Below are 1,153,433 nucleotides of genomic sequence, written 5' to 3'. Positions count from 1 at the left end.
TTTTCCACTTTCATACTCTGCAAAATTTTTCAAGAAATGTAAAGATAAGACATTGATAAATTAGGAATCTTTCGTTTCTATTACATTCAGGGCACCCTTAAAATCTCCTCAAACTATTATTTCCATAATATGTTATACAATCTGGGGCATACAAAAGCGTGGCTAGGAATTATGTGAATCTTGGCAACAGTGGACGGATATTCTCCTCTATCCCGATGTCGATGGTCTACACGTCAAAAAGTGTGTCTAGAAAAGCGTGGATAACTTCACATAAACATCTTTGACTGTAGTTCCTGCATCGTGCTAAGTGTCTTTTCTATAAAGTATTCTGTAAAAAAATACAGAATATTGAACAACTTTCTGCTAGTGTATTTGGGGAGTGCAAAGAATTGTTGTACCAGGCGTTATTTTAGTAATAAAATGTTACCCAATGACGTTAAAAATTACTAAGTTACGTTTTAACCCTTTTTGCGAAATCTTCAAATACAGTTCACGCACACAAACTTACGAATAAAGCATCAAAACTGACAAATGACGTATCATAACTGAAAGTTAACCTCTTTGTTATTCTGAGAAGTTAACATATCAAAACAGACGATTGGAGAACATTTTGACACGTCTCCTGTCAGTTTTGATACGTCAACTCATCGACATAACCTTAATTTATATTTTATAGGTTATGTCGGTGCGTCAGCTTTCATTCAAAGATAAATCAGCTAGTGTTGCCAATCACTAGGTTTGCGAGAGTTGTTTGCAATTATTCTCAAAAGTTACTTGTTTCAAGATATTTTAGCATCAAAGAGTACATTAGCATAGCAAAGAGGGGAGTGAGCAGTTAAGTTTACACTGGCAATCAGATTGTTAAATGGACTACTAAACTTATTCTATTAAGGAAACTGAAAAATGTCTGACAGAAGATTTTCAGGAGGATCCTCTTTAGATGATCCTCCCAACTCTAGATTATTCATAATTGGACCCAAAACATTGAATGAAGATGATTTCAGGAAGGCTTTTGATGATTTTGGAGATATTGAAGAAATAAGGGTTGTTAAAGATAGAAATACAGGGGAAAATAAGGGTAAAATAAGTGTTCGACTTCAAAAAGCCTATTTTTTTTCATTAATTACCTTTGTTACAGGAGTTTTCTATGTTAAATTTGCCAAAACTTCCCAAGCTGCTAAAGCATTAGAGGAAAAAAACGGTAAAATTATTGGTTCCGGGAGAGCCATCAAAATCATGGTAGCTTCTAGGTGAGTTAATTGAGAACCTATCATTTTCTTCAGAAGGCACACAGAAAACACAAACTGTACTTGAGAGTAATTGCTTTGGGAGAAACTGTTTTGGGTCTTGATTTAATGGTTTGCAAGGAACCTGTCTAAAATTTATATGTAGAATGAGAAGAGGATCTCAATTTAGAGTAACAAATATATACTTACTAGGGAAAATTTGTAATATCTTACAGACCACTTTTTTTAATGTTTTCTCCTCACTTCTGCTATTGTTCATTCAGTATTTGGGTTTAACAGCCCCTTCATAGAGGATTTTTCATGTGTGTTCCCTGGTATGTTTTCCAAGTACTCTCTATGTTACTTATACACCCACTTTCCAATCTGGTTCTGTACCAGTGACTTTTGTACCCCCATAAATAGAGTTGATGATCTGTAACTGGCACATTCATCAGCTCTACATCATTACCTGTGATGCCTAAGTGTCCGGGCACCCAATATATAGTCAATCTGTTGCATACACTTCAGCCTCATGTATATTGACCGAATGGGTAACTGAAATGAAGATTTCTCCCTACACAGTAAGTTCCAGCTCCTGTTCAATAATCGGTATTTGACCCGTCTGTGTACCAGGTATTTATGCCGAGTATGTTCTCAAGATGACTGTTCATTCTCCACTCTTCGCTGTTTAAGACCTCCACCACAAAGTTTGTGTTGTACATGTATTTTGGTGTCATGTGTCCCAAAAACTTTGATTTTTATTCCTCCACATATTTTGAAATTTTTGTTTCAACTGATCCCATGTAACTCGGTGAGTTTTCCAGTCTGAATTGGCCTACTCTTGCCACCCCAAATATCACTATATGTAAACGAGGAAGACTCAAGAGTGTTTCCAATGCAACTATAGGAGTGGTTTTCATTGCTCCCAAACATGCAAGTTGGATTTTTTGAACAAATTTTGTATATATATATATATATATATATATATATATATATATATATATATATATATATATATATATATATATATATATATATAGATATCATTTTGATTGATGCAACTAATTTTCCTTTATTTTGAGTGTTTCAATATTAAATTCTACAAAAAGGATTTGAAGCTTTATATCTTCTATTAATTATGTGCGAGCGCTTTCGACAGTTGGTAGTACTGTCATCATCTGGCACATCATCTGGAGTGCCAGATGATGACAGTACTACCAACATATATATATATATATATATATATATATATATATATATATATATATATATATATATATATATATATATATATATATATATATATATATATATATATATATATATATATATATATATATATATATATATATGTGCATCAGATTCTGGAACTCATATAAATTGTGATACTTTTCTCAAAACCTTTAATAGGAAATTAACGTAAACTTTTGATTCTATTTTCATATATATTGGAAATACATATCTATAGATAGCATTAATGTTCAATGGTCACCTACCATTGAAAACAAAGCGAGTTTTGTCAACTATTTGCGTTACTATTCCTAGTATCATAGATGCTCCTAAATATATTCCAAAGGAGTTCCTAAACAAACCATTATTCATGGGTACACTATCAATTTGATAATGAGATGATATGTTGAATTTCACTAGTTCGGACTTCCATTGTCTACTATATAAAATGATTTGAAATCCCTGAAACAACTAAAAAAGAAGAATTAAAATGAATAGCTAAAAATAACAATTATATTAGGCAAAATAAACCTGAAATTTATTAATAGTGAAATAAACTACAATCGTCTTCAGGTCATTACCAGAATCGTCTTTGGGTCATCACCCGAATCGTCTTCGGGTGATGACCATTAATACTCCATTTGTATTGTGCTATTGCAGTTTATAGATATCAATTTGTTTCTCTGATACAAACATAGTTTCATAGATTTTCATATAACAATGGTCCTAGAACCCCACAAAAGATTGACTGATATAGTAGTGTCTTTTGACTCCAAATGGTTTCGAAAACCATTTCCTTTTCTCAGGTTGTTTTCAGTTTTAAAAGCGCAGCTTTCTTTTGCTATATGTTTTTAATAATTATTTTCAGCCGTGAAAAGGGATCTAAGAGAGAAGAGAATGAAGAAGAAAGCCTTCAGAGATTATTTGTTGTTGTTCCCAAAAATATGACAGATGATGACCTGTATGATGCTTTCAAAGACTTTGGTGATATTGACTATGCTAATATTATACGTGACCGGGAAACTAGAGAAAGCAAAGGATTTGCATATGTTAAGTTTACTAAGTAAGTCATGTTAAATCTCTTAATTCAATAATGTTGGTATTATTTGAAGTTTAATGAAAATAGTTTCTGATAGATTTTTTTTCCTTATCAACGGCATCGGCTACTACGGCCATTAACCTCTTCATCTAGAAAAATTCTCTCGTGAATATATCTGGTCGTAGTTGGGTTTGAATTAATGATATTTGGATCATGAGTCTGGTGCACTACCAGTTGAGCCATTTTACCGTTTTCTTGTGGTTTATTACAATTAGGTCATATAATTTGTTTGTTTTGCAGATTTTCCGAAGCAGCAACTGCTTTTGAACAGTGTGACAGGAGGAAATTCAAACCGGTTTTTGCTGAACCAAGAAAATCACGTGACACAATGAGAACCTCTTTTGGCTCAGAATCAGGTTTCAGAAATAGTGGTCCTACTAGGGCTCCACTCATGAGCCCACCAAGAAGCAACATTCTTCCACCTCCTGATCGGTACTGTGATAATGGTTTCACAAGACTTACGGTAATTGCCAGTCCTGTGGTGAATCAGGATCAAATGTGGAAGTTGTTTGATATTGTTCCGTGTAAGTGTGTAATTGTCATCAAAAACTAATGATGTTGGTAGAAGAATGAATATGAATGAATAATTAAATCTATAATTGAGATCAGGTTGAGAAGTGCACAGAATGTGATATAGGATTATCAATCTTTAATTAATTTTTGGAAAATTCAGTGTTCATATGAAAGTAGCTGTTTCCTGTAATTCAATTTTCATGTGAAAGTAATTGTTTCCATAGGACTTTTTCCAGTTTATATCTGAAAGTAACTTCTGTCCTAAACATATTTGTAAATAGTATATTTTGAACTAATTGCTTTCTTCCTTCCTTCGGATATTTACCACTTTTTTATATAGAGATGGAGAAGTAGAAAGCCAAAATGCTTCTTTCCTAATTATCAATGTTATTTCGCAAGGAAAGCAGTGAAGCCAGTTATTTTGAATCATAATATGAAATAAATTTTAGTTTAAAGTATCAACTATCAAATCAGTTCATTCCATTCTGAAGCAAAATGAGTAGAACGGCCCACTTACCCCAATGAACCGGCCACTGACTGACCATTATCGATATTTTAAATCCGTTTTCCATTAAGCAGACAATATTCAGTGAAATGCAGATGATATGCAGTGAAAATTAAAAATCCCACAGTTGGTGTAGAACCAACCTTTGCATAACAGTTTGTTGAATAAGAGAAGTGAACCACTTATGCTAAACAACCAGCTACCGAAGAAACAAAAAATTATTATTTTGTCCAAAATTGATTTAAATAATCAAAAAATACTGTCATGTGCGAGATCAGTCAGAGTTTATCTAGACTTTCACAGATTGGAGATGCATTTGGCTCTCCATACGGCATTGTAAAAGGATTAATATTGTTCCTAAACTCACTTCTATAACTTTAATGAAATGGATAAAAACACTTTTGTCTAATTACCATTGGTAGATTTTATTTATCTGTTTGAAATCTGTTTTTCCATTAACCAGCTGTCGCATCCCTACGAAAGACAACCCTCAGAAGTCGAAGCTTGTGCGAGCTAAGAATTAACGAGGTCTTACCTTTTAACGTACGATTCCTAACACGGGTTAGACGATAGCAAGTGAAAATTGATCGTTTAGACTAGGGCTTGAACCACCGACCAAGACGGCAGTCAATTCGAGTGAGTGAACAAAGCACCCACGTCGAATTGCCTGGCTACCGACCGACCCATTATCAAGTATCAGTTTTATACTTGATAATGGGGTCAAACTCGAAACCGGTCGTTTAAATAAAATCTACTAATTGTAATTGGACAAAAGTGGTTTTTTTCATTTCATTAAAGTGATCATGAATTACCATAAAATAAACAAGTCATCATTCACATATATCACTTCTATGGCTCTTGTACTGAAATATTTTGAAATGAATAATTGACATTTACTTAGCCACTGAAAATGTATTTTTATTCGGATATGAATTGGGAATGAAAAACAGCGGTTTGCTGATTATTTAATCTACTTCAGCACTGGATCTAATCTGATAAGCTAGATTGTTCAAATAATGAATTGTCCGACCATTTAAAATAATTCAAATTCAAAAAAGAATCTCAGAGCAGAAAGTCTAAAGTATATCGAAGTATAAATATAAAATACAAGCATGTTTTAAATATATGTTTGTAAATGATTCATGAGTTTATCAACAAAGTATATTGAATCGAAATCGATCTTAATTTCATGATGAGTCACAGTTCTACCTGATCCTAAATCAGGAGCATACAATTCAATTTTTCTTCAGTACAAAGTGTCTTGGAAATGTTCAAATCTAAATGGTTCCAAGACTTGACACATATGTCAAACTTGAAAAAAATGTGGAAGTTTTCTCTTTTCTTTGTATTAAAATTATGTATGTATTTTTCATATATTTTTATATGTGACTGCTGCTTGAATGTACTGATGTTGATACATCATCCAACTTGTCTCAAATTTTAAGAAATTGTTGACGTTATGTTTGTACAGCTATGTGAACGGAATATAAAAAATTAATATTTCAAAATGTCATCCACTCGAGTTTTTACTCAAAGGTAGAAAGATTCGTTTTGAACAATAAAAACATCTGGTGCATGAAATGAAAGTTACCATAAACCCAGTATTTTATTTTGAAAACATCATAGCCCTACTTTAGACGATTTTTTTGTCATTTTTCAGCTTTAGATTACTGTCAGATAAAATATGAAGGAGATCGAATCAGACCAACTAGAGCCCTAGTGGAAGTAGTGTACACAGATCCTAAATGGGCAGCCTATGCCCAAGAAAAACTTCATGGCCTAGAGTACCCTCCAGGTTTTCGGTTGATTATCAAACCAGAGTATGAACATTCACGATCGGGTTATGGTAAGAGACCTTTAACATCACCATCATCAGGATCAACCTCTCTGTCGACTAATGCTCAACCTGATATCTTGAAAATCGCAGAAACTATTGCTCAAGCAACTTCCCTAATACAAGCAGCTGGCCTTTCACCAGGTAAGAAAAATTGGCGAGATATAATACAATTATTGTAGTGCAAAAAACTAATTATCTTCCTGAAAGATATCAATTAATGAATGTTATTAATTAATGTCAACAAGTACATTAGATAATTAGTTACTGTTCTGCTTCTGGTTATATAAATATAAATTATTTCGCCGATCACCTGGTTTTCATAAAGTTTTTTTTTTACAGATATATTACAACAGAAATTGGGTCTAATGACAGAAGCTAGGAAGAGTGAAGTATTCTGTAGTGTGAAATTGCCTGATGTAGAACCCATGGCTAACTTTGATTCTCAAACAGAAGCTAGGTAGTTGAAACTTTATTCAATTCTACTTTGTTTAATTCCTGTTAATATTTAGTTAATAATTTTTGGTGTCTTGAGAGGCAATATTCTATGGCAAATTCGAAAATTGTTGACAAATATTCCTATTACATAAGAAATTAACAAAAAGTCATAAAATATTCTACGAGTGCTTATGGATTTTTTTTCAATTTCAAATCAGTGTGCTGAACATTGAAACAAATTTTAAGCTTATATGAGAGTGTTGGAGGTTACTTAATATTAACAAAGCCTGGAAAATCTTTATTTTTTCATGCAATAATATTGTACATATCCTCGTTTAACAAAAAATATTCATTATTAAAAACAGAGATGCAACTAAAAATCAATAAACAGTAGGTCCAATCATGATTTTATATTAGTCTTGGTGAAAATATGCTGAGGGCTTTAACTTTATTTTTATTAATTATAATGGGATAATATCGTATTCAAAAAAACCTACTTTAATGTGAGATGTCATGTATCAACATGGCCGCCGGGCCAAGTTCGTGTTTAGATGCTCTCATTGAAAATAAAAATTTCCCTATCTGTAAACAGTGCAACAGAAATATAATCAAGGACAAAACACTCTGCTACAAGTGTAAGCATAATTTTCATCCGGGGTGCTGGAAGCAATCGCTCCAAACGAAAAATCCAGTGTGTCTGCATGAGGTTATGGAATCACCAAGTCTCGAATCGCTCCTTCACGGAAGGTATCTTTCCCCATGTCTTTGAAATAAGTAAAGTAGTGCCTATCTTTAAAAAAGGTGATCCCAATATACCAGACAACTATAGACCTATCTCGATTATACCCATTTTAGGAAAAATCCTAGAAATTGTAATTAAAGAGCGCCTCTCCAATTATTTAAACAAATACAATCTTCTTCATGACCATCAATTTGGCTTCATCAAGAATAGATCTACAATAGACGCAGTGGAAAAGGTAATACACAAAGTTATCGAACATGTGGAGAATGGTGAACTCACCTCGCTAACATTGTGGGATTTGAGTAAAGCCTTCGACTGTGTCAACCACAATATCCTTATCAGTAAACTTGAAATTTTTGGAATAAGAGGTACAGCCTTAAACTTATTTAATTCATACTTAACCAGAAGGAAACAAGCCGTCTGCACAAACGGGGAATTATCTGTAATGGAAGTAGTTTCCCATGGCATACCTCAGGGGTCAATCCTTGGACCTATACTTTTTGTAATATATGTGAATATTTTTCAAAGCCTACTTCCTAGCACAGTCATCTGTTTTGCAGATGATACAACTATGATTCACTCTAACTCCGACATGAGTAAACTACTCGGCAAGACCAATGAAATTGAAGAAAAGGCTGTAAACTGGTTTACTTCCAATAATTTGAAATTAAATAGGGGAAAAACTCAACAAATAGTTATATCTTCAAATAATAGGGTAACCGCACAGAAGCACGTAAAATTATTAGGTATAATCATTGATGACTCACTTAAATGGGAAAATCATATTGACTTTCTATGCAAAAAATTGTCAACTCAGCTCTACCTTCTTCGCCAGCTGAAAAGATTTATAAGTACCAATACATTACTAACTGTGTATTACTCACTATTTCACTCCCATTTGATGTATGGAACTCTCTTACATGCTCAAAAGATTTTTCGTATGCAAAAAAAAGCACTTAGAATAATAGCTGGAGCTTCATTCAACGAACCATGTCAACCTATCTTCATCTTTTACAAAATTCTGCCTTTGCCTTGTATATTTATTTTAAACACTTTATTAGAGATCCATAAAAAGAAAAGTATATTCTCCACCCAATCAGACTATCATAATTATCCCACTAGAAATGCAGATAACCTGAGACAACCGCTGAATAAACTAGAAATGTCTACACGAAATTCACTGGACCTCAAGTTGTACAGCCATTTACCAGTTGACCTCACTCAGTTCAGTACTCCATCATTCAAGAGGAGAGTTAAAACATTCCCTTTAAAAACTGTTTTTTCTCAACACAGGATTATATGAATAGTACTTACAGTTAAAGATTAACTCACTTAATATTACTTTTCTATATATATATATATATATATATATATATATATATATATATATATATATATATATATATTATGTGATGTTCTGTAGCACCAATATTTTATTCTACCTAGCAGTTAGGTTTTATTTCAAATGATCAATAATAATTGTATATTATCTTTTAATTTTGTACCCAGTACAGCGTGCATCTGCACTCTTTTTGACCTGTCATAAATGTATTTATTGTATGCATAACATGATTAAATAAATTCTGTCTGCATGTCTGTCCACTTGAAAGTTTACAAAATCGCGACACGTGCTTTGCTATACAATAGCATCTTCGGCACAAATATCTCACACCCATTTTTTGAAAGACGATAATAGAATTTATTATAAATGTTCAAGAACTTACCCCCCCCCCCCCGAAACAAGTTCCATAACGCATAATGACCACCCAAGCGATACATAATATAGGAGGCTCTCTTCCCTACAAGTGGCCGTCGATGGATATCTCTCGAATACTTTTTCCATCAAAGCTGGTGTTTCCCGGGGATCCATATCGTCTCCAACCTTCTTTTTATTGTATATCAACGACTTATTGGAAAAAACGAAGAATGTAATATATTGTTTTGCTGACGACAGCACACTTGTCTCGTCATTTCATTTGGATTCTAGGACATTGGCTGCGGATGCACGTCTTCACTGGCAACAGGAGATTACATATCTCAATGAGGATCTAGAAGTGATTTCGAATTGGGGTGAAAGTAACTAGGTTCAATTCAATGCTACAAAAACCCAGGCATCGGTTTTCTCCTAAAAGATAAATATCTCTGAACCAGCCAAGTTGTAGTATATAGTAAAGATTTTTGTCATGAAATAAATGCACTATTTTATTTTCTTACATTTCAGATGCTTCATTGTTTGCACCCCATCAGCACTACCTGGGACAGTATTGAAAGATGTTTTTTGTCGATTTGGAAATTTGATAGATGTCTACATGTTGAACAATCGGAACTGTGGATATGCAAGATATGCTGTAAAGCAGTCTGCAGAAGATGCAATCAAGGTATGACAGCTTCAAGAACAGGTGTATGAATATTGATTGTTGATTTTTTCAGACATTACATGGCTCAGAAGTTTTGGGTATTCGTTTGAAGGTGATTGAAGCTGAAGAGAGACCAGAGAAGAGAAGGAGAACGGGCGGAGATGATTGATTCCACTGGGTGAGTAAAAGCATGTTTTATCAGAGTATTTTGTAGCAAAAGGCATAATATGGACTCATTTAGTTGAAAATTATAGCATCAAATCAGAAATAAAATAATTCCCCACAATTCTCTTTATAGAATAGAAATTCACACCAGTAGATATATATTTATATACTTCAAGTTTATTTACTTCATGGATTATGCAAAGTTTTTTAAAATCGTCAAATCATCATCAACATAGAAATAATCAAAATTAGTTATAAAAGTAGACATTATTGTTACACACTTTTCCTTGCGTATTGCTGATGTGTTTGCTATTCGCTGTAACCCTTCACATTATTGAATATTCTTGGCTCCAGTCATCTGAAAGACTTTATCGAAAACACTAGATGCGCTCTCCCACTTAATCCTGAGCCTTCCAGATGTATTTCCAAAAATTCAGTGACCTCTGTGTGTGTCTACTCATTTCATTTCATTGGAAGATTTGCATTGATTCGGTACATTTCAACATCAAGAATCTGTTCAATACAAGCACTTTTCCAAATTGGGAGAAATGCAATAATCTTCTAGGTGCCCGTTCCACTAACCAAGTTTGTGTCTTCAGGTGAAGAACAGAACGATTTTGTTGCTTTATATTTTCAACTGAACGAGTATTAATCTGAAATAATACAATTTACTGACTGTTACATGTTTCATCCATAAAAAACCGTATCACTTATTAACCCAAGCTATGTTTAAAATTATTTTTATGAATTAGTGACACACAAATACAACTGATATGCACATCACTTACTGAAACACATATTTCGATACTTCTCTGTAATACTGTGAGACTTATTTTTTCACTTTCACTAATTGATTATTGAACTACTTGTACTATGTAATAAAACCAGATATTTAACTATTTACTATCGAGGTAAATGTAAAATTACCTCGACAACTTTCATGTGCTCGAAAAGAGGATTGAAACTACGCAAGGCATCCAGTTCTTAATGGATACATCCTGCTGACTACACCCAGGTGTATCCATGTATGGCATGAAAAAATTGACCTCAGTAAATATCTTGGTTTACAAATAATCAGCAAAACAAAAATATTTATATAGCTGTACCTGCACATGGGTTTTTCAATGCCATTTTTACAAATGACAACATTTTGTATATCCATTATCACCCAATTATTTTTAATTAATTGGTTCATTGAATGAATTATTTTGAGTAGAGAATCAGGAAATGTATGGAGTTTCATATGGCAATACCTTTCAAAACTCACTTTATACAGATTTCACAATAGTATTATTTTGGTACGTGTTAAGCAACTTTAATGAAAAAAATTCAAAGGATTTAGGTCTAGAGATCTCAGTGAATTGGGCCTAGATGTTTGTTGATCCATTTTTGTCATTAATTCCAGATTTGGTTTATAGTGATTGTTTCGAAGAACACACCTTCAGTAGTCTCTAAAGGAGATCTTCAAAGATGATTTCAATCCCCTGTAGAGCATATCAACCCTTTCCATTAGAAAATATAAAATTTGTTAATATTTAATCATTTAAAGTCCCCCCCTTCAGCAAACTAGTAGCAATTGTAGATGTTCTAGTAAAAATAATAGCATCAAGAATATGTATTAGCAAGTAAGCTTTTAAAGGTATTGGCATATGAACCTATATTTGAACCACATTTGTTTGAACTAATTTATTTTTCAGCTACTGATTCTGCTTGAATGTACGAGAACTATAACTTTTGTTCAATATGCCAACTAATCAAAAATAATTAGAAGAAAACGGATAATCCCAATGTGGATATTCATAAAAATGTCATGGAAAAAAACTATGAAGTAAAAACAGCTGTAGTAGTCACAGGCGTCCCGTAAATGTGCTTCTGTTGAGCTGTTATTGAAAGATGACAGAAATAGTTATACTTTTCAAGAAGATCAAAGCTGTTGACATTAATATGACAGTGAAAATTTATGAATCATCATAAAAGTTGCATTCTACCTATTTTGTACCTTTGGAACTATGGTTTACTGCGAACAAATTAATCTAAACAGACTGGTAATCGGAATAGGAATAAAGAATATCGCAATGCCAATTCAATTATCTATAATTTCAAATTAGAACCAAATTTATTATAATTTTGGGACATGAATTAATTGCCTACACAAGGGTAGCAGAAATGATCTTCCTTAGTGATTATCATTCTTCGACATAGAAAATATATTTCTTGTATTTTTTAGTAGACAATACAAGCGCTGGTACAATTTTTTAAAATAATTATTTAATCAAAGACGAATCTTAACTGAAAATGGTGTAATAAACATTTACAAAATAAAAAGGGGAGAATAATTTTCGTACACATCTTTGTGAGGACTTTATTTCGAAATTAATTGTTTTTTTTTTGTATAAATATGGAGAATTGGAGAGCTAAAATCTTTTTCTCCCAATAAGAAAATAATTAAAAGTTCTTAGAAAATCTAAATGAGATCAGAAAGAACAGACTATTCAGGCTACCTTTTACAGTTTCATTTAATAGAATTTTCAGCAATGAAAGAGTTCATGAATGAAAACAACTTATCTTCATACAAGAAGATGATATTTTCAGTAACCAAATCTGTTCCCTCTTTTCAAATTAAGTTAAAGGCTACTTAATAGTCATACTTTTTCACACAATGCTTTTTATTCATTTGTAAAAGGAAGTAGATGATGAGATAAACTGTCAAAAGTTCAAATCATATGTCCTGTCTTCTGATCTATTCTGCCATTATTTCATGATTTCCTAACAGCTAGCAGCTGTGTACAATCAATTACTAACGAATTTATTTGCTGAAACAGCAACCACATATTTATGTCAATTTCCACATCATATTGTGATCTCTTTGCAATGAAAGCATGTATTCCAATATTAATATGTCCATTTTTGATTATGCGATGTTATAATTTATGTTATGGTGACACGATTCACACGTGTCACCAATTTCACCAAAGTCGCTTGTGAGTGGAGAAGCATACGTCCTCTTTTATGTAAAGGATGGAACAAAATCGCGCCTTTAAGATAACCGAGGGAAAGTTTCTTTGTGCAATTATTATTTATTTTTTGTTAATTTCTTACATAGTAGAACTTAATATTGTGATTTTTTAATAAGTCAGTATAAGTCGAACAGTATATAGAACAGTTGCAATAAATATTTACTCGTTAAAAAAAAAAAAAAAAAAAAAATATGTAGAGCCAAAATACAATATTCAGCAAGGATTGACACTACACTGGAACAATAGTCAAACTGAGTTGTATGATACTTTTAAAAACAGGGAAGTTTTGGAAAAGAGGTATCTTTTTTTTCATGTTAATTAAATCAATTTGAAATCTAGAAACAAAGCTACTATATATTCATTATTATAGAAACAGTTAGATGTCAGATGGAATGCTGTTTCATAGGAATTGCTTTGATGTAAATCGAGACTGATTTCATTGAAATTTTTGTTTCAATATTTATACATGAACGCTTATAAAAAATTAAGCTTTAAAAATTGTAGAGCATACACAGATTTCTCCTCTTAGGAATATTAAGTTATAAAAAAAAACACACTTTTTATCTTGTACATCGAACATTCATAATAAATAATCAATGAAAATTTATCAAAATTATGGTCTTTCTCATTCATTTATTTTCTATGAATCTTATATATGTTCTAAAAGGTTACTTTAATAATAATAATACTAATAATCTTTATTTCAAAAATATGCTGACTATTACAGCTTGTACACAGACGACATAGAATGAAATAATGTCAAAAAAAAAGACTACATATACTCAAATATATACATTTCTATAATTCAGCTTGGTCTTTCTTAGATTTCTTTATGCTCCTCAAATCTTTGATTCGATTAGGCAATTTATTGTACAGCTTCATTGACATATAATGAGAAGTTTTTTCTGTTATGGTTAACCTATGAATAGGTTTTCTTCTTGTTCAATAGGAATGTTGATTAATATTGTTGAAGAACAGATGCCTATTTTTTAAAACAAACATTAAGCATTCATAAATATAAAGAGCATATATCGTCATTATCCCGTTATTCTTGAAGACATATCTATACGATTGATTATACTTAAAATTACTCATCATTCTGATTGCTCTTTTCTGAATTACAAATATTTTATTTATATCACTATTGCTTCCCCAAAATATGATTCCATATCTAGCTGCAGACTCAAAATTGGAAAAATATGATATTTTTACCCATTCTTTGTTGAGATATTTGTGAACCACCCTTAGTCCATACGAAATTTAGCTCAATTTGTTAGCTGTATAATCAATCTGTTTGTTCCATTTCAAGAATTCATCAATATGAAGTCCTAGAAATTTAGTGTCTTCTGAATATTTTATAGTAATGTTTTCAATATTCAAATTTTGAGGTCGTTCTATCTGTAATTGATTAGTTCTAAAAAGTATAAGATTAGTTTTAGATTCATTCAAAATTAACCATTCTTTTGTATCATTGAACATTTCCATACCTGATTTCACTACTTCAGGGTATGTTTCACAGCCTATTAATAAATTAGTGTCATCAGCGAAGACTGTAATTGAATTTGTGTGTTTGAATGATAACATAAATCGTTTATGTAGATAATAAATAACTAGGGACCAGCAATGCTTCCTTGGGGTATTCCTACTTTCACTGCCACATTCTCAGATTTTTATGTTCGACCATGTTTGTTAATAGTTACTATTTGTTGGTTATCTGTTAGGTAGGATTCAATCCATTTCAGTGAGTTTCCTCTTGAACCATATAGTTCTAGTTTTTTTATAAGTATCTCGTGATTCAAGCAGTCAAATGCCTTTGACAAATCTAAGAACATACCTAGTGCTAAATATTTTCTTTCCATTAAGTTTGTTATATTTTGAGTAAATTGAAATATCGTACTCTTTGTTGATCTCTCTCGTAAGTATCCGTGTTGGTTATTACTAATTATATAACATTTATATAGAAAATTTGTAATGTTACTACACATAGCTAGCTCAAATAATTTTGCAAAACTTGGTAGAATATTTATAGATCGATGGTTTTCCGTAAGTTCAGAATCCCCCTTTTTATAAATAGGTTTCACTAGGGATAGTTTCAGTCTTGAAGGGAACACGCTAAATTTCATGGAGTTATTTATGATATATGATGTAGTTTCACTTATGCTGAGTATACTTCTTTTCATCAAAGAAGTGGAAATTTCGTCGTACCCACTAGAGTGTTTATTTTTAACTTTGTGATAGTTCTATCACCTCTTGAGGAGATATTGACTTTGCTAACATTGACTCCAAATTATATTTTATTGAACATTCGAAAGGAATATTTGGGAGAGGATATTATATATTAGGGAGGATATTAATTCTGGAACAATTTTAATCAAGTATTTGTTATAGTCATTCACAATTTTTTCTGCATCCCCTTGTAGTTGACATTCGGATTTTTTTCTCTTCCTGTTAATTCCGAGCATATTGTCCACATACATTTATTTTTATTATCAGAAGTCTTTATTCTGTTCAAATATTCATCTTCTTTAAATTTTCTCAAGCGATTATCATATTCTTTTTTCACCTCATTATATTGGTGCCAACTTACTTTATTATTTACATATAAAATTAACATTGCATCTAAAGTGCGTTTCCATTCAACATTTTCATTATTGTTGAAATATTTAATATTCTTATTTCTAGTACTAACAGACCTAATCGGAAAGCTTTCATTAAATAATATGAAATTTTTCATAAAAGTACTATGTACTATGATGATTGTTTAAAAACATCAACTACAGATATTTTACTATCTAACTATATGAGAAAGTTAGGTTGTTTCAAAAGTTTTGTCCGTTTTTATGAGTCTTCTTTGAACTGTAATATCTCGGTGAATACTTATTCAATTTTATCGAAATAAGAGTCAGAGTCAGAAATGCTTTATTGTCATAAAAGTTTAGGTTTTGTTGACAAAGCAGACTTAAGAACTAAAACAATCTGAAACATTAACATAAAGGTCAAGAATTTAGAACAAGATTAATATGGCTCATGCACACTTCAAAAAGTTTATGGTAAAAGTCTGTGAGAAAATTTTTTTTAAGTTGGAATTATAAGTTGCGAAGTCATCCGAAAGAAATTCCTCAATAGTATAATAAGCTTTATCTAGCAGAAGTTTTTTACTCTTTTTCGAAACTGTTTGTAGCATGTTAACTTTCTGATTGAAAGGGGGAGATGATTGAAGTATTTTTTGCTATTATAAAGAATCGAATTTTCAATTTGTGCTGTTGACGGGATAGGGAGAGGAATATTGAATGTGAGACGAGTGGCATAATTCTGAGTTGAGTTCGAGATGTTATCTTTGTGCTTTTTGTGCATTAGGCAGACTGTTTCTAAAATAAAGAGGCAGTAGACTGTTAAGATGTGATGTGCTAAAAAAAAGAGGCTTACAGGAATCTTGCACTCTAGCTCCGGTAATGAATCTCACTGCTCTTTTTTGTATTGTGAAAACTTGACTCAATAAGTTTTGACAGCTGCTCCCCCAGAAACAAATTCCGTTCGCAAGTGGGACTCGAAAAGTGCAAAGTATGCTTTTCTAGCAGAGTGATAGTCCAAAGAGTTAGAGATGAACCTTATCGCATAACAACTTGAGGTAAATTTTTTGCATAGTATACTATGCGCTCCAAATTTTAATTTGTTGTCTGTGTTGAGGCCTAAAAATTTGTTCTCTAGTTTATGATCAATGATGTGTTCTTCAAGAATCATATGGTCCAGGTTACATTTAAAGAACATTATATTAGTCTTTGATATATTGAAAGATAATAAATTGGCATCACACCATTGTTCAACTTTGCCTATATACAGTGTGACCCATTTTTAATGGACACACCCCTAAAATTTGAAGTTGTAAATCGATTTTAATAATTTTTTTTTAATGTCAAGTACTAAAAGGTCTACCTTGGGACAAAATTTGAAATGTTTATTAAAGTTTCAGGGCATACTACGATATTTTTTCTTAGTCGAAAATCGAAATTTTTTATTAGCGTTTTTTTATTGAAAAAATCACCACACCACTAGATTCAGAGTGCCTCTAAATAGGTGTGACCAAAATTTTATGAAAAATATTCATTATTAACAAAGTTATGACAACTCAAAAATTCGAAAACTCGCACAGCTAACAGTCACAATATATAATTTTTTTTATAATTTCAAGATGAAAAAAAAAACAAATATCGTAAATATTTTTAATGAAAATAACGGAATTACATTCACACAATTCAACTAACAATGAAGCAAAAAAATTTAATAAACGTAACTAATAACTTATTGTTGAAATGTTTCAATTCAGTGCAATAATTAATTACAACTCATATTCTAGTAGCCTCTACTAATCCACCACGTATTTCGATACATGTGTCGTAGCGCTTACGAATGTTTCTGATTACGTTCGTTAGTTCTTGAGGGCTAATATCTGCACATACCTGTCGAATTCTTTCACAAAGTTCATTTCTATCTCTTGAGCGGTTTTTGTAAACCTTTTGTGTGAGAAGTCCCCAGAGAAAAAAGTCCAAAACTGTGAGGTCTGAATATCTGGGTGGTCACTCTATAAACGGACTACCACAGCCTATCCATCGATTTGGAAAATGTTCGTTAAGCCATTGCCTCTCAGCTCTGGCATAATGAACTGAACACCCATCTTACTGGACAATTAAATTTGATCGTTCATTAATTGGCAGCTCGTGAATAGAATCCCAAAAATCTGTGTTTAAAAATTTTAGAATCCTCTGCGCATTAATGTTTTCCTCAAACAAGAAATGACCAATAATTCGTTCATTCAATATCCCACACCAGACTTTGATTTTTTGGGAATACTGGCTTTTACAGTTTATTACCCAGTTAGGATTATCCACTGCCCAATAGCAACAACTCTGTGATGACACTACTCCATTTGTAGTGAAAGTGGCTTCTTCGGTATATAACATATTTTTTTGGTAAATTTCTATTGTTTAAATATTCCCCTTGGACCCATAAACAATATTACAGGCGTCTTGCTTCGTCGCCTTCTTGAAGTGTGTGTAAAAACTTTGACTTGAAAGGTTTAATATTCTTCGCCTTTAGACATCTCCGAATAGTTTCTCGTGGAATATTCAAATCTAAAGTGGCATTCCTTATACTGGCATTAGGATTATTTCCGAAATAATCTCTAAAATGATTTTTGATTATTCCTGTCATTTCTGTTTCGTCTCTGTACAGGATTACTTTTTAACATCATTTTTGATACTGCACCAGTTTCATTGAATATTTTATTTATTTTATTTACCGTACCGCAGCTAATACGAGGACGATCTGGATGTCTCTCATTAAATACTCTACAAACCTCTCTAGCACTTCTAACGTCATCTTTCGAAAGGCGTACAATTTCAATTTTCTCTCTTACGCTCAATCTTGCAGCCATTACACAGCCTTACAGTTCGAAGAACTGTAAGGTGAATATTGTTGACAATAGTACACTTAAATAATAATAATAATAATAATAATGAGTTTATTCACCATAATGATAACAACAAAAATATTATAAAATAGGGGTGAACAAACAAAGGCATCACAAAAGAAACATTTTCGAAAAAAATGTTTCTTGTGCGTGATATCGCCTAGTATAATATGAATAAATGAATGAATAAATATACAATACATAGATAAATACACGAGTATCGTAAAAACATGAATAAATACACAATACATGAATAAATACATAATACATAAATAAATACACAATACATAAATAAATCCACAATATTAAGATAGATAAACGAATAAAATGAATAAAATTTTATTCATTTTTGTACTCACATGGAACACTGTCACCGTCACTGGTATACAACGATGTTTCGCCTTAAGATACTTGCCCTAAGGCTCTTCAGTACCAAATTGGATAACATTATAGAAAATACACACACTTCATCCATGAATTAGGATTTTTTAATGTCATGGAATAAGCTTGATCTGCTTATGTCATCGATGACATCTTAATGACATTCATTCACCTATTTGATTTAATCCCAAGCAAGAGGAATCTTATTTGAATTGAAGGGGTTATATTTTTAGGAGTGATTAATTTTTGTACAATTTATTACCATTCATCCAAAGTAGAACTCATGTGAATGATATTTGATTCTTATTCCACAACGAATGTTTGAAATACAAACTGAGTAGAGAAAATTATCTTATGTATAATTCAGTGTTCATATAGAAGTATTTGTTTTGAAAGAATTTTTCTTTCGTGTAATTCAATGTTTATATGAAAGTAGCTGTTTCAGGAGGACTTTCTTTCAGTTTGTGTCTGAAAGTTACTTCTTTGCATGATCTACACATCCATGTATAAAGTTACTTATTTTCAAATTGATTACTTCCTTCCTTTTTTTGGAAGATTCTCTCATCCCTTTTTTTGTATCAGATGGAGTAGTAGAAAGCCAAAAACTTTCTTACACTTAAATCTTTCACAAGTGTCAAACTGTAATATCATTTCCATGGCAACTAAGATTTAAATTGAAATATTAGGTCTTAGTTTTAGTTAATTTGCGTGAAAACTTGAATGTAATTCCGTTATTTTCATTAAAAATATTTACGCTATTTGTTTTTTTTTCATCTGGCGGCACTTTATTGTTGAAATCATAAAAAAATATTCTCATGGCTATATCTGTTGATATAGGGTGTTTTTTGTGACTGTTAGCTGTGTGAGTTTTCGAATTTTCGAGTTGTCATAACTTTGTTAATAATGAATATTTTTTCATGAAATTTTGGTCACTCATGTTTAGAGGCACTCTGAATCCAGTGGCGTAGTGATTTTTTCAATAAAAAAATCGCTAATAAAAAATCCCGATTTTCGACTAGGATAAAATATCGTAGTAGGTATGCCCTAAAACTTCAATAAACATTTCAAATTTTATCCCAAGGTAGACCTTTTAGTACTTGACATTTCAAAAAAAAAAATTATTAAAATCGGTTCACAACTTCAAATTTCAGGGGGGTGTTTCTATTAAAAATGGGTCACACTGTAAAAGTGCCATTTGAATCAGTGCACATTTTCCAAAGTAACAAGTTGATTAATTCCGTCAGCATAAACATTGTGTGATCGGGATTCGATGAAGGCGACGAAGGCCGTTTTTGCCTGGCCCTAATGACGAAGTTTCTAGCGATGAGAAAGTTATCTAACTGCTTGAAAATATGGTAATCAGTTGGCGAGAGGTCTGGGGATTATGTTGGGTTAGGCAGAACTTCGACGCTTAATTCTTTAATTATCGGACGGTGATTTGTGAAACGTGCGGACGGGAGTTGTCGTAGAGCAGGATAAAACGTCTTCTGTTAACCAGTATCGGCTGCTGCTGACACAAATTTTTGGTACATTTCATCGATTTCCTCACAATACGACACTGACGTGATGGTTTGGCCTGGTTGCTGAAAGTTATAGTTAATCACACCAGCCGGTGACCACCATTTAGTAACCGTGATCCTCTTTTGGTGGGTCTCTCCCTTTGAGAAGTGTCTGGGTGGTTCATCGGTGTCCAACCACTGCCCTAATTGTCTTCTGTTGTCGAGTTAGAGGACCGTTTTTCATCACACGTGACGATATGATTAAAGAAAAGGGCTTTTTGGTTACCAAAGGCAAAGAGACCTCGAAACGTAACAATTTCTGTTGATCATTCAAATCGTGAGGCACCCACTTTTCGAGCTCACTGACGTTTCTATTCTCGTCCTGAAATACTGTAGGTGGACCTCTTCGGGGCTCGTCTTCGAGGCTAAAATCTGTGAAACGAAATTTCGTAAATCAACGTCGAACGGTGCGTTCATTAACACTATTATAGCCAAATGCCTGGTTGTTTGGGCAACGCTTTGATTCAATTTGAATTCATATAGTAATGAACTGAAAAGAGACAAAAAATATAAATTTGAAAAAATTAACACCATCAATGTAAATTACAAAATTCTCTATCGATCAGTATACTCCAGGACACAGTAGAATAAATATTTACCGAGATATGGATCTATAACAATACATGCATGACATTTAAACGAACGTTTTAAAACATCTGAAACAACTCAATATGGTAGAATGCATCAACTTTATGAACTGTTAATAACTGTATTAGAATTATTACTTTTAATTTGGTTAAAAATCTGGTTTGTCAGTTTCTACTTTCTTAATAATGATTTTCCTTTGTTTAGATTGGACTGAAATTTGACATAGAACTTAAGGACTTATAGACATAGGAGTATCATGTACCAAATTCTCAGTAGCCACAATAAATCCAAAGTACGACAAGTAAACATGTACATCAATTACAATTATTCACAAAACCACATAACGAACTACCTTACTCAATCTATACCACATTGAATGAGGACTCTGAGGTAACTCGAATTGACTTTTTAATGTTTTTTTAGAGATGTGTGATTTTCGTTTCTATCAAAAATATAATTTTCCAATTTCAAGTGACTAGCTTTGCAATCGAAACCTTATACATGATAGTTTTATAAATAAAGTTTATAAACATTTGCATTGTTTTTTTTTCACCTATTTTCTCAACGAGATCAAGGCAAGCTTGGTCCTTCATGCACGTGCACATGTTAGGAATCACACGTTAAAAGGTTAGACCTCGTTAATCCTTGGCTCGCCACAAGTTGCGACTTCTGAGGGTTGTCGTTCGTAGGGTTGTGACAGCTGGTTAACGGAAAAATAGATTTTAAACAGATAAAGCAATCAGCTCTTAGGCTAACATTTAGATAGGTAGCTGGTGCTTGATTGCTTTATCATTGATTGTGCTTGGGATCACATGTTGAGAGATCAAACCCTCACCTTCCCTTGTTTGCACAAGTGTTTTGAAGTCCTTCGATGGTTTGAAGTTATCATAAGGAAGTAGCTGGTTGGAAGTAAAAACGACTTTGAAATGGCTTTAACCGGATGAAAAAAAAAGCATTCAGATTGACTACACCTCAACTAGCAGTTAGTCAGTAGCCAGACTTCTTGATAAATGCAACATGTGTTATGCCATATTTCATGGTCCAACTATGTATTTAACGATTCTGCTGATCTAGAGTAAGTACATTATGTAGATCAAAAAACAAGCACTTTTCCCAATCACCAGAAATGCAATGCTCCCCGACGCGTATTTCACCAACTAAGTGGTAATCTCCTGAAGACGCCCACTTGGTTGGTGAAACGCGCGTCGAGAAGAGTATTGTATTTCTGGTGATTGTTCTTGTTTTTTTAGATTTATTTTACGCCAGAAGTTCCAGTTTCAACTTTTATTTTATTTTATGCATTATGTAGGATGAGTATATTTTAGTTTACACTGGATGCATCAATCAATGTATTCAGAAGGATTTGAAATCATATTGCTCAAAAACAGAAGAAATCTTCAAAGTGGGCTTTTTAGAAATTACACAAGCTCCTTCATTCTCGGTGAATGTAAGAGCGATCCTATAAAGGATCAGATTGTTGAATGAATCCTTTGGAGAAAAATTGTTTTTGTTTTGTAAGAGATCATTCAACTATCAAGCAATCACCAATGGGGGATGAGGGGTTTTTGCTTCGTTCATTTTTATGGCATGGCGGCCGGGTCAAGAGCAATATTTATTTATTTTTGATTTTTCGCTAGTAGGTTCTCTAAATACTACGAATGTATATATCAATATTTACTTAAATATCTACATTCGGTTTGTTAATGACTGAATGCTTGAGAGAATGCTCTGATTAAAATACGGTTTCTTGAACGGAAAATATAAATAGAAAGAAATTGAGAAATGTTACTGATTTGGCCAAGAGTAATTTACTTGAATAAAATCGAGGAAGGAATATAAAAATTGAACTGAAGAAGAAAATAGATTTTTCAAAAAAAATGAAAATCCAAAGAAAGCATCTTGAATAAAGAATCTGATACTTTTTGGAGTCAATAAACCACACAGAGATATAACTACCGATTTCATTTGTTCTGAAATTAGGGAGCTGGTAAGTGTTAACTCAAAGGAAAGACATATCGGATGTCTACCCATTGGGAAAAACGGACTTGGCTACTTTGAAAAAATAATTGATATCTCATATCAACAAAAATATATTCTTGTAGCATGAAAAAACTGAAAGGGACCCAAATTGCTATTTTTGAAGAAAATCCGCTGTAGCTTATGGAATACAAAACGTACACTTCCAAAGCTTTGGCAACCTTTCACTGATCTTGAATTTATCCTACGAGAAGAAATTTTATTTCACAAAACAACCCATCAGTCAAATCTAACAACTTGGGCCAAGCAACATAACGATGATTTCCATGACTGCCTGTCTGTAATCAAACTCGTATGACATTCTATATTAAATTTGATATTCCCAAAAGAGTGAGTTTCAAAAAGTTTGCAGCATGTGGGTGCAAACTTTTTGTCAAAATTCTAAATTTCCGAATGGTGTACAGGAAAGAACAAGAAATAGAAATTTTGATCAAGAGTAAACTACCCTTATTTTTGACATTATTGAAAAAGTTTTTCTAGAAAAGTTGTTTAAATTTGTAAACCATATTCAGATTTGAAATCACACCCACCTAAATAACAAAACGAAAAAAAAATCTAATTTTGTAGAGTACTAGTTAGTATCTCACATACACCTTAGACGCCTCCCTCATATTACTATAATAATATTTAAATGCAAAATTTTGTCCAATTTATTTTTCGAACTATTATATCGATGTTTGTTGAAAATGGTTTTTGCTAGTTTTTTGGTGCAAAATTGATATTTCACTCTGTATGTATGTTCATAATAACTATCAGTATGATATAATGACAAGATTACACAAATTAAATATTTCTGCTGTTTCTCTATTTGTTCTATTTTTTCCATGAATTAGAATCATTTCAATTTTGCCATTTGCACTCAGCATTGTGAAAAATGTATATGGACAAATCTCTAATTAGGTAATAAATTTAAAGATGCTCACTCACAATTAAGAAATGCAAAATTGTTTACTTCTTAAAATTTCAAAAAGTCAAAGGTAATGTGATTTTAGAAATTCATGAACAACAATTCATAGATGAATTTTCAATGTGAAATATGAAATTATTTCAAATTCGTATACGATAAACGTTAATATGTAGGTACTGAACTACACACTTACCACAGTTATGATTCCTCAGATTCATTCGTATCCCTATGTCAACAGAGAATTTTAAAAATAACTAATTTTGATAAAACAAATCGGCAGTAAATAACAACTTCAATTCAGACATGATTCACTACATCCTCAACAAAAACTATTCAAACAAGCCGTTAAACAAGTATACCCTCACATCAATGATAATACTAACACTTCAAAAACACTGATTTATACAGGAAAGGCATCAGAAAAAATAAATTCCAGAACAAGCACTTTTCCTGATCATCTGAACTAATACTCTTCTGGACGCGCGATTCATAAACTTGGTTGGTGAAATGGGCGTCGAGAAGAGTATTGCATTTTTGGTGATCGGGGAATGTGTTTGTTTGTTTGTATTTATTCTATGCTAGGTTCCAGTCCCAACTTTTATTGAATAGACTATTAACAGAACATCACCATAGCATACAGGACAGATAACACCTAAAGTAGACATATAAAAACAAGGACAACAAATCGGCTTTCTACAAGCTAAAATGTGGCTCGTGTCCAAAAGTTCATATTTTAATAATATCTAGAAATTCCTAAACCAGAATATGCAAACACAGAAATTTTGAATTAGAGAAAATCAATTCAACCAATGTATGCCATCTGTTGGAAAACAACCACAACTTCGACATAAACTATGATCATAGTATAAAGATTATACTATGCCGACATACTACATATAGAAAATAAAGAACAAAATGTAATCTCCTGGAAATTAATAAACATCAAATTTCCTATCAAATGAACAACACAAAAAGTAAGTCTCTCACCACTTTGAATTTACTAGAATTATTCGAATCATTAGTAACAACAATTTACCCACTTTGTACCTGTTGACTACATTTTTGGTAATATGGCATTACCTTCCAAACTAGTACATTCATATTTGATGCAGTATGGAGTCCCACAACAATTTCCCGGGTTGGTCTCAAGCCGTATACATTCGCAATACAAGCATCTACCATGTATTACAAAAGAGATCTTTCTCATATGTATTATTATCCATCTTTCCAATTTTTATTCTATTTATTGAATCAAATTTACAATATCTAACTTGACAACATTTTCTAGGAGTAGCTATTTTGAGGCTTGTAAAAGCTATGGGAACTTTCAATCAAATAGTGTTACACTTTTCACTGAACATAATGGAAATGAATCACTCATTTAAGTATAAACTTTTAATTTTCATATTAAATAATTCGATAGTAGAATACTTACTTAAATTATACAACATTCAAACGTCTGTACACGCTTATAAAACAATAAAATATACCTACATATTAGTACTAAATCAAGTCTGGAAAAATATCCAAATTTTTATTGTGAATAAAATGTTTAAATAAAATACAATCTTATCACATTCTCTCAAGACCTTTCTCTCGATTATTTTATGTACAATACAAATTAATGAAAACATTACTTGTTGAAAATTCATAAATCTACAAAAGAAAATGCATGGCTGCTAGTTTTGAATGGTTCAGTTTCTACTTGAATTCAGATTCATGGTACAGCAAGAGTTCGTTCCAAACTGAAGGCAAACATTTTCTATGAATTATCAAAAAAACCAAATTCCTAATGTGATCTTTGTGAGAATGAATAGTTTCGTTTTTTAATTCAAGAAGCTTTTAAGCTTGTCAAATCTAGGAAACGACTTCAAAGTCTTGGCTTAGGACCTCCCTAAGATGCACGTTTGTTAGGAGAATGACTGTGTGAGAGAGAGGAAGATATAATTCTCAAATCTCTTCCTGGTTTTGACAAGCTGTACATATATTTTGGAACTTTTTATATATTTAATTGAAAACACATTAGAATTGAATTCAGAAAAAACTGAATGCAGTAATAAAAATACAAGCAGACATTTGAAGAATTAACATACATTTATTTGCAAGTATGAGGTTTCATATCATTAAGAAGGAATTAATAATCTATTCCTGCTTGATAAAATAGTTCTCCATTTAAAGTTTAATCAGCTTTATGAGCTCATCATACGAATTTCTATTTTAACCTGTCAGTCATTACACATTTTCCTGGTAAGTAGTAATCTTTTTTTTATCATGAAGGCAATCAAGTTTTCTACTTCCATCAAAATCTAGTAGTTTGGAGTTTTTAACAAAAATATTAAATAGGTTATCCCATTTCAAAATATTTCTGCCTCCATTAAATTGTTCTAATCATATCCGAATCATATTTTAATGTTAATATGTTAGCACCATTTCAACATCAACAAAAGAAACCTATTCAAAATTGACATTAACATAAAATTAAAAGATTGAATTCCAACCACTTAATATATGTTTATATTCCTGTCATGAAAAATTTCAATTTTTTTATAAACGAGTTTAAAAACTTGAAAGCAAGTGCTATTGTATAATGTTCCTAGTACGCTTTGATCAAATTTGTGAAACATTCTCAACATCACTCTAGTTATAGTTACATAGTGTGTCATAGGATTGATTTTTCAAGAGAAGTGATGGATTAAAAATCTTTTAATTTTATTTTAAGATTGCGATATTGAGTTCTACTTGGTGAAAAATGAATTTTAAAAATATCGTCTACCTTGACAGTGAAGCAAAACTTTTTTTTTTAAGGTAATGTATGCTTTATGTTCATGATATATCAAAATATTACAATAAGAGTTGTTCAAGATGAGAAATAACAACAATAACAAAACAATAACATTATCTAAAAAAAATTTTTAGCTTCACTATTAGTTTTTCAGAAAACGAAAATAAGACAAAAATGTTCAGTCCAACACACCTCTTGTAACATCAATCCTTGGACACACTGTATATTTATCCAAGTACTCAAAATACAAAGCTACCCGTTTGTTGAAAATGAAATTAACCATTTTGGAGCAGGATAAATTTCTCATTGGAGAAGATTGTTCAGTGATTTCTATGTTTATTACCATGCAAGAGTTTATATTATGCGATCCAAATGGATAACTTTTGTTTTATCATTGTCAGACAAATTTTTGGAAAAGTATTTTTTGAATAATCCTTTAATTATCATTTGTATACAGTTGACCAAATATTAATATTTTTGTCCTCTAAAAAATTCTGAGGTACAACATGGCAAAGCATGATGTAATATATATTTTTCACCACATAGTCTTTAAAAATTGCAGTTGTAAGCCTCAAAGTAGGGTTTCGTCAACTTGAAAAAACTCAAATGAATACAATCTGTGCTCTTTTCAAAAATATTACATGTTGGAAACTCCTCGAACTAATTGCCACATTTAATTTGCTGACCGGTCATCTCTCATTTCAATTCAAAAAATTGTTTGGATTTTGGACACACAGAAAATAACTAAATTAAAAAAAATTTGAATTTCAAATGCAATAAACCAGGATTGAAAAAAAGTTATATATTAAAAAATCTGATGAATAACCTGGCTGGAGATAACATTTTTTTTCTCCTCTTCATGATTGTCTCTCCAATCAGAAATACTTTTGAACTTTTTCTAAGCGGAAAAATTGTCAGTTTACAGAATAATACACCTTTTACGTTTGACTGGTTCTGGAGGTTCCAAGGCTGCTAAGATGGCTTCATCAAAGACATTCTTCAAACCCTTTTGTGTGAGCGCCGAACATTCAACATATTTGACAGCTTTCAATTCTTTAGCTAATTTCTCACCTAAAATATAAATGAAATCATATAAAATATAGACCTCTTTGTATTATTCAAAATCTCAAAAACTAACGAATTTGTATGATAGAACTGACCGATACTTGATGAAAATAATAATCTAAAATCTGTTTTTCCGTTAACCAGCTGTCGCACCCCTACGAACGACAACCCTCAGAAGTCGAAACTTGTGCGAGCTAAGGATTAACGAGGTCTTACCTTTTAACGTGTGATTCCTAACACGTTAAAAGGTAACACATTATTATTCCATAATAATGATTTATTTTCCCAAGAAACATACAATGTTTATAGCAGAGGAAAAACACTAATTCAAAAACTAACTATAACATAACTAAGTACGAACAGATATAAAAAAGATAAATCAGAACTTAAACAATATGAATATACATACATATACACACATATATACACACATATATACATATATATATACATATATATATATATATATATATATATATATATATATATATATATATATATATATATATATATACTTGTGATGGCAATGTTTGGAACCTTTGGTGTAGTAATGAATGTTATTGGAGGTTTAATTCCAACACCAAACCCTTATTTTTAACATCTTGACATGTGTTTCAATTAAGTTTCATACAATATTGCCCTTATTTTTACTATAGATAACTCTGTTATGTACCTGCGTCTCAGTCTTAAATCAATTTTTGTTGCCTTAAATTAATTTTACAATGTTGCCTTATGTAACAGTTAGGTAAATGTGACAATAAAATATTATTTTAACAAGCTATATAGTACATATCTTTTTATAGAATGCCTTACCTTGTTCAATAGATATTGGTTTTTGCTTATTTTTAGCCAATTTTTCTATTGTAGCTCCATCATCTCGAAGGTCAACTTGTGTACCAACTAATAAAAATGGAGTTTTCTGACAGTGATGTGTGATTTCAGGAACCCACTACAATAGTTAAAAAAAATTAGAAAAATATTTTAAATACAATGCAAGTTTTCATTTAAAAAAAGGGCCTTACAGCTCAAACATGATATCAATCTCCAAAGTGCTTTTCTGAACCAAAGATGAGTTAAGACAAAAATCCTGTTAATTTAGGTAAATCATTTTTAACGGAACATGTATTTTCTGGAAATTAATTCAAATGGCTTCTTTTATACTTCGAATAATTCTGATCTAATTTTTTTTCTATCTTCTTCATCTGATTAAACTCAAAGTTTGATATTTTATTCAACTTTAAACCCAAAAACTTCAGAAAATATATCCATGCTCCCCAAAACATATAAATATTAGTATAGTTACCTTTTCTTTTACATTTTCAAATGAGGATGGACTAACAACAGAAAAACACACTAAAAAGACATCAGTTTGAGGGTAACTAAGCGGACGCAGACGATCGTAATCTTCTTGACCTGTAAAGGAATCTCCAATGAAATTTCTCAAAAAAACAATATGTAATCAACTTGTACTAATAACATATATCTGTTGGAAAGTTTTGAATAAAAAATTATAGATTCATCAGGAAAAACAAATTGAAGCAATAATGCAAACAAATCTTCAGCAAATATCATAATTAATATGTAATTAGGAAAAAATCCATTAAACAAAAAATGTGGGAAACTTCCAATGAAAGGAAGAAAAAAATAACTGCAATAAAAACTTCATAAAGATATGTAGTACAAGCACAGAAGCTTCTTTCAGATACAAATTAGAAAAAAAACACTTTAACGTATCTTCATAAAAAGTTTTCAATGTAGTTATTTTTTTTTCCATTCTTTGGAAATTTCCCACGTTCTCAAGTAAACTCTTTAGAATGGTTTAATAAAAGGAAACCAATCGTTAGAAATAAAAATCTTAGTAGAAATTAGACAAAAAGTTATTTTCTCTAGTCTATAATTACTGAACAAATATCAATTAAATGGTTTCTACATTTCAATATTCCCAAGACTTTCACTAGGGTGGTTGTGCTTAAACTAAGTTAGCAGAACCAGTGATTCAAAAAATTAATGGGCGACAACTATTTTTTATTCATAAACAATTGTCAAAAAGAAATACAACAAAAACGAAATAAATTATATGAATGTAGGATTGTATCACTAACCCCTAGTTTATAATAATGCAAGGTAAGGTAAGGAAATGCAGAGAGGTAAGGTAAGGTATCCATTTTTTGACGTTCACGAAAAAATAAAGTATGAAGAATTGCCATAGTGATTATAGGTTTTGGTAATTTTTGGGTTGGCAGGAATGCATAAACAAATATTGACATTACAATCCATTTCCATAACCTTGACAGCAGCAATCATTCATATGAAATAAATAATAACTTTCATTTGTATAATATTATGGAAGGCGCATATTTTATATCAATAATAGAACAATACCCAATAATTTATGATAAAAAAAAAATTAAAAGAAATTAATGAAGGAGAAGGCATGACAGGTGATTGCCAAAATAATAGGGCTACCAGAGGAGCAATGTCAAAGATATGTTGGGGCTAAAATTTTCCACAGAACACCGAAAATTTCCTTAATGATTTCATAGATTGTGGTCTTTCCCAAATGGTATGCCCACGCCTCCGACTGTTGCGAAGTTTCTTGCGATAAATAACTGAACAATTTTGTTAGATACATATTTACAATTCCAACAATTCACTTTACTGGAGTGTTATAGCCAATTTCTCTTCTGGAGATATCGATCCAAATATTTTTTTTAACAATGAAGGCGCTAACAATTTCACTAAATGTTCAAAACATATTTTGTTCATTCTTGTGTACATCTGAGTCTTTCTGCTTCTCAGAATGGGTCTAACATTAAACCTCCTTCTTTTTCGTTTCTTTCCCTTGAGTAAAAGATACACACTTACTATCGACACGATCACGGCAATTTTTGTATTTATATCCATCAAAATAAAAATCAAATTTCACAATGTGACGTTTAAGTTCATCTGGTGACATTACTTTTAAACCATTCGGATATATCCGTCAAAGTTCGTAGTATGGCGCTTTCTGATTGGTGGGAGGTAAGAACGCAATGCGGAAAGTTGAAAATAGCCGACTTGTTACCTTGCGTTACTTTGCCTTACCAACGTTACCTTACCTTACTTTTTATCTAGAACGCAAGTGTGTTTTCTCAATGCTTCAACTTTCTTACCTTACCTTACCTCGTTACCTTATAAACTAGGGGTAACTGGTATAATTCGAAGATACAATACAAATCAATTCTATCTTCTTCTGTTCTTGATATTTTCCAGAATTATTGGATTAGGGGGCGTCCATAAATTACGTGAGGTGTTTGAGGGGGGGAGGGGGTCGAGTCAAATCTCATCTAATCTTACGTTGGAGAGAGGGGGGTCCCGGCGAATATCACGCAATTTTTTTCTGATTGAAACAAAAAAAAATTATACTATTTTGGTCCATTTAATCCAGATTGTACATGCTTAAGATTTAATCTTAAGCGTAATCGTAATATGATTAAGATCATTCTCTAATTCATTCGAAAGAAAATAATTTCATTCATACTTCGACGTTATACATCTACTGACTGTCAAACCACCATATTTGTTTTATACCAAATAGCTCAATTTAATCTGAATTTACGGTACAGTGTAGCCCGTCCTTTGTTTTCGCGCCACTGTCAGTCGAATGCGCGACTCGATGAACGAGAGCGTACGAGCTCATATGGACAAATGGATTCCAACAGTCTCTCTTGAGACCGCGCAAGATTCTCCATGGACTGAATTAGAGTAGATATTCTTGTTTCAATCACAGTAGTTACGATTTAAGTATTCTTATGTTAAATTTTTATTACACTTATAATTAAACTCTCAGCAATATTGATTACTAGTCTTAACTAGTCGTAAATAAAAGCACGAAGCAATTTTTTTTTTAACAATAACCATCCAACGTGTTTACGTAAGAAACCCACATATAGAAAAATCTCACGTGATATTGGGGGAGGGGGTTGAGTAAAATCTCACGACATCTCACCAGGGGGGGAGGGAGGGACAGAAAATTAAAAAAAAAACACCTCACATAATTTATGGACGCCCCCTTATGCCAACTAGGAGATATCCATAATTCTTCTTTCCTCAATTCGATATCAAATCAGCCTATTTACGTTTCTAAAATTTGTTGTTATTGTGTGATGAATTTTTGAAAAATATTAATTTTTGCAACATTACAAATTTCTAGTGTGGTACACTTTTTTTAGTTCCTGAGTCCATGTTATAATTCTTATATATTTCAAAACAAAAAAGTTTGAGAAAATAGTTTGAAGTATGAAATCCTCAAGACTTACGATTAAATTTAAGTGAAACAAAACTGTGGAGTTATGATTTTGCTCATCTGTGATTGGCCTTGAAAATAGTGAGTTATGAATGTAATATATGGATGTATGAATGTTAAATGTCACATAAGTACTTTCAAAGATAAATAAAATACTTGTTCGCCCTGAAGTCAATTTGAATTGATTCAGTATATAGTCTCAATTGAAATCCCAAATACTGATAGTAATGAAAGCAATAAGGGATAAGATGTACTTTGTTCATAAGTTATATCAATAAAAGCTCTTAGTATATCATTAAATAAACATGCTTGTTAACATAATTCACAACTATGTATAAAATCTTCTGTTAAGTTTCTGTAAATCAAAAGAAGAGGACAACAAAACAAAAAAATGAAGAGTTCTTCTTTTTACTAATGATTACTTCTACTTGCCAATAAACAATCAGAATAGTCAATAAAATTTTTTGTGTGTTGGGAAAAAAGCATTTTGTCCTCTAGAATTGTCTTCATGAACTCTTTAACAAAAAATATACTTTTTTTTGTTTTAGAAAAAAATTATATTTTAATGAAAACAAAGAAGTTGATTCATTACGAATTAGTGCAATTATCACTGATGAATTTCAAATGGCGGATATAATGAATTTACACTTTTCCTCTATTGGTGAAAATATTTAAAATGATTCAAATAATTATTATAATAATATTTAAACATATTTATCCACTATTACTGGAGTTTTTTACTAACACAAAATCATATTTTCAACACCTCGACACATGTTTCGATCACCAATTGATAATCTTCAAGAGCAAGATCAGTTTGATCTTCCTCTTGAAGATGATCACTTGGTGATTGAAACACGTGTCGAGGTGTTAAAAATAACGATTTGGTGTTGGGAAAAAACTCCAGTGATAGTCATTACTACACCAAAGGTTCCAAACAGTGCATCGTGAATATTTATCCACCTTTTAATAATTCCACAAGTTTTAGACACTCTTAAAAAAAATCATGTCCTGACCCAGAAGGTTTTGTTAAAAAAGATATTTTGAAATTGAAAAATATATTGGTTAAATCATTGAATAAATTAATTAATGATTCATTTTCAAGAGGTACTTTTCCAGATGAATTGAAACATGCATCGGTAAGACCCATATTTGAAATGATGCTGAAGATCCAGAAAATTACAAGCCAATACCATTATTGGGTATTTTTGAAAAAAATGTGAAAAAAAATAGTTGATTCCATAAATGAAACTTATAAAAATTTGACCCAAATCAATTTTGCTTTCAAGAAAAAGTAGCACACAAATGGCAGTTATGGAAGTAGTTGATTTTATTTAGGATAATCTTGATAAAGGAAATTATGTAGTAGCTGTTTTTTTTTGGACATAGAAATGGCTTCGACTCTGTCAATCATGAAATTCTTTTGAAAATTTTAGAATCAATGGGAATTAGAGGCAGGGTAAATGATTTTTCAACTTCATATTTCACTAAAAAAACTATCTGCACTCAAATAAATGAAGTGACTTATGGCAGACATTTAATAAATAAAGGCGTTCCTCAAGGCTGTTTTGGGTCCAATTCTGTACCTATTATACATACAAAATATTTGCCAAATTAAATTAACATGAGAGTATACAATATATGCAGATGATACAGTACTTTTATTTGCAAATGAAAACTCAAAAACTTTAGAAAACACAATTAATGATGATCTGAAACTTTTTGAAAAATGGCTTTACTCAAATTTTCTTTCAGTTAACCCAAATAAAAAAATTAGTAAGATATCACATTAAATATTTCTATAAAGTAAACTATATTTTGTCTATGGTCATTATTGGCTCTACAAAAATAAAAAAAACAGAGAAACAAGAGCAAGCCCAGAGAGTGTGCCCCGACAGAAAAATATAAATATCTTGCCAGAGATCCGAAAAAAATGCTATAGTATAGGTATGACTTTGAATTTAGCTCTGATAATGAAAATAACTTCAAAATATCCATAGAGTAAACGGAATTCTGTTTGAAATCTGTTTTTTCTGTTAATCAGCTGTCACCCTCATACGAACGACCACTCTCAGAAGTTGAGAAACTTGTGCGAGCTAAGGACTATCGAGGTCTTACTTTTTAACGTGTGATTCCTAACACAGTTGCAGAATCAACCCAGCTTCAACCAGATAAATTATCTTGAGAAAAATATCTGGTCGAGGCGGGAATCGAACCCACGGTCTTCCGATCGTGAGTAGGGCGCACTACCACCGCGGCCAATTCTACAATTACTTACACAAAAAAAAATAACATTGACAGTATCAATTATTGAGATTCCATCGATAAAGATGAAAATATAAGTAGTTACTGGAAGAATCAGTGTATAAAAACAACAGAAATGGCTTTATCTATATCCGAATCACATCAAAAATTGCAGCAATAGTAATGAAACATGAATTTGATATCTGTCATCCTTGAATTTGCAATAAGACATTCAGGGAATACAGGGCAACTGTTGCACATCAGGTAGAGCTGAAGAAGGAAACGCATATCTATGTTCAAAACAGCTAAGAACTTTCAGCAATCTAATTTGTTCATTCTTTATAAAAACTGTTTTCCCCATTATTTTATTTTTACCTGCTGTATCAAATAAACCAAGAGTGTAGGGTTCTCCTCCTATCATAACAGTAACAGCATAGTTATCGAAAACTGTAGGTACATACTCAGAAGGAAACTTGTTTGTTGTATAGCTGAAAAAAAAACACATTGGTTGTCTAATTTTCCAAAAAGTTCATAGACTTACCTGATGAGTAGGCAAGTTTTACCAACTGCTCCATCTCCAACTACCACACACTTGATAGTCTGCATTCTGAAAAAGTAAAAAAAATATCAGAACAAGTGCCAGGGTTTGACAGTCTAGAAATATTCAGAGTTTAATAAAGCAAAACCTCGTTGAATGCCTCGTGTAACAATTAGGTACGTCACACTCTACATGAAATTACGGTAACAAGAAATTCCAACTGTTTGAGAAATGTGTAAGGTGTATGGTTAAATTATGCACAAATATTTTTTATCACTGCTGCCATTTTAATGCATTCCAAGCGTCATTTGATGTACACATTAGTTCCGGAAGTATTTTTTTACAATTTTCTTTAGTTTTCGAAAAATCGAACTCATATACAATTTTGTACATACCTTTTTTATAAAATAACTCTAAAATTAATTTTAAAATTGTATGAAAAGTATAATAAAACTACACTTTTTGGGTTGGGTTCACGTACGCGAATTCCTAGAAGTTTTACAATCCTACTGTAAGGACATCTACTCGTTAAAATGTGAACTACTACTGGTATGATCGCTTGTTACAAGGGATATTAAAAAATTACTCACTGGCGTCTACCTTTCACTAACATTCTAACATGACGTCATTGACATGTCGGTATCCAAATAGTCATTAGAATTAATGGCTAAATTGAATAAATATAAATTTATACATTCTCTCACAAGTTTTGACTTCGTTTCAGGTAATTTCTGTAAAAAAAAATTTGTTTAGAAGTGGTTATTTCAGGAACATATTTTAAGACAGATTTGATGTCCGCGTTACAATCATAAGATATGTTCCGAAAGTAACAAAAAATGTGGTTTGGTGATACTAAAATCGCCACCACTGTGATACTACTGAAAAACCAGTTAAATTGAAGATGCTTTCTTGAAAACTAGTGAATCACGTAAAATTAACTGATGATTTTGTTGTTAATTGTGACAATTGACAAACAATGGGTTTGAATTCGAGATTTTTGAATAAGTGATTGCTGAAAGAATTCCTCGGTCACGTTTAATAATAATAATAATAATAATATGCTTTATTATCATAAGACATAATCTTGTAGACAAAGCTTGTATAGTACATACTTAAAAAAATGCAATACATACCAACTGAAATTAAAATAAATATATAAGTAGTGCATGGGTACAAAATATGTTAAAATGGAGGATATAAAAGATATGTATATTATAAAAGAGTAAAAGTCAAGTTTCAAAAACAGTAGTCATAACAACTCAAGAGCTCCTTAATAAGTAAGGATAAAAAATATGCAGTTGAAAGCTATCGTTAAAATATTCATCCAAAGTATAATAGGGTCTATCAGATAGAAATTGTTCGACTAACTTCATGAATTGGAAGTCATTTATATTGGTAGATCTTATGTCCATAGGCAAATGATTGTACATTTTTCCAACGTTGTAAAATATGGAGTCTCTGGTAATGTTTTTTGTTGGCACAGTGAGTTTCAGAGTGTCTGCAGTTTCGTATGTTATAATGAGAAGAGGATGCAGCAAAATTTAATATATGCCTATTTATTAAACACACAGATTCCAGTATAAATAATGCAGTTACCGTCAGAATATTATGTTTTTTGAAGAAGGTTCTGCAGGAGTCTCTTGGTTTAAGGTTTCCTATATACCGTATTGCCCTTTTCTGTAAAATTAATAGACTTTTGAATACAGTTGGACTGCATGCTCACCAAAACGGTATTCCGTAGCGTAAATGAGAATCTATGAGTGCATAGTACGCCATCTTTGCAGTGCTGAACCCCAATTCTTTATAAATCACTCTAACCGCATAACAGCCAGAGGAGACTTTTATAGTGAGTTGTTTAACATGATCCACAAATTTTAAATTCTGATCAATGAAGACGCCTAGAAATTTAGTGTTATTTTTAGATTCCAGTGATCTGTCTTCAAAAAAAGTTCATCGATTGAGCATCTAAATGATAATAAATTTGTTTTAGTTGAGTTAAAAGATAAAATGTTTGAATCACACCAATCTTTAACTTTTTTCAAGTCGACAGATATTATTTTGTGCAACTCACAAGTGTTTTTATTGTTCTAAAGTATGGTAGTGTCATCTGCAAATAAGGTGAACTTCCCAGAAATATTGAGCTTGGTGAGATCATTTATATATAATATAAAAAGAATGGGACCTAACACAGAACCTTGTGGAACTCCAGAATTAATTTCCCTTTTTTTTTGAGAGTTGAGATGTTTTGACCATTTGCGTCCGTCCCATTAAGTAGGAATCGAACCATTTGTGAGTTACTCTTCTGCATCCATAACGTTGGAGCTTTCTCAGCAGTATTTTGTGATCAACGCAGTCGAATGCATTTGACAGGTCACAAAATACTGCGGCAGTCTTTTCACCGACATTTATCTCAGAATAAACTTTATTCAGAAATGAGAAAATAGCATCGTGCGTATTTTTATTATTCTGGAAGCCGAATTGATTTTCACTGATGATGTTATGCTTATTTATGAATCCAAGTAGTCGTTTTTTGACTAGTTTTTCAATAATTTTTGCGATGGTTGGTATGAGAGATATAGGGCGGAGATTAGAGGAATCATCAGAATCTCCACCCTTATGCAGAGGAATGACCACAGAGGTTTTAATTATTTTGATCGAAATGTTATCGTAGCCTGCAGTATTTTTGTTTTTAATATCCATCATGATTTCAATTAATTCATTAATGTTGGTGTCATACAGAGATAGGTTCTCATCCAGGTCAAAATTTTCTAAATGAATCATAAGGGCTAGTAATATTTTTACTCATATTTTCTGCAATAGAGCAGTACAAGTAATTTATAGTATCAGGACTTAGAGTAATGTTATATTTTCGTCTATTTGAGTTTCATTTATAATTGACCAGGACTCTTTCAATTTATTGTGAGACTCACTGAGTCTATTATTGTGAAATATTTCTTTTGCTCGCTTCATTGTCAATCTATAAATTCTACGGTAATTATTAAAGTAGTTTAAATAATAAAGATTGCTTGTGAATTTCCGAATATAATGCATCGACCGCATTTTAATAGAAGAAACTTTCAAACCTTTTGTCGACCATGATTTTTTTTGTTTTATTTTGATTTTTTGTATAGGGAATGATGCCTCAAATACATCCATTAAGATGTTGTGAAATAAAGGGAAAGGATCATTATGTGATAGAATAACTTCCCAGTCAGTCTGAGGACAATTCTGATAGAACCTATTGTAATTTGTCCTGCTAAATAGTCTTCCATATTTACATTTGTTTTGCTTATTTGACAACCAGAACGGCACTGAGCAGCAAACTGCCTCATGGTCAGATAAACCTGGAGAGCTGACTGAACATAATACTTTCTGCTCATCAAAGTTGCTACAAATATAGTCAATGAGAGTAGACGAAAATTGTGAGATACGGGTATTGGATTCAACATGCATAGTTAAGTTGAATGACAAAAGTAGGTTTTTCAGCGAATCGGTGGCTAGCGATTCAAGATCATTATAGTTAATATTGAAATCGCCGGCGACAATCAAAGAACAGTTAACAGATAATTGAGACAGTATTAATGAATCGAAGAGGTTTTGTATTAAAGTGTATAATATATTAAAATTCTTGCAAAGCGCTTTCGACTTTTGTCATCATCAGTGCTCACTTGTCAGGCAACAGGAAGTATCATGATAAGTGAATTGTACATTGTAATATTTAAATTATATAAAACAAAATAGGCTTATAGCCAAAAAATACATTTTTTGGATTCAGGCCATGTGGTTCAGTCAAAGTATTTTATAAAGACAGTAATAATTCTAAATTATTCAAAAATATATTAAAATCTGAGGAGGGAGAACGATATATATACAAAATATATAAATTATTTGCCTTACAGTGTCAGATAGAAAATTCAAAATTGTTATCTTCTAATAATCCATTAAATTTGTCAACATGAGTGAACATAAAGTCGATAACATCATTATTTTTCATTAGTATGGCAGTTCCACCATGATTTGAAGACTTTCTGGAATAAGTAGATACCACCGTGTAGCCCGGTATACCTATTTAATAGGTTCATTTTCATTGCACCAGTGTTCAGTCAGTAGGAGTAGACTTGGAAAATTTAGGCTATCCAAAAATATATATACTTCATCAATTTTATTTTTCTGCCTACATGAGCTATAGTTTAGCTTGTTTTGAGAGATACAAAAAAATCCTGAAACGAATAGTTCTTGTAATTGGATAGTGAAAAAGTATGTCCTATTTTATATACCTACACGAGTAGAATCTTATGATTTTCTCAGCATTTTATCATTTACATTTTCCGAAAAATTATGAAAAATCTAGTAATGAAAACAATTAACTCCATAAGTCAAAACAGATTTATTTTAGCAAATATCAAAAAATCATATGAAAAACCTAGTAAATCTATCGCAAAGCAAATGAAACTAACAATATAAGAAAATTATTTGTTTCTGTTCATCAAATTCATTTCTCGTAGGCCAATGGAATCTGGATTCTTTTTTCCACTCATAATTTGCCCTTACAGAACATAAAAATGAGCTCAACTCAGAATCTCAAAGAAAAAGACTGAGGTTCCTTTACACAATCACCCATTCCTTGTTTTATCGAATAGATGTAGATAATAACAGAAAAGAAAAGTAAAGATATTCATCATTGATTTGTGGAATTCTCCAATTTTAGGTAGGGGCCAATTGTAATTTTTGTTTTACTCCGAATCATCAGAGTTTGAAAATAATGCTTGAGAAGAAGTGGCCAACTTCAATATCCATTTTAATTACTGTGGATTGATCAATTGGAAAATTATTAGTTTCTACTTAGGAATTGTTTAACCACTGACTCTTCAGTGATACACTTGACAATTGACACAACCTTGTTGTTTCAGACTTAGGGCCGGTTTATCAATATGTAGTTAAATGCTCCTGTTAGCTACCTCGAAGCTAAGCTTAGCTGATAGACAATGTTGCAGTTACTACTCAAATCGTTTATCATACCCTGACTGATGCTAATGTTTAATAACTGTTAGTTAACTAAGGTTGGCATAAGTGACTATTTCAGGGGCTTGTTTTTATTGGAGGATTGATTTTCAAAAATGACAGCTGCTAACAAAAAGTTCATGAGTTATACATAATAACCTATATGAGTTGAGAGGGCATATGAAAAACGAAAATGAGCAATAAAAGAACATCCAATTTTACCGAAACAGACAGATCACTCCTAATAAAAATTGACAATTCATATAAATTTATCATTGAGTGCAAAAAAAAAAACTGATGCCTTCACATGGAAGAAGAGGCCTGGAAAAGAGTTGAATTTGATTTTAATTCCTCTACATCAGGACCTGTAAGTCTCTACCTCATCTAATTCTTTGAAAGCATCATTACGTTCATTAACAATGTAAGGTCTTCTTTGAACTCCAATATATCCTCATCTTCGTCATTCAACAAATGGAAAACTTCTTTAATCAAACAATTATAGTAATTAACCCTTTACTTGCAAAAAGTATTTCTCAAATTATCACAAAAAACATAAATAACCTAATTTCGCATGCGCGACCACATAACCACAGAATATCGGAACTGATATTCTGTGACATAACTGTCAGCTTAAATAAAAAAACTATCACTTTCTAGCGACTGTTACGGTCACCGAGACTTCAGCTACCAGTTGATGGTAACATGATAACGAAAAACAGTTTGACTAGGAGCTAAGACAAAACCATTAGTCTAATGAAGTTAGCTGGCGATTGATAAACCGCTAGAAGGTGGTTATATATTTTTAAAACATAGTACCTTAGACAAAAGAAGAGAGCTTAGTACAGATGTTTTCTTATCAAGATATTTCCAAAAATGACTAAAATCACTGCTATTGTGGTTCTACTGATAAACCAATTAGATATGGAACACGGCTTCCTGAAAACTGGTGAACCAAACTTTGGTTGTTTTAAAAGTTTTGTCTGTTTTGATGTCATATGTTTTTGTAGCTCTACATCTCATTAATATTTAATCTCCATTTCATGATATATACTGATTGACAGAGAAATTTGGTGTAATTGAACGAGTGACTGTCAAAAGGTACCTCGGTCACTTTAATGTTGATTTAAAAAAACCCTTTCTGAACATAGGAGTTTTTGTGATAGAAGAATAAAAAAATTAAGTAATGTTCAACATTCATAGATGTATGAAGTATGAAGTAAAGAAATAATATTGAGATATTTTTATTTATCAGTTCATGAAATTCTTCATTGTTGAGAGCCGTATGTGGGACCTCAACGATTCATCCAACGATTTATGAGAACTTAAGGGTAACTGTTGAAAAGAAACTGCCCACTTCAATATTCACTTTGTATACTACATATTAGATCAATGTATGGTCGCAGTGTATGTTTCCAGTTTTCACATCGAAAATAATTTAACAATCGTCTTATCAATGATACAATTGACACAAACATGTTTCAAAAGTAATAAACGATGATATATCATTCCGGTATCCGCTGTCAACTATTCTGGATGTTAGCGGTTATTTTTCAAATATATCTTTATTATTATATGTCAAATATCAGTGTCACCAATCATGAAACGCCTAAAACCTTGGTGAAACAGTTTTTTACATAATATGTTTAGTTGCAGTTCTGCAACTCTCATTCTATTCATTATCCAACGCCAAGTCGTTAACTAATAATAATTATAACGAGCCAGAAGAGAAGAATTTTATTGAATTTCTCTTGTGGGCATGAGTCAAAAAATCTAGGATGACAAATAATGATTAAAAATCATTCTGTCAGCCAAATAATATGATTCGAATTGATATAAAAAAAATGCTTAATCTGCTAAATATTCCCAGTATTTCTAGTAGGAAATAACTTCCTTCTTTCCATTTGATGATTTATTGAAATTGCAGAACAAATCATTTCAAAAAATTTAAATGTCTCTGACACTTTATTTGAGTTGCTAGCGAACATTTAGTAAATCATACAATAACAATAAATAACAAATGCCACATTTCGCTGTTGAAAGTTGAAAATTACTGCTTTTCGTCTTTTTCATGAACAGTAAAAATTCAGTTGCACTTGCAACAAAATCTCAATATAAGTATGCGCTTTTACGTTCAAGTGCAGGAGTAGTTAGTATTTTTTTGTGGTTGGACACAGAAATATTTCTGTGGTGGGACACAAAAGATCATGTTTTATGATGTATTTCAGGGTGTTGTCAATTGTCAATATGTCAATAATGTCAATGTAGGAGTTGTGTTATTTATAGTTGACAATTTGATACTCCGAATTTTTAGGTTATGGCTTATAGATTAAAGAGTAAGGAGAGGAATATTTGAAATCCGAATAGGAAGGAACTTTTTTTAAGTTTTACAAAGGTAAAGCAACAACTTCTCAGAAAACATGAAGAAGCACCCAGTAAGGAATGCCATAATTGATAAATTCCATAGAGGATTCGTATACACTTGCATCGGAGCTTCTATTTATGCATTTTCACAAATTGTATCCAGATTTTATCATTATTATACGGTAGTTAAACCACAATTGGCAAAGCAGCAACTCATGGAAAAAGAAGAATTACTAGCAGAAGGGTCTTCAGAAGATAAAGCTCCGATATTAAAACTGTAATTTTTATGTTAGTGTAATGTAGATGAGTTATTATATTTTTCAAATTTTATACATGGAGTATTATTGATACTTATAATTTACAAAACAACAATACAATGGTGCTACAATTGTTAGGTATAATTCTTCTGTTTCTTAATTTTTTTAAACCAGGCCGGGTTTTGATGGGATAATTGATGTATAAGGTTAAGTCAATAATGTTTTGCGAAACTAGCGTAACGTTGATAATATTCAATATGATCTAAATGAAGAAAATACATTAATTTATAATGTATTATGGAAAAGAATTTTTCATTGGGGCACAGTATTAAAGCACTACTACAACTAACATGAACTGTTAATAATTGCGTGCTCCTGGTACATTCAAGATGGCGCTCAGTAAGAAAGTACACTCTTTACAATAATTTATTTTCAATTTCCTTCATTTTTTTTTCATTTATATGTTGAATAATGAGTATCAGAAGGTAATTTGGTTTTTTATCAATTATCACTGTTGTTTCTTTCATTATTGACAAACCAAATGTGTCAATCAACCCTTCAGAATTAGATATTGTTCATTTTTGTTTTGTATTTATGAAATGGGTAAGTCCTATAGTTCACACTCAGCAAGGTGTTCCTGTTTTAAGGTGGTTTTGGCCCACAATAGATGGGATTGAGGCAGAAAAGTTATTAATGGAAAGAGGGGTGGATTGCAGTTTCTTGGCTCGACCTAGTACAGCAAATCCTAGCAATTTTACCTTGTCTGTCCGGTAAGTTGAAAAAGACCTCAAGAAAAGTGAACAAAACATTACTAAATTCAAACTTGATTGTTATACTAGTTTTTATATCACCCAATGCTGGTTTTTTTATTGTTTGCAAGTTTATTCCAAAAACATTTTTTAGTAGCTAAAACTAAATAAAATGTCTTGGAGCTCTGGATGATGATTTTATATTTGAGAAACTTTCTAAGAGAGAAAGAAAAAAAATAACAAATATCAATAAAACCAGCTATGATACCTATATGTGGAGATTTTTTCAGGTACGAGCGGAAAGAAAGAACTGTTCTTCAGCCATCGAACTACACAAAAGTTATTTTTACTTACTTCTGGTATAGTTTTTGCAAGACTAACAACTTTTTCAATATCTGTAATACTTGTATAAGTTGGAGAAGAAAATACATTAAAGTCCATAGAGAAGTAGTTACTTCAGATGGACTCTTCAGTTTTCATTCAAAAGATATAACTGTAGGTGATTAACATATTTGCCTAAATTATATTAAGGGAGAAGTAAAAACAAACCAAAAAACTAAAAGGATAATGGGCCTAAATATTTTTTATATATCTTAATGTTAATTTATTCTCCCATATACTATTAGTTATTGAAAATTTCAATATAAAATAAAAGTAATGATCAAATATTTATTTAGTTTGTAAATATTCAAGTGAAATTAGAGTTTTTGAATATGTACTTGTGAGTTGCACTGTACCAACTGTCTTGCATTTGTATTATATGCATTGGTATTACAAGCAAACTGTAAACACTCTGAAAGAATTTCAAGAGATCTATCTGATTTTGTTTTTTGCAGTGTTTAGATTTCTGATTAAAGTTATTTTCAAGTATTCAGTTTAAAACCCATTTGTTTTTCACTTCGATCCTAGATTTTTTGTGCCTTGTAATTTACAATCACATTTTCAGAAGGTAACTTTTGTTTTTGATAGCTCAATACTAAAATATATAGTACTTGTTATTCCTGGAGTACTACTGCTACATAATGGCGGTATAGAACACTTAACTGATGAATGTATGTAAATGAAAAATTTGTGATTGTTCTACACATTTTATTGAAGTTTTTAACTGAGGTAGGTTTGACATGTTAATTTTTATATCTCGAGTCATTTCAATTCTTGTTTTTTCAAAGTATCATCTTGAAAAGCGTACCAATTATTATTTTGTATATCTAAACAGTTCAATTTTTTCATTATGTTCATTTTTCTAACCACAAGACTGTAGCTTTTGTTTAATAAAATTGCTCACTCTTTGAAAACTCTCCAACAACAGTAAGGCTTGTATTTGTGTTTGCTGAAATTAGGAGTGTACTGTTAACTTATAGCTTATATCCGTAGTGACAATTGCTATTTTTCCTTCTGTTACAGTTGTATCCTTATACCATCTGCTATTGATAAAAATGGGGGGTGGTTCTAAGTGTGGAAGATTGTCAAAATAATAAAAAATTCATATTTTTAGACGAAATGGAGAAGTTACACACATCAAAATTCAAAATTCTGGAGATTTCTATGATTTATACGGAGGTGAAAAATTTGCCACACTGTCAGAGTTGGTACAGTATTACATGGAAAATCCAGGACAGTTGAAAGAGAAGAATGGGGAGATAATTGAACTGAAGTACCCCTTAAATTGTGCTGAACCCACAACAGAGCGGTAAGTTTCGTTTTCATTCAATATGTTTCTGATAATCCAGGATGATTATTGTCATCACAGTACACCCTGAAAGAAATCTATCAACTTTCAGTTATTGTTGAGTTGTTGAGACTGAGATTGCCATTTTTAATAAAAACTATAATGACAGATTAATGGATAGATTTACTACGAAAGTCGTTGTGATCAAACACTCTAGTAAGCGGAATAGTGCATATTCATTTTTCTGCAATCCAATAAAGTGAAGCTATTGTATATAGTACCTAGAATATATAGGATGATTCTTGACGAAGGTTAGTTGAATATATTTCAAATATATTTTCAATCTGAAAATGTTTGACAAGAGGTATTTGATATTCATTTATTCATTAAAATATTTTCAACACAATTTCACTTTTGGGTAAACCCGAAGTTGGCAACAACGTTTTTATTTCAAATAGAACACCCTGTATATTTGGGAATTTTTCAAGATTTCTGTTTCAATTCTGTTTCAAGTTCATCCTGGATGTTCTGTCTGCTACGTACTGTTTTTGGGTTATTAATATTTGTTACAATTTGGATGAGTTGAATATTTTCAATATATCGGTAGATCTGATGTGCAATGATGCGATTCCAAAGCAAGATCTTGGAATTTTCATACAAGGTGTTCAGTAACAGCTATTTGTTATAATTATTTGAAAACTTATTCTAAGGACATTTTGTAAATCATTTCCTATAGATTTCAGAGATATTTATTTAGAGAAATTTGAATATTACTGTACACTTATTTCGATCATCAAGGGATCATCTTTGAGACGAAGATTAAACTTTAATTCAATCTTCTTTCATCAATTGGTTGAAATTATGTTTGATAGAAGATTCAACTATCTGAAAATCAACCAGCAACTTTTTTTATAAGAACTTCTAATGAGAACTCACACCAGGAAACGTTAAAAAAGATGAATATTTAAAAATTCGATTATTTGAAATTAACATTAATATTCAAGGTATTATTGAAAATAAGACACCATCAGACGTGTCCATCAATTTCACCAATATTGAACTTGATTCAATAAATAAATGCACTGAGCAAACATTTGAAGCTTGCTTAACTAAAATTGATATTTCCAAAATTAAAAAGTTTATTTATATTTTATCAGTATATATAACACCGCATAGTAATTTCAATACTTATTTACATAATTTGGAGGTATTGATGCATGGAATTTATAAATGTGAAAACTTCTATGTATTATGTGGTGACGTGAATATTGATTTTTTGGAAAAAGTAACAAATAAAACACTTTTGCCTGATTTATTGAAAGAATATAACATAAACCATCAAATTACTAAGCCCTCCAGAATAACAAGTGGTTCTTATTGATAATATATTTTCAAATCTCACAGCCGCTGAAATAGACGTTCAAGTTGGTTTATACCTGATCATACTTATCAGTTGTGCTTTTTAGACAAAAAAAAAAGATTATTTTCATGGCATAATGATTATGCAAACGTTTCTGACGTTAATATCTCGCGAAAGTTGTTTTTTTTTAGACCTACAACTTTTGAAGAGAAATTTGAACAATTTTATAATACGTTCCCATATCATATAATATTGCTTTTCCAATAATTAAGGTTGCGAATAATATTAATGAAAAGAAATGGACAGTTGACAAGAAAATTAACGATACGAAATATACAGGGCATTATAGAGAATTCTGAAAAATATATCTTGGTAAAATAAAATTACTCAAGAAACAAAAAAATATATCGGAGAATATTAAATTGATAAAAGAGAGCTGGAAAGTTATAAACGAAGGGGAATGTGATAGTAATAAACATTTTCACGTGGATTCGCTCAATGAAAATGATCAGCTAACAACTAAAGCAACTGACAATAGCAACAAAAACAATCATTTCATAGAACTTTTTAAAATTGAAGTAAACTCTAACAACACCATATGAAACAATTGATATAATGAAAAACAATTTCTAAAATTGAGAATTTTAGATATGTATCAGTACAGAGTCAAATATCTGTTATTCGATGCATCTTATTCAGTATTTTTTTAAAGTGTGATAATTATGGAGAACATATTTTTTGAAGGAACACCCAGTTTTTTTAAAGTTATTATCTTGTTTAAACTGGAAGGAAGAAGGTAGATGCTTTAGTTGAAGTATATATTAAAAATCTGTGAAGTATATTTTTGTTGCAGTTGGGAATTCTTAAGTGATGATTTGTAGGACTTCTAGTTCTATAGTCATATGAAGGATGGCTTGATGTTGCTTGTATTTATAAGCATGTATACATAGGCTATGAAAATGTAGAGATCTTATGTCACCTAGATCTTCATTATGAAGATGCTCAGTATTTATATTCAATATTATTTGTTTACCCTGTGTTTTACCCTATATATAGTAATATTCAATTTGATGTTCAGTTGTTGTAACTAAACGTAAGAGAATAAAAAAAAACCTATTTGACTGACATTGAATTTCAATATTTCGTTCTTCGAGACCGGATTAAACCTAGATATTACAGGAAAAACATAACACTTGATTTCTTTCACATCTGTAATTTCCTCGTTGATGTTATTAATGTTTATACAACTGAAGGTTGGTCTATTAGCTTCTCTTGTAGAGAATGCAATGTAGTGTGGTTTCTTGACATTCAGGGTTAATTGGTACTTATCCAACCAGCTTTTGGTAATTTCCATATCTCTTTGTAGAAGATCTTTTGTTTCAGTTCAAGTATTGCCATTAAACAGCATGACTGTATCATCTGCATATAATATTACTTTTGCATTTGTTGATGAGGATAAGAATGCGTTAATGTATGTTAAAAAGAGAATAAGGCCAAGTATGGTGTCACGAGATACTCCTATTTTCATTGTTCTTGGATCACTCATGGTGTTATTCAGTTTAACTATTAGTGTTCTATCTGAGAGATAACTGAGAAAGACATTTAATACTGTTCCTTGTACTCCATAACATTCCAGTATATGGAGATTTTTGTGATTCACACTATTAAATGCTTTTGCCACATCAAGAAACAATACGATATATTTCTTATTAGCTTATAATTTTTCAGTTACTTCTGTTAGGACCGAGCACATTGCATCAGAAGTACATTAACCATTTCTAAATCAAAAACTATTGTTGGTGGATGATATTGTTTGAGTCTAGAAAGTGTATTAACCGATCTTTCAAATATTTCTGAAATATTTTCCAAAATATTGATAACACTAATGGGTCTGTAATTACATACATTAGTTTTATCCCCAGATTTGTATATGGCCGATACAACAGATGATTTAAATTGCAATGGCACAATGTTCGTTTGGAATATGAAATTGAATATATGTACTAGAGGTGTGAGAATATGTGGATGAGTTTTTTAGTTTTGATTCCATCAATGTCTGGTGAATTACTATTTTTTAAAGAGATATATTTCATTATTTCATTTTCCGTTACCGGAGTCAGAAACATGCTATTAGTATTATTCAAAATATTTTCAGTAATATAAGGAACAACTGACATATCAAGTCCAAGCATATCAGGATAAACTACTGAATCATTAGTTTCTTTTGTGATGCGTCTATAATTTTAGATGAAACTCAGGAGGAGTACACTCATTTTCACTTTGCGAATCCATAAAAAAAAGTTTGACGTTTAAGAACAATTTTCAAGTAGGTAAATTCTCGAAGTTTACTTTGCGAAAGAAACGGTCATATAATTGCTTTTTTTTCAATAGTTATAGAAAAAAGTTCTTACTCAATCACAGCCCTGAGTAATCATGAAAGAGAACATGAACAAATTTTTTATTGTGAACATATTTATCTAGTCTAAACTAGAAGGCCACAGACATCCTTTTTAGTGTTGACTATATAATAATAATAATAATGAAGGCTTTTTATTAATTTTCAGTTATATTCATACATGTGAACTAAAAAAAAGTAATTGGGCGAGATTCAGTAAGGCAGTCGGCACCAGAAGGTGCGGACCAAAACAGATTACCAAATGACAAATCAGAACAAACACAAAAAAACATTGTTTACTTTTAAATACCTATGTTACAAGGAATATAAACATTGCTATCACTAAATTAATAAATCTCAGTTCAATCTGAAGATAAATATTAGTCAAGGAAACAAATATTCTTTTTGGTTGATTCAACTAGTTTTCCTTCATTTTCAATGTTTTATTATTAATACTTGTTTAGAAAAAGGATTTGAAGCTTTTTATCTTCTTGTTTGTTCTTTTATATGGTTAGATCGTCTTAGTGACTTTGTTGATGCTTCATTAATTGGGGTTTTTTTATACATTGTAAATGCTAAATTTATAATCCTCAGATCGAACTAATTAATAATTCTGAGATTGAACTGGAGATGAAGAGTGGGAAAAATGAACAGAATTCAAAAAATAAAAATAGAACATACTATCTATCGAAAAATCTTATGCTAGACGTCCAGAAAGTCGATAACGAGAGTTCTTTCAACTTTGGTGGTATTTCATTCCTAGATTTGGTAATGTGAAAGGAAAATGAATGTCTGTAAAATTCTGTGTGCAAGCAAAAGCAAACTTTTGTACATCAGAGTGAAATATCATCTTATTGTACAAATAGCGGGGATTTTGGTATTTTGAAACTTTGTAAAAGAAGCAAGCAGAATGAAGGAACCTTCGATCACTCGTTTGATATCTACACTAGAAGGGAAATCGATGGCCTCAATACTGCAAATTTCGACTTATTCAGAAAAATACCCAAATAATTTCCTTTTTCTATTCCGATTCTTACAACAATTAAAGCAGGTACTACCTTATCAAAATTATAGATAAAGCCATTTGTTTGCTTCATGTCATTGTATTGTATAAATATTTGTTGGCCACAGTATTTTTTATTTCTCATATGTATCTAACACGTCTGATGATTTTCAAATTTGGTCAAAGTTTTAACATGAAAAAACTCCTTTTCGGTGAATAATTTTATTATAATTTCATTATTACTTCTCACAACATTGAAAAAACGACAACAGTTATGAAGTTTTGTGGAGGTATGTTTTATAAAATTCATTGTTACAGAGCCCTGAAGAATTTAATTAAATTCGAAAAGTTGATGAGAAAATAATTGTTTTTCTGAAATACTTTTGATCCTGCTACCCAACAAATCCCATACCAGCATTTCTTTATATATTGTATTTTTGCTTCATATATATTCTTGTTTAGTTTGTTGGTGAAAGGCATAAAAGTTAGAAGTGTTTTGCGTGTTTGGCGATTTTCTGCTGTCGAAAAAAAAAAGGATTATAGGATTTGCATCAAATTTTGTGTAAAATATGGAATCAAGTGCTAAAAAACCCTTTAAATGTTGTTGACAGTGGCATACGGTGATTGTACTCTGTGTCAAAAAAATGGTCATGTGTGATACAAGCTTTTCACAGAAGACCGAAAAGTTGTGAATGACGACTCTCGCCCTGGACGGCCCAGTACATCAACAATCGATGAAAATATTGATAAAGTGAAGAAAATTGTTATGAAGAACAGTCAAATCACTATTAAAGAAGTTCCTGAGAATATCACCATTTGGTTGGCTCATGCCATGCAATTTTTTCGTAAACTTTTGTCTCATATTTGCTGAATTTTGACCAAACAATTCGTCGCATGAACATCGCTCAGGAATGGGGAATGGCGAAAATCAAGTAGTCTTCATAAAAGAGCTCTAAAACAACGCATTTTAAACTTATCGTTTCAACCTTTTTCTTTAAAAAAATATTTAAATACTTAAAAAAGAGGAATGAAATAATGCATTCAACATTTAAAGGGATTCGTTTCTATTTCACCATTTGGCAACATCGGTTACCTGTATGAGACAAACAAAGATGACATATTTCAGAGGCGTGCTGTTCTGTTTACTTATGTTTCGAGTTCCGAGACAATCTGTGACATAGGCATTTTGTGCATCTAACCTATCTTCCTCTACATAAATAAATAACAAAACAACTGTTGTTTATGTGGCTTGTGGAGGTGGTATTGAACTATAATTTATATTTTGCCTCAATTGTTGATTTATAAAGATAATTTTCCTTATTTAAAGTAGAATATCTAGGTACGTATAAATTATTTCAACTTGATATAGGCGCTGTTGCCAATATGTGAATTAGAAACAAATGTCTTTAAAAATTAAAACCCAACATTTGAAACATCAATTTGAATACATTTCGAAGTGAATTTGAAAAACTCATTAATTAAACTCAACTTTATTTTGTTCAAACTTGCATTTGCTGTAATAACCCAAATTGAGGAACATTCCCCATTGTTGAATGACGTCAATGGCGATCCAGATTTGCTTAAAAGGGTTATAACTGGTGACGAATCATGGGTATGACGTTAAAACCAAAGTCCAGTCGTCCCAATGGAAGAGCCCATGAGAGCCAATAATAAAAAAAGCACACCAAGTTCGATTAAATGTAAGGTTTTGCTAACTTTTTCATGTTCCCATAATTGAAGAGACCCATAAAAGGACGACGTTTTGCGTCGATTGAGAAGATAAAAACCAAATCGCCGAGAGAGCTCAAAGACATAAAAAGTGCATATCAGAACTGCTTCAAGGATTGAAAAAAACACTGGCACAAGTGTATCTGAGAGGGACTACTTTGAAGTAGACAAAATAGAAATTGATGAATAAATATTTTGTAGGAAAAATGAAAATTCACCTTATTTTTTTAACAGACTTTGTAAAGACTCAATGCATAATCTAAATCGGAGGTTCTCAAACTTATTTTGTCTATTGCCCACTTCGAGAAATAATTATTTTCTAGCGCCCCCAAATTTTTTTACTTTACTTACATCTTGAGAATCACAATCGCAGTCTTTCTGATGAAGGTAATGTAAAACATCATTTTGTAATATTAGGAAAACTTTTATTCATATTATTAAAAAAAACATTTCAATTTGAATTTTATGATTTTTAATAAGTTTGTTAATATCATGCTCACTGCGTTCAGTAATCTGCAACCGATTTGTTTTTTTAGTTAGCAACGTTGCCACAGCACTAAATCCACGTTCACACAAATACGATGATGGGAATGCGATCAAAAATCGTTGAACGATGGTTCACAATCCAGGGTATAATTGCGGGATTGGCTTTTGTAGCCAAAATTCTTCGTATCCATTTTTTTAATTTTATTTTTATTTCTTCGTTCGTTATCAGTTCTATGAGTTCTTCCAGCTGGGGTGATCCTGCTGTGTTGACATTTGAAAAAGGACACCCAGTTCGGTATTTTCAATTTTAAAATGTCCTGGAATCGTTCTCCGAAATCACTGTGGAGGTTCTCCAAATTTTGGCAGTAAACAAGCAAGTCGTCGTTGTTGAAGGATACTGCTGACAAATTAGGGAAATTGCGAAACTCACGTCTGCCGATATTATTCTTGTATGAGAGCAATTTGGCTACAAAAGCAGCAATCATATTTTTTGTTTCAATAAAATTCAAGTCGTCACCTTCAAGTTGGAGATTGACATTAAATAATTTATACAGGTCTGTCAAGTACGCAATACCATTCTTTGAAGTGATGAGGTTGTCGTGCAATTCTTTGTCTTTGTATCACAGAGTCGAATAGATTGTAAAATCGAGTCAGAGAAAAACCTCTTGATAACCAACCTACTTCTGTGTTAAATAGCAATCGGTTGAAATCTTCATCATCAGCAACACAAAGCTGATCAAATAATATGTCATTTAAAGAGCTGATTCGTGATGATATATTGCAGTGATTTAGAGAGGCGCTCACTCAAATTGTTCGCAACCAAATGTTGCCTATGAATGACGCAATGTACATTGAGCACATCTGGAATTTTATTTTTTAAATACGCTATGAAGCCTTTCCCTGTCATAGCTGGAGCGCCATCCGTATCAGCTGATATAATATTCTTCAGTGGAATTTCCTTCTCATCACACAATTTTTCCAGTGTATTAGATATATGGTATCCGTCTCTAAATTTCTGGCAAATAGTAGTTCTTGATATATTTTCTCATTTTTAATAAACCTCACGTATGACAACAACAATGCTTCATTGGTTGGTAAACTGGGCTCATCTAACTGAATTGAGAATTTAGGAGTCTTCAGATGATTGCACAATGACTCTTCAATGTTTTTAGCCATCTCATTAATTCGTCTTTGCACGGAACTATTGCTCAAAGGAATTTTTCGGATAATATCTGCCGCTGGTTTATGGAGCACAGAAGTTATTACTTCTTTTATTGCCGGTAAAATCAAATCCTCTCCAATTTTTAAATATGGGATGGATATAATTTTATTATCAAATAAAGTCATACAGACGTATTTAAATTATATTTATTTGACAACTCTAATCAAAATCTTCTTACTAACAAACTTGATTCAACTAAAAATATTATCAGACATCACATAAACTAAATAGAAAATCTATATATAGAGGGAATGATAAAAACATACATTCTAAATCTAACATTCTCCCCCATTTTGAAATTAAAATAAAAAACTGAAGAAAAATTTCAAAATAATATTATAAATTTCACTCGAAACCATAACGATGCGGAGCTCTGACTTGTTGCCCCTTGTGACTATCTCTTCAGTTTTCTCTTTGATGTCTTGCTTTTCTGTTATGTAGTCCTCATCAGTTTTACCTTTGACTTCATTAATTTTATTTTCAATTTGAAGAAAATTCATACTGTCCTCTTCTGTCGTAACTTCTAAAGAATATAAACGCTGAAACGGTCGAATAAGTTTCCTATTGTTCACTTACATTTTCGCTACCCTGGGTTCATCATCTTTTCCAGGATAAATTTCCAATACTTTTCCCATAGGCCAGTTTATTCGCTTTACATTGTCGCTGCTGACAAGAACAACATCTTCAATTTTTAAACTACCTATTTTCCTTTGACCAGTATGTACGAGTTCCGCTAGATACTCCTTTCTGTATCTATGTCGTTTCATTAAATGATGTCTGTCTATGATATCGAAATCTGGAGTTTCACTGGTAGATATATCCGAAATAAACATAGAAGGGCTGAGAGGTTTTAAATTATCTTCGAAATATAAGTTAAAAGCCTTGCATTAATTATGGCTTCACAATCGCATAAAGTCGTCATCAATTCTTCATATGTTGAAGTTGCTTTCCCTAATTTTCTACGAAGTAATTTCTTAATTATTCTGACCATGCGTTCCCACCAACCGCTCCACCAAGCGGCTGTTGGAGGATTCTGATGCCATTCGATTTTTCTAACTGTAGAGTAGCCCATAACTTCATTCCAGTCTTCAAAATTGTCCCTTTCATTAGGATTAACATCAATTTGCAATAATGCTTTTTCTATATCAGATGTTACTCCTATTAGTCCTATTCTGTATTTTATGAACAATGAAGGAATCAATTCTAACAGATTGGGACCTTTTTCCAAACATGATTCAGTGAATTTCCGTTATTATCCTTGGTTGATGCGCCTAATTTTAGTAGTTATACTATTTTCTTCAATAATGGCACGATGAGGTATATAGTGACTTGGCCTATCAAGTTGAATCTTCCCTAACTTCTTCTATTACCTAATGATTTCCAATCTGCAAAACCTTTACTATAATCTTCAAATTTTCCTGAAGTAATAAACTTTTTTGTTGAAGACAATAATCTTGCTTCAGCTATTTCTTTGTTGTTAGAAAGTTTCGGATGACCTTCTTTCCAAGGAAGATTTACTTGGTATCTACCATCATCTGTCTGCAAAACCGTTACTTTAAAATACTTTTCCGTTTTAAAATAAATAATTTCTTTTGGTGTGGTATTTGCGGGCTCTTTTATACCCACAAATCAGCAATAGAAAAATCAGTAAAACCAGAAAAAATAAGATTGTCCCATTATAGTCCATCCGAAATGCGTTTTTATGGCAACAAGTCCATTATTCAAAGTTTCAATATGCCCTGTAATTAAATTTCCAAAAATATCTGCCCTTAGCAACACTTTCATTTCTTGCGGAGGATTATTTATACTAATATCACTTAAAATAATGTTTTTATTCTTCAAATAGTCTGTAACAGCTAAATCTCGCAATCTAGGTATGTAATTACATATCTTTTTCTGTTCCGATACTGATAATTTGCAAGAGACTTATTGCGATATCGTGTATATTGTGGAGATCAGGAGATGATTGAAAACCACCAAAAACACCTTGTATACTATTTTCCTTTCCTGATGGCTTAAAATCCAAATCTTTTGCACACTTCGATGAAATATATGATCTTTGAGAACCGGAATCCAGCAAAGCCCTGACAAGTTTATGTTTATAATTATTTGTCACTTTGACAATGACAGTTTGTAAGAGTGTCAGTTGAAAAATTACTTGTCGAAACATTTTCCATTTTTTTTTGGACTTTTCATCTGGTTGAACCTTTTTCGAATCTAAATCACAGCACATTATTGGAAAATGTTTCGGTGCGCACATTAAACATCTTACAAACGCTTTGCAGTTTTTGCTGATATGATTGGTTCTCAAACAAGAAAAGCAACCTTTCTTTTCCACAACTTTTGCTTTCCTCTCTTCCAAAGAAAGTTTTTGTGCAGCAAAACAATTTTGACTTGCATGGGTACTATTATTACAAAATATACAGTTTGGTTCATTACCTTTGGAGGAATCTTTTGTATTAACTGTATACATTGCAGCCGCAGAATAGAGTTCAGGCTCACCTTGCAGTAAACGTTTTCCCTTACTATTATGTTTCTGCTGCTCCTTTCTAATTCCAAAACTTGTTTTTGCCAAATTTATTCTTTCTTCTGATTCCACCTCGGTTCTCAAGAAATCTAACAACATTGTAAAATAGTTATTAGAAGCAAAAGTATCTTTTTCATTTTTACTATATATTTTCACCTTCGAACTACGATGTCTTTCCCAAACCTTGAGTAACTCACTCGGAAGTGCGGATTCGACCAATGGGAAAAGCATTGCAGCATACTTTTCAATTGTCACACCTAATGACTCTAAAGTTCGTAATTGAGTCTTTAATCTATGATGATAATGACATACCTGACTTATTTTTGTTCACCTGATGAAGAACTAGGTTTAACAACTCTCTCACATAAACCTCAATCAGGAATTCGTCTCTAGCGAACCGTACTTTCAACTGGTCAAGTGCTGTTTTGTAGTTTGCGCCGGATGGAGGAAAACTTTCCACAAGTTCCCGTGCTGGTGATCCTTGTTCCGTTGCCTGCACCAAATACTGAAACTTGTCTTCTAAATCGATGTCTTCATCCTGGTCTATCTTGATAAACTGTCCCCAGAACCCGATCCAGCTTTTCACATTTTCGCCGAATTTGGTCGGCTCTAACTTTGGCAATCAGAATTTTCGATTGATTTTTTCACCATAAGAAATCTGTGAACTGGTTCCACAATCTGCTCGCATTTGGTTATCTGCCAATCGGATTTCGCATTCAGATTTATATTTCATTACTTCAGCTCTATAAAACTCCATATCGTCGAACTCTTGTTGAACTTCGGCATCGTTGAACTTTCAGGAAAATAACTGCTCCTTTAAGTTCTCATCAATAGTGAATATTCGATCACTCTTGTCTTCCAATTGTCTCAAGAGTGATAGTATTTGTGCCTTACTCGTTTGCTTCGTACTCAAGGCTACATCCAGATCGCTGCTAGTATTGCGAAAATGTCTTCGTAGCTGCTCTCTTTCTTTCTGCATAATATCCATCGTCAATAACTTAGTCCTGTCACGGTCGCCACTATTTTAAATATGGGATGGATATAATTTTATTATCAAATAAAGTCTTACTGACGTATTTAAATTCTATTTATTTGACAACTCTAATCAAAATCTTCTTACTAACAAACTTGATTCAACTAAAAATATTATCAGACGTCACATAAACTAAATAGAAAATCTATATATAGAGGTTTACCTGTTTGAGCAATCAGCAAGAAGATATTGATGGAAGCTCGGAGTCCGTCGTCGTCTTGCTTAGAAGCCGCTGCATTCAGATTAAATAGACTTTTCTCTTTTTAATCTGAATGCATTTCATTCAAATGATCTTGTAGCCTTGAGGGTTTCATCGCTTCATTCGAAAATGTTTTTGACAAAGAAGGCACATAGGCGAAGATGGATTTGTGGGATTTTCAATATATCCATATTTTATACATTCTGCGCTATACTGCCGTTTCTTCTTTCTTTCTTCCGACATAATTTTGTCTTCAAGAATGCCGAAGTAAAGAATCGAGTATCAAAAATTTGCTAATGACACCACTCACAGTATTCACCACTGCACTTACAGCACTTTACCTAGCTAGTCGCTAACTAAATTCACTTGTTTTCGTAATATCCTAGATTGACATTACTGGTGGATGGCGCGCGCGCACGCTTTTATATGAGGCAGAGGGCGGATCTAGTACTTTCGGGAATGGAGACTAGAAACTTCTCGCTTCGCATTAAAGCTTACCGCCATCTATTGTACAGTTTGACAACTATCGGACAGGAAACAGTTACTGTCTAGTCCCCTAGATGGCGTTACATGAGGAAACGCGCGTTAAGCGTAAAGGAGCGGTACAGACCGTGTTAAAAGTAAAAAACATGTTTAAATTAGTCATCACCCCCTAAACCGCTTCAACGCCCTTCAATCTTCTCTGTGCCCTTTACTGCCCCCCTATAGGTCTCTAGCGTTATCGCCAACTTTGAGAAAGACTAATCTAAATGAAATGTAACAAGACTATTAGATGCTATCAACCACACCACACTTTTCAAAAAGTTTTAACCATATTTATACCGGTTTTAATTCTACTTCATATTATGCGTTATAAGTATTCCCAAGTATATGAGCTCAGTTTTGTCTGAATTTCTTGGTTGCCTCTGTTGTATTAAATAAATGTACAGGTCTACCCCATTTTAAACACATCACTTCACATTTTGCGGTTGATAGTTGAAAATTGTGTTCTTTCATCCATATTTTGTAAGGCACTGATTATTTGTTGAACATTATCTTGTATACTGCCACCTTTGCCGTGATACCACCAGATCTTCAGCAGTATTAGGCATTTCGACATTTATATTGATTAATAGGCGGTTCAACGTAGAACGTTGTGTTAGTCCCTTTGTCACAATCACTAGTTCATGTATATCTACTTGTAGACATTTGTACGACTCACTCCTGACGCTTGGGACAACTTACTCAATGACTGAGTATTTTCCTTAAAGGCAAGGCAAGGCCTAGAACTGCAACATTAATGCCTTCGTTATGGACTATTCTTGAAATGAAATGTCTATTAATAACGATACAGATTCCATGAATTTATGTAACAATTCCAATAAATATTTATCTTACATATCTTCCCGTACGATTCTGGTTGAAAACGGACAATTTATTTTCCATGTGAATTTTAGAATGTTCATGAAGTGTATAAACCATTTTTTATAAAACAATATATGTGAAAAAAATATTTTGTAGATTTGTTTGCCGTGAAAATTATTTTGTTTCAGTCTCATATCGCGTCATTTCTCCCGGAAGCGCCTTCACTTCTCAAGAAATGTCCCTGATATATCGCATGCATATTGCAGATTAATGTTACCAATGAATTCCTTCACCAGCATGAGTAAACTTTATTGTTCCGATGTGATTTTAATTGAAGAAGCCCGAGTATGAATCCGCTCCTTCTAATTATTCAGCGAACGTTGTTCGATAACTGATACGCATTTCAATTAGGCTTGAGACGATGTGTCCGTGGACACGTTCGCTTCTGCTGTATTTGGAGATCGAAGATCATGATCATATCCTGTTTTTTTTTGAAAAATATATTTCGATGATGGTAGCTTTTACACAGTGAATGTCTTTAGTAGGCGTATAGTGACCTGGCACTTATGGTGCACAACATATGCACAAATGCAAACAGTTCTTGGGGCGATTAAAGTCACTGTACACACATTCTTTTATCCACATAGACGACAAAAAAGGTGCTATTGAAGGGATCTATTAAATTTCACCACTTCATTGAAACATGTGCTGAGTACAACTCAAGTGACGTAGCTTGACGTCAAGTTGACACTTCAGTTCTCAATATTGTATACATTTGGAAAATAATTGATATTTGATGAAAGTTTTTCACATTAGATCCATAAATTGAAAATCTGAACAAAATACGTGCGACAGATTTCGATTCTGCCCCATCTATCAACATGTGTACAAAGTTGGGTCGATATTGTTACGTTTTTCCCGGTGGGTTGATCAATAATCGACAACACTGAATAATCAAACTCAACTTTATTTCATTTTAAATACAATAAACACTTCAACTACTATTTTAATGTCTATCGCCTTACTAGATCATTTCGCATACCGCACTGTAACTTCCCGTCGCTAGCGTTCAAATATCGTAATCGAACATCGTAGAAATTTCGCCGAAGTTCCGTCGAAATCGGAAGTATTATTCTTGCTGCTTCTCGAGTGGCGGGGAATCATCGTACATTCTCGCGCTCCTAGCTACGCCACGTTTGGTTTATGATTACCAGTGGCGGCCGGCGTTACTTTCTTTCGGGCATGATCTACAACAATAACATTTCTCGCGTCGAGAGATTGACAAAACAAAAACGAATAGTTGAAAACACCAGGGTTTGTATGCTTTATTTTAATAGATCGGTCGGTGGCCATGCGGTTCGACGCGGGTGCTTTGTTCACTCACTCGAATTGACTGCCGTGTTGGTCGGTGGTTCAAGCCCTAGTCTGAACGATCGATTTTCACTTGCTATCGTCCAACCCGTATTAGGAATCACACGTTAAAAGGTAAGACCTTGTTATTCCTTATTTCGCACAAGTTTCGACTTCTGAGGGTTGTCGTTCGTAAGGGTGTGACAGCTGGTTAACGGAAAAACATATTTTAAACATATTATTTACTTGAATACATACCTCTATATAAAACTCTTCGTCAGTGGTGGATGGGTCATTTTAGACGACTGAATATCTCAAATGAACAGAATTCCTTTCAACTAATCATAAGCCTGCCTGTAGTTGATTCGATAACCTGCGAGGAATCTTCCAAACCGATCATATTCGCTGCTGGCAGTCGTTCGAATCAGTCGATGGTCTTCCGATCCGTGAACATGCCACATATAATTGACCATGTGAAAAACATTGATTTTCCAGATTCAGACCACAAACTTTCAAGGATTGGCCTTATGATTTGTTAATGGTCATGGCGAATGCAAGACGAATTGGAAATTGAAGTCTTTTAAACTCAAACGGCATATCGGTTGGGATCATCGGGTTCCTCGGAATTAGAACCTCCTCACCTTCGAATTTTCCATTGAGTATCGTCGCGTAAATCAATTAATCAATTTACTTACCACCAAACGTGTACCGTTGCAAAGTTTTGATGGATTTATGTTTCGAAGCATGATTACTACGGAGCCAACCTTCAGGCGTAAATTGTGCGATGGTAAGCCAGGCACATCCAATGAGTTTAAAAATTCAATTGGATAGTTGGTGGCTTCATCTTCATTTGTTACACAGTCAATTGATTTGAATGGATGCATTGTTCCAATGATATCATTCTGAATTATGTAGTTTAGATCATCTACATCTTTATTCTTAGCCACCGAAATTGCTCGTTCACTCAACCATTCATTATTTTTGTAGTTAGTAATTATGTTTGGGAATATTTTGCTGATAAGTTCGTCTTTCGATGAGACAAAGTTACTGAAATTCTGAGGAAATCAAGTCAATCCGCTTGATTCGTCGACCGGTACTCGACCATTACCGATAGTCAGCAATTACTCAGAGAAATCTTCAGCAGATGTATCATTACGCAATGCAACTCTCATGTTTGTTGTCAGCTGAAGTTTCTTCATATAGCGCCATAGATTCGATGATTTGAGGCAAGCGTTTATTTCGTCGGCAGCCGTTGATCTTGGAAATACTGGCAGTGTTTGGCAGAAATCGCCAGACAGTAGAATCATTGCACCTCCAAAACATCTCGAGTCATTGCGTAGATCTCTCAATGTTCGATTAAGTACTTCTAATGCACGTTTGTACGCCATTGCGCATTCGTTCCTTATGATGATTTTTGATGCTGATAAAACTTTGGCCATTGCGGAGTTTTTTGAAATATTACATGTTGGTTCTTCAATAGTTTGACAATTTAACGGCAATTTTAATGCTGAATGAGCCGTACGGCATGCTTCTAACAATGTGACTGCTATTCCAGAAGAAGCAACTGCAAGCACAATGTTGGATCTCGCACGAACATTAGCTAAAACTAATGACATCAGGAATGTATTACCAGTTCCATCAGGGGCATCCAGGAAATATAAACCACCATTTCCATCATCAATTGCATTCATTACCCATTGACAAAATTACGTTCAGCTGTCATTTACCTCTTTTGTTATTCCATGTCAGATGCGTTTTTACTATACCACCTTTTATAGTGACTTCTTGGTGACTTCACGAAAACGTGGTCGAACGGTATAAAAGCTATCCTATGTCCCTCTCCTTGTTCTAAGCTACCTCTCCACCAATTTTCAGCCAACTCGGTTCATCCGTTCTTGAGTTATAAATTGTGTAACTAACACCACTTTCTTTTATATTTATAGATAACCTTCCACAATTTGAAAAATAAACAAAGCTGAATCAATAGAGAATCTGCTGAATTGCAATAAAGGCCAAACTGAAAAGTTCACCTCGAAAAGTTACTGCGTAATATAAACCACTGAAGAGTTCAGTTAGTAACTTCTCGTATTTATAAATTTTGCCTACAAATTGAAAAAAATTAATATTTATACTTAGCTTTCTTAAGTAGTCCACGTTTCTGACATCTGGACATTTCATTCTTTGTATGTCAAAAGAATTAGAGCTATCAGAATTTGAGGCGAAAACGGAAAAAGATTGTTTTCCGAAACGTCGACCACTAAAGAAAGCGATTTATAAATGTTTATTAATTTTAAATTTCAAGAACGAGGTTTTAACGATGAACGAGAACGAGAATGTTTCCTATTTATTCACCAAACTCAAACCATTTTCTGGAATCTCTGAAGAAAGCATTGCTATGAATACTCTTCGTGAGAAAAAAATAGCAGAATCAATACTCCTGGTCGCTCTGGATTGAATGATTCCGTACCCGGTCTTGTGTTAATAGATATTTTGCTGAAGATATCCTCACTTGTTTACTTTGTAGTAAATGTTCAAGAGGTAGCAAAACAAATGTGAATTTTTGGAACTTCAACTAACGTTTCCTAATATAACTGATAACCAGTCCGTGCAAAGCTTATTGTTGAATCATCTGAAAATGAAACTTTTAACGGGTGATGATCAACTGTACTGCCAAGCATGCGTCAAACTGATTGACTGTTATAAGAAAACAAGTATAGCTAAGGCACCAGTCAACCCAATAATAACACTGATGATCTTCAAACATGACTCAACCTCTGACGGAAGCACCAAACTCTTACGAAGGTTCGAAAGTAATTGTTCACTGTGGTTCTGGTGTTGAATCTGGCCATTATAACGCATTGGTCAAATACGAAACAGACTGGTTTAAGTTTGACGATAGTCGTGCCACTAAGTGTTCTGGCCATGTCTTGAATTTATTGGAGCCTTTGGAGATACCCTAAATTTTGTTTTACGAAAGAGAGGACACTGGCAAATCAAGATCTTCAGATGATGTGGTGCTGCAGGTTTTTCCGGGTTTTCCTACAGCGGAAAAAGCAAATGCGCCACTGGAATCAATGAAGTCGTCCCGTGTTGTTTCACAATTTCATTTCATTTATATAATTCATTATTTAATATAATTTATTGATGTTTTCAATTTGTAGGCAAAATTTATGAATATGACCACTCTTCAGTGGTTTACATTACGCAGTAATATTTTGTGGTGAACTTTTCAGTTTGCCTTCATTACATTTCAGCAGATTCTCTATTGATTCAGCTTTGTTTATTTTTCAGATTGTTTAAGGTTATATTCTCAAAGAAAACAGTAGGAAGTAAATATTTATTCACCTTTTGATTATACACTAATCAGATAATTTCGTAAATTGCCAACTTATGACTCGGGAATATGACATCCAGGCTTATCAAAATATAATATATCGGCAATTTGTCTTATTAATTACCACAAAAATAATGAACGTTTTTAAATATCTGGACCATCATCTATCTCCCTATTTTCCAATCTTGATGATCACGTTTTTTAAAATAAAAATCTGGATTTTTGATAATACTTCTTTTTTGAATCACACAAAAATTAAGGTATTTAAAAAGTTCTTTCTCGGAAACGTTTACTTTTGTCGTCAGTGCTGGTATACATTTTTGTATCCAACATATCCTACTGGAAAACACCACAAATCCAGAATATTATTGCTATGCTGAGGACACTTGTCTCTTCTTTCTCCTTTCAGATGACCAAAACTTGCTACAGAACAGTTACTCTTAATATATTTAAATGACTCATTATTGAAATTTTCACATAGTTAAGTACAAATTTCACAATATATATTATTGTTTTGAAACGTTATCATGGATTTTCATCAAGTTCTTTATTTTTGCTTCAAATTTTCTCAGTAATGAAAGTGTTTTCCTTTTTTCGTTCAACGGGACCTCTATGAATTTCTTTAAATCAAGTTAATTAGTATCAGTGTAAATGTAATCTAACCTTGCTACCCTTAATATAAATCACACTGTAGGTCATGCCAAGTTTGTCGTTTCTAAAATGAAGTAATTTTCAACATTATCAATCTTCAACACTGAAAATATTTATCTGAAATATCTAATGCAGGTTGTTGATTATAATTATAAATCATTATTATATGAAATCGACCGTTGCCATATTTGATATGGTTGTACTGAAAAAGGCGACAATAAACAATATAAATAATAAGTATGACGTAACTTTTATATTTTTCAGTCTTTCATACTCGTTACTTATATAGAGGGTATAAATCCATTATAATGAAGTTTTTCCTCTCCCCCCTAATCATTACGTGTTTGACAGCAGGTGGGTAATGGTGCATTTACACGTGTATTCTAAATTATTGGCAGCCACCTTTGCAAGAAATTTAAAAAAATTATGAGATATGTAACATTTACTCTAATAAATATGATCTCATGAATATCTGCAATTGTCCAAAAGCCAAAATCGGTGCATTTTTTCTCCAAATTATTTGTAAAATCCAAATTAAAATCATATTTTCATTAAATTTATTATTCAACAGTTCGTGGGTTGCTAATGAATCTAGTTATATCCGTGAATCAACAACCACTTGTTTTAATTATAAGTTGTCATTCAGTATCTCATAAAAATTCAAAATTAGTGATAACCATCAAGAAATTCGTGCTACTCCACCAGACATTACCGAGCAAGTAAATATTGCGATGAATAATTTGCTGCCAGGAAAGTAAAGAGAAAAATACGAATATAATTTCGAAAATATCATGAGTTGAAGTGAGAAGAAAATCATAAGTTCGTTTTCCGAATACGTCCTTCTCATTTATTTCCTAGATTTAACAAAAATGAACCCTAATGAAATAACTAATTTGTAGGAAATATTGTCACCAATTTTTAAATCATCCAATTGAGTTCTGACTGATTGCCATGAGTTTATTATCCAAAACCATGATCTCACACAAAGTTATTGTACCATTTCTTTCTACGTTCAGTCGTGGAAAAAGTATAGTGCGCACCTCGAGGATAAGGCCAATTACGTCCACTAGCAAATTATCGCACTCGGCTAACGCCTCGTTCGCTCGTGAGTAATTGGCTTCTTATCCTACTCCGTACGTAATATACTATTTATACACAGTATGTTGTAAAAATCACTTCGATCAGCGTATTGTATTTTTCAATATCGGAGCAACTATTTTTGATTTTTTATTTGAATTATGTGAAGATTCAAAATATATTATCCGAAGTGAGAGTAGTGAAACGAAAAATATTCAATGACAGTGCTCAGGCACTTTTCGAAGAACCTCCAATCATATAGTTTGATTCTTTTTTTTTTCAATGAAAGTGTTCAGACATTGCCTCATTTCATTTTCAAGGAACCTACAGTATATTAACTTGTTTTAAAAGTTTTGCCCATTTTAATGTCATGTGTTTTTGTAGCTCCATATCTCAATACATATTTAATCTACTTTTTTATTAGTCAGTGGGCTATGCTTGAAGACTGGCAGTCAACAAATCTGAAGTAATGAACTTCAAACGTTCAAGACAGTCTCGAATATACCTACACAGTAGGTTAAATGGACTGACGCCTATCAGAAAACAACTACTCCCCTGGCTTATACCACGAAGGGCGTTGGATAATATCCGACAGGCGTCAGTGCAGGAATCTTCACAGAAAATTTCCTGCATCTGCAATTGGCAATACAACTGAAAGAGTCGACCTTCAATTTTGGAATGGGCACACTTGATGAGTGGCTCATTAGCCACTCATCAGTGCAAGATAGTGACCATCATCGACCTAAAGTCAATGATATTCCATAATTGAAAATCGGAATTCTTTCAGAGTATTTCATTCCTCTTCCTAAGTTGGAGCGAAACAACAACGATGGACCAACTGAGCGGTTTTTGATGACTTGAAACGTATTGGATGCTTCAAACGTATTGATTGCTTCAAAAACACTTCACTAACTTTCTTCGAATGCTTCTGATAATTCCTCTTCCATATTCTCTGTTTCACTATCACTCCCCACTAAAATAGGGGAGAAGTCTCAGTATGATGTGTCCATACTTTTCAGCAATACTCTCAAGGGCATACACTGTTTCAAATGTTTTTGTCTGTAAAACTTCAAATAGTTGGTTTTTGGTATAGTAATCTTCAAAATACAAATTGTTCATCATTAAAAAAATTGTATTCCATCTTTCCTCGAATTTTTATTCGGTACTTTGATGAGCTGTCGTGAATAATAGGAAGCGTTGTCAAGAATTATTACGCTATTCGCATCCAAATTTGGGATCAATGTGTTTTCAAACCATTCCTCGAAAATATTAGCTTCCATGTTCATGTTCTTATGATAGTCAACATTGCAGTCCTCAAGTTTTTTTCCACATAATTTCAAAGAATTCGAAACCCATTTGTTACGCAATTCCACTATTCTTCTGCTTTCCATAACTGATTAACGTTTGTTTATTATTTTAAATCTAAATCCTAGTTTATTTATCCAATTCTGAAGAGTTTTGTCATATCAGCTCACGTTATGGCCGGAAGTATTCAATTTCTTCCTTATGATTTCAGTTGTAGGAATCTCATTGCTTTTGTAATAGTCGTATATTGTTTTTTTTTCAATGATTTTAGTAGATGAAAATCTAAAGATTTTGGTAATCCTGTATCACATCGCGTCTTGCGTTCATAAGGTTCAGTTTTGACTATTTTAAGTAACGTTTGAGAAAGGAATTTTGGTCAAATCTGATGTTGCTTGTAATAATTTGTTTCCCTCGAAACCAAACTTGAGATGTAGATTCTTATATACATTGAAACATACTCTCTGTGTTTCAATATTCAAATGCATCCGAATCTTATTCACTGGTATCTCTTTTTCGCATTGTTCACCAGCGCTATTGGAATCATTACACAGGAAAACGTCTGCGTTGCTATCACACTCGTTATTACTATTAGTACTTGTCCAAGGACGCCACATTTCAAACAGATAACGAAAATTTCAATTAATGCACCAATATCGAATTTCAACACTCAAATCGCGATAAGTTCCTGAATTGAACCCGACGGCAATAACCATCACCACATTCCCCGATTTCCATTCGTCACCGTAACACGACTTCAAATTCAATTTTATGATTCTTCAGCCAATCATACAATTCGGTTAGTAAAAATTATCCAATACGAACCGCCAAGTCCACAGTCCACCTGGACTAGTTCGCTGCCGATTAATTTCTATGTATTGGTTTTTTTGGCCTTTGTGAGTGCTGCCAACTTTCAGAGTGCACGATATCATTTACTTTGACTATACCAATGATGAGAATTGTTTTCGTGAATTACACAATTCCTACTGTGCAATTTGTTTCAAATATATTTGATAAATGTGTTTAGAATTGACTTATATCACAATGACAATATATCCGCAATAATACAAATGAATGTTATAGAAAATATCTACCACGACCTTCAAAACTCGTTCAGTTTCCGTAAGAAATTCAGTGTAACATTCGAAGACATCATACGTTATGCAATGCGCATTACAATTGTGATTTTTATTCCGATTCCAGGATATGTTGCTAGACCGAATTTGAAAAAAACGTGCAGTTGAATCGTTTAAAATTTTTCAGAATAATTCTAATGGTTATTACTACCAACCCTACTGAGTTAAATATCACCTTAGAAAGAACAAAGTATGTCGGTCGGTCTGTAACCTATGAGCAAATAAAAATTTAATTTGTTAGTAAAAATAAAGTTTTGTTATGTGAAAAAATGTCAGTCGGTAGCCAAGCGGTTCGGCGTGGGTGCTTTGTTCACTCACTCGAATTGACTGCCGTGTTGGTCGGTGGTTCAAGCCCTAGTCTGAACGATCGATCTTCACTTGCTATCGTCCAACCCGTGTTAGGAATCACACGTTAAAAGGTAAGACCTCGTTAATCCTTAGGTCGCACAAGTTTCGACTTCTGAGGGTTGTCGTTCGTAGGGGTGCGACAGCTGGTTACCGGAAAAACAGATTTTTTTTTAAACAGAAAACATAGAAGACAAATTAATAAGAATAACACAGAACATATATATGAATAATTTTAACGCAGTGATTAGCAACAACAAAAAATCAGAAACCTTTAACAACACATGAAGGATTAAGACAAGGTGGGGCACTGAGTCCAATACTTTTTATAATACTCGTGGACGAGATAATTAGGAAATGTAAAAACTAAATGTAGGATACAGAAAACTGCAAAAAGTAGAAATATCTGAAAGAGCATTTGCAGACGATATAGCAGATAGTGAAGAAAAATTACAAAATATTTGGATATATGGAATGAAGTATTGAAAGATTACGGAATGCCGATGAATAAAAACAAAACACAGGTAATGGCAATAGGCGAAAATAGAAAAGAGATGGGAATATAAATAGAAGCAACAAGAATAGAACAGATAACATCGTACAAATATCTTGGAGTTATATTAGATGAGAAGGGAACACATTATGCAGATATCAACAACAGGATCGAGATTACATTGAAACTTTGTAAACACATTAATAAAACATTTATTAACAGGAAAGAGATAACACGTAAAACTAAACTGAAAGTATATAAATCCATATACCGACCAGTGTTAACATACGGCTAGGAATCATGGATACTCACAGAACAGCAAAAGAGTAGAATCCAAGCTCTTAAAATGAAACTCCTCAGACCAGTGAAAGGAATTACGAAGATCGATAGAATAAGAAATGTGGACATGAGAAAATAACTCGAAGTACAGCCAATACTAGAATTTGCAGAAGAAAGACAACTTAACCGGGGGGACACTGTATCAAATGAAAGAAGAAGAATAAGAAAAAGTAGACCAAGGAGTAACATGGGTAGAAGCGAAGTATTTAGGTACTATCAGAAAAGAATGGAAATTATTTTGTGGAAATAGTTGTTAAGAAAAGTGTAATTTGTGTTTGATATAATTCGCCCTACACCATTGTATGGTAGAAGGGTACAGTAAATGAAAGAGTACTCTTTGAAGTTTGTCCAAGCTTTCGGAAATTTAATAAATTGTTTCCATCATCAGAGATGAACTTTGTTGAAGATGTGTTATACGATTGTTATGTAAAATATTGGGCACATAGTGTTGGATGAACATTGGTACAATAATTTTACACAGGACGTCTAAAATATATAAAATATTTGATAAAAAACGTTGCAGTTTGAAATTTTTAAAAAGAGGATAATGCCCACATGTGGAAATTTCACAAATCGTTTCTTTTTTTTTCCAATCATTTAGGATTGGTTTTTAATTTTAATTGAGAATTTTGAAGTTTAAGATTATTTAATTTGTTTAATTTTTATATCTGACTCTATGAAAAAGCTTGTAGGCACGAAGTTGTTTGCCTTGGAAATTATGAAAGGTTAATTCGTTCGTATACTTCGTATACTTCTAGCTGGTGACGTTAAAGAAGTTTGTAATTTAGTGATAAGTTTATGATTTGATGCTATCTCTATATTTATAAGTTTCACTCCTTACCTGTGGTTTTGTCGTTTGGCATTATTGTGTGATTCTTGTCGTAGGAGAAGGTTTTCTTCCATTGGTCTTGTAGTAGCTATTATGTGTGGGGAAAGGACATTATGTTTTCTGCATTGTAACAGGAAAATTCTTCTATTGATTTTCTTTGCAAATTTCATATTTGTCTTGGACCAACGCTTCAATTCCAAATGTAGTAGCGATGTTATATGTATGTTTTAGTTCGAAAATATTTATTTAGCGGATTAATTACATTTCTTTCGATGAAAACATGTTTGACATGTAAATTTGTAAACAAAAAATATTTTAACAGAAAAGTACTCTTTTGGTTTTTGAACGAATATAATTCCTCAATATATTAATTTTTTCTCATTTTTGAACTGACAACTTTGTCAGTTTCGTGCGTTCAACGGAGTTGAACAAAATCTGTATGAAAAACTATGTTACGGGTGGCGTTGTGACCCGTCGCTCCAAAAGTATTACAGATCTTTATACAACGACCTTTACTGTTTTGAATTTGGATAATAGGTTGTGAAGATATTGGTGTATCAATTTGAGACCAGAAAAAATCATAATTCGTAATTGAAACAGTTTTAAAGTTATTTATCACACAGTTTCTAGTGTGTAAGGATTAGAAATTGTTCTCGGAAAAAACGTATTTTAGAATTGTTACAACTGGAAGTGTAGCTATAGCTAGAGGAGCTGAAAGAAAATATATGTCGGACAAGAAAAAGATTGAAATCGCTGGGTTTGTAATGAATAACTCACTGCTGTCCACAACAACAGTACCTGCTGAGAATGATCTCTCAAAATATTGAGGAATCATATTGCTGATCCATATATCTAGATTAAGTTCTGACTGGTGATTTATGTTTGGAAATTCGTCAAAACCCAATACATCCAATGATTTAAGAAATTAGGGCCGACAATCAAAATGAGTTCGAAAAGCCAAGATGGTGCGCCCCCACATTTTCAAGCCTATGAGGATGTGGTTGGATCAGACATACCCAGGTATATGGATTGGTAGACGCGATCCATTGGAATGGTCTGCACATTCATCAGATTTGACTCCTCTCGAGTTTTGCTTTTGGGGCTATATCATATCGAAAATTTATGTCACAACCTGGGACAATACGATCTTAGAGACGGAATCAAATTTGTGCTAGCATTACCCTAGAAACATTCAGGAATGTTACAAATGAGTTCTAAAATAGACTGTTTCACTGTTAGGGGGTTCAAAGAGAAAATTTTGAATATCCGAATTATATTTCCATATATAAGAAGAAATGCTATCGTTTTATGCCATCGAAATTAACACGCAAAAGATGTTACTAATCCATATATCTTACAATGACTGTTTATTCAAAAAAAGTCTGACATAGGATGGAGTCACGAAATTCCCAGTCCCAAATTGAAATACCTTTCATACATGTCACAAGGACCCCGTCACAATATTGGATTTTTTATTGAAAAGTACTAGAAATGTTAAGAACGAAGGGACTATTTACGTCCGCACTGTATGTTAAAAATAAATATAAATTGAAAATATAGTCATATTCAGAATATCACCCGACATATTGGTTTATAATAGATTTTCTTTAAGGCTCTGAGAAGAACCCTGATTTCAAAGCTCAAGTCCTCAACACGTTAGCTTGATTTATACCGAATTGGAGTGCTTTTGCGCTCTCGTTGTATATGATATTTTCTCAAGAGCTTGTTTACACCGAAAACATATTGTTTTCGCGAATCCTCCGTATATTTCTCACAATTATATCTAACACAATTTACACCAAATCTCTGAGTGCTCGCTTTGAACCTTCAGGTTCAGGTGTTTGAGAAAAACAAATAAAAACTTAACTGGTGAACAACTTTTTTGTGAGATTTTCACCAAACATGTTTCTTCAGGTATAGCGAAACACGTACTGCGTTTCTGTAAAATTGTTTGGTGAAAATGCGAGAGTATTATTGCTCCGATGATTTTCAAATTATATTGTTCGACATAATCTGATTCAATCTGTTTTTTTCACTAAGTGTTCGTTTAAATACTTGCGCAGTTTTTTTTTCTCAGAGAAATGTTAATAAAGTTACCATCATCACCTGATGGAAACTTGACTTGGATATAAACGTTACTTATTCAAACGACACACTAACGGAATATAAGTGTTTGAGTCAGACAAGTTACCATATTGATTTACAAAGTATCGTACGATGACGTTCTCAATGCCTCTCATACGATATTTCTGATAGATAGTGACACTGAAAAGATTAATGTGATAATTTGCACTGTAATTTATCATCAGTCCATGCCATGGAGATCATTGTCAAATAAAAATGTGGGTTAGTTGAAGTGCAGTCTAGTATCAGAAAAACTCATTTCACTTCATTTTATACGATGTGGTTCAAGATGTCACAGATGCTATGAATAATAGTACTGAACTAGAACTACTTTCTCAGAAAATAAATATAGTATAAAAAACTAAAATACACGCTTTTGAAGAACATCGAACTAAAAAGTTAAAAATATGTTTCTTAAAATTCGCTTGAAAAAATAACGAACGAAAAATACTAGTATTATTGTGAAAAAAGCGTGGGCGCTTTGTGCCATATTTTTTGTATATCAAGCGCCCACGCTTTTTAAACAATAATACTAGTATTTTTCGTTCGTTATTGTTTTAAGCTTATTTTTGAAAGAAATATTTCAACATTTTAAAAACAAGCTTTAAAAGCGTGTTTTTTAGTTTTTTAAACTATATTTATTTTTCATTTTTTAGTTTCGTATGCTATAAAAGCGCGTTTTTTGGTCTTTTCTAACTATATTTATTTTATCTAAACTTTGGGATCAATCAGCCGTATATTGTTTAGAAAAATGACCATTGATATTTTCCGATTCCGGAGAGGGAGCCTGAAAATCAGCTACCAAGCCCAAGGCAGCAGGAGCGCAAAAAAGGGTTACATATAAGGCAGCAGGCGCGCGTATTAAAAAATACTTTCTTCAAATAAAGAAATACATCTAAAGTGGGTTCGAATTATATCAAGGAGGTTACGTAAAGCGCCATCTGCCCGCGGATAGATCAAGCAATAATGTTGATATATCAAGGAGATTGCGTACATCGCCATCTGCTCACGAATAGATCAATCAATAATGTCGATATGTCAAGGAGGTTACGTACAGCGCCATCTGGCCGCGAATAGATCAAGCAATAATGTCGATAATTCTGTCAAATACAGATCCCGAGCTTGAGAGTCACAAACAAACATACATACATACAGGTGAAGCTAATAAAAGCGTGTTAAAAACCATTATTTCTATATAGGAGAGTTTATTATCACTTTGCTCAGCATACAAAACAATATTGATCTTCAATCGCTTTTCTATTAATAAATGCGAAAGAAAGTGATTCTGGTGAGAAAATTGATTCAGCATTAGTAAATTATGCAAAAACTCACTTAACTAAATTTAAACATGTTTTTTTCTTCCACTATGACTGAAAAAGTTACTTCGAATTCAGGACTTTACTTTTACTTTACTTACAGGAGTTTACTTTTCAAGTTATATATTGGTAAATATAGACTTCAAAGCAATAAATAAATCAAGTGAACTCCCATTTCAAATTTTTAGTCAAAAGTAATATGTTTGATTTTGGTTGAGATCGTAATCAGGCAGTAGTATACTTGATGAAAATTCCATAACGTATTCAAGAAACATTTTATTGTGAAATTTCCATTACACAGTTTTACAAAAATGCAACACGTGTTGTTTCTTCAGGCCTGTCTATTTATACATCTGCAATACACTTTTTTAGCTTTCATATTTGGAAGCAATATTTGCTGGTTCTTAGAAAAAAAGCATCGCCACTACATAATGTACATTACTATATTCCACTATGAACAACTGCTCAAATTTGGTGAATACAATTTCATTTTACCAGAATCATATTATTAATTTTTCAAGGAAACGCCACCTACCATGTAGTTTGGTCATTATATTTTCGAGTAATTCATTATAAAAAATCGCCTTGATCATTCATATGCCATATTTTATTTTTTCGAGAATTACAAACATATTTTCACAGAAAAAACATCGTATTAATTATCTTGAGTGGGTATTATCTGTAAAACTTAATAATAGTCCAACAGTTTACCTATATCGGAAGAACTCTCACATTCTGACTTGGTCACTTACAATGTTTGTTGAATCGCACTCATTGGTTTTGAATCAATGTCCTTTTTATTACTACCACATTGTCTCATGTGTCATTTGTCGAATGAATCATTTGTTTCAAAAATAATCATTTTAGTGACACAATTGCATATATCACGTTATTACTACGAATAAGATACAGAAAATCTGAATTACATGTTGCTGTCTTCTACTCTCTAGCAGTTCAGTTATGCTTAACGTGACCATTTATTTTTTTGACAGAACTGGACCTCTGCGGAATTAGGTATATAATAAAAATAGTTTTTTTATTGTTTCACATTTTTTTTTATTATAGAAGATAGAATAAAACGATATATTAAAAGCACTAAACACAAAACAGTTAAGTAGGCACGACTAAGCCTCATTGGTGGCGTAACTTCCAAGGTATTTGTCGGCGGAATAAATTTGTTTCAAAATATCGGGTCTCGTTTTTAGATAAGTGTGGAAATAAGTACATGATTTATTTATTTTTTTAAACTGTAGAACTTCATTTGTGAAATTATAAAACAATAAAAATTAATTGGCGCTGCGGGGCGACTTCATTGATTCCAGTGGCGCATTTGCTTTTTCAGCTGCGGGAAAACCCGGAGAAACCTGCAACACCACATCATCTGAAGATCTTGACCTGCCAATGTCCTCTCGCTCATAAAACAAAATTTAGGGTGTCTCCAGAAGCTCCAAAAAAATCAAGACATCGCCAGAACACTTCGTGACACGACTATCGTCAAACTTAAATCCATCCGTTTCGTCTTTGACCAAGGCGTAATAATGACCAAATTCAACGCCAGAACCACAGTGAACAATGACTGCATGAATATTATAGTAGTGGTCTGCTAGATTGAAATGTTCATCTATTTCGAACCTTTCAAAAAGTTTCTTGCTTTCGTTAGAGGTTGAGTCTTGTTTGAAGATCATCAGTGTTATTATTAGATTGACTGGTGCCTCAGATATAATTGTTTTCTTATAACAGTCAGTTAGTTTGGCGCATGTTTGACAATACAGTCGATCATCACCTGCTAAAAATTCCATTTTCAGATGATTTAGCAATAAGCTTTGCACGGACTGGTTATTAGTCATATTAGGAAACGCTAGATGAAGTTCCAGAAATTCACGTTCGTTTTCGCTACCTCTTGAACATTTACTACAATGTAAACAAGTGAGGATTTTTCCAGCAGAAGATTTACGAACACTAGACGAGATAGACTGTATGGAATCATTCAATCCAGAGCGGTCAGGATTATTGATTCTGCTATTGTTTTGCCCACGAAGAGTATTCAACAAGAACCCCAAGAATTCAGAACAATCTTCTTTTTGCCCTAACGAGTATTTAGTGGACTTCAAAGACTCCAGGAAATCGATTGGAGGAAAAGATGATGCATTCTTACGAAACTGCAGCTGCATGAACAGGTGTTTGAGTTTGGTGAATAAGTAGGAAACATTCTCGTTCTCGTTCATCATTAAAACCTCGTTCTTGAAATTTTTCGTTATGAACAACACTTGTAAAATGCTATTCATGTAGCAAGTGTTTCCTAAATTATCTAATCCAGTTTTCTTCTCAAAATTTTCAGGACAAATCTCTACTGATTCGTAAGGAAGAACAGGTTTCACATAATCTGCATAAGAACCATTTCTCAAGCTGCGATCGATCCTTCCAAGTGAAGAAGGGTTGAGTAGAGGGATCGATTCGGCTTTTATTACTGCGACACTTAACTGTGTTTCATCAGATTTTTTCATCTATCGCAAAGTTGGAAATGGGTGAAAACGCGTCAAATATTTTTGTATCATGACTGCTGTTTCCTATCTTGACTGCTGTTGATGAACCCTTGCGTGATCAGTAAATCCAGCACTTTCTGTACCTCTTCTCATGCAGGCACTTTTGTTAACTTCACCCGTTCAAACCCTTCTAGTTCTATGTTGAATTAACACCACTACTCCAAGTATTCTTAACTTGTTTTATAAAACTCAGCCGTCACAGTTTTTACATTCTGCCGGTCAAAAGCATCTTCTCTTCCTTGTAATTTGACAAGCAGGTTACGGACGATGTGAGAAAATAAAATCGTAGTGCCAGTTATCTCGGAGGCGATTAATTTCCTTGGCAGACTCTAGCTGACATTTTTTCCCTTCGATTCTCAACACAGCTGCATGGAAGATCACTGCTTGTGCATGCAAAAAATAAAAACACAATTTTCAGCTGGGATTTTCAAAAAAAGTCTTTAAAATATCAGGGCATTTGTCGCTACTCAGAAATCAGTTTTTCAAAAGCTGAAACTCTCTCGAACTCGGATATTAACGAAAACCACCTTGTTTTACTGTAGCCCACCAGTTTGTGATACTCTTGTCTCAGTAGAATCACGAAACTCTTTCAAAGCCTCTACTCGAACGCTATAGATGTAGAAAGAACAATTAAAAAATTTTACTATGATGCTTTCGAAATCAACAGATGTGATTGCGTTGGGGACTCTCCATATCCAATTCCAACGAGCTGTCTGCCGAGAGATTCATTCAATTTTAATTGAACACTACCATCTACTACTTCCATTCCTATTCTTTCCCCCGATGTTGCAATTCGAGTCGTCTCCACAAAACGCCACAATTTTTTTTATTTAAGTTATTGAAAGATGCCTTCGTATGTTGGAAAATACTGAATCAATACTGGGAATAATTTGATCGAGCTATGGTTTGAAGCATCCGTTAATGATGTTATGCAATGGGCTTTGCGTAAATGCTCTTAAATCTTTGGCAAATGTAAAACAATAGCTTGCACATTGGAATTTTGCTCAAAAGAATCTTGAATCAAAGAAAAAGAATAGTAATTTGAGCGAAAACGGTGATAATGTTGCACGGTGTGAAACGCCCACGTAACCTCAGCTGCAGCTATATCCAAATCCTTAGAAGTCGGCAAATAGGTTTTCATTAAAAAACTAAGTATTGACGAACTTGAAGCAGCAGCTTGATCAGCAAATCTGTGTTTTTTAAAAATGTTTTTCTACATCACTAGCACCACCATGTCCAACACTTAAATGAGTACGACACTTTTCACACGTAACGTCTGCAATATCAATTTTTCTTAGTTCAATGAAATACATGGGTCACTTAAATGAAATGAAAAAAAAAAAACTCTTTTGTCTAAATACCACTGGAAAAGTGTTTTTATTCATTTCATTTAAGTGATCATGAATTACCATAAAGGAAACAGGTCATCAATTACACATATTAAATAAATGGATACTTTTGATGCCGATTATCATTATCCGAATTGTCTGAAGCATGGTGAGGTGGTACCCATCCATAAGACTGGGAAACCTAAATATCTTACAGATAGCTATCGGCCGATCTTGCTACTCAGTTTGGTGGCAAAGATCATCGATACAATTCTCTTGAGTAGATTTTTTCGTCTGGAAGATAAGATGAAGCTCACTCCCGATGAGCAATTCGCGTTCCGGCGTGGCCCGAATACGACTTCCCAACTGATCCGGGTTGTTCGCGGGGTGAAGGAATCCTTCAACCAGGGGATTAAGGATTAGAATTCTTGAATCCTACCTGAACTATCGAACTTTTCGCGTAAGTGTGGACCAAACTATATCTGTGAGTTATTCAATTGAAGCAGGTGTCTCCCAGGGATGCAGCTTTTCACCGCACCTCTACTCCTTGTATACGCACGACTTTCCTATGTTCTCGAGAACAATTTGGGTATATACGTAGATGACACTGCGATATACGCTCATTCGTTCTCGAGCGAGGTGGCGAAGCAACAGCTTCAGATCCGCCTCAACAGGTTGGGTCGTGCCGTATTTCGAGAAGAATGAAATTCTGATTAAACCAAGGAAGACAGAACTCGTTAATTTCACGAAGAAATTTACGATAGTGTAGATCTTCGAGTACACAAAAAATTCAAAATATACAAAAACCAAATCGACTATCTGGAATTCAAAAACCTGCGAGCGCGTTCTAAGGAACTCATTCGACGTGATTTTCTAGAGTATTCTAAAAATATGGAAGATGAAATCAATAGGAACTCGAAAATGTTTTGGAAATTCATAAAAAATTTGAGAAAAAATATAAATTGTATCCCAAGCTGGTTATATCTTGACAATGAAACTGCAGATACCGGAGACACAATGTTTTAACCTTTTCGCTAAAAATTTCAAAAACAATTTCATCCAACCTATTGATATATTTGATCCCACTGTTCTCATCTCCCCAGTCGAATCCGTCGAAATAAATGAATATATCTTACTCACAGTTATTAACGCATCGGTTGTTTGGAATCCTCAGTACCACACAAACATAGATTGTATTGAGAGAGTCCAAAATAAATTTCTTCGCTACATTAGTCACAAATGAAATTTTCCAATTACGAATAGCGATTACAGTCCCATTAAGCGCCAATACAATATTATGCCTATTTTGCCATTTTTCAGCAGGCAATATGCAAACCGAAATACTGAATAACAGTAACAGTACGCTATCAAGTATCGAAGTGCGCGATCCTGACAATTATTGCGTAAGGCTTGGCAGGAAGCAAGACGCCTTAGACGGAGGACGAAATGAGGCTTTGTTGGGCAGAGAGCCACCCGTCACGATCAGCGGGGGCGTCTCCCATACTCTATCGTAGGGCTATGTGGTGACGTTTTCCTATACCTATCCTATTCCACCCCTCTACTCACTCCCGTGAGTGTGAGAGATGTACAGCTGCCAGACTGAATCATGGCCGGTGAGAAGCCCCTCCCTCAAGATGTGCAGTAGATGTGTATCTACATGCTATTTATGCAATTTATTTTTAAAACTCCATGGGATATTGAATTAGTTGTAGGTAATGAAAATGGCCGAATTTAAAGGAACTATCCATTTCCCACCCTCAGGCTAGCTAATAAGTCTGATGTAGTTCTTCTTGACCCTAAGAGTTAGACGATATCCGCCGAGGAGTTTTCAACTCCCGGTGAGACGAATATCGTTCGGAAAGAGGAGGAAAAACGGTTTAAATATCGAGATTTTGTCTTCGAACTCCGCAGACTCTATCCCGACCACTCTGTTAAGATGGTTGTCCTGATTATTGGAGTCCTTGGTGGAATTATGCCCTCTCTACTTTCGAATCTCAAGATCATGCCGGCTTGCCGCACGATGGTAGAAATCGTGGCCAGACAAATGCAGATGGCTGTCATTATTGGCTCATTGCGCTTGCTTAGGGCACATGATTCTCAGACCAAATGGTCACCTACACTTCGGTGTAGGGAGTGGATATTGGTTGATAATGCTGGCGCGCCCTCCCAATTGTGTCGTAGCTTCGGAGACAGTGGCCAATCAGCTTACCCTTTGAGAATAATAATAAAAATAATAGTAATAAGACTTATACTGTGGTATGTATTAACGCCACTCCCAAGAGGTATGTATAGTAAAGGACTCTCTGCAGCAATCTTCAGCAGAATCTCCGACAGATCTGATCTGCTCATCGGAACTATAGGGAAAGAAAAAAGTTGCGACCACAAGCATGATGCCGTCTGATCATATTATACTCTTTTGGGGTAGTCATGCGTGAACTGTACTCGAGGTGAATTGAACAAACTCGACGTGCAGACTCGAAAAGTGATACACCTTCATAGAAATTTGCATCCTAAGTCGTCCGTTTCGTGGTTATTCATTTCCTGATAACTGGCAGGTCATGGGCCTTCGAGTTTGGAGTGTTTCGTTAAAGAAGGGTTTTGGCAAGAGCCTGCAAAGTTATCAGGATTTTGGATCCTCTTTCGGAGGAGACCATTTTATATCGGCTTAACCTTGTTTTCACAAGGATAAATCTAACCTTGTTTTCACAAGGATAAGCCGATTGGTGGGGTTTAGAGGTACCTGACACCAGGTGCAGGGCCTACCATGAAACATTTGATATCCTGTTCTTAAGATAATACCGGCTTACCTTAAAGAGGCAGAAATCTTAGCCGGACAAGTGTAGAAGGCTGTCATTGTTGGATGTCTACGTCTGCTCAGGATACATGAATCTCGGACCCAATGACCGCTTACTTGACGGTTGTGGGGAGTGACAGTCAATTTACGATGTGGCACGCACCCAAATAGATACAGGGTCTGACCAGCAATCGCTAAAATACCGGTAAATAAAGGTAATAATAATAAGATAGTGATAAATGGTATGAACTTTTAGATAATAGAAAGATATACAACTTTCATATGGACCATTTTTTCAAATAACCTTAAGTTTTCCAAGAAAATTTAGAAAAACTGTTGTTTTTAATTTGATTAGTTCAAAAAAATGTGAAATTTTGTAATTCTTTTCATCACCTAAACCTTTTACTTTCACCTTTTTTCGATGAAAACTCTAGTTTTATAGGAAATCACGAAAAACCATTTTCCATCAGCCTCAAAATTCACCCCATTTCATCTCTCGTAAATCAGATCGAACTCAATTTATTTTTTCCATTTTCAGTAAAATACGAAAAATTTGTTGATATTCTGAGTAACTTCACATTCACTAATGGAACATTTATTTCACAAGTTTCGACTATTGAGAGTTGTCGTTCGTAGGGGGGCGACAGCTGGTTAACGGAAAAACTTATTTTTTTTCAAACAGACAGATATGCTTGACTTAGCTAAATGCATTGTCGTTGTTATTTCTTATCAAACTTTCTTGCCAAGAAAATATCCAATTTTCGTCAGGACAATTATTTTATGGACGATGTCAAATTTCATTAAAACTCTTTTTTTTCAATAACACCATAACAATAATAATTCAACAGTAATAAGATCAAGAAAATAATAAATAACTCAAAACTTATCAAATAATCAACAGTTCTCCCCCGCTAGTAGAATCAACTCAGTCTTCTAGTTCCAATTTGCAGATCTTAGTTACTGGCCGTCGAAATTCTGAATACGCTGTCTTGACGTCTACCACCCTAACTCGTCCATCTGTACCTGGATGCACACCTATGACTTTTCCTAATTTCCATTTATATCATGGAGCTAGATCGTCGACCACAACTACTATATCACCCTCTGCGATGGGTTTGCTGTCGTTAGACCAGTTACTCCTTTTCGTAAAACGTGGAAGATATTCTTTTACCCATCTGTCCCAAAATGTGTTAACCAACATTCGAGATTTTTTCCATTCGCGCCTCAATCCATTAGCATCAGGGTTTATTGGAAGTAATGTAGGCACGTGGGTGGTGTTGGAATATCCCAATAAAAAGTGCATGGGAGTAAGAGCTTCTAAATCTGACGGATCGCAGGAAACTTTAGTCAGCGGCCTACAATTTACTATGGACTCCGCTTCCGAAAAAAGTGTTTGTAATGTTTCCTCTCTCAGTGGTTGACCATGAAGAATCTTTCCTATAACTCTTTCCACAGTTCCAATTAACCTTTCCCATACTCCTGCCATGTGTGGGGAAGCCGGTGGTAGGAATTTGAAGTCGATGCCTTTCGAAGACATTGAATTTTTTATTGAAGGCATGTCAATGTTTTGCATGGCTTCTTGTATTTCTCTGGATGCGCCTCTCAAATTAGTTCCATTGTCGCAATAGATTGTTCGAGGACATCCTCTTCTTGCCGACATTCTGATTACAGACATTATGGTGGAATCACTATTCAATGTATGTGCTACTTCCAGATAAATTGCCCTCACTGCTAGGCAGGTGAATATCACGCCCCAGCGTTTCTCCCGTCTTCTACCAATTTTGATGGAGAAGGGACCAAAATAATCCATGCCAACATTTTCAACTGCTCTGAGCCCTCGCGTCAGTCTTACTTCAGGAAGTTGACCCATTAATGGCGGTTGTGGTTTACTTTTATTTATTTTACATTTGAGACATCCTAAAATCGAATTCACTGCGGATCTTCCGTTAATAATCAAAAATTTCTGCCGGAGTTCATTCAGTACGGTTTCCACTCCAGTCTGATTGAACTTTTCATGAAAATGTTGAATCAGCAGGCTAGTGTACCGATGTTTAGGACTCAAGATCACTGGATGCCTCGTGGATTCTTGCATACAAGTTCCCAAATTAGTCCTTCCACCGAGAACTTAAAAACCATCTTTCATAGTAGGAAAGAGACCAACCAAATTACTTTGTTTATCGATGGGTTTTCCCAATTCCAAGTTTTGAATATCTCTGGGAAAACAAACTCTTTGAGAATTGTTTGCGCAAATTTTCTCTGCTTCTTCCAAATCGTTAGTTGTTAGTACTCCTGTTAGTACTGATATTCGAGTTTTCTTCAAGTTATTGATGAATCTTAAACACCAAGCTGTTGCTCGAATGAATCTGAGCCATTTCGAAAATCAATTTATGTCTGGAAGAATATTTTCGTACGTTTGTATGACTAAGCATCTATTTACAGATTTCATCTCTTTCATGAGATTTTCATCTTCATCTTTTATCACATATAATTGTTTCTTTGGATGATCTGGTAGCATAATCTGCTATATTTTGTCGGCTGGGTATCCATCGCCAATCTTCAATTCTGCTTCTCTTCTGAATTTCACCTAAATGTAGGAGTAGTTTTGTAAATAGAAAGACCAATTCCACATTTGCAAACCATCTTTTAGCAGAAGGACACGAGTTCAATCATGAGTACGAGGTGTTACATTTAGAAGAGAAGAGTTTGAAACTTAATCATCTAGAATGTTTAGAAATCAATAGATTCAGGAATTCGGGTAATTTACTGAATGATCAATTAGAACTCAATAACTCTCCGTTACTGAATATATTTTTTCAAATGTGAAAATGGAACATAAGTGCAGGTAATTTATTTCGTTAGAAACTCAGGTAAAATATCAGCTACTTAAAATTCAGGTACTTTGATTTCAGGTACTCCATAAACTATATATATATTTAGTATTGAATGTGTAGAATTAGTTGAAAGACACGCCAGATGAAGCCATTGTATGGCGAAACACGTGTTGCGTTTATCATGACATTTTTTGCCACAGTAGTTGCATTTCTTATTTTTCATTTCGGAAGTACTGAGAAGTCTTTCATGTTTTCTACCTTCATATGACCTTTGTTCAAATTTGGAATATTTACAAGGTGAACTAACATAACAAGCTGCATTAGAAATAGTTTCCAACCATGAAGAGAAATCTTCTAGAGTCACATCACCCTTTTTAGACGAAACAATTTCTCCCCAGCTCAATTTCAGTAATTCAGAAAGTTTGGTGAGTAGTTCTTTGATTAATTGAGGATGCTGCAGATGTCCCTTGGATTCTAAGGTTTTCATAATTGATATCATGTTATTTACTTCTGCTGAGAATAGTATTAACTTTTCCAAATTGTTATCCCTGATGGAAGGCATACATTTTATTTTCGTGATGATGGTTTCAATAATAAATTCTGGTCTGCCAAATCTTCTTTGTAGAGTATGGATTACTAAGTCTACATTATCAGCAGTCAGTAACATTCCAGCAACCAAGGACTTTGCTTCACCTTTGAGATGTCGCTGTAGTTTCAAAATGATGTCTTCGTTTGAATAACCGCAGTATTTTCGTAAATTAGTAAGTTGCTCATGAAATAGCGGCCATTCCTGGGGATTTCCGTCAAAATATGGAAACTGTCAACTGTCTCTTCTGGAACTTATCTGTTTCAACTGGATTACTTATACATGAAGTAGCTTGAGTAACATTTCTTAAAACATTAGTGATAGTTTCACAGAGTAATTGTATATCTTTGTTGTTATTGGAGTTATCAGTTTCCGGAACAATAAGAGTGTCTGTTTGACCTAATCCATCTGGAATGTCATTTATCCATTTTACTACTTCCTCGTGTTTTGATATTTCACTCAGGTTTGTTCGTGAATCTTCATGAAAGTTGGTTTCATCAATACTTTTTAACTCTGCATTTTGAAGGTCTTCTTGCATTTTTAGAAGCCGTAAATTGTTCTCTATATGCCGTTTTTTCTCTACTAGCTCATACTCGATTCGTCTGCTCTCTTGTAATTCTTGTCTTCGTTTTTCCATTTCAATTGCATTTCTCTTTCTCTCCAAACTTGCAATACCATGCTTGGATTTGTTTGTTGGTCTAGTCGTGGTAGAGGATCCACTTTTCACCATACGTGGCGATCCGATTAAAAAAAAAGGATCGTTTTGTTTGCGCAAAAGCAAAGGAGAACAGACCTCGAAACGTGACAGTATCTGTCGATCGTTCAATTCATGGGGCATCCACTTTACAAGCTTTTCAACCTTTCCAATATGTCATAAAGTATCAAAAACCGCATGATCCAGTTGTTTTGCCATTCCACGCACCGTTTGTGATTGGTCAGTTTCCACCAGGGTCATCAAATCTTCGACCTGGATTACTGTAGGTCGACTACTTTGGGGACATCTTCCAGGCTTAAATCTCCGGAACAAAATTTTGCAAACCAACGTCGAACAGTGCGTTCATTAACAGTATCATTGCCAAATATCTGGTTAATTTTTCAGGCTGTTTGGGCAGCGCTTTACTTCAATTTGAATTCGTAGACAAAAAATGACATCATACACTAATGAACTGAAGAGGCAAAAAACTAAAATTTGGGAAAAATGAAATGAAGATGGTGGCTCCAAAATGGCGAACGAAATTTGTAATTAAGATACGATTTAACCCGACACCGATAACGAATTCTTCAAAACACATGTGTTGTGAACATAATGCAAAAACAAGTCAATTTAAAATCCAAGGGGACAAATCCTATCGTTACCTCAACTGTCATACTTCTCTCCCCACCCCTTGGTCACTCATACAATTTGATTAGGAAAAGTACTAAGGGTGACACAGCATTGAAAAGGTAATTCCATAAGGAATTCAGACATGTGAGTGTTCGCTACTTAACTTTTTCATTTTGGCGCCCTATTGCAGGAAAAACGACGGTTTCGTTTTTCAATTTTATTTGAAAGTTAATCTGTTTCTTTTCCGGTGTCCCACCTTGTATAATAAAAGTGTAACTAATCGCTGTCTGTACATGGAAGATATTTGGAAAAGACAATCATTGGAGGTCTTTATTATTCCAATAGAATCCACAATACGTGCTTAGTGATGTCAATTTGAAAAATCTCGTCAAATATTTGTAATAAAAAATATATTGAAATATTGATGATTTGGCTGAAACTCTGGTCAAAGATATTTATAATTTGTGAAATGAATTTCTTGAAAATGAAACGTAGTCAAATAAATGATAACTTTTTGCTGTTAGTAAATCTGGGAACACCTAAAAACTGAAGGCAACGCAATAGACTAGTGTCGATAATGTTTTAAACAAAAAAAAATAGCAGTAGGATGACACCCATTAGAAAAGGAGGGGAATATGATAAAAATGAAAGGAAAAGTAAATTAAGGGCGATCTGAGTTCGGGAAGTGCGAGGGGGTGAGTTTTCAAGGGTAAAAAATGGTTTATCTCGATTTCCGGCAAAACTACAAGTCCTATGGAAAAAAGTTAAATGGCAAAGTTGTAGGTAATAAAGCTTTTGTACTTACAATTTTTTCACATAACCCCAAAATTTATCTTAACAATTCAAATAACCAAGTTTTTGGTTTTTCATTTTTATCTTTAAAAAAAAAACACTATAAAACTCGGAATACTATTTTTTTTAAAATCATTATGTACAATTTCACCAAAAAATGTTATTGCTGCAATTTTATTCAGTTAAAAAATTTATTTATTGAATTGTAATTACATTCATGTCATAGAAAATCTCATAAAATATAAATATACATGTGAATCGTACTATTGAACTTAGATAATCCATTCTGATTAAGTTATTAATTATAATATTTTTTTAAAACGGTAATCTTGTTATTTATAAATACCTTATCTTGAATTTTAATCACTTATCTATTAATTTTTGTCTTTTTGATGGCATTTCTTCATCGTAAGATTCAACAAACCTTTCCAATTCTAGTTGATTTTCGAAATCCTCAATACCATCATCTTCTTCGACTCCAATATTATTTCCAGTCTGCATTGGTTCTTCATCCACAATTTCATCTAAATCATCAACTTCCTCGTAGGTTTTTTCTTCCATATTGGAGCAATTTTCAGAACCATGACAATTCGAGTATAAATTTGTACATTTTAAACCATGTTTTCGACAGCCACATTTTGAACTGGTACATCCAGGCCCAATCTGTTGCTGTCAGTTCGTCACACAGGTATATAAATTATTTTAAAACAGCAATAAATTGGCATCTACAAATATTATTTAAAGAAGATTCTACAACATTCTTAAAATATTGTAGATGTCTTATTAACTTTATTAACTTATCTGTTTGTTAATTCGATTTGCAATTTTTTCCTTTATCAATGTAATATGGAATTTTACGTTTTTTGAGTAACTAAAGTGTAAATTTTGATAAATAGCTCAAAATTGTACATAATGAGAATTTTCGATTGAAAATTTGGGTGCTTTTTTGATATTAAGTCAAAAAACTTTGTTATTTGAATTTTTCACATAAATTTTGAGGTTATGTGAAAAAATTGTGAATACAAAAGTTGTAGATCTTTTTATTACCTACAACTTTGCCATTTAACTTTTTTCCACAACATTTGTAGTGTTGCCGGAAATCGAGATAAACCCTTTTTTACCCTTAAAAAGTCATCCCCTCCCACTTCCCGAAGATCGCCCGTAATTTATTTTTCCTTTCATTTTTATCATATTTCCCTCCTTTTCTAATGGGTTTCATCCCACTGTTATTTTTTTCCCTTTTTACCATTTCTGAAAGCTTCAGACCTGGCCTACATCGGAGTTACGAACAACAGCTAGTTATTAGATATACCTAAAAAATCTAGTATCAAACCGTTTTAGTCATAGGACTGTTGATCAATATAATAATGTTTTTGTTCATATTTTCATTATTTTCATTGACAAACTTTGCACGAGCTTACACCACACGTACGCTGTCCTCGGACACCGCGCACCTTGCCAGTAACATTGAAAAACTATGCTGTCTGAATAATCTTGTCGTTTGTGTTATTTATCTGTTGAATATAACATAAATACCAGGTAATTAATAGTTATTCTGATTGTCTAGCGATTGAATATGATTATATTATTATTTAATATTCGGCGAAGAAATAGTCTCCTAATTGTTTTTTCACGAATGTGTTTAAATTAGGCAAATCTATAACCAATTTTACTACTAATGATTTTGTTTTAGTCATCTCATTTGATACCAATTGGGAAACAAATTTCTTGAAAAAATTCTATATCTGGGAAAGAAACCCATATTCATATTCTCACCCTAAATTTCTTAAAGTCTACCTGGAGTTTGAAAGTTTACCTTGTAATTGACATTCATATCAATGGATGGATGTTTCCTTCCAGTTTGTTACTGCCCATGATCTACATATCTTTCTGAAGCGTTTTTCTTAATATATATTTTTTTCTTTTCTTTCCCACTCTTCATACATTGAATAAGAAGTAGAAAGTCCGAACCGGTTTTTTTCTAAAAAATTTAACTTTCCTAAAAATATTTCAATACATTCAAGATGTACTATATGAAAAATTTCCTGAAGTCTCATATTGATTTTCTCGCAAGTTCGATATCTATTACAAGTTTTTACAAAGTTAGAGAAACATTTCCACTGGATAATATTTATTGAACTGATAGTTCAAAACATTGTTGTAAAATTATATTATAGACATAATAAGTTACAGATTAACTTGGGTTTCTACTTCATTAAATGAAAAGTATAGATTTTTGGGAATATATTCTCTGATGCAGTGAGATACATACAGTGTGTAACAACGAAAACTTAACAGAGCCGTTTTTAAATTTAAAAAGTAAGATTTAAAAAAAAGCTCGAAAACGTCGATGTCTAATTAAAGGGGGACACCTTTCAGACTAATCAGATTTTTTGTAGTACGCACCCCATCGGAGGGGTGCGTCCGACGACCCTTATTTAGATAGGGAAAGTAGGTCAAGTGGTAGCTTGTTTTAAAGGTCTTTCGAATACCTTTACAACTCTGTTAAAAGAAAATTTTTGTAACGATTAGTTTTCGAGATAATTTGAAGATTTAAAGGTATTTTTATTGAGTTCAACTCTTTTTAAAATAAATCAAATTGTTTTTAAGGTACAATTTACGTTCGGAACTTTCAGAAAAAAAATAAATTTTTGCTTTTTATGACAACCTGCTAATACGTGTCCATTTGATTTCGTAATTTTTCGGGGGATGGGGTTGGTTACCACCCTTACATTTTAGGTTAATTGAGTGGCACCTCCTTATGAAGGTTGCCTTTTGACGTGGATATTTTATGCTTCTGATAAAAAAGTGAATCATACTAAAAACTTACCTACACAACGAATACAACCTGCTGATTTCCTTGACTACTAATGACTCGGAAAAGTTTAAAAAACTGTTTTAGGATTAATAAATCCCGATAATTGTTTTTAAAGCACACACAAAAAAAGTAACACCTAAGAAGGGTAACTCACATAGGAAATTTAGAGTAAATGTTCAAAATGTGCGCCATTTTGCTCCATGCAACAATAGAGATTTTGTTCGAATTTTGCTCTTACATTATTCAACATCTCAGGAGTTATAGCTTGGCATTCATCAATAATTCTACTACGTAATTCATCCAAATTGGCTAGCTCTGTAGCAAAAACTTTAGACTTTAAATATCCCCACAAAAAGTAGTCCAGGCCAGCACGATCTGGTGATTATGCTGGCCATTCAATTGGACCTCTTCTGCTAATCCATTGTCCTTCAAAATGATTATTCAAAAAATTTCGAACCTGCTGGGCATAATGGGGTGGTGCACCGTCTTGTTGAAAATGGATAAATTCATCTTGACATTTTGGATCCTGTTCAATTATTTCAACTATACGAGGTTGTATTGCCTCTTCAAGAAGTTGTAAATAAGAATCACCGGTTAAATTTCCATCAATGAAAAATGGACCTATAATATGATTGCCTAATATTCCGGCCCAGACATTCAACTTTTGGGGATGTTGGGTATGTATTTCTGCGTATTGTCTTGGGTTTTCATCCGACCAATAACGGCAATTGTGACGGTTCACGCAACCATTTAAATAAAATGAGCTTTCGTCCGAAAAACAGATGTTATAAAGCAGCTCGGGATTTTGCATTAATCTCTCACTCATGCCCTCATAAAACTCCCGTCTTCGGTCAAAATCATCCTCATTGAGTTCATGAACAAGTTTAATTTTGTAAGGATGGAATTTGTGGTTTTTAAGGATTCTCCATGCGCTCATATGGCTTATTCCGGCCATTGCTGATAAACCTCTGGTACTTCGGGATTGGCGATGACTTGACCAATCACTACAACCGCATTATCGTCATTCACTACCCTTCTCTGAACATTTCTACTCTTATTTAAAACCGAACCTGTCTCCCTGAATTTTGTGACCAAATCCAAAACGTGATTTCTGCTTGGGTGTTTACCAGGGTTTTGCTCGTTAAATGAAATTGATGTTCTATTAGCATTTTGGTCATTGCCAAATAATAAAGCAATAACTGAAACCCTTTCAGCAGTAGTTTGAGGCATTTTTAAATAAATAACAATACACGACCCGTTTAAACAAAACAATCGAACGAAGAACTAATGAAAACTGGAAGAAGAGGAGGGGGTATTGATTTCAAAAAAGAGATTTTATTCAACAAAAAACTGATAAGAAGAACTGCTCGATTTTTTTTTTAATTCAGGCATACAAGTTACCGAGTGGTCTGTCTAATGTATTAATAACATGGCAATTTTAACTTCAAATTATCTCGAAAACTAATAGTTACAAAAATTTTCTTTTAACAGAGTTGTAAAGATTTTCGAAAGACCTTTAAAACAAGGTGCCACTCGACCTACTTTCCCTATCTAAATAAGGGTCGTCGGACGCACCCCTCCGAGGGGGTGTGTACTAAAAACAATCTGATTAGTCTGAAAGGTGTCCCCCTTCAATTAGAAATCGACGTGTCCGAGCTTTTTTAAAAATCTTACTTTTTATATTCAAAAACGGCTCTGTTAAGTTTTCGTTGTTACACACTGTATATTTTGATGTTAAATGAAACTAACACAAAATGAAAATTCTATAATGCTAGATTCAATAAGTGAAATTGATTTAAGGAAATGCTCGATCGGGAAATACAATAGGTGTTTCACTCAGGTAATGTAAAATTTTACTTTTCCCTTAACATTTGCATCACCTGTGCTATTTTACGGGGTTTTTGGCCGTAGTCTGCAGGGTTTTTTGACGGACGTTTCGTCTACAACTGCGGCAGATATCGAAGGCGATAGGGTAACGGTGGAAATGCTCGAGTTCTCTTTGTTCTCAACGTAGAAACTACAATGGTTGAATTTGTCTTCGGTTTTATATTATCATTGGTTGACGTGGTTTGGTTTCTCTCAATTTGATTACCTGACCTTGTTTGCGTATAATTAAGGTAACCAGATTTCATAAATGTTCATTTTGAGTTTTATAAAGTTTTACTGTATCTTCTATTGAGATAATGTGGGTTCCTTCTTTGTTGAGTTTGTCGGTTTATCCGTGTCAACAATTTCTCTTGTGTTCCAAGAGACCTACACTTCTTTGCGTGGTTCTGATGTAGACCGACCCCCAGCTACAAGGAATCTGGTATACTCCGGATTTTTGGGGTCTTTGGCTAACCCTAGTTAGACTTTGTCTAGTAGTTTTTGTTGGCCTTACCCATTCCCTTTTAAGCATTTTCAGGAGATTGAGTTTCTCAGAAGACTCTCTGGGTACAGCGAAGGAGAATTCGAGCGAGCCATACGACCCAGGAAGAACGCCAAAGTAACACCAGCTAGGCTGGTCAAGGGAAAAGAATCCCTTTCCTATATTAAAAATGTTACAAACCGGATTGGAAGAATCTTAGAGAAACACGACGTGAAACCAATATTTATGCTATTTATTTAGCGTATGGCTTATTCACATCACAAAAGTTAACATAACAAACATAATTGTATAAAAGCATAATAAGATACAAAAAAGTTTACAGTGACGCCCGCTGTCCGGGCGTCACTGGGCAGTCTTCAACGATGTGGCTGATTGTTTGCATATCATCTCTACAGTCGCACCTGGGGGAAAGGTTTTTGCCCCATTCAAAAAGTGAGTCAGCGCATCTCCCACATTTGGTTCTAAATCTATTTAGGGTTGACCATGTTTTGCGGGGTAGGTCGAATCCATGTGGTTTGCTGGATATGCAAGGCATGTTGTGGTAAACTAGTGAAGCATTGACCTCCCATTCTTCTCGCCAGCGAGCAGTTATGTCAAAACCGACATTATGCAGATACTTCCCAGTTCTGAGAGGGGGATGCCTGGAGCGGAGTCGGTTTCTTTCGAGGGCGATAGTTTCGGAGTGGATCAATAGTTGAGGATTAATAATGATATTCTTGAATTCCCTGACAAGAGCGTTCTCTGTGTGGGGTGAGGAGGGGCTATGTGACTATGTGTAGGTGTTGGTTTGATCGTACCTGTAGTGAGCCACAATGTGTGGTTGAGCTAGACAGCGGGAGCGCTGTTAGGCTTCACCGGGGCGCAGTATTCAGCTGCTGAATATATTAAGCCCAGGGCTGGAGGATGTATATACATGTTTTGATCTTAGCTGCCGTTTTCGACAGATGTTCTTTAAAACTCAACGTTCTGTCTAGTGTTAACCCCTAGGTATTGAGGTTGTTGATTGTATTTAAGTAGCATGCCTTCAAAGTAGAATTGCAGTTCTCTATTGGCTAATTTGTTGTTCAAGTAGAAACTAGAGACCTCTGTTTTAGCAGCACTTGGTTTTAGTCTCTACTTGCGAAAGTATTGCCCGATAGCCAGCAGGTGTTTTGTAAGGATATCCTCGGTGACTTCAATATCTTTGTGTCTAGCAGCGAGTGTCCAGTCGTCAGCGTATCCGAACTTTCTCGAGCTCGTTTTAGGCAAATCAGCAATATATAAGCTGAACAGTAGCGGGGCAAGTACTGATCCCTGTGGTAAGCCGTTGTCAAGCTTCTTCTGAGCACTTTTGTTACTACCCAGGAGTACTTGGAAGTTTCTATTGGAGAGTATGGCATCTATCAGACTATCAGACAAAGTCTGAAGTCAGCTAAGTACCTCAGAGAACCTTCAGCAACACTCGGGGTATATCGTATTCCTAGTAGTTGCGGGTCAGTCTACATTGGAACAACGAAAATAAGTGTTGGTACCAATCTCTCTGAGCACAAGAGAAATTATCGATTCGGACATACCGACAAATCCGCTGTAGCCCAGCGTACTCTCAGCAAAGAAGGCACCCACATTATCCCATTCGAAGATACAGTAATACTCGATAAAACTCAAAATTACCATCCAAGAGTATATAGAGAGGTAATAGAAATCTATAAACAGGATAATTTCAATAGAAAACAAGAGGCAATGAACATCAATAAAGTCTGTCTACCATATCCTTGGAGGTACACAAACAAAGTCAGGCAATCCAATTAAGAGAAACCAAGTCACTCCCACCAATAATGATATAAAACCAGAGTCAAATACTAGCATGTTAGTAAATGCGTTCGGAACAACGGGAGTACTAACACCGGCACTGCGATCGCTACCACATCGCCTTTGATAACATATACCGCAGTAGCAGAAGAAATGTTAGACCTAAAAACCTGCAGACCACGGAAAAAAAACCTGGAAAATTAATTTCACACAGTTATCTCCGGCCGTGAAAGTTTACATTCTCTGATCATTTGATCTTCTCTAATTTTTTGAGATAACATTTTCAAAACTGTCGACTTCACAATGTATCCTCCTGCAGATTTTCCTTTTGGTTTTTGTTAGTCAGTGATTCTAATTTTTTCTTATATAAAAAAAATGTGGGTAATGTAATTCATTGAAACGTGTTTTAGGTAAATCTGAATAATTGTAAAACAATGGAATTTACAACTGAACTTAATTGCAAATTGCATAACGAGAAAAATGGGTTTGAAACAATTAGGGAAGCACAGAAAATAATCGCATATTATTGAAAGGTAATATTAGTTATTAAGTTAATTTGCGAAGGGTTTACCAATCGTTTATTTGTTTACTGAGATACATCATGCTTGGATGGAATTTTAGTTATTTCAAGGAATGAATTTGAATGGAAAGATGTGAGTTCGAATTCGCCTTCGACCAGATTCGTTTCTTTTGGGAATTTATCTAGTTGAAAGCCATTAATTACATGGCTGACGAGGCCGCGAATAGTCACGATACTCCATAGGTGGCTCGGGAAACTACCTAGAACAACAGACAAATGACCAATTAAAAAATAATTGAAAAAAGAAAGGAAAAATTGAATAAACATTTTTTTACTTTGGTATTAAATCTCCTATCGAAATCGAAAGTATTTATTTTCAATATGCTTTATAGACCAGGGCTGAAGCCTTCCAAAATAGTAAAAAGTGAAAAAAATAATAGTAGGATGAAACCCTTTAGAAAAGGAGGGGAATATGATAAAAATGAAAGGAAAAATAAATTACGGGCGATCTGAGTTCAGGAAGTGGAATAAAAAGATTTACAAGAAATTTGGTTTTTTTTTTATATTAATAAAAAAAGGTCTACTAAATTTTGTGAAAACTTACTTTTTTATGTCCCAAATACACTGTAAGTTATTTGATTTAAAGTATTAATGTTTTCACCTTATCTTGACTTAATAATCAGAATAGCACTTTAATTTTAAATCGAAAATTATCCCGTCAAAATATCGGATTTTTTCAAAGAGTCGGTGTACTTTTTGTTCGTTGAAATCTATACTTTCTGATTCGAATTCGAATTTTTTTTTCATTATGTTTGATTTTGAGCTATTTATTATAATTTACATTTTAATTACTCAAAAAACGTAAGATTTCATGTTACATTGATAAACGTAAAAATTGCAAATCGAAATATACTACTATAATCAACAAACAAATAAGTTAATAAAGTTGATATTTAATAAGACATCTACAATATTTTGAGAAGGTTGTAGAATCTTCTTTAAATAATATTTGTAGGTGCCTATTTATGGCTGTTTTGAAAATAATTTATATACCTGAGTGATCTGAGGAAAATTTTAGCCTGTTGAATGGTATTTCATAGAGAAGTGAGGAAGGAGCTAGGAGTCTGGGCCACGACGCGTATGAAGAAGGAAAAAAATCTTTGCAAGCTATTGTTGGAATGAATTTTGGTAGTGTACAATTTAAAAGGAAAAACAAAGTATTGGTTCTAAAAACGTTCAATCTTCCGTTAAAGTAAACGCAGATATTAGAACCATCGATTCATTATTGATATTTCAAAGGATATCGTTAAGGATCGACAGTAAAAAAGATATGGCAACTTATTTACAATACAAGCTTGCACCTTTTCCACCATCACTTTTTACAGAAAATGGCCTCAGGAAATATGTAAAATTTCAACTCTATGAATTAATTGTGAGTGTTAATAGACTAACGCATTCTACCGGCATAGTGCATGTCGTTGACGGTGGATTTTTACTACACAAAGTAATTTGGCAGAAAAATGAAACGATGAAAGAGATCAACATCTGCATTTGCCGGAAAAGGAAAGAAAAGTATTGTAAATTCATTATTAGACGCTGAAAATTTGTCAAATTTGGCCAATGTTTTTCATAAGAAAGATGCAAGTAAAGAAGATAATAAACATAATATAAAACATAATAAACAATTAATCAAAACTATTCATAAATGTAAAAATGAAACAATAACACTGAATCAATTAAGATTTCTAAAATATCAATTGGCAAAAATTAAATCATCTTTCATTTTGGCAAGCTTCCCACAGAAGGAGCAGGGTGGGTAACGAACGGACAGCAACAAGTTGGGGCTGGAAACAACATCAACGTGGCATTTTGCCCAAATTTACAGAAAAGGAATTAATTCCGGAAGTATTGATTAAAACCATTTGCTGCAACTGTGAAACTGGATGTAACAGTTCAAAATGTGGCTGTCGAAAACATGGTTTAAAATGCCCAAATGTATGCTCAAATTGTCATGGTTCTGAAAATTACTCCAATATGGAAGAAAAAACCTACGAGGAAGCTGATGATTCAGATGAAATTGTGGATGAAGAACCAATGCAGACTGGAAATAATATTGGAGACAAAGAAGGTGATGGTCTTGAAAATTTCGAAGATCAACTAGAATTGGACAGGTTTGTCTAACGATGAAGAAATGCCATCAAAGAGACAAAAACTAATGGATAAGTGATTAAAATTCAAGGTAAGGTATTTATAAATAACAAGATTAACGTTTTCAATTTTAATTAATAACGTAATCAGAATGAAGTATCTAAATTCAATAGTACGATTCACATGTATATTTATATTTTATGAGATTTTCTATGACATGAATGTAATTAGAATTTTTTTCGATTTTTTGCATTTTCTGAGAACATTCACTAAAATAATGTTTATTTTTTTACACCATCAGAAAGTAGAGATTTCAAATAACAAAAAGCACACCGACTTTTTGAAAAAAGCTGATATTTTGACGCGAGAATTTTTTATTGAAAATTATTTCATATCAAATAAATTGCAGTGTATTTGGGACATAAGAAGGTAAGTTTTTTTAAAGATAAAAATAAAAAACCAAAAACTTGGCTATTTGAATTTTTCACATAAATTTTGAGGTTATGTGAAAAATTTGTAAATACAAAAGTTGTAGACCTTTTTATTACCCACAACTTTGCCATTTAACTTTTTTCCATAGGATTTGTAGTTTTTGCGGAAATCGAGATAAACCATTTTTTACTCTTAAAAACTCATTCCCTCCCACTTTTCGAACTCAGATCGCCCGTAATTTATTTTTCCTTTCATTTTTATCATATTCTCCTCCTTTTCTAATGGGTTGTTATTGTTTTATAAACTATCTATTGCCCGCGACTTCATTTGTGTGCACTTCAATTCCCAGATTTTCTGACAGCAGAAATCATCATATATTTGCATATGTTTGATTCACAAGATAATCTTTTTACAATTACCAAACTATATAGTTTGTTTCAGTCCAATCAACAGATTGGACTGATACGTAACAAAAATTCTGAAAATCGTTGTTCAAATATACAGAGAGATACAGATGTACAGATATACAGATGTACAGAGAGCGATCAGTTATAATTTTATTTTACTTATTGATTTTTTCATTGTTCAAGTAGAAATTCAACAAATCTAACTAATATACAGAGAGATACAGATATACAGATGTACAGAGAGCGATCAGTTATAATTTTATTTTACTTATTGATTTTTTCATTGTTCAAGTAGAAATTGAACAAATCTAACTCTCAAAAGATACTAAATGTTATTAACTTCAAAATGTTTCTCTTCAGGATGCTAAAAAATGTATTTATACATTTTTCAGTTTTGTATTTCCATGTTTCCGTAGTTTCATTAGTAAGGTTATTTTCAAATGTTAAATCACTTTCCGTTAACCAGCTGTCGCACCCTTACGAACAACCTTCAGAAGTTGATACTTGTGCGAGGTAAGAACTAACGAGGTATCACCTTTTAACGTGTGATTCCTAACACGGGATCATATTTTTAAATAAATATGTAAAAAAAGGATTCCACCTTTCAGCTCGTACCATATTCTTTGGAGCCTTAGTATCCTGAGAAAGGTGATCATTGTTGAGAAGCCAACCAATTTAAGTGATTTTACAGAATTTTAATTAATTAACCTAATTTTGATGATAATGTTGATTGAGGCTGCGTACAGCAGACCTACGTGTATAATTTTAACTTTTCAATGTATATAGTGAAATACATGTGAAGTGAAGCATCCTAATTAATTATTTTTGTCGATTTCGTGACTTGCTCTGTTTCATATAGATACTCTTGTATATAGATACTCTTAACATTAAAACATATAGGCTTCGATTAAGCTTTATTATTTTAAATATTTTTAAATGGCATGTGACAAAAAGTTACACCTATTTTTCACATGCTTTGAATTCGACTCTTGCGTTCTCAATTTGGTATAACTGAGGCATTGCAATTGTCGTAAACAAACCATGACAATAGTCAGGTAATACGTATGTGCTATGAAGTTCAATTTGTGTTTTTGTTTTGATTCCGTTTTTATTGTGGTCAACGTGATGATTTCCGAGGTTGTCTTGCATTTGTCAGCGTGAATGTAAAGTGGGTAATTTGTGTAGTTTTTATCAGAATTGAAATTGCGCATAGGTATTTATTCTGAGAATGTTCAATAAGGTAAATGACCTCTTAAGGACTATCTCCTGAAATACCCTGAAAAATTAATTCAATCAAAAACTTCAAATTTTATACCTATTCAAAAGGCAATTGGACATTTCATTATCGGAAGTAATTAAGCTCAAGTTTTCACCAAGAGTCTTCCAAGGTATATTTTTCGAAGTATAATTCAATGTTTCTACGAGATTTGCCTTTTATATTTCGGGATTAGAGAACAAAAACAAATAATAAGCATCGAAATTAACTTTATTGTTTTTCAAAATATTCCCCATGAAGATCTATACACTTTTGTATGCGTTTGTACCAATTGTCGAAGCACTTTTGCCACTTTGATTAAGGTATCTCCAAAACATGCATTCTGAATGCAGCAACCGCTTCTTCAGGTGTCGAAAAACGTTGACCTCTCAGTTTGTTTTCTACATGCGGGAATAAAAAGAAGTCAATCGGTGCCGAGTCAGGACTATACGGCGGATGACTCATCATATCGATGTTTTGGGTGCTCAAAAATGCAGTTGTTTGAATCGATGTGTGAGAGCTCGCATTGTCGTGGTGAAGATTGATCCGTCTTCAGCTGTTGGTTTTCCTGATTTCTTGGAAGACAACTGGCAAACAAATGGTTGTGTACCACTCAGAATTGATTGTTCTGCGTTGTTCCAGTGGTACGGTTGCTGCATGTCCAGTTTTTCCGAAAAAACAGGCGACCATTTGCTTGGAAGTGCTTCGTGCGCGAACAACTTTGGTTGGATTTGGCTCCTCTTGAAACACCCATACAGTCGACTGTTTACTTTCGGGCTCATAGGCGTAAATCCACGATTCATCACCCGTCACGATGTCACGTCGACACGAGCCTTTTTTTGAGCGATTGACAAATTGTGTGGGATCCAACGCGAACAAATTTTTTTGACAGTCAAATGTTTATGCAATATTGAATGTATGCTAGTCCCACTAATGCCTAAAGTTGTTTCAATCTCACAAGTCACATGACGATCTTGCAATATCAGTTCGCAAACAGCATCAATGGTTTTCGGAACAACTGATTTTGGAAGACCTTCACGAAATTTGTCTTGGAGTGAACTACGACCACGATTGAATTTACAATACCACCGATAAACACTGGTCCTTGATGGAGCTTCATCGCCAAAAATTGAATTAAGATCATCCATGCACTGTTGCTGAGTTAATCCTCGTTGAAAGTTGTAAAAAATAATCGCACGAAAATGTTCACGATTCAATAAATAAAAGATGAATCTTTTAAGTTACTGTAAACAACACAAATAGCGCGCGTATATCAAAACGTTCTGAGTACCTATAAGCTGTCAGTTGCCAGATTGCAACACTAGGGTTGCCAAATCCCGAAACATAAAAGGCAACCCTCGTATTAATAACTACTGTTAGTATTATATTCGGTTTGATATCCTATATTAGCGACACACCCTGCCAAACATGACTGTGTAAAAGACGGGAATTACGTATTACTATTTAACCATTAAAGACACTGAAGGGTTCATATTTTACTGTTGCCGACAATTATAAAATTAGTTATATGAGTTTGGAGAAGAAATATTCATCATCACCAAGCAAGTGGTTGACATTAATATTTTTCAGACATGTACGTCATGTCAAATTGTACGTCATCTTAAATTGGACTAATTATGCTATAACAATAAACCAAACCCATCGAAAAATAATATGGAAATCGGCAGCTGTGGTAATAGGTTACGTTGAAGAAAGAAAGTATCAGCAATGAAAATAATGCTTAAACTTTATTGGGAGTGCCATTAATAGCAACTTCACAGGCATCCGAAAAAGTAAGCAGTTTTAATTTATACAGCATTTCTCTGATTTCAAGCAGTGACATATTAATATTATAAACATCCATTCAAAAAAATAAGATTGTTAAATGTTCAAATAAAGCTGTTTAAACATTTGTTAGTAATGTTTTAATTCATTTCAACAGCATAACATCATCAGATCATTATTGAAAAATTTGAAATTTAGACTTCATGTTATCTGTCTGTCTGTCAGTTAACCAGCTGTTGTGAGCTGAGGATCAACGAGGACCTATCATTTAATGTACGATTCATAGCACGATCGATTAAATTAGTAGAGTGAATCACTCACGCCATCCCAACCGGCTACCGTCCCACCATGTTTATTGGGTTATTGATGTTGCGATGGTAACTTTAAAACACGCGTGTTGTTGGAAGTTGAATGCAATGATGCCAAAGCGTACTTCTTATAAGCAAAATAGGGGAGCAATAAAAAAAATTATTGATCGGAGTTTGTTGTTAATCTGATGTATATTCAAAAGTCCAAACTATTCACATTTGGCAATACGCGGACGCCGTCGAATCTACAATCCTTCTGTCGTCAAACATATTTTCAATTCGTACATTTGTCAGGTTGAATTTCTATCTTTATGTCACTTTTCGAAATTATCGTATTCAGATAATATTTGGCATACGCGATAATCAAGTATTAAGGGTTTTGGCTCATAAAAATATCTACCTGTTTCTTCAATTAAGCTTACCTTTTGATCATTTTTTTGAAAACTGCATTCTGCGAATGCAGATAGATAGCACGCCAAACTGAAGGTTGAAAGTTAGTCCTATGAGCAGTAATGTAAATATTTTCAGTAGGGGTTTTCTGGTGAATTCTTCCAGGGTTGATACTTCATAATGCAATTCTCAATCCAACACACACTTCAATATACCAGAACTGCAATACTTTTCTTGACGTGCGTTTCACCAACTAAGATGAAATTAGTATTTGTATTGAATTCATCTCTGGAGTTAAGTAGATCAATGAGATGATAAAATTGCAAATTGTTGAAGAAATTTTTAGGTTCATTCGATCCCCTGACAGCTTCATCTTTTATTGGAAAGTTTATTTTTTATTCATCAAATTATTTTTGAACGATATTTTGAAATCTAGTTTTTTGAGGTTATAAGTAATTTCTGAAAGTTGTCAAGTGAATTGAAACATTTGTTTATTTTCATGGATTACCTCCAATATCGTACTTAACCAATAGTGTACCGGTATACAAAAGCGTAATATTTGGCAGCTGGGGAATGAATGTTGCTGAAAAAAGATATGTATATTATTTTAGTATTTTTTTAATTTAATGAGAATTAATGAGAATCTGCGAGTTAACTACAACCGACTAATTGAAACACTATTAATTATTATATCCATAGCATTAATTGAGACAAAAAGCAAACCCAACTAACGTGCCGAATCCAGATTAAAATGACTTGCATTATGTTATGAAGAACATTGAGTCACATCCAAAATATAGTTCTCCATAGAGCAAATCCTTGTAGATGCTTCTCTTTTATCCAACAGCAGGACCTTATTTAAATCAATTGAATGTTCATACAGTTCAGTTTCGAGGTACCTATTATTCCTTATCAGATCAGATCTAGCTAGGCTATTTTCGTTTGGTATTTGATTGATTTCATCGACCCTCATCGCTAATACGAAACCTTCATCTGAAAAGATCGATAAAGGGAAGTAATAGCTTCATCTCTTGAACAAAATATCAAACAGGTATGAAGTTACTTCTTTGCATGATCTACACATCCATGTATAGAGTTACTTATTTTCAAATTGAATAATCCTTCCTTTCTTTGGAAGATTCTCTCATCCATTTTTTTTTGTATCAGATGGAGTAGTAGAAAGCCAAAAACTTTCTTTCCCAAAAAATTAATCACTCCTAAAAATATAACCCTTTCAAATCAAAGGTATGAAGCATTATATGCACCAAAAGTATGACAGAAATTGAATCAGATCGATGACTTCGATGAAATGTTTCCGATGAAAATTCGAAATAGTACAATTTTCCAACGTTTTCATACAGAGGGATCTGATAAATTCCCACCGGAAAACCGTGACGAAAGTGTACTTTGGTTTCGTGTGGCCTATGAACATATTAAAGTTCATTCTAAAATGTAAATTTTGCTTGTTCTCTTATAGCTCGGTAAATTTTCCAGTCCAAATTGGCTCAATTTTGCATACCCCGTTACAACAAGTTGTGAAGCGGGTATATTCAAAAGTGTCTTCAATGCTGGTGTCGTTGTGGTTCTCATTACTTCCGTTATTTCCAAACAAGCAAGTCTTTGCACCTTGCTTAGTTGATAGTGGAAGCATGTTTCTTCTTTAGCCGTCAAAACAAAGAATCACTAGTTATCATAGGTTTAACCATTGAGTATAGCCAATACATTACGTCTGGTTTCAATCCCTATGTCTTAGGTACAAAAAGTTTACCTCGGTATCAGTATCAGTGATGCCTCTGCCTTTGTTTTCATTCCAAGTATTGCTTCCAAGCCAGTATGGAATCTAATGTCACTCCTAGATATTTAACTTCCTCCGATTGTTTCACCTCTTCACATTGAATGCCTTGGTGTATGGTACTATGGTATATTTGGATGAACGCATGTCAATCCCTCTTTACACAGACCATCTTGCTATAATATTCATGATCTGATACATGCTTCCCTTCACTATATTGTTATATTTTTCTTGGACTAGTCTAGTCGTCTGTATAACTCAGAATTTCATATCCATTATGGGTCTTCATGAGGTTTCATAACAGTGAGAACAAAACTCCTCTTGAGGATAGCCCCTTTCTAAACGTGTTACTACTATTTCTCCTGAATGATCATAGGTATATACCAGACTTCCTCTGACCAACCAGTCTATCCATCTGCAGCTTTTATTATCGATCCCTCTTCCCTTTGAAGCCTAAATGAATTATTCTAGGACATATGATGGAATGCACCATCAATATCCACAGCAGCTAAAAGTACTTCTTTGTCCTTGTACATATATTCTGTTTTTTCCGTGACCCGAAATGAAACCGTTTTCCTTGACATACCTGAAATATAGTTTATTGGTCTCTATGCACTGGTCTGTTAACCAGTTATGTCTGTCAAGTAGTCTTTTTGAGTTCAAACATTTTTATGAAGACTGGAGAAACTTCATGCATTTATCAGGCGACTCCAAGTGACAGCGACGCTTTCAGTCGGAGTAGCGCTATGTTTCTTACCCAACGTCAACGATCTAGTGCAACCAAAGGGGTCATAAGTGGCGAAAGCGAGCGAGATTATGAATCTCGCTCGCTCGATTATGGAGAACTAGGGCGATGAAGGTGTGTTCTATTTAGTGTTGAGACCTGTATACAGTGCCTTCATTTCAAAACTTCCCACCCCTAGTACTTCGTTCAGCAGGGAGAATTTGCCGTAGGCAAAAAACACGTCAATTTAGATATCTAGGGGGAAGTTTAAAACCAGTACCAGTGGTATTTTAGGTTTAACCCCCTTACCCCTTGCTACCCCCACTCAATAATTTTGAAAGGCACCCCCTATCTTGTAACACATAATTTTAAAGATCTTAAAAATCCTCACTCAACCCCTTTTTAGAAAACTGAAATTGGTTGATCCGTTCACGTAAAATAGAGCAAAAAGAAAATTAATTATAATAAAAAATAAAATAATAGTTATTGCAAATAAATGAATGTTCTTTACTTTTTCAGGTGTTCAAAATGTTCACCATTGGTAGCTATGAAAAGTACCATCTATTCTAGAATTCCTGTCGGATTTTTGTAAATGTTTCGTTATTAATTTGTCTGCATGTGTCAGTAATCCTGTGTCTCAGATCCTGAATGTCCTACGGGGGAGTTTTGTATTCCATTGTCTTCCAATAACCCCAGAGAAAGAAGTCCAATGGCGTTAAATCCGGAGATCTCGCCGGCCATTCCAGAGCGTCTCTTCTGCCAATCCATTTGTCAGGATACCGTTGATCGAGCTGTCGTACATACAATGCGTAGTGTGGCGGTACGCCGTCCTGTTGAAAATGTAAATTTTGTTCATTCAAGATCGGGTTGTCTTCTTCATCAACTTGGCGTTCTAAGGACTGCGTTATGAGTGGATCGATTACATTTTCCAATAAGTTTGAATACAATTGATCAGTTGAATTTTCTTCAATAAAAATAGGGCCAATTATTTCGTTTCCCAGAATTCCAGCCCAGACGTTTATTTTTTGTGGATATTGCGTATGATCCTCTCGAAAAAAGTGTGGATTTCCATTATCCCAGTATCTACAGTTATGCTTATTTACAAAGCCATTAAGAAAAAAAGTTGATTCATTACTGAAGCAAATATTTTTTATTAAATTCGGGTCATTTTTAATTCTCGCAGTCATTATTTCACAAAATTCTATTCTCCTATCATAGTCATCCTCACTGAGTTGCTGAAGAATACTCATTTTGCAAGGAAAGAACTTGTTTAGTTTTAAAACTTTGTGTATACAGGGTGTAACTTAATAAGTGTAAAATATTTAAGGAGGTGATTCCTCATCGAAAAAAAGATAGGATCTTTTATATAAAGAAATTTCATTGGAGCATCGCTTGTTAAGATACAGCCCCTTGAAGGGGGTACATATAATTTGTATAACAATTTTTTTCACAAGCACTAAAAAAGTTACAATATTGAAATCAACCTGACGTTTTGTACTAATAAAAAGACACTTAGCCAGAAATTTATTTGGTTTACCCCATGGTTGTGAGGGGTGGAAAACGCAACCCTTAAAATTTATTTCCTATGTAACTTTTTGTCTTATTATTTGTTTACCATTTGAAAATGTATTTCCGATAGCTTGTTTCATTCTAAACAAAAAATGTCTCTTGGGTTTTTTGCTCAAAATAAACCAGTTCGCAGCAAAAAATCATTTTACGAACAACTACAGAGATACATCGTCATAAATGCGAAAATACGAAACTAATCTATCTAGTAAGTCGCTATTAGCGATAGTGACAATTAAATTGGTGTAACGCTGTCAGTTTGTGAATTTTCGAAATTGAATTAATACTAATTGTGTGTTGTTGTTCTATTCTTAATTTGTTACTTTAATAATTCACTTGTTTTTTAAATGAGGAAATGGCTGATATGCATTACGTTTACGGTCTGTCGCAGGGGAATGGGTTAGAAGCTTTTAGAAGATATGCTGAAATGAATCCTCAACGGCAGCATCCATCACATAGAATATTTGCTCGACTCCATCAACGATTACGAGAATATGGTTCATTCGACAAAAGAACGCAGGATTGTGGTCGCAATCGAGAAGTACGAACACCACAGCTTGAGGAAGCAGTACTTAATTTGATTGAAAAACAACCTACTACCTGTACTAGAAAGATTGCTTTCCAGCTAAATGTTGATCATATGACGGTATTTCGAATTTCAAAGGAACAACTCTTATACCCTTACCATCTGCAACGAGTACAGGCACTGTTACCTCGAGACTTTCCGAACCGCCTTGAATTTTGTAATTGGATGCTGGAAGTGATTAGAAGAAATTGTGACTTTCTGAAGACGATATAATTCACAGACGAATGTAGTTTTTCTCGGGACAGGATTATTAATTTTCATAATTACCACATATGAGCTGATGAAAACCCTCACGCTACTGTCAAAACTAACCATCAAGAACAGTTTTCTCTTAACGTGTGGCTCGGAGTTATTGTGGATGATTTAATTGGGCCTCATTTTCTATCTCCTCGAATAAATGGTGAGGCATACGTTCAATTTTCAAGAGAAGTGCATCCAGTACTGCAGGAGGAAGTTCCTTTGGGCGTCAGAAGGGATATGTTTTTTATGCATGATGGGGCTCCCGCCCATTTTAGTCAAGTAGCACGTCAGCATTTAACTGAAACATGTGCAAATCAGTGTAACTTTTTCAGTGCTTGTGAAAAAAATTGTTATACAAATTTTATGTACAGGGGGTAAGACAAAAAGTTACATTGGAAATAAATTTTAGGGGTTTCCACCCCTCACAACCATGGGGTAAACCAAATAAATTTCTGGCTAAGTGTCTTTTTGGTAGTACAAAACGTCAGGTTAATTTCAATATTGTAACTGTTTTAGTGCTTGTGAAAAAAATTGTTATACAAATTATATGTACCCCCTTCAAGGGGTTGTATCTTAACAAGGGATGCTCCAATGAAGTTTTTTTATATGAAAGATCCTATCTTTTTTTTTATGAGGAATCACATCCTTAAATGTTTTACACTTATTCAATTACACCCTGTAGAACCAACTGAAATATTTACTAACTTAGCGACTTTCGAAATCGAAGTAGTAGGCTCAACGGCGAATTGGCCTAAAATGTCAATCTGTGCGGCTTCCGTAAGAACTCTCGACTGCTTTACTGCTTTGTTGCACACAAAACCAGTCTCTTAAAATTTTTGAACAAGGTCTAGAACATATCGGTAACTTCACATTTTGGCCTGCACGCCTTTCATTAAAAACCCGGGCTGTCCTACGAGCACACCTATCTTCAGCACCATAAATAAAAATAATTTCAGTTCTTTCTTGTGAAGTGTACACCATTACGATTTGTATTACTGTCAGTGCAACTGACACCACTTGACAAACAGTTCAAAATCAGGAATAACTAATTCTGATAAATGTTTTCACCATTTAATTGTAACTGACGCCAAGAAGTAACTGTGTGTCCTTATCTCACTTTCAGCTAAAGCAAAAAACTTGAGTCAGTAGTAGCAGTTCCATAAATTTTTGCATTTTGTTATAATTCATTTTTTTTTGCCCTACTTTACGAGAACCAATTTCAGTTTTCTAAATGGGGTTGAGTGAGGATTTTTAAGATCTTTAAAATGATGTGTTACAAGATAGGGGGTGCCATTTAAAATTATTAAGTGGGGGTAGCTAAGGGTAAGGGGGCTTAACCTAAAATACCACTGGCACTGGTTTTAAACTTCCCCCTTGATATCTAAATTGACGTGTTTTTTGCCTACGGCAAATTCTCCCTACTAAACGAAGTACCAGGGGTGGGAAGTTTTGAAATGAAGGCACTGTATATATAATAATTAATAAGTAATTCCGACGTTTTCAGTAACATTTTATGAATATCTGTATAGTGCTACTCCAATCAATTGAAAATATTTTTATTGGCATGAAAAATAGTTCCGAATTAACTACTTCTCACCGGAAGTCATGCGACTGATAGAAAACGTAAATAAATGTTCAATTTGTTGACGGCTCCATCTGAAAATTCTATTTAATAACCAATTATCAAGCGAAACTCGTCATTAAAGTAACTAGGATTTTTTTCCTACTGGTGACTAATTAGGGAAATCGACTTATTGTAATCAACACGAATTATTTTGTTTATTTTCAGTGCCGGTATATTTTGTGCGGTAGGAGCATGTTTTATTCATACATGATTTTGTCTCGCAAGTATATTCTTTATTTCAATGCGTAAGTACGGTTTTTTTGTCTAATTCTCCAGATTTTGGGATGAATATTGTACAATTTTACTTGGCATTCAAAAAATGTTAGGATTTGCTCTCATAAAAAAAATCATCGTGGGAAAACTAAAAACCGTGATATTAGAATGTTGCCCCTTTTACGTACGAATTCAAAGATTATAGTGATACATCAGTGAAGTTATTGCCGAACAGACACTTATACCGGGTAATTTTTTTTCCAGTGCATATAAATAATTTAAATTTCTGTTGTTTTGTCGGAGGCCAAATTTCAGACTGAAAATATGTAAAATTCATCTTACAGCTAGAAAGTTGTCACTAAGAACGATTTTAGGTTATTGATATCCTCTGAAATAACATCAGAAAAGAAAATTTCGAATTTCGTTTTTTTCGAATATATCTGGAATTAATTTCAATATTCTAAATTTCCGAACGTAATTTCCTAATGTAACCGATTTTTTCTACGGTGGCCCTCCTCATCTGGACCCAGAATATAATAAAGTGCACCTTGAAAAGTTGGTAGCATTGAAGGGCGCTTTTTATTGCTACTACGACTACAAACTAAAAGTAAAAGTGAAGAACTCTAAATAAAAAGTGTTTTTGTTTGAGTTCGAGGTCAACATATGACACATATTCTTTATCAACTAGTCTCATTTCTATAATTATTTTCAATCATCATTATATCGTCCTATAATATTTCTTCTATGGGTCAATTCTAGTCATAGTCAATTCAACGCAACTGACGAATCGAAGCCATAGGTATTCATGCTTTTCAACTCGAACCAGTCAGAACCATCCAACGCCAAATAATAATAATCGGGAATCGGAAACAAAGCCGTAGCCAGAAAATAATTTCGGGGGGGGGGGGGGGAGGTTGGTTTGGTGAAACAGTAGAAAAACCTGAAATATAAAAATAAACTGAAGAAAGAAAATGGTGGTACATGATCATAAATATTTATTAGAAAACCATTACAGAAATATTAACATCTTTTTACAAAATAAAATTTAGTTTTCAGCGAACAAATCCATTACCTCCTTGGTGTCGATGGTGTCTACGGTGGATTGACATTAACGCCAAACTATTTAGTCGTTCCTGGCTTGTGGACTTCTTAAATAAGTTTTGAGTCGTTTCAGGGAAGAGAAAGTCATCTCAGGGATACATGTGGAAATAGGCAGTGTCGCCAATATCTTTAAAAGTTTGTAAATGTTTGGAAATAAGGACTGGTCGCATTCTCCGAGAGCTTCTATAGCACATGTTGGTCGATATAGTTCAGAATCTTCCAGCCATTTTATCCGCCACATGTCTAATTCAGCATTCACAAAGTCCCCTTCTAAATATTTTTTATAGAACTCAAAGGAATATTCTTGATATTTATTATTGATTTGTTCTTTGCAACACACAGAAGGAATTAAAAAGTTGAGAGATGATAATGTGGCTTTATGATTTTGGAATATCGACTAAAGCTGATCAATGAAATCATCCAAAAGTGGAATCATTATAGTAATTCTAAAATAAGTTTCAGGATTTTTTGTGTTGTAGTTTGCCCTATGCTCTTGGCGTGACGTTATTCGCGGAATTTTAGTCTCTTCGTTTACAGTACAGAGCAAATTCTGTACATTCTGGAAAAGTTTAGAAAATTTTGAATCAATATTTTGGCGAATATATTCATGATTAAATCGACATGTTGTAAAGCTGCTGCCAAATCGCAAATGGGAGATTGAAGTATTTTGCATAGTGTCAGTATGTATGGGAACAACATTCCTAAGTAACATAAGCTTATAACAAAGTCACTTGAAATGACTGATCTCGGAAAAGAATTAGCCTTTGACGATGTTTCACAATACATGTCAGTACTTAAGTCGTCTAGTGTATCAACAATATCTTTATAGATTTTCTTGAATCTTAACAACCCACCATGATTTTCAATCTAACGGGTCTTGCACATTGCCGTAAGGTTTTTCCATTGTGTTTCGGGAAAGTTTTTTTCAATATTCTCTTTCAAACACTTGTTTCGTTTTACCGAGGACTTGATGAAATTTCCAACGGATTTTCTAATTCCAATAGTATTCCGAATAGGCTGAACTTGGCAAGAATGGGCCAGAGCTAAATTCAATGAATGTGAGCTGCAATGGACGTATAAGGCTTCTGGATGTGACTCACGATTTACTGCCTGCACACCTTTAAAACTTCCTTTCATCGAAGAAGCTCCGTCATATCCTTGTCCGATTAAGTATTCGCAATCTACTCCCAAAGATTTCAATTCAGATAAAATTGCATTAGCTAAATACTTTCCTTTTGTATTCTCAACTGTTACAAAAGTTAAAAGATCTTCACGCAAGATAAACACATTATCTTTTGGCTCGGCATATCTCACACAAATGGACATTTGTTCTTGTTGTGAAACATCAGTAGTTTCGTCAACAATGATTGAAAACAATTTCGCAGTATTCAATTATTGCACAATTTTTTTTGGACTATTTCACCACAAATTGCAATAAGTTCATTTTGTATGGTCGGGCTTAGGTAGGTATCGTTCAACGTCATATTTTCCATGTGCTTCATTAGATTTTTAGTCTCCACATCTGCTTCTCACCCGTACGATAGCACGAAAGTTTCCATCATTTGTTTCTGGGTCAGGATAATTGATTTTTATAGAACCTGAGTCGCACGTACGTCTTAAAGCCAATTCCTGACGTCCACATAATTTAGTTGTTTCAATAATCGGAATGAGCCGTTTCCGGTTTTCGGCTATTTGCGATATGTATCCACTATCAATCTGACTCATTATATTTGGTTGAGATTTATTATACACCTTCATAAAATTATCAGTCAATAATACAGAAGATTTGTGATACTGGCTTTCACTAAGATGCTTGAAATCATGTATAGCATCTTTCCATTTAGTGAGTGGCTTAGTAACTAAGGATTTCAATTGCTGATGAGAGCATTTTCCTGCGCAATCTCTGGCAAATAATACACAGTATTTGCATAAAGCATCTTGTTGCCCTGTACTCGTGTAAACCAACCACGAGAAGCGTTCAATCCATTGAATTTGAAATTTCAGCTTTCTTTTATCGGCACTTACTGGAAACTTGAATGTCTTTTCTGGCATTCAAGGATATTTCACAATCTATACTTCAAATCATCATCAATTATTATGTTTGATCCCATACCCAACCAGCAAAGTTGTTTTATAATTCCATGGTGTTGCAACAGTTTTATTTTATTATTATTTTATAATATGCTAATTGATTATATTAGATGATCGGTGAACACAATACAGTTGTAGGCAATAAAAGTGTTTTATAAATTTGTCATAGAAACGATTATGAAATAAAATTAAAAAACCATTATAAAATAGTCAGGAACTTATCACATATATATATATATATATATATATATATATATATATATATATATATATATATATATATATATATATATATATATATATATATTATGTGTGCATCGCTGAAATTATTAGTTAAATTTGTTGATCCAATCGCAAATAAATTAGTATCGTTAGATTTGTCAAAAAATCCTTTTTTCGGAAAGTGCTTGTCAAAAAATGGTCGCCATTTGAAAAATAATAGTTAGACACGAAAATGTTATTTTGTAAACTTGTCTCATTCATATGAAAAACACTAGTCACTAAAACTCCGCTATTGCAATTTTCTGATATCACCTGAGGTCCATAGATTAGTTTACGTCCGATCATGGCCACCTAGATGCAATTTTAAAAGTGACTCTGAAAAAATCAAGTAGGTTGAAAAACTTCCGTAAATGTCAGTTTCTGATCCAGAATTGTCTCAGAAATCCAAAAATGTTACAATATACAGGGTGTTCCATTTAAAAATTCAGAACCGGAGCCATTTCCGCTGAAACCGGAAGTGACCGGAAAGTGAAAAATATGTGAAAACTCTCCTATCCACATACCATTTATCTGTACCAAATCTCGTTTTGATACACCTAATAGTCTAGAAGTTATGATTTGTCTAATAGATTCGTTGACACCCGGTATAGTGACATTTACAGCTGAAAAGTGCATAAATATCCTAACATTATATTATTTAGAATAAAGTGAGTTGAATTTGCGACTAGAAAATCAATACGTCGACAGAGTGAATTTTTGTATAATTAATAATTTCACCGAAAACATTTATAAATGAGTGGCGCGCTTAAATTTTGCTAATAATAGGCTATATATTTGTCAATAAAATTTCATTTGCAGTAAAAATATCAATCTTCGAAACACAAACAATGTTTTCAACAGTTTTATGAGTGCAAAAGTGAAATTTTAAAATGGCTTCAACCTTTCTATTTGTTAGTTTTCAGTTGGTGTCATATCTATTATATTTTCCTAGTGTCCAATACAAAATTACTTCTTGCGTCTTCAAGAAAACATTTTTAACACTTTTTTATTTTATTGCTGTCGTTATCGGCTGTATTATATTTCATAACGCCTACTTGGAACTACTAAAAAACTCTTATAAAACTGTCTTCTGTCTTTACAAAACTACTTTTTAAGAGTGTTAGACAAATTTTATAGTAATTGCCAAAATGTTTATAAAACTGTTTTGTAGTGTTTGTAAAAGGCCTTAAAATATTAATAATAACTATAATGTTTTATAAAACGGTGCCAATTTCCTATTTATAGCAGTTTTATAAACATATTGAAAACATTTCTGGGAGAAATACAGTTTTATAATTTGTTTCTCCGAAACGTTTCCGCAACTATTATAAAATACGAAATTGCTAGTTGGGTATAGTATCCCACATCTAAAAAATGCCGAGAAACATTATCCACAGTCCCAGGAACGGCAACAGGAGTACTAGAACTACTTGTAGCAATATCGCTGTCGAAATCACTTGAACACTGATTTTCAGTAGAACCTTCACTGGCTTCACTATCAGCATCAAGTTTAGATTTTTTAAATAAATATTTGAATAATGTATTTTCTTGCGTCTTTTTGCCATTTCAATTGTTGATCGACTTGTAACAAATTAACAATTATCAAAAGGAGCCAAGTATTAATTCCATTTGTACAAAAATATTCACTTCAATAAAGATTTTAAAGAGAATGAATACCAGTGAGTAGTCTACTATTAGGCATCAAATCCTTTTAATTCAAATTAAAAAAATTACTCACTTTCACTTCACTAATTCGGAACACTATAATTCCACAGACTGCACTATTACTTCCCTTATATCTCCGTACTCGCATTGGATCACGTAAGACAGAACTGCGCCTGCGTGCTCGACAGGACTCTTATACAGGCTGATTCACGGTGGATGGCACATTAGACGTTTCTGGTGAACCAGAAAACGGATCACTTTGAAAATTTAATGGAGGGCATATTCGGACATTCTCTAGCCAACTAAAATATTTTCGACAATGCGGTGTTGCCGCTTCTATTAGAAAGCAGTAGCAACTTTGATTTTTCAAATGGAACACTCTGTATATAATATTATTTTTGGAATCTCCAACAATTGCCCGAAAACTTTTCTTGATATTTCGCTATACCTATCTGTTACCGTTTTCGAAATAAAAATTAATTTAAATTTTTTTCTTCGAAAATCATGACTTCTAAAAATGCCGATATCTTTTAGTTAAGAAGTACTATGATATCGAAATTTGGTTTGGAGGTAGGTGATACTTGGACACTTCCCACACGTCCGCCTAATCTCCGTTACTTCAATACAGGGTGGTAAAAAAATACAGTGTTTTCGTTTGCTTGAAAAAGTTGCTGAAATTTGATTATTTTAAATGGAACACCCTGTATATTATTGAAAATTCTGAAAGCTGCTGAAATTTGCTTTCTTTCTATGTATATCATACCTATACCTAACTAGTCAAGTTTCGGATTTATGAACATTTATTTGTGAAAATGTCCCTTCAGAATGGTATTTCCATTCGGTATTTGGTAAGCAGGCCATGATTACTATTTGACAGTAGCGTTGTGACATTCTCCTAATAATATCGACATTTTCGTCTCTTCAGAAGTTGCAAATACCTTCAAAACGATGGAACAAAACTATTCAAACGAAGTTCTTTTGAATTTGTTTATTATTTTTGGACAGTGTGACAAAATTATCAGCAGAACATGTAGAAAGTTCAATGAAATGTATCCGAATCTACCGCCAATGAACCTCAAGAAATTTATATGAATTCAGAACAATTTCAATGCATTTGGATCAACTTTAAAAGCACCAAGAAACTTGCCTCGACCCGTAACTTTCGAAGACAACCAGATTAATGTCTTAGCATATTTTCACGCATTTCCCGAGTCATCGATAAGAAGTGCTGAAGAAGATTTGGGTGTAAAATATTCATCGGTTCAAAGAATCTTGCGAAGACATAAAATGCATGATTATAAATTCACCAAAATTCAAGCAATGAAGCCTCAAGATCCTCAACAGAGAGTAGAATTTTGTGAAATGTTGTTGACACGCATTCAAGAAGATCCACTTTTTTTAAATAAAATTATTTGGACTGATGAATCGAAATTTTCGAGAGAAGGGATTTTCAATAGAAAAAATCGTCATTATTGGTCCAGTGAAAATCCTCACGTCACAAAAGAAGCCGGATTTCAAGAAAAATTTAGTTTTAATGTCTTCTGCATGTTGATGGACAACAAATTGAGGTACGTGATATACGAGGAGTCATTAACATCCAGAAGCTACCTGAATATTTTGGAGAATACTGTAGACAGTATTCACCCGATCTTAATCCATTAGATTTTTATTTGTGGGGAATGTTTAAAGAAAAAGTTTACAAAATACCCGTGCGTTCGAGAGATGAATTGTTAGAAAGGATTGCCCAAACATTTGAAGATTTGGATCCCAATGAAATCAGATCTGCCACCACGAAAGCAGTCAACACCCGCATTTTAAAGTGCTTGGAAGTGAACGGCCAGCGATTCGAACATATTTTGAAATATTCCACATGATTGTTTTACTTTTTTATAATTATTCATATCAATATTTCCAATTTCAAGTTTCTTGGTGTTTTTTTAAAGTTTATCCAAACATATTGAAATTGTTCTGAATTCGTATAAATTTTTTGAGGTTCATTGGCGGTAGATTCGGATACATTTCATTGAACTTTCTACATGTTCTGCTGATAATTTTGTCACACTGTCCAAAAATGATAAACAAATTCATAAGAACTTCGTTTGAATAGTTTTGTTCCATCGTTTTGAAGGTATTTGCAACTTCTGAAGTGACGAAAATGTCGATATTATTGGGAGAATGTCACAACGCTACTGTCAAATAGAAATCATGGCCTGCTTACCAAATACCGAATGGAAATACCATTCTGAAGGGACATTTTCACAAATAAATGTTCATAAGTCCGAAACTTACTAGTTAGGTATAGGTATGATATACATAGAAAGAAATCAAATTTCAGCAGCTTTCCGAATTTTCAATAATATACAGGGTGTTCCATTTAAAATAATCAAATTTCAGCAACTTTTTCAAGCAAACGAAAAAACTGTATTCTTTTACCAACCTGTATTGAAGTAACGGAGATTAGGCTGACGTGTGGGAAGTGTCCAAGTATCACCTAACTCCAAATCAAATTTCGATATCATAGTACTTCTTAACTAAAAGATATCGGCATTTTTAGAAGTCATGATTTTCGAAGAAAAAAATTGAAATAAATTTTTATTTCGAAAACGGTAACAGATAGGTATAGGGAAATATCAAGAAAAGTTGTCGGGCAATTGTTGGAGATTCCAAAAATAATATTATATACAGAGTGTTCCATTTGAAAAATCAAAGTTGCTACTGCTTTCTAATTTAGTTGGCTAGAGAATGTCCGAATATGCCCTCCATTAAATTTTCAAAGTGATCCGTTGTCTGGTTCACCAGAAACGTCTAATGTGCCATCCACCGTGAATCAGCCTGTATATTCCGCAGAAACGGCATAAGATAAGCAGTGTTGCTGATGTAGGAAGTCAAAATTACTTACTTTGAGCTGCCGTAATACTCACATTGTTCGGGGGGATCAGTCCCCTTTGATCCCCCCTGGCTACGGCCTTGATCGGAAAAAAATCCTTATCACAGTGATCATCGTCAATTTTGATATGTCTAGTATCTTTACTTAAGTACAATCATGTTTGGAGCATTCCAACTTCAAAATCAAAAACTTTTGGATTGCAGTCTTCCAGTGCACTACATTTTCTGCAATCATGTTAGTTGCTCGGGCTCAAACTAACAATCGAACGTCACCTCGATGTTCATTCCTGTACAGATCACTGTTTATACAGATTTGATTCAGTTCCAACCCATCAGCCAAATAAGCGGCCAAGAGGAATCAGCGGTTTATTTATTTTTTTCACCTACGAATCGTTATTTATTGCTGTGTGATGTACTGGTGATATTTGATTGTTTCATTATCATGATTGTCTGAAATGTAATTTCGATGATCTTCCAGTGCTACTATCGCTTCTTAAATTTCGTTGATAGCTGTCATGGCTGTCTTGGACAGAAATCAGTACTTATACTCGGGGTCTCACATTGTTGAAATAATGGTATTGTTTACTGTGGTGTACACTGAGAAACTTGTAGGTGATCCAAAAAAATTGCTCATTAGCGTTGTGCTGCTCACCGGGAGTAGCAGGATTATTTTCTAAAGTTCTCGTTGATTTGGAAGATGCGATATAGTAGTACCAATTGGTCTATCAAAAAACTCTACACTCTTTGAAAGTTTTCATTAATTTCCATATTGAATTTTCCTGTTAAAAGATTCACTTGAAATATTGACACTGTCATACGGTGATTGTACTGTGAGTCAAAAAACGGTTTAAAAGTGGTAAAAGCTTTTCACAGAAGGTCGAGAAGATGTGAATGACGACGCTCGCCAACCGTCAACAACCGATGAACATGTTGAGGAAAATTATTATGAAGAATCGTCGAATCACTATTAGAAAAGTTACTGAGGATGTCGGTATATCGGTTATCTAATGACATGCAATTTTTTCGGAAATTTTGGACATGAAGCGTGTGGCAGCAAAGTTCGTTCCAAATTTTGATGAATTTTCACCAAAAAAACCGTCGTATGAGCATCAGAAATTGTTGAATGACGACAACGGTGATCCAGATTTGCTTAAAAGGGACATAACTGGTGATGAAACGAAACCAGAGTCTAATCGTAACAATGGAAGAGTCCAGGAGAGCCAACAACAAAATAAGCACAAGTTTGATCAAATGTCAAGGTTTTACTTACTGTTTTCTTCGATGACCGTGGCTTACTGCTTCAGTAGTTCTTACCGTATGGACGTACGTTTAATAAGGAATAATATATTGAAGTTATGCGCCGCTTAAGACAAGCAATACGAAGAAAACGTCCGGTATTCTGGAAAAAAAATTAATGGCATTTGCATCACGATAATGCACCTGCTCACTCGTCATTGTTTGTTCGTTATTTTTCGGCTAAAAACAACATTGTAAATCTCAGCCACCGTAATGACCAGATTTTCCGCCTGTGACTTTTCCTGTTCCCAAGTTTGAAGAGGTAAAAACCGAATCACTGAGAGAGCTCCAGGATACACGAAAAAGGGCATACAGAACTGCTTCCAGGATTGGAAAAAACACTGGCACAAGTGTATTATATCTGAGGGGTACTCCTTTGAAGGGACACAATAGAAATGAAAATTCACCTATTTTTGAACGAACAGCGCAGCGTATTCAGAATACATTGAAACAAAAAGTATAGCGATTATGATGGCTATTTTGGCGAAACATTAAAAGTTTTGCATCTCTGACAGATAAATAGTACCTATATTCTGCAACTAGTGCGGAAAATAGAGTATTTCATACGAGTTTGGCAAGATTATGAACCAAGAGCCGTAGGCGGGTGGTTCATCATGACAAGCGAGAACGAAATATATCCAGTTTCCGCACGACTTGTACACTATACTTTTCCGGCGACCTACATAAAAAACATAGGTATGTCGGATTTTGATTTCGCATGACTGTATTATACCTACTTACAAATCATTTCTACAGGAAACCAATTCAATTACTTGAAGAAGCATATAAGAAAGATGTATCACACATAGAAAACAAATTTTTTTTAATATTTATGGGAAATATTAGAAAAATAATTATAGTGTCTATGTGGTTTACTGCGTAGGTAGGTACAGAATTTGGTACAATGTCATCCGACGATGAAATGGTATATTTCACTCCCCCGAAAGTATGCAATTTATCAAACGAAACAACGAAGAAATCGCTGCCAGAAAAATCAAAACAGAAGTAGTATTTGGTGTACGATAATTTTATGGTACGAGATATCTAATTTTGTGAACTAGTTTACAGTGCGAAATGATTTCAAATAGGTCGTCGGAAAATAATATTCCTAGCTTAATGAACAAAAGATACATGTCTTCGACAGAAGTAGTGATATTAAATAGCTCCATTTCACACTTGAATAACAAAAAAAAATATTACATTATCAAAGAACAATCGTAAGTCGTCATTTGTGTTAGATGATTGATTTTTTCTTCTTGTAATGAATACATTATAAATGGAATATTAACTGAGTAACCACAGTCATTGAGTTCTGAAATATTCTAATTAATTCAATTCCGACTTTTATGATAAAATCAAGGAGCCAATATATTTTCATCATTTAGTTTTTCAGGTACAGTCTATTAATAATTTTGTTATGTGCGATCTTGAAAACTGGTCGTGGTTAGTGGTATTTCTTCACACTTGATTTGTTCGTTTCATGGGCTTGGTAACATTTTTTAAGAATGATGACATTGTTTTTACATGGTTATTTGACTAACCTAGTAGTTGGTAGTAAAACCATTGATGAGAATGTTTGTCTTGGACGTATTTTTCATTTCATTTCTACATTGTTATTGTTCATTACATCTATTTTAAATGTGTTTCCGTTTATCTGTTGCCGCTGCCGGGGTATAAAATTGGTTATCTTGTTCAGAAATGAATAATTTCCTGTGATGTCCCAGACAATTCTAAATCGACACATCCGTTTAAAGAAAAGTATTCATTTTGACAAATACAATTTGAAATATAATAATGGCATCAATCAATTGTTCAATTTTTTGAATACGTGAAAATTTCGAATAATAATTAAATTCACTTCTACGAAAGCCTTTGAATATCTAATTATTCAACTTCAATAGGAAGTTCAATATGGTGAATTATGAATAGAACATCAACGAAAACTATATTACTATTAAATATGTAAAACATATTTTCATATATTCTAGAAGTCTAGACAGTCTAGACTCTAGACCTAGACAATTGAGGTAGTTTGTGCATACTTAGCGCCTCCGGTAAACTATATAACCTTACCGAAGTTGCTATACCATTTTCCGAATTCGCCAGTTCTCCTAGTAAGTCATTTCTTCTAGTTACCTCTAAAAATAACGATAAGTAGATATAATGTAATGTTCAGATCAACGATAGGTTAAAACTATTTTAATTTGACCTACTGGTTCGATTTTTTCTTAGAACACATTCATAAGCGCAGAAAAAGTCCATTTTATTCTGTTATTGGTCGTTTTGAAAACTTTTGTAAATTTGTCGTGTAAGTGTTTCGTGTTTCTTTGTTGTCTTATTGCTTCTTCTTCTCTTCACATCTCTCTAGAGAGAATCCTGAACCGAAGTAGAGAGGAACGGATCGTCGTGGAGAAAGAGCTGTCTTTTCACAGATAGATCAAAACCAACTTCAGGTTCTGGTGCAGGTGTATACAGTCGTAGGTAGATCCATAACCTCCCCAGGGACCTATACGGCCGTATTTTAAGTGGAAATCTACGCTTTTGATTCGTGTGCGAAGAAAACAACACTACAAATAAATGGATGAAATTATTATCGGACAGATGGGTGTTCTTGGCTCTCACCGAGTAAAGACTAAATTGGTAGTGAACTGACAAAAATGACTTCACAATAGAAGGCAACAAATTGTCTCTGGTCTGGATTTCTGGACATACAACCCTGGAAAGTAACGAAGCTGCTAACTTCCTTGCAAGATAGGTCACCGTAAGAGGTTCCAGCGAACGGGTTGTTATTGATATCGCTTCAGACTTTGCCAAACACTGAACACCTGTTCTGCAAGAAACTTTTCGGATTCCTACACCCTTTAAAGTATTTGAAAATATACAGAGAGTTGAATTGTCGGAATACAGCATGTGCCGTCTCAATTTGGAAAATGATGAAAATAAATAGATCGATAATACCTTATACAGGGTGTTTCATCTCAGACGAGCCACCCCGTATATTTCTTATCCCATAGTGAGTGGAAAAATTTCCCGAAACACGTCGAATTATTTTGTTTGGGGGACATCTTTTGACGTATATTTTAGGCTTGAACGAGCAACCCCCTAAAAGGTGGCTCTTCAACCCCTCAAACTTGAATAGGGGAGAGGAGTTGAGTGATACTTTATTTGAAAGGTCTTGGAAGCCTCTTGAAAAAATGGAATTGTTTTATCATCATGCTTACAATAAAAAAAATCAAATCTGCGTGTTTAAGTCAAATGTTCAAATTGTCCTCCATTGACTTCCATACAATAATACAATCTTGATTAAAAACCGTCTGTGACATGGTTCAGCATAATTGGAGTTATTTGACGACACTTATTCACAATTCTTCGGCGTAGTTCGTCCAAATTTTCAGGGTGAGTCACAAAAATCTAGGACTTGAGATGTTCTTCCAAGAAGACGTCCAGAGGGTTCAGGACAGGAGATCGGGCAGGTCACTCCATAGGACTTCTTCTTCCAATCCAACGACCGGGGTATTTCAAATTGAGGTATTGGCGAACTGGTGCGGCGTAGTGCGGAGGAGCTCCGTCTTGTTGGAAATACAATTGTTGTTCAAGTAGTAGAGGATTGTTTTCTAATTGTTCAGTTATTAACGGATCAATCGTATTATCCAGTATTTCAAGATAACGTTCGCCAGTTAAATTACCAGGAATAAACAGAGGTCCAGTTAGGTGGTCTCCCAAAATTCCTACCCAAACGTTTAGCTTTTCTGGATGTTGAGTGTGAGCTTCTCGAAATACATGAGGATTTGTATCGCTCTAAATTCTACAGTTATGCCGGTTAACCTCTCCATTAAGTAAAAAAGTGCATTCGTCAGAAAAGCAAACGTTGTACAAGAAATTTGGGTTATTGTTGATACGCTCGGTCATAATTTCGCAAAACTCTTGCCTTCGATTCCAATCATCATCATTTAATTCATGAATTAATTTAATTTTTTACGGATGGAACTTGTGTCTATGTAAAATTCACTATGTTAGATTGACTAATACCGGAAACTGCAGAAAGTTGTCGTACAAATTGCGTTTTTGGCATAAGTTGGACATGTCCCAAAACAGCCACAGCTGCTCCTTCAGCATTCACAATTCCAATGGGTGCCCTTCTTTTAGTTGTTACTGAAACCGTCTCCACAAATTTTGAAATCAATTCCAGTACGTACTTATGGCGAACGCTACGTTCAGGATGGTTTTGGTTAAATATGCTTGCAGCCGCTCGGGCACAATTTTTTTTTGGCAATAAAGGATAACCAGCTCAACACGTTCTTGCAATGTGTACACCATATTTTTTGAAGTTTTAAACAAATCAGCAAAGTAGTAACTCAACAGATTGATTTCAATTCTGAAATGATCGAAGAAACGTTACAACCAGATAATCACCTTCTAAGAACAAAAAAATTAGGGCAAGACAAGGAAATGTTTTGCTGTTTTTATATTTATCAGTTTGAGACAAAGTATTATTATATGGAAGTCAATGGAGGACAATTTGAACATTGAATTTAAACACGCGCAGATTTGATTTTTTTGATTGTAAGCATAATGATAACACAATTAAATTTTTCAAGAATGTAATTTTTTGACGAATGTTTGAGTTCGTGAAAAGAGCTTAATTAAAATGGGTTTGTACATTGTAAAAACAACCAAATTATTCAAGGTGGCTCATTCGAGCTGCAAAATAGATTTTTGGCGGAAATGGTCCATCAAATTTACGTTTTTCATACACCGTTGTGAAGAGGCTTCCAAGGCCTTTCAAATAAAGTATCACTCAGCCCCTCTCCCCTATTCAAGTTTGAGGGGTTGAAGAGCCCCCCTATTAGGGGGTTGCTCGTTCAAGCCTAAAATAAACGTCAAAAGATGTCCCCCAAACAAAATCATTCGACGTGTTTCGGGAAATTTTTCCACTCACTATGGGATACGAAATATACGGGGTGGTGGCTCGTCTGAGATGGAACACCCTGTATAGAAAACATTTGTAGCACGTCATAATACATGTACATACATAATGATAGGGTGAAATCACAATGTTAATAAACATGATGAAAAACTGTATTAATAGAAATGCTAATATTACAAACATGATAACAATAATACAAATATGGTAAATAGAAATTGCAAATAGATGTAACTAAAACATGAAGAGAAACCAGAAGTTCAAGCAGATACGATTAATTTACGTACATGATAACGCTTTGTTGTAGCAATACAGTTTAAAAAAAAACCTGTTTTTCCGTTAATCAGCTGTCGTCCCCATACGAACGACAACTCTCAAAAGTTGAGAAACTTGTGCGAGCTAAGGACTAACGAGGTCTTACCTTTTAACGTGTGATTCCTAACACGGTTGACAGAGTTCATTTTCGTCAAGAGTGTAGAAGGAGTCGCCAGGGAAAAACTTTTGATATTTTAGTTTTCTGTGACTCATATTTTGCATCTCATTTGGAAGTTCATTGAACAATTTCAAATCAAGTGCATTACTTAATGATGAAACAGCAGAGCAGCTTGCCCTGCTACGGACTGAAACATGTTTTCGGAGTTTGACAGAGTTTTACTCCCACCATTTGTCCTGAAAGAGCACTCAGAAAATGTGCTAATAACCAAACCAAAAATCTTTATTTCCTATTAGGATTACAAACCTAACGAAAATTCATTTACACTATGTACAATACAAAATCATTCTCCCACATGTGGGAGCCAGAGGGGAAAGGAAAAGGGAGAGGTGGGATTGCAATGTGATCAGTGTACTGTTGAGCCAGGAAGACAACAAATGAGCTATTGAAAACACTTTTCCAACACCAGAACAAAAATTACGGTCTCTCGACGTGCGTTTCGCTGATGAAGTTAGCGTCCTCAGGAAATCATTGTGACTAAATTTTACTACCATGTTACTATTTTTATTAGTGGCGTAACTCATACCTGTTAGTATCACTACATCGGGACATAGTACAACTACATCGGTTAGTATTATATAACTACTACCTGCTATTGATCCTATGCTAAACTACCTGGTTTGTAATACCTATCATTTGTTATGTATTTACTCTATGTTAGTGATCATCTCTAATATTTATTTTATTTATTTAGAAATATTACGCTATTCATAGAAGTTATTCCAAACCTTTCGATTTCCAAGCTTTCGAAGGCATCCAGAAACCTGTTGTCATGTACCGGTCTCAACAATTTTAAACATTTCTCACTTATGATATGGTCGTTCTCAATGACATATTGAGTAACACTAGATTTCTCCAGTTTATGAAACTGAACATGCGAAACATGTTCCATGTAGCGAGCTAATATAGTCCTTTTGGTTTGACCAACATATTTTCTTATCACAATCCTCGCAGCTTATTTTGTAAATCTCAGACCTTTTTTTTTCCAACGTCTTGTCTTTCAGACTGCCCAACACTTGTTGAAGTGTAGGCACGTGCAGTTTTGAAAGCCACTCTTATAATCAATTTTTTTAATGTTCTAACCAGTTCATTGGTGTATTTGGGTTCATATGGAAACACTATGAATTTTGAATTCATTACAAAGGCATTACAAAGATAGTTCTTGAATTTTTGTTTTCTAAATTATTTATCTACTATATTTGATAGATACCCGTTGCTTTCAGCCACCTCTCTAACAACGTTTTTCTCAATGTCATACCTTTCTTTGCTTAATGGAAATGTGAGCAGTCTATGGACAAAAAATTGCACGTATTGCACGTACATTTAAACAAGTGTACGTTGATAAACCTTGATCAGTACACCAAGTTTGAACTTTTTTCCCCAGGAGTTTCAGAGGAAAAAAAATAAGTCTAAATTATTTCGTACTTTTGCATTTTAGGACATACCTTAATAGACATTTTTCATTTCGAAATGAGGTGAGGAATCTGTAGTCTGTAGGAGTTTGTCAGTCTTATTGTGACTCGCCCTGTATACATCAAAATTGTATAATGGACATATAAATTGAAGGAAAGTTAAGTGTTTATTCAACTTTTTTTTTTGAAGAAATAAAAGTTAAAGAATCTGGACACTTCTCAACATTGAATTATCAAAAACACAAATAACGATTATCTCCTTAAAATAGTAGATCTTTTCAGGATACAAATCTATGATTTCTTGTTACTAAGGAGATTCAATTAACAAGTGTGATAATTTCTTGTCGCGTTATTGGTATATTGGTACTGTTTATTTTTTGCATGAATATACTGAGCACTAACGAAATAACCAAACATTTTCCCACATCTGACGAATTCAAATTCACTAACATCGAAATAGTTTTTCAGTCATCTCTTCTCATGTATAACTTCCACGTACAAAAACTGGATTTCAAAAATAATAATTATTCTCCATAGATACTTCAAAATTAGACAGGTAAATTATATAGAATGGAGTAACTCAAAAAGTTGACAATTTCCATGGATATGTAAACCCATCATGCACTACGGGATTAGAGGTGGACAACTAAATTTATTTAAGTCATACCTTGTAAATAGGAAAGCCAGAGTGCACTGGGAAAGTGGAATATCCGATTTTGTAGCCATGGAGCAAGGAGTACCACAAGGATCTGTACTAGGTCGCATTCTTTTTATTATTTATGTCAATGATATGATGTTCAATATACAGAGCCTAAGCACCTCTATTCACCCTTTTGGTTATGCTGACGATGTATCAATAATACATTGTGACACAAACAGTCGGTCATTAGGAGACCTTATGATAGATTCTGATGAACTCATCCGGATGTGGAATAAGAGTAACTACCTTTCCCTCAACTCTGACAAAACTCTGGAATCTCAACTTTACACTGGTTGAACAAAGAGGTGAAGATCCAGTAAGATTACTCGGTGTACACCTTGACAGCAGCTTGAATTTTTCATATCATATCAAGTATCTTTCAAAACGTCTCTCAACTGCCACATATATTATAAGACAGCTGGAAAGCAAACTAACGGAAGAATATTTGAGGATATCATATTTTTCATTATTCCATTCAACAATGACGTACGCTTTGATAGTATGGGGATCGTCGAGTCACTCAGCTAAAATATTTACCCTACAAAAAGTACTCAGGATAATGGCTAGGACAAGTTTCAATGAACATTGTAAACCAATATTTAGACAATTTGGAATTTTAACACTTCCTTCCTGTTTTATATATGAATGCTTAATCTTCATGAGGAAGGAAATCTCCAAAGGCAATATGATTAGAAATGAAGAAATACATAAATAAAGAGAATGGATTTTAGATTGCCTAAACCAAGAATAACCAAAACTAAGCACTCTTACAGATATCTGGCAATACAATTTTACAATGCTCTTCCCACTGATCTAAAAGACGTAGCCCTGAATATGAATCGATTCAAAATTAAAATCAAAAAAATTTTATTGCGGAAAGTTTTTACTCATTCGAAGAATACTTTGATATTCAAATAAATAAGTATGCACATCTTACGAAGTCTGATGGATGTAATGTTACTGTTACCCTAGGGTGTATCTAATAATTTAATAATTAATAGTGTAATTCTATTTACCTACATGTAAATGTGTATATACCTATATGAGTTATGTGTGTCTGGTGTACATGTATGTGTGTGTTCTTTTGAGTTTATCAAATTATTGATTTGACGTATGTAAAAACACTTTGTGTATGGCATGAATAAATATCTATCTATCTATCTATCTATGGTGCTTCTCAGTCATTTGCTAGAAAGGTGTAAAATAGGGGAAAGGTGTACGGGATGATTCACTTAAGGGAGAATGCTTCTAATTTAAATGATATTCGACTTATTGCAGATATAAATACATTTATCCTCTGCGGTAGGAGCAAGATGATCCCAGGATCATGTCACCCCCCTCAATTTGAGATTGTCATAGGTTATGGTAGAATTATCTAAATAAAGTCATAATCAGGGTTTACCATCTTGATCAAGTCAGTCGGTCCCCATTATAATTAAATAAGGAAATAATCATGACATTTATGAGATCTGTGGTTAAGTAAAAGTTCAACAAAATTATATAATCTTTTAAAATAGGTAAATAACTCATCTTCTAAAACAGATAATCTAGTAAAATAAATCTCACTACTCAAAATCAACATTAAGAAAATAAAAAAATAATTTTTAACAAATACAAATGAAACTCAAAAAAATATTTTATAGTGCTAAGCGCCTCTTTCCTGGCGTAATTTTACACCATTCACATGTGAATTCATCAGGATCATCGCTATCTATCCCTGCACAAGCTTCATGGCCCCATCTTTGGCATACACAACATTTTATCCATCCCTCGCCCCTATCATCTTTGGAAAATGTTTGCATACAGAAAAGACATTCTACGTCTTCTTCTTCAGATGAATGTGATACAATATTCTTCCTTTTATTTAACATTCCTTTGCCTACACTTCTCCCCTTTCTGTTTCTTTTTAGGATGTTTTTTCTTTACATTTTGTTGTGTTTTATTGGGTCTATTTTCTTTATCTGTCTTTTTATTTCTTTCTTCCTTTAAATCATTTTTTTTATGGCGTGCTAGTTAAGATTGACGTGACCATTCGTAAGATGGCTTCTTTTACCGACAATTTTGGGCAAAGGATGAATTTGAGCTGGTGCAACACTAAAAAATTCACATTGGCTATCTTCCAGAATGGATGGCGATACACTTGGGATGCGTGCATAGCTCATAGATGGCAATGGCGACAAATCTGCAGAGACGTGTGACGTGGAGGTTTCTGGTTCTGGTGAGGGATCCGTTGCTGGTAGTTGTATGTTTGAAACCGTTGTAGCCGTTTCTGTTACGCCAGAGGCTTCATTAAATTCCATTTCGGTTGTTGCTGCAGCGATCAAGTCAGCTTCGGTAAACAGATCCGGGTTGAAAGGGAATATCCCAGTTTTGACAAACCTATTGATGGCATTCAATGGAACCGCTGATTTTAAATAGGCGTCCCCAAAAATCTTTGCAATACAGTTGAAATTCAGTTACTGACCCGCCAAGATTGTTGTTCATCTATTTTTCGAGTAACTGATTGTGGTATATACTTAAGGTATACATCAAACTGACATCTAAAGGCTGCAGTTAATGGGTGCAGTGTGGAGGCAAGCAGACAATAGTGACGTGATTTTCTCGAACTATCAATATGAAAGCTCGAGGTGGCCATCTAAAATCAACAGAACTGGGTTATCTGCAGAAGGTTTCGTGTAGCTTATAAAATGGTCAAACTATTTGGTAAAAACTTTCAAATTCATGCATCCAGATGAATTGCATGCGCATGCGGAGCCTGGTGGTGCGCCATCTATCAGTTCCATCTTCATACGAACTCTTCGAAAGATAAACATAGGTAGTACAAAAGTTACAGAAGCAGACATACAAATTACAGCTGTTGTAGTCTCCCCTCTTTCAGCTGATGTAACTCGAGCTACCTGTTTACGTCCAGTTCTTCCAAACACCTTTGTATTTTTGGTAGGCACCGTAGAAATGCTAGTTTCGTCAACGTTATAGATACGGTGGCACGGTGGTTTATTGTCTCTTGAATACATTATAATGTGGAATAAAACTTATCTACCACTGGTTTATTAAAGGCCCGTGCTCGAGCAGTAGAAGTGGATTCAGATGCACGAAGGGCTATATCTAGATGCCGCTGACGGAATCCTCTCAGCCAATCATATCCTGCTTTTTCTCTTTTGAAAGGGCTGGTGATATTATTTTTACTGCAATTTGACACGCCAAAGATAAAACATCTTGTCGTGTTAATCCGTACATCCTCATCTCCATATCTTTAATATGCTTCACGAGCTCATTTTCCTGTTCTGCCGTAAAAACTGTTTTTTCCCACCTAAATATTTAATTCCACCGACAGCCACTTTATTTTTGCCTTTACAGCGACATAACAGGCACTCGGAATTGTTTACTTGCCATGCCATTAGAATACCTCAAACGAGACATTTTGTACACAAATAGAAAACTACGAAATACACGTCAATTATATCGCATCACATTTTGACATATTTGTTGTAACTTCATTTGTTTTCAAAGCTTTCTTGGTTTGGTATTGCTTCGAATGATTTACATTTTAAATATTTCGCAAAATCGGATATATCTTGCAAGGGTGTATTTTAGGTATAGGACATTCTTCATGAATTTGATATCTTTTGTTTCGTAGTATCCAAAAATAATAGAATAGTGTATGGTTTCCATTTGAAAAAATCGTGTTTCATCAGTTTTCTCGATGTTATGTTTTAGGTGGAAATTTCGACCACCCTGTAAATTATTTTCGAAAATTCGATAGACCTCTTCATGACTTGATGCTTAAGGTGTGATTCTGTGAAATTTCACATTTTCAACTGTTACTGTCTATGAGTTATGATTTTTTCAGAGTGGTGCTGTAACTGTCAAATTTTTCAGAAAAAATCTCGAAAACTAACAAATTTGGGTATAGGCATTGTTATACAAAGTGGGCCTAAAATTTGCTGAGAAATTCAAAAATGTAATAAAATACAGGGTGTTTCATTTGAAGTGAGGAAGTTGCTCTCAACTTCCGGTATATCGAAAAGAGACCGGAAGTTGAAAATATTTTAGTTGTATAACCCACTACCACAAAATTTTAAGTTTTTATTTTGAATCGTTCTCCATATATTCCTAACGAACGCTCGTTGTGAAAGACCCTGTATACTAATTACATTTGCAAAAAAATTGGCAACAAATATTAAAAAATAGTACTTCCTATATAAAATTTATAGTGAATCTACATTTGAGATTTTCGAAAAATATTTGCAGGTTTTTCTTAACTGCGCAACTTATGAAAATTGAAATAGAAAATAATTGAGGCACGTTGAAAGGCACGTTTAAATTTGTTCATTTTCTCACTTCAGTCTATAAAATTTGATACAAACTGAGAATATTCTTCACCTGTATAAGGCATATATGTCATCAATGAAAAATTAAATGGAATTTAAGTATGGCGCCTACATTAAAAAAGAAAACATTTATTGGATTGAACTTTTTTTGGTGGTCGTCATCAAGAATTGATGGCTTTATAGCATAAACCTCTGGACTATAAAGGCCAATGAAGAGTGTGAAAATCAACTACAATCGTTCGTCACTCATAACAATGGACAATAAACACTCCAAATAAAGACAATGATGCGGCTGAATTTAAATGAATTGGACAGGAAGGAAGGAAGTCGAGGAAATCTCAACACGTAATATTGTACGAATATTAATGTAATCACAATAAAAATGATTATCAAGACATTTCCAAGATTCACTGGTTTTAATTTGAAATGCCGTTTCGAAGTGAAAATAAATTCGTTCCTGAATAAACAAGGGAAGATTTAAATATTCACAGAAATTTTAAATTAGGAATTTTCCGAAGCGAATCTTTCCTATACGATAAGAGAAATAACAGTTTACGAGAAATAACGTATAATCAAAACAATCCAGTTTAATCTAGAATAAATGTTTTCGCGGTAGAGTTTCTGCTAAATGTACATTTTTGCGAACTTACTGGTCATGAATTAGCAGTTTTTCTGCCAATAGTGTGACTCGGTGTATGTCATTAGTCAATATCAATGAAAATGATTATCAATGTGTTTTAGAAAATAAGTTATAGAACTACTTACATTGTCCATTTAGACACCTTAAAAAATTGTACTTTATAAGCAAAATAAAGTTTAATTTGAGGCAATGCAACAAAGGGACAGAGAAAGCTCGGCATATTTTATGCGAATGTGAGTCAGTGGATCACAGAAGTAAAGTATTTTGTGGGCATCCCAACTTATGTTCAGAAGAATGTAAGAAAAATCCAATAAGGACCAGTATAAACTAGTACAAGAAAAAATATTGTTTATTAATGACTGAAATATTTAACAAGGAAATAAATAATTCATTTTTGAGAAGAAATATTGTATTTAGATGCCAAATCTACTTCTGAGAACAAAAGGAATACGGTTCTTATATAACGCATGGTGAAATTATTCGAAGTCGAAAGTGTCAATATAGACAATTCCTTTTGGGTTTTTTCAGTTATTGGGCAAAGGGTATGTCACATACGGAACAAAAAAGTCGTGCTTAGTCATAACAGTTGTTACTATAAATCTTTGTTATTAATATTCCAGTAGTAAAAAAAATATGTTTTTACGTTAATCAGCTGTCGCCCCCATACGAACGACAACTCTCAGAAGTTGACAAACTTGTGCGAGCTAAGGACTAACGAAGTCTTACCTTTTAACGTGTGATTCCTAACACGGTAGTAGTTCCAACAGATCTCTAGGTTGATCTTAAGGTGCGTATGCACCAAAAAAGCGAGCACGAGCGAGCATGAGTGAGCATTAGTGTATGTTTGCTCGTGTTCGCTCATGACTGCCCGGCATAAGGTGCGTATTCACTAAAAAAGCGAGCACGAGCGAACAAAAGTGAACGAGCATTCTGCATCAATAATTGTCTGGTGAGTACGGGCTAGTGAGCGAGCGAACGTATGCGTGTTCCCGTTCAGAAAAGATCGAGAAGAAGGCGGTACATCAAAAGGTGCTCGCACAAAGTAGATGGAACAAGTACGACTACGACCTTGAAGATATTCGCTCTGGTGTGGACGAGACATCAATATGTCGAGCAAACACGAGCCAACATGAGCGAACTCGAGCAAACATACACGAATGCTCGCTCATGCTCCCTCGTGCTCGATTTTTTGGTGAATACGCACCTATAGTTGCATGCAGCAAAGTGCGAGCAGTTTGCCAAACTAAACTAAACGACCGCGAACAAGTATTTTCTTTGATGTACCGCCTTCTTCTCGATATTTTCTGAACGCGAACAAGCATATGTTCGCTCGCTCGATAGCCCGTACTCACCAGACGATTTTTAATGCAGAATGCTCGTTCACTCTTGTTCGCTACTGCTCGCAACAGCGGTTTTGCTTGCATAAACAGACAAAGGCTTTGTGAATGAATCGAATAATTTTTTAAAGATGTGTATAATTGTAAAATCTTACTGCAAAGCGCTGGCAACTTGTGACTAAATTCAGTCACAAGTTGTCCTTCATACATCATATATTGACCTAGTAACATGGCCTAAATCTCCAACATGTATTTTGTTGGTTATTAGGCTAATTACTTTCATACAACTCAAATTTTACAAATGTACTATGTCTTCATTGTGGAACTGGCCGTGGTAGTAGTGTGCGCCCGACTCACGATCGGAAGGCCGTGGGTTCGATTCCCGCCTCGACCAGATATTTTTCTCAAGAGAATTTATCTGGTTGAAGCTAGGATGATCACACGTTAAAAGGTAAGTCCTTAGCTCGCATAAGTTTCTCAACTTATGAGAGTTGTCGTTCGTATGGGGGCGACAGCTGATTAACGGAAAAACAGATTTTAAAACAGATTTTTTCTCATACTTCGATATTTCATGTTGCCTGACGAGTGAGCACCGATGAAGCGCTTTGCAATACTATTTTACAGGTATACACTTCTATACGAAATTATTCGATTCATTCATTACAATAAGTGTATTCAGGTTGCCAAATAAATTCATTTAAAGGTTTTGTTTCCCTTCAGCTTTCATTACGCTTTCAGTGGCGTTAATTATGTCTGATCAGATAATATCACGATTACTTTCATTGCAATACTGGAGAAAAAAATGCGTTTCATTGAATTATATAGATAACTAGAATAGGTGCAGTTTTAGGTAAAGTAATTAATTCAAGTCGACATGAAATATCAGAATCAACCGATAATGCTTAATTGAAACTTTATCTAAAAAAATTATTGATTATGGCTTGATTATGTGGGATTGTATAACACCAATTAATGCCACAAAACATTCAAAGCAGATAAATTGAAATATATTCCGTCAAAAAGCGTTATTCGGGTCCTTATTATATAATTTGAACAAGTCAAATACAGATCATTGCGGTTTAAGTCCTGAGGGAATTTTGTTCAAGAATATTTTAATCATTTCTAATCAAACAACAAATCAAACCCGAACTGGTTGCAATAATGTTTCATTTTGGTGTGACAAAAGTGAAATATTTGCTGGGGTGTTGGTGTTCAGACAACTGATCATTTAGAGAGTTAAACAGGTCAGTATTGCCAGATTTTTTTCGAAGCGACTTGAGAGTACCTACCATTAATTATCCATTCAATTTTAGACTTCATGTGATTGATTTCAAAACAATCATCAATTAGTGATAGTTTGCGGCAATCTAGTCGAAAAAATGGTCCATCTAAGATTGAACTAAGTAAATCGAAGGGCTAATAAACTAGCATCATTATTCTTATATCCCGAATAACCAGAGTTTTTTTCTAACAAACCGAGAACTTGTGATGCACTGTTTGGAACCTTCGATGTAGTAATGAATATCATAGGAGTTTTATCCTAACACCAAACCGTTATTTACAATACCTCGACATGTATTTCGATCCCCAAGTGATCATCTTCAAGAAGAAGCTTAAACTGTTTAATTTGAGGAGCGTCAAAATGGAGTTAAGGAGAAGAACTTGCAAATCATATAAACAAATTATGACAGTTGAACGAGAGTTACGGAAGTGGTTCAGCAAAAGCTTGGGGAAAACTTCCGAAAAAAAACTCTCAAGGTCAATACGTACAGAATGGACCAAATTTGACATTTTTAAAGGGAAACTCCTGTTTTCAAACTGATAGATAAGAAAACTGATGGCCGTGTCTGATGGTCAACTTTTATGATAAAATCAATGGTGAAAACGGCATATCATCGTGTCTAAGTTACAGCATGTTGTTCGAAAATGTACATTAACTTTTTTCCTGTAAAAAAATTCCTCTTTTTATGAAAACCTTTTCAAAGTACTTGTTTACGTAAATTCAATGTTGTGAAAAACTATTTTTTTCAAAAGAGATATCAATAATTATTGATGGAAAACTATTTTTTAATGAGACATCCTGTATATTTCTGCATATTGCAATAAAACTTAAAATTAGCTTTCCAAAAATTTAGTACATTTAATTTACATTTGCGAGTCATCTTTGAAATACAGAGCTTTTAGGTTTATTCATGAAGATTTTGAAACGCACACTTTGATAAAGTAGGCTTTGGACGACGCGGCGATAAAACAATGCAAATCTTTACTGGTAACTGTCAAATTTTAATTTAAGAGGTAAAGACGCTTTTGTTCAATATTCAAACACATTCGCAATGAAGTATGAGTATTATGAAAAATGGGATATAATATGTGGATATGTTTTATACAAACCGGGGAAAATGCAGAAGCAGCATGCAATTTGTAACACGAGAGGTATCCAGAGAGAAGACAACCTTTAAGAGACATTTTCGCCACATTGCGACGCAACCTAATTGACGTTAACGCGAACATTGAAACTATCAACATGCCTACCAAGAACTAACGATGGGAGGACTTTGAAAAAACACAAATTCAAGCCATACAGGACCAGAAGAGTTCATCAACTCAGAGCAGGAGATTTTGACTTTCTGACAGTGGTTCCTGGAAAGTTGTAACCAATTGGTTAATTTTTCGTTAAACTGTATTTGAACAAACGAAGCTTATATGAGCAGTGCCGGCATTTTTAACCGCTAAAATTCTTATACTTGGACATAACAAAATCCTCATTCTATTGTGGAGCAGAGAAGTCAATTATCGGCCCGTTCATTTATAATGGCACTCTCACATCTCAGAGGTATTTAGAAATTTTAAGGCAAAATATTAAACCCCTTGTTGATGCATTGCCACTAATGAAGCCCAGTAAAATATATTTTCCATAACACGGGGCTTCGCCACACAACTCTGCAATTGGTACAAATTTTTTGGCTGCAAATTTTGGTAATAATTGGATAGCCAACCAAGGACCCAACCGTTGGCTGGCCAGGTCACCGGACTTAATGTCTATGGAATTTTACCTCTGGGGAAGGTTGAAAGATCTCATTTTTAAATCACTGACCAATTCTAGATACGAATTGGAAACGGCAGTGATGGAAAGTTTTGCTTCTCTCACTCCTATTGAACTAATTGATTCGGCAAAAATCATTCAGAAATGGTGTCGCCTGTGTGTAGGAGAAGCTGGTAGACATTTCAACACCTTCTCTGAAGAAATATATTTCATTGTTTGTTCTTCATTATTATTGTTGAAGTTTCATCTATAATTAGTAAATATAGTATAAATTTTTATCAATTTTATTGAAACTATGCGTGGAAAGCATTCTCAATATTTGATAGCTACTACTGAACAATTTCTCAAAGCTATGTATTTCAAAGATGACTCGCAAAACATCAAGTATGCTATATTTTCCATCAATAACTATTGAAACCACATTTGAATTCTACGTAAAAAAGTGCTTTGAAAATATTTTCATAGAAACAAGAAATTTTTGTCAGAAAAAAAGTTACAGAAACTTTTTGAAAATACACATTTTCGAAAAACATGCTGTAACTCAGAAACGATATACTGTTTTCACCATTGAGTTTGTCATAAAATTTGACCCTCAGACACAGCCATCAGTTTTCATCTAACTAGTTTGAAAACAGGAGATTCCCTTCAAAAGTGTCCAATTTAGCCCACTCTGTACATAGAGTATATTTTAACGGTATATGAAGAGTCGTGAAAACCACTCATTGCATACTTATTATTAATAAACATATTGAAAGTAAAGGTTTTGCTATCGCCCTAATTCAAGAAATAAATCGGGGCGAAGAATTAGGTTTTATCAAATATTTCCACAGATGGTACAATGTGCAATGAATGAGCACCATGGAGCTAGAGATACATTCGATACATGACAAGGGACTCCATATTTATGTCCTAAATATCGAATCTTTTTCTAAACGAAGGTATATTGGAACAGTTTGTAAATGTAAAGTCTTGAGAACGACTATTTTTTTAAAAATATCTCATACAATTATTCTCTCTGCATCAGATCACATGAAAATTAGTAAAAATTTTGGGTGTTCGAAGTAATGGTTTCAATTTTGAGTTGTGGAATTCAGTCAGGAATCATTTTGAATATGAAACAATTGCGAAATTGAAAGAGGTGTATTCGAAAACAAATCTTTAATTAATAACAATGTAAATAATATAACTTGATAAATCATTACTGCTTCGCTTCGAGAGGAGTTACACCTCCTCTCCTATATTATATATATATATATATATATATATATATATATATATATATATATATATATATATATATATATATATATATATATATATCAGCATAAATACATATCAATCAATAATTTAAAAATTAAGAAATCTCCGAGAATTCTAAAAAATAAGAAACAAGTGTAATGTCAGTTGAAGAATATAATATGATTACCTGAGATTAATGTTTGGGAAGCACTAAAACAAGAAAACATTAAAATTTTCATAGAATGTTATTTTACTTAAATTTCCTTCTGTATTTTGTTATAACTTCCTTTTTCTTTTTTTTTATATCTGAAGGAAGTTGTTGAATAATTTTGTACCATCTATCTGTATCTGTAAAGTAGGGAGGGTGAGTGTAGGCCCACAGCACATGTGACCCATTGTACATCCTCCCGAGGAGTTGTCCTCCTAGGTCATCGTACGTCCTGTCCTTTCCAGGAAGGTGGACAGGTCACTGGGAGACATATCCCTTATATCGCTAGGTGTAGGCCAAGACTCGCCGAACACACACTCTCTTATTGGCAATAACTTCGGACACTCGCATAGGACATGCCTGACAGTTTCATCGTCCTGTTCACACATCCTGCATAGAGGTGTGTCCACTAGCCCTATATTATGGAGGTGTTTCCTTAGTTGACAGTGGCCAGTCAGAAATCCTACTGTTAGGCGTAGATTTTTCCTAGTCATCAAGAGATATTTCTTCGGCGCCAGCTTCCCAGGGTCGCTCAGGGTGATCCTGACAAGATTGCATCCTTTGATTTCATCCCATCTCTTTAGAGATTGAGCATGGGTGTAACGTATGGCTAGTTCAGCAATTGTCGAAGTCCTAAAATATCTTCTTCTGGTTTTTCTAAACAATATTTTTAATGGAGTATCATGTATAATTCCCAGACTATGTATAGATGTTTTGAAAGTTCCACTCCGTATATTTTGCTTATCGAGAATATTTTTCAGCTGGTGAAATTTATATATTCATTCCACCGAATATGTTGATCAACCACTTCACGATAATTTATATGATTATTCGTTTTTTTATGGATGCACAGGTGCAACGGAGGTGCTTGATGCAATCAAGCTCTGAAAGAAAGGCGAGTATAGTTAATCACAGGTTGATCTCTTACTGTGTATGAAAAGACAATGAATTTATCTTCTTCAACATTCATATTGAGCAGACTTTCACGTAGCCAGTTGCATTTCATTCCATATTAAGCATTCAAGTTATCCCATTAAATACAACAACAGTATTATAAGCCTAAAATAACGTGTTTTCACAAAGAGTATCAAAAGTATCAAAACTGTTATTGGTCTATAATTGCCCCGATATTTTTCATTTTCTGATTTGAAAATGCGTTTTTGATGAAGTCTTTGAAAACCGAGATAACTATTCCTGTCGTAAAAATCAAATTCACCAACTAAATATTGATGTTGTTTAAGAAATCTGTTGTTATTTTTGAGACTCATGTTATTTTGATAGTTTTAAATTTTGTATTGAGAAAATTTTTCATCGAAGGAAAAATAAAATTTCGATTCAAAATTATGTTCGGATTTCGACAGAACAGAACTTAAAAAAAATATAAAATTGTCTGGGTATATACCAAACGGTTCAGAATTTCTGTCAAAAATATCCCCAAAAAACTTATTCATTCAACCATCCTCATTTTCAATGAAAACTCATTTGGAGAGCCGGTTTTGTTTAGGACATATTTTGAAAATATAGATTTTTTATGATCGAATAATAGTTTAGCCATAATCCAATTTCCAAATACTGGATGAATCATAACCGAAACAATTTTTTCTGTTTTTCTATGTTTAAGTAATCTAAAATACTACTATTAAAACTGTTTTAAAGGAAAACGCGTATCTGGAACAGTTTGTAGAAAGATTGATTAACGAAACTGGTAATAACGGTAACCCACTTATACAGATTGCACAATGATCACAAACTCAATAACTAACTTCATAACTTATGTGCCCGGTTTGTCTGAAATTTGAGACGCATCGGTTATTTGATGTTAAAATAATTTTTAAAACTACCATCATTGAGATCTGTTTTTACACGAACGAAACCTGAGAATATGAATTACAAGACCCCTAAATGTAAGAAAAAACGAACATCAGGGATACATAAATGGAATACAATTGAGAGGATCGGGGATAAGCGGAACATATTTTGAAAACCACTGCTGATCAATGAAATGGAATGAAACAAAAATAATCACCAAAGAACCTCACGGAAAATAGAGAATACTGAAAAAATCCGCTTTTACACTTTTGGCAGGTTTCAAGTGTATTTCAACTCATTCTGTGGAAATGGATCTAAAATGGTACTCATATTGCTAAGACAAGAGGTTGAGGTTCTGTGTGTGTTCTTGATAGTGTATTTATTTGGCAAATTTATTAGAGTTAAAATATATAAATACTTACTAACTACATCCTTCGACAAAAGTTTATTTTGCAGTAAATTGATGAACGTTTCAGTTTGTCCTCGAGCAGATTCTCTGTTGATATGATATGTATTTATTTATTTTTCAGATTGCGGAAAGTTATAAACCCAAAAACCATCAATAATTCAAAATATTCTTCTGAAATAGGTAACTTTGTCAATGAAATTGTGTTCGAAATAATTTATCGTAAAACTCATTTGAACCGCTAGGTATATATAATATAAGTTGTTATATTTAAAAAATTAATGAAAAAATTAGTTTTGATCCACCTATTATCAAACTGCTATTTGATAATAAAAAAATTGATTTTTGAAATATCTTCATAATAAAACAGATTTTTTTATGTTATTTCTGGCATAACTTTTGAACCATTCGGTATACAGTGTCATCCCCAAAGTATACACCATATGAAAAACTTATTTATTAAGGTTTTTTGACGTAATGTTATTCTTGATAAAAGTTTGTGCATCCTTTAAAACTAAACATGCACCAACAAAATACAGTAAAACACACGTAATATACGAGAAACCTTCAAATATTTGATTTTGAGACAGGAATAAAGTATTCTCATTTTGAAAAATCATGATAAATGTTATTTAAAAAAGTTGTTCAGCATTAAAACATACATCTATATTTTGTTAACAATCAATTACTCAGAATTATACAGTATTGTAACAAGAACTTAATATTTAATAATATCAAATCAAAACCAAAATAATTCCCTAAAATAATGTACAGAAAATCAATGAATTTGTTTCAAAATACCTATTTTATTTTGATGTTTTGTGTTTTTCGGTGTTAACAAAAAAAAATAACTTTGCACCAAAAACTGTGAAAATTATTTTACTATTCAAAAAAATTGACCGTGTAATTTGTAATATTGAAGGCTTTTAAAACAAACCGTCGTATACACTGGCAATTTTTTTCCTAGTCCCCATTTATAAAAATGGGTAAAAAAATAAAACTCCACTTAGATGGCCATGACTTCAAATCTAGATGTATTTCATAATACTGAACAACTTTTTTGAATAACATTTCCCGAGATTTTTCAAAATAAGAGTGCTTTACTCTTGTCTCAAAATCAAATATTTGAAGGCTTCTTGTATGTTACGTGTGTTTTACTGTATTTTGTTGGTGCATGTTTAGTTTTAGGGGATGCAAAAACTTTTATCAAGAATAACTTTTTGTCGAAAAACCCTTAATAAATAAGTTTCCCATATGGCGCATACTTTGGGGATGACATTGTATACTGATACAATCTTCAAATCCGAATATGGACTATCAAAATATCTCATTTCATTTAAAAAAAACACAATTTTTATGTGCCACGCTTTTACCGAATAACCGACACACTGTTATTGGAGAATATTCCAAAAAACCCAATGCCTATCCAACCCTTCTTTTCATCTTGAATTTCTATTGGTGAACTTGATGTGACACACGCTGTATTACTGAACTTGGCTTCTACCTGAAACTACCCTCCAAAGCAATTACAATTTCTATGGATTCGTCATTTCAATTCTGTTGATTGTCTGATAGCATTGATCTTATCTGGATTTTCCGGTGAAACATCTAAAAAATATACATTTATTTGCGATCGTGTTGCTCATCGACTATCGAATTCATGAATTCTTTTCTAAGACTCATTTAAATGCTGCTTCCATATAGCAGGAAAAGGCCAGGGCTCCTTCCGATGACTCAAAGGATTCACCCCTTCCCCCCTCTTACCTGCCGCGACTGAACACCTACGTATCTGCATCCACCTCCTTAATTATTATAAACAAATGAATCCCCGTGTCGTTGCGTAGCGAGCTAGTTATCATTGAACGCTCGTTGGTTTCATTTCGTTCTACGTTAAGTTCTACTATTTTGTTGTCGAGATTTTTGGATTTTTGTTTTTAGTCCGGTATAGAAATAGTAGTAGTAATTGTAGACGGCAAATAGATAAGAAGGAAATATGGACTCATATTGGTGATTTTTTCTATTTGCTTTTTGCCGAAGTGATCGATTCGCGAGTGATTAGAATGACGAGGACAATGCCGCAACACAGGGGCAATTCTTCAGTTTTAGCTGTTCCAGCAGCTTCGATTATCATTTCGACGGCTATCAATGAGTTTAGGAAAGCATTCGTTTACTTTAGCTACAAGTAAGTAAAAAAATCAATCGCGGTGTTGAAGTCAATCAAAAAATAAATCTTCACAAACGTGTTTTTTCTTTATCTAATCAGTTTGGCTGTATGAACAATTTTTTTTCTCGCTGAACTTGTAGTTTAGTAATAATGACGAAAGAGAATTATTATTTGTGTTATCTAACTATTCTTTTTAGTATATACCAGTCACTTTATTTAATAGAGACTTCCACCCTTCGCGCTTGGCAAATAATTCACGTATTTAAAGCAAATTTTTGATATATTGAGTTGAATTGTTGCAATTTTCATAGGGATCTTTTTTTTTTTTTCGAAAATGAAATATAGTCCATGCTACTTGCTGATAATGTAGCTTTCTAAAGATGAAATTGAAATCTGTTAAAAGGTTTTCTAGTTCATCTGTTAGAAAGGAGCAAACACTTTTTTTTTCTTTACGATGCTTTATAGTACTGAACACGCTTGAAAAACTATTGTATAGATAGTGAAACACGTGTTGCGGTTTTGTGAACTGTCAAATGAAGAGCTCACAGAAAAGGGTAATTTACATGCGCTCTGATGGATTATCATGAGGTATCTATCATCTATCACCACTTGTTTGGATTTAGGCAGGCCGCTCCTATATTGGGCCTGCATATGAAATTTCAAATCCAGCCTATTCATTCGTAGATAAAAGTCCTTACATGAGTTCAAGCAGTATTTATTTGAAAGCCGAAAACTGGACATAGTATGATGAACGGAAGAGTATAAAATTCCAATTATATGAATCACTTTCAATAGCAAACCGGATTGAAATTTTCGGGCGGATAGTTTCACATCTAAATCTAATCTTAACTGGTATTTTGAAGAAATACCAGTTAAGATTAGATTAGATTAGAAGAAGAAATAATTTCGAACCAAATTGTTTTTACACTATTTTCAAGATATTCGCTAAAGGTTCAAGTATTTAGTAATGATAATTATGCAATAAAAATTGAAAAAGTATTTAATGGATTGAATTAAAAATACAGGATTTTACTTTTATATTTTTTTATTATTCTTTTTAAAGGAATCTCCTTTAGGGAAGGAATTTCGCTCTGAAAATAACATTGCTGGCGTTTTATTAGTGAAATAGTCTCACAACAATTTTTCTGATGAAATTATGAATAGGAATGTTATATACATAGTTGGAATCATCTCAATTCATTTTGAGACTTTGTTTGTATAAAAATAACACTATTCCGTAATATCATTTAGTGTAAATTGAAAGCGTTATATTGTTAGGAGAAATTAACTTTTGGGAAAGGAAGGTTTTGGTTTTCCCCATCTCTATACAAAAAGTGTGGTTTCGACATTTTCTCATTTCTTTTAGTTTGGTTTATTAAAGATCTCTGAATAAATTTACCCCTGAGTGTCATGTAATTCCTTAAGATATTATTTTTGTGGTCCCAAAAGTTTTGAATTTCATTTGAGTTTTATTCTGGTCTAAATATTAGAATTCAAAATTCTCACCTTATCTACGGAGTATGAGAACCACAACCTTAACCGTGAATTGAAAAAATAATCCTTTTTTTCAATTTAACCGTGAAGTTTAGACTAGTTACCATACGTTCAACGGGCCCAATAGTAGAAATAACCTTGCTTGTCTTCAGGCAAAAAAGGACTGATCACTGAATACAATTTCAAATCAATTTCAATTCAAAATACAAATTTTTCAATCCAAAGAACTGATTTCTCTCTATTCCTCACAGACAATGGCTGCCACAGGATGTGAATATCATATGAAAGTAAACACCTAATAGAATAGGCTGAAACACAATAAATGTAAATATACAGAAATAAAAATTTTCTTCGTCGACCTGATGAAGAAAACTCAATTTAGTTTTGATTTACATTAAACTCGATATACTTATGTATCACTTGACTTTAATCTCTTGAGATCAAAGTGTATTTACTTCATTATCTCGTTCTCTATGTCATCGGAAAGTTGAACCGATCAAAAACAAATCACGAAACATTTGCATTAGCCTACTATAAATAACGACAGTAATTGGCAAAACCTTGATTATCCAATCAATTGCTCCAATATAGATACCATATGAAAAACCGGTTATTTATTTAATGCTGATCGTGAGGAAATGCGCCGTGCTCATGCACATTTCATTCTGAAAAAAATATTTTTTCATTTCATTCCCGTAATTTAAGTGTACGGTTCTGAGGTTTTCCGTATTTCCTATAAATTGCACAGTGTTTTATGGATACATTATCTTTTTGTTTAATGACATGTTTAATTATACATGTCATTAAACATACAGTAAGCAACTGAGGACACTTTTGTTACTTAAAACGTTTTGTCCATCTTTGGAGAAAAAAAATAAGTGAGAAATGTATTGATTCATAATGGTAGTAGAATTATTTTAGCGAAGTTATTGCTTTATTTTCATTCGTAGAGAAGTCTCAAACTCATAATAACATTGAAAAATTGAAAGGGTTATATTTTTAGGAGTGATTAATTTTTTTTTGAAAGAAAGTTTTTGGCTTTCTACTACTCCATCTTGGAAGATTCCCACATTTTTTTGTATTAAGAGGGAGTAGTAGAAAGCCAAAAACTTTCCCAAAAAAAAAACTTTCTACCCTTTATCCATATAGAAAAATGTTTGCTGCCATATGTGTGGCTACTGTCGAACTACAGAGTGAATGTTTTGTCTTTAATAAAAGTATTTCCAGAAGTTGGATTGTGGTGGGTTTTTTTCTTTATTATCAAGAAGAACTAGATCAAATCAAATCTGAATAACTGATTCAAATGTTCGTCCTGAAGGAGTTGTCGTCAATGTTCACTGTATTAAAAGCATTGGTCACACAATGAAAGGAGAGAGGATGCAAATCATTGTTATAGGATTATATGAAAAATTATTGCGGAAAGGAAAATAAAAGGAAGTAGGAAAAGCATTGCAAAAAATTGTTAAACAACAGATATTCAACAAAACACTGCTTCCATACTCTAGATCTACAACACTCTTTTCGGCGTCAACCAAGTTGGTGTCATCAGGAGGTTAACTATACAACTCTGCAGTTCACCCTAATCTGTCGTTCACTAATTAGTTCAATCATTGATGGCAAAATACGGCAAAAAATTTGGTCAAAGAGCACCGATTTGTACAAAAATTTTTGACATAGGTTCTACTTACTTGCTACGGTTAACTTCGTACCGGGGGTTGACTTTGTCCTATGAGTGGATGCCACCCCTTCTCGTCTTCTCGTGGGTGAAAAGTGGTAAGATCAAAATTAGTCCGGGAATGAATAGTCAATTCATTGCTACTTAATAACTAGTTGAATTGTTAGTTTTTCAACCAATAAACTGAAGATTTAAGACGGTTTTTCACAGATAACTCAAATATTAAGTATTTCATCGATAAAAATAATTTTTAGTAAAAATATAGCTTATAATGAAATGAAAAGAATAGTGGGTTATGGAGTATGTAGACTCAATACAAAGGGAGTAATTAGTTGTTGAAGGTTGGTACTTATTCGGCAAACACTAAGATTGAAAATTTCAACGTGTACCAACTTTTTCTGCTACAGAAAATGTAAAAATCACCCCCTAATCTTCACCCCAATTGAAAATAATTGTTAGCACCCTACAATTCACTTTATGTATTTACTATTTACTTGTAATATTATACTCTGAAAATTTGACCTGTTAAAATTGCATAGTGGTACCTAATGATTACTTTCATGTGACCTTGATGTCGCCGAAAAAAAAAATAGAGACCAAGATTATTTCTCTCATAACTGTCCTGGTTTTGATGCAAGGTTTTTTCAGCACTTTGAAAAAAGATTTATGATTTGCTTCAAAAAATGCATTATTGATAGGTTACTTCACAGTAAATCTTTCAATTTTGGTGTTTGAAGAATAATAATCAACGTCCAACAAGCTATTTATTAATTCATTTTGTACTGGGTCTAGAGATAGCAGAAACCCAATCGTTTTTTTTACTGAGGAAGTTTTTTTCGATAAAATAATTTTTGAGTTATTCGCAAAAAATCGTCTGTCTGAAAACGTGGTTTATCGGTTGAAAAATTGCCACTTTCACTCGCGAATCAAGTCACAGTGTTGAAGAATTTTTCATTTCCAATAATTTTATTATTCTTTTTAATAATGTTGATATTTTTTTTCACCTGAATTCAAAAAATCAAACGTTGTTTACAATTAACCAATTGTGATTTAAATTATATTGGAATAACATCCAGAACATCAAGCAGAATAACTACACGCAAAAAAAAGATTAAACAAACTCAACACTCTATTGAAACAAGACACAAAATTAAATTTGATCAAACAAAAGTTTTATATTCAAAAAAAGATATGTCCAATAGGCTTTTTCACGAAATGATCCTAATTAACAAGAATCCTAAAAATATGAACAAAAAAAAACTGACATTGAAAATCTGAGTATAATTTTCAACTATTTACTAGACATAGATAATTCTCGGTAATATTCTCAATTCAAAATACTCACACATTGTATAAATTTTCAATAAATGAGCATGCATGAAATAGAAATCTTTTCAATGATAATGTCAGGTATATCAGGTATCTAAAAATTATGACACTATTACATTAAATCATTTAATAATCAACTTTTAATTGTAAAACTCAGATTACTTGTAAGTATTACTGAAAGTCAGACACGCCAAGCTTTCGTCACATCCTGAAGTGTCATCCCGGTGTGCATCCGTTCGTCTTCGATATTATCACGACGTTTCGGTAAAATCCTACTTGTCATAATCATGCGCTTTGCTTTGTATCTGAATTTGAAAGTTCCAAGTTCAACTACACCCAGGATGATACTTCAGTGTATATATATATATATATATATATATATATATATATATATATATATATATATATATATATATGTATATATAATATAATATAATTTCCTCTTCAATGGATGTAGGAAATGGTTCGAAAAAATTATCATATGTTGGATTTATTTCTAGGTAGAAAAAAAAACTCACGAGGAGGCTTTCCAAAAATACCGGGTCACGTTATTCGTTTTAGGCTTCTCTGTGTGTACCGCACCTGAATTGTTTTCGTCCCAGTAACAACAATCGTTAAAAAGAATTCATTTTAAGTCTCCTTATCTTCCAGACGAGTGAATCGTTTCTCAAAATTGAAGTAGCAATGGATAGGAAATAAAGTCTTTTCTTGTTCGCATTAAAAAAATAAAGAACCAAATATCCGCTTGTTGAGAGTTTTGCAATATTATCTATGTAAAAACTAGTCTGTCTTTTAAACAAACTTAACCTATTTTTTAAGACCTTTCTGCCTTTCGGTATCTTTTCAATGGTATACACACAAGTTTCAGAAAAGTCAATAACTACCATCGTGTTTGTGCATTGATTAAAATGATCTATTTCAAAGCGAAGTTTTGAATGTTTACTTGGGGCATGTCTAAATGCATTCGAGGATATGGATCAAATGTAATTTTATGAATGTTTGGTTTAGGCCTATTGTAGTTAATGACGTTTACATATCCTTTCGGAGAATTTATATTTTGATTTTTGAATTTCCACCATTTACCCTTTCAATTAAGCATTTACTACTTCAACTAATTTCATTGTTATCCAAACATCGCAGTAAATAATGCTATAAAACTTAATTTAAATCGGAAAAGGTGTAGGATGTGTTGAGCTATTAAGAAATGTTATATCTACACCCATCTCTTTTTTATTATGTTAATGAATATTGACCAGACAGGCTCGTATACATCCACAACCACAACAATTCATCATTTTATTTTTTGAATCGATCGATCCCACTCATATTATTTATGCATCAATATAGTTCTCCTTAAAACGAACTTGGAACACCAGTGCTGCAAATTTGAGAGTAAATCTTTAAATTTCAGTAATTTATACATTGTTTGGTAGTTTCACGTTTTAAAAATAACATAAAAAGAGTACTCAGGCCTTTGAAAGAATGGTCATCGAAAACATCGAGTATTTTATCCGGTGCACCGAATGCAAATATATTCATGCATTCATTAAGTTTCATAGGAATACGAACTGGACGAACCCCAAGACAGTATTCACATATATATTGCAAATGCTATTCAAAGGAACGAAAATAAATATTGCAAGTAGTGGTAAAAATATAGCACAAATCACGCATTGGAACTGAGTAGGGAAAAAACATATTTCTTCAGATTGAACTTAAAGATGGCCAAGATATCAATGTCTATAATGTTTGAATTGAAGTTATAACTTTTTAGACAATGATGCACAGGAAAATTCATGATGCCATTTGTATTTGTTGGAGATAGATTAAACAATCGGTATTATCGGATATAATAATGACGGAACAGACAATTCCGCTTTCTGCTTCGATAAGTTTGTTGGGGGTTAAAATTGATACCAATATGTCTTGGCACAATCATGTCACTGGAATTGCAAAGGCTGCTTCTCAAAAGGTTGCAACACTGTTCCGAACCAGAAAACTGTACACACCTCAGCATCTGTTGATGCTTTATAAAGCTCAAATCAGACCTTCTTTGGAGTATTGTTCTCATGTATGGAGCTCCGCCTCTAAGCATACCCTGAAGCTGCTGGATTCTATCCAGAAAAGAGCCATCCGCCTGATTGGAGACGCGAACATCACTTGCAACATTGATAGTTTAGAACATCGAAGAAAGGTTGGAGATTTGTCTCTCTTCTATAGATACTTTCATGGGAAGTATTCAAGTGACTTTTGCATTTGATTCCACCAAGAGCGGTACATATCAGAAATACACAATGGACTTCAGCGATTCAAATTCAACTTGAATGGCTACTTTCACACCGGCATCGCTTTTAGAGCGCCTATATGATTTTTCTGTAGTGCTTGTGTTTTGTCCTTAAAACAGAAAAGTTGAAGTGGCATCGATCAAACCATTCAGAAAATTCCAGAGGCAGCGTCAAGAAAATGTAGCATTCATCTCTGGTATTTGTCTGGAGAACTTATTTCTTTATCACTTTTTGATGATAACGTAAACTCAGAAATTAAAAATGAAATTATCGATTCAATGAATCAAAAAGTTAACGAAACTACAAATTTAAAACGTATTTATATAAAAAAAATTGAGATTGCTTCCTTCATGACTAATATTTGTACGATTTCGCATCGAAAAATTCGATAGTTCTATTTGAGCTATTTCACTGAATTTCTAAATCCATGAAATTCTGATAAAGATTATAATAAATGCTTAACAATTTTTTTAAATGTTCGCTTCGTAAATGATGCTGATGAAGGAGGAGTTCAAGTGATGGAATCATATAATCAGAGTTTAACTTATGATGAGGAACAGAAACAATATTTATGTCAAATTGTAGCAGTGTATACAGGGTCTTTATTAAACATGCGGCAAAAATTCAAGGGACTATTCATTGGACTATTCTAAGGATATATTGTCCTTTGATAATTTTTGATAAGGCGATTTGTTTCGAAGATACGGAGCGAAAAAAAATTTCGACAATAACAATGTATTACCAAAAATTACATGTAATGTTTATTAATCTACAAAAACTGTTGAAAATGACTAACGCCCGCTCGGATGCCAGAATCCATCTTCTCTTCATCTTCTCCCGAACCCTTTCAAAAACACCAGGATCATTTCTGATGCGTTACACCCAGCAACTATCCGATTTCTCAAATCTTCCACTGTAATCGGAATGTTGTTGATGGGCACCAACGGAATTGTTAGATTTTTTATTACTTGGTAGGTCCAGTGTAGTACGCTATACTTTTATTTCGGCTACGTTAATAATTTTAAAATTACCAAAATTGTTATTGTCGAAATTCTTTTTTGTCCCATATCTTCGAAAGAAAGCGCCATATCAAAAATTATCAAAGGACAAAATATCCTTAGAATAGTGCAAGGAATAGTCCCTTGTTTGCCGCTTGTTTAATATTAATAAACACCCGGTAGAAAGCAATTTCCGAGTGTTAATAAGCTAACATTATCGTTACCAACTCAGTAATGAAAGATTTATACACGATTTATATAACGATTTATACATATTCATTCACTAAATAGAAATTATAGTCTATAAATAACAATTATATAATTTCACAGCGTCTATTGTAAATAATATTAATTGTAAGATTAAAAATTTTCAATTTCAATAAAATTTGGTTTCAATTATTATCAACATTCATCTTTCCACCTCTACAAGTCAAAAACTGTTGATTGGAGAGTGTTTGCTCGAAGGAACTTTTTTATAGCAAATTCAATTCCCTACAAAAGATGCATACTCATTTTTCCTATACAACTTTTTTTAATATCGAAAAATCGAGTTTAAACGAAAAAACACATTTTCAAGATTTTTGTATGTGAAATTGAATTTTCGAATGTGCGAAGCCTCTAAATGAATTTGAATTTTTTTCCAACGGAAATATTTTTTTTCTATAAATTATCAGATTTCCAGGTAAGGACCAAGAAAAAAATATGAGGATTCCAAATAGTTGAGGCAAAGCTCAGCGAGCTATTTAAGTATGTCATAAAGAGCGATCGTATTGTTTTATTACTGAAAGGATACTTATTTAATTTTTCAGTAGTATAAGATATGCGCTCATCGAAATTTAATTTAGATTCAAATATTATTATCGAATCCTTTACTTCATTACAAATTTGGAGACGATGGCTTACTAATTTATAGTCAAAATATAATGGAGTATTTCCAGAATGTAATATGATAGCATTTATGAAGGTTTAGATAAAACGCATCATCTTCACAGTATTCCATAAACCTGTCAGGGTTTTCTTGTATTTTCAGAACGTCAGCGTACATGAGAAATTTGGAAAACTTGAAACATTCTGAAATATCATTAATGTAAATGTAGTGGACCCAAATGCGATCCCTGGGGAATTCCTAATATTATGCGAATTGAGTTTTGAGATATAATTTCCAAAACAAACCGTCTGACGACGGTTATTCTCGTAAGACCAGAACCAATTCAGTAATACCGACTTCAGCAAGCTTGTGAACTAGTCATGAACAATTTTCTCAAATGCTTTACTGTAGTCCGTGTAAATAGCATTTACTTGAATTTTGCTGACAGGGATTTTAAAAATATATTCCGTATAATCAAATAAGTTTGCTTCGACAGATATTTTTTTAATGACTGCTTGTTGGCTTTCATTTGAAATATTGAATGCGTCGTAATAATAATCGTATGAAATTGATTCAATCAACTTGGGTATAATATATACAAATATGATATTTGCTGAAATCCCATTATAATGTATTCAAAAAAGCACACTCCAATGTGAGATTCCACTTGAAAGTTTAAAAACTGCGACACGTGTTTCGCTATACGGTAATATCCTTGGACGTCACAATACTGCCTCAGTATTGTATAGTTGGATATATTAACTGCAAAATTTGCCAGTCAAATACAATCGAATAATACTTTTTCAGGGTACCATTCTTTCTGTTGAACACTGTACAAAGTATTAAGATATTATTAACACTTGTCTAAAAATGAATCTGACTCGACTTATCCGCATCCTCTTCTCAATGATAGGAATTTTCAGAAGTTCAATCAGAGGATTTTGAAGAATATTTTCATGAATCCATCTTTTTTAAGATTGGCAGCACTGCAGAAGACAAACTTGGCATTCTCACATTCCGTGCAGATATTATCAGGTGCTTGCTCTCTTCTTGCCAAATCGGGTTCCCATACTTGTAATTCAAGATTTTAATTAATGGTTTGTGCAAATCATGTGAAATCGTCTGGTTCTCGAAGTTACTGTTTTCAATCTAGGTGAATCCGTCTACACAATAGGGCTGTTCTCCTTGCTTTCATTTTGTTTTTATTCATATGTTAATAACATCAATAGCTCAAAGTATTTCCTTTCATACTTCATAATCATTCCTGCATCATATCCTTGAGTGAGACACAGGATCATCTGCCTCCCCTTGATGAATCAAAAGTGTCAATTTAATATATTTTGACTATATGAATATTCATAATATGTTAACCATATCTTGAAACATTGTAGTATACCCTAAACTTCTAAACAATAGCGCGAAGAAATGCATAAGCATATTTCATAATGGGGAATGTTCCTCCTGACGAAAATCAAGTAGTTTTCATAAAAGAGCTATAAAACAACGCATTTTAAACTTATCACATCAACCTTTTTCTTTAAAAAATTACTTAAATACTTAAAAAAGAGGAATGCATTCAACATTTAAAGGGGGCCGTTTCTATTTCACCATTTGGCAACATCGGTTATAGCTAATAAAGGACAATGAATCTGTTACCTGTATGAGACAAACAAAGATGACATATTTCAGAGGCGTGCTGTTCTGTTTACTTATGTTCAGAGACATTCTGTGACATATGACATTTTGTGCACCTAACCTATCTTCCTCTATACAAATAAATTACAAAAAAACTGTTGTTTATGTGGCTTGTGGAGGTGGTATTGAACTATAATTTATATTTTGCCTTGATTGTTGATTTATAAAGATAATTTTCCTTTTTTAAAGGAGAATATCTAGGTATGCATAAATTATTTCAACTTGATATAGGGCGTTGTTGCCAATAGGTGAATTAGAAACAAATCCCTTTAAAAATTAAAAACCAACATTTGAAACATCAATTTGAATACTTTTCGAAGTGAATTTGAAAAACTCATGAATCAAACTCAACTTTATTCTGTTCAAACTTGCATTTGCTGTAATAACCCAAATTGAGAAACATTCCCCATTGAGTTAACCTCAATATTTCGTAGATTGTGAAAAGCTAGCTACAAAAAAAAATCATGAAAGATTGTTAAACGTTGCTTCCCAACTAACCATCCTTGGAAATCTTCTAGAAATTTGTGTGACGTATTCTATTAGGAAATTTCATGTAATTCATTTTTTTTTAAATTTTACTATCAATATCAATCAAAACTTATTTCAATAAGAAACAGAATAGAGAAATATACATATTTTAATCGGGGTTGTAACGGGCCCTCACCTCCGCCTTCGCAAGTGCGAAGGCGCAGGCTGGCCGCATGTTTCTTAACGGAGTTTTGTTTAGGAAGGAGCGTTCGATTGTAAATTAATCCTCGTTTTTAAATTATAATTAATATTCGAAATACATTTTTGGTGGAGGTGTCAATGTTTCTTAATGTTTTCTGAGTTCATAACCTTCCACAAAATACATAAATCTAAATAGATCACCAAAGAATCTGCTCAGGTGTAATAAAGGTCAGACTGAAAAAGTTATTACGAAATATTGGCCTTCGAGGAGTTCAATTAATTAATAAGTTGTATTCATGAATTTTGCTTATAAATAATTGGAAAAATGAAATTTTCATATATAGCTTTTTTAAAATGACATTGGTTTTGTAAACCTAAAAAATCATTGGTGAAAATCGCCTGGATTGGAAATGTCAGTCACGTCCTTGTTTTTCAATTTATTAAGCTCGGAGATATTAAATCTTCACTGTGGAGAACCTTTTCTTAGTAGTTTAGAGCGAGCTCTTGTCAGTTGTATGCTGTACTTTCTTCGAAAAGTGTAGTAATGAATATTATTGGAGTTTTTTCCAACAACAAACCGTTATTTCAACACCTCGACACGTGTTTCAATCACCAAGTGATCATCTTCAAGAGGAAGATTTAACTAAATATACGTACAATGTTATCCTTATTTATACCATAGATACCTCTTCAAGGGACCTGCGTCTTGAGTGTTTTGAATCATTTTAACAATTTTGCTTAATCTACTAGTGTTAAATTGATTTTACAATGTGTCCTAATGTATTAGACAGGTAAATCTAATAATTGAAATATTATTTCAACAACGTATATATTATACTATTAGGTATTGGTCCACTATCATTATTCATAATATTATTATGTTAACTTATGATTATTCTCGTAGGCATCTAGATGCCTGTTGTTGTTAACTTGTCTTAATGAACTAAAGTCTATGGAATGGTTTTTTTGCAAAATATGATAGGCGACTGCTGATTTTTCTGGTCTTCTGGCCATTATATTTTTCATCGCAATCCTTACATTTGACTTCGTAAATTCCAGACTTTTTCAAATTATCGATTTGGTCCTTTTCGTTTCCTAAAAGGCTCTGTAGTGTATGACTTCTTTTAAAAACCACCTTCATACCTAGTTCCTTAAAAATATTTCCAAAGTTCTTTGTGTATTGTTGGTATGGAACTGAGATATATTTATTTTGGTTTTCGTCGTTTCTAAAAGTCGAGATTTTGTTCATTCTTAACCTTGTAGATGATATTACAAGGAAGAAAAAGTTTAAGAATAAACAAAATCTCGACGAAAACCAAGATGAATATATATATCAGTTCCATACCACCAATACAAAAAGAATTTTGAAAAGATTTTCAAGGAACTATATATGAAGGTGGTTTTTAAAACAGGTTATACACTACAGAGCCTTTTAAAATATCCAAAGGACAAAGTCGAGACTATGGAAAAGTCTGGAATTTACGAAATTAAATGTGAGGACTGCAATGCAAAATATTATGGGCAGACATCTATTCAAATAAGATATAAGGAACACTTAGCACACCTAAAATATGGAAGACAAGAAAAATCAGACTTAGACTTTAGTCGTTCATTAAGATTGGTTAGACAAGTTAACAACAATATGCATGTAAATGCTTACGGGATTGTAGAAATGAGTAAACATAATAATATTATGAATAACAATGGTGGACCAATACCTGATTGTATACTATATAGCTTGTTGAAATAATATTTTGATTATCAGATTTAATTGACTATTACATAAGGACACATTGTCAAATCAATTTGAGAGTAGTAGATAAGGCACAACATTGTGAAATTAATTTAAAAAGGAATCAGGAGTTTCCACCACAAGGGGGAAAATAGGGATTCAAAGATTGTATTGAATTTCGTCAGTTTTGAAGTTGGAAATCTGAAGTTTTGGGTTAATAAAAAAACTTAATGTGACAAAGAAAATTCTACGCGGGCAAAGCCGCGGGCAACAACTAGTGATTTCATAAAAAGCATTATTTACCTAACTATAACCGTTCTCAAGTTATTGATCTTTTATGAAAATTGTAGGTACAATTGGAAACTAAATAACATCGAAGTGTATAGAAATCATTCATTCAAATTCTAACCAAGCATAAAAGAGGTTTTGGACTATTGATTTCGTGAAACCCGTTATACAAGATGATCAAAAATCGTTGTCGCAGTTTTTAAAGTTTCGGACAAAGATAACATTGTTATTTGAAATAGAACACCCTGTATTTTTTTGGTCTGAACAATATAAAATTGAATTATCTTTCATTTCTTTTTGGGTTTCCTATACGTAATCTAAATAGGTTTTCAGATATTGGCTTTTTCAAATAGTAGTTCCTATTTCAATGCATTCTTTGAATGCAGATAGTTTTGAAACTATGTGTCCCACGAAGCATTGAAAAATAAGTAAACCGCAGATGCGTGTTTCTAGCTCATTAGGTGTCATCAGTACGGTACAGCCCGAGGAGACCTGACCGAAACCGCAAAATGCGGCTGACTTATATACGTTTTACCTCTCCTGTGATGATAATTCTTTGATTTGTTGTCATTTTTTAATCGGTTTGTATTTCCTCGATGTTGATATAATGATTTTAGTTAACTGGTTCTGTGTTTATAACCATTTCCTAACAATTTGTCTTTACTTGGTACTAATATAGTATTATAATTTCACGATTTTCCGTGATTTGAATTTTCCTCCTTGATTATGTACTTGGCTTGTTGCTTAAATTAGTGTCATGTATATTTTTTCATTATTTATCACCCTTCAACATATAGTTTACAATATATTTTGTTGAATCATCCCGAATCTGAAATTAGCGATCAATTAAAAATGAAAAATAAAAAGAAAAGGGGGGGTGGAAAATGTTTCCTGGAAGTTCAGTTTTTTAATACTTCACCATAAGCTCTAAACTCTGACATACATCATCGATCGTATGATCACTAACGCTTCTTGACACAATTAGATAATTTAAAATTTTCTGTTTAGATCGAAAGTGCTAAAATTAAATCACCAATGCTAATTCGTTGTTTGTTCGGTTGAAGATAGTTTGAACCCAAGAGATGAAATCAGTATATTGCGTTGTAACTCTGCAACACCTGGCTGAGCGAATAGAACGACATTGGCTGATTTCTTTCAATTTGCTTGATAACTTGCAATCTGCAAATCAAGTTTTGATCAGTGAGTATTCCGCTTTTGTCGTAGTATTTGAAATCATTGTACTATTCCGAATATCCTGTGGCAGATATAAATAAGCTAGTTAATTTTATGAAGTAGTGAAATTGAATGAAAAGGGCATTATTTTTTCACCATTGATTTAATTTCCGAATCGATTGTGAAGGGTTACCAGTTTTCTGAAATTGAAATTAATTTTGTGACGAAATGACTTGAAAAATCACGTCGGAAGGAGTGTAGATTTGGTACATACTACATATCACATAATCTTGCAACTCTCTTGGTTATATTCATTCTTCGGTAAGTTAGTGAAGTCAAGTTGGATAAGTGTTTCGACACATTTCAGTTTAAAAATATAAATTTGAATATAACATTGAAATGAAGACCGACAAGTATTCAAGAAATGAATAACTAATTATTGCGATAATATATGCATGTTTAATGTTATATGATTATTTACAAATTATCGTATAGAATCAGAAAATTCCCCGGCATTTTAGTTACGGTTTTGCATGCTTTAGCTTCTATTTTATCAGGAAAAGCGCCATGAATAGCAGTACAATATGTGCACATTCGAATTGTTGTTTGAAAGAAAGGAATTTTTCCGATTTTGATATACGGGACTTCCCAACTGAAAAGTCCCTTTCAAAAAGTATATAGAAAATGACCTTTTGAATTCTATATTTGTATAAATAGTTAGTATAGGTCGACCATTTCAGCTTGGCGTCTGAGACATTTGTAACAACCATTCATACTGAATAACAGCCATTATAATAATAATGATAAATGAAATACAATTCGCTAATTTCAGTATGCCTCATTACATAAATACCATTTACAAATTAAAAGTAGATTTTATTATTCTCAACAATTGAGGTTGGAACTACATCATCATCATTTAATTTATGTATTTTTGACTAACTACTTCAATTTACTCTTACATTTGTTCATCAGTACACCAAGTTTGTGGATTTTCTTTTGAGAAGTTTCAGTATATCCTTGATAGCCAATATCTACTACATTTTCTTTTCATAAACTATTTTCAAAGTAGAAATTAACTTTTTTATGTATCGGTTGACAATCGTTCTTCGGAAAATTGCTAAATATCCGTCGTAAGAAGAGTATTAACTATCCTGTTTATTATTTTTTTTATATTGGAGATTGAATGGTTCATTGATACTGTTTTCATTTTCAATAATAATGATGATCTATTCCTCTTATTTCATACGTAGCAATTACTGAGGGATTTCTTTTTTAGCTATTTAACATATAATTGATCATAATTTTCAAAAAAATAAATATTCATAACTCTCTGGCTTACAGAGACAGGCTTGTCTGGCCATCAGTGGTGCCATCAGTACCACATCGTCAGCTGCCACATTTTTCTAGAGAGAGAGAGGCTAGATGGACTGCATATAGACTTGTGCACATTGCCAATTGCCCAAATAAATTTAATGTTTTGAAAATGATGAAACAGCAGAGCACATACTTTGTGCCTGCCCCGCTGGGAACCGAATCAGGTTTTTAGAGGTCAGCAGAGCCGTACTCTTATCATCTGACTTGAAAGACTCCCCCACCATACAAACTAATCGGCTTCGTTAAGAAGCTGGGTTCATTTGGTCGAGTGTGAATAGGTGTGCGTCACAATAAACCCTTGCGGGTTGCGGTGGAAGGTCGAATATACCCAATCACTTTGGACCTAACCTAACCTACAATTGATCATAATTTTCAAAAAAATTAATATTAGTCAACTATATTTTCAGTATGAAAATAGGCTGAATCTGTTTTATATCAACATAAATATGAATATATAAAATTATACTTCAAACAAATATACGAGAGGAGTATTAACTTCTTCAGCTACTGCTTTTGTTTCCATACAATTCCATATCGTAGTAAGTATCTCAAGACTTGCCCATTCAAGAGCATATTTTTGCTTTGGGTATAAACTGATTTTTCATTTTTCAAGGTTTTGTAAAAATCGCAAAGTACCACTTAAACTAAGCTTTCGGGTGTTGTACTACCACAGCACATCCAAACCTCAAACCAAGCTGAAATGATCGACCTGTATATTAGAAAACAGTTAGTTATTGGAATAACCTTGACAAAAATTTCTCAATGCTTTGACTGTCAGTGAAGTACTGCTGATAAAGCCTTGAAAACAGATGCTGTAAAAACCAATTGGAAAATATTTGAATAACATTATTTTTCATTGATATGGAGACCATCATATATTAACAAAAATTTATAAATCAATTTGTAATTTCAGGCATGTAGGAATCCTTTAAACGCTAACTGAAATGATCATACTACTAAAAATAAATAGGTATATATAATTTTTTTAAATGTATACTTTTTCTTCGGATATGTGAAGACTAAAAATCATCACCATAATTTCGTAATAAAAGTGAATGAATAACATCTTGAATGTTGAATAACAAATTTAAAATTAAAATGAACGTTTGCGAGCTTGGTGTAAATAAAGTGTTGTTTTTCAAACTACGCAATTACAAGTTGAAACATTTTCTATCAGTTACAGGTCAGTTCTGAAGCGAATCTCGTTTGAATTAATAATTTTTATTTGTTTTCGAGAAATTTACCTACGACTTGATTAGGAATTGTGTGTTTTGCGTAATTAATTTTCTCCTTACTGTCTTGCGACTTGACGAAATCCCATCATGGTTCAAAGTTGTTCTCTTTCAAGTCCCAAGGATTTATTGTTCATACCAGTTGTATGATCATACTACAGGTCTGTTGATAATTTTCGTAAGTACTATTTCTACTTCTTTCTCTGTGACTGTGTAAGTCTTCAGGGTTGAAATTTTTTTAGAATAGTTTTTTCGGTAGAAAGCCAAAACTTTTTTCGTAACTTGTCTCTCCTATTTTCCTTATTCATCTCCTTTCCTATATTTGTAATCTGTTGGCATACTTGTTTTTGCAGAAAATGGTCGTTTATTTCAGATGTGCGGGCTTGAGTTTTTTGTCGTTTCAATCATAGCTTGTCTCTGTCTTCCAAAAGGAAAACGTGGTTCTCATTTTTTTCTCAGGATTGTCAATGATCGAATAATTGAATCCTAACGTTGCATTCTTGATCCAGCTATGAGTTTTCCGTCGAATCCGTTACAGGTATTTTTTTAAAGGCATTTTTTAGTAGAGGACTCGATATTTTATACTGGTTTTTTGCGCTTATAACCGTCCATAATCTGAAAAAATGAAAGATGAATCAATAGAGAATCTGCTAAAGTGTGGTAAAGGGCAAACTGAAAAGTTCACCCCGAAAAATACCTGCGTAATATAAAGTCCGATTACCCAGTAACTTGTTTTTTGAAATTATTTCAGTCCCAAGCACTTCAAAATCCATAGATATCATTAATTTTTCGTTTTCTGACTTCAAAGCAGATACAATTTTTTTTATTTAACGTGATACACCCCTGATACCTTTGGATTTGTAAGTATATATGTCAAATCAAATATTCTCATGAACTGGGTATGATGGGTTGTTTTTTTAGGTTTCAGCCCGAGTTCTATATTTTTGATCCTCACAAGGATCATATTCACCACATTTCGGCAAAGTCTCATTTGCCATAAGCCACTTGCCACTAAATCCTCAGAAATGACTGACGTTTTTGACTTAATCTGTCTCTTGCAGTAGCGTACGGAAATTATACTAAAAAGATGAGGAAAAATGATGAAAAAATATATAGAATCACAACCTTGACAACAATGTACCTATTATTGTGGAATTATACTATAGTATTCTCAATTTCCCCACGTGACACTGTCAACATTTGACATATTTAAAAATTGTTGTGCTTCATATTTCTTCTCGTTTTGTTCCAAGTTTTCTATTATTCTCCCGTTAGTAAGTGTTCCATATTTATATCTTCATAAAAAAAGTATCTTGTAATCTATTTTAGTTGTCCTGACAAATGTAATAAATTTATCGAAAGCTGGACAGATAACAGTCTTCTTTGTAACAGCCCTACCAAACTGACTGCGACCCCAAAAAATACATCTAATATGATACTAAAATGATTTGAAATCTTAGAAAGAGCAATTAAAATGAATATCTAAAAATATCATATATATTATGCAATAAAACGTGAAATGAAATCACAATAAAATAAAAAAAGGCAAAAAATTAAAAAATGAACGAATTAAATTAAAGAAAAATATTTCAAACCAAGTTACTTAAGACGTTTAGATTGTTCGTCTTTGGGTGATAACTGGACTATTCCATATGTTGCATATTTTTACGCTAGCTTGGCTGAATGCGTCGTTGAACATTATATATGTAGCTTCTTTGAACTTCATCTTAAACCGGTGTTTCTTCCAAATTGATATATCTCAGGTTACATACACCTCCTGCAGTTCGGTTCAACGAGTATCAACCGAGCAGGTCGTTCAGTATATCATATACCTTGTCATGTAACTTGTATCTGCCTGACTGAGGTTCCTCTCTTGTTTTCCATTTTTTTTCTCATTCAAACTAATCTAAACTTATATTATAAAGAGAAAAGTTGCTAGTTATGTATTTATTACTTTACTAGCGACCGCCTGGTCATCACGTCATGTAATTGACTTTTACAGGTAAATTTTTGATACATTCTGTTGATTAGTGTTATTTTCGTAGCGATCTCTATTTCTCTGAGAATAAAACCGACCATGCTACTCTCTTTCTATAGGTGAAACATTTTTATAATCGATTATTTCATTCAAACACAATAAATAATGAAATGATTGAAGGCTAGGAAACGCTTCTTTCCGAAAGCGACAAAACTGACAAGCATGAAATTAACATCTAGTCATCATTATTCTTCAATCATACGTGACTCAATCACTGCTACTGTGCTAAGCGAATTGAACCAATGGAATCAAATATTCAAATATGACTATATATTGAAACTTTGTATTAATGCTTCTACAGAAATTCATAAGTATAATTTGATATTATAATTATGACAGTGACTAGACTCTAATTCTGCTGAGACAAATTTAATGAATATGTAAAACTCACCTATACAATGAACAGATACAAGAAAACGAATTGCCACACTCAATGATTCACATGCATAACCCTTACGAAAATAAGACAACATTCTTTCAGTTTAAACTACACCTTGAATATCAAAATTTATATAAATATGTTATCCCGAAATCTCTAAATTATAATTGAAACTATTTATATAATAAGTCATTTTTAATTCGAATGGAAACGTCATTTTGAATTTTAATGAAATAGAAAAGAATACGGGACTTACTGGTGATATATATAGCCGCGTCAAGTAGGTCGGCTGCCGCTACCGGATCAGCGGTCTCATTTCAAGTCACGATAGACTTTAACAATGAAATCCCATTGTTAAAAAATATGAGTTTAGTCAATGCAATACAAATAATGATAGTTTCAAAAAAACGTTCAACTGTTGGGTATTCATTTCATTGGCTCCCAAGGATTGTTCCTTTCCTACTTTATTTATTCATTAACATTCTCGTATCTTATAGGATTTTGGAGAATATGTTACTGAGCTCAAAAATAGAATCGCACGAAAATATGTTTGTTATTTTGTATAAAAGAGAAGTAATGACATGTTTCGTCCTTTTCCGCCCATTATTACAAGGTTAAATTCGAAGTTGTATCAAATTGATACTTCGAGTGTGGACACAGGTGTGAGGAAATAAAGATGTACCTACACAGAACATAACCATTATCCAAGTAGTTGAAAACGAATACCCTCTACAAATTATATTTGTATGAATGCTTCATCATAATTGACCATTACCGCAGTGAACACACTTGAGAGATTAATGTTCTGAATTTAATTTCAAGTATCAAGGATGTTTTATAATTTTTTGTTATACATTCCTAAAGTACAGTCTCCACATCATTACGACGCGAGTAAAAAGTATTGTCTGCAAATTCCATTCTTTATTTCATTGTATTGTATGAAGTCATTGAGATTTATCGAATTATTCATGAGGATGGTAAATACTGCTATGTTATAAATGAAAATCAATGTGATCCCTTACGTCTGTGAGAATGAAATCGGTAGGAAAAAGTAGATATCATTGATGTGACCGTGACTGCAGAGAACGACGCGACGTTGGTAAAGAGTTGCAAAAATTCAAAGTTAACTAATTAACATTTAAATTTCGACTAGGGCGACAACTGGTAAGTTGGACAAAATTACAAATATAATTATGATTATATTAGAGCGTTATCTTAAGAATATCGATGGTGATATTATTCACGACTTTTATTTAATAAATTGGCTTTTAAACTCATCAAGACAAAACATTTGTTCATTGTGTGGTATTTTACCTGATTCTGTTAACTAAATATTTGAAAAATGTTCTCACAGATTCATCCCGATAGTAGAATTTTCAATTACTCCAACTGAGTTTCCAAATATCAAGAGGTTGAGGCAGCCATTTCTTATTTTGAGTTACTCGGCTCAATAAATTCAAATTTTTCTCTTGGAGATTGAAACCTACTCAATGCATTCGGTTTCAAAGCAATCGATACATTTAGATAGTGGGGCTATTGAAAACACAAATCATAGAAAGCATAGGACACTCTCGTTAATTTGTAAGCCACCTAAGTTTAGCGCTCTTTGATTTCTCAATTTACAAGTGATTCTGTATGAAAACCTGGTCAGTAGACGTCGCCAGCATTCTTTGAAAAAGCAAATTATCCACACAAAGAACGTATATCAAAAACATCCACATGACAGTCCGCTTTTTTGAAGTCTAGACCACTGGCACTCATGATTATAAAGGGTAAATGGCAACAGTAAACTTTACCATGACATAAAATTCGTATTTGAAATATGTTTAAGAAAATACGAGTATAATATTTACCTTTTAGTTGAGCTAAATATTATGATGTTTATCACAACCGGCCGTGATTTGGTGAACGCGCTTTGTTATTTATCTCTACCTCGACCATTGAAATACTTTCTCAAACCCAAAGATCTTACGGACTTTCTTTGATGAGCATAGATTATATCTTTTGAATCATTATCCTACACTGCTACGTGTCCACCTGCACACATTCTTGGCGTGTGTTTGCTTTAATAGTAGACTAGTTAGTAAGTACACCATGGTTGTCCAATCTGAAATCTTCCATTTGCAGTAAACCGTCACGAAAGCAGAAACATCGAGCCCAGTATTCCTTAGCATCCAAACCAATCAGAGCTCTCTGTTATGATCGTCAAAGTGGGCAACTGTTTCTCATTGTTCGATTCTCTGACAACATCGTAGTATAACGCCCTAGGGACTTAGGAATGTCTTCAAATTCGAGAAAGTTCTTTCTAGAAATTATGAGCTGATTCATTGTATCTTCTATCATTTCTAATGATCAGATTTTTTCTGTTTTTGATCAAATAATCATTTAATCATAATACTGCGACAATTTGTTGAATAAACTAGGTGAATACGGAATATCATTCAACGAAATTTACTATTCTTTAATTTTTCTACTTCCAAATCATTAAGGATATATCGGTCGTAACGGTTCTGCAACATATCGCACCATTCCGACCTGAAGTAACCCACGACAAATATGGCGTTCTTTAATGGTTTATTTTATTGCATTTTGTTTCTATAGGGTATTTCATCAAGGGCTTCCATCTTCAAATTTAAATAAAACAAATTGTGTGTGAGATTTCATCGAAATTTTTTATTCGTTTGAAAAACCTATTGATGCCATTATGTGTCGAATACAACATGTCCGCCACGGCTTCTCTGGGTGGAGCGCATCCGAAACGTCCAATATTTCAAGACTCTGGCGCATAAATCAGGCTGAATTTGACCGATGGCATGAGTTATGTTGGCTTTGAGGATCGCTATGGTTTGTGGCTTATTCACATACACCTGTGACTTGAAAAAACCCCACAAAAAAGTCTAATGGGGCCAAATCGTTCGATCTCGGTGGCCAGTTTGTATCACCTCCACCTGAGATGACCATGTTTTCAAATCGCTCGTGCAGAATATTCAATGTGGATTGAGCTATATGGCACGTAGCGCCGTCCTGTTAAAACTACATTAGTGTCCAGATCATCTAATTCAGGTCAAAAGAAGTTGGTAATCATCGATCTAGAGTGCTCGCCGTTGACGGTGATAGCCTTGCCAACGTCATTCTGTGTTTATTATTAGCACGTGTTGTTGAATGCTATATCCGTCCATGGTGATTTGGCAAAATAGACTGAATAAATGACAACTAGTTTGACAAATGTAGGTTCAACAAGATGGCCGTTATCAATTGTCGAAGTTTGGAAGTCCCTGTTGGAAGCCTTATACAATTATAATAATATAACTTTATTTACAATAGTTAAATACAAATACAGATACAAGTAAGTTACAACATACAGTGAAAGAATAATGCGATTTTAGGATAAGTGCAAAGCACTTGTTTTCCATAAAAATTGACAAATATGTATAAATGGTATGATGTATAAAAAACATATGTATAAAACATTACAAAAATGACAAAATTAAAAATGTTATAAAAAAATTATAAAATGTAGACATTGTGACAATTTAAGAATGCGTATTTATATAAATGAAATCAGTCAAACATCATAAAGAATACATATAATTCAATTAATACAGGTATAATAATAATTAGAATAATGTTTGTTAATATATTGCGGACCTGGAGGTAATAAAATGAGACACAACACAGAATGGTACAAAAATTGGAAGTTAATGTATAATGAATATAACATAATTTCTATATATATATATATATATATATATATATATATATATATATATATATTGGATGATGCAACTAATTTTTCCTTTATTTTCGGTATTTTACTATTAATGTTAGTTACAAAAAAGGATTTGAAGCTCTATGAGTTCTATTTGATTATCTGCGAGCGCTTTCGACAGCTGGTGTGCTGTCATCTTCTAGGCACTCTTCTATCTGAACGTGTTATCCTGTTGTGTGTCTTTTTATACGGGTCCAAACGCCTGTATTGAGGCGTTATATATATATATATATATATATATATATATATATATATATATATATATATATATATATATATATATATATATATATATATACAGGGTCCTGCAACAGTGGCGCGGTGTTCCATATCTCTATATAGGAAGCAGATAGGAATCTAATTTTCTATAATATTACCTTATTGCTCGAGCTCGACAAAATAAAAATATTGGCGGTCACACAGGGTGTTCGATTTTTTCTGGGCGGATCCCAACTGTGTCTTTTTAAATGGCAACCTATATTTTTTATCGCTTTTTCGGTTTCTTCATAGAAAATAAAATAAACTTTATGTATATCTGCACTTCGAAAATATTGACGGTTTTCGAGATATCTAGCATGACAGGTTTTTTTTTCCAATATTCGTCACTCAGAATATTTGAAATTATAAAGTGGTGCCAAGTCCAGTTGAAATTTTTTTTTGGTCGAATATTCTACATTGGTAACTCTCTCAAACGATATATCTGAAATCGACCTGTGATATACAGGGTATGAAAAACCGCTTGCCAAATATTGTAAATGAAAATTTGCAAAATCTTCCTTATATTAAATGGAACACCCTGTATATTATTGATCCATAAGAAGCGCCAACGAAACCTCTACAAATTTCATTAAGTATTCCCTATGGCTAAGTTCAATAGTTTTTCTTAAAAGCGAAATCGATTTGACGACTGATAAAAATATACGAAAGATATCTTGTTTCAATTTTGTACATTAGAAGGTGTCCAAACAAATATTTTTTAACGAAATAAATGTATGTACCTATCACTTTTTGCTAAATGGAAAATTATTTTTTCATTGGATGCAGAATTTCACTCATAAATCGTGCAATATCAAACCAAACAAGTTAAAAGAAAGAAACATTATAAATAACTATTTTTTTTCATGTTATTATATTCATTCAGAGCTTGAGTTCTAGATATTCAAATTTGTCAACTGGCAAATTACAAAACTACAAAAGGGAGAGTTTAATTAAGGTTGATAATGAAACTTTTATAAAATATGTTCAACATGTCTTCCATTTTCTTGAATGCAGAGCTGAAGTCTATGTTTGAAAGACTGTTCTACCCTGCGCAAGACAGCTGGTGTAATGCTGCGAAAAGCATTCGTTATTCTAAGTCGCATATTTTCGGGAGAAGTTGGTGGCTCAACGTAAACCATATTTTTTATGTATCCCCATAAGAAAAAATCTAGTTTCGTCAAATCTGGTGATCTAGCGGGCCACCGTACAGGCCCATTCCGTCCTATCCATTTATTGGGAAATACTTCATTTAGATGATCTCTCACTTCTGCCGAATAGTGAGCAGGTGCACCATCATGTTGTAACCACATTCTATTGCGGAGGTCAAGAGGAATATCATCTAACAAACCTGGTAAATCATTTCGTAAGAAATTGAGATACATTGCACCATTCATATGTCCCTCAAAAAAGTATGGACCAATTACATATTCTCCAATGATGCCTTCCCAGACATTTATTGACCACCTATGTTGATAATCCACCTGTCTCAATAAGTGAGGATTTTCTGTCGCATAATAATGGTAATTATGTCGATTTACAAATCCATTTTTATGGAATGTCGATTCATCCGACCATAAAATATTATTGAAAAAATATTCGTTTCGACGAATTTTGTTCATGGCCCAATTGCAAAATCTCACTCTTTTCTCGAAATCAGCATACAGTAGTTCTTGATGTAACTGAACGTGGTATGGATGCAAGCGATGTTTCTTCAATACTCGTTGCACTGATCTCTCACTTATATCCACTATTTCCCCAATTTGTCGTTGACTCCTACTAGGATCTTCTTCAACAGCAAGAAGAACTTGCAATTCATTATCTTCATTAGTAGCTGGCTTGATGCGCTCATGTTTGGAATAATTAATAGATCCAGTTTCAACGAATCGTCCCAAGACCTTTCGGAAAGATCTTTCATCTGGATGCCTTCTATCTGGATACCGTTGAGAATAAATTCTACTTGCCAATAAACAATTCCTGTCTGATTCACCTAATATGAAAATCATATCAATCAAATCACTTTTTGATAACAACATTCTGATGAAATTATACCGACAGTTCAACTTCACGATTGACTAAAAATTTCAATATTCATTTGCAGCCAAATATTTTGTTCTGTCATTTGCCAGACTACTTGATTTCCAATAAATATTTCATTCGCTGAAAGGTTGTTTTAGACCGAAAGAATATGGCACAAATTCCGAGATTTTTGAAATTATTGTAACTATTCAAGAACGTCCATTTTGTGGTGTAATTCGCAACTTGTTTATCTAGCAACAGGTAATTTTAGGAATGGGCGATATTTTAAGGAAAGGGTATTTTTTGTATATTCTTATCAGTCGTCAAATGGATTTCGCTTTGAAAAAATGACCATTTTTCGAAAGAAATGCTCATTTAAGAAAAACTATTGAACTTAGCCATAGGGAATACTTGATGAAATTTGTAGAGGTTTCGTTGGCGCTTCTTATGGATCAATAATATACAGGGTGTTCCATTTAATATAAGGAAGATTTTGCAAATTTTCATTTACAATATTTGGCAAGCGGTTTTTCATACCCTGTATATCACAGGTCGATTTCAGATATATCGTTTGAGAGAGTTACCAATGTAGAATATTCGACCAAAAAAAAATTTCAACTGGACTTGGCACCACTTTATAATTTCAAATATTCTGAGTGACGAATATTGGAAAAAAAAACCTGTCATGCTAGATATCTCGAAAACCGTCAATATTTTCGAAGTGCAGATATACATAAAGTTTATTTTATTTTCTATGAAGAAACCGAAAAAGCGATAAAAAATATAGGTTGCCATTTAAAAAGACACAGTTGGGATCCGCCCAGAAAAAATCGAACACCCTGTGTGACCGCCAATATTTTTATTTTGTCGAGCTCGAGCAATAAGGTAATATTATAGAAAATTAGATTCCTATCTGCATTAGATTCCTATCTGCTTCCTATATAGAGATATGGAACACCGCGCCACTGTTGCAGGACCCTGTATATATATATATATATATATATATATATATATATATATATATATATATATATATATATATATATATACATATATATATATATATATATATATATATATATATATATATATATATATATATATATATATATATATATAAAATATGGGGAGCAAAGTTTTGGGATGATGTGGAAAGGAATATAATGTTTATTATTTGCTAGTAGTTATCCCATCAGATTTCTCACACATTGTCTTTCTGAAAAACGAATGGTTTAGTTTTTTTCTGAACAGTGTTTTTGATGTGTTTTATATTGGCGGTCTCTAGAGCTTGCTTTGTTACCACAGAATTGTCAAAGTCAAAATATGCTTTATTGTCTGAAGATTAACATCTTATTGACAAAGCTTGGTTAAATTAATTCGAGAAACAATTTCACACATAGTAGCTATCGCTACTTGTCAAGTTATAATTATTCGAGTAATGTTCTCGAAAACTATACAGTAATACACATTGGCAGGTAGTTGTTGAATAAAATTTCAGGTAGTTATTGAACATATGTACAAAAAAATAACAAAAACAATTAGTATTTACATAGCACAATACATCACTTGCACGAATATAGCCAATAATAGTTTATTTGGAAAAATTTCAATATTGATTACATAAAACGAGTTAGCCACAAGTCGAATCAAAAAGTATATCTTGATAGTACTCTGATAAACTGTAATAGGCTCTCACACAAAAAAAATCCTTCAAAACTTCCCTAAAGTTTACGTTATTGCATGCTAATTTCAGATTTGATGGTAGGTGATTGAACATTTTCAGCCCATTATAAATGAAAGAGTCTTTAATGTGGAAATATTTTGGAATGGGCAAATTAAAGTCGTGTTTTTGTCGAGTGGCTTTTGTGTTAATTGAAAATCGAATTGGTACTTCACTTTGGTACAGGAGAAGTAGAATTGTTCGAAAGAAAGTTTTGGGCGCTCTACTACTCCAATAAATGTGGGAATCTTTCAAAGAAAAGAAGGAAGCAATCAATTTTAAAGATTGTAGTAATTATGGCGTATCTTCAGTGGCTTTCAACAAGGGCAAAATACAGAAATTTCAGGTCTCTGTCTGATAAACATTTTGGAAAATCCTTGATATACTTTGAGAGCAGTACAATTGCGATAGTGGGGATTTGCGTTGTATTCAAATAGCTGTAGATTGTATTCGTACTCTGAAAGTACCTCTGACATATATCTATGTAAAATGAAATAGTCCCAATTATCCATCTACTTTCCAGTAGATGGATCTCTCTAGCAGATGGATCTAATCTAGCAGAGTCCTTTTCTGCAGAGTTCAGCATCCTCAAGGTATGTTGAATGGTGGAACTCAGTATGTGCTGAGTTGAGAGTATGTACAGAAGTTGCTGAGATACATACAACTTTCCACTTTGAAGTTATGTTCCATATTTCTATTATGTCTTTGATATCCTAGTAACGTCATTCGTTGATTGGTTTCAGAATTAATTGCCATTGAATTCTAGAAGCGGTCAAGTAACCACATCATTACAATTACAATCACAATTATTTCGAAAATTATCCTGCGATACCCTGATTTGATATGTGAACATATCACGGCCGGAGTCATGATTAGAGATAATCCGGGCTGGTAGGCCGGCACTACAGGAAAATCCTTAAGACGCTCTAACAGCGGCGCTCCTGCGAAAGTAGCGAATCGCTGGAGATAAAATTCATTTCGAAAAAAGTTCTCAGGAAGTTTATTCCACATAAACGCAGTTCTCCAAATGAATGGAATTGGTATTATCAAACGTTTCTTCTGCTACTGGCAGATTTCATCAGTAGTATGTGTATTGACTGTGAAAACGAAGCTTATATCTCGAAGTCAACGCACATACCACTGATGATGTCTGGCGTAGTAGCATACGAAACGTTTGATACATCTTCCATTCGACCACGGCCTATTACGACCTATATCGTGTTACTTCTTTTCGATATTAAGGAAACCATCGTAAATATGCACACCTATGTTTAATAAATGAAATTTTCAGATTTGATGAGTAGATCCAATGAGGTCTATAATTCCGAGTGCTAAGCAAATCTTTATGTGGCCTGACTTCAATTCAGCAACGATCTCAATTTCAGTTCTGAAGTACTTCCTAATAAACACATAGTTATTTTTATATCCAATAATGATAACAATCATTAAATTTATTATTATTAACTTCCTGTAACTACTGCAAAAACGTCGATGATATTACGCATGTAGTGGGTAGATGATTATGCTGCTGTAAATAAATACATAATTATGTTATAAATTGATGGTATGTAATCAAATTACTCGCAGAAATACATAACATCTGAAAAATATTATCTAGCCACCATTAACTGACAAATCAACTGTATTCGTTCAGGCTATTTATGGTACAAAGTGTTCTTATGACAAGTAAGCTCTTGGGAAAGAGTCAAAATTATACTGGTGGAAAATAAATTCTAGAAAGCGATAGGCTTTCAAAAAAAATATCGGATTAGAGGTGACATATAGCATATTACTTATTTTTAGAGATGAAGTTACTATGAAGGAATCTGATAAATCAAAGACTAAATATAATTTCAAATTTGTTATTTGAAAACATCCAAGCAATTTATTACAGAACTAATGTTTATTTCAAAATACTACAGTATTGTGATGCCCGAGGATGCTATCGCATCTCTTTAAAAAACTGAAAAACACGCTTTTGAAGAACATGGAACTAAAAAGTTGAAAATATTTTTTTAAATAAGCTTAAAACAATAACGAACGAAAAAAAATACTACTATTATTGTGAAAAAAGCGTGGGCGCTTTGTGCCATATTTTTTGTATATCAAGCACCCGTCGCTTTTTTCACGATGATACTAGTATTTTTTGTTCGTTATTGTTTTAAGCTTATTTAAAAAAAATATTTTTAACTTTTAAGTTCGATGGTTTTTAAAAGCGAGTTTTTTAGTTTTTAAACTATAGTTATTTGAATACAGTTATAAATACTTGTTTACAGTTTCATTGGGGTTACCACCAATTGAAGAACTACTAGAGTAAATTTTTGCAATCTGTATTTTAGTTTCTTCTCGTTAAGACGAATGTTCATTTATCCCGAAATGAAGAGAAACGGATTTTGTATTTGAATGCTCCGATATTTCTATTATATACATACTGTTTTTCAACATCATCTCCATGATTTGCTGATGGCAAGTGGAGAGTGGTTTGTAATTTTCACTTTGATATTTGAGCCATTTTTTGTGCCCTGACATACAGCGGAAAGTACGGTCGGAGGCGGGGTTATTTATCTAGATTTAATAAATTATAATTATTTAATTCCTGCTCAAATTTCAATAAAAATTAAATTGAAAATGGGTATTCAAAATGATTTCAAAAGAAACGCTGCAATTCATTTTTATTCGTTTTAGTTTTCAATTCTTTCTTACTCTGTGGTCATTTTTATTTTGTATCTTGATTATTATATTCGTTTTATTATATTTTCAATTCAAGTTTTATTGTATTTTCAATTCGTTCAAATGTTATTTATTCTTTCATAGTAGAATCATATTTGACAATGGAAGTTGGAACTAATAAAATTCAAAAGTAAGTAAGTTCATCTGTAGTTTTACAATTTTTTTTTGACAAAGCGGCAACAAGTAAAGAAATCATTTGATGCTTTTATCAGTACTATGGACTTTCTGCTATGTAACCAGGAAAATGCTGAAGAAAATCTCCACAATTATTATTTATGGAGGCAAAGAACGAACTAAAAAACTGGTTACAATGATATTCGAAAGCCTCGTACCGTCAGTTGGTAGACCTTTCACAATAATTATCAAGGGAATTACGGTGGACTGTTCTTCACTTCAAGAGAGCACAAACCTGAAAGACCGACTTTTACTACCTGGACTGAAAAGTCTCGAGCCTAACACATAGGTGGCGCTAATCTTATTGCATTCACTTTTTCAGTTAGTACTAACTTTCAAAAGAAAGCTGTTGAAATTTCATGATGTTCTACTCATAAGTTTGTGAGTTATTGTGCTAAGAGTGACACTTTATTTGTTATTTTCAAAACAATGGATTAAAAACAATAGATTTAAAAGTAGAAATGGGAGCTTAGAAAAATATTAACTCAAAAAAGTTTCTGTAGTACTATTTCTACAATTGAAATTTGCGGCGTCGATCTTTTCCTAAATATTATATATATCAAAGACAATATAAAGACCATTGTATTAGTGTTTTAAGATGTCTTTTAATTTCTCCTTTCAATTCATATTACTATATACTACTGAATTAATATTAATTACTTGTGATGCACTGTTCGGAACCTTTGGTGTAGTAATGAATATTACTGGAGTTGTATCTCAACACCAAACCGTTATTTCAACACCTCGACACGTGTTTCGATCACCAACTGATCATCTTCAAGAGGAAGATTAAACTTAAACCTATATTCCTTCTCACGCATCAGTATATCTCAGTTTTTCATGATCGTCTAAATAAATCTATAACTTTTTATTCCAAGTTACACAGTAGGTACCTATCCTCAGTAGTGTCCCTGCGACTAATTACAGGAACTGGCATCATTTTATTCCTTACTTGAGAACTTACCTATTGAAGTCCATCATAGATGTATAGATAAAAAATTCAAATTATGTCACAATTGATTTTTCTCAGATTTCTTATAAATTAAGCTGAATTATTAGAACTGGCCGATACTTGATGGAAATCCATATTAAAACTCATGTTCATATCAAAAAGATCAATATCAATTGATTCAAAAGATCCAATTAAATTTAATAATGAAAATATTAAATACTCTCCTAGTGCTAAATTTCTTGGTCTTATTCTAGATGAAAATGTATCATGGAGAGAACACATTGACACAATAAGAATAGAAATAGCTCCCATAATTGAAATTTTATTCAAAATAAGAAATGTTGTACCCCTAAAATACCTTAAATTGATTTATTTTTCATTAGTATATTCCAAAATTCAATATCTCATATCAGTATGGGGAATGAGAACGAATTCCTCATTGAAACCAATTAAAAAACTTCAGAACACAATTATAAGGTGTATTATATATATATATATATATATATATATATATATATATATATATATATATATATATATATATATATATATATATATATATATATATATATAAGTTGAACTACAAGGAGCTTATAGTCAACTTGTATAAACCAAAAAAACTATTAGATTTGTCATCATTACATAAATTAAAATTATGTACCTTCATTCATTTGGCCAAAAATAAGCTCAAACATTCAAATTTGACTTTCAAAATCAATGATGACCAACACAACCGTTTGACATGATATTCAGACAATCTGAAATATCAAATATCAAATTTTACAATGATCTACTGAATGCTTAAAAAAAAATTAATAAACAAAAATTCCGGATTAATTTGAAAAAAATATTAATTGTTTGTATAGATATATTATCTGATGAGTACATTTATGTTGTTGAACATCATATTCAAACATATATGTATGTATATATGTGTATATGTATGTATATTTATATTTTTTGATGTTTTAAGTCTGGTTCATCTTTTTTTGTGTGCTCTGTTTATAGTTATGTCATAATTAGTTTTTTTAATTTTTTTTCCTGCTATAAACATTGTATGTGTTTTAGGATAATAAATTATTATTATTATTGTTGATACAGTTTATTGTATGATTTTCATTATAAAGGGTTTTACAAAAACCGCGACACAATAACTTTCTCGAGCGTAAAATAATAAATTAATAATAAACTAGTTCGAAATGATACTCAATATTATCAATACTCTTCGATAATCTGTTTTCTGATTGAAAATTGCTTTTGAAAAGTAAAAAACTACGAAGGAATGCAATTTCAGTGTCCAAGTTATTAACAAAATTACTCTGTTTATCTGTTTAAAATCTGTTTTTCCGTTAATCAGCTGTCGCCCCAAATACGAACGACAACTCTCAGAAGTTGAGAAACTTGTGCGAGCTAAGGACTAACGAGGTCTTACCTTTTAACGTGCGATTCCTAACACGGTACTCAGTACCTTCAATTCTGACAATTTGTTATTTTCACTTTCAATCAAATTTCGATTTCAATTTCTGAAACGAATTGTCCAGTAGATTAGATGATTGATAAAGTTTATTATCTCTTAAACACTTTCTGCATACAGATTCATAAAAGAATCATGTGACGAGGCTATACAGAGATTATCAATAATTATTTTCTCTTTTGTTTCAGATGGTTTCATGGGCATTTGTCTGGCAAAGAAGCGGAAAAACTCATGTTAGACGGGGGTAAAAACGGCAGCTTTTTAGTTAGGGAAAGCCAAAGAAATCCTGGTGATTTCGTTTTGTCAGTTCGTACGGACGACAAAGTTACCCACGTTATGATCAGGTGTACTTCTGTAAGTAATATATATAGCATTCTGAATTTTTTCAATGATTTTGCCAAAATATCGAATTTCAGTTTTCTACACTTCCTTATTTTTTTTGTTGTATTCTACACCTGCCTAAAGGAGTCAATGTTTCTGTTTTTTTTTTTACGAAGAAGTTACCTTTTCAAATGCAGATAAGGAGTTGATGTTTTTGACAGTAAATGATTAGTTTGTTGTTTGAAGAAAAAGCCGACTGCCAGATGGCAGGCTGGATTTTAATTAACTGAGAATTCAAATATGGTATTAAACATTGAACAAATTCACGTGAAACATAAAGACTCAAGAAGTTGGGTCAAATGTTTCTATATGAGGATCAATATGAATTGCTCCTGGAAAATGCCCATTTTTCATATGTCGCTGTGCTAGAACAATACTAGGACAACTTGACAAACATAGTTATAATTCTAGCTGATATTTACATTTCTCAAACTCACAATGTCATTTTATGGAGTTTGGTGTCTAAGGTATATGGAAGCCTAATGTTAATATCGTTATTGCTATAAAGTGTCAATTTTGTTTTTTAACTTCTTTTTGTAAGATATCTTTGTATTACAGTGGGAAAAAAATTATATATATTTAGGTTTTTGGTCGAAGTTATTCCTACTTTTGTTGAAAAAGTCCTTGTATTGTTCTATATTTTTTTGAACATCAGTAAACTTGTCTTCATTTCTCATTTTTGACAACAATCTTGTATTGCATGAATTGTGGAGGAAAATTGGAGAATTTGTCTTTCACTTTCGTTGTTTCTAAAGTTGTCCTTCGAATGTCAAGTTAATAAAAACAGCAATAGGAAGAAAAAAACATTTATTTTTACAAGTAAAACGAATATAAACTCTTAACAATAAACAAAACTAACTATTAGGTACTATTCCATGGCATAAAAATAGGAACTTTGATGACGAAACGTATAAAGAAGGGTATTAATTATTTGAAGTTTACTCACTCTCTTCATGTTCTACCTTTTGCCCTTTTCTAAAGGCTTTCAAACTCTTGAAGAAATCATAATGTTCTACTGGGATATGTTTGATTAAGATCAAAAGATCTGTGTGTTTTTCAAACGATATTTTTGGCCAGTTAATATACGCTGCACTAGGTCTATTATTTCCTTCTTCATTTTTTTTGAGTGATCATTATTTTTCTGAAAGATTCTATATTGAAAGTGTCTTTATAATAAATTGAATTTGGACCCTCTTTGGTGACACGCAATTCTTTTATATTAGCCCAAAGTACTTTCTCACATTCAGTATTTTCTCAGCATTATTTTGTAACAGATTTCTTAAATTGACCATTTTTCAAGTTGTCCTAGTATTGTTCCAGCACAGCGATGTGTTCTTTCACTTCCATTGAAAGCCACCAAATATTTATTTTTTTATAAGTAGTATGAATCAATATGTTTACAATTATTCATTCAACAGGACAACAAATACGATGTAGGTGGTGGGGATCAATTCAGCAGTCTCGCAGATTTGATTGAACACTACAAAAGAAACCCGATGGTGGAAACATCAGGTACTGTAGTACATTTGAAACAACCTTTCAATGCTACTAAAATCAACGCTTCCGGAATACATTCGAGGGTAAAACAATTGCAGGTAAATATATAGCTTACTAAATCAAACATAAATTAATTGTTTCCAAAAATTTTGTTCTCAAAATTGCAGTTGGAAAATGAGCATATATAGTTTTTTTGATCAAAAAAATATTCTAATCAATAACAATTTTCCTGTAATGAATACAGTAAATTTTTTTTCAGAGCGAAAATGAGCCCAGTAGGTTTGGTAAAACAGGATTTTGGGACGAATTTGAGTCGTTACAGCAACAGGAATTCAAGAATTTATATCAAAGAAAGGAGGGTGTCAAACCTGAAAATAGAAATAAGAATAGATACAAAAATATACTACCTTGTAAGTTTCCCATTTTCAAGTATAACAAACAGTCTCCCATTTTTATTATTTTTTCTTCAGAGTTGAAAAATTTTTATTTATATTAAGGGTGATTTTGCATTATATTCCAATTTTTCAATTATATCAAACACCCAATATTTTCAGTCCCGGACTATATTTCTTTCAAATTATCCCTGGATTTTTGCAAATAAGTTCGTTTCGTAAGTGATTTTATCAAATTGAGGTTACCTACAAATTGTCATAGTTAGTCAAGTCAAAATATCAAGAGGTAAAAACATGAAACATCTTGAAGGTTTTATACCCACTGAAAATGAGAAATTCTTATCAGATATACAAAAAGTATAGAAAATTCAAAATATATTGAAATGTTATATACATACTTCATAATGAAGTGATACAGAAATGATACCAAAAAGTCAAATATTTCAGTTACTCAATGGATGGAATGGTATTTCCAATATGACATAACTTCTATTAGCAAATCTCCTGTATATTATTAATGACCTTGAACTAGTATTCCCGTATTTCATCAGTTCGGACTTCCATTGTCTAATATAATATAAATTGATTTGAAATTCCTGAAAAAAGATTAACCGAAAATAACAATTTCATTTTAAAAAAAAACTGAAATTACAAAGAAATAACATAAAACCAAACAACAATGAAAAAATAAAAATTGAAATATTAATGAAAGCTGAAAATTAAAAATTATTATTAAGAAAAAATGAAAAATAAAAATTGAAAGATTTCAAACCAAGTTATGTCACGACGTTTCGATTGTTAGTACCTATCCACAATCGTCTTCGGTTGATAACTGGACTTATTCCCCCATGCCCCCTCCCGGGTTGAGTGCCCTGAAGTAGGAGCTTCCCCCCCCATTTGTTAGCGAGGAGAACCAACTATCCCACTCCTTCCACCCCCCCTCTCCGAGCGGTCCTCAACTTACTGATGGGCAGTTCAGCAAGATTGACATCTATCCTCATTTTGGTAGAAAGTCAGCCTTTAGGTGCTTTTACCTTCTTATCGAATCATTATTTTATCTGACTATTCCTAACTGAATTTAAGCATGGGGGCCCCCAAAAACTAACCGGCGGCTATTATTTTTAATGTCGGGCGTTCCTTAATAAGAATACTAGAATCGCGGTCGAGTTGTTCTGCGGTGAACTTGCTGAAAGAAAATCTATTTAGTGTGCTTACCGAAGTCGCCTTACGGCGACTCGTGGGGGCGGTCTCTGATTCTGCTTCGTCGGCCTTGGATGTTTGTCCCTTTGAACTTATTCCTCCGGGATCCGACTATTTATAGGCCATTCGAGTGCTTTCACCTATCCTCTCTTCTCTCTCTCCACTTCATTGGTTTTTAGCGGGAGATGACCGTTTGGCGGGAGTTGGTCGTTTTTCGTTTGATCAGAGGTTTCCATTTGTTACGTATCTCTACGCTAGCTTGACTAAATGCGTTTTTGGACAAAATACACGCGGCTTCTTTGAATTTTCTCCAGTGTTCCTCTTTGTGGATGATTTCAGCTTGAGCCCACTTGATATTATGATATGATATCATGAGCCCAAACATGCTCTGCTATTCCGGATTTGCTGGTTTCTCCTCGCTGTGTGTGTTTCTTGTGCTCAGCAATGCGATTTTTCAATGGCCTCTTAGTTTCACCGATGTATGATTCTCCGCACTCGCAGGGTATCCGGTAAATGCAATTCTTGGAATCGCAGTCCGCGTTTGGTGGCCTAGTTTTCGTGAGGCTGCTACGGATAGTGTTGCCAGATCTGAAGCAGGTCCTGATGTAATACTTGGACCCAATCTTCGTATCCTTTCCGATAATCCACTGATGTAGGAAGTACAAGTACTGGTCGTGGAGGCTTCTCTTCCTTGTGGGGCTCTTGCTGTCTTCTAGCTAAAGCCTGTTCTACTATCACTCTGGTGTAACCATTCCGTTGAAGTTCGTTTTTGATGATGCCTAGTTCCCTTTCGAGACCTTCCTTGGTATTACAGAGCCCGAAGGCATGGTCTAGTAGAGTCTTGATGATTGATTCCTCTCTTAGTCGATTGATCCAACCACCATCAATCGACTTGATGATTCCTCTCTTAGTCGATTGATCCATCCATCCAACCACTATCAGTCGACTAAGAGATAAATCATCAAGACTCTACTAGACCGTGCCTTCGGGCCTTGTAATACAAAGGAAGGTCTCGAAAGGGAACTAGGCATCATCAAAAACGACCTTCAACGGAATGGTTACTCCAGAGTGATGGTAGAACAGGAATTTCAAATCAATTTATATTATATTAGACAATGGAAGTCTGAACTGATGAAATACACTACGAAACATTGTCAACCACCTTCAAACAAACGTAGTATTCCCATCCTGTACTCTCGTCCTATCCATCGATATGTTTTCAATATGAATTTTTCTTGGTTCGTTAATGAAATAGAGCAGTGTTTTATGGTGTTATTTTTGATAGAATCAAAATGTTGTGAAATCTGTACTTTCTGTACTGTATCGATATGATATTCAAATATTATGGCTTTTGACAATATGTGTGTTCCCCAAAAAGTGATTAGCGAAATTCTATTTGTGCCATTCATACGAATATCAAATGGGCTAATTTTTTTTTCTACTCCCTCCATTCTAAATTAATCATTACGTGTTTGACAGCAGATAGGTAATGGCTTATTTGGAATATTCTAAATTAATGGCTGCCACTTTCAAACGAAATTTTAAAAATTGATGAGATATGTAACATTTACTCTGATAAATAAACAAGATTTCATGAATACATTCAATTGTCCAAGAGGCAAAATCAGTGGATTTTCTCTCCAAATTCTTTGTTGTAAAATCAAAATAAAAATCATATCTTCAGTAAATTTACTGTTTAACAGTTTATGGGTTGGTAATATAAGTGAATCGACAACCACTTGTTTTAAATATATGCTATCATTCAGTATCTTGTAAAAAAGATTTAGAAAAAACTTTGGAAATTTACTTCGTGTTGAAATGTATCCTGAATATCAAGAGAAATGTAGATATCAGCAAAAATTCCAAATCACGTGTCTCTCCGAAAAGCAAATCTAATGGTTGTAAACCGAAGAAATCGTTGACGCTTACCACTGAACAAATATATCAATTTATTAAGAAAGCTCCAGATGGTAAATATTTGTTTTCAAAGGTAACACAACTCCGCTTTTTCCTTCTATTCATTTTTTATGAACTTTTTACGACAACATAGAGGTCAAAACTGAATTATTCAACCTCACCAGCAAACAGCCAATCATATTTCATTTGCCAGACCTCTCTAAAGCAAAGCTTACTTCCGTTAATTCTATGAACTATAACAGCCAAGCAAAACAATATGAGAATATTATACAGACCAAAAAATACCTGTTCGCACTTATATTTGACATTATTATATTATTTAAAACTCTTCAAATCCATTCTTTCACTCGGAAAGTGAATATCAATTATTTTCACTACTCATATCACAATCAGACATCACATCGGTAATCGCCAGAGTAGCTCAGTGGTAACACGTGTATATATAGCATATATTTTTCCTATAACCCGAGTTCAAATCCCACTGTTGGAAGTTCCTTTTTTATGTAAATGATATAAATATATTAGTATTATTTCTCGGAGGGTAGTGGTAATTTTTTTATTTGGATAATCCAGAAACATATACTGGACACTGCTTCAGAAGATCATCTGTAACCATTCTAGTTGATGGAGGGGGTGACTTAATGCCATTAAAGCGCTATAGTAGCTGGAAAAGTCGGTCCATGGCCGAAAGTTATGTAGATAATTCTATGGCATCCATATGGAACACACCAAATGTACTCATAAATAGTATTGAAAACATTTGTGTTCCCACTGTTTCAAATTCTCAACAGAACGGAATAAAACCGTCTTCCTCCCACATCGACGGCGGAATAACATCAAGTAATTATAATAATGTAACTATCAATGTACATAATTATAACAAAAATAAACCCTATAAAAATAATTTGTAGGAAATACTGTCATTATTTTTTTAAAGCATTCAATTGAGTTTTAACTGACTGACTGAATGAGTTCATTATCCAAAGCCATAGTCTCAAACAAATATATTGTATTATTCCTTTCTACGGTTAGTCGTAGAAGAAGTATAGTACGCACCTCGAAGTTAAGGCCAATTACATCCACTCGCGAATTAACGCACTCGGCTAACGCCTCATGCTTACAATTTTTCGCTCATTGGTAATGGGCTTCTTATCCTACTCGTTGCGTAATATACTATTAAATATATTGGAACGTTCAATCTAATGCAAGTCCCTATTTCAATTGAGATAGCAATTTAAAAAAAGTCTTCTACAATAAGTTCGTGTATTTTCTTCAGTTGATGACACTCGGGTTAAGTTAAAAGATGTCGACCCGAAAGTGCCAGGAGCGGATTATATCAATGCCAACTACATCCGATGGAAGGCTGACGAGACAATAGGAACTGAATTGGGCAGTGATCCAAGTGGCAAAGTGTACATTGCCACCCAGGGTTGCCTTCCGTCAACTATTCCAGATTTTTGGCAGATGGTGTGGCAGGAAAACTGCCGGGTGATTGTTATGACTACCAAAGAAACAGAACGAGGAAAAAATAAGTGTGCCAGGTAATTAACAGATGAGATTAATAGTGCATTCAAGTTATGACGAATTGTTTTTCACCATCTTATATATCTTAGTTCTTGAAATATTTGGTCATCAGAATCGCAGAACATGCGGCATCCTGATATTTGAATTCACTTTGAATAACATTAGTTAAAGTTGAGTGTAATTCGACTATTTACTAATTGTATTAGGTGATAACAACAATATTGATCTCCTAGAAAAGTAAATTGGAATAATTTCTTTCATCGTTAATTAGATCATTGAAGGTAGTAATAAATTTTTCGATGAAGCAAATCATCCATTGGGAAAACTCAAAACCGTAATTCTATAAATGCTTTTTTCCTCTTAGTAATCGCTTTATGGGGTTATGCTTTTGGAATATTTGATGTTGAAAATTTTTTTCAGGTACTGGCCAGACCTGAATTGTGTAAAGGAATATGGAAAAATAAAAGTAAAGAATGTGTCCGAATCTAGTCCTCCACACTATAAATTGAGTGAGTTTTTGGTTACAATGGAAGGAACTAATTGTGAAAGAAAGGTTTATCATTATCACTTTCAGGTAAGTAATTCAGAAGAGGTGTATATATAATGAAGTAATTTAATCACCAAGTAGAACTCCAATTTCACATATATAAACAATGTTATAGTAGAATTGTAGTTCATCCCTTAGATCTACAGAGGAACATTTGCTCAAAATATTAGGTTGTTTCAAAAGTTTTGTCCGTTTTTACGAGTACTTCAAACTATAATATGTTGCAATATAATTTCTCTTAGAGTGATTGTCTGTCTGGTTCACATATTCGATAAATTATATCAAGGTTATTGTTCTGCAAAGTTCGCAACTAAGTACGTTTCTCGATGTCTCATCAACTTTAAATATCGGTCCGCATCAAGCACCGACAATTAGCTGCCAAATTAGGTGTAATATTCTCATGAGTGTGACAAAGAAGTTCGACAATGATATCAATTATTTTGATTCGTGAACAGGAGCCTAGACCCTTTCCAACATTTTAAAATTCGAATCAGTAGTAAAAGATTTCAGGCAGGAGCACAGTGTGTTTATTTAGTGATTGTGAAAATACTAATTCTGGATTATTTTTCATTACTATTAGCCGTGATTGGGGATTGAATTGCCGTGTCCCATTTTTAACAACTAGTGTTGTGAGCTTAGTTGTTATTACCTCTTTTAAAGAAGATACAAAGCTGAAATCAGATTCTAAGGCCACCCTTCATCAAAGGCCTTTTTCGTTTTATGCCGTTGGATATCGTAATAAAGGAGTTTCTGAAATTTGAAAGCCTGACAGTTCCGCTACTTCCTGGAAGTTGGGAAAGTGCAGTTTCAACTTCCCAGGTTGCAGCCAAAAAGGGAGGAAAGCTGCGAATCGGATGAGTACTACCATTATTTCTTTGATTATTGCCTTTTTCTTCTGACACCCAATTTTGTCACCAGCTAAGTTGTTTGTTGTTATTTTTAAGTTAACTTGTTTAACAGAATAAATAAATTAGACATGTTTCAACCCCTAGTACGTACAGGGCTAGGTGTTAGTATATTAGAAAATGAGTTTGTAAATTCACGTAATATAGAAGTTCTCTCTGTCTCCAAAGAAAAAGGTTGCATTAATTGAACTACTTAGGAAGTACGTACCACCCCACTCCACTGAGCTAACCAGTGCTCTACCCTACCTCAAATACTGGCTTTCGGTAGAGCACGATACAATTTGATACAGTTTCACCCTTCAGAGTAACAACTAATTAAATTCTTATACATTATATAAAGACTCCTTCTAGGCCAGGAAAAAGCCCATAACACCCAACGTGAAGTTCGAAACCACTACCCTGGGATTAAGAGTCTCATGCTCTACCGACTGAGCTAACCAGTGCTCTACTGTACCTCAAATACTGGCTATCGGTAGAGCACTATACAATTTTGTTATGGTTTCCCCCTTCAGAGTAACAACTAATAAAACTCTTATACATTATACAATAAAGACTCCTTCTGAGTCAGGGAAAAGCCTGTAACAAATATCTCGGTGAATTCTTATCCAATTTAATCAAAATAACTGTTATTTGAATCAGAGCACTTTTGCATATGTAACACAAGTCAAATAATTCCGTGAGCATGAAAGTTGTGTGCTCGTGGCTAGATAAAGTTGACAAAGACCGTTTTTATCTGATCCTGATTGGCGAAGATTTTACCACTGGTAAATTTATTGAAGTGCTTGAAAGTAGTCAGTTGGCGAGATATCTGGGGAGAATGGTGGGATAGGCAGAACTTCGATGCTCAATTCGTTTAATTTTCGGACGGTGAATCACACTAGCCGCTGACCACCATACAGTAACCAAGGTCTTATTTTGGTGGGTTTTCGCCTTTGAGAAGTGCCTGGGTGACTCATCGGTGTCCAACGACTCTCGAAGTCGTAATGGATCACTTTTTGTCAAACGTGTCGATTCGATCCAATAAAGGATCGTCTTGGTTGCGCAAAAACAAAGAAGAACAGACCTCGAAACGTGATAATTTCTGTCGATAGTTCGAATCGTGGAGCACCCACTTTTCTAACTTTTTGACCTTTCCTTGTTCTAAACAACCATCAAAAAACGCATGGGAGCTGTCGCCATCTTCCGCCATCCCATGCACCGTTTTTGATGGGTCAGTCTCCAGTAGGGTTCTCAAAACCTCTTCCTGGATTACTGTAGGTCGATCACTTTGGGGCTCATCTTCGAGGCTGAACTCTCAGGAACGGAATTTCGCAAATCAACGTCGAGCAGTGCGTTCGTCAACACTATCATTGTCAAATGACAACGTTTATTTTTTCGGGCTGTTTCGGTAGCGATTTGGTTCAATTGGAGTCGTAAAGAAATATTGGCCATAAATCGCCTAACGATATCATATAGTAATAAGTTGAGGCAAAAAATTAACATTTGGAAAAAATGAAAAATGTATAGATAACAAAATTCTCTATCAATCAGTATATACCAGGAGATGTTTTTTTATTTTTTTGTAGCTCCATATGAGATATGGAGCTACAAAAAAATACGACATTGAATCGGACATAAATTTAGAAACAAGCTAATAAATCGAATATTCTCTAAAGTAATGTGAACTATTTTCATACAATATACTTGCTACAAACATATTTTGTGAACTGTGTAGTTTCACAATAAAATTATGTTTTGGTATTATCCTTGAAAAATAAATAATCTGAGAAAAACTTTTTGATTTCAATTTAATATCTTGCAAATGTGGAATTGGTCTTCACATTCATGAAACTACTCTTTTATTCTGTGTTAAAAAGTTCCTGTTTGACAATTATAAAGTTTTGAGCAAGAACCACAAGTCAACTTATATACTCCTCAAGTTTTATCTTTATTGTTTGTTATGAATTTGCTTAAACGAATGATGTCATCACATCACATCTTTTTTGAAAAAGAGAGACTTGTACGTGGCTTATGGAACAAATAATAATTTAAGCAAATTCAATGGAAACAAAAACAAAACTTCAGTATCGGACATATCAGGAGTATATAAGTTAACTTGTGGTTGTTGCTCAAAACTTCATATTGGGCGAAAGGGGAGAACTTTTTCCCAAAGAATAAATGCAAATAAAACTCTGAAATGGACAATATAAACATAAACTACATATGATAATTGACTCCAATGATAAATACTTGTGCTCCAAACAAAATCCTCATTCACATGAATGATGAAATAAATGCAATTAAAAATACTTTGAAACATCACATAAACTCAAAAATATACAATACCAACATTATCTTCCTATGATTGTGGTAGTCACTTGGTTATTTAAGACAAAAGAGAGTAGTAGTGATACTTTTTCAATAAAACACTGGGAATAAGCAGTTAATATTATTAATTGCTTGGGCACAGTTAGCAACCCCCATATCAAACCTTAATAGCCATGAAATACAAAAATTGGTACATGAGCTACATATGTCATATGTTAGCTACCAGGCTGAGTCATGGCCGGTGAGAAGCACTTCCCTCAAGATGTGCAGTAGATGTGTAGACATCTGTTATCAGTCTGTTAGATTATTCAAGCCGTAAACGTAAAATTGCAAATAAAAGTTTCTATTCCTTTTTTCCTTATACTTTGCCATTCATTAACCCAAACTTTTCGCAGATATGATTTCTCCCACCGCCCATGACTCAGTACGGTAGTTGTACATATTCTGAGTACTGCATTGTTCATCAAAGACCTAGTCTATTCACTCTTTCACTGGAGTTTGAATTTTGTCTCATTTGATCTATCATTCCTAAGTTCCTCATTTCACATGTACACCAATTCTTGGAATTGAAGAGAACAAAATCACGACTGGAAGGCTGTTGTCAAATGAAACCTGAAGTATCAGAACGGATTTTGTTCTCTTCAATTGTGGCATAGGCCGTAAAAGCCTATGTTCTTATAACTTTTTGGAAAGTAATATTTAATAACTTGGATAATAATATTCTCATAATTTCTTCTAGGCATGGCCAGATCATGGTGTTCCAGCTGACCCTGGCTGTGTCTTGAATTTCCTGCATGAAGTCAATAAAAGTCAAGAAGCCATTCAATTAGAATCACCTCATCAACCACCTGGTGCTATTTTAGTGCACTGTTCTGCGGGTATTGGCAGAACGGGAACTTTTATTGTAATAGACATGATTTTGGACCAACTGAAAAAACATGGTGAGTGAATGTTTACTTCATTTATAATATGGAGTAGACAATAAAGAGAATACATACTACTAGAAAGAGATGCAGAGATCCACCTATTGGCATTTACATAATGTTTTATACAATGTCATGTTTTATGTGTTGCATATTTGCATTGTGAACATGTCCACATGTAATTAGTAGGATTTATATTTCAAAAATTATACTAAAATTGATGAAAAATACAGTTCTGGTTTAATAGAAAATTGAACAGTGAAGTTCGAGGTGTACTGAGTTGAACCTCAAAATGAAGAGTAGCCACAGTCCGTCGCATATTTCTGATATGTACTGCTCTTGGGGAATCAAATGTGACAAGTTACTTGAACACTTCCAGTGAAAGTATCTATAGGAGAGAGACGAAACCCCAACCTTTTTTCGATGCTCCAGACTATCAAGGTTGCAAGTGATGTTCGTGTCTCCAGTCAGGCGGATGGATCTTTTCTGTGTGTGTTAAAATTATTTTCAACAATTCATCTCGGAAATAACAATGGCTCTATTAGTTGTCTGAATAATCTTGAATACTTGACTCAAAAATAACCAAATGGATAATTGATATTTCCAAACTGCTCTGCTGGGGCTTTTTATTGTTTCATAGAGATTCTTGGTTGAAACCTATTAATTATATATTATATGTGTGATTGATGATTAATATATAGGTACTGAAAAACAGTTTCATCATATTATAGCTCCTTCAAGTGTTTCTATTACAGTATTATACTAACTAAAAGAAGCCATCCGAGTTGTGAAACACATGTTGTGGCTTTGAAAACTTTTATTATCTCATAATAAAGTGCTTATCAATAAAGCTACCACAGATTTTCGTCAAATAATGGCTAAATCTTGAAAAAAATTCAGTTACACTGATCAAATTGTAGGGATATTGGCATTAAGTTTATTCAGAACTTTTTTTCTATTTAGACATATCACTTGACATTTGAAGTTAAATTTCCACCTTTTTCTGAAAATAGTATTTCATTTCGATTATAAAGAAACTAGTTATTCCCAGAATATACCTAATTTATATGTACTGTTTGCATATAAACTATCTTCAGCAAAATATTTCAAATAGATTTTTTTATTAGCAATCATACCCTTGTAATGTTTTATATATGATGATTACCATCATATATAGTTTAAAGTCGAAATTTCTCGTTGAAAGTCGTTAGCTCGAGTTTTAAAGCCATAATCTCCAAGAAACATAATAAAAATATGGGGCCTTTCTGCGCTTCTGTATAATTTGAATCTGTACCAAATTAAGTAGTAGTTTCTTGCTAATAGACAAACCATCGACCAACACATTCAGTTGTTCTTTTTGAACAAGTTGATCATTTATTTTAGAGATCGCGTGTATTTATGACAAACATAATAATGAATGAGGGGTATATTGATAATAAGAATTTCTGTGATGAATAATTTCCACTTTGACTTCAGCGAAACATCTTTGTTTCAGGTCTTGACTGTGAAATAAATATAAAACGTACAATACAAATGGTTAGGTCCCAACGTTCCGGAATGGTACAGACTGAAGCACAATACAAATTTGTTTATTTAGCAGTGCAACACCACATAGAAACAATCACTGAAAGAATGAAGGCTGAACAAGTAAGTTACAGTAAATATACTCGCATGTGTTTTTTCAACGATTTCATTCAATAACAATTCAATAACAACATTTGTTTTGTATTTTCACTCACGTTACTCACTTTTTTGTCAGCTTTATTCAAACAATAATTGTTCAAATAAAATAATGTTTCATATCTGCATATTATTTTCTTGAGATAAGCATTTTCATGTTTTCAATATACTCATTTTAACAAAATGTTCAAAAACCGGTTTCATTAGCCTTTCAATTTTATTTCTCGATATGACAAGTCTTCACTCAGATCTTATGTTCTTACAGAAATATATGCAATTAGGAAGAGAATACACAAACATCAAATATAGTAGTGAAATAGGAAACAGTTGTATGTCTCCAACAATGGCCTCAAGTTGTTTTGGTAGCACGACGTCTCTTAACAACAGATCGACCAATAACAGCATCATGCTGCCTGCTCCTCCAAACCAGTATTCTGTGATACTCAGACCAGAAGCAAAAAAACCGATGAGAGCCATGTCTGAAATCAATCCCCTGCCAAGGTGAGTGATATCATTAAATGTGTTGGTATGTATTTAAATTTTCAATATTGTGATTGTGTCAGGGTCAAAAGTTTTACTGTTGCTCTCCCTCCCTTGTTGATAAAAGTCATCTTGTAAGTTGTTTTGAAAATATTTGATGTCAGATGCTAAAGCTCATGAAAATGCCTGTAAATATTCAAAGGAACTGGGTATTTTGCAGGTTCAGAGTAGATGTAGAGTGTCTTGTTTAATACATAATGCTTGGTACCTGCCATAGACCGTATCTTGATGAACTGATGGTGTGAATGGCGAGCTGTCACATCTCATCGTAAGTGCATTTTTCTTAATACTTCTTTTTTGTAAGTTTTGATGATTTCTCTATTCTTATCTCTATTTCTAATTTTCTTTTACTCTTTTTCATCATAACAACTTTTTTATTCTCATTCAAACCAAAATAACTGTTAACCATTTTGAATGACCTTGAACGCCAAGCACTTACCTTGAAATGTGATAGTTTGTCCAGTAAATTTTCACCACTCATAGTTCTTCATTACAAAGTAATGTTTTTCCTCCATCAACAGTATTGGAATGAGTAAAGCTGAGTGTTAGTATTATTTTGATGAAATGAATTCTGAAAGGAAGGTTGTAGCACATGTGAAGGAAATGACCCTACATTTCGAACCACATCAACATCAGTCTTCATACGTATTTGAGTTAACAATTTTCAGTCAAATATTTTAATAATTTTTATCAAATATTAGAAATGCAAACTATGAAACAATGCATCAGTTTTCATTTGAATTGAAAAGGGAATATTTTTAGCAGATTTTTTTTGTAAAAAACGCTTTTTGGTTTTTTAATTCCCCATCGTAACCAAAAAAAAATGTAGTAAATTTCTGAAGGAATCAAGAAAGGAATAAATTTCAAAAAATTAACACTATACAAAGATGTGTAGATCATGCAAAGAAGTAATTTTCAGACACAAACTGGAAGAAAATACCCTTGAACAACTACTTTCACATAGATATTGAATTAAAAAAATTAAGAGTTCTTTTAAAACAATTACCTTCAACCTTCGGTTTGTACTACAAACATTCGATAGGAACTCTACACAATGCCAACATATGATGTATATTCATCAGTGGCCTGTTTTCTACTTTTTAATAAAGAAACCATTGTTTCAAATTCAAACTTTTGTCCTATAAACAGTATCAACAAGAAAATGCCTATAGCATATTTTCTAGAGATTATTTATTGAAGTGACCCTGAATAAAACAAGAAAAATCATTCACTATAAGAAGATGGTGATAATTATGAGTATATAATTGAAAGGACAAAGCAGGGCGATCAGATTTTGCCTCTCTGTTTCAGAATAGTCTACTTGTATATTTCAAATCTCGTTACTCTCTTTTCAACATTTTTTTTCATGTGAAAATTGTAGTTACGATTTCATCAGGCTGATATATACAGACCGTTTTCCAGCTGATCCCACTATAGCTATCTCGGAAATGGTAAGACTGACAAGGTTGGTTGAGTTGAACAAATGTCACTTAAAGAACAAATAGGACTGTTGAAAAAATCATTATCACGAAAAAAAGTTGGCGGCGTATCAGGACACATATATTTCTGGATATCACAATCTTTAAAACATCTAAATTTTTTTTTCAATGAGCTCCAGATTTTCTATTACTGTCATAGGAAGGCATGTTGTATTAAAGTAATAATGACATGAAATATTTTGCCAATATTAGCATAAAAAACAAATGATTGTGACCTGAAATATAAATGAATGAATAGAAAAACGATTTCAAACCAAGTAGAGTAGAGTTCGTTCATTCTCTTGTGTGAGAATTTAAAAATTTTATACAGCGTCAAAAATGAACTTTTGAGCAAAAATTTTGGTATATCTGCAGATACAAATTTTGATCTGTTTTAAAGAATAAATACTCTCAATAAGATATAATTTTGTGTTATTTCACAGACACCAAAGGCTGGTAAGTATAGCTTACCCTTTTGAGTATTCAGGACCATATTCAATAGACAAAAATCTGAAAAAGTTAAAATTCTTGCATGAAAGAAAGTACAGCACATTAACAGAATTATATCTTCACGAAGTTTCGATTTATTAGTATCCACTCAATAATCATTCGTGTGTTAAAAATTTATTTTCACTAGATAACGGTTATGATCACAAGACGATATTAATGATCGAAATGTCGGGAAGTAGCTTGGTCTGAAATCTTTTTTCTGTATTCTTGCTTGGCATTTTTCATTATTTCTATCTATTATTAGTTTTTCAACTTTTTTTTGTTTACATATTATAATTGAGTTTTAAATTTTTTACCGCCGCCACTAAAACGTATTAGAAGTTATACTAAACTAAGAACAGAATTAAAAAATTTATCAACCACAGCTATCGCATATTTGAAACAATACTAGATAGTTGAATATTTTACCATACTGAAATTATTCAATGCAATATCATAAACTGTTGTTTCTGTATTCAAATAGTTATGGCTTATATAATTGTTTTTTTTAATTTGTAACCTTTTTATCTGTTTAAAAAATCTGTTTGAAATCTGTCTATTTAAAGAGTGTTTTGCGTTAACCAGCTGTCGCACCCCTACGATCGACAACCCTCAGAAGTCGAAACTTGTGCGAGCTGAGCACTAACGAGGTCTTATCTTTTAACGTGTGATTCCTAACACGGGTTGGACGATGGCAAATGAAAATCGATCGTTCAGCGTGGGGCTTGAACCAGCGACCAACACGGCGGTCGATTTGAGTGAGTGAACAAAGCACCCATGTCGAAACGACCGGCTACCGACCGTCTAATTCCTAAAATTCCCGTTTTCAGAAAAAATATTGGGATGACCTAAAAAAGGAAATAATATCAGGTGTTTTATTATTTAAATCAACTCCATCATACAAAATATTTTTGCCTTTGTGTGGTTGTGAAAATGTATTTTGAATTTGCCGTGTATTATCATCATGGATTGAATTGATTTCGTTGTTGTGTGGTCTGCAATACTGTGAAGTACATATCACTGATCGCTCCAGTTAGTTTAGTGAACATCACGTAAATTACACATCGTAGTTATTTTCCAAAACAAGATACGAATGTAAGTATATCATGTTTACCTAATGAGATTCAATTCCGAGTTCCTAAACGATCTACAACATCATATTCCTGCATTTGATCGCATATAAACAGCAGTCAGAATATAAAAACCAATACAAACAATTATCTTATCAGCAACAAAATTCATTGAATTCAGAGCAGACCGTACACGTTGAATATGTCTGAAATCGAAATCACAAACAAATTTTCAAAGAATTGGTCAGATGCAAGAAAGATTTGAAAGCTACGATAGAGGCGATTGAAGTTAGGATCTCTCTTCAAGTAGAGGAAATTTAACATTAAGTCGAGAAGGTTGAGAGATTAAATCAAAAACTAAAAAGCAAAATAGAATACCTCGAAAGAGCAGGAAAGAAAAATAACATTGTGATTTTTGGCATAGAAAGGAGAGAAAACGAAATATTGACAGCAGAAGAAACCATTAACATCCTAAATAATCTTTTAGATATCAACCTAGATGAATCGGATCTGAACAACGTGTATTCCTTAGGTAAATCTGGAAAAAGTCCGCTAAAAATTGAATTCACCTCTTTCTCCAAGAAGTCTATAGTTTTGAAAAGTGCCAGTAAATTAAAAAGTACTCAAATTCACATTGTAAACGACTTAACAGTTGAACAAAAAGAAGAAGGAAAAATCCTCAGATGACATCTTTATCTTGTTAGACAAAACGAAGAGAAAAATTTTTTCATAAAAAACAACAAGTTGTTTGTTGACAACCAAATTTATACAGCTGCCGAACTAGAATCAACCCCTTTTATATTTGAAGGGACCAAAGTAAACAGTGACCCAGGTACACCATTGAATACACAAAAACAAACCCAGAAAGAAGAAAGTGAAGAAACACCCCTCAATATCCAAATCCCACGAAGAAAAACCTCTAAATATACGGAACTAACACACAACCCTCGAAATACCAGGAAAACAGATACAACAAAAAAACCAATTAAGGAAAACACCAACGAACGACCAAACACAAGACACAACTCAACATCGAAGTAATCACCGCCTTCTCACATTATTTATCTTTAGGTTTATAAGTCCAAATCAAACTACGTCTCTAGCTTCATGCATTCCTAGATTGGGTCAAATACTCTAATTATTTATCTGTTGATCATACTCTATATGAGTATGGATCCTTATATAAGGGACTTTGTTGTAACCAAACTAGACTCGTTCTCTTTAGAAACAGCTGAAGAAGTAAAGGAAGTTCTAGAAATCAACAGTCGATATGAAAATTTCAAAATTATACACAGCAACATTCATAGTATAGCAAATAATTTCGATGAATTTTCAATCCTCCTCAACTCGTTAAATAAGAAAGCTCCCGGGATTGATAATCTGAAAGCAGATACCCTAAAACTTGTCTCGAAATACATAGCACAATCACTTACCTTCATAGTCAATGAATCACTAGAATAGGGATATTTTCCTTTATCTTTCAAAATGGCTGTAGTCACACCTCAGCACAAAAATGGAAATAAGAGTGATGTTGCTAATTACAGGCCTATTTCATTAATAACTTGCCTAGCAAAAATTTTGGAAAAGGTTATTCAAAGAAGAATCAATAAGTTTCTAGAAAAACACCGTTAAATGTCAGATTCGCAGTATGGTTTCAGAAATAATATGTCTACACAAGATCCAATAAGAATATTAACACAAAAAATCTATCATTCCTCAGATGAATCGACACCATCAATTGGTGTCTTTATCGATCTGAGAAAAGCCTTCGACACTGTAGATCATAATATACTTCTGAAAACCCTTGAAGATATAGAAATAAGAGGTATACCATACGATCTTTTCGCAAGCTATCTAAAGAATAGAATTTGTTAAAAAAGGTGACAAAGTAATTGATGAAAAAACCGTATTGTGTGGCGTGCTTCAGGGAACAGTGTTAGGACCGATATTATTCAACATACACCTAAACAATCTTTTTCTCCTGAATACTTACTTCAAAATCATTAGCTATGCTGATGATACCGTCTTGATCTGTAAAGATGATGATTAGGAAATACACATTCCTATTGAAGATTAACACAAAGAATAGTACCTGATGCAGCACAAATACAGGCAAATTTACCTAAAGTACCTGAAATACCCGAGTTGAGACGTTCGGACCGTATAAAGTGGCAGACGACAGGATGACAAGTCTTAAATTTCAGATTGTTTTAGCCTGCTTTGTCAACAAAACCTAAACTTTTTTTATGAAAATAAAGCATTTCTGACCCTGAGTCGACTGATATGTAATATCAATGTTTATAAGAAAGTAGTTGTTTCGAGAGGGCTTTTTCGTTCAGTTGGTGTCTGAAAGTTATTTCTTTGCATGAACTACACATTTTTGTATAGAGTTCATTTTGAAATCAATTACTTTCTCCTTTTTTTGGAAGATTCTCACATTTTTTATATAAATATGGAGAAGTAGAAAGCCAAAATATTAATTTCCCCAAAAAAAATGTATTGAACATTTGAAGAAATTACCAAGTTATGTAAGAATGTATTTGAACTGTCATCACTTGTTTCATGATATATTTACATTTTCACCAACATAATTTCTGTCTAAAATCATATAAGCATGTCATATTTTTACAGACCACCAGAGGACTTGGTGAAGCCCATGTTGTATGAAAACATTCCAGGAAACCCATCTGGTTCAATATCGTTGCCTGCACCACCTCCACCACCCAGAAAAGCTTCGTGATAATTGAGAATATATTATTTCTATTCCAATTCTACTTTGTGTACCTTCTCAATGTGCTATAGTGAACTAAAATATAGTTACACGTGTTAATATTGTTACTCATAAAATAACTATTTGATAGCAGTGGTGCTCATTACATTTGACATATTCACATATTGAAATTATGTTTGTTCCACTAATATTTCATAGGAAGATGAGAACGATTCAGGAAGAAAGTATTCAAATAGGCTGTGCATAGAAAAAACGAATATGGGGGAAAAGACATTGAAAGCAAATGTTCACAAAGTTTAATGTAATTTAGTAATTTTATCTTCTTATTACATGACTTTTTTCAGTTTCATTCCAAAAAATCATTTTCAAGTTTATGCTATTTGGAAATCTAATATTGTCCTACTTGATAACAGAATTATATTGTTTTTCTATAAAATCTTTTTTATTTTTCATTTATTAAATGCTTATTGGCAAATTCTAAAACAAAATTTATATTAAGAATGAATATTGAAAGTAAATATGTAGTACATTTTTCAGTATTCAATGATATTCAAATCAGTGGACACAATATTAGATGAAATCCATATAAATAAAATGGTAAAATTAACAGAGCCGCTGGAGTAGGTTCTGTTGAGTTTAAAAAGTTTGTACTGAAAAATATAATGATGCATAACATTTCTTACTGTTTCAAGAAAACTACTATTAAACTTAATAACCTAGTTTTGTTTGGGTATCATAACTAATGATAGATGAAAGAAAGTTGAAGAAACTGAAGTAATACCGTACTTTTCGTAGTGAAGTTGAATTGCTTCTTTTCTTTCCAAATGAGAAGTGGAAAAGCTATTTACTTTGGGCATTTTCTCGTTACACATGTGAACAAATATTTGAATATGATATTTTTCATGATAAAAATAAATTCAATAACCTGGGAAGTTGATGTGAATTTTAAAAAAGTAAAAGATTTTTATCGGTATCAGAAGTGATCAGACTCCTCAATCTAAAAATCCTTCATATAGCAAATAGTAGAGAAATAGATTTTTAATCGGTCAGTTCACACCCTTACCAATAACCTTTGTTGCTGAAAAAATCAATAACAATTATTACCTTGCAAAGTAAATGTGCTTTAAATAAATTATGCTTTCATGAGTGTAATTGCTTTCTTCCTCAACAATTCTGTCAGATGAAGTATGTAAAAGATTTGACATTTAGGTGATTCTTATCAAAACTGTCCAGATTTAACGTTGGAGCATCCCTAGCTAACTAATCTAATGCAATTTGAGTAATTTTCCAAATTTCAAAATGTGATATTATTGCAAACAATTTTAGATATTCATTATAAATACGGCCTGAAAAGAACTATAAAAACAAATGAAGGTACAATTTGAGTTTCTCTTTAAAAATGTATTTTTTGAGGCACAATTTTTTACATATATTTTTTTATTTGTTTTATATATATGCTACACACTCCATAGGAGTTATTATTTTGGAAAAAAACCGACCATTAGCTTGGTGGATAGTGATCAGACGTGAACAATATGTAGAAATGGAGTTCCTAAGTTAACCATGATTGTCATCAAAAAAAAAGTCATGAATAAATTTCACAGTGAAACAAATTGTATCATCAGTTTTGTTTTATCAAAACTCATATATGGCTGTTATACAAATCAAGTCACGTTTTTAACATCCAATGTAGTTGATTTGAACTATTATTTGCATACAGTAATTACAGGCAGGCAGCTGCCATTTGTATAATATATTTCAAAAAATTCGCTCAAGCTACATACAACTTCTATCAATACGAATTTCTAGATTTATTCATTGAAAATATATTTGATAAAACAACGGATTTTGAAATATTTTGTTTCACATATTTTTTTCATGTTTGATGATATCTGGAATAGTTTTCGATTTCACGCCTGGTTTTTTTGTGGTCTGATAAAAGTTTTCCAAAGAATGAATGAATCCAGGCTTAGCTTTAGTTACATTCTTTTTTTTGTGATGCAGATTCGTGATTTTGATTAAGATTTGTAATGTATTTTTATATATTTTTGCAAAATTTTTGCCTCATACAGTAGGTTTGAAATCTAACTGAATGTTAGTTATATCACCTCATATGAGTTTATTGTGTGTTAATTGTAAAATAAATGTGAATTATTATCAAACTATTCCTGTACAATTAGTTCTCATTACACTAGCTATATATTTTGTTGCATATTATTTGTACTGTTTTAAAGAAATGGCGACCTATTGGCATAAAATATATTGGTGCTAATTTTTAAGCTTGTCAGCGTTGTTTATATATTCACTTGCATTTTTGAGATGTAAAGATTTTTGTCAATTTGTTATATATACATAATATAAATTATTACTAATGTACTTGTTTTATTTCATGAGACTGCTGAGTTTAAATTTTATATGGCAAGGGGTCCTACTTTTCAGCAAACAATACAGTTGCCTTTACTAGGCAACTGTATTGGCACGATTCAAGTTTTGATAAACAGTTGATCTTTTTTCATAGTTGCCACAGTTTATTGTTATATCATATATTTTAGAAAATATCTTTTTTGGTTTTGTTGCCATCAATATCCGAGTGTTTGGTCTTAATTTCACAGACTTGTTCATGAGGCTGTAAGGAATCAAAACTTGATACTATTGTTGTAAATCATGCCCTAAAGAAAATGATGCCGGCCGCCGCTGGTCGTCATAAATCAATTGTGACGTGATCCATTCAACCTGCGCTCGCGGACTTTCTAGACGTGGCGAGAATAACGCTACCGGCTTCAATGGAATTCCGGCGAATGTTCTGCCGTCTTCGATTGCCAAAAATAAACGCGTCCCACTCGCCTATCGAGATAGTTAAGTTCAAGTGACAGTGCGGTTCAGAGCGATCTAACAAGGCGATAGACATTTGAATACTAGTTGAAGTTTTAGTTGAAGTGTTTTGTTGTATTAACAGTGAAATGAAGTTGAGTTTGGTTATTTCACAGTGTAGTCAATTATTGGTAAACCCATGGGCAAAAGCATAACACTATTTTGCTCCCGAGTCATCGGTGAATCATCAACCATCATAAACCTCTGAAGAAGCCAGCCACTTGTGCTGGCGAGAAAGTTAGGCCGTCCAAAACTACGACGGCCTTCAAAACCCGAATGAAGATAGTAACACTGAAAATGATAAAGTTAACTTCCGGTTTTTCACAGTGTGCTATGGCTTGAGCTATGGCGTACAGTTAACCTGTGTAAAAGCTACAAATTGACGGCAGACGATAAGCATGTTCCATATCACTTATGGCGACGACGGCAGCTCCCACACAGAAGACTACGAGGCATCCTTGTATAGGTTGTATTCATTGTATTTGGAGATGAATTCGGAGAAGGCTTCCTGAATAAGAGTTCATGGCGTTTTGTTTTTCTTGTGAACTTAAGTTAGGTACTTGTGATGCACTGTTTGGAACGTTTGGTGTAGTAATGAATATTACTGGAGTTTTTTCCCAACACCAAACCATTATTTCAACACCTCGTCACGTGTTTCGATCACCAAGTGATCATCTTCAAGAGAAAGATTAAACAGTTTAATCTTCCTTGGTGCTCGAAACACGTGACGAGGTGTTAAAATAACGGTTTGATGGTGGGAAAAAACTCCCGTAATTTAGGTGTTACAGCATGGGATTTTTATTGTCCAAGGTGGAGTGTAGTAATTGAATGTCATGACGTTTCTAGGAACTACAGGGTTATTTCCTATTTCAGTCATTTTTACGTACAGAGGTTGGGCAATTTCATTATTTTGCTCAAAATAAGGAAATCTGTGATTGAAGGTATAATGATAAGCGGGGTTTTTTATATTAGCGGAAATTTCAGCAGCATGAGTAAAGAGTGTCGCGGAATTCCCCGCGGGGTTCCATTTTTGAGAAATCTTTTATGGAGTGTCTTGATATAAATAAAGAAGTTAATAATTGGACAGAGCACTCAAGAAATTGGCAAACCCTAGAGTGTTTCGTGCTTTTGGTCCATCGTCAGTATGGTTCAGCCAAGTGTAAGGGTGGGCAACACTTGGTTACTAAAACAAAGAAATACAAAGGCACGGAGCCATCAGCAGAAGCCAGTCGCATATTTGTGGTATGGTTGATAGATCTTGTGTTTACAAGAAAGTATCAAAATCACCGCGGAGGCAGTTATGGCTACCTGCGTGACATCCGGTCCAGGAAATCATATAAATATGAAGTTTATTGAGTATCTTGATATAAATAAAGAAGTTAATAATTGGACATAGCACTCAAGAAATTGGCAAACCACAGACACGTGTTTCGGGCTTTTGGCCCATTGTCAGTATGGTGCAGCCTTATGCTTGGCTGCACCAGACTATCCATTTTGAATGTTTGATTTTTTTATGTACGCACATATATATAAATGTATCTCTCTATCTATCAAAAACCAATCACTACTGTACAATACTTTTCATCCGAACCGAATGTTATCTTGTAACCTTGTTATATAAGCACCACCGGTGTTGGATCACGAATGCTGTTTTTTGGGGTGATGTGGTTTCATCTAGGTGTCTTGCAGTAAGAGCTGCAGTGAAAGATAAAGATGAATCTTGTTCGATGGTCGATATCGTAGCCTGGCTTTGCAAGGACATATCGTGACATTTATGGATTGAGTCTTCTGTCGATCCTATAGATAACGTCTTCGTAAGAAACATTGCCTTTACTTTCTCATGCTTGTCTTTCAAGTACAGTTGAGCCCAGTAATACAGTTGTAGCTCAGTTTAGTACCATCTGATCAGACTTTGACGGATAGAAACGGCTGTCTGAATTTAGTCGAACAGAAGTTTCTTCTTTGCCAGTAACGTAGGTATAATATATTATAAAATGAAAAATGAATAATCTCCACGTAGCCATATTTAATTAATCCATTGAGAAATCCATATAGGATATCGCTTTCGATTCTTTCAAAATATTTTGTAGAGGTATCATGGTTTTAACGAAACATGTCGTGGTTTTGTAAACCTTTATTATAAAAATCTCTCTCCAAGTGAATATTGATATGGATTTTCATCAAGTATCGGCTACTTCTATTTCAATTTCTGAAAGATTTGTAAATGTATCGACTAGTAGACAATAAATTCATGAATATTTTTCTACCAATATTTCTGAATGTCAACTAAATTATTTGATTTTCATATTTACAAATCAGACTCTTTCAACCCATTTTTTTATACAATGATGTTTTGTTTTTTCAACTAGAATAAAAATAAAAATCTTGTATAGTCTAAAAATCTTTATTAGATACCTATAATTTTATAACAATACTGGAATAGATTGAAAGCATTGAAAAATAGTTTTTTTTTAAATTCATTAACTAGTTTTTACATAGACAGAGACAAAAAATTAAACTGATCAAGAGTTTATTTACCGTGGTCATAAATCATTGGAGTGAGGCGCGATTCAGATTGACATGATTATTTCAGTTTTGAAAAATAAAAATTCTTTGAAATTATCTTCGTGATAGAATAATTCATTCCAATGAACGACTCCAAGGTGAATAAGCAGATTGGTAACTCAAATACTTGTAATAGTGATGTGAAAACGAACATTGATAAAGATTGATTCGTTTCCAAAAATATATATATATTTTTAATTATAAGGTTCAAAGTCAAACATTAAACATACATAAGAACATTTATATTTTTTGAAATTCTAAGAATGAATAATTATGTTTCGAAATTTATTCCAGATTTTAAGTGTTATACCTACCATAGTTCTGAACTCAGATGCTACCAATATTATTTGCTTATATATTCTAATAAGGAATTTTCTTAAATAACATAACTAACAGATAGATTGCTATGACTTAACATAGTCACTCTAATTATAGGAAACATATTGTTAAAAAGTTTGTGGTCCATATTTGAATATAAAAAAATTCAGTAGTTAAAGAGATTATTGAAGTTAATGAATCTCGTCCCTTTCCACTAATGCTTTAGTTGCCTCATCAATTTTTTCTTGTAGAATTTTCCTGATTTCTTCAATGGGCTTTAAAAGAATAATTGGGATGTGATCGTCTTTCCTCTGAAAACAATAATAATGGATTTAGACAAAGATGATACTCTCGTAATGTATTTATGACCAGTGAAATATGTTTTATATAATTTCTAATGGGAAATTCAATTTAAAATAATAAGGCAATACAAATACTTTCGATTAATATTTGTATAGGGAACATAATATTTCTTATTGTTTAAAATTTTGCTGAACAAAAATACCCTCAGAAGGTCATGTAACGTTGATGATCGAATTTTGATAACTGATAATTTCAAAGTACTGATGAATAAAATATTTATGTTGGTTGAATTTCAGCAAAATTTCAATAACGAATGAATCAAGTACCTAATATTCAAAGACACAAAAAAGACGTGTAGTTCAATCTGTCGCTTTTTTGAATTTCACTAAAAAATATATTTTGAATACTTTTCATTTGCTAACAAATCATCAAATATGTGTGATATTTTAACCTCAGTATGAGTGAATTAAGAAATAAATCTCGAGCACGTCTATAAGTAATTTGAGAATCAATCATAAAATTTTTCTTCTTTTCTTTTTATTTTCATGTTGTATCCATGTTTCCTTTTTGTATGTGGTAACGCTGTTACTATACTTCTAATTATATTGTATTTGCTATCCTTTAACAATTGCCTTGTAAATGGTTTATGTTTGGCAATGAATGCTATATTATTACTATTTGATGAATTCTAAAGGTCCATGACTCCACGGCGCTATTTTATTTATTTATTTTTTCTAAATAAGTTCTCTCAGAAAAATGTTATAAGATTGTATTTTAATGTTTGAAACCCAGGATACTATTTTTCATATTAATCATAACTACAAGTGTACTATACTCAGTTATTGTGCTGCTAAATGTAAATATGTTTTGGAGACTGACTGGTTCTAGAGTCAAAAAAATGACTTGTGTCGAAAAGCAAGTCAACTTGTATTTCATCAGTTCGAACTTCCATTGTCTAATATAATATAAATTGATTTGAAATCCCTGAAAAAAATTGAAAAAGATTAACCGAAAATAATAATTTCATTGAACAAAAAACTGTAATTACAAAGAAATAACATACAAGCCACCTACCAAAAAAATTAAAAAAATTAAATATTATTAAAAGCTGAAAATGAAAAAAATATTACTAACAAAAATGAAAAATGAAAATTAAAAGATTCCAAACCAAGTTATATCACGACGTTTCGTTTGTTAGTATCCACAATCGTCTTCGGGTGATAACTGGACTTATTCGAAATCCATCTTCAATTTAGGACTTATTCCTCCGAGATCTGACTATTTATAGGTCACTCGAGTGTTTTCACCTATCCCCTCTTCCCTCTCTCCACTTCATTGGTTTTAGCGGGAGCTGACCGTTTGGCGGGAGTTGGTCGTTTTTCTCTTGAATAGAGGTTTTCATTTCTAATCAAGAGTAAAACGACCAACTCCCGTTGTTGTCGTTCAAAACATTTTATTCCGTTTCTGAGCTATTTCTATGAGAACTTTCGTAGTCATTTTTGTCAATATTTAAAAAATAAGTTTGTAGACTGAATCTCCGAGTGTAAGCAAAACATTCTACAGGCAAATTTGATGCAGTAGCGCCCGCATTTTCCATTTGTGTTTGTGTATGCTTTCAAGTATTCATTGATTTTTTTTAATTATTCGTGAAAGACATAAAACTCATAATTTTTCTACTGTAACATATGTGATGCTTTTTACCACTAAGGAAAGAAAATACAAAATACATTAACAGGGATATGATGGAATTGGCCGATACTTACTCTAAAAATGAAAAACATAACATTATTGTATTTATTCTTCATTAGTAAAAAAATACTACTTATCAAATCGATTGAAACAAAAAATAATGGTAAATTATTCAAAATAAATACATTTGAATGTGGCTACTGACTATTGTCACGCCACTGTATCTTGGTCCTAGATAAAGAAGCACTGAATTTGAAAGAACCCAATATCTACGTCTCAAATTCTGATCTTACAATCAAAACAAAATTCATTAGTAAATCAGTAAGGCTTCTCTAAATATTTTATTGCTCTGTGGTTATTAATTGTCCGACCAAAACTGGTTTTTACGACCGAAACAGAAACAGAATTTAGGCAACGGTCTCAGTTTCGGCCAACCAACGTCTTGAGTTCAATCGGGATGGAGCCCAAGTTTCCGCCGAAACCGAAACTTTCTTACAAAAATTATGTTCTGAGGGAAAAATAAAGAAAACGTGATTATAATCAGTCAGTCTTCATTTGTTCTATTGTTAAATCACAACGTTATGCAGTCTTCGACATTTTTTCTTATTGATAATCAACATAACGACCCCTTATTTAAGAAAAAATACTAATTGCATCTTAAAAATACTTAAAATGGGTGAGTTGTTTATTTGAGTAGATGTAGATTATTTTTTTGAATATAATAATAATATCGTTCATTATGCATAAAAAATACATTTATACATAAAAGGAAAAGGGTTAGCCAAAGGCTATCTTCAACCCCTCCCAAAAATTATACAGTGAGTAAGAAATAATTCTAAAAATACTTATTTACTGATGGAGAAGAGAAAAATCACGACATGATTAGGTACGTGTACGCGGCAAAATGTCTTCGTCGCTTGTATGAAATTCAACGTGCCGAACATGACCGATCACAGCGCGAGAACTCTCGAATGCATTTTCGGTCGGAGTTTCGGCAGGTTTGCCGTCGAAACCGAAACCCGTTTTTATCCGAAACTCGACCGAAACTGAAAACGAACTTTCGGTCGGACACTAAACGAAAATGACAGCTGACAGCAGATAATCATTTACATAAAACGTTAGGTAGAAGTATGAACTTCCATCGCTCATTGTGAATGTTTCTCACTAGTTAATGTATATTCTGTATTCTGTCACATTCTGTGGTATTTATCAACAGAAAACTGTTTTTCAGTCTCAGTTTTCTCAACAGATGGACCTGTAAGAGATCACTAGCATAGATCACTAGATCACTATTTTTTATATTTCGCAATTTAAATTGATCGTAGTGATCTTTATTATTTCCCTAAAAATTGAACAAATAGTAAAGTGTACAAAGTGCGGAAATGCAAAAGTGAAAATATTTGAAATACATTTCCAGATGTAAACGAATAGGTAAGTCGATTTTAATTCTTCTGAATGATCTTACCTGAAATAAACACTCGCCCTCAAAATCTACCAAGTTATATTTTCGAGCTCTGAGGAGTAGTCCCACGACTTTGTCTGATATGGCTGTATAAATCTGAAAATTAAAATAACTATTTTTAATTTCTAACCTAGGTATATTGTAAGTAAACATACTTTGGAAGTGGCTATTATTTCGACACCGGCTCTGAATCTTTTTTTTGAGTTATAGACATTTTGACACCTATTTCTGACTTTGATGATTAGTTTAGGATGTTTTTAACCATTTTGTTGAATACACACTCTTCTTTTGAAAGCAGACAAAGTAATTTAAAATGACTGAATATAAATTTTACTACAGGACTGAAAATAATTAGCTGATCATGATTTTCTTGTTTCAACTTCTACGTTATCATTGAGTGTAAAAAAATAGCTTCAAACGTAGCCTGGAATAGGGTATTTTAGTCTCGGTATCTACTATTCCTTCCAATATGTAAATTTTATAAAGCTGTGGAAAAACTGGTACTTATATACAAAAAAAACAACAGAAACCTAACATAATAATACACTGGAAATTTGAAAGCAATATTTTGATTAAAAACTGTAGAATCGGAAAATAATATGGGAAATGAGCCGTTGGGTTCTCATTCTTGATTTTTTTTTTGTGAATGAAATTATTGGGATATTTTATCTAAACTGCCACAATCTGACAAATAGCAAGGATAATTTAGTAGAGATAAAAAATTAGAAGTTCATACTGACACACACATAACCTAATATGAAAAGGACTTGTTCATTACTTAGGTAATTCATGAAATTAAAAGGAAAAGAGAAGTAACAGTTTAAAAAACAACAAAAAATCGTGAAGAATATTGAAGAAAAAAATAAGTTTCGCAAAGTCAAACAGGTTCTGTTTCCGTAAACGTGAACCGCTTCAAGTTAAAATTCATTCAAATGTTATTTGGGGAGGTACATAAGTTATTCCTAACGTTTAACTCCACCGGAACAAAAAATGAATAAAATGAATCAAACGAGAAGGGAAAATTACACTGAATTTGTCCAGAACTGTTATTGTATGTAATTGTTTGTTTCTCCTGATGATACCAACTTAGTTGGGGAAATGAGCCTAGAGAAAATTGCCAAACTACATACTACATTATGTGAAACTGTGAGATTTGATACAAATACAGGTGGTGTATGACCAAAAACTGTGATAACGCCTGACCTAGAAGAAGCTACTCTTGATGTTATAGAAGGACATCCTTCAAATAGTATCAGGAATATTGCACTGCAGCTGAAAAACAAGTTAGAAAGTTCTAAAAAGAAACCTCCTGAACCCATATCATATACAGGGAGTCCAAGCTCTACTGCCTCGAGATTTTCTTCCAAGATTAATGTTTTGTAGGAGGTTGATTTATACGATGACACACATTAATCATTTTTTACCAAGTATTTTATTTACTGGCGAGGCAAATTTTTCGAAAGATGCTTTTATGAACTTTCGCAATAACCTGTTTTGGGCCGACAACAACTTTCACGTTATTAAAGGAAGTCATTTTCAGCAAAAATTTTCGTTTGGTGACTATTCAATTCGTCCTTTTTTACCAGATTGATAGGTGAATCCTACATAGACTTTTTGCGACATCATTTACCAATTTTTTTCGTAAGTGCCCGTACTTGGAAGAGCCAACATGTGGTTTATGAATTTTAGTGTTCTTACTCGTCAACATTTCGACATCACTGGATTGGACGAGCAGGACCTTAAAATTGTCCAGCTCGCAGTCCTGTTATGATTTCTATTTCTCTAGTTTTTTTATGGAGTCATCTAAAGGCTCTTGTTCATATACTCATGTATTAGATGAGAATGAATCGAGGAATCGAATGAGCGACAATTGCAATGGCATATTCTCCAGATGTTTTTGAACGTGTCAGATAATCAATGACAAATCGATTGCAGTCGTGTATTTAATCAGAAGGTAGACATTTTGTTCACTTTCTTTAAGTTTGAAAATACATTATATATTTCTGCTGTTCATTTTATGTTGTCCTTGGATATTTTTCAGAATGAGTTGAAGTGATTTTTCCTCGAGAAAGAAGGTAGATATGAAGAAAGTATAAGATACCTACCAATAAGTAGTAATTTTAATTGATCGATCTAAAAACTTCAAAAAAAACAAGACAATGGCGTATTTTTCTCCAATATTTTTGTCTGTCTTGCCCACTGAAACACCACTGGACCTAATAATTTCAATCGAGGTGAGGCTGAATGAGCTCCTTTTTACTTTAAGTACCTGTACCAAATTTCAACTAAATGGGTTCAAGTATAATTATGATAGTTAATAAATACCGTACTTTTTTTTAAATTTCAACGCCATGTATCTCAGAAACGAAGCAACTCCGTACATATGTTCATAAAAACTTTTTTTTCTCAAAACGACCTAATGTATTACCTGAAATTTCGTACCGTTTTAGTAAACTCTGTATATTGACGGAAGTACGTTAAAATATTCAAGTGACGTATTCATGAAACAATTTCAAGAAAAAAGTCTATATAAACTTGTGTTCGGAAATGCATTGTTTCGGAGATACAGGGTGTTGAAATTGACAGTAAACTTTTGGTACTTTTCATGAAAAAACCTAATTCCCACACCTTTTCCAAGTAAAAAATGCACACTTCCTCAACAACGCTGAAGGTGATCGTTTTCGAGATATTTACAATTTTGTATATCGATGCATATTACGCAGCTCCTAGGGCGTTAAGTGAAGGTATTGAGAACATTACAAAAACTAAATATGTGGTGGATCTCGTCAAAATAAACACCTTTTTCCTTTCCTTTAGTTCCGACTTCCATTGTCTAATATGATATAAATTGATTTGAATGAATCTGTAAAAAATTAAAAAAGATTAGCTGAAAAGTAACACTTATATCAAGCAAAAGAACTGAAAATACAATGGAATAATATACAAGCAACAACCAAAAAATAAAAAAAATTGTACTATTAACACGAGATGAAAATTAACAAATTATTAAACAAGACATGAAAATTAAAAATTAAGACTCCAAACCAAGTTACTTCACGACGTTTCGATCTTCAGGTGATAAATGGACTTATTCCTCCTAGGAGGAACACTGGTTTAGGAGAAAATTCAAATAAGCCGCATATATGTTGTCTAATAACACATTTAGCCAAGCTAGCGTAGAGATACGCAACATATGAAAACCTCTAATCAAGCGGAACACGACCAACTCCAGCCAAACGGTCAGCTTCCGCTAAAATCGATGAAGCGGTGAAGGGGAAGAGGTGATAGGTGAAAACACCTCGAATGAGGTCATTCGAGTGCTTTCACCTATAATTTCAGGATTGTTGCTTAATATAATTGTTGTTTTTCAGCTAGTCTTTTTTAATTTTTTCCCAAATTCTTTCAGGGATTTCAAATCAATTTATATCATATTAGACAATGGAAGTTCGAACTAATGAAATAATGCACCACGAAATCATTGTCAACCACCTTCAAACAAACTTTTTCCTATAAAATCGAAATATCATTCGGTTTTCGAGATACAAATAATTAAAATTGTAAAAAACTTTTGAAAAAAATCGACAATGTTTTGAAAAATTTCAACAATTTGTATCTCGAAAACGAATGATTTTTCGATAAACATTTTATAGGAAGAAGTTGTTTATTTTGACGAGATTCACCACATACTTAGTTTTTGTAATGTTCTCAACAACTTCACTTAGCACCCTAGGAGCTGCGTAATATGCATCGTTATAAAAAATTGTAAACATCTCGAAAACGATCACCTCCAGCGTTGTTGAGAAAGTGTACCTTTTTAACTTGGAAAAGGTGTGGGAATTAGGTTTTTTCATGAAATATACCAAAAGTTTACTGTCAAAAACGTTAGGGCAATTTCAAATAAATAATGACAGCGTACGCAGCGCCCTCTAGGTGTTACATGAAAATTAATACTAAATTATGATTTCCCACATCAAAGAAAACCCCGGGTACCAAATTTCGTGCAAATAACTGATTTTTTGCAAAAAGTTGTTTTTAAAAACGAACAATAAATTCAATTTCAACACCCTGTATTTCCGTAGCAAAGCATATCCGGACAGAAGTTCATATAGACTTTGTTTCTTAAAAATGTCGCAGGAATACGACACTTGAATATTTAAACATACTTATGTTACATTCTGTATACACCACACTTTTGAATTACTTCAGCTATAAATAATTTTTCAAATGAACAATTCAGTTGTCAACTATAAAACTTCTTATTCCTTGTTATAAATATTGGAATATTTCTATTTACTTACAGAAAAAAGTTCCCCAAAACTTATGACTATTCTAGGGTCGTCTGGTTTTTCTTCATGTGTAAATAGACGCTCTCCACACTGATTAATGACCTCGCAAAGTTCCAACATTTCCCTGCTGACGTGTATTGTTGCTTTAAATGCTCTTATTTCTGATAGAGATCCTTTTGGTGGTCTGCAAATAGAACGAACATTTTTTGCTTTCTCTTCTTCAGGCATGTGATAAAACAATAATTTGATGAGATTTTTTCAAAATAACTGGAAGTGAGTGTCCATAGGTATTTCATCTCTAATATAAAAAAATGAATTGGTGTTCGTTAGTCTCATTAAAACTCGAGAAACAGCTGAACCAATTTTTATGATTTTTGTCTTTTTGGATTTGTCTTCGGCGGGAATAGAATAATAAGCATTGAAAAATAATATTTTATCAATAAAAATAATAATAATAATAATAGTAATAACCTTGGCCTTTGGTGAGTTGCGTCACCACTTACCCGAGCAACTGGTGCAAAACCGGACCGGCAGCCCAGGCGCACCCGGGAAAGAGAACACTATTCTCCCTCCGGTGTCAGACGTGGGTCCACAGGGTCCACCCGGTAGACCCAAAACTTGGTTTCTAGTAATCAAGGAAGGGGCCCCCATAATCGACCAGCTCGGAGGGGTCAGAGGCATGGTGGTGGGGCCCATAACAATGATTTGCCTACCGATGACAACCCTGGCAATGATAAAGGACGCTTTGAGTGGACACATGAGCTAAGAGATAGCCTTATGCATTGCTATGAGAGTAGTGAGCCCGCGCGAAGAGGGTACATGGCGAGAATGCATGCTCTGTGTTGTGAAATACATCCGGAGCATGCCACCTTTTCCGACCAAAATCTTAGGGATTACGTATCCTATCTTCGGCGGCAGGGCTATTTAGCTCCTTCCCAGCCTGCTAGCGAAGTGGTAGAAGTGACAGTTCTACCACTCGTTGGAACGGCTGGAGAGGATGCGGAGGTTCATAGTGTTCTAACAGAAGAGGCTGACATTTGGCAAATCAGCACCGCCGTGTATAGCGTCGTCCACTCGCTTTTTCCGAATCGGAAGGACGAAATCCCGGCCCTGCGATTCGGAAGATTGGACGGCGTGTAAGATGGAGGCTAAGATTACGTCGGCGAGACAACAATGTGTGATGGATTATAGGATGACCAACAAGCCTTTCCTAGTGGCTGCTAAGAAGTCACTAGTGAGGCGAGCGAGAAGTATCGCGGAAAACCTTAAGTTCCGCTGACCCGCCAAAATTTGGATTTTCTTAATCTTTATTGTAGGGGCCCCTCTCCTGTCGAGACCTCGGAGAAGTAACCCCGCTTGCCCTTACTAAATCCGGTTCTGAAAAGACCTTTCAAATGAGGTGTCATTCGACTATTTTCATTTGAAATTTTTGACATGAGGGTTTTTGTGGGGAGGGTGTGGCTGGCAAGGGGTTGATATTCACGAAGAAATGTCCCCCCCTGAAAATCGAAGTCGTCGATTTCGACTCACGACTTTTTTACAATCTCAATATCAAATAACTTATTTAGTCTCGCTCGTTTCAACAGGGATTCTACTGTATAAGAATGCCATTCTCTAAGCTTAGAAACACATTGCGATTCTTTCAACTGCTCCTCCGTTTATTTATCTCCTCATTTAGCAGATTTCTCAACTTATTTTCTTTCACGTTACATTTTTTTCAAAGGGGACATAAAAAAATTACCAAAAATATTGTTATCTACCGTTTGAAAGCTTAAAAAGAATTTTTGCCCAGTATTCAATTGTTTTTGATCATTGCTTCTTATTTTCTCGTAAAATTTTAAATTTTTGTATATTCATGAGTGTGGACGACATCGCCCAATAATTAAAAAAAAATTAGTAATATTTTTGAGAGGGAATGCTTCTCCCAATAATTATTATCTTTCAATGTTTTTAGTAAAAGTTGAGTAATTAATATTATTCATCTCATATATTTTATTGTTGAATTAAGGCAGACGTTCAAAGTGTTGGAGATACAGGGAGGGGGGAGCTTTTTTCCGTTTGGAGTTTCATTGACGATATGGACACTATACCTGGTGAGCTGATATATTATGAGAAATTGTATAGCCATCAAAATTCAAAATATGTTTGAGGCGATTGTCTTTTGTATGATCTGCACTGTACGAATGGGGAAGCAGTACTCCGAAATCGGCTTGTAGATGCATAACCGTCTGCAAGGAGAAAGTACTTGTGAGAAAGTACTACCGTTGTTGATAGTAGTTTTTTGTAGTATAGTTGAGAGACCCTAATATCGAATTTTTCGAGATATCAGTGTCAATATATTTATATATATTTGATAAAAGAAAACAATGTGAGTTGAGGGTATATGAGAATATAAACATACTTTCCGTATTCTTCTTTTGAAATTGACGGCCTCGGCAAACTGCCGCATTGTTTTCCATTTGAGAATGGATTTACTGCCTGCTCCTGAACATGTTTATCTGCAACTTTGTTGAAGAGGGCTACCTTTGATTTGAGAGGGGAGTCCTGAAAAACAAAAGAATAATTTCAATACTATGTTTATAATCAATGGGTCGCGGTTTTTTAAACTGTTTTATTGCATATGAGGCACACTGGAACCGCTTGAGGCCTATAAGGCAGCGTAAAACAATATTGTTCAGTCCATTCTGCCAGAAACCTCCTATTTTCACTGTCCACGCTTTTCAGAATCCATATTAGCATAGGTACGAAAATATTATGAAAACGCGAAAAATCACAAAGCAAATGATGCATTTTTGGAACCTTTGGTGTAGTAATGAATATTACTGGAGTTTTTTCCCAACACCAAATCGTTATTTTTAACACCTCGACACGTGTTTCGATCACCAAGTGATCATCTTCAAAGAGGAAGATTAAAACTAGAAATTAATGCGAGCTAGCCCTATTTATGCTATATAGGTATCCCATACAGGTAAATCATCCAGGCGTACCACCCATACAGGTATACCAACCTAAATTAATTTTACAATTTTGCCTTATCTGCTATATAGTATGCTCTTTGGTATAGGTCCGTCATCGTTATTCATAATATTATTGTGTTTACTTATTTCTACACTCTCATAGGCATCTAGTTGCCTGTTGTTGTTAACTTGCCTAACTAATCTTAATTGTTGCAAAATATGATGGGCGACTGCTGATTTTTCAGGTCTTCTATATTTTAAGTGTGTTATGTGTTCCTTATATCTTACTTTAATAGATCTTTTTGAAAACTTTTAGAAAACTAACTGTGATTTCCGTTTTTGTTTTTTTATTTATTTTTTTTAATTTGTCGGAAATTAGTCTTACGAGCTATTGAAAAGTAAAAGCAAGAAGTTACGAGTAATTGAAACTTTTTTATTTTCTCCTAGCAACAATTTTAGAACAATAATATTTACAAGAACAAAATTAATTTTTTGATATTAATCATGTGGTAAGTGATCGTAAAAAAGCCAACAATCTTCAGGCATTACAGGTTTTAGTTGTTGAAGATCATCAAATTCACTTTTCGTAATCTTCAATCTTTCCTTAAAAAGTTTTGTAAAATTATTTTGGTCTGTCACTTCCATTTTTCTTCGTTGTGGCACCTCTTTGTACTCATCATCAAAATTAACTTTATACAACATTTTTCCATCTGTGTACTGAATTGATCGTAGATCCACTACTTGTGTGTCTCCTGGTTTCCTTCCGGGCCGGATCGTTTGATACACTATAAACTGGTTAAAATTAGTAAAAAAATCATGGGAAAGCATTTTGACCTCATATTTTTCTGGTAATGATCTGGCTTCTTCAGTAATGCGACAGTAATCACTTAATAAGAAAATTTTCTTGTTTCTTAATTTTTTCAATATTTGCATGAACACTGTCGCATTCCATTTGAGTATGGTAAGAAACTTTTGTTGGATGGAAATATACAGTTTTTTTGATAAATGTAGAAGAGCATTTGACATAATACTGTTACGGTTTTGGTAAGTGCAACCATCTGAATAGAGAATAACTGGTTTACCATCATTTAAATGTCTTCTTACATAATCTACTATCATAGATGCGAATGTTGAGGCTTGTAGATCTGCTTGTGTTTCGTCAAACCAGTAACATGTACAGTATCTCGTAGCCAGATTATAAACAGTAAAGTTATGGACTGCTAATTTTCGCTTATAGTACAGAGCACTCGCTACTATAGAAGGGCATATCTTTACCGCTTTTAGATCCATTATTAAAACGTGTTGGACACCTCTTAAAATTTCTTGCTTATCTTTAGCTTTTTCCTCCCTTGCTTTATCCTTTTTGTTTTGATGCCTTTGCCACTCTTCTTCAGATAAATTGTTTTCTTTGAATTGACAACAGATGTCACATTCATTTTTTTTTTGGTTTTTTTGGTTTGTATAGAGAGATGTTCATTTTTCTTAACATTTTAGTTAGAGAATTTTGGCTCATTACAGTTTCATTGCATTCTTTACATGCATCAATGTACACTTTATAAAGCTCAGTGGTAGTTGCAAAGGATTGCTCCAAATACAATTTGTTAGTCTCTTTCCGACAATAATGAGAAAGCAAGTGATCATCTTCAAAGAGGAAGATTAAAACTCTTCCTCTTTGAAGATGATCACTTGGTGATCGAAACACGTGTCGAGGTGTTGAAAATAACGATTTGGTGTTGGGAAAAAACTCCAGTAATATTGTTACTATATTGTTAATATTACTCCAGTAATATTGTTATTTTAGGTACCTATTACAGGTACCTGACCTTATCAGTGTATATTTAAGTACTTGTCTTGACTTGATCTGTTGTTACTTAAAAATGATCTAATAAACCGAAACCGGTCGTAACAAATAATAAACTTAGTAGAAGCTAGACAAAAGTTGTTTCCTTTATTTTATATGCAATGTATATAATTAATAAATTGTTTTTCAATAAATATTCCGACTCGAAGTTTTTTGTGTGAAAAGTTTCAATAAAAATCGAAGACAATGCCGATATGTCGATATCTGAATTTGCCTAGACGGAGATTTATCTGATTAGTTCTCAATGAAACTTTTTATAGCTTATCCCCTTTCTGCAATAACGAGCGAATCAAACTATTTTTATGCATTGAATGACTGTTCGGACACGAGATTTGATAATGACCTGTGTTGCAATATAACATTGAAGCTGGAAACATTTATAAATCTCACAGCGTTTTGCGATTTTGGCGGATGTCAAGATTGGAATGCGGCCAAGCAAATATTTATATATGGGAATCTGTAACGAGCGATTTTGCGTCAATTTCGAAAATGTATCACTTTTATTTGTATGCAAATACATATTTGGTTATGGTTATTTTAAAGTTAGCTCATTATCAATTAGAAGTTACATTGTAATCTACAATGTGTAGATGAAGAAATGTTTTTATACGACAAAACTATTATTGCTATTATAAACTATTATAATTAAATTTATTAAAAAATGGATTAAAAGAAATTCGTAGACATCACCTGTTAATAATCATTACCACTTCTCACTTCATTTTATTTATGTACTTGCATAATAAATATGCTCTAGATTTACAGTGCTTAGTTTTGAAAAAAAAATGAGCTTGAAGTGAAAAGATCATTTTTGAGATTTTGCCTTTTTTTTAAGATATTTAAAAAAGTATTAATGATACGGAAAATATACCTATATGTTTTCATTAATGCTGCAATATACCCACCATTATTTTCATTTTTCAAATGCTACGAAGCGAAGTACCATCTGAAAAAGTGGGTTTACTGAGATCCGAGAGGTTTTTCATAATCACTACCAGGAGGAGCGGATATTCTCAATTCTGTTTCATCCTCGTAACACAAGACACAATCACCACTATTAGGATCCGAATTATATAAGGCATTTTGCGTAAGATAATTTGGGCATTTATAACTAAGAAAACATGTTTACAATTCACGATAAGCTAATGATAGGTATAATACTTTTTGAGAAACCTCTTTGGAATACCGTGGCTATAAGACTATAATTACCGATAAATCTACTGACATCACCTGCATCTACAAATTACAATTTTCGTTAAGAAAAATTCACCCTTAACGTAAACACTTTCAAATGGTGAACAAATTGTGAACCGTAAACACCGTTAGCAACTGCTACATGCGGTAGGATCACCTGATACTCGTATATGCAACCAGAAATGCAAAAACATATGGTTAATAATACTTTTACAAACGTGCGTGCCAGGTCCTGGCAAATGTGCATCAATGGCTATGTCCACTCTTCAACAGCGGGTAAAGCTCCCTCATAGAAATTAAGTTCCAAATGTAGACACATTTATATTTGTCAAAGTCAAAAACTAATGAAGATGTTTTTCCAAAAACCAGCTGTCACGTCTCGTTTTATGGGTGCTTAATGGCAAAGCATGTTGAATTTTAATAGCTTTTTTCAACTAAAGATACAAATTATAACATGAAAATATTGTAAAGTATTATGAAATTGAGTAGTGCGTTGTCTCTACCGCTGTTAATAGTCTACTACCCCAGTCCCGAAGGTCGTGGTGCTAGGAACGTCCCTTTTTTCTCGACACTCACGATGCCTGACTAAGGATGGCGTGAACACCCCCCTACCAACACAATCCATCAGAACTCGAAATTTGTGCGAGCAGAGTTCTTAACTTTCAACGTGCAATGTCCAGCACGGGTTGGACGATAGGCAGTAAAAATCGATCGTCCGGCATTGCGGCTCGATCCACCGTTTCACCTGAGAGTTGATTAAATGAGTGGAACATATCACTCACGCCAACTCAACCGGCGTCGTCCGTCCCACTTGGTGGGACAGAATGTTTGGAATGGGATCTTTGTCGGTGTTCATATAGTTCTCATATCACACTTTGCTATTTCCGGACTTTCGAAAGCATCGAAAACATGAATTTCTCTGAATCAAGTGCCTGGGTGGCTCACTGGTTACCAACCACTCTTCTGAACGTCTCATGTCGTAGAGGATCCAGTTTTCATCATACGTGACGATCGGTGACTTCAATGTCCATAATATCGAACGGCTCAAATATTCAAATATCAACGACGAACAAGGTCGCGAAAGTGAGGGTTTTGCAATAAGCAGCGGACTTACTGGGAGTATAAATGAGCCAACAAGCATTCCTACCGTGATGGAGAATATGCTAGCCTTCTGGAGCTATACCTATGAAACAATCCAGAAATTTACACAGTCTCCAATGGAATCTTCTGACCACAAACTCATTTCAGTGTTGAGTGAATTACCGATAAATGTTGAGGAACAATCTAAGCCGCGCAAATTTGGCATTACACATCAGCTGAATGGGAGGATCTTCAAGACCATTTCCGAAATTTCCCCTGGCTAGATGTTTGTTTCAGCTCTGAAGATCCATCAAATTGTGCAATGATGAATTGATTCCTTTTAAATTGAAACGATCTTCTATCAAGCGCAACAGCTCTTGAAATTTCTAAGGCCTTTGACCGTGTATGGTATGAGGGTTTGCTGGCCAAACTTCGATGCTATGACTAGTCGAATCATTTTTGTGTATGGCTCTTCAGCTTCTTGAAAGAACGTTCCCTGCAAGTGGCTGTCGATTGATATCTCTCGAATACTTTCACCATCAACGCCAGTGTTCCCCAGGGATCCATATTGTCTCCAAACGTCTTTTCATTGTATATCAACGACTTATTGGAAAAAATTATTAATCCAATATATTGCTTTGCTGACGCCAGCACACTTGTCTTGTCATTCCATTTGGATTCCAGGATATCGGCTACGGAGGCATATCTTCACCGGCAGCAGGATATTGCGTATCTTAATGAGGTAACCAGGTTCAATTCAATGCCACAAAAACCCAGACATCGGATTTCTCCAAGAAGATAAATATTTCTGAATCGGATGTAATAATGTCAGGTCAGACAATTCCGCTTTCTGCTTCGATAAGTTTGATATATGATATTGTACTGCACATTTTAACAAGTAGGTATATTTGCTCGTGTTTCTTATTATCATTTCAATTGTCAGTTTATCATAGTTTACTACTAACAAAACAAACACCAAAAATGCCAGAATTATTGAATTAGCATATAAAGGGTGCTTCAGGAATGAGAAATCAAATTTTCGAGGTTTAATACAATGATAGAGATTTGAGAAAAAAAATGTCGGATGTATATTCGAAGGTCGTCTATTACTGGATCGGAATAATCCCTAACAAGTTGGTAGTTCTTAAACATTCTGTAGAAGATTTTATAAACTGAAACAGGTGAACTGGAAATGTAAACAAATCATTGGTATCATAAAATGACCTTTTACAATGGAGTTGAATTTGACACTGAAAATGCAGTGTTCTAAAAAGAGATTCAAACTATAAGTTTACTGGACCTTGAGATATAAATTGGGGCATCTATTTTGAGATGCTTTGCTTCTTGTCTCGGTATCAAGTAATGCTCATCGTTTGTTTGAAAGTGGCTGACGGTGAATCTTGGTGAATGTTACCAATTCGGACATCCATTAGGTATTGTCCAAAATTGTGTCGATATTTTCGAAATATATGAAAGAACAAATGAAATGAAATAAAAATTATTAAAATACTAAAAAATTAACATGGACGGAAATATTCGGTGAAATCCGTTAAAAACAAGAGTAATGCAAAAAAAAGAGCAAACACGAGTAGTAAAAATTGAAAGAACGCTAGTTTGTAAAGAAAACGAATGATTGTGACCTTAAATGAAAATGAAATACTCATACCTAATGTAAAAAATGAAATGTCAATTATATACAAACAATAAAAAAGTGAAAAAATACAGTAAAATAAAATAATTCAGATATGTGATGGAAAAGATACGAAAAAAATTTAAATAAGAAAGAAATTATGCCAACGACCTTCCGAATGTTAGTGTTCACAATTATCTTCGGGTGACAACATTTTAAATAATGGAAGTTTGAACTTGTAACATAATGCTCAATGTGTTCGTAGTATTTTACGGACTGTTTTTTGGTAAAATATGATTTTTTAATGGCTCTGGAGAAAACATAAAAATCACGAATTTTCTGAAGTTATACTGTAAATCCAAAATAATAGGCATTAGGTACATTCTCAGAAATGTATGTCTGTCTCTTGCAGTGGCGTATGGAAATTATACTAAACAGATGAGGAGAAATGATGATAAAATATATAGAACCACAACCTTGACAACAATTTTTAATGCAATAATATTTCTGAGAATTTAGTGCCTACTATTATGGAATTGACTATAAGAAAATTATATCAGATACACTTTAAGTACATTTTAATAAAAAACGGAAAGAATTATTGATTTGGTAAATAAATATCCTTTTGATTCCGTTCGAAATAAACGAGGAACTCACTTTCGTTTCTATTTTTACCTTCATTCAACTTGTTATTCCACACAGAGTGACAGATTGGTTGCGTAGAAGAGTGTGGAAACCGAATAAGAAAAAAAGATCTCTATGTAAAGTCAATGGTGTTGATGGAAAAAATGTGTATTGTGTAAAAAATATTTTTAATTATGGTAACAGTTGTTTTTGTATAATATTTATTCTTCACTCCTTCTGCGAAAAAACTTTTGTGCATCATCAACATACAACTGAGTTAAGAGTGTTTATCAATATTTAATTTTTTTATTAATTAGTAAGTTTTACACTAAATATTTTTGGAAATGTATAAAAGCAACAAGTTTTTTGTATCTTGGATCATTTCTTTATACTATTTCATTTATGTAACTTTGTATTCAGTTGTATCCTAGCCAGTAGATAGAAAATAAAATTGTTCCCAGCCGAAATTATGATATTAATCTAGAACTTGTGTTTGGCTCGGGCAAATACTGCGTATAATTAGAAAAATGTGTGTCTATTTGAGCCAACGAAACAGGAAACAAAATTGGTTGGAATGTCAGTTCTAAAAAAAAAGTAGTTGATTTTTTTTAATATGACCATTAAATATGATTTCATTATCAAATTTGAATGTGAATAAGGTTATGAACATTACAAGCTTACAGTAATTAATATAATGAAAATAATTTATGAATGCAAGTAAAAATCAAGACATACTATAAAACGAAGTGGCTTCTCGCTGTCTGTCCCTATGTATGCTTACATTTTTAAAACTACGCAACGAATTTTGATGCTGGTTTTATTCAATAGATAGAGTGATTCAAGATGAAGTTTTATAAGTATATAACATGCATAGTATAGTAGAGAAACTCTGATAATTTCAGAGTGTGATGTCGTAAATTAACACATTTTTTGAGCTTACATTGCAAACGCTGGCTGAACCGTACGAGATAGATGAAAAAATGTGCCACAGTATTGTACACCTTAAAAAGGTCTACAAAAAAGTCCAATGGTATATATCTATCTCTTAAGGATAACCTGCAATACCAATTTTTTATCCTCGACAAATGGCAACACAGCATTAATCCTTATCCAATTAGGTACTTCAAATACATTGTGCATTTAATATAGATCAACATGGCCCTTCAAAGCATGTATCTGTATCTGTAGAGTGGAGACGGTGATTGTAAGCCCACAGCACTTAGGCCACATGTGACCCATTGTACATCCTCCCAAGGAGTTGTCCTCCTAGGTCGTCGTCCATCCTGTCCTTTCCAGGAAGGTGGACAGGTCGCTGGGAGACATCTCCTTTATATCGGCAGGTGTAGGCCAAGACTTGCCGAACACAGACTCTCTTATTGACGATAACTCCGGGCACTCGCATAGGACATGCCTGACAGTCTCATCTTCCTGTTCACACATCCTGCATAGCAGCCTCCTGCCTCTCATATTATGGAGGTGTTTTCTTAGTTGACAGTGGCCAATCAGAAATCCTACTGTTAAGCGTAGATTTTTCCTGGTCATCGCCAGATATTTCTTAGGCGCCAGCTTCCCAGGGTTGACGTTGACAGTGGATTTTTAGGCAAAAATAAAAAAAATATCAGTAAATAACAAAATTAGTCCTGTTATCGATACACTTCTTGAGATATAGGTTTGTTTCAATCGGCATAAGCCCCATTCGAATCGATGCACTTTTGACAAGGTACAGCTTGTCAAATATAGGAAGAGGTTTCTGAATTCGGTTATGGTCCCGCCCACCTGATGTGCGTTCGTTAGAAGACTATGAGAGCGAGAGAGACAGAGAGGAAGATGGAGAATTTTCGAACCTCTTCTTATATTTGAATAAAAATTGTGTGCTCGGGACTCGATGAAGATGACGAAGGCCGTTTTTGCGTGGTTATTATTGGCGAAGGTTCTACCGGTGAAAAAGTTATAGAATTGCACCATACTCGCCATGCCTCGGGGGAGTATGGTGCAGTATGGGTAAGACAGAATTTCGAACGCTCAATTCGTTTAATTTTTGGATGGTGATTTGTTAAACGTACGGACGGACTGACTCTGTCGTGGAGCAGGATCGTGCCTTTTCTGTTGATTAGTGCCAGCTGCTGCCGACGCAATTTTCAGTACACTTCGTCTATTTTCCCACAATATGACTCTTGGTGCTGTGGTTTGGCCCGGTTGCAGAAAGTTATAGTGATTCACACCAGCTGCTAACCCATCACCATACAATAACCATGGTCTTTTTTTGGGGGGTTATCGCCCTTGGGCGCCTGAACGTCTCGTGTTGTCGTAGAGAATCTACTTTTCATCAGACATAAAGATCCGTTTTGATTACGCAGAGGCGGAAAAGAACATACCTCAGAACGTGACAATTTCTGTCGATCGCTCGAATTGTGGAGCACCTACTTTTCAAGATGTTGACCTTTCCAATACGGTTTAAACCATCAAAATCCGCATGGGAGCTGACGCCCAGTTCTTCTGCCATCCCACGCACCATTTGTGATGGGTCAGTCTCAACCAGGGTCGACAAGTTCTCGTCCTAGATTACAGGTTCGACCACGTTGGGGCTCGAGGCTAAAATCTTCTGAATGAAATTTCGCAAACCAACGTCGAACAGTGCGCTCTTCAACATGCCAAATGCCTGGTTAATTTTTCGTGGTGTTTTGGCAACGCTTTGGTTCAATTTGAATTCGTAGAGAAAAATAGGCCGAAAATCGCTTAACAACATAATAAAATAATAAGCTGAAAAGTGGCAATGAATATTTATTGAGATATGGAGCTACGAAAACACATGACATTAAAATGGTCAAAATTTTTAACAACCTACTACCTAGGAGAAAGTGACTAATTCGATGAAAAATGTATTTCAATAATATTGTTGTGATTCATGCCCCATAGGAAATAACGCCGGCCGCCACTGGTAATCATAAACCAGACGTGACGTAGCTGAGAGCGTGGGAAAAACCAATGTTACTTGCCGCTCGAGAAGCAGCAAGAAACATGCTACCGATGTCGATAGAACTTCGGCAAAAATTCTATGATGTTCCATTGCGATATTCAAACGCTGGCTGCAAGCGTATTCGGACAGTCAAGTACACAGTGAAGTGGACGTTACAGTGCGATACGTGAAGTGATCTAGTAAGTCGATAGACATTCAAATGATAGTTAAAGTTTTAGTTGAAGTGTTTTGTAGTATTTGAAGTGAAATAAAGTTAAGTTTGATTATTCAGTGTAGTCAATTATTGGTGAACCCACGGGTAAAAACGTAACAATAGTGATTTTATCATGTTAGTTTAGTTTCTCAAAATAGGAAGAGGAATCAGGTTTTTATTACAATCTTCCATTCTAAATTTTCAAATTTGAATAAATTTTTAATATTCCTAAGATAACAGTTGTTGCTACAGGTCCCTACCATAATAAGTGGTGTTTCTTGTTCTTATGACTTGCTCACTTTTCCTCTATCTTTTTTTTAAACCCATAAAATTTTCTTTTTTTTTTAATTAGTTTGTACAGATTCTTCATTGTGTTTTTGTCATCTTCTTCTGGATTTAGCTTTTTTGTCAATGAATTGCTCGGCTTATCATATTCAATGACATCGCGAGTTTTCTCTGTTCCTTTGGTACATTGTTTATAACTATACAACCCTATCGTTTTAATGTGTCCCATAAATCAAAACAAGATCTGCTTCCAAACACCAGAACTGAAACACTTTTCTCGATGTGAGTTTCACTAATCAATTTAGAATGTTCAGGAGATGAAATAGACTACTGCATCTACTGAAGACGCTAACATGCTTGGTAAAACGTCCGTTGAGTAATGTCACAGTAACGGCGTTTTGTACACAGGGACCATTTTGAATTCATTCTAAACTAGATTTTCCACTTTCCACAGTGAAATGTTCTTCAACCGGAAAATGTCTAATGAGTAACCCTGTGATTATTTTGCTACTCTGTCAAAGCAGTTTTTCGGCTCTTTTCCTTGATGGTCCCTTACCAATGATGTGTTATATGTAAATGAAGTTGATGATCCGTGTCAAGTACTCATTTTTCGGATTCCATGACTTGTGAGTTTCCAGCCACTGATGGTCCAACGAGTTCATTCAGTTCTTCAGGACATTCTCCGGCTCGCTCATTCAGTTGTGGCCTGAAACTAATGTTCCTTGCACATTGCAGAATTACATAGATTTGCATCGGATGCTGAATGGTAGCCTTCTATAATTCAGCTTCCATTTAACGTTCGATTTTTGACCTACCTGAATACAAAGTGTTTTTGCCAGATTGCCATCGGGGTGGCTATTCGTTATCCACTTTTCACGGTTTTTGACTTCATATCGAAAGTGTACTTCGGTGTCCTGTGATTTGCGAACATGTTTGAACATGTAAACTTCCGTTATATATAGAGGTGAATAACATTCATCGTATCTGTTATACCTAAGAACCTGTTATAACGCAGAATTTGGTGGAAATTTAGGTTATGTTGGTTTTTGGATAATTGCTGAAGCAGGTGTTTTCATTGATATTTTTGTCAACCAAAAACCGGTTGTTTCCCCAAATTTTGTTGAAATGGGTGTGACTTTTTATTGAGAACAATGCCTTAGGGCAAGGCTTATTTTTCTCACATCATTGCTAAGATCAATACCTCGTTTTTTTCTTTATTCTTACTGTTAGTAAGACATATATTGCTTTCTAGAAATGAACATATTCAACTCTCCAAAGATAACGTCCCTTTAGGGAGTCTAGGGAAACCTTTTATGATTTAAGAGAATTGTTGAAATGCGAACTTCTAGTTGACTTCCAATGGTTGACAAAATTTTAGGATTGATTTGTTATTTGATAGTATACTTGATAATTATGAGTAAATAACGTACTCATTTTTCATTGATTATTTTGTCAATTTTCAGTTATTTTTGAAAATAATAGAGTAACCTCAACACTATTTTTCAGAAATAGAATGTTGATTTTAATAAACTAACTGGTACAGACATTATAGTTTAGTTCACATGTACTTTTTTTTGTAACATTTTTCAGCCCTGTCCAAAAATTTCGACCAAGGTGTCATTCGATTCGTATTTTTGCCTAGAAAGTTTAAGGAAAGGTCCGAAAACGCGCCGATAAAAATTACAAAAGTTATAAACAATTAAGTGAAAAAAAAATGGGGCTTTAGTTTTTTTGTTAATATCTCGTAAAATTTTCGAAATTTTGGAAATTTGAAAAGATTTGAAAAGATTAATGAATTTGCGTAAAAAAAATCCTGACTCCCGAAACTGTATCTCGATTATTTATAATTTTTACAGAGCCCTGAAAATAGAGCCAAAAGCGGGCCAAAAATGGTTTCTTAAAAAAAATCCATTGTTGCTAAAAAATGCGTTTGTTGATTAACAATCGTTTTTTGCAACTAAATATTAAAATTAAGTAACCGTTTTTTTATCATAAATTCTATCGTTCTTTAAGGTTTTGAAAAAACTTTTTTTTATTCTTTTTTTAATTGTTTATAATTAACTTTAATTGTTATTAATTAACAAATTTATAATTAACGTTAAAATTGGGATAAAAATTTTTTGACTGCGGATTATTGTTTATTGATGTATCCCAACATTACATGAATTTTTTCATTCCTCAATATTTACATTCAATATGTTTAAATAATTTTTTTTGTTTTTATGTCAGAGCGACAAAAGGCGCGCGGAAGCCAGACTACCCGCTGTTGGCTCTATTTTCAGCGCTCTGTAAAAATTATAAATAATCGAGATACAGTTTCGGGAGTCGGGACTTCTTTTACGCAAATTCATTGATATTTTCAAATCTTTTTTCAAATTTCCAAAATTTTCAAAATATTCCAAGATATTGAAAAAAAATAAAGCCCCATTTTTTTCACTTAATTTTTTATAACTTTTGTAATTTTTATCGGTGCGTTTTCGGACCTTTCCTTAAACTTTCTAGGCAAAAATACGAATCGAATGACACCTTGGTCGTAATTTTTGGACAGGGCTGAAAAATGTCACCAAAAAGAGCTAAATCGAATACATGTGAATCAGACTATTAGAAGTAGGTATAATTAAGAAAACTGCCGTATGATATTGTTTATTTTCTAAGAATTGAAAATACTATGTTGTTCATTTCTTCTTGTGAAATATTATTACTTTTTAAGTTTGTAGTTTTTGATAGTTATAAATTATAGATATATTTTATGTTTACATTTTCTTGATTTCTAATGCAATGCCCAGCGTCTTGTAATACAATATTTAGAAATAATTCACTGAAAAATGAAAATATATGTCCCTCATCAATTTGGTTTACAAAATGAACATTCCATGTTAGGAAAAAGTATCTAGTATAAGAATTACACTCTTTTAAATTATAGTAGTATTTGCTTAATGGTTACAGAAATAGTGATATTACAAATTAATGTCCACATTGAAAAAATAAAAAAAAAAAAGAGGTATATTAGTGAACATCATCAACAGGAATAGGTCATCAGCATCAAAAGCAAAAGTTGATGTGTATGAGTATTGAAAAAATATACAATGTCGCTGTGGTGCCAGTGTTAAAATAAAAATCTGTTGACCCTTTTCAAATATGTCAATTAATACTTTTTGAATCCTTCAATATACTTTTTAAACCTATCAGTTGCCAAGTTTTTGAAAAAATATTAAAAACAGATATTTAAAAAGTTGCTACATACATCCAAAATTTTCAGCGGGATATTACTTATGACCATTTGGTAAGAGTATAAAATGGTTGGTGGAAGAAGGTCCTCCCTTATGGGTCCCATATGGGTTTTGAAACAGAAATATTCCAGTCTCTGTTTTTGTTCACTTTCTTCTACCTTTGAAATATTGAAGGAGGATCATTTTTGAATAAAGCCAGAGTAAATATAAAGAAATGTGAAAACTTTCAATGATAACAAATTAAGTTCAGTATGAATGCTCTTCTTCACTGAATTGAACAAAAACTTCACTCACTTGTGGTATACAATTTAGAGCCAAAACTGTGATTATTACTATAAATATTTTTATGTGGTATTCATTTCTAAATTCTGGATTAAATACGTTGATATTATTCTGTAATAAAAAATCAGGTACGATATTCAATTCATGTCATTGTCAATCGCATATGTTCAGAAAATTGTCATTGTTAAAATAAAGCCTGTTTGTAGATGTACTGTTTTCATATTATCTCTTGACAATTTTTTTTCATTGTTACTTTTGAGATGTCGCGTCGTACCTAAATCTGAATAGACGAGATAAATCAATTTTATTATATCATTATTTGCAGTAATAAGAACTCAGATTATGCAATTAAGCAAGCTCGACAATTTCGAAATAAGATCTTGCAATACCATTATTTAAACGTATGTAAATAATAATATTGAATTCGCTTCAAGTTGATCAATTTATAACTATTTGGCAGACTTTGTTTCGGTATTCAAACCCTTATTCTTACTGAATAGTGTTTTTCTTTATTCCTCTTCTATCCAAGAGACAACATGCGGGTATGAATGAAGCAATTCGTTATCTTATTAGAAAAAAAGGGGATACATAAGATTAAAAAGAAGACTTGAAATTTTATATCTTGTAAAAAAAATTTACTTTTTTAGCTTAGCTTCGTAATCTTGAAAACGTAAACCACTTGTGATGGCGATGGAATGCTGAGAAAAACCCATCGAAAATACAATATAATGGATCAGGTCTCAAAAATTTATAAAATATCTTTTCTTCTTTTGAAAAACTTACCACAAAAACTCTTTCATTGACACAAGCTGACATATTCAAAAAAGTGATATTTAAAAAATTAGCAACACTTCACAAAAACAGTTGGTTCCACTATCACAATTGACTAGAATTCAATGTAAAAAGTACCAAATATACAAAACTTCGATGTTTTGGTTGAGCCGGCGAAAATATGAATGTAATGAACGAATATCGAAACAACGTTTATATTCTGCCACCGTCGGAATGTGCAAAAATATAGATAATGTGAGTGAGCGACGCTGGACGTCCTGTGACGTCACGGGTCAGGCATATTTTCAAATTTTCACACGCACCAGAGAGTGTTTCTTATTCATACCGCCGGTATTCCTACTATTTTCGGCTGACCGGATGTATTATATGAGTGTTGGTGATTTGTTTATAGTTCGTGCTATTATTCGAATTTTCATTCATGGAAAGAATTATTTGTTATTAACTGGGAAAGAGCGCCAAGGAATTTCATTCACGAAAATTTTTTGGAAAACAATATACTGTTGCCAGTGGTAATCAAGGTCGATTGGAAAACAGAGGGGGGATATAGGCACCTCCCTTCACTGGCACACTCGAATTGCACTGTGATACAAACGCCAACGTTCTGGTAAATACGTGAGTATCACGAAAGATCTGGTGCTTCAGTTCTGAGGTGTTCCTCCAACCTCTTAAAATGTCCTCTTTGTAAAAGGAGATCCTCTTAATCGTATAGTAGAACTATATAGTCAAGATATATGAGTTGAATATTAAACTCAACTAATATTATTTTCAATTCGCTAGCTTTAAATGATAGTCGGTTGAAAAAAGATAAAGTTACCTATACCAATAACTCAGTGGTGACAGTGTCACCATTAAAGTGCGCACCATTTGGGAAACTTTTTTCCCGAAAAGTTTCAATGAAGTTTAACTTAGGCACTTGTTTGTGCTTTAAATTTAACTTAAAATGATGCGGCCAACTGCGACCCACTGACGTTCAGTGTTTGTCAAATTCTACTTTTTTTTTATTTGAAAAAGTGCATTTCTAGATCGAATTTAACAAAAAATTACTTGAAAAAGTTGTGTCTACCGCAATTTTATATCCATATGCCAAATTTTATGCAACTAGGATCAAGTTAACGTTTTGCTTATTTTTGACAGATATCCCCTTTATTTTAAAAAACAAGTTCGGTTAATTATCATCAATTCATGTATACATAACAAACTCATCATGGAGTTTAACTTTTCTGATACATTTTTACTCATACGGACATTTTTAAAGAGAAATTTAAAATGTGCTATAAAAATTTTAACGTGACTGCTGCAAAGTTTCAATCATGATGAGTTCAATTGTTTTCAAAAAAAAAGTTGAATTTGACAAACACTGAACGTCAGTGGGTCGCAGTTGGCCGCATCATTTTAGGTTAAATTTAAAGCACAAATAAGTGCCGAAGTTAGACTTCATTGAAACTTTTCGAAAAAAAAGTTTCCCATATGGTGCGCACTTTAATGGTGACACTGTATACTGTAATAATAATAATAATAAATAATAGTTTAAAGAAATAAAAAAAACACTAACAGCAACACAAACTGAAAAATAAAAATTATTTTGAAACTAATTTAAGATTATGTTCAACATCGATAATAAGTCCTATGGCTTGATGTAACTAATGACTTCCAATAAGTCTCAAATTAGAAGAAATCTATGTACAAAAAAACTAATTTTGTTGTAAAAAACCGTGGGATCTGTCAAACTATATTTTTATTATGATTCCAATCTGGCAAACAGCTTCTAACCAAGTGTTTATAACAATGGATATTTAGCACCCTAAGCTTTTTAGAACAAAATGATTTTTTTTGTAAATATATTATTTCTGAGTTCAGACTTATTAAAAGTAATTAGTTACATCAAGTCATAGGACTTATTATCGATGTTTAACACAATCTTAAATTATTTTCAAATTATTTTTTATTTTAATTTTTTAGTTTGTTTTGCTATTAAAGCGTGTTTTTTAATTTTTCACAACTATCATTAATTTTTCACTTTTTAGTTTGGCTTGATATTTCTATCTCATTTGTTTGAGTACATTTCTTTCATGTCCCCCCCCTTTTATTTTTTCAACGGGTCAACTCAAAAAATTGAAATTTGAGATAATGAAATTAATGTATGAATACTTTATTCTGAAGTGAAATTGACAGATGAAACTTTCAAGATGGCGACTGGGCGTCATCCGGGGAAAAAATTGAATGGAAAGGATGGTCTTGCCACACATCATTTTGAAGCTCCTGACGAATACTTCACAACCCTAGAATATGAAGTCAATGTCTTCACTTTCTATAAAATGGCGGAACATTTAATAATTTCCTGAAAACAAACACATTAATATCGATATTTCTAGAAATATTCTTTTTTATCTGCCATATGGTAATTCCAACAAGCCGATAAAGTTTGTTAAGTTATTTTTTGTATATAAAAACAACAAAAAAAGTCAGTACGACAATGAACATCATTGTTCAGTTAGAATATTCTCATTTAGTTTTCGGTTTCCCTGGTAGAAAGGTACCAAGTCAACAATCTCTAAAATGGTCAGTTCTCGTCCATTGGAAGAAAAAATTGAAGCGATTTTTATTTACGGTGCGATGCATGACTTTCACGAGACCGAAAGGATTTTCAATGAACGTTTTCCGAATCGTTCTATCTGTAGAAAATATTTGAGGAAACTTGGTATCACAACTACTGGTAGTGTACATAACAAAAAGCCCCCAGGTCATCCGTCCATTCCAGAAGAACAGCAAGTGCAAATAATTGGTGAGATGGTAGTAAATCCTGAACAGTCTACTTATTCCGTTGCGAATGTTTGTGAGGTGTCTCCTTCTACTGTGTGGAGACTTTTGAAGAGAAATAGGTATCATCCATACAAAATTAAAATGGTACACCAATTAACCCTGCCCCTGATCGAAGAACAGAATTCTGCGAAATCATGACGGAAACCATTGCAAGGCATCCTACTTATCTCACAATATTTATTTTAGTGACGAATGTTCGAATGTACTTTTTTTTAAACGGCAATGTTTACAGACACAATTGTCGTTATTGGAGTGACACCAACCCTAACGTTTTCCGGGAAACACATACCCAATATCAAAAAAAAAATAACATTTGGGCAGGAATATTGGGAACCCATATGGTAGGATATCTATTTATTGATCAAAATTCAACAGGGTAACTGTATTTGAATATGCTGGAAAGTACTGTTGACCCTCTCATCACTGAAATCGTCGAAGCGAATCCTAATGAATTCGATATGGATATTGTATACCAATAAGATAGATCACCATCACATTACTCCAGACAAGTGCGAAAATATTTGGATACTACTTTTCCCTGTCGTTGGTTTGGCCGTTGAGATCCTACAGAATGGCCAGCCCGCTCGTCAGATTTGACACCTTCGGACTTTTTTTTAATGTGAAGTAAAAGGTGTACGAAATTGAACCTGCTTCAATATTGTATATACCGCCGAGAATAATAAATATTTGTAGAGATATTGATGTTACTGTGTTCGAACATGTTCGGCGTGAAATATCGGATAGGCTGTTCATATGTCAAGAAGTTCAACGCAACCATTTCGAGCATCTTCTGAACTGACCTCAAGCTTATTACCTCATATTATGCAGTTGAATGTCAATGTATTCAGGCAATGAGGAAAAGTTCCGCCATTTTGTAGTGGTTGAAGTTATTGACATTATATTCTGGGGTTGTGAAGTATTCGTCAGGAGCTTCAAAATGATGTGTCACAAGACTCCCGTCTTCATTTATTTGGCGCCCAGTCGCCATCTTTAAAGTTTAATCTGTCAATTTCACTTCACATTAGTTTCATTATCACAAATTTCAATTTTTTGAGTTGACCCGTTCAAAAAATAAAAGGGGGGACATTGAAGAAAATCAGTGTATAGTCAAGTTATATGAGTTGAATATCAAAGTCAACAAATATTATTTTCAATTCGCTATCTTTAAATGATAGAGAGTCGGTTGGAAAAAGATCAAGTTACCTATACCATTAACCAACTATATATACTGTATACTAAATAATAGTTTGAGAAAATAAAAAACACGCTTCAATAGCAACACAAACTAAAAAATATAAAATATTTCGAAACTAATTTAAGATTGTGTTCAACATCAATAATAAGTCCTATGGTTTGATGTAACTAATGACTTCGAATAAATCTATTTACAAAAAAATAATTTTGTTGTAAAAACCCGTGGGATGCTTTAAATTATATTTTTATTATGGCTCCAATCTGGCAAACAGTTTTTAAGTGTTTATAACAATGGATATTTAGCACCCCCTCCTTTTTCATAACAATTTTTTTTTGTAAATAGATTTATTCTGAGTTCAGACTTATTAAAAGTCGTTAGTTACATTCAAGCCATAGGACTCATTATCGATGTTGAACACAATCTTGAATTATTTTTTATTTTTCAGTTTGTGTTGCTATTAAAGCCTGTTTTTCATTTTTTCTAACTATTATTTATTTTCCGCTTTTAAGTTTAGCTTGCTATTTCCATCTCATTTTTTTGTTTGGAAGTGGTTGACAATGTTTCGTGGTGCATTTTATTAGTTGGAACTTCCTTTGTCTAATATGATATAACTTGATTTGAAGTTCGTGAAAGGATCTGTAAAAAATTGAAAAGATTAGCTGAAAAATAAAAATTTTACTGAGGAAAAAACTGAAATCACAATGAAAAAAAAATACGAGCAACAACCAAAAACTATTAACACGAGCTGAAATAAAAAAAAATAACAAGAAATAAAAATTAAATATTGAAAGATTCCAAACCAAGTTACTTCACGACGTTTCGATTGTTAGTATCCACAATCGTCTTCGGGTGATAACTGGACTGATTCTCCGAGAGATTACTATTTATAGGTCATTCGAGTGCTTTCACCTATCCCCTCTTCCCTCTCACCGCTTCATTAGTTTTATCGGGAGCTGACCGTTTGGTGGGAGTTGGTCAAGTTCCGCTTGATTAGATGTTTCTATATATTACGTATCTCTACGCTAGCTTGGCTAAACGCGTTGTTTGACATATATGCAGCTTCTTTGAATTTTCTCCTAAGCCAGAGCCCACTTGATATTATGTTGATGACTCCAAAACCATCGCTGTGTGTGTTTCTTGTGCTCGGCACTTTCAATGACCTCTTAGTTTCACCGATGTATGATTTTTCGCACTCGCAGGTTATTTCATTGTAATATCAGTTTTTTCCTTAATGAAATTCTTATTTTTCAGCTAAACTTTTTAATTTTTTACATATTCTTTCACGGATTTCAAATCAATTTATATCATATTAGACAATGGAAGTCCGAACTAATGAAATCCATCTCATTTGTTTAAATATGAAATATATACGCAAGCGCAGACAGTGTGGTTGTCTCACTTGCTCTCACACAGAGACTATGTGAGGAAATCATTCAATCCTGGCGATCCTTATCAGGATAATGAGATAAAATTATGAAATTATTGTATGGTTACCGATTCTTGATGAGTGTACAAAGTTTAAAATACATCTGTCTGTTTAAAGTTAGTCAAAATCGAGTTCAGGGGAGTCGATTACAAGCAAACATACAAGTGAAGCTAATAAAAGCGTGTTTATAAAAAAAGCGAGTTTGCTTTAGACCACACGACTGAAGTTCAAAAGTTGAAACATATGCGAGTTAAGGACTAACGAGGTCTTACCTTTTAACGTATGATTGCTATATATATGTATATATATATATATATATAAACATTCGTTAATAATTTTTTTATTTTTATTATTTTCATTATCGGATACTTCAATAATTATTGGTTGATTGTAAGACCGACACAATAGGCTTATGGTATAAGAACTAAGATGCATATGTTTTCGAATGAAAATTAGAAAGATATTTAGAGAAAACTGCATCGAATGTTGTTTCATGTGTTGTGGTAGGATCATTTCTGTTATTATTCATTTGTAATTCTAATTTATTTTGTAGAAAGTTTACCAGGAGTTGTCCATTTTCTGACGCGAAATTAATATTGAAATATCGTTCTAAAATTAGTGGCAACGTATGATAGTTTCATTCAAATTTTTCAAAGCCTTGTTGACCGTAAATGTGTGCTCACACCTCTCTCTATCCCTCTCCTGTCCCTACTGTAATATAACAAAACTCTACCTCTTTCAATTTTCAATAACTCATCCTCCCTCCCAATTTCCGTTTGCCTCCCTCGATCACACTTTTCGTAATGTTCTCGTCGCGCATTCACCAGTTTACTCCCCAAGTCAAGCGCGCATAAGAAGTTTTACTTCAAAAAAAGAAATTATTTTTTAGCGTTCTGTTATCTTTAATAAAATATAAAACATCATTGCGTTACATTTTCGGTATGTCGTTTCTTGCCTCAAGAGTTCCCATCAAAGTTATTTTTCTTCCTGCTCCCGGCCGTTACCGCCGCAATCGCTATGTCCCTGCACTTCAAATCTGTAATATCTGTGAAATAAAGTGATGAACTTTATTTTTTATATTTTCAAGATGGAGACTGGGCGCCATGTGGAAAAAACAATAAATGGAAAGGGGGTTTTGTGACACATTTGAAGCTCCTGATAAATGCTTCACAACCCTAGAATGTAATGTCAACTACTACGAAATGGCGGAACTTTTAATAATTGCCTGAATACATTGACCTTTAACTACATACTATGAGGTAATAAGCTTGAGGTCGGTTCAGAAGATGCTCGAAATGGTTGCTTTGAACTTCTTGACATATGAACAGCCTATCCGATATTTCACGCCGAACATTTTCAAACACAGTAACGTCAATATCCCTACAAATATTTATTATTCTGTGCCGTATATCCAATATTGACGCAGGTTCAGTTTACTACACCTTTTGCTTCGAATATCCCCATAAGAAAGTCCATTGGTGTCGAATCTGGCGAGCGGGCTGGACACTCTGTAGAACATCGACGGCCAATCCCACGACCGGGAAAAGTAGTATCCAAATAGTTTCTTACTTGTCTGGAATAATGTGGTGGTGCTCCATCTCCATCTCCATGACAAGGTCAACAGTAGATTCCAGCATATTCAAATACACTTCCCCTGTTGAACTTTTGATCAATAAATAGAGGTCCTACAATATGGTTTCCCAATATTCCTGCCCAAACGTAAATTTTTTCTGGATATCGGGAATGTGTTTCCCGGAAAACTTGAATGTACATTCGTCACTAAAACAAATATTGTGGAGATAGGTAGGATGCCTTGCAATGGTTTTCGTCACGATTTCGCAGAATTCTGTTCTTCGATCAGGGTCATCTTCAGTTGATTGGTGTACCATTTTAATTTTGTATGGATGATCTTGCCCTCTTCAAAAGTTTCCACACAGAGAGGGAGACACCTCACAAATATTCGCGACGGAATAAGTAGACTGTTCAGGACGTACTACCATCTCACCAATTATTTGCACTTGCTGTTCTTCCGGAATGGACGGATGATCTGGCGGCTATTTGTTATGTACACACGTCCAGTGGACGAGAATTGACCATTTTAGAGATTATCGACGTGGTACCTTTCTACTAGTGAAACCGAAAACTAAATGAGAATTATTCTAACTGAACAATGATGTTCATTGTCGTACTGACATTTTTTGTCGTTTTTATGAACAAAAAATAACTCAACAAATCTTATCGGGTCGTTGGAATTGCCGTATGGCAGATAAAAAGGAATGTTTTTAGAAATATCGATATTAATGTGTTTGTCTTCAGGAAATTATTTAATGTTCCGCCATTTTGTAGTAGGTGAAGATATTGACTTCATATTCTAGGGTTGTGAAGTATTCGTCAGGAGATTCAAAATGATATGTCACAAGACCCCCCTTTCCATTTAATTTTTTTTCCAGATGGCGCCCAGGCGCCATCTCAAAAGTTTCTTTTGTCAATTTCCCTTCAAAATAAAGTATTCATGCATTAATTTCATTATCCCAAATTTCAATTTTTTGAGTTGACCCGTTCGAAAAATAAAAGGGGGGGGGGATTGAAGAAATGCACTGTATACATACCGCTTACAGTATTGAAATGAAACCAGGACTGGCATCCGAAGAATCTGCTGATAAAAAATGAAAAGGTTGAAACTAAATACATCCTGAATTGGACTCTTTCTTATTAATATCAAAAAGAGCTTTCCAGTGGAAAATTATATCTTGAATGAAATAGAATTACTCTTAAAAATATCAAGCAAAAATTGTTTACAAATTTTGATTCACCCACTATAAAAAAAAAAAGATTTTAATAAAATTATTTTCAATACATCTGCTTATTGTCGTTATTCATGACGTTACTTCGAACGGCTGCGTAAATGATCATACAATGTCGTATTTTTCAAAAGTACTTTTTCTTCGACAAAATATTGAAAGTTTTATACTTATTTATGAAAATTTTGATTTGCCACGCTTTTATTCGGTAACCTGTATACTGGAGAATATTTCATGAAAGCCTTTTATGCTTTTATATAAAACGTTTTTAAATAACTTCATTCCTTCATTACAAATTTCCAATGGCAGCTCGAAATGACACTATTTTTTTGATTTTTTGGTTTGATGTAACTTCTGAAGTTTTGCTCAGCATCAGCAGTAATAATAATTTGATAAAAGGAACTTCATCTTAGAATGCAGTATGCACGAATTTTTATCGATTGAGTTTCATGTACGAATATATATGTTGGGATTATTTCCGGAAAATCAAAATGATAATATTAACTAAAAAATCTGGTTTCAAAATCCAAATTTTAGAATTTATCGGCTAAGAAGTTTTATGGCTTTCAATCGCTGTAAAACTCTGTTAACGCTGCTTCAACTGTTTCATCGTGTTTATACTTTAAGGAAAATAATATCAATAATCTATAAATAACATTATTCCGCCTGCATTGACAGTGATGTCATGGAAAAGTGCAAGATAAAATTGTAAGCTCCTGAAATTCTATGTTTAAAATTTAAATTGAATTAGTATATTGTACAATGCGTGAGAAAAACGACATATTTCTCACGAGCGCAAATTAAGCACTGTACTTTTTCTACGGTTGCGTTGTTTTCAAGTATTGAAAACTAAAATACATATATAATAATACTTGTATGTCAACAAGTCATTTTTATATTTCACTTAAAATAGTAATTAACAGTTATATTTGAACAATTTTGTAAAGTAATTCCTGGTAGGTCGTTTTGTTTCAACATGCTTTCTGTAATTGAAGTATTAGCTGCGGTCGAAGTTGAAGTTGATGGGGAAACGTACTGAGCTTCCACAGCATTGTTGTGTTCAGGTTTTAATGGCGCTGAAGGCTGAATGGATTCTACTATACTTTTTGAAATTTTCATTTTGTTAGCTATGGAGTTGTTGATATAAGATTCAGCAACATTGCTGGATTTCCAACCCTCATGGTGTTTTAAAGTTAAAAGATCTGCCCCTGCATTAACAACATGGTTCGGCAATTGCAAAAATTTCGCTATTTCTTTCGCCATGGTGCCAAGTTTATTTATCCCCACAGGCTGTTTCGTACATTTACTATTTTTGTATTTTTTTTAAAAAAACGTGTTTAATTTGTGCATGTCGAAGCTTCACATATTTTTTTAAATTTGGTAGAATTCTCCTGTGACTGAAATTTCTAGGAACCTTGGTTTTAGTATTGGGTAATTTTATTAAAAGGGCCGAATTAAGATCTTCCATGTCATCAACTTTTAATTTTCGAAGTTCATCACAACGGCATGCCCCTGTAAGGCCAATAGCTAAAGCAGCCTGAAATCAAAACCAAACATTAATTTTTCGATAACAATTTAAAAAATTTCAATTCATACCTTTATCAGCAAATACTTTTCATCAGGTGCATCTTTTAAAAATTGTTGAATTTCTTCAGAAGTTAATGTTTTTGACTGTTTTGGAGCATATTTTTCAGATTTGCGTTTTAAAAATCTACGTAGTTTTACGTATTTTGATATATCAACACAGTTTTTAATAATTAAGGTACCCCTCAGCATCGAGTACTGAGACCATAATGTTGATGAATTCAATCTTCTTGACAACTCTTCAAAATAAACTAACAAGGTATTTTCGGGACAAGAATTTACCTTTATTTCATTTTCCAGTCCATAAAGTTTCTGTAAGCGATTTCATATTTTTCTCTTCATGTGCTTGGTAGCAAATTATTGCAAACATCTATATTGGTTTCTGAACAATTTCTGGAGGTATATTTTCCAACTCTAAATCTTCGTATTCCATTATATTCAATCTATATATATATAAAAGAAAGTGGTGTTAGTTACACTATTTATAACTCAAGAACGGATGAACCTATTTTGCTGAAAATTGGTGGAGTGGTAGCTTAGAACAAGGAGAGGGACATAGGATACTTTTTATCTCGTTCGACCGCGTTTCCGTGAAGTCACCAAGAAGTCACTATAAAACGTGGTATAGCAAAAACGCATCTGCCATAGAATAACAAAAATGGTAAATGACAGCTAAACGTAATATTGTCAATGGTTAATGAAGGCAATTGATGATGGAAATGGTGGTTTATATTTCCTGGATGCCCCTGATGGAACTGGTAATACATTCCTGATGTCATTAGTTTTAGCTACTGTTCGTGCGAGATCCAACATTGCGCTTGCAGTTGCTTCTTCTGGAATAGCAGTCACATTGTTAGAAGCATGCAGTACGGCTCATTCAGCATTAAAATTGCCGTTAAATTGTCAAACTATTGAAGAACCAACATGTAATATTTCAAAAAACTCCGCAATGGCCAAAGTTTTATTAGCATTGGAAATAATCATAAGGGACGAATGCACAATGGCGCACAAACGTGCATTGGAAGTACTTAACCGAACATTGAAAGATCTACGCAATGACTCGAGATGTTTTGGAGGTGCCATGATTTTACTGTCTGGCGATTTCTGTCAAACACTGCCAGTATTTCCAAGATCAACGGCTGCCGACGAAATAAACGCTTGCCTCAAATCATCGAATCTATGGCGCTATATGAAGAAACTTCAGTTGACAACATGAGTTGACAAACATGAGAGTTGCATACATCTGCTGAAGATTTCTCTGAGCAATTGCTGACTATCGGTAATGGTCGAGTACCGGTCGACGAATGGAGCGGATTGATTTCATTTCCTTAGAATGTCTGTAACTTTGTCTCATCGAAAGACGAACTTTCCAGCAAAGTATTCCCAAACATAATTATTAACTACAAAAATAATGAATGGTTGAGTGAGCGAGCAATTTTAGCAGCTAAGAATAAAGATGTAGATGACCTAAACTACATAATTCAGAATGATATCATACAATGCATTCATTCAAATCAATTGACTGTGTAACAAATGAAGATGAAGCCACTAACTATCCAATTGAATTTTTAAACTCCTTGGATGTGCCTGGCTTACCACCGCACAATTTACGCCTGAAAGTTGGCTCCGTAGTAATCATGCTTCGAAACATAAACTCACCAAAACTTTGCAAAGTTACACGTTTGGTGGTACGTAAATTGATGAACAATTTGATTTACGCGACGATACTCAAAGGAAAATTCGAAGGTGAGGGAGGAAGTTCTCATTTCGAGGATCCCGATAATCCCAACCGATATGCCGTTTGAGTTTCAAATACTTCAATTTCCAATTCGTCTTGCATTCGCCATGATCATTAACAAATCACAAAGCCAATCCTTGAAAGTTTGTGGTTTGAATCTGGAAAATCAATTTTTTTCACTTGGTCAATTATATTTGGCATGTTCACGGGTCGGAAGACCATCTGCTTTGTTTATACTTGCGCCTGATAATAAAACAAAAAATGTCGTGTATCACAAGGTGCTTAACTGAAGAGTGCAACCTAATAAAGGATAATTGAAATACTTGAATAATGAAAAAATTAAATTAACAAAATCAAAAATGTACTTTTTTATTGCCTCTAAGGCGGAACGAAGTTAGCAGGATCAGCTAGTATTTAATAAATCTGAACTGTTTATACTATAACACAACAACACACACACACACACAGCGATAATTATGCAGTGCTTCGGTTTTGTTGTTATGGAAACGCTGACAATGGGCTACTTGGATATTGCACGCGAATCGTTGGCGTAGCGTTGTCAACATGGAGAACGAGTCATATCAATCTGACATGTAACAATTCATGACTGACTTGGGTTATTGTGATAACAGTGAGAAATTATTTCTCACTGTAATGGCGGATATTTCTCACTGCGTGAGAAATCTTTCGTTTTGAACGACTGAGAGCGATGAGAGAAGTGTCACATTGTATAGCATCCGTAGAAAAAAATATTTTCTTATATTTTCCTTTGTAAGGTCATCTTGCACTTTACTGGCACTTTTCTTACACTTTATTATTTATTGATTTTTTTGAATCTCATTGATGTCCTGCCAAAAAATGTCTCTCACCTTTCACGTACCTTTTAAATGTTTTGAAAATTGCAGTATTTTTTACACAATTTGTCATGGAAAATTAAACCAAAAACGCTTGGTTTTCAAAGTTTACCTACGCACTTAAATACGTCGCAGTTTGTGATGAATCAAATTCGCCGAACAGCTGTTTTGAATCCAATTACGATTCCTGGCACCACCCTTCATCAAAATTCCTCATTTTGTTCGCTGAACCGTTTTCGCGCTCCATATAATGTGGCACTTGCTTAGTTTCTAGAAAATACCGAAATATTTCAAACAATGAAATTAAACAAATTTTGAATCACTTGGCATCGTCACAATCTGCAAATAGTCACCCAAATCATTGGTGAAAAATGAGGGACTAAAATAAAATTCTACTATTAGTCTGCTCACACTAAATTGTTACATTTTCATTTAACATTCTCGAAAAATTATTCATATTTACAAAACAAATATGTGCAGTGTGTTTCTAATATTGACACACATTTCAATGTTATCGGTTCGAACATCCATTGTCTGAAGAGTGCTAACATACTTGTGATGCACTGTTTGGAATCTTTGGCGTTTTATCCCAACACCAAACCGTTATTTTAACACCTAGACACGTGTTTCGATCACCAATTGATCATCTTCAAGAGAAAGATTAAATTGAAAATGATCACTTGGTGATCAAAACACGTGTCGAAGAAGAAGATTAAACTGAAGATGATCACTTGGTGATCGAAACACGTGTCGAGGGGTTGAAATAACGGTTTGGTGTTGGGATAAAACTCCAGTTATATTCAATGCTAACATAATTCGAATCTATAAATTTTAATAAATGAAAGAATAAAATTACTGGGATTGAAATATTCGGATGAGATGGTAAAAATGTGATGATAATATTGAAAATATGATCAGAAACAAACAATCAATATGTAAAGAAAAATTATTGTGACCTAAATCAATAATAGGAGTTGAGAAAATGCTATTTACATAGTCAATTATGAATGAGAAAATTAATAATGATAATGAAGAACAAAATTATTTCAAACTAAATTACTTCACGACATTTCTGATGTTAGTATTACCTAACAATCGTTCTTGAGTGATGACTGAGACTACGAATTGGATAGCATTTTTTTTGTACAGTTCACCGCAACCAGTTTCCCTGTCTTGATTGAAGACTTCTAAACTGGCGATATGGCCTAACTAAATACTTCGTTATTCACTGTGGATTTGGACTTCCTTTCAAATTAGGGTTTTCCCGTATAGATAATTCTAGTTGCGGGATCACGTTAGTGAGTCCAAATATGCTCCTGTAGATCCCCTTTGTACCTTTGGATACCAATTCTATATCGGCCAAACCAAGAAAAAACTGATCCAAAGGTACAATGAGCACAAATAGGCATACATAAATCCAACAGTATATAAATCAAATCTTGCAACACACGCCATACAAAATAAACATAATTTCCCCCATCAGAGGACATAAAACTAATAAAACAAATCAACAAGGGAAACCGCATGGACATTTGGGAAAACTTGAACATCCATAAATTCAACAGTCATAAATCACTTATCGAGTAATGAGTACAAATCAAAACACAACAAGATCTCACATTCAATATAGTAAACAAAACCATATACATTCCTAGAGAAGATCTAACACGAACAGGCAAATTTATCTAAAGTACCTGAAATACCTGAGTTAAGACGCTCTGACCGTATAAAGAGACAGACAACAGGATGACCAGTTCAGTTTGAGGAGTGCCAGAAGATGACAGTACTACCAACTGTCGAAAGCGCTCGCAGACAATTAATAGAAGATATAAACCTTCAAATCCTTTTTGTAGAATTTAATATTGAATCAAAATATAAATAGATAAGTACTATTTTGATCATTCCCATATTGGTTGTGGAATTAGCCGCGATGGTAGTGCGCCCGACTCACGATCGGAAGATCGTGGGTTCGATTTCCGCCTCGACCAGATATTTTTCTCGAAAGAATTTATCGAGTTGAAGCTGGGATGATTCTGCAACCGTGTTAGGAATCACGCGTTAAAAGGTAAGACCTCGTTAGTCCTTAGCTCGCACAAGTTTCTCAACTTCTGAGAGTTGTCGTTCGTATGGGGACGACAGCTGATTAACGGAAAAACAGATTTTAAACAGATTCAGATATTGATTTCAATTTAAGAGCCACCGGTAGACAGCTGTTCCAGCCTATTGGGCATCGTCACTACCGGGCAGGCGGTCCTCGATTGAAGACAATATGTGGAAAGTCATCTTCGTATCATTCGGAATTGGAGCCCAGCTCCCTTACCCTTTTAGCTGATTGTTGGTCTCGAGAAGGACCAATGGGTTCATGACTGATGGTATGGCGGCATGAAGTCCTCAGACATCAGTACCGCCCTTCACGGAATACCCCTACCTGGCTGGGGTGGGATGGATGAGAAAGCTATTCGTCCGTTAACGGGGTACATGAGGGCCTCATTCGACAGAGTGTCGGAGCCTTCTATATCGGGAGGGGTCGTCTACAGCATAATCAGTGGTTTCCCTAACTAACGGGTTTTTGTGAGTTTCCGTACCTTCAAAAACTCGCTGATTCCTCCACTGAATGGAGGCAGCTGCAAATCTCTGCTGATGGCTTCGTTCCGCACGAACCCAGGAGCATTCACAATCATCCTAATTAACTTATTTTGTAGTCTTTCCAAAATGGAAATGTTGGACGGAGCCGCTTGTTCCCAGACGCCTGAAGCATACATGATGACAGGCTTGCACATTGTAGATGGTAATATTGTTTTCGTGCTTAATTTAGATTTTCTGTTGACCAGAGGGTACAGACTGGTTATCCGACCCTCGATCTTTGACTTAATGCACATGATGTGCGGGTTCCAAGTGAGCCTACGGTCTATTAGAAGGCCGAGGTACTTTACCCGCGCTTGCCAGTCAATATCCCTTCCAGAGGTTCTCACTTTTCTGGCCGGAGAAGATAGTAATATTCCCATGGTTATCGCCTGAGTCTTGTCCGGGTTTACTCGGATCTTCCAATCAAGGTACCAGCGCTCGAGGTCGTCCAATGCACGTTGCATGTGTGACGCCGAGCTCTCGACCCATGGGGAGACAATATGTGAATAACCAACAAAAGTACTTAATAAAAATAACTGCGTAAACGCAAGCGAGACATAAGTGGAACTACCTATTGGTGTGACACTCAAGTCAACTTTCCAAGTTTTTATGTCAGTGTTGGTGGTTCTACCAATCAACCGACAACTGCGGTAGCAGAAATTTGGGAAGCTAAACTGAAATGCCATCGGAAAACGAATCCACATGTTTCTAGAAATGATATGACATTGAGAAAGGTTAATGCAGTCAAGCTGCTGGAAAATAATTCCATGAAAATCAAAATATAAATAGATAAGTACTATTTTGATCATTCCCATATTGATTTCAATTTAAGAGCCACCGGTAGACAGCTGTTTCAGCCTATTGGCATCGTCAGTACCGGGCAGGCGGTCCTCGAGCCTGCCCGGTCCTGAAAGAGCCATAATTCCTTATTCTGAACAACTTTTCTCAGTGATATTCTGATATATCATGAACAAAAAGAATGAATTACCTGAAAAAAACTGGTTTCGCTCCACCGTATAGGAGTGTAGGACAATTTGTGTTTCCAAAACTGAAAATATTTCAAGTTTTTACCAATTAAAGCTTAATCCCACAATCTTAAAAAATCAATTCAAAAATGTTCAACACAAGAGATGTGATATTGTAATATCAACCATGTGACACATTGTATATACGCAACCGTCCCGCTGCAAGATAATTTGATTTTCTTTGAATTAGATTTATGTAAAACGAAGAAAGCGACAGTAAATGCAAAAATTACAATGTGAGATTGTAATATTTTATTAACTTGTAATATAAATTGAAATAATCAATTATTCATTTATGTATTAAAGATGGACTTACAGATGGATAATTAGTTAAAATCGCAAGTTCGTAAAAGGAGATAAAAAATTGTCATGAATTTCAATTTAAAGAAGTGAAATATATGAGTGGGCCTATTCGACTCTCCACCACAACACGTAAGGGTTTATTATGGATCACACCTATTCAAACTCGACCAAATAAACCCAGCTTTTTGACGAATCCGATAAGTTTATATGGTGAGTGATCTTTCAGGTCAGATGGTAGAAGTGTGGTTCTATCAAACTCTGAAAACCTGATTCGGTCCGCAGCGTGGCAGGCACAAAGTATATGTTCTGCTGTTTCTTCGTTTTCCAAACAGAGGCGACACACACTTGTGTCGACACTCCGAGTCTTTGCAAATGATGATTCATACGACAGTGACCTGTAAGGAGGCCTGTTAGACATCGTAGTTGATCCCTACTGTAGTCCAATAACTGTTTGGTTTCAAGCTTCGAAGGGTGACTGAACGCCTTGGAGTGAGCCAATCTTGGAAGATTTTGGCAGAAGTCTCTGAATCTTCTTGCCATCCAGGTGCTCAATTATTGTTTGGCAAAACCTGAAGCAATGTCAGTGACAGGTTCTGATCCGATGAAGCCACTTGCAGCCCCCTTCTTTGCAAAGGAGCATTGCCTATGGTTTCCAGACCAGAGACAATTTGTTGAGTCTTTCTATTGAGGAAAGTCGATTTTGGCAATTTGTTACCAACTTAGACGTTGCTCGAGATTCCAACACCGCTTGACTGTCTGAGAAAATTTTTATTTACTTTACCTCACACAATTCAATAGCATAAATTTCCGCTTGAAATACAGTTGCATAGGTCCCTAGGCAGATTGATATCTCTGTCCTGGGTCTGCAACTGAAAACACCCGCACCAGAGCCCGAAGGTGTTTTTGATCCATCTGTGAACCAACAACTATCTGCTCTTAATATTTCCTTCTCCCGGAGGATCCAGTCCTCTCTACTCGGGAAAAGTACTTTATAGGGCAGTTCGTAGTTGACAGTTGGAGGCATAGTGTCAGAGGTCATTTCCAGAATGCTATGACTTCCAGTGTCAGCCAACAGTCTAGTGTACTCTGCATTAGATTGCTTTGTACAATTGGCGATGTGTACAAGTTTATATGTTGTCGATCCTGCCTCTGTCTTCAGAAAAATGTGGAGAGGAGGTGGTTCTAGAAGGATATCCATGGCCGCTGACGGTATGGTACTGACCACAGATAGCCAGACAAACCTGTCTCTGTAAGTCAAAGAGCTTCGCTCGAGCCGTTTTCTGTAAAGCATTCGGTCACCAGGCAATTGCCCCATAAGTGATCATTAGTCTGACAATAATCACATGTATCCAATGGATCTGTTTGGGACCTATACCCCAAGTTTTACTACGAATCCTTCAACATGTCTATAGGGACAGCCTGGATTTGTGTAAAACTTTTTCCAAATTAACGTTCCAGGTGAGTTTTTTATCAAGGACAATGCCAAGATATTTCACCTCCGTTCCAAATGGAATGACCTCACCATTGAGGCAAAGTGTCTCCTCTTGGTGAAGGGAATTATCACAGTTTTGCTGTGGTCTTCAGACATCAGCTACCTCTGGCACTAAACTGTGAACCACGTCCTTCGTGGTTTACAGTTGGTGCTAGGCATTCGGATAATGCCATGTGTCATGACATCTGTCATCATTCGAAGGCCGTTTCTTCAAATTAATTTAAATTTTACATCCCTTATCTCTCACTTGCTTTCTAATTGTTATCAATTTTTATTTGATTTATTTAAAATGCGAATGACTTGTCTCAAATTCGTACTTATACAATATTTTCGCAGTTTTTTCGTTTTTTTTTGTTTTATTATACTGAATGTCCCTAATTTGAAGCATGTTTGCTTCTTTGAATATGCAATTGCAGTCAACTTTGTATATTGAAATGAAATTTTTAGGAATATAAAGACATCGATTTTTGGCAAAGAAATACAATAAAAAGGTTCTTTTTCGGATTATCCGAAAGAGTATTTACATGACAAAAATAAAAAGGTTGTATGGAATTTGCCAGCATTTATGACATATTTTGTCAGAATTCCCAACATGTTTTAAGTAGGTAGCATTTTCTTCTTTCGGTTATTGTCATAGCAACAATTTGTATAATGTAATGAATTTCTCACCCTTACCCACACTTCAGTTTGTAGTAAGTTCCCAATTTAACTCCATACTAGGGATAGATGTTACCCTTATAATGTCCAGTAGTAGGTAATGGAGAAGTAGTACATCATTTTAGATTCTCATTCTCCTTTCAATAGTACCCTCAGATTTTCAAACTATTTTCCAACAAACCGCTTTTAAAAGTTATGATTTTCATTTTATTAAAAAATTGTATTTACTAAAACTGTATTAAATTGAATGAATTGTTTATTTATTCTCAGTGGAAATTGTTGATAATTTATCCAGTTATACATCGTATATATTATCACACGCAACAAGGAGGACGTCAGTTGTAGTATACATGCACAAACTTATAAATTTAAACATTTTGTCGGTAAAATACATTTTCAATCTGTTTCGTCACGAAGAATTCTAAGAATCGAAAAAAAAATGAGCAATTCGTATGCGCATTCTTTCGTCAAGTCAACTGTAAATATTAAGGTTTGGAAGGTTATATATTCATAATTATTTCTCTGTTTGTGCTTCATAAATTACTAAAATATATAAGATTTTCAATTTTTTTATATTGTTAAATTATCTGAATTAATATTCGGAAACATTATTATTAGTGTTATGATCCTGCTCACTGGTATGCTATGGCAAAGTTGCCAGCAACGTAGCCACTCAGTTCGTATCTATTTGAAATGTATGCTGGAGAAGTTACGTAAGAAAGAAAAAACCTGTTTTTCCGTTCTACTTCTCCAATAGTACCTAGAATAAAGAAAATAAATTCATTTTGTTTGGCCAACTACCAACATAAATATTGCTGAATATATACTTGAAGAAGTTCAAAAGTAATACTATTGTAGGTGATGCCATTAATATTAGAGTAGTGACGTCAGAAAAGATATCACAATCACAAGATAATTGCAAGATTCACATATTAACCAAGTATCATGTATTAAGTATATTAACAAAGTTATGTGTTAGTATGAACGAGATAATGAAGGAAGTAAAGAAAAATACAATATTACAGTAAATTTCATTAAGTACAGACATTTGGCACGAATATTTAGGCGAAGTTAATGATATATTTCAACTGATGAATAGTTTGGCAACCCTGTCAGAGACCCGACTTACCTCAAATAATTCTAGCTAGACTTTGCAGTATCAAACGATAACTATCATTTACTATTTGTTTCAGATTTGGTTCGAGAAGTAGAGAAGAAAAATTCATTCTGTTGAGTGCGACAAAACTTATATGATTCGTACCGAATGGGGCAGAATTTAGTTACCCCCTATTCTGATGGATTCAATTCAATTAATGAGAAGGTTGCCTTCTCACACTTCCTTATTTCTACCTCTTCTCTTTGCCAGTACCTGGTTAGGTATATCGTAGTCCTCTGAGGAAATAAGATCTGACAGAACTAATAAAACATTTCTGAATAGTATTCATTATAAACAATTTTTGATATTTTCATTAGTGATGGTATGGGAGCTTTTTTATCCTCGAAGTAATTTGGAGCAATCATGGAGTGTTCACATTCGACCTCTTCAAAAAGGTATGTACTTTAACACTACTCTTTTAATTTGATATAGACTAAATTATTGTGGATTCAAAGGTTAACTTTGCCGAAATGAATATTACTGGAGTTTTATCCCAACATCAAACCGTTATTTTAACACCTCGACACGTGTTTCGATCACCAAGTGATCATCTTCAAGAGAAAGATTAAACTGAAGATGATCACTTGGTGATTGAAACACGTGTCGAGATGTTAAAACAACAGTTTGATGTTGAAATGAAACTCCAGTAATATTCATTGCTCTTATTATTTGTAGCGATCAGATGATGAGGATTCTTTTGAAATATAGGTATTTAAGTTCTCTAAGTAACATAACTTTGTCCATTTCCATTATTTGTTGACAGAATTACTAGTGAACAGAAAACTACGTTAATCACTTTTTCTCTGTTTATTAATTACTGATCTTATTTGCCGAAATTTCTTCAGTACTATTATCATTTCTCATGTCGATCATTTACGTAATATTTTGGATATTCTGTTAGCTCATTCATTACTTTCAAAAAATATTTCATTGATTTCAACCCTTTCTGTGGTTGTGTGAACCATAGTTGACTAAAAACATATAAAGAAGAAAACATTTTTTACTTTGAACATAAAAAAAAACAGGCAGCTTGTGTACGTGACTTACTATAAAGTAATATCTGCGTAGTACATTTGTTGCTAATTATAAAAAAAAATACATTCTGATCTACAAAACCTAATGGTCATTCCGAATCCTGTGTTGTGTGTTTCGTTAAACTCAAATTCAAAATCTGCACCCCTCGTAACAAAACTCGACACGACAGAGCGATTTTCAAAATAGCTGATTGAGTGTCACGAATATAATTTTATATACAGTGCGGTCCATATGTGTGGAATAAATTCATTTTTAGCGTTATTATGTACTATGTGAAAAAAACCTGAAACAGGTCGCTTTTTATTCTGAAATTGACAATTTACAGTATGAAATTATTATCCCCCTCCAGCATCACTTCTGATTTATAAGTACCCTCTCGAAAATTTTAAATAGCAAAGGGGGTCGTGTGGCACCTTGTTGTAAAGGGATTTTAGTCCTCTGTTCAGTAATATAAAGTTTTTTACGTTTGGTGCAATCATAACTGAGAAAATTGATTTTTTGGATGTAAAATTTTAATTATGTCTCTAGGTAAAACAAAACTTTACGTAGAATGAAGATAATAATGCCACATAATATTTGGAATGTATTTTTCAATGTACTTTACAATTAAATTAAATATTCAAAATGACCACCATTAACCTCTTGACAATAACCAAGGCGATTTTGGAATTCTCGTATAACATTTTGTATGACTTCGGGGGTTATTTGGTTAATTTCGTCCGTTATCCTAACTTTTAAATCAGCAATATTGTTTGGCCTATCAAAATATACTTTAGATTTTATATAACCCAACTCCTCAAACTGAGTTTGAGGAGTGCCTAGAGGATGACAGTCCAACTGTCGAAAGCGCTGCAAATATATATATATATATATATATATATATATATATATTTGCAGTGGCGTACGGAAATTATACTAAACAGATGGGGAAAAGTTTTCGTTTCAATGCAATAATATTTATGATAATTTATTGCCTACTTTTATGGAATTGTACTATAGTTATAATTCAAAATCATATACAAATATGCAATATCATTGATTTAGAATATTTTTTTATTTCTCGAAACATCTCCACAACAATTTGACTCAAACTGTTGTAAATCTGATGGATACACTGACAAAAAATTTTCGGTAGTAAATGACAAAACGTGTTAGGAATTGTAATATACATAAAGATTAATTTATGAATTAGAAATATTGGAAAAATGACGAAATCTGAGTTTTTATTGAATATAATACCATTGAATCACAATCAACTTATATCAATAATGATTTTTGAGTTTTTAGAAAATAAAGGTACTTTATTTTGGGGAAAAAATACTTTTTTTACAAACTTCGTATACGACTGAAAGTATTTGATAACCTACAGTTGAATTTCAGGTGTCAGTCCTTGAAGATTTTTTTAAGAGACGGATAAATGTTTTCCTGAAATTTAATAGAAATATTTTCGAAATGGTTTCAACTTACTAAGACATACTGAATACGTTTTTACGTTTTCTAGAGTGCAAAAGTTATTTTTTTTTGTTTGTTACTATTTTTTTGGGTACTATATAACCTTCCACAATCTGAAAAATAAACGAAGCTAAATCAATGAACACCCAAAAAACAGTGACTCCCCGACAAAAAAATGTCTTTCAATTAATTATTGAACGACCAACAAGAGGTTAACCACTCACTATTGTTAATTAAACCTTTTTTCATAATGCCAATAATTTTATTCATATTTAAAATTTACCTATTGTCCAAGAACTGAGATTGTTATTGTTTCACAAATCCTCTCTGTTAACTCAAAATTTACCAATGCAATAATGCAATAAAGGCCAATAATTATATTCATATTCAAAATTTACCTACTGTCCAACAACTGAGATTGTAATTGTTTTGCAAATTCTACCTGTTTTATCAAAATTTACCTGCTGTCCAAGAAGTGAGATTTTAATTTGTTTTACAAATTCTACTACCAAAATCAAAAGTCTTTATTCACAACGTTACTGTTTACAATACATCCATATAACAACTGAAGACACTCCAAGGAAGTAAGACAGGGGAGGAAAACCCTGAACAAGACGCTCCCTCGGGACCCTGTCGCGAAGGGGAGAGGGGAGACAGTGTAGAGACTGTAGAGCAGGGGTTCCCAACCTTTTTGCACCTGCGTACCACTTGACTTTTTGAGAAATATTGGCGTACCACCAGACCTAAATATTATAATAAACGTATAATATTTACTCTTCTAAAAGTGTTCAAAGGCTTTTTTAATTAGTGCGAAACTTGTTGTTGTTTGCCTGTGATTGAAACATCATTTGGAGTAATGGAACTTATCTTCACTTTCAAGTTCTCTTCAACAATTATTCTGCTTCTATATTTATTATGTACAAGAGTTCAGAAAATCCACTCACACAAGTAACTCGTAACAAATGGCATCAAAAATAGCAGAGCTTGCCGGAAAAGCAAAGGGTACTCGGTTTTATATCCGATTCAGAAATTAGTTAAAGATTTCTCTTTAAAATAATTTTTCAGGAACTATCTTCTGTAAGGTCGATAAAACTTTCTTTTAGCTCCAATTCATTTGGTGAGGTTCCCGAAAAAGGATTTCTCATCCAGTCCAATTTTAAATAATCTTCAAAAAAATACTCTTTTTTGAGGGCCCTCCAAGCGAACAATGATATCTGCAAGCACATCTGGCATTGGAGATATTTTATTTTCTTCAAAAAATGATGATAGGAGTGGAAAATGCAGATAAATCATCCTCCTGTATTTGTGAACAAAACATAACCAACTTTCTCTTGAAGAAGTTTATTTTGTCACTGGCTGTGAAAGCTGTTATGTTTGGTCCCTGAAGTCCCAAGTTCAGTGTGTTTAGTTTGTCAAAAATGTCTGCTAGGTAAGCCAATCTTGACAACCATTCTTCATCAGCAAACACTTTTTTCATGTCATGATTTTTTTCACTTAAAAACATGAAAACTTCTGATCTCAGTTCAAAGAGACGTTTCAAAATTTTCCTGCGAGATAACCACCTCACTTCTGTATGCAGGAGTAAAGTTTTGAACTTGCCACCCTAGCCTTTATGGAGTTAATAACTTTCACAGCATTTGATAGAACGGAGTTAAGATTTTCCGGCATACCTTCAGCAGCTAATGCTTCTCGATGGATGACACAATGCGTACTTTTGCATTCAGGAGCAACTCACGTCATTTTTGCTGCTAGCCCTGTCAATTTTCCTGGCATAGCTTTTGCTCCATCTGTACACAAGCCAATACACTTGGACCAGGGAATGCCTACTTTGAGCACATATCCATCAATTACCTTAAAAATGAGTTCCGCTGTGGTATTTGATTCAAGTGGTTTGCAGAAAAAAACTCTTCTATCACCTCATTATAATCAAATCGAACGGGTTTGTAACATCAGTGCTTTTGTCAACTTGAAATGCATAATAAGGGCATTTTTGGAGTTTTAAAGTCAGTTGTTCTTCAATATTATTAGACATATCGTCAGTTCGTCTTTTTACTGTATTATTTGACAGTGGTATTTTTTAATTTCTTTGGCTGCCTTTTCTCCTAACACGGCTTGAACCATATCCACAGCGGCCGGCAGTAAAAGCGTCTCACCTATTGTGTGAGGCTTTCCATCTTTTACAATTCTTAAACTAGCAAGGTATGACGCCTTTATCAAGTTAGTATCAGTATTGACAAACTAAGTGAAACATTGGGTTTCTTTCTTTAAAAAATTAGATTTTCTTTCAAAATATTCAATGGGCTTACCAATCAAATCGGGGTGCTTAGTATTTTGGTGTTGCATTAGTAAAGAAGGCTTCATGGATTGGTTCGAAAGTGTTTCAAGACATACAACACATTGATGAATAGGAATGTCACTGGTTTCAGTCCCTGGCTCTACTATAATAATAATAATATAATAATAATAATATAAAAAATAATATGAAACCACTTTTATCGTATTTACGATTGGCCAGTAGTTTAGGGTTTTTAGCACAATCCTTTGAAGTAGAACATGTCAGAAATCGTTTCATAGTTCAGTTTTCTTATATAATTACAACACCCACAACGAACCTGTAATGCCAAGTGAAAGTAAAAGACAATCCTTTTAAAGACCCACAGGTAAAAAATGAAACATCATTTGTTTACCAATTGTACTATCTGGGGATTCCTAGGTAAAATTCTTGAAGTGTTTTTTTGTTTTATTACCTAGGAATTATACATTGCAATGTAATAGAAAAACAAAGATGTCAGGTCGTTCACTGGGTTATGGGTATTTCGTTTTTCTAGCGACCCGCGAGCTGAGTCATGTTTGCTATCAACAGCATGTTGCTCACATCATTCACGCGTACCACCTGAAACGTTCCCAGGTACCACTGGTGGTTCAAGTACCACCTACTGAGTGTCTCTCATGATGTTGGTGAGGTATTGCCAGTTGTTATATAGAGTTTCAGTCAGCTGTAGTTCTTCTGGCATTTCCTGCCTCAGCTTATGCGTCACTTATCTTGAGGTTATTATCAAGGTCCATCAAAAATAATACTCGCTGACTAACGGATTTGTGGCAGGGACTTCCGGAAAAAGCGCGAGCCAAAAAAACCAGGTTGGAACATATTCTACCTGTTAATATTGACCAATTAAGTGAGATAACTTACAGTATCTTACCGTTGCCAACATTATATATTTATCAGACGCTACTAGAAATCAGAAAAAATGCTCATTTGCTAGGGAAACAGTCTGACATACACCAACACTTCACGAGAAATGCGGACAAGGTAAGAAACATGCCGTTATCGTTTGACCAGATCAAAAATGAATTCTGTTGATTACAATCTTTTCAACTCTCTGCCAAATAACTTAGAGAGCTCAGTATCACCAAATTCAAAAGAGCCATCAAGGAAATGCTACTCAGCTTATGTTTTTACTCAGTCTCGGAATACTACGATTATTTTAGGACAGTTCACGTCAGCCATGTTTACTCGAGATGAAACATACTCACCGGTATCGATTGTAAATACCCCTATTATCATATGTGAATATTTATTTGGTTATATATGTACGTAGGTAACCTCTGTGTTGCTTAATATTTTTATATTTTTACAATTTACTTACTTGTTTCATATGTTTATTTAAGAAAGCCTATACACTTGACTTGCTACAAAGATGAAAATGTAACGTAGTTAATAAACTATTCTATCCTATTCTATTCTATTACCACCGATGAAGCTACGGTGTTAGCGAAACGCGTCTAGAATTATAAATGAAATGTTTTATTTTCATCAAGTAACAGGTCAGTCCATTCATACATTTGGATGGTTGATGAAGGATTCCGGCTTTTGCTTTTTGTATTGGTTGACCTACAGCCCTATATCTATCTGTATCTGTAGAGTAGGGAGGGTGAGTGTAAGCCCACGCACTTAGGCCACATGTGACCCATTGTACATCCTCCCGAGGAGTTGTCCTCCTAGGTCGTCGTCCATCCTGTCCTTTCCAGGAAGGTGGACAGGTCGCTGGGAGACATCTCCTTTATATCGGCAGGTGTAGGCCAAGACTCGCCGAACACACACTCTCTTATTGACGATAACTCCGGGCACTCGCACAGGACATGCCTTACAGTCTCATCTTCCTGTTCACACATCCTGCATAGAGGTGTGTCCACTAGCCCCATATTATGTAGGTGTTTCCTTAGCTGACAGTGGCCAGTCAGAAATCCTACTGTAAGGCGTAGATTTTTCCTGGTCATCGCCAAATATTTCTTCGGCGCCAGCTTCCCAGGGTCGCCCAAGGTGATCCTGGCAAGATTACATCCTTTGATTTCATCCCATCTCTTTAAAGATTGAGCATGGGTGTAATCTTTAAAGGGCTGTCAGCTCTATATTGTATTGTGAACATTGAAATCTCCCAACACCATGTGTGGATTCGGAAGTTGTTTCGTTATAGATTCCAAATCATGAAGATCCAGTTCGGTGACTGATGAAATGTAAATGTTACAAATCACAATTTCAAAGGAGTTCTGAGCAAGACTGCAGCGGCTTCTAGGTTCGTTGTTATTGGGACTTATTCTAATCTTTTTGTATATATTGTGACTCCACAACTGGCATTGGAGCGATTTGTTTTGATCTTGTGAAATAAGTTGCAGTTTTTCATTTCATATTCACGGTCTGATTTGAAGTTAGTTACCTGTTACTGAGGACTGTTGCTCACTTATCAACAATTGCATCATTCCATTCTAATATGAATTTTTAGAATTGTTGGGGTTATATTTTTAGGAGTGATTAGTTTTTAGGAAATAAAGTTTTTGGCTTTCTACTACTCCATCTTGATACAAAAAAATGTGGGAATCTTCCAAAGAAAGGAAGTAATCAATTTGAAAATAAGTAAATCTATACATGGATGTGTAGATCATGCAAAGAAGTAACTTTCAGACACAAACTGGAAGAAAGCCTTCCTGAAACAGCTACTTTCATATAAACATTGAATTAGTAGAACTCCTGTGAATGATATCCGATTTTATTCCATAACGAATGTTTGGAATACAAACTGAGTAGAGAAAAGTATCTTCTGTATAATTCAGTGTTCATATAAAAGTATTTGGTTCGAAAGAATTTTTTTTTGTGTGATAACGAGTGTTATCGAAGGGAATGACAATAGATTCGGAAAGGGAATTGTTTTCTGGATTATAAGTTGGAAATTAATTTCAAATACATTATGGGGAATCGTGGGACAAACATTTAGAAGAATCAATCGGATTGTGGGCGAAATTAGTCATCGTGCTTTCAGAATTTGATCATTCACTTCTATTTGTCCTCCTTGGTTAAGAAAACTATCCACTACTTCTAGAATAGAGAGATATATACATACTCTATTTTTCGAAATTCTCGATGAAATCAAATATGTTTTTTGGTTGAACTTTGCATCCAAGGGCTATATTACATACTCCTCTATCTTAACTCCTTCAATCGAGGTAAAAAGAACCGCATGTTCTCGGGATGGAAATTTGTAATTTTGGAGTACTGCAGAATACGATTGAACTGGGGTAATTGAATCGGCTTGATCATTAGGTTTGTTCTGGCTCTAACATCCGAAATTGTTTGGAAACTGCGCAAGATATGATGCGTACAAGCAAAGAATCTCAAACAGTCCGAAATAGTCTGGGACACCTGGTTGAACCAGAACGCATTTTGAGGAGACCACTGTGCCACCTATCGTATATATGAAGAGATGAAGACGGGAAGATACTGTTGATCATGTCCATTTTGTTATGTAGAGTATCCTTGTAGTCAATCATCAATTATTTAAATCAAATAAATAAAAAAACATCCTAGAAATGACCTGAACAAATTTCCACGGAAACAGTTCTCAACAGTTCAGCCAGTTTAGGATCATTTCGCAGTCGAAACCAGAACAGAGGATTCATCAGTAGGAAATTATCCCCAATAAACCAGAACGCTCTATATCAACTGCGCATGATCCTGACGTCCTAGAACCTGAATTTCGTAGAACCAGAACAAACCTATTATAATGAATACTTTGAGAACCCCGAAGTCGGAGTTACTCGCTTCACCCATGTCACACTTTTATGTAGGGTTTGTTAAGTTTATTAGCATTACTGTTTCCTAGGTACGGCATTAACTAATAATTATGCACTTATTGGAATGCAAGAGTCGTGCTGATAATGCGCAAATTTATGAAAGATAAGAAAGGCTTGCCTTACTCAAAAACACTTGGTTCACTTTTTGCCTCGACGTAGTATTTCTGTTCAACAAAAATGTTTCGTTAGGAATTTAATAATCGCACTTTATCAAGACCAACCTGTTTCTCAAACACAGTAAATCACGACTCTCTGTGCCTTTCTGATTTCTATTGATTGTTACCTCTATAATTTTTCAATGTCTCTATTATATGAGAATTATTAACTGTTGTAAGAGTCACCCATTTTACAAACAGATAAATAACGTCTTATTTGTTTCAAAGAAGATTTTTTAAAGATATTCTCATAAATCGGGAATTCGCTAAACTCACGAGTTGAATATTTTTAGTTCCAATGTCAGTGTCTGAAAAATAACGAATTTGACTGGCAGTTGTTTTTCTCCCGTTCAATAAACTTTTGTTTTAACTTGCGTTATCTATTTATAAAAGCCAATTGGCATTTTTCAATTATCGGTCAATAAAAATTTGGAATTCATCTGTGCATTTCCTTCGAAATATACACAGTATGGTCATTTAAGTGTGCAACATATGGGATTTTTTTTAATTATTTGCACAACCAATATATAAATATTACCAAAAGTTGGTGCATATTCGATAATTATATTAGGTACACTCAGAATGGTTGAAAGTCCAACAGTATACTGGGTGGGTCAAAAAATATAAAAATTGTACAGGAGTAAAATATTCTTATTTCAGGAAACTCAGCAAAACTTTATTGAGAAAATTTGTTTACAGTTAAAAGAATACCTCAATACCAAATCATGACCTCCCAAGTCATTTTTTTATTTTTTATTTTTAACATTAATGATTTTCCAATTTGTAATTTTTTTTTATAATCACCCTCAACACTTCCATAAAGTAATCACATTGAAGAATATTTGCGAAATTAACTTGAGATTTTAAATTTTTTAGGAAATTACAAACTTCATGTTTGTTACAACGATATCCAGCTCAACTTTAAAATTTCGGAAATCATATTGTTAACTAGGTAAAACATCATTGATGATAATTTGCATATTCAAACATATTCATTTAATGTGAACATTTTGTGTTTGAAATGTTAAAATCTGTTCAAAATATGTTTTTCCGTTAATCAGCTGTCGCCCCCATACGAACGACAACTCTCAGAAGTTGGGAAACTTGTGCGAGATAAGGACTAACGAGGTCTTACCTTTTAACGTGTGATTTCTAACACGGTTCAGAATCATTCCAGCTTCAACCAGATACATTCTCTCGAGAAAAATATCTGGTCCAGGCGGGAATCGAACCCACGGCCTTCCGAACGTGAGTCGGGCGCACTACCACCGGAGATAACTATAAACCAGTGCCTATAAGCCTATATTCATTTGAACGTTTTAAAAACGAGACTATGACTTACAGTATGACTTCTGCATGTGGATTGAAGGACAAATAGAAGATCAACATAATTTCCATTAACACATTTTTTTGGAGACGAATCCACGTTCCCAACAAATGGCATTGTCACTTCCCAAAATTGTAGTTGGTGATCGGACGAAAATTCAAATTTTGTCATTGACAGTAAAAACCAATATTATCAAAAAACAATTGTATGGTGCGGTATTGTTAACAACAAATTAATAGGGCCGTTTTTTTTTCGCCACAACCTATCTGGTGGTACCTATTTACAGTTTTTGGAAAATTAACTAAGGCATGAGCTTTCAAGAATGACATAAATTATGGTTTGTATATGATGGATGTCCTGCTCATTCTACTAGAGTTGTTTCAGAATGCTTAAATGGGAAAGGTGATAAATGGTTAGGACGAAATACTGATCTACGGTGGCTCTCCTCGTTCGCCAGATCTCACCTCATTGTATTTTTTATGAGGATATTTAAAGCAAAAGGTTCACAAGGATCGACCATTCAATAATGCTGAGGAGCTTGAAAATTCGATATGATTTCATTGCAGAAATATTCCAGCAAGTGTGTTGCGATCTTTTTTTCGCGAATTTTTTGATCGGACAATTAGATGCATTGAACGAGAATGAGGACACACATTTAATAATGGTTAAGTTATAATAAAAATAAACCGATAAAAATCGTCAAAACCATCGGCATCGCTTTCAAATACAATTGAAAACATTGTATTATTCCTATCTGATCATTTTGTTAATATCTATTTTTAATAATTTTTTTGGGTATCCACGATTATTTTGAAAGGGTTTCATGTTTGTCGATTAATTCGTATAGCTTTCCCATAAATATTTCAAATATAAAAATCTTCACTTCAAATGAGAGTTTTTGAAGTATACACATTACCATTACTAATGTTTTACTTTGTTAGAAGTATAGTTTGCAAAAGTTGTGTTAAATATCGTTGCAACAAACATGAAGTTTGTGATTCCCTAAAAAAAATTAAATTCCAAGTTAATTGGACAACTATGCATGCTCAACTGATTTTGTTATGATCAACTTGTGAAAGTGTTTAGGGCATAACTTTCAACTGCAAACATCTTTTCGCACATTTTGCTGAAGTTTCTAAAATAACCTCTAACCTCTATGCTGTTTGACTTGTAACCATTGTAAGTGTACCTGAAACGATTACCAAACATGCATCAACTTTCGGCACTATCTGTATTTTGTATTTGTATTATCTGTATGAATTATCTGCATCTGTAATAATTAAAAAATCCCATTTGTTGCACACTTTAATGACCATACTGTACATACAGTGTAAACAGTAAAGTTTGCTCATCATATGGTATTTATTCATTCAATAATTTTTTAAAAATATAGTGATTTGTATTCTCTGTCAATACGGCAGAATGACCTAAAATATCGGACCACACAGAGCCCAAATAAGCTGTCCACATGAGATGGTTCACAAATTATTAATGTGTATTGGACTTCTCAATTCTGAGGTGAATCGGTTTCAAAGATTTTAAATATTGGACCACGCATAACCAAAATTAGATGGCTACATGAGCCTGGGGTAAATGAGTCACAAATTTTTATAATATAGGGCAACATAGAACCCGGTGTCCTACTTTGGGTGGCTACAGAAATGTATTTTTCAATCGAGCAATCGGGGACAGATCTATTGGTCTATGTAACTCAATTCTGATTTACTATGATCTTAGGCGGGTACAATTCCGTAACACTTTGACAGATAATGTGAGTCAAGTGACTACTATTTTTGGTTGCTTTCCATATGATAGAAACAGAAATTGACGCCAAAGTCAAATTTCTAATAAAATCAATGAAAAAATACGCACTGCAATAGGAAAAGGGACATTGAAATACCCCTGCGGGGTATTGGTATGTGGTATCACCGGAAGAGATAGGGAGTCCTCTTGAATAATGCCTCATTGTAAGGTTTGTGTACATGCCGAAAGGATGTATGATTCTGAGTCCACTCACTATCACTGACGGAACCTTCGTGATACCCGCCGCCTTTTTATTATAGAAAGCACCGCCACGGTAATGCGAGGCTCTATCGTGGTGGACCTCCTTTCCTTAGCTCCTTGTGAGATCCTTCATCGACCATGAAGCAATCAGATTCTTAGTCTACGGTAGTAGAAGTGCGTCGACTAAACAACCTCAACCAGATCAAGAGTAACAGCTTCCCACTTCTCCAACTCTTGATCTTGTTAACAAACCTAGGAGACTAGTTGGGGCAGCCAGAAAGTGACTTATTGCTTCTTCAAGGGCAAAATATTTTGTGAAACTGACATCAGGAGAGCAGTCACCGCACTCTCACGCTCAAACTTTGATTCGCCCAAACTAGATATAAAAAAAGTTCTGCATAGCTAAATCTAATGTAACGTCAGGTCTATCTGACTTACATATGCCCTCATGCGGTTGAACATCCGACTTGGTCAATATTCAATATTGACTTAACTCGATTTTATTTATTATGCCATTATGGCTGTCCTATAGGGTATTCCAGAAGATAGTCCGCATGTGCGATTCCAGAGTTGTATATTCCGACCTGCATGGATTATTCTTCACAAGAACTGGATCAAGTTTTCAGGGTTTGGCAGATTCCTATACTGTTGTCAGCTGATCGAAAATCACACACATCAAATAAAGTAATCAACTTCGTTGAGAAGCAGGATTTTTTTGAATGATTTTAGTCTGAATAGGTTTCAGTCACAATCGTTGCAGTTTGCAGTGGAGGGTCAAATAGACTAACTCACGTTGGACCTACCTAATGAAAAAATCCTGCAAGTCACCCTGTATATATGATTTTTTTCAGTCGATAAAGATGTTTTGTTGGATTAGTGGCTGTTTATTGATTTAACGGGTTTCATTTCAAGATTGAAAATTTAAAAAAAAAATGGATAAAAGTGTTCAAATTTCGAACAATGGTATGAAATGAAAAACTGAGCAACTTTTTCCTTTGGTATTTTTCGAAAAAAACTGATTTTTTGAGGATTTTCGAAAAAAATGTCAAATTTGACTGGTTTAGAATAACACATAGCAAAAGGAAAGTGTGACACTGTACATACATTCAACGTGAACATAAACCTTCAATGGAAATTTTATTGGACCTATTATAATAATCAATACCTATAATAAGAGTGTAACTGATTAGTCATGAATAGAGTCGTATTTCGTGTAAATAACTCATTTGTAAATTGCAAAGCGCTTTCGGCTTTTACACCATCATCAGTGCGATACCTGCAAGTAAGTAATAGTCGTGAAATTTGTTTGAAGTTGAACTTTAAGTTCTTTTTTGAATTACTTACTCGTCAAGTATATCCAAGAAGATCCTCTGAGTAAACGTGAACATGAACGTTGCAATAAATACCCCTTTGCGTGCTCAATGATGAGTACGAGGAGGGAAAGGAAGTGAAAATTTGACATAGACAAAAGGTCATCATTAATTACAGAACATATTTAGTTTGACAAATGACATATGTAGTAATCAGAATACGTTGAAGTTCTCCAAGGTGAATTAGTTAACTTAGTCTTCTATTTAAAGGAATTTATGATCTATTCAATTGTACTTGTGTATTCAAACAATGGGGAATGTTATGTAATTCTTCGTCTTTTTGTAAATCTTCTAGAAAATTAAACCTATTGAAATTTTGAAATTTTTGAATTGACTTCTTTCAGAATGTGTGAATTACGATTGGGGCTGAAATTATGTTGATTAAAAATTATATGTTGACCAAAAGTTGATTTGTCTGGTTTATTCAAGTGTTCGTTTATTTGAACTTTCAAAGGTCTACAAGTCCTTCTAATGTATGAAAGCCTCACAATCAATGCAATTGAGTTCAAAATTCCACTTTTTGATAACTTATTGATTTTATCTTTAGAGTTGACTAAATGTTTACTTAAGTTATTCGAACTTTTGAAGGAAATTTTAGCATTTTTTATTTTATTGCTAATCAAACTGGAGACTTTCTGGGAAACATTTTCATTTAGAAAAGTAAACGATACATATTCATGCTATAACAATTTTCAATTGAAGGTGATTCATTAGTAACGTCGCACTTCAAGTGACGACAATGTACTTTTGGTGCTTGCACAATCCCAGTCACTTTTTTTTTCTCGTACAATGCGTTCAATTGTCGACACGGATATTTCCGTTAAAAATGAACACGTCTACAGCTTCCACTGTACGGAGTGTATTTTTTAAATTTTCGTACACTCTACAGACAATCTGTTTTTCTTCTAACGACATGAACTTCCGCTTTCTTTCTACATTACTTGGACCTGCTACGGCATCCATCTTAATACTATAAAAATAATAAAATTCAATGATATTATTCATCTATTTGTCAGTTGTTTACTTACCTCAAAAACTATTTTGAAGTGGATGTATTTTGAAAAACACTTTATTGTGAGATTTTCACTAGAACAGATTGACAAATCCGCAACACGTGTTTCGCTGCACAGTAGCTTTTTCAAGCGTGTTCACTAACAAACTGAATTCTACATATATTGTGATTTATATATACTTTTTGAAATATTACTATTCACCTAGAAAATAATATTCTGGTAACTAATTAATGACAGTTATACCTGAGTTTAACGAACATTTATACCTGAGTTCAATGACTAGGTCAACTAATTATCTCACAATAAACTGTGAATGTTATGAAAATTTATGATAATGTATTTTGAAAAACAAGTATCGGCCAACTCTAGCTTATATTTTAAATTTAATAAATATAATAGTCTATTTAATAAATATAATAAATTATATTTAATAAATACAAAACAAAGTCACTTTCACAAGAAACAGAACACACTACGCCTATGCAGTAAAGGACGCTTGATAATAAAGAAACCGAATGACTAGTTATGGCATTTTAAGGACGCAAATACCTGCGAAGTGTTGATCAGTTTACCGATGTTTCAAAGTATTTAACGAACTGGTTCACCTATTCGCCTGTACAATCTATCGATATGCAGAAGTTGTCTTGTAACGGGGGGCAAATTTTATGGAATCATCTTACTCTTCAATTATTCACAATGGCGATGCATAGACAATAAAAATGACCCCGGTAAGAATTTAGTTCTAACATTTAACATGGTTGCCATTAGCTCTCAGTTCAATTTGTATATGAGTTACCTTCAATTGAAAATTGTCAGACTATAGAAGGTTCTTTAATAATGGGATAAGTGAGATTTTGTTCTTTTTTGATCTTGACCTCACGAGTTAAATTTTTGATGATATTGGGGTTATAGCCATTGTTGTAAGCAATATGTTTGAGGATATTGGCTCAGTGTTGTAATTCATGTATGTAAGTGGAACATTGAGAAGTCTGTGAATGTAGCAATTAAAGGCTGCAATTTTATGTTGGTGAGGGTGATTAGAAGAATCAGTTATGACATGGTCAGTTTGTGTGGGTTTTCTGTAGATACTATATTCTAATTTATCTGATTTTATTACGGTCAAGTCTAAGAAATTTAATTTGTTATCTCATTTAAGCTCAAGCGTTAAAGTTATTTTGGTGTGAATTAAGGTTTTCAAACAAAATAAACAAAGTAAACATTTAGTCAACTCTAAAGATAAAATCAATAAGTTATCAAAAAGTGGAATTCACTAACTCAATTGCAATGATTGTGAAGCTTTCATTCATTAGAAGGACTTGTAGACCTTTGAAAATTCGAATAAATGAACACTTGAGTGAACAAGACAAATGAGCTTTCGGTCAACATATAATTTTCAGTCAACATAATTTCAGCCCCAATCGTAATTCACACATTCTAAAACAAGACAATTGAAAAAATTTTAATGGGTTGGATTTTCTAGAAGATTTACAAATAGACAAAGAATCACATAACGATCCCCTTTGTTTGAATACACAAGTACAATTGAATAGACCATATTTTTCTTTACATAGACCACTAAATTAACCAATTGAAAATCAACATTTCTCAAAACCCCAATCGAATAGTTGAAACTAAATATGTTCTATAATAATTAATGATGACCTTATGTCTATGTCAAATTTTCACTTTCTTTTCCTCCTCGTACTCGTCATTGAGCACGCTGGAAATACTTTTATAATCTTTAAACAAAATATGAATTTGTTGAACCCAAAGAAGTATTAATTGTAACGTTCATGTTCGCGTCTACTCAGAAGTTTTGTACTTTGATCTTATTGGATATACTTGACGAGTGAGTAATTCAAAAAAGAATTAAAAGTTCAACTTCAAACAAATTTTACGACTAATACTTACTTGCAGGTATCGTTTGTGTGGGCATACTCAAAAATGGTTTACTTAACCGATTTCGGTGCAATTTTCACTAATTCTAATCTTAATAGTTTCTGAAATGTTTTCTCGATCAAAGATATGCAAATACTTTTAGACAATATGGGAAAATCATGATGTACACGAGAATAAAAGCGCCCCCAACAGATAGCCAACAATATGATGATGTAATCATGCACTTCGGACCAGAACTTATAATATGACAACGATAAAAATAAAAACAACAATAGAAATTAATTGGCGCTCCTGGGCGACTTCATTGATTCCAGTGGCGCATTTGCTTTTTCAGCTGCAGGAAAACCCGGAAAAACCTGCAGCACCACATCATCTGAAGATCTTGATTTACCAATATCTTCTCTCTTATAAAACAAAATCTAGGGTGTCTCCAGAGGCTCTAATAGATTCAATGAATCGCCAGAACACTTCGTGACACGACTATCGTCAAACTTAAACCAGTCCGTTTCGTCTTTGACCAAGGTGAAATAATGATCAAATTCAATGCCAGAACCACAGTGAACAATGACTGCATGAATATTATAATAGTGCTCTGCTAGAGTGAAATGTTGATCTATTTCGAACCTTCCGTCAGAGGTTGGGTCTTGTTTGAAGATCATCAGTGTTATTATCAGATTGACTGGTGCCTCACATATACTTGTTTCCTTATAACAGTCAGTTAGTTTGCGCATGATGATATTACCTGAATTATTCATAACAATTTCCGAACCATATCGTTGCTTGTTTCTCATTAATTTATAATAATTTCCGTGGCCACCATAATTTTTATTTTTTGTAACTAGAAACGTAGTCGTGGAAACAGAAAAGTGTGTTTCTCAAAAATTATGTACTTTGTCTTTTCTCACATCACCCTTCTATTTTGTTTTTGTAGATTTTCACTTCTCAATAAAAGTTGAGAGTTGCAATACCAGTAATCATCGTCGAGCTAAAAATAAACGAACATGTCTGAAATTCGAAAAATTTTCTTCGAAGCAAGATAGTAGGTAATCCCTTGTCATTAGTTCCGTTTATTGTGCAACTGTGCTAAGAATAGAACCGGTCACGACGCCAATTCTTTTTGTTTTTTTAAATTTTTTGAAACGTGTATTCAAAGGCGACAATTCGGCTGGCGCCTATTGATTTATGTTATAATTTTGTTGAACGTGTGAAAAATTCAAATCTCCCGACCAGAGGCGAGTCAAATCTGATAACAGATTAAATAGTACGGGTACTTATCATCACCGAATCTTTTTTGCAAGAAACGTCCAGTGCCGTAGTACAAATAAAATGCCGTCAAATATAATTTGCGCATGTTGTAACGAATCTTGCAAATCGAACCTAATGGTGAAATGTTTAGTTTGCATGCGATTTTTCCGGCATGTATGTGTAAACCTCTCAGTAGAGGAAATTAAGATCCTGTGAGAACAGGATAAGGGTTATACATGGTCTTAATGATTTGAGTAGTCTTATATTATCATTACAAGAGGATATTAGAGCTCTAAAAGCTGAAAATGGTACTTTGAGAACCACTACTGAACCTTCGCCTATTATAGAATTTGAAGATATTATGGAGAAATTAAATGATCGTAACTCTCGAAAGATGAATTTAATAATATTTGGTTTACCAGAACAAAATCAATCAGATCAGCCTCAAACTTGTTTAGATAAAGATGTTTCCGATGTATGTGAAGTACTGAAGACAATTGATACAAACTTCCAACAACAAAATTTGAAACCAATTAGACTGTGTGGATTTCATGAGAAAAAAAAAACTTTCTATGAAAATAGTGCTGCAGAATGAATTACAGGTCCTTGATCTGATAAAAAAAGCAAAAAACCTGTAAAACAGTCCATATAAGGGAATATCTATTTCGTTTGACCGCACCCGTAGACAAAATGAACATTACAGGAAGCTGAAAGAGGAAATTAATGCAAAAAATGCAACAGAAGTATATAATCAAGAATGTTAATGGTAACCCCAGGATAGTTGAAGCTTTAAACTAAATGCGTCCAGCTGTTATGGTGAACCAAACCAACGCAGCATCTTATGTTATTATCAGATTGTGAGGGGTCTCAACAGTAAAATTTACTCATTCAAAGCAGCTGTCAGTGATTGTGAATTTGATTTGGTAGTATTAACTAAAATTTGGTTGCGTGAGGATGTTTCAAATTGTGAACTCTTTACAAGCTTTAATACATTTAATATACAGTTTCCTTTGATTGATATCTTAATAGTTAAATGTCATTTGAAGCATGAAACATTCTCCTTAATAGCTTTGTATATACCTGATACGATTGGATTAGTTGAATTTGAATGTTTTTTTCATGCCTTGGAACAGTTAGATTATCTATATGAGGGTAATTCAATTTTTTTGGCGATTTCAATGTTCCGAAGTTCATCGAAAGGGATGTTAATGATCCAAAAACGCGTATAACCCCCAACTACTTTGACATGCTTGAGTATAAACAATCAAACTGTATAACTAATTACCTGAACAGAATGTTAGATCTAGTTTTTTCACCTTTTGTACCTGAAGATAACCACCATCCTGCATTAAGTATCAAAATAGCTGATACTCATCAAAGAAAGGAAATTCAAGTCAAACCAATCAAACATCACATATGACTTTAGGAAAGCGAAGTTTCCATCTTTGTATAGAGATATAGAGGACACTGATTGGAGTAATTTAGGTACGTTCAAGGACGTTAATAAATTAGTCGATAACCAATATTCAATTTTATATGGCATTTATGACAATCATATATCCAAATTCAAAAATTTTAGTCATGTTTATCCTAAATGGTTCCATTCTGATATCATAAAGAACATTAAACAGAAGGTTAAATTCGGAAAAAAATTCAGGAAATTTAGACGTGATGAGGATATATTTGAATTCCAACGTTTGCGTGCTTTGATAAAAGCCAAATAAAAACCGCACTTGATAACTATCTTGCTAACATAAAAACAATGTTGTCTAGAGATCCTAGCAGATTCTGGTTATATGTTCACTCTAAGAATAACAGCACAAGAATACCAGGATCGGTAACCTACTTAGGAAACGAACTCGAGAATCGTCAAGATATTGTTGATGCCTTCAGTAATTTTTTCAGTGAGGTGTATTCAAAATCTGGCTCACTTCTGAACAAAGTTGGTACAGTGAATAATAATGTTCGCATTAATTTTTACCCCTTTCAAGAAAATGAGGTTATATTTGCAACTAAAAAACTGAAGGACAAACTGACATCAGGTCCAGATATGATCCCATCATTTTTGTTAAAGGATTGTGCAAGAGCATTAGAAAACCTTTAACGAGAATTTTTAATTCATGTCTGATATCTGGAACATTCCCAGATATTTGGAAATTAGCTAAAGTATGTCCTGTATACAAAAGTGGAGGAAAATCATATATAGAGAATTACAGACCCACATCTATTTTATGTATGTTTTCTAAAATTTTTGAGATTATTTTATATAATCGTATATATGCTTCTGTTCAACGACAACTATCTCAACATCAACATGGATTTGGTACTAAGCGTTCTACTGTTACAAATCTAGTCATTATTACTCAATTTATTTTCGAAGCATTACATAACAATGGCCAAGTTGATGTTATATACACGGATTTCTCTAAAGCATTCGATAAAATTGATCATGGTATCTTGCTCAATAAACTGAAGAGTTTCGGTTTTTCGAATACTGCTTGCCAGCTGATGTAATCCTATCTGACATGTAGAAAACAATTCGTGTCCTATAGTGGTTATAAATCTAGAACATATATAGCTTTTTCTGGTGTGCCTCAGGGCTCCAACCTAGGTCCTCTTTTGTTTTTATTGTTTATTAATGACTTATGTGAAAGTTTAGTTTGTGAGCGGTTATGCTTCGCGGATGACTTGAAATTATTTTATATAATTAAGGAAGTAGGTGATTGTGTAAATTTTCTATCTCAATTAGAATTTCTTGTTGCTTGGTGTAGCAATAATAAATTGAACTTCAATGTGGAGAAATGTAAAGTAGTGAGTTATAGTCGAAAAAAAGAAGTTTATACATTCCCGTATCTAATACAGGATTCAGATCTGCTGAGATGTAATGAGATCAAAGACCTAGGGGTAATATTCGATCATAAATTAACATTTGGTAGACATAATTCACAAAAAGTTTCAGAATCTCTCAGAGCTTATGTTTTCATTGTTAGAAATTGCAGAAACTTTCATAATATTAAAGCCATGAAGCTGTTGTAATTCACCTACGTACGTTCGGAGATGCAAGAATATGCAAGTATCGTCTGGAGTCCATTCTATGAGATTCATAACATAGCCATTGAAAGAGTTCAAAGAAAATTTTGTAAATTTCTAATTTTCAGAATAGATGGTTCTTACCCTGAGAGAGGTATCAGTAATGATGTCATATATGAACGTTTGTAACTTTTTAGTTTAGAGGATCGCAAAAAATGTGCGTCGCTCATATTTTTATTCAAGTTAGTGGATGAGAGAGTTGACTGTCCTAAAATTCTTGAACAAACTAACTTCAATGTACCACGGCCAGCTTCACGATCTCAAACCATTTTCAGACCTCTCAGAGCAAGAACTAGCATTATGCTCAAGTCCCCAAAGTATGTTATGTGCACAAATTTTAATAGCATTTTGCCCTTGGTGATTTATTCTTCAGTAACCTTCATAACATTATTAGAATTGCTAACGTGTACTTGAAGTAGGTAATTAGAATTAGTTTTTCTTTTTTGTTGATTTTATTTTTCGTTTATGGTTAAGTATTGTGAATAAAATTTCATATTGTCCTGTAAATGGGTAACTGTTGGACAATAAGGCTATCATTATTATTATTAATCTTTCAGAAAAGTCTTGATTTATTTTTGGCGTAAATAATAGCGCTGTTGTTCAACAAATACAAGAGAATCTATGAATGAATCAGTGAGGATTATGTGTGGGTGTGCACCTGCACTTGAACATATAAACATTTTGGAATGAAGTATGGTATTGTCTTTTAAAATATCTACTGTGAGATCTGAATCGGTCGTAAAAACCTAAATAATTTACAAAATTCCTTATCGATCAGTATATCTGTTTTTCCGTTAATCAGCTGTCGCCCCCATACGAACGACAACTCTCAGAAGTTGAGAAACTTGTGCGAGCTAAGGACTAACGAGGTCTTACCTTTTTACGTGTGATTCCTACCACGACACAGTAGAATACATATTAATTGAGATATGGAGCTACAAAAACACATGATATTAAAAACGGACAAAACTCTTGAGACAACATAATGCAAGGCATTTGATGAAATTTAAGGAAATCATCCATAAGTTTATCGCTGTTTTATATCATGATCAAAGTCGTTCAGTTTATGAATTTCTCTCCTCAGAGTTACCCCCCTAAATATTCACATATTATTTAGGAACATCCTGTATTGTGATAATAATGACACCAATAAAATTCACAACAATTTTCTGTTCAATTCACAAAGTTAGATTTTTGCGGTCATATTTTGAAACTGGTTGTAATTTCGGGTTTTAGACCATCATCTGATGCATTTTTTTCTCGAAGTGACTAGCTTCTTCAGAGGTATGTGTTGTCGATGTAAATTTCCAACCTTGGATGCGGTAATACAGGCATCTGAAGATGCTAGCCTCCCGTAGTATCGAAACGTCAGAGAGAAATTCCAGCAGACGACGGCATAAAATCCCGAAACCACAGTTTCCATTTTTTTTTCATACAATATAATTATGCTATTTCTGTGATATTGCCTACAAAATACTAAAAAATCAGGGTGAGGTAACAATACTCTCCAATGTTTTCAGGGCAAATGCTAGTATTTTGTGTTTGCAAAATTTTTTTCATAGAGTTTTTTGTCGCCATAAAACGAAACATTTTCCAGGCGAACCGAAGGTTGAAAAACTTGTTAGATGGATAAATTTGGATACACCTGTCACCACTACGCCATTGGACTTGGCAATTTTCACCTATTGGCTCGTTCATGACGCATGTGTTATAATAGCTCATTAAACTGTTCATGCATTTTTGCTGTAGTGAATAGAATGAATGAAATCTATTTTCTTTATTTTCGTGAACCATTCCACGTGCATGAAAATATTTGTATGGAATTGTTAGAGGAAATGAGTTTTCTTTTCGAGAAATTTGTGCTTCTGTATCTGAGAAAATGTTTTTCATTCAATGAAAATATTTTTGATAGATGATGATTTTTTACACCTTGTTACAGGGACCTATAAAAAAATTGATGATATCTAGTTGTTTAGAACTGATTTTTATGTAAATTTGGGTTGTTGAGTATAGATAAATATGAAATCAGTTTTGCTTTGTTCACAGGAATCAGCAGATGGTTTACAGGAATGTCAATTGTTATTGTATTATTGTATGAAATTTCGAGCTAATTCTATAACTATTCAAAAAAAATATTGTTTTCCCGTAAATCGTCTGCCGATGTTTTTATGATATGTACGTAATCCAATTTTTTGAAATTTCAATGACAGATTTATGTTAATATTATGTTACGACACTGTCACCAAAATCTTGCGTCAAATATACAGGATGTTTATTAAACATGCGGCAAAAATTTAAGGGACTATTCTAAGGATAGTTTGTCCTTTGATGATTTTTGATATGGCGCTTTATTTGGAAGATACGGAGCGAAAAAGAATTTCAACAATAACAAGTTATTACCAAAAATGACATGTAGTTTTTTAATCTACAAGAACTGTTGAACATGACTACCGCCCGCTTGGATGCAAGAATCAAATCTTCTCTTCTACTCCCGCACTCTTTCAAAAACACCAGGATCGTTTCTGATTGCGTTACACCCAGCATATATCAGATTTCTCAAATCTTCCACATTTTTCACTGGAGTAGTATAAACGAATGACTTGTTACATTTTTTATTACTTGGTAGGTCCAGTGTACTACGCTATACTTTCATTTCGGCTACGTTAATAATTTTGAAATTACTACAATAGTTATTGTCGAAATTATTTTTCGCCCCGTATCTTCGAAACAAAGCGCTCTATCGAAAAGGGCGAAATATCCATAGAATAATCCAAGAAATATTTTGCCGCATGTTTAATAAACACCCTGTATGATTGAAAACTTCCTAGCAGCTGGAATCGTCTGCCATTTTATTTCCACAGGGTTATTTTTGTTGAAACAACATACCAATGTACATGGAAGATGTATGCTCACAAAACAATGGAACCCACTTTGAACATTTACTTAATTGAAATTTTTGATAAATTTGTAGTTCAACAAAAACCTCATTAAATATTCCATTCCAGCCAAAGTTTCACAATTATTGCTTCCCCCTATACAATTATTATTTATACCATTGGATAGAATTTTTTATAGTCTTCTCAATGATGTATCACAAGTAGAGGTTTGCAATTTAAACTTTTTGTGTTTTGGTGGGTGGGGCCTAGGGGGTTGATGGAGGTGAGTTCTTTTTCATGTCACTTTAGTTCCCCTTACTATCTTAGAAAATGTTTTAAAATTTTTTCGATATCAGCTTTCGCTCGTGAGATATAGCCCATTGTAAGTTTTGAAATTGACACACTGTATAACGTAAATGTAGCAGTTTCAGTTTTCAACAGGCGGGAAACTGTACCATTTTATGAGTGCTCTTGAAAATGAGAAAGCTGCATCAACTACACCAACGTTTATCGAGCAATTATTTGAATAATAAAACAAGTGTTTGTTTTGATATGCGGTGGGTATGGAGACAAGAGCGATCTCAGAGGGCAACCAATACCTCAAATTGTTTCCTGCACAACAATGAAACCAAGCACCCTTGAAGAAACATATAGTTTAGGAGCTATAGACACATCTATGGTACATCTATAGATTCCGGCTGTTACTTCACATTTGCCAGAGAAAAAATTACTCGTTCAAATTTATTGATATTGCCTTCTCTAAAACAAAATGGTATCTATTGAAGCGCTTGAACTTTTCGCAAATGTCCTATATTCTCTTTTATAGTAGGAAGTATTCATTTCTGAAAAACGTACCTTTCGCTGAACCTACCTAACGATAGAGGATGATATCTATCAATGTATGTTTCCTATGTTAAATTACATTATATGTTTTCTGTCTGTTCGAAATCTGTTTTTCCGTCAACCAGCGGTCGCCCCCCTACGAACTACATCCCTCAAAATTTTAAACGTATTCGAGCTACGGATTAACGAGGTCCTACCTTTTAACGCGCGATGCCTAGCATTATATCCATTGAAAAAATAAATTTTCAACTGCCATGGAATATCATGGGAGGAATTAGAAAAATACTTATTTCCTTCATCTTTAGCAATTTTTAATGGGTCTTCCTTCGGCAGAGATATGTTAATATGTGAACTAACTATGTCGCTAGCGATCGGTCTATAAGTTCATATTTACTGAAAAACTTGCTTACCTATTCACTACATTCCAGAAGCGAAATACATGAATCCTAACTTGAGATTTATTTTCGTGACTCTTATTCATTTAACATTGAACGCTTATGTAATTGGCTACCTATCGAATTGAAATCACTACCACCACTCAGTTTCAAGAAGAACCCGGCTTTGTGCTTCGCAAACCCAATATGAAGAAGTTAATATTACTGAGTCAATAACTTAATACAACATTTATTAATTGTAAACTGGTACGAAGTGCGCCAGATCATCTTGTTCACTAAAATTATGTAGAACACTCCCTGTTATTCAAATTGTCTTCGAAATTCTTCAATAAATCATATATCAATATGACTTAGCTGCTGATGGTTGGATGGCTTGATTTATCATGTGCCAATGTTCAATTCTGCCATTTGTTGGGTTAGATTAGTATTTATTGTACTGTGCAACCTTTTTTTTTTTCAAAGAGTAAGCTGGTCGGGCTCTGTCCTCGAAGCTCCTACACAGTGAGGAGGGGGTACCACCATCATCAACCAACACCGTTGAGTAAGTGATAATTTGGTCCGAGATTCGTTCTTTTCTCATTGAGTCTGCTTGGGACCTGACTGCCTTCTACATTTGTCTGCCTTCGTACGGCAAACCGGCATGATCTCAAATTTCGAAATTAGAGAAGGCATCATTCCACCAAGGACTCCAATAATCAGATCAATCATCCCCTTTTGCTGTGGGTCGAATAGACCTTTTCATTTTGGTCCTAACCTAACCCCTTTTGCTGAACGGGTTTCAACTCGGTGACACAGTTGTAATCACCTCGTTAGTGTCGAAAACTAAACGGGGTGGATCAGCCGCTCTGGCAGCTGCCCTGAAGAGAAATGCTCCAGTTCCTGATTTCTCATTGTCGCGGATCATACAGAGAAGGGGATCCGAACTCGTAATGACCAGTACTATTCTGTCTTGTAGACACTACAATCTCAAAAGTCCACGGTCTCCCTGTTGTCGGGGGTAGTACAACCGTGGAACGGATGATTTGGGATGCAAACTCATATGGCTTCCGAGGTTATCGGGTTGCGCAGTTCATTGAGCGCAGGCAGTCGATGGTCTCTGCTGAAAGCTTCGAACCGCACTAGAGCTGGAGTGTCTGAGTTGAGTGGCTGCAGGTTCAAATGTCTCCGAACCGGATATAATGATGTCAGAACAGACAATTCCGCTTTCTGCTTCGATAAGTTTGTTGGGGGTTAAAATGGACACCAATATGTCTTGGAATTGTAAAGGTTGCTTCTCAAAAGCTTGGAACACTGTTCCGAACCAGAAAACGATACACACCCCAGCAACTTTTAATGCTTTATAAATCTCAGATCGGACCTTCATCGGAGTATTGTTCTTATGTATGGAGGTCGTCCTCCAAACATACCCTGAAGTTGCTGGATTCCATTCAGAAAAGAGCCATCCGCCTGATTGGAGACACGAGCATCACGTGCAACCTTGATAACCTGGAATATCGAAGAAAGGTTGGAGATTTGTCTCTCTTCTAGTGACCAAGTGACTTGGCACATTTGATTCCACCAAAAGAGGTACATATCAGGATTGTGGCTGCTCATCGTTTTGAGTTACAACTCACAACACCTCGAACTTCACTCTTTACGAACTATTTCATCTAGAGAACTGCGTTTATGTGGAATAAATATCAGAATCGTTTATCAAACAATACTTTGCCATTGCCAAATTCAGATTTTTCTACATATGTTTGCTCCTATATTCAGATTGTATTTATATGAGACACGTGGACTGTGTTATCAGTAACACATTTCCAATAAATAAAAAATCTAAACCATTATTCTTGATATTGAAATATTTTGGTTTTTAATGAGAAATCATTTTTTTAAAGTTTGAATATGGGGATATATTTTTTAGGTTTAATCAATCTCAATGAAACTCCATAAAAGTATCCTGAAATTTTACGAACAAAAGAAAAATCATACAAACATAAAAACCCACATTCTAGTATCTTTCATGAAATTCTATTACATTCGATGGAGTTGTAAAAGTAACTCAAAATATCGTTCACTTTATAAGAATTCCAATTTTGCTACCTCCACGTACCTATCTATCTATTAGTCATATAGTAAACCTGGTCGCCGAGAAATTATAGCATAACATTGCCAACGAATATTCAACCATGAGTCATTGTGTATTTTACAAAAGTTAAAAACCATTTGATTAATGAACGTTCTACCCACGAGTCAGAAGGTAAGCGTACACTTGCATCATTACTTGCATCATTAACTATTAAATTCACATTTGGCGAAAAAAATTATGTTTTTTGTCAGTTTTTATACAAATTTGAAATTATATTTACGAATTATAGCGCGAAGGCAAAAAAAATAAATAGATTTACACGTTTCTTCTCTTCAAAGACTCATATCCATTTGTAAGAAATGGATACCGTTAATACGTAACCGCGAACATCCTGCGAATAGTGGATATATAGTACTGTTGAATTTTTATTCGTACTACTTTGACACAAATAACCGTGCTGGCGGAGCCACCTTTGTCGGTGTTTGCTGTCGTGTCAAAGAACTGTAAGACGCGGCATCAAATTGAAATAACGAGTATGTATCGCGTATCTTCACCAGTTGCGTGAGTCGTTGTTTCGTACCTCGTTCGGTTCGAATGATGACACAACCAAAACTCATAATGCTTCAAAGTGAACCGTGACATCTTGCAACGAGCCAAAAATGTACGGTGTTATGTTGGCTGATATGAATATGCAACTAGAATCCGAACCACCATTGAATCCGGCGTTATTTAGAACTTCGTTCGGTTACGTTACGGCATGTTTGTTACAGCCAAAACTCAAAATGCTTCCGGAAACGAGCCGGTGTTAGGTTAGGTTAAGTCCAAAGTGAGTAGGTCTATTCGACTCTCCACCGCAACCCGCAAGGGTTTATTGTGGCTCACACATTCACACTCGATCAAATAAACCCAGCTTCTTAACGAAGCCGATTAGTTGGTATGGTGAGTGGTCTTCCACGTCAGATGGTAAGAGTAGGACTCTACCGAACTCTGAAAACCTGATTCTATTCCCAGCGAGGCAGGAACAAAGTATATGCTCTGCTGTTTCATCGTTAATGAGGTAGTTGGATAGTCAAGGTGCAAGATTCCCACCTTGATACCCACGACATCCTTTCCATATGATGGTTTTTGCACGTCAGCTACACCTGCGACGATGCCTTAGATTCAACCTTGCAGGGCTTTTTCGCCTCTGGTTTTGGGACAGATTCTGCGTACGCTGCTCAAGAGTTTGGTGCAAGGCGGTTTCATAAGGTATCCCGTTCTTGAGGAGACGACTCAGTCGTTTCCTGGCTGCACCATCAAAAATTTTTTTAGGTTCAGTTATTGGGTCAGAAGTTGGAGAGTTAAGAAGCTCTCGCTCCTGATCTAAATTTACAGTGAGGTCAGTTGGAGTCGTAAGCTCGACATCTATTTCCTCTGTAGACTCGCTCCTGATCTAAATTTACAGGGAGGTCAGTTGGAGTCGTAAGCTCCACATCCATCTCCTCTGTAGACTCAGCGTCAGAAAGAATTTTTAAGTTCACTCTGTCCATAAAAGTCCCAAAAGTCAATCACTGCAGAGCCCCGCATTACCGTGACAAGGCAATGCTACGACGAGAGGGCGCCCGGTATCTTGAAAGTTCTGTAGAGACAGCTGATAGGCTCAGTGTCATTCATCCTCTTGGCACGGATACACACACAGGAATAAGCCATTGTTGGGATGCCATTCAGTTAGGGAATAACAGAACCACAAGTGATCCTGTCATTCCCGTATCCTGCGGGGCTACGTAGAAGCAGCATCCGATGGCCGCTTTGCTCAACCCCCACATCCCAAGCCAATGCACTCGCCAAAAATATCATGCACAGTGGTTGAGACAGTGAAAGATGAACAAGGACAGCCAACCCGCCAAGCCGGTGTTACGGTACGAGTCATTCACGAGTCACATCTGATAAACTCCACCTTGTTTTGGATAGTGAACCAGGTAACTAGAAGTACCTTACAGACTCCAAATCCATTTATGTATGTCACGTAATGTTTAATCATCAAAACATCTTATCTGTGCCTGCCGCCATAGAGTAAATTGAACCACTAGTGATTTAGGAACACAGGCTTTCTCGGCCGGAGTCACAAGTCGAGAAAACAAAGACCTGTCTAATAGGCTGTAGTGAAATGAAACTTGTATCACCAAACGTTACGTCTGCTAGTCGTACTGCGACAGACATCGTCAGTGATGTGTGCGTTGACTGCGAGGACGAAGGTTACATCTGGAAGTACTTGTATTTGCAGTAGCGGACGGAAAATTCGGTACTACAAGTTCCATTCGACCACGGTCTACCAGCCCGGATTTTGTGTTTTTCTATTAGTTAATGATTTAGCAGTCAGTTTACTGTAGTACCCAATGAGGTAATAACATTTCCGGAACTTGAGTCAATTCAAAATATTCTAATTAGTCCAAGAATGTAAACTTCCAAGGCCGGAGATAACTGTGTGGAAGCTATTTTCCGGATTTTTCGACAGTGGTCTCCAGGTTTTTATGTCCGGCGTTTCTTTTACTACCGCGGTAACGGTCAAAGTGCCCGAGTTGTTGCTCGAGTTGTTTCCGTTCCGCACGCGGTAAATGCGCTGCTGGTATTTGACTCTAATTTTATATTATTATTAGTGTCCGTGACTTGGCTTTTCTTAATTGGATTACCTGACCTTGTTTGTGTACCTTCAAAGTCTGGTAGCCAGATTTTAATAATGCTCATTGCATTGCCCGAATAGAAAAGAAGAGGTGATGCCCATTATAATATCTGGCTACCTGTCCTTGAAAGTACACAAACATGGTCAGGTAATCCAATTAAGAGAAACCAAGTTACAGCCACTGATAATAGCATAAAATCAGAGTCAAATACCAGCAGCGCAGTTACCGGCGTGCGGATCGGAAACAACTCGAACAACAACTCGGGACTGTTACCACATCGCCTTTGATAATGTATACCGCAGTAGTAGAAGAAACGTCAGACATAAAAATCTTCAGACCACGGCCAAAAACAGGAGAAATGGCTTTCACACAGTATTCTAATTACACAACACAACAAAGTTTTTGTTTCGGGGTTGAAATTAGATGATTTTTATGTATTTCCACGTGTTAAAACCGAAAGTGACCATAAAAATTATATATTAGCTCTTGTTTTTAAGATATAGTATCATTATATTATATATATGTATACTGAGTTTTCAACAAATGAAATATTTCATCACCAACAGTTGGTACACATGTTTGTTTACATAACACCCCTCTCATCAGCTGTTCTTAAGTAGTAAACATAACCTATGTGAGTTTGTCAATTGTACGCACGTGGTTGCTATTGAAATTATCGTGTGAAGTTGATTTTTAAATTAATTTAAGTGCTGATCTGAAATGCCTCGAAAGTGTGTGAATTCTGTCGATAGCTTTTGCTATATATGTGGTGAAATAACATTTAAGGCTCAGAAACGTAAAATGACACCTATCGTTAAGACAGCCTATGAACATTATTTTGGTGTGAAAGTTGGGGACCAAGTTAAATCATGGGCTCCTCATATATGTTGTAATTCTTGTTCCGTCATATTGCGAGAGTGGCTGAAAAATAAAAACCGGGCAATGGCTTTTGCAGTACCTATGGTTTGGCGTGAGCCTACCAATCATACAGACGACTGTTATTTCTGCTTAACTCCTCCCATTAAGCAAGAAAAGAGGAACGGTTAAATACCCTAATCTCCCATCTGCTCTTCGGCCTGTACCACACTCAGACAATTTGCCAGTCCCTTCTCCACCCCAAAACTATGAAATTTTAGAGGAATGAAGACTGTTTAGAAGGAGCAACCCATCCTTCTACATCCTATGACCCTGATTTTGAGGTAAGCGCTAGGTCTAGTGATCCGCACAGAATTAGTCAAACAGAGTTGAGTGACCTTATAAGAGATCTTCGCTTGTCTAAGGAAAAGGCTGAGCTGTTAGGGTCAAGACTACAACAGTGGAATCTTCTAAAACATGATGTGAGAATATCTCAGTACAGACAGCGTCAAAAAGATTTGCTTCCTTTTTTTGAGAAAAAAGAAAACCTCGTAGTTTGTTCTGATGTTAATGGTTTGATGGACTGCTTGAATTTGGATCACACTCCATCTGAATGGAGACTGTTTATAGACTCTTCAAAACTAAGCTTAAAAGCTGTACTTCTGCATAATGGAAATCAGCTACCCTCTATTCCTATAGGTCATGCAGTTCACATGAAGGAAACGTATATAAATATGAAAACACTTCTCCAATCAATCAAATATGAACAACACAAGTGGCACATCTGTGGTGATCTGAAAGTCATTGCTATACTCCTAGGAATGCAATTAGGGTTCACCAAGTACTGTTGTTTTTTGTGTCTGTGGGACAGTCGGGATAGAAAATCTCACTATAAAAAAATGAACTGGCCTACACGAGACCTAAACCCTAATGAGAAAAATGTAGTTTACGAGCCTCTTGTAGATCCTAAGGATGTTCTCCTTCCCCCATTACATATTAAGTTGGGACTAATGAAAAACTTTGTGAAGGCCATGGACCAGGAAGGACAAGCTTTTTAAGTACTTGAGAGCAAAGTTTCCCAGGTTGAGTGATGCTAAAGTCAAGGAAGGCATCTTTATTGGGCCTCAAATCCGTGAAATCGTAAATGATTCTGCTTTTGACATGATTTTAACAGGAAATGAAAAAAGAGCCTGGGAAGCCTTTAAGGGGGTTGTACATGGGTTTTTAGGTAACAAAAGAGATGATAACTTCACAGCATTGGTTAAAGAGCTTCTTCAAGCTTACCACCAACTTGGATGCAACATGTCCTTAAAAATTCATTTTCTTCACTCTCATCTTAATTTCTTCCCACAAAACTGTGGAGCTGTGAGTGACGAACATGGAGAAAGATTCCATCAAGACATTGCCTTGATGGAACAGAGATATCAGAGCCGTTGGAATGAAGCAATGCTTGCAGACTACTGCTGGTCTGTGTGTAGGGATGCTCCAGAAGTGTTTTATAAAAGACAAGCTAAACGACAGCGATCTTACAATGAATCGGATGGACTTAATTGAAATTTGGTGGTACAAACTTCTTTTATTTGTCAAAACACTAAGAATAATGTTTTTTTTTTATTAATTTTGTACTTAAAATATTCTAAAAGAAACATAACAATATTATTTTATGTACTTTCACTTTTCACGTATAGTATAACTACTCTTTAAGATTAAGTACTGTGTATCTCAAAAACCAGAGCTAATAAAAATTTTTCATTGTTATTTTCGTTTTTATCACCCCAAAATTAGTAGAAATTGACTAATTCAGTATAGGAAACATTCAAAAAATATTTTTTTGTTGTGTTGTGTTATTAAATCTTGTAACTTTTTTATTTCTCAAATTACCTATCAGATTATAGGATGGAATTGGACGATACTTGATGAAAACCCACTGGACAGTTTACAAATCCGCAACATGCGTTCCACTATACAATAGCTTCCTCATCTGTCTTCATACTCCTGAGAAAAAACACGCCTGTGTTTCACTATAGTGAAACACAGGTCGCGGCATCATTTGTTTGTTCATAAAACCATGCAAACATTAATTAGATGAACAAGTCCCGATTCCATCGCCCCTTACGAAGACGCCATTCATGAGATCGACAGAGAACTCGACCCTCGAATAACAGAGATGAACAAGGCTTCCCAAGGTGGTTAGTTGTAAATCCAAACTTTGACATTGATCTCCGACAAGATTCGTCCTCTATCTTTCACTGCAGCTTCCACTGCTCCGAGCCCAAACACAACGGTGTAAGTATCATCAGTGGTGCTAGGTCGAACCACAAATGCATTGGTCGGTCGGTAGCTAGGCGGTTCGAAGTAGGTGCTTTATTCACTCACTCGAATTGACTGCCGTGTTGGTCGGTGGTTCAAGCCCCAGTCTGAACGATCGATTTTCACTTGCTGTCGTCCAACCCGTGTTACGAATCACACGTGTAAAGGCAAGACCTCGTTAATCCTTGGCTCTCACAAGTTTCGACTTCTGAGGGTTGTCGTTCGTAGGGGTGCAACAGCTGGTTAACGGAAAAACAGACAGACAAAACAGATACAGACTCAGCTGTCCTTAAAGAACAAGCCTGAGTTAACAAGGGCGAGGATATCTCCCCTTGTGATGATGTCATCTATGAGACGGACAGAGAACTCAATCCTCGAATATCAAAGATAAACAACGCTCACCAAGACGGTCAGTTGAAAAACCCAGCTTCGTACTCCACTGCAACTTTCACTACTAAGAGCCCAAACACATCGACTTGTGATCCAACACCTGACAGCGTTGTTTCGACCCGCCATAGATATCGTCAGTGGTGATAGGTTGAAACACGAATACATTGCTATACTCAACTATCCAGTAATGTATTTGACATGATATGACATGTCGAAGCTTGGCTAACCTCGTTGGATCACAAATGAGATATATTTATTTCTACAAATTTATTAGATTCTCTCTTAAAAGTATCATTCTCCCAAACTGTTGGGATGTATTTCCAGAAATATATCAGTTAGTAAAGACTCGAATTTATTATTATTTTGTCCATCAAGAGATAATATTCTGTAGAGAATTTTTGTGAATTTGATTTTCCAAAACCGTTTCTATTGGAACCTTTATTTTTAAATTTTAACGTGATGTTTTAAATTGGCATAGCTTTTTTTTTCATGAAGCACTTGAGATGAATCAAACGCCAAATTTCAAATGAAGTTTGCATTAATAAAATGAAGATTTCAATACTGAAAACCGCACTCGAATTAGTTGAGCCGTTATTGAGATTAGCACGCACAATTCATCGTGAAAATTGCATAATTAGTATCACGGATAGTGTTGATAATGTTCAAGTAACGGGTCAGAAAGTGTTAATTTCACGCTTGTTTTGAGTTCACCAGTTTTAAGAAATTCAAAACATACAACATGTCAAAAAATGTTATTTCCAGAATTGATTCGATGAACTCATAAAATAATAACAATTCAGAATTCAAGATTTCGTAATCAGAATTTATTTTCATGACGTTACTCTCCTCACTTCATGGATGAATGATGGTTATCCTGCTCAAATTGGATCATATCTCGACTACCAAATCATGTTTCTTCCAGAAGTTGAGCGGGGGAGAGTTTTTTTACAAGTGCGTCATTATGTTGTTTTCGAAACTGTATTATTTTAATACAAAGACTAAACACTCAAATACCAAATTGATAGAAGAATGCGGTATTTTGATGATATCAAATATTCCGCTTTTATATATTGCTATTCAGATATATCCAGATAGTTTGCTGCCAATATTTCGCATTTATGAACTTGGACTCATCCTAAATTCTGCTCGTACCAATGAATTATAAATAAATGTATTGCTCGAGAATCTAAATTATCCGTTCTGGATTCAAACTAAACATAATTGTTAAGTACATTTCATTATATAAATAAGGCTTTATGAGAATAATTTTAAAACTACATTCAGTGTGAAAGAAAATAATTTTCTGTTACTGGTTTAGGTTAAAAATAATAGTATATTTAGCCTAGTTCACAAATTGAAATTCGTGTTCAATAGACATACAGCTCTTAAAAATAGAGTGACGTGTAGAAAAATGTGTTTTAATTATTTTAGAGTATACACAAAATTGCAGTTGTTATTAATAAATTGAGATAGAAAAAGTATTCAGTTTATCGATCAATACTCAAAAAATAAAAACAAAAGATTCTGATAAAGGTATAAATTTACAATGAAGAAAGCGAGTGTTCTTTAGACCACACGACTGAAGTGTAGCTTCTTTAGCTCCATCTCTCCATCTATTTGTATGGTCTTAAATTGAAATCAGTATGGGACTGATCAGAATAGTACTTTATATATATTAACTAGTTGTTGCCCGCAGCTTCGTCCGCGTAGAATTTGGTAGTTGTTCCAATGTTTTGACAGAATCAGAATCAACGAACTTAGGCGTGCGCAGCGTTAGAGAACAGTGCTTTCAAAAAATTGTTCTGCAGCGTCATCTAGAGGCGAGTTACAGAAAAATTGATAGCCTAAAAACCTTCTCTACATGTGAATAACCAAGAAAAGTACTTGATACCCAAATCACCCTTGACACCCAAATCAACTTGCCAAATTTTTATGTCAGTGCTGGTGGTTTGACGAATCAAGCGACAACTGCGGTAGCAGAAATTTGGGAAACTATTCTAAATGACATCGGAAAATGAATACACATTTTTCTAGAAATGACATGAAATCGAGAAAGGGTAATGAAGTGCTATATATATATATATATATATATATATATATATATATATATATATATATATATATATATATATATATATAATGTATATATATATATTTTGATTGATGCAACTAATTTTCCATTATTTTGAGTATTTCAATATTAAATTCTACAAAAAGGATTTGAAGCTTTGTATCTTCTATTAATTATCTGCGAGCGCTTTCGACAGTTGGTAGTACTGTCATCATCTGGCACTTCTCAAACTGACTCAGTTTGAGGAGTGCCAGATATTGAAATATATATATATATATATATATATATATATATATATATATATATATATATATATATATATATATATATATATATATATATATATATATGTATTACTTTCAGATAAAATAAATACAACAATAAAAATTAATTGGCGCTCCGGGGCGACTTCATTGATTAATTGATGCAACAAATTTTTCTTTAATTTGAGTATTTCAATATTAAATTCTACAAAAAGGATTTGAAGCTTTATATCTTCTATTAATTATCTGCGAGCGCTTTCGACAGTTGGTAGTACTGTCATCTTCTAGGCACTCCTCAGGATTGAGAGTTTGAGGAGTGCCTAGAAGATGACAGTACTACCAACTATATATATATATATATATATATATATATATATATATATATATATATATATATATATATAATTACTATTCTGTCAAACTGTGTTTGACAACTTCCAAAATAAAGTCATAATTTTAATCAGTTCAAAATCAGAATGAAGCAATATTTCGAATATAGATGTTTTTAAAGTGTAGAAGAATATTTACAAGCAAGCGAGACATAAGTGGTTCCACTAGAAATAGTCTCCGTGGGAATAATATATTAAAGAAGAAAGTGGTAATACAAATCATGAAATGAAACAACAAGGGAAGATTTCCCAGCAAAAGAACTACAAACACAAGATGAGTTAGACTATACGGAATCATTCAATCCAGAGCGGTCAGGAGTATTGTTTCTGATATTTTCCTGCTCACGAAATTATTCAACAAGAACCCAAGAATTCGGAGCAATCCTCTTGTCCTAACGATTATCTAGTGGGCTTCAAAGACTCCAGGAAATCGGTTGGCGGAAAAGATGATACATTCTTACTAAACTGCAACTGAATGAACAATTGAGTTTGGTGAATAAGTAGGTTAAAACCTCGTTCTCGAAATTGTTCGTCATGAACAACACCTGTAAAATGCTATTCATATAGCAAGTGTTTCCTAAATTATCTAATCCAATTTTCTTCCCAAGATTTTCTTATATATACATATGAAATATATATGAAAGGCAAATATTTTTCATTTGTTAAAATGGAGTCGGATGAAAGTTGTTGGTAACAAACATGTAACTTTTTGAAAAATCAAGAGAGACAATTGTCTCCAACCGGACTTCATTTTTTAAAGTGTTCAAATAACAACTTATTCTATTCCGTTTAAATCTGTTTAAAATCTGTGTTTCCTTTAATCCGTGTTAGGAATCACACGTTAAAAGGTAAGACCTCGTTAGTCCTTATCTCGCACAAGTTTCTCAACTTCTGAGGATTGTCGTTCGTATGGGGGCGGCAGCTGATTAACGGAAAACAGATTTTTAAACAGATTCAATCAGCTGTTGCCCCCATACGAACGACAACTCTCAGAAGTTGAGAAACTTGTGCGAGCTGAGGACTAACGAGGTCTCACCTTTTAACGTGTGATTCCTAACACGAATGTTTGAATTGGTATTTAATATGATAAAAAAATATTTCATGTGGTATACTGTCTTCAGCGGCCGTTACGGACGCGCGACGTTCTATTTTTGTTAAATTAAGATCATAAATAACGGAGGCAAACTTCTGGGGGTTGTAACTTTTTTATTGTAAATGTTTCTCTTTCATATTCTTTCATTTCTTGAGTATAGATAGGTTTATTTTTAAAGGATATATCGAATCAGAGTATCACCATTAATTTCATAACAAGAAGCAATCTAAAATACGTAAATATTTCCAATTTTTGTTACTTCATTTAATTTGAAATATTTTGGATATCAAGCGTTTGAAAAATAAAAAACTGCTTTATATATGACTTGAATCCACGACTATTGGCAGTCAAGTCCAGTGTTCGACTGATTAAATGAGTGTTACATACCCAACAAAAAACGGTAACACAATTGACGTTTTTTTTGCGGGGAAATAATTGATGATTTATGAAATACCCTACTGAAACATCTCGATTTTTATTATTTTTCTGTTTAATTCATCGGTGTGTTATCGATTGAAAATTGAAACTAAAACACAGATTTTCATGAATCCGAAACTTTAATACGTAGATGCATGAAATTAAGAAATGAAGTTGTGAGAATAATTTTGTCGAGACACACGTGCACTCCTATGATCGCTGTGATCTGGACAATACGTTCGAATTTCACAATTTCATGATCATGATCATTTTCATGATCATAAATTTTATGAAAGATTAATGTATGAGTAATATTTTCCTTTTACCTGTAGTCAAATAAATGAATATTTTTAGAAAGGAGGAGGAGGTTTCTATTCAAAAATCCAACTTTCATCATTATATAACCAGAATTCGTTTTAAATTGGGTAGAGCAGACATTTAAAAACCTTCACAACCGTTAACTTTTCCGTTTACACACACCTTTACACCTGGGACTTCGATATTCAAACTAATAAAAATTAATTAGATGATGAATTCGGTATGTTTTAAATTTCTGTGTTATAGTTTAAAACAATTGTAATGAAATCAATAATGGTTTCAATTGTGAGAATTGATAAATAACATTAAATGATAATTTAGTTATCGTCTTTACTTACCGACATAAAATACAGCAAAATATACATCAAAATACAAAAATATAGCATCTTCGGGCATCCCAATACTGTTGGAACAAATTCTGTGTCGTACTTTTATAGTAATTTTGATCATTATGACTATTTCTACATGATAAATTCATTACCCAATCAATTTACTTTTCTAGGAACAACTCATAAAGCTGGTTGAGCTTTGAAACTTTCTCTTTCAAATGCTACTCCTATATGTCATGATCGTTATTGATATAAAATTTTGGACAAGAACCATAAGTCAACTTTTATTCTCACGATCTGTCTGACACTGGAGTTTTATCTTTATTGTTTTTAATGAATTTACTCAAATTATTATTTATTCTGTAGGCTAAGTTTTTTTATTAAAAAAAAAACGAGAGTGATATTATTATTAGGATCACCAAAGTGTCATTCTTTGAAACTGAATAGACCTGGTTCAGAACTTGTTTCTGATTTCACTATAAATGAACGTAACCTGAGAATGGTCCAGATATATTCTGAGATTTCTGTGGCTACCGGAATAGTTATATTCTCTAAAGCATGAATAAGTTCATTCAAATTCTGAAGGCATTGTTTGTTTTGTTTCGTAACAAATATTAATAAAAGCTAAAAAATAAAAATGATTATTAACAGAAATGAAAAAAATTAAAAGATTTCAAACCAAGTTATGTCACGATGTTTCGATTGTTAGTATCCACAATCGTCTTCGGGTGATAACTGGACTTATTCCTCCGAGATATGACTATGTATAGGCCATTCGAGTGCTTTCACCTATCCCCTCTTCTCTCTCTCTCCACTTCATTGGTTTTAGCGGGAGATGACCGTTTGGCGGGAGTTGGTCGTTTTTCGTTTGATTAGAGGTTTCCATGTGTTACGTATCTCTACGTTAGCTTGATTGAATGCGTTGTTGGACAACATATACGCGGCTTCTTTGAATTTTCTCCTAAATCAGTGTTCCTCTTTGCGGATGATTTCAGCTTGAGACCACCTGATATTATGTTGATGAGTCAAAACATGCTCTGCTATTCCGGATTTGCTGATTTCTCCTCGCTGTGTGTATTTCTTGTGCTCAGCAATGCGAACTTTCAATGGCCTCTCAGTTTCACCGATGTAAATGCAATTCTTGGAATCGCAGTCCGCGTTTGGTGGCCTGGTTTTCGTGAGGCTGCTGCGGATAGTGTTCCCAGATCTGAAGCAGGTCCTGACTTGGACCCAATCCTTCGTATCCTTTCCGATAATCATCTGATGTAGGGAAGTACAAGTACTGGTTGTGGAGGCTTCTCTTCCTTGTGGAGCTCTTGCTGTCTTCTAGCTAAAGCCTGTTTCACCATCACTCTGGAATAACCATTTCGTAAAAGGTCGTTTTTGATGATGCCTACTTCCCTTTCGAGACCTTCCTTTGTATTACAGAGCCCGAAGGCACGATCTAGTAGAGTCTTGATGATTCCTTTCTTAGTCGATTGATGGTGGTTGGATTTCTGGTTCAGATACTGTCCTGTGTGGGTGGGTTTTCGAAATACAGATGTTTACCATTTAGTGTCCGTCCTCTTCACCGATACATCTAAAAAAGGCAATTTCCATTGTGAAAGTGATGGAAGGACTTAAGTTGTTGATGTGCTTGGGTATTTCAGACAATATCTGCGGGCTATGGAAACACTATTTTTGTAATTTTGTTTTGTTATTTTTTGTTATATATAATAGAATAATTATATATAATTTGAGTATTCTCATTAGAAGAAGAATTATCTGTTTCGGAAATTTCATACCTAATACTACGTGAGGTTAGGGTAGATAAATTTGGATAACTTGAATTAAGATTGAATTTGGGTAAGTTGAATATAATATAATACAATTATTCTATAAGATATATTCCAAATTTAACTTTTAAATTACTTGATATATTTCATGACATAAAAAGTATTAGAATTTCTTCCAAGATTTATAAAACAATTTCAACCCTATATTCTAAAATCAAAACCCCTCTCAGCAACAAAGAAAAATATAATGTTATATATAGTATTCCATGTTCTTCTTGTAATTCAATTTACATTGGTGAGACCAATCGTAATCTATCTGGAAGAATCACTTCACATAAAAGTGACTGCAGACTAAACAAACGTTCCTGTGGACTAGCTGAACATGTTATCTCTTCAGATCATGTTATGGATTATCAAAATACTAAAATTTTAACAGTTGAAAATAATAAATTCAAAAGGCTTTTTCTGGAAATGGTTCACATAAGTAAACATAATAATAATTCGAAGAAAAAATCAGAAATACAAAATTTAAGTCAAATTTACAATTATATTTTAACTTTTGATAAATAAAATTGAACAAATAATTTCAATATCATATTACTAATAACACAACACAACAAAGTTTTTGTTTCGGGGTTGAAATTAGATGATTTTAATGTATTTCCACGTGTTAAAAACCGAAAGTGACCATAAAAATTATATATTAGCTCTTGTTTTCAAGATATAGTATCATTATATTATACATATATGTATATTGAGTTTTCAACAAATGAAATATTTCATCACCAACAGTTGGTACACATGTTCGTTTACATAACACCCCTCTCATCAGCTGTTCTTAAGTAGTAAACATAACCTATGTGAGTTTGTCAATTGTACGCACGTGGTTGCTATTGAAATTATCGTCTGAAGTTGATTTTTAAATTAATTCAAGTGCTGATCTGAAATGCCTCGAAAGTGTGTGAATTCTGTCGATAGCTTTTGCTATATATGTGGTGAAATAACATTTAAGGCTCAGAAACGTAAAATGACACCTATCGTTAAGACAGCCTATGAACATTATTTTGGTGTGAAAGTTGGGGACCAAGGTAAATCATGGGCTCCTCATATATGTTGTAATTCTTGTTCCGTCATATTGCGAGAGTGGTTGAAAAATAAAAACCGGGCAATGGCTTTTGCAGTACCTATGGATTGGCGTGAGCCTACCAATCATACAGATGACTGTTATTTCTGTCTTAATTTCTGTCACTCTTGTCTTAATTTCTTCCCACAAAACTGTGGAGCTGTGAGTGACGAACATGGAGAAAGAGTCCATCAAGACATTGCCTTAATGGAACAGAGATATCAGGGCCGTTGGAATGAAGCAATGCTTGCAGACTACTGCTGGTCTGTGTGTAGGGATGCTCCAGAAGTGTTTTATAAAAGACAAGCTAAACGACAGCGATCTTACAATGAATCGGATGGACTTAATTGAAATTTGGTGGTACAAACTTCTTTTATTTGTCAAAACACTAAGAATAATGTTTTTTTTTATTAATTTTGTACTTAAAATATTCTAAAAGAAACATAACAATATTGTTTTATGTACTTTCACTTTTCACGTATAGTATAACTACTCTTTAAGATTAAGTACTGTATATCTCAAAAACCAGAGCTAATAAAAATTTTTCATTGTTATTTTCGTTTTTATCACCCCAAAATTAGTAGAAATTGACTAATTTAGTGTAGGAAACATTCAAAAAATATTTTTTTGTTGTGTTGTGTAATTTTTCACTTACACTTACATATAAATCTCACTGTATGTGTAAATATTATAATAATCACATTTTCTCTGGTGCTTTAACAAAATTTTCAATGTCAAATTTTGCATTTGACTTTTCGTTTTTATGTTTGGATTTATATGCCTTTTTTATATTTTATACTAACTTTGGTGAGTTTTTGTAACATATCTATTACTGTATAATATTCACATGATCTTTATTTTGTGCAATTCTTGATAAGGGAAAAAATATAGTTCCGAAAGCTTGAATAACGAATTATTGTTGTCATTTTTTTATTTTCTATGAATCCTAAATCAAATTAATGTCACCTTATGATTATTGTGAATCTTCTTTGAACTCACCTAAAAGCCGATTTCATTATCGCCACCACATTCAGTAACCGTACATTTTCTTTCGGAAGGTTTTTCAATAGATCCATAATTTCGCCAAAGTATTTTCGATTCGTTGAAAATATCTATGATTAGGTTGTCGTCGTTCAGGATACAATTCCTGATACATTGCCAGAGATTTGGTAGCATTCGTCAAACATCTCGAATATACAAAAAGCATATCCACTTTTTCGTCATTGGAAAAATTCATGTTTCTCCTTTAAAATCGCTCGACGATTTGAATAACTTTTTTATCTGTGACAATTAACTTGACATTCATATTCATGTATTTCATGGCTTACTTCAAAGAAAGAAATTATCGCTTATCGTGTTTCTCGTGAAAATCATCTATGACTTTTTCAATACAGTATTTTTATTAGTTAATTCTTGTTGATATTCTCATTTTCTGAACAGAAATTTTTGGGTAGCTACAAATTTTCAAAAGACATTTGGAAATTATGAGTGGCTTGGTATTGATACAAAGATTATTGGTCTCCCTTTTTCAGGACGACCCTGACAGAAATTTAGTTGGATTTCAGTGAATACAAATATAATCTCAATGAACGACATTACAGAAGAACTCTGGATGTCAGTAACATTCGGAAATTCGAGCTCTTAATAAAAAATGATAGTGATGGTGTGGTTTCGGGAAGGAACGTCAGGAAATATAGATGTTGTGATATATCACCGAATTTGTAATTATAATTACTACGAAAATGTATAAAACAGTATACAGGTCCGTATTTAAAAATCATATATTAATGATGGAATTCAATAAACGAAACGTTGCATTGAAAAATGAGGACACCCAGATTATAAAGCACATAAAATAAAGCAAAAAGTTTCTTGTCATTTTTCGATATTATTGAAAATAAAATTCTGTCATTTTCAGTTTTTTCCAAATATCTCACAAACCGTTTATTATTTTATGGATCTGAAAATACCATTGTGTTGCATCCCTAAAAAAGTAACTTTTGCTCCATTTAACCGTCCTTGTACGACCTACCGTTTCCGAGATAGCAATAGTAGTACAAGCAAAAAAAAGGCCTGTATAATGCCTCGTGCCGTAACTGAGTTAAACATAAGACTCATTGCTAATGATTCAAATAATTTTACTCGTGGATACCAGGTGTCAATTTTAGCTTTAGACAAAATAGGGATTACAGAGCCAATAGCCTGTTTTCCCTTAATGCTAGCAACTGATGATATTTCCGGGAATAATCCTGACGAGGTGAAAGTTAATCCCAGATAAACATATTTTTTTGTTACCTCTAGTGGTTGTCCATTGAAATGAAAAGCAAAATTAGGTTTACGATATCCACCTCAAAAAAGATTGAGTCAATAATATCCATGCTGCTACTTAAGTAGCAGCATTCACAGACTTGAATATTCCACTTTAGATATCAATTTTCAAAGAGAACTGATTTTCATAAAACATTTTATTGTCAACAATGGTTACGAGGTGGTTCTTGTCCAAAATTTGATATCGGGCAAACCGGAAGAACTCCTTCCATAACAATAAAAAAGTATATTGAATTGAAAGACAAATTCAACATTTGCGAACCATCTTTTGATAGAGGGGCACGAGTTCAATCCCATTATGACGTTCAAAGCTCAATCTTTTGGAATGTTCAGAAATCAATAGATTTAAAAATTCGGGATTATTGCCTAACGATAAAATAGATTTGAGTTGTTCCACTTTATTGAATTCAGTTTTGCAGGGATGAAATTAGTGATTAGGATAGATCCTAAAAGTAGGTGAGATGGTGGTCCAGGTAAAAGTTTTCCAGTTTTATGAGTTGTTCCTTGATAGGTAAATAGTTCAGGTAATGAATGTATCATGTAGAAATTACTATAAAAGCACGACACAGAATTTGTATTAACATTAATTCTTATGTCAACCTTCCTAGTGAAAGGACGTCCCCAGAAGTAGATGCCCAGTGAGAATTTTAACACGTGTTTAGTGTACGGAAGTGCTGTGTTTGTCTTTTGAGATTTGGCAGGTGAGTGTTGCGATTTGTTCGTTAATATCGTTTGCGAACAGTAAAAAGGTTTGTTTCAATACCTTGTATGATAAAAGTCCAGCATAGAGGAGCTGGTTCGAAATATTTTGACCATCAAAAGTCCAATTCATGACCGCGATAACGCTCTTAATTAACTACAGCGTTAGACAAAGAACAGCCTCCTATCATAAAGCGAGCGAACGAGTGAAAACCCAAAAAAGAGTTAGACGAATAGACTCGGATATAGACAACGAATAATAATGTTTATTCAGTAAATATACATAAATTCTCAAATATGATAAAGGAGTAAATAAACAGCGGCATCACAAGAGGAGCATCGCCGAAGGGGTGTTCCTTCCATACCAGTAAATAATAAAAAATTAGTACACATGAGGTATGAGTAATATAAAATTGATGTTAGACATTATTAAAATAAGGTTGAATTATGAAGTAGTGCTTACAATCGGGCTAATATTCACAGTAGTTCAGCGACAATAGTTATTGACGGTTGTACTCAAAATACATTTTATATTATCTATGTGTCATGTGTGTTCAGCTAGGGTGATATGGATATATCCTTTTTGAATATTATTCAGAATACTAATACAGAATAATTGCCTCGTGTCGTATTATTTTTCAAATCCACTTTTGGATCGTATCAAGATTCTCCAAATGACAATCTTCAACTCCTCCCCATTCGATTATCCCCTATGACATCTTAGACTGAACCAGGACAAATGGCATGTTTTTCACCGGAGTTCTTGGTAAGCGACGAGGAGAATGTACCTCAGTATCATCAGCTACCTATAACAGAGGCTAATCCCTGTACCTCTCAGAAGTTCTGAAATTTCCAGGGAGATTACTAACAACAGTAAAGGCTCGGGGGTCCAATATCATACTTGTTGACGTATTGCGAAATATATTCATTCATTTATCAAAATATTTTAGTGGTACGAATAAAGTACCACCTTGTTCTCTTTACGAAACACCAATGGTTTTTTGTGGGGCTACAAATATTCTAAATCATTGAAGTTCTGGTACTAAGATGAGACTAAGTACCAGCGCCTTCGCCAGAGTAGCCAAAATGTAGGTTAAATGGTTAGAAAGTGATTAGATTTGACCAGGGGTGCATCACAACAGATAATAACCACAAATAGTTAAATATCAAGAGGCAACAATTGTTGAGTATTACTATCGATGACTGTCTCGAGTAGTAATTTTTGACGCATCATTTTAGTAAACTCGTGATGTGTTATTGGGATGAATTTTTTTTTGATAAATACTTATAGCAAAATGGGGATTCTGCGATTAGGGTCCGTATCTATTTTCATATTATTTTGCTAGCATTTTGAATATTGAGGTTTTGTTTGACATATATATGAACAAAATGCCTTCAGAAATCGTTTCAATTCAATTAATTGATGTTTCCATAGAATGTTGTCTAAAAGAGCTGTCCAGAAAGATATGTTGAAAACGCTTTGCAGAATTAAAAACTTTTGAGTTTAAAAACTCAATAGTGAAAGTTTTTGCTCTAAAAACTATGAAACAAGAAAATATTGTCATCTGACATTTAATTCATCGTTTAAGAAACAAATTGGTTGTCATTTTTTCGATTATTTTGCAAACTGTAATGTAGATCTATACCCGGCTCAAGAAAATATTACAAACCGGATAGACTGTTCTCGTTATCGAACTTTTTCAAGTTTTTAATCTTTTTTTTCTCACATGTTTCAGTTTGTGCACTAGGGGGGTTTCTCAAATGACTGATTCCATTGTTACCTATGTACAAACTATTCTATATTTATCACCTATTAGGTATGCAACTTGCACGTAAAATTTTCAAATATATTTACCTAATACATATTTACAGTTTTGAGGCAGGTATATGAATAGAATAAATTGAAAGATCAATAGACTAGGTTAATGTATAGATCAGGTTAGTTTTCAGTAATGAAATTTTCAAAATTTCGTAATCTAGATTAGGAACGCAAGAATCACATAATGGTCATCCTGAGGAATTTGGCTATGTTCTGCTAATCGAATTTATTTATTGTTGATTAGTTTGGTTACCCAATTCATATTACATCTAAATTCATATTGAATCTATTTCTTTATTATTGTCTTCGAGAAGTTTATCGATGTAACCATACAATGGTTATCATGATTACTTTGAAGACGATAATTTAACGGCTCCGATTCCCTACTCACGGTTTGAGTTGTTTCATAACTCAAGTGTCTCAAATACCACTGACTGGAATTTAAGAGTGTGAAGGGTGTATCCTTGAGACAGGAAACTAGTAGGTCAGTTTGGACTAAGACTAAAAATAAATCATTTTGGAACATCTAGTTTAGTGTTGTATATACTTATGTGAGAATATTGTCCATAAGTTTCAATATCCAAAATGAAACCAGCCTGATATACGTCAAAAGTGTCCATAAACCCAAAAAACACTCGTGCACTTCAAAATTGGGAGCACGATTCAGACATATATCATCCGTAACATTTATTTCTAGCAGTTCATAACCGTTTGAAAGGAATGTAAATAAAAATAAAGTTTCAAGTTCGCAACACCGAAAATAGAGCCTCAAGAATTTTAATTGATACAAAACGCATGTTCCGAGATTCTGTTTATCAAACCGTGTAATATATTTTTCCAAAAGTTCCATCAACAAAAAACAACCTCGCCAATATTTCTAGATGTCCTTCAAGGCTACTAGCAGAAATGTTCACAAGCTATTCATTAAACTTCTATAAATTCAAAATTAACGGCTATAAAAATGACTACAAATTTTAAGAAAATGAGAAACTGGAGCTTTGTTAAATATCATTTTTGATATGCCTCACAACCTGTGATTGTATGCCAAGTATTGTGAATTATTTTATTATAATTTTGATCAGTTACATAGAAGACTAATGGGCCAAATGAGAGTACAGGATAATCTACATTATAGTGCCTGAAGATCTTTTTTATGTTGTTTTTGAGTCTTGTTAACCTTACATGCCTCTAAATACAAGAGGAGTTTTTAATTGGTGTCACTCAGAATACTTCATGATACTTTTGAAGTTGAGAAAAACATCAGTTTTATGCGATTTTTCCCAAACTTTGAAGTTAAGTTGAAAAGAACCTTGCATAAAGGGTAACTGGTCATTACCTAGCAAAAACTTTTATTTTTTTGCCATCAGAATTTGCTATCTACACTAGTCTACTACCCCGAAAAACTGCTTTGATAAGGATTTTTATGAATTTTCAAACTAGAAATCATTAAATAACAAAAACAATTCGTCTTGATAAGAAACTTGACTTTTCTGGACCCAAATCCTGTTTCTTTTTTAAAGCGAACTGTTCAGGTAAATTTAAAATACAAGTTGCTGCCTAATTTAAACTAATAGTGAAAATTATGCATTTATTTATTTTTGCTAACCCCAGTAATTTTCTCTTTTTTCAGGAAATACTTCCATTAGAAAAATATTTTTACATTTCAAATGGTAGAAGGATTATCCAAAAAATTAATTTAATTTTTTTTTGAGTAAGTTCAATATTCTCTATTTTATGCGATGGAATTGACCGATACCTGATAAAAATCAGTAACGTATTCAAATAACACTTTGTTGTGAGATATTCACTAGTCATACAATATGAGTATAACGTGTTATTTGAATTTTCTATTTCATTCATACTTATGGACTCATCCTTCAGATATCTAAAATCCGCAGATATTAACCATTTTTTTTGCACTTCGAGCATATCCTCGTTTGTTTGAACCTATAAGTCTATGTAAAAAAACTCTGGGAACAACAAATTGACGCACACTTTGAAAAAAGCTTCCGTTTGATTTCCAATATTATTTCAAATCCTCAGCAAAAATATTTATCAGTGAGATCCTGTTTATGAAATCTAAATTTATAGACTTCGGAATCAACATATAATTATGGATTCCTATATTTAATCCAAAAATAACATATTAAATAACGTCACGTTTTTGAGATTTTCCATCGGAATTTCGTATTAACATACTGCTGAGTAGGACTTCACGAGGAATTGAGGAAAATATGGATATTTTCTTGTATTGTCTTCATTCCGTGAATAATCAAGCCAAAACAAAACGTTAATGGAAAAAAGCTTTTTATTGTTCACTCATCCATCACTATACGAGTACAAAAAATTGCGTAAACACTTCCAAAAGAAGGAAGAAATCAATTAGGGTCAAAATGAACTCTTTATGAAGATGTGTAGATCATGCATAGAAGTTACTTTCAGATATAAACTGGAAGAAAAATACTCTCAGAAACAACTACTTTCGTATAGATATTGAATTATACGAAAATCACTTATTCCTATTCAGTTTGTACTTCAAACATCCGTTATGAAATTGAATCGGATATAATATAGTATAATCCCTGATTCCTCTTAGATGCGCTATACAAAGAACCTACCTGCATATTTCAAGATTTTTAGGTTCCGTAGCTTTGGCTGTACGTTAATATAATAGCGGGCAACAGCTAGTAATTTATATTTTTATTTTAAAAATACAGTAACTAAAATATATGCCAATTGCACTAAATAGTGAATAGCTTTGAGAATTGAATTATGTTACATATACAGAAATTCGCAAAACTAACACAACCGTCAACGACGTCTGCCCTCACGCGTCTGCCCGCGTTCTCGGCGATGGCGCTTCATTGAGCGCCCCTCTACCCTCGCGCATCGTCCCCCGTCGTCTTACAGTGGACGCGACGCGTAATGACTTACAGCGTTGCGTCAAGTTAATCTTATCGTAATAAAGATTCGTCCGAATCACTTTGTTTGTTTCATGTCTTTTTGTGTTGGTGTTGTCTCGGAAGTTTGTTGCAATGTTTTTAATTTTTTCAATATGTTTCTAATATGTCTGATGGTTTTCAAAATAGTAATGTTATCAACACGAAGAAACTACTGTCCAAGCCCTGAAGAAGATTTTAATTGAATTCGAAACGTCGGCAAGTAAACAATTTTTTTTAATTGGTTCTGTTAACCAACCAACCTTTCTTCAGAAAAATTATTGGATCACTAAACTACTTGACTGTGATAAAGTTTATCTATCTATACTATATATGCGAAAGTCACTCATTTATCTCTGTTTAACCGTATTGGTAAGTCCTAGGAAGCTAAGAAAGAATTAATAAATATTCCAAGTGGGGTGCCCCCGTGGGGGTAAAAGGGGTGCGTTTACATATGAAAATTACCTTTTCATCACTGATTCTCCGCACTGCTATATTTTCGGAGGCTGAAATTTTGTATGTAGGTTCTTGTTATGTTGTATTTCATTTAGTACATGGGTAGTAGAACAGTTCATTAAAATGTTATATAATGATACACTCTTGACGACTGTTTTTTTGTTAGGCGATGGCATTTTAGTAATCGTAATCAGCTATTGCTCTGCATATTGGAATCTACATTAAACAGAATGGCAAACTCTATCCAAATTTCATGCTTATTCGGTTACATTATATGACTTGGACAATAAAAATACCATGCCAACAAGGTATTAGCCAACCCATCATTTCATTTTAAAATAAACGTATTTATTTATTTCTTACTGGTTTTTTTGGATACTTAATATAACCTTCCATAATCTGAAAAATTAACAAAGCTAAATTAATAGAGAATCTGCTGAAATGTAAAAAAGGGCATACTGAAAAGTTCACCACAAAAGGTTACTGCGTGATATAAACCACTGAAAAGTCCAATTATCCAGTAACTTGTCGTATTCATACATTTTGCCTACAAATCAATTGAAAGAAATGAAATCTTTATATTTAGCTTTTTTTAATATAGAAAACAATTTTTTTCCGTTCTCAAAACCTGAAATTAACTGTTGGATTCAAAATGTATGTTTTTATTATTCCCTCTGTATATAGATTTTTTATTTATTTTATGTGATGTCTGATAATATTTTTAGTTAAATCAAGTTTGTTAGTAGAAAGAAGATGTTGATGACAGTTGTCAACGTAAAACGATGTTTTCAATTTATCAGCAGTGTTTTTCAAATGAATTGGTGCCCTATCTAAATGATGACTGATAGTTGCACCTAACAAGAAAGGGCTAGGCCGCAAACCAAAAACCACTCGACAGTGCCTAAAGATTTTCTTTTCGGTTTTTGATTCATCTACCCACCAAAGAAACCTCAAATTGTCCCTTTCATTGGGATTAACACCAATTTGCAAAAATGCTTTTTCTATATCAGATGTAACTCCTATTAGTCCTATTCTGAATTTTATCAACAATGAAGGGATCAATTCTAACAGATTAGGACCTTTTTCTAAACACGTATTTAGTGAATTTCCGTTATTATCCTTTGTTGATGCGTCGAATACTGGCCTAATTTTAGTAGTAATACTATTTTCTTTAATAACGGCACGATGAGGTAAATAGTGACTTGGCATATTAATTGAATCTCCCCTAACTTCTTCTATAATACCTAATGATTCCCATTCTGCAAAAACCTTACTATAGTCTTCAAATTTTCCTAATCTGATTAACTTTTTTGTTGAAGACAATAATCTTGCTTCAGCTATTTCTTTATTGTTAGAAAGTTTTGGATGACCTTCTTTCCAAGGAAGATTTACTTGATATCTACCATCATCTGTCTGCAAAACCGTTTCTTTAAAATACTTTTCCGTTTTAAAATCAATAATTTCTTTTGGTGTGGTATTTGCGGGCTCTTTTATACCCAAAACATCTAATTCCCACAAGTCAGCAATAGAAAAATCAGTAAAACCGGAAAAAATAGGATTGTTACTTGTGTTATGGACTTGTTGTCCCATTATAGTCCATCCAAGATACGTTTCTATGGCAACAAGTCCATTATTCAAAGTTTCAATATGCCCTGTTATTAAATTTCCAAAAATATCTGCCCCTAGCAACAATTCAATTTCTTGTGGAGGATTATTTATACCAATATCACTTAAAATAATGTTTTTATTCTTCAAATAGCCTATAACAGCTAAATCTTGCAATCTAGGTATATAATTACATATCTTTTTCTGTTCCAATACTGATAATTTGCAAGAGAACTCATCTTTAATATTACTTATTGCGATATCGTATATATTATGGAGATTAGGAGATGACTGAAAACCACCAAAAACACCTTGTATAATATTTTCCTTTCCTGATGGCTTAAAATTCAAATCTTTTGCACATTTCGATGAAACATATGATCTTTGAGAACCGGAATCCAGCAAAGCCCTGACAAGTTTATGTTTATGATTATTTGTCACTTTGACAATGACAGTTTGTAAGAGTGTGTCAGTTGAAAAATTACTTGTCAAAACATTTTCCAATTTTCGTTCGGAATTTTCATCTGGTTGAACCTTCTTCGAATCTAAATCACAACACATTATTGGAAAATGTTTCCGTGCGCACATTAAACATCTTATAAACGCTTTGCAATTTTTGCTGATATGATTGGTTCTCAAACAAGAAAAGCAACCTTTCTTTTCCACAACTTTTGCTTTTCTCTCTTCCAAAGAAAGTTTTTGTGCAGCAAAACAATCTTGACTTGCATGGGTACTATTATTACAAAATATACAGTTAGGTTTCTTACCTTTGAAGGAATCTTTTGTATTAACTGTATACAATGCTGCAGCAGAATAGAGTTCAGGCTCACCTTGCAGTAAACGTTTTCCCTTACTATTATGTTTCGGCTGCTCCTTTTCAATTCCAAAACTTGTTTTTGCCAAATTTATTCTTTCTTCTGATTCCACCTCGGTTCTCAAGAAATCTAACAACATTGTGAGATAGTTATCAGAAGCAAAATTATCTTTTTCATTTTTAGTATGTATTTTCACCTTCGAACTACGATGTCTTTCCCAAATCTTGAGTAACTCACTCGGAAGTGCGGATTCAACCAATGGGAAAAGCATTGCAGCATACTTTTCAGTTGTCACACCTAATGACTCCAACGCTCGTAATTGAGTCTCCAATCTATCGTATAAAGATGATAATGACATACCTGACTTATTTTTGTTTACCTGGTGAAGAACTAGGTTCAGCAACTCTCTCACATAAACCTCAATCAGAAATTCGTCTCTAGCGAACCGTACTTTCAACTGGTCAAGTGCTTTTTTGTAGTTTGCGCCGGATGGAGGAAAACTTTCCACAAGTTCCCGTGCTGGTGATCCTTGTTCCATTGCCTGCACCAAATACTGAAACTTGTCTTCTAAATCGATGTCTTCATCCTGGTCTATCTTGATAAACTGTCCCCAGAACCCGATCCAGCTTTTCACATTTCCGTCGAATTTGATCAGTTCTAACTTTGGCAATCTGAATTTTCGATTGATTTTTTCACCGTAAGAAATTTGTGAACTGGTTCCACAATCTGCTCGCATTTGGTTATCTGCCAATCGGATTTCGCATTCAGATTTATATTTGATTACTTCAGCTCTATAAAACTCCATTTCGTCGAACTCTTGTTGAACTTCGGCATCGTTAAACTTTCCGGAAAATAACTGCTCCTTGAAGTTCTCATCAATAGTGAATATTCGATCACTCTTGTCTTCCAATTGTCTCAAGAGTGATAGTATTTGTGCCTTACTAGTTTGCTTCGTACTCAAGGCTACATCTAGGTCGCTGCTAGTAATCCGGCAGATATTGCATCACGAGGATGCACTGCGAATATACTGATTAAATTAAAGTGGTGGGAAGGTCCTCAGTGGTTAAAACAGAGTCCAGAAAATTGGCCCCATACAGAAATAATTTGTTCAACGGAGGATATAAATATTGAACAGAGAAAAACGACTTCTGTTAACTTCGCACAAAATGAAGATTTTTCCAGACATTTCGGATACTTCTCCAAATATACGAAAATTGTGAGAATGATGGGTTATATTTTGAGATTTTATAATAACTGTTCAAAGAAAAATCAAATAAGAACCGGTGAATTAACTTTCGATGAAAAGGAAATGGCAGAACTTCGTATTTTAAAACTTATACAGAGAGAAAGTTTTGGTTTGGATAAAAAGTCGATTGGAAATCTTCATTTGATGATAGACAAAAACAATATTATACGTGTACAAACTAAACTTATACTAGGTGATGATAGTAATGATTTCAAGTATCCTGTTGTTTTACCATATAAACATGATATTGTTAGAAAATTGATCGAGGAACAACATAAAATACATCTTCACGCAGGGACTCAAACACTTCTTGGAATACTTCGTGAAAGATTTTGGATACTGAAAGGAAGAAAATTTGTTAAAGAAGTGATAGAAAAATGTGTTCAGTGCAAACGATTCAGAAGTAAATGCATAAATACGCCTTTTGCTCCACTACCGAAAGATAGGATAAACAATGTGTCCGCTTTTGAGATAACGGGAGTAGATTTAGCTGGACCATTGTACTTGAAAGGGGGAGACAAGTCCTGGATCGTACTGTTTACCTGTGCAGTATATCGAGCAGTGCATCTGGAACTGGTGAAATCTCTATCAACAGACGCATTTTTATCATCACTGAGGCGATTTATAGCGAGAAGAGGAAGAGTTTCAGTTATATATTCTGACAACGGAACAAATTTTATTGGAGCAAAAAACTACTTGAAGAAGATAGACTGGAATGAAGTTATGGACTACTCTACAGTTAGAAAAATCAAATGGCATCAGAATCCTCCAACAGCCGCTTGGTGGGGCGGTTGGTGGGAACGCATGGTCAGAGTAATTAAGGAATTACTTCGTAGAAACTTAGGGAAAGCAACTTTAACTTATGAAGAATTGATGACGACTTTATGCGATTGTGAAGCCATAATTAATGCAAGGCCTTTAACTTATATTTCGGAAGAAGATAATTTAAAACCGCTCAGCCCTTCTATGTTTATTTCGGATATATCTACCAGTGAAACTCCAGATTTCGATATCATAGACAGACATCATTTAGTGAAACGACATAGATACCTGCAAAAGATAAGAGATGGACTCCGAAGCCGATTCAGAAAGGAATATCTAGCGGAACTCGTACATACTGGTAAAAGGAAAATAGGTAGTTTAAAAATTGGAGATGTTGTTCTTGTCAGCAGCGACAATGTAAAGCGAATAAACTGGCCTATAGGAAAAGTATTGGAAATTTATCCTGGAAAAGATGACGTACCCAGGGTAGCGAAAATAAAAGTGAACAGTGGGGAACTTATTCGACCGTTTCAGCGTTTACATCCTTTAGAAGTGACGACGGAAGAGGACAGTAACAATTTTCTTCAAATTGAAAAGAAAATGAATGCAGTCAAAGGTGAAACTGATGAGGACTACATAACAGAAGAGCAAGGCATCAAAAAGAAAACTAAAGAGATAGTCACAAGAAGGGGGCGAAAAGTCAGAGCTCCGCATCGTTATGGTTTCGAGTGAAATTTATAATGTAATTTTGAAATTTCTCTTTTGTTTTTTATTTCAATTTCAAAATGGGGGAGAATGTTGGATTCAAAATGTATGTTTTTATTATTCCCTCTGTATATAGATTTTTTATTTATTTTATGTGATGTCTGATAATATTTTTAGTTAAATCAAGTTTGTTAGTAGAAAGAAGATGTTGATGACAGTTGTCAAATAAATAGAATTTAAATACGTCAGTAAGACTTTATTTGATAATAAAATTATATCCATCCCATATTTAAAATTAACTTTGAAACTTTCGCCTCAAATTGTGAATAGCTCTAATTTTATTTCTCAGACTTGGAAGGTTATATACCCAAAAAAAATCAGTAAGAAGTATTGTATACTCCACAAAAAATATCTTTCAAAGAATAATGCACCACAATGTATACACATTTCTTGTGTGTATACGCTTTTTGGTGCACTATTCAATACTTTCTTATTATATCACCTGACGATGGATTGAAACGTGTGATTTTTCTATTTTTGTTCATTGAAAGTAGCATTTACTCCTAACCAAACTTTTGAGAAAATTATGATATTACGGTAACGTATCGTTACCAGTCCTAGACCAAACAATAGAGTCTAATAATTCTCCAATGAAAATACACGTATTTATTTGGTCGAATAAGTTTCTTTACAATATCTCTTCAAAATCATCACTCAATTTCCCGAATAAGCTATCTTCTTTCAACCTAGAAAATTCATTATTTGTCATGCACGAAACTATCAATCAAAATGACATTTTGTTTCTTGCGCCTGTTGTATATTGTGTAGCTTGGCAACAGTTTAATTGCTGAACTATAAAAATTACTATTTTATTTTGACATTTCGAAAATTGTATTATTTATATATTTCACATAATGTGAGTTTAACCGCTATAAACGAAATTTTTTACTTCTACAAAACTCCTTGATTATTACATTCAAGGAAGTACTACAATTATACTTTATAGCGGCAAAACGAACATTCCGAGAAATAGTTTATATTTTTGATCGCTCTAGCTTTGACTTATTTGTTACAGAGTTTCGGGTAGCATGGCTTTGGAAACCGATACTATTGCGAAGGAATGTTACGATTTTGTCTCCACTATAGAACATAGTAAACTGGTCATAGCGAATGAACCCTTAACGATATGTGGCTCCGATAGCTCTGAAGATGAGTGCACAATTGTCAGCGAGTCATGTTCAAAACCAGATCAACTCGTCCAAAATTTTGATATACCGGACATAGTATTCGATGGTAATAATTTTCAATTTAGTGGTAAACAAGGATCTTCCAATTCAAAGGCAAACTTGTCCCTTACTGACCATAATGTTAAAGATGGATTGGCTGTTCTAGAAATTTTATGTTCTCACAACGTCGTCGATTGTCCAGAGTTCGTTGACATTGCTAATGTGACAGGAGTTTTAGAAGCACAAAACTTGATTGAAGATACAGAAGTCCTGGAGCTGAGTGATGATGACGATGACGTTGTGTTTGTTAAAGAATATAAGGAAGTCAAGAAAGCGTCACCTGAAAGAATTGTTGATTATCCTGCTGATGATAATGAGCTTCTCAAGATCAGGAGAAATCCAGTCAGGAATGCGAGGAACAAATCTAGGGATCTGTCGAAGGACTTGCTGTACGAAGAAGATTTCGCTATTTTGGATGTAAGCGATAATGAATTGGAAAGAAAAGAAAATAAGGTATGTGAAATCCCATATTTTCCAAATCTTACCTTCGAAATAATGTAGTTATATGTTAGTTATATAACCATCCATATTTTTCAAACCTTTTAACTTGTCACTTGACAACTTAATTTGTATAACAAAATTATATGTTGGGGAGAAACCAAAAAAAGATAAAATAAGTCAGGTTGAAAATCATTCCATTCATTTTGAAACTATTTCGGTGACACCTAATATTTTAATACAGTGTGTTTCAAACTCATGAATGTGGTGAGTGGAACATCATATTCGATTTTGAAAAAATCGTGTCTGCCATTTTATTAGCAAGCATTCATGAAATTGGAATATGCTGTTGGTTTTTGTTTTGATTTCAATCAATGAGAAAATGCCCATCAGTAACTGTCATTCGTTACCTGTCAAAAATGACATTGACAGTAACATTTGAAAAAGTTTTTATTTTAACTTTTGTGATCTATCATATATCAAGGGTGAATGTAAATAGTCCCCTCCTCTTAACGTTGGAACGGAAACATTTACGTAGAAGGGTATCGTTGTCAGTATTTTTTGAAAGAGAATTATAGTGTTGCATCACTCTTCGTCGAGAGGGCGCTAATAACGTATTTTCAAATAGAAAGGAGGTATTGTGATAACTAGAGGAAACATATTTTTGAAAATGTTTTATAACCAGACGATTCAGTCATTATTAAATTATTTTCCTTCATACATGGTTTTCCTGAATAATGTATATCAAAGTTAGGTTTTTTTAAATGGAACACTTCTCATCCTTTTTTTTTTAATTCTACGATGATTTCTAAGATGCCTTTTGAGATATTGCAATTTTTCTGAAAAATCAGTATGTCTGAAAAACCCCATTTCATACGAGGTGTATCTGAAATATAAATTTTCTGGGATTTGGTTCAGTTTTTTCTCAATATATTCTTCCAGTCAGTTCGAACAATTTCTTCACAGAGTGTTCAAAATTAACGAGTTAATTCTGATAAAATCTTATTATCCTTAATTTTTCAAATGGAACACCCCATGTACTGTGACTCCAGTGCTCTTTCATATATTACCTTGTGTTTTGTTTTTGTGAATGATATCTTTTTCTATTCCAGAACAAACTGAATACGAAAAAGAACTTTTCGTGTGAATCAATGTTTTTTTTAAAATAGAATATCAGCACAACCTAACTCTTAGCGGCTGCTCTATTTGTCATTTGGGAAGGGCTCGTATTGCCACTTCATATTGATGCTAGCTCCTTATTCAAACTTTTTCTTATTTTTATTCTGACTTCGACAAAAGACATTCAAATATACTAAGCATTTCAAATAAATTGCATCCCTTCAATATTAGCGATTGCATGAATTGTCATTTAAATATTAATATAATTAGGAACTAGAATGTTTCTGTTAGTATCTTCTGTTCGAATTTCAATATTTGATACAAATAAGAAATAAAATTTTCTGAATTTTGTTCATCAAAGAAATATAATAAAGAATAATGTGTCTCATTGATTTGTTGCCGACAAAAAATGTTCGCAACACGTCCAAACACACTTCCAGGACTCGTCCTAGAATTGTGTTTGCTCGTCCAAAAAACAGTATTTTCCGGACTTGTTACGTAAATTACTATTTCAGGATTGAAGTGATTGTTAAAATATTCAACATTCAACTTCATGAATATATTACATATAACCTTTGGTGTAGTAATGAATATTACTGGAGTTTTTTCCCCAACACCAAATCGTTATTTTTAACACCTCGACACGTGTTTCGATCACCAAGTGATCATCTTTAAAGAGGAAGATTAAAACTAATGACTAATGCGAACTAATCCTATTTATGCTAAAAGGTAACTCATACAGGTAGACCATTCAGGCATACCAACCTAAATTAATTTTATAATTTTGCCTTATCTATTATTTTACAATATATGTTTATATAAAACAATTTTCAGCTATATAAAAATTAATTTTACAATATTGCCTATCCAAATTTATTTTTGCAACGTGTCCTTATGTAGTAATCAGTAAACCCAACAACATTATTTTATTTTATTTTAACAAGCTATATAGTATACTCTTTGGTATAGGTCCGTCATCGTTATTCATAATATTATTGTGTTTACCTATTTCTACACTCTCATAGGCATCTAGTTGCCTGTTGTTGTTAACTTGTCTAACTAATCTTAATGAACTGAAGTCTATGGAATGGTTTTGTTGCAAAATATGATGGGCGACTGCTGATTTTTCAGGTCTTCCATATTTTAAGTGTGCTATGGGTTCCTTATATCTTACTTTAATAGATCTTTTTGTCTGTCCATAATATTTTGCATCGCAGTCCTTACATACGCAGTCCTTCATTTTCCGTCTGGAATTGAAATTCCAGACGGAAAAGTCTGGAATTTCAATTCCAGACTTTATGCCAAAATCGTAATAATTATGGAACTCGACACACAATCATTAGACTTCACAATCACTACTTCGCAGTACAACTAGAATCCTTCTCCGACCGTATCGCTTCTATTACTCGACTCAACAGACTCACGTCGCGCCGACAATAAGGAAGGTTGAAGTCTAGACTCGAAGCATGTGGAAGATTTTGCTCTCAACAAAAATAATGGGGTATTTCCGCTTGTTGCTAAGAGATGGCGTTACTGTCTATGATTGAGTTTACTAGAAGTAAATAGGTACCTAACTATCACTCTCTCGGCTTGTCTAGGCTTCCCTTGAAATTCCTTATGAATGTAGTGTGCGCATTCTTAAACTTCCGTAGAGGAATCGAGTGAAGTCTGAAATCTCCAAAAACATGATTATTCTTACTGTGACACAACTGCTATAAACTGTATGTTTCATTTCTGTATTATTACTAACAGATAAGAAAATATTTAAAAAGTGAAAATTATTAATAATCCATAATTACGTTATTTTGAATGTTGATTATTATAATTTCTTATGAAACAGCTTATATATTACAAAATTATGACCCTCATCTGTAAGATGTTTATTCTGGATATGTGTAGTAATATATTTTGAAACATTCATATACTTACTTTTTATGATATCATGACGCTGTTCAACATACCCAAAACTTCCATCTCATCTTCTTCCTACTTTTCCAAAACGTAACTATATTTACATTTATACAACGCCAAAAATTGTGACTCACCAGACTTATTTTAAACGAATTGGTATTTCTATACCTCAAAACTTTGATTCATTTCAAGCACACATCTATTATACTCATATTTATGTTTTTCAGCCCCCAGAAAAAAAATCTACAGCTTCGTCGCAGTTGCCTAAGGAATGGCCCGTAAACGTCCACGAGCGCCCCGAGTATAATTCGGCAACAAATACTATAGAACCCCTAGATTACACAATAAGGGACATTCAGAGAAAAACAGCCGCCAAGAAGATCAAGATTGATGCATCCGTTGTTCAGAAGAAGGGAAAGAAAAAAGCCATCAAACGCCGAAGGAAACCCCGCGCTGTACCTGAAGTAGAAAAAGTGCCTTTAGAAACTTTGAAGCCCTTAGTTAATTCAACAACTGATATGCTGAAGGACTTTTTCATTAAAAGCAAACAGCATAAAGATCTCACTAATTTTACGTCTGATATTTGTACGTTTGAGAACAAGGTAGCAATTTTGAGAAATCAAGCTCTGTTATTTTCTGTCGTAAATAACTTAGACCAAAATGAGGTTGTAGAAAAATTTAAGCAATTAAATGTAGAGATTGAGGCCAAAGACTGAATATTGATAATATGTATGATAACCGAGAGAAATGTTTTTAAGTTCCTTCTATTTTTAGTTCGTTAATAGTAAGTTTTGTGATGTTTATATCGGCATTTTAAATAAAGATTTTTGTTTTAATTACAATTTGACTATATTTATTCAGTTGAGTATCCTTCAAATTTCTCAGCTGAAATAATATGAATATTTGTGAAATATATGCAACTTGTACATTGATGATTCATCAAATATAGTGTTTTGATAGGTAGAATTTGTCCTTTGACATATAATAAATCAAAAGAAAATACTTCCTAGTGTAAGTTTTCTTCACATTAAAATATAGTGTTCCAGTCGTAGCTGATCTTTATGAATCTGGAAAGAGATGATATTGTTATTTTTACCCGTAAGTACACAGTACAGTTAAACTCATCTTTATTCCACAATTACACTGACAATATAGGTAGGTCTAAAGTAAGTGGGTCTATTCGACCCTCCACCGCAACCCACAAGGGTTTGTTGTGGCTCACACCTATTCACACCCGGCCAAATAAACCCAGCTTCTTATCGAAGCCGATTAGTTTGTATGGTGAGTGATCTTTCAGTTCAGATGGTGAGAGTACGGATCTGCCGAACTCAAAGAACCTGATTCGGTCACCAGCGGGGCAAACACAAAGTATCTGTATCTGTAGAGTAGGGAGGGTGAGTATAAGCCCACGCACTTAGGCCACATGTGAGCCATTGTACATCCTCCCAAGGAGTTGTCCTCCTAGGTCGTCGTCCATCCTGTCCTTTCCAGGAAGGTGGACAGGTCGCTGGGAGACATCTCCTTTATATCGGCAAGTGTAGGCCAAGACTCGCCGAACACACACTCTCTTATTGACGATAACTCCGGGCACTCGCACAGGACATGCCTGACAGTCTCATCTTCCTGTTCACACAGCCTGCATAGAGGTGTGTCCACTAGCCCCATATTATGTAGGTGTTTTCTTAGCTGACAGTGGCCAGTTAGAAATCCTACTGTAAGGCGCAGATTTTTCCTGGTCATCGCCAGATATTTCTTCGGCGCCAGCTTCCCAGGGTCGCCCAAGGTGATCCTGGCAAGATTACATCCTTTGATTTCATCCCATCTCTTTAAAGATTGAGCATGGGTGTAACATTTGACTAGTTCCGCAATTGTCGAAGTCATCAGGCCGTGGGTGCCACTTGGTCCTAAAATTCTTAGTCCAGCCGCTTCCTTGGCTAAAGAGTCGCCAATGCGATTACCTTTACTCCTTTCGTGCCCTTTAATCCACCTCAGGATAATGTTATTATCTACCGAGGCTTTGGCTAAATCTTGGCACTCTAGTGCTAGCCCTGAAGTAACACGGTGTCTGTTCAAGGATAATAGTGCTTGACTGCTGTCAGTGCAGATTGTTATGTTTTTGCCCGAAATTCTTTTCTTGGTTATTTCTTTTGTGGCGATTGAGATACCAGCCAGTTCTGTTTGGACCACGCTGGTATTTCTTCCCATTTCCCATTTGATCCTTAGGCTTAGTGATCTGGAGTACACTCCACATCCTGAACCTTCTTTGGTTTTTGAGCCATCTGTATAAATCCGTATTGCATTTGTAGCATCTGACTCTGTGTTCTGCTTAATTTGTATTTTGTAGGGTTTATTAAACACAAACCTGGGTTCAATTGCATCACTTGTTGCCTGCAGCAGAGGTTGCGCAGTAAGCGCTTCCCGCCATAGGCCCAGCCTCAATCGACCCATTCCTACTTCTAGGTTTACACCAGCCGTGTGCAATCGTACCATGGCCATTAACGCAACCTCCTTAACGAAAAGATCCAGAGGGGTCAGACCCGTGATTACTTCCATTGCCGCGGTTGGTGTTGTTCTCATGGCTCCTGTGATGTTTGAACAAGCCAGTCGCTGTATTTGATATAATTTTCGGATGGCCGTTGCTTGTAGAATTTTCGGTCCCCATGCAATGGCTCCATACGTTAACATAGGTCTTATTATTGTAGTGTAGATCCAGGCGACTACACGGGTGAAAGACCCCATGCGCATCCCACTGTCCTCCGACATTGCTCATAAGCCACGTATGCTCTTTTTGCTCTACTCTGTAGATGAGAGTTCCATGTTAGCTTCTTGTCGAGGATAATACCAAGGTATTTCACCTCTTCAGAGAAGTTTAGTTGGCTTTTGAAGATTTCGGGAGGTTTTAAGCCCGTTAAACTTCTTTTCCTGGTGAAAAGGACCATCTCAGTCTTCTTGGGATTGATCGACAGTGAGTGTTCCTTACACCATGTTTCTATCAATTTGAGCCCATCCTGCGCTCTATCGCACAGTGTGTTTACAAATTTGCCGGTCTGCAAGATAACTATGTCATCTGCGTATGCAATTGTGTAGAATCCATTTTTGTTAAGGTGATTAATTAGGGTATCCAGAACTATGTTCCAGAGAAGGAGTGATAAGACCCCTACCTGTGGACATCCCCTCATGACCAGTCCTTTAACTGTGATGTCTTCTACATTAATACTTATTGCTCTGCTAGAGAGCATCTGGAGTATCCATTCTCCTACTACCAGGGGTACATTCCTGGAGTGTAGTTGCTGGGTAATTGTTGGAAAGGTTGTTTTATCAAACGCTCCCTCAATATCTATGAATATACCTAGGGTGGATTCTTTGTTGTCCAATGATCTCTCGATTCTGCCAACCACATGGTGAAGGGCCGAATCAGTAGACCTTCCCGGGGTATATGCATGCTGATTTGGATGAAGTGGGTTGTTAACAAGTACTTCATCTCTTATGTACCGCTCACATAGCCTCTCCATGGTTTTTAAGAAAAACGATGTGAGACTAATTGGTCGGAATTCTTTTGGTAGGGTGTAGTCCATCCTACCTGGTTTGGGTATAAATACTACTCTTACTTCTCTCCACTTACTGGGAATATACCTCAGAGCTAGAGAGGCTCTGAATATTCCAACCAGGTGTGGCATAAGAGTGTCCAGTCCCCACTGAAGTAGGGCTGGTCTTATATCGTCAGGCCCTGGTGACTTGAAGGGGGAAAAGCTCGATATAGCCCATCTTATTTTGTCCTCATCAATTACTGTACTAGCATATTGCCAGTCATATTGTGTGGGTGTTATTGGTACATCCGTCCAGTACGCCGTTCCAGGAAAGACAGAACCTGGGAAGTGAGTTTCCATAAGAATCTCAGCACTCTCCTGGAGGTTGGCGGCTTTGTCGCCATTTTCCCTCGTCAGGATGCCGATAGTCTTATGGTGGTCATTTGAGAGTGCCTTCTGTAGCCTAGAAGCTTGTGGAAAATCTTCGACTGCCTCACAATAGGCTCTCCAGGCTTCTCTTTGTTTTCGCCTGCAGACTTTTTTGAACTCTCTGAGGTTGGCTTGATATATAACCCAGTCCTCTTCGAGTCTTGTACGTTTTGCCTTGTTAAAGGTCGTTCTCGCTGTCCTCCTGAGGTGTTCCAATTCAGGGCACCACCATGTGTTGGTTGTGCCATGCGTTTGAACCATCCTCATTGGACAGGATTCCTTATAGGCAGTGTCTATTTTGTTGTGGATAGATACTGTGTACCTTTCCAGTTCTTCATTGTTGCCAGGAGTCAGGACCTCTGTTTCCCGCAGAGCTCCTCTTAAGAGTCGATTGTAGAGAGCTACATCCGTCCTCTTCGGGTCACGGGATTTTACAGTAGTCCTGAGATCCTGGCTTATCGTAAAGGTCAGCCAGCGGGGATCTGACATAGAGATATGGTCCGAGACTTGCCAGTCTTGGATTTTGTTTGATATTTCGGCTGTCGTGAGCGTGATATCTATTAACGTTTGGCTACGGGCATTAATAAATGTTGGCTCCGTGCCTCTGTTCAAGATTGTTAGATCTTTCTGTATTATATATTCGTATAGTGACTTACCTCGGGCGTTGATATCCTTGCTGCCCCAGCTCACGTGGTGAGAGTTTGAGTCGCAACCCAATATGAGCTCCACTCTCTGGTTGAGCAGTGGTCCACTAGTACTTTCATTTCTCTGGTCGGTGGTAGGGCGGCTGCATCTGATGCGAATATCAACGCCATATATTTGCCTTTCCCAACTGGACATTCAACTTTGACCGCAGTGAGATCTGAGGTGCTGAATTGTGCCATCGGAAACGCTCTGTATTTCCTAGGAACGTAGACAGCCGTCCTAGGTTGCTGGTTGCTTGGTAAGCTGAAAATTTGACCAGTTAAACTACTGAAACCAGTAATTTTGGTCTTTATTATCCAGGGCTCCTGGATCAAAGCTATTGCCTCCTCCAATACATCAAGGTGGCGGCATAGTGTTGCCGTTGCCGCCTTTTTGCGTTGGGGGTTGCATTGTATTATTTTTACTTTTTTTCCAACGTCCTTGCCCATGAGACAGTTGTTGGATACCAAGTTACCTTTAGAGGTCCATCTGCTCCCCTGCTGAGGGGGAGGTGGCCTCGCTGTTTTTGGGTGCCTCCTCCGTCAGGTCATCGAATGTCACCTGTTCAGATGCTTCGACTTCCTTTTCGGGACCCATGGTGGCCTTGAGGTCAATATCCACTTTAGGTGGTTCAACTCCCAAGGACCTAGGGTCTTCAGAGGTACCCTCTGTTTCTTTTACTGTTGCCCTAATAGTCAGTGAGGTAAACGCGTAGCTTAACCTCATCGACTTCTTCTTCAGGACAGCCATATCATCTTCTCCGATCCCGAAGACGAAGAGGTGTCCTTGTGGGTTCATCTTAACCTCATGATGGAAGGTGCACCATCTTGCTACCTTCAGGTCAGGATTCTGCGCCTTTAGCCGACCCAGCACCCTCTCCTTCGCACCGGATGTCGTCTTGTGGACGTCCTCCGGGATCCAGAGTGAGGCTTTGGTAAGCTTCGGGAGCTTATCCACACTGACGACCGCAAGTGATGCCTCCTCCCATGGCTTAATATTCATTGTGGCTTTCTTCAGCCACTCTAGCGTCACGTCGTCATCGCAGACCACTCTGTTGATTTCACCGGAGTATGTCCACGACTTGAACGTGGGCGGTTTGCTGTTGTTGCTGGAGGCGGAGAAGATGATCTTGTCCAGCTCCTCCAACAGTTGTTTTTTGATGAGACTCTCTCGTTCTGCGGTAACCTTACCGTACGGGTTAGTCTCATCTATGATGGCTACCTTGAGGTGTCTCAAGGCGGCCTCCACGAAGGTTTTGGAAGGTGCAGCGACATTTCTGTCGCTGCGCAGCTTCTTCAACCTTCTTGGGGTTCCCTCCGTGGAGGTACTCGCGTGAAGGCGCTTTCCTGCGGTGGCAGCCGGTTCCTTGCCTTTTTTCAAGGCGGAGCTATTGGCGCCCTCCGCAAGAGGTGCCCTTGTTGTTGAGGATGGAGTGGAGGAGGTGGAGGGTGCACTCATAGTTGCTGCCACTTCTGCCTCTTTCGCTCTCTTCCTCTTGGCCTCGGCGCCGCTGATACGCTTACGCCTTGGCCTTTGCATTGCATCGCGAGGTGGTCTGCTATGTCCAGCCTATTTCTGAGCGGTAGCTTGGGGTGAGCGTTTCTGTTCATCCCCAGCCCCCGCCCTAAATTGAGGTGAGCATTGCTGTCCAGCCTCGGGATTGATTGGTTTTTTCATACGTTTAGATTCCATGTATGTTCCCACGAGTAGCAAGGGAAGGGTTGGTCACCTCTAGCAGAGCCCCGCATTACCAGAGGAAGGCTAGTTTCAATGAGGTTTCGTCCGGTTCCTCAAGGGGATCGTTCGTAACCGCATATAACCCTGCGGCCATTCAGCTGTCGACACGATTCCTTACACAAAGTATATGCTCTGCTGTTTCATAATTTTCCAGACAGAGACGACACACACTGTCTTCCGACAGTCCAAATCTTTGCATATGATGATTCAAATGACAGTGTCCTCTAAGAAGGCCTGTTAGACATCGTAGTTCATCCCTACTGTAGTCCAACAACTGTTTGGAATCAAGCTTCGAAGAGTGAATAAACGCCTTGGAGTGAGCCAATCCTGGAAGAGTCTGTCAGAACTCCATAAATTTTCTTGGCATCCAGGTGTTCAGTGTTTGTTTGGCAAAGCCCAAAGCCATGCCAATAACAGGTTCTGATCCAATGAAGCCACTTGCAGCACCCTCCTTTGCAAGAGTCAGCAGCTCCATTGCCTTCCAGGCCAGTATGGCCAGGAATCCATACCAGAGACAATCTGTTGAGTATTCCTATCGAGGAGAGTCGTTTTGGCAGTTTGATACCAATTTAGACGTTGCTCGGTAGGAGCCAAGAGCTTCCAACGCCGCTAGAATATTTTTATTGACTTCTGAGTGAGGTTGGATTTATCCAATCTCTCCACACACAAATCAATGGCGTAAATTTCCGCTTGAAATACAGTCGCATAAGTTCCTAGGCAGGTAGATAACTCTGTCCTGGGTCTGCGACTGAAAACGACTGCACCAGAACCGGAAAGTGTTTTTGATCCATCTGTGAACCAACAACTATCTGCTTTTAATATTTCCTTCTCCTGGAGGATCCAGTCCTCTCACTCGGGAATAGTACTTTTTAAGGCAGTTCGTAGTTAACAGTTGGAGGCATAAAGTCAGAGGTCATTTCCAGAATGCTGTGAATTCCAATGTCAACCATCAGTCTGTTGCACTCTGCATTGAATTGATTTGTGCAATTAGCAATGTGCACAGGTCTGTATGCAGTCCATCTAGCCTATCTTTCCAGAAAAATGTGGAGAGGAGGTAGATCTAGAAGGATCTCCATGGCGTGCCATTAGTACCACGGTGTGGTACTAAAGGCACCACTGATAGCCAGACAAGCCTGCCTCTGTAAGCCAGAGAGCTTCGCTTGGGCTGTTTTCTGTAAAGCCTTCAGCCACCAAGCAATTGCACCATAAGTGATCATTGGCCTGACAATCATCACATAAATCCAATGGATTTGTTTGGGACCTAAACCTCAAGTTTTACCATAAATCTTTCGACATGTGTAACAATGTGTAACGACATGTGTAACAATATAATGCAAACACTGAAACTTCCGACTGATATTAAAATGTTTTCGTACCACACTTTCAAGCAGTAGTGTTTTTTATACATCGTAAGCAAATATCGTAAGCAACAATATTAAACACTATACCACAAACTTTACAATATTTTTTGAGAGCTCTCCGTTTGATGAGCAAATACCGCAAAAAATGGAAAAAATATATTTTCAAAGGTCACAACTCGAAAACTGTACGTTTTTGAGATTTGGCTGTGGACACTTTCAATCAGCACAGCAAGAACTACAACATATCAAAATTTTGTCAAAATTCACGGCAAGCCATTTCTCATAAAAAATGTGTGGGGTCCCTTATTAAAACATCGAGGAAACATTTTGCCAGCCGAAACAAAATTGATCTTCATATTCATTGCAACACCGAAACAATCGTTAATTAAAAAAAAATCGCACTCGGTAAACAGGTAGGATTTAGATTATTTTACCTACTTGCTGAATTGTTGTCTGAAATCATTTGAAGGGATTGAATCACATCAGTTTCTCTAAATAAAAATCATGTGCTCTGATAATCTGGGCTTTAAGTTTAGATTCGTGTTAAATGAACATACTTTTAGTAAAATTAAGTGGTTAGGTTCATTCGATCTGGAATATTGTCTAGATCATTGTGAAAAAAAAGTAAATTAGTTCATAAAAAATCTAAAAGTTATAAACAAAGACCCTAAAAAGCAAGGTTCGGTTTTGTTGTTTATAGTTCTTAACTATAAATATTTTTGAATTTTGAAAAAAAAGATCCTTGAAGAGGAGGAAATTTACTAAAAAAAAGTTCCGGCTTCCGAAACGGTATCTCCATTATTTATAATTTTAATTTAACACTGAAAATAGTCGTCCGCGCGCCGTTTTTAGGTTGCTCGCACGGCCTCTAAGCGAGTACGTAATTTGAAAATAATTATTTTTAAGGTACTTAAAGTAAATAGAAAAATTTCAATAAATTATGATATAATCTAAACACCATAGAGAACTGATTCCCGTTGGAATTTTTCATTAAAGTTAATTTTTCAATAATCTACAGAATTGTTAATTAACAAAATGAATATTAAATATTAATAAATAATTACCATAGAATTTTTCTGCTTCGTGAAGCCCTTCTTAGATACATACAAAAGAAGATTGCATGATGAAAGTTCTGAAAATTTTAATACTTTGTTTATAATGATTAGTAAACAAAAAAAGAAAACACACAACAATGTTGTAAAAAAAGTTTTTTCTTCATCATTATTTTATCGTTTTTATGTCAATAAAAGACATTTATAAACAAAAACAAATAATTTTTATCTCCATTTGTTTATAAAACATTTATGTAACATATGGATGTGTTTAAAGAGGCATAAAATGCGTGCGCTCAAACCTAAATTTCTACACACTTTGCACAAAGGAGATGAAATCCGTCGTATGAAGTATTGTTTATGGATGCAGGGAAATTATCTCGATGACAAGATAAAGTATATCTTATACAGTGATGACGCTACCTCTACCACAAATGGTGTAGTATCTTTCCAGAACATGAGATTTTGAGCTGAACAGAATCCAAATTGAGTGGTGAATTGTAGAGACCAAATATCTCATGAGCACCTCCACGGAGGGAAACCCAAGAAAGTTGAAGAAGCCGCGCAGCGACAGTAAAGTCGCTGCACCTTCCAAAGCCTTCGTGGAGGCCGCCTTGAGACACCTCAAGGTTACCATCATAGATGAGACTAACCCGTACAATAAGGTTGCTGCAGAACGAGAGAGTATCATCAAGAAACAACTGCTGGAGGAGCTGGACAAGATTATCTTCTCCGCCTCCAGCAGCACCAGCAAACCGCCCACGTTCAACTCGTGGACTCCGGTGAAATCATCACCATGCGGTGAAGATGAACCCACAACGACACCTCTTCTTCTTCGGGATCGGAGACGATGATATGGCTGTCCTAAAGAAGAAGTCGATGAGGATAAACTACGCCTACCTAAAGTGGATATTGACCCCAAGGCCACCATGGATCCCGAAAAGGAAGTCTGAGCAGATGACAGTCGATGACCTGATGGAGGAGGCACCCAAAAACAGCGAGGGCGCCTCCCCCCTAGCGGGGGAGCAGATGGACCTCTAAAAGTAAATTTAAATCCAACAACTGTCTCATGGGCAAAGTCGTTGGAAAAAAGATAAAAATAATACAATGCAACCCCCAACACAAAAAGGCGGCAACGGCAACACTGTGTCGCCATCTTGACGTATAGGGGGAGGCAATAGCTTTGATCGAGGAGCCCTGGATAATAAAGACCAAAGTTACTGGTTTCAGTAGCCTAACTGGTTAAATTTTCAGCTTACCAAGCAATCAGCAACCTAGGACGGCTGTTTACGTTCCTAGGAACGTAAACAGCCGATGGCAGGATTCAGCACCTCAGACCTCACTGCGGTTGAAGTCGAATGCCCAGATGGAAAAAGCAAATTTACGGCGTTGATACTCGCATCGTGTACCTCCCTTCAGATGCAGCTACCCTACCACCGACCAGAGAAATGGAGGTACTAGTGGATCACTGCCTCAACCAGAGAGTGGAGATTATATTGGGTTGCGACTTAAACTCTCACCACTTGAGCTGGGGCAGCAAGGATATCAACGTCCGAGGTTAGTCCCTATATGAATATATAATTATAACAATCTTGAACAGAGCCACGGAGCCGACATTTATTAACATCCGTAGCCAAACATTAATAGATATCACGATATCTGGCAAGTCTCGGATCATATTTCTATGTCAGACTACCGCTGGTTGACCTATACGATAAGCCAGGATCTCAGGATCATTGTAAAATCCCGTGACCTGAAGAGGACTATACTCTTAGAAGGAGGTCTGAGGGAAACAGAGGTCCTGACTCCTGGCGACAATGAAGAACTGGAAAGTTACATGGTATCTATCCGAAACAAAATAGACATTGCCTACTAGGAATCCTGTCCGATGAGGATGGTTCAAACAGATGGCACAACGAATACATGGTGGTGCCCTGAACTGGAACACCTCAGGAAAACAGCGAGTACTACCTTTAACAAGGCAAAACGTACAAGACTCGAAAAGGATTAGGGTATATATCAAGCCAACCTCAGAGAGTTCAAAAAAGTCTACAGACAAAAACAAAGAGAAGCCTGCAGAGCCTACTGTGAGGCAGTCGAAGACTGCCCACTAGCTTCTAGGCTACAGACCAAATGACCACCATAAGAGTATCGGCATCCTGCCGAGAGAAAATGGCGACAAAGCCGCCAACCTCCAAGAGAGTGCTGGGATTCTTATGGAAACTCACTTCCCAGGTTCTGTCTTTCCTGAAATGACAAGATGAGATGGGCCATATCGGGTTTTTCCCCTTCAAGTCAGCAGGACCTTACGGTATAAGACCAGCCCTACTTCAATGGGGACTGGATATTCTTATACCGCACCTGCTTGGAATATTCAGAGCCTCTCTAGCTCTGAAGTATATTCCCAGTAAGTGGAGAGAAGTACGAGTAGTATTTTTACCTAAACCAGGTAGGATGGACTACACCTTACCAAAAGCATTCCGACCAATTAGTCTTACATCCTTCTTCTTGAAACTATGGAGAAGCTATTAGAGCGGTACATAAGTAATGAAGTACTAGTTCACAACCCCCTTCATCCAAATCAGCATGCATATACTCCGGAAAAGTCTACTGATTCGGACCTTCACCATGTGGTTGGCAGAATCGAGAGATCATTGGACACAAAGAATTCACCCTGGATATATTCATAGATATCGAGGAAGCGTCTGATAAAACAACCTTTTCAACAATTACCCAGCAACTACACTCCAGGAATGTACCCCTGGTAGTAGGGGAATGGATACTCAAGATGCTTTCTAGTAGAGCAATAAGTATCAATGTAGAAGACATTACAGTGAGAGGACTGGTCATGAGGGTATGTCCACCCCTTCTTTGGAACATAGTTCTGGATACCCTGATCAATCACCTCAAAATAATGGATTCTAGACAATTGCATATGCAGATGACATAGTTATTTATCTTGCAGACCGGTAAATTTGTGAACACACTGTGTGACAGAGCGCAGGATGGGCTCAAATTAATAGAAACATGGTGTAAGGAACACTCACTGTCGATCAATCCCAAGAAGACTGAGATGGTCCTTTTCACCAGGAAAAGGGAAGTTTATCGAGCTTAGAACCTTCCGAAATCTTCGAAAGCAAACTAAACTTCTCTGAAGAGGTAAAATACCTTGGTACTTTTCTCGACAGAAAGCTAACATGGAACTCTCACCTACAGAGTAGAGCAAAAAAGAGCATATGTGGCTTATGAGCAATGTGGAAGGACAGTGGGACGCGCATGGGGTCTTTCACCCCGTGTGGTCATCTGGATCTACACTGCAAGAATAAGACCTATGTTAACGAACGTAGCCATTACATGGGGACCGAAAGTTCTACAAGCAACGGGCATCCAAAAAGTATATCAAATACAGCGACTGGCTTGTTTAAACATCACAGGAGCCATGAGAACAACACCAACCGCGGCAATGGAATTAATTAATGGTCTGACCCCTCTGGACCTGTACGTTAAGGAGGTTGCGTTAATGGCCATGGTACGATTGCGCACGACTGGTGTAAACCTCGAAGTAGGAATGGTTCAATTGAGGCAGGGCATATAGTGAGAAGCGCTTACTGCGCAACCTCTGCTGCAGGCAACCAGTGATGTAATTGAACCCAGGTTTCTGTTTAGTAAACCCTACAAAATACAAATAAAACAGAACACAGAGTCAGATGCTACAAATGCAACACGCATATATACAGACGGCTCAGAAACCAAAGAAGGCTTAGGATGTGGAATGTATCCCAGATTACTAAGCCTAAGGATTAAGTGGGGAATGGGAAAAAATACCAGCGTAGTCCAAACAGAACTGGATGGTATCTCAATCGTCACAAAAGAAATAACCAGGAAAGGACTTTCTGGCAAAAACATAACAATCTGCACTGACAGCAGACAAGCCCTATTAGCCTTGAACAGTCAACGTGTAATCTCGGGGCTAGTACTAGGTGTCATCAAGATTTAGCCAATGCTTCGGTTAAAAAAATATGTTTTTCCGTTAACCAGCTGCCGCACCCCTACGAACAACAACCCTCAGAAGTCGAAACTTGTGCGAGTTAAGAATTAACGAAGTCTTACCTTTTCAGTGTGATTCCTAACACGGAAGATAATAACATTATCCTGAGGTGAGTTAAAGGGCACGATAGGAGTAAAGGTAATCGCATTGCCGACTCTTTAGCCAAGGAAGCGGCTGAACTAAGAATTTAAGGATTCAGTGGCACCCATGCTCAATCCCTAAAGAGATGGGATGGAATCAAAGGATGCAATCTTGCCAGGATCACCTTGGGCGACCCTAGGAAGCTGGCGCTGAAGAAATATCTGGCGACGACCTAGAAAAGTCTACGCTTAACAGTAGGATTTCTGACTGCCCACTGTCAACTAAGGAACACCTCCATAATATGGGGCTAGTGCACACTCCTCTATGCAGGATGTCCTATGCGAGGGCCCGGAGTTATCGTCAATAAGAGAGTGTGTTTGGCGAGTCTTGGCCTACACCTGCCGATATAAAGGAGATGTCTCCCAGTGACCTGCCTACCTTCCTGGAAATGACAGGATGGACGATGACCTAGGAGGACAACTCCTCGGGAGGATGTACAATGGGTCACATGTGGCCTAAGTGCTGTGTGCTTACACTCACCCTCCCTACTCTACAGATACAGATCTCATAAAAGTATTTAGTGGTGTGGTATTCTGAACTGAAATATTATCGGGTCATTTTTATTCGATCAAGATCTATATGGACGACCAGTTCACAATAGTGGCATAACAAGGGTTTGGTTGAATAGGAACCTACCTATAAAAAGCATAGTACCCAATAGCCCTCTCATAGTATGGCCACCACCATCCACAGATCTAACTCCACTGGATTTTTATATATGGGGAACGTTGTAAAATAAAGTTTATAAGGGTTAATTTCATTAGTTCGGATTCCCATTGTCGAATATAATATACATTGATTTGAAATCCCTGAAATAATCTATAAAAATTGAAAAGATTAACAAATATAATAAGCAAAAAGTAAATGAAATAACAATGAAATAAAATACAAGCAACAATTGAAAATTGAACTATCAATAAGGAATGAAAATTAAAAATTATTAACAAGAAATGAAAATTAAATATTAAAAGATTCCAAGCCAAGTTACTTAACACTGTCAGGCCCTTGACGAACAGTTTCTGAGGGGTGGTTTCCTCCCTGAAGTAAAAGTGACGTATGGTACGTCATCATTGAAATAACTTATTGACATTGACAACTTAAACTACTTATATTCTATTATATAAGTATAAATTTTACCGTTCATTTATAGAACACCCAGTATTTTGCAAAATGATAGAAGTCAGTGGAAGGTAAAATATTTCCAAAAAGTAAATACCTATATTTAGAAAATGAGTCAGATCTCACTAGACCTACAGCAATACGATATGTCAATAATTTCGCAATCGCGATCTCGCAGTCTCGATAGCGCAGCGGTTTGATGCAAGGCAAGTGAATACGAGACTCTCAAACCCCTTGCACCTAGATTCTAAACGAAAAATTGAGTATATAGTTTAAAATGAAAAAGTCACAGAATAGCCTGGATCAAACAATAAATGGTTATTTTCCTGTTTTTTAGTGTATTTGTTTAAAAGCTTCTGTTTGAAAATGTTTTTTTATAATTTTTATTTTTAACTTTTTAGTTTTTTTGTTATTGACAACTACAAATAACATTTTGTTCCGTTTATTTCGCCTCCATCTTCATTTTTTTTAAATCATATGCGCCTACCTTGAAAACCCCCAGATTTCAATTTTAAATAAATCGGGCGATAATCACAAAACTCTTTCGCCATTCTGGAGCCACCACATTGAATTTCCCAATTTTGACATGAGAATCATAATCTCCAACCCCAAAAACCTCTACATACAAAATTTGATTCGAACCGGACTATAATCACAAAACTTGTGTTAGGATTCACACGTTAAAAGGTAAGACCTCGTTAGTCCTTAGCTCGCACAATTTTCTCAACTTCTGAGAGTTGTCTTTCGTATGGGGGCGACAGCTGATTAACGGAAAAACAGATTTTAAACAGATTTTTGTAACAGATATGAAGCCTCCATTTTGTTTTTTCTGTTACTGAGTCAAATTCAACTAGCAAGATTTTTTACATTGTTGGTTAGTTTGTTACCTGCAAGTGAACCTAATCTTACAAGAGTATAAATGAAAGCTTGTCTGAATATACGTTATGCGCTCTAACCCGTAATTATAATTTTGACCATCTCCTGTGAAATATCCAGTCCTAAATATTCATTCCCAATAATTTCCGAATATTCCATTTACATTTTATTGAAGAAATATTAAAATATGTATTCGCGCGCCGCTGTTCTATGGGCGTGGCTACTACCACAAACTTTCTCTGATTTTATTCTATCGCGCTTGAATTCAATCAATTAGTGATGATCTGATGTGAGTTATTTGCCTAACTACTGGCGTTTGTATAAATTTGATTTTGCAAAATATGATCTCATAATTAATTTTTTTGGAAAACTGACTGTCTTATTGCAAGCTACATAGGCATTGCAAGGTTCGGACGAAGACATATTTGAATTTTTAGTAAGCATTATGCTGTGTAGAAGTTCAATAAAACTCCTTCAAACAAGTCATTTCACACAATAATATTTGGAAAAGTATTTTATTTTCTCAAAAAATCTCTTTGTTCGAACCTTCCTTGTCCTTTTACGAATATAATGAAATGAGCAGAAATTCTTTAAACATATCTGTCATTACACATTTTGATAAAGTGTACGTGTCTGTAGGCATACCCGGCAAAACCGGGCCTCTTACTCTTAACGACGTTTCGAATGTTAGTATCCACTATCGTCTATAGGTGATGTCTGGACTTATTCCTGATCTGACTATTTATAGGTCATTCGAGTGCTTTCACCTATCCCCTCTTCCCCCTCTCCTGGGGAAGAGGGGATAGCTTTCTGGGGCTCGAGGAAAATTATGTCAAAACCAAAAAAAATCTTCTTCAATAGTTATAGAAGATACGGGGATGTTTCCATGACAAGTGAGACAAATCCAGATTTTGCATAACTAAACTTTTTTTCAGGGAAAAGTGTATTGTTGGCAGTCCTGACCACGAATCTGAAGGAATGTTGAGCCTATTTTACCCCCTAGTATGTTTTACCGTAAAAATGGGTTGTTTCATCACGAGTGGCGGGTAGTGTATATCACTTTGGCCAACCCCATTTAGGGGGTTGGCCAAGTTTAGTTACGAGGCCGCGAATATTAAAGATATTCACAACAGTAAGAACAGGTATGAAGGGTTATATTTCGTCCATATGAAACATCTTGCTATGTTGAATTATCTCGCTATTAACAGAATAAAAAATTTTGATTCTATTCACGTAAACAGCATGACTTCCATTAACCCAAACAAAAAAATATCTACCAGAAGACAAACTGTTCCCCTTGACCTATGATGAATGAAACAGAGTACACATCAAGAAGACTTTATTTTCAACAATATAGTATATGGGCTGAAATATTCATCATCTGTTACATTTGTTTCCCAGGAAACTGATGTATGAATCTTCCAATTATTATTAGCTATGTCAAGTTAAGACATGTGTTTCACTTTTCAGTTCTGTCTTCTGCCATCTCCATTCATGCAAGACAAAATACACATCAATGAAACAGAATACACATCGAAGTAACTTTATTTTCAACAATATAATCAACCGGCTGAAATCTTCATCGTTCGATATAGATTGAACTATTTTTCTCAGGAAACTGTTGTTTAGAAATGTTTCAATTATTATTACCTATGTCTAATTCAGGGCTATGCTTCACGCTTCAGTTCTTCTTTCTTGATTCATGCAAAACATTTAATTTAATGAATATCAAGAATTTCTATTTTGTTATGTTTTTCTTATTTAACTTGGCGATAATGAGACCTTCGGTATTGATCCCACAGTATATAAAAAACAAACAACAAATAAAAATAAATAAGTACAAACAAAATATAGCCATTATGGCTAGTTGATGACGTCAGTCGGTCGATTGATCACTTGCAGTCACCGTAGATCCTTTGTCATACCTCTTGCCTTTTTGCCTTTCTCTAAAACAAAAATTAAATGTAAGAAAGTAACATCAAATAGTTATTTTTACAAACATTTAATTTTTAAAATTATGTTCCACGTACTCCCTTAATATCTGAATATATATCAATTTTTCCAAAATCGAAAAATAGATTGTAGTATTTCAAGTTCTTTTTTGCATTGAACCTGGAAGCAGATATAATTTTTTTCCTGCTCTATTGTGTAATTGTCTCCAAATTTCTGCAATGAATTCTTTTTGGTTATGATGTTTTGTTATGAACGAAAAGCGGACTCTAACTCTATAATTGCTTAGATTATTCAATTTCATTCAGAATATAATAGTATTCATGGGGAAGAAAGTTTTTGGTAGTGTGACTTTATGTCACACAATAAATTTGATCTATTCATGTCATCAATGACATCGTAATGACATTCATTCGTTTATTCCATTAATTCCTAGCCAAAGGAATCTTGTTTAAATTGAAAAGGTTATCTTTTTAGGAATCATTATTTTTGGGAAAGGAAGTTTTTTTTCTGATTGATACGGCCGTTACTTGATGAAGATCCATAGTAATTTCAAAAACTGCACCTCACGATTTGATCTCCACAAACTTTATTCAAAAAAATATAATCACAACATGTTTCGCTAGCACAGTAGCTTTTTCAAGTGTTCGAATACTTTAAATTATTCTTACAATAATATATAAATTAAATTGTGGAACGTGTCCTAAGGTATATATTGGTCAAACGGGTAGAACATTTAGGAATCGAATCCAGAAACATCATACAAGCTATGTAAATAAAAAAACAAATTCAACATATTCAAATCATCTTCTAGAAGAAAATCATATCTTTAACGAAGAGTTCGAAATTTTGCACATAGAAAATAAAGGTTTGAAACTGAATCATTTGAAAGCAATGGAAATTAATAAACTTAAAAATTCAAACATTCTAATGAATGACCAACTGGATTTGAATAGATCGCTATTATTGAATTCTTTTTTTTTAATCTGAGAAAGAATTATTATTGATGTAGATGTGAGGTAATATGCTTTAGGTAATCATAATTCAACAGGTACCTTAGGTAGAGGTGCAGGTAATTTTTTGGAGGTAGTCTCAATTATGGTTACCTGTAGTATATAAATATTAATGTAAGAATAATTTGAAGTATTCATACACTTGAAAAAGCTACTGTGCTAGCGAAACATGTTGTGATTATATTTTTTCAAATAAAGTTTGTGGAGATCAAATCGTGAGGTGTAGTTTTTGAAAAAAGAAAGTTTTTGGCTTGGAATACAAACTGAGTAGAGAAAAGTGATTTTTGTATAATTCAGTGGTTATATAAAAGTACTTGTTCCGAAATAATGTTTCTTCCGTGTAATTCAATGTTTATATGAAAGTAGCTGTTTCACGAAGGCTTTTTCTTTCAGTTTGTGTCTGAAAGTTATTTCTTTGTATGATCTACACATCTATGTATAGAGTCACTACTTTTGAAATTGATTGCTTCCTTCCTTTCTTTTGTTGCCCATATTTTTTTTTTTGTAACAAGATGGAGTATTAGAAAGCCAAAAACTTTCTTTCCCAAAAATTATCCACTCCTACAGATAAAACCCTTTCAATTTAAATATTATTTCATTTATTGAGTTGATTCTTGGAGTTCCATGGCCGTAGAAGTGGACGGATGTGCTGATAACGTCCGCCCACAAAGAAGGTAAGTGGATGCCATGTTCTATCGTGGGACCCCGTTTTTGTGTAGTGCAAGTCCATTATGTTAATTAGGAAAATGTGTGAGTGTCATTAAAAAAAAGATCAATACAGGGTCCCTTTTATTCACGCCGGTATCCAGGCCGAAGTGGTTCGGATAACCACGTAAAGGGGGCTGTATATGTGAAAAAAAATCCAAAAGGTCTCCCAAAAAGGAGGTGACTCCATAAAAAATCAAATTGTTTTTGCTAATCAAGAATTGTTTTTATATTAAAAAAAAAGAAGTTGGCAGCATTGCTTCGTGCAAGACCGCTGCGCCCCCCGACGAAGCTCCTGTTAACCAACAGGAGGAGCATTGGTCAAATGCGCCTGACGATAGGAAGCGACAACCATCTAAAATAGAGAGAGAGAGAGAGAGTTGATTCTTAGATAAAGCAGATATTTTCTACAACCACACACGCTCCGTGTTCTGTGTTTTTGATCCTCACAAGGATTATTTCCACAATGGTTCGCCATCTTCTGGTGATGTCTGGAGTTGGAGTTTAGAACTGGACTGTTCCTTAATTCATAGGGGTGGTGGTACTATTTGCCTGGGTTGCTCTCACTGCCTGTGTTGGCTCGATTACCTGTGATGCCTGGCCTACTATTGTCATTATACCTGAATCACGGGCTAAGTTTTGCTTTTGGGGTTGTGCGGTCTGTTTGATTTTGTGGAGTGATGAGATGAATCTCCACGTTGCCGGTAATCTTTGCGCTCCGTCCATATTGTTCATACTATTAGGTCGTTTTTCAACTCTAAATCTGAACCAAAAGTATCGATAGAGCGAAATATAATTCGAAGTTTTGTAAACTTTGTGTAAATGATATAAGTTCATTCAATAGACGAATTCGAAATGTCTTTCAAATGGTCATGTTATTAATTATTGGGAGACGTACCTAGATTTTTCTCGTTCTCTGTCGCGTTCCCTTTTGGCTTTTTCCTTTCTTACATCTCGCTCGTCTTCATAAGTTCCGTCACTTTCTTCCGAAACTGTTTCTTCAATTTTCCTTCTCCCTCGCGTTTCTCTATCAGATCGTTTGAGTTTTTGTTTCATCATCCTTCTTGATTCGGGGTTCAAGATTTCAGTACTGTTCGATATACTAGATGCGTTAGATCTTCTCGACTGAGATTTCTGAATTCCATTTCTTGTGCTTACTTGAGAACTAGCAGTTGAGTAGCCAGTGTCCTTCCGAGAACTCAACGTTCTTCTGAAAAAAAAATACCAGTGTTGATACCGTGGTTTCTAATACAAGTGGAAAATATATAGCATAATCTCATTCATAATCATTCTCCCAATACCTTCAAAATAAACCTCGTTCAAAACTTTAGGTGACAACTATCACCATTAGTATACATTGGTATAATTTTTTGTTTGGAAAAAATTAGAAACCGAATACGATTTTAAGAAAGGGCCCACAATTAAAATTCCTTTTTACCGAAATGAGTCAACTGGCACCATTTTGTAAATAAATACAACTAGCTAATTGAACTTCTTGGAAAGTGCACTTTTTAGTTTGCACTTTCTTATTCAAGACACAATGGCTTCTTCAGAAGCAATATTATTCAAAGAATATTTTCCATATTGGTGTAACAACGGAAACAAAACTTAGTGCCCAAATGTACCAATGGCATTTGTTATGTTGGCTTTGAAAACCGCAGTGATTTGTGGCTTATTCGCATACACTTACGATCACAAGAAAAAGTCTAACATGGTCAAATCGCATGGCTCGGTGACCATTTCACATTTCGTCCACGTGAGATGACTATGCCCTCAAATTGCTCGTGTAGAATATCCAATGTGGCATGAACTGTGTGGCACGGAGCGTCGTCCTGTTGAAACCATATGTCGTTGGTTTGTAATCATTGACCTATAGTGCTCGCCGTTGACAGTGATGGCCTGGCCATTCTCAAAGAAATTTGGGCCGATAACGCCGCTAGCCCAAAATCCACACCAGTGATTTTTCGAGATGCATTGGACGCTTTCGGATCTCATGTGGATTAGTAACATTACAAATTCGACAATTTTGTTTGTTCACTTACTCATTCATCCAAAAATGGGCCTCATCGTTGAAGATGATTTTTCGATGAAAATTAGGGTCACGTGCCAACTGCTCCAGAGCCCATTCAGCGTCGTTTCCTACAGTCGTTTATCTTCAGTTCTTGGGTCAGTTGAATTTTGTACGGCTTCAGGACCAATTCAAGATGCAGAATTCGCCATGTTGGGGTCTGCGAAAGGCCGAGTTCTTGTGAACGACGCGAAATTGACTACCTCGGATACTCCTGTACATTCTCACAGACAGCGGCGATGTTTTTGGCAGATCTTGTGTTTTGTCAACGTACATGTGTTAGTCGATCTGAACAAGTGAACTCAAACTTATCAACCACATTGCGAATAGTCTTCTCGGTAGGACGATTATGGCGACCATAAAATGGGCGGAACAGAATCCCGGATTTCATAATAGAATTTTATTATTTGCACTTATTGTTAAATGCAATAATTGATCAAATCAAATCACAACTGAATACTCTTCTTCAATCACACTTTGTATTCATTGCGCTCATTTCACTATTTCATTGTTTTTTTTTCTCGCTTTCGAATTATTCACTTCGAATTGATCCGCAAATTAATTCAAACTGTTCCTCCAGTGACTCCATCATGGATTTCTTTCAGCACCTCCCGTCATCTGTTTCTGGATACCACTGTCTGGCACCTTACTTCCCCACCGTCTTTGATTAATTTTATTCCACCCGATGACTAAACCAAGATCTGGATCTTTCTCTTGGTCTTCCTTGATCTTATTGTCCTCCCAGTTGTTGTCTACAGCTGTAGTTCTACAAATAGCTGCTTCCTTTTCTTCTGCTCGTCGGCAATTTGAGCAGTCATCGGGACATGGTCTCGATGACTGCATCTGCGTTTTTTACTAGAACCTGCTAGATACGGGCCGACGATTGCCCCTTCTCATCGACCCCCTCTAGTTTTCCTGATTTGGTGTAGGTTCTTCGAAAGCAGGATATTTGCTACGCACATGTCCAATTTTCCCAAAGTTTCAGCTTCTTATTTGTTTACTCTCAGGCAACACTTCTTTCATTACTTTTCTGATGGTGGCCTCAATATCAGAAGGCACTTGTCCATCTTCCTCGATAGCTCGAACTTTGTTCTGGCTCTTGTTGGATTGTTTTGCAGCCTCAAAGTCCAGAGCGCTCGCCAGTGCACCCACAAGATGTTTGGGATGAGCTAGTGTCAAGGCCTGCCTTGTTTCTTGGTCGCAAAGTCCGTCCAAGAATGTCTGAACTGCTAACCGCTCCATTACTTTTTCCGGTGTAGCAGGATATGCCAGATGAACCAATCAAGCAATGTCGGCTTCTCCTGATTTCTGACAGCGGTTCTTCAGCAGTGAATGGTAAACGTGCTCTAGGTGGGCCTGCTCATACCGTAGCTCAAGATGCTTACTGATTTTGTCTGTCTCTTTCTCGATGGTTCCTACCCTTTCTTCCAGCAGACTTGTCACAAAACAAAGTGCTTTCTTTAGGTCTTCTGCATTTTCAAGAAGTTCTTCCTTCAAGTTATTCGAATTTTGTTCATTTCTCAGCGATTTGGTATTCTTATCCAGTTCGCCCATTATTGAACTCAAATCACCCCAGAAATATGTTTCGGGATCTTCTCCTGATTCAGTCAAGTTATTCCACAGTCTCTTCTGGAGTACTTATTTCTTTCCATAACAATCTAGCTCAATTTTCTCCAATTCTTGCTACAATTTGGAGATTTTCAAGTACGCTAGGCGCACTTTCCTCGAACACATTTTGTCTCTTATTGTCTATTTTCCACAAAACTGTATAATATGTCCACTTATTTTAATTGAGTCCTTAACACTTATTCACTTTCACAAGTCTATTTTTCGCGAGAAAGATCTATCAGTTTATATTTATGTAGTCCGATATTGTCCACCTCGCGAAACACAACGATTCACCAGTCTCTCTGCGCGAACAAATAAGTCTTATAATCAATTTCCCTGCAATACACAGATTATCCACCAAGTGCTTACAGATTTATTTTACAAATTCACTTCTGATCACAAATTTTAACAAATTAATAAATTAACTATCTTAAACAAATTTATTCCCAACAATATTTCAATAATCACAAACTAATTTATTTATTACAGTACTCAGCAAACTAACGCTCAATTTATTTCCACTATTTGAATGTCTTGTTTAGCCGCTCGATTCACTTTCTGAACTGCCCTCTTGGGTCGGGAAGATGGGCTTATATCGATAAAGGTCCTTTCGAGAATATTGTAGACGGTTCGGTACTCGACTACAGTTTTACCGGCGGTTGCATTTTTTCGCGGTGAGGTCATGTGTTTGTTCGATGAGTCGGCTGGAGTATCGGCCAGGGGCGGCTTCAGATTTGTTACACTATGATATAACTTTTTATGTAGATTTATTTTTAATCTCCCTCATATAAAGATGATCACTTGGTGATTGAAATACGAATCGAGGTGTTAAAAATAACGGTTTGGTGTTGGGATGAAACTCCAGTAATATTCATTACTACACCAAAGGTTCCAAACAGTGTATCGCAAGTACTTTTCATTGTTGGTTACCATGGACGTAAAAATTAAATGAACACAGTTATTAAGTGAAGTCGGCGTTAAAGATTATTCGGAAACATTCTAAGGTCATTCTGTTGAGCTGAGCGTTGTCATATCGAATCTATAATAATTTTTCAATATCCACCAACAGTGACCTATCGTTAACGATATCTATTTATTAACATAAAATTACGACCTTTATCATGAAATGATAATCGACATCAAACATTCCGGAATCTAAACTAGTGCACAGTGCAATGTGCTTTGAAATTCGTTTCAAATCAAATCATTCATTGCAACTCTACAGATGGCAACGCTGTTAAAGAAATGTCTATGTGACGGTTCTTTACTGTTTTCTTTAAGGACACAATACAAGAACTACAGGAACATCCTTAAGGCGCTCTAAGAGTGGTGCCTGTGCGAAAGTGGCGATTCACGTTGGATTTGAATCGCTGAAGATTGAATTTATTTGGAAAAACGTTCTCAGGAAGTTCATTCCACATAAACGCAGATTTCCAAATGAAAGAGTTGTTAAACATAAATATTTTACATATGTATGTATCATATATATTTTACGCTACACCTACCTATTCCTTCTGCCACCATTTCTACTTTCATCACTGTCGTTAGAGTCCTCTGTTTCTCCACTCCTCCTACTACTAGTACTTCTGAAAGTATCATTTCTAATCGGACCTGGTTGCCTTTGGTTGGAAGGTCTTCTTCTTCTTCTTCTTGGTTCGAAAGTGAGGTCACTTCTGGATAGAGATGAAATGATTGAAATGTTGGACATTTCTACATCATTGCCGGCTCCCTTTTCTTTGTTAGGTTCACTATACACTACATACAATCTGTAACATAACAATATTGTAAGTTTGTAAAGTAAAGTATTGTAAAAATCTGTCTAAAATCTGTTTTTTCCGTTTACCCCTACGAACGATAACCTTCAAAAGTCGAAACTTGTGCGAGCTAAGAATAACGAGGTCTTACCTTTTAACGTGTGATTATGTAAGTATTATATAAAGATAGCTTATAAATACAAGGGATTATTGTATGCCTGATTTTTTGACACGAACGATATGATTTATCATTATAAATGAGTTCCATAGCACTTTAATAGTACTTACTTATGGTATTTCAATAAATAATTTAGCCTAAAATTATTTCCATTTTGTTCAACTAAAAATATTTTGAAAGTTCGCCTTGAAATATGAAATGTGCTGTCTGTGGTTTTTTGTTTTTTTTATATGAACAACATCACAACATTTGTGAAGTGCATCCAGAGGATATGTTGAGCAAAACTAAATAAGTCCCTATACTTCCGAAAATACCGGAAAGAACAATGGATATGGGAAGGAAACAGATTTCAAAAGATTTGGAAATTGATAATCACAACACTCTTTTACTAATTGGCGGCGAAAAGAGGACTTTTTTTGAAATTTATATCGTACTGACTTTTGTATCATTTTGATATGCATCACTTATAATTCAAAACAATCAGGTCTCGAACTATTGAATTATCAAATGTGAAACTTTCGTTCTTTATGTTTGTGAGGTTCGGAGGTTTTCAACTTTTTGAGGTCAACGGGAACAGCTCAAGAACACATTCAATGCAAAGAGTTTCAATCTGCTCTCAAAAATAATAATAAATTGAAAGAAGTTACTAATTCTAAATGGTCTATTTTCGAATGAGTAAGGATGTTTCAAATTCGATCCTTTCTCGTTGAGAAAGTTCTGAAATTCCGAGTATATCCGGAGATATCCGGAAAAAAACAGAAATTTCCGAAAATTGTTTTTATTCATTTCTGGATTTATTTTTCGAAGGATTCGAAAATCAATTGCACTTCCATTGCTACATAATGGTGTTTTCACATTTGCTATCCGACGTTTCGTCTTCCGGCCATCATCATTAACTTTATTTTTTCTTAAGAGTGCTACAATGGATTATTTCTGTTTCGAATAGAACCAGATTTTACCTTTTCAATTATGTATCAATAGTTGGAGACTAATTGGAGATATTGAAAAACATTAATTCTCATCATAATTGGCTTTGACTTTGATGTTTCTAAATTTGACTTTCAATTTGTTACACTCAATGACATTTTGTTATTGTACAAGTCATTGAATTTTTGGCGAGAAATGACTTTCACGATTGAAGAAAAAAGAGATATGATACAAATTTATTACAAATACGATAGAAATAGTGTTAGGACATCGGAAATGTATTTAAACTTATATCCAGAAAGACGACAACCACATTGAACTATGTTTAAGTTTGTTTGAAAAGCCGAGAATGAAATACGGAGACAGGAAACTAGGGAAAATTTAATAAATGAGGTATGTATGAGGTAAGTTAGCCGTTGTGTCCTTTTCAATAAAAATTAATAATTTGCCGATAAACATGAACCCGGAGAAATCTACACGTCAAATTTCCTCCGAATTGAATATTTGTCATACAAGTGCTTGGAGACATCTTAAAAAAAGCGGTTTAAAATATTACAAAATACACATATCTCCCAAGACTATATAGAAAAGTTAGTGAACAACATGGTAGGCGTGGGAAGAGTTTGAAAAATGTTTCCCTAAGGATTTTATAGGAGGAATTTCGATGAAAGGTAATAGTTCCACCTAGAATTGCATTCCCGGCCAATATGTACTTAGTGAATAATATATACATAAATATATTTTGAAACAATATGCATAAGCAAAAATTTATCTTGAATCAAAATCTTTTGATATGTTTGCGACTAGCCAAATATACAGTATATCATTCATGATTCTTACAATTGTTTTTATTTTTGAATAAAAATAAATGGAATGGGCATTAGACTCTGATTCTTACCTATAGATCTGAAGCAAAATTACCAAAGTATTCTTGCAGGTGAAAAAAATATTCATATATGTGATTATTTGATAGTGGGTGATGAGAAGAAGTCTGAAGACAAGAAAGGGGGCATCCTGGAGAATGATATTCAATAAGATACTGCAGACATCTATACTACGGTTTTCTGATCTGAAAAAGAAAAGAAAAACTAAACGATATTTTATTAAACAGAATTAATATCGCAGGAAGTAACTTCGATTAAAATTAAACGAATGATTGATGATTGAAGAATGAGTTGTTTTTATGTGAAAATTGTTTTTTCTATAACTTTTCTGTGAAATGATCTGTTGAGCTTCAGAACCTTTTTTATATCCTACGTCTTTTCAAATGCATCACTGAAATCAAGAATAATTCTCCAGTCGTTACAAAGGGCAACTCTTCATGAAGATTATGTATTCATAGAACTGATTATGGAAGGTGAAAATACTCAAAGAAAGTCGGTAAAAACACTGTCTTTTCTTCACAAAAAATGACTTTCGTTATTGATTTCGGATCATTCATCATTGGGTTGGTTTTTCTCCACAAAAAATGACTTTCGTTATTGATTTCGGATCGTTTATCATTGGGTAGGTTCGCTAGTGTCTTCAAATTTACCTGATGACACCCTCGTATCATGAAAGCCATAATAAAACGAAGTTATATACAGAACAGGTGATTAAAAATGAATCGCTGAATTGGTTATCACTTGCTCCTAGCTTAGATCAAAGATACTTTTAACTTTCATGGCGAGAATGATCAAAAAAACAGGCCACCAAATTTCTGTTCTAACTTCAGTCGCGCAAATTATAAACCATTACTATCCGATAAGCACCCAGCAGCGGAAGGTGATAGAATATTCTTGCCGTGAGGTGTCATTCATGGAAGCAAGAATCGTTCCAAAGTACACACCATCCTAAGGTGTGTGTATACGTGTCGAAAGGAAATTTGAGTCTGAATCCAGTCGGTATCACTAACAGAACCTTCGAGATACCGGGCGCCTTGCCATTCCTTTCCCCCCTCTACCTATCCACTTTCCCTTCCTAACCCTACTCCCGTATGTGGGAGAATGTCTGTTTTTGTCCATATGTAAATAGATTTTTTGTTAGTGTTGTAACCAAATAAACAAATAAAGAATTTTGGATTCTGGGCGCTTTCTTTCTGTTCTGGTAATGCGGGGCACTGCCTGGGTGGGCCTTTTGTCTTATTAGCTTCTCGTGGGATACTTGAGATACCTGAGATCACAGAAGAGATGGACGTCGACCAAAGGATCCCAACTCTCAGTAAAACAGATCAAAAGAGTTTTTCACCTCTCAATCTAGCGATTTCATCAGCCTGGAAGCGGACTTATCGCCTCCTCAAGAGAAGGATGTCTCATGAAGCACAAACCGCATTTGGATAAAAAGCGAGCAAGCTGTCGCATCCAAAAATCTCGCCTAATGGCAGTGGCGCAAAAGTCCCAGTGCCGAAAACAGAACTGTTTGTTAATGCTCGCAACAGTTGCAAACTTAGGATCAATGAAAACAAAGAAATTCACAATCAGAGAATCAGGGATAAACTGCTTGCCAATCTGGTCGGTAGCTAAAGCTGTTAATCATAATTTTACAAAATCCACAATTCCATCACCAGGTTTTTTTTTTGTTGAAACATGGTTTTTGTTCAGCCTATTCTCGAAAAGGCAAAAAAATCTTTCAAATATGTTTGTCTGTTTCTATAGACCTGTCGCTTTGCTATCACTGATATCAAAAATCATGGAGAAAGCCGTTAACCTTCATATCCTTACATATTTGAAAGGCTTCAACATCTTAGGCGATCATCAATATGGCTTTCGGAAACAAATATCAACAGGCGATTTTCTATCGTATGACACCCACATTAACTTTGATTGCGTTATTCCACATTTGGAATATCGCAATCGAGAAACATGGAGAGTCAAGAGGTGTTGCGCTTGATATTTCTAGAACTTTAACCATGTGTGGCATGAGGGTTTGCTAGCCAAACTTAGATGCTATAGCTTGTCGGATCATTTTTGTGTGTGTGTTTCCAGCTTCCAGAAAGAACGTTTCCTGCAAGCGACTATCAATGGATATATCTCGAATACTCCTACCACAGAGGCTGGTGTTCCCCACAATCCATGTTGTCTCCAAACTTCTTTTTACTGTATATAAAGCATTGTTGGAAAGAAACTCCAATATAGTGCTTTGCTGACGACAACATACTTATCTCATCATTTCATTTGGATCTCAAGACATCACCGGCAGCAGATGGCTGCATATCCTGATGAGGATTTAGAGGTGATTTCGAACTCGGGTGGAAGTAACGAGGTTCAATTCAATGCCACGAAAACCCAGATGTCGGTTTTCTCCAATAAGATAAATGTCTCCGAAAGGGATATAATAATGTTAGGTCAGACAATTCCACTTTATACTTCGATAAGTTTGTTGGGGGTTGAAATGGACAACAATATGTCTTGGCACAATCATATCGCTGAATTCGCAAAGGCTGCTACTCAAAACGCTGAAATACTGTTCCGAACCAGAAAACTGTACACACCTCAGCAACTTTTTATGCTTTATAAAGCTCAGATCAAACTTTCTTTGGAGTATTGTTCTCATGTATGGAGCTCCGCCCCCAAACATATCCTGAAGATGCTGGATTCCATCCAGAAAAGAGCCGTCCATGTGATTGGAGACTCGAACATCACTTTCAATCTTTATAGTCTGGAAAAGAAAGAAAGGTTAGAGATTTGTCTCTCTTTTATAGATATTTTCACGGGAGGTGTTCAAATGAGTTGGCACATTTGATTCCACCAAGAGCATTACATATCAGAAATACCCAACGTACTGTGGCTGATCATCCTTTTGAGGTTCAACTTAGTACACCTCAAACTTCACTGTTTAGGAACTGTTTCATTTGGAGAACGACGTTTTTGTGGAATAAACTCCCAGAGAACGTTTTTCCAAATGGATTTAATCTCCAGCGATCCAAATCCAACGTGAATCGTTACTTTCGCACGGGCATCGCTCTAAGTGCGCCTTAAGAATTTTCCTGTAGTGCTTGTGTTTTGTCCTTGGATAAGGACGCAGTACACACAGTACATTTGGATAAGATTTCAATTTAGAGTTCCTGCGAGATTGTAATATCACCTGAAAAGTTTAGGATGAAAAAACACAAAAATGTATAGAGTTCGCATGCTAATATACTTGATAAAAAGCTTATTTCAATTATCTACATGTTTTTAATGGAACCACATAATTCTTCATCTTCATACTCTTTGTAAATTTGACTTTTGAATGTTCATGTTCCTGTTGATTCAATAGCGTTTTCTGTTAAAGAGATGGTGTCCCTGTTCATTTCTGATGATGGGACAATAAAAACACATATAATGCAGACTTCAGGAGTACCACTACGTACACTCACAAACAAATGACTTCATGAGAAGATGAACTTTTAATGAACATGCCAGTTCTCTTTTGAAATTATCAATACTCTAACTCTATTTGACGAACGAAAATTATAGAAACTTTAAAACGGTATTCATTTTGATTGTTGTATTTACAATACCTGTCTACAGTAGATGATGTTGTAGCAAGTCGAGATTTTCTTGATTTTGTAGCTGTTAAAACCACTGTAAACTGCATCAAACTCCATGACCTGCAAAAAAAGTTTTTGTTCAAAAATTCTAATGAAGGCAATCCGTAATTACCATATGCCCAACGTTAGAAAAACCAAAACTTGATGTGATGCAATTTTGTCATCTTTGAAAGAATCGAAAAATTCTATGATATCAGCAGCTGTGCCTGAGAAGAAGAAAATTTATCGGTTGATCATTATCGGAATTTAAATAATGGAATAGAAATTAAAATCAGGATGAAGATTTCACAAAGTTATTTGTTAATGGTTGTTATAGCTATAGTATTTCAACAGCAAGAACACTTTAAAAATCTACATTCCACTCTGTTTGTGTACTTATATCGACTATTGTAAAGTGCTTTCTGATAATCTCAGTATCTATTCAACCTTCAAGAAGAACAGGTGTACTTTTGTTACTTATTATCAGTGAAACAGTGGCATGCCATGTCGCTTAAAACAGAAAATACAATAATTGTCGCATTCAAAAATGTTAGTGAAATCACCCAACATACAGCGAAGGATCAAAAGTGAATTTTATTTTACGACTGATCAAGTTGCCTGTGAACAATTTGATTCGAGAGGGTAAAATCGAATTAAATTATCTAAAAGAACAATTCGTTCAGGCCAGTCTCAAATCACCTACATTTCAGGTAATGGACTGACACCTATCAGAAAAAACTACTCCTTGGCTAGTACCATGAAGGGCGTTGGATTATATCCGACAGGTGTCATTGCAGGATTCTTCACTGAAGTTATTCCTGCATATGCTGTTGGCATATTTATGCAGGAATAACGTTTATGTTTGCAAGATTAACTTCAGTGAAGAATCTTGTACTGACACCTGTCGGATATAATCCAACGTCCATCGTGGTATTTTTTAAGAACAAAACACAAGCACTACAGGAAAATCCCCAAGGCGCTCTCAGAGCGGTGCCTGTGCGAAAGTAGCGATTCACATTGGATTTGAATCGCTGGAGATTAAATCCATTCGAAAAATCGTTCTCACGAAGTTTATTCCGCATAAACGCAATTCTCCAGATGAAAGAGTTCTCAAGCAGTGAAGTTCGAGGTGTAATGCGTTGAACCTCGAAACGAAGCGATGAGCAGCCACAGTCCGTCGTAAATTTCTGATATGTACCGCTCTTGGTGGAATCAAATGTACCAAGTCACTTGAACATTTTCCGTGAAAGTATCTACAGACGGGAGACAAATCCCCAACCTTTCTCCGATGTTCCAGGCTATCAAGGTTGAACGTGATGTTCGTATCTCCAGTTAGGCGGATGGCTCTTTTCTGGATGGAATCCAGGTATGTTTGGGGGCAGATCTCCATACATGAGAATAATACTCCAAAGTAGGTCTGATCTTAGCTTTATAAAGCATCAAAAGTTGCTGAGGTGTGTATAGTTTGAAGCAGTGTTCCAAGCTTTCAAGAAGCAGCCTTTGCAATTCCAGCGACATGATTGTGCCAAGACATATTTGTGTCCATTTTAACCCCATTTTAACAAACTCATCAAAGCAGAAAGCGGAATTGTCTGACCTGACATTATTATTTCTGGTTCGGAGACAATATTCTTCTTGTAGAAAACCGATGCCTCGGTTTTTGTGGCATTGAATTGAACCTGGTTACTTTTTCACCAATTCGAAATCACTTCTAGATCCTCATTGAGATATGCAACCTCTTGCTGCCGGTGAAGGTGTGCCTCCGTAGCCGATGTCCTGGTGTGCTGTCGTCAGCAAAGCAATACATTGGATTCTTGGTTTTTTCCAATAAGTCCTTGATACACAATGAAAAGAGGATTGGAGACAATATGGATCCCTGGGGAACACCACCGTTGATGGTGGAAGTATTCGAGAGATATCCATCGACGGCCACTCGCAGGGAACGTTCTTTCAGGTCCGACAAGCCATATCATCAAAGTTTGGCCAGCAAACCCTCATACCACACACACAACATACCTCATATCAAAAGCCATATTAATGATCGCCTTCCAAATATTCGAGTTGTTTGTTTGTTTGTTTTCTGATAGTATTTCATTGAAAATAAATCCGGGAATAGTTAGACTGACTAATTTCTAGCAAAAAAATCATTGTTTGCATAATCATAAGCAAGTTTATACCTGAGGAAGCTATTGTATAGCGAAACACGTGTCGCGGTTTTTGTAAAACCCTTTTATAGTGAAAACCATACAATAAACTATTGATTAGTTTTTCAATATGGATTTTCATCAAGTATTGGCCAGTTCTATTCAATAATTTCTAGCAACTTTGGTTCTACTATAAAGTTATATTTCTTTTTGTTTCATTTCAATCAATAAACCCACGTTATCTCTCGGACTTTTGCAAGCAACTCAAAAAGTGAGTACTTTATCAATAACATAATTTGAAGTTAAAATTAAGCTTATAAAATAAGACGGTGTCGGTAGACCCCATATAAACCGAAGTGCTTTAAAAACATTCACTTTTATTTTTCATAAAAGTCTCTAGCATCAAAACGAAGCGTGTTATGACAAAAATAATGTTGGTCCTTTTTTATTCAGCGAAAAAATGTAAAAATCACTCTCTAATACCATCCCAATTGAAAATAATCGTTACCACTTTACGAAAGAACAGTGCTTAGTTTTGAAATAAATTGAGCCTGAAGTAAAACGAAAAATATCTATTTTTCAAAATAACTATTGATAAAACTATAGAGGCACATTGACGAAAGTACACATTATACCTATATTTTGCTCATCATCAATAGTTTTGGATTAAGATGGAACTTTTTGCAAAATCAACAAAATACTCTTTTTTTAAAACAAAGCACAGTAAACCAATCAAACTTCTAGAGCACATTAGAAGTAAATGAATAACGTGAATTGTGGAGTCATATCGATTGTTTTTAGTTAGAGTGATAATTGAGGTAGTGAAAACTATGACATTTCAAAAAGTTTTTCTAGAAAAATGCATTGTTTTTTGTTACTTCACTTTGAAACTTTCAATTTTGGCGTTTGACGAATAATAATCAACCTTCAACAAGCTATTACTCCATTTGAATTGGGTCTATTCACACCATAAACTCACCGGTTTTTTTGTTTATGAGCTACAGCTGCCGGACTGAGTCATGGCCGGTGGGAAGCCCCTCCCACAAGATGTGCAGTAGATGTGTAGAAATCTATTATCAGACTGTTAGATTATTTGAACTGTAAACAACCAAATTCAGGACCGTATTCAATAAGTGATAGAGTTTAATAGTAAATTGCATAAACACATGCAATTTAACGACACAAACTTTACGTAGATAATTTTTTTTACCGGCCATGACTCATTTTGGTAGCTGTACATTTACATTGGTGTAATAATTTTGTCCTATAAAATACTTTCTTTGACTTATTCCTGAAAAACCGCCTAAAAAGATGGGTTTATTAGTTGGAACATTAACACTTCCATTCGCAAATTTGTTGGAAAATATTGACTTCCAAAAAAACTATGAAATGAGAATTACTCAGAATTATTCAATATATCCATTTCCGGTCATTTTTCACCCCGAGAAGGGATGATATCCATTCTCAGTGTGAAAGCAACCCCCAGTACCGGGTCAACTTTGAAATAAAGGGTAAGTTAGACCTGAATCCAAATTGTCATGAACATTGGTGGTAAAAACGGTCTTGGACTGAGCAGCGTCTATATAAGGACGAAGTGATTTAACTAAATCACAGTGGAGAAAAACGCGAGAAGAAAACCAATAAAAAACCCAAGAAAAGAGCTAAAAGTAGTGGAAGTTTCGACGAAGAAGTTATTCCCAAATTATTCCTTCATATTTTTTATGGTTATTTCCAGCTGCCATCCATCATTGCCCGTCAGAAGGACAAATGGGTGGAACTAACTAATCTTATTGCGAAGGATAAAATAAAATTATCCGAATCAGTTAACCTGCATGACGGCATCATGTCGACTATCGTAGGTTGGCCAGGCCAAGCTCTTGGTGAAGAAGAAAATCCCTCACCATACATATTCAATACCGAAAGTCCGGCAAATCAGAGCCTACTTTCAGGGTATTCCAGAGCACTTGGATATCTCCGATGTTCGTGTAGAGCTCGAAAATAGGGGCTTTGACTCTATTTCTGTTATCAAATCACTGTCTCTGATCCTTGTACTAATCATGAAATACCAGAAGTACATCTATGAGGTCAAAGATCCACTGAATGTAAGAGTTCGGGTTGAACCACAACACCCTAAAACTTCGACGGGTCAGTACCATCGATGAACACGTTTCGGTCACTGCCAATGCAACTGCATGACAGTTCCAGGCTGCCATAAGAGCACTTGTAGGCATTTTTCCAACGCCTTCAAAAACTTGACTTATTCCCCGAAGTGCCACAATTGCAAGGAGTGATATACGGCAAACAATTACGACTGCCTGAATTACCCCAAAGTACAGAGGAAAGTCAAAGGGTCTCCGCCCCTACCCTACGCAGCGAGAAATATCCACATACGCCGACTCCTCCTCGACCCGAGCCCTCACCTCAGACATAGGGGATTTTGGACATCTGTTCCGCTCTGGATCAGATGGACAAACTGTTTGCTAGATTCCCCGTACTCAGTTAAATATTTACGGTGAATAGAAACGTGCTAACCGAAGCTGATTAATGGTTGGACAGCCTACATTGCCCCTTCTTTTGGAATGCCAATGAAATTTGTTCCAGAACTTTATTCTAGAACAACTTTTAAAATTTCTTGATTCACTTTAACATCGACGTGACCATGATTCAAGAGACCCATCTGCGCAACAAACCCTTTGTCATTCCAAATTACACAAACGGTGTGTGTGGGACGTGCTGGAAGAGTTGGGATTTTTGTCAAACGATTTTTCTGGAGTGTTCAATATGCCATTGATAATATCGAATCACACAGAACTGAGGCCGTGGGTGTCGAAATTCAGCTGAGAAGGGGTTGTCACAGACTAATCTTGGCAGAACCTCCGCAGAACCAGTTTCATCTTGAATCTCTGGATTAACTGCAGATGGGAACCGACATTCCCACAATTGCTGCTGACGACTTAAACGCCAAGCACTGACTATGGACAAGTTGTTGATGACTATGGACAGGTTGTTGAAGAGACTCACGAAAAACTGCGTCAACAAGTTCTTGAACATTATAAATAGCCCACTGGCCTTTAGGCATTTCCCCAGAATCACTCACAGAATCACCACCCGATCAGCATGTTCTCCTAAGTGGCTAAGCTGGCCGAAGGAGTCGTCCGGCAAAGGTTCGGCGAAGAAATCGAGGACCGAAATGTTCTGCCTAACGAGCAATTTGGTTTCCGAAGGAACCACTTCACCGAATTAAAAGTTCTGAGGCTGGTTGAAAATACCATCCACTAGCTTAACAATAACAAAAACGTCCATTTAGTCTTTTTAGACATTTCGAAGGCTTTCAACCGTGTCTGGTATGAAGGCCTTCTTCACTTGAGTCCGGCCTGCCCGGGGCTTTGTCCGGTGAATCTGGTCCTTTCTGAAGAGCAGAACCTTTCAGGTGACAGTAGACCTTCCTCCAGCGACCTTCCGAGGTCCGAGCGTGTTACCCTACACGCCGACGACAAGGCTCTTTTCGCCTCTTCCATGGGTCGTGAGCTCGAAGTCATCTACATGCAACATGCATTGGACGACCTTGAGCGCTGGTACTTCGATTGGAAGATTCCATGGGAAGTACGCTAAAAGGGTAGGGCAGCTAGGCTCTATCCTGAATTAAATCAAGATGTCAATCGGAATGGTGTGATGCACACTTGACTGGAGGCACAATGATTACTGCCCTGGGCGGTGTGTTTGATGTTGGAAGTGCACTGGCCTTGATGGTTTTGCATGCAGCTATGAGGTTGTGTGCGTCATCTCTTGTTTACTGCTGATCTAATCAGTTTCGATTGCCTCCCTTATCATTCTGGTTTTCTGGTGCTGTATACTAGCAATCTGTTTGCAGCTTTCGGGACGATGTTATGACCTGTATCAAGAAATGTTGGTATAGAACTCGGGTTATTTCTTTATTGTGAGGTGAGAGTGTGTGATCTTCCAATCTGACTGATATTCGCCTATTTGTTTGGCCGACGTATTGTCCGCTGCTATCTCCACATGTGATTTCATATATGCCTCAGTTTTCCAGGTTTGCTTTGTCTTTTGTGTTCAAAGAGTTCCTCATGATTTTCGATGGTTTATATGTTGTTTTTATGTTGGTTCGTTACAGATTTTTTTCTATTTTATCTGTAACTCATCTGATGTAGGGCGGGATTATTTTCCTCCAGCATATGGACACAGTCAAGTGAAAGTTACAGTGCGGTACGTTAAGCAATCTAGTAAGGAGATACACATTCGAGTAATAGTTGAAGTTTCAGTTGAAGTGTTTCTTGTATTCAAAGTGAAATAAAGTTTAGTTTGATAATAGTTCAGTGTAGTTAATTATTGGTAAACCCACGGAGGTAAAACGTAACAGTAGCTTTTTATACATGAAAGAATTTTTCAAATTGGTAAAGTAGTTTTTGTCCTATCTATTAAAAACAAATCTCTTCTCTTTATAATATGATAAAGTGTATGTTAATTGAGTAAATAGAATTTATCGTAATTGACCAATCCATGATATATCACATTAATTTCACTATAGATTTTATATTATATATATACCTATTATATATATATATATATATATATATATATATATATATATATATATATATATATTATTTTAGTCTGATATTTCAACTATTGTCTAGAGAAATATATTCATTTATTAACTCAATAAATATTGTTTCATTTCCCTGGCAGGATATCATAGTTGAATATTTTTAGATTACGTTGTCAGAACATTATCCACAATTATAACATAAATTCAACGAAAATATCAGGGAGCACATTTATCAAAATAATATCACATTACACTTATCAAAGCAACAACATTGGACTGATCTACGACAAAGTAAGTTCCTACGAAATTCAGTTTGAGTACATACCAATATAAACCAGTAATAACTGGCTAAGCTGATCTCTGGTGAGATCACCTTTTGGCAACATCCACCTTCCAATTATGAGAATCAACATTAAAAACTGCTCAATTAATGTTATCCAAGTCTCCGTACTCATCGATATTTCTGGCAATTGTATTTGAACCTGCAATTAAAATGATTAACACTATTTATTGCTGTCCAGTATGATATTTCACTCTACATATCATCTTTAACAATAGATATATTGAGCCCAACTCAATATATTGTATGATGCTAATTCGAAGTGATCTGAAATAGGCGGATAAGCGTTTTATTGTGTATTATTCGAATGAACAACCTCCCCTCCCTTCAAATGTAATTGAATTTTTTAAATTCTGGTGACTTTTCGACAGTATCATTCGTAAGACAGAAATAGGTATTACCGAAGGATTATTTCAAAATAAATTCACAGACATATTCGATATATTTCTAGTAAAATATAAAAACATAGATTTTCAGTAGCTTTATGATTCATTAAGTTGAATGCTTGTTCATGTAGATTTTACAACATATCACAATATATTTCACGATAACTTCTTAATAATTATGTATCAACACATAATATACTAGCAAACCGCCCCGGCTCCGCATTGATGCAATTCAGATACTAAATATAAATTCACTCACCGGGAATTTAAGAGCATGGAGAAACAGTGATGAAAATATATTTTGTTTTATGACACGCCTTTTTCTCCGCGACTAGCGCCCCAGTTGGAATATTTTAAAATCCTTTCTTATTGCACATCTACAATATAGAACAAATCTACACACAAAATTTCAGCCTCTGAAAATATACTGCTATGAAGAAACAGTGATTTCATGAACGCGCATTTCCCCGCGGCTGGCGCCCCAGTTGGACTATTCAAAAATCCTTACTTATTGCGCATCTAAGACCTGAGAAGCTCCTGTATACCAAATTATAGCTTCTTAGGACTTTCCAGTACGGAGAAACAAAGATGAATGAGTGAGTATTAAGTGAGTGACTTAAGCATTTATAATTATAGATAAAGACTGCATATATGCATATAATGCATACACACTCGTATACAGTGCGAACGTAAATATTCCCCCCTCCTTACTTTAGAACGGGGCAAGATATCAAATTTGGACAAAATGTTCATGAAAAGGGATAATTTTCAGTATATTTTAGTAATAGAAAGGAGGTGTGTTTGATTAAAATGTTCATGTATTTTTTGTAGTCTTTTTTTATAAAAGTTATTAATAGAATTAGTACTCTTACTGTATTTCTCACCCATATTCTTCCTACATTTGACGTATTCAGTCACAGGTAGGTGAATATATTCAACAGGTGAGTCTTGTGACCTTTCGCTCAAAATGTATTTCAATTCTCTATACATCAACCTATACTGGTTTGAATTTGGATACCGGTTGCGGAGTTAATGGTGTATTAATTAGAGACTAGAAAAATGATAATTGGTAACTTGCAACCAAAAAAGGACTGAAACAACTCCAAAGTTAGTTATCACAGGTTGTAATGTGTGAGAAGCAGAAATTGTTTACGGAAATGAATTGTATTTGGAATAAAATTGAACCAAAGTAATAGACCAAAATAGCGCATTTCTATTTTCAATCCGATTTAGGTTTTTTTTGTGATCGACTGTGTAGATAAGAATCTATATTGTATCCCTACTGATAAAGAGTGGGTATTCTGTTAGCTCAACAGCTGTTACTATTGGTATTCGTTTCATTTTTTTGGATTTTCAAAAATGGTTTGCATCTGATTTTCCCAGGAAAAAAAGAAGCAATCCCAATTTGTGTCGAGGCCGGAAATAATTTTCATGAGACAGAAAGGGCGTTCAATGCAAGATTCCCTAAGGATCCGATCTGCCGAGAATATCACAGGGAGTTTGTTAAACAATTTAAAATAACACGAAGTGTAGCTAGAGCTTGAAGAGCTGGAAAAACATTTATCTCGGACAATCCTTGAGTCTATGGTGAATAACTCCTGCAGTCCACGACAACAGTGAGAATGGTCTCAAGAACCACCGTCAAAAAATGCCCCGAAAAACATATGTTTCACTTGGATATTACATAAATAAAGTGAAGATGACTGACAGAAAAATGCAGTTTTGTGAGTTAATATCCGAACGTTCGATTGCAAATCGAAACCGCATAAAAATATCTGTTTCAGTGACGAATTCACATTTTTCTCGAAGGAAAATGTCAACCGCCAAAATGTGCGATATTTGTCAAGACATAAAGCCACATATTTTTCAGAAACATCACACTCAAACTTCTGAGAAAAAAAACGTCGGTGGGGTATCATATTGTTGGTTCCACATATTTAAGGAAAATCTGACTGGTGATTTAGATTCATAAATTCTTCAGAACATCATCCATACATATATTTAAGAAAATGTGGCCGGCAATCAAGATGAATTAAAATTTTCAGTTGTTTTCCAACAAGATGGTGAGCTCCCATATTTTAAAGTCTGTAAGGAATTGGTTGAATCAGACATAGACATGTATATTAGTGGGCGCGATCCGTTCCGTTGGAATGACCTGCTAGTTCACCGGATTTGACTCCTCCCGTCAATTTTTTGCCTTGGGACTATATTGAATCGTAAGTTTATGCCCTGGGACAATACAGGAACTTAGAGACAGAATTTCCGAAACTTGTGCTAGCATTACCCCGGAAACATTCCAACAGGTGGTCGAAAGAGAACATTTTAAATTTTCACAAATGATTTTTCATGTATAAGATGAATCATACCGAGGTTGAAATGTAATGATATCGTTTTATGCCCTTGAAATTAACACTCACCTATTGAAAAACTACTTTCCCCCTTTTCATTTGAAATAAAGAATATAGCACTCTCTCGGCAGCAAGTGATGTCACACTATTGGCTTCTTTATCAAAAAGTACTAAAAATAATCCCATTTCACAAATTTTTTTCCGGCCGTTATATATTGCCCCATTCGAAAGTTGAGGGTTGTGGCTTTTTTTCTATTATGTATTTCTACTTGCACACTTGACCTATGACCTATGATCTATATAAGCAGTGAAAATATGTTTGTAGTTTTATATCCTGTGTTATGTAATGTGCTTTGGACTCTGTTTTTTATTTATGAATACTAACTTATCAGTTAGGAACTTATTGATTGTCCCCAGAACTGTATTTAAGAAGGATATACGATTAACCGTTCTCACATGTCTTAAAATCTTAAGCATACATACCCCAGCGAAAAGAGTACTCAGTTCTTTGAGTTGGCTTCCCGTGGTAAGATTCATCGGTAGATCTCCCAACGCCTTCATTTTTCTATCAACTTTGTCAAGTTCCAGAAGCCATATTGCGGGAACTACACTGGCCAAGTACAGGAAAACCGAAGGACAAAACCTGAAAATATAAAAATCTTATATTAGGTAGGTACTTCATCATATGATTATTTGAGAAATATGATTTGCAAACACAGTCCTGTTCATCAGTGGACCATTAATTACAAAACTGTCTTGATTCGGATGTGCTGCAAGCACAGTATATAAATGACTTTGAAAACGTATTCAAAAAACACTTTATTGTGATTGTCACTAAACAATTTTACAAAAATGCAACACGTGTTTTGTTATAAAATATCTTTTTCACGGGTGTACAGACACGCCTCCCTTCCCTCCCCTTCCCCTCTTCTGTCCCTACCCGTCCCCTCCCCTCTATTTGAATTCTGAAGTATATCTCTATGAACGCGGAAATGTGTATTTAGAGAAGAAACAGACACCTCAGCCTATTACGCGTTACTTCCAATACAGTTAAAATCACATAATTGATATATTTATGAGTGAGCCAATGATAGATATTGGCAGCATAATTGATATATTCATGAGTGAGCCAATGATAGATATTGGCTCTTTAACATGAATGTTTGAAATTTTCCACAATCAAAATAGAGTTTGAGACATGAAAAAGAAAGGTTGCAATAAATACTAAAGTATATACACTTATACTATACTAGCGAAGCGCCCCGGCTCCACACGGGTGCAATGCTGATACTGTGGAAAAGTTTCGAAATTTTTAAAAATTGATAAAGGAGTGCCACAAGGGTCAGTATTGGGTCCCCTACTCTTTACTTGAAATTTTCCTAAGGCCTTCCTATCATGCACGCAGCACTATTATGCTGATGATACACAATTATATTTGCCATTCAAACCTGAAGAATACTCTCAGGCTATTAGTGCTTTGAATTTTGATCTATATAATCTCGAGCAATTTTCTAATAATCATTGCCTAGAACCGAATTCAAATAAAACTGTTGCAATCGTTTTTGGTAGAAAGAATGCAAGAAAAGAATTTACTGCAAACCACGTTGCTAGCATTCAGATTGGAGGGGGCCTTTAACACTTTCTAATAAAGTTAAGAATCTGAATTTGTGGATTGACGAAGATATGAGATTTTCTTATCATATCAGTACGAGTATACAAAAAGCATATTGTAGGTAATCTCAAACTGATTTATCAAAATAGACAGTTATTTAATGAATTAAAAGTTTACTATGTGACTCTTTAGTGTTATCCAGGTTAAATTACTGCGATGTTATTTACGCTCCTTGTATAAACTCCATTGATACCAAACGAATCCAAAAGCTCCAAGATAGTTGCTTGAGGTTAATCTATGGCATCAAAAAATACGATAGGATTTCACACACATTGAAAACAAACAAATGGCTTAACTAATCTTTACTTAGTAATACTTTACTTGACTAACCTTTATCTTCAATTTTAACTGTGATTTATTTATTAATTTAGCGATGGCAATGTTTATATTCCTTGTAACGTAGGTGCATTTGAAAGTAATCACTGTTTTTTTGTGTGTTTGTTCTGATATGCCATTTAGTAGTCTGTTTTGGGTTAGGTGGAAGAACAGATGTCAGTCTGTACCTTCCAGTGTCGATTGCCATACTGAATCTCGCCCATTTACTTTTTTTTAGTTCACTACAATAATGTACTACAATACTGTAGTACATTTTTTCAGTCAGCGTTTGCGATATAAGCGCGAAAAAAATTGTTTATTTACGACATCATATTAAAAACCTCTCTACTATAGTATGCATGTTATATACATGTAAATCTTTCTCTTGAATTTCTCTATCTGTTAAAAAAACCCCGCATCAAAATCCGTTGCGAATTTTTAAAGATCCAAGCATACATAGGGACAGACAGCGGGAAGCGCCTTTGTTTCATACCATGTATGATGATGCCCATTTGAGTTTGACTGGGCACACACGTTACGATTATCGACACAGTTTCTTATCTATCCAAAATTTCATACTGCTTCGTTCTACTGTACAGTTTTATAAAATCGGACAAACTGTACGGTTTTCCTCATACACACACGTACCGTCCAATCGTAACGATTTTTCGTCACGTGTGTAGCAGTCATTATAGCGTCCTCAATGGGTCAGTTCAGAATTATGTGTAATACAGTTATAACGCAATGAAAATATGAAATATCCATCTCATTTTTGTTTTTTATTTCACTGAATAAGTATATGTAACATAATCATACTATTGATATCCCAACTCTCTTCCTACCTCATATGTGGTACGTTAATGGTTTAGAGTCAAAATTTAGGATTGAAGAGGTGTTACCTTTTGACGTGAGATTCCTAGCACGGGTTGGACGATGAGCAGTAGGGTCGTAGGGCTTGAATCGCCATTCCACATAGCGGTCAATTGAATGAACATAGTCAACACTCCCGCCAACCCAACTGTCTACCATCTCACATATTCCAATTTGAATATCGTACTCTTCATTGAGCTCTAAAATCCTTTTGATTTCTGAAGATTCACATTTCATGGATATATATATATATATATATATATATATATATATATATATATATATATATATATATATATATATATATATATATATATATATATATATATATAAAAATAATTTGATTCAAATTAATTTCTAGAAAGAAACATTTTGGCTTTACACTTCTCCATCTTTATACAAAAAAGCGGAAATCTTCCTAGGGAACAAAGGAAGCAATCAATTTCAAAAATTAATTTTATACAAAGATGTGTAGATCATGCAAAAAAGTAACTTTCAGACACGCACTGAAAAAAAGCCCTCTCGAAACTACTTTCATATAAACGCCAACCCAACTGTCTACCATCTCACATATTCCAATTTGAATATCGTACTCTTCATTGAGCTCTAAAATCCTTTTTGATTTCTGAAGATTCACATTTCATGGATATATATATATATATATATATATATATATATATATATATATATATATATATATATATATATATATATATATATATATATATATATAAAAATAATTTGATTCAAATTAATTTCTAGAAAGAAACATTTTGGCTTTACACTTCTCCATCTTTATACAAAAAAGCGGAAATCTTCCTAGGGAACAAAGGAAGCAATCAATTTCAAAAATTAATTTTATACAAAGATGTGTAGATCATGCAAAAAAGTAACTTTCAGACACGCACTGAAAAAAAGCCCTCTCGAAACTACTTTCATATAAACGCCAACCCAACTGTCTACCATCTCACATATTCCAATTTGAATATCGTACTCTTCATTGAGCTCTAAAATCCTTTTTGATTTCTGAAGATTCACATTTCATGGATATATATATATATATATATATATATATATATATATATATATATATATATATATATATATATATATATATATATATATATATATATATATATAAAAATAATTTGATTCAAATTAATTTCTAGAAAGAAACATTTTGGCTTTACACTTCTCTATCTTTATACAAAAAAGCGGAAATCTTCCTAGGGAACAAAGGAAGCAATCAATTTCAAAAATTAATTTTATACAAAGATGTGTAGATCATGCAAAAAAGTAACTTTCAGACACGCACTGAAAAAAAGCCCTCTCGAAACTACTTTCATATAAACAATGAGTTATACGAAAAAAAATACTTTTGAAACAACTACTTTGAAATGAACATAGTTTTATACGAAAAACACTTTTTCCTATTCAGTTTCTCATGGAATTGATTCAGATATTCTTCACAGAGTTGCTACAGAATCTACTATATAAAAATGGATGTTGGTTGGTTGGTTGGTTGGTTGGTTGGTTCTTCATCGCTCAACCGATCGTGATGAAACTTGACATGTATAAATAATTTTTCATAGAGAAGGTTTTTAGGCCATCAATTTTTCTGTAACTCGGCAGTAGATAGCGCTGTAGAACAATTTTTTGAAAGCACTGTTTTATAACGCTGCGCACGCCTAAGTTCGTTGATTCTGATTCTGTCAAAATATTGGAACAGTAGAACAGCAGAACAGCAACATAGTACTAGTATCGTATATAAAAGAGGTAAAATTTCACTCACATAGAACACTGTCATCCTCAATGCTGAAGGAGCAATAATATAAATGTCTTATTCCGAAACATCGATGTCCACCATTTAGGTTGACAGTGTTCAGTGTAAGTGAAATTTTATCTATTTCATATAAGATATTGTGAAGCAATTCTTTCTCGGAAAAAACCGTATTTGTAATGTATTGTACGTGGGTGAAAATGAAGTATTCAACCCATTTTTTCTTTGATTTCTGATGCCACTGGAAAATGATAGGAACAATTAACAATCAATGTATTCACAAAATTATACATGGAAATATATTGAAATGTTTGATTATTGATATTGGTAGAAGGAATTAAAATGGTATTCTCAATTATGGTTAAGTTCAATTGAATGATGACTTTTCATCATGTAAATTGAACTTCGCCTTTGTCTTCATATAACAATCATTTGTACCATACCTGAATAATTTGCTCGAAAAATGTATTTGAAGATAATAAAGACGATATTATTATTATTACTATTATTATATATGATAACTATCAATTTGCTGGTTCTCAAACAAACAATTCCGAAAGTGATATCCTCTATTCGGTTGGTGTATGCATACATTTCAACATAATTCCCAATGAGCTGTAGATTCAGCGCATATGTATTATTTCAAATATCTGTCATCAGGAGATGACTGAAACTGTCATCCTCTGGCAATGCTGACTTGCGCGACGAGAGATGCGCGTCGAAAGATAGCATTTTTGTTATGGTGTCAGATATTTTGCTTCTAAAATAATCCTGCGGTAATTCTCACTTGTCTCATAACTCATGGAAATAGAATCGAACTCTTGCCCACAAAAAGCACTTTGGTCAAACGGGTGAGAACAAGGTTATTCCTCAAGGTCGAGAGCGCGTGTTGTGGTGGCAAAATGAAGAAGTTTGGGTAATTTCTATTCAGTGTATATTCCAAACATTCACTATGGAATTGAATCAGACATCATTTATCGGAACGCTACACAATACATTGGAAAAGTTACGACGTGAAATTTCACTCACATGGAACACTACCATCCTCAATGACGGACTGGAAGTTTCGGAATAAGACACTTGTCTCATTTTCTCGTCAGCATCTATCTGAATAATATTACAAAACGGAGCATGCATAAAATTACGACTTTATGTCACAGATAAGAAAAACTCTACCCATGTCACGATGACAGTATTCAAAGACATTTATACGCTTATTTGATTTAATGCCAGTCATAGGATTCTTGTTCAAATTGAAAGGGGTAAATTTTTAGGAAAGATCAGTTCTTGAGAAAAGGCTTTTTGGCTTCCACTTTTCCATCTTTATACAAAATCTGTGGAAAATTTTCCAAGAAAAGAAAAAAACAATCAAGTACAAAATAAACTTTTCACTTACTTTCACAAGCAAACTGATAGAAAAAACTGGAAGGAAAAATAACTGCGGACCGTCCGGCGGGTCTCCAGGTGGCGGATAGGGGAACGGCCAGGGAACTGAAGGCACTGTCCGGGAAGCCAATGTGGCCTTACGGACGAGGTCGCCGGACTCCTGACAAAAATAAGTAGGGTGAGGGGAACTAAAACTCCCCAAAAGCCTTTGCAAAACATGCCGCCGTGGACCAGCCTACCCAAGCTAAGGTGTAAGGAATCGTGGCGACAGCTGAAGGGCCGAAGGGTGATATGCGGTCACGAATGATCCCCTTGGAGAACTGGGCGAAACCTCATTGTAATCAGCCTACCTCTGGTAATGCGGAGCTCTGCCAGAGGCTACTCGTGAGAACACATGAATGAGTGAATGGAAACAACAAAAACCAATCCCGAGGCTGGACAGAAGTGCTTACCTCAATCTAAAGCGGTGGCTGGGGATGAACAGAAATGTCCACCCCAATCTACCGCTTGGAATGAGGCTGGACATAGCGGGCGCCAAGAGCTACGCCTTGAATAGAGGCAAGGAACCGGCTGCCCTTGCAGGAAACCTCCCTCACTTGTGCACCTCCACGGAGGGAACCCCAAGAAGGTTGAAGAAGCCGCGCAACGACAGTAATATCGCTGCACCTTCCAAAATCTTCGCGGAGGCCACAAAGAGAGTGTGTGTTCGGCGAGTCTTGGCCTACACCTACCAATATTAAAGATATGTCTCCTAGTGACCTATTTACCTTCCTGGAAAGGACAGGATGGACGATGACTTAGGAGGTCAACTCCTCGGGAGGATGTACAATGGGTCACATGTGGCTTAAGTGCTGTGAGTCTACACTCACCCTCCCTACTCTACAGATACCAGAACTACAAACCGTTTTCTTTCAGCTTATTTCTCAATTTAACTTCTTTGCATGAGCTACACATCTTTGTGACAAGTTTATTTGAAACTTTATAGCTTTCTTTGGAAATCTTTCTACAAACTTTGTTTAAAAATGGAGAAGTGAAACCTAAAAAACTGTTTCTCAAAAACTTGTCTCCCCTCAAAATATACCTCTTTCAAGTTAATCTTTTATTTTCAATTTCATATGTTTCCAGCTCCATAATTTCTTTTGAAAACTTTATGAAGCCTGTCGTAAAAGTAACTGTAATTTAGGTTACATCAATATTTTATTTCTAATACAGCAAATCCTAACACTCTAATAAATATAAATTCGTTCCAGATTCAGAAGAGAACCAATAAAAATCAGGTCGATTTGGTGGAAACCGTCACAATAATATTACAAATTGGGCGGAAATGAATGGAGTGCCACCAGTCAACAGCCGCTTAGCATTTCCCTTCGTCATAGCCTTCTTATTATTATCTTGCCAATACCGCATCCATGGTCGCAGTTTTACATATTTAGGGCATAAATTTGATGTTTTGTCTCACTGCATTTTACGTTATGAGGTGTATGAAAGAAAGGTTTACCTCCACTTTCGTAGTGAGTTAGTCACGTACAATTTCCTGTTTATTTTTGTCGTGTCATTTTCAAAGTAGATAGGTCCCTACTCATTATCATTGTTTTCCTCTACGACTTCAATAATAATAGTAACTTTCCATGGTGCAGTTTTCCAATATCTTTCAAAAAGTCAAAAACATCATTGGCCATAGGTTTTTTCTCTCATGGATTATAATGTATTCATTTATCATGAGACCATCCAATAGATGAGAATTTAATAACCATATGACACCAATTGAATATAACAATTGACAATCCATGATGTACAGTGGAAAAATCTTGTATCTCTAAAAGTATCTATACGAAATACCTTAATTGAATTAAATTTGGTCAAGCAGAGGAATAGTTTCATTTATATGTTTCTATGTTGGAATTCTTGTTTTTTACTACTAACCGACTTAGTGAGAGGTTTTAAGAGAATTAATGTCACTGGCAATGTCAATGTCAGAACCTTTGTGCGGACTCTTCAACTAGTCACATGAAGTAATAATTCTGATGATTACCTCAGATGTCACTAAAATGAGGCATCAGGAAAAAAAACAAGTTGAAAGTTAACATACTGCCCAAAAATTGCTTCTTACTGTAATTTAATAATTCAATAAATTGATGGATGTAGCCGTTGCTACGTGGTAGGAAATCATAATGAAAAGAGAAATGAAAATTTCTATGTTTTTCACCACTTTCATTTGTAACTAACGTTACTTATACAATATTGTATAAGTTATTGTATATTGTATTGTATGAGTTATTGTATACGTTTGAAAATGTCCGTATAGGACGAAACTGCAGTAACGTTAGTTACAAATAAAAGTGATAAAAACATAGAAATTTTCATTACTCTTTTCATTTAATAATTCAGATGAAAAATCAATACGTTTTTTAATATTGAAAATTAAAGAAATTGACGAAGCAAACAAGGTATTTGTCTCTGAAATCCAGACATAAGTCAATTTTTTGGAATTCGTCGTATAGCAAAACTAGTTAATACCTGAGACAACGGAATAGATGGTAGGTAAAGAGTCGACCTTTGTTTAATGTCCCCACTATGCCGGATAGTAAAAGACTCATTCGAAAGTCGATGTCATTGACAGTGCATGTATCTCTTGTCAGGGAGTTCGAAGGCAACAATTAACATCATTGAAAATTGTGAACTGAAAAGAGTAACCAAGTAGTGGCCAAAAAATTATAGATACAGAAAACAGTTGGAACTCCTCTAAATCAGATGTGGAATTATACCTTTGGTATCCATGAAATATTCCGCGGAACAACTGCTGTTAAACAAACTATCACCCCGGAAAATGCTGCTGAGGCTCGCAATAAATTTTAGCAGAGAGGTTAGTGATCGCGATGTCAAAAATATAGTATCCACTATCGAGATCTCATCTAGTTTTAACTGGAATGGGACCTATTTCACCGAAAAAAGATGATTTTTTTTTAAATACTCTCGAGATGCTTTTGCCCACAGTGAATTTATTTAAAGGGGATAAAGCTCGTCATCGGAAGGATAATAATATAATGTTTCTATAAAATAAAAATGAAAACAAGTGAGTTTTTTATATCTTTTACAACTAGCCTTATTAGCCTCAATAGAAATATTTACAGCATTAAAACTTGCTTCAGATCATAAAATAGTTTTGTCCGGATTTTAATGACAAATACCCCTATGTGCGAAGTTCGGTTTGTTAGGTTATGACAGTCGTCATGGTACGCGCAAAGATAATTAAAGTTATGACATTCGTGATTGTGCGCGCATGAATAATTGTTACGTCATAATACAACACAATGTTATTTACAATGTCGTGAGCGAGAAGATTGAGTCTTTCAAATCGAAACCGTGATGCAAATATACTGCACATGAGAAAGAAATCGCACGAGACAAGCGCCGTGTTCAGTGTTGCCCAGGCTACTGCTTTTGCAGTAGATTTCATACTTTAGCTCTCGAGCTATTGTTCAACTATTTGGAAGTTGAAATTTGCTGATACATAGTACATATATGTAAATAGTTCGACAAGTTCTGTATCAACCCAAAAAGTACTGAATAACATGCATATAATAGAAAAAATGAATTTGTAGTCTACCGTCAAAATATTCAATGTCTGGGCAATAAGATGGTTCACTTGGATGTGACAACAGAACCGGAATTACTTTGTTTATTGCTATTCTTTTCAAAACATTGGCAAAATAATGAACAACTGGTTGTAACGAAGCTGAAATATTTCAGTTTATGTACTAGTATCTGTAGAAGGATAACCAATAACGGCGGTGTAGCAATTTTTAAAAATTATGCAACTTGTTTGGAATTTGATGTCCTAAACCTGAAAAAAGTATGTTTCGAGGTTGTACTTGAATGCTGCGGCATCAGATCACAATAAAATAAAACTACCTTCATCTGTATGTATACACCACCAATGGGAGATTTCAAGCTGTTCTTAGACCTACTTGAAGGATTTTAATATCAATTTCCTGAAAGGTTGCTCAAATGAACCAGCTAGAGGATTTAATAGCCGCTTACAATATAATATGTACAATATTCAACGAAAGTCATTTTTTGTGGAGGAAAAAATCAGTTTTTATCGACCTTTTTTGGGTAATTACCTTCCACAATCTGAAAAAATAAAAAAATTATAATGGAGAACTTTATATAAGACGAATTGGAAATAGATTTGATGTTAGAACTACTTTCAGAACAAAAAATACACTGAGATCTATACTCACACATACAAAACCCAACAACACTGAAAACAAAAAATTGTATTTATAAAATACCTTGTTCTTGTGGTAAAAGTTACATTGGTGAAACCTCAAGACCATTGAAAGTGCGTGAGAATGGACATCGAGATTATATAAAAAATAGACAATTGACAGGATAAAAATTATCAGAACACATTTTAAAATCAGACGGTGAACATCGGGTGGAATGGAATAGGACAAGAAAGATTACCAATGAGCCTCATTCTAAGAGACGTAAGCTAAAAGAATCAGCGTATATTCTCATGTCTGGAGAGAATTGTATCTCGAATAGCTCCTTAGAAATAGACCGTACTTGGCTACCCATCTTGAAAAAAACTTTGGATAGTGGCGAAATGGCAACAAACTGATATCGGAGAGTACCTTGTATTACATCGAATATTTCAGTTGTCAATCAACAACATTGACATAATTTCATATTTCAAAACTTCTTTGACATCTGTCGAAGAAGTAAAGAAATAAGCTCTCAAAAAAAAGGAATAACTGCGTATATATTCGAATTTTTATCCATTTCTGAAGACGGAGGCAGATTTTGGCCTCCGAAACGTAAAAGATAAGTATAATTTCTTAATAATTTTTTTGATAGGCAAAATTGTGAAATACGACAAGTTACTGATAAATAGAAGATTTTTCTTTGTGAAAAATACTTTGATTTTTACGCAGTAACTTATCGGGGTAAACTAAAAAGTTTGCCCTTCTACACTTGTATAAAGTTCTCCATTATAATTTTTATATTTTTTCAGATTGTGGAAAGTAACAATTACCCAAAAAAAGGTCGACAAAAAATATGTACAACATATGAACCAACCCGAGTGAGAGCCTCCTCAAGCAAATGCATTGATAATTTTCTCGTAACTAAAATGGCAGATTACGAGGTAAAGATCAAGGATTTTCATTTATCTGATCACTATGGACAAATAATTGAATTCCCAACAAAAAAATACCACCAAAAACTCCAATATTCCAAGTTCTTACTATTTAAGTTTCTCAGAGAAAAATATCTCAGATTTTAAAATACTACTAGGAAACGAGAACTGCCAGAATGTGTATAAGAAAACATGTCCAAACGAAGCATATAATAGATTTCATGAAATCTCTCAATATTATATTGAGGTATCTTTTCCACTCAAACAGACAAAAAAACAAACAAAGTCAACTCAAACGCCCTTACCTCCGAACTCTATAACCTCATGGTTTGTCTATACTCAGAATGCGCGAGAGTGAACGAAAATTTCAAGGACATAATATGTCGACAAGTAACTATAACATACCTAAAGGGAGAAACTAAAGCAGAATAATCACAGATGCATTGAGCATAAGGTAAATAGTTCTCACAATAAATCAAAAACCATGTGGCAAACTATAAATAATATCCATAAAAAAACTATAAGCCAGAAGATATTTCCATCTTTAGTGGAGAACATAAGTTGTCATGTGTTGACATGGCTAACAATTTTAATGCACATTTCACGAAAGCGAAAGAACAAAGAGAATATGATCTAAATTTTATGTGAAATATAGTTGCACTTTGCCCAAACTCCATATTTTTCCATCGAATCAAGGAATATGAGGTTTTTGAATTAATAAATGAATTAAAAAATTCTATTGCTAACGGATATGATCAGGTCTCAAACAATCTTCTGAAAAAAGGCATGGAAGAAATAGTCTACCTCCAAACCAATCTGATAAATCTTTCCATAGAACGAGGAATGTTTCCTGAAAAATTAAAATTGGCTATCGTTACCCCAATCTTCAAAAAAGGTTTCATGCAAAATAAGAGCACAGAAACAGCTTTGTATGATTTCATAGAAAAGGTCTTGGATAACAAACTACAAATTTGTGGTTTGTTCATCGATTTTTCTAGGACATTTGAGTGTGTTGATCACTATGTACCTACTAATCCAGAAAATGCATCGCTATGGGGTTCGTGTAGTTGCCCAAGATTGGATGAGCACATTAGCACTTGCAGAAACAACAGAATCCATATATGAGAAAATAATGAAATGTGCTGATAAAAATCATTTAGCACTAAATATTATTATCAAAATAGTAAAATTCTCAATGCAGAACACCACCGAAACTCTCAAAATATATGAAGATAGCCAACTAGAGGTGACATCCAACCCAGAAACAAAAATGCTAGGTCTATCAAGATCATAAACTCAATTGGAGTCCTCATATAGATTCACTGTGTGATAAACTACGAAAGAACTGTTATGCACTGAGATTTATGTCGAATCATTGTGGAAGAGAGGTTCTCCCAAATCTGTATTATGCAACTATTGGCTATCACTTGCGCCATAGAAACTTGAATTGGGGTATGAGCTTCTCTGCTGAAAGAGTATTCATTTTACAAAAGCGCGCGGTAAGAATACTGGAAATACTCACAGTTGCTGGTCTGTATATATATATATATATATATATATATATATATATATATATAAATATATATATATATATATATATATATATATATATATATATATATATGTGTCTGTTTTTCCGTTAACCAGCTGTCGCACCCCTACGAACGACAACCCTCAGAAGTCGAAACTTGTGCGAGCTAAGGGTTAATGAGGTCTTACCTTTTAACGTGTGATTCCTAACACGGGTAGGACGATAGCAAGTGAAGATCGATCGTTCAGACTAGGGCTTGAACCACCGACCAACACGGCAGTCAATTCGAGTGAGTGAACAAAGCACCCACGCCGAACCGCTTGGCTACCGATATATATATATATATATATATATATATATATATATATATATATAAAATAAATAGATAAGTACTCTTTGATCATTCCCATATTGATTTCAATTTAAGAGCCACCGGTATACAGCTGTTTCAGCCTATTGGGCATCGTCAGTACCGGGCAGGCGGTCCTCGATTGAAGACAAAATGAGAAAAAACCAAGAAAGTACTTGATAAAAATAGCTGCGTAAACGCAAGCGAAACATAAGTGGAACCACCTATTGGTGTGACACCCAAGTCAACTTGCCAAGTTTTTAGTTAGCTTCCCAAATTTCTGCTACCGCAGTTGTCGGTTGATTGGTCAAAACACCAACACTGACATAAAAACTTGGCAAGTTGACTTGGGTGTCACACCAATAGGTGGTTCCACTTATGTTTCGCTTGCGTTTACGCAGCTATTTTTATCAAGTACTTTCTTGGTTTTTTCTCATTTTGTCTTCAATCGAGGACCGCCTGCCCGGTACTGACGATGCCCAATAGGCTGAAACAGCTGTATACCGGTGGCTCTTAAATTGAAATCAATATGGGAATGATCAAAGAGTACTTATCTATTTATTTTTTGATTTTCATGGAACTATTTTCCAGCAGCTTGACTGCATTAACCTTTCTAGATTTCATATATATATATATATATATATATATATATATATATATATATATATATATATATATATATATATATATATATATATATATATATAGATATGTATGTATATATATACATAAATGTATATATATATATATATATATATATATATATATATATATATATATGTATATGTATGTATATATATATATAAATGTATATATATATATATATATATATATATATATATATATATATATATATCTGTTTTTCCGTTAACCAGCTGTCGCACCCCTACGAACGACAACCCTCAGCATATTTTCACGTTTTCTATTTTTCACTGTTGCAAAACCTAATACCGTTGTTTCATCTGCATTCATCTTCAAACAATGTCTTCTAGATTAGTTGAAATACAAATTCAAAAAACATCGATAACAGTTTTATGTGCTTATCGTTAAAAATGACGGATAAGTGGGTCCAGCCACCTTTTTTCACTCCCTTAGCAGTACATTTTGTATGGCCTTAAAGACAGAGTCTTTTCCCGATAGATGAAAAGTATCAAAAATGTGTCCAATATTGAAATCAGGGGCTCCAAATAACATTCTGAACTATCGACCCATAACAATTATGTCCAACTTTGCTGATATCTTTGAAATGTGTCTGTATAACAACATTTTTTCTAATATGAGAAGTAGTATAATTCTATATCAACATGGTTTCATCAACAAACGTTCAACAATAACTAATCTCATGTGTTTTATACAAATCGTCAGTACTGCGTTGAATAAACAGCTACAGGTGAATACAATCTATTTAGACTTCTCAAACACCTTTGATAAATTGAACCATCAAATTTTAATGAATAAACTCTTTTCTGTTGGTCTCGACAGTCAACTGTTGAATTTACAGTCTTATCTTCAGAATCTCACGCTATTTGTGGGATACAACGTATTACTCTTTGCTGGCGACTTGTAGATTTTCAGACCCATTGAATCAACAGAGTACTGTTTTATTCTACAGAAGGAAAGCAATAGAGATCCACAAACACACGGAGAATTTCAACAGAAAAGAAGAAGCGGTGAACCTCAATCGAATATGGAACCCCATTTCAAGGAATTTGAGAATAACGAACAAAATTGTTAATGTTCCAGGTTCAAGTACAGGTACAACTGCAGGTACAAGTACAGGTACCAATACAACTGATTACCTGACAAGGCATAAATACGCTTTACGAAGTCTAAAAGTTAGTCATCGGACAGCAAGACATGATGGTTAAACCTCTGAAGAAGCTAGCCACTCACGCCAGCGAAACGTCAGGAAAAATTCCAAAAATCCACGGTTTTCAAACTTGAAAAACAGTGACACTGACAACAATATACAGTTTGACTATGCAATAAATGACGTCATATTAGAACAAAGCCCAGAAACTAAAGATCTGGGCATCGATAAGAAACTCATCTAAAAGAATACTTGGACTCATCTTCAGGACGTGTAGAGACTTTCAAAACCAAGAATGTTTTATAACACTTTTCAATGCATATGTCCGATTTCGTTTGGAATATGCTTCCCTAATAGGGTCACCTGTAAACAAAGTACATATACTACATCAACTCGAATCTTGTCTGATAATTTTTATGAAATACATGGCTTACAAACTGGATGGAGCTTACGCATCCCAAGGAATTGATAATAGTGTTGCTAAATATATTTGCCCTCTTATCCTTAGAAAACAGAAGAACATATTATGCTTGTATATTCATATATAAATTGATTCATAATCTGGTAGACTGCCCAGATTTGTTATCTCAAACTAGATTTTCACGTACCGGGATGAAGTAGTAGAAACGAAATTTTCTTCTATTTGCCTATACCAAGAATCAATGTGTTCATAACAGCTGTGAAATTTATAATAGTTTCTATTCAGAATGTGATATTTTTGTTGTTCCATTTGGACATTTCAAGTGTATAATTCGTAACAAGTTAATTTATATGCAAGTCTATTTACAATCTAATCACAACCCATGAAGGTGAAATACTGTGTTTCAACCATCTGCACACTGTTAATTTAATTAGGATTCTATAGTATATATATTTTTTATTATGTATATATATATATATATATATATATATATATATATAGTTTGGCATATGTGTATTGGTTATATTGTTTTCAAGTCAATTGAAGTGTCGAAAAGTTTGCAAATATCTAAATTTGAAAATGTTTCTATTCGAAGGAGGTTATGAGCAAAATAGAAAATTATTAAAAATGACAATAATGAATAGGAATCGTAATCCAATTGATGATATTAGTTTTTCACTGTGGTTGTTTCTAATCACGGCACATTTGAAAGTATCTAACAAAAAATATTTTCACTAATATTAGAAGAATATCTGTACGCATTGAATTAACCCATTTCAAAAATATTCCATTGAATAGTATCTACTTACCAATTCCATTCAAGCTTTTTTCGCAAAGTCAACGTCACCACAGTTTCCAAAATCATGAAAAATAATGGGGAACTCAAATACCAATACCACTTATCGCTTTTCATATACACCACTTGTCCAATGGCTATGAAGGAGTGTATTACGAAAATAACACGAATGAAAACTGCCCGAAAAACTCGATATTTACCCATCACTGCTTTTTGACATTTCACATGTATTCTTTAATTTATTTCGATTCGCACCATAATTACCGCATGATTTCAATGAGCACATCAGTACCTATCTTTAGACATACTGACATGGTATTTTACAATTATTTGAACAATATTACCTGCTTATCTTAACTGTGACTAATAGAAGATACTTGAATACATTTTATATTAGATAATTATAAAAATGTATGTTATCAAAGTCATTCAAATTTCCTTTTGCGAAACTTCCTAGGCAGATTTCATAAAAATACAAAAGGTGTAAATTAAAGTCTTGAAATTCTGTCTCCGATAATTTTTAAACTAATGGCGGAATGAATTTGAATGTACTGTCCTTGCTGATGTGACGAAGCTTTGAGCAATCCATCATTTATATCTATCAAATCTCTCACTTTTTTGGTCTTTAGATAAATGACTATTATCTGAATGCCTATACTTTTCTAGAAAAATTACTAGTTAAAACCTATGATTCGTTTAGAAATACTTTAACCATGAGGTGAAGATTACCAAATCAATTAAATATAAATCCTATATCAATAACATTATTTGCCATATGCTGATAAATATTGAACATGATTTGCCATAAGCAAGAATGGTTGAAAAACCACACAATGCAATGAGTATTATTCATTTAATATAATCAGGCTGCATTTGATTAGTCTATTCATGACTAATTCATAAATCTGATGGACTTGGCACATCAGGAAGGATAATCAACTGGTTTTACAACATACTGTCACATATCTGAAGGCTTAGTTGAAAGTTGCCTCTTAACTTTTGTTTTAAATTGAAGAGGAAATTACCAAAAACATGACTGTCAATCTCTTTGAAAAATGGTTTTCTTATATGCTAAATTTCATTCCAAAAGATTCTGTCATTATAACGGACCGTGCAGGCTACCATTCTCTGTTACAGTGAAACTGCCAACAAATGTTGCATTCAAAAAATGTGAATGTTCCCGATAACCCAGTGAAAAGAGAAGTATTTTCCAATACTCGTATAGCCAATATATACATGTGGCTCACACCTATTCACACTCGACCAAATAAACCCAGCTTCTCAACGAAGCCTATTCGTTTGTATGATGAGTTGTCTTTCAGGTCAGATGATAAGACTACGACTCTGCCGTACTCTAAAAACCTGAATCGGTCCCCAACGGGGCAGACCCACAGAGGCACCACACACTATATTCCTGACAGTACAAGTCTCTGCATATGATGATTCAAATGACAGTAACTTGTAAGCAGGCCTGTTAGACATCTTAGTTCATCCCTACTGTAGTCCAACAACTGTTTGGTATCAAGCTTCGAAGGGCGAAAAAACGCCTTGGAGTGAGCCAATCCTGGAAGATTTTACTAGAAGTTCATAAATCTTCTTGCCATCCAGGTGTTCAATCTTTGTTTGGCAAAGCCTAAAGCGATGCCAATGACAGGTTCTGGTCCGATGAAGCTGCTTGTAGCATCCTTCTTTGCAAGGGAGTCAGCAGCTTCATTGCCGTCCAGGCCAGTATGGCCAGGACGGCAGGACGGCAGACTAAAGACAATCCAACTGTGAACCAACAACTATTTGATCTTAATATTTCCTTCTCCCGAAGGATCCAGTCCTCCCTACTCGGGAACAACACTTTATAAGGCAGTTCGTAGTTGACAGTGGGGGGCATAGAGTCAGAGGTCATTTCCAGAATGCAGTGACTTCCAGTAACAACCAATAGTCTGTTGCACTCTGCATTAAATTTATTTGTGGAATTAGCAATGTGCACAAGTCTGTATGCAGTCCAACTAGCCTCTCTCTCCAGAAAAATGTGCAGTGGAGGTAGATCTAGATTCTAGAAGGATCTCCATGGCCGCTGACGGTGTGGTACTGATGGCACCACTGATGGCCAGACAAGTATGTCTCTGTAAGCCAGAGAGCTTCGCCTGATGGACCGTTTTCTGTAAAGCCTTCAGCCATCAGGCAATTGATCATTGGTCTGACAATCATCACATAAATCCAATAGATTGGTTGGGATCTAAACTCCAAGTTTTGAATATATACATGTACATATAAGTTTAAAAAATATGTAACCTATGACTTTGCAGTATGACTGTTTTCAACAATTCAGCGACTTCCTTCTTATTTGTTTGAAAGTGGTCGACAATGTTTCATAGTGAATTTTACTAGTTCGGACTTCCATTGTTTAATATGATTCTATCTGGAAGAACAAATAAGGTTTAAATGAATAGCCAAAAATATCAATTATATTAAGCAAATGAAATTACAAGAGATTTCAAATCAGGTAGACAATGGGAGTTCTAACTAGTAAAATTCCTTCTGATTATTATGAATTAAATCTGATAGTTCTAGAGTATGGGCATATATAAAGGGGGATAAGGTTCAAATCGAATGACGTTTAAAAACTATTTAAAATGAGTCCCTGATAAAGCTAATAAATATTAGCGAAAGCTCGGGCAGCTAAAAAGAGTATCATTTACTTTCTAAACAGACCGAATCCCCGAAAAATACTCTTCTATATATCTGTTTTCTGTTTAAAATCTTTTTTCCGTTAATCAGCTGCCGCCCTCATACGAACGACAACTCTCAGAAGTTGAGAAACTTGTGCGAGCTAAGGACTAATGAGGTCTTACCTTTCAACGTTTGATTCCTAACACGGAATATATAAATATATAAATAGGAAAGTTATTGAGTGTCTTGATATAGAATGAGAAGTTAATATCGGACATAGCCAAAAGCCCGAAACACGTGTCTATGGTTTATATATATATATATATATATATATATATATATATATATATATATATATATATATATATATATATATAAATGTATATATATATATATATATATATATATATATATCTGTTTTTCCGTTAACCAGCTGTCGCACCCCTACGAACGACAACCCTCAGAAGTCGAAACTTGTGCGAGCTAAGGGTTAATGAGGTCTTATATATATATTTATATATATATATATATATATATATATATATATATATATATATATATATATATTTGTATATATATATATATATATATATATATATATATATATATATATATAAATTCAATATTGCTAAATCATATTATATCATTAAACTAACCTTTCGTTAGAAGATTCTGTAATATTCCGAGGATCATCTTCTGCTTGTTTCATCAAATTCTTTATAATCATTTTCAAAAGCGATGATAGTTTTACGTTATATGCTCACTGTCAACAGTATATGTCGATCGCACACTGAATACTGAATCATGCGAAGAGAGGCAAGAGAACCGTTTGTCCGAAATATGGCTAGTGTTGTGTGTTAAGGTGAAAAGAAAGGAAAGCTAGACATACTGGCACCGTTATGCGTTACGTTACCAAGCGGTTTACCCTTCCATAAGAAGTTATCACTTTAAAAATCAAAACTTCAACTTATTTGAATTCAGCAAGAATATTCACATGTATGAATATTTTCCACTTCATTTTAATAGCTATGGCATTCAATTTCTTCTCCATGTTTGGAAAACACACTAAATGGAAAAAGTGTTTCTCATGTAATTCAGTATTCAAATGCTAGAAATTGAATTCAAAGAAACTTTTTCTTTCGTATAATTCAATGTTCATGTGAAAGTAGTTATTTCAAGAGGGTTTTTTGCCGGTTTGCATCTAAAAGAAAATTCTGTACATTAGGTACATACACATCTTTCTCAAGAGATTATTCAGAAAAAATTTATATTCACAATTCTTTCAATCAATCGCTTATTCTATGTGATTTTCGTCAGAAGTATATATTGATAAAGAAATCATTTTCAGTTCAATTAGTAGGTAAACCTGAGAATTCTACGATAGTACTAATAATGAGGTACTTGGAAATAGTAAGTAGGTATTATTTATCTCTCAATATTGGGCAATTATCGCCCAACCTAATTATAAAGTTTTTTCCTGAAGAAGATAATATAAAAATGAATATCAAAGTAACTAATTGGATATTCAAAAACACTCGATTCTATAACCTCATTTTGAAAAATCAGATGCAATAATTGTAATTTAATTCATATTATGACTCAAAACGACGGTACAGTTCATTGGAGCCGATATTTCCTAATAAAAAATTGAAAATCTATTTTGGTTAAACCCAAGTTGGGAATTTTAAAAAGAACCTCTCTACATTTTTTGACAAATTGATAGAATATAATATTCTCTCTAATAATATAAAACAAGTAACTATTTCCTTACGAAATAACAATTTTAGTGAGAGTAAAAAATTTTATTAACTGTACGTTCTATTATCTCATTTTTATATAGGTATATTTTTCATCTCTCAAAACATCTGTAACTTCCCAAACTGATTATGTAATGAAAATTTCACTGAAAATTACACATTATGTGGGCATTAAATATTGTAGTACCTATCATAACTAATGATAATAACTCATCATAATGTAATCATAACTATATGTCATTAACAAATATAATTTTAAAAGCTTCTATATCATTTCTTTCAATTTTTCACTGTCACAAGTAATTTTATTTAATGAAATAACTGCTTCGCCAAGTTCAACATGAAATGATAACAATAAAAGATTAGTTAAATTCAACTATAAGGACTCGTCAACGAAAATATAAAATTGAATAAATGAAACAATACTAGTATAAATAGGCAAGAAACGTTTTCAGTAATTAGCTACTCACCACTTCCATTCCTGATTCTGCTTTATAGTTAAAGTGAAAATTCCCTCAAAGAACAACAACAAAATCGGCGAACTCAAATACCAATAGAAAGGACTTTTTTTAAAAACAGTTACTTGCCAGATGCCAATGAAGCCGTGGGCCGCAAACACTAGACGCGTTATTATAGCTTTTATAGTGGCTAATATCTTTGCCATTTTTCATAGCTCTTCCTTCAGGAATAAATTCTGTTCCGTACATTCCACCTGTGAATTCTTGAAGTCTGTTGTCGATCCATCCGCGAAGAGGAAGGGAAAGGCTATTTGAATTTGCGCGCCGTATTTTCGTCTATGTGGGGGAAGATATAAAGTAACGTTATTATGAATTGCTAAGAAAAAGTTTGTTGTTTTCTAAAACTCACAATTATGGTATATTTCCATTAAATTATTTATTTTTATGGGCTCTTTATACTGCGAGAGAAATATAGAGAAATATACTACGATCTTCAAAGTAGACCTCAACTTTTTAGTTGACGAAATTGATACTCATGCTTGGGAAAAAATAATCAAAATATTTTTTTTGAAATTATGTTTTCTGTCTGCTTGTCTGTTCGTGTATCTATAGGCCGAAATAAGAGATATCGACATGAAATTTTCTACAAATTATAGGCTTTAGCATTCAAAATCCGTATGGAAATAAAAAATATGAATAGGATACTCACTTCCGGTGTTTTTTCGGAAAAAATTATGGTTTGTATTTCATATATGAAGGTTTAATTTATTTCTTCGATGTGCCGTTTTCAAAACAACTTTTAAAATGGGAAAAATCGTGGAAAATAGAAAAATTGAAGAAATTTTTAAAAATGTTCTCAAACAATTCTAAAATTTCAATTCTTTATATCTAGGAATATCAAATTTTGAATAACTTTTTCCGGTATATCATGATTATGGGAAACATTGCCATATGTCTAACACATATATTGATAACTCCGAAACACTTGTGAAAATCAAAACTATCAGAAGAGATGATTTATTGCAAATCACATCCTTCCAAAACTGCATGAAAGTAAGCTTCATACTATAAAGATATCTAGGATAACACGGTTAGTATTTATTTTATCTTTATTGTGTTTCGACGCCGTATGTAAACTAAAGCACAGTAAATAATGTGTGTTATAAATAAATTACCGATACATTAACAACTGCAAACTATCACAAATTTTTTATCCCACGTGGATCAGTAAGTAAAATAGTGTTTCGAAGCTCTACTGAAATTTTCAATCACAAAAAGGGGAAAGACCTTCTATTTTGATCCTCTTGGTACTTATTTTTAAGCTTTTCTTCTTTGGTTTATATACAGAGTCTACTGACCTGCACTAGGAATACTAAGTCGTCTACATAAACCAGTACTTTATGGTCCAGAAATTTCAGAAGATGTAGTAGCCCATTTTTTAATAAGTTCCTTTCGACCCATGACACTATTATTTCCCCATAATTCAATCAAAAACATCAATGGCAGGCTTTTGGATTTAGTGATATGTTCAACCGAATCTGCATGTGTCGTGCAACATAATGAAGATCCATTAGTACCGACCAATCCCCCATCATCCAGGACTTCTGGTAAAGTCTCGCATTCCGGGTCAAATGGCTTATAATTATCAAATATATGGAGCATTCGCAACACACTTCAGTGGTGTGTAAAGTCAAGATGACAATGACACCAACTATGATACGTATCTGCCAAGACAGATAAATCATCCGTACTGAAACTAATTTGTCTCTGATGAATTGATAATAAGCGTCAAGTTGACGTCATCTATACGGACTTCAGCAAGTCGTTTGATCGAGTGTCGCATCAACAGCTTTTAAAGAAACTGTAAAATTTTGGCATATCATCTAATATTCAGTTGCTCCGGAAATCATATTTATCCGACCTACGTAGTTATGTTGAATGTGATGGTATAAAATCCTCTTGCTTTGTAGCGAGTTCGGGTGTCCCACAAGGGTCTATTCTAGGACCTTTATTATTCACACTATTTATAAATGACATTGCCCATGATATCACTTCTCATAAATTGCTATTTGCAGATGACATGAAAATATATCGTGAAATCCAAGATGAAGCAGAATGTTTCACTTTGCAAGAAGACATAAATTTTTTGATTAATTGGTGTATTCGTAATGAATTGCACTTAAACATAAATAAATGAAAAATAATGACATTCACACTTAAAATATTACCGGTAACATTCAACTATATACTAGATGATGAAAGTTTAACGCGAATCACGGAATCAAAGGATCTGGGGGTTTTGTTTGATCAAAAACTCACGTTTTTCAATCATTTTCAGAATGAGAAATTAGGGTTTCTTGATACGCAAATTCAAGAAATTTAAGACCTTCCATTCTTTGATAACAGTTTACTTAACACTGATCAGAAGTAAATTAGAGTAATGCAGTGTCGTTTGGAATCCGTTCCACATGAAACGTATAACTAGTTTAGAAAATGTTCAAAAAAAATGTTTGAAATATGCATATTTCACAACATGGTGCTTATCCCGAGAGGGGTTATAGCTATGACTCATTGTTGAACGAGTTCCAAATGATATCTCTAAAAAAATTCAGGCAAAGCCGAGATATGTGTTTTGCACATAAAATAATTCATGGACAGATAGATTACTCGTCTTTATTGTCTCAAATGCTATTAAGTGTACTGCGTATTTCATTTAGATTCTGTAGCACATTTCATATTCCAGTTTCCAATACACTGCATCATTTTCATTCTCCCTAACTACTATATCTAGAAGTGTTAATAATGTTCCTAGTGTAGATATATTTTTTGTAACGTTCAAAATTCAAAAAAGAGATTCTTCGTTTCATTCAAAATTAATCTAACTATATGTATAATTGTCATATTTCTAATTGTATACACCTGTGAATGGGCTTACTGGCCTGCTGGATGTATTGAATAAATAAATAAATAAATAAATAATGGACGTGTATACCAGTCTTCCTCTGAGGTATACTTAGGTACAAATTACTCAGATTTAAATGTAATCAGTTAGTTTTGAAAATGGTTACTTATTTTCAAATTGATTACTTCCTTCCTTTCTTTGGAAGATTCCCTCATACTTTTTTTGTATCAAGATGGAGTAGTAGAAAGCCAAAAACTTTCTTTCCCAAAAACGTATAGATATTTTGAATTTGATATGTCAACGAAATTGATCCGTCCCTAGTAAATAATAATTATAAAAATCACTCAAACTTTCAATATCTGTTTTCGTATTCATACTACTCTTCGGGTTGTAGTTGATTTGGATCATTAACTTTCCCTTCGTCAAATTTAATTTCGGGTTCTGTTTCAACAGAATGTTGTGTCTGTGCAACACCAGCCCACCCGCGATCTGAACAAAACAATGGCGACGCAGGTACGTGAATCAAAGACAAAATCATGCTGAGAAATGATGTAAGTGCATGTAATATATACTGTATATACAGAGTGATCTCTGGAATCAATCACTGGATACCGTATAACTATTAATTACTGGGGTATCGTATAAAATGACTTCCACTGATGAATTAACATAATGAAAATCGGTAATAAGAAAATATTTAATAAACTTTTCAGGCTGGGGAACAAGGTGTGATAATGGAAAAAAACATGGTTTCTGAAATCAATTAGAGAAAAATAATAATATCTATACAATTTTTTTAGAAAAAGTAGCATTTTTTTGTGGAATAACAGCATACCATAAACATTTCATAAATTATTTTGTTTGTTGATATTTGAAATGAATAGATCCAAAACACAACGCATTTGGGATCCATTACCACACTGGTAAAAATTTTTCCACCGGTACCGGTGGCAATTTAATTACCGCCCATATTAGCGAGAAATTACTTTCGTGTGTGATCTCACATTCCATGCGGAATATTATTTTGTAATTCTACCCCGAAGACAAGTGTGGAATTTTTCAGTGTAATTTTTCATTTTGAGTGTACTTTTGTATTGAAATAAAACTTTATAGGGTAAATTTGCGATATAAATTTATATCGAGATATTACACTCTTGACAGAATTTTACAGTAGAATTTTACACTCTTATATAATTTCACAGTGGAATTCAATACTCTGATAAAATTTTACGGTGTAATTTTTCATTTACGGGTTATATTACCTTGGGATATTCCGTTGTAAGAAAGTCCGTATTCAAAGTAGTTTTGAAGACAATGATACCTCAATCGGATGTTGACTCTTGACTCTTAAGTGGCCATTTTTTCTCATGATTTAGATAATTGAATGCACAAGACATATTACACATTGATATATTGAAAAAATATATATATACAAAATAAGTTCATATACATTCTTGAAATGAAATTCTACAAAACATTTTTTTTCATTTTCAAAAAAGTCAAATAACAGTACAAAATAAAAAAAACATTCTTCAAACTAACACATTTTCTTTCTTGCTCATGGTGGTATTATTCGGAAAGAGAAATGAAAGTAATATTTCTTTTTCTTTTTTCCTCAATTGCTGTTATTATCCTAAAAGAGAAATGAAATATCATTAAATGAATAGGTTTAGAAATCTAAAAACACAGTAAGTTGACGAACACACATTCCTAGAGAGAAACTACTACTAGTTTGACTTCAGTATTAATATTTCTCAAAAATTTTTGATACATATTCAACCGTTTAAATAAAAAATTAGATTTTTCCAAATGTTTTCCAACATCTGAAATATAGCAAATATAGCTATAATGATATGGTATGAAGTGGTGACGAAGTGTTTTGTTCACCTCTTCAACAGAAACAAAAAGGTCCTAAAGTGTTTCTCGATTCCTTCAATTTTGAGTTCCAACTTGCCTCCCATCGCAAAAATGTTTTCAAGTTCAATAATAAGAATCACAAATCCTCAAATTTATCCAAAATTATGAGAGATACGAATAAAACGTTCAGATATTTTTTAGGTGAATGGAATTACGATTTAATATTGTCGATATTTGCAAGCACCAATACGAAACTTTATTCCTCATCGAAATTCATTTTTAAAATGGATCGTGCATACGGCGTCACTGATGAGTCACGCCACTGCTATCGAGTATATCTCTTTTTCTCAATAACATTCAGTAATTATCACAAACATTTTCAAATATATGTTCTGTAATTATTTGAAAATCAGTTAAAATAATATATGTTGTACTATTCCATATAGTATGAAATAATTCGCGATGTGAGGTTAGGATATACTTGTAATAAAAAAAACACTCTATAATGCATAACGAGAAAACTCAATGAATTCATCTGTTTATTGGACTAGTTATTGAAATTTTACAAGAAATGTACTCACCTTCTTTACTTATTATCACCAACAACAAAAATATTCTAATGCACACCTCAGACAAACCGATGCGCTTTTGTAGACAAGAATGAACAATACAATAATCACTCACAAATACAAGCGTAACTTTACATTCGATAAAGAGATGGCGAAAATTTACATTTCACTAAGAGGGAATACCCATCGTCCAGTTAGTAATTCTCACCACATGAAATAATACGTTATGATTTCACACATATATTAGATGAATATTTAATTCTCAATGAAAAGTACATTGCCTACTGAAATTACGCTCGGGGATGTGAATTATTCAATAGAGAGAGTATATTTTCAATAAAACTGAAGTAATTTTCTTCGTTCGAATTAAAAATTCCGAGGTAAATTTCAATTATTTTTCCCTGTGCAGGCAGCGGTGTTTCGACCCGCCATTTGAAGATTACCTAAATCTAGAGATTGATTTGAAATTTGCTACCTCAATTTATTTTTTTGATTTTGATTATATGTGGCTCACGAAGATCTCTATAATGGTATAAAGGAATGTATAACAATTCATTTTCGTCTCAGTATAAATATTGATATTCGACAGAATAAAAGATTGAGGATGATTGAACACTCTCATAAATGTATTGACAGCAGAATAACACCAACCAGGTTTCCAATATCGTAGGTTTTCTACGCTCTCCTCTTCGATATCACATTTGTATCTATGAAAGTGGTTCTGATTCAAAGCTCTAAAACAGACGTGAACGAGGAGGCCCCGAATAAATCCAATGGACGCTGGTGAAAAACACGATATTGTATACCTACTTGCAAAATCAATCATTTGAAATAAATCATTTCGTGTACGGAAATGTAGCTTGGAATAGAGTGATAGCTAAAGATGATAAGTTTGGTTAAGAAGGCTGCTACGACTTTAGTAGACACAGGAATGAAAACGAAAAAGAAACTCGAAATGAAATGTAGGCATAAATAGGTGGGAGGTGCAATATAATTATATATTATACAAGATTATATCAATCTGACAAACGAAAGGGGAATCATGAAAGGAGCATTGAATGTATTGAGAGCTGCAAAAATGATTATCAAGAAAATTGGGGAAAAACATCAAGTGAAGGCACCTAGAATATTACCTTCTGAAAGTTAATCTAGAGAAACTTCACTTCTCAAACCATTTTTAGCTGGTCTTAGTGACTTAGGTGCACTAAGTGAGAGTACAGCAGGAACTGCTTGTAGTTGGACAATGTCTTAAACATTCACATCTACTCTGAAAGGGAATAAGTGTGTTCTATCTACAGATTCCATTAAATCTCGAATGTGAGTACGGTTTGGCACTTATTGCATTATAATTCTATAAAAGTATTTCAAATATATCTGAAGTTCAAAATAAGTTTAATTACACCAAACTCACCTGTAGAGTGTCGAATGTATAAGCTGAAAACTATTTATAAAAAAGGGTTATTTCAAAAACTATCAAACTGAATCATTACAGTAGCTTCCTTTCCTAACTGAAACCCAAGAATAACACCCAATCAAATGAATCAGTCTGATTCACCTCTTAATATTGTCAAAATTTGTAAATGGGATTTCCATGAATTACCTAAGCGAACAACTGGATCAAACAAAAAAATTTGGACTGACCACTCCCTATGACCACATCCGGATGTGGTCATAGGGAGTGGTCCCAGAATGTCAACTGCGATTCTCTCGAAAGGGCTCCCACTGAAGTACTGCCTCTTTGCATTGTCTTCGGGCCCTTTCTCGAAAAGCTCAGGTCCCAGCGCTTACACCACTCTTCCACGTCTCGACGGCAATTGACCCAATAGTACCTCTCGTGCACTCTCTAGTTCTCTAGAGTTCTATTTACTCCGAAATGCCCTCCAGTGCGACCATCGTGGAGCTGTTCAAGGATACCCGGGATACATGTCTTAGGAAGGATCATCTGGATGGTTCTTCCATCTGGGCTTTCCCATTTCCGAGTGAGTAGGTCATCTCGAATGCTCATGGAGTCCCATTGGAGCCAGTAACCCTTTGGCTCCTTTGGCAATCCATTCTCGTACAGTTTTCAAGACGGGATCTGCGCTACGATGATGTCTTGCCTCGTCAGGAAGGTAGTATCACCCTCAGAGGCTGTTAACGACCGCACCACACCATGGTCAGGTAATTCCTCAAAAAATCGTAAGTTTACAACTTTTCGATCCACGTAGCTACGTATTTGTCCTTCTGGTGTTTTGAAGTTGAAGAGCCACCGAAGTGATGAGTGGTCTGACCTGATCAAAAATTTATGGCCATATAATGTAATATGTTGGATATATTATTTTTCGTTAAATATTGACTACCAAAACAGATGGGTCTTGAAAACAATTTTAGACTTTCTGATTGGTGGGAATTTTTATGAGATTATTTGAATTACATTCCCCAGCTGAGTTAAGGTTGAAAGTTTTCGGTAAAGAATTGAGTCAGTCGTGCGCGGACCCAGAGTCAGTCGGACCCAGGCCCCTTTGGGGAGGTTGTTGGGAAATCTATTGAAGGGACTGAGTTGCTAGGTGTTTTAAAACACCGTGTTAGGAATCACACGTTTAAAGGTAAGACCTCGTTAGTCCTTAGCTCGCACAAGTTTCTCAACTTCTGAGAGTTGTCGTTCATATGGGGGCGACAGCTGATTAACAGAAAAACAGAGTTTAAACAGATTTTTCAAACTGGGTCGCGAGGGGATTTCAGTGGTGATGAATATTCGCGGTTTATTTGAGTAGCTGACTTGAGGTACAAATTCAGGAGCGTGCGAAGTCAGAAATAGGCCAGTTGAATTTCCTGCAGAGTTTTAGGAAATACTCGAATAGAGTAAAATACGGTTTTGAGAAGTGATCTCGATATTTGGGAGTTATTAGCGGTTCATTTGGCTAGCTGACTTGAGGTAAAAAGTCGGGAGCGTACGAACTCAGAAGTAGGTCGGTTGGACTTCCTACGAAGTTCTGAGTGAATTCTGGAGGTAGTGAAATACGAGGTAGTTCAGGGCACCGTTTTGCGAGGTGTTTCGGGATTGATAAATAATCGCGGTGTAGTTGAATTGAGTTAAAGGGAGTCATGCGCGGAGAATTGTCTAGTTCAGTTGAATTTCCTACAAAGTTTGGAAGTTCTTGAGGAAGCTTTGAATGAGTTGAAATATTGAGATATTTCAAGTCACTGTTTCGAGAAGTGATATTGCTATTTGGGAGTTTGTCGCGTTTTAATTGGCTGGCTGACTTGAGGTAAAAAGTCAGGAGCGTACGAACTTAGAAGTAGGTCAGTTGAACTTCCTACAGAGTTTGTGAAATTATTGAGAGAATTCGCGAAGTAATTGGGTTTTGATAATTATTCGCGGTTTGATTCAATTAGTTGATTTAGAGATGATGATGGGACTTGGCATTGAGGTAGTGGTTAGTATGGGTAGGTTTTCGGTAGACAGTGTGTGAGAAGCAGTTGTTGGACTTTGTGATGAGAACGTCCAGGAAAGGGAGTGAGTTATTATTTTCCAAGTCCATTGTGAACTTCAGGTCGGGGTGTAAGGAGTTGATATGGTTCAGGAATGCATGAAGATCTTCGGAACCATGGGGCCATATGACAAAGACATCATCCACATATATATATATATATATATATATATATATATATATATATATATATATATATATATATATATATATATATATACCCCTAAATACACCCTAAATCGGTATGACCCATCAGCCTTGTATCCTTCCTGCTGAAAGGATTTGAGGGGATACTGGACGGACACATCAGAAGGGTGGCATTATATGCATCCCCCGGAATAACCACCAGTATGCGTATCAAACCGGCAAATCGACAGATTTAGCATTAAACAACCTTGAAGAGAAAATTTCCCAATCCCTTGGCAACAAGGAGATTGCGGTTGCTGTATTTCTCTATATAAAGAAGCATTTGACAATACACTACCTAAATCTATCTATAGGATTATCTCTGGCTAGGAAAGGTGTAGAATCGAACATAACTGGCTGGACCTGTGCCATGCTGGTAAACAGAACTACAACTACGACTCTGCAAGGCGAGGCCATTAGGTTGAAGATTACCAGAGGCTGCCCCAAGGTGGGGTACTATCTCCCCTTCTGTGGTGGCTCTTGATGGATAGTCTGCTTGATGCCCTCGACATGCTAATGTAGATGACCTTGTCATCTTGGCAAGGTCTACGTTGGGAAGGGTAGCTTGTAATATCCTTCCCAAAGCACGATGGACGTTGTTCACAGTTGGTGCCTGAGGGAGCAGTTGTCTGTCAACCCCAGCAAAACTGTGATACTCACCAGAAGGAGAAAATTGGCCACTTTCCCTCAATGGTGAGGTCATTGTATTTGGAACGGAGATGACATATCTATTGGCATTGTCCATGTTAAAAAACTCACCTGGAACGGTCACTTGGAAAAAGTTTTACACAAAGACAGACTGTCCCTTTGGACATGTCGAAGGATTTGTGGTGAAACTTGGGATTCAGGTTCCAAACAAATCCATTGGATTTATGTGATAATTGTCAGAACAATGATCACTTATGGTACAATTGCCTGGTGGCCGAAGGCTTTACAGAAAACGGCCCAAGCGAAGCTCTCTGGCTTACAGAGACAGGTTTGTCTGGCCATCAATGTTGCCAGTACCACACCGTCAGCGGCATGGAGATCCTTCTAGAGCTACCTCCTCTCCACACTTTTCTAGAGAGAGAGGCTAGATGGACTTCATATACAGGGTGTAACAAAATAAGTGTAAAACATTTAAGGAGGTGATTCTTCACCGAAAAAAAGATAGGATCTTTCATATAAAGAAATTACATTGGAGCATCCTTTGTCAAGATAGAGCCCCTTAAAAGGTGTACATAAAATTTGTATAACAATTTTTTTCACAATATTGGAATTAACCTGACGTTTGTATTACCAAAAAGACACTTAGCCAGAAATTTATTTGGTTTACCCCTTGGTTGTAAGGGGTGGAAAACGCAACCCCTAAAATTTATTTCCAATGTAACTTTTTGTCTTATTATTTGTTTACCATTTAAAAATTTATTTCCGATAGCCTGTTTCATTCTAAATAAAAAATGTCTCATGTGTTTTTTGCACAAAATAAACCTGTTCGCAGCAAAAAATTATTTTACGAACAACTACAGAGATACATCGTCATAAATGCGAGAATACGAAACTAATCTATTTAGTAGGTCGCTATTAGTGATAGTGACAATTAAATTGGTATGACGCTGTCAGTTTGTGAATTTTCGAAATTGAATTAATACTAATTGTGTGTTGTTGATCTGTTCTTAATTTGTTACTTTAATAATTTACTTGTTATTAAAATGGCATACACAAATGAGGAAATGGCTGATATGCATTACGTTTACGGTCTGTCGCAGGGGAATGGGTTAGAAGCTTCTAGAAGATATGCTGAAATGTATCCTCAACGGCAACATCCTTCAGATAAAATATTTGCTCGACTTCATCAATGATTACGAGAATATGGTTCATTCGACAAAAGAACGCAGGATTGTGGTCGCCATCGAGAAGTACGAACACCACAGCTTGAGGAAGCAGTACTTAATTTGATTGAAGAACAACCTACTACCAGTACTAGAAAGATTGTTTTCCAGCTGAATGTTGATCATATGACGGTATTTCGAATTTTAAAGGAACAACTCTTATGCCCTTACCATCTGCAACGAGATCAGACACTGTTACCGCGTGACTTTCCGAACCGTCTTGAATTTTACAATTGGATGCTGGAAATGATTAGAAGAAATTGTGACTTTCTGAAGACCATAGAATTCACAGACGAATGTAGTTTTTCTCGGGACAAGATTATTAATTTTCATAATTACCACATATGGGCTGATGAAAACTCTCACGCTATCGTCGAAACTAACCATCAAGAACAGTTTTCTCTTAACGTGTGGCTCGGAGTTATTGGGGATGATTTAATTGGGCCTCATTTTCTACCTCCTCGATTAAATGGTGAGGCATACGTTCAATTTTTAAGAGAAGTGCATCCAGTACTGCTGAAGGAAGTTCCTTTGGGCGTCAGAAGGGACGTATGGATGTATGGACGGGACGTAAGGGATGTATGGACTTCTGGCCGAATTTCCAGAATTGGCTTACTCCAAGGCGTTTATTCACCCTTCAAAGCTTGATACCTACTGTTGGACTACAGTAGGGATGAACTTCGATGTCTAACAGGCATGCCTACAGTTCACTGTCATTTGAATCATCATATGCAGAAACTCGGACTGTCGGAAGACAGTGAGTAGTTGTTTACAGCTGATTCTCGGCCTCCCCCCACCACTATGACGTATTAATTGCTTTTTTTTGGTTGTTGTTTAGTGAAGTCAAGGCGATGTGACCTTGAAGTGTCTGGTGTATGGATCGTTCAGAATTTTTTTTTTCGGTTCTGGGCCTCCCCCCACCACTATGACGTATTAATTGCTTTTTTGTTGTTTAGTAACATCAAGGCGATAGGACCTTGAAGTGTCTGGTGCAGGGATCGTTCAGAATTTTTTTTTCATATGAAATTTTGTGTGTGTATGTGTGTGTGACATAGTGACGTGATTACATTTGGTTGGTGTGTGGGAATGCACGGTACAGGGTTTACATTTTTCATTTATGTTCATGACCTTGAACATGGAATTCAACTTTGAGATAAGGAAACTAGATTGCATACATTGTAAAGTCAGGGTTTGATATTGTCCTTCATGTGTACTCTGTACCTGTTTGTACAGAATAAACATACGTCTGAATACCACGAAGATCCATCGACTGATGAGCGGTCCTTCTTCACCAGTTTGGACGGTATCCATCGTGACAGAGAGCGTACACGTCTGCACTCCGTAAAGTTTCAACGACCACTGTTTGCTTGTATCGCCTTCTGTCAACACATCGAGTTGGAATTGGTTGTGGTGGTGGTGGTGGGGAGGGGGGGGCAGCGCCTGTGTTCGACGCATCGAGTTGGCTTCGACCTTGATCTACGTCACACCCTTAACGTACGTCACAAGGTAATAAGGATAAGGCGACTTTGAGGTAGTGTTTTAGATTTGACTTTGAATGACTTTCATTCACACTTCATATTTTCACAGCTATTTCGAACAATGTTCAAAGTCGCATAACCTTGGGGTTGACCTTGAGATTTTAGTCTGTCTCGGATCACATTAACATTGAAATGACCTCTACATACGTCACATGATCATGTGCTTGTCTATGTACAAACATACGTCTGCATACTTCGAAGATCCTCCATGTAATGAATGTTCCATCGGCGTGAGCTCGCCAAGTTAGTAGTGGTGTGACGTCACAGCAGCAGCAACCGTTCAACGGTAAGAGAGCGAGATGTTCACTCCACGACGTGCGGCTGAGTAATGCGTATTCATCGGTGTGCCCTTACCTCTATCGATGCAGTAAAGACTGACGTAACGCATCGCTCTAGCCTCGCTATCGATGGTGACACGCAGACGGCCGAGGACTGTGCTAACGTCTGCCCTCTCCGAGAGCGCAACGATCACAGCCTGTTGGTATCGACATCCAGTTGGGAGGTGGGCTTGGCTGTGACGTCAGGCATCTCTAGTGGGTAGCGAAGTAGGGTGAACTGAAGAGAGTTAAATAACGTGCATTTGTATAGATAATATTGAAGAATCTCGTAAAGTATTAATCTGAAAATTATCAACTTGAGCTGTACCAAGGTATGGTTAGGTGTGATGTCAGGCATCTCTATTGGGTAGCGAAGTGAGGTGAACTGAAGAGAGTTAAATAACGTGCATTTTTATAGATAATATTGAAGAATCTCGTGAAGTATTAATCTGAAAATTATCAACTTGAGCTGTGCCAAGGTATGGTTAGGGCGAATTGGATAAATATAACAATTGACAGAAATTCTCCCTATTATAGCAAAATTTGATCTCACATTTTCGCTTTGAAACCTCATTGAACTATTGAGGCCCGCGTCGAACTGCAAAGTTAAAGGTTATAAAATAATTAGAGATAAGTAATGAGAAGAGTTCATTGCATGTATTCAAATGATTCAACATGAAACAAACCAATAAAGCACAAGTGATAAGAAATGAGAGTTCAGAGAGTGAATTCTTGTTGCTTGTAACTATCCAATGGAATTCAAGATCTGAATCTTGTGCAATGTTATATTCATGATGACGAATAAAAGAACGGTTATTATTTAGGTCTCTTTTATGTACGGAAAACACTGAAGAGAGTGAAATTGAATTACAGAATACATATTCGGAAAAGAAATAAATATAGTAGGATTTGGAAAAATCTTGAGGTTTGGTTAGAATTTAAAAATTGTCGAAAGAAACAACTGCTCTGATGAGCCGATTTTCTATAATTTGTGCCTGTATTTCTTGGTCCCGTATGACAAAAACTTGTCGATTTTGATATTGCACGTAGCTTTTGCATTCCGTTTCGACCTTCACAGCATATGACATCAGCGTAAATATAACTGTAAAGTAGGATGTGCCATCACTTTGATCGAAAATAAATTCATTCACCTGTCATTGCCAGATTTACCCGGCAAGTTTGGTTTGACTTTGAAATAAATGCAAGGTTATTATCTGCCCCAAAACAGATGCGTAGACTCAACACATAACATTTTACAGGAGAACAGACTGACATTTCTCACGCATATGCATGTCTAACATGAACTAGGTACTGCATACTTAATGATGATTCAAAATGCTACACTATATTTTTTCTTGAAATATGATTACATTACAATTTGAACCAAAATAGTGGATGATATTGACGTAACTTCAACTGAAACGTGGGTATCGCCTCACTTTGATCTCTTTTTTTCCACACATTGGCAAATCTGATGGTGAAGTTTGGTTTAACCTTGAAACTAAATACTAGGATTTTCTCGAGGGTCGAGTTTTCATGTATGCCGATGACACAACATTGTGACGTCCCCAGATCTGAATGAAATTGAAAATGAAACGAAACTAGTAATCAATGAATTCGAATGTTGGTGTAAAAACAATCATTTAATAAATAATGGAAATAAAACAACATTTATCCAGTTCTCAAGTGAGTATCAGCGCCCTTTCCAAATAAATCTAGGTTTCGAAACTGAATTGTCTTTCAATAATCACATCGAATACTTGTGCACTTCTCTGAAAAACGTATTTTGCCTTCCTAACAATGAAATTAAATTTTTTGAGACATAATCTCTTGGATATATACTATGGTCTAGTGTATTCTAAGCTTAATATAAATATTACCATTTGGGGACACTCATCAGAAATAAATAGAATCTTTATAAGGCAAAAACGCTTCATTAGACTAATTTTTGATCTCAAATACAGAGAATCTTGTAAGAAAACATTCCAAGACACAAATTTTTTCACATTACCATGCATTTATCTTTACAAAATATTAAGCTACGTTCATGTACATTCCCATTCGCTAACAAGAAATGAGGAAATTTACTGTCATTAAACGAGACGGAGAAACGATTTCCATCAGGAAAAAATGAACCATAATGACAGAAATTTTCTCATATTCAAGAAAAAAGTCAAAGACTTTTTTGTAACAAGTTGTTTTTACTTCCTGATAGAGAATGAAAATAATATTTTTGTGTAACATGTGCTGTTATTGATATAAGTGCTATAAGATAAAATATCTTTTGTAAAATGTGACGTGTCATATATACATTCATGTTTCAAAAATGATGACTAAAATTTGACATTGACTTCTCCGTCAATGTCATGCTAGACGGAGATTTGTAGACATGTAGTGTCAACACTTGACATTTTACAGGAGAACAGACTGATATTTCTCACACATATGCATGCCCTACATGAACTTCCGCACGCTTAAAAATGATGTAATAATTCAAAATGTCACACTACGTTTTTCTTTTCGAAACATTATTGATTACAAATCTGAAGCCATACAGTAGATGATTTTGATATGATTTCCACTGAAAAGCAGGTTTGTTCTCACTTTGGTCTGTTTCTCCCCCACCATGTCAAGATCTGACAGAGCAGTTTGGTTTGAGCTTGAAACTGAACGCCCAGGTTGTGCTAGACGGAGATTTGCGGAGTTTCCAAAAGAGATGCGTAGGGTCATGCCATTTTGCAGTAGAATAGATTGATATTTCTCACACATGCATTTGCTCGCCTAACAAGAACTTTCACGTATTGCAGTACAATCTAATCATTTGAAATTCAACACTATATTGCAGTGTCTGACGGTGGAGTGTGGTTTGACTGTGGAAATGAATACAAAGTTCATTCTTAGCGAAAACCATGCTAAACGGGGTTTGGAAGTTCTCCAAAACAATGTATACAGTCACAACACACCATTTTGCAGCGAAAAAGACATATTTTTCACACCTAAATATATTCTCGACATGAACTTTTACATGTCGCAATACACATGTTTCAATTTGAAATGTATCACTATCTTCTTCTTAAAACCCAATATTATCCAAGATTCAAGCCAATATACCATATGACGTAAGCGTGTATTCAACTGAAAAGGAGATATTTCCACACTTCAACCTGAAAACTGATTCCCCCTTCCACCATTTCATGATCTGACTTTGAAGTTGAGTTTGATCCTCAACTTGACTACGTGGTCATTTTCTGTCGATGTCCTGCTATACTGGTTTGTGAGTCCCCAAATATTACATAATGCACACATTTTTCGTACATACACACGCATGCTTCACACCATGCATGCTTATGTTTATGTTGTAGTATTTTTCTCGAGAGAATTTATATGGTTGAAGCTGCGATGATTCTGCAACCGTGTTAGGAATAACACGTTAAAAGGTAAGACCTCGTTAGTCCTTAGCTCGCAACATCTCAACTTCTGAGAGTTGTCGTTCGTAAGGGGGCGACAGCTGATTAACGGAAAAACAGATTTCAAACAGAAACAGAACATTTACTTGCTGCATGATAAAGATACAGTAATGCAACTTGTCGCTATCGAATTGGGTACTGTAATAGGGTGATCAACATTTTTGTCAACATTTTTAGTGTTGTTCCTGTGAATATAGTGTTTCAGACTAATATATCATCATAGAAATTCAGTTTTCTGATATACTATGATTCCATAAGACATGTGTCTCAATAGCAGATTTTATTCATATTCATATTTGGTCACATTATTTCTAACGCAAAGTTTTCCCCGCTAGGTAGTGCTGTTTCTAATTTACTGTTCGAGGAATATTTTTCTGGCTCTCCATTTCGGTCAGTCAGTTATTGTTGAACCTGCTTCTGCAATTTTGAAAAATGTTTGCTGATTTGATGAAATATATCGCATCTATCTTGAGCCTCATAATAGATGAATACAAGGAGAAAACAGTGGAGGATAGACTTGAACAGTGTTATAAAGCTTCTAAACGAATAAAAAAGATCTGAAAAATACTACTACTATGGGTGGAAAATAAAATCTACTAGCATTCTTAATCAGATGAAATTTGAGATGAGGAAAGGAGCAGGCCTGATTAGCCGGAAAGAGGCATCCTCTAATCGAGTACATTGGGATGATTCAGAATCGGCTTTTAATTCGCGTATCCGGACTGAAGTGATTACTAATCTCAAGCATAAGAACCTTACCCCATTTTTGATCGACTATAAGACCCTTTTTGTGATACTAATTCAAAATGCTTTGAAAAAAGATGCATTTTTAAAGGTTAATATGACATTCGGTGGAGAATTTGAGGTTGTCAAAGGCGATCGAATCTTCAACGAATATAAGTATTTCTCAATATCTAACGCATCCATCCATAGTAACACTGATATGAATATGTGGTTTGAGGATCATGTTATGGAGCCAATCATGATAAAGTTGGAAGAGTTTCAGGAACGTGACAGAGGTTAGACGTTGAAAGCAGTAGTGAATTTGGGGGTTACCGTAAACAAATTTGTGCCGCAGAGAGGTTCATCATACACTGAACTGCCTTCTCAAATCAAACGAAAAATCATGATAATGCCTGCTTCGCTTGTGCCATTGTTTCGGCGTTGTATCCTGTTCCCCACGGACAACATTCAGATCACATCCTATCTTATCCTGACTATTCAAAAGTTCTGAAGTTGTGAGGTATTCACTTTCCGATGGAAATTATTCAGATAAATAGTTTCGAAGAGCAGAATGATCTCTCAGTCGATGTTTAACGTTGAAACTTTTTAAATCCAAGTATACTGTAATACCGCTAAGATTAAGCATAGCAAAAAATAAAAGCAAACATCTGAATCTACTCATGATTCAAGACATGTATTACGATGAAAAATGTAAGGATTCAATAAATGTCTATGATGTTACGTCACCAACCAGAAAACACTTTGTTTGAATAAAAGAGCTATCTAGTTTGGTGAGTAATCAACTCGACAACCATAATAGAAAAAAATATTTTTGCCATAGGTGTTTTCACTGTTTTTCCACGCAAGCAATGTTAGATAAACACCTTGAAGACTGCTCGCAGACAAAGGAATGCCTACCAAAATTACCTATGGAGGGAAAATATATTTTTAGGTTCATAAATTTCAAGAATAAAATTACATCGCCTTTCGTCATATATGCCGAGTGTATTGGTATCTGCATAAGATGGCAATAAATATCAACGACACATTCCGGCATCTATTGGATATTATGTGAAACGCTCTTAAGATGATACACTACTATCATTTTATCGATCATTTCGTGATGAAAATTGTATGAAATGGTTTGCAGACGAGATAGGTCAGTTTGCTGAAGATGTTGCAACTGTGTTCCAGTGTCTATGTAAATATATCAGCCAGCCAGGAACCATTTTTTCAGGCAGCAACTCATTGTCATATATGTGACAAACCATTCAATATATCAGACAAAATAGTATGCGCCCATAATCGTCAAATACCTAAAAATAATTAATCGCCAACCATCACACACAATGAGTGCATTTAAAACTATCAAGATGATCCAACAATTCCCATCGTGTTTCATAACTTATCAGGATATGATGCACATTTTGTTATAGAAAATATTGCATTGGATCTCAATGGAAGTGTCGCCGTTAGGCCGATAACAAAGGAAAAGTATATCTCCTTCATTAAAAATATTTCTGGTAGCAAGATCCACTTCAGGTTTTTTAACTCATTCAGATTCATGAGTTTTTCGCTGGATACGTTAGTATCATATCTATCAGATTTTTCAAATCTCATATCACAGTTCTCCAACCGCTCGAATGATGAAGAGTAGATTTTGACAAAAAAGGGTGTAATGCCGTATGACTATATCGATTCTTTCAAAAGATTGTTTACCCCCTATCGAAACATTTTGCAACATATTGAAGGAAAAACCGTGTCCTAGGAGATCTTACTTACGTGCCAAGCTGATATGGGCTACTTTTAATATAAACACATCGGGAAAATATACGAATCTGTATTTGAAGACGGATGTTATGCTTCTGGCTATGTCTTCGAGCAGTTCCGCTCAAGTTGTCAAAAAACTTACGGTTTGGATCCTGCCCATTATATCACTCTGCCTGGCTATACATGGGATGCTATGTTATTCAAAACGAAACAGCAACTTGAACTTCTCACCGATGTAGATCAGTTGATGTTTTTCGAAAAGGGAACAAAAGGTGAACTGAGTCAAGTTTGATCCAAGCGAAGAGTCACAGCTAATAACAAATACATGGGTGATATCTTATGATAAAGCCAAAGCTGACTCATACCTAATGTATTTCGATGTTAATAATCAATATGGTTGGGCAATGTCTCAATATCTACCATACGGCTGGTTTGAGTAGATGGACACCAACATTGATATCACAACTGTGCCTCGGAAGGTTATATACTAGAAGTTGATATGGAGTATCCAAACAACCTTCACGATATGCATAAGGATTTACCGTTTTGCCCCGATCATGTGGATCCTAAGACAAAAAAAACTCGAACCGAAAGTACATCGGATGTGAAACAATTTAAATTGATGGCTACTCTACAGTCGAAGAAATAGTATGTGAATCATTATAGAAATCTCAAGCAGGCCTTAGAAAATGGTCTCATTTTGAACAAGATTCATCGTGTTCTGAAGTTCAAGCAGTCTACATGGTTGAAGCCCTACAAAGGCTTGAACACACGTTTGCGAACTGCTGCCTCGAATGATATTGAAAAGAACCTATTCAAACTAATGCCGTATTTGATATGTACTGCTATCTTCAAAACTCAATTTTTGTCCCATATATACAAATATTTATTTCAGGGAAAACTATGGAAAATCTGAGAAAGCACTCTGATGTTCGCCTTGTAACGAGTTGGGATGGGCGATATGGTGCCGAAGCCAGAATCTCCAATCCTCGGTTCAAGAGTTTGACTGTCTTCGATGAAAACTTGACTGCCATTGAATTGGGAAAATCCAAAATATTCTTCCACAAACCTATATATATGTTGGAATGGTAGTACTGGATTTGGCAAAGTTGACCACATATAATTTCCATTATGAATACATGGCTCCTAGGTATAGAGAAAATTTTTGCGCAGTTTATACTGACACGGACAGTTTGATTTATGGAATTATAAATTATGATCCATATGAGATGATAAAAAATGATTGTCATCAGTATTTCGATACTAGCGATTATCAATCAGATATCATTTACAATATTCCCCGAGCGAATGAGAAAGTGATTGGATTGATGAAGGATGAGAACAACAGAAAGCTTATGCTCGACTTTATTGGACTCAGATCTAAATTATACTCAACTAAAACTGCAACGTCAGAAGATCAAATCACTGATCTGAAAAAAAGATTGAAGCAGGAGAGTTATGAAAATGATGAAATCAAACAAATTGTGGCCAACTTTGGAGTATCCAAGAAAGCGAAGGGCGTTAAACATAATGTTGTCAAAACAAAAATCGCTTTCGAAGATTACGTGGCCTGTTTGGAAAATTATACCGAAAAAGCAATCACACAAAAAAATTAATAAATTCCTATAAGCATAGGGTGTATTCAACAGAACAAACGGAGATTGTTCTGAATCCTAACGATGATAAACGCTATCTAATTCCTGAAACCTACCATACTCTTCCATGGGAACATTACTCAATTCAAAATCTATGAATATCGATTAATAACAATATCAACTACAAATTATTATTCTCGTCTCACATGAACGGTTCTATGTACGAGTGAAAATCACATATCACATTGAAAGTTTTTGTTAATATATTATCTTGTTGCTGATATACAGGTGTATTTTTGTGAGTCAAATCAGAACTATTGGAAAAATGAACCCTACTGTCATTTATTTCGAATTGAACCACACACCTATTTTCTTTCGAGAGAGGTTTTATATAGGGCTATTGGCATAAAAATTCAGTTTTGACCAAATTGCAGTATATTTCATAGCAAAGCACTCCATTAATTATGAATCTCGATATTATAGAAAATGCCAAGTCGAACAAACATGTTATTATCAGCATATACCCTTTTCAATATTAGTCCTTATTGAGATTAAAATCTTCCATAATTACCAATCAACCACATCTATCCTTCCACTATTCTAGACAAATATCTTCAATTTCATCAAAAGTCAAATATGGAGCTACATAATCGAAAATTGGTATGACGGAGATTGCGATCATACTGTTGGAATGGAACAATCACATTACAATTGTAGCGAATCAATTGTTTTGCTATTCGTCTGTAGTTTTGATCTAAATACATAACATCGATATCTTTATGGCTATACATTGAAAACATTTTCTCAAATTTGTACCAATATATTTCAAATACGCACTTGGTGTTATGAGAGTTTACTTGATTTTGAGATTTACTGGTGTGTAATTTTTCTGCGTATCAGTAGAATGGCTTCAGTTTTATAGGGAGACTAGATCAAGTTTATTTTTTTTCGACCATTCTTAGCTGGAAATAAAGCCCAAACATAACACATTTATGATTCAATACCGGACAGCCCTGTTTCGACCCGCCTCAGCTCTCATCAGTGGTGTTACGCTGAACCACAAATTCATTGCTAGAATCAACTGTAATTGAAGAACAAGCTATAGTTAAGAAGCGGGTTTACATCTCTGCCCACGGCGGGGGTGGAATTTGCAGACCGGTTTCGGGCAGTTTGGCCACTCGACTTTACGTTCATTATAGACCCGAAACTATCTGTTGAGGAACCACCTCATATTCACCTGGTTTCTACTTATAATTATTATGTAAGAGAGTATACAATGGGCCGTAGTCGAGTGGCCAAACTGCCCGAAACCGGTCTGCAATGACAATCATTTTTTATCATCTCATATGGATCATAATTTATAATTCCATAAATCAAACTGTCCGTGTCAGTATAAACTGCGCAAAAATTTTCTCTATACCTAGGAGCCATGTATTCATAATGGAAATTATATGTGGTCAACTTTGCCAAATCCAGTACTACCATTCCAACATATATATAGGTTTGTGGAAGAATATTTTGGATTTTCCCAATTCAATGGCAGTCAAGTTTTCATCGAAGACAGTCAAACTCTTGAACCGAGGATTGGAGATTCTGGCTTCGGCACCATATCGCCCATCCCAACTCGTTACAAGGCGAACATCAGAGTGCTTTCTCAGATTTTCCATAGTTTTCCCTGAAATAAATATTTATATATATGGGACAAAAATTGAGTTTTGAAGATAGCAGTACATATCAAATACGGCATTAGTTTGAATAGGTTCTTTTCAATATCATTCGAGGCAGCAGTTCGCAAACGTGTGTTCAAGCCTTTGTAGGGCTTCAACCATGTAGACTGCTTGAACTTCAGAACACGATGAATCTTGTTCAAAATGAGACCATTTTCTAAGGCCTGCTTGAGATTTCTATAATGATTCACATACTATTTCTTCGACTGTAGAGTAGCCATCAATTTAAATTGTTTCACATCCGATGTACTTTCGGTTCGAGTTTTTTTTGTCTTAGGATCCACATGATCGGGGCAAAACGGTAAATCCTTATGCATATCGTGAAGGTTGTTTGGATACTCCATATCAACTTCTAGTATATAACCTTCCGAAGCACAGTTGTGATATCAATGTTGGTGTCCATCTACTCAAACCAGCCGTATGGTAGATATTGAGACATTGCCCAACCATATTGATTATTAACATCGAAATACATTAGGTATGAGTCAGCTTTGGCTTTATCATAAGATATCACCCATGTATTTGTTATTAGCTGTGACTCTTCGCTTGGATCAAACTTGACTCAGTTCACCTCTTGTTCCCTTTTCGAAAAACATCAACTGATCTACATCGGTGAGAAGTTCAAGTTGCTGTTTCGTTTTGAATAACATAGCATCCCATGTATAGCCAGGCAGAGTGATATAATGGGCAGGATCCAAACCGTAAGTTTTTTGACAACTTGAGCGGAACTGCTCGAAGACATAGCCAGAAGCATAACATCCGTCTTCAAATACAGATTCGTATATTTTCCCGATGTGTTTATATTAAAAGTAGCCCATATCAGCTTGACACGTAAGTAAGATCTCCTAGGACACGGTTTTTCCTTCAATATGTTGCAAAATGTTTCGATAGGGGGTAAACAATCTTTTGAAAGAATCGATATAGTCATACGGCATTACACCCTTTTTTGTCAAAATCTACTCTTCATCATTCGAGCGGTTGGAGAACTGTGATATGAGATTTGAAAAATCTGATAGATATGATACTAACGTATCCAGCGAAAAACTCATGAATCTGAATGAGTTAAAAAACCTGAAGTGGATCTTGCTACCAGAAATATTTTTAATGAAGGAGATATACTTTTCCTTTGTTATCGGCCTAACGGCGACACTTCCATTGAGATCCAATGCAATATTTTCTATAACAAAATGTGCATCATATCCTGATAAGTTATGAAACACGATGGGAATTGTTGGATCATCTTGATAGTTTTAAATGCACTCATTGTGTGTGATGGTTGGCGATTAATTATTTTCAGGTATTTGACGATTATGGGCGCATACTATTTTGTCTGATATATTGAATGGTTTGTCACATATATGACAATGAGTTGCTGCCTGAAAAAATGGTTCCCGGCTGGCTGATATATTTACATAGACACTGGAACACAGTTGCAACATCTTCAGCAAACTGACCTATCTCGTCTGCAAACCATTTCATACAATTTTCATCACGAAATGATCGATAAAATGATAGTAGTGTATCATCTTAAGAGCGTTTCACATAATATCCAATAGATGCCGGAATGTGTCGTTGATATTTATTGCCATCTTATGCAGATACCAATACACTCGGCATATATGACGAAAGGCGATGTAATTTTATTCTTGAAATTTTTGAACCTAAAAATATATTTTCCCTCCATAGGTAATTTTGGTAGGCATTCCTTTGTCTGCGAGCAGTCTTCAAGTTTGCTTTTATTTTTTGCTATGCTTAATCTTAGCGGTATTACAGTATACTTGGATTTAAAAAGTTTCAACGTTAAACATCGACTGAGAGATCATTCTGCTCTTCGAAACTATTTATCTGAATAATTTCCATCGGAAAGTGAATACCTCACAACTTCAGAACTTTTGAATAGTCAGGATAAGATAGGATGTGATCTGAATGTTGTCCGTGGGGAACAGGATACAACGCCGAAACAATGGCACAAGCGAAGCAGGCATTATCATGATTTTTCGTTTGATTTGAGAAGGCAGTTCAGTGTATGATGAACCTCTCTGCGGCACAAATTTGTTTACGGTAACCCCCAAATTCACTACTGCTTTCAACGTCTAACCTCTGTCACGTTCCTGAAACTCTTCCAACTTTATCATGATTGGCTCCATAACATGATCCTCAAACCACATATTCATATCAGTGTTACTATGGATGGATGCGTTAGATATTGAGAAATACTTATATTCGTTGAAGATTCGATCGCCTTTGACAACCTCAAATTCTCCACCGAATGTCATATTAACCTTTAAAAATGCATCTTTTTTCAAAGCATTTTGAATTAGTATCACAAAAAGGGTCTTATAGTCGATCAAAAATGGGGTAAGGTTCTTATGCTTGAGATTAGTAATCACTTCAGTCCGGATACGCGAATTAAAAGCCGATTCTGAATCATCCCAATGTACTCGATTAGAGGATGCCTCTTTCCGGCTAATCAGGCCTGCTCCTTTCCTCATCTCAAATTTCATCTGATTAAGAATGCTAGTAGATTTTATTTCCCACCCATAGTAGTAGTATTTTTCAGATCTTTTTTTATTCGTTTAGAAGCCTTATAACACTGTTCAAGTCTATCCTTCACTGTTTTCTCCTTGTATTCATCTATAATGAGGCTCAAGATAGATGCGATATATTTCATCAAATCAGCAAACATTTTTCAAAATTGCAGAAGCAGGTTCAACAATAACTGATTGACCGAAATGGAGAGCCAGAAAAATATTCCTCGAACAGTAAATTAGAAACAGCACTACCTAGCGGGGAAAACTTTGCGTTAGAAATAATGTGACCAAATATGAATATGAATAAAATCTGCTATTGAGACACATGTCTTATGGAATCATAGTATATCAGAAAACTGAATTTCTATGATGATATATTAGTCTGAAACACTATATTCACAGGAACAACACTAAAAATGTTGACAAAAATGTTGATCACCCTATTACAGTACCCAATTCGATAGCGACAAGTTGCATTACTGTATCTTTATCATGCAGCAAGTAAATGTTCTGTTTCTGTTTGAAATCTGTTTTTCCGTTAATCAGCTGTCGCCCCCTTACGAACGACAACTCTCAGAAGTTGAGATGTTGCGAGCTAAGGACTAACGAGGTCTTACCTTTTAACGTGTTATTCCTAACACGGTTGCAGAATCATCGCAGCTTCAACCATATAAATTCTCTCGAGAAAAATACTACAACATAAACATAAGCATGCATGGTGTGAAGCATGCGTGTGTATGTACGAAAAATGTGTGCATTATGTAATATTTGGGGACTCACAAACCAGTATAGCAGGACATCGACAGAAAATGACCACGTAGTCAAGTTGAGGATCAAACTCAACTTCAAAGTCAGATCATGAAATGGTGGAAGGGAGGAATCAGTTTTCAGGTTGAAGTGTGGAAATATCTCCTTTTCAGTTGAATACACGCTTACGTCATATGGTATATTGGCTTGAATCTTGGATAATATTGGGTTTTAAGAAGAAGATAGTGATACATTTCAAATTGAAACATGTGTATTGCGACATGTAAAAGTTCATGTCGAGAATATATTTAGGTGTGAAAAATATGTCTTTTTCGCTGCAAAATGGTGTGTTGTGACTGTATACATTGTTTTGGAGAACTTCCAAACCCCGTTTAGCATGGTTTTCGCTAAGAATGAACTTTGTATTCATTTTCACAGTCAAACCACACTCCACCGTCAGACACTGCAATATAGTGTTGAATTTCAAATGATTAGATTGTACTGCAATACGTGAAAGTTCTTGTTAGGCGAGCAAATGCATGTGTGAGAAATATCAATCTATTCTACTGCAAAATGGCATGACCCTACGCATCTCTTTTGGAAACTCCGCAAATCTCCGTCTAGCACAACCTGGGCGTTCAGTTTCAAGCTCAAACCAAACTGCTCTGTCAGATCTTGACATGGTGGGGGAGAAACAGACCAAAGTGAGAACAAACCTGCTTTTCAGTGGAAATCATATCAAAATCATCTACTGTATGGCTTCAGATTTGTAATCAATAATGTTTCGAAAAGAAAAACGTAGTGTGACATTTTGAATTATTACATCATTTTTAAGCGTGCGGAAGTTCATGTAGGGCATGCATATGTGTGAGAAATATCAGTCTGTTCTCCTGTAAAATGTCAAGTGTTGACACTACATGTCTACAAATCTCCGTCTAGCATGACATTGACGGAGAAGTCAATGTCAAATTTTAGTCATCATTTTTGAAACATGAATGTATATATGACACGTCACATTTTACAAAAGATATTTTATCTTATAGCACTTATATCAATAACAGCACATGTTACACAAAAATATTATTTTCATTCTCTATCAGGAAGTGAAAACAACTTGTTACAAAAAAGTCTTTGACTTTTTTCTTGAATATGAGAAAATTTCTTTCATTAGGGTTCATTTTTTCCTGATGGAAATCGTTTCTCCGTCTCGTTTAATGACAGTAAATTTCCTCATTTCTTGTTAGCGAATGGGAATGTACATGAACGTAGCTTAATATTTTGTAAAGATAAATGCATGGTAATGTGAAAAAATGTGTGTCTTGGAATGTTTTCTTACAAGATTCTCTGTATTTGAGATCAAAAATTAGTCTAATGAAGCGTTTTTGCCTTATAAAGATTCTATTTATTTCTGATGAGTGTCCCCAAATGGTAATATTTATATTAAGCTTAGAATACACTAGACCATAGTATATATCCAAGAGATTATGTCTCAAAAAATTTAATTTCATTGTTAGGAAGGCAAAATACGTTTTTCAGAGAAGTGCACAAGTATTCGATGTGATTATTGAAAGACAATTCAGTTTCGAAACCTAGATTTATTTGGAAAGGGCGCTGATACTCACTTGAGAACTGGATAAATGTTGTTTTATTTCCATTATTTATTAAATGATTGTTTTTACACCAACATTCGAATTCATTGATTACTAGTTTCGTTTCATTTTCAATTTCATTCAGATCTGGGGACGTCACAATGTTGTGTCATCGGCATACATGAAAACTCGACCCTCGAGAAAATCCTAGTATTTAGTTTCAAGGTTAAACCAAACTTCACCATCAGATTTGCCAATGTGTGGAAAAAAAGAGATCAAAGTGAGGCGATACCCACGTTTCAGTTGAAGTTACGTCAATATCATCCACTATTTTGGTTCAAATTGTAATGTAATCATATTTCAAGAAAAAATATAGTGTAGCATTTTGAATCATCATTAAGTATGCAGTACCTAGTTCATGTTAGACATGCATATGCGTGAGAAATGTCAGTCTGTTCTCCTGTAAAATGTTATGTGTTGAGTCTACGCATCTGTTTTGGGGCAGATAATAACCTTGCATTTATTTCAAAGTCAAACCAAACTTGCCGGGTAAATCTGGCAATGACAGGTGAATGAATTTATTTTCGATCAAAGTGATGGCACATCCTACTTTACAGTTATATTTACGCTGATGTCATATGCTGTGAAGGTCGAAACGGAATGCAAAAGCTACGTGCAATATCAAAATCGACAAGTTTTTGTCATACGGGACCAAGAAATACAGGCACAAATTATAGAAAATCGGCTCATCAGAGCAGTTGTTTCTTTCGACAATTTTTAAATTCTAACCAAACCTCAAGATTTTTCCAAATCCTACTATATTTATTTCTTTTCCGAATATGTATTCTGTAATTCAATTTCACTCTCTTCAGTGTTTTCCGTACATAAAAGAGACCTAAATAATAACCGTTCTTTTATTCGTCATCATGAATATAACATTGCACAAGATTCAGATCTTGAATTCCATTGGATAGTTACAAGCAACAAGAATTCACTCTCTGAACTCTCATTTCTTATCACTTGTGCTTTATTGGTTTGTTTCATGTTGAATCATTTGAATACATGCAATGAACTCTTCTCATTACTTATCTCTAATTATTTTATAACCTTTAACTTTGCAGTTCGACGCGGGCCTCAATAGTTCAATGAGGTTTCAAAGCGAAAATGTGAGATCAAATTTTGCTATAATAGGGAGAATTTCTGTCAATTGTTATATTTATCCAATTCGCCCTAACCATACCTTGGCACAGCTCAAGTTGATAATTTTCAGATTAATACTTCACGAGATTCTTCAATATTATCTATAAAAATGCACGTTATTTAACTCTCTTCAGTTCACCTTACTTCGCTACCCAATAGAGATGCCTGACATCACACCTAACCATACCTTGGTACAGCTCAAGTTGATAATTTTCAGATTAATACTTTACGAGATTCTTCAATATTATCTATACAAATGCACGTTATTTAACTCTCTTCAGTTCACCCTACTTCGCTACCCACTAGAGATGCCTGACGTCACAGCCAAGCCCACCTCCCAACTGGATGTCGATACCAACAGGCTGTGATCGTTGCGCTCTCGGAGAGGGCAGACGTTAGCACAGTCCTCGGCTGTCTGCGTGTCACCATCGATAGCGAGGCTAGAGCGATGCGTTACGTCAGTCTTTACTGCATCGATAGAGGTAAGGGCACACCGATGAATACGCATTACTCAGCCGCACGTCGTGGAGTGAACATCTCGCTCTCTTACCGTTGAACGGTTGCTGCTGCTGTGACGTCACACCACTACTAACTTGGCGAGCTCACGCCGATGGAACATTCATTACATGGAGGATCTTCGAAGTATGCAGACGTATGTTTGTACATAGACAAGCACATGATCATGTGACGTATGTAGAGGTCATTTCAATGTTAATGTGATCCGAGACAGACTAAAATCTCAAGGTCAACCCCAAGGTTATGCGACTTTGAACATTGTTCGAAATAGCTGTGAAAATATGAAGTGTGAATGAAAGTCATTCAAAGTCAAATCTAAAACACTACCTCAAAGTCGCCTTATCCTTATTACCTTGTGACGTACGTTAAGGGTGTGACGTAGATCAAGGTCGAAGCCAACTCGATGCGTCGAACACAGGCGCTGCCCCCCCCTCCCCACCACCACCACCACAACCAATTCCAACTCGATGTGTTGACAGAAGGCGATACAAGCAAACAGTGGTCGTTGAAACTTTACGGAGTGCAGACGTGTACGCTCTCTGTCACGATGGATACCGTCCAAACTGGTGAAGAAGGACCGCTCATCAGTCGATGGATCTTCGTGGTATTCAGACGTATGTTTATTCTGTACAAACAGGTACAGAGTACACATGAAGGACAATATCAAACCCTGACTTTACAATGTATGCAATCTAGTTTCCTTATCTCAAAGTTGAATTCCATGTTCAAGGTCATGAACATAAATGAAAAATGTAAACCCTGTACCGTGCATTCCCACACACCAACCAAATGTAATCACGTCACTATGTCACACACACATACACACACAAAATTTCATATGAAAAAAAAATTCTGAACGATCCCTGCACCAGACACTTCAAGGTCCTATCGCCTTGATGTTACTAAACAACAAAAAAGCAATTAATACGTCATAGTGGTGGGGGGAGGCCCAGAACCGAAAAAAAAAATTCTGAACGATCCATACACCAGACACTTCAAGGTCACATCGCCTTGACTTCACTAAACAACAACCAAAAAAAAGCAATTAATACGTCATAGTGGTGGGGGGAGGCCGAGAATCAGCTGTAAACAACTACTACAGTGTATGTCGCCTCTATTTGGAAAATGATGAAACATCAGAGCATATATTTTGTACCTGCCCCGCTGGGAACCGAATCAGGTTTCTAGAGGTCAGCAGAGCCGTACTCTTACCATCTGACTTGAAAGACCACTCACCATACAAACTAATCGGCTTCGTTAAGAAGCTGGGTTTATTTGGTTGAGTGTGAATAGGTGTGAGACACAATAAACCCTTACGGGTTGCGGTAGAGGGTCCAATAGTCCCACTCACTTTGGACCTAACCTAACCTACAATAACAATTTTTTTTTGAAATATAATTTCAATCTTAACCTCAAATTCTGCCATTGCTCATATTAGCATTATTAACGGTAACAATTAATTTTCATATTTTATTAAAATCAAAGTATTCATTGATCCAATTTTCAATTTATATAATAACCTGATATTAATAACCAGTTTACGTATTATGCTTTTTACTAACAACCACAGTGATATTTTTTAATTATTCACAATCATGTGCTTCTAGTGAACTATGAACGAGTACAGCACTATTAATAATTTGTTCGAATGATCGATTTGTTTGTGGAGATAATATTGCTTTCTCAGCCATTATTGCACAAAACATTACGAAACTTTTAAACTACCGCTCTTTCAACGTAGCTCTTGTCTAACAGAGACAGTTGGTTGTCTCTGTGTCTAATGATGAAAAGGCTTATTCGTGTTGAGTGCTGCAACCTATTGTCAAATTATTTAAATAATGCTAGTGATGATTGTTGTATCAGGGAACACATATATAGCTTTGTGTGTTGTATCTTTGCATAATAGACTCTATATACCTATTGACTTTATCACATTTTACGTAGTTGGCATTTTTGACATTGTTGACAAGACAAGATAACCATAACCTCGAATTCGTCAAATTTGGAAATGTAAATATGAAAATAAAATCTATTTTATTTATGAACATATTTCCTAACTAAAGGACTAGCGTTCGTTCACTGATTATAAACAGTTAAATAGGTGAGTTTCAGTTTTGGATAAATTGATGACACACTTTCCAAATGTATTCAAGGTATATTTATATATATTTTGTAGAACATGGAAAGTAACACAGCAGGATGGATTGGTTTGATAGTGGTTTTGTGCATAGCAAGTTTTGGTGTCTTTTGGCTAGTAATTATTGGATTGAGTTTATCAATATTTTCTGTGGGGTGAGTAGCAGGTTCAAATCTTATTTTTATATTTTCTCTAACAAAACATAAAATATTCAGGTGCAAATTAAGATTTTATGAGCTTAAAGAAAAACGAAGTCTGCTGCCTCCACAGGCTACCCAATAGGTGGGTTGATGCTCTTCTTGTATACAGCACAGCATGTTTGAATGACATAAACCCTGCTCAAATCTTCTAGCTAGGCCATGAAACCTGGTACATTTTGTCAGTACTAATCAGTGCAGCAAGATAGATTGAATTTTCCTATTATTGTTTAGTTCGACAAGTGTTTTTTAGGCAAAAACACTAGATTTGATGATACCATGGACGTTTTACTGAAGAAAATTTTCACAACTTATTTGTCACGAGACAACTGAAAAACTAGATACAAAATTAAGTAGCTTCACACTTCCACTAGCAGACCCTGCGCTACAATTATCAAGAAAATGAGTAATATTCTGGGAGATTTTATTCCACTTCTAGAGAACATAATGACTAGAAGACTGATTTTCTGAGAATACCATGTTCTTTTTGAGCTGGTTAATTTAATGCGTAAATATGAATGAATAGAAGAAGCGTTAAATATATCTTTCCTCCAATGCCAAAACTGTGAATGTGCAAATTTGTAGTTTTGAGAAAACACCAATTAAATGTTTAAATGAGCACTTGAAATACGCATTCTTTATAGAGTGTATATTTAGTATTTTTCACTGTACGAGTTGCAAATTGAATTTATATTGAATTCAATTTTCATCAAGCAATTTTATTTTTTGTTCGTTGTTTTGGTTTTGCAAAAAGGTAAAAATATGTTTTTTTTGTGTTTAAAAAAATTAATTTTGTCATCAACTGTTTTATTTGACAAAATTTTTGACTTTTACAAATTAAAAATTAACTTAAAAAGAACAATCTACTTCGATAAACTCTTCTGCATAGTCTGTTTTATAAAATACTTTCGACTGCTGTTTCTTGATGTAATGGAGACAGCAAACTCTTCTCCAGGGAATCTGGTTAAAATTAAATGAACTTTCTGAAAAGGTTTTGAAGTCAACAAAATCGTCGAATATCATGGTCCTTACGTTAAAAGGTTGAGGCGTTATTCGCAAATCCCTAATAACTTGTGCCCATCCCTCAGGCGTATAAACTGGTACGTGCTTCGATTTCTTTTCTATTTTGGAGTGTATAGAGTCGCACTACATTTTGGTATGCCCAGTCTCAAAGAACTGATGGTCGCCTGTATTTAAAGTTGGATGATTAAGGCAAAGTTGGAGACACATGCTTGCAAAAACAGAGTTTTTTTGCTGCCCACCGCATCCGTCGGACATCATGCGAACCTCACTGATTTCATTGTGAGACATGATAAAGTCATATATGCATGATGCAATCTCATTCGCACCCCTTTTACCTTGTGTCTCATTTCAAAGGTAACACCTTACACCCTGATTTCCCAAATTATATACTGTCAAATTATACACTGCTAGCTTTCTAAGATAAAAAATTTGCCCTGCAGACCCTTTTGGTGTAGTTAGCACTGCCTGCAGATCAAAGTTGAAAGCTAAAATGCTCCGATTTTTCTCTGCTGAAGATTTGTCATAGTCGCGAGCGTCTCTGGCGGCCTCCTTCCTTTCCAGATGTTTTTTGTATTCTAATTCATTTGCTATTTTCTCTTCCTCTGATAAATGTTGTGCAAAGCATCTTCTGCACTGGTCTTTTTTGGGTCTAAAAAAACCTAAGTTATATTCTTTAAATATTTGTCTATACTTCTCCATCGTAACTGGTCTTGAACTTTCTGAATTGCAAATATCTTTGTAGATTACATTTATGTTTTAGTTTTGCCACACATGGAGGTGCTAAAAGAGGTCGCGGAGGTTTTTGAATTCCACAATGCCCAGTATATGATTCTCCTCGAACCCTTTTAGCTTTTTAGATATTTTTTTCCATTTCGCCGGATTTTTTAACTTTCTTTTAGACATTTTCTTCTGCTTGATATCTTCAGTCATCTGAATGGAATGCTGTTATTTTTCTTCATCTGAATTTTCGTCCGAAGTAATACTGTCTGTTTCTGAACAGCTTGATTAGGGTTCATAGTTGTCAGATGATGAAGCAGAGAAATCTAAATCTTCCAACAGTTGACTTTCAGAAATAGTTGGGAGAATTTCAGGATGTAAATTTTTGGTTTCGTGTAGATCCAAATTATTAACAGCATTATTTTTACAAGATTCTTTTGGTAACTGTGTCAAATAGCTCGTAGCTGAAACCAATAAGAAATAAATTATAAGCAGTGAATTATTATAAGTAAGCCGAAGACAAAAAGCTCAAAATTTCAACACAAACCAGAGCAATCGAGAATTTACCTTCCATGACCATAAATTCAGGACCTGATTTATGATCAAATACTCTATTTGGAGTATTCATTGGAGGCTCAGACAAATGTTTAGAACGGGCTGGATCTTCTGGAATTTGATTTTCGTAAGAACGAGGAATAACTTCATGACGCCCTGATTGCACTAAAATCATTCGTTATTTGATTCTGCTGAAAATGAAGTACATTGTGTTTTAATGGATAAAATTATATAACAATATTTTCTTACCATTTAATTTCCTGCCAAGCTGCACTAATCTTTTTGTACGGGAACTACTACTCATTTTTTTTTCAAAAAAAAAAACAGTAAGGCACCAAACAACGAATAAGCGTAAACACTATTAACAACACTGCTAAAATCACGAATGTGGTACATTCGTGAACCTACTTGAAAATGCAGAAGAAGTTACAACGGCAAAACCAGCACTTCAGGCGTTGGAACCAAACTGAAGTTGACACTCTCGCGAAACAGCCAACAGTTGGTGGAGCGGGTGTAGGCTCACAGACGAATTCGTGCTTTTGGCATTGAAATCTTTGAAATTTATTATTATTGCCGGTGCACATAGGTGAAAAACCGAAAATTTGCACATTCGCGGTTTTGGCATTGGAGGGATGATATATAACCATATCTTGAGTGTCCTGCCTGAGTTATAAGCTCTGGAGTAACATTTTTTTTTTTTCAAATATCATATAACAAAAAACAGAATATAAAAATACATATTTATATGTCATAACACATCATTAATATGTAAAAATAGATTTACATAGATTTACAGAGAGTGTCTTTGTAAATCCTCAACTTTTCAGAAAAACGAAGACTCAAAATTTCTAGTTCTTCCATATGATCCAAATTTTCAAAAAATTCAACATGAAAATGTCTTTCTAAATTGCTCGTACACTTCAACAAGTGTTAGACAACTTGAAAGACAAGACAGTAAGAGGGAAAAAGTTTGAGAGTTACGATATAACATGTGAGGATTCAAAAAAAAATTGTGCTGGTCCTAAGCGGACTGTAATAACTTGTGCAAGGAACATGCTTCACATATTCAGTTTCATAAACTAGAAAATTATATTGTTGCTCAACGTTCTTTAGGGAACGACCGCAGAATAAGAGGAAATGCTTAAAATTGTTCAAACTAGTATGTGACAACAAGTTCTTAAATGTCTTTGAAAGTTTACAAATCAAAAAATGTGGAATCTATGAACAGCATCAAAGGTCCCATTCCAAACTCATTTATACATTGATTACAGGTAGAAACCGGGTAAATAATAGATATCACAGCAGGTAGCCATATATATATATATATATATATATATATATATATATATATATATATATATATATATATATATATATATATATATATATATATATATATATATAAATAGAAAGTAAAATACAATAACAAAATAATATAATAACTAATATTAAGAATTATTTAATGTCACACATCTGATTGCCTTTATTTGATGACCCTCATTATTGAAGATAATGGTTCGCCCATATGTATGTAATGTAGTTTTAGTCATCTGAGGATTGCTAACTTGGTTAGCGAAACACGCCTCGAGAGATTTTATTTTTGTTATGCCCAACAAATATTTGAAGCATTGATCAAATTTAGTTATTGCAATATAAAATAGAAACTCAAGTTTTGTTTACAATAAATTTAAGATTTTCAAGGGCAAATTTGATTTGAAACAGATTTCTTTTGCCTTTTTGGATTGCACTTCACAGTAGTTATTTGGTAATACCATGTTTATTGAATATTAATCATGACTAGTATTAAAATTATATTCTATATTGGTTTTTTCTAACTTTATATTCCTACTCCAACCATGGTAAGCAAAATATCAGCATGAAAATGTGTGTAACTCAAATTCAAAATAAATACCCATCATTCCTTATTTCAGGTTTATTTCTCTTCTGTACTTACAACAGGGTGACATAGAAAAATTTTACATAAAATGTGCGGGAAATCCACTAACTTCAAACATTCTCACCGAAGGAGGCCTGAAGCAGATCGTGCAACAATTGGAAAGTCCAAAGAAAGTACAAAAAACCGATAGTAGAGTAACTGGCAGCGAATTGATAGATAGTTCCTTACAAGAAATATTGGGTTACATTATCAGGGATTATGTTTCGTCTTGGTACAGTTTAGTGACACGAGATATTGAGTTTACAGACGTTACTGTGCGCCATAGTGCACAGACATTTGCTATTAATATATCTAACAGGTATTGTAATTATATTGATAGACTCGAGCTACTCTAGCTATTTGAATTTTAGAGTGAAAGAAGTGGATTGGATACCTTACCTTACTCAAAGATTAGTAGATGATGCAGCGTCTCATTTGAGATTATACAAACAAGCTAGGGCAAAAATGAAACTACAGGAAATTGCAAAACAACAAAGAAATTCCCCACAGAGGGATAAAACATCTCCCAAAAAAAGTATTCATAAGAGAAATAAAAGTGAAACTGATATTAGTTGGTATATCGGAAGATCAATTGAACTGAAGAGAGGTAGTGTTCAGGTTATTTACATATTTTGGTATATTCTGTGAATAATGAAAAAAAGTTAGTTAATAGTGTTCACCGTCATGTCTTTTGCCAAAGTTTATTTAAACAATTTTAATGTAACTCGTATGTTTACTTATTTTGAAGTATTATACGAAACTTTCAATTATACTGAAGCTTAATCTTATCTATTATTTTAGATTCAGAAAAAAATATAGGAAATTCCAAGTTTTATATTGGTGAAAACAAAAATGCATTACTTGAAGATCATTTTTTTGAGTTGGAAAGACAAATGGAGAATAATCTTATGTGTAGAGATCTTATATGTAGAAATTTGGAATCTGAGAAAGGTACGTAAATCTTAATGAAAAAATGAAAAATATATCAAAATAATACATATGTAATTTTGAGAATACCGAACAATGAAGTTCGAGTTTGACTTCTCAGTCATAATAACTTTCAATTTATTTGTGTGTGTTTTATATGTTAACAATTTTTGACCCTCTGCCTGGAATACTAGTAATACTAGTGACTAGTGAAGACGCATCTGGGGCCATCATTTAAGTGTGTCAATCTGGCATCTGTCAATGCATTGGCGACATCGTATTTACGCTTTTTGAAGCATTTTTCTAATAAATCATATTTCTTCTCAGATATATTAATGATAAATAATATGGAATATTTTGTGTATGTCATAATATTTATCAAATAATATTTGTGTATTATATTGATGTGATGGCTGGTAAATAACTTAACATTCAATTCAAAATTTTGTTTCAAGTATTAAAGGGTAACACATTTGTTTTCAATTAAACCTTTCTGTGTAATTGACGAAAACAAAAAGTGCCCACAATAAGTGAAAAAGTGTCTCAAAAATATGTTACTCTAGGTAAAGGGTTAAGAAAATTATATATGTGGACATTTTGAAAAGAGTTATATCCCTGATTTTCTATATCTTTATATGGTATAACAAATATTCAAACTTGTCAAAAGTATACTTAATGAAATAATTTAAGGTATAAAATACCATGTGATATCTCATTTTTCTTTACAGAGTTCCTCTGTGAGCTTGTAGAAATTCTTCTGTACATTCTTCTTCCCGATGAGGATTTTCAGTGTAAACCATTGCGTTATGTACTGCGAGAAATGTTTGTTAATTGTGTTATTTTACCTCTATTCAACTTGGTCTCTGACCCCGATTATATTAACCAGGCGATTATATGGCTGGTAAGTATTGTCCGAACTCATGAAAGAAAAATTTTTTATAATTTCTGTAAGGATCTAGTGCAACATGATAAGAAACTAATATGAAATTGACAGCACTTTTCAAACATGTTGATGTATTGTAGCATTTCATTTTTCCACTTTTCATTTTATACTGTTTGCCGATACAATCTGAACATGAAAAAACCCTTTTTGCCAATCTTAACTTGTAGATTGTAACATACCAATTATTTAAAATTTCTTTTCTCACAGATCTGGGATACTTCTGAGCACTCTACAGTAGTACTCCAAATAAATCATAAGCAGTATGCAGTCTATTTAAAGTACATATTGTTCATTTTCATTATTTTTTTTCATGTTATGGTTAGGTATACAAATAGATGTCAACTAATCTTCTTTTGTTCGGTCATAGAGTTATTTTCATAGTGATTAACGTAGAGGGAGAAGTGAGTATGGTCTATATGAAGTCAATCCGAACAGCTAAATAAAATACTATGTACATTACTCTTTACTAATGATGAATTAATCCGTGTAGGATTATGAAAAAAAAAATCATAAAAAGCATACAAGCACAAAATATAAAAGTGTAAGAACCGCTAATAATAATTTGAATTAATTGGACACAATGAAGAATTCGTCTTGGACATGTCTTGCTGTACTGCACTGTGAAACGTCTGAGATGTCTACTGCTGAAGACTGCCGCTATCCCGGATCTCGAGAATCAGAGGAGTCTATGTGGTGGAGCGTAACACAATAGCCTTGAGTTTTCTTGATGGTTTCTGGAAATAGTATTTTGATGAGAAGATGTAAGGTTTAGTACACTAAATCCTAGGGTAAGACCCTGTACTTTGTTGTACTTCCTATTGAAGCTATCACTGGAAAGAGTAGAAACAGAACCTTGACACTTTGATTTCTTTATCCAGTGACAATTTATCTTTAAGTATTTTAATTAATTCATTTCAAGGTTGGGAATGCAAACTCCCAGGTAAACTATATCTCCTATCCCAGTGTAACTTAGTTGGTCTACAGTGACAGGTGTTGAAAAGGGGTGCAGTATTTCTAGAAATGTCTGTAGAGGGTGTTCGAATAAGAGCTTTCAATTTGGTAACCCCGCACTTATCTTCTAATATACCTATAAAATTCACTTGTCACAGTGTTAGTTGCCATACTCCTCGAAAACTGCTCAACCGATTTTCATGAAATTTTATTATGTATATTCGGTAGGTCTGAGAATATTTTTCTTAATAATTACTTGATAACTTGTATTTCATATATATATATATATATATATGTGTGTGTATATGTGTGTATATATGTGCATATATGTGTTATATGTGTATGTATATATATATGTGTATGTTATTTTGTGTAATAGTATTGTTTTCATATGCTTTGTCAATAAGATTTTTTTCTTAAACAATAAAGTACAGTGATTGATTGATTGATAATTTTATTCTATTTTTTTCATACCCCTAAGTGATGAAGGTGTTCCACCCCAAAATTTTTTTTCATTCTTTGGACAAAATTTTTTGTTTTTAGTTTTTTATAATGTGGCATTAGAAAATACATATAACCCTCAATTCAATTCAATCAAATTCAATCATTTTTAACCCTGATCATAAATTAGTTATTCCCGCCAGGCGTCTACCGGTGTCACTTCCCACTCAGTAAACAGCACGGAGTAGGGATGAGAACGAAGCCGGTTCACAATAAGCCTTTTCTCACTCCCTACACAGTTTTCGGACACTCATTGTTAATCCATCGAGCGTAGATACAGTTTGCGATGCCCTCGAAGCTGTGAATTATCCAACAGAGTTTTTGAATACATTGGATTTGCCAGCCATGTCACCGTATAATTCACAACTGGGGTTTGGATCGCTCCGTAATTTGAATCCACCACGGCTGTGCAACGATACGCAATTAGTCATTAAGAAATTAATGAAAAACGTTGTCCGTGCCAGCATTTCAAATGGCAAGTACCAAGGTGAAAATATATTGATACCATGAATCCCTATTATACCTACAGATGTGCCAATTCATTTCAAACGTGTGTAATTTGCAATGACTATTGATAAGTACCAATGCTATGCAAAGTTCGTTTGTGGCTTGGATTTGAATACACCATGTTTTTCACACGGGCAATTATACGTGGCATGCTCTCGAGTGGGCAAACCATGAAGTTTATTTGTGTTAGCTAAACATTGACTAATGAAAAATATTGTACACACTATAGCATTATGGGATTAATATTATTGGTAAGTGTTATTGTTCTGATAGAAATAATTTATGCGGCAAAACAACTTTTGCCGGATCAGATATATATATATATATATATATATATATATATATATATATATATATATATATGAAATCATAAGGCCAGTGACTAATTGAAAAAGTCAGTTGTTAAAATTTCTCAATGGTGTAGCAATTTCTGTCAGTAAGATACGTTTTCAATCGTGATTCAAAAATTTAAATGTCAGGAGAACTTTTCACATTCATATCAAGCTTGTTGAAAAAATGTAGGTCCTGGATGAAGCCGATTAAGGTAACTCTTATGTTACCTTGATTCCTATCAAGCTTGTTGAAAAAATTTAGGTCCTAGATGAAACCGAAAGGTAACTCTTATGGTAATGTTATTTGGAGAGCAACATTGTTATTCCTACCATTTATGGATTTTCGCATCCACGGAATAAAAAATATTAATTAATAAAATAAGAAGGGAAAATTACTAAATTTGCCCGAAATTGTTACTGTGTTTCAATAAAAAATTGAGAAAAAGTTTTACAACTTGTCAATAACACTTCTTATTATAAAAATTTCGATTGATCTTGTATTTGAGATTTATACAATTGTGTACCATTTTGAGTATTTTCTGAAAGGATTCCACAAAGAGAAGAGTGTTGATTCCCAAAATGTCAGCCAAAGGAAGTATATTTTCATTTAAAATTAATGTTTTTTGGTTGGATAAGTTAGATAAATGCAGTCTGGATTTTGTATTCAAACACAGTAACATTTCTGGGAAAATTCACTAATTTCTTATTTTATAATTTTGTTTCATTCATGAAAATCCATAACTGCCAAGTGAAGCTTAATTAATTTTATTGATTCGAGCATTTATTCGTCTTCAGAAATATTTATGTTTTTTGTTTTCCATATTCCAGTGTTTACGTGAAAACCAGCTGCCAAGTGATATTTTTTTAACAACTCTAAGACTTACAGATAACTGTGATGAATTGAGAAGTACCAAAGATTTAGTAATGCAGGAAATACAATCTCTGGTAATATTGGTCCATCATATTTACATATTATTTGAGCATAAATTATTCGTTTTGTAGAGATCTAGGGATTCTGGAGGGGAGAGCGATTTATCAGTAAAGCAGCAGCTGAGTAGTTTATACTATGTACTGAAACTAATTGATAGCAAGTTATCAAAAATGGAAAATATGGACGCTTCAGGTAAAAAAACAATACTAGAGTAGATTGCCTTATTATGTTTCAGGAAAAACTTTTTTCAAATTTTTTGTTGTAAAAGTTTATACAACTTGTATTTCTACAATCAATGAAGCAAGTTTAAATAACAAAGCAGGCAATATTCACTTGAAAATGTTTTACTGAATCAGAAATCCAAGCAAAATAGAACATTCTTGAGCGTAAGGAAAATTAAATAATGAGATCAACATTATACTGGTTATTTTCCTATGAGCATTATCATTTTTGTTATCATGGATATCATTCAACTGTTCAAATGTTAAATGCTTAGTCATTTAATATAACAACTACTTTAGCAAATACAACTGAATAAAATGTTCATTGGTAATAAATATTTCAGGCTTTACTTTTCGTAAACTTAAAATATATCTAACGAAAATTCTTATTCCATACATAATAACTGTTACACTCAACGCATATTTCATCAATCAAATTGGCGTCATCATTAGTGTTTTTGTTAAATTGCAACACTATTTGTAAATATCATATTTTAAATTGATACTATATGTTACCAAGTAATATGCTTTCCAAAATTGTTCCATAATTAAAAATGTTCTTAGACTATTATCAGTGATATGAAACATTAGTTGACAGTAGTTAACTATTTATTTTGAAATATTTTCATTTTGTAGATGGGCAATCTTCTCTGGACTACATTCAAATGGAAAGTATTAAAAAAATTGACCTAAGCCTAGATCAAATTCTAAAAAACAATATAGCATTATCATATTTTATTGATTTTGTTTCTAGTCAAGAAAAGCAACTGGATCTATTTTTCTATTTAAATGTTGAAGGTATTTGAATCAGTCAGGATGAAGTCCTTCCATTTTAAATGGCATTTCATTCAACAGGTTGGAAAGTGTCAGTCGAACAACAACTATCAGACCTTCACCTGAACAAAATGTTAAAAGGTTCTAATGAAAGTAGTTCTCTTGTATATGAAAATATCCGTTCCACCGCTTATAGCATCTACGAACAGTACTTAGGCGAAAAGTGTGAACAAAAAGTACAAATAAAAGCAGCCCTAGTCCAAGGCTTGTATTTCAAAATAAGAAATTTGAACGAGACTCCATCAGAATTGTGGTTCGACGGTGTTCTTGAGGCGATGCATGAAAAAATGGAAAACACTTTCCTTCCAATATTCAAAAAGAGTAAAGCATATGTAAAATTGTTGCAGGATCTCGATTTACTTCAGCAAACTAATGTCGAAGATGACACAATCAGTATCAATAGTAATGATAGTTTAGAAAATAATGAAACTGCATTGCCTCCTTTGCAGACTCTGAAGAAGGGCGATTTTCTAACGGTAGAACACACTTCAAAGAATGTTAAACATGTCAGGTCATTCAGTGATGTGACGATGCTAATAGAAAAAAGTGATGCTAATGGAAAACTACGAATTTCAAGTCAGGATCCCAGAATAACGGACCAAGAAAATGAATTGATCTGTGAAAATGATAACAAAGAAAAAGAAGAAAATCTCAAAAGCGGGGATTTTACTTTGTCAGTTAATATTATAGAAACGGGTGAATATTTACAAGAGCTTGATTTTTTCCATTGAAGCTATTTACTTCGTTTCAGGAATTGTTTGTGAAAAAGGAAAAACATTTGGTATATATGCCATAAGGATAGGTAGACAGTATGAAACTGGTTACCAAGAAGAGTGGCATATTTATAGGCGGTATAGTGATTTTCACGATCTTCATACAAAGGTGAAAGAGAAGGTATTTATTCTCTCTTTGAATTAAATTTATTGAATGAATGAATAATTAGAATTGGCTTTTTAAATCATAATTCAGTTAATTTTTATTCAGCATCATTCAAGAAAAATATGTTATTTTCAAATGACTCTGGAAAAAGATTATCAATTCAAATATAAGTGGCATTCAAATATTATAGATCCAAACACTTTGCTGTTTGCTAATGAGAGGTAATACCTCAAAACCGGTCTATAGGTGATCTACTCGAATAATTTCAGAATGGTCCTGCTGCTGAATGAACGAGAAACATCTGTGAGACTAACCTCTGAGGTATCTTGCATAAATGTCTGTCGGATATACTTCAATATTCAGCGTGGTATTAGCCAGGAAGCAGTAATTTTCCGGCAGACATTTACTATAACCTACTGCGTAGGTAGTTGGGGGAGATGAATATTTGAAGATTTTATTTTGAAATATTTATTTTCTTATACGTATGTATCTCTCCTCGATACATTCTTCAAACGAATATACTCGTAGTTCTCTACCGAAGGAACTCAAAAGTATCGTAGCCTTCAAGAAGTTTTAAAAGTTGATTGTTTCTTATTTGAAACATAAACGCTGATATCCGTCCAACTTCTGCCTGAGTTGGAATTTGACAAGACAAAGAACTAGATCTAGTTTTGATTGTTATTGTGTCAATTTCACATTAGTGTATTTAGATTCAAAAGTTTAATCATTGCTAAAAAATATCAGTACCTACTGTTTCTTGGGGTAAATAAGAATGAGAATTGAACTTTTGAAAATTTGATGTTTTCTGTGTCCGTTAAAGATATCATTGCTTAAAATCCTATTTTATAAAAAAATAAATAAATAAAATTAATACATTCATTGCACCTTAGTAAAAAAATAAGAGGAATACTCATTGTCCTCAAATCATTGTAGTTTTGGAGATGATTAACTTTTGAATGCAGCATAATTTTGCATATTTTCATGAAAATGGACAGTAGTCTTGACTTAAACAATCGTTTATGTTATGATATATGTACTTCTAGAATTTATTAAAGGACTGCACATGTTTATAAATGATACAGTGCAGACGTACATAGTCTGCACTGTATATTAGTTCCGTCTGCAACAAAAGTTTGTGTGATTTTATACTTTCAATAATTTTAGAAACCTCTATTTCATTTGTCTGAAAGAAAGAAAACGAAACACTTAATACTTGTTTTTATATAAAAACACTTAATACTTGGTTTTATATACATTTATCAAGTCTTCATTTGAACATTTTTACGAGCAATTCTTAGAAAAAAAATTTATTTCCCCTGCATTTTTCTTTTCCGATTTCATCTTGTAATATTCATTTTTTAAGTTCTTGTCACTTCCTCCTTGTGTCGGAGTTTGATAGTTCAAAATTTAAATAGTTTTTTTTTGGCATGAATAGTTAGGTAAATTAGCGAGATTTCTTATCTTATAATTATACCAAGTGATGTGGAAGTTTTATATCTTTAAATTTGCACAATGCCTTCGTCAATTTCTGCTTAATTTGATTGTTATAAGTTATCCAGGGGGTGAATTTATACGTTTTTTGATAGTGTATTTTCGGAAGCTTTAATATTGATATAGCTTTCCACAATCATCAAAATAATGCAATATTCATAATGGAGCTTTTCTCCAACCAAATATAAAGCAGGAATTCGATATCCTCTTGTTTATAAAAAAAAATAATTTCGAGATGATGAAACTGTCAGGTCAATAATTTAAATGTATTCCTTCCCTGCTACCGACGCAAACTAAGATTAAACATATCAGAATTTATTCCGAATATATTGGGCTCACCTTCTATTATCGAGATATCTACTTTTTTTTTAGTTTCCAGATCTCGCTAAGTTGCCTTTTCCTGGTAAAAAAACGTTTCATAACATGGATCGATCTGTTCTGGAAAGGCGAATGAAAATGTTGGGATCTTATATGAATGAAATGTGTCAACCCTCTGTAATTTCAAACCATCCAGGTTTGGAAAGCTTACTTATGACTTTCCTCGAACAGGGGGAGTATGACAGAGCAAATGGAGGACCAATATCTAGTACAGTAAGTAGGACTTATTTACTTAGGTACGTTTATAATATAATTTAATTGTAACTTTTTACTTCTAGATTGACACTTTGGTGAATCCTTTGAAATCGGGCATGAAAACCATCAAAAATATGCCAGAACAATTGATAAACAGTGTTGATGAAGCACTAATTGGACTTTCAAAAGTTTTCCACCCCAAACCTGGACGATTTCCTGAAGCTAGTAAAGTCGGAGCTTCAATAGAAGAGGTGAGACGAACAATTAAAAAAGCTGAAGGCGGATTTTAAAGGCGTTTTCTGGTCAGTTTTTCGATTGACCAAGGCATCAAATTCAATAATTGTGTTAGATGATATTGAACTGGGGAATGTGGGTCGAAAAATAATAATAATAGTGATAAAACATTAAAACTTTGATAGTGACGTAGTCAGCGTGGGAGGTGGTGGCGTGTTAGAAAAGGTGTGAGGATTTGTGGAAATGAATGAGTTATTAGAAAAAAAATGGAGCAACTGTCAGAAGAGCACTAGTTGTATATTCGCTGATAATAATCGAATCTTCGCGTACAGCACGTCAAATGAAAGGATAAAAAATGCAGAATTCATTGACGATGGAATCGGCCGAAACTTGCTAAAAATCCATAACGTATTCAAAAAACACTTCATTGTGGCACTAAGACTGTTTTACAAAAAAGCAACTCGTGTTTCGCTATACAATGGCTTCTTAGGACGTGTCTTTACTGGTAAAGGCACGCCTGGAGAAGCCAATATTGTATGGCGGTACAAGTGTTGCATTTTTGTAAAATTATTCAGTGAAACTCTTAAAATAAAGTGTTTTTTTTTATATATCAAATTTAACATTTAATTTTGGAGTTTTTTCTGCAAGCCTAAAAACAAATTTGAGCATAAACTGAGAATTGCCTATATCATTTTCAATATCAGTTATGATGTTTCAAGTAATAAAAACTTTTGACTTCTCTGACCAACAAAGCTATCTACAGCAGAATATGCAGATTGCTATCCAGTATTGTTTGCCTGAAGTGAACGGTAAGAACCATATAATACTCCTTATAAATATAATATAATTCATATATAGTATAATAGAGAACATTCTAAAATCATTTTATTTTGAAAATTAATAGAAAAACATCTATCTAAAGAATTCGAAACTTCCTGAAAAATTTCCTACCAAAAATGAAGCATTTTTAGATAAATTGTCCTGAAATATGACTTTTTGATTGTGAACACGAGATAGCATAATCAGCCTGCAAAAAATGAAAATAATCAAGTGATATAGAATCTATGAAAATCAAGACATCATTGTAAATCAATTAACTTTCAGGTTATATTCAAGCTAATTCAACCTAAAAGTTATTGCCTTTGTTTGAAATTCAAATGTTATATGAACTATAATATTTTTTCAACTGAAAAATTACACTTGCTTTCAACTTATATGCTTCCGGTGTTTCAACCCCTAATCAAATCATCAATTACAGATATTAGTTCAAATACTCCACATGCCTAAATTATTTTCCGATTCTGAAACAAATGGCTAATAAACCCGATAACAATAAGTAATCTGTCAGACACAGTCCATCAGTGCCTACACATCATGAAAGGGTAACAAGTGCTAATGAGGGCATCAGGTTACTTAAAAAGGGAAATTGTGAAATCTCATTTGAAAGGCGTTTCAATCCTTCCAATCATTTATCGGTCGGTAGCCAGGCGGTTCGACGTGGGTGCTCTGTGGTGGTTCAAGCCCTAGTCTGAACGATCGATTTTCACTTGCTACCGTCCAACCCGTGTTAGAAATCACATGTTGAAAGGTAAGACCTCGTTAATCCTTAGCTCGCACAAGTTTCGACGTCTGAGGGTTGACGTTCGTAGGGGTGCGACAGCTGGTTAACGGAAAAACAGTTTTTAAACAGATTTTAATATGTGATCAAAGATTCTAAGATATAGGCATTTAAGACATGTTTGTTAATTTTCATTTCTTTTGACTAATTGAATAATCAAAATGGGTATTTGAAATGCTCTCCCTTTATAGTCATTGTGGTGACAGTAATAGATTATCGATTGTTTTCGGTAGACTGCATTTAGAGCATAATAATTTTGGTGTCCCAAATATTGGTGCTTCTTCTAGATTCTCGATGTAACCTCAAAAAACAGAACCAACTTATATACATATTGTAAATACGTTCACGTATTGAAATACTTTTTACAGTATCATATAGCAAAAATTATATAATGATCCATTATTGAAAGACGACTAAGGTTTTCAATTTTTTTTTCAGACAGACGATAACATTCCACTCAGAATTATGTTACTTTTAATGGATGAAGTATTTGATTTAAAATGTAGAAATCAATGGTTGAGGCGGAGAATTGTCACTCTGCTGAGACAAATTGTGCGGACCATGTTTGGTGATATTGTCAACCGTAGGATTTTAGAATATGTTTCACTATTAACAAGCCCTAAAAGAGTAGCCCACTACCTCTATATATTTAAGTAAGTAGTTGTGAAGTAAATATTATTTTTACTGTAAACACTTTCGAAAGTAAAGAAATATTTCATTAAGAACTATTCACTAAATGTTTGATTGATTGATTGATTTCAGATTGTATTGAGTTACTTTACGCGGTTTTGAAGATTTGAAATGATTGGATACAGATGGCCGATTCATTTTCCTGAATTTATTTTGAAGATTTTCGAAGATTTTATTTTACTTTTCTGAAACGTTATCAACTTATAACTTTCATTTGTTTCCATAATATTCAATACATTCAGTAGTATAATAATTTGTTGAAAATAAAGAACAAAGTTTTATTCCAATATTTTCCCTTTTTCATATTTTCACCAATAAATAAATACATCTGCTTTGCTTAGAATATATTAATTACCATTTAATAGTTTGTATAAAAATAAATGACCTTCCCTGTGTATGTCAAATGAAAGAAAAGTACTTTTCAGATATTTCATAAGAAGGAGCTTAGTTAGAACAAACAAATAAATTTAATGTAGTCAATAAATGTAATTTTAATTTTTCAGGCAATCTTTTTGGCCAAACGGCGTAAGAAATGAAAAGAAACCAGAAAGAGATGAAGACACCAAAAATCTAAGTAGAGTAGCAGCTAAGGTAGTGCTGCTGTCATGCTTGTCAGGTATTCTTTTGTTTATGTACTGTGTATTGGATTGAAAATCAGTAATAATATAATAGGTGTTATGTGATGGAATTGGTTGATTACTTGATGAAAATCCATAATGTATTCAAGCAACACTTCATTGAGAGATTTTCACTGGGCTGTTTACAAAGCCACAAACAAACGCTTTCACATTCGTTTTCGTACTCATGTATGAAAATGCTTGAGTAAGCTATTGTACAGCTAAACACCTTTATCTCTCTCTAATATTTGATAAAATAAGTCATGAATTGTTTTTGACTATACTGAAACTCTATAAGTTATTTCCCTTAATGAATGAAGATAATGAAATAGCTGAGCGTTAGGCTGCGTTTACATAGTTTTAAAGCAATTAGATGCAGTAGACTTATTTAACCGATTGAAACATAACATAAATTAGTGTTCCTATTTCACATACGTTCTGAAATTTGGATTCTGCAACTAAGTTTTTTGAATCTAAAGAAATGAACTTTAAACGTTCAAGCCAGTCTCGAATATACCTACACAGTAGGTGGAATGGACTGACGCCTATCAGAAAACAACTACTCCCCTGGCTAATACCACGAAGGGCGTTGGATTATATCCGGCAGGGGTCAGTGCAGGAATCTTCACAGAAAATTTCCTGCATATGCAATTGGCAATACAACTGAAAGAGTCGACCTTCAATTTTGGAACGGGCACACTTGCAGACCGGTTTCGGTCTCATTAGCATTAGCAAATGAGTCTTATGACCACAACTCCTTGATGACTTCTGCAAATGCTTTGATTAAAGCACCCTCCATACTAGTAATACTAGTATTAATATCTTTCATGAATTCATCCTTTTTCAAATATTCCAACAACCATCTCGTGTTTGATAAACATTGGATTACGCTGTTCATGAAACAGGTGTTACCAATATTTTTCGACCCATTTAAACAAAGGGTTTTGGCTGAAGAATTTCTCACTGAACAATTCGAAATATCTTTGAAACCCATTTCAGAATTTTGCTGAGAGAAAGTATTTTTTCCATTTGCTTTTGTTTTAATTCCATTAAGTGGTTTGTTATTACCTCTCTTTTCTTTATAAAATTGGACTTGTAAATTTCATCAAGTTTTTTGGAATCTGGAAGAGTAGCGAAAAACGAAGCCGCATTTCCTCTTTGGATGGCTATACTAATTTTTTGAATGAGAAAAGATGTGGCTCTTGATTCGTCTGTTACCTTTTTTCCAATTTCATTAATAAAAGATAAGGCTTCAGAGCCAAAAACACCAAAAGTTTCAACAGCTATTGGGCGAAAGATATAATTATTTCCCAAATTCTGATATTTCCGTAGTTTGGATCTTTCTCCTAAAGAGGCAGCAGCACCGGCTTTCGCAGAAGTAGCAGGAAGATAGCAAGTTGCTAATGTATCTACACAAGTAAAGTCCCAAACAACAGATTTACCATTTTTCCATGAAACAAGTGTCATACCATCCGGCCGTTTTCCGTCTTCTCGACTTGTGCCTATGGGTTTTAAAATCGCAGGAATATTTGCTGAAGTTAAAGCCCTTTTAATTAGATCATTAATTGCACAATGGCGAGATAAACGACCAGCGCTACCTGATTCATCCACAAATGCACATTTACAAAATTGTTGAACACACAGTGGTGTACCAAGTCGAAATCCGATGGCAAGTCTGAAAGAGTCGTCATCCAATAGAGTCCCAAGTGATGCTACAGGAACAGCACTTAACCAAGCACCAGATTCCTTCACAGTTACTGCGAGAAGATGAGCCTTATTTTTTAAAGTGTCAGAAGCTGTCTTCAGTAAAATACTAGCTTACTTGATCAAGTAACAGTTTATCCCATACCCTCTGGTTTTTCATGTCTTCATATATATATATATATATATATATATATATATATATATACAGTGTGACCCATTTAAAATGGAACCACCCCTGTAGAATGTGCATTTTTCAATCAATCTCAATTTTTTTTTATTGAAATAATAAGCATGAAAAACTGTATCTTGACACTAACTTTCACAATTTTAGTTTCATTTCCAAGGCACTCTATGGTTTTTTTTGTTTGTCAAAAACGGCAAAAGTTTATTAGGCAATTTTTGTTTTCAAATTTGACTACACCACTGGATTCGTAGTCGTTATAAATCAAAACTGTCAAATTTTCATTAAAAAATATTTGTTAACAACGAAGTTACAACAACTTCAATTTTGGAAACAAAGTATTTGTTTGTAATTTTTATTCAGATTATAGACATATTTGAGATCTGACAACACTGTCATCACCAAGTAGAACACCAGTGAATTTGTACAGTGAAAATCCGAAGTCAACAGCTCAATGCGTTCTACAGTTATAACTCCTGAAAATATGGTAATGTGAAAGATTTGTGGTGCAAGCGTTTTGTAATAAAAATCTGACTACGCCACTGGATTTGTGGATAATATTCCCTTAAAATTATTCATTTGAGTGTAGGTTACGAGAAGTGAAAATTAAAATAAAAATTGAATAATTGAATAACAGAAAATTAAAAGTTCATTTTCAAGTTACGCAGTAGTAGAACAAGTTCAGAATCTCATGTCATGGGATCTCCCAATTGCGCTTTTACCAAATCTTGATAGAATCTTGAAGTATTAATGGTCATACTTGTAAGCTTTTTGGAAGTTTCCCAATAATAAATAATAGTACTTTTGTAACAGCGCACCTGGAAAATCACATTTTATGAGATTCTGAACTTACTCTACCTTCTTCTATAGCTGATGAAAACAAAATGTATACAAACAAATTTCAAAGTATTTATTCAACAATTAATTGCCATTAAGAAAAAACTGATACTAAAATAAACATTGATTTAAAACTAAACATTCAAATTTTTGTGGCTTCTACCAAACCTCATTAAGTTCAATACATTTATCGTATCTCTTCCGAATATTGTTTACACTATTTCTTATTTGTTGAACTGTAATTTCGGCACAAGCTTGTCGTATCCTTTGCATGAGTTCAGCTCGATTCGTTGGTCTTGTTCTGTATACTTTTTGTGTCAGAATACCCCACAGAAAAAAGTCTAATATTGTTAGATCAGGCGATCTAGGTGGCCATTCAGTTAAGTCACTACCTCGTCCTATCCAATGATTTGGAAACTGGTTATTTAGCTACTCTTTAACAATCCTCGAATTGTGCACGGAACAGCCGTCGAGCTGAAAATATAAATTTACTTGTTCCGCAAGAGGCATTTCATCTATTTCGTCCGATAATTGGTTATTTAGAAATTCCAAAAAATTTTGCCCGTTTATGTTTCCATCAAAAAAATATGGACCTATTATTCTATTTTGTACTATACCACACCAAACGTTAACTTTTTCGGAATATTGACTTTTACAATTTATGATCCAGTGCAGATTTTCCGTAGCCCAATACCGAGCATTTTGCGATGAAACTACCCCATTGGTGCTGAAAGAAGCTTCATCACTAAACATTATGCAGTTTAAAAAATTTCTTGTATTCAGGTACTCGCCTTGTGCCCACAAACAAAATTCCATACGTTTCACTTCATCACCTGCCTTTAAAGAGTGAAGAAATTTAGGTTTAAATGCTCTCATTTTGTTTTGTTTAAGACATCGTCGAATAGTCTCTATCGGTAAGTTTAAATCCAAACTGGCGACTCGTAAACTTCTGTTTGGGTGGTTTCTAAAATAATCTAAAACAACACCTAATGTACTAAGTACTGCATAACTTGAAAATGAATTTTTAATTTTCTGTTATTCTAGAATACACTTCTCGTAACCTACACTCAAATGAATGATTTTAAGGGAATATTATCCACAAATCCATTGGCGTAGTCAGATTTTTATTACAAAACGCTTGCACCACAAATCTCTCACATTACCATATTTTCAGGAGTTATAACTGTAGAACGCATTGAGCTTTCGACTTCGGATTTTCACTGTACAAATTCACTGGTGTTCTACTTGGTGATGATAGTGTTGTCAGATCTCAAATATGTCTATAATCTGAATAAAAATTACAAACAAATACTTTGTTTCCAAAATTGAAGTTGTTGTAACTTCGTTGTTAACAAATATTTTTTAATGAAAATTTGACAGTTTTGATTTATAACGACTACGAATCCAGTGGTGTAGTCAAATTTGAAAACAAAAATTGCCTAATAAACTTTTGCCGTTTTTGACAAACAAAAAAAACCATAGAGTGCCTTGGAAATGAAACTGAAATTGTGAAAGTTAGTGTCAAGATACAGTTTTTCATGCTTAATATTTCAATAAAAAAAAATTGAGATTGATTGAAAAATGCACATTCTACAGGGGTGGTTCCATTTTAAATGGGTCACACTGTATATATATATATATATATATATATATATATATATATATATATATATATATATATATATATATATATATATATATATATATATATATGTATGTATGTATGTATGTATGTATGTATGTATGTGTATATGATAGTGTATCTACCCTTCATTTTCATAATACTTGAAAAAAAGCTTTACAATATGACAGGTTGATAAAAACCATATATTATATAAACTACTATAGTCCAATATTCTTCAGCAAAATTCCGAAATTCTATGAGATGTAGCCCTACTAAGAAATTCCTAAAAATAAAAAAGAACTGCTTGTTAAAAAAGCATGTTGAAGTATTAGAGAATTCTTGTTGGAATATGTAGTCTCTTCTATGCCAGTGTTGTAGTAATGGTTTTTTTGTAACTTTTTCTATATTCACTGCTAAGCTCTTTTCTGATATATCTTATATCTATTATATATCACTAATTCAATAAAGAAGAGTGAAATGGGAATGGCAGCAATATTCATACGCAGAAAAGGAACACCATGAACAAACTCACGTGTCATTTTAAAGGTGACTTATTCTGTTTGGGTTCTGGTTTGACCATTTTTGTTAGGCTAATCCTCCAGAGCGGAACCAGTTTTTTAAAGCAATTCATAATTTGGTTGGGTTCCGCAAGGTATCTGAGCAAATGCACGATTACTTCATGCGATGTAACAAATACTCAACATTATTTGTACCAACATACTTTATTGTAAATAACCTATTATCAGGAATGTCTCAGAATCAAACATGAGAAAGGTGTAGTGCAATGGTAAAATATTCTAGTTTTTTCCATGTCATATGTTTATAATGATGATACAATTATCTAAATTTACATCTTGGAAATATTGAACTATCAGTTTGAGAGATAATTGTTGTTTCTTTCTCTAAAACATTTATTATTTATATTAAATGATAATTTTTTGTTGAATTTATGGAAAGACTTGGTATGTCAACAATTTCATGCATTACAGATTCCATTTCTTCTTATGCTTTCAATTGAAAGAAGTTTTTGATGTAAATGACTTTTTCTTACAGATGAATTGAAACACATCATTGGTTCGGAAACCACAAGAAGAGGTGTTCTTACAATATTTGATCTTTTCCAAAGACCAATTTTAAACCGCAGACTATTATATGTGTTATTAGAAGGTGTATTATGTACTTTATTTCCAGATAAGGATATGACTAAGCTATTTATTAAATTATATTCCAATTCCAAAAAGAATGAACAGAAAAATACTCGTAAATCCAGGTGATAAATTAGTCATTTAATTTTGTAATGTAAATGTAGTCATAGAAATTAACTGATTCTTGGTTAAAAGGGTCCGACAAGATCATTTTAAATAATATTTGATAAGTTTTTGATGAAAGTTATAGAATTCTTCACTTTTAACAAAAATGAAAACTTCATTTCATAACAAGTTTTATAATTTAAGTATATATAAAATAATAAAAAAGAACGGCCTAACATTTCATTACAAAATACTGATTTGACTTACAATTGAGTTATTTTGTCTTTTTTTAATTGCCTATGGGACCAAAAAATTTTAGTTTTAAAATTAAATCGTCTGGTATAGATTACTCAATAATTAAATTAATATGTATTTTGAGTGCAGTCAAAAATGTGGGGTGTCAAACTTTTGATACATACCACTTGGCAAGATGATATCTTATGTTTTTCCCATGCTGTTAAATAACATTTCATCAGAATATCCAATATTATTTTTTGTTATCGAACAATTTTGTTACAATCCTCATCAATAAATCACATTTTTAATGAGAATGACTGAGAAATAAAATGAATGTCCTGTAGTTTGTAGTTAAGTATCAAGATTTTTAAATATACTACCATCAACAGATTGAAAATGTTTATTAGGCAGTTAATGAGTTTGAATATGGGAATTCACTTGAATATACCAAAATGTTCAAATACTCCAAGTGCAAACTTTCACGGCCGTAGATAAGTGAATCAATATTATTTTTCAAGTTTGTTGACAGTGGTCTGCAGGTTTTTATGTCTGATGTTTTGTCTACGACTGCGGTAGACATTACCAAAGGGCATGGAGGCGGAGGACAACCAGAGTACTTTGTGCCTCGTCCAAAGGTCAGGCCCGGCCCATAAGCTCAGAAAATAGCATGAACAATATTTGAAAACTTATTCAGATTAGTACTGTTTTTGAATAGCAAAATTTCAATATTCTAAGAAAAACGCTATTTGTATGTTTTAACAACATAAATTGCAAAATACGTTTCCATATGCTTTCTTGAGACACTCATTTCATAAAATATAATGGACATTTAAGACTGGCAAGTTTAAATTTAATTTCACCAAACACACTATGTAATTTCTTTGAATAAATGTACTTGCTATAATTTTTCATCCTATGTGTGGGAGAATTTAATGGAAAGAGGTTATGGAACTATTCTCGATTGCACCAAAAAATCAATGATGAGGAAATGTAATATTCTCAAATAAAAATGTCCTAACCTTCGAATCAGATTTTTCTGTGACTACACAATTCCATATGCCATCTGGCTCATCTCAAATTTTATTTTCTTTAATGATTTGTATTTATTTACATTTTGTACATTTTAGGTTATTGCTTATATTGTTGAAGTATTATTTATTCATGTTCCAATTTATTTATTTAATATATACATTTGAACTGATAGGTACATTATTTCTTTCTTCTATAAATGATTGGTAAACAGAATGGTATTACCAATGGAATCTTGGTCACATGGTTCCAGAAATCTTTGCCATTTTCTTTGTGGTCCAGATTGTGTAGTTCAAGATGTGAATTTTTTAATTTGGTCTCTGAAAACTTTTTAGAGTCTGTCATATTTGTAGTTGATCTTTAACGACGAATTAATCGGACAATCATTTTTGACAGGTTTTCAAATTGTTTTTCTATGTATAAACATAGAAACAAATTTTATCAATCTTCCATCCTTATAGTCCAGGGGCTAATAAAATTTCAAATTCTTACAGAAATGAATGATGTGTGTTCTTAAGTTGGAGCGAACAACAAAATGTCACTCCATCTAGTGGACATCTAGGAATCGGGCAAATTTCGGCATATCCGAAATTTGCCCGATTCCTCTGAATAAGGATGAAAAACTTTCTCATTAGTCAGTGGGCTACGCTTGAAGACTAGAAGGAAGAGAAATGAAATACTCTGAGAAAGAATTCCGATTTTCAATTATGGAATATCATTGACTTTAGGTCGATGATGGCCACTATTTTGAACTGACGGGTGGCTAATGAGCCCGAAACCGGTCTGCAAGTGTGCCAGTTCCAAAATTGAGGGTAGACTCTTTCAGTTGTATTGCCAATTGCATATGCAGGAAATTTTCTGTGAAGATTCCTGCACTGACGCCTGTTTTCTGATAGGCGTCAGTCCATCCAACCTACTGTGTAGGTATATCTGGGACTGGCTTGAACGTATTAAGTTCATTTCTTTAGATTTGCCATAAGTATGGTATAAAACTACATATTAGGTGAAGCTAACGGATTGGTGCAGAAATGTATGATATACGCCAGGGCAAATGATGAAACCTGTGGATCTGGCCATGCTGCTAAAATTGTGCTAAGTTAACAAAAGATAGACTGAATTTAAAACATTCACTGTATGAGAATAATTTTCACAATAGTACGAAATTAGCAGATATGCTTTTGGACAAAAATACCTATTGTACTTGCAAGTTAAACAAAAAATTCAAAACAAATCCAAAAGGCGTTACTAGTTTAAAATTGAAATGAGAGAATAAATCGTTTTTTTGTAATGATGGATTCGTGCGAAATGTATGATATACTATGCCGGGGCAAATGATGAAACCCGTGGATCTGGCCATGCTGCTAAAGTTAACAGAAGATAGACTGAATTTAGAACATTCATTGTATGAGGATAATTTTCACAATAGTACGAAATTAGCCGATATGCTATTGGAGGAAAATACCTATTGTACTGGCACGTTAAACAAAAAACGCAAAACAAATCTAAAAGGCGTTACTAGTTTAAAATTGAAATGAGAGAATAGCATAGAATAAAAAAAAAATTTGTCGAAGGTGGAAAATATTGTGGCCATTACAGGGTCTAGCCTGGAAAAAAAATTAGAAAAATAACAGAAGAAAAACATTCAGGTGTAGACAATGAACAAAAAAAAACTAAACGAGTGCTGCGGAAAGAGATAAAGTTTTGCAGAATAAAAAAAACTGCCGCGATATTTGTTATTCTTGTGAAGGGGCTCCCGGTTTTTGTGTAAAGTGTTTCTTCAAATACCATAGACAACTATAACACCTGTAAGTGTAATTGGCATCTTATTTGAAATTTGCATTAGAGTTGCCCACCACACCCATGGGTGTATTATTTTTTCAATTTAGTTATAAAACAAATTTCTTTATCAGTTAATATTGTTCAATAAAAATGTCTTAATAAAATTGGGTCCACTATACATTATATAAGTGGGTGGCACTGCTACAAAAAATTTGAATATAGGTAGGCATTGAACATGTTGAGTTTTAATAGAATAAATTATGAAAATCGTTTAGTTACTTATCCTTCCTAAAAGGACGTTCGGACGTGTCATGCCCACGAATATTTGATATGTCGAACGTAAGGTAAAAACAAAATACTTTCAAAATTATGCCCTTTTTATATTCGATATTTTTTTTTCTAATTCAATAATATATATAACTGACATTACTAGAAAAATGAAAATATCAATAAAATGATATCCATAATGAAGTATGATGTATGTAAAGTGACACACCACTTTTTGGATCCTTTATAATTGTGACATCATGAAAATAGAAGCTCTTATCTAAGCGAAAGCTCTGGAAATCTAAACCCAGCCCTGCCCCTACGTTACAGACCCAATAAAAAAAAGTGACCTCGATAACATTAAATTACATGACTAACTCGCCATATATCTAATGCTTTTGCATTCTTTTATCTTCCGTGTCCTATGTGTCTTTTCATCTGTATGTTAGACTGAGTATACAGTACTTTGGCTAAGACACAACCGTATATATTCATGATAAATACATTGATAATATGGATGAGATGTAACTTGAACTTAAAAATTGAAAGATTTATGAGGAATTCTTCCAGACATTTCCTAGCATGCATGGTTAGCATATCTGATGCTGAAAGTGGACTATCATCAGAGATAGAAACACCTCTGAAGAAGAAATTCCACAATACGACAGCCCTCAAACTCAACAACAAATACCGATAGACTATGACCGTGAAGGTTTGACTACTCCCAAAAAGCAATTAAAAGAATTATTTGGTAAAAATTAATCTTTTTATTAAAAAAACTATCCTAAACACATTCTGCAGACAACTGTTGAAAACGTATATACATATAACATAAATGACATCCATGTCCAAATAGATAATAACAATAACATTTTACTTATATAATACTTGAATAGACAAATCAAAATTCAATGTGGATGTTTATATAAACCATGAGAAGGATGCAACAGTGAAATATTAACTGATGATATAACAATGATTTTAATTTTCACAATCTTTTGGAAGCCAGATCTTCAAACTCTTGGTCAAACTATATGTAAACAATTTTTTCATTAATATGATATATACTTCTAAAACATTGCTCATAATGGCACGATAAGAAAATTAAAGAACTGTACAGAGCAGGCCTAAGTGGACACTTATTGAAGGAAAACTATTTTGTAATGAGACACTGTATATTCCTGCATATTTCAAGAGAGCTTAAAATTACATTTTTAAAAATGTAGCACACTTGATATTTTGCTAGAGTAATCTTTGAAATACAGAGCTTTTAGGATTTTTCATGGACTTTGAAAAGCACACTTTCATCAGGTAGGCTTTGGACGATGCGGCGATAAAACAGAATGCAAATCTATACCTGTGTTTCCTGGAAAGTTGTAACCAAGTGTACGATTTTTCGTTGAATTGTACTTGGACAGACGAAGCTTATACGAGCAATGCCGGCATTTTCAAGCGCTACAATTTTTATATTTGGGCACAACAAAATCCTCATTCTATTGTGGAGCATAGAAGTAAAAGAAGATTTGGAGGTTTTCACCATTAAGTGTCATAAAATTTGACCCTCAGTCACAGACAACAGTTTTCATCTATCTAGTTTGAAAACAGAAATTTCCCTTTAAAAGTGTCCAATGTGCCCCACTCTGTACAAGTAGGCTTTTCAACCGACTCTGATGACAAATTAGTACTTCAGATATAATTTTGGAAAGCCAAGGTAAATCACTGAACTTTTCTGAAATTACTTGTAATATAAAAATAATATTTATTCATCAAGAGCATATTCACGACATCAATGAAATAGCAAAGAGCTAGTAAGTAGATCCATTGTGAAATTCAATGCATGGAAAAATTCAAGACCCAGTTAATTATGATCACGAACAATTTTTGAATGTGGGTAGCTACAAATATTACCATTTGGTATTGGCCTCATGTTTTTTGTTGCAAAGTCGAGATTTAGATAACTATTATCCATTCGAACATAGTCAATACATATGAAAATGATTCAAATGAGGACCCCTCAGTCATATCTTCTTTACGACCAACACTTGAAAGAATTGAGCTTACGAAAATATCCTTAAAATTATTTTATTCCTAGTCAAATTTGATTGAATTAACAGACATGTCAATAGTTCCACCTCGATAGGACCCTCTTTTTTTCTTGGTTTTTTCATGCCTGAAAGATTTTCCTCGGGTGTGTTTCAGGTCCAAGTTAGCTCTCTCACCCCAAGATCCTCTAGCATTAAACTACAAAAAAATTATGTAAATTAGTTGAGCATAGTGGCCTTAATATAAGATGTATTTTTATTTTCCCAAAAAATGTAAATATTTATCAATCATATCTGCCATAAATATGACTTTTCCTGTACAACAATAAAAAATAAAAGTTTCGACAAAAAACACATATAGGATGACTCAAGAGGAACTCTGTTAGTAGTTATTGAAATACGATCATTATGCTATCCTATTCTCACATTGCTAGCTTTCTTCATTACTCTATCCTATAATCCAGAAGAAAATGAAAGTTTGCCATATAAAAAATTCGCAACATTAGGCATGTCGACATATCTAAAAAGTCACTCAAATATAAAGCAAGAAAAATATTTTAACTAAAACTATGCAGGTAAATGGAAGTTTTCATTATTTTTGATGTTCATCATAATAAAGAACAAAAAAGCCTCTTTAAAAAAATCACTAATGCCAGTTTCAACTATTACTAAATCAATGGATGTAGCCGTTACTACGTGGTAGGAGATCATGATGAAAAGTGAAACTTTGTTTTTTTTACCACTAGTATTTGAAACTAACATTACTGCAGTTTCGTCCTATAGTAACCTTTTCAAATGAATACAATAAACTTATTAATCATTTGAAAATACAGTTTCGTCCTATAAGAACATTTTCAAACGAATGATAGGTTTATTGTATTCTTTAAAAAATATTCTTAAAGGACGAAACTGCAGTAATAATAATAATAATATTTATTTTGAGTCGCTAAGAAAATTTACATTTTATGGACCAGTCAGTTAATAAAATACAAACTACACACAATAATACAAACTACAATTAAATATAACAATTTCAAGTTACAAGAAAATACGTTTATCAGTTGCTATTTTAGTAAAATCGTCAATACTATAAAGACAATGCTCAGTCAGTATGTTTTTCAATTTGTACTTAAATATTTTAAACGATAAGTTGCGAAAATGGATGGGTAGGGCATTGAAAAGGTAAGTGTCCACTTTTTGCGTCTTTTGCAACCTCAATTGTGGTTTTATCAGATTGTTCTTTGACCTGGTGTCATGGGCGTGAACATCAGAATGAGCTGAATACTCATTAATATGTTTCCTGACATATAGTAATTTTTCATATACAATGACGGCATATAAAGTCATGATCTTCAGAGCTGGGAATATTACTTTACAGCTCGAGTCCCAATTTGCTTTGACAATTTTTCGTACAGCAGATTTTTGTAAGATAAATACTCTCATTAAATGTGATTGAGCTGAGTTTCCCCAGGCTAATATACCATAGCGAAGAAGAGAATGAAACAGAGAAAAGTAGGTGGTAAGAGCAGCCTCTTGATTGACTACTTCTCGAATTTTTTTTATTGCAAATACACATTTAGCAAGTTTGTTACAGAGAGTACTTATGTGTTCAGACCAGTTTAAGTGACTATCGATTAGAATACCAAGAAATTTGGTGGAAGTATAATTACAGCTGTTGTTTAAGGCTCTCGAATCAAAATTAAGAGTTACAGTTTTTGTTTCATTCAGTAAGAGATCATTCGCCGAGAACCATGTTTTGGCTTGATTCATAATTGCCTCAAGGGCAATTTCGGGATCCTCCCGTCTATCAATACTAGCACTGATTGTAGTATCGTCAGCAAAGAGAACTGTTACTGTATTATGGTAGGTTACAGAAGACGTCATATCGTTGATATAAATTAGGAAGAGTAATGGTCCCAAAACTGATCCTTGAGGCACACCCCTCATTATTTCAAGGGGATTACTTCTTACATTATTACATTCAACAGTCTGAGTTCTGTTGCATAAGTAAGAGGAGAATAGGTCAAGCGTGTTTCCCCGAACACCATAATAATTGAGTTTACTCAATAAAGTTGAGTGATCAACACAATCAAATGCTGCTGATAAGTCAGTGAATAATCCTATACAATGTTGATTGTTTTCAAAGCAATTTTCAATAAATTTGGTTAAAGAAAGAATAGCATCAGAAGTTGAAACACCTTTTCTGAATCCAAACTGTTGAGGTATTATTGTATTAAACATATTAAGATAACTGTTTAAGTTACTATAGATTGCTATTTCAAAGATCTTTGAAAACGAAGGTAGTATTGATATTTGTCTGAAATTTATTGGTTGAGATGGATCTCCTTTCTTATAAATAGGGATGATTTTAGCTTTTTTTAGTTTAGTAGGAAAGTGACCTTGTGATATACAGGAGTTTATTATATCAGCCAGGGGATCAATAATCCATAATACACATTTTTTTATAATAAAAATATTTCGTTAGTATCGTTAGTTACAAATACAAGTGGTAAAAAAACAGAAATTTTATTTTCCATTTTTCAAGTATTACTTTTGCACCCTGTATGCAAGTCAACTTGACATTTTTTAAAAAGTGTCATAAAAGAACTATAAAAAAGTACTGACGAATATATTTGAAATGACATTTCAGATGTAATTTGTAATATTAAACATCATATGTTCTAAAAACACATTAATATAGGTAAAATAAAAGTTTTGTGAAACAGATAGAGAATTTGATGTAGAGTAGAAATCTGTAATGAAATATACAGTATTGCAATCAAAATAACAAAATTCAAACCTCTTTTCAGTATAACCAGCACTATTTTAGCTACAGTAGAACTCCCACTATCCGGATCGCCAATTAAACGGATCACTTCAAAGAACAATTTTTTTAGATTTAGTAATTATTTTTTGGGTGTTATCCTTTCAAAATTTGGTCAAATCCAATTTCCCAAATATTTGATCATCTAGACTAGAGTTACCTCCAACATCATTACCACTCTTCCAAATATTCAGAATTTCGCCATTTATATTTTGTGTAATATGAACGAACGAAATTCCCAAAGTCACCCTGTATTGGAAACCACTAAATTACACCAAACACAAGTTAGAATCAAATATTTTCCATAACAAATTTGTTTTAGATAATCACTGTCCCCTATTCAAAATAAATGAATTAAATTTTCTTTTGAAATGGTCCCTGTACAAATCTCCAAAGATAAACTAAGCAAAGTTGATTAAGTTTTGTATTAAAAATGTACCTATCCCTAGCTGAAATAAAAAAATAATTCATACTCACATAAAACACATCAACATCTAATCGTCAAAAGTAATTTTCTTATTTTCAGCTGGCTTAGATTCAAAACTGTTATTGAAACTCTTGTTGCCACCGAAACCTCCCCTGTTGCCACCAAAACCTCCTCTATTACCACCGAACCCTCCCCTATTACCACCGAACCCTCCTCTATTACCACCGAATCCTCCCCTATTGCCACCAAAACCGCCCCTATTGCCACCTCTACCTTCGCTATCGCCAAACGAATTTCTGAAACCTCCTCGACCACCCCCCCTATCATTGCCATCAAAGGATTTCCGGAAACCACCTCCTCGGCCACCTCTGTCACCCCCTCGACCACCCCTGTCTCCACCTCGACCACCTCTAAAACCTCCACGACCCCTACCACCGCCATCTCCAAAGGAATTTCTATCATTGAAACCTCCTCGGTTACCTCGGCCCCCTCGGAAATTACCCCCTCTTCCGCCACGACCAAATGAGTTTCTACGTTCCTCTCCTCCTTCCTCATTCTGGTTTTAGCATTTTATTTATAGCAAATTAACATCCATTGAAAGGGAACAGCAAAATATGGAAAGAAAGAAAAACAAGAGTTAGTACAACAGACTGGCGAACTATCTTTTAAAGGACAACGTGCAAAGCTCATCATTTCAGCAGCAAAATTTTTTCAACTTCAATTTGGTTCTAGATCTGGCATTGAGAAAAGGAAATGGCAAGGGCTCTACCAAAATAAAAATAATCTTTTAATTCATATACATTAAATTAATACCAAAATAAAATCATTTCAAATTCAAACTTTCAGTTGAGAACATGCTTCATTTTCACCAAGGAAATTGAATACATGAAAAAAAGTTTGGGAAAGATTGTATCATTAAAAAGTTAGTTTTTATTGAACAGACATTGCATTATAACAAGAAATCGACAAATTGAATAATTAGTTTTTTTTCTGTTAGGAATCACACGTTAAAAGGTAAGACCTCGTTAGTCCTTAACTCGCACAAGTTTCTCAACTTCTGAGAGTTGTCGTTCGTATGGGGGCGACAGCTGATTAACGAAAAAACAAATTTTACACAGATTAAACAGATTTTCTATATAAAAAACATTTATGCCAGTCATGAACCAGATGTACAAAAAAAATGAAAAAAATCCTTATTCAGAGAGATCGCCCCTTCCGTTGTACCCACTCATGAGATGTGCACGTTACCTTTGCATCAAATGAATTATCATATAAACGGGGGTCGATCTCCACTTCTTCATCTTTGACACGTCTAAAAGGTGTATTTTTGCGCTAAAATGATGAGAAAATTTTGTGAATAACATGTTATTGAATAAAAATTGTTACAAATGTATCAATAGAAAATTTTTTGTCTGATGTCATTTTTCAATAGATCCATTAAATAAACACTACAATATAGAAGAGTAAACATTACAATCTACAATGGTCACTTTTAATTTCAGAACATGAACAAATAAGACCAAATACTAACAAAAAATATTGAAATAAAAAGTGAATGAAAAGGGGTGAGTTTAGAACATCGAGATCAACATATTAAATTTAATTAAAATTACAATTAAATACTAACCTCTCCATTGAAACTGTCGTTTTGTCCGGATTTGACGAAATTATCATATTTTGGTTTTTTAACTTTCATTTCTTCTTCCTCCTCATCTTCAGGACTACTCTTTTTTCTCTTTTGTTTTTCTTTGGCAGGTTTACTTTGTTTTTCTTCTTCATCCTCCTCATCATCTGATGAATCTTCAGATGACTCTTTTTTTTCCTGAAATATACATTCAATGAAAAATACTACAAATTCAGAATTAAAATAATTTTTCAACCAAAATATCTGCATACAGCAGTAATGACTTGAGGACATCGATCATTGCGTTATAAATTCACTATAATTTTCTTAGGATGTTACTTATTGTAATTCAAAATTTGAATTAGAAAAAGGAAAAATGAGTGTGAATCAACGATCCACAGTTTGCTGATATGACAACATATGTTACACATTATTCTTCCTTTTGTCATAAATGGTACAATCTCAAAGTATTGTTTACATTCATTACTTATACCTCTTTATCTATGCAGAAAATGCTACCAATGAAATTTGTTAATAAAAAGCTTATTATTTTATGCTTTACAGTTTCATTTCAAAACTTCTTTGGTCAAACAGAATCTAATAAATGTAATTGTAATCAGTATCAATCTCATTGGTTAAATTTGCCAATTAAATCATGAATACAATAATTCTACTGGATTTCTATTCCAGCACAAAACATTTCAAGTAAATTTTTAATATACCTTTTTCGAAACAGCAGGCGTGGAAATGGCTACAGGTTTCTTTGGAGGCTCATCATCACTTTCTTCATCTGATGAACTTTCTTTCTTTGCAGGTTTTTTTGCGTTTGTTACTTTCTGTGCCTTAGGTGGAACTTTGGTTGCATTATCTTCATCGCTTGAATCTTCCTCGGAGCTGCTTTCTTTTTTGGCTGGTTTTTTCGTTACAACTTTTGCCTTGGAAGATGCCTTTTCTGTTTCTTCTTCGCTAGAGTCATCAGAACTTTCTTCCTTTGTTACAATTTTTTTTGGGACAGCACTTTTTGCTGTTGGTTTCTTTGCCGTTTCCTCCTCACTAGATTCGTCTGAACTTTCTTCCTTTGCTGTGGACTTTTTAGCAGGAGTAGAGCTTTTCACTGGTGGTTTCTTTGCTTTATCCTCCTCACTAGATTCATCAGAACTATCTTCTTTTGCAACTGGTTTTTTTACAAGAGCAACAGGTTTTGTCAATGGTTTCTTTACGGTCTCCTCTTCACTAGAGTCATCAGAGCTTTCTTCTTTTGCTACAGGTTTTTTTAAAACAGCGGCAGTTGCTAAAGGCTTTTTGCTAACAACAGCTGTTTTGCCATCTTCCTCATCCGAACTTTCCTCAGAACTGCTCTGTTCTTTCTTTGAACCAACTTTCTTTAGGGGAACACTTGTTTTTGCAACTGGTTTCTTAACTGCTGTCTTTTTGGTATCTTCCTCATCAGAGCTGTCTTCAGAACTGCTTTCTTTCTTTTTTGAAGGTGTTACTTTCTTTGGAGTTGCAACTACCACATTTTTTTTTGCAGGAGGTTTCTCATCTTCAGATGAATCATCTGAACTGCTCTGAGCCTTCCTTTTAACAGCTGGAATTGTTTTGGCTACAGGAGTCTTCGTGGGAGTTTTCTGTATTGGCTTCTTTGGTTTTTCCTCCTCGGAGGATGAATCACTGCTGTCCTGTTTCTTTGTAGGAATTTTGGGAGATTGGGTTTTGAGTGGTTGAGTTTTGCCAAGAGAAGTTTTTGGAGTTGGTTTTTTTTCATCTTCATCAGATTCCTGAAAATTCAATGACAGTTTATACATGTAGCAGTAAACAAATAAAAATATGAGTAACACCATTAAGATAAATTAAAAAGATAAAAACCTTCAATGAGTTTTTTTCTTTATGGTTGCTGATACATAATATTGATATTCTAAACAAGTTTATGCCATTTGTTGTGTCTAGATATTTGTACAAAAAATCATAATAATTAACCAGGTTATAATTTGAATGAACTTAATAAATCAAGAAAACAATTACCATGTTTCTAAAAGGGTCTACATTGTTTATTTTTCAGATCACTAGGTAAATGGCAACCACTATAAAGAAGTCTATTACCAGAGGTGTGTTTGGCTTCATGGGGTTAAGAATATGTGTACTTGCACAACAATAAGATTTGAAACAATTAAAAGTACTGACTTTTGGGTGCAGTCCTTTGTTAATATGAGTACTTGTAGGATCTTTAATAAGTTACAAAAAAGATGGTATCCAAATATAGACCCTGGGCACAACAAGTTGATGGAATTATTTAGTAGAGAAAGTTGTTGCTTTCAAAGTTTGGTAATTTTTATAAAATTAACACGAGTTAAATACTGCTAATGTTGATAATTATAGTTTTTTTCAACTTTTTATTCTGAAAGTGAAAATGCACCTTTTATAAGCACATTATCAATACTATAGCCAATATATTGCGCATCCTATATATTCGATAGTAGTTTTTCGAACTTCAACTTATAAGGCAAAAAATATTATATCCGACTTAATTGCAAGAACACTCTCTCTTCTGGTAATGTTGAGTGTTCATGAAACTCTTATTTCTAGCACTGAAATAAAAAAAAACTTAGTACCCTAAAGATTTAGTAAAACAAAACCCTTAAAATATTCATGTATAGAATATGAATTTCCCTTCTTTTGTATAATTGTCTGCAAGATATTCTTGGTGCACTATTGAATATTCTTTAGATTACATTTTTCTGGGCCCTGACTGCTTTATGAAGGTAAGGGGAGAAGCCCCCAAAAAATAAAGCTATATTGATATGGCGATTGAACCAATCCAGAGTACATTAATAAGCACGAGAAAGAAAAACAGTTTCTCTTATATTTGTAGAGTATAAAAAAATAGGTACCTTAATTCAGAAGAAACAAGAAAGCGGTAAAGAAAATCCAGCAAAAATAATAATAGATAGGTATAGTTTCTCAGATAGTGGAAAGATTGGAATACTCTCACATTTTTTTGCAAAAAGATGGAGAAGTAGATATACCATAGATATATTTTCTGAATTTCCTGAATTAGAGAATAAAATAATTCGTTAAGACACAACTGGCAGAAACAGAATAAAAATTTAAATCAAGAAACTATAAATCAGCATATCATCTGTCGGATAAAAATGTGAATATCATACAAAATATTTTGAAGTTATATATTCCAAGGTTCATAATTGTATATCAGGATTGTATTAGAGATATTGATTTTTAGAAAAATATAATAAATTCGTGATTGACACTGTCAGAAAAATGAATATAGAAAATTATGAGATGGTAAAACAAAAGCTTGGATAGTGAGTTTCAGATATCAGTCTCTTCCAAACTACATTACAATAAATTGGGTTTGAATTGAAATATAAACATATATCCACAGAGTTCATTTGTTTCAAATTAAGTTATGATTTTTTTAGGTTTTTATTACATATAAAAACCTAAAAAAATCAGTTCCTCAAAACATCATTTTTGTGAAAGTTATCAAAATGAGAACAAGTAGATGCATGTGTCTATACAATATAATTGTTCCAAAATTCAGATTTCTTAACATACACCCCTGTTTGAGTAGTGGGTAGGCATCAATTTTAGTATAATTTTGATGAATCAGACTGCCTCATAATTTTGAACACAATTTGTCCCTTTCGCAGATTTTCCATGTAATGTTAAAAAAAATCAGCGAGTTCTGCTTAACTACCTTTAACCAGAAACAAACCAAAACACTTCCCTTTTTTTAATTTTGAAGCTGCAATAAGTTTAGACTCTTTGATCAAGGTGTATAAGTTTCAGGGCTGTTTTGTCTGCAACGGCAGCAGATATTATCATAAGTGATGTAGCAATGATCTAAGTATTCTACCTTGCTTCAATGAGTAAACTGAAAGTGGTCTTGAGGTGGTCGCATTTATAATGGGATTGTAAGTCAGACAACTGCTTTTTTTTGCATCTATTCAATCTAACTCTCATTGAATTATTGAGAGAATGTGTTCTAATGTGCCGGTATGCATGTTAAAGTCACATTAATAATTAAGGATTTTCATGGAATACCTGTATAGCCACAGATAATACACTCTGGTTTCATTGGGAACTTACGTTCTATCAAAGGCAATTTCATCAATGCCTTCTGAAAGAGCATGCTGCTGATTTGTCCGTTTGGCTAAAGGGACACCTTTTTTTGTGCTCCATCAAGTGCACTTTACTGCCTTTTTTCTGTTTCCGATATAGAAAGAACCACAACTATAAGCTGCTTGGTATACTTCTGGGGTACTTAATGTATCTCTAGTATCTTTAGCTAACTTGATGACTATTATCCATTGTTAGTTTGAAAATGACTATCTCTATATTTTTCAAGGATCCTTTCAATACAATGCATTACATCGAAAAAAAAAAATTAATGTCTATTTAATAGAGCATTGCATAGGTACCTCAGAGTTTCAAAATAACATTTACGCAGTATTTCAATGATTGAAAAAATTACCCCTTTTAAGAATCTCAGATGACAGTTAATTATCCTGCTTCCTAATAGATTAAATAAATGGTATCAATTGCAAAATCTGAATTTTGAAAAAACAAGAGATAAATCTTACCTCTGAGCTAGACTCTGCAACAGATTTAGCAACAGGTTTAACGGGAGCTTTTACAACTGGTTTCTTTGCAGTAGATTCTTCATCAGATGAGTCATCTGAACTGCTGACTTGCTTTTTGGGAACAAGCTTTGATGCAGGCTTCTGTGCTTTAATAACAGGGGCCTTGGGAACCTCTTCGTCATCAGAATCGTCAGAACTGCTATCTTCCTTCTTCTGTGCAGGTTTAACGACAGCTTTAGGTAAGGATTTTACAACAGGTTTCTCAATTTCCTCTTCAGAACTCTCCTCACTGCTCGATTCACTTTTTTTCTTGGCAATTTTATTTTGCTTCACTACTCCATTAGTAATATTGCTCTTAGGAGATTCCTCTTCCTCGCTACTATCGTTTTCTGTGTTCAATTTCAATTTTTTCGATTTGGGACCAACTTTCAAATAATGATTCAATATTTCAATAAATGAAGGAGCTCCTTTGATCAGCGAAGGCTAAAATAGAAAAATACAAATAAGCAAAATAGCAGCGTGGTCCGGTCCCACGTGGTGGTAAGTCCAATATACGAGAACATACGCAAATGGACTGACGAGAAATAAAATCTGTACTTACTGCTTTCGTTTTTTTCTGAAATACGCTGGCGAAATTTTTATCCTTCTTAGATAAAAACTCAAAAACAAGGGCCAAAGCCACAAGATCAACGTTCTCCATAGCCATTTTTTACTAAAAGAACGGTCTCTCTCTCACACTCACAGTAGTCGCAGAACACAAAAATCGACGTATGATTTCACAGTTTCATAAACCTCAAAATATTCACAATACAGACAGGACAGTAAACTAATCTGATATTTATAGTATAGCATATTCAAAATTATATAAACTGGAGGGGAGTAAACAGGTATTTCCTCATCAGTGATATCAGACTGCCAACAATCTTCCAAATAATTTGCATTCGAATATAAAAATTTATGCCGTATTGCGCACGGATGAGTTTTCATCAATATTTGTCGAATTCAGGTATAGATTTGGGTGTATCAGACATTATATCTTGGCTTCATTTCAAGATGAAAACATAAAAATCATCGACGAAATGTTTTCACCGTTTGTTTGACGAAAAAAATGTTCCGCCCACGATTGTAAAAATATCCTTATATTCCAAACAACAATACCGTTCAACGTTAAAGCACTAAACTAAATCGAAATAGCTGCATGGAACATCCATGAGGATTGTGAATCAGAAACATATATTGTTCCCATGCAACAACACTTTTTTCGGCACTCTTTCCGCTGATGAGATCATCATCAGGAGATAACTAAAATTAGCATTTTTCATCCATAGTTTTCAACTTGATAATTTAAGATGTTTCCATTCATGACGCTGATAGTTGAACATAGTTCGACCAGGATAAACGAATATGCTGTATTTTAGGCTATTTCTTAGTCAGTGTATATAAAGTCGCACATGCTGTATATAAAGTCGCACATGGAATTAATTGGCATTCACGGCTAATATAGACTATCGGATGAGTGTTGTGCACTTGGCGCCACTATGAATGGAATGCCGAAGTGCGTTGGATATTTTTAATTTATGAAGAATCAAGAGTACCGAAGGTCAAGTGTTTTCGTTAATGACTAAAGCCGAAATTATATTATTGTGTCGTGGGGTGTCGTGACGCGTCACAAGTATATCGTATCCATACATTTAATATGTTTAGAATTACATTACTAAAGTGCAGTCTGTCGGGACGCGATCTGTCGTGACGGCAATCGGTCGATTCCCGATCGGTGTCAGAACGATGGTGGGGTTATGACTCGTCAGAACACTCCACACTAAATAGTATGTTTCTAATCTGACGCGTTAACTAGCTAGATAATAGTCGTTTGTATTTATTTGTGCACAAGATGGCGAACGAATTTATTGAATTGGTTAGAAAATACGAGTTTGCATTTTTTTAATATCATTTTCTAACATAGAATTGATTTTTTCACATCCTGAAATCTTTCTTCATCACTAGTAAATGATATTCGCATCGACTACCTCTCAGATCATTTACTGGATGAACCCAATATTTTCTCTTTTTTCTTTTTAAGTAAACTTTACATTAGCAGACGCCCAAGATTTTCTTCAATATCATTATCCGAATCGGAAGAAAACATTGTAGATGTTCGCAAGCGTTTACTCCAAAGGCCACCATTGTATTGACTCGAAATAACGTCAGAGCGCGCCCCGACACGACAGAATAGTTTGCACACTCGTCGTCACGTCAGAGAGCATCACAACACAACGATTATGGACATAATCGTTGATCATAACACACCACAACATAATAATGTAATTCCGGCTTAAAAAATAGATTAGTTTACTGATTAGAGGCTCATATCGCGGTCCACTCTGTATTCGATTTTCATGTAGGCACCGTCCAAAAGATTTATTTGGGATCTGTTTTTGCGGGTGCGCAAAAAAAGCTGAGTAACCCTCGCCTTTTTTCATGAGAATGAACACGAGTTAGTTATCGTTGGGTCTCAAAAGATAATTTAGAAAATATATTGGGTTCTTTTTCGGAGGTCAAAATACGTTTAGGCGGATTAACCCATTTTATTTTCCGGAAATTGCGACTTTTGTAATGGTGTATTAGACATGTTGCAATTCCGTATTCGAATCTGATAGTTGGATAACTGATTGATCTTGACCCTGAGAAAAATGACATCTCCGGGATGTTAGGTTAATCGGCATCGGGAGGTGAGCATTAATTTATTATTTCATAAGTTTCATTGTGGTGAATACGCTTATTAATTCTTAGCAAGGCGGTATTTCGATTCGAATGTAATTTCAGATGTTATGGATTTGCGAAATTTCGTACATTCGGGCAGTAGACAGTTTCAACTAACCATAAACGCTATATTGACCAGAGCACTTCATTGAAACCGTAAGAACTCAGGATTTCATTGTTTGGTAGACCTTGGGCCAAAATAACTTACAAGCTGTTGATTATTTCCGCCCTGGATGGCTACTGCTGTCGATCTTCGAGGAAACGAATGCTAAGTACCTCGCAGAAGATTTGAAGTTTCTTTATTTAGTGTTGTTGAAAACATTTATCGTTATCGTTTTTTTTGTTACAAAAGCAATGAGTCGTACTGTTGAGTTAGGTCAATTAAGAAATTGTTGGACGTACTTTCACATTGGATAAATGTCGTTCAGCGATTTCGGGATCCCTTTTTCCTTGATTATATAAGGAGTATACGTAACTTTCGGAAGTCTTTGTTAATTTGTCATTATAGTAATTAAAAGTTTCGTGAAATGAGTCTGTCGTTGTTTAGTGGTTTCTCTCTTCAGACATAGTCAGCCGGAGCAACGCAAAACTACTTGGCGCCCATGGGCCACGTTTATTGTGTATGCAATTTTTCATCGATCTGCACGACCCTGAAAGCACACTAATTGCCGTACTCAACCCCACAAAACTATTTAATTATTTTTTCTTGTAGATTAATAGACAAAACAGGAGGACGTAATAAATGAGCATTGCATTTTTGTAAGTTGGCTATTCTATGTTTATGTACTCGTATTTGTTGTTTATGTCAGTTATCGTTTTTCTCTCTCTAAGTTTCTGACTTTTGTTTCCATTCAGACGCATAAAGTCATTTGTCAGTTGTGTTATTCGTTTATAACCTCACCTCACTGAATATAAAGAGAAAAACGATTTACAAAAAGCAAATACAACTCAAAAACAAATGAAAAATAGATATTTTAAACATTTCCCAAATCTGACAACTGACAGTAATGGGATATTCACAGAGTCCCGAACTTAAAAAAAAACGTTTGCTTCAAATGAAAACCTTTATGCAATATAGGGTATATTGGTATCAGTGTGTACTCCGACAGGTAACAATGTTACCTATGTTGTGACACCGACAGGTTTGTTCTGGTTCTGCGAAATTCAGGTTCTAGGACGTCAGGATCATGCGCAGTTGATATAATGCGTTCTGGTTTATTGAGGATAATTTCGGACTAATGAATCCTCTGTTCTGGTTTTGACTGCGAAATGATCCTAAACTGTTTTGAACCGTCCCGAATCGTTCTTGCTCTCGAAGCTGAACTGTTGAGAACTGTTCCCGTTGCTCATGCGCATTCATGTGGAAATTTGTTTGGGCTATTTGCAAGGATGTTTTTTTATTTATTTGATTTGAATAATTGATGATTGAGGGTAGATAACATTTGAGCTGACTATTGGGATACGCTACATAACAAAATGGACATGATTAATAGTATTTTCTCGTCTTCATCTCTTCATATATACGATAGGTGGCACAGTGGTCTTCTCAAAAGCGTTTTGGTTTAAACAACTGTCCGAGACTATTTCGGACTGTTTGAGATTTTTTGTTTGTACGCACCATGTCTTGCGCAGTTTCCAAACGTTTTTGGGATGTTAGAACCAGAACAAACCTAATTATAGGTATTTAGATACGACGCATGTTGGAAATATCAAATATACGTCGAACGATAAAAAAATAAAGTCGCATCGGCTAATTTTACTCAAACTACAGCAAAACTCAAAATATCACATTCAGTTGTACCGATAAAGCGTTTATCATTTGATTTCATCATTTATGATGATTGGAATTTCCAAGTTAATTGTCAGAAAAACATTAAGCTAAGTTTAATGTCGAAAATATCAAGCTTTCTTAACACTTGTACCTAAAATAACTGCAAAAAATGTTTGAAACAGGAAATAAGTTTTAAATAGATTAATCTATAACAACGAATGCCTCACGTTATAATTTGGCTCCTGTGGTTTCGAAGGGGAAAAATCTCTGTTCACTTTCTAATTTGAAAATTTTGAATTATTCGTTGTTTTTACCAGAACAAATCATCGTCGAAAATACTGTATTGTGTTGTTTCCGTGCACAACCCATCCCAACTTCGATCTAGATAAAATAGGTTGGTTTTTTCCTCCTTCGTGGATTTCTCTAGCAATGATGAGATCAATGTTGTCCTGTCCGATAACAATTTGTGGTTTCACACAGTGCATAGATTCAATATCTACTTTTTGAAAATGATTCCATTTCTTAGTTAGACTTTTAGAGTTCATTGAATGTACAGGAAGAGATAAGTTATGGATAGTTCTAACATTATTTTAATCGTACTCAGTATCTTTCCTCTTATCTTCAAACTGATCTTCGAGTGGAGTTCTTCACAGGACATAGAATTTGTCCAAATGAGATTCTGGCGGAATGGTGGCAAACTTGCTCTTCGGAGTTCCCCAGTACTGTTTCAGGTTCTTTATGTAACAAAGGATGATGTTTGTAAAGGCAGGCCATTAACATCACATATTTTATTGCTTTTACAAAGTTTTGTGTGATGTGATGAGTATCATATATCAGAAAGTTGATCATTTCAAAAAGTTTTTCAGAATTAAAATCTCAAGTGTTCTAGAGAAATTCACATTCTGCTTTTTTCTCCCCTCCTTATTGTGTAATACTATTCAGTTGTTTTTACTGGTGGAAAAATTTCACATCCTAAATTTCTATTATTTATATTTGATAACCTATTTTAGCAATTGAACATGTTTTCTAATATATTTTCCTTCTTGATGCTTCTGAATAATAATATTGACAAAAATGGTGTATAAAGTCAAAAATCCAGTAACTATAAATATATATGTAATTAAATTAACAATAAATATTTTACAATTTAAATAAATATGAGCACATTAAATAGATTGTCCTTATAATAACTTTCACATGCAGTATTTTTATTGTATAGGCACATTATTAATTTTAAAAATTTCTTTTCAACATTCAAAACTTCCATATTCCATAGTCAGATATTTTTCTATATCCTCAAGTCAATCACGACACTATTCACTTCAGTTTAACTATGTCCCATAATCTCATTCTATTACATTTTCTACTTTGGGGATGCTATAAAAATTTAATTCATTCAAATAACAAGTCCAAATAAAATTCATAGAATTGTTTTAACAAAAACATTTCGAAATATTTAATTTTATTTCATCAGCACACATTGTGTGTGCTGATAAAAGGCCTTGCAAGTACATAAATATGTAAATTCATCTGCGAGATCGTTTTTCATATGGCAATGATCTATTTTTCATTATATGAAGTAAATACGTAGGTATTTGCCATATTTCACAACTGGGGTGGAAAATCTCTATAACCTGGGCAAAGACGGGATCGCGCTAGCTTCTTGGGTATTTTGGGACGCATATTTTGGCCTGCAGACACATCCGCTTTCAACCAAAACATAATCTTGCCCTGTAAGCGTCACCGGACCTAGAGGAATCACTAGGAATAAGTAAGGAACGTAGGTTTGAGTACATTCTCCTCTTACTACATCACATTCTGAACTCTCGCAGACCTAAAACAGAAAATACGAGGAATTAAAATTCCTTTGTACATTGTTTTTATTGTTTATTAATTCTTCTGTCAAATTTCAATCAAGTGTGGTAACTTCGATTCCAGAAAGTAAGGGGATCTTAATAATGAATAATCTGAATTATTGTCAAGATTAATTAGTATCTAAATATGTAACTTGAGAATTATATTCCACTAATCACGAATTTAAAATCAAATTTTTGTAGTGAAAACTACGTTCATAAATATGATTTGGTGTTCAAAACTATTTGTATGTCTGTGGGGCAATTCTGCAAAGAGTAAAAATGTATTCATCCAACAAAAAGCTATCCTACGATGTTTGTTCAACGTTCAACGACAGTATTCATGCAGGAACATTTTCGTTACACACGAAATTTTAACTCTGGTTGGATTATATATTTATGAGTTTATGAGTTGTCAGTTTATGTTTTCACTAACAGAAATGACTTCATTCTCAATAGCTAAGTATAAGATAACTCAAAGTGCACCAAAACGTATAGGACCCAGAATTTACAACTGTTTACCAAATAAATTGAAGTCAATATGCAGCTTTTATTGTTTAAAAAAAATTGAAATCATTTAAAAATAAAAATGTGATTTGCTACTCTATGTATTTTTCTTGTTCACTGTTGTTCACACATATATATATATATATATATATATATATATATATATATATATATATATATATATATATATATATATATATATATATATATATATATATATAATAGAATTTAATATTGTGTCACATTGAGATTCCATTACAAATTTGAGTTAAAAGAATGAGGCCATCAAAAAATGTTTCTTATAAAAGTTTTATAAATCGCTGCATTGGACTTTTTAATAAAGTGTTTATGTGTAATGTAGTGTTCTGTTTTTCGTATAGTATACCTCTGACAAAAAAATGTAGTGAAATGTTGAAACATTTCATACAAACGAAAAAATGCAGGATGTTCCATTTGAAAAAGTTGAATTATGTCTGTTTGAAAATGAATGAAACTTGACCGGTTTTACCGAACACCCTATATATTGTTTCCGAAAGTTGAGATTCCCGAAATCATCATAGTGATGTTGAGTAACTATTCCTAAAAAAAATCCACTTAATTGCTGTAGATATGCGGGTGGTGAATTGAAGAAATATTGTCTGCAAAATATGTTTTTCTGCAATAACTTGGCAATGCCGCAATGGAAATTCGAAAACAAAAATTCCTTAGAGAGCTAAAAAAATATGGAACCGAATGACGTATTCATATACTGGGTGTACAATTCAAAAAAATATAACTTTGTTTGGCCACGCTCGGTTGTATCACCCAGTATGCGAAAAAATAATTTTAAAAGATAGTATTTATCGATATGACTGCGAAAAAAAATTGAGCAATCCGAAAAATTGTTTTCCTTGGTAGCAATGAACCGAGGGAATCTTGTTGACTCACCCTGTGTATACACTACATATACAACAGTGATACTGAAGTAACTTGACTATCAACAACATCTACTGAACTTACTGTCAATGAAGTCAGGGAAAAAACTTGAAATCTAGTTACGAATAAGAGTGGATCTAAGAATTTATTGAGAGAATTCGCACTTGGGATACATTTTTCACTATACATGAATAAAAAGAGTTTAGGACTGGCCCAGGCCCCATTAATAAACATTTTCTGCATCCAAGGTGATGGGGGCGCCCCCTGGCTGGATCCGCCACTGGTTACAAGACAGCAATAAAATGCTGATATCACTTATGAGACAACATAGGTTTTCAACACTTTTGTATCCTCTAATATATATGGTACTCAGAAAAAGCGTGGGGTATCAATGAGGGATTTAAAAAATAAATTTAGATATATTGCTTTCCTTGTTTGTAGGTACATAGGTACATATATCTAATTGTTCAGAAACAAAAGCAATCCATAAATGTTTGGGTGCCGTAGTAACTGTTCAACATCAACTGCTTTCGAAATTTTTTTTATTATTTTTTGTGACGTTCGCAGTATATATTTCTGCAGATTTTTTTCGGACGAACATATATTACCTCAAAAACTACTTGCTGGAGTAGATCAGGAAATTTTTGCACGATTGTTACTGGTTGACCCGATGTTAATGAAACTCCGTACATTGGAGCTGTGGTGTTGTACCGGGTTTTGCATAATCTTGCCGGGGTTCCAGGACATAGTCCCGCTGGAGAAACATTCGCAGCTCGACCTGGAAGGAAAAAAATCGATATTTATCGAATGACGAAGGTGACAAATTCCCATTGTAAATTGAGACGAGAAATTCAATTCCGGTTAAAATAAAAATGAATAGTTGAAATTTTAGATATCAACATTTTTCTTTAATCCGCAGTATCCACCCAACATGTTGCATATCACCAACTTGAGAAAGATATAAAAACGCTTGTTCTTGTGATTAAAGTCTGATAAAGACTTACTAAGGAATCGTGAGACATATTGAGTAATTTATTAATATATGAGTACCTAGAGCAAAATCAATTTTTGGTGATATAATGTACCTATAGTTTATATAGTATTAGGTAGTGTAATAACCAGACTTTACAAAAGTAATAATTATTTAATATTTACATCGATAAATAATACTTACCTTTTCTGGTTAACGAAGGAGCTTCTCCAATATTCTGTTGGTGGGCTGCAAGTAAAGCATTTCTTGTAAGGAAAGGATCGATCGTCTTTTGAGATCTCCCACTTCTAAAATTTCCAGACCATGGATTAGATCCTCTGAACGATCTTTCTATGGCGGCACTGAAACAAAAATCAATACATATGTATATGTTGAAAAAAAATCTATTTTTCCGTTAATTAGCTCTCGCCCCCGTACGAACTACAACTCTCAGGAGTTGAGGAACTTGTGCGAGCTAAGGACTAACGTATAATGAAAGTAATATTCAACAAAATGACTCATTAATTGGTACACAAAGCAAAATAAAGGAGGACTACAACAGATGATATCGATGAATTTTACATTTATATAGAAACTATATAAAAATATTTGGTGGATTTGCCGATAATGGATGAAAATTCCTGGTGATGTCATTGAGTAGCAAGTTATTTGTGAGATTTTCACTAAACGGTTTACCAACCACAACACATATTTCACTATACAATAGCTTTTTCAGGTGTGTTTAATACTAACACCCCTAGTACTCACGTATATGTGAAATCATAAATCATGTATTATAAGCTTTTACTTGAGACAAAACAAAAAGAAATCAATATTCAACGACCATACCCCGGAAATTTTTTTGGGTGAGGTGGTAATGAACACGACATGTTCGAAAATTAGATGATAGATACAAAACTGCTGAGTATCAGGGACCGCTACAAAAATATTTTCTTCAGTTTGAGGAAAACTGAGTCTCATTCGTAAAAGTAATCTCTAATAAAAATGTTTCTGATTAATTAGACAATCAACAAAAAGAAAGTATATGAAAAATCAACTGAACAGTCAACATAAACATTTTCATAAGCCATACTCATAAAAATATATCAGATCAAAAAATTCAATTTTCTTGCTCTTTTGGCTGGTTAACAAATTCTTCCACGGGAACAGCAATGTTTATGAACACACATTGAAGCTAAACCGTTTAGTCTCTCTTCTCCAGTTGAATTGTTCAAATGAGTCTTTTAAGAGTTGAAAAAAACTCGGCTGTGCAGATAGTGACCGGCAGTTGACAAAAGTCCGCAAATTTTTCATTGAATTTCAAATGCATTTTTGATTGAGAAATGGAATTGCAACTGAAAGACGAAAATATCTCTCTGTATACTTTGAATTTACATTTATTCCATGTTGTCTGTTTAAAAATCTGCTTAAAATCTGTTTTTCCGTTAATCAGCTGTCGCCCCCATGTTGTTGTTTGAATAAATCCGTCGAATTGTAAAGTTCTCGTTTATTAATGAATTAAATGTTTGCTCACTTCCTCAGCAGTTGCTAGAACTAAATCCACATGGTCTAAAGCTGACGGAGGTTGCAGGTTTTTACATAAGTATATGGTGTGTGAAAATAAAACAGTCTAGCGAACGAAACTTTTCAACAATTTGAATGGAGGAAGGAGATCGACTTGAAAATTATTTTCCAGAAGTATCTAAGTTTGAATCATTACTCAATTGCTTCGATGTGTTCATGATTGAGGAAAACTTCGTTTATCTTTGATAGTCGTGGATTAAATATTCTCGATCCATTAGATGGCAGCTTCATGAGGAGAGAATTCACCGCACTTTCTTTCTAAGGCTTGTATTTGAGGAGAGTTGCGTCCAGTAATGCATTTGTAGAACAGGATAATACCACTGATGATAACTCTTGCGGATCGAAATAACGCTGCCTGGAATTGGATCATGAATGCTTTGTTTTAGGCTTTGGTTTAAACTAAATTCCATTATTACTTCATACTTACATCTCTTTCAATTTCAATAACCCATCACGATTGTCCATCCCTCCGTGCGAATCAAATTTTTGAATAGTTAATATGTTTTTCTTTAATTTTTTCGTCTAAGTTTCATAGAGGTTCTGACGCTTGTACCTGCCGTTTCGGCGTTATCAATATTCGTCTGTAATCGCCAAAAATTTCCAGAATGTATACCTCAAAGTCAATGTTCTAAAAGGGTTATTTGATGAGAGTTTCTTTTTTTAAACGGTTTTATTTAGCTTGCCCTGTTTGTTTGGGTCAAATTTAGTAATTGAAGTTTGACCCCTTCCTGTTGACAGATTGATCTGAAATTTAGTACACTCATTCAGTTTTGATGGCAATACAATTCAATAAATTATGTATCATTTTATATTCAAAATGGCCGCAGCTACAAAATGGCGGATTATATATTGTTTCATAACTACCTCAATATGGGTATCAAATTCAAGCTGGCCGTATCTACAAAATGGAGGATTACATATTTTTCCACAACTACCTCAATATAGATATCAAATGACAGGGCTTGACTAGTAGAATAGTAGTACACTTTGAAAAAGATGCAAATTCAAAATGGCCGCAGCTACAAAATGGCGGATTACATATTATCTTGTAATACTGAGGCACTAAATGAACTAAACAGAATGAGAAGAATTGAGAAACAAGATTAGTAACTTGAAAATTGAAAATAAAATAAGTAATTGAAAAAAATATGTTAAACGGTTTTATTGAAGAAAAAAATGATAATGTAGATAATGTAGGTAGTGAAAACTGATAATATTTCGGAAGTTCCTAGATAGCAGTTATCACACCACTCTACTCAGCAATCTACGGTATTGGTCATAAAAAAAATCGTTGGGCGTAGTACTTATTTACTCAGGTTACGCTACGTCCACCGATTTTATTTATTTTTTCTGATTTGCTGAGGAGAGTGGTGTGATGACTACTACCTAGGACCTTCCCCGAATTATTTTTTAGCTTTCAGTACATTATCTACATCATTATCAGTTTTTCAATAAAACCGTTCAACATTTTTGTTATTAATTGTATTTACTACTCGAAAACCGACTGACATGTCCATTACTTCATTCAAAAGTTTGTATCTTGATTCTGGTTCTATAGGTCGTCAGCTGAAACTCGATACTACCCGCTTCGGAATAAAGCAAGTACATATTGTATTGTGAAATTGAACTTTAGACTCTCAATTGGGTCTAAATATCATTCGGGTTTTCAAGAGGTGCTATGACCGACATTCGATATTGAAGAGCCAATTGAGGAAGAACCTAATTCAGTAGATTTTTTTCGACCACCGCAAAGAAGTGATCACAATAGGACAGCCAAATAATTGGTCATGCTATATTTTTAAAATGAGCCTGCGAGGAGTCAAAGACACTTTAGGATGATGCCACGCTATGGTTTTTTTCCCGAAAGCGATTTTCAGTTTGAAGATGGATTCCATGAGAGCTGTATGTGTTGTTGCTCTAATACTAAGAAGCAGAAAAAAAAAAACGTCATCAAAAATTTCGCAAATATTGGGTTCATCCACGGACTAGCCGAAGACTTAAGAAAGGTTTCTTTCATAAATAGTATCAAGATTTAAGAAAACACCCTGAGAAATCTTTCAACTACTATCGGACGTCTGTCATTATTCGGCACACTGTGTGCCGAATAATGACAAAACCGCCCGTCGTTGCCGCGTCAAATATGCGGTAGAATATAAGTTCTATGAACTACAAATTTTGGCGCGGTTTTTTCCCGCTAGCCAATCTGTAACAAGTCGCGGAAAAAAACCGTCAGTCCGGCCGCTTCCATTAGTTTTTTTTATTCACAAAATCAGGCGGTTAAAATCCGCGGCGGTTTAGTCGTAGTGCGGCCTAAGCCTTGAAAGTAATAAACAGAAGTTTCAAGAGCCAGCGATTCACGCGGTTCATAGGTTCGGATTAGTGTAAAGTTTTGCAAGACAATTTTCATTTTTGGTTTCAAAGTGTGAAAGGTTGATTGAGTTGATTTTTTGCCGTTAATTCACTTTCGAAGTTGAGTTTTTAGTTGGATATTATTTGGACATTGAGTCAAATTTTATTTTATTTTGTTTATTCAGAGGGCGTGATTTAATTATTCAATCAGGGTTTTCGTTTATTTTATTATTTGTGAAACGCTCTGAAAATAATTATGGTAACCGACATATTCTGCGTTATGTGAAAAATTCCTTATGCGAATCTTTGGTGCTTTCAGTTTTCAATTATGCGGATGTCCTTTATGGGTCATGTTTAACCAATCAATACAAAAATAGGATTCAAAAAGTTAAAAACTCGTGCCTAGGTTAATTTTTGGTTTTGGTCACAGAGGACATATGATCTCATATAAGCTTCAAGAAATTGGATGGCTGAACATGTAGAAAAGGAGGTTACTTCACGCTGTCTGTTTTTTCCATAAAATAATTGTAACAAAAAAACCTTCATATCTTTATAGGAAAGTCACATATCGTACGGACATCCATAATCTGAATACTCGATATAAAAATGTGATTGCATTGCCAAAATTCAAAACAGAAGTGTTCAGGCGGTCTTTCAGGTGCCAACTTTGTCGCAAGTATAATTCTGTCCCCAACCTACTCAAAAAATTAAATTTCACAAAGTTCAAAACTAAATATAAAGACTATCTGTTACACTGAAATTTAATCAAATTATTGATATCTTGTAACGAATAGGTGAAATAAACTCTTTATGTAAGGTGTTTATTCGTATTTACATTATAATATAATTATTTATAACAATCACAGTTTTATTTTTGTTTTTCTTTTCTTTTTCTTTGTTCCCTGTTCAGGGTTAAGTGGAAGAACATTTTCCGTGATGTATTTCATTACGGAAGATGAACTTCGCCCTTTATTTCAATTGTAAGTTGAATATATAAATTATGTTGTGTTTTTTGTTGTGGTTATTATTATTAATATTATTAAAAACACCCGGAGGAAGGAAAACAAGAAAAGAATTCTGAATTATTTACTGTAGGGGTGATTTTTTTTTTCAAATTGTATGTACTTATTCGCTTCGATTGGTATTTGGGTGTGTTGCATATTTGGTCATATTACTTTTTTGAGGGTATAGTAAACTCTCATCGTCGTTCGAGTATATTTAGTTTTAAAGAATTGAAATTTGTGGAAACTTCTTTTTTTTTAGAATCAGTAAGACAATTCAGTATGTAGTGTTTCTATAAACCAGAAATTAGATTTTTGTTTGTATGTTTCATTGTTATTACTAATAATTGTAATTACTTTAATAAATTTCATTTAACTCACATGCTTTTTCTCTTTAAGTGTTGGGCATGTCGTATAAATCGAAAGAGAGTAATGACAAGTTGCCATTTTCATGAAACCTTGCTTTTGCCAATTCCGAATTCGATTCGGGTCGAACATACTGGGTGTTTGAAACCAACATGCCAACGACTTAGGACTTTTTAAGAACTTTATAGAGCTTTTTTCAAAATTCAAGGTCCACGTTCGTATATAGAGTTTCATTTTCTTGTGACAATAGCCTAATAAATATCGATATTAAGTTTTCCCTCGTTTGAACATCTAACAATAGATAATCATTAAACAGAAAACCACCCCTGAGCCCATATGTTGATTTTTTTGAAGGATTTCCAATAATTTACTTGTTTCAGACCTTGGTCGGTTTTGTTCAATTACTTGTCAAATAAAATGATATATTTTTATAAACGTATAATAATATTTCCATTCTTTTATTATATTGTGCTGTTTTAAGCAAGTGTGATTGGTTGCAGTGATCGTAAAAAATATGCACAAGTTCTGTTGCAAAAACATGGATTATACCAAGTTCGAAATTTTTACCTCCAATCGTTCTTTTCTAACTAGATCAACATTTTGCTATATTTTACACAAAAAAAATAATTTCTCGCCGAACTCATTATCGATAGTTGGTAACCACTCTACACTATTTCTACTCTACATGAAGCTTTCTAGTTGAAAAAACATTTCTCATCAAAAACTAACCTCTCCTACAGAGTTGAAGAAGTCTGCAATGTGCTAATTTTACATAAATATTCAGTAATCTAGCATGATCAGGTAAAGAGATTAATTTCACTTGTGGGATGATCCTTAATAATCAGCAATCTATTGATATACGTGATTAGGAAGACACCAAAGTAAAAGGACTTATATTTACCTACGTTTTGTTCTGGGGTAGAAATATTGTTTTCTTAATATTCATTTTATGCCAATGGTTCCGATCCTACATATAAAATATACCTGTATGTAAAATTGGTAGGTATATTACTATTGAATTGCCAGGTATCTATATTAAAAGAAGAAAAGCCCTTGAAAATTTCTCAGAAAATTAGATCTAGTTACTTCTTACCTATTCTAGTCTCTTATATATTTTCATTCGGAATATTCGGATTATAACCCCAATGCTCTCAATATTTTGGATTTTCTCAGAAACTGTGATTTATAATAACATTCTTACTGAGAAATATGAACCAAATATCCGAACCATTCGATTTAGATTTGACATTTGAACTTTTTCAGAAAATTGGATTGCAAACCAACTTTCACCATAATTAATTCAGTCAATTGAAATTCATCCAATCACTATATAAACTTAATAGACTATTAATATGTGTGATTGATGACTTGTTCACTTTATGGTAATTCATGATCACTCAAATGAAATAAATAAAAAACACTTTTGTCTAAATACCACTGGTAGATTTCATTTGTAGTATAAATAAAATCTACAAGTGATATTTAGACAAAAGTGTTTTTTATTCATTTCATTTAAGACTATTGAGACTATTATTACATACTATATACTATTATATATACAAAGCTAGCTCAAGCTAGAAGCTATGAGAATTTATAGTTTTTCTAATTTAAAATCTTTAGTCTCAACCTCAACTTTGCCAAATATGAGTTGATTTCTCTGAAGTATCATCTGGAAAGGGACATACCAACCGAGTTTCTGAAACTTACACCCGATATCAGTGTCCAATCGTGTTGGTAAAAACAACTATTAAGTCAATAAAGTTTTATATAGACATAGACATACTTCAACTTGACTACGTTCATGTAAGCTTACATTTGTAGCAAGTCTTATTATAAACAGGTATTATATTTATATAATCAACACTTTGAAGATTTTGGTTTTCTCTAACAAGTCTTAAACAAATTGAAAAAAATTCCAGAATAGCAAATACTGAAAAACTGTTGAGATTCACACACAGTCCTGCAAGTAGGTGGAAGCAATGACTTTTATCCTTACGAATTATTCCAAATTCATCCATCAAAGACATAATTATATGCTTCAATATATTATAGAGGATGGTTTGAATGAAATTTACTAAAATTACCTGTAAGTACTGCTTCCGCTGAAAAAAGCTTTTCAAAATTAAAAACAATAACAAATTATTCAAGAAATACAATGGGTCACGAAAGACTTTCAGCTATGGCAGTTTTATCCAAGCAGATTATAGCATCAAAGCATTACCAATAATTAGGGAGTTTAGTAAAACCAAAAGAATATTTTTGTTTCTTCAATTATTTATTTTTTCTTCATTTTAAATCTCCGGTGTAAAAAAAGTGTGTTGAAAGTTTGAGTTGTGTATCTGTATATCTGTGCGTCTGTCTGTGGCACTGTAGCTCCTATAATAGTTGACCGATTTTGATGCGGTTTTTTATTTCATAGTTAATTTTGTCGGGGTGATTCTTAGATATGTTTCATGATAATCGGTCGAGCTGTTCAAATGTTACCAGTTCGTTTCTAAGAATATGAAGAGAAATTATGCATTCAATAGTGGTTAACAATACATCCATTTGACTAATCGAAATAAAAATTCGATATTTTTAAGAGTATGTACAATAACATTTCATTTTTGACTTGATGCTGCAACCAGAACAGTCTGCCAAGGATAAATTCCTTATTTCAAAGGTCTCAATGAGTATATAGCCGCAGTGTCAGTGACTATGACTGGAATTTTGATACGGCGACCTATACATGATGTTTTTTATTGCTTCAAAGTTGTTTTTTTTTTAAATTTTATTGTTTGATGTTCCAAAAAAGTACATTAGTAAAAATTTTGGTAAGTGTTTCTCAATGAATAAAAAACATCAAGTGTTTTTTTCATTTTATAAATCTTTCTTCTTGCACCATCAAAGGGCCTCGCAAAATATACCTTGCACACAATAAATTTAGAACTATTGCAAACGCAATAGTTCTAACCGCCTTTCTTTGAAGTTTGAAGACTTTTAGTGAATTGGTGGAATTGCCCAACAATATTGTATTGAAAGAGTGCCTAATAGGTATTCAACAAAACATCTGCATTCATCACTTTTCTCAGTTGTCATATAATGAAGATCACACTAGACAATTTGGAGCAAATTGATTCAATATGTTTCGACCAACTAGAATCCCACCCCATATTTTTTGTTGAAAAATTGTATAACTGATCCAAATTTTATGTAAATTTTACAGCTTGGCCTGTCTTGGAACTGTAATAGTTTGCTGAAAGAATTAGTAAAATGTGCCATATAATGGAATCCTGGCTTCAAGCTAGCTATTAATTTGAGTGGTTTGGGTATGCGCTCATCTTCGTCACTTAGCCAGTACCTACCTAATTCTTCTCTGAAAAGTGTTTTAACGTATTTTAAACACTATAGCCACACCAGAATAAAACAAAGGTATCAGCATAAGTAGGAGATAACTCATCTGCCCTTAAAAGAAAAGCCTAAGTAAGAAACGCCGCTTTACTTTTTATTGTTACAAATATTCATTTCCTAATTTATTCACTCAACAATTTATTTGTTTGAATTCAATTGATTCATGCATTTGTTGAACACAAACGATTGTTCATATAATTTGTTCTATTTTAGATGAAAGTTGATTTCAAAATGTTACATGAATGAAGTTGTAATTTGAACAAAAGAGAATAATGAAATTATTGATTCCAAAGAAAAAAATCGTTTCAGAGTATTGCAAAATGGAACCCCAATCTATACTTATAAATGGAAAAGTCACTTAAAACTCACTCATCCCAGTTTCTCCGTACTGGTAAGTCCTAGAAAGCTAACATTTGGTATACATGTGCTTCTTAGATCTTAGATGCGCACTAAAAAAAAATATTTTCAAATATTCCAACTGGAATGCTTCCACTGGGAGTAAAGGGGGAGCGTTTACATATGAAAATAACCTTTTCATCACTGTTTCTCCCTACCGCTATATTTTCGGAGGCTGAAACTTTGTATGTAGGTTCGTGTTGTAAATGTGCAATAGGAAAGGCTTTTTGAACATTTCAACTGGGGCGCCAGCCGCGGGGGAAAAGGCGCGTTCATAAAATAAAGATACCTTTTCATCACTATTTATCCGTACCGCTATATTTTCGGAGGCTGAAATTTTGTATGTAGGTTCGTTTTATGTTGTAGATATCGATCGGTCTGTAGCCGGGTGGTTCGACGTGGATACTTTGTTCACTCAATCAATCGGCCGATGTGTGAGTTGACGGTTCAAGCCCCAGACTGAACGCTCAATTTTCACTTGCTATCGTCCAATCCGTCTTAGGAATCACACGTCAAAAGGTAAGACCTCGTTAGTCCTTAGCTCGCACAAGTTTCGATTTCTGAGGGTTATCGTTCGTAGGGGTACGATAGCTGGTTAACAGAATATATTTCAATTAGGAATGATTTTTAAATATTCCAACTGGGACGCCAGCCATGGGGGAAAGAGCGCGTTCATGAAATGAAGTTTCCTATAGGTACATGCACTAAAATTATCGGTGGGTTATTTATATTTAGTATCAGAACTGAACCCATGCGGAGCCGGAGCGGTTCGTTATTTAACCACAGTAGAATAATACAACCAGTAGGTTCTCTCACCACTTGATCCGCCGGAGTTGCCGGGGACCTTCAACCGCTCTTAGGATAAGATTCTCATCCAACACGTTCAATATTGTAGTATCGAAGGATTCGACGGTATCACGGACATCGGATTAGTTATAATAAACGGTCGGAAATTGATATTGTGATTAGTTTATTCGCTGTTGTTATTATTGTTTTTAGTTTTTGTTGTTGGTTATGAGTAACTTACCACAAAATCTTCTATAATATCCTTAAATTTCGTTTTTATATGAGCGCACCCCTATGGTAAAAGAACGAAGTTGGCTCCGCACTTAGTTTTGAGGTCATCGAGAACTTTGTGAATTTATGAATGAAAGTAGAGGGAGTGGACTTACTGGTTAATTTTTACTATGATATAACTATATATGTATTTTGCTGAAAAATAATTCTCAGTAATGAACACACATTTTTATTCTTCAGTCAATGGAATATATTCTTCGAGATGATTCGTACGTGACTGTTGAATTATAATGAAACTTTCTTAATGTCAGTTTCGAAATAAAATTTCAATGAATATATTCAAATGACTGTCAAGTTTTCCCATGAAACATTCTTGGTAATAAATATAAACTTTCGTCTGTCTGAAAATATAGTACCTAAATGAACTTACAAAGCTAAATATTGCTCTATGAATTATTAAGATTGTTATATTTCCAACATTTACTCTTATGCATTTAATTAAAATTTGGTTACAACTTTTGTGCAAAACGTTATAGAAGTATCATTTTATTTCATCATCTAATTTCTGGGAAAGATTCAAATCGTTTGATGATTTATGAAGTTTGTTGTATTTGAAAGATACATACAAAACAATGGTTGATACTTTTAATTCAGCACTGGTATCGAACGGATTCATCAAGAACTCAAAAGTGTTGTATATAAGGCAACATGCTAGTTTAATTTTAGTACGACAAAACCCCGATCAACCATGGGGTCGAATTGAAATTATCAACAATCAATTTAATTCATGTATCACTGAAATTCAACAAACAAGTAACTGAACTCATTTCAAAGTAATATGAATGAAAGTAAAACAGCGTGCCACGCCGTTATACTTTCTATAAGTATTTCGTAAAAATAAATTGTTTTGACTGTTACGTTTAGGTGATACATGAATTAAATTGATTGTTGATAATTTTCATTCGGCGCTGCGGTCGAACGGATTATTACCGTACAATGAAACAGCGTTCCATACATCTCTCTTTACAAAGACGGTATCTATAGGATCGACTGACAAAACTTAATAAACGAGGCTGTCTTCAAAAGCAACATCAATTTCACAGTTGTTATAAAGTTTGGTTCACCATACTTGTTTTATTTTCACCATAAACCCCATAAACTTATTTCGAGAACACGAAGACAAATATGATTCATCAATAAACGAGGAATTTACAATTACACGCATTGTATCCAAACAACAAAGAATAATGTTTGTTTGAAGGTGGTTGAAAATGTTTCGTGGTGTATTTCATCAGTTCGGACTTCCATTGTCTAATATCTATAATATAAATTGATTTGAAATCCCTGAAAAAAGAAGCCGCGTATATGTTATCCAACCACGCATTTAGTCAAGCTAGCGTAGAGATATGTAACATATGAAAACCTCTAATCAAGCAAAAAACGACCAACTCCCGCCAAACGGTCATCTCCCGCTAAAACCAATGAAGCGGGAAGAGGGGCAAGGTGAAAGCACTCGAATGACCTATAAATAGTCAGATCTCTGAGGAATGAGTCCAGTCCGTCAAATCTTTCTTTCCATTCTGGAAAGACTGCAAAACAAACTTCTTATGGTGCTGGTGAATGCTCCATGGTTCGTGCGGAATGAAGCCATCCGCAGAGATTTGAAGCAGTCCATTCAGTCGAGGAATCAGAGAGTTTTCAAGTCAGTGGAAACTCATGATAACCCATTAGTTAGGAAAGCTGTAGATTATACTATAGACGACCCCTGCCAATACAGAAGGCCCCTTCGCTCGGTTGAGTGAAGGTCCCACGACGTTTGTTAAAATGAACAGTTTGTTCATCAAATACCCCAGTCAGGAAGGTGTACACAAGGCCAGGACGGCATATAGGTCATTGATCTTAAAAGACAGTTCACAGGGTAAGGGAAAAAAATTTCCAACCTAAAGAAAATGAAGATGACATATGCAATAAATCCAGTTATCACCCGAAGACGATTGTGGATACTAACAATCGAAACGTCGTGACGTAACTTGGTTTGGAATCTTTCAATTTTTATTTTTCATTTTTTGTTAATGATATTTTTTTATTTTCAGCTTTTATTAATATTTCTATTTTGTATTTTTTCTTGGTTGTTGGCTTGTATGTTATTTCTTTGTAATTTCAGTTTTTTTGTTTAATAAAATTGTTATTTTCGGTTAATCTTAATTTTTTTCAGGGATTTCAAATCAATTTATATTAGATTAGACAATGGAAGTCCAAACTGATGAAAAGCATAGAATACATGAGAATTCGAAGAATCCAGAGAAATATTTTCGTCTTGCAGTTGCAATTTCCTTTCTCGATGATTTTATCAATCGAATGCATTTGGGATTCAAAGATCATAGGTCAACTTTGCAAATATTTATCAGTTGGTTCCATCAGTGGATGGAACACATTCAAAAAACTAAACAGTTTTACAAAAACGCAACACGTATTTCGCCATACAATGATTTCTTCGGGCGTGTCTTTACTAACTGCATTCTACATATTCAATGCCGAATATACCTAATTTTACATTTTGAAGAACCTACATTTCAATTACCTGAGTCTTACCAGTTTCCACATTTGGAAAAATATTTAGTATCGGGGAGTTATTCAATTCTAATTGATTATTCATTAAATTACCCGAATTCTTGAATCTATTGATTTCTAAACATTCTAGAAGATTGAGTGTCAAACTTTTCTCTTCTTCTTCTCATGATTGAACTCATGTTTTTCTGCTAAACGTTGGTTTGCAAATGTAGAATTGGTCTTTCTATTCAGAAAACTACTTCAGTGCTCTTCAATTCTTTGGGAAAATGTTCTTCCTGTTTGGCCAATATAAAGTGTTGGGCAAGAGCCACAAGTCAGCTTATATACTCCTGATCTATCCAACATCGAAGTTTTGTCTTTATTATTTTCAATAATTTCACCTGTAGGTAATATTATTTGTTCTGTAGGCTACGTTCACACATTCTTTCTTAAAAAAACGAGCAATATAATTAGTGGGTTCACCCAAATATGTCCTATAACTGACGTTAGCACATCTTGAATTTGGGTAGACCTGATCCATGGCTACAAAAGCAAGGATTTAACTTTAACAAAATCATCTCGTTTTTTCAAATTGATGTTCAGTGTTGATTGGAATACTTTTGTAAAAATCTACAGGAGAACAACATTATTCGCAACTGTTTGCAAGCACTCCTACTCACCTTGGATATGGCATGTTATTAGGTCCTGTACATTCTGGACTGTCGGAAAGTGCATCTCCCCATAAGTATTTCAATCCGCCGCCCCCTTCGCACTGTGTACTTATTCTTGCTATCGCCGAATTGAATATCGAATATAATATCGTCGTGATCTGAAATAAAAGTAAACAAATTATAAAATACCTAAATAGAGAATACAGATGTATGATTTAGGTGCTGAGCCGTTTATGGAAGTTAAGCAATGAAGCAGGAATATATTACTCGTACATTCTATATGCCGTTTTATCTTCATTATCAATACAGACATTTTCATATACAGAAGTACTTTCAGTTCCATAATGCGTTGAAGGTTACACCCGGATGGAATTATTTCAATTATATATTCGAAAGACAAATTAGTAGCCTAATAAAATCCAACAACCAGATCTTCAGCAACAAAATATTGAACATAATCCAGTCATTTAAACTTAAATTAGGTAAGAATCTCGGAATTCGAGATACCCAGCTGTAAGTCTGTAAATATTTCTATATTGACACCCTAAAAGTTGTCTCAAAACCTACATATGGTAAGGTGTAAGCAACTATTAAATTTCAAGGTCAAAGGTCACGAAAATCGGTTTTTTGCGCTTTTTTTTGGAAATATCTCATTTTCTATGGGTTTTTTGCTATTTGTATTTATTATCAATATTGTAGAATACAAAATTCTCTACAAATTTTGTAAAAAAAAAATTTTATACGGTGAACCGTTTTCGAGATAGAGGGCGAAGAGCGCGCGGTCAGCATCACTTCAGGTCAACCGGTGCCTCCGGTCGAAAACGCGCCATATATAGTTGATGAACTATCGATAAATCAATGATTATAAATATTTGTCAATTTTTATTAACTATTATATTATATTTTATCATTTTCTTCATGCATTAAATCTATATCTATCTATATGGTTGTACCAGTTACTCAAGAAAAATTCTTATCAAATCGAAATAACAAAGATAAGTTCATTAATATGTTAATTGAAAAATTACAAGCTGCAAATATTACTACTAAACAAGCCAGAGATGATGCGGATGTTCTTATTGTTGAAACTGCAATTGAAGAATCAAAGTCTAAAAAAACTGCAGTTATAATAGGACAAGATATTGATTTACTTGTCATTTTAATTGGGCGTACACTGTCTTACGAACAAGAAATTTTCTTTAAAAAAGTTGGGAAAGGTAATGTAAAAACGGAGATATACTCGACTAAAAGTTTTGATAATTATCCTCATTCTAAAAAACATATTTTATTTCTGCACGCATTAAGTGGCTGTGACACAACTTCTGCGCTTTTTGAAAAGGAAAAAAAATCATTTTTAAAAGTTTTTGAGAAACTGACAAATTTGGATGAACTAGCTGCAGCATTTGAGGAAGAAAATTGTTCGGCCCAGAGATTATTAGAGAGTAGAACTCAAACCTTATTGGCAGTCTATAATGCTCCGAAATCTGTGAAAAGTCTCGATCATCTTCGTTATATGCATTACGTCAAGTCTACAAAACTTAATAAACCTGTGCAGCTTTCAAATATTCCACCAACAAGTGCAACTGCTCATCAACATTTCAACCGTGTATATTATCAAGTTCAAACTTGGTTAGGACATGATTTGGAACCCCAGGTATGGGGTTGGGCAATGCGAAACGATTTTCTGGAGCCTATCATGACAATTTTACCACCTGCTCCAGAAGATTTGCTAAATACAATTTTCTGCAACTGCAAGAGTGGTTGTGGTTCGCGATGCGGATGCAGGAAAGCGGGCTTGCAATGCTCTTTAGCTTGTGGCCAATGTAATGGGCAAGCTTGTCTCAATGCTCTACCATATCAGAGCGACATTAACGAAGATGGAACCTTTGACCCCGAAATCATGGAAGAACTTGAGACAAATGTCGTTGAAGACGATAATGAAGACCAGTTTGAAATTTACCAGCAGCCAGAAGACGACGATGAAGAGGAAGAAGATGATTAAAATTATAAATTGAAGTTTTTGTACCCTTTATTCCATTTCTTTACTTTCAATAAAAATAAATGTATTCAATGATATTTTTTAATAAAAAGATTAATTCATAATTTATTTGTTTTTTTTTCATCATGTAAGAAGTTATAAATATTGATTAGGTTAAAATTCAAATATAATTCCTATATTTTCATTAACAATTCTGCAATTACATGGGCAGGTAAGTGTTGTTAAATAAATTAATACTGAATAAAAAGTGGATAAGTTAGGAAAAAAATGATAAAATATAATATAATAGTTAATAAAAATTGACAAATATTTATAATCATTGATCAACTATACATTGCGCGTTTTCGACCGGAGGCACCGGTTGACCTGAAGTGATGCTGTGACCGCGTGCTCTCCGCCCTCTATCTCGAAAACGGTTCAGCGTATAAACATTTTTTTCAAACAAAATTTGTAGAGAATTTTGTATTCTACAATATTGATAATAAATACAAATAGCAAAAAACCCATAGGAAATGAGATATTTCCAAAAAAAAGCGCAAAAAACCGATTTTTGTGACCTTTGACCTTGAAATTAATAGTTGCTTACACCCTACCATATGTAGGTTTTGAGACAACTTTTAGGGTGTCAATATACAAGTATTTACAGACTTACAGCTGGGTATCTCGAATTCCGAGGTGAACTTACTATAATGACTGGACTAAACAGTCAACAATCCAAGAGCACCAAAACTCTACGCACAGAAAAAAAAACATAAGGAAAATAACCCTATGAGACCAGGTATCAATTTCACCAAAGCACCTTCATACAAAATTTCAAAAATCATAGTAGATGAAATAAAAAATAAAATCAACGGGAACAACAACCACAGCATCAATAATTCAATGGAACTCACAGACAAAATCTCAAAAGGCGAAGTTCAAGTTGTACTTGAGTTGTTCTTCCACTCAACCTCAAATCGCAAGCATAGTGGGAAATAATTTGCGACGAATCTTCCAAATCTCTCTGCGCTAGCAGAGAGTTGAAGTAAAACCACCTGCGCCACCTGCTTTCTTCTGAAAACACACTTGTCCCGTTATGTTTTTTAACGAGGCAACTCTTTAGCAATTGCCATTTTTATGTTAACTTGACTGTATAAAAAATATTCTATAAAATATAATTATTATTACCTTCTCTACTCACTACACGTCTTACAAGAACTAAAAATCAAGTCTCTGGGATGATGACTGTCGAATACTTGATGCTAGTCGCACTGTGCCACAATGCTCCGATGATTGTTGAACAGGTGGTCAGTTAGCTGATATAGAAAACTGCAACAGTTTGGTAATTTAGATTGAAGACACACTATTTCAACTCGATTGATAGATCAGAAAAATGTCTCGCTATCTTTCTTGACCTGGCCAAGGCGTTTGATACTATATCTCATGAAATTATTTTGGAGAAGCTTTACAATTATGGAATCAGAGGACCGGCATACGATATTCTACAGAATTATCTATATAAGAGATCCCAAAAAGTGAAATTAGGAGAATATCTTAGTAATCCTTTAGAAATGTCAATTGGGGTACCACAAGGAACTGTGCTAGGTCCAATATTGTTTCTTATTTATATAAATAGAATTGGATTTTTGAAAAGCTTTAAAGCTCATATTATCTCATATGCCGACGATACCACTTTGATTTTTTCTGCAAACACTTGGGATAAGGTTATTGATGATGCAAATAATGGATTAGAACAAGTTAAAAAATGGCTATACCAAAACCTACTTAGCTTGAATGTAAAAAAACTAAATACATTTCTTTTTCTCTGATTGCAGGTGATCAACCGGTAGTAAAGAATAGTATTCATGTACACGAGAATAATTACCAGAATCGTTTAACATGCAATTGTCCGAAAATTGAGAAATGTAATAGGTTCAGTATTTAGGTGTTATAATAGACCAAAACATAAGGTGGGAAAATCATGTTGTATCTTTGACTAACAGACTCGGACAGTTCACTAGATCTAACTAGATGTATCAATTGAGAGAATTTCTGAATGATAAAACACTAAGAGTAATTTACTATCCATTGGCTGAATCCATATTACGGTGTTGTATAAAAGCATGGGGAGGTTTATTTCGCAATAATTTGACAAAACTCCAATCAATGCAAAACAAAATCCTGAAAATAATATTCAAAAAACCAAAACTGCATTCAACTGCGTAACTATATGAGCAGTCGCAGATATTTTATAGTAGAAGCTTGTATGCCTACCAATGCTTAGAATGGATGTTTTATAACCTAAATCATTTCAATCGCCCCACGGAAGTTGTAAATATTACCAGATCACTGGATAATCTCACATTATATATGCCAATGTACAAAAAGAGCCACACAAAAAAACCATTTTCTCTTTTGGGCTGAAACTGTATAATCTTCTACCTCATGAACTTAAGATAATAACCAATTTCCATAAGTACAAACAAAACTTTTCATTTTGAAAAATCCAAAAGAAATTTATAAAATAATAAATTAGTTGATGTCTTCTCGGTATTCCATAATCCTACGTTCCTGAAACTATCTCATTATTCAATAAGGTCTAACTCTCCCTTCAATTGAATAATGTACTGAGTAGTTATACACTTTCATTATTCAATGATTTACTGTACAATTACAATGTTTCTGGAGGGTTGCAGACAAGCATGACTCAAGCATACAAAATGCTTACGTGCAGTCTCGTCATCCAACAGAAACTTTATAATAATCATCGATATGTTTCTTTATTTGTACACTTTAGTCTGAATAAATCTGAATCTGATTCCGGTAGATATCTTTTTCTTAAGGACAAAACACAAGCACTGAAAGAAAATCCTTAGGGCGCTCTCAGATCGGTGCCTGTGCGAAAGTAGCGATTCACATCGGATTTGAATCACTGGAGATTAAATCTATTTGGAAAAACGTTCTCAGGAAGTTCATTCCACATACACGCAGATCTCCAGATGGAAGAGTTCTTGAACAGCGAAGTTCGAGGTGTACCGAGTTGAACCTCGAAACGATGAGCAGCCACAGTCCGTCGCGAATTTCTGATATGTACCAATTTTGGTGGAATCAAATGTGACAAGTCACTTGAATACTTCCCGTGAAAGTATCTATAGAAAAGAGACAAATCTCCAACCTTTCTTCTATGTTCCAGGCTATCAAGGTTGCACGTGATGTTCGCGTCTTCAATCAGCCGGATGGCTCTTTTCTGGTTGGAATCCAGCAACTTCACGGTATGTTTGTGGGCAGAGCTCCATACATGAGAACAATACTCCAAAGTAGGTATGATCTGAGCTTCATGAAGCATCAAAAGTTGCTGAGGTGTGTACAGTTTTCTGGTTCAGAACAGTGTTCCAAGCTTTTGAGAAGCAGCCTTTGCAATTCACGTCTAACTCTAGAAAATAGTACGTCCTGTGACCCGTCTACACACTTACTCCACCTCACCTTATACAAAAAAGTTCAATATCATTCATAGATGCTGAAAGCTCTATACAGTCATTTTTGAAAATAAAAAAAGGTTCTTGCAGAATAAAAAAAATATTAAGTTTTATGTCTGTTGTGAAGTAGGTAACAGTTTCAGTGATTTCGATCTAATTTTATTTGAAATAACTGACTGGCAGATGTTGGCCATAATGAAGGCAAACCGGACGTTGTTGACAATAATAACGGGAATTTGATTAACGTGAGAGATCATTATTCACAACAGTAATAATTATACATAGGTACAATGAGAAGGAGGTTTTTAGTCTGCGAAATGAGTCGTACAAGTTAAACTACATTATTTTCAGTTGTTCATTGTTGAATTACCTCAATTGAGTTATCTAAATATTTTCGAAGTCACTTGGAAATTTCGATATATTTTGGACACGTTTTTTAATTGAGAGGAATGTTTAGTGTATGACTTTCTTCAATGAAAAAGTCTGTGTTATGATTTAACAATTGTTAACTTGTTGACTATGCAGATTTATTATGTATGATATATTTTCGTAAATCTACAAAAAAAATCACGCTTGCGAACTCAGACGGATGACACTCTATGTGGACCATTTATTTTTATTCACTTCCTTATCATTTTAGTATACATTTTCTCGTTTTGCCAATTATTCTTCAATGTTTATCTTTTCTTACCTCAACCAGTAGGTACATCTTCTTTGTAGTTTCACTAATATTAATATTTGAAGAAGAGTCATTGCTATTGTTAATCTAGATAATTTTCGTTGCCTGAAATCTAGCCTTCATATTTTCGAAATTCTGTCAAAGGTTATTTGCATTGAAAATACTATTGAAGTCAGTGGGGAATGGCAACCATCCAAAGTCTTCCATATAAAGTGATGAATCTCAGTTGTGGGTCCCTCATTTTTTATATCTATCGAATGATTTAGTTTAATTTATGAGCCGTCACTGTTTACTCTGCGACATTTGCAACATTGAGTTTCCACGTAGGTTTAGATAATGCTTTTTTCCAATATCAGATTAGTTATAAATCAATTCTCGTTACACGTACTTTATACCACACCAACTAGTAAATAAATAAATATAGTTTAAAAAACTAAAAAAACACGCTTTTAAAGAACATCTAACTCAAAAGTTGAAAATATTTTTTTCAAATAAGCTTAAAACAATAATGAACGAAAAATACTAGTATTATTGTGAAAAAAGCGACGGGCGCTTGATATACAAAAAACGGTTTTTCACAATAATACTAGTATTTTTCGTTCGTTATTGTTTTGAGCTTATTTAAAAAAATATTGTCAACTTTTTAGTTCGATGTTTTTTAAAAGCGTGTTTTTTAATTTTTTCAAACTATATTTATTTTTCATTTTTTAGTTTCGTATGCTATAAAAGCGTGTTTTTTAGTCTTTTCAAACAATATTTATTTTATCTAATTCCGATTCCGGAGAGGGAACTTGAAAATCGACTACCAAGCCCAAGGCAGCAGGCGCGCAAAGGAGGGTTACAAATAAGGCAGCAGGCGCGCGTGTTGATAAAAAAATACTTAAGAAATACATTTAAAGTAAGTTCGAATTATATCAAGGCGGTTACGTTTAGCGACATCTGCAGCGAATAGATCAAGCAATAATGTCGATAATTCTATCAAATACAGATCCCGACCTTGAGAGGTGAAGCTAATAAAAGCGTGTTAATAATAAAATGAATGAGGCTTTCGCGATCACGTTTTAAGGTAATTTTTGACGTCCAGGTTTGTTGAAAATCGTTCGTTTTGAGTACATGAGTACAGACTCTTGGCTTCTGAAGTTTCATTGGTGAATCGTTGTGAAACTTACTCAAAACGTCAATAATTCCGACTAACAACATATATTGCTGTTAGATGTCCTATTAATGACTGAATGAAACATTATATAAATATAAACAAAATATTGTTGCGCTTTCCATACTATTGACCTTATTTCATTGCACCAAAATCAGTAAGAGACGAATGCATACATTTCTTCAAATAATAACTTTCTAAGTGAAATTTCTTAATGGAAACTATGAATTGCAAATATTGGTATAGGCCGCATTCGCCAAATATACAAATTGCAGTCTCTAACGTTGAATAGTACAAAATACTGACAGTTTTCAACTAAAATTTGTGGATTTATTTCATTTTATTCAAAATAAAACTTTCTCTTGTTCAAAACTAGAAAACTAGGTACCGTCTGTTCCACAAACTCACTTTCATTTCATTATTAATTTACTGATGACAGTATTATCAAAAAAGTTTAATTATATGCGTTTTATTCATTAGAAAGCCTTCTGTGATTATATGCAAACCACACCGGGTGTTATTCATATGGAAACAGATAACCGGTTTACACGAATTCATATAGGAAATGACACTCTGACCGTGAAGAAGATTTACGCTGTCTATTCAAAAAATGAAGTGAATTTTAATTTTTCTTAAAAAATATCAATTAAATTATCAATTTCTATTTTGTTCCCATCAAAGTTGTCCCTGTCAGATATAATACACTCATGCCAGCGTTTTCTCCAATCCTTGAAGCAGTTCTGATATACACTTTTTACCTACTATGTCCTTGAGTTCTCTCAGCGATTCGGTTTTTATCTCCTGAATCGTCGCAAAATGCCGTCCTTTCATGGGTCTCTCCAATCTTGAAAACAGTAAAAAGTCGCAGGAAGGCAAATCTGGTGAATACTGTGGCTGAGGCATGATTATGGTGTTATTTTTGGCAAGAAATTACAACCAAGCAATGACGAGTGAGTAGGTGCATTATCGTGATGCAAAAGCCATGAATTGTTTGTCCACAATTTCGGACGTTTTCTTCGTATTGCTTCTCGCAAGCGGCGCATAACTTCAAGATAATTCTCCTAATTAACCGTACGACCATGTAGTAATAACTCCTGACGCAATACGACACGGTAATCGAAGAAAACAGTGAGAAAAACCATGACATTTAATCAAACTTGGCATCTTTTGGTCATAACCATATATAGTCTATCCATTCCCAATTGGAACGGCAATAAAAATAAGAGTACAGTCATAAACATTTCTTGTCTGTGGCCCCTAGTCGCCCAGATAGTTAGTAAACGTGCTATCAAATGTAGTTGAGGAATAAAGGCTCGGCTAGCTGGACTGGCTGAATACTAATTTTTTGTCCGTTTCACAATATTTCTCCATCAGTGCCGTGTGTTCGTGGGGTTAGGTGAGGTAGTGAGTGGTTTTGCAAACCGATTTTTGAAAACTTTTTCTAGAGATCAATTATCCTAAAACCAAACTGATATTTTTGCACTCGACGCGCGTTTCGCTAACAAGGTTAGCATCTTCAGGAGAAACAAATTGATACTGAATCTAAAGACAAGGGTTAGCTGTTTATATACCTAAAGTTTTTTGGTCCGATGTGGACTTTGTTTGTTAAATGATGATTATCCTAATTGATTTTTCGGTAATCACCCAAGTAATTTGTCAACAATAGATTGAAAAGCGGACAAATTAATTTGCAGGTAGTGGTTTCACTAGTTAATTACCGAAAAATCAATTAAGACAAATCATTATTCAACAGAGTCCACATCGGACCAAAAAACTTTAAAAATATAAACAGCTAACCCTTGTCTTTAGATTCAGTATCAATTTGCTTCTCCTGAAGATGCTAACCTTGTTAGCGAAACGCGCGTCGAGTGCAAAAATATCAGTTTGGTGTTTAGGGTAATTGATCTCTAGAAAAAGTTTTCAACTTTTACACCAAAAGTTCCAATCTCATCTTTTAAACCAATTTTTGTGAAAATCTTAATGTTTTTGGGTACTTTCATCAATATGGCTTTCTGGAGACCTTTTGAAACAAATGATAACATTACTTGTGAGGAATCTGTGTCAATCGACAGTGATCCGGAATTTGAAAATGAGGACTTACATGTTCAAGTTCAGCCAGTAATTTTAAATATTCATGAATGCTTGAAGAAGGAAAACTGTCACTTTTCACAGAATGCTATTGTGAATAGAATATGCGAGTTAACAAAACTATCTCGTTCGACAGTTCTTCGAGTCATTAAAATAGGGGATGTCATTGACCATGAAATGAAACGAAAACAAAGGAATAAAAATTCGCAAACGTTGATTGTGCTACAAAAGATGTGATTCGGCGAACAATTTATGGTATATACCAAAAAAATGAAGTACCAACCTTGGAAATGATTTAGTATAAATTACTCGACTATCACGATTACAATTACAAATCTTTAGAAACTCTACTAGGTGTCTTATTGTCTTGTGGTTTCAAATATAAAAAATTGAACAATCGGATGGTCATAATGGAATCGACACGCATTGTTCAACTCCGACAAGAATATTTGAGGCGAATGAAAAGCTACCAAGAATCCAGCAGACATATGATCTACCTCGACCAAACTTGGTTTGACACCCATGATGTTGTCAAATATGGCTGGGTAGACGAAACCAAGTATTGTGCTTTGAAAACACCTTCTTCAAAGGGAAAACGTGTTATAATTTTGCATGCCGGGAATGAAAGTGGTTTCGTACCTATATATAAAATATAAAAGATTTATCTGCTGATTACCAAGAAGATATGACTGCGGCTTTATTCGAAACCTGGTTCAGTGAACAGCTTCTCCCAAATATTCCTCCAAACTCTGTTATTGTTATGGATAACGCTTCGAATCATTCTCGGTTATTGACAATACCAAACAATAACCCAAAAAAGCAGATATTGTTGATTTCATGCGAAATCATGACATGGAAATGCCCGAAAAGATTCCAATGAAAAAGGTATTACTGGCGACCATAAAACAACGTAATTTCAAGAGTATATTATTGATTCGATGTGTGAAACACGTGGTCATATTCTCTTACGTTTGCCTCCATACTATTGTGTGTTCAATCCAAATGAAATGGTATGGGCCACAATGAAAGAAAGCTTGCGGAAATGTAATCAGTCACCGACTTTGAATACGGTAGTGCTTGACAATATAAGGCGAGTGGTGAATGAAGTAGGTAATAGTGATGTGTGGAAGAACTGTGTGGCCCACGTTATAAAAGAAGAGAACAAATATTATGTGCAAAGTTCCATAAATCCGATCGTTATTCAACCCGATGATGATTCCACCTCATCCGAATATAGCGAAGAAGAATTTTGATTTTTCTAGCAATTTTGTTGGCTTCTATTATTTTGTAAATATATGTTTGACGAGAATTCGGTGTGATTATTTGTGTTTTCATTGTATTTTAGAGTTTTCGACTCGGAAATCAACTACCTTAAATTTCGAAGTTTTTCATTATTACCCATGGTGGAAAAATTCAGTTGAGATAACTTTTTCATGGCGTGATCAATTGCTATGATTGTAAGAAAAAGTAACTGAAAAACTACAACTGAAAAATAATATGCCGACGCCTATGTCGAGGCGGGAATTCCTTCTCTGTGCTGTTCCAATTGGTATTGGAAATAGTATACCTACGATTCATCACCCTTTAAAGTAAATCTGGATCGCCGTTGATGTCATTCAACAATTCCTGAGCGATGCTCGTGCGATGTTTTTTTTATCAAAATTAAGCAATAATGGAACGAACTTCGTTGCCACATGCCCAGAATTTCGGAAAAATTGCATAACATGAGCCAACCGATATACCGACATCGTCAGCAACTTCTCTAATAGTGATTCGACGATTCTCCAAAACAAGAATTTTCTTCACTTTATCAACATTTTCATATGTTGTTGATGTGCTGGGACGTCGAGGGCGGGGGTCATCATCCACATTTCTTGAGCACTCAGTTCCATTTTTTACACAAAATTTGATGTAAATTCTTTGATCCATTTTTTGGATAGCAGAAAATCGCCGAACACTAAAAACACTTCCAACTTTTATACCTCTCACCAACAAACTAAACATGGCAAACAGCTGAACATATATGTTCGAGAAGAGTGTATCAACATAAAAAATAAAAAAACGCTTATCGAATGTGTGTAGCCCGCGAAATTTAAACATTCACCTTATTTTTTGAATAGTCACGTAGTAGAAGGAAAACTACACGATTTTTATAACTTTTCTATAATCTTTGACATTTCTCATCAGTACTTATCAGTATACAAATGAGCAACTCTCGTTTTATGACGTGACATTCGTTTTTTTTTTTTCGAAAAAATGTTAACGGTCACGTACCTACGGTTTTTATTGAAAACTTACTGATATTAACTTAGTGCATAAATACAACGAAAAGTAATATTTAATAACGTCACTACTTTCATTATTCACACCATTACAATTTATCAATTTCACTTTAGAAGTAAAACTATTTCCAATAGTTTTACCCACCAATTCCACTGGATTGATATTACAATTACATTACATCTAATTTCAATAGTTAATTCATTGAGCTGTACAGAGAGAAATGCAAAAAATTGCATATTTTCCGTTCTTATTCAATGAATTTATGACATATATAACTGCCGTTAACAATCTGGGTTAATAAGGTGCTAAAAATCGAATAAATACTCGACTAGAATAACACTTCTTGTCAGATACCGTTCGTAGCGTAACTTTCATCGATTTTATGTCAAAGGATAGAAACAATTGAATTTCTAGTTGCCCATTTTAGGTAAACGACCCATTTCTGTGAAAGAAATTGAAGACAGGTAAAACGTTTTTGTAGACATATAACGGAAGCTTGGGAAATAAGCGTTAATTATAAAGTGTTTACTGAATGTGATTAATACAACACAATCACAATACAAACAATCACATTTTGCCAATGTTAAAATGGTGAGCTTATAAAATAAAATATTTTTGATTTTCAGATAAAAAGATTACTAGTATATTTATTAATACAATCATCATATCTGCGATTTAATTTACAATCAACAATATTTGTTTAGGTACATTTCTTTTTCAAATGAGGTTCTATGTACCTATAGTCTATTTCAAAAGAGTGTAGAGTAATAAAATCTCATTAAGTATTCAAAAGCGCTACAGGGTGATCCGTCAATAAATTCTGTCACTTCCCTAGTCCGCATTGCAAAATTATGTCGTTTCATAAAGAGCAGGTAGGTATCACCCTGTTTTAAGGGATTTGTCCATTGTTATCGACGGATAAATACTGAGCCAGAGGCGCGCTAGTGGGATAATTGCCAAAAGAATATGCATTCATAAAAATTATATTAAAGGAAATAAAAATTTAATAAAGCAGAACAGTGTTATTAAAAAAATATAAAATGTAACAATAAAATATATACGAACCGAAATCGGGAAATACTCACAAACACACACGAACGAACTTTACGTATTGAAACACTTGTGGGGACTTCAAATCAATTTATTCACAAAAACGACAAGAACTTTACTGGATACGTTATTACAATTTGACACTTGAACAATACTAAAACTGTGAACTTCCCTTAACGTTTAACAACACTCTATTTATACCCTAATTGAATGTTCTAGAGATTACTAGGTACAATTTTCGAGAACCTTCCGAGAAAATAATTATTCAGACTACCCTTAATTCTAAACCCTAACCTAAGCAAAAGTGTCACTGTCACTGATACTGGTCTCTGTCCAGATTGCTTATCCCGCTACAGTATATTTACAATTCAATTAAATTATTCTACATCAGTATAGTCTTCATCCGAAGAACTGTCATCATCCCCTGGTGTTATAATTATAGGGTCAACCACCTGATCGACCAAGTTGTCCAGTTCCCACATTTTATCTTCCTCTTTTAAAACATGCTGGATTGCTTTTTGCCAGTTTTCTGATGTGATTTCCATAATGGCTTGATCAAACAATACCTTGACATCTTTCATTTTAAATGTGATATTGTGCCTTGCAACATATCCTTTAACTTGTGCCCATATAAGTTCTATAGGATTTAATTCGCAATGATATGGCGGTAGGCGCAGCACAGTTACTTTATACTTTTCTGCTACATCTTCTACGGCATATTTCATGAAGCGAGATTTATGTTGTTTTACTATGGCTAGTAGTTCCTTCTTTACTGAATTCGTCTCAAACTGAATACCTTTTTTTGACAGCCAGTTAATAATTTCTTGCTTTCTCCAAGCTGAAGTTGGTACCTTCTCTAAGCGCCTTGAATGGTAGCTTGCATTATCCATAACCACGACCGAATCAGCTGAAAGAAATTTTAACATTTCCCCGAAGTAGTCTTCGAAGACATCCGAATTCATGTCCTCATGATAATCTCCCGTCCGGCACGACTCAAAGCTTAACAAACCTTCTTTTAAAAATCCGTCTTCGCTTCCAATGTGAGCAATTATAAGCCTCTTCCCTTTTCCCGAAGGCACTTTAATACCCGTCGAAAGGCCTTCTATGAAAGCTTGGCGAGAACTTGTTATATTTTTATCTTGCCACATTTTTTTGACTATATAACCTTCGTTTATCCACGTCTCATCAAGATAAAAAATTTTCTTTTGCTCTCTGCGGTACTGCTTTATAGTTGTCAAATATTTTCGTCTCCAGCAAACAATTTCATCACTTTCCAGTAATAGTGCCTTTCGATTGTGCTTTTCCCAGGCAAAATTCATACTTTTTAAAGTTTTCCATAAAAGTTTTCTGGATATCAAAGGAATATCGTTATCTTGGCTTATCTCGATAAATATTTTTTCAAGAGTGGGTATTTCCTTTTTAAAATAAAACGAATGAACTTTTCTTCGAATGTCACATTTGGTGTCTTCATCTAAGATTTTTATTGGTCTTCCTGATTTTCTCTTGCATGGACTTACCTGGCCTGATATCTTTCTTTCTCGCAATAATTTAAAAATCGTGGACTGTCCAATTCCAGTCATTCGGGCACATCGCTCAACACTTTCTTGCACAGACAAACTAGGGTGATCGTGTTTTATGCAATCATATACATTTAAAATTATAACTTTTTCGCAAACAGATAGCGGAGAATTTTTTACACTTCTTTTCTTTGGAGTAAATGTCCCCATTTTATAACTTTTTCACTATTTCTATATCACAATATCACTGTACGTTTAATTGTGTAGTAACAATTACTATTATAACTCGAATGTTTAAGACACCATTACAATATATTTAAACCCTTTTTCTTAATTACCTGGGTTTAATAGGTATTGCATGATTGGTGGGCAGGGTCAAAAAGGGATTATTATAATGACATGGCACTTCGGAACTAAGTGTTAACCCTTTTTTGAGAAATCATGCTCAAGTATATGAACCCAAATTGCATATTAAATAAGTTTACAAGAACCACTAAAATTAATCTTAATCTTTTTTTAAGAAATTTTACTTACCTAAATACATGTAGGTACTTAGTTTTAGACCAAATTACTTCCCAAAAATGGCCTTTTATTATTATCTATGTCTGTAATTTTTAATTTACTTTAATTATTAAGTTTAATAATCCTAAGATTTGCCTACGCCCATGGACGACAACGAAATTCAGGCAAATTTTATGACACTTCATGATTTATTACTCTACACTCTTTTGAAATAGACTATAACTAAAACCGTTCTCGAGTTATTGATTTTTTCTGTTTATTTTTAAGGACAAAATACAAGCACTACAGGAAAAGGCTTGAAGCGCTCTGAGAGCAGTGCCTGTGCGAAAGTAGTGATTCACATTGGATTTGAAGCGCTGGAGATTGAATTCATTTGGAAAAACGTTCTCAGGAAGTTAATTCCACGTATACGAAGTTCTCCAAATGAAAGAGTTCTTGAACGGTAAAGTTCGAGGTGTACTAAATTGAACTTCAAAATGATGAGCAGCTAAAGTCCGTCGCGTATTTCTGATATGTACCGCTCTTGGTGGAATCAAATGTGCCAAGTCACTTGATGTTCGCATCTCCAATCAGGCGGATGGTTCTTTTCTGGATGGAATCCAATAGCTTTAGGGTGAGCTTAGGGGTGGGGCTCCATACATGAGAACAATACTCCAAAGAAGGTCTGATATGAGCTGAGGTGTGTATAGTTTTCTGGTTCGGAACAGTGTTCAAAGTTTTTGAGAAGCAGCCTTTGCAATTCCAGCGACATGAGGTTGCCAAGACATATTGGTGGCCATTTCAACCCCCAACAAACTTATCGAAACAGAAAGTGGAATTGTCTGACCAAATCGTTATTTTTAACACCTCAACAAGTGTTTCGATCACCAAGTGATCATCTTCAAAGAGGAAAATTAAAACACTCAGTTTTAATCAGATCTTATACAGATCCATTAACTTGACAAACTTCGAACATCAAAAACTTGATTTTTTTCAAATGAAACACCTAGTATGTTATATCACGATTTTTAGAACCATTTCATCCCTACAAAAATGTATAAGATAAAATGGTCTCTAAAACTGACACTTTTTGAGAAATTTACAATTTAATTTTCAATTTGCCAAAAATTGTCTTTCTATTTACGTTTAGGCCAGATGTGATTTTGACACTTATTTACTGTTACTGGAATTTAACATAATTGCAATGTCAAACTTAAAACTGTAAATCGGTTGGGAAAAGTATGGAAAATATGTTTTCGTAGAAGTATTTAGGACCAACTATCAGAGTCGTTAGAAGCATAGCTTTTCAACCATTCTATCTGCCGGGCGTGTGGGTTCAAAGCCTAGCCACTGCAGAATATTTTTTCTGAGAAAAAGTGCTAGGAATCGCACATTTAAACATAAGACCTCGTTAATCCTTGGCTTGCACAAATTCCGACTTCTGAGGGCTGCCTGTTCATAGGGAGACGACATCTGGTAAACGGAAAAAACTTTGTTTTATTTATCAGAGTAAATAATTGAAACGATAACAAAAAAAATATCAGAAATTTTGACAACTGCTCAAAGTGATCACTTCCGAACAATACTGTATTCGGTTTTTGAAATCTTCATTAACGCGCCTCAACATGCTGACTGGAATATTTTGGAGTACGTCCTTAATTCTATTTTTCATATTCTCCTTTGTAGATGGAGGTGTTCTATAAACTTGATCTTTAACGTAGCACCACATAAAAATTATCAATATTTGTTTATTATTTGTGAGCGAGATGGCCACTTGAAAGGACCTCCTCTACCGATCCGTTTTCTGGGAAATGCAGTGTCTGAATAATCATTAACAGGAAAAGTGTGATGAACAGTTTCTCCGTCGTGTGAATACAACATCCTTCGTTTGATTCGAATGGGCAAAAGATTACTTAATTGTGATACCTTGTTTTCAAAAAAACGAGGTTAATCAAGCCCTCGAAGAAATATGGCCCTACGATGAAATTTCCAATTATTCCGCCCCATACATTTAGGAACCACTTTGTCTAACTGGTGGTTCGAAAGAAATGGAGGTTATCTGTTGAATAATAATGGAAATTATGTGTATTTACAAAACCATTTTTAAGAAATTTTGCTTCATCGGAAAATAAAACATAATTAAAAAATTATCATCATTCAATAACTCTTGATGTAACTGAACACGGTATACGGATTAAACGTATTCTTTTTCAAAAGTCCTACTTAGGTCAATTTGAATATTTCTCTATGGGAGATATGAGGATCTTCTGTAACTTTTAAGAGAACAGTCATTTCAGTTTCTTCAGTTGATGCAGTTTTGGCTCTTTCTATTTTTTCATATGCGACATTTCCTGTTGTCTTTTCTGGGTTGTTGCCTGTCTGGATATCGTTCATTATAAATTCTGGTCGCTAGTAAACACTTCTTACCACTTTACCCCAGTACAAAAATCATATCGGGCAATTATTTGGTCAAGAAATTCATTTCGAATGTTATTATCTTCTTAAAAAGCGATAGATACAAAATTGTATGACAGTAATTTTGGTTTTATGCTAAAACCTATTGATCATTGAATGTCAAATTCATAGCACACTTTGATACTGAGATACGCATGACGCATTTATTTGCGCACCACGAACCATTTTATAAGCAACCGGTTTAGTATTATTTTAGTATACGGAGCATAACCTATGAAAAACTTAGATCTTGAATTTTCTAAATATTAAAGTGATAAAAACGCAGTTTTAGTCGAAAAATTAACAAATATTGTAGCAGTTCTTCAAAATGATAGAATAACATATAATGGGTGTTTCATTTGAAAATATCAAGTTTTTGATGTTTGAAGTTTGTACAGTTAATGTTTGAAGAATGTAATTTTCAGTCCATATCGACATTTCATCTCACTCTTGGTATTGCATGTCTCAAATATTTCTGTTTGAATTCTATTCACAAAGTTTTTTTGAGGGCATTTGCGGTGGTCTGTTTTTTCGAAGATTTTTTTCCTATCAGCAATAACCTGACAACGTCGCAAAATTTTCGAAAAAAAAATCACCTTCTTATGTAAAACATTTTGCTTAGTTCAACGGTGAAAAAATGTACAGAGGGGGGGCATTTAAAAAATGATGATTTGTATTGCCCCGCTTTAAAGGAACATTCTGTATATTCCAAAATATTTTTAAAATGAGCAACAAAGTAAACCATTTAACTTTTATCTAAAAAATTTTATCATACTCCTCATTTCCTCATTATAGGCGAGATACTGAACTTCCTCACGCTAATGGGCCACCCTATTTAATTTAGCCCAACTACTACTCGTATAGTAGTCACAAATGATCAGTTAGTTAAAGAGTTGTCAAAAAATAAAGAAATAAACTTCAATTGAACATAGGATGAAAAAAATAACTTTCGTCTAAGTTCTACTAAGATTTTTATTTGTTACGACTGGTTTCGGTTTATTAAACCACTCCCAAGTAAGCTGACACAGTTTTACGAAAAAATGCTTGAATGTACAATAATATAGTTAATTTCATTTGGGTAGGTTACATAAACATGTACCTGAAATAATAAAAATGTCACCTGAATCATAATTATTTTTTATAAATTTTTTGGTATTTTCACTCTCCACAATCTGAAAAATATGAAAATTATAATGGAGAACTGTATACAGGTGTAGAAAGCGCAAACTTTTTAGTTTATCTCAATAAGTTACTGCGTAAAATTAAAGTATTTTCACGAAGAAAAATGTTCTGTTTATCAGTATTTCGTCGTATTCCCAAAAAAGGGTCGATGAAAAATTGATTTTCCACCACAAAAAATGACTTTCGTTCAATAATTATTCAACTTCCCTAAGATATCAAACATATTAGGAATCACACATTAAAAGGTAAGACCCCGTTAATCCTTAGCTCGCACAAGTTTCGACTTCTGAAGGTTGTCGTTCGTAGGGGTGCGGCATTGGTTAACGGAAAAAGAGATTTTGAAACAGATTTTTTAAACAGATATCAAAGTGGATTGCTCCAAATACCAATGGATCCTAAACTAGTTGTCACAATTCACAAATTCGATCGAAAGGGGAGAAATGCATAGTTCTAGTTGGTCACTGAGGATTTTGAAACTGGGTGTGATCATATTCCAATCTAGATATGCATGATTTTTTCCACTTAACCCTTTTGGGTTTTGCGTTGAATAATGTTCTCTAATTTTTTCTTACTAGTTAATGGCGTTATATGTTGAATTTTGAAAAATAGGTTTTTATGTTGTTGGAGAGCTTTCCCGAATAGCTTATGGAAGCATATTTCTTCAACATAAGATACTGTGAAGAGGTGTTATTAGAAAATGACTCAGATATATATGGGCACCTACAAGAAACAAACCACACAATAAATGAAGAAAACATGAAAATTCTTTATAGATGCAGTGAAGGAAGGGAGAATAATTTTTAGAAGCATTGGAAATAAATAAATTGAAAAACATGAATATTACTGGAGTTTATTCCCAACACCAAGCCGTTATTTTAACACTTCGACACGTGTTTCGATCATCAAGTGATCATCTTCAAGAAGAAAATCAGTTTGATTTTTCTCTTGGTGATCGAAACACGTGTCAAAGTGTTAAAATAACGGTTTGGTGTTGGGAAGAAAATCCAGTAATATTCATTAGTACGCCAAAGGTTCCAAACAGTGCATCGTAAGTAAAAAAAAACATTTCAAAACCCTCAATCACCAACTAGAACTATGCAGCTCTCCCCTTTTGAATTTGTGACATCTAATTAATTTTGATATATGTTATGAAAGTTGAATAATTATTGTTTTGGTATCTCAGATAAGGTATTGATGATTCAGGTAACATTTTTGTTATTTTAGGCAAATGTTTAATTAACCTACCTAAATGACATTTGAGTAGGTACATTATTGTACATTCAAGCATTTTTTCATAAAACTGTGTCAGCTTACTCGAGAGTGGTTTAATAAACCGAAACCGGTCGTAACAAATAACAATCTTAGTAGAAATTAGAAGAAAGTTATTTTCTTTATCCTATATTTTATATGAATTTCCACAAAATGAATAGGTCATCAATCGAACAAGGTAAACGTCAATTACTAATTCAATTGTTTTACCTATTTTGACAAATTTCATAAGTTCTAGATGCAAAAATAACTTTTTTGAAAAAGAACGGTTCAATGAAAGATATCCCGACAGTAATTCAAGTCATAATTATGTCCTGGAATTAGTTGGTAAAGTAGTGAAACTAATTCCGGTGCTAATAAAAAAAGAAATAATCGCCGTGATCAGGATGAAGCAGCGCAAATAAAACTTTAAGGCACCTTCACTGCAGAACCCTCCACATCACTTCGCATTGTGGCTTCCCAAGTATAGGAACGTCTCACGAAACAGTAAGGAAAGTACTAAAGTTAAATAAATTTCACCCGTATAAAATGAAAATTCTTCAACAGCTTTATGACGACGATTTCGCGGGAACAATTAAATTTTGTTAAACAATATCGATTTTATAAATGAAAACCAATATTTGCTTCACTGACGAGTGTTGATTTTTTGTTAATATCATAGACAATATCCAGAGAAACTGAACTCTTGGGAATACCATTATTGGACTTTTAATCATTAAGAAAAACCTAACTGGTGAGCTCTACTAAAATTTGATAGAAGAAATAATAAACCCACTAATAACAACTAGTATGGAAAATTGAAATTATGCGGCTGGTAACATGAATTTGCAAGACGATCTTATTCACGTTCAATAAGATGGAGCTCCACCATATTACTTTCTGTCAACTAGACAGTGACTTAATAATAGATTTCCTAACAAATGGATTTGTCGTTCAAGTATAAACTACCTCAAATGAATCATCTCTTGGGATTTTGTTTTTCAGTATATTCCAAGTGTTTATAACGAATAAAAACCTGGCTGAACATTTTTAAGAATTTAAACGAAATTTTTGAATAAGTTTCTGATATAATCGCCAAATGTCAGATTTATATTAATCAATTTCTAAAAAAATCATAATATGCTATTTTCTATAAGGCAAACCAGCTAGCAGGTCAAAATTGTTAATTCACAAAATATTAGAGTCACACCACTCTTTCAGTTTGAGCTCTGGTTTCATTTAGGATGCACTTATGCAAAAAGATAGAAACAATTCTCAATTCAAAGGTTGACATTAAAGGTTGTCTTTGCAATAAGCTCCTAAATAGGACTTCGGTTTATTTTCAGTGATCGGGATTTGAGGTCAGTGTAATTTGTAGTAATTCTTAAAGTTGATGTTAAAACATTGATTCAGTTAAAAGGATTATTTTTGGGTAAGGTTGTTTTCTAATACTCCATCTTGATACAAAAAAAGTGGGAGTCTTCCAAAGAAAGGAAGGAAGCAATCACTTTCAAGAAAAGTAATTCTATACATAGATGTGTAGATCACGCAAAGAAGTAACTTTCAGACAAACTGGAAGAAAAACCTCTCCTGAAACAGCTTCTTTCATATAAACATTGAATTACACGAAAGAAAAATTCTTTCGAAACAAATACTTTTATATGAACACTGAATTATACAAAATCACTTTTCTACACCGGGAAAAATGATTGAAATTTACCTCGGAATTTTCATTTCGAACGAAGAAAATTACTTCAGTTTTATTGAAAATATACTTTCTCTATTGAATAATTCACATCCCCGAGCGTAATTTCAGTAGGCAATGTACTTTTCATTGAGAATTAAATATTCATCTAATATATGTGTGAAATCATAACGTATTATTTCATGTGAAGAGAAGAACTAACTGGACGATGGGTATTCCCCCTTAGTGAAATGTAAATTTTCGCCATCTCTTTATCGAATGTAAAATTACGCTTCTATTTGTGAGTGATTATTGTATTGTTCATTCTTGTCTACAGAAGCGCATCGGTTTGTCTGACGTGTGCATTAGAATATTTTTGTTGTTGGTGAAAATAAGTAAAGAAGGTGAGTACATTTCTTGTAAAATTTCAATAACTAGTCCAATAAACAGATGAATTCATTGAGTTTTCTCGTTATGCATTATAGAGTGTTTTTTATTACAAGTATATCCTAACCTCACATCGCGAATTATTTCATACTGTATGGAATAGTACAACATATTTTAACTGATTTTCAAATGATTACAGTACATATATTTGAAAATGTTTGTGATAATTACTGAATGGTATTGAGAAAAAGAGATATACTCGATAGCAGTGGCGTGAATTATCAGTGACGCCGTATGCACTATCCATTTTAAAAATGAATTTCGATGAGAAATAAAGTTTCGTATTGGTGGTTGCAAATATCGGACAATGTTAAATCGTAATTTCATTCACCTAAAAAATATGTGAACGTTTTATTCGCATCTCTCATAATTTTGGAAAAATTTGAGGATTTGTGATTCTTATTATTGAACTTGAAAACATTTTTGCGATGGAAGGCAAGTTGAAATTGAAGGAATCGAGAAACACTTTAGGACCTTTTTGTTTCTGTTGAAGAGGTGAACAAAACACTTCATCACCACTTCATACCATATCATTATAGCTATATTTGCTATATTTCAGAAAATGTTGGAAAACATTTGGAAAAATCAAATTTTTTATTTAAACGGTTGAATATGTATCAAAAATTTTTGAGAAATATTAATATTGAATTCAAACTAGTAGTAGTTTTTCTCTAGGAATGTGTGTTCGTCAACTTACTGTGTTTTTAGATTTCTAAACCTATTCATTTGATGATATTTTATTTCTCTTTTAGGATAATACCACCATGAGCAAGAAAGAAAATGTGTTAATTTGAAGAAGGGTTTTTTATTTTGTACTGTTATTTGACTTTTTTGAAAATGAAAAAAAATGTTTTGTAGAATTTCATTTCAAGAATGTATATGAACTTATTTTGTATACACATATTTTTTTTAATATATCAATGTGTAATATGTCTTGTGCATTCAATTATCTAAATTATGAGGAAAAATGGTCACTTAAGAGTCAAGAGTCAACATCCGATTGAGGTATATATAGGTATATATAGTGTATTCAAAACTACTCTGAATACGGACCTTCTTACAACGGAATATCCCAAGGTAATATAACCCGTAAATGAAAAATTACAATGTAAAATTTTATCAGACTATATAATTCCACTGTGAAATTATATAAAAGTGTAAAATTCTACTGTAAAATTCTGTGAAGAGTGTAATATCTCGATATAAATTTATATCGCAAATTTACCCTATAAAGTTTTATTTCAACACAAAAGTACACTCAAAATGAAAAATTACACTGAAAAATTCCACACTTTTCTTCGGGGTAGAATTACAAAATAATATTCCGCATGGAATGTGAGATCACACACGAAAGTAATTTCTCGCTAATATGGGCGGTAATTAAATTGCCACCGGTACCGGTGGAAAAATTTTTACCAGTGTATACTCAGTTTGTATTCCAAACATTCGTTATGGAAAGTTATGTAGTAGAAAACCAAAAACTTTCTTTCCCAAAAATTATTCACTCCTAACCCTTTCAGGGTTATTTGTGTTAGGTACTTGATGAATTTTTTGTAGCCTTTTTGTAGCATAAAGCCTTCTGCATACGCCCAAAACAGTTCTATAAGCATTTATTTCTCAAAAATTAGTATTTCAGTCAATCCAGAAACATTTGAAGTGTTGGATTGAATTTTCTGACTAATCACTATAAGATCAATGTTATCAATATCAAGGACGAGAGTCAAGAAAACCTACCTTGCACTTTTAGATAGAGAGACGAAATTCATCATGTTTAGACGTGATACCAAGATGACCCTTTTTCTTAATATTTCAATCTGGTAAGCGCCCCCACTCCCATAGGACTCGTTGACTATTTTAAAATTGATTTAAAGTTACTTTCACATATAGTCAGTGGGCATACTTGAAGACTGGCTATAAATCAAATTATCTAAGAACAATTCGTTCAGGCCAGTCTCTTCTCCCTACACAGTAGGTTAGGTTTACGAGTTGTTTTTAGATAATTTGATTTATAGCAAGTCTTCAAGTATGCCCACTGACTATATGTGAAAGTGCTCTTTCCTTATAAGAGGAATTGGGCAAATTTCAGATATGCAGTTGGTTACCTTGTTCACAGGCAGATGGGGCGACGACAAACCTGTTGTTTGTTGTATGCTTCAGCTTAGTTCGAGGAATGATACTCTGCGGAATTCGATTTTCAATTATCGGAAATCATCGACTTTATGTTGATGATATACACTACCTTGCACTGACGAGTGGCCAAACAGCCCGAAACCGGTCTGCAAGTGTGTTCCAATAATTGAAAATCTATTGCGGCAGTTGTATCGCCAACAGCATATGCAGGAATAACTTCTGTGAAGAATCCTGCACTGACACCTGTCGGATATAATCCAACGCACTTCGTGGTATTAGCCAGGGGAGTAGTTGTTTTCTGATAGGTGTCAGTCCATTAACCTACTGTGTAGGGAGATGAGACTGGCCTAAACGAATTGTTCTTTGATAATTTGGTTTAAAGTTACTTCCCACATGTAATTTGAAATTCTATTGAAAAAATGTTTGTAACTTTAGATGGATTTGCACCACCAAAACTGAAATGATTTAAAATGCGACAGATCTCGTATGAAGTAGGTATATAACTTCAAAACATCTATGAAAAATTGCTTCCAAAATATTTAATAGATACTGAATTCATCATCTTTCCGGACTTCCATTCTACCCTTTCCTTCTATGATTTTCTCTGAAAATGGCTTAATGATTGGAATATTGCTAAGACAATGCAACATCTTTCCATCATTAAATACACATTAAAAATTGATAGAGTATTATGAAAATTAGTATCAAATCAATTCCATACAGAAAATAACAGCTCTTCCGATAATTAATATTTGGAAAACGTTTGAGGAAGCTATTGTATAGGGAAACACGTGTTGCAGTTTTGTAAACTTTCCAGTGAAAATCTCATTTTCATCAATTACCTATCGGCCAATTCCATCATATAATTAATAGATATTCGATAATAATATGAAATGAAGATATGTATTATTTTAGCCTCAACTAGATCAAAAACAAAAATTCTGCTCATTCTTGTTTTATCCGAATCCTAGTATCTTTTCGTATACACAATTCTGAAGGGTTTATTCACAGTACCTGTGGTTTATCTGTGTTATTTGAATTCAGTATGTCACTCAGTAGAAATGTGTATACTGTTAAGTTTCAATGATAATGTATGTAAGGAATAACAGTATTTCCAAACAGGTAAACGAAATTTCTCGAATTTTTAGTTGGTTTTACTAAAAACTGTCGCAAAATCTGGTCATTATTGTATTCAGTCACCAAAATACCTTTGCTGTAGGCAGTAACCTCATTCCAAATGTATGACTAATAAAGTACCTACTTAAGAATAAATAACAAAAACAACGGAAATGGTTCCAAATCAGACGACACGTAGATTACATGAACCTGACCGTCCCTATCGTTGATGACCACCTGCCGAGTCAAATATAAAGAATACTATGATGTGATCATTGACCTCATCATAACTGTTATTCTACACTTCATGTGGGCTTAACATCTTCGCAAACGCATACAACTGGTTTTTGTGCTTAAGTCTTCCACTTCTCGATTCACGACTTTTGAAATTTTTTAAATTATTGTTCTAGTTTTTATTCACCTTTCATTATCAAAAAAAAAAGAAATTACTTACTGTGATGAGTCGAGTGTTTTTCCCAAACATTTTCAAGTATTTCTCAAACACTTATGTATTAGATTTTAGAGTTGGAATTTGCGGCCAAACTTAAAAAACGACACTTAAACTAATGTGATCCACATTTTTGACAATTTTATCACGATTTACCAATGTAATTCAGTGGTCTATTGGATTTGTGCTAGCAGATCACAGCCTGAATTCAAGAACAGTCCGACACTCTTGCTCTTGAACTTGCTGTCGTTCAACGGAAATTATTCGTAAATGTTGGCTAAGAGGGGAGTTGAAGAATCCTACAGCTATTCTTTCCGATGCTGGCGAGTTTGCACAAGTGGGGGAATAAATACGTACCTACTTGCCCGTGAGTAGGTACCATGACCATACCACAACCGTACCATGTATAATTTTAATCATCGATCGGTCATTGAGAATCGTGTGACCTAATTTTTGAGCTCTGAGTATCTGTTGGACTGTTTTTTCTGAGTTCGCAACACGACATAACCTATCTGCGTACTGGGTGATTACAACGAAACTTTCTGTTTGAAACTTCACTTAATCATATTAGGTACCGATATTATCAAGCCTGTTATACTTTTTTTTAATTTTCTCGTCAAAAGTAGCGGTTACCTAATGTTATGTTGATTGTTGAATAAATTAAGAAATATTCGTCAAAAAGTCATAGGGTCAGGGCCGTCGCCATGAGGGGGGATGGGGGGAACCTCCCCCCCTGCTTTTTCAACTTGGGAAAAAGTTGGGAAATTTTGGGCCGTGAAGGTGGAAAAATAATAGCAAAAAAATGAATGAAACTTAAAAAAATAAAAATGAGAGAAAGGAAAGGAAGAGGTAATAAGAAAAGGGAAAGAACCGGGAGAAGGTTGGGATTTCCCAACATGCATAACTTGGAGATCCCATTCTTTGAAATTCTGAGTTGTTTGAAAACTTCAAAAAAGTTTAATTTCTCCCAAGTGAGAGAACAGTCCTGAACAGTCCACAAATTTTGAAGTGACAATTTTATAAAATTTCCAATTTTTCGCTATTTTTTCGTCTTGGAAAAGTTGGGAAATTTCGGGCCGTGAAAATAGAAAAAATAATAGTAGAAAACAATAAGCACAATATTATTTAAGTGTTGTTTCCTTTCATTTGTATTGAATATTCATATACATGGTGGATATTATGGAAGGCCAAGGACCTTGGTCCAAAGTAAAATAATTCCCATTATTATTTCTATAATTACCAAAATTTATTTTTGTTTGTGCATACCCTAACGGGCATAAGCATTCAGTCAATCTTTGGATAGCTAAGTAAGAAAATTGATATATTATAGTAGTAACTAATCTCTCGGCTTTCATTTTTTCGAAAGTTGGGAAATTTTGCTGGTAGGGTTGGGAAAATTTGGATTCCCTCCCTCCCGTGGTATTTCTTTTCGCTACGACCCTGCATAGGGTCCTTCAAGCCGGATGGGAAGCAAGGTAATCGTGAAAAATATTTCTTAAATTTTACATATGGTTAGCCGCTTTTGGTCAGTTTTTTCACAATATTATTCTTACAGATATGACTATACCGGGTGACAATTAAGTCATTGTACACGGCGCCAAACACAAGTTTCTGGGGTGAGAAATTTGAAATTCGGAACGAACGTGTAGTTCATTGGTACCGATATTTAAAAAAAAAATATTCAAAACCTATATCAATTCAACCGAAAATGAGCTCAAGCCAAAAATTTCCCATTTATATTAATTCTATCGAATGAATATAATTATTTGTTTCAAGAAAGGATTATATGGGTAACAGGATCAATTTTTCTTACAAAAAACAATTTTTTTGCCAACGTTTCGAATGTAATTGAATTCTTCTTCAGGGCACTGAAACAAGGGATTTTCATAAACATACCTCCTACAAAACTTATAACTGTTATCATTTCAATTCAACGAGAAAGAATGAATTTTTAATTAAATTACTCATCGAAAAGGAGTTTCTTCGTGTTGTAAAATGTAACTATTTTAAAAACATCAGGCATAATGTTACCTAGTAAGGAACATATTAAAGTGACCTTCTCGAATGAAAATCAAGTTGGAAAGTTTTTTTTTTCAAAACAAAAAACTAAAACAAAGACATACACTCCAACATAATGAACAAGTTGAACTGTGAAAGCTGTCCCAAATGATATGTTGGTCAAACCGGACACTATCTTAAAATACGAGTTTCAGAACACATGACAGACTCTAAGAAACTGGATATCAAAAACCCAACTAACACCATTCGAAGAAATTATTAGATCACTAAACCAGTTGATTAATAATTATTATTTTAGCAATATATAACGAAACAAAAAGCGGCATTGGCTCAACATCAGTTTTATACAGACGCCATATCAAGTATTGGGCACCAATGATAACGAAGAAACTTCAATACCGGAGGCCACTATAATCAAATATTTGGGAGTAGTTCTAGATCGACATATGAAATAGGATCTACATATGTCACATTTAACCAGAAAATTACGCGGATTTCTATTAAGTTTCAAATTATTTAAAGAAATTTTCGAAATCCCCCAGTTAAAAACAATTTACTATGGATAGGTACAATCATAGCTTAATTATAGAATTATAGCATGGGGCGGTGTGAACGATAAACACTTAAACAGTCTGAGCGTAATGCAGGAACATATCTTGAAAATTATATATGGTAAGAAAGGGACTTATTCCAGTAGACATTTTTTCATGGAGATCGAGGTTTTTCATATCAAATACTTATTTTACTTGAAAATCACTTCCAAAATTCATGAGGGCAAAATATCACTGAACAAACTTTAACACCCATATAGTACCAGGAACAAAGAACATACCGCCTCTTGGTACCGAGATATAAAAAATTAGTCGGTCAAAGGCATTTGAAGCTACATGTTCGCGAAAATTTGGGATTCTGTACCAGATAAGATAAAAACCATAAGAAATAAAAATGAATTCAAAAAACAGATTGAAAACTGGTTGTGAAACTGTGAAATCATCAACTAGTAAAATTGAAACAACACTACACTTACCTGTTAATTTACCAATTATTTTCAAAATTGACAGCTTGAATTTTTTTTTGGTTCCTTGGGAGCTGTCTGACTTGTCCATTTAGTCCAAGTCTCCAGAAAACACTGCAGCCTCTTTCTCTTCGGCTTATTGCATTTATTCCCTTATCTTCTTATGACACCCATTCCATCAGTCTCGTTCCCTGTACTATTAGTTTGTACAGGTTCCGTGTTGGATGTTCGTCATATTCTTCTGGACGTAGTTTTGTACGTCCATATATTGCCTGTCTCTTGTGATTCAGTGCCTCACATTCGCAATATTATACTTTGTTTTATGTTTACATCACCAATTATTAAAATTTCAATAGGTTGGCTATACCACACACAAGAAACTCTTTTGAAGTTTTTTTCCGTGGTGGCTCGTTTATTTTATTTATTTTTTTCTTAATGATGTATTAGTAATATGTTACTTGAAATTGTATATTATGAATGAAATGAACTTTATTATTATTATTATCATAAAATATTCATAGGAATTATGGATATTTGTATGATAGTGATATAATGTGTAAATGAAACTGTTGTTTTTTTTATTTTGAAACTAAAGAATAAAATAATTATCATCAAAAGATAGGTAGGTACATATATACTTTCTGAAAGCAGAAGAACTGATTGAGGTCGTACAGAAAACTGACATTGGGAGAGTGCTATATATTGTAAAATCGGGATAAACTATAAAAGTTATAAAAGTCTAAACTGTCAGTTGAAGAAAATTTCGAATGTAAAAGTATTGAAGTTTTCTTTTCTGATAAAAAATGACTTTGTATCGTTATAGACCTTGTGAAGGTTCAATGAGTATAATTTTTGATAAATTTGAATATTAGTGGTCACAAGTGATGATGAATTAGTTTTTATAGCAGATGATTACAACATCAAAGTGAAAGAAAATAATAATGAAAAATCAAGACTATTAACTCTAGCTAGCTCCTTTGATATGTATAAAGTTGTTGATAAATATACACGCATAACAAAAAATTCCTAAAGTTGCATTGACAATATCTTTACAAAAGTACTTGAGACTCACGCTTCAGATCATACAGTCCAAATAATAACATGTAAACTCAATCTGCGAAACCCAATGAAAAGTACACACAAAACATGTTTCGCTGAGGAAGGCGTGAAAAATTTGTGGAAAAAATAAATTATGGGGAAGATCTATGAAATACAACAGGAACATGACCAATGGGTGATGTTTATCAAAATAACTATGAATATTTTCAACGAATGTTTTCTAATCAAATACATACATTTTCGTAAAAACATCTATAGGTATACCGCAAGGAAGTGTAGTAGGCCCACTGTTGTTCGTTATATTTATGAATGATTTATGCAAATCTAAATTAGCAGAGAATCAATTTATAACTATTTATTCTGATGATACAAGCCTTCTGGCAGGGGAAAACACATATCCGGAGATGATGGTAAACTGTTATAACATTTTTCAGAAAACAAAAAATTGGTTGAAGACAAATAAGTTAGTATTGAACGAGTCTAAAACTCAAGTGATGATATATGCAAACTATCTAACAGCAGAGAAAACACCAAATGCATTTACTAATATTTTCAGTTATCACATGACACCAAGTTCTTGGCTGTTCACATTGATGAATGGCTGAACTGGTCACAACATATAAAGGAAATCTCTTCGAAGCTTGGAAAAGTGTCCTATGGATTAAAAATAGACAGTAAACATGACTGTTTACGCTCTGTACATTTTTGAATGTTTGATGTATTTCTTTAAAAATAGAGAACACGAATATAATACTAGGAGGCACGACCTCATTTACCCATATCATACATTGAGACTCACTGGAAAATCTCAGTATTATATGGCAATGAAATGTTACAAGTTACCAGTACTTGTAAGACGTTCTACTAGTAGCAATTAATTCAAACAATATCAAAAATATACTTGTATTATGACGGCGTCACTGTTATAAAAAGTCCAATTACAATTATACATCAAAAGTAGTTAATTGGTTATTCAATTTCACTTTAGAAAAGCGCACTTAAAATTATAATTGTGCAATAATTTGTTGAAATAAATCTTCTTTACGCGAGTTTGACTTGGGGTGAATGAGTGATGAGGAGCTTTACAAAAAGTGTGATAGGGCGGGGCAGACGGAAGTTGAGAGGAGGTATAAGTGAATGCGTGATGAGAGCGTTACGAAAATTGTAATCGGGTGAGGCGAATGGATGTTGAGAGGGAGGTATACATTAGTGCAGATAAAAAGAGAGAGTTACGTTTCTGTAAGAGCAAAAGAGAGAGAGATGCGAGCACACATTTACGGTCGAGTAGGATATGAAGATTTAGGAGAAAACTATCACTAATTTTAGCAGAAGATTTTCATGTTGATTTCGCGTCCGCAGATGGACAACTTTTGGTAAACTTTCTACAAGATAAATCAGAACTACAAATGAATAATAACCGAAATGAGCTTACCACAAGACATTGGGCAACAATCGATACACTTTTCTCTAGATATCTTTCTAATTTTCTTTGGAAAACACTTGTATCTAATTTGTCATACCATAAGACTATTGTCTCGGTCTTACAATCAACCACATCAGTGATTACTGATGTATCCGATAATGAAAGTTATAAAAAAAAAACAAAAAATCTATTCAGAAATTTTAATTTATCAGTGAAAACCCATAATAAATTTAAAAATTTGTAGAAAATTAGAAAATTATTATATGTATATACATGTGTATATTGTACATATACTTATAAACATATAAAGATGGAGCTAAAAAAGTTTTACTCCAGTCGTGTGGTCTAAACTAAAGCATACTCGCTTTTTTGTAAACCTTGGTTTGAAATATTAAAGCTGGTTTGGTAAAGCCAGGGTCAAAAGTGAAACGGTGCAAACATCACTAAAGTTAGGAATTCACTGAAATTATTGCTATATTACCTACATTTTAGTACGAAAATAAAATATCGAGTGGCGACCCTGCACTCCCTGCAGTGTGTCGTCTGGCTTCAGCGCCTTCTGTCTTCTCTGTCTAAAGGCCAGGATGTTTATGGTTTATCTAGTGATGTCATAGTAGGACAGAGACAACCAACGAGACTGTTAAGTTAATAGGAAAAATGGTTCTGTTGTGAAGCGATCGCTTCAATCAGGTCAACTATTCATCGATCCTTTTCTGGCACGTTATCTCTTAAGGAGAGTAGCTCTCTTTAAATATATATTTCTTCTTTCTCTTGTTCATTAGATTTGTAATTAAACTATTTCCCTTCAATAATTAAAAGCCACAGGGTGATGGCGCTACTATCGCGACATGGAGTGTAGCAACGTTGACGAAGTTCACTATTTATCTCTACAAATGCCAATGCCATCATTCAACTGTGTAAAAAAATAAATATTTATAGTTATTGCGTAGAAAGTAAAAACTTAACTCGTAAACATAGTTGAAGTATAGCGCTTTGAATTATACGATATATAAAAATTTTGAAAATAAAGGAAATGAAAATAGGAAATTATTATTGTGAACACCTCCATAAAATTCGATATGAAAGACGGCAACAGTGTATGTTCGTGATTTTATTTACCTACCTAACCTGACCTAACCTATAGATCAAAAACGAAACGACCCTGTTTGCTGTGGTTTATTACATTTGCTGTGATATTGTTGTTGTCTTTTCAATCTGGTGTAAGTAGAGATATTTAAAAACAATGTATTGTTTAGTGTATGGTTGTGATGAAAATGAGGTGCCCAAGATGCATTGCTTTCCAAGGAATGCTGAGAAGTAAGTACATAAAATGTGTTTCATATGTTTGTGTCTGTTATGAAATATACTACATGTCCAGAGCATTGCAAAAAAAAACTAGTTGACGAAATGTATTTTCGCATTATTGTATCTTGTTTTGTCATACAACACTGCCTGATACGTTTTATAGCAGATATATTATAGTAGATAACATAGAAAAACTCCAATCAAAAGCAAACTGTCATAAGCCATATCAGTGTAAAATCTGATGTAATCTAACACTTTTGCAAGGTATATAGCTCAAAGATAATGAAAATATTGGTTTGACTCCATCTCAACAATGGGGGTTCTTGTAATCGTTTAATGCTTATTTAAAAGATTAAATTGTGTTCTGATAACTCATATGCCTAAACTGTAGTACATGAGGGTGGGATATTGAAAAAGTTGCCTTTACTTCTTCTGTTTGTAACTATAGTTCAAATTTTTTAGGTGTAAGTTATGGCAGGATAGTCTGGGAATTCAGTATCCAGGAAATATGAGACATTTGAGAATCTGTAGCACTCATTTCAACAAAGCTGACTATATAGAGAAGTCATGGAAGTTAAAATCCAATGCTCTTCCAATTAAATTTATGGGAGAAGAACAAAATGTCAAAATAAATGAGGAGAAAAGGATAAGTAAGTAGTATTAAATAGGCTGTATATTTTATTATATTTATAATTATAATCCTATATTTTAAATAACTTTCAAAGGTAAAAAAAATCTTATTTTTTATCAAGCTTATATGTAACACTATTAATATTTAATTCATTATCTCATCTTTAGTATTTTTGTGTTTTTTTATATCTCTTATATAAACTTATCTTTTTTGACATACTATCAATATAGTGAAGTATAATATGCAATACAGGAAAATGTAACAGTTGAAGATCAATCTTTTAATTCTCTCACTGTATATTTTGAATTTGTTTTTTTTTGTGGTATTGTAATTCATCTACTTTATAAATATGTTTGAAAAAATCTTTGTAAACTTACTTTTTTAACAAGTCAAATCATATACTATGTTGTTAATGACTGTGTAAAATTCACATTATTTTATTATTGTAACAGTTTTATTTTTTTTACAGATATTTTGGATAAAAAATTACAAAAGTTCGAGCACTCGTAAAACAATAAAATGAAAGAACATGTATTTACATTATTATATTAACATGAATTAATTTTTTGTAAATAAAATATTTTGTTGTCTTCTAATTTGTTGTCTTTTTTATATATTATTTATTATGTTTAACCAAAAAAGTATGTTTTATTCAAATAATAAACATTAATTATAGTCCTAAAAATCAAGATAAATATATCAAATAGCAGCAACATTTATACTCAATTTCTTAGTAACGGATATAATTCTACACATAACTAAAGATATTTCATTATAATGGGAAACATAAATCAGTAGCTTGTCTGCGAAACACAACAAATCTCAATTATCTGAAATTGAGTTGGGACTCTATTCTAATATTGCAAATAGAATAACATCGAATGGATATAAGTTAAAATACTTATATCCAATCAATGTTATTCTATTATTGATACTAGAACTGAGTTCTCACTCAATTCCTGTTAATTGTGGAATTGTTGAGTTTTGCTAACAAGTAACAACTAACTGAAGTTTAAACGGGGGTCTAGAATACCTGGCATAATATTTGAATTTTCCCGCCACACTTTCAACTTTCCGAAGAGGACACGAATAATGCCGAAGCTATGCAACTTGACTGCGTGTCATAGAACTAAAGTCTGGGGTTGTTAGTTCTATACTGCACGCCCTCTACAAATGGCTTTCTTTACAGTTCGCCAGTGCAGTTTTCACCGATCAAAATTTTATCATTAAGTTACTCGTCTCGTTGGTTGTCTCTGTAGTAGGATTATCTTTGTTTACTATTCCTATTATATATCCTATTATTGATCAGATCAAAACGAGATTATTGCTGTTCATCTGTTATTGGATTGGTGTCGAAACTATACCATAAGTGGTTATCTACACAAAAATAAATTTTGAAAATACATCTGCTTTGACCTAACAGTTCTCCAGGAAATGGCATCTTTTGAATGTGGAAGGCAAATTGAGGGGGAGGTCCAATCTGTTGGTGATGAATTTCCTTTTCTAAAACATGACGTGAAATCTGAACCGAGTGAAGCTGAAATGTTCAGTGAATGTGGAAGAAATTGCGATGCATCTGATATTAACATGCCTACCAACAATTTGGACAAAAAAGATGAATTACAAGTGAAAATGACTACAAATAAATTTGATCCAGAACAAATAAAAAATGAAGATAACTTTTTTATTCCTTACTTTGATATCAAATCTGAAAAGTGTGAGAATGCTATAATGAAAGCATGTGAAGGAGAATTATTTAGTCATGAAAATGGGCAAAACCATAATGAGTCTCGTGACATACTACTTGAAACTATGACTGAGGATTTGAAACCTTGTGTTGGTTTTATCACAGGTGAGTTACAAAATTGCTATTATTAAGAATAAAACTAATTTAGAGCCCAATGTACCTAGTGTTCTGTAAGATTCTTGCCATAAAAGCTTTACCAAACTTAACAACTTGAAAAAATAAAAGCTAAGTCAATAGAAAATATGCCGAAGTGTAGTAAAGGGCAAACTGAAAAATTCACCCCGAAAAGTTACTGTGTAATATAAATTACTGGAAAGTCCAATTACTCAGTAACTTAACGTATTTGCAAATTGAAAGAATTAAATATTGATACTTAGCTTTCTCATGTGGTTGTTGTTTCAGAAAATAATCCTTTTCCGTTTTCAAAACCTGTATTCACTATTAAAATTTTGCCTCAAACTGTGATAATTCTAATTTCTTTTGACACAAGTCAAAAGAATGGAATGTCGAGATGTGACATGCGACAGTCTACATGAACACACATACTGGATGTGTTTGAAAAGTGAAAAAATAAATATCACTCGAAAGACGTACTAGACAAGAAGGTACAGAATCACAAATTGTTCATCATTAAAACTATTACTGATCGAAAAGTAACTATAACTGTAATAAATGATATACTTATTAATGTACTTATCAATGTGAGTACTTATTAATGTGAGAATTGTATGAAATTGGTTCGCAAGCTAACAGAAAAATAATGTAATACAAGCCTGTCACTAATTTTGCACCAATATGCTTCTCAACGAAAACTGCCCCCCCCCTCTTTTAGGTCAGAAATGGATATGGGTAAGCCTCATATATGTTTTGTGATCTTCCTTGAATATGAATTTACACCATTTATATTTAATTTTTTCCAGATCTTGGAAACGTTGTTGTTGAAACAAAGGAAGAAACTATCTTTGAGAAGAAGGAAGATATTTTCAATGAAAATATTCCATTGGGTCCAAATGGAATGGAGTTTGCTGTTGAATTTGCCGTTGAAGATGATCATATTGTAAAACATGAAAAGGCACCAGCAACAGTTAATGAGCAATATAATTCTACAAACTGTTCTAATTTAAAAACTGGTGACAAAACTCGCAGTGTGGAAAAAACATTTCAGTGTAAAATATGCCTTAAATCATTCCCTAAACCAAGTGCTTTAAAATATCATGAAAAAATTCACACTGGAGAGAAAGCATTTCAGTGTAAAATATGCTCAAAGTCATTCATTCGAAATAATGAATTAACTAAACATGAAAGAACTCATTCTGGTGAAAAACCGTTTCAGTGTCAAATATGCTCAAAATCATTCAGTCGAAGTGATCATTTGAAATACCATGAAAAAATTCATACTGGGGAAAAATCCTTTCAGTGTAAAATATGCTCAAAGTCGTTTATTAGAAGTGATTATCTGCAGTACCATGAAAACACTCATACAGGGGAAAAACCATTTCAGTGCCAGATATGCTTGAAGTCATTTGTTGGAAGAAATCATTTGAAATCTCATGAAAAAATTCATACCGGCAAAAAATCATTTCAGTGTGAAATCTGCTATAAATCATTTTTTCAGAGTCGTGATTTGAAATGCCACGAGAAAATTCATACTGGCGAAAAATCTTTCGAGTGTAAGGTTTGCTCAAAATCATTCATTCAAGGCAGTTCTTTGAAATACCACGAAAAAATTCATACTGGAGAGAAACCATTTCAGTGTAAAACTTGCTCAAAATCATTCATTCAACAAAGTGCTTTGATATACCATGAAAAAATTCACACAGGCGAAAAACCATTTCAATGTGAAATGTGCTCAATGTCATTCATTCGAAATAGTGAATTAATTAAACATGAAAGAACTCATTCTGGGGAAAAGCCGTTTCAGTGTCAATTTTGCTCAAAATCATTCAGTCGAAGTGATCATTTGAGAGACCATGAAAAAATTCACACTGGGGAAAACCCTTTCAATGTGAAATATGCTCAAAGTCATTTATTCGAAGAACTCATTTAAGAACTCATGAAAAAGTTCATACTGTAGACAACAACATTTCAGTGTAAAATTTGCTTAAAATCGTTCAGTTGAAATTGCCATTTGAAGTCTAATGAAAAAATTCATATTAAGTGAAAGCCATTTCACTTTGAAATTTAGTCAAAAATAGCTATTTCATAGCCTTTTGGAACTAAGTTGTTAACATTGAAACTATAGTTGATACATTGAAAACTATTAACTGTTATAACATTTATTGTGACATTTGACTTGTTTTCAGTTTATAATTTATCAATCTTGACTACTATGATCAGAGTCATATGTATTTATACGTATTCCTCTCTTAACAAAATTACTTTAACAAATCAAATTATCCAGATACTAATTATCGAATTTTCACATGAATTTTATTTAAAATGTGTTCTATTACACGATAGCTTCTGCTACACGGTAGGTTACTGGTACATCAAACCATTTTACAATACCTTTTATATAACTTGATATATCTTATATAACTATATTTTCTATAACTATATTTCTTATATACAAGATATTGTAGAATAGTTTGATGTACTAGTAACTGATAAAGCTACCGTGTAGCCAAACGAGTTTTAAATAAAATTTATTGTAAAAATTACATAGTTATCATCATGGATAGTATTAATTTTCATCAAGTAATGAACCAGAGTATTCATAAATCAAATAAAGTTTAAAGACCGTATTGACATATTAACAAAATAAAATATTTCAAATTCATTTCAACACTTTCACCTCTCTCACCGTCCCTACATAGTAGATATGACAAATCCAATAAATATCATGTTGGCTATAAAAAATTTAAGAGTTGTTTCTGCCCAAAAGATGAGCTTTATAAAAAGTTATGATATTCTATCTGAAAATCAATCAGGTTTTAGAACTGGACATACTCGTGAAAAGTTGTTCAATTTTTTTTATTTAATTGGAAAATGTGGACAGATAAAAATATGAATGTAGGAGCAGCTTACCTGGATTTGAAACGAACTTTCAAGACAGTAGGCGGAGAAAGATTCCTCTGAGTGTGTGTGTGTGTGTGTGTGTGTAGGTTGCCTGAATACTTATGCAGTTTATTTGAAATAAGCGCCATTTGAATCAGTGCACTTTTGCCAACTCAACACAAGTCGATTAAATTCGTGAACATGAAAATTGAGTGCTCGGAATTCTAAGTTGACGAAGGCTGTTTTTACCTGGTCCTGATTGGCGAAGAATCTACCGGTGAGAAGGTTGTCAGAGTGCTTGAAAGGTTGGTAGTCGGTTGGCGAGAGGTCTGGGGAGTATGGTGGATGATGTAGAACTTCAATGTTCGATTCCTTTAATCAGATGGTGCATCAATGTATAAAGCACAAATTCTCTATCGTTCAGTATATACCATGACACACTAGAATAAATATTTATTAAAATATGGAGATACAAAAACAAAATATTGAAAGGGACAACACTTTTGAAACAATCAAAACAACCTAATTGAAGATAAGTGTGAAATTCAACTCTTTGCCGATGACACACTCATATATTACTGTGCACATGATGTGGAACATTTGATAGATATAATGAATAGTGAATTACAAAAAATGAGTCGGTGTAGTTATAACATTTTGAAACTGAAGGGTGAATCAAAATTCATGTTCTTCAGTAAATAACCGGATATCATGAACTTGAAAGCAGGTAGATGAGTATCTATATTAATAATTCAGAAATTGAAATCATTAGTGTGGTGAAATTTTCTTGGAGTTTTAATTGATCATGATTTAACATTCGAAGAACTGTCACTGTATATGATAAAACATATATCTTCCAGAGAGGTGCATATGATATGCTTGAGCACAGGAGAAAACACCTCATCCTTGTCTCTCATGTGAACCTACGATTTTATAGGTATGTGTGGATACTTGACGAAAAAACAACAACTAATCCAGCTAATGTCGCGTAGAAAGTAAACTGAAATTATCAGGCAACATCCTCCATTTGGGAGATTCATCGCAAGTAACTTTCTATATAAAAAAACAGAAATTGATTTCATTTGGTGGGGACAACCACCACTTTCGGAGTCAAAAGTCTACTAATTTTACAGAAAAGGGCAATAAGGTATATAGGAAACCTTAAACCAAGAGACTCCTGTAGAACCTTTTCAAAAAACATAATATTCTAACGGTAACTGCATTATTTATTCTGGAATCTGTCTGTTTAACTCCATATTCTACAACGGTGGAAAAATGTACAATTATTTGCCTATGGACATAAGATCTGCCAATATAAATGACTTTCAATTCAGGAAGTTAGTCAAACAATTTCTATCTGATAGACCCTATTATACTTTGGATGAATATTTTAACTATAGCTTTTAACTGACTTACGCATATTTTTTATCTTTACTTATTAAGGAGCTCTTAAGTTGTTATTTTTTATGTCTACTCTTTTATAAATTTGACTTACTCTTTTATATAGAAATATCTTTTATATCCTCCATTTTAACATAGTTTGTACCCATGCACCATTTATATTTTTATTTCAGTTGGTATGTATTGCATTTTTTTTAAGTATGTACTACCCAAGCTTTGTCTACAAAATTATGTCTTATGATAATAAAGCATTTTTTTTCACCGTAGTGTGCGCTGGTCGGGCCCTATCCCTCGAAGCCCCGATACATTCGAGAGGGCGCGCCAGCATTATCAACCAATGACCACTCCTCACACCGTGGGGTAAGTGATCATTGGGTCCGAGAATCATGTGCCCTGAGCAAGCGCAGTGAGCCAAGAATGACAGCCTTCTGCATCTGTGCGGCTAAGATTTCTACCTCAGTGCGGCAAGCCGGCATGATTTTAAGATTCTAGAGTAGAGAGGACATCATGCCACCAAGGTCTCCAATAATCAGAACAACCATCTTGACAGAGTGATCTGGATAGAGTCTGCGGAGTTCGAAGAGAAAGTCTCGATATTTTATCCGTTTTTCCTCTTCTTTTCTGACGATATTCGTCTCGCCAGGAGCTGAAAACTCTCCGACAAATATCGTTTTGCTCTTGTGGTCGAGAAAGACTACATCAGGGTTATTAGCTTGTATGAGCCTGGGGGTGGGGAAAAATGGTTCCAATGAATTCGGCACTTCTCGTTCCTCACAACGGATTCAATATCCCCCAGAGCGTAGGAGTGCCGTAAGAGTGCCGTAGATGGTAATATAGCACCCTTAGGGCCGCGTTATGTCGATGGATATAGGCCGAGACCGCATATGCTGGACATGCTGATGGCATGGCGCCTCGCTGCAGGCCCTGCACCTTGTGTCAGGAACCTCTATACCCATCACGCGACTGCGGTAGACTAAGGTGTTGAAGACACCACCCTGGCAAGCCATGATGAACCCCTCAGTTTCCGACTTCAGCCCACTCGACCTGAGAAAAGCAAATGTCAGGCGCTTTGATAAGCCAAGGTTTCTAATGTTATTGAAGAAAACCCCATGCATTGGTTTATCCTTGTGTTTCCGCAGAAGTAAGGTGATCTCTGCGGCTCTTGTCTGAGCGTTTTGCTGAAGTGGTTCCAACTCGGTGAAAGAGTTGTGGTCACCTCGTTCAGTGTCGAAAACTATACCGAGTTCATCAGCTGCTCGGGCAGCTGCCCTGCATGGACCATGCAGAGAAGGGGATTCGAACTCCTGACGACTTTATACAGGCTGTATCCAGTACCATTCTGTCATATAGACACTCAAAAGTCCACGGCCTCCCTGTTGTCGGGGGAAGTACAACTGTGGAACGGACGATTTGGGATGCAATCTCTTATATAGAGATCCATCATTTTTCGGGTCTTTACGTCGAGTTGATACAGCTCCTCCCGAGTCCACTTCACTACTCCAAACGAGTAGAATAAGATTGTAACGACAAGCATATTTGCTGCAGCGACTTTGTTTCCCCGACAGTTCCGATGACCAGATCTGTCGAAGTTTATGCTGATACTTGCCGCGGAGAGAGTTTTTCACTGCTGTTACCTCTTGTGAGTGGCGTTGTTCCACCCCGAGGTGCACGAGCTGCACATCCTCTCCGTAGTCACCGCATCGTCCTCTTTTGAGATGGACCATTGCACATTTGTCTATCCCGAATTTCATACCGATAGCATGCGTGTACTCTTCCACCACCCTCAAGCACTTATGGAGATCCTTCTCTCCAGAGGCATACAGTTTAAGATCATCTATATAAAACAAATGGGTGACCTTGTGCTTCCGGTTTCCGGGGGTGCGACAGTTATACCCTCGAGTATTTCTGAGCGCAACGGATAATGGCAATAGTGAGATGCAGAAAAGAAGGGGACTGAGGGAATCACCCTGAAATACACCTCTTCTGAGAGTGACCCAACCTGTTTGGAATATTGCTTGACCAGATATTATGGTGAAGCGAGTTCGCCAAAGTGGTATCAGTTGTTATTATTATCATTATTACTAGCTCCCGTTCGAATATCCCGAACCAAACAAAATTAATTATAACTAGTCATAAGCTCTATCTTCAGTTGATTCAGTGGAACATGATGACATTTCTAAAAGAGATTCATATATCTCGTTTAACAAACTTTCAGGCTGTTGCAAGTTGAGTAAAAAAGAATTATGAAACTATGAATTCAGTTAGTTTCATTTTTGTATTCTGTTCTTCTGGAAGGCAGTTATTTTGTTACAGGCCTAGAACACTGTGGTATGTTTTCCTTGCAATGATAAATTCAATTCGTTCAGTTTTTCAACAATATCCGCCATAGAAGACAGTCGGCACAACCAAGTTTTATTATAGTAACGGTCTTTCAAATTAGAAGTATCTGAAAAAAAAACATATCGAGTGGTCCAACGAAAAGTATGCACCTTGCTTTTCTCCGTTTTTTGTAACTTAACGCAAAAATGCTCGGACAGGTCAATTTTGCTTTTGAGGGGGACACATTTTAGATGTATTTTTCTACCTGTGCCTTCAACCCCTTAGCGAGGGTGAGTAACAACCCTAAAATTTTAAATGGAAAGTGGGGTCGAGTGATATATCATTTGAAAGGGCATAAAATTCTCTTTCCAATGATACCTAATGTGTTGTATTTACTTGAATAGTTATAAAAAAAACAAGAACATTTACTCGATATTTTGGTGTTAATGAAAATGCGGAAAAAACGGCATTTTTATCACCACTACATTCCTCAATTTCTCTCGTGCGTTTTTTGGTTCAAATAACAACAGCAGATAAGTGTACAAAAAGAATTTAGGCAAACGTTCATTGATTCAGTTCGGTTGCTTTTGAAATTATTTCAACTTTACTGTAAAAATGGTTTATTCCATTCCTGAACGAGTTGAAATTGTTAAACTTTATTATCAACATAATAGTTGTGCTAGACTTACTGCTCGCCTCTTTAATAACAGTCATCCCGGGAAAAATGTGAATGATTCGTACGTTGCCAAGTAAGTCCAAAAGTTTGTCGATATACCGGATCTGTCTGTAATGTGAAACACCAGCCACGAAAACCGATCAGAAATGAAGCAGTGGAAGTCGCTGTTTTGGGACATGTTGAATTGGATCATACTCAAAGTACCCGTCAGCTTGATGCAGCCTCAGGTGTCTCCCGTTCGTCCATAATACGGATATTAAAAGCCTATAAATTTCATCCGTATAAAATTAAATTAGTACAGGAACTCAATGAAGATGATCCTGATAGAAGGCTGCCATTTTGTGAACAACTGAGCCAGCACTAATTGATGATCCGCACCTATCATTCAACACGTGCTTTACCGATGAGAGTACTTTTTTTTGAATGGAGCTGTGAAAAGGCATAATTGCCGTTACTGGGATGACAGTAACCCACACTTATTCCGAGAGGTCCATACCCAGTACCCTCAAAAAATAAATGTCTGGTGTGGCATATTAGGTAGTCATATCGTAGGGCCACTTTTTATTCCTGGGAATTTAACTGGTGAGGTCTACCTGAACATGCTTGAAGATACAATTGATCCTCTCATAACAGAAATAATTGAAAATGACCAAAATCATAATGATGATCGGCTTCATTTCCAGCAAGATGGAGCACCTCCTCACTATGCTGCTCCGGTAAGAGAGTTTTTAGATGACCGGTTTCCTGGACGGTAGATTGGAAGGAGATGTCCCATCGAATGGCCTGCCAGGTCACCTGATTTATCGCCTTTAGACTTTTTCCTTTGGGGACACTTGAAAAATAAATGTTTTGCTACGCAGCCCGAGTCCATAGAAGGTCTTCGCCAACGAATTACAGCAGAGTGCAGAAGTATAACACCTGATATGCTACAGAATGTTAGGAATAGATTTGAACAAAATCTGTATTATTGTATGGAAGCAAATGGGTAACATTTTCAGCACTTGCTGAAGTAGGATTCTACTAAGTCAATTACACATTTCAAAGTACTGGGTTGTGGTTGTTTTTCTTCATAATACCTACATGTTTGAGTGAAATACAACAAATTAGGTATCATTGGAAAGATAATTTTGTGCCCTTTCAAATGATATATCAGTCGACCCCACTTTCCATTTAAAATTTTAGGGTTGTTACTCACCCTCGCTAGGGGGTTGAAGGCACAGGTAGAAAAATACATCTAAAATGTGTCCCCCTCAAAAGCAAAGTTGACCTGTCCGAGCATTTTTGCGTTAAGTTACAAAAAAGGAGAAAAGCAAGGTGCATACTTTTCGTTGGACCACTGTATGTGACTTGGCTCTAGTTCAAATAGCCTTGTTGCAGTTTTACCCCGAGACAGCCCTCACACTTCTGTTTGGAGCAACAGTATTTTATGTTTGCTGCCATAATCTTCACACAATAATGAGAACAATTGGGATTGTAGTGGTCGTGATTTGATAATAGTATATTATGCAACGATCATGTAATGATGGTTATTAAGACACGAGCATTAACCGGGATACGAAACGAGCCGAAGACGAGTTTTGTATGGTATATGCGAGTGTATTAATAACCATTACAAGAGAGTTGCATACGCTATTTTTTCTAAACCCGATAAATAATGAAAAACTATAAATATTATATTTGTATTGAACACATTTACAGTAATTAACTCATATTTAAAAAAAAAACACAAACTCAATGGTATTATCATGGATATATGAAAACTCTAAAGATTCTAATTATATTTATATTGAATATAACAACTGTAATTAATCTGATCTTTTAAAAATATTGGAGTCGATGGTATTCCTTCTATATCGCTGTTTTCAGACATTTTGATAATATAGGTAGGTAATATGAAAACTGATTTTGACAAATAAAGCAATTAGTTACTTAGGTTAGAATCTAGGACAAACAAAGGAACAGGATTCTTGATTGAAAAGTTATGGGTTTCTATTGGTTGATAATCTGTATCGTTATGAAAAATCTGTATCATAATGGATATCATTATGAAACGGATTATGGTCATATAAGTGTATTGTTAGAGTAAGGGTGTAGAAAAAATTAATTATTTTTACCGCTTCATCCATAACTAGTTTTTGATTTGACCGCATTTGTTTCACCGCAAGTTCTTGTCCAGGATACAATGGGTTGATTTATAATTAGGTACGCGTTTTATTTTTCATTCGTGACACTGCTCCTGCTGTTTTACCCGTCATCCCCTTGTGCAAATGTCAATGCAATCGTTCCAACTGGGATTATTTTCTTCAAAAAATATATATATTTTATTTAAAAAAAATCTCCGGTAGTGTTTATGGGCAGCGGTGAACACATAAGCATGTTTTCTTCAAAATAACTTTCATATGGGTATCTCATGATACCAGCCAGACCAGCAATATCAGTCGACTTATGCATTTGCAAGACGAAGTGTTTTTTGTAGACGTGCTACGATAGTTCTTGTTTGACATAGCTTACAGTTTACTACACAGCAGTGAGCCGTTGAAATCCGATACTGATATATGATTCATCATACTTCCTTTCTTTCGCCTTTGAAACCGTGGAACTTGGCGTAGTTGCATCATCGTCTGGATCGGTAATTGCTGTATACTATGCGTGAACTGCTTTTGAACATTCGGCTTCGTTAGACGATATTGTTACATTTTTTCTCGTGGGTTTACCAATAATCAACTACACTGTATAATAATCAAAGTTAACTTTACTTCACTCTCAATACAACGAAACACTTTAGCTTGAACGATTATTCAAATATCTATCGTCTAATTAGATCGCTCCGCGTACCGCACTGTCATTTCCACTTGACTGTCTCGATAGACGGGTTAGGTTAGCTCTAAAGTGAGTGGGTCTATTCGACCCTCCACCGCAACCTGCAAGGGTATATTGTGGCTCACACCTATCCACACTCGACCAAATAAATCCAGCTTCTTAGCGAAGCTGATTAGTTTGTATGGTGAGTGGTGTTTCAGGTCAGATGGTAGAGTACGGCTCTGCCGAACTCTATAAACCTAATTCGGTCCCCAGCGGGGCAGGCACAAAGTATATGCTCTGATGTTTCATCATTTTCCAAACAGAGGCGACACACACTGTCTTCCGACAGTCCGAGTCTCTGCATATGATGGATTCAAATGACAGTGACCTGTAAGAAGGCCTGTTAGACATCGCAGTTCATCCCTGTAGTCCAACAACTGTTTGTTATCAAGCTTCGAAGGGTTAATAAACGCTTTGGAGTGAGCCAATCCTGGAAGATTCTGCCAAAAGTCCATAAATCTTCTTGCCATCCAGGTATTCAATGTTTATTTGGCAAAGCCTAAAGCGATGCCAATGACAGGTTCTGGTCCGATAAAGATGCTTGCAGCACCCTACTTTGAAAGGGAGTCAGCAGCTTCATTGCCTTCCAGGCCAGGAATCCAGATCAGAAACAATCTATTAAGTCTTTCTATCGAGGAGAGTCGTTTTTGGCAATTTGCTACCAATTTAGACGTTGCTCGGTAAGAGCCAAGAACTTCCAACGCCGCTTGACTGTCCGAGAATATTTTTATTGACTTGTGTATGAGGTTGGATTTATCCAATCTCTCCGCACACAATTCAATAGCGTAAATTTCCGCTTGAAATACAGTCGCATAAATTCCTAGGCAGGTAGATATCTCTGTCTTGGGTCTGCGACTGAAAACACCAGAACCGGAAGGTGTTTTTGATCCACCTGTGAATCAACAACTATCTGCTCTTAATATTTCCTTCTTCCGGAGGATCCAGTCCTCTCTACTCGGGAGTAGTACTTTATAAGGCAGTTCGTAGTTGACAGTTGGCGGCATAAAGTCAGAGGTCATTTCCAGAATGCTGTGACTTCCAGTGTCAACCAACAGTCCGTTGCACTCTGCATTAAATTGATTTATGCAATTATTGGCAATGGGCACAATTCTGTATGTAGTCCATCTAGGCTCTCTCTCCAGAAGAATGTGGAGAGGAGGTAGATCTAGAAGGATCTCCATGGCTGCTGACGGTGTGGTACAGATGGCACCACTGATTGCCAGACAAGCCTGTAAGCCAGAGAGCTTCGCTTGGGCCGTTTTCTGTAAAGCCTTCGGCCACCGGGCAATTGCACCATAAGTGATCATTGGTCTGACAATCATCACATAAATCCAATGGATTTGTTTGGGACCTAAACCCCAAGTTTTACCACAAATCCTTCGACATGTCTATAGAGACAGTTTGGCTTTGTGTAAAACTTTTTCCAAGTGAGCGTTCCAGGTGAGTCTTTTATCAAGGACAATGCCAAGATATTTCACCTCCGTTCCAAATGGAATGACCTCACCATTGAGGGAAAGTGGCAACGTGCTTTGGAGGATATCACAAGACACCCTTCCTGACGTGGACCTTGCCAGGATGACAAGGTCATCTGCATAAGCTTGCAGATCAACTTTTCTTCTGTCGAGGGCATCAAGCAGACTATCCATCAAGAGCGACCACAGAACGGGAGATAGTACCCCACCTTGAGGGCAGCCCCTGGTGATCTTAAACTCGGTCGGACTGGGTGCGCTCTTAGCCACGTCACAGTTGGTTTATGGCCGGTGTTATTTTCTTTAGGGCATGATTTATAACACTACCCCTTTCCCTGAGATTGTTCGCCCCAAACAACATTCCAAGAGGGAACATCTCGACCCATGTACGGACTCAGTCTCTCTATGTTGCTTCTGTTGCTTTAGACTTGCATCTGGGTGACAATTGAGATTCTGTACACCATTGGTTGCCGAGTAAGGTCCTTGCCATGGTCCCCGCAACTCTGGACACAAACCTTTCCGACGTTGGGGTTGGTAGAGTCACACTGCGTCGCCCTCCTTGAAGCTCACCGGCAGCGACTTTTTGTCAAACGTATTTTCGTCCTTTCGTTGGAAAGTTGTAATTTGGATCTGGCAAATTTGTGTACAATTTCCAGTCTCTCCTTCGGGTCATTCACATACTCTGAATTAGGTACCTCTTGAGAATCTTCAAAAAAGGAGACTCAAATAGCTATGAGAACTATAGAGGAGTAAGTCTTCTCTCTAATATATCAAAGTTATACGTAATGAATATTAAAAATCAGTTACTATCATTTTTCCTCAAAAATGAACTACTTTCGACAAACCAGCATGGTTTTATGCAAAATAAAAGCACAGAAACAGCTTTGTATGATTTCATAGCACACGTAGTAACAGCCTTGGATAACAAATTACAAATTAGTGGTTTTTTCATCGATATTCCTAGAGCATTCGACTGTCTTGATCACAGATCAGATAATACAGAAAATGCATCGCTATGGGGTTAGTGGAGTTGCCCAAGATTGGATGAGGTCCTACCTAGAGAACAGGCCACAAACAGTGAGAATCCAAGATGTTAACAGTCAGTCCTTGGCCTACAAGCAAGGAGTTCCACAAGGGTCTATACTCGGACCACTGCTTTTTCTTATTTATGCGAACGACTTGCTGCAATACTCAAATAGTCTTTCGAAGGTACATATAGTTGCATAATAAGCAGATGATACAAAAGTTCTGATCACTGATCATAACACGTAAGCACTTGCAGATCATAAGCTCAATCGGAGTCCTCAGATAGATTCACCATGTGAAAGAACTGTTATGCACTGAGATTTATGTCAAATCATTGAGGAAGAAAGGTTCTCCTAAATCTGTATTATGCAACTATTAGCTGTCACTTGCGCTATTGAATCTTGAATTGGAGTATGAGCTCCTCTGCTGAGAGAGTATTCATTTTATTCATTTTACAAAAGCGCGGTCAGAATAATTGCTAATTTAGGATAGCGACACTCGTGCAGAAACTCATTCAAAAAGCTGGAAACACTCACAGTTGCTGGTCTGTACATATATGAGATGTCTCTCTACGTTTATAAAAATAGAGAAAAATTTAGCACAAACCAACAAGATCACCCATACACAATTAGAGCTATAGGGTTGCTGATAGCGACCTCACCTCACTTTACCAGTGTCAAAAATAAGCAAAACGTTAACTTTATCCTAGTTGCATAAAATTTAGCATATGGATATAAAATTGCCGTAGACACAACTTTTTCAAGTAACTTTTTGTTAAATTCGATCTAGATATGCACTTTTTCAATTTTTTTCAAAAAAAAAGTAGAATTTGACAAACACTGAACGTCAGTGGGTTGCAGTTGGCCGCATCATTTCAAGTTAAATTTAAAGCACAAATAAGTGCCGAAGTTAAACTTCATTGAAACTTTTCGAAAAAGTCGATAAAAATGAACATATTGAATTGGCTTAAATAGCCATCGGCTTGGTCAAAATGGAAAAATTCAAAATAGAAGAAATGTTGAAATTGGAAAAAGAAAAGTTATAAATAAGAAAGAAGAGAAATGAATTATTAGAAACAAGAAATAATTTGCTCAGACAAATGAACAAAAATAAGAATTCAGATGTTGATAAATATTCTGAATTCAATGTTAGTATGAGGGATTTAGTTTGATATCTTATGTCATACATAGGGTCTCTGTTATGTGATATTATATAGAAAGAAGTTATTAGTTTATGTGTTAGGACGAGTACTTTACGACCTGATTAACAGCCCGTTAAAATAATCAGTGCTAGGGCTGTGCAGTCTCTCTAGCAAATGACAGGATGTGGTGTCATTCTCAGCACCGATTACTTTAATTGACTCTTAATCCGGTCGTAAAGTACCCACCCTTGAGCAAATTATATTTTTATACTGTTTTAAAAATCATTCTTATTTTACCTGAATGGATGTTTATTTAACTTATGCCAAACAATGAAATGAACATCAACAAACAGAAATATTACAATTTTATTGCTATCTTAAAATTTGTCAAGCTACAAAATGTCTGTGGTCTGCAGCATCTCTATTGATGTGATTATCTTCATCCTCTTCCTCATGGTGATGAAACAGCATTTCGACAAGTTCCTTATCATTGGATGATTCAGAATTATTTCCCCAATTTGATTCAGAGCTTGATGACTCTGATGACATTTCGGCTAATCCTACCTGTAATAATGGAGTTGAATAGTTGATGCATAGTTGAAAATCATCAAATCGGTAAATTTTCGTTATGTGGACACCCGGCGATTTTGAAAAAATTTTTGACTGTACTTACGTATTTTGATGCGTTGATTACGAATCCGAAAGAAAAAAGCGGCGCTCTCCCTTATTTAAAAAGTTACGGCCCTCCAAAGTTCAGAAAAGGGCAACTTTTCAGCCTTTTTTTCACTAAATAAATATTTAAAAACACAAGCATTTATTCACTAGGTCACCTTTACACCTTATTCCTCCTTCTTTAACACTTTTCACTTCAATAATCAACATTTTTCTTATAAAAATGTTAAAAAATGTACGGAGCTGCTTTTTGGTTACATATCACTGTATTTTACGTTTTTAAGGTTGATGATATGGTTGGTACGACTGATGCAGTCCATATTCCTGAAGTAATTCAAATGTCTTTTACCTTCATTCTTTAGATCGTAAATTGGTTTTTGGTGGTGTATTACGAATTTGAAATAGTAGGCGACGGCAAATACCAACCGCTTTTTTCTGAAATGTCACTAGTAACTAACCTAAAAATAGAATAATGTCACCAGGAGAAGCATTCGTTTTTAAATTAAGTTTTTTATAAGAAAAATGTTGATTATTGAAGTGAAAAGTGTTAAAGAAGGAGGAATAAGGTGTAAAGGTGACCTAGTGAATAAATGCTTTTGTTTTTAAATAGTTTATTTAGTGAAAAAGAAGGCTGAAAAGTTGCCCTTTTCTGAACTTTGGAGGGCCGTAACTTTTAAAATAAGGGAGAGCGCCGCTTCTTTCTTTCGGATTCGTAATCAACGCATCAAAATACGTAAGTACAGTCAAAAATTTTTTCAAAATCGCCGGGTGTCCACATAACGAAAATTTACCAAAATTGACAGTTTTGAGGATTGCCGTTCTATAAAAAACAAGATTTTTAAACCAATTATCAGGCCACTAAATATTTTTATTTTGGTGTCTCATTTCTTTAGTACATAACATAACCAACAAATCCATATTCCAAAATCATAACAAACGTGATATCGGATCACTCGATCACTCCGAATATTTGCGCATGTCACAAACTGAAAATCCTTACGAATTCCTCTGGACTACTTCCACAGTTCTCATACGGTTTGCAAACTGGATTTCGTCTTCGCTAGAACATGCGACTTCGAATCCTGGATTTGCTTTGCTAGAACGCCTATATTCGTATGCGCATGCTTCGTACGATTCCGTATCGTTTGAAATCGCTGCTAGAACAAACCTATTGTTTAACGATGGCACATCTTAATAAAATTCAAATAAAACATAACACGTGTAAGTGTAGTGGATCACAGGACCAGTGGCACATCTTCTTCGCATTTCCTCATAACCAAGAAACAATTTTGACATTGCATCATAATTATTTTCAAACGATGAACACTCAATGTGGCCTGCTATATTACAGTCCGTCCTCTCCCTCTCCCACTTCAGGTTGTTTAAGTGTGTTTTTTACTATCAACATAGAGAGTGACGATAATTGGGCTAGTCCCACTAATAGTATATGTGCTCTACTAGTGAGATGCTTTTGTAGTGCAAGGAACGACATTTACGCCCTAATGATAAGAATGTGAATGATATCTGATATCAATTCCATAACGAATATTTCTGATACAAACTAAGTAGAGAAAATTGTTTTAAGTGTTTTCTGTATAATTCAGTGTTCATATAAGAGAATTTATTTCAAAATAATTTCTTTTCGTGTAACTCAATGTTTATATGAAAGTAGCTGTTTCAGGAAAGCTTTTTCTTCCAGTTTCTGTTTGAAAGTTACTTCTTTGCATGCTCTAGACATCTATGTATAAAGTTATTCATTTTGAAATTGATTACTTCCTTCCTTTCTTTGGAAGATTCCCACATTTTTCAGTATCAAGAAGGTGTAGTAGTAAGCCAAAAACTTTCTTTCCAAAAAATTAGTCACTCCCACTTCCAAAAAATATAACCCTCTCAAATTAAACAAGATTATGTAATTTTAGCGCTCTACATGTTTCAAGTGTGGATGGGTTTTTCTAAATATAACTTAAATGTGACAACCACACTTGGATTTACAAATAGCTGTCGTGACCAACTGGCCGGATAGCCATGGTTGCTTAGGCCAACGAATGGAAAAGAAGAAGAGGTAAAATAGTACTAAAATATTTTTCTTCCGGCAACACTGGACAACGCTAAAATTTCGATGACGCTTTCGTTTGTAACCATTCGCCATTTTGTACTCTGTTTTTGAATTACCTTCATCTTGCAAACTTTGTGCGTATGAATTTTTTTGAAATTGTGACTGCAAATAGAGTATTGCAACTCCATAAATAAATAATATATGTTTCATAATTTTTCTGGTGAAAATGAGTGGCAGTTAGGTTCAATGATTCCAAACTATTGATGAATTACCGGACGCAATTTTTCCACTAATTCCTGTTTAGACTGAGAAAGTTATTTGGATGATCATGTATACGGTAAGTGTTCAGCGGCAATAGTTTATAGTAATGACTGATCGTGATTGAAATGAAAAAGTAAAAATAGATTTTCAACATTTCCATAAGAGACGTCTTGAATTTTCAAATATCACACTTTATGCCTTAAATGAATGGATTTTTTCACGAAGGGAACCGATACTCATCAGGACAACAGATTCAGCGACAAGGAAAAGAAGCTTCTCAAGCAAATGAAGTTCAACCCTTGCCTGAGCACACGGGTGAGAAATTGAAAAGATATGTTAATAAATACATACATTCAACCAAAGTGTTTTGTAGGTTGACATGTCCAAAATCAAAATAGAGGTCATCAAACCCTGGATTCAGGACAAGCTCACCGAAATTCTCAAGATTGACGATGATGTAGTTGTCAATTTTGTTTATAACCAATTGGATGTAGAGGTTAGCATATTTCTTCAGTTAGAAACTTTTTTGTACAAATAAAATACAGTTTCCAGATCCGAAGAAGATGCAGATAAACCTGACCGGTTTCTTACAAAGTAAAAATGCAATGGAATTTATGGCTGAGCTTTGGGCACTTTTAATATCAGCCCAAGAAAGCCCAACAGGCATCCCAGAGTCACTTATGGATTTGAAGAGAGAAGAATTGGCTAAAAAGAAGGTAATAAATGTTAATTTATCAGGTGTCAGTAGTTTCCATTCAGTAACTAAAAAGTTGAATCTGTTTACTCTTCTTATCCATATATTTCAATCAAGACTCGTTTTCTAAAAGAATTATTAGTAAATTAATAATCAGGTTGAATTATTTAAATACCTCTTCATATGGTACATTGGATATGTTGGAAGTTTGCCCGTATGATAGTCAAGCTTTTGATTGAAAAAATTCGAATGCATGTTCTATGTCTTTTTATTTTTTTTCTGCTTTTAGAGAGACATATATTAGGTTTCTTGTATGACTGGTGTACCTTTCAAATTATTGCAATCATTGAGATGTTAAAGGACTATATGTGAATCTAGGAAATATTTGGAACAACATGTATCTCGTCATGTAACTGTCTGAACAATTTCAAATATTTCTCACTTATTCTATGGTCATTCTCTATGGCATGTTGAGCAACACTAAATTTCTCTGGTCTATGAAACCAAACATGTGAAAGAAATTCCTTGTACCGAGCTAATAGACTCCGTTTGGTTTGATCAACATATTTCTTATCACAATCCTTACAGCTTATTTTTTAAATATCAGACATATCTTTTTCCACAGTCTTGTCTTTCGGACTGCCCAACACTTGTTGAAGTGTACATGTAGTTTTGAAAGCCAAGAATAGATTCATTTTATGCCAGAGGTTCCAGTACGAACTATCAAGACATTGATGAAGTTTTCTCACATTATGGAATGTTTCTAAGGTAGTGTTACTTTAGCTCCCCTTGAACTAGTCTGTCATATTGAGGAGGTGCCCCATGCTCAAACAACACTGGTTGAAAATTCACGTGGTTTGCCTGTACCATCCTATTTATTCCCCAAATAAATGACCAGGCTTGAGTTGAATCACTCTTAGTTATTTCATGAATGAGCAGTCCAACAGTATGTTGAATCATTATCAGGAACTAGCCTATTTTGAATCAGAATATGCAGGAAGGGGAAATATTATTTTATGACCAATTCCATATTTTTGCAAAAATTAGGTAAGGTTCTTTCGAAAGAAGAAGTAACAAGTCATGATTTGCTATATAATATCCATGATAATAACTAAACAATTTTCATAAACCTGAAGAGTTTTTCAAAATCGTCACAAATTGTTTTCAATAATGAAGTCTCGAAGTAGACTCGAAAAACCTATCCCTTGGACTCTACAGAAATTTGAAGCAAAAAAAATTGAACAGATTCTTAAGGAAAGTAAAGAAAACAATATTAGGAATCCAATAAATCACTCTAGCAACAGTTTGGAAAATAGTTGATTGTGAAATTAGCAGAGATACATTTATTCAACTATTATTTCATTAATTATTCCTGCGATATAGTTAGTAAGATTGATTCTGGTTCATGTGCATCATTAGGAAATCACAGATATGCCAATTAAGGATCACATTCACTATTACTTCAGTCTGTGAATGAATATGAAACATACAATTACATTCAATATTGAATTTTAAAAAATTCTGGATGTTTATGAAATAAGTTTCTATCTGATCAAGTGTATCTCACATAATATTGTCGTTCCACTAACTGTGATAATAAATAGTAGCTTACTCAAGGGGACGTTTATTTGTTTTCAAAAATATTTGAGTCCTAGCACAACAAATAATCGATTGTAAAGAGAAATTTAATCTTTTTTCAATCTGTAATAAGGTGTCAGAAAAGGTCAATCCACTCCAGATGCAATTACACATGAAGTAATCTCTCAAAACACAGAATGAACCACTCTAGGAAAAAAATGTAATATATCCTTGCCACAAAATCAACAAAACTAAAATGATAGGAATCAGTTATTTCAATCAGCTACCAGACAATATACAAAACTAGTCATCGACTAAGTTCAGGATCGAACTGAAAGTAGCTTGGCTTGCATGAATCCACCTTAACTTACGAAAATTATAAAATACATTTTTTAACACACTTCATTATTGTCAGGAAGTCGATAGTGAACATTTCAACTATTTATTGAAATAAATTCTAGTGAGTATTGCATAAAATTTTTGTTGAAATGATCATATACAGTAGAATCCCACTAATACGGCACTATTAAAAATCATAGGGTGGAGGATTATTGGAATGTTCAGGTTACTGAATTATAGAGAAAAAATAATGAATGAATTAAACAATTTCATAAAGTTTACTTGACATATTCAACACACACTTCAAAACAACAGGTAAATGTACGTACGTGCACGTCATCATAAGATTTGAGGTTAAACTGCTAGACAACGACGCGGCGCATAGACTAATAGAGACTAAGCAGGCGCGGACGGAGGGTGCAGGATTATTGCACATATCAGTCTATGGAACTGCCAGATTAATGAGATTCTACTGTATATCATTCGTTTGCAGATTCCTAAAAATATACCAGTGGACCAGAATTGAAATACCATTCAAACGAGGTATTATAACACTACTCTTTCTATCTGAAAAAAATAATAGCATTTTCTCGTCGGCGAGTTATGTCACACTATTGGTTGTCTGATCAAAAAGTACTCAAAAGTATTATTTAAATTTCGTTAGTTGAGAAGAGAGGAACTTTTTACTTCTGTACTGAAATTGTGAAGGGATGGATAGTTTTGAAGGGCATGCCTTTCAAATTTTTTTATGTTCATATTAACAAGACTGACATTTGCTGATCCAATCAAGAGTATTAAAATGTCATGAGATTCAGATATGTACAAAAATTATGTTAATATATAGGTATTTTCGAAACTAAATTGTTGAATGCTTTAATGTAAAATATTGAAAACTTTGTAGTGTCCTTCTATTTTGCAAAGGTAAAGAATCGTGACCTCAATCAGAAATTCTAATTCAGTAAATGATGATGACTTTGAAAGGTTGAAGATTACGATATATTCATTTATATCGAGGGACAAGCCAATTTACAATTAGTTCCATAAATGTACAGATTTTACAGAATTGATAACTACATCATACATTTTAACAGATCGTTTGATAGATATCGAAGGTAAATCAAACAATTCCAATGAACTTGCTGACTTCATAATTCTACAAATTGTTTCATTTTGACCAAAATTGGTTCTACAATAAGGAATTTTGCAAATATCACTATTTCTGTTCCTTCTAGGCCTCACAGAAAGAGAACAAAGCTTGACTATTTCCAGACAATCAATATAGCCACTGTTCGTACTAGTCAGTCCCACTGTGATTTCGTCTGATTTAAAGTCAAATAAACCAGGAATCAAACTTTAACTATTTTTAATCTTCAATTTCAAAATTATATTAACAAGTCAATGTCATAACAAATTTTTCTTTTTTTTTTGTAAACAAAAACAAGTGATAAATACTGATTAACTCATTTACAATACATGGTGATTCTAACAGCAACATTCTCCCCCTCGTGATGAAATCACTACAGCATTGAATTCGTTCTTCAAACATTTGTATCGTTTTTTCCAATTAATTTGCATATTTTGGCAACAGGTCGTTTATAGATTCCTGTTTGGGTTTTCACTTCGACAACTCGAATTTTTCCATCCTTCCCTTCATAAACCTTCTGTATTTTTCCGATGGGCCACATATTTCTGAGAAGTGTGTCGTCCACAACAACTACAATGTCATCCAGGGAAATATTTTCTTTCTTAGAGTACCATTTCGTATTTTTGTTCAAGTTGACCAAATATTCTTTTTGCCATCGCCTCCAAAACATATCTGCTAGCGCTTGGGTGACTCTCCAATGTTTTCTGCAGTTTGCGTCGCTTATCTCAAATTCTTCTGTAGGTGGTGCAGATCCATCAGAACATTAAAGTAGGAAATGATTGGGGGTTAGGCTCTCAGGATCCAGGGCATCGTTCGAAACGTAAGTCAGTGGTCTGCTGTTCACCATGTTCTCAGCTTCAGCAATAAGTGTTTGAAGTACCTCTTCTTTGGGATGTCTCTTTTTTAATGTAACTTTCAGCACATTTTTAACCGATCTTACAAGTCTTTCCCAACTTCCGCCCATGTGAGGTGAAGATGGCGGTATAAATTTCCACGTTATAGATTTAAAGCATAAAAATTCCGAAATTTTTGTTGAGTCAAAGTTTTTTATTGCTTCTATCAATTCTCGATCTGCAGAACGTAGATTGGTGCCATTGTCGGAATGTATTTCTTTTGGATATCCCCGTCGACTAATGAATCTTTTGATGGCCAGGATGGCACTATCAGTATCGAGCGAATGTGCAATTTCCAAGTGGACTGCTCGAATACTCATGCAGGTGAAAAGCACGATATATCGTTTTTCAGTTCTCCTTCCAACAGTTACTACCATTGGACCAAAATAGTCCATGCCTGTAATAGTGAAGGGTCTTGTGAAACTTTGTAGTCTGCTTTCAGGTAACTGCCCCATTTCAGGTACTTGAGGTTGGACTCTCATTTTCCTGCAGAAGAAACATTCGGTTTTGCATTAGCGAACTGCACTTCTCATTTTCAAAATACAAAATTTCTGACGGAGTTCATTCATAATGAGTTCTTGTCCTTGGTGGTTAAAGTTAATATGATAGTGCTCAACTAGCAATTTCGTGAAACGATGTTTTTGATCAAGTATTGCTGGATGTTTCTGGAAATAGGTGAGATCTTTGGCTTGCTCAAGTCGTCCTCCTATCCTTAGTATTTTTTTATCATCAAGTAATGGCGTCAGGGTATATATACGGCTTGATTTACTGATAGTCCTTTTGTTTTGTAAATCTGCAATTTCTTGATGGAAACATTTGTTCTGTACATATTTTATATACATTTCTTCGGCTTTTTCCACTTCTTGAACACTCCAAATTTGTGCTTACTTTCCTTTTTCTGCAGTTGTTGATGAATCGAAGCATCCATGCAGTGGCTCTAATTAGTCGTCGGTATTTGGAAAATCTGTCTAGGCTGGGCAAATAACTGTGTGTAATTGTTGTTGTCAGTATAGTTTCTCTTTTCATTTCCAATTCCATTTCTTCTAGGGGTTCATCAGTTTCTTTCGGCCAATGATTCTTAGGAAATGTCAAAAATTTTTGTCCAATAAGCCTTCGACTTTCATTTGTATGGAAAAGTTCTCTTGTACTTTCATCTGCCACGTTATCTTCTCCAGAAACCCAGTGCCAGTTAGATACATCTGTTATCTTAGTTATTTCTCCGACCTTTACTGCTACGAAAGTTTTATATCTTTTTGTCTGAGATCGAATCCATTGTAGTACAATTCTGGAATCCGTCCATAAGTAAATTTTTGATATGTTGATTTTTAAACTTTTTTTCACAGAATTTATCAATCTACTTAACATTACAGCAGCCTGTAGCTCTAGTCTGGGTATTGTTATTTGTTTTATAGGTGCTACTCGAGTTTTTGCACTTACAAATGATGTATAGATTATATTTTCGTGAATAAATCGTAGATAAACGACAGTTAAAAATGCTTTCTCACTACTGTCACAAAAACCATGTAGTTCTACTTCATCACTGGCAAATAAATGACAACCATAACATCTGGGCACGCATGCTTCCTTGATGCTGTTGAGATTCTCCAATAACTGTATCCATTTGGTATTCATATTTTCAGATATCTCATCACCCCAACTGATTCCCTTTTTCCAGAGTTCTTGCAGAAAGATTTTGAATTTTACAACTAGTGGTGATAGGAAGCCTAGTGGATCAAAAACGGACATAACCAATTTTAGAACTTCGTTGGTACCTTGGTTTTTTCTAGAATTTTAGAATCTATATTTCCTTTATTCAGTGAAAATATAATACTGTCTGATTCAGGATTCCACCAAAGTCCTAGTACTCTTTCTGCAGGTTGTGGAAGAAATGAATTCAAATTTTTCTGAGTTCTGGATCTTAAATGTTCGGGAATTTTGTCAATAACATTTTGAGAATTGCTGATCCAGTTGCAAATGCTGAATCCTGCTTTTCCATGGATTTCTATTACATCCAAAATGAGTTTGACGGATTCTTCTTCACTATCTAATTAATCGTCAACATAATGTTTTTCAATGATTGCTTTAGCTGCCTTGGGAAGTATGTGATAATGTTCTTCAGCATTTTTATTCTTCACAAACTGAGCCATACAGGAAGAAGATGTCGCTCCGAATGTCATGGCCTTCATTTTGTAAACATCAGGATATTTTGATCGATCCATACCTCACCAGAAAAAGCGTTGAGCTGAGCAATCGTCATCTCGGATTCTTACTTGATGGAACATCTGCTTTATATCTGAACAAAAGGCAATCGACTTCTGACAGAATTTCCAAATAATTGCTGTTAAGTTTATTAACAAGTCTGGACCTTGAAGAAGATGATCATTGAGGCTAGTTCCACTCGACTTTGCTGCGGCATCAAATACCAATCTCAGCTTGCCTAGTTTGTTGGGGTTTACCACTCCAAAATGTGGTAAATACCAAGTTTTTTGGCCCTCTCTTTTAGCTTCAGTAACGCTCAGCTTTCGAATATAGCCTTTTTGAGTATATTCTTCAATTTTTCTACAGTAGTCAGCTGCAAATTCCTTATTTTTATCCATTTTCCTCTCCATACATTTGAGGCGATTCAGTGCTACAGGTTTACTGTCTGGTAATTTTGTTTTCTGAAATAACTGCAAGATGAAGAGCAGTACTAAATTACTGTCAATTTGACTTCAATATAATGTAATGTTATGTACTATTTTTTTTCAAACATTTCAAGAAGTAATGAAATAGAATATTGTAAGTTCATCACTCTACCAGTCAATAAAGGTCAAACTATAAATTTTTGTATATCTAAAATGTCCTATGTCTCACTTTGTGGTAGAAAATTCTGATGAATTTTTAATATTCATCAATAGACATTAATATACGGAATTAAAGATGTAAATTATTAATATAGGAAAAAGAAGACAAGGAAAGGGAGATTCGCGAGAAGGAACGAGAAAGAGAGAAATCTGAGAAGGAAAGAAAATATCGTGACAGGGATAGATCAAGATCTCGCCGTTCAAGATCCAGGTCAAGACCTCGCAAAAGTTCCAGAGATAGGTCTGGTAGAAACAAGGATAAGAAATCAAAAAGCAGGGATAGGAAGACATCAAGAAGCAGAGATGCCAAGTCTAGGAGCAGGGACAGGAAGTCAAGAAGCAGGAATCGGAAATCTAAAAGCAGGGATAGGAAGTCCAGAAGTAGAGACAGGAAATCAAGGAGCAGGGACAGGAAATCTAAGAGCCGTGACCATAAATCGAGGTCTAGGTCAAGGAGTGTCGAGCGAAAGTCTAGAAGTCGCGATAGGAAATCAAGGAGCCGGTCCAGAAATTCTAGAAGCAGGGATAGTCAGTCAAAGAGTAGAGACAGGAAGGTAGGTAGAGACAGGAAGTCGAGGAGCAGGGAGAGAACATCCAGGAGTAGAGAGAGGAAATCAAAGAGTAGAGATAGAAAATCAAGAAGTAGAGATGGAGTTTCTAGAAGTAGGTCAAGGTCGTTGGATAAAGATCCAGAAATAAGAAATAATGGTGAAGCCAGCCCAAGTGAAAGAACAAATGGTAGGGAAGATTCAATACCTGTTGAGGGACAGTCCAAACTTACAAAGTAAGTCTTATTTGAAATATTTTTATTTTTCACTTTTTGAATGAATCCTCATGATAAAAAATTATTTTCATAATTGTGAATTCATGGAAAGAGATTTCAGAGCAGGATTTGTTGTTGAAATGAAATATAAAATGCAAAATGCTTTTAACTAAATATTCTCAATTAATAGTGATGAATTGTACTCAATAATGTTGCCTTCAGCTCAATTGTCCTCTTACTGATAGTACTACTGAAAATATGTTTTCCTAGTTGTATGTTTGTTATTAAAGGAAAAAAGAAAAATTTTTATTTCCTATTTCATCATAAATTGTGAAAAATTTTAATTGATGTCTCACAAATATGGAATTTAGATAGTTTCTGAAAGCAAATCACATTTTTTTCCCTTCTATCACCAACCCCTATTTTTATAGCCATTTTAATAATTCAATCATCAATCATTTTTAACTTTATTAGTTAGTGGGCTATGCTTGAAGACTGGCAATAAACGAATCTAAAGCAAATGAACTTAAAACGTTCAAGCCAGTCTCGATATACCTACACAGTAAGTTTAATGGTACCGATGCCTATCAGAAAACAACTACTCCCCTGGCTAATACCACGAAGGGCGTTGGATCATCTTCATGAGGAAGATCATATGTGCCAATTAATTTTAAATGTGTGCAATTTCCAATTAGATTGGCATTCGCAATGACTATTAATAAGTCCTAAGGCCAAACAATGTCCGGTTGAAGCTTGGATTTGAGCACAACCTGTTTTTCACACGGATAATTTTACTCGGCATGCTCTAGAGTGGACAAACCATTCAGTTTGTTTGTGTTAGCTAAACGTGGACTAACGAAACATTGTACACACTATAGCAATGAGGGATTATTATTATTTGTAATTATTGTGTCAAAAAAACGTTTGCCAAGTCAGCTAGTATGTTTTGATTTTTATCACACAGCTTTCCCTGTAACTCATTATTTTCTGAAATCTTCATATATAGAAATATCTTTGCTTTTAAAAGTCGGGTCAAACAGAATCGCCTAACTTTACATTATTAATCAACTCCATAGTACTTCAGCCCCTACACTACCCGTCTCCAAGTTGCAAGCGAAGCTGATGTCCTTGGCAGAGAACAAGAAGCTTTCCCGATCGAGGTCTCAATCAAGAAGTCGGACTCGTTCGAAATCACGGAGCAAGTCAAGGTCCAAATCGAGATCATCCAGCAGATCATTCAAGGCTCGTCGATCCAGATCCACTTCCAAAGATGTCAAGGACAAGAGACGGTCTCGGTCGAGTTCAGGATCCAAGGAGAACTTTGAGATTAGGAAGAAAGAAGATAGCGTACAGAAGAAGAGACACTACAGATCCAATAAAGATAGTTCTGATAGCGAGCCTGAAGGAAAGAGAAAAAGATCACGATCCAAATCGCCCCGCAGGAAGGACAGTCCTAGGATAAAAAAACGCAGCCTGTCTAGGAGGAGATCACCTAGTAGGAAACGGAGTATTTCAAGAAGGTGGGATTTGTTTTTAGTCGTTCTTTGATATGCGGTGAGTTATTTTGCCCACGGTAAATCCTTAAAAATTGTGCTTGTTTCAAGTGCCATTTTATTAAGGTTCTTTACAGCATTTTTCAGTTTTCAGGTAATCAAAAAATTTTTTGCTTGAAGGTAATTTTTTTTTTCCATTTGAAGATAACTTTTCAATAAAGAAGTTGATACAGATGAATTAAAAACTTGAATTTTTTAATGTTTTTTTTGTGAAAAAACACTAAAATGTGAGTAAAAATTTCATTCTTTTCATTGGGACCACAAAACTATTTATATTAATAACTTTGAAATGAAGATTTTCAATAATTGTTTTCAATCTTTAAACAGTTTACTTCAAACTTGTTTGTGAGAAATCTTAATTGAGGGTGGTGGATGTATTTCAATGCCCCAAGGTAACAGCAAATGAAGCTTACCAGTTTCCTCCTCAATTTTTTCATCAGCATCAATTTGAAATAATTAGTTCATACACTAGTTTTCTTAATTGTTACACTAGTTTTCTTAATTGTTTAAAAAAAATACTATTTCATTTCAGAATTACTCCATATCCGAACATGAGTTTGTAAATTATTTCGTTATTAAATGTATTTTTTTTATAAAAAAAATTGAATTGGTAGAAATTGACAAATCGGGTAATTATCAAAATTGTCAATGTCAAAATCTATCCTCTCTTGGTTTGATTATCTGTTACATTACTTTTGATGGAAGCAAGTTATGTATTCATTAGAGTAGAATATGTATGGAAAATAGTTTTTTATGTTCTTCAATTGTGACCCAGTACCAGTCAACCTAATAGCTTTGACATTAATTTTGAATTCAAATTACAGATAGATTTTTACTTCCAGACGTAGCCCCTCGCGGGGAAGGAGAAGTCCTAGCCGTGAGAGAAGAAGAAGAAGTCTGTCCAGACGTCCTAGTCCAAGAAGAGGAGGTGCAGCAGCTACAAGAGGAAGCTATGGAAGAAGAAGTACTAGCCGAAGTAGAAGAAGGGGAAACAGCAGACCTAGAAGAAGTAGCCCTAGAAGAAGAACCAGGAGCCCAAGTAGAAATAGGTTAGTAATAATAAATCTGTATATGTTTGACATTTTGTTCATCATATTTGATTTGATTTTTACTTTTGAAGTGAAGTTATAATTCATTTATTTCATTATCATTAGATTCAGAAGAAGCAGAAGCCGAACCCGGAATGTGTATAGAAGAGCATCTTCGAATCCCAGAGACAGGGAAAGAAGAATTTCTAGAGAGCGAGATAGACGTTCTAGATCCAGAAGAAGATCCCGAGAGAGAGGTAGCATCAGAAGAAGATCGCCAGTACGAGAGAGGTCAAGACCCCCAAGAAGACCCAGTCCCAGTCCACAAAAACGTGCTGATGATAGGCGGGACCAGAGAGGTGATTCTAGGTTAATACGTCAAGGGTTTAGGAAAGAAGAACGTCATCCTGAACCACCACCAAGGAAGGTTGAAGAGGCTCGAAGGAGGATAGAAGAAGAACTCCACCGTCATGAGAAAAAGGAACGTGAAGAGATGGAGAAGAGGAAGAAAGCTGACCAAGCTGCTGCCAATGAAGCGAAGACCAGGGAAAGAGAGAAGGAAAAGAGAAAGTCCAGGAGCATCAGTCCTCGAGAGAACTACCCTATTCCTCCCCATGGTCCTCCCAGGTATTCCAGGAGTTTGTCAAGAACCCCTTCACCATTCATCAAGGCTGAAGAGTTTCCCCCTAAGCCTGCCAAAGCTACTAGCATCAAGGAAGAAAAGAAGAAGCCACATAAGGAGAAGCCAGAAGTGAAGTCAAAGAAAATTCAGAGAAAACCCCCGAAGAGTGAATCTGATTCGAACTCAAGTGACTCCGACAGTGAAGAGGAAAAGAAAGAGAAACGGAAAGTGAAAACGAAAAGGAAGCCTAGGAAACGGGATTCAAGTTCTAGTGACAGTGATGATGACCGATCTTCTAGAGAACTGGAGATGAAAAAGAAAAAGGAAAAGAAGAAACGTGACAGTAGTGAGGAGAAGGTTACAAAAAAAAGACATCAGAGCTCCGACTCTGAAGAAGAGAAGAGAGTTAAGAAGAAGCGCAGGTCAGTCAGTTCAGAAAAAGGAAAAAAGTCAAAGAAGGATTCTAGTGACAGTGACGTTCCCGCTAAGAAAAAGAAGAAACAAGATAGTTCAGACGAAACTGATAGAGAAAAATCAAAAAAACATAAGAAGGACAATAGCTCCTCGGATAGCGATGAAGATATTTCAAAAAAAAAGAGACACAAAAAAAAGGCAAAGTCGGGAAGCGATTCTGATGATGATGGGGATACTAAGAAAAGGAAAAAAGACAAGAAGCATAAGAAGAAGAAGAAACACTCGAAGAAACATAAAAAACACAAAAAACGAAAGCAGGATAGCGATGATTCAGACAATAGCGATGCTGAAGTTATTAACGAGGATGAGAAGAAACTGCGAGAGAAAGCTCTGAAATCTATGAAAAGGCAGAATTCTAGCGATAAATCGGAGTAAGCAAAATGGTTTTATTTTTGTTTCATGGACCTATGATATAAGAGTACTCCAAACAGAATGAATTATTATTTGTGGAGTTGATGAATTTGATGTTGACGAACGTCTGTATCTAATAAAAAAATATAAAATTGTATTTTTATTTATTTTACAGCTGTATTTTAAACTTTGACATTTTATAGTTTCTCATGAAGTACTTGATCTATGTTTTTCAGGTAAATTAAAATAACTGGTATCAGTTTCAGATCTATTAAGTGTTTGGGATGGTTGATTTATACTCAGATATATTAGACTAGAGTTCTAAAGGTTTCATTCATTTCTATAATGAGGCAGTCAATGAAAGTTTGGGATGTTAACATGCACAAATAGTCGTTGCAGAATTCTTATATTTCATGATTTAAATGAGTTTTGAAGTTATTGAAAAATGGCGATACATGACATGGATATTACGGGGTGGTAAAATCTAGGCATAGTTATTGAAATATAGACCATCGTCAGAATTGCATAAGAAAGTACTCTCCTCTGAGAGCAAGCACAGCAGTCATTTTTTCAAATCAAATATGATTACTGGTGTGATTCACTATAAGAATGCTTCACTATCTCTTTTGGCAGTATGAGCCGCTAGTCTATTCAAATGGACATCAGTATAGTTTACACGTTATTTAATACAGCTTCCAACATAATTTCATTTTATCCGGGACATTGAAAACAAAAAGTGACATTTTTCCCGTTTGTTTCACATCTCTTTAAGTGTTCACCTCCTTGACCACTACCAATTTTTTTATATCTGGTAACTGTAGAAACAATTTTCCACTTCTTTCTTTGGGTTTGTAGCTTTTTTGAGTGTTATTCAACTTTATTGGGATTCTATTTTCGGGATCTCGGCCGCCACTTGTTCTTCAATACTTGATTCTACCTGTAAGTTGAAAGAATTCACTCCTATGACTGCTCTGTTAAGGAGACACTCGAGATAGTTTTTGTAGTTCGTCTTATTTGCTTTTGGACTGTCTTACAGTTTTGGCTGTTGTATTGTTTAATTGGTTTGTCTGCTAGAAATTATTTTTCAACCAGTTTGGACTAGTAATTGTTTCATATTCACTAATAATGATACAAAATACTTTCTTACATAAAGGAAGGGCTTAGTACCAAATACCTATTCTTATATGAGAAAGAAAACATGAGAAATCGAAGTGTTTTTCACGAACCTAATACTGTCAAATAATGAAATTATATTTTCCATAGTACCATTCAGACATGAAAATTGAATCACTCCTTACACCAAAACTTAAAATGGATTTCGATGTAATGGGGATGATAAAAAGATGAAGTCTCAGAATGTTTAAATAAATTTTTCATTGATAGTATTGCAGATATATCAATCAGTCAATACTTTATTGGCATAAAAAACATGGAATTCTTTTGGACAAAGCACTCCTATAAACAAAACACTAAAAACTACAATTAGTCAGTCAACATATATGAAAGAAAACAAGTAAAACAAAGGGTTCTGGCACTTTTCTATAAAGGAGAATTGAGGTTAAAATCTTTAGCAATAAAAAATTATTTAATTTAAATGTATCTACATAAATTAATATGGACGACTACACAGCAAGAAGTAAACAGCCTTTTTAAAGTGTTAATTTCTCTCATCTTGCAACCATTATAAATAATATAGTCCTTCATTAAAGTAGAGATCGGTCTGGATAAGTTAATACTGTTTTGCTTACGGGTAGGATAGTAGTTAGCCGTATTGGATTTATTCAGATGTTTTTTAATTAGACAAACTGTGCTATGAATATGGCAACAACAGTATGTAGCTTATGCAAGACAAAAAGTCGGTTGCATGGCTCACGTGCCTTTGCTTTAGAAATGTATTTAATAATTGTTTTTTTTGTGTAATTAAGATGCTTTGCATGACATTGCATACTCCCCAAAATGGGGAGCCGTATAGATGATATTGGATTCGATTAATGCATCTTATACTATTTTTGCAGCAGAGGATCTCAGTGCCTGCCAAACTATTTTTACAGCAAAACAACCAGAGCCCAGTTTTTTATTTAAGTTCATTGCATGCTTTTCAAATTGTTATCAATGAACACCCCCTAGAAACCTTATTGTTGTTACGGCTCTCTCTATGTAACCCTTATCCAGTTCGATGTTACCAAGATCACATTTGAATAGAATAGAACCTTATTCGTCACTGAAGTTATTACAAAAAGGAGAACAGAATGTATAACTTATTGGACGCGTCACCAGTGGCGTAACTATACCGTTCGAGGCCCGTGGCAAATTTATCGGATGGGCCCCCTCCCCCAAATATAAAGAAGCTGAACCAACAATTATAATATTTTTTTATACTTATTTATACACTTTTACTTGTAATTATACAATAATAAATCACTATGACAAATAGGTACATATATACTTTATAATTATACTTAGGTACTTGATTTTCTAATAATTTACTTTAAATTAAAAGTACCTAATTTAAAGTACAGTCAGCATCTAATTGATATGGGCACATAGAGTAGTCAAAATTATTTGAAAAACAAAATAGCAATTTGATATAGGCAGTCTGAATCATCATATTGGTTGTAAGCACACAAGGTGTTCGAGATGTAAAATGTTAATTATTAAAATTCCTTCGGTTCAAATTTCGGGCTGTTGAATTTTTGATGGATAAAATAGTCAAGTTGCTCAACCTGTCTTGTCACATAGAATTTCTTAAATAAGTTTTAATCAATTTCAGTTTTGAAAATGATCGCTCAGCACTAGCCGTAGTCACAGGAATGGTGAGAAATAATAGAAATGAAGTGCACACTTCAGGAAAACTTGAAGATATGATAACCATTACATGAGAGTTGCATACGCTATTTTTTCTAAACCCGATAAATAATGAAAAACTATAAATATTATATTTGTATTGAACACATTTACAGTAATTAACTCATATTTAAAAAAAAACACAAACTTAATGGTATTATCATGGATATATGAAAACTATAAAGATTCTAATTATATTTATATTGAATATAACAAACTGTAATTAATCTGATCTTTTAAAAATATTGGAGTAGATGGTATTCCTTCTATATCGCTGTTTTCAGACATTTTGATAATATAGGTAGGTAATATGAAAACTGATTTTGACAAAGCAATTAGTTACTTAGGTTAGAATCTAGGACAAACAAAGGAACAGGATTCTTGATTGAAAAATTATGGGTTTTTATTGGTTGATAATCTGTGTCGTTATGAAAAATCTGTATCATAATGGATATCATTATGAAACGGATTATGGTCATATAAGTGTATTGTTAGAGTAGGGGTGTAGAAAAAATGCTTTTTTATTATCAATAAGTTAGCAAGTTTTCTTATAGAAGATGATGTTTCTATTCCGTGTCTAAAAAGCGAATCGAAAACTGAGAATTTCCTTGGAAAACGAGACGGATATATCTTCTTTATATAGAGGGACAAATGCTAAAGCCTTTTCCAATAAATCAGTAACGCTCAAATTTTCCAATGTGGCAGGTTGCAAGACACTGAAATTGAAAACAATTTAATTCATTTTAAGGAAATGCGATATCAGTTGATTAATGATTATGTCTAATACACAATAGAATACGTTCACTTTAAACAAGCTTCCAGGATCTTGGAGAAATTTAGGGTTTATAGACTATTTCACTGCAATACTATTTGCTTCCGTTTTTAAATCTTCAAATTCATGTCGATACTTTTCAAGTTGTTCTAGACAGACTTGCAGCATTTGAAAAATCGATGGCTTTAGACTGAAGTACTTTAGAAGCCGCATCTATAGTTTGTTAGACTTTGCAATGGAAAACCAACAACATAATAACATTGTAGTTTCCTATCTTCTTCAGCAAGATAGCTTCATTTCTCTCATCTGTTTTGGAATTTAATAAAATAGTTTTTGTAAGCGCTTTTTGAACATCAAAAAACCGAACTTTTGAAGCAAACATGGCATCCAAGCGTCCTGCCCATCTAGTTGGATTCATTGTTTTTATTGTTACTGAATTTGATGATACCCCGGTCTATCCTTTATTGTCAGATGTAAAACTAGATAATATATTCCATCGTTTAGTACTATGGCCAAAAAAATTATAAATTTGTTATACAGTTTCGAATAATGTTTGTATTTTTATGACCTCTTTTACTGCATCATTTACCACCAAATTTAAATTTTAAGTAGCACAATGGACATTAACCGCATTTGGCTCTATATCTTTTTTGAGTTTCTGAACTGTTAAGTGCCTTTCATGGTATTAGCTCCATCGTACCCTTGTCCACGGCACTCACAGCGGAAATTCCCCTAACATCCGCAGTAATACTCGTACCAACACGCGTGTCGAACATTTTATTATCTATCTGATACGTTTTGAAACTGGGTTACAACTTTTTTTTTAAATACTTTTAATTTTTAATATATTTTTTTACTTGTGTATGCAACTGAGTAGGTAACAAAAATAAATCAAAGACAAAACTCCTTTTACTAAACATGTATAATAAATGTTGGGAGTTGGGATTCTCCTCTGACCGGAGGCCCCTTTCGGCTGGGGACCCGTGGCATTTTGCCGACTTGCCACCCTGTAGTTACGCCACTGCTCGTCACAAAATATGATATAAATTTAGAATTTAGTTTACATATAAAAATCAGCACGTGAAGAAGTATAAAAAACAAAATACAGACATATATAAAATTATACCTAATTACAACATATTAGTTCATGTCTCCAGAAATTTCTCTAATGAGTAGAATGCCTTGGATTCTAAATACTTGTACAGGGAGTTTTTGAAAATTCTCAGATCAGCAAGATCAATTTTACTATTAAACAAATCTATAAATCTATTATAGCAGAGAATACCTTTATATATGTGCGAGTTTTGCCCAATGGTTAATCTTGAGTATGGTTGATGTAGGTTGAACCAATCCATAGTATGCCAATTTCAGAGTTTCAGTTGATACAGTATTTTTTAGTTGTCTTATTACAAAACAGATTTTAGTCAGCTTGGTGATTGTTTTGTTTATATGATTTTTCCATGTCATTTTATTATCCAATATAACTCCCAGAAAGCGAGCAACATCAATCTGCTCAATGCTACTATGATTTACTCTTATTGATAAATTAGAATTCCTATTCAGATTTTTCGTTAGAAACTGCATAAAGCATGTTTTTTCCATATTCACCACTAGACCATTGTAAGTACACCAGTTATAGAATTCATTCGCTACAGTATTGGCTTTAGCTCTAAGTACCATATCACATATTGATTTTTCTGATATAAGAAAATTGGTATCGTAGGCATACTTAATTATATTTTGCGCACTTGGACATGAGTTAATCATATCATTCATGAAAATGATGAAGAGTACTGGGGCCATTATAGAACCCTGTGGAACACTCATAATAATTGTTTTTTCTTTTGATTTATTATTATTCAATACTGCAATCTGTTTTCTATCTTTCAAATATGCTGTAATCCAGTCACTGGCAACTCCTCGAACTCCTATTCAATATAATTTTTCTATCAAAGTATCATGACTCACAGTATCAAATGCTCTGCTTAAGTCGAAGTATAGAGCTATTGTGTTTTGTTTGTTGTTTAAATAGTTATAGATGTAATCAAATCATCTAAAAGAACAATTCGTTCAGGCCAGCCTCAACACCCTACACAGTAGGTTAATGGACTGACACCTATCAGAAAACAACTACTCCCCTGGCTAATACCACGAAGGGCGTTGGATTATATCCGACAGGTGTCAGTGCAGGATTCTTCACTGAAGTTATTCCTGCATATGCTGTTGGCGATACAACTGCCGCAATAGATTTTCAATTATTGGAACACACTTGCAGACCGGTTTCGGGCTGTTTGGCCACTCGTCAGTGCAAGGTAGTGTATATCATCAACATAAAGTCGATGATTTCCGATAATTGAAAATCGAATTCCGTCAGAGTATCATTCCTCGAACTAAGCTGAAGACTACAACAAACAACAGGTTTGTCGTCGCTCCATCTGCCTGTGAACGAGGTAACCAACTGCATATCCAAATTTGCCCAATTCCTCGTAAAAGGAAAGAAATCTTTCACGTATAGTCAGTGGGCATACTTTTAGATGATTTGATTTATAGCCAGTCTTCAAGTATGCCCACTGACTATACGTGAAAGTTATAGATGTTTTCACAGAGTTGCTGTTGATGTTGATTTATTTTGCCTAAACCCGTGTTGATAGTTCAACACTAAATTATGATTTTTTATCGACCTTTTTTTGGGGTAATTGTTACCTTCCACAATCTGAAAAAATATAAAAATTATCTGCTTATCCAGATTCTTTCATAAATTCGACGATGAATTCAATAGAAAATAAAGAGTCAATTAAAAACCAAACGAACATACAAACAGCTTCACGAATTCAACAACATCCAACTCAACAATTACCGACTCAACATCCAACGACACCTTTTACAACTAACGTTATACCTTACATTCCAAAACTATCTGAAAAAATAACACGAATTGGAAATAGATATGATGTTAGAACTACTTTCAGAACAAAAAATACACTGAGATCTATACTCACACATACAAAACCCAACAACACTGAAGAAAAAACAAAAAATTGTATTTATAAAATACCTTGTTCTTGTGGTAAAAGTTACATTGGTGAAACCTCAAGACCATTGAAAGTGCGTGAGAATGAACATCGAGATTATATAAAAAATAATAATAAAAAAAAAATGATTTCACAATTTTAACTAATTTAAGCTACTTGCATATATTATTTGTCACTGTTCTTGCATCTTTTTATTATGTCTACTTAACTTCTAATAACATGTATATATACACTAACTATAGATAAGCACAATTGCTTTATGTTCGGTTCTGACTAGTCTGATAAAGTTTTATGCTGTATGTACCACATGTATAAAATCTTTTAATGATGAATAAATTTCTATTCTATTCTATTTCTATTCTATAGACAATTGACAGGATCAAAATTATCAGAACACATTTTAAAATCAGACGGTGAACATCGGGTGGAATGGAATAGGACAAGAAAGATTACCAATGAGCCTCATTCTAAGAGACGTAAGCTAAAAGAATCAGCGTATATTCTCATGTCTGGAGAGAATTGTATCTCGAATAGCTCCTTAGAAATAGACCGTACTTGGCTACCCATCTTGAAGAAAACTTTGGATAGTGGCGAAATGGCAACAAACTGATATCGGAGAGTACCTTGTATTACATCGAATATTTCAGTTGTCAATCAACAACATTGACATAATTTCATATTTCAAAACTTCTTTGACATCTGTCGAAGAAGTAAAGAAATAAGCTCTCAAAAAAAGGAATAACTGCGTATATATTCGAATTTTTATCTATTTCTGAAGACGGAGGCAGATTTTGGCCTCCGAAACGTAAAAGATAAGTATAATTTCTTAATAATTTTTTTGATAGGCAAAATTGTGAAATACGACAAGTTACTGATAAATAGCAGATTTTTCTTTGTGAAAAATACTTTGATTTTTACGCAGTAACTTATCGGGGTAAACTAAAAAGTTTGCCCTTCTACACTTGTATAAAGTTCTCAATTATAATTTTTATATTTTTTCAGATTGTGGAAGGTAACAATTACCCAAAAAAAGGTCGATAAAAAACTGATTTTTTCCTCCACAAAAAATGACTTTCGTTGAATAAATTATGATGTTCTGAAAATTTGTTGAGGCGGCAATTGAAAGCAAAGTCGAGAATTTTTGATAACTGACTTTGTAAGCAGATGTTTCTATAATTATTAACGTCATATTTGAATCCTTTATTTTTATATATAGGTACTGATTTGGAGGTTTTCAAATTTGTTGGCTATTGACCTGTAACGAACGTTTCATTGATTAAGTATGCTGGTGGCTCTTTTATATGTTCTCTGACATATCTCAACGGTTTTCCAGAAATGTCATCAATATCTTCAGCTGTTTTCTTGGTGGTTTTCATAATATAATCCTCAATTTCATATGCATTAGTAGGAGAGAGAAAGAATGTATGATGGAAATGAGATATTATTTTGACTTTATCATTATCAACTGAGGGACATTGCAAATCATTGAGGTGATTACTAAATATATTACAAATTTCCCTCAGATCTGTCACACATTCTCCATTATAATTGAGCTTTGATACTGATTGATTTTGACTATGATTTTTGGATTCGTTAATAATTTTCCAACTTTCTTTCATCCTGTTTGAGGCATTTTTTATTCTTTCATCATTGTAATTATACTTTTCTTGCTTTAGTTTTTCTTTATATAGTTTTTTCAGTGTATCAAATTTTTTTTTAATGGTCATATTTGATGAACTTTTAATAATGTTATTTGTCATATCACAGAGCATATTATGAAGTTCTTTCAGTTCTTTGGTATACCAGACTTTACAGCGTTTCTTTATTTGCGTTCTTTTAAATGGAAATGAGATATCGTAGTAGAATTTGAAAGTGTTGAAAAAGTTACTGAATTTATCATCCACTGTGGAAGAAGAATAAACATCTGCCCATTGTTCTTTTTCGATCAGATTTTTAAAGTTCATCATATTATTTTCAGAGTAATCCCGTTTATATTGTATTTCTATTCTTTCATTTTCTCCCACATCCAAACTAAATTGGCATATTTGGAATGTATGATCCGATATGTGATTATCTTTTACCAATTTTGTACACAATGAAATATTTGAAAACATAAGATCAATACAGGTAGAACTTTTGTCAGTGATTCGTGTGGCTTGTTCTATATGGTTTTCCATACCAAATTCATTGAACAGATTGGTCAATGAATTTGGCATGGCACTGATTTGAGCATGAGTATATATCACACATCAGGTCATACATTTTTTCAATAAAAATCCCACCGTCACTATAAACTGTGATGACATATAATTTGTTACTGCTGACCGGGAGATTTATAGAGATCACTGTAGCTTCAAAGTGTTTCTCAATATTGTGATTATGGGCTATTGATTTACAGTTTGGAACATATTTTGCTCTCACAAATATACAAACTCCACCATGTTGAAATTCTTCACGGCAGAAGCTACTTACCATAGAAAAATCATATAATTTGAATGACATCATCTCCTCCGATTTGAGCCAATGTTCTGAGATGCAGCAGATATCTACACTATATTATATTATAATATATTAGTTTTTGAAACGTTAAGGCAAGGAGGTTAGAGTCACAAGAACTTTAATTTTTTTCATATTGCAGTTTTTTATTTCCAGGTCAATTGTATGTCTGTCATGCCATAAAGTAGTGGTCATCTGCAAAAATTGTAAATTTACCCGAGATATCACAGTATGTACCCGTAAACCACGGTTACCCAGTGCTTTATCATAAACGGATGAAGTTTTAACCATTTGTGTGCCATTATTAGTCAGGTAGGATTCTATCCAATTGTTTATTACTCCTCTGAAACCGTAATGGTGTTAGTTAAGCCTATAGTATTTGATGATCAACACAGTCAAAAGCTTTGCTGAAGTCGCAGAACACGGCGGCTGCAGCCTCCCCGCAGTTGACATTTGTGTATATTTCTTGGAGAAATGAAAATATGTCATTACATGACTTTTTTTCTCTGGAATCCGTACAGCTTATGTTTTTTTAAAGAATTTTGTTATTCTAATTTTTTCAATTATTTTTGCAAGTGCGGGTATAAGAGAAATCGGCCGGAAATTTGCTGGCTCGTCAAAGGCATCACCTTTATGTACGGGAATTACAATGGCAGTTTTCAGGAAATCTGGGAATATACCTCTCTGAAATGAGTTATTTATTAGGGTGGCCAATGTATGAAGAACATCTTCTGGCAGGTTTTCAAGAACTCACAAACGTTGATGAAACTAGTGTAACAATTATCTATATCTTTGTCTATTGTCATAGAAAAACACTTTTTTACAGTTTCAGAAAATAGAATTTGCTAATTTCTTGAAGATTGTTAATGATTTGGAAAATAAATGTAGCGAAATTGTAATTACAAAATTCTTGAAACCTACATATGGGGTCATTGTCCATGTGCTGTTACATTTTATTGATATATCGGTGAAGTATGGAGTTTTTCCTGATCAACTAATAAATAGCACTATTGAGCCTAATACTGTTTCTAATACTGCGAAATCTTGGGAACATCGACCAAATATTAGAAATGGTAGTATTCAGCAGTAAATTGCAAAAATATGTTAGTATACAAGGTTTGACAAAACTCTTCATCTTCACATTTTCAAAACACAACTCAAAAAGTTAAACTACCTGATAAAACTACGAGTATACTCGAGAACAATGGTTGTACATATTCTATGTAAATGTTCTGAATATATTGTTACAAATCTCTTTACTGTCTTGCTTCATGATTTGATTGATACAATACTTTCAGAAGTTGGTGATCTAGATCAATTATTGCTGATACATTTAAAGCCAGCAATAATCGTTTTTTAGAGATCAAGAGTGGCGAAAGGGGGTCAGTGGATGAGGTGTGATATGGACACACCTCATCCTGAATATTGCTTGCCACATCTCTCCAGGCGCGCAATTATAATCTAGTATAGTACTGTATTAATTTTTGTATCGTTATTCAATATATAAAATCATGACATTATTTTTGTACTTATGTTCATTATTCTCAAAGCCATCACTAAACCCTTCGCAAGCCAAAACTCATTAAGCGAGTAAATTACTCAACGAGTCCGAGCGTGACATTTGGTGGAGGCGCTCGCGTGCGATCGCTGAAAATCATAAAGTGCTATAGGAGAAAGCGCCGGAATGTCATCGTTATTTCATCCAGGTTTGGAGACCAGCTCCCCTACCCTTTTGGCTGATTGTTGGTCTTGAGAGAGACTAATGGGTTCATGACTGATTGGTGACGGCATGAAGTCCTTAGACATCAGTGCCGCTCTACCTAGCTGGGATGGGATGGATGAAAAAGTTATTCATCCGTTAACGGGGGACATGAGGGCCTCATTCGACAGAGTGTCGGGGCCCTCTATATCGGGAGGGGTCGTCTACAGCATAATCTGTGGCTTCCCTAACTAACGGGTTTTCATGAGTTTCCGTTTTTTCGAAAACTCTCTCATTCCTCGACTGAATGGACTGCCGAATGGAAGGCAGCTGCAAATCTCTGCGGATGGCTTCATTCCGCACGAACCAAGGAGCATTCACAATCATCCTAATTATCTTATTTTGCAACCTTTCCAAAATGGAAATGTTGGACGGAGCCGCTTGTCCCCAGATACCTGAAGCGTACATAATGACAGGCTTGAACATCGTGTTATAGATCGTGATTTTGTTTTTCATACTCATCTTTGATTTTCTGTTGATCAGAGGGTAAAGACTGGCTATCCGACCCTCGATCTTAGATTTAACGTACATAATGTGCGGGTTCCAAGTGAGCCTACGGTCTATCAAAAGGCCGAGGTACTTTACCCGCGCTTGCCAGTCAATCTCCCTCCCAGAGATTCTCACTTTTCTGGCCGGAGAAGATAGTAATCTTCCCATGGTTATCGCCTGAGTCTTTTCCGGGTTTACTCGGATCTTCCAATCGAGGTACCAGCGCTCGAGGTCGTCCAATGCACGTTGCATGTAGACGACGACGAGCTCTCGACCCAAGGAAGATGAGCCATGTCATCGGCGTACAGGGATATCTTCACTCATTCGGACCTAGGCAGGTCGCTGGTATAGAGTGAATACAGCGTCGAGGAGGAAGCACGGATTTGACGCGCTATTTATAGGCACGCGCCACCGTTACCGCCGCAAAAGCAGCGTCCCTGCATTTTAAATCTAATATCATCGAAAATATTCATTTAAATTATATGCTATAAAAGGCCATATTGACCTGTATTGAATGCACAACGTTTTTAAGGTACTTAATTGGATAAGGATTAATGCTGTATTGTTAAAAATCGCTTCATAAAAAGTAAAGGATAAAAAGTGGTTATTGTGGGTTATCTCTAAGAGATAAGTAGATATAAAGCATCGCGGACTTTTTTGTGGGCCTTTTTAAGGTGTACAATACTGAATGTAGTACATCATTTTGATCTAGCTCGTAGCGTTTGCAATGTAATATTTGGTTATTGTTTGAAAAAAAATCCTTTTACAAATCATGAAACGGTTGCATTTGATATTTATTAAGAATAATGAGGTGATGACAGTGTTTATTTCAAAATTATTTTTTTAATGAACTGTGATAATTTCTGAATAGTCATGATGCGATTTAATTTTTTCGAACAATGTGCGTGGCCTCTTTTTGAAATCATTAGGAAAATGAACCATGTACTCCTATATTTATTTACTTATGTCTATTTACATTTCAATAAAAATATACCTGATGATGATTATAGTGATAACCAAATTTCAAATTTTACTTCAACCATTGTATTATCATACATCTTCAACACATTTTGTATGTGTAATGTAATTGAGCTTTTTTAAAAACAAACAAACTCTTCAGGGTTAGGTTACATTATCCTAATATGAAAATAAAGAAATATTGAAACAAAACTATCTAATAAAATTAGGTCTACATTCATTGGGAGATCAATAAGCATAATCAACTTCAGAACTGGTACTTGTTTTGTTATTTGTATGAGAATTAAGGTAACACTGCTCATTGAAAATAATCTTTAAAAGGTTGGGCTACGGCTAGAGATTCCTGAATAATTTGAACTCTTGCAAATGACAAGCTTTTTGATAAAGCCTTGCAATCCGAAGTAAATAGTGTATTATAATATGATGATTTAAATAGTGTATTTAATAGGGCATACATTTTCTTCATCACTGTGGGTACCCCCTTGGATTTGGCGCCTGGAGCGCCAGGAACGGTCCTGGTTTTCAGAGCATTTACTATAAGATATGTGCTTACATTCAAGGTTATTTTTTAATGGAGTTGAAAGAGTCCAAATAGTTGGATTTCAAATATTTGTTTTTATATTCATTTTTGAATGCATATTCAACAGATAATGACCTTTATTTTTCCGAATGTTACATTTTCTAAAAATCTGGAGTAAATGAAAGAGGTAGTAGTATCTAGCGTTGACGTTAAAAAATAGAGTACATGATAACCAGTTCTGAAGAAAAAAAATAGATGATTATTTCAAAATGGTTATTTTGAATTATATTGATATGGGGGTGAAATTAATTACTGATTGAGAATCCCATCAGTTGAGTTGATGACATGAAAGAACTTGGCATTATCTTTTGATCAAAAATTCACTTTTGTTTCGTATATAGACCAAGCTGTTTCATCCGCTAGTCGAATTTCGGGCCGTGTTAGGAATTACACGTCAAAAGGTGAGACCTCTTTAGTCCTTAGCTCGCACAAGTTTCGACTTTTGACAGTTGTCGTTCGTAGGGAAGCGACAGCTGCTTAACGGAAAAACAGATTTTAACAGATCAGATAATGAGGAACTCATTCATGAGAATTCAGATATATAAAAGTAATGATCACGCTATTCTATGCTTACGTGAGATCCAAACTTGAATATGGGGCGATGATCTGAAGCTGTCCAAAGTAAGTTCAATGTCCTTCTAGTACTCGGATGTTGTATGATCGACATTTATATTTGTAGTTTCAAATAATATAAAGTTTGAATGCAATTGAAACTAGTTATCTTTTGTTGCACCTATATTTAAGTTTCTTGCTAAATAGGTATATACTTATTCGTATTATATTTTACTTTGCATTTCTGCATATTAACCTTTTTTCTTTTTTTTTCTGTCAAATGAACAGTCAACAAAATCATCGTTTCTGAGAATTGGCTGGTGTTTTCTTATACACTTTTTACACTGGTGTTTAGATTCAGATCTTTGTTATTTTCGGGTTCGTCATTGAATCATTTTTTGAAATCATAAATTCATAACGACAATGCCTTCAAGCGATAAGACTGCTCGCAGATACGAGCATTGCGTTCTATTGCTATCAGTCATTTTGAATTAATTAAAGACTCTTCAGAAAATGTTGGTGAGGAGATACATAAGAATAAGTTAAAAGTGAGCTTTCGGAAGCCGAAAAAGGTAACAAAAGATTTTGAGAAACATCACAATATGCTTATTACGTTGATTGCCAATGAAGCGGATGAGTTAATTACGGAAAATAAAATATTTCACTAAATGTGATGAGGTGGAAACTATTTATTTTGATGAAATGAGAAATGGAAATTTCTATGTTTTTTACCACTTTTATTTGTAACTAACGTTACTGCAGTTTCGTCCTATATGGACATTTTCAAACTTAAACAATAAACTAAGAATACATTACATTCGCTAATATATACCATTCAGGTACTTGATTGAGTACCTGAATTTACAGTTCACAATGCGCATGTGCCAATTTAAAAACCGGAGAGTAAATTAAATCGATTTGGTCATTTAACAAGTTTCACCCGCAATATTTATGCTCGTGAATTTCCAAGGAATCTAAATAATTGAGTTTGCAACCCTTCCTTGCATAGTGCAGAATTTCCGTATCGTTTAGATTCGGAAACTTGTGGTTGCATGCCAAGGAATGGTTTGAAAACGTCGAATCATTTTTTCCCAGTCTGAAGCACCTTTCATGTTCAGCATTGTCCCACATAAACACTATTACACTCCGGATTTTTAAGCTTATAAACTCCAGATTTTTCCAACTTGTCGACTTTATCTGTGGCATTGAAAAGAAAATGAGATAACCTGGCATGTGGTCTGAATGCTACTTCCACATTGTTTTTTCTGAAGAAACCTGCGATAATTTCTGTTCTTTTTCCAAAATATGTTAGCGTTACCCATTTCTTGATTTCTGGTTGTTTGACCTGAGGATATATTAATCTGCAAGTGAATTTCCGGCTTTGTTTCCTGACTAACTTCTGGATAGTATCTGCGTTGAAACCGTTATTTTGACCTATCTGTGTAATTGTATCTATTTCCCTAGCTAGATTGTCTGCAGACAAAGGCAGTGAGAATGCTCTGTGCAGCATTGAATTGTAGGCTGCTAATTTATGACTGTCTGGATGGAAAGAATCGCTTGGGATGGTGATGTCTGTATAGCTAGGTTTTCTGAAAACATTGAACTCGAATCTATTCTGATTGTGTGTAATGGCCAGGTCTAAGAAATTTATTTGTTGCTCTATTTCTGTTTCGAGTGTGAACTGAATGTTGCTATTGAGATTGTTCATGAATGTCATAAATTGGTTCAGCTGTCGTGTAGTACCTCTGAAACAGGCAAGAATATCGTCTACATATCTGTACCAAAAATGAATATGTTTTTTACCCAGGTCGGAGTTTACTATCTTGGTCTTCAAGTTGTTCATAAATATGTCTGCTAAAAGTGGACTAAGGGGTGAGCCCATTGGTAAACCTGAATCCTGTTTATAGAATTTGTTGTTGAACTGTAGGTAACTCTGATTCAGGCACAAATCGAAAGCTGTTGAAACCTCAAAGGAAGTGATATGGTCTACTTTGGCTTGATCTAATATGTCTAAAATGAGGGGCTTACACTCGTTGTACGGTATGTTGGAGAACATATTCTTTACATTGAATGAAACTAAAATTGAATTATGTGGCGTGGTTTGGTTTCTTATGTTCTCTACTAAAGTCAGTGAATTTTTAATGCTGTGAGGTGGGACGAAATTGGTAATATTTTTGAACAACTTGTTAAGACGTATTCCTAGTTCTCTTGCCGGACTATTTATATACGAAACTACCGGTCTTATGGGGTTATCCTCTTTATGTGTTTTTATCAGGCCATACAGTTTAGGGCAAGAGGGGTTCATGTTGGTGATTCTCCGTTTCTCTGATTCCGTGAAAATGATTTTAGTATCTAAGAGGAAAGTTTTAAGTTCATTTTGACTATTTTTCGTCGGGTCTTTGTTGATGACAGTAAGGTTTTCATCTCGAATGACTGATTCAATTTTCTGAACATATGCTTCTCGTTCAAGGATAACTATGGCATTCGATTTATCAGATTTCGTGAAAACTAGATCATTATTTCTTATTTTTTGTTGTATAGTTTTTATTATGCCGGTTTCTCTACTGTTTGATAAAGAGAATGGATGGTTCTGAATAACTTCATTTATCTTGTATGCCCCTATATCTCTATTATCTGTCTGTTTCAGTGCAATAGCTGTATCTGTTATCAACGTATCCAAACTATTTTTATTAATTATTGCTGGTGTATATTTCGGCCCCTTGGACATTGTTGAAATTTCCTCTTTGTTAAATTCTACTTTGGTCAAGTTGATGATTCTTTCACTGAACTGGATATCTGGTTCGACTGATTCGCTGTGTATGATATGTTGTTGATTCTGTGTTAGTGCCCTAAGTTTCTTGAGTTGAGTTTGGTACTTCCGGTATATGAAATCACTAATTGTAGACCTAACTTAGTCATAAAAAATGTCAAATTCTATCTGGTGAAGTTTATAAGTAAGTTCCGAGTGTAATACCTTCAAATAATGTTGCAGGATATTCCTTTTTGAGAACAGTGTCCTGCACTCTTGTTTTAGCCAGATCACTCGTGCCTTCATTGTCGCCTTCTCCGCTGCTGGTGTTTTTGTCCTGGTTCTGATGTTAATGTACTTCGGGGTAATTTTTCTTCTCAGGCATTCTTGGTTGACCCATAAATTCTGCGATGCTTGATGGTACTTCATTTTTAGTTCAAAGTAGTATGTGGCTTGTCTAGCTGTATTTGCTTCTTTCAATAAATTGATGGATGTAGCCGTTACTATGTGGTAGGAGATCATGATGAAAAGAGAAATGAAAATTTCTATGTTTTTTACCACTTTTATTTGTAACTAACGTTACTGCAGTAACGGCATCCAGAGAGTCATAAATTAGCAGCCTACAATTCAATACTGCACAGAACATTCTCACTGCCTTTGTCTGCAGACAATCTATCTAGGGAAATAGATACAATTACACAGATAGGTCATAATAACGGTTTCAACGCAGATACTATCCAGAAGTTAGTCAGGAAACAAAGCCGGAAATTCACTTGCAGATTAATATATCCTCAGATCAAACAACCAGAAATCAAGAAATGGGTAACGCTAACATATTTTGGAAAAAGAACAGAAATTATCGCAGGTTTCTTCAGAAAAAACAATGTGGAAGTAGCATTCAGACCACATGCCAGGTTATCTCATTTTTTTTTCAATGCCAAAGATAAGGTCGACAAGTTGGAAAAATCTGGAGTTTATAAGTGTCCGGAGTGTAATAGTGTTTATGTGGGACAATGCGGACGAAATTTCCAAAAACGATATGCTGAACATGAAAGGTCCTTCAGACTGGGAAAAAATGATTCGACGTTTTCAAACCATTCCTTGGCATGCAACCACAAGTTTCCGAATCTAAACGATACGGAAATTCTGCACTATGCAAGGAAGGGTTGCAAACTCAATTATTTAGAATCCTTGGAAATTCACAAGCATAAATATTTCGGGTGCAACCTGTTAAATGACCAAATCGATTTAATTTACTCTCCGGTTTTTAAATTGGCACATGCGCATTGTGAACTGTAAATTCAGGTACTCAATCAAGTACCTGAATGGTATATATTAGCGAATGTAATGAATCATTCTTAGTTTATTGTTTAAGTTTGAAAATGTCCATATAGGACGAAACTGCAGTAACGTTAGTTACAAATAAAAGTGGTAAAAAACATAGAAATTTTAAATCAATACCCACTCTTCTTTTTCCAGTTTTCATTAGTAAATCGTTCGATTGTTTTGTTTAAACGGGTCGTGTATTGTTATTCGTTTAAAAATACCATACACTACTGCTAAAAGGGTTTCAGTTATTGCTTTTTTTTTTTGGCAACGACCAAAATGCTAATAGAACATCAATTTTATTTAACGAGCAAAACCCTGGTAAACACCTAAGCAGAAATCACGGTCTGGATTTGGTCACAAAATTCAGGGAGACAGGTTCGGTTTTAAATAAGAAAATAAATGTTCAGAGAAGGGTAGTGAATAACGATAATGCGATTGGAGTGATTGGTCAAGTCATCGCCAATCCCAGGTTAAGTACCAGAGGTTTATCAGCAATGGCCGGAATAAGCCATATGAGCGCATGGAGAATCCTTAAAAACCACAAATTCCATCCTTACAAAATTGAACTTGTTCATGAACTCAATGAGGATGATTTTGACCGAAGACAGGAGTTTTGTCAGGGCATGAGTGAGAGATTAATGCAAAATCCCGAGCTGCTTTATAACATCTGTTTTTCGGACGAAAGCTCATTTTATTCAAATGGTTGCGTGAACCATCATAATTGCCGTTATTGGTCGGATGAAAACCTAAGACAATACGCAGAAATACATACCCGACATTCCAAAAGTTGAATGTCTGGGCCGGAATATTAGGCAATCATATTATAGGTCCATTTTTCATTGATGGAAATTTAACCGGCGATTCTTATTTACAACTTCTTGAAGAGACAATACAACCTCGTATAGTTGAAATAATTGAACAGGATCCAAGATGTCAGGATAAATTTATCTATTTTCAACAAGACGGTGCACCACCCCATTATGCCCAGCAGGTTCGAAATTTTTTTAATAATCATTTAGAAGGACAATGGATTGGCAGAAGAGGTCTAATTGAATGGCCAGCACAATCACCAGATTTAACACCACTGGTTTACTTTTTGTGGGGATATTTGAAGTCTAAAGTTTATACTATACAGCCAGCCAATTTGGATGAATTACGTCGTAGAATTATTGATGAATGCCGAGCTATAACTTCTGAGATGTTGAATAATGTAAGAGCAAAATTCGAACAAAATCTTTATTGTTGCATGGAGCAAAATGGCGCACATTTTGAACATTTACTCTGAATTTCCTATGTGAGTTACCCTATTAGGTGTAACTTTTTTTGTGTGTGCTTTAAAAACAATTATTGGGATTTATTAACCCTAAAATAGTTTTTTAAACTTTTCTGTGTCATCAGCATTCAAGGAAATCAGCAGGTTGTATTCGTTGTGTAGGTAAGTTTTTAGTATGATTCACTTTTTTATCAGAAGCATAAAATATCCACGTCAAAAGGCAATCTTCATAAGGAGGTGACACTCAATTTACCTAAAATGTAAGGGTGGTAACCAACCCCATCCCCCGAAAAAGTCTCCTGGTAATAAACAAATAATTCTTACTTTTTTACGAAATCAAATGGACACGTATTAGCAGGTTGTCATAAAAAGCAAATTTTTTTTTTATGAAAGTTCTGGACGTAAATTGTACCTTAAAAACAATTTGATTTATTTTAAAAAGAGTTGAACTCAATAAAAATACTTTTAAATCTTCAAATTTTCTCGAAAACTAATCGTTACAAAAATTTTCTTTTAACAGAGATGTAAAGGTATTCGAAATACCATTAAAACAAGTACAAGTAGTACGCACCCCCTTCGAGGGGGTGCGTACTACAAAAAATCTGATTAGTCTGAAAGGTGTCCCCCTTCAATTAAAAATCGACGTGTCCGAGCTTTTTTTAAAAATCTTACTTTTCATATTCAAAAACGGCTCTGTTAAGTTTTCTTTGTTACACACCGTAGAGAAAATCTCTTCGAAGCTTGGAAAAGTGTCCTATGGACTGAGTATAATCACCAAACATCTAGAAAAGCAAGCAGCTTTATCTCTTTATTTTGCAAGTTTTGAATCTGTCATGAGATACCTAATAATTTTTTCGGGATCCAATGAGAATTCAAATAGAATATTTGTTATTTAAAGAATAGTAATGAGAATAATCAATTACAAACATTATCAGAACTAATAAATTGATGGATGTAGCCGTTACTACGTGGTAGGAAATCATAATGAAGAAAAGAGAATTGAAACTTTTTATATTTTTTACCACTCTTATTTGTAACTAACGTTACACATTAATGTATAAGGACATTAAGTTTGAAAATGTCCTTATAGGACGAAACTTCAGTAACGTTAGTTACAAATGAACTAATAAACATTAATGTATAAGTTTGAAAATGTCCTCATAGGACGAAACTGCAGTAACGTTAGTTAAAAATAAAAGTGGTAAAAACATAGAAAGTTTCAATTTTCTTTTCTTCATTATAAGAACTCTTGTCGAACAGTTTTCGAGAATAATAACATCATAACTGTTTATGATCTGTACATTTTTGAATGTTTGATGTATTTCTTTAAAAATAAAAGAACTTTTCAATCTAAATGCCACAGAACACGAATATAACACTAGGAGGCATGACCTCACTTATCCATAGCATAATACATTGAGACTTGCTGCAAAATCTCCCTATTATATGGCAATGAAATTTTACAACAAGTTAGCAGTAATTGTAAGACGTTTTTCTAGTAGCAATCAATTTAAAAAAATATTAAGAAGATTCTTGTAGATCTAGTACCATACTATGCTGAATATTTGTCAAAACATTAGTTTTGAAATCTAAAGCAAATGGAACTTCAAACGTTCAAGCCAGTCTCTACTTATATACCTACACAGTAGGCCTGGCTAATACCACGAAGTAGGGAAGTAGTTGTTTTCTGATAGGCGTCAGTCCATTAAACCTACTGTGTAGGTATATCGAGACTGGCTTGAACGTTTGAAGTTCCATTTGCTTTAGATTTGTTTACTGTCAGTCTTCAAGCATAGCCCACTGACTAATAAGAAAACATTAGTTTTGAAATATCATTGTGTATAACGTCATTTTATTACATGTTTTAATTGTTTTTTATACAAATCCTTGTAGTATTTTTAAAAGAAACATGATTTTCATTATTATTATTATACGCAGATGACACCGCGATATACGCGCATTGGTTAGTTCTCGAGCGAGGTGGCGAAGCCACAGCTGCTCGACGGGTTGGTCGTGCCGTATTTTGAGTGTTACCCGATCGAGGTCAATCCCAGTGAAACATAACTCTTCAATCTTGAAGAAATTTACTGACGATCTTTGGGAATTTGATTTGTTGAGGTTTACTGCATTGACGAGCAGAAGAGCGCGCGATATCTGGGTGTTATCCTAGATAGTCGCCCGAACTTTCAGGAAAATCTGAGCTTGGCGATCCAACGAGCGGGTGTGGCGGTAAAACGCACGTATTCGCTCATTGCACGGAACTTGAAGCTTAGTGTTGAAAACAAGTTGCTAATTTACAAGCAAGTGATTAGACCAGCTATGTTGTATGCTTGTTCCGCATTCTGCAGCCTCAAGAAGACTCCTTTGCGGAGACTCGAGACGATGTAGAATAAGGTTCTCCGTATTTACAGGAATAGTGACATATACATATCATCGTATGATCTGTTAGATCTGGCAGAAGTTGAGTCGGTCACTGATCATATCAGGAGATTGACCCAGAAATTCTTCAAGTTCTTTCTGCCGAAAAGATTGCTGACGAGGGACGTCCCGGCGCTTAGGAGTTATCATACAGTAAACAGGCTGATTCATGAGACGTTAGATAGATATCTTCCGTGAACGGTGCGAACGCGATCGCGTTTAGTTCATGGAAAAGCTGGCCAAGATAATTAATGTGTTTTCGTGATATCAGAATAACTCTCACCTGGTTTTTTCATGAACTTTTCGTAGGAGGCTAGTGATAAACCAAAACACTTATTAAGTATAGTAGCATCTGAGGTATCGTAATGCAACAACCTGATAAATCTTGCATAAGTCTCGACAAGACGCAGGAAGTCTTAGACTGAATGTTGGAATGAGGCTCTATTGGGCGGAGGGCTACCCGTTGATATCAGCGGGAGCGCCTCCCATTTTCCTATTTTGAGTCTATGAGGCGGACGTCTAGGACCCAATATTGATTTTCTTATTGATTCGGCCGTTACTTGATGAAGATCCATACTAATTTCATAAACTATAACTCACTCAGTATTCAAATCACTGATGAAGAAGCTAGTGTGTCGTGATATATTTTTCAAAAATAAAGTTTGTGGAGATCAAATCGTTAGTTGTAGTTTATGAAAAACCCAATATTGAAATCTTCTCCTGCCACCTTCCCCCTTCCTTTACCTACCCCTTTCCTGAACCCCACGCACTCCCGTATGTGGGAGAGATGTAAATATTGTATTTGTAAATAATCTAAATCCTTAGACTGTAAAAGAGAAACAGGCAATAAAAACATTTCGATTTGTAACTGAAATCTATAGGGTGGATGTTTAAATTGGTGATAATTCTTTAGAATTTTTACGGAAGGGAGAATATTACAGATTATATTTTTTGTTAAATTTTTAATATCTAATTGATGTTTGTCGTGTAATTTTCATTATATTTTTTGCTCCTATCAGCTGTGAATGAGCAATGTTGAAAAAGTCATTGATTGTCAGAAAAAGTCAATAGACGTCAAAATAGTAAAATTGTTTTTTTTTTTAAATAAGGTATAAAAGGAAATTACACACCTCTTATAAGAAAGGAACCACCAGATATAAATTCAGTTTCGAATTTTCAATCTATAAGGAGGATGTTGAAACTGGTGAAAATACTTGAGAATTTTAACGATAGGGAGAATATCACAAATAATATTTTTTGTTAAATTGTTGATTTTTGATTGATGTTTGTCATGCATCCTTCAGTATATTTTTGGTAAAATTTTTCTGTGATGTATATTTTCGCGATTTTTTCTGTGATGATACAACGTGATGGTAGGAATTCAGAACACTTTTTATTTTTTGTCGGACTCAATTAGTTTTCGAGATATAGCCTGTCAAAGTTTGTATGATGTCATATTTTACCTTTTTTTATTAGGCAATAAACGATTGCAATTCATATATTTTTAATTCAATACATTTTTTCCATATCATCGCACTTTTCATTTACTTGTTGCCAAGTTTCTTGAAATTATATTGAAATTCCATAATTTGCCACATGCTAACTCAACCTAACCTAACTCAGTGTAACCTTACTTTGAAATTAAAAAACTATGTATTCTCAGCATCTAACCTGACCTCCAAATTCAAAAAGGAACGTATTTTCGAATATTTACACTATATTTCCTCAACATCTAACCTGACCTCCGAATTCTAAAAGGAACGTAGGTATTTTCGAATAGTGAAACTTAATGAATTTATAAAAAGTGATTTGTGTGCACCCACCGACATAACATATAAGGTTATGTCGATGTGTGCACCTGACAATTTATGGAATTTTATTCTAATTTCAGGAAACTCGGCAATAAGTGATTGAAAAGGGATAGAAAAAGGTGCGATGATATGGAAAAAGTTGTGTTAAATAAAAAATATATGAATTGCAATCGTTTATTGCTTCAAAAAAAGGTAAAATATGACATCATACAAACTTTGACAGGCTATATCTTGAAAACTAATTGAGTCCGACAAAAAAATAAATAGTGTTCTGAATTCCTACCATCACGTAGTATCATCCCAGAAAAAATCGCGAAAATCCGGGAGTATTCCATAAAGTATAATTTAGCCATATTTTTTGTTCCTATCAGTTAGCTGTGAATGAGATAGGAAGAAAAATGTCGTTGATTGTCAAAAAAAGTCAATTTTCAATCTATAAGCGGAATCGTAATGTATTGTTGTAGTGAGTGTGATAGAAGTTTTACTCGTGGAGATAACTTACGTTATCAGGCACAGTCGTGTAGGCCCAAAAATGACATCGCCGAGCCTTCAACTAAAAAGCCCGAATTAGATCTTGTTCCTCCAGCTCCGAGTGAGCAGTTCTGTAGCTAGTGTAATGTAAATGATACCTGTGAATCTGATGAATTCTCACCTAAAGACGATGGAGCATATAACAAATGCATTAACTCATTCAAATACAGGATTACCAGTTATCCAGTTGTGAGTAAAAATCATAGTTAATATTTTTCAATGACCTGAAGCAGAAGATTGTTAATTTGATTGAGAGAATGGTACATATCCAAAAAGCTGTGAAAGTGAACATGGAAGGTTTTGCCAGATACGCCTTGCAAACAGAAATCATTTGATGTGGAAGGCTTCAACAGCCCCAATGAAATTGTTGACCTTCCTATATCACGGTCTAGAAGCGGTGTATGATGAGTTCTTTGATGTTTTATCTACAGGTGCTATGGATTTCCAAGAGCACGATTCAGGTATGTTATCCTTCGAAAAATATAAAAAGTCGCCATAAAAATTTTATAGGGTAGACTCTTAAAAATATCGTGTTCATTGGTGTTAACATCAACAAGTATAGCCCGCTACGTTGATAGTCATAGTCATATGAATCTTTCAAAATTCATTGAATTGAAGAGAGCTGTGGTGAATGTTAGGAACGAGAACTAGCATTGTTTCGCCTGGGCAGTGACGTCAGCATTATATCTCGCATATACTTTTTAACTGTTTTGGAACAGGTATAGACTTTCCATTGAAATAGCGATATATTCCAAATTTGAAGGGTTGAATGATTGCTTAGTGAGTGGATATGGGTTGGAATTACTTCAAAAATAATGAAGTAAAATATGAACTTGTTGATCCTTTACATTGAGCAATTATGCCAATATGTATCGAAATACATTCTGTCCAAGTTTAATCTTCCTCTTGAAGATGATCACTTGGTGATTGGAACACGTGTCGGGGTGTTGAAAATTACGGTTTGGTGTTGGGGTAAAACTCCAGTAATATTCATTACTGCACCAAAGGTTTCAAACATTACAAGTCGATAAAGTATATTGAATAACCTATATTTGCCACCATATCCTTGCCTCTCATGTGAACCTTTGCAGGTACGTGTGGCAGATACACGACGGAAAAAAAACAACTCACCTAGCTAATGCTGCAAAGAAAGCTGAAGTAAAACTATCAGGCATATGTAATGTGCAACGTCTTCCATTTGGAAGATTCGTCCAAAGTTAATTCCTATATATGAAAAGCAGAAGTTGATTTCATTCGGTCGGGACGATCACCGATACACCGGTTTCGGAGTACTAGCTCCACGTCAGTACTGGGAGGGTTATTTCAGATGGAGTGAATCGTCCGAGAATAATGAGAAGCAAGGTTACAGTGTTTTTACCCAAACTTGAGCATGTCATATGCACCTCTCCGGAACATATTCATTCATTATTCTGACCCCATCTCGGAGTATGTGTTTGTGGAGTTTTTTCTGGGCTTTGTTTGCAGATGGCGCAGGTGTACATCCTACTGAATCAACTGCAGATAAAGCTTATGCCTAGTTGGAATTCATTTTGTTTGTTCGGGAATAACCTCATTAGTCAAGGAAGCTATGGATTATACTGTAGACGACCCCTCCCGATACAGAAGTCCCCGACACTCTGTCGAATGAGGTCCCTATGTTCTCCGTTAAAAGATGAACAATTTCTTCATCCAACCCACCCCAGCCAGGTAGGGGTACACCGTGAAGGGCGGTACTGATGTCTGAGGACATTCATGCCGCCATACCATCAACACTCACCATCAGTTATGACCCGTTTGTCCTTCTGGCAAACATCAGTCCAAAGGGTAAGGGAGCCAGGCTTCAACCTGTCTGAAATCAAGACGACGTGCAGGTTTCTTCGGGATACTTAGAAGGTTCATTTCGTCTGAAATGACCCTTCCGGTTCTGACGAGGAGTTAGTAGGTACTCCGAAACCGGTCTATCGGTGGTCGTTCATATATAGAAAGTTACTTGCGACGAATCTTCCAAATGGAAGACGTTGCACGGGTACCTGATTGTTTTACTTCAGCATTCTGCGGGGCATTAGCTGGATGAGTTGTTGTTTTTTCCGTCGGGCATTTGCCACACGTACCTACAAAGTCGTAGGTTTACATGAGAGGCAAGGGTATGCTGTTTTCATTTGAACTTGAGCATGTCATATGCATCTCCCCAGAAGATGTACTTGCCTTGGTTTTGGAATGATTGTTTGATTGTGTTTGCTCGTAGTTACTTCAATTTCAGGCTATTTTCAAGAAGATGGATGTATAGACAGATATATCTGGACGCAATAATATCTAATATGTTACCTACCAAATCCAAGTTAATATATGAGAAAACATACAGGGCTATTCAAATTCGTTTCTGTACATGAGGATCTCGTAAACGATAAGAGATAGAGTGTCGGTTAAATTATGGAAAAGTTGAGTTTTTAGAGACGTATTCAATGATGTAAAGAGATCGAATGTAGCTCTTTTGGTTCTGGAGATATACAGAAAAAAACAAAAAATCCCAAATTATTTTTTGCCTATATCTTCTTTATTCGCAGACATATTGAAAACCTGTCCACATTTTGCTACTGGCACTTGATGTGGGCTCTCAAAATATATTCATGAATCTTTTATACAGGGTGTCATCTGACTTGGGCTACCCTCATCTTTGAATTTTTAAATACGGTCCTGTATATTTTGTTGTAGTTTTTGGATCGTAAACGTTCACTTCATACTGAGAAATTAAATTCAATTTTATATTTCGGGATTTTCGGGAATATTCGATTATAATTGTGTGAATTATTCCCTTTTAAATTACGGCCCTGGAAATTGGTTGACTGGGTTGAATAAAAACACAATAGCAACTTTCACGTCTCCCTATGTACCGTAGAGTTTTTCGAGAGTGTTTTTTCATTTTTAGGTACCTATTCATATTTTTTCCAATGCTCTGAGCGTTTTCAACGTTGTCGATTTCGAAACCTTTCACTGAAGTAATGTTCTAAAATGATAGAGGACAAAGATTAGTGATTGTCACATTCAATAATACATTTGGATCAATTTCTACTAACTAGTTTGGATATTATCTCATAGAAATATAAAAATATATTATTTTTTTTTGTACATATCCAGTTTAACAAACGAAGGTATCCTTATTTTTTGATAATAGGAAAAAACAATGAGGTACTTCATCACAGAAAAATTTGATTAGAAATATGACTGTGATGACAAAATTTATTCAACTCTCCAACCATAACTTTCAGGCCTTAAAATCTACTAAATTTAAAAATTTTAGCATTTAATTACTTAGGTACAGACCTGAATAATAATAAGCAGCTACAGCAAATCGTAAAAATATATAGTTATTTGAGAAAACTGAATATGTTTTCAATTGTAATGGTATACATATTTATTATAATAGTTATGAATGAAAGACATACCTCTGTTATATATGATTCTTGATTCATTCCATCAATTGCTTCCTTGATTGAATATTATCCTTTTGCCAATTGAGGGAATCATTTCTTTGATATCTTCATCACTGAGCCTTTTAGCTATGTCTAAGGTTACATCATTTTCTGTTTGAAAAGTATGTGTTTTAGGTATATTAGTGGGAGATAAATAATATATGTATTTTTTTATCTTTGAAAATGCCAATCAGGTCATTTAATACCAAGTTATTAAGAAATGCCTCCATGTCTAAAAATAAAAGAGATTAGTCATTTCGCCAGTTCGCGTCCATTTAGTGCAGTTGGCAAGTTTGAAAGAGAAGATAAAAATGTTCCAGCACTAGTTTCAATGAAAAAGTTATGTAATGTGTTCATTATATAGTCTACTATAGGGTTCGCTTTCAGTTTTGTTCGAAACTACTTGTGTTTTTTTTACAAATAGACAAACTTCAAAAATATGCGTTTTACGCACTTTGCGTCCAAAAAATCTAAATTGCGTCCACCCATAGACCATTTTGCGTCCACCAGCTAAGAAAAGGAATTTAGGAGTGATATTTTTAAGATAATGTAAAGAAAAATTGTATTTTAACAGATTCTTTATTCAATAATATTATTATTTGAAAATCAACATTATTATCATTAATAAATCACTATAAAGAAAATAAGAATACCTATTTATTCTTCTCAACATTGATAGAACTTAAAAACAAAACTACTTAAAAAAAAACGAAACATTATTCTGAAACAGGTACCTAATTAATAATTTTCAACCTTTTAATGGTTGCAGGTCAACAACAATCAGTTCTGTTAATCTTACCCAAAAATCACGATTTTACAATATCATGAAGATCAGCCTTGATTGATTGATAAGTTGTTGGCTATATTATAGCAACAAAACAACACAATAGTTTTATCTAATCCTACTACTAAAAGAAATGTTGAATCATAATATTATGATTATGAGACAATATATGATTACTATTGCCTTCGAATTTTAATTAATTACACAAGTCACATTCAAAAGAATTATCTTTGGCTTCTGAATAACTTAATCCTAGAAATTGCTTGCATTTCAGATGATACCATCTAATACACTTGTCACAGCCAATGTTTTTCTCATCGTTATCTTCTACATCAGAAATTAATACATCGTCACATTTAGCACATTTCATTAGCTCCACGGCTGGTACATTTTCTTTCTCAGATTCCTCATCTATCAACTCTATCGTTTCCTGTGTGGCTTTTATCTTCTTTTTTCGTTTCGGAGCAGTTTTTTTAACCTTTCGAGCTCTCTCCTGTTCTTTTTTCTCTATTCGTTCTAACTTTCTTTTTCGTATTGCTTCCTGTTTTTCGTTCTTGATCTGCTCTTTATCTTCGTAATACTTTCTACATGCAGCAGAAGATATGGCTGCTGGAGTCCTTCGATTATTAGATTTTCTTGCTTCTTTAGAAATTTCAGGCAGCATCAGGTGGTTTTTAAATGGATCACAGGTTTTTTTTTGGCTTGAATTGCCAACAGCTGCTGAAGATGGTTGTACTAGAGGAGAGTTTTCTGTAGGTAAAACCAAGGATGGCGGTACAATTGATACTGTATGAATCAAAGAGGTCAGAGGCGCTTCTGGCGTTTTTTCCTTAGTAGGAGTTTCTTTTTCAACATTTGACGTAGTGGGAGTGGGAGTTGATAATATAATATATTCTAATGGTAGAATTAGAACGTCGTCTAAGGACACGATAGAGTCAACATCAAGGCCAGAAAGGTGTAACGTCGAAAGAGACAAATCAGGGAACGAATTGTTTTTGTTGGTATCAAGAGTTTCAGAATTATCCGGATATAGTGTGATTTCATCATAGTCAATTTTAGAAGAAGCTATATTTCTATTGATGTGTTTGATGTGCAAGGCTCGGCATTGGTGAGTGGTTTTGGTGCAGAATGTATTTCGGCTGTTACTGTTTGAACCTGCACAGTCGAATCGGAGTTAGCTTCATCATTTATGTTTTTGTCTTCTACGTGTAATGAAGAGATGGTGATTTCTTTGGTTGCATCCAATTCTAAAGTAGTACTATTTTGTCCTATTGATAGTTCCATAAGAGACCTCTCAGATTCAGTTTCGATAGAAATCTCTGCAAAGCCAACTTCTGCAATGAGAGTATTTTTCAAACTATTGACTGCTCTCGTAATAGTTCGAATGTTAATATTTTTTTTTTAGTTTCGGTTTCAGGTGTTTCATTTTTTTTAAAAACTTTTAATGTCCGTGTGGGTAATATCTTGAGACTGTTGATCAACGGCCTGTACATTTTCGAAAGTATTTCTTACACATTTAGTGTAATCAGGACTATTTGCATCGAATGGATAAAGACCACATCGCTTAAACCCATTTTTGATGTTGTCGGCCATGTTAGGATGTTGTAATGCTTCATTTAATAATGTGCAAAAGTTTGTTTTGTAACGGCAGAATTCAAATTTTCTGGTTTTGATAGGAATGCGCGGACTGTAGATTTCCAATATGTTTTTACTGGTGCAAATACGCTGACGTCAGCTGGTTGTAAAATATGGGTGGTGTTGGGCGGCAGGGCCAAGTTATGCAAAGAATTTGCAATTCTTTGCATAACGTACTCAGCATTAATTACATATGCGATTTATGCCCATCTACCAGCAGAAGAATTGGTTTTATGATGTTATTTTTCACCACCCAGTTGTGAAACTCGTTGGTCACGTATTCAAAGAATACTTCTCCTCTCATCCAACCTGTCTCCGATCTGCCTAAGCACCATTTTTTGGGCATACTATTCACTACAGCCTTTGGTGGTCTAATGTATGGAAATACGACACAAGGTGGGCACATATCTCTATTCGCATTAAATGTCAATAATACTGTTATGTTTTCTTTTTCATTACTTGGCTTTATTTGATATAAGTTTTTGAAACCTCTTGGGCCTAAAACTTTTCCTGTCTTTGGACAAAGAGCAAATCCACTTTCGTCTCCATTAAAAATTCTTTTCGGATCATTCAAAATATCTTTTTGGTGTATACTGCCCAAATATTCCTCAAGTTCTCTAAACCACAATCTGATCGACTCTTCTGTGACTTGGGCTCTAGCTTTATTAATACCTTCCGCATTTTTAAGTGAGACATCTTTATTTCTGGCCAAGAATTTTTCAAACCACTTTTGACCTGGGCGATCATCTTTGAATTTATTTTTAAACCCCCCATCACGAATTATTTTCTGAACAGTATCCAACAATTCCTGTTTTTTCACTGGAAATCCACATTTGGAAATATTAAGAAGCCATTCAACTACCTTTTTTTCACCATCCACTCTTAGCGCTGGTTCTGGTCCCGTTTTTTTAACTCCATCTGGTCTGCGCCCACTGATTTTGTCCAATAATGTGGTCTTGGAAATAGCATATTCTTTGCATATTTGTCTTATCGATTTTTTGTTCTCACGAATGTCACTTAATGCTTTCTTTAAATCTTCTTCTGTGTATGTTTTCTTTTCTTTTTTCTTACTACCTTCCCAAGAACTCATCTTAAACAGGAAAAAATAAAAAATTAAGCATTTCACTGCATTTAGTTTGTAAAAAATTGAATGTTTAACTCTTAGTTTTAATAAAAAAATAATGCATATTAAATTATTTTTGCAAATAAGATAAAAAAATATATTTATGCTATTATTTGTATTTAATGAAAAAATGGACGCAATTTGGTACAATACTATTTCCCTGTAGGTATAGTTTGCGTCCACATGTGATGAACGATATTTGTATCTTTTTCTACAATCATAATAATGTGGACGCAAATTGCTCATTACGATTGCATGATTTTAGTACATAAATAAAAAATAAAAACAAATTCCCTTTCATAATTTAATCACATAAAAATAAACATTAACTAAATCATAAATAGACGAGTTCGCGGACATTGTGGTCGCAAAGTGCAAGTTTTATAAATTCGGTGTAGTAATTCGCGTCCACCTTATTTTAACTTTACTTTAAACAAAAACAAGCAAATACATAATTAATATTACTCCTTTTTTCATGATTTATGTCTAGAAACAGCTGTGTATTCTAAAATACGCATAAAACAATAAAATACTCACCGTTGAACGCGCCTCTGCACACTATTTTTTTTGCCGATATTCCGCGTGTCCGCGCTTCTTTGTTGAAGAACGGAGACTAATTATTTTTTCTACACATGATTGGTTGGGTACACAGAACTTTTGTTTATGTGTGTGTGCCTCTTATACGATGAGGTATTGGTAACGATTTTTCGGTGATTTAGTGTGTTGATATATGCCTATTATCGAGAATTTTTATAGGGACGTCCTAAAAATGGACGCGAATAGGGTGATGGACGCGAACTGGCGAAATGACCATGTTTTGAGTTCGTGCAGTTTTGTTGGATGTCATCATTTCTGTAAATATGTTACAAATAACTTTCCTTTTTTGGTCTTACTGATTTTAATGAAGTAATGCAAGAGAAAACTGTGATTATTTCACAATTTTCTTTAAAAGAAAAATCTTAAAGAGAGCTTCCTTCAAGGATTCAGTACCTATATACTATCATGATGAAAATGAAATCATTGTTTAGGCGCCATTCAATCATTTATGATGTAAGAAATTTACAATTCGAAATGAAGGTACAGTTTTTCGCTGACATTGTATACTATTTCTGTGGTTCTGTGGCAAACACCTCAATTGTATTTACTCTGAAAATGTCCAATTCCTCCGTATCCAAAGATCAACTATAGGTACCCAGTGTATGCATACCTACCTACCTCTCAATGATAATTATTTCACTCGACAACTTTTACTTTCTTAAAGACATAATTGAAAACATCAAATCTTTCCTTCAGTCATTACATTAAACAATAAGAACTTCAAGCCACTTTTATAGAGGATAGCTCTCGACAAAAATGTATGGGTACGTGCTTGAAAAAAACTATGTCCGTTTATCCAATACATATTCATAATTATTTCAAAATATGGAATGAAAGAAAGTAGATAAATTTTAACATACCTGTGAAAACACCGAAAAACTTCAATCCTCACATAATCAAAAAGAAACTGTAAACCTCTTCGTCATTTCCTTGCAAAACACCAAACACATTTTTAATTCTTATTCCATTCGTGACTAGTTTACGGTTCTTGCGCAAACGCAAATGGTGCCGGACCAGCACTCTATTCCTTAAGCCGCGTTTACACTGGAGTTAATAACACGAATTTTTAACAAAAAGTTATGAACTTAACTGAGTTGCCAAAAAATTTCTCTTAACAAAAGTTAATAACTCGTGTTGTTAACAGAAAATTCCTTGTTATTCACAAGATTTATGTTATCCATCAAGAGTCGGTAAAGATCAAAGGAAATGTGTCATGTTTTGAACAAATGTTAATAACAAAAGTTAATAGCCTCTGTTAGCGCGTTAACTTTTGTTAATAACAGGTTCCTCCCTTCCCCGCAACCCCTTCGCCCGGCATCCTGCTACACAGAGCGCGCCAGTCGCCCCTCAGTACCACCAACTACAGCAGCAGACGAAACACGTGGAGACAGAGTGAGGTTATAGTTTGTGTGTTTTGCTGCGATTTGGTATTTAGTTTATTGTTGACGTGAAGTGTTTTGTTTATTTCAATGATGGAAAGTGAAAGGAATCAGGAGCAAGTGATAAATTTGATAGATCTGTATCGCGAGCGCCCAGTGTTGTGGGACCCAACCAATGCTGATTTCAAAGACAGAAACTTAAAAAACTATGATTGGACAGAAATTGGCCAAGCTCTCAGCATGACGAAAGTTATAGGACAATTTCAACGAGAGAGCAAGAAACAAAAAAGTGGGTCTGGAACCAACGCAAAAGTAAAGTGGTTTGGTTACGAACATCTATTGTTTTTGAGGGACAAAACCGTGCCCAGATCAACGAGCGAGGTGGGCTTGGAGAGAAACGAGGTAAGTAAAATAACACAAATAATTATCTTGATATATATATATATATATATATATATATATATATATATATATATATATATATATATATATATATATATATATAACTCAATGCTACGTTTTATACAACAAGATACACTTTTCTACTTCTTTCTACTGCTTTTGCCAAACTGTTGCCAAGCTGTTAAGATACGTACAAAATTCATTCCTTACTAGTTTTGCGATGTCAGATGATTTTTTCGGTATTTTCTTTAATCTAAGTAGATTTTCTGATGGCAAACCAAGAATTCGCCACTGTCAAGGAATTAGTTGTCCTGTTGAAGGGTCCTCTTGATAAAACGTGCCTGAAGAGGTGTATGTTCCGATTGACGGCTTGCTTCGTCTCAGGAAGTTGTGTAATTGGATACAAGCCAACACAACCTTTTTTGCACGATCAGGTTGGAGCAACAAAGGTTTTCTTGGTACCCTGAACACGACTGATATAATTCCGAATGCATTTTCCATCACTCTTCTATACCGACAGTGTCGATAGTTAAACACCCGTTTTTCACTACCTTTCTCATGCAGCCCAGGATATGTTTCCATATTGGTTGATTTTAATCGAAATGCGTTATCCGCGACGATAACGTATGGGACGGGTAGGGTTCTTTCGGTAAAAGGGTGGCGTTAGGTAGATTGATTGTATTGCTTTCCAAGAACTCGTTCAACGCACTATCTGAGAATACCTAGCACTGTCTGCAAACACTCCACCGTCCGACAATCGTCCTTGACATCCAACAGACACGTAGGAGAAGCAATAATTAGCATCGACCAAAGCTAGCAGGACGATACTGAAGAATCCTTTGTAGTTAAAGTAATCACTACCTGTATGTATTGGAGCTTGGAGCATTACATGCTTGCCGTCCATGGCTCCAACACAGTGAGGAAAGTTCCAGAGTCGGATATATTCTTTTGCATGGTGTAGCCATTCCTCAGGCGTGGATGGTACCTGAAAAAGACATCTTGGATTATTTTAAATTATTTATTTAAATGGATTATTTTAAATGATTAGTTAAATTTTTAAATTATTTTGAGTTTTTCAGCATGCAGAGGAAGATGAGGACAATCGGGAAACAGAAGATGAGGGAACAGAAATCACCCCAGCCCAGCCTCCACAAGTCGGCGCCGCACAAGCCCTAGCAGCTAAGCATGCTATGGCACCACCCCAAGCTCCGAAAGCAATCCAACCAAAAAAACGGAAAACAAACCAAATGATGGCTGAGGAGGCATATGGCGTTATGAATCGGCTTGAGAAGAAGATCGGAGAAAGAGATCACTGTGAGGTAGGAATATTGACGTTATAGTTATAAAATCGTTTTACAGTCATAACACTGCGTTACACTTATCCTAAGAAGGATAAACACAATAATTCACAATAATTCCTTTTTCACAGGTATTCGGGAGAACGTAGCTTGCCAGCTTCGTCAAATAAAAGACCGTCGTTTGCAATTGGTTGCAAAACATCGAATCAATCAAGTTTTGTTTGAAATTGGTATGCCTGAGTTCCAACCGTCGGACGCAACTTCTAGCCCTGGAAGTTTGCTAGAAGCAACAAATAGTCTCACGCCAAGCATGTATTCATCCGTGAGCCCGCATGACGCGGACCCTGAAAGTACTCAGATCTATGCAACGAACATCCCCACTACAAGCGATTTCTGTCTGTAAATACTTGATTGTAACGTTTCTTTCTATTTAAATACATTGTTTACATGTACTTATGAATGTTGTACACTTGTTTTATGATAACATAAATATGAAAAAACAAGGATTTTGGGTTGCTTAATGCAATTAAGTAGTACCATGTAGCACTCATTATCAGCAAATTAGCAAGTTATTAGCAAGTGCGCAGTTGCGACACCTAAAGGTGAGTAGACTAACTAGGTCGATAAAAAAGTTATGAATAATGACGGTTTTGAAAGTTATGTTTTTTGCATGTTTCAAACTATTATGCAAAACGACAGTTTGATGCATTATGCAAAGTGACAGTACTTTCATTTTAATATTCTGGTATGTAATTCACTTACTTGTACATTTTCTTTGAAGCAATCAATCAAACCATCTAGTATTTGTGGAAACATCAATGAAAATGTTGATTTTGATATTTTAAATAAATATCCTAAACTTGCAAACGAGTCCCCTGTAGCTAAAAACCGCAACGTTACCGCAAGTCTTTCACTGGAATGGATTTTCTGTAGTTGGTGTCCTTTTTTCCCAATTCTGTGCCCTATTGTCCGGTCAACCACTCAACATCACAGCTGGTCATGCGGAGGAAATTCTTGATGCTTCCGTCGCACCGTAGCTCGCATGAAAGAGGGTTACGATCGTCTTCTTGCAGATCATTTAACACATCACTCCCACTGTACACAGTCCTTGCTTTGAGTGATGGTTTCACCTAGTATCTCCTACGTCTCCTTTGAGCAGCGGTAGCCAAAAGAACGCACGCAGCGGCAGCGAGCACCACGTCACGTCTCACTACAAATGCTGGCTGCGCATGAGCGTTGATTGAAGATGGCGGAGTGACTAACTTTTGTTGATACCACAACTGGCAGCCAAAAGAAAATGTTATTAACATCAGTTAATAACAAAAATGTTAAAAACTCGACCTCAGTTACTTTGGCAATAAAGTTCAGCAATATTTCGTATTTTCTATTCTCTTTCCCGAAACAGTGAAAAATGTATTTTGAAGGCATCATGAATATTTGAAATGACGGAAACTATAGAAAATAGTGAAAACTGAACGAAAAATCCGAGCAGGGGGCGGTATACTTCTGTCAACATTTTATTCAGACACCCTGCCACCTTCATATTTTGTTATAGTGTTAACAAAAGGAAACGAAGAAATATAGCAGTGACGAAATCAAAAAACCGGCCGTCGGAGGCGGTACAAATTTACCAATATTTTTAATAGAGTCTCTGCCACTTTCATATTTTGGTATAGTGCTAAGAAATGGAAATGAAGAAATATGTCAGGTGTAAAATCAAAAAACCGGCCGTCAGGGGCGGTACAGATCCAGCAATATTTTTATTAGAGACTCTGCCACTTTCATATTTTGGTATAGTGCTAAGAAATGGAAATGAAGAAATATGTCAGGTGTGAAATCAAAAAACCGGCCGTCGGGGGCGGTACAGGTCCAGCAATATTTTTATTAGAGACTCTGCCACCTTCATATTTTGGTATAGTGTTAAGAAATGGAAATGAAGAAATATGTCAGGTTTGAAATCAAAAAACCGGCCGTCGGGGGCGGTACAGATCCAGCAATATTTTTATTAGAGACTCTGCCACCTTCATATTTTGGTATAGTGCTAAAAAATAGAAATGAAGAAATATGTCAGATGTGAAATCAAAAAACCGGCCGGCCGGCCATTCATTGTTTATAATTTTGTATTTATTTTGCATGTGCCGGTTTTAATTTCCTATCTGCCATGTCTCTTTATACTTAATCAATAAACTACAACAAAATATGAAAGTGATTGGGGCTCTAACGAAAGTATTGCTGGATCTGTACCACCGCTGACGAACGGTTTTTTGATTTCACCTCGGCCATATTTCTTTATGTCCAGCTGTGACCACTATACCAAAATATGGAGGTGGCAGGGTCTCTAATGAAAATATTGCTGGATCTGTACCGCTCACGACGGCCGGTTTTTCGATTTCACCTCGGCCATATATCTTTATTTCCATTTCTTAACACCATACCAAAATATGAAGGTGGCAGGTTCTCTAATAAAAATATTTCTGGACCTGTACCGCCCCCGACGGCCGGTTTTTTGATTTCACCTCGGCCATATATCTTTATTTCCATTTCTTAACACCATTCCAAAATATGAAGGTGGCAGGCTCTCTAATGAAAATATTGCTGGATCTGTACCGCCCCCGATGGCCGGTTTTTTGATTTTACACCTGACATATTTCTTCATTTCCATTTCTTAACACCATTCCAAAATATGAAGGTGACAGGTTCTCTAATAAAAATATTGCTGGATCTGTACCGCCCCCGACGGCCGGTTTTTTGATTGCACACCTGACATATTTCTTCATTTCCATTTCTTAACACCATTCCAGAATATGAAGGTGGCAGGTTCTCTAATAAAAATATTGCTGGATCTGTACCGCCCCCGACGGCCGGTTTTTTGATTTCACACCTGACATATTTCTTCATTTCCATTTCTTAACTCTATCCCAAAATATGAAGGTGGCAGAGTCTCTAATAAAAATATTGCTGGGTCTGTACCGCCCCCGACGGCCGGTTTTTTTATTTCACCTCGGCCATATATCTTTATTTCCATTTCTCAACACCATTCCAAAATATGAAAGTGGAAGGCTCTCTAATAAAAATATTGCTGGATCTGTACCGCCCCAAACGGCCGGTTTTTTGATTTCACCTCGGCCATATATCTTTATTTCCATTTCTTAACACTATACCAAAATATGAAGATGGCAGAGTCTCTAATAAAAATATTACTGGATCTGTACCGCCCCCGACGGCCGGTTTTTTGATTTCACCTCTAACATAGATCTTCATTTCTATTTCTTAACACTATACCAAAATATGAAGGTGGCAGAGTCTCTAATAAAAATATTGCTGGATCTGTACCGCCCCCGACGGCCGGTTTTTTGATTGCACACCTGACATATTTCTTCATTTCCATTTCTTAACACCATTCAAGAATATGAAGGTGGCAGGTTCTCTAATAAAAATATTGCTGGATCTGTACCGCCCCCGACGGCCGGTTTTTTGATTTCACACCTGACATATTTCTTCATTTCCATTTCTTAACTCTATCCCAAAATATGAAGGTGGCAGAGTCTCTAATAAAAATATTGCTGGGTCTGTACCGCCCCCGACGGCCGGTTTTTTTATTTCACCTCGGCCATATATCTTTATTTCCATTTCTCAACACCATTCCAAAATATGAAAGTGGAAGGCTCTCTAATAAAAATATTGCTGGATCTGTACCGCCCCAGACGGCCGGTTTTTTGATTTCACCTCGGCCATATATCTTTATTTCCATTTCTTAACACTATACCAAAATATGAAGATGGCAGAGTCTCTAATAAAAATATTACTGGATCTGTACCGCCCCCGACGGCCGGTTTTTTGATTTCACCTCTAACATAGATCTTCATTTCTATTTCTTAACACTATACCAAAATATGAAGGTGGCAGAGTCTCTAATAAAAATATTGCTGGATCTGTACCGCCCCCGACGGCCGGTTTTTTTTATTTCATTTCTGACATATTTTTTTATTTCCAGTTGTCACCACTATAACAAAATATGAAGGTGGCAGATTGTCTGATTAAAATCAGACAGACAGACAAAATCCCTGCTCGGATTTTTCGTTTAGTTTTCACTATTTTCTATAGTTTCCGTCATTTCAAATATTCATGATGCCTTCAAAATACATTTTTCACTGTTTCGGGAAAGAGAATAGAAAATACGAAATATTGCTGAACTTTATTGCCAAAGTAACCGAGGTAAAAACTCGTGCTCTTAACTCCTGTGTAAACGCGGCTTTAGAAGTATTTCAACTCAGATAATCAAACTGTAAACCTTTTCGTCATTTCCTTGCAAAACACAAAACACATTTTTAATTCTTATTCCATTCGTGATTAATTTACGGTTCTTGCGCAAACGCAAATGGTGCCGACCAGCACTATTCCTTAGAAGTATTTCAACTATACCATTTCTTTCAAGGAAATAATTTAATTTTTCAAACCAACAAATAATAAAAATATTGAAATGAAATTATCCATAGGCTTGAAATTATTTCCAAAATTAGTTAAATGTAATGATATGTATTGTTGAAGTGAAAATAAATATTTAGCTGATTCAATTATATTAGTGTCATTAGTGTAATTAGTGTCAAAACAGCACCCCATACCTACTGCTAAACTGAATTTGAAAGTTTTCATTCGACAGACGTACTTTTGATTTGATGAAATTATATTGTTTGACTCAACCGAATTATTTTGAGAACTCAATAAATGTTATTCTTGAAATGATCCACAATTCATTTGACTAAGTAATTCAAATATTAGAGAAATTAAAATGAGAATTTCATTTTGTCTCCGCAAAATTATCATCTAATCGATACAATACACACATCGTTTCGAATGAATGATATTTAATCAAATTGATGAAATAAATTAGACTAAACGAATGTCTTTGAATATATATATATATATATATATATATATATATATATATATATATATATATATATATATATATATATATATACTTGACTATATGTGAAAATTGTTCATTTTTGTTTCTTAGGGACCGACAAACTATGCCGTCATTTTGATTTTTCCTTTTGAACCCTCATTATATCCAAATGAGGGTGCATAAAAACATAGTCTACCACGTTTGGGAGTCCGCCATATTGGATTAGGAGTGACGTCGTTTCATTAATCAGCAAACCTTATCATTTGATATCAGTGTTAGATGATTGCATGAAAACACTAATTCGCCATTTTGGGCACGGTTCGCCATATTGGATTTATGAAATAGGATATATTTTTGAGAGAGATCAGTTTTCGGAAAAACAATTTTTTGGCTTTGATACATATTACAAGCTTTGAAAATGCTCTCCATTTATTACGTTGTGTAGTTTTCATGTGAATGATATCTGTTTCAACGAATGTTTGGAGAAAAGACTGAAGTGTTTTTCGTGTAATTGAATGTTCATGTGAAGTAATTGTTTCAACAGATTTTTTTTCCAGTTTTTATCTGAAAGATATTTCTGTACGTCATCTACACATCTTTGTTGGAAGTTTATTTTGTACTTAATTGCTTTCTTCCACATTTTATTGTATAAATATGAAGGAGTAGAAAACCTAAAGCATTTTTCTAATAGATAAAAATTTTCAAATATAAATTGTTTCCAATCAGGAAAGCTACAAGATTTGATGTTCAGTCACACTCAGCTTCTAAATATTCGTCCGAATATATCGATGTACGTTACGCGTTTCCATTTAAAATCTCAATATTTGTATTTGAGTAATACCTATTGTTAATGATACTTATCTTTCTATCTTTTTTGGTGATATTTCGATCAAAGGGTATTTTATTTCGAATTTTTTAATTGATATTGATTTCATTTGCACTTTTGTCCCGTAAATTCGTTTTTGAGGTCAAAATTATCCATTTTTAATCTTGCTTAACTTACCTCTTTTCCGTTAGAATCTACATTCCATTTTGTAAAATGAATTGCATGAGAAATCTAAACTTATAGGCTCTAGTCAACGACACTTAGTACGGCCCTGAAAGTTGAACTCGTGAAACCCACAAACCTTGTGAAACCGCATGAATTCTTCATTTACTGTTACGTTTGCACGAATGGTTGTCTATCGCGTAGGCAGTCTTTACCAGGTATGATTTAACACTCGATATGGAAAAAGGACATATCGATCATCGCACACAGTGCATATGGTGAATGTTGTGTGGTAGGTCGCTTTTTGTTTAGTTATTCTAACCTATAAAACTTTTATTTTAAAATGTTGACTAAAAATTTTGTGTGTGTGTTGATTCCTTAGTTTGTGTCTATTTCTTGTGTTCCTCTTCTAGTTTACCACCACAACTTGATGTGTTTTGTGTTTATATTAGTTTATAAAAAGTTTTACAATTATGATCGTCACCAGAACTCCACAGGAATGTTTTTCTCCAGACGTAAGTACTCATATTTTTTATTTATTTTGAATAACAATGGTAATTGTAGAAATTGCGGAGATTGACACATGATAGAATGGAATGATACATTTTTTTTCTTTTTCCATAACCATCAGCAAACGTTAGTTGAGTAGATATGCTTCTCAACATCTGGTTTATAAATGAAGTTTTACTTTTTAACTTTTGGGTGAAGAAGTTCTTCTGATGCCTTCAGTAGATTTGCCTGTGGCTGATGGAACATAAAAACTCAATTGTATACACAGTATATATACATTAATTGAAAATCTATTTTTTCCCCAAAATCGTTGAAGACCTGGCCATGAACTAGTTAACGATCTGACAAAAAATTGATTCATGTATAGAGGAGTATTTTCTAATCGCGGTGCATAAATGTAAGGACGTGATCACGGGCTACTTTTATGAAAAACAGTTTTAATAATTGAAGGTCTGAAAATTCATTGTTTCCAAGGTACCTAGTACATGTAAAAAGTTTTCTAAAAGTTTTTCGTGTTGTATTCTAATTGCGAATATCTGTTGTCACAATAATAATTTTAACTTGACAAATGGCAAACACCACAAACAATTGCATAATTGCTCTATGTTCATATGAATATTTTTTCATAATATTTAGCCCATGAATAGGCGCTTACACTTTTCAACAGCATCTCAAACATTTTATTGCCACTTAGCGGCAACGAGTTTGTAATATGGACTGGAAAAAACTGTTACTAGATTCCACAGCTAATAGGTTTGCACAAAATACAGCAAGCAATATGTGGACCATACTTAGTACTTGCTTCAAAGTTAGATCCTTTTAACAGATATCAGGAAAACCATTCTTGACTCCTTGCACTTAGTGCCGCGTGCTCTTGCATTTTAACAATATATATGTTATCGGTTGTTATTATCGGTAGTCAGTACCGGGCAGTGAAAAACCAAGAAAAGTACTTAATAAAAAAAACTGCTTACACGCAAGCGAAACATAAGTGGAACCACCTAGAGAAAAAACATTACAAAAACATTAATATAGTCTAGCTACCCGCACTCAACAACACCAGATTCAGGGCAAACAGCACGACTAATATAAATGAAGACACGTGCATCGCCGAAAAAATTGAACATGCGAATCCCGAACAGTAGTTTGTGCTATGAGGATAATTTGAGCTCTGATAATAGTTGTAGACAAAGTTCCAGGTGTAAAACTCAGTGAATTCTCGATGTATGCTAGGTCTGCCAAACTACCGATTATGAAATATCTAATCGAAGTATTTTCGAACTGAATGTGTATAATTTCGAGGCTCACCGTCTTGCTTTTGGTTTTACTGTAACAAAATTTTATTGGCAGGTACATCAGAATCTTCTCCATTAGGAAAAATACTCCTTAAAGTAGAAAGAATTCATCACGATAAAATTCAGATACTGTTTACATCCAGCGTTTCCTCGAAGTATGACTCATTTATTTTGATACCCACTATATAAACTCACACACTAGGTTTTTGGGACCAGTGTGAAGGCAGCCATGGGTTTCAGCCACGAATTGGGGGAATTTACCATTAACGGAAAGGAGGGCGGCAAGCCACCATTGGTCGTTAACATTCATTGCTAGCCATGAAAAGTTGCCTTTTATAACAATTTCATGGCCAGTCATTTAAATTTTCACATGAGACGATAGTTTTTAACGTTTTCAATAATACCTTTACAGTCCTCGGTTCTGTCGCGGAAAAAAACACTCCCTGTAACTCCTTTCATCACAAATTTTTCAAGAGATATGATTTTGCAATCAAAATGATAAAGGAGTTACAGGGAATGTTTTTTTCCGCGAAAAAATCGAGGACTGTAATGGTATTATTGAAAACTATCGTTTCATTTGAAAATCTCCATGGCTGGCCATGAAATTATTGTTATAAAAGATAACTTTTCGTGGCTAGCAATGAATTTTAACGACCAATGGTGGCTTGGCGCACTCCTTCCCGTTAATGGTAAATTCCCCCAATTCGTGGCTGAAACCTATGGGCTGCCTTCACACTGTTGTTTTTGGGCACGTTGGGTATGCGCTTTTCATTATTGAATGCTGATTTTGGAAAGCTTCAGTATTTTTCAAACGAAATGTTACCTCATCAGAAAAGACAAGCAGGTGAACGACCAATCCTCGTTTTACCTCACATGTCCGATATCGCGTAAAATTTGATTCCAATACTTGTTATGAAGAACTGTTTGGGCGAGTTTTGTTAAACAAAATGCATACATCATTCAATAAAATTGTGTGTACATGAATCTTCCAAATCAATACTCAATTCCAGATACACCAACCTAAACCTTGAATTTTTCAACGAATTCCAGTAGAAATACAAACGAATTACATTATTTCAAAATTTGGTGTTCAATTTTCAAAATAAGACCTCTCTTGCCATTATTAAAATGATGATCCTGTCGGTTAGAGTAGTCTCATTTTTATTTTTTCTTGAAAAGTGAAAAATAATATGTCATAAGTAATAAACGAATTGCCTACACATCTTTGAACGTGAAGGGGTGCGGTATTGAAAATGAAACAAACAAATGCTAATTTGAAAATATCCATTACCTACTAGTTGTTGCCCGCGGCTTCGCCGCGTAGAATTTGGTTTGTCACATTAAGTTTCGTGACAGACCATTTCAAACAAATAGTTACAACATTTTTATATTAACCCAAAACTTCAGGTTTCCAACTTAAAAACTGACGAAATTCAATACAATCTTTAAACGCCTATTTTTCCTCTGAGGGTGGACATTTCTGACTCCTTCATGTTGCTTATTTACGCTGTAATCGCGTTCTCGGCGATGGCGCTTCATTGCTTAGACCGCCTCTCTACTCCCGCGCATCGTCTCCCATCGTCGTTTAGGCGTGAAAGAGCCACAAACATACATAAATACATACATTTATCCATCCTCACAAACTTTCACATTTATAATATTAGTATAGAAGAAGTATAGATGGATTCGCCCAGAACAAAAAGTTCAAAGGAACGGGTGATATGAATTGAACTTTTTCATATCCCTGTATACGAATGTAATCGTGCAAGCCAATTTGGGTATAACATGCAAACTGGCGTTCACGTTTGTGGAATATCGATTTTGTATTTTTGATACCATAACGATGATGAAATAACCTCGGAAGTGGTATTCAACCATCCGACGAGGAATATGAAATACTTATTTTTTTCATTGTTATATTAATGTAGGTAGTCGAGTTGAGTTTATTTATAGAGAGTTACTTCATTTAATTTAAATACCGACGCAATGAAAATGCCATAGTGTACAGGGCGATCGGGGTAATTTCAATATATTGTATGTGTATAGTATACAGGGTGACTGGTATATGGATTCATTCCTTCATGGACATGTGTTAGTGGAACTTTTTTACTGAAACTGTGTTTTAGGAAAATGTATCATCTTCTATCACTCATCCTCATTAATTTTTTTCGTTAGCAATTTTAACGCTCGAAATCATGTTAGATATCTAGTTTGTAACGGAACCTTGCCTCCGTCCGTGGGGGAAACCACTGGAAAAATGTTGTACACTAATTTCCCAGGTAATACCCTCTAATTCTCGAGTAATACGCGAGTAATACCTGTAATTCCTCAGTAATCCCCGACTAATACCTGTAACTCCCTGTAATTTCTTTAATTCCCAAGTAATAACTGACTAATTTCCTTGTAATTCCCTATACAATTCGTGAAGTCCCAAATTTTCTTTTTATTTTCTTTTTTATATTTTTTTGTAATGAAACGATGCTTATGAAATGAGACATTATCATAAGCATCATAGATATTAAGCGAGTCAAAAATATAATAAATGAAATAGTTTATTTGCTTCGTCATTCTCATTACTTACTTTTTCATTCAATATAAGTCTTCTTTTTGACTTTTTTAGCGATATTCTCACAGATTTGCCAATACCTATAGTGCTTTATACCCATAAAGTTGACATAATATTTATCAAATTTTTTTGCATTCCAAAAAATGTTATTTAAAAAAATACAAACCATCTTTGCAATTTCTTATTTTTTCATCAAAATTTCATGTATTGTACAGGCGATTTAACCAAAAGTAAAGTAATTTCCATTTTTTGTTAGACAATAATTTTAGTTGTTTAAAGGTGGTTGACAATGTTTCGTGGTGCATTTCATCAGTTCGGACATCCATTATCTAATATGATATAAATTGATTTGAAATCCTTGAAAAAATCTGTGAAAAAATTAAAAAGATTAACTGAAAAAACAATTTTATTAAGCAAAAAAAAACCTAAATTACAACTATCAATCAAAATTGAACTATCAACACGAACTGAAAAAATAAAAAAGTTATCAACAAAAAATGAAAATTAAAAATATAAAATTAAAAGATTCCAAACCAAGTTAATTCACGACGTTTCGATTGTTAGTATCCACAATCGTCTTCGGATGATAACTGGACTTATTTCTTCGAGATCTAACTATTTATAGGTCGCTCGACTGCTTTCACCGATCCCCTATCCCCGCTTCATTATTTTTTCGTGGCAGCTGACCGTTTGGCGGGATTTGGTCGTGTTCCGCTTGATTGGAGGTTTCCATATGTTACGTATCTCTACGCTACCTTGGCTAAATGCGTTGTTTGACAACATATATGCGGCTTCTTTGAATTTTCTCCTAAACGAGTATTCCTCCTTGTGGATGATTTCAGCATATTAGAAAGTGGAAGTCCGAACTGATGAAATAATTTCAGTTGTCATCATAAAAAAAAATTATTTGTTCATGTGGGCAACATACCTACTAGTTATATGCATGTCAATTCGTCGTAGCAAAAAACTTTCGGCTTTCAATTTAGAGGCTGAATGATTAATTTTCACTATGACAATAAGATACGAGTTATATACCGAGTTCTGCTAAAAATACCAAATCCTTGCTTCTGATGTGAGACCTACAATTTTGTATGTGGCAGACACATCTGGCCAAGCTATTGCCGCACCGAAAGCTAAAGTAAATCCACCAGGCTCCTGTGCAATGTCTTCCGTTTGGAAAATACGTCGCAAGTACATATGAAAAGCCGAAATCGATTTCATTTGGTCGGGATGACCATTGACAGACCGATTTCGGAGTATTAGCTCAAAGTTAGTGACTGCTCTGCCTGCAGTTGTGTATCTCTCCTCGGTAGAGTCGTCAGACTTATTTTGATATCCAATAATAATTGCTAAAATCATATGTATTTACCTTTTTATAACAAACCAAGATGCATACATTCATTCCAACAACTATATAGTAGAAAACAAAAATATTTTATAGGTTTGTACTGAATAACATTGACAATGACAATGTTCATGATGAGTAAATTTTCTAACATTGTGGTCGAAATATCCCGGGTCGAACCGGATTATCATAACTGGGGTCAAACCGTTGGATTATTCTTCAATAGTACTATAATAATGAACTTTCCCATCTTTTAAACAAGGTAGGGGAAACATATCCTCCATATCCTCAAATATTTGGAAGGCTTCAATATCTTGAGCGATCAATATGACTTTTGGAAACGAATATCAACAGGTGATCTTCTATCGTATGTCACCCATATTTGGAATAACGTAATCGAGAAACATGGAGAGCCAAGAGCTGTTGCGCTTGATATTTCCAAGGCCTTTGACCGTATGTGGCATGAGGGTTTGCTGGCCAAACTTGGATGCTACGGCTTGCTGGGTCATTTTTGTGTATGGCTTTCAGCTTCCTGAAATAACGTTCCCCGCAAGTGGCCGTCATTGGATATCTCTCGAATACTTTCACCATCAACGCTGGGATCCTTATTGTCTACAATCCTCTTTTTTATTGTATATCAACGACTTAATGGAAAAAACTAAGAATCTAATATATTGCTTCGCTGACGACAGCACACTTGTCTCGTCATTCCATTTGGATTCCGGGACATCGGCAGCGGATGCACATCTTCACCGGCAGTAGGAAGTTGAATATATTATTGAGGAGCTAGAAGTAATTTTGAATTGGGGTGAAAGTAACCAGGTTCAATTGAATGCCACAAAAACCCAGGCATCGATTTTCTCCAAAAAGGTATATTCGTTTTCGAACCGGAGATGATAATGTCAGGTCAGACAATTCCGCTTTCTATTTTAATAAGTTTATTGGGGGTTGAAATGGACACCAATATGTCTTGGCACAATCAAGTCGCTGGCATTGCAAAGGCTGCTTCTCAAAAGCTTGAAACATTGTTCCGAACCAGAAAACGGTACACACCTCAGCAACTTTTGATGCTTCATAAGGGTCAGATCAGACCGTCTCTGAAATATTATTCTCATGGATAGAGCTCCGCCCCCAAACGTACCCTGAAGCTGCTGGATTCCATCCAGGAGAGAGCCATCCGCCTGATTGGAGACGCGAACATTACGTGCAATCTTGATAGCCTGGAACATCGAAAAAGGGTTGGAGATTTGTCTCTCTTCTATAGCTAGTTTCACGAGAAATGTTCAAGTGACTTGGCACATTTGATTCCACCAAGAGCGGTACATATCAGAAATACGTGACGAACTGTGGCTGCTCATTGTTTTGAGGTTCAACTCAGCTCAAACTTCACTGTTTAAGAACTCTTTCATTTGGAGAACGGCGGTTATGTGGAATACATTTTCTGAAAACGCTTTTTTAAATGAATTTAATCTCCAGCAATTCAAATCGACTGTGAATCACCGCTCTAAGAGCGCCTTAAGGATTTTTCTGTAGTGCTTGTGTTTTGTCCGTAAAAAAATCTTCCTTTGGTCTCGAAAAACAAAACATTTTTAATCTTATTTTTTTAAACCATTGAATCTTTATTACTAATCTCAAAATCTTCAGTTTGAGTCATTCAATCATTAAATTTTTGAATTGAATTTTAAATCTTTGGTGTATTCAACGTTTCCTGAAGACGCCAACTTGGTTGGTGAAACGCGCGTTGAGAAAAGCATTGCAGTCCTGGTCATTGGGACAAGTACTCGTTTTGGATTTCTTTAAATTATATTCAATCTTCAAATCGTAGATTTGAATCTCTGAACCATCAAATTGAACATTTAACAATTATTGTGATCAAAAGACTGTCGTCCCCTATGGACGATAACTCTAAGAAGTCGAAACTTGTGGTAGTTAGAGACTAACGAGGTTTTACCTGTGTGACCTGTTTTATAACGTGTGATATGTGGAACGGGACACAAGGAATTCATGCCTAACGAAATATAAATCGAAAATTCATGGATAAAATATGTTCAGAAGGAACATTTTCAAGACGAAATTGCAGCAGTGAGAAGTTGTTGGAACAGATGCCAATTTTGCAAAAATAAAAGGGCAAAACCAGAACTACCAGAGATGGCACCGTTACCGAATTCTCGTCTAACCTCATTTGTTCGACCTTTCACCATAGTCGAAATGGACTATTTTGGGCCTATGAGTGTTTCTGTTCGCCGAAGACATGAAAAAAGATACGGAGTACTGTTTACATGCATGAACACCCGTGCAGTTCATCTTGAAATGGTATACTCTTTGAGTACAGATTCGGCAATAATGGCAATCATAAGACGAATTGGTCGTAGAGGGTGTCCCAAAAAGGTATTTTCCTATAATGGTACGAACCTAAGGGGAGCAGCAAATGAACTTAAGAGAGCCTAATAAGAATAAGTTAATTTCGAACTTAACCACTGACAACATCGAATTCAATTTCAATCCCCCTTCTGCTCCATATATGGGAGGGAGTTGGGAGAGACTCATTAGATCCATCAAAACTACTTTGAATGTTATTCTCAAAGAAAAATTTCCACGAGACGAAGTTCTGCAGACTTTATTAATAGAAGCCGAATCCATTGTCAACAGCCGTCCACTGGTTCACGTGTCACTCGACCACGCAGACAGTGAAGCCCTGACACCAAATCACTTTTTAATGGGAACATCAAGGTTTGTTTGAAGGTGGTTGACAATGTTACGTGGTGTATTTCATCATTTCGGACTTCCATTGTCTAATAAAATATAAATTGATTTGAAAACCCCGAAATTATTAATTTTATATTATTAATTGTTTAATTGTTTTTTCAGGGTTTTCAAATCAATTTATATTATATTAGACAATGGAAGTCCGAACTGATGAAATGGGAACATCAACTCAGACCCCAGGTGATTTCGAAGAAACTGATTTATTTACTAGAAAACAGTGGCGAATATCTCAACTTCTCTCGGATCATTTTTGGAGACGATGGATAAAGGAATAACTATCTGTTTGAACCAAGAGAACTAAGTGGTTTTCTTCGTCCCTAAGAAAAGTCAAGGTTGGTGATGTGGTTATCATAGTTGACAACCAGTTTTCGAGAAACATATGGCCAAAAGGTATCGTCACTGAGGTTCATCAAGGAAAAGATGGTCACATTCGAGTGGTAGATGTTAAAACGTCCATGGGCATGGGTGTTCTTATGAATTCTTATTATCAGTTGAAGAACAGGAGCTCTTCACCAAGAGGGAGTGTTCCTACAGATTATTTATCTGAAATGTTTGTTTTATTTATTTTGCTCATGTACTAATTATCAATTAGAGATTTTTTTGAATAGTTGGCAAAAATAAACAGAATTGATATACTTGTCAAACATAAAAACCACGTCTTGTCATTCAAAGTAGTTTCATTCAAAAAACTATTAAAACCAAAGGCAATTTCAAAACCAAAACTAACCGGAGTCAGAAACACCTTCAGTCTCAGTCTTGAACCTTTGATTCCTTTGAATATTTTAAATCTCGTACAGATTTTACATAGATATTTCTCCCTCGTAATAATGTATAAATAATAATTTTTTTGACGTTCGTTAACACAAAGCCTCCTCTGTAAATCAGTCTTATAAAAACCTTTATCGATCACGCCACTAGACACGGAAAACTGAGAATATCATTTAGTTATGGAAATTGTCTTTGCGGTTACCCATTCTAACACGGTCGACGAACATGGTATGATATCATCTTACTATTTTTGAACACAGTGAAACTGGATTGTTTATTACGTAAATAATAATCTTCTGTTGAAGAATGTATTTCATTGAATAAACACCCAAATGGTTTAAGAATCGAGTTCTGAAAAAAGTACAGACATTTTTCCACCGAACGTTTTCTATTGAAGGTATCTAATAAGTTTCGATTGAACTAAATTTAGAACATCGATAACAAAAAAAAAATTGAATACATTGCACAACATAATTGAACTTTTTTGTGTCATGAAAATTTTCATCTGTTGTTTACTATTTTAGTCTTGTTTATTCTATACCTACTCTCAGATTTTTTCTAGCAGCTCTAGTTTAGGAGATACAGGTACCCCCTTGAAATGTACTCTCTATTTGACTGTTGATATCGCTATTGGCAACGTCTTACTTGAATATTACTGCAGTTTTTTCCCAACACCAAACCGTTATTTTAACACCAAGTGTTTCGATCACGTGTTTCGATCACCAAGTGAACATCTTCAAGAGGAAGGTCAAACTGATCTTCACCAAAGGTTCCAAACAGTGCATCACAAACGTCTTATTTGTTTCTGTTTTTTTTGCAATGGCTTCGTCTAGAAGGACCTGTGTGAACAATCCAAATAGAAATCATTAATACAGTTCATTGTATGATTTTCAATATAAAGGGTTTTACAAAACACGCGACACGTATTTGGCTATACAAAAGCTTTCAAAGCATTAATATTAGCGTTGATTATTATTAACGCTTGAGAAAGCTATTGTATAGCGAAACACGTTTCGCGGTTTTTGTAAAACCCTTTATAGTGAAAATCATACAATAAACTGTATTAATGAGTACTTGTGATGCACTGTTTGGAACCTTCTGTGTAGTAATGAATATTACTGGAGTTTTTTCCCGACACCAAACCCAACACCTCAACACGTGTTTCGAGCACTAAGTGATCATCTTCAAGAGGAAGATCAAACTTAGAACTGACGTGCTATTCTATATTCAATCCAAATAGGTTCTGTCACATTTGTGGCAAATGTACATTCATAAATTCTATTCAAATGTGTCGGACTTCGTCAAAAATACCTACATGAAGTACTTTCAACGGCCATTGGAAACAAACAACAAGCCCTAGATACCGAAAATAGTGTGTAAAATGTGTGTAGAGTCTTTACAATTATGGAAAAACAACAAGACGGAGCCCTTGAACTTCATTACTCCTATGATTTGGCGTGAACCGTCAAACCACCACGATTGTTGTTTCTGCGTCGTAAACATAACAGAAATTAACCGCAAAAATCATTCTATGTGGGTTTATCCTACTGCGCCGTCAGTTACTAGACCTGTCCTGCGTTCAACTGATACATTAGAACCCCAACCAAGGACATATCAGGTACGTCCGCACGAAATTATTCAACGAATGGAGGAAAGTGACACAAGCGAAGATGGTGGTAGCGAATGCGAAGACGCTGAAAGACCAAGACCATTCAACCAAAATGATCTAAATGATTCAATAAGAGATCCCGGATTGCCTAAAGCTTCATCAGAACTTCTAGCTTCTAGATTGAAAGAGAGAAATTGGGTCACCAAAGAAGCGAATGTCTCATTTCACCGTACCAGGGAAAAGAAATTACTTCCTTTGTATTCTAAGGAGGACGGTTTTGTTTTTTGCAATAATATTCCTGGATTAGTGGCTGAAATGGGATTAAAAAGATACGACCCTAATAAAATTGGTGTTTGTTTGTAGACTCGTCAAAATGCAGACTTAAATGTTTACTTTTACATAATGGCAATAAACTTGACTCTTTGCCTATTGCTCATTCAACCAAAGCTGATGAAGAATATTCCACAATATCTCTGGTTTTAGACAAAATTAAATACACAGAACACAACTGGCTCAATCAATGTGAAAGCAGCCACGAGTTCTAGCCATGGATTTGTCGAAGCGTCGCGCGGGACCCCATAATCAGCGGCTCCCAAAATGGGTACCCATTTCGTGGCCAGCAATGACTTTACTCAATGATCGCAAAGAAAAATCCATAATTCGTTCACATCATACGTGAGTGGGGATTTTTTTCTTCGAAAATATTCATTGAAGCATACAGAACAAAACCCCTATGTTGAAATATAATATATATAATAATTTTTAAAGAAAAATCCATAATTTCTTCAAATATTTTATAGATGAGGATTCTTTTCTTGGAATGTATTTGATTTGGCATACAAAATGAGTCCCGTATGTTGAAATATTTTGTCGGGCAGAAACGCAACCCCCACACACACTTTCATTTTTTCAACGTTAAATTCAATAACTCCATGAAAATATTCGTGAATGAAGATTTTTTTTGCATAATTACATACTATGAGAGGTACTGAATGAGACCTATGTCTCAAAATATTTTGTCGGGCAGAAAAACTACCCCACACACCCTTTTATGTTTTCAAAATTAAATTCAATAACTTCATCAAAATATTCGTGGATGGGGATTTTTTTGCATAATTACATACTATGAGAGGTACTGAATGAGACCTATATCTCAAAATATTTTGCCGGGCAGAAAAACTACCCCCACAAACCCTTATATGTCTTCTATATTAAATTCAATAACTCCATCACAATATTCGTGGATGGGGATTTTTTTTGCATAACTACATACTATGAGAGGTGCTGAATGAGACCTATATCTCAAAATATTTTGCCGGGCAGAAAAACTACCCCCACACACCCTTTTATGTTTTCTAATTTAAATTCAATAACTCCATTGAAATATTCCTGGATGGGGATTTTTTTTCATAATTACATACTATGAGAGGTACTGAATGAGACCTATGTCTCAAAATATTTCGTCGGGCAGAAAAACTACCCCCACACACCCTTTTATGTTTTCTAAATTAAATTCAATAACTCCATTGAAATATTCGTGGATGGGGATTTTTTTGCATAATTACATACTATGAGAGGTACTGAATGAGACCTATATCTCAAAATATTTTGCCGGGCAGAAAAACTACCCCCACAAACCCTTATATGTCTTCTATATTAAATTCAATAACTCCATCACAATATTCGTGGATGGGGATTTTTTTTGCATAACTACATACTATGAGAGGTGCTGAATGAGACCTATATCTCAAAATATTTTGCCGGGCAGAAAAACTACCCCCACACACCCTTTTATGTTTTCTAAATTAAATTCAATAACTCCATTGAAATATTCGTGGATGGGGATTTTTTTGCATAATTACATACTATGAGAGGTACTGAATGAGACCTATGTCTCAAAATATTTTGTCGGGCAGAAAAACTACCCCCACACACCCTTTTATGTTTTCTAATTTAAATTCAATAACTCCATTGAAATATTCCTGGATGGGGATTTTTTTTCATAATTACATACTATGAGAGGTACTGAATGAGACCTATGTCTCAAAATATTTCGTCGGGCAGAAAAACTACCCCCACACACCCTTTTATGTTTTCTAAATTAAATTCAATAACTCCATTGAAATATTCGTGGATGGGGATTTTTTTGCATAATTACATACTATGAGAGGTACTGAATGAGACCTATATCTCAAAATATTTTGCCTGGCAGAAAAACTACCCCCACAAACCCTTATATGTCTTCTATATTAAATTCAATAACTCCATCACAATATTCGTGGATGGGGATTTTTTTTGCATAACTACATACTATGAGAGGTGCTGAATGAGACCTATGTCTCAAAATATTTCGTCGGGCAGAAAAAATACCCAAATAATTCACCCTTTTCCTCGTCACCTTGCGGTAGAGTGACAGACGCGTTTTTTTTTTTTTTTTTTTTTCCCAGTAGGCCTATTCCACAATAAAAATAACAAAGATAAAATATAAAAATAACGTAACTTCAGATAATAAATTAAATAAAACTCTTGAATATATAACTTAACATATAAATAATATTAGGTATATATTATAATATTTAACAAAAGTAACTTTAAGCTTTTTTGTTAAAATTTGTGGTTTTCCCAGTAGGCCTATTCCACAATAAATATAACAAAAATGAAATATAAAAATAACGTAACTTCAGATAATAAATTAAATTAAACTCTTATATATATAACTCAACGCATAAATAATATTATATATTATAATATTTAACAAAAATAACTGTTACCTTCTTCGTTAAAAGTATAGACTGTAATGTATGGTGAAATCATAAAGTAAAAATTAGAAATGACAAGATTTATATAATGACACCTTGTGTAAACAATAGAAAATAAAAAGCATCTCAGGATCAAAATAAATTCAAAGTGTGTATCGTTCTACGAGTATTATTGTTATAGATTTACTTGAAATTGATTAATTATGTGGCAGTAAGAAAAATATGGCACAGTAAACATTTATGGTTTTTAAAACTGACACAAGAGTTGTGAAAATATCTGTGACATATTTTGCAATTGGTGTTCAGAGTTTGTGCAATGGTAAATCCACATATTAGACAAAAATCTTTTTGATTCAAGTCTGCATTTTCTAAAACTATTCCCATCAGGTCATTCCTGAATAAATCCATATTGTTTGGCTTCATCAAAGAATCATTTTTCAATATTTGACTGAAAAAATACAATACATATACCCCGCAGTTATATCCATCTCTTTGTCTGATATGAGCTATACTTTCCGTTTTCAACGTACACATTTTAAGTGGTAAACATTTGTTCGTGATTTTTACATAATTTTGAATGAAAATTTGGAATTTTTCTCTATAAAGGTCGGCCTCATTCGAAATATTATTATATCTGGGATCAATATATATATAAACTGTTTAGTTTTCAAATCGGCTAAAGCTAAGACCCAATGGTCGCGATTTAGAAGAGTACCAATTATTATTGGAAGAATAATTTTTGAATTATGTTTTATTTCAGGTAGTTCTTCATAAAAAGTAGATTCTAATTCATTGCCGCAATGCATTATGGCGTAAGTTTCATTCGTTGTAAATAATAAAATGGATTCAAGAGGGTGTTGTTTATACAAAGCCGATAAGCAGTAATTCATTGCGAAATCTGTTAACCATTGCCTTCCATATAAAGTTTTGAAATCGTTAAACCGTAACTCTGCTGAAAAATTTTCCTTGTACTTAGCTACGACATAATTTCCGTATTCACCGCATTTATTATAATATTTTGAGTTTTTTACTAGCCCATTTTCAAAAAAGTCTAGAACAGAATTCACTTCCTGGTTATTTTCAATAATTTCATCCTCTCCAAAGTTTACATAATTTCTTCGCTCTATGTTATTATATTGGGGATCAACTATTTCTGGTAAAATATAGTATAAATAAAATTCACATAAAGGTTTGAGCATCCTTTCCTCCCAAAATTGATTTTCTCGTTGTATTCTTATTGAAAATACACCTGCCCAAGTCCAAATGAATAAATCACACCACTTTCTCTCTGTAATATTCAGAAGACCTTGTATCTGATAGAAATAATTGTGATTTCTTCGCAATTCTTGACGGTCATTAAAATATTTCAATTTATTGTTAGCAACTGATATCTGAGGATTTTCGAATTTAATACTATAGGGACATTTCACTTCAATGATTCCATCGTTTCCTACCAAACCATCAGGAGAACATGCTAAGTACGGAATTTTTTTATGAACAATTAAACCAACGTTTGTTACTTCTGTATTATTTAACTTCTCATAATCAGCAATTGCTTCCCGTTCGTATTTTTGCCCATGCAGTATTGCATCTGTTTGAGGATTTTTCTTATATAAAAGTGATTTTACTATGGATATTCTGGTTTTGTCCGAAGTAGATTTAATAATCGGTCCAAAATTAGATGAGGTTAGTCGGATTTTCCGTTGATGAAGCCATGATTTCGATTTTTGTTCTAAATTTTCTAACTGACATTTATCATGTTCACTGAGAGATTTTAAAAAATCTTTACATTTTTCCGAAATAGTAATTGTTTTAGGTCTTTTTGAAATGGATGATACAAAATCTCCGTCATCGGTTAATTCGTCATCAATATCCCTCAATTGCATAGGATTTCTCGAATTACTTTCAATATTTTTACGCTTCATTGTGTTCAATGTTCTTTTGAGATTTGCACCTAAAAAGTTTTTGTCTTTTTGGGCCCCATTCTTTTTCCACGTCTCAGTCTGGGAATATTCATCTTTTAAATTTTTTGGTACTGGCATACTGATTGAAGGCTTTTGAAGTTTACCTTTCGAAGTACAAGCTCCCCTAGGGATATCAAGCATAATTTCTTTATGGACCGAAATGATCTTTTTACGCAAAACTCTAATAGCCCTACTGCATTTTATATTGTAACAATTTCCATTAAATAAATGATTTTTAACCTGAGAAAACCAATTTTCCACATTCGCGTTACTGAATCTGCCCGGGTTTTTTTCTTTGTACAAAATTCCTGACCACAAAGGAACAAAAGGAAGATATTTTTTCAAAACAATATTTGCGAACTCAGTGTTATAATATTTATTATCTTCGCCTGATTCGAAATCAATCTGAGTGATAGTTGTCTCATATATACTTAAAAACATTTTATAAAACGGGCTACTGGAATATAAAAGTTCAGATTGTTTGCAAGTTTCTAAATCAGAAAATATCGATTCTAAATTGCCATTTTCTATTTTCGGTGAGGGTTCAGAACATAATTGTAATAAATTTAAAAGAGCGTCCTTCATAAACCTGTTCTGAGTTTTGGAACAAAGAATTTTAACCAAATTACTGAACCAAATAGTTACTTGTTCTAAATGACTGAATTTAATGCATGCTGCCATTATCTCTTTCAAATTTGATAGTACATCTTCATGGGTTCCAGTTTTTTTGATATCATTAATGATTATTTTAAAAAAGTGAGAACAACAAATATGTATGGGAATAGTATCGTACTCTGTTAATTGTCCCTCTTTACAAATTGAAAATGACCACTTTAGGTACATTTTCATATCCATATTATTGAAAAAATGAAGAGTGGCATTCATTAAGGGAAAACTGAAATCTGTAACAACCGCTGAAAATATTGGCCACCTTTTTGAATGTTGCAAACAAAATGATTTAAATTTTGCTAAAAACGCGCCGATAGACACCATGTCATGATTACAGTTTATCATTTCCAAAATAGGAATTATTCGGTTTTGTATATTAACTACACCGGCGTAATAAAAAACGCGTTTTTCAGCAGGTGTGGGCTTTCTGATTATACTACCGGTAGCATCTAAATGAAGGGTAGGTTTTGAACTGAATCTTTCTAATATTTGTAATTGTTTTAGGCTATATAAATAGACATGAAGTGGTTGTCCAACAATTTTGATATAGGCAGGATTATCTCTTTGCATTAAAATTAAATCTATTATATCATCTTTATGTCGATCGTTCCTTCCTAGTTTTTCAGATCGAATTTTCCTAAACACTGCATCTGATTTAATATTTTGAAGATTACCACTTTTACATATTGAGGGAATCGAATCACGGATCGTTAGGTCACGAATCAGGGATGGTTTAGTATTTTTCAACTTCTGCATGAATATTTTTCTCTGAACACCTTTTGCATATCTACTAAAATTATTCAAATGATTATATTCTCTGCTTGAACTGAAAACTTTGACCTTGTGAGTTTTACTCGAACTTACATAATGGATAAAAATCTTAAACTTTTTGCAGTTGTGGGCACAATATGCATATACTATAAATACATCGTTTCTGACATTATAACGATTTCCTTTGAAATTTATTACGCAAATATTATTAACGAACTGTGAAAATTTTTTTTCTACTAAATAGGTGTAACCTGTTGTCAATTTGTTTCCCTTAGATATTAATAATAGTTCGTGGTGGGTAATCGCAAAGCAACCCTCATAAAATTTACAGTCGCTATAGGTTGGTGTGGTCCAATTATTTGTTTTCAAATTTATTGAATTTGGAGGAAGTAAAGTTTCATTATTAGCTCTCGTCTCTTCAAGTTCTAGAAATGTTAATGGTATGTGTTCATTACTTGTTGAGATCTCAGATGATCGGTTTAGATTAGAGTTTATGATTGTAAAATTTTCATTTATGGAGTATACATTACCTAAGGGATCCGTATTATTAGTTAATTGATTGCTTATCTGAGGTGTAGATGATTTAATATTTTTATCAAAATTGTTAGAAGCGAAAACATCTGAGAATTCTGTCTCATTATACGATTCTTCACAGCTGTAATTTTTATCAGAAAGGTAATTGCTATGTTGCCCGAATTTATTATGGTTATAATTCACAACTTTAGGAGAAATATCTGAATAAATACAATCTGAAACTTCTGATGTGACTGTTTCAATTGTTTGATCAGATTTTGATTTATTTTGCAATAAGTTAATTTTTCCATAATTTGCATCACTTTCACGAATTATTACATTTTGAATTATATTTATTTTTGGTTTGAGGTACTCAATAATACCTCCTGAATTTCTTCTGATAGCTTTCACTATGTTATAACAAGTGTTATCATCATTTCGGTTGTAAAGATTCAAAGCTGCTTTTTTAATTACATCTGATCCCGCAGTTAGGTTTTTAATTTGATCATATATGTTACCCGAATAGTTGTTTTTGAAATATTCTGCCAAATGTTTTACTTTTATTTTGGAAGGTCTTCCACGTCGTTTCATAATGGTTTTATTTTCATTACATATCTCCATATCTGCACATATGATATCAAAAATTTTCTTGTTAATATTGAAGCTATGGAACAACAAACTGACTCACCTTTGTTGAAATTACCTAATTACCCAGCCACATACCAAATGATCTAGAAAGGATAACAAATTAGTATGTCTTGAAAATGCAGCACTTTTAAACAACCTACACTTTTCTTGTGTAAATAATCTTCGCGTAAATTTATTGAATTTGTTTAAGAAAACTATATAGGTGCAACCAATTCATTCGTAAGATTAATGTGACATATGTAATGAAATCATATTTTATGACAGAAAAATATCCTGTTGATCCTTATTGATACTCATTTCATATTATACAGTTTCTTATTTCTTTTTATATTTTCCGAATTTTCAAAAATTAAGAGGTTTGGAATCACAGAATCAACATTTTTTCCGAGTTTTTTCTATATGGTATTAAATTTGATTTTATTACTCTATATTCAATTTAGAATGGTCCTAGTCATTATTTTGTAAAATTATGTATTCAAAAAATTGAATGTATATTAATTTATCTACTGATCAAGATCCCTAAAATATTTTTTGCAAATAACATATATTTGTCCTTAATTCATGAATGAACATGAATAATAATGCACGTTGATAGACAAGACCTCGATATTCATTGGCTCGCGCAAGTTTAGAATTCTGAGAGTTATCGTTAGTAGCAGAGCCACGGCTACTTAGCGATAAAAAAGATTTCAACAAAATTTTTGACAGATAGTAGTGACTTTTATGACCACAAAATTATATTTGAAAAAGTACATGTGAAGTTAATTTTTTTAGTTCAATGTCATACATGTGAATCAATAATTTATTGAGTTTCACTAGTTCGGACTTCCATTGTCTACTATATAAAATGATTTGAAATCCCTGAAACAAGTAAAAGAGAATAATTAAAAAAAGAATAGTTGAAAATAACAATTATATTAAGCAACAATAAACCTGAAATGAAATGATAGTGAAATAACCTACAAGTAAAAATACAATAATTGAATAAATAAAAATTAAAGGAATGAAAAAAGAAAATAATAAAAATAAAAAAGTGTAGAGATTCCAAGTCACGTTAGTTCACGACGTTTCGATTGTTGGTATCTACAATCGTCTTCGGGTGATGATAGACTGACAGTCATGATGACAGTGATGATGACTGACAGTCATCACCCGAAGACGATTGTAGATACCAACAATCGAAACGTCGTGAACTAACGTGACTTGGAATCTCTACACTTTTTTATTTTTATTATTTTCTTTTTTCATTCTTTTAATTTTTATTTATTCAATTATTGTATTTTTACTTGTAGGTTATTTCACTATCATTTCATTTCAGGTTTATTGTTGCTTAATATAATTGTTATTTTCAACTATTCTTTTTTTAATTATTCTCTTTTACTTGTTTCAGGGATTTCAAATCATTTTATATAGTAGACAATGGAAGTCCGAACTAGTGAAACTCATCACGAAACATTGTCAATCACCTTCAAACAAACAATAATTTATTGTTTGAAGCATTTTGTTGCTCCTTTAGTCTGGTTCACATGTACTCCATTTAGCTCTTTTTGGTGACATTTTTCAGTCCTATCCAAAAATTACGACCAAGGTGTCATTCGATTCGTATTTTTGTCTAGAAAGTTCAAGGACAGGTCCGAAAACGTGTCAATAAAAATTACAAAAGTTATAAACAATTAAGTGAAAAAAAAATGGTGTTTTAGTTTTTTCTTATGCCTCGGAAAATTTTCAAAATTTTGGAAATTTGAAAGAAGATTTGAAAAGATCAATGAATTTGCGTAAAAAAAGTTTCGACTCTCGAAACTGTATCCCGATTATTTATAATTTTTACAGACCCCGGAAAATAGAGCCAAAAGCGGGTAGTCTGGCTTCCGCGCGCCTTTCGTCACTCTGACATAAAAAGAAAATTATTTGAACATATTAAATGTAAATATTTCAGGAATAAAAAGATTCATGTAACGTTGGGATACATCAATAAACAATAATCCGCAGTCAAAAAATGTTTATCCCAATTTTAACGTTAATTATAAATTTGTTAATTAATAAATTTTTCTGAATTGAAAGTTAATATAAAAATCCCTATAATTATTAAACAAAAACCCTTGCATTTTTTTCCTTTGGTGAAGTTATCCTTAATAGGCAAAAAATAGATTACCGTTGCCAAAATGAAAAAATTGTTATTTTATAATTTTTATTAACAATTCAAAATTATAATTTTATAAAAAATACATTACAAATCTTTTTTTTTCTAATTTTTCATAGTTTCAATGTATCATGGCTAAAAAATAATTAATAATATTATAATATAATATAATATTATAAATAAAATTTAATTTAGAAAACATAAAAGGGTGTGTGGGGGTAGTTTTTCTGCCCGGCAAAATATTTTGAGACATAGGTCTCATTCAGTACCTCTCATAGTATGTAATTATGCAAAAAAATCCCCATCCACGAATAATTCAATGGAGTTATTGAATTTAATTTAGAAAACATAAAAGGGTGTGTGGGGGTAGTTTTTCTGCCCGGCAAAATATTTTGAGATATAGGTCTCATTCAGCACCTCTCATAGTATGTAGTTATGCAAAAAAAATTCCCATCCACGAATATTGTGATGGAGTTATTGAATTTAGTTTTGAAAACAAATAAGGGTGCGTGAGGGTTGCGTTTCTGCCCGGCAAAATATTTTGAGATATAGGTCTCATTCAGTACCTCTCATAGTATGTAATTATGCAAAATAATCCCCATCCACGAATATTTTGATGGAGTTATTGAATGTAATTTAGAAAACATAAAAGGGTGTGTGGGGGTAGTTTTTCTGCCCGACAAAATATTTTGAGACATAGGTCTCATTCAGTACCTCTCATAGTATGTAATTATGCAAAAAAATCCCCATCCACGAATATTTTGATGGAGTTATTGAATTTAATATAGAAAACATATAAGGGTGTGTGGGGGTAGTTTTTCTGCCCGGCAAAATATTCTGAGATATAGGTCTCATTCAGCACCTCTCATAGTATGTAATTATGGAAAAAAATCCCCATCCACGAATATTGTGATGGAGTTATTGAATTTAGTTTTGAAAACAAATAAGGGTGCGTGGGGGTTGCGTTTCTGCCCGGCAAAATATTTTGAGATATAGGTCTCATTCAGTACCTCTCATAGTATGTAATTATGCAAAAAAATCCCTATCCACGAATATTTTGATGGAGTTATTGAATTTAATTTTGAAAACATGAAAGGGTGTGTAGGGGTAGTTTCTCTGTCCGGAAAAATATTCTGAGATATAGGTCTCATTCAGCACCTGTCATAGTGATGTAATCATGCCAAAAAATCCCCATCCACGAATATTGTGATGGAGTTATTGAATTTAGTTTTGAAAACAAATAAGGGTGCGTGGGGGTTGCGTTTCTGCCCGGCAAAATATTTTGAGATATAGGTCTTATCCAGTACCTCTCATAGTATGTAATTATGAAAAAAAATTCCCATCCACGAATATTTTGATGGAGTTATTGAATTTAATTTTGAAAACATAAAAGGGTGTGTAGGGGTAGTTTCTCTGCCCGGAAAAATATTCTGAGATATAGGTCTCATTCAGCACCTGTCATAGTGATGTAATCATGCCAAAAAATCCCCATCCACGAATATTTTGATGGAGTTATTGAATTTAATTTTGAAAACAAATAAGGGTGCGTGGGGGTTGCGTTTCTGCCCGGCAAAATATTTTGAGATATAGGTCTCATTCAGCACCTCTCATAGTATGTAGTTATGCAAAAAAATCCCCATCCACGAATATTTCAATGGAGTTATTGAATTCAATTTAGAAAACATAAAAGGGTGTGTGGGGGTAGTTTTTCTGCCCGACGAAATATTTTGAGACATAGGTCTCATTCAGTACCTCTCATAGTATGTAATTATGCAAAAAAATCCCCATCCACGAATATTTCAATGGAGTTATTGAATTTAATTTAGAAAACATAAAAGGGTGTGTGGGGGTAGTTTTTCTGCCTGGCAAAATATTTTGAGATATAGGTCTCATTCAGCACCTCTCATAGTATGTAGTTATGCAAAAAAATTCCCATCCACGAATATTGTGATGGAGTTATTGAATTTAGTTTTGAAAACAAATAAGGGTGCGTGGGGGTTGCGTTTCTGCCCGGCAAAATATTTTGAGATATAGGTCTCATTCAGTACCTCTCATAGTATGTAATTATGCAAAAAAATCCCCATCCACGAATATTTTGATGGAGTTATTGAATTTAATTTTGAAAACATAAAAGGGTGTGTGGGGGTAGTTTTTCTGCCCGTCAAAATATTTTGAGACATAGGTCTCATTCAGTACCTCTCATAGTATGTAATTATGCAAAAAAAATCCCCATCCACGAATATTGTGATGGAGTTATTGAATTTAATTTAGAAAACACAAAAGGGTGTGTGGGGGTAGTTTTTCTGCCCGACGAAATATTTTCAGACATAGGTCTCATTCAGTACCTCTCATAGTATGTAATTATGAAAAAAAATCCCCATCCAGGAATATTTCAATGGAGTTATTGAATTTAATTTAGAAAACATAAAAGGGTGTGTGGGGGTAGTTTTTCTGCCCGGCAAAATATTTTGAGACATAGGTCTCATTCAGTACCTCTCATAGTATGTAATTATGCAAAAAAATCCCCATCCACGAATAATTCAATGGAGTTATTGAATTTAATTTAGAAAACATAAAAGGGTGTGTGGGGGTAGTTTTTTCTGCCCGGCAAAATATTTTGAGATATAGGTCTCATTCAGCACCTCTCATAGTATGTAGTTATGCAAAAAAAATTCCCATCCACGAATATTGTGATGGAGTTATTGAATTTAGTTTTGAAAACAAATAAGGGTGCGTGAGGGTTGCGTTTCTGCCCGGCAAAATATTTTTAGATATAGGTCTCATTCAGTACCTCTCATAGTATGTAATTATGCAAAAAAATCCCCATTCACGAATATTTTGATGGAGTTATTGAATGTAATTTAGAAAACATAAAAGGGTGTGTGGGGGTAGTTTTTCTGCCCGACAAAATATTTTGAGACATAGGTCTCATTCAGTACCTCTCATAGTATGTAATTATGCAAAAAAATCCCCATCCACGAATATTTTGATGGAGTTATTGAATTTAATATAGAAAACATATAAGGGTGTGTGGGGGTAGTTTTTCTGCCCGTCAAAATATTCTGAGATATAGGTCTCATTCAGCACCTCTCATAGTATGTAATTATGGAAAAAAATCCCCATCCACGAATATTGTGATGGAGTTATTGAATTTAGTTTTGAAAACAAATAAGGGTGCGTGGGGGTTGCGTTTCTGCCCGGCAAAATATTTTGAGATATAGGTCTCATTCAGTACCTCTCATAGTATGTAATTATGCAAAAAAATCCCTATCCACGAATATTTTGATGGAGTTATTGAATTTAATTTTGAAAACATAAAAGGGTGTGTGGGGGTAGTTTTTCTGCCCGACAAAATATTTTGAGACATAGGTCTCATTCAGTACCTCTCATAGTATGTAATTATGCAAAAAAATCCCCATCCACGAATATTTTGATGGAGTTATTGAATTTAATATAGAAAACATATAAGGGTGTGTGGGGGTAGTTTTTCTGCCTGGCAAAATATTCTGAGATATAGGTCTCATTCAGCACCTCTCATAGTATGTAATTATGGAAAAAAATCCCCATCCACGAATATTTTAATGAAGTTATTGAATTTATTATAGAAAACATATAAGGGTTTGTGGGGGTAGTTTTTCTGCCCGGCAAAATATTTTGAGATATAGGTCTCATTCAGTACCTCTCATAGTATGTAATTATGCAAAAAAATCCCCATCCACGAATATTTTAATGGAGTTATTGAATTTAATATAGAAAACATATAAGGGTTTGTGGGGGTAGTTTTTCTGACCGGCAAAATATTTTGAGACATAGGTCTCATTCTGTACCTCTCATAGTATGTAATTATGCAAAAAAAAACCCATCCACGTATATTCTGATGGATTTATTGAAGTTTATTTTCAAAGCATGTACGGTTGTGTGAAGATAGGTTTTCTGCCTGGAAAAATATGAGATACAGGTCAGATCCTCTCATCAATATAATGAATCAATATTCATTTCTCGAAGAACATTCTGCAGTGAATTTTCATTAATTATTAGAAATAGTCGTAGCTGTTCTCCAATTTACAACACATTTTGGATGCCGCTGACGCCGTGTGCAGTAAGGCTCACGCTACAAACTCATGGCTGGAAATCCGTGGCTGCCTTCACACTCGTACTGGCTCATATGCGTGGATTTGAAGATGGATAATTTTCTTTTGGGTCAACAAAGCTAAAACTGAGAATTGGACTGAGAATTGGCCACTTAGACACGAATTAATACAAGGTAAGTTTAATGTAATAACCACCCTCCCTCTAATTTCTTGGAAACGTATGATATCACTATATTTACACATCAAACTAGGATTGCTGAAGCAGTACGTAAGGGCTCTAAACAAAGAGGGGGATGTTTTTATTTTCATGAGAAGTTATAAGGTTGAAGTTTCTGTTTTTTTTGCAATGGCTTCGTAAGGTAAGAACGTTGTAAATTTTACTGAAAGTATGACAACCGCTGAAAAAAAACCTGGAATGAGTTTGTTTGGCTCGTAACTTTTTGGGAAATGAATCCGTCGACTTTCCTGATCACATCAATAAGCAGTTACTATTATACTTTCAGCAATTTGGATGCAGCATGAGTATCGAGATGCATTTCCTTCATAGCCACCTTGATGAATTTCCTGAAAATCTTGGAGATGTAAGCGAGGAGCAGGGAAAACGCTTTCATCAAGATATTCGTACCACGAAGGAGCGCTACCAGGGATATTGGAGTGAAAGTATGATGGCTGACTACTGTTGGATCATCCAGAATAGTAGTAATACTCCAACTCATTTAAGAAAGTAACAAAAGAAAGTTTTGTTCTAATTAGATAGTTAAATAAATTGTTATATGACGGAAAACCATGCTTTTTTGATAAAAATAGCTACCCTTTATATCTCGAAAAGGAGAGCTGCTAGCAAAAATCTGAGTACAGATTTGGAATCAGGGTAGAAAATGCAGATCAATAAAAAACATTCCATGCAACAAAGATGCTGTTGTGCAACAGTTATCATAATTTGCTTTTTGACACTGCAGCACAAAAAGAATGACAAATTGTTTGCTGTATTGAATAAATATTTATTATCGGTGTTGATCTGCCAATATCTGATGAGCTGAATGATTAGGAGAGAGTTTAATATACGAGGGAGTAAACCGGATGACAACAAAATTTTTGTACAAGTCGCCATTCCGTTGTTTCTGAGGTAAGAAATTTGAAATTCTGAAAGAACGTATAGTTCCTTGAAGCCGATATTTTTAATGAAAAAACAAATAAAAACCTATTTCGGTTTAACAAGACAATTTGACAAAAAGAAAGGAACGAAAAAATAACTACATGATATAATGTGAAGTTCCCCTCATGTTTAGTTGAATGATGGAAAAGTAAAAAGACAAAAAGCCTTTTTCTTCTGAAAATATTCTACTATGCTGATATTATTATAAATAATGAGATTGTTCGCCTAGAGATTTTTTAAGTGATCCGGTTCTGTGTGATACCTTTCAAAACCATAAATATGTTAATGTGGGTATAACTACTCCATAAACTACGAATTGAATACGAAGATTTCGTCATTTCTCCAAATATATCTTGTCTTCCACACATCAATAATACCTATAGTTTAATATGAAGGTTTAACTCAGTCTTGAGAAGTTGAAACTATTTTCCCAAATATTGGCATTATGTACTGAAATTTATATTTTCAGTTGGTTACTTTAAAAAAATGCATACGATGAAATTGGTCGATACTTGAAAATAATCCGGGATAAATGTATTTTCAATACCACTTCTAGCGATTTTTTTTCACAGTAGTTCATAAAACTGCAACAAATAGCTCTGTAGGTCTGTATATCACGTATGAAGATATCATACATTGTGGAAACCTGTGATGGAATGAAAACCGTGTCTCCATAATAGAAATATAGTTTTAAAAATCTTTGGAGAGGTCAACTTAAATTTAAAAAAAATACATTTGTCCTACAGATCATCTACGGTCAACGGTTCGTTTTCATTTCTTCCGTTGACAAAGGCATTATTGAAGACAGAAAAAAATCTTACGACTCCTGCAAGGCAAACTGCACCGCATAACAATGTGAGGTATTAATTTTTGCGAGGAAATGGTGGAAAAGTTTGGCCAACATGAATTATTGTTACCCATGCATGGTTTTCTGATTAATCCACGGAAGACCCGAAGAAATTGATGTCTGGGCTAGCATTTTGGGAAATCGAATAATTCGATTAAAATTTCGCGAGGATAACCAGACCGCAGATATCTATTTACAATTTTAACAGATGAAGCTTATTTTTATACAAATTTATTATATAAATAGTTTGATGCTAAAAAGTATTAATTGAATACCTACTTTTTCCTTTCGGATTTTTTCATGGAGATTTTCTTGGTTTTTTGATTTTCGCAATATAAAGGAAAGAAGTTTACTCCATGAAGTTAATATTGCTCTTTTCCAGGAAACCAGTAGGTCAGTCACGAAAATCGAGCACAGCTGAATGTTTGGACTTCAATTGTTATATTATATACCAATTTATATTGTGAATTGAAATCAAGATTGAATTACAATATCTATAATATTTCTCGAGATATTTCAATTTTCATCTGTCATTTGAATCCTATGATAGACCCTCTTTGTAGAGAAGTTCATAAAGAAAAAAATATATAATATACAGCGTGACTCACGGTCGATGGTAGGATAGACGTTTCTGGAAAACGCAAAGCATGATTTTTCTGAAAATTTAACCTCTCACATTTCCTTACCTGTTCTATCGATCTAAAATATTTTCAGCATTGCGGCGTTGCCACTTCCATCAAAAAGTCCTAGCAACTTAACTTTTTAAAATGGAACACCCCGTATATTAATACATTTTTGTAATCGCTCTGGTATTTTAATACTTTTTTGTTAACGATTTAGGTGTAGGGACATGTATATCATCTTGAAGCATTTTTCACCATCTTTCAATTTATCGAGTAATATACAGTGGGTTTCATTTGAAAAAATGAACTTTCGACTACTTTTATGCACAATGGAAATAATAGTAATTTTAGCACGACCTGTAAGATATGGAGTCGATTTCTTGGTGTTATTTGAATATTTCGAGTTTGTCCAAACCATCATCAAAATATCAACTTTTCATGAATTGAGAGTACTGATGTACTTAATTTCAATTAAGGCTATGTTTTGGACCATATTTAGCACAATTTATTTTTTATTTCGAAATTAGACAGAGATAGGTATAGGACATTATTAATTCCAAAAATGTATTAATATACGGGGTGTTCCATTTAAAAAAATATAATTGCTAGGACTTTTTGATAGAAGTGGCAACGCCGCAATGCTGAAAATATTTTAGATCGATAGAACAGGTAAGGAAATGTGAGAGGTGAAATTTTCAGAAAAATTATGCTTTGCGTTTTCCAGAAACGTCTAACCTACCATCGACCGTGAGTCACCCTGTATAGTAGTTCCGGAAATACAATTTGATGAGGTGCAAAGTTTACAACCCAGAGTATAATAATAATAATAAATGAATTTATTGACAGCAGAACTCATTTTAGTTTTTTTTTTTTATAAATTCGTCAGAAGTATTCACATAGCACTTTTTGCTACCAAAATGGTAGAAAAATAGGACAAGAAACAAAAATACATTAATTTCCAAATGAAACTTTATTAAAGATATTAACATAATCTCCTATACATTTGAAGTGAAACAAGACTTGAGTGTGAAGTTACTGGCTACTCGGAATCATTTTCCTTATCTTCCCCACATTTGATGCTGTCATAAAATGGTAAGTGTATAAGTGGGACGTACTTTCTAACCAATTGCATGATGCTGTCATATTTATATTTTTTATTCTTCAGAGGTAACTTCTCATGATATGGTCAGGGTACTTTCTCTAAATCGGGAATAGTACGTTTACCTTTCAATAAAACATATGGCATCAGATATTCAGTGGAATGATTGCATTCAACAGATAGCTGTTGAGGATTTTTAGCATCGTACCCTGTATTTGGAAAGTGTAAATGGCGTCTTGTTAACAACTGCTGACTTCTTGATTAGATTTACAGTCTAATATCATACTTTGAGAAACTCTCTCGACAATAAAATGTTTACCGCAGTTCTCTACTAAATCATACCATTCTTCAGAAACATACAAGATATCTACGTTTTCTCTGTTCTATTTTACCGAAATCTCGGTAGCACATAAAGAAACTATGGCCGGGTTCTGGTAAGTGATGAATTATCTTGAGAAATCGACCGCTGTCAACTAAGGTCATCAAAAAATGCACCATAACAGCATTTTTATTTTGGCCAGCGCAGTTATTGGTGAAAATATATAAAGTGGTAACATTTTCATCAACATATTTCTCAATGAAATGTCTCAGTCTCAATGCAACCTTTTTTTGGCCACTGTTTCATCAAACATATAGTTGACAGACTCATTTCCAGAGCAGGAATGAAAGTACTGATTGAACACCCAAATTTGTCGAAATTAATAATAATAATAATAATAATAATATACTTTATTTCAAAAAATGCAGACTAATACAGCTGAAGCAGTAATGAAGACATAGAATGAAAAGGCGTCACAGTAAAAAACATTAAACATTCGTATATATAAAATCTAAAAAAAATTAAATAATAAAGTAGATATGAAATATGTTGCAAAAATATTCATAAACATATATTGAAGACATATAGAGTTGCCTATCAGGTGGGAAAATTACAATTAAAATATTCACCAGTATTATATGGTTCATTTTCTATAATAATTTTTTTAATTTATTTCTTGAATTTGCTGATGCCATTGATTGATTTTATTCGATCTGGCAGTTTATTGAAAAATTTTATACACATGTAGTGAGGACTACTTTCTGTTATAGAGAGTCTGTGTAATGGATACATGATATTTCTCGTTCTTGTTTCATGCCCGTGTGAAATATTATAGGTCAAAAAGGTATCTTTATTTTTGAAAAAATATATTAAGCATTCATATATATATGCCAAAAATTGTCATTATATTATTCTTCCGAAAACACCCTCTACATGATGCTATGTAGGCCATGTTTAACATAACCCGTAAGGTTCTTTTTGTCCAGTAGTCAGTACAGGATACGGTAAATTCTGCTCATAATGAAAGCAAATAACATCCACTGTTTCATCCGTCTTTGCTAACTCAGTTTTAGCTTTCAGGTCATCATAGAACGCTTGTGCTTTCCGTAAATTTAGTTCCTTATGTTGAATCGAGGACTGCTTCTCTTCTGGGTTGTATTTTAAAAGAGTCACATGTGGAACACGTATCACTACGTGAATATCCGAAAGAAATATTAAAGTTTTCTGTGAAATATTTATAGTAGAAGTCGTATGGCACTTTGTGTTTTATTTTCTGATTGTCTTTGAGGAGTCTGTAGCTTTCTGGTTCGTACTTCTGGAGGTAAAGTTCATGCATTTTTCTTACATTCAGTTCGACGGGAAGATGAGTTTTCTTCTTATTATCGCCTCTTGAATAATTTGAATCTCTTGTTGGGAAGCTTCCAATATGTTCCGCGACAGTTGCAATAGTTGCTTCTGATATTTTATTTGGTCGATTGTGGTGGGTGCCACGGCCGTCTTTTTTCAAAAAACACCCAGAAGCACAAACTTATGCTATTTCAACCACTTATTCATTCCATTTCATCCTTTGGCACTCTTAAGTATCAGGGGTTTTACTTGTTTAAAGGAGAAGAAAACAATTTTCGTACCCTGTGATGAAAATAATCAAGAACACGAAAAATCAGTGATGAAGGCAAAAATATTAGGTAAGTACGAGAATATGTTGTCAAGCCTACAGTTGGTTTCTTAAAAAAATGACTGTAGGCCTGCCAGCCTTTCATTTTCGCTATCGCGAACCACAAGATTCGACTAAAGACATTTTTACTTTTTTTACAATGAACAGAATGGTACAACTATGATGAAACACGTATTCAAGAAACACTTTATTGTAAGATTTTCACTAAACAATTTTACAAATGACTAGATGCCCCCTAGATCCGTCACTGGGTTGGGGTTATTAGGTCAACTTAATTAAGTGATGAAAATAATGTTATTAAAATTAATGGAATAACCTCTGATAGACACTACCCTAGCTACACCACCTATATTTCGTTGGTTGCGATAAAAATATGAACTGTGTACGTATAATTTCTGTCACGGTTCATCAAATATTTAGGTGAAACTAGGGTTCCAAAGGCATCAACAAATATTTTGCTATGAACAGGTTTTTCTCAAATTATATCTACTTTTTTTAAACTTTGTTGTTTTTTCTAGTCTTAGTATTATCCTCCTAAATATTGTGTAATAATATTGTATCGAAGGTTTAAATCTATAAATAAAGGGTATGTTGAAGTGAAGAAATTGTTTCCGTTCAATATATATTACAAACGTATGGAACAAATATTGTATTTCCGTTAAAATATACTCTTGCGTTTTTGTGCTCGAAGAAAGGAAAATTCAATCAGGTTATTCACACTTTTGCAATCTCATACATATTTCAAATTGACACGGTATATAAACAAGTATCGTAACGTTCGGCCCAGGTGATCAGGTGTCTGTCACTAAGTTGATTTCTTTCATTTTGTATTCAATAACCAGAACCTGCACTTAGCAGCCAGATCTGATTCAGACATATGGCTTGCGATGAATTACATTTAACAGTTAAAACTTAGTCGATGCCAGTTTTTTGTTCATGTACCTTTCTCATATACAATTATAGCAAATCACCTCCTATTTCATTTTCTAAAACCACTTGATATTTGTCCCGATACACAGCATGTTGATCATGTATATCTACTACCCTGAAAATTTTGGCCAATGTGAAGAGTCTAAAAATATGTTGAGTACACTTCATTTTGAAGAAGGCGTTTTGAATTTTGATTTTCAATTAATTTACATTCTTTCCTCCATCTGGGCCGGAAGCAATCAATAATATTTATTCTAAATAAGAAAACGTCCACCAATAATTCAATTATTTTTTCAGATATGACAGAAACTTAATCTTTTTCTGTAGTTTCGTGGAGAAAACAGATGATGTATATAGAGAAAATATAGAAATATAGAGAGCTAAATTATGGAACAAATTCATCAGTTTCTATTTTTGAGTGCCGATTTTCAAATGTATATTCTGGAGATATTGCGTGGCTTTGACATAGTGACGTGATTTTTTCAAAATTGAAATATAGGTCATATGATACTTCATCTGAAAGGTCTTCCAATATTGTTCTCAGCGATGATCATTGATTTGGTGCCTTTGTATTGAGTGACCAAAAATAGTAATTTTTTTTTCAGTAGGGTAATAACTCCATATCTAAGAAAATATAACAGTTGAGAAATTGAGAAACTGAGAAATTAAAGAACTGACCATGTCAAACATATTCTGAATGCTGGAAGTCATAAAATAGAAGATAACGTTATACTTGATGTTCCATTAAGTGTAGACGATAATCCTTAAAGTATTCACGAAAAATTGTATCAGACAATGGCATATCTTAACGTTGTGTATTACGTTTTCTAAATAGCATCCATACAAAGTACAACATGTATTTTGATGAGGCTACAAACTGCATATATTGGAGCACGTGATGCTCGTGCACGTGATGCTCGCGAATTTTCAACTAACTGTTTCCCTAGGAAGTGTATTGGTAATCGTGAAACGATATAGTGACCCCCAAGATCTCCAGATCTTACATCATTAGATTTTTCTTATGAGGTTGTTCGAAAAAAAATGTCTATGTATGAAGGCCGTAAAATTCAGAGGAGTTGAAAATTCTATTCAGGATCGAAATTAGCAGAATTACCCCAGAAGTCATCCGCAATGTGCAAGAGGAATGTATCCGTAAATTTGCTTATTGTCAAGAGACTGGTGGATAGCGGTTTGAACATTTCATTTAACTGTTTTATTTTATTGGATATAGTTATTCCCCCACTGAGAGACGGCTGAAAAACCAAAGAAGGCTCAAGGTGTGGAGTGTACTCCAGATCACTAAGCCTAAGGATTAAGTGGGGAATGGGAAAAATACCAGCGTGGTTCAACCAGAACTGGCTGGTATTTCAATCGCCACATAAGAAATAACCAGGAAAGGAATTTCTGGCAGAAACATAACAATCTGCACTGATAGCAGGCAAGCCCTATTAGCCTTGAACAGACAACGTATAACTTCAGGGCTAGTATTAGAGTGTCACCAAGATTTAGCCAAAGCCTCGGTAGATAATAACATTACCCTGAGGTGGGTTAAAGGGCACGACAGGAGTAAACGTAATCGCATTGCCGACTCTTTAGCCAAGGAAGCGGCTGGACTAAGAATTTTAGGACCCAGTGGCACCTACGGCCTGATAACTTCGACAATTGCGGAACAAGTCAAATGTTACGCCCATGCTCAATACTTAAAGAGATGGGATGGAATCAAAGGATTTAATCTTGCCAGGATCACCTTGGGTGACCCTAGGAAGCTGGCGCCGAAAAAATATCTGGCGATGACCAGGAAAAATCTACGCTTAACAGTAGGATTTCTGACTGGCCACTGTCAACTAAGGAAATACCTCCATAATATGGGGCTAGTGGACACACCTCTATGCAGGATGTGTGAACAGAAAGATGAGACTGTCAGACATGTCCTGTGCGAGTGCCCGGAGTTATCGTCAATAAGAGAGTGTGTGTTCGGCGAGTCTTGGCCTACACTTGCCGATATAAAGGAGATGTCTTCCAATGACCTGTCCACTTCCTGGAAAGGACTCGATGGACGATGACCTAGGAGGATAACTCCTCGGGAGGATGTTCAATGGGTCACATGTAGCCTAAGTGCTGTGGGCTTACATTCACCCTCCCTAGACTCTACAGATACAGATATTCCTCCACTGAAATAAAAAAGTTATAACCGGCAATTTAGATGCGGAAAATGGGCAACGTTATAAAGATGCAATTCAAAAAATATACGGTCGGAAAATATAAACAGAAAATGTTATTATATAAACGAATTTTCCTCACTACAAAAGCAACCGAGAAATTCAATTCCACAATAAACACACTAGTGAGGAATGAACTACCTATCCAACCAAAACTCAAACAACTAGAAGGTGCAATCAATAAATAGATGATATCGTATGCTGAAAAATATGAAGACTGAATATGAATGCACCGTTTACACAATAGTTCCCTCCAATACGATCCTGGTAAATCTGAATACTGCCACTCCCTTTGCCAAAATAGCAGTCTTACACCTATCCAATATAGAAGCAGATGATCTTCTCGAATAATTGCAAAATATCTCCCATCATTTGAATGAATATGTGCTACTGTTCATTCCAAACAGAGAAAACATAATTATTTATGAAAAAATAACAACTATCAAAGCGTACCAGAAAGAAACAAATCTAGTATTCATTTTAGAAGTTCCAGTCGCCGAACCGAATACCTACCAATGATCACCTCTATTCTCTTATCTTTGAAACCAAACCAAATATATACCAAATTATTGTCCCAGAAAACGAAGTCCTATCTTTTAATGAGCTCCACTATATCTTTTCTAATGAGGTATTTGCAGGTGAAGCTTTGTGTACCCTACCAGAGGCCAACCCAGCCGACGCACAATCTCCATGTGAAGTGCATCTCATCCGATTCACGCGAATATATAAAAATTGCCACCCAGAACCTATAAAACTACGTGACAAGAAAATTCATATGATAAATTCCAACCAGTGGATCGCATTATTTCCGAATGAAACACCTCGTGGGAGTATAACAACGAAGAAGTAACGTCATCTCTCAGAGGGACTGTTGCTTGTAAAGTAAAAGTAGACACCACCATTTTACAATCCCACAAAAATCCTAATATTGAAAAAGCGTTCCGAAAGTTCCTCATCTGGATATCAGAATCGACTAGAACCTATTGAAAAACATTGAAGAAACACATCCATTTCGACTCGAACCAATAAGCCATGATTTGAAAAGTACTCAAAACAAGTGGACCGCGTACGGGAGACACTTCAAGAAGAAAAACCCATCGTCAGGTATTATTTTGTGGAAAATATTTCTGTACATCGTTAAGGTTTGTCTGGCAACATACTTGATCTCAGTTCAACTAATAAAGAAACTTGGACTGCCCAAAAGAACCAGACAGCACCCCGATACAAAAAATCAGTGCATATCTATTGAAAATCTTAGGAATATAAATCAGGTTTGATAAATCAAACCTGAATTTTAAACAACGAGGGGATGTATTTTTTTACTACAGGAAAATCCTTAAGGCGCTCTCAGAGCGGTGCCTGTGCGAAAGTAGCAATTCACATTGGATTTGAATCGCTGCGCTGGAGATTAAATCCATTTGGAAAAACGTTCTCAGGAAGTTTATTCCTCATAAACGCAGTTCTCCAGATGAAAGAGTTCTTAAATAGTGAAGTTCGAGGTGTACTGAGGTGAACCTCAAAACGATGCAGCCACAGTCCGTCGCGTATTTCTGATATGTACCGCTCTTGGTGGAATCAAACTTGTTAAGTCTTCGATGTTCCAGGCTATCAAGGTTGCACGTGATGTTCTCGTCTCCAATCAGGTGGATGGTTCGTTTCTGGATGGAATCCAGCAACTTCAGGGTATGTTTGTGGGCAGAGATCCATACATGAGAACAATACTCCAAAGAAGGTCTGATCTGAGCTTTATAAATCATCAGAGTTGCTGAGGTGTATACGGACTACCCATGTTATACAGATAGCCATGGCCATTTCCCGGATTGCATTCATATCAAGTATCTGACGCTGGATACCGAGAATTCAATAGACTGCAATTCTACCTAAGCTTACCCGAGATTAAAAATATGTGTTTTTCTTAGTTATACTTCATTTATAATTGTACCTTTGGCTTTGACATTGCTATATAGTAAAATATAATTGTAACTCAACTTTGAGTTTCTCAGAAAAAGTTTTATTTTTTAAAAATCGATTTCGAAAGCTCCCAAGCTCAATTCTCGTATCTAATAAATGTGATATTTCATTTCTACTTGTATCTAGAATGAAATTTAATTTTTTTATTCTGTCAAACTACCCTTTGGTTTAGATTTTATTTTTTTTTCTGTTGTCATTCATTTTTTTATTTTATTTTTGTCAATAGCTATCCCCAAATAGTTTATTACAAAGTTATATGTGTTCACTTATTTTTTATATTTTTAGGCCACTTTGTTTCTTTTTTCGTGTCAGTAAATAATGTGATTTCATGTTGATTTTTGTATATTTGAATATGTTTCGTTTGAAAAAAAATAGTTAAATTTCATCATATTTTCATTTGAGATGAGATATCTGGAAGTGGTGAGTTATTGAGCCCATTTCACATAATACATTATTGAAAATGAAAAGAAAATGACACAACTCACTGAATCGATCTTTTGATAATGAAATTGCTTATAATCAATTACTTTATACTCACATAAGTATAAAGTAAACTTTCAATTTAATAAAATCCTTCATTATACAATTTATATGATATAAAATTTTCCACTCCATTTCCACCCCTGAGATCTGAAAAACTCTGACATTGTTGAATTGGTCATTAGGAATATCTCAATCTTGTAGGTGTACAAATTAAAGTTTTTGAATGATTCGATTGTATAAAAGTTTTCACAGAATTTCCAATCCCTCAGAAGACCTGGAAAACTCTGACGTGAAGTTTTTTGTTAATTTCATCATCAGGAAGATGATGAAATTTTGTAGGTATACACAGTCAATTTTTAATGTTACGATCATTTAAAAGTTTCCACCCAATTTCCACCACCTCAGACGACCTGAAAAACATGGAGTTTATTTTGTCGAAGCGATCATCAGGAATAACATATCTCAATATGTTTTTTAAGTTTTCATCCTATTACCACCCCCTCAGACGTGAAGTTTTTTTGTTTGATCGGTCACCAGGAATAACATTCCTCAGTTTGGTAGGTGTACAAAGTCGAATTTTCATGTTAAGAATTCTTTAAACATTTCCACTCTATTTTTATCCCTTCATACGGTTTAAAAAACTATGACGGTTTTTTACTGAGCCAGTCAATAAATACCAAAAGGCTGAAGAGAACTCAACAAATATAAAGCATTAAATTACAAAAGGGACAAACAATGTATGTTGACCCATGGAGCTGTGGTGTTTCCCAGAGATTTGGAAGACGGTATAGTCAGACGGTACCTACCCAAGAAGAATAAAATGACTGTTGCAATATGCATATATATATATTTATAATTCGGTAATTCCGATAATTCTCGTTCTTGAAATTGTAGAGTTCAAGCGCAGCATCCTCGAATTTTCTTCATATTTATCTCAATTTTCTTACAAGCAATTCAGATAAAACCATCGCGCTACGTCATCAACCAACCTTGCCGAAAACGTTATCCTTTAAACGGCCAAAGCGAAAGCGTGATCGACTGGACACTAGAAGTGTGTTTTATTTAACTCCTCTGGTTGCTATGATTCATATTTCAGATAAGCTGGCCCGGTTTATGACGCAACAGTTCAATAGATTGCCATTCGCGTTCGTATCAAAGGATTGATTGTCTTTGCTTATACAGGGTGTTTATTAAACATGCGACAAAAATTTAAGGGATTATTCCTTTGACTTTTCTAAAGATATTTTGTCCTTTGACGATTTTTGATACGAAGCGAAAAATAATTTAGACAATAACAATTTATTTGAAAAATTACATGTCATTTTTTAATTAACAGGAACTGTTGAAAATGGCTACCCTTTGCTCGAATACAAGATTTCAATCTTTTCCTCATCTAGGCTAGGTAATTTTAATATTACCAAAATTGTTATTGTCGAATTTTCGCCCCGTATCTTCGAAACAAAGATCCCTATCAAAAATCATCAAAGGACAAAATATCCATCAAATAACTCAAAGAATAGTCCCTTAAAATTTTGCCGCATGTTTAATAAACACCCTGTATAAGGTAGCAGTTAGAAATCTAATTCGGACTACATTATCTATGTACATTTCTATTTCACGTTTCAAGAAATTTTGTTTAGTGACGATTAAAAAATAGTGGAATAATTTTTATCCTGGGTACACTAAGTGGAATAACATTTCTGTGAAATATGTAAAAACTTACAATGAATTTTATTTTACATTGTTGAGCAAATTAATACACTGGTAGTTGAAAAAACAATACAAAGGAAGCTTCCATTGAAACTTATGTATTAATATCGATTTAATGAGTTTTCCTCTAGTAAAATTACACTGTACCTACCTGAATAAAATGAATATCCTCAACATTAAATATAATTTAATATTGTACTTTTGCAGTTTTACTAGAAGCTTGTCGTTTTTATGTTCATATAGTCAGGTAGTATTTATTTTGTTGGTGATTAGCGAGTCAATTTGCAAGGAAAAGCCAGTAAAATTACCACGGAAATCAGAATTTCTAACATTCATCAAGAAAAATTGTCACGATACTGTTTGATAAAATTATACAGTATATAGACGTATTCGACCTTCAATGATTAGACTTAACGTATCAGAATTAATTCATCTCAACCGGATAAGTTCTCGCGAAATTGATTTCTTTTAGTTTCAATTACTTTTCAAGTCTTCTTACCGCTAAAATTGTCGATGTGATGTGTGAAGTAGAATGAGACGTAGAATAATTCGATGCAGATGCTGTCTGTAACCGTTCACTAAATTACTTTATATGGGGATATTTAAATCACTGACAAACCGGTAACATTAAACCGCTGCCACTTGCCACCCCAGCTGCTGAAAAATTAGTCTGTGTCTATTTCGCGTCATTCGCGGTGGGCATAAGCCTGATATCAATCAAACAAGACCATTCAGTGAACCCAGGACTTACTTTTGTATTTTTATACCCCTAGAAAACACTAATATTGGGTAACGGTTTTCATTTAATTATCCTTCAGCATGTTTTACACTATTCTGAAACGAAAAAACGTCTTCGATTTCTGTATTTACCATTCACCCATCCTAACAAATAGTAAAATCTTTAAGAGGTTATAAAACTCATAGGTTCTAAGTCATACTACACTATCAGACTATCAACCACCATATGGCTGTTACTCTGATAGTGTATGGAATATGAAAACGATGAGAATAAAAAAAAACGTCTTTACAACCAGTTTCAGTCCTTTCTGATGATAAAAAACTGTCGAAGAGGTTAAGAAGACAATGCTGACGACTACAAAAATTTTGTTCATCGGATACCACATGAAAGCGGCAAGTCCTTTATCAGTGGAATCAGAAAGCCTTTGAAGGTCCGAATTTGCAGGTATAAAAACATCCATGGAAAGGACCACTGGTTAATGAGGAAATTCAAAGAAGCCACTCTTCAAATGCGAGTATATGCATGGGACCTCGTAATTGATAAGAGATAGAGAGTTGGTTAAAATGTGATATTTAGCGGTGAATTGGCGCAGTGGTAGTGCGCCCGACTCACGACTGGAAGGTTGTGAGTTCGATCCCAACCTCAACCAGATATTTTCCTCGAGATAATTTATCTTCGGATACCCATCATTTAATGATACAGAGAAATTGACTTTAGTCCTTTTGGTTTCGGGGATATACGGAAAAAATCGAAAATTTCGAAGTTCTGTTTTTTGCTATAACCTATTTATTTGTAGAGATATTGAAAATCTGTGGTGAAATTTCCAGGAACGTTCAATGTACTATTAAATCATGATCTTTTTTAATAATTAAATTATTGTTTTTTTATTACTGGACAGACAATTTTTCGAATGGAAGCAACTCTTGATCTTTATTTATCACAACTTAGTCTCAAAATTTTACCAAGCACAAATCTAATATTTTCAGTGATGTTTTCCCATGTTGTACAATTTTCAAAAACTTGAAATTTTATGCCCAGCACCCATTCTGGTTCTTGCGGTGTATAATTGGGTGCCAATAAGTATTAAAAACATGCGTGTTTGTTCTAAAAAAATAAGCTAGTATTGACCTCAAACTGTGATTGAATGTATCCCTCCCAATTCAAAATCCATACTTACAAAGTTCCTGAGAGAAATTAAATATTCCAGAAAGCAATAATGAATTCAGAAGGATTCGTAGTTTCGAAAATACTGGAGAAATAAACCTATGATTTGGCTTTTGTTGGTAGCTTTTATTCTGAGGAATGTTCCGGAAAACAAAAAAAAATTCAGGAAATTATATGAGCATCAAATTAGGAAATATCCAAATCTATTTGAAGAAAGAAATGCACAGCAGTTCATTTTTTCTTAAACAATGATCGTTTTCGTTGGTTTCCAGGTTTTGCCGTGGTTTTCTTTGATTACAGTCTCCAAACGTTTCAACTGCAACAGTCATCTTCAATGGCGTGGTTGAAGTACTCATTTGACGTATCAACTGATACCAATAACAGTACCAATGACGTATCAACAGACTCAGTTGATACGTCAAGAAGACTACTTTGACCACGCCACTGAAAATTACTACCGCAGTTCCAGTTGAAATGTTTGGAGATTGTAAGCAAAGAAGACCAGGCAAAACCGGGAAACCGACCAAAACATTGACGCCAGCCGTGAAAGCCTACATTCCTATAATGATCGTATTGTTTGCATATTTTTCAATGGGTGCAACCAGTACCCAAGAACCAAGTATTTATTTTTGGAAAACCACCAACAAATGTTTGTAGAGAAATCACCAAGTGCTAAATTACCTGTTACCGATCCTGGCAGAGACATTTGAAAAGATATCAACCTTTTCACATACACTTTGATATTATCATTCATTTTGAAAACAAAAAAACTTCAAACTTCAAATATTTGACGTTCTACGTCAGAATCAGAACTATCTGAGATGTCAAGTTCTAAATTCTTCAAACAACGGTATTACTCTCTCTAATCTTGAACTCAGTTGTGAATAGGTGTTTTCATTTAAAATATTCAAATCAGTTGAATCTAGAAATGAATGTACATGAATAAATTGCTCCTTTGTTGCATGACGTTCAATTCTCAAGTCACCTGCCATTGATTAAAATGTCAAGCTCCTGGAGAATTTTCTTTAAATTTCCAATTCGTGTTGGTTTGTTACAAAGGCCGAAAATTCATATCTAAAATTCTTTTTTTTTCTGCTTTTCTCCTTATTCACATTCACTCGTATGGACCATGTTTTTCGATGATTTATTGTAGAGTATATTACTTATTCAAGAAACACTTTATTGTAAGATTTTCATTAAACAGTTTTACAAAAACGCAACAAGTGTTTCTCTATATATCAAGTACCGGGTTTTATCTACCCAAATAATGTTAAAAATGTGTACAAACTCATTTAAATGAACATATAATGAATGAAATTACCTGTGCTTATGTAACAGTTAATTACCAGTTTCCGCATTCGAAAAAATATTCAGAACTGGGGAGTCATTTGATTCTATTTGGTCCATCAATAAATGACCAGAATTCTGAAATCTATTTACTCCTGAACATTCTAAAAGAGTGAGTTTCAAACTTTTCTCTTCTAAATGTAGGACGTCATAGTCGTGATTGAACCCATATCCGACATTAGGACATTAGGTACTGAATATTTTTTCAAATGTGGAAACTGGTAATCAACTGAAACATAAGATCAGGTAATTTTATTCATAACCTGTTTATTCAAATGAGTTTATACACTTTATCTTCTTTTCTTACGTTATTATTAATCGATTTATTCTCAAACTCATGTACACATTTTTAACAATAATTGGGTAGATGAAACTCAGGTACATAATATTCCGGTACTTCACATTATAAAATATATATTATAAACCATTGAATATGTAGATTTGAGTTAAAATAGACACGCCTGAAGAAGATATTGTCTAGCGAAACATGTGTTGCGTTTTCGTAAAACTGTTTAGTGAAAGTCTCACAATAAAGTTGAATTTTATTAAGTATCCGCCGATTTCATCACATATGTATATCACTTATTTGTTTTAATAATCGTTAAGAAAAGTCGGAAACATTTTCCCTTATGAAGACGCCACCTATGGGATAGACAGAGGACTCAATCCTCGAATATCAGTGACTAGTTGTTGCCTGCGTCTTCGCCTGCGTGGAATTATTTATTGACCCAAAACTTCAGGTTTCCAACTTCAAAACTGACGAAATTCAGTACAATCTTTGAATACCTATTTTTCCTCCTCGGGGGTGGAAATTCCTGATTTCCTATACAAAGAACCTACCTGCATATTTCAAGATTCTAGGTTCAGTAGCTTCGGCTGTACTTTCATATAGAAACGGACAACAGAAAACTAAGAAAATATGCCATCTGCACTAAGTAATGAATAGCTTCGAGAAACGAAATATGTTACCTATAAAGAAATTCGTAAAACTAACACAACTGTCAACGAAGTCTGCCCGCGTTCGGGTCGTGTTTTCCGCGATGGCGCTTCATTGCTTAGACCGCCCCTCTACCCAAGCACATCGTCTCCTGTCGTCTTACAGTAGACGCGACGCGTAATGGTTTACTGTGTTGCGTCAAGTTAATCTTATCGTGATAACTTTGAAACGATTCGTCCAAATAAATTATTTAGTGTAAGAGACAAAGTTTATCTATATTGAATACTTTATAAGAATTTGACAGACATTCTAAAATGTGCGTTGTAAAAAAAGTATCCAATTTAATTGTATTTATGGCTCAGTATATTGCATATAGTCTTACGGTAACAGTGCCTGTACTCGTTGCAGATGGTAAGGGTATAAGAGTTGTTCCTTTAAAATTCGAAATACCGTCATATGATCAACATTTAGCTGGAAAGCAATCTTTCTGGAAGTACTGCTTCCTCAAGTTGTGGTGTTCGTACTTCTCGATGGCGACCACAATGCTGCGTTCTTTTGTTGAATGAACCATATTCTCGTAATCGTTGATGAAGTCGAGCAAATATTCTATGTGAAGGATGCTGCCGTTGGGGATACATTTCAGCATATCTTCTAGAAGCTTCTAACTCATTCCCCTGCGACACAGATCGTAAACGTAATGCATATCAGCCATTTCCTCATTTGTGTATGCCATTTTAATAACAAGTGAATTATTAAAGTAACAAATCAAGAACAGAACAACAACACACAATTAGTATTAATTCAATTTCGAAAATTCACAAACTGACAGCGTCATACCAATTTAATTGTCACTGTCGCTAATAGCGACCTACTAGATAGATCAGTTTCGTATTTTCGCATTTATGACGATGTATCTCTGTAGTTGTAAAATATTTTTTTGTTGCGAACTGGTTTATTTTGGGAAAAAACCCAAGAGACATTTTTTGTTTAGAATGAAACATGCTATCGGAAATACATTTTCAAATGGTAAACAAATAATAAGACAAAAAGTTACATTGGAAATAAGTTTTAGGGGTTGCGTTTTCCACCCCTTACAACCATCGGGTAAACCAAATAAATTTCTGGCTAAGTGTCTTTTTGGTAGTACAAAACGTCAGGTTAATTTCAATATTGTAACTTTTTTAGTGCTTATGAAAAAAATTGTTATACAAATTTTATGTACCCCCTTTAAGGGGCTGTATCTTAACAAGGGATGCTCCAATGAAATTTCTTTATATGAAATATCCTATCTTTTTTTCGATGAGGAATCACCTCCTTAAATGTTTTACACTTAGTTAGTTACACCCTGTATTAGTATAGATATACGAGGATTCCCAAGGCGATCAGATGCCAAGCCAAGCTTTGACATCGATCGTGTGGTGTTAGGTTGAACCACTGCAAGACTCTAGTTTCCAACAAGTTGCCTTGCAGTGAACTCTGTAGTAAAAGACAGAGGACGAATCTCGTCGGCGGTCACTGTCGATGCTTGGCTCTGCAACTGATTGCATTGGGAAGCCTTGTTTATTGATTCCCCATTCGATCCCATAGATGGCGTCTTCGCAAGGGAAGATGTCGTCAGCCTAACTTTCTCAGGCTTGTCCTTTATGGACAGTTGAAACCATGGTGGGTCGAAACAGTGCTGTTTGGTGTTAAATCATGAATGCGTTGTATTTGGGTCCTAGTTTCCAACTTGATAACTTGATCGAAAGTTGACATGACCTTCAAAATTACTCGTCTAAATCTGAATCACTTAGCAGCCCTTCTCTTTTGTATTATGAGTTGCTAAGATCAGTGAAAAAAATAAAATATGATGAAAAGAGATCCGTTGTGCTCATCAATCAACTGCTATGTGGAACGGTGGTTCGAGCCCGACGACTTGACGATTGATTTTCACTGCATATCGTCCAACCTAGGACCTCGTTAATCCTTAGCTCATACAAGTTTCGACTTCTGGGGGTTGTCGTTCGTGAGGGAGCATTAGCTGGTTAACGAACGAGACATTCTTTAAAGAATTCATTATCAATTAATACATTCAATGAAAGTGTAACTGATGCATGTTTGTCTGTGCGTTTAGTGCACCTTAATCTCACAAACAGCTGAACCGATTAGTGTGCGGTATTCGTATGCTGTGGTAGTCTTCATTGACCGTTGCGGAAGAATTCAGAGTGATTTATAGAACGGAATACAATGGACTGTTTGGAATGGGACCTTTGTCACTGTTCATAGTTCTCATGCCACACTTTGATATTTCCAGACTTTCGAAAGCACCCAAAAATCTAGTGTCATGTTCGAATCTCAAAGATTTTATACAGTTTTTATTTTATTTCCAAGGTGTGCTGACCGACACTATTTTTTGCTGGTTATCGAAATTTGATATTTGCTGCGTGTTGTTTGAAACGAGTTTTAATGGCTCGCTTAGTCTGACCGATATATTTTTCGTCACAGTACTCACACCTTATTTCATGTTTTTCCGACTTTTCGTTTTCCAAAATCTTGTCTGTAGGGTTACCTAATTTTTTTGAAGTGAACAAATATTTTGAAGGCAATGCTCACGTTCAACTTTTTAAAGATACGTTCTAATCGTTTTTTTTTTGAAAAATCAAAGATTCACGAAGATTCTCCCTAACATCAGACTCACCTTACAGATAATTGTGTGATATCAAGAATTGATCAGATTGTATAGAGTGGGCCAAATTGAAAACGTTTGGGGGGAAAGTTCTGTTTTCAAACTGATGGATTTGTCTGAGGGTCAAATTTTATGTCTAACCTAATGATGAAAACCGCAAATCGATATCCATCATCGTTTCCGAGTTACAGCATGTTTTTCGAAAAGGTGCATTTTTAAAAAGTTGCTGGAAACTTTTTTCCTGTCAAAAATTTCTTGTTTCTATGAAAACATTTTCAAGCACTTTTTTACGTAGAACTCAATGGTATGAAAAACTTTTTTTTGTTGAGTCACCCTGTATATTCCTGCATATTTCAATATAGCTTGAAATTACCTTTGCAATATTTTGCTAGTCATCTTTGAATGACACAGCTTTTAGTGTTTTTTATGTAGACTTTCAAAGTCGTTTAAAAACCTAAAAGCTCTGAATTTCAAAGGTGAATTTAGTAAAACATGATGTGTGCTACATTTTTGGAAAGGTAATTTTACGCTCTATTGAAATATGCAGGAATATATCCATCAATAACTATTGATATCTCATTTGACACCATTGAATTCTAAGTAAAAAGTGTTCTGGACAAGAATTTTTTGACAGAAAAAAAGTTACAGCAATGAGATCTGAAGATATAAGGAAAAAAGTTTTTTTTGATTTTTTGGAAAAAACTCGCCGCTGGAATTCAATCGGACTTTTCGATTGAAAGTATTGTTAAAAAATCTCCAGGCAGTAAAATTGCATTACTAGCCCTTTCTAGCGCCTAACAATTCAATGCGATCAAATCTTGTATTCGTGTAATAATCATCACTACACCATTCTCTATCGATCTGTTGCTCAAACAAGTTAATAAAACTCAATGAATCTTCCGTGAAGTCTGATTCATCATCTTTAACCAGAAAAGAATAAAGAGCCCCGATGAAATGCTGACGTTGAAGGCTTTGATATCACGGCCCAAAAAAGTCGTGCCGGCTTTTAATAAAGTCTATTCCAAACAGCACAGCGTAGGCGTAAAAACTAGCCGGTGTATTTGTAAAGTCTCAGTAAAGAATCGAGACTCGCAAAAACTGTTGTGTTGTGGAGGAACTTAAATTATTCATCTCATTTTTTGATAAAAATAATATACGCAACATGACTTGAAAACAATGGAAAAGTTTTGTCTCCAGTGATAAACAGACAGACAGAACTTCATTTCTTAACCAAACAAAGTTTGTAGGGGTACAGTGGTAGAGTTATGAAAATATAAACTAACACAAAAGTTGACAATATGAACACAATATATTAAAATAACATATAGTGTGTTGTGGAGGAACTTGAATTATTCATCGTATTTTTGATAAAAGTAATATACGTAACATGACTTGAAAACAATGGAAATATTTTTTCTCCGGTGATAAACAGACAGACATGTTTCCTAACCAAACATAAAGTTTGTAGGGGTACAGTGGTAGAGTTATGAAAATATAAACTAACACAAAAGTTGACAATATGAACACATAACATATAGTGTGTTGTCGAGGAACTTGAATTATTCATCGTATTTTTTTATAAAAGTAATATACGTAACATGATTTGAAAACAATGGAAAGGTTTTTTCTCCAGTGATAAACAGACAGACAGACATACAGACAGAACTTCATTTCCTAACCAAACATAAAGTTTGTTGGGGTACATGAGTAATGCCGTCGCCCTCCGTTGTCCTGGCTCGAAAGCCTTTCAACTGGGCATCTTCCCTCTATCCAGCTCAACCACTGCCAGGGAAACCCTCTCTTCAAATTAACGGGGTAGAAGACCCAACTTTATTAAACCAAAAATATATTACATTTACATAACCTTGCATTACAATTACAATAAACTTAAATATGATCATTCTGATAATTGATATACATTTTATCATTAATACATGGATCTTTCCTCTTCATATCTACAATATTTACACCAGAAAGCAAACATTATAGGTCCTCAAGTCATGTCTTTATTGTATACCGATCAGCTCGGATTGGGAAGATCGTCGCCTCTCCGGTATGTCAATGAGCTAACAGTAACAGTGAGCTGACAGCCTGCTTTTCATCTGTTCATCTGTCTCGCACCACGCTCTCTGCCCATTCATTCGCGATGCGTATCCATTCACTATTACTTCCGTTTCTATCTCTAAGTTGCATTCTAATCCTTTCTAGTTTCAGTCTTTCTTTCCATTCTCTCCAACCAATCTTGTCTCCATGCATGCATCTCTCAAGCACTCAAGCACATGATCTGCCGTTTTGGGCTCTCCCCACCCACATGAGCAAAGCACCTCCGGTCCCATGTTGAATCTAGCCAGGTAACCCGAAAAATTGCCGTGCCCTGTGAACAGTTGAACAGCCTTTCTCGATAGATTCAGTGCTACATACCCGACTGCTCTACAAAATCTGTATAGCAGTCGCCCTGTCATTCCGTTATCCCATTCTTGCTGCCATTCTTCCTTGATTTACTCTTTCATCCTTTTTCTTTCTTCATTCTTATCACTCATTTTTCTTACCTCCCAAGTAATACGGTCCTTGGTGGCCTCTTCATGCGCCTTTTTGTTTCCGATGTTATCCCTTTGGTGTCCTTGGCGCCATACTATTTCAGTTCCTCTCTTCAATCATTCTCTGAAGCCTCGCTACTCTTTTCTTCCTTACTCCTACAGCTTTCATTCTTTCCACCGCTATGGCGGAATCACTGACAATTCTCACTTTTTCATTCGTACTCCATATGCTGACCACTCTCTCTATCGCGATCAATTCAGCTTCGTTCACACTGTTCTGATCCGGAATTCTGACCCCCACTTCTATATGAAGTGGGGCTGTACCTGAGATCACACTGAGCGCGGCCGTCGGCGCCGTTCTGTACTCCCCACATGAGGCAATCAGAATAGGCCTCTGCGTCGCGCTCAGTTGTCTTCTCACTCTACTGTCATGCATTCTACTCCCCCACACTTGCACTCCATACATAATTGCAGGCTTTGCTACTCTTTGAAATATGATTTTAACACATTCTCTCCTCAGACTAATATTCCGCCCGGTCCATCTCCTCATCTTTCTCGCTAGCGTACTCATCTTTTTTCTTACCTCCTGGTGGTGGTCTATGAATAGTAATCCAGAGTCCACCACAATTCCCAGGTATTTCACGTTCATTCTCACTTCGATACCTCTTTCGTTTATTCTTATGACCGGGGGTTTTTCATCCCTTCTGGTCTGTATGAACATGCATTCGGTTTTTCTTTCATTATATTCCAATCACATTTTCTCCTTCCATGCTTTGCATTCATTCCAGACCAGTTCCTATTTTTCCTCTATTCTGCCCACAGAGCTGCCCTCAATGATGACCAGCTGGTCATCCGCGTAGGCCTGCACTTGCACTCCGTACGTTCCTATGCCTTGTCTAACTTTCCTGTCTCTCATTCGTTCGATTCAGGCTTCCATTACAATCAACCATAGCGTCGGTTCCAGACTAGAACCTTGTGGACACCCTCTGTTCACTGTTTCAGAGACTGTCCTACAGGTAGCTCTTACTCCTATGAAGCTCATATACGTCTTTCCCACATTTTCCGGCATACCCATTCGTGTCATGCATTTCCCAATCACCGGTGCACACGCGGTATTAAAGGCGTTGGGCAGGTTTAACGCCACAACCAAGCTGTGCCTCCTTTCTTGCTCATTCTCTTTTATCGTTTTCACCATTTTTCCACGGTCATGATAGTATCCATTCCTTCTCTAAAACCGTATTGGTTTGGAGAGAATGTCAACTACTTTTCACACCAGACTTGTATCCTACCATTAAGAAGGGGTACAGTGGTAGAGTGATGAAAATATAAACTAACACAAAAGTTGACAATATGAACACAACACATTAGTGGTGTGAATTGTAATATAGTTGGTACATACGAGTACATAACTTAAATTATGAGTTTTGAGTTTTCAAAACCTATTTGTTCTACCAGAATTGATCATTTATCTAATTAAATTGTATTGTAATATAATAGGATAGCTTGATGTACCAGTCCAACTTATGAAGCTACCGTGTAGCAAAACGCAACTTCGGTCGGTCGGAGTGCTTTATTCACTCAGTCAATCGGCCAATGTGTGAGTCGATGGTTTAAGCCCCAGGTTGAACGCTCCATTTTCACTTGCTATCGTCCAACCCATGTTAGGAATAACACGTTGAAAGGTAAGACCTCGTTAGTCCTTAGCTCGCACTATTTTCGACTTCTGAGGGTTATCGTTCGTAGGGGTGCAATAGTTGGTTAACGAAAAAAACATATTTTCATATTTAAAAGAAAGTTTTTTTATACAATTTCGGTTTACTGTAATATGTGCTATTTTCAAGGAAATAAGTTGTGTGATGAGAAAGTATTATTTGGTTGCAGTATCGGGTGGATGATCAACTGAAATTCTAGATAAATCGATTTTTGTGAAGAAAGTGTAGAGAAACATACATTGTGAAATTCTTATGTAAATACTGTTATTGAAAAAATGTGAACTGAAAAAAAGACCAGCCGGATGCATGTTTTATATGTTTATAAAGAAATACTTCTCCATAAACTTAAATTCCAGTTTTTGGGGTTCGGGGTGGTCTACCTTGGCCACCATTATGAAAATAAGATTGTGATTATTTAATTGATTTCTTATTCAACTATAGTGCTTATGAAAATAAGGAGTTATTTTTTTGCTGGTATCTTTTTGGCAACACTGTTCTTGACAGATCACGCTTGAATCGTGTCTTGTGTCATTGTCAAACTTGTTCAGTTTGGTCTATAATTTAACAATGAATCGACTTGCAAATTATTGAATTTTATTATCAAAATTCATGCTTGATGAAGAAAGTGCATCGTGCACTTCTTCCAATTTATGAGCAGTTTCGTCGGCCTACTGAGAGAGCTATTCGGAAGCTTGTGACTAAATTTCGAACCCAGTTTACATTATTGGACTTCAAACCACCAGCACGCATAAGTAGAGTGAGGACAGAAGAAAATAATGCGGCTGTATCCGCCAGTGTTCGTGATGACCGTGAAATGTCGATTCGCCGCTGTTCACAGCAATTGGGCCTCTGTCACTCCACTACGTGAAAAATTTTGCGAAAGGATTTGGGTGTAAAAACTTATAAGATACAGCTGGTGCAAGAATTGAAGGCACACGACCTCCCACAACGTCTAGCATTTGGTGAATGGGCAAAGTTGGAGAAAGATCCACATTTTTATAGAAAAATTGTTTTCAGCGACGAGGCTCATTTCTGGTTGAATGGATACGTTAACAAGCAAAATTGCCGTATTTGGAGTGAAGACCAGCCACAAGCATTGCAAGAGCTACCGATGCATCCCGAAAAAGTCACTGTTTGGTGTGGATTATGGGTCGGTGGCATCATCGGGCCGTACTTCTTCAAAGATGACAATGGCCGGAACGTTACTGTGAATGGCGAGCGCTATCGTGTGATGATTGCCTAAAATGGAAGAATTGGACATGCCTGACATATGGTTTCAACAAGACGGTGCCACACGGCACGCGAAACAATGGCCCAATTGAGAGCTGCCTTCGGTGAACAGTTTATCTCACGTTTGGGGAAGCCAATATTGAAGCATTTATACGTGAAATACCGGTCGATATGTTAGAGAGAGAGAGTGTGCCAAAATTGCACCTTTCGCATGAGCAAAGCGGAGCCGCGGACAACATTTGCATGAAATCATCTTCAAACATTAAATTATATTGATCGTTCTATGGATTCCAATAAAGATTTCATAATTTTTTTCAAATTGTTTGTGTTGTTTTGAAAATCAAATCCTATACCTCTTAAAAAATCACCCGTTACAATAATATCAACTACAACTTTCTCCAATAACTTTTTATTTTAACATTCATGACAAAAAGATATAAACAAAATAAATTTGAGATTAAGAGATGTGTACTTTTAAAGTGTCATAAAGACTGTTTTTTGATTTAATCAAAATTAATGCATTAAGCAAAACTTTTGTACCTACTCGGTTTTTCACTTCAAGGTTCCAAAATATCTCAAGAAATAAAGAAACCTCTGAATATTAATAGCTCATACTGTTTGTTGAGAAAAGTTCTATGAAAATATTTGAACATTTTTATAAAAGCAATTAACACGCTTGAAAATACACATCTCCTAATTTAAAATCTATTTTTGTTCATTACTTTTTAATTATGAATAATATTATGTAAAATATATTTATAAAACTTTCATAGTCATTATCTGTTTAATCTGTTTAAAATCTGTTTTTCCGTTAATCAGCTATCGCACCCCTACAAATGACAACCCTCAGAAGTCGATAATTGTGCGAGCTAAGGATTAACGAGGTTTTACCTGTGTGATTCTTAACACGGTTTCTGAGATTATCTCAAAAAATTATTTTCAAGAGGGTTGCCGAGATACACCACTTCCGACCCTGAAAACTGGAATTTAAGTTTATGGTGACGTTTCTTAGTGAAACAATTTAAAAAAATGCAATCGATATGAAATTCTCGGTTTAAAACTATATTTACTGTGCTATATGTCTACTACAAGAGGACAAGTTTCTAAGAAATATTCATAGAATTTTCATTCTACATTCACAATTAAGCATAGAACGAAAGAGATTAGCATTTGAAAATGAGAAAAAGAAACAAGGATTAGAGAAGAAGATGGGCCAATTAGAACAGAAAGAATTAGTGAAAAGCATATGATATTGTTAGAGCTAGAGCGCCAATTGGGAGAAGCTGAAATTAATGCTCAATCGAAAATAAAAGAAACATTACGATTGAATAGATCAAATACTACTGATGATGCAGAAGAAACGAAATAAACAGTGTATCAATGAATAGAAAACTACCCAGAAGAATGCATGCATGGAGAAGCAAGAGGTATCGACGATAGAGAAGAAGCTGTCAGTGAAATTGAAATTTGTGAAACCATTTCGATTGCCATCAAGAGAGTTTCAAATTCTACTGCGAATAATCAAAACAAGATCTTAATTCGAAATTCTTTTGAAAAGGATTTTCCTTGCTATGATGGTAATCCACAAGAATGGCTTTTGTTTCATAAACACTTTCAAAAATATTTGTAGTCTATGTAATTTCAGTAACGGAAAAATTATGCTTAAAATTCAGAAATGTCTGAAAGGGGAAGTCCAATCCGTGGTAGCTGGGATGGTAGCAGATAATGTGAATTTGGTTATATAAATCCTTGAATTACGATTTGGGCGACCTGGATTTATTATCGATGGTCTAATATCCAAAGGACGAGTTTTTCATCATCTAAGAGATTCAAATTTTGAGGAACTTCTACAATTCTCCAGTGAAATAAACAATACGGTTGCAATCATGAAAGCTTTCAAATCCCCAGGACATCTTCAGAATCCACAGCTATTGAAAGACCTGATCAGAAAGATACCTGATCATTTGAAACTGAAATGGGGCGAGAAAATGATTGAAGGAAATGAAAAGTTAGATTTGGAAGATTTTGTCAAATAGGTAGGAGAAGTTGCAAGAGCTGCCTGCTATGTTTCTGAAAGATTCGACCAAAAATCTTTTCCGAAGAAGCCTGAAAAAGTATTTTTTCCAAAGAGTGCTTTCATGAGAAGAAATATTTTTATTGCAACGAAAAAGCTCACGTCCATGATATTTGTGTTGTCATGGCAAACGACGACGTCGATAAACGGTGAAAAATCGTTACGGAAAACAAGCTGTGCTTTTCGTGTTTCAATAAAAATCATCATAAGTTCAAATGTAGTACAAGGAAACCTTGTGAAGTCAATGACTGTAAACTATTCCCCCAACAACTACTACATAAAAATATTTCGCAAACGTTTCATTGCCTTAATGAACGAGACGAAGCAAATCCAGAAACAGTCTATACACTGAGATACTGCGGGAAAAAATACAGTTGAGAGTGCTCACTGTGTTTTTACATTGTAGAGAAGGATCTGTTCAAAATCTGTCTGTTTAAAATATGTTTTTCCGTTGAAAGCTGTCGCCCCCATACGAACGACAACTCTCAGAAGTTGAGAAACTTGTGCGAGCTAAGGATTAACGAGGTCTTACCTTTTAACGTGTAATTCCTATCGCGGTTGCAGAGTCATCCCAGCTTCAACCAGATAATTTCTCTCTCGAGAAAAATATCAGGTCGAGGCGGGAATCGAAACCACGGCCTTCGATCGTGAGTCTGGCGCTCTACCACCGCGGCCGATTCCACAAATCAATTCAGGTATTGTTCAAATTGTTATGTAAAACACTAATTATGTAGAATTTAGTCAGTATGAAGACGCCTGAGGAAGCTATTGTATACTGTTTTATACAGGGTGTTTATTAAACATGCGGCAAAAATTTAAGGGACTATTCCTTGTATATTTTGCCTTCTGATGATTTTTGATAGGGCGCATTGTTTCGAAGATACGGAGCGGAAAAGAATTTCCATATTAACAATTTATTACTGAAAAATATATGTAATGTTTCTTAATATACAAGAACTGTTGGAAATCACTACCCCCCGCTCGGATGCAAGAATCCAATCTTCTCCTAAGCGACTCCCGAACTATTTCAAAAACACCAGAATTGTTTCCGATTGCGTTACACCCAGCAAATTGAATGTCTGCAGCCGTTTCTAGTAATCGGAATGTTGTTGATAGGTACCAAGAGAATTGTTAGATTTTTTATTACTTGGTGGGTCCAGTGTAGTACGTTATACTTTTATTTCGACTATACGTTAATAATTTTACCACTTCTCGATACAAAAAATGTGCAAATCTTCTAAAGATGTATAACGATGGAGAAGTAGAAGGACAAAACCTTTGAAAAGAGAAATGAAAGTTTCTATGTTTTTACCACTTTTATTTGTAACTAACGTTACTGCAGAAAATTTCATTTTTATTTTCATCATGATTTCCTACTACGTAGTAACGGCTACATCCATCAATTTATTGCGAAAACCTTTCTTTCCCAAAAATTATTCACTCCGAAAAACCCCTTTTCAATTTATTCTTTTATAGTTTTTTATTTATTCTTTACATTATTAAGAAATTTAGATTATTACTTATTACGTTTTGAGTGAATTTAGCTAACAAAATAATTTTCTTCTTTTTGATGATGATTTTGCAATAAATCTGAAATTCTCTATTGTTTCCAAAACAGTTGGAGATAGGTAGGGATGATGTACAGACTGGGCCAAATTGGACACTTTTAAAGGAAAACTCCTGTTTTCAAACTACATAGATGAAAATTGATGGCTGTGTCTGAGGTCATAAGTATTTTATGGCAAACTTGATCTGGAAAACGGCATATCAATATCTATATTCGTTTCTGAGTTACAGCATGTTTTTCAAACATGTGCATTTTCGAAAAGTTGCTGTAACTTTTTTCCTGTCAAAAATTTTTTTTCTATGGAAGCTTTTCCGAAGCAATGGTGTAAAAACTTATTTTTCGAATGAAATATCATTAGTCATTGATGGAAAACTATTTTTTTAACGAGGCACCCTGTATATTCCTGCATATTTCAATAGAGCTTAAAATTGATTTTCCAAAAAAGTAGCACACTTGATGTTTTGCTAGAGTCATCTTTGAAACACAGAGCTTTTAGGTTTTTTTCATGTAGACTTTAAAACGCACACGTGATCAAGTAGGCTTTGGAGGATGCGGCGATAAAACAGAATGCAAATCTTCACTGGTAGCTGTCAAATTTTGATTTGAACAGTAAAGACGCTCTTCAATAAGTGTTTTTTTTCTTCAATTTTCAAACACATTCGCAATGAAGCATGAGAATTATGAGAAATAGGGTATGAGTCTATTTTCTACAAACCGGGGAAGATGCAGAAGCAGCAAGTAATTTGTATCACGAGAAGTATCCAGAGAGAAGACAACCTTTTAGAGACATTTTCGCAAGATTGCGACACAACTTAATTGATTGTGGTCATTTTGAAAAGAAAAGGCCAAAATTATATGAATCAAATAGGGATAAGGAGTTGGAAGCAATAGTCGTTTTAGGAGCTGTTGAAAATAATTCCATAACGTCAACGCGAAATCTGAAAATATCAACAGGCCTATCAAGAACTAACGTTAGGAGGATTTTGAAAAAACAAAATTTTAAGCCATACCGGACCAGAAGAGTTCATCAACTCAGACCAGGAGATTTTGAACGCCGCATGGCTTTTTGTTAGTGGTTCCTGGAAAATGTGTGATTCTTCGTTAGTTTTCATTTGGACAGACGGAGCTTATGTGATCAGTGCCGGCACGGCATTTTCAACCGCCACAAGTTTTATACTTGGGCACAATGAAATCCTCATTCTATTGTAGAGCCGAGAAAGAAAATCTGTTTTTCTATTAACCAGTTGTCGCCCACTTCAAACAACAACTCTCAAACGTCAAAACTTGTGCGAGCTAAGGACTAACGAGGTTTCACGTTTTAACGTGTGATTCCTAACACTGGTTGGACGGTAGGTGGTCGATTGACTGAGTGGAGCTGTCCACCCACGTCAATCAATAGGCTACCGTCCTATCGAGAAAGTCGAGGAATATTTGCATTCAGTGTGTGGGCAGGTGTTTTCAGGGGTAGAATTATTTAATTATTTAATTAAGTATGCCATTTATAATGGCACTCGCACACCTCAGAGGTATTTAGAAATTTTAAGGCAAAATAATGAAACACATGTTGATGAATTGCCACTAATGGAGCTCAGAAAAATATATTTTCAACAAAACGAGGCCAAGCCTCACAACATTGCAATTGTCACCTATTTTTCCGCTGCAAATTTTGGTAATAATTGGATAGCCAACCAAGGACCCAACCGTTGGCCGGCCGGGTCACCGAACCTGACGCCTATGGACTTTCATTCCTGGGGAAGGTTGAAAGTTGCCGACCAATTCTAGATATGAATTGGAAGCGGCAGTGATGCAAAGTTTTGTTTCTCTCACTCCTATTGAGTTAATTCATTCGACCAGAAACGTTCAGAAAAGGTGTCGCATGTGTGTGAGAGAACCTGGTGGACATTTCGAACACCTCTGAAAAAATTCATTTAATTGTATGTTCTTTATCATTATTATTATTGTTGAAGTTTCATTTATTAGTAGTTAAGTAGTAAATATAGTATACATTGTCATCAGTTTTATTGAAACTATGCGTTTTAATTACTCCTGTGAAAAGCTTTCTGAACATTTGATAGCTACTACTGAACAATTTCTTACTATTTTATGGCCTACTTTATCAAAGTTTCATAGTCTACATGAAAAAACTTAAAGCTCTGTATTTCAAAGATGACTAGCAAAATATCAATTGTGCTATATTTTTGGAAAGATAATTTTAAGTTCTATTGAAATACGTAGGAATATACAGGGTGTCTCATTAAAAATAGTTTTCTATCAGTTACTATTGATATCTCATTTGAAAAAATAAGTTTTTTACACCTTCTAATTCTACATTGAAAAGTGCTTTGGAAATGTGTTAATAGAAACAAGAAATTTTTGACAGAAAAAAATTACTGCAACTTTTCGAAAATGCACATTTTCGAAAAACGTGCTGTATCTCAGAAACGATGATTGATATCAATACAAAGTTTTTCATAAAATATGACCCTCAGACACAGCCATCAGTTTCATCTATCTAATTTGAAAACAGGAGTTTCCCTTTGAAAGTGTCCAATTTGCCCCACTCTGTACAATAAACATGCCTAAAGAATCCAAAAATTGAATACTATACAGAAAAATGAGAAAATTTTTGTTGAATAAAATGCTCAACGACGTGTTCCAGCGTTTTTTAAAAATGTTTTTGTCATCAAATTCATTCCTTTTGGCTGATACATACTGTATACATTAACATTGGAACAGATAGCTTCTTTACAATACTTCAGTAATAGTACGGCAGACGGTGCGGTCTATCGTTCACTAACCCAATCATGGAGTACAACTTAATGGGACCTTAAGAATATCATTCTTGAGTATTATCTACATATAAAATGAGGAATTACGACATCGCCCCATGGTCGAGAGATTTTTTACAGTAGAAATTATACAAAACTCGCATTTTTCGATATGTCCGCAAAAAAGCTGTGTAACAAGAAAACCATTACAGCTAGAAAGACAAATGAGAGTTCATTTTGTAGCCTGAAGTATTGCCGATCGAATATTATATAATCCATTTATATTTGATCAGGCGAACTTATAGAAATTTCACCATTTCGAAATACTATCTCGATCATTCAACCTTAGATGAATCTTCATCAATCAAAATCTCGATCATTTGCTAAGTTGACTGTATCATATTTTTATTCCAAAAACTGCGGAATTTCATAAGGAATATTTCATCTCGATTAATGGTACTGATATTCCCAACAGTTTTTCTTCTAGAACCGATTAACTAGAAGAGCGCACCACAGTCTACGCGTTGCGGCAGTGCACAAATATACCATTCTAAGCGTACCCGGTCAGTCAGACATCTAGTCCCCTTGCGCTTAGAACTTATTCATTAATCAAATGAGCTTATTATTTATTCACTGTTATATTTTTGCGAAAATCTAGATATGGTAGGCAATTTATATTTGTATATACTTATTTATATGTAGATATTTTCGAATAAATAGTTTATAGTCACCGATGCAAATTAGATTGTAATAAAAACTTATAATATACAAAACAGTAATAAGGTATTCTTTATTAATTATCTTCTTCGTCAGGTTTTTCAATATTGTTGCAACGTGCTTTGCATTTACAATCATCACAGCAAAACACACCCTCTGTTCTGCAAATGCATTTCTGTGTGGAACACGTTTTCTCTGTGCAGAACAGAGAAATGATTTTTCTAACGTTGTCTGGTACTGGGGCATATGTCATCATACAGGGTTCAATCAGAGTTTCCTTTCTTTGCCATCCATATTGAAGGGGGTCATGTTTTTCCATATGTCCAATATGACTATTGATCCAAATTCTGGTCTGATAAAAGGATCTGAAAATTAAAAATGAATGAAATACTGTACTTATTCTAAAAATACTCTTAATTATTGATCTTACCTCAGAACATGTTGCATAGTGTATTCATATACATAGGCTTCCTGTCAATGATGACAGACTGGTTTATCTCAGCATAAAAATTATTGAGTGCTTAATGTTCCTCAGTTTGTTGCTCTACATTTTTGGGTCTCGAGTATTCCACATTTTTTCGACCAATATAAGTCGAATAATACAATCGATGATATTTCGCATCATTAGCAAATAAATCAGTGAAATACTCTAAACGTCCTTGCATCTTCAAATCCTCTCTACATCTAGCAGCATTAAAAATTTTCGTCCTGGTGTTTTCACCCGTTCCCGTACTGATTTTTGTAAGACCCTGTTTTTTTTTTAGTACCGCCTTTCCCGCAGATCAAACAGTCGGTTTTTACATTGAACGAGTCATCATTCTGTCTTCTGGTAGATGGCTGATTAGATTCTTCATTTGAATTTATTCTGATATGAGCCATGTTTTGTTTGCTGCAAAACGTTTTTCTGCAATTATAATGATATCGAAATCGATCTGGGTGAGACAACAAAGAAGTTTCCAGCGCTATGATTTTTAGAGAATTTTCATCTTTCCGATTTTTTGCGCATCTTATAATTGTATCCATACCAGAACGTGTTGGCTTTTTCACAACAGCCTCCTCTTTTGACGACTCGAAGTCTGCCCCACATATGATGCAATAATCCATTTTTAGGTTATGCATATACATACAAACATATATCTATTATTGCTATGAACCTACTATACCGAAAAAATAACTATTAAACTAAATACTATAAATCTTCAGAATGATCTACTCACCAACCAGTAATTCAAAGAATGCCACAACACTTATTATGTTTATTGCATCTGACAGTAAAGACACCTCATACACGTAAACTTCTCAAATGTAATGACTGAAATACTTAATTGGTGGTATTTTCGCGCGGTATTATCGCGGAAGCTCGTCCCGAGAACCGGGCAGCGGGCGGTACAAGGGTGCAGTAAAACGTTTATATCGGGAGATCCGTTCAAAATAGATCTTCACATAATCGAGACGAAATGATCGTTATGAAATTCCGCAGTTTTTTATATAAAAAAATAATATCGATTATTGATCGAATAAGGAACTTATTGGGTGTTGAAGCGAATGGAAATGTGTTGAAAAAGCACAATCCTCCTACTATTTTGACTTTTTCTCTTATTCCGAAAGTAATAAAAACATATCTTTCTATACTGATAGGAAGCCAAATAATTTATCTAGATAATGAAAAAAACTTCATTTCCCTATCGTATATAATAGTCGAAATATATCAATTTTATTAGAGAAAACTGAAAATCTCAGTTTTTTCACATTAATATCAATATTTTTTCTCTCGACCAATGGAGAGTGTCGTAATTCTCCATTACACATGTAAAAATAATGGATTCAACATTATTTCAAGGTCTTATCAAGTTGTACTCTATGATTGGGTTACTCGATAAATAGAAGGCTTTTCGCAAGGAATCTGCTAAACTATAACCAGCTTTACACCGAATTTCTTCTCGCGAATACATTCGGCGTTGAGGTCGCTTTTTATTTGATTCAGTGAAGAAATAATGTCGGGCTACAGTAGTTCGTTTTCTCGTTTAAATCTCTCGTCGATGTATCGTGACGAACGGGCTCGTAATATCAAAAATGATACTTTTGGGAGTGATAATGATAGTGGCGTTGTGATGAGGGAGTGGAAGTTCGGTGGGGTGAGTGGAATGCTAATAATCATTTTTTAAATTTCATTTAAACTTTTGTCATTTTTCAAATCAGAATTGTTCTATGATACATTCATTCATGTATTTACGAGTATATATCTTTGAGAAATGGGATACGATTGATCTCCGTCATAATGATACAAGACATAAGTTTCTTAATGTTATGATTTCAAAATAGGTATTGTTCTTGCGGAACTTTAATGTAAAACGTTCGTTATTGTTATTCTTGTTCTTTTAATGTTATAGTATGTTTCTGTCAATTTTCCTGTTTAACCCTGTATAAAAGACAATTGAGAGGTAGATTTGTAAATAAAAAGTTGTTGTTGATGGTACGAAAAAATTATCTTCTCAGTTCTTCATATTAAACAAAACCAAAGTCTTGCCCAAGTCGAAAAGTGGTCCTTCGAGTTTTCAATAAAAACAACCCTGTGGAAGATGCCTGCTTCACGTTCAGTACCTTTAAGAAGAAGTGAAAGGATAAAGGCAAAAGTATTAGCAATTTTCGACAACAGCCATCAAATCCATGACATATCTAAAACCTTAAATTTGTAAAATATGGAAAAACTAGATATTAATCAAAGTTCTTGAAAGTACCAAAGTTTCAAGTAGTAAATCCATTCGACGCAGAAAGTTAGAAATTGAAAAACGTCTAATAGAAAAAGAAGCTATGTTCAAACAAGCTGAACTTGAAAGCCATGGTGTATCCATTTATTCAAAACAAGAAGAAGAAACGAAAACACAAACTAGTAAAGGGTCATTCATTAAAAATTGGGTGAAATCAACAAATGATAACATGGAGCAAATGCAACTCCAGAGTTTCTCCCACGAATATATGACGGTAGACCAGAAACTGAACAAATTCATGGCCAGACAGTCGTTCAGCAAGGAACTTCCAATATTTTCTGGACAAGCTGGAGAGTGGATCAATTTGGTTAACCAGTTCAAAGAAACAACAAAAATTTGTGGATTTTCCAATGCCAAAAATATTGTGGGACTTCAAAAATGTTTAAGAGGTAAAGCCAGAGAATCTGTTAACGCCTTGCTCAGTTTTACTCAAGAAGTCGGCAAAATTATCAATACACTGGAAAAACGATTCGGTAGACCCGATATAATTATACAAGACCAAATAGATTGTGTGAGGAGGATTCCCGACTTGAGAGAAGACAGATTAGACAATATTTTAGACTTTTCCAATAAAATTCAAACTCTGGTAGTTACTGTGCAAAGTTTAAAACGTGATGAATATTTGTTGAATCCAAATCATTTGAACGACGCAGTGATCAAATTGAACACAAATTTTAAAATAGAATGGGTAAAACAAATAGTGGAATTGAAACGTCTGAAAAAGTTTGTCACAATTGTAGAATTTTCTCTTTGGCTTGAAGAAATAAGTGAGGCCATAATGTTTTGTTGTTCCTGGATAAAAAGAAAAGATATGTCTGTACCACATCCATTCAATCAGATAAACCAACTTTCAGTTGTAAATTGTGCAAGAATGACGAACATAAAGTAGAAAAGTGCCACAACTTCAAAAAATTAGAAGTTGAGAAACGTTGGGACTGGGTGAAAGAAAATAAAGTATGTTTCAGTGGTTTAGGAAACTTGGTAAAAGCAAGAAAACATGTAATGTTAATGGCTGCCTTTACAAACATCATCCTTTGTTACATAAAGAACCTGAAACAGTACTGGAGAACTCCGAAGAGCAAGTCTGCCATCATTCCGCCAGGATCAAGGAGTCTGAAGTTTTATTGAGAATAGCTCCTGTAGAATTAACTGGCCCCAAAGGTAAAATCAACACATATGCTCTTTTTGATGAAGGTTCTACGGTGACCATGGTTGATGCTGTATTGGCTGAGACATTAGGTGCTACTGGACCAACAGAAAGTTTGAAACTCAGTTGGACAAATTCTATGTCCTGTGAAGAACTCCACCCGAAGATCAGTTTGAAAATAAGAGGAAAGAATGAAGATACTGAGTACGATTTGAATAATGTTAGAACTATCCATAATTTATCTCTTCCTGTACATTCATTAGACTCTAAAAGTCTATCTAAGAAATGGAATCATCTTCAACAAGTGAATATTGAATATATGCATTGTGTGAAACCACAAAGTCTTATCGGACAGGACAACATTGATCTCATCATTGCTAGAGAAGTCCACGAAGGAGGAAAAAACCAATCTATTTTATCTAAATCGAAGTTGGGATGGGTTGTGCATGGAAACAACACAAAACAGTATTTTCGACGAATGAATCAATGAATCAAGAATTTTCCTTTTTTTATAAACCATCAATACGACGATTTGGACCAACTAGTTAAAAATTCTTTCAAAATTGAGAATTTGGGTGTAAAATATTATAAAACATTACAACATCCAGATGAAATCAGAGCCTTTAAAATTTTGGAAGAGACGACTAAAAGGATAGCTGCAAACAGATGGGAAACTGGACTTTTATGGAAAAACGACAATGTAACTTTACCAAATAATAAACCTACTGCCCTGGGCTGATTTAAATCCATAGAGAAAAAGATAAATACCGCAGAAACAATTTGGCTGAAATGTGTTCAAATCGAAGATTTTTCAGAAGATGCTGAAGGAGTTTTGAGGTTGAAAATCAGAGTAGTATACTCTAACGATTTAGGTACAGACACCAAATTTCCAATTATTCTAGACCCCAAAAACTATTTCACCAAGTTGCTAATTTTTCATTACCACTGCAAAGCAGCGCATAATGGCCAAGCGTTTGTGGTGAACGAGCTTCGACAACGATATTGGATTCTCAATATTAGGTCAGCCGTAAGAAGTTCTTGGAGCCACTGTCAGTGGTGCAAAAATAAAAGAGCTCGGCCAGTAATTCCAGAAATGGCCCCCCTACCTAGTTCTCGTTTAACTTCTTTTGTCAGACCTTTCACCATAGTAGGTATGGACTACTTTGGACCAATGCAGTCTCTTGAAGATTTTGATCCGAATAAAATCACTTCTGAACTGACTACCGACAATATAGAGTTTTACTTTATTCCACCCTCTGCTCCACACATGGGAGGCAGTTGGGAAATACTCATCAAGTCAATAAAAACAAGTCTACGGGACATTTTGAAGGAGAAGATACCACGAGAAGAAGTTCTTCATACAATGCTCGTAGAAGCTGAACATATTGTGAACAGCCGCCGCCCCCTCATCCATGTATCATTGGATCATTCAGATGCTGAAGCTTTAACACCAAACCATTTTTATTGGGTACTTCAAGTGTAGCACAAGTTGTAAAAAAGTTTGAAGAAAATGACTTGTCCACAAGGAAACAATGGCGAAAATCTCAATTGCTCGCTGATCATTTCTGGCGCCGTTGGATCAAAGAATATTTGCCGGTATTAACCAGAAGAACAAAATGGTGCACATCACCCACAAGAAAAATCATGGTTGGAGACATGGTGATTCTAGTCGAAAGCCAATTCTTGAGAAATACTTGGCCCAAAGGTGTAGTTACTGCAACATATCCAGGTGCAGATGGCAATGTACGAGTGGTCGATGTAAAAACAAATATTGGTACATATAGAAGGCCTGTTACCAAACTTTGTCTTCTAGATGTTGATAAACCTGAAGATTATAGATGAATAAGATTTTATCACTGGGAGGCAGTGTTCCTGCGGAAGTTTAATGTAAAACGTTTGTTATTGTTAACCCTGTATAAAAGACAATTGAGAGGTAGATTTGTAAATAAAAAGTTGTTGTTGACGGTACGAAAAAATTTTCTTCTCATTTCTTCATATTAAACAAAAGCAAAGTCTTGCCCAAGTCGAAAAGTAAAACCAAGTCAGATACAGGTATATTCCATCAAAACGTATAGTATCATAATTACAAATTCATGCAAGCAAGGATCAGGAAGTGATTATATTGTTTAAATAAATGCAATCATTGTATCAGAAAATTAAACTAACAAAATATTAAATGATATATAGATATGCAGCAACGGAAAGGCCAAGTTTAGAAACGTCACATGAAATATATCGAAACGCCAATGAGTTTGTCAGTATAAAAATGCATACATAACAGAAATGTCCATTTATCAGATCGCGACGTCATCGAACTCAATCTACATGTGCCTGATTTACGTTTAACATGAGTTTTTCTTTAGGTCTTTATGTTCCTGAGCGTCGATATAATAGAATGGGATTATAATATTTTACGCATTTCTTCCGTTAACATTGCGATCAGTAACTTTCGCGTTGTACTGGTCAAAAATTTGCCTAAAATCTGTACAGAAAATGCCACTTTTTGTAGAGGTAGTATTCAGATTATCAATAAATGAACTGATGAAAGATAAATGAGTAACCCCTGACGAAGTAACCGAAGGCCACGGGATTATTTAGTTTGGCCTAGGCCTAGGCGGTCGGTTAGTGAACACGATAGTTTCATTTCTGTATTGAAAAATACAGTCTGTCCGCAAAGTATGGAGTAAATTAGATATTTCCAAAACCAAAGGTCGTTTTACAAAAACCTGAAATTCGTCGATTTTTAATGTTGATATTCTAAATTTTACAACAAAATTTTATTATACAGGGTGAACTAGATTAATGTGATGACGTCATTGGTAATTTTTTAAAATGTAACACCCTGTATTTGGTGTCAGTTTTAGATAACCGTAACGAGTTGATTTCGAAAAGGTATAATTCTTGGGGTCTAACGGACAGAATTTGAAAGATGTGCGCTTAGAAAATGAATTTTATTGATATCTAATAAAAGTAAAAATTAATTGATTATTTAAAATGTTTTTCTAATGATTAATTTAACAATGGGAAAGTAATCCAGTAATAACTTTATTTCAAAAGTTCAAACTGTAGTCCTTGCTGTGTTTGACAGTAACCTAAACGTTGAATAAATTCTTGTTGAACCTTGTTTATGGTTTCGTGAGAAATATTGTTTATTTTTGTTCGAATTCTCTCTTTTGATTCTTGAATATTTGATGGTTTCGTTTTATAAACATCATTCTTCAGATGGCCCCACATAATCCAACGAATTTGAGTCTGGCGACCTCGCTGGCCATTCAATATGTCCACGTCTACCAATCCAATGGTTCGTAAACATTTGGTCAAGATACCTGCGAACATCTGCAGCATAATGTAGAGGCGCACCCTCCTGTTGAAACCATAAACTTTCATCAAAACTTCCAGGATTAATTCTACTGGGGAATAAATTAATTAAAGTAGGTACAAGATTTCCCCGTTAAAAACTGAAGGTATGTTGGCCCGTCTAAAGTACCGTCGAAAAAGAAGGGTCTGATTATCCTGTTTCCTACACTGCCAGCCCATACATTTACCTTTTGCGGGTATTGTGTATGATGCTCACGCATCCAGTGGGGGTTTTCTTTGGCCCAGTACCTACAATTCTGACGGTTGACCCCACCATTCGATGTAAAAGTGGCTTCATCAGAAAAAATTATATTTTTTACGAGGAGACGGTCTCGATGACAGTTATCCATCATGGCTTCACAAAATTCTATTCTTCTATCTGGATCATCCTCGTTCAATTCCTGTAGAAGTTCGATTTTGAGGGGATGTCATTTTTCCAATTTCGAAACTTTGTGTACAGTTGTTTTACTGACATCGACATCACGACTAACCTTACGAACAGAAGTGTGCACATCTTCAAAGGCAAGTAGAATCTAGTTTTGTATCATCATTTACAGAAGGACGACCTGATTTGCGTGCATTTTCAACTGTACTAATGTCTAGAAATTTCTTTTCAATCTTACTTACTGCTGACTGCGTTATGCATTTTTCTAGATATTTTTCATTAAATAAGTTACACACTTCCATCTGAGTTCGCAATCTGTCTCCATATCCAATCATCATAATTATTTCAATTCTTTGCGTTACTCATAAATTCATTATTACTTCAAATTAATTCGAAGCAATACTACAGAAAATTCACGAATCAATACAACAACTACTGTCATATTCAACAGTTACTGAACGTCAATCGAAATAATGACATTTCACAATAACAAAAAAAAAACTAGCCGCCTAGTTTTTTAGAAATTAATAAGAAATACTTGTTAGCACGGTTAGTGTCAACTACAGCAAGGACCACAGTTCGAACATTTAAAATAAAGTCATGTATTTATTACTGGATTATTTTCCCATTGTTAAATTAATAATTAGAAAAGAATATAAAATAAATAATTAATTTCTACTTTTATTAGATATCAATAAAATCTATTTTCTAAGCGTACATCTTTCAAATTATGTTCGTTAGACCCCAATTATTATACCTTTTCAGAATCAGCTCGTTACGTATTATCCAACACTGACACCAAATATAGGTGTCAGGTGTCTACTTTTATTAGATATCAATAAAATCTATTTTCTGAGCGCACATCTTTCAAATTATGTTCGTTAAACCCCAATTATTATACCTTTTATAGGGTGTTGCATTTAAAAAAATTACCGATGACGTCATCACATTAATATGGATCACCCTGTATAATGACACCTGACACCAAATATAGGTGTCAGGTGTCTACTTTTATTAGATATCAATAAAATCTATTTTCTGAGCGCACATCTTTCAAATTATGTTCGTTAGACCCCAATTATTATACCTTTTCAGAATCAGCTCGTTACGGATTATCTAACACTGACACCAAATATAGGGTGTTGCATTTAAAAAAATTACCGATGACGTCATCACATTAATATGGATCACCCTGTATAATGAAATTTTGTTGTAAAATGTAGAATAGGTATTAAAATTAAAAATCGACGTTCAGGTTTTTGTAAAACGACCTTTGGTTTTGGAAATATCGAATTTATTCCATATACTTTGCGGACACACTGAATATTATATTACAGTGGTGACGAGTGAAAACAATTAGGATCATAAAAAACAGTAAGGAATGGTTTAGTGAATTATATAAGTATAAATATACAGAAAAAAATTTCCCGAGCTCGGAATGTGGTGTAAATAACAAAAAATATATACCTACATATAAACCAAATCTAAATTACACTGATCACTGAAAAGCATAATAGTAATAAATAAAATACTTTGAACACCAACTGAATGAGTAAATTTCTACATGACTAAAGCCTTGTTTTCCTAGCGACGCATTTTTCGCGTTGCACGTGTTCAGCTTAATACGTTGCCTACTTCTACATAGAGATTCAATAGGACTGTTTTTCTAGAGAGCTCAACATGTTCCACGACGACTTGATGCGCCCACAATAGAGAAACCCCAACAGTTTCAAAACTACTTGGCTTTTTGTTCCCAGTCTATCTGGTTGGGAGGTGACCAACAATAGGCACAAGCTGATTTTGAAGCACAGCCAACGCCTTAGGTATAGTCGAAGTAACCGATATACTAATTCTTAAAGCTATCGGCGAAGTCAAAGGCCAAAAAAACCAATACAAAGAAATAATGCCGCTACGAATTAGTCCACGTGGACTGAAGAATTGGCGGTTCGTATTGGATAATTTTTATTAACCGAGTTTTATGATGGCTGAAGAGCCATAAAATTAAATTTGAAGTCATGTTACGGTGACCAATGGAATGGTTAGAAGAGTCGTGTTGCCAATGTTCAGTTCAGGAACTGATCGCGATTTGAGTGTTGAAATTCGATATTAGTGAAGTTATAATTACTTAAAATTTTTGTTATTTTTTCAAAATGTGGCGTCCTTGGACAAGTGCTAATAGTAATAATGAGTGTAATAACAACGCAAACTTTTTCCTGTGTAGTGATATGCTTGCAAACAAAAGATCGCGACTAATCATCGTGCATTGCGGAGGAAGTACAGGATGTGTTCCGAATTCTTTGAAATTATGTGGAAAAAAACTTGAGGACTGCAATGTTGACTATCATAAGAACATTGAAGCTAATATTTTTGAGGAAAGGTTACTTTGGCATGCCGTAACTAATATTGCTCCTCCTACAGAAAAAAAGAAAATACAAAGTGCATGGGGCCGACCTCTTCTGCACATTATAACTGATAAACTTATGAAATCTACAAGTGTATACGATAAGGCTCGTCTGAAAGCAGCAATGATCAAGGAATCGGGTGTTTGGCTGAATGTTTTACCTGTTGCATCGCTTGGAACACTATTAGACGATGAATCTTTCAGAATAGCAGTAGGACTTAGGATGTGTTCATCTATTTGTGTGCCGCATACTTGTTGTGTTGTGTTGTGTTTGCGGTAGTATAGTTGATGAGAAAGGTACACATGGTTTGAGTTATAGGAGAAGTGCAGGGCGTACATCTCAACATTACTAAGTGAACGACATATTGAAAAGAACTATGTTGTCAGCGGATGTTCCTGCAATTCTGGAACCCTCAGTTACCAGTCGAGATGATGGTGAAGACCAGATGGTATGTCTCTCATATCATGGAAATACGGTAAACCTGTTGTATGGGACTTCACTTGCGTTGACACGGTCGCGGCTTCCCATCTAGACGGAAGTTCGAAGTATGCTGGAACTGTAGCTTTGTCTGGCGAGAAATTGAAAAGAAAAAAACACCAACATCTTGGTAACAACTATCTGTTCCATCCAGTAGCTGTCCAAACTTTTGGTGTTTATGGCCCGGAGTCTCTGTTATTCGTTCATGAACTCGGAAGGAGAATAGGCCAAGCAACGAAAGATCACCGTTCTACCTTTTTTTTGATAGAAAGTACTGCTATTCAACGTGGCAATGCTGCTTCGGCCCTTGGAACTATTCCTCCTTCACATAATTTTGATGAGATCATGCATTGCCTTAATTTCAGTACGGAACTGAAATCTCTTCGAAACAAGCCGAGATATGTGGATATTCATCAGTCTCCTATCAAGGTTAATTCACAAGTGATTGATCCACCCTCTTCTTTTTCAGTGCGGTCAATGGACTTAGGTCATTCTTGCCCCCCAAATATGATTTGCAGTCCTCGTAGTTCTGGTGACTTTTCAATGGAAGACCTTCATGAAGCAAGAGCCGAATCGATCCCTCTTCACTTGGAAGATCGATCGCAGCTTGAGAAATGGTTCTTATGGAGATTCTGTGAAACATGTTCTTCCTTACGAATCAGTAGTTGTCCTGAAAATCTAGAGAAGAAAATTGGATTGGATAATTTAGGAAACACTTGCTACATGAATAGCATTTTACAAGTGTTGTTCATGACGAAGAATTTCAAGAACGAGGTTTTAGTGATGAACGAGAACGGAAATATTTCCTACTTATTCATCAAACTCAAACACCTGTTCATGCAGCTGCAGTTTCGTAAGAATGTATTATCTTTCCATCCAACCGATTTTCTGGAGTCTTTGAAGTCTATTAGATTCTCGTTAGGACAACAAGAGGATTGTTCCGAATTCTTGGAGTTCTTGTTGAATACTCTTCGTGAGCAAAACAATAGCAAAATCAATACTCCTGACCTCTCTGGATTAAATAATTCCTTACAGTCCAACCGTCTTGTGTTTGCAAATCTATTGCTGGAAAAATTCTCACTTGTTTACTTTGTAGTAAATGTTCAAGAGGTAGGCAAAACTTATGTGAATTTCTGGAACTTCATCTAGCGTTTCCTAATATGACTAATAACCAGTCCGTGCAAAGGTTATTGTTAAATCATCTGAAAATGGAATTTTTAACAGGTGATGATCGACTGTATTGCCAAACATGCGCCAAACTAACTGACTGTTATAAGGAAACAAGTATAGGTAAGGCACCAGTCAATCTAATAATAACACTCATAATCTTCAAACAAGACTCAACCTCTGACGGAAGCAAGAAACTCTTTCGAAGGTTCGAAATGGATGAACATTTCAATCTAGCAGACCACTATTATTATAATATTCATGCAGTCATTGTTCACTGTGGTCCTGGCGTTGAATTTGGTCATTATTACGCTTTGGTCAAAGACGAAACGGACGGGTTTAAGTTTGACGATAGTCGTGTCACGAAGTGTTCTGGCGATGTATTGAATTTATTGGAGGCTCTGGAGACACTCTACATTTTGTTTTATGAGAGAGAGGACATTGGCAGATCAAGATCTTCAGATGATGTGGTGCTGCAGGTTTTTCTGGATTTTCCTGCAGCTGAAATAGCAAACGCGCCACTGGAATCAATGAAGTTGCCCCGGAGCGCCAATTAATTTTTATTATTGTTTTATAATTTCACAAATAAAAAGCAATTCAAAATTCCCAATAAAAATCAAGGAAGATATGTGTATTTCGTTTATCAGTAAATGGACCGATGAAACATAAATAAATAACCCCTGATGAGGTAACCGAAGGGAACGGGATAATTCAGTTTGGTCTAGGCGGAATATTAGCGAATACGAGTGTTTTATTTGCGTATTGAAACATACATTACAGGTCTTAATAAATAATATGTTTATTTCGTGCTTGCATTGTAGTGAAATTGGGAGTATCGATCAGTGTCGGTGAGCTATCAGGTTCGAAAATATTTTAGAGTTCATGTTGTCAGTGAAACATCAAACAAATTGTTTTCATATATCTGCTTGAATTATTTTCTCGCGCGATAATTTCAATTTTGCGATAACTTCAAAATATCAATTTGAATTGTATAGTGTAAAAGTCTGAGTAACTTTCCAATTACCAGATTATAAGATTATAGGTATGTAACCCTGAACGAAGCTTATTAAACAAAAATGAGGCAGAAGTCCAAGAAGAGGAAGAATGAAAACGAAAAAAATTAAAGAGAGAAAAAATAAATAAAATGAGAACTACGCCCTTTTGAAGCAACTACTTTTATATGAACATTATACGAAAGTTATTTTTTTATTATTTTACATTATTTATTGTTTATTATTTTGCATCATTCATCATTCACTTTGTTCTCCAAACACTCCTTGTGAAATTGAAACCGATATCGTTTATACGAACGCTACATAATGTGCTTCTCAATAGTGTACTTCGAAGTTTAGAGACTTGATACAAGAACAAGAAAAGGAGAACGGTTAGTCTGTCTCTTTCGCTGACAAAAATACGTAATGTTCTGAAAGAAATGAGTGCTTCGTCTCGTAATCCTGATCTTATCCAAAACGGTGATAATTAGGAGCTACAAGTGTCTTGTTTCGAAACTTCTTAGTATACTTTTGAAGATGATGGTGTTCCATGTAAGTAGAATTTCATGTCCTAATTCTTCTATATTTTATATTCTGTAGCGTTGATATGAATAATATGTTTTTCAAGTTCTTAACGAATTTTGTAGTACAAACTGAATGGGAAAATTGATTTTCGTGTAATTCAATGTTCACGTGAAAGTAATTGTTCCGAGAATGAAAGCTTTTTGCCTTTCTACTTCTTCATATTTATACCAAAAAAGTGACTCCTTAGGCTAGGATCAAAATAAATCTAATAACCGTATGAATGTTGTACTCATCGATGACAATGTGCAGATTTGTCTAACCTGGTGACGTGAAGTCGCAATATTGTGCAAGACATGCGTGCGTTTTCGTCTTGAAAAGTTCAAATAGGTGCTGCCGAGGTGTTGAAAATAAGTGTTTTTAAAAATGCTAGATTTGATTTCCATATGACTTAAATTTTATATTTATTCTCTTCCGTTTTTGCTGTTGATGATATTTGTTTCAAATCCATAACGAATGTTTGGAGAACATACTGAATGTTTTTCGTATGTTAATATGAAAGTAGTTGTTTCGAAAGGACCTTTTATTTCATGAAATTCGGTAAAGGAGTTGTTTCGAGATGGCTTTTCTTTCAATTTGTATCAGAAAGAAACTTCTGTACATGTACATCTTTGTTGAGAGTTTTTTCTTTCCTTTGGATTTTTTTTTGTATGAAGATGGAGGAGTGGAAAGTCATTTTCTGTCTGTTATAAAAACGAAAGTTGTTATTTTCTATGTTCAGCTGCAATTAATTGACAACAAACCATTTGTTTATGTGATTCATGAGAGTATTACATTTTTCGTCGAGAATTCTATCTTTATCAGAAATAACTATGGATGTATCATCTGCTTGCAGTGTATAGAATGCCCCATCATAACTCTCTGGATATAATTAACGATGGACCCATGAATATGCTAGAATTGTTATATTTGTTGACGCCTCTACGAAAGTAGCAATTCACGTTGGATTCATTTATGTCTGTCGACTGTAATCCAACATATTTGGCTTTTGACACTGAAAATTTGTTTTCTATATAACTTTAACGAAATCCTCAAAAATTAGTTTTCTCCATTCCTTCTTCACTGAAATCCACTTCCATATTCAGCCTAGTCAAGCATAACAAGTTAGCGTAACAAATAATACAGCAAATGAACATTAATACCTACCATAAATCTCATCAGTCATTTAGGCTGCACCAAAATACATTGTTGGAATCAATTGTCCTAAAAGAACAATCCTGCACAGACATACCCCTTTACGTGAACCACCGATGATGATACCTATTGAAGGACGAAACAGCATGTTGAATCACGAATGCTTTTTTTGGTTTATCTTTCTGAGAAAGATAGAAAGCGATTTCGCATTATGTAATTGTTGTCTAAGTTTAACCTTGCCGTGGGGAGCTTTGTTTATACTGGATAAGTAAGGTTTAAATTTTCTGACGATCTCATGATGACCTTTTCGTGAGAGGTTACTTATGTCCATGCTTAACAACAATTGATATCACAAGTTGATTGTGAATTGGTCCTTTCTCTAAACAGTTGACAATTAAGAGAGTGAAATCAAAACAGACACTTGCCTGAAGAATAAGAGTAACTCTGCTCCCAGTTGGGGCTTGTGTATTTGGGATTTGAAAGCACAAATCTATGATATCAAAACATATATCCAAATCGTAATTGACCTGTGGATAATACATTTTATACATTCAACTGAACTGATTTCAAATCAATAAATTTTCTAACTCGTTTCTATTTGGCAATCACAAATATCACAAGGACTTATAAACGTGTTTCGATACGTTTTCAACTCAATTTATTTAAAGAATAAATTGAAACTCCATTGTTCACATCTTGATTGCAAATTGCGTTTTTCACAACAGACGGCGAAAATGATTAAAGTCTCGCACACGCGTCTTGATTACGTTGTATTAATTAGTAACAATTATTAAATGGGTCACGTGTTCTTTACGACGTCTCTCATGGACTCATGCGAAATAGACAATGACAAATTCAATCATTAATATCAGAGTTCAAAGATTCGCTGAATAAGCATGATGTCATTGAACAGAGATGGTTTTAGGAATCGGTAGTCTAGTGTACATGTACCATTTTCTTCTAAAATTTTTATATAGTCTCCGAAAACTACGATAAAGGTGTCATTCGATTCGAATTGTCACGTAGAAAGTTTTTACGGAAAAGTTCGAAATAGCGCTGAAAAAAATCTCAAAGAACAATAGAATATATGATTTTCAGAAAAAAATTGTTCTTTAATTTTATACTCGGTCGCAAAAACGATTGTTAATGAATAAACGCATTTTTAGCAAAAAATAAATTATTTTAAGGAACTTTTTTTCCTCTAACGACCATAATTTCCATCAATAAGTATATTACGAAAAAAATTTTTAGATTTGCTCCTAAACAATGTATTTGTTTATAACAATTTTTCAAACAGTAAAAAGTAAAAAAAAATTAAGTAGCTTTTAACCGGTATACATCGAAACAATCAAGATTCAGGAAAGACATTTCTTTATTCACTTTTTCAAGTTTTAATTTTCAATTTCTAATAAAAAAGTGGAAAATCAAAATTTTGTAATTTTTGCAACGGCGATCTATTTATTAGCCTATTGAGAATAACTTCACGAAGTAAAAAAAAATTCTAGGGTTTCAGTTTGTTCATTATCAGGGTTTTCATGTTAACTTTCAGTTTATAAAAAATTATTAATTATCAAATGCATAATTAATGGAAAAATTGGGATAAACATTTTTCAACTACGGATTATTGTTCATTGATGTATTCCAAAATAACATGAATTTTTTCATTCCTTAATTTTCATATTTAATATGTTTGAATAATTTTTTTTGTTGCTGTGTCATGTTGACGCACCGCGCGCGAAAGCCAGACTACCCGTTTTTGGCCCTAGTTTCAGATCTCTGTAAAAATTATTAATAATAGAGGTACAGCTCCAGGAGTCGGATTTTTTTAAACAAATTTGATGATCTTTTGGATTTTTTTTTAAATTCGAAAATTTTTAATATTATTCGGAATATTCAAAAGAAACCAAACCTCAATTTTCTTATTAGTCAGTGGGCTATGCTTGAAGACATGCAGTAAACAAATCTAAAGAAATGAACTTTAAATATTCAAGCCCGTCTCGGATATACCTACACAGTAGTAGCTTGAATGGACTGACGCCTATCAGAAAACAACTACTCCCCTGGATAATACCACGAAGGGCGTTGGATTATATCCGACAGGCGTCAGTGCAGGAATCTTCGCAGAAACTTTCTTGCATATGCAATTGGCAATACAACTGAAAGAGTCGCCTTCAATTTTGGAACGGCCACACTTGCAGACCGGTTTCGCGCTCCTTAGCCACTCGTCAGTGCAAGACAGTGGCCATCATCGATCTAAAGTCAATGATATTTCATAATTGAAAAACGAAATTTTTTCAGAGTATCATTCCTTATCTTAAGTTGGAGCGAACAATAAAAATGTCACTTCATCTAGTGGACGAGGTATTAACCAACTGCATATCCGAAATGTGCCCGATTCCTCTGAATAAGGAAGAAAAACTTTCTTATTAGTCAGTGGGCTATGCTTGAAGAGAGGCAGTAAAGAAATGTAAAGAAATGAACTTTAAATGTTCTAGCCAGTCTCGGATATACCTACATAGTAGGTTGAATGGACTGACGCCACTGGGTAATACCATGAACGGCGTTGGATTATAGCCTACTAATAAAAAAGTGTTTCTTTCTTATTCAGAGGAATCGGGCAAATTTCGGATATGCAGTTGGTTAGTACCTCGTCCACCAGATAGGAGTGACATTTCTGTTGTTCGCTCCAGCTTAAGACGAGGAATGAAATACTCTGAAAGAATTTTGATTTTCAATTATGGAATATCATTGACTTTAGGTCGATGATGGCCATTATTTTGCACAGATAAGTGGCTAAGGAGCCCAATACCGGTCTGCAAGTGTGCCCGTTCCAAAATTGAAGGTCGACTTTTTCAGTTGTATTGCCAATTGCATATGCAGGAAATTTTCTGTGACGATTCCTGCGCTGACGCAGGCGTCAGCAGAACAGCAGAACGGAAGTGTACTCTTATTGCACAAGTTATTCCAATATTTCGATAAAATTTATTATCATCTTCAAGGAAAAGCTACAAAATTTTTATGATGGTAGTACAATATAAAAATTATTATAAAAGGTATCAAACTTACTGTTAGTGAGGATGGCCGTCCTCACTAGCATTTGCATACGTATGATCATGAGTTACACCATAAATATATATCTTAAATGATAAATGATGTATGGTCTTTCAAGCTTTGAATGTAACTTTTCAAAGAAATGAAAAACGAATGTCATACCTTGCCAAAATCATCTGCAAACCTGATAGTTGAAAAATTGCGGACTCCATCCATGAACCATGTCCTAGATATTGATATTGGTACTTCAACTCGATGGCCTCAATAACTCTGATAACATATATAATTTTTGATAGACCAATTCTCTATCCTAATATTTTCCAGGCAGAATGTTGTGTGAAATAGGAACACAAAGAAAAAGAAAAGAGACCTGGAAGTGGAACGAGGATTCATAACAGATTGACTTGAATAAAACAAGAAAAGCGTACTTTGGATTTTGTGTGGCCTCAAAGTGAGATTTAATTTTTAACTTTCAAAATTAATCTGTTGAGATACTTTGCATTTGACAAAACTCGTTGTTTGAAATTTTTCTCAAATCCATAAAATATGTAACAAATTCAGCAACTTAAAATTTCTTGTATTTACTCAACAGTTTTTTGATAATCCCTTCTTCGAATCTGGGCAACAAAAGTCCTCTTATTAATTCTCGTATTTCTCCAGAAGAAACAATTCGCAAAAACGCAAAAAGGATATTCCAGTTAACCTCAATAGTTTGAATTGAATCATTTAAAAATTTGGGTATGGTTGAATGAATTCTTTTATTTGTCAAATAATTCGTTGAGATAGATAATTATGTTATGTGAAAGGTGGAAATGTGTCTCATAGTGAATATTCCTATCATCTGTTGTTGATTTTGCTAAATGTAAAGTTTTATAGACATCATAATATTTTAATAGTCTCTGCATTTTGGAGTTATTCATAAACGCGATGTACATACAGGCTGTCCTACTTATTTGATTTTCTTTAATTATATCTACAAGTAACCAACTGTGACAAATTGAATTGTTACAACCTTTCATAAGACTTATATGAGCTAAAGAAAGACGGGAGTATTACTGTCTAAAGTAGATCCTATGAGAAATCAAAGACAGACACAGACATCCAACAAGTTCCATTATACGTCTATACCGTATTATCGATTAAAAATTTACCTTTAATCCATTTTTGAGGTAAAGGGATATATTAATCTATTTTCATTCATTGCATGTACTGCTCTTATGATTATGTCTTATCTTACCTTATCCGTTATATTTTATATCCGGTTTAACGAAAGTGCACATATTATGTTAGCGATACATTGTTTATTATGCGATAAAACGAAAAGGTTTTATTCCCGTATCTCAACAAACAGAATGTGAACAAAAAACAGTATTGCAAAATTTGAAATAATATCGTTGATTTCGTGAAAATTTTACACGTAAAAGAAGTTGTATCAAATTCAAGATATTTCGCCAGTTCCCTGGATTTAATTTCTGATGACGTTACCTCTAACAATATATTGAGCAACATAGAATATGCGGTAGCAATAGAATAAGTATAGACACATTTCCGGAAAATCCTTGAATTGAAGAGAAAGATGGAAATTTTTATTATGGGCAGATGTATTCTCCCCAGAAAAAAATAAATTTAATGTCGGTACAGAGAACATTATGCAAGGGTGAGTCGAAAATGTCAGTGAGGCAGTATAAGAAGAGACTAAAATTTTGAATTCAGAGAATAATTATCATAGGTATGGAAGAAATCAGAAATGAAGAGAAGTGCTTGAAAAAAGAAGTAACTTCTTTTGACCAGATAAACAAATTTTTTTTTTCTTCTGATACTGATACTTTGCCCAAAAAAAATTAAAAATCAGTTTATCCAACTCTGAAACAAAAACAGTTATTTTTTGGTGAAAAATACATTGAAACATTTGCCGAATAAAATTATTTCTACTACAAATAGTAAGATAAAAAATATTGCCAATAATGCCAATAATCATATACGTGAACATTTTGAGGATTATTATCATACAACATAATTAAAGTTTTCAATGAAGAAATAATATTGAAATTTTAAGAAATTTTATAAATGAACTGAAAGATACAACACCTGATTATCTACCATAGACCATTATTTGCAATTTGAATTTTATTTGAACAACTTCTAGAGTAGAATAACTTTCCACAAAATTGATATAAGATCAAATAAAAATGTATGTGCACTGAAGCCTACTTCTTTTGAAATACAACACAAAATCAAATTTATTGAAACAAAAGTTTTTCAGTCAGAAAGAAGCATGCCCAAAAGGTTTTTTTCTTGAAATGGTAGAAATAAATAGATAATTGCTCAAATTGTATGAACAAAAAAAGAGATATTCAACATTTGAATAACATGCATAAAAAATAGCTGTTTCGACAGGGCTTTTTCTTCCAGTTTGTGTCTGAAAGTTTTACCTCTTTGCATTGCTCCTTTCCTTTCTTCGGAAGATTCCCACATTTCTTGTATCAAGATGGAGAAGCAGAAGGCTTAAATCTTTCTTTCCCAAAAATTAATCCCTCCTCAATATATATCTTTTCACTTTATGCATAGTTTTCTATTGCAGAAAGATCAATTTCGTTGATCCATATCAATAAAATAAAAGTCACGTAGTATAAATAATCGATCGAAAGTATAATGAAAATAAATCGTTTACTTTTCATAATATTCTTGTCATTAAAAGTAGCCTCGCAAGTAGCTTTGAAAGTCACAATAATAATAATATGCTCGAAGGTTTGACAGTGTCATATTGTACAATATTTTTTTATTATATTCGTTATGAAGTAAAACACGGTTCAATGTGAGATTTTTGAATGCTCCTATCTAAGTGTGAAATACAAAATATTAATGAATCCTTATGTCTAGTGACTACATTACTAAAAGCTGAAACAAATCTGGTATTTACAAGGAAATAGATGTAACAAATCTGGTATTTGGATACAAAGAAAATGGTACGGTAAAGAAAAGCTCCGGAAACGCTATAGCCTTTTCAATTGATTTTTAAATATCTGAAGTGACACATTGAACAGTTATTATGATATTGATTCCCCAGCTTCAGAATACGAGGAATTGGACTGTTTAAAGGATTATTGTTATGGAAAAAATGTATATGAAAAAAGTCAGGATTTCTCGTATCTTTTTGTTTGATATGAAAAGTTATTAGTTGAAGTAGTTCTGGGCAGTTAATCTCACTATTTGTTATTTTGAAGAGAAACTCAAGTTCATAGAAATTCTCCTATCTTCCAATGATTTTATATTTAACTTGGTTAAGAGTTGACTATACTCATATTCATTTAGTTGAATACCTAACTGAAAATCACAATTCCTTTAGAATTTCTTTTGAACATTCTCAATTAAATCGATATTTACATTATAGTATAATCTATATAACCGTACAATATTCAAGAGTGGATCTTACGAAAGCAGAATATAAAATATTTTTTGTTTTAGTTGAAAAATCAGTTGAAATTCTCAACACAAAACCACACTTTTTGCCACAATTTCTGATACTTGAAGATTAAAATTAATTTCTCTATCAAATTTAACTCCCAGATCGCGAATAAATGTTTCTCTTTTAAGAGCTATATTATTCAATTTATATTCAAAATTTTAGCGAACGTAATGAATTGACACTTATGTTTACCTCTAACAAAACATTTCTACACCACATAGAAAAAGCTTCGAGATCTTTTAGTACTAATTCAGCATCTTCCCGGCAAGTAATTGCTCGATAAAGTTTGAGATCATCCGAATATTTGAAACAAACTCTATGCCCGATATGAACAAGTTGAACAGCAGTGCTCCATATGGGATCCCGGTGGTACCCCTGATGGAACCTGAATGGGCGTAGATGTTAAATCTCCATATTTTACAGACAGAGTTCTGCCATTTAAGAAGCTATTGATTACATGCCAAATATTTTCGCCTATACCAAGCGCTTCAATTTTAGCTATAAATAGGCCGTGGTTGACTCTGTCGAAGGCTTTGGACAAGTCAGTATAGTCCCAGGAAAGTTTGTTTGTAAGCGTAGAATCAAACATCTTAGCCATTAGTGACTGATTGCTTTAAAATTCCTAATATTTTTTCATCGCCAAGTTTGTGTATTGGTTTCTGGAAGCTATGTTTCCGATAATCTGGAAATGTGCCTATAGAGAAACAATTTGATTGAAGTAATGTAAAGGCATTACTAAAGTGTATAGAAATTTGTGTATAAAAAACAAAGATATCCCATTAGGTCCCATTGTGAGCTTAGGTGAAACAAAGAGGACGAATATAAAATTATATTCAGGGGTAAAATTCACTATCTGGTTATCAAAATAAAATAATTTCAGATAAGGAGGAAAGTATTCCAGATTATCTGAAAAGTGTTAATTAGGTCAATGATTTTTTTGTTAATTCTATACCAATAATGGAACGCCTACCAAACTTACTTGAATATTACAAAACTAACTGTTCAACTACCTCAAAATTCGGTTTCAGAGAAGTGAATGATCTATTTGTTTTTCAAACGATAAGTGATATTAAAACAAATGCAACTGTTTGTGATAATTTGAATATAAAACTATGTTGTCCGCATATTGTTGAGTACATTACTCACATAATGAACTTTTGCCTAATTGAAAATGTTTTTCCTAAGATGTGGGGCAGTACTGTTGTGAAAGTGTTACCAAAAAAAACCATGTGGCATCCGGAATATTATAATCATATATATATATATATATATATATATATATATATATATATATATATATATATATATATATATGATCAGATATTTTCATCTTTGTAGGATGGTATGAATGGTAGTTCAGTAACCTGTTGCTTGCGCATGGTTTCCTGTACCAACAGTTTACCATTCTTGGATATACGAGTGTGCAGAAACACAGATAACGTTCTACGAACAAGATGGTACAGGAAACCATGCGCAAGCAACAGTTTACTGAACTACCATTCATACCATCCTACAAAGATGAAAATAAATTTAGTCCTCACCATGAAAAATAGGGTGATCAATCTGACACATCCACTATTCAAAGATGATTGTATCAAAGAACTAAAAGGTATTCTCCTTGAAAATTCATATCCTTGAAAACTTTTGAATAAATTACTTTTCAGCTCTGTTTCAACAGTGACTACTGTTTCAAATAATTTAGTTAACCTCATAAATAATAATAATTTTAATTTATCAAACAGTGGAGATATACCTCCAACTTTATTATTTTTCAAAACCTTACCATATTTTCAGTCTTTAACACCCAAGCTCTTGAACGTTTTCAAGAGTGAAAATATTAAATTTGCTCAATACATTGTTACCACTACGAATAGTCTGTTTTCCAAAATTAAAACTCCTTTGAAAACCTTAGAAAAGTCTAATGTAGTATATGAAATTCCTTGTCATACATGTGATAAGGCATATGTTGGTCAAACATCTAGAATTGTATCAGGACGTATAACGTCACATAAAAGTGATTGTAATATGAATAAAGCTACCTGTGCATTGGTTGAACATGTCATCAACCCAAAACACACAATGAATTACACCGAAGTTAGAGTTTTGTGTACTGAAAGTAACTTACAGAAACGGCTGTTTAAAGAAATGTTTTTTATCAAAAGGAATACAAACAACATGAACAAAAAAACTGAGATTAACAACCTCAGTAACATTTATAATTACATCTTGAAATTGGAACTGATTCCCCCAGGTTCCCAAAGTAACAGATAGTGTGTGAGTTTGGAGGTAGTGCTGAGTCTTGTTACTCACTTCTTTTATGAGTACTTGGCAGCAGTGTATCCATATTTAGATACTTTTTGAAACTGCTAGTGTCAACACTGTTGTTGGTGTGCCTTTTGGTAATCCTGTTTTGGTTATATTGTCAATTTTCAAATTTTAAACTTCAAATGTCATAATGTCAATTATCAATTTGCAAATATTTCCTGTTTCCTTTCTTTCTAGTTGCTACCATGCCACTAGTAATTGCCATGCATGGCCGTTAAAATAAAATTTAAAATTTCAAATCCTCTAAATGTTACTTCTGAAACCATAAAAATCTAATGTGTGACACTTTTCTACATAATGAAAAGGACTAATTTTGTGTTTCTCAGTAAAATTTTCGACTTTTTACTATAACCTCAAGTTAGTAAGTACTTTTTATCTTTTGTTTTACAATTTTGCTTCAATGTTATCAATTTTATTGTAGATGTCTTGATAAAGGGAATAAACATTCTCGAAAGCTCGACTAAATAACAAAGAGTATTCTTTAAACAACAGCCCAGCAATTTTGACTGCATCCCCAACATTATTCCATATTTCTATATATATATATATATATATATATATATATATATATATATATATATATATATATATATATATATATATATATATATATATATATATAAATTGAAGAAATACGAAAATTATAGTTTCGCATTTAATTAATAAAGATTTAAGAACCAGTTCTTATAATAAGTGTTCAAAATGTGCTCCATCTACTTCCTGGCAGTAATGCATCCTATTGCTAAACTCTTGTCGTACTCGTCACAGTGTGTCAACGGAAATTGCCCTACATTCTTCAACAATTCGTTGTTTCAGAATGGCAATACTGTCAGGTGCTGTAGCGTAAACCTTAGATTTCAAGTACCCCCATAGAAAAAAATCTAATGGTGTAAGGTCCGGTGACCGAGCTGGCCATTCGATCGAACCTCGTCGTCCAATCCATCTACCACGATATTCTTCATCTAGGTAACGTCTTACTGCACCGTAATAGTGTGCAGGAGCACCATCTTGTTGAAACGTTATTTCCAAGTTATCGAATTCATCTGGATTATCTTCTAGAATTTCAAGAATTAACGCCTCAATATCAGTTTGTAACATCTCCAGATACAATTCACCGGTTAAGTTAGCATTGAGAAAAAGAGGCCCAACTATGTGGTTTCCCAAAATACCTGCCCAAACATTTACTTTTTCTGGAAATTGAGTATGTTTTTCACGAAAGATGTGAGGATTTGTGTCACTCCAATACCTCACATTTTGAGTGTTAACATTTCCATTGAGAAAGAAAGTACTTTCGTCACTAAAACAAATTGTCTGTATGTAGCCTGGTTGTTGGTTCATTTTATCGGACATAGTTTCACAGAATTCTAGTCTTCGGTCGGGGTCATCATCTGAAAGTTGGTGCACCATTTTTAATTTGTATGGATGAAATTTGTTTTTAGCCAACACCCTATGTACTGTCCTTTGACTGACTTCACAGATAGACGCAACTTGGGCTGTGGAAGAAGTAGGGTTCACTACCATTTCTCCAAGTATGTCAATTTTTTTGTCATCACTAATTGTTGGTCGACCAGATCGTTTGGCATCTTGAATGCTTCAAACTTCCGAAGAAGCTCCCTCAAATAAACCCTCGATATAGGGCGATCGGGGTACCTCTCATTAAACAGTCGTTCCGCTGCATGGAAATTGTTTCTACATTCACCAATTATTAAGATAGCTGCTACTTTGTCGGCTACAGTACGTACCATTTTGCCTATGTAAACACTTAAACGTCTCGTTAAACAATAGCTTAGGTAAATTTTCAAGGTATAAACACTTTTGACAAGTAGATAATTCAAACACGTCAACCTTTTTGACAATGAACCAGAGGCGTACTTTAAAATCTTTATTAATTAAATGCGAAACAATAATTTTCGTATTTCTTCAATTTATCAATCAAAATCAGCCGAAACCCAAACAAAATTGGTATGACTGAATGGGTATTTTCAATACCTTTCAAACGAGCTGTCACTTGCCATAGGGTCCCATTTAAAATTTTTGGTCACAGTGGCCTTGTGACGTCATTTATGACTATTGCGTCACCTGTTATGACCAGTTAAGAAGCCTACATCCGTTTATTTCCACCCTCCAAATTTCATTATTATAAGTATACCCGTTCCAAAGATACGAGGGGGTGAGGGGACTTTTGACTAGCACTGTATATATATATATATATATATATATATATATATATATATATATATATATATATATATATATATATATATACTATATAGTTATTGTGATTCTCATTTAATCAAAAATGATTATTGAGTAACCGAATTAGTTAGCTCCCTAATTATATTATTAAAGGTGAGCTGTTGGTTGGTTGCAGATATCGTTTACTTGAACTATACACCCAAGGGATGAGAGTATATGGCTTTGATATTCCAAATAATACCATTTACTTTTGATTTGTTGGTAGAAAGTAAATATTATTAAAATGACGAGATAATTTGATTTCTGACGTTCCTATAACTTCTTTACAAATTGGTTTACTTTTTCTCCCGGTTCAGCCGGTTGATGTTTTGGATTTGAAATTACAATAGTCGGAGTATTCAACAAGCCTGATGTAAGGTACTTTATTGGATAATCATTGGAATGATTACCAAACAGTATTACACTACATTAGTGAACAGTTTCTGATAAAAATACATATCCGTTTCGCAAGTTCACTAACAATTTCGCTTGACTGCACACATTTTTTTTAGAACGAAGCGTTTTTGAAGTCGCCAACCGAACGAACTGAATTCCAAACTGATTTGTAATTTCCTCAGAGATAGTGAATAAACTGCCTTGTGTAAAGTTGAATTCTTTCTTCATTTTTTTATCTCACTCGGAACCCAGACAACAATAGAAGTGCACACGTACGATTCTTCATGAAACGGTCTTTCTATATTTCAAGTACAGTCAAGGACGACGGAAATGCGTCAGAAAATATTTTCAATATTACATTACATTTGACGAAATTAAATCAATTAATGCGTATCGGGTTCTATGTGGCATACCTTCATTTTTTAGGTATATATTCGTGTTCGATACCATAAGGATGTCACCCTTGACGTTTCACCAAATTTATTAGATAGAACAACGATAAAAGTATCGAAGATATGTTGTATGTGATTAATATAATGAAAATATTTTTATTACTTGCGGTTCTGTACGAGTACTTCATGAGTACAGAAATACTCTACCACGTCTCACAATAGTACTCCTCCAAATTATAGTACCTAAGCTCCATCAAGTAATGCATCTTTAACAGGCTTTTGAAATTCATTTTCTGATAAGGTTCGAGGAAGGTATACGTAGAGATAGATTGAGATTATAAGTCCTACGTATTCTGTGATATAACTGGGGATTATCTAAGTTTTCGCGATTTTTAAACACTAAGCACATGCTTTCTATTATTAGTAAAGAAGGTAGAGTGAGTATTCTCTGAGAGACGAAAAGCGGCCTTCATGAATGTTTGGGAGATAACTTACATATATATCCTAATGCCCTCTTCTGTAAAATGAAAATGCTATTGAACCGTGTTAGGAATCACATGTTGAAAGAGTTGTCGTTCGTATGGGGGCGGCAGCTGATTAACGGAACAACAGACAGATTTTTTATTATCTACAGGGGTGCTATATAAGGGCTAATGTGATAAAACATTGTTAGTTTAATGTATAACTTTGAAAATGTTCCTATAGGACGAAACTGCAGTATGGTTAGTTACAAATAAAAGTAGTAAAAAACATAGAACGTTTCAATTCTCTTTTCTTCATTAAAATTTAAGCTCGTTGTCAATAATTAAGCCTAGACATTTTATGTGGTGTTCACGTTCTAGTGGGTCATGACCAATAGTTATACCTTTCATGTCACACTTGAGTTCCAACGTGAGTTCCATTGATATTCAAGACGAACGAATTACAGTCCCACCTTTTTTTTATCTTTACTAAGTCATTTTGCATTGTTTCCTTTAATGTTGAAGGATCTTTTTCGTGCCACAAGATGGTGGTATCATCAGCAATAAAGGTGAATTTGCCTTGAAGCGCCGGATCATTCAAGTATAACAAAGAGATAACTGGTCCAAAAACTGAACCCTGTGAAACGCCGCAATTAATGTACCCGCATTCTGATGGGTCTTGTCCGATGAACACTTTTTGTGTGCGGTTCTCCAACTGGACTGGAACCAATTGAGAGCACATCCTCTGAATCCGTAATATTCAAGTTTTCGCAGCAAAATTGTCTGATTCACGCAGTCAAAGGCTTTTGTTAAGTTACAAAACGCTGCTGTAACTATACTTCCATCATTTATTTGACTATATAGGTATTCCAAAAGTTTGAACATTGCATCATTGGTACTTCTATTGCTTCGAAAACCGAATTGATTTTGATTAAATAGGTTGTGGCGTTCCATGAAGGCCGTGAGGCGAATCTATGAAAGTTTTTCGAATATTTTCGATAGGATCGTTAGTAATGTTATTGGGCGATAATTTGGTAGTTGTGGTAACTTCTAGAGATTTTTGTATTTTTTATTTCGGTCCTAACGATGTCATTCATACACAATCGAGCTAAAAAGAGGTCTATCAATAGGTGAGGAGTTTTTTTTTATATCAAAAACCAATTCTTTGTTTTAAAGTGGTTGATAATGTTTCGTGGTATATTTCATCAGTTCGGACTTCCATTGTCTAATATAATATAAATTGATTTGAAATCCATGAAAGAATCTGTAAAAATTTAAAAGATTAACCGAAAAAATAACAATTTTATCAAACAAAAAACTGAAATTGCAAAGAATTGACATACAAGCAACAACCAAAAAAAAATAAATTGATATATCAATACAAGCTGAAAATAAAAAATATTATTAAAAAAAAGATTCCAAACCAAGTTGGGTCACAACGTTTCGATTGTTAGTATCCACGATCGTCTTCGGGTGATAACTGGACTTATTCCTCCGAGATTTGATTATTTATAGGTCATTCGAGTGCTTTCACCTATCCCCTCTTCCCTCCCGCCGCTTCATTGGTTTTTGCGGGAGATGACCGTTTGGCGGGAGTTGGTCGTTTTCCGCTTGATTAGAGGTTCCCATATGTTACGTATCTCTACGCTAGCTCTTCTAAATGCGTTGTTAGACAACATATATGCGGCTTCATTGAATTTTCTCCTAAACCAGTGTCCCTCTTTGTGGATGATTTCAGCTTGAGCCCACTTGATGTTATGTTGATCATGCTCTGCTATTTCTGATTTGGTGGTTAAACCTCGCTCTGTGTATTTCTTGTGCTCAGCAATGCGAACTTTCAACGGCCTCTTAGTTTCACCGGTATAGGATATTCCGCACTCGCAGGGTATCCGGTAAATGCAATTCTTGGAATCGCAGTCCGCGTTTTGATGCAGGAAAGTACAATTACTGGTTGTGGCGGCTTCGGTCAGTCGGTAGCCAAGCGGTTCGGCGTGGGTGATTTGTTCACTCACTCGAATTGACTGCCGTGTTGGTCGGTGGTTCAAGCCCTAGTCTGAACGATCGATCTTCACTTGCTATCGTCCAACCCGTGTTAGGAATCACACGTTAAAAGGTAAGACCTCGTTAATCCTTAGCTCGCACAAGTTTCGTCTTCTGAGGGTTGTCGTTCGTAGGGGTGCGACAGCTGGTTAACGGAAAAACAGATTTTTTTTAAACAGATTGATGATTCCTCTCTTAGTCGATTGATGGTGGTTGGATTTCTGGTTCAGATACTGTCCTGTGTGAGTGGGTTGTCGATATACAGATGTTTCCCATTTAGTGTCGGCCCTCTTCACCAATACGTCTAAGAAAGACAATTCGTTGTGGACTTTCTTCTCCGTGAAAGTTATGGAAGGATGTTGATGTGCTTCAGGAAAGTGTCTAGTTTTGCATTCCCATGGTTCCATACTATGAAGGTGTCGTCTACGTTTCTCAACCAGACTCGAGGCTTCTTGTGGGCTTCTTCAATGGCCTGAGTTTCAAACTTCTCTCTATATATATCGGCTATAACTGGTGAATGTGGCGATCTCATTGGCAGTCCCTCATCTTGCGTAATAAATTCTTCCTTCAGTCAATTCGATATGCAAATAAGCATACCATTCAAGTGAAATAAGCGTTTTAGACCTACTTTGTTATTATAAAATGTTCGTGGACGGAACACTAAAACCCAGGAGTTCTTTATCTCAGTCGCAGCTTCTGAATACCACCTTATCACCATCACCGAAACATGGCTACAGTCGAACATGACAGGAATCTACAGACAAACTCAGTAAATATGGAGGACTGATTTTGGGAGTGCAAAGTGACTGCTTGGCTGCAGATATCGATGTTTCATCATATCGAAATGTGATGGAATTGACCGTTACTTGAAAATCCATAACAACGTATAAAAAAAGACTTTATTGTGAGATTTTCACTAAACTGTTTTACAAAAACGCAACACATATTGTATGGCGAAATAGTATTATTATTATACGATATAAGGTTTGCTGTTGATCTTTGTTTCCGAAAGCCATATTGATGATCGCTCAAGATGTTGAGTCCTTCCAAATATTTGAGGTTATGGTGGTTTACGACTTTCTCCATGATTTTTGATATAACTGATAGCAAAGCGACTGCTCTATAGTTATTTGGAAGATTTTTTTTGCCGTTTTTGGGAATAGGCTGAACACGAGCTATCTTCCAACAAGAAGGAAAAACCTCTTTTTTATAATACAGGTTGAAAAGTCTGCAAAATACTGGTGAGAGTTTTGTACCTGTTTGGGCAATACATTTTTTTTTTCGAACTTCAATGTGAGATTTCCACTAAACAGTTTACAAACAGAACACGCCTCAAGAACCTATTGTATAGTTAAAAAGGTATTGCAGTTTTGAAAACTGTTCAGAGAAAGTCTTGTAATGAAATATTACACTCGGTGTTTCATCATAGTCCAGCCATTATAGTAAGTTCACCTCGGAATTCGAGATACCCAGCTGTAAGTCTGTAAATATTGTCTGTATATTGACACCCTAAAAGTTGTCTCAAAACCTACATATGGTAGGGTGTGAGCAACTATTAAATTTCAAGGTCAAAGGTCACAAAAATCGTTTTTTTTGCGCTTTTTTTGAAAATATCTCATTTCCTATGGGTTTTTTGCTATTTGTATTCATTATCAATATTGTAGAATACAAAATTCTCTACAAATTTTGTTTAAAAAAAAAAATTATACGGTGAACCGTTTTCGAGATAGAGGGCGGAGAGCACGAGGTCACAACATCACTTCAGGTCAACCGGTGCCTCCGGTCGAAAACGCGCCATATATAGTTGATGAACTATCGATAAATCAATGAAACTTCTTACATGATGAAAAAAAAACAAATAAATTATGAATTTATCTTTTTATTAAAAAATATCATTGAACAAATTTATTTTTATTGAAAGTAAAGAAATGGAATAAAGGGTACAAAAACTACAATTTATAATTTTAATCATCTTCTTCCTCTTCATCGTCGTCTTCTGGCTGCTGGTAAATTTCAAACTGGTCTTCATTATCGTTTTCAACGACATTTGTCTCAAGTTCTTCCATGATTTCGGGGTCAAAGGTTCCATCTTCGTTAATGTCGCTCTGATATGGTAGAGCATTGAGACAAGCTTGCCCATTACATTGGCCACAAGCTAAAGAGCATTGCAAGCCCGCTTTCCTGCATCCGCATCGCGAACCACAACAACTCTTGTAGTTGCAGAAAATTGTATTTAGCAAATCTTCTGGAGCAGGTGGTAAAATTGTCATGATAGGCTCCAGAAAATCGTTTCGCATTGCCCAACCCCATACCTGGGGTTCCAAATCATGTCCTAACCAAGTTTGAACTTGATATGAAATGTTGATGAGCTGCTGCACTTGTTGGTGGAATATTTGAAAGCTGCACAGGTTTATTAAGTTTTGTAGACTTGACGTAATGCATATAACGAAGATGATCGAGACTTTTCACAGATTTCGGATCATTATAGACTGCCAATAAGGTTTGAGATCCACTCTCTAATAATCCAATTTTTTAATTTTAGTAAACGGTTATCAGTATTATTGAATAGATCTAGATCTAATGCATGAAGAAAATGATAAAATATAATATAATAGTTAATAAAAATTGACAAATATTTATAATCATTGATTTATCGATAGTTCATTAACTATATATGGCGCGTTTTCGACAGGAGGTACCGGTTGACCTGAAGTGATGCTGTGACCGCGCGCTCTCCGCCCTCTATCTCGAAAACGGTTCACCGTATAAAAAATTTTTTAAACAAAATTTGTAGAAAATTTTGTATTCTACAAAATTGATAATGAATACAAATAGCAAAAAACCCATAGGAAATGTGATATTTCCAAAAAAAGCGCAAAAAAACGATTTTTGTGACCTTTGACCTTGAAATTTAATAGTTGCTTACACCCTACCACATGTAGGTTTTGAGACAACTTTTAGGGTGTCAATATACAAGTTTTTACAGACTTACAGCTGGGTATCTCGAATTCCGAGATTCTTAACTAATTTAAGCTTAAATGACTGGATTATCATGTAAATGAGCGTAGGACAGGCTTTCAATTTTCGGGAATATTTCGTCTATGAATAATGATGGATAACAACGTGATTTCAAAACATCATTCAACCGGACAATCTGAAGGAAAATGAGTTTGACTTCGGATTTTGTATGAAATACCACTTAGAATTTGTTGCAGCGTTCTAGTCTACTTTTGGAATGTACCATAGAAAAATGAGAATTGAAACTTTCTATGTTTTTACCAATTTTAAAATAAAAGTAGTGATTTCCTACCACGGCTACATCGTTAAGCACAGTATGACATCACATAGATGCCTCACTGGCTGTTGAACTTTGAACGGCGTGGCATCGATGAAACCCTCACATCAAAACTATAAGATGGTGTGGGTCTGTTTATAGTCTCGCTATAATGATAAATGAATGGAGATATATTGCCAGCCGTCAATATTGACTGATCGTTTCGCCCCGACGTGAATTTTTGAGCATGACACTTGATTTTATGAACGATCGAAAAACTATATGATATATAAAATAAACCTTTATTTATACAATTGAAATAATGCCACTAACAATAACTAATGAAAAATATACTATTATTTCACATTTTTGCGGAATTATGTTTGGCGAAGAAACATAGAATGCAATCGCAGGTGGTCCTGGTTGATTTGTTCTGCGCTACTTTCCGCCTAAACTGTTCTTTGTTGTTTGATTATCATACTGCACATCGGTTTTTATTGTGCTCCTGCAATTTATGTAGATCATTAGTATCTTTCACTTCTGCAGGTGGATCTTTTGTTTTCAAGAGTGTTTGAACAAGCAGCTCTCTGAACTCAGTAATAATTATCTTGCTCTAATTGATTTCTTTGAAAATCAAATATGCGTTCACCAATGCAGAACCCAAGATGGGCTCAATGGCTAATTTTCTATACCATTCAGATATATCTATATATGATTTACACTTGTTATAATCAACATATGGCCTGAGGTTTGTCTATTTTCTTTCCACGTTGCTGGCCTTTCACGATTTCGTCAGTATATTTTATAGTCAACAACGTAACATCGCGAGTATTTTTCCATTTCAGCATTACAAAGCCAGTACTGCTCTTTTGAGCAAATACTTCATTCAGTACCTCTTGGGCATTCAATTTTATGTTGGTTCTTACGGCTCCTATGAAATGTGTTTTTCTTGGGAGCAAACTCGTAGCCAAGGAGTGTAATAATCATCTGTGTAGACCGTTCGACCAGTATCTAGATTATTCAGCAAGGAAAACACATTAGCAGTAGAATTGCCATTTCTTTGTGAATGATTCCCGCAGTATACCCGTAGATTATATGTGTATCCACCAGTGATACACAATTTGTAATCCTTTATTCCAAACGTATGCCTCCTTTTGTTTTTTTATGTATTGCCTGGATATCAGGCGACCGCGAAATGGAACATCTGTTTCGTCTATGCCTACGCAAGAGACTGGAGTAAAAACTTTTTGAAATTTTCTATAAGTTCATTCATCAATGGTGTGAGTTTTGGAAGCCGGTCATTTGCAAAATCTCCATCTTCATAATTATTGAAGTGCCAAAGTTGTTCGATTCGATTTTTTAGCATGATGTTTTTCTCTCCATTGACATATAATATACAGTACTATAGTAGGCTTCCAATCGTGTAAGTTTCATCAGTCCCATCCATATAATGATGCCTAGAGTTTTTCCCATTCCCTCATTGTTGGTAGGAATCCGTCTCTTGACATGACTTTTCGGTTTTTGTTTTTCTCGCAGAACTTTTTCAGCATAAAGATTCATCTGATGGACCATATATTCAATGATCTCATCAGTACCAAAAACTTTCCAAAAATCATATGGTTGATTGTCAAATAACATGTCGTAGAGTTCTGCTTTGATTACAATCCCAACGGATTATAGGGTTTCATTAAAAAAAAAGATAATATTGATGTAGATAATGTACTAAAAACTAAAAAAATATTTAGGAAGGTCCTAGGTAGCAGTTATCACACCACTCTCCTCAGCAATCTACGGAATTGATCAGATAAAAAAATAATAAAATCATTAGGTGTAGTATTTACATATTTATTCAGGTCAAGCTATGCCCAACGATTTTTTTTATCTGACTAAAACCGTAGATTGCTGAGGAGGGTGGTGTGATGACTGCTACCTAGGACCTGCCGAGTTATTTTTTCATTTTTAGTACATTATCTTCATTATTATCCGTTTTTCAACAAACTGCTTAACATAAAAAAATTACGCGCGCTTTTCTTGGGGAGTAAGAGATAGAGAGTTACGTTTCGCATATTACTGTAGGGGCAAGAGAGAGAGATGTGAGCACGTATTTACGGTCGATTAGGCTCTGAACAATTAGAAGAAAAGTATCATACGTTTCAGCATGAGATTTCAATGTTAATTTTGGGTCCAAAGATGGACAACTCTTGGTAAACTTTCTACAAGATAAATCAGAACTACAAATTAATAATTACCGAAATGAGCTTGACACAAGACATGTTAATAGACTGACACCTATCAGAAATCAACTATTCCCCTGCTGGAAAATAAATCCATGAAATTCAAAAAAAGAAGATGATTACTATTCTGATTATTCCCAATTTGATTTCAAGAGTCAACAGCAGCTTGACTGCATTAACCTTTCTTGATTTTATATCATTTCTAGAAACATGTGGATTCGTTTTCCGATGACAATCCAGGAAAGCTTAAAAAAACAGGAACGACCTTCACCTAGTTCCATACAATAATAAAGTCTACTTTCGAAAGCGTTCCATACATTATTCAAGATGTCCGAAGTCAGCAGTCGGCATTTCCAGTAACGACAATTATGTCTATTCACTTCACCATTCAACATAAAAGAACTTTAGTTTGAAAAACATGTATTGTATACCCGTTTTGGGTTATTGGTCAATTTCTTGTTGAACACCTCACAAAACTGAAATCGACGATCGGGATCATCTTTGTTTAATTCCTGAACTAGCCTCATTTTGAAAGGATGGAATTTGTAGGCTGTCAAAATGTGAAAAACACTAGTAGCTGATACATCAGACGCTCTAGCTATTTGTCTAATAGATTGTCGATTATCCATTTGTGCATGTCCTAAAACTGCAACTTCAACTCCGTCATTTCTGACAGGACGGGATACTTCATGTTTTCTGTTGTTAACAGAACCTGAAGTTCAAAACTTATCCATTAACTTAACATATTGATGGCCCACGTTATTGTCTGGATGATTCGTATTATAAATTCTTGCAGCAGCTTCAGCACATTCATTATTTCGATAATAGGTTGCAACAATTTATATTCTTTCTTCAGTAGAATTAACCATGTTGGAACACAGTTAACAAGGATGACTGAAAAATAATTCGTGAAGAAGTGACAGTGGCCAATTATCTACTTTTTTTTTCTGCGACAACCAGATTCAACAAAAACTACCAGTGCAGAAAAAACTAACAGTGCCGTCCATTTCAAACGTTCACTTTTAATTAAATAAATCCTACAAATCTGGAAGAAATTTTCAATAATGTAAGAAACGCTTTCGAAAGTAGACTGTATTATTGTATGTAATTATTTGAAGATAGGTCATTTTGAATACTTTATTCGTTGATTGTGTTGCCATTGATATTACTTTTGTTGATTTGAAGGTGGTTGACAATGTTTCGTGGTGTATTTCATCAGTTCGGACTTCCATTGTCTAATACAATATAAATTGATTTGATAACCCTGAAAAATCAAAAAGATTAACCGAAAATAACAATTTTATTAAACAAAAAACTGAAATTACTAAGAAATAACATACAACAACAATCAAACAAATAAAAATTGAAATATTAATGAAAGCTGGAAAAATTGAAAAATTAAAAATATTATTAACAAAAGTGACATAACTTTCAGCTTTCATTAATATTTCAATTTTTATTTGTTTGGTTGTTGTTGTATGTTATTTCTTAGTAATTTCAGTTTTTTGTTATTTTTTGTTATTTTCGGTTAATCTTTTTAATTTTTCAGGGTTATCAAATCTATTTATATTATATTAGACAATGGAAGTCCGAACTGATGAAATTACTTTTGTTGATTTTCTCAATAAAATGAGCGACATCGAATTTTCTATAGTTTCTTAAATGAAAGGTTCAACATTTATTTCTCAATTACGAATGAACCAATTTCGAAAAAAAATACAGAATTGATAGAGGGACAAAAGAACTTTCTGACTTATAGACGGTTAAGTTTTCGTTGGAATGCCCTGTATATACTATATACATACATACAGATGGAGCTAAAGAAGTTTCACTTGAGTCGTGTGGTCTAAAGCACACTCGTTTTTTTACCTATTTTATTCTTATTTCAGAACTCCTCTATCTAATATGTTCGATCCTGCCTATATTCTTTCACCTTTGTATATTCCGGAAATACAATAAACCGACGCATTCTGTTGTTCGCCAGGGTTAGCGTTGTGATAATATTAATTTCTCTTTCTACAAATTCTTATATATCGTTAGGATATTGATTCTTAATTCAAAAAATATGATGAATCGATAAACCAATCTTTTGTTACTCAGTTCAGTATAGGTTGGATGTATTTCGGAAAATTTCTAGAGCTAAAATGGGTTAAATAAATAGATGAATTATGGGTTAAATATGGTTAAATATCGATTAGTTATTTTCAATTTCGTAGAGGATGAAAGGTATTCTAGGTATGAAAACATTTTCAGAATTTGGTATAAATATATATTTGAAAATCAAATTTTGAAAATACACATACTTAAAAGATTGATTTCTTTTTGTTTTTACACATTTTTTTATATTTTTGTATTCACTCCTATGTATAAAAAATCATCATCAACCCCATTAATTATCTTCACTCATTAAAAAATTATCCACATTATTGTATGACACTATGATAACATCATAAGCTCGTATATAATAAAAGTTTAAAGTATTCTGAAAAACCATTAGGCGATGGAAGGCAGACAAAATATTATATGGCATAGTGGCACTCCATTATCCTTTTGGAGTGTGAAAAAAGTTATTGCCTAACTTGAAAAATGCAAACAAAAATGTTGAAACTGTTATCTGATATAAAAAGCGAAATAAATTATATCTTTGGGATATTAGTAGTCAGAGTAGTCATTGGCAGAAGCCAATTCATGATTTCTGTTATTAATTCAAACTACAACGAAATGAAAAGCAGGTTAAAGATTCAAACCAGATTGCCAGTACACGTAAAGGCTCTTTGAAGACGGTGCGTAGTGGCCTTACCGAAGGTGTTATCGGAATATTCTATGGCCGATATAAATTCTGGTTGTTCTTCTGCATTCCTTTATTTCAAGAGAATATCTCTAGTTCAGCATATATTATTGTTTCGAATTCTTGAGTAATTCACCGATTCAAAAATATTAGTTTTTATGTTACAAACAGGTTAATAACGTAAACACTACGTGGTGTTCATTCTTGTCTTGTCTCCTCGTAATCGTTTGAACTAAATCGTCGCAGAAATGATTTTCATTTCAGCTTTTATGAAATCCCTGTAGATTATCTGAGAAATATTTAACCAACATCGCCTCCATAAAAGTACCGTGTATTATGACGAATATGAATGTTTCTGCATACCAACGTCCAATCAAAAAGTGTCTTACAAACACTCTCACACTGACTCATTTGATTTCCTTACATGTCCAAGTAATTAGTGTGACTGGTCGGTATTCGTCACGTTTTATATTTAGCACTTATTGAACAAGCTGTGGTATGTTGTTTTCGTAATTTATATTTTGTTTTTGTCATTTGCAGGGCGTGCAAATCAAGGAAGCCGACGTCGGACAGCCTTGTACAGAATGCAGCAAGTGCAAGGAAGGCTATGAACCGCACACTTGGAGGTGAGTGTTCAGTTGTGCTATTTTTTTCTCAAACTCGAAGCTGGTATTTCGAAGCTGGCTATGTTGTCGCAAATTTATTACAATGCCTACAGGAGTTTTTGCTTGCTAGGGTTGGGCAAGGACTGCCATTTTTTTTATCTCTGTTAAGATTTTCAAAAAAGCAGAAGGTGTTCATTTTTTTTCATTGACAGAGACGAAAAATAAAACTCAAATATTATCATTATAAAACGGTTCTCTTCATTTTGAATTCAACACGATTTAATATAAAGAACGAATAAACTAACTCTCATGAAGTATCGACTGAAGAAAGAGATAGAATCACAGCTCTGAAAATGAATATTTTTTGTGTTTTGTTCAACCCAATATTTCCTGTCTTGCGATTACTTTGTTATATAAGAATAATAGTATTATTACAGTGATAAATTGTATTATAACGCTTCGCAATTATTTTATAAATGGAACACAAGACAAGTTTACTTTCAAAATGCAACTTTAGAAAATTATGATTCGTTATCAATTTGAAAATATTTTCATTAAAAGATAAAAAAAAGAAATTATTTCTCTTTTTTCACTGGCTCACCCCGCTTGTCATTTCTGCTGTATCTTATACCTGGTTACTTTCACCCCAATTCTAAATCACTTCTAGATCCTCATTAAGGTATGCTACCTCCTGCTGCCGGTGACGATATGCCTCCGTAGCCAATGTCCTGGAATCCAAATGGAATGATGAGACAAGTGTGCTGTCGTCAGCAAAGCAATATATTGTATTCTTGGTTATTTCCAATAAGTCCAATAAAAAAAAAGATAATATGGATCCCTAGAGAACATCAGCGATGATGGTGAAAGTATTTGAGAGATATTCATCGACGGTCACTTGCAGGGAACGTTATCTCAGTAATAGGGGAGCCCAAGCGGGGATTTCAGGATTTACTAAAGCGCGACAGATTAATATACAGGGGATACCTTGTACCCGGTTAAGTACCTCCACCAAATATGAGCCCCATATGTAAGGCCGCCCGTGAAGGATAAAAGATCAGATTAGTAAAAAAAATATCATCAGAAATTCTCGAGCGCGTCAGATTAAGGTAGGGTGAGTTAATTACATGCTAAAAAGTGTATATTCCAGTAATCTGACAATTTGAGAGTGACGTAAAGAAAGGGGAGGGCAGCAAAGTTATAAAAAAATAACGTCATTTCGAAATTCTCGAGCGTAGCTAATTTATTTTTATTTTGAAGGAAATAATTCAAGGATAACGAAAAATATAATCTGACGATTTCCGCAACCCGAAATGACAAAAATTCGTCGATAAAGTTTAATACGTGCAGCTGTGTGATACCTATATTTCCCTCTCCGAGTTTCTATTCCTCTTTCACTTTTTCTCTATCTATTACTCTCTTACTCCGTCCCCATTCTGAATTCTGTTGCCATGAGGCCATCACAGCTGATCATAGAGACTCGTTCGTGATGAAGATGATGATTAATTAATCAATTGATTATAAAAAATTGAGTTTTTTGAGCATTTTAAAAAAATTATTTTCTTATAAATATAAGTATTCTACTTAAAAAACATACACTCATTCATTTGCATGCTATTTCCTGAGCTTTCCAATTATTTATATTATAAAAATTATAAAAATTTTTGTCAGATTAGGCGAATCTCTCTAGATAATCGTCAGATTATGAGACAGCACGTCTAGAACATGAAGATGAATCATATAAATCTTCGCTTGAGTATTTCAAAATGGCAATTTTTTTGCACATTATAATAATAATAATATTCATTTGTAGTTCCATATAAATACAATAAATATACAATCTATAAAAATGATAAAAAAAAAACTACAAATAAGGCTAGAAACAACATGTACCGGAAGGGTACTGTTGATCTTAGTTCTAGCCTTGAAGAAAAGAAAACTAAACGAGAGAAAAAACAATGAAAAAGGAAGAGAAAAAAAAAGAGGAAGGAGAGAGAGGAATGAGAGAGAGAGAGAGGAAAGAGAGAGAGAGAGAGAGAGAGAGAGAGAAAACATGTCAAATTTATTACTGAAAATTTTTCAGAAGTATATAAGAATATGGTCGCGAGTTTGCGTCAGATCGAAATCGTCAGATTATTGAATGAGAGATTTTTTTTTTTGCACTCAACACCCCCTTAGAAAGTCTGACGCGCTCGATTAATTTTTTTTCTTTTCACTTTTAACCCTCCTATGTACAACCACCCGCATCTAAGCTTTGCAACTTAATATGCCTCTATGACGCTCGGGTAAATCCCCATTTTGCATCGTGGGCTTCCTTACTACAGGAAGCTGAAGAGCCATACACAAAAATTATACGACAAGCCATAGCTTCGAAGTTTGGCCAGCAAACCCTCATGCCACACATGGTCAAACGCCTTAGAAATATCAAGCAAAACAGCTCTTGATTCTCCATGTTTCTCGATTGCGTTATTCCAAATATGGGTGATATACGATAGAAGATCGCCTGTTGATCTTTGTTTCCGAAAGCCATATTGATGATCGCTCAAGATCTCAAGATGTTGAAGCCCTCTAAATATTTAAGGATATGATTGTTACGACTTTCTCCATGATTTTTGATATCACTGACAGCAAAGCGTTATTTTAGAGCTTTTTCTTGCCCTTTTAAGAATAGGTTGAACGCGAGCAATCTTCCAACAAGAAGAAAAACCCCCTTTCTTATATGATAGGTTGAAAAGTCTGCAAAATACTGGTGCAAGATAATTTGCGCACTTTTTAAGTACGATGGCACTTCATCAGGGCCGGACGCCTTGTTGATATTGAGCTCTTTTAAAATTCGCCTGACAACACGCTGTCGAAAAGTAATTTCTGGCATTGTGAATTCTAGTGTGAGAATAGTGGGTGGTGTCTTTCCCCTGAAAATCGACTGTGGAGTGGAACGCAAATTGTTCAACTAGTAGATTTGCTTTTTCTATGACTGTTGATGCAATTGAATCATCCGCTTGTGTTATACTGACAAGTATAAAACTTACTGCATTTTACTCTAATACAGTAATATTTTTTGCATTATCATTGAATGTGTTCGTTTATAAGTACATATGTCTTCGGTGAATGTCTTCGGTGAATGTGTTCTGCTATTTTGTCAACACGATAAAAAATGGTACCGAATTTGCAAATATTGACAAATAGGCGTCCGACCCTGACCTAATGTATCACCTATACGCGTATCCTTACCATTCATCTATATCACTGGAAATGAACATGTTTGCGGTACAAATATCATATTTAAACATCATTCCAATAAAAATGTATACTTTTATAAAATAACACTACACTAACAATAACGATATGTGAAAAACTAATGCCTTGTTTTCAACTTGTACATTCCACGTTAAAGTTGCGATATCCTTTTCAATCTCAAAATATTATCAGTAACTCTGTGCCGATAAATGTAAAAAAAATATCACTCAGAAGTGCAAAAATCCAAGTTTCGTGTGAATTCGTCTGGTAAATAAATGACGATGAATTTATTACTTGTTTATCTAATTTAGTCTTAATCAGGCCCGATTATTTTTATACATGGCTTCGAGTCTCCACTACCTAATAAGTTTATAACAAGTTAATAAAATCTAGTTCAAGACATTACCTTGAATCAAAAACGATTAATTCGATCATTCGATCAAATATTATGCTAAGAAAGAATGGAGATGTGTTCTCCATATTATCGATATTTTGATAGGTACATAAATGGCAATCAAAGTTGCATACAATTCTCATGTATTCTTACTATTGTCCACAACAAGACCTTGTGATCAAGTTTTCATTTCATTTTTTCACAAGGAATCTATTTATTATATGTCGCAGTGATATTTTGAAACAGAGGCACTGAATCTCAATCATCATCTGACACATTAGTCAGATGATGTTCTGAGGGGAATGGACGAAAGTAAGGCAACGATCCTGGTACTTCTGGACTACAGAAAAGCGTTCGATATGTTGAATCATTGAATTATTTTGGCAATTCTAAATCATATCTGCTTTTCTGTGCGAGCTTGCGATTTGATAAAATCATTCCTAACAAACAGATTACAGCGAGTAGTGTATAAAAATGAGACATTGACGGCGATTACTGTCACCACTGGTGTACACCAAGGAAGTATTTTGGGTCCATTATTTCATGCAATTTATACTGCACAGTTCGTAAAGTCATTAACTCGTTGCAAGTATCATCAATACGCAGACGACACGCAGCTATACTTTTCCTTTAACCCATCAGATACTGCAGCAGAAGAATATTTCCTCAACTATGATCTGCAAAAACTTTTTGAAATATCAAATGAACATTTATTGAAAATCATTCCAAAAAAACCATGGCTATACTTTTTTGTAACGATAGACTCAGAGAAGAATTGCAGGCATCTTTTAACATTAGTATTTTTTTTCACCGTAGTGTGCGCTGGTCAGGCCCTTTCCCCCGAAGCCCCGATACATTCGGGAGGGCGTGCCAGCATTATCCACCAATGACCACTCCCCACACCGTGGGGTAAGTGATCATTGGGTCCGAGAATCTTTTTTTTTACACTGTAGTGTGCGCTGGTCAGGCCCTATCCCCCGAAGCCCCGATACATTCGGGAGGGCGCGCCAGCATTATCAACCAATGACCACTCCCCACACCGCGGGGTAAGTGGTCATTGGGTCCAAAAATATTTTTTTTACACTGTAGTGTGCGCTGGTCAGGCCCTATCCCCCGAAGCCCCGATACATTCGGGAGGGACTGCCAGCATTATCCACCAATGACCACTCCCCACACCGTGGGGTAAGTGATCATTGGGGCCGAGAATCATTTTTTTACACTGTAGTGTGCGCTGGTCAGGCCCTATCCCCCGAAGCCCCGATACATTCGGGAGGGCGCGCCAGCATTATCCACCAATGACCACTCCCCACACCGTGGGGTAAGTGATCATTGGGTCCGAGAATCATGTGCCCTGAGCAAGCGCAGTGTCCACCAAGGACTCCAATAATCAGAAAAACTATCTTGACAGAGTGATCTGGATAGAGTCTGCGGAGTTCGAAGAGAAAATCTCGATATCGAGAATCATTATTATCGTTATTATTATTATTATTTTTGTTAAATATGAGTCAATGCTGCTGAAATAATATACAGAGTGACACATCGGGAAGAACTTAACCTAATTTGTACCAAAATGGAGAGTTTTTAAAGTTATATTACATTTCACTACATATTTTTTCATGCAATTGTGTGAAAACATTGAGTAATAGAAAACTGAATTACTTTATAGGTGTTGTTCTCCTGTTCATCTAGTCTATCCAGTAATGTGGCTTTTTTACTGAAATTTTGTATAGCTAGGCTTAAACGACATCTTCTATTTCCATTTCTACCTTTGTATCCCCGCTCTAGAGTGTTCGATCACTGGGAGAGAATATCCTTTCATAAAATTTTAGTGGAAAAGTGTAATGTAGTATAGTTGAACAACCCTGTATAGGCAATACCATCAGTACAAACGGCGCGCGCACCGGGGAACATCTGTTTTTCGGACGTGTTCCTTTATTGGCAGCCTATGTGTACTTGTTTTGTTACCTTTCGAAGAAAATACAGTTTGTGTTGTGAAAGTAAGAAACGTAGTTTCATTTAAACATTACATTTGTATCCTATGACAAACCACGAACGCTAAGCGATTTTCAAAAAGCAAAAACAAAATAAGGCGAGAAAGTTTTTGGCTTTCTACTACTCCATCTTGATACAAAAAAATGTGGGAGTCTTCCAAAGAAAGGAAGGAAGTAATCAATTTGAAAATAAGTAACTCTATACATGGATGTGTAGATCGTGCAAAGAAGCAACTTTCAGACACAAACTGGAAGAAAGCCCTCCTGAAACAGTTACTTTCATATAAACATTGAATTACACGAAAGAAAAACTTCTTTTGAAACAAATACTTTTATATGAACACTGAATTATACAAAAGATAATTTTCTCTACTCAGTTTGTATGTAATAAAATCAGATATCATTCACAGGAGTTCTACTTCAAATGAATGGTAACAAATTGCACTTACATGGAACACTGTTATCCTCACTAGTAGACATCGATGTTTCGCCGTAAGACACTTGCCTTAGGGCTCTTCAGTACCAATCTGAATAACACACAATTCATTCATGAATTACGATTTTTAAGGCAATTGTCTTCGCCATCGATGTCTACCAGTGAGGATGACAGTGTTCCATGTAAGTGCAATTTGTTTCCATTCATTTTATGTTGGAGTTAGGAGGATTTGTTTCCGGAATAATTAATATTAATAGAGTTTTTCCCAAAACCAAACCGTTATTCTAACACCTCGACACGTGTTTTGATCACCAAGTGATCATCTTCAAGAGGAAGATCAAACTATTTTGTGTCGAGGTGTTAAAATAACGGTTAGGTGTTGGGAAAAAACTCTAGGAATATTCATTACTACACCAAAGGTTCCAAACAGTCCAGAATAATTATTTAGATCGAATTAACACTCATTTCTACCAATCTGTCATTTTGAAATAATGAAAAAATAATGACAGTATAAATGATAGTATATTCTGTATTTCAATAGCAAATTGAGTGGATCCTAATCTTTTTTCTGTTCTGGTAGTGTTGTTGAGTGACCTGTGCTGAAATGTATGTTCCATTTGCATCACTGCATCACTATTGAAATTTAACAGAACTCCTCTAGTGGCACTGCGAAACGAAAGCACCGCTAGTTTTACCAATAGAAAACACGGGGAATGTAAAATGTTTTTGACGCCAAGTGGCTCGAGCCAATCCTTACCTTACGAAATCTCTGGCAGCCTGACGCAACCGCAACCCGCAACTCAATAGATTGGAATTCAGTTATGAGTGTAAAATACACAGGCCCACTGGTGGCAACAAAGTGCCCTACTTCTGTTCGTTGTGTTGCATACTCTAAAGGTGACGCGGGTTTAAATAAATCGATTATATATGTTGCACACTGAAGTAGACATGGATGGTACAATAAGGTTTTTTGTTGTACATATTTTCTTCGTTGTTGACAATCACAATTTTTGAACATTTGAAAAAAATATTAAAGAATTTGTTACATTTATATTTCAAATGATCTTTAACGACACTCTCTTGCTCCATTATTCGTGACAATGGAAATATTATTACTAATATAATTACAAAAAAATAATACCTTCCTCTTCACTATTGGATATCTACAAGATATACATGTCCAAAAATTTAAGTAGAATTATCTTAAAAAATCATTGAATTATGATTTGACAAATGCCAGTTCGAAAAGTTGATTTCCTGGCTATTGCCCTGAATACATTCGACAAACATTTGTGGACAGTTCCCAGGAAAGCAAAGCCTGCTTGCTGCTTCTTGCTTTTGTCCAGCAACAATAATTTACTGAATTTAATCGGTGATCACATACAGTCTGTTTGCAAAATGATCATCCGCAAGGAGCAGCTCAATTAGAAGGCAATCTTGAACCTGAATTGAATGTGAACTTAGTTGCTCACTAACGAACAGTAGATGCCACTTACTCCTCTAATATTTCCATTTACCAAATGTGGACAGCGTTAGGGTTGTGAGAAATGAATCATTCAACCGTTTATGGGTTATCCTTTTCTTTGCTACTTCGAGCACCATCACCAAATAACCTTATTATATAAATTTTTTTCTCGTAAATGTTTAAGTTCATTTTCAATACAAATCATGAGAGTATAAAACAACAAAAAAAAATTAATTGGCGCCCCTGGGTGACTTCTTTGGTTCCAGTGGCGAATTTGCTTTTTCAGCTGCAGGAAAACCCAGAAAAACCTGAAGATCTTGATCTGCCAATGTCCTGTCTGCCTGTCCAATGTCAATGTAGGGTGTCTTCAGAGGCTCCAATAAATTCAATACATCGCCAGAACACTTCGTGACACGACCATCGTCAAACTTAAACCAGTCCGTTTCGTCTTTGGTCAATGCGTAATAATGACCAGATTTAACGCCAGAACCATAGTGAATAATGACTGCATGAAGATCATAATAGACGTTCAATGGACATGTTGTTACTGTTTTTGACGAATTTTCTTTCAAACTGACATTTGGGGTATAAATCATTCATTTGTTTTCTTGACACTCTAGCCAAAATTGGAAACTGTTGAAACAACATGTGAGACTGTTTTGAAACATTGAGAATGACGATTTTCCATCCAAAATTAGGCAAATTCGCAACCAATCGTATTCAAAAGGAAATGGCTCCTTTACCAGCCCTGTCTCCAGTCTCAAGACTGGAGACAGGGCTGGTAAAGGAGACTAAATTCGATTAACTTACATTTGATAAAATAATAATTTCCAATTTTAGTTATTTCAATACATTTATTTCATTGATTTTGACAATTTCATATTTCTGTAGCTTCTTATTCGGTACTATTGATTGAAAATCTGACTTGAATATGAGACAAAAAAATTAAAATGTCGAATTTTGCGATGAAATTCGGTATGTAGGGTGCAAATCGATTTCTAAGCAACTTTTTCAAATAACTTATTTCGGTAGGCTGTGTTTAGGGCTGTCATTAGTGGTGAAGTATTGCGAAAAGTGCGGCCTATGAAGGTCCATCCAGTACCAAAAATGAAATCTCTACTTTTAAAAATGACTAAAATACAGGGATATCTTCATCTTAGGCAACTTTTTCAAATAACGTATTTCGGTAGGCTGTGTTTAGGGCTGTCACTTTTGCTAAGTATTGCGAAAAGTGCGGCCTATGAATGTCCATCTAGTACCAAAAATGAAATCTCTACTTTTGAAAATGACTAAAATACAGTATATCATATTTCAACTCTATATTAGGGTAGAGTTTCTGTTGACGTTATTTTCCAATGAACTGTGTGAAACAAACGCTACAGTCAAGTCAACAATTTCGTAAATCAGCGTTGAAAAATGCTACGTATTTACTCCAGATAATTACTCGTAAATAACAGAACGTGCGGTATGGTATGTAATCCTATCAGGATATATCCTTAAAATAGTCCAGTTGATTTATGTCTTGCGAATGAGAGCGCGTATGATTTAGGTACCACATTTGGGATTAGGCAAATCGTTTTAAACGAATCTCTCGAATTCTTAGCGAATATTTTGGGTCTAGTGGACCATTTTTCAGGAGCAAATTCCATTTTAGTGTTTGATTTTGTTGAAATGGAAGTTCAGTCGAATATAAGTCGATTCCAGAGTTGAAGCGAATCAACAGGTGAATGTCACTTATCTTATAAACAGTTTCTTTCTGACAGAACGTTAAAACTCTCAATATTGAGGACACTTGGGTCATTGCATTGTTCTTTTCTAAACTAGAAAAGATACGAATGAAGGAAAGGTGTCATTTGATTCTGGCAATAAGAAGGATCAAAAGGAACATATTTTGTATATTATGATGCTGACACTCCATTCATTTACTTTAGAGCGGGAATATTTCTGAAAGTCGAAGGACTTTTTTCATTGCATCATTCTTTGTTGAGCAATTACTGTTTTGTAGAATTTTTAAGATTCAAACAACATATTATGATCATTGAATTTTTTTTACCTGTTCATTGTCGTTTGAGAACTTAAATATACACTCCAATAGAATTATCTCATAGTCCCATGAATTATTCACGTTCATTGTAAAAACCGTGCTAGTGATATTGTTATCTCACTATACAGAACAAGGGATCGCTACTTTTACTTATTGTAAAGTGGGATCCAGCAGCGTAACTTTACCTATTTGTTCAAGTTAGTTCCTGGTAACTCACTAACTTCGTATAACACTGAATCTCGGTATATCCAGAAGTCGTATGTATATATTTGATTAACTGCAAATATCTGCAGATATACATACGTGTATATACTTTGAAAGTAGCATATGTGAGAGGTGGATATAAAATAAAATAAGTGAAAAAAAAATGTATTGAACGGTTTCATTGAAAAAAAAAAAGATAATAATGATGTAGGTAATATACTAAAAAATAAATCGGGAGGTCCTAGGTAGCAGTCATCACACCACTCTCCTCAGCAGTCTACAGTATTCATCAGATAAAAAAATAATAAAATCGTTGGGCGAAGCTTACCCGAGTAAATACTACGTTCAACGATTTTATTTTTTTTTTCTGATCAATACGGTAGATTGCTGCGGAGACTGGTGTGATTACTGCTACCCAGGACCTTCCAAATTATTTTTTCCAAGTATTTTTCAACATATTTTGTTACTTGTTTTAATTCAAAGTTTTCAGTTTCTAATTATTTTTCCACCCTTATGCTATACAGTCCTCGACACAATACAGAATCTTGACTTTGATGGGAGATCTATGCTTGCTTTTTTCCCGATTCTGTGTCGACAAAGTTTTATGTATAGATTATATTGGATTTGCATCATTTTCATAGTGCACTAACTATTGTAGCTGCGGCCATCTTGGATTTACAATAACACAGAATTCATTAAATTGTATTGACATCAAAACTAAATGAGTGTACCATATATCAGATCAATCTGTCAACAGAGAAGGGGTCAAACTTCAATTACTAAATTTGACCCAAACAAACCTAAGGCAACGTGTTGCCATTTATGAATTCTAGTCGCAGAATATGATTCAAATTTTTTATATTCATTCAATAAATATTGATGCTGTTGAATACATTTCATTAGCAGGAAGTTTCTTCAGCTGCGTGTGTATGAATTAAATAGAAGATTGATGAAGTATATAGAATCACAACCTGTCAACCTGACAACAATGTTTTTGTTTTAATGCAATAATATTTCTAAGAATTAAGTGCCTACTATTATGGAATTTTGGTTTAGGAGGATTGTTCCAAATTCTTGGGGATCTTATTGAGTAGTCTTTGTGAGAAGGAAAATAGCAGAATCAATACCCCTGACCGCTCTGGATTGAATGATTCCGTATAGTCTATCTCCTCTTGTGTTTGTAGATGTTTTGCTGAAAAAATGTTCAAGAGGTAGCAAAAACGTATGTGACTTCTTCTAGAACTTCAACTAGAGTTTCTTAATATGATTGATAACTAGTTCGTGCAAAGCTTATTGTTGAATCATCTGAAAATAAAACTTATAACGGGTGATGATCAACTGTATTGCCAAACTTTTCACATATAGTCCGTGGGCATACTTGAAGACTGGCTATAAATCAATTCATCTAAAAGAACAATTCGTTCAGGCCAGTCTTAACTCCCTACACAGTAGGTTAATGGACTGACACCTATCAGTGGTATTAGTCAGGGGAGTAGTTTTTTTCTGATAGGTGTCAGTCCATTAACCTACTGTGTGGGGAGTTGAGACTGGCCTGAACGAATTGTTTTTTTAGATGATTTGTATTGCCAAATATGCGCCAAACTGACTGACTGTTATAGGAAAAGAAGTATAGCTGAGGCACCAGTCAACCTAATAATAACACTTCAAACATGACTCAACCTCTGACGGAAGCACCAAACACTTACGAAGGTTCGAAATAGATGAAAACTTCAATCTAGCTCACCACTATTAAAGTCTTCATGCCGTCATTAATTAATGTGGCTCTGGCGTTGAATCTGGTCATTATTACGCATTGGTTTCACTTACATACTTTGAAATTACTAGATAAAAATAATATCTTCATATCAGTTCATTTCAAAATAATACCTTTTTCACGATTTCCTAATTTTTATCACCTGTCGTTACAATTTAGTTTTTTTGTTTCAATGTAAATTGAAATAAAATATTTTTGACGAATTCAAGTTGGAATAAACCTCATAATGTTAATAAGTTATTGTTGAAATTTATACTCCTGTTGTTCAACCAATATTCCTAATTGAAAACATTCTGCACACTTTCAAGATGATAAAAATAAATGACGCGTAAACTATAAGGATCAAATCGACCGTAAGAACTATGAATGTCACATTGTGACCTTTTGGGAGCTTTTAGACTTGGGCAGTCAGATGTGATGCAAAATTGTTGCTGAACATAATTCATTATTCCTTTCTGAATGTTTCAGTTTGCACTCACGTCAAGACTCTTTTGAAAGTTTAAATTTTTTGGGTTGATGATTATTCTGTTTTTTTGGGGGGGAAGATTTTGGCTTTCTACTTGTCCATCTTGATACAATTTCAATTTTGATAATACAGGGAATCTGACATGTTTAAAAAATCTTTCACATTAATATTTCTTGAGAGGTCAAATTAGTAATATATTAAGAATTTTTGTATTTTTGTTTCAGAAAGATTTATGGAAATGCCAAGTTTGATACTATACCTATTTAGGTCATAGAGAAAGTATGACTTATTAGGATTGAGCTGTTCATGACTTTTTTTAGGATTTGATCTGTTACCTAGTTATTAGTTTTTCATTGATATGCTGAGATCATTATAAAGTTAAGAATAAGAAATACATGATCGTAAGTAGTTCTGTGGTCTGAATATTATCTAAAACTTTCCAAACTAACGAAAAATATCGCAGAACTTACTGATAGTGGTAATTTCTGAGATTGAATAACCAGCAAACCAAAAAAAAACGCCACTACAATGGATTTCAACTCCCCGAGAGGAGCGTTAAACATTGGTTTATTATTACCATAAAAAATTTACTATTCAGACACTGAATATTATTCTGGTGCTGGGCTCCAAAATAAGTTTTCCTACATCAAAGAGAAACACTTTGAACTTTGGTTCCTTATCGTTATAAGAAATATATTTACTGTACCGGCAGGTATATTCGAAGTGATAAATATCTGCAGAATTATTTCGTCATTTAAATACTCAAGACTGAAAATTTTAATAAAAATGTTACTATTACACGAAGTAAGGTAAATTATGCACGTTTGATTCGGTCTCCATTATACCAAAATTCCGTTCATCGGTTAGAATCTGTTCATCATAAGTGCTTGAAATTCATGTTTTCCAAGTGCAATGGATTCTATCCAGCTAGGGGCACAAACCATAATGTTTCATTGAATACATTCAACTTAGAAGCAACGAGAACTGATACACCCAAAAGACAATAGATAAATTAGAAAATAGAATCAAACAAAAAATACAGAACAAGGATCAAACTACTCCAACATATAAAACAACACAACGATGGACAGCATTCACATGCTGTCCATATACCGGGTGTCCCACATTTTATGTGACAGGCAATATCTGGTTTGTTGAAGGAGATATACAAAAATGTTTCATACAAAAGTTTTAGGAGTTCATGAGAGCTATATTTTGATATAATTTTTAAATATACAGGGTGTTTGGTGTAGGTGCTACAGACCAAAATTCCATTTTTTAAAATAGAACGCCCTGTATATCATTACATATTCAGATGCTACGTTAAATTCTGATATCATTTCATGTTTGGTTTTTAAAATTCGGTTACGGCGTTGTTGAGTTATTGCACTTTTCCTTAAGTAAAAAGTTTCAAAAAAACTTATTTACTCGTACACGAATCCAGTCTATATCTTTTATTAAAGTGAACTAGACTACTACTGAATACAAACCATTATTCTCACCTCTACGATACGATATCGATATCAGTTGAATATAATATTGAAATTCTTGAGAATGTGACTAACTTGAGGGTGAATTGCTTTATATTGCACAATTTCATCAAGTAGCTTATGCTTGTTGATGCCATAGTAACAGATGTTGTTGAATTGTATCTACTTGTCAGTTCGATTCAGTGATTCTTTGCAAAACAGTAACTGTGTTCTTTGTGCGAAAACTCCAGTATGCCTTTCGCGTTTAGTCCAAGTGATTGCATTGATATGTTATTAATTTTTGGGGAATGTCAGAAAAACTGCCGTCAAGCACAACGTCTATACCAAGAACGTTTTCCAGACAGACCCATTCCGTCACGAATGACTTTTTCGAGAGTTGTAGAAAAATTGCGAACTGGTTCATTTCCTTCTACTATAAAGCATTGTCATCATACGAGATCTGTTATTACTGAAGATTTAGAGATCAATGTGTTGGCTTATATTATTATTCATCCACATGTTTCTATCCGTACTCTTGCAGAAGAAGTCGGTGTGAGTAAATCTAATGTACAGAGAATTCTGAAAGAAAATAAATACCACCCATTCAAAATTCAGTTGGTACAAGGTTTGAAACCCACGGACTTTGAACGACGACTTGAATTCATTGCTTGTATTCAGGTAATATTACATGAAAATCCTAACATATTCAGTCAAATTTTGTGGAGCGATGAATCGCGATTCCACAATAATGGAGTTGTGAATCGACATAACAGTCACTATTGGTCTCAAGAAAATCCCCACTGGGTCCGCGAAAGTAATTTTCAAACTACTTGGGGTATTATGTATGGTGTGGATTGTTCAATGGCCGCATCATAGGACCTTACTTTTTCAATGAAAATCTCAATGGATTGCGATATTTACATTTTCTAGAAAATGATTTGATCCAGTTGATGGAAGATATTCCCATAGCAGAACGACAAGGAATTTGGTGGCAACAAGATGGTGCTCCTCCTCACAATTCACAGGTTGTTACTGAATATCTGGATAGAACGTACCCAAATAGATGGATTTGTAATAAGGGTCCAATTCTGTGGCCGCTCGTTCCCCAGATTTATCACCGCTTGATTTTTTCCTATGGGGTTATTTAAAAGATATTGTTTTCACTACTCCCCCTTTGAATGTGGATGATCTGAAAATGAAAATTCGACTAGCGTGCAGTGATATTACGCTTGATATTATAAGAGCGACTTGTACGAGAAAAGTGATTCGACGTTTCGAAGCCTGTATAATATCTAATGGGCATCACTTTGAACAATTTTTATGACTTATTTCTAGGTACCTACCATTCTTATGAAATGATTTATCAAGTTATATTATTTACATTGTTATTAATTAAAGATTTGTTTTCGAATACACCTCTTTCAATTTCGCAATTGTTTCATATTCAAAATGATTCCTGACTGAATTCCACAACTCAAAATTGAAACCATTACTTCGAACACCCAAAATTTTGACTAATTTCCATGTGATCTGATGCAGAGAGAATAATTGTATGAGATATTTTTAAAAATAATAGTCGTTCTCCAGACTTTACATTTTAAGCAATAACTCAACAACGCCGTAACCGAATTTCAAAAACCAAACATGAAATGATATCAGAATTTAACGTAGCATCTGAATATGTAATGATATACAGGGCGTTCTATTTTAAAAAATGGAATTTTGGTCTGTAGCACCTACACCAAACACCCTGTATATTTAAAAATTATATCAAAATATAGCTCTCATGAACTTCTGAAACTTTTGTATGAAACATTTTTGTGTATCTCCTTCAACAAACCAGATATTGCCTGTCACATAAAATGAGGGACACCCGGTATATATATGAAGGTAGGTTGTACTATGTCGTTTACTTGAACTATACCATAATTTAGTACCTACACATTAATCTGAGAAAATAAAATATTTGAAAATTATGTATTTTATTTGATTAGTCTACAAATAAATCTTCATAGAAATTGTTTGAAATGCGGATACTTACATAAATTCATTAAATTTCATACTATTCAATGATACACCTCAAAATTCAGTTAAATCAATTCAAAACAAATATTTCGCATGATACATGCTCATAATTGTTTTCACCACTTTTATTGTTTGTAATTTGAATAAAACATTTGTGTTAAATTAATCTTGAACCTATAATATGGAACGGAAGTTTAAGTTTGTTGGATATGAAACCACTCCTACTGCTAGACTTATCCATCTTCCTTTTCACAAACATCAAAAATACATTTATGATTGGCAGTGAATCAAAAAACAACAATAAAAATAAATATGACAATGTGATTCACGCGTCAATCAAGAGGCGTTAATGGTGATATTTTTAGCTAGCATTTCAAACAATATCTTAACAGGTACTTTCGGAACACGTTCTGTTTAACGGGGTCATATTATATTGAAAAGCATTTTTAGGTTTGAACCAACAAACATTTTTTGCGAGAGTGGTAACACTGTTCGTGACACAATGGACTTTCATACAAGGAGATAGACACCCTCAGTATTCAATCTCCGAAAATGTGAAAAATTGCAGAAATACGTCAAGTCAGATAAGTAATTTTTTCACAATTTATTAAAGGCTTTGTCCTTAATAGGGTTGATATTTGGGATACTTGAAGATGTATGAATGTATTTTAAAAATGGCTTACTTGAATTATCATTTATGGAGAAAGCAACCATGGTTTGGCTCGGACAGATAGAACATTTGCTAAACATTATCACGATAAGCAACCTTAAGAACAAGGCTTGTAAGGGTTATTTTATAGATGTATAGAACTTTAAGTTGACAACACTTTTTTAACTGGCGGTCATTTTGTCAGTTATCAAGTGATTTATGTTTAGTTTGGTTTGGCATTTCAATATGAATAGACTGACGCCTGAACGACGCATCCAAATTCTGCATCCAGTCAGCATAATTGTCTATCAAAGCAATTAATTCGATTTACTATGGAACGTTTTTGCACCACGTTTACTCTAAATGATATACGCATCCACAGAGACGTCGTACAGTGCGTACAGAAGAAGTCATTGCTTCTGTAGAGCGTAGCGTAGAGCCGTAGAGGAAGACCCGAATTAGTCTATCCGCCATCGTGCACAGAAATATAATATGTTTCCATCCACTCTATGGAAGATTTTGCGGAAAGATATTGGTTTGCGTGCTTACAAAATTCAACTCGTACAAGAATTGAAGCCACATGATCACCTAGCAAGAAGTAGATTCGGTTAATGGGCCCAAAATAAGATTGCCGTTGATCCCGATTTTCATAAGCGAATTTTGTTTAGCAAGCTCACTTTTGTGTGAATGGATACGTCAATAAGCAAAACTGCCGTATCTGGAGTTATAATACTCCTCAGGTGTATCCAGAAAAACTGACTGTTGGGTGTGCTTTATGGGCTGGTGGAATCATTAGTCCGTACTTCCTCAAAAACGATGCTGGTCAAAATGTTACAGTCAATGGTGACCGCTATAGAGCCATGATTACTGACTTTTTCGTTCATCAATTGAACAACCATGATGTGCAGGAGCTGCGATTTCAACAAGATGGCGCAACATGTCACACAGCTCGTGCCACGATTGATTTATTCAATCAGTCAATCAATCAATCATGCTCTGTTGTCCAAGAAATCCTTATTGACAAAGCTAGTGAAACTTAATGAAGTCAACAAAGATAAAGTTTTTAAAAAATATTAAAATTATGATATACAATGAACAACCATTATAGGAATAAAAAGTGTCCATATACCTACGAATACACCATTACAGATAATAAATAAATAAATCATTACAGATATGTAAGCATCTGAAATACTAAGGGTTAAAATACATCATCGTAAAATTCCTTGAAGTCATAGTTAGGCTCTTTGCGGAAGTACTCCTTTAACTAATTTTCAGATATTTTTAAAATTTGCTATTGCCCTATAGCACATTAGAAGGTGGTTGGTTGTATATTTTCTTGCTCTCATATATCAAAGAAAATTTTGTAATTGCTGATTTTGGGATTGGCAAGGGTAAATTCCGGCTTCCTCTCGTGTGGTATCGTCTGTCATTATTTGCTGTTGAGTTGGAGTATTTTTTTGTGAATTAGACAAACGGTTTCTGAAAAGAATAAACAAGGTACAGTTTTCTGACTAATGAAAAGTCGTTGCAGTGGTCTTGTGATTTTGTCCTACATATGTATCTGACAGCCTTATGAAAATTATAATGAAGAACTTTATTCAAGTGTAAAAAGGGCACACTTTTTAGTTTACCCCGATAACCCTTGATGTTTTCAGTGTTTATTTTTGATTACCCCACTTTCTTATCACATTGTCAAGTACATCTATACGCAGATGATATACAGTTATATTTGTCTTCTCATAACACCGATACAGAAAGTTGCGTGGCCAATATAAACACAGATTTGCACAAAACATTCCTATACTCGGAGAATCATGGACTGAAAATCAATCCAAATAAAACTGTGGCCTTATGCATAGAGTCTCAAAGACAAATAGTAGAAACTCAGTGCAACTTTAGACTCACTCTCGATAACGCAGACATTGACTGAGTGGACAGTGCTGAAAATCTTGGCGTAAGCATAGCTTTTTGTCTTTCCATGAACATGTGACAAACATTTTCGAAGTATCATTCTTCAAACTCAAATCGCTATATAAATTCAAGTATCAGTTATCAGAAGAAATGAAACTCAGGTTAGTTAAAACTCTTATTTACCCCCATATCGAGTATTGTTGTTCGGTGTATTACAATTTTTTGCCGCAATATAACAAACAGAAGTTACAACGTATACAAAATGCTTGCATGCGATTCGTATGCTGTATACCATATGGTAAACATGTCACCCCATTTTTGTTAAAAATGAAGGAGCTGAATGTGAGGTACAGAGTCCAATATTTGATAAAAATTTTTGGGAAAGAAAGTTTTGGCTTTCTACTACTCCATCTTGATACAAAAAAAAAGATGAGGGAATCTTCCAAAGAAGTTTTTTTTGTATCAAGATGGAGTAGTAGAAAGCCAAAAATTTTCTTTCCCAAAAATAATCACTCCTAAAATTATAACCCCTTCAATTTTGATAAAAATTGTTTTGTATATATATATATATATATATATATATATATATATATATATATATATATATATATATATATATATATATATGTTAACTCGAAGATTCTCACGGATAAAGTATGATGAGCTGTTTTCTCGGGTTTCGCTCCGTGTTCTGTGTATTTTCTCCCCATAAGGATTATTTTCACAACGTTTCGGCAAAGTCTCATTTGCCATCTTCTGGTGATGTCTGGTTTTTTCAACGTTGTGAAAATAATCCTTATGGGGAGAAAATACACAGAACACGGAGCGAAACCCGAGAAAACAGCTCATCATATATATATATATATATATATATATATATATATATATATATATATATATATATATATATATATATATATATATATATATATATATAAATAGATAAGTACTCTTTGATCATTCCCATATTGATTTCAATTTAAGAGCCACCGGTATACAGCTGTTTCAGCCTATTGGGCATCGTCAGTACCGGGCAGGCGGTCCTCGATTGAAGACAAAATGAGAAAAAACCAAGAAAGTACTTGATAAAAATAGCTGCGTAAACGCAAGCGAAACATAAGTGGAACCACCTATTGGTGTGACACCCAAGTCAACTTGCCAAGTTTTTATGTCAGTGTTGGTGGTTTGACCAATCAACCGACAACTGCGGTAGCAGAAATTTGGGAAGCTAACCTGTAAACCAAGTACTTTCTTGGTTTTTTCTCATTTTGTCTTCAATCGAGGACCGCCTGCCCGGTACTGACGATGCCCAATAGGCTGAAACAGCTGTATACCGGTGGCTCTTAAATTGAAATCAATATGGGAATGATCAAAGAGTACTTATCTATTTATTTTTTGATTTTCATGGAATTATTTTCCAGCAGCTTGACTGCATTAACCTTTCTAGATTTCATATCATTTCTAGAAACATGTGGATTCGTTTTCCGATGGCATTTCAGGTTAGCTTCCCAAATTTCTGCTACCGCAGTTGTCGGTTGATTGGTCAAACCACCAACACTGACATAAAAACTTGGCAAGTTAACTTGGGTGTCACACCAATAGGTGGTTCCACTTATGTTTCGCTTGCGTTTACGCAGCTATTTTTATCAAGTACTTTCTTGGTTTTTTCTCATTTTGTCTTCAATCGAGGACCGCCTGCCCGGTACTGACGATGCCCAATAGGCTGAAACAGCTGTATACCGGTGGCTCTTAAATTGAAATCAATATGGGAATGATCAAAGAGTACTTATCTATTTATTTTTTGATTTTCATGGAATTATTTTCCAGCAGCTTGACTGCATTAACCTTTCTAGATTTTATATATATATATATTTACAATTCGTCTTATCTTCTCAGATATTCTTGGAATCTGGAGTATAACGTTAGTTATACTCCAGATTCTCTATACGGTAGATTGGTTTTTAATTGACTCTTGCATTTATTGTTGAATTTATGAACGCATCTGGATAAGCGTTTCAGAAAAGATTTTATTAATGATATTTCTTCATTGAAATTTTCGGTTGAAATGCATATCATTTTTGCTCTGTTGTAAAGACAATTTATTATACCTTTTTTAACATTCACATGATGATTTGATGTGTACTGAAAATATCTAATTGTATGTATTTTTTTCTGATAAACATTTGTATCAAATTGATCTGATGATCTCCTCAACATTACATCAAGGAAAGGGAGTCGACCGTCTTGTTCAATCTCTATTGTGAACTTCATTGCCGGTTCCCGCTCTTTGATATAACTCTAGAAAGTATTCAGGTCATCATGGTTTTTATTCCAAACAGCAAAGATATTGTCAACATATCTCCACCAAACTTTGGGACCGTTTTGATAAGTCTCTTTAACTTTAGGACTGTTTCTTCTATAGCAGTAACAAATGCTGGTACTATCTTTGGAGTTACTGAGAAATTCAGTCCTTTGCCGAGTAGTAATTTTTAATGAGTATTTAGAATTTTGCATGACAAGTTAACTACAATTTTTTCTATAAATTGGTTGGGTACTTTCTCTCTTACTGAAAATATCACTCATTATGAATCAGATGTGTTCTTATGTATTGTTTCAAATCATATATATTCATTTCAAATGAACTGAACTGAATTCTTTCTCTTACCTTAGCATGACCAGCTCTAGCAAATATTCTTTCACATTGTAGGCCAATGGGGATGATTTTGTTGTCCCTACATTCACAAAGGAATGTTAAACGGGAATTTGGGAAGCTAACCTGTAAACCAAGTACTTTCTTGGTTTTTTCTCATTTTGTCTTCAATCGAGGACCGCCTGCCCGGTACTGACGATGCCCAATAGGCTGAAACAGCTGTATACCGGTGGCTCTTAAATTGAAATCAATATGGGAATGATCAAAGAGTACTTATCTATTTATTTTTTGATTTTCATGGAATTATTTTCCAGCAGCTTGACTGCATTAACCTTTCTAGATTTCATATCATTTCTAGAAACATGTGGATTCGTTTTCCGATGGCATTTCAGGTTAGCTTCCCAAATTTCTGCTACCGCAGTTGTCGGTTGATTGGTCAAACCACCAACACTGACATAAAAACTTGGCAAGTTAACTTGGGTGTCACACCAATAGGTGGTTCCACTTATGTTTCGCTTGCGTTTACGCAGCTATTTTTATCAAGTACTTTCTTGGTTTTTTCTCATTTTGTCTTCAATCGAGGACCGCCTGCCCGGTACTGACGATGCCCAATAGGCTGAAACAGCTGTATACCGGTGGCTCTTAAATTGAAATCAATATGGGAATGATCAAAGAGTACTTATCTATTTATTTTTTGATTTTCATGGAATTATTTTCCAGCAGCTTGACTGCATTAACCTTTCTAGATTTTATATATATATATATTTACAATTCGTCTTATCTTCTCAGATATTCTTGGAATCTGGAGTATAACGTTAGTTATACTCCAGATTCTCTATACGGTAGATTGGTTTTTAATTGACTCTTGCATTTATTGTTGAATTTATGAACGCATCTGGATAAGCGTTTCAGAAAAGATTTTATTAATGATATTTCTTCATTGAAATTTTCGGTTGAAATGCATATCATTTTTGCTCTGTTGTAAAGACAATTTATTATACCTTTTTTAACATTCACATGATGATTTGATGTGTACTGAAAATATCTAATTGTATGTATTTTTTTCTGATAAACATTTGTATCAAATTGATCTGATGATCTCCTCAACATTACATCAAGGAAAGGGAGTCGACCGTCTTGTTCAATCTCTATTGTGAACTTCATTGCCGGTTCCCGCTCTTTGATATAACTCTAGAAAGTATTCAGGTCATCATGGTTTTTATTCCAAACAGCAAAGATATTGTCAACATATCTCCACCAAACTTTGGGACCGTTTTGATAAGTCTCTTTAACTTTAGGACTGTTTCTTCTATAGCAGTAACAAATGCTGGTACTATCTTTGGAGTTACTGAGAAATTCAGTCCTTTGCCGAGTAGTAATTTTTAATGAGTATTTAGAATTTTGCATGACAAGTTAACTACAATTTTTTCTATAAATTGGTTGGGTACTTTCTCTCTTACTGAAAATATCACTCATTATGAATCAGATGTGTTCTTATGTATTGTTTCAAATCATATATATTCATTTCAAATGAACTGAACTGAATTCTTTCTCTTACCTTAGCATGACCAGCTCTAGCAAATATTCTTTCACATTGTAGGCCAATGGGGATGATTTTGTTGTCCCTACATTCACAAAGGAATGTTAAACGGTTCCTGATAAGTTTTTAAATAAGTTCTCCAATGTCTTGAAATCAATAATACCCTGCGGCCCATAAATATTGAACGAAAGCTATTTTTTGTGACGAAAATAAAAAATTGTATCGACCTTTTTTGGGTATTTTCACCTTCCACAATCTGAAAAATATGAAAATTATAATGGAGAACTTTATACAAGTGTAGAAAGGGATATGTTACTGCATAAAATCAAAGTATTTTTCACAAAGAAAAACATTCTATCTTAACAGTAACTTGTCGTATTTAACAATTTTGCCTATCAAAAAAATTGCCAAGAAATAATACAATACCTATCTTAACGTTTCGGGGGCCAAAATTTGCCATTATAATTTTCATATTTTTCAGATTGTAGAAGGTGAAAATACTCAAAAAAGGTCGATAAAAACCATATATTACTTTGAGTAGCGAACATTGAAATACGGAAAGAACCTAGATTGTGTTTCACCTCATAACAGGGATTGTCGATAAGCAACCCGTACCTTTAGCCATCTAAATTATATTATAATTTGGGAATTAACAAACCTGGGATGATTTTTGGCGATTTGAGGATTGCCTTTTAAAGACAAGCTTGTCTCCAAAATGTCATTTAATAGGGATCCTAACGACTCCAAAGTATTTATCAGAGTTGAAACGAACTCTGAACGTTCTAATTTATAGAAGATGATAGAAACCAATGAAGCTTTCACGTTGCTATATAACATTCAGGATAGGTAAGTATTTTCTTATAAAATCGTTTCCTTTGTTAAACTCTGTTTCATAGATGGAGCTTTGTAGTTTTCGAAATATATTTCGTACTCATTCATAATATCTTCTACACAATTGCAAGACTATTCCTTCAAATTGAAGTTATCAACTGAAATATTTCTTCAATTTGAATTTCTATGAAAAGTTTCCGCGATAAATAGCACGTGTACGACTTTTCACATAATTGAAAGTATGCACCAGGCCCAAACTATGATGCAGCATGGAATACTAATGAGTATCCTGATATGTCGGTTAGAATCTGTATTTTTTTTCTTAATGGTAAAGTGAACACCTTATTAGGGGCCTTTTCTAGAAACGTTTATGAAACATATCGACAATTCTCCTCTCGAGGTGTAACACGATCTCTCATGTGATAATTTTCCGGTTGCATAATCGCTATTTTTACGTGGATCAATATGAATTTTAGAGGGATTGGTAATGATATTCGTAAACAGAAATGGAATTAGTTTTATGGTGATCAACTTGAATTGTAATTTACATAAATAAAACTGAATTATGTTCGAATGGCTACTTATTACTTTTGTCAAAGAACATTGAATTTGTTTGTTAGCCTAGTTGACAAGTTAGATAAAAAGTTCTTGAAAATTTGAGTGACAGCTCATTGGATTCTGAACGACCTGTAGAAGAATGTATTTCAATGATATTACAGCACACATAAACTTGCAACTGTTATTAACAAACCAAAAAGTAGAATAACGATGAGATTGGAACCTTTGGTGTGAAAGTTGAATCATTTTTTTCGAGATCAATTGCCCTAACATCAAACTGATATTTTTGCACTCGACGCGCGTTTCGCCAACACAGTTAGCATTCTCAGGAGCATTAACTACCTGCAAGTTCTTAGTAAATATTCTCTTCCTAACAGAAGATTAAAAAGCGGGCTAAACGGGATGGGTCCCTTATCGCCATTCATGCTGTTTTTACATTTTGCTATTTCTAGACTCTCACATGCATCGAGTAGCCTGGTGTCATGCACATGCTTAATCAGTTTCAGATTGTTTTCACCAATTCTGTGGTCCTTGTCTAGAGCATGTTGGGCGACACTGGATTTTCCTGGCCGATGTATTTGCTGTTGCAATCTTGACAACTGACTTCGTAAATCCCCGACCTTTCTGTGTTTTCTAGTCTATCTTTTGGATTACCAAGAAGCTGTTGCAATTTATGAGAAGTTTTATATGCAACTTTCATATTTACTTTATCGAATATCTATTGAAGCCCTCTCGTGTATTGGGGTTCATATGGGATTACTATAAACTTGTTATTACTCTCCTCTTTTTGAAACGTTGAGGATTTACGAAGTGCTTCCCTAAACTTGCATTTTCTAATTATCTTGTCAACTATATCTGGGAAAGGACATTCTCGATTCTGGTTATCCTTGTATCCACTACAGCGAATATGTCATCAACATACCTGATCCAGATCCTAGGGAAGTCCTTTCAGCACTAAACAACAGGTGTAAGATTATGAAATTCACATATGAAGTAGAAAAAGAACTAAAGTTGCCGTTTTTAGATGTATTGGTCATAAGGAACGAACAGAACGAAATAGAATTTGACATTTACAGGAAAGACACGGACACTTTTAGATACATTCTCAATGACTCGAATCATTGTCCACAACAAAAAATGGCGGTACTGCAATTTCTGGTACACAGGTTAATAACTTTTCCTTTAAAGAAAGATAAGTACGACAATGAAAAGAGAGTGAATCGGTATGTAGCTGAAGCAAACGGTTTTAACCCAGATATAGTTGACAAGATAATTAGGTAATAACAAGTTTATAGTAATCCCATATGAACCCCAATACACGAGAGGGCTTCAACAGATATTCGATAAAGTAAATATGAAAGTGGGATATAAAACTTCTCATAAATTGCAACAGCTTCTTGGTAATCTAAAAGATAGACTAGAAAACACAGAAAGGTCGGGGATTTACGAAATCAGTTGTCAAGATTGCAACAGCAAATACATCGGCCAGAGCCGACGAGCGATTAAAACCCGCTTCAAGGAGCATTGTGCACATATGAAATACGGAAGGATAGAAAAATCCAGTGTCGCCCAACATGCTCTAGACAAGGACCACAGAATTGGTGAAAACAATCTGAAACTGATTAAGCATGTGCATGACACCAGGCTACTCGATACATGTGAGAGTCTAGAAATAGCAAAATGTAAAAACAGCATGAATGGCGATAAGGGATCCATCCCGTTTAGCCCGCTTTTTAATCTTCTGTTAGGAAGAGAATAATTACTAAGAACTTGCAGGTAGTTAATTACCGAGAAATTCCATATTGGACTTCAGGTATACAACCTCAGGTAACAAATTTTAGTATATAAGGACTAACCACACTAGACTAGGTATCAATTTCCTTCTCCTGAGGATGGCGAAACGCGCGTCGAGTGCAAAAATATCAGTTTGGTGTTAGGGCAATTGATCTCGAAAAAAGTTATTCAAAAAGTAGAACCTATAGTTTTTGTTAATAACTCAGAAACTACCAATACTGAGGAAATAAAAATGAAATATTCTGAAAAAGGAGAAAATTCACAATGAAAATGTCTCAACCCCTGGAACTTATATGTCCATTACATACAGGGTGAGTCAACAAGATTCCCTCGGTCCATTGCTATCATAGGAAACAATTTTTCGAACTGCTCAATTTTTTTGCAGTCATATCGATAGATACTATCTCTCAAAATTATTTTCTCGCATACTGGGTGATTCAATCGAGCTTGGCCATCCAAAGTTATATTTTTTTAAAAGAAAACCCAATATATGAATACGTCATTCGTTTTCATATTTTTTAGTTCTCTAAAGAATTTTTGTTTTCGAATTTCCAGTGTGACATTGGCAAGTTATTCCAGAAAAACCAATTTTTCAATTCACCACACATGTCTACAGCAATTAAGTGAATTTTTGGGAATAGTTAGTCAACATCACTATGATAATTTCTGGAAACTCAACTTCCGGAAACAATATATAGGGTGCTCGAAAAAACAGGTCAAGTTTAATTCATTTTCAAACAGACATAATTCAACTTTTTCAAATGAAACACCCTATATTTTTTCATTTGTATGAAATGTTTCAACATTCAAAAGAATTAATCTCGGAATTTGTCCATAATGCCATGTGTTGAAGTTTCTTTCGCGTGTAGATCGAATCATTTTCATTATGAATTATGTACTGGAAGATATGGTGCAAATGGTCTATGCTTTGGGGGAAAGTGACGGAAACTGCCTCCTTGCATCTAGGATTTACAAAGAGAAGTAAACCGAAAAAAGACAACCAGGCGTTTCAGGCTCTGAAAACTAGATTTGAAAGGACTCGCAATGTCAATCACGAGAACTTGTCTGCTCTGTAACAAATGAAGGGAATACATTAGGATTTTGTCAAACCAGTGTTTCTCGAATGATGAGAGCAAGCAAATTTCATCCTTACCACATGCAATTGATGCAAGAATTGAGAGGAAGAGATTTTGAAAAATGTGTTCAATTTTGTCGATGGGGGTTAGAAAAGATCAATCAGGAAAATTATTGTTTCGATTTCGTGTTGTTTTCCTATAAAGCGACTTTTCATGAAAATGGAACTGTGAATCGGCATAACATGCATTATTATGCATCGGAAAACCCCCATTCTGTTCGTTGCCTGAACCATCAACAGCATTGTTCACTGAATGTTTAGGGTGGAATTCTCGAAATTACCATAGTGAATAATCATTCCTAAAGAAAATCCACGTAATTGCTGTAGACATGCGGGTAGTGAATTAAAACAATGTTTTCTGCAAAATAGGTTTTTCTGGAATAACTTGGCAATGCCGCAATGAAAATTCGAAAACAAAATCCCTTATGGAGCTAAAAAAATATGGAAACGAATGACGTATTTATGTACTGGGTGTTCTATTTAAAAAAATATAACTTTGGTTAGTCACGCTCGGCTGAATCACCCAGTATGCAAGAAAATAATTTCAAAAAATAGTATTTATCGATATGACTGCCAAACAGAATTGAGCAATTATCATAGAACCGTACAGAATCGAAACATTTTAAATCCTCTTCTTAGTCATCAGTATGAAAGCACTCTGAAGTTTGTATTAATTTTCTGCTCTAAACCCTTTTGATGACCATCAATTGATTATTTCTCAAGCATTATTATTCAATTAGTGCTAATTCTTTTGATGACATAATTTGATTGTTTCAAAGATAACCTTGAAAGTTAAACATGCAAGGAATTATGCTCCTAGCCCTTATCATCACGCAATTGTGTTTGTACAGTGTAAATTGTCGGAGTATAATGTCTTCATAAATTAGAGTAGGACTTTGAAACGTGAACTGGTAAATTTTATTAGGCGATATTGTACTAAAGTTCATTTATTTCGTGTGAAATATTTCCTGTTTTGCCTGTGAGAGTGAGGCAAATTGCAAAAAGCGGGATATCAAAAATCCAATTTGCTTTTATGTGTTATTTTTGATGGTTCTACTCAATTTGTCAGTGAACTCACATGCCAATTGCATAGACGTTAATGATTTTCAGAAAGATGTTGACCAGGTAGATAGATCATTTATATCGATGTTGTCGAAACTTCTTTTTATGGAACTCTCTTCTGTGTTAATCTTCGAATATGAAAATAATTTTTTTCACAACGACCTTGGGCGTGCCACAAGGACCTGATCTAGGTCTTTTACGGTTCCCTCATTTCATAAATTATTTGATATCCTCCTCAAATTATTAACAACTGGTCTATGCAGATGACCTAAACACTTTAGCAAAAATTGTTTCCGATAATAATAATATCCGTTATGAAAAACAGTAAGTGGATTAAGCATAATTTACTTTTCATGAATATATATGAAAGCTATAGAATCTCTCATACAAGAAAGACATAAAATAAACACTATATTTAATATAGCCTTGATGATAAATGAAGTCTTGAATCTACAACTGTTATAAATAATCTTGAGATTATATTTGTCCATAAGTTTTTCTTCACGCCACATTTACACCAAACAGTTTCATCTGTTTCGAAAAATTCAGTTTCGTTATAACAAATATAGTCTTTCAGAAGACAGCGATTATCTGGCAAGATGTTTGAAGAATGATATATACTCGAAAAAAATTTATTTTATTAGCTTTGAGTGATATTCTTACCTCTGTTTCGTTTCTCAATAAACTACTTCATAACCATAACGATTGCCTGTATCTTTTTTTTTTATTTTTTATAAATTCAAAATCACGTACCTTTGTCTCATATCATAGCCCAGTATTCAGTATGTATCTCAGTTTTGAACGTATGGCAAAACTCTGTGGCATCTATTATCAGAAAATTTTTTACAAAAAATAGTCAAAGTAAAAATGAACATTGTATGAAATTTCACTAAAATTCATTAATTACAATAGTCGCACATATCTTGATTTTCTATGCCGAATCTAACACTCACATTACTCAATATATTGAATTACTTTCATAACATTTTTACTGTCCCTCGAGGCACGTTTCATTAACCAAGCTATTATCATTAGGAGATGACAGTTTTAGTCATCTGCACATTATGCTAACTTGGTTAGCGAACCTCGCGCCCAGGGACACGCCGGATGTTCCAAATTATACTTATCAAAAGTGGCACATATTTGATTTCGAAGATCAGGAAAGGTAGAATGGAACTTGTAGTGCCAAACGTTTTGTTTGCTACCTCGTGTCATTTCAACTCCATAGTATTGTACGCTATTAATATGATTCTGTAATGTTACAGTCATTCAAATATTCGGATATTTCTGTTTCTTTCTGTTCAGGATTTGGTATAGAAACGTATAACAATTTTCGAATAAATTTATTTATATCGTTATTGAGTGATTCACTGTTGCACTAGCTTTGGATTTATATTTTGAATGTTTTTCGAATATCTGAAAATTTTTAATTGCCGAACTTATTATAAGAACGAAGTTCACCAACACTGTGAGTTTAATCTTCATACTTTTGATGATTGGGTGTTCATCATACTGTATATCGATTGAAAATACTATCCTCCCTAACTCCCCAACATTAGACAAATAGCGGATATAAAGATCACGACATTCCATTAAAGCTCTAATTTATCGGCCATCAAGACAAGAGTGTGACGTTTATTTTAGACGGAATCATAATATACTAAGATACTTAATGAAACACTATTTCCCCTCGTCACAGTCATTAAAATTTGCAGGAATGAAAACATTCCTTCCTGTAAACGAAAATGTCAATTGCGAACTATTATTAGAGTCTGTTTTGGAACTTTCACCGTTCATTAATTGAAACAGTTCTCTTCACCTTCAACCTACCAGAATGAATTACTTTAGATAAAGGGGCACATTTCACTTTCAGACCTCGAACTAATGGTATGGGGATGGTTCATTGTTTCATGATACCGATGAGCCCTTCGAATGTATCAAGGCTTCAGGAATAGGGCCTGACCGGCACAACATTTTCGATTAAAGAAAATCAACTCAGCAGGATACGAATGTTGCTTGAAAGTCGAGCGAGAAGTATCGCAAAAATGCTAGATTATTTCAAGGGTCTTTGGTGGATAATCCACCGACCACTGATTAGGTGTAATATTATTGAAAATACATTTGTGAGCATTTATCACCGTCCAACCTAAACGTTCCAGCGTTACTGAAGATCATAGCTTTATTTAGAGAGCTTAGACCAGTTAACAAAATGAATCGATGATCACGGAAGAAGTTCAAAGGGTATGTGATGGAATCGGCCGATACTTGATGAAAACTCTTTTTTAGCAAACATATTAACGAAGCGGCCACTACCGTGTAAGATCAAAATTATAAAAAAATTGAAACAAAATTCATTTATTTTTTGTTACATATGGCTGTTTCTAAAATTTCAAATACCATTTCTTGTGAAAGTAATAAACCCTTGCCTCTCATGTGAGACCTACGAGTTTGTACGTACGTACAAACTCGTATCTGCTCAACGGAAAAACAACAGCTAACCCAGGAAGCGATTCATCGCATCCTGAAGAGCAGAATATTTCACGAATCTTCTTCGTAGAAAATTCTTGAGCAGCAGAAGCAGAATCTCCATCAGTGAATAGAAATAACTGTTGTACCTCTACAAAGAATCAAGAGAAAGTGCTTCTCGGTTCTCCAGTTTTTGAGCTAAGGTCATAGAGGAGATGGAGGTTGATCAAACAACCCCAACCGTATTTCTTGTAACATCGGACCAAGAGCGCGAGCTTCTCAATCCTTCAACTTTTAAACAAATATAAGAGATTTTTGAAATTGAGGAAAATGTACAATGATCTGAAATTTCGGAAAGGATCATTCTTCAACTAGTTGAAAAACTCCAGACATCACCAGAAGATGGCAAATGAGACTTAGCCGAAACGTTGTGAAAATCATTCTTATAAAGATAAAATACGCAGAATACGGAACGAAACCCAAAAAACAACATACAACAATGAAAGTACTCTTTAAAGTTTGTCCAAGCTTTCGGAAATGTCTTAAATTGTTTCCATCATCAGGGGTGCTATAAAATTGTGGGTGTAAGTAATATTAAGATATAAATGAATGGTTAGACTTACAACTTTGTTGAGGATGTTTCATAAAATAGTTGATGAAAAACGTTACAGTTTAAAATTGTTTTGAAAGAGGATAATGTCACATGTGAAATTTCGAAATTTGACATATGTATTGTTTTACAATAATTATCTTTACTAGTAGTCTAATTTTTTTTATTATTATAAATCTTGGGGGGTCTGCAGCCACATGGCTCCCCCCACTGGCTGATGACTCGTCCTGAAATATCGAACTGAAAAGTTATTTTTTTCAAATAAGCCTAAAACAATAACGACCAAAAAATACAAGAATTATTGTGGAAAAAGCAACGAGCGCTTGATATACAAAAAATATGGCACAAAGCGCCCACGCTTTTTTCACAATTATACTTATATTTTTCATTCGTCACTGTTTTAAGCTTATTTAAAAAACATCATTTTCAACTTTTTAGTTCGATGTACCGTATATTGTTCAGAAAAATTACCATTGATATTTTCCTATTCCTATACCAAGCCGCCCAAGGCAGCAGGCGCGCAAAGGAAGGTTACAAATACGGCAGCAGGCGCGCGTGTTAATAAAAAAAAATACTTTTTTCAAATGAAGAAATACATGTGAAGTGAGTTCGAATTATATCAAGGAGATTACGTACAACGCCATCTGCTCGCGAATAGATCAAGCAATAATGTCGATATATCAAGGAGGTTACGTACAGCGTCATCTGCCCGCGAAGAGATCAAGCAACACTGTCGATTAATCAAGGAGGTTTCATAGAGCGCCATCCGCCCGCGAACAGATCAAGCAATAATGTCTATAATTCTGTCAAATACAGATCCCGAATATGAAAAGAAAAGGAGAGTTACAAACTAACAAATTGATAAACAAACATACATACATACAGGTGAAGCTAATATAAAGCGTGTAAAAAAGAGTTAGAATATTTGGTTAGGTTAGTTACTACCAAATGTTCAGATATATTTGTTACTAGTCTAATATAGTGTAAATTTCTGGTGTGTGATAGTGTGATAGTTTTTTCTTGAATAACATCCACCGAATTTTAAATCATTTCATTTTAGTATACTTAAATAATCCATCACCCAGTTGAAAGACTCAAGATTGGCATCATTTTGTGAATATGTAATCTTGACATTCATGTTTTGTAGAATATCATTCATTTAAAAAATATCCGTTTCGTTTTACAGGCACTCCCTGCATTACACATACTTCCTGAAAAACGATATTATTTTGTATCAGTCCTATACCGAAAATAAACTGCTGACCAGTTTACATCAAAATAAGAAACATATTCAAACAAACCTTACTTTATACGAACATTAATTCACTTCCAGTTACGTTCGCAATGTGGTAAATTAACAAAAATATGAAATATTACTGGTACACCTTAAACCAAGGAAATTTAGCATCCGGAATGTTAAATGGACTGGCATAACTTAAACATGCCCGTATTTTTAGACGGCAAATTAATGTTTTTGTCGCCCTCTGGAAGATTTGTTTGTTGAGCTAATTGATTTTTTATAGCCTATGTAGGTTTGCGAGATTTGTAATGGCAAATTAGGATTGGATTATTAAGTATTGGTGATCATAGTGTGGATGCATGCATTATATGCTTCATTAGAAAAAAAATTGTAACGCACAGATTTGTATCTAAAAGAAAATGAATATTTCGAATTAAAATTTCGAAACATTTATCTCTCCCAATGTATCTGCACAGTTTCTGCTGAATTCGTGCCGGAATAATACCACACTGCAAATTGAATTATATCCGACAGACATATATGCAAGATACCCCACAGAGGTTTATCTTGCATATGTTTCTTTCATCCAGCAGCAGGAGGGAGCTGTGCTCTCTTCCACGTTATACTCGCTCTACACCAGCGACCTCCCGAGGTCCGAGCGTGAAGGTGTCTCTCTACGCCGATGACTCGGCCCTCATCTCACCTTCCATGGGTCGAGAGCTCGGGGTCGTCTATATGCAACGTGCATTGGACGACCTCGAGCGCTGGTACCTTGAGTGGAAGATCCGAGTGAACCCAGAAAAAACTCAGACTATAAACATGGGAAAACGATGTCTTCTCCGGCTAGGAAAGTGAGGGTCTCTGGAAGTGAGATCAACTGGCAAGCGCGAGTAAAGTACCTTGGCTATCTAATAAACCGCACATTATATCAATTAAAACAAGGATCGAGGGCCGGATAGCCAGTATGTACCCTCTAATCAACAGAAGATCCAAAATGAGTCTCAAAAAAAAATTACCATCTATAACACGATGTTCAAGCCTGTCATCATGTATGCTTCAGGCGCCTGGGGACAAACGGCTCCGTCTAATAGCAGGGGAGCCCACGATGCAAAATGGGGATTTACTCGAGCGTCATTGAGACATATTACATATTAGGTTGCAAAGCTTAGATGATAAGAAGAAAAAAATGTTATATAATATATACCTTTCCATCGGTAGGGGAAGCGGCTATAGATTTTTAAATATGTAAAAAATACTGTTGCATGGACATAATCGAGCGCGTCAGATATTGATAGCATCAATGTCCTACGTATTTTTAATAATGGTGGTATGTTCTGTATCTATCTGTATCTGTAGAGTAGGGAGGGTGAGTGTAAGCCCACGCACTCAGGCCACATGTGACCCATTGTACATCCTCCCGAGGAGTTGTTCTCCTAGGTCATCGTCCATCCTGTCCTTTCCAAGAAGGTGGACAGGTCGCTGGGAGACATCTCCTTTATATCGGCAGGTGTAGGCCAAGACTTGCCGAACACACACTCTCTTATTGACGATAACTCCGGGCACTCGCACAGGACATGCCTGACAGTCTCATCTTCCTGCATAGAGGTGTGCCCCATATTATGGATGTGTTTCCTTAGCTGACAGTGGCCAGTCAGAAATCCTACTGTAAGGCGTAGATTTTTCCTGGTCATCGCCAGATATTTCTTCGGCGCCAGCTTCCCAGGGTCGCCCAAGGTGATCCTGGCAAGATTACATCCTTTGATTTCATCCCATCTCTTTAAGGATTGATCATGGGTGTAACATTTGACTAGTTCCGCAATTGTCGAAGTCATCAGGCCGTGGGTGCCACTGGGTCCTAAAATTCTTAGTCCAGCCGCTTCCTTGGCTAAAGAGTCGGCAATGCAAAGTGCAGTATCTGTTCTTATCAGCTTAAAATGGTGGTATGTTAATCTGATCGTTTGCATGATGTGGGTGGTTGTACGTAATGGGTTAAAAGTGAAAAGAAAAAAAATTTAATCGAGCGCGTCAAATTTTTTAAGGGGGTGTTAAGTGCAACAATTTAAAAAACCCTCATTCAATAATCTGACGATTTCGATCTGGCTCAAACTCGCGGCCATTATTATAATGTGCAAAAAAAAATCGCCATTTTGAAATACTCTAGCGCGTCAGATTAAGATATATATGGTTCATCTGTTTTAGACGTGCTGTCTCATAGTCTGACGATTATCTAGAGGGATTCGCTTAATCTGACAAAAACAATATATTTCTTTTTCAATTCATTGAACTTAATTAATTGAGAAGCTCAGGAAATGGCATGCAAATAAATAAGTGTATGTTTTTTGAGTAGAATACTTGTAATTATAAGAAAATGATTTAAAATAAAATGCTCAAAAAAATTAAATTTTTTATAATCCATTGATTAATTAATGAAGAAAAGCGAAATGAAACTTTCTATGTTTTTTTATAAAAATGTCCCTATAGGACAAAACTGCAGTAACGTTAGTTACAAATAAAAGTGGTAAAAAACATAGAAAGTTTAATTTTTCTTTTCTTCATGATGATTTCCTACCACGTAGTAACGGCTACATCCATCAATTAATTGAATGATTAATTATCATCTTCATCACGAACGAGTCTCTGTGATCAGCTGTGATGGCGTCATGGCAACAGAATTCATAGTGGGGACGGAGTGAGAGAGTAATAGACACAGAAAAAGTGAATAGAGAATAGAGGAATAGAAACTCGGAGAGGGAAATATAGGTATCACATAGCTGCACGCATTAAACTTTATCGACGAATTTTTGTTATTTCAGCTTGCGGAAATCGTCATATTATATATTTTTCATTATCCTTGAATTATTTCCTTCAAAATGAAAAAAAATTAGCTACGCTCAAGAATGTCGAGATGCCGTTATTTTTTTACAACTTTGCTGCACTCCTTTCTTTGTCACTCTCAAATTGTCAGATTACTGGGATACACGCTTTTTAGCAGATAATTAACTCACCCTAGCTCAATCTGACGCGCTCGAGAATTTCTGATGATCAATTTATTTAACTAATCTGATCCTTTATCACTCACAGGCGGCCTTATACATGGAGCTCATATTTGGTGGAGGTATTTAACCGGGTACAAGGTATCCCCCTGTATAATAATCTGCCGCACTTTAGTAAATTCAGAAATCCCGGCTTGGGCTCCCCTAGTATATTATCTCCATTCTGGAGAGATTGCAAAATATGTTAATGAGGATAATTCTAAATGCTCCTTGGTTCGTGCCATCTGCAGAGATTTGCAGCTACCTTCCAATCGGCAGTCCATTCAGTTAGTTTGGAAGCTATGGATTATGCTGTACACGACCTCTCCCGATATAGAAGGTCCCGACACGCTGTCGAATGAGGCCCCTATGTCCTCCGTTTAAAGGTGAACAATATTTTCAAACATCTCACCCATGCCAGGTAGGGGTACACCATGAAGGGCGGCACTGATGTTCTGAGAACATTCATGTCGCCATCAGTCATGACCCATTCGTTCCTCTGACAAACATCAGTTGAAAGGGTAAGGGAGCCAGGTTCCAACCTGAACGAAACGAGGACGACTTTCCACAGCAGCAGGAACATGCTGAAATATGTCGAGTAGATCTCCTATATAGGATACCTCTGTTGGTGAGATGTATTACCTCTTATCAGTGCAGGAAACACACGACCCAAACAGTGTGCTTGGGACTCGAATAATTTCAACGCGGCTCAATTACATGTATGAAACCTTCATCTAAGAGAAAGATTGTCAACTCGTAACAGCTCCATCTCGTGAACAAAGCTCCAAACGTGGAAGAAATATCCCATATATCTGTTCTCTGACAAAAAACAAAATACCTTTGAAGACTTTATCGAGGGGAGATACACACATATGAGAAAGTAACTATTTCGAAATAAAATTTGGAAACATTCATTTCTCCCAACGTACCTGCAGAGTAGGTTCTGTGTGGGATACTTATTTGCAATGAAGGTATGGGGAAAACAATGTAATTCAAGTTTATGTATAATGTAGAACTGTCAAACAGAGAATCAACTGGAATAGTATGGGTCACAAGATCCCATATTCGATAACTTAACAGTGAACATAAAGTTTTTTCTGTATATCTCCAGAACCAAAAGAGCTATATTCGATTTCTTTACATCATTGAATAGGTCTCTAAAATACGCAACTTTGCCATAATTCAACCGACACTCTATCTCTTATCGTTTACGAGATCCCCATGTACAGAAACGAATTTGAATAGCCCTGTATATGTTATTGTTATCCGTATTTTTAGGTATTGTATGGCGAAACAAGTGCAATAGCACTTATCGCTCATTAGCTCAATTCACTTTATTTTATTGTGAGACACTTCTTTGTATTATGGAATTGAATTGAATAAAGATTATTATTAGTTTTTGCAAATATCTCAGAGAATATTAAAGATATCCGAAACATGAATAATGATCCTTAAAGAGGAGGAAATTTACTAAAAAAATTCCCACCTCCCGGAACTCTATTACCAATATTTATAATTTTAATTTAGAGGCGAAAATAGCGTAAAAAGCGGGCGTTGCGTGTTTCGCACGCGCTGGCCGATACAGACATTTGAACAATAAAAAATATTTCAACTCATTAAATATCATCATCAAGAAATCACGTACTTTCTAGACACTTGAATAAACGAAAATCCATGGAAAACATTTTTTTCTCGTGATTATTAGTTAATTAACTATTCAACGAAAGTCATTTTTGTGGAGGAAATAAATCAGATTTTTATCGACCTTTTTTGGGTATTTGTTACCTTCCACAACTAATTTTTACAAGTTTTAAATTTACATAAAAACCCTGATAATTTTTAAACTAAAAACCTCAAATTTTTTTCACTTCTTGGAGCTTTTATTGACAGCCTTCAAAAAAGATTCCCGTTGGAAATATTAAAAAATTTTGATTTGCCACTTTGTTATTAATAATCAAATACGTTAAAAAGTGAAAAATCCAATTGAAGCAATGACTTTTTTTAACATTCAAATTTATTAGTATTCTTATTATTAAAAGTTACATAAAAATGTTTTTTTCAGCTCTATTTTGATCATAATTTTTATTTCTCTTCGATATTCTGAAAAAAAAAATTTTTTAATTCATATTTTCCTTATTCATTTAATAAACAACTTGTTTCAAACAAATTAATTTTAACGAAAAATGTTTTCAATACTACCAAAAAAAACGACAAGTTCCAAAAAAAGAGGAGAATAAAACGAAATTTACTCGGTCGGTAGCCAGGCGGCTCGACGTGGGTGCTTTTTTCACTCACTCGAATTGACTGCCGTGTTGGTCGGTGGTTCAAGCCCTAGTCTGAACGATCGATTTTCACTTGCTATCGTCCAACCCGTGTTAGAAATCACACGTTAAAAGGTAAGACCTCGTTAATTCTTAGCTCGCACAAGTTTTGACTCCTGAGGGTTGTCGTTCGTAGGGGTGCGACAGCTGGTTAACGGAAAACAGATTTTTAAAAAATTTTTATTACATTATATTATGAGATTCATTTCTTCATCAATAAATTTTTACGCACTTTGAAGCTTGTTATTAGTTGTAATTCTGATTTGTTTTACGATCATTGACATTTATCAGAAACGGCTTGCTTATTTTGAACGTTTTCATTTTTTGACAAAATGGTTAAGGCTTTTGCGGCCGAGGTTTTCAATGTCACTATTTTTCGGGTCCGAAGGCCGTAGATTTTTGGAATTCCTTCCTGACGTTTCACTGGCGCGAGTACACTAGCTTCTTCAGAGGTTTGTCCATCCTGAGTTATCTCCGATAGCCGTAATATCCAGTTATCGGAGATAACTCTGCATGTATAAACCTCTGAAGAAGCTAGCCAGCGAAACCAGCGAAACGACAGGAAGAAATTCAAAAATTGTCGCCCTTCAAACCCGAAACATAGTGACGTTTTCAGTTTTGATTAGGGTTCCCGTTATCAATTATCATTTACATTATTACTGGAAATTTGACAAAAAACAATGATTTGTTTGTCGATGTAGTGATAATACTTTTCTGCCATGAATTTGACAATTCTGTTTGATTGGCCAACCATGTGAGGCAGGTGATCGGAACTGGGAGTAATTAAATTTTGAAAGAAAGCAGCGTTACTATAGTTTCCTTGAATATGAACAATTAACTACACAATCTGCTGAAAAAATAAGTTATTAGAGAGTTGAAAGAATCTTAAACATCTTCTTGTTAGCTAATTGTTAATTACAACTATATCTTTTCAAGATTTCTCGAGAGGGCTTTATCATTTATTGTACTTTCTGGTTAGCTAATTTTGAAGACAGGAACTGCTATAAATTCTAAATTATCACGTTTCTTTTAGGAAAAGATGAGTTATTCTTTAACAATTTATTTTGTAGCTGTAGAACGTACTATCCAGAAGTTTTACCATTTCAAATGTTTTCAGTAGCCTACTCCGTTCTGTTTATTTACAATAGGAACCGATAATGAGATTATATCATATAATATTTGAGTAACAGATCAGAATCTGAATTGGTCTTACATCTAATATTTTTATTGCAATTTATATCGGTTCTGTAAATATTTAATGATTTCCTCACATTCAGTGCAGGGGTTTATCTTTGAGTTCATCAGTTGCAGAAGTAGATTTATCGTATCCGTTACGCTAATACTAACATACACAAATCGGAAAAGTCTAGGGATATTTTAAAAAATGGCAATAATTTTTTTTTAGATCGCTTCAGGGAAAAAAAGTTGACGGGTGATTATTAAAAGAATGTAACTTACAACAAAATTTATTAAATGGTCAAAAATACTGAGTGCGCATATAAGCAAAACTAAAAAAAAATATGGCTCTTCTTTGGCACCCCGAAAAAAAATCATAATACAAAAAAAATTGGAATCAGTACAATTTATGGCCTCCACGCTGGTTTATTACGGCCCTACATCTATCGTGCATCGACAAAATGAGATTGTCAATGCCTTGTTGAAGTACATTTGCCCATTCAGCGATTAAAAGCTCTCTCAATTGAAACGTTGTGTTTATGTTCCCCATATGCGGAGTAATTCTTCGTTGATGCATGTCCCACACATGCTCGATGGGATTCAGGTCCGGTGATTGTGCTGGCCATGGCAATACATCAACTCCTTCGTTGGTGAGCCAGTCAGTCACTAGATGCGCGACATGTGGACGAGCATTATCGTGCATTAGGTGGAAGTTTTCACCAACAGCATCCGCAAACGGACGGACGATAGGTAGAAGAATGGTGTCGAGGTACTGTCGAGCTGTGAGGGAGCGATTTGGAAAAACGAGATTGGTTCTGCCGCCGATCATGATTCCGCCCCATAGCATTACTGTACCAACTCAAACGTTCATTATTTCCAGGTCGTCTCCACAGTCTTACTCGAAGAGAATCGGGATGAAATCCAAATCTGGATTCGTCTGTAAACAAAACTGTGGCCCAATCATTTGCATCCCAGTTTTGATGTTCTTGACACCACTCTAATCTTCTACCGCGATTGCCTCTCGACAAAGGTGGACATCTAAGTGGCCTTCTGTTGTGGAGATCTGCTTCATGCAGTCGATTTCTGACAGTATCACGACCAATGGTTACCTGGTGCGTCTGCTGCAACACGTTAACCAACTCAGGTGCTGTGATTGTCGGTTGTCTTCTTACGGTTAAGACCAAAAATCGGTCTTGAACTGCAGTTGTAGCGCGTCCTCGCCCTGGATGTTGTTCGGCTGGACTGCCAGTTTCACGGAAACGCTGCCACAATCGACTGATAACACTTTGGGAGACCCCCAAACGAAGAGCTACATCATTTTGTCGCATGCCACCTTGAAGAAGCCCTACAGCTCTATTCATCTCAGCCACTAGTGAGTGATGGCGTTCCATGTTAAAGCACAATATTTCCAGTTTAATTGCTGAGCAAGAACTGCATAGAATGTACAAACTCGACACTTTCAGATTATTCATTTTAGCCGAAAACCTACAGTTTGTAAAAAACTTGATAAAAGATTAGTTACCGTTTTTGCAGGCTTTGTTCAACCCATAGAAATCTATAGGGTGGTCGAGTATACCAATTTAATCGAAATTAAACGACCTCATGCATTTATTTTTATGATATTTAGTATGTTATAAAAATATCCCCAGACTTTTCCGATGTATGTATTTTTGTAAAAATAGAGATTATCTGATAGTATTTAATCAATTTTACAGTATCTGGTTGTCGGTGTTGAATATTCATTATGTATTTATTGCGCATTGCTACAAAAAATAAAACCATTTACAGAGATTTACAATTGACAACGTACTCAATATACAGGCATTTCTTTAATGCCCCCCCCTTTTATTTTTTGAACGGGTCAACTCAAAAAATTGAAATTTTGGATAATGAAAATAATGCATGAATACTTTATTTTGAAGTGAAATTGACAGATGAAACTTTCAAGATAGCGACTGGGCGCTATCTAGAAAAAAGATTAAATGGAAAAGGGGGTCTTGTGACATATCATTTTGAAGCTCCTGACGAATACTTCACAACCCTAGACGAATGTACATTTTTTTAAACTGCAATGTTCACTTACAAAATTGTGTACGAAACTGAACCTGCTTCAATATTGGATATACGGCAGATAATAATAAATATTTGTAGAAATATTGACGTTACTGTGTTCGAAAATTTTCGACGTGAAATATCGGATAGGCTGTTCATATGTCAAGAAGTTCAAGGCAACCATTTCGAGCATCTTCTGAACTGACTTCAAGCTTATTACCTCATATTATGTAGTTAAATATCAATGTATTTAGGCAATTATTAAAAGTTCCGCCATTTTGTAGTAGTTGAAGATATTGACATTATAGACTAGGGTTGTGAAGCATTTGTCAGGAGCTTCAAAAAGATGTGTCACACCCCCTTTCTATTTAATTTTTTTTTGCCCGGATGGCACGCAATCGCCTTCTTGAAAGTTTCATCTGTCAATTTAACTTCAAAATAAAGTATTCATGCATTAATTTCATTTTCAAAAATTTCAATTTTTTGAGTTGACCCGTTCAAAAAATAAAAGGAGGAGGGGCATTATAGAAAAGCACTGTATAAATGAATTTATTCAAGTCAAATAAAAAAGGTGTACTTTATTGTCAAAGAAAAAAATTCTTGTTGGCAAAGCATAAATAAATAAAATAAATCAGTCAATTTACAGTAAATTAATTGAAGTAAAAATGGAACAATACAAGGTCTCACGCTTATGTGTAGACATGACATAAGATTCAGCAAAGCATTTAAGAATTGATTAACATGAATGAATAAAATAAATCAGTCGTTTTAACCTCAAAGGTTCGGGTGTTCAAAAACGGTCTTCAAGATATTCTTCCAGCTAGATATGCTTTCGTAAGTAAAAGTTTCTTTACACGTTTTCGAAATGTTTTTGAATCTGTAATACTTTTCATTTCAAATGGTATAGAGGATTAAATATGTTCCGATTCTCAAATATGGAATTTTTGGTTAATGTTGAAATTGGTTTTGGCAGAGGCATATTGGCATTTTGCCGGGTGTTGTATATTCTTTCGGAGAGAAAATTATTTTTCCTATTTGAATTAGACAAACTGTTTCTAGAATGAAGGTGCGGTAGATTGTTAGTATTCTACTCTTAATGAACAGTGGTCCAAACGCTTGGCTCCTAGACATCACCCTTTTTTGTAGAACAAACACTGATTGCATCAGCTGCTTGCTCCAGACACCCCAAAAAGCGATACCATATCTCATATGAGACTGAACCAATGAAAAATGAAAAAATATGTTTTTCCTGCAACTATTCCCAACTCCTTGGTGATGACAATGATAGCGTAGCAGCCAGATGCAAGATTTTGGTTGTATATTTTATGTATTCATCAAACTTCAGGGTATTATCAATCCATAATCCTAAGAATTTGGTGCACGTCTTATTTTCGATGACATGCTTGTGGAGGCTTAGGTTTCCAGAAACAAATTTGAATGAAATTATGTTAGTTTTATTTACATTGAAACATATATAATCACACCAAGATTTGACTTTCTCTAAATCAGCCTCAATTATTTTTCAGAGAATCTGTATCATTTCCATGTCATAGTAAGGTTGTATTGTCTTCATTTACATAGATAAATAGCAAAATAAGGCCGAACATTGATCCTTGGGGGACTCCACAGATTATTTTCAAGAGATTAGCATTTTTGTTCTGTAACGTTACCATTTGAATTCTGAAGATCGGAACCAATTTGGGGTTGTTCCATTGAACCCATAATTGAGCAATTTTTTCAACAACACTCTGTGATCAACGCAATCAAGGGCCTTAGAAAAGTCATATAATATTGCTATTTCACCTCTATTGAGAAAAGGTGTCTTCCAGGAAGACAAAGATAGCATCATTTTCATAAGGTTATCTTTAATTAATGTAATGTGAATACAAATAAGATATTTTTTATATATTGTGATGAAAAGTCGATTATCATTATTTGTAATTTTGGATCTTTGAAAATCAAACTGTGAGCTACTCAGTATATCGTGCTTTTCCAAAAATTTGAGTATTTTTTTTTTCACAAGCTTCTTTATCACTTTTGACAAAGCAGATATTGGTGAAATAAGACGAAAATTGGATAGTTTATCCAGTTCACCCAGCTTGTGAATTGCAATGCAGTTTCCAGCATTTCTGGAAATGGATACACCAATTGAAAATGATACGTTAATTGATTCTGCCAGGGCAAAAAGGGTATGATTTGGCAGTTTTTCTAATTGGCAAATAGGAGAAATATGGTGATTACCATTATCACGAAAAGCAAATCCGAAAACAAATTTTCATAATACCAGTGCGGTATCAATTGTTTAGATAATTTGATGGTTAATTTGACTAATTCTGGGATGTATTCAAAACAAAAATGTGTATGCCAGACTTTTTTGGTTTTCTTAATAATATCTTTAGAATTTGTTACGAAATTCGGTTCCTAGAAGTTATATGTTCGCTACCTAGCCACGAAATTTTGATCTGGAGCACCGCCAATTTCTGTATCAACGATGATCCTCCTTTGATGATTGACTCATTCCAATGTCATGAGATTATTCATAATTTGAAATCGTTAAGTTTTCTAGTTCAGTAAAGTGCTACCGGCCTTTTCCTCTTAAAGATAAAAAAAGGACATTTTCATAAATTCAGGACCTCTAATACATTTTCAGAAATTGCCATTCGGGTAGAAGTTGTTACACGTTCTGATTTATAGATTGGGTTGACTAAAATAGTGTTACCTATATACTAAAGTACAATTCCGTAATAGTAGGCCCTTAATTCTCAGAAATATTGTAGCGTTTAAACGAAAAAACTGTTGCCAAGGTTGTGATTCTATCAATTTTATCATAATTTTTCCTCATCTGTTTTTTTATAATTTCCGTAAGAGACAGTTCAAGGCAAAAACGTTAGTCATTTCTGAGAATTTAGTCCCTACTATTTTGGAATCATAGTATGTAGTTATTCAAAGATCGTTTCAAACATGTGTCATTTCTACAAAAGCACTGGTCTTCTAACCACTTGCTGTTGTTTAGGTCCATACCTCTGACTTGCTAATTTATTTTAATTAAGTGTTTTGTTATGTTCACTAATTCGGACGTTCGGCTGTTGTATTTAACGATGCAGGGATTTTTTGGTGAATTTGTAACTTAGACACAATCCTCCGACAGTCCTTTCATACAGAAAAAAATTGCACTTTTTGTTTTCATACTGTCTGTTCTGAATATAAACAGTAGTAACTCGACTAGAAATCATAATTTTTTTATAAATATAGGGTAATTTTTTGAATACACTGACATGTCACTTGGTGCAAATCAATAACACTATTCATGATAATAATTATTAAAAATTTTCACAATATATACTTTATTTATAATTTCACTGCGTGGTAGTTTCCTCTGTTGGACTGGTACTCTTCACTCATTTACAATACAACTTATACTAATTATCAAAATCAATCAATAAATATTACTAACTGGTAACTGGATAATTCAACTAACACTGTGACAAATAGATTTTTTTCTTCTCTTCACTCCTGGTTTCACTTCTATTTAGTCATCTGCTTTCTTTTTCACTTCTTCTTCAGCATTTTTGTCCACTGCCATTTCTTCTCTTTACTCTTGTAATTTCACTTCCAGCAGATACAATCTTTGGAATGGACGAAAAATGGAATCATGGAAAGCTTCATTAAAGATAGACATTTGTTGGTAACTGTAAAAGTGAAAATACTAGTAGATTTATGTAGCAGTAATTGCTTTGATGAAGCGAAACCCTTAGGCTGCAAACTCATTGCCCTACCGTCGATCGTGCATGTAGATAGAAACTCGCCTGTCGTATAGATGCTTTAAGGGACATATGAGTAGATTGTTGTTGCACTCGTTTTTTGGCGATCTGGTCAAAAGCGATTTCATCGAAACTATTGACGGGTTGAGACGAAATATCGGCGTTGATATTAACACAAATCGTACAAATCCCTTCAGGTTGATGATGAAGACAAATAGGGGAGTTTTTGGGATTTTTCAAAATTTTGGTCATGTCAGAATTGCTAATAATTGTTAGTGTCTAGACTGTTGATTGTCGAGACAGGTGACAGGTGAATTATTAGACGGACACGCGTTTACAAATAATAAAATTTATTAATAACACCAACAAAACGACAAACAGAAAATAACAGTGTAACCTCGTGGCAAGGAAAATCAGAATTAGGATTAGTTCCCGGCCGAAATCCCTGAATAGACTGAATGCATCAGCTAAAAAATGTGTTCCCAGTAACTCTTGAAAAATCATCACTGGTCGGGGTCATAAATATAGTCAAAAGGGTCAACCACTTGGACCCGAATTCTTTGTCTATATCGATAAGTGTTAACGATTAGTACCTACTCGAAATATCCCAAATGGTTTCGTTCTAAATATTCATCTGTTTTTCGGCAATAAACCTTCGTTTCGAGAGAAGAGAGCATTCCAATGATATGCGATGAGAAAATACGAAAATGATAAGTGAAAATAAAAATTAAAAAATTGACATAGAAACCCAAGCAGATAGATATTTTGAACGCCTGCGCAATAAAAAAGTTATGAAAAGTTAAATTTGTAATAAAAATTTATGATACAAAATAAAAATTAATAAAAGAATGCAATGTTTCTAAACTAAGTAGTTGTAGGAAAAACCCTACAATAGTAATGTTTTGTAGTGTGGAATTCGTATTCTGTATTTTATAGATATTTAAATCAACACTATAGTAGTACGTGGTCAACGCGTTCGGACGTTTCCGGAGATTTAGTCTGCTAAGGTAGTCTGCTGTCTTCACACTGGGCTTTCTCGCAAATGGTGTTTACTTGTCTTCTGAATACCCTAATTTCTTTCTTCACTGATTTCAATGAGGAGTCCTGTCGCGGTCACCAAAATCTCGATACCGGTATTCACTTTATCAATTGAAAACACTGTACTTTTCTTCGAACAATGTATTGAGAGGACCCTTGAGGCAAACCCTGAAAAATAGACCAAGGAAAAAAGGTTTTTTCAATTAGACCCTAGAAGTAGTGGTAGATGGAGTAGTAGAAAGACAACAACTTTCTTACCCAAAAACCATAGAAGCATTTACGGAAAGAAATGGAAGCCAAAACCAAACATGATGTATTGGCTATACTCAACGGTGTTCAAAACTACGCTTCTTTGGTTTGGTGACTAAAGATGATGTAACGGTAGCAATTTGTTCCACAAAGTATAATAATTAATTCGTAAACACCGAAATAACAATTCCAAGCACCCATAGATCCCTCTCTCCTCGTGACTTAATTATAGTTCAGTTCTAAATGCAAATTGTATGTCCATAGATATTATTTATTTATATGAATGTATATACTGACAAATAATATGATATTTTCGTGAAGTGAAGTATTTATAATAAATCAGATCATTATGTATTTTTTTATGGTGATAAATCAGTTCAATATGCAAATTTTTTTGTGATAGATGTGCTTAAGTTCATTTGGTAATTTAGGAACAGGGGTGAGACACATATTCGGAAGGGATAAAATAACCTGGCGCCCAAAATTAAAATTCACCTTGCATATTTCCCCCACTCCCGTCTTCGCTCAGTTAGCCGGAGCCGAAATCTTGGGCTGTCACAGTGACAACCCAACACCGAAGCGTGATCGAGCGTTATAATGAATTAAGCTACTTGTTTGTTGAATAATGACATGAGCAATGGAAACCATACGAAGAGCAACTTTGGATACAGAGCTATAAGAAATCGGGCAAAATTGAAATTTAGTAGTATGTGGAATAATGTCAAACATGGCATGACATCGGCAAGCAGTGTTGACGATAAAAGTCACAAACTTTGAGTAGTGGACGATGAAAAGTTATATCGAGATTTGCTTGCCAAAAACAACTGGTATACAGGTGGGTCGGAAACCGAACATCAGACACATTTGGTCAATATATATCCGGTATATGGCCAATATATATCCGGTATATGGCCAATATACTGGATACCTGGAAACTCAGAAATCAATGGTTACGAAAAAGCTGATAAGTTGTCTAGGCCATCTGTGGGGTCACCAAAATCTATGCTTCTGGACCAGAATAGGGTTAATAAGAAACAGAGTACTTGGAAAATATTCCTAGAAATACAAGAGACTATTGAAAACAGAACTGAAGAACTACTTCAACAGAGAGAGGATCGCTTCAGTAATATTACAGACTACTTACAGGAACTTGTCCGCTTAGAGGATACCTGAACGTATATGGGTTTGGAGACATTAGCTGCAAGCAATGCAACAAAGTAACATATAGATCTCTACAAAACTTATTGAATTCTTCACGAAGAAAGGAGTTTTAATTACAACTGAATCACTAGAAGTGAAAATCTGAGACAATTGTGGAAGGCAGAGTTTTTGGAACTAATTACCGGTTTCATTAAAAAGAATACTATGGGTACCCGATTTTGAACACCCTGTAAAATTTGCCTTCCTATATAATAATGAGAAGGTATGCGAATGTTGTGGCCATTAATTTCTTGGCATCAATACAAAGAAAATATTCGTCGCGGTTTCTTAATATACGTTAATTCAAAATCATGAAAACATCTAAGTCGCCAACAGCATCATAATTTATATAAAAACGCACATGTGATAATTCATTTTAGATAATCAAAATATAAGCCATTTAGAAACTTTTAATTACTTCTCTTTTTGATAATGATTCATAATCCTGACAGATTATGAACCCGAAGGGGATCTGCTCTAAAACAGTTTACTTATTTGCTTTTTCAGATCAAGCAACTCAAATATCTTCAATCTTTTCGATGGTTCAGAACGGTTTCGAATATTCTAGTGGCAGGTCATTGAGGATATCAAACTATATACCAACAAACTATATACCAAACAATATACCAACATTATATGTTAATTAAGCATAATTTTCTATCATTAAGGGATATGGATTCTGTTCAACTTTTCTGAAAGTTTGTTTTTCAGAGCATTTTGAATAAATGTATTCATAGTCCATATTTTTGAATAGATCAAATATTTTCATGTTATCAAGAAAACGTTGCAGCGTTTCTTGTGAAAGTACTTTCAGGTAATTTTACTAATAATAATATTTATCATTTGTTCGTCGCAGATTGTCAAAATGAATCTCAAACTGCCAATTACTGTTCCGATTTGAGAAAGTTATACAACATTAGATAGAAAATTGAAGATCTATTGAAGGAGGTATCACAACATCCCCAATCAATTAAAAAGATGGAATAGCATCCTCTCGGATATATTAAGACTTCGCTATAGATATCTGCGGCAATTGAAAATACTCGTCAATTCTACAAACGCTAATGGATTGACGCTAATGATGATTTGACATACAAGTATATGATTTTCAAATAGCATTAATTTTCATACACAGATACAGCAGGTAGAAACGATTTTCATTTGGTGTTGGTTAAAATTCCATTCGGAAATAGTAGCCTGACATATAGATGTTAACTTTGTGAATCACGACCTGTTAGTTATTATAGTACACATGACAATTAATGTAGAATATTGGCACGTTGCATCCATTTTTATTTTTAGATGGCTTCATATAAATAGGTTTGATGAATGGTGATTTACAAAGGTAAGTGAATGTGGGTTTATTATTAGGTTTCCCATGAAAATGAATAAACATCATGAAAGTAGGTAACTCATTGGGTTTTTTCCTCACTATTCTAATCAATCATAGAAATTATTTATTAATTAACGATCAATCAAAACATTCATATTACATGAGAAAATGAATTGAGGTATTTTCACTGCAATGCATTTTTGCTACAACCAACGTCAATTTGAATTTTACAATAATCACTTTGAATAATTACATTGAAACATTAAAAACAACATGATATAAAATACATCTATATCTACATGATAAAGCTTACACCAAAATATCTACAATCAAAATAAGTGATACTCAAAAAATTAAATCAGATGTAAGACACTGCAATTGATTTCAAAATAAACTCTTTACAAATATGTGTAGATCATGCAAAGAAGTGAGTTTCAGACACAAACTGGAGAAAAAACTTTCTCGAAACAATTAATTCCATTTAAACGGTTTACACGAAAAAGAAAAAAACTTTCGGAACAACTACTTTTATATTCAAAATTCAAATTTATTAACAAATGTACAATATCAAATGAATGTCTATAAATATTAAAAAATTGTTAGTACATTTATAATATTTTAACACAGTCTGCTTAGTGTAAAACACTTGTGTTTGACTGGGTTAGTTGAAAAATAAAGATTATGTTAATAGATATTGTTCATGAAACAATATATAGAAAAGAAGAAATGTATCAATAATAGTATTTTATTATGAATGAGGGTGAAATAAATTATCTGTTTAACTTAACTATTTCAATGTGAGGACATTTTCAATTTTTTTACTGCCCAGATAAACATAAAAGAGGAATAATAAATTTAATCCATTCCAAAAAAGTTATAATGCAGGCGAAGTCACAATATTAGGTACCTGCATTTCTAGGAAAAATATTAACAGTATGTAAAACTATATATCAGGTTGAAACCAAGGGATTTGTTCCAAGGGAAATATCATTATAAATCAGTTTGATTTTGTGCTGTGAACTGTGAGCAATATGGAATGTGAAATCAGTCAAAGCAAACGCAGATATCTGAATTTATCTGAAGGAAAAAAAACTATTATATACTTATTGAGTTATCGTCAATAAGAGAGTGTGTTTGGCGAGTCTTGGCCTACACCTGCCGATATAAAGAAGATATAAAGGAGATGTCTCCCAGCGACCTGTCCAAAAATTCTTCCAATTCTTCCAAAAATTAACCTCTCCTAAAAATATGACCCTTTCAATGTAGAAAGATCTATTATTTAGACGAGACTTTTTTCAATCAAGGCCATACTGTCGCAAAGGTATGGCTAGATTTAGAAGTGTTGTTGTTGTGTGAGTTGTAGACAAGCTTTTATTGAAGGCAACAGGATTAAAAGCGCCAGCTGGCAAAGGATGGAGTATCATAATAACTCATATAGGCAGCGATCTGGGTTTTATGAAAAACTGCTTGTTACTCTTATAGTCCAAGAAAACTAAAGACTACCACTTTAGGCGCTAATGAATAATATAAAATTTCCTGCGGTAGTAGTGGTTTATGTGATTATTTCACAAAAAATCATATGATATACTAGTTTGAATTGGCTGGGATTAAATCAAATAGATGAATGAATGTCATTACGATGTCGTTGATGACATAAGCAGATAAAGCTTATTCCGTGACACTAAAAAATCGTAATTTATGAATGAATTGTGTGTATTTTCTATAAAGTTATCCAATTTGGTACTGAAGAGCCTTGGGGCAAGTGTCTTAAGGCGAAACATCGGTGTATACCAGTGAGGGTGACAGTTCCATGTAAGTGCAATTCATTACCATTCGTTCAAAGTAGAACTCATGTGGATGATAACTGATTTTTATTCCACATCGAATGTTTGAAATACAAACTGAGTAGAAAAAAGTATCTTCTGTATAATTCAGTGTTCATATAGAAGTATTTGTTTCGAAAGAATTTTTTTCTTTCGTGTAATTCAATGTTTATATGAAAGTAGCTGTTTCAGGCTGACTTTCTTTCAGTTTGTGTCTGAAAGTTACTTCTTTGCATGATCTACACATCCATGATCTACACATCCATGTATTATTTTCAAATTGATTACTTCCTTCATCTCTTTGGAAGATTCCCTCATCCCTTTTTTTGTATCAAGATGGAGTAGTAGAAAGCCAAAAACTTTCTTTCCCAAATATAATAGTTGTTGCCCATGGCTTTTCCCGCGTAGAATTTGGTTTGTCACATTACGATTCGTGACAGTCCATTTGAAACCAATAGTTACAATATTTTTTATCAACCCAAAACTTCAGGTTCCCAACTTCAAAAATGACCAAATTCAATACCTTTGAACCTCTATTTTTCCCTTTGGGGGTAGAAATTCCTGATTACCTTCATTGGTGCTTACTTACGCTATACAAAGAACTCACCTGCATATTTCAAGATTCTAGGTTCAGTAGCTTTGGCTGTACGTTAATATAAGAGTGCTAGTCAATCAATAGGTACCCACTTATATAATATTGAATAGCATCAGCAAAAAAAACTTAAAGGATTAGAATGAAATACATTGGTAATTCTACTAATCCTACTCCTACTAATATTATAAATGCGTAAAGTTTTAAAGTTTGTGAGGATGGATGAATGTAATGTATGTATTTACGCCGGTAAAACAGCGATGAACAACTACTACTATATGAGTGGGTACCTATTGATTGACTGACACTCTTATATTCTTATATTAACGTACAGCCGAAGCTACTGAACCTAGAATGTTTAAATATGTAGGTAGGTTCTTGGTATAGCTAAATAAGCAAGATGGAAAAATAGGGGTTCAAAGATAGTATTGAATTTCGTCAGTATTGAAGTTGGAAACCTGAAATTTTGGGTTAATGAAAAGGTATTTGTTTACAACGACAATTGTATCAATTTTCATAAGAATTTGAAGGATATTCTGAAATTATGCATTGTAAAAAATTATCACATTTTATTGAATTTATGGCTCAGTATTTTGCATATAGTAGCTACTACATAAGAGGTATATTCATTTAAGCTATCGCGGACTGTTATTAAGAACAATATAAAATTAACAATCTTACAGTACATTATCTGTGTGTAACTCCAACGGTATAGGCAGTGCACACCAAGACTTACTTAATACTTATCGTTATATTATGACCAAAATTAAATAAAACTTTTGTAAATTGTAGCCTAAACTTGTCTGATGTATAAGCTGTATTTATGTAAAGTTTCATCTATATTTCCGCCCAGTCGTTTGGGCGTGAAAGGGACACAAACATACATACCATTTATCCATCCTCAGAAACTTTTACATTTCTAGTACTAACACTTCCAATGTGCCATGTAAGCATCTTGTAAACTTTTATACAGTACTAAAAACTCAAAGTACAAATACGGATTCTTATATTCTAACTGAATTGAATTTTTGAGAAAAAAGTGTAGGTATAGATATTTCTAAACCTTCCACAATTAGTGAATATAACTCGTCGAAATGAATATTTGACAAATCCTGTACAAAGTATTTTTTCAATGAGAAAAATAAAGTATTATTATTATTTTTGAAATGTTTCCAAAACAAGTGAAACAAGCCCCTTATAAATTGTTTCGCAAAGGGTTCAAATAATTGGATTCTTGAGGAAACTGAAAAAATCAATAGATTTTTCAATGTATAATTGTAAGATTAATATACCTAAAAATATTGTAATTTCTAGATTTTTCCATAAGGTCAAATTACATCTTCAGTCTGGCCAGTCTGTCGACTGAAAAATATTTTAGTGCAATGAGCAATTCTCAAAAATATTCGATTGGGTAGATTCATTCTTCAGACCAGCTATCATTTGAACTTCCTTTCAACACAAAGTTACCGTTTTAGCAAAATTTTATGAGATTTGTATCATATTACAAGATACACACATCACAGTCTCCTGTATTTCGTTTCATTACGTTGGTTAATTTCTCAAAGATTCTTATGAAGTTGCAATTTTCCAGGTGGAGAACATATGTTGTTAATGTTTCGTTAATTTCAAATTCACGCAATTGTAAGTTATTTTCGTCAATAAATAGTCTGCAATGTTCATTTCAGTTCATATTTCGTTACCTATGAAAATAATAAGATCGGTATTTATGAAACAAATTTAGTGGAGAAGTGGCTCCACAAAAAAATCATAAATCCTTTAACACCAAAGTAACTAGATTCATTTCTGTTCTGCAAATAACAGAAGGCATAGGTTCTGTAGTGAATCAACTCTATTTGAGTAGAAATATTTTTCATTCGAAACCACGGATCCAGTTCAAGTAAACGTCATTCTTTTAATGACGATGGATTCCGAAAGAACTCGAAAATCAAACTAGAGATTTTCGAGTTGGATATTATGAAATATAACTGATAGTAAATAATAATTTGGTGATAATAAACACTTATAACAATGTAAGAGATGAAATGCAAGTAGGTAGTACGTAGATTCTGTTAACAACAAATCTGTTTAAAATCTGTTTTTCCGTTAATCAGCTGTCGCTCTCATACGACAATTCTCAGAAGTTGAGAAACCTGTGCGAGCTAAGGACTAACGACCTTTCAACGTGTGATTCCTAGCACGGTTACAGAATCTTCCCAGCTTCAACCAGATAAATTCTCTCGAGAAAAATATCTGGTCCAGTCGGGAATCGAACCCACGGCCTTCCGATCGTGAGCCGGGCGCACACCACCGTGGCCAATTCCGCAATTCCGATTACTTGTAAGAATGTAATAATAGTAATAGTTATAAATTAATGGATTTAGCCGTTACTACGTGGGAGGAGATTATCATGAAATTGAGAAATAAAACTAAAATATATTAAAATAAAATACAAGTGGTACCGATCAAGCGTGTTCATTTCATTCAGGTTGGAGCCCAGCTCCCTTACCCTTTCAGCTGATTTTCGTCAGAAAGACAAATAGGCTCATGATAAGGAGATGTTGACGGCATGAAGTCCTCAGACATCGGTACCGCCCTTCACGGAGTACCCCTACCTGGCTGGGGTGGGATGAAAAATCTGGTATACAAACATAGGACATTTTATTTTTGTACAACTGTCAAAAAAACTTGTCATTTCTGCATCTGTATTGAAGCGTAAATGTTTACTTTTTTCACTGTGAAAAAGAGACTTCTTGTCACTGTCAAAACAATTAACAAAATAAACATGAAATATTACTTTTTGAAGGATTTATTTCGAACCGAGTAAATTATTAATTGATTATTCATCATAAAACAATTTCATTTATTGGAATAATTATTTGATAGTAAAGTTTGAACTAGAAGATGTTCCATGTTGCTGCTGATCAGAAACGTTAGATATTTCTGGCTTTGTGCCATATTCTTGTATATCAAGCGTCCATCGCTTTTTTCACAATAATACTAGTATTTCTCGTTCGTTATTGTTTTGAGCTTATTTTAAAAAGTATTAGAAATACAAAGGATCGAATATTTGGAAATTTCATTTAGAAAGACGAGAAGGAGTTTTTGTATTAATTACGTATAGACTAATGGCAAAACTTGTTGTCAAATCATTCAGTTGTATCAGAACAATTCGATCCAATTTCCGATCTACTAAACTTAGTGCCTGGTTTGAAATCTAGAGCCATCTTCATCAACATTAAAATGTATTTCATGATCTTATGTCAATAAAACTTGGAGTTGATCAGTAACATAAATACAAGTTTAAATAATTCTCAAGAATAAATTAGTAAACAATCTTGGAGTATATCTTATCTTCATTTGTATGTTCAAGAGTATTAACATTTATGGCCATTACTGAAATATTTGCTAAGGATATTTCAGTAAATTTTGGAACTCTAAGTTCAACAAAAAAATCTCGTGTAATCATGTCCAAAGATAAAAACATTTACATTTTTTTTTAGAAATATAGAATAAAAAATTCCTACTGATTAGCTCAGTCGAGCAGTGTATTTTGTTGCGATACTTGTGAAAATTTCTAACCATTTATAACTCGCACTGATTTTCCGTTGAACCGTCGAAAATAAAAGAAGAACGCGCACACTCACCTCTTTCACCAATGCAAGGCCAACTATCGTCTATTTCCTTCACTTTTCGCGTCGCGTTTGTCTCGCTAACCTGCGAAAATTCCCAGCGGCAAATTTGAATAATGTTTACAAACAAATGCTAGTGAGTAACGTTCTGTAATTGTTTCGAAGTTTATTTCCCTCAATTAGTCCGGATTTGAAGATATCGTCGTTATCTCACTTCCTTTTGATAAATGCTTGGTTGTGAACTCTGGTATTCGCATTGTTTCTTGAAATGACATCAGGTTGCTCGATTTTCAGTGTTGGTTTTGTGGTTGATGCAGAAGTGTCGTGATTTCGATGTTTTCTAATAATATAATGGAAAAGGGTTTGTTGCCTTGGCAGGGACCCACGTTGACTTGTGTCAGGATTCTACAGTTATATTGGAAAGTTTTCCACCAGCAGGATTTGCAAGAATATCTCAAGATCAAAGAGTATGTAGCTTCCTTTCAATCATTTCTTTCAAAATAATGTGTACACGCTATCAAGATCTGAGGAAAAACAATATATTTTCCGTATTAAAACATTATTATTTTCGAGGTACATTAATTGAGAACATCATATTGCGATTATACAATATGTTTATGTTGTATAAATGTGTTTTGTTGGTATTTTGACAATTTTAGAATGTATTATTTCCAAGTAGTTTTTTGTAAAACAATATACACACATTTATATGCACCTTCTTTAGGTGTAGGTTTTGAGCCATTCTCATACTTAAATGTTCTAAATCAGTTTTCTCATTCCACGACCCGTGCATTTTCAAAATTATGTTTGCAATTGTTATGAGACATTATTCCAGATATGAATCTAAAACTACTACTGAAAAACTAGGATAGTTGGAGGCCGAAATTGAGTAAAATTCTGAGAAATTATAATATATAATGTCAACCATATATGAAACATGGTTTTCTTAAATCAATAAAACAGGAAGACAAATTGAAATATAACTTTATGAAGAAACAAGATAGTGAAAGTGATTGCGAATTTGACTGAAATATACAGAAAAAAATAAGTATTTAAATATGTTTCTCGTTAACCAGCTATCGCCCCTTCACAAACGACAACCCTCAGAAGTCGAAACTTGTACGAGCTATGGATTAATGTCTTGTCTTTTAACGTGCCATTCTAGCCGCACAACTCACGCCAACCTTCTGACTACCTTCTGACCATTCTTTGACAGATCTACATGTAAAAAACAAGAAAACTCATAACAGCTACACATAAGATTGTTTTATTTTATTTTTTGTTGAAATGATTGCAAACATTGTAAAAAGAGGACCTTGCAAGCCCCCCTCGTGTAAAGTTGTGAAGAGTTTTAACACCATATATATCTTCAGCTGAAACGAAAAATTAGCTAGTCAATATTTCTGATGGATTCGTTCTGTTGGAATTTGTATACGAGAAACTTTGTCACATTATCTTGAATGAATATTAAAGTTTCGAATTTTCAATGTTTAAAATCACATGTCTGGAAATCACACGTTAGTCTTTAGCTCGCACAGCTGGTTAACGGAAAGACATATTTTGACAGATTTTTTCAACAGAGAAAGGTGTTAACATTTACAACAAGTAAACTGTCAATAAAAATTATTTGAAATGGTTGTGAGAAAAAACGAGAAAAAAAGATTGAAATAATGAGAAAAGAGATCCCAGTTCAATTCATTTCCATTTTAAGTCACGATAATTCGTTTTCTGTGCAAATTAGCATTCTTATGCATTCACTTTTCCCAGTATTTTTTCATTTCTTTCAATTTTTTATTTTATTTTTTCAACTAACCCATACGAATAATTTTTTTTTTTCATTTCATACTATACGGACATATACTTCCATAGTCTACTTCACATGTCATTCGATTCGTATTGTCACGTAGAAAGTTTAAGGAATAGTTCGATAAGGCGCTGGAAAAAATTACAGAGGTTATAATCAAATTAGTGAAAAAAATTGAGTAAATTAGTTAAAAAAAATCTCGAAGAATTTTCAAAATTTTCGAATTCTAAAAAAAGATCCATAAAGATCATCAAATTTGCTAAAAAATTACAGAGGAAGATTTATATTCCTCTTCAAGATGATCACTTGGTGATCGAAACACGTGTCGAGGTGTTGAAATAACGGTTTGGTGTTGGGAAAAAACTCCAGTAATATTCATTATTTATTACCCACTGTTCCAAACAATGCATCACAAATTTTCTACGGGAGTTGTTCATCTACCGAAATGATGACATACTTTCAAAAAGAGTTTTTGAGAATTTTCATCTTTCACAACCTGCAAAAAATGAAAAATTGTAAGTGCATATATTCCAGATCTTTATAAAAAAAGTATCGTATTCAAGTATTTATCTTAACGTTTCAGGTACCAAAATCTGCCTCCATCTTGAAAATGAAACAATCAGCTATATCTTGTAATCCTATTCCCAAAACGTTATTCACGAATTTTTTGATAGTTTTTCATTTCCGTGTTCTGTAGTTTATATACTTTTATTGAATTTCTAATTCAGTTCTGATAGAAATGTATTCTTTCATGACTGGCGTCAATGTTTTGATTGGCTTCTGGGTTTTGCCGTGGTCTTCTTTGGTTATAATATCCAAACGTTTCAACTGCAACTGCGGCAGTCAGAAGAGTACTTCGAGCACGACACTGAAGATGACTGCCGCAGTTGCAGTTGAAACGTTTGCAGATTATAACGAAAGAAGACTACGGCAAAACCCGGAAGCCAATAAAAAAAACAGTTTTTGTCGATACTTTCCTTTGTCATAACTGTAACGAAGTTCTCAGATGCATTTGTTTGTGTAGGATTCCCTACCTGGAATACATAAATGATATTTTATCAAAATGATAATCTATTTACATTGAATTATCGTATTCTTGGGTTTTGATCAAGTAATACTAACGATGCATGATAAAATGGCGAGTAAACATTATGTTACTTAATTTAAAACCAGAAAACTATTCATTCTGTACTGTTTACGATATTCCTACATTTCAAAAATTTTAAACAATAATAATTTCTACAAAGAAAACACTTGTGCTATTGTGAGCAAATGTTTCATTGTACAAATTGGCTATTTTAAACGGGAATGGCTTAATCATTTTCATGATTTGGAATGTATATCACAATTACTATTGTTTTGAAGTTTTGCTCGTATAAAACTGATTAGATTTTTTTTGTTTAGTCATACATTTTTTCTTACTAGTTAAATCTGTTAAAAAATCTGTTTTTCCGTTAATCAGCTGTCGCCCCCCTACGAACGAACTCCCAGAAGTTGAAAATTGTGCGAACCGAGGATTAACGAGGTACTACTTTTTAACGTGCGATTCCTAGTACGAGATCCCAGATGGAATCAAAATGTATTCATTTCGTGAAGTATTTTCACTTTTTTAAACGGATACTGACTAGCAATACAGAGTCAATTCACATGCACAAATTTTGAGATTTGAGTAAATGGCGTTCCTAAATGAATTTTGATTTCATTTGGTCGGTCGGTAGCCCGTTGGTTCGACGTGGGTGCTTTGTTCACTCACTCAAATCGACCGCCGTGTTGGTCAGTGGTTCAAGTCCCAGGCTGAACGATCGATTTTCACTTGCTATCGTCCAACCCGTGTTAGGAATCACAGGTTAAAAGTTAAGACCTCGTTAGTCCTTAGCTCGCACAAGTTTCGACTTCTGAGGGTTGTCGTTCGTAAGGGTGCGACAGCTGATTAACAGAATAACAGATTTCACATATTTCAGATTCTAATATGTAGTTTATTCAATAATATTAGCGATGATGAAAATATTACGACTTGATATTAAAATCTCGATCGATGTGATTCAGGTTAACCCTCTTTGCACAGAGGCAAGCATTACAAATAGTTTGTGTCTTCTGCTTGAACATTCATCTAAAATAGTTCAGCTCAGTTTTTCACGATCACCACACTCAAATTTACTGAAGGTATTAAAAACAACACAAAAAATTCAAGTTGTCATAGGTGAATCGCACGTTGGAAGGTATGACTTCATTAATCCCCACCTCACACAATTTTGACTTCTGAGGGTTGCTGTTCAACAGCAGCTGGTTAACAAAAAACAGGGTTCAGAAGATTTTTTCAACAAAGACAGCCTAATAGTCAGTATGGGCAGCAAATTATTTTATCTATAATACATTGTAACTATGACTTATTTATTTCACAGCAAAGGGAAAACTGTAACCTCTGGCTTAGAATAAATCCAAAAACAAGCGCTTTTTTTCATCAACAGACACGCGCGTCGGGAAGATTATTGAAGTTCTGGTTATTGGAAAAGTATTTTTTTATTTATTTGTTCTAGTCATATTTTGCTATGAATACATATTATCAAATGTTTGGTAGTGAACACTAATATTATCAGGATTCATTGTTGAGTCTACATATCATGTATAACTGATTATTTATGATACACGATCCATATGTTTAATATTCACAATAAATAATAGATGCATGCATTACTTACTGAATATCAAATGTTTTGGCATTCGTGTAGATATTATAAATATATTTTATATTTTCAACAATATTCAAGTAATATCAAGGAATTGAAGAAACTGAATAATAATAATAATAATATGTTATTTATTTAAGATCCAAATACAAATACAAATGAGAAGTACAAATTGAAAGTTCAAATAAATAACGACATGCTCGATAAGTAAGTGAATACTTGTTTCGAGATACAAATTTGGTGTGAATGGGCATATACATACATTCATTGAAATAGTTAAACAAAAACATAGAATGAATAACATATAATAATAATAATCGTCTTTATTGTTACCCATCTGTAGTTACATACAAATATTTAAATAAATTAGAGAGCTAGTTGCTGACATAACAAAAGGCGAAGTTCAACTCAGTTAGCACAAGTGCTACTGGGTTGTTCTTCCACTCAACCTCATATAAAGGTATTCGACTACGAACATATTCAATGGTAAATGTAATCAAACATGTACAGCTATTATAATTTGTTATTATACTTGAAATAAAATAAAATGAAGAAACAACACTATAATACAATACAAAGACACAGTTCAAGATTATATATATATATATATATATATATATATATATATATATATATATATATATATATATATATATATATATATAAAATAAATAGATAAGTACTCTTTGATCATTCCCATATTGATTTCAATTTAAGAGCCACCGGTATACAGCTGTTTCAGCCTATTGGGCATCGTCAGTACCGGGCAGGCGGTCCTCGATTGAAGACAAAATGAGAAAAAACCAAGAAAGTACTTGATAAAAATAGCTGCGTAAACGCAAGCGAAACATAAGTGGAACCACCTATTGGTGTGACACCCAAGTCAACTTGCCAAGTTTTTATGTCAGTGTTGGTGGTTTGACCAATCAACCGACAACTGCGGTAGCAGAAATTTGGGAAGCTAACCTGAAATGCCATCGGAAAACGAATCCACATGTTTCTAGAAATTATATGAAATCTAGAAAGGTTAATGCAGTCAAGCTGCTGGAAAATAATTCCATGAAAATCAAAAAATAAATAGATAAGTACTCTTTGATCATTCCCATATTGATTTCAATTTAAGAGCCACCGGTATACAGCTGTTTCAGCCTATTGGGCATCGTCAGTACCCAGTACCAAGAAAGTACTTGATAAAAATAGCTGCGTAAACGATGCCCAATAGGCTGAAACAGCTGTATACCGGTGGCTCTTAAATTGAAATCAATATGGGAATGATCAAAGAGTACTTATCTATTTATTTTTTGATTTTCATGGAATTATTTTCCAGCAGCTTGACTGCATTAACCTTTCTAGATTTCATATCATTTCTAGAAACATGTGGATTCGTTTTCCGATGGCATTTCAGGTTAGCTTCCCAAATTTCTGCTACCGCAGTTGTCGGTTGATTGGTCAAACCACCAACACTGACATAAAAACTTGGCAAGTTGACTTGGGTGTCACACCAATAGGTGGTTCCACTTATGTTTCGCTTGCGTTTACGCAGCTATTTTTATCAAGTACTTTCTTGGTTTTTTCTCATTTTGTCTTCAATCGAGGACCGCCTGCTCGGTACTGACGATGCCCAATAGGCTGAAACAGCTGTATACCGGTGGCTCTTAAATTGAAATCAATATGGGAATGATCAAAGAGTACTTATCTATTTATTTTTTGATTTTCATGGAATTATTATCCTTAACCTTGACTCAACAAAAATTACAAGCAAGCTGTCGACCCCAAAAATTTCGCCTAGCGGCAGTGTCGCAAAAATCCCAGTGCCGAAAACCGAACTAGTTTTGTTAATGCTCGCAACAGCTTCAAACTTAGGATAAATGAAAACAAAGAATTAAGAATGAACTTAATCCCAACGGGTCAAGATCCTTCTGGTCGATAGCTAAAGCTGTTAATCAGAACTTCACAAAATCAACAATTCCAGCTCTAACACAAGAGGATGATTCAATTGCAACAGCCATAGAATAAGCAAATTTACTAGCTGAACAATTTGCGTCCCACTCTCCATTCGATTTTCTCGAAAAGGCACTACCCACTATTCCCTCACTGGAATCCACAATGCCGGAAACTACTTTTCGACAACGTCTAGTCAGGTGAATTTTGAAACAGCTCAATATCAACAAGGCTTCTGGCCCTGATGAAGTGCCCGTCATCGTACTTAAAACGTGCGCAAATGAACGCGCACCAGTACTTTTCAGACTTTTCAAGCACGCCTCACAAGAAAGGCGTTTTTCCTTCTTGTTGGAAGATTGCTCGCGTTCAGCCTATTCCCAAAAAGGGTACGAAAATCTTCCAAATAACTATAGACCAGTCGCTTTGCTATCAGTGATATCAAAAATCATGGAGAAAGTCGTAAATCACAATATTCTTAAATATTTGGAAGGCTTCAACATCTTGAGCGATCATCAACAGGCGACCTTCTATCGTATGTCTCCCATATTTGGAATAACGCAATCGAGAAACATGGAGAATCAAGAGCTATTGCGCTTGATATTTCTTAGGCCTTTGACCGTGTGTGGCATGAGGAGGAAGTTCAACCTTCTTCTTGAAGATAATCACTCGTTGATTGAAACACGTGTCGAGGTGTTAAATAACTGTTTGGTGTTGGAATAAAACTCCAGTAATATTCCTTACTACACCAAAGGTTTCAAACAGTGCATCACAAGTACTGTAACAATGAATTCCACTAGCCGATTGCAGTTGAATCTGATTTGCCAGCGTGAGGAGGCTTGTCTATTTTACCCAATAGATGCAAATGTGCGTAGTGATTATACTTCAATCACGCATCTACCTTTGTTTGGGTTACTTTGTTTGTTTTATGGATAAAGTTTAGTTAAATTGAGTACCAACTTGTGCTGACCCTAGTTATATCTTTGGTCTTTCAGGAAACACCTTATTGCAACAAGACTTTTCTTTATAGTCGCATCGGACTTTAGCAGCTCATAAAAAACCCTATCCGTTCTTGAACTATCATTCATGGACCTATACTTTGTTCGCGCCGACCATTCAAATTTCTTTTTGCACTTTAGCAAGGGCCGAATACCAGATTAAAAATACTTATATAATGTCAGACCTTACAATGTTGATAAGTTTACGCTATCCGTTCAATGTATAAATAAAAACCGTTTGGAAAATAATTAAAAATTTCATCAAGAAAGACGAAAGATTGGTGGCCTATTTTGAGGTGACTCCATTATCCGTTGGCTGATATTTGCATTCCTGGAGCTACTTGCTGAGAATTAACAGAATTATGAGCATCTAAGGAGGGTAGTCAAATAAAATATCGGTCCTCATTACGATGAGTGTTACGTTACAACCTAATATATTTTAAATACCTAGTAATTAATTCCTCAACAATTGGCTGATGACGTGTTTGAATTTGGAATATTTGAACGGGTGATTGTTGAAACTCCGGGTACTTTTATATTGTTTCAAGAAAAAAACAAAAATTATATATTAAATATCTAGATGAGTAGAATCTTACACTTTCTTTGAATGAATTAAACTTTTCAGTGACTGGGATATGAACTTCTTAGTACTAAACAGTTCCCGAGAAATACATATAAAAAACCTAAGCCGCACGTAAACCAAGTAAAAACTTAGCAAACTTTGAAACCAAAAATATCTAAGGACGACTTGTTATTGTTCATCAAATTCAATTTCTTCAATGGACCTAAGTTTCTTTTTCTTGTCACAATAAAAAATTTATAGATGGAAACACACACTCATAATGAGCAACTGAGTTCGTTTTTACACGAAAATGTGCAACTACTTCCTTTTTAGTTATTAAACGGTTTTATTTAACTTGCCCCGTTTGTTTTGTTCAAATTTAGTAATTGAAGTTTGACCCCTTTCCTGCCGACAGATTGATCCGTAAACACATTCACTTTTGATGACAATACAATTTAATAAATTCTGTATCATCGTGAATCCAAGATACCGCAGTTACAAAATGGCGGATTACATATTATTTCACAACTACCTTAATATGGGTATCAAATGACAGGAATTGACTAGTACTATAGTACTACGCTATGAAAAAGATGCAAATCCAATATAATCTATACAAAGAACTTTGTACACTCAGAATCGAGATGCAAGTCAAGATTTTGTACCGTGCCGACGATTGTGTGGCGTTAGGGCGGCCAAAAATGACACCTCGTTAGCGTTACACCATCCAAATTAAGGTAACAAGTTAAAACGTGTCGAGAACTGTGTGGCAATATGGCGGATAAAAATGATATGTTGTTAGCGTCTTCCCCTCAATTTGAATTTCGTCAATGCAATAGCAATGGGGTCGACTTATCATTATCATTTTTTATGTTGATACTTTCGAAACATGTGTTTCAGATTCACATTTTCTCAGACTATCAATGATTTCGTTATTAGTTATTTCTGAGAACTGAAATCCCATTAGGATTCACGAACAGCATAAGTTAAAATTGTTCATTTACTATATTGTGTAGCAATCCTGTGAATGATATCTGATTCAATTCCATAACGAATATTGGGAATACAAACTGAATAGAGGAAAGTGTTTTTGTACAATTCAGTGTTCATATAAAAGTATTTGTTTCAAAAGTATTTTTCTTTCGTGTAATTCAATGTTTATATGAAAATAGCTGTTTCTTCCAGTGTGTGTCTGAAAGTTACTTTTTTGCATGATCTACACATTTTTGTATGAGGTTATCTTTTTGAAATTGATTGAAGAAGTAGAAAACAAAAATTTTTCTTTCCCAAAAATAAATCTCTCCTGAGAATATACCCCTTTCAATATGAAAATTGAATTATTAGATTGTTTGAAATATTACTCACATATATGGAGCATATCACAGATCAGGACAGTACTTTTGCAAGGAAACTTGGAAATGTATGCCTCTTCTGTGAGTAATTTCATGAGAAGTGTTCGAGACTCTTAGTCTATCTGAATCTTGCGAATGGACAAGTATTCGTCTTAATACAATGGCTGATCCTTACAAACTTTTGGTTTTCTCGTGGAATCGATTTCTCAAGACCGTTTAAAGAAACCTATTGCGATTTGAATTCAACTAAACGAAGATTTTTTGCACAGATCATCTTGAGAATTTTTCAGCAGTGTCTGTGTATACTTCTAAATAAATACAACTCTCCATCCCTCAGATGGTATTTCTTATTTTTTAGAAGTATGTCAAATGTGATCATTTGCAACTAATGACGCACAATAGTGAAGTTTTCCGAAATCTCGTTTGCAACCCATGATACTACAAAATAAGACCGGAAATTATGTCGTTTTAAGCTGATACTTTAGGAGGTAACTGGAGAATTCTTGCTGATAAACCATACATTACGAACATCATTGGTGTGCGATAAAATTCAGCATGACAACAAAATAGTTTATGTGTGCTTATACTAGTTTGATTTGGAAATTCATTGTAGTATCCACAAACTTCAATCAATTCGAAAATAAGGATGTACTTGAATACCGACAAACTTCGTTTCAAAAAATATTGTCACCTAATTGATATTTCTTGTAGTTTTTATGGTATAATGAAAAAATGTAATATGGAATACAATATCGTAACATTGCCGTAGTTTCAAGCAGTTTCTGATAATGGCAATGAAGGTTTTACAGTTATGAAAATCTTCATTTCGACAATAACAGAATGTTTACGTATCCAAAGCCGTAACAATGTTTATTCATTTATTGGTACTGTGATAAAATCACCTCATGTATATGACGAATATTCAAACCAGAACTATGATAATTCATGTGTTATGAATAACTATGAATTCTGGCAGCTATTGGTGTATCGTTGAATACAATTTGAGAACGTTATCGTTCAAGGAGTTCAATTATAGGTTCCATTATAGGAGATTATAAGTAGTGTGTTCCGAATTTCTGGTAACTATAAAATTTGTTGCAATATATTGAATAAATGGAGTTGTTTACTTCAACTTCTGATAATTTTTTTTGAATTTTCTGTCGAATTCACCCTGAGGAGCTGCGAATAACTTATTAAAGACACAGTGGTGTATCAACGTAACATAAGAGTCCACAAAAAATCGAAATTTTGCAAGACTCCTCAAGAGTTAAAACTTTCGAAAACAGTTAGTATACGAGGTGTGTCTAAAAAGTATCCGACCTGCGTTCTTATCTCTGCATTTGTGTTTTCTTCGTCATCCGGGCCGTGGCATACTTTGAAGTAGTCCCTATTTGATTCAACCATACGCTCCCAGCGGTGTTTCCACATCTTAAAGCAGTCCTTGAACACATACTTTGGAAATGCCTTCAACGGAGGCTGGCGAAGCTGAACAAATCTTGTATTACGCCAAAAATTGCTGCACAAGGTTCGATGAATGCGCTGGTCGTTATCGTGGTGAAGCAGATAGTCACCGCTTGTCCAGAAACGCGGTTGTTTTATTCTAGCGGCATTATGAAAAATATTTTCAGAACTTCAAAGTAATATTCTTTGTTGATCGTCTGACTTCTTGGAGCAAATTCGTAGTGTATAATACCCACACAATCGAAAAAAAAATCAGCATTGGCTTGACATGACTCCGACTTTGACGTACTTTTTTCGGGCGTGGTTCGTCTGGGCGCTTCCACTGTGAAAATTGTTGATTAGTTTAAAGATCGTATCGATTCAATCGTCTCCGTACGACTTGTCGATATTGAGGCAAATTTGTTGATCTGTTCTTTCTGTCATTTTCAACAGTAAATAAATGCGATGAACGTAACGAACACGTTGGCCTTCAAATCGTTTAGCCGGTAACTAGGGCTATCATGGAGTTTGTGAAGAACTACTGATACCCCACGCATGTCAATTAAGCGTTCTAGCGCGAAGGTCGGATACCTTTCGCACTCGCCTCGTATTTCGCCTCGTGTTCATTCGTTCAGACCCAATGCTCTCATAAGTCCAATTAAACGATCCTCAAATCATGACGTTGAGAATGACGTTTTCAAATACTTTGTCTCTTATGAGCCAACGTAGACGAGCGAAAGCGAGCATATGCGATGCTTGTCTGCGTTGAGTGCCTTGGCTCATGAAACAATGTATTTCTACAACGTCCTCAGCGCATTATTTGAAGACTGTTGAGTTTCACTTCCGTGTACATCTAGTTGAGTTCATCAAAGTTCATCTCAGACGGCACTATCAAGAACTCTGTTTATTCTTCTGCTTTTTGAGCAGGACAATTTTCATACATCATTTCCACTGATATATTTCAATTACCATTTTTTTAGTATCGTATGGAAACTTTGGAAACTGGATAGTGATAGAGTTCAGAGAGTCATTAAATTAGTATGATGACAGAAAACGACTATCAACAACGGTAACAAACAACTAACAACTTCAAACTATAAAAAAAATTTAATCGGTGTTGTCATACATTCAGCGTTGACACAGCTAATTGATCGTGTCGAGTTTTCGGTGGCGATATTAACAAAAGAAACGAAAAGTGGAGAAAACTACCAAGATCGTATCTGTCGATCATGTATTCACTAAGTGAATATTTGGATCGATCTCAATTGAGGAACGATTGTTATTTACTGCGTATCGTCCAACACGTAGGAATCGGACGATACGCAGGTAAAACCTTGTTAATTCTCAACTCTCCATTTTTATACAAAAAAATCGGGAATTAAGAAAGGAACAAAGCAATCAATTTCTAAAGAGTTATCTCTATACATACAGGTAACAAACTGAAAGAACTATACAAAAACACTTTTCTCTATTCATTTTGTATTCCAAACATTCATTACGAAATTCAATTAGATATCATTCACAGGATTGCTACACAATATACTGAATGAAAAAGGTGTATATTTCATGAAGACTCAATTACTTAAAAAATCCAATGTTTTCAGAATGCAACATCTCTCTTTTAATGTGGCATTGCACTTGATCAATAGAAAAGACAAATAATCGTATGTTTCATAAAACCGCTTATAAATTGATATAAAGTATTCTTTTTCGTGAATTTATTAGGTAGCTTATTCCAAACGATATAAAACCTCCAAATTATTATTATCACATTTTATTAGTTTATTTTTGTTGGACGTATCCGAAAAGCACAGCAAATTTGTTTGAACAAAAACGAATATAAAATTCCAAAAATTCTGACTATTTGAATTATTTTCTGAGATTAATGATTGTCTTGATATTGGTTTCAGGAGAATTTATGGCTTTCATTCACGTCTGTGTCTACGCTTATCCGGACTAGATAATTAACATTCAAATTTGTTCAAACGTCTTACTTGTTCATATAAATAACCATTCGTTTTGATCCTAGTCACACTACGGGTTGAACAAAATATTCCAGAAGTTGGGACATTTTCTATAACAACTTCTTTTTGCTAAAGAACGGCTAATAGTTCATTCATTCAAATATACAATATCCCATGTAATGGTATCCTGATGAATTACAAGAATAACTAACGTATCTAAAAAACACTTTTTTGTGAGATTTTCACTAAACAGTTTTACAGTGTTTCTCTTTTGATATATAATTTTAATAAATAACTTAATATCATCAAGCAAATTGCAGTAAACAATGGGTTTAAAGCTGAATAATAAACAAAACACTTTCCAAGAAAGTCTATACAAAAGCGATTCGAAACGTTTTTGCTATTGATGAGTTAGATAATCAAAATTATAGAGCTTTAACGTATTTTGGAAAAACAATAGAAAAAGTGACTTCATTTTTCAGGAAACGATATATTAAAATTGCATATAGAACAAGTAATACGTTGGGAAAGTTAGTTAAAAATAATGAAGACAAAAATTACAAATTCGAGAAATCAGGGGCATATAAGTTCAAGTGTGAAACGTGTCCTTAGGTATATATTGGTGAAACTGGCAGCACATTTAGGAATCGAATCCAGAAACATCATATGCGCTATGCAAATAAGAAAAGAAGTTCGACATGTTCAAATCATCTTTTAGAAAAAAATCATCATCTTTAACGAAAAGTTCGAAATTTTACATATAGAAAATAAAGGTTCGAAACTGAATCATTTGGAAGCAATGGAAATTAATAATAATAATAATAATAATACGTCTTCATTCACCATAAAAATACAAATGGAATAGACAAAAATAAAATAGAACAGAATACAGGAACAAAAACAAAGAAAAAAAAAACTTCCGGAATATGGTGAATAGGCGGAGTATCAGCCAAGGCTGTTTTTCAACTCAACCTGGGAGAAACTATAGATAAATAATATGAACACAAGTCGAGTTAACAATATCAAAAAATTTTAGTTATTGCTTTACTTTAGAAAATTCATTTTAGAAATGCCAAGGTCGGGAACGGGCAAGAGGCTAATGAGATAAATGAGTCTTCAGTCTTTTTTTAAAGTTTACGATGGTGTATGATCGAAATTCGCAGGGTAGTTGATTGTAATATTTGGGTGCATTATACGAGAAGCAGCGGGTGAAGATGGAAGATTTGTGTTTGGGGATGACTAGAACTGAACTGTTCCTTGTAGTAAAGCTGTTGATCGTAGAGAATGTTTTAAGCTTCTTCAGTAAGTAATCAGGTTGTCGAGTTATTAAAACTTTATGTGTGTTGGTAAGAAGGTGTAGAGTTCTAAGTTTCCCAACATTTAACCATCCTGATTCTTGCATTGCTGGGGATATATGGTCATATTTCCGAATACCAAACGAGAAACGTAGACAGCTATTCTGAATACGCTGTAGTCGGAAAGTATCCGATTGTTTCAAAGCAGGTCCATAAATACTATCGCAATAGGAAATTTTTGACATAATCAGAGACTCGCATAGTCTGAGTTTTAAGTTTGTGTTGAGCAAATCACGATTAGGAAAAAGCTGTCTGAGAACGTTATAAGAAGATTGGTTCAGATAGCTGACATGTTTAGTAAAGCGGAGATCCAGATCAAACCACAATCCTAAATTTTTTATTTCGTCCACGGAGGGAAGTATATCGTTTTCGATGCGAACTTGAAAGGTAGAGTTGGTAAGCTCTCTGTTCTTCTTAGCTCCGAACATCATTATTGCGGATTTGTCTGAATTGAGCTTGAGCTTATGAGCAGTAGAAATGTCAAAGATGGCTTGGAGATCGTTATTAATATGCGACAGAGCAGATGTAGACTCGCCTGGCGAAAAAGAGAAATATAACTGCGTGTCGTCTGCATAGTGATGTATATTGCATTTTTTCACGGACAGATAAAAGTCACAAATATACAAGCTAAAAAGCAAGGGCCCAATGATAGATCCTTGTGGCACTCCCTTCAATACCGGCAGAGCATCTGAAATAACTTCATCCACAACAACTCTTTGAGTACGATTCTTCAGATAGTTTTCTAAGAGAGACACTGCTTTCCGAGAAAAACCGAAGTAGACAAGTTTGTCACACAATATCACATGATCTAGAGTGTCAAATGCCTTGCTGTAATCTAGGAGTATTAAACAGGTCAAATTTTGTTCATCTGCAGCTTGAAAAATATCGTCAGTAATTGACAGAAGAGCCATGGTGGTACTATGCTGAGGTCTGAATTAAAATACAAAAAATACTTTATTGTGAGATTTTCACTAAACAGTTTTATAGTGTTCCTCTTTCGATAGATAATTTAAATAAAGAACTCAATATCATCAAGCAAATTACAGTAAACAATGGGTTTACGCTAGATAATAAACTAAATACTACCCAATAGCGATTCGAGACGTTTTTCCTATTGATAAGTTAGATAATCAAATTCATATTATAGAGCTTTTTAACGTATTTTGGACAAAGAACAGAAAAAGTGGCTTCATTTTTGAGGAAACGAGATATTAAAATTGCATATAGAACAAGTAATATGTTGGGGAAGTTAGTTAAAAATAATAAAGACAAAACATCGAAATTCGGGAAATCAGGAGTATATAAATTGAAGTCAAACTGGCAGAACATTCAGGAATCGAATCCAGGAACATCATATGAGCTAGGTAAATAAGAAAACAAGTTTAACATATTCAAATCATCTTTTAGAAGAAAATCATTTCTTTAAAGAAGAGTTCGAAATTTTACATATAGAAAATAACGGTTTGAAACTGAATCATTTGGAAGAAATTGAATTTAATAAACTTAAAAATTCAAACATTCTAATGAATGACCAACTGGATTTGAATGGATCACCATTATTGAACTTGTTTTTTTAAAAAAACCGAGGAAGTATTATTATTGATGAAGTGAAGTAATATGCTTCAGCTGATCATAATCGAAGAGGAACCTCAGGTATATGAAAGTTGTAGATGTTCAGGTAATTTGATGGAGATAGTCTCAATTGTAGTTACCTGTGGTATATAAATATTAACGTAGGAAGCAACTTGTAGTATTGAAGAAGCTACTGTGTTAGCGAAACATGTCGTGATATACTTCTCAAATGAAGTCTGTGGAGATAAAATCGTGGGGTGTAGTTTAGGAAATTACTATGGATCTTCATCAAGTAACGGCCGAATCAATCAGAAAAGTTTTACAAAAACGCAACACGTATTTCGCAATATAATGGCTTCTTTGAGCGTGTCTTCACTTGTACCGACACCCACGAAACTATAAACGTTAGTATATCTTAGTTCTGAAATTGTCCTGATAATAACTCAATTAATTATAAGGTGATATTCAACGATTGATTCATTAGACAAAAAATGCGACATATAATATGAGTGAATAATATGGAATTATTTGAAGGGAGATTGAAGTCATCTCTGGCTAACCAAACATTCCGTCATCGTCAAGGAATAATATGCTGCATCTTCTTCCTCAAAATTTATTGTAGTTATCCTTTATATTTATTCAACAAGTCAGTATGCAGGAAACAAGTACACATGAAGAGAGTGATGATATCTGAAAAAATAATTAGGTAGTGCTCAACTTCTTTATGACTCATGCTAAGCCAGAGAATATTTTGCTGTGACGATATAATAATAATAATAATAACCGAGTTGAAACCCGTTCAGCAAAAAGCTCACATTAAAGCCGCAGAGATCACCTCACTTCTGCGAAAACACAAGGATAAGCCAATGCATGGGGTGTTCTTCAATAACATTGAAGACCTTGGCTTATCAAAGAGCCTGACGTTCGCTTTCCTCAGGTCGAGTGGGCTGAAGTCGGAAACTGAGAGGCTCATCATGGCTTGCCAGGATGGTGTCTTTAACACCTCAGTCTACCGCAGTCGCGTGATGGGTGTAGAGGTTGCTGACACAAGGTGCAGGGCCTGCCACGAGGCGCCCGAGACCCTAATGCACTTGCTATCAGCATGTCCAGCATATGCGGTCGCGGTCTATATCCATCGACATAACGCTCCCTAAGAGTGCTATATTACCATCTACGGCACTCTTACGGTATTGACGAGACACCGGTGTTGCCCTACGCTACGACGGATATTGAATCCGTTGTGGGGAACGAGAAGTGATGGATTCATTGGAACTATTCATTCCCCACACTCAGGCTCGTACAAGCTAATAAGCCTGATGTAGTCCTTCTCGATCACCAGAACAAAACGATATTTGTCGTGGAGTTTTCAGCTCCTGGCGAGACGAATATCGTCAGAAAAGAGGAGGAAAAACGGATAAAATATCGAGATTTTCTTTTCGAACTCCGCAGACTCTATCCAGATCACTCTGTCAAGGTGGTTGTTCTGATTATTGGATTTCTTGGTGGAATGATGCCCTCATTCATTCTTGGCTCACTGCGCTTGCTCAGGGTACATGATTCTAGGACCCAATGATCACTTACCCCACGGTGTGGGGTGTGATCATTGGTTGATAATGTTAGCGCCCTCCCGAATGTATCGGGGCTTCGGTGAGCAATAAACTAATAATAAAAATAATACTGAAGGTTCCTCAGTACACGATAGGATACTAAGCTAAGCTTCAAACGACAGGGTTGAATTTCTGGCCGGGATTAGAATTCAAAGCAGTCAACATTTTTTTGAAAAAATATCCTCTCAATAATGTCACATCATGAAAACATATTCATTATTTTCAACTGATGAACACATTTTCAGTTTTTTGAGTAGAGGAATATTATTGGAAGTAATTGAAGATCATTTTCTGAAAACAACTCCTCCTGCGTTTCTTCTATTATTCATTTTCAGCAAGGCAATATTTTTAAATTTATGAATTATCTGATAATTCCATGAATGTTTCAAGCATTGTCATCTGCTAAATGAAATTCAAGAGATCTACCGCCCTACATAAAACCTCAACCTCTCTAGCAGGAAATGAGGACCAATTTATCAATATAAATCATGCACATTTTGAATTTTTGTTGATTATCTAAAAATCTAAAGTGGGTATTTAAAAAAACTAACCACTGACTTTTTGTTTCGTCCCCTATTTATCTATAAAAATTATTTGTGTTCATATCAAGAATGAGATTGCGAATCATTTTCTAATCAGAAAAAATCAATTCAAATAAATTTATAAACAAAACTTTATTATTATTGATTATCATAACTGTATCTGTCAAAGCTTCCAAATTTTTATTCATTTTTGTACAAGCATTAGCTTATAATGTTGAATTCCATCTGTATAAATCAGCTCAAAGAGGGTTCTATGGAGAACACCAAAATGTAATGAATAATACTTAGCGTTATTCGACTGCTTTGACCTTCTGCTGTTCATTTTTCTATTAATAACCAATAGACCAATTAGAATCACTAGATAAATAAAATGCGCATATGAATTGAAACTAGATCAGTTTTAATGAGTCTTATTATAATTGTCAAAACCTGATAGATCAAATTCTGAATTTTTTAAGTTTTTCACAAAATTTCCGTTTGGAGTTATCGTATCGATCGGTATGAGAGAACATATTTGTCTGCACTCCCTCATAAGGTCAAAACACATTTGTTGTGGAGAAGTTAATAAAGAATAATTTTTGATAGAAGAATACATTTCTAACTTATCAATATACAAAACTTGATCTATAAGTTTTTTTGCATATCTCATATGCCAAGATATACCAACAAGCAAGGAAGAGAGAAATAAATCATTGATGAAACAATGAATGAACGCAGCATCTGAAAAACAAATAAGGAAAGTTTGTTACAGGAAAATCGTGTTTACATTTGCATTTCTTATTTCAGATTCAGCTCTGACAAAACTCATCAAATATGTTTTTCTTTCCTCTCATATTGAATATCCCAATAATCAATTTCTTTTGTTGGATATTCGATTAGACAATCAGACATTAAAATATGAGAAGAGATCTGCTTATTGTCAATTATGAGGGTATTCTTCTCAATCAAAAATTGGTTAACAGTTACCTTCATTTTTTTCAATGACCAAACACAAGCACTACAGGAAAATCCTCAATGCGCTGTAAGAGCGGTACCTGTGCTAAAGTAGCGATTTACGTTAGATTTGAATGTAGTAAGTGTGACACATCATTGAAAAATGTAATTTCATAAGGAATTCGGCCATGTCAATTTTCGCTACCTAACTTTCTATTTTGGCGTCTTCTCACGGGAAAAACTGTTCCGTATTTCAAATGATAGCTAGCTTGCAAATGATACTTCATTTGCAAGCTAGATTGACATAATTTTGGTGACAATGCATTATGGAATTTTTGTAAGCGAAAAACAAAATGGCTTCTCCAGAATGGCGAACAAGATTTGCAATTGTGGTCCGGTTTTATTCAAAATTGATAAGTGGTGGTTTTCAGGGTCGAAAATTATGATTTGTTTGTCAGTGCATAAAAATAATATGGTGGCTCCAAGATGGTGGACGAAATTTGAAATTAAGGTCTGATTCGAATCAAAATCAATAAGTGAGAATTTTCACGGTAGAAAATTATGACTGTTTTGTTGATGCAAAAAACAAGATGGCGGACGATATTTGTAATTGTGGTTCGATTCGATTCAAAATTTATCGCGCAAGAAGTACTCGTGGCAAGTTTTTCTTTTTCTTCTCATCGCATTTTTTCATGAAATATAACAAGTATATATCACCTGCTCACTTAGGATGAATGTACCGAAACCCTTGAAATTTATCTTTCAAATTATAAAAATTTTTATAGTTTCAAAAATTTTATTCGTCCTAATGATAATTAATAAAAATAAAACCTTACACGGCACCGAGTTCAATCAAATGATTGCTTAGGCCGTTTAGAATAGAATAGAATATTTATTTAAGTATGTTATATACAAAAGTACATTTATAGCAAGTCAGTTAGATTAAAAATACATAAAGATATTAAAAATATATTTAAAATACCTAGAAGGACATACCAGCGACAAATAAAAATTGTCACGTTGAGTATATTTATGATCATTCTGATATAAAAAATGAAATAGTGATGATATTTATCAGAGCACTTCTGAGAAAACAGAGTCGAGCGAATGGGATCTGAAAGGAGTGTTCAAAGAGACACTTCAGGATGTTGCATATATTCTTTAAACTCAACCACTGAATAGAAGCAGTGCTGCAAAAGAAATCTTTTTATCTTTTTTTGAAAGGAAATTATATTGAATGACTTGATATCAGATGGTAATATATTATACACATGACAGTCTGGTGAATTTCTTTGGGAGACTGTAAGCCTGTACCTGGGAGTTCTGATCGTCTTGTATCATAGGAATGTACTTGAGATTGTGTTACCAAATTTCTTGTTTGTCTATGTATTTCTGTAAGAGTCCCATATATGTATAAGGAAGGTAGCGATAAAATTTTGTAGCGAACAAATAAAAGACGACAATGTTCTCTGCTATTACAATTTAAAATTATTCTCAGGGCCTTTTTTTGTTGTCGAAAGATTTGCAGTGACTTTGAGGAGTTACCCCACATTATGATACCGTAACTCATATGAGCATGAAAAAGTACAAAGTAGGTAATTTTCAGTGTATCATGATTAACATATCTCTTCAATTGCCGAAGTAAAAATAGCGTACTAGAAAGTTTATGTCTAAGTTGTTCAATATGACAATTCCAGCCAAGTCTGTTATCAATAGTTATTCCCAATAATTCAACGTTATTGTCCTCCATGAGAGAATTATTTGTAGAAAATGTGATATTCTAGGTTTTACTATTATCAAGTTGTAGCTTATTAGCCTGAAACCAATATTTAGCTTTTTCTTGTAACGCCAGTGATAACATCGGTAGTTGCTGATAGTCATAGTGAGAGGTAATCAGGGTAGTATCATCAGCAAACAAAGCAAATGGCAACAGAAATTGGCGCAAATCATTAATGTAAATGATGAACAGTAACGGTCCAAGGACCGAACCCTGTGGGACACCATATATGTTAGTTTTCAACTCTGAACTCTCATTGCTGACTTCAACAACTTGATAGCGATTTTTAAGGTAAGATTAAAAAAGCTTTAGAGTAACTCCTCTCAGTCCATAATAACTCAGCTTCTGAAGAAGGATATCATGAGAGACACAGTCACAGACACAGTCACATAGGATAATTTGAGATGAAGAGTTCCTATGAACATTTGTTCAGAGTTGCTTCGTTTCTGAGTTACAGGGTATTTTGTAGTTTTTCATTTTAACAGGTTAAGTAACTAAAATACAACTCTGGTTTTTTGTATTTTCTTCATATTATCTTGGTTTCATTTTAGAATAAAAAATTAACACCTTTCGATAATTTTTAATATTGTTTATAGAGCTAATAAAGAATCCATACTTTTTTTTCCAAAGACGCACTATACATAACCTCAAGATTATCTGCGTCGTAGATTAGATATCCTGTTTCTAATTCCAAAATACCTTACGATTGAATGTTCAATGGAATTATGTTTATATTACGTGAGTTGTCGTCGTGGCTTTGCGAAAACAATTTTTTTAAAAGAATAAAAAACTTTGAAATTGGAAATTGACAAATTACTTTATTTGGTACACAAAAAGCAAGTAAATAGTTACAAGAGGCGTCATTACAAACAGTTTTATATAAACGCTTATCGGGCTGATACAGCCCGATACAGTATATTATCGACAGGATACATCAGGATTGCTATAAAAAATTTGACCTATAAAATTATTGTCCAAGTATCAGTCGATATCCGATGAATTGGTACATCTTGGATCTTCTTTGTTTCTTCCTTCTTGATTTCCAATGTTCCTTGAATATGCTTCGTTTCGTCTAGATTAATGGCTTCAAGTTTAATTGAATTAATATTTAGAAATTGGGGATTCAAATATTAATAATTATTTTCAAAATTTAATTTTGGAAATTCAAATAGTTTGAATTCAATCGTTGGATTTTGAAAACTTCTCATGACTGTATTATCTATTTTAACTTCACATTGAGAAACAAGTTCTAAAGTGAAAGTTCCTTGGAAAGGAATTGATTCTCTGCTATTTTTATTAATTTGTTTAATGCCTTTTTGATTTGGTGTGATGATAATCCATTTGTTCTCTTCAATCTTCTGTATCTTTCTTCTATTGATTGTTAGAAGTACTGGGTTACGATTTATTAGTTTTTTGGATCATTTCAACATCTGGATTTCAGGAGGGGTATCTTGTGTTATTACATCTGGATCATTCAATTGGCATAAACATTCTTCTTTTTTGATTTCATTGCAGCTTGTGTCAAAAAGTACATAATTTTGTTCATTTAGGATTTTGGTATAATTGTTTCAAAGGAATTATTCTCAGGAGTTGGTAAGGAATATAAATGATAGTAATTATAATTCTCAACTTCGACTATCGGTATCTCAATAATGAAGCTTATTTCATTTTGAGTACGCTTTGATTTCAATTATTTTTTTGTCTACTGCGCCGAAGGGAAGCAAATACCATAAAAAAAGAGAAGAAGAAATGGTAGTTTACTTGTAGTTTTTAGGACTTTTTTCGACTGTTTTCAATATCTCATTTGGTTATGCCATACAATTATGGAAAATATTTCATTTCGAGAGGGTTAAAGTAAGTATTCTTTCCAAAATATCGTAGATTGCTTGAAATTCAGTTGTTATTTGCGAAATCGTTAATTGTATTATTAAGAATTAATGAATTTCAAGATTTTCAATTTCTTGAACTCATATAGATTTTTCAACAGTTTCCAGACGAGATTTCATGAGTGCTCGATTGTTCATGAAAGTTTGTGTATTATTTTTGAAATTATCAGTTGATTTCTGTGAGAGTGTTATTTGATCTAATACAAGAGATTCAATTTTGTTTTGGTTTGAAGAGTGTATTTCAATGGCCCTGTCATATTTTCTGCATCTAAGTTACTAGTTATCGATCTGATTATTGGTGCTAATCCTAATCGTGAAATTTTTACAGTCCCATACAATAGCTAATAAATCTTTCATTTGTACTATATTTTTATTCTAATTCGTTTTAAACAAATTTTTATTAAGAGCTATAATAGGTGAACTAACTGGAAGAGCACTAACATTCATTGGTTTTCGCATTGAATCAAAAACTTAGACTGATAATAAAGCTGCATTACAATTTAGTTTCTGAGATCAAAGAAATCTTGATCAGTATATTTACAAAATAATAGACTCAGAAATCCTGATTCATCAGAAAACGCAATGTCTTTGGAAGAAAAACCTTTCCTTTATTAACAAAATAGAACGAATAGTGTAAATACGCAAAATTATAAACCATTTATTAGAGTCACCCCATCGAAATAAAAACCAAATTTACAAAAACTCGATACTTCTTACCCTTCTTTTCAAAAAATACAATACACCACAAATATTCAAAGTAATCACAAATCGCCTCAGTATAACATCATGAGATCAAACTTTCAACCTTTTTAACATCAAATGAATAGACAAAGATTTCCTTTTCAAAAATATTTTCCCTTACGATTCACACCTTCAACTTGGAAACCAAATAATAATTTCCCCACACAAAACATCAATTTTTTACGAATCAACAAACTCATAGAAGCCAGAACCTATGGATTTATCTTTAGGAAATACAAAATAAATTTCAAACAATTCAATAAATTTTTTTGTAATTTTGATGAATATGAACCACAAAATTAAGAATTCGAAAACTTTTGCTTCCAGCAAAAAACTAAAATAAGCAATACCTCTACAGTAATGAAAACCCACCATATTCTCATACTGCTAAGAAGCCTTATTAAACCCCAATTAGCATACAAATTTTATAAAAAAGACATTTTCAAAGAAGATTTCAACATTCGAACAGCAAACAATATAAGTTATTATGACGAAGTAGTTAATATCTTTATCGTCAAACAATTTAACGTTAAACAAAAAAGTTGAATTTCATTAATTTGATTTTAGCAAAAAATATGATGGACTTAGAGGCATAAATTTCCTGGAACAAACTGAAGCTTCTATATAATATATCTTGAGAATGAAACAAATTGTAATACCTCTTGCTGGAATATCCATTCTCCAAACTAAAGAAAAATCTCGAAATAGAAAAACATGTAATTACTGTTTCACCCAGAACAAATTGTGATAGTGAAATTACCTGTGAATAAATGAAAAGGTATAGGATTTTTAAAATATCGAAAATTCGAAAAATTTGTCGAATCACCTCAAGCACTTATCAATATTGAAAATTATTTTGCTTACACCATTACAAGTGCACTCCTGCAATTAAAATCTACATTAGCAAACCATTGGAAATTGAATTAATACAATTGAAACATGAAATGGAGACCAGTAATTGATTGCCATAAACTTAACAAATACACACAGTAGATGACAAACACCCTTTACCAAATAATGATATTTTGGAGTAGACTTAGCAAACGGTTTTTATCAGATTGAAATGCAAATTGATGGTATTAAAAAAAACGCCTTTTCAACTGAAAATGGACATTACGAAAACAAACGAATGCCCTTTGGTTAAAAAACGCCCAAAGTAAACTGCAGAGAGTAATAGATAACATTTTACGAAGTTTGCAAAACGAAACATGTTTAGTATACTCAAAACGAAACATGTTTAGTATACTTAGATGACATTAATTTTTAGCAGATCTCTACAAGGACATTTAGAAAAGTTATAGAACGTATTCTAAAGATTGAGACAAACCAATTTTAAAGTAGAATTGAACTAATCAGATTTTTTAAGAAAAAAAAAAAGACAATTATTTGGGGCATGTTATAACACCCTAGGGAGTAAAACCAAACCCTGATATTATTGAAGCAATGAAAGGATCCCCAATTCCAAAAACACCCAAAGAAATCAAAAAGTTTTTTAGGACAAAATTCAGAACAGCATTTAACACTTGCAAAAATATATTAATTAATGCACTTATCCCAATTTTCAAAATAAATTTATTTTTACAACTGATGCATCGAACGTAGCATTGGAAGCCGTTTTCTCTCAAGAAACAATCGGTTCAGACAAACCAATAGCCTTTGCCTCAAGAACTTGGTCAGTTTGACTTTGCAATGAGATTTTCACAATTATCTAAAAATATTCCTAATGTATGAGGATTTCCTTCATACTGAGGTATGGTGTCGATGTATGAAACAATTGAAAATTTGTTTCTGGCATTTTTATTTTTTCTCTTAAAGAAATTTCTAGAAGTTTAGTTATTTTGTCTTAACCGTTCGGAATGTTCATAAAATTTGTTCGCGTAAATCATATTGAAATCGAAAAATAGATAAGAAAATATTATTATCACTTATAGGTGAGGTTAAATTTAGGAATTTAGGAATGTACTTTAATCAACTCACAGTAAAATGATGATTGCTCTCATTTCTTCTTGCGTTTTTTTTTTATTCCTCTTGGTTTCTTACTTTCTAGGTTTTCCGTATTCTAGGTTGCCAATAGGAGTCCAGCGATGATTGTCTGTTGTTCGTGGTTTTGTAAAGTCGGAGTTGGCGATGTTTGTCCTCTTTCGGCAGGTTTTCCAAAATCTCAGCTTTTCTGGTGATTCTTGCCAACAAATCGTTGATACGAACCAAAATTACTTCAATAGAAATTTTGTTTAACAAATCCGAATGACTGCGCCAGTTTTCGTCGTGGCTTTGCGAAAACAATTTTCAAAAAGTAGAAAACACTTTGAAATTGGAAATTGACAAATTACTTCATTCGGTATAACTCAAAGAACAAGTAAAGAGTGACGAGAGGCGTCATTACAAACAGTTTTATATAAACGCTTATCAATTATTGGGCTGATACAGCATCCGTCCAGGGAGGCGTATTCAGGTCACACGTGCCCTATATCTCGTGTAACACATTACATGCAATCTCGACGCCTTATTATTTCAATAATAATAATTTTTCTTTTATCGATTTTAAGCATCGATAGTTTGCTCATCACTTGAAAATTCTGGAATCTCGAAAAGTGTACCCCATAATTCTCTATAAATGAACACATCTTTATACTTTTTTGTAAATCTGAATTCTGGTAAATCAAATCTTAAAAATTGTTTATTCCTACGTCATTATTCATCACTTTTTTTTCTAAATATCAAATGAAATACTATAAAAACTGTGATCTCAAAAATACATTGATAGTAGTAACTGTATATTTTGGTCAAATTAACATTTTGTCATCCCCGTCATCGCATTCCATACTAACACCTTGTCGTTTCGACGGCAAGTACAAGGTATTCTAAATATAGATTAACGCATCGAAGTGAAATCATTTCGAAATTTATAGATGAAGTCGTTAAAATGCGACATGGATAAACAAAAAACAGCTGTTAATAATTGCTTTACTATTCGCGAACGTATTTTCGAAAAAGTTCGGTTCATATTACGAAATACACTCATTCATGCGTGATTATTAAGCATATATAACGAAAACTGTATAGCCACAATAGTCCAGTCGTTATTTTATGGGTTTTTTGCTCTTTGTATTCATTATCCATATTGTAGAGAATTAAAGTCACTACAATTTTTGTTTCAAAAATGTATTCATAAGTTGAATCATTTTCGAGATAGAGGGCGAAAATCGCGCGGTAAGAACATCATTTAAGGTCAATCAGTAGTTCCAGTCAAAAATACGTCATATAAAATTTATTAATTATTGATAAATACATAATAATTTTAATTTCTTATTAGCTATTAGATTATATTCAATAATTATTTTACTTACGTCTATTTTTTATTAATAACACTTACCTGTCCGTGTAGTTATAGAATTTTTAAGTAAAATGCTTAAATTATATTTCAATTCTGATTTAATTTATCATAATAACTTTTCGAATAAATAAAAAAAAAAGAAATTCCCAATTAATGTTTTTATTAAAAAATAATCCATACATTCATGATTTGTGAAAATTAAAATAAAATAAGTAAAAAAATGATTTTATATTAAACGGTTTCATTGAAAAAAAAAGGATGATGTATGTAGATGATGTATTGAAAACTAAAAAATAATTTGGTAGGACCTAAGTAGCAGTCATCTCACCACTCAGCAATCCACGGTATGGATCAGATAAAAAAAAATGTTGGGCGTAGCGTAACCTCAGTAAATATGTAAAAATACTACGCCCAATGAGTTCATTATTTTTTATCTGATCAATACCGTAGATTACTGAGGAAAGTGATGTGATGACTGCCACTTAGGACATTCCGAATAATTTTTAGTTTTTGGTAAATTATATAGACTATTATCTTTTTTTAAATGAAACCGTTAGACATAAAACATTTTTTTGTTTATTTTATTTTCAAGTTTTCAGTTTCTAATTTGGTTACTAAAGTCTTCCTATTCTGTTTAATTCATTTAGTGCCTTAGTATTACAAGGTAACATGTAATCCGCCATTTTTTAGCTATGGCTATTTTGAATTTGCATCTTTTTCAAAGTGTACTACTATTCTACTAAGCAAGCCCTGTCATTTAATAGCTATATATAGGTAGTTGTGATACAAAATTTATTAAAATGTATTGTTATGAAAACAAAATGTGTGTACCAAATATCTTGGCCCAAACAAACAAAAATTGAATAAAAATGACAAGAACTACAATTCATAATTTAGATTTTTTTTTCTTCTTCTTCTTCGTCGTCTTTCGACCGCTGTATATTTCAAAGTCTTCTTCTTTATCGTTTTAAACGACATTTGTTTCCAGGTATTCCATGATTTCGAAGTCAAAGGTTCTGTCTTCGCTTTGATATGGCTGAAGAGCACTGCAACCCCAATTTCGTGCATCCACATCGCGAACCACAACCACTCTTGCAGTTGCAGAATAAAGAATAGATTTTTTTTTATTTAACTATGTTATATACAAAAGTACATTTATAGCAAGTCAGTTAGATTAAAAATACATAAAGATATATTAAAAATATATTAAAAATACCTAAAAGGACATACAAGCGACAAATAAAGATTGCTACGTTGATTATATTTATGATCATTCTGATATATAACATGAAATAGTGATGATATTTATCAGAACACTTCTGAGAACTCGTGTTAGATCTTCGAAAGTATGTGAAGATTTTCAAGATTTTTACCGTAAAACCCATTTTCGCAAAAAAGTCAATATTTTTTCCTAAAATTCCCCGGTAGCTAGCTTCCAGAATCGAGTTATGCAGTTAGTTTGATGCCTTTTTCATTCATCAATCCAATTTTCTATACTAGTTCGTACAAATCGTTTGTTGGATGTTAGTTATGTTGTCTATCAGTTACATGAGTTGCTTGCCTTTTGTGATCCAGTTCTTCATATTTATATAAAACGATGCGCTACGCTGGTTCCTTGTTTTCTTCATGGTATTTCCAGACCAGTCTCGATATCCTTCTAGGGCTAGGGTTTATCAATCCAGAAATACAAAACTTTTTGGTTTCAATATTTTATATATTTTTATGGGTAAATCATTAAGTAATACCACAAAATTCGGCATAAATCCAAGGACTTACTACAAAGCAGCGAATTAGAATGGTTAGTGTTGTTATTTTATGTACCAATGATGAGATAGTAGTTGTTTGAAGATGGCTGATTTCAGTAGTCAGGACTTCAAGTGTCTAAAATGATTTGAAATCCCTGAAAAAATCAATGAAATGAAAAATAATAACTGAAAATGATAATTATATTAGGCAAAAAATCCTGAAATGAAATTACAATACAGGCAACAATTGAAAATTGAACAATTAATAAGAAAAAATTAAAATAAAAAATAATAGTCAAGTTACTTCCCTTGGCTTAATATAATTGTTATATTTATATATAATTTCAATTTTTTTGTTAATTGTACAATTCCAATTGTTGATTGTATTGCTATTCATCTTAACTTTATTGAGTGAAGTAACTTGGATTGTTTTTTTTTATTTTTTTAATCTTTCATTTCTCGTTAATCGTTCAGTTTTCAATTGCTGCTTGTATTTATTTAATTGTAATTTCAGTTCAGGGTTTTGTGTTTAATATAATTGTTATTTTCAGCTATTCTTTTTAATTTTATTGTATGAAGTAACTTAGCTTGGCAATTTTTTTATTTCAATTTTTCATTTCTTGTTACTTGTTCAATTTTCTATTGTTGCTTGTACTTATTTCATTGTAATTTCAGTTCAGGGTTTTTGTTTAGTATAATTGTTATTTTCAGCTATTGATTCTTTCATGGATTTCAAATAATTTTATATCATATTAGACAATGTAAGTCCGAACTAATAAAATGTGATGGTAGTTGTTTTGTGACTGACGGAAATTGCGCCTATTAAGCTCAGGGGTGAAAAATCTGGTCTACCTTCTCCGATGTATATATTATGGGCTTTATAACTCGGGAAATTCAGCAAAAGAACTGTAATGACTGATATGTATACTAATTTGGATATTTTCTTATAATACTGAGCATCCATAGATTGTATGGGATGGCAATATTTCATATAGATTTTCATAAAATTTTGTAGTAAATAATTTTTGTGGTTTACATAGGTTTCAACGAATTGTTTTCTGTGTGGTGTCAATAAAAATGATTTTCACAAGTAAAAAATAATTGTAACTTGCTCCTCACTGTGAAATTTGATATGTAATCAGAGAATTGAACCAGTAAGTTATTAGTATTGTCCCCTTATCTCGTATACCATTATTGCTACCTCTATAATTACGAAGTCAACGGTTTTGTTTATGATTAAATAATGAGGTGAACTGATATAACTCAGTCACGGTAGTTCATTCCGAAACAGGCTCATTCCGTTAAGATAACATTTTTTAAATGAATTTTCAGTAGGTGGATAATCTCCGTTGTATATATTCTATCTATACTCACTTGACAACACCAGACAAAAACCTACTAGTATATTACCACATTAGAGTCTTCGAAATTGAGATTCAGTGTACAACAAAGTTCAAGAGTTGAACGGGAATAAAATACTGAAGACTGTTTTGATTAATAGTAATACAGTTATGACGATGAAAGAATGAGCATATATTGTCAATTTGTTCGTTAGATAAGAGTTCACTAACTGGCACAAACCAATGAAAATAGAAACGAAGTGGCTACTATTCCGAACAACATAACCTTTTGAAGAAGAATTGCTCTCGTTTTTTAAATTAACTAATAGTGAAGCACCATATGTGCTCCTCACTACTGGTCACTATGAAATTCGTCAGTACTTCTTTATTTTTTACATTTGGAAATCCGGTATCTGTCAATTTGAATATTACTTAATATGTGGAATATTAGACAAAACCATTCCCAATTTGAGATTGAAATTCATAATTAGGATACTAAATCTACGTACTCTTGAATATGGAGTGTCTACTGTTTATTAGCTCTGAAAAAAACCATTAGTGTAATATAAAGGTATTGAAGGACTTTTCAATAAACAAATATACTATGAAAACTGTCAAACTGTCTGAAAAACGACGTCTTACCTTTTAACACGAAATTCCTACTTTTTATATATCAACAAAAAGAAATCAAGTGATGACAAATCTGGTGATAAAGGAGGTCACTCAATCCAGTGCCGTGGAAAATGTTGATACGAATCAACAATTTGATAGTTATTTGATGTTTCGATAGGACAATGCTTCTCGGCCTTGATTGGTTCGCTAGTATTTAGACCAACATTTTCCACAGCACTGAAATGGAAAAGGGAGAAGTAGAGAAAATTCCAATGACTTTAACAATGTCTTACTCGACCCCGACATTGTGAGGTGATCGTCACCCTTGCTGTGGAAGTAGCGAATACAAAAATACTCGAAGAGGGTATTCTCCTTCAATGAAAAATCAACGAGTCCTTGTAGTGACGCAGTTCCTGATAACGGTTTTCTTTTGATTTTGTTTAACCACTCTTTATAATCTGATAAGTATTACACAATGGCTAATACAGCATACAAAGAATACTAATAAATATATAAGGTAAAAAAAGAAAATTGAAACAAATCAGTTTGTTTATTAAGTAACTCTTTTAGTAATGAAAATATAATGTCCTTTCACATTTTCAAAGTGAAACCCCAAAAAATTGACAAATAGTAAGAATGGTTGTGTAATATATGATTTAGAAAGTATTTCTATTGTCCATCAAGGAACTTAATTACTAAGTTCAAATATAAAACCATAAATTGTATAGCGTCTTTCGATAAGCGCTTCATATATTTAAATAAAACAAAGTGAGTGTGATATCATCGAAATTTTGTATTTGTTTGAAAGACCTATTGATGCCGTTATTTATGAAATATAACATCTCATAGGGAAGCCCAAGCGGGGATTTCAGGATTTACTAAAGCGCAGCAGATTAATATACAGGGGGTACCTTGTACTCGGTTAAGTATCTCCACCAAATATGAGCCTCATTTATAAGGCCGCCCGTGAAGGATAAAGGATCAGATTGGTAAAAAATAATCGATCATCAGAAATTCGCGAGCGCGTCAGATTAAGGTAGGGCGAGTTAATTACATGCTAAAAAGTGTATATTCCAGTAATCTGACAATTTGAGAGTGACGTAAAGAATGAGAAGGGCAGCAAAGTTGTATAAAAATAACGTCATTTCGACATTCTGGAGCGTAGCTAATTTTTTTTCTGAAGGAAATAATTTAAGGATAAAGAAAAATATATAATCTGGCGATTTACGTAACCCGAAATAACAAAAATTCGTCGATAAAGTTTAATGCGTGCAGCTATGTGATACTTATATTTCCGTCTCCGCGTTTCTATTCCTCTTTCACTTTTTCTCTATCTATTACTACCTCACTCCGTCCCCACTCTGAATTCTGTTGCCATGACGCCATCACAGCTGATCACAGAGACTCGTTCGTGATGAAGATGATGATTAATTAATCAATTGATTACAAAAAATTTAATTATTTTTTAATTATGTTTTCATAAATACAAGTATTCTATTAAAAAATATACACTTATTTATTTGCATGCTATTTCCTGAGCTTTTCATTTAATTAAGTTCAATGATTCAAAAAAATTGAAATTTTTTTTGTCACACTAGGCGAATTTCTCTAGATAACCGTCAGACTATGAGACAGCACGTCTAGAACATAAAGATGAACCATATATATCTTAATCTGACGCGCTGGAGTATTTCAAAATGGCGAATTTTGTTTGCACATTATAATGATGGCCGCGAGTTTGCGTCAGATTGAAATCGTCAGATTATTGAATGAGAGCTTTTTTGGGTGCACTTAATACCCCCTTAGAAAATCTGACGCGCTCGATTGAATTTTTTTCTTTTCACTTCGAACCCTTACATACAACCACCCGCATCATGCAAACGATCAGATTAACATACGAACATTATTAAAAATACATTGATGCTGTCAATATCTGACGCGCTCGAGTATGTCCATGCAACAGTATTTTTTTACATATTTAAAAATCTATAGCCGCTTGCCCCACCGATGTGGGACATTTTTTCTTCCTATCATCTAAGCTTTGCAACCTAATATGTCTCTATGACGTTCGAGTAAATCCCCATTTTGCATCGTGGGCTCCCCTATAATCGTTCAAATGTCCGCCACGGCTTCTCTGGGTGGAGCGCATTCGAAACGTCCAGTTTTCCATGACTCATTAATCAGGCTGAATTTGACGAATCGCATGGGTTATGTTGGCTTCGAGGACCTCTGTAGTTTGTGGCTCATTCGTATACACCTGCGGTTTAATAAAACCCCACAAGCAAAAATCTAACGGGGTCAAATCGCACGATCTTGGTGGCCAGTTCACATCACCATCACTTCTACGTGAGATGACCATGCCCTCAATATAAACCGACGCATCCAAATCAGAAAGAGGAGTGGGGGCAGCATTCACCAGTACTGCCTTCAATCACTCTCTCAAACTACCGGCAGAAAGCACTGTGTTCTCAGGAGAACTTTATGCCACATGGAAAGCACTTGAATATGCAGAGAAAAGCGATCATTCAAAATTCTTGCTAATAACCATTTCATTGAGTACACTGGAGGCAATAACGAAGCTAAACTCAGAACACCCCATCATACTTCACATCAAACATAAGATTCACGCAATCATCGAGAAACGTAAACATATCCACTTTATGTGGGTTCCATCACATGTTGGTATAGCAGGCAACGAAACGGGGTTTTTGGCGACAAACGGTCATCTCCTGCTAAAAACCAATGAAGCGGAAAAAGTGAAGAGGAGATAGGTGAAAGCACTCGAGCGACCTATAAATAGTCAGATCTCGGAGGAATAAGTCCAGTTATCACCCGAAGACGATCGTGGATACTAACAATCGAAACGTCGTGACATAACTTGGTTTGAAATTTTTTAATTTTCATTTTTCAGCTTTTATTAATATTTCAATTTTTATTTGTTTGGTTGTTGCTTGTATGTTATTTCTTTGTAATTTCAGTTTTTCGTTTAATAAAATTGTTATTTTCGGTTAATCTTATTGATTTTTTAATGTTTTTTTTTTCAGTGTTTTCAAATCAATATATATTATATTAGACAATGGAAGTCCGAACTGATGAAATACATCCCCCCTTCAATTGAAGCAGCGTTAGAACAAAATTGTAACTATGAAAAACTGACTGCCTTTCTAAGACGTATAAAGGTGCTGCACCGTGAAATTTGAATTGTCGCTTATAACCCTCGAGGTTGATGCGACATTAAATAAATGTAATTTAAAGAAAACAGTGGTTTCACAGACGAGTGCGCTCCATAAATGATAACATACATGGACCACTCACAATGATTACGAGACTTCTTTGAGGAATTGTTTTGAGGGAGACATTGATCGATAATAAATTTATTTCTCAAAGGACCAAGGGTGCTGGTACCGACATTGATGGCAATCTTTAAATTATACCGATATATCACTTGTGAATGATCGTGGAAAAGATGCATTACCCTGTATAATAGGAAAATGAAAGCCAATATATGCCGACTAGTAACGAAATCACATTGTTCAATACGCCTGAAAATCTATCGCTTGAAATCTAGACACAATGTTGCGTAGAAAAACTAACGACCAAAGATATGTACGATATTATCAACACTCTGTAAATATTCACTTTTACTAGTATAGTTTCATAAAAATTGATTTGAAGGTTCAGTCGATTTATTAGATACACCTGAAATTTTTTCTCAAGAATAGTACGAAATATAGTAGGAAAGTCTTTATTTTAGACAGAACCCGCATTCATTCCTTCTTCGAATCATAATTGCAATGGAATGCCTATTTATAATCATTTCATACGAGATAACTTTTCTCGATTCCACCTAGAGAGGTTAAAGTCAATGTCGGGTGAAGGCGAACAATTTCAATTCAATCAATTCATTCATGTAACTAAAAATAGGTTGACAGTAGTTGGAACAAATGGAAGTATGTCGTGTACTGCCAATGCTAAATAACTCGCCGGATAATTGAGTGCCTCAACTAAGAGAGAAGTTATGCTACAAAATCATCTTTTTTATAGAAGGAAAGTTTCATTAAAATAAGTTGAACATACTGACATACACTAAATTGAATTATTATTCATTTTGAAAATGGACGCACGCTTACAAGGAGTTCTTATTATGGTCCATAGGTATCAGCACGATTCACGATTTGTGTGGCACTCAATTCATAAATGCTTCAATATCAAAAGAATTGAAAGGTTTATGATCGATCATACATGTTATATTCACCCTTTTGAATATGACTTTTTGAAAAACACTACAATGAAAAATGGAACAGAATCTAAGTTGATACTAAACGAATTCTAAATTAGTTCTGACAATGATTTAACCTCGCAGGGTCCATTTATAATGTGTAGACAGCGGTGTCAGCAGGAGACGATGAGAAATAACAAAAGTATCACGTTCTGCTGACTCTGCTGACTCAAAGTCTTGGAAGTCTTTATCTTGGTAATCTGATACCAGTGAGATCGTCCTACTCACGATATAACATACATAATCCAGCCATATTAGTAAAAATTAGGTAAGTATTTCGGAATTGGAGATAGTGAACTATAAACTTCTATAAACTTTTAATTTGACACTATAAAATTTATCTCAGAACCTACTTATCGTAGGATAGCCGCGACTACCAATATCTAAGGTCAAAAAAATCAATTTTTTGCAAATATATAGTTAATATAGAGGATTGAATTCTATACAACTTTTGTTTGAAAAATTTTACTATGTCTTGAACTAATTTCGAGATAGAGGGCAGAGAGCGCGCATTGTTTAACTATTTATAGTGTCATTCGAAGTCCACTGGTAGTCCTGATTGAAAATACGCCGTATATAGTCTATAAACCATTGATAAACATATACTTCTAAATTTATTTAATTACACTGTTCATTTAATATAACAATTGCCTACTCGTGTAATTGAAAAGTTATCACAGGAAATACCTTAATTACAATTTAATTTTTATCTACTTCATACTTATTATTTCCCAAGTTAAAAAAGAATAGAACTGAATTTTTAATTAATGTTTTTAATAAAAAATACCATTCCATACATTTATGAAAGTTGATATTGAAAAAAATCTATAATAATGAAAACTAAAAGTTCTAATTTCAATGAAAATTGATAAATTAAACTTTCTATTGCTTATATCACTTGTATTTGTAATTAACGTTACTGCAGTTTCGTCCTATAACATTTTCAAACGTTTGATTCCTTACCACATAGAAACGGCTACTTTCATCAATTTATCTAATTTCAATATTCTACATCTTCTTAATCATCGTCTCTCGTTGACTGTAAAATTTAAAATTCCTCTTCGTTCTTGTTTTTAACGACAGTCGTCTCCAGTTTTTCCAAGATTTCGGGGATTGACCGACATAAGACGCAAAAGAAAGTGTTTTCCTGTATCCTAGTAGGTTTGGTTTACTGTGATTGCATATTTATTGATTTCTCAGCTGAGGTTTCAATGCCGATTTTCAAATGAATAAGATATTTTTTCATTCTGTTTGGATTATTTATACAGATGTATCATCTGAAAGTTGCTCTTTCAGAGTAGTAAATTTTTCCTTTCGCCATATTTCATACCATGCCAATATTTTCATTACTAAAAATATCGAACGTTTCAGACGACACTTTATTCAAGATTCTCACACCGGATGTTTAATTGATTCAGTAAGTTGTATGAGAAGTCTTGGTTTTTGAACTAGAATTTCATAAGTTAATAAAACAGAAATGTCACTTCATTAATCTTTATAAAGGTGGATTTTTATCAAACGGAGTCGCTTGCTGTTTTCAAAAACAGAAATAAAGAACATGTTTTAGTTTTGAAAACAAACTCGAAACTTGAATTCCACCAAACAGACAAAAATAGTCTCAGTTGCGCTTTTTGTTGTGAAATGTTTTCTGTCGTTTCCACTAGGTACACGAACAGTTTCCATTATGCCTTCTCTTGATGATATTTTTATATAATGGCCTGTGGTTTTTTATAATCGAAAATTTTGAGCGAAAGCGAAAAAACCAAGATACTGGATGAAATCATTGTTGAGGCGCTTAAGGCGCTCACCCAAACGAAATAGTGAACTCAATAGTTGCTTGTTGTTGTCGCCGACCTTTTCCACATAGTGAACTATGTTTACAAAACACAGACAAACCACCGAAACCTTTTGATATTTCCGCCTGCCGATGTATGGGACATTTCGTTGTTGACAGAAACAGTTGATCACGACACAAAGTTTTCAAAATGTTTCTCATTTTGACAACTTAAGTTTTTGTTTTGTCGAAATCGACAGTTGCTGTTTTGTTGTAGTTTTGTGTGTTCGGTGGAAATCCGTCTCAATGAATATAAATGATTTTTTGGCATCTGCTTCATATAGAATAACAAAATGGTACTAGAAGAATTTTGTTTTTAAAATGATAATGTTTATTTTCATTTTTTTCTTTCAAAATGTTACTTTTATTCAATTATTTCCAATGTTAGGCTATTGGAAAAGAGAAATGAATATTTTCAGTAGGCAGACACCGTGTGTAGTTGATAATAAGTGAAAAAATATGTTAAACAGTTCTATTGAAAAATTTACTACAAACTAAAAAATAATTCAGAAGGTCCTAATCAAAAATAAAATATTATTCGATAAATTCTATAGAAAATATATATGAAAAAAAAAATGAATGTTTTGATGTATAATAGCGGAAATGGCAAAGGTTTATGTGCATTTTAAATCATAATGCATTTCGTAAAAGACTTGAACTTATTTTGTTTTTATGATATTATGAACAAATACCTACGGAACAAGCAATACGAGAAAGAAAGACCCCCAAATCGGTAACATTTTTTTTTTGATATCTGACTATTGTTTCAAAAGAAATTGTTGACTTCATATTTCAATTTAGACAGTTTTATCATTCGTTTGATTCCATTTGGCAAACGGATAATAATATTATTAAGTATTATAGACTTTTCCCCAAAATTCAAATGTGATTTCATGGCGTAAACATTTTTACAGAATCTTGTTCTATAATCACGAATGTTTTCTTGAGTATTGAATTTAATATTGGAATATTTTGTTTTCAACTTTACTAACTGTATGAAGTTACATACATTCAATTTATAGAGCTCCTTTGTCCAAAATATTTTTTGGGTAGTATAAATTGGCACTTGATTCAGTGAATGATAATTTAAACGTACATTCTATGACTTTGTTTTGTAGTTTTTCAATGGTTTCAGATAATTCATAAATGCCGATCCCAAAACAGAAGTTAAATAATTCACTTTTGAGTAAGCCGAGAAATTTTGTGTTTTTTCAAATATTATTGGAAATAATATTGGATTTATATTTTTCCAATTTTAGTTTTTGATATGAAAAAGAAAGACGTAATAATATCAATACAAATTTTTGTAGAATATATTACTGCTATATTAGTTCTTTTTTGAATTTCGTACTCTTCATTCATTTTTATACCAATTTATTTTTAACCAACATATCTGAATACTTTGGTCCTGACGTTTTTAATATTCGATTTATTTTTCTCATAAATTCGAAATCTGGAACCTTCTGAAAACTTTGTCATACAAACAAACAATCGTGTTTTATTCTGATAAATTCATTTATAATGATTACATAAGATATATGGATAGAAAGTTCTAAAAAAATCAAAATTATCGGAGAGTACAAATCTTTCGAATCGATATTTCATAATTAGGTCGAGTTATTTTCAATCGTGGGCAAACAGTTGCAGGTGCAGCTCTAGATCAATCATAATATTGGAAAATCTGTTTTAATGGGAAATATCTGTCGCCTTTATATTAATGAAATAGGAGAGTCCGAGCACTTAGCCATCAGTAAAATCAAGTGTCAATCGATTCTCGCCTAAAATCGAAGACCTGGGCGTTGGTTCAGCTATATATAAACTGCAAAGTGGTTATTTTCCTGGAGAAATGCACGGCTGCAGCTAATAAGGTATAATGGCCTTATGCGTCGTCTTTATTGGCTTATAATGCGTTTTCCATTTGTAGATATAAACACATTATATCACATATAGCTTCGAAAAAAGTGCGACGTACATCGCGATTTTTATCATTTTCATTTGGTGTGAGAGTTACGTTTGTGCTGAGGCCTTATTTGGACCTTTCGAAAGGGAATATATCCGCTAGGGAGTTCTTATGGGCATTGTTGCCCTGGTTGGATTACTAGTATAATGGTCAACCGTATTAATGTGTGAAGACTGATTTGGATGGAGTGTTTGGGGAATTGCTTCCAATAATTCAATCTAATACAAAACTTTCACTACGAAAATTTGTCCTTCGCCTTTGAAGCATCTACAATAGAATTCAATATTGTCCATTATGGTATAGTAACGATGTTGTTCAAAAATATCTATCTGACGTAATGATCCAATGAAGGCGTATATAGTTTCTGAATAGTTTATGATTGCGTCGGAATTAAGTAATTAAGAGATAAGAATACAAATGGTAAATTGAATTTCATGAAATGAATATATTATTGAAGTACATTAAAAAAATAGTCCAACCTCGATTATCCACTCCAAGGTGCAATATTAAGAGAAACATACGTACCTATGCATTCACACTTTCAATGATAATTGTACGTTAAAAGGAAAAATTAAATATCTTCAATAATCTTTGCTTCTACGAACACATCGTTTATTTCAGTGATAATTTGGTTTGTTGAACTACTTGACAATAAATGTTAGTTCAATTACTATTCATTTCCTAGTCTCTTTCGATTATCTAATCGAACGAATATACATGGTGTCAATTTAAAAACGTACCATTCTCTCTGTTTCGGCCCCACAGAGGATCTAAACATGCAAAATACATTAAGCTCATTTTATAGGTTAGTTTTCAATTAAATTACATCAAACCTCCAGCAGGAGCGGACACAGCCAATAATAACTCAAATGGAAAAAGGAGTTGACTTTTCTATTAAGTGCTTTTGGAGAAATAAAGCAAAACCGCAAAGATATTCAATTATCAAGTATTTTATGATAAAACATATTGCTTCCCTTCAAACAACTCATCTGCCAGGAAATCTATCATTTAGCCAATGTCTAACTGGAAGAAAGTAAGATCCATAAGATTACAAAATCATGTTGAACAGCCGCAGAATTTGATTCAAAAAATTAGTTGTTATCAAGGAGACTATTATTTCTTCAATCAGATTCAAGTTGAGCTCACTAGGTAGATTTTCTTCAATGAATAAAGGTCCAATAATGGTCTATGTCATAGTTTCCAAGAATACCAGCTCAAACGTTCGTAGTCTTTGGATACCTTCCTTATTTCATACGGCTGAAATGTATTCTACTTTAATGCTTTCCTTACTGTTCCATGAGACATTTATTTGTACTTGGCGTGCCACAATTCGAAAAAATGTTCTACAGTAAAGCTGCTTAAAACTTTTATTTGCGCTGCTCCATCCAGAACTCGACAATAATTTCTTCCAACTGGTTGCCCCCCGTGGGGATAAAAGGGGCGCGTTTACATATGAAAATTACCTTTTCATCCGTACCGCCAGATTTTCAAAGGCTGAAAGTTTCTATGTAGGTTCGTTTTATGCTGTAGATGTGCAATAAGAAAGGATTTTGAATATTTCAACTTGTTATCACTCTTTCTCCATGCCCTTAAATTTCCGGTAGGTGAATTTATATTTAGTATCAGCATTGCATCCGTGCGGAGCCGGGGCAGCTCGCTTGTAATTATATAAACGCACAACCTCTAACTCGCAATTTTTTTTGCAAGAACGTAAAAACAAAAATGTTATCGGGAATTATAAATGAAAAAAAAATCCAACAAAAAACTCAAACATGCTTCACCTGGACACTTTTTTCTACGATATGTGGAAAATAGGTACAACGACCAAATTAGCGATTTTTTGATAACTCTTCAACTAACTTGTCAATTGGACTTCAGAAATGAAAATACCCACTCTAAATGTTTACTGTTATGTGATACGACTTTGGTTTTTCTATTTTAATTCATTTAAATAATATCACAGTGTTTCGATCCCCAACAAGAAAGGTTAATTAGATGTTTGTTTGAAAATGTAGCTTAATGGCCTTCAGAATGAGATATCACCCAACCCCCCTTTCTATTTAAGATTCTAGGGATTGTATCCTCCGCTAGAGGGTTGATGTAATTTAATTGAAAACTATTTTACAAAATGTTTATCTTGGAAATGTTTTTGCATATTTTTAGATTTTCTATAGAGGCCGAAATATAGAGGGTGGTACGTTTTCAAATTGACTCACTGTATAGGAGTGCATACGAGTATATGCATACAGTGCAGATACAGTACAAACTGAAATCATTTTAGATAACCTTCGCATAGTATCTAGCATCTCTAAATATGTTTGACATAAATGTCAAAACAATCTGTATGTATATCATTGAACATTTTTAGAAAACACATTTTTTTTTACATGGAATCTGGATATATTCAATGTACTACGTATTCCTGAATATAATACTTCTAATATCATAAAAATATCCATTCTAAAACGTTTGAAACCAAACTGGGTAGGTGCGATATGTAATAATAGGACACTCTGAAGATTGTAGGTAATTGTTTTTATCAGACCCATCCTGGCCCAATTGGGTATCAATATTGAAAACACACTAGTGATTTTACAGTTACATACATGTTTGAACTTATTTATTAAAAGAATGCTTTCTTAAAAACACTTTCCATGTTCTGCTGTTGAAATGACATACGATGGAACGTAAATAGCCCCCCCATCTTGACTTTTGAACGGGACAAGATGTGCAGGTCGAAAAAAATACGTAAAAGAGTACCTATCAATATAAGAACAGAGTCCGGCCGTACACGGACCACATATTTGCAGTTGAGGCAACCACAACATTGTGGCCACGTTGACTGCATTTCGAGGTTGACCTAACCACATTCTTGTGGTCGACTTGCGGTCATATAAACCGCCCGTGCAGTTGAGGCAAGTGACATCTATATTTTGTGGTGTCAGAGTTTAGTGCCAGTTTCAATATGGATTTTGAAGAAGAAGCACTACTACTTCTTATTTAGAGAAGAAGGAGAAGACGTAGGAAGGTACGATCGTTTTGGGTACATCCACTTCTGGTTACGCGACAACAGAAAGGAAATATTTATATTTTGTTTGGAGGTGGTTGACAATGTTTTGTGGTGCATTTCATTAGTTCGGACCTCCATTGTCTAATATGAAATAAATTGATTTGAAATCCCTGAAAGAATCTGTAAAGAAATTAAAAAGATTAGCTGAAAAAACAAGTGTATTAAGCAAAAAACTGAAATTACAATGAAATAACATTCAAGCAATAACCGGTAAACTCCGGCAAGACGAAAAAAAAATTTTAATTACTTCAGAATGTCCATTAGTTCTTTTGAGGAATTAATTAGAATTTTGAAATCAAAAATTGAATGCTGTTCGACCAATATGAGAAAAAGTACACGACTGTGTACGCGGTTGGGTACGACTGCAAGTTTGTGGTTAGTGTACGGTGGATGCCGCGATGACATGTCGGCGGAGATCAGCAGCAAGTTGACTGCAGACGTCCGTGTTGACTTTTGTGAACGCCCGTGTAAGTCTAGTACAGTATTTCTTATGGGCGGCTTGAGTTCGCTGGAACGCGACTGCAATTGTGTGGTCGATCAGACCGCAAAATGTGGCTCGTGTACGGGCGCTCATAGGCTTTCACCACCGGAGTCACGATTAAAGAGAACAAAATCCGGGTTAGTAGGCCGTTGTCGAATGGAACCTGAAGAGCCAAACGTTTCGTCTGTTATTACGACAGACATCATCAGTGATATGTGCGTTTTCTTCGAGGACGAAAGTTATATCTCGAAAATTCATATAACTATCGTTCGTTTTTTTTTTATATAACATACATTTCAATATGAAGTTGGATAATGAAAAACTAGTTATCTTCATCAGATAGTGTATGTTATATCAGGGTATTTATTTTATTTTTTTTATTTATTTATTAGTAGGCAAGCCTAATATACAAAAAAAGAAAAATTACAAATTCATAAATATCTCACGACATCAACTATGTAAATATAATAACATTTCAAAGTACCTTTCAAGGAAAACCAAATATACATACATATCTATAGATTGTTAGGTTATTTCACATTAAAAAATAAAAAATTACCAATATCATAATGAGCTGTCACTAATATATTTCTTTAATGATGACAAATCGGTTTATTGAATTAGATTATTTTACAAATTGTGGTAGATTATTAAATTCGTTTAAGCCTTTATGAAATATACTATTCATTCCAAATTTAGTGTTAGTTTTATTAATGTAAAAATTGTTATTTCTTCTTGTATTGTATTTATGAACTTCATTATTTCTCACTAAGAATTTTTGAAAGTAATTGGGTAGCAATCCTTTATGCAGCTCAAATATAAAGATCAAAGTCATATATAATATACGTTCTTCAACTGAAAACCAGTTTAGACACTGTAATATCGATTTAATTGCTGAGTAACGGCTGCATCCCAATATTAATCGCATGCTCCGATTTTGAAGCTTTTGCAATTGCGCTATTTTATTTTTACCAAGTAGAAAAAGTAATGTTGTACAATAATCAAAATGAGGTTGTATTAGGCTTTTAAAAAGAGTCAACCTAGCATACATAGACACTTTTTTACATATACGAAAGAGAAAAAAAAGTTTTTTAGATATTTTTGTACAAATAAAATCAGCATGACTATTCAGTTTTGAATTTTTATCAATTATAAAACCCAAATATTTCATTTCAGCCACAATTTCAATGCTAACATTATTAATTTTTATAACAGCATTTGCCCAAACAATTTGATCATACTTATAAGATGATGTCAAAATCATACTTTTTGTTTTACTGACATTTAGTTTCAGTTTATTAATAAATAAATATGTTTCAATGATATTTAAAGACCTATTCATTTCAACAACTGCCTGATCCAAATTTTCATGTATACAATAAACCAATGTATCATCTGCAAAAAGATTTATACAGTGTGATCCAGATATGTGATTAATATTATTTAGATAAATAATAAAAAGCAATGGACCTAACACACTACCCTGGGGTATGCCATTCTCAATAAGAGGTATTTTATGAAAATGAGGTGAATGTTCAAATTTCACGGGCTACTTACCTTCGATTCGCGATTTTATTTTTTTATGTTGGTACACTCGAACCGAACAGTTCCAGCTGTTTAGTATGTTTAGTTTGTTGGTGAGAGGCATTAAAGTTTGAAGTGTTCTGTGAGTTCGGCGATATTCTGCTATCGAAAAAAATGGATCGAAGAATTTGCATCAAATTTTGTGAAAGAGAAATGGAATTAAATGCTCAAAAAACACTTGAAATGTTGACAGTGGCATACGATGATTGTACTCAGAGAAATGTTTACGAGTGGTACAAGCTTTTCACAGAAGGTTGAGAAAGTGTGACTGACGATACTCGCCCTGGACACCCCAGCACATCAACAACAGATGCAACTGTTGAGATAGTAAAGAAAATTGTTATGGAGAATCGTCGAATCACTATTAGAGAAGTTGATGAGGATGTCGGCATATCGGTTGGCTCATGCCATGCAATTTTTCTGAAGTTTTGGGCATGAAGCGTGGCAGCGGAGTTCGTTCTAAAATTTCGGAAATTTGACCAAAAACATCGTGGCATGAGCATAGCTCAGGAATTCCGGAATGGCGTCAACGGCGATTCACATTTGCCTAAAGGTTATAACCTGGTGACGAATCATGGGTATAAGGTTATGATATCGAAACCAAAGTCCAATGGTCCCAAAGCCCAGGGGAGCCAAGACCAAGTTCGATCAAATGCCAAGGTTTTGCTCACTGTTTTCTTCGAATACCGTGGCGTAGTGCATCAGGAGTTCTTGTCACATTGTCGTACGGTCACTAAAGAGTAGGTATTTATTATCTTGAAGTTATGCGCCGCTTGCGACTAGCAATACGAAAAAACGCCCGATATTGTGGAAAAACAATTCATGACTTTTGGATATCACTATAATGCACCTGGTCACTCATCATTGGTTGTTCCTAATTTTTTGGCCAAAAACAACCTGTAATCATACCTGAGCCACCGTATACACCAGATTTGCCCTCCTGTGACATTTTCCTGTTCCTAAGATTGAAGAGACCCTTGAGGAGTGGCCAAATAGCCCGAAACCGGTCTGCAAGAGTGTTCCGATAATTTTAAAATGAATCCGTCAGTTGTACCGCCAACAGCATACTTCTGTGAAGAATCCTGCATTGACACTTATACCTCCGTGGTATTAGCCAAAGGAGTAGTTTTTTTCTGGTAGGTGTCAGTCCATAAACCTATTGTGTGGGTAAGGGAAGAGTGGCCTGAATGAGTTGTTTCTTTGGATAATTTGGTTTCCACAATTCTTCATCAACACACATTCTACACTTCGTTCATGATTTGAATGACTGCTGCTGTGCAGCACATGTTTTTCGAATGAATGCACCTTTTTTCTGAATGGGCAAGTAAATCGTCAAAATTTCTGATTATAGAATGATTGAAATTCCAATATTGCACATCAAATTCACACCGAATATCGACAAAAACTGAAAGTTTGAGCAGAAATTTCGGGTAACCATATCATATGACCATTCTCTCTGGAAGCAAACCTAAACGGTAAAGGATATTTCAGTTTACAGAATAATCAAGTCATGTCAAGCATCGACATGAAATAGAAACCCAAATAAGTGTTTTATATGTGATGGAATTGACGGATACTTGATGAAAATCCATAATGTATTCAAGCAATATGTTATGTGTTGATATTTGTATGAACACGCTTTACTGTAGCGACACACGTGTTTTAATTTTGTAAACTGTTCAATGACTCTCACCAAAAAGTGTTACTTCATTAAGTGTTTTATTTTCACGATTGTTTACAATCTCAATATCAAATGACTCATTTAGGATACCTCATTTTAAATGGAATGCGTTGTAGTGTATTTCTGTTTATTTGAAGTGGCAGCCGTAAGTTTGGACTCAATTTGAGAAACGTTTGGGTAACCCCAAAAGGCGTTTGAAACTTCAGTCACTTCACTTCACTCCACCTAATGATTGCTTTACCAAGCGCCAGGAGTGCCGCCATCAGATAAACAGACTTGTTTTTATGGTTGCATACACGTAGAAGAGATATTCGTTTAGTTATTTTTAGTAGGTACCTACATAATGTGAGAACAGAGGGGAAAAGGGTTGATTTTTTTGATTGCATTATATATAATTGATACAAAGGTGAAATGAGTATAGAGTGTTCCTGAACCCTTTTGTTCAGAAATGAAGTTGTTGACACTTTCATTAGAATGGACAAGTGCAAATTATCTGGGATAACATAATTGATTTTTGGTATTCAACGAATTCACCGCATTGATGATATTCAGGTTTTTTGTATTATAAAGGTGTTTTGATATTATACAATTTATGCATTAGATTTTATTATATATTTTGAAGTACTTATATTAATTCATTAAAATAGATTTTCGATGCAATATGTCCCCGACTGTGGTCATAAACTTACTTTTGCCTTTGAAGTGAAGTGAAGGCTATGGCCACGTGACCACTAAGAACCCTGATTTGTAAAGAAAACACGTTATTGCGACCTGAAATGGAAATGAATTACTGAATGGGTTAAACAATAAGTAAAATAGGAATAACGTAAAAATAATAAATCAAATCAAAATGTACTTTATTGTCGAAGATGAAATCTCATTGACAAAGTGTTACTATTCTAAGAAATATAAAATACACAACTTGAAAGATATTCTCGAAGATAAAATATCATTGTCAAAGTGTTATTATTTCAAAGAATATAAGTTATACAAATTAAAAGTAATATTTGAACATTTGGCGATTTCAGCATTTTTGGGTGCAAAAGTAGTCACAATGTAATGATATATATGCTATTGAAATAAATAATAATAATAATGAATATTCTCATGCCACACATAACTGTAAGTATGAGAATATAAAAACTATGAAGCATAACAATATAAAAGTGAAAGCATAGAAAATAACAGTAAGTATCAACTTCATAAACATTTTCAACTATACATAGTAGGGGAGCCCACGATGCAAATGGGGATTTACTCAAGCGTCATTGAGACATATTAGGTTGCAAAGCTTAGATGATAAGAAGAAAAAAATTTTATATAATATATACCTTTTCATCGGTGGGGGAAGCGGCTATAGATTTTTAAATATGTAAAAAAATACTGTTGCATGGACATACTCGAGCGCAGCATCAGTGTATTTTTAACGTCAGATATTGATAGCATCAATGTCCTACGTATTTTTAATAATGTTCGTATGTTAATCTTATCGTTTGCATGATGTGGGTGGTTGTATGTAAGGGTTTAAAGTGAAAAGAAAAAAAATTAATCGAGCGCGTCAGATTTTCTAAGGGGGTGTTGAGTGCAACAAAAAAGCTCTCATTCAATTATCTGACGATTTCGATCTGACGCGCACATTATTATAATGTGCAAAGAAAAATTGTCATTTTAAAATACTCAAGCGCGTCAGATTAGGATATATATGGTTCATCTTTGTGTTCTAGACGTGATGTCTCATAATCTGACGATTATCTAGATCTAGAGGGATTCGCCTCATCTGACAAAAAATTAATCATCATCTTCATCACGAACGAGTCTCTGTGATCAGCTGTGATGGCGTCGTGGCTACAGAATTCAGAGTGGGGACGGAATGAGAGAGTAATAGATAGAGAAAAAGTGAAAGAGGAATAGAAACGCGAAGAGGGAAATATAGGTATCACACAGCTGCACGCATTGAAATTTATTGACCAATTTTCGTTATTTCGACTTGCGGAAATCGTCAGATTATATATTTTTCGTTATCCTTAAATTATTTCCTTCAAAATAAAATAAAAATTGCTACGCTCGAGAATGTCGAAATGACGTTATTTTTTTACAACTTTGTTGCCCTTCCCTTTCTTTACGCCACTCTCAAATTGTCATATTACTGTAATATACACTTTGTAGCATATAATTAACTCACCCTACCTTAATCTGACGCGCTCGAGAATTTCTGATGATAAATTTTTTTCTCTAATCTGATCCTTTATCCTTCACGGGCGGCCTTATATATGGGGCTCATATTTGGTGGAGGTACTTAACCGGGTACAAGGTATCCCCATGTATATTAATCTGCCGCGCTTTAGTAAATCCCGAAATCCCCGCTTGGGCTCCCCTTTTAACAGTTCAGGGCTAAATGTAAACATCAAACAAAAAGTTAAAAAAGTCACATAGTTTATACCCTTAGGTACTGAAACACAATAATTAAAATTAATTGTTTATATAATTTAAATTTCTGTTTGAATAGAATTCGTCTAAAGAATAAAAGGCCTTTGAAATCAGAAGCTTTTTTACAGACTTTCTAAATTTAGTGGTACATGTTATGCCTTCAATCTCAATTGGCAAATGGTTAAAAAAAATTCCATTATACATATATTAAAGACCTTTCTATTTTTGATGATATTTGAATCGGTAAACCTATATTGAGCTTATTTCTGATATTTCGTCATGGTGAAATGAAAATTTCCGTCCTGTATTTTTCATCATCAGACAAAACATTTCCAATATAGGTAAGTATGGAAGGCAAGGTCAAGATTTTATGCTTTCTGAATAAAGGTCGACAGGAATCTCTGAATCCAACTCTACACATATTTCTCACTCCTCGTTTTTGTAGTACAAACACCCTATCAAACATGTATTGGCAACACATTCCCCAAAAACAGATACCATATCTCAGATGGGAATCGATGAGGACAAAGTACATATTTTTGCCATATTAGTGCCCAATTCATTTGCTGATAGTCTGCAAAAAAGCATCCTGATGAATTTTTTTTACATAGGTTATTTGTGTGACCTTCAAAATCAAAATTTTTATCAATTTGTAATCCCAGAAATTTTGCTGACATTTTGTTTTCTATTGAGTACCCAGGTAGATATCTAGTGTGGAGCACTTGAGGGTGATGATCCTAGTTTTTGAGATATTAATTGACAAGGGATTAGCACCACACCAGTCTTTTATCTTTATAATATCCATGCTGATCAAATCATGCAGTTCCTTTTCATTCTTGCAATGTCAAAATAATATTGTGTCATCAGCGAATTGGGTTATTTCTGCGGTTATATTAATGCGGGCTAGGTCGTTAATATATAACAAGAAGAGAATGGGGCCTAGAACCGATCCTTGTGAAACACCACAAGTAATTGTCTGGAGATGGGATATGTTGTCCGGGAGTTTGACTTTCTGAGTACGTTCTGACAGGTATGATCTGAACCATTTCAAAGATATATCTCTAAAGCCATACACTTCTAGTTTTTGCAGCAGAATTTCATGATCCACGCAATCGAAAGCTTTCGAAAAATCGCAAATAACTGCCGCTGCTATTTCACGATTATTTAAATTGAGATACACGTTTTCCAGTAGATGAAACATAGCATCTTCCTTGTTTTTCAAACTGAAACCCAAACTGACTGCTACTAATAATATCATGCTTATTCACAAACATCATACTTCTTTGTTTAACAAGTTTTTCTATGATTTTAGTAAGGGCAGGTAGCATACAAAATAGGCCTAAAGTTGGCAGGATTGTTAGTGTCGCTGTTTTTAAACATGCCGGAAATACACCCGTTATGAACCTTGTGTCTATGGCTTCCACCAAGGCGGTGATAGCGGAGTTGGACAACTTGGTAAATACTTTTATGTTTATGTCATCCCAACCAGCTGAATTTGAATTTTTAATTTCTTTAAGAATTTTTCTAATTTCCATAACATCTATATAAAGAGAAATGATGGTGAATATGGACCCGTATTACAGTGGCTACAAAAATGGATGTAGAGCAGCAGTAGAGCCAAAAAACCAAATTTGACAAGCCTAATTTTTGGTGAATATTTCAAAAACAATCATTGTTATTCTCGATCTGACAAGGGATTTTTCCAGTGCCACAAGATAAGAAACTTTTGTTCAGTTTAAGAGACCTATATGTCTTATAGATTCCGAGACAACAATTGTGGGATCCGCTTTAAAAACGGCCTGCACATCGGTTGTGTGAAATATAAGATAATAAGCTGAGAACTGTACCAGACGAAAATCATCAACTCCATCATCAACTCCATCCTGAATCAAACGCGTTAATATTATTATCAGATCAACAAGTGGGTTATAAAGAAAAGTAAAAGATTTTTATAGAGGAAACGTCTGAAAAAATAATCAAAAAATTACTTCAACAAAAACAGTACAACAAAGGGACAAGACTCAGCCCAGTCATGTCTTATGCGAAATTATTCGACTACTGAGAAAACATCTTGTATACTCACCCAAATAACACATCTTCGGCATTACTATGAGGCAAATCAGTTACAATTTTTTTAACTTCTGAGGGTTCCAGCGAAGGGTTTCAAAGAAAAAGCCCTTCAAATAAAGTGAATAAGTAAATATGGGCAAACCCTTTATCAGATAACTTATGCTCAGGTACAACAACAAGTGATGAATGAATATTCCTACAGACTGAATATAATTTTCGACTTGATTAAATATCCTCCAAGGTATCTGAGAATGACACTGAATGTGTCATGCGATGAAAGAAAATTGGACTAAATATTTAAGGCTCTTTGTACCTCAGGTTTTTGAGATTAGCCATTATGTCAAATTGCTTCAACCCGAAAGTAAATACCGAACATGCAACGTCAAGAACGTTTCAGTTTATTCCCGAACGTTTTATTTTTCTTTCAATCGTTGTTAAATTCCATGAGAATGGCTGACTAGTTGTCACTATAGGCTGAAAAAGAGTCTTGTTGCGTATTTGCAATCACTTCAATAGACCCAGTAGCACTTGTGCTAACTGAGTTGAACTTCGCCTTTTGTTATATCACCAAATAGCTCTGTAATTTATCTAAATATTTGTATGTAACTACAGCTGGGAAACAATAAAGACGATTATTATTATTATTATAATGAAAACAATTCTTTCAGACTTATCAAATCTTCAGACTGAAGATTCGGAGGCCCCCAAGAACGACATAATCCTTGCAAATGATTATATTGGCACTAAGTTGATTGTTCAAAGTAATAGTTTCATATATAAACACATAACTTATGAAATAACAAGCGGAGCGGTCCACATGGTAATGTGAAGCGTCGATAATTTTTTATTCCGGATCATACCAATCCCACTCGTCTACTAAGAATATTTTATTAAGTTTCAAAAAGCACGCAAAAAAAGTAATCTCAATTAACCTGAAACTAGTAACAAATTTTTGCTACGGACGTAGATAGGGATAATTTGAACATATAATATTAATTACGAACTTGCTGACTATAAAATACTTTTACTGAATAAATTATTTAATCGAATATACAACAAATCTTATCGTTTAATTATCAAATTTTATCAGGTTTATGAGTATCGTCTGTGAACACAAGGCATACAAAAAAATGCTATGATTGCTATCATTAGTGAAAAATGCAGCCCATATTATACTAAATCGAAATATATTTTTTCGTTTCATCGTCGCGTGAAATGTAACACCCGGCAGCCAGCTATTCGAAAATGTTCCTAGGATTTCATGATCCATAAACTCCGGACCTCATTACATCTAATTGGCACTATATTTCACCTCGAAAACAAGACGTTGTCAACTTTATAGATACTTCATATCGGAGCGGGTATCTTCTTTGTCACACTTTGACCCTATAAATTTGATGCGCTGGCATATACAGAGGAATAATTTAATAACTCCACATTCCATTACTTCAGAATGAAGGTGGCATCTGATTCAATTTATTTTTGTCTGCGTTCAGGATAAAACCGAACATCAAATAAAAAACGAAATCAAGATACGTGATTTGCTCGGATTTTTACTCAAAAGAAAACTAAAAGGCGTACCACTTTTTTCTCTAAAGTGACTCAATCCAAATATCGCGCTAAAACCACTGTCAAAAATAAATATTATGTGGTATAGCGTAGAAAATTCGTTTTACGTTTCTCAAAATGTGATAAACAAAAATAGAACTTTAGCACCATGTGCTGTTCTAATTGTTTTTCAAATGGACACAAAAATAACCTTAAGTTTCAGCATGTTATTAAGAAACTTGGAATAAATGAAAGCAATCGCAATCAGATAATTAGGGATAAACTGCTTGCCAATCACAACGAGGCTAGATTCTTCTGGTCGGTAGCTAAAGATGTCAATCATAACTTCACAAAATCCATAATTCCAGCACTAACACAAGCGGATGGTTCAATTGCAACAACAGCCATAGAAAAATCTACTAGCTGAACAATTTGTGTCCCACTTCACAGTCGATTTTCTGGGAAAGCCACTATCCTCTATTCCCACACTAGAATCCACAATGCCGGAAATTACTTTTCAACAACGTCTAGTCAGGTGAATTTTCAGCTTAATATCAATGAGGCATCTGGTCCCGGTAAAGTGCCCGTCATCATACTCAAAAGTGCGCAAATGAACTCGCACCAGTATTTTGTAGACTTTTCAACCTGTCTTACAAAGGGGGGGAGGGGTGTTCCATTTGGTTGGAAGATGGCTCGCGTTCAGCCTATTCCCAAAAAATGCAAGAAAAATCTTCCAAATAACTTTAGATCATTTGCTTTGCTATTAGTGATATAAAAAATAATGGAGAAAGCCGTAAACCACCATATCCTTAGATACTTGGAAGGTTTTAACATCTTGAGCGATCATCAATATGACATTCGGAAACGAAGATTAACAGGCGACCTTGTATCGTATGTCACCCATATTTGCAATAACGCAATCGAGAAACATGGAAAGTCAAGAGCTGTTGCGCTTGATATTTCTAGGGCGTTTGACCGTGTGTGGTATGGGGGTTTGCTGACCAAACTTCGATGCTATAGCTTGTCGGATCATTGTGTATGGCTCTCCATTTTCTTGAAATAACGTTTCCTGCAAGTGGGTGGATATCTCTTGAATACTTTTACTATCAACTCTGGTGTTCCCCAGGAATCCATATTGTCTCCAACTCTCTGTTTCTTGTATATCAACGACTTATTGGAAAACCCGAGGAATCCAATATATTGTTTTGCTGATGACAGCACACTTGTCTCATCATTCCATTTAGTAGAATACAGTTGTGTTCTTAAAAAATATATGCACATATTAGTATAAAATTGAAACTCAGTTCCTTATTATAAATGTGTTTATATCTATAGTCTAATCAACAAGTTCAAAAACATGAAAAATAGAGATAAAGGTCCTAAAAATATGAGCGATAGCTCATTCGATTCGGAATCACCTCTAGAAAAATGATTTTGAAGGATTTTGGTGCAGGTACAAAATTGCAATTGTTATTAACAAAATAACATAAAAAAAATAGTATTTAGTTTTTCGATAATAACTCAAAAAATATTAATGTTTAAGCAATTTTGAAAAAAGCTCGTTAAAGAGGAGGACGATAAAAAATCCCGACTCCCGAAACTCTATCTACATTATATATAATATTAATTTGACTTTGAAAATAGGGTTCCGCGCGGCTGTTACGGCATGCGCGCGCTGCCGCTAAAGAGAGTTTATCAAAAGAAATAATTTTTTATAACATAAAATGTTATTTTAAAAATTTGAAAAAAAGCTAGTATCTTCTTAACATTTGAATGAATCGAGTCCCGTAGAAAAAAAAATTTCATCACAATTTTTCAAAAAGTTATTGATTTGTTAACTAACAACTTTCTTCCCAATCTCCGTTGGCACAAATGATGGGATAAAAGGTAAAAATAATTGGCCTATAAATTTTAAACTTCGTGGAGCCCTTTTGATATATATATATATATATATATATATATATATATATATATATATATATATATATATATATATATATATATATATATATATATACTCCATACTCCATACGATCCTGCGATAAAAGTTCATAAAAATTTAATAATTTGTTAATTATGATTTTTTATAACTATTGAAAAATGAAATATCTAAAAATTGTCGATAACAATTTTTTTTCAATTGATATTTAGCTATGTCTGTTTTGACATCAAACAATAGCAGTTATTAACATAGGACATGAATTTTTTACTAAATTTGTTTATTAAGTTGTTTTGAACAAATAGAGAAATTCAATATTTTAAAAAAAAATTTTGCCATTTTGTTGTCAAGAGATAATTATGATTGAATTTTTTTTTTCTAATTTTAATTTTTAATTGTTTAAAATCGATATTTTTATATTTTGATTGTTTAGATAATTATTTAAGAAACAATTTTGCTTTTGAAAATCATAATTTACACTTTTAAATAGTTTGGCAAAAATTTTTTTCTATTTATCATTTAATTTTTTATTAGCTTAACAATTTTTTATAAACAAATATCAACCAACTTTATATTTTTTTTCTGAAGCAGAAAAAAATTATAAAAACAGTTATTTATCAAAAAGTGCCATACAAAAATTATATTGTAATAAATAATTATTTTTTGCCAAACTATTTGAAAGTGTAAATTATTTCTCAACTGATTATTTAAACAATTGAAATATAAAAAAAATCGATTTTAAACAACTAAATATTAAAATTAAATTTTTAAATCATGATTATCTCTAGACAACATAAAAAAAATTAAAAATATTTAATTTTTCTATTTGTTTAAAACAATTTAAAAAACAAATTACGTAAAAAAGTCATATCCTATGTTAATAAACTCTCTTTAGCGGCAGTGCGCGCATGCCGTAACAGCCGCGCGGAACCCTATTTTCAACGTCAAATTAAAATTATATATAATAGGGATAGAGTTTCGGGAGTCGGGACTTTTTATCGGTAATTTCCTCCTCTTTAACGAGTTTTCATGTTTTTGAACTTGTTGATTAGACTACTATGATTTATTCAACGAAAGTCATTTTTTGTGGAGGAAAAAATCAGTTTTTTATCGACCTTTTTTTTTGGGTAATTGTTACCTTCCACAATCTGAAAAAATATAAAAATTATAATGGAGAACTTTATACAAGTATAGAAGGGCAAACTTTTTAGTTTACCCCGATAAGTTACTGCGTATCGGTCGATAAAAAACTACTATGATATTTTTCGAATGAGGGAAAAAAGGAACTTTCTGTTGATTAGGAAAATTGCTCGTTTTGGAACAATTGTCAGTGTATAAACTACGAAATATTCATGAAAAACTGTAACAACAACACTGTGTATATATCTTTTAACAAAAATTTTGTTTACTGACCACCGTGTGGTTGGATATTCAATCATAAATTACATCAGTTTTTCTGTCTAACTCAACCGTATTCAAGAATCGCATTCAGCCGACTATGTAGGTACTGTAAAATATTAGGTAATAAAAAATACGGGCTCAATATTTTCCTTCTTCTTGACATTCATAGCCTCTTCTTTCCGAAACAGTGACACGGCATATAAAACAAGAATGCAGTTTGTTCAAATTCCATTTATAGATTTCCCATTTTTGGATTGTATCCCTTGCTATTTCAATGAATTCTTATAGTATCTTCGAAACGTATATATATAAAGTTTAGTTGACAATGATGAGAGCGAGTTCTTCACAGTTTGCGGGAAGAGTATAGCGAATCTGAAAATAAAACTGTCTTTACAGTTCCCTTTCAAACTTTGCCAGACAGAGAAAATTATTCTCTGACTTTAACTCGATCCAAGTCATTTTTCAATGTTGAAAAGATGAATTATCTAGTTTGTGGGTTTGAATATACGGTTAACAAATGAATTAGTATAATCAGTCATATGGTTGGCGATATCCTAACGAACAAATTGAATACTGCTGAATAATGTTGAGAGTACGAAATTCATGTGTGGATAAGTATTCATTGGTAATACTAGTTTTGTTATAGTTTTATAAATAGAATAGGTAAACTGATAAATATATAAACTGCAAGCGAGATTAGAAACAACACGTACCGGTTACTGTTGATCTCAGTTCTTACCTCAGTTGAAGAGGAAGTTGAAGAGGAAAAAATATTGAAAAAAAAAACTGAAAGGAAGGGAAGAAAAGAAAGAGAGTATAATTATGTTAACTGAAGATCCATAGTAATTTCATAAACTTCACCTCCCGTGGCTTCCAGTGGCCTCCAGTGGCTTCATCAAGTGATTTGAATAACTTGAGTGATTTGAATTACTTGACAAAGCTACTGTGTTAGCGAAACATGTATGGGATGTTATTAAATAAGCTGTATACGTTGTACTGCAAAAACTCATTTAAGATGCAAGTACCACGTACCAGAATTTTGTGAAAAAGTAGTAGAATTCAGAACAATTATGTTTTTAATGATTTACTATTTAGTTTTTCAAAATTTGTGTGAAATTCTATCGTATTTTCTCATACCATATACTCGTATATATTTAAGACTTAATTTTTCAACTCTTTCAATTCTACTCATATCTTTTTTATTCAGACATGATCTGTAAACACCATTACAATATGTAAAATGACTCAGCACTAGTGTATCTATCAACTTTATTTTTGAACGTTTTGATAGTAAATGACGATAACGATAAATTGTTTTCAAACTCGTGTGTAACTTCTTTGTACACATTTTAAGATATGTTCTATGAGCCTCAAATTCTCATCCTCTTTGTCAAGTGGAATTTAAGCAAAGTTCACTAGACATTCTATCATACAACTAGTAGAATTTTTTACTAGGCAGTAAATTGTTTACTAGGCAGATTCGTTCCACAGATCATAAGCCAGATGTTGGATTTAGACTAGGTATACTATCATTTGATAATTCATACTGGAACCTCTAGCGTAAAATGAATGTATTGAAAACACTTTCCCAACACCAGAATAAAAATTATGGTCTCTCGACGCGCGTCGAAGTTAGCGTCCTTAGGAGATCATTATGCCTAAATTTTACTACTAAGTTAGTGTTTTCATATTCTAGTGGCCTAACCATTACCTGTTAGTATTACTTAACTACACCGGTTAGTATTATATAACTACTAGTTCCTAGTGGCCTTACTACGTCCTGTTAGTATCCTATGTATAGGATCAATAACATTGGGGTGAAAGGATATACGCAGTTCTGTTTCATCCGCAATCATATGTGAGTTGCAATGTTTTAGAACTGAAACAAGGTCATTTGTGTATATGTAGAGTAATAATGGCCTCAGTATCGATCCCCGAGGCACTTCGAGTTCATGGAATCCACAACTTGATTTGCCCTTACACTACGATTTGCCTATAGACTGCAAACAATCCTTAATATAATTTTATATCAAATTAATAGCAGGTTGAGGAAATCCGATGAAGTGTGAAATAGCAAATAAAATAGAGTAACTGAAGGTGTTGAATGCCTGTGAATAATCAACAAGAACCAAAGCAGCCTCAAAATATAAACGATTTACAAAAGAGCTGTGTTAAGCCAAACTTAATTTTAAAACTCAATTTTTTTTCAGAACCTTTGAGGTTCTGGTCTTAAATGTGAGATATGTCCTCGATACCACAATTATCAACTATTGCTTCATTAGACACTTTGAACGTCAAGTAATTTTAAGTAACATTAGTGTATCTTGTGTGCGTTTCATTCAATTGTTTTGAATTGAAACCATCAATGCATTCCAAGATATTAGAGGAAAATCTCCTTTAATGGAGTGGTTTTTTTCAAAACACTATCATAAAAAATCGGTGGTAGTTTTAAGTATTATTTCTATATTTCATGTTTCGTTGGATATACTATCAATCATTTAATAAGAAGATTTTTTTTAAACAGATGAAAATATGCAGAATTAAAAAAAGTGCACTACCCCATATTAGGGACATATGATATCCTAATATGGGTACACTATGTTTGAATATGGGGTACCCAATTTAATCTGTAAAACTGTATTTTCATATACGAATCTTGATTTCTAATATTTATTGTATTATTTTCAATGTGGAAATAATAAAGACGATTATTATTATTATTATTTTGTTTTTTCAATTCGTTCAGGCCAGTTTAAACTCCCTTCACTGTAGGTTGATGGACTGACACCTATCAGAAAACAACTACTCCTCTGGCTTATACCACGAACGGCGTTGGATTATATTCGACAGGTGTCGAATTCCTGTAGATGCTGTTGACGATACAACTGCCGCAATAGATTTTCAGTTATTGGAACAAACTTGCAGACCGGTTTCGAGCTGTTTGGTCTCTCGTCAGTGTAAGGTAGTGTATATCATCAACATAAAGTCGATGATTTCCGATAATTGAAAATCGAATTGCTTCAGAGTATCATTCCTCGAACTGGGCCGAAACTGACAACAAACAACATGTTAGTCATCGCCCCATCTGCCTGTAAACAAGGTAACCAACCGCATATCCGAAATTTGCTCAATTCTCCATATAAGGAAAGAAAAGAATTCGAATATAGTCAGTGGGCATATCTTCAGTGTCGGGAGTTGGCTGGCCTAAACGAATTGTTCCTATAGATGATTTGCCCTCTGACTATATGTGGTTTTTCACGGAAAAGTACACAGTCCCCTGCAAATTAGATTTTTGAAAGGGGAATGTTTTTGAAAAAACTGTGACATTTCAGTCACGTGATCGAAATTAACTCAAACATATGTTTTCAGGTTGATTCGAGTTACTGTGAAATTAAAAATTATCCCTATATCATTACTCATTTTTGTTAAATTTTAATTACAGAAAAACATGCAAGAACTGCAAGTGCTCCAGAGACGACCACGAAGTGGTAGCTGAACACGGAGCTCGATCCAGGTTAGGATACGTGACAACTCACGATGGGTTAGATGCCAGATCTTTAGGATATACTTTTGTGCCTCCAGGACTCACCACTGCTAGACAGGTGAATAATAATGATTTGTCTAAAACCATTGCAAAACTGTTATCTATAAAATTATTTCAAATGAACTCTTTCTTGACATTATCCACAATATTGTTTGGCCTTTTAGTCAATATTTTCGTGTATCAGTCAGTTTTTACTGACATTTTATTAATTTTCCTCACAAAGCTTATGTGCGATACTGATCAAATTAGATTTCTCATAACCCTTTAAACAGTTAGTCAAATAGGTTTGTACATCGATTCCATCAATAAAGTGAAAAATAAGAAATCTTTCAATGTGTGATATACAAAAAACTTCTTGGAAGTAACAGTTCCAAAATCGATTAAGTAGACGAATCGTAGGAGATAGTTTGGGTGAAGTAGATGCTGGTCCCACCTGGCAATCCCCGGTGACATTTCATTGCAATGGCTTAGGCAGCGAGAAGGCATCATTCTGCAAAAATTATTCAAAAACCACTATTTCTGATAGTCACCAGTGTCCTTCTAACATCAGTCCACTGGGAAATAGCATGAGCATGGTAACTGCAGTTGCCAAGATACCCACTAGCAACTTCAAAATCGATTCCTGCAACATCAGAGAAATCAACTTAAATATAAACTCAGATCACCAACATCTGCAAACAAATAGTCCTCATATTCTAGCACTCACATAAACCAAAGTCAGTGCTTCAATAAACCCCATCAATTTTCTAAATCGTGGCTATGATTTCCACCCCCAGTTCAGACGTTAGTGTGGAATATTTCTTTTTATCGGAAATTATCTTTCCTATCAACGAGAGGAAATACTGAAACCCCAAAGCAGAATCATAAGCTGAGTTTATCGACCACCAAGCGATACACAATACAATGGCACTATTCTCTTCATTTGCAAACACCATTGACTTTCTACAAATAAAATCATAACAGTGCCGCAATTTCCATTTTCGCTGACTTCAATGTCCACAATATCGAATGGCTCAAATTTTCGAAAGTAACCAGGTTCAATTCAATGCCACGAAAACCCAGGCATCGGTTTTCTCCAAAAAGATAAATGTCTCCGAACCGGATATAATAAAGTCGAGATATAAAATTCCGCGTTAAATGGACACCAATATGTTTCGGCACAATCATGTCGGTGGAATTGCAAAGGCTGCTTCTTAAAAGCTTGGAACACTGTGCCGAACCAGAAAACTGAGCAACTTTTGATGCTTTATTAAACTCAGATCGTACCTTCTTTGGAGTATTCTCCTCATGTATGGAGCTCCACCCCTAAGCATACCCTAAAGTTGCTGGATTCTCTCCAGAAAAGAGCCATCCGCCTGATTGGAGACACGATAATCTCTTGCAACCTTGATTGTCTAGAATCTAGAACATCGAAGAAAGGTTGAAGATTTGTCACTCTTCTATATATACTTCCAGGGGAGATGTTCAAGTGATTTGGCACATTTGATTTCACCAAGACCTGTACGCGGCGATCTGTTACTGACCATCGTTTTGGAGTTCAACTCAGTACACCTCGAATTTCACTGTTTTGGGAACTCTTTCATTTGGTTAACTGCGTTTATATGGAAAGAACTTCTTGAATATTTCATTAAATTCCACTCACAAGGGTCTATCCGAAGGAAAGCATGTTTGAAGTATCGCTGAAGAAGCATCGCAATAATTAAATTTTGAGTTGAAGAGGGGATATTTCAGAAGAGATTAGTTAGTTAGGAAAAATTTGTTGGCGTTTTACTTCTGAGCACTCTCGAAAGCATTTCTTTTTCAATTCAGATGAAAGCCTCTGCGTGAGATGAAATTAAGAATGTGTGTACGTACTGTCATTGTGACAGGAGCATACATGTCTCTACCAATTTCATAAAGTTGTGATGTTATGTAAAAAGTGTATGCTTCGTCTTGTGATATTATTCAAAATATCATCTGATAAGGTGATTAAGTAAGTGTGAAAAATGGAAAATAAAACTTTCTATATTTTAACCACTTTTATTTTTAACTAATGTTACTGCTGTTTCGTCCTATAAGGACATTTTCAAATAATTACAGTAAACTGAAAATAAATCATAATATTAGCACTTATGAATCTACTGTAGGTAATAATATATGTCCTTAATTTAATTGAGTACCTGAAGTTTGTTTACCTGTGACAATGTGGATACGCTAATTTGAAAACTGGCAAGTAAACTAGATCGATTCGATCATTTAGCAGATTACATCCGCAATGCTAATGCTTATGAATTTCCAAAGATTCCAAATAATTGAGTTTCCACCCTTTGCTTGCATAGTGCAAAATTTCCGTATCGTTTAGATTCGGAAACTTCTTGTTGCATTCCAAAGAATGGTTTGAAAACGTCGAATCATTTTTACCTAGTCTGAAGGACCTTCAATGTATAAGTTAGAAAAATGTCCTTATAGGACGAAACTGCAATAACGTTAGTTACAATAAAAGTGTTAAAAACGTAAAAAGTTTCAATTCTCTTTTCTTCATTACGATCTGCTACCACGTAGTAACGGCTACATCCATCTATTCAATAACCTGTAGTATTCTGAGCTGATTCCTCCTCTTTTGAAGCAATTCTTCAGTTGTTCTCTGACGGATTCATTTTAGAGCTTCTAGCGTCCACTGGTATATTTTACTATTCCTCTTTATATTTCTAACTGAATCATTTCCTAATATGCTTCTCTACTATAGAATTTGGTCGTCTCGCAACTGGTTCAAGGCCTAAATATGGAGTTCATGATTCTTGTCGGGCACACTTTTCAACTTTTTTATTGTCTGTGATTCCCGAGTGTACAAAGTCTGTCTACACCGATTCAACACTTTCTTCAGCATTCTCAGATCAATTTTGATCCGCCCACTGCTTTGAAACCTCAAATTAACAATTCTTGCGCGTTGCCATATTGCATACACTTCCACTTATGTTGATAGAAGGGGTAGGCTATATACATTATACATACATATAGTTATTTTTTGTTCTATTTATGAAACTACTTGTCAGAATATGGTTTTCCGGAATCGTGCCTACAAGTTGAAAGTTCAGGAAAAACTTGAACTAAATTGAAAGGGTTATAGTTTTAGGAGTGACTAATTTTTGGAAAAGAAAGTTTTTGGCTTTCTACTAATCCAAAAATATGTTGGGAATCTTCCACAGAAAGGAAGGAAGCAATCAACTTTGAAAGAAGTAACTCTATACATAGATGTGTAGATTATACAAAGAAGTAACTTTCTGACACAAACTGGAAGAAAAAGCCCTCCTGAAACAGATACTTTCATATTAACATCGAATTACACGAAAGAAAAATTCTTTCGAAACAAATACTTTTACATGAACACTGAATTATACAGAAAACACTTTTCTCTACTCAGTTTGTATTCCAAACATTCGTTATCGAATTAAATCAGATATCAATCACAGGATTTCTACACAGTATACTAAATGAGGAGGGTTTTTCTTCCCATTTGTGTCTTGAAATTTACTTCTTTGCAAGATCTACACATCTATGTATAGAGTTACTTCTTTTGAAATTGATTGCATCCTTCCTTTCTTTGGAAGATTCTCATATTTGTTTGTATCAAGATGGAGTAGTAGAAAGCAAAAAACTTTCTTTTCCAAACACTTGAACTTCTAGTCACTTCTCTATCTCCATATCTACTATCGTGAAATAAAAGAAAACAGTCGTTCAATTTAGTGACACTGTAAGTGATTGGTCTCGAAATTTTCGAAAAATGTCTCTTTTCTTGAATCTGACCAACTCTTACTGTTTTTTATTTGGCAGGGAATACAGAATATGAAATTTTGCGGAAGTCAATTGCGGAGCATATATTTCGATAGCAATGGTTTCAGTACATGACTTAACCATATTTGTATCGAAGTCTAAAAGAAATTAAACTTTTTATGTTTTCAGTGTTACAATCTTTATTCGGGTTTGAAGGCCGTCGTTGTTTGGAACTACATCCTAACGTTTCGCCAGCACGGGTAGCTTCGAGCAAGAGCGAGAGGCTTCTTCAGAGGTTTATTCATCTTGATGATTCACCGATGACTGGTGATTTCTAGTTCGTAGGTTGTATTTATGTTGACTCAGGTAGTCCGCCTCTCTTGTTGATGCGTTGCCTTTGGCAAAGTGTTATTATCTGTTAATGACGTAACATTTGCTCTGTTGCCACTCTAGCATCTTTCATTATGAGATTCCAAATCCGGTTAAGCGTTACCGCCTCCTCTTTTCTTTTATAGTTTTCCGCAAGTGCATGCTACCCCCGCAGCTGATAGTGGAGGTCTTTTGTCTTTCGCAGATCTAAGTCAACATAAATACAACCTACGAACTAGAAATCATCAGTCATCGGTTCATCGGTGAATCATCAAGATGAATAAACCTCTGAAGAAGCCAGCCACTCGTGCTGGCGAAACGTTAGGATGCAGTTCCAAACTACGACGGCCTTCAAACCCGAATGAAGATAGTAGTAACACTGGAACTCTCGGCCGCGAAAGCCTTAGCCAATTCTTACTCGTATATTTTCTTAAGCACTTGTATTTGTAATTAACGTTACCGTAGTTAATTACAAATACAAGTGGTAAAAAAACATAGGAAGTTTCATTTCTCAATTTTCATGATGATCTCCTACCACATAGTAATGGTTACATCCATCAGTTTATTGATGAAAAAAATACCCAAAAACGATTCCTAAGATATGTCAATTTTCAGATGTGACAATTTATAAATTAGGATATATTTTGTTGATAGTGTTTTCCAGTTTTTATCGATCTTCTTTGGGTATTTCCACCTTCCACAATCTGAAAAATATGAAAATTTTTATGAAAATATTTATACACCTGTAGGAAAGGGAATCTTTCAAGTTAACTGCGTAAATTCAAAGTATAATTAATTTTATTTTTAATAACATGACATTATCCATTCACTATATGGGTGTCTGCAATATGCTGTATAATGCCCGTCCCACTGTGATTTAAAAGTGCATATAGATTATAACGACAAGGAGCCACATTGTTTGTTGCATAATTGCTCATATCTAATCCATTTGAAGAAAAGTTAATGGAAACATTCAATTTTCCTCTGAATCGTTCCGTTGGAGAGAATCTTTTTAAATGAATTACTAAAATATCGGGAAACTTATAGATCCATAGGGACTTTGTACATTTTGCACCTCGAACACGTCGGTTCTTCATCTCCGTCCAGAATTTCCTCTCTTGTGGAGTAATCCAAGCAATGTGACAAATTCAATTTGCTAGTCCTTTGTGGTATGGAGAGAGACAAATTTTAGAAAGGATAGAAGGTTACTGATGAGTGTTCACAGTGTGTGCACTCCATAGTGGATTTTAATTGACCAATGAAATTGTCAACAATCTTAGAGTTGTTCATATTCAAATATCTCAGCCAGTCACTCAGTTTTTCGTCAATCTCCGTTAAGATCGGTTCAGGTTTCTCATTAATTCTGTTGATGTCCTCATGTAAACCTTCTAAATAGATATCAAAGGGATTCCTGGCCGTCTTGATGGGCAGAACCCATGAATCGATGGGCAAATCTTTGAATCTGACTTTCAAAGTAGACCGTGTTAATTACAGATGAATCTTCTGACCATAATTCCTTGACAACTTCTGCGAACGCTTTGATTAAAATACCTCTCATACTTGAAATACTAGTATTTTTCAAGAAGAAAAATGTTCTATCCATTAGTAATTTGACGTTTTTAATAATTCTACCTATCAAAAAAAGAGCTAGGAAATTATACAAATATTTCAACGTTTCGGCGGCTAAAATGTGTCTCCGTTTTCAGAATTGGACAAAGTCTATATCTAGTTTTTTCTCAACTGATTCTCTTTATTTCTCAACTTTCTTGCCAGGTGTCAAAGGAGTTTTGAAATGTGTCATCTGTCTAGGAAGTTGAGAAATGAATAGAATCAACAAAGTAAAAATGTTTATAGACTGGGATTTTTTTTATTCTGAAGGCGGAGGCAGATTATAGCCTCCGAAAATTTAAGATAAGTATCTGTACAATTTCTCAGCTTGAATCACTGATAAATAGAACATTTTTGCTTGTAAAAAATACTTTGAATTTACGCAGTTATCATAGGTGAACTAAAAAGTTCGCTCTTTCTACACGTGTAGGTATAAAGTTTTCCATAACAATTTTCATATTTTTCAGATTGTGGAAGGTAAAAATACCCTGGTTTTTCTTTCACAAAAATGAATTTCGTTTACTACTTATCAGTATAACAAGTTTCACATTTTCGTCCAACAATTGTTATTACATTTTTCAAGAAATCTGTACTCAAAATAGTGAAATATCCTGCCTGTCATGTACACTTGCTATTTAGGCGTCATATATTTAAATATCTCTTGTAATCATTGTCTATTTTCGAAATTAGTCTGCTATTCATTATACTAGCGAACTTACACTGTCTGAATTCGAATGAAAGTATACTTATGCAACTTCAATTTCATTTGGTAATTACATTTTTATTAATATTTGTTATTTTTGGAGTTAATATCAAAGCATATATCTAACTCATTGCCTTGTTCGATTTATGTATAGATACCTACTTCTTTTACTGTCGATAATATGAACTTCACTAAGTACTTTACATTAGCGCGGTCACTAGTTAATATTTAATTGTTGTTCCTTGAAAACAAATAGTTTCAGTTGAAAAAGAATTACACACATTCAAGTTAAGCAAATCGAATGAATAATGAATAATTGTGTCATAGTAATAAAAGGATGTATAAAGAAAATAATTTTGAGTGGGTTTCTCAGTAATATCTTGAAGGAAACCTAGCGACTCCGCCAATATATCGAAACTAACCGGACATTCTGATGCCCGATTTCAAGAACTTGAAAAATTTTTAGCACAGTGTTCTAATTTACAAAACTAATTATAAAGGTTATTGAATAGCACTGATGAAACTATTTCCTGGTATACTTGATATTCAACGAAAAAATTTAGATTTCTTCGACCATCGACCGCGCTAGCCTTAACTTTCATCAGAAAGCATTTTTCAATCCATTCAAAAATGATTAACTTAGCTTCGGTTTGATTATTCAGACGGATACAATATTGGTCCTTATCAAATAAATATGTTACTTCTGAAGCATGTACATTATAATTGCTGCTAACACCATACAATTCAAATTAATATCTTAGTTATCGCATAATTAAAACTATCGCTCGAGAAAATTAATTCAACCGGCCTGACAAACCGATGCGACACGCGTGATGCATTGCATCAAGAAACAGTATTTTGTTTCTGCTGTGGAAAAAGTGTTTTCAATAGACCTATCCATTTCGAAATTAAAATTATGAGTTGTGAACATACTTTTGTTTGACTGAATTTTATGAAAGGTCTCATTATTAGTCAATAGCTGGGGTATTCAGCTTCGCTAAGGGAGTTGATATGAGATTATGGGTATTAGTCACATCCATTCAAAACAGCATTTGAATGATGCACAATGTTCTAGAACATTCCATAGCAATTAAAATCATTCTGGGATGTTTCAGAATATGATATGTAACAAAGAATTTTTTTTGAATAGCCCTCAAGACCTGACTGCAACCCCAAAATACTTCCATATGTTGGAAACCTGTAATCAAGCGAATAACGGTCAACTCCCGCCAAACGGTCAACTCCGGCTAAACCGATGAAGCGAAAACGAGGAAAGAGGGGATGGGGGAAAGCGTGCATTTCATCAGTTCGGACTTCCATTGTCTAATATGATACAAATTGATTTGAAATCCGTGAAAGAATCTGTAAAAAAATTAAAAAGATTAGGTGAAAAAATAATTTTATTAAGCCAAAAAATTAAATTACAATGAAATAACATACAAGCAACAACCAAAAAAAATAAAACAAAAAAATTGAACCAATAACACGACCTGAAAAATTGAAAAATTATCAACCAGAAATAAAAATTAAAAATATAAAAGTAATAGATTCCAAACCAACTTACTTCACGACGTTTCGATTGTTACTATCCACAATCATCTTCGGGTGATTCCTTCCAGATCTGACTATTTATAGGTCATTCGACTGCTTTCACCTATCCCCTCTTCCCTCTCTCCGCCTCATTGGTTTTTAGCGGGAGTTGGTCGTGTTCCATTTGATTAGAGATTTCCATATGTTACGTATCTCTACGCTAGCTTGACTAAATGCGTTGTTGGACAACATATATGCTTGAGCCTACCTGATGTTATGTTGATGAGTCTTAACATGCCCTGCGATTCCGGATTTGCTGGTTTCTTCTCGCTGTGTGTGTTTTTTATGCTCGGCAATGCGAACTTTCAATGGCCTCTTAGTTTCCCGATGTATGATTCTCTGCACTCAGGGTATCCAATAAATGCAATTCTTGGAATCGCAGTCCGCGTTTGGTGGCCCGATTTTCGTGAAACTGCTACCAATAGTGTTTCCAGATCTGAAGCAGATTCTGATGTTATACTTGGACCCAATCCTTCTTATCCTTTTCGACAATTTTCTGATGTAGGGAAGTACAAGTACTGGTTGTGGGGGAAAGCGTTCAAATGACCTATAAATAGTCACTTCTCAGAGGAATAATAGTCCAGTCATCACCCGAAGTCTATTGTGGATAGCTACTAACAATCGTGAAGTTACTTGGTTTGAAACCTTTTTTAATTTTTTGTGTTTAATTTTTTACTTATTTTTAATTTTTATTATTTTTCAGTTTCCTTTTTTACTCTGTGGTTATTTTCATTTCGTATCTGGATTATTTATTTTGTTTTATTGTATTTTCAATTCACGTTTCATTGTTGATTATAATTGATAGTTTAGCTATTCATTCTAATATTATTTGTTTTTTTATAGATTTCGAATCATAGCAGAATCATATTAGACAATGAAATTCCAAACTAATAAAATCCATCCTTTATCAAATTGCTCAATTCAGATCTAGGAATTTATTGCGGATGGGCGCACTTTTTTACCATAAATAAATGAAAATTAAGATGTTCAGTGAACATGAACGTGGAATAATATATTCTGTTTATTTCATGTAAGATATAAAAAAACAGCAATAATTCATGACTACAAATGTTGGCGTTGGCCTCGCGTAAGTTCATAACCGGCCTCTTTCTTCTCAGGACATTCGTTATTTATATATATATATATATATATATATATATATATATATATATATATATATATATATATATATATATATATATAAATAGTATAATTAGTTACTTAAAATATTATTCTGAATTAGTGATAGTTGTTTTATTTAAATAAGTTAAGAGGACTCATACAGGAATCTGGTTATCGAAATGAAATGATAATCATTAAAAAATATTTTTATATGAAAGTATCTCCATGAATAACATCCTTACTAAGTGCCCTTCGACTTGCCAATTATCTAAAAAATTGCGTTACTGTCCTGCTTGAAAATTAATAATATAAAAATGTTTTAGGTCGACCAATACTATTCCACGTTGCCTTCGGAAGATGTTCCTAAACTTGGGTCCAAAGGGGAAATGAATAGATCCCAAAGAATAGTAAGACAACTTCCAAAACAGGATTTGGCTCTGTCCGCCTGCAAATTTGTCGAACCCGAATATGCTGCTAGTTACAAGGTAGGTAATTTATATGGTGATACTACTTATGATAAATGTGAATTACTGATTGTCATTGACGAAATCAAAATATAATTTGAAAGGGGCATATTTTTTAGGAAATCTTATTTCTTGCGAATTAAGCAATTTAGCTTTCTAATTCTCCATCTTCATGGAAAAATGTAGGAATCTTTCAAAGAAAGAAATAAGGCAATTCATTTCAAAATAAACTCTTTACAATGATATGTAGATCATAGAAGGTAGTTTCAGGTATAATCTGGAAGAAAAAGTCCTCATGAAAACAACTACTTTCACATTAACATTGAATTACACGAAAAGTGCTTTCGAGACAAAATTACTCTTGTTCTATTCGATTCAGTTTGTTCTCCAAACATTTGTTAGAAAATTGAAATAAATATCATTCATAGAAACGCTACATATTATAACATTTGAAAAAATAACTTACCTGGAACACTATCATTCTCAAAAGTTCACTTCGAAGTTTTGGAATGAGACACATGTCTTATCACCTTATCATCTCACCTTTTTGAATAACATTACCAAACGAAGCCCCGTGGATTGTGCTACCTATCGTGCGTGTCCCCAGGTGGCGGATAGGGGATCGGCCAGGGGACTGGAGGCCCCGTTCGGGAAGCCAATGTGGCCTTACGGACGGTGTCGCCGGACTCCAGGTCAATGGCCGAAATAAGTAGTGTGAAACTCCCCAAAAGCCTTTGCAAAACATGCCACCGTGGACCAGCCTACCCAAGCTAAGGTTTAAGGAATCTTGCCGACAGCTGAATGGTCGCAGGGTGATATGCGGTTACGAACGATCCCCTTGAGGAACCGGGCGAAACCTCATTGTAATTAGCCTTCCTCTGGTAATGCAGGGCTCTGCCAGAGGTGACCAACTCTTCCCTTGCTACTCGTGGGAACACACATGAATGAAACAAACACAAAAACAGAAACAACAAAAATAAAAAGCAACCCCAAGGCTGGACAGAAGTCTCACCTCCATCTAAGGCGGTGGCTGGGAATGAACAGAAATGTCCACCCCAATCTACCGCTTGGAATGAGGCTGGACATAGCAGATCACCTCGTGATGTAATACAAAGGTCAAAGCGTAACGCATTCACGGCGTCGAGGCCAAAAGAAGAAAGAGAGCGAAAGAGGTTCGAGTGGCAGCAACTATAAGTGCACCCTTCACCTCCCCCACTCCACCTACAACAGCAAGGGCACTTCCTGCGGCGGGCGCCAAAAGCTCCGCCTTGAATAAAGGCAAGGAATCGGCTGCCCCTGCAGGAAAGCTCCCTCACTTGTGCAGGGAGGGAGGGAACCCCAAGAAGGTTGAAGAAGCCGCGCAACGACAGTAATGCCGCTGCACCTTCCAAAACCTTCGCAGAGGCCAGCGTGAGACACCTCAAGGTTGCCAAAGAGAGTGTGTGTTCGGTGAGTCTTGGCCTACACCTGCCAATATAAAGGAGATGTCTTCTAGTGAACTGTCCACCTTCCTGGAAAGGACAGGATGGACGATGACCTAGGAAGACAACTCCTCGTGAGGAATAACAATGGGTCACATGTGGCTAAGGGTTGTGGTCTACACTCACCCTTCCTACCCTACAGATACAGAGACAGATACCAAACGAAGTCCTCATTTCTTTCATAGCATTATGACTGTATGTCGCCGAAAGAGACAAATCTGCACTTGTCACGATGAAAGTACGCAAAGACATGTATACCAATATTTGATTCAATCCCAGCCATAGTATTTTTTAGTAGAAGTACTTTTTCGTTTGTATAATTCAATGTTCATATGAAAGTAGTTGTTTCGAGAGGCCTTTTTCTTTCAGTTTGTATCTGAAAAGCTTTTGTGCATGATTTACATACATAGAATCCAATTGCTCTCTTCCTTCTTTCGTAAATTTCCACATTTGTATAAAGAAGAGTAAACCAAAATGCTATTTTTTTTTAAATATAACTGCGATGTGAAAATTGAGAAGACTTTTTGAAAAATCGTAGTGTTAAAGTTGCCGAAAGTGAAAATATAAAACAACATTGAATATTTTGTAAATACCATTCGTTTTTCAACTTATATTTTGATGCACAAACGTAATTTGGGGAAAATATTTTTCAAATAAAAAAAAAGTAATAGTAGATTAATCAAAATGAATGATCCACCTAATTAATTGATTAAATGAATAAGTTAAAATAACAATATTCATCAAGAAAATAATAATTTAAGTTAGAGTACTGTGACAGAGAATCAATTTTAACAATGTAAATCATTTTTTCAATACTACCACTCATTTTAGGCCTGCTTATATTTTGCAACCAACATAAAATATCATTCATGAAGTAGTTGCTGGAATATTCCATATTTGGCCTCAGTCTGATTTAGATTTGTGTAGTAACCAATGCGTTTATGATATTTGTCATCTATCTCGTTATACCTTAAACTTCTTCTTGTTAATAGTATCAAATATACGCGGGCTTTTCAAATAAGAGATAATTATTTTCATTTTTTTTACACAACTCGACGAAGTTTTGGATAAAATTTCTAAAATCAATTGAATAAAAATAGATTAGATTATTTTCAAAATGGATCATTTTTTGTTTGAACCTTTTTCTATCAAATCTCATCTAGTCGCCAATTACCATGATAAATATTGAAAAAAGAATCATTGATTCTGAGAAAAATTAAAAATAGTGGACGTTGTAAGGCAATAATCTAATATAATGTGCATGTTGGCTTTTTTCTTCTACTTTTTTATATAGGAAGAACGGGAAACTTCAGTAAAAGGGGAAAAAATAAAAACATCAATGAAGAATCTTTGAAAAAATGGAAATCATTCTCAAATGTTACTTTCAGACACCAAATAAAGGAAAAGCCTACATGAAAATAATATCTATCCAATAACATTGAATTGAATATAAAATAATTGTCTATTCTCAATTTGTTCTTTAAGCATTCAGAATTTATTCTATAACTTTCTTCAATTCAAATAAGCTTTGAATATGACTGGAGTTTTTTCCCAAAACCAAACCGTTATTTTAACACCTCGAAACGTGTTTCGATCACCAAGTGATCATCTTCAAGAGGAAGATCACTTGGTGATCGAAACACGTATCGAGGTGTTGAAATGACGGTTTGGTGTTGGGAAAAAACTCCAGTAATATTCATTACTACATCAAAGGTTCCAAACAATGCATTACAAGCAAATGAGCTTTCTCCATGAATTGCTTTTTCATATGGATTCTGTTCTAGTTTACATCATCATTGCTATTTTTTATTTATCACGTCTGAATTAGTCATCATAAGACATATTTCATTCAAACTGAACTAGCTAAAAGATTCCTTTGGAAAAATCTTCATTAGCAGAGAGCATCCATGCACTATGGAATGAGCACGGATAAGTGTTACAGAACACTAACTCACTGAGTTTGACCTGTTGAAAATATTTATAGTTTCTTTACAATTGAAGGTAGTGCCAATTCTTCAAGAATAACCAAAACAGAAAGACATTTTTTTAAAACTTCGATTGTAGAAATATCTGAGTTTCTCAGTTTCACTCTAATACGACCCATAATGTCTACTACACATCTCCTTGAAGTTTTGTTATGAGAATTATACAGTGCATTGATTTTTCATCTTCTTTTATTCTCTGCCAAAATCAGTCAAGTCTATCAATCCACAATTATAAACCATCGAAAACCATTTAAAATAAACTGAATTTAATTTTCCAGGATTTTATAGATGGAAGAAATCAAGTGGCTTTGGATGTTGCTTTGGCAAAACCAACTCCGCCCAATAGTACCTGTAAGCAGTGTTCCAAGTCAATCCCTTCTCAGCAAATCAGCGTTGCTGCGCCAAGATTAGGAAAATCTGTATGGCATTCGTCCTGTTTCAGGGTAAATACTCACGTTTATGGCATCTTAGTTGAAGTTAGTTATATATATTTCATTAAAAGGTTTAGATTGACATAATGGATTTCAGAAGTCTCATTTTCATCAACTGTGTTCTGGCTGAAATATGTAAACTAAGCATATTTATATCCATATATTCATAATCTACGGAAAAGTGTGCTAAAAAGATCAAATTATTTCAATTCTGAACTATTCGTATTGAAAACATCTGCAAGGCAGGTCTGCCAGAAAAATATTGTTTTGCATAAATCCAAAAACACACCAATCCTCTTAACAGGTATGCCAAGGGCTTTAACTTTCCCATCAATTGGTGTTTTGTTTTTGGAAGATATGGAACCTTGAAATGCCAACGATAATGATGTCTGAAAGTGTCAAACATGATTCCTTTAGAAGAATTTGCAGCTTTTGCAGTTCAGCAGGGTTGTTGCTTGTCAAAAAAATCAGATGTGAATTGTGGTGAAGTGAACCTTTTTCAAATATATCTGATATGGTTTAAGTACTCAATTCTGTCAAACGTTGAAATTATTGAACTTTATTGTGAAATAATGATTTTGGGAACGGGTTGTTGAGCTATCATACAAATGGCATCCCTACAAACATCTCCGGAAAATTGTTCGGGAATTAGTGCATTGTTGTTGCATTGAAACACATTTCAATGCAACATAGGGACAGAGAGAACTGGGCGTGGTTTTTGTTGTATGTGAGGCATTGGATCACAGAGGTGAGAAATTTATAGATATTATACCTAGAAGAATGTGACAAACATCCAACAAAAGACCTGCAAAATAGAACAGAATAGTTTTGAAATTATTGACTGGGCCCCATGAAGGAAGAAGAAAAATGCAATAAGCCTATACGGGTGCATTGTTTTCCAGAGACGAAGTCAGATGGCTCCCAAGCAATAAGAAAATATTACCAACAGCAACTCATAACAAATTACATAGTAATATGTAACTTGACAACTTTAATTAATTCGTTTTTTGACAAAAGCTGATAGACCCCATATATGTGTATGTGTATTCCTCAAAAATTAAATCGACAACACATGCTGAGGAATTGGTCAGTGTTCTTACCATTCTGACATCTGTGCATCAATAACATTTAAAAAAAGTTAATTAATTTTTGTTTCGATCTGATTTTCAATCAACCCCATCTTCAGGCTACTTTGTAATATTCTGAGTTGATACACACAAGTGTTATTCGTTCAAATAGTTCAGTGCAAATCTAAAACAACACAACACAAACTATTAGCTCCACATTCCATATTTCACTATGTACTTATTTCTTACTACTCCTACTTTTTTTCTGTTAACGACTACAAAAATGTCTATAGCTATAGTTTACAAAACTATAATGAACCTGTTCAACTTCTTTAAAGTCTAAGCTACCAGAATACTGTATAGTCCACATAACTTCGTGGCAGGGCTACAAAATTAGGAGAATAACCCTACATGAATACTGTATAGTATTCTGTTTTGATGCTTTGTGATATATGTTTACTTTCCTGTAAGTATAAAAAACTCAACTGAATTTGAAAATCTTAATATTTCATCTTTTATATTGTTAGGTCAATTTTATACTTTGAGAATAAAAATATCATCATATCCTTGTCATATGCATAAACATCTGATTGTGATATTTGATAATATTCTTACTTTAGTCAGTTAACTCATTAGTTATATGTCCAATTTATTAAACTTACAAGTTTTCTATCCTAAATATTTTTCATAATCTGTTGAAAAAATCTACCATAATGCTGTATATTTTGGTAAGATATATGGCCCAAGGAAACGTCTGGGTGAATCAACATGTTGACAAATTGCTTAACTGAGTATAACTTAGTCACATATATTGTAATATTTATTTATTTTCAACACAAATAGTGAAATTATGAAACAACAACAAAAATTAATTGGCGCTCCAGGGCGACTTCATTGATTCCAGTGGCGCATTTGTTTTTTCAGCTGCAGCATCACATTATTCAAAATAAAAATATAATTTCAATAGTATTTTATTTCTTCAATAAAATATAAATTCCCAATTTAATTATAATGATGAAAAGCCCTACTGGTAGTAAGATAGGATGAAATTATTTAAGTTACCTGGATTTCTTGTTATTATGAACTACTTACGTGAACTCCTGACAGAAGTTTTTTTTCTTGGGAACCTTTCCAATCTCTCAGAAAAAACGGAGCCTTATGGACTTATTGGTAATTTCTTTCATCTTTTCCTGACATCCATTTCAACATTTTTTTCTCCATAGTAACCTGACACTAATTTGGACATATACTTTTTTGGGTATTGTCATATACTTTTCTATTAGTAGTTTTTGTGTGTCCATATATTGCTCGTTTGAAGCAATCTAGTACTTTTCAGTGATTATAGATATTTTTTATTTAAATAACCGAATCGGCATCGCGTACGCGAAAAAACCAGCCGTTTTATCCCATGTTTTCACCATTCAATTAAACTATGGATTTATCCCTACAGTTTCGGTAGGTCAGACTTTCTTTCGGTGAATTTTCCGATATTCAAAGAGTTTTTTTTCGAATTTATATTGCAATGGTTTTTGAGATATTTGCAAAATGAACCTTTCTGTTTTGTTTAAGTAAATAAATTCAAACTACCTATTTGTTATTTCAAATTGGTTCAAATCAAAAATTATTCTGTATGAAATTACGAACTTAATGACACCTCAGTCATAATTTTTGATGAGGGCGAACTGAAATTATGTAAAATGGCATTTGTGAACTTGACTGATAGTGTTGGTCAAAAATTAAACCAAACTTTTGATACATTTGGAGTTTCAACTGATTGGTCGATTAATTTATCAGATACGGTTTTTTCATACTTTCATTCTCAATATGGAGCTATTTTTTTGCTATTGCTTGGGAGCCGTTTGTCATGTCCATTTCACGGAAGTCTCATGGGTTTATTGTAGGCTTATATTACGTTTGAGATCTTTCAGTAGTGATTGTTAGGTTAGAGGTGAAATTAAGATATTATTGCAGCACAAAAGTAACACACCACCTACCGTCATCTGGCCAGAGTTTTCAGCTCATGGCTAGAAGGAGAGCCGCAGAATTGATTTGTCGAGGGGCGGACCATTGTTGTCCCCATAAACAGATATTTGTCGATTTCAAAGAGTAACAAATCGATAACTTGATAGAATTTGTGTTATTAGTTATAAGTTGTTTATGGGCATCTCATACACACGACTTCTTTCCGCAGTTGACGCACGCATGACTCTGTGCAGTATAAATGTAATCTGTCGATTACCGCAAGACCTTTTATACCACACATTTGGCCAAATGCCTCGACAAAACAGTTAGATGCCTTGAATAACTGATACGCTTCAGGAGGACTCGCTTCACCATAATATCGGGTCAGGCTATATGGAGTGCAAAAACAACGGGTCACTATAACAAGGGGTGTATTTCAAGGATATTCCTTCGGCCCCCTCTTCTCTGATCCTCATCTCTGCCATTTTGATTTTGTCATCCATTTGGTTTTTATGAATGACCTGGAATTTTATGCCTCTAGAGAAAGGGATCACTATTAGTTCTTGAGAGTGATGTAAGGGTACACGCATTCTATAGTTATAACGGTCTAAAAGAGGGCGGATTGCGGAAAAAAATCTGCAGCTCGTAGACAGAAACATATTCTGGATATCTGAGAGAAAAACATCACTCACAAAAGTAAAAAACTCTGTCCATGGCAAGTATGGGCACAAATCTGACAGATCTGGTAGTCGGGACAAAGTTAAAAGCCTCTCTATAGGGTTATACAACAGGTAAGTCTTAGACTTTTGAGTTTGGAGTTCATACTAAATGGTGTCTTTGAAACCATCAGGAATTCACCATCAAGATAGAGCAGGAACTGAAGGATTTTTTTAAACAGTGAAAAGCCTTCGGCTCATCAAAGCACTTGACTTTTGCTTTTCTCAGGTCGAGCGGACTCTGATGCTGACACCTTAGTCTAGCGTAGATGGCATAGAAACTCTGGACACCAGTTTACCAGTTGCAGGCCCTGGCGCAAAGCTGAAACTCTTACACACTTGTTATCAGCTATCCAGCCCTAAGGATTAATTAGCCCTCTTGACAACCCTATGGTATTGACGAGAAACTATTGTTGCCTTACGCTCCAGAAGATTTTGAATCTCTTGTGGTTAATAACAAGTGCCAAATTTATTAGAATTATTAATTTACTATCATCATGCTGATACAAGCTAATAAGCCTGATGTAGTCTCTTTCGGCCATCAAGATGAATTTCGTCGTGGAGTTTTCAGATCCGAGTGATGAATATTGCCCGAAAAGAAGATGAAAAAAAAGGATGAAATACCGAAATTTTCTATTTGATACTCTAAAGGTTTTTCTAATTATATTATATATTGGAGTCCTTGGTGAATTATGCCCTTTCTACTCTCTATCCTCAAAATCATAACGTCTTGCTGCACCACGGCAGAAATCTTGGCCGGATAATTTTTTTCAGGATATGGGGAGTGTTTGTTGTTAATCGATGCCGGTAGGATCTCAGTTAACGATTTGAGGACAGGGCCCGACCGATGCGATCCTTCTGGTTGAAAAAATAATAGTTTTCGGTTACAAGATTATCGTTTGTAGGAAGTGATCATTGGTCAATAATACTGACACGCTCTTCGATGGGTCGGAGCTTCGGGTACGGGGGCTGATCAGTAACCTCTGTTTGTGATTTTTAGAGTGGAATAAATCCAAAATATTCATAAGAATAAATAAAATAGTAATTGAACGAAAATATCATAGAAGCATCATATTATTTTTTGTCACCTAATCATATTATGATTAGGTGACATGCAGTTAATTTATTGATAACATATCATATAAATAATAATCGAAAATTTGTAAAGAATCAAGGGTTTGTCCATCTTCATTTCGGGAACAATAATCGGCGATTTATAGTATGTTGAAATGACGATATATAATACGTTGAAGTGTGATAACTTTATCAAACTTAAAGTGGGATTTTAAAAATAGAACATAAATCATTTTTTTATATCTTGAATATATGCTGACAGAACAAAAATATGAACCTGTGACATTTGTATAATTGTCTACGATATAGAAATATGTTTTCAAAAATATCACCACATTTGAACCAAAAGGTAGGCTAACCTCCTTATGAACCCACACAATTTTAATAACTCATGTATTTGAAAAATATCAAAGTTCACTTTTTTCATCAAAGATGTTAAGCAACTGAGATATAGACATATACGTTGCATTTACAATTATTGGATTAAACCATATTTGAAAGTTATAAAATGTAAAGTAAAATTACTTTTTTGTATGTTTGAAAGTGGTTGACAATGGTGACATGTTGAATTTTACTAGTTCGGACTTCTATTGTCTAATATGATTCTAATAGGATTCGAAATATATGAAAGAACAAATAAAATTAGATTGAATAGGTGAAATATCAATAATATTAAGCAAAATTTAGCAATATATTAAGCAATATTGTGAATATTACAACCAAAACGTAGTGAAGTAACTTTCTTTGCAATTTTTTTTATTTTTTTTTCAAGTTTTTAATTTTTCACATATTTTGCTTTTCATTTCAATTTCCCTTGTTCTTCCATATATTTTAAAGCATATTAGCATCATATATTAGACAATGAAAGTCCGAACTAGTAAAATTCATCATTAAAAATACGCTTTCAAATGCCCGATACGGACCCCCAGTTCACTTCGAGCAGTCGAGGAAGCAATACGAAAACCTATTAGTGTCTGCGCGAGTATTTCAACACAGTTTCCGTCTATATTTTCAGTGAATAGTGGTACATTGATTTTTTGCAACACTTTCCAAAGTACCCTCCAAAGTAGTTTTCATCGGGGCTATTTCAATTTTTTGTATCGCAAAGTTTTTGGGAAAGTTTAGGGAAATGGACTTGAACATTTTTTTTTGAGGTTTACTTCATTTTCCGGTGTTCCTGAAGATTTGGCAACTCTTGCCACACATTCGGTGAGTATTGAAAGATGAAAACTTTTCACCACACTTCCCGTTGGTGATGTAAACTTAAAGACCAAATTTTGCCATACTTGAGAAACAATAATTCACCACAGTTCTCGTTGGTGTCTTGAAAAAATAGTTATAATCACAACCATGCCATTAACACTCCCTAGGGTCGGAGCCCGGAGATTGAAACGAGATTTGTGACCCCAACGCGTAGGGACTACTCCGCCAGAGAATCAACCATTAGCGACATTATGGAAAAACCACGCACTGCAAAAACAGGAAAAAAATCCCAATCATACACTATCTCGGACACATTCCAAAGCAACTGCGTCACTGAACAAGAAAAGGGTTTTACACCTCTTCAAACACAAGCAAAGTGGAGGAAAAATCTCCACCAAGTCAAAAAAACGCTAACAAAGAAGAAATAACCCCCTTAGATCAAAATGAGGTGGAAAAAGCGGAAAAACCACATCCCATACCAATATTTGAAATCTTATGGATTTCAGACGACGAGGAATTTTATGCTGGAATCGTATCTGAATACGAATTTTTCACCAATGAATTTGTAGCTCTATCGCCAAGGAGATAAAAAGGTGTTATCAATTTTTATGCAAAGATCTGTCTGTCACTGGACCATCAGGAAATATTCAAATCACAGATGAGTTATGCGAGTACATGCTCCAAATAAAACTCTCCACCCCGATGGGATTTAGCTGAACCGTATATTGTCTGCATTCCACTTCCAGGAAGAGAGCCTGGACAAAATGCCCCAAGGTGATAACAAACCATTTGGAACATAGAATGATTGAGGTCCACAATAAAAAAGCAATGACTATAACTTAAAAGTAGCAAAGACAGGGCAAATCTGAACGATGTATCAACGATAATGAATACGGGACGGCTTCTCATTCAAGAGGTGGATAGACCGATTCCATAGAGTGGAAACGGACTGCATCTCGAGAGTGAGAACCAACTTCTAAACACACAAGTTGAAGCTATGGACATGGAGATGCAAGAAAACATAGCTGTAGAAACAACGCCTGCTCCCAACAATGACAGGGTTGAAAACATCAAACAAGTGGCAGAGCAAAAAGTTACTGTACTGTAAAACCATAGTACAATTTCCACAAGAAATCCATAGTATAAGAGAACTGCTGATTCAGGCAGAAATTTCTCCAAAAAAGTCTACAACGCAGAGATCAAGCCGGAAGTTGATAGACTTGAAAGTAATTCACAATGTATATAAACCAAACCACAGTGAAACCAGATTAAGAAAATATTCAGACTACATAAAACTCAACATTATCCGGCACACCTCTTGGAACTCTGTTTATACTGCGTCCAATTCAGACACTGCAGCACACAACTTCGTTGCATAATTATCAAAAACAGTAGATGAATGTACAAATCATGTGAAAATTAATAGAAAAAATACAAAAATAGCGCCATGGATGACTGAAGGTCTGTTGAAATCTGTGGATACAAAAAATGACTTGACAAATCGTTGACAAATAATCCCAATGACCTCATCTTGAAACAACGTTATAATAATTACAAAAACAAACTCACAAAGTTGATAAAAAATGCAAACTCAATTACTATTGCAATAAAATAAACAAAGAATCAGACTCTAAACAACTTTGGAAAATAGTAAATGAATTTAGTCCTACCAGAAAAATGCGGGGAAAAATTGACTCTATCATCGATTCTAGTGGAAACTTGTTAACTAATAAAACAGCTATAACCAACGAATTCAATGCATCTTTAATAACAATTGGTTTGACATTAGCAAATAAAATAAGGCACGATCCACACTATGTTGCCCAAAGAACGTCTACTTTGAACTCGTTCTTCCTAGTACAGACGGATACATCTGAAATGAAAAGTGTCATTAATGAGCTCAAACGAAACAAGTCTCCTGGGGTATATGGCATACGAGCTGAAACCTTTAAATGTATTTCTGAATATATCATTGAACCACTCACCTATATAATCAATGAATGTATGAGAGTTGGAATATGGCCACAAGTTTTCAGAAAAAGTATAGTGGTGCCCATCCATAAAAAAGGAGACAAAAATGATGTGTCAAACTACGGAGCAATAACTTTATTAACTCACTTGACTAGGGTTTTCGGGAAGATTCTTGAAAAACGTCTCAGTTCATACATTGCGAAATATAATCTACATTCCGAAAAACAGTTCGGATTCAGAAAACAAAAATCAACTGAAGTTGCTATATTGAAATTAATCCGAAAGGTATTTGAGTCCATGAAGGAAAGTAAACCATGCTTATGTGTTTTTGTGGAACTTTCCAAGGCCTTCGATACGGTGAGTCATCAATTACTGCTTGAAGCCCTACAAGATATTGTAGTCAGAAGTAATAGTTTGAAATTATTCAAATCTTATCTCCAACACAGACACCAATTCGTGAAGATAGACGACAACTGCAGCAATCCCAGCATTATTAAGTATGGTGTACTCCAGGGAACAATTCTGGGACCACTTCTCTTTAATATTTACGTGAACGGTATGTTTTTGCTGAAGGCTAAGAGGAATATCCTAGGTTTTGCTGATGATACAGCCATTTTTTTACAAAGGTAATTTTCGGGAAGAACTTAGGGACATAGTTGCAATAGACTTTCATATAATCTGGAAATGGCTGAATCATAAATTACTCACAATTAATGTTGATAAAACATACTTCCTATCATTTTGCTGCAATAGGACAATACTAAGTTTGAGATACAGATTATTGTATATAATATTGTAAATAAAGGATTTTCATTTTGATTTTGGAACGAACCCGGCACCAACGACTTATTCCAAGAATATGAGTCAAGCTTACCAATGTTTTCTGTTCAGACATCACTTGAAGACGATTGAGGATACTAACAATCGAAACTTTGTGAAGCAACTTGGTTTCAAATTTTTATTTATTTTTTTCGAAGTTCTTTTTTTAATTTTGAACTTTTTTGATAATTTTCACGTTTCATTTCTCAATATCATTGATATTTTAGCTATTCATTTTGAATTTTTTTGTTCTATCATAGATTTCAAATCATATTAGATATTGGAAGTCCGAACTAGTGAAATTACTTCTTTGTATCCATATGACAATAAAAACAAAAAAAATCGTATTTTATTCCCGATTTTCTTTCTTATAGTGCATGATCGACTAAAACCAAAGGGTATAAGTATGTTTCAATTAATTAATTACGCAATGAAAAAGTCAAAAAAGAAAGTAAAGTATATGACTTAATGGTGTATCACAGTAGACTAAAGAAAATGAAAGTTCTGATGTGTAATTACCAGGGTTGGTAATTTTTTAAACCAAAAAAAATAACAGTGAGATGAAACCCATCAGAAAAGAAGGGGAACATGATAAACATGAGAGGAAAAATAATTTACGGGCGATCTGAGTTTGGGAAGTGGGAGGGGGTGAGTTGTTAAGGGTGAAAAGTGGTTTATATCGATTTCCGGCAAAACTACAAGTCCTATGGAAAAAAGTTAAATAGCAAAATTGTAAGTGATAGTAAGATCTACAATTCACAATTTTTTCACATAACCTCAAAACCTATGTGAAAAATTCAAATAACCAAGTTTCTAGTTTTTTATTTTCATCTTTTATGTCCCAATTTACCTTTTTATGTCCCAATTACACTGTAATTTATTTGATTTAAAATATTAATTTTTTCACCTTATTTTGACTTAATATCAAAAAAGCACCCTAATTTTCAATCGAAAATTCTCACATTAAAATATCAGCTTTTTTCAAAAAGTCGTTATGCTTTTTAATCGCTGAAATGTCTGCTTTATGATGGTGTAAAAAATATACGTTATTCTAGTAAATGTTCTCAGAAAATGCAAAAAATCGAAAAAAACTTGAATTCAAATTTTTTTTTAATCATTATGTACAATTGTTATTGCTGCAATTTTATTCAGTTAAAAAGAGTTTATTTACTTCATTCTAATTACATTCATTTCATAGAAAATCTCATTAAATATAAATATACATGTAAATCGTACTGTTGAATTTAGATACTTCATTCTGATTACGTTATTAATTATAATATTTTTAAAAACGTTATTCTTGTTATTTATAAATATCTTTTCTCAAATTTTAATCACTTATACATTAGTTTTTGTCTCTTTGATGGCATTTCTACATCATTAGATTCGACAAACCTTTCCAATTCTGATTGATTTTCGAAAAAATTCAAGACTATCACCTTCTTCGTCTCCAATATTATTTCCAGTCTGCATTGGTTCTTCATCCACAATTTCATCTGAATAATTAACTTCCTCGTAGGTTGTTTCTTCCATATTGGAGCAATTTTCAGAACCATGACAATTTGGGCCTTGATGTTGCTTCCAGCCCCAATCTGTTGCTGTCAGTTCGTTACCCAACCAAGTTTGAAGCTGATAATATGCCCTGTAACAATGAAGGATGATTTAATTTTTGCCAATTGATATTGGCAAAATTTTAATTGGTTCAGTGTTATTTTGTCATTTTTACATTTATAAATAGATTTGATTAACTGTAATTCATTTTTTTATATCAATGCAAATCAGAAATGTAATAATATTTTTGAAGGATGCATGTTTGAAACTATTAGACGTGAAAAATGAATCCTTTACATTTCCAAAACCTGGTTTGAGACAACAAATGTCATGATTATTTGAATTTAATTGATTTAAAAGGACCACAAGATCAATATCTTGACCCACAACCATGACTTATCAATGGAATCTTACGTTTTTGAGTAAATAAAGTGTAAATTTTCATAAATACCTAGCTCAAAATTGTACATAATGATTGAAAACAAAAATTTCGAAATCGAGTTTTTTTAGATTTTTTGCATTTTCTGATAACATTTCCTATAGTAATGTATATTTTTTTACACCATCAGAAAGTAGAGATTTCAGCGAACAAAAATCACACCGACTTTTTGAAAAAAGCTTATATTTTGACGCGAGAATTTTCGATTGGAAATTAGGGTGCTTTTTTATATTAAGTCAAAATAAGGTGAAAAAATAAATATTTTGAATCAAATAAATCACAGTGTATTTGGGATATAAAAAGGTAAGTTTTCACCAAATTCAGTAGAAACATTTTTAAAAAGAAAAAAAATAAAAAACTATAAAGTTATGTGAATTTTCCACATAAATTTTGAGTTTATGTGAAAAAATTGTAAATACAAAAGTTATATATCTTTTTATTACCTACAATTTTGCCATTCAACTTTTTTTTCCACTCCCTCCCACTTCCCGAACTCAGATCGCCCGTAATTTTTTTCTTTCTTTCCTTTTTATCATATTCCCCTTCTTTTCTAATGGGTTTCATCCTACTATTTTTTTTCACTTCTTACCATTTTTTAAGGCTTTAGCCCCTGGTCTAACATATAAACTAAGGTATACAAATGTTCTAGTTTGTGCTATCATGCAGAATATTCGTTTGTTACCTAGTATTTTTATACCTGCTGTTCCTTATCAAAATTAATAATTATTGTTATATCATAAAATGATAGTGTCACCTTCTTTGTAAATTGCTCGAGTATATTTCAGTCGTCAATTATTGTTCAAGAATCGCCAAGCTCCTAACTGATATCACTTTTTTCAGTGTACAACTTGTGATGATCTTCTCGTGGACCTTGCCTACTGCGTTTACGAGGATAACATTTATTGCGAAAGACATTATGCTGAAAAAATGAAGCCAAGGTGTGCTGGATGCGATGAGGTAAGTGTTCGTTGCAATTTATGGACATTGTCGTAACTGGGAGTAGTTATTCCACCCAATACAATCAATTCGCTCGATGAATTAAATATCCAAACAATCGCGTGAAATCAAAGCAACTACTCTCATTGCATTTAATTTTCAATTAGTTTTCAAATTTAAATTCGATACCGTTCAATATCGCTGAATCGAAAACCTCTCATACTTTCTTAAAATTTTCTACTACAAAAAAATTATATTCTTTTCTTACTGCTCATCAGAGGAAAGTTATTTGAATAATAATCTTATTATATTCACAAATAAATGAACAGATGAATTAATTGGGGACCAAATTCAATTACACATCGACGTCATTACAATTACGTTTCCTATAGTAAAAAAATTACTTATTTATTCCAAATATAATTATCAAACATTTGAGGTAATCTGCATTGACAAAAATGATTTCAACAATTAGTGATAGAAAGTGGTTACCAGTGTAGATCCAGTGGCGATCCTAAAACTTAAGGGCGAGGTGGCACACCATAACTAGGCGCCAAGATTCAATAAAAAGGCGTAGGTATTTGAAGTAGGTATTTCCCAATAAGAAAAGAAATAATATCACAAAACTCTAATGAAAGAAAGATTTCAATAATAAACAATGTGCACTATCAAAAAGCCAGCATACAAAACAAAACATTCTTACCTCTTGGAGAGTAAACTAACCATTCACGTACGCTGCGGTGTCCAAAAGTCGTTTTTTTTAAGTTTGTACCAAGAAACGTAAAATTTTTTGTAATTGGAAACTGGAAAGTCTTGGAAGTCATCTGATAACCCAGGTTGGCAAGGTCCTTTTAGAATTAGTTGACGCACTATTTCAGGGATCAAAATAGTATTTTTGAGCAAAAATGGGTCGACGACAAAATTGAAATATCAATTATAAAATGATCCAACTTTGAGTTTGAATTAATTGTTCTTTTGTTTCTCTGTAAATGTATAAGTTTCTATAATGAATACGATTTCGGATCTTCAACTGAAAATATAGAACTTTCGAATTGAAAGTTTCACAAAAATTTTATTTTGTTTAAGAACGTGATGTAGCAGCATATTTTAACTTTCGATAATCTGCTCTACAAACTGTTTATTCGTCAAAGTAACAATAACAAACCAGACTAATAGTACTGCTACGAGTGCCACGCCGAGATACAATCAATTTACAATCTCTTAAAAAATGATCACATTCGCATTAGACAGCGAGCGATATGGGATTCACCACTGATCGAGGTCGAGGTATTGAAAGCGAATGTTGCCACGTTTAATGGTTTTCCATGTTATTTACCTAACACTATATTTGTGAAATATTTGAAATCGGAACATTTTGTACAACATTTTGTAAAGGGCGGGGGTGGCATACTGCCCCCCGTGGCGCCGCCACTGTGTAGATCGGTAACTTTTATTGTAAAAAATATCATCTTTGTATAAAATATTGAATGAAGTCAATTATGCAGATAAATCTAAAGCAAATGGAACTTCAAACGTTCAAGCCAGTCTCTATATACCTACACAGTAGGTTTAATGGACTGACGCCTATCAGAAAACAACTACTCCCCTGGCAAATACCACGAAGGGTGTTGGATTATATCAGACAGGCGTCAGTGCAGGAATCTTCACAGAAAATGTCCTGCATATGCAATTGGCAATACAACTGAAAGAGTCGACCTTCAATTATGGAACGGGCACACTTGCAGACCGGTTTCGGGCTTATTAGCCACTCATCAGTGCAAGATAGTGACCATCATCGACCTAAAGTCAATGATATTCCACAATTGAAAATCGGAATTCTTTCAGAGTATTTCATTCCTCTTCCGAAGTTGGAGCGAACATCAAAAATGTCACTCCAAATTACGGATGTGCAGTTGGTTAGTACCTCGTCCACTAGATGGAGTGACATTTTTGATGTTCGCTCCAACTTCGGAAGAGGAATGAAATACTCTGAAAGAATTCCGATTTTCAATTGTGGAATATCATTGACTTTAGGTCGATGATGGTCACTATCTTGCACTGATGAGTGGCTAATAAGCCCGAAACCGGTCTGCAAGTGTGCCCGTTCCATAATTGAAGGTCGACTCTTTCAGTTGTATTGCCAATTGCATATGCAGGACATTTTCTGTGAAGATTCCTGCACTGACGCCTGTCTGATATAATCCAACGCCCTTCGTGGTATTTGCCAGGGGAGTAGTTGTTTTCTGATAGGCGTCAGTCCATTAAACCTACTGTGTAGGTATATAGAGACTGGCTTGAACGTTTGAAGTTCCATTTGCTTTAGATTTGTTTACTGCCAGTCTTCAAGCATAGCCCATTGACTAATAAGAAAATTATGCAGATGCCAAAACAAAATATATTGCATTTGTTTAAGAACAAGTAAAACTAAACTCTATTATTTATGACACTTTTAAACATCACATTATTGAATTGTGATGGACGTTTCATTTGATGATTCAAATTTGAATATCTTCGCAAAATAACAGTTCAATAAAATATTGCCTAGATAACTGTAATTTTTTTTAAACTGTTGCTTACTGGCGAATGGTTTGTTCACTTCAAAACACATAAAAAAGTCCGAAATTGGTTTCATCGATTGTGACACTCTATACATTCAGATTCCATGAATTTTCAAATATGAAACTTTGTTGAGCAAATAATCCCTTTTGAATATTCGAAATATTACAGACCGTTCATAGATTATAAAAGGCGAATTGGCACAACCCACTACCTAGAAAATGCATTAGCAAGGTATTATACCTCATAAGTAAAAAGCCCAGATTCAAGAAAAAGATCGAAAATTTCCATCCACTTTTAGGTCACTGGAAAAATTCATGGTTTTCCTTTAAAATCGCTCACCGAATTGAATAGCTGTTTTATTTTTTGTTTGACAATTAACGTGACATTCGCATTCATGTATTTCATAGCTTACTTCAAAAAATGAAATTATCGCTTATCATGTTTCTCCTGAATATCATCTATGACTATTTTGATACAGTATTTTCATTAGTTGATTCTTGTTGATACACTCATTTTCTGAACAGAAATACTTGGGAAGCTACAAATTTTCAAAAGACATTTGGAAATTATGAATGGCTTGGTATTGATACAAATATTAGGTATTGGTCTCTCTTTTACAAGACAAACCTGACAGAAATATATTTGGATTTCAGTGAATAATATATTTAGCATCTCAATGAACGGCATCACTCACGAAATAACTCTGTTTGGATTTCAGTAACATTCGGAAATTTGAGCTCTTAATAAAAAAATTATAGAATATTGATTATATATTTTCGAGAAAAACGTTGAGAAATACATATGTTGCAATATATCAATACATTTGTAATTACAATGAGTACCAAAATGTATAAAAAATATACAGGTCCATATTTGAAAAAAAAATGGTTGAACCTGTGTTGAACCAGTCTATGAAAAACATGAAATGAAGCAAGAAGTTTTGTGTTTTTTTGATATTATTGGAAATAAAGGCGGTATAGCAAAAAATTAAATCTGTCATTTTCAGTTTTTTGTAAAAATCACAGAAACGGTTGGTGATATTATCGATCTGAAAATACCATTATGTTGCATTCCTAAAAACCAACTTTTTTTCATTTAACCGTCCTAGTAGGACCTATCATTTCCGTGATAGCAATAGTGTTGATATATAATAGGCAAGTGAAGCAAATTGACTTAAAATGTTATTACATTTTTTCAAATATAAATAATAACATTCCAAGAACAGCCCATATTACGAGCTTCCAACTCATAGCATATCACATCTGCAGACCGTTGACGCACGTCATGAACTTCTCACTGGTTTTATCCTAAAGCATACAAAACGGCAATTATGAATCTTTTTTTCAAAACAGGATCAAAACGAATAGTCTCAAATTATAGACCAATTTCACTAATCTATCTATCTATCTATCCTCACCACAATTCGGGTTCAGGGAGAACAGGTCGACACAATATGCTATTAATCTGTTAACAACTCAAATAAGTCAAGCTGTTGACAATAAACAACTTGCTTTATGCATCCTGGTTGATCTTTAAAATCTTCGATACTGTCTGCCACGAATTGCTTTTGAATACCTTGGAGAATACAGGTTTCAGAGGCACTGCTTTCTAGTTATTCAGTGTACCGAAATCAAAGACTGCATGAGTCCTACCCTAATAATTGAATTTGATGTCCACAAGGTACCGTCCTTGGATCTATACTCTTCAACATATATTTCAACGACCTATTCAATTTTAATTTAGAAGGAAATGTGATGAGCTCTACTGATGACACATCAGTAATCTATAAAGCCAACACTTGGGAAGAATTGAAAACTATAATAGAACGGGACTTCGAAACTTCCCTTGAACTTTTTACTCCAAAAATTTGCCTAATTTTGACACCTTAAAGATCCAACAAACCAATGAAGTTGTTAGTATTGAAAGGGCAGACAGTTGCAGATACTTAGGAAGTCACCTAGATTGTAACTTGAAATGGAACTTAAAAATGAATTATGTAGTGAAGAAACTGAGAAGTATTTTGTATAGGATGAAACACTATTCCAAAAGGCTCACCAAAGGCCAAATTAAAATAATATATTATGCGCTGATCGAGAGTCACCTCAATTATGGAATCATTGCTTGGTGTGCAGCCAATAAAACGTTTCTCAAAAACCTGTAAAAAAGGCAGAAAATTATTTTCAAAGACATTTTTATAAAACCGTATACTGACCCAACTGAACAACTTTTCAATAAATCGAAATTCTTAGATATTCGACAAGTATATTTTATGGGCACTGTACCCTGCCAACATGAATACAAAGCAAATTCACAAGCCATCAGTCATCCGAACCTACCTAACACGGCAAAAATCGAACATGTCGCAAGTAGCAAGACCATCTAAAAACAAAGACGTTTCTTTTCCTCGGTTCAAAACTTCAACAATGTTTTACCAAAAAATTTGAAAAATATCCAGAACTTGTAACTTTTCAAACGGAAAAGTAAGTCATGGGTTCTTCATATCCCCCGCCTCCAAATCCATCTATATGTTGATGTGAAAAATATTCATTACTTATGAAAATTATTCTTTTTTTTAATACGATTCACTCTGATACACAAATTTGAATTTGCTTCAGATAATTATTAGTACCTTTGTGATTATGTATTTCTTATTTGTGGATACTCGTATGTCTATGAATGTCTAAATAATATAGAATATAAAATAAAATATAGGATGGAATTGGTCGATACTTGATGAAAATCCATAACTAACTTATTCAACGAACACTTTATTGTGAGATTTTCACTAAACAATTTAACAAAAACGCAACACGTGTTTCGCCATATAATGGCTTCTTCGGGCGTGTCTTTACTGACTATATTCTACATATTCAATGCGTAATATACCTTATTCTACAATTTGAAGTACCTACCTAAGATTGTAATCTTAGGTAAAAATGAGGTACTTGAATCTTATCTGCGCTCATGTCCCAGCTTCCACATTTGAAAAAATATTTAGTAACAGGGAGTTATTCAATTCTAATTGATCATTCAGTAAATACCCGAATTCCTGGATCTATTGATTTCTCAACATTCCAGAAGATTGAGTTTCAAACTTTTCTCTTCTAAATGTATCCATCGTGTTCATGATTGAACTCATGTCCTTCTGCTAAAAGGTGGTTTGCAAATGTGGAATTGGTGTTTCTATTCACGAAACTACTTCTATACTCTTCAATAGTCTAAGTAAATTCATTGAAAACAATAAAGACAAAACTTCGGTGTCGAATAGATCAGGAGTATATAAGCCGACTTGTGGCTTTTGCCCAAAACCGTACATTGACCATACAGGGAGAACATTTTCCTAAATAATTAAAGAGAAATAGTCGTAGTTTCGTAAATAGAAAGAACGACTCCACATTTGCAATCCACCTTTTAGCAGAAGGACATGAGTTCATTCATGAATACGAAGTGTTACATTTAGAAGAGAAAAGTTTGAAACTCAATCTTCTAGAATGTTTAGAAATCAATAGATCCAAGAATTCGGGTAATTTACTGAATAATCAATTATAATTGAATATCTCCCCGTTTCAAAATATTTTTTCAAATGTGGAAAGTGGGACATAAGCGCAGGTGATTTAATTCATTACAAACTTAGGTAAAAATCAGGTACTTGAAATGTAGGTATACGCACGAAGAAGCCATTATATAGCTAAACATGTGTTGTGTTTTTGTAAAAGGATTTAATGAAAATCTCACAATAAAGTGTTTTTTAAATACGTTATATTATAGAATAAAGAAAATAAGTTTTGTCTAATTTCTAATAAATTTATTATTTGTTACGATCAGTTTCGGTTTATTAAACCATTTCAAGTGACTTGAAAATGGTGTAATAAATCGAAACTGGTTGTAACAAATAATAAACTCAGTAGAAATTAGACAAAAGTTATTTTCTTTATTCTATATTCAATATTTCTAAAAAATTAATAAACATCAATCGAACCAGTATATTGTCTAGCTTGTAGTTGAACAGCTCACGCTCAAGGTTCACGTTTTGTGAGTTACCTCAATTCATTTGCAATTTATTTTCATAACATTTTTGTATAACTTGTGTGTCGATATACAGGGTTGCGCAAAAGTCCGGAATAAAATTAATATCTTTTTAACCAGTATTTTAGGAAAAAAACGCTGAAACACGTCAGTTGATTTCACGTTGTACGCATTTTTTGGCGATGAAATGCAATTTTTTTTCAACCCCTTAGCTGCAATCCTCCCCAACTTTTTTTTTTTCAAATGCAAACCTATGTCGTGTATGGGCTCATTGAAAAGCTCGTAAAAACTGGATTCTTACCATACCCTTCATTTTTTTTGTGGTTACAGCGAAATGAGAAAAAACTTTTTTGAAAAGTTACAAATACCTAACTTAGTGCTATCTACGGGTGAATTAACGTAACAGACGCTGAAATTGGCCTCCACCCTCTACTTGGCAGGCTACTAGGCGATGATGAAACCCGTCTACGGAATTCTGAATGGCCTCAGCCGGTGTGTTATGTGATTCCCCTCTAATTCTGCTTTCTAGATCTTCAATATTAGCCGACCTATTTTGATAAACCTTGTCTTTCATATATACCAATAAAAATAATCTAATGGCGTTAAGTCTGGGGATCTTGGTGGCCATTCAATTGTACCACGTCTTCCAATCCAGCCTCCTGCAAATATGTCATCGAGATATTCTCTGACATTAATACCAAAATGTGGGGGAGCGCCGTCCTGTTGGAACCAAAGTGTTTCAGTGGGGGATATCTGGATTCTGCTTCATTGGGGAATATAACAGCTAAAGCAGGGACTAATTCAAAGCGTAAAAAGTCTAAGTAGCGTGAAGCTGTAAGGTTTCCCTCAAAAAAGTATGGCCCTAATATTCTGTTGTTGATGATTCCTACCCATACATTTACTTTCTGAGGACGCTGCGTACGAGCTTCGCATATCCAGTGTGGGTGCCTGTGCCTGTTAACTACTCCATGTAAATAAAAAGTAGCTTCATCCGAAAAGAGTATGTTGAGTGGAAACCCATTAATCTCGTCACAACGCCTCATTATTTCCTCACAAAATTGCAAACGCCTATCATAGTCATCTTCCAAGAGCTCTTGGACAAGACATACCTTATATGGGTGGTATTTTTCTGTTTTCAAAAACCTCCCAATCGTACGTCTAGACGCAGGATTGTTTTGGGCTAATGAAACCGTTGACAAATGTGGATCTTCCTGCAGAGATACGGCAATGTCCAATTTTTGATCTTCTTCTAAAACATTTGGCCGGCCACTTCTGGGCAAGTCCTTCACTGTACCATGTTCTTCAAATTTGTGTAAGATCTTACTCACAGTAGCCTGGGAAATGTGATTTTCCGGATATTTTGCATTAAATGAAGTACACACCTCACTTTGACTCCGCATTCTATCCCCACATCCCAACAATATCAAGACTTCGATACACTGCCTCTCTGACAATACCATTTTTGTTTAGCAAATTAAAAAAGAACACTTTGAAGGTACCCAATTAATAAACTAAACATACATACAATTTCAATTTCACCCAGAAATACCACAATTTTAAAACTGAGTCAAGACAATAGTTCTTATCAGGACATTCATTTTGGTACAAAAAATGCAACAACCTTTTTCTCTTTTTGAGATACACTGGTCAACAATTGCTTGGGATGGAACCAATTTTATGTGTAAGTTTCTGGTGAAAAAATAAAATCCACAGAATGTTGATGTTGCATTACGTTATCAGTTTTACACATAAATCAATAAAATTTGTTGTAGTGAATAAATAAAATAAAATAGGTAAATATTTTTTCATTCAATACTTGTAAAAACAAACTGAAATCAAACAATTTTTAAAAGCTTTCATTTATACAATATTTTATTTGGAGATAATTTAATCTTCAATTTCTCTTTGAACTTCAAGTCGGAATCGATCTTTCAATCGAATGGAAACCTTTTGTAACTCTACGAGCCACACGTACACATAATATTAGGAAATTTTGCTTACATACGTTTATGGAAGGTTTGAGATATAGTCATTTGGAAGTTTTAGATTTTCTAGACATGAACAACTGAATGGCCTTAATTGGTAATGAACATTTTAGAATTAACCATTGCTCTAATACCAAGTTGCTGTCCTACACTAAATGCCAGAATGTTTTTCCTACTACCACCCACAAGTCACACAACTGAGCCAAATAAATAACTCTGGTGACTTTTTTAGGCCTCTCAGGTTCAGTCATTAGTATAAATTGTTTCGCCTAGTTGAAAGTACGATAGTAACTGATAGTCCAGTCATTATAGTAAGTTCACCTCGGAATTCGAGATACCTAGCTGTAAGTCTGTAAATACTTGTATATTGACACCCTAAAAGTTGTCTCAAAACCTACATATGGTAGGGTGTAAGCAACTATTAAATTTCAAGGTCAAAGGTCATAAAAATCGGTTTTTTGCGCTTTTTTTGGAAATTTCTCATTTCCTATGGGTTTTTTGCTATTTGTATTTATTATCAATATTGTAGAATACAAAATTATCTACAAACTTTGTTTAAAAAAAATTTTTATACGGTGAACCGTTTTCGAGATAGAGGGCGGAGAGCACGCGGTCACAGCATCACTTCAGGTCAACCGGTGCCTCCGGTCGAAAACGCGCCATATATAGTTGATGAACTATCGATAAATCAATGATTATAAATATTTGTCAATTTATATTAACTATTATATTATATTTTATCATTTTTTTCCTAACTTATCCACTTTTTATTCAGTATTAATTTATTTAACAACACTTACCTGCCCATGTAATTGCAGAATTGTTAATGAAAATATAGGAATTATATTTGAATTTCAACCTAATTAATATTTATAACTTCTTACATGATGAAAAAAAAAACAAATAAATTAGGAATTAATCTTTTTATTGAAAAATATCATTGAATACATTTATTTTTATTGAAAGTAAAGAAATGGAATAAAGGGTACAAAAACTACAATTTATAATTTTAATCATCTTCTTCTTCTTCATCGTCGTCTTCTGGCTGCTGGTAAATTTCAAACTGGTCTTCATTATCGTCTTCAACGACTTTTGTCTCGGGTTCTTCCATGATTTCGGGGTCAAAGGTTCCATCTTCGTAAATGTCGCTCTGATATGTAGAGCATTGAGACAAGCTTGCCCATTACATTGGCCACAAGCTAAAGAGCATTGCAAGCCCGCTTTCCTGCATCCGTATCGCGAACCACAACCACTCTTGCAGTTGCAGAAAATTGTATTTAGCAAATCTTCTGGAGCATGTGACAAAATTGTCATGATAGGCTCCAGAAAATTGTTTCGCATTGCCCAACCTCATACCTGGGGTTCCAAATCATGTCCTAACCAAGTTTGAACTTGATAATATACACGGTTGAAATGTTGATGAGCAGCTGCACTTGTTGGTGGAATATTTGAAAGCTGCACAGGTTTATTAGGTTTTGTAGACTTGACGTAATGCATATAACGAAGATGATCGAGACTTTTCACAGATTTCAGAGCATTATAGACTGCCAATAAGGTTTGAGTTCCACTCTCTAATAATCTCTGGGCTGAACAATTTTCTTCCTCAAATGCTGCAGCTAGTTCATCCAAATATGCAGAAATAAAATATGTTTTTTTAGAATAAGGATAATTATCAAAACTTTTAGTCGAGTATATCTCCGTTTTTACATTACCTTTCCCAACTTTTTCAAAGAAAATTTCTTGTTCGTAAGACAGTGTACGCCGAATTAAAATGACAAGTAAATCAATATCTTGTCCTATTATAACTGCAGTTTTTTTAGACTTTGATTCTTCAATTGCAGTTTCAACAATAGGAACATCCGCATCATCTCTGGCTTGTTTAGTAGTAATATTTGCAGCTTGTAATTTTTCAATTAACATATTAATGAACTTATCTTTGTTATTTCGATTTGATAAGAATTTTTCTTGAGTAACTGGTACAACCATTGATTCATCGAAACAAACTTCATACGTTTTTGAAAGTGCAGCAGGTCTTCTCTGCTGCTTCATAGCTTTTACGTTCTTACTGTAGTCTGAATATCCGTCAAATACAACAATTATTTTGGAACTATAATGCCTTTGTAAATAATTCATGTATTTATCAAAAATAATAGAAAAAGTATCTTCTCTGCTCCATACAATATGAATAGATATAGATTTAATGCATGAAGAAAATGATAAAATATAATATAATAGTTAATAAAAATTGATAAACATTTATAATCATTGATTTATTGATAGTTCATCAACTATATATGGCGCGTTTTCGACCGGAGGCACCGGTTGACCTGAAGTGATGCTGTGACCGTGCGCTCTCTGCCCTCTATCTCGAAAACGGTTCACCGTATAAAAAAATTTTTTAAACAAAATTTGTAGAGAATTTTGTATTCTACAATATTGATAATAAATACAAATAGCAAAAAACCCATAGGAAATGAGATATTTCCAAAAAAAGCGCAAAAAACCGATTTTTGTAACCTTTGACCTTGAAATTTAATAGTTGCTTACACCCTACCATATGTAGGTTTTGAGACAACTTTTAGAGTGTCAATATACAAGTATTTACAAACTTACAGCTGGGTATCTCGAATTCCAAGATTTTTACCTAATTTAAGCTTAAATGACTGGATTATGATATTTTTGTTTGTATCATCTTCATTGCCTCTGTGGGCGCCGTGTTATGACTAATATTCATTTATTGCCCGCCTACACATATTGCAAGTGTTAAATTATTAATGATATGCAGATTGATATTATTCAAAGTTAAATTCAAATATGGCTCGACACCTGTCTGGTAATATGCAGCTTGGAAATAGTTGTTCAAATTTCACATTTTCTGCACAGTATCATTAGGAGAACCCATGGAAAATCGCATTGACCTAACGGGTAAAAGTTGAATAATCAAAATATACTCTTTTCACTTTTGCAGCACCCATCGCCCGATAATGTACAAAACTTTCTACTACATATTTTTACGAACTTAGATGTTACCGATGTTTAGTTTATGCGAGGGTTGACACCTTCAGCAACACAAATTACAAATGAATATTATACTCAATGATACTTCACAATTATGGAACTTATATATTATAATAAAGATTATTTGAAAGTCTGCTATGAATAAAAGCTTTTGAAAATTGTTTTATTCCAGATTCCACATAATAATATATTGACACACAAGTTATACAAAAATATTATGAAAACTAATGTATTTCAAATAAATTAGGGTAACTCACAAAAGGTAAACCTTGAGCGTGAGCTGCTGAATTACAAGCTAGACATTTAAATACATACGAGTATACACAAATATATAAGTAATACACATACAGTGTGTCTCACTTCTCATGGTAACACCCCCGTATCTTCTGTAATATTCGAGGTAGAACGATGAAATTCTCTGGACTGATGGAAAAGCTCAAAATGCACCTACCACCTGAATGGGGTTGTCCAAAGTGATATACACTGTCCGCCACTCGCGATGGAACACCCCATTTTTACGGTAAAACATATTAGGGGGCAAAATAGGCTCAAAATTCCTCCAGATTCGTGATCAGGAATACCTACTTACTACGATTACACTTTTTTCCTGAAATCCGAATTTGTTTCACTTCTCATGGAAACACCCCCGTATCTTCTGTAATAATTGAAGTAGATTTTTTTTTGGTTTTGACATCAAAACATGAACGAAATTGTTTAAGAGAAACTCGACTTTTGTTTTCACATAAATAATTTATTTTTTATTTTGTTGTCAGGATAGTTATTCCTTCTCAATGAGAGAGAAAATGGTAATTTTGTAATAGGAATGGAAACATGTAATCATGGGGGTTTTAGGATGATTAATGTTAGTTCATATTCTCATTTTCCCATTATTTAAAAAAGAAACAAGGATATTTTGTGGCGAAAAATGTTATGTAGTTCATAATTCTTTCGAAGTACTACTTTCAAAATCACATTTTCAATTGAAAAACAAAACAATAAATTCAAATGATTTAACTGTTGACAATTTTATATTTTCGTGCCTTCTATAAAATTTCCCTCCAATCGAACACATTTTTCAATGCGCCTTCTATTATTTCCTCCAACTCTTCTCAGTTCTCTAGGTGTGATTTATCTACACGCTTGTATAATTCTTGAAATCTTCCTTATTTGTTGGCCTATCCTTATAAACTTTATTTTACAAGTTTCCCCATAAATAAAAATCCAGTGAAGTTAAATCTGGGGATCATGGTGGCCATACTACGAGAGGGCTATTGGGCCCTATCCATTTCATAGGTAGATTCCTATTCAACCAAACCCTTGTTATGCCACTATTGTGAACTGGTGAACCATCTAACTGAAAAATCATGCTGTGTCTCACGTCCAAAGGTAGTTCTTCCAACACATCGGAAAATGCATTTTCGAGAAAATCAACGAATAGTCGTCCGTTTAAATTTTGATCGAAAAAAAGGCCCGATAATATTTTCGTTCAGGATACCACACCACACATTAACTTTCAGAGATATTGGGTCTATACAATTCACCACCCAATTTGGATTTTGTTCAGCCCAAAACCTCATGTTCTGGGAAGATACAACACCATTCGTGGTAAAGGTAGCCTCATCACTGTATAAGATATACTTTTAAAAATTCCTGTCATTGAGATAATTTCCCTGCATCCATAAACAATACTCCATACGGCGGATTTCATCTCCTTCGTGCAAAGTATGTAAAAATTTGGGTTTGAACGCATGCATTTTACGGCGCTTTAAACATCTTCATATTTTACTGCGGCTCACATTGAGTTGAAGCGATAAGTTTCTCAAACTAATTCTAGGATCAGCTAGATGAGCCGCCAATATCGTATCATCATCAATATGATGTTTTACAATTTTTCTGTCCTTTGTTACTTGGCCGGTGCTCATGAATAGATTATGAATTTTATGTACAGTTCCAGGGTGTACAGCTACCTATAGCAGGTGTCTTCTATTAAATTCAGCGGCCGCTTCATGATAAGACCTAACCCCTTCACTAACAATTAAAACAATTTCAATTTTTGCTTGAAGTGACAGACGTGCCATGTTGAACTTTGTCAATCAAAATGAGCTGATATCAGTTAAAATGGGAACTTCAGAAATATTAAAATATGAACAGGAACTCTCGAACAGAAAACAACTGGAAGACAGGAACAATATCCAACACAAATACAGGAACAATAAACACAATGGGAACAAAAACACGGCAGAAACAACAGTAACAACGGTGATTCAAAGAACAACAATACTAGAAACAACAAATCCACTGAAAACTGGTCTGGGGGTTAATACAACAAGATCTTTCAACAATATTGTCAGGTTGACAGTAAATATCAATGAGCAATTGTTTTCCATGGTGATTTTAGGGCACCGCATGATTCAATGAAACTGATGTAATTCAATCCCTTCAAATGATTTCAGACAACAATTCAGCAAGTAGGTAAAATAATCTAAATTCTACCTGTTCACCGAATGCGATTTTTTCTTTAAAAATTAACAGTTGTTTCGGTGTTGCAATGAGCATTTCCATCAGTCCTGAGAGTTTCATCGTTCCACCTCGAATATTACGGAAGATACGGGGGTGTTTCCATAAGAAGTGAGACAAATTCAGATTTTTCAGGACTGAAATTTTTTCAGGAAAAAAGTGTATTCGTAGTAAGTTGGTAGTCCTGATCACGAATCTGAAGAAATTTTGAGCCTATTATTCCCCATAATATATTTTACCGTTAAAATGGGGTGTTCCATCGCGAGTGACAGACAGTGTATATCACTTTGGCCAACCCCATTCAGGTGGTAGGTGTATTTTGAACATTTCCATCAGTCCTGAGAGGTTCATCTTCTACTTCGAATATTACGGAAGATACGGGGGTGTTTCCATGAGAAGTGAGACACACTGTATATACAAGACTAGCCCAGATTTTGTTCTTTTCAGTCATGACTCTGACCTTGAGAGCCTGTGTTCTTATATTGTCATACATAATTCCTCGGCACATCTTTATCAGCATAATGTAGTATACTTCACTGTTGAAAAGTAATTTTCATATTCATTTCATTGTATTACTTTGAAAATGTCCTTGAAGGAACTAAACACCACTATAGGTAATAACAGAGGTACTCAACTTAATTGAGGACCTGCATTTTAGTTACCTGTGACAATGTGGGTATGCTAATTTGAAAACCGTTGAGTGAACTGATCTTAGTTTTTCCGCAGTAATCTGCATTTTATTGCAAACCGACTTACAGCTCTACGGTTTTTTCCGTTTTTCATGAAGATTCCAGTAATTTTGTCGCTCCAATTGTTGCTCGATTGTATTGAACAAGATTTTTTGTTCTATCAGCAAATGAAGTAGGCTTCAATTGTTTACCTTGTGAAGATTTTGTCGCTGATCTGCCAGGTGGACAAGTTGGCTTGCTAAGTTACTACGATCGAGTTGGTTCCTCACTTCATTTACCTCTTCTATGGCCTGTTCGTTCAGTTTATATTTCAGCTCGTTCAGTTTATTTTTCAGCTCGTTCATTGCTCTATTGTTTTAAAATTATTCAACTCGGTAGCTAGTCTTGAAGATTCAAGTTATTTCGATGCTCCAATTGTTGCTCGAAATGCTCGATTGTCTTGAATAGTATTTCTTGTTCTACTTGCGTTTCTTCTACTTGTTCTTTTTTTCTTGCCGTTTCATGCCGATGCAGTTGTTTCAACTTTTGTTTCTGTTCTTCCTTCTCCTGTTTATTAACAAACTTATTCGTAGTGTGGAGTATTTCCACGATTTAATCTAGTGAAATTTTGAGCGACTTTCGATTTCAAAATAAATTCGGCAGAAGTGATTCATTTAAAATATATGTTTAGAATCAAACATCTTTTTACTTAAAATAAATTAACGTGTTTTGAGAGTGTCAGAAAATAATAGATCGTTTAAAAATACCGACTCCAAAAACAAATTTAGAACAGATTTCAGTTTCGGTAGTATGGTCCTTCTCAAGCTGAAGACTATAGCCTTGAAAAATATCAATATTGACTTTCAGATTCCCTCTCTCCATTATAAAATAATGGTGAATCATTTAGTTGGTGTTAATTTTCCTGAGTGAAAGTTGGGAACAGACGATACTTTGCTGGTGAGTTTTCGGATAGGAATATGTTGTGCTTTTTTTCCAAAATCGGTCAATTTTCATATTATTACATTAATATGTTAACTACATAACTTCAGAACGATTCAAAGAGATACATTATGTAGCTCACATTTTATTTTTAGAAAAAAATGCATCAGTTATAAGATGATCCATGAGAATCGAGAGAAAAATGTTTTTTTCACACGACACTATACAGAGCAGAGTTTTCGAAATATGCGAAATTTGGCAGATGGCCCATCTGACATGGGTTAGCGATCTCTTTATTGTGAAACTATTTTCAGTTCCATTCAGAAAAAAACTTTGTTTTTTAGTTTTATTGTATATGACTGAGTGTTTACTAAATACCAAATGATAGATTTGTCTTCAAAATGATTGATTTCAAAAAGAAGTTCTTGTGATAAAATGTTAATATAATTCATGACTAATATTTTCCAGACCATAAACTTTTTTTCAAAACACCAAAATTCATAAATAATTTTTATCTGCCACCATTGTCGGTTTCAATCCCTTCTTTTACCGGCGATTTAATGAAAGTAATCCAGAAAAAATGTTTCAATGTGTAGGAAATTCATATTTGTCTTAGATTAGATTATTATTCCTTCATGAAAATTAATTTGGGATGAAATTTCAAATTGACTTTTCTAAATACCTAAGGTTAAGTTAACATTTCACTTGATACAAAATGGAGGAAGGGTATTTTTAATCTCTACCGACCAAAACCCCTTCCTATATTGCTGAAGTTCTCATTCTAACTAATTTCGCATAACATTGTTGTGGGAAAATATCGTAACCAAACCATCAAAATATATTCATTTTTTCTAATCTTGGTTTGACTCTCTTGGCTCTTGTGTTCTGGTGAATCCATGTTGAAAATTGTTTACAGGCTCCTCAGTTAACCCAGTATTTGAAGGGACTTATGAACAGAGAGGGTAAAAAAGAGAAATCCTTGTAATTTATAGATGCATAACGCAAGACTCAATATAATATAATTGTAACGTTACTATGATCTGGATTGGTTACCGCAAGACGTTTGTTATTCACGTTTGTTTTTCACGTTTATATTTCACTTTTGCCATTATCCAATACACTCATAAATACCCATGGATACACGTGTGGAATCCCCTGAAATCAGGAGCATCTCCTATAAGGGTGATCTCAATGAAACCCTCATATTTCTCTTGACGAGTGCGACTTCAAAGAAACCGATCTATGGTACCCTCAGCTGGTATTATCGTGAATTGAGTCAAAACCTTTTGGGAAAGAAAGTTTTTGGGTTTCTTCTTCTCCATCAAATAAGCGACTAAATGTTATTTACGTACTGTCATCGATGACATGGGTGGATTCAACCCATTCTATGACAAAAAGTCGTTATTATGACCGAATTGAGTGTTTTTTTTTATAATGTTATGCGTATTTGCTACTGAAGAGCGGATAAGGCAAGTGTCTCAATGCGAAACATCGGATGTCTAGCAGTGAGGATGAGAGTGTTACGTGTAAGTTTACTTCTTAATTAATTATATTGTGTAGGAATCCTGTGAATGATACCACATTCGATTCCAGTCGAATGTTTGGAATACAAACGGAATAGAGAAAAGTGTTTTTCATATAATTTATTTGTTTCGAAAGTATTTTTCTTTCGTGTGAACCAATGTTTATATGAACATAGCTGTTTAGGGAGGAGTTTTTCTTCCAGTACGTGTCTGAAAGTTACTTCTTTGCGTGATCTACACATCTTTGTATATAATTGGTTTTTGAAATTGTTTGCTTTCTCCGTTTCTTTGGAAGATTCCAACATTTTTGAATCAAGATGGAGAAGTAGAGGGCCAAAAACTTTCTTTTCCAAAAATTAATCTGTCCTAGAAATATACCCTTTTAATTTTTAAGTTGAAATCCTATAATGGTTGAGTATGGAAGCACAAACGGGCCACATACTCCAACCTTGATAATCGAAATGTTTACTTTAAACTTTAAATTTTGAATTCAATCTCAAAATTTCGACTTCGAATTCGAAATTCAGAGTTCAAAGTCAAAATTCTGAGTTCAAAGTCAAAATTTTGAGTTCAAATATGCATCTATGCTTTCAGAAAGTGTTAGATATTGAAAAAGTGTTCATAAATGTTCTAAAATGTGGTGGTGCACCGTCTTGTGGTAGCCACATTATAAGTTTTATTCCATATGGAACCCCGTCCAATAAATTCGAAAACTTATGCCGAAAAAATTCTACATATTTTCTTCCAGTGAGATGTCTATCCAAAAAATACGGACCAATAACTCTTTTTCCGAGAATTCCAATCCAAACATTCAGTGACGCGGTTGATGATTCAGGCAACGAGCAAAATGGGGGTTTTTGTTGCATACCGTTGCATGCATATTATGCCGACTCACAGTTCTATTTTAAGTCGCTTCATCAAAAAATAACATGAAATCGAAAAAATCATTTTCCTGATTGATCTTTTCGAAGCCCCATCGTCAAAATTGAACACGTTTTTCAAAATCTCTTCCTCTTAACTCTTGCATCAATTGCATGTGGTAAGGATGAAATTTGTTTGCTCGTATCATTCGAGACACGCTGGTTTGAGAAAATGCTAATTCCCTAATTCGATTACTCACATGTGGATTTCAAACAAGGTGAAGAGCAATTTGAAATGTATTCTCTTTATCTGTTACAGGGCAGACACGTTCGAACTTCTTGTGATTGACATCACCAGTTTTTTCATATCTTTTTTTAATAGCCTGAAATGCCCTTCCATCTGGTTTTCTTTTTTCGGGGAACTTCCTGTAAATCCTAGATGCAAGAAGAAGCAAAACATAGACCATTTGCACCATATCTTCCAACAACAGTTACTAAAACTTGGTATAATTTGTAAAATATCAGTTTTTCGTATAGTATAGTTCTAATAAAAAAATGTTGTGAAATTTTGAATCATTTCATAAAAATGAAAAAATACGGGGTGTTCCATTTGAAAAAGTTGAATTATATCTGTTTGAAAATGAATGAAACTTGACCGGTTTTACCGAGCACCCTATATATTGTTCCCGAAAGTTGAGATTACCGAAATTATCATGTTGATATTGACTAATTATTTCTAAAAAATCCACTCAATTGCTGTAGACATGCGGGTGTTGACTTTAAAAACTATTGTCTGAAAAATAGGGTTTTCTGGAATAACTTAGCAATGCCGCAATGGAAATTCGAAAACAAAAATTTCTTAGAGAGCTAAAAAATATGGAATCGAATGACGTATTCATATACTAGATGTTCTATTTAAAAAAATAATACTTTGGTTGGCCACGCTCGGCTGAATCACCCAGTATGCAACAAAATAATTTTAAATGATAGTATTTATCGATATGACTGCAAAAAAATTGAGCAGTTAGAAAAATTTTTTCCTCTGATAGCAATGGATCGAGGGAAATCTTGTTGACTCACCCTGTAGATCTGTGTTACTCCAGTAGGTTAGGTTAGGTCCAAAGTGAGTGGGTCTATTGGACCCTCCACCGCAACCCGCAAGGGTTTATTATGGCTCACACCTATTCACACTCGACCAAATAAAAACCAGCTTCTTAACGAAGCCGATTAGTTTGTATGGTGAGTGGTCTTTCAAGTCAGATGGTAAGAGTACGGCTCTGCCGAACTCTAAAAACCTGATTGGTCCCCAGCGGGGCAGGCACAAAGTATGTGCTCTGCTGTTTCATCATTTTCCAAACAGAGGCGACACACGTTGTCTTACGACAGTCCGAGTCTCTGCATATGATGATTCAAATGACATTGATCAGTAAGAAGGCCTGTTAGACATCGTAGTTCATCCCTACTGAATTCCAACAACTGTTTGGTATTAAGCTTCGAAGGGTGAATAAACGTCTTGGAGTGAGCCAATCCTGGAAGATGTTACTCTATAATGCAATATGGCTAAATTTTGACTGATTTTTTATGGTATACAAACGGTTTTATATAATACTAATCACAACACAACAAAGTTTTTGTTTCGGGGTTGAAATTAGATGATTTTAATGTATTTCCACGTGTTAAAACCGAAAGTGACCATAAAAATTATATATTCGCTCTTGTTTTCAAGATATAGTATCATTATATTATATATATATATATATATATATATATATATATATATAATATGTATATTGAGTTTTCAACAAATGAAATATTTCATCACCAACAGTTGGTACACATGTTTGTTTACATAACACCCCTCTCATCAGCTGTTCTTAAGTAGTAAATATAACCTATGTGAGTTTGTCAATTGTACGCACGTGGTTGCTATTGAAATTATCGTGTGAAGTTGATTTTTAAATTAATTTAAGTGCTGATCTGAAATGCCTCGAAAGTGTGTGAATTCTGTCGATAGCTTTTGCTATATATGTGGTGAAATAACATTTAAGACTCAGAAACGTAAAATGACACCTATCGTTAAGACAGCCTATGAACATTATTTTGGTGTGAAAGTTGGGGACCAAGATAAATCATGGGCTCCTCATATATGTTGTAATTCTTGTTCCGTCATATTGCGAGAGTGGCTGAAAAATAAAAACCGGGCAATGGCTTTTGCAGTACCTATGGTTTGGCGTGAGCCTACCAATCATACAGACGACTGTTATTTCTGCTTAACTCCTCCCATTAAGCAAGGTTTATCTATGAAGAAAAGAGGAACGGTTAAATACCCTAATCTCCCATCTGCTCTTCGGCCTGTACCACACTCAGACAATTTGCCATTCCCTTCTCCACCCCAAAACTATGAAATTTTAGAGGAAGGTGATGAAGACTGTTTAGAAGGAGCAACCCATCCTTCTACATCCTATGACCCTGATTTTGAGGTAAGCGATAGGTCTAGTGATCCGCACAGAATTAGTCAAGCAGAGTTGAGTGACCTTATAAGAGATCTTCGCTTGTCTAAGGAAAAGGCTGAGCTGTTAGGGTCAAGACTACAACAGTGGAATCTTCTAAAATATGATGTGAAAATATCTCAGTACAGACAGCGTCAAAAAGATTTGCTTCCTTATTTTGAGAAAAAAGAAAACCTCGTAGTTTGTTCTGATGTTAATGGTTTGATGGACTGCTTGAATTTGGATCACACTCCATCTGAATGGAGACTGTTTATAGACTCTTCAAAACTAAGCTTAAAAGCTGTACTTCTGCATAATGGAAATCAGCTACCCTCTATTCCTATAGGTCATGCAGTTCACATGAAGGAAACGTATATAAATATGAAAACACTTCACCAATCAATCAAATATGAACAACACAAGTGGCACATCTGTGGTGATCTGAAAGTCATTGCTATACTCCTAGGAATGCAATTAGGGTTCACCAAGTACTGTTGTTTTTTGTGTCTGTGGGACAGTCGGGTTAGAAAATCTCACTATAAAAAAATGAACTGGCCTACACGAGACCTAAACCCTAATGAGAAAAATGTAGTTTACGAGCCTCTTGTAGATCCTAAGGATGTTCACCTTCCCCCATTACATATTAAGTTGGGACTAATGAAAAACTTTGTGAAGGCCATGAACCAGGAAGGACAAGCTTTTAAGTACTTGAGAGCAAAGTTTCCCAGGTTGAGTGATGCTAAAGTCAAGGAAGGCATCTTTATTGGGCCTCAAATCCGTGAAATCGTAAATGATCCTGCTTTTGACATGATTTTAACAGGAAATGAAAAAAGAGCCTGGGAAGCCTTTAAGGGGGTTGTACATGGGTTTTTAGGTAACAAAAGAGATGATAACTTCACAGCATTGGTTAAAGAGCTTCTTCAAGCTTACCACCAACTTGGATGCAACATGTCCTTAAAAATTCATTTTCTTCACTCTCATCTTAATTTCTTCCCACAAAACTGTGGAGCTGTGAGTGACGAACATGGAGAAAGATTCCATCAAGACATTGCCTTAATGGAACAGAGATATCAGGGCCGTTGGAATGAAGCAATGCTTGCAGACTACTGCTGGTCTGTGTGTAGGGATGCTCCAGAAGTGTTTTATAAAAGACAAGCTAAACGACAGCGATCTTACAATGAATCGGATGGACTTAATTGAAATTTGGTGGTACAAACTTCTTTTATTTGTCAAAACACTAAGAATAATGTTTTTTTTTATTGATTTTGTACTTAAAATATTCTAAAAGAAACATAACAATATTGTTTTATGTACTTTCACTTTTCACGTATAGTATAACTACTCTTTAAGATTAAGTACCGTGTATCTCAAAAACCAGAGCTAATAAAAATTTTTCATTGTTATTTTCGTTTTTATCACCCCAAAATTAGTAGAAATTGACTAATTTAGTGTAGGAAACATTCAAAAAATATTTTTTGTTGTGTTGTGATACATTTATTATTTACCACAAATCCACAAACAATCGTTTATTTTCACTTCACGAGAGCAGTGATTCCTTTAGGTCATGAAACCGCTAGGTTGCATGACGACGCTTGTGAGAATTTTATTTTTTGCTCTAAGTTGGGAGATGTTTTTAATTATTTTTCATTTTTGTAGTTTTTTTTTAAAGAGAAAAATGACCTACTGTAGTCGGTTGTCTTAAACGTATTCATGTAACTAGCAATGTAATATGAAAAATTACTTTTGAAAATTTCCTTTCGATGTCGGGGACTGGTGGTAAAAAAAAGTTTGTCGAGTATTTATATCATGTATATGTTTTCTATAAATGACTGTATCATGAAAATAGTTGGATTGCTTGTATTTCAAAAGTTTGTAGAAGTGGCAAAGGATATGTAGTTTACGCCTGTTGGACATATTGATCCATTCATATGTTAGTGTTTGGGAAAGCGACATTTCGTGCATTTTTCAAATCCTCACAAGTCTCTGAAATCACTGAATAGTGTCCATTTTCAACAAAATTTCATTTTAAATTTATTCTCCACATAAAATACAAACTTCCAAGTATGTGAAAGCAATTACCAATCATATTAAAACCAATGGTATACCGATTGAAAAGTAATCATGTAGGAGTAACCCACGGTATGTTAGATAATTAGTCAATGCTAATTTATGGGTACGTGAGCACGTAATAATAATTATATGATGAAGAAATGGAAATGTTTATCTACTTATCTCATAACTGTCGGATTTATATGTATAATGTTGAGGTAGTAACATCTCTAAGTATATAATTTGTAACATCTACAACTAATAATGATCATTTATTCAAATAAATGTAATAAACTAAAATTGTGTTGGTTAGTTAAGCATTCTGTCAGGCATAAACAAGTCATTTCCAACCCAGAACCTACTACTTTCCTTTATACTGAATACGAGTATTATTTTTGGTGATGTTTCCAAATGTTAGGGTATGATGAGACCAGTCATGGTTTTCTTCTTATGTTATATAATCGGAATTAACATGAAGGACAAAAATGAATTCCGTTATCATTTCTATAAGATAGAAATTAAAATTTCGTTATTAATATTATCAATTTTTACTGAAAAATTTTGCTACCCATTTTTCAATGAACAATTTTCTAAATTTTGTTTTGAAATTACCATACCTCGAATTTATGATTTTATTGAGATTTTTTTCAAAACTAGATATTTAGATTGTCCTCATCAAAATCTGACTATTCTTCAACTTTTTGTCATTGTTTCCAAATGAAGTTTGAAGATATTGATTTCGCCGATTAAGTATTAAGTTTTTTCTGTAAAATAAATATGACAACGTATTTGTAAACTCATGCATACTCCATTCTGAATATTGACATTTGTATTCCAAAATTTGTCACTGAATTTCTACAAACTGAAAGTTCTTTTTTAGTTCTGAATGTTCCCATGGAATTGGAACTGAAACTTCGTTGCACTCAGGCATATTCTGCTGATGTTAACTTGGCAGCGAAACGAATAGTTCTGGTGATAATATGCTTTTCGCTTGACAAATGATGAGAGCAATTACAAATTAATTTTTGTATCTGTGAAAAACAAGATCCGTCAATCTCGGAACCTTCAGTACAACATCCTCTTGATATGGCACTTATATGTGGTTCGTCCGATGTGATACCTATTTATTGCCATCTTAAACTTTGAACTAGTACTTGTCTACTATAACAGCTATGGGTTGGGCTCCGAATACCTTTTTGTTGCAGTTTTGATATTATTCAATTTGACTCCTCTTAATTGTTATCATTTATATGGTTTCAATGCTTTTTTGACTCATTAATATTCAACACCAGTCATTTTAACTTATGACTGTTGAATACTTGAAACATTATCAATTCTATACATATATGGTGGTGTTACTGTGTAACAAAAATGCTTTATTGAAACTACAATTGTCACGTCGATTTATATTTACTTGACTGCATGATCTTTTTTGATTTTGTTTCGAATCTCCATAATGAAACCGAATTCTGCAATCGTTGTTTGGTTCTTCCCGAAAACAAGGTTTCTCGCCAACGGACTAAACAATTTTTTATGTCGATCTCTCGGTATGTTCAGCCACGCTCGTCAGGATAATATTGTTGTGAATTAGCCAAAGTTGCACACGGCCCTCTCCGTTAATCCAGGCGAATATTTAACTCATCACTGCGTCGATATCGAAAACTGTTTAGGTCCACTTTATATCTGTGTAGCCAAAAATGGCTCGGGGTCTCAAATTGCATGAACTCCTATGATCGAATGGAATTTCTTTGAATGGGATGCACCTGGGGTGCGGTTTCGAAGGGTGAAATTATATTCTTTCGTTTTCTATTCGGGGATGATGTTTAACAGGGTTCATTATCGAAACAAAAATCATCAACTGACAAGAAGGAATATTTGGCAGTGTTACAAGTGTAGGGAATTTAGTGTGATAAGAATAGTTTCAACAACAGACGTGTCAAGTGTTTTGTCAACATATTATCATCACTTGAAAGATATAGGTCATATCTGAAGGATAAGTTATCTCAGGAATCCAGCACACAAATTTCAAGTATATATCTTTCCCTCATCAAGATTTTGTTATGATGGAAGTCCTAAAACTAGGTACTACCCTTCAAAGTGAACCAATCATTTTTATATGGACACTAAAATAAAATATATTCTTCTAAATTTCAAAATCATATTGTGTTACGCAAATAGCCAATTTGACATCACCTCTTTCAAATTAAAATTTTCAACAATACGTTCTCATCAAAATTTCATTTTGATGAGAACACTTCGAACGATGTTGACTTGAGTAGACCCTGGCCATTAGGATCAAGATTCATCCATTGCAACAGTTTACTTTGTGCAGAATTCGAGTGTAGTAGTTCCACCCCATGGATGATTTTTCTTAAAGTCGACAAAATAGTGAAAGCTTTCGCGGCCGAAGGTTTCAGTGTCACTATTTTCCGGGTTTGAAGGCCGTGGAGTTTTGGAATTTCTTCCTGACGTTTCGCTGGCACGGGTGACCAGCTTTCTCAGAGGTTTATACATCCTGAGGTTATATCTCTGATGACTGGATATTACGGCTACGTAATCTGTAGTTATGTATATAGACTCTTCAGGTGGTTTGGTGTGCTAATACCTGTATCTAACTTAGGTTGATTACGTAAAGAGTGTTTATGTTGATACAGGTAGTCTAGTGTGATAATACCTGTACCTGGATTTCTACCTTCCTCCATGCGGTTTGCTGTTCTTGAGCTTCTTGAAATGGCATTCCATATTCGATTGAGATTCACAGCTTCTTCTTTTATGTTGAAATTATGTATATGTTTGTGAATTTCTATTGCCTCCCGTATCAGTCAGCCATGGTATCCCTGGTCGGGGGCAATGAGTTTCGTCTTCTCAAACAGAATCCTATGATTTCCTTCACTGACTGCGTATTCTGCCTCAGCTGACTCGTCCGTTTGGCAGAACACACCATTTAAGAGGGGCTATTTTCTCTCAATTTTTTCAAATGGGAATGGGGTCAAATTATTCATCATTGAGAAAGGTTTTCAATTCCCTATTGACTATTACTTAATCTTTGGATATACAAACAATCATAAATAAAAACTTATCGTAATGATATCAAAGTTGAAGATGCATTATTGGATGAAAATTCTGGTTCTGTTAATAAATACCTCAATATCCTTGCTGAAAATGATTACTTCTCATATATCAATAAGCCGACCAAGGTTATGTTCAATACACAAAGCATGATAAATCATATTTTCATTCGTAAAAATAATTTAAAACCTGCATTATTCAAAATCGATATCACCGACCACTGCCCAGTGGTCCTATACTTGGAAATATCAAGAACAGTGCAGTCACCTTTTGAAAATGAAAATGAAACAAATACATGGGAAGAAGTGATGAAAATTAATGAAATACATGTTTGTCACCATAAATTTATTGATAAACTTGAGTTTCATTTGAAAGCAGCATCGTATTCCTATGATACCCAATATAAAAAAAATCACACCATGGATCACCTAATTACGGCAAAGAGATCACCTGAAAAAAAAATATTAGTTAGATGTACCCCAGAAAAGGAAAGATGAATATACTTAAATCATACAGAAATCGATGAAATAAATGAAAAGTGGAAATAAAATAACTAGAAATGACACTTCAATAAAAACAAAAATCGGTAATGTAACGTTCAAAAATCAACAAGCAAAACCAATCTCTGACAAAAAAGATAGTCTTAAAAATTTTAACAACTACTTTACTAATTAATTTCATTATTTCGGACTTCTATTGCCTAATATTATATGAAATTATTTGAAATCCCTGAAAGAACTAAAAAAGAAGAATTAAAAATGAATAGCTGAAAATAAATAACAATTATATTAAGCAAAAAAACCTGTCATGAAATAATAGTGAAATAAAATACAAGTAAAAATAGAACAATTGAACAAAAAAGAAAAATTAAAAATTTAGAGTTTTCAAGCCAAGTTACTTCACGACGTTTCGATTGTTGGTATCCACAATCGTCTTCGGGTGATGACTAGTGATGACATCTCCCGAAGACGATTATGAATACCAACAATCGTGAAGCAACTTGGCTTGGAATCTCTCAATTTTTTCCTTGTATTTTATTTCACTATTATTTCAGTTCAGTTTTTTTTGCTAAATATAATTGATATTTTCAGCTATTCTTTTTAATTCTTCTTTTTTTAGTTCTTTCAGGGATTTCAAAACATTTTATATAATATCAGACAATGGAAGTCCGAACTGATGAAATTCATCATGAAACATTGTCAATCACCTTCAAACATACTTGGAACTGAAATGGCAAAAAATATTAAGAAAACTGAAAACTCGCCAGATCATCTCTTAAAAAACACCACGCAACTAGAATCGATGTTTCTGAAACCTGTTACACAAAAAGAGCTGATTGAAATTATGTTCGAGCTGAAAACCTACTGTTCATCTGATCCTGATGGAATTTCCTCGAAACTCATTAAGAATATTCATTTATTATTTATATCTCCATCAACTCACATGATGAATATGATCTATAAAAATTGTAAACTACCACACTAATTCAAAGAGTCAATCTTCACCCCATATATAAAACAGGTAAGCATGATGACTTCGGGACCTATAGACTTATATCTGTTATTAATAATTTTGCTAAAATCGTTGAACAGTCCGTAAAAAGTAGACTTATAAATTATATTCATGCTTGAAAAATACTAACAGACAGACAGTTCGGTTTCATTAGAAACTCCAGTACCGAAAAAGCAGTATTACATTTTGTTCAAAAAGTAAAATTGGAGCCTTGGATAGATCAGAAAAATGTTTAGCATATTTCCAGTCCTTAGCTAAGGCTTTCAACTACGTGGATCACGGCATACTATTTAAAAAATTACATGGGTATGGTATACGTGACACAAATCAAAGTTGATAATAACCTGGGTGAAGCAATACAAGTTGAAATAGAAGTAACACAAGGTACAGTTTTAGGTCCCATATGTCTGGTTTACATCAATAGTATCTGTTTCATCAGCAATTTTGGAGGCCATCTTAATGTGGACGATACAACTCTCATATTCACAGCTAGTAGTTGGAAGTTGGTATTTGAAAAACCAGAAAAGGGGCTGAGAGATATCCAAATCACACCTTCTGAGTCTAAATGTAAAGAAAACGGAATTTATTACAATCACCCCATTGCAAAACGATAAACCGGGAAATAATATAATCCATATTGATTTGCTAATAAAACACACTGCAAATGTGCTGTTATAGAAATAACAAAAATTATCAAATATCTGGGAGTTATTGTGGGTCGGTACATGAGATGGGATGACCTTATAAACTATGTTGTAAAACGGCTCAGACTTCTTACCAGTCCCTAGCAGAATCTGTAATGAGATATTTTATTGCTGTCTGGGTGGAACTTTTAACAATTTCCTCAATTTCCCCAAATACCTCAAAATACAAAAATACAAAATACAATGTTTAACTTCGGTGTACACGAACAAATTCACATCCAAATCCACAAACAAAGAAAAACAAATAATAAAAGTCAGACACAGAGATGTATTTTTTTACCACAGTCCAAATTATTCAATTTCCTGCCAGTCAGCATAAGACATATTTCCAACCTCAATAAATGTAAAAAGTCAATCAGAACATTCATTGTTCATGTTCAGCAAACTCTTCATCATTCCCAATATTCATCAACTCTGGAAATAAATTAATCGAATTGTGTATATATATATATATATATATATATATATATATATAAAAATCTAGAAAGGTTAATGCAGTCAAGCTGCTGGAAAATAACTCCATGAAAATCAAAAAATAAATAGATAAGAAAAAACCAAGAAAGTACTTGATAAAAATAGCTGCGTAAACGCAAGCGAAACATAAGTGGAACCACCTATTGGTGTGACACCCAAGTCAACTTGCCTAGTTTTTGTGTCAGTGTTGGTGGTTTGACCAATCAACCGACAACTGCGGTAGCAGAAATTTGGGAAGCTAATCTGAAATGCCATCGGAAAACGAATCCACATGTTTCTAGAAATGATATGAAATCTAGTTGTTGATTGATCAATAGGTGGTTCCACTTATGTTTCGCTTGCGTTTACGCAGCTATTTTTATCAAGTACTTTCTTGGTTTTTCTCATTTTGTCTTCAATCGAGGACCGCCTGCCCGGTACTGACGAAGCCCAATAGGCTGAAACAGCTGTATACCGGTGGCTCTCAAATTGAAATCAATAAGGAAATGATCAAAGAGTACTTATCTATTTATATATGCAAACTGTAAATGTAAAATAAAATTGCCTAATACTACTATTATTATTTCTTCGAAATAATCTGCAGTTTTTGTCGTTCGGCGAATGTTGGGTTTTTGCTCGCCAAAAAATTCAGAAAGACACAGTTTGGACAGTGTTGTGGATTGTGGTAAGTCTTCAACAATTAATTTATAATCTTTTAAATTTATCGGTTATGGGGTAATCAATTTCGAAAACGGTAGGAAGGACTGAACATTATTTTGGAAATAATGAATGTGGAAATCGGTTTGCTGGGCTAATTAATTAAAGCCTGAGAGAATGTTTCGTGAATTCGTAGTAAAATTCCGCAGAACCGATTCGGTTCAAATTAAAAAGAGGCAAGGTTAAATATTACACTTGGTACCAGAAAACTGGCCACTGCGAAGGGCTTGAGTCATACAAGTTCCGTGTAAATATTGAAAACAATAAGTTCCAACCGTATATGATCGGTTAGTGCAAGAACTCAATGAAGGCGACTTTGATCGTGGCATGTAAATTCGCAAAATTATGAGTACACAACGATGAGAAATAGTGATTTCCTATTCAATGTCTATGGTGTTGGACGAGTGTACTTTCTTTTTGAACGGTGTAGTTATTCGCCACAAGTTGAACGCGTGGGCCGGTATTTTTGTGAATTCTTGTCTGTGTCCTTTGTGTAAAATCAACAAGTGATATATACCTGGATTTACTCCAAAATCTTAACGACGCAATTCTTACTAATCTCTGTGTTTTTTGTGTAAAATCAACAAGTGCTATATACCTGAATTCACTCCAAAATATTACCGACCCAATTCTTACTAATCTCTTAGAGAATGATCCTGCATACATTTTAGAGGAAATGTTTCAACAAGACGGGGCTTCCTAACATTACTCACAAAATATGCGTATTTATGTGCCGAGGTCGCTGGATAGGAAAATGGTGTGGAATTGTGTGGCCATCTTGGTCACTCGACCTGAGTCCTCGGAGAAACTTGAAAAACGTGGTGCGAAGGCAAATCATCATTGCACGCCGTAAAGTGACACTGCTAGTACCCCCAAATGTGTGGCAACGATTTGAAGATAACCTGTACTATCAAATGGAGATTGGGTGATATTTTCAACATCTACTTTAATAATATGGTGAATTTCAGTGTAAAATGATTCCGGAAAATGTATTGTTAACGGTTAATACATCCATGAGTGGATCATTTTTCAATGGATAAGTAGCAATAAAATCCTTTTGATAGAGGTACCACTCGACCTTCTTTTCCATTCAAGACATTTAGAGAAATAAACACCCAAACTTAGAGTTTTGAATAAGTGTTTTCTCGCCCAGTATGACTAATATCTTTAGTTTTACCACTTTTGTAACTATCTACTTTTATAAAAAAGACATTATAGAATAGTTTGAACTGATGTAACTACCGTGTAGCATTGCATGATCTACACATCCATGTATAGAGTTACTTCCTTCCTTTCTTTGGAAGACTCCCTCATCCTTCTTCTTTTTTTTTTCTTGTATCAAGATGGAGTAGTAGAAAGCCAAAAACTTTCTTTCCCAAAAATTAATCACTCCTAAAAAATATAACCCCTTCAATTAGAATAAATGTACTTTTACATAATTTATCTATCACTTTAGTGTGTCTTTGGCAGTTGAAAGAATATAGTGCAAAGCAAAACTTTTTTCTCGAATAGCTATTTCACAAAAAAGACACGATTCAATTGTTTGTCGCTTCAGAAATTTAAAATACGAAAAAAAATAGTTCATTGAAACCAATATTTCTAACGATAAAATAATCGAAAACATACTCCGGATCAAACAGAAATGAATCCAAGCCAAGAAGAATTTCGAACAGAACATTATATATTATAGCATATGAAATTCTCTTTTCAGTAATATAAGACAAGTTAGCATTTCTGTCCAAAATGGAGGCGTAAAAGTCATTTTCTCTAAATTGAATGTGGCGATTCTATGCCATCATATATTGTCAAACAATTTATAACATGAAACAAAAACGAAGTTTGCTTAGTTTTTAAGGAAAAATCGATGAGTTGAAATTTTTCACCAATATCGGTACTTCTTTTTACACATCCAATACCACTAGGAAGTGGCATTGTTTTAATTTTTACATTAAAGTTTACCTCTTGTACAGAGTAAGATAAATTGGACACATTTCAAGGGAAACTCCTGTTTTCAAACTCATTTAGAAACTCATTGGTGAAAACCGCATATCGATATCTATCATATTTTCTGAGTTACAGCATCTTTTTCGAAAATGTGAATTTTTGAAAAGTTGATGAACTTTTTTTTGTCAAAAATTTCTTGTTTTTACAAACAGGTTTATCCCTCTGTTGGATACGTAGAATTCAATGGTATAAAAAACGTATTTTTTCAAATGAGGTATCGATAGTTTTTGATGGAAAACTTTTTTTTATGAGACATCCTGTATATTCCTACATATTCCAATAGAACTCAAAGTTCTATTGGAACTTTACAACAGTAATTGAAATGCATAGTTACAATAAAACTGATAACAATTTATACTATATTTACTACTAATGAATGAATTTTCAACAATAATGATAAAGAACAAACAATGAAATATTTTTTTTAGAGAAGGTGTTAGAAATATCTACCAGCTTCTCCTACATACAGGCCTAAACAAGCAAAACTTTGCATCACTTCCGCTTCCAATCCATATCTAGAATTGATAGGCAATTTGAAAATAAGATCTTTCAACCTTCTCCACAAGTGAAAGTCCATAGACGTTAGGTCCGGTGACCTGGCCGACCAACGTTTGGGAACTTGGTTGGCTATCCAATTATTACCAAAACTTGCAGTCAAAAAATTAATGACAATTGCAGTGTTGTGAGGCAAAGCCACGTCTTGTTGAAAATATATTTTTCTGAGCTCCATTAGTGGCAATTCGTCATCAAGGGGTCAAATATTTTGCCTCTGAGATGTGAGAGTGCCATTATGAATTTACGGGCCGATAATTCTACCCCTAGCAACACCTGCCCACACACTAAATCCAAATCTTCCTTGACTTCTCTGCTACACAATAAAATGAGAATTTTGTTGTGCACAAGTACAAAATTGTAGCGGTTGAAAATGCCGGCAGAGTTTCGTTTCTTCCAATACAATTTAACATAAAATCACGCACTTGATTACAACTTTCCAGGAACCATTGGCAAAAAGCCCTGCGGCGTTCAAAATCTCCTGGTCTGTGTTGATGAACTCTTCTGGTCCTGTATGGCTTGAATTTGTGTTTGAATTTATTGATATTTTCAAATTTTGCGTTGACGTTTTGGGATTATTTTCAACAGCTCCTAAAACGACTGTCTCTTCCAACTCCTCAGCCCTATTTCATTCATATATTTTTGGCCTTTTCTTTTCAAATTGACCACCATCAATTAGGTTGTGTCGCAATCTTGCGAAAATATCTCTAAAAGGGTTGTCTTCTCTCTCTGGAAATCTCTCGTGATACAAATTGCTTACTGCTTCTGCATTTTCTCCGGTTTATAGAAAATAGACTCATATTCCATTTTTCATAATTATCATACTTCATTGCCAAATTAACAAAAACCACTCATTGAAGAGCGTCTTTACTGCTCAAATCAAAATTTGACAGCTGCCAGTAAAAATTTGCATTCTGTTTTATCGCCGCATCGTCCAAAGCCTACTTGATCAAAGTGTGCGTTTCAAAGTCTACATGAAAAAACCTGAAAGCTCTGAACTTCAAAAGTGACTAGCAAAAAACATCAAGTGTGCTACATTTTTAGAAAACTAATTTTAAGCTTTATGCAGGAATATACAGGGTGTGTCATTCAAAAAAAGAGTTTTCCATCAATAACTATTGATATTTCATAAGTGTTTACACCATGGAATTGTAGCAAAAAAGTGATTGGAAATTGTTTTCATAGAGACAGGAAAAAAGTTACAGCCACATTTCGAAAATGCACATTTTCGAAAAATATGTTGTAACTCAAAAACGACGAAATGCGGTTATCACCATTAAGATTGTTATAAAATTTGACCCCCAGACACAGCCATCAGTTTTCATCTATCTAGTTCAAAAACAGAAGTTTTCTATCAAAAGTGTCCAATTTGGCACACCCTGCAGACTCATGTTAAAAATAGTATGCGAATCATTCTTCAGTGCCAGTAAAAGCTTAAAGCTGTTCGATAGAGCAGCCAGCGAAGTGAAAATGAAAAATTAACACACGCTCCTTTTTTTATTATTCAAGATTCTAGAAATTCAAATGGTGAAAAAAAAAGTTTTAATTTTTACTTTTGTCCTTTTTTTATTTTTGACAACAACTACTTCACAAGCTGAATGAAAGAAAGTAATTTTCGTTTAGTGTAAAGTTCATTTGGAAGTAAATTGTTTTAAAAGGACGTTTTCTTTCGTGTAATTAATGTTTATGTGAAAGTATTTGTTTCGAGAGCTTGTATCTGAAAGAAACTTCTGTGGAAACTATGGAGAAGTAGAAAGCCAAAACGCCTTTTTCCGAAAAACCAGTCTTTCCTAAAAAAATATATCGCTTGTTAGCGATGTTAAATAAAATATAACTGTTTTCATTCATCTATATTACTAGCTAGTGTGTTACCTCGTTAACTCGGATACTCATTTCATCGACTGGTATTGAAGTTTTTCTGACAAATAGCAAATTCTCCAAAACCAAAAAAGTTATTTCAGAGCGCCACGTCAAATATCGTCCTCCACTGGCACAAGACTTTGCCTTATGACTAATTTCTTATGAGTGTTCATATAGGAGTATTCTCTACCAGAGTAATATATTTTCCAAATGTATCCACCAGGAGATCTATATTAAAGAAAACCTTAATTCATCAGTGTAATAAATTTATGTGATAGGCAAATTGAAAACAAAATGAATCATTCGTCAAGATACCAGTATATTCGAGTTATGTTCTTTTGTTGAAACGATGTATTCATAAGATTCCTGTATCCAAAAATAATTATCTTACTATTTATTATAAGCGATGAGTCACTTTTGAATAAACCTGAAATATAAAGTACGGCTCAATTGGAATCATGTTACATATTAAGATTTACATTGACCCAAATTCTGACCAAATTTAAGAACTCGAATTACCTACTCCGTTTAATTAATCCACGGTGACATAACTTCGCAGTCACTTTTGATATGCGAAATGACTTAAAATCTGGAGCGCAACAATTCAGAGAAATAGTTAGTGTTTCGAAGCAATTTTTATCTGGAATTATGTTTTGACGTGAACTAATAAAACGTTTCATTTTATTACTGAAATAAATTTCTGTAATAATTAACAGACACTAGTACACAAATTATCGGGATCGTATAGAAATAGATGAAAACACAATATATGAATTACAGCTTCATTGTTCAATATTGAGCATTAATTGTGTGATATGATCTTTTTCCAGAAATGACGAGTATATAAGCTTCAGTAGCAACTCTATGTAAAGGTTCTATGAAAAAAATCATTTCCCTCATAACATGTATAAATTTTATCAATTATTGAAATGAAAATTATTCAATATCACACATATCTCGATGAATAAGGGGGCTTGGGCGTATGTTCATAGAAATCCCTTTTCGCAGTAGATATTAGCAAACGCTGTATGCAATGAAAGTTATTTCACGCTCAGGTTATCATCAACAGTAATTCCTTTTGGGAAAAAAAGTTTTTGGCTTTCTACTACTCCATTTTTTTGTATCAGATGGAGTAGTAGAAAGCCAAAAACTTTCTTTCCCAAAAAATTAATCACTCCTAAAAATATAACCCCTTCAATTCAGTAATTCCTTATCATATAAATGTGCCATACTGTAAATACTGTTTATACTTCTGTATAGTACTGAATCAAAAAACGAACATTTGATTAATTATAAGTTCTCATTTACCATTGGTGATGTTACAAAAACAACCTAAAATGCCTCTAGATCGTATTTCACAATTTTCCATCACAAATGCAATAACAACAATGTCAGTGATTATCGATGATACTTTGAATTGGAAGGGTATGGTGAGACAGAGTATCAGCTTTGCCTGAATTGGGGCTATAATTTGACCAAACGCATGAGCAATCTATTTATTTTACAGTGAGAAACTAACAAAAAGGGGATTTTCACGCTACATATATTCTAAAAAGTATTTTACAATTGAACAGAGTAAATATTCAATCATAAAAGAACATGGGTTTCAACAGCCGGAGTCACGATTAAAGAAAACAAAATTAGGGCTGGTAGACTATGGTCGAATGGTACTTGTAGTTCCAAACGGTTTTGTCTGTTACTACGGCCAACTTCATCAGTGGTATATTGATTGAAGATAAATGTTATATCTCGAAGTCTCAGCAACGACTGACTGACAGCTAAGTGTTCACTTGTATTAATAGGTTTGTTCTGGTTCTAACATCCGAAACTGTTTGGAAACTGCGCAAGACATGGTGCGTACAAGCAAAAATTTCAAACAGTCCGAAATAATCTCGGACACTTGTTTAAACCAGAACGCTTTTGAGGAGACCACTGTGCCACGTATCGTATATATGCAGAGATGAAGACGTGAAAATACCATTAATCATGTCCATTTTGTTATGTAGCGTCTCCCTATAGTCAGTTCAAATGTTATCTACGCTCAATCATCGATTATTCAAATTAAATAAATAGAAAAACATCCTAGCAAATAGCCCAAACAAATTTCCAAACGAATGCGCATGAGCAACGGGAACAGTTCTCAACAGTTCAGCCTCGAGAGCAAGAACGATTCGGGACGGTTCAAAACAGTTTAGGATCATTTCGCAGTCGAAACCAGAACAGAGGATTCATCAGTCCGAAATTATCCGCAATAAACCAGAACGATCTATATCAACTGCACATGATCCTGACGTCCTAGACGGAATTTCGTAGTACCAGAACAAACTTAATAATTTCAGAGGGCGGTATGGGTGATAGGGGGCGAGGCTGATTGGTCAACGTTGTTAACAGGTACGCTGCTGGTGGGATCTCGATCGAATTTCTGGCCTTCTGATACCTTCTTTACTTTTTTAATAGGATGACATTCAAGTCATTCAAATACTCCGCGTTGCTCTTGAAAGCGATTTTATTGTAAGAATCAACTTTAAAATTTCAACTCAAGGACAATTTTCTTCTGTTTATGGAATCACACAGTAAAAATATCCCCTAGCAACTGAAATTTATTTGAGTTCTTGCTTCTTGGAACTTGAGTTCAACACCATTTTTATTCTGTTCTCAACGTCAGTTTGGAATTTACTCATATAAGGTATTAAAACTATAGCTTAGGGCTGCATTTTCTTAGGGACCAATTGTCCGAAAGAATAATGATCATACAGGCTGATTCACGGTGGATGGCACATTAGACGTTTCTGGTGAACCAGACAACGGATCACTCTGAAAATTCAATGGAGGGCATATTCGGACATTCTCTAGCCAACTAAAATATTTTCTATTAGAAAGCAGTAGCAACTTTGATTTTTCAAATGGAACACTCTGTATATAATATTATTTTTGGAATCTCCAACAATTGCCCGACAACTTTTCTTCATATTTCCCTATACCTATCTGTTACCGTTTTCGAAATAAAAATTAATTTCAATTTTTTTCTTCGAAAATCATGACTTCTAAAAATGCCGATATCTTTCAGTTAAGAAGTACTATGATATCGAAATTTGGTTTGGAGTTAGGTGATACTTGGACACTTCCCACACGTCTGCCTAATCTCCGTTACTTCAATACAGGGTGGTAAAAAAATACAGTTTTTTCGTTTGCTTGAAAAAGTTGCTGAAATTTGATTATTTTAAATGGAACACCCTGTATATTATTTAAAATTCGGAAAGCTGCTGAAATTTGCATTCGGTATTTGGTAAGCAGGCCATGATTACTATTTGACAGTAGCGTTGTGACATTCTCCTAATAATATCGACATTTTCGTCACTTCAGAAGTTGCAAATACCTTCAAAACGATGGAACAAAACTATTCAAACGAAGTTCTTATGCATTTGTTTATTATTTTTGGACAGTGTGACAAAATTATCAGCAGAACATGTAGAAAGTTCAATGAAATGTATCCGAATCTACCGCCAATGAACCTCAAGAAATTTATACGAATTCATAACAATTTCAATATGTTTGGATAAACTTTAAAAAAGCACCAAGAAACTTGAAATTGGAAATATTGATATGAATAATTATGAAAAAGTAAAACAAACATGTGGAATATTTCAAAATATGTTCGAATCGCTGGCCGTTCACTTCCAAGCACTTTAAAAGGCGGGTGTTGACTGCTTTCGTGGTGGCAGATCTGATTTCATTGGGATCCAAATCTTCAAATGTTTGGGCAATCCTTTCTAACAATTCATCTCTCGAACGCACGGGTATTTTGTAAACTTTTTCTTTAAACATTCCCCAGAAATAAAAATCTAATGGATTAAGATCGGGTGATCTCGCTGGCCAATTCCATGGTCCCAAGCGCCTCATCCACCGATCGTCAAATAGTCTATCCAGTTCTGCACTCACTTCTCTTGTGCAATGTGCAGGAGCTCCGTCTAGTTGGTACCAACAGTTTCGATAATCTTTGAGTGGCAGATTATCCACGAAACTGTCTACAGTATTCTCCAAAATATTCAGGTAGCTTCTGGATGTTAATGACTCCTCGTATATCACGTACCTCAATTTGTTGTCAATCAACATGCAGAAGACATTAAAACTAAATTTTTCTTGAAATCCGGCTTCTTTTGTGACGTGAGGATTTTCACTGGACCAATAATGACGATTTTTTCTATTGAAAATCCCTTCTCTCGAAAATTTCGATTCATCAGTCCAAATAATTTTATTTAAAAAAAGTGGATCTTCTTGAATGCGTGTCAACAACATTTCACAAAATTCTACTCTCTGTTGAGGATCTTGAGGCTTCATTGCTTGAATTTTGGTGAATTTATAATCATGCATTTTATGTCTTCGCAAGATTCTTTGAACCGATGAATATTTTATACCCAAATCTTCTTCAGCACTTCTTATCGATGACTCGGGAAATGCGTGAAAATATGCTAAGACATTAATCTGGTTGTCTTCGAAAGTTACGGGTCGAGGCAAGTTTCTTGGTGCTTTTAAAGTTGATCCAAATGCATTGAAATTGTTTCGAATTCGTATAAATTTCTTGAGGTTCATTGGCGGTAGATTCGGATACATTTCATTGAACTTTCTACATGTTCTGCTGATAATTTTGTCACACTGTCCAAAAATAATAAACAAATTCATAAGAACTTCGTTTGAATAGTTTTGTTCCATCGTTTTGAAGGTATTTGCAACTTTTGAAGTGACGAAAATGTCGATATTATTAGGAGAATGTCACAACGCTACTGTCAAATAGTAATCATGGCCTGCTTACCAACTACCGAATGGAAATACCATTCTGAAGGGACATTTTCACAAATAAATGTTCATAAGTCCGAAACTTGACTAGTTAGGTATAGGTATGATATACATAGAAAGAAAGCAAATTTCAGCAGATTTCCGAATTTTTAATAATATACAGGGTGTTCCATTTAAAATAATCAAATTTCAGCAACTTTTTCAAGCAAACGAAAAAACTGTATTTTTTTACCACCCTGTATTGAAGTAACGGGGATTAGGCAGACGTGTGGGAAGTGTCCAAGTATCACCTAACTCCAAACCAAATTTCGATATCATAGTACTTCTTAACTAAAAGATATCGGCATTTTTAGAAGTCATGATTTTCGAAGAAAAAAATTGAAATTAATATTTATTTCGAAAACGGTAACAGATAGGTATAGGGAAATATCAAGAAAAGTTGTCGGGCAATTGTTGGAGATTCCAAAAATAATATTATATACAGAGTGTTCCATTTGAAAAATCAAAGTTGCTACTGCTTTCTAATAGAAGCGGCAACACCGCATTGTCGAAAATATTTTAGTTGGCTAGAGAATGTCCGAATATGCCCTCCATTAAATTTTCAAAGTGATCTGTTGTCTGGTCCACCAGAAACGTCTAATGTGCCATCCACCGTGAATCAGCCTGTATATATACGTTAATATACTGCAGCTTCATTTGTGTCATGTATAATAGAAATAATTTTCATAATTGGAGTAGACATAATCCATTTCCAGTCCATCCCCACAATCCACAAAGACCGTTTGTATTAATTTTTGGTGTGATCTATTTAGAGGTAGAATTATCGGCCCATTTTCCTACCATGGTTGTTTAACGGACCCCTTGACATTAATTTATTAACAAGAGTGTTGGAAGAGTTTTTCGATGATATTGATCTGGAGGTTCGTCAGATAATATATTCTCAGAAGGATGGAGCACCAGCACATAATTTCATTGGTGTGAAAAAAATGTTGCGAGACTGTTTTGGAAACAGATGGACTGCTACAAATGGTCCTGTTGAGTGGCCCCTTCGTCCCGCAGACATGACAACTCTAGATTTTAATTTTTGGGGATTTCTAAAAAATGAGGTGTACAGGATAAAACATAATAATGTAGATGAACTGAAAAATTATATTGAAATTATAATTAATAGAATTGATGGCCGAATTGTGTTGAAAGCAACACGTATTGTCAAGAGAAGGGTTCAACTATGTGTTCAATAAGCAGACGGTGTTTTTGAATATTTATTTGATATTTTATAGCTCTTTATTCACAACAAAGACATTTTTTGTACTAGTGAAAGAAATAGATATTTCCACATAAGTCGCGCATTTTCAATTTAAAAAAGAAAGGTTATATGCACTTTAATGTTGAGAATGTTATTACGAATAGAAATGCACAATATAATATATAATTTAAAAAAATATCATTTTATGTAGTATTTCAAAATGCGGCTATACTTTTTTGTTTTTCGGCATCGGCATTACAAATGCTACTAATTAGCCCGTTTAACCGAATTCGTAGCATCAATAATAACGGAGTTGCCAATGTTGTCAACTTAACTTGGAACACCCTTTATCTGTTTATATCTGTTTAAATCTGTTTTTCCGTTAATCAGCTGCCGCACCCATACGAACGACAACTCTCAGAAGTTAAGAAACTTGTGCGAGCTAAGGACTAACGAGGTCTTACCTTTTAACGTGTGATTCCTAACACGGTTGCAGAATCGTTCCAACTTCAACCAGATAAATTCTCTCGAGAAAAATATCTGGTCGAGGCGGGAATCGAACACACGACCTTCCGATCGTGAGTCGGACGCACTACCACCGCGGCCAATTCCACTTATTCAACTTATACTGGATACCTGGACGGTGTCCCTTTTTAACTTGAAAGAAGTACTCAGATTGATTCTCGGCACTTTCTTTGAGTATGATTTAATATATGTACCTTTGTAAAGCTCTGAGTGAACCAATTTTTCATCATATTTCTACAGTGGGATTGAGTGTAATGTGTAGCGAAGCATAAGGGTCTCGCAAAAGTAAGAGGATATTGAATGGAATCAGAGTTTTGAATTTAGAGACTCATTATGAAGTTAAAGAATTAGATATAGCCGTTTTTCTGTAAAGGACTTCACTTGTACGATGCTATTAATCTGGAAGTTTATGGGTAGTGAAATAGCAGGGAACTTTCAATTATTGATATTGAAAAGGGTGCCACAGGGTTTTGTTATTATGGTATTTAGAATTATCTCAAACACAGAAAACATAATTTTACAAATCAGTTATAAAACAATTATTGGGAAAGAAAGTTTTTGGCTTTCTACTACTCCATCTTGATACAAAAAAAGGATGAGGGAATCTTCCAAAGAAAGGAAGGAAGTAATCAAAGCAAAGAAGTAACTTTCAGACACAAACTGAAAGAAAGTCCTCCTGAAACAGCTACATTCATATAAACATTGATATACACGAAAGAAAAAAATACGATAACAATACTTCTATATGTACCCTGAATTATACAGAAGATACTTTTTTCTACTCAGTTTGTAATTCAAACATTCGTTGTGGAATAAAAATCAGATATAATTCACATGAGTTCTACTTAAAATGAATGGCAACAAATTGCACTTACATGGAAAACTTTCATCCTCACTGGTATACATCGATGTTTCGCCTTAAGACACTTGCCCCAAGGCTCTACAGTATCAAATTGGATAATATTATAGAAAATACACACAATTCATTTATGAATTACGATTTTCAATGTCACGGAATAAGCTTGATCTGCTTATGTCATCGATGACATCTTAATGACATTCATTCACCTATTTGATTTAATCCCAGCCAAGAGGAATCTTATTTGAATTGAAGAGGTTATATTTTCAGGAGTGATAATTTTTGGGAAAGAAAGTTTTTGGCTTTCTACTACTCCATCTTGATACAAAGAAAGGATGAGGGAATCTTCCAAAGAAAGGAAGGAAGTAATCAATTTGAAAATTAGTAACTCTATACATGGATGTGTAGATCATGCAAAGAAATAACTTTCAGACACAAACTGAAAGAAAGTCCTCCTGAAACAGCTACATTCATATAAACATTGATATACACGAAAGAAAAAAATACGAAAACAATACTTCTATATGTACACTGAATTATACAGAAGATACTGTTTTCTACTCAGTTTGTATTTCAAACATTCGTTGTGGAATAAAAATCAGATATCATTCACAATGAGTTCTACTTCAAATGAATGGAAACAAATTGCACTTACATGGAAAACTGTCATCCTAACTGGTAATACTTCGTAATAATTTACGAAGTATCTTCAGATACTTCGTAAAATATTATTACAAATGTGTTGAGAAATGAAAAATACCTTAAGATAAAAGAACATTCAATTATTTGATCATTCAAATGAATAAATATAAATGAAAAACGAATTTTCGGTGTGATAACCTATGTTTGAATTAACATGCGCATAGTACTATGTTCAGCCTAACAAAATTTGTTGAGTTAGCAAGTTGTTGTTCTGCAAAGACTAAACCACACTTATTTATATCTCATGAAAACGATATAAGTTTTTCTAATGGAATCTGGGACGGGTACTTCCCTAAAAAACCCTAAAAAGAGATTTCTCTTTAAAAATGGTTAGTGATTATAACAAAAATGTTACTACAAAGTGATGTAGGTACGAGCAGCAATTCAAATTCAATTAAGAAAATTTGTATAAAAAGCATTTTGCTTAGTTAGATTGGCAAGCTTCTTCAAACAGATATCACATCACCTTGGTATATTACTGTTCGATGATAGAAAAATAATATCAGTTGATAGGATGAGGATTCATTTCATAAATTTAAATAACTGAAGTGGTAAGTCATCTTTTGAGGACCGATGGAAACTAAAAGATATCTTATCAGTAAAAAAACCTTCACTGGATTGAGCGTACATATATTGAAAGAGATCTACTTCGTTTTTTTGATCATATCAGTGAACGTCTATATTACCGTCAAGGTTTCCCTAGACCGTGGTCACGCAATAAAATAAAACGTTACAAGACAAAAGCTCAATAGAGCGTTGAAATTATTGAATTCTTGATTGTTGCTACTGGTTTCGATGAACCATATGTGCATGGCAGAGTTTATCGAGGAAAAATCGAATACAGTAAATAATGAAATTTTGCAGGAAAATGAAACTCCTTCATTTCTTATAACGGAAGCTTCGCCGTCTGGAAATCACATATTCTCAATTTGAACTGGTTGGGCATATCTTAAATATTTGTCTTTCAAATTACAATCCTAGATGGAAAAGTCGATTGGCATTTAGCAAAATCGCTTTAGTAATAATTTATGCGAACAATGATCTACTTTTGAAAATATAATTCTGAAATATTTCATTCACAATATGTTACGAAACCATTTTTTTCTTGGAGAGTGTTGGTACATTACAGAATAGAAGAAGAGAATCAAGTGGATAACAGAAAATGTAGGGGAATTATTTAGCAATCTCTATGAGTACATGTTCCCGGATCTTTCTATTTTTCAATAATGGAAAAGTCTAATTTTTGATGATGGTGGTGAAATGTCTGAATATTAGATACCAAAGAAATTTAAAGTATTTTTACATTTTGGGTTTGGACAATTAAAAAAAATTCAAGTTTGAAAATACGTAATAAGCAGACAAATATATATGTGAATATACATGAATATTGTTTAATTCGAATGTGTCTCTACGATATGCAATACTTGATAGATCAAGTATTGCAGTCAGAGACAATAAAAATGAGAACTCTTTCGGCTCTTTCTCAGGAACTCTATGGTACAACAGGAAAAAATAATTAAACCGGAATATAAAGAATGGTGGAATGATACAGTTAGAAATGCAGTAGTATATAGGGATAATAAATACAAACTATATAAGAAATCAAAATAGATTGAAGACAAAGAAAACTACAGACAGGCAAGAAATAATGTGGTGAAAGTTATTAGAGAACAAAAATCAATATTTTACAAGGACAAAATAGGTAATTGTAGTGGTGACCCCAAAAAAATGTGGAAAACACTGAAACCTTTGCTGTTACCAAAAGAAAGAACAAAATTCACCAAGTTAGAGATTGACAATGAGGAGGAAGTAGATATTAATATGATTCCTGATGAACTCAATACATATTTTGTAGAAAGTATCAATAAATTAGTAGAAGAAATACATATTGAGACACAAGATGAAATAAGGATACGCAAAACACTGCAAAAGAACATTTGAGTGATTTCAAATTGATTAGTTTTGAGGAGCTACATGATATATTGTTGACAATGAAAAATAAAGGTAACGATGATGATCTAACAACGGAATTCCTAAAAAAAGTATATCATAATATAAACGGCCCGTTATTAAACCTTGTCAACTATTCCCTACACACCGGTACATTTCCATCTATGCTGAAAGTATCAACAATAATTCCAGTTCCAAAAGTGAAGAATACAAGTAAAGCCAGTAATATGCGACCAATAAATACTTTGTTGGCAATAGAAAAACTAATTGAGAAAGTTGTCTATGTACAATTGTTAAATTTTTTAAATAGTAATAATATTCTAACTGAAAATCAATCAGCTTTTAGAACTGGGCATAATTGCGAAACAGCGGTCCAAAGTGTTTTATTTGACTGGAAAATGTGGACAGATCAAAATATGAATGTAGGAGCAGTTTACTTAGATTTGAAAAGAGCCTTTGAGACAGTAAATAGGAAAAGACTCCTGCCGAAATTGAGAAATTATGGAATATCCGGTACAGTCTATAAATGGTTTGAAGATTACCTAAATAGTAGAAGACAAGTAACAAAACTTAATCATGTAACGTCCTGTGAAATTGTCAATAACAACGGAGTACCTCAGAGCAGTACACTAAGAACACTCTTATTCCTAATATATATAAATGATATTGTTAATGAGGTAGACAAGTGTAAAATTCATCTCTTTGCTGATGACACACTTGTATATTACTGTGCACAAGATGTGGAACATTTGATAGATACAATGAATAGTGGACTACAAAAAATAAGTCGGTGGTGTAGTTATAATGTATTGAAATTAAATGGTAATAAAGCAAAATTCATATTATTTACTAATAAAACGAGATATCATGAACTTGAAAGCAGACATTTGAATATCCATATTGATAATATAGAAATAGAAACCGTTAGTGCAACGAAACATCTTGGAGTCTTAATTGATAGAGGCTTAACATTCAAAGAACACGTACAAGAGGTAATAAAAACTATCTCAAGAAATGTTAGCTTTCTAGGGAGGATTTCGTCAACACTTACAAAATCTACAAAAATTATAATATATTATTATAATTATAATATATAACACACTTATATTACCACATTTTACATTTTGTGCATCGATAATATATACTGCCAATAAAAATGAAATGGATAGATAGAAGAAAACCAAGAGAGACACCAATCAAAGCAATGCTGAAGGAATTGCAATGGATGGCTGTGAAAGATCTCATATATTACTATACAATGATAATGATATATAAAATGAATAATCACCTATCACCGACATACCTGAGTAGGCATATTGAATACAATGAGAATCATCATCACTATAATACAAGAACGCGTAATAACATATATGTAGGAGTTAAAAATAAAAAGGGTACTGAGAAATCCATTTACCATGCAGGAATGTTAGCTTTTAATAGTTTGAACAAAAATATTAAAGAATGTAGCACTCTTGCATTATTCAAAAGAAAGTTGAAGAGTCATCTATTGGATGAATGAACTAGTCTTTATATAATATAAATTTTGACTGTATAAACTTTTTCATTTTTTGTCTTTATATAATATAAATTTTGACTGTATAAACTTTTTCATTTTTTGTATTCTATATTTGTATATATAGTTTGTGTTTTATATTGACTAACAACTGTGATAATTTAAGTAGATGTTGTATATTTATTGTAATACTCATACTTTGAAATTTTATTCCTGAGTTTAGTTGACTAACACATTGTGGTGTCGTATTTGATTATTATAGATGTATTATATTAGCAGTTTCATTGCTAAATAAAGGATTTTATACAATAAGGTGTATAAATGATAACAATTACAACCACTGCAATTGATACTCACGAGAGGTTATAAATGTGGAGTCAGCAAAAAATGTATGTCATCGTGCCGGCGGGTTGCCCATCTTTCAGTTTTGTTTTATCCTGGACTCGGATATCAGCTTCAGCTGCACCCGTGGTTGTGTTGGGAGTTGTCCTTGTAATCACAAAGTCTTCACAAATTTACAGTTTGGCTGTAATTTTTATCTTTTCGAAGTTTCGGCTTCTGCTTTGAAGCCATTTTCAAAAACCACTTGAAAGTGAACTTTCATGACTCGACGGCGGGGTCGTAATCTCCCTGACTCCCAAGTCTCTTCACTGGTTTTGTTCTTCCTTTGTTCAGCTCCAAATGCAGTTTGGACCTAGTCTAGGTTCAAACTTCAGACATCACAAAAAGATGGCAAATGAAACTTTGCGGAATCGTCGTGAAAATGATCCTTGTGATGATCAGAAATACAGAACACGGAATGAAACCCGGAAAAACAACCCATCATACTCAGTCCGTGAGAATCTTCGAATCCATTTGTATTCCGAACATTCAGTATGGAATTGAATTAAATATCATTAACAAGATTGCTACAGCATCACATATGGATATATCTGGATATATTCAGATTTGATGCTGAAGAGGCGATAATGCAATTGTCTTATGCTGAAACATCGGATGTCCACCAGTGAGGATGAGTGTTCCATGAAAGTGAAAATTTACCTCTTTCATTTACATATTGTGTAGCAATCCTGTGAATAATATCTGATTCAATTCCATAACGAATGTTTGGAAAGACATAAAAATCATCACAATGCTTCCTCTCTTATTTGAGTACCCTACAGGGCCATTTTATTATTTTATTTTATTTTCGAACACACAGTTGAAATGAGCAACAATAGAGAAAAATCTATGTTCGGAATTTCAGACAATCAAGACAACTGCCAAATTCTGTCCCGCACTCGCAGATATCAAGGACAGTTATTTTTTCCGTGTCAGCTAATCAATGCTAATTAAAAGCAAACAAAAATCAGTTACCGATATATTCTTGTTGTACTTGGACCGTACACAAGCCTTGTGAAAACTTAATTTTTGCCGTGTTTTAATTATTGAACGACATATTCATAGAGTCCGGTCGATTATTGGCAACAGATATCTTTTCCCAGTGCGGTAGAAAAGATGCACTTGCATTTAAACATTATTTTGAATTTGGCGCCAAGTCTGTAATAAATAGTGAAAATAGATTTTTTGTGGAAACGTGATCAGTGTCTAATGGGTTTAATTCTCTCGATTCTCGTTGCTTGTGTGGGCGCGTGTGAGCTTATCGCATTATGTTCTAACGTAAGACGGAATATAACCTCATCTCCAGTTCGAGGAGACCTCTCAACCATTAGTGACAGGTATGTGAAAGAACTCAAAGGATCAGGGAGTAATACTGTCCCTAACTCTCAGACAACGCTCAATGAATTCATCAAGACAGCGTCGAACTCAACTCGTCTCAACAGCCATGAAGACGTCGAGATGGAATACAAAAAGTCTAAGCAGAAATGTAGGTCTCCAAGTCCCAGAAATTTTTTGATTACAGAAAAAGAAATAGATTCCGAACGATCTTCACCGTCATCTAGACATTTTGTGGTTTCTGATGATTTGTCGCCTTTTGTTAGGTCTCCGGCACACACGTCAATTCAAGAGTATTCGATTAAAGAAGTGAAAAATTCTATCGAATCACCCGATAAACCTAGATACGTACTTCAAGAAGAAGAAAATTCAGAAACTTCCATAATACCTTTGCCAAAACAGTTCATATTAACGGAAAACACTGCTATTGTTCTAAATTGTCAACGTGAACGTTCCCTTTCTCCACTTCCTCCAGTAGATCTGCCACAAGTACCCAGAAACAGCTTCTGTAACGATTTATTGAACATAGGTGAAGTTCATCTAGACAAAAATATATCCAGGTCGCCAACACCCGGAGAAAAAGTCGATGTTATTTTAGAGTCTTCCAGCTTCAATACCACTCAGTACTGGACTAACAAAGTTCTTGTAGTACCTAGCAATAGATCCAAATCAAGATCTCCATCTCCAATTGCTCAAAAAGCTTCTGTATCGGCCAGTGGTAAGACATTTCTTAGAGCACCAAAGCAACCAAGAGCAAGGTCGAAGTCGGAGAATATTGACCATAATGTCGAAAGTCCACTAGATAGAGAAAAGAAAGCAGTTTCGAATTTGGGTTTATCAGATGATTTCGAGTGGTCATTTCCTCTAGAGGATAACAAAGAATGTCCTCCATATGAAAGTTTTTCGGGCTATGCTGGCAAAGTTAGTAACGCTCAAAGTATCCAGAAAATGGTCAATGTCACTAGTCATATGAGGAAAGTAACTAATGAAACGGGTGAGTTCTTTATGTTCAAATACTTCTATTTTTTTTAATATATCATTGAAATAATACACACATCAACGATGTCTAGAGATATTTGCGAGCATTATCAAAACAGGGCTTTGAGTCTTTGCATACTCAAAATGATTCAGTAATGATGTTTGAATTGTGTTTAAATCCGGAACTTTTGCTGTTATATAAAATTTATATTAATATATTCCTGGATGCATGAAAAAAGGCTATGTTCCCTTTCTAATAAATTGCAGGTGTTGAAAACATTTCTTGAATTTGAACCGACAGTAATCTCAAATACTGCCGCTTCATTCTAATAAGGTTTCAAATCACTTCAATATAAGAATTTCAAAACTGGCAGAACGTCTGAACTGTTTTTCTCCAAAATCTTTTAAATCTCTAAAACTACTAGAAATTCATCAAACACTGGAAGATTTATAGAACATAGTTCACTTGGGAATCCAGCTTTTTTATAATCAACGTGCCTAATCACTTACACATCAGTTCATCCAAAAAAACTTTTCCGATATCATGCTATAGTTCACGTGCTCTCTGATTTCATCATCTCAGCTTATTTTTGACGATTGCTTCTGGAATGATCAATTAGTTCCTCACAGTTACTCACATCTAGGCTCTTTCATTTGGATTTTCCCAATATGAATTTTTCTCTGAGTCATGTTTGGTAACGTTGATGGAAGTGTTTTTCCAAATTCTAGATTTTCTTAGATTGAAAATCTGTTGTGAGGTGACCCTTCTCAAGTCTTTTCTTGAGAATCAAATTTGGTGATATTCCGCAAAATCATATTCCGTCTTGATGTGAAAATGCCTTTTTGATTCTTAGGTTTCAATTTATTCCAAAAATATCTTCTTTACAATAGTCCTGGTTTACTCATTGTTGACATATAATTCAATATTTCATATAACCATTCCATTCCGTGTGAAAGCACGGAAGAAGCAGTAATGCATGTTACTTCTCCAAGCTTTAATCCCATTTTGAGAACAGCAATTTCAGTAGAGTTCAGTGATATAGAGTCATGTAGTTCAAACCAAGAAATATATTTTATTTCAGGGTCGGCTAACAAAGAGTTACGTTGAATTGATGAGTGTTTCAGGGTAAACAATGTTAATACGTTGATCTATATCAGTTCTAAACCTCTGTAACATTTTGTTTCATACTCCAAAGCTAGACATTTCTCTTTGGAACTAGCTGACCATCATTATTGTTGAAGACTTTTGAGTTTTCACTTGTACGCGGAATTTTTGTGATCAGAATGAAAAACACTTTACACTCATTAGCGAGATTACTTCGGGATGAACCTAAATGTATTTATTTATTCTACTGGATGTTTTCTATTTAGTTTCATCCACTTCGTTTGCCCCTGTACTCATATTTTTCTTGACCTCGTTTTGCTTCTAATTGCTATTCCTGGTACGGGTTTACGTTTGACTTTTGATTTCTGGAGTAACTCCTTGAACCTGTCAAATTCTTGAAAACTTATGAGATCACCGAATTCAAAACACCAAGTTCATAACGTTTTTTCAGTAATGCAATTTTTATGTGTATGCCATTTTTATGTGTATAAAGTTATATATCATGGTTGATGTATGTATACAAGTAAGAATTGTCATGATCTCAAAGTGGAGGGAATCAGTTGAGTATTCAACTGATAGATCATCACTATCTCGATAGTAACTAAAGTATAAAATGGTAACTGAAACGTATATATACCCAAACCTAGTCGCATAATCGGTTAGATACGTTAAAATCATCTCTAATATTTATTAAAAGCAATTATTATTATTTCAAAAAAAAGATGCGTGCCTAAATGCAATAACAGTCTTTAAATTTCAGCAGTCATGATGTTTGTTACTTGTTGACATTATTTCCAAAAGAAATATTTTCTCCAAACAAAGGACATTTCTCCCAAAGGAATGTTATTTTCACAGAATCCATTCTCGACATTTTTCGGGCGTCATCGTGAAACGGTATCAAAACAGAAAATACATGCTTTCTCTTGAACGTAGGTTTCATGCTTGTTAACCAAAATTACAAAATAGTGAACATCAGAGTGAAAAGTGGAACTGGAACTTCTGGCACAGAATAAATTCAACACAATCTCTTTTTCTACTCCCAAACGCGTGTCCCTTCAGCCATTGTCATTTATTTTATGGTCATTGTCCAAGTGTATTGAGCGACACCAGACTTTTCCGGTCTACGGATATTCACCGCGTATCCTGCGAAATGGATTTTAATATCTCACCTAGTCTGACCAAAAAGCTTTTTATCACAGTCCTCGCAGTAAATTTTATAATTCAGCTTCTATCATCATGTCTTAGGTTACCTAAATCTTGCTGTGCTGAACATGATGTTTCAAAGGTAACTTTTATATTACGTACCGGTGCACATTAGGACCTGACAGGTTACCTAGAATAGCGCTGTGAGCCTAGATGGGAGATAAAAGAATTGTTATCTCGATTTTTTTACATAGCTCTAAACAAAGTGAATTACCTAGCGTATGGGAAGTTGTCATCCACTACTATGGCTGTCACTGTGTGATATCAACACACTGTCGAGGCAAGCTTTGAAGGTAGTTACCACAATTTGTGTTTTTCTGGGAGCGATTATTTAATTGACTAGGTGATAGCGGTTAAATCAAGTATTAGTGCTCTTTCACACGGGGAGCTTCACGTCCCTCGCTCCTGAGAGAAAGATAGGCTCTTAGCGCCAAAATGTAACGAGTCTAATGGAGCTTTCAGAGGAAGAGCGGGAGCCGCCACGTCTCGGGAGACGTGGCCACGTCTCCTGCACATCGAGCCGGGGAGCCACGTCTCCTCCTCAAAATGCAAAAGGATGAGTGGAGGCTTCTACACGAGGAGTGAAAACGGCTATTCCTAGTTGACGCTTAATACTTTCTAACATGTCAGATTACGATATGGAGCTGTTAATTAGTGCTGTCTGCAACCGATCCGCTCTTTGGGATAAATGTCTCGACATTTATAAGGACCGAAATGAAGTCGTAAAAAGTTGGATGGTCTGCAAGGTGCTCAACGTAAATTTCGCAACTTGTCCTTCCCATTCTTGATCGTTGACGTTTCTGTTGTCGAGGTTTGTGTAGACGGTAGAGAAGGCTCGCGTGTGATCCATTTTACGAATGACCTCAAGGAGAATCCGGGAATTAAAGGCTCCCGGTGTGAATGGACGGTAGGAAGGAGTGATAAACGCTCCCGTATAGGAAGCGTGAAGTTTCCCGTGTGAAAGGGTCCTTATTGTATCTTGGTTCATATGAAAAAACAATACACTTTGACTCATCCAAAATCGCCCTAATCAACTTATCGACTATATTTGAAGGTTACCGATGATCATATCAATATCGTATCTTATTTTGCTAAAGACAAACCTGTTATACCCATTTTTGTTGTAGACAATGATAAGAGCTGCTAGTCATATACCTGAGAGTGCTGGTAATCTTCTTATATGCATCAAATCTTAGATCGCAGTGGGCATTTCTTATAACTAAGAATTGAAAAATGAGAGCTACTCATTGTTTTCTATTTCATAGATAATTGTATGTGTTAACAGTCGAAACTTCTTTTTGTCAAATATCACAAGTATATCAGCCACATATCGGATCCATGTCCATGGAAAGTAGATTGGGTAGAGTCGGGGGCAAAAAAATATTTTTTGATAAATTTAATGAAAGCAAAATAGAGATAGCAAAAGAAATCATTATTTTATTACTACTGCCCCTCCACTTTGGGACATCTGATTATTTGTCTTTAAATATAGAGTGATTATTTCTATTTTCTGTTTTATACTCATCTACTATTGATACCATATTCTTTTTTATAGAAAACGCAATTGCCAAAGTGCGAAATTCCTTCAATAGTGAAAATACTACAGCTGTTTTAACTCATGCGGCTGAAGAATTAAAAAAAGTGTCATCGAAAGAGAATTTTCAGAGCGAACACGGTACAACTTCGGGTCCAAAACCTGGAGAGCCATTTTGGGTAAAGATCTGAAATTAACCAGTAACAAAAGATTGATGATGTAGTATAGATTCATTTGTTTTGCAGTGGTAATGCATATAATATGTTAGAAAGCTTTTTTTAATATATTTATTTCCTGTTTTGAGTGTTTTTTTCAATCAATGATTTTCGGACACCAATTGGTAGTTTTTATTCGTTTTTCTCATTGTGTTCGTAAATATCTAAATAAAATTAATTTCTTTCGAATTTTTTCTTTCTGTTCTAAAATTCCATTGTGAATTAGTTTTTCAGTACTGTCCTGGTATAATATAGAATATGATATTTTGTGGTTAATAATTAATGATGTCAAACAAAATGAAGCAATTTTCTATTACTGATTGAATGAAAAACACATTTTTGTCAAGTATATCCGATAAAAGGTCCCATCCCATTAATTTGAAAGTTCAGTAATTTATATTTGACCGGCAGGAACGTTTCGTTCAGGAATCATGGCCGAATAAGTTCAGAGGTTGCTTTTTTTCTCGTGTCCTACTTCTTCTCTGGACACATGATTCTCGAACACAATAAACACCCACTTTGGCTGTGGTTACTCGTTATCGATACCGGCGCACCCTTCATATGCGAGTGATTTTCAGGAAAATGTTCGTCACAAGCATAACCTTTCAGATTAAATATATTTAAAATTCTTCACCTTTTTGAAAGTATTGTCAGATATTCAAATGTGTTTTTCATAATATTGGATTTCGATTATCTACATGTTAATCAAGACTATTGTTAAATATTAAAAGGTTCTTCAAAAATCGTATATGAACAAATGATTGATTTTCAGAAAAAAATCTCATATCTCATGAGATCTGACAGCTTATACATAGCGCAAGCAATATTTTACATGAAAATGTGTTTAGTGGTATATTATTTTTTCGTACTTCGTTCCGTTGCTCAGAAATTATCTAGAACTCCAAACTGTTTTAAAAAAAATCTGTTTAGAATCTGTTTTTCTGGTAATCAGCTGTCGCCCCATACGAACGACAACTCTCAGAAATTGAGAAACTTGTGCGAGCTAAGGACTAACGAGGTCTTACCTTTTAACGTGTGATTCCTAACACGGTAAACTCCAAGTACAAACCTAATCTGTTCATAAATTATGAAGCCAAATACATTTCAATAAAATTTCTGGGGATTATTCCAGAAAATCAATGAGTTTGTGACGAAATATCTATTTTATTGTAGTTGTGTAATTCGTACTATAACAAGCTTTCAAAATGAATCGTCGTATACAGAATACTGTCTATTTGACTTTTTAGCAAATTTTTTTTCGTACTCCCCATTTTGAAAAAATGTATTGAAAATGAAGAGGTCACTTAGATGGCCATGACTTCAAATCTAGATGTATTTTTTATTGCTGAACAATTCTTCTAAATAACATTTTCCGAGATTTTCCAAAATAAGAGTACTTTACTATTGTCTCAAAATCAAATATTTGAAGGCTCCTCGTATATTACGTGTGTTTTACTGTATTTTGTTGGTGCACGTTCAGTTTCAGGAAATGCATAAACTTTTATCAAGAATAACATTTTGTCGAAAAATCCTTAATAAATAAGTTTCCCATGTGGTGCATACTTTGGGGATAACACTGTATATAACACCAGCCATTACATAAAAGTTGAACAACTTGACAGTATAAAAACAGGTGATTTTTCAAATGTAAATATTACGTTAAAACGAAAATCAGTCAAGAATATTGTAAATTATACAGGGTGTAACTAAATAAGTGTAAAACATTTAAGGAAGTGATTCCTCATCGAAAAAAAGATAGGATCTTTCATATAAAGAAATTTCATCGTAGCATCCTTTGTTAAGATACAGCCTCTTACAGGGGGTACATAAAATTTGATACGACCGAACATGGAAGATATAGTAATATCAATGAATTCAATCTAGTATGATTTCTTGAAGTGAAATTGCATAATAATTCTACGACCACGATTTCAAGTTGAAAAAATATTCTGTCCTGATCTCGATTTTATAGTGTTTCTTTAATAATTCCCGAACTTTTTATAAGAAAATACATACATACATTTCCTGAACTATATATAATAGAAATATTTCATTTGTTTTCTTGGGACCGAATTTTCCAATCAGTCGTCCATCGAAGAAATATTCTAATACAATTCATGAAAATTCATAATTCCAAAAGTATCACATTAACGCTTGAGAAAGACTAGGGAATTTTTGGATAATATCATTCTTTTGAACACAAAATCTTACGGTGAAAACTGTAATGAAGAGTTTCTATTTCAAAAAGGAACAACAAAATGGGTTTTAGTAGTAGTAGTAGTATTTATTCATCTTTCAGATCACAATGATATTACACATGTCAAATACATATAAAAACAATTGAATGAATATATAAATATCAATAAATATATACCTATCAAATTATACAAACACAATTTAAAACAATAAAAGCGATATTCTTCATTTGGATGTCAACATGTAGGTCACCAAATCTACGGTTTTTTGGATATATAAAAACAGATGCACATTCTAAGATAGTAGATACATTATTAATAACAACAGAATATAATTAAATAGTTTAACAGAAAATTAGGAAAAAAAATTGAATGAAAACAAGTTATATCAAGACATTCCTTTGCAGGAACTCATCCAAGCTACAGTGTCATCCCCAAAGTATGCACCATTTGGGAAACTTATTTATTAAGGATTTTTCGACAAAAAGTTATTCTTGATAAAAGTTAATGCATCCCTTAAAACTAAACATGCAACAGCAAAATACAGTACAACACAGATAATATACGAGGAGCCTTCAAATATTTCATTTTGTGACAAGAGTAAAGTACTCTTATTTTGAAAAATTTCGGGAAATGTTATTCAGAAAAGTTGTTCATCATTGAAAAATACATCTAGATTTGGAGTCATGACCATCTAAGAGAAGTTTAATTTTTTTACCCATTTTTTTTTTAATGGGGACTACGAAAAACAAATTTTTGCTAAAACGATAAATAGACAACATGCTTTTTACGATGGGTTATTTTAAAAGCCTGTAATATTACAAATTACACAACTGTAGTGATAACCACGGTCAATTTTTTTGAAAAGTAAGTTTTTGGTGCAAAGTCATTTTTATGTTTTGTTATCATCGAAAATTACTCAAAATTATACAGTATTGTAATGAAAACTTAATATTCAATAATATTTAATCACAAAACATCAATGTAAAATAGGTATTTCTGAACAAACTCATTGATTTCCTGAAGATGTTTTTGTCCAAAATGAGTGTTTCAAGTTGAATCTCATGAAAATCAATGAGTTTGTTCCGAAATGCCTATTTTATTTTGATGTTTTGTGATTTGATATTATTGAATTCTAAGTTTTTGTTACAATACTGTATAATTTTGAGTGATTTTCGGTGTTAACAAAAAATAAAAATAACTTTACACCAAAAACTTTGAAAATTATTTTACTCTTCAAATAATTGACCGTGGTTAACACCATAGTTTTGTAATTTGTAATATTACAGGCTTTTAAAATAAACCGTCGTTTACAGGATGCTGTCTACTTATCGTTTTAGCAAAATTTTTTTTTTCTTAGTCCCCATTTAAAAACAATGTGTAAAAAATTGAACTCCACTTAGATGGTCATAACTTCAAATCTAGATGTATTTTTCAACGCTGAACAACTTTTCTAAAAAATATTTCCCGAGATTTTTCAAAATAAGAGTACTTTATGCTTGACACATAACAAATATTTGAAGGCTCCTCATATATTACGTGTCTTGTACTACATTTTGTTGGTGCATGTTTAGTTTCAGAGGATGCACAAACTTTTATCAAGAACAACTTTTTGTCGAAAAACCCTTAATAAATAAGTTTCCCATATGGTGCATACTTTGTGGGTGACACTGTATAATATGTCCCATTCGTCAATAATTCTTTGATACGGTTTTTGAAAGATACTATGTGTAGGTCCTTGATATCCTGTGGCAATGAATCAAAAAATGTAATGGCGTTATACCTTAGAGTTTCTTTGAATGTCGACGTTTTGTGTTTTGGGATGGTTAAGTGTTTAGGTCGTGTTGCATAATTATGAGTGACTGACTCGTGATTAAGACTGACAAGAAGTCTCACATGAAGCTGATCTTTATAAATATAGATGCAGGGTAAAGTTATTATTTTATGTTTTGAAAATAAGGCCTTACAGCTATCTCTCGGTGCAATGCCAAATATGATCCTGATTTTTTCCTTGTAGAATAAACACTCGTCTTGCACCAATCACACATTAGTATATTTTGAGCCATGTGATAATAGGCGAATATAATGGTGTAACCATGTTTGATATATCGTTTATATAAATGGAAAATAGCAGCGGTCCTAATATTAACCCTTGTGGTACACCAAACAAAATATAGTGAGTGTGTGATGCAGTGTTATTCAGAGTCATAATCATTTTTTTGTTGGATATAAAGGAATAAATCAATTGGAGTACGAATCCTGTGACACCATCAACTTGGTACAAATTACTGATCATAATTTAATTATTTATTTTCATCAATTTCACTTTTTAGTTTCAGCAATTATCGAGAAAATGTAACGAAGTGTTTTGCTTGTGTCTTCAATAGAAATGAGAAATATTCTCTTTTACAATATTTGTAGTTTTCAACTACTTTTCTACCTGTGACTAAATCTAAAAAAAGTGCAATAGAGTTATTTCTCCAATTTTTCAAATAATTCCCAAACTGTTTTAGTTATAACAAGATAAAAAGATTCGAAATTTTTTTGTAGAACTCTACGAGGTTGAATTTTTTTGATAATTTAATTTATGAAAGTAGTTTAGGATTTATGAATAAAATCAGATTATCACTCTGCTGTTGAAATTACAGAAAAAAATGTGGCGATTTTGGTGTACTTTTCTGAAAGGAACAAGAAAGTCATGCGAACTTTTTCACACTCGAAGTATATGAACAAAATGAAAAGTATCCAAACAATATCATTTCTATTTTTCTCCAAAATCTCATGCGATCTAATGTACATAAGACTATAGGTAAGTGTAAAAAATTTCGAATCAATATATCATTCTGTTCACGAATTTTTGAATAATCAGATTTTGATACGAGAGACCGACGTCAACTTTTCCAAAGAAACCATGGGTCAGTTTTGTCAAATAAATGATTTGGGATCTGCTGTAGGGACCGTAGTTCAATGGTACCTTTAATTTGCAATACTAAAAATACCAGAGAATATAGAAAACAATTTACGAGTACATGCATCTGAGTGAACGATTAATTCATCTTATGTCGACAGATATCTTCATCTTTTCACAATCAAATTTGATCTCCCATAATGTCCATTCAACATTTGTCGCTTACACGAACCAAGTAGAAAGCATAAATCTTGGACGAGATGAATTCATCACAGAGACATTCCCATCGGTCTCAATCAAACAACACGTTCCATTAGTAGATGGAAAATTACGAAATGAACAAATAAATATTGTATGTAGTGAATACTTAAAAATACATAAATAGTCGACAGTCTGAAGAACTTGGGAAGACTGCCAATCGGACACTTGTGCCTCGTAACATTTCGTGTTTTTTGGCTAGGTTACATTCATTTATATTGACCAGATAAAAATGAAATAATTTAGAGTTGCGGTCATTAAAAGATGGCGTCATTATTACTTTTGGAGTTGTTGACAGAAGAAACGCACTCATTCTGCTTGAACTTCTGGTTACTTTTCTACAATGATTTGTCTTCCTGAAGATTATATACATTAAAAAGGAGAAATAATCGATTCATCATTCAATTTCTTTTACAATCATTTTCATTTCTATTTCGATGTATTTCATCCTTAAAATACAATCACAATACAATGACAAAAGACATTGAAACATCAAAAGAATCAAATTGATTTAAAAAAATATTTCTTAGTGAAAGTATTCAAAAAAACTACAAAACTATATGCAATAAATAAAAGAAATATGGACCTTGAATAACAGATGAAAATGGTATTTTTACAAGTTTCCCTCAGGATTGGTAATTATTGTATACGAAAAAAATCGTAATTTATTCCGTTGAATTTTTTGTAGAGAATGTGAGGTATGAAATGAAAGATACCTTGAAATTCAAAACTATGTCACAAATAATATATTTGCCTTCAAACATTTCCATCATGGCATAAAAAGAAAAATTTTTGAGTATGATGATAAAAATATGATGCAGTTAGATCTAAAAATATGTAAAACTATTGTGGGAGATCCATTCTTAATATACTCAAAAACATACTTCAATGTGAAATTTCTACTTGAAAGTTTACAAAACCGCGACACGTGTTTTGCTTTACAATAACACCTTCGGGCGTCACAAAGAATATCGCACACACATTGAAACAAATGTTTAATGTATGTCGCGAAGTAACATGGCAACTTATCTAAAATGGACGTCAACAATTTGAAAGTAACGTATGTTATATGGAGGTTAACTGACAATATTTCCAGCATTTACTTGATTTTATATGCTTAAGTTTTTGAATAAATTCGTTCAATTTTTGAATTTTCTGGAAAACGTATTGTTGACATAGGAAATCGAAAGCCTTTTCCAACGGGACGTCTCTCGACTCCTATTCCTGTTGAGAAAATTAGGATGACACTTTTGGTTGAAAACTGGTCAGCTTTGCAAACAATATGAAGCCAAGTTCTGATTATACCACATTTCGAGTCTAATCAATCTGGTTTCTTCTTTATTGGCTGAGTATATTTGTATTGCTTTTCATTTAATTGAAATTAATTACAATTATAAAAGTTTTTTAATTACGTAGGGTACCAATTTCAGGTACCAGAAGCACATTCAGTATTTCATTGTATATTTAAGAATTTTGTGAAATAATTCTTCAGTTTACTTGAAAATGGTTTAACAAACCAAAACCGGTCGTAACAAATAAAAACCTCAGTAGAAATCAGACAAGAGTTATTTTCTTTATCCTATATTCATTACTGAAAAATATTCACTTTTCAGGTCTGTTAAAAGGGTGATATCTATTTATAGCTGCACTAGCAAGACGATGAAAATCCCGTACAATGGGAATATCTCCTAAAACTCGAGTTACATTTTAACTGACATTTGTCCAGGATTATCCTATTACACCAATACAAATTCTTTGAACCACGTCTGGAGTTTTGTATTCGACGTTTCGGCTCCCATTTTGGAGCCATTTTCAAGAATTCGATGTGACTTGACACCGGGACCTCAATCTGTCTGCTCCCCTGGTCTCGTCATGAGTTCTCTCTAGGATCTCAATCTGTTCAATCTAAGGAATAGACAGATTGAGGCCCCGGCGTCAAGTCACATCATATTGTTGGTAATGTCTCCAAAACTCCAGACGCGGTTCAACCCGAACTCAACGACATATACCTTTCTCGATTTCATATTATTCTCAGAAACATGTGGATTCGTTTTCCGATGGAATTCCTGGATAGATTCCCAAATTTCTGCTACCGCAGTTCTCGGTTAATTGGGCAAACCACGAACACTGGCATAAAAACTAGGCAAGTTGACTTGGGTATCACACCTATAGGTGGTTCCACTTATGTCTCGCTTGCGTTTACGCAGTTATTTTTATCAAGTACTTTTCTTGGTTATTCACATAATCAAGGACTGCCTGCCCGGTACTAACGATATCCAACAGGCTGTGAAACAACTGTCTACCGGTGGCTTTCAAATTGAAATTATATATATATATATATATATATATATATATATATATATATATATATATATATATATATATATATATATATATATGTATTTCGATTCACTCAATCCTCACAAAAAAAACTTCACAACTATATGACGCTGGAAGAGATAAATCTGCTTCATCAAGATGACAGTTCATAAAAGTCATTACTTCAATCCATTCAATTGATACTATTTTAACAAAAAAACTAAACACCTGTCAAGATTATTCGCTTTCAATATTAGCTGACCTGATTCTTGTAATCAACTACTACAGTCTTGTATCAGTTTTAGATCAAACAGATATTGTGACGGCTCCTCTTTCTCGCGAGGCTCTTGTTGTTTCCGGACTAATATATGTTCCAGTAGCTTTTTGGCCCAACCTTTCTGTTAAAAATCTTGCTTCATGTAGCCCAGTCCTTCGTCGATACTGTTCTTCGTGTTGCAGAGACTGAATGCATAATAAATTAGAGCCTTAATGATTCTTCTTTTAGTACATTAATGATGATTGATTTTGCGTTCTTCAGGTACTGCAATGTGTGACTTGATTTTCTGTATACAGATGTTTCTCACATGTCGATACTCTTCACCCTCACATTTAGAAACAACAATTTGTTTTGGAAATACCTCTCCATTGTGAATGTTATGGAAGTTCTCACCCTGTTGAGAAAAAAAGGTATTCAGTTTCGTGTCTTCATGGTTCTATACTGTGAAAGTATAGGTCAACGTATGTTAACCAGACTTGGAGCTTCTTGTGGGTTTTTTCAACAGCTAACGTTTCATATATTAGCTACGACTGCTTCTATCGTCTTGCATGAAGAATTTGTCCCTGAACTAAAAATAGCGTACTGGAAATACCGTCATATTGGTAAACTTGTTTTGGCTTCCAAATCTTCATTTTCGAAGAGGGTACTCTAGAATGCCCCTTCAACAGTAATGCCGGTGTACAAGCTTAAGTCGATCTCGTGTTATGACTTTAATTTTATTTAACACGACAAAATACCTTAAATTCTCCACGAAGGAAACGGCATGCCTTTATTTTAGTTGAATAATTGCAAATATTAATTTTGACAAGTTATAAAAGGCTGAATCTCTGGAACTGATATTTGACCCAAACAAAATAGCATCCTTGTATATGTTGAGAAGTGGTGTTAGCGGTAATCTCTTATTTTAAAAAAAATTGATTTTTCTTTTAAGTCTGGTACACTTTCCTTTCTACAGTGAGATCTAGCCTTAGTTTGTTGAATACTACTGTTTCAACAGAACATCATCCATCAATATATTTGAGCTGTCTGATGTCCCGTAGTTTAGTAATATTTCTCCTCCTATCACCCCACCACCATCCTAATAATAAATGGCAAATCAATAATATACATACTCGCCTGGCATTTACTATTTCAAGACTATATTAGTATTTTAGTGAACCGCCCTTCCAATGACTAAACCGGTATATAAATATGATAAAGTTATTGCCCTTATCAGATTTGTTGATACTCTCGACAAATGTAAACCGAAAATATACGAAAGTAGTGGTCTTCTTAAGGCGTTATCAAAAATTTAACTGAATTTCAGTTCCACCCCTAACATGGGCCCTTGAAAGCAAGTGAAACCGGCATGATTAACAGTTTGCATCGCATTTCACAGATATTCACTTGTATTTTTCAGGTTTTTCTTCGAACCAAACCTGCCCTTGAAAAGTTAAGAAAAGGACTTTGAAATAACTAAAGACCCTTTGCTTCACTATCAGTGGTATTGAATATCGTGAAAAAAAGCTATACACCCAAATATTCTCAAATATCCGGAATGTTTTGAAACGACTCATTCTAAAATAGCAAAAATGCAATATATTACCTTGCTGACATTACACTTGTTAGGACTTCCAATTCAGTAAACACCGGTACAAAATCAGTTCACAATTTACAAAAAATTTTTAATTCAGAGAACGACATTACTGAGGAATAGGCTTCTAGAAATATTTTTGAGATTTTTGTTTAGAGTACCGCAAAACAAAAATTAACGTCAGCACCTTGAGAGAAACTATAAGATACTGGGATCTTTACGGGTGTTATATTTTTTCCTACTCTAAATTTAATCTCATCAATTAGGAGACATTTTATTTTTTTAAATTATCGCCATTATCTGAAGGTGATCTTTCAGGATAGTCAGTTATTTTTAGATAATCCAGTTAGTCTAGAAGGAATGGTTTGCATTTGTTGAAATTCAGTTCAAAAATTTCCGAATTGGGTATGTACATGAACATTGGTTGTCACGAACCTATTCATTCTCAACCATATGAAACTTTTGGAACGGGTGAGAATCATTCTTTTAAAAACACAACAAACTTCTGTTTTTACAATCTCACAACCTTCAACCGCTTTATTTTTTGTCTCAATGAAAAACGACTTGAACTAATTTAAAACATCAATGCTTCTACTTTAATTTTTTACAACTCTACATATTTGTAATAACCTAAAACTACGAAGAATCAATTGAAGAATCGACTCAACCATGTTTTGTTTAATAAATCAATATTGACAAATGCTTTCAGATCAAAATCTATTTCTGAATCAATTATATAGTGAGGTTGGTAATTAAAAAATTAAAATTTGCAAGATATACTTGCAATAAAAAATAATAATCATTTTGAATAAAATATATATGAAACTTTAATTCAGCTTTAATGCATTGTCAATGAATTCTGATATTCATTTTCGCCAATAATACATCACCTCATCAAAAACTGAATTCTCATGCGATAGATCACAAATCCCTCTCCGGAAAAAACCACTCTGTACGCCTTTCGAATCATCCCACAAAATGTAATCGAAAGACAAGAATTGCACCCGACACCAAGTTTTCATTTTCTAAAAATACCTAAAATGAATCCCGGACTCTCGGGACTATTCACTCAAGTTTGAGTAAGAATTCAGTCGTGTATCTCTTCTGGAACGGTGTGTGTGTTTTTTTTATCATCTGCGACCATGGGAGACGTCGAGGTCAGTTCGAACTTCACCATCACCGAAAAAAAGACGAAGAAGGTGAAAAAAACAACCAAACAGCAGCGAAGGGAGAGCACCGACAATGAAATCACCATCCAAGAACTGAAGAATGGAACTCAGGGGTATGTGTTGGCATTTTGGAGAATACCCCGATGATATCTAACAAGAAATTACGTTTTCATACAAGTGGTAGAGTGGAAGTGCTTACTCTCGTTGAGCTTTTAAGTTTGACTGTTGGGTTGGGTAATGTGATATCCCTCCTATCAGTGCTGTACAGGGTGACCTGTTGCATGTTGTCTCGAAAACAAGTATACATAATTCATTATCCTTATCGAGTTACAGGCATTAAGTCCGCATTTTTTCTTATAATTCCAATGATCAATAAAATCAATAAACTCATCATTCCATAATTACATACATACAGCACACACACTAGGGTGTGATACATAGTTTGTATTCAGTTCGAATTCATGGAACGATTGTTGCAACGACATGAGTGCTATTTTTCACACAATTATATTTGTATATACGAATAATGATTAAACCGCTGTTTCAATATTAATGAAGATAATATTAACGATGTGATGTTGATTGAAAAATCTGTTTCTACCTGTTAACCTCATAAAATCTTCTAGTTTTTCCCTGTGTATTCCCCCCAGTTTATCTGAAAACAAACCAAAGGTGTATTAACTCCTTTCCACAGTAGTAGAGTTTTTCAAACATGGAATGTATTTTTCACCCTAGTTGACCTTTAGTTTCATTCCAACGGCTCTCAAAGAGACATCTGCTCATATCTTCCTTCTTAGGAGTTTTTTTTCACACACTTGTCCCAAAGTGTAATGAGAATAGTTAGCCGCCAACATAACAACTTTCATGGTTTGAAACGTAGAAGGAAGGTTGCGATTTTGCTTCTTTCTATTAATACCTTCACGAAAAGTGTTTGATTCCACTTGATTCCACCGAGAGCGATATATAGCTAAATATAGCTGTCTATCACATCTGACATTACAGTTTTCAAGAAGGTTTCCATGTTGAGATCGGCGTTCTTATAAAATGATACCGATTTTGAACAATTATCGCATTTTCCTTTTCCGCACAGAACTACCCTCCAAGCGTATTGAGGATATTCCTACAATGCTTGTGAAACTCGAATGAGAAAATCTACCATTTGAAACCAATGAATTTGTCAGATTCGAATGGCATGAAGATAATACTCAATCAGTTTTAACATTGAGTGGTAACTCAACTCTGAAGTTATATCCTGGCAGAGGATAGTCAATTATCTTTCATTTAAATTTGTTCAGAAATTTTGACAATTTCTGAATGATGGAAAATTGTTATGCATTCATGCTACTTTCATTAGAATTTATTGTTTTCATCGTCTCTTACTGTGCATTTAACGTATTTGAGATCAATCATATTAAATAGAACATGGCGTCCCAAACGAGGGGTTAATAGGTTTGATCCTATTAACATTCTGGAGTTTTTTCCGTAAATTTTTTCATTTGAAATATTATAGTCAATGTACTCTTGTGCGAAATTTTGTCATCATCGCTTTTGGTTAAAGATTTAGGATACATGAACATGGTTTGTTTGAGTATATCCAAAAACCAACAGAGATTGCTGACATGAGTCTCAATATGGATAAATACAACATTACATTCTCAGAGCGTAACTCTTCAAAATTAGTGAATTCATGTTGTAGGATCTTCAATAGGTCCTCACTGATTAGATATGATTGTTTACATAGTTTTGTCTCGTTAAGTATGAGCAATGGTTTTGAACTACTAAGCAGTATAAAGCGTATTATTACGTGAAATTTTGTGTATTTTCTGGGTAGTATGTATAATGAGATGTCGTTTGTGTTGAACAGAAACAAAATTTGTACAAGAAATACACTCTAGGACGTTTAGGGCAAAACAACCAAGTTGTACTCCTTCGAGCACCACATACAAAGATCTTTCATGTAGAAATCTGGATGATTATTAATAGTAGCCGGAAAGTTTTCAAGGAAGTCTCTGGTCCTCGACAACTTTGCATATTCGAAGCCATTATCAGAGATTTTCCATAATTACTTGATGTAGTTAAGCCACATTTTCACCTTACGTTACAAATGTGACGTAAGCCGAAACATCTTGAGTCCGTCTTTGGAAGTGGAAACCATATCAACAGTAATAACATTGATTTTGATAGTCATGATAAGTATTTGATTTCTCCCTCTTACTTCCAATACTTTTCGATTGCAGTTTCCATATCCTCTCATTTATATGAATCATGAAAATTCCATTAACGAATTATGAACTTCAATTAACAAGGATGTTAATTGTTATTGATGCCCTGATATTAAGACAATTGTTGAAACTCTGCTGCGAGGTAATATGTGATAGTTTCTGGGACTTTTTTAACAACTCCGTGCGACTCAGCTTTATTAGAGTTCCATCAATATCAAACTTTTTGCTTAAGTTATTCCGAATATTTTAGAACAGTGTAAACAAAAGCGTACTTTCATGATTATATATATGCACACGTTAGTGGTGATGAGTCAATAACTTTATTTCTGGATGAAAATTGTTAAATTACAAGCCAAATGTAATGTTTACTAAAACACTTATTCGTTGCAGCTAATGAGAGTTCATGAGTTTTGGAAGTTTTGGTAGCTTTCAAAAATCATAAATGTAAAAATTACAAAAGTTGCATTGTCTAATGAATATTTGGCAGATCATTGAGGACAAATTAAACGTGAGCGTCAACCTACTCTTCTTATGTTTTCATTAAATTCGTCGTATTAAATTAATTTTAGATGAAATTTCATAGCACCATGTAGCTTTTACGTAGTGAATTTGAAGAACGTTTTACAATTTGTTAGCGATATGTCACGAAAATAAATAATCGATTCTCAGGACGACAACTGCTTGTCATTACTAATAATGATTAAGCTATACTTTAAAACTTCTTATTTAAGTTCGATAATGTTATTTTTAAATTGATTTTACTAAGTGATAGTGATTTTAAAAGTTTTCATTACAAATTCAGTTATTGAAATGCAGACACATAAATATTGAAATGAACTTTGTTCTGTTGGACAAATGAATGTAGACAAATATGGAAATTAATTATAAATAGACAAATATTTTCAAAGAACAATTTTTATTTTTCCACACAAAATTGTCAATTTGCAGGCTTTGGTCGTGAAATTGAAACAAATTCAAATAAATTTGGGTTCACACAATTGTTTATTGAATGGGACACTTTTTTAGCACTCATATGTAGGACATTACCTGGAAAGTTAAAAAACAAAGAGCACTTCCGCTTTGACACCTCTTCAATAAACCACTTCTCCCAAAAAACATGCCATCACATACCCCTGAATAAATAAAAGGTACATAAATAACACTGGTGTTTATTGTATTTTTTTTTATTTTTCGAATTAGTATTTTAGTTTAATTTGTGTGTGTGGTTTGATATGTCAATTATGTTCATGCAATAATTTCCACGATATATACCTACCAAGTGTATATAATTTTTTGCACCCAATTAGTTCTGAGTTAATAATTTTAACTCTGTTGGAGGATTTCAAGGTTTCTACTGTTATAACTGACAAGGGTAACAATCAGTCTTTTCTGAAAAGTTTGTGGGTCTAGTTTCCAGTGATATAACACAATATAATGAGAAACCTTACATGTAATTAATTGCTATAAATTTGTATTTGATGTGAAAACTTCAAATTTAGGTTTGTGATTTGAAACAAAGTCACTATATCATTTTTTATTATTTGATTCTTTGATTTGAAACGAATTTGAATCGTGGATATTGTGAGTAATTCCGACACCGATAATCGTTTATGAATCATAATGGTATTAATGAAAACACTACAAAATACTACAATATAAAAATACATGAACCGTGAGAATATTACTGAAGAGAATATAACTTAATGTATTGCAATTCACTTCATTTAACCGACATTGTCAGATTTTTACAGTTTACAAAATCGCAACACGTGTGTCACTATAGATATGTTCAATGAATCTACTAATACAGAAAATAGGTTATCTATTCCAGGAGATAATTCGAATTCAGAAGAGCGCAAACATACTAATATTATTATACCAACCATGTATTTGAACTTCAATCTGAAAAATACAGAAAATTTTGCTAGAATATATGTAGAAATACATCATCCACTAGTCACCAGTGATGGCTTACCTATTTTTAGTGAAACATTATTTATATCAGATACAAGGAATGTAGAAAATAATACTACACCACCTACTCAGTTAATGTATCAATCGGGACAGGCATCTTAGTGTATCCGACCAATACTATTATATGCTCCAATCATTTTATGTGGGTCGCTACATATCTTCAGTTCAGTCTAAAATTAAAAACTTTTCGATGGCTTCCTATTTGTTAAATCATTTGAACATATAGTGAAAACCACAAAAAACATAGGATTTGAAAAGATTGCACAGCCAAAGAAAATTCGAATCATAATTTCAGATTTCGAACGTATGTATATACAAAATATGGACACTAAGAGGTGATCTGAATAATTGTCCTATAATCCCAGCGAATATTTCAGACCTTGATTAACTTTTTAAATCGGACTGAATGTATACCTTTCCCTTAGTGACATTGTCATTCTTATCAAACAACAATAATCCAGTAATTTTAGGTTTTATCTGCGAAAAAATTCCTAGTGAGCTGAATTTTCGTATACACCTTTATTACGGCGTTTAAATGAAAATGTGAAAAATCGACATTGATACCTAATTCATTATAACATTAAAAACAACAGTACAAAAATAACATTTCAAAACGCTCAAAGGTGCGAACTTGTTCCCTCCTTTTCATAAAAGAAGATGTATGCATCTCCACTCACAAGCGATTTTGGTGAAATTGTTGACACGTGTGAATCATTGTATTCGTGCCACGTGCCAGTATAAGGATGTCTGCAGAATGCTGTAAAATGTCCGCTGTAGGTAGACCCACTGTGATTCGTAAGTGCATATAGATTATTACGACAAGGAGTCACATTATCACATCACATCTAGAGGAACATTTAACTTGCCTCTAAATCTAAAATGAATGACTAAAATATATGGATAAGACTTGCATTTTCTTCTTTCCTTCCAACTTGAACACGTCGGTTTTTCATGTGCATCCAAAGTTTCCTATCTTGTGAAGAAATCCAAGCATTGTGATAAACTCAATTGGCCAGTTCTTTGTGGTATGGGGAGTGACAAATCCCAGAAAGGATCGAAGGTTACAGATGAGTGTCCACAATGTGTGCACTGCACCGTGGAGTTTAATTGACCAAGAAATTATCTACAATCTTACAGTTATATGTACTCAAATGAATCAGCCATGACTCTTGCGCTTCTCCGCTGTCGCTCAATTTTTCATTAATTTCCGTTAATATCGGTTTAGGTTTCTCAATAATTCTATTAACGTCATCATGTGAACCTTCTAAAAGATAATGAAGGAACTCATGGGCGTCTTGATGCCCATGACCCATGAATCGAGGGGCAAAACTCTGACTCTGACTTTTTAAGGAGACTGTGTTCACTGCTCTATCAGATGAATCTTCTGACCTCAATTCCTTGATAACTTCTGCGAAAGCTTTGATCAAAGCACCCTCCGTACTTGAAATATTAGTATTGATATCTTTCATGTACTCATCCTTTTCCAAATATTCCTGTAACCATCTCGTATTTGATAAACATTGGATTACACTGTTCATGAAACAGGTGTTGCCAATATTTTTCAACCCATTAAGTCCAAGGGTTTTGACTGAGGAATGTATCACTGATCTAATTGTGTGTAGCTCTTGGTGATACGTTCGCCACCACTGTTTTCATTTCAGTAATCACGGATGCAATGATTCTTCCCTTGATTGGACTAACGGTATGAGGAATTTGAAGTTAAATTTCTTGAAACTGAATCAGATATACTCAATGGTGGTTTTTTCGAATTTGTGAAAGAAAGATAATTCCAGAACTTGTTTATTTTCCTATGCTTCTTCTGAGACAATTGGGCAATGATCAATCTGCTTACTCCATTTTGTGTTGTTCATAAGAAATTTTGATTTGATTTGTGGGTTCAGGAATATTTCATCTAATTATTGAGTGAGCGGAAGAGTGTCCAATATCGATGTGGCATTATCCCTTTGAATGGCGAAACTGATTCTTTGAATTAAAAATGAATAGGCTCGGTTTTAACAATTCAGAAGCATGAGATCCAAAAACACCAAAGATTTCAATAGCAACAGGAAAGAAACAGAAGGAAAGTGGAGTATTTCCAAAATTTTGATTTTTCTGCAATCATAGCAGCTGCACCAGTGGAATTAGATGATGTAGCGGCAAGGTGTGAAGCTGCAACTGTATCCACGCAGGAAAAGTCTCATTGATACCGTTTCGCGACCTATTGCTCGGAGGTAAATAGAGATCATTATAAAATTTGTTTGTTGTGAAATTATCTACAAAAAATGCCTCCTGCATTTTTATGCAATATTAATCTTTTTTTGAGTAGAGCGCTGAGAAAGCGACTACATTATGACGATGCACTCGTTTACTCACCACCTTCGAGGTAGAACGCAAGGCGCGTTTTTTTACATGGTTTTTCCCGTAAGCATGATCCATAATATGTAATGATTGACTCTGTATTGGTCGACTTTGTGTTTAAGCATAACTGACCACGGCAATGTCCACAAACTTTTGATTATCTTATTCGAATGTTTTTGCATCCACATTTGCCGCAACAACCTTTTGTACTATTACAAAAATTGTGTTCAGTAGATCATCGAGAGCTGGTGGTAATAAAGTTGTTATTGGCTGTAGTATCTATATTATTTTTTAACTCCCCACCCCACTGTACTGGATCAATTCCTGTTCCTAGCTAGGTTTGTATTTGTTAATACACTCGATAAATATGCTCTGGAACTGCTGAAGAAGTAGGTGGTAATAATATAAATTTCACTGCTGTTCTTTGTCTTGTTAGGTTAGCAAAGCTACAGTATCTATAATTATCTATAAACATCTTCATGACTTTCACTTTTAGTTTCCCAAAAAGTGCAGAAGTTGTATCACATCCGGTCATGACATGCAGAAACAGGATATTTTTTCAGTGTCACTGTTTATCGAGTTTGAAAGTTGTGGATTTTCTTCGAGGAAGGTACCAACAGATTTAAAACTATCAATTTATCGGCCAGTTCTATTCAACAACAGATTTATGTTTTCGCCAACGATAATTGTGTTATTATTGATTGATTTTTCAATCGCTGTTTCAACTATTAAGACGTCAGCATCAACACGTGATTGTCTTGTAGCAATACCAACTTCTTCAAACTTCTCAATAGCATTTCAATTAAGTTTCTTCTGTCAAATAAATTGGCTAAGAATTTTTCTTGACTAATACGATTCATTGAAGTGAACTTCACAAGATGTAGAAACGGAAGCAAATCGTCTTGGTTGTTCCATCGCTTTGATATTTTTACTGGAATCAGAGTAAATTATTTAATAAGAAATTATAATTTCTATATTTTTCACCACTTCGTTAGTGAAATTACTGCAGTTTCGTCCTATAAGGACGTTTTTAAATTTATACAGTTCAATGTACACACATCGGAAAAGTCTAGGGATATTTTTAAAAATGGCAATAATTTTTTTTTAGATCGCTTTAGGGAAAAAAAAAGTTGACGGGTGATTATTAAACGAATGTAACTTACAACAAAATTTATTAAATGGTCGAAAATGCGCATATAAGCAAAACTAAAAAAAAATATGGCTCTTCTTTGGCACCCCGAAAAAAAATCATAATACAAAAAAAAATCGAATCAGTACAAAGTATGGCCTCCACGCTGGTTTATTACGGCCCTACATCTATCGTGCATCGACAAAATGAGATTGTCAATGTCTTGTTGAGGTACATTTGCCCATTCAGCGATTAAAAGCTCTCTCAATTGAAACGTTGTGTGAATGTTCCCCATATGCGGAGTAATTTTTCGTTGAAGCATGTCCCACACATGCTCGATGGGATTCAGGTCCGGTGATTGTGCTGGCCATGGCAATACATCAACTCCTTCGTTGGTGAGCCAGTCAGTCACTAGACGCGCGACATGTGGACGAGCATTATCGTGCATTAGGTGGAAGTTTTCACCAACAGCACCAGCAAACGGACGGACGATAGATTGAAGAATGGTGTCGAGGTACTGTCGAGCTGTGAGGGAGCGATTTGGAAAAACGAGATCGGTTCTGCCGCCGATCATGATTCCGCCCCATAGCATTACTGTACCATCTCTGTATGTGTGGACTTCCTGGACGTGTCTCAAACGTTCATTATTTCCAGGTCGTCTCCACAGTCTTACTCGACGAGAATCTGGATGAAATCCAAATCTGGATTCGTCTGTAAACAAAACTGTGGCCCAATCATTTGCATCCCAGTTTTGATGTTCTTGACACCACTCTAATCTTCTACCGCGATTGCCTCTCGACAAAGTTGGACATCTAAGTGGCCTTCTGTTGTGGAGATCTGCTTCATGCAGTCGATTTCTGACAGTATCACGACCAATGGTTACCTGGTGCGTCTGCTGCAACACGTTAACCAACTCAGGTGCTGTGATTGTCGGTTGTCTTCTTGCGGTTAAGACCAAAAATCGGTCTTGAACTGCAGTTGTAGCGCGTCCTCGCCCTGGATGTTGTTCGGCTGGACTGCCAGTTTCACGGAAACGCCGCCACAATCGACTGATAACACTTTGGGAGACCCCCAAACGAAGAGCTACATCATTTTGTCGCATGCCACCTTGAAGAAGCCCTACACCTTTATTCATCTCAGCCAATGGTAAGTGATGGCGTTCCATGTTAAAGCACAATATTTCCAGTTTGATTGCTGAGCAAGAACTGCATAGATTGTACAAACTCGACACTTTCAGATTATTCATTTTAGCCGAAAACCTACAGTTTGTAAAAAACTTGATAAAAGATTAGTTACCGTTTTTGCAGGCTTTGTTCAACCCATAGAAATCTACAGGGTGGTCGAGTGTACCAATTTAATCGAAATTAAACGACCTCATGCATTTATTTTTATGATATTTAGTATGTTATAAAAATATCCCTAGACTTTTCCGATGTGTGTATAAGTCCACGTAGTACGTTGTAACGGCTACATCCATCAATTTATTGAATTAATTTATTTGTTAATGATAATATTAAATGTATCATTTTTTTGTCATACGACACGATGCATAAGAAATTCACCATCAGTTATGTATGTTGCGTTATCACAAACTACTTAATGATTAATTGGTTTGAAGTAGTACTTATATTTTTGACTTTTGAGTTTTTTTCATGCTAACATTATTAAATATGGATTTAATTCACACCGTAAATATTCACAAATATTTTCCTCAAATATTTTATTTAAACTAATACTTTGAAATAGCAATAAGTGCCAAAACCTCTATAATATAAGTGTGTTTTTCACAAAATGCCTAAATGTCAGATAGAAGTTTTCAAGACAGTTAAAAGCATGAATAAAAAGCAATAGTTTACGCCGGTGGACACCGGCGGTGCATACTAGTCAGTTTTTCAGCGCTCTACTCTGAAAAGGTTAATGCATACAGAAACATGCAAGAGGCATTTTTTTGATAATTTCACGAGGAACAATTCTTATAATGACCTCCGAGTAGAAGGTCGCGAGATATTCGCGAAAAACTGACTTTCGTAACCTCTTGGCCCTTATCACTTTTTTAGCCGGCACGATATCAATGTCGATTTTTCACATCTTCATTACAACCCCATGATATAGATGTATACAAAAAATCAGCTCACTTAATTTTTTTTCGCAGATTAGGGTTTAAATAAAATACATCTGCTTCAATTAGAGTCGGTCGGTTCGACGTGGGTGCTTTGTTCACTCACTCAAATCGACCTCCGTGTTGGTCGCTGGTTCAAGCCACAGGCTGAACGACCGATTTTCACTTACTGTCGTCCAACCCGTGTTAGGAATCACACGTTGAAAGGTAAGACCTCGTTAGTCCTTAGCTCATACAAGTTTCGACTTCTGAGGGTTGTCGTTCGTAGGGGTGCGACAGTTAACGAAAAAACAAAATTATAAACAGATCTGCTTTAATTTGAGGGCTGCACGGTGACAATTAAAAATGATATTGATGATTTACTGCATTGCAGAACTGTCTACCACTCTCGCAAAGTATTTAAAAAATCACAACTTTGAGAGCACTGAAAAATTTGGGTACTTTATCAATAGCTACAACTTAGCCCTACAGAATAGCCCTACTTAGGGCTATTCAGATTCAAATCTATGCATGAGGATCTCATGAACGGTAAGACATAGAAAATAGTTTTAATTTGGCAATTGTTGCTATTTTCCGGCACTATTCACGAAATAATACCGAAAAATCCCATATAGTTTTTTTGGGTACATATGATACGAAAACAACAGTGATGAGAGAAAAAAAACTGAAAACTAGAAATGAAAGGTTTTTGCTTTCTACTTCTCCATCTTTACACAAAAAATGTGAGAACTTCCAAAGAAATGAAAAAAGCAATCAATTTTAAAATCAAGTCTTCACAAAGATGTGTAGATCATGCAAAAAAGTAACTTCCAGACACAAAATGGAAGAAAAAACCCTCTCGAAACAACTGCTTTCAAATAAACATTGACTTAAATGAAAAAAAAGTACTTTCGAAACAACTACTTCTATATGAACATTGAATTATACAAAAAACACTTTTTCTTATCCAGTTTGTACTCCCTCCAAACATTCGTTATGAAATTCAATCACATAACATTAACAGAATTGCTACACAGTATAGTATAAGAAAGAGGTGAAATTTCACTTACATTGAATGTTTTGGATTTCCGAACTGAAAGGAAAAAAGTGTTTTTTGTGTAATTCAATGTTCATATAGAAGTAGTTGTTTCGAAAGTTTTTTTTGTGTAATTCAATGTTTATATGACAGTAACTGTTTCGAGAGGACTTTTTCTTTCAGTTTGTCTTTGAAAGTTACTTCTTTACATGATCTACACATATTGTAAAGAGTTGATATTGAAATAAATGGTTTTTAATTTTTTTTAATATTCTCACATTTTTGTATAAAGATGGAGAAGTATAAAGTCAAAATCTTTCTTTCACAAAAATTAATCTCTCATAAAAATATATCCCTTACGAATTAGAAACAAAAATAATGAGAACAACTCTATAGGACATGATATCATCCTAGACGAATAAGAAGACGAAAAGAAGGCTAAAAGCACTGAAAATTAAACAATCTAAAAGAAGAAATAGGAACAATGTGGAAACAGATTACGAAGTCAGCTAGGAAGCACAAAAAATAGTGACCCAAGATAGAGAAGGAGAGGACTGACTCATGCACCTCATGAACGCGAATAATAAATATTTTTGAATACTTGTGAATATATTCGAAATGACATTTAACTGCAAACTTTAAAACAATGAAAATTCAGTGGAAACTATTTTGTTCACATAAAAGTGTTGATTTTTCAATATTCTTGTTTTGTCATTACTCGTATTGAATTGGAATTCCCTATTCCAATCAACTGAATAATGAGAGATCCTGCAGTTAAATGTTTATATTCATGAAAAATTCGTTCGGACGTCACACGTTTACGATGAATGTGTTTTCAAGCTAATTTGTAGATTGCACCATCTAAATTTTATATTTAGAAGTTGTGCTACATTGTATATTTATGATAGATCTTACATAATCAACCAAATTTTCTCAAAGTGTGCAGTAATCAATTTGAAACGTGTTGATTAATAACGTTTTGTTCGGATTGCATGCAAATAATTAATTACTGTTCCAAACAATGTAATAGTTGTGTTGCGTCGTCGTAAATATTTTGAATATATACTAAATACTGCTTTTTATGTATTTGAGTAATTTGGTTGTTTAAAAAAAGTTTGCTGACGTAATATATGTTTGACCTTTTCCTCAATTATATATATAGCATGACTCACAGTCGATGGTAGGTTGAAAGTTTATGGTAAAAGCAACGCAAGATATTTCTGAAAATTCCACATCTTACATTTCTTTACCTGTTCTATCGATCTAAAATATTTTCAGCTATGTGACGTTATTGCGGCATTGCCACTTATATCAAAGAGTCCTAGCAACTTTATTTTTTTAAATAGAACACCGCGTATATTAACATCGGATTTCGAGATAAAAAATAATTTGTGCTGAATATGGTCCAAAACAGCCCTAATTGAAATCAAGTAATCAGTACTCTCAATTCATGAAAAGTTAATATTCTGATGTTAGTTTGGACAAACTCGAAATGTTCTAAAGTCGATGGGGGTTATCAATTATTCCTATAAGGAAACCTTTATCATTATGTTTTGGTCAGGTTCCTTGAACCTGACTTCATATAAAATTTTAATAATTATTAACACAGGTTGATCAAAAGAGAAGAATAAAATGAATTGTAATAAACCGTCTAAAGTGACTTTTTTCAAATGGAAGCGTTTGACCAATATATTCACTTCTACAATTTATAAGTACAAGAAATTGAATGGACTATTTTTGGTTGAAAATTTATTGGAGTTTTATCTTTTAATTTTTGAAACATTTTATTGATAGTTAAAATGGTCCTGAAAGCTATTTTTACGTTTAAATTTTGGAAAATTCTGCATAATTTAGGTGTCACATAATAATAAGACTTTATTGTCCGAAGAAAGAATCTTGTTGACAAAGCTAGTAAGTAAATATAAAATAAAATGCATTAATGTCCTATAAATATAAAAATATAAATGAAATATAGTGTACACTAAACTGAAGTATAAAAAACACTGACTGAAAACAACAAACAATGGTTGAAACAAATACACTCATAAGACATGCTAGGTTGAAAATGATCGGTATGGAATTGGTCAAACTGTAATCGGGTTTACTACTCAAAATTTCATTGATTATTTTTCTGTATTGATTGGTGTTAATATTGGTGTCTTTAGTGTAACTTGGCATATGGTTATATATCTTCACACCATTGTAAAATGAGAAGTACAAACTGAATAGAAAACAGGTTTTTTATATAATCCAATCTTCAAATAAAAGTAGTACTTTTCAAATTATTTATGTCCTTAGATTGACCAAAAAAATGTATAGGATATAGTCATTATATACATAAAAGGACAAAACAGAAAATATACATATACAGGAATGAACAAGAAAAATACACATAGTAGCAAATCACAATTTTGTATTCAAAAACTCGTCAAGAGTATAAAAACATATTTCTAACAGAAACGATTTCAATTTTTTTTTAAACAACGAAAGGCTGCATATTGACTTCAATGTATTTGGTAAACAATTGTAAATTCAGGGTCCCATACGTTTTGGTGCACTTTGAGTTATCTTGCCGATCTAACGTGTATCATTTGCTTCTACCGAGTGTTTTTATCATAAATATCGCTATTGAGAATGAAAAGTCATTTCTGTTAGTGAAAACTGACAACTCATAAATATATATTCCAACCAGAGTTGAAATTTCGTGTGTAACGAAAATGTTTCTGCATGAATACTGTCGAGGAAAGTTGATCACATACTCTCATCCATTTGAATGCCTCGGAATTTAACAGAATTATGGGTGTTTCTCAAAGTAGAGTCATTAACAGTCACCTGAATATCATCGGTTTCATTTTGATAGTTGTGAAAGCGGATTGACTGAGTTTTTTTTACATTGAAAAACAGGTCGTGAGTATTGAAATAGTTTGAAACTACATTCAGAGTATATTCACATTTTCGTGTTAATTCATTTGTCGCTTTTGCAGATATCACCAAACTAATATCATCTGCATAAGCAGTTACTGCAGAATATGGTATTTTCCTATCAATATTATTGATATATAATAGGAATAAGAGTGGCCCAAGTATAGATTCTTAGGGTACTCCCAAGTGAACCGACATCATTTCTGATGAAGACGAATAAACATCACCTTTGTCAAATTTGAGCGAGACACACTGCATTCTGTTGCTGAGAAAAGATGAAACTTAAGAATGTGAATGTCCTCTTATTCCATAACGATCCAGAATATCTAATAGCTTGGGTATGATTAACACAGTCAAAAGACTTGCTCAAGTGTCATAGAACTACAGCTGGACACTCGCCTGAGTCAATAAATTCAATCAAGTCAGAGTCAGAATATTGTGTGATCCGATAAAATCATTCAGGCGTTCTAAAAATGCACACTCAAAAATCTTCGAGAAAGTTGGAGGAATAGTAACTGAAATTTTCTAATATTGATAATTTTTTTATTTTTTTAATGGAACATACTTTACCCACCTTCATCTTTGATGGGAAGCTGCTGTTTGAAAATGATAGTTTCACCAAAAAGGTTAACGTTTCTATGATAGTACTAAATATTTTTTAACCAAGAAGACAGGAATTTCGTCATACATTATTGATGTACGGTAAGGAAGGGAACAAGGTGAATTAGTACCATTTATATCACACTGGTTATTATTATTAACTTGAACGTCAATGGTAGACGTACTGAATAAGATCTTCTTCAAAAGAGGATCTGGATAAGATTTATTGATAATTGTATTAAAATATTCAAGTCAGTTGAATAAAATGAAGAATCGGAAATTTTGAATAAAAAATCACAGTTCTTTTGAAAAATAAATGAAGGTACATTTGGAAATCCAAAATATTTGCAAAGCAACGTTTTCAAACAATTTACATTTTCACATTTTTTTGTTTTCAGCTCATTTTCAGCGGAGAATATACCAAGGCCATGAACAAGGACTGGCACGGCCAACACTTCTGCTGCTGGCAGTGCGACGAGAGTTTGACAGGACAACGTTACGTCCTGCGAGACGAACATCCTTACTGCGTATCCTGCTACGAGTCTGTGTTCTCAAACGCTTGCGAAAAATGCAGCAGGACTATTGGTATCGACTCGAAGGTAATTTTTATCAAAAAGTACAAGCAAAAATTATGGCTGAGTCGTTTGTAAAGGAATTTTAAATATAGTAGTAGAGTTTTTCTTCCCAATTATGAATATATTGGTATTTTTGGAAGTGATAAATCATGATATACTTGTTGTTATTGTGAACATGTTATTTCAATAGGATGTGGCGAATCACGTCAGATTTCGATATTTTTAAATTATATTACTTTAAAAAAACTGTCTCGGCAGTATTTACGTCACGAGAGCGCCGTTCTGAAAATGAAACAGATTTTAAAGTTCATTTCGAGTTTTATTAAACTGAACATCAGAACGATGGCAGCCGTTGATTGCTGCATGATTCAGACATATATTGCTTTCAGTGTAATGAAGTGGGCTTAGTCAGTCAAATTCTTTCCGAAATTTTCCAGAAAAAAAAGGCAAGAAACCGTCATTCATTTGATGTTTCAAAGATTCTTGTGATAACAATTTGCTACCAAACGATTTTATCGACGTAGGAGGCAAATATGTGTGACTTGACATAATTATCTTTGATTTTTCCAGGACTTCTTATAGACAATGTATGCCTGGGTGTTCTTGGCATTAAATTCTACTTGGTTACTCTCTCCCCAAATCGAAATTTCCTCCAGATCTTCCTTTAAATTCAAAACTTCTTCTTGTTGGCGTCTGATGTTCACCCACACGGCCAAACGTCTTGATTTCATCAAATACAACAAATCGATAGTGTTTCTCACTGGTATTGTTCCAAAGGTTGATGACACAGTGAGAAGGTCGCCTGTTGATATTCATCAACATTCATCAATATTCAAGTCTTGGCTATCAGCATCCTCCATAATTTTCATTATTAATTACGATAAAGTAACTAGTCTGCATTTATTTGGAAACGATGAAAGATGCGTGATCAAAGAACGATCACGCTGGTAAATCAGATTTAACTGCAATCTGCTGCCGGAATAATTGTTACAGTGTCGGACAGAGTGGTCAGTTACGTTTCAACGCCTGTGATGTGTACATAAACAGTATTTTAAAGTTTAAAATTTTCAAAATGTCAAGTAGTGATACGGCTAAAGAAACTGATAACTTGTGTCCCTACACTTCCCCTAAATTCACCTGCACTGTTGCTTGGTTGGACATATTTATTTCGCCCTATCAATTGTGTGATCACATGGTATCAAATCTATCTGCTCGCACGGTTACGGATTTTCAAAACCGAACACACCTAGTTGTAATATGGGGTTATGTTTTTCTCTGAAAAACAATTGTGGAATGGGATATGCAAATTATTCACCAAATAAATTAACTTCTGATGCTGTTGTGGCTATTGAACCACTCACTTAAGTTACTAATTGGAATTGTGCAGTTCATTCCTAATTTTCTAGTGTTACACCTTTTAATTTGCGCTTGTTGCGAACATTATCAACCTTGATACTATTTTCGGCACTGCAATTTGTTCACCACTATCGAAAGTAGATATTTGTAGAGGCGACAGGTTTCTCGCAACTTTTGCTGAACCATTGTTTGTCGTTAGGAAGTTGCTTCATCAAAGAACGAATAATATGTGCATTGTCTGTCTAAAGTAACCTCAGTTACCTCAGAAGTTGAAGTTTAGGATGATCGCATCCAAAAACTTATTTAATTTCGAAGTATTGAAATTAAATAAATTTTGTCATACTGAATATGAATCTGAGATTTGCCAACAAATGAACTCACTTTGAAGCTATAAACTATTAAGAGATTCAATTAATGAAAATTGAATCTAATCTAGAATCTCACCACTGTCTGAACCGAGCAATGCCTCTAAATTTATTCAGTAAATATTCGGTACTGATGAAATTGTTTCATTGCATGAAAACATCAAAGAATGTTGTGAAGATAAAAATAGATTGAAAGAACATAAATTATGTAAACTTTCAAAACCAATAATCATTTGCTATTTCAATTGAACGAAGTAGGGAATGATATTTTCAACTAATATATAAACCTATCCATACTGTTGAAATAGATGTCTACAAACTCTCCTTTTTGCACTACTTTATCACATGGTACGATTATTATTTTTGTTGCGTAGTAACCACTCAAAACTCTTAATATCAAAATTCTTTCAGGATTTGTCGTACAAAGACAAGCATTGGCACGAGGCTTGCTTCCTATGCACCACTTGCGGAGAATCCTTGGTAGACAAGCAGTTTGGATCCAAAGGTGATAGGATCTATTGCGGAAGTTGTTATGATCAACAATTCGCCTCCAGATGCGATGGGTGCCATGAAATTTTCCGAGCCGGTGAGTGAAAATATGTCTTTATTATTCAACTCCGCTGATGATTTTTTTTCTACTATTTGGGAGCCGTCTGACTTTTCTCCCAATTCTTCGAAGAACACTGCAGCCTCATGAGCTTATTGCGTTTTTCTCATTTTCTCGACAAAGTTTCAACAAGTGTGGGACAGTATTAGTTTGCACAGATCTCTTACTAGATGTATGTCATATTCTTCTAGACATTTGGGTTGTTCGTAAATTGTTGACGTCTTGTGATCCAGTGCTTCACGTTCGCATAAAATATGACGAGCTCACTTTGTCCCTTTTTTCAATTGCCTGCAGTTAAGGTCTCTGTTGTACAGCTCTATTTTGTTCAGGTGTCCTTTCAATGAACAGTGTGCAGTGAGAAGGCCTGTAATTGTTCTGAACCGATCACTGCTTTATTGAAGTTCTTCAGTTCTCTTCTCGGGCGGTCCCTTTATGAACGGTATGTGGTTCCCAGGTATGTTTTACCAGTACCCTCTATGTTTCTTATAGACCCAATTTCCAACCTGATTCTGTACCAAAAACTTTGGTACTCCTAATAGCTGGTTCAGGAGTTGATGATCCATAGTTAAAATCTTAGTGAAAATCGAAAAATCCGAACATTGACTATAACGTACAATAATCACGAATATGAATTTGACTTCCATTGTCTAATGTGAATCTATTAAAAAACAAATAAAATTAGAATGAATAGTTGAATTATCAATTATATTAAGCAATAAAACGTAAAATGGAAACACAATAAAAATAATCAAGATAAAAACCACAGGGTAAAAAGAAATGAAAAAGAATAAAAATGAAAATAAGAAAAAATAAGAAAGAAATTAAATCATTAAAAAAGATTTCAAACCGAGTTACTTCACGATGTTTCGATTGTTAGTCGTCTTCGGGTGATGACAGGAGTATTCTTTCAAGAGATGACTATTTATAGGTATTCTTTTTTTCTTAGTTTCATTTTTATTCTTTTTCATTTTTTTACTCTGTCATTTTCATTTTTAATCTTAATTTTTTTATTCTTTTTATTGTAATTTAATTTGTTCTTTCATAGATTTCGAATCATATTAGACAATGAAAGTCCAAACTAGTAGAATTCACAATAAAACTTTGTCAACCACTTCCAAATAATAAATATTATGTTCAAAGCTTGTTATCCCCACTATTATCTTCGAACACGAGAGAAGTTGGCGACTGTAATATAAATACGAAAGATTAGATAAGTGGTATGCAGACACATATAAAAACCCTAAATTGAAAAAAAGTGACCCGACCGAATTTCGAATCTGGCTCTATATTGTTCTCTATCAGAGAACAGAGAAGAGGGACTGTCGAATGACAACTTCAGTTCAATCTTTCACGGTGCCAATGCAGATAGAAAAAAATTTGTTAATTATGATGATTAACAACTAAACTTCCTGCATCCGGAGATCAATTTGTTAGTTCCTTATAGAAATATTTAGGAGTATCATCAGAAATTTTCAAAATAAATCCCTATACATGAAATAAGTGGAAACGAAGAACAAATGAAGAAGCTATAACACCTGTGTTGTAAATACAAAAGGAAAGATTTGAGTTAGGCAAACAATAATGAAGAAACAATTAAATGAAAAATGTGGCATGAACGAGAGATTCGAATCGGGCTCTTTTGTTCTCTAGACAGACACACTTACCAGTTATACTATCAGAGTCACCGAGCAGAACCACTAAAAAGGAAATTGTGTATGTGATTTTGGTGACTCTGATAGCATAATTGGTAATAGAGAATAAGTTATTCTGGTTCGAATCCCGGTGGGATCACATTTTTTCAATTCAATAATTCTTCATACATATCTGCTTAATGCAAATATATTCTTTCTCATTATCTTCTAAGTATATTATACTCTTTTTCGGGGTTAATATCCTTCCACAATCTGAAAAAATATAAGGAATCAAGGGATGCAGTCTTGCAAAAAAACAGTATAAAATATTGAGTCCTCCATAAAAATATGTCGTTTAAAGAATACTTCTATTACAGTTATAAAGTGACTTATAAGATATAACATTGTCATGTTTTGTTGTGTGTAGATCATGTAAATTATAATCCACCTTTTGGAAATATTGACATAGTACTCACTCTTGCACCTCCTGATGTATTCCAGAGTTGGACGATAGCAAGTGAAAATCGACTGGGGCCACCGACTGCCGTATTGATCGGTGGTTCAAGCTCCAGTCTGAACGATCGATTTTCACTTGCTATCGTCCAACCCGTGTTAGGAATCACACGTTAAAAAGTAAGACCTCGTTAATTCCTATCTCGCACAAGTTTCTCCTTCTGATGGTTGTCGTTCGTAGGGGTGCGGCAGCTGGTTAACGGAAAAACAGATTTTAATATAGTTGTCATGTACCACAGCCGACCTTGGTGAGACAATTCGCAATACCACACACAGAATCGGGAATCATGCATTGTCAAATAAAGTAGCCGAATGCAACCTGAAATACCGACCGTTTCGTGTACTACTGCGGCGGACATTATCAGTTTTGTGTGCATTTATTGAGAGGACGAAAGATATATCTTGAAGTCTCAATAACGAACGTTCGATATACAGTGTCATCCCCAAAGTATGCACCATTTGGGAAACTTATTTGTTAAGGGTTTTTCGACAAAATGTTATTCCTGATAAAAGTTTGTGCATCCCCTAACACTAAACATGCACTAACAAATACAGTAAAAAACACGTAATATACGAGGAGCCTTCAAATATTTGATTTTGAGGGAAGAGTAAAGTACTCTCATTTTGAGAAATCTCGGGAAATGTTATTCAAAAAATTTGTTCAGTGTTAAAAAATACATCTAGATTTGAAGTCATGGCCATCAAAGTGAAGTTTTATTTTTTTACCCATTTTTTTAAAAGGGCACTACGAAAAAAAAATTTGCTAAAACAATAAATAGATAGCATCCTGTATAAGACGGTTTATTTTAAAAGCCTGTGATACTACGAATTACACAACTATGGTGTTAACTACGGTCAATTTTTTGAAGAGTAAAATAATTTTCAAAGTTATCGGTGCAAAGTTATTTTTATTTTTTGTTTACACTGAAAATCACTCTTAATTATACAGTACTGTAACAAGAACTTGATATTCAATAATATTAAATCACAAAACATCAAAATAAAATAGGTATTTCAGAACAAACTCTTTGATTTTCTGGAGATTTTCTTGTCCAAAATAATTCTCCAAAATAATCTCTATAAAATCAATGAGTTTGTTCCAAAATAGTTTATTTTGATGTTTTGAGATTTGATATTATTGAATAGTAAGTTTTTGTTACAATACTGTATAATTTCGAGTAACTTTCGGTGTTAACAAAAAATAAAAATAACTTTGCACCAAAATCTTTGAAAATTATTTTACTCTTCAAAAAAATTTACCGTGGTTAACACCATAGTTGTGTAATTTGTAATATTACAGGCTTTTAAAATAAAACGTCGTATACAGAATGCTATCTATTTATCGTTTCAGCAAATGTTTCTTTTCGTAATCCCCATTTTTAAAAAAATGGGTAAAAACATTAAACTTCACTTCGATGGCCATGACTTCAAATCTAGATGTATTTTTAAATGCTGAACAACTTTTCTAAATAACATTTTCCAAGATTTTTCAAAATAAGAGTACTTTACTCTTGTCTCAAAATCAAATACTTGAAGGCTCCCCGTATATTACGTGTGTTTTACTTTATTTTGTTGGTGCATGTTTAGTTTTATGGGATGCACAAATTTTTATCAAGAATAAATTTTTGTCGAAAAACCCTTAATAAAGAAATTTCCCATATGGTGAATACTTTGGGGATGACACTGTATAATTGCACTGTAATACTTGCAATGTCTAAAGTAACATAGCATTTTGTCATAAAAAATACATCTGTTGAAAATAAGTGTAGAGAGAAATGGCCATTAAATTAAAAAAAAAACTTGAGGCCATTCAGACTACCTACGTTTTCTTTTTTTTACCATAGAGAAATTTGTAATGATTAGCCATACTTTACATTTACCTTGATGAAATAATTTTTGTAGATACTTTTTATTTGAAATTGCTTACCTTTTATCGATTTTTAGAGATCCAAAAATAAAAGAAATCAGAAAAATTATTTTATTTGCGGAAATGCTCGTTTGAATGCTGATTTCTCTCACACGAAAATTGACACTTCGGTAATTCCAAATCTCAACAGTAGACATACCTGTGTTTCTTTTTTATTATTGAGATTGGCAAGGAGTGAAAAGTAAAACACTTTCGAATATACTCAAACTCACCGTTGTTATCGTTATGATGATATTTTTCCTAGAAATATATCTTAGTCATTTTGTTACTGCATTTTTCATTCAAAATTTATACTTGTCATGCACTGTTTGGAACCTTTGGTGTAAGAACGAATATTACTGGAGTTTTATCCCAACACCAAACCGTTATTTTAACACCTCGACGCGTGTTTCGATCAACAAGTGTTCATCTTCAAGAGGAAGATTAAATCTTCAAGATTTGGTGTTGGTGTTGAAATAAAACTCCACTAATATTCTAAATTCATATAAAAAGTAAGAGCGCTCTTCATTTGATTTTATTATTATAGAGTCTTGTTGGTTCATAATAATTTTGGTTCATAGTAACCTCAATGGAGCTTTTACTGTATGTAAACCATTTGAACAACAACAGTTTTAACTGTGACTCCCTAGTATACTCTTCACCAGTTTATAATAACCGATATTTTATATAACAAAATATAATAGGAATCTATGATTTTATGACGAAGAGTATCTGTCTCCAAAAGGGACAAAACAACTAATGAAGTTACTTTCTCAGTAATTTGATTCTTCTCAAGGTGAATCATCAAGGGTTACCTTATTTCTTCGATGTGGCAATAATCTGCATCACATAATCAATTGAAGAACATTGAAATGTGTTGGCGTGCATTGAGAAATTAATTGGCAGTTTAAACTAAAAAAAAAGGGTTTTCTATAGTACGTATAATATTCGAGGGCCAGGAGTATAACCAAACTCAAATAATTGTCAAAAAACCCTTCAGAAAAATGCATTATGTACGATTAGCTCGACAATGACAAACATTTCTTTCTTTTCGACCAACTTTTAAATTATCACTCTGTTACCCAATTACTCCTACCTCATTTCCACCTACCTAGATCTTACAAACTGGGCCAATTTAAGATTAAAAAAAATTATTCATAAATAGAGGTGATGTCATTGAGACGTGTGTTGTTGATTGCATTATTTAAATTACTTTCTAAACGACCATTATTGTAATTTTTTTCAATCTTTCTGCTTTGTTCATATATCACGTTGAGCAATGAGAATTTGATACTATCTCTACTTGTAGCGAGTCAAAAGAATTGTTCTTTATTGGACTTTAATGCTTTTTATACTTGTAGTTTTCTTATCTGATCTGTATGCCTTTAAGAGCAACGGTGATGACTAAAGCGCTAGTAATTAAAACTCAATGAGCCATGTTGTTATAATTAACGGAACGGGAATGTTCAAGTTTGTTTTTTTGGAAACACTCATCCCATATGCATAAAACTTTGAGATTTTTTCAGTAAACTCATCACAAAAAAACGAAAAATACTGTGTTGTAGAAGAAAAAGTGTAAATACAATTTGTTTTTCTGACTTCAAAAATGGAGAGACGTAAAAAGGTAATGAGAAAAATTTTCTTTTTTCATACCTATTCATAGTGAGTCGTGAAATATAAAAACACTGAAAGATTCTATACGGTGGAAATATATAATTTTGAAAGCAGGTTTTTGGCAAAAAAGAGACAGAAATATTGTATAGGTATGAAAGCAAAGTAAACAATAAACTAGAAGAGAGAAAGGAAACGCAGATTCCCAACAAATTTTAACCATCGTCATTCCATAGTTTTGAAACAGGCACCCGTTTTATTAACGGATTTATTAATAACCAAAAAACTCTGAAATTATCGTCTACTGAACATTCTAGTACTAATAATAATAGTCACTTATAGTCTGTAATAATATACAAAAACTGATTCTTAAATCACATGTTTTCACCAAATATTATTCAAAAAAAAATATAAGCTTCAAATATGTCATGCAGTCAATATCACGACTGACCTCGAAAACCCAATCGATATCCTCGATATTTCAACTCAATTCACGCTTCAATAATGTTAACATTTTTTTGTGAAGAGGAACAGAATGATCATTTACCATGTAAACTATCATTTTGGATGAAAGTTACATAATCATGCTAATAAATGAAACGAAACATTTCAAATTAGTCTATGTAGCGTTTCAATGATTTACTCAAATTTCATATACAACTTTTAAATGAACAAATCATCTTGGAAATCAATTAAATCACATGTTAGGATTTACCCAGCCATTGAAATTATAAAAATAATTATAATAATAATAATATCGTTTATTATGCATAAAAAATACATTTATACATAAAAGGAAAAGGGTTAGCCAATGGCTATCTTCCAACCCTCCGAAAAATTATACAGTGAGTGTAAGAAAATAATTATAAAAATACGTATTTACAATCATAACAATGATAAGGAAGAAAAAAAAATTATAGATCATATAGTTGCTAATAACTCTAAATATTCTTAACATTATTTTGGTCAATTTAACAATTTCATTGTACTACCATACATTGAATTTTAAATTTTTCAAATTAGCACTGAACAGAAAGCATCTGTGATTTTATTTCTTTGTTAAATTGATAAATATCATGATTTAAAAGGGGTAAAATTTCATTCAGATAAGAAGGGGCTATATGAGAGAAGCATCTTTGAAATTTGGAAGTACGGTGCCTAGGTATGTTGAATGAGTTAATTCTCAATTTGACTATATGTATTTCAGAATGCCTGCTTAATAAACTATATAAATAACTAGGTTTTTTAGTTTGAAGCAACTTAAACAAACAAATTTTCATCAAATATAGGATTCTGTACCTCACATTCAGCTCCTTCATTTTTAACAAAAATGATGAGACATGTTAACCATATGGTATACAGCATACGATTCGCATGCAAGCATTTTGTATACGTCGTAACTTCTGCTTGTTATATTGCGGCAAAAAATTGTAATATACCGAAAAACAATACTTGATATGAGGGTTAATAAGAGTTTTAACTAACTTGAGTTTCATTTCTTCTGATAACTGATACTTGAATTTGTATAGCGATTTGAGTTTGAAGAATGATACTTTGAAAATGTTTGTCACATATTCATGGAAAGACTGCTACCTATGGTTACGCCAAGATTTTTAGCACTGTCTACCCAGTCAATGTCTGCGTTATCGAGAGTGAGCCTGAAGTTACACTGAGTTTCTACTATTTGTCTTTGAGTTTTTCAGTCCATGATTTTCCGAGTATAGGAATGTTTTGTGCAAATCTGTGTTTATATTGGCCACGTAACTTTCTGTATCGGTGTTATGAGAAGACAAATATAACTGTATATCATCTGCGTATAGATGTACTTGACAATGTGACAAGAAAGTGGGGTAATAAAAAATAAACACTAAAAACGTCATGGGTCCTAAAATACTTCCCTGCGGTACACCTGAGATTGTTTCTTTTAGTGATGATCATGAGTAATCATCCAGTTTGTCCCTCTGTGATGACCAATTATTGTTGAGGAAACGAACACTTGATTTTAAGAGAGGTTGAAATGTCATTTAAGGTAGACAATAATATTTTTTCTTCGCTCCGAATCAAGTTTGTGATATTTCTCAATCTGGAGAGTCTGAAGAAAAATTAATACAAAAACTAAAAAAATGTCAGAATCCACGATTTTTCCCACCAAAAAGTGGAATTAGACTTCTTACAGAAAGATGCAGTATTATCTATTGTGTTTCTGCTATGAATAATAGAACAGGTTGTTCCAAATAAATAGTCAGCTCTATGAGTGTTTAGAACATTTTCTGGCAGTTGATTTCCCTCCAGGAGACTTTGGTTTCGGTTTCCTGAATTTTTCTTCATGCAAAATAAATAAGAGTTATTCTCAATTCACCCTATGTTGGACAAAAATTACTGAAGTTTTAGGGCTGAAATTCAGTTGAGGTATTGGTTTGGTTGAAGTTGATAGTACTTGATAGTAATGAATCTATTGAAAACACTTTTTCCTTACTAGAACAAAAATGCTGTCTCTCGACACACTTTTCACTAACCAAGTTAGCATCATCAGGAGATAACTCAGAGGTTACAAATTCTGCTTATTTCATAGTAATTAATAGGTGGGTACAGCGAAACAGAATTCGAGCGGGCAGTATAACCTAGAAAAGATAGTGTTATGGTAACTTCAGACAGGCTTATCAATCTGGAATTTTTCTGTTCCTATTTGAAAATGTTGACCAAGGAATTGGAAGATTTCTAGAGAAAGACAAGGTGAAATCATATTCAGGTTGTTAGCAACATCGGAGGTATACCTGATCCCTTGCAGCTGTGGGTCGTTCTACACTGGAACCATGAAAAGTAGTACAAACACCTGGATCTATGAATATACGAGAAATTGTCGCCTGGGACATATCGACGAATCAGCAGTAACGGAACATGTCTCACTCACCCACGTTATCGCGTTTGGATCCATGTTTGATAGAACTTAGAGCTACTATAAAACACTATATAGAAAGGCGATAGAAATTCAAAAGTACAGAGACAATTTCAACTGAATGAAAGAGGAAATTAATATAAATAATGTACAGTATAGACCATTCAATGCAACCAATAGGAACGAAGCAAAGCCTACCACCAATGGAATAAAACTGGAGACCCAAACCAAGTAGTTTCATCGCATTTGTTAATGTCTACCACGTGCAACAAACCCGGTAAATAGCTTCGACACAGTGAATGGTTGCATGAAAGTCAACATTTGTCTTTACTTGACTTTTTTGAAACATAGATACCTTTCCTACAGCTAGAGGAGAAAGAGAGTAAGATCATTTGGTTACGTTTATCATTTCACCTAATGCTTTATACACTGCCGGAAGTGACTGTGTTGCTAAGTTTCTCATTTTTGACTACCCGGACAATATGATAAATCACCCTGATTTGTTAAGTTGAGTAGTGCTCTACTTTTCAGATGAAATATATTATTATCTACTCATTACTTAAAGTGTTGACCTTTCTGTGATACACTTGTGTCGTACTGAAAAACAAATATTTTGAATAGAGATTTGAAATATTCGACACCCCTCTAAAGTAGGATCTAAACTCTGTCCATACAAGCAACAGAGTGCTCCAAAAAATTATCATGAGCTCTCAAGCAAGGCTGCTTGTACAGAGTCGCACTAATATGCGGCTGGGTATAGGATTTTTTTAGATGTAGTGTATGGACATAAATTAGCAGTTTCTTCAGATGTATCAGTACTTGGCATTTTAAAAATTTTGAACTTTGAAATACCGTGTATGTACACAACACAGACGTTGAAATGTAACTCACCACTCCGTCCCGGTAACGATATTCCTGAATGATTTCCGCCAGCCGATTGCAGTTAAATCTGATTGGCCAGCGTAACGAGGCTTGTTTATTCTACCCAATAAACTCAAATGTATACGTGGTGATCACGCATCTATCATTGCTTGAGTTACTTTTTGTTTGTTGGATGGGCAAAGTTTAGTAAATCCCTGACGGAAAATAACTATTTCACTAACTAATACTGAGACGGGCATTGGATTGTATTAGACAGATATTTGTATGATTTTTTTTTTCTCACAAAGAAAGTTCTTGTAGATTCTTCTCGTTCATCCAGCAGCAGGACCTCGATGAAATCAATCGAGAGATCACCTATAAATCACTTTTGGAATAGTACTCCTCGTCAGTATAGAACAGATCTAATATTTCTGATATCAAACATGTATCATCTGATTTATATTTTTTTGATAATACTTTTTCTGCAGAAGCAGTTGTTACTGAATGGTCGATCGCACCATCAACTCTGACCTACTTTATAAAGTGAACTGTGTATTATACTACTGAGTGATGCTGTGTGTTTTTTTTGTCAAAATAGAAATACAATGGGGGAATTAGTCCGACACTAATGAGGACCAATTGTCGATTGTCGGTTGGCACTTAGTTTGATTTGAAGGAAAATAAATGTATCAACCTAATTTCTGGTTCAATATATTGTTGTGGACGATTATACGTATAGCCTATTTATAGATTTTCATTAGAATAATCCAATTGAGTCATTTTACCTATAATTACCGTATTTTATTCAACAACTTCCTAGTATCCCACATAATATTTGAAATGGCATGTCTCAAGAAACTTAATGAATAATTCAACAAAAACGGCTTTGTTTTCCAAAATGGGCCAATATTTTCTGACACGCCGGTTCTGTGTTGTCTAAGAATGAAATATGTTCGGTACAAAAAACACCAGTTCTCGATGAATCAAATGTGTGCCACGACCGGTTGCCCTAAATGGAGAATTGTCTTACAGTTGTAATACGTAACATATGCATCGTTTACAACCATTTTAGAAGACAATTCTTCCACGTTACTCTTTACATATCGTATGACATTTGATTGAGGGATTTTTTATGTTGAAAGTAACAGGATGATCCTAAACATTACAAAGCTTTTCGAAAATTTTGAGAAATATTGAAACTGAAACCATGTGTTTGAATAATATATCTTATATTGGCTCATTGTTTTTTCCGATTCTTTTGTGAGTAGACATATATCACATAATGAGTTTACCTTTTCATTTCCGTGGGGAACTCATTCGCGATAATCGATCTTGTTTGAAAAACCCCATCAATTTATTGTTAGTTACAACATTAATAAATAATTGCTTTGAAATTGCTGATGGGATTCATTTTCCAAACAGGTTGCATATTTTTATTAGTCTCAGAGCTAGCGGTAATCAACCGTATTTATGGGGGTTATCTAACCTCCATATCGGCCAAACATATTTTGTGTGAAAGAATACCTCATGTATTTGTCGCTAACCTTGTGACAAACCCCCCGCTACCCAGGCACAAGTTTACCTGTCATCAGTAATGTTAACAAGTTTTTCTTCAAATAAAGCTCAGAATATCATCAACATTAATAAATAAATCGTTCAGGTAAATTCAAGTTTGATGTCGACCCTGTATCAAGGTCGTTCGTCCTAGGATAGATGAACTCTCTATCATTTCAACCTATTGACCGCGGTGGTAGTGTTACAATTGTTGACAATTGGCCGCGGTGGTAGTGTGCCCGACACACGATCGGAAGGCTGTGGGTTCGATTCCCGCCTCGACCAGATATTCTTCTCGAGAGAATTTATCTGGTTGAAGCTGGGATGATTCTGCAAACGTGTTAGTAATCACACGTTAAAAAGTATGACCTCGTTAGTCCTTAGTTCTCACAAGTTTCTCAACTTCTGAGAGTTGTCGTTCGTATGGAGGCGACAGCTGATTAACGGAAAAACAGATTATAGTCACAAGTATCATTTTCCTCGTCTCTTTGGGCCTCATTGTCAATGTCAGTGTTATTGTGATTGGTTTTTTTTTCTCTTTTTGGCGTTAAAATCAAAAACACCTATCGATACGGGTGTAGGTTCATCCAGTGTGGCCAACTTTCCATCACATATTTCCCACCATTTCTCGTTGGATTGAAAAGCATTTAATGAGCATAATGAAAAGCATTATTGGTGAACAGATTCACCATCCGAAGATTGTAGATTCGAACCCAACTTCAACCTGACATTCTTCTCGAGAGAAGTTTTTGTTTACCTGCTTCTTACTTGACCGACGAGACGCGAATAGCCTTGATGTCCACTGGGTGGCTGGTTAGTTATTAAAACGAGATATCCAGAACCCAAGGCTCGAATGGAAACCCTTAACTTTAAGTAAAAGTTCAGTTAATGAACTTTAAAGTAAATGACAAATGAATAGTGTGTCGTATAATTACTGCTATCGATTTTGATTATGACAACTTTCCTAAAGAATAAGTGAAAGATAAATGGAAACTTTGATCTGTGAACCAGCTAACTGTATGTTACATTTTCAAAAAAATAGTAACGTAACAGTACGTGACAGATATCATGCAGTCGAATTGTATTATTTAACTTAGATAATTTATTTTCTAACAATGAGTTTTTCAAAATTTGAGATTGTGTGCTGTAATCTCAGTACACATCTGAAGCGGTTTCGAATTGTGTATTATACATATACATGCTCTGTTATTTCAATTATGAAATGTCGAGTTTCACAGGAAAATATTTACTTTGATATTATGAGGGTATTATACTGTGTATTATTCAAAATTTGTTTACTGTTATGATGCTTTCAATAACGAAACGATTATTATTGGTTCAATTGCTACAACAAAGAGTTGAATAAAAAACGCAAAGCATATTTTTTCCTGTCGACACTAATATACCAACACCGAATTTTTCGTTTTTAACACTATGTTTCAATTAGGCATTTGAGAAACCCCACTTGTCTTCCCACTAAAACTTGTGGAAAACATTGTTTCAAAACCTGCCAGATTTTGATAACGAGAACATTATATAAGTTTTGGAATGTTTTCTTGGCCTTAGTCAGGTGGAATATGTAGATATGCATGACAATATACGAAATAGTCAAAAACATGAAAATCTATTTTTTAGGACAAGGGTTGTTTTCAAATGACCGATTCAATTTCTGTACGAAACAATCAAATGTGCTGTGAACGATAAAAAGCTTAATTGGTTCGAAACGTATTTTTCGTGACATAGGTATTTGAGGAATTTTTCATATTATATTACAATTCTTAAACTTCGATGATGTTGGTTGGCATATTATTTACCTTGAAATTTCTTAACAGGTTAACTTGCAGTATATGATACTAATGTTGTCAATATCGGAAAAAAAGGCCAATGATAAAATTATTAAAAACAGTATCATCCCATGCAATTATCAAATATCAAGAAAAAATGGTACGCCTCTGATTCAATTAAATTAAGAGCAATAAAAATGGCAGTAGGGATTACTCGACGGCCAATGCCTCCCATTTATAGGGAAAGTAATCAATTAAGCTGTATATTTATGGGATGCAGTCAAACTCGCGTCAGTTCCCTTATGTTCCAATTTAATGATGGTTATAAAATATATATATATCATACAGGTTGCGATGAGAATCAGAAAATACAGTTATAGAGTATTTAATGGATGATTGCATATATATGTGACCCCAATATATATATTGGGGTCACAATAGCAAAAGATGGAAAAAGGGAAATGGAGATAAAAGAGAAAAGTATAAAAAAGGGGAAAAATAAAAAATAAAATGAAACTACTAAAAAGTAAGGAAATCTCTAGTAACACTAAAATTAAAATGTAGGTATGGAACAATAATAACACCGTCAATGATGTACGCAGTTGAGTCAATGTCAGTGACTAAGAAAGATGAAGAAGATATAAAAGAGTAGCAGAAAAAAGAATACTGCGAACAATAAAGAGGCCAATTAGAGTTAATGTAAATGAATACAGAATAACAAACAGGGAAATTGCGGAAAAATGTGGAAAACATATAGCATAAGGAATCAAGAAACACAGATAGGGACACGTGTGGAGAATGAAAGAAGATAATGATGTGAGAATGATGATGAATTGGGAACCAGCGGAAATGAAAAGAAGAGGAAAATCTAGATCTAGCTGGTCAGAAAAAATGGAAGAATACCTGAAAAGGACCGGAGTTGAAAATTTAAGAGAAATAACAAGAAATAGAAATGAATTGAGGAAGATATGTGAGAAACACCTCACACGAATTCACCAGTATGACCAGGTCTTTTCATATCAGTTCATTGAAATAATATCAATGTCGAAGTGATTCTGATACCTAAACATGTTTACAGTTTTTACCAGATTTCTCGCAAACTTTCAACAAGAAAAATCCAGTCAATCTTTTAGGGATTGTTTGAAAAATGTAACGTACAAAAAGTTCCTGTTGAACATAATTGTAACGTGTTTTTGCATATAGAGGGTGGTACGTTTTAAAATTGACACCTATATATACTCAACTGCATGTATACTCAAAAAACTGTACGTTCAAACAATTTATATACCTAGTACCTTAAGTATCTACTTGTTTATTTATTATGTTTTTCTTAAATGTGAACTGTATGTATTTTAAAATATCCCATGAAGAGTCATTGCGAGACTAAATGGTTTTAATATTGTAAATGTGATATCATATGTTTGAATGATTAAAATAACTGTATAAGTGACATATTTGCAATAAATTATCATTTTTATTGTTTCTAAAAATACATTATTTACTTTTGTATACCTCTGTCTTAAAATTGCCGGAAACTTTCATTTAAATTTGTATAAAAACTCATTTATGACAGTCCTCTCGGATATAAATAGGCCAAGTTGAAGTTCAGAATGATTCCTTCGTTGTCGACGGAACGTGCGACGATAAAAGTGTTGCAGTACAGTTGCGCTAGAAAAGTATGTATGTTGAATTCGTTTCCTCTAATCAAAATCATCCCTGAACATAGTTAATTATTCATGATTATAATAAACACAATTCTTTCATTGTTCCACTGACCTAAGACTTGGCTATTTTTTAAAGAGAATAAATACCGCAAAAAATAAATTGATTCAATTATGAGAGTTACAAAAAAACTTTTTTGAATCCTTTGAAAGCGATATAATGGTTTTGTAAGAATTATAACTTGAAGAGTTTAAATTTTGAACTTTAAACGAATTAATTGAAATAGCCAATGCATAATGAAAATCCATTCACTAGAAAAGTTTTTACAAAAACCGCGTGTTTTTGCTATACAATATAGCTTCCTCAAGCATTTCTGCTTGTGGAAGCTTACAGTGAATTCTATTGAGAAAATTTTCAAAACGGTGCGGTGGCTAGATATTTACATTGAGCTAGTGCCGTCCCTGGTAATTTTAGTTCGAATGAAAAATCACGGATTTCTTTCAATCATCCTATCATTTATTCCATTTATCATGAGTTTCTATGGACAAAACATACGAATGCTTTTTTCGGCAATAATTTTTTAAGCCAATTTATCTGAATGATGCGTGCAGATAAAATAAAGGTAGGCGCTGTAACCTCGTACACCATAAAAACTCATTCTCCACTATTTCGTGAAACTGGTACCGATCTTTCAGTTCATGTTCGGAGTTCTTTTAAAACAGAGGATCGCGATGATTCAAAACATAACCTTAGTTTAGTTTAACGGCGAGGTTCAACTGGGAATGAACGATTATAATTAGCGGCTCTGATGTGTGTGATTAACTAGTGGCCAGTGGACGTTCGGGTTAATTCGGAGAAATTGGGAAATTATAAGGTTTTGTGGCAAGGGGAATGTGAGAGATCTATGGGACAAAAACCTTTCTGAAATATTACTAAAAATGTTACTTTCGAAATCATGATATTTTAGAAAGATTTCGCATCGAGTTCTGTAGTAATTATTTCGTGAAAATATTAATTAGTAAAAGCTGTTTTAACCCAAATTCTATATACCTTGTGGAAGATAGAAAGGTACCATATCTTGAGATTTCCACATGTAGGTCGTTAATATCGACCTGAAATGGAATTTTGAATTACTCATTTTGAAATAAAGTTCACTTTCAGTTTGAAAGAAACACGTACTTATAGGCGTGCAGTTTCATAAACAGCACTTTGTGCAATTGTTTTTTTTAATGTTATACATACATATATGTCTTGTCTGTAATCGGATTTTAAAGGAAGGTTTGTGATAGTTATTAGTGCTCACTTTAACAAATTGGAACATGATGATTAAAATGAACCTAAAGAAAACACTTTTCCCACATCAGAAAAAAAAAAACACCGTCTTTCGACGTACGTTTCGCTAAACAAGTAGGTGTAGCATCAGAAGATGATAAATACTGTTAACCCATCATCTTCCGATGATGCTAACTTGGTTAGCGAAATGCGCGTTGAAACACGGTGTTTTTATTTTGGTGTGGGTAAAAAGTTTTTTTTTCGGTTCTTCTAGGGATCATTGGTTATTAATAAATGCCGCAAAAGCTGAAATGGGTGGGACAAGACAGAAGTTTTTCCCAATCATCGGGAGTTGATTGTGCGATGCAAAAATATCCTCTCTTACCAAAGTATTTCATGAATAGATCACATGAATATATTTTTTGAGCGAAAAATAGAACGTTATGAATTGAAAAGCACAACTACCCCTTAGCAGGGCTGTATGTGAATACCTGCCAATACTTTTGAACACAAACAAACATGGAGTAGTATGAGAATATGAAGTGGCTTACTCAAGATAACATTTCTGTGCGTTGAAAATTCTCCATCAGCTTGACAATTCTGAGTCAGATTCTATCATACCCTAATATCATATTTTATAGTGTCATTATCATTCTCATTTTACAGTAGTTTTCAGTTTTGAGTTATCGCACATCCAATGATATTGAGGTGGTGTAAATTTCTGTTTTTTATGAAAAGTTCCATTAAGGTTTAGAGACTATGTGGACCACATGTCTCGTTAAAAAAATACGACCAATCAAAACGCGTTTTGAAGTTGAGGAAAATTTAAAGGGATTAGAAGGAGAATAAACATTTTTGTATACATGTAATAATAAATGAAAAGGTTTTATTAACATTCGAGTTGAAATAGCGAGTCATATTATACAAATAGTCTGACAAATAGTCTGATTTTCAAAATAGGCAAAGGCAAAAATAGGCAAAATAAACTTTTATGCGAGGTCTGTTTTTTTACTGAACCTTTTTTTACACGTTCCAGAAAAAACTATTCTATGAACATTATAATTCATGCGTAGATAGGTTAGTTATTATTATCAATTTCGGTAAAGAAAAATCCCTTTTATTTTTTTTCTCGTTATTGTCTGACAAAAATCTCAAACATCAGGTAACTTTTCAAAAGAAAAGTATCATATTACCCGATGTAATGTGACAAGAAATAAATTTTCCAGTTTCAAACAATCTGAAGTACCCCAAATGTAGGCTTAGAATTTTGTATTTATTCAAATATTATAAATTTAAGTAGATGTGTTGGTAACGCCTGAAATATTCTCTAACTTCCAATTTGTGTTTTTAAACAATTTTACGCTTTGAATGTCTTTATTACATCTTCTTTTCAACTCTTGATGCACATCTAGCACGGATTAAAGCTGAGATACCTCACATCTTCTCGAATCAACGTCAATAAAATTACTCGGAAGGGTGCAATTATTGTGACCTTAATTATTTATTAACGTTCTTGGTATTTTACTGTATAAATATATGAGGCAGAATTTTTCTGATTTAATTAGATTTCAACCTTTAATTTCCCAATTATCTTTGTATTTATTTGTACGAATAGAAAAGCTAATATAAAACTTCCAGTGTATAAATGTGAGCCGTTGTTCGTCGATTTATTTTGTTCAATTTTTACGTAAAATGGCGGGTATTATGAGTGACCAGTTTAAACGAATGAACTTGCAAACGAAAATTGTCGGTGAAGACAGAATCAGAAGAGCAAAGGATAGAAATGAAGATGTGGCAATTCTGTCAATGGAATTACCGGGCGAGAAAAAAGGGTTCAAGTGTTGTTTGGGGGAAGCTTGTCTCCAAGGAGATGCCACCGCATTGTCGTTAGGTGTGTCTATACTGTGTTATATTTTAGACCTAATCTTTCATATCTTATGCGTACTTTAATAAAGAAACATGATTTCTGTTGAACATACAGTGAAATTATTTTTTTTAACATTGAATATGAATGAAATTAAAGTTCCCATATAATTTTAAATAGGTGGGAGAAACTTTTAATTCAATACTATCAGACGTTTGCTACTGCTCATAATATTACAGTCTGTGATTTTTTTACTAGGTACATATCTGTTTAATCGTGAAAAATACCATTGAAAAGTTCGATCCGAGTGAAGTATTTTTATTCGATGTCGAATAGAATGTTTATTAGGTATAGTTCAAGTAAACGACATACAACATATCTTCCATTAGCTCCCCTTTAATAATATAGTTAGGGAGCTAACTAATTTCGTTATTTAATAATAATTTCTGAATATATAAGAATCACAATAACTATATATATATATATATATATATATATATATATATATATATATATATATATATATTTATACACACGTGTTTCTGTTTTCCTGTTTTTGACAACCAAGTGTTGCCCATCTCTGCACTTGGCTACACCGCGCTGATGAGGCCAATAGCCAGAAACACATGTCCGCGGTTTGCCAATAATTTTCCTTGAGTGCTGTTCCGAATAATCCTTTCCTTTTTGAATTAAATCATAGACACTCGATAACACCTCCTTTTATACAGTAAAATGGATTAACGGGGTCTCTCAGTCGAAAAATCAAAACTCTGCTCTGCTTTGCCAAGCTTTCGCTTCTAATGGGAAGCTTCTTCAAGGCCTATAATTTATTGAGTTGTGAGTTTTTTCATCATTGAAAAACATTACTACCAGTAACAATGAGTCAAAAACAATAAATTGATGAAGAAAGTTAAACATGTATAGGATTACTTTGGGTTTGACAAATGTCATACCTTCACATAAATGGCATGGGTATGATGATTTTATAATCTTTGACTTCAAAGAAAGAGTTATTGATTGATACAATTTTCATTATTGTTGTTTTTGATATAGTTTCAGTGAGTTACTGTATATACTGCTGAGATTATCAATGTCAGTTTTCTTATTCGTATAAATAGAAGACTTATTAATTTCAATCATTTCAAGAAAAATGCGCTTATAAATATTTTTTTCTGTATGTAAAACTTTGATATTGGAGTAATTTGGTTTATGTCCTATTTCAATAGAATGTTGTTCTAATGCGCATGATTTCTTATTAAGTTTTATATCACTTTTATGTGAAGTTATTGTATCATTAAAAATTCTAGATGTTGTTCCAATATAATCCAAGTTGAAAATATTGTTACAAGGGATGTTATAAATCACATTTGACTTGTTGGTAGTATCCGTTTTATCTTTCAATTTAGTATTCAAATTCTTTATAGTTTCAACATTTTTTTGGCATATTTTGATATTTTGTTCATTATGAAAAAGTTTTATGATATTTGAAGATACATTTCCAAGGTTAGGTATAGATTAATAAGAAAAATTGATAGATAAACTATCATTACATATATTTCTGTTGATTACATCGGAATTTGTATTACTGCCACTATTGAAAATTATTTTATTGAGAAGTTTTCTGGAATAAGAATTTTCGATCCATATGTCTCTAAGAAGTCTGACATTTTTTTGCTTGAGGGAAGGGTGTAATAATTTTTCTATTTTTTTTTTCAAACAGAGTATTAAATTGATTTCAACTGATTTTTTATGAAAAGGATAATAATTGATATATCTTCCTGAATTTGTAGGTTTGACGTACCAATCAGTATTCAAGAAATTATCAGTTTTATTTATATCATTCTGTCTTTCGATGACACTTTTCTCCACTAGATTCATAGGTGTATTGCTGAAAAGTGAAATCACATCAAGGCTGATCAGAATTTAACCTGGATTTATATGATTTCAGTTGTAGGAATCTCATTGCTTTTGTAACAGTAGTATATTGTTTTTTCAATGATTTTATTAGATGAACATCTAAAGGTTTTGGTAATCTTGTATCACATCGCGTCTTGCGTTCATAAGGTTTGTTTTTGACTATTTTACGTACATTTGAGAAAGGATTTTTTGTCAAATCTGATGTTGCTTGTATTAGTTTTTTTTCCCTCGAAACCAAACTTGAGATGTAGATTCTTGTATACATTGAAACGTACTCTCTGAGTTTCAATATTCAAATGCCTTCGAATCTTATTTACTGGTATCGCTTCAGTGAAAAAAGTCTGCGTTATCATACTCGTTATTACTATTAGTACTTGTCCAAGAACACCACATTTTAAATATATAACAAAAATTTTAAGTAATTATAATTGCGATAACCATCCCCGCATTCCCGATTTTTATTCGTCACCGTAACATGACTTCAAATTCAGTTTGATGACTCTTCAGCCAATCATAAAACTCGGTTAGTAAAAATTATCCAATGCGAACCGCCATATCTACGGTCGACGTGGACTACTTTGCAGCCGGTTCATTTTCATGTATTGGTTTTTTTGGCCTTGGAAAGTGCCGATAACTTCAAGTGTGCACAATATCGTTTACTTCGACTATATATAATACTATATGTTACCGTTTGTCAACTTTTCTGAATATGAATCATACAATCCATGTTATATAGAAAATAAAATATTTATTCAATTCTAAAAATACTATTTCAATTGAAATATCTCTTAAACTATTGAAATAAAATAATATATAACATTTTCTATTTATTATGAAATTCTCACCATACAATTTCGGAAGTCTTGGTAATTGTTTTCTAACAGTTACCAAAAAACAATGTAAATGAGAAATTGGTCATTCTTTTATGAGTATTTACCAGTGTTCATGGACTGTTCAGTCAGAAAGATTTTTTCATTTCATATTGGCAGCGAGAATATGTATTCGTGTATAGTACGAATATACTGATTTATCAAATAAACATATAACATATGATAATAATAATATAAAATATAGTAATAATAAAAGTATGCTCCACCAGTATTGTAACAGACCCACGGTAGAGGAGATATCATCTGCGTAATATATAACGTATAATTAATCAGTAAATTGAATTCATAAATTGACCGTTACTGACTATTATTGCCCGTTATGATTCAATATTCTTCAAATACTCAGTTTTTTTAAAACGACTAACGTTCCGTAAAGTAAAAATTGTTTCCATTCTCAAAACCTAAATAATTTTTGTAACTTTTCCAAGTGTTTGCTATTTGAAGTACAAAGAAATGTTTCAGACATTCATTTTATTCATAAATACAACAAATTACTCACAATTAGACTGAATATAACTTGGCAGTGCGGAATAGCATGTTCCTACACGAATAAAATGCACAGGTTCCTTTACAACCCCTAGTCTTTTTCAACTCACTAATGTAACGAAACTTTACCCACTGAGCCAACAAAAATATTTTTTTTAATAGTTTCTTCCTTAACCATGTTATTTATTCATAATAGGATCCTTAACTTTTCGAATAGATTTTGTTCACATAGTACCTACAAATACGCAAATATTCTACAGAAAAAGCACCGCCAAAGAAACTTGCCATCTAAGAACATATGACTTTTATGTCTATATATGACCATTGGAACGAGAAATACATACTTTAGGAAAATATATTTCGAATGATAGTCGAAATATTTTACTCTTTCAACTTTTCTACACTGCTGTATAGGATTTGGCAAATGCGGTTAGTAGTATTTTTGTCTGTTTCTCGTTTTTTCGGATGCAGCTAATCCACAATATTACATTGGACTTGTTACATTGACGTGTTCAACTACTTGAGGCCCCTATTGCGGTCAATATTGACCTAATAAAGGTTAAAGAAATAACTTTCATCTATGTTCTACTAAGATTTTTATTTGTTACGACTGATTAATGAACTTGTTACTTGAGGATACTTGAGAATGGTTTAATAAACCGAAACCAGTCGTAACAATTAAAGTCTTGGTAGAAATTAGACGAAAGTATTTATTTTTTTACTTAAGTATTTATTATAAATTTCAATCGAATTCAAAAGCAAATATTGTGATATGCATAATATTCCAGTATAGCACTATGGATTATAACTCTATATATCCATATTCAGATTTTCAAACGCGGTACTTTTACTTTTCTGTAAAACATTTCATAGTGGTTACGAAAGTTTATTTCACTTTATCACTTTATACATTCAGAATTTTCGGAGGTTCAATTGTCGTTGTGAAAAAAGTCAGGCTTTTCTCTGAGGATAAATCTATAATGATAAACAAAAACAATAATATTGATACCTAGTACCGGAGAAATTGACATTTTTTGTTGAAACTTTGACATTTAAAAAAAGGTCCCTTAGGATTGACTCGAACTGTTCGAAGGTTGTCAGAAGATAGATCAACAACTCTTATAATATATATCATTCATGATAATTTTAAAAGATATCATTGTAAACATCACACTCGATGTATGAATGATTATTTTTCTATGTCCTGGCATTTATTGAATGTTTCTTGCCCGCTGAAGTACCAAGTTTCATTTGTTGTACCTGTTGTTTGATTGAGTAAAATTAGCCTGCGGTCAAGCTGGTTTACAAATGTCTTATTTTCTGTTTAAACAACTGTTTTGTGATAACGCAATTATCCTTAGTTGTACAGTTACTGTTTTTGATTATTGAATAGATGCTGATAATATAGATGTGCCATATAATGGGTTTCTGTTAATTTTGGTTTTATTGTCCCAGAATTTAAAAAATTTAAAATAAAGGGTATTTCATTAAGCACTTTCTAACTTCGAATTTAAATAAAACAAAGTGTGCGTCAGATACAATCGAAATTTTTTATTCGTTTGAAAGACCTGTTGATGCCATTATGTGTGGAGTATTCACAGATTTTTTTGTTAAAAACGATGGATAAACAGTTTCAGGTTGATTTTGTATACACCGACTTCAGTAAGGCCTTTGAATTCTGTGATGATAATGATTTGTTTCTCAATCCACAAAAATGCGTGTCAATCTCATTCTCCAGGAACAAAAATATAATCAGAAATAATTATTACTTAGAAAATCACGAACTAAAATCAGTTTCAGAAGTTAAAGACTTGGGAATAGTTATGGACTCGAAGTTGTTATTTAATTCACATATAGAAAAAACGTCAATAAATGTAATAGTATTATTGGATTCCTCAAAAGAAACTGTCAAAATTTTAGAACGGCAAAACCTCTCCTCAATTTATATTATGCATATGTACATAGTAGGCTTTGCTTTGCATCGGTTGTTTGGAATCCTCAGTACCATATAAACATAGATCGTATTGAGAGAGTCCAAAATCAATTTCTTCGCTACATTAGTCACAAATTAAATTTTCCAATTACGAATTGCAATTACAGTCCCATTATGCCCCAATATAATATTATGCCTATGAAGGATAGAAGAACTGTTACGGATCTTATCATGATTTTCAAGTTGATGAAAGGCTTAGTCCACTGCCCAGAGCTTTATTCCAATTATGAGTTCAATGTTATTTGCATACACCTGCAACTTAAAAAAACCCAAGAAAAAGTCTAACGGACAAATCGCACGATCTCGGTGGTCTGTTCACATCACCTCCACATGAAATGACCATGTCTTCAAATTGTTCGTGCAGAATAATGAATGTGGCATGAGTTGTGTGGCACATAGCGCCGTCCTGTTCAAACCAAATATCGTTGGTGCCCAGATTATTCGATTCCGGCCAATAGAAGTTGATAATTATCGACCTATAGTGATCTCCGTTGACAGTGATGGCCTGGCTAACGTCCTTCTGAAAAAAATATGGACCGATGCATGTCGCCGCCAGCCCAAATTCCACACTAAACAGTGACTTTTTCGGACTTTATTGGACGCTCTTGGGTCTCTTGTGGATTGGTATCATGGACTTAGTAAAATAAAATTGGTATCGTCCCTAATTTGGCAATTCTGTTTGTTCACGTACCCGTACTAATCGTTCCACAGTCCAAGCAGTAAGCAGGGTGGTTGAAAAGATAATTGAGGGTTTTGAGTCCTGTGAACTAACAGGTGTCACGCTGTGCGACCTCTCCAAGGCCTTTGACTGTGTTTCCCATCAGCTACTGTTAACAAAGCTAGAACACTATGGCGTGAGAGGAAGCCCACTTAACATTTTCAAATCTTAACTATCCAATAGACTGCAACATGTTTCTGTCAATGGGGATAACTCTGAACAAGCAAGTGTCCAATACGGAGTACCACAGGGCTCCGTCTTAGGGCCACTATTGTTCACCATATATATCAATGACATATTTAACTTCCTCTTGCCAGATATGTGTATTGCTTTTGCGGACGACACTTCTCTGCTCAATTCACATCAGAGCTTTACTACACTCAAAACACACATGACAGCCACGAAATCTAGAGCAGAACTCTGGTTTAACACAAATCAACTGAAAATGAACAAAGATAAAACCCAAACCATCACATTCTCCTCTAACAAAAATCTTACCAATGGGTCAACTGCCAAACTGTTGGGAATAATACTTGATGACGGTCTTAAGTGGAATAGCCACATTGATAGTTTGTGCAATAAACTGTCCAGTCAGCTATTTGTGTTACGCAAACTTAAAAAAATTGTCAGTACTGATGTACTGCTTATCTCATACCACTCCCTTTTTCACTCTCACATATCCTATGGAACCCTGCTGTGGGGTAACTCCACTCAGGCTATACGAGCATTTCGACTGCAGAAGAGAGCACTGAGAATCATCGATGGAGCACGTTTTAATGAATCATGCAAGCAAATTTTCATCAAACATAAGATAATGGCACTACCTTGTATTTACATATATCAAACTCTCATTGAAATTCATAAAAATAAAGAAATGTTCAAGCTGAACTCTGATTTTCACAGCTATCCAACACGCAGTGGCTGCCAGCTGCGACCACTAAAGTTGAGATTTAAATCATCACATTCTAATACATTGAATCTCAGCCTCTACAATAAAATTGATATGAATGCAAGATGTCTTGGTTTGCATGCGTTCAAGACAGTTATTAAAAAAGCACTCATTGATAACTGTTTTTATTCCGTTAGTGAATATCTGGAGGCAATATCAATTCAATCCAATCAATGCTGATGCCCCCATCGCATATATTTTTTTTTATATATATATTTTATTTCTTTACATAATTGTATATTTTTTGTCTTTGTCTACTGCGAATAAGTATGTGTTTATATAAATCACGGGATGTTTCAACACTCTTTGTAAATTGACGTACTACTCATGTATATTGTGCATATCGTAGTCAATAAAGCATTTCTTCTTCTTCTTCTTCATTCACCCAGAAATAGGCCTTATCGCTAAAGATGATTTTTCGACGAAAATCACAACACACCAAAAAAATATTTTTTGAATGTTTCCTACACTAAATTAGTCAATTTCCACTAATTTTGGGGTGATAAAAACGAAAATAACAATGAAAAATTTTTATTAGCTCTGGTTTTTGAGATACACAGTACTTAATCTTAAAGAGTAGTTATACTATACGTGAAAAGTGAAAGTACATAAAACAATATTGTTATGTTTCTTTTAGAATATTTTAAGTACAAAATTAATAAAAAAAAAACATTATTCTTAGTGTTTTGACAAATAAAAGAAGTTTGTACCACCAAATTTCAATTAAGTCCATCCGATTCATTGTAAGATCGCTGTCGTTTAGCTTGTCTTTTATAAAACACTTCTGGAGCATCCCTACACACAGACCAGCAGTAGTCTGCAAGCATTGCTTCATTCCAACGGCCCAGATATCTCTATTCCATTAAGGCAATGTCTTGATGGAATCTTTCTCCATGTTCGTCACTCACAGCTCCACAGTTTTGTGGGAAGAAATTAAGATGAGAGTGAAGAAAATGTTACCTAAAAACCCATGTACAACCCCCTTAAAGGCTTCCCAGGCTCTTTTTTCATTTCTTGTTAAAATCATGTCAAAAGCAGGATCATTTACGATTTCACGGATTTGAGGCCCAATAAAGATGCCTTCCTTGACTTTAGCATCACTCAACCTGGGAAACTTTGCTCTCAAGTACTTAAAAGCTTGTCCTTCCTGGTCCATGGCCTTCACAAAGTTTTTCATTAGTCCCAACTTAATATGTAACGGGGGAAGGAGAACATCCTTAGGATCTACAAAAGGCTCGTAAACTACATTTTTCTCATTAGGGTTTAGGTCTCGTGTAGGCCAGTTCATTTTTTTATATTGAGATTTTCTATCCCGACTGTCCCACAGACAGAAAAAACAACAGTACTTGGTGAACCCTAATTGCATTCCTAGGAGTATAGCAATGACTTTCAGATCACCACAGATGTGCCACTTGTGTTGTTCATATTTGATTGATTGGAGAAGTGTTTTCATATTTATATACGTTTCCTTCATGTGAACTGCATGACCTATAGGAATAGAGGGTAGCTGATTTCCATTATGCAGAAGTACAGCTTTTAAGCTTAGTTTTGAAGAGTCTATAAACAGTCTCCATTCAGATGGAGTGTGATCCAAATTCAAGCAGTCCATCAAACCATTAACATCAGAACAAACTACGAGGTTTTCTTTTTTCTCAAAAAAAGGAAGCAAATCTTTTTGACGCTGTCTGTACTGAGATATTTTCACATCATGTTTTAGAAGATTCCACTGTTGTAGTCTTGACCCTAACAGCTCAGCCTTTTCCTTAGACAAGCGAAGATCTCTTATAAGGTCACTCAACTCTGCTTGACTAATTCTGTGCGGATCACTAGACCTATCGCTTACCTCAAAATCAGGGTCATAGGATGTAGAAGGATGGGTTGCTCCTTCTAAACAGTCTTCATCACCTTCCTCTAAAATTTCATAGTTTTGGGGTGGAGAAGGGACTGGCAAATTGTCTGAGTGTGGTACAGGCCGAAGAGCAGATGGGAGATTAGGGTATTTAACCGTTCCTCTTTTCTTCATAGATAAACCTTGCTTAATGGGAGGAGTTAAGCAGAAATAACAGTCGTCTGTATGATTGGTAGGCTCACGCCAAACCATAGGTACTGCAAAAGCCATTGCCCGGTTTTTATTTTTCAGCCACTCTCGCAATATGACGGAACAAGAATTACAACATATATGAGGAGCCCATGATTTATCTTGGTCCCCAACTTTCACACCAAAATAATGTTCATAGGCTGTCTTAACGATAGGTGTCATTTTACGTTTCTGAGCCTTAAATGTTATTTCACCACATATATAGCAACAGCTATCGACATAATTCACACACTTTCGAGGCATTTCAGATCAGCACTTAAATTAATTTAAAAATCAACTTCACACGATAATTTCAATAGCAACCACGTGCGTACAATTGACAAACTCACATAGGTTATGTTTACTACTTAAGAACAGCTGATGAGAGGGGTGTTATGTAAACAAACATGTGTACCAACTGTTGGTGATGAAATATTTCATTTGTTGAAAACTCAATATACATATATATAATATAATGATACTATATCTTGAAAACAAGAGCTAATATATAATTTTTATGGTCACTTTCGGTTTTAACACGTGGAAATACATTAAAATCATCTAATTTCAACCCCGAAACAAAAACTTTGTTGTGTTGTGAAATTAGGGTCAGTTGTCAACTACTCCAGAGCCCATTCAGCGAATTTTGTACGGGTGCAGGCCCAAGTCCCTACGCAAAATTCGTCAAGCTGTGGTCTGCGAAAGACCAAGTTCTTGTGAGCGAAGCGAAATCGACTGGCAGATTTTGCGTTTCGTCGACATACAAGTGTTGGTCGATTGTTTACTGAACCAATGGACTCAAATTCATTCACCATTTCGAGAATAGTTCTCTCGGTAGGACGATTATTGCGAAGCGCGCGGTAGGTTGCCCGAATAGATTTTATCATTTGCACGACTTGTTGAATGCTATATTCGTCCATGATGATTTGTCAAAACAGACTGAATAAATGACAACAAATTTACCAGATGTAGCCTAAAAAAAATATACGTTATAAATTGTCAAAGTTCGGAAGTTCTATTGGAAGACCCTGTATACTAAAATTATTCACGAGAAACTTTTCTTCTATAGAAGTAATGATCAACAGCTATTTTGTCAAAACCTCCAAAATATTTTAGTGAACCAATTATTGCATTCACGAATTGGAAAGTGGATATTTCGTCATTCCATTATTACCTCTGATAAACAGAATTTTCTTTTAACCATATTCTATCTAAATGTTTGAGTCTACCCCTCCTGTCTTGTAACACTTGCTATGTGCTTTTATATGGGTCTACTTACTTATTTTCATTATTGTGAAAAAAAAATTAAGAAAATCAAAAAGTGAATATTGACAATTACAATTTACTTCATGTTTTCGCAATATATTTAATTCGTCTGAGAAATCAGGTAACCAGATACTTCCGTTTTTGACTCATTTATCATATCAACTATCTACCAGATTGAAATATCAGTCTCGTTTTGATTTGATCTAGCAGGATATTCGTAGCATGAAATGTTTATACGCCAGCTACCAGATGTTTTACGTTTTTTGTTACTTCGTGAAGTGTTATTGCTTCAGATGCAGTATTGATGTCATGAAATGAGATTGTTCTGTACAGGGTGATACAGATAAGTAGTATGTAATACACCTATATATTCCGTCGGGACAATACATTTCACAAATTTCGTAAGATTTGCAACTAAAATCGTCATCGCTAAAAATAATAATGAAAATTTTAATGCTATGAAAACAACCATGTAGTCGAAAATTTTCAGTCGTTTATCTAGGGATATACGTAAAAAATGGTGCAAGCTCTCAAACTGTGGGAGTTGTAAGTAAGTTGTAAGTAGTTTTACCTTATATTATTTTATACCATCAAAATGAATCCCCCGAATGGGATGTTCAAACGTAAATTTTCGCTGGTCAAAAAATTTACATAGCAAATGATCGTGAACCAAAAAAGATTTATGAGACCTACAAAGATTACTTATCATTTCTCGACACAATTGAAAATCAACTAATTGATATTTACTAAATTCTATAATAAAAATTCTGTCCGCACACAAAACAAAAACTTGAATTTTTCATACGCATGCCTTATAAGGTTAATGGAAATGAAATGGTTTCAATAGTGAGAGAAGTCGTCATCACTATTTTTCATTATGAAATATTAGACAACACTAGAACACCATTAGAGGCAGGGTATTGGTAAATATTCAGTTTTTTTAAGACAAAACACAAGCACTACAAGAAAATCCTTGAGGCACTCTCAGAGCGGTGCCTGTGCTAAAGTAGTGATTCACATTGGATTTGAATTACATTTGGAAAAACGTTTTCAGGAAGTTTATTCCACATAAACGCAGTTCTCCAGATGGGAACTGAACAGTGAAGTTCGACGTGTAGTGAGTTGACCTTCAAAACGATGAGTAGCCATAGTCCGTCGCGTATTTCTGATGTGCATCGCTCTTGGTGGAATCAAATGTGCCAAGTCACTTGAACACTTTCCATGAAAGTATCTATAAAAAAGAGACAAATCTCCTGATCTGAGCTTTATAAAGCATCAAGAGTTGATGGGGTGTGTACAGTTTTCTGGTTCGGAATAGTGTTCGTAGCAGCCAGCGATATGATTGTGGTCAAGACATGTTGGTGTCCATTTCAACCCCCAACAAACTTATCGAAGCAGAGAGCAGAATTGTCTGACCTAACATTTTTCATAGCCAGTTCAGAGACATTTATCTTCTTGGAGAAAACCGATGCCTGGGTTTTTGAAGCATTGAATTGAACCTGGTTACTCATCCTCAAACCGAAAAAGGAACAAATCATTATGAAGAAAACTCCTTATTTTACCCAAAAAAGAAGATATGCCACCGTAGCCGATATCCTGGAATCCAAATGGAATGACGAGACAAATGTGCTGTCGTCAGCAAAGAAATATATTGAATTCTTGGTTTTTTTCCAATAAGTCGTTGATATACAGTAAAAAGAGGGTTGGAGATAATATGTACCTACCCATGGGGAACACCAGCGTTGATGGTGAAAGTTATTTCAGGAAACTGAAGAGCCATACACAAAAATGATCCGACAAGCTATAATATCAAAGTTTGGCCAGCAAATCCTCATGCCACATACGGTCAAAGGCATTAGAAATATCAAGCGCCACAGCTCTTGATTTTCCATGTTTCTCGATTGCGTTATTCCAAATATGGGTTGCCTGTTGATCTTTGTTTCCGAAACCATATTGATGATCACTCGAGATGTTGAAGCCTTCCAAATATTTGAGGATATAGTGGTTTACGATTCTCTCCATGGTTTTTATATCACTGATAGCAAAGCGACTAGTCTATAGTTATTTGGAGGATTTTTTGTTGCCCTTTCAGTGTTTAATTAATATACACCTGTTGATATAACCCCAAACATAGACCATATCTAAGTTTGACAGCAATAGAAGAGTTTCAAAAACTTGTTTCGAATTTCTTAATTGATTGCGTTCAATTTTTCTATTCAAAATATATATTCAAAAACGAATTTCTGATCACATGGGCAAAATGAACCATTACATTGGTATTAATGTTCGTCAAATTTCATGAAAATTGTTCAGAGGCAGCCAGGGTTTTTACGAAATATCGAACATTTAATATTCATTTAGGATTTTGAAATAATAGCACCTTCATTAAATACTTAATTCCATTAGTAATAAATGTCCTTGCTACCACTTTTTTTAGGTACCTATTATAAAAAAAAAACTATAATAAATGAAGGAGAATGAAAGTTTTTTTTTTATTTAAAATCATCCGCATCAACCTGATGGTTATTAGCGGCGGAGTGTATTTATTACAAATCATTAGGTACTATTTACAATTTTATAATAAGGTTGAGAGCAGTTAAAAAGCAAATCATATTTTTCACTTGATGTCGTCCTAGAGCTTCCTTCAAATCTTGAGGTATATTGTAATTGTCTCTTTCTATTTGGAACATCGGACATTCCTTTATGATGTGTTTTACTGTTAGTGGCATTTCACAAATTTGACACTGTGGTTCCTCTTCTCGAGATATCAGGCATTCATGGGTAAGCCTTGTATGTCCTATTCTGAGTCGAGTCATGATCACTTGTTCTCTTCTCGGCAGATTTCCATTATCCCACGGTCCTACCGCTGTTTTCATTTCTTTAAGTTTGGATTGTGTAATTTGCCATTTCCTGTTCCAGATGTCCCTCAGAATTTTTTTTATATACGATTTCAAATCTGTGTAGGGAGTGAGCTGTGAGGCTTTCTGGTTCAGATTTATTATTGCCTCACGTGCGCTTCGGTCGGCTGTTTCGTTGCCTCTTATTCCTATATGGGAGGGGACCCAAAGTAGGGCAACTTGCTTATTCAAAATTTGCAAAGTATATAGTTCTCTTTTGATAATTTTACCGATTGGATGTCTCACATACATTTTTTTGAGTGTTTGCAGACTGTTGATCGAGTCTGAGATTATTATAAATTTATCAGCTTCATCTGATTTTGCCTAGAGAAGTGCTTGGAGAATGGCAAAAAGTTCCCCTGTGAGGATTTTTACTGTTTTTGGAAGTTTGAAAGTTAAATTCGTTCGATCAATTACTACTGCAGCACCTACTCCTACATCAGTTTTTGAGGAATCAGTGTACATTTCTTTGTAGCCCTTATACTTAATGATCAGTTGCCTGAAGTTATTGAACTGGGATAGTTGGTAATTGAATATGGGTGGGTTTATCAGCCATGGTGGTGGAGTACTAATATTTGTAGGATATATAGAAGGAAATTTCTGGATTTGGATTGAGTCAAGATATCGTCTGATCCTTTCGTGATAGGGGGGTCAGTTCTTGGTCGGTCATATGAGGTAAGAAACCGATTTGTTATCGAGTTCTTGTAAATTGGATGGTTTTCATGTGATGCAACTGCTGATGCATACGATAAACTCTACTGCATTCAACGATAACTCAATGATGGTTCTCCAATTTCGCAATATAAACTTTCAACTGGACTCGTTCTGTATGCTCCTAAAATAATACGTATGGCAGAATTATGTATTGTGTCCAGGCGCTTCAACGTAGTTTTCTTGGCTGAGGCATAAGCAATACTTCCGTATTCCTTGATATGCATTAATTCCTGATATGTTTCGAACCATTTTCCATACTTTTGATATTGGGGTATTACTGTTAATACTCTGTACATATTTCCTCCACTAAATAGTTTTAGCCTCTTTTATTATTTTGCGCGTGTTTGCTCTCTGTTTTTTATATTCTATCATGAGTTCCTTCGTTTTGAACCTTCTGAATTGCTTCAGAGCATGTTTACTGGCATTTATTGCTGCACAACATTCATTATTCCACCATGGTACTGGTTTATGTTCTTGTAAATGTTTTGTTTTACCAATTTCTTCATTTGCAGCCTCCTTTATCAAATTATTGAAGTTCTCTATTGTCAAATCGATGTCATCGGAAATTTCGATTCGAGAAATATTGTCCTCAATGAAGTTGGAGTATCGAGACTAGTTTGCATTTTTCAAATTCCATTTTGGAGATGATTTGTAATTCTCAGGTCTAATGTCTCGTTTCGTCATGTCAGTTTTTAATATGGGATAATGATCGCTTCCATAACTTTCCAGTTCAATTGGCACAAAAGATTTGGGTCGCATGTTGATAGGTCTAGTACCGAAGAATTTCCGTTGGAGGAGTTGAATCTGGTATTCGATCCATCATTCAAAATGGCAAGGTTTGAATTATTGAAAATATTTTCCAATTTGTGTCCCCTACCATTTGAGGAATTCGATCCCCAAATAATGTTGTGTGCGTTGAAGTCTCCAAGAATTAAACGCGGTGTCGGAATTTGGCCCAACAATTGTTCCAGGTCTTGTTCGTCTAGTTCGACGTTTGGTGGTATTTAGATATTGCAAATATGGATTTTTCTTGGTGTGAAGATTTCAACTGCAATAGCAATCATATTAGATTTGACATATATTGCTGTTCCTCCACTAACTTTTCCATTAAAAGTGCGATTTTGAAAGAATCCTTTGTACTGTTTTAAGTGGTGAATATTATTTTCATGAAAATGGGTTTCCTGTAGGCAAATAATATCTAGGAAATGTTCTGCTAGCAATATTTGAAGCATACTCAAATGGACATGATATCCATTCAAGTTCCATTGTAGTATGGTATTGAATATTATTGGAAGAAAACGTTTTTGAAATAGCTGATCTGATGAGTCACTTTGTGTCTCGTACTTTTCGGATTCGACTTGCCTCTGTAATTTTTTCCTCAATTTCGTACACCTCCCTTTCAAGTGTCTGTCTTCAATACTTGGATGGAAATCAAGTAACATGTCTATCAGTCCTTGGATGTCATCTGTATAGTCCTTTGCTTTACTCAATACATCTTTCGATCCATGTGTGTTCTCGAACAGGTCCTTCAGTTGTTCTGAATTGATTACAAACTCTCTTTGTTGCTTGTCAATGTAATCTTTGATAGGTTGAATAAGTACTTGACTATACTTATAATATTGATTTCATGTTTTTGATTTTTTATTATTGCCTGTATTTTTGGGTGTTAGGAATTCTTGATCTTCTGACGTTGGAGTCAAGATTTCTGAAAGGTTCCTCTTTCCGGTATTCTTACTATTCTGCTCTGTAGAATTGTCTACATTTTCGTTCGTTTGTTGACTTGTAGATGCTTGATTTGGTATTTCCTCTAAAGCTTTTCTAGTGTCCAATGGATGTGGTAGGAAGTTGTTTTGGGAAGGGGATGTATTCTGGGTTGTGCATTTGGAGGCGATATGACCTATTTGTTTACATTTGAAACAGGTTTGGTTATCTCTGGATAGAAACACACGATATGTGACATCATCATGAAATATCTCAATTGATTCTGGAATATCCAGATTTTCCGGTGGTGTTATATAAACCTGTCTTCTAAAACTGAGTATATGGCTATATTCAGGAGTTGTAGCTCCTATTCTCAGAAAGGTTACTTGTGATATAATTGTGAGTCCAATTTCTTTCAGTTTGGTGATGAGAACGTCGTGTGGTATGGTAGGGCTAATATTGGATATAACTAGTCTTTCTGCTGTAGATATTATTCTCCGAGCTTTAATAATTTCATCATTTATTTTTATAGAGCCATAATCGTTGAGAAATTTGTCTACAAATTGCTTGCTGGACAGGTATATACAGATTTTGTTATTAGAAATTCTGGACGAGAAAAGTATGTTTCTAGGTTGAACTAATGGACCGAGTTGTTTTGCATTCTCGATAGCGCTGAAAACAATTGCTTGATCTTTTGTAGGGAACCTGATGGGTAAAGATTGACTCAATGCTGATGAATATAATCGACTGGAAGGGTTTTGATTTGCTTGAATGGTAGGGTTACTTGTGGTTTGGGGTTCTTGCATTATTTCGCTCAATATTTTTTCATTCATCGTTTTCAGCCGTTCGATTTAACCATAATTCCAATAATTATCCTAAGTACGGGCCTGGTTGGTTACTTTCCAAAACCTCCTGAAAAAAAGAACAACTTTTTTGAAACGTATGGAGAAATTCTCTGGATATAAATAAATTCAAATACACAGATACGATAAGGTTTAGAAAAAGCGGTTAACACTTTTTAAAACAACACTGCGGACAGATCGACCGATCAGCAGCGAATCTCAACTGAAGAGAATGAAAGTATTTGTACTATTTATTCAAATATGTGCTAAGGTTGGCAAGAGTTGATGGCTCAGTATGGTAAATATCGTGTTAGTAAGAGAGAGATCAATGGTTTGAATCCCGCGTGAATAATTTTTTCAAATGTTAATTCAAGGAGGGAGAAAAAAATGAAATATGTTTTTTCGTTTATAGCCTATAAAAATACATGCCTAAAGAAGATATTGTATGACCTCAATAAAGTATTATTGAAATATTTTTCAATTAAATAACCTTGATAAGTACTCGTAACTACTTTGAAATATCCACCCCTATCCCGAAAGTTTAACTGAAAGTTTCTCTTAATTATCAGTGTCCTAGAACTGTATCTACCATATATGGCTAGTCCAAACATTTATTAGAGAGTGATCCAAGAAATATGTTCCTATGCTTAAAGTTTATTAGAAATTTTTGTTTGTTAGAAATTTAATGACGACCTAAACTTTGTGCCCGGTTGTGAAAACGGATTGAAATAGTTTTCCATATGCTACTGAAGTTGAGATGATTGATTCACCTATCCCATTCATATGTAAAGGAACAATATAGGGCCTGAAATTGACCCTTGTAAAACCTTCAAACCCACAAAAATATTTTCATCAAGAGGCTATCATGTGAAATATAGTTGATATTTAGGACACTTTGTTGAAAATATCGAACAAACTTACATCTCCACTTGAAGATTTAATGATAGAGTAATCTGTTTCTCAGAATAAAATACAGTTTGTATTATAAAAATATTATATTGGGTATTTTGGCTTTCGTTTTCGCAATGATAGATACTGACGGATTATTTCAATGTTTCATATTCCAATCTTCGCAAATTCAGCGAAAGTTACTAAATTATTATTGTTTTATTAGTGAATCAATTAATTTAGTATCTTTATCATCATTGAATTTTGCAAATTAGTAAATATTTTACAAATCGTGCATTAAAAAGTTGAAATAGATATTCGAATTGTTCTCCGATAATTTTTGTCACCTTCCGATAGTGCTTTTTGGATGGCGAAACGTGCATTGTTTAAAAAACCGCACTACCATCTTACACCTGTATCATATTCGATTGAATCATTCCAATCGGTCCTTTTATCAAACCACACAGAAGCTCTATTTTGTTTTGATGGAATATTTTTATCCTTTTTTATAGATTATAAACGCACGATCTCCGGGAGAAGAAATATGACGCATATCTAAATATATCTCTGTGTAAGCAAATTGAATAATTATATTATTTTTTACACGTTTACCATGCTTGATTTATCAATATTTTGATTCCATTATGTTTCGAAATATCAATAATATTCATTCAATTATGTTAATGGAACCGACCAATAGAAAGAGAGCGTAATCATGCCGTCTTTGTTTATTTGCAGTTATGAGTTTTTTTCTTCAGTTATTTCATTTCATTTATCGATACATAACATGCAATGTGAAAGCCATATTCATAACAAATTTGGGTCATGACTATTTTTAAACGGCAAATACAATTACCAGATTTGGTTGTAGTATTTTATTTGGTCATCGCCACTGACATTTCATGCATTTTTCATTATAATCTCTCTATTCCCGTGCTAATTACTTCGAGATTTGAAACTAAGGTACAGAGTGAATTAGCTCAAAATGCAATTATTTTTATTCCGTTTAATAATACCTAACAAGAACCCTCACGAACAGAGATAAGTGTCAGAACAAACTTCGACATGTCTAGTTACCAGCTGTCTGTATTTTCCCGATCTTATGCTTCGCTTCAAGCAGTGAAATTAGTCTGTATCAACTCTATGTGAAAATCCGAAAAGTAGGTACGGTTTAAATTCCCCCATGATACGAAGGACGTGGGTTTTTGAGTGATAGTCTGCATGATAATATGATAACTAAAGTCATTAGGATACCCAATCCCCTTCTCTGCTTGCGAGCGGGCAATGGTGTCCAGAAATAGGTCATCAATTTGGAACCAAACAATGTAAGGTCCACGTAAAAGTTAGATAAACCACTTTACGTCGGGGCTGCATAGACCTGAGCGGGGTTGAAGTTGGAGATCCAGAGGTTCATCATTACCTATTAGGTGTCTTCAACACCTCGGTCTACTGTAAGCGACTGGCAGTTTCTTCTTGGTCAGTTACAGACTGTGGCGAGGATCCTGAGCCAAATGATCGAATCATTTACTGTCGACGGGTTCAGCATGATCGGTCAAAGCGTTTATCCAACCAGACGTTGCAAATCCTTTATTAACATCCCCGTTATTGAAAAGACATCAGAGCTGGGTTATGCACGTCCCATACCCCCGTTTTGGGAGATGAGACGTGTTGATTGTATTAAAACTGATGATTTCTGCCATCAGACAGAGGAAGGTAACAAATTTGACATTAGATTGCATTTTGAATTTGTTGGTTTCAACTAAGGATTCAACTAAATCTTGCCTCATCTTGAAACTCTTAAAGTGTTGTAGAAAACTCGTACCATGAAGCGTCACCCTCTGTATTCAGCAGAAACTGTATTGAGGAAATGACCCCCAAAATATCTTATTTTATTACCGAAACCTTGAATACTGGAAATTTTATTTGAACAAGAGTGAAATTGATAATAAAAGCAAAAATGTCTACGCTATTGAGCCTCTTGTACAGATCAACTCTTGAGAAATATTCCTATAGGAAAGCCTTGGTCGGCAGAAGAATATGAAAAATCACAAGAATAAACTACCCTTCAAATGGGGTTAATTCAGTTTTACACATTGATGGCAACAGTATCGGATCAAGTGAGATAACATTTTGAGTTTAGATCCAAGTATCCCAATGGGAAGACCTCGGTCAGCAAAATATTTTAATTACAGGATAAAAAAAATAACTTTTGTTTAATTACTAACTACCGTCTAATATATAACGACTGGTTTCTGTTTATTAAACCATTCTCAAGTAAACTGACGCATTTTGACAAACAAATCCATAAGTATACAATGATACAGTCAATGTTTTTATGTATACATATATAAATTATATTTTCATTCCATGATTTGTTCAAAATGAAGGCATCAAGCGTGTTCTAGATCTGAGCCAAGCAAACACTTTCCGCTTTCTTCAAAGTCATATCACAATCTTCGAATAATATTTCTCTTAGTTGATCACCAAAGAGGCCAATTATAAGCATACTGCAAACCAGTGACTCTTCCAAATCACTGAAAGCACAACTTATCGCTTTGTTTTTCAAATCTGTCGTGAACCATTGTAAATTTTCACCTTCCAACTGCTTCCTTGTGAAAAACTTATGTCTTTCATACACTAGATTCGTTTGTGGTTGAAAGAAATTGTCAAATTCGCGTATCAAGGGCTTAATCCTGTTTTGTTCTTCTTTTTTAAATTAGAATGTATTAAATATACGTTTGACCTCATCGCCAATATACTGTAAAAACTGTACACATTGTACATCTTTGATTTTCCAAAAGGAATATTCAATAACAATGGTTCATTCGCAGCGCCATGTGATGTTTATTAAAACGCCATTGATCATAAATTTTCTTTATTTTTGCGTTCAATAGAGAAATGCAAAACATCGAGTACAAAAAATGCATACTATCGATAAGTGGCCACATTGAAAAATATGCTGCGTAATATAAATACGAAAATAAAAATATGTATTCAACTTTTTATCAATCTATGGAAACACTCCAATTGAAAGTAATTTGGAGTCTACTGCAAAAATTCTGATGTCCAGGCAACTCAGAGATATATTACCGATTAAAACTACCTGTCTTAGGCCAGCCAAAAATAACTTTGCAGAAGACGGCAAAATCAACAGAAGCAATTTTAGAATAGAAAAACCAAACCTAATAGACATACTCTCAGAAATAACGAAACTGTTTTAGTTAAAAGGAGACTAGAGGACAAAAAATGGGAAAAAGGTGTTATAGTTTCTAAATCAGAAATTAGACCACGATCTTACAATGTTAAGTTTGATGATGGTAGTTTATTGTCTAGAAATAATTAATCAATACAGTTGAGGATTCCAATGATACTGAAATCTCAATTGAATCTAATAATAATGATTCAATCGCTAATGAGCAGATACAAGATACGAATGAAAGGAATAAAGATTGTTTTGTACTCACCACTATTATTGTTTGTTCATATTCATTACGTTCATTCAATATTACAGTCAGCTCTTGACATATCTATAATTATATTAGTTTTGGTATTATCGGTTATATTTTGCTCGTTATATTTCATATAGGGGAATTTGTTCAACAAGGGGAATGTCATATATACAGTAATTACGGTCCTGTGTATAATATCGATGGTATGCATTTTTGTGCTCGATGTTTTACATTCCTCTATTGAACGCAAAAATAAAGACAGTTTATGATCAATGTCGTTTTAATAAACATCACAAGAGTTAAATAATATCCAAAGAGGAGATTATCTTATCAAAGTTATCGCCAATTCAGATCTGTATAGGTATGCTATTCCCCATTTTAATATTTCCATTTAAGTTTGACATCATGGATACTGAAATAACAAATCATAGCCGTATTCATAACAGAGTGGTGAATAATTAACCTTTCATTTTCATATAAAACAATTGATTAATTTTGCAGTATGAAAAATTAAATATTACATCTTGTGGGTTGAATGCACCAATTAACAATTAGCCAAATTTCTGGTTAATGTGGGTTTCGAATTGAATGGAAAGAGGTCAATGTTGCAGACAGTCCAAATAATTATACGTAAATGGGTGTCACCTTTCGAAAGCGAGTAAATGTAAGATACATGTTCATTCATAGAGAGATTTACCACAGTTCTATTTCATATAAATGATATTGTGCAAACAATTATATTCTCAAGCATGTTTAGAACAAAGAACAACCTCTGTTGTTTATGCTTACCATACAGACTTGTTGAACTTTTACCTTTACTTTGATATTTTCAAGATGATTGAATTTTTACATTTCCAGTAAGTTGAACTTTGAATAAGTTGCTTCTCTGGATTGCTCCCTATTGACTTCCGGTCGAAAATCAATATTTGTTAGCTACAACTCTCAAACCGTTTTGATAAAAATATGCTTATAGTATTGCATGACATTTTTCTTCAAATTTATTATCTTTTCGACTGCTTTTTATTGTTACATCTTGGTAAGTTTTATTATAAATATGTTTTTTTTCTCGAGAACATTTTTCATGTACCTATTTTGAATCCTTGGAGAGTAGCTTTTACAAATAGAAGATAAATGTCGGTGATACTCAGATTAATGAGGAATCTTTATCGCATCTGTTTGATATAATAGTCTACATGTAGGTATTTTTATGGGTATCAAAAACATTTATCCGAATTGTGTGACGTCAATGGCAGCATTTCTCAAAGTGTGCGCCGTGGCGCCCTGGGGCGCCGTGGAACCTTTACTGGGGCGCCGTGGGCCACGGGTGAGTCTCAAGGTACAATTTCACAACATAGATAACTGACAGTAAAGGTAATACGTCGGTACCTATTAATAAAAATCCTCTGATAATATGATAATATCGGTAATTGCAAAATGCAATCCGTTCAGACGGCAACCTACCTACTTTTAATAATTAAATATCTAGTGTAGTCTTTACGTTCGGGGCGCCGCGATAACCTTCAAAAAACATAAGGGAGACGTGAATTCGAAAAGTTTGAGAAACACTGGTCTATGGGTTGATCGCTTCGACGTGTTATGAAGTGTGTACATTATTGTGAATACATTACATATTCCGGTGGTTTCAAATTGTGAATTGAATGATCGATTGGATGATTTCCAAGAGTTGAATCAGTTTGGCAAAATGTTCAGATTTTATAAATCCTTTTTGCTCTTGTACTGGAAGATGGTATAATTTTGAATTATTGTATATGGAACAAAATTGAAAGAGTGTAATTTTGGTAATAGGTGAAACTGAAACTTCTGGTATAGAATACACCAAAAAAATATAAGCACTTTTTCCAGTCACCATAAATGCAATACTCTTTTTGACACGCGTTCCACCAACCGAGTTGACATCTTCAGGAGATGAAGAAAACTTCGAGGAAAACTCATTCCTAACTTAAAAATGCCTATGTTCTTATATTTCAATTATAGAAATTGATTAACATCAGGGATTTTGAATGAAATATGTCATTCTCGGGAAAACTACAAACTTATTTAGGACATACTTGAGTTATGTGAGAATGATCTATGGAAAAAATAAAACATATCTTCCTACTCTACTACTAAGTATAGACCTGGTCATTATATCCACTAATACCTGCGATTTTCATTTAGATTTTTTTAAGTGTACCAAAGACCAATAATACAAGATTACATTTTCAATTTCACCTTAACTCGAACTCGAAACTGTTTTCCTTTGAAATTTTCAATTTACTCCGTACCTAGTGCCGATACCGTAAAAATCGTTCTACAAATCTCATTGCGTGACTGAAGAAGTTAAAAAGTCAAGCGAAATTCCGAAGATATTGTAAACGTGGATGCAATCGTTGACACGATTCTTATTTATGGGTTTCGAAGATTGAGTCGGATTTTTACGATACAACCACCAGAACTACAATACTCGTCTCAACGCATATTTCAGCAACCAAGTTGACGTCTTCAAGACTTTATTGTTGTCTCCTGAAGATCCCTATATTGTTGGAGAAACGCTCATCAAAAATGAAGAAAACTACATTGTCATCTCCTGAAGACGCCAACTTGATTGGTGAAACGCGCGTTTTGGATAATGACTCTGAATTACAGTCTGACACGTGGGAGTTCTGGTGACAAAACAGAAGACATTTTGTCGAGATACGTTTTATTTAAAAGTTTTGTTATTGTAAGTAATCCGCACTAATGAAATATTAAGGTTTTCTTCGTCGAAGTAACAAAGTTTTGTTAGAAACGAAGAAACCATACTAACTTACTCTATATCCTTATTAACAGATGTATTAACAGATGCATTAATAGATGAAAACATTTACAATGGAAATTGACATTCTCATGTTGATTTGAATGAAAAACTTGCAATAAATCATCTCTAATTAGTATTATCATCATCGTTTTTATTGTTTACAGGTACGAAGAAAATGGAGTACAAGACCAGGCAATGGCACGAAAAATGTTTCTGCTGTTGTGTTTGCAAGGTGCCCATTGGAACTCAGAGTTTCATTCCTCGCGAACAAGAAATTTACTGCTCCAAATGTTATGAAGAAAAGTTCGCCACGCGTTGTATCAAGTGTAACAAGGTAGGAAATACTTTTTAGATGCCCCTCAATTGTTATTGAGAAAGGAATTATGACTGAGTCGAAAAGGTAACTGATATATAGAGGCATTCTTTCAAGAAAACCTTAAAAGAACTCATATGCAGCGAATTTAACTATCAGTTCCACTTCTCAAATTTCGGCAATTTTGATATATTTAAAATTTCACTTCATACTATCTATAATAACTTTATCAAATCGCCTAGCTATTTGGGTTAAACTTTTGTATAACGTACAAGAAATAAGAAAAAATTTTCCATTTTATGAAATGTTGATAAATATATAGTTCATTGAAAAAAACAATTTTTTCAAAAATAATTTTTGCCAAACTAAGTGACTGTTATAAAAAAACAAGTATAGCTGAGGCACCAGTCAATCTAATAATAACACTGATGATCTTCAAACATGACTCCATCTCTGACGGAAGCACCGAACTCTTACGAAGGTTCGAAATAGATGAACACTTCAATCTAGCAGACCACCATTATAATATTCATGCATTCATTGTTCACTGTGGTTCTGGCGTTGAATCTGGTCATTATTACGCCTTGGCCAAAAACGAAACGGACTGGTTTAAGTTTGACGATAGCCGTGTCACTAAGTGTTATGGCGATGTCTTAAATTTATTGGAGCCTCTGGAGTTGTGAATGAAACGATAGACATAAAAACCTGCAGACTGACACCACCGGAAAGTAACTTTGACTTGGTGAATATTCATCATGAAAAGAATCATTGAGAATACAAGTAAAACAAAAAATATTTTTCAATTTTAAACAGAAAAGTTTTGTTTGTCTTTTTTGTAATGAATAAACCCAAAAAGTAGTTGAGAAATGATTTCATGTATTGAAAGCTACATTATCAGCAAGTAACATGAGATGTAAATTATTTTCGATAAAAATAAGTATACCTGCAAAAATTGTAGTAATATAACCCAAGATATCAAGATATTGATACGAAAATTCCGCAAAAAATTCTGGTGAACATAATGTACTACTACATATGGTACTCATTATTGCCAACAAAAAAGTCGGCAAGAAAATATGTTCATAGTTGAGGCACAATTACCGCGTTTTTGTTTAAATTATCTGATTTGTCCCCGTGCGAAGCTGGAATGGGTCGCTATTTTGAAATGAAACTGAAAAGTCCTTATTTTGAAGCAGTTTTATTTTTGCCATTGTGTTATTTATTTATCAGAATAGTAAACTCAATTTCGAATTGAAAGAAGAATAATAATATGTGACCTATCTCGAAGTGTAAGGTGGTAGATGTTTTTTAAAAATCATAAAATTCAGGATATTTCAAAATATATCGCTTACGTGTTGATAAATGAAATTATTTCAATCAGCTGAAAAAAAAAACTTCAATAATATCCTTTTGAAAGGATAATTGAAATCAAAAGCTATCCTGCCATGAGACAAGTTGAAATTGATACGAGATTGTTCACATGAAAAATTACCCATATTACGTAACTTGCCATTTCAAAAAAGCAGGTAATAATATGCCATATACAAGGTGTTTTTTAAACATGCGGGATACGGAGCGAAAAAGAATTTAGACAATAATAATTTTGGTAATTTTAAAATTATTAACGTAGCCGAAATAAAAGTATAGCGTACTACACTGGACCCACCAAATAATAAAAAAATCTAACAATTCCGTTAGTAAATTGATGAATGTAGCGAAACTTTCTATGTTTTTTACCACTTTTCAAACTTATACAATAAACAGTTTATTGTATAAGTTTGAAAATGTCCGTATAGGACGAAACTGCAGTAACGTTAGTTACAAATAAAAGTGGTGAAAAACATAGAAAGTTTCATTTCTGTTTTCTTCAATTCCGTTGGTACCTATCAACAACATTCCGATTACTACAAACGGCTGCAGACATTCAATTTGCTGGGTGTAACGCAATCAGAAACGATCCTGGTGTTTTTGAAAGAGTTCGTGAGTCGATGAAGAGAAGATTGGATTCTTGCATCCGAGCGGGGGTAGTCATTTTCAACAGTTCTGGTAGATTAAGAAACATTACATGTAATTTTTGGTAGTAAATTGTTATTGTAGAAATTCTTTTTCGCTCCGTATCTTCGAAACAAAGCGCCCTATCAAAAATCATAACACGACAAAATATCCCTAGAATAGTCCAAGGAATAGTCCCTTAAATTTTTGCCGCATGTTTAATAAACACCCTGTAGAAATTATTACATCATAATTTTGAATGGTTGGCTGTTATGTTATAATCCTTACCAGAATTTCAGCATGCATTTCTTTTTCAGGTTATTACCAGTGGAGGAGTGACGTACAAAAACGAACCTTGGCATAGGGAATGCTTCACCTGCACACATTGCACAAAGAGTTTGGCAGGTGAACGATTCACAAGCCGCGACGAGAAGGCTTATTGCGCAGAATGTTTTGGAGAATTGTTTGCAAAACGTTGCACTGCTTGCACCAAACCAATTACAGGTAATTTATCATTTGTAAATAGGAAGTTACAATCAGTTCTGAAACGATAATTATCAAAATCTATGTTCAAGAATGTGTCTGATTGTCGAAATTTTCTAAAACGTATTAGTAAAATTGAATGTGGCTCAGGTCTCAAATCCTTTTCAAAGACTTCTCTCTGAGCCAAACGTGGCAAGACCAAATACATTTATATTAAAAACTTTGCGGGACTTTTTGACCAACCCAGTACACTAACCAGACAGTCAATTGGAGTTATCATTATCAGGATTTCTGGTAAAAACTTCTCTCAACTTATTAATAACGTTTTCATTTCATCCTTCTGAAACTTGGATATTTTTTGATTCTCAAGAGCGTTTAGAGGTACAGTTTAAAAAGAAATTGAAAGCATTTTTTGACCTCATATTCTTAGTACCACAACATATTTTCTGCAAAATCTTGAACTCTCTAAGGCCTGGAAACTAACTGCAAACTAGTTACTTGATTAGGGTACTGATTTGATACATTATCAACAGTCTGCTTTAATGATTTCGATAGTGTGAAATAGCTTGTAGCTGAGTACTCTCTGAATGATTTTATTCATGAAATGTTTTGTAGTTAGTCATTTACTTATTACAAAAACATTTTTGCTAATATTTTTTTAATTTCATCAGGTATTGGAGGCACCAAATTCATCTCTTTCGAAGATCGTCACTGGCACAATGATTGTTTCTTCTGCGCTTCGTGCCGTACTAGTTTGGTAGGACGTGGCTTCATTACTGATCAAGATGACATCATCTGTCCCGAGTGCGCTAAACAAAAACTGATGTAAATGTCGTAATTAGTTGAAGGAGGGGTCATGACTTAAACTCAAACTGATTTCCATCAAATTTCATTTGTTGAATCCAAAAAAAAATATTTTCATCCAGTGAAATTTAAGTAGAAACAAAATTTTTGAATGGATTTTATATATTGTAAAGTTCAAAGCTTTGGTCACAAATTTAATTCACTTTGAATTCAAATACCATCAAAATAACATTATTTTTAGACCAATAACAAAAAATGAATAGACATATCATGCAATGACTCACGAAAAGTAAATTAATATTCGAATAATCATACAAGTCACCTATTAGTATGAATATATGTATAGAAATAGAGAATATAAAGAATGAATTGATCCCTCCTTACTGAATGAACAATAAACAGAAGTTGTTTCATAAGTGTATTGATATGAAAAAAAATCATACAAGTTTTTTTAACTATTTACACATTTTCACTTCCTAAATATATAGGTTGATATTGGTATCACAAAAATGACAGTTTTGGAAAAACTTGAATTAATGAATTCCCCAATATCTTCACATATTTATTACATACACTAACACATATACACACGAAAACAAAAAAAAAACATTTTAACAAATCTAGCAAATGAAAAATTTTGTTTAAATATATATTATTTCTGTCCAATTGCAGTTATTTCGCGGGAACAATTCAGTCATTTCCCCCTTCAAAAATCCTTTTAATCATTAGTGAAAGCATATTTATTTTTCTAATATTTTTTTCGCTTTAGCTTGTTTCAACATATAATGAGTTCAAGAGCAATATATGACGTAGCCATATTCTAAATAAGTAAGAAAAAGGTTGCCTTAATAAATATTTATCATATTCTAAGTGTTATATCCCTAGGGATTAAACGTTATATCAAACGTTTTCAATAATGAATAATTATTTACATTTTTAATTTATGGAATTGTTTATTGTAGATAATATGTATACTGCTTCATAGCATTTATGAACATACCGAGCGATTTGGTGCTACTACAGTAGATTAGTAAATTAGTGCAGGTTGTACTTTTAAGTTTTGAAATATTTTAGAAGTTTACATTTTATTGTTGCATAATATGTGTTTTATCCAAGATTTGAAATATATTAACTAAATTGTTATTAATATTTATTCAGGACTTCACAGTTCATGTATATTTTAATCCTATATTTATGTATTGTAACTTTTGGGAATGTTACAACTTGTTATACTGTCAGAATCAAGGGCTTTGCTTCTAGGGTACATCTCATATTTCATTCTGTAATAAATTCTTAAAAAAAATGTATGTGTTTGTATGGAGATTCTTCGAAAATCATATCTACTAATAGCAATTGGAAATCGAGAAAGAATATATCAATTATATTTCTGAAATGTAATTTGATTCTTTATAGATAACCAAGAATTTAAAAAATATCACACCCATTGTAGACGAAATATCATGAACAAATTAAACAATAACGGTTCTAAAGATGGCTCATTCATCTTTTTATCTGCAGGGAAAATAAAAATAAAATTTCGAAACATTCATTCACAGTAGGTTCTGGTAAATGCCTGCTGGAAAACAAATTATTCCCTGGCTAATACCTCACTGGATATTGAATCATATCCGACAAACATTTTTGCAAAATACCTTACCGAGGTCAGTCTCGCAGATGTTTCTTCTTCATTCAGCAGCGAGATCTGAAATTATTCCAGTAGATCACCTACAGACATCAGTGTACAAAAATCCGACCCACACAGCAAAGTGCCTGGAACTCGAAAAATTTCAATGCGGCTCCGCTGCATATATGAAATCTTTGTCTAAGAAAAAGACTGTTAACTAGTAAGAGCTCTATCTCATGAACAAAGCCCCAAGTGGGGAAGAAACATCCCATGTACCAATATTCTAACAGAGATCAAAACGTGTCTGAAGATTATATTGAGAGATTGGTATGTATAACATATGTATATGGACAAAACACCAGCACTACAGGAAAATGTTTAAGGTGCTCTAGGAGCGGTGCTTGTGTGAAACTGGTGATTCACAATGGATTTTAATCGCCGGAGATTTGGAAAGACATTCTCAGGAAGTTTATTACATATAAACGCAGTTCTCCAAATGAAAGAGTTCTCAAACAGTGAAGTTCGAGGTGTACTGAGTTGAACTTCAAAACGATGAGCAGCCACAGTCCGTCGCATATTTCTGATATTTACCGCTCTTGGTGGAATCAAATGAGCCAAGTCACTTGAACACCTCCCTTGAAAGTATTTATAAAAGAGAGAAAAATCTCCAAACTTTCTTTGGTGTTTCAGACTAGCAAGGTTGCTTGTGATGTTCGTGTCTCCTATCAGGCGGATGGCTCTTTTTTTGCATGGAATCCAACAGCTTCTCGGTATGCTTATGGGTGGAGCTCCATATATGAGAAGAATACTCCAAAGAAGGTCTGATCTGAGCTTTATGAATCATCAACAGTTGCTGGGGTGTGTACAGTTTTCTGGTTCGGAACAGTGTTTCAAACTTTTGAGAAGCAGCCTTTGCAATTCCAGTGACATGATTGTGCCAAGACATATTGGTGTCCATTTCGACTCCCAACCGACTCATCAAAGCAGAAAGCGAAATTTTCCATCCTGACATTATTATATCCGATTCGGAGACATTTATCTCATACTTGGGTTTTCGTGGCATTGAATTGAACGTGGTTAATTCCACTCCAATTCGGAATCACCTCTAGATTGTTATTAAGATATGGAACCTCCTGCTGCCAATGAAGATGTGTATCTGCAGCAGATGTCGTGGAATCGAAATGGAATGACGAGACAATTGTGCTGTCCAGCAAAGCAATATATTAGGTTCTTGATTTTTTCCAATAAGTCGTTGATATACAATAAAAAGAGAGTTGGAGACAATATGGATCCCTGGGAAACACCAGCGTTGATAGTTGAAGTATTTGAGAGATATCCATCGACGGCCACTTGCAGAGAATGTTTTTTCAGGAAGCTGGAGAGCCATACACAAAAATGATCCAACACGTCATAGCATCGGAGTATGGCCATCATGCCACGCACGGTCAAGGGTCTCAGAAATATCAAGCGCAATAACTTTTGACTGTCCGTGTTTTTCGATTGTGTTATTCCAAATATGGGTGACACAATAGAAGGTCGCCTGTGGAGCTTTGTTTTCGGAAAACCATATTGATGATCCATCAATATGTTGAAAGCCTTCCAGATATTTGAGGAGATGGTGGTTTATGGCTTCCTCCGTGATTTTTGATACCACTGATAGCAAAGCGACTAGTCTATAGTTATTTTTAAAATTTTTCTTGCCCTTTTTAGGAATAGGCTGAACGGGAGCAATTTTCTAACAAGAAGGAAAACCCGTTCCTTGTAAGACAGTTTGAAAAATTTGCAAAATACTGTTGCGAGTTCATTGGCGTACTTTTCATGTAAGATGAGGAGCATTTCATCGGGACCAGACGCCTTGTTGATATTAAGCTGTTCAAAATTCACCCGAATAGACTTGTTGAGAAGTAATTTCCGGCATTGTGGATTTTAGTGTGGGAACGTGGATGGTGTCTTTCCCAGAAAATCGACTGTGGAGAGGGAAGCAAATTGTTAAGCTAGTATATTTTCTTTTTCAATGGCTGTTGTTGCGATTGATCAAAGTTTTGATAAACAGCTTTTGCTACCAACTAGAAGGATCTATACCCGTTGGGATTGGCAAGCAGTTCATCCCTAATTCTCTGATTGTGAAGTTCGTTGCTTTCATTTATTTCTAAGTTCGCAGGTGTTGCGAGCATTAACAAACCTACTTCGGTTTTCTTCACCGGGATTTTTGCGCCACTGCCGGTAGGCGCAATCTTTGTTGCACCAAAGTTTGCCATCAGAAGTTCGTTTTATTGAAAATGAAATGTATGCATCCGTGGATGATAGAATAACTTCCGTGATCTCAGAAGCACAAGTTGATAGATCATTAGAGCTGAAACAAACATATAGTCGGGGGAAATTTCGGAAATGGACTTGAAGATCCTTCCTCTCAGCAGATCTGTAATGCCAAACTTTCACGCAATACTGAAATGAGTTTGTGATCAGGAGAGCCCAATGGAGTTCTTACGGTGATTGTGTGAATTTCTGAATTGGTAGTTAGGTTTACATACAGAAGACTAGCATATTTTCTATCACGGTCAGGAATCCTGTTCAGCTCATTTATAATCTAAGTAAGTCCACTGCTTATTGCAAAAACCTCAGCTTCCCGACCTTGTTCGTCGCTGATATTTGAAATTTTGAGCCATTCGATGCTACGAAACACTATCCGTATTAGCCTAACGAAAACCAGGCCACCAAACGCGGACAGCGATACCAAGAATTGCATTTAACGGATACCCTGCGTGTGCGGAGTTTCATACATCGGTGAAACTAAGACGCATTGCCGAGCACAAGAAACACATACAGCGAGGAGAAACCAGCATTTCAGGAATAGTAGAGCATCAACATAACATCAAGTGGGGTCAAGCTGAAATCGTCCACAAGGAGTAACACTGGTTTAGGAGAAAATTCAAAGAAGCCGCATATATGTTGTACAACAACGCATTTAGCCAAGCTAGCGTAGAGATACGCAACATATGGAATATGAATAGGTGAAAACACTCGAAAGACCTATTAATAGTCAGATCTTGGAGGAATACGTCCTGTTATCACCCGAAGACGATTTTGAATACTAACAATCGAAATGTCGTGAAGTAACTTGGCTGGAATCTTTTAATTTTTAGTTTTCAGTTCTTGTTAATAATTTTTGTAATTTTCATCTCGTGTTAATATTTAATTTTTTTTATTTTTTGGGTGTTGCTTGTATTTTATTTCATTGTAATTTCAGTTTTTTTTGATAATTGATATTTTTCAGATAATCTTTTTAATTTTTTACAGATTCTTTCAGGGATTTCAAATCAATTTATATCATTTAAGACGATGGAAGTCCAAACTAATGAAACTTACTGATTTAACTTTGTTTATTTTTCAACAACAACAAACATTGATTGGCGCTCCGGGACAACTTGATTAATTCCAGTAGTGCATTTGCTTTTTCAGCTGCAGGATCTATTAATTTTATGTGGTACATTCGAAAATTTCCGTAATATATGTCTGAATAAATATAAAGTATATCCAGCCCTCTATTTCACCTCTTCCGGCCATCCTTGGGATGCCATGCTCGAATAAATCGGTGTAGAGCTGAAATTGCTCACGGATATTGACATGATAGCTTTCTTCCAAAAGGGTATACGTGGAGGAATTAGTCAGTGTTCTGAAAGAAAGCATATTTCCAATAATAGTTTCCTACCGTATTATGATAAAAATGAGCAGCATTTGGAAGCCTGTTACCGCAATATTAAAAGTCTGTAAAGTCGGTTCAAAGTAATACGAAAGAAGGGGGCGGGGCAGGCACCACGACCTGAGGGTGCTAGAGAGTGGGTTCATTGGAATGATTTCGAGTCAGCATTCAACTCTTGAATAAGATCTAGCGTTATTTCCAATTTCAAACATAAGAACCCCTTAGCTTTTCTGGATGACTGCAAGGCTCTCTTCAAGCGGCGAATTCGGAATCTTCTGAAGAAGGATGAATCTGTCAAGGTTAATACCACCTTCTGCTAAGAATTTGAGATAGTGAAGGGGGACACACTACTGAAGGAGTACAAGTACTTCACTACTATGAACTCTCCCATATATAGAGACAGGCCCTCAACGTTTGGTTCGATAAAAAAATTACAATACCAATACTTGGAGAGCTTGAAGAGTTTCAAGAAAAAGACAGCGGCTGGGCGTTGAAGAAGATCGTGAACTTGGGTGTGAATATAAATAAGTTCACACCGCAGCTGGGGTCATCATTCATAGAACTTCCACCTCAAATTTTGCTGAAAAATGCTTGCATAAATGTAAAAAACGATGATGAGGCCTGCTTTGCATGGGCTGTTATCTCAGCACTTTATCCTGTGCAGAAAAGTGCTGACCGTACTTAATCATATCCTCATTATTATGAAGCATTGAAACTTGGAGGAATTCATTTCCCAATGACTGTTAGACAAAATATTCGTTGCTTCTCCACGCAACGCCAATGTTAATGATACACCCTTTTCTCCTGCATTCCATCCATTCGCTGGCCGCAGCTTCGAATTGTCGGCGGTAATTTGCCCAAGGAGTTTTTCGGTCGAACTGAGGCGGCTTCATGGAGAGCTTTCCTGGTTCAGTTCTTCCATGTTGAAACTCAGTTCCGGAATTAAGCTTTCGGTAACAGTTTCTGTGGTATGGACAGAATTTGCAACTTGCTAGTTGTTTCCTTCATCTTGCTGATTTCTGCCTGAACTCCTCCTTTGATTTCTTCTACTTCTGTATTTATTTACTTCCTTATTTTATCTATCTCTGTCTCGATGGTTCCTTTCTATCCTTTCTTCGAGTAGGCTCGCCACACTACAAAGCTCTTTCTTCAAGCCTTCTGTATTTTCTAGAAGTTCTTCTTTCGAACTAGTCGAATTATCTTAAAACTTATCTTCCAAACTTTTCGAATTTTCCAGAAGCTTATCTTCCAAACTCGTCGAGTTTTGTTGAAGTTTATCTTTTAAACTCTTCGAATTTTCCAGAAGTTTCTCCTCCAGACTTACCGAATTTTGTTGAAGTTCTTCTCTCAGCAATTTAGTATTCTCATCGAGTTTGCTCATTATAATGAACTCAAATCACCCCCAGACACTTCGAATAAATATGTTTCGGGATCTTCTCCTGATTCCGTCAAGTTATCCCACAGTCTTTTCTGGAGTACTGATTTCTTTCCAGAACAATCTAACTCTCTCTCCTCCAATTCTTGCTTCAATTCGGCAACTTTCAAGTCCACTAGGCGCACTTTCCTTGAACACTTTTTGTCTCTTGTTGTCTATTTTCCACAAAACTGAATATGTCCATTTATTTTAATCAAGTCCGAAACACTTATTTATTTTCACAAGTCTATTTTTCGCGAAAAAGGTCTATCAGTTTATGTTTCCGTAGTCCGGTACTGTCCACTTCGCGAAACACAACGAGTCACCAGTCTCTACGCGAACAAATAAGTCTTATGTCAATTTCACCGCAATACAAATATTGTCCACCACGCGGTCACAGATTTATTTTACAAATCCACTTCTGATCACCAATTGTAACAAATTAAAGAATTTACTGTCTTAAAAAAATGTATTTCTAACAATATTTCACTATCACTAAATAAATTATTTACAACACTCAGGACTTAATATATTTCCACTATTTGAATTCCTTGTTTAACCACTAGATTCACTTTCTGAATTCAACTACTCCTTCTGGATGGGAAGCCGGGCTGTTATATCGGTAAAGGTCCATCGTAGAATTCTGTATTCTGTTTGATACTCGCCTAGACTTTTCGCGGCGGTTTCAGATTGCATTCTTTCGCGGTGAGTCATGTATTTATTCGATGAATTGGCTGGCGTATGGGTCAGGGACGGCTTCAGAGTCGTTACAGTACGTTTATAGAAATATTCAAATATTTTATTACACAAAATACCAAAAAATAACTATATATCGAAAAAAAATTAAACGTGAAAAATGGATTAATAAAGGGCTTGTTTCTTCGAACAATAAAAAAAATCTATATCATGAACATTAAAAATATTTCGAAGATGCTGGAGAAAAACGACAATATAATTAATATCGTAATCACGTAAATAGACTGATCAAACTGAATAAGGAAATAAATAGGAGTAACTGTCAAACTACAAACTTATGGAAAATTGTAAATCCGAGACCTAAAAAATGATAAAAAATAAATAATAATGAAAATATACTCGTAACTGGTGTATGATAGCAAATACATTCAACTATAATTATGTCGATTTGTAGAAGTACATGCTAATTAAATTGAGAAGCCATCAAATCCACCACCAAAAAGGACATCAATGCAAGAAAGTATATTCCTCAAATCTGTAGACAAAAATGAAAATGTGAGTATCATAAATTCACTTAAAATGAACAAATCAATAAGTTTCGACGATACGACTGCAGAAACTTCAAAAGAAGTTTCTGAGAAAATATCGGAACAACTGGAACATCTCATCAATCAAATATATAAAACTGGCAAATGTCCATCTGAATTCAAAATTTCAATTGTTAGTCTGGTGTATAAAAAGGGAAACAAATCTCATACTTGTAACTATAGACCGATCTCTCTGATTACGGTCAATTAAATAGTTTTTGAAAAGTCACCAAAATCAAGACTGAATGATTTCCTTAATAAGATTAATGTAATATCATATCTGCAGTATGAGTTGACCAATGATACAATTTCCAAAATTACCAGTGAGATATATAAGTTGATGGAGGAAAGTAAACCAACCGCATGTGTGTTCCTGAATCTTGCAAAGGCTTTCGATCCTGCGGATCAATAGCTGTTTCTCAAATAATATGTGAGAATAGGAAATGGAATCAGCCAAGGGAAATTCATAAAATATGGAGTACCACAAGGTACAGTGCTAGGGTCATTACTTTTTTCATTATATATTAATAGTTTACTTACCACCCATGAAACTACAGGTCAAATTGTGAGCTTCGCTAATAATACTGTAATTCTATGCACTGCATAAACCTGGGAGAATCTCAAAATGAAAATGGAAAATGATCCGTTAAATATTGTCAATTGGTTTGACCATATGTTACCGTAAATTGTGAAACTTCTTATATACCTTTTTCGAGTTACAGAACCAACTCACCTAAATTTAAAAAACTCACATTGAGGAAAACCAATCAACAGTTTACCATCAAACAAGGAGAAAAAGTTTCATACCTATGGGTTATTATCGATTGTCATTTAAGATGGAATCACCATATCGACGAAGTAACTGAAAATTTAATTAAGACCAATATATAGATTCAAATGCTTCAATAGAATATTAGATGCTCCCTCAAAATTCTATGTTATGCTCTTGTGGAGTCACGAATGCGGTATAATATCATCCTTAGCTGGGGTAGTGTACTCACTACCCATCTTCAAAAACTTGAGATAATGCAGACAAAAAATTGATATAATTTACCAAAAAATATACGTATCCTCAAAAAAAATTGAGGTTGCATCTGTCCTCAGCGTCAGAAGGTTATATGTAAACGACAGCAATTTTCATAAAAAAATAAATACACCCTGCAACAGTTAGAGAGAATAGTTATAATTACAGACACCAATAAAATCGGTGGGACAACGATTTTTATTAGCAAATAGATTCTATATCGCTCCTAACGATATGCATAAAAATAATCTAATAAAAGTCAATTCGATGCCATTAATAAGAAATGTATTAAATAAGTAGATACGCAATGTAGATCACGAAGTCCTCTTAAATTTAATTGATGACTGATATATTATACAAGTTAGTTGATAAGTGTTGATATAAATACATTAGTTTGTGATTATTGAAATATTGTTGGAAATGAATTTGTTTAAGACAGTTAATTTATTAATTTGTCACAATTGGTGTCAGAAGTGGGATTTGTAAAATAAATCTGTGAACGCTTGGTGGATAATCATTGTATTGCGGGGAAATTGACTACAAGAATATTTGTTCGGGCAGAGAGATGGGTGATTCGTTGTGTTTCGCGAAGTGGAAGTACCGGACTACGGAAATATAAACTGATGGATCTTTCTTGCGAAAAATAGATTTGTGAAAGTAAATAAGTGTTTTCGGACTCGATGAAAATAAGTGTATATATACAGTTTTGTGGAAAATAGACAATAAGAGACAAAATGTGTTCGAGGAAAGTGCGCCTAGCGGACTTGAAAGTCGCCGAATTGAAGCAAAAATTGGAGGAGAGGGAGCTAGATTGTTTTGGAAAGAAATCAGTATTCCAGAAGAGAAATCAGGAGAAAATCCCGAAACATATTTATTCGAAGGTTCTGGGGGTGATTTGAGTTCGAAAATGAGTAAACTCGATGAGAATACCAAATCGCTGAAAGATGAACTTCGACAAAATTCGGAAATTACATACGATGTATTCGGAAATTCCGTATTTGCTGGTAAGTAAACATTATTCGAGCAAAGAGGAAACTTACGTAATATTCGTGTAGATTGTAATGTCACAGCTGGAGCATATTCGAATGGTGATGAAATTCACAATATCCTTGAATTTGATATTGACGTAGAGCCCGGATACAAACTCACCAAGGATCCACAAAATATTATATAGGTATATATGCCAATCCAGCTTGGCGGTCGTCAGTAGGTACCTCGACAATATAACTCTACACATATTGGTAAAAAATAATGGTCAAATTTGAATTAATGAAGCTGTAAAAATTACCCTTTTTCATATACTAATTCAAAACATCAAAAGCTGTCATTAGTGTATCATAAAAATGAGTGAAGGAATTGGAAAAAGATATATCAAATCGATGCAAAATTGAGCAGAAACAGTGGTGAGCAATGACCAATTTCATCTGTGAAATAAATCATTAAAAAACTGGAGCTGATGAGATTTTAACTCAGTACCTACTTGTTACTTCCTGACAGAGAGTATATTATAATAATTGATCAAACTATACATTTCACGATAATTGTTTCTAAAAAAATGGGATTGTGCTCCAATGGACAGCGATTGTAACAGCGGCAGCAGTTGAATCAGCTCAATATCATACACAATTGAAGAAGAGAAAATTTAAAAGTCGATTCATTTCATGGGCGTCCGCCAAACGAACAAGTTATATAATGAGCACTGGTAGCCTAAACTACCTCAAATCCATTGGTTTGAAGCTGTGAAGTAAACAAAAGCTGTAATATGGCTGCCATCACAGCAGGTGATGAATTGAAGGTTTTCGAGGAGCCCATGTTCGACCATTCCCTCCATTAGCCTCCTTGAGTATATATATATATATAAGCCAAATGGTTGGTATTATAAGAATTCGAATGAAATCAGAATCTCTATCAACTTTCAACATCTTATACACAATATTGCAAACAGTTACATTTATATCGAGGGAAATTTCACACCATCTGCTGTCACCAAGCAGTGTTACCTATCCAATAACTCCCTCGCCGATCTATTCGATGAAATTCGCTCTAAAATAGGTGGCGAGCAAGTGGCTGCACGCAAAATCCTAACTACCGATAGAATTGAGTCTTGATCTAAATAAACAAGATATATTGGATTACCTTTGAAGTACCTCATGGGTTTTGCTGAAGATTACAATAAAGGAATATTGAATGTGAAGCAAAAGCTCATTTTGATTATAGCGCGCTCATTAAAAAATTCCTTCATTGGGGAAGTCGATGCAGAAATGGTAATCAGTAAAATGAAATGGAGAATAAGGCATATTGGGCCGGAAGACCGCCAGAAACTGGAAATCTCGATATATCATTATTGGCTTCCAAAACACCTACCAATCGGAGAGTATGGCAAAGGATGTGACAAAATTCATACATCCATGTATTGATAATATTCGTATATCATTGAACTCTGAATTATATCAATATGAGCGTTAGATTCTGGATCTTGGTTGCTGTTTTGTTTTATGCTGTATTGTATAATAATTCCCTCAATGGCTTTGTTCAGTCTGGATTACTATAATATTGACATGTAAATTATTATAAAATATTCGATATTGATTTATAAAATACTCGATAATTTTTCTGATTTTTATTCACCAAACAAATAGATATAAGCAAATATCATTTCAGCATTATTTTGTTTATAATATATAAAACATATTTCAGATACTCCCAACGCCATTATCCGAAACCACATTTTCTCCCTCTTCACCATCCTCTACTGTCTCCTGCGACTTGAAACTCAATTGTTTATATTTCTTTCTGATATTCTGAGGTAGGTAGGTGTATATATGTAGGAAAGAAACGCCTCCAAGCCTGATTTGATCATCATGTTGCAAAACTCATCCAAATTGGGAGTCGCCTTCTTTGTGTTTGTCAGCTTAAAATTCAACTAATGAGTACAGTTTTCCTTCAATTGCTAGTTTATTTTCTCGTAAAGAAGCTCTCTTTTAATTATTTCTTGCTTCCTTTTGATAAGTAAGCAATGCTTTAAGTTCCCTCTATAAATCTTTGATCATAAAAATACTAGTTTCATTTTTCTAACTGTTTAAAACATCTTTGCATATTGTAGTGAAAAACTTCACGATCATATGTAAAACTAAAATAAGATGTTACCTTATCTTCCTTATTTTATTGGCACTTGGCTTCAGCTTCCAATATCGGTGCTATATGACCTGCTCTCTTCCTATTATGTCTTTGTCCTGGGGGTGCAGAGGTCTTTTATTTCACACAATACTTTACTCCTTATTAATACCTCTTGATTTCATAAATTGTTGCTAGCCCGTGCTAATGGCATGATCTTCCGTTTCCTCGGCAAACAGAGCAAAATGTCCATACTCTTTGCCGGGAAACGGAAACTCAAGAAAGATGTTTGTGATAACAAATAATACCATAAATGTCAACTTGTCATTCCGAATAGAATTGAGCGTTCGTTGAATATATTTTGCTTCATGAAATTTCTAATCACGTGGTATCAAATCTATGTCTACATATTTAGTCGCATAGGAATTTCGCTTTTCAAAACTCGCCAACTGCCATCGAGGTCAAATTTTTCTCAGACAACTCTCAGTTCAACAACAAAAAATGCAATGTTAATATTACTCGTACTTTGCTCACAGAATTAGGAATGTGTCAAATTTCACTAAATATTACAATCTATTCAGAAATATTTGTGTAAATCAAATTTTCACTCCGCCATCATGGTATGGCGGAATGAAAATTCATTACGTCTTGACGTAATAAATTGAGAAAATTCTGAAATCAAAAAAGCCAAAGTTGACGATCGAAAGTTCAAACAGCAAAAGGCACCCTATCCTGTATACAAAATGAATTTTTATCTTGCTTTTTTTGATGCCTGGCAACGATTCTTATATATATTTTCATTTTCTTGACATAAATGTCAAAAATTGATATTTCAAAAGCGAGAAATATTTTTAAAAGCAAATAATCTTATACAATCAATCAATTAATGGTAAGTTGCATTATCTCATTCATGAAACTGAAAATTCGCCCATTCCAAATTATGAATTCTATATTTTTTTTTTCAAGTAACTATGTTGGTAGATAATTGTTCTTTTTATGACATATGACTTCTGTCACAAGTTGTAAGTCTTTATTTTCAGGCTTGTGGTAGTTGTGGTTCGGCTTCGACAGCATCTTCGATTAAAATGTCTACAAATTGTGTGGAAAATGAGGTGAATATATCATACATTTTTATTGAAACACAATGGATCAGCTATTTTTTTTTTATTTCATTGCTTTGGTTAAGGTTTGTTACCGTGGTAACAAAATCTACAGGAGTGCCATGTTGTAAAAAACCTAATTTTTTATAAAAGCATAGTTGGCTGAGAATACATTAGAAATTTGAGTTTATTTAACAAATGACTTCATTGCAGGTTCAAGTCGAAGTAAATGACCATAAGAACGACAAGGAGTTCGATATTCCCATGGACTTTTCCATAAAACATCCCCTACAAAGCTGCTGGACACTTTGGTATTATGAAAATGATAGATCTTTGTCATGGGAGCAAAACCAAAAGGAAATTGCATCCTTCCAAAATGTAGAGGACTTCTGGAGGTGACAGTTAAAGAAACATTTCACTAAATTAAATCTAAACTTTCAATGTTTTTCAGCCTCTACAACCATATCAAGCCTGCTAGTGAATTGAGACAAGGTACAGATTACTCCTTGTTTAAGAAGGGAATAATGCCCATGTGGGAAGATGATAGCAATAAAAGAGGGGGTAGATGGTTGTTCAGCCTGGACAAGAAACAGAGAAATAACGAATTGGATCGGTATTTCCTGGATATAGTAAGTCAATTAACAAATTAAGTCATTTAGATTTTTTAAAAGTTTGCAAAGTACTTTAGTGTGAATGAAAATTCTTTCGAACCCATCAGTGGGTTTAGGAGAAAATTATTATGATTTGTTATCAGGTCGAACAGTCTTATTATGTAACTCACAACAATGTTTAGTAAATATTTTCAATAAATTATGGGTATTTGTGTCAAATGGTGTTCTGAAACTATTTGAATCTTTATAATAGTGGGTGTACGCAGAAGTAGGCTTGATTCAGTTAGTAAAGGACTTCAAGTTGGTTTTTAAAATTTGTAAATATGAAATACGTTAATACTTGAGCCATGGATAATGACATCTATATACGACTAAGCATTTTTTTCATAGCGATCCCAATGAACAGTTTCAGGCTTCCGGCCTTCGTTAGATAGCAAATTGTTCAGTAATGCTCTTATTAGTGATTGAAAAGTTCGGAAACACGATAAGATCTGTTCAATCTTCGAGAGTTCTTCATGTCAGAGTTGTTTTTTTTTGAATTAGATTGTGTTCTGCGATTATTAATGATAAAATGACAAAAACAATGTGTTTAAAATCAACATTCTGAAATATTTCATACAGCTTTCAACAATAACTTGTTTTATTCAAAACAGCGCTCCTAAACATCAGAACTGCAACACTCTTCTTGACCCGTATTCCACCAACTAATTTGACCTCATCAGATGACTAGACTAAAATAAATCTAACTTAGCATGAGAAATGAAAATTTCTATGATTTAGTACTACTTTTATTTGTAACTATCATTACTGCAGTTTCGTCATATATGGACATTTTCAAACTAATACAATAAAACTGAAAATAAATAATAATGTTAACCCTTATATAACTAAACACCACTGTAGGCAAAATCCTCGTTGAAAAACAACTTGAAATTTGTAATATAAATAATGTCTCCCCTGCTGCTAAATCTGAATTGCTGAAAGCCATTATATGTAAAACTAATAAAAGAAAAAATATACCAACGACTTGGAGTGCTGTGAAAGCACTGAGCTCTGAAATGTGTGTGCTTTGGGAACCACTGAATGAGAATTTTTTAGTGACTCGATTGCTACCCCATAATGGCAAATCTCCCGTAGGGGAGGGGCGGAATAACGTTCGAGATTTTCAAACACCTGCCTGAGAACGGGCTTCTTTACCTATGTTCGCTCTTCAACAGAATTTATGAAACTAAAACAGGGCTAATTCCCTCTGCCTGGGGTGAAGTCATTATGACTATGCTGCACAAAAAGGTACTGGTGGAGGTCCTCCAAATTATCATAGTACTGCACTCGTGAATTGCTGCACGAAGTTATTCACTTCTATTCTGAAAAACAGGCTGTCCAATTGGAGTGACACCAATGAAATCAAATCTGAGTGCTAGGCTGGCTTTCTTACTTCGTGTGGTTGTACTGACCATGTCTTCATACTAAACTTATTAATTCAATTACAACAAAAGAGGCTTCTACTCTGTTGAAAACACACTGCAGAAACTTTTCTCTCTAGGGGTCAGTTCCAATTTCACTTGTGTTCTGAGAAACTTTTATAACATCGCTACATTTAAAGTTGAAGTCAACCAACAGCTGACTAAGAAGTTCGATGTTTCTTCAGGGGTTCTACAAGGGGAATCACTCTGCCCCAGTTTATTTTCGCTTTTCTTTGCCTATATGGATTTTTTTCCCGCGATCGTGGCGCAAGAGAAATATATGTAAACAGTCAGATTGACATAGTTTTCCTTCTGTATGCTGACAATGTAATTATGCTAGGTGACTCACCAATTAATCACTCTAGGAAACTAAAGATATTGGAAGAATACTATGACCTACATGTGCTTGCTATCTGTCAATACCAACAAATCCAAAATAATGCGGTTTTCAAAAAGTGGATTCAAGAAAGTCTATAATCATCGTTTTTCTCTTAAATTGCAGTGAAATTGAAATTGTGAATAAGTACACGTATCTTGGAGTTGAATTCCTTTCTTCATCCCTATTTAAAGAATTGGCACACACATCAAAATTTAAACTGGCATTCAGAACCAAGGTTAAAGTGAACTCATGAAAGGCTAGAAGCCGCTTGTTTAACTCGATTGTTGAGAGTATTTTAGCTTCCTTGATGCCAGTCTGGGCTTTAGCTATACTGATATAATCAAGAGGGGGTCCAAGATAGGGTTTTCAAGCGACTGATCAGACTTCCGCATTTCAGTGTCCGGCTCAAAACAGGCCTAATCCACATATCATTCACGGTTTTCAAGCATTCCCTAACCTGGCTTATAAAGATCCTACAAATGGGTGAAAAAAAAAATCCGAAAAAATGTTTCCGCAGCCAATTTTTGATTCCATCTCATGACGTTAGCTTCAACTAGGCGAGTCATTACGTTTGTTTTTTGATTAGATAAATTGCGTAGATCTATGAAATCAGTTAGATCCACGGTTACTCAAAAGAAACACGCAATATCTCTTAGATAAATATAAACATTTCTGCTATGAATCAGACCTGAATAAATACACTTCTTCCAGATACTTACTTTTTAGGGGATCATAACAAACAGTGCCCAATGTACATCAAAATGCCTATCGCTCAATTGTTCCATACATACATTCAGTACTATTGCACAACTACGACTCTCTAATGTGAAAGAACTGAGAATAACGCATAAAAATATTCACCATCATGTTGATTTAACTGAATTTTGTACACTTTGTAACCTAAAATAACCCCAAACATTGGAACATTTATTTTTCACCTGTCCCATCCTCAACTCTCTGAAACCTGACTGTCACTCCCTAGAAAATATGATCTCACTGAGTGAAACTCCCACCAACACCACATTGTCTGAGGCCAAAATTGTTGATCAGTTCACGATGGAAGTAATGAGACTACGATCTTTGATCAATGAATAGATTGAACCAATACTGTATGTTAGTAAGACTGATGTTGTTAATCCTTCTTTACACGTCCAAAACACCAATGTTATCATACTATTTAGGTTTAAGCTAGAATTTTTATGGTGGTTGAAATCTTTTTTTTTCTTTTTCTGCCCAGAAGAAATTTTTTATTTTTATTCAAGGAAAACTGTACGCCACCAATTTGTTATACTTTTTGATCGTAAGAAACAATAAATGAATAATGATAAAAAAAATAACAGCGGTACTTAACTCAATTGAGTACCTGAAATTTGTTCACCTGTGACAATGTGGGTAGACTGATCTGAAAATCGACCAATAGACTAGTTCAATTTGATCATTCAGCGGGTTACATCTGCAATGCTTATGCTGGTTATCGACTAATTTATTAACGTCCTCGGCATTTTTTGCATTAATTTCCTCCTAGTATAAGTAATTAGATCTTTCTTATAACACCATATGTAATGAATGATCATTGAGGATTATTTAATTTTTTGTCATGTGAGAAAGTTAAGATAAATGTTTTCAAAAGATACTGAATTCATATTACTTTTCTGTTTTAGATTTTGTGTGTTATTGGAGAAGATTTCGATAATGCAGATGAGATTTGTGGAGTTGTGGTTAACATTAGGCAAAAAGGAGATAAAATTGGTGAGTAGTATCCAGGAATCTACTTAAAATATTCACATAAGGCCGCAATCTTGAATTGAAATTTCAATTGACAGTACAAATTAAAATCAATATTGCGGCATTATGACGTCATTTATAGAAGTATTGTCGAACAACTTGATGTAGTGAGAAACAAAAGACAAAGTTTGCTTATATTTTAAGGAAAAATTCAAGAATTGAAAATTTTTCACCAATTCACATACTTTCATCATTTCTTTTACTTTTTTCATTTAATTTGTTTTAAAATTTCAATAGAAAGTGATATTTTTAAGCATTCACATTTATAAATCTTTTACTATCAAAAATATCAGAGATCCTATGCAGTTCATTTTTCTGTGCAAGTGAAAAAGTGAGTAAGTATTTACTTACTATTAATGAGATAGAGCAGCTTTGAAACTTTCACTTCTTCACTAGCACAGATAAATGAACTGCACAATATCTTTAAAAAATTTTTGTAGTAAGAGAGGTACATTCTTATATTGAGGTTTAAAAAATACCAAATACCAGTTGTCAATTTTTTTCTCTCGAATTTGGCGTCACAAACTGGATGGGCGGCGACAATAATTTCAGTATGTACAAGTAATTGTTTGACTAAAATGCATTAACCCCAACACCAGTATTTTCTATTAGTTTGGTGATGTTTATTTTAATTATTTATTGTGTGTGAACAAATATTGATAAGATATCATCAATATTGAATCAAACTTATAATAATTGGAAATTAGAGTGTCAATCATGATAAGATAATGAATAAATCCTTTGAATTATAACTCCAAAGTTCTCCATTGAATTTTGTCCACTAAATATGTACACCAAAATATTTCTATTAACTTTTTCTTATTGAAAATAGGGTAAATTTCATCATGAACACAAATTATTCTTGTAATTGTGATCTTAGGTTTCTGTTTTTATATTTTCTTTAAAAGTTTTTTGTTCCATTCTGCACATAAATTGATTATATATTTGAAAAGAGAGTTGAAAAATTTATTTCAGGCATAAGCCAGAGTCACAGCTAGTAGGTTATATTTCTACTTGTTGATTAGATTTACTTCACCTCTACTCTATATATTCCTCATAGCAGATGATACTTTTTTACACTCCATATCAATAGTTATCTCCCTTCTTAACAGCGTTTACTAACATACCCGGTAGCAACTTCTCTATCAATTACTTCAATATCAGAGGACTAAACTCAAATTTTATGTTGATGCATCATGTTTTTCAAACAAATGGTTCTCATATTCTGGCAGTAACCGAAACCAAAGACAAGCCCTGTCAACTTTCTATATATAGGCTATGATCTCCATTCCCGATTTAGATATAAGTTTGGAATTTCTCTCTTCATATGAAGTGATGGATGAAGTCGTTACTATGTGGTATGAAATCACCATGAAAAATAAGAAATGAAACTCTATGTTTTAACCACTTTTATTTATAACTTACATTACTGCAGCTTCCAATGTCCTATGACATTTTGAAACTTATACAATAAACTAACAATAGTTCATTACATTAGCCCTTATATACCACCCCTCTAGGTACTAATAGAGGTACTTGGCTTGATTGAGTACCTGAATTTATAGTTTACAATGCGGATGTGCCAATTTAAAAACCGGTGAGTAAACTAAATCAATTTGATCATTTAACAGGTTGAACCCGCAATGTTAATGCTTATGAATTTCTAAGGATTCCAAATAATCAAGTTTGCAACTCTTCCTTGCATAGTGCAAAATTTCTATATTGTCTGTATTGTTTAGATTCGGAAACTTATGGTTGCATCCCAAGGAATGGTTTGGAAACGTTGAATAATTTTTACCTAGTCTGAAGGACCTTTCATGTTCAGCATACCATTTTGAGAAATTTTAACCACATTGTCCGAAATAAACACTATTACACTCCGAATACTTAAGCTTATAAACTCCAGATTTCTTCAACTTGTCCACTTTATCTTTGGCAATGAAAAGGAAATCAGATAACCTGGCATGTGCTCTATATGCCACTTCCACATTGTTTTCTCTGAAGAAACCCGCAATTTTTTCTATTCTTTTACCAAAATATATTATCCATTTCTTGGTTTCTGATTGTTTGATCTGGGGGTATATTAATCTGAAAGTAAATTTACGGCTTTGTTTTCTGACTAACTTCTTCTGGATTGTGTCTGCATTGAAACCATTATTATGGCCTCTGCATCTGTAGAGTAGGAAGGATGAGTGTAAGCTCACAGCACTTAGGCCACATGTGACCCATTGTACATCCTCCTGAGGAGTTGTCCTCCTAGGTCATCGTCCATCATGTCCTTTTCAGGAAGGTGGACAGGTCACTGGGAGACATCTCCTTTATATCGGCAGGTGAAGGCCAAGACTCGCCGAACACACACTTTCTTATTTACGATAACTCCGGGCACTCGCACAGGACATGTCTGGCAGTCTCATCTTCCTGTTCACACATCCTACATAGAGATGTGTCCACTAGCCCCATATTATGGAAGTGTTTCCTTAGTTGACAGTGGCCAGTCAGAAATCCTACTATTAGGCGTAGATTTTTCCTGGTCATCGCCAGATATTTCTTCGGCGCCAGCTTCCCAGGGTCGCCCAAGGTGATCCTGGTAAGATTATGTCCTTTGATTCCATCCCATCTATTTAAGGGTTGAGCATGAGTGTAACATTTGACTAGTTCCACAATTGTCGAAGTCATCAGGCCGTAGGTGCCACTGGGTCCTAAAATTCTCAGTCCAGCCGCTTCCTTCGCTAAAGAGTCGGCAATGCGATTACCTTTACTCCTGTCGTGCACTTTAACCCACCTCAGGATAATGTTATTATCTACCGTCTGCATAAATCCGTATTGCATTTGTATCATCTGACTCAATGTTTTGCTTAATTTGTATTTTGTAGGGTTTATTAAACACAAACCTGGGTTCAATTCCATCGCTTGTTGTCTGCAGCAGAGGTTGCACAGTAAGCATTCCCCGCCATAGGCCCAGCCTCAATTGACAAATTTCTACTTCAAAGCCGTAAGCAATCGTACCATGGCATTAACGCAACCTCCTTAACGTACAGATCCAGAGAGGTCAGATCCGTGATTAATTCCATTGCCGCAGTTGGTGTTGTTCTCATGGCTCCTGTGATGTTTAAACAAGCCAGTCGCTGTATTTGATATAATTTTTAGATGGCCTTTGCTTGTAGAACTTTCGGTCTCCATGAAATGGCTCCATACGATAACATAGGTCTTATTATTGCAGTGTAGATCCAGGTGACCACACGGGGTGAAAAACCACAAGCGCGTCCCACTGTCCTCCGGCATTGCTCATAAGCCACATATGCTCTTTTTGCTGTATTCTGTAGATGCGAGTTCCATGTTAGCTTCCTGTCGAGGATAGTACCAAGGTATTTTACCTCTTCAGAGAAGTTTAGTTTGCTTTTTTTAAGTCCGTTATACTTCTTTTTCTGGTGAAAAGGACCATCTCAGTCTTCTTGGGATTGATCAACAGTGAGTGTTCCTTGCAGCATGTTTCTATTAATATGAGCCCATCCTGCCCTCAATCGCTCAGTGTGTTTACAAATTTGCCAGTCTGCAAGATAACTATGTCATCTGCGTATGCAATTGTGTAGAATTCATTTTTGTTAAGGTGATCAATCAGGGTATCCAGAACTATGTTCCAGAGAAGGGGGGGATAAGACCCCTCCCTGTGGACATCCTCATGACCGGTCCTTTCACTGTGATGTCTTCTGCATTAATACTTATTGCTCTACTAGATAGCATCTTGAGAGTCCATTCTCCCACTACCAGAGTACATTCCTGGCGTGTAGTTGCTGGGTGATTGTTGGAAAGGTTGTTTTATCAAACGCTCCCTCGATATCTATGAATTTACCCAGGGTGGATGGATTCTTTGTTGTCCAATGATCTCTTGATTCTGCCAATCACATGTTGAAGGGCCGAATCAGTAGACCTTCCCGGAGTAGACCTTCCCGGAGTGGGTTGTGAGTTCACACTCACTTCTCTCCACTTAATGGGAATATATCTCATAGCTAGAGAGGCTCTGAATATTCCAACCAGGTGCGGCATAAGAGTGTCCAGTCCCCACTGAAGTAGGGCTAGTCTTATACCGTCAGGTCCTGATGACTTGAAGGGGGAAAAGCCCGATATAGCCCATCTTATTTTGTCCTCATCAATTACTGCACTAGCAGATTGCGAGTCGTATTGTGAAGGGTTTGGTGGTACATCCGTCCAGTTCGTCGTTCCAGGAAAGACAGAACCTGGGAAGTGAGTTTCCATAAGAATCTCAGCACTCTCCTGGAGGTTGACGGCTTTGTCGCCATTTTCCCTCGTCAAGATGCCGATACTCTTATGGTGGTCATTTGAGAGTGCCTTCTGTAGCCTAGAAGCTAGTGGGAAGTCTTCGACTGCCCCACAATAGGCTCTCCAGGCATCTCTTTGCTTTCGTCTGCAGACTTTTTTGAACTCTCTGAGGTTGGCTTGATATATACCCCAGTCCTCTTCGAGTCTTGTATGTTTTGCCTTGTTAAAAGTTGTTCTCGCTGTCTTCCTGAGGTGTTCCAATTCAGGGCACCACCATGTGTTGGTTGTGCCATCTGTTTGAACCATCCTCATCGGACAGGATTCCTTGTAGGCAATGTCTATTTTGTTGTGGATGGATACTGTGTACCTTTCCAGTTCTTCAGTGTTGCCAGGAGTCAGGACCTCTGTTTCCTGCAGAGCTCCTCTTAAGAGTCGATTATACAGAGCTACATCCGTCCTCTTCTGGTCACGGGATTTTACAATCGTCCTGAGATCCTGGTTTACCGTATAGGTCAGCCAGCGATGGTCTATTTGTATAGCTAGGGAAATTAAAATAATTATACAGTTAGGTCATTTCCTCATTTCTCATTTTACAAATGAGTTATCCCAGTGCGGAAATATCTGTATTTGTTGATCTCAATATCCACAATATCAATCGTCTTAAATTTTCAAATATCAATGATGAGCAAGCCTAATTGCAAGGCTTTTGCAATTAGCAGCAGTCTTACTCAGAATGAAAACGAGCCGACAAGGATTCCTGACGTAGATGGAGAATGCTAGTCTTCTAGGTATGTTAGCGAAGCATAAAAACTCAAAGTCGTCTCCACAATTTATTATCACCCTCAGATGTTGGAACGGTAAAACCATCAATCAGTATATGTTTCGAACCTATAAAGGTTCATCAGTTATTTATTCAAAAATTATGGAGAAGAAAATATTTCATAATGGAGAAAAAAAAATTGTCACGTTACCAATGAATAACTGGTCACAAAGACATGTTGATAGTAATGAAAACATTTTTTTTAATATTTAGTAAACAACGGAAGTTTATAACGACTTCCGTCGATCTATTTCTTCTTGGTTGAGTAAAATTCAACCCTTAAATCTCAGATGGAACATGTAGCCAAATTTAGAAAGACATTCAGTGCCTTCACAAATTGAGTGGGCATACTTGGAGACTGGCTGTAAATCAAATTTTCTAGTAGTGTAGGTGATTTACACCTACAGTGTAGGTGGTTGAGACTACTCCCCACTACTCAAATCACCTACAGTGTTGGAGATTTGATTTGCCCACGAAAGGGCATTGGTGAAAGGAATTCCATTTTCAATTATCGACTTCATGTTGATGATAGACACTACCTTGCACTGACGAGTGGCTAAACAGCCCGAAACTGGTCTGCAAGTGTGTTCCAATAATTGAAAGTCAATTTCGGCAACTGTATCGCCAAAAGCATATTCCGTGTTAGGAATCGCACGTTAAAAGGTAAGACCTCGTTAATCCTTAGCTCGTACAAGTTTCGACTTCTGAGGGTTGTCGTTCGTAGGGGTGCGACAGCTGGTTAACGGAAAAACAGATTTTAAACAGATTTTTTTAAACAGATATGCAGGAATAACTTCTGTGAAGAATCCTGCACTGACACCTGTCGGATATAATCCAACGCCCTTCGTGGTATTAGTCAGGGGAGTAGTTTTTTTTCTTATAGGTGTCAGTCCATTAACCTACAATGATTTGAGACTGGCCTGAACGAATTATTCTTTAAGATAATTTGACATATTCGGTGGCCAATCGAAGGAGGAATCCCCGAAATGAATTAATGAAAAACAAAACTATGGAAGTTGCTGTGTTTGGTTAAGTCAGTATCAATCCTACGTTAAGTACTAGGCAATTATATACAGTTTCTGATATGAGTCTTATGAGTATTTAATATTCCGTTCTATTTCACTCCAAATATTTCTCATAAGTATTACTTGAGAAATATCAATTTATCTATACTGATTAAAGTGAACATAAACGAATGCATACCTGTATATTTCACTAGTAAAAACTTCGGTAGGCATACATTTTTCATGTTTGGCCTGATAACTGCACTGAGGATAGATATGACACATTTTACTTCAATATTTGCTCTGAACTTGAAACCTGATTGCTTTCATGGTATATCGGTTTCTTTCAAATTTTTCCTCATTCATAAACATGATTCTTTCATTTTGTTCTTGTGTTCATCAGTGCCTTGAAAGCTTGTTTCTATTCATACTCCACTTGACTGTGTCAAATCTCCTACTGAAGAGTGAATTAATTCTCTTTTTGCGGGCAACACTAAAGTTTTTTGTATTTTTATTGGTCTTTCCTCCCATTAATTTTTTTTTTACTCAAATAAAAATGTTGGTATTCTGAGTCTACATCTAAAACATTTCTTTTATTAAATTACAAGGAAGAATAACTTCTGCTATCTCATGCTTGTTGTCCTTTTCCTCGAATATTTTCATGAGACTAACCGTTTCTACTTTTATGTTTCTAGGGGTATGGACTGCTGATGCACAGAATAGTGTTGCAGTATTAGAAATTGGCAGAAAACTGAAAGAGAGGCTACATATTCAATCAAGAACTGTTCTAGGCTATCAGGTACACAAAGATACCATAGAAAAGACTGGGTCAGTCTCCAAATTCTCATATACTGTTTAGAATGCTGCAGACAGTTCCCATTCTTTTGTTAATTAACCTTTAATAGTAATATTAAATTTTTTTATGAATTATTCATGAGTTGAGGTTTTTGTTGTCCCATACATTATGCTTGAGAATTCTTAATTTGTTTTTCATTTGGTATGAATGTTTACCTATGTTCTTATTATATCACTCTTTTATATGTCTTTTTAGTTTTTAATGCGAAATTATATTTTGTGTATATAATAAATATGTTACTTTTGAGGAAAAATATTCTGTTTCATTAACTGATTATTGCTAACCATTCGTTATCATTTATTATTTACTTACTGTTATTATTATAGAATTATTGTGGCCCCATTTAGTAGTTATAGATTGGAATTGTTTCACTATTATTTATTATTTACTTACTGTTAAATAGCATGTGATTATTATAGAATTATTGTCGCACCATTTAGTAGTTGTAGATTGGAATTGTTTCACTCTGTTGTAATGATATATTACGTCACTTCAACAATGTATTTGCTCTAATTCATTTATGTTTTTAAGTCACAGATGAAAGTTTATTTTTTAACGAAATGTAAGCATAGCATAGGCCATATCAACAATATCCTCTTCAAAGCTACAGAGGCAACTTGATATGCTGTAAAGCATTTGCTTAGACGTTGGATTTGAAATCATAAGTGAAGTACAGGAGAAATGGGTTCAACCCAATTTACAGCTACTTGTAAATCTAAATGCACTGCTACAGCTCTAAAGAGGAGATTGGTAGTCTTGAGCTCTATGTGATCTTTGCAAGGTTTTTTATTACATCTATCATAGTAGTCTTCTTAAAAAATTGCATTTTATGGAATGAGAGGGTTTAGTACTGTTGTTTATCCATTTTTACTTGAAGCAGCATTTTCAGTGATTTACAATCAATGGAACAACTATTTATTTTACACAAAAGATACAGTTCTGGGACTGCTTTGATTTATAATCTACTTGAAAAATATTTGAGGAATTGCAACCTACTAAATGTGTTATTTGCCGATGACGCCACCCTTTGGAAGCCAATTTGATGAACTCATCAAAAAATATGTCCGAGAATTGGAGCAGAAATATGGTTCAATCATGATGCTAACATGAAATACAAACAAAACTCAAACATTTGTTAATTAACGTAACAGTGCCTCAAAGCTGATGAACCTTGTTATCTTCCTAACTCTGTTTAAAATCTGTTTTTCCGTTAACCAGCTGTACCACCCCTACGAAAGACAATCCTCAGAAGTCGAAACTTGTGCGAGTTACGGATTAATGAGGTCTTACCTTTTAACGTGTGATTCCTAACACGGGTTGGACAATAGCAAGTTGAAATTGATCGTTCAGACTAGGGCTTGAACCACCGACCAACACGGCAGTCAATTTGAGTGAGTGAACAAAGCATCCACGTCAAACCGCCTGCCTCCCGACCGACCGAATGGAAAATAAACTGGGACCGAGGAAATAACCGCTTATTTTGGCGATTTTATTATGAATAGCTTTGATTTTAACTTTATGTTTAACTTATGTTTGGCTTTCTACTTCTCCATCTTGATACACAAAATGTGGGAATCTTCCAAAGAAAGAAAGGAAGCAATCAATGTCAAAAACAGTTATTTTAAACAAAGATGTGAAGATCATGCATAGAATATCATCGAAGTCAATTCGAGTGAGTGAACAAAGCACTTACGTCGAACCGCATGGCTACCCTTCCTAACTATACAATAGCTTCTAAATACTTTAAATATATATATTATATATTCATTAGGAACATTTTTTCTGGTACTTTAGCTTTAGAAAAAATATATTTGATATCTTTGAATTTTCTTTAGTATACAATAGGTGGAATAATCTATGTCTAATTCAGATTTTGACTCTTTGAAAACTTCGAAGCCATTCTTACAGAAATGTCGGTTAAATGAAGAAACATTTAAGCTGGATGAAGAAAAGAGAAATGAAACTTATGTTTTTACCACTTTTATTTGTAACTAACGTTACTGCAGTTTCTTCCTATACGGACATTTTCAAACTTATACAATAAACTAACAGTGGTTCATTACATTAGCCCTTATATACCTCCCCTCTTGGTACTAATAGAGGTACTTGGCTGGATTGAGTACCTGAATTTATAGTTTACAATGCGGATGTGCCAGTTTAAAAACCGGTGAGTAAACTAAATCGATTTGATCATTTAACAGGTTGCACCCGCAATGTTAATGCTTGTGAATTGAGTTTGTAACCCTTCCTTGCATAGTGCAAAATTTCCAAATCGTGTAGATTTGGAAACTACGGCCACATTGTCCAACATAAACACTATTACACTCCGGACACTTGAGTTTATAAACTCCAGATGTCTCCAACTTGCCCACCTTATTTCTGGCATTGAAAATGAAATGAGATAACCTGGCATGTGGTCTGAATGCCACTTCCACATTGTTTTTTTTTTTTGAAGAAACCCGCAATTATCTCTGTTCTTTTTCCAAAATATGTTAGAGTTACCCATTTCTTGATTTCTGGTTGTTTGACCTGAGGATATATTAATCGGTATGTGAATTTCCATCTTTGTTTCCTGAACAACTTCTGGATAGTATCTGCGTTGAAACCATTATTATGACCTATCTGTGTAATTTATCAATTTCCCTAGCTAGATTGTTAGCAGATAAAGGCAGTGGGAATGCTCTGTGCAACATTGAATTGTAGGCTGCTAATTGATGAGTGGATGGAAGGAAAGAATCGCTTGGGATGGTGACTCCATCCAGACAGTCATAAACTGGCAGCCTATAATTCAGTGTTGCACAGAGCATTCTCACTGCCCTTGTTTGCTAACAATCTAGCTAGGGAAGTTGATATAATTACACAGATAGGTCATGATAATGGTTTCAACGCAGATACTATCCAGAAGTTTGTCAGGAAACAAAGCAGGAAATTCGCTTACAGATTAATATTTTCTCAGGTCAAACAACCAGAAATCAAGAAATGGGTAACTAACATATTTTGGAAAAAGAACAGAGATAATTGCGGGTTTCTTCAGGAAAAACAGTGGAAGTGGCATTCAGACCACATGCCAGGTTATCTGATTTCCTTTTCAATGCCAAGGATAAGGTGGATAAGTTGGAGAAATCTGGAGTTTATAAGCTTGAGTGTCCGGAGTGTAATAGTGTTTATGTTTGAACAATGTTGCCGAAATTTCCAAAAACGGTATGCTGAATATGAAAGGTCCTTCAGACTAGGAAAAAATGATTCAACGTTTTCAAACCATTACTTGGCATGCAACCACAAGTTTCTGAATCTAAACGATACGGAAATTTTGCACTATGCAAGGAAGGGTTACAAACTCAATTATTTATAATCCTTGGAAATTCACAAGCATAAACATTGCGGGTGCAACCTGTTGAATGATCAAACCGATTTAGTTTACTCACCGGTTTTTAAATTGGCACATCCTTATTGTAAACTATAAATTCGGGTACTGAATCAAGCCAAGTACCTCTATAGTACCTAGAGGGGTGGTATATAAGGGCTAATGTAATGAACCATTGTTAGTTTATTGTATAAGTTTGGAAATGTCCGTATAGGACGAAACTGCAGTAAAGTTAGTTTCAAATAAAAGTGCTAAAAAACAGAAAGTTTCATTTCTCTTTTCTTCATTATGATTTCCTACCACGTAGTAACGGCTACATCCATCAGTTTATTAAAGCTGGAGATTTTAATATAAATTTCTCTAATACTCTCTCACAACAATTCTAAAGAATTTGCTAACTGTTTTTAATATGACAATGCCATGTATCGGAACTCACTAAGATATCGCCACATTTTACCACTACAAATGGCTATATCTGCTCAAACTTTGATAATGATAACATTAAATCTACCGTCATTCCTGCAGAAATTTTCGATCACGAGGCATTTTTCACTTCCTTTTGAATAAATGGCGACAAAATGAAAAAGATATCTAGGCATGGTAGAATATTCAGTAAGGAAAGTTTGAACAATTTAGAGAAATTGCCTCAATAACAGATTGGAGAGAATGTCTGTCCTCTCCTAAGCCTTTAATATCCTACATGTAACTAACTGTCATCTTCCAAAATAACTTATCAGTCAAGAAAATAAGGCAAAAGAGGAAGAAGCCGTGGGTGTCCTTAGGAATTATATTAATAATAATCATACTAATAGCCTTTGTTAACCAACAGTTAATTTACAGGGTTAATTAAGTATGTTAAAAAAGTAATATAGGTGCTTATAAGTAAAAAGTTACGATTTGAGAAAAATAAAATAAAAAAATTATACCATGAAAGACTGAGATGTAGTTTCAACAATATATATTAGGGAATCAAAATTGATATCGCAAAAATTAAATTAAAATTTTTGCAAATGCTAAAGATAGGTGACTTGAGATACAAATTGGTTCTGGCTAATCGTCAGTAAAAAGGAATCAAAATATCAGCTACGAATTTTAGATAACTAAACTCAATTAGAAAACACACATCCAATAAGCATATTTTGAATTATTTCCACAAATATAAAAATATCTATGAGCAAGTGGTTTAGAGCTTCAAAAGAGTTTCGTTATGAAAATGGGATAGATAATGCAAAAAATAAAATTAAGGAAAATTCATTCATAATAAATAATCTGAGAAGGAATAATTCTAAACTTCTAACTCATATGAATATAGATCCTAACACGCTGAACGAATTCTATTGTAAGGTAGCTAAAAAATTGATGATGAATATTCTCCCCTCAATAGCATCTTTGCTCTATATCAAGGACACACTCCTATATGATAACTTAATTTTGAGTGAAACGAACATATATAAATATGCCATCAATCTTGATGGATATAAAAATTGGATTGGACGAAGTATTTCAAAACCTAGCAGTTGAATATATCTCTCGTGACAGGTGTGTTTCCACACCTGATGAGTCAATATGCGTTACGCAGCCATAGTATCCAGTAATCGGAGATATCAACTCAAAATGTATAAACCTCTGAGAAAGCTAGGCCACTTGAGTCGCGAAACGTCTGGAAGAAATTCCAAAAAGCCACGGCCTTCAAACCCAGAAAATAGTGACACTGAAGATCTCGGCCACGAAAGCCTTAACCATTTTGTAAAATGAATTTGTTGCGACTCATAATTTTCAAATACTGGCAGACCAAATTGTGGATTAATTTTTCAATAATCACTTATTTGATTAAATTTATTGTTCCTCTTTGAAATATAAGTTTTGAATTCACTTACCATTATTTCTCTATATGAAATAAATTTAGCTTCAAATTTATTAGGATAAACTGTTTTATTTTTTCTCTTCACATCTTACTTAATGTATTAATTATCATAGAGAATTAAAATCAATTTTTATTCAAAATTGAGTTTCTTCAGAAAAAAGGAATCAATCTCATACAATGAATCAAATGGATATAATAATCAGTTTATTGAATTTCAGATGCATAATTATAACAACAATCAGTAAGGATATAATATAAAACTTTTTTTACATAAAAAACAGATCAATAAAATACTTCACAAATTGAAATTATATTAAAGTATTCATGGATATTGGTTATATAATTCTTTGAGGAATTAAAAGCTAATGAATTATTTTGAAAATTGGGCTTGTTTTGTTTTGACATTTTACACTGCTTATATTATTTTAATAAATGCTTTTGAGGCCAAGTCTCTAATATTAAATAATGAACTAAACAAAATGAATTAATAGCGAATATGTAATTTTTCCCACAAATCAATGTACAAAACAAAATAACTTCAACCTTCTTCAGAATAATAGTGACAATTCAACACTTTGACCAAATGTAGCACCTGCTGGTGCTGCATTCAAATTGGTGGTTGTTCTCTCAATTTACAAAAATATTTTGTTGTGCCAGACTCATGATTCAAAGGTCGTGAGTTCAAACCCGCCTTCAACCAAATATCTTTCTCGCAAAAATTTATTTAGTAGAAGGTGGATTGATTCTGCTATGTTACTTGGTTTAGAGAAATGTAAATAACTATCATAAAAACTTACTTAAACAATTAACTGTGGGTTTTTCACTGTGAAAAATTTAAAAGCCAGGTCATATGTTTCGTTATACAGCAGTTTCCTCCAGCAGAACTAATAAATTACTCTAATTTCATCAGTTCGGACTTCCATTGTCTAATATGATATAAATTGATTTGAAATCCCTGAAAGAATCTGTAAAAAAATTTAAAAAGATTAGCTGAAAAAACAATTGTATTAAGCAAAAAAGTGAAATTACTATGAAATAACATACAAGCAACAACCAAAAAAAATTGAACTATCAACAGGAGCTGGAAAAATAAAAAAAATATTAACAGGAAATGAAAATATTTCTAATTGAATAAAACAACGATAAAAATAAAAACAATGAAAGATTTCAATCCAAGTTACTTCACGACGTTTCGATTGTTATTATCCACAATCGTCTTCGGGGGCTTATTCCTTCAAGATCTGATTGTTTCTCTCTCCGCTTCATTGGTTTTTAGCGGGAGCTTACCGTTTGGCGGGAGTTGGGCTTTTCCCGCATGATTAGAGGTTTCCATGTTACGTATCTCTACGCTAGTTTGACTTAATGCGTTGTTGGACAACATATATGCGGCTTCTTTGAATTTTCTCCTAAACCAGTGTTCTTCCTTGTGGATGATTTCTGCTTCAGCCCACTTGATGTTATGTTGATGAGCCCAAACATGCTCTGCTACTCCGGATTTGCTGGTTTCTCCTCGCTGTGAGTGTTTATTGTGTTCGGCAATGCGAACTTTCAATGGCCTCTTGGTTTCACCGATGTATGATTCTCCGCACTTGCAAGGTATCCGGTAAATGCAATTCTTGGAATCGCAGTCCGTGTTTGGTGGCCTGGTTTTCGCGAGACTGCTACGGATAGTGTTCCCAGATCTGAAGCAGGTTATGATGTTATACCTGGACCCAATCTTTCTTATCCTTTCCGACAATCCTCTGATGTAGGCAAGTACAAGTACTGGTTTGGGCGGCTTCTCTTCCATGTGGAATTCTTACGGTCTTCTAGCTAAAGCCTTTGTATTGCAGAGGCCGAAAGCATGGTCTAGTAGAGTCTTGGTGATTCCTCTCTTAGTCGATTGATGATGGTTGGATTCCTGGTTCAGATGCTGTCCCGTATGAGTGGGTTTTCGATATAAAGATTTTTCCCATTTAGTGTCGATCCTCTTCACCAATACGTCTAAGAATGGCAATTCATTGTGGACTTCCTTCTACATTGTGAAAGTGATGGAAGCTCTTATGTTGTTGATGTGCTTCAGGAAAGTGTCTACTTCTGCATTCCCATGGTTCCATATTATGAAGGTGTCGTCCACGTATCTCAATCAAACTCGGGGCTTCTTGTGGGCTTGTTCAATGGCCAGAGTTTCAAACCACTCCACAAATATATTGGCTATAACCGGTGAAAGTGGCGATCCCATTGGCAGTCCCTCATCTCACATAAAGAATTCTTCCTTCAGTTGGAAGTAGCAGTTTCATACACAACATCATAGCAATTCTATGATTACTTGTATTGGTAAGTTTGTTCCATTTTTCAGGTCCCCATCTTCGGATAGCTTCTGTATGATTAGAAGTGCTTCTTCGACAGATACGTTCGTGTAGAGGCAGGAGTCAAAGAAAAGGATCAACTGATCAGTTGCGACGTGGAAAGTCCAGTTATCACCCGAAGACGACGACCGAAACGTCGTGAAATAACTTAGTTTGGAATAAATTTCACTAGTTCGGACTTCCATTGTCTATTATATAAAATGATTTGAAATCCCTGAAACAAGTAAAAAAAGAATAATTAAAAAAAGAATAGTTGAAAATAACAATTATATTAAGCAACAATAAACCTGAAATGAAATGATAGTAAAATAACCTACAAGTAAAAATATAATAATTGAATAAATAAAAATTAGAGGAATGCAAAAAGAAAATAATAAAAATAAAAAAGTGTAGAGATTCCAAGTCACGTTAGTTCACGACGTTTCGATTGTTGGTATCTACAATCGTCTTCGGGTGATGACTGGACTGATTCCTCTTGGATACTGATTCCTTGGATACTCCAAAGCGATGGTAAAAAAGAATTTGGCCAAAAGACAGCAGGAGCCTCGCAAGGAAGAGAAGCCGTCACAACCAGTGCTTTCACTTCCCTACATCAGAGGATTATCGGAGAGGATAAGAAGAATTGGTTCCAAGTACAACATTAGAACCTGTTTTAGATCCGGTAACACTATCCGTAGCAGCCTCACGAAAACCAGGCCCCCAAACGCGGACTGCGATTCCAAGAATTGCATTTACCGGATACCCTGTGAGTGCGGAAAATCCTATATTGGTGAAACTAAGAGGCCATTGAATATTCGCATTGCCGAGCACAAGAAGCACACACAGCGAGGAGAAACCAGCAAATCAGGAATAGCAGACCATGTTTGGACCCATCAACACAACATCGAGTGGTCCCAAGCTGAGATCTTGCACAGAGAGGAACATTGGTTCAGGAGAAAATTTAAGGAAGCCGCATACATGTTGTCCAACAACGTATTCAGCCAGGCCAGCGTAGATATACGAAACATATGGAAACCCATCATCAAACGAGAAATGACCAACTCCCGCCAAATCGGTCATCTCTCACGGAATCAGTGAAGCGGAAAATGGAAAGTAGAGAAAGTGAAAGTATTTCAACGACCTATAAAATAGTCATCTCTCGGAGGAATCAGTCCAGTCATCACCCGAAGACGATTGTAGATACCAACAATCGAAACGTCGTGAACTAACGTGACTTGGAATCTCTACACTTTTTTATTTTTATTATTTTCTTTTTGCATTCCTCTAATTTTTATTTATTCAATTATTATATTTTTACTTGTAGGTTATTTTACTATCATTTCATTTCAGGTTTATTTTTGCTTAATATAATTGTTATTTTCAACTATTCTTTTTTTAATTATTCTTTTTTTACTTGTTTCAGGGATTTCAAATCATTTTATATAATAGACAATGGAAGTCCGAACTAGTGAAATTCATCACGAAACATTGTCAATCACCTTCAAACAAACGTTAGTTTGGAATCTTTTAATTTTATATTTTTAATTTTCATTTCTTGTTAATCATTTTTCAAGTTTTCCAGCTCGTGTTCATAGTTCAATTTTTTTTTTGGTTTTTTTGGTTGTTGCTTGTATGTTATTTCATTGTAATTTCAGTTTTTTGCTTGATAAAATTATTTTTCAGGTAATTTTTTTACAGATTCTTTCAGGGATTTCAAATCAATTTATATCATATTAGACAATGGAAGTCCGAACTGCTGAAATGCACCACGAAACATTGTCAACCACCTTCACACAAATTACTCCAAAATTACAATCACTACAAGCTTTTAGTCGACTTGCAATGTTTGTATGTTGATTCGGTTCAAATCTTGCAAATGCATTTTGAAAAGGTTTTCCTTAACTGATTGAGCTGAAATTTGGCGTACACATTTAGTTTGGATGACAATGCATGGTTAGCCAAGTGCCGCCGTTCTACACCCAATGTGGCGGACTAGTTTTTATATGCACCCCCATGATATGGGTATCAAGCGAAATGGTTTGCTGAAAAGAATACAAAGAAATAACATGTCTCTGAATTTCAAATGGCGGACTTGTTACAGGTGTAAAATGAAAGAGTTTGCTTACAAGAGTACGAAAAATAAAATGATGTCACCCTCATGATATGAAAATCCAATGAAATAGTTTGCTGAAAAGAATATGAAAAACAAAATGATGTTGTCCAAGCACCCTCATAGATTATCAAATGATTTGCTGAAAAGAATACGGAAAATAAATTCAATATGGCACACTCCCAAAAATGGTGGATGTTTTTTATACACCCCCATTATATGGATATCAAATGAAAGTGTTGAAGGGAAAAATTCATGTCGGAAAACAAGATGGCCGTCATACCAATTTCGAAGAGTTATAAGTAAATGAAATATGTCTAAAATGTGTTTTTCCGTTAACCAGCTGTCGCACCCCTACGAACGAAAACCCTCAGAAGTCGAAACTTGTGCAAGCTAAGAACTAACGAGGTCTTACCTTTTAACGTGTGATTCCTAACACAGGTTGGACGATAGCAAGTGAAAATCGATTGCTCAGCCTGCAGCTTCAACCACCGACAAACACGGCAGTCGATTGAGTAAGTGAACAAAGCACCCATGTTGAACCGACCGACTCGGCAAAGATTAGGAATAGCTTAGTGGTGTTTGAACAAACTGACTGACTATGCAACAATAACACGTTGAATGAAATGAAAAAAAAAGAAGGAAATAAATTCAGATTTAAATCAAACTAATCAATTTGTCACATTACACAATTTATATGATATAAAAGCGTGTGTCGTCTCAATAGAAACAAAAATCCAATATGTATAACTTGATCTTAATATAATTATAAGAAAAATATTTTTTTTAATATAATCTGTAAATCTGGCGACAATTGTCGCCTGTCATATATATTGTATATGTTTGTTTTGACTTAATGATAATCAGAGATTGCTGGCGATTTCAGCCGTCTAATTGCAAATATTGCTTTTGATAACTTGCTTGGTAACTGATCTATAAGTAGTTTTCGATTCAGAGTAAGAAATTTTACGCTTTTGGGGGGCAGTGTAATGAGTTTAAATATGAATTTTTATCAAGTATCGGCCAGTTCCATTCAACAACGATGATGCTCCCTAAAGGACTTAACATGAAACACGAGATTCATGGTAAATTGCAGTTTCGACCTTGTTTATATAAATCAACAATAAGAATATCTGATGAGGTGATCAACAATGATATACTTATTTTGTGAAGTTAATCAATTATTTTTATTTTTTACACAAATTATTATGAACTCACGTGATGGTAACTAGATTTATTTTCACTGGAATAGTAGGGTCTCTAGTAAGTGAGAAGGTGATTCTTCCCTAATAATACTAACTGGAGTTGTAATCTAATAATGACAATACAATTTTAAGGGTCATGTAGTTTTTAAAATATTCTATCTTTAGTGAATAAAGAAGAATTTCTGCACAATTAACAATTGAAATAATTATTTTGAAACCTTTATACATTTACGCAAGGCAAAAACAGAATGGAACCTAAACTCCATAACAATTACAGAATTATATTTAAAGTTATCCACCTAGAACCTAAATATACCTGAAAGTTCTAAATGTGAAGAATATACCCATAGAACAATTAATAGGTTCTATTATGGTCACATTTTTAAATTGTTACTACTTGGTAGTCTAAAAACAATCAATATCATCACTCATAAAAAACCTTACATAAAATATTTTTACTTTCTAACTATTTTCGTTAAGTACCTCTATGGTTACAGTTTCCTTACCCTGTGACCCAATCCTTGCGATATATTGTCTGTTTTTGAAAATGGGATAAGGACAATTTATTGGATCTCATTTTCCTCGAGTAGCTTAGTCAATGTTCTCAACAACTGACAAATGATAATTTCAAGTTGCTCTAATATAACTATTGAATTTCATCAAAATTTGTACGAGTTAACTTGTTAACTGTTAAATCTATTTTTTATAAACCACATACATATTTTAGGCATTGTTGATTTAGATAAAAAACAACTCAATGACTACAAATAACTTTATCTGTTATCCAAATAAATTGAAAATATGTTGTAACAATTATTCAAGATATAAATTAGAGAGGCCACCTATTCTATTATACATTATAATTATTATTGAGCTGTTTCTTAATCAGATCCTGACCTGATACAGGCAGATAATAATTTTTAATGAATTACCTTCCATTCAAATATTTAACATTTAGTGAAAAATAAATGCAATTTGGATACACTTGTGTCATATCTTTTTTTGAAAACAATTGGTGAAAATTCTCGCTTTCTATAAGAGTAGTGAGAACAAACTAAAAACCCCAGCAAGCTGACACCAACCCTGTCCATTGAAATAATCTTGAATTGCTTATTTTTCACTACAATATTGCAAGAACTAAAAATAGAGATGCAATCATTATTTGTCTATTAGAATGAATCATTACATTGAAAGTTGTTTATAGCAGATACCATTATCTTTCTAGTTATCATAAGGGGTTTTCTAAAGAATTCTGACCTGGTAATATGATATCAGAAATTTAAATTACAAACAATAATCAATGTAACAGTGAATCACTTCTAATCTAGAATATCCTAAACAATATACAGATGAGAATAAAATTTAAAAAAAACATTACAAGTCAGTCTTCTATAAAAATAGAATTCAGAAATGTTTGTAGATTGATAAAAACCATTAAATAGTTTTATAACTATTGATAATAACTTTTCAACCTCTAATTTCCATAATTCTTATGATAGATAGTCATCAAGTTTAATCTCTGAATTGTTACAACCAACAATTTGGGCATAATGCCTTTTTGCCTCAGCAGTTGGAAAGCTTAGGCATGCAAAAATATACAGGGTGTCCACGAATAGACTTAATTGATATCTTTGTTAAAAAAATATCTTTAAATATTATATTAATATATAATTTAAAAACCACTCAATTTAAAATTTTGGAATTTGCTTGGGATCATGAGTAGGGTGAATAAACCACCAGCAAAAGCCACTGACCATGTTTATTTCAAGAGAGTAATCATTGTATCATATTCAAAAGAACACTCTTTAATGTGAGATTTCCACTTCACAGTTTACAAAACCGCAACACGTTTAGATATAAAGGCATCTTCAGGCGTCAACAACGCGATTTTGTAAATTGTCAAATGGAAATTTCACGTTGAAGTGCGTTCTTTTGAATACAATATAACGGATTTTCATCAAGTATCGGTGAGTTCTATCGTATTTTTAATCGTTGTACCTTTGCTAGTAATTATTCGTCAAACTCATAATTTCCATTGAATAATTCTCAAAAAGTACTCAACCTAAGCAAAGAAATAACATAAAAAATGTATACACTTATACTCAAGTCGTATTTGACTAGGGAATTTATCACCAACACAATGCAGACCTTCCAAACTACCATCTGGTTTTGGATACAATATGAAATAAATATTGAAATATACTACTGAATGATAAAAAGACTAGAGGGATCGGGTGTAGTTTTTAAACTTAAACTGACAAATGTGTTGGTACAGTTTGATTTATCCTATGCCAGACATGATAATAATAATATTCATTCATAGTTGATTTGCAAAGCGTCTGAAGGTACATACGTTTTTGATAGTCTTTCCTGAAGATTTTTTAATTTGTGTTCAATTCTTATTCAAATATTTTCAAGTTGCAATGAAAATTAACGTTCTTTGAATAGAATAAGGATTGAATGAAACCGGTGCCCTTGCATGACTCTATTTTATTTTATTTTAGATTTTTCTGTCGATATCATAGATGGCATCTTCCTAAGGGACATCTTAGCATGAAAGTTATTTTTAAAACATATTGGATTCCAAACCAACCTTTCAGTTGTCTGCAAAGGATGTGCTTGATAATACTTCCCCATCATCAAATTAAAGTTCAACTTCAACAATAAAATTTGGTAATACCAACACATATACATTAAAATAATCACTTCTGTAAAACGTAATCAGATCAAGTGATGATTTGCAAAAATTGACTGCACTTCATCACGTAAATCCTTACGTCGAGCAGTTTCCAACGCGGAATATAACTTTACCCTCCATTGCTGTTGTCCAGCATTTTGTCTATTGAACCGCAGCATTTCACGAACTCTTTCAGAAATCAAACGATGTCTGTTCTCTAGTTCGTCGATTCTACCCTCACGGATTCCAAGGGCTCTTGCAAATTCCTTCCATTTTTGACCTATCTCCGAACAGATCAAATTATCCACTCTCGCAACAGGATCCGATTCTAGGTCCGACAGAACTGGAAATGATGACTATTGTTAGTTTTCATTAAGTTAACAATCAAGACTGATTGCATGATGATGCCAATTCATCTATCACATACATGCATAATTACTATGTATTTCATATTTTTCTCTTTGTATTGTCAAATAGGAAAGATTATATTTTCAGGAGTGAAATTCAGATAGATGAATTCTGAAAACTTAGTCACTCAGTACATTACTTACTTTGTCTTGCTCAATAATAATTTGATATTCAATAATTAATTTCAAAAGTCAATAAACTACGATAATTACTTCCGACATGCTATCCGATATATAAATACAGAAGGGGCGTGAAGATTACACACCTCATCCAGCCTTTTGTCATATCACTCCTACTCTCCTTTGTTACCTGAGACATGTTAAAAACACTATACCTCTTCCGTTTCCTTTAACCAATAGAAACTTTCATTCGACCAGAATACTCCATGCCTGATATATCTTCGCAATATAAACAGCTTTTTCTCATATATTTTCGCATAGTTGGCATGCATTCCAACAATTCCGGAGTCAGCTATCAAACATAAGATATGATATTTTTGTCAGTTTTCATTCAAAACCATATTTTGTCTGCAATGACCAAATTTCTAAGATTTGTTGAGTTTGTATCCGTAACTCCCTGTCTGGCAGTTTTCGTTGACCTCCGTAAAGCATTTGACTATGTCAATCACACTATACTAATTGGAAGTTAAAATTCTTCGGATTTTTTGACTTCACTATAAAACTGATGACCTCCTACCTTCAAAATAGATCCCAAATAGTTCACTGCAATAATCAGAGCAGTTCAAGTCTGACAATACATAAAGGTGTCCCACAAAGTAGCGTTTTAGGACCGCTATGGTTTTTGATTCATATAAATGACCTACCCAAAAACATAAATGCATCAACAACCTTGTTTGCTGATAATGCTATCTTCACAACCAAAATAGAAAATAATTCTACAAGAATTGATGAAATGATAGGATCAATCAAGCTATTGAGTGGTTCACGGCAACCAAACTGAGTTTAAATAAACAAAACTCAGACATTTGCATACTGCCACTCAGAGAGTACAATTTCTAGCACATATTATTGATCCCAATTTAAATTGGAAACTTCATGTAGATCAATTAATAAGGAAGTTATCAAAAGCAATATTTCCAATTAGACGGATGAAATCGCTAGTGATCTGGGGCCATTCTTGCTATACTCAGTCGATTTTTATTATCCAGAAAAGAGCCATTAGAGCTCTGACCGGTATAATCCACACTGAAATCTGTAAGCCATGGTTCATTAAGTTTTAAATACTGACACTTCCGTCAGCTATTATTAACAACAAATTAATCTACATAAAAACGAACATGCATTTGTACACACTTAATGGAGATACACACAATTATCCGACGACTAGAATGAGATCCCGTATCGCTATTCCCAATATTATTGGAATGGATTATTCAAATCTCTACCAGACTTAATCAAAGATGCGCCATTAGCCATGTTTAAAGCAAAACTGAAAACTCACTTACAATTCTCTGCCTATTATGACATCTCTAAATTTGTATTTCCTCGATGGTGGTTAATAAACTGTGTGTAATATTATTGAACCTTTTTTAACAAACATGAAAAAGAATTTTATAAACTTTATAAATTTTGAAATTTGGAATTCAAATATCAGTGTCGTGATATCCAATATCTATATTTCAATCATCAACAATATTTATTTAGATTTAGGATTAGTTGTAGCCAATGACAAATAAAGTACATACATATACAATTATTATAAAAATGATTGTCATTATTTTGGGAAAGAAAGTTTTTGGCTTTCTACTACTCCATCAGATACAAAAAAAAAAGGGATGAGAGAATCTTCCAAAGGAAGGAAGGAAGTAATCAATTTGAAATTCTATACATGAATGTGTAGATCATGCAAAGAAGTAACTTTCAGACACAAACTGAAAGAAAGTCCTCCTGAAACAGCTACTTTTATATAAACATTGAATTACACGAAAGAAAATAATTCTTTCGAAACAAATACTTCTATATGAACACTGAATTATACAGAAGATACTTTTTTCTACTCAGTTTGTATTTCAAACATTTGTTGTGGAATAAGAATCAGATATCATTCACATGAGTTCTACTTTGAATGAATGGTAATAAATTGTACTCACATAGAACACTGTCACCCTCACTGGTATACACCGATGTTTCGCCTTAAGACACTTGCCCTAAGGCTCTTCAGTACCAAATTGGATAACATTATAGAAAATACACACACTTCATTCATGAATTACGATTTTGAATGTCACGGAATAAGCTTGATCTGCTTATGTCATCGATGACATCGTAATGACATTCATTCACCTATTTGATTTAATCCCAGCCAAGAGGAATCTTATTTGAATTGAAGGGGAGGACTTTCTTTCATTTTGTGTCTGAAATTTACTTCTTTGCATGATCTACACATTCATGTATAGAATTTCAAATTGATTACTTCCTTCCTTCCTTTGGAAGATTCTCTCATCCCTTTTTTTTGTATATGATGGAGTAGTAGAAAGCCAAAAACTTTCTTTCCCAAAAAAATTAATCACTCCTAAAAATATAACCCCTTCAATTCAAATTGTCATTATATAAACTCATAGTCAATTAGAAAACAAGTAGGTAGTGTGCCGCCTCGTTTCTAATATTTATTGGGGAGAAACATCCACGGCTGTACATATACTAAACTACCCTTCAACCAACCCTAGTGAATGAAAAATACCTTGTAATTAACTTTTATACTATTTAGCTTAACCAAAATTGGTAATGACTATTTCATCTGAACCGATATCTATTGAGACAGTTCACGTAATTTTTATTGTAATATTAATTTTTTTATCAACTTTAGTACTTCACTAAAAATCCATCCCCTCAACATACATGGTTAGGTTTTTATGAACAACTCCTCATTGGGCGCAAAATTCATGTTAAAATGATTAAATATTAATAGCGGGTCTGCTCTGGGGGCTAACATTTTTCATTATAGAGATTGATGGCATCATCCCAAAAGTGCACAAAGGGGTCACTACGAATGTTAACTGATGACATGACATTCAATAGTGATAATTAGCGGTGTATTGCGGAGGTAGTAGTAGGCCCAACTCACGATTGGAAGGTTGCGAGTTCAACCACTACCTCGACCTGATATTTCTCTCTCTCTCTCTCTCGAGAGAGAGAGATACGTACAGGTGAGAAAGGAATTTTGGTCAAATCTGATGTTTGTAAATTTCCCTTGAAACCAAACTTGAGATGTAGATTCTTATATACATTGAAACATACTCTCTGAGTTTCAATATTCAAATGCATCCGAATCTTATTCACTGGTATTCTTTTTTTTTGCATTGTTCATCATCGCTATTGAAATCACTAAACTGGAAAAAGTTAGCGTTGTTATCGTACTCGTTGTTACTATTAGTACTTGTCTAAGGATGCCACATTTTATTTATTTATTTATCTACGGGTAACCCCAATTTGTATACACGAATTCAATACATTTTAGGAAGTAAACACTAATACTAATCTAACTTTAATTATGCTAATAACCTAAAAATAGAAATATTTGAATATTTGAGCACTTATTCCTGTGATTTACAGTTGAATATTTTTCAATCTATTTCTAAGAGAACATTCAGGAATATAAAATAAGTCAAGATCAACCTTATTGCCATTAGAAACTATTCTAGAAAGTGGAGAATTTTTACCATAATTACACCTGTGGAAGTCGATTGCAAACATTTGATTGTTCCGTGTCCTTCTAGGAGGTACGTGAAGTTTAATTTCAGAAAGAAGAGTTGAACAATCAATTTTCGAACTGAACAACTTATGGAGGAATATAATATCTGCATGAATTCTACGAGTACTGAGTTTCAATATATCTGTTTTGAAACGGATATCTGAGAGTGAGTGATCGATCAGAGGCATGCTCAGTTTAAAGGCAATATATTTCAGGAATTTATTCTGAACTTTCTCTATGTTATAACTGAAAAGTTCATATTTCGGGGACCAAACACAACTGCAGTATTCCAAAATTGATCTTACCAATGAAAAGTACAATGCCTTTATGGATTTGTGAAATCCTTTGTTAATCTGCATATAAAGCCTAACATTTTCATCGCTCTACTAGTGATATGTTCATAATGGAGATGGAAATCCATTTTGACATTGACTACAATACCTAGATCACGTATAGATTTTACAGATTCCAATGGTTTACCTTCAATTGTGATGAAGTGATTACTTGATCGAGAGAAAGACATACTTTTGCATTTAGTTGCATTGACATCCGTGCAGTTATCAGTACACCAATCTATGAAAGATTCAATATCAATTTGAAGTTTCTTGCAGTCCTCTTTGGATTCAATAGTCCTGAATATTTTAAGATCATCAGCAAACATCAAAATTTCAGAATGATTGATATATTTTTTAATGTCATTAACAAAAAGATTGAACAAATATGGTCCCAGGTGGCTTCCTTGTGGTACCCCCGAGCTAACAGAGATTTCTCGAGATACAAATCCCTTGATTTTCACGAATTGTGTTCTGTCACAAAGATAACTTGAGATTCAACTCAACAAACTTCCAAAGAAACCAACTGCCGTCAATTTTGCACATAGGATACTGTGGTTGACCGTATCAAATGCTTTGGAAAAATCTGTGTATATTACGTCCACTTGCCGTTTGTTTTCCAGAGAATTCAAGATATGCTGAGAATATAATAGCAAATTGGTGTTTGTTGATTTGCCTTGGGAAAACCCATGCTGCTCATCAATGACTATTTGCTTAAAGGGAAACTTTAAGCTGTCGCATATGATGTGTTCCAGTAGTTTGGGTATTGCACTCAGTATGCTTATAGGTCTGTAATTTTTTATGTTTGCTCTGTCTCCGGACTTGGAAATTGGTGTAATGTAACTAGATTTCCACACAGTGGGAAAATCTCCTAAACTAAGAGAAGCCGAAAAAAGTAACAACAGCGGTTTAGCCAATGCAAATCTACAATTTTTCAACAATAATGCTGGTATTCCATCCGGTCCTGGTCCTTTATCTGGATTCAATTGAGATAATTTATTCAAGATAATTTCCAAATTGATTGAGCAACTATTCATTTCTATCGTTTTCTTGTAATCAAAGGTTGGTATTATATGGTTGTTTGTATTAGGTTTATAAATTGATTGGAACTGCTGTGCAAATGCATTTGAAATTTCATTACCGTTTTAGAAAACCGAATCTGTACATTGTGTCAGGCAAGCCATAATTTTTCCGTTTATTGTTCACATAGTTCCAGAAGTGTTTTATATTTGATGGTATGTTATTTTCCACTCTTTTAATATAGTTCTCATTACTAATTCTACTTGCTAGTTTGCACCGAGCTCTTAGATCAGAAAAAATTGAGTAGTCATCCCAATTATTACTTTCTTTGTAAGCCTTACGGGCTTTTTTCTTTTCAATAATTAATTTTTTCAGATCTTTGTCGAACCAGCGGAGAAATTTTGGCTTAGTATGTCTAACATATGGAACAAAGTTTTGGATACCCGAGTAAAGGATATTATAAAAAGTATTTGTTGCTAGGTTAATGTCAGTTAAGCTACCAATATGATAGTCCCAATCAATACTAGTCAAATAATAATTCAGATCATAATAATTGGCATTCCTGAAGTTGTAAAAGAAATTTTCGTAATGTAGTTCATTGTAATCATTTGAGTTTGATATCGTAATCGTTAAGGCTGGATGGTGGGCATCACATGGCAGCAAACTGTCACTAGATACATTTACTATGAAATTATCCTTTTCGTTTGTGAATATTAGGTCCAACATAATACCATAGCAATTATTGATATTATTTAATTGAAAAAGATTATGGAAGGCGAAGCTGTCAATTATTGCTTGGGCTGCATTGTTGTTAATGTTGAGGGCTGATACTCCTAATTCATCATTAAACCAGTCGGTGTTTGGCAAATTATAGTCACCCAATAAAAAGAAACTGTTCCGAGGGAATCTTTCCAATATATTCTCAACGCTGGCACAGTGATCTTCATAAAGATGTATGTTCGATGCTGGAGGTAAGTAGATAGCACCAATAATTATATCTCCACCATCGATTTCTGCCAGTACGAAGATTTGTTTCACATTTTGTTGTTCTGCATCAATGATTTTCGAGGGGTAACAGTTTCTTATTGCTACAAGGACACCACCACCTCTACATTTGGAGCTAGTTGAGGATGAACGGTCTTTTCTGAATATCGTATATTCTGAGAGAACTATTTCTTCACTTTCTATATCATTATTTAACCAAGTTTCTGTAAGAACTATGATGTCATACTCATTAACTGCTGAACTTATTTCGAGATCTTTGAGCTTTGTTCTGATGCCGCGGATATTTTGGTAGTAGATTTCTATTTGTTTTCTTTTCTTAATTGATGGGTTACCCTTGATTAATTTTTTTGGACGATTTTCGGAGTACCATTTACATACTTTATAGTGAGATTGGCTTCTCCATTGGCTATTCTGGTATTCAGTTGTTCTTTTAGATTTTTCAAATAATTCCGTTGCTTTATTGTTTGATCAGAGCTGATTTTGACATCGGATTGGCTGATTTTTTCCTTTTTTCTCAGTACATTCCGTACATCTTCACTACTTCCTAGAGAAACTTTAACTGGTCTGATAGTACGGCCAGGTTTTCCAACTCTGGTAACTCTTTTAATGTCGATATTTACGCCCAATCCATCAGTTATTTCTTTGATTTTATTGGTATCATAAACGATTTTGTCCTGTGTATTGGTTGCGTTAGATTCTGGGATGTTATAAACCATGAAATTTTTAGCCCTTTTACGACGCTCCTCAAGTTCATAAATCATTGATTCAAAGTCTGTAACGGGATTCTGGGGGATGTGAGGTTCAGGATTTGATCTGACTTTGTTTGCTAATTCGGTGATCTTCTTTTCTAGTGTCTCAATTTGCTTCTTCATTATTGGAAGTAACTTAAGACCATCTAAACAGGTTTCACAAAAAAATTTGAGTGTCCTCTTCGTTTTCAGGATCATACATTTTATTTCAGAAGCAGTTAGATCGGCGCATGTGTAGTGTATTTTTTGGTGGCAACCATCACAAACACAGAATTGATCATCATCTATATCCTCATTACATTTTAAACACTCCATGATCCCAATGGAAATCGTTTAAATACACGCCACTGCCTAGTAAACTAAATGGTATTTATCTTCTTATCGGCCGAAAGGTTTTTAAACTGCGGTGAAAAAACGACAGCTGGGGTTTTTCACCACGACCATTCCACTAAGTTTGGAAGTTTCCTTGAAGATTCTTCCTTATATAATCACTTAGGGCTTGTTTTCACACCAACACATAGTAACTTCATCTTCAAATTGACTTGCGATTAAAGTTAAAAAACACTCGTTTTTCCACTCAGAATACGAATATTTGCAGAGCTAAGCTAAGCGTGTAAGACTAATTTTTCTAATTTTTTTTTTAAACAGATAACAAAAATTTTAAGTAATTACAACTGCACCAATATCGAATTTCAAGACACAAATAGCGATCAATTCCTGAACTGAACACGAGGGCAATAACCATCCCCGCATTCCCCGATTTCTATTCGTCAACGTAACATGACTTCAAATTTAATTTTATGACTCATCAGCCAATCATAAAACACGGTTAGTAAAAACAATCCAATACGAATCGCCAAGTCTACACTCTACTTGGGCTAGTTCGCTGCCGGTTCATTTCTATGTATTGTTTTTGTTGCCTTTGAGAGAGCCGCCAACTTCAACTGAACACAATATCGTTTGACTATACCAAATTGGTGTAATGGTAAAACCAAAGTACTGAATGTATTTACACCTACTGCTGCTGACAATAAATCTATGAGAAATAGTGAATTTTTCAATTTCACGGCTATCTATGCATATCAGATATATATCAGAATGTATCCTGGGAGATTCACACTCAAAAATTGATATCAAATACTAAGAATACTGATTCCCTAATGGCTTTCAATTATGAATGTATGCATTAATCACTTATGTATTATATAATTTGTAATAGTCTTTGGACAGAGTTGGTCTTCGTTAGAAAGTTACGAATCATTAGGAATATATTTGATTTGCGATCACAGATTCAAGTTGTTCATTTTTTACGATTCACCACAAGTTATATATTTATATTCTGAGCAGTGTATGCTTCATTCACAATAATTTACCGCAATAAACTATAATTATATATTCTTGAACATCAGCAGTCAAACTGATGAAACTGCCATGTAGTGAAACACGTCTTGAATAAAATTTATAGTGAAAAAACACTATAATTATTATCATGTATAGTGTTATTAATAATCATCAAGTAACGAGTTACTGTATTCATAATTATATATTCCTTCATTTTGCTTACTCAAATAAAAAAAGGCTCAGTTATAACCTCACTTAAATTATATAATCACCTACCCGACTCCTTCAAAAATTACTGATATGCAAAAGCTGATACTTTCTTCCAAAATAATTTGAGAATCAGATCAATACTTGTAATGCACTGTTTGGAACCTGTGATGTAGTAATGGATGTCACTGGAGTTTTTTCCCAACACCAAACCTTTATTTCAACACCTCGACACATGTTTCGAACACCAAGTGATCGTCTTCAAGAGGAGGATCAATGTTCCACTCCATTCTTCGTCTTATATACTTATCACCTATTCAAGTGGTTTGATCATTATAGTTTAAATGTGTATCACTATGCTTCAGTATAATAGTTCCAGATCTTTTGACAAATTCAATAATTGTTAATTCAAGTTGTATGACCAATAAATATTATTTTATTTTATTGACTTAATTCTTCCTATACAATTTCATTTGTTGATAATGGAAATAAAAACATTACTTAGAATTTTTCAGTAAGCAGACTACAAAATTAGTTGAACAAAATTTCTATTTCAAGAGGCCAACTATTTGTGTCTTCGAAAAGTTGAAAATTTATTGGTAGTCAAATGGTAGTCAGTCAACTGCTTGGTGGACTATATACTTTTTTGTAAAAAAGCAGAACATACCTCGGGGAAGATGAGGTGTTGGAAGAAAACCATTTTGAAGTGGATCAGGAGGCAGTTGTGCAACATTTCTCACACTTTTATCACCCCTATAAGTATTAATCAGAGTGATAACATCTCGTCTTAAAAGAATTCTGGCAATGTATCGAAAACATTCAATGTTTTCTGGATGTAAACAATCTCGTTTTTCTAATAATCTTATAAGTTTTCGTATTGTGTTGCATCTTTCATATCTTCTTTCCGAATCAATTTTTTGGCGGAAATGTGATTTAAGCATCATCAGATTTTCAGTATTGAAATGAGTTGTTTCCAATTCCATACGGATAGTCTCATATTTGTTTTGGAGCTCCATAACTGATGGACTTTCTCATTATAAGTTACACCTTCCCTTGATTGAGTCAGTAATTTTTTTATTCACAATAGATTTTTTTTTATTTCTCAGGTCACAAATGATGCAATCACCACCACTAACAATAAAATAGTTACTAATAATTAATTATATGAATTTATAATTTTTTTATTTTTAGCGACACTGACACAAAACAAACGCCAATGTCAAAGTTTAAGCATCCTAAATCCTGAGCCACAGATGTAGTTCCGATCAAAGTGTACCCCAAGTGTTCAATATTCTGTGCCTAAGCATTGAAATCTCAGAGGAAAAGAGTAGATTCATGGTTCACCGTCACAGAACACATTATATTTTGGTGTTCTGTGTCACAATGCAATGAAAATAATATAAAACTCAGAGTAATAATAAGACAAAAATTTGTTCCTGATTCACACAGAACACAACATTTATAATGAATACAGCAAATCGCAGATGCTCTAAACAAAATAAGTTTGAGATAAGTTTGAAATGAGTTTGGGAACGTCTCTAGACGAGATGTTCTCAAACTTATTACGTCTACTTTGAAAATCAAGTATTTTGTAGCGCCCCCAATTTTTATTCTCCTTAAAAACCATAATAAAAAATTAGTCTCGCCTGTACTTTAATTAAACCTATTTTTTAAACGAGACTTTTCCTACCAGAGAGAGCAATAATAATACAACTTTACAATAATACAAGTATCTTTTATCCAAAATTAACAATAATCTACATTGAGCAATAATAATACAATTTTACAATATCAAGATTATCTGTTACCTATTCAAAATCAACCAATAAATAATCAAGAATTGTTCTCTCTTTATTTAGCAGCATTGCAACAGCACTACAAATGATGATGGAAATGCCATCATCAAACACAATCTAAGGTACAATTGCGGGATTGGCTTTTCTAACCACGTGTGACGTAATCGATGCAGAGAGAGATACATAAAAAAAAACATGGCGTCAATGTGTACAAAGTGTGGCAAAATACATCATTAGGAAAAACATCCTGACAGTTTAACGAGGTGGTTACGTTTTGACGTGCGATTCCTCAATGTGTGTCTCAAAATACATCATTAGTAAAAACAACATGGTGGCAATGTAACGGAGATTGAGTAAAGTATACAGGGTGCGTCAAAATATATCACTTGAGAAAAAATATAGCAGTTCGACAAGGCTGTATAGTTTCAACGTGCGATTCCTCAATGTGTACAGGGAGTCTCAATATATAGATATCATTTGAGAAAAATATATGTCTGTTTCATGGGAGTGTAGCGTTTCAACGTGCGATCCCAATGAGAAACGTGTTGTGGGGTTATCGTTCGAAAATGGAGAAAGCGAAGTATTCGACATCAATGACATTTCAAAATACGTTGAAATGTCATGTATGTATGCATGTATGCATACATACATGCATACATGCATGCATGTATGTATGTATGTTTGTGTGTAGGTACCACTAATACATTTTTTACAATCAACTGCATATTCATTTGAGAGTTTAAGTTACTAACGTTTGTGAGTCGCTTGTTGAGTATGGTTTTTTTTAATCTGATTGATCAATGTTTCTATTCAAGCGAGTTTATACATAATTTCAAACTGAATTTGATCATATTTGGAATTTAGACGGCTCCAAATACAAGTTCAAGAACAAATTTAAACAATTATTAATAGAGAAAACATTTGATTGCGTTTCTGATTTTTATGATTGACTTTTTTTTCAATTTCTACCCTGTTCCACACTGCGAAGTATTATGGAACAAAGCTGTTATTATTGATAGAAGTGGTGCAGAATTTTGTAACAATTGGATGGTGATATTCAACAAATGAGATATGCTGACAAAAATAAGATAATCCCTAGTTGAGGATCATACCAGACTATAATCGCCACTCAATGAAACCTTTTAATTAGAGCTCAATTTCCCACACACCATAATTGTACTCGATGCACGTTTCAGTAACCAAATTAGCATCTTATTAATTGATGTTTAATATCAATTTCACTTAAGATGCTAACTTGGATAGTGAAAACGTACAACAAGTACAAACATGTTTGGAGTTCAAGAAATTGGGCTCCATTCGAATGTTTCTTCTTCAACACCAAAATTTTCAGTCACATCTACGGCTCTCAATGTATGAATAGAGGAAAATTTCTGCGTGGGTTGCAACAAACCAAACGAGATGATGTTTTCCGTAAAGTGATCCTAACATTTTGTGCCAGTCAAATCTAATTCTGAAAACCCTTAGCTATCACTTCTTATATTATTTGAAAGAATTACAAATAGCATCGTATCAATATATTATTCATTATGGTGAATAAAATAGCAACAATCAATCAAATAAATTATTTGCTTTGTATTTCGAAGGCTTTGGAACCGTTTTCGAAGAGTGATCGATGGATACCAAATGAATTTCTTAATACCCGTTGATGGTCTTGACCTCCCTCAATATTTATAAAAATTCTAATGCAGAGGTTGCAACTTTGCTCCAGTCACCTTACTAAGACGAAATGCTCGATACGAATCCGCAATAAGCATATCTTGCAATCCTATCAATTTTGATGTCTATTAACTTGGAATAATAAAAGATTGAATTGTGAATACTGAGTGTTTTTGTTTTAGAATGTCGAAGTTGGGGTTGAGACATCTTTCAATCCATGTATTTGCTTGAATGTATTTGAATTATTTTATAACGATTTTCCATATTTGACAGTATCGTTACTTTGATATGTTTATATGTCCAAGAATTCACCTCACTTACTTTTATAATGGGGTCGCCTAACAGCACACCTAAACAACCTTGAATACCTATCTCATACAATTGAAACTCAAATTATCTACAAATAATGGACTCGTCCGATATCTATAAAAATGATGTTATTTCAAATAGGAAATTTGAAAAAATTACAACACAAAATGGAAATGTCTGAGTATTGGTATTCCCACTAGAACTGCTATGAATTTCGACACAAAATTACTTGAACAATCCACCTTACCTCCCTCTTTTATATTGAACCCGTCACCACACCTAACGAACTTGACTTGTACAAATGAAAGTCAGGTTATATACACACAAGAACTCATCCGGTATTTATATCAAAGGATGCTATTTTAAATGGGAATTTCGAAAAAACTAAAACACAAAATGAATTTCCGAATATCGTAATTGACATTAAATGTCCATCAATCATCTATATTAATTTCCTGAGTGAATTCAAGATATGAAATACAGCCTATTTTGAAACGACCTAACGAATCACCAGTCAACCTTTTTCAATAATGCATTTTGCTCAACTCATTTTGTTCACATTTGGGTTAGAGTTTTGAGATAAAATGTAGTAACAATTTAAATTGACAGACAAATACATTTTCTTTATTTCTAAAATGTCCTATGTAGGTAGGTATGTGTTGTTTTTTACCGACCTTGTATCTTTCAACATATGATGTTTATTCATCATTATAAACCCTCGAATAAAATATTTTGTTATGGCATATTTTCGACAACTTTCCCTGTATAAGATAAGTTTTCAGTTTCAAACAAAGATGTGTGTGACATGCATTTTATTCATTTTGGTAGTATATTATGAAGCCATTTATATAAAATATCAAGGTTATTGAGACTGCAGCTGAACGAATTTTCTTTGGAATGGTGCATATAGTTCTCCAATTTTGGAACACACCACCATGAATCTTCAAAGTTTTCCAAATTCACAACAGATGTGTATTTATTGAATAGGTGCAGTCTGTCATCCAGAAAGGTTTTCTTCTGATAACCACGCACATAAATGATATCAACATCATGTGTGGATATTCTTTGAGGATACTATCCAGTAGATGATATTCCACGAAGCCTGAAGAATTCTTTAAACCATGAATATTTTTTTTCACATACATAACGCCTTTTCTATAGTCTTTGCTCAAGAAGGAGACTGATTTCGGTTGTAGAAGCAGAAAATTGTTACATAAATTACCGATCTTAATGACAATTCCTGATTATCGACGACTTCTAGTCTCATAATGTGCAACTATAGACTGAAAAAATGGAAACTAGTGAGATTTGAAATTCGTTTTGGAAAGGTTGCAGATGGTTTTAGCTGCTGTTATTGAAATGACTCTGAACTGATACTGCACACCTTAATGTATTGTGGAAGCTGCTGAAATTTGAAACTTGTTCTGAAAAAGTTGTTAGGACGGTTTTGGATGCTGTTCTTGAAATGACTCTGAACTGATTCTGCACACGTTGATGTATTGTTCTAAAATAAATTCTATTTTCAATACAAACGTACACCAAAAATATGTTTATCAACAGTGAGGGTAATGTCTTTCATGAAGTGATGGTGAAAAGTGAATGAGCTACACTTTAAATTAAAATAAAAAATCAACTGTCATTCATAACAAGGAATTCAAAACACATATTCTGCACATACTAAAGAAAGGAAAAATATTGTATAAAAACACTACTTCATGCGGATATTATTGTAATGAATCTGAAGCCGGCCCTGACCGATATCTCAGCGAGCAAACGCATGACTCATCGGAAATGCACTCGATAAGCCACCGCGAATAATCTAGGTCAGTGCCAAAATCCCTAGAGAGATCCGGAGCGTTCGTTGACGATATAAAAAGGCCGCTCTCCGTCCCGAGCAGTAGTCTGTACTTAGAAAGTGAATCGTGCGTTTAAAGGAAGAAATCTAACCGTGAAGATAAATTAAGTGTTAGTTGCTAAGTGTTGTACATAAATTAGTTGTGATAGTGAAATATTGTTAAAAATAAATTTGTTTGACAGTTTATTCTTTAATTCGTTACATTATCTATGAATGAGAATTGTATACAACCACAATCTCTTTGCATATTGAACGAAGAAAAAATGGGAAACGATACTAACCTTAATTTCGTACGATTTCAAATAAAACCACACGATTCGGTTTCCCAATGTCCATCAGCCCTTTGAACAGAACAGCTTATTTTCCTGATGAAAATTCTTCCAAATGGGGGCGATACTTGATACTTCTCCGTTACTCGGTGAGGCAAAAATTACACTTTCCCACCTAAATCCAACAACACCGCCTAAACAAATTTGACTCTCACGATTTTGGCTGCCGATATCCTTAGCGGCGTCTCCACAGGCAAATCTGTTATTTTAATAATTGGCTTCCTCTCCACGATCGAACTTGCATTCAATTTTTGTAAATCCATCTGCGAATTACAAATTATACGAACACTACCTCAAACAAACGACTACAAGGAAAACATTTGACGGAAATCATCCAATATATATTGAAACAAATTTTGGAAACTAAATGATAATTCATCAACTCTCACCAACTTTGAATTAAATTTCATTTGAGTAAATCCATTGGAGAAAAAAGTCAAACTTAAAAACACTTACTTCCAAATATAATCAGTATACTTGTCACTGCTATCACTTTCAACTGATGCAACTAATTCATTCCACCACGTAGGACGCATTTTTAGTAAAATAAGTGTTTACATATTTTGAAATGAAACAAAAAAAAGTCTTTGTTCCGTCGTTTTACGAACTGTGCGTCTCCAGATATCGATTCAGCAAATCGGCATTGACATTGATCAATGTCACCTTGGGTATGGATAGAAAAATAGGTGATGATATATTCTAAAATGAAACAAAAAAACTAAAGAGTATTTGTTTCGTCGTTTTGATGCATATTGTCGGATGTAGATTCTGCATTGACATGGGTATGAATAGAGAGGGTCAACAAACAACATCTAACACATGAATTCTGATTTTTTCCCTTTATTTGATGTGCTACATGTGATAATGGGACTATTATTAGCGAAGATACAACTTAGTGGTCTCTCAGCATGGTCTCTCTTTCTTCTTTGTCCGTTAATTCTGCATTCGTTTCCCTTTTATTTGATGTGCTACACATTTAGATCCAACTATCATTAACGAAGGTGTGGCTTAGTGCCCTTCTGACATACTGCGCCATCTTTGGTTTTCCTCTATCCATGAATTTTAGCATTTCGTCCCTTTTCATTGTGCTGTCAAGAATAGTCGGATCGTCACGTACAGCACGTCAAATGAAAGAGGAAGAAATGCAAACATTTCCGATAGAGAAAAAACAAAGATGGCGCAGTATGTTAGTCATAGTCAGACATGTTGCGACATCTTTACTTTTTCTTTGTCGATGAAATCTGTATTTCTTCTCCTTTCATTTGACGTGCTGTACGACGAGCCGAAGTTTTTTCTATGTTTTTTTTTTAATTTGCAATCATTTGAAATGAGTACTCACATCGGTCTGTTGCGACCATCGACATAACCTTAATCTAGACTGCTAATTCCGTATAACAAAACTTCATCCATTTACAAAATTTCAGTGGGCCTTTAGGGCATGCGCAATGAAGTTTCATGACGTTTCCAAATCACATGGGCGTATCGCAGGAAAGGGGGATCTTCTAGGGATATCAAGTGAAATACTTGGTTTTCATACTTATGTTCTTAGAGAAAACTGCGAAACAAAAATAAACATTTGTATTGTAATAGGGACTCTGTATGACTCTGCCTAATATCTATGGGTGAGTAGTAATAATATTTATACCAAGCAAAGCTCGGTCACCCAGGTACTCATAACATAAACATAAGTATGTTGTATGTTGTTTAGGAGTGATTAATTTTTGGGAAAGAAAGGTTTTGACTTTCTCTCCATCTTGATACAAAAAAATGTGGGAATCTTCCAAAGAAAGGAAGGAAGCAATCAATTTTGAAAAAAGTAACTCTATACAAAGATGTGTAGACTATGCAAAGAAGTAACTTTCAGACACAAACTGAAAGAAAAAGTCTTCCTGAAACAGCCACTTTCATATAAACATTGAATTACACGAAAGAAAAAATTCTTTCAAAACAAATACTTCTATATGAACACTGAATTATACAACTCAGTTTGTATTCCAATTAGATTGTGATGTAACATCAGTAGAAACAAAACTAAAATAATAATTGCATACCAATGATAATGATACATTAGTATAAATAGATTCGAACAATTGAATATGGATTTGATTTTGTTTAATGAAAAAGAGAAGCAAGTGTTCCAGACTACAATACAATATTCCAATGAGTCATATAGACACAGTTCTCAGCAATTCACATAGTAAATGTAACTAAATATTATAACTTATTTTAGTGGAAAATACTCAATGCAATTTGTCAGGAAATTACACTGTTGTTCTCAATATAGTATAAAAACAACATCACGTTCCAATTTTCATTGATTTCGAAACAATATTAGTTTGGAAAATTGTTTTCTGTTTGTTTCTATGAAACTTCATGAAATCTTAATTTGGTGTAAACTTGTATTATGAGCTTGATAAGAATTGATTTATGGTTTTCTGAAAAAGTGACAGAACCTTGATAGCGATCATCCAGATCTGAAAACACATCCTTTTTGAAACGCATACATGTCAAGTAACGTTGAAGATTGAATTTCTGGAAAAAATGTTTGTGATTTGGTAATTTATTACCTGTTGTTGGTACAAATATTTTGATCTGTAATTCTACAAAACGTATAACTGAAACAACATCATCGGATGGTTTGATCAATTCACCCCTGTTTTTCCTACTTATCAATAACTGTGTAAAATCTATACAATCATCATTTGTCGTATTCACAACAACTTCTACTGCTAATAAACATTCTGCACATTCAATGACAGTTTTGATTTTTTTTGATTACAAAACCAGCTACGTAAACCAAAACATTTTCAGTGATTATATCAAAAAAGGATGCAAATTCTTGGCCATAATCGTGATCATCTATTACTTCTTCATACTTCTTTATGGAACCTAGCTCATCAATAGACACTTCTCTCCATTTTGGTTTAGATATACTTTAGAGTGTTAAAATTGAAGTGGTGTCTAGAGTCAAACAATTTCCTCCATCTTGTTAATGCCATGGTATAACATTAATCTCTTGAAAGTATTATTAAACTGATATGGCGTAGGGTTGTTATTAGAACCATTTCGAGATCTGGTAATGCTGGAGTGCCATCTTTAAAAATTTAAAATAATCAATAAGCAGCAATTGTAAATGTTTTTCCGTATATGTATATTTTATTCACCAATTTTATAAAAAAAAACTTACCTCATTAACAACTGTGACTGTGCAACTTTAAAGTTAGTATTACATGTGGTTTCAATATTCTGAGCCTTCCACGTAGAGGTATAAAACTATCGGGAGTAAAGTGTTCAGAACATATTCTCCTTGAAGAATGTGGAAGGGTGGGATGGTCTTTTGATGACTTCTAACCATTCACTGTATCTATCTTCAGGAATCCTAGAACATATGCAATAAAATAACAGTCAAATATAATTTCATTTATTCTATAGCCTTGCCAGAGCACAAATTATTAGTAAATTCCTTTTTAGCATTATAAATCTTCTTTTCAATTCTAAGTACTACACTTATTTCTGTACTTATATTATTATGCGGAATTAAGTTTTCCCATTCTATGAATCCTCATTGGGTTAGTAAACATCTACAATTGCTTTTTAGAAATAATGGTAACTTTTAAACTAGTACTAGCTACGTGAATCCAAAGTTGTAACTATTGTGAATAATTCAAGGGACTTTAACCTATAAATTGTGAAATAATTATTATTGTATTGGATATTAATGTTTTTAGAATTATAACTGACTTACTTATGGAATGTAGGTAACACCTTTTGGGTGATTCAACGAAGAATTCCTACACCAAAGTACAAAACACCTCATTTTTTCACGAATAACTATCAAGCCGACGACGCCTATGAACAAAATGGTCGAAGCCTTGTGTCAACGTCTGAAATGACAACCTTTGAGCCTTCTGTGCATTGCGCACACACGTTTTCATAAATTCAATGAGCCTTTTTCCTGAGAATAGTACAGCGAACGTGTCACGAGAGGCGGCAGCACTAGTAGTAGGGACAAACATAAACTATTCACATGTTAAACAGTGTTATTTACGTAATATTAATTCATTATTTGAAAATATAAATCTGATACATAAAATTATTTTGTGCTTGTATAATGCCAACAAAGCATTGCTGTTTTGCGAATTGTATATACGTCGGATAATCGATATCCGGAAGAAAACGTGTTTTTTATACCATTTATAAAACTCATATTAATGAGTTTAGATGTAAAAAATGGATACATACTTCGAGGAGAATGGATTTAACAGTGCAAAAAATTATTAAATATTCATATGTATGCTCTAAATATGAAATGAATAGTAAATTTTTCATAGTTAATTATTTACCATTGATTAGAATGAGATATCTTTTATTAAATCATATTCATTTATTATATTTAATTAAATTTATTTCATTACCATCTATATTTGATTCATATTTCACTCGGAAATAAATCGGAAATTCATAATTATTTTTAGTTTCATTTGTTACAGTTTGAATCTACCACTACTCTTTTACTAGAGTCTGTATTATTACTATTAATTCACTTTTTTTCAGTTACTTTTGAATTACGGCATGCAAGCCAACGTTTTAATGTTACAACATTGTTATCCTTTGCAGTTGCAAATTTTAGTTTTGCTCCAGGAACATCTTCTCCTGTTAAAAACATTCTTTTTTAATTGTATACTTTACCATATGTTTACATGAGGATTAGGCAGGGTTTGTCCCTACCGAATTACTAGCGCTGCTAGTGAGTGATTTTTCGTACTTCAGGAAAATTGTTCATTGGGATGAGTTTTTCGAATATCTGGGATACGACCATTAGCAGTCTAGATATAAGTTATGTCGGTGGTTGCGACTAGAGGCCTTTTTGGCATCGGAAAATGATTTTTATGTTTCTTGACATTTGAACGAATTCATTGATGTCAGAATCATCGAAATCGGACGACCGAAAGTGAAAACCGAAAGTGATCTGTTTTTGACAGATTTCAAACTTTCCCACCATAAGGAGGAATCCAAATATGTCGTGTGTTTTAATGCTGAGAAGTAGAGAAATTCCTGTCCAACAACATGCCTTATACACAGAGCTGCATTTATACCATGATTTTTTCATTTTCTTTGTCAATAAATTCTGCGTTTTGATTCAAACTTCTAGTATAACAAAAATAGGTTATGAGGCCCTTTTGGCTTCGGAAAATGATTAATTATGTTTTTTGACATCCAAGCGAATCCATCGATGTCGAAATAATCGGAATTGGACGGCTGGAACTGAAAACCGGATTCGGAACCTTCGCACTATAAGAAATCCAAATACATCATATATTTAAAAATGTATTTCCAATAGCCTGTTTATTCTAAACAAAAAATGTCTCTTGGGTTTTCTGCCCAAAATAAACCAGTTCGCAGCAAAAAATTATTTTACGAACAACTACAGAGATATTTGTTTGAAGGTGGTTGACAATGTTTCGTGGTGTATTTCATTAGTTCGGACTTCCATTGTCTGATATAATATAAATTGATTTGAAATCCCTGAAAAAAATAAAAGATTGACCGAAACGAACAATTTTATCATAACAAAAAACTGAAATTACAAGAAAATAACATACAAGCTATAACCAGAAAATAAAAAATTGAAATATTATTCAAAGCTGACAATTAAAAAATATTATTAACAAAAATGAAAATGAAAAAATAAAAATAGAACTTAAAAGATTTCAAACCAAGTTACGTCACGACGTTTCGATTGTTAGTATCCACAATCGTCTTCGGGTGATAACTGGACTTATTCCTCCGAGATCTGACTATTTATAGGTCATTCGGGTGCTTTCACCTATCCCCTCTTTCCTCTTTCCGCTTCATTGGTTTTAGCGGGATATGACCGTTTGGCGGGAGTTGGTCGTTTTTCGCTTGATAAGAGATTTCCATATGTTACGTATCTCTACGCTAGCTTGACTGAATGCGTTATTAGACAACATATACGCGGCTTCCTTGAATTTTGTCCTAAACCAGTGTTCCTCTTTGTGGATGATTTCAGCTTGAGCCCTCTTGATATTATGTTGATGAGTCCAAACATGCTCTGCTATTTCGGATTTGCTGGTTTCTCCTAGCTGTGTGTGTTTCTTGTGCTCAGCAATGCGAACTTTCAATGGCCTCTTAGTTTCACCGATGTATGATTCTCCGCACTCGCAGGATATCCGGTAAATGCAATTCTTGGAATCACAGTCCGCGTTTGGTGGCCTGGTTTTTGTGAGGCTGCTACAGATAGTGTTTCCAGATCTGAAACAGGTCCTGATGTTAAACTTGGACCCAATCCTTCTTATCCTTTCCGATTATCCTCTGATGTAGGGGAGTACAAGTACTGGTTGTGGCGGCTTCTCTTCCTTGTGGAGTTCTTGCTGTCTTCTAGCTGTTCTACCATCACTTTGGAGTAACCATTCCGTTAAAGGTCATTCCTGATGATGCCTAGTTCTTTTTCGAGACCTTCCTTTGTATAACAGAGCCCAAAAGCACGGTCCAGTAGGGTCTTGATGATTCCTCTCTTAGTCGATTGATAGTGGTTAGATTTCTGGTTCAGATACTGTCCTGTGTGAGTGGGAAGGACAACGTAAGTCTTTCCATCACTTTCACAATGGAGAAGGAAGTCCACAACGAATTGCCTTTCTTAGACGTATTGGTGAAGAAGACCTACACTAAATGGGAAACATCTGTATATCGAAAACCCACTCACACAGGACAGTATCTGGACTAGAAATCCAACCACCATCAATCGACTAAAAGAGGAATCATCAAGACTCTACTAGACCGTGCTTTCGAGCTCTGTAATACAAAGGAAGGTCTCTAAAAAGAAATAGGCATAATCAAAAATGACCTTCAACGGAATGGTTACTCCAGAGTGATGGTAGGACAGGCTTTAGCTAGAAGACAGCAAGAGCTCCACAAGGAAGAGAAGCCGCCACAACCAGTACTTGTACTCAACTACATCAGAGGATTATCGGAAAGGATAAGAAGGATTGGGTCCAAGTATAACATCAGGACCTGTTTCAGATCTGGAAACACTATGGAAACCTCTTATCAAGCGAAAAACGACCAACTCCCGCCAAACGGTCATCTCCCGCTAAAACCAATGAAGCGGAAAGAGGAAAGAGGGGATAGGTGAAAGGTGAAAGCACCCGAATGACCTATAAATAGTCAGATTTCGGAGGAATAAGTCCAGTTATAACCCGAAGACGATTGTGGATACTAACAATCGAAACGTCGTGACGTAACTTGGTTTGGAATCTTTTAATTTTTATTTTTTCATTTTCATTTTTGTTAATAATATTTTTTAATTTTCAGCTTTTATTAATATTTCAATTTTTCATTTTCTGGTTGTAGCTTGTATGTTTTTTCCTTGTAATTTCAGTTTTTTGTTTTAATAAAATTGTTATTTTTGGTTAATCTTTTATTTTTTTCAGGGATTTCAAATCAATTTATATTATATTAGACAATGGAAGTCCGAACTAATGAAATACAACTACAGAGATACATCGTCATAAATGCGAAAATACGAAACTAATCTATCTAGTAGGTCGCTATTAGCGATAGTGACAATTAAATTGGTATGACGCTGTCAGTTTGTGAATTTTCGAAATTGAATTAATACTAAGTATGTGTTGTATGTAAGTACAATTGGATGCTGGAAATGATTAGAAGAAATTGTGACTTTCTGAAGACGATAGAATTCACAGACGAATGTAGTTTTTCTCGGGACAAGATTATTAATTTTCATAATTACCACATATGGGCTGATGAAAACCCTCACGCTATTGTCGAAACTAACCATCAAGAACAGTTTTCTCTTAACGTGTGGCTCGGAGTTATTGGGGATGATTTAATTGGGCCTCATTTTCTACCTCCTCGATCAAATGGTGAGGCATACGTTCAATTTTTAAGACAAGTACATCCAGTACTGCTGGAGGAAGTTCCTTTGGGCGTCAGAAAGGATATGTTTTTTATGCATGATGGGGCTCCCGCCCATTTTAGTCAAGTAGCACGTCAGCATTTAACTGAAACATATGCAAATCAGTGGATAGGTCGAGGAGGACCACAGAACTGGCCCGCTCGATCCCTGGATCTCAATCCTCTCGATTTCTCTATTTGGGGCCATTTACAGCATTTGGTATATCGTACTCCTGTTCGCGATGTAGAGGACTTGAGAAACCGCATCATCGATGTGTGCGGGGTAATCAGAGAGACTCCAGGAATATTTGAGTGAATACGTGGCTCAATGCGCCGACGTCTAGACGCATGCGTAATGTCTGAAGGTAGACATATTGAACATTTACTATGATTTCTACATGTGTGTTTTGTTATTAATAAAATAATTTTTGTTTATTACCCATCAATCGTTTAATGCAGGTACTAACTACAAAATAACAATAAATCCAGTTCGCATTTATGACGATGTATCTTTGTAGTTGTTCGTAAAATAAATTTTTGGTGCGAACTGGTTTATTTTGGGCAAAAACCCAACAGATATTTTTTGTTTAGAATGAAACAGGCTATCGGAAATAAATTTTTACATGGTAAACAAGTTACATGGTAAACAAGTTACATTGGAAATAAATTTTAGGGGTTGCGTTTTTCATCCCTTACAACCATGGGGTAAACCAAATAAATTACTGGCTAAGTGTCTTTTTGGTAGTACAAAAAGTCAATTTAATTTCAATATTGTAACTTTCTCAGTGCTTGTGAAAAAAATTGTTATACAAATTTCATGTACCCCCTTTAAGGGGCTGTATCTTAACAAGGGATGAAGTTTCTTTATATGAAAGATCCTATCTTTTTTTCGATGAGGAATCACCTCCTCAAATGTTTTACACTTATTCAGTTACACCCTGTATATATATATATATATATATATATATATATATATATATATATATATATATATTGTTATGAAAAGACTCGAAATACAACAGTGTATGGGAATTTTAAAAACATCACGAAGGAATTCAGATACAAAAATACAGCAAGGATACCCTGTACATATATTGAAACCCACTGCTTTGACCGGAAACTAGCAAATAAGAGTGGGAAATTCAAATATTAACATTCTTACATCAAAACACATCGAAATACGAAAAACTGATAACCGATATAGGTTAGAAAGAAATGTCAGATAAAATTAAATTAACATCTGTGATGAAAAAACGAAAAAGACATGATAAACTAATTGTTATTATTTAGGAATGATGTAAAATTAAAAATTTATTATTGTGAATCACTTCCTTAGAAACTGACATCAAGTGATGCTTTTGGAAAATATTTATATTTACATAAAAGGTTAACTTTTTTTGTACGAAACTATTAAATGAAAATGTATCTAAATTTAAGAGCCAATGTTAAATTAGTAGAATAGATAATTTTCCTGAAAAAGAATTTGAAAATGTGCATATGTGAAAATTGATAGATGGTAGGTAACTAGGGGAACGAGATAGATTTTCAAATTTTTTTATCAACAACGGGATTCTTCTTGAGGCAACGAAGGGAAAAGCCACGCTAAATTTTTCTCTCCTTAAAATTTGAAATATATAGTATATAAATTAAGAAGTAAACAGAATAGTAGTCAATACTGATTTGTAATAATAAATTCAGTGAAAAAAACCTACCTGTCCAGCCAAGTCTAGTAAGATATCCATGAGTTCCAGCTCGCAGAAATATCACACCACACACACACCAGCGTTGGAGGAAAGTAAGGTATTTACCTATACCATTTCTAAATAATATATGCATATATTAATGAAAGTATCCAAGAACTGAACAAGACCCTCGAGTCTGCAGAAATACAGTGACTTGCAATAGTAAATTGACATTTGCCAAATATGTTCGTGTATTCACTTTGAATAGTTCATTGTAGATTTAGGACATTCTTAGATTTAAGGAATTTTTTATTTTGGCAATTGAAATTTATATATTTTTTGAATTCAACATATTTTTACTCTGATAATTAAAACTGTTCTACATTTTCTAATATCAATTGTGTCTTTTTCCAAATTTATTCACAGGAAAATCTACAAGAAAAGTCAAATTTGGGTGAGTAATTGTTGTGTTTGTGCCTGAATCCACCTGAGAGGTTGAGAAAAATTTCTATAAACTGAGGTATAGAATTTTGCCAAACAAATATTGAACCCACAATAAGAAAAACAAACAAGAAGATTAATGAACTTCTGGCAGAATCTTCCAGGATTGGCTCACTGCAAGGCGTTTTATTCACCCTTCGAATCTTGATATCAAATCGTTGTTGGACTACAGTAGGGATGAACTACGATGTCTAACAGGCCTTCTTACAGGTCACTGCCTTTTGAATCATCATATACAGAGACTTGGACTGTCGGAAGACAGTGTGTGTCGCCTCTGTTTGGAAAATGGTGAAACAGCAGAGCACATACTTTGTGCTTGCCCTGCTGGGGACCAAATCAGGTTTTCAGAGTTTAGCAGAGCCGTACTCTTACCATCTGACCTGAAAGACCACTCACCATACAAACTGGTATGGATTTATTTGGTCGAGTGTGAAAAGGTGTGAGCCACAATAAACCCTTGCGGGTTGCGGTGGAGGGTCGAACAAACCCACTCACTTTTGACCTAGAACGATATCATGGTCATGGTTTCATATGCGTGAGTGGACAGCAATGTCTGATTCTTCGCTCGATTGTTTTAACCATTGTATATCGTGAATGAATAAATTAATATCTTTCGAGAATAATCAACATGACTATTTGGTAAATTTTTTATAGTAGTCTATGTTACAGGATTTTGAGAACTAACCAAAATTTTTGTTTTAGTCTTCAGTTGATTTTTGAAATGAGTGATGAGAAGACATTTCTGATCGTTTGTGGCTAGTTGAAATACTTGATCACATATGCATTCAAAAATGAAGTGAAGTAGTATGCTATTACCAGTATATCAGGAATCAGTGAAAATAATTTAGATAGTTTATATGGTTCAATTTTTGGTGGATCTCATTGTGTTTGTTTTCAGTCAAATGAAAGTACTAGATGGTGCACTTTCCTTTCTTCAGCATTATATTTTTTTCAGTTTGAATTTTTTCAGCTACATGAAAAACACAGTTGTTTGGGTGAAAATGGAATGGATAAGAGAACTCTAGACTCATTTGAGGTGATAAAACGAAGTCACTTATACTTACGATGTGGTTTGGAATCTTCTGCCAGGGGCTCCACTAGGTGTTCCTATCCCCAGGAGATTCTAACACTGTTTGATAATTGAGGTTCTCGTGGGATTCGCTATTTGGGGTTTCATCGGGTGTTCTTGAGGGAGCTTTTCTTTTTGCTTGCGTTTTGTGGTGCGTTGTCTTGATTGCGGATAATGAAATCCTTCTTCATAAAGTCACAGCACCAGAGGACGAGTAACGGCTGGAGACCTGCGAGTATTTTCTCAGCATCGAAGAGACTGTCTTTTCACTTAGGGTGCTTTCGGTTCTTACTTCTTGAAGACCTGGAGATCATCGTAAGAATTATCTGGTGTCACATGTTTCCTCGTTTCACTTTGGAATGTCTACTTTTTAGAAAATCTATCGACTGCGCCATCAATTATATTTGAGTTTCTCAAATTATTACAATATGCCAAGATAAAATATAAACTCGTCGAAGTTGAAATACTTGCGTGGCCGAAAGAATTATGAGGCTTTTGCGTTTCCTCGTTTTATAGCTTTACCTCACTTGGAACTTCTTTGTGTTCTGTTTTCGGATTTCCAAAATTCTTGATAGAGCTGAATTGTAGGTTGAACAGGAATCGAATAAGGATTGTGTAATTCCTACGAAGTTGTGGAATTGGCCGCAGTGGTAGTGCGCCCGACTCACGATCAGAAGGCCGTGGGTTCGATTCCCGCCTCGACCAGATATTTTTCTCGAGAGAATGTATCTCGTTGAAGCTGGAATAATTCTGCAACCGTGTTAGAAATCATACGTTAAAAGGTAAGACCTCGTTAGTCCTTAGCTCGCACAAGTTTCTCAACTTCTGAGAGTTGTCGTTCGTATGGGGGCGACAGATGATTAACGGAAAAACAGATTTTAAACAGATTTTTTGAAATAAGACATTTTATTTTTGCATAAAATATTTATGTAGATTGAGGAGAACAAAATCCTATTTTCGGTAGGATATGTAGGATGTTATCAAAAAAAGGTTTTGGAAGCTATACTCAAATATTTATATTTGACTGAATAGCAGATTATTATTCGTAAAACTGAAATTCCAAGAACCACAAAATTAGGATCACAAATAGAAATGAAAGGATTTGGAAAAGCTGAATACACTTATTAGTGAATCGAAGAGGTTCTGTATTAAAGTGTATAATATTTTAAAATTCTTGCAAAGCGCTTTCGACTTTCGTCATCATCAGTGCTCACCTGAAAGTAAGTGATCTAGTTGAAAAGGGAATTTAGTGAAATTGAAATTGTAAAATTTTTTAAGGTTAAGAAATTTGGAAAAATTGTTTGAGATTACTTACTTGTCAGGCAACAGGAAGTATCAAGATAAGTGAATTGTACATTGTAATATTTGAATTATATAAAACAAAATAGGCTAATAGCCAAGAAAATACATTTTTGGATTGAGGCCATGTGGTTCAGTCAAAGTATCTTATGAAGAAGGACAACTTGAGACAGAATGTGTCAAGTGTCATGTTAAAATAATGGTACCAACTTGAGGAGTGATCCATTATGGGTTTGATTGAATATGTAGAGGAAAAATATTGAATAAATTATATTAATAAACTGTGATTAATTAATAATTCATAATCCTCTTATGAAGGGGAAGGAAATCTCTGTTTAAGTTTACTTGAGTATTCAAACAATGATCATTGTTGGAAAGTTCTTTAGAAATCTCCAACTCTTCAAACTCCTTAGACTTGACTTGTTTGAAGAGTTGGAGATTTCTAAAAAACTTTCCAACAATGATCATTGTTTGAATACTCAAGTAAACTTAAACAGAGATTTCCTTCCCCTTCATAAGAGGATTATGAATTATTAATTAATCACAGTTTATTAATATAATTTATTCAATATTTTTCCTCTACATATTCAATCAAACCCATAATGGATCACTCCTCAAGTTGGTACCATTATTTTAACATGACACTTGACACATTCTGTCTCAAGTTGTCCTTCTTCATAAGATACTTTGACTGAACCACATGGCCTCAATCCAAAAATGTATTTTCTTGGCTATTAGCCTATTTTGTTTTATATAGATCAAATATTACAATGTACAATTCACTTATCTTGATACTTCCTGTTGCCTGACAAGTAAGTAATCTCAAACAATTTTTCCAAATTTCTTAACCTTAAAAAATTTTACAACTTCAATTTCACTAAATTCCCTTTTCAACTAGATCACTTACTTTCAGGTGAGCACTGATGATGACGAAAGTCGAAAGCGCTTTGCAAGAATTTTAAAATATTATACACTTTAATACAAAACCTCTTCGATTCATTAATACAAATAGAAATAATCGTGTATTGTTTTCAGTAATATTTGATATCAGGGGGTAACAACAGAATCATAAGTTGGTAAATGGAAACGTAGAGAGATTCGGTCAGATAATTCACAAATACATTTAATCATATATATGTTATATATTGTAATTGATTTGTGTTTAAATAATTGAGGGCCCTGAAATTTAAAATACTCTGGAGGTTTTTTCATGAATGATTTTGTGTAAATTATAAGGAGTGTATTTTTAGCCGGAATTAACTTTTGGAGAAAAAAGGTTTTGCTCTCTACTTCATAATTTTTATATTTCATATGCTTCCTTTGGAACTTTCTTAGATTTTTGTAGGTATAAAGATGGAGAAGTAGAATAAAGCCATAACTTTCTTTCACACGATTTTGTAATTTTGTATTTTTTCAACTGGTACTTTTTTAATTTCTGAAGTTTGAATATGTTTTGCTTATCTATTCTTTCCTGAGGAAATTTTCCAAACTTGATAAATCTCTCGTGATACTCGAAATTATCAAGGTGTGAAAATGCCGGAATGCACCTACATTCCATGAATGAATGTTAAGTGATATTAAATACAGCTTCGATCCGCGTGGTCTTGAATAAGCGGAACTACTTCAAATAATGAAGAAAGTACGACTGGAGTGAAAGTATTTTTATGAGAAATAAAACCGAGCCACTATGTGTTTATCTAATACCGCAATCTATACTTACTCAAAATATGCCAAAGTCGAATAATTTGAAATTAGTAGGTATTACCAAACTTAATATTTGGTAATTCATTGTGTAAGTCAGATAAATCTTAGATTTGTCAGGCATGGATAGGTGAAAAAATTAGGCTCCATATACAAATAGTAACTGAAATGTATTATTATTTATTCGTATTGAAATTATTATTAACGAAATAATCTTAGTTTAGAAAAGGAGACGGCAACGTTAGAACCAGACGAACATATCAATGAAAGTGGTGAATGTCGAAACGCAATCTGTAGACTCCTCTGAAAAAGAAAACAGAAACAATATTCTCATTGCAGGTGACGATTATGCCATGGACTTTGCAAAGGCCCTGAAGACTGTGGTGAAGGACGAGTATGAAGTAGACAAATACATAGAATTTTCACAATTTTTTAATTTAAAACTCATTTCGCTACACGGAAGTTTGTGAATAAACAATTGAGTTCAATGAAATTCAACTTCTAGGAAACAGATGTAATATTACATTTTATGTCAAAACTTAATTAGATAAATGATTATGAATGGACTGACCCGCTACTTGAGTGAAATCAAAAACCACTATCCATGACAATAGTCAAACATTTTTTAAATTCTAGACGCGTTGTAGCTTCATCGGTAGTGATAAATAGTACACACTGGACTACAATTCTCATATACAACAGCAAGTTACCTCACTTAATTGGTTAATAATTGTCACCCACTTAATTATCAACCAAGTAATGGGGGTAAAACAACTCACTATTGTATATGAGAATTATGTCCAGTATGTATTTATTACTAACGGAAGCTACGGTGTTAGCGAAATGTGTCTACAATTGAAAAAATGTTTGTGAAAATTGTTTAACTATTATTATGCATCGATATATGATCAATTCTGGCAAAACGATTGGAAAAACATAATGTCACTTCTAGGAGAACAGTTATTTGTGAATATGTTGATCATTCAAATTATTCAAAAGAACAATTCGTTCAGGCTAGTCTCAACTCACCTACACTGTAGGTTGATGGACTGACACGTATCAGAGAATAACTACTCCCTTGGCTAATACCACGAAGGGCTTTGGATTATTTCCCACAGGTGTCAGTGCAGGATTCTTCACAGAAGCAATTGCTGCATATGCGGTTGGCGATATTAGAACTGCCGGAATCGATTTTCAATTATTGGATCGGGTACACTTGCAGATCGGTTTCGGGCTATTTGACCTCTCGTCAGTGCAGAGTAGTGTCCTACATCAACAGAGAGTCGATGATTTTTAATGATTGAAATTATGAAAAACCGATTATCAATTATGGGATCGGGCACACTTACAGACCGGTTTCGAGCTATTTGGCCTCTTGTCAGAGCAAGGTAGTGTCATCATCAACATGAAGTCGATGATTTTCCATAATTGAAAATCGATTTTCAACCTACAGTGTAGGTCAGTTGAGACTGGCTTGAACGAATTGTTCTTGTAGACAATTTGTTTTACAGCCAGTTTTCAAGTATGCCCCCTTACTATATGTGTTTGTTAATGATTGACATTTCATGAAAACTAGTTTAATAATGGTGAATGAATGACTTCATTGAAAAAAAATTTGAATATATTTGTTTATTGATTTCCAGAGATTCTATCAGGTTTAGTTTTTGTCCTTTATTTTTTGTATGGAATATGTCGTAGTCGATATTGAAGTCGTGGTTATTCTCTATGTCTATGTCTACCTAAGGAGTTACCAGTCTTACAAACTATGTTGATATCATTTTTTGTTGGTAGTCTTCTTATTTTGTTCAATGATTTTTCTGTATAATATGTGAGTGTTTCGTAGGTGTTAGTGTTAGTGCTATGGTAAGCTGCCAATTTATGCTGATGAGGGTGAGGGTGATTAGAATGGTTATTGATAATAATTTCTACGAGTATATGAGTTGGTTTGTCGTAAATTGGGAAATCATGTTTGTTGTTATTGTCGATGAAATTATTTTTCATCAAGTAACGGGACGGAATATACATAATTTGAATACATATAAAAAAAATGTAGGAAATTTTGGAACGAACAAAAAGTATTTTTATTAAGACTGCACAATGTGGAAAGAGTAATTTTGTTTCCATCATTTTCATCTCTAATAGCATCAGTGATGGTAAAGCTTTGAATTCGAATCGGAGAAACGTACTTCCAATTGGAAGATATATAAATGTATACATTGTGATAGAGAAACAGTAATCGGTAGATAACATGATCTTTGACACAAGGATTCATATTAATCTCAATAGGAACTCCAAAATCAGATTTCTAGTTGATCCTAGTGTGAAAAATAGCAGAATGTGTGTCTGTAGTAATATTGAAAGTTTCATCTTGGATTGTAAGAATGTACATCGTACCCTTAAAACAGTATAATGTTATCCAACAAAACTACAGCATAGATGATCTAACCTTTTATCGTGAGTTCAATACGGACATTACTATTTTTAATACTAATATGTAAAATGCTGAGTATATATTACTCTGTAGATACCATCAAAATGTACAATGTCTTTCTGATAAAATACTACTCTTAAATAACTATTTCGAAAGAGAAAAATTTAACCAATTGTTGGTGTCTGAACATTGGCAAATTAATGATGCAATTTATCTATTCAAGATTAAACATTTTTCTCTTTGCCCATCCTTTTGTGGATCTGAAATGAGAAGCGGTAGTTTTTTGTTTATAAAAACTCATCTCCACTAAAATTTTGTTATGACAGAGATAATAAAAAGAACAGAGGTTATACAAACAAATGATGAAAAATAATGTCTCATTATATAACTTGCTTGCTAGGCATGATCATATATTTTCAGATATCAGTAATTATCTAAATAATGAATATAAAATACAACCATATTCGGTCTCCAAACAATTAAACGATAGAATTCTAATGAAGGCAGAAAATAAAACAAAAGCGACATGTGAGATTACCAACAAATTACAATAAAAACAACTAATTAAAATGATATGCCACTGGCAGAGCGATTGCTATTGGATGAAACTGTATTAGCCAACGAATTCCATCTTAACTTCACCAAAGCTAACTCAGTGTATGACATGGAGTTCGTGAATAAAAATTTTTGACTCCACATATCGACAACCCATGCACAAAACTGAGAAAATTGTGCTAGTCTTTAAGGTTTATGGCAAATCATTGTAGTGAGAAGATGTGCTGATCCAGAATTATCCTAATGTCACCTGACATATGGCATTTCGAACTGGAGAAATTGTTTTTCTGCAAAAAGAGTGCTTACTTTACAGAAATATTGCCATACAAATATTGGAAAAACCAGTCTCTAGAGACTAGTGCAGAAATTAAAAATTAAAATTTTAACAGTGGCATCCTAGAATCTTGTGTGCATGTTTTTAAACTGAGGTTTAGTAACATGTCTGAACGTTTACATGACTAAAATAGTTATTACTCACCACACCATCGTTCTGCCCTCTTTCATAATACTTAGTTATGAAGTTGTTGGATTTGAATTTTTCAATCTTTCGCCCGAAAATGTGAACAACTATACAAACGTATATTATGTGTTTGAAAAAATGATGAAACAACTCATTTCACGTAGGAATTGCTATACTTCTGAAGAATTCCTCAACTAGATCTTATATATTTTTCAATCCTTGTAAATATCTATAAATTAACTAGCGTTTAGGCTTTTCAAAAATTAATCACTTTTTGGTACCTTGGTATTTATTTTTTTTATTTACTAACTTGAAACCAACTATATAGTGTATTACTGGAGTTTTATCCCAACACCAAACCGTGTTTTTCAACACCTTTTGAAGATGATCTCACGTGTCGAGGTATTAAAAATAACGGTTTGGTATTGGGATAAAACTCCAGTTATATTCATTACTACACCAAAGGTTCATTAGGAAACTAGTGGATATATCGTTAGACACTGACCACCACTTGAACCTCGATAACTTCTACAGAAGCACTAATCGATGTTACGTTAACAAGGGATCGTACTAGAGTCTGTTTTCTAATGACCAACAACCCAAAAGCACCAAAACTCAACGCACAGATAGATACATAAGGAAAATAAATCTATAAGACCGGTTATCAATTTTACCAAAGCACCTTCATACAAAATTTCAAAAATCATAGCCGATGAACTGAAAAACAAAATCAACAGGAACAACAACCACAGCGTCAAAAATTCAATGAAACTCACAGACAGAATCTCAACGACAAATGTCAGCCCGAACACTAAACTATTCTCATTCGACATAAAAAACATGTACTCCAACATACCAGTCAACGAAAGTATAAAAATCATATCAGATAAACTAAAACACTAAAACATAAACATAACCTACCTATAATCTGAAGGAAAAAATTAATAAACAAACAGATGGACGAGCGATGGGATCCCCACTATCTAGCATTATATCCGAAATATAACTGCAAACCATAAATATTTATGGTTGCTACCACGACACCGAGTAAGTGCCAAGTATGGCCAGTGAAATAATTTTAAAATTTTTAAATGTTTAAATAAAATAAGTTTTTTGTACTTTTTTGAAATTGAATGTGTGACACTTTTATACATGATGAGAAGTATTAACTTTGTTTTTCACATTGCCACGTCTGACTTACTACTATAACCTCAAGTTAATGTCTTGATAAAGGGAATAAACATATATATATATATATATATATATATATATATATATATATATATATATATATATACAGGGTGTAACTGAATAAGTGTAAAACATTCAAGAAGGTGATTCCTCATCAAAAAAAGATAGGATAGGAACAGGGCCGTCGCCATGGAGGGGTATGTGTGGGATCTTCCCCCCTGCTTTTTCGACTTGGGAAAAAGTTGAGAAGAAGTTGGTAAATTTTTGGCCGTGAAGATAGAAAAAAATAATAGTAAAACAATGGATAAGAATTAAAAAAATTAAAATGAGAGAAAAGACAGGGAGAGATAATAAGAAAAGGGAAAGAACCGGGAGAAAGTTGGGATTTCCCAACATGCATAACTTGAAGATCCCATACTTTGAAATTCTGAGTTATTTGAATATTTCAAAAAAGTTTAATTTCTCCCAAGTAAGAGAACAGTCCTGAACAGTCCACAAATTTTGAAGTGACAATTTTACAAAATTCCCCACTTTTCGCTGTTTTTTCGACTTGGAAAAGTTGGGAAATTTCGGGCCGTGAAAATAGAAAAAATAATAGTAGAAAACAATAAGCACAATATTATTTAAGTATTGCTTCCTTTCATTTGTATTGAATATTCCTATACATGGTGGATATGGTGGAAGACCAAGGATCTTGGTCCAATGTAGAACAATTCCCATTATTATTTTTATAATTACCAAAATTTATTTTTGTTTGTGCATACCCAAACGGGCATAAGCATTCAGCCAATCTTTGGATAGCTAAGTAAGAAAATTAATATATTATAGTTGTAACTAATCCCTCGGCTTTCGAAAGTTGGGAAATTTGGCTGGTAGGGTTGGAAAAATTTGGATTCCCTCCCCCCTCTGGTATTTCTTTTCGTTACGGCCCTGTGTAGAAATCATAGTAAATGTTCAATATGTCTACCTTCAGACATTACGTATGCGTCTAGACGTTGGCGCATTGAGCCACGTATTTGCTCAAATATTTCTGGAGTCTCTCTGATTACCCTGCACGCATCGATGATGCCATTTCTTAAGTCCTCTACATCGCGAACAGGAGTGCGATAAACCAAATGCTGTAAGTGGCCCCAAATAGAGAAATCGAGAGGATTGAGATACGGGGATCGAGCGAGCCAGTTCTGTGGTCCGCCTCGACCTATCCACTGATTTGCATATGTTTCACTTAAATGCTGACGTGCTGAATAAAATGGGCGGGAGCCCCATCATGCATAAAAAACATATCCCTTCTGACGCCCAAAGGAACTTCCTCCAGCAGTACTGGATGCACTTCTCTTAAAAATTAAACGTATGCCTCACCATTCAATCGAGGAGGTAGGAAATGAGGCCCAATTAAATCATCCTCAATAACTCCGAGCCACACGTTAAGAGAAAACTGTTCTTGATGGTTAGTTTCGACAATAGCGTGAGAGAATTCATCAGCCTATATGTGGTAATTATGAAAATTAATAATCTTGTCCCGAAAAAAACTACATTCGTCTATGAATTCTATCGTCTTCAGAAAGTCACAATTTCTTCTAATCATTTCCAGCATCCAATTGTAAAATTCAAGACGGTTCGGAAAGTCTCGCGGTAATAGTGTATGTACTCATTGCAGATGGTAAGGGTATAAGAGTTGTTACTTTAATATTCGAACTACCGTCATATAATCAACATTTAGCTGGAAAGCAATCTTTCTAGTACTGGTAGTAGGTTGTTCTTCAATCAAATTGAGTACTGCTTCCTCAAGCTGTGGTGTTCGTACTTCTCGATCGCGACCACAATCCTGCGTTCTTTTGTCGAATGAACCATATTCTCGTAATCGTTGATGAAGTCGAGCAAATATTCTATGTGAAAGATGCTGCCGTTGAGGATACATTTCAGCATATCTTCTAGAATCTTCTAACAGACAGACAGACCAGACCGTAAACGTAATGCATATCATCCATACCTTCATTTGTGTATGCCATTTTAATAACAAGTGAATTATTAAAGTAACAAATTGAGAACAGAACAACAACACACAATTAGTATTAATTCAATTTCGAAAATTCACAAACTGACAGCGTCATACCAATTTAATTGTCACTATCGCTAATAGCGACCTACTAGATAGATTAGTTTCGTATTTTCGCATTTATGACGATGTATCTCTGTAGTTGTTCGTAAAATAATTTTTTGCTGCGAACTGGTTTATTTTGAGCAAAAAACTCAAGAGACATTTTTTGTTTAGAATGAAACAGGCTATCGGAAATGAATTTTTAAATGGTAAACAAATAATAAGACAAAAAGTTACATTGGAAATAAATTTTAGGAGTTGCGTTTTCCACCGCTTACAACCATGGGGTAAACCAAATAAATTACTGGCTAAGTGTCTTTTTGATGGTAATTTTTTTAGTGCTTGTGAAAAAAATTTTTATACAAATTTTATGTACCTTTGAGGGGCTGTATCTTAACAAGGGATGCTTCAATGAAATTTCTTTATATGAAAGATCCTATCTTTTTTTCAATGAGGAATCACCTCCTTAAATGTTTCACACTTATTTAGTCACACCCTTTCTATAAAATCCATATTCTCTGTTTCACTGTCACTGTTGTTATTCAAATCAATAATGAATTCATTACCACCATTAATATGAAAGTGTCCAATCTCCATATAGTCTTTTTTAACTTAAATTACTTTTTTTTAGTCCTTTTCTGCCAGTCTCCTTAAGTAATATTAGATACTTCTTTGATTAGCTCTATTGACTTCTTATCAAATTTTGGAAAATTATTTTTACGCCTGATACTTTGTTTCACTTTTCCCCAAATCAACTCGATGGGATTGACAACACAAAAAGGGGGGGAAAGTCTCAGTATGGCGTGTCCATACTTTTCAGCAATAATCTGAAGGGTATACACTTTTACAAATGATTTTGTCTGTAAAACTTCAAGTAGTTGGTTTTTGGTATAGTAATCTTCAAAATACAAATTGTTGTTCATTAAAAACTTTGTATTTCATCTTTCCTCGAATTTTTATTCGGTACTCTGATGAACTGTCGCGAATGATAGAAAGCGTTGTCAAGAACTGTTACACTATTCGCATCCAAATTTGGGATCAATGTGTTTTCAAACCATTCCTAGAAAATATTAGATTCCATGTTCTTATGATAGTCAACATAGCAGTCTTCAAGATTTTTTCGACATAATTTCGAAGAATTCGGTACCCATCCTTTACTTCCTCCGCAATGCACAATGATTAGTCGTGATCCTTTGTTTTCAGGCATGTTAGGCGTACACATTCTCGAAACATTAGTCCACCCTTTCGTAACTGTGTCGTGAGTGTCATACCAAGTTTCATCCAAACAGAAAATTTGCCGTTGTTCTTGTCTATATTTAGTTATTTGTTCTAAGTATTTGTTACGCAATTCCACCATTCTTCTGCTTTCCATAACTGCTTGACGGTTGTTTATCATTTAAAATCTAAATACTAGTTTCTTTATCCAATTCTAAAGAGTTTTGTCGCAGCAGCTCACGGTATGTCCTGAAGTATTCAATTTTTTCCTTATAGTTTCAGTTGTAGGAATCTCACTGCTTTTGTAACAGTCGTATTTGTTTTTTTCGAATACTTCATTAGATGAACATCTGAAGATTTTGGTAATCCTGTATTACATCGCACCTTGCGCTCACAAGGTTTGTTTATGACTATTTTACGTACAGCTGAGAAAGGAATTTCGGTCAAATCTGATGTTGCTTGCAATAGTTTGTTTCCCTCGAAACCAAACTTGAGATGTAGATTCTTATATACATTGAAACATACTCTCTGTGTTTCAATATTCAAATGCGTCCGGATCTGATTCACTCGTATCTTGTTCGCATTGTTCACCATCGGTATTGGAATCACTACACTGGAAAGAGTCTGCCTGTTTTATCTCGAAAAAAGGAATCTTCAGAAGAAGCCCAAAATAATGTTTTACAAGCAGTTGTTGAGAACCCTGAAATATCAACTAGGCAAATCGAAAATAATGTAAGAGTAGCCAAATCCACAGCTCAATTTATTTTGCGTAAAAATAGATATCACCCCTATAAATTTAGGATTTGCCAAGGACTTAAACCAGGGGATTTCGAACAGCGCCGAAATTTTTGCGAATGGTATACACGCGCGTGTTAAGAAGATTATAATTTCCCTTCAAAAATAATATGGTCCGACGAAAGTATGGTCACTATTAATGGTATCTTCAACCGCCGCAATACGCATTACTGGGCTCAGCAAAATCCGCGTGTTAAGAAAATATCAAGACATCAAGAACGTTTTGGGTTTAATATGTGGTGTGCAATTTTAGGAACTAAAATACTAGGTCCGTTTTTTTACTATAATTCTTTGACCGCCGAACGATACCATCATTTATTGCAAAACTATATAGAAGACTGTTTAGATAATTTACCTCTGGCACAGGTCAATAACTGTTGGTTCCAACAAGACGGTGCTCCTGCACATAATTCTAGACAAGTTCTAGAGTATCTTTCGCAGCGATTTCCTGGAAGGTGGATTGGAACCTTTAGTGAAGTGTCTTGGCCAGCGCGATCCCCTGACTTAACTCCTCTGGACTTCTTCATATGGGATTTTGTTAAAAACCGGGTTTACCAACATTCTTTTGAAACTGAACAGCAGTTACGAGAATGTGTAACTGTCGCATTTAACAGTATTACACCAGAGATGTTACGTGATGTTTTAAGTTCTACAGTTAGAAGATCATACTTATGTCTACGGTCCACGTGGACTATTGCACTATGCACAATATCGTTCACTTCGACTATACCAAATATATGTTTGACTGTTTACTATCATTCAGAATCAATCGTCTGCCGTTTTGCTCCGGCTAGATTTCTTTTGTTCGAATAAAATAGCAGATGCATGTAAATCGCTCAAATATCGAATACCTATCTATATATTTGGTAGTTTTGATTTTCAATAAGGCGCTCGGTATCACGGATGGAACTGGAAAAATGGTTACTTCCCTTCTCTTTTGAAATAGTTGAAGGATTCTTCCAACGGAATAATTATGTTAATATGTAAACTGACAGTGTCTCTATAGAATTCTCAGTATTAAATAAAAATAAAATATTTCGAAGTTAGAAGTCAGTGTGAGAAGTGTAACAATAGATATCAATGACCTTATTATGACTATTCATATTACAGAGTTCATTATCTGAAATTACTCAAGTATACTGTTTCGGTGTTTCGCTCTGGCGGTAATATTTTTTGAGGGCAGTCATTAGGAAAAAACCGTGACATCGCGTTGTTATTTAGTGGAAGTTATCAAATAAATTACCATATTATGCTATATTTTGAGAAATTTGTTAAACAAAATTGAACATGACATATTGTTATTTTCGTGTCTAAATTTTTTTCCTATTATTCAATTACCTAATTCAATAACATTTTTTTTTACAAAAATATATGAAATATTATTACATATTCTAGATGTTTGGAAATATACATCTTATGAAACAAATAACATGTCCCTCAAATTGAAGGCATATAAAATAAATACAATGAAAATTCATATTCAAAATTGGTAGCGTAAAATCAAAGAAGTTGGTCAAATATAAATGCCATTGATTAGTTGCCGAGGAAAATGTGGATTTCTACTTGAAGTATTATGCAATACTGATACGTTTTTGTCCTGAAGTTTATGACACACTGAATGAGGAAATTCATTAGTCCTTATGGCTGAGATGATATCCCCCAACGCATTCCCATCTATGGGATCGATAGAGAATCACTCCCCTAATATCAAAGATAAATTAGGCTCCCCAAGGCGGTCAGTTGCAATGCTAGCTTCGACATCGATTGCCAAATGGGATTCGTTGTTGCTGCCTACTTTTGATGTAAGCTTGTCTATCGTACGTGGTCTCAGCTTTTATCAAACAACATAACGTGCCCTTGGAAGTGATGTATCTCCGATATTTTTACGTACAGAATGAGACCGGTGTTGTTATACACTTCGGGTGATATTGTATCTGTTGTAGGAAGTGAGAAGTGCCGAATTTATTGGAATAAATCCCTATACACTTTCTGAAAGATGAGCTAACGTTTCCCAAGGCCGGAGCCAATCAGAAGGCTTATGATTGTCAGTTTCTTATATCTACTTAGAATATACGCTTTCATTGATTTACAAGTAATTGTTGTGTGGAGAATGCAAAATTATTTCTTTATATAGATTTGAGAAACCTCTTTAAATTTAATCAAAAATAATTTGTATTTACATTTTGGATGTGATAACTCAAGGTTTTATTATTATACAATGAAACTTTTTTGTTGCTATGCAGAAAATGTAATGAAAAATTTAAAAATTACCAATTCATTTTATTTATATCTCTCTTATTAATGGATTCAGACACTCTGGGTCTCTCCAACCCTGCTTTCAAACGAGTGATTGGTATTTCATCCTCTGAACCCTACATATATACAAGATATTGTAGGTTCAAGAAACCCTTCTATATTGAAATTAACACAATTGGAAATTAATTCTTGAATGTGACAACTTAAGGTTTCGTTTATGAAACACATTCAAACTATATCGTTGCTATGTAGTTAAAGATTCCAAAATTAATAGTTTATTTTTCCCTAATGCTTTGATAACTGGAAGAAAGATTCAGAACAATTTTCAATATTCCTGGTTTGAAATAAAAAAAAGTAGTTCTTGAGTTTTCTTAATTCGAAAGTAGTTCTTGAGTTCATTCTTAATTCGAAACATGTTGGAAAACAGAAAAGAGAAGAGTAACGACAAATATGACATTTTTGAATGTTATAATTCATGAAAATCAGTGAACATTTTTTGACAAAATTCATTAATAAGTTGTTCGATAAAAAAATTACTTTTGTCTAATTTCTACTGAGATTTTTATTTGTTACAACCGGTTTCGGTTTATTAAACCATTCTCAAGTGAAATGTATTTTTGAGAATGTTTTGGGAATGTTCACTTGATCATGGTTTAGTAAACGAAAATCGAAAACAAAAATAAGTTATTGGAAAGAAAAGGAAACAAAATTCCGAATTATATTTGTATGTTTTTTTTATAAGTTTTGTATTAGTTTGAGTTTCACATATGAAGGCATTAGAGAAAGGGGTAAACGGAGTTCTGAAAAATTCATCAATGAAATGTGGTTGGTCAAAATATGATTCTATTTTATATTGATATGAATATCATTTGGTTCGGTTGAAATATAATTAAGGTAGTTTTCAGAAGGGTATTTTTTATGAAATGATATGTTCATTCTAGTTGTCAATATTGCTTTCCTACTTGTTACTCTCTCAGTTCAAAAATACCTATTGCCACCAATCATTTGGAGGTATGCATGTACTTTACCAAAAATCATCATGGAAAATCTGACCAAAAGAAACTGAATGGCTTCAGAAGGAAAGTGAATCTTTCAAAAGAATGTTATGAGTTACTTTGTTCTCAGATACCTGGAAAAAATTATTCGCCTGTGGTACAAAAATAATATTTTGACACAAACAAGATAGAGATGAAGGATTTACTTCCGTTCTTTTCTCGTGACAATAACCTCGTATACTGTCAGGATATTCGAGGTTTATTGTTGAAAATGAGAGTGGAGTGCCGATATTAACGGCATAATTAGAACAGAAATCGTTGGATCCTTTCGTAATAGGGAATTTTGTTCTCAGTCGATCATATCTTAGAGATCGATTTGTTATTGTATTCCTGCAGGTTGGGAGATTCTCAAGTGATGCTAATGCTGATGCATGCAATGACTTGATGAAAGATTTCGAACTTCACGATTCAGGCTTTCTACTGGATTGGTTTTGTAAGCTTCTAAAATTATGCATAATGCCCAGAGGCTCAAACGTATTTCGTTTGGCTGAAGCATAAGCTTAATGAAAAGTTCATCTTTGAATAGATTATATTATAGATTTGAAAATAGATTTGAAAAAGTTTAGGTCACCAAAATCTTATAGATGGGTAAGGTTTCTGTGGGAAACTTCCAAATGAAGGAAGAAAGCAATCACTAGCAAAGTCAAATCATTATTCAAGAAGAATGTATTTAGAAGTCATAGAAATACACAAACACCAAGAAAACTTCAACAGAAAGGAAGAGATAATATACCTACCAAAGATCTGGCACACAACATTGGAAAGCGCCAAAACGAAGCCAAGAAATCCAAATCGCGCTGGAAGTATGCCCGAACCCGCCATTAGTGGAAGTGGGCGGGAAATCAGCATTATAAATGACACGGCAGAAATGAGAGTTTCAGTTTCAGTTGACACTCTATATTCATAAAAAAAGTGGAAAACTTACGAAGGAAGGAAGAAAACAAGTTCAGAATAAACACAACAAAGATATTATTATGTAGATCATTCATAGACGTTTATTTCAGATACAAATTGTAAGAAAATGTCCTCTCAACAACTAATTTCATATGAACATTGAATAGCACGAAAAAAAAGTATTTTCAAACCAACTACTTCCATATGAACATTGAATTGAATGAAAACATTCGTTTTCGAATTGAAACAGAAATCATTCACAGGAAAACTAAACAATGTGATTAATATTCATATGAAAGTAATTTCAGTTTTTTTTGTGAAAAAAACATCTGTCCATGATGTACAAATCTTTTTTAATTGTATCTATTCTGAACTTATTTGCTTTCTTTCTTTTTTCGGAAATTTCGTACATTTTTCCAATAAGATGGAGAAGTAGAACGCCAAAAAGTGTTTTGCCTAATTTCTTTTAAAAAATACCTCCCAAACTCAAACAGGTATTTTATTTTTTGCCTACTATCTACAAAAACAGCTTAGTTATAATATCCATTTCTTAGCGGACATTTTTATTCAATTGAAATCATCCCAACAAAAGCAAATTGATATTCATGTATTATAATTTTCTGTTTTATCGAGAGGTTCAAGAGGATGATATAGTTCGTAGCAATAAAAGATAATGTAGATCAAATATTCACATATCCTTGAAATATGAAGATAACCCCACCTGAATCGACTAATGAGTAATTTTTTTAACCGGCAGAGTGGATATCTATTACTTGTCGAACTGTATAAGAAGTGTAAAGGTTTTCTTTTAAAAAATTTATTCAAGAATAGAAATATCGGATTCAATGTATTCATACAGTGTACTATTTACATACAATGAATTGTAATATATCGAACAGTACTTTTGAATTCGAATAGAATTTTCCAGAGCTTCGAATCCATATTTATGAAGATTAGTTCCGAGTCCACCATTTCTGGAATACTGACGGACTCTTAATTCCAACTTCAAACTCGATGCTTACTAATAATCTATTCTGAAGAGCATTCAAACTGAGCGACTTGAATTTGGAATAAATTCATCATTTCGGAAATAATATCGTTTCGAGAAAAAATTTAAATAGCTCAGTCTACATTTGCGAAATATTATCGAATGAGGTTATTTAACTGATAGGAGGAAGGGGGTGAGACGGGCACATTTTTTAAACTCAAATGTGGGTCATGTGATACTTATTTGAAATGTATTACAATAACGAATTCCGCGATAACTCGCTATATTTTATTTTTGAGGATATATAAAATAGATATTTCACTTAGTTTGAAGAATAACCTCACAACCAAGGACATATAATGGTAATTATGAAGAAAGTGAAGGTCATCTATGTTGTCCCAACTAACGCTAGATCGACATATATCTTGAAAGTTACTTCGTCCTTTTGAAGGTGAAATCTGCAAGTCCTGGAGAATTTAATAATGACATAACCGTATTCAAAAATTGTCACTATGATAAAATTTCCTGTGAAATTCAGAAGTATTGAGGGAATTGTGTCCAAATTTCAATCCCAGGAAGGACTTAGTTCTCCTTGCATGTCTGAATTTGAAATCATGAAAAATATAGAACCATTTGTGTAGAATCCTAATTTGATTTCAATTTTAGAGCCACCGGTATGCAGCTGTTTCAGTCCGTTGGACATCATCAGTACTAGGCAGGTGATCCTCGATTGAAGGGAAACTGTAAAAAAAACAACACTGTTACCAACCTCCAAGTAAACGAAATAATTCGAGAAACAAATTGGAAATGAATTCGCTAAGGTTGGGAAATGTATCAACGTGTGATGTGCGAAGCCTGCGCGCGCTCGCCTCCGGAACGTATAAATATAGCGCTCCGCGAGCCATTCGGCATACATACACATCGAATAATATAACATGATATGCACTCGAGCAGTCGAAGTGGTAACATGCTAAGATGGATGAGATTATTAATGCATTTGTACTCAATGCCAGTAATGAAAAAAGAGAAATGGTTCTAGCAATGATTTCCAAATTGCTAGACCTTTACGATGTTTCTCCCAAGGAACTCGTTTCCACGCATATTATGATGCGGAAAAAGAGACAGGAAATAGAACAGAAAAGAGCCTGCCCTGATATGGATGATCAAATGGATGACAACTCAGCTACTCAACTGAAAAAAGTCTTGAAGAAGAGGCGATTTCAAATTAAAAACGGCCTGTGGAGATAGAGTCTCCCAAAAAACCCAAAACAAATTATAAGACCAAATCACAAAGTGATGGACCAAAAACCAAGAAGACGGAAATACCGTCGAGAAAACCTAAAAAACTCAGGACTAATACCCCTGAAAACGTAGATGTCCAGGAAGTCAATGAGGCCCCAAATCCAGAAGAAATCCATACTCCTGAAGATATGGAAACTGAGGCACATGACGAGGAGGCCGCGATGCCAAATACAACTCAGGCAACTGTTCCGAAAGCAAAAAAAAAACACCACCGATCACTATCAGGCAGAATGATAAGTGGTCGAAATTTAACTATATAGCCGCTAAAGAGAAAATACACTTCATGAAAGCGGTAAACACCAATGATGGCGTTAAAGTCCAGCCTGCCAGTCCGGGCGACTTTCGTAAAATAGTTGGGATACTTGACAGAGAAAAAATCCCGCACCACACCTATACCATGCAGGAAGCAAAACCATTAAGAATAGTGTTCCGAAGCGTCCCCGAATACCTCGAGACCGAATTAATAAAATACGACCCAAAAGCCAAGGGCTTCGACATCATTTCGATAGCCAAGCTAAAAAAGCAGAACAAAAAGCCATTCCCACTCGTACTGGTTCTAGTTTTCAGAGAGCAGAGCCACATCTACGTGGTTAGGGAAATATTAAACGTTCAAGTAAAAAGTAAATCACAACGACCCCGAACAGCAGTGGGACAGTTTTACCGCCATTCGAAAAGGAATTTCAAGGCAATACCTGCGTGCCTAAGATGCGTCAGCCGCTACATGACGGCTGAATGTAAGAACCAATGTAAGAACCAGGACCAAGTACAGTCAAAAACGGAGTCTCATATGCGAGGGCCGTAAAAACTACTAAAAGCAGCGACCCCAGTTTGGTCGACGGAGTATGTACGGCCTTCGACCAACTGCAGTCACTGCTAATGAATTACCCCGTCCTGCAAACTATGCTGACGGTAAACACCCCTCCAACCAAGACGAACTAAAAACGCCTCAAAGGCCTCGCTACGGGGTGAGATTATAACAAATCTCGAGGCCACACGTCACCAGGAAGTTATCCCATCAAGAGGGATACCAAGACGGTGAGAGAAATCTCGGCCGTGCCCCACATTAAAAATAAAGATCCAACAACCATACAGGATAAAAGAGTCAGGGGTTTGGAATCCAATCTCGACCTAAATTAAGATGACAAACAAGCCATTCGGCATTCAAAGCACCATTTGTGGAGCAGACCCATCAATGCGAACGGCCGAATGCTTCATGCGCATGCTGACAGGCATGAGTATAGGGTGATGGGCCCAGATGGGTCCACGTACTAATCGTACTATTCTGGGCGACACAGACATGACGTGCTGCACATCGCGATGCTCAGGAACATCTTCTTGTCCTATGATGTCTACACTCTGTCGAAACTGAACTCGGAGTCAGTCATCCTGATGCTGGATGATGATCCGCCTCTTCAGGCCTATCGCATGAGATCATCCACGGATTGGTGAGCCTTCAAGGCACACCTAGTGGAGACACGCACGGATTATGAAGCACTTCAAACTCTCAACGATCTCAACGCGGCAGTGGAGGATTTCGAGCTGTTCGAAAAACAACACGTTTCGCGCAACCATAACCAGGAGGGGGTGTCCGCTACGTAGCTATAATGAGTTTCCTCCCCCAGAAGGTTTTATCAGAATCAGAAGAGTTTATCAGCGGACTTTCATTCCGGGGGACAAGGCTCCGCCTAGCAGAATGGCCAACCGAGTCAAACAGGCTATTACTGACTACCGAAACGAGAAATGAAGTGAGTGTTTGGAATAGCTCGAACCTAGGGAAGATGATCTCTGGTGAATCACCCGCAAGCTTGAAACGAGAAAGACTGTCTCCCTTCCCTCTTCACGGACCTCGCGACATCTGTTACTCCCCCACTGAGAAATCATCGGCCTTTGAAGACACAACGGAACGTCACTTCCAACTCAACGTTGACCCGGACGATGATATTAACTGTGATATTTGGCCGGAAAGTCAGATTTGGCATATCCTCAGGTAAAATCATGACGACGTGATCCGTTAAGCTTCGGAGGAAGAACTGAGGAGTTACATGAAGGCCTCCAAGACTTAAGAGGCTCCGAGAACTGATTCAATCAACAACAGGTTGTTGAAGCAGCTCCACGAGAACTTTATGCGATACTTGTTGAACAGTTCAATCATTCTCAGGTACTTCCCTCGGAAACGAAAGCACGCCATGGTCACTATGATCCCGAAGCAGGGGCAGATTCCGCTGTTTCCCCAGAATCATCGTTCGATTAGTCTATTGAGCTCAATGGCTAAGCTGGCTGAACGTGTTGTGCTGCAAAAGCTGACTGAAGAAGTTGAAGACCGAAATGTTCTGCCTGACGAATAATTCGGCTTCAGGAGGGCATACTCTACCGAACTGCATGCCCTGACACTGGTCGAAAACTCCATATCAGAGCGAAACATCAGAGGGACAGTGCATCTTGTTCTCTTCGACATTTCAAAGGCCTTTGACCGTGTCTGGTATGAAGGCCTTCCTATACAAAATGCTCGATTTCGAACTGCCTCGGGGCCTAGTCGCGTGGATTAGGTCCTTTCTGAAAGGCAGAACATTTCAAGTCCGAGTCAAAGGAACCTTGTACCCTATCGGGGAGCCGAGCTGTCTCCACTACTCTACAGCTTCTACGTCTGCCTGCGGGTGACCGTAAACGTTCTAAAATACATACCCAACCGATACATCAGATACACACACAAAATCTGGTTCGAACATATACACATTAGTTCGCGACATACAATATTTGTTTCCAGCTAAGTACAGGAGACTACCATGCGCACACTACATACAGCAGAGTCAGGTTTTACAATAATACGATATAAGGGATTATAAGCACCAGAGACTGACTTTCGACCACAAGAGTTCAGATTTCAATCTTGCCAAGAAGTAGGTTGAGGACCACTCGGAAGTGAAAAGAGGTGGACGGAAGAGATTCTAGTTTCTGCACACATTAACAATGTGGTAAATACTTTATCTCGGGGCTCTCAATCCCGGGGAGGGCATGAGGGATTCGGCATTAGAGCGCAAGCGGTTGTCGCGCTCAAACCTAAGTATTGAAAGCTAATTAGTGCTTTGGAGAGTTATGAAATATTATAGGCGATAAGAATATGATTAAAGAAAAAGATTGCAAAGAAATATATATTGCACCACACTGAAATCCAGTGAGGATCAAGATTTGTAGGAGTGTTTATTATATGAAACAAGTGGAAGTAATTGGACTTTAGTTCAGCATTTAGGACAAATTGTACAAGGTGTCCCAAATTGTAGTTTCTACTTTTTTGAAGTCTGAGGAATAACAAATAGCTATTTAGCTCCAATTATCTTCATCAAGGCACTCTGAACCGAATACAAATACTTGTGCGCTCTTTATCAAGGCCCAGTGAATTCGAACAGAGCTTGTTAGCTTTTATATATACTTGAAGAATTCGCCATTATGTCGGCTCAGGCGGCAAAGAAGGACCCACTAGCCGGCCTCCAAATACGTCTGAAGGTACGCCGATCCAGCTTACTTACGGGACAGCCTACGTGTACTGTGCCAATGCTTTTACAGAGGGCTTCAAACGCCCGTGTGTCTCCGGAAAAAACTCGCACCATCGAATCACGTGGTTAGGTAGGTCAGGTCAAGGACGAGTGTGTCGAGTACGTTAGGGCCTCGAAAGTAACTTTTTGATCTGGTCTTTTACCATCGTGGTGGCCAGACGTACCCCATCGGCGCACTTAGCTTAGCTAGTTGATAGGGGCTTTTTTTCAAAATAGGAAGTTTACTTTTCATCGTGGCTTCAATGTAAGAGAAGCCGAAATTCCTGGATCACTGAATCCAACCAGCACTCGCCGGCTCTGGTCACGAAGCGACAAGTAGACTTGGGACTGATGGTCCACAGCAACTCCACGCCCAGCCGGTTACTTCATCAGAAGTACGCTCCGAAAGAGTACCCTCTCAAGTGCTGTATTAGTGCCCAATATGGGGTCGAAATGAAAGTCCTGAAGGAGATAAACCGCGCAGGACCAGCTTCCATCGAGAAAAGTTGCTTCTGAGCTCAGACTCCACTTTTGAACCCGCTTGAACCAGAAATAGGAGGAATTGAGCTCCGAAAGAGTTCTGAAGAAAGAAAAGGGGTATTGTTTCATGTTATTAGCGAAATAGAATCCCCTACCTTGTTCCCCACAACCTTGACCTTTTCAGAAGTAGCACAAGAACTAGCTGGTCTTTTCAGGGCATGGCCCTTTCTGGCTTCGTGGCTCAAGCAGTCACGTCAGTGGCGCACGAATAAATAGTATCTCTACAACCTCAGGCAGGCAGACCTGCAAAAAGCCAATTCCGTAGAGTTGACGCCTGACGTTCCTGCTGTATACCGTACTCGGTTGAGCAGTATACCAATAACCGGTTCAAGACGTTTAGACTTCCCACTTTCTCGAGAAGCAGAAATGAAGATCCGAAGGTTTTTTGTAACAAACTATCAGTCGAACTAGTCAGGAGCGGAGTACCAGAAGACGAATGAGTCCAGATCTTGTTTGACCAGCTATCTAGTGATGTTGCCAAGTGGGCTGCAATTCATGCCAGTACCCAGATCACTTGGTAGATGGAGGTTTTTAGTTGAGCGAAAAGTATGCTTGCGCGGAACTGATAACTAAAATCACTAATGATTTTTTTCCTGAAAGCCAAGGTACAAAGAAAGTCTAGGCTAAGTTGCGTTATTTCTTCCGAGGCAAACGACACACAGACATAGACTCTGAGTCAAGACACGAGTAGCATTGAAGAGGACTTGCAGTTATCTAGGCAAGGCACCCGGAGCATGAATCCTCCAGTGAACTAGAACACGGGAAATGAAGGTGCCAACAGACCCGAGGAAGTTGAAATAATAACCGAAATAACAACTTTTCGGATATCTATCATTCTCTACAGCGAACTTTTTTGCAGTCAGGGTCTTCGAACTCAGGGCCGAGTGCGCGAAGACTACCACCATCACAAGAGTTTATTATCAACTGTCGGGAAAACTACAACAATGTGGTGAAAAGGGCTACGGTTTTTCAAAGAGAGTCCTCGGAATACCAAGTGTGTGGGCAGAGTATTTGGCAGTGGAGAGCCATGGGCCCCCAAGACGAGGACCACTGATGCGATCGCCAATATCATACCTGTGTACATGCATTCGTTCTTTTCCTTTTCTTCTGAATGCTACATGTTCCTAGGAAAAAACGTCTCTTACTTGGAAGATATCTTTCAAGAATCCGTGTGAAATCAATTCCACTAATCTCTCAGCTCTGATTGACACCGGAGCTTCGAGTATCATCATTCAATCCAGGGTGCTAGCCAACATGGATCTTACTGGATTGCCAATCCTGCAACTGTATTCATGGAGTGCGAAAGCAATTTTAGGCAGGGTTTGGGTCAGATTACCTTGGAGATGGAAATAGAAGAGTGAAAGTTCCACATCAAGTTCACGGTATGAACTGGTTTACAGTATTGACTTAGGTCGGGGGTCGATATATTTCGGCCAACCTGCGCCCACTTTCAAGTAGACCCTGTGAACAGGAAGTATCCCCAGGTGGATATTTCGTTTTAGTTTTCTGACTTTAGGACTCTCAGTTTTCTGAAGAGACAAAAAACAAGATATGATCGGTAGTCAAACGTCTTCACCAACAGACCACTCGCCAACCCCAGACCAAGGCAGTACTAGTTTCTTTATCCAATTCTAAAGAGTTTTGTCGCAGCAGCTCACGGTATGTCCTGAAGTATTCAATTTTTTCCTTATAGTTTCAGTTGTAGGAATCTCACTGCTTTTGTAACAGTCGTATATTGTTTTTTTCGAATACTTCATTAGATGAATATCTGAAGATTTTGGTAATCCTGTATTACATCGCACCTTGCGCTCACAAAGTTTGTTTATGACTATTTTACGTACAGTTGAGAAAGGAATTTCGGTCAAATCTGATGTTGCTTGTAATAGTTTGTTTCCCTCGAAACCAAACTTGAGATGTAGATTCTTATATACATTGAAACATACACTCTGTGTTCCAATATTCAAATGCATCCGGATCTGATTCACTCGTATCTTGTTCGCATTGTTCACCATCGGTATTGGAATCACTACACTGGAAAGAGTCTGCGTTGTTATCACACTCGTTATTACTATTAGTACTTGTCCAAGGACACCACATTTTAAACAGATAACAAAAATTCAAAGTAATTATAACTGCACCAATATCAAATTTCAACACTCAATCGCGATCGGTTCCTGAACTGAACATTGATAAGATGGCGATAACTACCCCCGCATTCCCCGATTCCTATTCGTCACCGTTAAATGACTTCAAATTTAATTTTATGACTCTTCAGCCAATCATAAAACTCGGTTAGTAAAAATTATCCAATATGAACCGCCAAGTCTACGGTCCACGTGGACTATTGCACTATGCACAATATCGTTCACTTCGACTATACCAAATATATGTTTGACTGTTTACTATCATTCAGAATCAATCGTCTGCCGTTTTGCTCCGGCTAGATTTCTTTTGTTCGAATAAAATAGCAGATGCATGTAAATCGCTCAAATATCGAATACCTATCTATATATTTGGTAGTTCTGATTTTCAATAAGGCGCTCGGTATCACGGATGGAACTGGAAAATGGTTACTTCCCTTCTCTTTTGAAATAGTTGAAGGGTTCTTCCAACGGAATAATTATGTTAATATGTAAACTGACAGTGTCTCTATAGAATTCTCAGTATTAAATAAAAATAAAATATTTCGAAGTTAGAAGTCAGTGTGAGAAGTGTAACAATAGATATCAATGACCTTATTATGACTATTCATATTACAGAGTTCATTATCTGAAATTACTCAAGTATACTGTTTCGGTGTTTCGCTCTGGCGGTAATATTTTTTGAGGACAGTCATTAGGAAAAAACCGTGACATCGCGTTGTTATTTAGTGGAAGTTATCAAATAAATTACCATATTATGCTATATTTTGAGAAATTTGTTAAACAAAATTGAACATGACATATTGTTATTTTCGTGTCTAATTTTTTTTTCTATTATTCAATTACATAATTCAATAACAGTTTTTTTTTACAAAAATATATGAAATATTATTACATATTCTGGATGTTTGGAAATAACACACACACACACACATATATAATTTCAATTTGGAAAAAATTTACATCTTATGAAACAAATACCATGTTCCTCAAATTGAAGGCATATAAAATAAATACAATGAAAATTTATATTCAAAATTGGTAGCGTGAAATTAAAGAAGTTGGGCAAATATAAATGCCATTGAATAGTTGCTGAGGAAAATGTGGATTTCTACTTGAAGTATTATGCAATATTGATACGTTTTTGTCCTGAAGTTTATGACACACTGAATGAGGAAATTCATTAGTCCTTATGGCTGAGATGATATCCCCCAACGCATTCCCATCTATGGGATCGATAGAGACTCACTCCCCTAATATCAAAGATAAATTAGGCTCCCCAAGGCGGTCAGTTGCAATGCTAGCTTCGACATCGATTGCCAAATGGGATTCGTTGTTGCTGCCTACTTTTGATGTAAGCTTGTCTATCGTACGTGGTCTCAGCTTTTATCAAACAACATAACGTGCCCTTGGAAGTGATGTATCTCCGATATTTTTACGTACAGAATGAGACCGGTGTTGTTATACACTTCGGGTGATATTGTATCTGTTGTAGGAAGTGAGAAGTGCCGAATTTATTGGAATAAATCCCTATACACTTTCTGAAAGATGAGCTAACGTTTCCCAAGGCCGGAGCCAATCAGAAGGCTTATGATTGTCAGTTTCTTATATCTACTTAGAATATACGCTTTCATTGATTTACAAGTAATTGTTGTGTGGAGAATGCAAAATTATTTCTTTATATAGATTTGAGAAACCTCTTTAAATTTAATCAAAAATAATTTGTATTTACATTTTGGATGTGATAACTCAATGTTTTATTATTATACAATGAAACTTTTTTGTTGCTATGCAGAAAATGTAATGAAAAATTTAAAAATTACCAATTCATTTTATTTATACCTCTCTTATTGATGGATTCAGACACTATGGGTCTCTCCAACCCTGCTTTCAAACGAGTGATTGGTATTTCATCCTCTGAACCCTACATATATACAAGATATATATGTAGGATAGGTTCAAGAAACCCTTCTATATTGAAATTAACACAATTGGAAATTAATTCTTGAATGTGACAACTTAAGGTTTCGTTTATGAAACACATTCAAACTATATCGTTGCTATGTAGTTAAAGATTCCAAAATTAATAGTTTATTTTTCCCTAATGCTTTGATAACTGGAAAAAAGATTCAGAACAATTTTCAATATCCCTGCTTTGAATTAAAAAAAAAGTAGTTCTTGAGTTTTCTTAATTCGAAAGTAGTTCTTGAGTTTATTCTTGATTCGAAACATGTAGGAAAACAGAAAAGAGAAGAGTAACGACAAATATGGCATTTTTGAATTCATTATTTTGTAAAAAATAAGTTGTTGGATAAAAAAAATTACTTTTGTCTAATTTCTACTGAGATTTTTATTTGTTACAACCGGTTTCGGTTTATTAAACCATTCTCAAGTGAAATGTATTTTTGAGAATGTTTTGGGAATGTTCACTTGATAATGGTTTAGTAAACGGTAACCGGTCGTAACAAATAAAAACAAAAATAAGTTATTGGAAAGGAAAAAAAATTCCGAATTATATTTGTATGAGTTTTTTATAAGTTTTGTATTAGTTTAAGTTTCACATATGAAGGCATTAGAGAAAGGGGTAAACGGAGTTTTGAAAAATTCATCAATGAAATGTGGTTGGTCAAAGTATGATTCTATTTTATATTGATATGAATATCATTTGGTTCGGTTGAAATACAATTAAGGTAGTTTTTAGACGGGTATTTTTTATGAAATGATATGTTCATTCTAGTTGTCAATATTGCTTTCCTACTTGTTACTCTCTCAGTTCAAAAATACCTATTGCCACCAATCATTTGGAGGTATGCATGTACCTACTTTACCAAAAATCATCATGGAAAATCTGACCAATAGAAACTGAATGGCTTCAGAAAGAAAGTGAATCTTTCAAAAGAATGTTATGAGTTACTTTGTTCTCAGATACCTGGAAAAAATTATTCGCCTGTGGTACAAAAATAATATTTTGACACAAACAAGATAGAGATGAAGGATTTACTTCCGTTCTTTTCTCGTGACAATAACCTCGTATACTGTCGGGATATTCGAGGTTTATTGTTGAAAATGAGAGTGGAGTGCCGATATTAACGGCATAATTAGAACAGAAATCGTTGGATCCTTTCGTAATAGGGAATTTTGTTCTCAGTCGATCATATCTTAGAGATCGATTTGTTATTGTATTCCTGCAGGCTGGGAGATTCTCAAGTGATGCTATTGCTGATGCATGCAATGACTTGATGAACGATTTCGAACTTCACGATTCAGGCTTTCTACTGGATTGGTTTTGTAAGCTTCTAAAATTATGCATAATGCCCAGAGGCTTAAACGTATTTCGTTTGGCTGAAGCATAAGCTTAATGAAAAGTTCATCTTTGAATAGATTATATTATAGATTTGAAAAAGTTTAGGTCACCAAAATCTTATAGATGGGTAAGGTTTCTGTTTTTTACTTCTCCATCGCTATACAAAAATGTGGGAAACTTCCAAATGAAGGAAGAAAGCAATCACTAGCAAAGTCAAATCATTATTCAAGAAGAATGTATTTAGAAGTCATAGAAATACACAAACACCAAGAAAACTTCAACAGAAAGGAAGAGATAATATACCTACCAAAGATCTGGCACATAACATTGGAAAGCGCCAAAACGAAGCCAAGAAATCCAAATCGCGCTGGAAGTATGCCCGAACCCGCCATTAGTAGAAGTGGGCGGGAAATCAGCATTATAAATGACACGGCAGAAATGAGAGTTTCAGTTTCAGTTGACACTCTATAGTCATAAAAAAAGTGGAAAACTTACGAAGGAAGGAAGAAAACAAGTTCAGAATAAACACAACAAAGATATTATTATGTAGATCATTCATAGACGTTTATTTCAGATACAAATTGTAAGAAAATGTCCTCTCAGCAACTAATTTCATATGAACATTGAATAGCACGAAAAAAAAGTATTTTCAAACCAACTACTTTCATATGAACATTGAATTGAATGAAAACCACAATTTTATTTCAGTTTATTCTCCAAACATTCGTTTTCGAATTGAAACAGAAATCATTCACAGGAAAACTACACAATTTGATTAATATTCATATGAAAGTAATTTCAGTTTTTTTTGTGAAAGAAACATGTGTCCATGATGTACAAATCTTTGTTAATTGTATCTATTCTGAACTTATTTGCTTTCTTTCTTTTTTCGGAAATTTCGTACATTTTTCCAATAAGATGGAGAAGTAGAACGCCAAAAAGTGTTTTGCCTAATTTCTTTTAAAAAATACCTCCCAAACTCAAACAGGTATTTTATTTTTTGCCTACTATCTACAAAAACAGCTTAGTTATAATATCCATTTCTTAGCGGACATTTTTATTCAATTGAAATCATCCCAACAAAAGCAAATTGATACTCATGTATTATAATTTTCTGTTTTATCGAGAGGTTCAAGAGGATGATATAGTTCTTAGCAATAAAAGATAATGTAGATCAAATATTCACATATCCTTGAAATATGAAGATAACCCCACCTGAATCGACTAATGAGTAATTTTTTTAACCGGCAGAGTGGATATCTATTACTTGTCGAACTGTATAAGCAATGTGAAGGTTTTCTTTTCAAAAATTTATTCAAGAATAGAAATATCGGGTTCAATGTATTCATACAGTGTACTATTTACATGCAATGAATTGTAATATATCGAACAGTACTTTTGAATTCGAATAGAAGTTTCCAGAGCTTCGAATCCATATTTATGAAGATTAGTTCCGAGTCCACCATTTCTGGAATACTGACGGACTCATAATTCCAACTTCAAACTCGATGCTTACTAATAATCTATTCTGAGGAGCATTCAAACTGAGCGACTTGAATTTGGAATAACTTCATCATTTCGGAAATAATATCGTTTCGAAAAAAAATTGAAATAGCTCAGTCTACATTTGCGAAATATTATCGAATGAGGTTATTTAACTGATAGGAGGAAGGGGGTGAGACGGGCACATTTTTTAAACTCAAATGTGGATCATGTGATACTTATTTGAAATGTATTACAATAACGAATTCCGCGATAACTGGCTATATTTTATTTTTGAGAATATATAAAATAGATATTTCACTTAGTTTGAAGAATAACCTCACAACCAAGGACATATAATGGTAATTATGAAGAAAGTGAAGGTCATCTATGTTGTCCCAACTAACGCTAGATCGACATATATCTTGAAAGTTACTTCGTCCTTTTGAAGGTGAAATCTGCAAGTCCTGGAGAATTTAATAATGACATAACCGTATTCAAAAATTGTCACTATGATAAAATTTCCTGTGAAATTCAGAAGTATTGAGGGAATTGTGTCCAAATTTCAATCCCAGGAAGGACTTAGTTCTCCTTGCATGTCTGAATTTGAAATCATGAAAAATATAGAACCATTTGTGTAGAATCCTAATTTGATTTCAATTTTAGAGCCACCGGTATACAGCTGTTTCAGTCCGTTGGACATCATCAGTACTAGGCAGGTGATCCTCGATTGAAGGGAAACTGTAAAAAAAACAACACTGTTACCAACCTCCAAGTAAACGAAATAATTCGAGAAACAAATTGGAAATGAATTCGCTAAGGTTGGGAAATGTATCGACGTGTGATGTGCGAAGCCTGCGCGCGCTCGCCTCCGGAACGTATAAATATAGCGCTCCGCGAGCCATTCGGCATACATACACATCGAGTAATATAACATGATACGCACTCGAGCAGTCGAAGTGGTAACATGCTAAGATGGATGAGATTATTAATGCATTTGTACTCAATGCCAGTAATGAAAAAAGAGAAATGGTTCTAGCAATGATTTCCAAATTGCTAGACCTTTACGATGTTTCTCCCAAGGAACTCGTTTCCACGCATATTATGATGCGGAAAAAGAGACATGAAATAGAACAGAAAAGAGCCTGCCCTGATATGGATGATCAAATGGATGACAACTCAGCTACTCAACTGAAGAGAGTCCTGAAGAAGAGGCGATTTCAAATAAAAAACGGCCTGTGTAGATAGAGTCTCCCAAAAAACCCAAAACAAATTATAAGACCAAATCACAAAGTGATGGACCAAAAACCGAGAAGACGGAAATACCGTCGAGAAAACCTAAAAAACTCAGGACAAATACCCCTGAAAACGTAGATGTCCAGGAAGTCAACGAGGCCCCAAATCCAGAAGAAATCCATACTCCTGAAGATATGGAAACTGAGGCACATGACGAGGAGGCCGCGATGCCAAATACAACTCAGGCAACCGGTCCGAAAGCAAAAAAAAAACACCACCGATCATTATCAGGCAGAATGATAAGTAGTCGAAATTTAACGATATAGCCGCTAAAGAGAAAATATACTTCACGAAAGCGGTAAACACCAATGATGGCGTTAAAGTCCAGCCTGCCAGTCCGGGCGACTTTCGTAAAATAGTCAGGATACTTGACAGAGAAAAAATTCCGCACCACACCTATACCATGCAGGAAGCAAAACCATTAAGGCAAAACCGAGGCGTCCCCGAATACCTCGAGACCGAATTAATAAAAGACGACCTAAAAGCCAAGGGCTTCGACCTCATTTCGATAGCCAGGCTAAAACAGCAGAACAAAAAGCCATTCCCACTCGTACTGGTTCTAGTTTTCAGAGAGCAGAGCCACATCTACGAGGTTAGGGAAATATTAAACGTTCAAGTAAAAAGTAAATCACAACGACCCCGAACAGCAGTGGGACAGTGTTACCGCCATTCGCAAAGGAATTTCAAGGCAATACCTGCGTGCCTAAGATGCGTCAGCCGCTACATGACGGCTGAATGTAAGAACCAATGTAAGAACCAGGACCAAGTACAGTCAAAAACGGAGTCTCATATGTGAGGGCCGTAAAAACTACTAAAAGCAGCGACCCCAGTTTGGTCGACGGACTGTGTACGGCCTTCGACCAACTGCAGTCACTGCTAATGAATTACCCGTCCTGCAAACTATGCTGACGGTAAACACCCCTCCAACCAAGACGAACTAAAAACGCTTCAAAGGCTACGGGGTGAGATTATAACAAATCTCGAGGCCACACGTCACAGGAAGTTATCCCATCAAGAGGGATACAAAGACGGCGAGAGAAATCTCGGCCGTGCCCCACATTAAAAATACAGATCCAACAACCATACAGGATAAAAGAGTCAGGGGTTTGGAATCCAATCTAGACCTAAATTAAGATGACAAACAAGCCATTCGGCATTCAAAGCACCATTTGTGGAGCAGACCCATCAATGCGAACGGCCGAATGCTTCATGCGCATGCTGACAGGCATGAGTATAGGGTGATGGGCCCATTCTGGGCGACACAGACATGACGTGCTGCACATCGCGATGCTCAGGAACATCTTCTTGTCCTATGATGTCTACACTCTGTCGAAACTGAACTCGGAGTCAGTCATCCTGATGCTGGATGATGATCCGCCTCTTCAGGCCTATCGCATGAGATCATCCACGGATTGGTGAGCCTTCAAGGCACACCTAGTGGAGACACGCACGGATTATGAAGCACTTCAAACTCTCAACGATCTCAACGCGGCAGTGGAGGATTTCGAGCTGTTCGAAAAACAACACGTTTCGCGCAACCATAACCAGGAGGGGGTGTCCGCTACGTAGCTTTAATGAGTTTCCTCCCCCAGAAGGTTTTATCAGAATCAGAAGAGTTTATCAGCGGACTTTCATTCCGGGGGACAAGGCTCCGCCTAGCAGAATGGCCAACCGAGTCAAACAGGCTATTACTGACTACCGAAACGAGAAATGAAGTGAGTGTTTGGAATAGCTCGAACCTAGGGAAGATGATCTCTGGTGAATCACCCGCAAGCTTGAAACGAGAAAGACTGTCTCCCTTCCCTCTTCACGGACCTCGCGACATCTGTTACTCCCCCACTGAGAAATCATCGGCCTTTGAAGACACAACGGAACGTCACTTCCAACTCAACGTTGACCCGGACGATGATATTAACTGTGATATTTGGCCGGAAAGTCAGATTTGGCATATCCTCAGGTAAAATCATGACGACGTGATCCGTTAAGCTTCGGAGGAAGAACTGAGGAGTTACATGAAGGCCTCCAAGACTTAAGAGGCTCCGAGAACTGATTCAATCAACAACAGGTTGTTGAAGCAGCTCCACGAGAACTTTATGCGATACTTGTTGAACAGTTCAATCATTCTCAGATACTTCCCTCGGAAACGAAAGCACGCCGTGGTCACTATGATCCCGAAGCAGGGGCAGATTCCGCTGTTTCCCCAGAATCATCGTTCGATTAGTCTATTGAGCTCAATGGCTAAGCTGGCTGAACGTGTTGTGCTGCAAAAGCTGACTGAAGAAGTTGAAGACCGAAATGTTCTGCCTGACGAATAATTCGGCTTCAGGAGGGCATACTCTACCGAACTGCATGCCCTGACACTGGTCGAAAACTCCATATCAGAGCCAAACATCAGAGGGACAGTGCATCTTGTTCTCTTCGACATTTCAAAGGCCTTTGACCGTGTCTGGTATGAAGGCCTTCCTATACAAAATGCTCGATTTCGAACTGCCTCGGGGCCTAGTCGCGTGGATTAGGTCCTTTCTGAAAGGCAGAACATTTCAAGTCCGAGTCAAAGGAACCTTGTACCCTATCAGGGAGCCGAGCTGTCTCCACTACTCTACAGCTTCTACGTCTGCCTGCGGGTGACCGTAAACGTTCTAAAATACATACCTAACCGATACATCAGATACACACACAAAATCTGGTTCGAACATATACACATTAGTTCGCGACATACAATATTCGTTTCCAGCTAAGTACAGGAGACTACCATGCGCACACTACATACAGCAGAGTCAGGTTTTACAATAATACGATATAAGGGATTATAAGCACCAGAGACTGACTTTCGACCACAAGAGTTCAGATTTCAATCTTGCCAAGAAGTAGGGTGAGGACCACTCGGAAGTGAAAAGAGGTGGACGGAAGAGATTCTAGTTTCTGCACACATTAACAATGTGGTAAATACTTTATCTCGGGGCTCTCAATCCCGGGGAGGGCATGAGGGATTCGGCATTAGAGCGCAAGCGGTTGTCGCGCTCAAACCTAAGTATTGAAAGCTAATTAGTGCTTTGGAGAGTTATGAAATATTATAGGCGATAAGAATATGATTAAAGAAGAAGATTGCAAAGAAATATATATTGCACCACACTGAAATCCAGTGAGGATCAAGATTTGTAGGAGTGTTTATTATATGAAACAAGTGGAAGTAATTGGACTTTAGTTCAGCATTTAGGACAAATTGTACAAGGTGTCCCACATTGTAGTTTCTACTTTTTTGAAGTCTGAGGAATAACAAATAGCTGTTTAGCTCCAATTATCTTCATCAAGGCACTCTGAACCGAATACAAATACTTGTGTGCTCTTTATCAAGGCCCAGTGAATTCGAACAGAGCTTGTTAGCTTTTATATATACTTGAAGAATTCGCCATTATGTCGGCTCAGGCGGCAAAGAAGGACCCACTAGCCGGCCTCCAAATACGTCTGAAGTTACGCCGATCCAGCTTACTTACAGGACAGCCTACGTGTACTGTGCCAATGCTTTTACAGAGGGCTTCAAACGCCCGTGTGTCTCCGGAAAAAACTCGCACCATCGAATCACGTGGTTAGGTAGGTCAGGTCAAGGACGAGTGTGTCGAGTACGTTAGGGCCTCGAAAGTAACTTTTTGATCTGGTCTTTTACCATCGTGGTGGCCAGACGTACCCCATCGGCGCACTTAGCTTAGCTAGTTGATAGGGGCTTTTTTCAAAATAGGAAGTTTACTTTTCATCGTGGCTTCAATGTAAGAGTAGCCGAAATTCCTGGATCACTGAATCCAACCAGCACTCGCCGGCTCTGGTCACGAAGCGACAAGTAGACTTGGGACTGATGGTCTACAGCAACTCCACGCCCAGCCGGTTACTTCATCAGAAGTACGCTCCGAAAGAGTACCCTCTCAAGTGCTGTATTAGTGCCCAATATGGGGTCGAAATGAAAGTCCTGAAGGAGATAAACCGCGCAGGACCAGCTTCCATCGAGAAAAGTTGCTTCTGAGCTCAGACTCCACTTTTGAACCCGCTTGAACCAGAAATAGGAGGAATTGAGCTCCGAAAGAGTTCTGAAGAAAGAAAAGGGGTATTGTTTCATGTTATTAGCGAAATAGAATCCCCTACCTTGTTCCCCACAACCTTGACCTTTTCAGAAGTAGCACAAGAACTAGCTGGTCTTTTCAGGGTATGGCCCTTTCTGGCTTCGTGCCTCAAGCAGTCACGTCAGTGGCGCACGAATAAATTGTATCTCTACAACCTCAGGCAGGCAGACCTGCAAAAAGCCAATTCCGTAGAGTTGACGCCTGACGTTCCTGCTGTATACCGTACTCGGTTGAGCAGTATACCAATAACCGGTTCAAGACGTTTAGACTTCCCACTTTCTCGAGAAGCAGAAATGAAGATCCGAAGGTTTTTTGTAACAAACTATCAGTCGAACTAGTCAGGAGCGGAGTACCAGAAGACGAATGAGTCCAGATCCTGTTTGCCCAGCTATCTAGTGATGTTGCCAAGTGGGCTGCAATTCATGCCAGTGCCCAGATCACTTGGTAGATGGAGGTTTTTAGGTTGAGCGAAAAGTATGCCTGCGCGGAACTGATAACTAAAATCACTAATGAATTTTTCCTGAAAGGCAAGGTACAAAGAAAGTCTAGGCTAAGTTGCGTTATTTCTTCCGAGGCAAACGACCCACAGACATAGAGACTCTGAGTCAAGACACGAGTAGCATTGAAGAGGACTTGCAGTTATCTAGGTAAGGCACCCGGAGCATGAATCTTCCAGTGAACCAGAACACGGGAAATGAAGGTGCCAACAGAACCGAGGAAGTTGAAATAATAACCGAAATAACAATTCCTCGGATATCTATCATTCTCTACAGCGAACTTTTTCGCAATCAGGGTCTTCGAACTCAGGGCCGAGTACGCGAAGACTACCACCATCACAAGAGTTTATCATCAACTGTCGGGAAAACTACAACAATGTGGTGAAAAGGGCTACGGTTTTTCAAAGAGAGTCCTCGGCATACCAAGTGTGTGGGCAGAGTATTTGGCAGTGGAGAACCATGGGCCCCCAAGACGAGGACCACTGATGCGATCGCCAATATCATACCTGTGTACATGCATTTTTTCTTTTCCTTTTCTTCTGAATGCTACATGTTCCTAGAAAAAAACGTCTCTTACTTGGAAGATATCTTTCAAGAATCCGTGTGAAATCAATTTCACTAATCTCTCAGCTCTGATTGACACCGGAGCTTCGAGTATCATCATTCAATCCAGGGTGCTAGCCAACATGGATCTTACTGGATTGCCAATCCTGCAACTGTATTCATGGAGTGCGAAAGCAATTTTAGGCAGGGTTTGGGTCAGATTACCTTGGAGATGGAAATAGAAGAGCGAAAGTTCCACATCAAGTTCACGGTATTAACTGGTTTACAGTATTGACTTAGGTCGGGGGTCGATATATTTCGGCCAACCTGTGCCCACTTTCAAGTAGACCCTGTGAACAGGAAGTATCCCCAGGTGGATATTTCGTTTTAGTTTTCTGACTTTAGGACTCTCAGTTTTCTGAAGAGACAAAAGACAAAATATGATCGGTAGTCAAACGTCTTCACCAACAGACCACTCGCCAACCCCAGACCAAGGCAGTACTGCATAAGATTCGTGTTAAGGAAGAGCGAATGTTCCAGCGATATAGATACCGAAAAATGTCAGAAGCCCGGAAGGCCGTCGTCCATGACGAGATAGCTAAACTGCTAGAAGCAAGTACTTGGCACAAATCACTGCGTAAAATTAAGCAAGACATAGGTGTAACCACCTATTGACATCCAAGTTAGCTTGCCGAGTTTTTATGTCGACATTGGTGGTTTGGCCAATCTTTAAAATTGACAAATTCGTTAGCATGAATTCGAAAGGATATTCTGGAATGCCATCGGAAAACGAATCTACATGTTTCTACATATAAATGATTTGAATTGAAAAGCCCTCCCGAAATAACTACTTTCGAAAGGACTTTTTCTTCCAGTTCCAGTCTGGAATATTTGAATATCATTATTGAATATTATCATTGAATTTGGGTAATCTAAGAACAAATGATAAACGTTATTTAGTAAGTGAACTGATATCAAATCATGAATATTCGACACATACTACAAACATGGGCGTCGCCAGGATGAAAGTCAGAGGGGCGACAGGTACTCAAAATTGTAATTTTTCAAGGAACAACAAATAAATTGATCAACTTAAAAGTGTTCAATGAGACATTACAACATAAAACCAAAAATAAAAATCACAAAACCATAATTGTATCAAGAAATGGAGGAATAAATATACTATCATATTTTTTGGTACCTATTGTAACGGAAAATTCATATACTTAAATTAATTAAAAAACATTCAAATAAAAATTTCAATTTCCTCCATCTAAAACAAATATGTTGATAGTTTATGTAATGCACATTCATTTGAAGCCACTTTAGAAAAATTGAAGTTCTCATACTTTTCATCAACTCTTCTATTTTTCCAAATAGTGACCCAAGTATCATACTCTGTATCATAATTGTTCAACTTATACTTTGTTATCAGGATTTGTATACTATCCTCACTAATAACATTTTTTCTGAATATTAATTGGGTGTAATGTCGACAATAAAAGGCTACTGACGTATCTTCCTAAAATCAAGAAGACAATGAAGTTAGCAATCAATCTAAATGAGGTATGGAAATGTCGAGCCTGAAATATTCTTCAGTTGATGAAGTAGAGATATTTGGTCGATACGTTTGTTTATTCACTATTCTTGGAGATCTAATGTCAATATCAAATATTTCCGCTATCTCTTTACCGTCTTTGAATAACGCTGAGAAGCGCGCAACTGAATTTTTTCAATCTATTTCAAATACTCGAGATAGTTCATCGATTTGTTTTTCCACATAAAGCAAATCAATACTCACAGCTTGGAGTTTATTAGCAATTGGTTCTAACTGTGAAAAATATTTGTTTTATAATCACTAAAGAAATTATAAAATTCGAAAAAGATAAAAGTTGAGAAGCAGTAGTCCTCGTTTCAGAGTCAAAAAGTGCATCATTTGAATATATGGTTTGCATTGCTGAGTATACGTCAAGAATTTCACCAGAAAACATTCCAATCGATTTATATTTTGCAGTCCATCGTGTTTCATTTAGCAATGAAATATGTGATACCAGTTGTCTTCGTTTAACACTCTCACTAAAAAATCGAATTATATACTTAACCAAACCTATAGTGTTCTGTATTTATGGAGCTGAATTCAAATCATTTACATCTAAATTCAGTTTGTGGTATGAACAATGAAAGTAGGTAGCAGAAGGATATTGCGAACGGATTTTCTGTTGCACGCCATTTTATTTTCCAGACATGGCGCTGCAACCATCGAATCCCAACCTATATAACTTATCTAAATTCAAATCCCACTCCTTACAAGTGTTGATAATCGCAGAGGCTATTGTTAGTATCCATCCATTTCGATTCGGTGAATCCAAAAAACTCTTCTTTCACTATTAAATTACTGTCTTTCTATCTTACACTAACAGATAACTGCTCTACACCCGCAATATCAGATGGTTCATCAGCTAAGACTGAGAAAACATCACTATTATTCATTTCATCAATAATATTTTTCTGACAACGCTCGATTATTTCATTCTGAGTTTGCACGGAATTGTATTTTGCGGTGTGTGTACATTTTTCATAATGATCTTCCGGTACTTTATCTCCACTTTCTATCCTAAATTGAATGAGATCTTGGAAATTTCCTCCACTACAGTATTTTCCTCTCAGTGCTGTGTGATGTGTCGCACAAAACAATAATGATGATATTATTGATGCCAACTTCTTCCTATTTTCTTCAATCAGTTGTTTCTCTGAAGAATCAATCAGTTCAGATATTGTAGAAGATCGCCCAGAAAATATATTTTGGAATAAAATCGTTCTGCTTTGTGAGTACCTAGCAGTGCCATTCTGAATCTTCATGCTTTTTTGCATTTTCGTGAATATGCTTAAAATTTGTGAATTCTGAAACGATGAATGCACTTAATAGATCTTGTTTTACGACTGGTTGAAATAGTACACAATATTTACAAAGTCCCAAAGTTTTATCGAATATATAATACACTCATATCGATTAAACCACTCTCTAATAAATGACGTAGATGTTGATTGAGTCGAGTTCGAAATTGTACCTATCCAAGAATTATGGAACAAATCATATTTTTTTTCATTTGGAATCGTTTGTTTTTCCAAAAACAAAGCTAAATAATTATCATTTATATGCTTGGGAGAAATTATTGTCGAAGTGCCACTAGTGCCAGCTTGTGGTTTTTTCATGAATAACGTTCGCTTTTTTTGCGGGGGTGAATTCATCCCCTGTTTTCTTTCTCGAAAAAATTTCGAATATCCATTGCCAAAGCTACGATTAGAAAGAGAAACATACTGAATGGAATACATGAAGAAGTTAGAATAAAACTTACCAGCTAATTAAAACCACAGTAACCTCTTCACCATACTCTTTAAAAAAAGAAATATTGCACACTCACGTGGAACTAGAACAATACTGAAATTTCGATACCACTTCAAAACCAAGTGATCTTCCTCTTGAAGATGATCACTTGGTGATCGAAACACGTGTCGAGGTGTTAAAATAACGGTTTGATGTTGGGAAAAGACTCCAGTAATATTCATTACTATACCAAAGGTTCCAAACGGTGCATCAAAAGTGCAGTTATATTATCTATGTCGGCCCCCCTTGCCCTACACTGGCGACGCCCATGACTACAAATACGATACGATAACTGTTGTGAAGCAAGTAATAGAATATAACATATGGTTCAAGTATCAATGTCTGAACAGCAAAATATACTCACAATTTTTCGTCGTGTTACTATACCATGAAAACATTTTGTTCAAATGAAAAGGATTGCAACACAATGCAATCTTGTAAATTACACAATATATCAATAAATAAATAGTCTAGTTCACAAATTGAAAATTGTGAAAAATAGAGATAATGGTCGGAAAAATACGTGCAATCATTCGATCCGGAATGATATCTAGAAAAATGCGCTGAAACCGTTTTTGAGTAACACATAAAAAATTTCAGAAGTTGTAAACAAATTAGGATGTAAAAAAAGGTATTTAGGTCTTTGCAAATATTTCAAAAACTATAAACAATTGGGAAATTTGAAATCGAGTGGAAATCTTCCGAAGAAAGGAAAGAAGCGATCAATTTCAAACAAGATACCTCTACCGGATGTCAACGAATCTATTAGACAAGTAATAATCCAAGTAATAATCTAAGACAACTAATAATCCATTTTCGGAAAATGCTTACAAAAGTTAATGAATTATTATCCATGGAACACTTGACAAAAGTGAAATAATTATATTCAAGTATTTCCTTCAGTTATATTCAATTTATGTTCTTATTTGTAATCCAATCGCAAATAAATTAGTACCATTAGATCCGTCAAAAAATGCTTTTAACGGAAAGTGCTTGCCAATAAATTGTCGCCATTAGAAAAAAAAATAGACACGAAAATGTAATTTTGTCAAATTGTCTTATTCTTATCTAACATACTAGTCACTAAAACTGCATGATTGTAATTTTCTGATATCACCTGAGGTCCTTAGATTAGTTTAACTTTGGTCACGGCCACCTAGATGCAATTTCAGAAGTGGCTGAAGAAAATGAATAGGCATGAAAACTTTTGGAAATATTACATTCTGATCCAGAATTGTCTCAGAAATACAAAAATGTTACAATATACAAGGTGTTCCATTTAAAAATTTAAAACCTGAGCCATTTCCGGTGAAACCGGAAGTGACCTCCTCCTTACATCCCATTTACTCATACCAAATCTCATTCTGATAACCCCAATAGTCTAGAAATTATGACTTGTCTAATACATTCGTTGACAACCGGTTTACATAGATGTGTGGGTCATGAAAAGAAATACTTTTTAGACACAAACTGGAAAAAAAGCCATTTCGAAAGAGTTACTTTCATATAAACAATAATTATCCGAAAGAAAAAAAAACTTTTGAAACGAATATGTACACTGAATTATTCAAATAACGTTTTTCTATATTCAGTTTGTATTCCAAGCGTTCATTAAAGAATGGAATCAGATATCATTCACAGGATTGCTACACGATATAGTAAATAAAAGAGGTAAAATTTCACTTACATGGAACACTGTATCGTTATTGGTAGACATCCGATGTTTTGCCGTAAGACGCTTGCTTTATCAGCTCTTCAGTACCAAATCTGGATAACATTATAAGAAGACTCTCAATTAATTCATAATATTACGACTTGATGTCACGGAATGAATTCATGAATTCAATCCACTCAAAATTCAAATTTTAAAAATCATAACCAAGGAACAAGTATTCAAACATAAAATAAAACAACTACTTTTTGAAATTAGCCCCTATACAATCGAAGAGTTTTTTTCTTACCTACATTGTATAATTTTTTATTCTTGCTGTTTTGTACAGTTGTTTCAATAACTCTTGTTATATGAATGTGTCAGTTTTATAGTTGTATTTTATATATGTATCTGATATGTACTGACTTGTCCAGTTGCTTCTTTTAGGCTCATTCTAATGGATCAATAAAAAATTATTATTATCATTTTTTATTTTTTTCCCCCGTAGTGTGCGCTGGTCAGGCCCTATCCCCGAAGCCCCGATACATTCGGGAGGCCGCGCCAGCATTATCAACCAATGACCACTCCCCACACCGTGGGGTAAGTGATCATTGGGTCCGAGAATCATGTGCCCTGAGCAAGCGTAGTGAGCCAAGAATGATAGTCGTCTGCATCTGTACGGCTAAGATTTCTGCCTTAGTGCGGCAAGCCGGTATGATTTTAAGATTCGGGAGGACATCATTCCACCAAGGACACCAATAATCAGAACAACCATCTTGACAGAGTGATCTGGATAGAGTCTGCGGACTTCGAAGAGAAATTCTCGATATTTTATCCGTTTTTTCTCCTCTTTTCTGACGATATTCGTCTCGCCAGGAGCTGAAAACTCCACGACAAATATCGTTTTACTCTGGTGGTCCAGAAGGACCACATCAGGCGTATTAGCTTGTGCAAGTGCATTAGGGTCTCGGGCACCTCGCGGCAGGCCCTGCAGCTTGTGTCAGGAACCTCTATACCCATCACGCGACTGCGGTAGACACCATCCTGGCAAGCCATGATGAACCCCTCAGTTTCCGACTCAACCTGAAAAAAGCGAAGGTTAGGCGCTTTGATAAGCCAAGCTCTCCAATGTTATTGAAGAAGACCCCATGCATTGGCTCATACTTGTGTTTCCGCAGAAGTAACGTGATCTCTGCGGCTTTTATCTGAGCTTTTTGCTGAACAGGTTCCAACTCGGTGACAGAGTTGTGGTCACCTCGTTCAGTGTCGAAAACTATACCAAGTTCATCAGCTGCTCGGGCAGCTGCCCTAAAGAGAAATGCTCCAATTCCTGCTCTCTCATTTTCACGGACCATACAGAGAAGGGAATCCGAACTCCTGACGACTTTACAGGCTGTATCCAGTACTATTCTGTCATGTAGATACTCCAAACTCAAAATTCAACGGCCTCCCTATTGTCGGGGGAAGTACAACCGTGGAACGGACGATTTGGGATGCAAACTCCTATAGAGATGCATCATTTTTCGGACCTTTACGTCGAGTTGATACAGCTCCTCCCGAGTCCACTTCACTACTCCAAACGAGTAGAGAAAGATTGGAACGGCAAGCATATTTGTTGCAGCAACTTTGTTTTTCCCCGACAGTTCCTATGACCAGATCTGTCGAAGTTTGTGCTGATACTTGCCGCGGAGAGAGTTTTTCACTGCTGTTACCTCTTGTGAGTGGCGTTGTTCTATCCCGAGGTAAGTATACGTCTCTCCGACATCCAGATGGTGTAGGATGCTTCCATTTAGGAGCTACACAACCTCTCCGTAGTCCCCGTAGAATTTTTCACGTAATTTGTTTATTAAATTGTTTTAAACAAATAGGAAAATTCAATATTTTTGAAAAAATGTTTTTTGCTATTTTGTTGTCTAGAGATGATTATCATTGAAACAAAATTCTCCTAATTTTAATTTTTAATTGTTAAAAATAGATTTTCATTATATTACGATTGTTTAAATAATTAGTTAATAAATAATTTTGCTTTTAAAAATCATAATTAAAACTTTCAAATAGCTTGGTAGAAAAATAAATTATTTATTAATTAATTGTTTATTAGTTGAACAATTTGTTATAAACAAATATTGACCAACGGTATATTTTTTTTCTGAATCAGAAAACAATTATGAAAACAGCTATATATAAAAAAGTACCATAAATTTTTTTTATCTATCATAATATTTTATTGTTAATAGACAATTAAATAATAAATAATTTTTTTGCCAAACTATTCATAAGTGTAAATTATGATTTTTGAAACCAAAATTATTTCTCAACTAATCATTTGGACAATCGAAATATAAAAAAATCGAATTTGAACAAATAAAATTTTTATCAATAGTTTTTAGATATTTCACTTTGCAATAGTTATAAAAAATCATAATCAACAAATTGATAAATTTTTATGAACTTTCATCGCAGGATCGTATGAAGTATATATATCAAAATGGCTCCACGAACTTTGAAATTTATAGCCCAATTATTTATACCATTCATCCCATTATTTATGCCAACGGAGATTGGGAAAAATTTATTAGTTAACAATTGAATAACTTTTTGAAAAATGATGATAAAACTTTTTTTTTCAACGGGACTCGATTCATTCAAGTGTTAAGAAGATACTAGAACCCTATTTTCAAAGTCAAATTAAAATCATAAATAATGGAGATAGAGTTTCGGGAGTCGGGACTTTTTTATCGGAAATTTCCTACTCTTTAACGAGCTTTTTTCAAAATTGCTTAAACCTTAATATTTTTTGAGTTATTAACGAAAAACTAAATACCATTTTTTTAAATCTTATTTTGTTAATAACAATTGCAATTTTTTACCTGAACCAAAATCCTTCAAAAACATTTTTCTAGAGGTGATTCAGAATCGAATGAGCTATCGTTCATATTTTTAGGACCTTTATCTCTATTTTTCATGTTTTTGAACTTGTTGATTTGACTATTTGCGAACTATAATGGACTGAAAACGAATGAATATTTGAAGATGAAAGGTATCAGTAATCCAAAACGACGTTACTGTAAGTCCATTTTGAAGACATAATTTCAGAAAAAAAAGAATCATTATCTCGATCCCTCATAAAATGAAATTATATATTCATTACCGTCATTTGGAAGATACTAAACATCATAAGTATATCATATCTCATGATATTTCAAGAGCTGATGAAACTGCGTATTATTTTTAGTCAATGTAGAATACGGATTTCTAGTGATGTATTATGAATACACCGACCCATTAATTGATGAAAATGAATACCGATGTATGGAAAACAACAGAAATATGTTTAATTTCCATATTACTACAAACAGATGGTAAGTAAATATTTCAAGGTGAAAGTTATTCGAATAAAGATAATTTATTTTGGTTCTCTATAAACCATTATACAGTGTCATCCCCAAAATATGCACCATATCCATTCACCTATTCATTTACTATTAACCAGTTGTGAGGTAACTCATTGTTGTATATGAGAATAGTAGTCCAGTGTGTACCATTTATTACTACTGATGAAGCTGCGATGTTGGGGAAACGCGTCTAGAATTTAAAAATGTTTGTGAACATTGTTTAATCATTATCCTGGATAGTTGAATAATTCTTATGCAATACAACTGATGAGGTTTTTTCCATTATTTTCACAGTATTCTTTCCCTAATTTTCCAAAAACACAGTACCACGACATTTCACATCATGTATTCATTATTTTCTGCTATCTTTGACACATTTTAAAATTTTACATGATTCTATATTTTCATTAATCTTCTAGATTCATTATGCAACTGATCCCGAAAAAAGGTTTTCAATTTTTTTCCTTAAAATTATTATTTTCTGCCAGCAATGACATGTTTTACAGAATTCGTCATTTAACTTTTCTATAATACTCCGTATAACTTTTCATTTTGTTCTCATATATTCAATACATGCTTCTAGCTGGAATATTGTTTTATATTTCTTGAAATAGTGTTGATTAACAATATATTTTCAGTTCTCTCAACAAATAAAGTCACAACTCTCTCAATAATGTAAATTCATTATTGTATTTTTGATCATTCACTCTGTATATATAAATTTCTGGATGTTTCTAGTGTATCTCCGCTGTATTAGTTCTTGAATAGTACAACAAGTCGGTCGGTAGCCAAGCGGTTCGGCGTGGGTGCTTTGTTCACTCACTCGAATTGACTGCCGTGTTGGTCGGTGGTTCAAGCCCTAGTCTGAACGATCGATCTTCACTTGCTATCGTCCAACCCGTGTTAGGAATCACACGTTAAATCCTTAGCTCGCACAAGTTTCGACTTCTGAGGGTTGTCGTTCGTAGGGGTGGGACAGCTGGTTAAGGGAAAAACAGATTTTTTTTTTACACAACACTCTATACTCATCGTTTCTACCAGCTTTAACGTCTTTCTCGAAATGTACCTATCCAAACACACCTATCCAAAACTAAAACACTGTCCACTCTTGATTTCACAAACTTTTTCATTGTTTTCGAATGATTCAAAATTTGTTCAATAATATTCCGAATTCAAAGTCGGAATTCATCAAAACTTCGAGAATTCAATAAAACTCCGATTTCGAAATTAGAATTTAAAAAGGTTCTGAGATTGAAGTCGGAATTGAATAAAAATAATATAAACGATATTATATTATACTATATTCATAACATTAGAATTATAAAACAACAAAAATTAATTGGTGCTCCGGAATATTGTTATTTTCCCAATTTGAAGTTTTGTTAAATTCCTACTTTAAACTGGAAATTTCAATAAATCTTGACTTATCGAGTCGATTATTCCATTATCGAAGAAATAATTGATCAATAAAAACACGGAATTCAGGGTTATCGCGGAACCTTTTTTGTGCTCTTTATTAATAATGTTTGTATGCCTAAGGGCTTCTTAATTACGATAAACTAGTTATATAATCTGACGTAGACGAATGAAGATTCTTTTGACACACTTTGGATAATTGAGTAATGATCAATAAACATGATTTGTAGAAAAGGAAAAGTGGCCGATTTATCTTTCTGATGACAAACAGTTGAGCAGATTTGTCGCTGTATCTTTTCTGCCGAAATTTTTTGAGTATTGAAAACCCTTGTAGTGAGTTTCAACGAAATGATTTTTTTGAACAGGTATGCTTAAAAAAACAATTTATTATTCAGATATACAGTGTCACCATTAAAAAGCAGAGGCAACTAAAAAAATGCAAATAATTTCAATAGAACTATTATTATCATTATAAATTTTAAATAACAATAATATTATAGAAAATACAAATGGATACAAAAAATTACTTATAGCCTACATTTCAGTATGTCGTCCTCCAAGTTCAATACAAATTATGATCCTTCTACTGACATCTGTAACTGCATTTTTATTAAATCGGGGATTTATATTTGCACAGCACTCGCGAATGGTATTTTCCAGATGTTGTATGTCAGTAAATGGTCTACTTCGGTACACTTTTTGTTTCAGGTCACCCCACAAGAAAAAGTCTAAAGGCGTCAAGTCGGGTGATCTAGGTGGCCAATAATGTTCCCACTTACGTCCAATAACTTTGCCTCTGAACATTTGTTGGAGGGACTGTTTAACAGCAACCGTGTGATGTATTGGTGCGCCATCAAGCTGATACCATAGGTCGTATTTAATATTTAAAGGCATATTATCTAAAACTTCACTAACGTCATTATTTAAAAGGTTGAGATAACCGACGGATGATAAATTTTCCCTAAAAAAAAATGGCCCAATTATTTGGTCGTTGAGTATCACACACCATACATTAGTTTTGAAGGAATACTGATCACCACGTTCAACTGTGAAATTGGGATTTTCTTGGACCCACCATCGGCAATTTTGAGAACTTACCGTTCCATTTGAAGAGAACGTTGCCTCATCTGTCCATAAAATTTTATACGGAAACTTTACATTTTCTTCTCTCTCTCCTTGAAACCAGAATGAGAACCCCAAACGGACATCAAAATCTCGTTCTTTTAATGTGTTAATGAATTTTGGCTTGTAAGGCCAAAATTTATACTTTAATCATATTTTCTTGAGTGTGCTTTTTCTTAAATTGATTTGCTACGGATCCTGTTTCTCTGAATTTCGACATTATCCTTGTGTTGAACATTTTTTCCTGGATGCCGTTCATTAAAAATGTTAGCTACTTGCCGGTATGGTGTATTCTCACCACATATTAAAACTATTTCTATTATTTCCTGAAGAGACAACATTATTGCAACAATAACTGTTAAAAATTTGACAAGTAAATCAACAACTTGACACTACTATAGTATGCATTTTTGTCAAGACCTACTTGAAAATTTTATTTAACGTGATTAAGCATCCTTACCGCCCTAGTTAGTGTTTATAAATAATCTGTAAATACTGAAATTTTAATGTAATTTCAACTCTAGTAATTTTATTAATACTTATTGCAGTTTTTGAGTTGTGTCTGCTTTTTCAAAATTGAAGGTACTGACGTTTGTTTAAGAAAATAGCCAAGTGATTGAAACTTTGCACCAGTCATGTTAAAATTTTTATAGCACATTTTTAATTTCTCTTAAAAGTTAAACTCCATGATGGGTTTGTTATGTATACATGAATTGATGACAATTAACCGAACTTGTTTTTTTAAAATAAAGGGGATATCTGTCAAAAATAAGCAAAACGGTAACTTTATCCTAGTTGCATAAAATTTGGCATATGGATATAAAATTGCCGTAGACACAACTTTTTCAAGTAACTTTTTGTCAAATTCGATCTAGAAATGCACTTTTTCAATTTTTTTCAAAGAAAAAGTTGAATTTGACAAACACTGAACGTCAGTGGGTCGCAGTTGGCCGCATCATTTTAAGTTAAATTTAAAGCACAAATAAGTGCCGAAGTTAAACTTCATTGAAACTTTTCGAAAAAAAGTTTCCCATATGGTGCGCACTTTAATGGTGACACTGTATACCACAAGAAAATTCCTTTTGAGAATTGACAAACGATTTTTCGCAAATGGGTTGGATGCCGATCGAAACATATTATTATATCCAAACTGTCCTTATGGGTTACTCCCATGGATGCATACTCCCCTGGTTGCAAGATGAGTTACTAGAGGAGATGCAGGACGAGAGGATGACTGAGGTGTATGTGGATGCCGGAGCGAGGATGGACGTGGAAAGAATGGGCGTAGGTTGGGCGTATGAAAGGAATGTGGGTGAATGTGAGAACGTTAGAGTTATAAGTATCTCCGCCATAGCGGTGGAAAGGATGAAAGTGGCACAAGTGAAGAATAAAAAGGTGGCTATGATTCAGAGAAAGAGGAGCATGAACCGAAATTATATGGCGAAGAGGACATCAAAAAAACAATCTTGGCAATGAAAAGGCTCACGAGGAGGCCACGAAAGGCATAAGAAGGGATACCATTACATGGAATATAAGAAAAATGAATAGCAAGAGCGACGGGAGAAAGAGGATAAAGGAATGAATTACGGAAGAATGGCAGCGAGAATGGGATAACGGCATGACTGGGCGACTGCTCTACAGAGTCTGTAAAGCAGTCGGGTATGAGTCACTGGATCTGTCGAGGAAGGCTGTTCAACTGTTCACGTGGCACGGTAACTTCCTGGGTTACCCCCTAGGTTTAACCTGTCACCGGAGGTGCCCTGCCCATGTGGATGGGGAGAGCCTGAAACGGCAGAACATGTGATAGAGAGATATAGTTGAGTGGCGAGAATGGAAAGAACGGCTGAAACAAGAAAAGAGAGGAATGCAGAGATATAGTTGAGTGGCGAGAATGGAAAGAACGGCTGAAACAAGAAAAGAGAGGAATGCAGTTGAGAGATAGGAATAGAAGAAGAAATGAATGGACACGCGTGGCGAATGAATGGGCAGAGGGTGTAGTGAGGGATGAGCGGGACGAGTGAGAGGCAGTGTTGCCAAAATTGGAATGACGACGATCTTCTCAATCTGGGCAGACCTCTTGAGTACTCATAAACTGATTTGTGAAACTCTGATGTTTATGGCCAAATGAATTGTGGAAACAGGAAAAATAAAAAGAATTGTATACATTCAATTTATGATGAGCTTAAAAAAATGCAGTATTTCTTTCTGTTATGGACTAATTTGTGATTATCTTCATTTTACCTTATTCAAAATTGTTTATTTGAGTTCGGGCCCTTTGACAGTATTGACGTTGGATAGAGGAAAGATGTCTAGTTAAAAGGCTTTCGAGCCAGGACAGCGTAGGGCAATGGCATTATTCATGTCCTTATGGGTATGTCGAGTGAGGATTTTTCGAAAATGTATGGGCTTAGGGCCTAAATAATTCTATTGGATATACGTGAGAGACCTGCGTTGAATTAAAGGGCCTACCTACAGTACACTGATTTATGAATCGCCATATGCATAACCTAAGACTATCGAACGACAGTGCGTATCGTCTCTAGCAGATAATCGAAATTTGGTAGTAGCTTCATTGTACTGAAGCTGCTGATTTGCAAGGAAATGTGTTGCGAATAGTTTCGTCAGCTCAGGAATAAACCCTGAATATCTTAACTACAAGAAGAGTTTCAGACTTTTGGGAAACTCAACAAAAAAATTGTCAGATTGCAGCAGATATGACTTGAGTTGTTTGACAGGTCGACTTACAGGCACCGTAGTATGATTCGCCATATGAAGTGACTTAGACGTTATGCGTCCTCTCTGATCATTTACCAAATGGGCTAATCGACTTAGTTGAGGAGTTGGACTCATTTATCCGAGTTTGAATAGATGTGAGTAACAATAAAGCCAAGTGGGTTTCCAATCTCTTTTGGACTTACCTATCTAGCATATACAGACAGTGCGTGCCGTCTGAGCTCTAACAGACTTTTTGAAGGAGCTGTACTCATATTCGGCCGAGTTGAATAAATGTGAGCAGCACGGTTTGGAATAATCGAATATACCAACTTCCTTTGAACCTACCTAACCTAGCATAGAAGAAGACGCACCTGCATATTGCTAAAGATACCTCACGGCAGTTTGTGGAGAGTGGAAGAGAAGAGAAAGTCTCCTGTGACGTGTCAGTTCCATATCACCAACTACTTTCACTCGTCTACGAGTATGTTTTGAAGTCCAATATTCTTGTTTTCTTTCTCTGTTGAACAATGGATTTGTGTCAATAATTGGCAAGTCAGCAAATACATTCTTTCAAAATTATCTATTTCACTAAATGTTATGAATTTTGAAATTAAAATAAATTCAGCTAACGTAGGTTGTAGCTTATGAAAGATGTCATAAGAGGTGATTCAATATTTATAATCAGAATTTGATTACAGACGATTCATTATTGCTGACATAAATAACAAAATATTTACGTAGAGAATGAACGTGTTGGCCCGATTTTTTTGATATCATGACTCACCTGAATGAATAAAGCATCAATGAAATTTTAGTTAATAACAAATAATTCCAAACGTTCCAAGACTATGTGGTTCTCATATTCATTCGTTTAGCGAATCCTGTAAAAATAGTAAATGTTATATGATTCAAATAAGGTATAAGTAGTTTTTTACTATTTGGAAGACGTTTGACTCGTCCGTTTCTTCCAATTTTCCAGAAAACACTACAATATTCTTGGTTCACTGCGTCGCATCTATCTGATTGGATTTTCATGCCGTCTTCAGCGATAAACTGAGCAATTCAAGATGATTTTGACGAAACTCCGAGTTCGAAGTCAGATTTTAACAAAATCCGAGATTAGAGTCGGAATTCATTGAAACTCCTAGATTGAAGTCACAATTTAACGAAAATTGTTAGATTGAAGTCGGAATTGATCTCGAAATTGATCTCAAAATTATGTGAATGTTCAACTTTGAACACAAAAGTTTGTTGAATTCCGACTTTAAATCCGAAATTTTATTAAATTTCGACGTATCGAAGACATAATTAATCAAAAAAAGTGATCATTATAAATATGTGTTTCAGAGTTAGATATCGGAAAGTGAAGAGAATTGGACTTTTTTCTGAGTTTACTACACTTTACGACAAACTGAACGACGACGTCAATAATTCATAACACCTTTCGGTGATGTTGAACATCTTGAAGAAAAGTAGGACTACATTTAAGGCATAAGCACCTCCCAGTATCGGAGCTCGGAGATTGAGATATATCGTCCTAGGAGCACTTTAAGAAAGAAATCCAAAACTACAGATATATGCCTCCTCCAAAGGATAAAACTGGGGAGAAAGGTTCTCGACGAAGATCTGCAACCCCAACACGATGTGATGCGGATTCGGATAGAGAATCAGCTGAGAGTGAAATCACGAAGATGAAATCACGCCCTGCTAATACAGAGAAAAAAACTGAAACCACATAATACTCTGAACACATCTCAAAGTAAACATGTCGCTGAAAGGGCGAGAGGAAACTCTCACTCCCGAAAACAACGAGAAGAATTTCTCCATTATAAAAAAATGATGAATTTAAGCACCCCAGAAAAACAACCAGTCGTAGAAGAATATAATCAATCAGCTCGGAAACAGAAAGGAGTAATAGATACGAGGAATTCCAGGAGGTCATGGAAACAAATGACACCGGACCGGAAACTTCTACAAGTAAATCCAAAAAGAAGCCAAGACAAGAAAACAAAAATAACACTTTTCCACCAATTGCCATTATAGGCATTCTCCCACTGAACAAAGAAAGCCTAAAAACTATCAAAAAAGAGCTGAAGGCCGAATTTGAAACAGAGGATACAGGGTGATCAATACTATTATACACCAAGAACAGTGAAGACCACCAAAAAAGAGCTGAAGGGCGAATTTGAAATAGAATATACAGGGCGATTAATGCTGTTATACATCAAGAACAATGAAGACTACCATACAGTAGTAAATACGCTGAACAAGTAAAAGAGAGAATATCACTCTGAGGATAAAACCCATGCATTCGTCGTGAAGTGTTTTGACGCACAACAGCCGATGTATCATATTGCAGATGAACTTGGGGAGAAACATAAGATAGAGGTTGAAAACATCTACGAGATGAGGACGGAAGAAAGATCACTGTACCTTATCATGAAAAAGTTACTCTTAACCACCTGAAGCGGGTCGTACATAATATCTTACATATGCGAGTCAAGTGGGAACTTCGCAATAATAGGAGGCAAATAACACAATGCCACAGATGTTAGCTTTGGGATCACGCGACCTCAAACTGTAACAGAAAATATCAATGTCTGAAACATGCACTAGAGCATCCCACGTATCAATGCGTCAAACCCAAGGATGAACCTGCACAGTGCGTCAAGTGTGCAGGCACACACCCAGCAAATAGCATCGATTACCCCAACATAAAGCGTGGGATAGGGGAAACCCCTTAAACAAAAGTCTGTTACTAAGACGTTACAGGTATCCGAACAGGCAAGGACAAGCCAACAATCTACTGCCAGGAAGCGTCTGGCACCCTAGGAGATGGATCAGCAACATCGGGAGAGACCTGGCCTACACGCCACATAAGGTTTACCACCCATTCCCACAAAACCCCCCTGAAAGAGATGATCTCATCGGGGACTTGGAACCCGAATGACAATAGTAACACTGAAAATGTGGGCCGCGAAAGCCTTAACCAATTTATAGTAACAATCTTATTGAAGAGCTCATTTGAAAGATCTATCAATTCTCTATTAAATTGTATTCAATGTTCATTTCCATATCTTCAATAGTTTCGGAGTTATATTAATTTTTAGTTCACAAATCGAGTGGCTCATGCAACCTATTGTTGCACATACTTTTTAAAAGTACAATAAAACATTCTTCCAAAGTTTGAAAGAAATGATTGTTTTCTGTAATTTTTAGCAATTTAAAAAAAATAAATTGCGGTTAGGAATTTATTTATAACACATTTTTCAATTGATAAACAATAAAATAAAGAATGGAAAAATATTCTTGTGAATTAAAAGTGCCAATTATGATTTATAAAATGGAAAACATTTTCCTTAACTAATTATTTAAACATTTGAAATATAAAAGAACGAATTTTTGTTGGGAATTTTTTTTCCCAAAAATAATTATATCATGAAGACAACAGAATTATGAAAAATTTTTTGAAAATACTCACATAGTCTTTTTGTCCATAAACAATTCATTACCAAATGATGAATGTTATTATTCGGTAGGTCGGTAGCCAGGCGGTTCGACGCGGGTGATTTGTTCACTCATTCGAATTGACTGCCGTGTTGGTCGGTGGTTAAAACCCTAGTCTGAACGATCGATTTTCACTTGCTATCGTCCAACCCGTGTTAGGAATCACACGTTAAAAGGTAAAACCTCGTTAATCCTTAGCTCGCACAAGTTTTGGACTTATGAGGGTTGTCGTTCGTAGGGGTGCGACAGCTGGTTAACTGAAAAACAGATTTTAAACAGAAACGGAATTCTAAAACAGGAATATGATAATAAATATAAAAAAGTTTTATAACGATACGTCGATTATTCATTTTCGGTTGCTATGAAAAACATTATAATAGACAGGATATGAAAATGTTTTAAACTTTCATAACGTGATCTTATGACTGGTATTTTTTATAGTATTCAGAATACACCCTAATTTTTATAAATTTACAAATCATTATTTAATAGTTGAAAAAATATTTTTGTGACGTACTCGATTTACATGTCGCGTACGCATTCCCGAATTTACCCGGGAAGGCCTATTTTTGGCGTTGAATTAAAAATGATAGAGATAAAGTTCCGGGAGGCAAGATTTTTTTGTAAGTTTCTTCCTCTTCAAGGATTTTTTTCTATAATTTAATAATTTTATTGTTTTTGAAATATTTGGAAAAACCTTAATACCTTTTCGAATAAATTGTCACTGTCGAAATAAAATTTTTGCCGCATGTTTGATAAACACCCAGTATGAAAGAGTATACAATAGCTTTCCCAGGAGTCTTCATACTGACTAAACTCTAAATAATTAGTGTTTTATATAACAATTTGAATCTGTAACGGGTTAAATTTACGGTAAATGTTTTCTCCTTGAAACTTTGAGTAAATAATACCGTATTCTGAAATCACGCTTCAATTATCAATTCGACCATATCATTTCACCCAGTAAGTATTCGAAGAAACCAATTCTTAGTATAGAAAATCTTATTTTCCAGCTAACCTATAATACTTGAGGATATATGATACCCCGATTTGTTGAAAACATTTCCTAATTTATATTGAACATGGTTTCGAATGTTTTCTTTTGGACTAATTTACCTGGACTATGGTAATTAGTTGAAATGATGAATTTTCGATTTTCGATCTCGGATTGGCCAACGGGCTACTTATGTGTCAGAGGGGCATGCGCGCTTATCTCTAGACTTTTTCAAAATAGGCAAGAACGCAATTCCTTCTCTCGGTCGAGGTCAAAATTCAAAATTGTTCTCGAAGATCGTAGCTGGCAGCCATTGAAGAACAATTTAAAGGGCTCGTGGAATAGAAAAGTTTGTGATAACAACTCCGTTGGAGGATTATATTCCTGGGCCCGAGATTAGTGGAAATTATGCCCTATATTGAACTTATGATATTGTTGGTTGTGGCATTCCACTCTCTTATTGAGGATTAGAAAATTTTCATGTGGGTCGGCATTTCTTTTATTTCATTATGTTCACTTATTCACCAGGAAATGGGATTTCATATACTTTATTTCTCGTAGAGTTCGGAATTCATTCTTGAAATTCCATCGAATTTTTGCTGGAACGATTCCAAATTAGATAAAAAGTAGTTGTCAAGCGTTTTTTTGGGAGATCGAAGGAAAGCAAAAAGGGAAAATTTGTGTCAAACCTACGATTCCTGTCGCCAACCGTGTTGCAGAGGAGAAAAAAAAACCCTTCCAACTCAGAAGGTACGTTGAACTATGAAAGATAAACCATTTCGTTGTTTTGCTGATTAAATCATATAATTTCTTTTGGCTATTATCAATGACTTATAAATAACATCTATATGTATGTGTGGAGACACTAGAAAAGTCCGTCATGAGATTTGATTTTTCAGAAACAAAATATAGCAAATGTCACGTAATGTTTTTGTGGCGTATTTTTATGTTTCTTTTTACTTCCAGTCGAAATACTGAATTTCGACTCGAAAGAAATTAATTCTATAATTTCTTGGATCTCTGGAATGTTCTCATGGATAATTTTTTTATTGTAATATTGTAGATAGTTTTTTTAATTCTTCTAATTAGGAAGCGAGGAAAACTGAACGTGATACTGAAAATCAAAGAGAATGATATAGGTGGTTTCTTTTTCAAATAATTTATCAAGTATTGGTGCCACGTTCTGAGAGGAAAAAAAAATTAAAACAGTCATGTAAATACAGGGTGAATTAGCTTTAAAAGACGTTTAGAAAGGATAGAAACTTTTATTATTTTTTTAATTGTGCTAATCGTCTCATAGTTTTTTGTCCTTCTATAATAGGATGGTACATACGGGTTGTCCCACCTTAAATTAAACTGTTGATGATTTTGTTGTACATATTTTACAATGAAGATAGCTGAAATTAGTTCATTCATGTGCTACCTATAGCTATCCATACGGGGAATAAATAGTTAAGAATATCGGAATATCGTCCAAGTTTTGTTCTTGACAGATGATTATTTTCCTAGGGTTTTTTTTGTACGGAGTTTTCGACGTTTTGGTAATCGAAGATCAATCCATATACGAGGTTATCGAAGAGTTAATCTCACCTTCATACGGAACGGTTCATGGTCATCAGCACGAAAGGAAAGAAGCTACTCGGAGACTTCGATATTATTATTAGTCCACTTACAATTCAAGAACATTTTGCTCATCTACAACCACCGTGGGAATTCACGCAAGTTATTGCTTCTTTCTGTTGATATATTTTAGTGCTTTCGTTTTTTTATTGTAAGGCGGAAATTTAATGTTTTTTTAATGATTTTTGAATTGCGCATACGCTTGAGCTCTCGCGACGCATCATAACTTGTTGTCGACATTTGAATTTCTGCATCAAATTCGGGTTGGTGTGTTATTTTGAATAGGTTGTGATACATGCCTTTTTTGCTGAATCCATATTCATGTACCGATCGTTTCTAACCTTGGTACCTACTGTTTGGTGCTTATATGTATATATGTCTTGTCTATTTGTAGAATAATCTTTTACAATCCCGAAAAATAATTATTGAACTACGATATCCTTTGAACTATATATATATATGATTTGTTTTGTCTGTTTTGTCTAAAGTGTATAATCTACTTGCTGGATTGCTTAGACTTATACCTCAAAAAGATACAAGTGGTTTCAAGTTTGGAATAAATTTTTAAACCGGTACCTGTTGTTTCATATCATTTGGTAAGTTAGTGGTATTGACACATTTAGGGTGTTTGTGAGGCAATTTACCTGGCGCCCATTTATTTTTTTTTTATCTAAATCTTGAAATATCATCCAAGAACCCCCCTCCGTCTTCACTGAGACTAGTCACAAATACCCACCTGTCTCGGGTATTGTTGACAGGTGACTTGTACCCTTGTCATCGATTGGTAAAATTACATTTTTGGCACCCAACGTGGCGCCCTTTAGTTCAAAGGCTTGATAGAATAAAATATCGTTAATTTTTTTTTGCAATTTTTTTATGTCAAGAGTGAAACCATTTTTTTGAAAAGGTATTTTATAATATTTGCGAACTGCATGATTCAGTACCGCCTATAATCCCTAGTTTTTTTTTCCTTGCATTTGAGTGTTTCACATACGCAATTTAGTTCTCGAGGTGTGTTGCGTTTTGATATACTGTGATCAAGATGTCACGGAAAATGGTAATCAATCGTCTGGAAAATGATGAACTCATCTATCAGCTGGCTATTCGTGGTGTGGCAGCTGGTACTGTGGAAGAAATGCGCCATAGGCTCGCGACAGCTCTACATATGGAAAAAAGTGGCGACAGTCTACGTTACCCAGATCATCCATTTGATTTCGCTGAGGATGGGACAGCTGTTGAAAAGACATTATGTTCCCTGAGAAATCTCCTAACGGACTTCCAAAGCACCAAAGATAGTAATGACGGAGTGAAGATACAAACGAAGATTTCCCATTTATTAGGAAGATTGGAGAGGATGGAACCAAAAGATGGTCCTCAAAAGGCCACCAAGTCCGATTTATATACTCAGGCACTAACGCTGATAAATGATTTCTTTGGGAAAACAGAGGACGCCGCAAAAATTGCAGGAAACTTTCCAAATATTCCACCAGCTTTAGCTCAACTTGAGACTCGTCTAGCAATACAGTCTTTTAACGCAAACTTACATAGAGTAGCTCATTCTTCAATATCAGCAGGAAATCCAGCTAATTTTCAGAATAAAATGGTGCCCCCACATAAATGGAACATCAAGAAATTCACCGGCGACTCGAAAGGAATGTCCATAACTGCTTTTTTCGAAATTATTGAGGAACACCGCCAGGCAAGAAATGTTCCAGAAACTATACTTCTTGATTCAGGAATGGATTTGTTCGCAGATAAGGCGTACCAATTCTACAAAGATTTCCGTAATCTAGTGAATAGCTGGAAGGAGCTTGTTGATGAGTTTCGGGAGGAGTATCTTTCAGCATATCACATGGATGCCTTATTTGAGGAACTTCAGCGAAGAACACAACATTCTTCGGAGAGTATAGGAGTTTATCTGGCTGTTATGTCCAGCTACTTCAAACGGCTCAAGTGTCCGATGACTGAGGACGCCAAACTAGCTATTCTATTGAAGAACCTCCATCCTTTTTATCAGGAACGTCTGGGTGATCCATTACCGAACACTATTGATGAACTACGCAACGTATGTAGACGAATTGAGAATAGGAGAGACATCATCAAAAGTTACGTTGAACCTTCATCTCGCAGAGCTAACATTATCGAGAAAGATCTGGCATACGCGAAGGTTACCGAAGATTTGAGTGCATTGGATGTGGCTGCTTCGGAACCATCTGATAGTGGACAACAAGCTCGACAAGTGATTTGTTTCCGTTGCAAGGCTCCAGGACGTCGAGCTATTGGCTGTGCCATTCCAAAATTATTGAAGTGTTTTGGCTGCAATCGAGAGGGGTATACGAAGAGAAATTGTCCGAGCTATTCTTCGAAGGGAAACGGGTAAGGACGTTCTTAGGAGGTCGAAGAGAGAACGTCCACTCCAAAAATTCGACTAGACCCTTAAAACCAGTGTTAGATTACATCCTTGATCACGCAGATAATGATGAACGCCCCTATTTGAAAGTGATTGTTTTTTCAACGGAGTTGTTAGGTCTTTTGGATTCGGGTGTTTCAGCGAAGATCATGGGAAGTAGTGGTTGGAATACTATTAGGAATTTTGGATTGATGTTGAATTCTGCAAAGAAGGTTTCGTGTACGGTGGCGAATGGAGATGTGTGTCAAAGTATTGGAGAATGTGAAGTTCCTTTCTGTTTAAGAGGGAGAGTAAAATTAGTGAAGGTGTTAGTGGTACCCAGCCTACAGCATACTTCGATTTTTGGCACGGATTTTTGGAAAGCTATGGGGATCGTACTGGATTTACGCCATAATGAGTGGTTCTTCTCCAATGAAACACATCATATAGACCCAGTAGATCACCTGAGAAGTCAAACACTTTTGTCACCTACGGAGGAAGTCAGGTTGAAGGATGTTGTTGATCGGAATTTCGAGTTGATGGGAGAGCAATTAGGCTGCACCGATATGGCTGAACATGTTATAGTTACGCAATCTCCACCAATAAAACAACGCTATTACCCAGTGTCTCCGATAATACAGAAACATATTGATGCTGAACTGGACGAGATGTTGAAGAATGGAATCATCGAAGCGTCAAAAAGTGGTTGGTCATCTTCAGTTTTATTAGTCAAGAAAAAAGATAACTCGTACAGGTTCTGTGTTGATTATCGGAAGCTGAACGCCGTAACAGAGAGAGATAGCTACCCCCTTCCGTATGTATCCAGCACTCTTGATAAGCTGCGTGATGCGCACTACCTCTCGTCTTTGGATATAAAATCGGCATATTGGGAGGTTCCGGTAGCGGAAAGTTCTAGACCGTATACTGCTTTTCTTGTCCCTGGACGCGGATTATTCCAGTTCAAGAGGATGCCTTTTGGCCTCCATAACTCTCCAGCTACCTGGCAGAGGCTTATCGATCGAGTACTTGGTCCTGAATTAGAACCACATGTTTTTGTGTATCTGGACGATGTGGTAGTCGTCACGCAGACATTCGAGAAACACTTATTTGTCTTAGAAGAGGTTTTCAGGAGATTGCGGGAAGCAAAACTCACTGTGAGTAGAGAGAAGTGTCAGTTTTGTCGACCCGAACTGAAATATTTGGGATATGTTGTTGACAGGAAAGGGTTACACGTAGACCCTGACAAAGTATCGGCAATGCTACAGTTACCTATTCCTCAGACCATCAGAGACGTGAGGAGAATATTTGGCATGTTCTCTTGGTACTGGAGGTTCATTCGTGACTTTGCTTCTATCGTATCACCGATCACTGCACTTCTCAAGAAAGGTAAAACGTTTGAGTGGACCGAGGTATGTGCGGAATCTTTCCGAAAAATCAAGGAAAGACTCATTTCAACTCCTGTCTTGAATTGTCCAGATTACTCCCTCCCTTTTACATTGCAGACTGATGCCTCAGGATACGGGATCGGCGCCGTATTGACGCAGAGCCAAGGGAACGAAGAGCGAGTGATATGCTACCTCAGTCGGTCACTGTCTAAACAAGAAAGAAATTTTTCTACAACCGAAAGGGAATGTTTGGCAGTTTTGTGGGCAGTGGAAAAGCTACGTCCGTACCTTGAAGGAGTCAGATTTACAGTTGTGACTGACCACTACTCACTTGTTTGGCTACAAAATCTGAAATATCCCTCTGGTAGATTAGCTCGTTGCGCTGTGAGAATGCAGCAATACGATTTTAAGATTATCCACAGGAAACGGAAGGTGCATGTCGTGCCAGACGCTTTGTCACGTAGTGTCCCAGATGCCTTAGAAATTAATGCTGATACAGTGAATGACATTTGGTGGCGTAACATGGTACAGAAGGTAGCAGAACAACCCTTAAAATTTACTAATTGGAGGATAGCTGACGGTAGACTGTATAAATACGTGGGCAGAACAATAAGCGGCTTAGGAAATGCGGGAGATGACTGGAAATTAGTGGTACCCAAGGAAGATAGAAACCAAGTTCTGAGAGAGGCACATGACATTCCTACGTCAGGACATATGGGTACATATAAAACGTATAACCGGCTTATCGATAGGTACTTCTGGCCCAAGATGAAGTTTGACGTCTCTAGGTATGTGAGGAGCTGCACGATTTGTCTGGAACACAAGCCTGATTTGCGAGGTCCAAATGGCTTAATGACGGCGCAGCCTGTTGTGAACAAGCCCTAGGAAATGATATCCATCGACATAATGGGCCCTTTTCCACGATCAAATAAGGGGCATAAATTCATATTGGTGGTGAGCGACTACTTCAGCAAATATTCACTTGTTTTCGCATTGAGATCTTCGTAGGCAGAAATCGTAGTTAGGAAGTTGGAGGAAGAGATATTTTTAGTATATGGGGTACCTCGTATTATACTTTGTGACAACGGTCCTCAATTCAAATCTAGTCAATTCCGGAAACTGGCTTCAGGGTATAACGTTAGGATCAGATTCAATGCCCACTATCACCCCTAGGCAAATCCCACAGAAAGAATAAACCGTAATCTGAAAACAATGTTGTCCATCTACGTATCCGACAATCATCGTACATGGGATGTAACTCTACCAAAGGTGGCGTATGCACTGAGGACTGGAAGACATGAAACAATCCAGCACTCTCCATACTACATAAACTTTGGAAGGACGATGATTCTTAACGGCGAGGACCACGAGAGGCCACAAGATTTGATGACCAATGTCGAGGTATCGTCAGAGCCAAGAAATGAGGGATTTCGAAAACTGTTCGCAGAGGTTCAGAAGAGATTACAGTCGGCAGCAGAGAGAAATGCCAATGTTTATAATCTTCGTAGAAGAAATGAACCATTTCTACCGAATCAGACAGTGTGGAGGAAAAACTTTGTTCTTTCAGATGCAGCAAAATATTATAGTGCCAAGTTGGCACCGAAATTCGTTGGACCGTTTTATATAAAGAAGAGAGTGTCTCCGTGGACATACGAACTTCGAGATGAGAGTGGCAACTATAAAGGAGTCTGGAATGCTAAGGATCTTAGGTCTTCACGCTAGGGGGGTGTTTGTAACGGGTTAAATTTACGGTAAATGTTTTCTCCTTGAAACTGTGAGTAAATAATACCGTATTCTGAAATCACGCTTCAATTATCAATTCGACCATATCATTTCACCCAGTAAGTATTCGAAGAAACCAATTCTTAGTATAGAAAATCTTATTTTCCATCTAACCTATAATACTTGAGGATATATGATTTGTTAAAAACATTTCCTAATTTATATTGAACATGGTTTCGAATGTTTTATTTTGGACTAATTTACCTGGACTATGGTAATTAGTTGAAATGATGAATTTTCGATCTCGGATTGGCCAACGGGCTACTTAAGTGTCAGAGGGGCATGCGCGCTTATCACTAGACTTTTTCAAAATAGGCAAGAACGCAATTCCTTCTCTCGGTCGAGGTCAAAATTCCTTGTTCTCGAAGATCGTAGCTGGCAGCCATTGAAGAAAATTTTAAAGGGCTCGTGGAATAGAGAAGTTTGTGATAACAACTCCGTTGGAGGATTATATTCCTGGGCCCGAGATTTGTGGAAATTATGCCCTATATTGAACTTATGATATTGTTGGTTGTGGCATTCCACTCTCTTATTGAGGATTAGAAAATTTTCATGTGGGTCGGCATTTCTTTTATTTCATTATGTTCACTTATGCACCAGGAAATGGCATTTCATATAATTTATTTCTCGTAGAGTTCGGAATTCATTCTTGAAATTCCATCGAATTTTTGCTGGAACGATTCCAAAATAGAGAAAAAGTAGTTGTTCAGTGTTTTTTGGGAGATCGAAGGAAAGCAAGAAAGGGAAAATTTGTGTCAAACTTACGATTCCTGTCGCCAACCGAGTTGCAGAGGAGAAAAAAAACCCTTCCAACTCAGAAGGTACGTTGAACTATGAAAAATAAACCATTTCGTTGTTGTGCTGATTCAATCATATAATTTCTTTTGGCTATTATCAATGACTTCTAAATAACATCTATATGTATGTGTGGAGACACTAGAAAAGTCCGTCATGAGATTTGATTTTTCAGAAACAAAATATAGCAAATGTCACGTAATGTTTTTGTGGCGTATTTTTATGTTTCTTTTTACTTCCAGTCGAAATACTGAATTTCGACTCGAAAGAAATTAGTTCAAACGAGTTGACTCTATAATTTCTTGGATCTCTGGAATGTTCTCATGGATAATTTTTTTATTGTAGTATTGTAGATAGTTTTTTTAATTCTTCTAATTAGGAAGCGAGGAAAACTGAACGTGATACTGAAAATCAAAGAGAATGATATAGGTGGTTTCTTTAATTTATCAAGTATTGGTGCCACGTTCTGAGAGGAAAAAAAATTAAACAGTCATGTAAATACAGGGTGAATTAGCTTTAAAAGACGTTTAGAAAGGATAGAAACTTTTCTTATTTTTTTTAATTGTGCTAATCGTCTCATAGTTTTTTGTCCTTCTATAATAGGATGCTACATACGGGTTGTCCCACCTTAAATTAAACTGTTGATGATTTTGTTGTACATATTTTACAATGAAGATAGCTGAAATTAGTTCATTCATGTGCTACCTATAGCTATCCATACGGGGAATAAATAGTAAAGAATATCGGAATATCGTCCAAGTTTTGTTCTTGACAGATGATTATTTTCCTAGGGTTTCTTTTGTACGGAACTTTAATCCAGAGTTTTCGACGTTTTGGAAATCGAAGATCAATCCGTATACGAGGTTATCGAAGAGTTAATCTCACCTTCATACGGAACGGTTCATGGTCATCAGCACGAAAGGAAAGAAGCTACTCGGAGACTTCGATATTATTATTAGTCCACTCACAATTCAAGAACATTTTGCTCATCTACAACCACCGTGGGAATTCACGAAAGTTATTGCTTCTTTCTGTTGATATATTTTAGTGCTTCCGTTTTTTTATTGTAAGGCGGAAATTTAATGTTTTTTTAATGATTTTTGAATTGCGCATACGCTTGAGCTCTCGCGACGCATCATAACTTGTTGTCGACATTTGAATTTCTGCATCAAATTCGGATTGGTGTGTTATTTTGAATAGGTTGTGATACATGTCTTTTTTGCTGAATCCATATTTCTTTACCGATCGTTTCTAACCTTGGTACCTACTGTTTAGTGCTTATATGTATATATGTCTTGTCTATTTGTAGAATAATCTTTTACAATCCCGAAAAATAATTATTGAACTACGATATCCTTTGAACTATATATATATGATTTGTTTTGTCTGTTTTGTCTAAAGTGTATAATTTACTTGCTGGATTGCTTAGACTTATACCCCAAAAAGATACAAGTGGTTTCAAGTTTGGAATACATTTTTAAACCGGTACCTGTTGTTTCATATCATTTGGTAAGTTAGTGGTATTGACACATTTAGGGTGTTTGTGAGGCAATTTACCTGGCGCCCATTTATTTTTTTTTATCTAAATCTTGAAATATCATCCAAGAACCCCTCCGTCTTCACTGAGACTAGTCACAAATACCCACCTGTCTCGGTGACTTGTACCCTTGTCGTCGATTGGTAAGGTTACAAATTATATGAGATTCTGCCTACTTAATGACAAAACGTCATACGATTGTTAGGTAGTGCGTTAGGATCAGTGTTCTGTACAGCCCTGGACATTATCTTGTTGGGTGTACTGGATGGAACAGCCCTGAATATCACCTGATAGGTTTACATAAGTGGATGATACATTCCTTTGTGTGTGGAAAATATGTTTAAGTGAGACAGTCTGAAACTGACATTGTTGTTGAGTATACTAATAAATATTATAAAGTTGGTGGTGTTATAAGTATTTTTGGTGGTGTTATAAGTGTTTTCATATCGTTATTAGCCAGTGAGGCATTCCTAACACGATTCATTCACCAGAGTTTTGGTATATCCAATTGAATATTCAAACAATAGGAAAGGAATTTTACCATCTCATTGAATATACATGTTATAAACTAATTACTACTTTTCACATTCGAAAACAAATTCATCAAGGGAAAAGAATTCCATTCTATTTAATCATTCGGTGAATATTTCCACACAGCACCAGATATTCATGGAATATTCCCACTATATCATAAAACGAACGTTTTATGATATAAACAGAATATGAGAAACCTATGAGTAAATATCTATTTGATTTTTATTCCAATTTTGTTTTGCCACTTTCAAATAGTGATAATGCGTTCCAGGTATCAATAATGAAAGACTGGCTGATGCATTGTTGGACAAAAATTAGGAAAACTCTTCTGGTGAGCAAAGTTTGGATAACTTTAACTAAGTGAAATTCATTGAAGAACCCAACATACCACTCATTTAAAATACTTCATTTGTGGGTTCAGTTTTTGAAGTGAGAAACCTATATCTCGTTCATTTCTTCATGTAATACATTTTTTTTTCAATGAAATGATATATTTATTATGTTCCAATTAGTGCTGATGAATTCACAGAATTGTTATTTCAGTATACATTTTTTTGAGAGTAGGAACATCCAAATTCAAATACATTTCTAATATTTGTAACATGAAAATATTGAGGAATATTTTATTCAGTGAATAAATATCTCGAATTACATTTTTTATTTTTAATATTGGTAGTGTTTCTAGTTAAATATTTCAGTGTGTAATGTTTTTGGAATATATTTGTTTATGAATATTATGTGTCTTATTACTTGTGTGGATCTCTCATCAAAATGCAACTATTTTAAGACATCCAATATGTCTATATATATATATATATATATATATATATATATATAATCTAGAAAGGTTAATGCAGTCAAGCTGCTGGAAAATAATTCCATGAAAATCAAAAAATAAATAGATAAGTACTCTTTGATCATTCCCATATTGATTTCAATTTAAGAGCCACCGGTATACAGCTGTTTCAGCCTATTGGGCATCGTCAGTACCGGACAGGCGGTCCTCGATTGAAGACAAAATGAGAAAAAACCAAGAAAGTACTTGATAAAAATAGCTGCGTAAACGCAGCTATATATATATATATATATATATATATATATATATATATATATATATATATATATATATATATCGGTTTGATTCGTGAGGTTGCAGTCAATAGCTGGGCTGTTACAAAGAAAACTCTTTGTTATATGTCAAGCTTTCGGTATATTTCACACCTTCGTCAGGACAACTACAATAATAAGATTATATATCTTGTAAAAAATATATAAATATGGAGAACTTCATCTGCAGATGGAAAAGAAGAAATTTTGAACGTATTTAATTCATATGATCTCAATATCCAATTCACTATTGAAGAGGAAATAAACAACTCTATTCCTTTCCTCGATATGAAGTTATTGAGATCAGAACAAAATATTATCATCACTGAATGGTACAGAAAACCAACATCAAGTAATAGATTTATTAATTACCATTCCTATCATCCAAATAAAATGAAAATCAATTTAATAAAATCATTAAAAAACAGAATGATCAAAATTACCCATCCCGATTTACGAAACCAAAGTTTGTCTAATTTCAGTAAAATTCTGATCCAAAATTCTTATCCTAAATCTTTAGTAAACAGAATTTTATTTTGTGAATGAACAAACTTTCAAAATAATAATGAAGAAGTTGAACATAACAACGTTATACCTTCATTCATATATAAATCACTCCCATATATTCAAGAATTGACACCAAAATTAATTAATGTATTCCGAAATAATAACCTAAAAAATATCTAAAACAAATGTCACTTCTAAATCTAAATTATACAGTAAACTAAAAGCTCCAATTTCAAATAAACAAAAATCCAATTTAGTATACAAATTTTTTTGTATGGATTGCTCTAAAACATATATAGGACAAACATCTAGACCTCTAAGTAGTCGTATCACTTCCCATAAGAGCGACTGTAGACGAAATGTTAATTCTTGTGCATTAACAGAACATGTTAATTCGGAGGATCATAAAATGAATTTTGAAAATCCAAATATTTCAGATAGAGAAACCAATACAACTAAAAGAATATTTTTGGAAATGATACATATTAATAACGAAGAACATTCAATGAATAAACGAACTGATATTGATAGCCTTAGCAAAATTTACACGTACCTACTGAAATATGATAAAGAAAATAAAAGATCTAGTGATTCGAGTATCATTCAGAATTTTCCCACTTGACATTGTCAGCCAAAATTTTTATCAAATGTCATTATTTAATGTTTTTCTATCTGTTTTTGAACCATTTTATATTTTATTCTCACGTTAGTAAGTTCTCCATATTCATATATTTTTTACAATATAATCCTATTATTGTAGTTTTCCTGACGAAGGTGTGAAATATACCGAAAGCTTGACATATAACAAAGAGTTTTCTTTGTAACAGCCCAGCTATTGACTGCAACCTCACGAATCAAACCGATTTATAGTTAATCCAGTCACTAATTATGTGTTATATATATATATATATATATATATATATATATATATATATATATATATATATATATATATATATATATATATATCTCTAGTGAAATATTCAAAACATTCCTAGAATATTCATAAAATATATTTGAAAAACTATTCCCTTTTTTATATTCCTACAATAAACTTAGAATATCCCGAATATTTTATGAATATTCCTCGGGTTCTATTCCTGGGATATTCTTAATAGAATATACATTACATATTCTGAGAATTATTCAAGGTATTTCAAGAATATTCCCCAGAAATATTCTTAGAATGTATCAAAGGTTCGCCATGAGCACTTTCAGAGAATATTCTCCAGAAGTTATATATATATATATATATATATATATATATATATATATATATATATATATCCTTAAATGTATATTCATGAAATATTCCTGGAATATCTATTGCTATGTGGGTTGAGGATCCTTGAATCTATTCATTTTCAAGCAAATCAAAAGATTGTATTTTAACCTTTCTCCTCCAAGTGTAATACGTCATAGTCGTGGTTGAACTCGTGCCCCTCTGCTAAAATATGGTTTGCAACTGTGAAAATGGTCCTCACATTTGAAAAACTACTCCTATGTTCCTTTATTCTTTGGGTAAAGATTCTCTTTGTTGATTTATGATTCTTGTCCAAAACTCAAAATTGACAGAACGGGAGGAACCTTTTCCACGTCATAGTCGTGTTTGCAAATGTGGAATTGGTCTTCACATTCAAGAAACTACTCCTATCTTCATTCATTCTTTGAAGACAGGTTATCTCCGTTGACTCGTGGTTCTTGTTCAAAACCTGAAGTTGGCAAAATGAAAAGAACCCTTTCCACGTCATGCTCCTCTACCAGAAGATGGTTTACAACTGTGGAAATGGTCTTTACATTCAAGAAACAACTCCTATGTCATTTTATTCTTTAGGAAAAGTTTCTCTTCGTTGACTTGTAGTTCTTGTTCAAAACCTAAAATTGGCAAAACGGGAAGAACCTTTTCCACGTCATAGCCGTGGTTGAACTCAAGTCCCTATGCCAAAAGATGGTTTGCAAATATGAAATTGGTCTTCACTTTCAAGGAAGTACTCCTACGTTTTTTTATTGATTGGAGACAGCTTCTCTGCGTTGACTTGTGCTTCTTGTCCAAAACTTGAAATTTATCAAAACGGGAAGAATTTTTTTCACGTCATAGTCGTGGTTAAACTCATGCCTCTCTTCCGAAAGATGGTTTGAAAATGTGAAATAGCAGGATGGTGCACCTCCTCATCATACAGCTCCAGCGCGACAATTTTTGGATGACCATTTTCCGGATCGCTGGACTGGCAGAAGAGGTCCTACAGAATGGCCACCAAGGTCTACCGATCTCACTCCTGTAGTCTTCTTTCTATAAGGTCATTTGAAGTCTGAAGTATCTATATGAGATAGAATCAACATTAGAAGATTTGAGAGAGAATATCATGAGGCATTGCAGAGAAATAACTCCCGAGTTCCTCAACCATGTGAGGGCGGCAATGAAAGCTCGTTTGTACCATTGTATGAAAGTTGGTGGAAACGTTTTTCAACATTTACTATAGAAATTTTTTTTCTTCTCATTGTCCAGTCATCAAATTTTGATTCAAGAATTAATAAAAAAATCTCTTTTTCTGTTTTATTGCTTCCATATTTGTCTCTGGAACGAATATTTCAAAATGTGGCCTCCTGTATACATGTTGATCTGTTTTTTTTTATTTTTCCTGCAAATCATTGTCTCAAAATGTATTCAGGGTGGCTCCCGAACCATAAGCTTCAGACCATATGTTTCATACTTTGTTGAAATCTGTTCATCATGGAGCATCTGATATAATGCGAAACAATATAGGGTGATCCATTTAAAAAAAATTGGTGACATGCTCTGGGGGTGCAATAGGGGAAATAACATCAAATGTGAATATGTCAAAATGTGTCCCCCTGTATATTGATTGAAGTGTTTTTTTATTTGCCCTGAAAATCATTGTAACCAAAGTTATTCAGGGTCTGAAATGACCGAAGTTATATTTCTTTGTGGCATGGTCTAACAAACCCAAAATTAGGAATATCATCAAATCATTTGATCTTGCCTTGCCTGCTGGAAAAAAATTTCGTCACGTGGCTGAATGTTTCCGTTAAAAATCAGCAATCCAACTCCTTATTACCTACATATTTTTTAAAGCCGGTGCATGAATCATCTTCATGTGAAGTGAGATGCGTGTTTGAAAATCGATATTTTGAGCAAATTATGGAATAACCTTTTAGTTGAATTTTAAAAATGTTCAAAGAAATAGAGATGAGAAATGTTTATACAGCGCTTCATTCAAAAAAAGATTATTGAATGCAGTGATCAGATACAGAAAAGTGACTATTAGTTGAATCTATTGACATTGTCTCAAGTATATGATTGCCTGTATAAATATTTTTATGTTGATAATGATGATGAAATACTTTAGTCAGAAATGATTACAATTATCTATGTACACGACTTACATTTTATACAGCTAATGATTGTCAAACTAATTATTTGGTCATTTCTTTTATATTATATCGATGTTCCAGTCCTTTCCAAACGTGTTTGATGGAGTATTCGATATTATTGACACACTAAACTTACGTTCAATTAGCAAGTTTGAAATTATTCTTCACCCACTTATTTTGAAAAAAAAGGAAAAATATTCCACTTCACAAAATTACTTCAAAGTATTAGATAATTTGAAACAATTCAACAAAGTATTCACTTGAAGATTACTTTAACTTATCAACCAAGAAATAGACTTATGGAAAAATTATAAAACGGAAATTTTTCAACATCCCGGGATAACGCTCAAAAGGGGCAAATTTCGATAGTCCTGTACATAGACAAAAGTGCATTTCTATAAGCGGAAATCAAAAAAATTCAAAAATCAAGAATGAAATCAATTATTTTGAAATAAATACAACTAACAGAATTTGAACAACACTATAATAAAATCATTGTCTTTGAAACGTCACCAGATGATACATATTTCTTTTAATATGCAAAATTTTTCAAATTCAAGTTAATGACAAATTTAATTTTGTTTCCAAAAAGCTAATTTATCAAATGCAGTAACTTTTTGCCCTTTCTACATTTCTATTCATTTGTAAATTCAATATTCTGATTATTTTATAGATCTGTAGAGGGTAGCAATTCTAAATAATGAGAAAGTATTTCAAATTTAAATTGTCCTTTCCAAAATAAAATATTTAAACAAAATTAGTTTTCACCATATTTTTCACCACATATCATCATGTAGAATATATCAATGGAAAATGTATATTAATACCCCCAGTCCGACGCCTATTAATATTATCATAAACGTAATATCAGAAAAAACATCGAGCGGTTCTTTTGGCGGTATTTTCGCATTCTTTGTCGGTGTTTTCGCTTTCTTTTTCGCATATCCCTATTTTAATGGCTCGTTAGCGGCGTCCTCAAGGGATATTGAGGGTAGACATATCTCAATGATTTTGTGGGTGAATTGCAGTGCTATCTGCTTAAGACGACTATGTTGCTTTCTTTGATGTAGCGACGTGTTTGCATTCTTGAAATTATTTTACTCTCAGAAAATACTGAACGAACTATACCATGCCGTCGAAGGTAATTGAGACATTCAAATGAGACATCATCTTGAAAAATATACTATATTGCCTTCTGAACAATCAGGGTTCAGACCGGGACACACTTGTGCTACAGCCTTTCTTAACATTGATGATGATATGCAGGAAAAACAATTGTTTTTATTTTCTTAGATTATTTAGAGGCATTTGATACGATCACGAAATATTACTCTCTATTTTACATTTAACAGGTTTTTCGGACAGTGCTATCAGTTTTATGTGTAATTATTTACAGGACGGGAGTCAATATTTGGAGACGGCTGTTGGTCAGTCAGCGAGAGAAAAGTTCACTTGTGGGGTTCCACAAGGGTTTATACGTACTATTTAGTATATATACAAGTAAGTTCATTTCGAGCATTGCAACTTGTAAAGTTCACTTTTATGCTGATGATACACAGCTATATCACTTATTTGCTCCAGAAGATTGGGTTGAGGCTCAAAAAGTTATCTGGAGATATAAACCGATATGTAGAGGTATCACATGCGCATACGTTGGAAATCAATGTATTTCACCTTCAATGATTGGACTATTAGTAAAAATGAAAAGAAAAGTACATCACAATTATATTTAAGTTTTGAAAATCATAATTCAAAAAAAAAAAGAAATTTCGAAGGAAAAATATTAAATAAGAGTTTAAATATTTCATGTATCATAATATATCATTAAATAATGGAAACACACAATAGATGAATTTACTCATAAAAGCTACTAACCAAAAAAGGGTGTAAAAAAAGAAATCGCAATCATTAATACATCGTCAAATAACATGAGAAAATGGATTTGTATGTAACTTTGATATATAAAGGGTTTCTGTAAATGAAATTCTCAATTAAAATGTAAAAATAGAAAGATTTTTAATTATTACCTACTTTTACATAAAATACAATATTTGAGCAAAATCTATAATTACATGACTTAAAAATAACTCTTCATAACGAAATTGAATTTCAAACTGAGTTGGCATGACTTCATTTTGTCAAGCCATGTTATCTCTGACAATTTCTACATTTACTTCTTCAGGGTATAGCGTATGTTCTTGAGGAACGCTTGAATGTTGTTACTTACTTTGTCACTACCAAGACCAAAATTGAAAATAATTATTGAGTGTGCTTTCGGAAATTTCCGTTATCAAATAATTCTCATTAAAGTTGATATTCTGGAAAGAATATTTCTGAAACAATTGAATTATAATCTTCAACTTATCTGTTTTCCGTTTTCTCCAATTGTTTGGAGCGTTATCGTCTTGCTAGTATTGGTTAGTAAATTACTTCAGTAAATCATTTTATAAATGAAAACCTTAGTACTTACTACTCATTAGTGTAGGATAACAAACTTCGTTTAGCTAGAATCGATGGATCACTGATTTTTAATAGAAAAACTAAATTGGATTTCAATTTATTGAAATTCAATATGATATAGAGATATTGTACAAAACAAAAAATTTGATGTAAAGTTGTGAAGACCTTGAAGAAACTTCCAGTAATGAAAATATTGTAGGATTCCGTTAAATACTGTTGATTCTTGTTTTCATCAGTCATCAAAGTAGAAAATTTTTCATTTGAGCTAATGCTTTCTAATAGTCTCTAGAAAAAAATTTGTCAATATTGGTTTCAGCAGAATATTGATATCTAATCTGTTTTTTACTCGTGATCTTATTTTTATTAGAATATTACTTTTTTCACGGTTGTTTGTCACACATGAAATTTGCTTTTTTTAAATTTCCTGTTTATTCATGTTTTTTACATGTAACCTTCATCAGTTTTTATGGAAATAAAGTTAATTTCAATGAAAATCCTGTTTTCAATAAAAAATATTTTAATATATCTTTGTTCGTATTCAGCGCGGACATCGCCGTTCAGCGGGAAGCAATGAAATATTAGGTTGTTTCAAAAGTTTTCTCCGTTTTTGTGGGTCTGTTTCAAATAGTAATATCTCAGTGAATAATTATTCGATTTAATCGAAATGAGTTCCATTTGAATCAGTGCACTTTTGCCAACGTAAGAAGTCGATTATATCTCGTCAGCAAATTTTGTGCTTGGGATTCGATGAAGTCGACGACATTCGACGACACACACACACTCACACAGTTGTGTGAAGATAAACAAATTATTTTATTGGAGAAAATATTAAGTAATAAATGATAAATTGATCTGAAAGTAGTACCCTATAGAAGGGCAAAATTACATTATTAATTATTGAATATATGTGAAGGAGTAAAAGTTATGAATGTATTTTAGTGAATTTTCAGAAGTACATATTTATATTTTGAAAAGTATGTATATTTTTATCAATATCGTGAAAGAGGCATAGATTTCGCTAAGGTGGTTAATATCTGACATTCTACGAAGGCAGTTCTCTGATTGTAATATAAATGACATTTACAAGAACATCTCTCAAGATGTAATCTATTATCACTTCTATAAGAAATAATCCTATCTATGAGTAGTCTTGATGTTTGATTGATTTTTGAAAAATCTGCATAACTTAGGTGTCACATCGTTAATTAAAGTAAAGAGAAGAACAAAATGTTAGATATCTGGATGTAGATTAGTCTCATTTTTATCATTATCAGACTGAAAAGAAATTTGATTCAATTATTAATATGGTAGACGTACTGAATAAGATCTTCTTCAAAAGAAGATCTGGATAAGAGTTATCTACTGATAAATAATTGTAATTGAATATTAAGGTTGTTTGAATGAAATGAAGGATAGGTAATCTGAAGAATGCGATTTTTCATTTGGTTGACTAAAATGATTTAGGTCGACTGTTTGTGGAATGACCAGCAGTTGAGGAACCTTCCAGAAGTGACAGGTCAACGATACCAATCAATGAGGAGAACAAACAACCAGTAAATTGGTATGTAGATTACGAAAGTTGAGATTATAAATGTGAAGCTTGCAGATACATTGTTTTTCTTGATACATTACTGAATGAGATAAATAGGAACACCCTTCAAAACTTTAACACATGCAAATATTTTCTACCCAATTGAAATCACTTGCTGAGTGACATACATTTTTGAGAAACATTCTGGTTATGGAGAGATCAAGAGAAACATCTCTGTGTACCAGAAACTGTCCGTGTGAAGCCATTAAACTAAAGAGGCGCTAAAGGTAGCTTCAAATGAAGCGCTAGAAGTTAAAGAATGACAAGGGTTAGATGAAACGAAAGTGGAAACCTTAGCTTGCAAAAGCTTTTAAAATTTCATAAAACACTGACTTCCAGTAATTTCGTTAGGTTACATAATATTTGATTAACAATAATTGCTAAGTTTATATCATACCGCTTTTGATATTAACGCCATTCTAATCGAATTTTGAACTATTATTTACCGTTCACTAGTGGTCACTTTTTCAGCTAGATTCACATTTGAGATGGTTCATCTTTCCTCTACCCTCCATAATTTTGGTAACTGTCTCGGACATGTTCGAATCAACTATCAGTTGTCATACCATGTGAATGTGAAATGAAGTGTTCATAAAGAATGAAATTAGGAATCAAGAAATGTCACAAAATTCTTCAAAGGGAAATCTCAAAATTTGGTGTATCTTTCAGTCAGACTGTACTTGAAGCATTGAGGCATCCAAAAGTGACATTACTTGTCAGGAAATACCTTCAAGAACCGGGCAAACTGGAAGACAGGGATAGATTGGCTAAATACTGGGTACTAGTATACTCCGGTAATGCAGGCAACGAAAAAGCTGATTAGTATGACAAGTATCATCAGTTAAATATATAGGTCCTGAACCAGATCAGGAAGTAATTAATCAGAAATATAAGGAGTACTTGGAAAATATACTCGGGGACACACATGAAAAAATCTTTATAAAGGAACCGTCCGAGAAAAGAACTGAAGAACTGTTTCAACAAAGCAGAGATTAGTTCAAAATAACTACAAAACTACTCATTGTTTAAGTGTCAGGTATCCATTGAGAGGATACCTGAACAAAATAGGGCAGTACAACTGATCCTTCATCTGCAGTCAATGCAATGAAGGGACAGAGTCATCTCATACGAATGTAAGTCACTGGACCACATAAGGCAAATAATTTTTGTATTAACTCAACTTATGCCTAAAAGAATATGACGAACATCTTTATATCAATTTTCGAAATGAAATCATAAATACATTATATTTCCGAAACAATTAGGGCATAGGACATTGTACATGATATATGTATAGAAGTAAATTTTTAATTATAGAGACATATAAAAAAAAAGAAATACAAATTATGAAACAATAATAAAAAGTAACTGGCGCTCCTGGACGACTTGATTCATTCCAGTGGCGCATTTGCTTTTTCAGCTGCAGGAAACCCCGGAGAAACCTTCAGCACCACATCATCTGAAGATCTTAATCTGCCAGTGTCCTTTCTTTCATAGAATAAAATGTAGGGTGTCTTCAGAGGCTCCAATAAATTCAAGATATTGCTAGAATATTTAGTGACGTGACTATCGTCAAACTTAAACCAGTCCGTTTCGTATAGAATGTTCTGCAGAATTCAAAAATTGAATTACATATAAGATGTTGAGAATATCAATCGAGCATTTTTGAACACGCCCCCATTTATTTATTATCACATTTATCACTAGCTTTTTCTATGAAATTGTCTTGAGTAGGTTTGAAGTAGTTTTCATTCACTTCTTCATTATGGTTTTTCCCAGATTTGAAGACCCATATTAATCCCCAATAATTCTTTACATTGGCCGTTCGATATTTGGCGTTTCTTAGCATGGTTTGGTGTTCAGAAATTTCACTGGTAGTTTGCTATAAACTTATTTCATTCAAGGAGACTTCGAATTGTTGATTTTGATCCTTAGTGCCACTCGTCAATTCCTGCAGAATAATTTGTTCGATTGATGAACTATTTATTTTGTGAGAATTCATATTGGATATAGGATAAAAAAAATAACTTTTGTCTTATTTCTACTAGTTATTTTCTTTATCTGAATCCAACAGAATATGTTATGGAATTTAAATTCCATATACATTTTATAGATATTTGAGCTTATTTCAAATGGGGTACTGTATTGGGAAAGTTATGCCGTTCTCCAAGTAAAGGAGTTCTTAGTATGTATATTCTGAGGTACACTATATACTCTGGAAGCGTATCAGAATACCTCCATTGAAAGTATCTCATAGTGGAGGAACAGATCCTCAAGCCTTTTCAGGGTTTTAGTGAGGCCTCAAAGTTATTTGTATCTTTAATCAGATAAAGGGTTATTTTTTGGCTTAATGAAACAGCTTTAGGGTATACTTTGTGTAACTAGTGCGAATGACATTAATTGGAGGTTTCCATTCAGATTGACAGACTTTTTTCATAAAATATCCAGCATTTTATTGAATCAGTCTTGGTAGAGTTTACTCACACATAACCACTATTGTGTTTGCGAAAATCCTGGAATCTATTTTAATAAAAGTGGCAATATTTTGTGCATGTTCTAGCATGTTTTGAATATCTCATTGAAGGTTTTTTTAAATTATCACATAACCACCTTGTTTCACCACTTTAAACTTTCTACAATGAGGATTGTTATTTCCGAATCGAAAACTCATATTCTGCACAGCGATAAAACTAACAGCTATAAAATTAACATCTAGGATCTAGGTGCCTTTATTTTTTAATCATACGTGACGAGAGTCACGTATGATCGAATATTCAAATGAAATTGATACTAAATATCAAAACTTTGCATAAATGCTTCTACAGATGATTATGGACAGTAACTAGGCGCTATCTCTACTGAGACAAACAAATCAAATGAATTTGTAAATCAAATAATGTGTAAATCTATATAATGAACAGCCACACTTCCATTGACTTACGAAAAAAAGGTATCAATCTTTTGGCTTTCGACAGTTGGTAGTACTGTCATCATCTGGCATTACATCATTGAATAGGTCTCTAAAATACGCAACTTTGCCACGATTTAACCGACACTCTATCTCTTATCGTTTACGAGATCCCCACGTACAGAAACGATATATATATATATATATATATATATATATATATATATATATATATATATATATATATATATATATATATATATATATATATTAGGTTTTCACGGATGGTAGAATATGATGTGTTGTTTTTCCGGGTGTTCATCCGTTGTGTACTATTCGATAGTAACAGGTTTGCGATCACGGGCGATAGGGAGGAACCCATCGGAGCTCCCTCTACCTGTTTATAGATCTGGTTGTCAAATATGAAATAGGTGCTTTTAAGGCAGTGCTCTGCTAGATCCGTGATATGTTGCGGAAAGCTATGATCAGTTCTAATGGTGGCTAGGGCTTCGTTTATTCTCTATTCTATTCTCATCTCATCATTCAGGTAATGAAATTAATTTGAGAATTGATGTTTTGAATTTAGCTGGGAATATTTCAGGAAATAATCTTTACGAATACTACTCGATAAATGTCACTCAGATAATTGTCAATTTTTTCAAAGTCGAAAGTCGAACTTCGTTATTTTTGTGCAATACCAATCAATCAGTACTAGATAAAACCACTCGTGGTTTTATCATATGATTTGCTCTCATGGTATTGCTAAATAAAAAAAATCGGTGAAAACTGGAAATTCATCAATATAATTCGGAGGTATTGTATTACTATTGAAAATGATTTGCTCTTGTATGCGCATGTAATGTTGAAACATAATAATCAAGAGTATTGAAAATAGTATTTCAATGATCAATACTTCAAGTATTGCCGGCAACGAAACTTGAATTGGCGCCTCGTATACGCTTGTTAGGATGTACAAAAATGAGTCAGTGATTATTTTAATGAATCAGATAACTGCAGACTTGTAGATAGCAATTAAAAAAAATATATTGTTTGCTGATTACTACCTAGATAGAAGGGAAAAATTGAGACAAGATTGACACTAGTAGATAAATTACAAATATCAAAGGTTGCACCATTGTTTGAAAAGGCGATAACTTTCAAAGAAGGAATAAACCAGATTAATACCAATTCAAATTTTAACCAGAAACATTATTATACTATCAAGTACAAGGTTCCTTGATGACTGAAGGAAAGGTACTTCCAAACTACCAAATCAAATCACAGAAAAAAACAGTCCTGATCATTCTTTGTAATAATTTGTATGAGATGATGAGTTTCTTTCTCCGCCTCATAAATATGTAGGACTGAAACTCAGAAATGGCATTAATCGGGAAAGGAAGAAAGAAATTTTATGTAGATGTATTTTGAATTAAAAAAAATTTCAGTCCCAGTGTAAAATATAGTTCTACTAGCGAACCGCCCCAGCTTCGCACGGGTGCAGTGCCTGTACCTACTAAATATAAATTAACCCACCGGAAATTTAGAAAATGGAGAAAAAGTGATGATAAGATAATTTTGTTCAATGGCCCCCTTTTTTCCCTGCTGCTGACACCCCAGTTGGAGTTTTAACAATCCTTATTGCACAGCCTCCGAAAATATAGCGGTACGGAAAAATAGTGATGAAAAGGTAACTTTATTTTATGAAAGCGTCTTTTTTCCCCGCAGCTGACTCAAAAATCCTCTCTTATTGTACATCTACAACATAAAACGAACCTACATACAAAATTTCAGCCTTCGAAAATATAGCGGAACGAAGATATAGTGATCAAAAGGTGATTTTCATATGTAAGCCCTTCCCTTTTATCCCCAGGGGGGTGCTCCAATTGGAATTTAAAAAAATGTTTCCTCATTGCACATCTACAACATAAAACGAACCTACATTCTAAACAGCCTCCGAAAATATAGCAGTACGGAGAAACAGTGATGAAAAAGTAATATTCATATGTAAACGTCCCACTTTTACCTCCACGGGGAGCGCCTCAGTTGAAATTTTTGAAAATCCTTCGTTGTTACATATTTAAGACCTAAGAAGCGCCTATATACCAAATTTTAGCTTCCTAGGACTTACCAGTACGGAGAAACAGAGATGAATGAGTGAGTGTTAATTTAGTGACTTTCGCATTTATAAGTATAGAAGGTTTGAGAAACTTGCTTATAAAAATAACAATTCCAAAGACAAAATTAACAAATTACACAGAAATGGAGTCTATAAGCTTGACTGCTCTGATTGTTCTGCATCTTATATCAGTAGAACCTGTAGACCTCTTTTCATTCGTATTAATGAATATTTAAAAAAACCTGAAAAATCTGCTTTTGGCCACCACATTAAATTTCACAATCATAACTTTAGTCCCAACAGAAATTTCAAAATATTACATAAAATAGATAATAAAAATTTCCTTAGACTTGACTTGTTTGAAGAGTTGGAGATTTCCAAAGAACTTTCCAATAATGATCATTGTTTGAATACTCAAGTAAACCTAAACAGATATTTCCTTTCCCTTCATAAAAGGATTATGAATTGTTAATTAATCAAATTTATTACTAATATTCTTATTATACAAAATAATACATTGGCTTCTCCACAACATAATTATTTAAATCTATAATGGATCACTCCTCAAGTTGGTACCATTATTGTTAACATGACACTTGACACATCCTGTCTCAAGTTGTTTTTGTCCTTCTTTCATATAATACTTTGAACCACATGGTCTCAATCCAAAAATGTATTTTCTTGGCTATCAGCCCAATTTGTTTTGTATAAGTCAAATATTACAAAAGTGCCATGAACTTATTTTGATACTTCCTGTTGCCTGACAAGTAAGTGATCTTAAACAATTTTCCAAATTTCTTAACCTTAAAAAATTTTTTTCCAAACTTCAATTTTCACAAAACTTCTTTTTCAATTAGATCACTTACTTTCAGGTGAGCACTGATGATGACGAAAGTCGAAAGCGCTTTGCAATAATTTTATAATTATACACTTTCATACAAAAAACCTCTTCGATTCATTCATGTAAATATTTTTCTTATAGGATAATGGCCTATGAAAATATAGTTTCTTATTGAAGCGTTGTTCAAAAGTTAATTTATCTTCTATCCGAAACCAAAAAAGGATTACCATTTGAAGAAACCTAAATATGAAAATTTAATTTGTAGGCCAATTTTAAGAACTTGTTCAATTGATGACCTATTTATTTTGTAGAAATTCATATTGAATATAAAATAAAGAAAATAACTTTTGTTTGATTTCTTTGTTTTTTATTTGTTACGATCGGTTTCGGTTTGTTAAACCATTCTCAAGTAAACTCAAGTTTACTCATATATTCAAATTCAAGAATGCAAGTTACTGATTAATTCGACTCTTCAGTGTTTCATATCATATATGTAGTAACTTTTCGGGGTGAATTTTCCAGTTTGTCCTTCATTACACTTCAGCAGATAGTAGAAGGTTGTATACCTACGCAAAAACAGCAAGAAAATTTGACTCTCACAACAAATATCTTCCATAGAATATGTAAGTTCCATTGAAAAATACTTTCAGCCAATTTTTCAATATCAATTATATTTGAAATAACAAATGTCTGGCTTATACTTCGGATATAATTGGGAGTGTTTGGAACTCAAAACTTTCATAGCTGAATTGTACACAACGTGATTCCCAGAATACCAAATTTTCATAATTTTCTTACTTATATGTACTTAGTTTTCGCAATATCTATCGATGCAGTTCCCAGAGAGTATACCTGTTAACCAGATACCCGACAAGTGACAACCCATTATTCCACATTCCTCTCATTAACAATGTTTGAAAATTTATTGTGTCTTTTTAAAATATTTCCTTTTTCCAACTGGCGCCTCCACACGAACGACAACCCTCAGAAATAGAAACTAATGCGAGCTAAGGATTATCAGGTCATTTGCCTTTTGCCGTGTGATTTCTAGCACAATGGTATAAAGATAAATATATGTGCACCATTAACAATTTAATTTCAATCATACAGCTATTTCAGCCTATTGGGCATCGTCAATGACGGAAAGACGGTCTTCGATTGAATATAAATTGTGGAAAATCAGTATGAGTACTTTATGAAAATTACTACGTGTACTGCGTGAACATAAGCAAGATAGTGGAGAACCACCTATCTAAGGATTAACAATATATTCTACCTACTACTGTGTGTTTTCCATTTCTTGTTGCCATATTCATTTTCATTATTTTTAGGTACCTATGAAAGTATATTCGTAAAATATTCTAAATAATATAAGCCTGTTGAATACTTTTTTGTGTTTTCAATATGGATTAGATGAGACTAATTGGTCTCAGTGCTTCCGCTGAGTTCTGTCCGATTTACCCAGGTATCAAAATAAAAATGACCCTAATAAGTGAAAGTTCCGATTTTTTGCAGCATTATTGGATAAATACCATAAGGGAAAGGCTATTTATATGATTGAAATAAATTTATGGCCAATTGAATCTATCAATTTCTTGTCACAAGTCTGGACGTTCTTTTAGCGATTTTCATTTCTGAATTTGTCCAGGACTCCGGTATCGAAAATGTGATTTTGACCCAGGGAAGTACACTCAAAGAATTTCTCTTATGGTCTCTCCTTTTTTTGTGTGTACTCCTCGTTATTTCAAGATTATTTACTGAGAGTTGTAGTTCGTTCGAGAGTATTTATAGAGTCTAACACATCTTGGGTTTGTTCAATCTCTTCGCATTTCGATATCCGCAAAAAGGTTTCCAGTTTGTTTTCTGGTGCTTCAATACTCTGAAGGAATTATTATAATTTACTACGATTCAGGTTCAGATTAGCTTAAGAATACTCATATTGTGCTTGTGCATATCCGTTAAAATATCTGAAGTTGTCGATATACTTCCTAATGTAATAAAATTCCATGTAGTGTGATGTAACTTTATGTATAAGTACCTATATGAAACTTACAAAAACTTCCCCTATCAAATTAGCTTACCCATCAAAAAATGATTGTTCATGAAAACATTTAAAATGGATGCAAGCAGGCACGAAACAGGGTTCCTTTTCTTTCCTCCTTTACAACTTACCCTCTTTTTTAAAGGAGAACGGAGGGCATTGTGTCATAATTGTGTCAAGTTTTCCGATGAAACGTAATCAAATTATAAATTTCATAGGGAATTAAATTTCATCAGATAACTGACCAGATTCTATTCAAGAAAAGTAATGAATATCTTAATAAATACCCATAGTTGAAATTCACCCATCCAGAACTATTGATATCAATTTTCATTCCGAAATAACGAATCTACTGAGACCTTGGTTGACAAAATGTGTATTGAGGATAGTGTTTCACAGTTCTGGTGTGTGGTAATAATGTTTTCTACGTAAGAGGTGATAATAACAAGATATAATATTGAATAAAAATGCATTATCAATATTTGATAAATAATTATAATAGTCGAATAAGTATATATTCAATTATATTTTTGTGTTTTTTGTATTTAAAATTCGTTATTCGGAAAAATTTGCATATTGTTCAACTCCCAGAAATTATCTAACATACCTATAGTTTCGCGAACAACAAATCTTTCAACGAAATCTCACCTCATAAACGTCTCAGTAACTAATCTCAAACCATTGTCAACAGTCAAGGTTAAACAGAAACTTTGTTCGAAAGCAGTCTTTGGATTTATCAATATCCGCTTGAACTAGGTACCAATTCACCTCTTGTTCGTAACAGTTCATTTACAGTTAGCACATACGAATATTAATGAATGTTCTCTATTATCGGCCTAAACATGACACTGAAATTTTCACTAGACAAGTGCGCTATTTAGTTAAATTCACATACCTATAATATTCCTGATTTTGGAATAATCAAACCAAAATGGGTTTGTATGGACACAGTTGATTTGAAACAATCACATAACGAAACCAAGTATATACTAGAATGAAAAGAATAATATTTCGGATACTGGCTAAAAAACCAAAAAACACTCATAAATACTAGTTAGTTTTTTTTATTCATCCAGAGTAGATATTGGAAAATCAATTCAATTTCCATGTGTCAGCCTAAATTAATGGAATGATAGTAAAAAAATAAATCAAGTTTTTAGTCAATAAGAGTGAAAGTGTGGCTATTCTATCAAAATCGTTGTTGAATTTTTCACGACAAATCCTGCAAAAACTACCTCATATTAAAAAAAAATTTAATGTGAAAAGTGGGATAAATATTCAGGACTGAAGGTCAATGGGATTCCAAAAAAAATAGGTAGTAAATATAGGTCTGTGAAATACAAGAAAAAATAGATGATTCGAAAACGGAAAACGAATAAATAATATTTTCATTTTGTACACCATAAAGACTTTTTACAGTCTATTCTTCTATACGAAGTCAATTCGAATAGCATAAAAACTAATTAGCAGCAGTTTCTTTGTTTGTATGTATTTTTCTAATCATTAATTTTATGTGGGAGATTTTATATGGTATCAACTGGTAAATTTGTCAGATCCGGTACATTAGTCTTTTATTTAGCTGTTTGGATTGGCTTCGTATAGACTATACCCTAGAATCAACATCGAACAATCGATCCCTTTAAACAAAATGGAAAAATATTTATCAAATTCTTCTGTAAATGACGTGAAAAAAAAAACAATTTTGTGTGCATTTCATGTATGTTAAAAAAAGCGCCTATGCGCTTGAATGTTATTCATGTTATTCATGATTTTGAGTATATAATGATGTAGGAATATATAAAGACTTATTTTTTCTATTACCATTGTAAAAGGGGTCAATTATTGGAGCGATTCTTGTAGTGATTTTGCTACTCCAAAATATTCTCAAACGTCAAACACTGACATTTTGTTTTGAAATACTCGTATATAGCTTCTAATGACAAACGGAAATTAAAGTGTACGTCGGGAAGTGAAAACGAGTGTACCTATCCCATCAGAAACTAGTAATGTGGCAATATAAAAAATATTGCCACATTACACATTTGCCAATGAGATTTGCACAGACTGCTTCTCAAAAGCTTGGAACACTGTTCCGACCAGAAAAATTTACACACCTCAGCAACTTTTGATGTTTTATAAAGCTCAGATCAGACCTTCTTTGAAGTATTGTTCTCATGTATGGAGCTCCGCCCCCAAACATACCCCGAAGCAGTTGGATTCCATTCAGAAAAGAGCCATCCACCTGATTAGAGACACGAACATCACTTGCAACCTTGATAGTTTGGAACATCGAAGAAAGGTTGGATATTTGTCTCTTCTATAGATACTATCACGGGAAGTGTACAAGTGACTTGGCACATTCGATTCCACTAAGAGCGGTACATATCAGAAATACGCGACGGACTGTTGCATCGTTTTGAGGTACAACTCAGTACACCTCGAACTTCACTGTTTAAGAATTCATTTATCTGGAAAACTGCGTTTATGTGGAAGAAACTTCCTGACAACGTTTTTCAAATGGATTCGATATCCAGAGATTCAAATACAACGTAAATTACCACTTTCGCACAGGTACCGCCCTAAGAGCGCCTTGAGGATTTTCCTGTAGCGCTTGTGTTTCGCCCTTAAAAAAAAACATTTGAATATATTTATGTCACACCAATTTGTGAGGTGCTTCTTGGTCGTTATGCTGGACTTGAATGCTATGTAGTGGTACAGGATTCAAGTCGCACCTATTTTACTTTTTTTTATTTCTTCAATTATTTGATATTCAAACTATTTGAAATTGAATGAGGTAACAAAAATTGAAAACATTTTTGAATAATTCAAAAGGATTATTCTTTTATAGGTTACTTCTCGTATTGAAGTTACTCTTAGTAGACATTTTTTTTTAAATAATCTCGTTCTACCACACGCAATTAGAGCAAGACATTTTCAAGATTAGTGGAACGTCTGTTGTGCATCACGAAATGATGGTATTCATATAACACTTTATTGTGAGATTTTCACTGAGTAGTTTACAAAACCCCAACACGTGTTTCATATGCATTAAATTCCTCAGGCGAGTTCATAATAACTAAATTTCATCTTATTCGATCTAACCTACCTACTCATTGACTTAACAAATTTTACCAGAGTTTGGATATAAACTAATTAAAAGTTATTGAATAAATTTCAATCAATCAAACGAACATCTAATGAACTAATGACGTGACGAATGTTCACATTATAAAACAAATTTAACAGGGGAGAATTCAATTCGATTTGGTGGCATCAATATAACGATTCATACGTGTTCCCAATTTCGCCAAAATCACTTGTGAGCGATGAGGCATATGTCCTCTTTTATGAACAGGAGGGAACGAAGCAGCACCTTTGAGGTGATTTTTTTTCTTCTTTCCTTTTTTTTTATAATCTTAGTTCTCTGAATTGATTTGTATTTCATGATTGTTCCAAATTTCATTATGTATTAGTATATTCTAAATTCAATTCCCTTAAAAATTTGGCAATGTAGTGAATTTTTCGAATTCTTGAATCTATTGATTTTCAAACATTCCAAAAGATTGAGTTTCAAACCTTTCTCTTTCAAATGTAATACGTCATAGTCGTGGTTCAAATAATAATAATAATAAAGGTCTTCAGTAGGCAAATCATCGTTTTGGGCCCCACCACCTTGCCTGTGACCCCTCCGAGCGGGTCGATTGTGGAGGCCTCTTCCTTGATTATTGGGAACCAAGTGTTGAGTCCACCGGGTGGTTAGCCCTGTGGACCCACGGCCGGCACCGGAGGGAGAATAGAATTCTCCTTCCCGGGTGCGCCTGGGCTGCCGGTCCGGTTTTGCACCAGTTGCTCGGAGTCGCTGGATGTAAAGAGAACCTGCTCATCGATAGATGTGTAACGCAGGACTCGATACAATATAAGCGTAACCTCTCTATGGCCTGGATCGATTACCGTAAGGCATTTGATACAATTTCGCATGAGCTCATCTTGCATTTGCTCAGATGCCTTGCGGTACCCGACAACATAGTGAGATGCATTGAACAACTGACACCACTTTGGCGAACTCGCTTCACCATAACATCTGGTCAAGCAAGAGTTCAAACAGGGTGGGTCACTTTCAGAAGGGGTGTATTTCAGGGTGATTTCCTCAGCCCCCTTCTATTCTGCATCTCACTATTGCCATTATCCGTTGCGCTCAGAAAGACTCGAGGGTATAACTGTGGCACCCCCGGAAACCGGAGGCACAAGGTCACTCATCTGTTTTATATGGATGATCTTAAACTTTATGCCTCTGGAGAGAAGGATCTCCATCAGTCCTTGAGGGTGGTGGAAGAGTACACGCATGCTATCGGTATGAAATTCGGGCTAGACAAATGTGCAATGGTTCATCTCAAAAGAGGACGATGCGGGGACTACGGAGAGGATGTGCAGCTCGTAGATGGAAGCATCCTACACCATCTGGATGCCGGAGAGACGTATACTTACCTCGGGGTGGAACAACGCCACTCACAAGAGGTAACTGCAGTGAAAAACTCTCTCCGCGGCAAGTATCAGCACAAACTTCGACAGATCTGGTCATCGGAACTGTCGGGGAAGAACAAAGTAGCTGCAACAAATATGCTTGCCGTTCCAATCTTACTCTACTCGTTTGGAGTAGTTAGGTGGACTCGGGAGGAGCTATATCAACTCGACGTAAGGACCCGAAAAATGATGCATCTCTATAGGAGTTTGCATCCCAAATCGTCCGTTCCACGGTTGTACTTTCCCCGACAACAGGGAGGTCGTGGACTTTTGAGTTTGGAGTGTCTACATGACAGAATGGTACTGGATACAGCCTGTAAAGTCGTCAGGAGTTCGGATCCCCTTCTCTGCATGGTCCGTGACCATGAGAGAGCAGGAATTGGAGCATTTCTCCTTAGGGCAGCTGCTCGAGCAGTTGAAGAACTCGGTATAGTTTTCGACTCTGAACGAGGTGACTACAACTCTGTCACCGAGTTGGAACCCGTTCAGCAAAAAGCTCAGATAAAAGCCGCAGAGATCACCTTACTTCTGCGGAGACACAGGGATAAGCCAATGCATGGGGTCTTCTTCAATAACATTGAAGACATTGGCTTATCAAAGCGCCTGACGTTCGCTTTTCTCAGGTCGAGTGGGCTGAAATCGGAAACTGAGGGGTTCATCATGGCTTGCCAAGATGGTGTCTTCAACACCTTAGTCTACCGCAGTCGCGTGATGGGTATAGAGGTTCCTGACACAAGGTGCAGGGCCTGCCGCGAGGCGCCCGAGACCATAATGCACTTGCTATCAGCATGTCCAGCATATGCGGTCTCGGCCTATATCCATCGACATAACGCGGCCCTAAGAGTGCTATATTACCATCTACGGCACTCTTACGGTATTGACGAAACACCGGTGTTGCCCTACGCTCCGGGGGATATTGAATCCGTTGTGGGGAACGAGAAGTGTCGAATTTATTGGGAACTATTCGTTCCCCACCCTCAGGCTCATACAAGCTAATAAGCCTGATGTAGTCCTTCTCGACCACCAGACCAAAACGATATTTGTCGTGGAGTTTTCAGCTCCTGGCGAGACGAATATCGTCAGAAAAGAGGAGGAAAAACGGATAAAATATCGAGATTTTCTCTTCGAACTCCGCAGACTCTATCCAGATCACTCTGTCAAGATGGTTGTTCTGATTATTGGAGCCCTTGGTGGAATGATGTCTTCTCTACTCTCGAATCTCAAAATCATACCGGCTTGCCGCACTAAGGCAGAAATCTCAGCCGCACAGATGCAGAAGGCTATCATTCTTGGCTCACTGAGTTTGCTCAGGGCACATGATTCTCGGACCCAATGATCACTTACCCCACGGTGTGGGGAGTGGTCATTGGTTGATTATGCTGGCGCGCCCTCCCTAATGTATCGGGGCTTCGGGGGATAGGGCCTGACCAGCGCACACTACGGTGAAAAAAAAAATAAAGGTCTTTATTATTTTCAAATAATATACATATAGATTTTAACATTGTATGCAAAAAATAAAAACATTTCTGAAAATAAAGGGCGAAGTTCATTTTCTGCAGACAAACGATAGTTTTACTACGAAAATGCTCTTCTGAAAAGGCCACGTTAGGCCAATACATTCTAGACTAGACTATTAGTGAAATTAATTATAAATATGATTTAGCAGTTTTCCACAAACCAAGTTATACGAACATTATCATACATAATCCCTCCTATCAGCATGAAGTAGCAACATTAAACAGTATGCCTCACAAACTACTGAATACTTCACTGCCAGAAAGTAATTTTATGAGAGAAACGTGCTTCACCAAATAAATTGCTGTTAACAACGGTTTTGAGATAGATACTATTAATTCAATTCTTTTAAAAAAACTACGAACATTTTATCCCCCTTCTAGAATCGATAATAAGCCTCATTACACATAGACATATTTTGGTGAACCGATCAATAACATCGCCAGTTTTTTGAAAAAGAAAGACTTGGAATGGCTTATAGAACAAAAAATTATTCTAGCAAATTTATAAAAAACAATAAAGAAAAAACTTCAGTGTCGGAAATAACAGGAGAACATAGTTGACTTTATATTGACCATTGATCGAGAAGAACGTTTTTCCAAAGAATAAAAAAAAACAGAGGAAAGGTTTCTTGAACTTGAAGAACAATTCCACATTTGCAAACCATCTTTCGGTAGGGGGGAATGAGTTGAACCATGACTATGATGTATTACATTTGGAAGGAAAAGGTTTGGAACTAAATCTTTTGGAATGTTTAGAAATTGATATATTTGAAAATTTGGAAAATTCACTGAATGACCAAATATAAATGAATTCATTCCCTCTATTGAATCTGTTTCATGATGAGGAAATTTTTGATTTATTCATTATGAGTTGGTGAAGTTTATTTTATAACGGTTAGACTTTTTATTGGTCTATACCTTCCTCATCTTTGGTTAATAGATAGGTAGGACGTATGATTCAAATTGGTTTATTATATAAAGTACTCATTAGGTGGAATTTGCTATTGCGAAGCATGGTGTGACTAATCTAACGATATAACAGTTGATTTGAATAGTTTCCAGGTTTTGCTAGGGTCTTCTTTGGTTATAATCTCCAAACGTTTCAACTGCGTCAGTCATCTTCAGTGGCGTGGTCGGTGTTATATGTATGTTTATTACCCTGTATTATAAATAGGGTGTTTGCCATGACGGCAGATAACAAGATCAGAGGTACAACTAGAAGATACACAAACTGTTAGAAGATACTAAAAGATAACAAAGTTTGCTTCCGTTTATTGATATGGACATATGGATTCGTTTTCCGATGGCATTTCAGGTTAGCTTCCCAAATTTCTGCTACCGCAGTTGTCGGTTGATTGGTCAAACCACCAACACTGACATAAAAACTTGGCAAGTTGACTTGGGTGTCACACCAATAGGTGGTTCCACTTATGTTTCGCTTGCGTTTACGCAGCTATTTTATCAAGTACTTTCTTGGTTTTTTCTCATTTTGTCTTCAATCGAGGACCGCCTGCCCGGTACTGACGATGCCCAATAGGCTGAAACAGCTGTCTACCGGTGGCTCTTAAATTGAAATCAATATGGGAATGATCAAAGAGTACTTATCTATTTATTTATTTATATATATATATATATATATATATATATATATATATATATATATATATATATATATATATATATATATATATATATATATATATATATATATACAAATAGAGATTTTATCGAGTGTGCATGATATAAATCAAAAATTAAACAATTTGTGGACACAACACTCAAAAAAGGGGGGCAAACCGCGGACACGTGTTTCTGGCTATTGGCCTCATCAGCTATTGGCCTTCGTGCGTTTGTGTTGTTTCCTGATTTCGGCAAACAAGTGTTTCCCATCTTTACACTTGGCTGCACCGCGCTGATGAGGCCAATAGCCAGAAACACGTGTCCGCGGTTTGCCCCCCTTTTTTGAGTGTTGTGTCCACAAATTGTTTAATTTTTGATATATATATATATATATATATATATATATATATATATATATATATATATATTTGCAGTACAAACAGGTAAAATATAAAATATTTGAATGATGTGAAGAAATCGAATATAGCTCTTTTGGTTTTGGTGATATACAGGGAAAACCAAAAAATCCCAAATTATTTTTTGGGATATTGACATAATGACAGACATATTGAAAATCTGCTATTGGCACTTGATGTGGGCTCTCAGAATATATCCATGAATCTTTTATACAGGGTGTCATCTGACTTGGGCCATCCCCATCTTTAAATTTTTAAATACGGACCTGTATTTTTTGTTGTAGTTTTTGGATCGTAGACGTTCACTTCATACTGAGAAATTAAATTAAATTTTACATTTCGGGATGTTTCGGTAATATGTGATTATAATTGTGTGAATTATTCCCTTTTAAATAACGGCCCTGGAAATTGGTTGACTGAGTTAAATAAAAAAGTAATAGCAACTTTCACGTCTCCCTATGTATTGTAGAGTTTTTCGAGAGTTTTTTTTTTCATTTTTAGGTACCTATTCATATTTTTTCCATTACTCTGAGCGTTTTCTACAATGAACTTCGAATAAGAAAACCTTTTATGATTATTTGAAACATATCTACATCAAAACTATATTATATGTGTTTCAATAAGCAGAAAAAGAAGTGATAGCAATAATAACATCCGAAACGAACAATATAATTGTAATGAAAATTGAAATGAAGTAATTTATATAGGTACCTACCCATAAAAAATATTGGCGCAATAAATGTTCGAATTGGAGTCCTTCCATTTCGAGGCATTTTTGATGTCGGTTTTTCATATTATTTATTGCCCCTAATACACTTATTTGCTGCATTGATGCGAAATCATTCAAAATCCTCAATCCTGAGTCTTCCACATTTTCTATCCCTCTGCCAGCGTAAATCCCATTTTTCAATGTCCCCCATAGAAAATAGTCCAAAATAGTAAGATCTGGTGATCTTGCAGACCATCTTATTGTCCCATTATTTGTCTCGAAATGGAAGGACTCCAATTCGAACATTTATTGCACAATTTTTTTTTTTGTGTATATACATTACTTACTTCATTTCAATTTTCATTATAATTATAGTGTTCGTTTCGGATATTATTATTGCTAACATTTTTTTTCTGCTCATCATAACACATATAATATATTTTTGTTGTAGATGTTGTACATTTTACTTGCTTAGCATTCATGGAGTGAGGTCGAGTTGTGAAGTGCTGGCTGATATTCGGTAAATAACTCAAGAAATATACCAATTGAGAAGTTTATTACGAATCCTCAGAAATACTTCTTCAGTCACTACCAATTGTCTTAGTCATTTTCTTTTTTTGTCTGTTGAATTCTTTGTAATAAGTGAAAATGTCTCGTAAAGGAGCGGCAAACAAATTAGAGGATGATCTACAGTTAATTGTGAAAACATCCGTTTTGAAATTATGCTCATCAGAAGAATTTGTGAATCAGATAACTGAAACAATTGTAAGTACATTGCAGAAGGAATTCAATGAAAAATTCAAAGCTTTCGAGCAGAAACAACAACTTGAACTCGAAAGACAAGAAAAAGTGTTTCAGAAAGTAATATCAACTAGCGAAAAATGGGAGCAATACTCCAAACGCAATTCAATAGTAATTCATGGTCTAAAAGATTCTGGAGATGAAAATTGTCGTCAAATCGTCCTTGACACTTTTCGTGAAAAGATGGAAATACCATTGAAAGATAGCAAGATGGAGGAATGTTTCAGATTGGGAAAGTACGACAGTAAAAAAAATTGCCCGATCTTTGTCAAGTTCGTCCGATATGATACCAAACATACCATCTATAGTAGCAACATGAAAAAACTACGAGGCAAAGGCATTGTTATTCGAGAGGACCTTACAAAAGAAAAATTGAGTTTGAAGAAACTGGCCCTGGAAAAAGCTAAAACGAGAGATGGAATGATGTGGACCACCAATGAAAATATCTCCATAAAGTTTGGAGACACCGTCGCTAAAATTAGAAATGAGGAAGATATAACAAAAATTATTTAAACATTTTATACTTATCATGAGCAAATATTTTCATATATAATTTAAGGTATGCATATATTTCAATTTCTTTGTTATCAGTCAGTACCGGCATCGACTGTTTGTATACATATTTCTTTTTCAATTATATTTTTTTTGGTTTTGTTTTATCTATAAACACGTTCGTATTTTCATTATTTCTTTCATTTACTGAATCAAATTACTTTTTTTTACTCCACCCAATTTTGTTAACTAAATTTTTATTAATCACATTCATTTTAAAACAAACCGAATATTGATATGAAAATCGGATACTTGAATATGAATAAGATCGCTGCTGCCATTATTTACCGAATTTGAATCAATCTTATTGAAATATAATTTTGACATTTTATGTATTAGCGAAACCTGGCTCCACGGGGGAATAGATGATAGCTCATTGATGGTAGATAGATATAAACTGTACAGGAAAGATCGTGGGACGCGTGCAGGTGGATTATGTATATGTGCACAGAGTAAGTTAGGTACATCACTCATACAAGTCGATGACAATATTGAACTATGGATAAATTTGAAAGTAAAAAAAGAAAATGTTGCCGTTGGAGTGGTTTACAGACCACCATCACAGGATGTTTCTTATTTTCTAAATGAATTTGAAGATAGGTTAAGTGTTATTTCTTTATCTGTATCACATGTTATATGTACAGGTGACTTCAATTTCAATTTGCTCAACTCGACAAATTTATACGTTATGAACTTTTTATCTATCTTGGAAACACTCAATTTATCCCAATTAATTGACTTTCCGACCTGAATAACAAAATCAACTTCAACCTTGATTGACTTGATTATTGTACAAGATAAAGAGGGAGTTATAGAAAAGGAGGTCGTGGATGTACACTTTTCCGATCACCAGTAAGTATTTTGTGAATATCGCCTGAAGAAGCAACACAGATAATCTAGGATGGTTACGGGTCGCGCTTTGAACAAAATAAATTTAGTGAATTTTGATTTTGATCTTGATAGAATTCCATTATTTTCCATCTATGAGAAAGAAGATATTGACGATAAACTACTTATACTTGTGGTATACAGTTGATATTATATCCCAATATAATAGTAATGTACTTTATGACTTCAACTTTAAACTATCCCCAGTTGACCAGTCTTTGGTATCCCAAACTCTTTGTCAAATAAAAACCAATGCAATTGGATATTATGGTTTGAATATCAAAATGATTATTCTATGCTGTCCAGTAATTCTTCCTTATTTCACCCATATTATCAATTACTGTCTCACCAATAATGTTTTTCCTGCAAATTGGAAGAAGGCTCTAATATTACCACTACCAAAAACTACTAATCCTCAAGAACTGAAGGACCTTCGTGCAATAAGCATTTTACTCACGATGTCAAAAGTGTTAGAAAAAATTGTTAATCATCAGCTGACGAATTACCTAAATAAAAAATTAATTTTAACGTCGACACAATCTGGATATAGAAGAGGACATAGTTGCACTACCGCCTTGCTACATATAGTCGATAATATTATCTCAGCTTCAGATAAAGGTTTATGTACAGCCCTGATACTTCTTGATTTTAGTAGGGCATTTGACACTGTAAACTTTGACGTACTAATGTCAATTTTGCATCACATAGGTATATCTGCAGATAGTGTCGAATTCTTCAATAATTTTTTGAGGGGAAGATATCAGAGTGTGACAATAGCAGCCAATAGGTCGAATTTTCTAGAATTGAAGTCGGGAGTACCACAAGGTTCAATCCTAGGTCCACTACTCTTTTCTATTTATACCAGCCAGCTCGTTAACTCCCTTGGACATTGTTCTTCTCATTTATACGCAGACGACACACATATCTATATCTCTTTCAAACCTGAAGACGTTGATAAGGCTTGTGCACAAGTTAATAGAGACATCAATAATTTTGTTGAAACTGCAACTGATCATTGTCTAGTTAACAACCTAAAAAGTAAAATGTTTTGATATTTGGGCCAAAAAATGTCAGGGAGAACATTGAAGACAAAATAAAAATACTTGACAAGAACCTGTCCATTTCAGATCAAGCGAAAAGTCTGGGACTTATTCTCGAAAGTAATTTAAGATTCGAAACACACGTGAAGAAACTTATTCAAAAGGCTTATGGAACTCTTAAGATTATTTATGGAAATAGAAATTTTCTCACAAAAGCAACAAAGATTTTAAACAGATTTTTTTTTTAAAACCAGTGTTGCTAGGCAGGTAATTCAGTACCAACGGAAAATTCCATTTTCTTCACATTCAAAATTGAGAAATGCTCTTGAAAATTTGAAAAATCAAAATATCATTAGTAAAGTTGATTATTTTACCAATTGGGTAAATAGTTTGATGATCGTAGAAAAACCAGATGGATCCCTCAGGTTTTGTATTGATACAAAACCACTCAACAAATATATTTGAAGAAAGCATTTCATTATTCCCACAAGTAACGCTATTGTTAGTAGACTTACTGGAAAAAGTATTTTTTCTGTTATAGACATGAAAAACGGATTTTGGCTACTAGAACTAGATGATGAGAGTGCAGATTTATGAACTTTTAATATACCATTTGGAAAATACAGATTCGATAGAGCTCCTTTTGGGATTTGTATTATTCCAGAAATATTTGAAAAAAAAGTTTTCGAAATATTTGGAGCGATATACCCGGGATAGAAATATATTTTTACGATATAATCATATCAGGTTTTGATGAAAACTCTCATAATATTACATTTAAAGAAGTTTTGAATAGAGCAATAAAAATAATGTCGAATTTAATTTTAAGAAATTACAATATAAATTGAAAGAAGTTAAATTTCTTGGACAAATTATTTTAGCAAAAGGTGAAACAACTAGTAAAAATAATATTGAAGCAATATTGGCCATCAAAATTCCTAAAAATAGAGATGCAATTTTGAGAATTTTGGGACTAAGAATTTAAGAAATTTAACTAAAAAGAATTAAAAACTTTTTGGACACCCAAACATGATTTTGAGCTGTATACATTAGAAAAAGATTATACCATAATCACCCACTTTGAAAATGTTTGACCCCTATTTACCAATTCTATTGTGATATACTGTGATGCGTCAAGTGAACAATCAGGTCACCCTGTAGCTTTTGCCTTCAGGTGCCTTATAAATTCTGAAAGGAAATGGGCACACATTGAGAAGGAACTTCTGATTATAGTTTTTGCCTTTGAAAATTTTGATTATGGATTTGAAGTGAAAGTTGAGAGCGATCATAAACTGTTAAGTCCCTTATTTTCAGAAGATTTAGATGAAGTATCTGCCCGATTACAAAGAATGCTTCTCAAACTATTGACATACAAAATTAAAATAGTTTATATACCAGGAAAATATGGCTGTAGCTAATACTCTTTCTCGTTCATTCATCACAACAGAAGTTGAGGATGACCCAGAGATGAAATATATTATACATACGGTCTACAATAATATTCCTATGTCTCCAGAAAAAAGATCATTTTTCAAAAAGAAACGATGATAACACTTCTTTACCTAAAAATACCTCAGAATATTTAAAACAAAAATTTCAACATCAAAAGAAAATTTCAAGCCTTCCATTATAGATATCAATTTATATCATAATGAATTAGAAAACAAATATGCTCAACAAAAACGTTACTATGATAAAACTGCTAAAGATATACCTGCATTGAAATGAGGAGATAATGTAATGGTTTAGAATGATAAAACTTGGAGGAAAGGTCAAGTGAAAGACATAATTAATTCAAGATCCTACAATGTAGTTGATGCGACTGGAAAAATGTTTAGAAGAAATAGAAAATGTTCGAATAAGATTTAGTTCACTAGTTCTATTGATAAGTTGCCTTCGATATATGATTATGAATTTGATAATGGCACTAGTCATTCTCTTCCTTGTTATTCAGACTGTCTGCATTCATCAAATATCGATCTTAATTATGATAACATTACATCTGAAACCAATCGCAATGAGTTTGAATAATCATTTGGAAATTAATTTGTAGGTACTATTGAGATCAAATATGAAGAGAAATTGTAAAAACCTACATATTTAAAAGATTATGTTACTGATTTAGATTCAGATGATGAGGTACAACTAGAAGGTACAAAAACTGTTAGAAGATACTGAAAGATAAAGTTTGTTTCCGTTTATTGATGATTTTCTTAGAAGACTGCTGGATAGCAAATTGACCGTTTTCATGGCCACTTATTTCACCATATCTGTGTGTGTTCGACTTTTTCATTTGGGGAACTACAGAAATCAGGTTTACAGTATCATTCTGAAGGTGAAAAAGGATTGAATGGAAGAGGTACGAAATACGTTCTGTAGTTTGTCTTGCCTCCATATGAGCAGCAACCCACGAAAGTTGTTTTTGAGGTGCATTAAGTGTCTCGAATTTGAAGGACGCAATTTTGAATATTTTCTCAAATAGTTTTGTCTAAATTTTCAAGTGAAATTAAAATCTTTAATAAAACATAGAATATTTTACTTGAAATAACAAAGTTGGAGCCCACTTCGGGTATAATCGAAATTTTCGAAAACATGAAACTGTTTTAGCTGGTACTCAAGGTCATCACCAGAATACCAAAATTTCATAATTTTCCTACCTATATTTTTCGCAATATCTATCAACGCATGTTGTAGGAGAGTCACCGCGTATGTTATGCAAAAAAATCACTAAATCCTATCTTGAAGGAATATCCGTTATGTTTTAATTTCAATATAGAAGCGAAATTACAAGTTATATTGCATAATTTTTTCAGTTCTACAGAGGTTATCATTTGTAAAAATTCGGACGACTGGTCAATCGAAGATTTTTTTAATTAATGGGGTTCATCTATATATCACCAACTTTACCTCCTCAACTTGATTGATGGGTTTGTTGCAAGTACTGAGACACAACGTTATCAAATATCAGTATTTACTAATCGTATTTGAAAAAGTTTGTTTGAAAATTATTTGAATTTATCACTCACGTGTTAACAGTTCGAAAAAATATTTAGAAAAGAAGCCACAAGCCATTGTGCTTATCCCTCATTACTTTATACCCCATTATGGGTCCACTCCAGATCACTAAGCCTAAGGATTAAATGGGAAATGGGAAAAAATACCAGCGTTGTCCAAACAGAACTGGCTGGTATCTCAATCGCCACAAAAGAAATAACCAGGAAAGGAATTTCTGGCAAAAACATAAGAATCTGCACTGACAGCAGACAAGCCCAATTAGCCTTGAACAGACAACGTGTAACCTCAGGGCTAGTACTAGAGTGTCACCAAGATTTAGCCAAAGTCTCGGTAGATAATAACATTATCCTGAGGTGGGTTAAAGTGCACGACAGGAGTAGAGGTAATCGCATTGCTGACTCTTTAGCCAAGGAATCGGTTGGACTAAGAATTTTAGGATCCAGTGGCACCTACGGCCTGATGACTTCGACAATTGCGGAACTAGTAATGATACACCCATGCTCAATCCCTAAAGAGATGGGATGGAATCAAAAGATGCAATCTTGCCAAGATCACCTTGGGCAACATTGGGAAGCTGGCGCCCGAAGAAATATCTGGCGATGACCAGGAAAAATCTACGCTTAACAGTAGGATTTCTGACTGGCCAATGTAAACTAAGGAAACACATCCATAATATGGGGCTAGTGGACACACTTCTACGCAGGATGTGTGAACAGAAAGATGAGACTGTCAGGCGTGTCATATGCGAGTGCCCGGAGTTATCGTCAATAAGAGAGTGTGTGATCGGCGAGTCTTGGCCTACACCTGCCGATATAAAGGAGATGTCTCCCAGTGACCTGTCCACCTTCCTGGAAAGGATGGACGATGACCTAGGAGGACATCCTCCTTGGGAGGATGTACAATGGGTCACATGTGATGGCCTTATACCAAAATTGCATTCTTTAGCATTCAAGCTACGAAATCTTAGCTATATTCTCAGTCTAGATCAACTAAAAATTATATACTATACTGAAGTGGAGTCGAGATTGCGCTATGGTGTACGTTTCTGGGGTTGGTCAACCAACGCAGGTAAAGTTTTTTTGGCTCAAAAAAACATCATCAGAAGTATCACTGGTATAAGTTACATGGAGTCCTGTGAACCTTTTTTCAAGAAATTACAAATACTGGCTTTACCCTGCTTGTACATAATGGAAATTTGTGTCTACGTTTTTCAAAATAAAAGTCAATTTCCTTTAATAGGCTCTACTCATACAATCAACACTAGGCCAAAAAAATATATCAAGTTCCTCTAGCTCGAGGGCGGATTGCTCTTAAAGGTCCTAATGTTGCAGGTCCTCGTTTGTTCAATATTTTACCAACTGAAATAAAAGAAAGCAAAACATTAGAGATGTTCAAAACAAAGATTAAAAATTTTTTAGTTCTGAATGCGTATTACAGTGTTGATGATTATTTAACGTAAGTGTATGTGTGGTGTTTGCATGCGTTTTCGTGTGTGCTTCTAGTTTTAGTGTAGTAGTTTATAATTTTAGCTTTACTGACTATTCCTAGTACAATTACTTATGAAATTGTCGAACATGAAAATGAATGATTTGATTTGATTTGATTTGATGTGACCTAAGTGCTGTGGGCTTACATTCACCCTCCCTACTCTACAGATACAGATGGGAAAGCATGTTTTGTGGATACGAGTATAATTCTGGGGGAAATCATTTGGACCCAACAAATTCTTGATAAATATATTCACTTAAGAGTGGAGAAAAAAAAGTCATCAACATTTCTATAATGCAACCAATCAGAATTTTTATACAAAGTTTCTTAGAATCATGGGACACTATTTTTCTGTTACTCCGATGCAATAGAAGTGAGTGTTATATAGATAGTGGGGAAAATAAAAGATGATGCTAAATCAGTTCCAATATAATATTCAGTCTAAGATGACTTTATACCTAGATTTCGAAATTTTTCTCCAGAAAAATAGCGACTTACCAAAAAGTAGTCTCAATTTGACTGAAGTAAAATTGAATTATTATCACTAAGAAAACAAATTCAGGTTCCAACTCTTCAATTCTATCGTTTCCAATAATTTCTAATGAAATAGGGTGATGACAGTCATCACCCGAAGACGATTGTAGATACTAACAATCGAAACGTCGTGAACTAACGTGACTTGGAATCTCTCAACTTTTTATTTTTATTTTCTTTTTTCATTTCTTCATTTTTATTTATTTTTGTTCAATTGTTCTATTTTACTTGTATTTTATTTCACTATTATTTCATTTCAGGTTTATGTTGCTTAATATAATTGTTATTTTCAGCTATTCATTTTTATTTCTTCTTTTTCAGTTGTTTCAGGGATTTCAAATCATTTTATATAGTAGACAATGGAAGTCCGAACTAGTGAAATTCATCATGAAATATTGTCAATCACCTTCAAACGAATACTAAACAGGTTTTAATTGCTCAGAATGTTTTTCATTGCCAATTAATTAGATGTTGAATCAACATTTTTTTCATACCCAGCAATTTAATGAATAACATAATTTATATGATATAAAAACTATTCGCAAGATTTTCCTACCTTGTAAAATATTTTTTTCTTGTTTTTTATATATATATATATATATATATATATATATATATATATATATATATATATATATACAGGGCTATTCAAATTCGTTTCTGTATTTGGGGATTTCGTAAACGATAAGAGATAGAGTGTCGGTTAAATTTTGGCAAAATTGAGTATTTTAGAGACCTATTCAATGATGTAAAAAAATCGAATATAGCTCATTTGGTTCTGTAGATAAACAGGAAAAACCAAAAAATCTCAAATTATTTTTTTGCTTATATCTTCTTTATTCGCAGACATATTGGAAATCTGTCCACATTTTGCTATTGGCACTGGATGTGGGCTATCAGAATATATCCATGAATCTTTTATACAGGGTGTCATCTAACTTGGGCCACCCCCATCTTTGAATTTTTAAATACGGACCTGTATTTTTTGTTGTACTTTCTGTTTTTTCGACATTCACTTCATACTGAGAAATTGACTTCGAATAAGAAAACCTTTTATGATTATCTGAAACATACACGACACTAACACTGACACGACACTAACATACTACTACAGTAACTTCTATTCGGTCTTTTCTTACGGCCTTTTAATTTGGGGTAACTCTTCAGATAGTGAGAGAATATTCAAATTGCAGAAAAAAGTCATACGAATAATAGCTCAAGCTGGTTTCAAGGACCACTGCAGACCATTATTTAAAAAATTAAATATATTAACTCTACCATCAGTTTTTATATTACAATGCGTGATGTACATTAAAGAAAATGAGAATTCACCATCTCTAAATTCATCATATCACTACTACAACACCAGAAATAAAAATTTATTGAGTATTCCCTACCATAGAATGAAGAGAACTCAGCAGCCAACAAATTATACTGCTCTGAAACTTTTCAATAAATTACCAAATGGACTAAAAATTGCTCCGATAAAAAGATTTAAAGCTGCAGTTATGGAAATTTTACTGTATAATGCTTTCTACAATCTCGACGAATTTTTTGACTTCTCTTTTGATGAAATACAACCATAATCCACTGAAATTGTTAATAATTTTGTTGAAAGTTTCTCAGATACTGTAAATGTCATGTACTGTTTGTCACTAAACTATATGTCGTTTACTTTTTCTATGTTTTACACTGAATCTACGTTCTATACATATACTTATACCTCTGTTATGACAACCTTAAATGTACTTTATACATACTTGGGCTAATAAATTATGATTATGATTATGATTATCTACATCAAAAATATATTAAATGTGTTTTAATACGCAGAAAAAGAAATGATAGCAATAATAACATCCGAAACGAACACTATAATTGTAATGAAAATTGAAATGAAGTAATTTATATAGGTACACAAAAAAAGTTTATTAATAATAAAATAAATTTTAAACTCGGTTTTTCGTATTACTTATTGCCCTTAATACACTTGTTTGCTGCATTGTTGCGGAATCATTCAAAATCCTCAATCTCGAGTGTTCCACATTTTCTATCCCTCTACCAGCGTAAATCCTATTTTTCAATGTCCCCCATAGAAAATAGTCCAAAATAGTAAGATCTGGTGATTTTGCAGACCATCTTATTGGCCGATTATTTGTCTCATAAAAGGTTTTCTTATTCGAAGTTCATTGTAGAAAACGATCAGTGCAATGGAAAAAATATGAATAGGTACCTGAAAATAAAAAAAAAACTCTCGAAATACTCTACGGTACATAGGGAGACGTGAAAGTTGCTATTGTGTTTTTATTCAACTCAGTCAACCAATTTCCAGAGCCGTAATTTGAAAAGTAATAATTCACCCAATTATAATCAAATATTACCAAAACTTCTCGAAATATAAAATAATATTTAATTTCTCGGTATGAAGTGAAACGTCAACAATCCCAAAACTACAACAAAAAATACAGGTCCGTATTTAAAAATTCAAAAATAGTGGTGGCCCAAGTCAGATGACACCCTATATACAAATACTTGTATATAGGGTATACAAGTATTTGTATATAGGGTGTATAGGGTTGTATAGTATATACAAATGCACGGAACCACCAGCAGGAGCCAGAAGCACATTTGTGGTTTCAGTTAATAGATCCTGTGTATCCAAGAAAACTATCAAAATCACCATCGAGGCAGCTATAGCTACCTACATGACATCCGGGTCCAGGAAATAATACAAATATGAAGGTTATTGAGTGTCTTGATATAGATACAGAAGTTAATAATCGGACATAGCACTCAAGAAAGTGGCAAACCAGAGACACGTGTTTCGGGCTTTTGGCCCATCATCAGTATGGTGCAGCCAAGTGTAAAGATGGGCAACACTTGTTTACCAAAGAAAGAAATACAAAGGCACGGAGCCACCAGCAGGAGCCAGCCGCACATTTGTGGTTTCAGTTTATAGATCTACAAGAAAACTATCATTATCACCCCGGAGGCAGCTATAGCTTGTAAACACAATATCTTTCAACTGTAACCACAAATGTGCGGCTGGCTCCTGCTGGTGACTCCGTGCATTTGTATTTCTTTCTTTTGGTAACCAAATGTTGCCCATCCTTACATTTGGCTACACCATACTGATGATGGGCCAAAATCCTGAAACACGTGGCTATGGAATAGTTTCAATACAATCATGGAATATTTTGTCACTTCTGATTTTTTTAATTACATTTGGCAGCTTATTGAAGCTCGTAATGGCATTATACTGAGGGGATTTTTATAGTTTGTCATTCGATGATGTGGAAGCAGCTATATATTTCGGCAATCCATATTAAAGATTAGCCTTATGACGCGTTTCTGTGCTATAAAGACCTAGAAAAATCCCTTGCCCTGCCACAAGCCATAATATTTGAAATATGTGAGGATAGAACATTGCAAATTATATATGCTGAGTAAGACAGTTTCTTCCAAACTGGATTCCAGCTTTTTTATGGAATGATATTCTTTATTTAGCTTAGCACGTATGTAGTCCACCTGCTTATCCCAAACTAGATTGGCGTCTAGGTGGGTACCTGAAAATTTCATTTCTTCAGAAGGTGGAATAATATAGTTAGAGGTTCGATCATTTGAAATATTTCTTCTGAAGTGAAAGTTAACACTGATCGATTTCTTCAAATAATTTAGATATCAAGCGTAGCAAAGAAATGAAATAAACTGATGAGTTTGGTTTAATTTAAAGTTTTTTCAGAGCATTAAAATAAAAAATTGTTTTGAAAAATGTTTTCTAAATATGAATTTATTTTGATTCATCTCTGGACATGTTCTTTAATCTTTAATTAATGCATCATTGTTGCATGATCGATCCCTATAACATTCGTTCAAGTACCACCAAACTATTCTTAATCTTTGCCTAGTTATAACTTTTCAAAATAAGTATCATGATCATCTTGTTTTTCGCCATTTTCGACTGTTTCCCCGTGAACTCTGTGATTTTGCTGTTATATCTACTATAAAGCCATCCGACTTGTCCATTTCCTTCAAATCTTAGGGAAACACATAAGTAACTTTGTTTAAATTTGATGAAAGCACTATTTTTTCAAAAAAGTATATTTCTAGAGTAATAGGCTTTATTACTTTATTTGAAGTAATTAATTGATTTAAAGTAATAAAAAGCGTCTGAGCCCCAGTCTCGAATGTAGGTGAACTCGTAGATTACTACTATATAAATTTTAACATTATATTCGAAGTATTTTCTCGTAAAAGTATATGTCACAGAAGTTTCCTCAATTATTTATGAGAAAACCATACGCTATTGCATATAATAAGAGTGATCCAGATATTGTTTCAAGTAATTTGAACTGTCGAAGTAGGTATTGTATAACAGAATGGTTTACTCGTATATGAGTCAAAGCCGAAGTTTCAGTAGAATTCAAATTCCTAGTTAGAGACGTTTCGATGACGAAACCTTGAATATGCGAATTGCGATTTGAAATAGAACCAAAGACGATATTTTGTCCGTTGAAAATGTGCGAACTTGAAAGGCCCGTGAAAATGCCTTCTATCAAAATTTCTACTTCCTTTGGGACTCTATCCAATGAGTGGATGACTTATTTGCCACTTTTGACACAAGAATAAGGGGAAGTAATTTGGGTCAATTCTCAACAACTTATCTCCAAATGTTAGGTTTGCGTATGAAATTAAAAAAAACGGATTGCTACCATTTCATGATCATACTCTATATTCTATTACTCTACTACTAATTCTATTACTCTATTACTAATTCTAAAATCCAAAAATGGATCAGTATATACGCGATTTCAAAGTCAGCGAAATAATAACTTATCCATTGGAAGATATTATGGAATGCACTGATGTTTTAACTATCAATTCATTGAACAATAACTTCAAAATATTAAGCATGAATATTCGTAGCATCAATAAAAATCTTGATCTGTTTAAAATTCTTCTACAAGGGTTGAATTCAGACATAGATTGCTTGATTCTCACTGAAACATGGAATATTGTTGACCAAACTCTGTACACTATTGACGGATATGACATGCTATATAATGAAAGTCACTATAATCAAAATGATGGCGTTGTAGTTTATGTGAAAACATCATTGAATTACACTTTTAACCGGACTGAAATTTATAATAATATTAACATAATGGACATTAGAATATCCACTACAGGTAGAAAAAATATAATTGTTACAGCAATCTATCGATCCCCAGATTCAGATGCTAGAGAATTCATAAATAGATTGAATTTATTTCTAGAAAACACCAAGAATACTGATGATATTTATATATTTGCAGGAGATCTTAACATCAATTTATTAGATCCCGACCAAGATATATGTTCGGATTATCTGAATACTTTGAATGAGCATGGTTATATATCTACAATCAACAAACCGACAAGGGTCCAAGCCAACAGTAGCACTTGTATAGATCACATATTTCTAAAATCGAGTGTTGACATTCAAGACCAAATAATACCAATAATCCTAGAAACAGCAATAACAGACCACTATACAACTATTCTTCAAATTATGTTAGAAAATGAAACTCGTAATAACAACAAACAAACTAAAATCATCAAGTACATTAATGAAAAAAAACTCAACGATACGTTCAAAAGTATAAACTGGGACCCGGTATTCTCTTCTAATGATGCAGATTTTGCGACAAATATATTTATTGATATTATTTCTGATTCGGTGAATGCATGTACTGAGGAAAGAAAATTCAATAGGAGACATAAAAAAATTGCACCTTGGGTTACTGATGGTTTATTGAACTCTATAAACAAAAAAAATAAAATGAAAAAAGCTCTCCTAAGACAACCTGATGATACTGAACTCAGAATTGAATTCAAAATGTATAGAAATAGACTGAACACTATCATAAAAAAAACTAAATCAAAATATTATAAAGATCGAATAGAACAAAACAATCATAATACAAAAAAATTATGGGAAGTAGTACAAGAAATTAGTAAAACTGAAAAAACACACAAATATATTGACTCCGTTTTTGACGAAAGTGGGCGGGTGTTGACAGACAGAAGAGATATAGCCAACGAATTCAATTCCACATTTTCAGGTATGGGAAGGAAAATGGCCAACAAAATCAAAAAAGATCCAAATTTTGTCTTTGGACGAATAACTATGTCCAACTCGTTAGTCTTCACTCCGGTAGACTCAGCTGAACTCCAGATCATAATAGGAGAACTGAAAAATAAAAAGGCAGTTGGTACCGACAATCTCAGAGCTGAAACAATTAAAATTATATGTTATCATATTATTGACCCTTTGAAGCATATTGTGAACAAATGCATTGAACAAGGTATATTTCCGTCAGCATTTAAGAGTTCAGTAGTAATTCCCGTACATAAAAAAGGAGATACTCAAGAAATAAGTAATTATCGTCCCATATCTTTAATAACCCACCTTTCGAAAATATTTGAAAAAATAATTAAAAACAGATTAGTCTCTTTCCTCAACAAATATAAAATTTTATCAGAACATCAATTTGGCTTCAGACAGAAGACATCTACTGAAGACGCAATAATTGCTTTAACAACAAAAATAACAGAAGCCCTCAATGAGAGTCGCCCTTGTCTATGTATATTTGTAGACTTGTCGAAAGCTTTCGACACTGTAAGTCACCGTCTCCTTCTGCAGTCACTGGAAGATATTGGTGTCAGAGGAATCTGCTTGCAGCTCTTCAAGAGCTATCTAAATAATAGAACTCAGTCAGTAAATGTTGATGGTGTACTCAGTGACGCAAAGCCGATTGACTATGGAGTACCGCAAGGTACAGTCCTAGGGCCTATACTATTTAATATATATATCAATGGATTGTTCTCATTAAGATGCTCCGGGGATATAATTGGATTTGCTGACGACACAGCTATATTTTATAAATCTGATAAGTGGGAGAACCTGAAACTTGAAACTGAACACGATTTCGAAATTATAAAAAAATGGTTCGAGCACAAACTACTTACAATCAACACAGACAAGACTTATTATTTACCGTTTAGCTGCAGCTCACCTGGACTTCCCGATTTCCAAGAATTGAAAATAGAAAGCGCCACTGAAAAATTTGTCATACTACCTGTAAAAAAAATCAAATACTTGGGAATCATCATTGACTATCGCTTAAAATGGGATCTTCACACGGCATACGTATTAAAGAAACTAAGAACCATTCTATTCAAATTCAGAAAACTCATAGAAAACATACCTGTGGGCCTGATGAGAATGTTATACCATGCATTAGTAGAAAGCCATCTACGCTACGGGATTCTAGCATGGGGTGGAGCTTTGAGGACGCACATAAACCAATTAGAAGTGATACAGAGGAGATTCATAAGGCTGATTTACTCTAAAAACCTCAGATATCCTTCTGACAAACTTTATTCTGAATCACAGATCTTAGACCTGAGGCAGTTATACTTCTTCATCACAAGTATTAAATATCATACTTTAAAACACTCCAACCAACTCCCTGCTCATAACTATAACACACGAATTAAAAACTATTACAAACTTCCTTCTATGACTAAAACAACAACACAAAGATCGTTTTCTTACCTTGCACCAAAATGCTATAATCACATTCCGGAAGAGATTAAATCTCTGAAGAGCACTAATATGTTCAAAAAACAACTGAAATGCTTCATAAATAGCAACCCGAGAAATGTGATAACCGAATTGTTAGATAAATAATGCTTACAGTCGGTCTGAGTTTACCTAAATCATGCCTCCTACTTTTTGTATCAAAATCAACATAATCGACTCCCGGTTAATTATATATTATATTATATTATATTATTCATTGTCATATGTGTATGTATATATGTGTATGTGGATGTATGTGTGTGCGTATGTATGTGTATATGGGTATATGTGCATGTGTGTGTATATATGTATATATATGTATATATGTATGTGTATATATGTATATATATTGTCAAGTTATTTATTCATTTTATTCGTTTATTTATCTATATATTGTGGATTTATTTATGTATTGTGTATTTATTTATGTATTGTGTATTTATTCATGTATTGTGTATTTATTCATGTTTTTATGATATTTATGATATTTATTTATGTATTGTGTATTTATTCATGTTTTTACGATATTCGTGTATTTATCTATGTATTGTATATTATTCATTCATTAATTCATGTTATACTAGGCGATATCACGCACAAGAAACATCTTTTTCGAAAATGTTTCTTTTGTGATGCCTTTGTTTGTTCACCCCTATTTTATAATATTTTGTTGTGATCATTATGGTGAATAAACTCATTATTATTATTATTATTATTATTATATTTCATAATCGTGAAAAAACCGATATGGTTTAGTATCTGATGTGTATAAAGAATTCAACTGCTAACTATTTCCTGCTTTATACAGTCCTAAGCCCGAAAATATTGAATTTTTCGGGAGGAGAAAATACTAAGAATAAATATCTATTGGTTTACAGATAGAACAGTTTTTGTTGCGGGTGTATACAGTCGAAGACTCACGACAGAGATATCAACCTACCTATGCGACCATATTTCAAGCTAAAATTTACGTCATTCATTTGTGTATGGAGAAATTGGCAGAAACGAAACTCACACATACAATAATAAATGTATTCTTGCCGCTTTAAAAGCGTTTTGCTCTTACCTAGCAACATTCAAGTTGGTAGTGACCTGACGAAAAAGACCCTCCTCAGTAGGAAGATCCAACAAATTTTCTCTGGTCTGAATTCCTGACCACAGTGACCTGGAAAGTAATGGAACTGGTGACTTCTTCGCAAAGAAGGGCGCTGCAAGCTGTTCATTTGGACCATAATTCCAGTGCCTGTTTTGCCAAACATTGAATACCTGGACTGCAAGAAGAGTTTCAGACTCAGGACCCAGGAGTCTGAAAAAAGTACCAATGCATCTTTCGAACAATTGATAGATCAATTAGGGATGACCTGTTCTGAAAAATTACTCGCCAAATGAACAGTCGATCGGCACGTGGAGAAGATGGATTCATTTGGCCTAGTAATAGATGTAAGCTGAAATAAACCCTCGTGGGTTGCAGTGGAGGGTCGAATGTATCCGCTCATTTTGAACCTAACTACATACCTGCAAAAATATATACTTTCAGATATAACCCTGACACAGCTCTTACCATAGTCCAGAACGAAAAATATTGAAACTTCGCTTTCTTTTCCATAAGATGGTAATGTTTTCCTCAAATCGTGTCTTTGATAAAGAAAATTACGATATCCTGGATAAAAGTTACCTACATAGGAAATAGTTGAGAATAACGGACATTCTTCAAATAAGTTGATTAGGAATCGAAAATTCAGAGTGTTTTCGTAAATCTTCACCTTTTCAAAAAGACCAAAATTCGTTTAACGTTCTTCTATATGATCCAAGATACACTCGATTGGTGCGGATTTAAAAAAATAACAATGAAAGTAGCTTTTAAAACTGTTCACACACTTCAAGTGTTGGGCAATCCGAAAGACGAAATGGTCTAAATAGAGATGTCTGGGAATCACGAAATAATCTGTGAAACAACAACAAAAATTATTTGGTGCTCCGGGACGACTTCATTGATTCCAGTGGCGTATTTGCTTTTTCAGCTGCAGAAAAACCCAGAAAAACCTGCAGCACTACATCATCAAGAAGATCTTGCAATGTCAATGTCCTCTCTTTCATAAAATGAAATGAAGGGTGTCTCCAGAAGCTTCAAAAAATGCAAGACATCGCCAGAACATTTAGTGACACGATTATCGTCAAACTTAAACCAGTCCGTTTCGTTTTTGACCAATGCGTAATAATGACCTGATTCAACACCAGAACCACAGTGAACAATGACTGCATGAAGATTATAATAGTGATCTGCTAGATTGAAGTGTTTATGTATTTCGAAGCTTCGTAAGAGTCTGGTGCTTCCGTCAGAGGTTGAGTCATGTTTAAAGATCATCAATGTTATTATTAGATTGACTGGTGCCTCAGCTATACTTGTTTTCTTATGATAGTCAGTTAGTTTGGCAATACAGTTGATCCTCACCCGTTAAAAGTTTCATTTTCAGATGATTTAACAATAAGCTTTGCACGGACTGGTTATCAGTCATATTAGGAAACGCTAATTGAAGTTCCAGAAAATCACATACCTCTTGAACATTTACTACAAAGTAAACAAGTGAGGATTTTTCGTTCAAAAGATCCACAAACACAAGACGAGATAGACTGTACGGAATCATTCAATCCAAAGCGGTCAGAGTATTGCTTCTACTAATTTTTTTGCTTACGAAGAGTAGGTATTCAACAAGAGATACGGCAAAAGCATATCGGTCAAACTAAGCGTACCTATCTACTATAAAAGTTCGCTTTCAAGGAGTATGTTTCACATATTCAGTTTCGTATTAGAGACGTCTAGTGTGCGACTGTGTGTCAAAACGTGCCATCGAAAACGGTCACATGAGAAATTGTCAAAATTGTTGAGAACGATATAAGCCAATAGACTTTCTGAATTCCAGATATCGACAAAGTAGAATGAGATCAATGAACAGCGATATAGGTCTATTTCAAAGCAGTTCTTTGTTTCACGTAATAATTAGTGAGGCAACAACCATAAGTATCATAACAAGAAGTCATTAACATAACAATCAGGAATGAGAATACGATAAAAAATCAACACAATAATTAGTTGAAACCAAAATTCACAAACAAAGCAATCGCGATCAAACAAGAAATGGCACGATTTCATTAATGGAGCTAAACTGAACGACATATGCTTTGTTGAACTCAATTTTCCTTGAAGAACAATACAATATTTATTTTCTTATAGTTATGTATCTCTCCTCGATAGTTTGTACTTTTGATTTCTGTTAGAGTTTTGACATATGGGATGTTGCTTCCTTGGTTGAGGCTTTGTTCACGAGATGAATTTGTTACTAGTTAACAATCTTTCTCTCAAGCCGGCTACTCACTACGCGGGACTTGCCAAGTACTTGGCAAGTAGCGAGTAGTGTGTATGGCGACTTGTGCTGACTTGTCGAGTTACTTGGACTTCCCATCGGTTGTCGGAAAACGGACCCTAGTCAAAGACGCCAAGTCGATTACTTCCGAGTTTGCTTTGTCAGCGCTACACTACGCGGACTTGGCGAGTTGCTGCGAGCGGTGTTGTTGTTTTCAATAATAAAAAGTTATTTGTTGTGTTGTGTTGACTTGCCACACTTACTTTTCTGGATATTTATCAAAAGGAACCAGTTATTTTGGACCCGTCACAAAAAAAGCATAGAATGAGAAACGAGGTATTCGATGACTGGAAGCGAATCCAAATTTAGTTTTTAAGAGAAACTAATTTAGAATGCAGCATAGATGAATTGAAGAAGAAAAAGGAATCTCTTATGGCTACATTCCGTAACTGCAAAATGAAACTAAAAAATAGTGGAAAAAGTGGTGCTGGTCTAAGTGATTTGTACACTCCTAACTGGTTTGCCTTTCCAAAGATGTCAAAATTTTTGATGACCCGTGACTCTCCAAAAAAAAAACAATAAATTCAGAGGTAAGGTATTTTTTCAGATAAAACTTGATTAAATTCAACAATAATTTTCCTGCCATGAAACTTTTCCTTCATTCATAAAATATTGTGCAAATTCTTCCCTGATATTTTTTGCTTGCATGGCTGGTTTTCTTGCTACTTTTTGTAAAGGTAGCATATATGTCATATCGTCTTGATCGATACGCCAGGATCCTGGCACAACATTTCCCTCAACTTCTAGATCGAATGTTCCCGTTGGTGTGTAATATCCTCGTGGAATTTTGCTTTTACTTAAAAAATTATGCAGGAAACAGCAAGACATTGTGACAAGAACAACTTTATTTGGCTGTAGCAACATATGTTTTCTCAAGACTCGAAACACGGAGCTCATAATCCCAAAAACATTTTCCACTATTCGGCGGGCACGGCAAAGTCGGTAATTGAATACTTTTTGTGAGCTTCCTTTCATATAAATGCCTGGAATAGGTTTCAAAATATGTGAACTCAATCCAATAGCATCATCGGCAACAAAAACGAAGGGTAAACATCTGTTCGTTCCGTTAACTTTCTAGTTCATTGGTAAATTTAATTGATCGCTTTCCATTTTTTTCGAATAATAAAGTATTTCTGAAGACAGCTCCATCACTCAATCTTCCTTGGGTTCCACAATCGACGAACGTAAAGCAATAATTAGCATCTACCAAAGCTAATAGTACTACGCTGAAAACGTGTTTGTAGTTGTAATATTGTGTTCCACTGTTAATTGGAGACTGTATCATCATATGTTTTCCATCTATCGCTACTAAACAGTGTGGAAAATTCCATTGTTTGTCATAATCCAAAGCTAACTGCCTCCATTTATGTGCAGTGGAAGGAAGCTGAAAATAAAACCTAATTTATAAATTATTTTCGTTTCTCCAAACGACAGCTAATAAATGTACATTTAATTCGTTTTCAGAATGTTCAATTTCATGAGAATGTAGACATCGGGGAAAATAGCCAAAAAACGCTAATCTCACAGTTGGAAGAGGCAGAAACCACGGATAATGACGAGATTACAGCAGTTACTTCAGGTAAACTTCAATGATCGGACCAAATATCTTAAAATTTAATATTTGCATGAATTTTTTTTTTCAGAAGAAAAAGTGCCAAATACCCCCGTCATAAAAAAGAGGAAAGTTTTAGCACAAAACCAGGAAGATAAAATTTATGAAAACATGGAAAGCGCACCTAGCCAGAGAGATTATGTCATGCATGAAATAGATAATGTAATGTACAAAGCTAAATTAAGTCTGAGCCAAAATAAACCCTACATTTCTCTTACACTACTATGCCCTAATTCCTACCAGAGTTCATATGTTTCAACACCTTTGCTCTCTCCATCTGACTATCACAGTACCATACAGAATTTGACTCCATCACCAGCAGAAACCTTTGTTCAAACGGAACACCAGAATGTGAGAGAGTTGTATGAAAATTTCATATAAACAGTTATGTACTTAGGATTGTTTTTTTTCTACCGATTTGCATTTTCAGTTATGTATTAATAATAATAAATATTATACTTTACCTTTATTAAGTCTTGAAGTTCTTTCGATATGGCTGTACATACTTCAGGTACAATAACATATATTACTTGTGGAGAAATTTCAAACAAGTAATGCAAAATTTTGTAGCTATCTCCAGATGTCAAAAAACGTAGAGTTAAAGCTAGACGCTCTTTTGCAGGTATTGCTCTTCTGAATTGTGTATCTTTTTTTGCAATATATGGTCCAATTTTATTAAGCAGATTTTCAAAATTATGGAACAAAAATTATGGAACAATCCTGATGGCTCTTTCTGCAAATCAGCCAACATATCTATTCCACGGTATCTGTAAATCAAATCAAATTAAAACTTTATTATCATTATATTTTAAATTTTCATATTAAAACATGTTCATCCTGCATAGAATGTTGTACGCACCTCGGGCAAAAACATCTTTAACGCCCTTCGACGTATAACAGCCTTTGGCTACGCCTTAGTCTGTTATCTTCACACCGCTAAAAGCTGTACTTTTTGTCCTAGATGCATAAATAACTATCATACATACCTTTCTTTACTATTCAAAGATGACACCCACCATCTTCTAGGTTTGCGCTTCTTTCTTCTATTTTTGAGTGAAAGATAACCACAACTTAAAATAACAAAAGCAGCTAATGTAGTCGTATCGGCGTCCATTTTTAAATTTAACTTGCACTTCCCGATTCTTTCAAGTAGACTAGTAATGTGTACAGTTTTAACTTGGACTTTGATATACTTGCCAAGTATATCCCAAGTCAAGTAGGTTTCATATATGTAGTGAAATTATTCGAGTCCCAGACCCTTTTCTGTCTAGGAAGGATATTTCCTGTTTCCTGTACTGACGAGAGGTAATACCTTGAAACCGCGGTCTGCAGGTGATCTACTTGAATAATTTCAGCATGGTCCTGCTGCTGGACGATCGAGAAACATCTGCGAGACTAACCTCTGTGAGGAATCTTGCATAAATGTCTGTCGGATATAATTCAATATCCAGCGTGTTTACTAGCCGGGTAAGTAGTTGTTTTTCGACATAAGTTTACCACACTCTACTGTGTAGGTAGTTGGGAGAGATTGATATTTCGAAATTAATTTCGAAATGTTTATTTCCTTATACTTAATAGTTTATTAACGTCGTCAGCATTAACTAATTTAAGCAAAACTACGTGAGACGTTTCAAAAAGGTTTTTAATTTTTGATGGGATGTAGAGAAAATATCAATTTGATCATTGTACTTGTTAGTGTTGCGAGCAATTCTACATAAAGGAGAAGTTTGAGACGAATTAGTTCTCCGAAAAGGTATCAGGAATAAGTAGTTTGTTCTAAGTGGCCGGATAGGAACGTTGATTTCAATTTGGTTCAGTATATTGGCAATGTCTAAGGAATTTGAGATAATTTTATGTAAAAATAAAATATCAAATATCACTGTTCTACTTGATAGGGATATAATATAGATTTTTTTTTGCATTTTCAATGTCGCCGTTGTGATTGAAATTTTGTTCAAAACAAATATAATTGACAAACTTGTTCTGGATGTTTTACAGGCGGTGTATATAAGTTTTGTATTGGGAACACCATATAGTAGAAGCGAAGAATATCTTACTATACACAAACGCATTATAAACACAAATTGAAGATTTGATGTTTTCGAAATATTTACATGTTCTCATTACATAGCCTAACATCCGTGAGGTGGAGTTTGCGATTGATTTAACATGTAGATCAGTTTGGAATTGAATATAATGCCTAGGTCCTTATCTTACTAACTCTAGTTATTTGATCATTTTTGATAGAGTAATCAAATTGTACCACATTGATATTTCTTGTAAGTGTGATACAATGGCATTTTTGAAAATTCAAGTATAAGTTAGACGAGTTACAATATTCAGTAAGTCTATTAAGGTCGTCTTGGATCTGATAATAATCATCTAAATTCCATACGGTGAGGTAAAGTTTCATATCATCTGCAAACAAAAAGTTGGCATGCTTAAAACACGACTTTATATTATTTAGATAGATATAGTATTTAGATAGATATTCATTATATTCTATTAAATTCGATTCCAATGATCGCCTTGCAAAGAAATCATGCTGTTCTGATATGATGATGAATTTCACGAGAAAATGCATATATTTGTAAACCAATTTCTGATAGGCCTATAATTTCGTATTATATTTTTCTTTCCATTTTTGAAAATTGTTATCACATCCACGTTTTTCCAGTATTCAGAAATTTAGAGATTTAAAGCTTGCTTTCAAAAATAATGGTGGTATTCCATCAGGCCCAGCAGCTTTGTTATTATCCAGGTCATTCAATCCATTTCCCACCCCATTATCTGTAAATTAAATGTAATATAGGTCGTTATTAGCATTATTTGATGGTGAACTATTATAATTGAAGTCATGTGTTTCTGGTGTGTACACGCTTTGAATGTAAGTTGAAAACAGGTTGCAAATATCCTGTCCATTAAACGCTATGGTCGGTATCATCATAAATAAGCTCGTTCGTGATTTTACTTGCGCATTGTTTTCTCTCAATACAGCAAGTAAGCCCTGTATTCCGACATGTAAATTCTTCAAATGTTGCTCACGTATAAGTTTCTGAATTACGGAATGTCCATAGGGTAAGACAAAAGGAAAACGGAAATCTAGAAAATATTCTTGATCGAAAATTTTTGTCCTGAGTCGAATAATGCCTTCCTCGTCTTTGAATGTTCATAACGTTTCGAGTCCAAGATCATTTACTCCTCCAAATGCTTCTTGTTGTATCAATTTTATAAGGTAATTTTCGGAAGAAACTAATTCTTGCAGCATCAGTTGACCGGTGATCGACGCCGATCACCGGTCGGCGTGTGTGCCAGGTCCCGTACCCACAAGTGGTTCACTATTGGAATTTGGACGACCGGTATAAAATCGGCCGTCCAAAATCAGTGTGTGTGCAATTAGCCTAATTCGGAATACAATGATATGGACAAGAAAATCCATTAGGATTAAATAGTCTTTGAGCAAGGGATAAAATAACTATCTTAGTTATCAAATCTATGTTGATATCTTTACACCAATCAGAATTCAATTCCAGTGTCCAAATTTCTTTTCCAGTTAGGATCCAAAACTGGAGACAACTCAGTTACTAATTCAGTGTTATCAAAAACTGTGTGCTCCCACCCTCGTGGCAGCACACAACATTTACATTTAGTTTGGTCTCCGCTTTTTAATAATTCTGAAGCAATTGGAATCATTGATTTTGAAGTAGAATCGGGGTGTTTTTTGTTTTTACATTTATATCAAAACCAAAGACTACCAACGATTCACGCTTCTCATTTTGTAATTATTTCCTGAGGAAAGGTTTTCTAAACGAGCTTTTAAAGTAGAATCAACATCATAGCCACCGCTTCTTTGCCAAACTCTTATAAGATCTTCAGGAAGACAGGATTCACTGCACTGATTTAACATCTAAAGTTTCCAACGATCTCAACTGTGATTCTACCTTATCATATTTTATTTCTAGTACAATTATAAACTAATATTTGCAGTTCTCGTACATACACCTCCACTAAGAGATCTTTTCTTACAAATCTGCCTTCAAGGCTTTCTACCTATTACCTTAGAAAACATTTGGTCTTCCATCCTCCAGCAACTGACTCACAGCATCATTAATTCGAGTAAAGGACGCTTTCTGAGCTTCTAGCATTTTTCTACCATCTTCATAATCAGCAAAAACACTTGTCCTGTCACGGTTGCCAAAATGTTCGTCTTCGAAAAATACCTACCCGGTGATTGAAAACGTCTGATATAGAGTTGGAATAGTTTCAAAGTGAGACTAAGATCAACTAGAACGTTCTGGTTTTTAATGACAATCTTGACGTTACCAAATATTCAATATGACATATCAACATTATTAATTATACGGAATGATCCAATATTATTTCAATGAAAAATGTAAGACGATTTACAAAAAATAATATGATAATAAAGGGAATATGTCCTCAGAGTTCGATTTACACAGATCAGATTACCCCCCAATCAAACAACCAAAAATCATACATACTTTGGAAAAGAAACAGAGACAATTGCGGGATTTTTCAGAAAAATCAATGTGGAATTGGCATTCAGGCCACATGCCAGGTCTAATTTCCTTTTTAATGCCAAAGATAAAATGGACAAGATGAAAAAATCGGGAGTTTATAAGTAGGTAGGTATACCTAAGTGTCCAGAGTGTAATACTGTTTATGTGGGACAATGTGACCGAAATTTCTCGAAACAGTATGCTGAACATGAAAGGTCTTTCAGACTAAGTAAAAGTGATTCGACGTTTTCAAACCATTTCTTGGAATGCAACCACAAGTTCCCGAATCTAAACGATACGGAAATTTTGAACTAAGCAAGTATGGGTTGGAAACTCGATCATTTGGAATCCTTGAAAATTCACATGCATAATCATCGCGGATGTAACCTACTAAATGACCAAATCGATCTACCTCTGTTGTAACAGTGGTCCTGTAATGTATAGATATATTTATAAGGGTTAAACATCATTTATTTTAGTTTATTATATTCGATTGCAAATGTCCGCATATGACTAAACTGCAGTACCATTAGTTACAAATACAAGTGGTAAAAAACATGAGAAGTTTTATTTCTCCAACCTCTTCCTGAAACCTGGAAAACTATGGGCAATGTGACACCAGTTTTCTTTTCCATTACTTCCCTTTTCCATTACTTCCACTAACATACAGTGTCACCATTAAAGTGCGCACCATATGGGAAACTTTTTTTTCGAAAAGTTTCAATGGAGTTTAACTTCGGCACTTGTTTGTGCTTTAAATTTGACTTAAAATGATGCGGTCAACTGCGACCCACTGACGTTCAGTGTTTGTCAAATTCAACTTTTTTTTTTAATGAAAAAGTGCATTTTTAGATCGAATTTAACAAAAAGTTACTTGAAAAAGTTGTGTCTACGGCAATTTTATATCCATAAGCCAAATTTTATGCAACTAGGATAAAATTAACGTTTTGCTTATTTTTGACAGATATCCCCTTTATTTTAAAAAACAAGTTCGGTTAATTGTCATCAATTCATGTATACATAACAAACTCATCATGGAGTTTAACTTTTCTGATACATTTTTACTTATACGGACATTTTTAGAGAGAAATTAAAAATTTGCTATAAAAATTTTAACATGATTGGTGCAAAGTTTTAATCACTTGGCTATTTTCTTAAACAAACCTTTGATTTCGAAGAAGCAGAGGCAACTAAAAAAAATTACAAATAATTTCGATAGAACTATTATTATTATTATAAATTTTAAACAACAATAATATTATAGAAAATACAAATGGGTACACAAAATTACTTATTGATCTGAATGAGGTTGTCAAACACTTATAGCCTACATTTCAGTATGTCGTCCTCCACGTTCACTGTAACTGCATTTTTAATAAATCGGGGATTTATATTTGCACAGCACTCGCGAATGGTATTTTCCAGATGTTGTATGTCAGTAAATGGTCTACTTCGGTACACTTTTTGTTACAGGAAACCCCACAAGGAAAAGTATAAAGGCGTCAAGTCGGGTGATCTAGGTGGCCAATAATGTTCCCAGTTACGTCCAATAACTTTGCCTCTGGACATTTGTTGGAGGGACTGTTTTACAGCAACCGTGTAATGTATTGGTGCGCCATCAAGCTGATACCATAGGTCGTATTTAATATTTAAAGGCATATTATCTAAAACTTCACTAACCTCATTATTTAAAAGGTTGAGATAACCGACGGGTGATAAATTTTTCCTAAAGAAAAATGGCCCAATTATTTGGTCGTTAATTATCCCACACCATACATTAGTTTTAAAGGAATACTGATCACCATATTCAACTGTGAAATTAGGATTTTCTTGGGCTCACAATCGGCAATTTTGAGATCTTACCGTTCCATTTGAAGAGAACGTTGCCTCATCTGTCCATAAAATTTGGACGGAAACTTTACATTTTCTTCTCTCTCTCCTTGAAACCAGAATGAAAACCCCAAACGGACATCAAAATCTCGTTCTTTTAATGTGTTAATAAATTTTGGCTTGTAAGGCCAAAATTTATTCTTTAATGAAATTTTTCTAACACTTTCTCTCTTGTAATCGGTATTTTTTATAATATCGGTTATGCTCGTTTGCCCGTGTTCAATAACTTTTAAACAAATGTTAAGTTGGGCCTCCTAATCATATTTAATTGGAGTGTGCTTTTACTTGAATTGATTTGCTACGGATCCTGTTTCTCTGAATTTCGACATACGACACAGTAGTATGTTGAACATTTTTTCCTGGATGCCGTTCATTAAAAATGTTAGCTACTTGCTGGTATGGTGTATTCTCACCACATATTAAAACTATTTCTATTCTTTCCTGGAGAGACAACATTATTGCAACAATAACTGTTAAGAATTTGACAAGTAAATCAACAACTTGACACTACCATAGCATGCATTGTGTTTGTCAAGACCTACTTAAAAATTTTATTCAACGTGATTAAGCATCCTTACCGCCCTAGTTAGTGTTTATAAATAATCTGTAAATACTGAATATTGAAATTTTAATGTAATTTCAACTCTAGTAATTTTATTAATACTTATTTATTGCAGTTTTTGAGTTGTGTCTACTTTTTCAAAATTGAAGGTACTGACGTTTGTTTAAGAAAATAGCCAAGTGATTGAAACTTTGCACCAGTCATGTTAAAATTTTTATAGCAAATTTTTAATTTCTCTCTAAAAATGTCCGTAAAAGTAAAAATTTATCAGAAAAGTTAAACTCCATGATAAGTTTGTTATGTATACATGAATTAATGACAATTAACCGAACTTGTTTTTTAAAATAAAGGGGATATCTGTCACAAATAAGCAAAACGTTAATTTTATCCTAGTTGCATAAAATTTGGCATATGAATATAAAATTGCCGTAGACACAACTTTTTCAAGTAACTCTTTGTTCAATTCGATCTAGAAATGCACTTTTTCAATTTTTTTCAAAAAGAAAGTTGAATTTGACAAACACTGAACGTCAGTGGGTCGCAGTTGGCCGCATCATTTCAAGTTACATTTAAAGCACAAACAAGTGCCGAAGTTAAACTTCATTGAAACTTTTCGAAAAAAAAGTTTCCCATATGGTGCGCAATTTAATGGTGACACTGTATATTAAAATCAGAAAGCAGTAGGTACTATAGCGTACATTTCAGTTTCTTTTCAATCCCTTGATATCGTGTCCCTGGACAGTTTGAGTAGTTGCTTCTTTTCATAGAATTCCATAACATAGCGTCGATATTTCCACAATAATCTGTTTCAAAAGGATAACATTGAGGTTTAATTTTTTTTCGTGGATTTGGATAACTTCACGATGGTGGGTGATCTGATAGTACTCGGAGTCAACTTTGCAACAGTTTAACCAAATCATTATCTCTTACCGTTTACAAGATCCCCATACAGATATTTAAACTTGAATGGCCTTGAATATCTACTTGAAGTTAAATTCGTTTATCGTCATGTAGGTACTTTAAATACAACAAAAGTTTTTTTGCTAATCTATGCGAATATATTATAATTAATTTGCGATTACGATTCTCTCTCATGTTAATGGATTTTGCTTCCATTGAGCCAAAATAATTTGTACTTTTTTATTTGTTAGAATTCAGCTAGTAGTAATAGTAAAGTGAGTATTTATAAATTCAATAGAGCAGAAGTAGGTACTACTATATGTGGCGAAAAAATAGCTGACCACCGTAAGAAAATCAATTCTATGTAAATTCGAACTCAATAAATCCACTTTCAGTCAAGGGAATACATGAATCGTTTTAAAAAAGAGTAATTATAGATGATTATAGGTAATGTTACATTGAGTAGTTGTGTTTAGGTCTAGATAAATGAAATTATCAGTTCTATTTCAGAATATTTGCGCACGCTATTTAATAAAATTAAACATTATCACAGATGACGACAAAAATTCCCGATGAAGGGCCCGTTCCATGGAAGAAAAAATATTCAATATTATGAGCACACGAATTTGTATATACAACATTAGTTTCACTTATTTTATCTTCTGACGATTCTAGAGAAACTTACACATGTTCTCTTTGAATTAATCAAGAATGAGCAATTTCAATGGATTTTTAAACGGATAATTTCAGTCACAAATTAGGTTTGATTTATTAGTGAACGGATTGTATTTGTCATTTTTGGAATTGCTGACCATCGATCGTTTTGAGTGAGTTCATCAACGTTTCGCAGAGGGAAGTGGGTGGTATCTTCAAATTATAATTGTTTGCTTTGAGTTTTACATCAATTTCGAAAAAAATTGTTTTTTTTTTGGAACATAATGCTAAACTATTTTTTAATTCTAATCCACTACCGATTTTGATTATTACATTTTTCTTATACCTATGTATAACGGTTTACTTTGGGTGAACAAATATGATTGTGATAATTATTTCTCTTCAGATAAAAAGAGGCAATATCAATTTATTGAATGTAAACTGACAATTGAAGAATACTTCAGTAAAGGGTGTTTTACTTTGTTAGGGTAGATTATGTCTGTATTGAATATTCTAACATTTATCATTATAGAAATGAAATTTATTATTTATTTTTAATAATTTCTGCTTGTGAAGCTTATTTTAGCCATTCACAAAAAAATCGAATATTTCTTTATTGGGAAAGAATGGTTTTGGCTTTATACTTTTCCATCTTTATAAAAAAATGTGGGAATCTTTCAAAGAAACGAAGATACACAATCTTTTTTATGAAGATGGAGTAGAAACTCCAAACGTTTCGTTCCGAAAAAATTCTCCTAAAAATAGGTATACCCCTTTCAATTCAAACTTTATTTCATTTCATGTTTCCCTAAACTCATGATTTGAACAATCAGCCTGTTTCAATCCATCGTCAGTTTTTTCATTATATTTTAGAAGATGAAGAGTCAAAGAACCGCTTTCACTGTTCTTTTCTAGGTGTACTTGAGAAATTAGATGATTTCTCTTCCTGATTAGTCATAAAGCAATATTGTGTAACAATGATGTGAAACACTTGTGGGTACTTGAAAAAGATATCAACACCAATAGTTTAAACAAACACTGGAATATTATGCTGTGAATAAATTTTTTCAATAGTACATTATTTCAATCTCTCATAATTATTTTTTTCAATAGTATGTGAGTACCTATTTGAGTTATGAATTTTTCAAAAGTTCAGTTTTTTAACATTGGATGTTGAATGAAAAAACTGTATACATATATCTTTTTTTTGTGAACATAGGATTATTTTGATATTTTGGAATAATTATTCCTGCTGCAATTACTATAATCAATACTATTATGATCAATTACCTATATTTTCATTACTGCAAATAATATATTTGATATTTATAGTATGTAGTTGACATTGCCAATGTTTCTTGTTGTGTGTTTAAAAATATTATTAGTATTAAAATAAAATTATTATTTTAGGTTCATAAAACAAAATTTAATTGAAGTGATGTAAGAAATTCAATGTGAAAAGCAATTACATAAACCTCAAAGGATACACCAAAAAGGTAATTTGAAATTAAAACAATTACTATGATGATAACCTCGTCTACATTTGATATTCAAGGATTGAGTTTTCTGTTGATCCCACAGAAGGCGTTTTAGCTTACTCAGCTCCTCCTTTAAGGACGATCGAGTCCAGCAGCAGTACATTTGTGGTTCAGCCTAGTACCACTAAGACGAGTCGAAACAGCGCTGCCTGATGTTGAATCCCGAATTCGTTGTTTCTTGGACTCTAGTTTCAATTAGCTGCCTTGCAGTGAAAGGAAGAATTTCATTGATGAGGGTTCTTTTTGTGCTTGCTGGTCCTTTCAAGTTCACAATGAACACCCAACCGGTGCACATTTAGGAGTCAACAATAGTACAATATTAGAACTGTCTCCAGGTGCAGGTACATAATCCGCAGCATCCTTTACATATAGCAAACCAGCAAACATGAACAGAAAGCCAAGAAAAATATATCAGTGAAAGTAAGAGGTCATTAAACAGTGGAATAAGCAAAAATAACAAAGTACTCCTTAGCCAAATATCAACACTGGATTTGAAATAAGCTGCATACTGATTCAGTCAACTTAATGTATAAATCCTATTATACCGTATTTTCACTATTTCCAGATTTATAATCATTAATTTTTTTCTGAACTAAGTATAATTTGTATATTTTTTCTATATTTTTTCCATATCAATTAAACAAAAGTTTCTTCCCTTTTTTTCAAATTTATTTATGTATTTTGGTGATTTTCTACTGTTCTTATTCACATTGGGATTCCAAATCTTTTAACATTCAAGAATACATATTTTTCAAATTATCACTTCATAAAAGACCTATCAATGAATTGTCGGTATTTAAGACCCTGTGTTTCTGTTTTGGTATTCGAGAAAATGGTGGGGAAAAGAGGAGTTTCCAGTTTTTTTTTTGTTTTTGATAGACACCTCCAGAGAAATACTAAATTCGAAAAAAAATTCTTGATTTAACATCGGTAAATATTCTGTTCTACCAATTTTTCAAATCAACAATGAGATAATGCAAAAACCTGTTGTTTCTGAAACATCTGTTTTGAACAATCCAGGACTGAGTTCATTTTTATAAATCAATCATAACATGGCAATAATGTCTACATTTGTTATCAATCTATAATGACTATTTGATGGTTTATAATTGGAAGACATCCAAATTTTTTGTATTCTGCAGTCAGTGGAAATTAAAATGTAGGTATTATAAAAGGGTATAAAGGAGTGATAATGGAATATACAATTGAAAACTGTACAAACGTTTGTAATTTTTCTCCCAACATTACATAATTTCATTTTAGTTCAACAGAAAAATATAGTTTCCTAAAATATAACAAACTTTCAAAAGACAAATCAAAAAGTAAATATCTAACATAACCATTAATGACTAGTTTCATTTAAAAGACCCCATGGTAATAAAATAAGTAATGATAACCAGTAAATATCACAAAACAATTTGTTCACTTCATATATGTGCCAATAAAATATCATTATTGAAAATTGGAAATTGATTTATATTTATCAATATAATTGTTATCAAAGCTTGAAAAATATCTGAATTGTGTCAAAATTCACAGGAGATTCAAAAATGATAACAAAAAGAGCATATAATTAAATTCATTTGTGACATTCAATTGTTCACTGACATTGCTATGTTTTTTTTATCCTTTGGAAGGTTAACTATTTTATTTTGGCTTTTAGTTGTTTATTCCATTTTTATTTTGAGTACATGAATCCAACAAGAATAATAAACATGTGAACACAAATTGGTTTCAACCTGATTGACCTTAATTATGGTTTGAAATACTGGGTAGAAAAGGAGAGATAAAACATCGTTGAAAGGACATGTACTACTTGAACCCATAATGTAAATAATCAATCCAGAATTTTATGAAATATATAAATAAAATTCTATAATGAATTGGTTTTTATTTAAAGAGATATCGTTGAAATGACATTAAGTAAATGGGTATTTTCTGTAAAGTTACAAATGTCTTCAATGAGAAGACATTTTCAATCTTGTTTTTTTGGGATAAAGATTTCAAAAATACCTAAAATAGTAAATAAACTGAATTTTCCGTCTCAATAATGTAGTTATTTGTGATTAATTTTTCATGACAAATGATGTGCAAAGCCATATCATAATTTCCAAAAAAAAAAGAATGCTATGGAAAAACTGAGATGAATATTCAACACAGAAAGACAATTGGAATCCATATATTAATAAATAAATTAGGTATGGGCTAGTAAAATGGAAGAAAAAATAGATGACTTTAACACAGGAAAACTATGAAAAATAAAACATATTTTCATTTTGCACAACTTAAAGATTTTCTGCCCTAGAACCAACTTAGAAAATATTGAATAACTTTTTCAGGAATTTCTTTAACAAATTTTTTTCAGTAAATATGAAAATACCTATATGTTAAAATTTTTTGCGTCTATCCTCTTACAACCTTCCAAACATAGAATCCCAATTCAAAAAAGTTTTCTACAAATACATTAACGAATGCTGCAAAAATGCTAAAGTAACATGAAGAAAAAAATGTCCTAGTTGTGTTGCTATTATATAGTTCTGACAAAATTCAAACACTCTAAGGCAATACAAAAATATTAATTATCACATTGTCGATCAAATGCTCATTGACAAAGTTTATTAAAATGATTTATATTGAAAATATGGTGTATTAAAAGGAGTAAGTAACATGGAATTATTATGTAGAAATAGTAAAAACTCGTCAATCTACCAAGTACAGTGATATATAATAAAACATATATTCAGTGACTTTTTCACATTTCCTAAAATCAATGAATGAATTGTATGTGATGAAAAAATATATGAATATAAAAAACATCATGAACTGAAACTTTGAGAAAACTTTAGTTATGTAGGCACTTAAGGATGTAACTTCAGGTTCACCTTAATTGTTTTGCGATACCACTTAGAGTGCAACAGATATCACATATTATATGAAAATTGAAAAAAAATTTCATATCCCAAACAGGTGAATAAATTTCAAATCATTTTGTATATAATTACCAGAACTAGGGCTTTGACAAAGGCTTTGGGGAAAATAATGCTGAAGACTGTTGAAAAAAGTTAATAAAGAACGAATAAAATCGGCATAATTTTATCAAATATTTCAGAAATAAAATCATGAACATTTTTCTCTTTTACTTTTTTTGACAGTTTTATATTTGTATGAAATCTCTCATACACAAGTAATAGTTACTAACTGATAACTACAAATTACATCTAATTTAATGTGGTCTTCAATATAAATTAATGTATTAATGTTTGTAAGTAAAGCTCATCTTCACTAACTCATCACCTTCCACATCTTGAAAAGGTGAAATACTGTAGAAAACCAATTGTATTTTCTTTGAGATAATACACTAACAAATATATACATATTAACTATTCAACTCATTCAATAATTGAGTATTATCATTTTGCTCATATATTATTTCTTACAGACAATAATCCAAGACCAGATTTGAAAATTTCTTTTTCGATAAAACTGAATCATTTTTTTTTCATGAAATTTCACCATTTTGTTAAACATGATAATATAAAAAAATTAATGCCCTGTACTGTTGCACTCATGCAACATGTAGGGAAAAATTCTGTTGACTTAAGTGAAAAACACTGTTTCATATCTCTTGATTTCTTAAATTCAATGAAAGATTAAGATATTATTTTTAATTCATTGATTGATATAACATGTGAAAGTTTTGTGAAACTTATGGAAATGGAAGGAATACCAAATGACCATCACAATTTCACTTTATGAGTATTAGATATTGACCCACTCTAGAAGTTAATCGAGTAATAGATTTTTGTATACATTATATTGAGGAAACAGTTTTTCTCAATCATATTTTTAAAATTTCACCAATATTTTTCCCAAACCTTGTCACAGGTCCATTTTCATAACAAAACTCGGTTAAGATATAATCTTTCTTACGAACCAAGCTCGGCAAAAGTAATGGTCATCTAAAATGTCCCATAGCTCTACAAGAAACAATTTATAGCACTTTGGATTTCAACAACGGATAGTCGGCTGTTACAGGAGCAGTCCTAGCTTTTGATCTCCTATCACCAGACATATAGGCTTTGTAGAAAAACCTAGCAAACAGGACAAAATAACTGAGGTACATGGCAATAGAAAGTTTGATATTTATGGGTGAAATGTGGCACTCTTGCTGCTGCTGCAGTAGCTGTCTAGCCCATAAATTCACAGCACACCCAATGATCATCTGTAATAACTGTAACGAAGTAATAACCATGGCTATCTGCCTGGGAGGGTTATACCTCATAGCTCTCAAAGCATAGTAGGAATACATCACAGAATGGACACAATAATTCATAACAATGAACCATCTTGCACTAGCTGTATACTCGGTGTAGCTGAACCATGAGTACAGCAAAACAGTTATATGATGATACCAATGGAGAAATATTAGTGGCTGCTTCCGAAGAACTATAAAGATGGTATCGCCTAGTTCAGGAAGCTTGCTTAGGACAAACATCCAGGTCCAGAAACCCGAAACTTTATCTTGCTCAATGAATGAAGGAATACATACTGAGTGGTATAGACCATGATGTGAAAGAGTGTGTAAGAATTCGGGAACAGTCCTACTAGCTCCCATGATGCTGAAACAGGCCAGTAAGGTGTTCCAGAGTACCAAGACGCCTCTTAGTTCGAATTTCTGTCGACTTTGCATGATGTATTGGCCGCCGAAGATGAGAATCATATAAATTCCCACATAATAAAATCCCAGAGTCCAGTTATCTTGCATCCATGTGCGAGTTTTTTGGTGGATGAAATCCGATTCAAAGTTGAAAATATAGGAATAATTTGGCATGGTAACTTGAGTGTATTCTTGCATTTCGTTGGTAGTATACTCTCACTAATGATTAAATCGGCACCGGCCCACTTTCGACGCGAATTAAAGCTCTCTACCTTTGACGGTCGACTTATAAAGCAAAGGCGAAGATTGGACCTGGAACACCTCACTGCCGCGCCGCTTATTAAGTATACGCCCAATGTGAATGACGAAGACTGCTACACTCGCGCTTGCGTTAGGCATTCTCGCAAAAAGATGAACCGTAAACGAAAATTGCAACCTACAGGGTGAAGTACAAACTTTTTTTAAAGGTTCAATCATACTCGAATGAAATGGGTATACTCACTATCAATAACTGAAGTATCAAATAATATTCATCTAAAATTACTAGATTTTCTCTATATTTCAGTCACTGATAACCTACAAAAGCATTTTGTTTTGACAGCTGGAGATATAATTTTTAATTTTTTCTTACACTTCACTCTCACTCCTAGTGTCGAAAATAATGGAATAACGGTAATTCAAGAACAACTATACACTTCAAAGGATAGCTGAGTTCTGTGATTATTTCCTTCAGTACCATGAATCGTCGACAGTAAGTCGTGTCGTCATCAGCGGTGCTATGAAGAAGCCCATTGAAATGTTAGAGAAATGATTTTTTTCAAGAGTGGATACATATATCTGATTTTTCAAAGAGGAAATTGATGATTTGGTTAAAACGGAGCAATAAAAATAGATGTTGGAAATAGTTGTAGACTGGCCTAATGGGCCCAATTCTAGAGTCATGGGAATATATACAACATTACGAAGTCAATTCTTTTTGGAAAACAATAAAATTAGGAACCTTTGAGCCGTGAAAATTTGTGTACAAATACTTTATTTGCAATATATTAGATTTGATTGAAACTTTTAAATACTTTTATAAACATTCCTTTCTCTCAACTATAAAAAGAACCTTATTTCCTATTTACCTGTATGACTCAAGTATTTGTAGTTAGTGATTGTTCACATTCGCTAGTTTAACGTCAGATCACTCTTATTAATAAACATTATTTTAAAATGGTTAAGGCTTCGCGGCCGGGTTTGATGAAGGCCTTCGATTTTTGGAATTTCTTTCAGACGTTTCACTGGCGCGAGTGGATAGCTACTTTAGAGGTTTTATACATCTTGGGTTTATCTTCGATGAACCAGCGAAACGTCAGCAAAAAATTCCAAAAATCGACGGCCTTCAAACCCGAAAAATAGTGACACTGATATTATAGTAAAATATTTCAAAAATAACACCCTCAAGTATGCGTACTATTATAATTCTGTTACCTAAAAAACGTTACTATTAAATATAACTTACATATGACTGACAAATGTTTCAATAATGTTTTGCTTCAACAATTATGCAATATATAGAATGTAAATGTGAAACGTTACAGATACTTTGAATTAACATAACATTCTATATCTTGTAACACTGTTATGTAACCTACACGGACATATCACTGTAACATCCATTTAACATAGGTACATGTTAATTGTGTGAAATCTATTTTCTGGGTTTTTTGACCATGGTCTGCAGGTTCTTACTCCTGACATTTCGAGTTGTTTTCCCGTTCCGAACGCGGTAACTACGATGCTGGACAAATGGACTCTTATAATTATAATATAATTTGCTTTCAATTATAAGAACAAAATTTTGGAAAACATGTTATACACATTTGATCAACCAAATCCTAGAATGTTATCCTTCAAAACCAAAGTGAAAACATACATTGATTTGTTAATTCAAATTTCTGCCTCATTTGACTTGAAATATCGAGAAATATTTGTAAACACCCAAAACTATAAAAAAGATCCAAACGAGAAATAATTAGCGGAAGAGGTGCCTTCTGGAAAGCCATAACTGCTAATCTAGACTCATTAGATGGTGAATATTACACCAACTGTATTAATAAACTCACCGAAGATGAACACCAAATAGAAAATCTTTTGAAAAACCAAATATATGTTACCACATCAGTAATCAAAAATTTCAATACGACTATACAAAAACTTCAAAATCGATGAAGAAACATCCAATCGTGATATAAAACAAATAGAACAATCGATCTATAATTATTCAGACGATCTTGCGTACTATGAAGGAATCACTTGTTAGGAATCACACGTCAAAAGGTAAGACCTCTTTAATCCTTAGCTCGCACAAGTTTCGACTTCTGAGGATTGTCGTTCGTAGGGGTGCGACAGCTGGTTAACGGAAAAACAGATAAAGCACATTTATAAGAACATTGGAAATATGCGAAACATTAATGGAGAGCTACCTTTTCTTGAAATCAATCTTTGATAATATTGTAATGTTTTCCTGGGTTTACCAATAATTGACCACACTGTATAATAATCAAAATTAACTTTATTTTACCAAACACGTTAACTAAAACTTCAAATATGTTTCAAATATTTATCGCCTTATTAGATCGCTCTGTACCGTACTGTCAGCGAAACTTGACTATATCGATATGCGCGTAGGTAGTATTTATATATGGCCAATAGGGAATTCGTCAGAAGTCCATCGAAGCCAGTAGTATTATGCTCGAAGCAACGCAACGTCTAAAGTGGTGGTTAGCGCACGTCGAGTTGAGCACGTCACAATCGATTTATAACGACCAGCGGCGGCAGATGTTATTTTTTATGGGACGATTTACCACACTACCCCCTTCTCTGAGAGGTTGTTCGCCCCGAACAATATTCCAAGAGGGAACATAACGACTCCATTCTCTCTATGTGGACAACTTTAGACTTGCTTCTGGGTGACAATTAGATTCTGTACACCAGATCGATTATCTTTTTGATTACCAAGTTAGGTCCTCGCCATGGTCTCTGCAATTTTGTCACAAGCCATTCCGACGTTGGGGTTGGTAGAGCCACACTGTATCGCCCTCCCCTTGAAGCTCACCGGCAACGACTTTTTGTCAAATCTTATCTTTATCCTGTCGCTGAATTTGGATCTGGCAAATTTTTATTCAATTTCCAGTCTCTCCTTCAGGCCATTCACACAATCTGAAAGAGGCACCTTTTGAGATTCATCGGATGGGCTGCCACACATTACATATCTCGGAAGCTTCAGTTCTCGACAAGTTAAGAACATGGATGGTGTGTAACCTGTCGTGAAATGTTGAGAGCTCTTGTATGCCAACAGAAAGAGAAAAACCAATTGATCTCAACCTCTTTGGTTTTCGGATACAAGATCGAGAGGTAGTTATTTATCGTACAATTATGCCTTTTGTTGTTCATCTTTCCTTTATCCCAATAAAATCATCATTTCTTTCCATGAATCCGACTGGAAGTTTCGGCCCTGATCCGAGTGTACCTCATGGAGTACTCCTTGTCGGGCGATTACGTTCTGCAACAGGGCTTCTGCCACCATTGCAGCCTCTTGGTTGGGTAGGCCATTTGGAGAAATGATCTATCACAACCATAAGGAACTTGTTACCGGACATTGTCATAGGAAGTGGTCCCAGAATGTCAACTGCGAATCTGTCGAAAGTGCACTCCTCTTGGCCTTGGCCATCCGGGCTTTCCCATTTCCGAGCCAGTAGTCCTTTTCCTGCTGGCCGTACTTGGATATATCTTGCCATTCCGGCTTCACTCCTTTGTCAATCCATTCTCGTACAGTTTTCGAAACCGGATACTCCTTCTGCGCTACGATGACATCTTGAAAGTAGTGTTACTCTCGGAAGCTGTTATAACGATCATACCACACCCTGGTCAGGTGATACCTCACATCTTCTGTCTGTATCCCTGGATAAGGGACATTACAGGTTGCTACCCTCCGGGCCAGAGGGAACCCGAAGCAGCTGGAGGTAGGGAAGCTTATCTCCCTATCAGAGCTGTCCATAAAAAAGTACCTGCTCACTCTTTTGTTACGTCTGGTGGAAAGTCATTCTCCTGGTAACTGGTGGCCCCTTAGATTAGGTAAGTTTCCTTGTCTAAGGGTGGCCCTCAATAGAACTTTTCGCTGTTGTTGCGAATCATTTTTGGCAGTTTCAAATTCTAAGGCATAAATGATTACTTCATTCAGTTTTTTATGACGTGACATCCTTAGCGATTGCTGTAGCTCCGTGTCACGAACCCCGTCGATGGAACTTTGGACACTAATCCTGTGAGTGAAGTTATCAGGTGCTTCTGTGGGTAGGCGAGTCTTTCCAACTTCAGTCCCAAACTCTTGCAAACTTGAGATCTCACCTTGAGATATCACGATCAGTTGAGCTTGATAGACTTGTTGAAGGTATTCACTACCATACCTGATCTCCAAAGCTGATACGACTGCTTCGTAATCCTTCTGCTTATTCATTGAAATATTCTGAAGAATTTTGGAGGCCTTTCCTTGTAGTGCCAATATAAGAGCTGTTGCTTTCTCTTCATTTTTCCCCCTTATTTTCTGCAGCGGCCTCAAATTGTCTGCGATAAATTGTCCATGAAGATTCGCCATCGAAGGTTGGAGTTTTAATAAAACTACTGCTAGAAGAAAGATCTGTCCGATTTTCATTTTTCCACAGCGATCCTCTTCGACTCCGGTGATGCTTTCTGAAGTTCCGGAAAACCTCTCCAAATTTTTAATCGACCCTTTCTCGATTTCATATCATTTTTAGAAACAAGTGGATTCGTTTTCCGATGACAATCCAGTTTAGCTTACTTCTATACGGTGCTTGTAGTATAAAAAACTTCCAAAGTGAGCCATTCATTTCAAAAGAACAGGTGCTCTGACCTCTAGCATTCCAGTAATTACAGCTGTCACAATAATGCACTTATGGAAGTACGACTTGAAAATGAGTGAATTTCAGTTCTGAAATGTTAGAGACTTAATATTGAACTTTTTTTAAAATGGTGAAAAATGAGAAATGAAACTTTCTATGTTTTTATGCCACTTGTATTTATATAAACTTTATTGTATTCGTTTGAAAATGTCCTTATAGGACGAAACTGCAGTAAGGTTAGATACAAATACAAGTGATATAAAAACGTAGAAAGTTTCATCTCTCAATTTCCATGATGATCTACCACGTAGTAACGCCTACATCCATCAATTTATTACATGAAATGACACCTGAAGGGTATAATCATTTTGCAGGTCTGCAGGTCAGCAAATTGTTCTCAGTAGACATTGCTCTCGTAATCTTGTAGGAGGACAGAAATTCTTGCAGGTCGGCTCTGCCAGACATGAATCTCAACCAGGTTAATCATTTTGGACAGGAAAAAATTTCGAACCCCCACCTAAAAAATGCACAATTCTCAAAAAATTGGAAATACATTTTGCAGGTCGGCGGAAATTCTTGCAGGTCGGGTGTCCCAGACATAAATTTCGACCAGGTAGATAAGTTTCGACAGAAAATGTCGAAAATTATTTGGCTGGTCGTAATTCATGTCTGGGAGACCCCACCTGTAAGAATTTTTGTCCTCCTACAAGATTACGAGAGCAATGTTTACTGAGAACAATTTGCTGACCTCAGACCTGCAAAATAGTTATACATCACCTGAAGGAAGACTTTTGCTGATGGTAACCTTTTGAAACGAGATACCACTGAAATAAAATCGTTTAGAGAAGGGAAATGGTTAAGGTTGATAAGTACATTGATGAGGACGGAATTTGGTGGAAAATGTACCAAATATGCTTTATATATTTCAGGAGGTATATCATATCAAATTAGATCTGAAAGAGAATGTATGTTACCATTTACATATTATCCATATGTATATGTTGATATGTATATGTTGATAGGGATCAAATTGTTAAGTATATAATAAACAGTTCAATATGATATATAAGAACATACGCTTTCACAGCTGCAGTCACGATTAGCGGAAACAAAATTCGGGCTAGTAGAACGGGTCGAACGAAGGAACTTGTAGTACGAAACGCACTAAGGCAGATATCATCAGTGGTATGTGCATATGTCTCAGCAACGTCAGTTATTGCTGAGACTTTGAAATATAACCTTTGTCCTCGCAGTCAACGCACATGTCGTATTGTTTGAAATATGTTTTCCGTTAACCAGCTGTCGCACCCCTACAAACGACAACCCTTAGAAGTCGAATCTTGTGCGAGCTGAAGGCTAATGAGGTCTTACCTTTTAACGTGTGATTCCTAACACGGGTTGGACGATGGCAAGTGAAAATCGATCGTTCAGCCTGCGACTTGAACCATCGACAGACACATCGGCCGATTGACTGAGTGAACAAAGCACCCACGTCAAACCGCTTGGCTACCGACCGACCGTATTAAATTTCAACATTAATGACTTATGGTTTTATTTCAATTTTCTGCACGGCATTAGCCGGGTTAGTTGTTGCTTTTCCGTCGGATATATTGTTTTTCTGTTGGTATCTGCCACACGTACCTACCAAGTCATAGGTCTACATGAGAGGCAAGGGGTAGGGTGTTTTCAACTGATCCTGGAGCATATCTTCTTGTTTTTTCTTTTAAATGGTTAGATCGCCTTAGTGCATTTGTTGATGCTTCATTAATTAGGGTTTGGTAAGGTATTTGTCCTCCTTTTTCACCCGGATGTTTCATTAAATTTGCCTGTACTAGGAATACAACAGGTAATATTCCTTGTGTTGGTGCCTCCCCAGGTTCATTGATTCTAGGAATGTGTATTGTTTTGTGGGGTATATTGAATGTTAGGTCTTATTGTATTTTGATTTGTATTTGTTCTTGGGTAAGTGAATTATGGCTTTTGAATTTATGGATGTTTAGGTTTCCCCAGATGTTCATACGGTTTCCTTTATTGACTTGTTTTATGAGTTTGATGTTTTCTGGTGGGGAAAGTTATGTTTGTTTTGTATGGCGTGTATGGCGAAGTTTGATTTATATATTAATGGGTTAATGTATGCTTTTTATTGTGCTCGTCTTACCTTTGGATCATTTTTTTGTTGGTTTGGCAGATATAGAATTTGTTGCAGTCCGAGCATTGTATTCTTTACCATGCGTTTAGGTTTTAGTCTTCTTCTTTTTCATAGCTGTTTATTTTTTGTGTTATTTTCGGGTTCGACTTGTAAGTGATGTTGATGTTCAAGGGTTTGAAGATGTTTGTTAATTTTTTGGTTTGGTGACCTATGCATGTGAATGCAGTCCATCTTTGTGTTGTTTTATCTGATGGAGTAGTTTGATCCTTATTTTTTGTTTGATTCTTTTTTCTAAATACAGAAAATACAGGACAAGGATCAAACTACTCCAACTCGGGTTCGGCTTGTAAGTGATGTTGATGTTCAAGGGTTTGAAGATGTTTGTTAATGTTTTGCTTTGGTGACCTATGTATGATTCTATTTTGTAAATACATACATATTGAAATATATATTGATTTCAATTTAAGAGCCACCGGTAGACAGCTCTTTCAGCCTATTGGGCATCGTCAGTACCGGGCAGGCGGTCCTAGATTGAAGAGAAAATGTGACTAACCAAGAAAAGTACTCAATAAAAATAACTGCATAAACGCAAGCGAGACATAATAAGTGGAACCACCTATTGGTGTGACACCCAAGTCAACTTGCCATGTTTTTATGTCAGTGTTGGTGGTTTGATCAATCAACCGACAACTGCGGTAGCAGAATTTTGGGAAATCAACCTGGAATGCCATCGGAAAACGAATCCACATGTTTCTAGAAAGATATGGAATCAAGAAAGGTGAATGCAGTCAAGCTGCTGGAAAATAATTCTATGAAAATCAAAAGATAAATAGCGTTGGTGATTTGACCAATCAAACCGGTGGCACTTAAAAATTGAAATCAATATAGGAATGATCAGAATAGTACTTATTTACAACAGTTATAAATAGATACTGGTCACACATCTATATGATCACGTTTTTCGTGACTAACCTAAAACTAATATTCTCAATTGAACCATGCTGTTGTACAATTAAGATTTCAATCTACAATCGAATGTAGATTGAAATCTTAATTAAATCTACATTTACACTGTTTGTTCTGCATAAGATGACTGAAGAGTTTTGATTGTTATGAAGGAACTAGCTTGTCTCAAACTCACGATATGATATAAGTCCTGAAGAAGGAAATAAACATTTCCGAAAGCTTGACGTAATACCAAAGAGTTTTTCTTACTCCCTGGAATCCTCAAAATTGACTGCAATCTCACAAACAGAAATCACATAGTGGTTTCAAAGTTCTATTTTCAACTGGTCAGTCATGACCAATCCAAGGTTTATATATATATATATATATATACATATAGGAATGATCAAAAAGTACTTATCCATTTATTTTTTGATTTTCATGGAATTATTTTCCAGCAGCTTGTTGACTGCATTAACCTTTCTCGATCTATAATATATATATATATATATATATATATATATATATATATATATATATATATATATATATATATATATATATATATATACAGAGATATAAATATTAACGAGTGTGTATGATATAAATCAAAAGGGGAAAATTCGTGGACAGAACACTCGAAAAATAGGGGCAAACCGCGGTCACGTGTTTCTGGCTATTGGCCTCATCAGCGTGGTGCAGCCAATTGCAAAGATGGACAACAACTGGTTACCAAAAATGAAAAACTTCACATATGCACGGTGTCACCAACAGGAGCTAACCGCACATTTGTGGTTTCAATTAGAAGACCTAGAATTCCCAGGCATCATCTAACATCACCACGTAGGCAGCTATAGCTACCTGCGTGACTTCCGGGTCCAGGATATAAATACAGAGATATAAATATTAACGAGTGTGTATGATATAAATCAAAAGGGGAAAATATATATATATATATATATATATATATATATATATATATATATATATATATTCTATATATCAGTTAAAAAAATGAAAACTTTTTGTAACTGGTTATATAAAGTGAATCTTTTCAACATTAGCAATTATTTTTAAAAGTGTCATATCATAAGTCAAAATCATGGAAGAGCATCGGATTAAATCTAAAAATATCTGAAGGGTTTTGATATCATAACTGAAAAAAGTATGATTGTAACAGTTGCCATAGAAATTGGGTTTGGAATTCATGTATCACTTAACAATGATACATATTACACTGAATATTTTTTACTGATAAAACAAACTGAATTATATAGGTATATTGAAAGAAATATAGAATAATAAATATTACAATACTATATTACAATACTATATTACAATAAATAGATAAAAACTTACAATACATTCACAACAATAAAAATAAATGAAATCAAAATATGTACAGGTAATAAATAAAATAGGTTGGGTTCACAAATGATCAATTCAATTTTTTCTTCCTGGTTTTATTCTTGTTTCCACTGAGGAAACTGTTGAAATTCTGTAAGGAAAAAATTAAAGTATCATAGTAATAGATTGAATCATATAATTTCAGATTATATAAATGAAAACAGGATGAATAATTATAACATGAGTGCCGTTCATTTCCCAACAAAATGAGAATGAAAAATCATGTGTTGAATTTGTGGTCTTTTGGGATTGCTGAGCATCGTAGGTGAGCATTTATAGTATCCCAATTTTCAATTGATATAAGCGTCACTGATGTCGGCAAAATTTTGAGAAATGAACGACGGTCAACAATCTAGACAAAAAAAAATCTAAAGCAAAAGCCTCACCAAATGAAAAAATATTCCACAATTGACAGAATTGTGCCCCTTCAAGAGTATTTAAAAATAACAATTAGGTTATCAGCTTTGGAATGGTTTATTGTGGCTAATCATTTATTTTATTTTCATGAATTTTCATCTATAAGATATTCAATAAAATGGCACTTTCTGTGACTATTACATTTAATAAAAAGCTTCATGAACATTTTCCTTGACAGTACTTAATAATGACAATACTATGATTTTCAAATGATTGAATAATTCATTGAATCATTGGGTTTTCTCTCAATTGAAATTGATGAAGTAGTAGATGTAGCACCATCTACTATTGCATATTGAGTGTTGCCCGCTAGATAGATAAATAAAATTAAATGACATTGTGGAACTGTTACGCTAACAAGACGAGGGAATGAAGCATTTTGATGAATCAATGATAGCTTATTTATGTATTCCATCAAAATTTTGAATTTTATTAGGGAATCATTCACTTAGTAAACTTGAGTAAACAATGATTATCTCGAGAATGATTTATTTTTGTTATAAGGTATATTGCATAAACTCATTTCAGAATTATGCCAGGTATTCAAAAATGAGAAAATATACAGGGTGTTAAATTTGAATTAAGAAAGTTGGTAATAACTTTTGGTATAACCGTAAGTGTTGGAAAAACCTATATTTGATCATTTTCAGGATATGAATCACATTGAATATAGAATAAAGAGAATAACTTTTGTCTAATTTCTACTAGGATGTTCATTTGTTACAACTGGTTTCGGTTTATTAAACCATTTTCAGAAAATATACAGTGTGACCCATTTTTAATGGAAACACCCCCCTAAAATTTGAAGTTGTACATCGATTTTAATAATTTTTTTTAAATGTCAAGTACTAAAAGGTCTACCTTGGAACAAAATTTGAAATGTTTATTAAAGTTTCAGGGCATACTACGATATTTTTTCTTAGTCGAAAATCGAGAATTTTCATTAGCTCGTGAATAGCATCCCAAAACTCTGTGTTTAAAAATTCTAGAAACCTCTGCGCATTAATGTTTTCCTCAAAAAAGAAAGGACCAATAATTCGTTCGTTCAATATCCCACACCAGACGTTGATTTTTTGGGAATATTTACAGTTTATTACCCAGTTAGGATTATCCGCTGCCCAATAGCGACAATTCTGTGATGACACTATTCCATTTGTAGTGAAAGTGGCTTCGTCGGTATATAAAATCTTTTTTAGTAAATTTCTATTATTTAAATATTCCGTTTGGGCCCATAAACAATATTCCAGGTGTCTTGCTTCGTCGCCTTCTTGAAGTGTGTGTAAAAATTTTGGCTTGAAAGGTATAATATTCTTCGCCTTGAGACATCTCCGAATAGTTTCTCGTGGAATATTCAAATCTAAAGTGGCATTCCTTATACTGGCATTAGGATTATTTCCGAAATAATCTAAAATGATTTGATCATTCCTGTCATTCCTGTTTCGTCTTTGTACAGGATTACTTTTTACCATCATTTTTGATACTGCACCAGTTTCATTGAATATTTTATTTACCGTACCGCAGCTAATACGAGGACGATTTGGATGTCTCTCATTAAATAGTCTACAAACCTCTCTAGCACTTCTAACGTCATCTCCCGAAAGGCGTACAATTTCAATTTTCTCTCTTACGCTCAATCTTGCAGCCATGACACAAAATAATTCCAAGAACTGTAAGGTGAATATTGTTGACAATAGTACACTTAAATCTTTCACAAGTGTCAAACTGTAATATCATTTCCATGGCAACTAAGATTTAAATTGAAATATTAGGTCTTAGTTTTAGTTAATTTGCGTGAAAACTTGAATGTAGTTCCGTTATTTTCATTAAAAATATTTACTCTATTTGTTTTTTTCGTCTGGCGGCACTTTATTGTGGAAATCATAAAAAAATATTCTCATGGCTATATCTGTTGATATAGGATGTTTTATGTGACTGTTAGCTGTGTGAGTTTTCGAATTTTTGAGTTGTCATAACTTTGGTAATAATGAATATTTTTTCATGAAATTTTGGTCACACCTGTTTAGAGGCATGAATCCAGTGGCGTAGTGATTTTTTCAATAAAAAAATCGCTAATAAAAAATCCCGATTTTCGACTAAGAAAAAATATCGTAGTATGCCCTGAAACTTTAATAAACATTTCAAATTTTGTCCCGAGGTAGACCTTTTAGTACTTGACATTTAAAAAAAAATTATTAAAATCGGTTTACAACTTCAAAATTCAGGGGGGTGTTTCCATTAAAAATGGGTCACACTGTACAAATAATAAACCGAAACCATTAATAACAAAAAATCATTATAGAAATTAGAATTAAGTTATTTTCTTTATCTTATATTCAACATGAATCTCCAAAAAATGAATAGGTTATCAATGAAACAAGATGAATCCCATTATTTCCCAAAATACGGCTAACCACGCTGTACCCTGAATTCTGAAGTCCAGATTGAATCAAACATGCACACACATAACTCTCGAATAATAAGAAACAAACCACTTACAAGATTGTCATCACTTGAGTCATCTTCATCTCCATCATTCGTTTCATCTGAAAGAAAATAAATAAATTAAACACCCTATTCAATTTGTCGTCCAGAAAATGAAAATGTATTTGGTTGAAATGAAAACCAGTTTTCATTATGCAATCTCTAGTAAATACTTGGCCATGAATCCTTGCAGGGGGTTATGGATGGGAAAAATACCTTTTCCCATTCTCTTGGGAACTACATATGGACCACAACTATAAACAGGCGGAGGAGGACTTTAAGAGCAACTCCTCTGATTTGCATTATTAGTAGTAATAGTAATACAGGGGCAGAAAACTGAGACTGGGAAAAGATCATGTATAATCATATGAAAGGGCAACGGTTGAGTAACTTCTGAACGAGGGATTTGACGGCGGTTAAATCTGAGATGACTAGAGAAGTAATAAGTGTGAAATTAGATACATTTCTTAAAACTTTCTTCAGAAATGAAATGTGTCTGATCAAAAAAGTTGTTTGTTATTGACCTCAACCAAATCAAATCAGAAACATTAACAGGGTTGAAGTCAACCAAACATAATATAGTACTTTGCCATTTCCGAAATATTTCACTAAATATAAATCCACAATCTTTTAGGGAGTGTACTGGGTCCACTATTGATTATTTTATACTAGCGAACCGCCCCGGCTCCGCAAGTATGCAATGCTGATACTAAATATTCATATAAACGCGTGCAATCGCCGCTAATCATAAAATACCATAGGGCAAAGCGCGGCCTTTGACGCGCTATTTATAGGCACGTGTAAGGTACCGCCGCAACCACTATGTCCCTGCATTTTAAATCTGAAATATCTTCGAAAATATTCATTTAAATTACATGCTGTAAAGGGGAATATTGATCTATATTTAATGCACAATGTATTCATATGAGAAGGTACTTGAAACAGCATTTTAATCAACAATCAATCGGGTTTTCGAAAATTGCATTCGTGTGAGTCATCAGTGCAACTATCTCTAAACAAATTTAAATCTGAGCTGGATGATAATAAGTTTGTTGTAGTCGTGTTCCTTGACCTCAAAAGAGCATTTGAGACCATTGATAGGTCTATACTACTAGCCAAATTGAATATATATGGAATTGAGGGCAAAGTGTATAATTGGTTATCTAATTACTTGACCAACAGAAAACAACGGGTAAGAGTTAAAGACATGTTCTCTTGTGAAATTGACAATTACGTTGGAATTCCCCAGGGTAGTGTTCTGGGACCCCTTCTATTCATACTATATTTAAACGACATGCCATTGTTTGTCGACTGTGAATTTATGAACTTTTTTGCTGATGATACTCTATTGGCTTGTAGCGATGTGAACCTTACGATGGCTATACAAAAAATGAATAATACTCTAGCAAGTGTCAACAAGTATTTAAAAATTAATAAACTCAAGCTGAATGTGATGAAAACTAAAGCGATGATAATCACCACCAAGTTTAAATACAGCCAAATAGACTCTAAAACTATTAATCTCAACATTGATGATGACAAAATTGAAATAGTGAATTCAACTAAATATCTGGGATTCCAGTTAGATAACACTCTATCGTTTGATGAACATTTTGAGTATATTCATAAAAAAATTTCAAAGAAATTATTCTTTTTTTCTAGAATTACCAATAATCTTTCAACGGAGTCAAGTATCACAGTTTACAAGTCAATTGTTCAGCCACACTTCGACTATTGTTCCTCTATCCTATATCTATTCAATCAGAATAAATTGTCTCAACTCCAAAAACTTCAGAATCGTGGTATGAGAATCATTTTGAAGTGCCGTAGAGATACTCCTATCACTATTATGCTCAATGTTTTAAATTGGCAATCCATTTCCCAAAGACTGCTATACTTCACAATGATCTTCGTATACAAAATATTGAACAATTTAGGACCATCTTATTTTAATCAGTATATTGTCTTTCATCACGATATTCACCACCACTTCACTCGAAATAATAATAACTTATATATTAACAGAACAAAAAACAAAAATACTATGAACTCATTGTTTTTCAAGGGTTTTGATCGGTTCAACAAATTATCTAATGCAATTAAAAATAGCCCATCTCTGAACATGTTCAAAAATGAACTGAAGAAGTTTGTTTTAAATGTACAAATATGATATGTATTATGTCTTTGTTACCTGTAGCTGTAATTTGTATAATTCCATTCATCTAATGTTCGTTATATATTTCAAATAATTATGTAATTTATCTTTCTACATGTTGCATTGAAATTTTTCGAATGTATAATGTTGCTGTTTTTGTAGTAATGTCTTTAAAAATATTTTATTGAACTTATGTTTGTCATACATTTAAGTCATTTCTATATGTAACACATACCTTTTTTTTTTATTTTTACCATTCTAGTTGATTTGTATATTATTAGGATATCCTATTTAAATAAAGATCTATCTATCTATATACCATCGCGGACTTTTTTGAAGACCTTTTGAGGTGTACAATACTGTAGTATATTTTTTGATATATCTCGTATGGTTCAGCCAGCGTTTGCGATGTAAGCGCAAAACAATGTGTTTATTTACGAGACTTTGTTGTACTATGTAGTGATTTGAATCATAATATTTATGCAGATGATACTTTGCTGATTGATAAATTCAATAATTCTGCGTTACCCAAAAGCAGAAAAATGAAAATACAAATTGGAAACAGACGATTGGTAAAATTACAAAAACTAGTGGTCAAGCTCACACATCTATTTCTAAATCCAAGTATTACATTAAAGAACACTCCTGACACCTCCTTATTCTCAAAGGTATGGTGAACATCAACAGAGTTCAAAGATCAACTCTTGTTAAAAAATTTCGGCAATCTAATGATATTATTCTTCAACGTTGTTATATCAACTATTTATGATTGAGTTTGCTACAAAATATTGTTACTCCAGAAGGAAATTTAACCTAGCATTTTATTTCATGGTAGATAATGAGAAAAGAGTGTGCAAAAAATGTTTCTTATAAACATGCCATATATATTAAGGAACAAATATTTTATTTTATTTATTTATTGCACGGTATCACCCCTTTTACAGTGGTACAAGCATCAAATACAATAAATTATCAAATAAAACTTGAAAATCAAAAAAAAGACTGAAAATGCAAAAGTAAGACTTAAAGAAAACTCAAGCATTCAAAAATGAGCAAAAGCACTAAGATAAACAGAATTATACAATTCAAACTACAGAGAAAAATGGCGAGTATAATATAAAGGATACATGTAAGAAATAAGTGTATTTGAATTAAGAATTTGGCGTATAATTATTCTTCAAGTTCTCCTCAAAAGATATTTGAATTTTGACATGCCTATACCTGTGACCTCTATGTCTAGGTTTTTTCATTGAACATTCTTAGTGAACGATCAATAGGATATGGCATTCGTTTGTATGGTGGAAGAAAACGTGAAACAGATCATTATATTTCATATTACTCAAGATATGAAATACCATATCAAGCCGAACTGAGAAATGATCAATCAATCCAAATTGATACCTGGAGAGACACATTAACAGTAAATAGTTAAAATAGTTGATTACGTTACAAACCTGCTGAAAAAATAATAAATGAGTTCTAGGTGTACTAAATTTTGAAAAACTCCTGCAGAGAATAAAATGAATCTTTGATCAGAAATGACTTGAGGATAATAGTTCTGAATTTCGAAAGTAAGGCACGGTGATGGTTTTTGGCAACTCATTGAAAATTTGTATTCCTATATTAAGCTAAGTGGCACATTAAAGATTAACTGTAGGGCTAATTGGTGAATACAGTAAAGTTCACGATTTAGTTGTAGATACATAAGGCAGCCTCTAGGACGTTAAGAAACACAAGTGGAAGAATGGCCAATTGTGCAAACAACTCCTTACAGTGCTTCATTCTTGATTTATTGTTTATTGTAAGTGATATTTTCTTCGGGTTATAAATAGGTTTTTAGTAGATGTAGATTTGCCCTACCATCATACGCCATATACCTTTATATAAGCTATTTGGTTTCTGTTCATTTTGTATTTACCTTTTTATTACAGTTATCTTCATTTCTTGTCAAACGCCATTCATGATTTATTCTGTTTATAACACAAATCTGACTACGTAAATCGCCGTATGCGCAATCCGATAAAAAAAAAGAAAAACCGAAGATGGTTCCAATTCAGAAGCCGTTCGTGCTACCGTTAATTGTCGGTTATTATATACAATCGCTAAATTAGTTACCAAGTTCTTTGCCTACATTCGCCGCAGACCTGTGTTACAACAAATAACTCCAATATCCGTATTCTAGACCCAGAGAAGAGACACGCTGAAAAAGGTCGAGGTGGGTCAAGTTTTCTTCTTCTCACACAGTTCGCATTTATACTTTTTCAAATTTAAAGCTAACGCTAAATTATTCAATATAATTTTAGGTTATTTAATTTTGTTTGACTTTTTCGATGAGAAAAAATTTTTGACAATAAAGTAAATTTTGATTGACTGGCTGATAAAAAACTCCTTTGATATCTATCGAGGAAGTTTGAAAATAAATGAAAAATGCAATTTTCATATGTATTTTTTTCATTCCGAGTTCAATTTTTAGCTCTTTTTTTGAAAGGTGAAATAAAAAAAAGTGACAAGTTAGTGTCACTTTCCTTTGTGAAAAATACTTTGCATGTACTAGGACCACTGCTTTTCCTCTCTCTAATCGATTTTTCTCTCTCTAATCAGAAACGGACCCTTCCACAACATAAGAAAAGAATGAAAGTAGTCTGACTTACTGATCATAGAATAAGTGACGAAATGAAGAGTGACAAGATAGACACACAATGTAATGTGGTAACAAATCTCCAAATATGCTTTTCTTACCTCGGCAGTAACCATCAGACAATTAAATGTAGAGTAAAATGTCAACATGGAATCAATGGATGCAAAAGAAATCACCATCGACTATTCCATAAAGATATCCAGGGTGGAGACAAGACTTGAGATGCAGAATTCCAGTCAAATCATATGAAAAACTGATTGGGAAAGGGTTTCACATCTCCAAGGAATATTATTCTCCGAAACTGATGAACAACCGATGATATTACTTGGACAAGATAATATCCACTTGAATGTTCTCAGAAAAGTTATCCAGAATGGAATCAATACTCCTATAGTGACCAAGACTGAGGTTGGATGGATTCTCAATGGTTTTTCTTTCCATTTTTGTAGTAATAAATACCTGACAATTCTCTTCACAAATTAGTGAAACATTCTTTCACGACAGAAGCATTTGGAGTACTACCTTATCAAAATCCACTAACTGATGAAGAAATTCAAGCCTCAGTAATAATTAGGAGTACTGCGAAACGCTTATACTCGTGTTTTAAAACAGGACTTCTTTGGAAAGAGGATGATTTAAGACCAGAAAGGAAAACGACGGTGATTCAATGTTTGAAATGTGCTGAGAGACAATTACAAAAAAAACGAAGAATTCAAGCTTAAGTATTGTAAAACAATTTCCAGTTACACTCATGTGTGAAGACTTAGGATGCCTTATACATATGCCAGACTGGCTGCAGTTCCAACACGACAGTTGAGGAACATGAAGTTACAGATTGAATAAACAAGATTTCAATTACGCCAACCATCTTATAGAAAACACTCATAATTGCACAGAAAACCCAAAAATTCTACACATTCAACCAGAAAGTCTGAAGTCAAATATATATAGTTCTCCAATTATCAATGTTATTAGTAATTTTCTAAGAGCCCTTTGATACCTTTCTCTACCCAACAATGCAACTTATAGTATTTAAGGAGATGACATATACCTAGGTTAGTTTATAACTCACCCAGGAGGTGATGACAGAGTGTGTCAAAACAGCTGTTAGCATTAAATGTTAGTGTAGTGTAAATTGCAAATTATTATTTTCACCCTACCCATTCAATTAAAAGAATTCGCACATATTAGAAATTAGAAGCCAAAATTGTAGAACAAGTGAGAATCCCCAGAAAGATCTATAAAAAATCGCTAATGTGTTATTGTATCTATTACCTCCGTAAAAATGTTGATGAAACTCTGTTATTGCAATTTTATTCAACAATCACAATATCACCTGAAGCACAAATACTATTTCACAAAAAAGAACTGGAGAACTATTCAAATTGTTGAAAACATTATCACCCCTGTAAATCGTATCAACAATCATTTATACTCAGATACTATTTAAGTCCGAGTTTTCTCGTATATAACAAACTGCACATCGTATTAGAGAAATGTTGAAACTACTTTTTCTAAAGAAATTGCCAATTGACAGAGCCTGCCTGGAATTACTGTTCAATTGTATGAAATAGTGATTGATTCAGCCAACTCCACGAAGCAAACCGGCCCCATATAATGATAATGACTCTTCTAGATGAATATGTCAGAATCAAGCAAATATTACAGGGGAGGCAGTAACTTGAAGACAGGGGCAATGTACCAATATTAATTGTAATAATCCGACATGTTACCATCAATATTGCTACTTGTCAACCTTCTTCAATGAACAATGAAAATGTACAAGAACTTTCAATAACACCATCCTCTTACATTTGGGGTTAATTTTTAATTCTGAATAATTGTTCGTCCTAAAGTTTTAGCCCAGTAAAAATAAATCAATGTTGGTATTAAGTTCAAAGGTAACAAAAATCAATAGTAAATACAAATGTATTCTTTCCGACGTTTCGAATTTAATTAAATTCTTCTTCAGGGATCTGTAACAATGAATTTTCATGAATATACCTTCCATAAAACTTATTTCAATTTCACAAGAAATAATGAGTTTTCATTCAAATTACTCACCCAAAAGTAGTTTTTTCGTTTTGATGATAATACTATTTTAAAAATCATCAGACATATTAGATACGTATTTGAAAAATAAAAAACACATTGCAAACAACAAATTTTCGAGACAACACCAACACAAAACGACATGAAACAAACGAATGGCTTTATCTCTGATTCTGATAAGGTGGTGTCTGTTTTTTAATCAATGGCAGAAAGAAAAAGAATGAAAAAAGTGTAAATTATTCAGGTATTTTACGTATCAAATTAAAATATGCGGTATTAAAGCCATCGACATCTCTTCTAGTGTTAACACTATTGCATTTGAGGATATGTATCATTTCGCTCAAAAGTCTTTTTGATAAGTATGGTTGAATATCTAAAATAGTTTATTTTTATTGTTCAAATATGTATCTAATGTCTGATGACTTTTAAAATAGTATTATCATCGACACGAAAAAACTACTTTTCGGTGAGTAATTTGAATGAAAACTCATTATTTCTTGTGAAATTGAAACTCATTATTTCTTGTGAAATTGAAATGAGTTCATGAAAATTCATTGTTACAGAGCCCTGAAGAAGAATTTAATTAAATTCGAAACGTCGGCAAGAATACAATTGTTTTTTAAAGAAAAAATTGATCATGTTACCCAACCAACCCCTTTTTCAGAAAAAATATTGGATCACTAAACTAGTTAACTGAGTAAATACAAAATTACCCTCATCCACAGGTTCAGGTTTGATATCAGCTGACATCCAATCACTAATTCCAATGTCATTCTCAAATGGTAAACCTTCTGGAATTGGATTTCCTCCTATTTTGTCCTGATCATTAGATGAATTTTTGTTATCATTATTTGGCAACGTTTCAACCAAAGAGCTAGTTTTCTCAAAACTCTCTTTTGAGAATTCTGTATTTTCATTTCCTCTCAGTGAGAAAACGTGTTGTATTTTTGGACTTTCACCACTTTCCTTGTTCAACTGTAAGGAAGTCATAGTCCCCAAATCAACATCTTTCATTTGGGACACATTTTCTTTATCACCTATATTCTGACCTATATTTATCTTGATACTGCTATCTGTCATCAAAGTGATTTTCTCTTTCATCTGTTCATTGAAATTATTTTTTGTTGTTGCATTTCGATTGAGAGACGCTATTGCTCGAGAATCCTCTTTTCCTTTTTGGTCAAGCTTCGGTGCATCTTTGCTACCAACAACTTTTATTGAAGAATGTGAGGTAGTTTGTTTAGTGTAATCACTTATTGATTTTTTTTATTTCCAAGATCAGTACATTTCAGAATATTTTTGTGTGTTATATTTGACGGACCTTTATTACTACATTCGTTCCCAGTCATATTTGTGTCAAGCATAATTCTACTTCTTTCATTGGAAGATTCGTTAAAATCAATCCTGGGCTCATCATTCTGAAGCGAGACACTGATAGTCATTTTTTCCGTTAACTGACCATAATCAGTCTTCTCCACTGATCTAGATTGACTTTTCATATTATTCTGGATTGTTCCTTTATTGGAGTGAGATACAACTTCATTATTTTTCGGAATACTATGACTACTAGGATCAGCCAGTGTTTCTGTGGAACATTTATCAAGTTCTCTGTCACTTCCTTGTTTTTCCAATAATTCACTCTGAATGTTACTTATGAAATTTTTTTGATTGTCATTTGTGCCAGCAGGTGTTTTTATATTTTTATTGAGGTCTCTAGAACGCTTAGAGAGTTGATCAATAGTACCTCCATATTTTTTTTGTGAAACAAAGTCTCTATTACGAATGCTTTTAGAGAAAAGAGAAGCTGTTGTTTTTTTAACATTCCTTGTAAAATGACAATCAATATAATCTCCATCATTCTCAGGTGAATTTATTTCATTACAGACGCTATCTTCAATATTCTCTTTTTTAATTACAACAGTATTCAGTTCAGGTCTCTCACCACAGTAATTTTTAATTTTGTTGTTCAGGGATCTCAGCATGTCGTATGTTGTGGGTTCATTGCTGGTCTCAATTTGTTCTTTTTTAATCCTACTACTGATATCATTTACATTCAATTCTTCATCAATTTCAATTATTGAACTACTATTCTCACTATTTTCACAATTAGTTCCTCTTGTAATAACATCAACTGATTGTTCAGAGGTAATTCCAGCAGAATCATTATATTCTTCCGACTCAATTTTCATAATGTTAGGCTTATGTGAAGAAATTGCTAGTTCTAATGATCCAGGCATGAACCTAGATTTTAGTGGAATAGCTGGTTTGATGTCGAGTTCTTCATCAGTTTGGGGGTTTCAGGACGTTCCTGTTTCACTATGTCAGTATCAACATCCCACTTAGAAACGTCTATATCCCATGGTGTTGACTGATTTTCTTGCTCTTCAATTTTTTTTTCATCCAGGGATGTGGCAAAGTTTGATGGAGTTTCAATGTCAGTTCTTTGGGATGACTGAGGCTTAGGTTCTCCTGGCATTCCTACTGTACCATGAAGTCTGCGAAATCTGTAATAAAAGTGCACTATGTATATCTTTAAAGAATACACAAAGCATTCAAAGCCAAATATAGATATATTTACTTCATATCGATTACCTCCTTTATAGAGCGGTGAAAGGAAATATTGACATTTCAAACAGCGATCCATTGTATTTTTGGTATAATTCAAAGGCATTGAACATATAATAAATGTCTTATAGAATAATCAATTCAACTATTGTTGGTAATAAGGCACTCTCAACCTTATGGATTATGTGAAAGGCACATGAAGCAAAAAGATAATAGCCTTATATGAATTAAAAATTTCAATATGTTCATCTCACCAAACTAAAAATGATCAAAGATTCGTTCAATTGAAGATCTACTGAAGTCTATAATTATAATAAAACCTCTTTCAATTTAAACAAGAATGCCATGGTTGGGATTGAATCAAATAAGCAAATGAATGTCATTATGTACTGTCATTGATGACATGAGTAGATTCAACTCACTCGTGACATATATTCGTAATTTTATGAATGAGTTGAGTGCTTCATCTTGTAGTTATCCATATTGGTGCGGAAGAGGAAATAAGATGTGTCTTATTCCGAAACATCGAATGTCTGTCATTGAAAATGATAGTGTTCCATGCAAGTGAAACTTAACCTCTTTCATTGCTATTGTGTAGCAATCCTGTGAATGATTTCTGATTCAATTCCGTAGTTCCGTAACGAATGTTTCAAGTACAAACTGAATAGGAAGAAGTGTTTTTTGTATAATTCAATGTTCATATAAAAGTAGTTGTTTCGGGAGGGTTTTTCTTCCAGTGTGTGTCTGAAAGTTACTTCTTTGCATGAACTGCACATTTTTGTATTGAGTTTATTTTGAAATTAATTGCAAAACGTAAAATTTCTCAGTTTATTCTTCGACAAGAAAAATGTGACAAAAATAATCTAGAGTTATAGATTAACATTAAAGTAGTTGTGGATAACATACTTTCAAATTTCTTGATTAGCAATTCTAGAATATCTGATTGACAAATGGCATGAAAAAAGAATAACAGACTCAGCCCCATACGAGTTCATTGATGAAGTTTCTTAACAAAAAACTCACAATCCTTGGTGTTTAGTTTTCGAAGAAATAATGGACTACAAATGGGTGCTGGTAATATGAAAATTATCGCTTGATTATTTTGTTAACGAGTTTCAACTACTTTCAGCTATTGCAGAATTATGATTTTGTCATTTGCATATAATGTTCTCACCTCACAATTAAACTCTTAGAATACATTTGTGAAGCATGCGTGCGTTGAAAAGCTTCAATTGAATCTTCAACACACTTGAATGACACAAAAGCATATCTTGTATACTTCATCTTTTTAGCGTAACCAATGTCTATCCTTTTCTGTCTGGGGTAGCATTTAACCATGTCTTCTTTAGTGACTTCCTGTGCCAGATTACCCACATACAGCGTTAAGGGATCAATATCTTCAGGTCCTATATTTAAATCTTCTTCTCGATCCTTCTTGTACTCAGCTATAAGATGACCTTGCCCAAATGGAATTTTATTCAGTTGGTTAATGACTCTTTCTGGATCAGCAGAATCCTGAAAATTTTTGGTGGCTGTTAGTGGAATCCAAACCAGTCATTATAATTTTCTGAATAGGAAAAAATAAAATAAATCACTTAATTATTATACATGAAATGAAGAAGATAATACTGACATCAAAGAATATTTTTTTGTATGAAACTAGCAGATTTCAGTAATACCAGAATAAAAAAATATACTTTCAGTCATTGTTGATGTTTCATTACAGGTACAAATTAATATTTATAACTTCAATTTCTGAATTTGAGTTTAAAATTGATTTGATGAAATTTGAAATGTTGACAAAAAATAAATAATCGAAACATATACTTAAGTAACTTACTCTCAGAGTAACAAAACAAAATCTTGGTGTGGAAGGTTGTTGGAAATGCACATTTTCAATACTTGGATGGAAGTTTGATACAATTTCCCTGTTTAACTCCAGATCTGGAAACTTGATAATAAGTGACTGCCTCTTTGATCTCTTGTTGCTCTCTTTTTCAACATCAAGGGCCCTTTTTGCATCTTGCACCGACCAGTCCTTTCTCTGGGGAATATTCTGCGACAGTGGTTTCTTTCTTTTCTTCGCATTCTAATAGTAAAGAGTAACAGCACTTGTTTATTTATACCATGCAAATGATAATATAATATTTATAGAACATACTCAAAAAAATTCAACACATCAATTAATTATAATATGAATCTTCTTCGAATTTTTAGAATATTGTTCACTAACTTGATTGAAATTTTATTCAAATATTTACGAACTTGAAGACAATTTTTCTGTTGATGATGTGAATGTTAAATATGTTCGACTACTTGCTTGTTCTACTTTCTCTACAAAAATGTATACTCAACTTATTAGGGCCGAAAAAAAAAGATTTTTGGCTTATGAATTGATTTTTGTTAAGTATAAAAATAACGAAAACATGTAAAAATCCTGGAGAAAAATTGAGATGAAAGTTAGAAAATACCTTGGAAAAACAGCAATTTTCCAGTTCAAACAGAGAGATCAGTGAAGCCCATTTTCTTTTTACTACTGAAACAAGTGAAAGGAAAAGCCTCTGGAGAGAATCAGTTGAGCTTTATTCTGTGTGACACACTCAAGTTGAAGACACCCCTGTATTTTTTTTCTGAATGATTCGGCCGTTACTTGATGAAGATCCATAATAATTGCATAAACTACATCTTACAATTTGATCTTCACAAACTTGATTTTCAAAAAATCAATCACGAATGGAAAGAAACAAAAATAATCACCAAAGAACCTCACAAAAATCGTGAAAACTGAAAAAAAAACCGCTTATATACTTTGAGCAGATAGGTGTATTTCAACCAACTCTGGAAATGAATTGCAACTGGTTACCATTGCTGAGGCGAGACGTTGAAGACAGAAATATGGACCTAAACTATTTTTCGACAAACATTCTGTTTGTGTGTTATTGTAGACTGTCGAATATGAAATCTTGACACTTTATTTCTTCAACATTTGTCAAAAGAAATACACACAAAAGGAAATACACACCTTCTCAAAGAGGCGTATCCAAAGTATCTTTGCAGGTTTTGAAAATGGAAAAAGACTTCATTTGAAACGTCAGTGGTTATGAGAAATCTTAGTATTGAACATTTTGTTTTTTCAATCAATTAGTTTACTTACAGACAATATTTGTAAATATGACTGATTGATTAGACTCTTCAAAGGAATATATTATGCAGTAACTTTTCGGTTTGCTCTTTATTAAATTCGAGCAGATTCTCTATCCATATTCATTTACTTCTCAGGTTGTGGAAGGTTAGAAATTTAAAAAACATCATATCCTTTACAACAAATAAATGTATTTCAAAGAATAGGTATATAAAGTTTCATAAAAAAACACATGAAAATAAAACAGGAAATATGAAAAAAAAAATTAGAAAATGTTAGGAGTATGAAAGTGTCCTAAACCCCTTAATTTACGATAGTCCTAGATGAAATGATAAAGAAAGGCAAGAAGAAGCTGAAAAAATAAGAAGATTATGATGTGTCAACGATATAGTAATGTGACTGATAGTGAGGCAGCATTAAATGAGAACCAGGGAATATACTTCAAAGCACTGGAAGAGACAAATATAAGGATCAGTAAGGATAAGACAAAAACAGTGATATTGCGGAGAGATGAACAACACGAAATAAAAATATCCATAAGAATTGCAGCAAATGAAATATGAAATTATCATAAGATAGAAAACTGAAGACACTGAGGAAAAAAATATTTTGAAGCATTTATCTAATAGTGTCATCAAACATTAATTTGTGGGAAAGAAAAAGGAACCTATAGATTAAGTAGGTTTTTCAGAGGGTGACCACTCCAATACATGAAGTGGAGACACAGACCTTAACAGAAAGACAAAAGACGTTGTTGTAACAGAAACGAGATTCGTAAGAGTAGATAAATAGAACAGCAATATATACAAATAATAACATGGCATATAGACACTTCCTAGGAATAAACAAAGAGAGAAAGATAAAAACAACTTCAAGTCCTCCTGTTTAGACATGTAAAAAATAATTAGATTAAAGTGTTCAAAATAAGAACAGATAGAACAAGGATATGTCGCCATAGAAAATATGGCTAGAAGATATGAGAAGTACTGCGGTTTTAATCAGGATGACTTTCAATAAACCACACAAAGTAGAAAGGAGTGGTGAAAATATTGAAAATACCAAGAACACATTAAAGACAATTTAATGCAAACAAACATTAAAGTGATATGAGGAGAGCTTCGTTTATGTAGAAACAACCGATTCTTTCTGGAAACTTTCAAGAATGTATTCATAAAAAGCCTAAATTATTTCAGTACCTATATTTTTTAAGGACAAAACACAAGCATTACAAGAAAATCCTTAAGGCGCTCTCAGAGCGGTGCCTGTGCGACCAACACAGTTTGGTTAAAAAATATTGAAAACTTTTCTATATTTTTATATAAATCTCAAATAGAGACAAATTGATCTCGGAAATTATTTGAATTAATATTGCCTTTTTATTGAATTTCAAAATTGCAAATTTTGTACAATATCAAACTTACTGACTGCACACTATACTCGTTCATGAGCGGACCTATTTCTGAAAAGCTCAGCATTTTATTCAAGTTTGAAAAACCGTAGATTAGATTACTGATTATAATATCGTTTTTATAATTTGTATCATCATTAAATAATTTTCCTACCTTTTTGTGATAGTCTTCAGAATCTGATTGCCTCTTATAGTTGTTGTAGAAATTCTTCGAGTAAGTATGAGAATGCTGCTGTGATGAATTATGCGAAGACCTATACTGTGATGACGTTGAAACTGAAGAGAGAGATAGGGGAGGGGGAGTTTGTGGAGGAGGCGGGTTTTGGGGTGGCGGTGGTGGCGGCTGAGAAGGTAACGGTGGCAGACATGGGGGATGTTGGAATAGATGAGGTTCTGTGGTGGTTGGGAAAGTATCGGTGGATTTTAGAAAGGAAGAGGAACTTCTATCACCAGCATATCTGAAAATGATGAAATTGAAGTTTCAAAAAAATTCAACATTCACAATCAACCAAAATATGAGTATTGAATGTCATGGTCGAATCAGTATGAAATTTAGTCTACATAACAGGTGAACAAGAATGTACCACAAATATTAAGAAGATAAAACAAAATTTGAAAACAGAAAAAATCATTTTGACAAGAAATTATGGCTGTTTATATTTTATATCAAAAGTGCCAGTCAGTTGAGGTTGAAACTATTGAATAATATATTGAAAAACAAACAGTTAATAAATGAACTCACATTTGAATGAATTAACTTCGAACGAAGAAGATATTTCTTGGATCTACAATATGAATACGATTCCAAGATGAAGTCAGTCTTTTTATAAAAAAGACGAAAGAACCTTGCTCCTCATCATTAAATTTGGAAAGAAAAATCTGTTTAAAAAAAAATCTGTTTTTCCGTTAATCAGCTGCCGCCCCCATACGAACGACAACTCTCAGAAGTTGAGAAACTTGTGCGAGCTAAGGACTAACGAGGTCTTACCTTTTAACGTGTGATTCCTAACACGGTTGCAGAATCATTCCAGCTTCAACCAGATAAATTCTCTCGAGAAAAATATCTGGTCGAGGCGGGAATCGAACACACGACCTTCCGATCGTGAGTCAGACGCACTGCCACCGCGGCCAATTCCACAATAAAGAATACTTTGGATTTTGGGCATATTGATATTCAAGAAAGGAAGCAAATAATTCCAAAAAATTAACTCTATACAAAGATGTATAGATCATACAAAACAAATACTTTTATAGGATCACTGAATTATACAAATAACATAAGACCAAGGGTCATTCTGTAATATCTGTCAAATTTCATATACAAGCAGTGAAATCTAACAAACAAAACAGTAAAAATAAAAACATTACCTGGAAACACGAGTATGTGTAATATTACCAATGTTGATCATATATATAAAAATGACTTACCATGGTATGAACATGAAGTAAAGCAATTGAGTTAGCAAAGAGCCAGATCAAATAAAATATTATAATGTAACCAAAATGAGATAAATAAAAAAGAAATTCAGTTATGAAAAGGCATTAAATATACAAAAAAAATTCATTTCAAACTGACAATAATGTAGGAAATCAACGTTTAATGTGGAAACATGCAGATTCTTATTAATGTAAATTTATTGATAGTTTGATGTTTCCCGCCAAAAACTTGAAAAAATTAATTTAAAAACATTCAATAATGACTTTTATAGAAATATACAGTTTGAAAATCATGGAACTGATGTTTGTGTAAAATATGATGAGGAAATAGCTGAACATCATAAAAAATAGGTATACAGTAATTGGACATGTCTGGTGCCCTCTAATGCTGTTGCATCATTTTTTCTTCTGTGTCCTATAATATATATATATATATATATATATATATATATATATATATATATATATATATATATATATATATATATATATATATGAAATCAAGAAAGGGTAATGCAGTCAAGCTGCTGGAAAATAATTCCATGAAAAGATGAATAGATAAATACTATTCTGATAATTTCCATATTGATTTCAATTTAAGAACCACTAGAAGACAGCTGTTTCAGCCCGTTGGGGATCGTCAGTACCAGGCAGGCGGTCCACGATTGAAGACAAAATATGAATAACCGCTTGCGTAAACGCAAGCAAGACATAAGTGGAACCACCTATTGGTGTGACTGCCAAGTTTTTTTTTTCAGTGTTGGTGGTTTGACTAATTAACAGACAACTGCGGTAGCAGAAATGTGGATAGCTATCCTGAAATGCCATCGAAAAACAAATCCACATGTTTCTAGAAATGATATGAAATCGAGAAAGGTTAATGCAGTCAAGCTGCTGGAAAATAATTCCATAAAAATCATCTGCTACCGCAGTTGTCGATTGATTGGTCAAACCACCAATTGGCTTGGGAGTTACACTGTTAGGTGGTTCCACTTATGTTTAACTTGCGTTTACGCAGTTATTTTTGTCAAGTACTTTTCTTGGTTATTCACATTTTGTCTTCAATCGAGGACCGCATGCCTGGTACTAACGATGCTCAATAGACTGAACAGCTGTCTGCTGGTGGCTCTTAAATTGGAATCAATATGGGAATGATCAGAATGGTACTTATCTATTTATCTTTTGATTTTCACAAAATTATTTTCCAGCAGCTTGACTGCATTATTATATTTATATTATATATGATTAATATTCCGGAGAGGTGCATATGATATGCTCCAGGTTCAGGTACAGAAGCCGCTCATGTTTACTCATAGTATGTGATTTAGTTTATGTGAAAGGGAATAAAATGTGTTATTCAAAGTGCGACCAGTGTTTGTTTCCATCATCAAAAGTGGGATCGAGTCTAACGCTCACAGTGAACTCGCGAGTTCTGTTGTTTAAATATTGAAAAATAGTGTTGTGTTACGGTGCTTTACGCAAACGAAAAAGACTTTACTAGGATTGTTCTTTTCATTTTGCTTTTTGTGTATAATTGTGGAAATGACTTTCAAGGAGGGAGATTCGACTCAAAACACTTTTAGTTGAAGTGGTTAAAGTTTTGAAGTCACAGTGATCTGGTGAACAGTAGGGGCTATTAAAATTGAAATAAGCAGATCTGATGTTCAAATATTATCAAGAATTGGTCCATATGTAATTTTTCTAAAATCGACTCAACATACTCTTTTTGTTGGAGAATATTTTGGTCTCCTCAATCAATTTCAATTCCTAAGTATGAAGGAAACATTGCCATTTTTAACAATTTAAAATTCTTTCTTTGAATCGTGGAATAGATAATCAATTTCTTCTTGATTTTCTGCCAATATTAAACCATAGTTGACATATATACCCAGAAATAATGTTCCTGTTTTGTTCTTCAATTTGCAGTGTTCTGCTTTTCTTTTCTCTTCTTGTATAGCAGCTATCTATCTTTTTTTATCTGGTCCTTCTGCAGCTTTTTGATATGTTATCATAACAAAATCTTCCTATTTTTCAGGTCTTCTGGTGATTCGAACTTGAATTATCCTCTATATCTGTTTTCAAATATTCATTGTCATTTTTTTTCCACCTCTACTCAAATTCATTCTTTCTCTCATATATTTATCACCCTGTATAACATCAGTTGGAAATTATCGTTCCCATGGTTTTTTCGATCATCAATGTTTGATATTGTCATGACATTTTCAAATTTATTAGTGTCGTTATTTTCGAAATTGATTTTATTTTCGAATACAAAATCTCTGCGAATTATGATGTTTTCTTTCAGAATCCCACATGCAATAGCCATTTGGAGCATAGCCAATGAATACATTTTTTTTGGTGCGACTATCTAGTTTTTTCAGGTACCCCAAAATCTTTGAATAAGCTTCAACTCCAAATATCTGCAAGTGTGATAAATTTGGTCTCCAATCTGTCAATTTTTCTGCGGGTGTTACATCCATAGAAGAGACAGGCCTTCTATTCAATAAGTGTGCCAAAGTGAGTACTGATTTGCCCCAGAATGTTTTGTTCAGGTTAGAATTAAAAAATGAGAAGACAAGCTCTCTTCATCAAGGCTTTGTTCAGCCGTTTCGATTTTCCATTAAGTTTAGGTGTGTAAGGTATGGTACAATAAACAATTCCTTCACTTTAACACCTCCACTATCGCATCTAATTTTAGAAAATCTCATGGTTTTGAAGGCTTCAACTTTACTCACATAGTTTTTAATGCATTGAAATACTTCACATTTGAGAAGTTATATCATGCAAAAAAGTGTAGAATCATCCAAAAATATCAGTATGTATTGTTTTCCATCCCAGGTAATCGGTTGAATTGGTCCACATAAATATGTATGTACTAGTTCGAGGGGCCTTTTTAAACAATATTTTTCATTGTTGAACGGCAACCTCGTCGGTTTGGATTTCAAGCAAATTTCACAAATTCCCTCAAATCTTCTCCAAGTTCATTCCAATTGTTATGTTATTCTGTTTTTTACGTTCATTATACTCAAATGTACCAATTTCCTATAAACAACAATGGACACATGTGAGACCCCTGTGGCACACTCGAAGTGACTACAAAAGGTGCAGATCTGTATCTGTTTACTTTCACAATTTGATTATGGTTGAAAATATAAAACATTAGCCAACTCAAGAGGTCACTCTGTACAACGACCTCAGATAGTTTTGAAATAAGCAAGTTTTGATCAACTTTAATGAAAGTTTTACTGAAGTCGGTATTCAATGAATTTACCCACTCCCGGTTATCCAAGGCAGTGGAGATGTTTTCAGAGTATATTATTAGGTTGGCCTCAATATCTCGTCTTGAAAAAAAAAACGTGTTGGGACTCTATAATTGAGAAAATGAAATAAAGTATCATATGTTGAGACTTCGAGTAGTTTGCTGAAGATGGATAGTTTGCTAATACCCTGGTAATTTTCTATTACTAGTATTTTTATAAATTTGTTTGAGTAGAGAAACTTCCCAGGCGTTTGGAAAAACCCCTGTCCTAATAGATCTGCTGAATTTGATGTGAAGATTTGGGGGCACAATTGCCTATAAAACATGAGGGGTAGCCATTAAGACCAGCTCCCTTATTGATATCTAGTAAATTCATTATTCCTTTTATTGAGTTTGGAGTGAAAGTTCCTGAAAATAACTAATTATTACTGCAATGAATAAGTTTGATGATATGGTTCAGATACACCATGAAAATAGGTAGCAAAAAGGTATCTTATATCATCGACATTTTCAGCAATGATTTTATTATATTTCAATCCGTTAGGAATATCAATGTCATTTTTACAGTCGGCTATTATAATTCAAAAACTTTTTTGCAGAAAATCAAGTTTAGGATGGAGAAAAACTGAATTGAGTTGGTCGATGAAGCTGCCTGTTTGGTGCAATAGGAACAAATAATATTATTTAAGTCCTTACCCTTTCTTGTAATACAATGCAAGAACATTTGCATAGCGATTTGTTTCCTCAACTAGACTCGTAGATGATGCAATTGAAAAAGATGATGGAGTTTGAGCTACATTAAAGCTTCCAACTGATTGATTTTCAACATATGAAAATGGATATACCGGGGTAGTGCTGAAAGGAGGCCTTGGTGAAGGGGTGATTTCCGAAATGTAACTTTGAGCTGGACTTGGTGGAGGGTCTCTTTTGAAGCTTTTAGTTGGACTTGGTGAATGTTCATTGACTGCCGTTCCTTGTATACTAGGTGGGGGTGATTTGAAATTCCATTGCTTTGACGCAGATGCCTGCAACTGATAGAATTTATGAATCAAGTGAAATTCCTTGTTTATATATCCTTATGTACGATTATTATCTATTTGACTCCTAATTACCAGTTCAGGCAGTTGGCAGTTTGCCAGTTTGTCATAATTTATGGAATAAATAACCATAATTGGGATTTATTTTTGGTACCTTGAAATTTATAGATGGAGGAGATTCAGTCACTGACCAGTTTGTACTTTATCTATCAAAACCAGAAGTCATCTGGAATGATGACAATGTACTGAAACATGTTAAATCTTAAAAATTACCAAAAGTATTTTAAAGAGAAATTTAATACATTTATTTTCATACTTGAAATGGCACTGATTGATTTATATGGTTTTACGAGGTTACTTCTGGAATATTTTCATTTTTCCTGACGTAGTCCAATTATAAACCTACAGGTATAGTAGCACATATATAATATATATTTAGATAACAAGACATACATTATAGGACACAGAAGATAAAATGATGCAGCAGCATTAGACATAAGATGAGTAAAATGTTGCGTAGGATATTGAAAATAAATAAAACCTGAAAACTTTCAGAGTTGTTTCAGAGAAATCATACTAGTCTACTAGCTTTTTTTTTATAAGAGAGTAGACGTGGATATGTATTATATTTTTCAAATGTAGAGACCTGATAAAGAGTTTTTGTACTTTTTCTAGCAAGTCAGTAACAGATAGCCCTCGAGGCGACCATATAACACGAGAGTATTCAAGTGAATGCAGGTACTAGTTAAATAGCACCTATTGTAGGTAAAGTCATGGCAATCTTCTGTAGCATTCCGCTTGTAAGTTTTCGATATGAGTGTTGAATTTGAAATTAGAAGTAAAAGTTGAAAGTGAAGAAATTGTCAATCTTCCAGAACTTTTTATTTTTTCATTAGGATAGTGAAAGTAATTGTTCAGAGAGAGCCTTTTCTAGTTTGTATCTGAAAAACACTTCTATGCATGATCTACACACCTTTGTAAAGAGATTATTTGAAATCTGTTTTGAAAAAAATCGGTTTTTCTGTTAACCAGCTGTCGCACCCCTATGAACGCCAACCCTCAGAAATCGAACCTTGTACGAGCTAAGAACTAATGAGGTCTTACTTTTTAACGTGTGATTCCTAACACGATTTGGACGATAGCAAGTGAAAATCGATTGTTCAGCCTGGGGCTTGAACCGCCGACTAACACGGCGGCCCATTTGAGTGAATGAACAAAGCACCAACATCGAACCGACCGGCTACCGACTGTAGCTTCTTTTCATTTCTTAGGAAGATTAAAATAGAAAGATGGAGCAGTACAGACAAAAAGCTTTTCCCTTCTCTTCTAAAAAATATCCCCCTTACAATCCGCTCAATATATACTTAACAAAAGTGGAAGTTTCTCTACTAATCTGAGTATTTCTAATTACCTGTTAGAGAAAAATCATTTTGAGTAGCTATATAGTGGATATATTGAATAAAAGTAGTTTTTTTTTTCAGAGTTCTTTATTAGTTTGGCCACCCACCTGGAGGAAAAATAAAAAGAATGGCACTCTTCCAACAAACTGATATCAACCTTGCACTACATTGAATATTTCAGAAGTCAATCAATAGATAATATCGACATATTTCACATTTCAAAACTTCTTTGATATACATGATAATGTCACACTAATAACTTTACTAGGGATGTGTTTCTCTGCGCAGTAGCTTTGTCAGTCGAACTGAACCTTTGATATTTGTCGGGTACTTTTGAAAATGAAGTCAACTAAAGGAAAAACTCCCAATATCATTAGATTTTTTCTAATTCTGAAGACAGGCAGATTTCAACCTTCGAAACATTGAAATAAGTATCTATTTGATTTCTTAGTTCTGTTTTTGACAGACAAATTTATTAAATATGACTGTTACTTTACAAAGATGTGTAGATCATGCAAAGAAGTACCTTTTAGGCACAAAGATTGGAAGAAGAAGCCTTCTCAAACCAAACTACTTTCATATCAAAACTGAATTACACAAAAGAAAGAATACTTTCCAAACAACTAATGTTGAAGTTTCTCTACTACTCTGAGTATTTGTAATAACTTGTTAGAGAAAAACATTTTGAGTGGATATATATACTGAATATATTGAAGAAAGATATAGCTAGTGGCACATTAACAACAAATTGATATCAACCTTGTACTACATCAAATGTTTCAGAAGACATTTCATATTTCAAAACTTATATATACATAATGTTATCTAGATTGGTGCTGAAGAGGCAATTAGGCAAGTGTCTCATTCCAAAACATCGGATGTCCTCTATTGAGGATGACAGTGTTCTGCATAAGTGAAATTTTACAGCCTTCATATACTATGTTGGGTAAACAATCATGTGAGTGTAAGTCAATTTTTATGTTCACTACCAAAAAGCTACTGTCGTAACGAAACGTCATGATATACTTTTTGAAAATAAAGTTCGTGAAGACCAAATCGTAAGGTGTAGTTTATGAAATATATGAAAGTAGTTGTTTCGAGAGTCATGTGAACTATACAATACCATTAGATGAGGAATTCACAATTCATTTTGTCAAAGTGTGAACGCTTTATTTTAATAAAATTGTTTTCATGCACTTAAATGTTTATTGTTATTATTTACAATTTTCAAATTTATGAAAAATAAATATTTCACCTGATGGTAATTTGGTGGTGGTGTAGAAAAGATTTGTGGATTTAAATAGAACCCGTTTTGTCTGTCCATTTCTAGGATTTTCTTGTCATTTTCAACACTAAATTGTTACCATTTTTCACTGTTCATTTACGATTTAATGAAATGACATATGACACTACTTTTCATATTTATAACACAGTATTGTGTTTATAACCTTCAGAACGCCCCTTAAGAAGAAGTAGGACACAGAACACATAATGCCGCCACAGAATCATTTTGTGTTCGATTTTGAAGTCTGGAGTCGAGCTGAGCAGATGCAGATGATACCACGTGATTACAGCGCCAACGGAGCGAAATATATTCAACGAACGCTCGATTATATCTGAATGACATGTTGACATTTGTGGTATAATTTTTCATCACAAAACCTCTAATATATGATTGATGAAGTTTTTTTCAACAACATGAGTGTAATTTATATTTTTTTAAATATAAACATTTTATTACAAGTATTTGACAATGGCTATAGTGTCAAAGAAATTATTTTAATGAAATGAAATTAGTTATTTTATTTCCACGACCGGTTTCGGGTTTTATCCCATTATCAAGTATAAAACTAATTGAAAATTAGACAAAAGTATTTTCATCCATTTCATTATAGTCATCACGAATTTCCACAAAATAACAAGTCATCAATTACATAGATAAAAACTATTATTATGTCAATAAGAATGTATACTTTTTTCTGAAGACAGTGATGTGCTGACGAACAAGAGTCATATGTTTCATCAGAAGTTGAAATTTATCCAAAAAATACCTGAAACTCAACCAATTTTTGAAAAATATGAACATAGAGCAGATGTAATTGAGATAACAGATCTGCATTATCGCTCAAACTTGTATTATACGAACATACCTTTCTTATAGGTGAGGACAGGTTACAAATTGTCAAAGATTCTGGCCACCACGTTCGTGATGTCTTTGAACTGGTATGGTATAGTACCTATATTACATCCATTTCTTATTTGATACACTTATAATCCTGTAGCAAACTTTCAACAATAACTGTAAAGAAAATATTTTGCGATTCACTGATACTCTCTTCGTTCAATTTTGCTGATTCTCTGATTATTTGACCTTTCAATATATAATAAATATAATGAATGTTTTTTACGTTCGGGTTGAAAAAAATAATAATATAGTCAAGGGTATAACTATGGCACATCCGGAAACCAGAGGCGTGAGGTCACCTATTTATTTCATATGGATGATCTTAAACTTCATGCCTCTGGAGAGAAGGATCTGCATCAGTCCTTGAGGGTGGTGAAAGAGTACACGGATGCTATTAGTATGAAATTCGGGATAAACAAATATGCGGGGACTACGAAGATGATGTGCAGCTCGTAGATGGAAGCATCAAACACCATCTGGATACTGGAGAGAACAACGCCCCTCTCAAGAGGCAACAGCAGTGGATAACTTTTTCCACGGCAAGTATCAGCACAAACTCCGACAGGAGTTTGCATCCCAAGTAATCAGTTCCACGGTTGTACTTTCCCCGACAACAGGGATGCTGTGGACTTTTGAGTTTGGAATGTCTACATGACAGATGAATGATATACTGTCTGTGAAGTTCGGACCATCTTCTCGGCATGGTCTCTGCGACCATGAGATAGCAGGAACTAAAACATTCCTCTAGAGGGTTTCTGCCTGAGCAGCTGGTGACCTTGGTTAAGTTTACAACTGTGAACGAAGTGATCACAATTCTGTCGCTGAATTGGAAGCTGTTCAGTAAAAGACCCATATCAGATATCACTTCACTCATGCGGCAACACAAGGTTAAGCCAATGCATGGGGCCTTCTTCAACAACATTGTAGGTCTTGGCTCACCAAAGCGTCTGACCTTCGCTTTCCTCAGGTCGAAAATGCTGACGTCGGAAACTGAGGGGTTCATCATGGTTTGCCAGCATATGAGGTCTCAGCCTATATCCATTGACATACCGTGGCCCTAAGAGTGCTATATTAACACCTATGGCGACACACCGATGTGGGAAACGAGACGTGCCGAATTTATAAGAATTATTCGTTTCCCATCCTCAGGCTCATGCAATCAGATAAGCCTGATGTAGTAATTGTCGACCACAAGAGTAAGGCGATATTTGTCGTGTAGTTTTCAGCTCCTGGCGAGACGAATATTGTTCGAAAATAGAAGGAAAAACAGATAAAACATCGAGATTTCTTCTTCAAACTCCACAGACTATATCCAACTATTCTGTCATGATGTTTGTTCGGCTTATTATCGGAAGATCATATATACGTGGTGTACGACAAGATATCTCTCTCGGAATGAGATATTTCTTCTTATCGGAAATGTTGAAGTTGTTCATGAGTGCCTTGGTCTTCTTTTCCACATATGTTGTGGGATCTCTGGTTGTTGGTTGGTATTTCGGAGAGTCAAGTAATGTCGTCATCTTGTCGATGTATAGCCACTGGTGTTGAATACTACAGTGGCATTACCTTTGTCTGCGGAAAGAATAACTATGTCTGGATTATTATTTGAGTTTTTCAGAGATTGTCTCGCCGATGAGGTGATATTGGATTTCGGAAATTTTGCTTTTCTCAAAGTAGTGGCGATATTCTGGGGGGCTTTTTTGGCCAGGTTTACAGGAAGATGGAAAATGGCTGATTTGGTCTGAGTGAGGATGGTTTCAATGTAAATGGATTTGGGAGCTATGGCGAAATTGAAGTCTTTCAACAAATTTCCAGCAGAGTATAGTTGTAGACTAGGACTGGTGGGTCGGATGTGACTGACGGGTGTTTTATGAGTGATGAGTAATGCTTGCTTTTTCTTTTGTTTGTTATTCTTGGTATCACTGATGTGTTCTTTTTTTCATAATCTATTCTGAGAAAAGTGTCCCTAATGACAGGATGATTTTTTTAGTTTGATAACCGTCCGTAACATTGATACGAGGATGAGTTGGTGAAGTGAAGATTGCGTATGACGTCTTGGATGGTCTTTCGAACAAGGGCGAAACTAGAGCGGCCAAGAATCCCCCTGGCATGGATATATTTATCATGGAAGTTGATCTGAAATGCCTTGGAAATTACTTGATGCTTCAAGAAAAGAAAAATCACATAAGTAGTTAGTTTAAGCCGATTTCAGAACCTCCCCCCACCACTTTCAACCTTGAAATGACCTCTACGTCACACGAAGTTGCGAAGGTGACTTTGAGGAGGTGTTATGAGTTTGACCTTGAACGACCTTGGCATGCGTCATACGGCAACGCAGACAAGGTGACTTTGAGGTGCTGTTTTGGGTTTAACCTTGAATGACCTTCATTCTTTTCCCATATTTTCGACAAGGTGACTTTGACTTCCAATGAATTCGAGCCAGTTTTGCACCTACACGATTTAACGCAACCAAGGTGACTTTGAACGATTGTTTTGAGTTTGCCCTTGAACGACCTTGATCAACGTTACACAAGGCAAGCAAGGTGACTTTGAGGCAGTGCCTTTGAACGACCCTGACACACATCACGCGACAAAAGCAAGGAGACTTTGAGGTAATGTTTCAAGTTTGACCTTGAACGACCTTAATTGATCCACGTTGTTATTTAGAATATTCGACTTTGAACGACCTTCAGCCGCATGGACGAAGAGACTTTTGGAGTGCGTTTTCAGTTTGACTTTGAGTGACCTTCTACAATATCATGTGTCTTTGCTGATGTAAATTTGAGGGCGCTCGTGTATTCTCCTTCCCTCCCCCACTTTTTGAATGAACATATAAAAGAGGTGCTACTCATTCACAGGAGTTAGTTTGATATCGCGCGTATTGAATATATCTACAAATATGTTTCACTGTGATAGGTGTGGTAAAAGTTTCAGCCGTAAAGATAACATGCGTCGTCATCAAATGCAGTCCTGCAGGCCGGATAATGATGCAGGTCCTCCAGCAAAACGGCCCAGAGTGGATTCTGCCCAACCAAGTGCAGTTCAGGAATTGTGCAACTATTGCAATAGAATGGTACCTGTGAATAGGATGAATTCACACCTCAAAACATTGGAGCATAGAACAAATTCCTGTACGGAATTTGAGGATGGTGTGAAAATCATCAACAGCGCATTTAAATATAGGATTGTTAGCTACAGGGTCGAAAGTAAGAATCCACATTCAGACTATCAATCTTTCTTTAATGAAGTGAGGCATAAAGTTGTGACTTTGATTGATCGAATGGTGCAAGTTCATAACACCTTGAAAGTGAACATGGAGTTGTTTGGGAGGTACGTACTTCAGACGCAGGAAATATTAAAGGTGAAGTCTTTCAACAGCCAAAACCAAATTGTTGATCAATCAAACAACCTTGAAGAGGTTTATAGGACATTCGTCGACACGTTGTCTGCAAAAGCTGTGGAATTTCAAGAACGCGACTCAGGTATATTATCTACATAAATATGAAAGATTTCAGTCATTAAACGAATAATGTGTTTACAGGTTGGACTCTGGAGAAAGTTGTTTTTATCGAAGTAAACATCAACAAATATAGTCCTCTCAGTGGATCCTCCTACATCAAGCTTCCAGAATTCATCGCTTTGAATAGGGCAGTAGTTAATGTGAGAAATGAAGACCATTTTTGCTTCGCTTGGGCGGTGACATCAGCTCTGCGACCAGCGCAAACTAGAACTTCTGAAGTAGGCTCATATCCAGACTTCAGAGATGTACTTAATGTTGAAGGTATAGATTTTCCCATGAAATTACGTGATATTCCACAATTTGAGAATATGAATGATTGTTCAGTCAATGTTTATGGGTTAGAAACAACTTTTGAAAACAACAAACCGAAATATGAAATTGTGGGTCCTCTTTATTACGCACGGCGGAAACTCGGTCGCCATGTAAATTTATTGAACATCACCGATGAATCTAGTAATAGCCACTATTGCTGGATAAAGGATCTATCAAGGTTAGTTTCATCACAAATTTCATCCCACGGGCATAGAATGTATTTTTGTGATGGTTGTTTGATGTATTTTTCAGACGAACGCAAATTATTACGACATCAGTTGAATGATTGCAATTTTATTTGTACCACCATTCCCACAACGCAAATCAAAATTGATAAATGTGGTAGGGCCATACCGGAAAATATATTAAAATTTGAAAATTTTGAAAGGCAGTTGAAAGTCCCCTTCGTGGTATACGCTGATTTTGAATCAATTCTGAAGCCTATACATACAAATGAACCGGATCCAATACGTTCCTTCACAAATAAATCATTTATTCACGAGCCATACTCATTCTCATACCGAATTCGTTGTTCTTTCGATGATTCAGCCTCCAAATTTGTTCTTTATCGTGGGGAGGACGCTGCCAAAGTATTTGTAGCCAGGCTGGAGTCTGACCTGAGGGCCATCTACTATACATATTTGAATCGTATCGTGCCAATGAAGCCATTAACAGCATCAGAGGAGAATGAATTTTTAACTGCTGATAGTTGCGGTATTTGTGAGAAACCCTTCGAATTGGGTGACGTCAAAGTGAGAGATCATTGTCACTTGACGGGAAAGAAAAGATATGGAGCTGCACATTCTCGATGTAATTTGAATTACAAGTTACCGAATTTCGTTCCAATAATTTTCCATAACTTGAGCGGCTATGACTGCCACTTGTTCATAAAAGAGTTATGCACTAATAAGAACAAGGTGGAGGTTATCGGTCAAACAAAGGAAAATTACATTTCTTTCACTAAGCATCTATTGATGGGTACCACAATAGATAAATTTGGTAAATTGAAAAAACAATTCCTAAAGCTGAGATTTATCGATAGCTTTAGATTCATGGCGTCATCACTGCAGCAGGGGAGAGCTTGTCAGATGAGCAATGTTATGAAACACGAAAGTGTTTTCCGGAAAATGAAAAATTTCTTTTGATGAGACAGAAAGGAGTTTTTCCCTACAGTTTTGTTAAAAATTTGACCACGTTAGATTGTACTGAGCTACCATCAAAATCCGATTTTTATGATCAATTGAACGAGAAACACATATCTGAGGATGATTATGAGAGGGCAAAACGTGTATGGTCCTTGTTCGAGTGTGAAACGTTAGGAGACTATTCAGATTTGTATTTGAAATCAGATGTATTGATTTTATGTGATATTTTCGAAAATTTCCGTAATATATGTCTGGATAAATATAAATTAGATCCAGCCCACTATTTTACTTCTCCTGGCCATTCTTGGGATGCCATGCTCAAATACACCGGTGTAGAGCTGGAATTGCTTACGGATATTGACATGATAACTTTTTTCCAAAAGGGTATTCGTGGGGGTATTAGTCAGTGTTCTGAAAGAAAGCATGTTGCTAATAATCGTTTTCTACCCGATTATGATGAAAATGAAGCATCATCATTCATCACTTATTTGGACGCTACGAACCTCTATGGTCACAGTATGTCCCAACCATTACCGACAGATGGGTTTACATGGCTATCCGAACAAGAAATTCTTCAACTAGATATCATGGGTGTTCCAGACGATGGTCCTAAGGGTTATGTTCTGGAAGTAGATGTCCATTACCCTGAAGAACTTCACGATGCACATTCGGATCTGCCATTCCTTGTAGAGAGCGTAATTCCACCCGGTTCAAATTCAAAAATACCCAAATTAATACCTAATCTGAATGATAAGAGAAAATACATTGTTCATTATAGGGCTTTGAGGCAGGCAATTGAAAATGGACTGATAGTGATGAGGACTCACAGAGTTCTCTCATTCAATCAATCACCATGGTTGAAGAAATATGTAGACCTTAATACCCTAATGAGAAATCAAGCTACAAATGTTTATCATAAAAATATTTTCAAGACAAGAACAAATGCTGTCTTTGGAAAAACAATGGAAAACGTTGATAATAGAAATGACATTCGGCTTGTGACTCATTGGGAGTCTATAAAGCGTGCAACTGGTGCAAATGCTCTCATCGCTCGGCCAAATTTTAAAACGCTTTCAATTTTCTCAGAGGACTTTGTCGCCATTCATATGGGTAAAGTGAAAATAAATTACAATAAACCGCTATATCTTGGATTCAGTATTCTTGATTTATCTAAAACAGTTATGTATGAGTTTTTTTATAAATTCATAAAAAAACATTATGGGTCAAATGCTTCTCTCCTCTACACCGATACCGACTCTCTCATTCTTAAAATTTTCACGGAGAACTTTTATGATTTCATGAGGGACAATGTAGAGAAATTCGATACATCCAACTACAAAGTTGAAAATCAGTTTGCTATGCTTATAACTGAACCAATATTGGGAAATATGAAAGACGAATTTCCTAATGATCCAATTATCAGTTTTTATGGTACCGGCGCAAAAGCATATCATGTCAAGTCCGTTAGTGATGAATTGAAGAAGGCAAAAGGGATAAAAAAGTCGGTCATACAAAATCAAATGTCACTTGACGATTATAGGAAAATAGTCGAATCAGGTGGTACCATATTGCGTAAGATGAGCACTTTTCGAAGTGAGTTACACGATGTGTATACTCTAATGTGTAATAAAGTTGCGCTATCATACAAGGATGATAAGCGATTCATCATCCCCAATACCACAAAAACATTACCGTGGGGGCATAAGGATATTGAGTTCTACCAAACCAGCCCTGAGGTAAATTTCAAATTCCTTATCGACGCCCTCAAAACTGTGCCTAATCATGAGGCGGATTCTGATGAAAAATTGGATCAACTCATAAGATTATTGGAGGAACAATCAGATGATTAGTTAGTTCAATGTGGTAAATCTATACCTACGAAGCTCTGAAATTATAATATATATTATTCCCATTGTAAATATCAATTATGATATAGATTATGAAATAAAATATATCAGTGATACATCTTGTTTCATTACAATTCCAACACAAAGTATTGAAGAGGTATAAACTATTTTTCATAATATTGGAATATATAATATCAAGCTATCCACATAATCTGCGAGAATATAATATAACAGTGTTGCCAGACTCATCATTTAGTCCCCGTATTAGATAAAGTGGAGGTGGTAAGTGGAGGGGGGTTGAGGAGGAGTGGCTTAGGTAACAAAAGCGGGACTGCTCAGGAGCACTCATCATTCGAACTGCTTCTTCTAGCCTTCGAATATCTACCGAATTTAGTTGGGTCTCTAGCTGTGTTCATCTTCTTCGAATAAAAACTGTGAGTATATAAGTAATGTTGATTATTATGCTTTATTCTAATATTTTGTGAATTTCTAGTGTGCAGTATGTCTTCAATCATTGACGCTGATAAATCCGTGGAGGGTAAGGTCAACATCCTGCAGGACGTGGTGGTGCAGCAATCGGAGCTACCACAGGATATAGTGGACTTCTTGACTGAATTCCAACTTGGACCTCCACTTAGCCCCCTTCCAGAAGAAGTTGTGTTGGTAACGGCGGATCCAAGACCCGGAAGCAGCTGGATGGAGGATGTTCCTTCGACCACCCCTTCTTCTGAAACGAAGAGCACCGCCAAAGTTGCGAAGAAGGGGTCGAAGATTGTCGGTAAGAGAGCGGCTCCGAGCGGTAGTGATGAGGACTTTGCTGCTCCCGAACCCGTTAAGAAGAGGAGGCCCTCCGCTAAGCCAAAACAGGTGGCGTCGTCGGTGAAGCCAAAGCAGACGGAGCTGCAGAAGTACATGAAGATGTGGGACGAGTCCAACCCCTATCGACGGCCGCCTATGACCTCGACCCTCTGGCGGGTCCCTTCCACGTCAGATACTACCATCTCGACGTCTAAGGCGACCAAGACGAGAAAGCAGTCACCGACGGCTCCGCAGATGTTAACTGCTGCGGGCGACATTGAGCCAGCCATCACGGCATCTTCGGAGGCCACGACCGAGCCATCTCATCAGCCACCAGCCGGCCCCATAGCACCTCCGCCACCGACGCCAAGTGTTCAGCAGGTAACTTCTGCCCAACCCTCTGGCCGCCACCTGGAGTTACCGTCATCGCAGAGAACCTCTAGCTTAGTCGAGGACGTGCTTGAGCTTGACAGAATATGCCAAGAGAGGAAGGTGAAGCTGGTGACGATCCAGGGCAGCGATGCAAAATTGGCGGAAATTGCATCACGTAAACGACGATTTGAAGTTCGACAGGCGCAGCTAGTCGAACAGAAACGGCGTTTGTTGGCTGAAATTGCTGAGGTGGAAATCAGCATCAATGGGGTCGATGAGGAGTACCGTGTTGAGGCAGATTCAACAAATCGGTACCGCATGGAGGTCGACGAAATGGCCGAGCGTGTTAAGGCTCTCAGGGAGCGGATCAGGAAGAAAGTTGACGTTGTTGGGACATAACCTCCATCTATTTCCTTTCCCTAGATCCTTTTTTTTTCATGGAGTACACGTGAGTTGGTTGGTGTACACAGGGCACTGCGTGGTTGGGGCAGTGTCCACTTCCCTCTCTTCTTTTCATCCCGGAAAAAATATCTTATGAACGCTTCATTCCACATCATCCCCACTCCTCCCCCACTCCTTCCCACTCCCTCTCGAAAGTATAAAAGTAGAGAGTCTCCGATGGAACATTCAGTTGCTAAGCTATCTTCAACATGGCAGTTACTTATCAACAAGCGGATTCCACCACCGAGCCACACGCATTTTTGGAGCCCAGAAGGTCACCTGACAACTGGACCGTCGAAGAAGGTGAGGTACATTCCACCACAGGGCATCATCACTACGAGCAGCCCGGAGCATGGCACGATACCAGACTGCAGGTGATGCAAGTTACCAGCACCGATGATGCGGACGTCTCCGAAAACGAGTTCCTGGATCCCAACGTGGATACTGATTCTGACGCTGACCTGTATGATGGCCTGTGGGATGACGACGAGGTGGACTATGACGCGCCATCAGTGATGTGGGACCTATTTCCTAGGGAGACGGATGATTCTGATTCGGACGATGAAGATATTCCTCCTGACCCACCAATCCCCATCGAGGATAGTCCACCACCATCCCCTATCCTTATAGAATAATCCTAATTTCTATTCCTCATTCCTATTCCTTTCCTAGGAGTACACATACTGTTGGTTGGTGTACACAGGGCACTGCGTGGTTGGGGCAGTGTCTACTCTTCCCTAAATCTCATCATTCACAAATAATTGTACAATCACACAGACGATGGTCATCCTATCTTCATCGCTCATTCTCTTGAAGTATACATACTGAAGCCTATTCAAAATTGTTGTAAATATTTTGCTTTATTTGAAAATATATACTCTGGTTGCTATATACGGGTTGTGGCACCCGACTCAATCCGTTGAATGAATCATAATTCGCGGGATGAAGATAGGAAACAGATGTGGTCCGCTTCGCTCCGCTCCGCTTCAAAAATTTTTCGACACGCGAATTGAATTAATTCGTGACCGCCGTTGAAATTATTCTGCGGATTAAATCGCGGATTCGCGGTCACGGTCGCGGATCCGCGGATAATTCGCAGATAAAACCGCGGATCCGCGGCCATGGCCGCGGATACTACTGCTCATGCTACTGCTGTATGGCTTCTTCGAAATGATGAAGTTGAGGATTCAGTTCGCTACTGTTCACGTGCAGGTTTAACGACTGACTGTTCAACTTCAATAACTCGCTCAGTAAAAGTATCAACCAACTCGGTTACAACACCAATTCGCTTTTCCACATTACTCAACCGATCAGCTAATGCTGAAGTGATGAGTGCATTTTTGTCAATGATGATTCGCAGTTCGGTATTTTTTGAATCAATGTTTTTTCTGACGTATCGTAGCGCTGGTGAAATGAATTCTTGGAAATAGTTCAGGGTTGATTCCTTGGCTTCTTTAATGTGATTGTCAACATATCTTTTAGTGACAGAGTCTTCATCGTCTACAGGTTCACCAATATTCTGTAGCCGCTTATTCTGAATGTCATAATCACCATGTGGTGTGAGAATGAATCCAACACCCGATCTTCCAACAAGTGGTTTACCAACACCACCCCTTCTACGCCCAAATTTATCAATTGTGGTATGCATAGTTAGATCGTCTGTGAGTAACTGAGTCAGCTTCATACATTGTGTTCATTATATTACGGTCAATAGACTAATCCTTCTTCACGTAACTCCTCAATTATGGCCAATATTTCATTATCGTGCCCGTATGACCAGCCATTCGTGAACTCCAAAGCAATCGAAGGCGATCAACCAGTTCTTCGAGTTTATTCCAATAAACATAATCTATATGCTTATTTCTGATATATTTCTTTTGAGTGGGTATTTTTATTATGCCGGCACCTTCTCTACTGGGGTTCTGCAGTGGGTCTCCATTGGATAATAGTGGTAGGATTATTTCTCGATATTTCTTCCAATTATTTGATAATAGACCCTGTTTTCTTTCATTGTATTTATATGCTGCCTTCGTTAATTTGAGTATATCACCATAAGTGATCATATCGGAAGAGGGGATATTTCCCGACGGTACTTTCATGAATAATAATTTATATAGTTTTGGGGTACCCTGATAAGTGGCAATAGTTTTACCATTTTTCTTGAACACAATTTTCTCATTGATGAACTCCACATCAGCTACACCCATTTGTAAATTTCCCGTTTCAGTGTTCATGTGTACTCCAAAGACGGTATCGTATGAGGGATTTCCTGATAGTAACTTTTGTATGTGCTTTTGTACCTCATCACCATTATCAAGCACATTAGATGATTCTAAATCTGAAGTTGTCGATAAAGAAGCTTGAAGATCCTTCGAAAAAGCCTCTTCAAATTTCGGTTTTAGCTCACTTTTAACTATATTTTTGGCGGTGAATGGTGTAGCACTCTTTGTTGTCTGTATCACCTGATTTATTTGAGATGCTCCTTCAGTATTGGCAGATATTGCTTTCAAAGGAGTTATTATTGGCTCATATATTCTTTCGAGTGCTGATTGATCACCTAAGCGACTATTCTTGATATAATTAAATTTCTTCCGAACGGCATCTGTTGCTTCTATCAACTTTCTTTTCAAACACATTTCATCATCATTTTTTCTCTCCATAATGTATTCACTTCAAATGTGTGTGCAATGAAGTGTCGTCCACACTATCTAGCACTCGAATGATTCAATTGTTTCAAGAACGTCAAGGATATATGAAAGCATCAAATCCTTTTCGATAACGTCCATCTAGCACCTCTCGATCCTTATCAATTACTAAAAATCCATATTTATTCTCCCAACATCTCGCACACATATCTTTAAATTGCTTGTATGTCACATCTGGTGACACGTGGTCAGAAAAAATATGATTGAGATTCATATCATCTTGTTTGAACAGCACAATAAAATTTGCATTATCTCGAATCAATTGTTTCGGGACTCGTGAATATGTTTGGGCTAGATAGAAGCAATCCACATTTTTATGACATCCCATACTGAAATATGATCGTATAACATCCTGTTTCTCACACATCACATCATCGAAAATGAATATTGAATCGGTTCTGGCATCCGAAGGCTCTACTATTTCAGTTGCATTATTGGCGAAAGTGTAAAATCCCAACCCTTCAATCGGAGCTAATACTTCACGTAAATACTCATATTTGGGTTGATAAAGGGACTTTGAATAAAGATAAACATTTGCAAATCGTAATCCTAGAGGGTGAGTCAGTAGAGAAATCATAACATTTGTCTTGCCGCAATTGGAAGGTCCGATAATCAGACTGCGAATGGATAGTGGAAGTAAGGATCCATGACGCTGTTTCACACCGCTTTCAGATCCGCTACCCACTTTTTCATCGAAATTATCGATGGAAAATTGGTGCTTCTGCTTTAGTATGCGCATTGTATGACAGTTGGAGACTATATAAGCACGTCTCCAAATCGATTCCTTTATTTAAATGGGGGTTATGAGACGATGCAGATCTCCTAAGCGGCATTCAAATAAAGCTGGTACGGGATTGGTCAATTCCCTCATCAATAGTCTACCTTTCGAATTACATTTACCTGGCTATCAGTATTGCGGCCCTGGCACCAAATTGCAGAAAAGATTGGCGAGAGGTGATCCGGGTGTGAATCAACTGGATTCTGCATGCCGAAAACACGATATTGCATATTCACAGGATCCTAACAATCTTCCAGCTAGACACAGAGCAGATCAAGAGCTTGCAGAAAGTGCTTGGAATCGATTCAAGGCAAAAGACGCATCTATTGGAGAGAAAGGAGCCGCTTGGCTAATTACGAATATAATGAAGGGAAAACGACGATTTGGTATGGGTTGCGAATTAGCAGCCAAGCAGTCACGAATACAGAAAAAAAAGGGTCCTACCAAGAAAAAAAAATCAAAAAAACTATTGAAAGATTCTAAGGTGACAGCTTTTGGTTCTGGAATCGTTAAGAAAGTGCGTGATGTTCTACACAAAGCGGGCGGAAGTGAATTTGTTGTCAAAAATTCTAAAAGAGCAGCTGAAATTGCACTAAAAGCAGCACGCAAATATACGAGGGCTGCGGGTGGGAAAAAGAAAATTCGCACACCGCGAATCATACCAATTCCTAAAATTGGTGGAATACTACCACTCATTCCAATTTTTGCTGGTTTATCGGCGCTAGGTAGTTTAGCTGGTGCTACAGCTGGCATAACAAAAGCAGTACAAGCAGCGAAAGCGAGTAGGGAACAATTGAGTGAGGCCAATCGACATAATAAAAATATGGAGGCAATCGCTCTAGGTAAACGAGGAAGCGGTATCTATTTGAAGCCTTACCGTAAAGGATTAGGAGTCTATTTGAAACCTCAAATTTCAAAAAACTCATAGATTTGCTACCTCAAAGAGCTCTCTCCAACATCGACCTCAACTATCATGCTAAGAAAATGATGATTCCATATTTTCGGGGGTATATATGCGTGACGATTTGCCAAAATCGGGACCACTCCGATATGAATCTGCCGTAGTAAATTTGGATAGTCGACATGGTCAAGGGACGCATTGGGTAGCATACAGAAAAAGCAGCACTTCTGTGAAATATTTCGATAGTTTCGGTGATTTACCCCCTCCAAAAGAATTGATTCACTATTTTCATAGGGGTTCAAATCCTACCACTATTATCACATATAACTATGAGCGTAAACAACAATTCAACACAGTATGGTGTGGTCATTTGTGTTTGGAATTTCTACAGAGCAAGACATGGAGATAACACCAGCGCAGGACAGGGAAAGTATCAAGAGGATGAGTAATTCATTGATCGCATATTCCAGAGTACGCACTTTACGAGAAATGAGTAAAGAACAACTCGCTAATATGCCGAAAGAGGTGTTGATTGGGTGTGCATCGCATGAAATTGCATCTGTATGGGATAAGTTACCACAAAATCTACAAAATGATATTGATGTCTTAAAGTATCAGTACTGCCAAGACCATCAGAATGATTCCAGCGGCAACAGCAATAATTCCGATGTGAATGATGGGCCACCTACAAGAAAAATTTTCTGTTGTTATTGTAAAGTGAATGATGTGAATGTAGTCACACATAATGGGATGGATCATCTGGACAGACCACCTAAAAAACGACGATTACTCCACAATTTCTGCTGCCAGCAATAAATTGACATGAGTCAGTGAAAATTCATCAGTCATGTCACGCACGTTTTCATTGTCGGGACACTCTAGCGAGTTGAGCGCCAACTTCTACCCACCCATCGAATTGGATAGTGGCGCTAATTATGGTCTGGGCTTACACGGTTTCTATTCCTACAACTCCATATTCAATGTGGATGTGAAAAATAATATTATCGCCTATTCTAAAGAAGCTAACTCACCTCCTATCATTATAAAAATTCCACCTGGAGCATATGAAATTGATGAAATCAATAAGGTGATTCAAAAATTCATCAAATCCAAAGAAATGCAATTGGAAAATGGAGCTGAGGAAAATATCGATGGAGTATTTCTCCTACACGCAAACAACAACACTCTGAAATGTGAAATGAGGTCGAAATATTACATCCATCTCAAACATGAAAACACTATTGCCGAACTTTTAGGGTTCGAAGCCGATGTGTTTGGCATCGATGAAACTCATGTATCAACATTGCCCGTAAATATCAATAAGGTGAGAATTATTCGTGTGGATTGTAATGTCACAGCTGGAGCATATTCAAATGGTGATGAAATCCATAGCATCTTTGAATTTGATATTGATGTAGAGCCCGGTTACAAACTCACCAAGGAACCGCAAAATATTATTTATATGCCAATCCAGCCTGGCGGTCGTAAGTACCTCGACAATATCACTTTACGCATATTGGATGATAATGGTAATCTAATCAATTTCAATGGTGAAAAAATAATAGTTAAATTGGAATTGATTAGGATATAACGATCATCATTTCTCATATGTTGATTCACAACATCGACGACCGTCATAAGTGTATCACAAAAATGAGTGGTGGAAGCATCGATAAGTTTGGTCGTAGAAGTAAGGCAGTTTCAAATACTGTTTTGCGAGGACAACCTGGAGTTGGTTTCAAATTGACTTCCGATGGAAACTTTGATATGGAAAATAAACGTTTGAAAAATGTAGCCGAGCCTAAAGAGAGTACGGATTGTGTTAATCGAGAATATGTTGGTTTTTACATCTCAAAGATCAGAGGAGAATTAGATTCTGATATTGATAAAATCAATTTGAGATTAGATGGAGTAGAAAAATATTCCGCATCAGTCAGGGAAGATCTCATTACGCTTGGGCTGAAATTAGTGGAAATTGTAAAAAAGTGTGAACATATGGAGAAGGATATCAAATCGATGCAATCTGATATGAAAAAACAACCCTCGATAAGCATTCAAACAATTGAGCAAAAACGATGGTGAGCGATGATCATCTGTGAAAAAAATCAGTATAAAGCAGGAGCTGAAGAAATTTTAACTCAGTATTTATCATTTCATAACGCTGAGCAGATGATTATAATTGATAAGGCTATTGATTTCACCATAATTTTTTCTAAAAAATGGGGTTGTGCTTTAAAAGCCAGCGATTACAGCAGCGGCAGCAGTTGAATCAGCGTAATGTATCAGGTGGAGACTATGATAATGTGCATTTAAAGAAGAGAAAATCTAAAAGTCGATTCATTCCACGTATGCCCGCCAAACGGTCAAGATATAGACTAAGCGCTAGTAGTTTACACTTTCTCAAATCTATTGGCTTGAAGGTGCGATATAAAAAATAGTAATAACATGGCGACCATAACCACAAGTGATAAGCTGGAGGTATTCGAGGAGCCCATCTTTGATCATTCCCTAATCAGCCTTCACGAGCATACATATAAACCGTATGGATCACCATATTACAAAAATTCAGATGAAATCCGAATTCCAATCAATTTTCAAGACCTTATACTCGATATTGCAGACAGTTACATTTATATCGAGGGGAAGTTCACACCATCTGATGACACGAAGCAGTGCTACCTATCCAATAACGCCCTCGCCTTCCTCTTCGACGAAATTCGCTATGAAATGGGTGGAGAGCAAGTGGCCGTTGTTCGAAAACCCGGCATAACTACCACAATGAAAACGATGATATCATTTGGACAAACACATGCAAATTCCCTACTACCAATAGGATGGGGTCTTGATGTGAACAAACAAGATATATTGGATTCCGTCAGCAATGTATTCAGCGGTAAATTACCCTTGAAGTATCTCATGGGTTTTGCTGAAGATTACAACAGAGGAGTATTGAATGTCAAGCAAGAGCTCATTTTGATTATTGCACGCTCATTCAAAAATTCGTTTATTGGAGAAGTCGATGCTCATTTGGAAATCAACAAAATAGAATGGAGAATCAGACACATCGTGCCGGAAGATCGTCAGAAACTGAAGCTATTGAACCGCATCAATAAAAATGCGAATAATGCAAAAGTAAAGGTGGCTTATCGTATATGGGACCTTTATGAATTACCCACACTTCGTGATACATCCTCAGATATTTGGGCCGTGAAGACAACCAACAGCCTCGGAAGACCTCGATACATCATCATCGGCTTTCAAAGCACCGACCAATCTGAAAATATATCAAAAGATGTGACGAAATTCATACATGCGAATATTAATAATATTCGACTATCTCTAAACTCTGAAGTATACCCATATGAGCGTTGGAATCTAGATTTTGACAAAAAGTTAGACTCGTCAGCCTACTATGCATATGAAAACTTCCAACGCAGCTACTACGATAAAGCTATGAGTGAGCCCATGATGGATATTGGTAGCTTTCGCAACAATCCACTATTTATCATCGACTGCTCTCACCAACCCGATGCTATGAAGTCATCTACTGTCGACATCAAAATAGAATTCGAAACACGCAAGGTGAAGTTTCCAGCAAACACCAAAGTATATGCACTCATCCTACACGATGCTGTTTTGTCCTATAATGCCCTAAATGGCTCTGTTCAGACTGGATTGTAATAAGATTGACATGTAATTCACCATGGAGTATTCGATATTGATAAATAATAAAACACTCAATAATTATCTTCTGCCTTTTATTTACCAAACAATCAGATATAGACAAGCATGGATTGAAACATGATTTTATAATGTATACAATAGATTTCAAATATTCACAACACCATTATTTGAAGATTCTTCCGGTTGTGGGTTGGGATTCTGTGGCTCCAATTGATATTTCTCTATGATATTCTGTGGTAGGTAAACGGATATGCTGTGAAGGAAATGCTTCAAGTCTGCTTCAATCATTAGCTCACAGAACTCATCCAAATTTCCGCTTCCATACGAATATTTATGGCACAGTGCCACACCAAGTTCATATTTCTCACTGAGCTCCAAAAGTTTTCGTACCTCTTCAGCATCATAACATACACTTAAATCATAGTTTGATGAGTGAAGAGCGTCAAAACTCAAGTCGGCTAATTCCCAAGCCAACCTCCTTATTGCAGAATCCAAATTGACTGCTTCCGGCCACTCTTCGGCTGAATATTGCATCCACATGCTTGTACTCTGAAAATACACAAAATGCATTCATTAGTTTGGAAATTATGCTGCAAAAAAACACTCACTTGAAATTTTATCATGTTTGAAGCGCGGGAGCTAATCCATATTTTACATTAATATACCATATTTCTACTATTTACAAAGATATTGAAGTTATATTCAATCTAAAATATCGAATTTGACTAGTGAGCGTGTTTTAGCACCAGGATAATCCTGAGAACTTTGACCGATATATGTAAAAATGAATTTGGCTTTGGATGAATTCACTTCGTGAATCATTTCTTCCGTAAAATGTTCTGAGACACGTTTTGGAAGCCATGATTTAAAAGAAGTATTATTTTCCTCGTCCAACAAAACTACTTGAATGGATTTACCATATCGTGTGGATAGCATCGACATCTTTTCAATTTTATAACCTTTATCGATAGTCAAAGATATTAAAGGCTTCTGCTCCATAGCCACAGTTTGTTGAATTATTGCAGAATTGATCTTTTCGATATTAAATTTCAAATGATCCATTTCGAATATAGTGGAATTATGGTATACAAATATAAAATATGTTCACCTGGATTGCTGTGTATACTCCTGACGTAATACTCTCTGTCACTTTGCAGCACTACTTTCACTCATCTATTCGAGTACGTTGGGTTATTCAAACTGAATGTGAAATGGTGATCCTCCGAACATTTATAGAACGTGGTTGAAGAAGAGGGGGTACTTCTTCACTACAAGCTGGGTGTCCGAAAACACTACTCCAAAATAATATTGTCTTTATCGCGTGACGTAGTTGCAGGTCATTCAAAGTCAGACGCAAAACACTCCTTCAAAGTCACCTTGGCTATGTTGTGTTGTGTAGGTTCAAAACTTCAAGAAAGCCTTGTTGAAAATATGGGAAGTGAATGAAAGTCATTCAAAGTCAAACCCAAAACACTGCCTCATCAAAGTCACCTTGTCTGCGTTGAGTGACGTTGATCAAGGTCGTTCAAGGGCAAACTCAAAACAATCGTTCAAAGTCACCTTGGTTATGTTAGATCGTGTGGGTGCCAAACTGGCTCGAATTCATTGGAAGTCAAAGTCACCCTGTCGAAAATATGGGAGAAGAATGAAGGTCATTCAAGGTTAAACCCAAAACAGCACCTCAAAGTCACCTTGTCTGCGTTGCCGTATGACGCATGTCAAGGTCGTTCAAGGACAAACTCATAACACCTCCTCAAAGTCACCTTCGCAACTTCGTGTGACGTAGAGGTCATTTCAAGGTTGAAAGTGGTGGGGGGAGGTTCTGAAATCGGCTTAAACTAACTACTCACATAGAAGTGAAATTTTACAAACAAGTGACAGTACTGTCACGCTATTCAACTCACAGCATTGAATACCTCGCTTCTGTTAGTCATAACCCCGTTTCCACTACAAACTCCACCATCGCTCCCACTACCGGCCCCTCCTTCAGTCGTCCAGGGATGTGAATACCAGACCAGAACCGATGGACCGCCATCCTACACAGCTTATTATATCATTATTGGTTAGTTATGAAAAATTAAAAAAAAGTCTTAAAAACGACCAGAACATTATGTGTTGTAATTGAATCTGTTTTTAAAAATTTTGTTTTTTCTTTAACCAGCTGTCGCACCACTACAAACGACAACCCTCAGAAGTCGAAACTTGTGCGAGCCAAGGACTAACGAGGTCTTACCTTTTAACGTGTAATTCCTCACACGTTAAAAATGATGGCT

The 1,153,433-nt window shown here is 34.3% G+C and overlaps 23 protein-coding genes and 7 long non-coding RNA genes across 56 annotated transcripts; 14 read left to right on the top strand and 16 right to left on the bottom strand.

Annotated features, from left to right (window-relative positions):
• The first annotated feature begins 670 nt into the window (after positions 1 to 670).
• Positions 671 to 21,655, top strand: LOC111509607 (RNA-binding protein 45). The gene is made up of 9 exons (XM_023165378.2): positions 671 to 1,078; positions 1,139 to 1,250; positions 3,325 to 3,519; positions 3,796 to 4,079; positions 6,234 to 6,551; positions 6,750 to 6,867; positions 9,809 to 9,965; positions 10,018 to 10,122; positions 21,326 to 21,655. Exons 1-8 carry the CDS (start codon positions 904 to 906, stop codon positions 10,111 to 10,113), a joined length of 1,455 nt encoding a protein of 484 aa, XP_023021146.1. The 5' UTR covers positions 671 to 903; the 3' UTR covers positions 10,114 to 10,122; positions 21,326 to 21,655.
• A 3,790-nt stretch (positions 21,656 to 25,445) lies between these two features.
• LOC111509612 (Cell division cycle 42) lies at positions 25,446 to 35,534 on the bottom strand. The gene is made up of 6 exons (XM_023165383.2): positions 35,375 to 35,534; positions 34,983 to 35,048; positions 34,817 to 34,929; positions 29,216 to 29,325; positions 28,726 to 28,861; positions 25,446 to 27,918 (listed from the first exon to the last, which is right to left on the bottom strand). Exons 2-6 carry the CDS (start codon positions 35,045 to 35,047, stop codon positions 27,767 to 27,769), a joined length of 576 nt encoding a protein of 191 aa, XP_023021151.1. The 5' UTR covers position 35,048; positions 35,375 to 35,534; the 3' UTR covers positions 25,446 to 27,766.
• Positions 35,535 to 42,227: 6,693 nt separating this feature from the next.
• On the top strand, positions 42,228 to 42,671 carry LOC111509609 (uncharacterized). The gene has a single exon (XM_023165380.2). It carries the CDS (start codon positions 42,398 to 42,400, stop codon positions 42,620 to 42,622), a length of 225 nt encoding a protein of 74 aa, XP_023021148.1. The 5' UTR covers positions 42,228 to 42,397; the 3' UTR covers positions 42,623 to 42,671.
• Positions 42,672 to 42,931: 260 nt separating this feature from the next.
• Positions 42,932 to 192,055, top strand: csw (protein tyrosine phosphatase non-receptor type corkscrew). 6 transcript variants are annotated; one of them, XM_074170598.1, is made up of 12 exons: positions 42,932 to 43,083; positions 43,246 to 43,368; positions 44,843 to 45,037; positions 170,291 to 170,456; positions 171,902 to 172,078; positions 172,240 to 172,390; positions 176,766 to 177,030; positions 177,434 to 177,587; positions 181,512 to 181,713; positions 183,191 to 183,342; positions 183,641 to 183,876; positions 189,584 to 192,055. In XM_074170598.1, the coding sequence occupies exons 1-12, from the start codon at positions 43,070 to 43,072 to the stop codon at positions 189,690 to 189,692; spliced, it is 1,944 nt and encodes a 647-aa protein (XP_074026699.1). In that variant the 5' UTR covers positions 42,932 to 43,069; the 3' UTR covers positions 189,693 to 192,055. The 6 variants fall into 6 exon arrangements, 5 of the variants coding, with proteins under 5 accessions (XP_074026699.1, XP_074026697.1, XP_074026700.1 ...); XR_012464405.1 differs by lacking the exon at positions 42,932 to 43,083 and adding an exon at positions 184,076 to 184,183 and having other exon boundaries at positions 43,145 to 43,368; XM_074170596.1 differs by lacking the exon at positions 42,932 to 43,083 and having other exon boundaries at positions 43,146 to 43,368.
• Positions 192,056 to 194,939: 2,884 nt separating this feature from the next.
• LOC111507907 (actin-binding Rho-activating protein) lies at positions 194,940 to 220,414 on the bottom strand. 4 transcript variants are annotated; one of them, XM_023163292.2, is made up of 5 exons: positions 220,274 to 220,414; positions 205,579 to 205,721; positions 203,190 to 203,361; positions 198,895 to 198,987; positions 194,940 to 195,748 (listed from the first exon to the last, which is right to left on the bottom strand). In XM_023163292.2, exons 1-5 carry the CDS (start codon positions 220,304 to 220,306, stop codon positions 195,629 to 195,631), a joined length of 561 nt encoding a protein of 186 aa, XP_023019060.2. In that variant the 5' UTR covers positions 220,307 to 220,414; the 3' UTR covers positions 194,940 to 195,628. The 4 variants fall into 4 exon arrangements, with proteins under 4 accessions (XP_023019060.2, XP_074026694.1, XP_074026696.1 ...); XM_074170593.1 differs by lacking the exon at positions 220,274 to 220,414 and adding an exon at positions 209,205 to 209,246; XM_074170595.1 differs by lacking the exon at positions 220,274 to 220,414 and adding an exon at positions 209,226 to 209,246.
• On the top strand, positions 198,581 to 299,822 carry LOC111509284 (uncharacterized). Of its 4 annotated transcripts, none has more exons than XM_074170588.1 (4): positions 198,581 to 198,860; positions 239,996 to 240,353; positions 295,302 to 295,965; positions 299,208 to 299,822. In XM_074170588.1, the coding sequence occupies exons 2-4, from the start codon at positions 240,322 to 240,324 to the stop codon at positions 299,694 to 299,696; spliced, it is 1,185 nt and encodes a 394-aa protein (XP_074026689.1). In that variant the 5' UTR covers positions 198,581 to 198,860; positions 239,996 to 240,321; the 3' UTR covers positions 299,697 to 299,822. The 4 variants fall into 4 exon arrangements, with proteins under 4 accessions (XP_074026689.1, XP_074026692.1, XP_074026691.1 ...); XM_074170591.1 differs by lacking the exon at positions 198,581 to 198,860 and adding an exon at positions 220,382 to 220,516; XM_074170590.1 differs by lacking the exon at positions 198,581 to 198,860 and adding an exon at positions 220,756 to 220,894.
• On the bottom strand, positions 278,338 to 282,173 carry LOC141480529 (uncharacterized). The gene is made up of 2 exons (XR_012464404.1): positions 281,852 to 282,173; positions 278,338 to 279,617 (listed from the first exon to the last, which is right to left on the bottom strand). It is a non-coding gene; the product is annotated as an uncharacterized lncRNA (long non-coding RNA).
• Positions 299,823 to 315,483: 15,661 nt separating the features above from the next.
• Positions 315,484 to 354,826, bottom strand: LOC111514022 (transmembrane protein 26). The gene is made up of 9 exons (XM_074170587.1): positions 354,518 to 354,826; positions 338,915 to 339,074; positions 335,683 to 335,839; positions 328,780 to 328,873; positions 328,638 to 328,727; positions 325,056 to 325,226; positions 322,804 to 323,064; positions 318,521 to 318,832; positions 315,484 to 315,900 (listed from the first exon to the last, which is right to left on the bottom strand). The coding sequence occupies exons 1-9, from the start codon at positions 354,706 to 354,708 to the stop codon at positions 315,831 to 315,833; spliced, it is 1,506 nt and encodes a 501-aa protein (XP_074026688.1). The 5' UTR covers positions 354,709 to 354,826; the 3' UTR covers positions 315,484 to 315,830.
• A 35,067-nt stretch (positions 354,827 to 389,893) lies between these two features.
• Positions 389,894 to 413,806, top strand: LOC111508936 (sorting nexin-13). The gene is made up of 16 exons (XM_023164585.2): positions 389,894 to 390,059; positions 390,135 to 390,250; positions 394,519 to 394,842; positions 394,895 to 395,130; positions 395,325 to 395,474; positions 396,179 to 396,351; positions 399,513 to 399,629; positions 399,687 to 399,807; positions 400,473 to 400,634; positions 400,692 to 401,366; positions 401,422 to 401,564; positions 403,413 to 403,631; positions 403,697 to 403,864; positions 405,904 to 406,118; positions 406,659 to 406,771; positions 412,172 to 413,806. Exons 2-16 carry the CDS (start codon positions 390,138 to 390,140, stop codon positions 412,390 to 412,392), a joined length of 3,150 nt encoding a protein of 1,049 aa, XP_023020353.2. The 5' UTR covers positions 389,894 to 390,059; positions 390,135 to 390,137; the 3' UTR covers positions 412,393 to 413,806.
• Positions 413,807 to 417,746: 3,940 nt separating this feature from the next.
• Positions 417,747 to 427,961, bottom strand: Nopp140. 3 transcript variants are annotated; one of them, XM_023164580.2, is made up of 6 exons: positions 427,800 to 427,961; positions 427,199 to 427,681; positions 423,320 to 424,375; positions 422,601 to 422,795; positions 422,222 to 422,305; positions 417,747 to 417,921 (listed from the first exon to the last, which is right to left on the bottom strand). In XM_023164580.2, exons 1-6 carry the CDS (start codon positions 427,902 to 427,904, stop codon positions 417,769 to 417,771), a joined length of 2,076 nt encoding a protein of 691 aa, XP_023020348.1. In that variant the 5' UTR covers positions 427,905 to 427,961; the 3' UTR covers positions 417,747 to 417,768. The 3 variants fall into 3 exon arrangements, with proteins under 3 accessions (XP_023020348.1, XP_023020347.1, XP_074026687.1); XM_023164579.2 differs by lacking the exon at positions 422,222 to 422,305 and adding an exon at positions 421,247 to 421,529; XM_074170586.1 differs by lacking the exon at positions 422,222 to 422,305.
• Positions 427,962 to 429,210: 1,249 nt separating this feature from the next.
• LOC111508934 (uncharacterized) lies at positions 429,211 to 430,489 on the top strand. The gene is made up of 2 exons (XR_002722587.2): positions 429,211 to 429,927; positions 430,022 to 430,489. It is a non-coding gene; the product is annotated as an uncharacterized lncRNA (long non-coding RNA).
• A 2,339-nt stretch (positions 430,490 to 432,828) lies between these two features.
• LOC111508933 (uncharacterized) lies at positions 432,829 to 475,007 on the bottom strand. The gene is made up of 5 exons (XM_074170585.1): positions 474,739 to 475,007; positions 449,308 to 449,456; positions 436,179 to 436,336; positions 435,613 to 435,782; positions 432,829 to 433,563 (listed from the first exon to the last, which is right to left on the bottom strand). Exons 1-5 carry the CDS (start codon positions 474,766 to 474,768, stop codon positions 433,357 to 433,359), a joined length of 714 nt encoding a protein of 237 aa, XP_074026686.1. The 5' UTR covers positions 474,769 to 475,007; the 3' UTR covers positions 432,829 to 433,356.
• A 5,884-nt stretch (positions 475,008 to 480,891) lies between these two features.
• Positions 480,892 to 482,780, top strand: LOC141480528 (uncharacterized). Its single transcript, XM_074170583.1, has 3 exons — positions 480,892 to 481,565; positions 482,016 to 482,203; positions 482,654 to 482,780. Exons 1-3 carry the CDS (start codon positions 481,492 to 481,494, stop codon positions 482,692 to 482,694), a joined length of 303 nt encoding a protein of 100 aa, XP_074026684.1. The 5' UTR covers positions 480,892 to 481,491; the 3' UTR covers positions 482,695 to 482,780.
• A 666-nt stretch (positions 482,781 to 483,446) lies between these two features.
• On the top strand, positions 483,447 to 486,710 carry LOC141480527 (uncharacterized). Its single transcript, XM_074170582.1, has 2 exons — positions 483,447 to 484,036; positions 484,852 to 486,710. Exons 1-2 carry the CDS (start codon positions 483,619 to 483,621, stop codon positions 485,976 to 485,978), a joined length of 1,545 nt encoding a protein of 514 aa, XP_074026683.1. The 5' UTR covers positions 483,447 to 483,618; the 3' UTR covers positions 485,979 to 486,710.
• A 13,893-nt stretch (positions 486,711 to 500,603) lies between these two features.
• Positions 500,604 to 513,248, top strand: Srrm1 (Serine-arginine repetitive matrix 1). Its single transcript, XM_023164582.2, has 8 exons — positions 500,604 to 500,887; positions 501,037 to 501,126; positions 501,185 to 501,307; positions 501,357 to 501,527; positions 508,398 to 509,086; positions 510,142 to 510,585; positions 511,461 to 511,667; positions 511,773 to 513,248. The coding sequence occupies exons 1-8, from the start codon at positions 500,873 to 500,875 to the stop codon at positions 513,115 to 513,117; spliced, it is 3,084 nt and encodes a 1,027-aa protein (XP_023020350.2). The 5' UTR covers positions 500,604 to 500,872; the 3' UTR covers positions 513,118 to 513,248.
• LOC141480525 (uncharacterized) lies at positions 502,230 to 651,644 on the bottom strand. Of its 5 annotated transcripts, none has more exons than XM_074170577.1 (4): positions 651,101 to 651,644; positions 648,474 to 648,600; positions 540,150 to 540,408; positions 502,230 to 508,128 (listed from the first exon to the last, which is right to left on the bottom strand). In XM_074170577.1, the coding sequence occupies exon 4, from the start codon at positions 507,203 to 507,205 to the stop codon at positions 506,225 to 506,227; it is 981 nt and encodes a 326-aa protein (XP_074026678.1). In that variant the 5' UTR covers positions 507,206 to 508,128; positions 540,150 to 540,408; positions 648,474 to 648,600; positions 651,101 to 651,644; the 3' UTR covers positions 502,230 to 506,224. The 5 variants fall into 5 exon arrangements, 4 of the variants coding, with proteins under 4 accessions (XP_074026678.1, XP_074026681.1, XP_074026680.1 ...); XM_074170580.1 differs by having other exon boundaries at positions 651,101 to 651,643; XR_012464403.1 differs by lacking the exon at positions 502,230 to 508,128 and adding an exon at positions 539,016 to 539,710 and having other exon boundaries at positions 651,101 to 651,638.
• Positions 546,214 to 548,732, bottom strand: LOC141480524 (uncharacterized). The gene is made up of 2 exons (XM_074170571.1): positions 548,157 to 548,732; positions 546,214 to 547,081 (listed from the first exon to the last, which is right to left on the bottom strand). The coding sequence occupies exons 1-2, from the start codon at positions 548,208 to 548,210 to the stop codon at positions 546,797 to 546,799; spliced, it is 339 nt and encodes a 112-aa protein (XP_074026672.1). The 5' UTR covers positions 548,211 to 548,732; the 3' UTR covers positions 546,214 to 546,796.
• On the top strand, positions 553,462 to 910,935 carry Lmpt (four and a half LIM domains protein limpet). Of its 8 annotated transcripts, XM_074170576.1 has the most exons (12): positions 553,569 to 553,583; positions 553,705 to 553,806; positions 647,808 to 647,893; positions 759,935 to 760,094; positions 769,502 to 769,663; positions 773,387 to 773,551; positions 785,182 to 785,298; positions 862,558 to 862,758; positions 864,867 to 865,041; positions 906,365 to 906,534; positions 908,823 to 909,009; positions 909,660 to 910,935. In XM_074170576.1, exons 2-12 carry the CDS (start codon positions 553,765 to 553,767, stop codon positions 909,815 to 909,817), a joined length of 1,623 nt encoding a protein of 540 aa, XP_074026677.1. In that variant the 5' UTR covers positions 553,569 to 553,583; positions 553,705 to 553,764; the 3' UTR covers positions 909,818 to 910,935. The 8 variants fall into 8 exon arrangements, with proteins under 8 accessions (XP_074026674.1, XP_074026677.1, XP_074026676.1 ...); XM_074170573.1 differs by lacking the exons at positions 553,569 to 553,583; positions 553,705 to 553,806 and adding an exon at positions 553,462 to 553,509; XM_074170575.1 differs by lacking the exon at positions 553,569 to 553,583 and having other exon boundaries at positions 553,588 to 553,806.
• LOC141480526 (uncharacterized) lies at positions 609,473 to 610,815 on the bottom strand. The gene is made up of 2 exons (XM_074170581.1): positions 610,625 to 610,815; positions 609,473 to 610,559 (listed from the first exon to the last, which is right to left on the bottom strand). The coding sequence occupies exons 1-2, from the start codon at positions 610,639 to 610,641 to the stop codon at positions 610,271 to 610,273; spliced, it is 306 nt and encodes a 101-aa protein (XP_074026682.1). The 5' UTR covers positions 610,642 to 610,815; the 3' UTR covers positions 609,473 to 610,270.
• Positions 910,936 to 921,654: 10,719 nt separating the features above from the next.
• On the bottom strand, positions 921,655 to 922,704 carry LOC111504650 (uncharacterized). Its single transcript, XR_002722032.2, has 2 exons — positions 921,985 to 922,704; positions 921,655 to 921,748 (listed from the first exon to the last, which is right to left on the bottom strand). It is a non-coding gene; the product is annotated as an uncharacterized lncRNA (long non-coding RNA).
• A 19-nt stretch (positions 922,705 to 922,723) lies between these two features.
• LOC111504656 (eukaryotic translation initiation factor 4E) lies at positions 922,724 to 934,321 on the top strand. Its single transcript, XM_023159320.2, has 6 exons — positions 922,724 to 922,840; positions 922,992 to 923,063; positions 923,265 to 923,446; positions 923,503 to 923,680; positions 927,166 to 927,253; positions 934,087 to 934,321. Exons 1-6 carry the CDS (start codon positions 922,838 to 922,840, stop codon positions 934,248 to 934,250), a joined length of 687 nt encoding a protein of 228 aa, XP_023015088.1. The 5' UTR covers positions 922,724 to 922,837; the 3' UTR covers positions 934,251 to 934,321.
• Positions 934,322 to 939,657: 5,336 nt separating this feature from the next.
• Positions 939,658 to 957,804, bottom strand: LOC141480523 (uncharacterized). 2 transcript variants are annotated; one of them, XR_012464399.1, is made up of 3 exons: positions 957,235 to 957,804; positions 943,314 to 948,137; positions 939,658 to 941,970 (listed from the first exon to the last, which is right to left on the bottom strand). XR_012464399.1 is itself a non-coding variant. In XM_074170570.1 (2 exons), the coding sequence occupies exon 2, from the start codon at positions 941,262 to 941,264 to the stop codon at positions 940,710 to 940,712; it is 555 nt and encodes a 184-aa protein (XP_074026671.1). In that variant the 5' UTR covers positions 941,265 to 941,970; positions 943,314 to 944,701; the 3' UTR covers positions 939,658 to 940,709. The 2 variants fall into 2 exon arrangements, 1 of the variants encoding a protein (XP_074026671.1); XM_074170570.1 differs by lacking the exon at positions 957,235 to 957,804 and having other exon boundaries at positions 943,314 to 944,701.
• A 45,404-nt stretch (positions 957,805 to 1,003,208) lies between these two features.
• Positions 1,003,209 to 1,012,887, bottom strand: LOC141480522 (uncharacterized). The gene is made up of 2 exons (XR_012464398.1): positions 1,012,762 to 1,012,887; positions 1,003,209 to 1,003,698 (listed from the first exon to the last, which is right to left on the bottom strand). It is a non-coding gene; the product is annotated as an uncharacterized lncRNA (long non-coding RNA).
• A 60,770-nt stretch (positions 1,012,888 to 1,073,657) lies between these two features.
• Positions 1,073,658 to 1,081,920, bottom strand: LOC141480521 (uncharacterized). The gene is made up of 3 exons (XR_012464397.1): positions 1,080,686 to 1,081,920; positions 1,080,391 to 1,080,630; positions 1,073,658 to 1,073,930 (listed from the first exon to the last, which is right to left on the bottom strand). It is a non-coding gene; the product is annotated as an uncharacterized lncRNA (long non-coding RNA).
• Positions 1,081,921 to 1,083,140: 1,220 nt separating this feature from the next.
• Positions 1,083,141 to 1,084,788, top strand: LOC141480520 (uncharacterized). Its single transcript, XR_012464396.1, has 3 exons — positions 1,083,141 to 1,083,276; positions 1,084,211 to 1,084,325; positions 1,084,390 to 1,084,788. It is a non-coding gene; the product is annotated as an uncharacterized lncRNA (long non-coding RNA).
• A 10,844-nt stretch (positions 1,084,789 to 1,095,632) lies between these two features.
• Positions 1,095,633 to 1,099,667, bottom strand: Baldspot (elongation of very long chain fatty acids protein baldspot). The gene is made up of 2 exons (XM_023157634.2): positions 1,099,582 to 1,099,667; positions 1,095,633 to 1,099,515 (listed from the first exon to the last, which is right to left on the bottom strand). The coding sequence occupies exon 2, from the start codon at positions 1,099,275 to 1,099,277 to the stop codon at positions 1,098,414 to 1,098,416; it is 864 nt and encodes a 287-aa protein (XP_023013402.1). The 5' UTR covers positions 1,099,278 to 1,099,515; positions 1,099,582 to 1,099,667; the 3' UTR covers positions 1,095,633 to 1,098,413.
• Positions 1,099,668 to 1,108,391: 8,724 nt separating this feature from the next.
• Positions 1,108,392 to 1,133,905, bottom strand: Pof (RNA binding domain-containing protein painting of fourth). Of its 2 annotated transcripts, none has more exons than XM_023157636.2 (8): positions 1,133,728 to 1,133,905; positions 1,130,732 to 1,131,060; positions 1,125,494 to 1,125,797; positions 1,122,630 to 1,122,878; positions 1,121,964 to 1,122,304; positions 1,118,938 to 1,120,728; positions 1,111,395 to 1,111,441; positions 1,108,392 to 1,108,572 (listed from the first exon to the last, which is right to left on the bottom strand). In XM_023157636.2, exons 1-6 carry the CDS (start codon positions 1,133,794 to 1,133,796, stop codon positions 1,120,473 to 1,120,475), a joined length of 1,548 nt encoding a protein of 515 aa, XP_023013404.2. In that variant the 5' UTR covers positions 1,133,797 to 1,133,905; the 3' UTR covers positions 1,108,392 to 1,108,572; positions 1,111,395 to 1,111,441; positions 1,118,938 to 1,120,472. The 2 variants fall into 2 exon arrangements, with proteins under 2 accessions (XP_023013404.2, XP_023013403.2); XM_023157635.2 differs by having other exon boundaries at positions 1,130,732 to 1,131,066; positions 1,133,728 to 1,133,903.
• Positions 1,129,009 to 1,131,212, top strand: LOC141480519 (uncharacterized). Its single transcript, XR_012464395.1, has 2 exons — positions 1,129,009 to 1,129,293; positions 1,130,635 to 1,131,212. It is a non-coding gene; the product is annotated as an uncharacterized lncRNA (long non-coding RNA).
• A 5,661-nt stretch (positions 1,133,906 to 1,139,566) lies between the features above and the next one.
• Positions 1,139,567 to 1,143,826, top strand: LOC141480518 (uncharacterized). The gene is made up of 2 exons (XM_074170569.1): positions 1,139,567 to 1,141,915; positions 1,141,975 to 1,143,826. The coding sequence occupies exon 2, from the start codon at positions 1,141,983 to 1,141,985 to the stop codon at positions 1,143,048 to 1,143,050; it is 1,068 nt and encodes a 355-aa protein (XP_074026670.1). The 5' UTR covers positions 1,139,567 to 1,141,915; positions 1,141,975 to 1,141,982; the 3' UTR covers positions 1,143,051 to 1,143,826.
• Positions 1,143,827 to 1,150,717: 6,891 nt separating this feature from the next.
• LOC141480517 (uncharacterized) lies at positions 1,150,718 to 1,153,010 on the bottom strand. The gene is made up of 2 exons (XM_074170568.1): positions 1,151,769 to 1,153,010; positions 1,150,718 to 1,151,709 (listed from the first exon to the last, which is right to left on the bottom strand). The coding sequence occupies exons 1-2, from the start codon at positions 1,151,781 to 1,151,783 to the stop codon at positions 1,151,305 to 1,151,307; spliced, it is 420 nt and encodes a 139-aa protein (XP_074026669.1). The 5' UTR covers positions 1,151,784 to 1,153,010; the 3' UTR covers positions 1,150,718 to 1,151,304.
• Positions 1,153,011 to 1,153,433: the final 423 nt, after the last annotated feature.

This window comes from Leptinotarsa decemlineata, unplaced genomic scaffold (genome assembly GCF_025532065.1).
Source record: "Leptinotarsa decemlineata unplaced genomic scaffold, Ldec_3_MD MMD2_P_RNA_scaffold_9, whole genome shotgun sequence".
Classification (NCBI taxonomy): domain Eukaryota; kingdom Metazoa; phylum Arthropoda; class Insecta; order Coleoptera; family Chrysomelidae; genus Leptinotarsa; species Leptinotarsa decemlineata.
Note: the sequence above shows the minus strand (reverse complement) of the source record. Positions and strands in the feature narration are given on the sequence as shown.

What these genes read in the sequence shown, in the direction of transcription:
- LOC111508936 (XM_023164585.2), top strand. Translation starts at nt 390,138, where the DNA reads ATGGAAAGTAACACAGCAGGATGGATTGGTTTGATAGTGGTTTTGTGC. An exon ending in TGCAGGAAATACAATCTCTG is followed by an intron (nt 399,630 to 399,686) that starts GTAATATTGGTC and finishes TTCGTTTTGTAG; the next exon opens with AGATCTAGGGATTCTGGAGG. An exon ending in TCGGAGCTTCAATAGAAGAG is followed by an intron (nt 403,865 to 405,903) that starts GTGAGACGAACA and finishes TTTTTTTTTCAG; the next exon opens with ACAGACGATAACATTCCACT.
- Nopp140 (XM_023164579.2), bottom strand. Translation starts at nt 427,904, where the DNA reads ATGGCTATGGAGAACGTTGATCTTGTGGCTTTGGCCCTTGTTTTTGAG. An exon ending in TTCAGAAAAAAACGAAAGCA is followed by an intron (nt 427,682 to 427,799) that starts GTAAGTACAGAT and finishes TTTCTATTTTAG; the next exon opens with CCTTCGCTGATCAAAGGAGC. An exon ending in CGCCTGCTGTTTCGAAAAAG is followed by an intron (nt 422,796 to 423,319) that starts GTATATTAAAAA and finishes TGTATATTTCAG; the next exon opens with GAAAAAAAAGAGTCATCTGA.
- Pof (XM_023157635.2), bottom strand. Translation starts at nt 1,133,796, where the DNA reads ATGGACAGACAAAACGGGTTCTATTTAAATCCACAAATCTTTTCTACA. An exon ending in GCATTGTATTACAAGAAAGG is followed by an intron (nt 1,125,798 to 1,130,731) that starts GTAAGGACTTAA and finishes CATCATTTTCAG; the next exon opens with ATATGCTGGTGATAGAAGTT. An exon ending in TTTGTTTTGTTACTCTGAGA is followed by an intron (nt 1,122,305 to 1,122,629) that starts GTAAGTTACTTA and finishes AAAAATTTTCAG; the next exon opens with GATTCTGCTGATCCAGAAAG.
- LOC111507907 (XM_023163292.2), bottom strand. Translation starts at nt 220,306, where the DNA reads ATGTCAGCTTGTGTCAATGAAAGAGTTTTTGTG. An exon ending in TCAAAAGAAGAATACGGAAA is followed by an intron (nt 203,362 to 205,578) that starts GTATGTTTATAT and finishes TTCTATTTGCAG; the next exon opens with ACCACCAAAAGGATCTCTAT. An exon ending in GTTTTGGGGAACTTTTTTCT is followed by an intron (nt 198,988 to 203,189) that starts GTAAGTAAATAG and finishes TTTAATTTTCAG; the next exon opens with ATTTATACAGCCATATCAGA.
- Lmpt (XM_074170572.1), top strand. Translation starts at nt 612,189, where the DNA reads ATGTCGGGCTACAGTAGTTCGTTTTCTCGTTTAAATCTCTCGTCGATG. An exon ending in GACTCACCACTGCTAGACAG is followed by an intron (nt 760,095 to 769,501) that starts GTGAATAATAAT and finishes AAAATGTTTTAG; the next exon opens with GTCGACCAATACTATTCCAC. An exon ending in GTTGTATCAAGTGTAACAAG is followed by an intron (nt 906,535 to 908,822) that starts GTAGGAAATACT and finishes TTTCTTTTTCAG; the next exon opens with GTTATTACCAGTGGAGGAGT.
- LOC111508933 (XM_074170585.1), bottom strand. Translation starts at nt 474,768, where the DNA reads ATGTTTGGGAAAAACACTCGACTCATCACA. An exon ending in AATAACATGCCATATCCAAG is followed by an intron (nt 436,337 to 449,307) that starts GTGAGTAGGAGT and finishes TTTTTGTTTCAG; the next exon opens with TGCCGCCATAGAAAGATCGT. An exon ending in TCCTTCGTTAACCAGAAAAG is followed by an intron (nt 435,783 to 436,178) that starts GTAAGTATTATT and finishes TTTTCCTTCCAG; the next exon opens with GTCGAGCTGCGAATGTTTCT.
- LOC141480525 (XM_074170577.1), bottom strand. Translation starts at nt 507,205, where the DNA reads ATGTCCGTTTTTGATCCACTAGGCTTCCTATCACCACTAGTTGTAAAA.
- csw (XM_074170596.1), top strand. Translation starts at nt 43,193, where the DNA reads ATGAAATGGGTAAGTCCTATAGTTCACACTCAGCAAGGTGTTCCTGTT. An exon ending in AAAGAATGAAGGCTGAACAA is followed by an intron (nt 183,343 to 183,640) that starts GTAAGTTACAGT and finishes ATGTTCTTACAG; the next exon opens with AAATATATGCAATTAGGAAG. An exon ending in GAAATCAATCCCCTGCCAAG is followed by an intron (nt 183,877 to 189,583) that starts GTGAGTGATATC and finishes ATATTTTTACAG; the next exon opens with ACCACCAGAGGACTTGGTGA.
- LOC141480527 (XM_074170582.1), top strand. Translation starts at nt 483,619, where the DNA reads ATGGCATCTTTTGAATGTGGAAGGCAAATTGAGGGGGAGGTCCAATCT. An exon ending in TTGTGTTGGTTTTATCACAG is followed by an intron (nt 484,037 to 484,851) that starts GTGAGTTACAAA and finishes AATTTTTTCCAG; the next exon opens with ATCTTGGAAACGTTGTTGTT.
- LOC141480523 (XM_074170570.1), bottom strand. Translation starts at nt 941,264, where the DNA reads ATGGAAGAGAAGCCGCCCAAACCAGTACTTGTACTTGCCTACATCAGA.
- LOC111509284 (XM_074170588.1), top strand. Translation starts at nt 240,322, where the DNA reads ATGGAGTGTTCACATTCGACCTCTTCAAAAAG. An exon ending in CATTCGACCTCTTCAAAAAG is followed by an intron (nt 240,354 to 295,301) that starts GTATGTACTTTA and finishes TATTTGTTACAG; the next exon opens with AGTTTCGGGTAGCATGGCTT. An exon ending in TGGAAAGAAAAGAAAATAAG is followed by an intron (nt 295,966 to 299,207) that starts GTATGTGAAATC and finishes TATGTTTTTCAG; the next exon opens with CCCCCAGAAAAAAAATCTAC.
- LOC111509607 (XM_023165378.2), top strand. Translation starts at nt 904, where the DNA reads ATGTCTGACAGAAGATTTTCAGGAGGATCCTCTTTAGATGATCCTCCC. An exon ending in AGCAGCTGGCCTTTCACCAG is followed by an intron (nt 6,552 to 6,749) that starts GTAAGAAAAATT and finishes TTTTTTTTACAG; the next exon opens with ATATATTACAACAGAAATTG. An exon ending in CTGCAGAAGATGCAATCAAG is followed by an intron (nt 9,966 to 10,017) that starts GTATGACAGCTT and finishes TGATTTTTTCAG; the next exon opens with ACATTACATGGCTCAGAAGT.
- LOC111504656 (XM_023159320.2), top strand. An exon ending in CAAATTGTGTGGAAAATGAG is followed by an intron (nt 923,064 to 923,264) that starts GTGAATATATCA and finishes ACTTCATTGCAG; the next exon opens with GTTCAAGTCGAAGTAAATGA. An exon ending in GCAAAAAGGAGATAAAATTG is followed by an intron (nt 927,254 to 934,086) that starts GTGAGTAGTATC and finishes TTATGTTTCTAG; the next exon opens with GGGTATGGACTGCTGATGCA.
- LOC111514022 (XM_074170587.1), bottom strand. Translation starts at nt 354,708, where the DNA reads ATGGGTAAATATCGAGTTTTTCGGGCAGTTTTCATTCGTGTTATTTTC. An exon ending in ATTTTGCTTCAGATCTATAG is followed by an intron (nt 323,065 to 325,055) that starts GTAAGAATCAGA and finishes GTTATGTTACAG; the next exon opens with ATTGTATGTAGTGTATAGTG. An exon ending in AGAGAACGAGAAAAATCTAG is followed by an intron (nt 315,901 to 318,520) that starts GTACGTCTCCCA and finishes TTTTTGTTTTAG; the next exon opens with AGAAAGGCAAAAAGGCAAGA.
- Baldspot (XM_023157634.2), bottom strand. Translation starts at nt 1,099,277, where the DNA reads ATGCAAGAATACACTCAAGTTACCATGCCAAATTATTCCTATATTTTC.
- LOC141480528 (XM_074170583.1), top strand. Translation starts at nt 481,492, where the DNA reads ATGTATTGTTTAGTGTATGGTTGTGATGAAAATGAGGTGCCCAAGATG. An exon ending in TTTCCAAGGAATGCTGAGAA is followed by an intron (nt 481,566 to 482,015) that starts GTAAGTACATAA and finishes CAAATTTTTTAG; the next exon opens with GTGTAAGTTATGGCAGGATA. An exon ending in AAATGAGGAGAAAAGGATAA is followed by an intron (nt 482,204 to 482,653) that starts GTAAGTAGTATT and finishes TTTTTTTTACAG; the next exon opens with ATATTTTGGATAAAAAATTA.
- LOC141480518 (XM_074170569.1), top strand. Translation starts at nt 1,141,983, where the DNA reads ATGTCTTCAATCATTGACGCTGATAAATCCGTGGAGGGTAAGGTCAAC.
- LOC111509612 (XM_023165383.2), bottom strand. Translation starts at nt 35,047, where the DNA reads ATGCAGACTATCAAGTGTGTGGTAGTTGGAGATGGAGCAGTTGGTAAA. An exon ending in TTGAAAATGTAAAAGAAAAG is followed by an intron (nt 28,862 to 29,215) that starts GTAACTATACTA and finishes TAACTATTGTAG; the next exon opens with TGGGTTCCTGAAATCACACA. An exon ending in ACCAATATCTATTGAACAAG is followed by an intron (nt 27,919 to 28,725) that starts GTAAGGCATTCT and finishes TTTATATTTTAG; the next exon opens with GTGAGAAATTAGCTAAAGAA.
- LOC141480524 (XM_074170571.1), bottom strand. Translation starts at nt 548,210, where the DNA reads ATGTTTCCACAAATACTAGATGGTTTGATTGATTGCTTCAAAGAAAAT. An exon ending in GCTTCAAAGAAAATGTACAA is followed by an intron (nt 547,082 to 548,156) that starts GTAAGTGAATTA and finishes TGTCTTTTTCAG; the next exon opens with GTACCATCCACGCCTGAGGA.
- LOC111509609 (XM_023165380.2), top strand. Translation starts at nt 42,398, where the DNA reads ATGAAGAAGCACCCAGTAAGGAATGCCATAATTGATAAATTCCATAGA.
- Srrm1 (XM_023164582.2), top strand. An exon ending in GGACAGTCCAAACTTACAAA is followed by an intron (nt 509,087 to 510,141) that starts GTAAGTCTTATT and finishes TCAACTCCATAG; the next exon opens with TACTTCAGCCCCTACACTAC. An exon ending in AAACGGAGTATTTCAAGAAG is followed by an intron (nt 510,586 to 511,460) that starts GTGGGATTTGTT and finishes TTTTACTTCCAG; the next exon opens with ACGTAGCCCCTCGCGGGGAA.